The sequence below is a fragment of the Carcharodon carcharias genome, chromosome 22 (assembly GCF_017639515.1).
Source record: "Carcharodon carcharias isolate sCarCar2 chromosome 22, sCarCar2.pri, whole genome shotgun sequence".
Classification (NCBI taxonomy): Eukaryota; Metazoa; Chordata; class Chondrichthyes; order Lamniformes; family Lamnidae; genus Carcharodon; species Carcharodon carcharias.
In genome coordinates, this window is record NC_054488.1 from 14,049,052 (window position 1) to 15,161,120 (window position 1,112,069).

At 43.7% G+C, this 1,112,069-nt stretch overlaps 7 protein-coding genes across 12 annotated transcripts; 3 read left to right on the forward strand and 4 right to left on the reverse strand.

The window, feature by feature from the left end:
• Positions 1-5,615: 5,615 nt before the first annotated feature.
• On the reverse strand, positions 5,616-29,484 carry LOC121293604 (myosin-4-like). Its single transcript, XM_041216696.1, has 39 exons — positions 29,281-29,484; positions 29,030-29,173; positions 28,794-28,950; positions 28,632-28,659; positions 28,374-28,494; positions 28,170-28,262; positions 27,947-28,010; positions 27,763-27,861; positions 24,063-24,166; positions 23,559-23,697; positions 19,636-19,754; positions 19,382-19,531; positions 19,103-19,273; positions 18,695-18,995; positions 18,520-18,590; positions 18,248-18,335; positions 17,979-18,096; positions 17,767-17,890; positions 17,315-17,451; positions 16,917-17,172; positions 16,584-16,826; positions 16,303-16,479; positions 16,061-16,206; positions 15,606-15,696; positions 15,111-15,500; positions 14,878-15,004; positions 14,477-14,595; positions 13,959-14,155; positions 13,691-13,874; positions 12,518-12,683; positions 12,165-12,289; positions 9,442-9,750; positions 8,967-9,170; positions 8,188-8,313; positions 7,887-8,057; positions 7,642-7,746; positions 7,446-7,541; positions 5,914-6,048; positions 5,616-5,746 (listed from the first exon to the last, which is right to left on the reverse strand). Exons 1-39 carry the CDS (start codon positions 29,482-29,484, stop codon positions 5,729-5,731), a joined length of 5,817 nt encoding a protein of 1,938 aa, XP_041072630.1. The 3' UTR covers positions 5,616-5,728.
• Positions 29,485-75,511: 46,027 nt separating this feature from the next.
• On the reverse strand, positions 75,512-100,853 carry LOC121293605 (myosin-4-like). Its single transcript, XM_041216697.1, has 39 exons — positions 100,650-100,853; positions 100,411-100,554; positions 99,573-99,729; positions 99,402-99,429; positions 99,146-99,263; positions 98,939-99,031; positions 98,716-98,779; positions 98,510-98,608; positions 95,493-95,596; positions 94,647-94,785; positions 93,327-93,445; positions 92,829-92,978; positions 92,550-92,720; positions 92,142-92,442; positions 91,967-92,034; positions 91,691-91,778; positions 91,390-91,507; positions 91,156-91,279; positions 90,743-90,879; positions 90,352-90,607; positions 89,767-90,009; positions 89,474-89,650; positions 89,237-89,382; positions 88,805-88,895; positions 88,310-88,699; positions 88,077-88,203; positions 87,863-87,981; positions 87,409-87,605; positions 87,136-87,319; positions 82,055-82,220; positions 81,722-81,846; positions 79,368-79,676; positions 78,928-79,131; positions 78,419-78,544; positions 78,118-78,288; positions 77,873-77,977; positions 77,677-77,772; positions 75,811-75,945; positions 75,512-75,640 (listed from the first exon to the last, which is right to left on the reverse strand). Exons 1-39 carry the CDS (start codon positions 100,851-100,853, stop codon positions 75,623-75,625), a joined length of 5,811 nt encoding a protein of 1,936 aa, XP_041072631.1. The 3' UTR covers positions 75,512-75,622.
• Positions 100,854-162,672: 61,819 nt separating this feature from the next.
• On the forward strand, positions 162,673-588,524 carry gas7b (growth arrest-specific 7b). Of its 5 annotated transcripts, none has more exons than XM_041216593.1 (14): positions 162,673-162,914; positions 347,072-347,192; positions 455,471-455,548; positions 461,982-462,067; positions 467,194-467,247; positions 522,532-522,621; positions 524,084-524,199; positions 531,160-531,234; positions 539,651-539,729; positions 541,140-541,268; positions 554,733-554,856; positions 570,379-570,458; positions 577,951-578,049; positions 585,631-588,524. In XM_041216593.1, the coding sequence occupies exons 1-14, from the start codon at positions 162,735-162,737 to the stop codon at positions 585,742-585,744; spliced, it is 1,425 nt and encodes a 474-aa protein (XP_041072527.1). In that variant the 5' UTR covers positions 162,673-162,734; the 3' UTR covers positions 585,745-588,524. The 5 variants fall into 5 exon arrangements, with proteins under 5 accessions (XP_041072527.1, XP_041072528.1, XP_041072529.1 ...); XM_041216595.1 differs by lacking the exon at positions 162,673-162,914 and adding an exon at positions 237,569-237,600; XM_041216597.1 differs by lacking the exon at positions 162,673-162,914 and adding an exon at positions 285,186-285,204.
• Positions 468,114-468,921, forward strand: LOC121293714 (60S ribosomal protein L37a-like). The gene is made up of 2 exons (XM_041216910.1): positions 468,114-468,118; positions 468,603-468,921. Exons 1-2 carry the CDS (start codon positions 468,114-468,116, stop codon positions 468,919-468,921), a joined length of 324 nt encoding a protein of 107 aa, XP_041072844.1.
• On the reverse strand, positions 559,101-782,728 carry LOC121293560 (myosin-16). Its single transcript, XM_041216592.1, has 21 exons — positions 782,656-782,728; positions 768,393-768,538; positions 762,827-762,917; positions 742,078-742,134; positions 727,125-727,211; positions 724,386-724,631; positions 723,206-723,323; positions 718,025-718,152; positions 714,536-714,732; positions 692,507-692,639; positions 689,419-689,635; positions 687,123-687,259; positions 677,358-677,461; positions 673,618-673,810; positions 667,976-668,179; positions 667,210-667,335; positions 609,371-609,541; positions 608,679-608,879; positions 606,197-606,343; positions 590,593-590,886; positions 559,101-559,129 (listed from the first exon to the last, which is right to left on the reverse strand). Exons 2-20 carry the CDS (start codon positions 768,455-768,457, stop codon positions 590,740-590,742), a joined length of 2,769 nt encoding a protein of 922 aa, XP_041072526.1. The 5' UTR covers positions 768,458-768,538; positions 782,656-782,728; the 3' UTR covers positions 559,101-559,129; positions 590,593-590,739.
• Positions 782,729-1,059,472: 276,744 nt separating this feature from the next.
• pts (6-pyruvoyltetrahydropterin synthase) lies at positions 1,059,473-1,078,238 on the reverse strand. Its single transcript, XM_041217302.1, has 6 exons — positions 1,077,989-1,078,238; positions 1,069,831-1,069,910; positions 1,065,292-1,065,314; positions 1,064,449-1,064,505; positions 1,064,143-1,064,213; positions 1,059,473-1,062,332 (listed from the first exon to the last, which is right to left on the reverse strand). Exons 1-6 carry the CDS (start codon positions 1,078,060-1,078,062, stop codon positions 1,062,209-1,062,211), a joined length of 429 nt encoding a protein of 142 aa, XP_041073236.1. The 5' UTR covers positions 1,078,063-1,078,238; the 3' UTR covers positions 1,059,473-1,062,208.
• Positions 1,078,239-1,079,891: 1,653 nt separating this feature from the next.
• LOC121293826 (S-modulin-like) lies at positions 1,079,892-1,096,977 on the forward strand. 2 transcript variants are annotated; one of them, XM_041217196.1, is made up of 5 exons: positions 1,079,892-1,079,935; positions 1,080,105-1,080,316; positions 1,087,340-1,087,735; positions 1,095,686-1,095,797; positions 1,096,868-1,096,977. In XM_041217196.1, exons 3-5 carry the CDS (start codon positions 1,087,355-1,087,357, stop codon positions 1,096,975-1,096,977), a joined length of 603 nt encoding a protein of 200 aa, XP_041073130.1. In that variant the 5' UTR covers positions 1,079,892-1,079,935; positions 1,080,105-1,080,316; positions 1,087,340-1,087,354. The 2 variants fall into 2 exon arrangements, with proteins under 2 accessions (XP_041073130.1, XP_041073131.1); XM_041217197.1 differs by lacking the exon at positions 1,079,892-1,079,935 and having other exon boundaries at positions 1,080,295-1,080,316; positions 1,087,247-1,087,735.
• The last annotated feature ends 15,092 nt before the right edge of the window (positions 1,096,978-1,112,069 follow it).

Genomic DNA, 1,112,069 nt, shown 5'->3' on the forward strand with positions numbered 1-1,112,069 from the left:
TCCAAACCCGCGACTTCTACCATCTAGGGGGACAAGGGCAGCAGATGCATGGGAGCACCACCTGGCAAGTTCCCCTCCAGGCCACACATTATCTTGATTTGGAAATATATCACCATTCTTTTATTGTCGCTGAGTCAAAATCCTGGAACTCCCTCCCTAACAGCACTGTGGATGTATCTACACCACATGAACTGCAGCGGTTTAAGAAGGCAGCTCATCGCTACCTTCTCAAGGGCAATTAGGGATGGGTAATAAATGCTAACCTAGCCAGCGATGCCCACATCCCATGAACAAATTTTAAAAAGTGATGTCATTTTTCACACTAATTGGTGTCCTCTGGTTACCGAACCTTCCAGCAATGAAAGCAGCCTACCTGCTCTCTCCAGACCCCTTATGATTTTTAACCTCTATCAAACCTTTTCTCAATCTTCTCTTCTCGAAGGAGAACAGCCCCAGCTTCTCAAGTCTATCCTCGTAACTGAAATCTATCATCTCTGGACCCATACTTGTAAATCTTCTCTGCACCATCTGTGATGCCATCATATTCTTCCTAAGATGTGTGGTGCCTAGAATTGAGGCTGAACCAGTTTTTATAAAGGTGTGCCATAACCTCTTTGCCTTTGTATCTATGGGTGGAATTTTCCACTCAGGAGACTAAATCAGGTGGCAGGCGAGAAAGTCAGCATGATTCCTGCTGGGTGGCGGGGCAGGTGAACATGCCTGATCTTTTGCTTTTCAGCTCATCGATTATACATTAGTGTGGAGCTGCGGGAATCTCGTGGCGGGGTTGGCAGGAAGTCACCTGTTCCACCTTTACCTCATTGGGGTTGAAGGTCCTGATGCCATATTTAAAGAATACCCAGACAGCCATTGACTCATTGCAGGGCAAGAACTCCGCATTACTCCTCCAGAGCCCTTGGGGCCACAGCTCATACTGGAGAAGCTAACAGATGTAAGCAGTCACATCCCGGAATAGGCGAGGGTGCCTCTGGCATTGCCTTTCTCTCATCTCTGGATAAGAGCACAGCTGGTGATGCACCCATAATTGAGCCAATGCTCATCGCTTCAGTAGTCCATGTTTGCCAGCCTCTTGACCATATAAAGGCTCTGGTGCCTCTTGCTGCTCATGCCCTTGCTCCTCCTAGTCTTGTGCAAACCGGCAATGGGCCCTCCTTCTCCTCATCTGGATGAGAGCCATTACCAAGGCAGGGTTGCCTGTATCATCAACACCTCAGTGGATGTGTAAACGTATTGAAGTGATACATTTAGTGAGCATGTCCGTTACAGGTTTCCCTCCATCTCAAAGCCAATAGGCCAGTGCTAAACCCTTTACCTGGCCTCCATCTAGACATGGCATCCCCACCCACCCCTTCCAGGTAAAGGACATCCTGGAGGACCAGAAATGGATGTTCTTCCCGTTCATACATGAATGCGTATGGAGACATTACTCTTTGACCAGGGTGAAGAGAGCCATGTGCAGGAAGCCTCACATGGACACTATTCCACTTGGCTCCACAATCTTTGAAACTCTATGGAAAGACCTTTGCCTGGCAGCTTAAAAAGACGAAATATATAAGCCCTGTCAGCCATGACCATTCACCCGGGAGGATGGAGGCTTGGAGTCGTGAGTTGGCTACTATCTATCAGCTGTGCCCCTGGGAGGCACCCACCTCCCTCCGTCCCTTCATCCCTGCCTCTGACTACAGCCGATGGCACGGAATGAATGACAGCTCCACACCTAGCTGGGATCTCAATGTTATGAGACCCATGAGATGGGAACAAACCTGCTGCAATGTGGCTTTCACCATAGAGAGGAGAACATACACAAGCATCTCTGACATCCAGTCACCTCATAATTATTAGGATGTCTAGTTAATCGGCCAGTTGTGCTGACCTTAATCTCCACCCACCCGAAAAGACCCTTCTCTCACCTCGAGGGATCTCACTGACTGACGAACTGTGTGGTCAAGATCAGTTTGGAGAAATGGTGCGTGTCACCTTTCAAACTCACTCCACTGCCTTCTACTCTCCCCCTGTCACCCACCAACTTACCCCCATCACAATAGAAACACCCAATATCACCATTCCTCTCCGCTCTATCACTCTTGGCCCTCCCCACCCCCGTTATCCAGGATCCTATTACAATCCACCTGCCTTTCCTCCCCTCAGAACTGATGCCCGTTATTGTGCCCACCACGACCCTGCCCCCTCCCGTTGTCCAAGCCACCTGTCATCCTCCTCCATGACCCACCCGAGACCTTCAGCCACCAGATTCTCACCCTGGACCTACTACCCTACCTTTTCCCACTCCCCCTCTAACTGTGACTGTTCCTTCCCATCACCAGTACCCTGGGCTCTCCCCCAGCAACAACCCCCGCCCCCAGGAGCCCACTGTGAACACTAATGACCCCACTATTTAAGGCACACCCCCAACACAGCCCACCCCCCCCCCACTTAACCGGGCACTCTCCCCACCCTTCACCTATAAGCCTGCCTCCCCAGTCCAGCTTTCACTCCACTCTTCCAATCAACACCCCCCCCCCACCCCAATCCCCCCCCCCCCCCCCCCCCCCCCCACCCCCTGCCCCCTCCAGCCTTCACCTGCCTCCCTTGCCCAGCATTGGAGCAGTATTTGCTAATGGCACTCGATATGAGTGAAGTTATGCCACGCTACCCCCCCCCCCCCGCGAAGGAGAAAGCAACGTCTATGAGCCTCAAAGTCATAGAAGAGTAAAGCTCGCCAGGTCCATGCCACTCATACACATTCGTAAAACTGAACGTTCTAAATTCCCACTGGTGGAGAACTTAATTTGGAGGCTGAACTTAATTCCGGTGAGGTAGCCTTTTAATGAACATGCATGAAATGCTAATGAATGCAAGTGGGGTTCCCAACATTAATTGTCAGGAATCGGCCCACATTTAACCTGCCTTGAAAGTCGGGAGAGCAAAATTCCAACAGTTTATCCCGCTGTTGGGGAAACAGATGTTTTTTTGCCTCCCACCAAATTCAGTGCCCCCGCTCACCACGATTCCTGCTGCTAGCGGGAGTGGAAAATTCCGCCCTATGTCTTTGTTTATAAAACCCAAGGTTGTATTTGCCTTATAAATTTGTGCACATATGAAAAGAGTTAACCCCCAGGTCCCTCTGCTTCTGCACCCCATTTAGATCTGTATCCTTTATATATCACCTCTCCTCATTCTTTCCCTCAAACTGTATCACTTCACATTTCTCTACATTAAATTTTATCTCCCACATTTGTGCCCCTTCTAACAGCCTCTCTATGTCCCTTTGAAGTTGACCACTATCCTCCTCACAGTTCACAGTAGTTCCAAATTTTGTTTCATCTGCAGAAATTGAAACTCTGCCCTGTGCACTCAAGTCTAGGTCATTCATATGATCAAGGAAAGCTGTGGTCCTAGTACCGACTTTTGGGGAACTGCACTGTATACCTTTCCCCCAGTCCAATAAATAACTTCACTACTTCGCCCTGTTTGCTATCAATCAGCCAACTCCTTATCCATGTTGCTAGTCACTTTTATCCTATGAAGTTAGTCAAACACAAATTTGTTTTAACAAACCAATAATGATTGTCATTTATTAATCCATGTTCTTCCAAGTGACAGTTCACTTTGGCTGGGCTTATGGAGCTGGATTTTACGGGGTGGGTGGGGTGGGGTGGTGGTGTTGTGGACTGCTTGCCCTCAGAACAAAAACCAGCTGGCAGCCGACGCACCTGGAAGAGGCCCGATTGGCTGGCAGCTCTACAGTCCCAGCAGTGGCAGAGCCGAGTAGTGGGTGCTGCCGAGACTGCAAGGAGGAGCAGGGAGAAGAGCGATGGCTGCCAAAGACAGAGAGAAGTCTTGGATCTTGGAGCGGAGATGGATTCAAGAGCTCAGGGTCGGGGGGGAGGGGGGGGTGGGGGGGCGCGGTGACATCTTGTGGAGGGGGTGATGCATACAGGCACCCCCAAATAACGTGTGCTCTCCTACCTGCCTGCCTTTTTTCAACTTGGCCTCAAAACAAGCTTGCCCACCTGCCTCCACCATCCGTGTTATGGCATGAGCAGTGTAATATCCTGGCCAACTGGCTTGGTTACAAGCTCATTTGACTTTAATTATTTATTGTAGTAAGGTGGGCCTGCTGCCGAATTTATCACCCACATCTGAAATTTGGCTAACTGGCCTGCAGTTATCCAGTTTCTCTCTCTCCCCATTTTTTAACAGGGCTGTAATGTTTTCAACCCTCTAGTCCTCTGGCACCACTTCAAAGCCAAAGGACAATTGAAAAATTGTGATCAAAACTTCTACTATTTCTATCCTTAGTTCTCTCAACAGCCTGAGATATATCCCGTCTGAACTGAGTGATTTTTTTTTTTGCTTTGAGCATTGTATTTAACCATTATTTAACCATTTTATCCCATCCAATTTCTCTATTATCTCCTGCTTTACTCAGCATTCTTTAATAAAAACAAATGCTATGTATTCATTAAGTACATCAGCCATGTCCACTGCCTCCACAAGGTTTCCTTTTAAGTCCGTTATTGGCCCCAACTTTCCTTTGATTATCCTTTTCTGCTTTATATGTTATTAGAAGACTTTAGGATTCCCTTTTATGTTACCAACTACTCTTTCCTCATGCAATCTCTTTGCCCTACTCATTTGCTTTATCAGTTTTCATCTGCACTTTCTGTAATCACTTGCATCTCAACTGTATGATGAACCAGATATGTATCATGTTTTTCTGTTTCACTTTAATTTCAATTTCTTTAATCATCCAGGGAACTCAACCTTTACATGCCACTCCTTTCCCTCTCCTAGCAATAATGTGCCTAGTGTGTAATTGATCCATCTCATTGGTTGGCAGCTTTCCGTTGTTTTATATAATATTTTACCTCTCAATCTTTGTTTCCACTGCACTTGAGCCAGTTTCCACTCAGATGCACAGAATTTGTCGTCTTTCCAGTTCAGTAACTTCACATTAGAATTTTCCTAGTCTTTTCCCATAATTTCAAGCAGAGCTAAGTAGGGTAATCAGTAAGCCTGTCCTGGTCAGGATTCTTCACTAGCAGCAGCCGAGACGAAAGGTAAGGCATTTTTATTCAAATGTTTGAAAGCTTTCCCAGAGAGCCAGGAGGAGCAGAAGTGTCCTTCTGACTCCATGGTTGTCCTGACCATTCCACCATTGCCCTTTCTAACATCACTGCTGAGAAAGAATTTCAGGTCCGCTGATGATGAAGTTGGCGACCCCGCAATCAGCATCATCAAATGAGCAAGTTGCCTGTAGAAGCAACACAAGTGTTGGCAGCTCATGCAAAGAAGTTACTAAGGCATGACACTGACTTTAATGCCGAGCCTGGACCTTCCAGCTGTAATGGATGCTGCCTGTGGGTCCAGAAGAATTTCCACCCCATAATTTCAATACTACCATAAAGAAATGGCAGATTCTTGATTGGCAACAATTGCACGTGCACCATTCTAGTAGATTCTCCTTCCTATTGTCACACCAAGCTTCTGTTCACAATATAATTTCACTGGAGTTTTTCTGTGCAGCAATTTTGTTCCTAGAGTGATTGATTATTAAGCCAGCTAACAAACAGACAAAGATGACAAAGAAAGATTTTTCAGAATTGCACTTTTATTTCTACAGGCAGAGGTACCTTTGTAAAATTATGTTACAAAGAAATACACATTTTGTGGGTTTCTTCTTTGGACCATTTCAAATTATCATCTACTCTTCAGCGGTGGACTAATGAGTAAAAAGAAAATGCAAATGGTTAAGTCAACATAATGAAAAGATTGTTTTAAAAATATTATTTATATTCTGACAAACAATGGAAATCATTACCAATACTTTTAGTTAATGTTTCTTAAGCTCCATTATTTATGCAGTTTTAAAATCAGTTGCTAACATACCTTCACACTTATTTCACGGCTTTTACTTCTAAGTTTGTTGACTTGAGACTCTGCAATGTCAGCACGTTCCTCGGCTTCCTCCAGTTCATGCTGCACCTTCCTGAATTTGGATAGGTGAATATTGGCCTGTTCCTCCTAAATGGGAAACAGTAGAAGAAATAATCAGATTACCCATTAGAATGTTGACCGCAGGAGAATGTAACTGTTCACTAGGATAATTAGAAGTGTGAATCATTCACAAATGTTTTGACAAAAGAAATTGTGTGTTTGGAGTGGTGACCATCAGTTCCAATTCTGTGATCCACACATTTTGATATCTGTCGTCCAACTATTCACAAGCTACACCACCTTTTTATTCTTTGTGAGGTAAGACTGAATCATGAATTAGTTTATCACATTGTTCTTTTATATCTGAGACCTGAATTTGAATCCAGTCTAGATTGGACGAAAGTCTCTGTGCACTGATAGGGCATTACTTTGTGCAGTGTGTTTCAATATTTTCTTTATATCTGGGACTTCAGTCTACATGTTGACAAAGGAGAACATTTTCACTTTCTGAGCTGCCTTATGACTTTTTACAGCCCTTTATTAGTTCGTTCAATGCTTGGCTTACACCTCAAAAACAGGCACAATGTAGTCTAATTTCTGCGCCAAAATATTCCCATATGGATGCAAAACAACATATGAAGTAGGTAATGAAGTAGGTGAAACTTCATAATTAGTTTCACAAGTTCCATAAGAAATGCATTTGGAGTCTGGATTATAGAAAATGCAATCCTGATATTCAAAAAAGTGAAACATGAATCAGGAAATTATAATCTGACTCTACTGGGAAAAATGCTCAAGGGCATTGCACAGTGCTGTCCCCCAAAGAACAATAGGTCAAACCCCACTCATTTCTAGAATTCTTTGGAAATATGGTGGATGAAGGTTACCCATTGGATTTCAGGAACCATGTGTAAATCTTTAAAATCCCAACAACAAATTTGCCAGGTAAACTGAAAATTTCCTTGACAGTAGAGAGTTGAAGATGAAAATAAATTGAAGAGCACAGTCACGTGTGATTTCTGATCTGAATGCCATGTTCAAGGTTTCTTCTGTTCACAATGGTGTTGTAGTCAGATGACAAATATAAAAGGAGATTAAGTGCAATCACATCCAGGCCAAGATAGAATAAAGAAAGGATATGTAAATTAGTGAAAGGAGATGGCCTGATAAACTCAATGACCTACTATGTTTTCTGTATAAACAATTTTTTTGATATTCCTGACTTTCCTTTAGTGTGGATTGCATGAGTTCTTTACACTACAGAAAGAAATCTTGAATATTTGAAGTCTGTGGGCAGAATTTTACACCGGCTGGATTTTACGATCCCACCGTGGTCAATGGACTGTTGAATGGCTCACCACATTTCACGACACCGCTCCCACAGAGATGGGGCCATAAAATTCTGTCTTAAACTTTAGCTTTATAAAATAATTTTTAAAAAAACATTTTGAAGGGTAAATTCAACTACAGTCCTAGTTACTTACAGTCTCCTCGCATTGCCGCTTGTAGGCCTTAACTTTCAGCTGCAGCTTGTCAACCAAATCCTGTAGTCTCAGAACATTTTTCTTGTCTTCTTCTGTCTAAATGATGCAAAAGAGGGAACAGTTATATTGTAAAAGTAATGATTACTACTAATTCCCACAATGACGTTCCTACTCCAAATAATGAACTTCCAAATACCTGGTAAGACAGTTCCTTGACTCTCCTTTCATATTTGCGGACACCTTTGACAGCATCAGTGCTTCGTTTCTGCTCAGCTTCCAGTTCATTTTCCAGCTCGTGCACCTAAACCAGTCACCAAATGGCATTAATTATTTTACATCCATGCAAGATTCATACTCCCGCTAAATTATGATTCTTGTTTTGTTGCTAAAACCTCAACTTCTTCAGCAAGCAGCATACAATAGTACAATCTTGTCGCTTACCCTAGCCTCCAGTTTCTGGAGTTGTTTCTTTCCTCCTTTCATTGCCAGCTGCTCAGCCTCATCCAGGCGGTGCTGCAGGTCCTTCACTGTCTGCTCAAGATTCTTCTTCATTCGTTCAAGGTGGGCACTGGTATCCTGTTCCTTCTTTAGCTCTTCAGCCATCATGGCAGCCTTGTAACCGTGAGGTAATGGGGCAAATCATTATTCACGCTTAAACTTGAAAAAGTACGAAGATAGCAACCGAAGTAGGACAAATCACCATTTGTGAAAATGTAAATAAATAATTTAACTTCTGGCTTACATCTGTGATAGCCTTCTTTGCTTTTTCTTCAGCATTCCTTGATTCCTGAATTATATCTTCCATTTCAGTTTGGAGATGATTCAGGTCAGCATCCAGCTTCTTCTTGGTGTTGATGAGACTTGTGTTCTGCAGGAAAAATCAGTTTGTAAGAACTTGTTTTGTAGGATGTGTAAACTGCAAAAATAAAAAGAATGACTTAAAATTTAATGTAGCTGCTTGGCTTTCTCAGAAGCAAGAACCTCAGCAGTGAGTCAGTGGCCGGAGCTGCTGGCTTCATATGTGTCAACTTTGGCATTCCTTTTTGGACCAGAGAAAGCAAGAGTGTACCCCCTCTTTCCAAGGAAGTGTTCAGCCTCCCCCAGGACAATTACCGCCCATTCCCAAGCCTTCATGATCTGCAGGCCTGATTGCCAACATAATGCTAGCCCAGCTTGCCAGCCTATGCATCTTCCAGACCGCAGTCTTTTCCTTCCAGATCACAGGCTTCTACGCCTTCCCAAACACGGCCCTCTCCCCATCATTGTTGGAGCTTTCTCCAAAGGACTGACTTTTGATCAATCCTCCTGGCAGCAGCCAAAACCTTCCTTTGGCTGGCTGCTATCCGTGAAGCAGAGTTTAAAAATGTTCATGAAATTCTGCCATTCAATTCAGCAAGAATTTCTACCTACCAAACTTTGGGGAGTGCTTTGGCTATTTTTGACCTCACCCACACCCTCTTAGCCTCTTTGGAAATATAGCCTGAATGTTGTCTGTGTCATCCAAGTTGACATTAGACAAACCTGAGAGTGCAGCAGCTGTACTCTCTCAGTGACATCAACAAGCTCTTGTTCAGCAATTTTGCGAGATCTATCTGTCTGTTCCAGTGCTGCCCTTATTTCTTCAATCTCAGCCTGCTGCAAGCCACTCCTGCGCTCAACCATGGCCAATTGCTCCTTTAAGTCTTCCTGGCTTCTGAGAGCATCATCCAGGTGTAACTGGGTATCCTGTTTAAATGACAGAAATATTTTGTCAGGAGATGTCATAATAAACTATAATATTCCTACAAAATTAACATAAATATGAATTAGCTTTTTGAATGAAATTTTAAGAGAGTTAATAACCTAAAACTGGTAACAGATTATAATTCTTACACTTTTCCAACAAGTTGGGTCATGAAAAAATGCCATTATATTTACAAAATTGACAGATGATACAATATTTAAAAATACTTTTCAAATTATTATAAATCAAAGACAAATGCATCATTATACAGACCTTTAAATGACCCTGAATGTTTCTGAGATGTTTCTGAGCTTCTGAAGCTTGACGGTTTGCATGTCCCAACTGAATCTCCATTTCATTCAGATCGCCTTCCATTTTCTTTTTGATTCTTAAAGCATCATTCCTGCTCCTGATTTCAGCCTCCAAGGAACTTTGCATTGTTTCTACAACTCTCTGGTGGTTCCTCTTCAACTGATCGATCTCCTCATCTTTCTCTGCAACCTTCCTGTCAACTTCAGATTTGATTTGGCTCATTTCCAGCTGAATACGGAGGATCTTGCTCTCTTCATGTTCCAGAGAAGCCTGCATAGGGAGTCAAACAAGAAAATGTTTTTTTTTCTGTGCTCTTCTTTTACTTCTAGCCTTTGAACATACAAACATATGAATTAGGAGCAGAAGCAGGCCATCCAGCCCTTGGAGCCTGTTCTGCTATTCAATAAGATCATGGCTAATTGGTTTCTGTTTCGAGTTCTACATTCTTATCTACCCCTGATACCTTTGATTCCCTTGCCTAACAAGAATCTACTTACCTCAGCCTTAAAAATATTCAGTGACACTGCTCCCGCTGCCTTCTAATGCAGAGTGTTCCAAAGTCACACAACTCATTGAGAGAAAAAAAATTCTCCTCATGTCTGTCCTATACTGGTGACCCCTGATTTTAAAACAGTGACCCCTAGTTCTGGACTCCCTCACAAGAAGAAACATCCTCTTCACATCCACCTTGTCAAGACTATTCAGGATCTTATATACTTCAGTCAAGTCACCCCCTCACTCTTCTAAACTCCAGTGGAAACAAGCCCAACCTGTCCAACCTCTCCTCATAAGACAATTCGCCCATTCCAGGTATCAACCTAGTAATCCTCTTCTGAACGGTCTCCAACATATTTACATCCTTCCTAAATAAGGAGACCAAAACGGCACACAGTATTCGAGATGCGGTCTCATTGCATTTCCCAATGGTCCTTTACAATTTTTGAAGCAATAGCTTCACATTTTTGGAAGGCTCCAGGTTTTCCCAAATTATTGACCAATACCTTTAAGCAACTGTGGTGAATAAAGTGCTGCAGCAGTCGATTTCCCTTTTACTGTTGGGAGGTATCCTTGAATATTGAATTAATCCCAGGAAGATGGAACAGATTCAAGGTAGCATTAGACCAGGAAAAAGAAACTACACTTCACCCAAATTCCAGTGGGAATCCAGACGATAAAGACATTCTAAGCCATAGTACAGAAATATGATGTTAGGGATGAGGCCAGGCAGTTAATTTTCTTTTGTGATCCTTTTATAAGGTCAGTATTTGTGGGGAAAAAAATGCCATTATCTAATCAATACCTGGTTATTTGTCCCATTATTGTTTTCACAATGTTGTTGGTTCAGAGCAGCTGCTACATTTACTTACAAAGCGAATTGCTGCACTCGAAAATGTAATTCATTGGCTTGGATTTTCCAGCCCCAAAATCGCAGGACCCGGGTGGGAGATGTGCCAGGCCACCCAAAAGTCCATTGACTTTCGGCAGGATCCAAATATCCCGGCCATTGTGTTAATCACTGAGATAGTTTCAGAGGGTAGAATTTTTCATCCTGCAGGTGGGCGCGTGCCCGACCTGAACAGGAGTGAAATAGTACGTGATGATGTCGGCCAAGCATCCCAATGTCATCACGCACTGTCGCAATCATTCGGTTGGCGGGTGCGCGTGCGCAAAGAGGCAGCAGCACACCTGCAAACAATTAAGAGGCCTATTAAGGCCCTTAAGCAATTAACTAAGTTGCATTTGTTGCTGCCTGCTCAATTGTTCAGTTGGCGGGCAGGCGAATAGGCCAGGCGGCCTTTGCATTTTTCACGAAACCTCATCCATGGGCGGGATGAGGTTTCCAATGGCCATTAAAAACAACAATTAAAAATTTTTAACATCCTTTTTTACATGCCCCTCTTCATGTGACTGAGTCACATGTGGGGACATGTTTATATCATTTGTAAAAAGTTTATTTTTGTATTTATAAATCTTCAGCTTCCTGAGGAAGCTCTGTGCCTGCAGGGAGCTTTCAGTGCGCGCTCCCCAGTGCATGCACTGACTTCAGCACTCACCCTCCTCCCGCCCCCACCCTGGCCCCGCTGAGGCTCTTAAGCGTGAAATTGCGGTTGGAGTCCAGTTGCATGTGGCGGTTGGTCTCGCAGCCATTCCCGGGCCCACCTGACACGCCCGCCCGACGAGGGGAAAGTCCTGCCCAGAATGTAATAAGCAGTTGTGCATGTGAACATATATTTGGTGTAAGTAGCCAGGAAGCATTTGAAGCTTCATAACCCCCTCCTTCTTCCACTTCAGAGTTTATGAATCAAATGTTAGCCTCCTTATTGCAATAAGCAAAAAAAACGAACTTCTGAGTTGTGAAAGCTTATCATTCTGTCTTGCAAAAATAGTATTCCATTGACATGGCTCAAAGCTATACTGGCCAGTTATAAACAACCATATGCAAATCTAGTGATTTTTCTGTTCTTCCAAGGAAAAGAAAACCATCTGATAATCACTCTCAATAGTTGCCATTTAGACCATTTAATGTGTTTCTTTTGAACTGATTACGCTTAGGTCTTTCAATCAATTTTAATGCTGTTCAATGCACTAACCAATTGTTGCAACCCGGTTATTCCATTTGGCAAATACTATTATTCAAATTTGGAACTTCTACTGTGTACAGCTAAAAAAATCATTAGTTTTACCTCTGCTTCCTCCAGAGCTGTCTGAATCTCACTCTTCTCCTGCTCAGCTGTCTTCTTTGCCTTTTCTAGCTCGTGAAGGGCCTTGCCGCTTTCAGCCAGGTGCTCAGTCAGATCAGAGATCTCCTCTGGTTTATGAAAAAAAAACGAAGGTTATCCATATTTTATGGGGATGAACTTAAGATTACAAAATAAAAATAGCAGTGGAATGATACAACTGATGTGAGACTGATTCCTGGAAGGTACAAAGTACAGTAGGCAAGAATAAAATCTTATTATAGGTTTTAAAACCAAGGAAAACACATATCAATTCAATAATGTTAACATTCTTAAATGTTTAAATGATAAAGATTTACGCTGCAGATTCTTGTTTTCTCGTTTAAGAGTTTCAAGTTGTTCCAGAGACTCCTCATATGCATTCTTCATCTTGAAGACCTCAGTACTCAGGCTGCGCGACTCCTTCTGAGCTGCTTCCAGTTCAGCCTGGCTTTCCTCAAATTTCTGTTTCCAGTCTGCCAGGACCTGTAGTGGACAGTTGCAAAAGTGGCAAATGAAATATAAAGCTGCAATTCTATATCAATACCAATGTGACATGATAGTTGTGGAGTATGGAGTGCCGACTGCAAGGCTGGAACTAAACTTTGGGCTGAAATTCATACTGATGACTCTCTTCTCTGTTGTAAATGGCTCTACAGCCAGGATTTTTAGGATGGTGGGATTTGCCTTCCCAACACTGCCTGCCCCACAGCCATTTAACATAGCCCCTTACTCGGAGGAAATCCTGCCTCAGAAAGCTGCTGGCCAAATTGATTGGTAAGCAGCTCCCTAGTCCCTGTAGTGCCAGAAGCTGCAGCCCCCAAAGTCTATGTCCTGGGACTCTGGGACCAGATAAGTTTAGAAGTTTCAATACAGAATGGGAAGGGGAGGCTCAGAGGGTGGGCAGGGGGGAGTAGGGATGTTCGTGGAGAGATCAGTGGTGGGTTGGGGGAGGAAGGACCTGCAGAGGCCAGTCATTTTGGGAGGGGTGGAGGGGGTGGAGCAAAAGTTAAAAAGAGGCTGCTGATGGAGGCGAGAAATGGCCCTTAAGTGGCTAATAACTGGCCACTTAAGAGCCTCAATGGCAAGGGCAGGCAGACCAGCCTGGGCCTTGCACATCTAAGCATAAAACTGCAGAGAGGTAGGGGCGGGTAGGAAACCCCTGCCTACAAACCCACCGGTGGGGTAACGTAAAACTTTGTCCCATGACTCTATGAATCTATTCTGCCTGTTGCAAGAAACTATATGCAAGTATGTTTAAGTCGAAGCATAAAGGTCTGCTTCTGAAAGGCGATGTTTTGCTAGATCAGGGTTAATGAACAGCATCTAATGATATCAGAAACGTTGAGTAATAATTTTGAAAGCGCCGAGGAGATAGAATTCAGTCTGAGTACATTTTAAACTTGTTTTCAAACATTGGAGGAGGAATGGGCTTTTCAGCCGTTTGAGCTCGTTCTGCCATTTTATGAAACAAGGCCACAACATGCTCATACCTTGTCAAAGTTCTTCTGCTTCTTGTCAAGAGCTGCTGCTGCTGAATTTGCCCTCTCCACATCTATCATAAGATCCTCCACTTCATTTTGCAATCTCTGTTTTGTCTTTTCCAAGGAAGCACATTTGGAGTTCACAGCCTCAATGTGTTCCTCTGCATCCTGCAGACGCTGAGCAAGCTTTTTCCTGAAATATACAAAACCAAAGATGTTGTAATAACATCATCTCAAATAATGTACGTAGCCGAATTCTCATTTTATTAAAACATACTTGGCCTCCTCCAGTTCCTCCGTGCGCTGGATCGCATCTGTTTCGTATTTTGTTCTCCACTGAGCGACTTCGCTGTTGGCCTTGGACATGCCACGTTGGAGCTCAGCCTTTGCCTCCTGTTCCTCTTCATATTGCTCACGGAGCAAATCACAGTCATGGCGGGCGGATTGCAGAGCATGTGCCAAAGCACCCTTAGCCTGAAATAATTACCAAGTTGGTGATGAAATAATTCTGTGATATACCTGCACAGGTAATATACCGGTGATTATTACCACATGAAGAATCCTTGTTACATTGCTTATGGACACAATAATTAGGAATATCATCACTTATAATGGTAGCATCTTAGGTCAATTACTAGACAATCACATCACAAAATGTATGAATTTTATGTTGTTGCAACTTGGAGAATTTAAATTGTTACAAAAATTAATTTAAAAAATGGAAATTAATTTACCATATTGCAAAGAAACTGTTCCAAAACTAAAATGGAAAATTTACTTTAATTATTCTGGTACCTTTGTTTCTTCCTCCAGCAGTCTCTTGAGTTCCTCAATCTGTTGAGTATATCCTTGTTTACTTCTTGTCAGCTGAGATACTTGGGCTTCTTTCTCCTCTACTTGGCGATTCAATTCACCTGCAAATCAAGAGAGATTCCAGGCAAAAACATTACAAAATTGTAAAGTCTATATTAATTGTGTTCAATTCTATGCAGGTGATGGGAATTATTTGGAAATTCACTTAGCACAGACACAGGACAACACTGTGATTGTTGTGTTAAGAGGTGTATGCTTGTACTGTTTAACTCTGTAAATAAATATAGAAGTGTGTAATGTTTGGCTCCAGTTCACTAACTAACTTTCTGGAATAGAATAAAAATGTAGCATTTTGTGGAATTTGGAAAATAACTAATAAATACCGTTTTCTGTTGCGAGACGTGCTCTTTGAGTTGATAAATCATTGATCAAACGCTGATGCTCATCATGTTTGGTCTTCAGTTCGCTGACCTGGTCTTCAAGAGTCCGGGCAACTTTCTCAAGGTTTGCCTGAAAGCAATATACAGAATTCTCAAAGGATGTGAAAACAAACAGGCAACAGTTATTAAACATAACTATATGAAGGACTCGGGTTTAGCAACATTCAGAACCTTACCTTGTTTTTAGACACTGATTCCATATTGCTAGCAAGGTCATCAATTTCCATCTTTAGCTCACTCTTTTCCTTCTCAAGCTTCTGTTTCACACGTTGCAGGTTGTCAATTTGTTCCCCAAGCTCTGCGACACTATCAGCCTGTTTCTTACGAAGAGCAGCAGCCGTGGCTTCATGCTGTAGGGTCGATTCTTCCAAATCGCGACGCATCTTCTGAAATTCTGTTTCCCGTTTCTTATTCATTTCAATCTGTGTTGCAGTTGCACCGCCAGCTTCTTCTAGTCGTTCACTGATCTCCTCAAGTTCCCGGGAAAGATCAGCCCTTTGTTTCTCAGTCTTGGCACGAGAGGCACGTTCAGCTTCAATTTCTTCTTCAAGCTCTTCAATACGGGCCTAAAATAAATACTCATTGATTATAATCTTAGAAAAAGTAATACAGTTCATGAACATAACCTTTACAAAGGAAGCATCGATAATTTTACTGGACACATAAATCACCTGTAATTCTTTGATCTTTTTCTGCAGCTGGGAAGCCAAAGCTTGCTCATCTTCAACTTTGCTTTGAAGTTGGCTGATTTCAAATTCCTTCCTTTAATAATGATTGAAAAATTAAACTAGATCATTCAATTGGCGTATTTCTGTATTCTTAATAAACCCACCCAAGAACCTGTCTTTGCTGACCTGCTTGATACCAGGGAATATATAAAATGTAATCTTAATTCCTTAGTTATTACCATAATAGTTTCTATGAAGAATACTCTGGTTTGAGCAATTACATTGGGAAAGGTGCATGGGTCAATCAGAAAAATATCACAACATCAAATGATTGAGTTAATAAACGTCTTCTGACTGAAGATCCAATATCTCCAAAATGAGTTCCATGTTCTTATCAACAGTTCAAGTAATAAAAAGAATTGAAAGCAATGCGAGCAAAAAACAACATAAATACTGACTTTTTTAGCTTCTCATCCAGTTGCTGTTTATCATTCTCCAAATCCATTATGGTTTCTTGTGACAACTTCAAATCACCTTCAAGCTTTCTCTTAGCGCGTTCAAGATCCATGCGAAGTTTCTTCTCCTGCTCTAGAGAACCTTCGAGCTTTATAGCAAAAGAAAAATATTTGATCAGAATTTGGCTCACAGAATGACAATATCCTCAAATCCATTTGATCCAATGTGTTGAAAAAACAGTTACATCATCAACTTGTTGCTCCAGCTTAGTCTTCGTTTTGGTCAGAGTGTTGACTTTGTCCTCCTCTGCCTGAAGGTCATCCAAAGTCTGTTGATGGGCCTCTTGGAGGGCTTTCTTTTCCTTAGTTACTTTAGCGATATTTTCATCAAGAGTAGCCATCTCTTCAGTGAGGTTTTTAACCTTCATTCATCAAATATAAAACATAAAGAATTTCATGCACTGTAACCAACATGTATGAATATTCTGCTGTAACCTATATATTTTTTAAAATCATCTATTCATACCTTGTTCTCAGTGGCATGTTTTTCTTTTTCAACTTTGGCTAAAGTGAGCTCCAAGTCATCAATATCTTTCTTCAGTTCTGAACACTCGTCCTCTAGTTTTCTCTTCTTGGCTGTAAGTTCAGCATTTATCTCTTCTTCATCTTCCAATCTTTCATTAGCTTCCTTCAATTTAGCTTCCAGTTGAATTTTATTCTTAATTAATCCTTCAGACCTTTCTTCTGCATCTGCCAGAGTTTCACTTTCCTGCACAAAAGTGATACAGTTAATTATAACAGGCAATGTTTTTATATGTTGTATACAAATTTACTATATTAAAATGATAAACATTGGTACCGCTTGGACTTGGAGTTCAAGATCATTCTTTTCCTGTACAATAGCCACCATTTTCTCTTCTAATTCCTTCCTCCGTGCTTCAGATTTGGCAAGTGCCTCCTTAGTTTTCTCAAACTCATCTTTCATATTCGCCATTTCCTTCTCAGTTTCAGCACTCTTCAGAAGAGGTTTGATCTTGAAATACAATTGCATCCATGGCCAGTGTTTGACATTCGTGAAGGAACGGATGTTGTACTGCAGAGTGTACAATGCTTCCCTGAAGGATGTAATTAGACAGGGAAACAGAGCTCATACCAATCCTTCAATATCTTTTGTGCAATAGTGAAATGGTACTGCATTTAGAAAAAGTTTTTTGCTGGCAATTACATTTTTGTTCGTTAATAAGTGATGATACCTACCTCCTTTCCATCATTCTCTTAAATTCAAGCCTCATTAGGTATCCACGGCAAATAGCCTGGGTACGGGTAACGAGTTGTGCCAACTTTTCATCTCTCATCTCTTCAAGTGTACCCAAGAGACCAGCCTTGAAGAACACCTTAAATACATTAAAGTGAGTGTTCACCTTTCAGTTCAATTTTCAAAATGCAATGAATTAAAAAACAGATTCAATTTGGTTTTGCATTATTGAATGGATGCCAGAAAGTTTGTGTTGCATTTGCAATGTGTGCAATTGCTTTGTTCTCATCCTAACAGAGCAGTTTGTAGTGGGTCTGGAATAGCTCCATATATCTAGTTCCAAAATAATGCAGGAGCAATAAAGAAAATTTATTGCTCCTCAACTTAAATTTAAAGCTGTATTTATAGGTTAATCAGCCTATTAGTGAAAAAATAAGATTTTAAACAATATTACCTTAGTGTGTCCAAATTTGTACTGTGTATGATCTACATCAATGGATCCCAGCAGCTTCTCAGAAGCCTTCTTGCTATCAATGAATTGACCTTCGGGAATGGCACTTGCATTAAGAACTCTGTATCTGTATTAGAGGTTTAAGCATGTTATTGTTTTTCTCTTTAGGATTGCATATACTCAATCATTTCATAAGAGTTTTTGAGTTTCACTACCTTTGCTTGAAGTCACCGTAGATGATTCTGCTTGGGAATCCCTTTCTGCAGATTCTGATGCCCTCCAGCACACCATTACACCTCAGTTGGTGTATGACGAGGGAGTTCTCCATAGCACCTGATGGATGCAAAATAATGATTAAAATGCAGCATACCAAACAATTTCTTATAACCTGTTAGTGTTAGAAACAGAGATCTGTACCATTATTGATTTCATTTGTGACTTATTTCCTCAAAAATGTTTAATATAGGAAGGACGTCACACTTGCCTGGTGTCTTTGTCTCATTGGGGATGATACAGCGCACAAAATGTGGATGCGTAGTTCTCAGGTTAGCCATCAGCTTGCCTAAATTCTCCTGTAGGTGAACAAGAAAGTAATATTGATCTCCAGTTTTATCTCGTTATTAATAACTGTTATACAAGACTGACCAACTAAATGATTATATTTAACACACTTGATTAATTATTTGCTCACTCACTCAAATTTATTAACACTTAGTTCACTACATATTGTCCTGTACATGTCAGAGAAAATCATACCCTAAACAGAGCAGATACTGTCTGGAAGGAAGAGCCCTTCTTTTTGCCACCTTTCTTGGCACCAGCTTCTGCTACAAAGAAGCAACAAATATATTTGTTTTAAACTGATTAGAAAACAGAAGAATACAATGTTAACAAAAAGGAATACTCATATTTGAGTGTAACAGAATTTTACCTTCAGCGGTTACAACATAAAGATGACCCAGTAGTTTCACTGATGATTTCTGGAATAGTCCAATTACAGTTTCATTCAGGGGGTCCTTGTTCTTGTCCAGCCAGCCAGAAATGTTGTAATCCACAGTGCCAGCATAATGGACCAATGAGAAGTGAGCTTCAGCCTTTCCTTTGGCAGGCTTGGGTTTCTGGAAGTTGTTTGACTTACCAAGATGTTGATCATACAGTTTATTCTTGAAAGAAGTGTCAGAGGCCTTGGGGAACATGCACTCCTCCTCCAGGATTGAGAAGATACCCATGGGCTGGGGCAATGACAAAGTTTATTACCATTGAGACATTGGAACTGATAAAATAATGTCTATGTAAATGTATTTCAATTCTAATTAATGTTTTGCATGATGTTACTGACCTTCTCAATGAGTTCAATGCAAGCAGCTAGGTCCATACCAAAGTCAATGAATTCCCATTCAATTCCTTCCTTCTTGTACTCTTCTTGTTCCAGAACAAACATGTGATGGTTGAAGAACTGCTGCAGTTTCTCATTAGTGAAGTTGATACATAACTGTTCCAAGCTGTTGAACTGAATATTTAGAGCAATTTAATGTCTTATTTAATCATTGGATTGCCTTTTCAGTGTTGTTAATCTTAAATAATTTATTTTGTTGATATTTATGTTTCTGATTCTTACATCAAAAATTTCGAACCCAGCAATATCCAGCACACCAATGAAAAACTGTCTGGCCTGCTTTGTGTCCAATTGCTGATTGATACGGACAACCATCCACAAGAACATTTTCTCAAAAATTGATTTGGAAAGGGCACCAACCGCATTGTAGACCTGAAAGAATACAATATACTTTTCAGCCAAAAGCAGCACCTTAAATTAAATGTATTAAAGATTTACACACATGTTATTTTCACTAAAATTCTTGGAAACTGTACCTGCTGAACAGTTTGACCTTTGGTCACAAATTCATTGCCAACTTTCACCCTTGGATAACATAAAGCCTTTAGCAAATCTGCAGAGTTGAGGCCAGTTAGGTAAGCAACTTTGTCGGCATCTAACAAAACAGAAAGGAGAATCCAATAGATTAGTGTATAATATCTAATTTTATATTTGGAATGCTGTTATGCAATAAACACCGAAATAAAATTTAATTTTGTTTCATTGGGATATTTTACATCAATGCTGGGAGGTCTTATGGCACAGTGGCTAGCACCCCTGCCTCTGATTCAGAAGCTCTGGATTTAAGTCCCACCGCAGGACCTCCAAGGCAGGTGCAATCATAACGCAGCCAAACAGGTTGCGTATCAACCTGCAAATCTTTCCAACACATGCCAAAGGCAGGTGGTAAAAGTGGGGAAATTCCTAGTCACCTATATGATGAAAGAAAGTTGGAGCATCTACCAGCAATATTCATCACTTCAGTCTACATTACACCATTCATGTAAAATTGCATGTTGCCACAGCAACTCAGGTTCTCTGAGTGAACTGTAAGACACCACTGCTGACCTTTAGATCAATGCCCACACATTTTCAAAACAGTATTCAAGACAATAATGCTTTTCAGGTTGACAAGTGCAAAGTTTTGTTCCTGCTTCAAATAGTGAATGATAAGTCATGACTTTATTTCATTAGACTTTAGTTGATTTGGCTAGGTAGCTAGATTGTGGTCAGAATGATATCAATGGCTTGGGTTCAATCCCATGTTGACTATAATAGTTCATGGAGGCCTGCCATCTCGCCTGGCCCACACTTGTGGAGTGGTGCCCCTCAAGTTATATATAACCAATTGTCTCCCTAATGGAGAGCAATCTCTACGGTCCTTTGTGGACTATGGCAAATATTCTAGATGGACAGAGTAAATTAAGGATAGTACTTGTGCATGTTTATATCACAGGATGTCACAATATACACCAAAAGGTTACTTTTCAGTTGCAACCAATTATGTTTCTTGTTATGCAGAGTAATTGTGATTTAAAATTTAGTTTGTTAGGTGTACCCTGAAAAGGATTCCTCTGCCATTTTTCAGGGATCAGCTAAATTATGAACTGTTCTGATTCATCCATATTTTCTAATGGAGCCTACTGGTTTTCTTTCTTGTTACCTAGGTATATATGCAAAAGCCAATTAGGTCACTAGCTGTGGACAAAAGCCAAAAGTGTTAGGAAAGAACCTAAGCCATAGTGATTAGTTTTCACACACACACACACACACACACACACACACACACACTAACAATGTAGAAATACCAAAGTGAAATCTCAAAGTCTTCAGCTTGCGGAAAGAACAGATTTGCCAGCCAGTAATGCTCAGCATGTCTAGATGAAATAACTGATTAAAGGGGCAATGTTCTCTATCTCTGCAATCTGATTGGCTGAAGGGATCATGATACTTGCTGTAGGCATACAGAAACTGGACTAATAAAGAAAATGCAGACAATTCCTTCCAGTTTTAATAATGGCCCAGATTTTGCGGTGGCCATGGCAGTAAAACTGTCAGTGTTCGCCATCATTACCCCACTGACGCTGACAGAAACTTTGGGAGTCTACGCATGCATAGAATCATGTGGAAATTGAGTCTGTGATGTTCAGGTCCCCAATCTGCAATCAAGGGAAATGAATTGAACTAATGGAAACTTCCATTCTTAAGCTGTTAGTTTCATTGTAAATAGCTTGAAAATGTATACCTTGTTGCATGACATAAACTGGGCTTTTAATTGTATACTAAATCCATAATTACTGTTAAACAGCTTCAGTGGCCCCAAAAGATTAATTTTTATATTAGTTGAATGTCATTGCTCCAGGAGGATAAGGACTTCCACCTTTTTTAAAATACAGATAAGCAATTTTGAAAGCTTGATTATTTGATATTTTAGCTTCTATCTTAATCCAACCATAATCATTTATTTCACTATTTGAAGATTGAAATTATGAGTGAAAGATAAAGTTTTTATAACTTTCTGGATTTCTGTCTGGAAGAACACTTCAATGTAATTCATCAATTACCCTCCTTGCTGCCCTCACTGCTACTGCACACCTGGCAATCCGCTTAATTTGGCAACAGATTATTGGGAAGGGGAGGTCCACATCATATACTTCTATTATGACACAGCCCATGGCAAAGGCTGAGTTGTTAAAATCCCAGAGGAAACCTGAAATAAGTGTAATAACCCATTTTTGCAATTTGTATGTCTTGAAATACAGGCTAAGATCACTGAGTCTCAAGAGGTTTTTTATAAAACTAAACTAAACATTTATTAACACAAGAAAGATTGTAAGCACATACATATGTCTACAAAATTACTACTATAATAGCTACAAAAGTCCCCTAATTAATCTGACTCTCAGTTACACCCCCGTTAAAGCAACTGTAAAACACATAGGCCAGGATTTTCCCCTCGGCGATTTGGGGGCGGGGCCCACTCACTGAGGGGAAAATGATGCGGGATGACATCAGGAGGAATCCCTGACATCATCCCGGTCCCTTTAAATTTTTAGGAAGGAGGGCAGACAACGAAATCAGCAGTCTGCCCGCCAACCTGTCAATGGCCAATTGAGGCCATTCACAGGCTAATTAAGATAATTAAAGATCTGCCCGTCCAACCTTAAGGCTGGCGGGCAGGCCAGGAGCCCCAGCGGGCTCCAGATTATTCATGAAACTTCATCCACTGACGGGATGAAGTTTCATGTCCGTTTTTTAAAAATGTTATAAATTTTAAGTGTTTATTATTAACATGTCCTATCTCGTGTTACATTGGCACACGAGGGGGACATGTTAATAATTTTAATATTTTTCTATTTTTTCACTTTAGTAACCTGCCACGAATCTCCCTGAGGTAGCACTTTGCTCTTTCGCGTGCGTGCGCAAAAGAGCGCACTTTGACAGATAGGGATCCCCTGCACCCCCCTCCCCACACAGGAAGCGCTATGCACTTCCTGTTGGGAAGGCCGCTGGGCAGGCCTTCATTGGCCCGTCCACTCAAAATGGCAGCGGGCCCCATTTCCATGGCGGAGGTTGGCTGACTGCCCGCCACCAAGCCAGTGGGGCCCGCATGCCATCTGAGGACAAAATTCTGCCCATAGATTTAACAGTCCTCTGGTAAAGCACACCCTGGACAATCACATTCAAAATCGTTTTCTTTCAGCTCTGGGTCTTTGCAGACAGACTTGGGGCTTACAGGCTGGGGACTTCTCACACTTGTTGGATCGTAAAATGCCTCTCCCTTACACACAATCTCCTTTCTCCTTTATACATATCTTTCTCTTTGAATGTACATTTTCCATTGTATCACTAGGCTTTTAACTGTACCTCTTCTAACAATAACATCCTTTCATCCCACCAATTTTATTAGTAAGCTGAAAAAAAATAAACACATTGCTTGGCATCCTCTAGCTAGGTTTAAGATTTCACCCACAGCCTTGAATGGTTTCTTTTAACAAATGCAAATTTACACTTTACCTTCTACCCTCCTTACGTTTACCTAATACCATCTCAAAACTACTATACATCAAAGCACCCAGACTAGCTGTCTTTAATCCAATTAAGGCACACACAGACACACACATAGACACACATCCCACTAGAACTCAATTTTAAAAAATAATTTCCAGTAACATTATAGACATTAATATCTCTTCATGACAAATAACAGGATCTTTGAGAGCAGCTTTCTTTGAGGTCAGCAGCTCAATTTTGGCCTATTAATTCCATAAGCAACACAGTTCCAAAAAGTTAAAATAACTTCAATATTGTATTTGATTATAAATTGAAACAAAATATACATTTGATTCATTAAAACATTATTCTAAGTGTATAAACTTTCATAAATACTGCAGTGAAATGAGATGTATGTAACTCTTACCTTCTGTGCCATCAGGCTCAGCCTGCTCCTCACGCTGTTTTTGCTTGAATTTCATGTTCCCAAAGTGCATTACTGCACCAGTGAGTTTGTAGATGCCCCATTTCTCCTCATTGGTGAAGCCCAAGATATCAATAGCAGTCTTTAAACCCAAACAGTAGAGTTAGAATCCAACAAAAATAAGCTACTTTTTGTAATCTGAAACAGTTTCAAACAGTTTAAAATAGTTTCATCTACTTAGTTATGGAAACATGGAAATTTACTTTAAAATATTGTTCTGCCACACATTCTACCTCAAACTCTAAATTTTAATTTTCTTTCTGACATCATGGATAAACTTTACTTGTTTTTGTCCTTATTGACTTATATTCCATACCAGCTTCATTCTTGCCATGCTTTATTCTAGCAAGATGAAATATTGACGCTGACTGCTTGAATTTTTACATACTCTTGGAGGCACGAGTCAGGATAAGAAAATACAACTAAAGATGTACAGCTGATACTCACATCAGTTGCCACCAACTCTTCAGTATCATCAATACTTTTGACACTAATCTCACCCTGGCTGATGAAGTGATAATCATAGGGGTTGGTGGTAATGAGACAAGCCTCTGCAGAAAGCAAAACAAATGTTTTGTCAGAAGAATTATGATTAACAGACTGTAAGTTCCATATCCCCCAATTTTACAGTCAGGCTTTCCCTCTTCCATTCACTCAATGTGTTAAATTCAGTTTTAATTCAACATTTACTGGTATTTATGAGACTAACACACTATTGAGTGCATTTGTAAAATGTATATCAGATAAAGCTGAAAGTGAAGTGTGAAAATAGCATCTTTAAATATAAGATAATGCCAGATTTTATTTAAATCAATCTTTTTTAAAATTCATCTTTGGATTCTGGGCTTCACTGGCTGGGCCAGCATTTATTGCCCAACCCTAGTTGCCCTTGAGAAGGTGGTGGTGAGCTGCCTTCTTGAATCGCTGCAGTCCATGTGGTGTAGGTACACCCACACTGCTGTTAGAAAGGATGTTCCAGAATTTTGACCCAGTGACAGTGAAGGAACAGCGATATATTTCCAAGTCAGGTTGGTGAGTGACTTGGAGGGGAATGTCCAGGTGGTGGTGTTCCCATCTATCTGCTGTCCTTGTCCTTCTAGATGGTAGTGGTCGTGGGTTTGAAAGGTGCTGTTGAAGGAGCCTTGGTGAATTCCTGCAGGGCATCTTGTAGATGGTACACACTGCTGCTACTGTATGTCAGTGGTGGAGGGAGTGAATGCTTATGGATATGGTGCCAATCAAGTGGACTGCTTTGTCCTAGATAGCGTTAAGCTTCTTGAGTGTTTTGGGAGCTGCACTGATCCAGGCAAGTCGGGAGTATTCCATCAAATTCCTGACTTGCATCTTGTAGATAGTAGACAGGTTCTGGAGAGTCAGGAGGTGAGTTATTCGTTGCACAATTCCCAGCCTCTGACCTGCTCTTGTAACCACAATATTTATATGGCGAGTCCAGTTCAGTTTCTGGTCAATGGTAAACCCCAGGATGTTTATGATGGGAGATTCAGTGATGTTAATACCATTTAACATCAAGAAGTGATGGTTGGATTCTGTCTTGTTGGAAGTGGTCATTACCTGACACTTGTGTGGCGTGACTGTTATTTGCCACTTGTCAGCCCAAGCCTGGATATTGTCCAGGTCTTACTGTATTTGACATGGACTGCTTCAGTATCTGAGGAGTCGCAAATAGTGCTGAATATTGTGCATTCATCAGCGAACATCCCTACTTCTGACCTTATGATGGAAGGAAGGTCATTGAAGCGGCTGAAGGTGGCATGGCCAAGGATACTACCCTGAGGAACTCTTGCAGCTGAGATGTCCTGGAGCTGAGATGACTGACCTCCAACAACCATAACCATCTTCCTTTGTGCTAGGCGTGACTCCAACCAGCAGAGAGTTTTCCCCCTGATTCCCACTGACTCCAGTTTTGCTAGGGCTCCTTGATGTCACACTCAGTCAAACGTGGCATTGATGTCAAGGACAGTCACTCTCACCTCATCTTGGGAGTTCAGCTCTTTTTTCGATGTTTGAGCCAAAGCTGTAATGAGTTCAGGGGCTACGTGGCCCAGGCAGAATCCAAACTGGGCGTCAGTGAGCAGATTATTGCTAAGCAAGTGCCACTTGATTGCACTGTTGATGAGACCTTCCATTACTTTACTGATAATTGAGAGTAGACAGAGGGGTGGTAATTGACTGGGTTTGATTTATGCTGCTTTTTGTGTACAGGACATACCTGGTCAATTTTCCACATAGCCGGGTAGATGCCAGTGTTGTAGCTGTACTGGAACAGCTTGGCTAAGGGCGCGGCAAGTTCTGAAGCACAAGCCTTCAGTGCTATTGCTGGAATATTGTCAGGGCCCATAGCCTTTGCAGTATTCAATGCCTTCAGTTTCTTAACACCAAGTGGAGTGAATTGAATTGGGCTGTAGACTGGCATCTGTGATGCTGGGGTTCTTTGGAGCAAGCCGAGATCGGTCATCCACTTGGCACTTCTGGCTGAAGATGGTAACAAATGCTTCAGCCTTATCTTGTGCATTGATATGCCGGGCTCCTCCATCAATGAGGATGGGGATATTTGTGGAGCCTCCTCCTCCGGTGAGTTGTTTAATTGTTCGCCACCTATCACAACAGAATGTGACAGGACAGCAGAGCTTAGATCTGATCCGTTGGTTGTGGAATCGCTTAACTCTGTCTATCACTTGCTGCTATGCTGTTTGGCATGCTATTCCTGTGCTATAGCTTCACCAGGTTGACACCACTTTTCTAGGTATGCCTTGTGCTGCTTCTGGCATGCTCTCCTACAGGGTTGATCCCCTGGCTTGATGGCAAAGTGGGGGATATGCCAGGCCATGAGGTTACAGATTGTGTTCGAGTGTAATTCTGCTGCTGCTGATGGCCCACAGCAACTCATGGATGCCCAGTCTTGAGCTGCTAGATCTGTTCGAAATCTATCCCATTTAGCACAGTGGTAGTGCCACAGAACAGAATGGAGGGTATCCTCAATGTGAAGGCAGGAATTCATCTCCACAATGACTGTGCAGTGGTTACTCCTACCGATACTGTCATGGACAGTTGCATCTGCAGCAGGCAGGTTGATGAGGATGAGGTCAAGTATGTTTTTTCCTCTTGTTGGTTCTCTCCATCTGCCACAGACCCAGTTTAGCAGCTATGTCACTTAGGACTCGGCCAGCTCAGTCAGTAGTGTTGCTACTGAGCCATTCTTGGTGATGGACATTGAAGTCCCCCACCCAGAGTACATACTGTGCCCTTACCACCTGAGTGCTTCCTCCAAGTGGTGTTCAACATGGAGGAGCACTGATTCATCAGCTGAGGGAGGCTGGTACATGATAATCAGCAGGAGGTTTCCTCGCCCATACTTGACCTGATGCCATGACACTTCATGGGATCTGGAGTTAATATTGAGGACTCCCAGGACAGGTCCCTCCCGACTATATACCACTGTGCCACCACCTCGGCTCGGTCTGTCCTGCCTCTGGGACATTATCTGTAAGATGTGATTCCATGAGAATGACTATGTCAGGCTGTTGCTTGACTAGTCTGTGAGACAGCTCACCCAATTTTGGCACTAGCCCAAGATGTTAGTAAGGAGGGCTTTGCAGGATTGATAGGGCTGAGATTGCCGTTGCCATTTCCAGTACCTAGATCGATGCCGCGTGGTTCGTCCGGTTTCATTCCTTTTTTGTGACTCTGTAGTGGTTTGATACAACTGAGAGGCTTGCTAGGCCATTTCAGAGGGTGTTTAAGAGTCAACCACATTGCCGTGTGAACGCAGTTGTAGGCCAAACCAGGTAAGGATGACAGATTTCCTTCCCTTAAGGTATTAGTGAACCAGATGGGTTTTTACAACAATCAACAATGGTTATCATTTGACTTTTAATTCCAGTTTTTTTTATTGAATTCAAATTCCACCATCTGCCATGGAGTGATTTAAACCCAGGTCCCCAGAAGATTACCCTGCATTTCTGGATTACTAGTCCAGCGACAATACCGCTACGCCATTGCGTCCCTGCTATTTATAGGACAAGACTATGGTATATTGCAACAATCAATCTGTTAGAATTAATACTTCCCACATTAGCAAAAATAAAAAAAAATGAAGGTAGCGACATGCCAAAACTTCCATCCTTACCAACAATTTCTGGTTTGTAGTTGGTCATTATCTGATAGAAAATGTGGTAACTCCTTTCTGCTTTTAGCTGAAATGTTACTCTAGATTTTTCCAGTAGATCTAGAGAGAATGTACACATACATATATCAACATCCAAAAATTAAATTATGGCTGATATTTGCAAATCAAATTGTACTGAACTTACAGGTTTCAATATCAGCAGAAGACAGTTTCCCAGTGGTGCCGAAGTGAATTCTGATGAATTTACCCTGGAATGTAAAGATGATTTAAAGCATGATTTCACAACAGGTACACAATATAATTTCTACTATTGAACCATTCTGATTGTTACACTCGATTGCTTGCAAGTGTCCTGCACACCAGGGGCTACAATCTATGCAACTGCAGGAAATGTTCAAGAAACTTACGAAGCGAGACGAGTTGTCATTTCTCAGTGTCTTGGCATTACCAAAGGCTTCCAGCAATGGGTTGGCCTGGATGATTTGATCCTCCAGAGATCCCTGCAAAAATAGTTTAGATTAGTACAAATTGGAGCATTCACCAAGTCAAGAAATGAATTCCAACTAAACAACCAGAAATTGCCGAATTTTACTGCATCAATTTTCTTTTACCTGCATCTTCCCAGATTGTTGAACCTCTTTCTTTTTGGCCGCGTCACCAGAAGCTCCAACTGATGCAAAGTACTGGATGACACGTTTCGTGTTCACAGTCTTTCCGGCACCAGATTCTCCGCTGGACGGGGCGAGGGTAGAAATTAAGGAATCGAGAATTACTGGATTAATACAGCGATTTAAAAGGCGAGAATCAATTGCAATTTAATTGGTTAGCAACCAACCTCTGCGGGAATATATTAAACCAGCCACACTTACGTGATCAAAATGGACTGGTTTTCGCGATCTGTAAGACAAACGCAAGATCAACCCTCAAAGTGCAGAAAACAAAGTTTTTTTTGCCTAAGTTTATTCTCAATGAGAATGAAAACAATTCCGCGCTGAACACCCCCCAAAAAAAATCAAAGCCTTCATACACACCAGTTTGCATGAACTGATAGGCGTTGTCAGAGATGGAGAAAATGTGTGGAGGAGCCTCTTGACGCTTCTTGCCTCGGTAACCAGTCACAACCTCGGGATCGTACACTGGCAGCCACTTGTAGGGGTTCACAGTGACACAGAACAACCCAGAGTAGGTCTAAAGTCGAAGAAAGGAATTAAAAATCTTTAGTTTCTTCTATTATCGTTTTCATTTAACAATCTGAAGTTGCACTTACATAGATCATCCAGGCTGCGTAACGCTCTTTGAGGTTATACAGCACAGATGCCTCATTCAGGTGGGTCATCATGGCCATGTCCTCGATTTTATCGAATTTTGGAGGGTTCATTGGAAGGACATCGTCTTCTTTGACAGTTACTGTCTGAAAAATAACCCATACACCTGCCACGTTATTTAAAGGAATGTGGGTTTTGTGATGACAGTAAAGCGTTTCAGGATGATTTACCTCTTTTCAATTTTTCAACTCACCTTCTTGTCCACCAGAGTCTCCACAGTGGCTTTACCCCCCTCTCTGCTCTTGACTGTACCTTTAACGTACAATTCTTTAGGGTCGGGGACATAGCAGGCAGTTTTAGCATCGAATGGTCTGTTCTGAGCTTCCAGCCTCTCTTTATCGCTTTTACGCAAAAAGGACGCAGCCTTTCCAAACACTGCCATTTCCGCATCCCCCATGGCTTCGGTTTATTGCTAAAATATATACATGTATATTTATATAAATAATAAGATCCTGAATAAAATCAGCATATTATATTGCATTACTTCTCGACACGAGTAAATAATTCCTCAGTTTATCAGAAAGCAAGATCACTCACATTTGACTTAACCTAATTAATCTCTCCTTGTAGGGGAAAAGCAGTTAATTCCTATTCATTTATTTCTGGATTGTTATAATAACTTGCTTAAATTTATTTTCTTCATTATTCCAGTAATTCGTAGAGTTCTTTCTATAACATGTTATTAGCAGTTGTCACTTATAATGAAGAGCTCCTCTAAATATCTTATGCTTTATTATTTAGGGCAAATTTTTCAAATCCTTAAAATAGTTGATGATTTTGTGATTTGATTGACACCATATTGCAAAATACAGTCAGTTTCTGTCATTTTAAGGCGGGGGCGGGGTGTAAAACGCGGCAATCCATTCAAAAGTCCATTGACTTCGACTGGACCATAAATTTCCACTGATGTAAAATTCCACCTGATATGTCTGTATAAATAACCTTGCTGAGCTATATGCTATCACATTCAAGAGTAGCTGTTTCTCATATGAAGCATATTGTTACGATTTTCCTGGTAATCTAAAAAGAACAGAAACTCAATTTTGGTCTGCTGATCCCATATTGCTACCATAAGGTCGAATGTGGCTTTAAATTTTTCAAAACTAGAGCATTTGTGTGCCCTGAATTTAATAGTATTGCAAATGAGGTAAGGGGTTTGAAACTGCCAGGCTGTGATGTTCATTTGCCTGGCATGTTAAGAATACCAATGTGATTTAAATGTTTTAATTGCACTAAATAATTCTGTGTTAAATGATTTTCAAACTGTAGGAAATGATGATCACCCAGCCACTTTTGCATAGAATGTGTGTAGTATTTATGTGTCATTGAACTGCTACATGATGTTGTACTTATTGCTGCTGAACTAGCCTCTTGTAATAAGGTATTAGATAGCAACCTCTTCGGTGCCAGTAAAATTAATTAATGTGAACTGAGCTTGAAGTCCTCTGTCTGCAAGACTCATGGTCAAACTCAAACAGTGGCACTGATTAGTTTTCTATTCAAGAAATTGAGTTTACATTTGGTTGTCGTAACATTTGTTACCTTTATGCGTCCCAGGTGAGAAAAAAATCCTCCACGGCAATTCTAGCAAAAAGATACAAAATAGATAAAATAATTTTACTTCTTTGGATCTGATTTTAATGTGCAAATTTCATTTATGTGCTCTGACACTTATTTTGAGATAATTTTCTGGATTGATTTATTCTGTTTAAGTATTTTACATAACTTCATGAGGCCCCCTCTCTCTACTCAAAAAGTCAGCAGCTTAATTCAAAAATAAAAGTATAGTGAGAAACTTACCCTGATGGTTGGACACCAGCAGCTTTCTCTATTTCCTGGACAACTTATATATGTGATTTTTTTTGTCGGCACAGCAGGTCCAGTTCCTATATTTAGCGTACAAAAGCCCAATGGTTGCTTTAACTGGTATTCTAATATCAGGATATAATTAGAGAAGCAAGATCAGTAATTTGGTTCGGAATCTTTGACCGTCATTACGTGCATCCATGTAAGTTGAGCACGTGAAACTGAATATGACAAGTCCTGTTTTTAATATCTTCATCCGCTGAATCTCTAAAATAGGCTTGTGCTGAACAGATGGAACTTTCTTCACAAGCACAAACTGCAAATATCATTAAGAAATCCATTTGCCAAAATATACTTTGCCGTTTATAAGTTCACCCATTCCTTTGTTGTAAATATAAATTTTGGAAGTATGGACTCAACATCTTGCATACATGACAGCTGGGGTTTATTCCTTTAATTAAAATACACATTTGCTGAGACGTATACTTTCTCCAAAATATAGAGTAGAAAATGGCATCATTCTCACAGCTTCTGCAATCAACTCAGAAATTGCTGAAAATATAATGGCCAATTAATGTTGCTCACCATTATTAATTCATATAAAATCACCAATTCTGACGCAACAAGAATATGTCATGATTTCCAATCCTCCACAAATTGCTGGGTGCTTTGTCACCACCATTAACCTCAACACACCAAAACAAATAAACTTGCTGTAAGCGTTCCGTCGAAATTAATTGCTTCTGCTGAATCCAGAACTCGATCCCATAAATATGATATGGTCACTAATAAATCCAATAAGGAATTAAGGAGAAAAACATTTGCCCAGAAACTAGTTTGAATGTGGAACTCACTATTGCATGGAGTAGGTGAGACAAATAACATAGATACGTTCGAGAGAAAGCTGATCAGTACATCAGGGTGAAAGGAATAGGAGGATATGCTGATAGGGTTAGATGAAGCTGGCTAGGAGGAGGTTTGTGTGGCACACAAACACTGGCATAGGTATTTATATTCCAAAATTACCCAAGTTCTAGGACAGTCCCCATGGGCAGAATTTTCAGTTTGATGTGTGGAGAGCAGGCCCTGCACGTCCGCACGTAAAATGACGCACGGTGACATCGGGCGAGCGTCCCAATGTCACCATGATATTTTGCTGGGCACGCGCGCAATGAAGTCCGACACACACCCGCCATTAATTAACAGGTCACTTAAGGCCCTTTAGTCATCAATCGATGATGATTTTTAGGTGCCCGTGCAACCTTTGGGTTGCCGCACGGGTGCAATGGGCAGGTGGGTAAGAGACTTTTCTATGAACGTCATCCATGGGCAGGATCAGAGGGCTCAGTGGGGTCGTCAGTCTGCTTTGTGGAGTATTTGGTGGAGAAAGTATTTTAAACTTGCCTGTGTGATCTGCAGTAATTCAGAATGCATTCCAGCAGCTTTTCTGTGTACTTTGAACCTTCAGCTCTCTGCAGCCAGGAATCTTTATCGGGCCTGCAGCTTTCCGGAGGCCTCCCTTTAGCCTGGGTATGGGATCTGACATGTCCATTGGAGGCAGCTCCTCTGAGGAGGAAGGGAGTGCACAATCAGCCTCCAGGGGAGCCATGTTTGGGAGTAAGGCGCAGGCACAAGGGGCGCAGGGCCAAGAAGTTATCCAAGGTGCAAGGGGCTGCAGAATAAGCCACTATCCTGCCAGGGTATACAGGCGGCAAAGCAGCTACCTCAGTATGTGTGAGGTGCAGTGCCAAAGGAGACTCCAACTGTCAAGGGATACAGTCAACAACATCTATCATCAGATGATTGGCCCTGAGATCTCCCCTGACTGTGTGGGCGGACACCCCATGTCAGTGGCTCTGAAGGTCACAGTTACCCTCAACTTCTATGCCTCTGGCTCCTTCCAGGACTCAGTGGGTGATCTTTGCGGTGTCTCCCAATCAGATGCCCACATTTGTGTCAAGCAGGTTACAGATGCTCTGTTCAGACGGGTATTGACCTTCATCCGCTTCCGCTGGTACCAGGCAAGCCAGACACAGTGAGCCAGAGGCTTTGTGGCCATTGCTGGCTTCCACCGCGTCCAGGGTGCAATAGATTGTACACATGTGGCCATCAAGGTGCCAGCAGGTGAGCCCGGTGCCTTTGTCAACAGGAAGGGCTTCCACTCCATGAATGTGCAGATAGTGTGTGATCACAGGATGCAGATTCTACAAGTCTGTGCAAGGTACCCAGGCAGATCCCATGATGTCTACATCCTCAGACACTCCCACGTTCTGGGGCTTTTCAGGGCTTGATGGCTGGATGCTAGGTGACAAGTGCTATCCCCTCAGAAGGTGGCTCTTGATGCCTCTCCGCCATCCAAGAACAGAAGCTGAGCAGTGCTACAATAGGAGCCAGGCGTCCACAAGGGCTGTGGTGGAGAGAGTCATCGGTGTTCTCAAGATGCGCTTCCGATGCTTGGACCACTCAGGGGGTGCACTCCAGTACCCCCCAGATCGTGTGTCGGTGATAGTGGTTGCATGCTGCGCTCTGCACAATCTTGCGCTGGAAAGGGGGGAACGCAATGGATGATGAAGACATTGACTCAGTGTCTGCAGCTGCACACAATGAGCCCAGCAGTGATCCTGAGGATGAGCAAGCACAAGGAATGCTGAGGGGGAGACGCTGACCCGGGACTATACCAACGAACCTTCAGCTAGAACAGCACAAATGGATCAGCAGGAACAGCCTTGCCTGGCGCATCCATACTTGGCACCTAAGTGCAAAATCTGACAGGTCATCAGCAGGAACATAACTTTGAATGTCCAAACAAACACTCATGACTTTTCTCTTAAACATACACATGCAGAACAAACGAGCCACCCCTCAGCCATGGTCACACTTCTGATTTTTAATTTTAAGATCAGATGTTTTCCCAATTGCAAAACAATACTGTAAGCAAGGAAAAATAAATTATAGGAACCTAATCTCGGACCAACACAAAATCACCAGTGAGGAACCCTTAGCGTGCCTAATGTGCCTTATGTTTCTGTTTGTGGGTGCTACGTCTTGGTGCCGCCCCATCACTCGGAGTGGCTTGTGAGACAGTCTGCTGACTCTGTTCCTGTTGGTCTCGATGACCTTGGTGGTCGTCCTCTGGCCTGTGGAGCCTGTGCTGGCCCCTCCTGGGAGGGATCTGCCAGTTCCACAGCTGGCAGCTCCCCAGTTGCCGCAGCCTCACTAGATGAAACGGTCACTGGGAGAGGGGCGGAGGAGCTGGTGCCCTCATCCGGAGCGCCGTGAGAGGAGCCCGCAGATACGACAGGCAGCTGCTCCGCCGATGTGAGGTCGCCTTCGACCTCCCTGCTCACCGTGAATGGATGGGCAATGAGCTGGGAAGCTTGAAGCCCACACCATCTCCCACATTGGCACTGACCAGCTGTGGCCAATACTGCTGTGAGGGCTTGCAGGTCCATGCATAACCCCAGGAGGACCTGATTGTTCTCCTGGAAGCATCTCTCCACGATAGCTGCCACTCTCTCCATGGAGGAAGCACAATGCACTGCCATGCGGCTCATTGCACTGGTGATGCTCCGCGTGGACTCCTCCATCACAGACACCAAGCAAAGCACAGCCACATGTATCACTCCCAGATGCTCCTGCACACCTGGCCACATTTCCTGTAGCTGCTGCATCATGGACAACTCCAGAGGTGCATCATAGGGCACCGACTGAGCGTGTGACTGCTGGTGCCATCAGCATTCTCTGTCTCTGCCAGCTCCCCCAGCAAATGTGAAGTGCCCTCTCCTTGTGTCCTGGGACAATGGCCGATGTTCCAATGCCAACTGAGGTGCTAGTACCTGCACTGGTGCCTCGCAGAAATGGTGTGACGCAGGTGACACTTGAGGGCCCTCAGGTGTGAGAGGAGCATCTGCAGTTCCTCCTGTCGGCTATGCTCTGATGATGCTGAAGTGAACAACAAGGACAGTGGATCAGTTAGCGTGCACATGGTGACACACTTTATCCCTTTCCCACTGGCTCATTATGCGCTCAACCTTTCAGACCCAATGGACACGATCACTGGTGGGATGGTAAATAGTGAGGAGGATAGCCTTACATTACAGGTGGATATAGATGTGCTGGTCAGATGGGCTGATGAATGCCAAATGGAAGGTAATGTGGATAAGTGTGAGGTGATGCACTTGGGCAGGACAAACAAGGCACGGGAATACACGATGAATGGTAAGACCAAGGGAGGTAACAAGGATCAGAGGGACCATGGTGTGCATGTTGCATGTCGACTGGCCCCTTAAGGTAGTGGGACAGGCACATAACGTGTTTAAGAGGGCATATGCCATACTTGCCTTTTTTAGCTGAGGCATAGAATATAGGAGCAGGGAGGTAATGTTCCAACTGCAGAAAATGCTGCTTAGGCCACAGCTACAGCACTGTGTGCAGTTCTGAAATGTTCTTTACGGGAGGGATGTGATTGTAGTGGAGAAAGTGCAGAGGACGGTTACCAGGCCTGGAGAGTTTCAGTTATGAGGAGAGATATGAGGAGACTGGGGTTATTTCCCCTGGAGCAGAGGAGATTGAGGGGTGACATGATTGAGATGTATAAACTTATGAGGGGCATAGATAGGGTCGAAAGAAATGAACTTTTCCCCTTGGCAGAGGGATCAGTAACCAGGTGGCATCGATTTAAGGTAAGGGGCATGAGGTTGACAGGGGATGTGATGAGCAACATTTGCACACACAGTGTGTTGGGAATGTGGAAGGCACTGCCTGAAAGGGTGGTGGATGCAGAAACCCTCCTAACATGTAATAAGTATTTGGATGTACAGTTGCGATACCTTGGCATACAGGCCATTGTGCTGGGAAATGGGATTAGGAGAATTAGATACGTGTTTGACCCACCCATCCTCAAAGGGCCGAAGAACCTTTCTCTATGATCCACACCTCTGACTCTATCACTCTGTGACCAAGCAATGTTGCAACAATGACAAATTAAACAATCATCAGTGCTATGGATGTTGGAAGGAAATTGCGGATCTCACTGTTGGCCTCAAATACCTGGCCACTCCAGTCTCACCAACACCAGTTGACCTGGGTGCATGGTGCCTCTCAAGCTCAAGGGCCTCCTGTTCCAAGCGGCTTAACATGAGGAGTTGGGCCTAGCCGCCTCCAGTCCTTGCACACTCCGACGCATTATGAGCATTCTTCTACTGAGAAAGAGAGAACACCATTCATTATGGAAAATTGCACATGGACTCTGCACACGCACGCTGCACCCCAACCACAGTGGGCCATATCAGGCCTACAGTACCTCCTCTACCCGCTACTGCTGAGCAGTCACACAAAGATAGTATGCCTGCTCCCAACTCCCCCAACAGCCACATAGGACACATTCTGCGGACATCACTTTAGGAAACACGTGGTCTTTGCTTCCATAACAAGGAGGCGCAACCACATGCAGTGTCGAGGGCAGCAGATGGTTCTTTGTCACGACACCTTGAGGCTCCCCTTCCACCATCTCATCACCGTGAATAGGACATGTGTTGGAGTTCTGAGTGTGCACCGAGCTGCACCTCCTGCAGGTTGCCCCCAGACTAGTCATATGCGACTAAGAGCAACACATGGTGTGGGGGAGAACTCATCTCCTCAATGACCACTCAGGCTGATCTAAGCATGGGCACTATCTGCTTGTCCACCCAGCGTAGGAAAAATGCCCAACATGATTCAATGCAGTAACGACAGTAAGACTTGTGGTGGGGAGGGGGGTGGACTGGTTGAGGCGGCCCCAAAGGCTAAGGCTACCTGCTGGGTTAAATGCCCAATTTCAACATGGTACACACCCTGCTAAAGTGCAACAAATCATTGAAGTGCTTACGGCACTGGATCCAGGTGTGCCACACCACGTCGTGGGAGCTCACCACCTCCGCCACCTCCTCCCAGGCAGCTTGTGCATGTGGGGGGTGCCTCCTCCTCCCATTCTGGGGGACCAACACCTCCCGCTGTGCTGCCACCTCCTCAAGGGCAGCAAGGCAGTCATCTGAAAAGCGAGGGGCACATTGGCCCTCCCCCCCCCCCCCCCCCCCCCCCCCCCGCCCCCCGGCTGGCCTACCCTGCAGCCTGCCCTGCTCCAGTGGCAGATCCTTCGGCCTGCCCTGCTCCTCTGCCCTTCCCTCCAGCCTGGCCTGCTCAGCCGACCGCTGTGGTGTGACCTCGAAGTGGCCATTGTCACCAGCCTACAGGAGGCTGCCAGGCTTTCATTTAAACAGGCCGCCGGGTCGCCATTGCACCTGGCGGTCTGTGCACACCCGCCACCGCCCATGCACTCCCACTATCCTCGGGAGATGGCAAATACGCTGGGCGGGCCTCAGTTGGCCCACCTGTGTAAAATGGCGGTGCAGATCCGATCGCAAGCGCCAATCAGGTCCGTGCCTGCACCCACTCTCCCCCCTCCCACAACAGAAAATCCTGCCCCATAGTTTGAAAAGTAGCAAATGTAACCTCCTGTTTAAGAAAGGAGGTAGAGAGAAAACAGGGAATTATAGGTTAGTTAACCTGATATCAATAGTAGACAAAATGCGAGAATTTATTATTCAGGGCATGATAACAGAACACTTGGGAAATCACAGTATTATTAGGCAGAGTCAGTGTGATTTTATGAAGGAGAATTGTGTTTGACAAATATATTGGAGCCTTTTGAGTGAGTAACTAGCAAAGAAGATCAGGTGGACGTAGTATATTTGAACTTTTAGAAGATATTCAATACAATGTCCTACAAGAGATTGTTAAACAAGGTTAGGGCTCATGGGATCAGGGGTAATTTATTAACATGCTTTGAGGATTGGTTAACAGAGGGAAAACATAGAGCAGGAATAAATAGGTTGTTTTCAGGTTGGCAAGGTGTAGCTAACAAAGTGCTGTAAGGATCAGATTTAAAGCCTCAGCTCTTTATAGTCAATATCAATGACTTAGATGAGAGAACTGAATTTTTCCTGAGGCAGCGCTGAAGGTATTAATTATGGAGGTGGAAGGGAGGCAAACACCATATTTCCACAGGGGGCCAGCTGGCCCTCAAGGCCCACCCTGAGAAGAGAATGAGGGCAGATGGGTCATCAGTTCCCAGAATCTGGCCCCAAGAACCTAGCTGCAGTAAAGGGAAAAGTTCAATGAACTAATAAAGGTGGTCAAGATCAGTGAATGCATTATTAAATGGTATCTCCTATCCACCATACCACCAACTCTTACGCTACTGAATGCACTGCAGCCTCATCACTCACCCATCAATGATAAGGGCTTATGCCTAACATTCAAATACTCCACGTCATGCTCATGGCATGAACATCATCCAAACACATTGCACCACATTCACCGAGGTTCTTACTTTTCTCTTGCAGGAGAAAGTGGTTCATAACCTCCGGGAGCAGAATGGGACCAGCAAGGGACAGGTATGCCTGCATCTCCTGAGCTCTCTAGAGGAAATGGTGCTTTGCATTATGGTGCCCGCTGTGACGGAAACCATTGCAGCTGGTATCGCTGGAACATCCAGCATGATGAAAAGATCCTCCCTTCTCAAATCCCACCTCATCCTCATTTTGCTATCTGGCCTGAAGTGCAAGCTGTAGATTGTGTGGACATGGATCACTTGCTTTCCACCCTCCTTCACTTTCCTTACCCCAACCCTCTCCTTTGGCATTTCTCATTTCAGATATCCAAGAACTTTTTGCATTCCAGCCTCTTTATGAAGGTTAAGAGCTACACCAGGCATCTGATGAAGAATCACCATCACTTGATCTGACAATCTCAGCCGCCAGCTCATATAAGGACACTATGGGCAGAATTTTTACCTCGTCAGGCAGGCACGGAGGATAGTCATGCATCGGATTGTCACCCGCGATCAGACCCCCACCGCGATTTCACGCTGGCTGGCCAATTAATGGCCAGCCAGTGTGAATCGTGCGCTGAAATGCTCAGCGCTGCCTGGGTGGAAGGGGAGGAGCGTGAGTGCGGAAGTCAGCACATGCGATTGCACTCAGTGAAAGCTCCCTGAAGGCACAGAGCTGCCTCGGGGAGCTGAAGATTTTTCACATTAAAAATAAAGTTTTCAAAAAAAAAGGAAACATCCCTTCATGTGACTCTGACACATGAGCAGGTACATGTTCAAAATGAGTTCTGAAAGTTTTTATTTTATTTTTAATTAACATCGGAAACCTCATCCCGCCCGTAGATGAGGTTTCCTCAAAAGCCCAAAGGCTGCTTGGCCTATTTGCCCATCCGCCAACCGTAAGGTTGGACAGGCAGGGGAAAATTCTATTTAATTAATTAAATTAATGGGCTTAATATGTCTCTTAATTGTCATTGGGTGTGCTGCTGACTCCCGCGCACACCCGCTGACCGAAATATCGCACGAGTGCACAATGACGTTGGGACGCTCACCCATTTCACGCTTGTGCATGTCGGGCACTTGCCTGCACGCAGATCTGACAATCCAGGCCTATGTGAACTTTAGCAAAGAGAAATGAAAGACTTGCATTTTTGTTGTGCTTTCCATGACCGCCGAACATCTCAAAATGCTTTACAGCCAATGAAGTACTTTTGAAGTACAGTCACTGTTGTAATATAGGAAATATTTGGAGGATAAGAGAGTCAGGATCAGGACATGGTGAGAAACTGGGCATGAGTGGGCTGCAGCCAAGTCAGGGTGAATGGACAGTATGTATGCCAGCACCCCAGAAGGCGAGCTCACAGAGGAGCTCTGCTGCAAAGGACACAAGTGAGGACTTCAGTGGGCAGCGTACAGGAGAATGCTGATGGGCATGCATTCAACTACACTGGGTGCAAAGGATGGCCTGCAACAAAGCTTCTTGTGACTGTCAAGGAACATGGAGGAGTCCAACTCCAACTTGGCACAGGGCTTTGTGTAGAGCTTGGAGTCCATGCTTACTCGCATGGAAGTGGTAGCCAAGTCCATGACAGCACTTGCGGACTCACCCACCATTCAGCATTTGGTGGCTGATGTCTCAGCTTCAGCTGCAGCACAGGCAGAGACCACCCAACATCTCAGTACTACAGTTGATGTTCAGACTGAGGTCATGAGATCCATGCTTGTCACCATGCGAGCACAACTTGCTACCATGCTGGCTCAGACTGCTGTCACCATGGCTGCAGAAACTAGTGCCCAGAGAGGTATGCAGACTCTTGCAGCAGGTCAGCAATCTGTCCTCCAATAGATTGCTAGGAAAGCTGATGCACCACCCAAAGGGATTGCCAGTGGCTCAGTGGTGCATGAACTTGGTGTCCTCCCTCAGAAGGACTGCATTTGTGCTTGCGTTACTGTCACTCCTGCTGCCATCCATGCTGAGGTGATGTAGTCCGAAGCTGGGTTGTCGAGGTCTGCAGCTGCTCAAGACTATTCTGCAAAGCCATTTGTAGCTTCTGCAGTAAAAGTCAGCAATGTTCCATGAGCCATGTTGCAGCTACTTGAGTAGGCAATGCACTAGGATGAAAATTTCAGTTTTGTATGTATTATTGGAAGTGTGGTTGGATAAAGTTGTTATGGAATTGTTTTTTTGTTTGGTGACTTTTATTTTAGGATTTTGGTCAAGAGGATGTTGTGATGGTCCATAAAAGAGGGATTGAAAGATGAGGAATTGTAGCACAGCTGTGATATGGGATAACATCTCTGGAGAGTCTATCTGCAGCAAACGGCCTCGGATGCATCCTCTTTTTATCATCTTCTTATCGCTTTTTCTCCTCCTCTCCCTCTTCTTCCTCCTCCTGAGGTAACTTCCAAAGGTGTGGTGGTAAGGGCTGTGCCCTCATGGTAGCAAGTTTATGAAGGATGCACATGGACACTCATTCTGGTCAATCCCAGTGAACTCCCATGAGGAGTCCAGAAAGTGGAACTATTGTTTCAGCATGCCAGTTGTTTCCTGGTGCTAGATAAATGTGTTGTGGCTGCTGCCTGCATAGCAGGTGTTCATCGAAAGGATTTTCTGGGCATGGTCGCACACCATATATAGCAGTAGTTGGGGATTTTAGGTTACTTAGTCTTAAACTTAGAGCCAAGCCTTTTAGGAGTGAAGTGCAGAAACAATTCTAAAAGCAGAGTGTGGTTGAAGTTTGGAATTCTTTCCTGTGAACAGAATTTGATCCTAGATCAATTGTTCATCTGAAATCTAAAATTGATAGGTTTTTGTTAACCAAAAGTATTAAAGGATATGGGACAAAGGCGGATGTATGGAGTGAAGTCACAGATCAGTCATGATCTCCCTGAATGGAGGAATAGGCTTCACACTTGTAATCTAAGTCATAGCCAGAAAGTCCCCAACAATGCCTTTTCTCCCCATAACTCTGCAGTTCCCCAAGCATCTATCCTTGTCTCCCTCCTCTTCCTCACCTACATGTTGTCCCTTGGCAGAATCATCAGAAGGCACATCAGGTTCCACATATACTGACAATATCCATCCCTACCTCACTACCACCTTTCTGAACTTTTCCACAGTCTCGGGATAAGTGAACAATCTTTTAGAACTGAGATGAGGAGAAATTTCTTCACTCAAAAAGTTGTGAATGTTTGGCATTCTCTATCTCTGAGGGTTGTGGATGCTCCATCATTGAATATATTTAAGGCTGAGATAGACAGGTTTTTGGTCTCTCTGGAAATAAAGGGATATGGGGAAGTGGAATTGAAGACCAAGATCAGCTATGATCATTGATTGGCAGAATAGGCTCAGTGGGCTGTATGGTCTACTCCTGCTGCTATCTCTTGCATTCTTGTGTTCTCGCAGCTGACATTCACAACAACTTTATATCATTAGCAAACATTTATTATTCCTGGTCTCTTCATCTAACTCATTAATTTAGATTGTAAATAGCTATGGCACTCCACTGGTCACAGCCCACCAGATGAAAATTCCTGATGCATCCCTACTCTTTGCCTATTGTCCATTAGCCAGTCCTCTATCCATGCTGATGTATTAGCCCAACTCCATGAGCCCTTATCTTGTGCATTAACCTTTTGAATGGCATTTTATTGAATTTCTTTTTGGAAATCCAAGTATACTACATCTAATTGTTCTCCTTTTTCTACCCAAATACCCTTGTTAATGCAGTAAATCATTGACTTCAGGAGGTTAATAGTTTAACCTTGAGTACCTAATTCTACAAGAGCTACAAGGTAAGGTGCAACTTTCAGAGTGAAATGCAGCAGGCTCACTTTTGCTAAGCTGTTGAGAAAGAAGATGGTTATGTAACATTCCCAAATTATACATTATGTTTTGCATCCATTATACATACATGCCTCAGATCCAGTCATAGGTCTGCCATGTCATCCTTGCAGGACAAGAGAGCCCAGAATACCAAGAAAAGGGCAAGAACTGATGACAGATCACCAGCAGTTGTTGAAATTTACCAGGTGAAGGAAAAGACTTTGCGTGTAAATGGCATGTCTGCCACCCTGAACACTGGATATGGCGAGGTTGGTAATCCATTGCATCTTGATTAACCTTTCAGGACCGCACCTCTCAGAAAACAGTCACCTTCAGTTGACTTTGCCACATAATCAAATCTGATCACATAAATCATGAGCAATTTGCCATTTACAAAGTTTCATTATTAAATATTATCCTTTCCTCCTCTCCTCCCAGACCATCATAAAAAAAAAAGGATTCCTGCTGGGAGAACACAAAGTTTATCCTTGCTGAGGGTGCACCTTCACAGGAGACATGCTTGACAGGCTCCAGTGCAGATATTAGCACATTGGTAGGCCTATTAGACAGTTAGATAGGATGTCGCCTGGTGATTGTCACAGTACAAGTGAGCATTAGCAGAAAGTGAAGCAGAGGGATCTGAGGAGAGTAAGCTTTGGGATCACACACTCTTGAAGCTCTGCTCAGCAGAACAAAATGCAGAATGCAGGGGGCCAATGAAAAGGAGCATGCTGGAGGCTCCCAAGCACCTCTGTGAGGTATTGGCAGCCCTGGCAGGGACACTTTCTGCAGTGGTGGTGTGGGTGAAGGAATCCACCACAACCTAATTCTACAAGAGCTATTACAGATAAGATGCGACTTTCAGATTGTAATGCAGCAGGTTCACTTTTGCTAAACTGTTGAGAAAGAAGATGATTATGTAAACTTCCCAATATGCATTATTCTTTGCATCCATCAGGTACACAAATGCCTCAGATCCAGTCATAGGTCTGCCATGTCATCCTTGCAGGAGAAGAGAGCCCAGAATAGCAAGAAACAGGAAAGAACTGATGACAGAGCCACAGCAATTGTTGAAATGTTGCAGGAATGTTCCAACTTACAGTGTTCCATTAAGCATTTGGGTGCTTCTACAGAAGATGTATCAGGGTGTACAAATGAGTGTCTGCAGGCACAGAGTGGCTTTTGCTTACTCTGGCTACCAATTTTTCTACCAGCTTCATAGTTGCCACAATGACCATGATACAGCTTCCAATGCACCACTAATCTCCTTCAACCAGCTGTCCCACAGATGAGCAGGACAGATGTGCTGCTTACCCAAGAGAGGGAAGAAGGCACAAACAGAGAGGCAAGAGTTTCTCAGAATGCCTTTATATCTACCCATCCCACCACCCCCCCCCCCCCCCCCCCCCCCCCCCCCCCCCCCCGCAACCCCCCGCTCTCCAGTGCAATCAGAATCTAATACAGTAGGTCCATTCCCACTGGCTCAGTCAAGTACAGATGGGGCAGTCACTGGCAGAGCCCTTATTGGCTCCAATACCCAGAGGTCACCAGCTGCGAGCTCAGATGTAAGAGCAAGGATCAGAAGAGGCTGTCGTTACCTCTGCTGAATCCGCAGGAGTGCAACACAAATTCCTGAGACAGTAAAAGTAAAGTTTTATATTTCATCAAGGGTGAACACATTTTTGTTTATGTAGGTTTATTTATTGATCTCAGTTAATGTTATATGTATTGCTTTGTAGCAATATCCCATGTTCCCCATATTTGAAAGATGAGTGGCAACTCTTTTTTGTGCTGAATGTGGAGGTTTAAATTGACTGATACCAAATGATTGAAGTGGAACAATTGGATATTTGGTGACATGACTTGTGTGACTGTCGGCAGGGTCGGAGCAGCGGATATAGTGAGGTGTAGGTGGAGGCGATGTTATAGTTTCTTTGGTTCTATTTGAGTGACTAACTGAAACTTAAAGCTATTAGGGACCTTGAGCAGCAATATGATCAGCTGGTCTGGCATTATCCATCCATCTTCCTCTTTTTTGCCACGGGAACCATCATCAGATGAGGAGTGCTGAACAGCTTGTTCTTCCGGAAACATTCGTTCACGCTGCTTCACTACCTTGTGCAGAACCTAGTACACCAAGATTATGCTGGTGAATACTGAAGGACATCCCTGATCCTTTCTGGGAGGCTGAGTTATAGCTTGAGCTTGCTCAATAATACATCTGTTTGTCATATGTCTCATGTAGTAGCACTCCTGGTTTTCATTGGTGGGATTCCTCAGCGATGTCATGAGCCAGATTTGAAAAGGGCATACTTTTGTCACCTCACAGACATTCTTTAAGGCTGGTACCAGGCCTGAACAGATCAAGGATGTAGAACTACTACAGTCTGAAAGTATCAAGGCAACTCCCAGAAACTTTCACACAAGCCTGCCGGAATCTTTTTTAATAGTTGCCCAGCTGCAGTGTGGTAGAATGAAATTCTTTGTGATTGATGAATACTCCTGCTTGATCAAGGGCTACTCGAGCGGCCATGTGTGTACAGTGGATGGCACCTTGCACCTGTGGCAAGCCAGCCAGAGACGTTAATCTGAGTGCCTATTCATTCTGTCTGGTGCCATCACAGGGAAAGTTGATACACCTCCCAAATAATTCATCCATCGCATGTCTTACGCATTTATGTGCAGTAGACTACAAGAGCCCTACTGTTTCTCTAACAGTGTCCTCGTAGGAACCAGAGGCAAAGAAATTCGGGAGGATTGTGACTTTCACAGCTACTGGTACTATGTGCCCATGAGGTCCAGTAAGCAGCAGATCTTAATCTTGGAGGCTGTGGATGTTTACATTCACCTGAAATGTCAATCTAAGCCATGAAAAATGCTGCTCCTCTGTAACGCCAAAGAAGCTGAGACCCTGTCTGTTGACCCTGTTAAGTGGGTTTTGTTTGCTGTGAGTTTAGCCACTCTGTTGCTCCCTTCACTGCGGACCATTTGCAGCTTCCTCCATAGCATAACATTGCTGCTGTTGATCCTCATTCTCCACCTCTGTTGAAGCCCAATCAAAAGTAACCATAGCACCAAACATCATGAACAGCTCTAGCTGATCAACTCAACACTCTTCTGTCGAAGGGTCATGAGGACTCGAAACGTCAACTCTTTTCTTCTCCGCCGATGCTGCCAGACCTGCTGAGTTTTTCCAGGTAATTCTGTTTTTGTTTTCTCTCATAAACCATACAGTCTTGCCAAACTATATCCTAGAGGGAACTGAGAAACCAGCTTTGAGCATGGAATCTCTAATGAGATCAGGCTTTCTGCTGTTTAACCATAAAAATGCCATGCGATCTCACTTCCGGTTCATTGCTGATTTTAGTGCCCTTCCGAAACCTGTGTAGTGGCTGCTAATTTCAAATGAGGGTCCCCTCCACAGTGAGATACTTGAATTTCCCTGGTATCCATTGCCATAGAGGAGGTGTCAGGTGTGATCACAATCAGTTGAGGTTGCATTCTGCATATTTAATTTTTAAAGCCTCCACCCTCTCCCTCTGGCCCTGGGGGGAGTTGGAGGGATGCATTAATATTTGAGGCCCTTGTCTCTCGAAGGTGCATTCTGCCAGCAGCAAAGATAAATGGCTGCTGGTGGCAAAAGCTGAACAGTGTGGCTGCTCACCATTTTATCTGCATGTGGGATATTTTCATTTCATATCAGGAAAGTTCGATGAGCAGGATTGTGAAGTGATCAATGTGACTTTAAAGCAACAAAAACACTCAAGTTAGTGAATATTCCATTATTCCAAAGATGCCTTTGTGATTGTTGAGCATCTACATTACCTGTAAATTCTACATATCTGCAATTGTTTTAGTTTGCTGCCAGCCCTCTGAAGAAATCGCTCAGTAAAAATGAGACAAAAAGGAACACCAGCAGTTCTGTGAGAACCTCTTCCCAAAGGAAAATCTAATGCAAATTTAATGGAGGAAGCTAAGGACTCCAGGCCAGATGTACCATGAACTATCTAGACCTTACAATGGAATTCCATGTAAGGAGATTGGGTTTCATTAGTGATGCACGAGTGAGAAGAGAAAAGCAAATGGATCAATTCTATTGTCAGCCATTTGGATTACTCTAGATATAGCATTGACAAGTGCTACAAATATTACTCTCTATGCCATGGGATCAGTCAGTTTTCCCAAGCACTACTTGGCTAAATCTGCATGAACAAGAAGGGCTTCAGCTCACTAAAAGTATAAATTGTTAGCAATTACTCCACATGAATTATGCACATAAATTCATATTTCACAAAAGTGCCCCCCCCCCCCCCCCAAGCCACTCACCATCTTGACATGGAAATATATTGCCGTTCCTTCACTGTCACTGGGTCAAAATCCTGGAACTCCCTGCCTAACAGCACTGTGGGTGTACCTACACCACATGGACTGCAGTAGTTCAGGAAGGCAGCTCACCATCACCATGGGCAATAAGTGCTGGCCCAGCCAGTGAAGCCCACATCCCATGAATGAATTTAAAAAAAGGTAGCACTCATGATTTCTATATTCTGCATCATTCAAATTTTCTGGCCTCTTTGAAAGGACAAGAAGATTTCAAAGTTGGTTCCTTGAAGTAACTGCTGTTCACAACATCCATAAGCCACTTCTGTAGACCGATAGACATCTGATTTTGTCAGATGCTCATGTTTATCTTTGGGGATTTTGCAATATGACTCCCAGCAGACAGAAGTGGTAAAACTGCCTCCTTCCGAAGGGGACTGACTGTATCACTTTACAGTTCAGCTGATCGAATTGGCTTTTTCCCCCATAAGCTTTTTCTTTTTTTCATTCCTTCATGGATGTGAAAGTTGCTGGTAAGGTCAGCATTTATTGCCCATCTCAATTTGTCTGAAGAAGGTGGTAGTGAGTTGTCTTCTTGAGCCACTTGTCTTGCTTGTGGTGTAGATACACCGTCAGTCCTGTTGGGAATGGAGTTGCAGGAGTTCGACTCATCGACAGTGAGGGAATAGCATTATCGTTCCAAGTCAGGATGGTGTATGAGTTGGAGGGAAATTTGTAGGCAGTGATGTTCCCATATGTTAGCTGCCCTTGATCATCTAGGTGGTGGAAGTCACAGGTTTGGAAGTTGCCATCAAAGGTTCCTTGGCTGTTACCAAAGTACATTTTTTGATGGTACAAACTGCTGCCACCATGTGCCAGTGGTGGAAAGAGTGAATGTATATGGTGGTGGATGGGGAACCTATCAGGCTGTTTTACCTAGATGATGTCAAGCTTCTTAAGTGTTGCTGGAGCTGCACTCATTCAGACCAAGTGGGGTGTGTTCCATCACACTCATGATTTTTACTTGTAGATGTTGAACAGATTCTGGGGAGTCAGAAAGTGAGTTACTCACTGCAGAATTCCAAGCTTCTGACCCACTCTTGTAGCCACTGTATTTAATAGCTGATTCGGTTAAGTTTCTACTCAGTGGTAACTTCCTGGGAGTTACCACTGATGGTGGGGGAATTCAGTGATGATAATGCCACTGGATGTTGGAGGTAGATTGTTAGATTGTTTTTTTGTTGAAGATGGTCATTCCCTGTTACTTGTGTTGCACAAATGTTATTTGCCACTTATCAGCACAAACCTAAAACGTATCCAGGTCTTGATGCACGCAGATGCGGACTGCTGCAGCACCTGAGAAGTTACTAAATACTGAACAATCATCAGTGAAAACCCCCACTTTTGACCTTATGATGGAAGGAAATTCGTTGATGAAGCAGTTCAAGATGATTGAACCTAAATGCTACCCTGAAGAATTCCTGTAGCAATGTTCTGGGGCTGAGATGATTGGCTTCTAACAACCACAACCATCTTCTCTTGAGTTAGGTATGAGTCCAGCCAGCTGAGAGTTTTCTCCCTTGATTCCCATTGAATTCAATTTCACTAGGACCCCTTGATGCCATACTTGGTCAAATGCTACCTTGATATCAAGGGTAATCACTCTCACCTCTCCTCTGAAATTCACCTCTTTTGTCCACGTTTGAACCAAGGCTGTAATAAGGTCTAGAGCCATGTACCCCTGATGGAACCCAGAGTGGGCTTAATTGAGCAGGTTATTGGTGAGTAAACACCACTTGATAGCATTGTCGATGACACTTCCACTACTTTGCTGATGATTTATGAGTAGAATGATGGGACAGTAATTGGTTGGATTGGAGATGTCCTGATAATTGTGGATATTAAGGCCATTTGCAAATACCATTTGGAAGAGGGTTTTTTTGGACATTCTATCCCTCTTCATTTCACATTAATTTCACTCATCAGCTTAATTAATGTCCTGAATATTATGTATAACACTTACATGTGTATTATGCAGATTAATTGGCATTCAGTGGCATTGTTGCAGGTTTTTCCTGATTGAATACTCCGTTCTAGATTAGCTGCAGCACATACTAGCAGCAAGAATGCGCAAAATATAAAGCTGCATGTCCCTGTGAGCATGTTGAACTGAAAGGGAAAACAAATTAATTATGCAGCATTTTTATGCAAAAGGGTGAGCTAATTCCCCAAGTGAGCAAAGAAAATATCAAGAAAGTAAAGTGCCAATACTACACTCATATTGACTATTGACAGTGCCTCTATGTCTTGAACAGAGATTTAAATAAAATCATTTTAAATGAATCTGCAGTTTTAGGGAAGTATGAACATATTTGCTTTCTGAACAAGTGATGCTTCAAAAGCTACAAGTACTCCTCGAAAGATTATGTTACATTACCCTCCAGAATGTGGATGCTGCAAATACTTGGGCTGCTATTAACACCAGCAGCTAGTGTTTACATTTCAGACTGAAATACAACACTCCTCTGGGCTGATGGTATCCAGTAACTATGCAACATAATATTTAAATTTGAATAACACGTACAAAATATTTATGTATCTTCCCCTGGATGCTGTGCAATAAAATGATACATTTATGTATATGATTATCCCGTTAGATGAATTTCTGATCCAGATACACTATCAAGCCATAATTAATCCAACAAGATTTAACAGACATCATGGCAGCAGCATCAGAGATAACGTTGCAGTTTCCTGTAAACAGGTTGCCAAGACACCCATTACCCTATTAGATCATAAATGGAGCAATCTGTGTCAAGTATGGACAGAGGAAGAAAATAAAGCATATAGATTGCTGTTTGGTGCAATTTTTTTAAATTAAATTCAGGTCTAGGTGAACTGGAGATTTAATTTGTTCCAAGTGCTGATAATTTGTTAAATGAGAATATTTCTTTCTCTCCTATTATTGTATTCACATACACAAGAACACAGATTGGCTTACAGCATTCAGATTTTCATGTAATCCAACAAGTTGCTTTTGTGATAAATTATTCTGTCATTCAGTTACTTTGGTACTGAGTGCAGAGGTCTAAATTCAAACATTATTTATGTTTTTATATCCCATTTTATAGAATGCTTTTCTTCTACAACTTTGCATTTCTCCCATGCTGTCCTCTCCCTGAAGGCATTGATTCCTGCTGAGGTGTAGTTCAATAGTCAACACTAACCACTTTGCATCTTACATTAACAATATTCTTATGTCGACCTCGGGAGTCACTGTCACAGTTGTTATGCTACCAACTTCACACCAATTCAAAATACTTTCAGATGTGCATTGGTGATGAAGTGGCAACAAACTAAAATCAAGCAGTGTAAGATTCCCAGTGGAAAAACAAGAAAAGTAAAATCTTTTAAATCATTAAAGTAAATCTTACTTTAATGTTAGAGGATTCCTTACTACTACAGAGAATGAGGATGAAGGTATCGAACTCGGGGAGAGAGACTGCGAGGTTCTTAAACAAATTGACATAGGGAGTGACAAGGTATTGGAGGTGTTGGCAGGCTTAAAAGTGAACAAATCTCTAGGTCCAGATGATTTGTGTCCCAGACTGCTGAGAGAGGCAAGGGAGGAGATCGCAGGGGCCCTGACCCAAATTTTTAATTTCTCTCTGGCCACGGGGGAGGTGCCAGAGGACTGGAGAACAGCTAATGTGGTTCCACTATTTAAGAAGGGTTGTAGAGATAAGCCAGGGAACTACAGGCCAGTGAGTCTTACGTCAGTGGTAGGGGAAACTATTGGAGAATTTTCTGAAGGAGAGTATCTATCTCCACTTGGAGAGGCAAGGTTTGATCAGGAATAGTCAGCATGGCTTTGTCAGAGGGAGGTCATGCCTAACAAAGTTGATTGAATTTTTTGAGGAGGTGACCAGGTGTGTAGATGAGGGTAGTGCTGTTGATGTAGTTTATATGGATTTCAGCAAAGCCTTTGACAAGGTCTCACATGGGAGATTTATAAAGAAGGAAAATGCACATGGGATACAGGATAATTTGATAAGGTGGATTCAAAATTGGCTTAGTTATAGCAGGCAGAGGGTGATGACAGAAGGATGCTTTAGTGACTGGAAGTTAGTGTCCAGTGGTGTACTACAGGGATCTGTGCTCGGTCCCCTATTACTTGTCATTTATATAAACGACATAGATGACAATGCTGGGGGTAGGATTAGTAAGTTTGAGGATGACACAAAGATTGGCCAGGTGGTTAACAGTGAGTGTCTTGGGCTACAGGACGATATAGACGGGATGGTCAAATGGGCAGATAAGTGGCAGATGGAATTTAACCCTGAAAAGTGTGAGGTGATACACTTTGGAAGGAGTAATTTGTCAATGAACAGCATGACACTAAGAAGTTCTGAGGAATAAAAGGACCTTGGCATGTGTGTCCATAGGTCTCTTAAGGTGGAGGGGAATGTTAGTAGGGTGGTGAAAAAGGCATATGGGACACTTGCCTTTATCAATCAAGGCATTGATTACAAAAGTAGGGAGGTTATGTTGGAGTTGTATAGAACCTTGGTGAGGCCACAGCTGGAGTACTGTGTGCAGTTCTGGTCACCACATTATAGGAAAGATGTGATTGTACTGGAGGGGGTGCAGAGGAGATTCATCAGGATGTTGCCTGGGATGAAACATTTAAGTTATGAAGAGAGGTTGGATAGACTTGGGTTGTTTTCGTTGGAGCAGAAAAGACTGAGGGGTGACCTGATTGAGGTGTACAATATTATGAGGGGCATGGACAGGGTGGATAGGGAGCAACTGTTCCCCTTAGTTGAAGGGTCAGTCACAAGGGGGTATAAGTTCAAGGTGAGGGGCAGCAGGTTTAGGGGGGATGTGAGGAAAAACTTTTTTACCCAGAGGGTGGTAACGATCTAGAATGCACTGCCAGGAAGGGTGGTGGAGACAGGTTGCCTCACATCCTTTAAAAAGTACCTGGATGAGCACTTGACACATCATAACATTCAAGGCTATGGGCCAAGTGCTGGTAAATGGGATTAGGTAGGTAGGTCAGGTGTTTCTCACGTGTCAGTGCAGACTCAATGGGCCGAAGAGCCTCTTCTGTGCTGTGATCTTGTGATTCTGTGATACAAGAGGTATAGTCTACCTGCTCTCTTCTAGCACTAACACTTAAATGGTGATAAGAGAGTATGTTCTAAGTTAAGGTTGTCTGTGGCCATCGGCTGGGTTTACCAACTGTGCAGTTCTCAGGCCAGTGCCACTGTTAGAGGGATACATAACCAAGGGAAACAGAACAATACCGCTCAACTCCATCTAGACATGCCAATGTTACATAGATATAGATAGGAATTCAACTGGAAGGCAGGCACTGGCTCAGCTGTTTCTCTAATGTGAAGTTCCTGCAACATATTGCTTAAGCACTGTCCTTTTATATGAATAGCTCAATGTACTATCAGAAATTATGTCAAAATATAAAATTTCCTCTTCATGATTGAAATTGATAGTTGGAGAATCAATGCACTTTTCCTAATCTTCAGTTCAATAATCACCTTTATGGCATTTTCTAATTTTAAAACTGTGTAACTGTTAAAAATACTAAATTATGTAGACTCCACTCACCTCTTTGCCCCTTCACGTACTAACACACAGAAAGGGCACGGATGAGTTATGGAATACCAATAAGCCCAACAATTCTATTAATATATTCATGGAAATGATAACCCGATGCAATAATAATCTGTCTACGAATTAATTGGTCCACGGAATATACCAATCAAATACCTTCATGAGACATTTCAAATAAATGAGTTCCAATTCTCAAAACACAGCTTTTACCATTTAATTGGTACTCGCATACAATTTCCCAACAATTCAATGAAACAAAATTCATCTTGCTTTACTTCCCCTTTACTTACCCTCTCCTCACCATCCAAGAGCCCAAACACTCTTTTCAAGTGAAGCAGCATTTCACTTGCATTTCCCTCAACTTAGTCTACTGCAATCGGTGCTCCCAATGCGGTTTCCTCTACATTGGAGAGACCAAACGCAGACTGGGTGACCACTTTGCAGAACACCTTCGGTCTGTCCGCAAGCATTGCCCAGACCTCCCTGTTGCTTGCCATTTCAACACTCCACCCTGCTCTCATGCCCACATATCCGTCCTTGGTTTATTGCATTGTTCCAGTGAAGGAACAAACTGGAGGAACAGCGCCTCATCTTGCGACTAGGCACTTTACAGCCTTCCAGATTGAATATTGAGTTCAACAATTTTAGATCATGAACTCTCTCCTCCATCCCCACCCCCTTTCCGATTTTCCCCCTCCTTTTTGTTTTTTCCAATAATTTATATAGATTTTTCTTTTCCCACTTATATCCATTATTTTTAAACATATTTCCATCCATTGTTTTATCTCTACCTTTTAGCCTTTTTCACCCCACCCCACCTCCACTAAGGCTATCTGTACCTCGCTGGTCCTGCTTTCTATCCTTAATTAGCACATTCCTTTAGATAATATCACCACCTTCAACACCTCTTTGTCCTTTTGTCTGTGACATCTTTTGGTTTTCTCCACCCATCAATGGCCCTCTATCCAGCTCTTCTTGTCCCACTCCCCTCCCCACCCCCCTTAAACCAGCTTATAGTTCACCCCTTTTCTAGTTTTCCTTAGTTCTGTTGAAGAGTAATGCGGACTCGAAACGTTTAGTGTTCCTCTCCACCGATGCTGCCAGACCTGCTGAGTTTTTCCAGGTATTTTTGTTTTTGTTTTGGATTTCCAGCATCCGCAGTTTTTTGCTTTTATCTTAAGATTAATTGGAAACCTGCCACAACTCACATTCCTGCATATAATCAATGTGAAATTCCAGAGTTGGGGACGCAATTTTTTTCTATCATTAAATACATAAAGCACAGGTAAGCTAGCTTTACTTTCAAATAAATGGTGATAATTAAGGGATTATTAAATTTCTCTGTGACAACGTATTTTAGGGGGAATGAATTTAATGAATTTCATTTGCAGTTTGCGATGGCCAAGAGTTAATCGTCTAAGTTAAAGGTCTCATAAAGATCTTGCACCAGATAAAAATCGCCGCGTTAGCTGTACATGGTCAACTAGGGAGTCATGTGATGAGGATTGGATTAAGAATTCCACACAAAACTACTGACATTGCTTCTCTAATTTTATCCTGATGTGAGAATGCGAGAGTTAACGCAATAACTAAATCTACTGGTCAGGCTTTTCACATAGCAAATGGGAATCAAACCTGCTGTGCAGGCAAAAAACAACGTGCATATAAGTTGGTCGACAGAACCTCGGCTGTTTCTGGCGTCAACCATCCTGTCTCTTCGTTATTAACTTTCTTCACTCTCGTTAGGGTATTCATGCAGTGAAACTCTGAACGGTTTTTGTGGTATTGACTTAGTTATTTAGACATCCCGTCGTGTATTTTTATACACTGGAATGTAAGAAAATATCATATTTGTGACGACTTGGTTTAAAAAGAAATGACTTTGTATACCGTATTATATCATTTCTAAATAGCACTTTTCGGTTTCAATAATGACATGCGGATGGTTCACTTATCTTTTTTTCTTTTGCAACAGTTGCTGTGCAATTTTTTTTCTGAAGGGCAGGATCCATCAAGGTAAGAGATGCTAAATGTAGCCGAATCTAGTCTACATAGCGTTAAGAGAAAACCTTAATAGATCATCTTAAAGTTGAATTCGATTGTAAATGCTGAACATTTAATATAAGGCAAGGAGCTTATTATTGACTGGCACACGGATTGTCATCTAACACCCTTCTACAAGCAACTGATACAGAAATGATGTACGCAAGATATCACATGTCAATTTCAATGACATCTAATTGCGGCATGAATTATGTATCAACCTGTTTATAATACCCATCTTTTTCCTACACTTACGTTAGTACTGAGATTGAAACGTAATGGCCCGCGAAGCACGTGTCTTATTCTCAAAAGAAATTAAATCTGCATTGTAAATACATTGCAACGACTTATGTTTATATGGCCCCTTCTACGTAACGGAGCTTCATAGGAGCCTTACAAAGCAAAATTAGATACCAATACACATGAGATGAGATTAGAACAGATGGCCAGAGCCTGTTCAAAGAGGGAGAGATAGAGAGCTGCAGAACTTTAAGGAGGGAATTCCAGAGTTTAGGGCTGAGGCACCTGAAGGCAGAAGGGTCTTCATTAGATTGCAAAATCATGTTCAGGGGATATTTTCTCCCCCAGCAGTTGTGTTCCTTTTGCAATGTTATTAAAGTAAAATATTATACAGTACGCAATTGTACAGATTTTAAAGTTTAAACTTTGTTCCACTTTTTCAGCAAAATAAAGGGGTAGAGTAAAGCTGAATGGGTTTAAAACAGGGTACCAGGAAATATGAGCTATGTGTTTGGTATATTCCCATGTGTAATCTCACTAAACAGTCAGCAACAATTGCATCATTTATAAGTATACACATTTGTCAGTAATGAACATTGATTAACATTAATCAATGATTGGTTATGCTTAACCACGCTAATGGGAAAATCAGAGGATATAGTTACGAGGAAAAATATAAAAAAATTAGGACATAGAGGGTTAAGAGGGATCTATTGAATGTTTGAAGTTTTGACAGAGTTTCAGATGGTAACAAGTGAAAGATTATTTCTGTTGGCCTTTGATAATAGGGAGACATACATGTTGAATTAATACTAAAACATAAAAAAAGAGGTTATAAGAATATTTTTGTACAAGGAATTAAAATGTAAAATGTATTACAGCAGGTCAATTGGTAAAGCTGAGCCAATCAGACCATTTAAACTGGAACTGGATGAACCCTTGAGGAGAAAAACTAAAGGACACTAAAGCAAAGAGTGGGGAAATGGGATTAGAGAGGATAACTTTAAAGTACAGATGGCACTAGCACAAACACCACTTGAGCTGAACTGCCTCCTGTTCTGAAATTTATATAATCCTAAATCAAAGAAATGGGGATTCAAAAGTGGCATCGTTTGGAGTAGATGCAGTGGTTACAAAAACGAGGTAAGGAAATTAGAACCAACTATTGGATGCTAAGATTTACAGCTGAAACAAAAATACCTGGAAAAACTCAGCAGGTCTGGCAGCATTGGTGGAGGGGAACACAGTTGACGTTTCGAGTCCTCATGACCCTTCAACAGCACTAAGTAAAAATAGAAAAGGGGTGAAATATAGGCTGGTTTAAGAGGGCGGGGTGTTGGGACAAGAAGAGCTAGGTAGAGGGCCAGTGATAGGTGGAGATAACCAAAAGATGTCACAGACAAAAGGACAAAGAGGTGTTGAAGGTGGTGATATTATCGAAAGGAATGTGCTAATTAAGATTAGAAAGCAGGACAAGCAAGATACAGATAGCCCTTGTGGTGGTGGGGTGGGGTGGTGTGAAGGAATCTAAAAAAGGCTAAAAGGTAGAGATAAAACAATGAATGGAAATACACTTAAAAATAATGGAAATAGGTGGGAAAAGAAAAATCCATATAAATTATTGGAAAAAAACAAAAAGGAGGGGGAGAAAACGGAAACAGGTGGGGATGGAGGAGAGAGTTCCTGATCTAAAATTGTTGAACTCAATATTCAGTCCAGAAGGCTGTAAAGTGCCTAGTTGCAAGATGAGGTGCTGTTCCTCCAGTTTGCGTTGAGCTTCACTGGAACAATGCAGCAAACCAAGGACAGACATGTGGGCATGAGAGCAGGGTGGAGTGTTAAAATGGCAAGCGACAGGGAGGTCTGGGTAATGTTTGTGGACAGACCGAAGGTGTTCTGCAAAGCGGTCACCCAGTCTCCGTTTGGTCTTTCCAATGTAGAGGAAACTGCATTGGGAGCAATGAATGCAGTAGACTAAGTTGAGGGAAATGCAAGTGAAATGCTGCTTCACTTGAAAGGAGTGTTTGGGCCCTTGGACGGTGAGGAGAGAGGAAGTGAAGAGGCAGGTGTTGCATCTTCTGCAGTTGCATGGGAAGGTGCCGTTGGAGGGGTTTGAGGAGTAGGAGGTGATGGAAGAATGGATCAGGGTGTCACAGAGGGAACAATCCCTATGGAATGCCGCCAGGGGTATGAAGGGAAGATGTGTTTGGTGGTGGCATCATGCTGGAGTTGGCGGAAATGGCAGAAGATGATCCTTTGAATGCGGAGGCTGGTGGGGTGATAAGTGAGGACAAGGGGGACCCTATCATGTTTCTGGGAGGGAGAGGAAGGTGTGAAGGCGGATGCACGGGAGATGGGCCGGACACGGTTGACGGCCCTGTCAACCACCGTGGGTGGAAAACCCCGGTTAAGGAAGAAGGAGGACGTGTCAGAGGAACTGTTTTTGAAAGTGGCATCAACAGAACAGATGTGACGGAGGCAAAGGAACTGAGAGAATGGGATGGAGTCCTTACTTCCTGTAAAAGGTGTGTGCGGGGTGTGAAGAGCTGTAGTCGAAGTAGCTGTGGGATTCGGTAGGCTTGTAATGGATATTGGTGGACAGTCTATCACCAGAAATTGAGACAGAGAGTTCAAGGAAGGGAAGGGAAGTGTCAGAGATGGACCAAGTGAAAATGATGGAGGGGTGGAAATTGGCAACAAAATTAATAAATTTTTCCAGGTCCCAACGAGAGCATGAAGCAGCACCGAAGTAATCATCGATGTTCCGGAGAAAGAGTTGTGGGAGGGGGCCGGTGTAGGACTGGAACAAGGAATGTTCCACATACCCCATAAAGAGACAGGCATAGCTGGGGCCCATGCGGCTGTTCTGATGATGCCACTTTCAAAAACAGTTCCTCTGACATGTCCTCCTTCCTTAACCGAGGTTTTCCACCCACGGTGGTTGACAGGGCCCTCAACCATGTCCAGCCCATCTCCCGCGCATCTGCCCTCACACCTTCTCCTCCCTCCCAGAAGCATGATAGGGTCCCCCTTGTACTCACTTATCACCCCACCAGCCTCCATGTTCAAAGGATCATCCTCCGCCATTTCTGCCAACTCCAGCATGATGACACCACCAAACACATCTTCCCTCCCCGCCCCCCCCCCGGCGGCATTCCATAGGGATCGTTCCCTCCAAGACACCCTGATCCACTCCTCCATCACCCCCTACTCCTCAACCCCCTCTCACGGCACCTTCCCATGCAACTGCAGAAGATGCAACACCTGCCCCTTCACTTACCCTCTCCTCACCGTCCAAGGGCCCAAACACTCTTTTCAAGTGAAGCAGCATTTCACTTGCACTTCCCTCAACTTAGTCTACTGCATTCATTGCTCCCAATGCGGTTTCCTCTACATTGGAGAGACCAAACGCAGACTGGGTGACCGCTTTGCAGAACACCTTCGGTCTGTCTGCAAGCATTACCCAAACCTCCCTGTCGCTTGCCATTTCAACACTCCACCCTGCTCTCATGCCCACATGTCTGTCCTTGGCTTGCTGCATTGTTCCAGTGAAGCTCAACGCAAACTGGAGGAACAGCACCTCATCTTGCAACTAGGCACTTTACAGCCTTCCAGACTGAATATTGAGTTCAACAATTTTAGATCATGAACTCTCTCCTCCATCCCCACCTCTTTCCGTTTTCTCCCCCTCCTTTTTGTTTTTTTCCAATAATTTATATGGATTTTTCTTTTCCCACTTATTTCCATTATTTTTAAGTGTATTTCCATCCATTGTTTTATCTCTACCTTTTAGCCTTTTTTAGATTCCTTCACCCCACCCCACCCCACCCCCACTAGGGCTATCTGTACCTTGTTTGTCCTGCTTTCTACCCTTAATTAGCACATTCCTTTAGATAATATCACCACCTTCAACACCTCTTTGTCCTTTTGTCTGTGAATCTTTTGGTTATCTCCACCTATCACTGGCCCTCTACCTCGCTCTTCTTGTCCCAACACCCCAACACCTCCCCCCACCCCCCACCCCCCACCTCCCACCCCCACCTTAAACCAGCTTATATTTCACCCTTTTTCTATTTTTACTTATTCTGTTGAAGGGTCATGAGGACTTGAAACGTCAACTGTATTCTTCTCCACTGATGCTGCCAGACCTGCTGAGTTTTTCCAGATATTTTTGTTTTTGTTTTTGTTTTGGATTTCTAGTATCCGCAGTTTTTTGCTTTTATCTCAAGATTTACTACTGACCTTGTTCCAGAGTTATTTGTCAATGGCAGGTGAAAATTTTCTATTTGAAATAGGAGAAATGAACTTTTTAAATAGATTCAATTTTGAACTTATATTCTGTATTGCTAGAATTAGCATGTAAGTGATTGACACCATTGTCACCCAAAAAATGTTTTAAGTAGAAAGCTATCAGCTCAGAACAGATGAGTTGACTGGAATGGACCCCAAAGACACACATAAGACCTACACATGTAGTCTGAAGTGTTTAATCAGCCCAGAACAAACAGTTTTACTATTGTTCAATATTACCTACATTCAGTATTGATGAATGGCTAGTTAATTTACATTCTATTTTGGGATTGCTGTGTTGGTTTTTCATGGCATCTGGAAACAGATTGAATGATCGTGACTTTGATTGACATCTGTTTCTGAAACCTTTACGGAATGAACAGGGTCATTGATTGTGTGGAATCTTTGTTGATTGACAGGTCAGTGAGTGCAGACCTCTTCTCATAGAACTTCATTGGAATCTGCATCAGCCTGTTATTAGCCTTCAGTCTTAAAGTCAAACAGGTGCAGCTCTGTGTATTTTTTCAAAGTTAGGTAGGTGTGCCATGTTAAATTTATGTTACAGTAAGTGAATTCTTGTTTGATGTCTATATCTAGAGAAAACCTGAGTAATATGTTTATTATTTTTATGCACCACAAAGCATGGATAAATAGGAATTTTATACGGTTATACTGTTTGTTGTTTATATATCTACCTCATGTAAACAAAGCCATTGGTCCAAAACCTGCAGCTCGATTTGATAAAGGTGCAAACCCAGTCAATCTTTCCATTAGAGAAGAATCACATGGTGGCACATGATACATTCCAAGAGTTACAATACAGTGTAAGGGTTCTTTGTTATGATCATTGTGCCTCACTATTATCTACCTAGGTATTGGGCAGAAAAAGGTGTCCTCCACTTCTAAACAGTTAAATGGTTTCTTACAAGGGTGGCCAGTAATGCTGAACCTGAGGAAATATCCAGTGTAAAAGCACAAATATATGACACTGGACTTCAAAGCTTGGTATAGTTGCACTCCTCTGTCTGTGTATTTGCAGTGATAGTTGAAATGTTTTATAACTCATTTTTTGCTTTTACTTCAAAAAGTGTTCCATCCAGTGTAACCAGTTGGAATTTAAAGAAACGAATCTTCCCAATTTCTTTACTTCCTCTGCTATTTGCTTAGATTATTAATTGACTTTTTTAACAAATGCATCTATGATATCACAGCAAACAGCAAAAGCCTATCTACAGTGTTCAAGTTGTACTTATGAATGTATTCTTGGCTATCATGTTTTGTATGAAATACTGTCCTGAAATACTGAGTACCATATGTAATCTGTAATGGGATTACTATCTAATGGTTTGAAATTGACTCCATGTTGGTAACAACTGTGATTTTTACTTAAACAGAAGTGAGAGTTCATACATGTAACAATTGAGCAGAGTTTACAAGGAATGATTGTGAATTATACAATGCTGTTGACCTTGAGTAAGGCTGTGACATTGTTCCTTGTGCTCCCTGTAGTTGGTTCTCATCCAACCACTTGGTGCACTATCCCAGATGTGCCCCAGGTCCTATAGTTATACTCTAAATCTGCCTTCAAGGGAGCTTTCTTTCCGTGCTCCCCTGCACCTGTGCTGACTTCAGCGCTCACCCTCCTTCTGCATCCACCCGCGCAGCGCTGATCCTTTCAGTGCACCTTTCACACTGGCTGGCCATTAATTGGCCAATCAGCATGAAATCACGGTTGGGGGCTGATTGTGGGCAGCAGTCCGTTCCCGGTCCACTCCCGGGCCCACCGATCATGGCTGCCTATCGACCCAAAAATTGTACCCCTGTTTCCTTCTCACTTCAATGTTAGAAACCGTAGAAGAAATTACACCTGGGGCAAAATTTTGAGGTCGTCGGGTGGGCACAGTGGGTGGGCCCAGGAGCCGCTGGTAACGGCCTGCTGCTCGTGATCGGCCCCCAGCCCCAATTAATGGCCAACCAGCGTGAAAGGTGTGCTGAATGGCTCGGCGCTGCATGGGTGGGGACGGGAGGAGGGTGAGCGCTGAAGCCAGCGTGGGAGAGCACGCAATGAAAGCTTCCTGAAGGCAGAGAGCTGCCTCAGGGAGCTGAAGAATTCAAAACCATCAAAGATTTAAAAATGTAGAAAAAAATGTCCACACCATCGGACTCACTCACTTAAATGTACAGGTTATAAAAATTCTGCCAGTAACGTTGGACGGGCTGTGAAAAATCCAGGTTAATTAATACATTAATGGCCCTAATAGGCCTCTTAATTGTTTTGCGTGCCTGCCAACTGAAATATCGTGCAGGTGTGCAGTGACGTCAGGACACTCGCCCGAAGTCATCACATGCTATTTTAAGCTTGTGCATGTTGGGTGAGCACCGCATGCCGAGTGGAAAATCCTGTCCCTAGTTCAATAAGATGTAACTGAGTTTTTAACAGTGAACTGCTTATTCACTATTGCTGAACAAAAGATCTAGCCCTGAAAAAAACAATTTTTTATTTGTGGAGATTTGCCATACCCCACCATTATGATTAATTCCTAGATTATTAAACTATTTTTAAAAATAATCTTTTTTTTAAAAGAGCTTTTTCATGTTCCAGCTTCTACCACCACCCCATACATGTGTCCTAATCTTTAATTTGCTGCTTGTAAAAAATAAATAAATAAATAAATTTCTGGTTGGCTATCTGTGAAAATTCTTTAATGTGATTGGCACAAATTTATTGAAGCAATTCATTTTCATTTATCAATGTAAAGAGATAAAAGTAAGGTAGTTGCTTTATTGATTTAGAATACAAAGCAAAATATAAACATTCACTGTTGTGCATTCATGTGATTGAACTTTTCTTTGTTATAAATGTATACTTCAATAAAATAATGCATACTTCTATCAGAAACGTTTTCTGAATTCATTCTTTGCTTTGGATGTTTTACAGAACAAAGCTCCAGTTACTTTCAGTTTTGCGAACATGGCTTTTCTCTAGGTTTTTCTCAGTAATTTTCTATTGACATGGTGAAGTTTAAAAACTAGGTGAGTTCTCCCATTTCTGCCCTTTGCTGTCCTGTGATTAATCATCCACTTCATGCTAATGAAGGCAAAATTGTGGGCTTAATGTTGCACAAGTTGAAAAGCTCAAATAAGTCTTGGCACATCCTGTGAATGCTGTAACTGATAATGGTCCAGATTTTGTTATGCTGTGCTGGCCCACATATAAGTGATGGGATTATGCATTGGAATATCTTTGTCAGCCAACTTTTCAAAAAATACAGTGCCCTCTACTGAATGTGTGGAACCTGTGTGAACTAGGCAAGCGACCTATATCTCCTTAACCAGCCATTAATGAGCAACGTAGTCTGAATTAGGATGTGTCAGTATATTTAAATCAATGTTAAATATGGTATAGAAGGTGAAATAAAGACAGGGAAAGGGATTGGATTAAGAGAGGTAAAAGCAACAGAAAGAATAAAATAAACCATAATTTATTTTTTTTATATTTGAAAATTTTTAACAATAATTGAAGTCTAAAGACTCCACACTCGTAAGTATTAATTTTCAGCACAAGAGTTGTTGTTTGGGAATGATTAAAACTTATCATGCCCTTGAAACAGTGTTTTTACTTGAATGGACAAGTCCTACCTTTTTCTGATGACCCATATCTATAAAGAAATCTCTATAACAGCAACCTCATGCCATTCAGTGTATTTGAATGGTGAGTCAGACAGTGAAATCCCTTTACTGCACAACTTTTAGAGAAGCACAACTTCTGGGGCAGTAACTTGCTGATTTCCCACATCTTCAAGGTGGATTTGTTTCTGTTCTATGAACTTGAAATGTGCAAGAATATGCAACAAAACACGCTCTAGAACTAATGTTTTTGTGTCCATGTTAATTGATTTTCAGGGATTTTCTCTAAGTAAGTATGAGGACTTAGGGTGCGAAATTCAGAACCATAGCTCTGCTGGATATGAGGGGAATGTGCAGTGCCTCCAACCGCTTCTGGCATGGCCATGATGGCACCCTTACTGGGAGGGGTGCTCTCGCAGGTGTTCCTTGTGTGCGGTGGAAGCTGCCCAACTGGTGCGATCATGACATTAAAGAACCTAATTGGCTGATTTGATGCACGACTTACAAACTTGGAACACACAAGTCTATTCAACATATTTGCTTGTCACTCACCAACGAACATGCTTCAGCTGCAGGAGGGGCCCAGCTCTAGTGTTATTTAAAGGCATCTAACTTGGAGGTAAGGTCATTTAGAATAACTTCTGCTATTAAAAAGTCTCTGGAAGAAATGTGGTGTGTTTTTGGAAGTGTTTTGGTGAGTTCCTGGCTTTGGCAGAAAGTGTTGCTGCATCCAGGGCAGAGAATTAGGTGGCCTGTCCACCCAAAGGCAGCAGCTGCAATTTCAGTATCTCTGGGCCTAGAATATAACAGGAAGATGGATCAGAGAGGCTGCAGAGAGGGAAAGCTCTGTGCAATGTCTTTTGCCAAGTTGGAGCAGGACTCCACTTGCTGCTTGAGAGTGACAGGAGGCTGCCTGGCAGGTCAGCCAAAGCACTCAGCATTTTGGTGTGCATCTTCATCAGCGTTCTCCTATGTGGCACCCCATTACGATAGATATGGGGAGGTTAAATTCAGCTGCAGAAGAACCCTTGACAACAACATAGAGGGATTATGAGAAAGTAATAGTCCATGCCATGTTCCCTAAATTACATTGTACAATAAAGGTGCTGGCAGAGCAGAAGCAGAAATTCAAGGAAAGCCAGACTGAACTGGAAGAAACTCAGAAAGAAGCCTGCAATCTGAGCATTGAGATTGTTAACTTGGGTACAGGATCCTAAAAATTAAGGACAGAGCAACTTGAATCAAGAGGAAACAAGAATCGGACACTTGTACTTTTACCATTTCTGGTCATTTTAAAATCTGGTACAAGATGATAACTGTTAATATTATTTCTTTACAACACAGATATCATTCAAAAAACAGAGATATCTAATCTCAGCCATTGGATGTTCAACTGATCTGACATGAGCATCCTCCTGCCCTGCTTCATTTAGTCCTATCTTCATAACTTTCTATCACTTCCCATGTCTTGTGTTTACCCAACTTCCCCTTAAGTCCACCCATGCTATCACCTTCACTACTCCTTGTGGTAATGAGTTCCATATTCTTACCATTCTTTCTGAAGAAATTTCTCCTGATTTCCCTCTTGGATTTACTGTGAACTATCTTATATCATGGCCCCTGGCTTTGGGCAGCATCACAAATGAATACACTCCCCTACATCAACCTTATCAAACTGCTTCATAATTTTAAACACTTCTGTTAGGTCAACCCCCCCAAGTCTTCTCTGCTAGACAAAAGAGCTGCAAATTGTTCAGCTTTTCCTGATAAGTATAACATCTCAGTTTTGGTATCATGCTTTTCGCACCTGTTTCAATGCTTCTATATCAACCTTATAATATGGAGACCAGAACTGTGCACAGTACTCAAAATCCCATTTAGCATAATTAATGAAAGAATCATAGAATCATAAAGCAGAGAAGGAGGCCATTCAACATATATGTGTGCTAGGTCTGGAGAAACTACCAATTAGTCTCTCCTGAGCTTTTCCCCAAAGCGCTGTGAATGCTTCCTTGTTAAGTAGAGATCCACATCCCTTTTGAAAGTTACTTTGAATCTGCTTTTAGTACCCTTTCAGGCAATGCATTTCAGATTATAACAATTAACTTGAAGGACAAGGGCAGCAGTTGCATGAGAACAACTCCGACTGCAAGTTCCCCTCCAAGCCACAAACCATCCTGACTTGGAACTATATCCCCATTCTTCACTGTCACTGAGTAAAAGTCCCTTCCCAACAGCACTGTTAAAATCAATTAAAAGTCAATTTATTCCCATCTGACTGTCATAATGGCAGTGAGTCAACAAGCAAGAGGAAAAGTGCCATCATTAGGAGGACATTGATCTATACCACATAGACGGCAGCACCTCCAGGAGTGGGCTCACCACCACCTTCTCCAGGGCAATTAAAGATGGGCAATAAATGCTGGTCTAGCCAACGATGCCCACATCCCCGATAGAATAAATTTTAAAGAAACTGAATGCTAAACATTCTCCCCATTTCTCAACTGGCTATTTGAAAATTACTTTAAATCTGGGCCCTTTGGATACCATAAGACCATAAAACATAGGAGCAGAAATTAGGCCATTTGGCCCATCGAGTCTGCTCCGCCATTCAATCATGGCTGAAAAGTTTCTCAACCCCATTCTCCCGCCTTCTCCCCGTAACCTTTGATCCCCTTACCAATCAAGAACCAATCTATCTCGGTCTTGACTCCCTTCTCTCTCCCCTTGTTCAGTCCCTTCCCACCTACATCCGTGATTCCTCTGACACCTTATGTCACATCAACAATTTCCAATTTCCTGGCCCTAACCGCCTCCTCTTCACCATGGATGTCCAATCCCTTTACACCTCCATCCCCCACCGGGATGGTCTGAGGGCTCTCAGCTTCTTCCTCGAACAGAGGCCCGAACAATCCCCATCCACCACTACTCTCCCCCCATCTGGCTGAACTTGTTCTCACACTGAACAATTTCTCCTTTAACTCCTCTCACTTCCTCCAAATAAAAGGTGTGACTATGGGTACCCACATGGGCCCCAGCTATGCCTGTCTCTTTATGGGGTATGTGGAACATTCCTTGTTCCAGTCCTACACCGGCCCCCTCCCACAACTCTTTCTCCGGTACATCAGTGATTACTACGGTGCTGCTTCATGCTCTCGTCGGGACCTGGAAAAATTTATTAATTTTGCTTCCAATTTCCACCCCTCCATCATTTTCACATGGTCCACCTTGACCCTTCCCTTCCCTTCCTTGAACTCTCTGTCTCAATTTCTGGTGATAGACTGTCCACCAATATCCATTACAAGTCTACCAACTCCCACAGCTACCTTGACTACAGCTCCTCACACCCCGCTTCCTGTAAGGACTCCATCCCATTCTCTCAGTTCCTTCGCCTCCGTCGCATCTGTTCTGATGATGCTACTTTCAAAAACAGTTCCTCTGACATGTCCTGCTTCTTCCTTAACCAAGGTTTTCCACCCACTGTAGTTGACAGGGCCTTCAACCGTGTCTGGCCCATCTCCCGCGTATCCGCCCTCACGCCTTCTCTTCCCTCCCAGAAACATGATAGGGTCCCCCTTGTCCACACTTATCACCCCACCAGCCTCCGCATTCAAAGGATCATCCTCCGCCATTTCCGCCAACTCCAGCATGATGCCACCACCAAACACATCTTCCCTTCAGCCCCCCTATCGGCATTCCGTAGGGATCGCTCCCTCCGGGACACCCTGGTCCACTCATCTGCTAACTTAGCCAGGAAGTCCTCAGTTCCTTTATCTAGATCATTAATGTATAAAGTGAAAAGTTGTGGTCCCAATACTAACCCCTGTGGAACTCCACTTGTCACCAGCCGCCATCCTGAGAAGGACCCCCTTATCCCCACTCTCTGCCTCCTGCCAATCTTATATCCATGCTAGTACCTTGCCTCTTAACACCATGGGCTCTTATCTTACCGAGCAGCCTCCTGTGCGGCACCTTGTCAAAGGCCTTCTGGAAGTCCAAGTAAATAAAATCCATTGGATCTCCTTTGTCTAACCTATTCGTTACCTCCTCAAAGAATTCTAACAGATTTGTCAGGCATGACCTCCCCTTGATGAAGCCATGCTGACTTTACATGATTTTACCACGCACTTCCAACTATTCTGAAATCTCATCCTTAATAATGGACTCTAAAATCTTACCAACGACCAAGGTCAGGCTAATCGGCCTGTAATTTCCCGTCTTTTGCCTCACTCCCTTCTTAAATAGGGGGTTTACATTAGCGATTTTCCAGTCCTCTGGGACCCTCCCTGACTCCACTGATTCCTGAAAGATCACCACTACTGCCTTCACTATCTCTTCAGCTATCTCCTTCAGAACTCCAGGTGTAATCCATCTGGTCCAGGTGATTTATCCACCTTCAGATTTTTTAGTTTTCCTAGCACCTTCTCCTTGGTAATGGCCACCATACTCACCTCTGCCCCCAACTCTCTTGAACTTTGGGGATGTCACTCTTGTCTTCCACTGTGAAGACTGACGCAAAGTATCTATTCAGTTCCTCCGCCATTTCTTTGTTCGCCACTACTACTTCTCCAGCGTCATTTTCCAGTGGCCCAATGTCCACTTTTGCCTCTCTCTTCCCTTTATATATCTAAAAAAACCTCTTGCAATCTTCTTTTATATTACTGGCTAGTTTACCCTCATATTTAATCTTCTCCCTCCTTATTTCTTTTTTAGTTGTCCTCTGTTGGTCTTTCCCACTGCTCTTCGCCACATTGTATGCTTTCTCTTTAGCTTTTATGCTGTCCCTGACTTCCCTTGTCAGCCATGGTTGCCTCATCCTCCCTTTAGTATGCTTCTTCTTCCTAGGGATGAATTTTTGCTGTGTCTCCCAAATTACTCCCAGAAACTCCTGCCATTGCTGTTCCACTGTCTTTCCTGCTAGGCTCATCTCCCAGTCAATTCTGGCCAGCTCCTCCCTCATGCCTCTGTAGTTGCCTTTATTCAACTGTAATACCGTTACATTTGATGCCAGCTTTTTCCTCTCAAATTGCAGGGTAAATTCTATCATATTATGGTCACTTCCTCCTAAGGGTTCCTTCATCTTAAGCTCCCTTATCAAATCTGCCTCATTACACTATCACTAAATCTAGAATTGCCTGTTCCCTAGTGGGCTCCACCACAAGCTGCTCCAAAAAGCCATCTCGTAGACATTCCACAAATTCCTTTTCTTGGGATCCACTACCAACCTGATTTTCCCAGTCTACCTGCATATTGAAATCCCCCATGATCACTGTAACCTTGCCTTTCTTACACACCTTTTCAATCTCCTTGTGCCCCACATCCTGACTACTGTTCAGAGGCCTGTACATAACTCCCATTATAGTTTTTTTATCTTTGCTCTACCCACACAGATTCTACATCATCTGACCCTACATCACTTCTTGCTATCAATTTAATTTAATTTCTTACTAACAAAGCAACCCCACCCCCTCTGCCAACCTGCCTATCTTTTCGATAGGATGTATATCCTTGGATATTTAGCTCCCAGTCCTGATCCCCTTGCAGCTATGTCTCCGTGATGCCCACCACAATTTCTATCTGCGCCACAAGCTCATTTACCTTATTTCGTATACTGCGTACCTTCAGATACAACACATTCAGTCCTGTATTTCCCGTCCCCTTTCTCATTGTCGTCCCTTTATCTGATGTGCTTGCAGTTAGATTCCTAGCCCTTTCTAAACACTCTGTCCTATTTTATGTTCTGGAGACTTTAATAGCCTCTCCTGGGCTCTCCTTTCTTTTCAGTTTTTTCATAATTTTCCATGAAGTTGAATCCACCCCCCCACACGCTAACCTGCTGCTTTGTTTCCCTTTCCCACCCCCCTACTTTCTAATTTAAAGTCCTGTTGACCACCCTATTTACCCTTTTTACGAGAATGTTGGTCCCAGATCGGTTCAGGTGGAGACCGTCCCAACGGTACAGATCCCTCCTGTTCCGATACTGATGCCAGTGCCCCACGAAATGGAACCCTTCTTTCCTGCACACTCCTTTAGCCACGTGTTTACTTCCCTTATTCTCGCGTCCCTATGCCAATTTGCACATGGCTCGAGTAGTAATCCGGAGATTATAACCCTTGGGGACCTGTTCTTTAATCTAGTTCCTAGTTCCTAATAATCCCCAAATACGTCCTCTTTCCTAGTCTTATCTATGTTATTTGTCCCGAGATGGACCACAACAACTGGATCCTACCCCTCCCTCTCCAATGTCCTTTCAAGCTGGTCAGAGATGTCCCTCATCCTGGCACCGGGCAGGCAACATACCATGCGGGACTCTTGATCCTGCTTACAAGGGAAGCTATCAATTCCCCTAATTATAGAATCCCCTACAACTACCACTTGTCTTCTTGCTCCCCCCTATTGAATGGCCTCCTGTGCCACGGTGCTGTGGTCAGCTGGCTCATCCTCCCTACAGCCCTCTTCCTCATCCACACAGGGAGCAAGTACCTTTGCCAGTTTTGATCAACTCTATCAAAACCCTCTTAACTTTGAATACTCATGTACATGTCCTCTCGATCTTCCCTGGTCCATGGAGAACAGTCCCTGCTTTTCTAATCTCTCCAGATAACTACTATCCTCCCCACTGCATTAAATTTCTAAGCTTTGTGTCATTTGCAAACTTGGAAATTGTGTTCTATACAGTACACAAGTCCAGATCATTAATATATATCAAAAAGACAAATGGCCCTAATATTGATTCCTTGCAGACACCTCCACATATTTCCCTCCACTCTAATAAACAACACTTCACTACTACTCTGTTTTTTGTCTCTCAGCTAATTCTGTATCTTCGCTGCCACTGTCCCTTTAATATCATAGCTGCACTTTTGCTAAATGTGGCACTTTTATCAAACACCTGTTGAAAATCCATGTGTATAGCCTCAACGACACTACCTTCATCAAGCCTCTTTGTTATTTCAATGAAAAATACTATCAAGTTAAAATTATAAAATGGTTACAGTACAGAAGGAGGTCATTTGGCCCATTGTGTTCATGCCACTCTCTGCAAGAGCAACTCAGCTAGTCCCACATTACCTCTAATTCTGCAATTTTTTTTGTCTTCAGATAATTATCCAATTTTCTTTTGAAAGCCATAATTGAACCTGCCTCCACCACAGTCTTAGACAGCGCATTCCAGATCCTAACCACTTGCTACTTAATAAAGTGGCTACAAGAGTAGGTCAGGGATTGGGAGTTCTCTGGACAGTAACTCAGCTCCTGACTCCTCAAAGCCTGTCCAATATCTATGAAGCACAAGTCAGGAATGTGATGGAATACTCTCTACTTGCCTGGATGAATGTAGCTCCAACAACGCTCAAGAAGTTCAACACCATCCAGGGCAAAGTAGCCCGCCTGATTGACACCCCTATCCACAAGCATTCACTCCCTCCAACACGGATGTACAGTGGCAGCGGTGTGTGCCAGCTACAAGATGCACTGCAGCAACTCACGAAGGCTCCTTCAACAGCACCTTCCAAACCCACGACTTCTACCATCTAGATGGACAAGAGCAGCAGATGCATAGGAACGCCACCACCTGGCAAGTTCCCCTCCAGGCCACACATTATCCTAACTTGGAAATATATCACCATTCTCTTATTGTCGCTGAGTCAAAATCCTGGAACTCCCTCCCTAACAGCACTGTGGATGTACCTACACCACATGAACTGCAGCGGTTTAAGAAGGCAGCTCATCGCTACCGTCTCAAGGGCAATTAGGGATGGGTAATAAATGCTAGCCTAGCCAGTGATGCCCACATCCCATGAACAAATTTTAAAAAGTGATGTCATTTTTCACACTAATTGGTGTCCTCTGGTTACCGACCCTCCCAGCAATGAAAGCAGCCTATCTGCTCTCTCCAGACCCCTTATGATTTTTAACCTCTATCAAACCTTTTCTCAATCTTCGCTTCTCTAAGGAGAACAGCCCCAGCTTCTCAAATCTATCCTCGTAACTGAAATCCATCATCTCTGGACCCATAATTGTAAATCTTCTCTGCACCATCTGTGATGCCATCATATTCTTCCTAAGATGTGTGGTGCCTAGAATTGGGCACAATACTCCAGTTGAGGCTGAACCAGTTTTTATAAAGGTGTGCCATAACCTCTTTGCCTTTGTACTATACGGGTGGAATTTTCCACTCAGGAGACTAAATCCGGTGGCAGGCGAGAAAGTCAGCATGATTCCTGCTGGGTGACAGCGCAGATGAACACACCTGATCTTCTGCTTTTCAGCTAATCAATTATACATTAGTGAGGAGCTGCAGGAATCTCATGGCAGGGTTGGCAAGAAGTCGCCTGCTCCACCTTTACCTCATGGGGTCGAAGGTCCTGATGCCATATTTAAAGGATACCCAGATAGCCATTGACTCATTGCAGGGCAAGAGCTCCGCATTACTCCTCCAGAGCCCTTGCAGCCACAGCTCATACTGGAGAAGCTAGCAGATGTAAGTAGTCACATCCCGGATTAGGCGAGGGTGCCTCTGGCATTGCCTTTCACTCATCTCTAGATAAGAGCACTGCTGGTGATAGACCCATAGTTGGGCCAATGCTCATCGCTTCAGTAGTCCACGTTTGCCAGCCTCTTGACCATATAAAGGCTCTGGTACCTCTTGCTGCTCATGCCCTTGCTCCTCCTAGTCTTGTGCAAACCGGCAATGGGCCCTCCTTCTCCTCATCTGGATGAGAGCCATTACCAATTCAGGGTTGCCTGTATCATCGACACCTCAGTGGATGTGTGAATGAATTGAAGTGATACATTTAGCGAGCATGTCCATTACAGGTTTCCCTCCATCTCAAAGCCAATAGGCCAGTGTTAAGCCCTTTGCCTGGCCTCCATCTAGATGTGGCATCCCCACCCACCCCTTCCAGGTAAAGGACATCCTGGAGGACCAGAAATGGATGTTCTTCCCGTTCATACATGAATGCGTATGGAGACATTATTCTTTGACCTGGGTGAAGAGAGCCATGTGCAGGAAGCCTCACATGGACACTATTCCACTTGTCTCCACTATCTTTGAAACTCTATAGAGACCTTTGCCTGGCAGCATAGAAAGACAACACATATAAGACCTGTCAGCCATGACCATTCACCCCGGAGGATGGAGGCTTGGAATCATGAGTTGGCTACTATCCATCAGCTGTGCCCCTGGGAGGCATCCACCTCCCTCCCTGCCTTCAACCCTGCCTCTGACTACAGCCGAAGGCACGGAATGAATGACAGCTCCACACCTTGCTGGGATCTCAATGATATGAGACCCATGATATGGAACAAACCTGCTGCAATGTGGGCTTCATCATGGAGAGGAGAACATACACAAGCATCTCTGACATCCAGTCACCTTATAATTATTAGGGTGTCCATTTAGTCGGCCAGTTGTTCTGACCTTGATCTCCACCCACCCAAAAAGACCCTCCTCTCACCTCGAGGGATCTCACTGACTGACGAATTGTGTGGTCAAGATCAGTCCCTTCCTGCTCCTCCTCTAACTGTGACTGTTCCTTCCCATCACCAGTACCCTGAGCTCTCCCCCACCAGGAGCCCACTGTGAACACTAATGACCCCACCATTTAAGGCACCCCCCAACACACCCCACCCCCCCCCCCCCACTTAACCGGGCACTCTCCCCACCCTTCACCTATAATCTTGCCTCCCCAGTCCAGCTTTCACTCCACTCTTCCACTCAACCCTCCTCATCTCCCCCCACCCCCTGCCGCCTCCACCCTTCACCTGCCTCCCTTGCCCAGCATTGGAGCAATATTTGCTAATGGCACTCGATATGAGTGAAATTATGCCACGCCCCCCCGAGAAGGAGAAAGCAACGTCTATGGGCCTCAAAGCTCGCCAGGTCCATGCCACTCATACACATTCGTAAAACTGAACGTTCTAAATTCCCACTGGCGGAGAACTTAATTTGGAGGCTGAACTTAATTCCGGCGAGGTAGCCTTTTAATGAACATGCATGAAATGCTAATGAATGCAAATGGGGTTCCCAACATTAATTGTCAGAAATCGGCCCACATTTAACCTGCCTTGAAAGTCGGGAGAGCAAAATTCCAACAGTTTATCCCGCTGTTGGGGAAACAGATGTTTTTTTGCCTCCCACCAAGTTCAGTGCCCCTGTTCACCACGATTCCTGCTGCTGGCGGGAGTGGAAAATTCTGCCCTATGTCTTTGTTTATAAAACCCAAGGTTGTATTTGCCTTATAAATTTGTGCGCATATGAAAAGAGTTAACCCCCAGGTCCCTCTGCTTCTGCACCCCATTTAGATCTGTATCCTTTATATATCACCTCTCCTCATTCTTTCCCTCAAACTGTATCACTTCACATTTCTCTACATTAAATTTTATCTCCCACACTTCCACCCCTTCTAACAGCCTCTCTATGTCCCGTTGAAGTTGACCACTATCCTCCTCACAGTTCACAATAGTTCCAAATTTTTGTTTCATCTGCAGAATTTGAAACTCTGCCCTGTGCACTCAAGTCTAGGTCATTCATATAGATCAAGGAAAGCTGTGGTCCTAGTACCGACTTTCGGGAAGCTGCACTGTATAACTTTCCTCCAGTCCAATAAACAACTGTTCACTACTTTGCCCTGTTTGCTATCAATCAGCCAACTCCTTAACCATGTTGCAACCGCAGACTGGGTGACCGCTCTGCAGAACGCCTTCGGTCTGTCTGCAAGCATGACCCAGACCTCCCTGTCGCTTGCCATTTCAACACTCCACCCTGCTCTCATGCCCACGTGTCCATCCTTGGCCTGCTGCATTGTTCCAGTGAAGCTCAACGCAAACTGGAGGAACAGCACCTCATCTTTTGACTACACACTTTACAGCCTTCCAGACTGAATGTTGAGTTCCACAATTTTAGATCATGAACACTCTCCTCCATCCCCACCCCCTTTCCGATCCCCCCCTTTTTTTCCAATAATTTATATAGATTTTTCTTTTCCCACCTATTTCCATTATTTTTAAATGTATTTCCATCCATTGTTTTATCTCTACCTTTTAGCCTATTTCGATCCCTTCACCCCACCCCTACTAGGGCTATCTGTACCTTGCTTGCCCTGCTTTCTACCCTTAATTAGCACATTCCTAAGATAATATCACCACCTTCAACACCTCTTTGTCCTTTAGTCTGTGACATCTTTTGGCTATCTCCACCTATCACTGGCCCTCTATCCAGCTCTACCTGTCCCCACCCCCCCCCACCCCCCACACCACCCTGGGACACCACCACCCCCCCCACCACCAGCTTATATTTCACTTCTTTTCTATTTTTACTTGGTTCTGTTGAAGAGTCATATGGACTCGAAATGTTAACTGTGCTCCTCTCCGCAGATGCTGTCAGACCTGCTGAGTTTTTCCAGGTATTTTTATTTTTGTTTTGCGAGTCACTTTTATTTTATGAAGTTAGTCAAACATAAATTTGTTTTAACAAACCAGTAATGATTGTCATTTATTAATTCATGTTCTTCCAAGTGACAGTTCACTTTGGCTGGGTTTGTGGAGCTCGATTTTACAGGGTGGTTTGGGGTGGGGGGGGTGTGGTGTTGTGGACTACTTGCCCTCAGAACAAAAACCAGCTGGCAGCCGACACACCTGGAAGAGGCCCGATTGGCCAGTAGCTCTACGGTCCCAGCAGTGGCAGAGCTCAGTAGTGGGTGCTGCCGGGACCGCAAGGAGGAGCAGGGAGAAGAGCGATGGCTGCCAAAGACAGAGAGAAATCCTGGGCTTTTGGGGCAGAGAAGGATGCAAGAGCTCAAGGAGGTTGGGAGAGCGGGATGGGGAAGGTGGAATGTTGGACCAGATTTTGGGGGACAGGCTGTGAGTAATGAAGATGAGGGGGGGGGGTGACATCTTGTGGAGGGGGTGTGCCGCTGATGCATACAGGCACCCCCAAATGACATGTGCTCCCCTACCTGCCTGCCTTTTTTCAACTTGGACTCAAAACAAGCTTGCCCACCTGCCTCCACCATCCGTGTTATGGCATGAGCAGTGTAATATCCTGGCCAATTGACTTGGTTACAAGCTCATTTGACTTTAATTGTTTATTGTAATAAGGTGAGCCTGCTGCCGAATTTATCACCCACATCTGAAATTTGGCTACCTGACCTGCAGTTATCCAGTTTCTCTCTCTCCCCATTTTAAACAGGGCTGTAACGTTTTCACCCCTCTAGTCCTCTGACACCACTTCGATGCCAAAGGACAATTGAAAAATTGTGATCAAAACTTCTACTATTTCTATCCTTAGTTCTCTCAGCAGCCTGAGATGTATCCCCTCTGGACTGAGTGATTTTTTTTTTTTGCTTTGAGCTTTGTATTTAACCATTTTATCTCATCCAATTTCTCTATTATCTCCTGCTTTACTGAGCATTCTTTAATTAAAACAAATGCCAGGTATTCATTAAGTACATCAGCCACGCCGACTGCCTCCACAAGGTTTCTTTTTAAGTCTGTTATTGGCCCCAACTTTCCTTTGATTATCCTTTTATTCTTTATATGTTATTAGAAGACTTTAGGATTCCCTTTTATGTTACCAACTACTCTTTCCTCTTGCAATCTCTTTGCCCTACTCATTTGCTTTGTCAGTTTTCATCTGCACTTTCTGTAATCACTTGCATCTCAACTGTATGATGAACCAGATATGTATCATGTTTTTCTGTTTCACTTTAGTTTCAATTTCTTTAATCATCCAGGGAACTCAAACTTTGCATGCCACTCCTTTCCACACTCTTAGCAAGAATCAGGAGGAGCAGAAGTGTCCTTCTGACTTCATGGTTGTCCTGACCATTCCACCATTGCCCTTTCTAACATCACTGCTGAGAAAGAATTTCAGGTCTGTTGATGATGAAGTTGGCGACCCCGCAATCAGCATCATCAAATGAGCAAGTTGCCTGTAGAAGCAACACAAGTGTTGGCAGCTCATGCAAAGAAGTTACTAAGGCATGATGCTGACTTTAATGCCGAGCCTGGGCCTTCCAGTTGTGATGGATGCTGCCTGTGGGTCCAGAAGAATTTCCACCCCATAATTTCAATACTACCATAAAGAAATGACAGATTCTTGATTGGCAACAATTGCACGTGCACCATTCTAGTAGATTCTCCTTCCTATTGTCACACCAAGCTTCTGTTCACAATATAATTTCACTGGAGTTTTTCTGTGCAGCACTTTTAATCCTAGAGTGATTGATTATTAAGCCAACTAACAAACAGACAAAGATGACAAAGAAAGATTTTTTAGAGTTGCACTTTTATTTCTACAGGCAGAGGTACCTTTATAAAATTATGTTACAAAGAAATACACATTTTGTGGGTTTCTTCTTTGGACCATTTCAATATCATCTACTCTTCAGCGGCAGACTAATGAATAAAAAGAAAATGCAAATGGTTAAGTCAATACAATGAAAAGATTGCTTTTAAAATATTATTTATATTCTGACAAACAATGGAAATCATTACCAATACTTTTAGTTAATGTTTCTTAAGCTCCATTATTGATGCAATTTTAAAATCAGTTGCATCTAATGTACCTTCACACTTATGTCACGGCTTTTACTTCTAAGTTTGTTGACTTGAGACTCTGCAATGTCAGCACGTTCCTCGGCTTCCTCCAGTTCATGCTGCACCTTCCTGAACTTGGATAGGTGAATATTGGCCTGTTCCTCCTAAAGGGGAAACAGTAGAAGAAATAATCAGATTACAGGTTAGAATGTTGACCGCAGGAGAATGTAACTGTTCACTAGGATAATAGAAGTGTGAATCATTCACAAATGTTTTGACAAAAGAGATTGTGTGTTTGGAGTGGTGACCATCAGTTCCAATTCTGTGATCCACAAATTTTGATATCTGTCGTCCAACTATTCACAAGCTACACCACCTTTTTATTCTTTGTGAGGTAAGACTGAATCATGAATTAGTTTATCACATTGTTCTTATATATCTGAGACCTGAATTTGAATCCAGCCTAGATTGGATGAAAGTCTCTGTGCACTGATAGGGCATTACTTTGTGCAGTGTGTTTCAATATTTTCTTTATATCTGGGACTTCAGTCTACATGTTGACAAAGGAGAACATTTTCACTTTCTGAACTGCCTTATGACTTTTTACAGCTCTTTATTAGTATGTTCAATGCTTGGCTTACATCTCAAAAACAGGCACAATGCAGTCTAATTTCTGCGCCAAAATATTCCCATATGGTTGCAAAACAACATATGAAGTAGGTAATGAAGTAGGTGAAACTTCATAATTAGTTTTACAAGTTCCAAAAGAAATGCATTTGGAGTCTGGATTATAGAAAATGCAATCCTGATATTCAAAAAAGTGAAACATGAATCAGGAAATTATAATCTGACTCTACTGGGAAAAATGCTCGAGGGCATTGCACAGTGCTGTCCCCCAAAGAACAATAGGTCAAACCCCCACTCATTTCTAGAATTCTTTGAAAATATGGTGGATGAAGGTTACCCATTGGATTTCAGGAACCATGTGTAAATCTTTAAAACTCCAAGTCCAAGGGAAAACAACAAATTTGCCAGGTAAACTAAAAATTTCCTTGACAGTAGAGAGTTGAAGATGAAAATAAATGGAAGAGCACAGTCATGTGTGATTTCTGATCTGAATGCCATGTTCAAGGTTTCTTCTGGTCACAATGGTGTTGTAGTCAGATGACAAATATAAAAGGATATTAAATGCAATCACATCCAGGCCAATTAGCTTCAATATGCAATGGCACAATGAAAGGTAAAAAATTTCAATTAGATTAATATTTCACTGAAAGCATCTCCTGCTCAGTCTTACATTGTTAACAAAGAAGTAATAAAATTCTGAGAAATGTCTCAAATCATTTGAGTATAATAAAATTATTGTAATCTTTTATTGATGGTGAACCCATAATCAATATACTGTGCAATTTTTAGGTACCTTATTTCCAGAAAGTTTGGATGCATTTGACAATTCAGTTGATAATGACAGCAATGATTCTTTCCTTAATTCTGGGTTCAGAGACTAAGTAATGATTGAAGTTTACAAAGCTGAATATGTTCTTCTTGAACAAGATAGGATATGTAAATCAGTGAAAGGAGATGGCCTGATAAACTCAATGACCTACTATGTTTTCTGTATGAACAATTTTTTTGATATTCCTGACTTTCCTTTAGTGTGGATTGCATGAGTTCTTTACACTACAGAAAAAAATCTTGAATATTTGAAGTCTGTGGGCAGAATTTTACACCGGCCGGATTTTACGATCCCATCGTGGTCAATGGACTGTTGAATGGCTCACCACATTTCATGACACCACTCCCACAGAGATGGGGCCGTAAAACTTTAGCTTTATAAAATAATTTTTAAAAAAACATCTTGAAGGGTAAATTCAACTACAGTCCTAGTTACTTACAGTCTCCTCGCATTGCCGCTTGTAGGCCTTAACTTTCAGCTGCAGCTTGTCAACTAAATCCTGTAGTCTCAGAACATTTTTCTTGTCTTCTTCTGTCTAAATGATGCAAAAGAGGGAACAGTTATATTGTAAAAGTAATGATTACTACTAATTCCCACAATGACGTTCCTACTCCAAATAATGAACTTCTAAATACCTGGTAAGACAGTTCCTTGACTCTCCTTTCATATTTGCGGACACCTTTGACAGCATCAGTGCTTCGTTTCTGCTCAGCTTCCAGTTCATTTTCCAGCTCGCGCACCTAAACCAGTCACCAAATGGCATTAATTATTTTACATCCATGCAAGATTCATACTCCCGCTAAATTATGATTCTTGTTTTGTTGCTAAAACCTCAACTTCTTCGGCAAGCAGCATACAATAGTACAATCTTGTCGCTTACCCTAGCCTCCAGTTTCTGGAGTTGTTTCTTTCCTCCTTTCATTGCCAGCTGCTCAGCCTCATCCAGGCGGTGCTGCAGGTCCTTCACTGTCTGCTCAAGATTCTTCTTCATTCGTTCAAGGTGGGCACTGGTATCCTGTTCCTTCTTCAGCTCTTCAGCCATCATGGCAGCCTTGTAACCGTGAGGTAATGGGGCAAATCATTATTCACGCTTAAACTTGAAAAAGTACGAAGATAGCAACCGAAGTAAGACAAATCACCATTTGTGAAAATATAAATAAATAATTTAACTTCTGGCTTACATCTGTGATAGCCTTCTTTGCTTTTTCTTCAGCATTCCTTGATTCCTGAATTATATCTTCCATTTCAGTTTGGAGATGATTCAGGTCAGCATCCAGCTTCTTCTTGGTGTTGATGAGACTTGTGTTCTGCAGGAAAAATCAGTTTGTAAGAACTTGTTTTGTAGGATGTGTAAACTGCAAAAATAAAAAAGCTGCTGCCTCACTAATAACCCCATGGTTGGCAAATAGAAATCCAATTTAAAATTTACCATGGCTGTCTGCATTTTCCAGAGTTTGGGAATTAGACAATGAAAGGATGGCATGCGCTGCAGCCACCTGTCACTGATGTTCCTTCACACTAGCCGGCCAGGCTGCCCAGTTAATTGGGTTCCAGGTGGGAAATGGATCTAACAATGTTAATGAGATCCTGCCATTAACTTCAACAGAACCACCCCACCCAGCTTCCTCGGCGATCTTAGGCCTCCCCACATCCTTCCCAGGTTCAAACTGACATTAGTGTGTAGACAAACCTGAGAGTGCAGCAGCTGTACTCTCTCAGTGACATCAACAAGCTCTTGTTCAGCAATTTTGCGAGATCTATCTGTCTGTTCCAGTGCTGCCCTTATTTCTTCAATCTCAGCCTGCTGCAAGCCACTCCTGCGCTCAACCATGGCCAATTGCTCCTTCAAGTCTTCCTGGCTTCTGAGAGCATCATCCAGGTGTAACTGGGTATCCTGTTTACATGGCAGAAATACGATGAAAGCAGATATCCAGTAAACTGTAATATTTACATCATATTAACATAAATTAATAATAAGCTTTTTTAGTAAACTCTTAAGTAGTTTGACTATTCTAAAGCTGGTAGTTAGACAGATGCATTATATTTACTTTATTGACAGATGATCACACAATATTTAGAAGTAGATTAAAATTAACAATAAGTCAAAAATAAAAGCATTATTGAACAGACCTTTAATTGAACCTGCAAGTTTCTGAGATGTTTCTGAGCTTCTGAAGCTTGACGGTTTGCATGTCCCAACTGAATCTCCATTTCATTCAGATCACCTTCCATTTTCTTTTTGATTCTTAAAGCATCATTTCTACTCCTGACTTCTGCATCCAAGGTACTTTGCATTGTTTCTACAACTCTCTGGTGGTTCCTCTTCAGCTGATCAATCTCCTCATCTTTCTCTGCTATTTTCCTGTCAATTTCAGATTTGATCTGGTTTATTTCTAGTTGAATACGGAGGATTTTGCTCTCTTCATGTTCCAGAGAGGCCTATAATTTTAAAACATTTCACACAGTTAAAGTTATAAAAGCTGCTTGTACTCTCTGATACTAGTGTGCATTAAATTCATCTACCCTTCTAGACTATTACATTATTGGAACATAGAAACATAGGAATGGGAAGTCATTTAACCCCTGGAGCCTGTTCTGCCATTCAACGATATTATGATTAATCTGTGACCTAACTCCATATATCTGCCTTTGCCACATATCCCTTATGACCTTTAGTTCATAAATATTTATCAGTTTCAGATTTAAAATTAACAATTGATCCAGCATCAATTGCCATTTGCAGAAGAGATTTCCAAACTTCTATCACCTTTTGTGTTTAGATGTTACTTGATGATCAACTACCTAAGAAAGCTGGCTGTACTTAAAGTTGGTAAGCCACCAGGACCAGATCAGATGCATTCAAGGATACTGAAACAAACAAGGGTCAAAATTGTAGAAGCACTGGCAATAATCTTCCAATCCTCCTTAGATCCTGGATAGTGCTTGAGGACTGAAGAATTGCAAATTATAATTACAAAATTCATTGTTTAAAAAATGGTGCAAGGAAACTCCATAAACTACAGGCCAGTTAGTTTAACCTGGGTGGTGGAACGTCTTTAAAAAATGATAATCTGTGACAAAATTAATAGTCACTTGGGCAAGTATGGATTTTTTAAAGGAAAAGTGTTTAAGAAACTTGATTAAGTTTTGCAATGAGGTAACAGGTTGATGAGGGTAATGCAGTTGATGTGCTGTACATGGATTTCAAAAGGTGTTTGATAAAGTGCCATATAACTTGGGAGTATTGTGAACTGTGAAGAGGATAGTGAAAGACTTCAAGGGGACATAGACAGGCTGGTGTAAGGGGCGGATATGTGGCAGATGAAACATAATGTAGAGAAGTGTGAAGTGATACATTTTGGTAGGAAGAACAAGGAGGGTCATTATAAAATAAAAGATACAATTCTAAAAGGATTGCAGGAGCAGAGGGATCTGGGGCATATGTACACAAAGCATTGAAGGTGGCAGGCAAGTTGAGAAAGTGATTAAAAAGGCATATGGGATTCTGGGCTTTATAAGTAGAAGCAAGGATGTTACACTATGAAATACTGGTTTGGTCTCAGTTGGAATATTGCATCTAATTCTGGGCATCAAACTTTAGGAAGGATATGAAGACATTACAGAGAGTGCAGAAAAGAGTTAGAAGGATGGTTCCAGGGATGAGGAACTTCAGTTACATGGATGTATTGGAGAAGATGGGCAGTTCTCGTTAGAGAAAAGGCTATGAGGGGATTTAAAATAAATGTTCAAAAACATGAGGGGTCTGGACAGAGTAGATAGGAAGAAAATTGGTGGAAGGGTAGAGAATCGGGTGGGCATCAATTTAAATTGACTGACTAAAGATGGCATGAGAAAAAACTTTTTCACATAGAGAGTGGTGCTTAGGATCTGGAATACCCTGCATGAGAATATGGTGGAGACTGATTCAACTGTGGCTTTCAAAAGGCTTTCAATTTATCTGATGACAAAAATTTGCAGAGCTACAGGGAAAGGCTGGGGGAAGTGGGACTGACTGGGTTGCTCTTGCAGAGAGCTGGCATGGACACACAGTTGCCGAATGGCGTGCTTCTGTGCTGTACCCATTCTATGATTCTGTGCTTCTTTGATTTATGATTGTAATTGAACGTTAGCTTCCTAACATCAGTTTGCAAAAGTAAAAGTTGTGTAACTTGAGTTTTAAAAATGCATTTTGCAAAATGCATTTCAAAAACAGAAAACCATTTACCTGGTTCAGAGTTATGCTGTGTATAAATCCATCGGTTTATCTGTTAAGCTGAATGTAAAGAAAAACTATGCTTTGGAATGATCGTCCATAAATTACACTCAGTGGACACCATTTAGTGTGTTCTCTTTCAACTGATGACTTTTAGATCTTTCAATCAATTTTAATGCATGAGACAAGTGTTGCAACTCTTAGTCTATTTGATAAACACCATTATTCACAATTTCTATTATGTAAAGGTAAAAAAAATCATTAGTTTTACCTCTGCTTCCTCCAGAGCTGTCTGAATCTCACTCTTCTCCTGCTCAGCTGTCTTCTTTGCCTTTTCTATCTCGTGAAGGGCCTTGCCGCTTTCAGCCAGGTGCTCAGTCAGATCAGAGATCTCCTCTAGTTTATGAAAAAAAATTGCAAATTATACCTATTTTTGTGGTGATAAAACTAAAGTTACCAAAGCAATAAAAGGTTATACTCATGATGTGAGACTGATTCCTGAAGAGTTCAAAGCACAGTGAGTAAGAATGGAATTTTACTATAAATTTTAACAGTTATCTACATTCGTAAATGTCTAAAATGATAAGAAAGGTTTAAGATTTACGCTGCAGATTCTTGTTTTCTCGTTTAAGAGTTTCAAGTTGTTCCAGAGACTCCTCATATGCATTCTTCATCTTGAAGACCTCAGTACTCAGGCTGCGCGACTCCTTCTGAGCTGCTTCCAGTTCAGCCTGGCTTTCCTCAAATTTCTGTTTCCAGTCTGCCAGGATCTGTAGTGGACAATTGCAAAAGTGGCAATTTAAAGTATGAAAATGCAGTTCCATACCAATGCTGATGTGAGAGTATGGCGGAGTGTGGAGTACAGACTGCAAGACTGGGACTAAACTTTGGGATGCAACTCATATTCTGCCTGTCACAAGAGAACTTGAAGCATGCGTGTTTAAATAGAAGCGCAAAGGTCTGCTTCTGAATGACTACATTTTATTAAGCAGAGCAGGGGATCAGCTTTCTTATGATACTAAAAAGGTTCAGTACTAAATTTTAAAATATCCAGGAATGACAATGCACAGGTTGAGTGCATTTAAAACTTGTTTTTAAACAATGCAAGAGAAGTAAGCATTTCAATCCCTTGGGCTGAATTTTCTGTTTGGTGAGGGGGGGCAGGGGCAGAGCAGGAGCGGGCCTGATCACCACACTGCCATTTTATGCAGGCGGGCCAATTAAGGCCTGCCTAGCGTAATGCCCAACTCCCAAGGAAAGCTGGAGTGGGCAGACGGCGGCAGGAGTGCATTGTCCGCCAGGTCCAATGGTGGCCCAGCAGCCGGTTTATCAGAAGCGCCGGCAGCCTTTGCAAGGCTTTGCAAGACTTTACAATGTCAAGTGGAAAGGCTCATCAGAGGGCTTCTGGCGAGCAGGCCAGTCTGGAGGGTAGACCAGCGGAGCAGGCCAGGCTGGAGGGTAGGGCGGAGGGCCAGTGTGCCCCTTGTTTCTCAGATGACTGCCTTGCTGCCCTCCTCGAGGAGGTGCTAGTTCCCCAGGATGGGAGGAGGAGGAGGCCCCCTCACATGACGAAATGAGCCTGGGAGGAGGTGGTGGAGGTGGTGAGCTCCCGTGACATGGTGCGGCGCACCTGGACCCAGTGTTGCAAGCGCTTCAACGACTTGTTGCGCTCTGGCAGGGTGAGTACTGTGTTGGCATTAGTCCCTTAACCCAGCAGGTTGGCTTATCCCCGCTGCTGCCCACCCACACACCCCTCCCCGCCTCCTCCTCTCCCCACCCCACCACCACCAACACCCCCCCCCCCCCACCCACCCCTAACGTCTTAGTATAGGGACTGCAGTGAATTATTGACGGTATTTGTCCTTTGCTGGATGGGCAAGCAGATATTGGCCATGCTGAGGTCAGCCTGAGAGGGTGATGAAGAGATGTGTATTGCCCCCGCAGCATGTGTTACACTGAATCCCACAAGACTGGTTTGGGGGCAACCTGGAGGAGCTGCACCAAGGCGCTGTGTTTGAACTCCAGAAGATGTCCAAGTCAGGGTGATGAGATGCTGGGAGGGGAGCTTCAAGGTGGCAAGGCAATGAACCATCTGCTGTGTTCTGCATTCCACGTGCTTGCGCCTCCTTGCTATGGAAGAATATACCATGTGGTGCCCAATGTGATGTAGGGGGTGTGGGGAACAGACCTAGCATCTTTGTGTGAGTGTTCGGCAGCTGCAGGGTGAGGAGGCTCTGGAGCCCTGATATCTCCCTCTCTGGTTGGGGTGGGCCGTGCGCAAAGAGAGTCCATGTGCAATTTTCACTAATCAATGCTCGTCTCTCATTTTCAGGAGAAGAATTCTCATAACGCGGCAGAGCGTGTGAGGGCTGGCAGTGGCCAGGCGCAGATCGCCATTCTTAGCCGCTTCGAGCAGGAGGCCCTGGATCTGGAGAGGCGCCGTGCACCCAGGTCCACTGGTGTTAGTGAGGCTGAGGTGCCACAGCCAGGTATTTATGCCCAACAGTGAGGTCAGCATTGTTCTCCCAACAGCCATAGCTGTGCTGAATGTTAATTGATTTAATTTTGCAACATGGCTTGACCATTGCTGATGGAAGGATGAGCGCATAATGATCTGAGGGACAGGAATGCACATTGACGTTGTCTCCACGTTAACTGATCCACTGTCCTTGTTCTTCCTTTCAGCATCATCGGAGCATGGCCAGGAGGAGGAGCAGCAAATGCCCCCTCTCACACCTGAGGGGCCTGAAGTCTCACCAGCGTCACACTATTTCTGCGAGGCAGGCACCAGCACAGATACTAGCTCCTCAGTGGGAATTCGAACATCAGCTAGTGTCCCGGGGCACAATGATGAGGGTACTTTACAGTTGCTGGAGGAACTAGCAGAGACAGAGTGCCCATGGAGCAAGCAGTCGGAGAACTGCGGGGGACCAGGCACATGCTCAGTCAGTACCTGATGATGTGCCTCTGGAGTCGTCCACGATGCAGCAGGTGCAGGAAATGCGGCAGGGTGTGCGGGAGCATCTGGGGTAGATACATGAGGCTATGCTTGGCTTAGTCTCCGTGGTGGAGGAGTCTACGCGGACGATTGCCGAAGCTATGAGCCTCATGTCCGAGTGCCATGCGTTCTCCATGGAGAGAGTGGCTACTCTCGTGGAGAGGCTCCTCCAGGAGACACATCAGGGCTTCCTGGGGATGAGCTCAGACCAGCAAGCCCTCACATCGGCATTGACCTCAGCTGGTCAGTGCCAGTGTGGGAGATGCTCTGGGCATCAACTTTCCCAGCTCGGTGCCCATCCATCCAGGGTGAGCAGGGAGGTCTGAAGTGACCTCATGTCGGCGCAGCAGCTGCCTGGCGTCTCTGCGGGCACCTCTCAGGGTTCTCCAGATGAGGGTGGCAGCTCCTCTGCCCCTCTCCCAGTGACCATTGCATCTGGTGAGGCTGCGACAACTGGGGAGATGCCAGCTGTGAAACTGGGTTGGACATTCAGCTTTACTAACAAGGCCCTTAGTGACTGTTGCTAACCTGGCAGATTTTGCACTTAGGTGTAAAGTATCGAGTTTATAGCCCAGGCTTGTCCTGGTGGTCCGTCTGTGGTGTGCTAGATGAAGGTTCGTTGGATTAAAGCCTCCCTGGTGTCCCTGCCACCCTGGAATATGCCCGGGTCAGCATCTACTCCCTCAGCATTTCCCTTGTGCATGCTCATCCTTGGACTCATTGCTGGACTCATCGTGTGCGGCCGCAGACACTGTGTCCAAATGTCATCGTCCACTGCATCCTCCCTTTCCATCCCAAGATTGTGAAGAGCGCAACATGCTACCACTACTACCAAGACACGATCTGGGGGGTACTGGAGTGCGCCCCTTGAGCTGTCCAGGCATCGGAAGCGCATCTTGAGAAGACCGATGGTTCTCTCCACCACAGCCCTTGTGGAGACGTGGCTCCTATTGTACCGCTGCTCAGCTTCTGTTCTTGGATGGCGGAGAGGAGTCATGAGCCACCTTCTGAGGGGATAGCCCTTGTCACCCTGCAGTCATCCATCAAGCTGGGCTGGAGCACTGAAGAGCCCTGGCACCTGGGAGTGTCTGAGGATGTAGGCATCGTGGGAGCTGCCTGGGTACCTTGCTCAGACTTGTAGAATCAGCATCCTGTGATCACACACTGTCTGCACGTTCATGGAGTGGAAGCCCTTCCTGTTGACAAAGGCACCGGGTTCACCTGCTGGGACCTTGATGGCCACATGTGTGCAGTCCATTGCACCCTGGATGCAGAGGAAGCCAGCAATGGCCGCGAAGCCTCTGGCTCACTGTGTCTGGCTTGCCTGGTCCCAACGGTAGTGGATAAAGGTCAATGCTCGTCTGAACAGAGCGTCTGTAACCTGCTTGACACAAGTGTGCACAGCTGATTGGGAGACACCACAAAGGTCACCCACTGACCCCTAGAAGGAGCCAGATGCATAGAAGTTGAGGGCACCTGTGACCTTCAGAGCCACTGGCATGGGGTGTCCACCCACTCAGCTAACGGAGATCTCAGGTCGTATCATCTGACAGATGTAGTTGACTGTCTCCCTTGAGAGAAGGAGCCTCCTTCGGCACTGCACCTCAAACATATTGAGGTAGCTGCTTCTCCGCCTGTATACCCTGGCAGCAAGATAGTGGCGTCTTCTGCAGCTCCTTCTGTCTTGGACTACCTCTTAGCCCTACTCCCCTTGTGCCTGCGCCTGTCCTCCCAAAGTTGGCTCCCCTGGAGGGTGAATGTGCACTCCTGGCCGCCTCCCCCTTCTAGCCCTCTGTTCCTCCTCAGAGGAGCTGTCTCCAGTGGACAGTTCAGTTCCCATTCCTGGGGTAAGGGAAGGTTTCCTGAAACTTGCAGGCCCAGGCACTGTAGAGTGCTGACCTGAAGGTTAAGAGTCCAGAAAAAGCTGGTATGCATTTTGAAGTACTGCAGATCACACAGGCATGCTTCAAAAACTTTCAAAAATAAATGCTCGACAGTGCACACTCACAGCCCAGTGAGCCCTTTTATCCTGTACGTGGATGAGGTTAATACAAATGCGTCCTACCCGCCTGCCCATCGCATCCGTGTGTTGAGCCGAAGATTGCACGGGTGCCGAAAATTCAGTGTCAATCGGTGCCTCAAGGGCCTTAACTGGCCCGTTAATTAATGGCGGGCGCGCACCGGACATCATCGCGCACCCACCCAGCGAAATATCACAATGGCACGTGGTGATGTCGGGATGCTCACCTGATGTCACTGCGCGTCATTTTATGTGCAGATGTGTGGGGCCTGCCCCCGCATGCCAAAGGGAAAATTCAGCCCCTTGAGTTTGTTCCACTATCTTATTAGATCATGGCTGATCTGTGCTTCAACTTAATATACCCCCTTTTCTCCATATCCCTTGATAATTTTACCCCAACAAAAATCTATCGATTTCAGGCATAAACATTTTGATTTGGACAGCGTCCACAAAACTTTGGGGGAAGAGAGAATTACACTCCAGACATTGTGAAACTTAAATGTTATTAGATGGTTTCCTGGATGGCCCTGTCCATTCAAGGATCTGATCTAATCCTAACATATGCCAGACTTGTGTCTATCTACAGCTGATTTTATTTAATATTAATATGAAATTGGTATTATAAATAGAATTATAGAGAAGGGAAAACAATAATAAACATAATTACCTTGTCAAAGTTCTTCTGCTTCTTGTCAAGAGCTGCTGCTGCTGAATTTGCCCTCTCCACATCTATCATAAGATCCTCCACTTCATTTTGCAATCTCTGTTTTGTCTTTTCTAATGAAGCACATTTGGAGTTCACAGCCTCAATGTGTTCCTCTGCATCCTGCAGTCGCTGAGCAAGCTTTTTCCTGATAAGTACAAAACCAAAGATGTTGCAAAGACATTATCTTAAAAAACATGTTGCATGACACCAAATTCTCATTTTATTAAAACATACTTGGCCTCCTCCAGTTCCTCCGTGCGCTGGATCGCATCTGTTTCATATTTTGTTCTCCACTGAGCGACTTCGCTGTTGGCCTTGGACATGCCACGTTGGAGCTCAGCCTTTGCCTCCTGTTCCTCTTCATATTGCTCACGGAGCAAATCACAGTCATGGCGGGCGGATTGCAGAGCATGTGCCAAGGCGCCCTTAGCCTGAAGTAATTACCAAGTTGGTGATAAAATAATGATTAATATACATGTGATTATTACCGTGTTAATAAACTTTGATACTTTGCTTGTGGACCCAATGACTAGAAATTCACCACCTCTAATGGTAGCATTTTAGTTCAATTACTGGACAATCACATCACAAAATGTAATTTTTATAATGCTGCCAATTGAAGAATTAAAATTGATTATATATTTTCTTATAAACAAATATGAATTAGTAACTTAAGTCATTTTGATACCTTTGTTTCTTCCTCCAGCTGTCTCTTGAGCTCCTCAACCTGTTGAGTATATCCTTGTTTACCTCTTGTAAGCTGAGACACCATGGCTTCTTTCTCCTCCAACTGGCGATTCAGTTCACCTGTAAATCAGAAGAGATTACAAGCAAAAAAAAAATCATAAAATAACACATTTTCTAGATACCAAAAAATAAATGGTCGTGCCACTGCTAAATACCATTTTCTGTTGTGAGACGTGCTCTATGAGTTGATAAATCATTGATCAAACGTTGATGCTCATCATGTTTGGTCTTCAGTTCGCTGACCTGGTCCTCAAGAGTCCGGGACACTTTCTCAAGGTTTGCCTGAAAGCAATATATAGAATTCTCAAAGGATGTGAGACCAAATGGACACCAACTATTAAGCATAACTATATGAAGGGATAGGTTTTAGCAATATTCAGAGCCATACCTTGTTTTTAGACACTGATTCCATATTGCTAGCAAGGTCATCAATTTCCATCTTCAGCTCACTCTTTTCCTTCTCAAGCTTCTGTTTCACACGTTGCAGGTTGTCAATTTGTTCCCCAAGCTCTGCGACACTATCAGCCTGTTTCTTACGAAGAGCAGCAGCCGTGGCTTCATGCTGTAGGGTGGATTCTTCCAGATCGCGACGCATCTTCTGAAATTCTGCTTCCCGTTTCTTATTCATTTCAATCTGTGCTGCAGTTGCACCGCCAGCTTCTTCTAGTCGTTCACTGATCTCCTCAAGTTCCCGGGAAAGATCAGCCCTTTGTTTCTCAGTCTTGGCACGAGAGGCACGTTCAGCTTCAATTTCTTCTTCAAGCTCTTCAATACGGGCCTAAAATAAATATTCATTGATTATAATCTTAGAAAAAGTAATACAGTTCATGAACATAACCTTTACAAAGGAAGCATCGATAATTTTACTGGACACATAAATCACCTGTAATTCTTTGATCTTTTTCTGCAGTTGGGAAGCCAAAGCCTGCTCATCTTCAACTTTGCTTTGAAGTTGGCTGATTTCAAATTCCTTCCTTTAATAATGAGTGAAAAATTAAACTACATCAATCAATTATGAAACTTCTGTGTTATTAATGAACTCACAGCAGAAAGGTTTTTTGCTGACATGCTTGACTAGGTAATATTTAAAATGCAACCTTAATCCCTGATTAACACAATATTACTCCCAATGAATGACCCTCTTGTTTGAACAGTGACATTAGCCTACATACACTAATTCGATGACTAATGTTTCATAAGATCATGCTAATTAATGGAAATTCCCTGTCAATGTCTCCAATAATCTAATCAATAGGACAGATGAGTTAAGAATTCCAGCAAAGGAATGTGCACAAAAAGTAAGCTAAATACTGACTTTTTCAGCTTCTCATCCAGTTGCTGCTTCTCATTCTCCAAATCCATTATGGTTTCTTGTGACAACTTCAAGTCACCTTCAAGCTTCCTCTTAGAGCGTTCAAGATCCATGCGAAGTTTTTTCTCCTGCTCTAGAGAACCTTCAAGCTTTTGAATGAGAAATGAACTTTTATTAGAATTTGCATCAATCTCAGTATCCTCAAACCCATTTGACCTAGTTGTGTTTAGGAACACTTACATCATCAACTTGTTGCTCCAGCTTAGTCTTTGCTTTGGTCAGAGTGTTGACTTTGTCCTCCTCTGCCTGAAGGTCATCCAAAGTCTGTTGATGGGCCTCTTGGAGGGCTTTCTTTTCCTTAGTTACTTTAACGATACTTTCATCAAGACTAGCCATCTCTTCAGTGAGGTTTTTAACCTTCATTCATCAAATATAAAACATACAGAAGCATTTCATGAGCATAATAAACAGTTGTGAACATTCTGCCATGGGTTATGGATCGATAATACATTTAAAAAATCATCTATTCATACCTTGTTCTCAGTGGCATGTTTTTCTTTTTCAACTTTGGCTAAAGTGAGTTCCAAGTCATCAATATCTTTCTTCAGTTCTGAACACTCGTCCTCCAGTTTTCTCTTCTTAGCTGTAAGTTCAGCATTTATCTCTTCTTCATCTTCCAATCTTTCATTAGTTTCTTTCACTTTAGCCTCCAGTTGAATTTTATTTTTAATTAATCCTTCACATCTTTCTTCTGCATCTGCCAGAGTTTCACTTTCCTGCACAAAAGTGATACAGTTAATTATAACAGGCAATGTTTTTATATAGAGATAAAAACAAATATAAAAACAAAAAACTGCGGATACTGGAAATCCAAAACAAAAACACAATTACCTGGAAAAACTCAGCAGGTCTGGCAGCATCGGTGGAGAAGAATAAAGTTGACGTTTCGAGTCAACTCTGTTCTGCTGAAGGGCCATGAGGACTCGAAACGTCAACTTTATTCTTCTCCGCCGATGCTGCCAGACCTGCTGAGTTTTTCCAGGTAATTCTGTTTTTGTTTTCAATGTTTTTATATGTTGTATACAAATTTACTATATTAAAATGATAAACATTGGTACCGCTTGGACTTGGAGTTGCAGATCATTCTTTTCCTGTACAATAGCCACCATTTTCTCTTCTAATTCTTTCCTCCGTGCTTCAGATTTGACAAGCGCCTCCTTAGTTTTCTCAAACTCATCTTTCATATTCGCCATTTCCTTCTCAGTTTCAGCACTCTTCAGAAGAGGTTTGATCTTGAAATACAATTGCATCCATGGCCAGTGTTTGACATTTGTGAAGGAACGGATGTTGTACTGCAGAGTGTACAGTGCTTCCCTGTAGAATACAGATAGGGGAGCACAGTCCATAACAATCATTTTATAGATTTTGCATCAGAAGAAACTCGTGTATTATATAAAATATATTTTTCTGAAAAAATTATTTTTGATGTTCATATGTAATGATGTTTACCTCCTTTCCATCATTTTCTTAAATTCAACTCGCATTAAGTATCCACGGCACATAGCCTGTGTGCGGGTAATGAGTTGTGCCAACTTTTCATCTCTCATCTCTTCAAGTGTACCCAAAAGACCAGCCTTGAAGAACACCTTAAACAATAGCACAAGTTTTTGTTTTAATTTATTAAATATTCGACATGGAAAATAAGTTACTAGTTACTGGATTGGACACTAGAAAATAATTTAGCCTGTCCTTTCCACTTTTTGCCATTGTATTGTCCCTATCTCATATAGCTCTGTGTGTGCAGTGGGGAGAGGCATGGTTCTCAAACTAAGTTGAAAACTGAGCTTCCCTTAGGGGACATTGTTAAGTTTTATCAGCCCATCCATTTCACACTGAAAAAGTTAAGTTTGAAGTTCTCTTACCTTAGTGTGTCCAAACTTGTACTGTGTATGATCTACATCAATAGATCCCAGTAGCTTCTCAGAAGCCTTCTTGCTATCAATGAATTGGCCTTCAGGAATGGCACTTGCATTAAGAATCCTGTATCTGTTGTATTAAAAATATATATATGTTAGTTTCCTCCCCTATTTCAGCCACATATATACTCATCATTTTGATGTGACAAAAACCGATGTGTAGTTTTTGAGATTAATTACCTTTGCTTGAAGTCACCATAGACGATCCTGCTTGGGAATCCCTTTCTGCAGATTCTAATACCCTCCAGCACACCATTGCACCTAAGCTGGTGTATGACAAGGGAGTTCTCCATAGCACCTGATGGGTGTAACATAACAATTATCAACAGAATAAGGAGGGTGAACGTTTTCATGACCTTCTGTTCATTTTAAAAACAGACATTTGCAATCATTACAAATTTTACAGGTGATTTATTTTTTCCATAAGAAAACAAGGCATTATTTCACATAGTGTAGTGTATAGGTAGGGAATGACACTTGCCTGGTGTCTTTGTCTCATTCGGGATTAAACAGCGCACAAAATGTGGATGTGTAGTTCTCAGGTTAGCCATCAGCTTGCCTAAGTTTTCCTATGAGGTGAACAAGAAAGTAATATTGATCTCCAGTTTTGTTCCATGGTATTAACAACAACAATAAAAGACTGACCTACTCATTAATCATATTTAACACACTTGACTAATGTTTTGCTCCCTCACTCAAATTTATTAACACTTAGTTCATTACATATTGTAAATGTACATGTCAGAGAAAATCATACCCTAAACAGAGCAGATACTGTCTGGAAGGAAGAGCCCTTCTTTTTGCCACCTTTCTTGGCTCCAGCTTCTGTTATAAAGAAGCAACAAATATGTTTGTTTTAAACTGATTAGAAAACAGAAGAATACAATGTTAACAAAAAGGAATATTCATATTTGAGTGTAACAGAATTTTACCTTCAGCGGTTACAGCATAAAGATGACCCAGTAGTTTCACTGATGATTTCTGGAATAGTCCAGTTACAGTTTCATTCAGGGGGTCCTTGTTCTTGTCCAGCCAGCCAGAAATGTTGTAATCCACAGTGCCAGCATAATGGACCAGTGAGAAGTGAGCTTCAGCCTTTCCTTTGGCAGGCTTGGGTTTCTGGAAGTTGTTTGACTTACCAAGATGCTGATCATACAGTTTATTCTTGAAAGAAGTGTCAGAGGCCTTGGGGAACATGCACTCTTCCTCCAGGATTGAGAAGATACCCATGGGCTGGGGTAATGACAAAGTTTATTACCATTGAGACATTGGAACTGATAAAATGATGTCTATATAAATGTATTTCAATTCTAATTAATGTTTTGTGTGATGTTACTGACCTTCTCAATGAGTTCAATGCAAGCAGCCAGGTCCATACCAAAGTCAATGAATTCCCATTCAATTCCTTCCTTCTTGTACTCTTCTTGTTCCAGAACAAACATGTGATGGTTGAAGAACTGCTGCAGTTTCTCATTAGTGAAGTTGATACATAACTGTTCCAAGCTGTTGAACTGAATATTTAGAGCAATTTAATGTCTTATTTAATCATTGGATTGCCTTTTCAGTGCTGTTAATCTTAAATAATTTATTCTGTTGATATTTATGTTTCTGATTCTTACATCAAAAATTTCGAACCCAGCAATATCCAGCACACCAATGAAAAACTGTCTGGCCTGCTTTGTGTCCAATTGCTGATTGATACGGACAACCATCCACAAGAACATTTTCTCAAAAATTGATTTGGAAAGGGCACCAACCGCATTGTAGACCTGAAAGAATACAATATCATTTTAGCCAAAAGCAGCACCTTAAATTAAATGTATTAAACACTAACAGAAATGCAAAATATTGCAGATGCTGGAAATCTGAAATAAAAACTGGAAATATTCAGCCGGTCAGGTATAATATGTGCAGAGAAAACAAAGGTCAACAATTCAGGTCAATGACTTTTCATTACATCTTCTGAAAGGTCATTGGCATGAATCATTAACTCTTGTTTCTCTCTCCACAGTTGCCACACAATCTGCTGAACATTTCCAGCATTTTCTGGTCTTATTTTAAACAATATAAATATTCACACACCCGTATTATTTTGCTAGAATTCTTGGAAACTGTACCTGCTGAACAGTTTGACCTTTGGTCACAAATTCATTGCCAACCTTCACCCTTGGATAACATAAAGCCTTTAGCAAATCTGCAGAGTTGAGGCCGGTCAGGTAAGCAACTTTGTCGCCATCTAACAAAATATAAAGGAGAATTTGATTTTATTTGTGTCTAACATACAATTTGTATTTGGAATACTGTTGTGCAATAGACACAGATAAATAATATTTTCTTTTGTTTAATTAAGGGACCTTATATATAGGTTAACCTTGAGATCAGCACCCACCCTTTCTCAATGCAATATTCTGGACAGTAATGCTACACAGATGTCAGCAAGATAAAAGCAAATAATTGTTACAATCCTCCAGAATATCTGTGTTCCTCCAATTCTGGCCTCATGATTATCCTTGATTTTAATCACTACACCATTGTCAGTAGTGCCTTCAGCTGGGCCCTAACCTTTAGAATTTCCTCCTTAAACCTCTTTGTCTCTCTCTTGCTCACTTTCTTTCTTTGAGAGGCTCGATAAAACCCATCACTTTGAACAAGATTTTGGTCAAGTGCCCTCAATCTCCTTATGGAACTCTGGGTTGAATGTTGTTTGGTAATGCTCCTCTGAAGGACCTTGGGATGTTTTATTGTGTAATTGCTACTGTATAAATACAAATTGTTGTTATATTTCTTTTTATGCAGGGTAAATGGGATTTAGAAGTTGGTTTCAGTTAGATGTGACTTGAAAAGAATTCCTTCTGTTATTTGTCAGGGGTTAGCCAAACTATCAGCTATCCTGAATCATTCACGTTTTCAAATGGGAGCTGGTAATTTCTTGTCACCAGCATATGTGTGCAGAAACCAATGAGGTCAATGCTGGTGGACAACAATCAAAATTGTTCGGAGGAAACCCAAACCAGGGTAGTCAGTTTTCATTCAACAGGACCACTCTCTCCAACTTACAGAAATAATGGTATGACATTGCAGGGTAGAAATATCAAAGAAAAGTCTCAAAGATTTTAGCTTGGAGATACAACACGTTTGTTGGCAAGTAGTGCTCAGCATGTTGTAACTGGTTAGAGGGGCAGTGGTCTCTATTTCTGCTGACCCAAATACTACACCACAAGCGAACAAATTACTAGAGTAAGACAGAAGATGCAGGAAGTGCAATCCAGACTTAACAATAATTCCATGAGTGATATAGTTCCAAAATATTACAAAACAACTTGCGTATAGTTTAGACTGTAAATTGAAATAAACTGCACTTGATTGATTCATATATTATTTTGAATTTATAAATCCTAGTAAATATAGTAGCGAAGGGAGACATGTGAAAATGTTACCTTCTGTGCCATCAGGCTCGGCTTGCTCCTCGCGCGGTTTTTGCTTGAATTTCATGTTACCAAAGTGCATTACTGCACCAGTGAGTTTGTAGATACCCCATTTCTCATCACTTTCGAAGCCCAGGATATCGATAGCACTCTTTAAATTCAAACAATTGGGTTACAATCTAACAAAAAGGCTCACATGCTTAAACTTTCTAAATTTACTATAAGTAAAACATCTCAGATTTCATAGAGTGATTCATATCATGAGGGGTCTGGTCAGAGTGGTTAGAGAGAAACAGTTACTACTCAGGAAAGGATCAAGAAACAGAGGGCACAAGATTTAAGATAATTGGCAAAAGAAGCAATGAAGACAAGAGGGGAAACATTTTCAGGCAGCCAGCGGTTAGCATCTGGAATCGCATGGCCTGAGAGTATGGTGGAGGCAGGTTCAATGGAGGCATTCAAAAGGGAATTAGACTGTTACCTAAAGAAGAAGAATGTACAGAGTTTCTGGGAGAAGGTGAGGAAATAGTGAATTGCTTATTTGGAGAGCTGGTGCAGACATGATGGGCTGAATGGCCACCCACTGCACTGCAACAATTCTTTGATTCTGAGATCTTCATGTTGCATCTTACACCTCAAAATTTTCTCACCTTTAACTTTCTTATTGATACTGTGGAAAAGCACGGCAGGCATAACTTTCCTTCATATTGTCCTTATTTTGTTACATTTCATATCATCTCCATTCTGGACACAATGATTTGAGAACAAAATGAGCTATAGGAGCTGGTTACCTAAATGCGCACATGCCTTAAGATCGATGAGTTGGAATAAGAAAATACAACTAAAGATGATACTTACATCAGTTGCTATCAATTCCTCCGTATCATCAATACTGCTGACACTAATCTCACCCTGGCTGATGAAGTGATAATCATAGGGGTTGGTGGTAATGAGACAAGCCTCTGCAGAAAGCAAAACAAATGTTCCGTCAGAAGAATTGTGATTAACCAAATGGAGGTTCCATGTTACCCAATTTAAAAGTCAGGCTTTCCCTCTTCCATTCAGCCAACATGTCAAATTCAGTTTTAAATCAACATTGGCCTGGTATTCACTGTACTAACACACCATTGAAACCACTATAGACAGGAAATATATTTATAAAATGTAAATCTGATAAAGTTGAAAGCAAAGTATGAAAATAATATCATTAAACTAGAAGTGATAATGAATGCAGCTTGGAACTGAATGTGTATCTGGGAGTTTGGTGAGTGAAGGAGTTAGGTGAAGAGGGGAAGGAGGTGCCCCTTTCCTTTTGATTTTTCACCCTGTAGGAATTGGTTCTTACTCTACTACAGGGAGAGAAACTAGCACTAGGGAAGTGGTACTGAGCAAATTGTTGGAGCTGTGGGCTGACAGTACCTGGTCCTGATGGACTTCATCCCAGGGTCTTAAAAGAAGTGGCTAGTGAGGTAGTTAATGTATTAGTTTTAATTTTCCAAAATTCCCTGGATTCGGGGAAGGTTCCAGTAGATTGGAAAATAGTGAATGTAACTCCTTTATTCAAAAAGGAGAGCAGAAAACCACAGGTCAGTTAGCTTAGCTTAGTCATAAGGAAAATGTTAGGGAGCTATTATTAAATATTTTATAGCAGGGCACTTGGAAAAATTCAAGGTAATCAGGCAGAGTCAACATGGTTTTGCGAAAGGGAAACCATGCTTAACCAGTTTAGTGGAGTCCTTTGAAGAAGTAGCATAAGCTGTGGATAAAGGAGGACCAGTGGATGTACTGTACTTCGATTTCCACAAGGCATTTGATGAAGTGCCACATCAAAGGTTATTGTGATAAATAAAAGTTCATGCTGTCAGGGGTATCATATTGGCTTGGATAGAAGGTTGGCAAGCTAACAGGAAAGAGAGGGTAGGCATAAATGGGTCTTTTTTCTGATTGGCGAGATGTAATGTGTGATGTGCCACAGGGATCAGTGCTGGGGCCTCAACTTTTCACAATTTGTATAAATGATTTGGATGAAGGGACCAAAGGTATGGTTGCTAAATTTGCTGATGACGCAAAGATAGGTAGGAAAGTAAGATGTTAAGAGGACATAAGGAGGCTATGCATGGAGGATAAGCATCTGGGCAAAGATCTAGCAAATGAGATATAATGTAGGAAAATGTAAAATTTTCCATTTTGGCAGGAAAAATAAAGAAGAAGCACATTAGCTAAATGGTGAGAAATTGCAGAGCTCTGAGATGCAGAGGGATCTAGGTGTCCTAGTGCATAAATCGCAAAAGACTAGTATGCAGGTACTGCAAGTCTTTAAGAAAGCTAATAGAATGTTATTATAAATGCAAAATACTGTGGATGTTGGAAATCTGAAACAAAAACAAAAATAGCTGGAAAAATTCAGCAGGTTTGACAGCATCTGTGGAGAGGACTACAGTTAACGTTTCGAATCTGTATGACTCTTCATCAGAACTAAGGAAAAATAGAAATGAGATGAAATATAAGCTGGTTGAGGGGGTTGGGACAAGTAGAACTGGATAGAGGGCCAGGGATAGGTGGAGGCAAAGAAGAGATTGCCAAAGATGTCATAGACAAAAGGACAAGGGGGTGTTGACGGTGGTGATATTAACAATGGAATGTGCTAATGGTGACATTAAGGGTAGAAAGCAGGATGACCAAGTGAGAGATAGCCCTAGTGGGGGTGGGGTAGGGAGAAGGGCTAAAAGGTGGAGATAAAACAATGAACGGAAATACATTTAAAAATAATAGGACAGAGTTCATGATCTGAAGTTGTTGAACACAATGTTAAGTCCGGAAGGCTGCAAAGTGCCTAATCGGAAGATGAGGTGCTGTTCCTTTTTCTTTTCCAACCTATTTATTATTTTTAAATGTACTTCCATTCATTGTTTTATCTCCACCTTTTAGCCCATTTCAATCCCTTCCCCCTACCTCACTGCCACTAGGGCCATCTGCCACTTGCTCGAGCTGCTTTCTATCCTTAATGTCGCCATTAGCACATTCCAAAGCTAATATCACCATCGTCAACACCTCTTTGTCTTTTGTCTATGACATCTTTGGCAATCTCTTCTTTGCCTCCACCTATCAATAGAATGTTATTGTTTGTTGTGAAGGGAATTAAATACAAAACTAGGGAGGTTATGCTTCAGTTATACAGGGTATTCGTGAGACCACATCTGAGGTATTGTGTACATTATTGGTCTCTTTATTTAAGGAAGGATGTAAATACATTGAAGCAGCTCAAAGCAGATTTACTAGACTATACCTACCTGGAATGGGTGGGTTGTCTTATGAGGAAAGGTTGGACAGGCTTGGCTTGTATCCGTGGGAGTTTAGAAGAGTAAGAGGCAGCTGGATTGACAGGGTGGATGTGGAGACGATGTTTCCTCTTGTGGGAGAATCTAGAACTAGGGGTCATTGTTTCAAAACAAGGGATTGCTCGTTTCAGGCAGAGATGAGAAGATTGTTTCCTCTTAGGGGGCTGAATCTTTGGAACTCTCTTCCTCAAAAGCCGGTGAAAGCAGAGTCTTATGAATATTTTTAAGGCAGAAGTAGATAGATTCTTGATAAGCAAGGAGATGAAAGATTATCGGGGTCGGTGGAAATATGGAGTTGAGGTTGCAATCAGAGAAGCCATGATCTTATTGAATGGCAGAGCAGGCTCAAGTGGCTTACTCCTGCTCCTAATTTGTACATTCATACATATGTTTGTATATTCACATAACAGCAGATTTTATTTAAACTGATCTATTTATAGGATGAGATTAAGGTATATTGCAAATATCAATGGGCTGGAATTAATCCTTCACACATTAGCAAAAAAGAATGAAGGTAGCGAAAACTTCCATCCTTACCAACAATTTCTGGTTTGTAGTTGGTCATCATCTGGTAGAAAATGTGGTAACTCCTTTCTGCTTTTAGCTGGAATGTTACTCTGGATTTTTCCAGTAGATCTAGAGAGAATGTACACATACAAATATCGATTCACTGAAGAACCAGTGTGTATATCCAAAAATTAAATTATGGCTGACATTTGCAAATCAAATTCTACCGAACTTACAGGTTTCAATATCAGCAGAAGACAGTTTCCCAGTGGTGCCGAAGTGAATTCTGATGAATTTACCCTGGAATGTAAAGATGATTTAAAGCATGATTTCACAACAGGTACACAATATAATTTCTACTATTGAACCATTCTGATTGTTACACTTGATTGCTTACAAATGTCCTGCACACCAGGGGCTACAATCTATGCAACTGCAAGAAATGTTCAAGAAACTTACGAAGCGAGACGAGTTGTCATTTCTCACTGTCTTGGCATTACCAAAGGCTTCCAGCAATGGGTTGGCCTGGATGATTTGATCCTCCAGAGACCCCTGCAAAAATACTTTTGATTAGTACAAATTGGAGCATTCACCAAGTCAAGAAATGAATTCCAACTAAACAACCAGAAATTGCCGAATTTTACTGCATCAATTTTCTTTTTTTACCTTTCCAGATGCCTGAGTTTCCTTCTTCTTTCCTGCGTCACCACCAGAAGTCGCAACTGATGCAAAGTACTGGATGACACGTTTCGTGTTCACAGTCTTTCCGGCACCAGATTCTCCGCTGGACGGGGCGAGGGTAGAAGAGGAAGGAATCGAGAATTACCGGATTAATACAGCGATTTGAAAGACGAGAGTCAATTGCAATTCTACTTGTTAACAACCAACCTCTGTGGGGATATATTAAACCAGCAACACTTACGTGATCAAAATGGACTGGTTTTCACGATCTGTAAATAAAACAAACGCAAGATCAACCCTCAAAGTGCAGAAAACAGAGAATGTACATAAATTTATTCTGTGGTTCCAATATTTAACAAGAATAAAAATAATTCCGTGCTGAACAGGAGAAAACAATCCCTACAATACTCACCAGTTAACATGAACTGATAGGCGTTGTCAGAGATGGAGAAGATGTGTGGAGGAGCCTCTTGACGCTTCTTGCCTCGGTAACCCACCACTACCTCCGGGTTGTACACTGGCAGCCACTTGTAGGGGTTCACGGTGACACAGAACAACCCAGAGTAGGTCTAAAGTAAGAGAAAACGTGCCTTATAACTAAGTACCATTAATTTATTCAATTATGGCTTTCATTTTGGAATTGACAAGTGCGTGCAGGACCAAAGGGGCCTGGTGATTCTCAAAGGCAAATATTTGAAGACAGCAGGACAAGTTAAAGTGCAGTTCTCCATGGGTTTAGAGTACAAAAGCCAGGAAGTTCTGCTAACCCTTTATAGATCTCTGGTTAGGCCTCAGCTGGAGTGTTGTGTTGAATTTACTTTAGAGGATTTCAAGGTCTTGGAGTGAATTCAGAGGCGATTTACTGACCCGCTATTGCGGATGAGGGACTTCAGTAACGTAGTGAGACGGGATAAACTGGGATCTTTCTCATTACAGCAAAGAATGTTAAGGGAAGATTCAACAAAGGCATTCAAAATTACAAAGAGATTTAACGGAGTAAATCAGGGAAATTGTTTCTATTGGCAGGAGGGCGGATAACCAGCATTAGCAGAAGGACCAGAGAGTAAGTGAGTGTTCATTTTATATACAAAGTGTCATTGGGACGTGTACTGTACTCCCTGAAAAAGAGGTGAATTCGGAGTCAATATTCACTTTAAAAAGAGAAATGCAAAAAATGTGCAGCTCTGTGGGTAAAGAGCAGGGACAGTGGCACTCATTGGATTGCTCTGGGCTGAAGCCACTGTACTTACATAGATCATCCAGGCTGCGTAACGCTCTTTGAGGTTATACAGCACAGACGCTTCATTCAGATGGGTCAACATGGCCATGTCCTCGATTTTATCGAACTTTGGAGGGTTCATTGGGAAGACTTGGTCTTCTTTAACAGTTACTGTCTGAAAAATAATCAACAGACCTACCAGGTTATTCAAGGAAACATGGCATGCAGACAGCAAAGTACTTCAGGATGATCCATTTATTTTCAACTCACTCTCTTGTCCAACAGAGTCTCCACAGTGGCTTTACCACCCTCTTTGCTCTTGATTGTACCTTTAACGTACAATTCTTTGGTATCGAACACAAAGCAGGCAGATTTAGCATCGAATGGTCGGTTCTGAGCTTCGAGCCTCTCCTTATCGGGTTTACGCAGGTAGACCGCCGCCTCGCCAAACACTGCCATTTCCGCGTCCCCCATGGCTTCGGTTTACTGTTCAAACAACATTGGTGCATATTTATAAATGTTACCAATTTAATCCATTGTTTTTTTATTTAAACAACTCAATCGGTGCTAAAATGTGTCCCACCTAAATTAAAATCTCCCGGCATCATGATATTGCATTCAGACCCTTCCAACAATTCTGCTAAAAACCGCATTCTCCAGTGTGAATTCGGATTAGCACCCCGTTCTGTGCCGTGTGAATGCAGTGCGTCAGTCTCACTGTATTCGGGAATTTCTGCTCCTGTTAGCTACTTTCCAACAGGTTTTAAGGATATTCAAGGGTTGTTGGAGTTGCAGTGAGACAGCTATCAGTTGTATAAAATATATTTGCTCAGTCTGATTGAGGCATGCATTAATTTTACTCATCAAACCTCAAATACTTTCCAGTGTTTAAACTAGGTTGAGTTCCATCTGTTTTATCCGCCAGGGCTTACATGGACGTTCTTACTCTGTTGCTCCCTGGAAAACTTTAGTGTGTGTCTGTGATTGTAAATTGTCACTGAAATACGACAGTTCCTTTCCTCCCTACCAGCCGCCCCCATTGCAGCCGCCAATGGATTCAACAAGTGAATCCTCCCCACTCCCTCCACCAGCTCCTTTTCTGCTTTTAACACAGAATCACAGAATTGTTACAGCGCAGGAGGAGGCCGTTCGGCCCGTCGTGTCTGCGCCGGCTCTCCCAGTGAGCAATTCACTAAGTGCCATCCAACCGCCTCTCCCCATAATCCTGTAACCCTCCCCCCATAACCTCCCCATAATCTTCCTCTTCAGATAAGGATTACATTCGGATCATATTCAGACATGTAGTATAAGTGCCTGCTACATGGTTGCAAACATGCATATCAGTGCTTTGCTCGATAAAACCCAAGCGATATGTCAACTGTGCTGAAATGGAGGCGTCAAACTCCCTGGCAAAGTCCTAATATATTCGTTTTAGTGATATTGTGGGCCCATACCTGGAATATCTCCGCACACCAACAGAAAAACGGCTCCCGCAGCGGCTGCACTGCAAAATGAATAATGGTAAAATATTAGCTTGATATTTAATTAAACAAGTTATTTTATCTCTAAACTACTGAAATTGCGGTGCACGTCATTTTTCAACTTGCTGGTATAAACCAATTTTTTTTTGCATCAGGAAGAGTCATATTCTCCAGTGATATCACAGCAAGCGAATGTTAAGACCCGTGAATGATGCATTTACAGCATGACTATTCAAAATACTGGCGACAGCATCTTTGTTAATGAGAAAGCCAGCAATATCCCTTGAGTACGTACGGTGAGACTGAGAGGGTGGGTGATTGGTGACACCCCCTGCTGCATCTTTATAGATCACTTTTTTGCTGGCACAGCAAAGCAAGCCTCTATATTTGGTATACAAAGGACTCGCCACCAGACCTGCTTACCCCATCAACTCTCGCTTTCTCATCATGAGGCTATTTTTAAGGATGGAACGTCAGTCAGTCCATATTGGAAAAAAAAAATGTATTGGCCTCCCTCCAGCCAGTAACATCTGAAAAATGTATAATGTTTTTAACCCGGCGTGAATGTTTAATTAAGAATATTTCAGCATTCTGTTTTGAGTTTACTGGTAAAACGTGGCCACATTGGCTCGGGTGCTTTGCTTTAAGCGGTTTTTACGAGTTACGATGCTCAGTCATGTACAGCAGCTCAATGAAACTTCCGTCGTACTGAATCTCTCTCTGTGTCCTCAACACCTTTCCGTCAAAGTTCTGGGGAATTTAAGTTTACAGTTCAGCAAGTTCCTGAATCTGATCTCAATTATTGAAATCTTCACATAATTTGGACTTTTCGTTTAACTAACTGTACGAGAAAAGTAGTGTTTCCCTTCCCCATCCCCCAACTCAATCGTTATGAATTACAGATTTGAGTTGCAAGCATATTTCATTAACCTTCCTTGTGATCTTGATGCGATGACAATGGAATTGACGCGAGACCACCTGGATGAGGTAGGCCCAAAGATCTCGTCGACTGCAGTAAAACGACAATTGAAGTGATTTGTTGAACCTCCAGCCTTTTAAAATAAAAACAGAAAATGCTTTGGAGTCCATGTGGACTCAAAACGTTAACTTTGTTTTTCTCTCTCCACAGACGCTGCCAGACCTGCTGAGTTTTATCCAGCATTTTCTGTTTTTGTTTCAGATTTCCAGCATCCGCAGCATTTTGTCTTTATCAGTAGTTCCAGCCCCATCAGTGCTGTTGAATATGCAATTTAGCTGCCTTTCCAGTGGCATCGTGTGGAGCAGTGTCTATGGGCAGAATTTAGCCCTCGAAGGGCGGGCGGGCCCCACCGGCTCGGCGGTGGGCGGGCAGCCGAACTCCACCACCGAAACAGGCCCTGCCGCTATTTTGAGTGGGTGGGTCAATTATGTGCTTCTTGTGCTGGGGGTGGGGGCGTAAGTGGATTCCCCAACTGCCAGAGTGTGCTCTTTCGCTGTCTCAGGGAGAGCACTGAAAGTTTAATAAACCTAAAAAAAAAGCAAAATAAAAAAATATTAACATGTCCCCCTCATGTGACAATGTCACATGGGATGGGACATGTTAATAAATATCACATAAAGTTTATTAAAGTTTTTTTAAAACAGACATGAAACCTCATCCCGCCCGTGGATGAGGTTTCATGTATTATCAGAAACCCGCCGGGGCTCCTGGCCTGACCGCCAGCCTTAAGGTTGGACGGGCAGGGCCTTTAATTACCTTAATTATCCTGTCGATGACCTCAATTGGCCATTGACAGGTCAGTGGGCGGACAGCTGATTTCGCCCATTGGTTCCTCCCAACGTCATCCCGCGTCATTTTCGTGTCGGCGAGCGGGCCCCGCCCCCAAATCGTTGACGGAAAAATTCTGGCCTATGAATAGCTGCCAGGTGCTGGATCAATTGAAATGTGCAAGACTGAGATGGATGGATTGTTGTTGGGCAAGGGTAATAGATCAAAGGCAGGAATTGTAGTTGAAATACAGGTCAGCCATGATCTGATTGAATGATGGAACCGCTCCAGGCTCTTCAACAGCAACATGTATTCATATTGCCTCGTTTATGTGAAAAAAAAGTCCCGACCCACTTTACAAGAGCATTATAAAGTAAAATTTGACACCAACCTCCACAAGAGATGTTAGGTCAGGAGACAAAAAGAGTGGTCAAAGAGGTAGATTTTAAGGAGTGTCTTAAAGGAGGGAAGAGGGGTTAGAGAGCCAGAAGTTGACGTAAGGGATTCCAGAACTTTGCGCCTTGGCAGTGGAAGGCATGTTATCAATAGTGGAGAGATCAATATTGGGGTGTGCAAGAGTTCAAAATTACATGAGTGCAGATATTTTGGAGGGCTTGGTTGTTGGAGGAGATTACAGAGATAGGGAGGAGCAAGGACATGGAAGGATTTGAAAACAAGAATGAGAATTTTAAAATCAAAGCACCACAGTGTAGGTCAGTGAGTACAGTGGCAATAGGTGAACAGGATTTCGTGTGAGTTAAGGCATGGGCAGCAGAGTTGTGGATGACCTCAAGGTAGGAGATAGAACATGGGAGGCCAGGCAGGAATGCATAGGAATAGAGTGAAGTCCAGAGACAGCAAAGGTATGGAGCAGGGCTTCATCTTTGCATCAATGGAAAACAGGCTTGAAATGTGTATGGATACAATGACAACATTTAACTGGGTAATCAGGACTTGATCTAAATTCCAAAATGACTAGCACCATGTCTCATGTGATTGTAACTTTTTCAAATGCTAAAACAATCCAATGGATCATCATGGAGAGTATTGTAAACACAAAATTGAGTCATTTTGATGTAATTAGGAAGTGCATTTTGCCACCAATATTCCTCCTAACAACAAAAATACCTGTCAGAAAGTGTATATCTGTGCATGAATATAAATCTCAGACCTGTAGGACTAATGCTATATAAACACTTTATATTGATATACTATTGATATCGTTTGAGACTTAGATTAGCAATCTGATCTCTCATGGATTCACACTTTACTGGATACCCAGGTAGTCCATTGAACCAGCTGGATACCTTATAAAATGAATTAGAGTTATTATAGTGTCATGTCAATTCTCAGGGCATTAAATGTTATTGACCAAGAAGCAGAGCTCATCTGTTTTCAGAAAGTTCTATTACTTGATTTGGATACAACACTCAACAGATTAAATCACTAGTCAGGGATGAATCCAGAGTTTTAAATAGTGTTCACATGGTCCATTGGATCCTCTAGGCATATTTTAAACCATGTACTGAGTTTAATTAATGTTCCACGAAACAGCACAGGCTGTCGCACCTGCTCTCTCATAACATTAAAAAAGAACAGTAGGGGGCAGCAAAGCTCTCTCCTGGCAATGAAGTGGGCAATATGCTGGCAGGAACAGGTATCATCAGTACAATTCTGCACGAATCAATAGTTACTTATCTTGCTTGGTTATTGTGATTGCAGCTTTAATCACAACAGTTAAACTTTTGTTTCAAAAGTAGGCTAAGTACTAATGAACATTGAATTATATATTTAATACAAAGTTTCCACTGATATAGGAAAGAGAAAACCACAAATTCTGGAATTATGAAGAAGAAAACATTAATCCTAGAAATACACTGCAAGTTCTTCAGCACCTGAAAAGACAAAAGATATGATTGGCACTTTGGTATAAACCCTTTGAAGGTACACTGAAACGTAAGATACCTATTATTAATTCAGGTGCTAATAGACATGCGTTGTTTTTCCTACAATTTCTACTTTTCTTAAAAATATAACAATCCACATTTGTCTGTGACATGAAATTTTAAAAAGTATTTTAATAGCTAACTAAATTAAATGTAAAATATAGTTGCAAATTTCAATCACAGAGATTAAACTATAACAGGGGATAAAAATGTAATGTTTTGGTGATTTTTTTTGTGGATCAGACTGCAGATGAATTTATATTTACCAACATGGGTCTTAAAAACATTGCTAGCCGAATGATTTTATCAGCCATTTTTCCAGAAGGTCTGCCGTGAGAAGGCCAAGTAATGAGTAACTTATTAATAATGTTCTCTGTTCAGTCCTGATTCACACTTTATTAACCCAATGGTCAAATTACATCCATACAGCTTTTTTGATATAGCTTTCGGCCTAATAAATTTTGTTTTTGACAAGCATGTATCCCCTTCCATCGTTCTTGGCAACATCATCGCTCTTGAGTGCATCAACGTACCAGCCACATTATTGGAATGCTCAGAAGTCTAACACATGCTGCGCACCCAGCAGAAAACTTTGTGAAGGAAATACTGCGAACAAAAGAGCACAAGTTGTGAAAGTGTTACTATTTTGTTCCTGGTTGTTTAAATTTTTTTCACATAATGAAAATGTGTCATAATTGTGCGAACAGCTTTGTTAACCAACGGACCCTTATTGATAGTGCAATCTCCAATGCACTCTGAATTGACCTTTTCAAATATGAGTTTCCCTAGGTCAGCAGTGCTACTATTTTAGACATGCTATCTTTTGTAGCTTTTCTTCTCCTTGCCAGTATGATGTTACAACTTCTACAGTTCTTTAAATAACTATGGATTTAATCTAAATTGAGAGAAAAACATTTATTTTACAAAAGAAAATAGGTGTTGTGAGCAATATTTTTAGTCGAACTCTGCAAGCATTTAAGTTGTTATTTTCTCTGCTGAAAAATAAAAATGGAAAAGGAAATATTCCTTTTATATAAATCAATGCAAGTCATTTAATTGCAAGCCTATGAATAAGCAACTTTCCAGATACTTGCTGTTGTGCCTTAGCACAAAAGACTGCTTTCAGAAACGAAAGGACATAAGCACTGAGCTTAAGAGGTGAGGTGAGTGACTACCTTGACATCAAGGCAGCATTTGACCGAGTGTGGCATCAAAGAACTCTAGCAAAATTGAAGTCAATGGGAATCAGGGGCAAATTCTCCCTAGTTGGAGTCATACCGAGCACAAAGGAAGATGGTTGTGGTTGTTGGAGGTCAATCATTTCAATGCAGGATATCACTTCAGGAGTTCCTCAGGGTCGTATTCTAGGCCCAACCATCTTCAGCAGTTTCAACAATGACTTTTCTCCATCATAAGGTCAGAAGTAGGGATGTTCGCTGATGATTGCACAATGTTCTGCATAATTCACAACTCCTCAGATACTGAAGCAGTCCATGCCCAAATGCAGCAAGAACTGGAAAACAGTCAGGCTTGGGCTGATAAGTGGCAAGTAACATTTGCACTACAAAAGTGCCATGCAATGACCATCTCCAACAAGAGAGAATCCAACCATCTCCCTTTGACATTCAATGGCATTACCATCGCTGAATCATCCACTATCAATAACCTGGAGGTTACCATTGACCAGAAGCTGAACTGGACCAGTCATATAAATACTGTGGCTAAAAGAACAGGTTAGAGTTTTGGAATTCAGTGATGAGTGACTCGCCTCCTGACTCCCCAAATTCTGTCTACCATCTACAAGGTACAAGTTAGAAGTGTGATGGAATACTTTTCACTTGCCTGGATGAGTGTAGTTCCAACAACACTCAAGAAATTCAGCACCGTCCAGGACTAAGGAGCCCACTCGATTGGCAAGCATTCTACCCACGAGCTTAAACATTCACTCTCTCTATCACCGATGCACAGTGGCAGCTGTGTACCATTTACAAGATGCACCACACAGCAATTCACCAAGGCAACTTTGAAAGCATCTTCCAAACTTACAACCTCTACCACCTAGAAGGACAGGGGCAGCAGATGCATGAGAACACCACCACCTTCATGTTCCACTCACCATCCTGACTTGGAACTATATCATCATTCCTTCACTGTCACTGGGTCAAAATCCTGTAACTCCCTTCCAAACAGCACTGTGCGTGTTCCTACACCATATGGACTGCAACAGTTCAAGAAGGCAGCGTCTTAAGGGGAATTAGGTGTGGGCAATAAATGCTGGCCTAGCCAGTGACATCACATCATGTGAACGAATAAATAAAAACAAAAAGAAAAGTCCAGCTTTCCTCTGGTAAGAAATATTCTGCCTAAAGTAAATCTGAGAAGTACTGTGTCTGAGGTGACCAAATATTAATGCCACTGTTAGGCTCGCTATATCAGACACTATATCTAAGATTTAAACTTCATACTAGGTTTATTAAGAAGTAAAATTAGTAGAAACAAGAACCAAATAGATTCTTCTAAGTTGTAGCAGAATAATACCTAATTTCTCACACATTTAAAGCCAATTTTAAAGTTAATTATTGTCCTGAAACTTAATCATTCTCATACACATCAACTGTGAAGGAAGAAAGTGATATTTAGGTCTATTCCCATTAGCCCCTGATAAAGGAGGAATTTACTTTTGATTGAATATGATACTCTAAATATGTCTTTTACTTTCCTTTAAAGACAGCTTGCACTTAAAAAAGATTTAAAATGTTCACTGCTACATATAGCTGTCCGCCAGAGAAGGGTTCAATTTAATCAGGGGCTGATGTCCCAGAAAACATTCTTCAGCCATTCATCCATTTTAAGAATAAAGCCAAGTTGTGAGAACTTTGCTTGTCGGACTCCTGGATATGATGAACAAACACAATTAATGGCTTGACTCTTTCTCAGAGTCAGGTAATCAATATTAAGCATGTCATCTCCGTGAACCTTCTTTAAGCAGACCACTTATTTGGAGGTGACGCTTCCTCTTTTGACTCATTTCAGAAGTTCTGTTATCTTCGGAGCATCCCCTCCCTAAAGTCCATGTTGGATAATGAAATTATCCATTGCTTGGCAAAAGGAAGCTCAGCATTTAGCAAGCTCAGCAACAGGCTTTTGAGCAAGCATGGAGTTTATTTAGAAACAGAGATCAAAGTCTGCCAGGCAATGTTTCTCATACCACTTTTCTATGACTGTGAGGCAGGGACAGCCTACAGGCATCACATAAAGCTACTTGATGAATTCCACTTTTGCTGCTTAAAATCTATTTGCAACATCAAGTGGCCAGACAAAACCCCAACACCGAAGGTCTTGCAAGGTTCAGCATTCCCGGCATTGAGAGCTTGCTGACCGGAGCTCAGCTTCGCTGGGTCGACTGGTTTGCATGGAGGATCCCTGTATAACAAAGGTAGTATTCCACAGCTAGCTGAGCATGGGAACTCACATCATAGGATGACCCAAGCACAAATACAAAGACATTCTGAAAGCCAATCTCAGAGGCTGTAAGTTGGACCCCACAAATGGGGAAAAATACAAACATGGACAGACCCAAGTGGAGAAGTCTTTGTCATCAAGCAATCTCAATATTTGAGGAAAACAGAGTCAGGTCCCTACAGGACAAGTGAGCGCAGCACAAAACCAGTGCCTTCACCTGCCCATCCAACAGTGACTTCTTATGTATTAGTTACAATCGGATCTGCAAATCAAGATTTGGTTGAACATCACATATGAGGTAACACAACCTGAACGGTGAACAGTTGGTGCTAAAATCCTAAAATGTTTTACCAGTACATTAAGAGCAAGAAAATAACTAAGGAAATGGTAGGGCCTATCAGAGATGTACATGGTAACTTGTGTGCTGATGCTGAAGATGTAGGCAAGGTTCTCAATGAGTACTTTATCTCTGTCTTCACTAAGAAGAGGGATGATGCAGACATTCTGGTGAAAGAGGAGTAGTGTGAGATATTTGATACAATGAGCATAGTGAGAGAGGAAGTACTGGAGGGACAGGAATCCTCGAGGATGGATAAATCATCAGGGCCAGATGGATTGTAGCCCAGGCTGTTGAGGGAAGCCAGGGAGGAAATAACAGATGCTCTGAGGGTCATTTTCCAATCCTCACTAGATACAAATGAGGCCCCAGAGGATTAGAGGTCTGCCAAACGTTGTACCATTATTTAAAAAGGGTGCGAGGGCTAGGCCAGAAAATTATAGTATGTTCAATCTGACTTCAGTGGTGGGCAAATTATTGGAAATAATTCTGAGAGACACAATAAATTATCACTTAGAAAGGCATGGGTTGATCAGAGATAGTCAGCATGGTTTTGTTAGGGAAGGATCATGTCTTACTAACCTAAGAGAATTTTTTGAGGAAGTAACAAAGAGGATTGATGCCGGTAGTGAAGTGGATGTTGTCTACATGGATTTCAGTAGGACATTTGGCAGACTGATCAGGAAAGTGAGATCTCATGTGATACAGGGGAAGGTAGCAGGTTGGATTCAAAGTTAGCTCAGTGACAGGAAACAAAGGGTATTGGTTGATGGATGTTTGTGCGAATGGAAGGTGGTTTCCAGTGGCGTTCCATAGGGTCAGTGTTGGGGCCCTTGCTGTTTGTTGTATATATTAATGAGTTAGACTTAAATGTGGGAGGCATGATTGGGAAATTTTCAGTTTACACAAAAATTGGCCGTATAGTTGATAGTGAAGAGGATAACTGTTGCCTCCAGGATGATATCAATAGTTTGGTTGAGTGGGTGGGGAAGTGGCAAATGGAATTCAATCCGGAAAAGTGTGAGGCAGTGCATTTGGGGAGGGCAAACAAAGCAAGGGAATACTCAATAAGCATCAAGTTATTGGGATTGATTGAGGAAGTGAGATTTTGGAGTGCATATCCACAGGCCCTCGAAGGTGGCAGGGCAGGTGGACAAAGTGGTCAAGAAAGCATATGGAATGTTTTCCTTTATTGGGAGAGGTATTGAATTCAGAAGCAGGGATTAATGATGGAACTGTAAAAAATGCTGGTTAGGCCACAGCTGGAACTTTGCATACAGGTCTGGGCACGTTGCATGAAGGACATAATTGCTCTGGAGAGAGTGCAGAGGAGATTTACAAGAATGTTGCCAGAGATTGAAAATTGCAGCTATGAGGAGAGATTGGATAGGCTAGGGTTGTTTTTCTTAGAACAAAGGAGGCTAAGGGGTCACCTAATTGAGGTGTGTACAAAATTATGAGGGGCCGAGAGAGGGTAGACATGAAAGACCTGTTTCTCCTAGCTGAGGGATCAATTACCAGGAGGCATAGATTTAAGCTGATTGGTAGAAGGATTAGAGGGGACATGAGGAAAAACCTTTTCACCCAGAAGGTGATGGGCATCTGGAATTCACTATCTAAGTTGGTGGTTGAGGCTGAAACAATCAACTCATTTAAAAGATACCTGGAATTTTATCTGAAGTGTTGTAACCTGCAAGGCTACGGACCAGGGGCTGGAAAGTGGGATTTGGCCAGCGCAGACACGATGGGCTGAGTAGCCTCTTTCTACACTGTAACTTTCCTATGGTTCTATGGTCTCCTTGATGAATACTGATCCATTGAAGCAATAGGAGAATCCATCATCTTCGTTTGAAATGTCTGGGTAATAGCCAGTGATGTGGATTTCCCCCAATACTGAGTAATATGCAGTTGCAGTAATTAACATGTCTACAATACTGTATCAGCCACGAAATTTCAAAACAAAATGTGGTGACTCGACAGTAAAGGAAGAGTAAAGCTTTATTACAGAGGCATCTAGGAATGCTTGCACCTAGACCCAATCCCTTGCCTGAAAGACTCCGCCCCCCTGATTGCCCACGCTAAGAGCTCAGTGGCCAAAGGCCCCGCAGTACATCACATGACCTGCGATTGACAGGAGGGAGGGACAATACATGCAGTTACCACACAAAATATCAAATTTAAAGGTTGAGATTTTCCACTCTGGCAGGATCCTGACAGAAACTTGATAGCAGTATTGTGCCCACTCCAGGGCTGGGATCCCTCAGGAGTAGGCTGGCAGGTGGGTGGGGCATAAAATTGGATAGCAGGTTTGGAGGGGGGGGCATTGTTCCTGCTGCCTATCGGCCTTCACTGGTATTTTTGCCTGGCTGTGGGCTCAGGGGGAAGGTGTCTCTCCTGTTTGAGCACTTATGCCTAATGGAGAGGTCCCTCAATGATGATTGCCACCCCTGCTTGTTCTCCCCCCACCCCACACCCTCCCCTCTGCCGATCGGCTTCATGATTGCTGCTACGCACCTGCTCGCTGGGTCCTTTCTGACTGGCCCAGGTGCAACTGCTCGGACTGACTTTTGAAACCAGCCTGTATACTGCCCCTTGTGATGGACTGCTGCAGTTCCAGCAGTAACCACTGCTCCTGGTGGCACTTTGAGAATTGGAGAGCTGCCGGCCCTCTGTTTTGGACATCTTTCCAGATGGGGGCAGAAGCCATTACCTTAGCCACTTAGCAGCCAGCCAACCATTAAATCAGGCTGTGGTTTCCCAGCCCTGTGGAGACAGGCTCACCCCTGACTTGTCAATGGGAATGGCAGGTTGCAGGGAAATCACCTCCATGAAAAATTTGGCTGTAGTCTTAACCTTAGCTGATTTCCTGAGGTTAAGCTTAATAATGTATTTTCAGTGGGGTGCTGGTGGCTTTCCCATTTTTGCCTAGGAGCTCACCCAAGAGGAAAGAAAATCTTCCTCAGTATCTGGGCCAGTTGTCTCAGGGACAGCTGATGTCAATTCATCCCTTTGTGGAGAAAATTAAAAACCACAGGATTCTAAAGTTAGCTCACAATAATTTCCACTCACCCATCACACCTATGTTCACTGACATACATTGGCTCCAGGTTATATGTAGCGTTTTGATTTTAAAATTCTCAACCTTGTTTTTGAATTGCTTCATAGCCTTGCCCTTCCCTATTTCTGTAATCTAGCCACCCCTGATACACTCCAAAATATTTGCTCTCCTCTGGTTCTGGCCTCTTAAGCCTTCCTGATTTTAATCCCTCCACAGCTGGTGACCGTACCTTCAGCTGCTATGGTCCTAAACAATGGAATTCCCTCCCTAAATCTCTGTCTCTCTATCTCTTTTTCTGCCTTTAAGACACTCCTTAAAACCTAAAATAAAAATTAAATTAACTGGAAAAACTCAGCAGGTCTGACAGCATCTGTGGAGAGGAACACAGTTAACGTATCGAGTCCATATGACTCTTCAACAGAACTAAGTAAAAATAGAAAAGAGGTGAAATATAAGCTGGTTTAAGGTGGGGGGTGGGGTGGGACAGGTAGAGCTGGATAGAGGGCCAGTGATAGGTGGAGATAGCGAAAAGATGTCATAGACAAAAGGACAAAGACGTGTTGAAGGTGGTGATATTATCTAAGGAATGTCCTTAAAACCTACCTCTTTGATCAAGCCTGCCCTGATACCTTCATATGTGGCTCACTTGGGTGAAGTGTATTGTTACATTTCATGATGTTAAAGGAACTATATAAACACAAGATGTTGTTGTTGATTGACTCAATGATCCCCAGGGCGTTAAAACCTTAAATTCACCCTTTCAAAATGCCACAGCAACACTACATCAGGAACACATGGCATTTGCAAGAGTTACAATGGCACAAAGGATGAGAACAATGTTGTCTGCTTTACTCTTGTCGTTTGCACATTATTGGAAAATGCCCACCTATATTAGGGTGGTCATGTTCTATGTTACCTCATCAATTCCAACAAAAGATCCTAGAGGGAGCTGGTGCCCAAATTTCTACCCCACTTTCTGTAGTTACATCAAGGAGTCATCAGTACTCTATCAGATAGAGTACTAAACAATTCAGCAGTAGATAGATGTTGATAGAAAATAATAGCCCTTTACAGTTACACAAAGCATTTTTAATTCATGATGGATTTCTGATTCTGTTTTATGTTTACTCGAGATTTGAACACAAACAGGAAGAAGGTTTGAAGACAATTTGCCTCTTTTTATGGGGCTAATTTACAAATCTGCACTGTTGGGATGGTTCCTTGCTTTCCAGCAATGCTGATTAAGAAATGTTTGGGTGCTCTGCCTGGAGTTTCCCATTGATTAATTTTAATAATGGAGAATTGTGGGCCTGTCATTTCCAAAATGCACAGCTCCTGGGTAAGGCTTCCTGCTTTATCTTGATGTAATTTATCCCTGAGAATATGATAAGTGAGGTGAAACCTTGTCTTACATGTGTTATTCAGAGTTGCTAAACTGCAGTTGGGCTTCCAAACCATTACCTTGGTTTTGGGAATCAATTCAGGCTGTAAGTTTACAATTCTAACAGCCCTTCTGAATATTACTCCTCTCCTCTTCTGCCAACTGGTGATGAATTTCCAGGCACAGGAATCTCATCTTCAACAACCCAATGGTTTGCTCCACCAAGTTGTGAGTTGCAGCATGAGCCTCATTATACCATTGCTCTGCTGCAGTCTGAGGCCGCCGCACGGGTGCCATTAGCCACAGCCTTGTCACTGAGAAACCTTTCCTGCAGCTTCTGTGGACCCTGGAAGGCTCCAGGGATCTGTGACCGATTGAGGATGTAGGTGTCATGCACACTCCCTAGAAACTGTGCGTACACCTGCAGGATGTGTTTCTGGTGGTTGCATACCAGCTGCATATTCAGCGAATGGAAGCCCTTGCGATTGATGTAGTCTGCAGTGTGTTGCGACGGAGATCTGAGCGCCACATAAGTGCAGTCAAGCACACCCTGCACCTGTGGGAAACCTGAGATCTGGGCAAGTCCAATCGCTCTTGCATCCTGGCTGTCCTGGTCCCAGACAAAATGCACAAAGTTGTGTGCCCTCCTGAAGATGGTATCCGTGACCTCATGGATGCATTTGCGGGTGGAGGCTTGAGAGATCCCACAGAGGTCACCTGTGGAGCCCTGAAAGGAGCCACTAGCATAGAAATTGAATGCATCGGTCACTTTCACAGCCACTGGCAGTGTGTGCCCTCCACGGCCTGTAGTAACTGGCAGATGTAAGCGACCAGTTCTCTAGACATTCACAGTCTTCGGTGATACTGGTTCTCGGTTATCTGCAGGAATGAAAGGCAGCGTCTATAGACCCTGGGTGTCACTAGGTGCCAGCCTGCGATGGCTCGTTGTGGCTCTTGGATGGCATGTGGGAGCCCTAGCTGCCCCTTCTTCCTGAGGTTGCTGCTCCTCCCTCTGCGCAGCCAGGTGCCTCAGTCACTCTCTCCTCTGTCGTCTTTGCGCTCTGTAGGCCATCAGGCATACAACTAGTTCACCAGGCTCCACGGTCCTGATGTACTCCTCCTGCGGCATGAAAAAGAGAGAGACACATGGTTAGCAAGGGTGTACTAAGAACCTGTCCTGATTCAGTGTGACGGACCCTTAATGCTTCTTGGAGAGTGGTGGCCACCACTTGGATGGCCAGAGATCAGTGCACTGCATGGCTGCGCTGTTAGCTTGAACCATTGGGGAGACTGGTCCAAACTGGGATGATGACGTTGCCAAGGGGGTGTGAGCACCTCCAGCAGTGACTGCTCCATAACCAATTTTAGCAAGGATATTGTGCAACGTGTGCAGCCCAACTGCTCTGCTGTCCACTAAAATGCTCATGAATGTGCAGTTTGCGTCAGGGGTGGAGTGGGGGGTGGGGAGGGGGCATTCTTGGTGGCACTTTGGTGCCTCTGTGTTGTTTGAGTGGGCAGATAAGCTAGAAGCCTGACCCCAATCACATCAGTGTGGCTGCGCCTAAACTGTCTCAGTTGTGGAGGAATGCTCACTTTCTACAGGTTTCCCGAGTGCGTGGCCACTTCCCTCGCCCACTCTACCCCGCCCCCCGACCCTGAATGCTCGTGCGCTATATTCAATGGCAGGGCTGCCCTTAACCACCACCCCCCCACCACCAGTCGCCTCAGCAGCAAAACTGCACTTGTCCCCTGGTCCGCCTCACCCTCAAAGGTTGCCTCCGAGGCAGAGTGGCTCTTAACCCCGATCACTCAGCGCCCCCGAAGCCTGCAAAGTAACAGGCGACCCTGGCGAGCTCTGCAGGACGTTGCTGTGCACCCACCTCCAGCTCACCCAAACTGAAGGCCGCCAAGTCTCTGTGCTGTTGTGAAACACATCGGCGTGCTTTCCCGCCAACGTGGACGGACAATCCATTGGGGGTGCAAGACCCTGGCAGGATGCTGATGTATTACAATGAGGTTCCCGACGACCGCTGGGGGGAAACACGGCTCGCTATCGACGGGCTGAGCGGAGAGTCACAGCCTGTCTTCCCACCGTCGTGAAACCAATCGCGCCATATTGTCCGCAACTGTGAGTGCTCTCTCTCCTGCTTTGACTTTGCTGTTTATCTCTACTTTGGTTCACAGGGAGCTCTGCCAAGCGAACGACACCCTCAGCCAGCCAGTCCCTCACCTGAGGCCAAGAGAACACCTCCTCCATCGAAGAGCTGGAAATAAGCAGCTTGGAAGACCCATCACAGCGCTTACCCACACCCTGCACCAACGCAGAGACATCCGCCTAAAAGGAACCTAGATCTAGAGCAGGCTCAGGCTCACAATCTAGTGGTCACTGCACGGACACATGTCCGCAGAAGCAGGATGCAGGTTCATGCGAGCTCCCTGCAACTCGGAGGAATGCTGGGGATCAGGCATTGTGAGGTCCAAGTCAAATGACGAGCTTCTGGATTTGGCCTCCCAACTCATCGTGGAAAGTCAGCAAAAGGCGGGGGAACATCATGCAGAGGTATTTGAAACCCTCAACAGGGTGGCATGTGAGTCAGAGGAGTGTTTCTGCTTGCTCTCTGACGAAGTAGTGCCCTATGATGTATGGAGGTCTCCAAGGGGAGGATGGCGGATACCATGGATTCCTTGGTCCAGCAGAACGCGAGATGTGTGCAGACCTCCACTCCATCGCGGGAGCCATGGGTGAGTTCCTGCAGAGGCAATGCAAGAGGGAAACAGGGCACCTCAATGTCCCTCCAGGTGCTGCTTCTCATAAGGAGTCAGGCTGGGGCCCTTGGACACCCAAAGGGAGGAGCAGCGGCAGCTGGACACCTCTGGTTCACCCACTCAGGAATCTCAGAGGCTGTCCTCTCCCTCCGAGTCCCCTTTGCCTGTGACCCCCTCAACCTCATCCTCTGTAACTGCAGAGGGAGCAGCCAGCCCATGAGTGACTCTGGAGGGAGAAGTGTGGCAGGGCCTTTCAGAGCTTTATGTAAACACTCTCCCACGCACCCGGATCCTTCACATATCACACTCACCTCAATGTCCAGAGCATTTTGAATGCTGCCTTCTGGGGTTTGCTTTCATTTGTCCATCTGAGCTGACCTGCATCTCCACCCATCCAATCATCACTCCCCAATGTAGCACCTGATCTTGACCACTACGACTCTTGTTTCACTTTCAATTTGGATAACATGGTCTGGATTCAGATTTTTGTGCACTGTCCCAACTTTTTCCTTCCCCTCATCAGCCATTTCCTATCCCCCATCACGGTTGACACCCCCCCCACCTCAACCCTGCACCCACCCCCGGCACATCATCTTCCACCTCCCCTCCGTGACCTACCAGCCACAACCTTTTTCCTTTGGGAATGTCCAGGTGAACATCCATGTTCCCTTCCTTCCTGAAAATCCCACCCCCATCCATTTTTACCTCCTCGGCCTCCTCCTTCCCACCCCAGGGTTCGTGTCAGCCCTAAGTACACACCAACCACCCTCATCATCCCTTCTACCGCAACCGTCGAACCCTCACCCTCTCACCCTATCGCCTCACTCTGCCCTCAGTCATTCTCACCATTCCTCACACCACACCTACCTTCAGTTTGCTCTGCAGGAGGCAGTCATGGACCGATCAGACCCCTCCCTTGCACGTTTACCTGGACATCCTCCCCTCCGGATCCCTTCCCCCCCAAAACTCCCTCCCTTCTCCTCACTCCTTCCTCCCCCAGACTTCTTCCCCTCTCCCCATTCCTTTCCCCCTCCTAACTCCTTCCCTCACACCTACCATCCCCCCCTTACACCTACCTTTGCAGTTGCCATCTTCTCCCCTGTTACTCCCTCTCCCCCTGACACCATCATTCCTCCCCTCCCAACCTCACCCTCCTGACACCTCTTGCTCTCCCAGTTGATCTTAGACCTTCTTCTCCCACCCCCTCGACCATCATCCATTGTGAGCATCAACAGTGATTTTCCAACTTCTATGAGCTGCTTCACAGCAGAACCATGTCCATGAGAATCCACCCAGTATGCCATGGACCTTCCTCGAGTGTGCCATTGCTGTTGGGCTGCAGCACCTTCTGCTCCTTGGATGTCCACGATGTTAGCAAGGCCCTGGCGCAACTTCTGCATGTCACACTTGTCAAGACATGTTCTGCATTGGCGTGTTTTCCCACTGACGTGGGCGGACGATCCAGCAGGGCGGGATGAGACTTGCGGGCTGGCCTTATAATTATATGCTGATGTATTCCAATGAAGTCTGATGGCAGGAAACGCCATTGGCGAGCAGAGTGGACAATTGCAAACAGGTTTCACAACGTCATGAAACTGACTTTTGACCTCCTCATCATGTTGCCCACTCACACTGCACAACACACCTGACGCCAGCAGGCACAGAAAATCCAAGCATATGTCAACCATACAGCCAAAGGAGTTCTACATGTTTGAGGGCCTTAGACAGTGGCCTTTATCCATGGAGCCTATATAGTGGCTGCCCCAAGCTCTAGTGCCTCCTTCAACCCATAGTCCTGGACCTTAGAATGTGCCAGTCTGCAACACTCAGTCACGTGACTCAGAGTGTTGCCAACTGAGCCACAGCTGAAACATACAATGACTGAAACTGGTAATGTAACGCTGGACCTTGCCTTTTATCCTCATCAACGTTGTGGCAGATATTGAAAAATTCTGGATTCAGTATTTGACTCCGCACATTTTAATGCAAGCTGAATCCTGAAATCTCAATATTATCCCCAAGAATTATTTTTCCCAGTTGTTGGTACCAGCCCAGTCTGCTTGATTGGAACTGGTGTATAGTACTTACCAATGAGTGTTCCACCATGACATTTAGATAAACCACTTCACTATCACCCTTTTTGCCATCTGCCCTGCACCCCTCCTCTTCTCTCCAGCTAAAACTAGCACAGCTCTTGCTTGGGCAAAAATTGGTTGAAAATTTATGTCAATTGATTGGCAACTTCCATCGATATGGGCGGGTGATAGGAATTTCCTATATTCAGTCCTTGTAAAAATAATTGTGAAAACCATTTCATACGTAACTATGAGATCGTATTTGTGGTCAGACCACACTTGGCGTATTGTGTACAATTCTGGTCACTATGTTTTTAAAAGAATACGGAGACGCTAAAGAGGATGCAGAAAAGATTGACAAGGATGACTGAGAGGTTAGACATATCAGGAGAGGATCAAACAGGCTGGGCCTCTTTCCTCTTGAAAAGCGAAGGTTCAGGAGTGATCTAATATAGGTCTTTAAAATTATTAAAGGTTTTGACAGAGCAAACGCAGAAAGTGTTTCCACTTATGGGGAAGAGCAAAATTGGAACCTATCAATTTAAGAACTCAAGTAGGGAATGCAGAAGAATTTTCTTTATTCAGAAAGTGTCAAAATGTTGCTGCCATGGGGAGCAGTTGAGGCGAATACTTATAGATGCAATTAAGGAAAAGCTAGAAAAGCATTTGAGGGAGAAGGGAATAGAGATTACGCTGACAGGATTAGATGAAAAATGATGGGAGGAGGTGCAAGTGCAGCATAAATGCTGTCAAGGGCTGGTGGGGCCAAATGGCCTGATTATGTGCTGTATATTCTGTATAATTCTACTTTTAGATTTTACTGATGCTGATTTAATGTTAAATACAGTTCTGGTGTTACTTTTGCCTGAAAGCTTTGAAATGTGCAATCTTGAAAGTGTGATTTCATCAGTGATATTGAGAAAAGCAACCAGTTATGGCACATCTGCAGTAATGGTGCTCAGTGTTGCTCTAGTAGCCAATAAGCTGCTTATCCAGTATACATAATTAAATGCATTAATTCTTCATGGAGTGTGCAACATTTTTCAAATAAGGTTCAAAAGAAAGCCAAACAGTAATCAGTCTACAGACAAGCTTCTGAACTATATATCAAAAGAAAAAAATCAGTGACATTTTTACTGCAGGAAGACAAGTTCCCAGTATGATACAAGGCCAGTAGGAAAGCAATAGGTCATATCTGAATTCTGTGTGAAGAACTCTGGATCCCTTGTTGGACTTCTTAAACAAGCTGCATGATATGAAAACACAACAATAAACTATCTATATTGTGATATAGCAGCAACACAATTCATATGCGAGGATGTGTTGTGATGTTATATGCATGTCATTGCAGACAATGACATGTACCTTTAAGAAACTGCTTGGTGACATCACTATGACATCATGTGTAAGGCTGAAGGATAAAGGTACAGTCTCCACGTCAGATGTTCACTATTGCCTGTGATCTGTACTGCAGATGGTCACCTATATCTGTGACTCTGTATCAGTAAGACTTTATGTACACCTCATGAGTCAGGCATACAGTCCAAGTAATCAGCCTATGTAACTGTTAGGACCCAGGCTAGATCAAGGCCTGTGCAGATTTGTGCATAGTTGTTGCTAGTAATAAACTTCATGTAATTGTGTTTCACCAGAACCCCTGTTAGTCTAAATATCTTGCTTAGCATAGATAGTATAGCGCAGATCCCTTGCGGTCTACATCAAGACCCTCAACATAAATTGTGCAGCAGACTGTAGGGGACCATGACAATATGAATGAAAGTTACAAAGATTTACAAAATATATGCATCGACAGTGATTTATTAGCAAAGATAAAACAACAAAGGTAGAAAAGTGAAAGTAGCAAATATTAAATAAGCCAATATGGCGAAGAGAATATATTGTAAAAAGCTTGTTCCATGGCTAAATTACCATGGTAATCCACACTGCTCTTTGTTTGAAAGCAATTGTAACATATAATGATAGGGCATATCATGGAATAGGCAGTGGATGTGTGCACAAACAACTCATTACCTGTAAGAACAGATGTATTCAGAAGGGAGACTGCAGTGTGATAGGTGATGCCTGCAGAGGCCAGCTGGTTATGTTCCATATTAATATTATATTCAAGAATGTAACATTAGACCAATGTGTCTATGTACAAAGTTTATTAAGATATGTAATATCCTTCTAATGTCAATACAGTACTGAAATAGATAAGCTTGTTTAGGAGCTCTTAGTTTCTTCTCTGCTTTCTTCCTAGAACACTGAGAACTCCATGATCTTCAAGAAACATCCATAACAACTTTCATCGGAGTACCAGCCATCACCACCCACACCTCAATTGACACTAACATAAAACTTCACATTCACAGAATAAAATCATAGCGAGGAATACTGAGTGAGATACAAAGTGCCTATGAAGTAATTTTTTTCCAAAAATATACTTTATATACAAAATTTATAAAAGTACATTACATGAGTGTTCAAAGTTGACACAACATAAAGTGTTAAATAAATCAGTTTATTCCAATACTGCATGTTACTCACTACATTTACAATTACAGTCAATATTTACAATACTCATTACATGTCAAACATACAGTCGAAAGGATTTTTCACAAGCTCCTCAGTGTACTATGGCTGCAGGGCATTAGACAGTGGTCTTCTTCCATTGCACCTTTGCAGCAGCTGCCCCAAGCTTTAGTGTGTCCCTCAGCACATAGACCTAGACCTTGGAATGTGCCAGTCTGTAACACTTGGTTGTGTACAACTCTTTGCACTGATAGACCAACAGGTTTTGGGTAAACCAAAGAGTGTCGTTCATCAAGCTGATGGTCCTCCAGCCTCAGCTGATGTTTATCTCAGTGCGCATCCTTGGGAACAGCCCTTAGAGCACAAAGTTCTGAGTCACAGATCTCCTTGGCAAGAACCTTGACAAAACTACTGCATCTTTTTCCAGACTTGCTTTACAAAGACAGAATCCAAAAGGAGGTGGATAAAGGTTTCTTCCCCACCACAGCCATCTCGAGGGCAATGTGCATGAATGAGATTCTGGGCAGCAGGAAGAACCTGATGGGGAGGACCCTTCTCACTAGTAGCCAAGCTATGTCTTGGTGCTTGTTTGAAATTTCTGGCCATGAGGCATTCTGCCAAATGACTTTGACAGTCTGCTCAGGGCACCATCTAACAGGATTCATCATTTTCTTTGCCTACAGGGATTTGATGAAGTGATGCTGATGATGAATTAACTTTTTTCCCCAAAATATACTTGATCCATAAAATTTGTGAAAAGGCATTCCATAGAAATTCAAATTGGACATTACAGAATGTGCAATAAAGTTTATTTGTTTTTCCACACAGAATGTTCGACTACGAGGTGCCTCGATGCAATGGTGGAAGACGAAATAATTGTCATGATGACAGTTGTTGAAGGATCATCTTGTAGAAAGCTAATTCTCAGTATGAAAATGGGGAGCTCAAAAACCTATATTTTAGCTTAGGCCAGGTGTTTGGCATATGGATGGTGGGGGGAGCAATAAGCTTGCTTGGCCATGCTTGGAGCCATTTTAACTTCAATGCCTCCTTTCCACCTCAATTATGAGTTTGCTATCTGGCTTGTGGGAGGGAATGGGATCTAGAGCACAGAAGAATGTATTTGTGGGTGAGAAGCTAATGTAGGTAAGCAACACATGAATGATGGGTAATGAGACTTGCTGAGAGCTGAATATGGGCAGCAGATTTTCCATGAGCTCAAGGTTAAGGAGGATGGAGGTTGGGAGCATTGGAATAGTTGAGCCTGAAGGTAACAATAGCATGGACGAAAGGAGTTGAGGCAGGACAGGGACCTGCAATATTATGGAAGCAGCCATTCTGTGCCATTGTTAAGCCCTTTACAAATGATAGTGGGCATGGCCTTTGAAAGCCCTGGGACCACAGTAATTAAAGCAAAGATTTCTGACGCTGACTAATGGTGATACATCAGCCTTGGTCACAGATACAGGCAGCAAACTTGCTAAATGCCCTGTGACTATCAGTGCTAGTCATTCACCTAGATCTTTTAAACATTAAGGTCTCAAGAAAGACAAGAAAGTGTGGAGTCAGAGGAGTTTAGGGAGGGAATTCTTGGGCATGAAACTAAGATGGCTGAAGGCACAAACTCCAACTCATGAGGGATGAGGTGATTACAGATGCAACAAAAGTCTAAAATTGGAGGAGTTGAGAGTTCAGCATGGTGGGGCAAGTGGCATTGTAGGATAATACAGAGATGGGAAGAAGCATGGCTATAGGAGAATTAAACACAAGAGTAATGATTTTAAGTTGAAAGAGTTGAGAGACTGAGGACTAAAGTAGATCAGGAAGAATAGGGTGATAGGTGTGCAGGATGTGATGTAGCAAAGCTTGGGATGAGCTGAAGCTTATAGAGGCTGGGGAATGGGGGGCCAGCCAGTGGATCATTGGAATAATTGAGTCAGAAGATGGCAAAAGGCTTCAGTGGAGGATTGGCTAAAGAAGGGGCCAAAGTAACCATTGTTCAGGAGGACGAATTAGGACGACATTGTAATAGAGTTTATATGGAGTTGGAAGCTCAGCATAGGTTAGAATAGAATGTTGAGTTTGCAAACTGTCTGGGTTGACCTGATTCAATGCTGGACAAAGTGATGGAATCAGTGACAAAGTGACAATGTGTGGTACAAGTTGTTTCAGTCTTCCTATTGTTTAACTAGCTCATCAGTGACTGAATCATGGCCAAGCAGTCTGACAACATAGTCAGTCAGTGGATGTGCCAAGAGAAGCAGAGGAGAGATAGAACTGAGTGTCACCAACATACACATGAAGAATGACCCTGTGTCTGCAGGTGATGTCACGAAGGGCTATAATGTAGAGGAGGAGGTCAAGAATAGATTTAGTGGAGGACTCTGGTGGTAATAATGTGGGGTGGAGAAGAGTCATTGCATGGAGATGCTGATGCTACAATTGGATGGGTAGTGGAACCAAATGAGGGAAATCCCATTAGGCTGGTCAAGGAAGGAAACATAATAGAGAAAGATGGTGTTCCTAACCATATCAAAGGGAGGTTGAGGCACCTACACATGAGGCATTTGTAACTTTGGTTACACCCATTTCATGGCTGTGTCAGGAACAGAAATCTAATTGAAGATATCCAAACGTGGTGTCGTGGGAAAGATGGTCACAGATTTAAAAGGTAACAACATTTTCAACAACTTTGGGGAGGAAAGAGCTTAATGTTGGAAAGGCAGTTTAGGGGACAAAGGGCTTTTAATGGGTCTTTTGAGACAGATGTGATGACAACAGTCTTGAAAGCAATGTCAACCATACTTGAATAGCAGGAACTATTACAATGCCAGCTGACATGGGGCCCAGAAAAGGAATTTGGATGGTCAGCATTTTACTGCTAATGGGAACAAGAAAGTAGGCAATGGATCTCATAAGATGAGTTGTGATTGGGCATAAGAGAAAATAAGGGAGAAACCAGAAAAAGACGAAGTTTCAAGGCCTGGGAAGACAGGAGCTTGTGGCTGGGGTGGTTTGGTTTGGTGGGAAAACAGATGAGATGGAGCAAGCAGAGAGCAGAGGCAACCTACCAGATGGTCTCGATCTTAGCACCAAAATCCATGAGCTCCTCACAGCTGCTGTTTGAGGTTAGAATGAAAGGGAGGTGGCACGATTATCTTTGCTCTCCAGGATAATCCTCGTGTAGTGGACAGCTTTGGCAGAGGAGAGTGAGGCCTGACAATAGCTCATGTTGACAACTAGATTTCCTGATGGAACGCTAAACAATTTGTGCATCTGAAGTTATATTTGACCTGAGGGATGAAAATCAACCACTCCTGAGCAATTGTTGGATATTTTTCCAAATTCTGAACGTGACCTTGGTCTTAGTAGGGAATCCATTTCTACTTCCCCACCCACATCATAAACCTAATGGGCAGAATTTTTGGGTCGGTGGGCAGGCATGATCAGCTGGAGAACAGACCGCTGACTGCGATCAAGCTGCTGACCACGATTTCATGCTGGCTGGCCAATTAACAGCCAGCTAGCGTGAAACGTGCACTGAGAAGCTCAGCGCTGCTGAGGTGGGGGTGGGAAAAGGGCAGGCACTGATGTCAACGGAGGCATGAACCATCGCTGATAGAAAGCTCCTTGAAGGCAGAGAGCTGCCTCAGGAAGCTGAAGACCTGGAAATCAAAAATAAAGCAGAAAAAAGATGTCCAAGCATCCCAATCAGGGATATACATGATGAAGATGCTGTCCACTGATTTTTATTTTTATTTTGTTTCATCACAGAAACCCCATCCCACCCTTGGATGAGGTTTCATGAAAAATGTAAAGGCTGCCTGGTTGATTCGCCCGTCCGCCAACCATAAGGTTGGATGGGTAACGTAGAATTAAAGGCAATTATGCCGTTAATGACCTTAATTGGCCTCTTCATTGTTGGTGGGCACGCTTCTGACTCTTTACACACACCTGCTGACCGAAATATTGCGCAAGTGCGGGGTGACGTCGGGACACTTGCCATCTTGTGCGATTTGATGCCGGATCAAATGCCCGCCTGACTAGCGTAAAATTCTGCCCAATATTTCCTATTTCTACACACTCTGTGATTCAGACACCTCTTTGCTTTTCATTTAACATTTTCAAAATTTCCCTATTTTTCACTCTTGTGCCTACAAGGTTGCACATTTCACCCTCCCTGAATCTCTGCACACATTGAAAAGCTTAATTGCTTTAAGCTTTGTGGACAATTCTAACCAAATTGCTGGGTAGGAAAGCATCAGGTAGAAGGCTGATGTTGCACCTTGTCCAATGGGGACAATTTTAACATAACTCCTCAGTCAGGTAAACAATGGGATTGGGTACAATACTGGTTTCACAGCCTGCTTGATTTTACTCTCCATTGAAGTCAACAAGTAAGATTGGGTGGATTGTATAATCAACGTTCCACATGATCCCGTGGGTTTCCCACCTGGCAAGTTCAGTTAAAATTTTCTGTCTCTACACCCACTCCCTCTCTTTCCATCTTTCTAATCGGCCAGTACACCATTTGTCCCAATGTAAAGTGATTTTGAATTCATATCAATGCAAACACTATAGTGTAATTTTGGGGTACAAAGTTTCCAAAACAATCCACTGCACACAGCTCCAATTTGTAGCCTGGTGCAGAGCCAAGTATGAAAATTTCCTAGTTGAGTTTGCTGGAGAAGAAATCCATTATGGGGCGATAGGATCAAGATAGCTGGTTCTGATGAAATGTTAACTGTTTGTCTCACCACAGATGCTGCCTGACCTGCTCAGTGTTTCCAGCTTTTTCCATGGGCAACCTCTATAAAACATTTATTTTTCTGGTAGGGCTCGTGCTTCTGTCTGAAGAACAGTCTCTTTTAAACCTGGAACTTCATGAGCGAAAGGTTGGTCTGCACCTAAATTGAAAGAAGTACAAGTAAATCACTATTTCACTTGGAAGGAGAGTGTGGGGCTTTGGACAGTGACAAGGGAGGAGGTGAAAGGGCAGGTGTTGCATCTCCAACGCTTGCACAGAAAGGTGACGTAGGGAATAGAGGGGTTATTAGGGCTGACTGAGGAGCGGACTAAGGTGTCAGAGAGAGAATGGTCCCAATGGAATGCTGAAAGGAGAGGGCAGGTGAAGACATATTTGATGGTTACATCATGCTGGAGCTGGAGGAAATGGTGGAAGATGATCTGTTGAATACAGATGCTAGTAGCATGGAAGGTGAGGACAAGGGCAACCCTATCGTGGCTCTGGAAGGGAGCGCAAGTGGTGAGAGCAGAGTTGCGTGAAATGGATTGGACATGTTGGGGAGCCCTATCAACCACACTGGGTGGAAATCCTCGGTTGAGGAAAAAGGAAGAAATACACTAGTTTGGAAGGTTGCATCAACGGAACAGATGTGATAGAGGCGGAAAAAATGGGAGAATGCAATCACATCTTTACAGGGAGCAGGGTATGAAGAAGTGTGCTCAAGGTAGCTGTGGGAGTCCAAGAGTTTGTGGTGAATGTTAGTAGACAGCTCATTTCCAAAAATGGGGACAGAGAAGTCAAAGAAGGGAAGAGAAGAGTCAGAGATGGACGAGGTGAAGGTGGGAGAAAGGTGGAAATTGGAAACAAAGTCAATGAAATTTTCCAGTTCATGGCAAGAACAGGAGATGTCACCAATACAATCATCAGTGTACTGGTAAAAGAGGTGAAGAGGGGCCCTGAGTGGGACTAGAATAATAAATAGTCTACATATCCCACAAAAGGCAGGCCATGTGGCTATCCATAGGAATACCTTTAATTTGGAGGAAGTGAGTGGAGTTGAAGGAGAAGTCATTCAGAATGAGAACAAGTTCAGCCAGTGGGAGGAGGGTGGTGGTGGATGGGGACTTGATGGGCCTCCATTTGAGGAAGAAGCAGAGAGCTCTGAAAGCACCTTGGTGGGGGGGTGAAGGTATAGAGGAATTGGGTGTTTAGAGTGAGGTGGTCAGGAAACTGAAAACTGTTGACATAGGCCATCAGAAGAGTCGCGGGTATGGGTAGGAGGAGACTGTACAAGGGGAGGAAAAATGGACCGGGTATAAGATGAAATAAGTTCAGTGGAGTAGGAACAGGCTGAAACAACGGGTTGAATAGGGCTGTCTTATTTATGGATCTTGGGAAAGAGGTAGAAGTGGATTCTTCAGGGTTGGGGAACGAGGAAATGGGAGGCAGTGGAGGGAAGATCTCCAGAGTGTATGAGGTCAGCGATGGTCCTGGACACAATGGCTTGAATTCGGTAGTGAGATCATGATCTGGGGAGGCAGGGGAAAGCGGCAGAGAGTTGGCATTCAGCCTCTACTAGGTAGAGATCAGTATGGCAGACAATAACAGGGCTACTTTGTTACAAAACTTTTTGTCAGCCAAGGATAGATGCATACAGCAACAGTCTTTATTAAAACGTACAGATTAAGGACACCTCTATGTTAAAAGTTTGTGGTTCAAATCCCACTTCAGAAACTTGAGCTCAAAAATCTCCAGTGCATTACAGAGGAAGTGTGGCCCTGTTGGAGGTGCTGTCTTTTGAATGGGACATTGAACTGTGGCCAACTGCTCTCTAAGGTGGACATAAAAAAGCCGATGGTGCAATTTTGAAGAAAAGTTGGGTAGTTGTCCTGGCCAATATTGAGCTCCCAATTAACCTCACTAAAACAGATTAAGTGACCAACATATTGCTGTTGTGGGACCTTGCACTGCCTAAATTGGCTGCTGCATTTTCTACATTATAATAGTGACCACACTTCAAAAGTAATTAATTGGCTGTAAAGCGCTTTGGATCATCCTGAGGACATGAAAGATGCTCTGCAAAGGCAAGACATACTTTTTGAATGAATAAAACGTTAAAAAAGAAAAAATGGAGCTCTGAATTATAAATAATATCAGCACAGTACACTGATGCTGTGACACATGACTGTCACCTAATCACTATTGCTTGCACCATCTTTATTTTTTGCTTTCCACATTGATTTTGGAATGCAAAGTGCATGTTGGTGTTTCACCTCGGTTGCTCAATTAAAAATAGCTTGGCACGGAATAGTATGTCACTGCATGATAAATTCCCAGTCTCATTTATGTTACTTCAAGCAGAAAGCAAGCATTTCCCACAGTCAGAGAGAGAGAGAGAGAAAAATCACAATTCTAGTCACCCAAACCTTTCTCAAGTGTTTCTTAGTCAATAAATCAATGGTAAATGGCTAGGAACAGGTCATCTGTCTTGATGATTTTGAATGGCAGTTATTAGAGCCATGAGGAGAGAAATATAGAAACACTTGAAGAAAAGAAAGGAATTTGAAAAAAGTAAATTACACTGGAGGACTAATGTGATAAATAATGTTCTCTTTGCTGTGAATAGCAATACACAGCACAGCTTACATGTTATCGTTGTCAAATTCAGATGGTTTAATAAATAAGGTTTTATCTGAGGTTGTGATTTTGAGTGTCATTGTCACTTCTTAGTAATTCTATATGCTGAAATCTAAAAAAAATGAATTCTTTACATTTTAGTCTCTTACCACTGATCTATTTTGTTCACTTCCTGCTCAGTCTTTTATATAATAATACAAGTTTTTGGTGCAGTTATCCCATGACAAAACTAGATGTTAATTTTCCCTTCATTTGTGCGCAGGAATGTTTTGGATCGAACCTGTCGATTCTGTTGTATTGGCACATTTCCTGTATTCAGCTGCTTCTGTGTATGCATTGTTATAGAATCACGGAACAATATATCACAGAATGTTGCTCTTTGGCCCATCATAACTGTGCTGGCTCTTTGGTAGAATTATTCAATTAATTGCACTGCCCTGCTTTTTCCCTGTTGTCTAGTAATTTTCTCGCCTTCAAATATATATCCAATTCTCTTTTGAATTTTGCTGTTAATGTTGCTTTTAACATCCTTTCAGACAGTGCATTCCAAATTACAATAACTCACTTGTGTAAAAAACAATGCTATCTTATGTCACCTCTGATTCTTTGGTAAGTCACCTTAAATCTGTGTCCTCTGGTTCCTGAAACTTCTGCCCCTGGAAACAGTTTCTTTTCATTTGTTCTTTCAAAGTCATTCCTGATCTTGAGAACCTTTATTAAATCTCTTCCCAACCTTCTCTGCTTTAAGAAGAACAACACTTCTCTGGTCTCTCTACATAACTGAAATCCCTCATACCTGGTAGCAGAGCTCTGAAAAAGAGTCATAAGGACTCGAAACATTAACTCTTTTTTTTCTCTTCACAGATGTTATTAGACTTGCTGAGTTTTTCCAGCATTTTCTGTTTTTGTTTCAGATTTCCAGCATCCGCAGTGTTTTGCTTTTAGCATTCTAGTAAATCTCTTCTGCCCCTCTCTAAGGTCCTGGCATCTGCCCTAAATTATGGTGCCCAGAGTTGAACACAATACTCCAGCTGAGGCCAAACCAATGTTTTATGATGGCTTAGCATAACTTACTTGCTTTTTTACGCTACAAATAAAGCTAAGGATTACATATGATTTTTAACAGCCTTCTCAACTTGTCTTGCCACCTTCAAAGATTTCTGTAGATACACCCCAGATCTCTGTTCCTGCATCTTTATTAAAATTGGAACATTTAGTTTACCTTGCCCATCCTCATTTTTCCTACCAAAATGTAGCACTTGACAATTCTCTGCACTAAGGGTTTCATCCACCAGGTCTGCCCATTTTACCAATCTATATCCTCCTGAAATCTGTTAGGATCCTCCTCATTGTTTACTACATTTCCAAGTTTATATCATATGCAAGCTTTGAAATTATGCCCTTTATGTCAAGTGTAGGTCATTAATAAATATCAAAAAGAATAATGTTCCTAATACCAAACCCTAGAGAACATCGCTATACTTTCCTCTATTCTGTAAAATAACCATTCAACACTACTCTTTGTTTTTGATCCTTTATCCAATTTTGTATTTGCGCTGCCACTGTTCCTTAATTCCATCAGTTTAAATTCTGCTAACAAATCTGTTATGTGGTACTTTATCAAATACCTTTGAAGGTCCATACACACAAGATCAATGCACTATCCTCATCAATCATCTTCATTACTTTGGCAAAGAATTCAATCAAGTTAGTCAAACATTTATCCTTAACGTATTGTACCAACTTTCATTTATTGGCCCATACTTTCTCAAATGTCATTAATTTTGTCCCAGATCATTGTCTCTAACATATACTACTTGCTGGATTTATCCATCAACAAGTTTTAAACCATGGTGTAACATTTTTAAACCTCCAGTCCTCTACCATCCACCACCAGTTACAAAGAGGATTGGAAGATCATGAACAAAGCATTTGCAATTTTCAGCCCTACCTTCATCAATAACCTAAGATGCATCCCATCCAGACCAGGTGTATTTTCTACTTTGAGGACTGCTAACTTTTTAAGTACATCCTATTTATCTATTTTTATTCTATCCAATATCACTACTGTCAATTTTACTTTGTTCTTTGAGAGACACAAAAGAAAAGTGCAGCTGGAAGCAACTGGAGCAATAAGAGATAGTTCATTAAACTGACTTTAGTCATTGCTGATTGCACAGAATCACCACAGAATTTGTGCTCGGCAGCCCAGAATACTCCAGTAGCTTCCAAAGCCCTGACTCACTGCCACACTGCTGAAACATTCTATAGTCCTCAAGCAGTGAATACTGTGCCAATACAATTATAGATAAGAGTAGCATAAAATTCATCTTCCATAATAAAGGTAGTATGTAGACATCCAGGGTCAGATTTTCAAATGCCTCTGGGGTCCAGACCTGATCACAATCCCGATGCATATGGGGCAGTTTCAAATTTTCAAAAGGCAGGTGGGGGGAGGAGGGAAAGGGCGCCCTGCTTGTCACCAACTACCAGGTTACTAAGCCACTCAAGAAGCTTATTAAGGGGCATTTGTGGTGAGGAATGTAATTTTCAATCTTTATTTCGGCGAATCCAAACAATCAAGAGCATATTTGTGCCCAGCTGTGGGTTTCATTGCGAGGACACCTGAAATTTTATTTTATTTGTATGGAAGTATGATGTGTCAATTATTGCCGGTCCAGTGCTGTAACTTAAGTTTGTTGAATGGTTACTTTCCTTGTTCTCTAGCTCCTAGCTTTCTAAAGAATTAACTGCTTTAACAGGCGAGGTAGTGGCAGTCCTGAACATGGTTGCTGCCTTCCTTTGCCACTGCACCAGGCAGGCAGCTCCTGTCTCCTGGAGGTGCTCAGCACCACTAATATGTGCCGAGCTTGCCTCCTGGCCAGTTATGCTATTTGCATTTTAAAAACCACCTTCCGGGTGTCAGGTTCCTGACTCTGCTGTGAAAATCTGGCCCCCAAATCCCAACTCCTTCAGGCGTTAATGCACAAGCAAAGTAATTTGATGCATCAATTTCACAAACTTGTTGTTAACAAGTGTTTTCCTTACTAAAGGTTTGCTAAGCAGCAACTAATATAAAAATACAACTCTCCTCATGCTTGCCTTTAGGTGCACATCACACTGATGATGGTGCTAAAGCAGCAGAGAAAATCACCAGGCCTCCAGCAAAGCAGAACACCAGGGAGTTGACTCACTGCACTATCAGCAAGTTTTGTTCAGATGGTTATATTAAAGGAGGAGGAGGAGGAGAAGAACCAACAGAGGCGGATCAGGGAAGTCAAAGACCCTAGTACTACCAGGACTCACTATAATCCCAGACAGCATGTCTACTGCAAGCAACGTGGGTACTGCCACCACACTAAGAACTACTGGGTGAAGGGATTATATCTCAATAAGAAAGCTTCAGATTAATTCTGCTATCTTGGGAATCAGACCTGCAGCCAAGAAAAAATAAAAGTGGTAATGGCACTGAACTATTTTGCCATAAGATCCTCTTAGGTAATGCTAGGCAATCTGGCAAGGATCTGCAGGTTTGCAGTTTTTTTGAGGTATAATTTTATGCTGGACATAAAATCTACACTGTGGGCCAAGCGTCCATCATAGAATTGCCTGATTTTCTATTGACTTCAACGGAAAGGGAATTAAGGGAATAAGTTGGAAATCACAGAATGAAAGAATTCTCACAGCACAGAAGGAGGTCATTTGGCCCGTTATGTTTGTGCCAGCTCTCTGAAGGAGCAATGCCTGGCCTTCTTCCCATAGCCCTGCACATTCTTCCTTTTCAGATAATAATCCAATTCCTTCTTGAATGCCTCAACTGAACCTGTTTCCACCACACACTCAGGCAGTGCACTCCAGATCTTAACCACTCGCTGTGTGAACAAATTTCACCTTATGTCACTATGGATTCTTTTGCACATTACCTTAAATCTGTGCCCTCTCATTCTCGATTCTTCCACCAGTGGGAACAACTTTTTCCCTACCTACTTTCTCCAGACCCCGCATCATTTTGAATACTTCTATCAAATCTACTAAAATTAAGCTCATACTGCTGACTGAATTCAACATTAGATTCAGTCAATTGGTAAGTGAGACAGGCAAAGTTGAATTAAAAATTTGTTGCTGCCTGGGTGCAGGAACCATTGACCGCACAAATGTTGCCCTTCAGCTATGAGAGCATTAACAGAAAAGTATTCCATAGGCTGAGCATCTAAATGAAGAGCATGAAAATTTCTTTTTTTTTCTGGGTCCTTGTCATGGATTCTGGTGTAACTTCATGTTTCCATTAATCTATAATTCTCTCAAATTGCTAATACCAATTGATGGCGAGGATTTGATTTAAGATTGAACCACCAATGAGGCCATGGTGCTAAGAATTGCCATTTCAACTCCCCAGACCCATAAGTTCAGAAGAACAAACTAACACAAAAGAATTATGAGCACAAATAGGCCAAATTTCTAGTGTTCGAAAGCTGCTTGCATCTCAATTTCAACATCTCTGATCTGACTAGGCTGTTTTGTCAACAATATCAAATTACCTTGCTTCTGCTGGGTGTCTATAAAGTTTTACTGAGTAGTTCATTCACAGCAGAAGAACCACTAAGCAGGGTGCTAAAGTTTGCATAGTAGCATAATAGGCTTTAATTTGCATGTATTCAGGATGCTCTAGCTGAGGCAGGCAGGTACCTCAACTAGCCAAGAAAGCAGTAGCACTATGATAGTCATGGGATGGAAAAAGAGCAATAAGTCCACCATTTGGATTTTAACTCACATTCTACCAAGTTTCTGCGAAGCAGATATAGTTAAGAAATCTTCATCATGGTTCCAAGGTGATGTACCACCTTTAGGAGTAGGTGTGACAGCTTTCTAAGGGGTTTCCCGAGGAGGTACCTTTGGTGCTGCGTTTCAGGCTTGCCAATCTTTGAAAGTTAGTATGATATTGACTGTTGTATTCCATCTGTATCTGTCTGCTTATTTTGGAAGCTTTTCTTGACACTTGTGCGAGTCAGGCATTGGTAAGAAGCTGTCAGTGACCTGACAGCAACCTATCCCCTTGCTTGTGCACGCATGTCTGTCATCAGGCACTGAATCTTTTGCGCATGGTTTATTGCAGTAATGTTACGGATCCCTGCAGTCTATCTCCAAGCACGCTGAACTCTAGCATTATATCTTGGTGCACAGATCTCATAAGCAGGACATTGTCATTTGAGCATTTCTGAGAAATGGTACTTTTGCATCCAGGTAGAACTGTTCCTAGTTTAATGTTTTCATGTTTTTACAAGGGCACAAGCACCTTAATTCTTTATCTTGAATATAGAGTTCTTGTTTCCTTTTATAAATACACTCCAGAGAAACTCCGTTTCAATCACTTTTTCATGGTCAAGCAACAAAGAAGCTGTTATTTCAACAACATTACATTACTAAATTTGTGCCTTTTCTTTGGAGGAACACAATATATGCTACTGGACAACTTATATGTCGAATTTTATGATCCTGTGAGATTGTAAATATGAATAACTCTTGCAAAACCAACAAGAAACAAGGTCCATATTCATCATGTTACAGTTTTAGGTATGGCTAGCGTAGTGTTTCTAACATTAACATGACAAATGTATAAATTTAATGTATTACTACAAGAAGATCTCACCTGATCTTGATCACTTAATGTTTTGCTTACTTCACTGAGATCCCCCTTTAAGCTCCTTTTTATTATATATTTCCACATATATCATTTTCTTTATACTTTGGATTAGCCTTGTTACACTTCTTTGCATCTCTCCATTGCTTATATAGGACTTTTGTGCCATGGCTATCAGAATTCTACATCACGCGCTGAATTTTACGGCTCCATCACGGCAGGGGAGGGCTGTAAATTGTGGCGAGCCATTCAAAAGTCCATTTGGGTGGGATCAGAAAATCCGCCCCATATTTTAAATGGATTCTGACTGGCACACTGCAAATCTTATACATAACAACCGGAAACTTGTGCTGTTTTGACTTTATAAGCACAATTTTCTATTTCCTTTTTAATTGCTTGGTTATATTTCCAAACACTGAAAATGGTGAGTCTACCATTACTTTTAGGTCCCTTATAAATCTCTTTACATACATATGAACATACAAACTAGGAGTAGGAGTAGGCCACTCGCCCCCTTGAGCCTGCCCGCCATTTCATAAGATCATGACTGATCTGATTGTAACTTCAACCCCACATTCCTGTCTACCCCCAATAACCTTTCACCCCCTTGTTAATCAAGGATCTATCTAGCTCTGCCTTAAAAATATTCAAAGACTCTACGTCCACTGCCTTTTGAGGAAGAGAGTTCCAAAGACTCACAACCCCCTGAGAGAATAACATTCTCCTCATCTCTGTCTTAACTGAGCGACCTCTTATTTTTAAACATCCTCTCCATATCCACCCTGTCTAGACCCCTCAGGATCTTAAAGGTTTCAATTAAGTCGCCTTTTAATCTTCTAAATTCCAGTGGATACAAGCCTAACCTGTCCAGCCTTTCCTCATATGATAACCTTTCATAGTCCAATTGCATATTGGACCTAATAAAAACAAAAAATGCTGGAAAAACTGAACAGGCCTGGCAGCATCTGTAGAGAGAGAAACAGAGTTAATTTTTCAAGTCCAATATGACTCTTCATTGGAACTCCAATGAAGTTCTGATGAAGAGTCATATTAGACTTGAAAGTTTTCCATAATATTTTCAATTATAGTAACATTAATTAAAGATTGGCTTTAAATTATATGAATCTTTACAGCCAAATGCTAAAAATTCTTCTGATTCAGTGAAAGTCATCTGTCCTAGATGATTTTCTTACTGATGTTGCTTTCCCCTATTTTCAAAGGAATGGTGTCAGAAGATTACTTGGTGCCTGTATCAGTCTTTTTTTGAGGCAGTAATGTATGCAAGTTTGAAGATAAAATGAAGTAACCATATTAATTTTCTCTAATCTAACCCATCAGAGGTAATCTTGAAAGGGAGACAAATATGGCCTCATGTTTAACACATGTGGCAGGTTGTTCTTTTGACTAAAAGCAATACCTTTATTGGTCATGCTATGCTCAATATTGAAGTTCAGGATTTAGCTTTCAATTCAATATGAGCTTTAACAGTTGACAGGAATATTGCTTCAACTACAAATATTTTAGAAAATCAAAATAAGAAAGAAAGAATTTGCATTTAGAGTGCCTGTGATGTCCTCAAAATGTCCCAAAGTTCTTTGCAGCTAATGCAGTATGATTGAAGATCGGATATAAAAATAGCAGCAGGAATAGACTATATGGACCTTCAAGACTGCTTTGTTATTCAGTATAGTCATGATTGATCTTTGGTCTCAAGTACACTTTCCTGTCATTCGCCATGTACCCTGATTCCCTGAGAGATCAAAATCTATCCCAGCCTTGGATATATTCAATGATAGAGCATCCACTTAAGCCTCTGGGGTAGGGAATGCCAATGTTTAAGTAATCACATGGTATGGCAATCAGCTTGTTTAAGACAATTGCTAGTTAAACAGGTGATGGGCATTGATCTAAAGAGAATAATGAGATACAGCTGGAAGACTGTGTGGAAGCTATTAGGAAGTCAGTAGCTGTCCTGAAAATAAACCAGCAACCAGCTTGAACTAAAAGACCAGCCTGCATTAATTCTTCCACTACAACCACTTACTGTGACTAACAGGGAATTCCAAAGATCTACAACCCCCTGAGTGAAGAAATTTCCCCTTACCAAAGCCCAATATAATTTTAGCAAGATTTCCTTGTTCTTGAACTTCTGTCTACTTGTAGTAAAGGCCAAGATGCCGTTTGCTTTCCTAATTGCTTGCTGTGCCCTCATGGTAACTTTGTGTTTCTTGTCTGGGTATATCCAAGTCTCTCTGAATATTAACATTTAAAAGGTTCATGCTCTTTAAAAAATATTCTGCTTCTCTATTCTTTCTACCAAAGTGAATAACCTTATATTTCCCCGCATTAAACTTCATCTGTCACCTTGTTGTCCACTCGCTTAACCTGTCTGTATAACTCTGCTTCGAGGTGTGAAGATCTCAGGATGGTTTGACTAGCACAGGATGAGAGCATTCAAGGCAGCTTCCCTGGGAATCTCCAAAGAAGCAGACATGTATCATGATCTTTCTTGTGGTTGCAGATGAATTAAATCACTTTTGGTTGCTGAAGACTGCAGGGTGATCTGGAGGCACCTTGACTGCTACATCCGCGGACCTATGGGAAGCCAGCCAGAGTGGCAAAGCCAAGTGTATGCACATTCCGACTGGCCTCATTGGTTGCATAGTGCACTTAAGTCCCAGACCTGACAAACATGCCATCAGTCACCAGTGATATGCATTTGTAGGCAACAGGTTTTGAGATTCTACAAACCTCTCCTGCAGACTGTGGCAAAGAAATTAAGGGTTGTGGTGACTTTGATACCACTGGTCAATTTCAGAATGCTTCAAATATCCACAACCACCTGACACAAAACTCTGAGCCTCCTCAACTGCTTGGTCATGCCCTGGAAGCTTATCCTTTGCTTGTATACCCTGTGTCGTGGGTAACGTGTCCTGTGAGCTGCACCTCTGTGCTCATTCCCTCTGTCCTGTGGAGAGGCAGGTGGCTGAGGAGAAGGCTACTGCTGCTCCTGTTGGTGCTCCTTCTGCTCAACTTGGTCCTCATCTGAGGTTCAAGGTAAAACTGCAGAAGCTGAATTGAAGGATGACATCTGGGAAGTGTAGATTAAACACTGTGGACTCCAAAGTATTGGAAATCACGTGTGAAGCAATGAAAGCACATTATCAGAACGAGTCCTGTGAGAAAAAGCCTTTCACTCGAACAAAGAAGCAGATGTGATTTCTCAATATTGAAAGGAGTTCTTGCCTGTCGGCTGTTTAGCCCCCTCAAATCCCACTGCCCTCTTGGCTTAATTTCACTGATGAGTTCCACAAAGCCCCATGCAACACACTGTAGATGCTGGCATTTAAGTCAACCTTTGAAGCCTTGAAAAATCCCTCCAAAAATGGGATTGACTTATAATTTAAATAGAAAAGTAAACCGCTGGCATGGGTGTGGGTGGTTGCCATCTTTGTCATTCACCACGTTATACGTTAGGTTGACTTGCAGCAATCTATGGCAGTCAAATACAGAAGTCCTAGTTAAAGCAACTGATAATGAACACATTGCATATTAGATAAAAACAAAAAACTGCAGATGCTGGAAATCCAAAACAAAAACAGAATTACCTGGAAAAACTCAGCAGGTCTGGCAGCATCGGCGGAGAAGAAAAGAGTTGACGTTTCGAGTCCTCATGACCCTTCAATAGAACTGAGTGAATAATAGGAGAGGGGTGAAATATAAACTGGTTTAAGGTAGTGGGGGGAGAGAAGTGGGGGGTGTTGTGGTTGTAGGGACAAGCAAGCAGTGGTAGGAGCAGATAATCAAAAGGTGTCACAGACAGAAGAACAAAGAGGTGTTGAAGGTGGTGATATTATCTAAACGAATGTGCTAATTAAGAATGGATGGCAGGACACTCAAGGTACAGCTCTAGTGGGGGTGGAATGGAAAGACTAGCAGGCATTAAAGATATAGATTTAAAAATAATGGAAATAGGTGGGAAAAGAAAAATCTATATAAATTATTGGAAAAAACAAAAGGAAGGGGGGAAGAAACAGAAAGGGGGTGGGGATGGAGGAGGGAGTTCAAGATCTAAAGTTGTTTGGCTTGCTGCATTGTTCCAGTGAAGCCCAACGCAAACTGGAGGAACAGCACCTCATCTTCCGACTAGGCACGTTACAGCCTTCCGGACTGAATATTGAATTCAACAACTTTAGATCTTGAACTCTGTCCTCCATCCCCACCCCCTTTCCATTTCTTCCCCCCTTCCTTTTCTTTTTTTCCAATAATTTATATAGATTTTTCTTTTCCCACCTATTTCCATTATTTTTAAATCTATATCTTTTATGCCTGCTAGTCTTTCCTCCGCAACCCCATTAGAGCTGTATCTTGAGTGTCCTGCCATCCATTCTTAATTAGCACATTCATTTAGATAATATCACCACCTTCAACACCTCTTTGTTCTTCTGTCTGTGACATCTTTTGATTATCTGCTCCTATCACTGCTTGCTTGTCCCTACAACCACACCACCCCCATTTCTCTCCCCCCACCCCTTCCCCCCACCTTAAACCAGTTTATATTTCACCCCTCTCCTAATATTCACTCAGTTCTGCTGAAGGGTCATGAGGACTCAAAACATCAACTCTTTTCTTCTCCGCCGATGCTGCCAGACTTGCATTGCATATTAGACTCCACCGGTCCCAAGGGGTTTCCTGCATGCTGCAGATCACACTGAGGCTCAATGAAGAAATTGGCAGGTTGCCACCAACTTCCCACCATTGCCAACAATCTTAGCCCTTTAAAGCAGATGCCTGCTCGCAGACCCACCCATCTGGTCATGTTAAAATTCCACTCTGTCCCTGTTTTTCATCTGTTGTTCTCCACAGCTAGAAAGGGAAGACCTGTCAGGCTTCCTGCTGACTGCCCAGGATCAAAGACTGTCCAACACAATGGGTGTGAGATATCTACTGATTATAAAACACACTTATGAATTTCTTATTATTTACAGCCTACAGAAAAGCAACATCAAAGTTAGCACATTAGCTTTCATCCTCAGAGCTGATTTGTTAAATTTACGTGAACATAAAGGCCCAGATATTGCTCTGGAAATAATAATGAGGCTAATGGCATTCACTGTTATTTATGCACAAATTGAACAGCAACTTTTGCTGAGTGGAAAAGTGCATTTAGAGTCACCAGGTCATTATGGCACAGAAGGAGGCCATTCGGCCCATTGAGTTCATGATTCATCAGGTGCCTGATGTTATTACAATCATTTCCAAAATAACAGGAGGTGGACAGGCCCGAACGAGGGCCCGCTTTCCATTAGAGGCCAAGTAAGGAATAGTTTAATAGGCATTCCTGGAAGAGAAGTGGCAGTCAATTAAACAACTAAGGTAAAAGCAAAATACTACGAATGCTGGAAATCTGAAACAAAAACAAAAATAGGTGGAAAAACTCAGCAGGTCTGACAGCATCTGCGGAGATGAATACAGTTGACGTTTCAAGTCCGTATGACTCTTTATCAGAACTAAGGAAATGGAGAACAAAAACAAAACTACCTGGAAAAACTTAGCAGCTCTGGCAGCATTCGCGGATAGGAGCACAGCTAATGTTTCGAGTCCGAATGACCCTTCGACATTCGGACTCGAAACGTTAACTGTGCTCCTATCCCCAGATGCTGCCAGACATGCTGAGCTTTTCCAGGAATTTTTGTTTTTGTTTTGGATTTCCAGCATCCGCAGTTTTTTGCTTTTATCTTAAGGAAATAGAGAAATGTGGTGAAATATAAGCTGGTGGGGGTAGGGGGGGTGGGGGGGGAGGGGTGGGCTAGACAGATAGAGCTGGATAGAGAGCCAGTTATAGGTGGAGGCAAAGAAGAGATTGCCAAAGATGTCATAGACAAAAGGACAAAGGGGTGTTGATGGTGGTGATAGTATTTAAGGAATGTGCAAATGGGGACATTAAGGGTAGAAAGCAGGACGAGCAAGGTACAGATAGCCCTAGTGGGGATGGGGTGGGGGAAAGGGATTGAAATGGGCTAAAAGGTGGAGATAAAACAATAGATCAAAATAAATTTAAAAATAGGTGGGAAAAGAAAAATATATATTTTTTAAATTATAAATTATTGGAAAAAGGGGGATCAGAAAGGGGGTGGGGATGGAGGAGAAAGTTCATGATCTGAAATTGTTGAACTCAGTATTAAGTCCGGAAGGCTGCAAAGTGCCTAGTCTGAAGATGAGGTGCTGTTCCTCCAGTTTGCCTTGAGATTCACTGGAACAATGCAGCAGGCCAAGGACAGACATGTGGGCATGAGAGCAGGGTGGTGTGTTGAAATGGCAAGCGACAGGGAGGTCTGGGTCATGCTTGCAGACAGACCGGAGGTGTTCTGCAAAGCAGTCACCCAGTCTGTGTTTGGTCTCTCCAATGGAGAGGAAACCACATTGGGAGCAGCAAATGCAGTAGACTAAATTGAGGGAAGTGCAAGTGAAATGCTGCTTCACTTGAAAGGAGTGTTTGGGCCCTTGGATGATGAGGAGGGGGGAAGTAAAGGGGCAGGTATTGCACCTTCTGTGGTTACATGGGAAGGTGCTGTGGGAGGGGGTTGAGGTATAGGGGGTGATGGAGGTGTGAACCAGGGTGTCCCGGAGGGAAGAATCCCTGTGGAAAGCCGCCGGGGGTGTTGGGGGGGGGGGTGGGGGGGGTGGTGTGTGTGTGTGTGCGGGGTGAAGGGAAGATGTGTTTGGTGGTGGCATCGTGCTGGAGTTGGTAGAAATGGTGGAGGATGATCCTTTGAACGTGGAGGCTGGTGGGGTGATAAGTGAGGACATGGGGGACCCTATCATGCTTCTGGGAGGGAGAGGAAGGTGTGAGGGCGGATGTGTAGGAGATGGGCCGGACATGGTTGAGGACCCTGTCAACCCCACCGTGGGTGGAAAGCCTCAGTTAAGGAAGAAGGAGGACATGTCAGAGGAAATGTTTTGGAAAGTGGCATCATCAGAACAGATGCGACAGAGGTGAAGGAACTGAGAGAATGGAATGGAGTCCTTACAAGAAGTGGGGTGTGAGGAGCTGTAGTCAAGGTAGCTGTGGGAGTTGGTAGGCTTGTAATGAATATTGGTGGACAGTCTATCACCAGAAATTGAGACAGAGAGGTCAAGGAAGGGAAGGGAAGTGTCAGAGATGGACCACGTGAAAGTGATGGAGGGGTGGAAATTGGAAGCAAAATTAATAAATTTTTCCAGATCCAGACGAAAGGATGAAGCAGCACCGAAGCAGTCATCGATGTACTGGAGAAAGAGTTGTTGGTGGGGCCCTGAGTAGGACTGGAACAAGGAATGTTCCACATACCACATAAAGAGACAGGCATAACTGGGGCCCATGCGGGTACCCATAGCCACACCTTTTATTTGGAGGAAGTGAAATGAGTTTAAGGAGAAATTGTTATCACCACCGTCAACACCCCTTTGTCCTTTTGTCTATGACTTCTTTGGCGATTACTTCTTTGCCTCCACCTATCACTGGCCCTCTATCCAGTTCTACCTGTCCCACCCCCCTCTACCAGCTTATATTTCACCTTATTTCTCTATTTCCTTAGTTTTGATGAAGAGTCATACCGACTCGAAACGTCAAGTGTCCCTCTCCGCAGATGCTGTCAGACCTGCTGAGCTTTTCCAGCTATTTTTGTTTTTGTTAAGGAATAGTTTAGTTAATTAACCAGGCATTTCACTGAGATTTAGCACAGCCTGTGTGATTTAATGCAGCCCATGCAATTCAACGGCTGTTGTATGGGCTGCTCGGCAGGTGGGAATCGTGGGCAGGTGCTTCAAAGGGTGCCATACAGAATAAAAGCCAGCACAAGCGAGGACAACGCTGAGGTGTAGGAGGCTGCAGCTGAATCTACAGGAGAGGTCAGTGAGGTTGTTCAGTACTTAACTGGTGGTTGATTTTACTGTTGAGGAAATAAAGAGTCAACTGCGAGGGACTCACTTGGAAGAGGGGCTTGTACCAAGGAGGGGCAATCGCAGGACAGTCTGCAGCCATGGGAAAAATCCACTGAGATGGAGGCTCCTCCAATGAGGAAGAGGGAAGAAGAGGGAGAGGATGGCTGCTGCCCAAGGGCAGCAACAACCGACCTGCCAGCAGCATAAGTGTCATGATGATGCCAAAAGGCCCATTCGGCCAGCAAAGGGAGTGTGGGCAGGTACGCCCCAGGAGAAGACAGCGCCCTGACGTAAGGGTGTACAGGCAGTGTAATAACTACCTTCAGACAAGTGAGTGCCAGTGTCACAGTAGACTGCATCCATCCAGGGAGATGGTGACACCCATTTGCAACATGGCTGCTGGGGAGATCAGTTCAAACTGTGTGGGTTACCATCCAAACGTATAGAGGGTAAATAATGTAATGGTGGCCCTAAATTTCTTTGCCTCAGGATTCTTTCAGACATCTGCAGTGGATCAGTATGGCATTTCACAATCAGCAGCCCACCATTGTAGTGAAGCTATGACTGACCCTTTCAGGAGAGTGGAAACATTTCAAACGCTTCAACATTGATGATGAGAGCTAGGCCGAGAGAGCGAGAGGCTTTGGAGCTAAGGCTGACTTTCCTAAAACACAAGGGGCTATCGACTGCACATGTGGCATTTAGAGCACCTACAGACCAGGTAGGGGTATTCATTAATTGGGAAGGTTTTCATTCTTTGATCATGCAGATTATCAGTGATCACTGCCTGTGTCCTGAAGGTGCGTCTGTGGTGAACTGGGAACAATCATGACACCTACACCCTCAGGAACTCCTAGGTGCCAGGACTCTTCTTGGCCCCTACTCAGTTGGATGGCTGGTTGATAGGTGACAAGGGATATCCGTTAAAGAGGAGGCTTATGACACCCAGCAGGCATCCATGGTGTCAGCTGGAAGAGAAATACAATGCCAACCATGCTTCCACCAGCACCATCAGAGAGGGAACTGTATGTCTACACAAGGTGAGGTTTTGTTGCTTTGACCACTGTGCTGGCACCTTGCAGTATGCACCAGATCATGTTTCCCTGATTGTTGTCATGTGTTGGTGCTGAATAACCCAACAATACTAAGAGGTGACAAACTTGTGAATGAGGTCATGGAAAGCCACTCTGGTTCCTCAGATGATGAGTCCAACAATGACTTAGAGGAGGAACAAAACATTGATCACAAGCATGGTGACCCACATGGTGGGCAGCAGAGATTGGTTGCTAGGGAGAGGCGTCCTTATTATGAAGCAGTTCAAATAAGGCCTTGCAGGTCTCCCAAACTACAGTATGGAGGCACCATCCAACTTCTACCCCATTGTATGAAGCAAACACCGAAGCCGTCTCAAAAGGCTCACTTCTGCAAATGTCTCTTGGAAGGGCCTTTGACTTCCATTGTAAGATGTCATGGCATTGAAGCCCCTATTGATGTAAATAAGTCCACAGTCCACACATAGACAAGTAAACATTATACAAATGTAACAAATTTAATAAAGAGCTGGTTAACAACATAAACATTCAGCCTTACACGTGCAACGAATACCAGTGATGTCTCTATAGTGATTTCTTAATTAATTTAGGGGTGCTGCACCATGGCGATCCCCCTTTGCCACCAGCTTTCCTGGATCCAGGCTGCTGATTTGGCCTGAATGATAATGATAGGGGGCCTCTGGTTACCTGAGGTTGTGAGGACCTGTCCTGTGGTAGGAGCCTCATTTGTCGCTGAGGCATTGATGCCACTGGCAGAGCGGCATAAGACCCGTTGTCATCATCAGAAGTGTCCTGAGAGGAGTCCCCAGAAGCAGACAGCTGCTACTGATTTGCCAAAATGAGATATAAATGGCCCTTCCTGCTCACTGGAGATGGACGAGGACCTATAGCAACCAGGTGCCTTGTCCAACTTTCATGCTGACAATACCTACTTAAGAGTATTGAGAGTGTGTGGGTTTGCAGATCTGAATGTATACCCAGCAAACCCTGACTAAACTGCTGAGTCTGGCTCTCCAAGAGAGTTACCATGGTCCGCCTTCAGAAGAGAGGGTGATAGCAGCACTCATGGCCTGGATGGACTCCTCCATTATCCATGACAGGACGTGCAAACCCTCTGGAAGATCCACCAGATCTTCATGCACCAACCCCTGGACATCTGACATTTGCCACCTCATGGATGATTCCAAAGGTTCATCATCTGCCTATTCAGCACCTTCCTGGTCTCCCACACTCAGAGACAGAGGCCTGATTTGCTTCTGACAGCTTGTCCCACAATTGTACAGCGCTCAAACCAGTTGGTGCTACTGTTTCAGCTGACACACGCAAACTCACGAAGATGCCAGTATCTGAGCTGGTGCTAGGCACAGAGAAAGAATGGGATGGTACACCTTCTGAGCTCCCATCCTCTTCCTTGGAGATCAATAGCGGACCCTTGGGACTGAAGTCTGCATAGGCCGCTGAGTGACTTGCTAAAGGAATGTGATGGGTGCGTGCACATCAACAATAAGGTGGGGCACTGAGTAAATGTAACTGCATCCCGGACATAGACATACAACATACGACGCGTGGCTCAGGTGTCATGCTCTCAAACCATTGCACCACACACACGGACCACAACCCCAGCCACACTTCCATGGCCCCTTTGTCGAGAGAGGATCCCTTGGATTCCAGCCCCAGCACCAACTCCTGCCCCTCCTCTGCCACCTACTCTTGGCTCCCTGCTGACTAGTTAGGTCCAGGATGTCCTCCTCCATCTTGGCCAACACTGCCAGGTTGGGCGCCCCACCACCTGTCATCGACTTATTGTAGGCCCTCATCTCCTGTGAAGACAATGATAAATTAATGAGTCCCATATATGAATGGAGCAGGTGGGTTGCCATCATCCACACTGCATATTGCAGCACTGCTCCCATTGCAGGTGACTTTCCCAGTCAGCACACCACTGCCCCCGAGAGCTTTGCAGGGTTCCAAGACTTCAGCTGGCATTGTGGGCTGCCCTAGCACACCACATGCATACCCTCCCATAGTCATGGTAACATATTGGCAGCTTCCTCCCTCTCAGTTGCAGAACATAGAAGCGTATTCCCCCTTTCCCTGCACTGCAGCCAGGTCTTACGCATGACCCCACGGCTACTGACCACCTCTGCCAACTCCATCCCCGCTTCCTTGGTCAGCTAGGGAGATCTCCTCTTGCCATCTGGTGGGAGGAGAACTTCCCGCCGTTTGCAGACAGCCTGGAGGAGGTTTTGAAGGGAGTCATCATGTGGCCATTTATGTACACTGCTTTGCTATCGCTGATGGAGTAATGACTCACCGCACTCCTTTGAGCTTCTATCCTCAGCCTCCAGTGGTTCACACTCACTCAAGTGCAACTGGGTTGGCAGGGTCACAGCAGCCCCTCTGGCTGCAGCTTCCCTTCACTGCCTTACTTTTCTGTTCCTTTTGGCCTTCTCCTCCAGTTCCCCCCCTCCACGCCTGCTCTAGGCCATGATTACCGCTGAATGGCTGGCCATTAATTGGCTGGCCAGGGCGTGATTGCAGTCAGAATTTGGGATTGGGCAGGAGCAGATAATGCCTGCTTCCACTTCCAACCATGGCACTCACACACTGAGCATTAAATTCTGCCTATTCTCTGGGTAAAGAAGTTTCTCCTGAATTTCCTATTGGGTTTATGGTGACCTCTATTTGTGACAGCTTCCCAATGTCTATCCTGTCAAAACTCATCATAATTTAAGTACCTCTATTAATTAACCTATCTGGGGAAAAGAATTTCAGCCTTTTCAGTCTCTCCTGATTGTTATAGCCTTATAACATGTGCTTATCCTCCTTCTTAAGCACAGGTTGTGCCTTTGTGCTTTAAGTGGGAGGTCATGAGATGTGCCTGCGCAAGTGGGAGTCATGTTGGATGATACAGCGACTGCCTGTGCTTCCCCATTCTCAGGCACTTCCTCAAACCTTCAAGGAGCTTGGCTACTGTGCAAGAGTATGCAGCCACATTTAGAGGAAGCCAGTACATTGGAACCTTTCCACCACCATGTGTAGCTGAATGGCCAGTGGGCTGCATAATTCCATTTGACGAATCAACAGTCGCCTGGTCAGTTCACACAGGTCCCAGATGCCCTGTAGAGAGTGCTGCAACCTTTGGATGTCCCACTGACAGCAACTTGCCTTGCAGTCTAAGGGCAAGTGCAGGTCTAAGGAATGCCGGTTGCAGCTCATTTGCTGCTCAAAACAACATCTGGTCAATATACTTAAAAACACAACATGAAAACGTAAGTAAATAAAACTTATTGTGGAAAAATGGCAAAAGAAAAGCTAAGCAGGGAAACCACAGTGATCATCCATGCACCAATCTCAAACATTGAACATAACTATCACACTGTAATGAAAAGAATCCATTTAACTTACATTCCTGTCTGAAATGAATGAGACTCTGACAATTAATAAGTATTTAATTACTTACGATAATTCCCTATCCTTAATCTTGTTTTTTTTAAATATGCTATTTAGTATAGTATCTGGTGCCTTTGGCTATAGCAAGAAGTTAATTCATCATGTTCAACCTTATACTGTAATTCTGTGGTGATCTGCTTGATGCACAACTATTAAAATATACTGTACATTGGATTGTAACTCAGTTGACATCTCAAACTTTGGACATGAATGATTGATTCTAATCAGATGTGTACATGGGAAAGACTGGTCTGATATTCTTTAACATACATAGAGTGAATCATGGAAATTTGGATAATATATTCCTTACATTCTAAATGCAATTTACTATCTTACACATGTTTGGGCAACCAGTTTTATTTGTCAGCACTGGTATCCTGATCTCTCATATCCTTTCATCAGAGCCTGCTACAGGGAAAGGTCTGCCTTATTGTCCATGTGCTCGGAACCAGTTTATTTTAATAGTAGTTTGACTAGTTTCAGATAGCAATGCTTCTTAATATCATTTAATTAAACTCCATCTTTACGAGATGAAGGTTACAAACCTTTTTCATGGTGGCAGATAAAGATACCTATGCCATTGTTTTTATCAATGTACAAATGGAGCCACTCTGGCCCCTAGATTCATTAAAGCTAAAAGCTGCAGCCGCAGAAAGTAACTGCCATTGCCTAGTGCTAATATCACTTTTGCCATTTAACCATCTCGCGTTCACCACTTGAACACTCTACTGGCCATTTTATTTCTTTGCATGTGTTTTTCTTTCACTTTATCCTATTTGTTTTTAAATTTTGTAATATCCTACAGTGTTGATGAATGTTCTAACCAAAAACATTAACTCACCTGTTCTCCTCACTAATGCTGCAGGACACGTTGAGTGTTTCCAGCATTTCCTGTACATGTTTCATTATCACTTTGGCTTTGTACAGAGTTTAAGTTATAACTCCTACCTGTCGTAAAGCCTGAGCAAAATTAGCTGATTGCAGCTAAGACAGAAGTTAGAGAGCAACATTGGCCTTAGTAGCGTTGGATCAGGACGGAGAAAATCAGCCAGTGCTTTTAATCATGACTTCTACCCACCCAGTATGTGAACTGAGTCATGCTTGAATGTGATAGCCTTTGAAATCAAATTGCCTTCAGATTTCGATTCTTCAGGTAACGAAGACAAAGCAGCGCCTGTAAAACCACACCGCACCCCACCCCCCCCACCCCCCCAAACCCCCACCCCCCCACCCCCCAACCCCGTGTGATCCAGTACTTTCTGGAGAGGATTGAAAACATTGTATTTTCAAATATTTACAAAAAATATATTTTTTAAGTTAGTTAGATGCATCAGTTGACAAAATAAAAAGTGTGAAACTCGGTTCCCTTCCCCAAATTCTACTTTTGAGGACAATGCGCTTTTAAGGGCATGGTTGGTTATCAGATTCATTTTCAGGTTACTTGGCTTCAGCATGTCCTTATAGTGTGGGGAGAATATTTAAGATATACTAGTGGAAGCCCCTTGGAGTAACTCATGGTGAGTCAGAGGGGCTGGAAGTTTCAAGTGAGGGGTGTGTCTATCTCCATTGAAAAGATTTGTAAAAGATCTTCTCAGAGAATGTACATAGAATTATATAGAACGCACAGCATAGAAACAGGCCATTCAGCCCATTTGGTCTGTGTTGGTGTATATATTCCACAGTAGCCTGCTCCCACCCTATTTGTCTATCCTATCAGCATATCCTTCTATTCCTTTTCCCCTCATGTACTTATCTAGCTTTCCCTCAAAGGCACCTGTGCTATTTGCCTCAACCACTCCTTGAGGTAGCAAGTTCCGCAATCCTGCTTGATGGATAAAGAAGCCAATCATGAATTCTTTATTGATCTATTAGTAAATATTTAACAGTGGAAACAACTTTTATATCCTTTGTAACCTATCAAACACCTTCATATTTTTAAAGACCTCTATTACATCACTCCTCAGCCTTTTCCTTACCAGAAGAAACAACTGCAGCCTATCTGCCTTTCCTGATAGCTACAACCTTCTCTTCACGCTTAATGTTACATCAATAAATCTCTGTATCTCTCACAAGATTGGTTGGCTTTTGGCTTAGAATATTAACTGGGCAATATTTCCTGCATGATAACAGTGAAGGCCAGTAAAATACCTTAGGAAAATACTGAACTAATTTGCATCATTTCTCATTTATCAAGTAGGTCTGCAACAGCACCTTGTGTTAATAAAAGCTTCTGTTTAAATGGATATCTAGGACTTTCATTCAAAAATGTCAAGTAAACTTGAATAATGGTATACATCCTCCAGAATTTGTTGCCTATATCAAAGGTGCTTTGAATTGCCTCTTAAATAATAGACATGCTGCCTTAACCACTTAGTATATATGACAAAATATAAACAAAAAATGCCAAATTGCAAAGTGTAAGTTCCATTTGCCACACATAAAATACATTATATTTATTAGATAAATAGCCCTGAAGTATAGTTGGTCAAATTGTTTGTTTTGTGGAATTACTTCAGCAAATATTGGGAACTTTAAAGAGATTTCATCAGTTGTGGTTTTGCATTTATCGGTGGAATTTGTGGGCAGGTTTACTATATATGCTCCAGAATGCTCAGGCTTGTTCTCCAGATACATGGCAGTGTCTAAACCTGTATTCAACCTATTTCACCTCTCTTTCACTCCTGGCTTTTATTTCACACAAAAAAGCAAAAAGAACCTAAAGTAAAGTAAACATAATATTGGATTCTGTTTGAGACACAGAAGAATCATCAGATAAGATAGCATTGCTTATGCCCCAATGTAATGATTAATTTTGTTTTATTAAAAACTAATAAACCAATGAATAATTTAATGCTGGCAAAATATATTTTTATTAACTTTATTATTTTATTTTTTTCCTATTGAGCAATAAATAAGTTCAAAAAGTGAACCCTCACATTTTACAGCAAAGATATTACAAGCTATTGCAATAGGCAATATTAGAATTCAACAGTCTGAGTGGGAACTGGAGACACCAGATATGCTACAATAAGGGAACAAATAGTAACGCATCATGGTGCACTAGGGTATGGCTTTGTTTCACTCTGCAAAGAGCCATGACAAAATGCAGAAATGCAATAGCTCAAGAGAGAAAGAGAAAGGAAAAATGAGGGACGCCAAGATTTTTCCTTCTACAGCCAGTGTAATGATAGGATTTTCCATGTACCCATACGAAATTTGCTGCAGCTGCTGTTCTGACTTTCTGCCTTACAAAGATTCATGTGACCACATCCAAGTAGTGGTCTCCCATTGTGTATGCCTTTGTGACAAGCACTGTATAAGTTTGGGTGGCACAAGGCCCATTTTTTATTTACCTATTTTCAAAACTTCTTTGATTTATTGTACAGCTGATTGATGTTTCAATTCTTTTAAAATCAAAAGAAAATTTACTCATAAATTGAATTCAATATATTTTCAGACCTTCCAACTCACTTGCATTTTTCAGTTATAACCTACATTTTTGAACAAGCATATTCACCCATGTATAACCATTTACCTGAATGATGTGGAATAATGTGAAAGGCAGTAGGTAAGTGAAATTGTAGGTAAGTGGGAAAATAACCGTCGCATTTCAGCACATAGGCATGAAGTAAAAGCACTCTTGTAATTCCACATTCACTGCCCATGGCACTACATAAGTTCATCCTTTACTGTGCCAGCACTGTCAATATGATGGGCAAAAAAAAGATAAGTAAATGAAATGCTGAAATGCAAGGAAAAGAAAGCAGACACACAGGGCACTGAAACACTGTTCATCAGCATCAGTCCTCAGCTGAACAGAACACATATGGTCAGCATACGTTGGATGAAAGGGAAACATTCTGGTGGCTGGGGTTGAAGAAATTTTCAACTACTGACCAGCATTAAAGGCACGCAATGCACAACTTCAAATGGTGATGTTTACTAATGCTTCTTAGCAAAAGTGAAACCCCTCTGTAAGCCTTTTCTTATTGCATCCCTCCAAAAAGGTCACTGATGCTAGTTTTAAGAAGCTTACATTTGTGAGTAGAGAGGCAGTTGAAGCTCACATTGAGAAAGTAATTATGACAACAAAAAATTATATTTATATATCGCACTTAACGTAATGAAACATCTCAAAGCGCTTCACAGGAGTGTTATAAAACAAAGTTGCACACGAGCCACAAATGAGGATATTAGGTCAGATTACCAAAAGAAAGGTGGAGAGGTGTGGGGAGGGTATTCCAGAGCTTGGGGCTTAGGCAACTGTTGTCACGGCCACTAATGGTGGAGCAATTAAAATTGGGGACAGGCAAGAGGATAGAATTAAAGGAGTGCAGATGTCTCGGAGAATTGTGAGGCTGGAAAAGATTACAGAGATTAGGGAGGGGTGAGGCCATGAATTGATTTGAAAAAAAGGATAAGAATTTAAAAATCAAGACGCTGCTTAACCTGGAGCCGATTCAGGTCAGCGAGCCCAGGGGCGATAGGGGAATGGGATTTGCTGCGAGTTAAGACACTGGCAGCAGAGTTTTGGATGGTCTCAAGTTTACCCAAGGTAGAATGTGGGAGAGCAGCCAGGGGTGTGTTAGAATAGCCAAGTCTAGAAGTAATGAACGCATGAATGAATGTTTCAGCAGCAGATGAGCTGAGACAAGGGCGATGTTACGGAGGTAGAAATAGGCAGTTTTAGTGATGACATGAATATGAGGTCAGAAGTTCATCTTGGGATCAAACGTGACACCAAGGTTGTGAACAGACTGGCTTAATCTCAGCTACTGCCAGGGGGAGGGATGGAATTGGTAGCTAGAGAAGAGAGTTTGCAGCTGGGACCAAAAACAATGGCTTCCGTCTTCCCAGTATTTAATTGCAGGAAATTTCTGCTCATCCAGTATTGGATATCAGGTAAGCACTCTGATAATTTTAAAACAGTGGGGAAGTCGAGAGGTGGTGAGGTAGAGCTGGGTGTCGTTAGTGTAGTTGAGATAATTAACACTGGGCCTTTGGATGATGTCGCAGAGGGACAGCCAGTAGATGAAAAATAGGAAGGACTAAGAATGGATCCTCGGAGGACACCAGAGGTAATAGTGTGGGAGCAGGAAGAGAAGCCATCGCACGTGATTCTCTGACTACGATTAGATAGATAGGAAAGAAACCAGGTGAGAGCAGTACCAACCAGCTGGATGACAGCGGAGAGTTGTTGAAGGGGGGTGGTGTGGTTAGCTGTCCAACTGCAGAAAGTTGAGAAGGAGGAGAAGGAAAAGTTTATCTTTGTCAGTCACATGGGATGTCATTTGTAACTTTGCTAAGAGCATTGATAAACAACCAGCTGGCATTTGGTTTTCCTAAATGGTGTGAGTGAAATCGTGCACTTTATGTCCTATAATTTTACATGTATAATTTAATATATTCATCTGTAAGACTGTGTAGGAAAATTCCAGACTTTGCTAAGTTATGATACAATTATAAAATGCACTCTGAATATACTGAATTGAATCCTCAGATGCAACGAGGGAAACCAGATTCACATTACAGCAACATATAATTCAGAACAGTTGGCACTGGATTACATTGGTAAGTAATATTATAAATAGGCTAGACTTCCCCTTTAATGCAATTTCAACATCATGCAAAAAAATCAAGGAAGTCACATTCCAGATGAAGTAAGTTATGATATCATTGGATGTGTAATTTGCATCAAGATAATCACATTACTAATAAGCTTTATTTAAATGTTTCTATAAAGGAATATTGCCATTGTGTTTAGAACATTTTACAGGAACAGATATTGATCTAGTGCCTCTCATGCAAAAAGTAATTTATGTCGAAATAAACCTTGTGGAGGTTTATAAAGGAGAGAGGGTGGCATACCAATGTGAAGAGGGTAGGGGAATTGTGCTTGAAAACAGTCTCTAATGGCAGAGCACAAAAGCGGGGAATAAGACATAAACCACAGTCGGAACAGTGAGGTGTGTGTAATGGGAAAGCCTTGGTAATAGGGTGCAGCAGTATCACAAAAGGCTTTAATGGTGAGAAAAAGGATCTTAAACTCACTCTGCTAGACCACAGGAAGCCAGTGTAGTTTGGAGTGAGGGGGGCTGGACAGAGTAGATAGGGAGAAACTGTTCCCACTCGTAAAAGGATCAAGAACAAGAGGGCACAGATTTAAAATGACTTGTAAAAGAAGCAATTGTGATTCAAGAAAAAACTTTTTCACACAACGTGTGGTTCGGGTCTGGAATGCACTGCCTGGAAGTGTGTGGAGGCAGATTCAATTGAGGCATTCAAGAGGGCATTAGATGATTATTTGAATAGAAGCAATGTGCAAGGAAAAGGCAGGGCAATGGCACTAGGTTATATTGTTCATTTGGAGAGCCAGCGCAGACACAATGGGCTGAATGGCCTCCTTCTGTGCCACTAAAATTGTGTGTGATTCTGTAAGTGGGTATGAGTGATGAGTGTGTGGAATGATACATAATAGGGGACTCAGACTGACAGAATCCAGACAGTTAAAAAAGCATCACAGTAATCTATCCTCATGGTGATAAAAGTGTAGTTGAGTGTTTCAGCATCAGAGGGTTGAGGAATATTCAGAAACCCCTCCTATTTCTCATCTGGATACTATATGCTGCTCTCAGCAACATCATTCAAAAACACATCCGGTTCCACATATACACTGACAACACAAAGCTGTACTCACCAGCACCTCTCTCAGCCCCTTCACTGGCTCTGATTTGTCGCACTACTTGTATGATATCAAGTACTGGATGAGGAGAAATTTGCTCCAGATAGATATTGGGAAGACTGAATTCATTCTCTTTGATTCCTGTCACAAACATGTTCCCTGTCCACCAAGTCCTATTCTTTGGAAAAACTCAGCAGGTCTGGCAGCATCGGCGGAGAAGAAAAGAGTTGACGTTTCGAGTCCTCATGACCCTTCGACAGAACTTGAGTTCGAGTCCAAGAAAGAGTTGAAATATAAGCTGGTTTAAGGTGTGTGTGTGGGGGGCGGAGAGATAGAGAGAGAGAGAGGTGGGGGGGGGGTGTGGTTGTAGGGACAAACAAGCAGTGACAGAAGCAGATCATCAAAAGATGTCAACGACAATAGTACAATAGAACACATAGGTGTTAAAGTTAAAGTTGGTGATATTATCTAAACGAATGTGCTAATTAAGAATGGATGGTAAGGCACTCAAGGTATAGCTCTAGTGGGGTTTTTTTTTAATTTTTTTTTATATTTTTCTTTATTTTTTAAAAATTTTTTTTTAATAATGGAAATAGGTGGGAAAAGGAAAATCTTTATAATTTATTGGAAAAAAAAAAGGAAGGGGGAAACAGAAAGGGGTTGGGGATGGGGGAGGGAGCTCACGACCTAAAGTTGTTGAATTCAATATTCAGTCCGGAAGGCTGTAAAGTGCCTAGTCGGAAGATGAGGTGCTGTTCCCCAAGTTTGCGTTGGGCTTCACTGGAACAATGCAGCAAGCCAAGGACAGACATGTGGGCAAGAGAGCAGGGTGGAGTGTTAAAATGGCAAGCGACAGGGAGGTTTGGGTCATTCTTGCGGACAGACCGCAGGTGTTCTGCAAAGCGGACGCCCAGTTTACGTTTGGTCTCTCCAATGTAGAGGAGACCACATTGGGAGCAACGAATGCAGTAGACTAAGTTGGGGGAAATGCTGCTTCACTTGAAAGGAGTGTTTGGGTCCTTGGACGGTGAGGAGAGAGGAAGTGAAGGGGCAGGTGTTGCATCTTTTGCGTGGGCATGGGGTGGTGCCATAGGAGGGGGTTGAGGAGTAGGGGGTGATGGAGGAGTGGACCAGGGTGTCCCAGAGGGAGCGATCCCTACGGAATGCCGATAGGGGGGCTGAAGCGAAGATGTGTTTGGTGGTGGCATCATGCTGGAGTTGGCGGAAATGGCGGAGGATGCTCCTTTGAATGCGGAGGCTGGTGGGGTGATAAGTGAGGACAAGGGGGACCCTATCATGTTTCTGTAAGGGAGGAGAAGGCGTGAGGGCGGATGCGCGGGAGATGGGCCGGACACGGTTGAGGGCCCTGTCAACGACCGTGGGTGGAAAACCTCGGTTAAGGAAGAAGGAGGACATGTCAGAGGAACTGTTTTTGAAGGTAGCATCATCGGAACAGATGCGACGGAGGCGAAGGAACTGAGAGAATGGGATGGAGTCCTTACAGGAAGCGGGGTGTGAGGAGCTGTAGTCGAGATAGCTGTGGGAGTCGGTGGGTTTGTAATGGATATTGGTGGGCAGTCTATCACCAGAGATTGAGACAGAGAGGTCAAGGAAGGGAAGGGAAGTGTCAGAGATGGACCACGTGAAAATGATGGAGGGGTGGAGATTGGAAGCAAAATTAATAAATTTTTCCAAGTCCCGACGAGAGCATGAAGCGGCACCGAAGTAATCATCGATGTACCGGAGAAGGAGTTGTGGAAGGGGGCCGGAGTAGGACTGCAACAAGGAATGTTCCACATACCCCATAAAGAGACAGGCATAGCTGGGGCCCATGCGGGTACCCATAGCCACACCTTTTATTTGGAGGAAGTGAGAGGAGTTGAAGGAGAAATTGTTCAGCCAGACGGAGGAGAGTAGTGGTGGATGGGGATTGTTCGGGCCTCTGTTCGAGGAAGAAGCTAAGGACCCTCAGACCATCCTGGTGGGGGATGGAGGTGTACAGGGATTGGACGTCCATGGTCCATGAACTCTTTCTCCGGTACATCGATGATTACTTCGGTGCCGCTTCATGCTCTCGTCGGGACTTGGAAAAATTTATTAATTTTGCTTCCAATCTCCACCCCTCCATCATTTTCACGTGGTCCATCTCTGACACTTCCCTTCCCTTCCTTGACCTCTCTGTCTCAATCTCTGGTGATAGACTGCCCACCAATATCCATTACAAACCCACCGACTCCCACAGCTATCTCGACTACAGCTCCTCACACCCCGCTTCCTGTAAGGACTCCATCCCATTCTCTCAGTTCCTTCGCCTCCGTCGCATCTGTTCCGATGATGCTACCTTCAAAAACAGTTCCTCTGACATGTCCTCCTTCTTCCTTAACCGAGGTTTTCCACCCACGGTCGTTGACAGGGCCCTCAACCGTGTCCGGCCTATCTCCCGCGCATCCGCCCTCACGCCTTCTCCTCCCTTACAGAAACATGATAGGGTCCCCCTTGTCCTCACTTATCACCCCACCAGCCTCTGCATTCAAATGATCATCCTCCGCCATTTCCGCCAACTCCAGCATGATGCCACCACCAAACACATCTTCCCTTCACCCCCCCTATCGGCATTCCGTAGGGATCGCTCCCTCCGGGACACCCTGGTCCACTCCTCCATCACCCCCTACTCCTCAACCTCCTCCTATGGCACCACCCCATGCCCACGCAAAAGATGCAACACCTGCCCCTTCACTTCCTCTCTCCTCACCGTCCAAGGACCCAAACACTCCTTTCAAGTGAAGCAGCATTTCATTTGCATTTCCCCCAACTTAGTCTACTGCATTCGTTGCTCCCAATGTGGTCTCCTCTACATTGGAGAGACCAAACGTAAACTGGGTGACCGCTTTGCAGAACACCTGCAGTCTGTCCTCAAGAATGACCCAAACCTCCCTGTCGCTTGCCATTTTAACACTCCACCCTGCTCTCTTGCCCACATGTCTGTCCTTGGCTTGCTGCATTGTTCCAGTGAAGCCCAACACAAACTGGAGGAACAACACCTCATCTTCCGACTAGGCACTTTACAGCCTTCCGGACTGAATATTGAATTCAACAACTTTAGGTCGTGAGCTCCCTCCCCCATCCCCACCCCCTTTCTGTTTCCCCCTTCCTTTTTTTTTTCCAATAAATTATAAAGATTTTCCTTTTCCCACCTATTTCCATTATTTAAAAAAAAATATAAAAAAATTTTTTAAAAAACCCCACTAGAGCTATACCTTGAGTGCCCTACCATCCATTCTTAATTAGCACATTCATTTAGATAATATCACCAACTTTAACTTTAACACCTATGTGTTCTATTGTACTATTGTCGTTGACATCTTTTGATGATCTGCTTCTATCACTGCTTGTTTGTCCCTACAACCACACCCCCCCTCCACCTCTCTCTCTCTCTCTATCTCTCCGCCCCCCCACACACACACCTTAAACCAGCTTATATTTCAACTCTTTCTTGGACTCGAACTCAAGTTCTGTCGAAGGATCATGAGGACTCGAAACGTCAACTCTTTTCTTCTCCGCCGATGCTGCCAGACCTGCTGAGTTTTTCCAGGTAATTCTGTTTTTGTTTTGGATTTCCAGCATCCGCAGTTTTTTTGTTTTTAAGTCCTATTCTTTCCCTGGCAACTGTCTGAGGCTGAAGCAGACGGTTCACAATCTTGGTGTTGTATTTGACCCTGGGATGAGCTCGCAACCACATATCCACTCCATTGCCAAGACCACCTGCATCCACCTCCAAAACATCAACATACTATGTAACCGCATCAGCTTATCCACTGCTGAAATCTTCATCAAGTCTTCGTTAGCTATAGGATTGGCTATTCCAATACTCTTCTGGCCGACCTCCCATCTTTTACAGATTACATAAATTTGAATCAAAATGCTGTTGCCCAGTGACTTACATCAAGCCCTGTTCACCATCATCCCTGTGCTTGCAAACCTACATTGGCTCCCTGTCCAACAAGGCCTCAATTTTAAAATTCTTATCCTTGTTTTCAAATTCCTCTGTGGCCTCAACCCTTCCTATCTCTGTAACTTCCTCCGAACCTACAACCCTTTGAGAACTCTGCACCTCTTGTACAGGCCCGATTTTAATTGCTCTAACATTGTTGGCCTAGCTCTGGAATTGAACCTCCAAACCTCTCCACCCCTTTCTCCTTCTCTAAGACACTCCTTAAAACCTAACTCTTTGACCAAGTTTTTGGTCATCTGTCATATCTCCTTATGTGACTTGGTGCCAAATTTTGCTTGATATCAATCCTGTGATGTGCCATAGTTTTTTTTTACTATGTTAATGGCATTATATAAATGCAAGTTTTTGTTGTTATTGATGATACTTATACATAAAGGACACAATGTTGATTGATTGTTGATCATATGTCATTAGAAATGGATTAGCTTTAACCAAAGTATTTTAAAAACTGTGTTGAAGAAATAATCACCTGTTTCAATATATACTGTTTGGAATGAGAAATGTCAAAAAATTTGCAACAGTGGTCAAAGCAAGGTGTTCCTGTAAATATATTGGCCTCGGTTCTGTAATGTACGATGTAAGGTTAATTAGGTATTCCGGCATTTTGCTTGATTTGTCTTATACTTAGCTTTGGAGAAGGGGCCAGAATTTTTGCTTAGGAAATCAAGTGGATTGGAGAGAGTCCACCATTAAGTAAGTTGTACATATTCTGTAGAGGAAAATAGCTTGAGATGCTATATAATCTTCCCTTCTTCCAAATGTCCAAAAAAAATACAGCAACACCACAACACCATCCTTTAAATCTTACATGCCAGCTTGGTCTAGTGGTAGCTGATAGGAGGTTAAGGATTCAAGCTCCATTTTGTGATGAACATACAAACATTTGAATAAGGAGCAGGAATAGACCATTCAGCCTCTTGAACCTGCCCCACCATTCAATAATATCATGGCTGACCTGACTATGGCCTCAACTCCACATTCCACCTACCCCTCCCCCCCAATACCCTTTGACTCCCTTGTTAATCAAGAATCTATCTACCTCTGCCTTTAAAATATTCAATGACCCTGCCTCCACCACTCTCTGGGTAAGAGTTCCAAAGACTCATGAACCTCAGAGAAAAAATTTCTTCTCATCTCACTCTTAAATGGGAGACCCTTATTTTTTTAAACTGTGTGACCTGGTTCTGGTCTCTCCCATTCGGGGAAACATCCTTTCAGCATCCATCCTGTCAAGTCCCCTCAGGATCTTGTATATTTCAATAAGTTCACCTCTCAATCTTCTAAACTGAGCACATAACCTAGGCTAACATTGCAGCTGTCAGGAGGAAGAATCTAGCCTGATTTTCCCTCCATAACAAGGAGTACTGAGGTCAATTATTGTGCGCTTATTACTACCCCAGCCAAAATTTTCTTACTGGGATCATCTTTGCTCAATGGTTCACTTACCAAAAGGTCAGGCTATTATGCATTATTAACAATATATTTCTCTCTGTACAATACCTGTGTAGCAGATGATTTATATGATCCTCCACCCTAAATTTTTACACAAGTCATTGAACAGAAGAGAAAACTTGCATTTACACAGTATCTCTCATGTCCACAGGATGTCACAGTGTACAACATGGGTGTGCTGCATTGTCAGAGGTGTTGTTTTTTGGATGAGATGTCAAATCAAAGCCCCATCTATCTATTTTCCCAAATATAAAAGATCCCATAGAACGCTCCAGTTGTTCTGCTTTAGACCCTTCTGATTTTGTGCCTCTATTTGACCCAATTAGTCCCTGTGGCTTAATTTAGTTTTAAATATTGCATAAAACATTTTGCAACTCTTAATGACTCAGTGAACACCTTTCCCGCCTACATCAATTCCAACCCATAGGACAAAAGAACAGAAAGAGATGGAAAAACAGAAGGTGACAAAATTGGAACCAAAAAAGAAAATGAGACAGAAGCAGAACAAAAAAGGAGAGTAATAACAGCACGGGGCAGGAAAAGAGAAGAGAAAACCATGTTCCAAGTTTACCATAAGTAATATGCCCCTGGCCTAGCTGTTCCAGTACAGCTACAACACTGGCATCTACCTGGCTATATGGAAAATTGTCCAGTTGTGTCCTGTAAACAAAAAACAGGACAAATCCAACTCGGGGAAATTTCCACCCCATCAATCTACTCTCGATCATCAGTAAAGTGATTGAAGGGGTCATCAACAGTGTTATCAAGCAGAACATGCTTAGCAATAACCTGCTCACTGACGCTCAGTTTGGATTCTGCCAGGGTCGCTCAACGTCTGACCTCATTACAGCTTTGGTTCAAACATGGACAAAAGAGCTGAACTCCTGAGGTGAAGTGAGAGTGATTGCCCTTGATTTCACAGAGACTGCAGCAGTTCAAGGAGGCAGCTCACCTCCACCTTCTCAAGGGCATTAGGGATGGGCAATAAATGCTGGTCTAGCCAGCGACACCCACATCCCATAAATGAATTTTTTTTTTTAAATGCCATGGAAGATTCACTATTAGGTTCAATTTTAATTAAATTCTTTTATACATTCATATGACTAATAATAACAGTTTGATTCCAGGTTAGCTGAAGATAGCAATTGTTAACTTTATATTCAACTGTGGTTTGGAAGCTTGCACTTTGAATTTTCTCTTTCAATAAGTTATCAGAGTAAATGGAATTGCAATGATTGGAGTGTCATATGGGAGCAGGAGTTTCCCGCAGGCTTCTGAACCCCACTAATCAGGCTCAAACTGGGGTCAGGAGCCTGACTGTGTGAGAAACAATCATTCACCTGTGATTTTCCCCAGAGCAGCCAGTTAATGGCCAGATGGTGGGCTCACTGTCCAATTAACACTGTCCACTGGTGGGCGGGCTCCCAAAGCTGGAGGGCTTCAGCTTGAAAGCAGCAGCAGAATGCCATGGCCGCTAAGTGAGGGCACTGCAAAATGGATGTGCCCTCGCGCCAGCATTTTCAAATCCAAATTCACTGTCGCTGGGTCAAAATCCTGGAACTCTCTTCCTAAAAGTACTGTGGGTGTTCCTACAACACATGGGGTGCTGCAGTTCAAGAAGACAGCTCACCACCACCTTCTCATGGGCAAATAGAGAGGGGCAAAATATGCTGGCCGAGCCAGTGATGCCCACATCCTATGGACAAATAAAAAAAGTGGATTCAGCAGCCTTGCCACCATTGTGGAGCAGTAGGAGGGGGTGGGGGAGGGGGAGGGGTGGGGCTGGCCCTCCACAGGGGAGACTATGGCTGCTGCTGAACCTAGACAGGCAGGGGGCGCCTCTAAGCCTGCTGGAGTGCTGCCCCCTGGAGACTGCCTCTAGGCCCCTCCACCTGTGGGGATCTGCAAGTCGACTGGAAAATCCCAAGTTGGCCTCTCACCCCACCTCCCTCCCCTCCCCTCTCATCCTGCCTAGAGGTGGGATTCAAAATTCCCTGCCAGCCTGCCATTCCCAATCCTGTTGGGGGCTAAAAATCTAGCCCATGATTTCCATGATATGGAAAATCCATTTTTAAGTAACATTACTTTAACTTGTAAAAAATTGCTAAAAGGACAAGGAGGCAGATTTCATGACAGCCAAACATATATTTTGCAGATAAGGACTTGACTCCCTCCCTAACAGCACTGCGGGTGTGCCTGCACCAAAGGGACTGCAGTGGTTCAAGGCAGTGGCTTACCAACACCTTCTCAAGGGCATTTAGGGACAGGCAACAAGTGCTGGCCTAGCCAGCGATGCCCACATCCCATGGGAGAATTAAGAAAAAAGACCAGAACTTGTTGCCAGTCATAATTTCAGTATGGTCATACTACAAAAAAGCTGCTAAAACACTGGGAAACCGGAGACAATATGTTACCAGGATTGAGAGGATGCCTCTATCAGAAAAGGTTGAGAAAACTGGTCCGTTTTTCTCCAGAAAAGAGAAGGCTAAGCAGAAGTTTTTAAAGTTATGATGGGGCCCGATGTGGTGGATGTGGAGAAATTGTTTGCACAGGTGAATGAGTGTAGAACTAGGGGGCCTAAACATAAGATAGCTACCAACATACCAGATAAATTATGGAGGAGAAATTTATTTACACAGAGCAGTGAGAGTGTATGTATGTATGTATGCGACATGTGGAATGGCTGAAGTAGATGGCATTATTGATGTACTTAAGATGCTTGCAAAAAAGCCCAGTCATCACATTGTTACAGGTTAAATTTGTCCCTGTAACTTGGAAAGCATCAGATTTGTTACCAGAAGCAGCGAGAGAAAAAAATACAAGGCAGGAAAAGCCAGTTTCCTGACACCCATAACAAAGGTCCCTGGAATTCGGAGGAAGAAACTAGATTTCCACATACCATCCCGAGACACTGGCAGATCTTGAACACTACATAGGAAAAACAGAACTTTTGCTTGTCAGACACCGTAAATCAGGGGGGAGCTGATCACAGTTTTGTAAATGACAGTATTGGCAAAAAACCCTTCACGAGGGGAAAAAAGGGTCCTAGAAAGTGACCGGCAGGACCCTGGTAAAACTGCTAACACGGAACCTAACTCGTCCCTGTAAAACATTCTCCCACACAGAACTTGTTGAAGCGGTCCGATTCAAGGGGGGATGGGGTGATGGACGGACGGGGTGGAATCGAAAATGGGACAGCAGGAGCAGTGTTGCTGCAGCCAGAGAGCATGAATTCAATTCTTTAAAGACAGCTAGAATCTATAGAACTAGAATCGTTTGTGAGAATGATAAACGAAAGGATGTATTGACCACGTGTGTCTTTTTTTCCCCTTAAAGTCATCGTGTCTGCAGAGAAACGAGAGTGATGGGGTCTGAATGATATTATCGAGGAAGCAAAATAATGAGATAATATGAAGAACATGTTTACCAGAAAATACACAAGGACCCCAAGGGCTTAATGCTTAAAAATGGGTGGATCTTATTTAGCATGATATACAATGCAACTGTTGATGCTGGTCAATGTTATGTTGTTGTTGTTGCCTTGTTTACTCAGAACAATAGCAAACCCCAATCCCCATCTCTGAACACGTTCAAATTAATTACAATGGGAGAGTTATCAGTTCGTTTCCTTCTCGTTAAAGCGCCACCATTCAGAACTGCAACAGTCTGCATCACAACGCTAGCAACTCAACGCTGAAAACATACAGCGAGGAAATCATCGGCACGGCTGCACTTTTACTCTCTCTCTTGTGAGTCTTACCCAGTTCGTCATGATCTCAGCCCTGAGTCATATCGTGAGTTGCAACAAACAATGAGGGACTCCCGAGTGTAGCATCAGATCCACCACGGCAGAGTAAAGAGGGGAGGGAGGGGGGGAGGGAGGGTAGGGGTAAGGGGAAAAGAAAGCAGGAAACCACTTTTGAGCCTTTCGCCAGGCGGGCTTACCGCTTTACGGGAACACCGAGGAATCCGCTATGGCCGGAGTTCTGTGCAAAACTTTGTACGCGTTTACCGGGGACCAGCATCAGCAAGGGCTGAAGTTCGAGGCTGGCGAGGTCATCAAGGTTTTACAGGTGCTAAACGGTGGATGGTGGGAAGGAGAAAAGGATGGGGCCAGAGGATGGTTCCCTGCAAGTTATGTGGAGATTTTAGAGGTAAGGTACTGGCAAAATAACTGAGATTCTTGTTAACTCTACCAACTGTGTTTTTTTTTACGGCTCCCTTACTGTTTTTGGTCTTTAATCACTTGGAAGTTCAATCTTGTTACACGTTGCAAAACGGATGGGGAGCACAGAGTCGCTTGAAATTTCAGGCCAGCCAGATGTGCCCTGTGCTGGTCACGGGAAATTTGAGCGCAATTTAATTAGTTCAGAGGGATGGTTTACGTTCCTCTTTCCAGCTAGTTGCATTATGTTTGTGGTATCCATCAAGATTGGCATCACTCAGGTTCACTTGATCCACACCCCGCCAGCACTCAGAACTAAAGGAAAATGGATAAACGATGTGGAAATTTTGATACAGTCTTTGGAAACTTGAAACTTTGGAGGATACTTGGGCAATGAATAAGATTCATTATTTTAAAAAATTGAAGACTGCAGATTGACGAAAGGAAACTGCCAGTTTTTGAGAGTGGATTTGCGGATTAAGGTGTTTTATAGCACTTCTCCCCGTTTGTAAATTGTTCTGTGACAGTCCAACTTCTGCAGTTGTTGTGAAATCTGATGATCGATTTGCTTTCGACACCGGAAATTAACATTTCACATTCCGCTAGGGGGCACACATGAAAACAAAATGTCAAAAAACCGTAACAAAAAAATGAATGGAAAATTGTAAGACTTTAAATTTGTTATTTTTTAATGTAACGCCATTTTATACTGATACCTGCTCAAATTGGGTTCCGAAATCTCTAAATTTCCACCTCTGATTCTTTAATTTCCACGTTAATTGAATCAACACAGGTTAGGTTGAAAACTCATTTACATTTAATATAAGGGATACTGTCCGATTAAAGCTCCTCGTTAATAGTCAGTCATGATATTGATCTTTCAAAAAAGTGACCTTAAAAAGGTAACAGTTTGTAGCACTCACTAAAAATTGAGATCTTCGAGTACATTACATCTCTGGATGAATCTGCATTTACACTAGAAAGCTGTGGTTTGAAGGTGTGAGATACACAGTGCTATTAACTTTCAATACGTAAAAAGTGCCTGAAATGTTTCAGTACTGGACCGTTACTAGGGTTGGTAAATCGTTGTATTTATTTATTTAATTTTATTCTTTCACACGATGTGGGCAACACTGGCTTGGCTAGCATTTATTGCCCAGCTCTAATTGCCCTTGAGAAGGTGGTGGTGAGCTGCCTTCTTGAACTGCTGCAGCCCATGTGGTGTAGGTACAACCACAGTGCTGTTAGGGAGGGAGTTCCAGGATTTTGATCCAGTGACAGTGAAGGATTGGTGATATATTTCCAAATCAGGATGATGTGTGACTTGGAGGGGAACTTGCGAGTGGCGGTGTTCCCATGTATCTGCTGACCTTGTCCTTCTAGGTTGTAGAGATTGCAGGTTTGGAAGGAGCCTTGACGATGCAGTGCATCTTGTAGATGGTATACACTGCTGCTACTGTGTGAGTGGTGGAGGGAGTGAATGTTGAAGGTGGTGGATGGGGTGCCAATCAAGTGTGCAGCTATCTTGGATGGTGTTGAACTTCCTGAGTGTTGTTGGAACTGCATAATAATGGTATGTGGAGAGGATTCCATCGACTCCTGACTTGCACCTTGTAGACGGTGGACAGGCTTTGGGAAGTCAGAAGATGAGTTACTCACCACAGAATCCCCAGCTTCTGACCTGCTCTTGTAGCCACAATATTTATATGGCTGGTCCAGTTCAGTTTCTGGCCAATGGTAACCCTGAGGATGTTGATTATGTAGATTTTAATCACGTGACTTCTTTTCCCCTCCCCCCAAGTCACACTGCTTTTTCCGATGTGCAATTTTTTTTAAGTCTTAAAACAGTGTTCAAAGAAAATTTTAAAAACTTTTTCTCTCTCAGGTTGCTTGTAGCAATGTCCGGGTTGATTAAGTTTTAATTACTGGAGACTCCAGGGCAATCCTAGAGGAATTGGCAATGCCAACCTGTACTTTCAGGCAGATTAGTATCTATAACCCCAGCACAATAATAATATTGGCAATTATGCATCACATGCTATCCTTCCAAAACTATTTTGGACCAGGATTTTTTGCTAACTGCATCCAGCTGATACTAACATGCTGATTTTAGCGCTGTGTAAACTGGTTATCATTTTGAACGGTTTACAGGGTAGCTTAGTTTAATTTCCTACAGAGATTATATCTCTTATGCTTATTTAGCGCATAGGTAAAGCAGTTTCTAAGCCTCTTTTCTGGGCACATATGCTGGTTTCCATGCTGACCTATCTTCAAAATAATGCATTGATCTACAATGGGACGACATAACTAGGATACTTCAATCCCTATGCATCAAATTAGCAATAGCAGGGCTACCCATACTAAAACAACAGGTAACCAATTGAGATACTCAAGGCCCTATTGAAGAAGGCCTCCAAGTTCCAGTGGTGTTTATCTGCCTTTCTAGCTGCTTGGAGGCAGCCTCCCTGTTGCAGACCAGGAGAGGCAGCTTCCTGGGCAGGTTTAGAAGTCCTCTGCCTGTTTTAGTGTAAATTTGTAAGCATACAATGCTTTTCTTCAGCCTAGTCATTTATTTACATTGGAACTGATTGGATTCAAATTAGCGCTGGTACAAATTAGCCTGTCATTAGCCTTGTTGGATGTTCTTTTCCATCTAAGTCAAAAATGAAGTGTAAAACAAGCTGGCAATTCACTATTTCTCATTTTGCACTGTCACAGGAGACCAATTTCACCCCTTACAAATCTTCTAAGTGATTTTCCACTCAATATTTATCCCAGTTTGGTATTATATCTCTCATCAATACTGTTTCTTAATTTTTAACTAATTTATTATCCCATTCTATCCTGGAATCCAATGGTTGTTAGTCTACATAGAAGTCTTTTGTGTGCAACTGTATAAAAAGCTTTCCAGAAGCTCAAATAAAGTGCATAATATTTGTAAAGTCGGCAAAGAAGTCCATGTAACTTGCCAAGTTGGAATGTTCTTTCCAAATCAAAGCTGTCTGTTTATTGTTAAATGATTGTTATAAAGGTACGCCTACACCTTAGGCTGGCTTTTGTTACTATCATAGGTATTGCAGCTACGAGAGGCTTAAATGCTTTGAATTGGCTCAGTCACTTTTGTCTACAATTTCAGATATGGATGCCATGTTTACTCCAATTTTCCAGAAAGTTTACACTGTCCAATAATTATTTTCTCCCAAGTCTCTCCTTCAGCACCTTAGAATAAATACTGTCTGGCCAAGGGAATTATTAGTTTCCAGTCCATTTAATCTTTTGCATTCTTCTGCAACACTCATTCCAAAATCCACTTGGCTATTCACTGTGTTACAATAACTAGATGCAAGGGTAATATTTTCCTCTGTAATAAATTGCTTAAGGAAATTTCTGTTTTTCCCTTAGCCTTCAATTTATTCATCACTTTATTTAGAATTGTAGCTTCCTCTCTAACTGCTCTTTTATAATGTACTGGGAAAATGTTTTTTTTTGTATTCTACTTAGCATCCTTCAACGTCATCATCTCTAGGATCTGTTCTGCACCCTTCAGACTGCTTTTGCATTTCTCCTACTCCTAAATTTATTCACCCATTCTTTTCCCTCTAAATTTTGCATACGTCTTTCCCCTTATTTCCATTTTAATTGCTTATTCATCTGTTTTTGATTCACAGAATCATTATAGCAGAGGAGACCATTTGGCCCATCAGTTCTATGCCGGCTCTCCGTGGAACAATCCAGCGAGCCTCTATCCTCTTGGCTCTGCAAGTTTATTTCCTCCCAAGTGCCCATCTCATTTCATTTTGGAACATTGATTGATTGTCTCTGCTTCCACTACCCTCATAGGCAGTGAGTTCCAAGCCATTACCACTCATTGCTTATAAAAGTTGTTTCTCATGTCCCCATCCCCCCATATCTCATGCCCCAAACTTTAAATCTGCATCCATTGTTAATGGGAATTTCTTTTGTCTACCTTATCCAAACCTCTCATAATCTGGTACACCTCTATCAATTCTCCCCTCAGCTCCTTTGCTCCAAGGAGAACAGCCCCTGCTTCTCCGGCCTAACCTTGAAATTAAGTTCCCTCATCCCTGGAACAATTTGGGTAAATCTCCTTGGAACCCCTCTTTCTTCCTAAAATGTGGTGGCCAGAATTGGATGCAATACTGTAGCTGTGGCCTACCAAGAGCTTTAAACAGGCTCAGCATAACTTCCCTGCTTTTGTACTCAAGCCCAAGATACTATATGCTTTGTTAACCACTCTGTCAATATATCTTGCCATCTTCAAATATCTATGCACAAGCCACTCCAGGTCCTTCTGTCCCTGCACATGCTTTATAATTGTGCCATTAAGTTTATATTGCCTCTCCCTGTTCCTTCTGCCAAAATGCACTTCCTCACACTTCTCTGTATAAAATTCCATCTGCCACTTGTCTACCCAATCTGGTAGCCTATGTCCTATTGCAGTTGATTTGTGACATCCTCACTGTTTCTCACATCTCCAAGTTTGGCATCATCAAAAAATTTTGAAATTTTATTCTGTATTCTAATATTCAAGCCATTTGTGTAGATCAGTAATGTTTATTTAGCTCAACTGTATTTTCTTGGGTATATACCTATCCTATATAATTAATGAAGTTTTTCTTTAACTAAGATGAATTTTGTTTTTTTGCTCCTACTTAATATGATTTCAGTTGTCCAATTAAAGTTGACCTTTCTAAAATTGTATTTTTGCACTGGTTCTTATGGTGGTAAATTAATGATGATCTCAAATATAATCACAAAATGGTTACTATGCCCCAGAGGTCCAATTTTTCCAGATCATTGATGTGCCCTAAATGATTAATAAGAAGTGGATCTAGGTACAACTTATCCTAGTGGGCCAGGGGTGGGAAACACAACAAAGCAGGGCAACAAGTTATTTTGAGTAATATTTGCTGGTACTGAATGCATAATTCAATAATGCACCTGTACTGTTACTTATCTGTAAGTATCTACCATACAGCTACACACATGATAGCATAAAGCATGAAATAAGAAAACACCAGTTTAAGACTGCTCTTTCCACAGATCACATACAATGCACCCGATCGTGGACTCTGCCTCACACGTTTAATCCCCTAAAGAGAAATTATGTATAAATGCTCTGTAAACCCACAGCAAGTTAGGCTAACCTGAAGAACATTCACATTTTAAAAAATCTCTACTAGTTAACTCTGGCCTGGTGTCCTCTGGAAAACATTCTCCTGACGTCTCAGTAACACAAAATACGGCCAGTGATATTAGTTGGCAAACACTTAACAAGTTGCACAAGATTCCTCTGTCCACTATTTTAACAGAAGCATCGTGTGCTTATTGGTTACTTTATTGCATGCTACAACATGTTCAATAATCTCATTCCATATTTATTATTATGATGGCTTTAAAACAACTGGGTGAATCTCATGTATGCATGGAAAGTGCAAGGTTGGGCACACAACTTTGATCATCTGGTCAGGACTTTTCCTGATGACTGGAAAAGGTTTGTGCATTGCCTGAGAATTCAGAAAATCCATGCCCAAACACTAGGTGGCTGACCCAACCTAAATCCCACCCATTAACCCACCAGTTGAGCTAACCTAGAACTGCTTTTTACTCCCCCACACATTCGTAGGGGAGTTTGTCGCACCTGTTCCAACATTTTGTTTGCCCTTTAAATGAAATGGCAACCGTCTGTACACATCTTTTTTGTCCTCTTTGAAATCAGGTACTTAGCTTTCCCCCTCATAAATACATTTTGCCTAATTTAAACCTGTGCCATCACATAGGCAATGACTGGACCTCAGCTGTGTATCACTATCTTAAAGGGAAAAGAATTTCTGCAGGGTATTTCTTCTTCAATGAGAAGATTTTCTGGTCTCGAATACCAGACGGCATTAATCACAGTCTAAATAGTGTTGAAACATTGTTATGCATCATTAGTTTCCTGATTCACCTCAAACTGCAGCCTATTATTCTGCATTAGAAAAGCAACATTGGAGAGAAAACAAGTGCACACATATGACAGGTATATGACCTTGTCTGAGATATATGTATATATATATATATATATATATATATATAAAAATAGTGTTGGTTGTGTATGTCAGTATTCTGCCAGTTTTTGTTATTTAACTTGATAGACAAGTGAGTGCAGACCCCTGCATTATCAACACAGCTTACCCTATTTTGAAGCAATAATACTGTACTGTAATGGGGATATAATTCATTGAATTTACAGCACACGTGTACAGGAATCATGTACAATCCATTTAGTACCAGATGTGGCCGCAGTGAATTATCTTTTTTTAACTTTATCCAGTGTGTACTGTAGTTGTGTGATGTCTATGTACTTAACCCACCGAATGCCACTTTAGTTTATTTTTAGATCCTTTTGGTTTTTACAAGGTCAGAAATGCTAACTCTGTACTGATAAAAATATAATAAACCTTTAGGGCATGAGTAGCTACTCTGATGGCTTAGGGAGTAGCTACACATGCAAATTAAAAGCTCACAGGTTAATTGCAGGTTGGTTAGCTGATTTCAGCTGGCCTTAATGCTCCAAGGGGTAGTGAAGGAAAAATGAGCCAGGGTTCCCACTCCTGATAGACATGCAGTGAATTTCTGCTGATAAGTACAGATGTGATTGTCGGCCAATGGCAGTACTGGGCTGTGCCGTGATGGGCTCCATGTTACTATTGGATGGTGATACACTCTTTCTGAATTCACAAGACTACGTTTGTGAGAGATTGGGTGATTTTCTTCTTCCATTGATTTGTACATCTGCAACCGTCAGTATCCTGAGGAAGAATTGAGCAGCAGAAAATTGGAGTACAGAAGAAAATAGAAACAATTTTTAAAAACTGGGTCATGACAAAACAATGTGGAGAGTAAATCCACATCTGCTTGCAAATTATCCTGGTCAAGGTAATGCTCAGTAAAAGGACTTGTTGGTTTTATTTATTCATTCATTTCTAAGATTTGCTGAGTGCCTAAACATTTCACAGCCTGAGCCGTCATGGGGAAAGAATTGTTTTGATCATCATGCACAGCAATATTATAAACATATTCTTTTAGATTGCATTTACAGTGCAAATGAACATTCTGCATTCCTTAATCAAGTCCATTTGCTCTTTCGCTCCCTGGGAATTCTCCTTAAAAATGAATTGTCTTTAGCATTGCTGAAGTTAGAGATATGACATCGACGGTTTTTGTCTTGCGCCCATCAGGATGGAATCGCAAGAGTACCAAATCTCAAAGGGAACAACGATTTATACTTGACTGTTGAGAAAGCTATCCAGTGGGATAATGGCTACCCCAATCCGATCACTGTCGCGTTGTACACTAACCATCAGTTTAAGATTATCAGTCAGGCTTGCAGTGTGGCTCACTTACACATGCTAGAAGCTACATATATTCATGCACAACAGTCCTTTCCAAACAGAAAGAACCTGTCCACATATTGTGCCTTTTTCAAAACAAAATCTTGGGGTCAGCCGTTCCCTGGTTCATTCCCCTTGGCAATGCCTTGACGAATCAGAGTTGACTTGCTTGGTTTTATTTTAAACAAATGCTTGGCAGTTAATTGTTCTGTGATGCATTCTCCATGGCAGTTCCTCCACCAATCAGAGCCCACTTGCCAATGAGCACCCTCTTCCCATGAAGTATAAATTGGTATTCTCTTTGAGATTTGTTATTCTTGCGATTCTGTCCCGTCGAAAATCTTTGACGGCATGTCTCTTTATTCAATAATACTCAAGTTCTTTATTACCAAGTGACCATTTGCACTGTCTTTGCATAATGAATTACAAGTTTTGAGACTGTTCACTGCATGAACATTGAGGACCTTTGGTGTGATATCTGTGAAAAATGCTACTAATGAGTTGAATGTAGCTGTCATCGAATAGCAGGTCTAGGAAAGATAGATTAAAATTTAGATGGAGTGTCTAAACCAATGTGCTGCAGGCATTGAAATACAGCTTAACATAGTAATCATTAAAACCTATTGCTACTGGGAAATCTCCATTCATTTAAACTCAGTATGAATCATTGCCAAGTTAGGCTAATGGATTCAGTTCTTGGTCATGGGCTTGTCTGGTTGACTGAGAAGGGATAGTTGAGGGGAAAAAAGACAACAGACTACAGGAGATACATTTTGGCCTGAAGCCCAGGAAAGTATGGGTTTATTTCTTGTGCCAAGTAGTGTTCCAGAAAGTTAGATAATTCTGAGGATACGAGAAAGACAATCCAACATTATGAAGTTAATCCTTTTTTTAATATGCAGAAATGAAGTGAGATTGAGTGGAATAAGAAAGTTCTGATTACATTTGGAACTCTGTATATTCATACGCTGTAAAATAAATCAGCAAAATGACATGTATCTGAACTTGCTTTGCCAACTATTAGCCCAGTCCACCTTTGAGGAGGTTGGACAAGATGACATTGGAAAGACATAAACACCCTGTTCCAGTCATATCTGAAGGTATGACTTCAACCAAGCAATTAGGTAAATAGCTTGGTTATCAGTTCTAAAAACAAAAAAACTGCGGATGCTGGAAATCCAAAACAAAAACAAAAACAGAATTACCTGGAAGGGTCATGAGGACTCGAAACGTCAACTCTTTTCTTCTCCACCGATGCTGCCAGACCTGCTGAGTTTTTCCAGGTAATTCTGTTTTTGTTTTTGTTTTGGTTATCAGTTCATTTCCTTAAAAGTAAAACAATCAGAATGAGCAAGGGAGTGACTGATGACATTGAACCTAGGAACATACCTGTTACAGTTTTGAATTTGTCTCACAAGTGTTTGGGGAAACTGATTTTCATTTATTTGAAAATAGCGATTTCAATGACATTTTATTGTTTCACAATCTTCCTGTGCCATTTAAGCTGTTTGATCTTAATGCGATTCCCCAGATGAAAGGAAAATGTTCTAACTCAATGGTTTTCAGCCCCAGAATTTCTCTTGTATTCAGTGACAATAAAGTTATGGTTGTATTTTTGATGTAATAAATTTAAATGTCAAAACATCATCCCGTTTTTGTCAATCTGACCTCCAGAAACTAAACAATGAATATTTGTTCCTAAGGAATTACATCATTGCAAACATTTAATCATTTCCTTTCAAACACAATTGTAATTTTCTTTGGAATTTCATTAACTCATTAATTAGTAATAACATTGCATGACATAAAAAACTAAAATTGTGTAATAGCAGGAATAGCATCTATCTGAGCAAGATTTACCCCTAAAATCAACATGGTCAAATTGGAGAGAGTAAGTTATCCTGCTCTAGTACATGGAGTTTAACGCCTTAAATTTGTTTTAATCCAGCTTTTATTCTATTAATATCTGCTGCAGATTTCTGCATGTATTGCTGCAGATAACGTGTAATGTTAATTTTGGGTGATAGTGTAAAATATGAAATATCAAATTTGCTGCCCATTGCACACCACAGCCTGATTTCCTTTACATTGAAGTCGGCTTTATTAGAGTCAACTCATATTGCCTATTTTCCACTAGCTCCCTCAGATAAAATTACTGCTTGTGCTTCAAGAAATTACTGTACATAATTGAATTATTACAAGGTAGATTTAGCAAAAGAAAGCAAATACAGTTGCGAAATTTTCAAGCAGCTGTTAACATCACAAGCTGTGTGATGCAGGTTTGTTTCACATTATCTATACTCAATCATTTTCTTTTGTCCAAGCACTATTGAATAGCAATGTTCCATTAAAATCAATCTAAAGAATGTCAGGATGAAGCACAGGAATTCAGAAACAGAACAAGCAAAGATTGAAAGCTCTGAACATAAACTAAGTAGAGCATCAAAACTCAATTTCTGTACATGTGCGTAAAGATTAACCTCTCTCTCTTAGAATCCTGGCTCTCATCCCTAATAGATTATGACTTTCTAATTCCTTTACTTTGTGGAGATACAAAATACCCAGAGGTGCACATCTGCATAATACCTAATTATCACAGTCTGACAAAAATCATTTTAGACCTGTCAGTAATGAAGATTAATAAGCTGTTTTAGAATCTCCTCAGTACTGCTGTGAGGTAAAGAGCTTTACATAGCACTTTATATTTTGTAGGTTCTGTATAATATGTGAGTAACAATTAGGAGCATTGTGCCTTGGGGCATTGCCTGCTCTAAAATTTTCAGCTGCTTTATTCTAAATTAAGTTCTACTATTTATGTTGATTGCTATACAATGTAAAACTCTGCAAACCCTGCTGTGTGGTTGAAATACTCATTCCATGCCATGTACTTGTGAATGGGAGTCCAAGCACCAGTTGGCATTTTAATCCGCCAGCCTTACGCATTTGGTAAAACTAGAGAAAGCCTTTGTGACCTCAGGGTGTCACAAAGTGCTGTTACAGCTAATTAAGTACTTCTGAAGTGTAATCATTGTTCTAATGCCAAAAACACAAGCAGCACAGTGATAATGACCAGATAATCTGTTTTTAGTGATGTTGGTTCAGGGATAAATAATGGCCAGGACACTTTTGAAATACTATCATACGATGGACCTAAATCATCGTGTTGAGTAAAACTTTCTGGCCTATGTCCTAAGCATACCTTTGACAATTGTGAATCTGTGTAGTCTTCACTTGCTGCCCTGGTGTGCCTGATCCAGAATTCCTATATCCTGTTCGAATGTTGGCATTCCCATGGCATCAGGGATACCATTGCTGAGAATTGGTGCCAAATTCTGCCTAAAAATCCCCCTAAAAGTGTTGATAGTGCATTTGTTTAATGTCTCGCCCAAATATAAGTACAGTCTTGAATCTGGATTATGTGCTCATGACTCTCAAGTAGGACTTGACCCTAGAACCTTTTACTCAGAGTTAAGTGCTACCAACTGAGCTACAGCTGATATAGCTGCCATCAAGTAACAGATCAGCTTTTGGCCTGTCGGAATATTCTTGGGGTAACTATTCATTTTATGAATGACTTGTATATGTCATATTGAACTGTTCCCATTGGAAGCAGTTTCCAAATATGTTGAGGCTGCTGGTCGACTGACTTGTCCTCATTTGTATTAAGAACAATGGCAGCCTCACTGAAGTCACATTGATCTCTAGCGTAAGTTTCCAGATTTTTGTATTACTGACTTACATGAGTGTTCAGCCTGTCAATGGTCACAAAAAATGGCAGAATTTGGCACCAATTCTCAGTAACAGTATCCCTGGTGCCATGGAAAAGCCAACATTCGAACAGAATATAGGAATTCTGGATCAGTTACACCAGGGCAGCAAGTGAAGGCTACAAAGATTTACGATTGTCAAGGGTAAGCTTAGGACATAGGCCAGAAAGTTTTACTCAACACGAAGATTTGTGTCTATGAAACAAGATTCAGTTAAGCAACAGTCAAAGAGGGTCATGTTGATATTCTGGATGGATGAAATCAAATGGCTCAAAAGACCTTTCTCATCCACCCCTTGTTGCATGAGATTTGTGCTATGCTAATTCCTTTGCAGCATTGCTGTCAGAGTCGAGACTGCCTCTAGAAGCAGCACTGAAAGACAAATGTAGCTTTAAATAGTTATCCTATGAATTCTGATGCGTTTGCTTAGGGATACATGCTTGGATTTTCAAACTTCAGGTTTGGAAACCCAAAATTTAGTTTTTTGTGAAGCCTGATGTCACCAGTTACATCCTATACACCCATATCACCACCAGTCCAGGAAACATTGACAGCTTTACCACTAGGTACTGAATACACGACCATTGTTAGGCAACCCTTACCTCAAAAGTTCATACTGTTGTTAAAGTTCCTTGCTAAAAGCTGTTACCTGTACCTTCAACCAGGAGAAAATGGTCCTGAACAGAAATGAAATATATCTTTTGACCGTACATGTGAGGAATCGGCCAGTGGAGGAGGAAAGAAGCACAATAAGTTACAAGGAATCAAAAGCTATCTTTACATTGGTTTCATGACACGCTAGTGCTACCAGTGCATGGGCCTAATGCATTTGCTAAAACCCCCAAAGTAAGCTTGCTGGAATTGTTAGAAGTGAACTGCAGGAAAGACCAAAACAAAAGCAGAATTACCTGGAAAAACTCAGCAGGTCTGGCAGCATCGGCGGAGAAGAAAAGAGCTGACGTATCGAGTCCTCTGTTCTGTTCTGTTGAAGGGTCATGAGGACTCGAAACGTCAACTCTTTTCTTCTCCGCCGATGCTGCCAGACCTGCTGAGTTTTTCCAGGTAATTCCGTTTTTGTTTTGGATTTCCAGCATCCGCAGTTTTTTGTTTTTATGCAGGAAAGACCTGATCTATGTATAAAAAAACTCTCCCTGGTGTCCATTCTTTGCAAACTCTGTAATCTTGTTTTCAGGTAGTTGCCTACGGTGAGAGAATTGCACATTGGTAGCTGGTGGCACAAACACAGCACAAAACCAGCAAAAAAGAATGTTTAAAGACATCAGGTAAACAGATTCAAAAAGAGGAATTTAAGATGGGGCATCCCTTGCAAGATGGCAAATTCCTTTGTTTTTCAGATTATCTAAGATTTATTTAAACTTCTTCAGTTCCAACTTCTTTCTCACTCTCTTCCCCCCTTTCCAGCAAGTTGGCAATTAGAATTTTCCAGCCCTGAATCAAACTTATGATTCTCAGTAGACTGCCAGGAGTTACACAATTATTGGGCTTGAATTTTAAAATAATTTCAAAACTTTCCACATAAAGATCCACATACTTTTCATACTCTGATCACAGTGGGACAACAGAATGCCTGAGCGTGCGCAGAAGAGTCATGCCCTTCCATATGTGGATAATGTTATGATGAAGTGGAAAAAATTGACACAGTGCATGCAAAAGAGAAGACTTGTTTCCTTTTTGTATGTGCTAAAACATTATGAATTAAAAACAGGTTAACCAAAAGAGGTTCCATTTGGGTCAGTTTCATTTTCATACTGATGGTTACCAAGTCATAGATATTCAATTTCACTATTAAACTTTACATTGTGAATGCTGGTCAAAGGTATGTTCTCTTATTACATAGCCAAAGACTTTGAGGCTTTTTATTATTTTGAAACAGGAACTGAAAATTTAAGTTCTGTAATTTAATGAAATTTGTTATGGTATTTATTCTGTTAATTTCAATTCTTAATAAAAATAGGTGGAATCTTAGTGCCCAAGTCCTTGGAGAAACGGTGGGATCATTTTTGTGTTTGTAAACCCCAACTCCTTGATGTATGGGCTTTGAGGTTGCTCTTTCCCAGAGCAAACCAATTAACAATCCACCTCAGGACTTCCTGACCAATTACAGAAGGGGGCTGGATTCCTCATCCATTTTGTTAAGTGAAAGATTTCTGTTTAAAGTGACCATGGCATGTTTCAGCAAAGCACAGCAACACTTGGAATTTTTGGGCTGCATGAATGGAGAGGTGACCTGGACAGGCTGTCCTACACCCCCACCTTCCCCTCCCTGCCTAGATCTAACAGTCTTACCTGGAGGTCCTGCTGAAGGATCTGAAGGGTTGGAGTGAGTTGGGAAAAGGACAACCTCTCCAACCAAGCAGTTTGGATGGAAATGGTTATGGAAGCCCGCAGCAGGAGTGCAGTGTGCAGAGAGTGCACCAAGAGGATCCAGGACATCAGAGGGTGGGAAAGGGGAGTGGCATAGCACGTCCAGGTGCCAAGACCCAGACTCTGATTTGTCCAGAATTCTCCTACGCATCACCCCTCAGGTTAACACACCTTGCAGCTCCACTCATTCCTTTCTCACATCTCTCCTCACATCCCCGTTTAAACAGCCAATACCCACGCACACATCAACCTATTGCTCTCTCTCACCCATGCCCCACAGTCACCCTCCATAAATGGTATTCTATCCTCTTTGATATGTAAGTTATTACCAAGGCTCAACCTCTCTGCTTTCTATCTTTGCAGGAGAAGAAAGCACATAAACTTTGTGAGAAGCAGATAAGCTGGGGGTTGGAGGTGGGGATGGGGTGTCCCTCCACTGACAGGCTCCTTGTTGGCCATTGGTAATGTGTGCTCACCTGGTCCACTAGGAAGGAGTTCTTCTCCCAGGAGGCTGCAGATATCAACAGTGACCTGCCATAGAGCCTGAGCCTCCTGCGGCACTGGTGCTCAGACATTCCGAGGGAGCTCTGGCCTTTGCCTGTAGACCTGTATCGGGGGTCTCGCCTCCTTCCAGTTGGATCTCAGTGTCCATCTCCTCTACCCTGTGGAGGGGCATAAAGCTGAGGAGACGGAAGCTGGTGTTGCTTTTGCAAGAGCAGTTGTTAATGGTGTAGCTTCTGCTGTTGCCCATCATTAGAGGTGCCAGGTAGATCTGCATAAGCCATGGTGAAGGCTGGCAGCAGGGGAGTGCAGCTGAAGATGAGTGAATTGCAACATGGGTTAAGTACCTTCCAATAAGTTGGCAATCAATTGTCAAACAGTGAAAGCACTCACTGAGGGAAGAGGTGCTTTAAACAGCAGCCTCTGACCTGGACATGGCTGAAGTTCTTCAGTGTAACTGATCAAAGCCTTCCCAGCCTGTCAGTTTCACCAAAGAATCTCTTCTCACACTGCATTCGTCCCAGTGATCCTATTGAGTTGCTGGCAGGTCAACAAACGGCTTCCATGGCTGGGAAATCCAGGATTCTGTGCTAAATGCCTCTTAAGTGGCTTCTGAACAACTTCTAAGTTACTTACATTCCAGACTCTCAGGGGTTCCCCGCTGCAGTTGCAATCTGCCACAGCAAAAGTCACAAGAGGGCAGGATCATGTTGGGATTCCAGCATTCTGTTCTGTTCTTCCTACCCTATTCACCCCCAAAATATGCCTCCAGTAGGCTGGGAAAATTCTGCCTCGTTATTCTTAATTGATGTAAGATATATAAAGGCTAAATTTCTTCTCGTCCTTTTGCTTGGGTGCTTTTGCACCTGCGTGCTAGGCAAGTGGTGTGCCCGAAATAAAAACAGAAAACACTGGAAATACTCAGAATGTAAGGCAATATTAGTGAAATCCAGTTAATGGGCTGAATTTTCATTGTTGATCCTGCCTGCAGGAAGATATATAGGTCGGAAATCCACAAAATATGGCATTGGGACCCTGAGGGCGATTTTCAACAATGTGGCCCATTAAGTAGCCACCACTGAGAGCCCCTTCCAATTAAGGATAAGGAGGCTCTCGAGTACTGAAAATTAGCAACCCACAGTCAGAGGTGGGAGCTGCCAATGTAGATAGGTGAATGCAATGCCAACAATCGGTTCAACTATTGACAAGGTAACTGCAATTTATATATAAGAGTTTTGCAAACAGAGACAACCAAAAGCTTGCTTTGCTCTGACTATAAATAGGTTCTCGTCACATGTAAACAAACTTATTTTTCAGGACTTTGAGTCAAACGTAACAAATGCCTCTAGTGTCTGCAGGAACTCAAATTTGTGGTTCATTCATATTTAATATTTTTTTTTTACTCTTTAAACTGTGAGAGAGTAAACAATCTGGGAGAACATTCAGCAGCAAGATAATGAGGTCTGATGATTTTACAATATGGCCACTCTCCAGATGTTTTCCCCTCATTGTCCAGTGCAAAGAATTGCTTCCACAGGTAAGCACATACTTCTTAAAAATCAAACTGTGACTTTCTGAATAAACTAATTGGGGCATAGAACCAGCGTTATTAACACTGCTCCTTTCTGCGGAATAAAATGGACAATTCAGGAGAAATGGAGTAGGAAATTGTCTTGGATGATGGTACAAACTGGGCAGTATCTGACTGGCACCCCAGAGGCATTTGATATTTAACTTTTGTGCCACATTTACTACCCACAAATATTCCTTAATCACTACCCACTATCCTCGCAGCACTCTGTCATCTCCCACTCCCACTGCTCCATTTTAGAGACCATTGTAGCACATGGAAGCAGAAATCCCATTCAGTGATCAAATACACGCGATGACAGTGTGCCACAAACTGAGGTCCATGAACCCTCACAAAGACTTTCCAAAGGATCTGCAAACTAGTCGAGCAGCACGTGAATGAGCGATGACCGGAGGAGGAGGGCTTGTTGTGAGCCATGAGGTGGGAGTGGAGTGCGGCCGCCGCATCTGAAGCACGTGGGTTGGCTGCCTCACCGAGGAGAGCACGTGCATGGAGGAGCACTGAGAGTGACAGGAAAGTCATTAGTCAGACCCACAGTTACCAAGGCTGATGGCGGGTGCCTAATGAGTTCAGCCATGTTCAAGGGAGGGTCATTTTAAAAAAAATATTTAAGTACTGTTTAAACTCAAAGAAGAAGCACCAAAATACAAGTTTTTTCAGCTATTATGTTTATCTGTTGGTATTACCATTTAGTTGGAGGTGATGCATGATTAATAACCCAATTGAAAAGGAGTCCTTTAAAATGTTTGAGACCCAATGTTTGGGTCAGGGAGGTGAAAGGACATTGCTTACACTGATAGTTCCACTTTATTTATTTCCCTTCAAAAAGTAACACTGTGATACAGTGTTGGCAAATGTTCCTGTTGCCTGGAAGGACTCTAAACATAATGATAGCTGTTCATATCATGAAATTAATTCAGAAGCTCTAAACTCAGTTCCTAATTCATAACAATTCACAGCTCAAAACTGTCTATAATTTGACTATCTCACCGAGAGTGGCTGAAAGGTGGGTGGTGCAAGAAATGGAATGTCTCGTTAAGACAACTGGAGCATCATCTGAGATTTGTGTTTTAAGCCCATTGTTGGGTTAGAAAAATCTGTAGGCTTGGAGGTATTTGAAGTGCCAGAACTTGAGTGAACATCTCATCCTCTATTGTTTGCTTCCATTCACCTTAATGACCATTAAGAAAATCTGTCAAAATATAAAGAAGGAAGTTTTTAAAAAAATACTGCAGTTCCCTTCTAAATAGTTAGGAAGATTTAGCAAATGGACTCCATAATCACTGCAACAGAAAACTCTCTCAAAAGATTTGCAGCCAGCAATGTGTGTATGTTTAAATGAACTACCTTATAAGAACAAAACAAGCATGCTGAAAGAAAATAGAAAATCGTATTCCGAGGAAATTCATTATGGAGCTGAGGAACTTCTCTAGATAATCAGCAAAGTTGGAAATTTCAAAGTTTACGCCATTTTAAAAAAGAACTACAGAACAAGATTGTCATTGAAAAGTTCATTGACTGTGTATTAAAATATTGCTTTAACTGCAAGACTGTTTTATACAAGGAACCTCCGACCTGTGTCCATGGAGTAAAGAAACAGGAATGTTTCGTGGTTCATTTCCAATAAAAAAACTGATTAATTTGCTTACATGTAAGCTCTTTAATGAAATATTGCAAATTAATTGTAGACTTGACAGATCTGGCAGATGAAGAGGAAACATCTGGTATTTGATAATGAAAACTCCATTTTATGAAGAATTATTAACAAGACAGCAGAAAAAGCATTAAGATTCACTTTTACTCGGGTATGCCCACAGAATATATACCAAATGGTTTAATATTTTGTAGTTGTATTGTCACTGGACTGATAACCCAGGACAATGCTCTGAGGACCCGGGTTCAAATCCCACCATGGCAGATGGTGGAATTTGAATTCAATAAAAATCTGGAAGCAAAAATCTAAAGATGACCATTGTTGATTGTCATAAAAACCCATCTGGTTCATTAATGTCCTTTAGGGAAGGAAATCTGCTGTCCTTACTTGGTCTGGCCTACTCTGACTCCAGATCCACAATAATGTGGTTGACTTAATGCCCTCTGAACAAGGGCAATTAAGGATGGGCAATAAATAACACCCACATCCTGTGAATGAATAAAAATTTTTTAATAAATATGCAAGTCACAATAGATTACTTTTTTTAAAGGTTACCCTATTGATTTGTTAAATATGAGTATCAGTTCACGAGATGGGAACAATCTGGGACTACGTAATGTTTCTTTAACAGTAATAGTATTAACATTTGCCACCGAAATTACAACAAATGCATGCTTGAGGAAATCATACATATAATACAATATAATTTAGATATAAATAAATGTTTCAGCCAAAGGCAATTTCATTTCCTCACCACTTTTTACATGGTTTTTGAAGAATCCAATACTGTATATACTCACGTAAGAATCGTGTTTTTTAGACCAGATATTTAGGCAAAAAGTAGAGGGTCAACGTAGAGATGAGTAATATTTAGAGGGGTTTAAATCTGTGCATGTTGGAGGGACAACTGTTATATTAAAACATGACAAATATTTACCAATTACAGGTAAGCCATGCCATGCTTTTGCTGGGCTAAGCAGCAGCCACCATAGCCTAGATTTCTTCTAGGGTACGACAAGGTAAAACCACATTGAATTGGCAGAGAACAAAAACTGCTGGAAAAGCTCAGCAGGTCTGACAGCATCTTTCTCTCCACAGATGCTGTCAGGCCTGCTGAGTTTTTCCAGCAATTTCTGTTCTTGTTTCAGATTTCCAGCATCCGCAGTATTTTGCTTTTATCTCAATTGGCACTTTGAATCTACAAATAAAGATTTATCTCACACTTTTTGGTAATTGTAGTGCTATCTGCTTCCTTTGTCCCTTGCCGTAGAGAAAAATGTACATAATCCAAAATAATTAATAGATACAACCATAATATCATGAAATTAAAATTACTGCTAGAAACAGGTTTTCTTATCATAGTGTTGGCTGGTTTAGAGGGAGGGTTGATGGAAACACAGCCAACACTTTTGGTAGCGTTTGTTGTTGTTTTGCTGGCTCCTGCCTCTGAATTGAATCACAACTGATGGTATTTCTCATTTCAATAGCCTTATAAGATGTAAATGGAGCATAGTACCAGAGGATATTGTGATTTTAAAGTGCTAGTAGTATAACTGTAACATCAGGAAGTTATAATTACCAGTATTGATTTATGTTTACCCTATTTTGGTGTAGTGTTGAAAAAACACACTGTTCTACTATCCGTCAAAAACTAGGGTCAACCTATACACAAGATATATGAATAATTAAGGATTTTTTGGCTAAAAGTTAGATGTCGACTTTTACACGAGATCGGCTATTACTCGAATATATACAGTACAACCTTTGAATTCAAAGCACTAAAGACAAAAATAAAGGAATTAATAATTTTGTGAAATAAACAAGGCCCTTAAAGATATGCTAACAATTTTGAAACAATAGGATTTGGAAACAGGAAAGAGGATCAGAAGGAATTCTTCGAACAAGCAGTTCCAGTTTTCTTCTTCCTCTCCACCATCCCCCATTTATCTCAAGGACAGTTTCCCTGGTCTTTTGTTCTTTATAAGTTTGTCTACCTACTCTGCTCCAGTTTATCAGTCCTATCACCCCGGTTACAAGGGATTTGGGTATCAGTTCCATTCAGGCAGATCATGGTTTAGAACCTTCTACTTAAAACCTACTACCAAGGTTAGCTCCACATAGATGTGTTAATATATTACAGCCAATGTTAGCCAAGAACATCATCACCCAGATATATATTTGCTACCATCACAAAGATTTTCTAACTGCTCCTTGATCAAATGTCATAAATACGTATTGTCATGAAGCAATTAATGTATATAATATTTTGGAAAATATTTTTCTTTTAAAATAGAGGTTTAGTCTGTGGGTATGTCTTAATTGGATTAATGCCAGCTAGTCTGGGTGCTTTGATGTGTACTAGTTTTGATATGTAAGAGAGATAGCGTGTATTTGCATTTTTTTGAATAGAGCATTCAAGAATTGGGGTGAAAAATATTACCTATCTAGCAGATACCAAACCATTTGTTTATATTACTAATAAAATTGGTATGACGAAAGGGGTTTTATTGTTAGAGAGGTTTAGTTCAGAGGTTGTTGATACAATGAGAACTAACATTCAATGGGGGTAATAGGTATAACTTCAGCAGTTTTCGCGTGTGTAGAGCAGAGGCAATGTGAGATTAAAAGGCAGCTGTAAGCCCCCTACTGGTGCCACAGGAACCAAAGTGAAAATAACCTCATTTTGAATTCATAAGGTGAAAATGCTTTGCCTGGTGTTTGGTTAAGTCTATGGGTCGCTGTTGCCTTAATGGAGGTTAGTTTGGGAATTTGTTGAAAGTTATGATAGTAGCAATTTGTAGCCATGTGTATATATATTTTAACCTGTGTAAATTAATAAATGTTTCATTTAGTTTCATGTAAAACCTACAGAGTTTCCCTCTGGGATTTTTAGATAAATCCGCTTTACCAACTGCATTGGTCATAACAATATTATCCCTTATTTCTAGTTTTATTTTTCCTTATTTTTCAGGGATATTTCCATTTCATAAAATAAATAAATCCAGGTGAAAAATCATGGGAAATAAATGTTACATTTTCAGGATGAAACCTGAAAGAAAGAAAACATCACAATTGAGTGTCACCACAAGCTTCTAATACTTTGTGCCTTTTTTTAGAGAGAAAAATAAACTTGAATATGTTTACCTCTGCGCAGATATTGAGAGAGAGAGTGCAAAATTTCAGAAAATGAAGCAAGATGGCAAAGGCTGTACTGGAATCATTTCATGCAGGTTGGGAATGCATACTGCCACTTTTGCAACAATGTAAGAGCAGCTTCATGTGTTCACCAACACAAAGTCACGGAGGTCACAGTATTTATAAAACTTTTAATCCAGTATAAAAACACATTGCAAATATGACCAGGTTCAATCGGATGCCATGTTAGCTTTTAAAACTGTTTATATTATTAATGATGTAGCCATCCAGCCCCTTCCACCCAGAGTAAGTGTCCAAGCAGCAGCAGCACTCAGGAGACCAATCACACATTCCAGGAAAGCAAGAGTGTGGAAAACTCTAGTGTTATCCCCCGATTAGTTTATTTAGAAAGTCATGGTGTGATTTTTAAGAAGTTTGTGCATAACTGCAGAGGCAATTCTTTGTGCTGTGCAATGAGGAAAACTACCCTCAGAGTGGCGGATTGTAAAATCATCAGAGCTCATTATTTTGCTGCTGCATGTTCTCCCAGAATGTTTATGTTCTCATAAATTTGGGTTTGTGTGTTTGTTAATGATAACTCAGGGTCCCAGAAAGTAAATTTCTTTATGCGTGAAGAAATGTTAGTTATATTCAGAACAAAGTTTCTGGTTGCCTGTGTGTGTGAAATCTTTATACATAAATTGTAGTGACTTTACTGATGCTTGAACTGATGGTTAACATTACATTAGTTAGCCAGGACTTTCATATAATTTCAGGAATAAACATACCGATGAATTGCCCACCTGTACATCATTCTCTTGTATCTGTGGCGGTTATCTGAGTAAGTAAGTGGTAACCAGATTAGAACTGGTTCTAATTTGGATTTGAGGTGCAGTTTTAAAATTACATTTCCTGCTGTTGTCTTTAGCTGTGATCCATAGTTCTAAATAACACGGTCTTAGTGGTCTGCTTCTGCACAGGAACTCTGTACAGGCATCACCTGGAGTATTCAGAGATTTGTCTCTGGGATCATCTTTGTGAAAAATTGTTTTTTTTTAAAACGTGCCAATTAGAAAAAAGTGCCACTGTACAGCAGTGGTACTCATAATCTGGCTGAAACATCACTTGTGACATCTTTCCATTACTTGTGAGCATCAGTAGACAGCATTTGTGGCACACTGGCTGTGGGATGTCTTCAGAGCAATTCGGATTGTACCTCCTATGCTAGTAAAACTGCGCTATTAGTTGGAGTTACTCTGACATAATCGAGCAGATAAAAAGGCTTCATTAAACTGCATGATACATAATTTTAATAGAACTATCAATTTTATGGTTTGACCTTTCTGTTGCGAAGTACCTGGCCTTGAGTTAACACAATGTGGGAGTAGTTTGGAAGTACAGAACTTGAGTATTGCTGAAATAAGAGACATGCTAACAAAGCTTTTTGTCTTGCGCTCATCAGGATAGCTCGGAAGAATTTTCCATCAGTAACGGGGGACCAACAATTAATATTACATGAGAAGAGAGTGCTGATTGGTTGGGAAGTGGACTCTGATTGGTGGAGGCATTGCCATGGAGAATGCAGCATGGAACTGTTAACTGGCCAGCTTTGTTCAAATTCAAACCAGGCAGGTTGACTCTGGTCAAGACATTGCTCTGGGGAATGAACCAGGGAATGGCTGTGCCTTAAGCTTTTGTTTAGCTGAAAAAGGTGCAATGTGTGCCCATGTTCCTTTTCTCTGCAAAAGACAGGGCCCTGTGTGTAAATATATGTGGCTTCTAGCATATACTTGCTAACCAATCAGCACTGTTTTCTCATGCAGTATAAGTATAAATTGCAGTATAAATTGTTGTTCCCCAGTTACTGTTGAAAAATTCTTGTGAGCTATCCTGATGAGTACAAGATGAAAAGCTTTGATAGCATGTCTCATATTTCAGCAATCTGGGAGTAGCTGTAGATCCTGGTCCATGTTTCATCACACCATCATAAAAACTGCCAGAAAATTGTTGAGCGTGGCTCTGGAGCAAGGCCACTGTTTGGTGAAGGGATGGGGCTGTCCCTCAACAAAAGGCAATTCAGTTTACAGTTACAGCTTTAATGCCGCTGTTGACTGCCTAATAGTCATGTTAATGCCTAGCTCCGAGTGTAGCCTGAAAAAAGTTCCTTTCCTTAATCCAATCACTGCATTTCTTGATGAGCAAATGCACAATTCAAAACCAAGAGTGAAAATTTTATATTTTTGCATCTGTGAAAGGTGCTGGTTCAATGATTAACACAAATTAAAGCCCTCATTATAACGCAAGGTAGGAGCGCAACATGAGGAATCAGGGCATATGGAACTGGCCCCTGGTGGCAGCAAGATAAGGCTCATGCCAATTAATTCCTTAATTATTGCTTAATTGATGCAAGGCTCCCTCTTACCCAAATCCAAAGGGAACGATATGGAGGCTCGTGGGCAGGCATGAAGCTGGTGCCCTGGCTGTCATTATAATCCCACATCTATCCCATTGCTGCTGGGTAGTAGGCCTACAATAGTGCCTTTCATATGAAAATTAGAAGCAAAGCAATGATTTTAATAGCACAGGGGGCTACCTCCCTTACATTTTCTTGTTCGTTCTTTAAGGCAAAGATGACCATGTTCATTATCTGGGGTAGTGGTGGGCAGGAATGTAGGTGAATGTTAAGGCCGATCTACTATTGGGAATCAAGAAAGGAAAGTGATTTGATTGTAAAATAGTATGCAATGCCGCAAAAAAGGAAGCACCATAACTTCTTCATTTTCTCTTCGGAGAAATAAAGTTCTACTGCTTCATGCAAAGGAAAGGGAGCAACATGGACTCATGACAACAATCTTGAAGTTTCACAATGTTGTGAAAAATTGTAAGATTAGATACATTGTAAATAGAGCGAGGGAGGAAATTTGGGTTAAACCCTTCTGAGGCTGAATTTGAGTTGCAATCTGCAACATAATGTCTCCATTGTTTATGAAGTCGTATTTGATGTTTGCTTTTACTTTTTAAAGCAAGTCAAGCTAAATATTGGAAAGGACATGAGGAAAGCACAATCCAACAGCAAAATACTGCTGGAAATCTGAGAAAAACATCCACTGTTAATTATTTTTTATCTTAGATTTTGATTGGAAAAGAATATCTCATTGCAACGGAAATTCTTTTTTTTTAACTTGAGAAGGTCATCACTGTAAGTTGTTGTCTGTTTAACTGAGAAGAATAATTTCTTCTGGGGAATTAGGTTATCTCATTTTTATCTGGACAAAAGTATTGCGTATAGCATTGTTTTTATTCCTGCGACATTGTTCATTGCGAGGCAGAGGTTACACCATTGTAAGGATAGGTTGCTGAGATAAGAGGGTATAGAGTGCATTACCATGGAAACAGTTAGGAAAGAAGTTTGTGAAAGGTCCGCTGAAATGAAGTGAAACGTCCATTTTTTTGTGGTTTCTGGAAAATATATGTTTTCTTGGTACATTGCATGCAGATAAAAAATTAAAAATCTCACACACCATAACTAAATAGGGGAGATGGTGGCCCAGTGGTAATGTCACTGGACTAGTAATCCAGAGGCCAGGCGAATGCTCTGGGAACAAGGGTTCAAATCAAATTGAATTTAAATTCAATAATAAATAAATCTGGAATCTTAGCAGTGGTGACTGTGAAACTAACATCAAGTGGTGTAAAAGAAACCCATTTGGTTCACTAATGTCCTTTAGGGAAGGAAATCTGGTATCCTTATCTGGTCTAGCCCACATGTAACTCCAAACACACATCAATGTGGTTGATTCTTAACTGGCCTCTGAAATTGCCTAGTAAGTCACTCGGTTCAAGGGCAATTAGGGATGGGCAACAAATGCTGGCCTTGTCAGTGACGCTCACAACCTATGAAAGGATGAAAAAAAATCTCTTCATCCCTTATGGAAGAAAGCAGTCTGTACCTACTGACAAAATTTCATTCTTCACCATCCCCCTCCCAGCCCAAACCCCCAAAGCTGGCTGGGAGGTGGGGGGACCTGTTTAATCCAGTTGGAAGGTGATGCTTCCTGCCTCCATATGATTAAGTGGGGCCGGGAAAGCTCGAGGATGGCCTTGCCACCTGGAAACCAATTGAGGCCCATAAGTGGCCACTTAAGGACTCATCCCGCCATCGCTGGTATTCCACTCATTGTTGGTGAGGGCCCAGCCACATGGGCAACTTGCCAGTTAAACCCTAGTGAGCGTGCCTGCGGCCTGTTTGAAATGGGGGGGGCGGGGGTGGGGAACCCTCCTATTTGGGCAGCCCATACCCATTGGAAATGCCATCCATTCATGAAGGCCTCTGCTTGCCCTTAAAACTAACAGCAACCCCCCACCCCCACCCCAACCCGGCCTTCCCACCCTCACATGGGTTCCCCGACTGGCCCTGGTGAGCCCTCCTCACTTACCTTCGCTCCATGCTCCAGCGATGATCTCGCAGCCTTGGCCTATTCCAGTCCTGGCAGCAGCCACCACTCCTGCTGGCGCTGCCTGGACTGAAATGATTGGCTGGCAGCTCTTGGAAACTGGAAATCTTCCTCTGAGGATGGCGAGGACCCCGACTCCAACCAGGTAAGTGCCTGAGTGAGGAGGGTGCCCAGAATGGCTGCTGTAGAGGTTGCCACTAGCTCTTCAGCCATGGACAGTCCCACCACCATAAGCATTCAATTCTGCCCTGTGAAACAAAATGGATGCCCCATTTATTTGACATGCAGCTTTACAGCAAGAGCCTGGGCACACTAAATGTGAGAAAATAACAAGCTAATTTGTTCCTTCCCTCCTTCCATATCATTTTATTTCATTAAAAAGTTTTGCTTAACTAAACAAATTTAAATGGAAACCCTTACTTTGCTTACTCCTTCCAACCTATAAAATATATTAAAACATTCATTTTGCTGGTTACTTTTTGAGTTCTCTCTGAGAAAGTTTAAATGAGAAAGAATTGCAGTTGGTGTAATCCTTTATAGTAAAAGACAAAATATAAAGATTGACCTTGCTAAATTTAAAAGTGCAAAGCTCTATTTATCACAGGTGTAATATTTTCCAATGTACTCCTACTTTTATTGATTCCGTGCTGTGTTATAGACTCATGAATTTGCTTGTTCTGCTATATCTCTTTGTCTGTATAGGCATCACAGATGAGCCTATTCCTGTTTTTCCCTGATATCAATGTAGTTTCAGAATTTCAGCAAGGCAATGCGTAATGACCAAGCGAAGGAACTTAGGTTACTTTTTATTTCTATTGTAGCACCCCTCTAAGGTCAGTTCACTGTGTTGCAGCCAAGGCTCAAACCACTGACATTCCTGATTTATATGACTCAGTTCCTCACTAGATATTAATGAGCCACAGTAATGATTTCTTATGTATGGTGTAGGTTAAGATGATATATGAATGTTGTGTAGATCAGGAATAGAGGGCAGAATCTTCTTGAGGTGTCAGGGGCCTCGCCTGCTGGCTGGAGAGCGGGTGTGAGACCCACACTGCCTCTTTTTGGGAAGGCCTGCCGGAACCACAAGTCGATCAGGCAGTGGTGAGGCCAGCAGCGGGCCTTCCCCTGGAATTAAGGCCCTGGGGACAGACGTCTCACTTACCAGGAGCAGCTGGCCAATCATAGGCTGGCAGCTCTTGTGCTCGGCAGACCGCAGGGGAGGTGGTGGCTGCTCCAAGAAGAAAACATCTACTGGAGTCCCAGGATCGTAGTAAGTAATGTGGGGCAGGGTGGGAGGGTAGTGGATGGGATGGGGGTCGTGGAGGGAGGGGCGCAGGGGGTGGTTCTCAGCAGGCCTGCCCCATCCATGTCCTGATGTCAAGTCCCTTGATTGTGTACCGAGCGGCTTTGATTGAGGGCCTACCCCCACCCCTGCCTTCCCCGCCCCACCCAGCCTCACCTCAGAGGTGACAATCTGGCCACACAATTTTATCTGTTGTGTGTACCGTGTGTCAACAGGCCCTCCCACCACTGGGTTAATACCAATGGTAACAGGATGAGGCCCTGAAGTGGTCAACCATGGGAAGGTCGGACCAAGGGCCTCCCTGTCCAGAGCTTAATTCCGATGGGGACGGGAAGGGAGCGGGCTCTGGTACATCACCATCCTGCCAAATTACATGCCCTTCCCGCCTCCAAGCCCGCCACCAGAGAGAATAGAAGATTGAACCCAGAGTGCCTGCTTTGGGTGCAATTGGTGATCTGTGTACAAATTCTGCAAGCAATTGTGCCCATTTTGAAAAGTGCCTTTTTTTTCAGTTAGGTTTGCACTCAAATTAATTTGCAGTTTGGAGATTGTAAAATCTGCCATGAACCAGTGCAAATTGTCAGCATTTTAAACATAATTTTAAGAAAATTTGCTTTAAAAAAACTCATTGATATGTTTACGAGTAGTAACTTGGTGCCGTTTGACTAATACAGCTAAAAACGAGTTCCTCACAAAATATAAGCTTTTTAGTTAGTGTCGATCCACCACTTGAAGTAAAACAATTTAAAATTACTGATGCCAGCTTTTTAAAAATACATGCAGAACCATTTGCTAGTATTATTGAGATATAGCAACCAGTTTCTTAGTAAATTAAAAAAAAAGTTAGCTCAAAAGCTTTTCAAACGTTCCTGTTAATGCCCTTGCGCCCAAAGGAATCAGCTTAATTTTTGGAGCCTCCTCAAAGGGCTGCGAACGAGAGCAATTAGTGAAAACATGCAATGGTGATTAATTCAACCCGGGGTGTCGCTAGTTCTATGGGCTGAGCTGGCTTTTAGAACCATGTTTTTTAAAGTAACACAAAGGATCTTGGAAATTTGATTTGCGCTGCATGTAATGTGTGCTAGAAACTTTGCAATCCTTGCAGCAGCTACACTGGTCTCAGAAGAACTGTGCTAAAAAAGCCAGTGCAACCAAGCAGAAACTCTATCTCCCCCACCACCCCCTTCGCAGATTAAAGACAGTTAATCTTTCTCCTTCCCATGTCCAATTGTTGAGAACATAATTCTTTATATTTCTTTGAAATGAATTATGCCATATGTTTTATTGAATTCCAACTGATGTCAGCTATTTTGACAAACCACTTTTTTGACCACTTGAAGCTACACTGACTGTTTTGAAGACTCGCTCAGATACCAAGAGCATGTTGATGTAGTTACAGTAATGAGGGATTGTCAAAAGTTTCCTTTTATCTAAGCATGCTGCAGATGAATTCTTTTCATCCGAGTTTCTTTCAGAACAGCTTATAGAAAAATTTCAACCCGGCAATTAGTTTATATCCTTCCTGTTAGCAAGCTGCCCTTCTACAGACAGGATAGGATGCCATGGGGTGCAATCATTTTACGAGCCAAAGTACACACCTAATTACCGTATTACTGGCAGAATTCTCTCTGTAGTTAAGTGCCAGAATCTTACTGGACATTCAAGTTTAAATTAAACTCTTGCTGTGACCCCACAGCATAAAGCCACAGTATAAATACAAATTGTTTTTTAAATTTGTTCATGGGATGTGGGCATCTCTAGCAAGGCCAGTATTTATTGCCCATCCCTGATTGCATTTGAGAAGGTGGTGGTGATCCACCTTCTTGAACCACTGCAGCCCCTCTAGGTAATCCCACAGTGCTGCAAGGGAGATGACAGTGGTGACAGTGAAGGAACAGTGATATATTTCCAAGTTAAGATGGTGAACCATGCGAATTTGTAGGTGGTGATGCTCCCAGGTGTCTGCCACGCAGGTCCTTCTAGGTGGTAGAGGTCGCGGGTTTGGAAAGTGCTGTCGAAGGAGCCCTGGTGAGTTGCTGCCGTGCATCTTGTATACAGTACACGCTGCTGCCACCGTGCGTCAGCAGTGGAGGGAGTGAATGTTTGTGGATGGGGTGCCATTCAAGTGGGGTTGCTTTGTCCTGGATGGTGTCAAACTTCTTGAGTGTTGTGGGAGCTGCACTAATCCAAAACAAAAACAAAAACAAAAATACCTGGAAAAACTCAGCAGGTCTGGCAGCATCAGTGGATAGGAGCACTAATCCAGGCAAGTGGAGAGTATTCCATCACACTACTGACTTGTGCCTTGTAGATGGGGGACAGCTGGGGAGTCAGAAGGTGAGTTACTCTCTGCAGGATTCCTAGCCACTATCATCGTTTTTTTTCTTTAATGAGATGGTAACCAGAGCTCATACAGGTAAGACTATCAACAAAAGAAAGAAGGAAGAGTTTAGAATTTTTTTTAAACACAGTGGGCAGAATTATATGGCCCCATGTCGGTGGGGACAGGGCCGTAAAATGGGGCGGGCCGTTATAAATCCTGCTGACGACAACGGGAACGTAAAATCCCACTGTCGTAAAATTCTGTCCAGTATGTTACTAGTTCATATGGAAAACATGAGTATGGGTGAGGGACACAAAACAGATGGTGTAGCATTGGTCGCCAATTATACGTTCTGCACAATTAATCATTCTCATTAACTTCAGTTGAACAAAGCAATGGCTGCATAATGGAGCGCAAAAGTAATTCTACACATTTGGCATCCAGCGCCGATATCCAATGTCACCACCAAAATTCCTTGCCAGAAACTGTGGTGGAAGCATAATCCTTAATACAGGCTTCCCAAACTTTGGCTCATGATCCCCCCGCCCCACCCACCCCCAGTGGGGTCGTGAGGCGCGGCTTTGAGGTCACAAGCTTGGAGTGAATGCCAGCAGCTGTGAGGCCCCTTTAAATCCTCATGTCTTTTTTCTTTAGGTGGGCACAGCCTAACGGACAAATCTTTGAGGCCTGATTGCTTCTGCAAAGAAAGCCTCTGTCAAGGTGTTTTTAAAAAAAAACATGCAGTTTAAATACTTCCCACCACACTCAATCTCACCCCACTGAGCAGCTTGAAGCCCACCCCCACCGCAACCCCCCGCACCCTGCTCACTAACTGAAGCCCAGCCCTCCCCTCCCCCCATTCAACAACTCCTGTACCCACCCCCCCTAGATTTTCACGCTGGGGTCATGTTAAGTCAATTGCATTAAAATGGGGTCACACTGGGAAAAAATTTGGGAAGCATTGTCTTAATAGCTTTTAAATAGAAATGGACGAACATTTGAAAAACTAAATAAAGGTAAAGGGTAGGTTAGGGGAATGGGACTAAGGAGATGACTCTGGGAGCCAGCGTGGGTGAAAAGGGCAGATAGACCTCTTTCTATGTTATGATATTCGATGATTCTGTTATATTTTCATTGAAACCTGAGGATTGTTAGGACTCTTGCTCTCAATTCTTAAGATTTCACCAGTTTTCAGGCTACTTTCAGAGATTATTTCTTAGTGGCAAACTGTTCCATCCTTGTAGCTAGATAAAGGAATAAGCAATGAGCCCTATCTTATACCTGTTTGTTAATGCCCATAATACATTCCTCCAAACTCTATCAAATTCTGACCATGTCTCACATGCATTGAACAGATCATCTTTCTTGAAGATTACATCCAAAAACTCTAATGGAAGGTTCAAACCTTCATGTCCAACTGATGGGCATCCATCTTTACTTTTGATTTTACTTTGCGTAAGAAGCCATTATGTCAAAGTAACCTGTGTCCACATATCCACTTCATTCTTTAATTGGTCATCTGGTTCAAACTCTGAGAGCATTGGAGGGTAATCATACCCTGGCAGTTTACACTTGCTTTCTCTAATTTTCCCTATTTTAAAATATCCTTCATGGGATGTGGGTGTCGTTGGCAAGGCCAGCATTTGTTGCCCATCCCTAATTGCCCTTGAACTGAGTGGCTTGCTAGGCCATTTCAGAAGGCAGTTAAGAGTCAATCATATCGCTGTGGGTCTGGAATCATATGTAGGCCAGACCAGGTAAGGACAGCAGATTTCCTTCCCTAAAGGACATTAGTGAACCAGATGTGTTTTTATGACAGTTGATGATAGTTTCATGGTGACCATCATCAGTTCCATATTTGTTATTTACTGAATTTAAATTCCACCAGCTGTCATGTGAGATTTGAACCCACATCCCTAGAACATTAGCCTGGGCCAATGGATTACTAGTCCAGTGATATTACCGTCTCCACTAATAGCCATTAAGATTTTAGTTTTCCTGTATTGAATCCCTTAATCATTTTAAATACTTTGTCTCAGTCCAGGGCCTTGTTCCTGTGCAGTGTGTAACCTTCAGACTAAAGTGATGGTCCGGCCCCACACTCCCACACTATTACTGATACCTGCACCTCGATGGTGCTTGTCATTGTTGCCAGAATGCCATGGACAGGTGTCACAGAGTTCCGTCATTCTCTCTGTGTGCTCTCAGCACCTTTGAGGTGGGGCTGCCCCCCAATTTCTTCAGCATCTGTGTCCGGTGATGCTGTGCTCCTGAAGGGGTCAGGTGCTGAAGGCTGACAAAGGATCAGGTACATTTAAAGTTTCACGGCTTCACCTCCATGATATGGCCCTGATCACAGAGCGCAAGCCAGCTGCTCTCAGCCAGACAGGAGTCAGACATTCACAGAGGCAATGTGAGGATCTATGGAGTGTCCTCATTGCATGTCATCATCACCCTCCTAGACATGCATCTCCATGCCATGAGCATGAGCACTGAGGGTATGTGTGCTGCCATCGGCCACACAGGAGTCAAACGTTCATAGGTACAAAGTGAGGATGTCAGGACTGTCCTCACTGGATCTCGTCATCGTCCACTATGAACCTTGCAACTATGAGGGCCTCCTGTGCATGCCTGCCTCTTCTGGCCAGTGTGATGGCCCCATCACCAGCATCCTCACCTTCGAGGACCTCATCATTGTCTTCTCCTTCGACCTCCTCCTGATTGGAGGAGACGTGCAGCTCTTCCATCTTCTCCTCAGCCAGGTCCTTGTCCCATTGCAGCAACAGGTTGTGGAGTGTGCAGCAAGCGACAACGATGCGCGACACCCTCGGTAGACTGCATTGCCGTGCTCCACTGGACCTGTTGAGGCACTGGAACCTCATTTTCAAAATGCCTGTTGTTTGCTGCACCAAAGTCTGGGTTTCAGCATGAGTGTTGTTATACCTTCACTCTGCTGCAGTCTGAAGCTGCTGCACAGGCGTCATCAGCTCTGTGGGTAGCCCCTGTCCCCGAAGAGCCAACCCTGCAGCCTCTCTGGTCCCTGGAAGATGTCAGGGATCTGAGACCTGCTAAGGATGTAGGAGTTGTGGACAGTTGCTGGGAATCATGCGCAGGCCTGTAGGATGCGCTTGTGGTGGTTGTACACCTGCTGAACATTCAGCGGGTGGAAGCTCTTGGTGCTTGACGTAGTTGACTGTTTGTTGCCATGGAGATATAAGCACCACATGATTGCGGTCGATGGCACCCTGCATCTGTGGAAAATCTGAGATCTGGTCAAATCCCAGCGCTCTTGCTTCCTGGCTTTCCTGATCCCGGGCGCAATGCACAAAGTTTTGTGCCTTTGCAAAGATGCATCCATGACTGCTGGATACACTTTTGTGTGGAGGCTTGCGAGATCCCACACAGGTCACCTGTGGAGCTCTGTTAGGATCCAGTTGCGTAAAAATTGAAAACTGTGTTCACTTTCATGGCCACTGGCAATGGATGCCTCCTATGTTCCGGTGGTACCAAATCCTTCAGCAGATGTCATATGTGCCCCACCAGTTCCTTAGACATGCACAGTCATCAGTGCACTGGTTCTCAGTCATCTGCAGGAATGAAAGGCAGTGTCTATAGACCCTGGGTCTAGTGAGGTGCCAGGGAGCGAAGGCTCTCTGAGGATCTTCAGCTGACCCTGCCGCCCATTCATCTTGAGGGAGGTGCTCCTCCCTTTGCCAACCCGATGCCTCTACTACTCTCCTTCATCTTCCCAAGTACCTGTAAGCCATGAGGTATACCATTAAATCGCCAGGCTTCATGATCCCCTGAATGCACGACCCTCTCTGTTGATGTCCTACGGGCGATGCTCACAAGCACTGCATGAGGTTGTGTGCACTCACCCCCGAGTTCTCCTCAAAATTTAGGTTGTTGGGTGCACACCTTTTAAAGGCAATCCTGAAGCACGCCATTCTGAAGTCACACCAATGTGAGCGGTAAATTTGACATGGGGGGGGATGATTCCAGCGAGCAGGGCTTATAATGAGATGCTGAAGTATTGAATTTGGTTCCCGACATGCAGCGATGGCAATTGCAGCCCGCCATTGACGGGTGGAGTGGACAATCACAAACTGGTTTCACAGCGGCATGAAACCAATTTTTGGCTGTCTCACCATCTTGTTTCACCCCCCCCCCCCCACACCCCAACACTTTCTATGATGCTTGACGTCAATGGGGCCGGAAAATTCCGGCCAAAGAATGCTGAATTTCTCAAGTACAATCTACTTAAACACATGAACCTTCTGAGTACATATCCCACCCCCCCTTATTTTCATTGTAACCCACTCAAGTATGCAGCAAAAATGGTCTCATCCAGTGTTATATATTTGTGTAATCCCAACTCCTTCCATTCTTTAGACCTAGCATATAAATCCCTGTTCACTGCTGTTTCTCTCCCACTCTCAATTGATCTCCTCAAAATCTAGATCTTAAGCTTTGTCTTGAATCTCCTCGTCTTTTCTTTGTACTGGTCACTGTCTGTTTCTCTCCTGTTGAGTATCGTGGGGCATTCACAAGTGCTGCATACATGCAAGTTGTTGATATTACATTCCTGTGATTCTTGCAAATAAGGGAGTATTTAACTAGGCTTCGTTATTATGACAACTGCCTGATGATGCAGCAGATATATTGTAATGGAGTGTGCCAACATATCATTGCCAAGGATGAGCTGCGCCCTTTATCAGGAAATGATAACTGATGCTCCTCTCTGTAGTTAAGAAGCAGAACTTTATAAAGTGGGTTGACTTTCTATCCTGTGTGTAATGATATTGGTATGCACTTCTTATTTTTAATTGTTCTATGATTTACTTTCAGTGGCACTTTTTTCCATAATTTTGAACACTTTTTCTCAAATGCTATCATATATTCATAATTTTTTTTAGAGGAGGGAATGTTTTCCTTTTCTATCTTTTGAATCCCCTTTCCTTCAGAATTTTGTTTTATGCTGCTGTCAAATCCTCCTTCAACTAATGAGATGGTGAAACAAATAAAGGCTTTTCTACAGCAGTGTACAATTGAAATGTCAACCAGACGGATCTGCAATATCTCATAACAAGAAATGTTAAAGAATGTTAAATAAAATTCAATGATATCATGATGAAAATGACAGTTTTCTTTTTACTTCGTTTTGGTTTGGCTGCTGTCTTTTTAAATTCAGTCAGAATCTTGTACCGAAATTAACTTGATATCAATGTTGAAGGTTTTATTCAGTTGTCTGAAACGTTTCAAGGAGGAGCTACACCACTTCAATCAAGTATTAACACCTTTTTTTACTGATATGTATGACAGATAGTTATTTCTAAACAAGGACAGCACTAAATCAAAATCCAGGAAATCCCAATAACTGTTTTTGGTTATGTTTAAGAGTCCTTCACTGAATCTCGAATTGATTTGTTATTCTAAACCTGTGTCAGCTTCTGCTTTGGTAAGCAATAAAAGAAGACAGTTAGGCTTTTGTAAAGTAGATTTGCTTAATGATTTGAACTTGAGGTTTGATATTCTGATGCCCTATGTTTATCAAAGAAAGGTGAGAGAACCTATGGAGATATAGGCTACTAATCCCAGTGGCTAAAAACAATTAACAGTAAGGCTAATTTATTTGTTACACTGGGCACATCACCAAAAGTTTACCTGAATATCGGAGCTAAGGAAGAGTTGCGAAAGTGAAGGACGTTCGGATTCACTCACAAGTAAGATCGAAAATTTACAAGCTAGAAAATCTAGATTAAGGAGGGTGCAACAGATTCAAAAACACACAACTTGGAACCTCCCAAGTTTAGCCCTAAATTTCAATGCGGAATCAGAACTTGAGTTCTGATGTTTGCTTTGTTGCTTTGAAAACAGTTGTAAGCTTAAAAGCTGCCTCAACAACATGAGGCACAAAATCAAGAAAAGTAAATGGGCTTTAATTTTGAAAATTTAGTTTGTGCTTTAAAGATATTCAGACCATGCTGACCAATCCCAAACTCGGTGGGCAGCAACCCCACTTAAACACAAAACACAAAGAGAACATGGGAAATGTGGAAACCAGATATGAGCTTGGGGCCTGAGGGCCCTGGGTTGTTAATGCACTTTGCTTCGGTGGAAGTTTTGTGGCGGAAAGGGTAGCGCTTCTGCTTCTGAGCCAGAAGCTCTGGGTTGAAATCCCACTCCAGGACTTGATGGCAAAGGAAGTTGTGGTTATAACATGGCCAAACAGTTGGAGTATCAACCTGCGAATCCTTCCAACACACGCCAATGGCATGTGGTAAGAGTGGGAGAGATTCCTGGTCAGCTAATTGATGGAAAGAATGTTGGAGCCTCTACCGCCACTATTCATAGCTGCAAACTACAACATGCACGTTAAAGTGCCTGTTGCCACAGCAACTTGGACTTGTTGGGGTGGGGGTGCGGCTGGCTCAGTTGGCTGGACGGCCGGTGTGGATCAGATTGGTGCCAATAGCATGGGGTTCGATCCCTATTCCAGCTGGAGTGGATTCAGGACCTGCCTCCTTACCCTACCCATGGTGGAAATCCTCAGCGCTGTGGGTCAGACCAGCCTTTGGGCAGAGAACTAAAGAAGACAACTTCAGTTAGGGCTTGCTGATCCTGCAAATATGGTTGCCCAGTGGAGAATTCAAAACACCTAATATAGATGTTGGTAGCTGTGTTGACCTGTCAAGTTTTGACACGAATGGTATTAGCTAATAATCCTGGCTGTTTCCCTACTAATTTAATGCTCTTTTGTTGTTTCTGTCATCAGTTTTTCTAGTGCAAACTATTTTATGCTCAGGAATCTTCCTAGTTATAGGCTGAAAGGAAAATATTCTATTTCCACTCTCCCCTCCCCCGCTTCCTGATACCATTTCCTGCTTCATCAGGCGGGGGTTTGGATGGATGCTGTCTACAGAGGCCTTTGGAACTGCCAGCTAACTGGTGCCTAGGATGATCTTACTTCCTTAAACACCTGAAATCTGATGAATACATACCCTTACATAGCTAAAGGAGTTTCAAGGATTGCAGTTTCCCTTTCACTATTACTGTGTGCTGCCAGTTCTACATTAGAAGGTCAATGTTAAAAAGATATCTGTTTCCCATACCCTAACGTTTATTACTGGGACACACTAAAAGATGTTGCTGAGAGCTAATAAAAACACAGAGCTTGTCTGCTTTATCTTTTAATGAGGCGTACTCCTGTCACCAACATGAGTGTACCAGTAGGCAGTGTTACTGAAATACAAATTAACTGGTCATCAATCTGATTATTCTAGCTGCATGCAAAATAGCTACCATAATCGCTCTCCTATCATTAGTGGGTGTACTTCAAGGTATTGATTATAGGGGAGGGGCTTTACAAAGTCTTTTAAAAATTTGATACGGTACCACATAATCTTAAATGCACCCAAAACTCTGCTGCCATAATTCACACTGAGACACATTTATCCATCACCCATGCACACTGACCTATATTAGCTTCTGGCTACCATAGAACCATAGAAAAGCTACAGCATAGAAAGAGGCCATTCAGCCCATTGTGTCCATGCCAGCCAAAAACGAAGAAAAAAAACTAGCTGCCCATTTTAATCCCACTTCCCAGCACCTGGTCCACAACCTTGCAGGTTACAGCACTTTAGGTGAAGATCCTGGTACCTTTTAAATGAGTTGAGGGTTTCTGCCTCCACCACCAAAGCAGGCAGTGAATTCCAAACACCTACCACCCTCTGGGTGAAGAAGATTTTCCTCATGTTTCCTCTGATCCTTCTAACAATCACCTTAAATCTATGCCCTCTGGTAATTGACCTCTCTGCTGGGGAAACAGGACATCCATTTCTACTCTATCTAGGTCCCTCCAAATCTTGTACACCTCAATCTTGTACTCCTCAGTTCCAAGCAAAACAACCCCAGCCTATCCAATCTTTCCTCATAGTTGCAATCTTCAAGCCCTGGCAACATTCTTGTAAATCTCCTCTGTACTCTCTCCAGAGCAATTATGTCCTTCCTGTAATGTGGCAACCAGAATATTGTACACAGAATTCCAGCTGTGGCCTAACCAACGTATTATACAGTTCCATCATTACATGCCTGCTTTTGTACTCTATGCCTTATCCAGTAAAGCAAAGCATTCCATATGCTTTTTTTACCACCTTATCCACCTGTGCTGCCATCTTCAGGGACCCTGTGAACATGCACAGCGAGGTCTCTCACTTCCTCTACCCCTCTCAATATCCTCCCATTTATTGTGTGTTCCCTAGCATTGTTTGCTCTCCCCAAATGCATTACCTCACACTTCTCAGGATTGAATTCCATCTGCCACTTTTCCACCCTCTCAACCAAACCATTTATATAATTCTGGAGACAACAGCTATCCTTTTCACTATCAACTACATGGCCAATTTTTGAGTCATCTGCACATTTCCCAATCACGCCTCCCACATTTAAGTCTAAATCATTAATATATACAACAAACAGCAAGGGCCCCAACACTGAACCCTGTGGAACGCCACTGGGAACCGTTTTCCATTTGCAAAAACATCCATCAACCATTACCGTTTGTTTCCTGTCACTGAGCCAATTTTGAATCCAATTTGCCACATTCCCCTGTATCCCATGGGTTTTTACTTGTCTGACCCGTCTGCCATGCTCGCATCAATTCAGTTTTAAAATTCTCATCCTCCTTTTCAAATGCTTCCATGGCCTGGCTCCTGCCAATCTTTATAACTTCTCCAGTAACCCTTCAAGATCTTCTCCAATTCTAGCCTCTTACACATCCTCCATGTTATTCTCGTTATTATTGGTGGCTGTGCCTTCAGCTGCTAAAGCCCTAAGCTTCGGAATTCCACCAGTAGACTTCTCCATCTGTCTTGCCCTCTTTCTTCCTTTAATATGTTCCTTTTGGCCAAACTTTTGATTGAACCAAATTAGGAGATATAAACTCAGACAATGTCAAATTTTGCTTGATAAAGCTCCTGTGAAGCACTTTGGAATATTTTGCTATATTAAAAGAGATATATAACTACAAGTTATATAAATGAAAATGCTTATTTTCCTGTTAATAACTGTTTGTAACAACTCCATCACTCTGGGGAATTGCAGGGCACACTGGCAGGCGTGTTTTTCTCATCATCAATATTCTTTGACGTTTTTAAAATCTCTCCTCTCTTTGTGCCTTGATCAATATTTTCCCTCGGTCAACATCAGAAAAGCAGATTATCTGGTCATTGTCACATTGTTGTTTGTGGGAGCTTGCTGTGTACACATTGCCTGCCATGTTTCCTACATTTCAAAAGTATTTATTTGGCTGTAAAGTGCTTTGAGGTGTCCTGTGGCTGTGAAAAGTGCTACATAAATGCAAGTCTTTTTTTTAGCTGGGCCATATTGTTCCACTGATGTCGATCTCACTGTAAGCCGCAAACCATTTGGGTAGTGCTTGTGACATATCATATCTTAATCTGATCCTGCTCTTGTCACAGCTTGGGACAGATCTTGACTTTCTGCAACAGTGAAAGTCAGCGGCCCATTTTACCTTTTGATCTCGAAATAAAAATTAGGAGGGATGTAAAACTAGTTGCCAACTAGCTATCATCCATTTTATACTATCACAAAGCCAAGATCCACTCGATTGCCTTTTTCACCAATAAATATTTCTGCAGTGCTGCATACCAATTAGCATCTCAGAGGTTTTTTTTTTAATCAAAGCTGTATTTCATCTTCTCCTACTGGCACAGATGTTTTCCACAGTGGCTTTAATCTAAGCAGTCCACCATGACTGTAGTGTACATCTGGCTACTGAATTTCTACTGTCTATACTTCTTGTTGGAAAGCAGGGGTTTCAAAGTGACCTAGTTATTTTCAAGTTTATTAAGGTGATTGATGAGGTTAATTGTCAGTCCCAGCAAATTATATATTGTGACAAAGGGTTTGAAATATTGAAATTTAGGAGCATAGGAGTGAATACAGAATGCAGACAGCACAATTTCACATAAAGATCTTTGCTGTCTGGAATAAGTTCTTCGGGAACACTGTTCAATCACATAGTATATAAATCCACGGTAAAGATAACGAGAGAAGGAGTATTAGCATATGCAGTAAGGCAATAGGGACATTGAGTTTAATCAAATAGGGACACACTTTTTCTAAAATTGTCGTTGTAGGAACTATGCCAGAGTGTCAGATGCTCTTAGCATCAGCGTGATGTTGAGCTAATCATATTTTTAGGAATAGGAATCCTGTAAGTCAGAACAAGTGCAACAATATTACTTTCATTTCCATGTTCAACAATGCACATGCAGCACAGCTGTCGTCTTACACAACATAAGCAAATATAATACAAATCCAAAACTGAAAAGTGTTTACCAAAATATAAGGAGGTTATTGGAAAATACCAATAAAGGGGGTAGAAATGTAGCTTGGGCACTTGCACATAATGGGTGTGTCGTATTAGCCGCCTGATTGACTTCAATGGAATGGGGAGGTCTCAATCAATCTTAGGTGGGATGTTCAACACATGGCTAATGTTTTCATTTTGCTTCAACATCCAAGATGAATTTCTACCTGATATTGGTCTTGACAACTATAATCAGCCCTGATGATTGGTTTCATAAAGGATGCAAATATTCTGTATGAGACTAGAGGTGTCTTGCTTTTATTCCAGAAATTATGAAATTCTGCATAGATTGTGTATGTCAAGATCATGAACTTTGAGTGGCTTATAAACCATTTGAACATATATTACTGCTTTAAGAGACTCTTTTATGTGTCTTTTAGTTCTTAATGAACAAAATATATAAAGGACAAAATTTAGATTGAAACTGAATGGAATCATAACTCTAGTTTTTTCTTTAGATCAAGGCATCAAAGTGACGTGCAGTTTTTAAATGACAGAAATGCCAACATTTATGTATGGTACAGAAATACCAATCTTTTTATATATTACTGCAGAAAATTAAAATTAATTTAATTTGTGATGTAGGTCTGGCCTTTCTTGCCATAAAATAGGTGTACTTTTTTTGGACAGATATGTCAAGTTGTATACAAAAACCCATCTGTTTCCCTGTGGCACTTCTCAGATTGCATGGCATAGGGATATCTTCTCTTCTGGATTTAATACTGACACAAAAAAAACAAACTTAGGTCTGAAATTAATTTCGTTGGACAGAGCTAGGTTGAAACCCACCCATGTTTGCCAGGAAAAAAGTTTGCATTGATAAGATAAATTGTCTTAACAGCGTTTCCCCTAATTTTATCTGCAACTCTAAAAGAAAATTGAGTCAAATCCGACCAGGTGTTTTTTAATATTTGTTTTTGGGATAATAGTACTTTCAGACACAATCCTTCACATCTAATGATATCCTCTGTCACTCCTTCCCAGGATACCAGAATACTTGATAAAACCATTTTCAATTTGATAAATCATTAAAATGTAAACTTAGCAAATGCTTCCACATTGTGTTCAGTCTTTAAAAAGAACTGCCACAGGTGAAAGGTTTCACATTCATGGCCAAGTGTTTGTTGTATCATGAGAATGAAGAATAGAAGACATAATGTTGTAATCTTTTTAGAAGAAATTGTGGGGGAAAAAATGGCTGCAAAATCCTTTGCAGGGGCCATGGTACAACTAAAGGGAGCTTTGTGGATTTGGTTTCATAGAATGTATTGGTTACTAAATGAACATGGAGAATGGACATACGGCTTCATATCTGGAGACAACTTGACTTTTAAATGTGCATTGCTATATGGAAATGCAGCCTGTGTTTACGGATGTCCACATCTTTTGTCCTAGTAAATTGAAGAATGTCTCATAGCTTTAGTCCTGGTGCCTTGATGTCAATGGTTGCTTTTATCCATTTAATATTTGTGCTCGGCAAGTCCAACACTCTCAGTGCTATAGATTGGACTATTTTTCTATTTTTAGAGTTCAGTTGTCAACGTTGAGCATTCCCAGGTCATATTTGACATAAATCAGCTTTCTTTAATCTGCATAGGTAACAAGCCTTAATCCCAATCTTAAAGCAACAATCCCCATTCCACCAGTGGGATTTTTTTAAGGACTGTTCATCTTTAGAATCTCAGTGAGCAAAATTGTCAATTTATATCAAATATTGGTCAATTTTGTGCACCTTCACTTACTAGGAACTGGGCTGAGACTATCTAAAATTAACGGTTTGCAAGACCTTCAGAGCCAGCAGCAAAAGATTTTTGTTTTATAGTTCTAGGCTGAATTCAAAACCAAGGGCCCATATTTTGTAAGATACCATGGTAGTCTATCAAACCATGTGATCTTTTTTTAAAAGACAGAACTATGCTCAGAAAAATCTAATTTATAAATCCATCATTGTGATAGATAATAGTATCATCTGCAAAGTGAATGTTTCCCTTTCATTAATTGGATGGAATTCAACAGTGTTCAAAGGATGCTATTCCTAGCCGTTTGAAGGTTTTAGACTGCCTGAAATGTGAGAATTCATGTTTTCCTCCAAATAGAACAATAGTGAAACAGCTGAAAATTAAATTCATATGGTAAAGGTGTTACAAATATGACATTTGTAAGATTGTAATGTTTTGGGATTGTCTTTTTAATTTAGTGTAAAATGGAGGAATGAAGGGGTCATATAACCTGTTCTGAATTCTGCCTGACAATAAGCTTTGGTGGCTTGGTTGTTAAAGGTAAAAGGGGGGCCCAGATTGTCTTACTGGGGAGATATTCACATCTGTAAACAATGACCAGATCAGCTGGACATATTTCTAGTCTCCAAGTCTCACAGGGAGGTGTTAGGAATGTCAGGCTTTATAAATGGTTATGCTTTGAACTGTCTATTTCATTCAAAGACAGAATGGACAGAATGGGATTCTAGAGGATAGTTAATTATTATTTCTACTTGGAAACAAGGCCCATGTGATTCACATTTCCAAGGAGATGGGCTTTAGGAAGGGGGAAGTCCATAGGAAGCTGTTGTAGGATTGGGTTGCAGGTTTTCCTAAGTGATCCCTGTAAATTCACAGTTTGATTGACAGCTCCAAAAGATCATTTAAAGATTAGCTGTCTTTGATGTGGGATTGTGAATACAAATATTTGTGTTTTTATAAGGGATTAAGTACTGAGGGGATTCAAATGTATTGAATGGGCTTTAATGAATGAGAGTGTTTTTTATATATAGTAAATTCTGTGATAAATACTTAGAACTTAATTTTATTTCATCTCAGCATGGCTCCTGAGGTCTGTCTATGGTGGATATGGAGTGAGTTGCCTTCGAGGATGTAAGGGCAAAGGGAGATGACTAGAGGGCATGGGTTGGCATGAGTTGGCAGTAAGTTGGCATGGGTGGTATAAGCAGTCATGGGGTATGGCTTGGCATGGAGATTATGGGGGCCACAGAGGATTGATGGGGGCATGGGTTGGCAAGAGTTTGCTTGGATGGGGTATTGGGAGTGGGTGGTGGAGGGAAGAGGGCTAGAGGGGCCAATATTTAACAACACAACTGGGACAAAGTCCTGGACAACTGAGGCAAACTTTTTAACCACCCCAACTTGGTATGCAGCAAGTGCTGTGTTCCCCTTTGATCTGCATCTTGAGGTGGTGGGCCCAACTCTGGCATGCACCCGCTGCCTACCACAACTCCCCCTCCCCTGACCCTGAATGAAAGACATGCCAGGTGAGGCACTCTTTCCAGAGCTGGGCACGCCAAACCAGGAAATTTCCCAACCCCCCCCGCTACCCACCTTTTAGATGAAACTCCAATCCATTTATTTTTGAGCTTACTTTGTGTTTAGTTGGAAAAATGTATCGGAGGGGTCAGAATGGAATTGAGAAGGAGGCAAACCACATGTAGCTCAGGCAAAAGCATTTGTTGGCAGAATTAAGGCAGTTAATGTAGCAGCCACTTAAAGTATGTTTAGGCTAGTCAATTAGGTGAGACTGCCCTGTGAACAGCAAGTACAGTGCACTGAACTGAAGACTTGGACATACTGGCTCACGAGGGCATGATTGAAATCCTGGACAGTGGTATGGGAGGAGGTGAATGGGCAGGTGTTGTATCTCCTGTATTTACATGGCAACATGCCAAGGAAAGGACAGCTGGAAGTAGATAAAAACAAAAAACTGCGGATGCTGGAAATCCAAAACAAAAACAGAATTACCTGGAAAAACTCAGCAGGTCTGGCAGCATCGGCGGAGAAGAAAAGAGTTGACGTTTCGAGTCCTCATGACCCTTCAACAGAGAACAAAGTCACATACTGCTGGTAACTTGCCAGTTGATGAGCTCAGAGCTGCACATTTACCAGATTTGCAGCACATTTACCAGATTCGCAGCACATTTACCAGATTCACAGATGTAATTCTATTCTGTGAGGAGGGAGAGAAGAAATGGGAACAAAAATAAATGTTACTGCGCAAGGAGTTACAAACTGACAAATTAGGAGGAGTAGGCCACCTGACCCCTCCAGTCTGCTCTGCCATTCAATAAGATCATGGCTGATCTGACTGTAACCTCAACTCCACATTCCCACCTACCCCTGATTACCTTTGACTCCCTTATTCGTCAAGAATCTGTCTATTTCTGTCTTAAAAATATTCAAGGACTCTGCTTCCACCACCTTTTGAGGGAGAGAGTTCCAAAGACTCACAACCCTCAGAGAAAACATTTCTCCGCATCTCCGTCTTAAATGGGAGACCCGTTATTTTTAAACTGTGTCCCAGAGTTCCAGTTTCTCCCACAAGGAGAAACATCCTTTCAGCATCCAACCTGTCATTTTCTCTGTTGAAGGGTCATGAGGACTCGAAACGTTAACTCTTTTCTTCTCCGCCGATGCTGCCAGACCTGCTGAGTTTTTACAGCTGGAAGTAGGATTGGTGAAAGAGTGGGCTGGGATGTTGCAGAGGGAAGGGTCCTTCAAAAAAGAGGAATGGACTGGAGACGATGTTGCTAACAAGATCATGTGTTGACTAAATCAACTGAGGGGACTTGACAGGTTGGATGCTGAAAGGATGTTTCTCCTTGTGGAAGAAACTGGAACTCTGGGACACAGTTTAAAAATAACGGGTCTCCCACTTAAGACGGAGATGCGGAGAACTGTTTTCTCTGAGGGTTGTGAGTCTTTGGAACTCTCTCCCTCAAAAGGTGGTGGAAGCAGAGTCCTTGAATATTTTTAAGACAGAAATAGACAGATTCTTGACGAACAAGGGAGTCAAAGGTAATCAGGGGTAGGTGGGAATGTGGAGTTGAGGTTACAATCAGATCAGCCATGATCTTATTGAATGGCAGAGCAGGCTGGAGGGGTCAGATGGCCTACTCCTCCTAATCTGTCAGTTTGTAACTCCTTGCGCAGTAACATTTATTTTTGCTCCCATTTCTTCTCTCCCTCCTCACAGAATAGAATTACATCTGTGAATCTGGTAAATGTGCTGCGAATCTGGTAAATGTGCTACAAATCTGGTAAATGTGCAGCTCTGAGCTCATCAACTGGCAAGTTACCGGCAGTATGTGACTTTGTCAGAGCAGCCCTAGTAATAGCAATGGAATTGGACACCTCCACAGCTGCATTGTAATGGAGAACAGATGTATGCAAAATGTTACCCCTTACTCTACTTCCTTAAAATTTGTAACATGAGTTAATCCTTAACTAGCTGATGTAAGCAATAGTTTTTTTTCTCTGATTCTGTGGAAATATGCTGTATATATCTTCACTTTTAGATGTGTAAAGAAAGTGACATAAAGCATTTAAGTTTCAAGTTTTTAAAAATATGTTCATTGATATACTTCAGCAGAATAGAACTGATGATGTTTTCTTTAAGTGTGACTTTCTTTAAAAAAAACACTGCTAATAGTTATAATTGCTGTACTGTTGGATATTGTGATGAGTTATCTTCAGTCCCTGCCACAAACTCCATTTTTCTAGCTACTGGCACTATCCTCTCCCTGGCAACTGACGGAGGCTGAATCAGACTATATGCAATCTTGGTGTTGTATCAGACCCCGAGCTGTGCTTCCAACCAGATATCTGCCCTGTCACCAAGATTGCCTGCTTCTGCCTTCAGAACATTGCCTGACTCTGCCCATTCCTTAGCTCAGCAGTTACCTCCAGACTTGGCAATTCCAATGCTCTCCTGAGCAAGCTCCCATCTTCCATCCAACATAAACTTGAAATCATCAAATTTCTGCTCTCCATGTCTTAAATCACACCCAAGTCCCATTCACCTATCACTACTGTGCTCACTGACCTATTTCGACTCACTGTCTGGCAACACCTCAATTTTAAAATTCTCATCCTTGTTTTCAAATTCCTTCATGAACTCACCCTTCCCTATGTCCTCCAGGGCTGCAACCCTGCGAGAACTCTGTGCTCTTTCAATTCTGGCTTCGTACACATCGCCAATTTTGATTGGTCCACCATTGGCAGCCATGCCTTAAGCTCAGGAATTTCCTCCCTAAGTCTCTCCACCTCTCTACCGCTCACTCCTCCTTTAAGTCGCTCTCAAAAACCTACTACTTGACCAAGATTTTGATCATTTTCCCAAATATCTCCTTATAGTTTGGTGTCAAATGTTGTTTGATGATGCTGTGAAGCACCTTTGAATGTTTTATTACATTAAAGGCTCCTTATAAATGCAAATTATTGTTGATTAGAAAGTTTCTGTTAAATGTGTTTTCCAAGATTAGGGAAACCAAACAAATGACAAACCTTTTATGCCCCATTATTTTCATGGTAAGCAGGTGAATTGAAAGATTTTTTTTACATAGTGCAACTTTAGAAATTTGGTTTGATAGCACTACTTTCTGTTATCAGTGGCTAACATTAAAAACAATGACATTTGGGAATGTCACCCCATCCACGCTGTGATGATTGTTTCATGAACAGAAAGATAACTTTGTGTTAACGCTGTACCAAACCATTAACGTAGCAACATCATAGTATGGTAGAGCACAGAAGGAGGCCATTTGGCCCATCATATCTGAGCTGGCTGTTCAGTGGAGCTTTCCTATTAGTCCCACTTCCTATTCTTTTCCATAGCTCTGTAATTCTTTGTCTCTGCAAATATTTATCCAATCCAATTTTGAAACCTACCAATGAATCTGATGCCACCACCCTTTCAGGCACTGCATTTCTGATTGCAACGATTCACTGTACAAAAAATCTTCGATTGAAGACTGCTTCAGAACTGGAGGATTGGGTGACAAGAAAAGGTTGATTTTGACCTTTGGGCGACTGACAGATGGACTGTGCTGGTCGATGGCACCGTACCCACAGAGATGAGGGGGCAACGATTTTGAGACACTGGTGTCATCAACATCAGGCAGACAAGCTGTAGCCCAGCAAGCAGCAGACCAATTGTGGCCTCTGAATATCAAGCCACCCCAGGAGGAGAGAGGGATTTTCGGTTAGACAGGTTCCCCCAGCCTTCCCAATAATGATTTCAAACTTCCTTCTCTGGGCCTCTTTAGCTTCTTCAACCATAGAACTGCCCCAAAGAGTCCTGACCTCAGTTTGCACATTGAAAGGGGCCTGCTGCTTGAGACAAATGGGTGCTTTTGAGTCAACCCCTTTCAAAAGCGTCTCTATCTTTGTCCGTGTTTTGAAAATGGCACTGCCATCAGGCAATGGAAGTAAAAATTGATCCTAGTGGCTTTACTATGGAGGCTTAACACATTGTCTATTTCCTCCTGGAACTTTGACCCAGACCTGAAATAAGAGTCTTCTCTGCCAACTGCAAGTGTAATGACTTTGAGCCTTGGTCTGGTTTCTTCTGGATGCAAACTTACATAATTCGTTAAATTCACTAAATTGGCAGCCTTACTCAAAGAAGCTATAAAGTGGCTAGTGTGAGATGTAATAGGGTGTGCTTTTCAGAGGATTGAGTTGCATTCCTGGTGTGAAGAAGAATAGATTTACCAACATTCACTTATTGAAACTGACAATTACAAACTTTGGTTTTGTTATCACTGATACAGTTGGTAAAGAGGAGTTATTTAGGAATTCAGGAATCAGACCATCAGTTTTAAGGTTTTACATTAAACCAAATGAAACATTTTATTAATTTATACAGGTTAAAAATATATATACACATGGCTACAAATTACTACTATCATAACTTTTAACAAATTCCCAAGCTAATCTCCATTAAGGCAACAGCAACCCATAGACTTAACCAAACACCAGGCAAAGCATTTTCACCTTATAAATTCAAAATGAGGTTCTTTCACTGTGGAGCCAGTTGGAGGCTTACAGCTGCCTTTTGATCTTACATTGCCTCTGCCCTGTACACCCAAAAACTACTGAAGTTATACCTACCATTACTGATTGGATTCAAATTCTCATTGTCTCACCAGCCTCTTTGAACTTTACCTTTTAACAATGAAACCCCTTTCATAGTACCAGTTTTATTAGTAATATCAACATATTGCTTGGTAGCTGCTAGAAAGGCGTCAAGTTTTCACCCTACTTCTTGAATGCTCTATTCAAAAAATGCAAATACATGCTATCTCTCTGTTTACATCTCAAGCTGGTACATATCAAAGCACCCAGACTAGCTGGTTTTAATGTAATTAAGACACACCCACAGACTAAACCTCTATTTTAAAGAAAAATATTTTCCAAAATATTATATACATTAATAGCTTCATGACAGGTTTAAAAATGCAACCCATTCTGGTGTATTTCATTGTTTAAAAATGAACATTACTCCATATATTTCAACAAATTTGCCATTATGCCACCCTTAAATGTCATTGCTATCATTTCCTCCATACCACCACAGGGGAAGAGGAGGCTTTAGTTTATATCTGGCCTGTCGATATTTGATGCCAACACTGTGTGGCAGGTCAACCAAATGGAAAAGCTGTTCAATTCCCAAACAGAGATTTTTCACTTTGAGCATTTACATAAACATAAATTTTAAAAAAAGTCAGGTAGGATTTATGAAATAAAAACAAAACATTGCAGGTGCAGGAAATCTGAAATAGAAACAGAAAATGCTCAAATACTCAGCAGCTCTGGCAGCATCTGTGGAGAGAGAAACAGAATTAAGGTTTTCAGTCGAATATGACTCTTCTTCAGAATTTTCCAGATTTGAGATGTTTTACCATAACCTTTGCAGGGAGTTTCCTATTCTTCCCAGCCCTTTGACAAAGCCACAAAATGCATACCAGTGCTAAAAATATTTCTTGACATTGGCGCTCACAGCTTATGTTGCAGGTGCAGGTCCATATTAGAAATTTACCTATAAATCAACACAAATTGCCATTGGATTAGTAGTTTTCATTAGCAAGGCTAAAAGGATGACTGTTTAAAAATTCACACATCTCCAGTGGGGGGCACAATTCTGAGGATGATGGTTAATTGATTAGTCCAAATGTGCGCGCTCAGTTAACCCTATCAGATTTTTCCTTGCCTTCATTCACACTCTTCGCTCACTCTGTATATTCTGACTAGTGCACAAATAAATTCTGGAGGAAATGTCAACATGCAAAGTTAGATCAAGTTCAAGCTGCCCGGATCCATCCCTTTTCTCCCTTTGCATTGCAAATGGGAAATGGGCTGATAAGATAAAGAGGGAGACCAAGGTATTTTAATGCCCTGAAATAACAAGAGCAGGCAGATAAACCCATTAAAAAAAACCCCAACAGCACTTTGCTTTCATAAATAGACCATATAGGCAGGAGAAAATAAATAATTCACTGTAGAAAAGAATGTTAAAGTCATGGAGAGTATTAGATGTAGATATAGAAGGATGCTGCCAGGGATGGGAAGCAGTAGTTATGAAAAGAGTTGAGACACAGCTATTATTTTCACTGGAACAACCAAGGATTTTTTTTTTTTTACAAGCTTTTAGAATTGTGAACAGTTTTGATTTAGTGAAAAAAAATAAAAACAAAAAAACTGCGGATGCTGGAAATCCAAAACAAAAACAGAATTACCTGGAAAAACTCAGCAGGTCTGGCAGCATCGGCGGAGAAGAAAAGAGTTGACGTTTCGAGTCCTCATGACCCTTCGACAGAACTTGAGTTCGAGTCCAAGAAAGAGTTGAAATATAAGCTGGTTTAAGGTGTGTGGGGGGGGCAGAGGGAGAGAGAGCTCTCTCTCTCTCTCCACCACCCACCCCCACCCCCCCCACCCCCACACCTTAAACCAGCTTATATTTCAACTCTTTCTTGGACTCGAACTCAAGTTCTGTCGAAGGGTCATGAGGACTCGAAACGTCAACTCTTTTCTTCTCCGCCGATGCTGCCAGACCTGCTGAGTTTTTCCAGGTAATTCTGTTTTTGTTTTGATTTAGTGAATATTGAAACAATTAAGGGAATGATTTTCCCTGGATGCTTTAGATAATCAAGTGCCTCCAAAGTAGCCAGGATGGGGTATTAAACTGAAATGCCTTGTTTGGCCCACGTTTTATGTAAAATGGCATTTTTATCAAGAAGTTGTGGGTAAGGAACTGTTGCCCCAGAAGCTTGTTAAACATCCGATTGCCATTTAAATTGTCTGCTGGTGCTCATTAAAGTGACAGCACAGCATTTTGGTGACCAATGCATGACTTAATGTGCATTGCAAGATTGACCAGTTGATGGGGAGCAAACTAGTCATTGTTGAGCATTTTGAAAGTTACTTAAAGCCATACTCACTGTTTACTATTCATTTAGTGCTGGAGATTTGATGAGGACTTTTGGAACACGTCAGGAGACTTTCTGAGACACTTTGTCAAAACTTCACCAACACTCTTATAAACAATTATTCCAAAAATTCTGAGGACTTCACCTAAAGCGAGTGAATTCTGTGCTCCCCTATCTTATTGGACACCTTATAGAAGTCACCAAGAGAAAATGAGTCATCAGCATCTCCCACTTGGTCTAGACATAGGATGGGAGGAGGTTTTGAGGCCAGGTAGAGCAGCTCTGGAAGATAGAGCGACATTGAGGGACAGGTGGAGTCCTTCCTCCTGAGGGTACAGGACAGCTCTCCCCCTCTGGACTTCCTCCACCAGAACCTCCTGCATCCGAGAATCTATGAGCCCTCTCACTCGGTCCCTGGAGCCATTCTGAAATCTACAGCTGTGCATCAGCCAGCCCGCCCGCTCCATAATCCAGTGACCCACTGGTCCGTGAAAATTGTGTCTAATTAGTGCTTGATGTTCAACCTGCAGATGTCTCTGTTTCAGCCAATCCAGAATGGACTAAATTATAGTAATCTACAATTAACACCAAAATTGCATGGGCAAACTAGACTTTCAAATCGACAGGTCTTATTAGGATAGCATCTACTTAGCGGCTGTTTTCACCCCTTCACCAATATAACTTCCCAATTCTCTGCCTAAAGAATCATCAATCAGGAGTCATCAGTTTCAAATGATCATCAGGAGAGTGACGAGGGAGATTAGGATAAATCTCTTTAGTGGGTTTAACTGGAGCTTGCTGTACTTTGCCACTGGGGGTAGCTGAGCTAGAGACCATCACAGTTTTTAAGGGACTATTTTGGATAAATAATGCAGAGGAAGATACAGTGCTCTGAGCAGAGATCAAGTCCGTAGAGTTAGTTTCGGATTGCTCTATCAAAGAATCAGCATGGAGAGTTTGAGCCAAATAGCTGTCCTTCTGTGAGCTTCCATGATCCCATAACGTCTGTCTGTGTTTGTCAATTAGGGTGAGATCAAGAACATATCTCGAGTACCAATTCTAATGCAATTCTTAATATTAAAAGGGTGTGTTGTCCAACCTATGGCCCACTGTCCCAGAGTATTTTACCATGCACATTGTTTCAGCTTTTACAGAGGATGGGCTTGCCTGTTTGTGTTACAGAGATGTCTAGAGAACAACCTTGTGACACCTTGCTGCAATTAGAATACATTGGGAGTTCACTGCACACATACACTTTGGAGTTGGGACTAATTTTATGTTGGGGGTCAGGTACATACAATTTTTAAGTTGGAACAAATCCTGCTAGGCATGATTGATACTCAATCTGTGAACACTGCAGAAAATCTAAGTTGATAAATTATTGATCCTGAATACAAATTGAAATGTAAGTGATGTGTAGTTAAGCAATTTAAATGTTACCACTTTAAACTTGTTCTGCTATTATTTAAATTGCTTTGAAAATGAACAGCACTAGATTATCTCTGGTGAGCTGTTGATAAAAACTATGCAACGCATTTGATTGTGTAACACATTACAGTACTTTCGCATCCTTATTATTTAACTGGTGTGTTCCAAATGGCTTCTTTGTGGTTTCCTATCTTTTGTTGGGCGGAACAATAAGTTTTGATCTTGGAGGATGAATTGCACATTACTTCTCATGCTATTTGGCTCTTCATGTGAAATATTTGATTTTGAATCATAAAAGGTTTTGTTTCTCTTTTGCATCCTCATACACAATGGTAAAATGAATACAGAAGGCAGACTGCAGAACGTGCTTAAACAGCCAGTGTACTAGCAGTCAGTTGCCAGGATATTCTTGAATGGCGAATTCTCCAATATCACTGCCGTACAAATTTAGATACTCCTTTCTTCTCTCTGGGAAGAATTTTTGATTTGCTTGGAGACAAGTGGGCTGGAAAATTTGATTTGCTTGGAGAGCTGTGTGCCGGTTTACCAGTATGTACCCGCCTTTCCTCTAGGCCAGTATAAAGTGGATAGTTGGGGGTGATGGCTACCTGGCAGCAAGTGGCAGGTTGCCAATTAAAATCCTTAAAGGGCCTATTAACAGCACTAGGGAGACGCCAACTGGGAGTTTCCGTCAACAGCAGGGGGGTGCGCCCCCCCCCCCCCACCCCAGCAGCTGAATCTTGGCGAATGATTGAGGTGGTCTCCTGGCAGCAAATCAGGTTTGGTGGTGGGGGTCGGGGGTTGGCGAGCTTCAAATAATGTTTTTAATTCCCCCAACATGTGACTGCATCTGGTAGACAGCCACAGTTATGACTGCGATATCGTGGAGAGGGCTTCCCCTTCCAAAGTAGTGATCTGGTAGCTGTGGCCAGTATATATTTCATCTGTATTAATAGGACTTCAAAGGGCACCTCCATCTTAAGGTTTTCTCTCTCTTACCCATATTGGCAGCTCCTACCTCTGATGGTGTGTTTACCAATCTCTCTGGGATGGAGAACCTCCTATTGACCTTCCAGTCTTTAAATGGATGGCAAGCATGCACCCTGGCCTCTGATTGGCCAGCCATTCAAAATCGTCTCGGAACTTGAGCGCTGAGGTGATGCGGGGTCAGGACCTGGAAATGATTCTGATATTGGGGTCCTGATCCCAAAACAAAAATCTTGCCCCCTATATCTTTCATTCACACACGCTTTCAAACATATGCACTTGTAACATAACATTGCCCAACTTTGCCTCTGTCTCAGTTCATCTGTTACTGAAATCCTCTTGCATGATTTTGTTACCTCTAGACTCCACTCTTCCAATGCAGTCTTGGCTGCTCTGCTACATTCTAGCCACCATAAACTTGAGGTCACCCAGCACTCTGCTGTCCATATGTTATCTCCAGCAAATCCCATTCCCCATCACACATGTTTGCCGACCTACATTGGCTCCCAGTCGAGTGATGTCTTAATTTTAAAATTCTCATCCTTATAATGCCCCAGTATGCACTTCACCTTAGGATATTTCATAATATTAAAGGCACTATATAAATATAAGTTGTTGTTGTATATTTTCATTGTTTACATAGAAACATACATAGAAACTAGGAGCAGAAGTAGGCCATTTGGCCCTTGAAGCCTGCTCTGCCATTCATTATGATCATGGCTGATCATCCAACTCAATAGCCTGCTCCTGCTTCCTCCCCATATCTTTTGATCCCTTTCGCCCCAAGGGCTATATTTAATTCCTTCTTGAAAACATACAATGTTTTGGCCTCAACTACTTTGTGGTAGCGAATTTCTCAAGCTCACCACTCTCTGGGTGAAGAAATTTCTCCTCATCTCAGTCCTAAATGGTCTACCCCATACCCTCAGACTGTGACCCCTGGTTCTGGACTCCCCCACCATCAGGAACATCCTCCCTGCATTTACCCTGTCTAGTTCTGTTAGAATTTTATAGGTTTCCCTGAGATCCCCCCTCATTCTTCTGAACTCCAGTGAATATAATCCTAACTGACTCAATCTCTCCTCATGTATCAGTCCCGTTATCCCAGGAATCAGTCTGGTAAACCTTCGTTGCACTCCCTCTATAGCAAGAACATCCTTCCCCAGATAAGGAGACCAAAACTGCACACAATATTCCAGGTGTGGTCTCACCAAGGCCCTGTTTAATTGCAGCAAGACATCCCTGCTCCTGTACTCGAATCCTTTGGCTATGAAGGCCAACATGCCATTTGCCTTCTTTACGAATGTCTACTCTGTCCAAAATCCAATAAGAAAACAACTTGTCACAAATACAAGTCCTTTGACTTTCCATGTTATGTCAGATTGAAAAATAATTATGCATGTCATTAGCCCTAGGTTGCCTGGTCATCAGCTGTTAATTATTTCCTCATTTTAAATTTGCCTTTTTTTATTCATTCACAGTATGTGGGCTTCGCTGGCTGGGCCAGCCTTTATTGCCCATCCCTAGTTGCCCTTGAGGAGGTGGTGGTGAGCTGCCTCTTTAAGCCGCTGCAGTAATTGTACAACTTTTGTTAGCCCTTTGCTGCGAACGCCCCACACACAGAAAGCATGGAGCTCACCAACTAGTGCCAGTAGAACTGACAGCCATAGCCAAGAAGATAAAAGCCTCAAACCCACTCCATGAAGTTAATCATTTAAGTATTATTATCACCTTGGGAGTACTATTATTAAAGCGGAAATTTTCCTCTCACATATTAAATAAGAGGGACAAAGATCCCTCATGCAGTTTGTGATGTGATTGGAGGCCCTTGATTAGATTATTGCTGTGATTCATTTCCCTATATCCATTATTCTCCTGCTAACTGATTTCACAGATCTGACATTTGTCAAGTGTTAAAACAAAGGTAGTTTTAAAGCTCAAGCCCTTCCAGTTTGGCCGAACCCTCAGACAAGGTTCTTGTATTTGTGAGATTAGCCGCCTTGGTTGGTTAGGGGCTGTCAGCAGAGCACAATTCATGGGCATAATTAAAACCAGAAAAAGGATAGAATGATTTGGATCAACTAAGAGAAAAACCTTTTGGTTCTCAATCTTCATCCAGTAGGAATGAGTAAAGCAAAGAAGTAAATTGAAAGATACCACAGAAGAAATAGATAAACTCCATGTTTCAAGATGTTAATACATAGGGATTTAGTTATGAGAAGGTCAGGACTTTGGCAGCAGATGGCAACATATGGAGAAGGCTCCTGAGTCCTGCCGGAGAGAACAAAGTCTATCATAAATCGAAACAGTTTTTATGTTCTGTGGTTAATTTTACTAATGCTGTGCAAAATTTTGGTCAATATTCTAAAACAAATGTATAGTAGAAAGAAAATATTTTCTTATAGCGTGAAAGCCTTTCAGTCCTCCAAAGGCTGCAAATGTGCTTTGACAACTAATAATTCACTCTTTTCATCCAATCTATGCCCAAATTCCTGTTGTCAAAAGAATGGGAAGTGATATGATGTGTTAATATCATTGATGCACAACAATATAATGATTTAATAAAAATAATATTATCATATTTCCTTTCTAAATGCAAAGAAGATCATTTGGCTGGGGGTTTAGTTATGTCCTGTATTATGTCTTAAAGCTTTCAGATAGTTGTAAGAACCAAGGAAGTCAATCAGTATACAACCAAAGGGTTATGTGTAATCTGTGATTGATTTGTCCATACAGATAGGAAATGATATTGAACATATTACACAATATACATGTAAATTGTACAGCAGTGAGAACATTACTGAATGTTATTGTAATGCAAATGTTTATTTGCTACTTACTTTTTCATGTTACTCGCTAATACGCAAATGTACCCTCAAGACTTCCAGCCAGCTCTCCTTCCAACAGTATTTATATTTTTATACAGAGAGGTAGATTGAACTACTGTTTAAATACAATATGATATTAAAACTTTACAGTAGAAAGTTTATTGTGAGGTAAACCACAGGAATACGAAAGCAAAATATTGCGGATGCTAGAAAACTGAAATAAAAACAGGTAGTGCCAGAAATATCAGCAGACCAAATGTGTTGTGTTCATTTGCATTGGAAATCATATTTAGCAATGTTGACAGCTGATTCATATAATATTTCTGTATAGTATATACAACTGCACATGCAAAAGCATTACATACCCAACTCCTCTCTAGTTTCTGAAAATATTTTGGGATATGTTTTCATTGTAGTGCGAGTTCAAAATCCAGACTAACGTAAGGAAACGTGTTCAGTTACAAGAGTGTTGCTTGTGGCTATGAATTGACTCCAGGTTCTTCTGCCGCTTTATTCCAACGGCTCTGGTGTTCACCAATGCATGTGAAGACTGGTAACTTACAGGGCGAACCTGTGTTGCAGTTATGATTGCTGAGGCATAAACACAATCTGTCACGGTCCATTAAATAGATGTGAATAAATTACACAACCTGTCACATTTTACTTAAAATGAAAGATGGGCCTATTGGTTTCATCAAGGTTTACGGTAATTGTAAGTGACCCACTGTGATGAAAGAGAGAAAGTAGGGAGAATACAGAACAGCATCACGAAAAACACACACATACTTAGCCTCTTTTCTTTTTTTGTGTGATCGGCATACAATCTTTGAGCCAACTGCCCAAAGATAATACTTGCGCACTGATTGACATAGATGCCTTATGCTAACTGCATGAAAATATAGCTTGAAGTTCTCAATCCAATGTAATTCATTATTTTCATCTGCCAGAGGTCTGATTTTAAGGAGTGAATTAGTTGCTTTCTTATTATTTATTCTTTCTTGTTAGCCTTTTCTGGTGATTCTGGTGTATATTTTTGTCATATTTATAGCAGATTAAAATTACAAAGCTTCTAGTCAGGATTGAAAAGATCAAATGGAGATTTGGCACTTTGTACACCATTGTGTCTGCACTCAACCTGTCCGGTAGCAATAAATATGCTTTAGATTTTATATAGGCATTGATTTTTAAAAAAAAAACAAAATACACTTTGGGACACTTTTTTATTGCCAAATTCTGTTTTATAGTATTTGTAAAAGCTAAAATCCTCAAGCCTTAATATATGTAAGGAGGTTGTGGATACATGTATTTCCATGTTCAGTTAAGGATTTTAACTTTTAATTTTTATCTCGTCGGGACCTGGAAAAAATTATTAATTTTGCTTCCAATTTCCAACCCTCCATCATTTTCACTTGGTCCATCTCTGACACTTCCCTTCCCTTCCTTGACCTCTCTGTCTCAATTTCTGGTGATAGACTGTCCACCAATATCCATTACGAGCCTACCGACTCCCACAGCTACCTCAACTACAGCTCTTCACAGCCCGCTTCCTGTAAGGACTCCATCCCATTCTCTCAGTTCCTTCGCCTCCGTCGCATCTGTTCTGCAGATGCCACTCTCAAAAACAGTTCCTCTGTCATGTCCTCCTTCTTCCTTAACCGAGGTTTTCCACCCACGGTGGTTGACAGGGCCCTCAACCGTGACCAGCCCATCTCCCACGCATCCGCCCTCATACCTTCTCCTCCCTCCCAAGAACAAGATACGGTCCCCCTTGTCCTCACTTATCACCCCACCAGCCTCCACATTCAAAGGATTATCCTCCGCCATTTCCGCCAACTCCAGCATGATGCCACCACCAAACACAACTTCCCTTCACCCCCCGGGTGGCATTCCGTAGGGATCATTCTCTCCATGACACACTAGTCCACTCCTCCATCACCCCCTTCTCCTCAACCCCCTCCCACGGCACCTACCTATGCAACCGCAGAAGATGCAATATCTGCCCCTTCACTTCCCCTCTCCTCACTGTCCAAGGACCCAAACACTCTTTTCAAGTGAAGCAGCATTTCACTTGCACTTCCCTCAACTTAGTCTACTGCATTTGTTGCTCCCAATGTGGCTTCCTCTACTTGGAGAGACCAAACGCAGACTGGGTGACTACTTTGCAGAACACCTTCGGTCTGTCTGCAAGCATGACCCAGACCTCCCTGTCGCTTGCCATTTCAACACTCAACCCTGCTCTCATGCCCACATGTCCATCCTTGGCCTGCTGCATTGATCCAGTGAAGCTCAATGCAAACTGGAGGAACAGCACCTCATCTTCTGACTAGGCACCTTTACAGCCTTCCGGACTGAATATTGAGTTCAACAATTTTAGCTCATGAACTGTCTCCTCCATCCCCACCCCCTTTCTGTTTTTTCCCCCTCCTTTTTGTTTTTTCCAATAATTTATATAGATTTTTCTTTTCCCACCTATTTCCATTATTTTTAAATGTATTTCCATCCATTGTTTTATCTCTACCTTTTAGCCTTTTTAGATTCCTTCACCCCACCCCACCCCCACTAGGGCTATCTGTACCATGCTTGTCCTGCTTTCTACCCTTAATTAGCACATTCCTTTAGATAATATCACCACCTTCAACACCTCTTTGTCCTTTGTCCCTCTACCTAGCTTCTTGTTCCAACCGCCCACCCCCCTTTAAACCAGCTTATATTTCACCCCTTTTCTATTTTTACTTAGTTCTGTTGAAGGGTCATGAGGACTCGAAATGTCAGCTGTGCTTCTCTCCACCGATGCTGCCAGACCTGCTGAGTTTTTCCAGGTATTTTTGTTTTTGTTTTTGTTAAGCACTTTAACTTCACTGAAAGATAGCAGTGGTCTCACAATAACCATGGTCAGATTTCCTTGTTTGAAAATGGTGTGTGGCATTGGATGGCATAAGGTAGGAGTGGGGAGACTTACTAAAAGGGAAGAAAAATATGAAGAATAGAAGGAAGAGTGAGGAGAATGCAGCAAGAATAGCTTTGTGTTAATTGAGAGCATACAGGTATAAGAATCATTCATTGTAAGTGATCTAACCATGATAAGTGCTGAGAACGTATCTCAGCTTTTTATGCCCCTCTGAACTATGGAGTATAATTTTCACCAGGGCATATGAAGATATATATACACAAAGACCTTACATAAAATTAATGCAAAATAAAATTAGGAAGCTCAGCATCATTGCTGCTTGACACTGGGGGTTAGGCATCATATGCATTTGTTGACTATCTGCAGTCATAACAAAATGACTTATATTGCTCTGCAAAATGTCTCCATTCACTTGTTTGGTTTCTAAATTTCACATCCTAGCTATAAATACAACAAATAATTCAAAAAGAATACATAATGAATAGAGACAAAAGACTGATTTTTTTTAACTGCACTCAACTCAGCTCATTATTCATATCGTAATTGCTGCCATCATCCTCAGTCAGCTGTATCAGACATGAAAACCGATCTGCTCTGCAAATGTTATTTAACATTCAAACGTGAACAATTGGAGGAAAATAGACAAGCCCTTACCTGCAAGTGTATTCCATGTAGCTGAGGTGTATTTTTTTCTGCATATTTGGCTTTACCAGGGTATTCCATTTGTAAATCTTGGCCAGTAAATTGACTATTGATTACATTTCACAGTAGAGGACTGTGCTGTACAAAAGAAGCAGATAGGGTAAATTAATCTGTCTCCCGTCCTATCACCAATCTGGCTGCAACATCTGTTAACTTGCAGGCTCATAAGATTGACCTTGAATTGCATGTAGTGTTTGGTGTGGGTTTCAAGGTACATTATTGCTGTGGCCTGGATTTTTGTTTGTGAGCTGGGTGCATGGAGTCAGGAGAATTCCCAGCCTATCCATCGCCTTTAAACCATCTTTAAAACTGGCCATCCAGACATCAGATTTTTGGCCCCGGTGGTTGTTGGGGATGAGGTTGGCGGGGGTGGGGGTGGTGTTGGTGGGGGTGGGGTGGGGGGGGGTGGTGGTGGGCAGGTGCGGGTAGAAGGAGATGGGGCAGGTGGAGTTAGTGAGGAGGATGCTAGGTGCAGAGGCAGGCTGGGTGGTAGGCCTCCTTCTGGGTTCTGGCACTGTGTTCAAAATTAAAAAAGGATTGAAATGTGAAATATCCCTCCAGTCCTCATCCCTCCACACACTCTCCATAACCCATCCATGTCAACCCATGTCACCTCATGTCCTGTTCCCAACTCATATCTCATACCCTCCATCCCAACCTATGCCCATGTATCCATCTCCCATGGACCCTCATACCCTCCATTCCAAACTATGCACCTGTACTCACCCCATGGCACCTTATACCCTCTGTGCCAAAGTATGACCTTGTACCCCCATATAGCACTTATTTCAAATTAGTGCCAACTCATGCCAACCCACACCCCGCCCAACATCCTTTGCTCTTACATCTACCATGCCAACTCACTGCATATCCACCATGGGCAGAACTCAGCATCATGCAGAGACGAGATAAATTAAGTTCAATACAGTGCTAAGGGTCTATCACAAACTTCACTAATAGAAAAAAACATTTTTGTTCATAAAAACCAATTTACTACATTTACAGTCCTTCAACTACATAAAGCCCTATAACAACAAACATTTCATTCAAGTGCACAACCATTATAACAACAAGAATTGGAATTCATAGTTCCACTTCAAAGAGTGTATAACAAGTCACAGCTGTCAATCAATCTGTGAAATGGCAGGCACCCTATTGTGTTAATGGATGGTTGTGAAATCAATCATGCAGTAGTAATCCAGTAATAGAAACCCTCAGGCTTATGTCAACAGACAAAGTGAAATACCAAGCTAAATGATGGACATTTTTTCAAAGTTTAAAGGGCAGGACTTCTAAATACCTTGACAGCTTGACAGCTTCCTTTGACAGGTGCTTTTGACAGGTCCTCTTGACAACTCCTCTTGACCGTTTTGACAGTTGATTTTGACAGGTCTGTTGAGAGTTCCAATGAGCTTGACAGTTAATGGGCAGAATTTTGCTGTCATCGAGCAAGGGGCTGGGCCCGTTTGTCAATGTCTAAAATGACACGGGATGATGTCGGGCAGAACCCCCGATGTCATCCTGCCCCATTTAAATTTTCAGGAAGGCGGGGGCGCAGCAAAATCAGCTGCGGGCCCGCCAACCTGTCAATGCCAATTGAGGCCATTGACAGCATAATTTAAACAATTAAAGGACCTGCCCGTCCAACCTTAAGGTTAGTGGTCAGGCCAGGAGCCCTGGTGGTAAATAGAAAAAACATGAAACCTCATCTACCAGCAGGATGAGGTTTCACGCAGGGTTTTAAAAAGTTTAATAAAGTTAAAGTGTAAACAATGAACATGTCCCATCTCATGTGACATTGTCACATGCGGGGGACATGTTAGGGAATTTTTTTTTTCTATTTTTAATCTTTTTCAAAGTGGAAGCAATCTCCCTGAGGTTGCACTTTGCCTCAGGGAGATGTGCGCTCTTCCGTGCGCATGCGCGAAAGGGTGCACTCTCGCTTTTGGGGAATCCCCCCCACCTGCACAGGAAGTGCATAGCTTCCCGCTGCACATCATGCTTGGCGGGCCTTAATTGGCCTGTCCATGTAAAATGGCGGCGCGGCCCGCTTCTCCAGTGGGGATTGGCTCCCCGCCCACTGGAGATTGGGTCGGGCCCGACAGGCAGAAAATTCTGCCCAATGAGTTTATGCACTTTTTACACACATTCATGCCCAATTTTAACAATTCCAAAGGACACCTGATCTCCCTCAAAGAACGCCTGACCTCCCTTAAATGTGTCCCGGGACCATACCCAAAGGGGTACCTTATCTCTCCAAAGGAGGTACCCTGGCTCTCCAAAGAAATGCACAAAGTTCAGACCTGCTCTTACCAGGTCTAATCTGCACACTTTGGGTTTCACATTCCAGGGCTACTAAAATCCAACTTGAGTAGGAGGCAGCCGATGATTTAAATAGCCAGCTTCCTCCATGAAACATACATGTGTGAAGCATGAACTGCCGTCACTCCCGCTCCTGCGTAAATGGGAAGTGCCATGTTCGGAGGCTCTCAATTGTGGTGAAAATCAAGGCCTATTTTCTTCTCTAACCCTGACTGTAAGGTGCTTGAATTCTTCAAGTTGTCCAGTCTTATGACTTAGCCAAAACCTGTGAGAACTGATTAAGAAGTTAAGCCTCATTATAATTAATGGTCATTATATATTAACTAAATTCATCTGGATAAATTTTGAAATGTAGATTTGAAGTCAAACTGTAAAGAGGAAACAGTCATAGAGTTAGACAGCACAGAAACAGGCCCTTCGGCCCATCGTGTTGATGCTGGCCATCAAGTACTTATCTATTCTAATCCCATTTTCCGGCACTTGGGCCTGTGGCCCTGTATGTTATGGCATTTCAAGTGCTCATCTAAATACAGTATCTGATATTATAGCTAAACTGCATTTTGAAGGTTGGGTTTGGCTATTAATTTGTTCAAAGGCAAACTGCAATCTGCAAGTATTGATTTATTTCTACACATAGGGCTGAATTTTACGTCCCATGGGCAGGCACGTACCCTACCTGATCGGGTGTAAAATTGCGCGGTAAGATGTCGGCGAGTGTCACGCTGTCATTGCGCACCCGCGTGATATTTCGCTCGGCGGGCGTGCACAATAGTCTCCAGTTTTTCGTGGCCTGTCCAACCTTACGATTGGCGGGCGAGCGAATCAACCAGGCGGCCTTTGCATTTTTCATCAAGCTCCACCCAAGGGTGGGATGAAATTTCCGCCATGAAATAAAATAAAATATAAATACCTGTGGGCACCTTTTTTATCGGCTGCATTGTCAGCTGATTGATTTTGATGCATGGATTTTTTTTTTTTGCAGCTTTTTAAACCTCTATTTTGGTGTTTTCAGGCCTGCAGCTCCCTGAGGCAGCTGTCTGCCTTCAAGGAGCTTTCTCGCAGAGCTCGCCTGCGCCCGCCGAAATATCATCATCCACCCCCTTCCCGCCCCCACCCCGGCAGCGCTGATTGGTCAGCCGGTGTGAAATCGTGGTCAGGGGCCTGTTTCCCGACCGCTTCTGGGCCTACCAATCGCGTGCGCCCGCCTAAGATAAAATTCGGGTCTTAGGCTGGAAGCAGACTCCCAGAATTTTAGAAAAATAATTTATAATGAGGACACAACTTATAAATGATTCAATTACGGCACCAAAGGCAGGATTTTCTCCCATTATGAGATTGGAGCAGAGGCCGGTGTGCTGGTCTACTGGCACCACCCTGTCCCCCAGCCATTTTGGGGAAGGCTACATCAAGGGCGGAACAGCTACCTGCCCGCATCTGTCAGGTAGCTAGTTACAGTAATTAAAAGACCAATTCGGGCCGTGGATTAGGCTGACTGGAATTTCTTAGTCAGCCTACACGTTCCCACAGCGTTGCAGCATGGCATTTGCCTGGAGGCAGCTTCCCGGTACTGGTGCTAATGCTTTAGGATGACTTCTATTGCCTTTCCAGCTTTGTGAGGTCACCTGTCATCTTTAATTGGACGGTGAGCGCACCCTCTGGCCACCAATTAGCCAATCAAGGCAAAACCTACATTGGGTGACTGTTTGTGACACAGTGTGGGGTTGTGACCCACATTTGACTCTTGCATCAGGATTCAGACTCAAAGCGCAAAATCCTGCCCCCAGTTTCTATATAGCCCTGACATTGGGTGGCATACATCAAAAATGTACCACATTATCCAGTTTCCTAAAGTAATTACAGATTAGGATGGTAATTCTGTCCGTATTATTGCATCCATTCACAGGCCTCCCATTGCTGCATCTAATTGTCTCTTTAATGATTCCACAATTTTTCCCTTAGCTATTACATCTCAAAGTTACTCTAGCGTTCACCTTACAGTTTAATTTAGAGTACTATTCCGGGAATATCTTTTTCCATACGGTTTCCTATTTTATATGTCCTGATGAGATCCTCTGAAACATTTCAGCCCAGATCTTCGCTTCTGGGTCGGGTGCGCAGAGACAAGAAATTTCCAGACTCTGCGAATCTGACCTTTAAAAATGGCAGCCTGCAGTTCTGAATTTCATTCAATGCGGGAAGCAGGTTGAATTAGAAGTCAGGCACACTTTGGCTATCACACTCCCGTCCTACCAAGATCCTACTTCAGTGGAGGCAGCTAATGATTTAAATGTCCAGCTGCCTCTGTAAACCATGCATGCTTGAACCCCAGCCTTACCCCTATGTGACTGTACCCCCACTGGATGCCAGTCTGTTCCACATTCTGATAGCCAAGCCTGACTCCAGTCACACCCCCTGTGATAACAGGAAGTGCCGTGCTTGGGGGTGGAGCTTAGGATTTTCAGACTCATCCACCATTTTTGCCACAACAGAGAGGGGCTCTGTCGTGGTGCAAATCTAGACCTTCCTCGTTCCTTTACCAGTCTGAAAAATTTGCATTTATCCAGTTATTTTTAATCAGCCCTCAGAGCCATGTCTGAGATCAGTCCTTTCTCTGCATTTCCTTGGTCTTTAATGCCTTTCTTATTTCTTGGTAACCACACTGGACAAAGCATTCCTCAAGTAATTTGCACGAATTTGTGCTTAAAAAGGGACTAAGGTTTGAACTGAAATCCCAATGGTGCATCTGACAGACCTAGAGGAGCAAAGAAGTATAGATTGACCTCAGTTAGGTATTTTGTCTCTGTGAATATTATCATCTCTATTGGGATTTAAAGGCAAAAATTGATCCAATTTTAAAAAAAATTGGGTTGGTAAGAAGTGAGAAAAATTGTTTGCCTTTTTCTGGTGTTCTTTGTTTCCCTTGGAAACCTCAGCGCTTCATAGCCAAGTGATGTGTAGTCACTGTTATTTTGTAAGCAAATGTGCCACCAGTTTATGCAGAGCAAGCTCGCTCCAAACAGTAAATGAGATCAGCGATCAAAGAATATACTTTTGGTGTTGTTATAGGGTGGAACGTAGGGTGGACAACAGGAATCTCTTTGCAGTGGGAAATTCCTCAGAGACGCTTCAACAAATCTGGCTATCTTGCTTTCTCCCAAACAGTGGGGCCACGGCTTCGAGGGAGAGGATGAAGGGAAATATAAGATAAAAACAATAAAGTACACTGCCCTCTCCCCCCCACCTCCCACCCCCCCCACCCCCACCGCACCCCCCACCGCACCCCCACTGCCATACACACACAAGGAAACAAATAACTTCAAGAGTTATAGTTTCCTCATCAATGAATGTTTTGAGCTTCATTAGCAGCCATTTTAACTGTAAAATAATTAGGCCTAGCATCCAAATACTAAAATAGAGCTAACCATGGAAATGGTCATCATGTACGACGTGTCTGATATAAAATAACAGCTACTGTTCTTTAGAAGTGTGCTAGTTATAGATCTTTGAAAGGTGGGCCATTGATTTTAAAATCAATCAAATTTTAACTAAGAACTTTTACATGAATTTTTCTGATTTTAGAGGATTTAATATTTGTTATGGAGAATAAGCATTTATTTGAATTGGTTAACCTTTGTAGATTGTAAAATATTAAATTACTCATCACTATTCATTATGTTACAATAAGAGAAAAAGGTAATTGGATTTGAGCTGAGGTCCAACTCCTTAAAATAGTAAGGGGCATTACTGAGGTGAGTGACGAGAGGTTTTGTGCAAATCCAGGATTGCAGAACCAGAAAATATAATTATAATCTGAAGGAGTCATAACCTAAATTTAAAAAGTGACATTTCCATGCTTGGCTATCAGAATATGGAACAGACTGGCATCCAGTGGGCATAGAGGTAATGTTGCTGAGCTATTAATCCAGAGGCCCAAGTTAATGGTCTAGGTTCAACTCCTTTATTTAAATTTAAATTAAATTAATACAAAACTAATCTCAGCAGTAGTGACCATGAAGCTATCGTCGATTGTTGTAAAAACCCAACTGGTTCACTAATATCCTTCAGGGAAGGAAATCTGCTGTCCTTACCCAGTCTCGCCAACATGCGACTCCAGATCCACAGCAATATGGTTGATTTTTAACTGCCCTCTGAAATGCAAGCCGGACAGTTAGTGATGGGCAACGAATGCTGGCCTTGCCAGTGATGCCCATATCCCAGGGAAGAATAAAGAAAACAAAAAATAAAGTGCATTGAATATTGACTCGGATTAGTTGAAAAGGATTTGATGCTTGATTCAGTAGGGTGCAGAGAAATATAAGCTCAGACTATGATAAAAGAGGGAAAGTGTTCAGATCAGTTCCTGAAACAGGACGTAAGTTTGAAATGAATGAGGCAAAATGGCATTTCCTACTTGGTGCGTATTTATTTTCTAATCAGCATCCACTGGATGGAACTATATAGCGTACGAGATACGCTATATAGAAAAAGCACTGTTGAATTTCTGCTTTTCAGTATTCTAATACTCTAAGATTTTGAAACCTTATTATCAGTGATTCCTCTCCACTGATGCTGTCAGACCTGCTGAGTTGCTCCAGCATTTTCTGTTTTTATTCCTTTGGAGTAGTTATTTGTTTTCCTCTTATTTCAAAACTTTGGTTTCATTTTAATATTCATTTTGTAGAACTCCAGTGAAAATACACTTAGTCATCATTGTAGTACAATTTAGTACAATTTCCAGAATTTGGCATATTGACTGTCGTCTTAGTTTCGCCATGCTCAATGCTGTACCTTGTTCCCTGATCAACTGAATTAATAATCAGCTCTGAACTTTTCACCAGGTCTGTAGTTTAGCTCGCTGCTATTAGGGAATGATTATTGGAAAATCACCAAGAACCTACAGGAAAAATGGCATTGAGACAGATTTCGCTGTGGGTGTGTACCTGACTACATCGGTCATTAAGATAAAAGTAAAATACTGCGGATGCTGGAAACCTGAAATAAAAACAGAAAATGCTGGAAAAGCTCAGCAGGCCTGGCTGTGTCTGTGGAGAGAGAAACAGAGTTCAGAGCTGGAGAAGAGTCATACGGACTCGAAATATTCACCTCTGTTTCTCTCTCTGCCAGACCTGCTTGAGTTTTTCCAGCATTTTCTGTTTTTACTGCTCCTGTCATTAGTTTGAATTGACCCTGCACTCTTCGGCGCAAGACAGGTTTACATACAAAGGGCAGAATTTAATCCCCCTTCCCCAATGGTCTGGAGCGTACTGCGAGGTGGGACGGCATGGGATGGAGCATCTGTTGCCTTCCCTACTCACCCCGATTAAGTAAGGGGCAAGGAAGGGCGAGGTCATGTTGCTAAAATGGTACTTGTGCTACTAATTACTATCTGGAAGTGTATGCAGTGAGTTCACAGTATGTATCTCCTGTGTAAATGCAGCAACTTCACAGCATCCAATACATTTCAGTGGTGAGGCAGGCAGTGAGAAACTAACAATGGAACAGCACAGCTTGGACAATGTTTGGGCGTTCACATTTCACTACATGTGGGCTCCTTGTCTGAAGTTGCTGCACCATTTAAGAATAAATAATGACGATTCACCTTAGCAATAGTGTTATTTCGAAAGCAGATTCTAGTCCAATAAGATTACATTGTCCTGAGCAAAACTGATTTCATGCTATGGGGAACCCCTGATGTTATTATGCCAGAGGTCAGGTTAGTTGAAGAATAAATCTTTACACTATGTCAGTAAAGCGTGAAAACACAAGATTAGTACCAGCACAGAAGTCAGAGTCAAGTGGAAGTTGAGCAGGTTTCCATTAAATCATTGAATAAGCAAATACGCTTTTTAAAAAAATGTTATTCTGTTGCTTGTTTAATAAATTGGTCTAATCTATGTTTTAATTTTCTCATATATGATTCATATTGTTGATAAACTGTAGCATGCTGACATTGTTAATTTAGCGTGGGAAGCAGCCTGCAGATTTTATTGGATGTCCCCACAGATTTTGTGCAAGTATTAACAATTGTGATGACATTACTATAAGTCTGTTGAGAAATGTGCAGTTGATTGGTGGGAATACTATATCCAGGGTAGGATTAAATAGCCTGGGAAGTGAATATACTTGGCAGAAGTTAGTGGGGTGAACATAGCCAGATTTAATGGGGCCCGAGAGAGCCATCTCGGGATTTTGTAGGATTTACAGTTCAGTAAAGATGCACCAATTTCTCTCTGCCTTTTGCCTGGCTGCTAGATTTAAGAGGTTCAACAAGCACTAATGGCAGAGGTCAGGCTAACATTAGTGATGGGGTGTGTGGTGATTTTTGTTTCTTTTTCATTTAAAATTAACAAGCCTCCGGTGGAATTGGAGATTACAAATATATTTTTCCCAGAGGGTATTGGATTACGTGGAGCAGATTCCTAGTCACGGCCCAAAGGCTAGCTATTTAATACACCGACAACTGAGCTGGGTGACCTTGGTATGGGATGGCATTTGTGACTGTAGATTTAAGAGATGGTTAAATAATCCATGTAATGCAGTGGTCCTTTGCAGCTGAAGCAAGGGGGCTGCTGGAGCGAGTAATATTACTCATGGATGCCAGAGTTCAATAGTAGGTTGTGAGGATGGGTGAATGTTGTGTCATTTCACAAGATTCATAGTATCAAAAAATACTAAGCGAGAACATAGAAGTATGAAAGCACAGTGGGCTTAAATTAGCTGATTGTGATGCAGAGAAAATAAATTCAAAGCTCACCATGGAAATTTGCAAAATTGAATTCAACTGAAAAAAATAGTAAATTAAAAAAAAAAGCTGGTGCCAGCAAAAGTGACCATGAAGCTGTTTGAGTAAAACCCCACTGGTTCACTAAAATCCTGCAGGGAATGAAACCTGCTGATTTTACCTAAGCCTGACTACGGGATTCCGATTGTCTGTTATCTCAGAAGTGGCCTACTGAGCCCCTGGGCTTGTCACGACCTACCAACATCTGGGCAATAATTGCCAGCCTTGCCAGTGACACCCACACCTTGGGAATGAATCTAAACACAATAGATGTGAAGTCTATGATAGAGGAGACTGTGGAGGGAGCAGATGTGGTTACCAAATTATCTTTCTCATTCAATTGTTTCCAAATATGTTTTATTTCAGTATCCTTTTTGTAGCAGACGCAGCAAATTCAGAAATTGATATATAGATGTGTTACGAGCAAATATTTAAATAATTCTGGGAGCTGCACTAATCTTAGCCTGGTAGCTTATAAGATTTCCCTTTGCAACACAGCAGATGTCTGCTGGACCCCCTCAGATATGCTTTACTAATGGCAATTGATTCCAGACCCCAGTTTTTGTGTTCTTATTGTTGCTGGGATCAAAGGCTATATGCCCTTCAATGGGCAGATGTTCAGGAAATGCTTTTATTGCAGGGGTCCTTTCTCCTGACTAATGACCATATCCATGGGATTTGGGACAGGTTCAGTGCCAGGGCAGGTCCTGCTGTGCTGCACTTCCGGTGGCGCAATAGGATTTAAGAATTTGGGGTGAGGTATTTGGAGTGCAATTGACACCTGCCAAACCCTAAACCAGTTTCAGCAACCCTTATAGGACAGAGAAAATTCAGGAGAAATTAAACCATCAATACTGTGCTGTATATTGCAATGAAACTGGGGCACTGATTGTAATCAGAAATTACAATAAACTGAACTAACCACATAAATACTGTGGCTGCAGGAGCAGGTCAGTGAGTGGGTAATTTGTGGTAACTTGCCTCCTAACTCCCAAAGCCTATCCACCATTTACAAGGCACAAATCAGGATTGTGATGGAGTACTCCCCATTTGCCTAAATGAGTGTGTCTGCTACAACACTCAAGAATTTCGCCCCATCAGCCACCAAGTTAAACATTTCCCTCCAACACCAGCACAATGTGGCAGCATGTGTACCGTCTACATGATGCACTGTAGCAGCTTGACAAGACTCCTTTGACAGTACCTCCCAAACCTGTGATGGTGGGAGGAGAGCACTGTTTCCTCTAAGGTGCACCCATGCACGGCCCTGCAGAAATCTAGAATGTACCACCCATTGGAATAAACAGGATGCACAATTTTGTGAAATTCAGTGACTTTTAAAATGTGAGCTGGCCATGGATGAAAAAGTAGTGCTCAAAGGAGTTTGTAGCCTGCCCAATACTAAGAAACTATAGGGGAAACTTTACCCGTGACCCCGACCATATAGAAAGACAAGGGTAGCTGATGCATCGGAACACCACCACCTCAAGTTTCCTTTCAAGTTGCACACCATGGAAATATACTATTATTTCTCATCGCCACTGTGTGAAAATCCGGCAACTCCCTACCTAACAGTGCTGTGGGAGCACCTTCAAAACACAGACAATAGCAGTTCAAGAAGGTGGCTTGCCATCATCCTCTCAAGGGCACCTAGAGTTGGGCAATAAATGATAGCCTTGTTGGCAATACGCACATCCTAAGAATGAATAAAGAAGCATCTGACAATGCAGATAGTACTATTCAGGTATCTAATGTATCTGACATCAGTGATATAGTTCTTAATAAATTGAGGTGCCCAGTGTGTTAAACAGACTCCGATGAATGACTTTCTCTGCAGCACCTGCTGACATAGTCACTCCAGTTACTAATTTAAATCTGTCATGTTGCATTTATTTTGGTCACATACAGCACTCCTGTTCTTTGAAACTAAGCAGCGCAGCTTACTCTAAAGGAAAAAAAAACACATTTATATAGGATGTCCTGTAGTGCTTTACAGTGAAGTAATTTTTTTGAAGTCTAGTCATTTTTAATATAGGCAAAGCAACAATTTGCTCACGGAAAGATCCCATAAAGAGGAATGTGGTAATGACATAATCTGTGTTAGTGATGATGGTTGAAGAACAAGTATGACCAGGACACCACAGAAACTCCCATGCTCTTCTTTGAATGGTGCCATCGGTCACCTGAAAGGGCAAATGAGGCCTTACCCAGCCCTGAGAGTGCACTCCCTTAGCGTCAGCCTAGATTATATGCTCAAATCTCAGAAATGGGCCTTGAATCCATAACTTTCTGACTCTGAAGCAACCACTGAGCTATCAAAATGTTGGTATTAACAGGAAGTGTGCCATTTAAATTATTAATCTTCTCCAGTATTTAGTTCTTTATGGTAATAATTAAATATAACAGGTAGGATTAACAGGACAAACAGGGTTTATTCTTGAATCTGATGTATTATTATCTATTTAGTCTGAATCAAAAATATAGGCATCCTACTGATACCAAACATCAAAACACATTGATTATACCATCATTTCAATTTATGCTTTTTTTTTTAATTTACGGGATTTGGGCTTCCCTTGCCCATCCCTAATTGCCCTTAAGAAGTTGGTGGTGAGCTGCCTTCTTGAACAACTGCAGTCCGTGTGGTGTGGGTACACCCACAGTGCTGTTAGGGAGGGAGTTCCAAGATTTTGACTCAGTGATGGCAAAAGAATAGCAATATATTCCCAAGTCAGGATGGTGAGAGGCTTGGAGGGGAACTTTCAGGTGCTGGCGTGCCCTTGTCCTTCTAGATGGTAGTGGTCATGGGTTTGGAAGGTGCTGCATAAGGAGCCTTGGTGAGTTTCTGCATTACATCTTGTAGACAGTAAACACTGCTGCCACTGTTCATCAGTGGTGGAGGGGGTGAATGAGTGTGGAATGTAAAATGCAACTTAGCATTGATAGGATTTCCCTTCTTTCATATTTACTGCTAGCCTGTGTGAAAATAACAACCAATCCTAAAGGCTGAAAATAGTTATGAATAACTGTGAAGAGCTGGTGGTCTCTGACATTGAAACAACCAATGTCTCTTCTAGTATTTCTGCTATGAATTTTGGCTTCATTTTCTAATGGTCCATCCATTGGTAAGTCCAGCACTCAGACTATCCATCCTCATTCTTGGATGGGATAAAGATTTAACTCCTTTAAATCAGTTCACATTTTAATTTTAGCAAAGCATGGAAACATTCCACAGCTACAACTTGTAACCAGGATGAATTCAATTCAATACTGAATTAATTGAAACCATATTCATCCAGACTGATTTTGATTTGATTTGGGTTAAGCAAATGAACACAAATTAACTTGATATTTCACATTGGCTCATATGTTGATGATTTCAATGTGCACTGTCTTCACACAATTCCTTAGCAGTGCTGTGAACTTCAGATACAGTGGAGGTGGGTCCTATAAATAGTGGATGCTACAACACAAACATATTCATAATGCAGTATTAATTAGTAATCTTATCCAGGAATTAGTTAAGGTACCTGCACAGATAATCCATAGCACTGCTGCTGAGGAGGACATTTCTGACAACAGGGTTATGGCGATACTGTACACCTGATATTTCTTGAACCTTTACTGAGATGACTGGAAACTGACATAGAAAAAAAGCTCAAACTGAAATCACTTCAACACTATTTCTAAAATTTGCAGGCCCAAAGCCCCTAACTCCCATCAGTGCTGGGTGATTGTAATACTGTTAGATGGCACTCCCATCTGCTGGATAGATGCAGATGGAGACGGCAACTTACAGTATCTTTTCACAGTGGGATAAAGTCAGAGATATTGGATCTCTGTAAATTGACTATGGTAGACCTGTTTTTCCATTTACTTGGGATTTTATTTTTCTTAGTTATTGGCTTCAAGGACTGAATATTCATTGAAATATGGAAAAAAAAAGTTGTCCTTTATCGAATGTCTGGCGCTATATTCAACTTTTGGATCACTTTCTGCTTTTATATTATGGTCAAAGATGCCTAGGTGATAAATGAAACTTCGCAAATATTTAGTATTAGATGATTACTGTAGGGGAGTTCCAGTGTATTTGTCATTCTTAAATTGGAAATGTTTGTCAAAGTAAGAAAGATATTCAACACAAAGTTGGGTTGGGCATTTTTCAGTCATCGCTGCTGGCAGCCTACAAAAGACTTCAGGACTCCAACATATAAAATTGGAGGGGGTCTAATGTCTGCTTTATCCTCCCCCTTGCCAAAATATGTCTGTGAAGAGCTGGCCAGGGATCTGACCTGCCTCATTCAGGATTCTTCAGTGACTGTTGCAGCCAAAGACAGGTGATGTTTTAAAATGTTTTTGTGAAGCCAGGTGAAGGAGTTGTGTTCCTCCTAGCTCCACAGCCCTCTTCAGAGCAGCTACTGGTACATGATCGACACCCCCTCCCATTTTCCTTCTCCCCCTGCCCCCCCCCACCATTACTTGCCTGAGGGCTGCTGCTGGTGAGTTAAGCTCTGCACAGTCCCCTGTTTCCTCATTTAAGACTAAAAACAAGTGTGGTTAATTTTCTTTTCCTCTTGTACAATTCCAGAATATTTAATTATTTGCACGATAAATCCTGGTAGAAAACATAAATACATGAGGCATAAATACATTATTTTTCTGCCCATGACTTTTATCTAATAAACTGTTGTCTCCCTGAAGGTTCAGTTGAAGGCATGTGCTGTTATTTTAGAAATTAAATTGGTTTTATTCTAGAAAGTTTGATGGACAGTGGGAAATACATATGCAGTAAACTTCAAAATATTTGACCAAACAGCTATCGACCTTAATTGGTTGACTGCCCATAAAATTAAACTGTCATTTTGAGGTAACATATGTTGATTAAAATACAATGCACCTTGTTTTTGTATGGAACTTGAAGGAAGGTTGATTGGCACTTTTTGAATATGCCAGTAGACAATAGACTTTTCGAAGGACATTTTGAGAAATGGTATTTCCAAGTGATTCTCCAAATGGTGGTGATGCCTTGAGCCAGTCCCAGCCATCTGTCAATTGTTGGTTATAGACCAGCATGAGGAGATCTGGGTGCCTGTGGCTTGCTTGATCCCTCAGCCAAGTACATTTGAATATATGGGCAGGGATTTATAAAAGGAAATATCTGGAGAACTCATAAAATAAATAATGTATTAGGTCTACTATTCAAAATCATTCTGCCTGTGTGCTAGGTCCAAGAGTCCTTCAGTGTAGTTGAACAAACAATCATGCTTAAGTAGAACTTAGCTGTGCGGTTAGCAATATTTTATATTGAATTTTAAGAATATAAGAAATAGGAGCAGGCATAAGCCAAAAGGCCCCTTGAGCCTGATTCATCTCTCAGTGAGATCATGGTTGATGTTTGACCTCATCCCGCCTGCCCCTCATTTCCCTTGATTTCCTTCGCATCCAAAAACCTAATTTGGCCTTGAATATACTCAACAACTGAGCGTACACAGCCCTCTGGGATAGAGGGTTTCAAACATTCACAGTTCACTGAATGAAGAAATTGTTTCTCATCTCACTCTTAAATGATGGACTCTTTTTCTTGAGACTGTGCCTCCTAGTTATAGACTCTCTAGTCAGGAGAAATAAACATGAAATTAGCATGAGCTAGACGATCCAGAGGTGATGTCAGGAAACAGTTCTTCACACAAAGGTTAGCAGGAATCTGGGGGTGGAATCTTGTTGTGGCATCAGGGATCTTGCCTGCTGGCTGGAGAGCCAGCGAGAGACCCCCGTTGCTTCTTCTCAGGAAGGCCTGCCGAACCACATGCCAGTCGGGCAGTGGCGAGCCAAGCAGAGGGCTTTCCCCTGGAATCAAGGCCCCGGGTGTTGAAGTTTCGCCTACTGAGAGCTGCCAGCCAGTCAGAGGCCGGCAGCTCTTGCGCTCAGCAGCGCCACTGGGGAGGCTGTGGCTGCTGCCGGGAGGACAGGTACCAGAGCGCCAGGTTCTTGGAGCGACCCAGGCAGGCCACAGGTAAGTAATGTGGGGGGAGGGGGAGAGTGGTGTTTTGCAGGATGGGGTTCACAGGAAGAGGGGTGTGGGGGGTTGACAGCAAGGGCAGAGGGTGGCTGTCAGCAAACCCCCCTTTCCCAATGTCTGGCCCCTCGAAGAGTCACTTGAGTGCCCTTGATTGAGGAACACCACGCCCCACAAGAGGTGACAAGCTGCCGGCATGGTTTTAGCTGCGTGGTGACATGCCCGCCTGCAGCTGGGTTATAGCCAGCGCTGGTGGAAGAGGCCCCTAAGTGGTCATTAATTAGCCACTTAAGGACCTCGGTAGGTGGCAGGGTGGGCAAGTTGATCATGGGCCCTCCTGTCCAGAACTTAATTCTGTTGGAAGCGGGAACACGGCGGAGTTCACGGTACACCACCATCCCCCCTGATTACATAACCTTCTTGCCTCCAAACTCGTTGCCAGTGAGCACAGAAGATTCCGCCCGGGAACTCTCTCCCCTAAGAAGCTGTTGAGGATAGGTTAGTTGAGAATTTCAGAAAGGGGATTGATAGACTTTTGTTGAATAAGGATATTATTAAGAGATATGGAACCAAGCTGTGTAAGTATATCAGAGGTACAGATTGCCCCATGATCTAACTGAATGGTGATTCAGACTGGAAGATCTGAATGGCCTCTCCCTGTTCTAATGTGAGCTTAAAAGATATTAAAGTTTTTCCCTGTGAAATAGTAATGGTTCAACTTGACCTCCATTGATTGCCTTTTTTTGAATTTTTTAAAAATGTGAGCTACTTTAATTGAAGTCACTGAAATGCACTGCTGATTTAGAAATGACTAATATTGAAATGGATGCTATCCATTTAATTGGGAGCAATGTTTTTTTGGAACAATTAATAGGTATTAGGAACACAGAATTTTGCAGTGAAGTGAAATTTCTTGTCCGTCTATGTCCTGTTGTTTAACTACAAGAAGAACGAGGAAGGCTAACGTGAAGTCACATGACTGTAAAAGCATAATGAGAAAGTCACCCATTAGGACCCAGAGACCGATCTAAGGTCAAAGTGATTAACATGATTTTTAAAAGGCAGCTTTACAAAATGGTCCTTGTTGCCGAGAAATGTGATGTAATTCCTGTCTACTGGAAGTTAACAGTGTCTGGCATTGTGCATTTCATGACCTGATTCTGGAAGCTGTTTGTGAACTTGCAAAATTGCACATCTGGGGGAGTTGGGAGAAACCAGTTAAGTTAATTTGTTGCTTTCTGAAAAATTTTGAAAACATTAATGGAACAAATAGTTCTCAGGGCGTTTTGAACTTGAATAGCTCAGTAAAAGGTTACCAATTCTCACTTGTTTACAGCCCATTGGCTCCAACCTTGCATTAAGTCTTTCAATTTTGATTAACTCCCTAGCTGGGACAGAGGAATATTTCACACTCCCTCCCACAGTTCGCAGATTGGGGATTACTTTTAACTGTCATCGGCTGCACATTCACCATCTCAGCCACAGTGTCCTGTTTGTGTTCCATCAGCCGTTTCGAGGTTATATATACATTTTAATTAATACTTAAGCTTCAAATGACTTGGAAATCTTTATTCCCTTGAGATGGTAAGGTTTTTTAATGGCAATATTTTCTTTGGCACAGTTATCCCCTTTAGTGAATCGTGCTCAAAGAGTAGTTAAAATACTCACAGAAAACGTTGAGGAGTTTGGTGGGATCTTGTGTTTTGGAAAAGCTGGTATTTTTATACTTACTTGTTTATGTGGAATTGTTTTTCCTTAATCATTTCAAAGGCTTTCCGCTGGCCTTGAGAGGGTGAAGTGATTGTGAGATGTGCTCCTCGCACTAATGTCCAGTCCTCATTATGAAACAACATTTGGATGCTGCTTTTAGTACAATGCTAAATATTAATATTTTAGTTTATATTTTGACCCCAGAGAAGTACATGGATAATGTAAGGTTGCTAAATTTCTCACAGTAGCTTTGAGAAGTTTCTATTTGCTTTATTTTTTGATTGTGGATGAGGGCGCAGATTTAAAGTAATTGGAAAAAGAAGCAAAAGTGATATGAGGAGAAACTTTTTTACGCAGCAAGTGGTTAGGACTTGGAATGCACTGCCTGAGAGTGTGGTGGAGGCTGGTCGAACTGGAGCATTCAAAAAGGAATTAGACTGTTACCTGAAAACGAAGAATGTGCAGGGTTAGGGGGTGAAGGTGGGGGAATGGCACTCAGTGAATTGCTCATTCAGAGAGCTGGTGTAGACACGATGGGCCAAATGGCCGCCTTCTGCGTCGTAATAAATCTGTGATTCTGATTTACGTATTTATTACTGATGTATTTAGGTCATTCTCTTGCCGGATTACTGGGTGAATGGTGTAATAGGTTCCAACTCAGCTCTGTGCTGTTTTAACTGACTTTGGCTTCTACAATTCACCACAGGACTCTGAAGTGGAAGGGGAACTATGTCAGTCCAGATCGTTATCTAAGAATCTTACTGCAATGTGTATGCTTGTGGGCACTGAATGGGAAGAGGATCTGTCTCAGCCTCTGCAGTTAAATAAGTTGCCAGCATTCAAATCTCGAGACTAATACATGAAGAATTATTAGGGGATTACCAGCATCCATGACTTCATTCCACAAGTAGTCAAAGGCTTCAGGAGAAAACATTCGATGGGGAATAAAGGGAAAATATTGGATATTCAGAAGTGAAATTATTGCCAATTCATCCATCCTAGCATCTTTTAACTAAATTTTATTTGTCGATTATATTTTATTTCTCCAGTATTCTTTTGTTGCAATGAAAATGAATTCTCCTTCCTTTCTCGAAAGCAGAGTGAACTCTCTTGTGACTAAACCTTGCAAAGTCAAAGACCAGGTTCTAGAAAGGTATCCGGGAATTGGTTTACTACGTGTGTGAGTTAATATGGAATAATTCTTCATTATCAGTTATTCTGCCACAGCCTGAAACTTTTTACAATGAACTTCATAGTTTATTGTCAGATAGTCTTAGGTCCTACTTTTTTTAAGGGCTTAGTTTCCTCTGTGTTATTTTTAGCTTATTAGTTTAAACACTCAAGTTTAGTTTCTATTTGCAATGTTCTGACAAAGCCACTGGCGCCATTATTTACCAGGAGGTGGTGAGGGAGCGCAGTTGTGAGAGGGATACCCGGAAATCCCGCCAAATTCAGTGCCAGGTCCTCATCATCATTTTGGTATTCTGTTTCTGAGGTAACTATTGGTCAGATGGACAAAATGGCCGACTGCCCTTGAGGAAAGCCAGTGGTAGGAGGCGGCAGCAGGGACTGTTGGGGATGTTCCCCAGCGATCAGGAAAGATCAGTGCTTGGTGTTGGGTGGAGGGTAGAGGTGGCCATTTGCAGCTAGGAGGGACCACGATCGGCAGAAGTTTACTTGAAGGGCAGGAGCACTGTTGCTCATCCTAGCTCACAGGGCATACTGTAAAAACCATTTACCTTCTGGAGTTGACAGGCCCTGTCTCCATTCAGTTTTTTTGTTTTATTCATTCACGGGACATGGCGTGTCGCTGGCTAGGCCAGCATTTATTGCCCATCCCTAATTTCCCTTGAGAAACTGAGCGGTTTCCCGGGCCATTTCAGAGTCAACCACATTGCTGTAGGTCTGGAGTCACATGTAGGCCAGACCAGGTAAGGGCAACAGATTTCCTTCTCTAAAGGACATTAGTGAACCAAGTGGGTTTTTATGACAATCAACAATGGTTTCATGATCATCATTAGCCTTTTTTAAATTCCAGATTTTATTGAATTCAAATTCCATCATCTGCCATATAATGACGTGTCCCACTGTGTTTTGCAATATTTTATTTTAATTGCACCCCCCCCCCCCCCACAACTGAGCCTCCGGCCGATCAGAGGAATTAGTATCAATCCCATTATCTGGTTTGTTTCATATGGGTTAATGACATTTTAACAATGGACGTAGGGTTTTGTCATTACTGTATTGACCAGTTTGTTAAAAGGAACATATCTTGAATGAGCACCGTGGTGTAAAATGTGTGACTTCAATGGAAATAAAAACCAGGAGAGATGTAAAATGGCTGCCAACTCGCTATCATCGGTTTTACATTATCAAACAAAGTCTGGATGGACTACCAAGTGCGTAGCGGGAATTAAACCCCAAGTTTATTTTCCAGAGATACGGACAAAAAAAAGCTCTTGTGTTAACTGCCAAAGTTAGATATAAATTAATCAACCAAAATTATCATTGTCAATGGTTGGAAAAGTGAGTAAAAATTGTACTAAGTGTGATCAGTGCAGCCCTAAGTATTCTTATTGAAAAAGTGGAGCCCTGCTGTAAATGTAAAAAAATTATAAATCAGTTCATTTTATATTTATGTGCCACTTGACCAAGATTTCGACATTAAAGTGTTTAAATGCATGAAAACAGATGTGTATGCCCCAGAAATGAAAAGCAGGACAGTTGACCCACAATGAAAATAAGAAAGCAAATAAACTAGTTTTTATAACCTTTTTAATTAAGGTTTATTTTGTTTTTACCACATTGTGTTTGCTGTGAGGAGCACTGTGAGCTATCCACCAATTGTTTCCATCCCGTGGTGCTGCTTACGTCACGGACTGAAAGCACAAGGCTTGCACAGCTTCAATCCTTCATTCCCTCGTGGATTGTGCTTGTTGAAGTCCAAGAACCTACTATACAAGAAGAAGTAACACAACACAACGTGGAAGTACGCATGCAAAAAGGTACCCACTGGGCAGGATACGGTCTGAACCTTTCCTGTTAGAATTGCATTGTTTTTATGCTTTAAGAAACATCATGATTTGGCTGCCAGTTTATTTTTGTTCCAGATGTGTCAGAATTTGTGATCGGCTGGTTATTTTTGCAAAATTTAATACTAGCGAAGAGCATGTGCAGCTCTGCCGTGGTCATATACGTCTGATTTAGGGGCCTCTCGAGACTTGGTGGCCCAATGCATTGGAACAGTAACGCACTGAACCATGGATTATTGGGACACAGGGCTGGATGGAGTCCTGCACTTCTTCAGAAGGAGCATGGACCAAAGGCCAAGGGTGGAATCTCATGCTCTCGCTGGTAGCGAGCTTCAAGGTGAGATTTACTTAGACAGGGCGATGACGTACTTGAACCCCACCCCTTTTCTGCCTCCGCCAGGATTAATTTCTGGGCGGAAAGGTCCATGGTCAACATGGGCCTTCCTGCCCCGCCACCAACTGAGGCCCTTAAGCGGCCAGTTAATGACCACTTAGGGGCCTCGTCCCTCCGCCTGAGATTAACCCAGCTGCAAGTGGGCCTGTCGCCATGCTGTGTGCACGACAGGTGAATCTGCGCAAGCTGCTTGTCACCTTGCTTGGGGGCGAGCCCCTCAATCAAAGGCCCTGATGGAGGGATTGATCATCAGCGATTGGCGGTGGGGGAAGGCGCGCTGGAAGCCACCCCATCGCCATTGCTTCTAACCCCCTCCATTACTTACCTGTAGCCTGGGCCCTCTACGATCCTGGGCCTCCAGCAAGTTTCCATCCCGCAGCAGCCATGGTCTCCCCAGTCGCACTACTGAATGCAAAATCTGCCGGCTTCTGATTGGCCGGAGGCTCTCGCTAGTTGGGCCTTGATTCCAGGGGAAGGTCTGTCAGCGGCCTCACCGCTGCCTGATAGGCTTGTGGTTCGGTGGGCCTTCCCAAAAAGCGGCAGTGCGTGTCTCACACTGGCTCCCCAGCCGGCAAGGGACACCCATGATGCCTCTAGGAGATTCCACCCTAAATCAAGCCATTTTTACAGTATATTCAAAACCCACACCGCAAAGGTCTGGAACAAATCGCTTACCCATTGTCTCATGCAGGTAATAACGCTGACCCTGAGAGACTTTAAAAGATGTAACAAAATAATTTGTGAATTTGAAGGAGAGAAGAAAGACCCTAGAAAGGAAAAGAGCTCCTTAGTATTGTAGTTTGAGGAGAGGTCGAGAGGAGAACTAAGCTGAAACATTCTTCAGTGAACAGTTAATTTTGAAGGCTGTTGTAACTTTTGCTTTTGAATTTTCTTTTATGAATCTACCAGCGCACATATCTTATTCATGGCACACAACACAACTGCTTGAGGCAGTTTTTGATTGTGGGAAAGTTCAGTGTGATGTTACCTTTAGTGTGGTGGTAAGTTTTGAACTCTAGAGCCTTTGGCTGGAATGGCTGCTCATTGTCATTAATATTCCCTGTAACTATGAAACCCTTTCATCAGCTTTAGGGTTTTTCCTTGTGACAGGGAGTGTGACACGTTGGAAATGCGTCATTCAAGTCTCTTGCTATTTGCCGGGGTGAGCCAATGCACTGCATTTTTAACAAAAGTACAACAGGAGTGCAGCCAGCTATAGACTTGTAGTTCTCTTGTCATTAGCTGTACTCTGTTGTGTAAATGATCCAACATTTAAGAAACAGATGGTATCACTGGCCCATGAAATTGTGGGTGCATTACTCAGCTATTGAATGAGATCTCCTGTTTCAACAAAATGAATGAAAGAAGACCAATCCCACATGTTTGTGTGGCAGAGCGAGTGGGTCTTCTATTTTACATTTGAGTCCAGCAAAGTCTATGGCACCCAATGGAAATGTTTGAGAGAGAAAACAGTATACAAAAGTCACACTTCCAAAGCGGGACATTATTTTAAGGTCAGTATAAATGCCCAATTTTCATCTGAGACCTTTCAATTTCCTTTGTCAAGGTTGAAGTTTTTAAGTCATCCTAACCCGTCCACCCACACATTGCTGACCTACACTGGCTCCCCATCTGCAGTACAAAGATTTCAAAATCTTAACCTTTTTTTTTAACCTAACCCTCTGAGGCTTTGGCTTCATTCCATCCCACCTTGGTAACTTCCTCTTGCATTATGTTCCAGCTGCATTTTCCATCCCTTTAATGGTCCCTACAAATTCAGTGACATGGCCTCAAGGTATTACATCTTGCATTCTGGAATTCAACCCCCAAATCACTCCATGAATTACTACTTATCACCTCATCTTCAAAAGAACACTTCCCTTTTAAGACAGCAACGCCCCAATTAACTTAAATTACTTGTACAATGACAGTGAGTTAATGGCTAGCTTAGGGCACCCTATAGCTGATAGTAAGGTATTTATGGAGTATTGTGTAACTTGTACAATGTAAAAGAAAAGGTAGACTTGCTCACACACAAGAACAAAATTGCTGGAAAAACTCAGCAGGTCTGACAGCATCTGTGGAGAGAAAGACAGAGTTAACATTTCGAGTCCATAGATAAAAACAAAAAACTGCGGATGCTGGAAATTCAAAACAAAAACAGAATTACCTGGAAAAACTCAGCAGGTCTGGCAGCATCGGCGGAGAAGAAAAGAGTTGACGTTTCGAGTCCTCATGACCCTTTAACAGAGTTCTGTTGAAGGGTCATGAGGACTCGAAACATCAACTCTTTTCTTCTCTGCCAATGCTGCCAGACCTGCTGAGTTTTTCCAGGTAATTTTGAGTCTATATGGAGGTGGAAGAGCACAGACGTGCCTCAGGGAGACTTGTTTAAGTTTAAAATTTCTAATTAAAGTATTTGAAAACTTTTAAAACATGTCCCCACACGTGACAGTGTCACGTGAGCTGGGACATATAAATGATTTTATAAAAAAAATTTTATTGAATTTTTAAACACTTCATGAAACCTCATCCCTCCTGTGGATGAGGCTCCATGAAAAACGCAAAGGCCACCTTGGCTCTTCGCCTGCCCGCCAACCTTAAGATTGGATGGGCAGCTCATTTAATTATTTAAATTAGTTTTTAACAGGCCTTTGACAGTTTGGCGGGCACGTAGCCGACTTGGCTGTGTGTCCGCTGAACTGAAAATCTAAATGACGCCCGGTGATGTCGTGACGCCCGCCAGATGTCACCACACGTCATTTTACGCGCCGGCAAGCGGGCCCCGCCCCCACTCGCCGACCAGAGATTTCAGCCCCCAGTGTTTTCTCATGTGTGGACTTCTTGTATCTCAGGAGATTCCTATCAGCAAGAACGACTGACTGACAGAGTCGTTATCTGCCTTTTGTCCCAGGCTGCAATTTCTGTAGCAGTAAAATCACATGAATGCAAACTGAGGAACTCCCCTTCCACTTATGATTTCGAAATTGGAATGGGCATGCCAGTCATTCTTTGTGGCCTTTGCACAACCGGCTCGAGTGGATTTAATCACTGTTTGTACCTGGTACGCAGGCTATTTCAGTGATTGTAAACAAGGCCGCCTGTTTTCAGATTCTACTGCACGGTTTTGAACCTCTCCCAAAAAAAAAACCCACTAAAAGCATAGAAACATTTTTTATAAAATATCACCATTTAAAATAAATGAGGGAGAGGGCAAATATCACTTTTCCACCTTGTAATTTATTAATTTATTAACCAGCTGCTTACAGATGGTTAATATATAGAGAAAACACATGTAAATAACATGTGATCCCGTGCATTCCGAATAAACGTGTATGTGATGCAACGAGTTGCATCCAGTGTGTGTGTGTGTGTGTGTCTGTGTGTGTGTGTGTATGGTGTACATGATGGGGTGTGTGTCAAGAAGTTGTGTGTGAGGGGTTGTGTAAGGTATCATGTTCTGCCCCTGTTTCTGCAATGGCTAATTAGTGTTAATATTATTTAAAAGGAGATCTGTTCCCTAATGGCTTTGTTGATGAGAAGCAGCCCCTGGCAAAGTACTAAATCCTATGGACAAAGAAGTCCCAGCTTTGACTTCTTGTCTGTGCTGATCCCAGCTAAGACAGCAGTTGGAATGTTGTAATAAGCCCCAGCGAGGGAAGAGAAAATCATCACTCCTCGTCATGTTGGTCTTTCAGTGACTTCTGCTAAGGAGGGTGGATGTCAGCTAGGCGATAACAGTGTTCTGATGAAGAGTCATCCGGACTCGAAACATCAACTGTATTCCTCTCCACAGATGCTGTCAGACCTGCTGAGTTTTTCCAGCTAATTGTGCTTTTGTTTAGGTGATTACAGGATCAGCTGTGATACCCCTGCAATAGAATTATCTATAGATATTCACTGTCTGGGTTAACAATGAACACTTTGGTAAGGTACGTGGATCTGTAAATGAGGTGTATGCATCTGTACCTTAGCAAAAGTCAATGCCTTTACTAAAGGAAGAGGGGATATTTGAGCAGGGGCAAGGATCACTTCTGGAGTTCACATTGCTGTGGCAGCCTACACTTTTACATGCATGTTGTAGCCTGGAGCTATGAATAGTGAAGGGAGAGGCTCCAACTTTCTTTCCGTCACATGGCTGACCAGGAACTTCTCCTAGAAATTTGGGCTGGGGCAAGAAAGTAAAATTGATGAAAACCCTGGATCAGAAGTCTTGCAGCGCAGTGGTTGGTGTTCTTGCCTCTGAGTCAGAAGCTCCGGGGTTTAAATCCCACCCCAGGATTTGATGACCTAGGAAGTTGCATTGGTTAGAGCAGGTGAAAGTGCATGTTTCCAGAACAACTCGGACTCCACGAGTGATCTGTAACACACTGCATGTTCTGTATCACAAGAACTCTAATTTTATGAAATGATTCTATCCATATTGAGATCAGGCCCCTTGCGGACCATTCAGAGGATGTGGTACTTAAGAGGCATTTAAATATAACAGTTGGATGTTCTATTTTTACTTGATGCTTTGGTGTTCTGCTGACTATACTTTTCTTAATCAAGTTTGGCTGTTGGTGTGTGTAATAGCAAACATTCTCTTGCGGAATGTCCTGTGACAGAGTTGTATAACACACTGTTGTCAGAGTGCTGCATACCGCATTGCCTTTGTACAGTGAAATCTAGCTCGTTTACAAGTCTGCATGGACCAAGTATCCAGTTTTTTTTTAAAAAGAATAGTGCAAATTCTAAATTCTGTGCTGGATCGAACCCACCAGAAGGCCTAACTGTGGGGGTGATTCACTCAGGGTCTGGCTGAATCAATGTTACAGCATAAACTCCCAAGAGGTTCAGTGTTAAATTAATAACTGCTGTAACCTCCACAATGAGGAGTGTTGATTTTGTAATGTGTGTTGCAAATAATTATGGTGAGACCTACACGGACACCTTGCAGGGAAAGAATGAAAGACTGGGTGAGGAAAAAGCCCCATGTTGTACATCAAAAACACTGCAGAGGTACCCCCACTGAGAGTTTATAATGTAAAGTGGGTAGCTGCAATCTCATCATTGGAGTCAGGACTACCAGCCAGGATTAAGGGTGGGCACAAACAGCTTTCACATTGCCATTGGTGCCACTGGCTTCAGGTGTGTGGACTCTGTACACCAGGGGGAAATCCTACAGTAACATTTTTTTGTGCCTTTTGTCCTCTAATGTTCCCCACATTACCTTTCAATCAGCTGCTGGCCAGTTTGCCTTTGCCCAAAAGATGTGATTGCAAGGGCAAGGGATCAACTCTTCACATTTACTTTACAACTGTTGGTCTTAACCTGATGCCAGATCCATAAGCCACGATTTTCGACAATAACCACAGCTTGGATTTATTATAGCACCTTTAACCTAATGAAACATCCCACAGCACTTCACAGAGGCAATATACAACAAAGCATGACACCAAGCACATAAGGAGATATGAGGGCACATGACCAAAAGCTTTGTCAAAAGTTAGGTTTTAAGGAGTGTCTTAATGGAGGAAAGTGAAGCAGAGAGGCAGTGTGGTGTAGGGATAGAATTTCAAAGCATAGCGTTTGAGATTGGCCACCAATCAGGATGCTTAAGAGGCCAGAATCTCAAGGCAGAAGAGTCCAGGTGTTCCCTTGTGGGGCCCAGAAGAGAAAAACCAGCTCCTGTTGGTCTTCAAGGAAACCTACAAAAATTAAAATTTTGAATAACACAAACTGAGCTTGGATGTGGTGAGACCCAGGTTGCTGCCATTTTAATCCACTGAGCACTCTGTGCCCATCAGTGGCTTAAATTTGGGGCACTAGTTTTGTAGAGTATGCAAACTTGTGCAGTTCTCACAGCACAGCAACATCAATGTTTCTGTTTCCCCAAGTTCATGACAAATCCTTAACAAATTTCCTAATCTGGTGACAAAATTGCGGAGCCTTGAAAGTGAGAACCAGCAATTTGGTGATAAAGATAAGGCAGCTGCTTTTAGTTGTTTAAAGGCTTGGAGCTGCTGCATCAATGTCATTCTCCTGTGCCCTGAACCATCAAATGTAAAAGCATCTCGTGATGCTATACGTTCCAGTTACTTGGTGACTTATACTAAACAATCCAGCCAGAGGAAGGAGACGGGGCTTTTGCAATCCTGAAATGCAGAATCGCTTCCAAAAGTAGTCAGGACTTTTTGCAAACAAACCCTGTTGGTGAGATTTCTTGGATGGTAAACACACCCACTCCAATGTGCCACTATCAAATTATCCACAGGAGACCTTCAGAGTATGAGAGGACAGCGAAAATCCTGTTTGTTGCCTTTGTTCTTCCTTCTGTGGTCTTTTGACACTTAACAGTGTGCAAAAGATGTTTGCGATTAGTACTTTGACAGGCTGCTGGGTGACAACCATGTAGAGAGCTAATTACTAGGGAGTGAAGAGGTAGTTCTTCCAATTAAGTGTGGGGAACTGAGATACCAATGTTGGCTTCTTCACAAGTCTGATATTCCGCCAGTACATTTTGTTTAATACAGACTGCATTCTATCCTGCTCACCTACAGGCACTGATGCACACTGGGCTATGCTTTCAAGAATTCCTTGAGCTCTCCAGTCCCACGCCATTCATCATGTGGCAGAATTGGCAGTGTGTGTTGGGAAGCTATTGAACCACAGAGGGCATCGCTGTTGAGGCCAATCCTATTCTCACCAGGCATCCAGTCACCTGAGTCCACTCACAATCCAGCAGGATCTAATTCATAGTAACAAGGAATGGGGGCAACCCTAGTTTTATTTTGTTCTCATATTTGAAGCGCAGCATGGAATTTATATAATATGTATTTGAATATAAATCATTGTTTTGAACCCATAACTCATGTTTTAAAGCTCTTGATGTTGGAGATCTTTTCAATTATTCCCTGTTTCCTCTGTAAGGAAAGAAGAGGATTGAAATGTTTTCAGTGATGTGCATCTTTTCTGGTGAAAATGAGAGCTGACAGATCCAGTCAACCTAGGGCTTGCTCTTGCTATAACATAATTTTATTACAACTCAAAAATGGCCACATATCAAAAACTACTCACAATTCAGACTTTTGGCTTTTCAACTTAGAGTGTGGAGTGCTCCTACTGGGATTATGGGCCATTAACTATGCGGAATGTGTGCATGTATCAATACAGTGCCTACATATAATGTACATAACAATTTATTTTTTATATGGTATTCTGGATTTATTTTGAGCTTCCAGCAAAGCTTTCCCTTTAATGTGTCCATTGTATTCATTAAAATCAATGGGAAGCCTGATGAAAATGTTCAGGAATGTAGCTGTGTGACTTGTGTAGGCACATATGAATCTGATACTTATTATAAAACATGCAACAGAGCTCTTTGGGCAGGCTCATTGTAATTTAATAGCTGTTCAAATGCACAGGGGGCTAGTTTCCCCAGATACTTTAGGCACTATGAGGTGGTCACGTTGTGGTCTTGAGCTGTAACCTTTGGTTTCCCTGCCTTTTGCACAAGGCATGAATTTGATAAAGGAGTTTAAGCAATGTTGGAACAATTGCCGAGGGGATGATCAATTTAATGGGCTCCTAATGCCATGGAGATGGTTTGTACTGCAGCATATTTTTTCAGATGCCAGTTCCCTTGGTCCCTTACCCAAGTGGTCATTCTCCATTTGGAGGTCTGGGATGGTGAACGAAGGCAGGTATCACGGCTATTCCTGTTGTATCAGGGTGTATGAAAAAATAATAGGGGAGATATTCCCAGAATACTTTGGGTGTCAAAGGGGTGGTCAGATGGGGTCTTAAGCTGAAGTGCTAGTGCTGGTTTAGCACAAAATACCATCTTGGTAAAGAAATTGAAGCTTGTATTAGGAACATCCTGGAGGATCACTAAGAAACTGATTGCCATTTAAAATTCTAGCTAGTGCTTGTTAAAGAGGCTTCATGGCATTTTAGTGATCAACATATCAACTAATGCCCACTCCGAACAGCAACCAGCTGTTCGGGAGTAAACATGGCATCGTTATTGGTTTCAAGCACTATTGATGGAAATTTACCCAACATTTCATGTTCACTTATTGCTGGAGCTGTGAAGAGGAACTCTGAAACGCATCAGCTGACTTCCTAGGATGCTTTGTCAAGACTTCACCAAGCCTCAAGAAACATTTATTTTGGAAATACTCTCAGGGCTTCATTTTAAAGCAGTGCCTACTCTACCTTATTGGATGCCTTGTTGGAGTCACCAGGAGAAAGGGAGTGCTTGGTTGTGGACATCTCTCTAGGGGTCCCCCTTGGTCTGGACAAGAAGTGAGAGGGATGAGGCCAAACAGAGTAGCACCAGCTGCTTCAAGAGAGAGGGACAGAATGGTGCCCTTCTCCCCTACAAGTGTAGGACATCACTGCTCCTGTAGACCTCCTCTACCAGGACCTTCTGTACCACATCTGGAAATTTGTGCATCTGTGTCTGAAATTGAAGATGGTTAATGAGAAGAAACAAGCTCCCAAGAAGGGAGACGAGAAAGCCTTAAAGAAACCCTCAGCAAGGGTCGGCAAGACGCACCGTAGATCGAGGAAGGAGAGTTGCTCCATCTACGTTTACAAAGTGCTGAAGCAGGTTCGCCCCGATCTCCTCCAAGGCCACGAGCATCATGAACTCGCCCGTGAGCGATATTTTCGAGCGCATGGCAGATGAGGCTTCCCGCCTGGCCCATTACAACAAGGGCAGCACCATCAGCTCCCGGGAGATCCAGACCGCCGTGCGCCTGCTGCTGCCCGGGGAACTGGCCAAGCACGCCGTGTCGGAAGGGACAAAGGCATTGACCAAGTACACCAGCGCCAAGCGAAACTCCACAATGGACCGAAAAACACATATCCATCAGTCCCCTGTGTCGTCCTGCTGTGTACCAGCTAGAGCACTCCACACCTTTAAAGGCAGTGTAAGAGTGCAGCCCACATATACTGCTCCTTTAAAATATCTTGAGTGCTAAACCTGCAGATTTCTATTTTAGCTCCTCCTGGCAAGTTCAAATTATATAGTTGGCAATTAGAACCAAATCTGTGTGCTAATTCCAGACTTTCAAACAGCCTAATCGTATTAGCTCTCCATCTTTTGTCCAAAATAGGCCCCCATTGTTTTTCTTTGTGACTTTAAAAAAAACTCTGATTCTAGTCTATTATCAGTCTTGTCTCAGCTTTAAGATTAATCTGTTTCATTGATATATAGATTGGATTAAAGAACTTTGGAGTTTGTTGAATGTAGGTTCTGCAGATCACTGCTTAATATCCTGCCTGGGGATTTTTAATCAAATATGATCTTTGCTGATTATTCATAACCAGAAAGGCACTTGAGGGTTGATCTTAGCCAGAATCATCACTTCTCTGCCTGTTTGGTATTCCAGTCTTCATGTTATCTTAGCACAGAGAGACCCATGAATTGTGCTTGTTTTGGAATGAGTTTAAACCCTTTCCTCAGGTTTCACTTCTCGTGCTTGTAATGCTACTCCATTTATGTTCTGTACTTGTGGCAGTTGTCACTATTTAACAATTGTTGATGCCTTGTGGGTTTTCCCCCTTTATTGTTATGTTTTTCGTTTGCTAAACTTGACTTTGACTGTTACAGAAAGCTTTAAGTTCTTATTAGCAACCGGATTGGTGGTGGTGTATCACAGCTCACTCAAGGAGGCCAACTGGCAACATGCGCTTTTACATGCATGTTGTAATCTGGAGCTATTGATGGTGATGGCAGAATCTCCAACTTTCCTTCCTTCACATGGCTGAGCAGGGATCTCCTGCTCTTACTGCCTGCCATTGGTGTGTGTTGGAAGGATTTGTAGGTTGATACGCGACCTGTTTGGCTGCATTATGAATGCACCTTCCTTTGGCCATCAAGTACCCGAACCTGGAACTTTTAGTTCAGAGGTATGGATGCAACCTCTTGTGCCACAAGACCTCCCTAATAACCAGATTTGGGCTGCTTGGTGGCTGAATGGTGAACTATACAGATCAGGATAGCCCTAGGTCAACCCATGACTGGTACTGAGTTAATTGGCCTCAGCTAGAGTAGCTTTTAGGGTGCTCCAATTCACCTCGGCATTCCTGGATTTCAGAGTAGGAAATACCCAAGATTTCTGCTGCCAATCAACATCTGGCGACATGGAATTGGCCTCAAATATGAAGAAAGAAAAGAATGACTTGCATTTATGTGGCATTTTTTACAACCTTAACTCGCCACAAAGCACTTTACAGTCAATAAAATTTGAGCACAGGAAAGTCCCACAAACAGCAATCCAATCATGACCAGATAATTCACTTTTCCGGTAATGCTGGTTCAAATACTGGCAAAAGCTCGCCTACCCTTCTTTGAAGTAATGCCGTAGGATCTTTTACATCTACCTGAGAGGGCAGACATTTTGCCTGAGAGACACAAACTCCAACAGTGCAGCACTTCACTAAAGTGTCAAGTAGGATTATAAACTCAACGCTCTGGATGGGTCTTGAACTCACAACCTTCTGCCTCAGAGGCAAGGGAGCTACCAGCTAGCAACATCGGGGCGGGGGGGTGGGGGGGTGGGGGGCGGTGGGGGGCGGTGCGGGGGGTGGGGTGGGTAGTAAGAGCAAAAGTTAGAAAAACAGAAGAATGCTAATAGCCTAGCAGATTGTGAAATGATAAACTAATCCATGTAATGTAAAGTAAGGCAACTGGCCCTTCTTTGCTTCTGAGTTCAGGTGTGTACATGATCTGGACTTGTTAGTTAGGATAATTTGTCACTTCTGTCATTGTTTCAGATGATTATTACTAGCTGTGATAAAGAAAGGAAACTTAGATGCACCAGCAAATCAATGGAAATTAAGTTAAGCTGGATGTAAAATGGGTAGCCAATCCTATCAGTTTCCTGCTGCACAGATAAGATTAAAATGACCCTAGCCATTTTTCGTAAATACCTTTGTTGTCAAACCCCAGACAGCAAGGCTGCCTCATCTTTAAAACACACATTTCATGTATACATATCCACATCAATAGCCTCTTGAGAACTGTGCAATTATAGTGCACAAAATATGCAGATGTTATGTGAGCTTTTGGGGGGAAAAAAGCAAAGAATGTTATTTGAGTGTTCCACACCATAGATGAGAATCTCCCATCATGCACCCTTTTATAAGTCTGTACAAGAATGCGGAGGTGGAGACAGCATCCCACAAGAATAACAAACTTGCCTTATTTCTGAGATCTCAGTCTATTGATGACGAGAATCAAACTGCTGAATCCATTGCAAGAGCAGCTGGCAGAAGTCAACACTGTGTTTCTGGAAGCATTTTGGTGCCTATGGAGGCACTTGTGACACATCATTTATGTTAAGGAATTAATGATGTGCTCAAATTGAGAAAGATGGGCCAGATAATGGCCTCCTCCACCTTCCACTTTGTCTCAAAGGACTTACACCTTTAGGCCTCAGGCTTGGCAAAGGCTTCCCTTGTTTTCTTCAGGGCTCTTCTGTCCCTTTAAATTTACAGCCACCTCTACTGAGGCTGCAGCGGCCCTTTAGCTGCAGCACCATGGGAATGTTCCATTGTTAGCACTGGCGGGTTCTCTCTTGTGACGGGTTGTATGTTTAGTGACCTTCTCCCCCACCCCAACACAAGGAAATGTGTTCAGATAGTGCAAAGAGGCAAAGCCCCAGTCTCAAATGTGCCAGAACGCATTGGCAGAAGTTGGAGTCATGGAGCAATAGTGAGGAGAAGCATCACCAGATACTGTAGTCTACAGAGCTAAGTATGTGAACATCCCAGAAAACCTTAAGAGTTGAAGAGATCAGGATTGGTTGTGAGGGAATAAGTCAGAAGATTCTAGAGTTTGGGCTGATGAGAATGAGTGAATTTTCATTATTAGTGCACTGAACCTTATTATCCTCTTCTTTGTTTTCTTCAGTTGTAAGATGTTTAAAAAAATGCCCAGTTTCAACTGATTCTAATGAACTGTTTGAAAGTTTTGGTTGCTGCAGACATTCTTTCATCCTCTTTTTTTTAAAAGTCTTTAAAGCTTGTTTAAAATGTGCATTTTGAAATATGAATTGCTTACAGCAACTGCCAAATTCTGACAACATTCTTGTTGACCCTGATCTTCTAAATAATTTCACATCAAAGCAATGAAAAATAATTTAAAGCAAACACTACAATCATATTTTTGGTTTTTGAAATTTAAAAATGCATTTTTTAATGATATAGCAATCCAAATGGAGAGTTTTGCCTGACTGGAAGGTGTCCTGGGGATTTGGGCCTAGAGGCCTGTGCACCGCATACGTGTATTTCCCATAAACAGGAATTGGAGTAAGTTATTTGGCACTTTGAGCCTGCTCTGTCATTCAGCAAGATCATGGTTGATCTTCTACATCAACTACACATTCTCGTACTATCCCCATATCCCCTAATTCCATTAGTACCCAAATGTTTTTTGACCTCTACCTTGAATATACTCAATGACTGAGCATCCACACCTCTCTAGGGTCGAGAATCACAAAGGCTCACAACCCTTTGAGTGAAGAAATTTCTCTTCCTCTCTAGTTCTTGATGGCCAACCCCTTATTCTGAGTCTGTGACTCTGTGTTCCAGGTTCCCCAGCCAGGGAAAACATTTTTACAGCATCTCCCTATCGAGCCCCTTAAGAATTTTATATGTTTCAATGAGATCTCGTTACTCTAAACTCCAGAGAATATAGGCCTAGTTTACATAATCTCTCTCCAGGGGAAAATCCCCTCATCCCGGGAAGCAGTCTAGTGAACCATCGTTACACTCCCTCTACGTTAAATGTGTCCTTCCTTAGATAAGGAGACCAAAGTGTACACAGTGCTCCAGGTGTTTCCTCACCAATGACTTGTATAAATTGTAGAAAGACTTCTTTACTCTTATACTCTAATCCCTTGGTAACAAAACATTTGCTAACGTTCCATTTGCTTTCCTCATTACATGTTACATCTGCATGTTAACTTTCTGTGATTCATGTAGAAGGGAATCCAGGCTGAATGCACACATTTCCCAGTCTCTAGCTATTCAAAAAATATTCTGCTTTTTCACTTTTCCCACCAAAGTGGCCCTAAATTGGATGTGCAGTCTTTCTCTGCCTGCATTCACAGGCTGGCTCCCTGTGGCACTTTTGCCTCTAAGTTAGAGGTTCAAATCCCACTCCAGGTTCTTGAGAGCACAAAATCCAGGTTGATACCCCATTGCAGAGCTGAGGTAGTACTATGCTGTCCAAGGTGCTGTCTTTTCAATCAGACATTAAACTGAGGCCCCTTCTGCCCTCTCAGGTGGATGTAAAATATTCCTTGGAAGAACACTAGGGCAGTTCTCCCTTGTGTCCAGGTCAATATTTATCCCTCAACTAATATCTTTAAAACAGAAGAATTATCAAATTGCTTTTGTGGGACCTTGCTGTGCACAAATTGACTTCTGCATTTCCTACATTGTCACATTGAATACACTTCAAAAGTACTTAATTGACTGTTGGGACATCCTGAGGTTGAGAGAGGTGCTATGCAAATGCAAGTTCATTCTTTCTCTAATACAAAAACAGAAAATGCTGGAAAAACTCAGCAGGTCTAGTAGCGCTGTGGAGAGAGAAACAGAGTCAATGCTTTGAATCCGTATGACTTTTCTTTCTCTGTTGTGTTATTTTGTATGCTGGGGGGGGGGGGGGGGGGGGGCATTAAATGTTAACATTTGCCAGGCAGAGTTTAGAGTTTGAATAAAATTCTGCAAAGTAAGTATGCTTCATTTACTTTGCTGCTTTGCCAGAAACAGCAGCTCAAAGCTGGCAGCCAGGTAAACAAAGGAAGATCACTGACTCGGAGTTTTTAAGGTCTTTGCTGCTTTTCAAAGCAATTTAAATGCATTTCTCTCCTTTGAAAAATGTTACTGTTCGAAATAAAACTGTGGCTGTGGGTAGCACATTTCCCAATGTTTGTGAATTGTTGGATCCTAATATGATATCATCCAATATTTAGACCGCAGAGATTTGTTTTCATAATTCAAGCAATCTGCAAGAAATATCTGAATATACAAGCCACCTTAAACTTAGACTGTCTGGGTCAGAACAAGGTTAGGCTTTATATAACCACTTTTGTGCAGCCACTCTTATTAATTTCTGTAGAACAGTTCATTTGAGGGAAGAGCGATTGGAAGGGGAAAGAAAAACATTTTAAAAATGAGACTCGGTTTATGAAAAGATTACAGCTGCACACGTGGTATTAAATAGTACCAGTGGCCTTGCTGCAGAGCCACATCTGCATTCATGGAACTGAATGTTTAGTTTGTTGTGTCTTTTGTCCTAAATCTTGGCCATGCAAACAAAATATTAGGGCTGGCGTACATACAACATAATATAGGCACTCTTTCAACTGAAAATTATCTGTGCAAAAATACTTTGAGTGTACTTGGGCCTAATCATATTATTCAGATATATTTCAGCTGTAGTCTACAACAGGATTTCCTTTTTGCATTGTGGTGTCTTTATTTTCTCCCCTCTCTTGGTTCCTTCGCAGTTCTCCCAGTATCTCCCTCCTATGCTTTCACCAGTGCAATCCTAAGCCCTCTGACAAGAAGCATCTAACCTCTGGTGCTTTCTCCAATGCGTTGTTTGAAATTGGAGAGCTTGGTTATAAGAGTTGTGAGATCAAACTGGAATTTTAGTGTGCTGTGGTGCCATGTGTTGAAAACGTTAAACAAATTGGCGTTCCTACTTTGCTATATTCTGTCCGTTTCTCTTTTGTGGGAGGCTAGGAGGATCATTTTGACTTCTGAGGTCAGTGTAGAATGGGTGATCTAATAGAGCATCTCCTTGTTAGTCAATGCAAGTGAAAAGCAGGAGAGATATATAATGGAATGGCTAACTCAGTATCACTGGTTTTACATTATAAACAAAAAATAGGATGACCCCTTGGTGACCAGTGCCTTTCCCTAATCCGTTTCCTTCCACCTGCTGTCTGTGTCTCAGTTCATTTAAAAAAAACATGCTTATCCTGGCATTTTATGAGATCAAGAAGCAGCAACAAAGCTTAAAATACCAATTTTTACTGTTGTTTGTATGGATGTACAATACAGCCTCTTCTTCAGTTCTCTGCTTGAAGACTAGCCCTTCATGATTATTCTCCAAACCACAGTGAAGTGCTCTGATTTCTTACCAAGGGGGCAGGCCCTGAATTTACCTCAGCTGGAACAGGGATCAGATCCCATGCTGTTGGCATTCATCTGATCCACATGGTAGCTGTCCAGCCAGCTGAGCTAACCGGCTCCCCGTAGTGTTTAATCATGATTTGCAATACAGATTGTGGCACGGTATATTTTAAGAAGCTGAAGCAGTTTGGGTATGGGTATGTTGAAATGTTACCCTTTTGTTTTAAAATTTCTTCTCCCTCTAACTGGAAATTCCAATGTCTGAAAATTCACTGGAATTCCAGATTAATTGTTTTTTGTTTCTTTTACTATCTTGGAGCTCAGAGATAAGGGAGCTGTGTTCCGTTTTGGTTAGCCAGGGCTAGGCTATTGCTTGATATCATGACTGATTTTCCTCGTGTCGGAATTAATTGCTCTTTTGGTTCCAATTTTGCCAAGGGTTCATTGGAGAAAAATAACCAAGAAGTGGTTTTTAATAAGTCCTTTATCTTCTGCTGCGCAGTTACAGTGAGCAGCTGCCATGCTTATCTCTAACTAAATTGGATAGGTAAGGGGGGACTCACTTTTTCACAAGGAAGATCGGTGGGCAAGCCTTGCGCTTGGGCTTTTGTTGGCAAACAGGAACCTTGTGCCCTCCCCTTGGCGATTTTGGTGGCAGGCCGGGCATTTAATCAGGGGAGGGTGGTAGGTGGGTACCCTGCCACCTTCCCACCTCCGCCCAATTCAGTACAGGGAGGGAAGGCATTCCCACCCTGCAGCCAATTAAAGCCCTTACATGGGCAATTAATGCCCACCTAAGGGCCTCATCCCACCACTGTTGGTTTTAACCCAGTAGCAGGCAGGGGCTCACTATGCAGTGAGCACAACAAGCAAACTTTGCTTGCAGGCTTACGAGGGGAGCTCCTCATTCAAGGGCACTCAGTGTCTGGACTCGAGCGGCCCAGCATTGGGAAGGGTGGACTCTCTGAATGCCACTTACCTGCCCTTGCTGGCGGTCCCCACCCTGCTGACCCCTTCCTGTGAACCCCCTTCCCGCCATCATTCACCTGTGGCCTGAGTCCCTCTTCGATCCAAGGCCTCAGGTGGGCCTAGTGGTGGCAGCAGCCACCGCATCCTCGGTGACACTGCTGAGTATAGAAGAGTTGCTGGCCTCTAATTGTCCAGCAGCTCTTGGCAGACAGGACCTCCGCACCACAAGTCTTGATCCCGGGGCATGGCCTGCAGCTGGCTATCAAGAGCCTGAGTGGAACGAGGTTTGGCGGTCTTTCCCCGAGAGAGGCGACGTGGGATTCTTGCCTGCTCTCCAGTTGATGACTGAGATCCCCGTCGTCTCCACAAAATTCCATCTGTTGGGAGTAAAGGACACCGGGAAGCACATCCCCTTGCGGGCCTTCTCATAGAGGGTGAATTGAAATAAATAAGTGAAAGCTATACCAAACTCAGAAAATGCTGGAAAAACTCACCAGGTCTGACAGCATTTGTGGAGAGAGAAGCAGAGTTGATGTTTTGGGCCTGTATGACCCTTCTTCAGAGCTCCTGTCGGAGAGAGGCACGCAGTACAGTTGGCCAGAGGCACGCAGTACAATTGGCCACGCAGTACAATTGGCCAGAGGCACGCAGTACAATTGGCCACGCAGTACAATTGGCCAGAGGCACGCAGTACAATTGGCCATGCAGTACAATTGGCCACGCAGTACAATTGGCCAGAGGCCGCAGTACAATTGGCCACGCAGTACAATTGGCCAGAGGCACGCAGTACAATTGGCCACGCAGTACAATTGGCCACGCAGTACAATTGGCCAGCCAGCGTGAAACCATGGGTGGCAATTGGCTTCACGATCGCTCTTGGGCCCGCCTCCTTGATGAGGGCAAAATTCTGCCCCATGTCACAAACAGATCCAGATTAGATTGTGGATCAGGTAAGAAAGTGGGAAACTTATGAAATTTAGTTAGTTAGAAGGTTTCTAAACTCATTGAGCTGACAGATTATTGCTCAGGCAGTTAGGCAAACTCACAGCCCGATAACAAATGGCTCCACTCACAAAAAGCATAAATAAAAGTGAACAACAGTGGCAAGGTCAGGAAACAAGTCTTCAGACAAAAGGCGGTGGAAGTCTTAAACTCTCTCCCCAAAGAATATATTTGGGTCGGGTCATTTGGCAATTTCAAAGCTGAATTGATGATCTTTTGTAGGAAAGGGTGTTAAGTAATGCGGAAGTAAGTCAAGTAGATGGAGTTAAGATAGAGATCAGCCATGATCTGATTGAATGACAGAACAGGCTCAAGGGGCAGAATGGCCTCCTCTTCATCCCGTATTCCCTTTGTATTTTCCTAACCCAATTCACCTTCAACTGACCATTCAGCAAGTAATAGTTTTACCTTGAAGAAGGACTGCTCTTCACTGCTGAAGTTCCTGCATGCGCATGGGTGCACACAGTACAAGCTCCCTGAGGCACAGCCTCAAGAAGCTGAAGATTTTTAATCATAAAAATAAAGATATTTAAAATCATGAAGACATGTCCCCTCATGTGACTCTGCAAACACTCCATGTTAAATAGGAGCGTAAAAAGTTAAAAAAAAAATCACTGGTTGAAACCTCATACCGCCTGTGGATGAGGTTTCACCAAAAATGTAAAGGTCGCTTGGCCTTTCTGCCCACCCGCCAACGAACAATTGGACAGGCAGCGAAAAATTCTGCTTAATTGATTGATTAAGGGCCTTGATTGGCCGCTTAATTGTCGACGGGTGCACTGCTGACTCCCCCTGTGTGCCCGCCGACTGAAATATAGTGTGGGTGTGTGATGACGTCGGGACGCTTGCCCAATGTCATTGTACGTCATTTTATGCCCGTTCGGGTCAGGCGTGGGCTCCCCTGATGAGAGAAAAATCCTGCCCATGGAATCATCAGAACCTTCACATCAGGAAGAACATGGGCAGTAATGAGACTAGGGAATAATTTGAGATGATTCAATGTACTATTAGGTTAATTTAAAAACATTTAAAATATGAATTTCTGATGGATCGCTTACATTTTTTAAAATAATGAGCTGAATCTTGTTGGAAAAATAATGGTTTATTAACAATGCATGACACTATTAAATACATAAACCAACCAGCAAATTCGGGGGTTAGTAGATATGCTGTTGGTTGGAAATCTTCAAAAATTGCTGGTCAATTTACCCCACCCCTCGGTTTGCTTCTCACAAACAGCATCTTGCCCTTGATCTCCGATTTACTTTTAAGAATTTGTTGGATTTGCACACTATTCACTGCAGAAAGTTGGGACTGGCGATGAAGAACATTAAGTATCCTTTCTAATGATGTGATAATTGTTAACGCAATGTCAATCAATGTCTCCAGCCCAGAAAGGAAACAATTTAATCTGTTCGGCCTGATACCTGTGCGTTTTAAATTCTTCTTAGAGATTTAAACATTTCCAAGTTTTACATTTTTTTTTCTTTTTCCTGTGTCCTTTTCTCTTTATTCATCCAATCTTATTCCCCTCTCTTGATTTCTATTCCTGTGCCTGATTTGATTCTTAATTCACCTTATTTCACTCTCTGCCATTCTTTTTTTACCAATTGTTAAATCTCATTGATTAAGGAGAGGGACTGTTGGCCTCATCGTTCACTGAGGTCTCAGATGCCCTGTGCCCCTTGTTGCACCATTAGAAGCTCACAGTTCTAACAAGTTACATTGTAAAAGGATTTTGAGCTTGAGGATGCAAGACAAATTTTAACTCATGGCAAGATTTGGCCCGTATTTCTTTCACTGCTGTTCTCCCCTCTTGAATCCATTGACTATTTCTGGAATATAGTTGCTGGTTATTGGGAGATTTCTGGCATCTTGCACAATTGCAGTTCTACATGCATAAGCTGAGCAGGCAGTTTAACCACAGAGACATCAGAGCAGGCCAACATTGGCCTCTTATTTCACAATTCCAATATAAGAGTCATTGGATACAATCAGGAATGAGGATCTTAATTGCATTTTCCTTTTCCTCCTCCTCATTAGCCCCGACTGCCAATTCAGTACAGTGTAGGCCTCTGAGCATCTGCAGATACCCAGTATCAGTGGACGAATTCTCCTCCACGTGATCTCTGGCACTGACCCTGTCAAAGTATCGGCATTTGGAGAGAGGTCGCACAACTTAAATAATGGTAGTGGGCAACCATACCGTTAGGAGCATACCCCTGCCAAAAGAAAACTACAATTTTCAGCCTACTTTTAAGGGGGTGAAAATTGCTGTCGTTATTTTTCCAATCATTGGGGGTGCAGCAGAGGTCAATACAAATTATGACTTACGTTTGAACCCCAGTTGGTAAGCGGCCACACCATCTTTCCTGTGGTGTTCTGGCTCGTCAGTGCCCCTCAAAGCTGGGGTTGTGAAACTTCCAGTCCTGGAATTGTCTAGTTCTCACCCTGCCCCTCAACAGACTCTTTACCCCTAGGAAGGCTCCATATCTACTGTTGGGATAGGCTGGGATCTACTGTATCCAGCTCCTGGATTCATTTGTGGCTGCTAGTCAACAAACTTGGGACTGTTCTTATTTGTGTGTTTTCAGTTGCATCTTAGGTATTTCCTTAGAGGGCAAGAGTTCTTCCCATGAAGCCATGCAATGGGCTTACCAACTGAACTACTAAAATGCAGTTAAATACACAGACTTGTTCAATGAAGGATTGGAGTAGCATTTGCTCAATTTCACTGCTCTGAGTGATCTCCAACTATGTGCCATCTCTGATACCATAGCGGGAGTTATGCTTGTCATGCTGGTCCTAATTCCACCTCTTGCCTGGAGGAATGGATTCACATTGCAGGTAATGGGAACACACAGCCACATTAGAATTGCTAGCCTGAGCGTTTGATATAATCGGAAGAGAGAGTAGATTGGGGTGTTGGGAGGAAATATTCAGTGATTTCTACAGTCTTTCATCAAACAGCCCTTCCTTTGTTTGTTTTGAAGCCCACATCCCCACTTTTCAATTTCTCGAAAAAATTGTGAGCTGTAGACACTTGTAAGGTAATTTTTTTGTTGCGGGAGGGGAGTCTTACCTATTGAGGGCTCATTTCAGAAATTTGGGCATTAATCACTAGACTTGGGAGGAGCATCCACGGAATGTAAAGGGACAACTGATGTATTCACTTGCCCCAGTTGATGGCAGTGTGAAACACAAATGATTTGCATGGTCGGTGTTAAGGGTGGAAATTGCTATTTGGTCCCTGAAAGCTAATCGTTATCCTAGCTTCCCATTAAAACATCCAGGAGCATTTTGCACATCTCCAATAATTTTAGTCCTTCCACTGTACTTGGTAAAGAAATTCTTTGTTAACCTAAAGTTATTTACTTGGATGTCCTCTGATCTGATCCAAACACATTTAATTATTGCATCCAGTTCTGGGCACCACACTTTAAGAAAGATGTGAAAGCACTCTAGAGGGTGCAGAAAGGATTCTCAGTTTTTAACCACTTCTTTTCAAATTCCCGGTTCAACCTTGGTGTCCTTTAGTTTTGACTTTGTCAAATGCTTCAGAAAACTCCAAATAAATTGCATTACAGATTGTTCTATCTGCTGATACATACACAACATATGCAGCTATCACTGTGGAGGGTGGGTTGCCTTATCTTCATTATATATCATAATGTCAAGAACAGCTTAAATAAGAAGTCCTTTTAAGGGAAAGGAAGAATATTTTGTCTATTTTTACTTATCTGAATGAAGTTTGGGGAGTTATATAAAGTATATTTGACTATTATAAAAATTCTTCCGGCCTCCAAGTTAGCCCTGTTCTCAGAATACAGATGTCGGAGTGTTTCAGTGCCCTTAGCAGATTGGTAGCTTACGTTCCTCAGCTGAAAGAAATGGGGGGGTTGTGGAGAGAGTAAAAACACCCAACCCTTTTTGAAACAAGATCTTTTAAACTGAAGGCCTCCCAAGGTGACTCTCAATACAATACTGTAAACAAGGAAACCAAATGTGAGCTATTCCATGTCCTGTACGGATTGAAATTGGCAGGAATGGAGTAAAGCACATTGGATCAGTGTGTGGCTGGGGCTGTCAGTTTCTTTCAACATTAAAGAAGGACCTGACTCCAGTGTTCTTAACTCCTTGCTTCTCCTTTCTCTTGCGTCTTGCCAAATCAGTGCAGTTCATGTACAGTCCCTGAGATTTAGTTCAACAGATACTAAACAAATCATGTACCCATCTGCATCATTGGTTATTTAGTTATAACTGGATATAATTTTAAGCAATGACATTATACCACGTGAGAACAAGGTGAAGCAATGTAATGCTTCCACATCTATACCGTAACAAACTTGATGTACCAGACAGGTTTCTCATTTGAAACAGATAACCTTATTACAAGAGCTCGTTTAGAAGCTTGAACCAGGTCCATGACTAGAAATCTCTGCCCCCTAAGATTACCCGCGGTTAGGGCTCATTCATCAGTACAATCACGTGATCTCTAAAGGCATTAGGAAAGGTTATACCTACAATCACTACACTATCGGTATTGAAGCGTAAGTATGGAGGGATAATGTTGGCCAGGACACTCCCTTCCTCCGCTTTAAATCGCACCATGGGATTTTTAAGGTCCACCTGAAAAAACGGATTTGTTACTGCCTCATTCACAAGACAGCGTCTCTTACAATGCAGGATTCCCACTACTGTACTGAAGTCTTTTTGATGTTTCAGTGTTCCAGTTGCAGACTCCTGTAATTAATAATTAATGAAAGCCCACATCATACATTCACTAAAGAAGAATGATTGATTAATGACTTGTTATTTTTTTCACATTGAGGACTTCAACGACAAGAGGTATGAATCAGAGCCCAGACAGGCTTTGTATTCTTAAGAATTTGTATTGTTAAGAACTCATGGTATATGTGGGAGCCTGTTAAAATATTTCTGTGGTATGTTCCTCTTTAGGAATACTGAATCCCTCCTGCTATATCTGCAGTGTTAGCCTATTTTACAAAATCTGGAGTTTGTACATATTGAAATAAATGCTGTATTCCCAGAACCAAGTTATGTTCTGATCTGTCTATCAGATTCCAATTTTACAGAATCGCTATTCGGAACATAAGAACTTAAAGGCTGCAGAAGGCCATTTGGCCCTTCCAGCCTTCTCTGCCAATCAATGAAATGATGGCTGATCTTCTACTTCATCTCCACTTTTTTGCAGTATCCCCATATCCTTTAATTCTCCCAATTACCGAATGATTGATCAACCTCTGTCTTGAATATACTCAACAACTAAGCATCCACAGCTCTCTGGGGTAGAGAATTGTAAAGTTTCACGACCCTTTGAGTGAAGAAGCTTCTCCTCATCTTAGTACTAACTGACCAAGCTCTTATTCTGAGACAGTGACCGTGCGTTCTAGATTCTCCAGCCATCTACCTTGTTCCTGAAGAATTTATATGTTTCAATTAGATAATCTCTCATTCTTCTAAACTCCAGGGAACGTAGGCCTAGTCTACTCAATTTTTCCTCAAATAACAATCCACTCATCTCAGGAACTGGTCTAGTGAACCTTCGTTGCACTCCCTCTCGGGCAAGTATGTCTTTCCTTAAAGTTAAGGAGACCAAAATTGCACACTGATGAACATCTGAATGCTGGCTTAATTTTACTGCCCTTTCTCATCCTCCCAATGACTTGGAGAATGAGTAGCTAAGCCATATAGACCAGGCCCCATTTTCATCACTGCTGATCTCGTTCCAGCAATTGGTAGGTTTGTTACCAGTTGCAGTACCCTTGTTGGAAATGTAGGCTAGCAGGTAGGATGAGGGGCAGGCATGCTTTGATGACCCCCCTGCTAAATAACCTGCTGAAACTCACAGTCAAGTCTTCCATGCGAATAACTGGTCCTTGAGCAAGGTACGGAAGAACACAGATGCGGTTGGAACTATGCCCAGTAAGACGTCAGCAGCTTTGACATGAGACAGAGAAATCAGAAAGAAGCACTAATGTTAAGATGGTGTTGATTAGGTACGCAGCACAAAATGATTAAAATGAAGCTTAAAAAGGTCACAGGCAGTTCAGTAGCTTGCCGTAATGTTCAACTTTTATCTTGCAGTACACTGCAGCCAATACAAAGGGGAAGTGTAATAATCCCTGTTTGAGGTTCTCTCACTGTATGGAAACAACTTCATACCTGAGTTACAGTTTGCATTTACATGAAGTTGAAGCTGCTTCTTGTCAGTGCAAAATGTGAAGAATAATTAACCCATATGTTTTGGAAAGAAGTTGGAGTTTAATGCCTGCAAATGTAAATGTAAATGATTTGGTTTTTTTTTTAATATTAAAAACAACTTAAATACTCCAAACTATTTTAAAAAGAAAGATAAATTTGTTCCTATAATTCTTCAAATGAAATGGAGCCTTTTCAGCCGTGTCTTTATTGGAAGGAGCTGAGTGAAGGAAAATCTCTTTATTGCGAGGAAAGAAAAAACAGGGAGTTAGTCAGCTAGAGAAAGCTCTTGAATATGTTGATGGATACCTGGAATCAAATCAAATTATGGTAATGTAATATCACCGGATCTTTACAGTGCAGGAGGAGGCCATTCTGCCCATTGAGTCTGCACTGGCTCTCTGAAAGAGCATTCCACCTAGTCCCACTCCCCTGCCTTAACCCCGTGACCTTACACATTCTTTCTTTACAGGTAGCCATCCAATTCCCTTTTGAATACCTCGATCAAACCTGCAACAATTATGTTAGTGGAATTGTAATCCAGAGGCCTGGGTTAATAATCCAGAAAACATGAATTCAAATCCCACCATGGCCGTTTGAGAATCTGACTTACGTTTAAATCTGGAAATCGGAAGTTGGTGTCAGTAAAAGTGACCTTGAATCTGTTGGATCATTGCAAAAGCCCAACTAGACCACTAATGTCCTGAGAAGGAAATTGGCTGTCTTTACCCAGCCTGAAAGATATGTGACTCCAGTTCCATAGCAATGTTGTCGATTCTTAACTTGCCATCTGAAGTGACCTCGTAAGTGTCTCACTTGTGCAAGACCGGGCATTAAACGCTGGCTGCATCAGTGATTTCAGCATCCTGAAAATGAACTCAAAAGGAGCAGAAAACCAAGAAATTGCTCACCCAGGTTAACATTCTTGCGCTTGTCACCAGATAAATAGGCCACTGTGACTTTGATCTGTAATGGAGCTTCTGAATTTGGTTGAAAGAAAAAGGTCATAACTAATTGCAGACTTTTGGTTTGGAAAAAAAAAATGCATGTTAAAGCTAACATAAACTCCAAATGAAAGCATCTAGCAAATTTGTTGCTTCCTGTTTCCTGCTTGCCAGGAGTTTTGCCAATTTTTATCAAACTAATTGTGCCACATAGTTTGAAATATCCACAGAACTATCATTTATAAATTCATGTATTGAGCAATTAATGTCGCAATCATGTACTCTCTGTAGGTCAGTATTCAACTCAAACTTTATGAAAAGTTCTTTTGTGGTATTCCACACATTTCCTGAAAGATGACCCATGTTTGCAGAAAATTTAAGGAAAACCACTAAATATTTGTGAATAGAGCATATTGTGCTGATAGGAATACCAGAAATTCTGGGATCAACGCTGTACTTTGAGCTTTGATGTTCATTCCACCAGCTTGGATTAACATTTTAAGTAACAGTTAGAAAAGTAGTCTGATTTAACTTGGTTTCATTTTTATGCTGCCAGTGCCATCACTTGATATTGCTTATTCTTCTCTTACGTTCGAACCAGGAGCAGGAGTAGGCCACTTGGCCCCTCAAGCCTGCTCCACCACTCAAAAAAACATGGCTGATCTTATTGTAACCTCAATCCCACATCCCTGCCTACCCCAATAACCATTCACCCCGTTGTAATCAAGAATCTATCTAGATCTTCCTTAAAAATATTCAAAGACTCTGCTCCCATTGCCTTTTGAGGAAGAGAGTTCCAAAGACTCTCAACCCTCTGAGAGAAAAAAAATTCTCCTCATCTCTGTCTTAAATGAGTGACCTCTTGTTTTTAAACAGTGACCCCTGAGTTCTAGATTCTCTCACAAGAGGAAACATGCTGTCCACATCCACAATGTCAAGACCCCTCAGGACCTTAAAGGTTTCAATTAAGTCACCTCTTACTCTTCTAAATTCCAATGGGTACAAGCCTAACCTGTCCAGCCTTTCCTCATAAGACAACCCACCTACTCCTGGTATTAGTCTAGTAAACCTTCTCTGAACTGCTTGTACATCTTTCTTTAAATAAGGAGACCACTACTGTACACAACACTCCAGATGTGGTCTCACCAGTGCCCTGTATAACTGAAGCATAACATCCCTACTTTTGTAATCAATTCCCCTCTCAGTAAGTGATAACATTCTATTAGCTTTCCTAATTATCTGCTGTACCTGCATACTAACCTTTTGTGATTCATGCGCTAGCACACCTAGATCCCTCTGAATCTCAGAGCTCTGCAATCTCTCACCATTCAGATAATAAGCTTCCTTTTTATTCTTCCTGCCAAAATGAAAGATTTCACATTTGCCCTCAGTATACTCCATTCGCCAGATCTTTGCCCACTCACTTGACCTATCTATGTCACTTTGTAGTCTCCTTACATCCTCTTTACAATTTACTTTCCTACCTCTCTTCAATCTTCAGCCACCTTGACCCTAAGCTCTGGAATCTCCTCGTTAAACCCTCCACCTCTTTATCTTTCTCTCTCCCTGCCAGAGGCTTCTCAAAACCTAACTCTTTGACAAAGCTTTTGGTCACTTTCCTAATATTGTCTTGTGTGACTTTGTCTCAACTTTTGATTGATAACAATCTTTCAAGTACAGTGGGAAGTTTAACCATGTTAAATGTGCTATATAAATGAAAGTTGTTGTTCACAATTGTTTTTAGTAATCATTCCTAACTCCTTTACAGTTTTTTAGTCATTCTCTCCTAAATGAAAAAACACCATTGCAAATTAATTGAATTAAAGATGTTACAAAATGCAAATTGTTTGTCATTGCCATTTTCAGTCAGGACTAAAATTGGGAAAGATTGTGCTGTACATAATGAAATTGTGAAATTGTTTACACAGCATACAGACAAATCTCCATCTCTGAATTAAAATTAACAGAATTGAATTATTTGAAGTATCTATCCAATGGGAGGTTGAGCAGTGGCAATTGATCAATTGTAATCCTTCCATGTTCCTGTGCATATCTAGAGTTAAAAGTGAATAGAGTTCAGAATTTGGTCAATAAAAATGTACTTTCTTGCCATAAAAATGCCAAGTGACCTTTTACTCTATAAATTTTTAGAAATAAACCATTTACCATGTTAAATAAATGGAAACTGCAAATAGTTGTCAAAACAAATACTGTGACAGGTATTTTAAATATTTAAGCTGCCACAGTTCATTTGAGATGGAGGGACTCCAAAAATAACAGCAGTAAACCAGCCAGTGCACACAAATGATTAACTTGTTTATCTGATCTTTATCACGTCTGCTGGGGGAGGTTAATATTTTTGGGAGTTATCAAATCTAATGCTGAGTCTTCCTGAATTCCATTCTTTTCCCCCTCAAGCATCTTGACTGTCATCACTGTACAGTGCTATCACTGATAGAATAGACATTGGTCATAAATTTCATAATGAATCTCACAATGGTAATACAATTCCATTCTCTTTCAATGAGAGATGCTGCCCTTCTCAAGAGAAACAGCGCTGTTGTCCAATTCTCCAGACCTACTGAAAACTGGTAGAATACCTTCCACTGTGGCGTACTTAGTTGCCTAGCATGCGATCTGCACTTGCAGCCAGTGGTTTTGAGATGAACGTTATGTCTGTCACGATCCTGGAAAAATCGGAAAATGCCCTTTAGAAGCCTCAGCCACTCGGTTCAGGGAGAGGTTACTTTCAGTCAAATCTGGTTCCATTTGAAATGTATATTGTTCCTTGAAAGTAATGTTTATGTTGAATTTTTTTCTCTCCATTTCCTGACTTGTACTCGTCCTGTGTATATTTATAATTTAAACTATCATGGTTTTCTTAACATACTAGTTGTGCTCCCATGGCATTGCTCAAGGACAGATAGAAATAGTCCTTTCTTGTAAGTGTCTTTCTGTTTCTCTTCAATCTTTGTCTTTCTTTTTGGTTTCCATTCTTCTCTCTATTTGGCTTCCTCACATTGTTTCTCATTGTAATTTCTGTAACCCTTTGCTGTCGCAAATTCTTAATATCACTCCATCTCCCACGTTTTGCAAGTCTGTTCTTCTCCCTCTTTCTCATTTTCCACTTTATGCATAATAAGAGAGCAGCTAACAAGTAATGGATAAGAGAAATGTGCTTGCATCCAATAGGAAAAGATTAATTGTACACCGAGAGACTGGAAGGACGGAAGGAGCATGGGGAACAAAAGCAAAAAATGCTGGAAAAACTCAACAGGTCTGATAGCATCTGTGGAGAGAAAGACAGAGTTAGCGTTTCTCTCTCCACAGATGCTGTCAGACCTGCTGAGTTTTCCCAGCATTGTTTGTTTTTGTTTCAGACTTCCAACATCTGCAGTATTTTGGTTTTATTATAGGAGCATGGGGAATATGGACCTATTGCTACATAGGAATGGTGTGATGGAGATTAGCCTGGGAAGAAATTTGAGGTGGTGTGGGTGGGTGGGGAGGGGGGAGCGGCAGTTAAGGCTGCTAATTGGTCTCTTGAGAGATGGATTAGTCTAAATCTAAGGCTGGGATATTTACAGGCTGCAGGAGGTTGAACTGTGTAAAAGATTGGGAGAAACAGGAGCAGGCAGCAAGGCTGACACAGGATTTTCAGGAATAAGGGGAACTCAGTGACTGGAGGGAGGGAGTGAGATGAAGGCTAGGGCTGGGAATAAACAGAAAATTTGCAAAAGGCTTGGCAACTCAGATATCTTTTATTTTGCCCATCATTGATGTGGCTGTCCCTCATTTTGAGGATGATGTCTACTGAGGGTGGCAAGTTCCTATTCATGTGACTGAATAGGCCAATTCTTGGCCCACAGATCTTTGGGCACATGGGGCACGATGACCTGCAAAATAGTAGGATCCAGAATGCAAGATTTGTTTCCCTTCCTTCCTTCTCTGCTGCCACTCTGCCTCATCATTAAGACATTTGGACTCAAAGCTTGATGCAATTTGATGGATAAGTTGTTACTATTCTGAACGATTAGGTAGCAGGCTCCTCCCAGTCATTAATGTCAATGCTACCATGCTTCAAGGAGAGTCTCAGAGTGTCTTTGAAGCATTTTTTTTCCCTCCCCACCCTGGCCATTTGACAATTGACAAAACAGGGCCTGGTGTTGGAGATGCTTTTCAGCCATCTGGACACCGTGTCCAGTCCATTGTAGTTGATTTTGCAAGAGTTTTACGGAGCTAGCTTCAAGAAGGACACTAATGATTGTTTAGTCCACTAATTGAATCCAGAAAATGCAGTGGCGTCATTGCTCTCCCACTCTTTTATGTGTCGTTGATACACAGTCCACAGGAGGGTTGCGATGACAACTGCTCTGTGCTCTAGGACTTTTGTTGATTTGCAGAAGTCTTTGTTGTCAAACACTCGCTGGTGTAGTTTGTAGAAGGCTGAGCTGGCGCAGCCGATCCAGTGTTGGATCTCCTCGTCAATAGTGGCCTTTTGAGAGAAGTGCTGCCAAGTTAGGGGAAATGCTCAACATATTCCACAACCTCTCCCTCAACATGTATGCAGAGTGACCAACCATCCCAGATTTTATGGGACTGTCCCGTATTTGAGGTGGTTGTCCTGTGTTCCTTGCCGGCAGGCCGGCATGTGTCCTAGAATTTAGATCTTTGATTCTCATGCGCATGCGAATCACGTTCTGCTGCTGGTTGACCGCTCCCACAGACTGGCCAACACCCCCCTCCCACAGAACATCACCTCCCACCCCCACCACCCCACCATTCCATTCTACAGCCTGGATACACCCCGTGCCCTGGCCCCTCCCACTTGGTTTCTCATGCCAAAAGTGTCCTTTATTTTTTTCCCCTGAAAGTTGGTCACCCTGCATATATAGGAGGTAGAATATTTGGCTGACTAGGTCTAGACTGATTTGTTTTGGCACCTTTCAAGGACAGGCTGAGTCTCTTATGTGCAGAATCGAAGAGACTGAGAGTGGCTTGCAAATCTGGTTCAGGGTGGGCAACAGCACTGTTGCTAACATCCGCTAACTGTAGATCATGTATCTCTAAGGTGGTCAGTTTAGTTTTGGCAGGGAAGCAACTGAGATTAAAGAGTTTTCCATCTTCATGGTATTTAATACTTACACCAGAAGGCAGTTGATCTGTGAAGAGGTAAATAGCCGCTCTCGGGTAGATTGTAAATAGTATGGAGGTTATCACACAGCCTTGCTTGACACCAGTCCAGATTTTGAAGGTGTCTGTTTCAGATCTCCCACTCAGGCCAGTTGCAGTCATATCATCAGGAAGCAGTTGCAGGATTGTGATGAAGTTTCTTGGACATCCACATCTTTGGAGCACAGAGCCTCGTGATTCACTGAGTCAAATGCTTTGGTCAGGTCGATGAATGCAATGAAGAATTCCTGGTGGTGTTCTCAACATATTTCTTGGATTTGTCTGGCAACAGGAACCATGTCAGAGGCTCTTCTGGAAGGTCTAAAGCCACACTGTGTCTCTGGGAGGATTTCCTCAGCTACAGGAAGTAGGTGATTCAGGAGAATGAGAGTCAGGACAAGAGGGAAATACCTTGATAGTTTCCACAGTGTAATTTATCTCCTTTCTTAAAGGAACAAATAGCTGTGGAGGTCAATGCTAGGATTCTGGAAATTAAGATCTGGATGCACTATGGCAAGTTCAGTGACCACATGTGAGTGGTCAAGGTCAGTGAATGCATCTTCAAATAGCGTATCCTGTCAACTGCACCACTAGTCTCAGTACTGCTCAAATCACCACATCCCATCACTCTCCTACCAACAATCTCTATCATTCAGGACTCATACCAAACATTTTTGTGCTTCACCTCACCCTCACACACGTAGCATTGCTGTAAGCCTTACACCCAGATCTCACAGGTTGCGTACACTGCCAACTCTTGAAGGTAGTTACAATTGTGGCATTCCTGAAGCTGTGGGTGGGGGAACGCTCTTTGTCCTTCCAAATCGATAGGATGAGCAAGTGAAAGGGAGGAGGGAGCAGGAAGATCAAAAGGGTCAAACATGAGAAGAGAAATAGAAAGGAATGAAGATGAGCAAGGTTGAAGAGGCAAATGGAAATCTGGTTGGGAAGAAGGGCAGAACTGGCAGGTTGAAGAGCTGGCAGTGTGTGCAATCTGAGAGATCTGAGTGTAAGGCTTACAGCAATACTGAGTGTGTGTGAAGGGAAGGTGAAGGATATGAATGTTTGGCATGAGTCCTGATTCCTAGAGATTGTTGGTAGGTGACTGATGGGATGCGGTGATTTGAACAGTACTGAGACTAGTGATGCAATTGGTTGGATATGCTATTTGACCTTTACCACTCACATGCTGTCATTGAACTTGCCATAGTGCATCCAGGTCCTTAGTTCTAGAGTCCTGGCATTGACCTCCACAGCTATTTGTTCTCCCTGCCTTTTAACTATGTGTTTGCAGGGCCTCCTTGTCCCCTCTGGATAAAGGCCTTCTCTCTTCCTTTCCACTTCTAATGCTGTGCTGTAAAACCTTGGTGCTCGCACTCTCCTATCTTGTGCCATTCTTCACTGTTTACCAGGGCCGATTCACTTGCAGAATGACTGTTAGCTGGTGCTGGCCACAGTGCACCACCTCTTTAAGAGGTGAAGGTTAGCTTTAAGAAATGCCACAAAGTTATGATTTTGTGATCCCAGCTGTAATGCGCAGCCAATGAATGGTGTGGCTAGCACTGGTGACATGCAAAAATCATGCGAATGAACAGGTAGCATGAAGATAGTGTGCTGCCTACATTTCAAACAATGGCCGCAGGTTAATCATGCATTTTCTTTCATTTATTTGTTCGCAGGATGTGGGTGTTGCTGGCTAGGCCAGCATTTATTATCCACTCCTAATTTCACTTGAGAAGGCGGTGGTGAGCTGCTATCTTGAACCTCTGCAGTCCATGTGGTGTAGGCACACCCACAGTGCTGTTAGGGAGGGAGGTCCAGGATATTGACCCAGCAACAGTGAAGGAACGGCGTTATATTTCCAATTCAGGATGGTGAGTGGCTTGGAGGGGAACTTCCAGGTAGTGGTGTTCCCATCTATGTGCTGCCCTTGTCCACCTAGGTGGTAGAGATTGTGGATTTAGAAGGTGCTGTTGAAGGAGCCTTGGTGATTTTCTGCAGTGCATCTTGTAGATGGTACATACTGCTGCTACTGTGCATTAGTGGTGGAGGGAATGAATGTTGAAGGTGGTGGATGGGGTGCCAGCTTAGCGACCTGCTTTGTCCTGGAGGTGTCCAGTTTCTCGAGTTTTGTTGGAGCTGCACTCATCCAGGCAAGTGGAGAATATTCCATCACACTCCTGACTTGTGCCTTGTAGATGATGGTCAGGCTTTGGGGAGTCAGGACGTGAGTTACTCACTCCAGAATTCCCAGTCTCTGACCTGTTCTTGTAGTCACAATTGGCTGGTCCAATTCCGCTTCTGGTCAGTGATAATTCCCAGGATGTTGATAGTGGGGGATTCAAGGATGATAATGCCATTGAATGTCAAGGGGAGATGGTTAGATTCTCCCTGGCTGGAGATGGTCATTGTCTGGCATTTCTGCATGCAAATGTTACTTGGCACTTATTAGTCTGTGCCCGTTGTCCAGGTCTTGCTGCGTATGGACACGGACTGCTTCAGTATCTGAGCAATGGTGCTGAACACTGTGCAAACATCAGTGAACATCCATTTTTCTGACCTAATGATGGAGAAAGCTCATTGATGAAGTAGTTGAAGATGGTTGGGCCTGGAGCGTTATCCTAAGGAACTTGTGTAATAATGTCCTGGGACTGAGAAAATTGACCTCCAATAACCAAAACCATCTTCCTTTGTGCTAGGTATGATTCCAACCAGCAGAGAGTTTTCCCTCTGATTGCCATTCACTTCAGTGTTGCTAGGGCTCCTTAATGCCACACTTGGCCAAATGCTGCCTTGATGTCAAGGGCTGTTACTCTCACACCACCTCTTGAGCTCAGCTCTTTTGTTCATGTTTGGACCAAGGCTGTAATGAGGTCAGAAGCTAAGTCGCTATAGGGGAACCCAAACTGAGTGTCAGTGAGCAGGTTATTGCTGTGTGAATGCCACTTGATAGCATTGTCAATGACACCTTCTATCACTTTGCTGATGATAGAAAGTTGACAGATGGGGGCAGTAATTGTCCCGGTTGGATTTGTCCTGCTTTTTGTGGACAGAGCATACCTGGGCAATTTTCCACATTGCCAGATAGATGCCAGTATTATAGTTGTATTGGAACAGCTTGGCTGGGGGCACGGCTAGTTCTGGAGCACAAATCTTCAGTACTATTGCTGGTTCCAAATCTTTTGGATTTTGTAGTGGTTTATTAAACCAAGTGGCTTAGTAGGTCACTTCAGAGGGTATTCAAGAGCCAACCACGCTGCTGTGGCTCTGGAGTCACATTTGGGCCAGACCAGGTAAGGACGGCAGGTAAGGTCCCTCTCTAAGTGACATTAGTGTGCCAGATGAGTTTTACAAATGGTTTCATGGTCACCATCACTGAGAGTAGCTTTTAATCCCAGATTTATTAATTGAAATTGAATTAAAATTTCACCAGCTGCTGTAGAATTAATAGTTGGATTACTGATCCAGTGACATTATCACTATGCCGCCACCTCCCCTCGTATTTGGGGGCTATCCAATTTAGCTCCGCAGGTATTTAGCTAAAATAAGCTTTAAAATAAAGTATTGCTGAAAAAAAGAGACGTCTAAGCTTAGACATGTCTCTTTTTTTCAGCAATGCTCAAGTTCTGTAAAGCCAAACAACCGTAAAATAACCTTCCTCCTTGCACGAGGGGCTTTGGTTACAATTACAGGGGCTGAGGATAAATCCGCTGACAGTCTGCGACCAATAACTCTGGATTATATCGCCAAACTGACAACACCCAATCTTTATTGTGGACTGCTCAATTGTATCAATCATTTGGGTGTGTCAAGAAAGATCCATGGCTGTCTGCATTTACACCCATACGCAGAACTCTGCTCATATCTGGCAGGCTGCAGCTTTCGCACTCCCAAAACATAGGTGGGGTGTGAGGGGGTGGTTGGGGGTGGGTGCGGATGTGGTGGGGTGGGGACAGGGCAGTGGAAATTCTCTACTGCAGTTTATAAAGTTGCCAAGAAATCAAACATATCCCTTTTAATTTTGATTTGACACTTCATGGGAATTATGCCCCCCAAGGTGGTCTCACACCAGATCAGGACCAAACCCCTTGGTTACGCAGAGGCTTGCTTTTCATTGGTACAATTGTTTCAGACAGTTGTAAAACTAACAATATAACTACACTCCGAGGATTCCCCATCTCTGCTTTGCTGGGAACAATCCGTTGGATTATTTTGTTTTTATAAAATTGCATCAATGCTGAGAACATTTTATTAAGACAATTACTCAGAAAGGTATGATTATGTATCATCAAGCACTGTCCAGATGGACAGTGAGGTCACTTCTACAAAAAGGGAAGTGCTTCAGGCAGCTATTTGGCAATAAGACATTTTATTTTTAAACCACTCTGAATAAGCCTAAGGGAAATGATGTCTTATTGCTTAGAATTGGAAGCAGAACCTCTTTATGGTTTCTGTTTTGATCAAGCGAGCAAAGTGAGGATGGAATGGGCCTACCTGCTGACGATAATTCAAAGAGTGGGAATTGGGAGTTGGGAGAGGCTGGGCCCATTCTCATGTCTAAAGCAGGAATCCGTTTTAGTGATTAGTCAAATCCTTTTGAATCTACCACGGATCTGACCACTTTAACAGATACTTTTTAAGAACCAAGTGAACATCATTCTGAGAATCTTTCTTTCCGAATACATTTATCTGTTTTCTTGGGAAGAAATCTGTTTGTAATTTTTAAGAGCTTGGCCTTAGTCGGATAATATATGAGAAGTCTGATAGAATTTTTTCTCTCCTGTCTCTCTGCTCATGAAGACGTTGATGCATTAGGTTCTAAGGCTTTAGTAGATATCGTACCCCTTTTGTCTAAGTGGTCATTCTTCATGTGTAAGCCTGGATGATGATTCTCAACAGGTGTTACAAACCACAAGGGTGGGAGCATCCGAGTTTAACCAGAGCCCAAACTCTGACCCTGACCTCCACAAACACGGAAGAGGATGGTAAGTAGTGATCAGGAGTTGAAACTGACTCTTTCATCCTTCCCTGACTGAGGATGCTAAGGCCAGTTGTAGTGTCCTCATTATCCAGTCTGAGGTCAGCTATCACATCACAGGTTGGGATTCAACTTTAGTTTGCAATACTTAGCTCCTCACTAGATTAAAAAGCTGAGACATCTAAGACTGTCTATTTCAACCTCCATAACGTTGCCTGACTCCACTCTTCTGCTCATCTGCTGCTGAAGCCCTCAGCCATGCTTTTGTTATTGCTAGCCTTGACTCTTCAGCCCTCCCACATTTTACCCTCTCTAAAATTTGAGGTGATTCAAAACTCTTCCATCCATATCGTAACTTGCACCAAGTCTAGTTTGCCTGGGCCTGTTGATCTACATTGGCTCCCGGTGAAGCAGCTGCTCAATTTTAAAACCCTTATCCTTGTTTTCAAATCTATCCATGGTCTCACCCCTTCCCTATCACTGTATCTCCTCTAGTCCTACAATCCTCTGAGATATTTGAGCTCCTCCAATTCTGGCCGCTTGAGCATCCCTGATTTTAATTACTTCTCTATTGGTGACCATGCCTTCAACTACCTAGGCCCTAAGCTCTAGGATTCCACCCACCCGCCCCCCCCCCCCCCCCAACTCCCCGCCACACGAAACCTCTCTCTCTCTCTCTTTCCTCCTTTAAGATGCTCCTTAAGACATATGCCTCTGAGTAAGCAGTTAGTCACATAAGGAGATAGTGAGGCTATGTCAAATCTTATTTGACAACGCTTCAGTGAAATGCCTTTGGATGTTTTACATTGTTGAAAATGCTAAAATAAATAAAAGTCGCTGTTGTTATTTTTCCAATCACACGGATCCCACCTTTTCCTCTTGCTGGAATGACAAGCGTGAATGTGAGAGCTGGTCAGGCTATGGCTGGTGGGGAGGTGGAATTGAAATCTGTTCACTTGGTTTATGTGCAAAATGGTGACTATGGCTGGGTGGTACTTGATCTCCTTCACCTGATGATTCATAAATGGTTTAAATGTGTATTTGTGATTATGAGTTGACTGGTACAACAGAAATGCATACTCTTTAAGAAAAACACAACAGCAATATCAGTGGCTTCTTCAGGAGCTGGCAAAGTAGAACAAATACATTTGCAGTCTTCCGTTCCTAGGCTTCTCTTTGAATGTAATGAACAAGAGGTTTGTGCATTATTTTATCATTTCGATGTTCAATCACCATAATTCAACCTTTCTGTTGAATAGCAATCTGCATTACCCATCTGTTTGTTTTCTATCAAATTCTAACCTGGTTCATTGATAAGGTATAATAAATTCTTCTCAATAAAAGTATGCTTAAATTCAAAATATCAAAAGCTGGCTTTGTAGAAATAAGTGCGCACAAATTAAAACCTAGATACACAGAGCCTAGTAATTGGTAAAATTGATTAACCTTGAAAGCGCCTATGGCAGGTACAGCAGCTTTATTTACAGTCTAGATGTTTCAGTGTTAGTTTTGTTCTCCCTGTGTACCCATGGGATGAACAAAATTTCTGGCCCCAGCAACAGGACGTCTATTGGCTCGGTTACAGATTGTGAACAGGAGATGATTCTGCTGTTAAAAAGTTGTTTTTTTCCCAAATGTCAAGAAGGTATTTACAGCTGCAGTGTGTGTCAGTTTAATGTGTTTGCTTTCAGGCATTTTTTTCTCTAATAATGATGAATCTTACTTACTGAGGCACAAGCATGCCTGCGTTGATGTATTAGAGAGTGTTCATTGGAGATCAACAAGGATAATTCCAGGACTCAAGCTTGTGCGTTCTGAAGAAAGACCACAAATATGAATGTATTTTCATTAGAGAATAAATTTGTTAGCAGACACTATTTATGTTTTCAGGGGAGAATAAATATGGTCGACGTTAGCAGGTTATTTAATTTAGGCATTGTTCACAGAACTAGACGGCATAAGTAAAATATACATGCTTCAAACAGAATTATATTACAAAAATTTTTCTTTTTCAGAGACATGAAAGCATAGCAAAGACTCCTAGGTGAAGCAGTTAATGCTATGTTGACTAACACACTTTTGAAAAAGATCTCGGTGAATACCTAAAGCAAAATACTGTGGATGTTGGAAATCTGAAATAAAAACAGAAAATACTGGAAATACTCAGCTGGTCTGGTACTACCTGTGGAGAACTGATGAAAGGTTAACTTTGTTTCTCGTTCCCCAGATGGTGCCAGATCTGCTGAGTATTTCCAGCTTTCACTGTTTTCTCTCCTTATTTTTATTATTTGTGAATTCCTGGTTGAAAGTGTGATTGAGAATTAAGTATATGGTTCTTTACAGAGAGAGAAAATTGAATGATATGTGAATGCTGCTAAGACTCCAGAAATGTCATGGCCCAGGATGTATAATGTAGAAGAAAAATAACTTAAATTTATTTAGCACCTTTCATGGCCTTAGGATGATGCAAAGCGCTTCATAACAATGAAGTATTTAGTGCAGTCACATGTTGTGATGTAGAAAACACGGTAGCCAATTTGTACACTGCAAGGTCCCAAAAATAACAATTAAATAAATTATCTATTTTAATGATGGATTCTTCAAAATTTCCATTGCCTTCCAAGATTGAGAATGTGTATGTAATTTTACATTCTGGTCAGCCTTGGCTTGGTGTGTAACGCTCTTACCTTGGAATCTGAAGGCGCTGGGTTCACACCAGGGACTGCACATTATCAAAATTGACAATGTGTAATATTTATAAATCAGCTTTGAGAGTTGGCTAAGGGATAAACGTTGGCCAGGGCATTGGGCAAAATCTCCTGCTCTTCTTTGAATAGTGCTGTTGGATCCTTAACATACACCTGAGAGGGCAAATGGGACCTCGGTTTTATGTCTCATCTGAAAGGCAACACCTCCGAGGGTGCAGCACTCCCTCAGCACTAACGATGAAATGCCAGCCTTGCTTATGTTCTCAACCCTCTGGAATGGTTCCACTACCTTCAGACTCAGAGGCAAGATGGCTACCCCTGAGCAAAGGCTGACTAGAATGTATAATTGCATGTGATTTCTCAATCTTGGAAATGGGGATTTAGGGGACGGGCAGTGGTTGGTTGTAGAAACTTTGAAGAACTCTTTCTTGGGAGATTTAGTGGGTTGGTAAAATTCAGGATAGACTGGAATTATTCATAGTTTGTGTGCAGAACCAGCTTGTGGAAGAAACTGGTTTGATGAACTTTTTGCATTCTTATAAGAATGTCAACACAGGCAGTAATGTGATTGTAGGTACAAAATCAACTGAATACCGCTAACATCAAGATTTATCACTGGCCCTCTATCTAGCTCTACCTGTCCCACCACTCCGCCCCTTAAACCAGCTTATATTTCACCTCTTTTCTATTTTTCCTTAGTTCTGATGAAGAGTCATTTGGACTCGAAACGTTAACTGTGTTCCTCTCCGCAGATGCTGTCAGACCTGCTGAGTTTTTCCAGGTATTTTTGCTTTTGTTCAAGATTTATCTTGCCTTTCCCATTCCTCATTTAATTGATTCTCTCTTGGCTCCTACCTTGCATGACTCCTTATTAACGCTAGATAAGAATATAGTACAAGTCAGCTATTGATGATTTTGGCTTGGTAACCTGGTGGAGAAACATATTGGTCCATTAACATACTGTGCCACAGAATGCAGAGGCAAGACTTCTTACCTCTCCTCCTTTCCCCAAATAATTCTGCATTTGATGAGTTTTTTTGTCTTTGCCAGAACTATTGCCAATTGAGTGAGGTGTTTCCTCCAGAAAGGAAAGAGGAAAAACCTGCGGGCAAATAACACTACTTTTGCAGAATTTCTGGCAGCAGGTTCAAAAGAAACCTTGAGGAAATGGCCACTCACTCTTTAGCTGGATGTTATTATCTGGGTGTGAGAATCATGTGTAAGACATTGGTTTGAAAGTGATGCAATTCACATGGACCAGAACATCACAGCTGGGAATTTTCTCAAGCAACAAGTGCTCAAAGAGTAACCATACTGACCCGCATGCCATGTGATCATTACAATGGAATCCCCATCATCCAATTATCTGCCTTCATGATTAGCTACTTAGAAGCTTTGTGGGGCATTGTGCAAATTATAACCTCACTGCTTAGACTGCTAATGTTTCTTTTAGTATTTGCATTTCATCATCTTGTGTCTTGGTGGATTTTCTTTATGGTATTTTAGATTTTTTGAAAGAGGTTGAGGGGGCTAGGAGCAGTGAACCATTCTTTTCAATGAACTCCCTGTGTTGCTCTCACTTGGTCAGATGTCGTTGTGACCAAATAACTTGCTCGTTTTGTCATTGCCCTCGTGTGACATTCCTTGACTTTAGTGCATGGCAGAATGAACACTTCACCAGACTGTGACTTAGGCTTTAACTGCCAAATAAATTTATTTAACGGTAAAATAATACTTAATTATCGCAAGACATTGTGGATTTCAGAAACTATAACGCATTCTTACATGACAGTTCAACTTAAGATGGATTTTCCAATTTGAACCAGAGAGGTTGAGAAATACATTCCATAAAATGATCATGATCAGACAAATTTAAATAACTATCAGTTCTGAGTGAATGCGGTTTTCAGGCTGTGTATATGGTCAATGATTGGTTTCACATAATATTACTATGAAGGACTGAAGTGACACTTTCTATTACTTATACTTTATCAAGTTTTGTTTTATTTATTCATTCACGGGATGTGGGCGTCGCTGGCTGGGCTAGCATATATTGCCCAATCCTAATTTTCCTTGAGAATGTGGTAGTGAGCTGCTTTCTTGAACTGCTGCAATCAATGTGGTGTAGGTGCAGCCACAGTGCTGTTAAGAAGGGAGTTCCAGGATTTTGACTCAGCGACAGTGAAGGAACGGCGACATATTTCAAAGTCAGGTTAGTGTGTGACTTGGAGGGGAACTTGCAGGTGGTGGTGTTTCCATCCACTTACAGCACTTGTCCTTCTAGATGGTAGGGGTCGTGGGTTTGGAAGGTGCTATTGAAGCAGCCTTGGTGAGTTACTGTAATGCACCTTGTAGAAGATACACACCCCTGCTACTGTGCATTGGTGATGGAGGGAATGAATGTTTAAGGTGGTGGATGGGGTGCCAATCAAGTGGGCTGCTTTGTCCTGCATGACGTTCAGCTTCTTGAGTGTTGTTGGAGCTGCACTCATCCAGGCAAGTGGAGAGTATTCCAACACACTCCTGACTTGTGCCTTGTAGATGGTGGATAGGCTTTGGGGAGTCAGGAGGTGAGTTACTCACTGCAGACTTCCCAAACTCTGACCTGCCCCTGTAGCCACGGTGTTTATGTGGCTGATCCAGTTCAGTTTTTGGGAATTGTTCCATTAGGTTGGAAAATTGCCAATGTCACTTCCATTATTTAGGAAGGGTAGGAGAGAAAAACCAGGTAACTACAGGTTACAAATTAAGGTTATGTCTGGGGATGCTACTAGTATCTGTCATTAAGGATAGAGTTACTGGGCACTTTAGCAAATATGAACTGATCAGAGAGAGACAGCACGATGTGGTTCAGTGTCAAATAAAGGTAATTCATGTCTGATGATTCTAGTTGAATTTTTTGAAGAGATCTTTAATAACAAAGATAAACATACTTTTTATGTATGCTACTATTATGTGGATTTCCTGAGGTCTGTCCATAGTGGATACTAGGTAACTGGCTATGGAGGATATATGGAGAACAGAGAAGGGGGTTGGGGATATGGAGTGGGCATGGGGGATATAGGGGCCATGGGACATGAGGGGGCATGGAGTAGACATGGAGTCATGAGGGTGTGAGGGGGCATGGGGGATATGAGGGGGTATGGAGTAGACATGGAGTCATGAGGGTGTGAGGGGGCATGGGGGATATGAGGGGGTATGGTATCTTGGGAATATGGGGCCCATTGGAGGATATGAGGAGGCATGAGGGTATGAGGGGGCACTGGGGCAAAGAACATGTCATTCAGCTCAACAGGTGCATGCTGCTTTTAATGCTCCACATAAGCCTCTTCCATCTCTTTAACTAGCCCAATCAACATATCCTTTTGTTCCTTTCTTCCTCATGTGTTTTGCTTTAGCACTCTTTTATCTGCTTCTCTGTTAGTTGCTTCAACTGCTGCTTGTGATAGCAAGTTGCCCATTCCAGCCACTCTGTAAGTGAAGAAGTTTATCCATTTTGCTTTTTTTTAAAGTGACCTTATTAACCTGCAATGTTTGCTTACTTGAAGTGATTTGTGTGTCTGTACCCCCAGATGCCTCTATTCCTCGACACTATTTAGACATTTATTTTCCAAGGAGTATGTTGCCTCCTTGTTCTTTCTACCAGAATATACCATCTCACACTTACCAACATTGAGGTTCATTTGTTAATTAAATGTCTGTCCTGTAAGCTTATTAATGTCTAAGGTGCATAGTTTGTTATCTTTTTAAAAATTGGGGGAAATAGAAAAAAGATTTATCTTCTGAATCTTTCATTATGCACCTTATCTGAGAGGTTTTGACAGTGTCATCAGCTCAGATGGTGTTTTTCATTTTCCACATTAATCTCTCTTGTCTTGGACAACATACAATTTCCCATCAAAAATTATCATTTAAAAATGTGCAAGTTTTTCAGTCCATTATTAAACATTAATGTATGTTGACATTATCTTAGATTAAAATCTGTGCAGAGGTGTGATTGAAGATTATTCAACTAGAAGGAAGTTGTTATTGGGATTGGATTCTAGGTGATTATTAAATGCTGCCAATGTAATACAGTAAAGACGCTCTGAGTAATGCTTCAAGCCTCAATGCTGGCATGTAGTTAATTGATTAAAAAACATAGCATTTCTGTGCTTCACTACTATGTTGCATCAAAAATGAAAGAAATGGTGTCAGTGAATGGATTTCTTTCATATATAAGGATCTATAATTGGGGACCAAAAATGCCATCAGAGTTTCATTGATAGGCAGGAATGAACAGAACCAAAATACTAATTACCAGGATCTCAAGTTTGGCACTCTTCCAATTTATGTAAGTGGTGCAAATATATTGTCAAATTTATCACCCATCTCCTCCAGTATCACAGGAACGTGGAAGTTCATAACTTCAACAAATCTTCTCTCCATTTTATAATCTCCAATGTTTTAGCATCTTGCCTTCCTCTAATTTGGCTTCTTTTCACAATTTCTGAACAGCAAAAAAAAAGTGCATATTTAGGGACAGAAGGAAATTGTGTGCCTCAGAAGCATTGAAAGTTATAAGTCGGACATGGAAGTCTGAATATAAATTGAATTGATAGATATTGAGGAACATTATATACAGTGAAGTATAATAGTTATATGCTTGTATGACTTTTGAATTAAAAATGAAATTGTGTTATTGCTGTGTCATGCGTGGCAGCTGCAATAGTGTCCCAGAATCCTGAGAGGTAGTTCTCATGATGGTGCTTCGTTTGGTTCTGTTTTATGGTGCTTGGATAGGTTTGCTTTAGGTTGTACTAGTCTTTTTATGTGGCAGCTGTGTAGCTGAAGTGATTTTTTATTTGTATATGCTTGCACTCCAGATTGCTTAGGGGCATGCATGGCAAGGGAGTTTCCATGGTTACCAGCAGTGTTTTCCAACAGCGAGAGCAAGTGCAAGACTGCTTGGTATGTGGGAAGATAGTTCTGCCTGGGTTTTTTTTCAACTAAATTGTACAAATTTGCAGCTATCAGGTGCCCCAATTGTTACTTGGGGATCTTCTGTTTGGCTCTAATGAAAGACATAGTACAAGTCCACTGCATATGCTTGCCAGTATTTTACAGTCATTAGCCCACATGCACCTACCTTACATTTAAACAATGGCTTGAGTTTTAATGAGCGTAAAGCAAATTTGTTCAGAACCATACAAAGAGTAAAATGGTGCCAAAACATTCTCTGCTGTTACGCATCCTAGCTGATTCCTGCCATCATGAATAGTAACTCTTCAACGCACTGAGATACCAGCTTATATTTCAGCTCTTTCCTGGACTCGAACTCAAGTTCTGTCGAAGGGTCATGAGGACTCGAAACGTCAACTCTTTTCTTCTCCGCCGATGCTGCCAGACCTGCTGAGTTTTTCCAGGTAATTCTGTTTTTGTTACCTATGCGGTAATGTATATTGACAAATGAAACTATGAAAGAAGGAAAGACACTAAATCATACATAAATAATAATACATGTGTAACAGTGCGAACTAACTTGTGTCCATCTTGTGAACTGAAGGCATTTTCCCTCTTCTGATAAACCATATTCTCATTCTCATCAGATACTATCTATATATTCTCTCTGTTACAGTATCTCCATCTAGATGCTTCCCCCTCAAAAAATGTGACATATCCTTTAAGAAAACCTTTGACTGTTCTCTTGATTGATTTCCTCAGTGCAATCAGAATAGTGAAAAAAAAAATATCAACTCTGATTCCTAGCTACTAGTTGCTTTCCAGTGACTGTGGTTGGAAAGTGCATGTGAGCAAACGTTAGGTGACAGAATTGGGCTTGGTTATAATGTGCCCTATTTCAAATATCGCATTAAAACTCTCAACCAAGGCAGGTACACAAAGAATGGTCACTTGGAAGAGTTGCTGAAGGATAACTGGCAGCGCATAACCCTACTTCAGCAATAGTCAGCTCCATCAGCAAATATGAAAGACTATAAAAGAGGACATGAACGGCAAGGTAGAAGTATCTGTTCCCCGTCCTCAGGTGTTCTTTATGATATAATGTGCAGAAAGAATGCTAGCAGAATAACTTAAAAATGCTTGTCAGCGCCCAATAGGATGCATACGCAACAATAAACTGTCTGCAGATGCTCATATATTTTGAAGTCCAAATCTGTCCGGATTAGTTTGATTACTAAAGTTGCAATAAAGCCAATTTGGCACCAGTTAGACTTGGAAGCTGTTTCAAACCTTGTTTGCAAACAGATAATGGACCAGAAACATCTGCCAATTTTTTTCCTTCAAGCCTGCCACAGTGCATATTCATATTCCATCTCTTGGAAGTGAAGTAGTATTCTCATTCTTAGTACATCCAAACAATTGTGAACATGCTGCTCGGGTTGGTAAATATTCAGTAAGACCCACATTGGGGTCCTCTCAAAAGGATTTTCTGTTAATTGCTCTGTTACCAATATCTTGTGCTGTTCTGTTCCATATAATCAGAATCTCTTAAGTATTTTTTAAAAAGTTGCATGTCTGTCCACACACTGCATGCTGTACTAAATATATTCACGCCCTTACTCTAACAGCAGGTATACATGGGATGAGCTCTTGATGAAATATGTGTTTAAGGATTTGAGTGTGATAATTATACTTAGAAATAACAGCAGCTTTGGTAAGGTCTGCCTTCTCATTATCTCCCATCTGCATGTGGTTTTAATTAATTTGTCATTGGCTGGCATTTTATCGCACCCAGTTCTCAGGAACCCATGCCCTACTCCAAATAATATAATTTCTATGTGATCACGATCTGCTTCAGAATGCTTCTTACAAGATCGAGCCAGTGACAGTAAACTCTTGTGGTGTAGCATCGTTTGTTATAATCTAGCATGTGCAGCTTTGAGAGGGAGAAAAGAAGCACATCAAGCTACAGGTTTGGTCAACTTATTATTTGCTAGTTTATAAACACATGCTGACTAAATGATGATAAAAATGGCAAAGGTACAAACTGTGACTTCTTTCTAAAAATGTTTGCCAAATGTCTTCTCGTAACATTAAACATCAGAACAATTTCCACTGTTCTGCACCATAACTACTTCCGTGAGGTGGCATGTTTGGAATTTCTCCAGGTTATGGTGAAACTATAATCTTGAAGTTCCATGACGTTGTGCAGTTTTGTGGAGATGAAGATAATGAGCCATTATTAATATTATTTAAGCCTCGTTGAGCTTTTAACTGATGTCGCAATGTTCTTGTTCACCAACCTCCAATCAGATAGGAAACTTTTAACAGCCCAGGTATGAAAACTTTCTGTGATCCAGCGGAATAGAATATATAGCTGGATTTGTGGAGGATTAATGCTTTTTATCCCCCATCCTGAAGACATTGACTCATTGTTGAGTTATGCATCTAGGGTATCGGTTGTCCTCTGGAACCTTATGTAAGTAATTATTATCAATGCTTGAGTCGGATGGTGAATGTTGGCCGATTATTTGACCTCAAGGAATATGACACATGAGTTTCAATCATGTTCCCACCCAATTTCCACACAAGTATACTGTCAGGAGAGGATCACTGGTTATCTGGCTGATTTTCCTCTCCCTAACTCAGGATCTACAGCCAATTGTTACATCCCCATTGGCCCCTAACTGTCATCGCTTCACTCATCCTGAGTTACTGATCTGTTTGGCTCAATTGTTCACTTCCTTACTGCTTAGCCATTGAGGGAAGCTCAAAAGCGCCTTTGTGAGTCAGCATTTAATAACAGTAATGGGTTTCAGGGGACTTTTTGTCCCCCCGAGTCAATTTTCATTTTAATTGCAGGGCTGAAAGTGGACAGCAGTGGTGCGTCTGCCCGTTCCGCACATCTCACGCTTTTGTTTTCCACCCAACTGTAAAGGTGGAAACAGGTCTGTTCTACATTTTACTTCAGCACATCCCAAAAGGATTAGAAACCCCACTGCAGCTCAGTGTTAGTCATGTATGTGGTCCAATTTTAACCCAGCCTGCCCAGTGAAAGAGGGTGAGTGGGCACTTAAAATGGCCACAGTGACAATAATTCTTCCCCCCCTTCCCCCCCTCCCCCCTCCCCTCCTGCGGGGGCTACAATTTAAACCAACCTCCAATCAGATAGGACACAATTGAGAGGAGAGCAGAGCAAGACACCTGCTGGAACGTCATCACGATCCAATTATGTCATTGGGAGCTGACTGCAATTTTAACCTGAGGTCTGTGTGGGAAACTGGCTGCGCCTTCAGTCTCAGAACAATAATCCGTTTTTAAAAACAATCCTCTTTTTCCTTGTGGGCAAGGGGGTGAAGGAGTGCTCCTCTGGGCTCCACAGGGAAACCTTGGGACTTCCTTGCCCCGGGCTTCTCCACCCCCTTATCATCGTTAACCTGGGTTCCTGCTGTCTTCAACCTCCACCTAGGGATTCCTTCTGGCCTTGGGAGGGAGACTGACCAGTTGAGACCTGGAATTTAAAATCTCCTGGGCCTCTCATTATAAAGTGCCACACAACTTATAATGGTATTTAAAATTCGATCTGCAGTATTAAACACACTCGGAATACTGATTCCAACCTTGTTGGCAATTGATTGTCTCCATCTGTAACTGATTCTTTCAACTAAAAAGTTTAAGATCACAGAAAGTCACCTTTCTAGTTCATTGTCGCATTATATAGCATCCATGAACAGTTTGAAACATGGGATACTTTTAAGAAATGTAAACTTAATGTGATGCCTAATCATGCCTCTCAGAAACACCTCAAAGTGCCATACATACAGTGATTTCTTTGAAGTGTAATGACAGCTGTAATACAGAGCACTGTGCTTAAAAGAATCTAAGGCTGTGATAGCCTACACTGCGTTATTTCTGAAAAACAGAACCTGTTGCATTGATTTGTGCTTTGATATATTTCGTGCTTGAAAAAGAAACCTGGCAATCTAAAACTTGTTCATTTTCAGTAGACCTAGAGAAGCAATATTTCACAAAATGAGAGCATTGAGTGATGACCTGCTGGGGGGCCTTGGCTTTGCTGGTGTTTTGACATCACAGTTTGACGTACTTTCGCATTCGTTCTTTCTGCCAGCTCTTAAACCCTGTTTGACCAGTATCGGAACAGTTATTTATGGCTGTATGTCTGCCACACAAAACTGCCCACAATTTGACTCAAGCTCAGAGAGAGAGAGAGAGAGGAAATATAAGAATTGGAACTGGCACACTGACAGAGTAGGGAATGTTTTTTGTGAGGTTTGGTTTAAAGTACATGGTTAAGACTGAATAGAGAAAGCTTTTTCTGCATTTGGCTGTGCCATACTTAAAAGTAATGATGCTTGATGTTGCCATTGGATGTCCTGAAAGGTTACATCATTCATCCTCCAGTAATAAAATCCCTTTGTTTGACAATCAGATAAAACACTAAATTCCAATCATAGGATGATATTTTTGAAATATTTCAATTTAACCCTCTGCTAGCACACTAACTTCACTCATTAGTTTATTTCTTCTTGGAAATTCAGACATCCTTTCACATGCCTGCTACCAGCCACCAGCACCCCCCACCCCACCACAACCAGCTTCCATCCTTCTATTACCTCTCAATTTATAGGTTAAGAAACCCAAGGAAAGGGTGAAGGGCCATATCACAGCACACTGACAAGGTTGAAAATGTGGAGGAGGAAGAGGTAAATCAAAAAGTGCTTCTTTTTAGATTTGCAAAGATCCATTGGCCACAGTTTGTAAGCCCTGGGAATCCAGCCCCTTGGCTTGTCCTCCAGCAGTCCATACAGTTCCATTTGTCAGTTATATTTCTTCTGTTGCGCAATCAAACCTGTTTGAATTTGGTGATTTATTCGTACTATCACTTCCTCCTTTGCAGACTCCAGTTTATTGCAGCACAGAATTGGTTATTCAGGCCATCAAATTTCTGCCAGTAATAAAAACACAAACCTGTTTGAAATGCTTAGCTGGTCAGGCAGCATCTGTGGAGAGGGAAGTAGGGGTACTGGGTAGAATTGTCAATCCCTGTTGAAGGAGGGGATGGAGGCAGGAACGTCGGAGAGTCATGTGCCATGTTCTTGCCCCTGGGGCATTTTCATTCCGGGGAGGAGAGGGGTCTGACAGCTTGTGGGCTTCTCACGGAACCAGAAACAGGATCAGCGGATGGCAGCAGTCTCTTGGCAGCAGACTGGGGGATGGTGGCGGACACCACTCCATCCTACCAGGGACAGTTCCCCCCGCCACCTGCCATGGCTGTCAGGCCACAGCTGTTGCCACCAGCTGTTCACTGGAGGGGTTTCCCCTCGCAGTGACAGCCATGCAGCTGTAGCCTTTTTCAATCGAACGTTCTTTACTTTCTTTGGGAGGCCGCCTCCATTTTTGGTGCCCTCACATCTGAGACTTCAGACGAGTGGGGCTGCTCATGTGTCAGGAGGACTTCCTATTGGCCCTCCAGCCTTGGGAGTCCAAATGCTGTCCTTAATTGACCGTGAGTGACTAATTGGCCATCCCTACAAAAATTTTATCACCCTGACGCAAAGTCGTGACCTAGAAATTCACCCAACGTTGTGATGCCAAAACCAAAACAAAAGTCCAGTCCAACATTTCAGGTGACTTTTCATCAGAAAGTCTTTGCCAGTGTTTTCTCCTACTTGACCCATCAGTTTTTAAAAATTCATTCATGGAATGTGGGCTTCGCTGGCTGGCCAGCATTTATTGCCCTTCCCTAGTTTCCCTTGAGAAGGTGGTGGTGAACTGCCTTCTTGAACCACTGCAGTCCATGTAATGTAAGTACACCCAACAGTGCTGTTAGGAAGAGAGTTCCAGGATTTTGACCCAGCAACAGTGAAGGAACGGCGATATATTTCCAAGTCAGGGTGGTGAGTGGCTTGGAGGGGAACTTCCAGGCTGTGGTGTTCCCATGTATCTGCTGCCCTTGTCCTTCTAGATGATAGTGGTTGTGGATTTGGAAGGTGCTGTCTAAGGAGCTTTGGTGAATTCCTGCAGTGCATTTTGTAGATGGTATACACTGCTGCCACTGTGTATCAGTGATGGAGGAAGTGAAGGTTTGTGGATGTGGTGCCAATCAAGCGGGCTGCTTTGTCTTGGACGGTGTCCAGCTTCTTGAGCGTTGTTGGAGCTGCACTCATCCAGCCAAGTGGACAGTATTCCATCACACTCCTGACTTGGGCCTTGTCGATGTTGGACAGGCTTTGGGAAGTCAGAATGTCTTCTGTTTGCTTTCTGTTTCCATTCTCCTATTTGCTTCCCATACCCTTTAATGTTCCTCTTTTACAAATAACTAAAGGATTTCTTTCTTTAATAAATTGGACTCTGAAGTAAATCCTAAATATAAAAAAAACAACCAGAAATTGAGAAATGTAGATGCAACACTTCAATGCAATAACTACTTCTGTGAAACCTGAAAAGCCTAAAGAAGGTGTAACATTTAGAAAGGAAGGAATTAAACTTATACCATTCAAGTAGGTACAGATAGTAAATCCATGATTTATCAGAGAAGGTAGAAGGGACAGTGAATGAAAACAAATTAAGTCAAAAAGAAGAGTTAACCACAGATAATGAGGATCCAAAACTTAACATACAATTTCAGTTTCTTACCATTGAAGAATTTCATAACTGTGCTGAGAGTACTTGGGGTAGATTTAAAACTATGAATGCAGGAAATGGCTGCAAGCTGCCATATAAAATCTGGAACTCAACTGTCAGGAAGAACTTTGCAGTCCATTCCAGAGGCCACTCCCTAAATCACAACCCTGGTCAAGAAGTTAGTCAGAATAAAGCTAAAACAACACATTGGCTGAATCCCTTACAAGTGCCTTGTTGAGTGTGCCATTACAAAAAATCGACAAAATCACTGTAAGGATAGTTTTGTTTCCTTTCATTTTCCTTTTCGTTCCACTTTTAATTATGTTTACTTTCTTTAGTTGGTAGTTAAATAGTATGACGTAGTGTTCAGAGCAGATGAGAACTTGAACTTTAATAGGCCAGATTGATGCACTCTCCACCATTAGGTTTCCTTCTGATATTGGTACCAATGTATTTAAGTGATTTGTTAAACTTTGTTAGGAATTAGGTCAGGCATCTGGATCTGAGAGCCACTTTTAATGCTGAGAAAGTCAGGCCTGGGACCTGAGTCAGTGCACAATACCCCTATCAAATGTCCTTGTTTTACTTCAGTTTGTATTTAGTCACAGTGTTTAATGTGGTTTTACTTTGAACAAAGTTACACTGCTCTTTTGGATTATAGTGCCAGTTGTTTCTGAGATTCTATTTGTTTTATGTAAGGTTCATGCAGTGTGATGATGTTTAGCTTTAGTGGCCCAAGAGGCAAAAAGTTTACAGACCCCAGCTGTAGATTGTAGAAGGACTGGACGACTCAGGGTATAAGGGGTTCCACAGTTTTGAAGCTATGGGAAAGGAGGAGTTCGGAAAGTGACCACTGTTCATGAATAAGTTTATTTACCTCTGCTGCCCCATCATAATCCAGGCTCGACAGAGGCGCATTTACATTATGTCCTCAGTTTTGATTTTCAATTGCCCTCTTCTTCATCTTAAAACAGATTTTTATTCCGCATATGTGCCAGCTTTCTTGTTATTCCAAAAACAACATAAATGAAATAGTTTCCAATGGTGTACTCTTTTAGGGAGATAAAATGACAACATTCTTTGGAGTTCAGATACATTTTAAATGTTCTTTTAATCTATGGCAATTCCTTCAGTAATGCCTTTAATATTGGATGGATAGCTGCCCAATCACAGATGGCAACTGTGGCATCTAGTCTAAAACTGAGATGTATAGAGCAAGATTTGAGTTTTAGGTTCAAATCCCAGTTGTAATAAGATACCTTATCTCAGCAGTATGGATTCCATATTTGGCCTTAGGACCACTGGGCTAGGTAAGGAAATATCAGAAGACGTTCCCGCTGCTGATCACTCCTTGGTGAGTCCTGTAGGAAAGCATCAGGTGTAAAAGGATTTGGCTTGGCTGCGAGATGTCCCCTCCTGGTTGAACAATAAGCCAATACTTATCGTTACTGGCTTGCAATGGCCTCTCAACCAAGGTGCCAACAACAACATGCATTTATAAAACACCATTAATGTATGGAAACACCTCAGGGAGTTTCATAGAGGTCTATAGGAAAAAAGGACATGGAGTCAAAGAAGAAAAGACTAGGAGGGGTGACCAAAAGCTTAATCATAGAGATTGGTTTTATTGAGGGTTTGAAGGACATACGAACAAGGAGCAGGAGTGGATCATTCACCCCCTCAAGCTTGCTCCGGCATTTAATAAGATCATGGCTGATCTGATAGGAAATTCAAATCTGCACCCCATCTGCCCCATCACCCACTTGCTTATCAAGAATCTATCCACCTTTGCCTTAATCATATTCAAAGACTCTGCTTCCATCACCTTTTCAGGAAGAGAGTTCCAAAGACTCACGACCCTCAGAGTAAAAATTTCACCTCATCTCCATTTTAAATGGGCGACCTCTTATTTTTAAATAGTGACCCCTAATTCTAGATTCTCCCACAAGAGGAAACATCCTCTCCACATCCACCCTGTCAAGACCCCTCAGGATCTTATATGTTTCAATCAAATTGCTTCTTACTCTTCTAAACGTCAACGAATACAAGCCTAACCTGTGCAACCTTTACTCATAAGACAAACCTACCCATTCCAGGTATTAGTCTGGTAAACCTTCTCTGAACTGCTCCCAGTGCATTTACATCCTTCCTTAAATAAGGTGACCAATACTGTACATAGTACTCCAGATGTGGTCTCACTAGTGCTCTGTATAACTGAAGCATAACCTCCCTACTTTTGTATTCAATTTCTCTTGCAATAAATGATAACATTTTATTAGCTTTCTTAATTACTTGCTCTACCTGCGTACTTGCCACTTGTGATTCATGCACCAAGACACCCAGATCCCTCAGCATCTCAAAGCTCTGCAATCTCTCACCATTTAGACAATATGCTTTTCTTTTATTCTACCTGCCAAAATGAATGATTACATATTTTCCCACATCATACTTCATTTGCCAGATCTTTGCCCACTCACTTAAACTATCTATATCTTTTTGCAGCCTCCTTATGTCCTCTTCACAACTTACTTTCCTGCCTATCTTTTTGTCAACAGCATATTTGGCAACCATCCCATCCATCCCTTCATCCAAGTCTTTTATATAAATTGTAAACAGTTGAGGCCCCAGCACTGATCCCTGTGGCACACCACTTGTTACATCTTGCCAACCTGAAAAGGACCCAATTATGCCTACTCTCTGGCTGGCTAATAGGAAACAATCTTTTATACATGCCAATATGTTACCCCCTACACCAGGAGCTTTTATTTTCTGCAGAAACCTTTGATGTGGCACTTTATCAAATGCCTTCTGGAAATCTAAATACAGTACATTCACTGGTTCCCCTTTATCCACAGCACATATTACTTCCTCAAAGAACGCCAGTAAGTTTGTTAAACATGATATCTCTTGAATAGAGGAGATTAGGGAGCAAATCCCAAAGCATTGGGCTTAGGTACCATTGGTAGTATGAAGGGAGAGAGAATTAATTCTATGAAACTTGGGGTATGGGAATAAATAAGACAGCTTTTTCAAAGAGTCAGCACAGACATGACAGAGTGAATGGCCTCTTTCTGTGCTGTAACGTGCTATGATTTTATGAGTCTGTCAATAGGAGTTTAGAATTGGGGGAGTTCAAGGTGCATGACTCGATGATGTGTTAGTGATAGGAACATAGGAACAGGAGTAGGCCATTTGGCCCATCTGCTGCACCATTCAATTAGACCATGGCTGATCATCTACCTCTATGTTATTTTTCCCCACTATCTCCATATCCCTTGATGTCATTGGTATCCAGAAATCTATTGATTTCTATCTTGAATATGCTCAATGATTGAGCTTCCACTGCCATCTGGGGTAGAGAATTCTAAAGATTCACCAGCCTCTAAGTGAGGAAATTCCTCATCGACTCAGTTTTAAATGACCTGCCCCATATTCTGAGACTGTGTCCCGTGGTTCTAGACTCAACAGTAAATTTCAATGAGATCACCTTTCATTCTTTGAAACCCTAGAGAACACAGGCTCAGATTCCTCAAGCCTTCCTCATGAAACAATCTCATCATCTCTGGGACTAATCTGGTGACCCTACGTTGCACTCCCTCTATGGCAAGTACATCCTTCCGTAGATAAGGAGACCAAAACTATACACATTACTCCAGGTACAGTCTCACCAAGGTTCTGTAAGGATAGAGGAAAGGGCAATGCCACAGATAAATTTAATCACAAGGATAAGGATTTTAAATTGGAGGCATGGGGAACCGGGCAACAGTGGAGGTCAGCCAAGATAGGAGTGATAGTGAGTAGGATTTGGCACATGTTGGGGACCAAGCAGAAAAGTTTTCAATGAGTTGAAGCTTATGGAGGGTTCAAGGTGAGAGGATGGCTTCACCGTCTGGTCTAGGAAGAGGCTGAGCTAGAGGCAGCTGTGCGCTATGTTACCAGGCTAAGTGTTCTTTGCCATGTGAGAATATGATGGAGTTGGAAAGTTAATTGTGCCATGAAAAAGGGGCCAAGATTGCAACAAGCCTGGTGGAGACTGAGTCAGTGGCCCATGAGGGGAATGAACTTTGTGACAAGGATATTAAATTTTCTCAGTGTTTATCAGAATGAGAACATCTGAGACAGAATATTGAGCATGAAGTTTTCTGATGCAGAGGCTTAAGAGAGGCAGTGGAGAGGTAGGCCTGGCTGTCTAAAGTAATTCTATCCCCTGGATGAAGTCACTGAAGTATAGCATGTAGGTGAGGTAAAAGAGGAGAAAGGAATAGAATCTTGGAGATTCCAAATGCAAGTGCGTAGAGTGGGAAGAGAAGCCATTGCTAAAGATGCTCTGGCTGTGACTCGATAGGAAAGCATGGAAACAAAGGAGAGTAGGCACATCGAGCTGGACAAGACAGGAGAGACCTTGGATGAGGTGGTGTAATTGTTCTTTCAAACATTGAGGGAAATGAAGGGGAAAATGAATCACAGGCCAGGATTTTTGCAAAGACAGAAGGGCTACATGCATTAGTCCGAATGGTGCTGGAGCCCCAATTTGGAAGTCCCGCCCCTGAAACCAGTACCCACCATTTCTGCTGGGGGGGAGAATGTGAGTAGGGATGTATTTCACACATCCCTGGGTCATGGAAGCAGTGGTACATATAAAAATGCCTTCAATTAGAAGCAATTTTCATCATGGAAGTTTCTGAAACACAACTTTTAGAACTTGTGAATTTGAGGAAAAGGCCTAAAGCTGCTGAAGTTATTTGGAGAGATGAGGTACCTTTTTGGAGAGGTACAGGTACCTTTTTGGGAATGTTAAGAGTAAACATGAATGTGCATAAAAAGTGGATACGGTCTGTAGAACTGCCAAGCTGTCACATCATTCAAATACAGCTGCTCTTTAAATTTTGGGGAAAAAAATGGCCTGCATTTGAGAAAAAAAATCAACGTTTGCAATTTCAATAGATTTTTGTTGATCTGACCCTGAGGGTTATCATTGTGGCATTAGTGCTGCTTGACTGCTTCTACAACCTGTCATTTATTACAGTGGGAGACCTGTAGGTTCACAGTTTGATTGACAACTCCAAGCTCCAAAGGAATTAGCTGTCCTTGATGTGAGTCTCTGAATACAAATGTTTGTCTCTATAAAGGGTTTAGGTACTTGAAGATATTTAAATGTAATGAATGGGCTTTTATCGATGAGTGTGTTTTTTACATACAGTGAAATCTGTAATAGATACTTAGAACTTTATTTTAGTTCATCTCAGTATGGCTCCTGAGGTCTGTCCATGATGGATATTGGATGAATTGGCATGGAGCATGTGGAGTCAAAGAGTGGTGGGTAGGGGGTGCAAGAAATGGTATGAGTTAGCACTAAGTTGGCATAGAGGCTATAAAGGGCCTTGGGGATGAGTTGGAGGTCATAGGTTGGCATGGAAGGCTTGAGGAGCCAAGGGGGTGGGTTGGGGCATAAGGTTGCCTGAAGTGGCATGGATGGGGCATGGTAATGTGTGTGTGGGGGGGTGGGGATGTGGGGGGGTGGTGTCAGGGGTGAGGGCTTCTGTTTTTGTTTGACTGTTTTTATTACAACTGGGGTAAAGTCCCAGACCAGCAAGGCTGGCCTTTCAACCAACCCACCTTGGCACTCAGGAGCCCTTCTGGCTGCCTCCACACTGTTTCCAGGGGTGCTGGGCCTGACTCCAGTTAGCATCCATCGCTAGCCCCCCCATATTGGAACGAACATCCGAACATTCAGGGCAGTTTTTCCCCATTTGGGTTTGGGGAGTCAGGAATTTTCCCGGATCTATGCACCTGAACTGGGAGCGAAAATTCAGCCTACAGTCACAAACAATGTCATTGTTGCATCAGAGTCAGATCATTAAAACAGCATGAAAATACTAAAGATGGACAGTGTCTTTGGGACCATCCCCATCACGAGTCAAAGCTGGATGAGGAGAGGAAAATATTGGAGAGAGGAATTTGTTTAAAAACAAAAGTTTAGCATTAACACAGCTTGCATTTTCCTCTATCACCTGGGTGATGATATGGCTTGAATTTGACCTTATTCCACGTGGCCTTGTATTGGGGGATAAATCTTCAGGAAATAAAACAGTGCAGATTTTGAAGCACATCACATGATTTTCAATTCTAATTTTCTTTTGCATTGTGCTAGATTTGTTCTGTATTCTTCCTGGAAAGTTTAAGAATGAGTGAGACTGATCTCCTTTCCTATTATAGCCATAATAAATGGTAACGTTTGCTGTTTGCTCTCATTTAAGATACTTGAATGCTTCACGGCCTGGTGGTGAGTTGGGTGAGATAGACATACTGCTATTGCTCAGGGTTACTGATTTTTTTTTCGGCGTTTCTTCCTTATCCTGACTTGCAGGGCTTATGGCTGTGAGCAATTGGAGCCCATGTTAAGTTCCACTTGCGGATCCTGGCATCAGGGTAAGGGTTGTTAATGTATTCCATCCTCACTAACTGTTCAATGTATAGCTGGATTTTTCTTCTGAGGGGCTGGAAGCAGGTTTCAGAGCTGTTTCCACGACTCGAACCCCACCCCCCAGGGAAAAACTGCCACCCATTGGAATTCTCATGGATGCAGCCCCTTAACTGACATGGACCAGATTTTTTAGTGCAGAAGCCGGCAGTGCACCCGCCAACAATTGAAAGGCCTATTAAGGCCATTAAGTTATCAATTGTCCTGAATTTTTCACTGCCCGTTCAACCTAACAGTTGACGGGTAGACAAAAAGGCCAAGTGGCCTTTGCATTTTTTTGGAAACCTTATCCACGGGCGGGGTGAGGTTTCAAAAAGCAAAATACCAATGGAATGAAAACTTTAATTTTTAATTAAAAACATGTGCCTGCCCATGTGATAGAGTCATATAAGGGGACATGGTTTATTAAAATTTTCTGATGTTTGATAATGTTTTTTATATTTTCTTCATCTCCCTGAAGCAGCTCTGTGCCTCAGGGAGATTATTCAGCGATCTTTCGCGCGCATGCGCTGAAGCGCACACTAGGCCGGCTCGCATTCCTCCCCCTGCCCGCACAGGAAGCGCTCAGCGCTGCCACTTGTGTATCACGCTGGGTGGGCCTTCAATGGCCCGCCAGTGTGAAATCGCGGTGCGCTGTGGATCGCAAGGGGCGGTCGGCTTACCAACTGCCCACATCGATCCTGCACGCCAAGGGCAGAATCCTGTCCATGGAGACGGGTTCTCTGTCTTAAGGGTGGTGAGTGGGATCTCGAAGTTACAGGGACAATCGGTGGCCTTCCATCTGCGGAGCGACAGTCTGTCTTAGAAGTTAACTAACAGAGATGATGCTTCAACATGGAGGTGCCCTCAACAACGTCAGTTCAGATGCAGATCCAGGTGCCTTTTAAATGAGTTGAGGGTTTCTCTCTCCAACACCAAAGCAGGCAGTGAATTCCAAACACCCACCAGCCTCTGGGTGAAGTGGTTTTTGATCATGTTCCCTCTAATCCTTCTAACGCCTTTAATCACCTTAAATCATATTGTACTATCTCACCAGTGAAGGAAATGCAACCTCCTGAGATCATCTGACACCATTTGTCTAAGAGCACTTCAGGCAATTTCACACCTCAATTGCTCAGCTCAATCTGTGTCATTATGAAGACAAAAACTTTGAATTATATAACGGCAAACCAGATTTTTAAGTCTGATATCAAAAGAGAGCAGTTTGTTTTAATTGAGAAGGCATTTCAATGCTTGAACTGAGCTGTTGGTTATGCGAACTTATATTTGTTTTTAGATTTTCACAGCTAACATTACTTTTTAAACATTACTTTAGCAATCATGTAAGAGGAAGTCCAACACTTATAAATTTGAATGACCTCATGTGTATTTTTATACATTAGCTAATCACAGAATCAGAGCAAATGTTTCCATCCTGAAAGTCAAATGTAGCTTGTTTGGATAAATCATGTTTTTAATTCTGAATCATTTTCAAAGTGGGTGTGGCCAGTTTGTATTCTCTGAGTCAGCTGTTCCATTGCACATATTGCATGAAGCACTTTATCCCTCTCATAGATCTTGTAGTGCAACAATGTATTTCCTCACGATTACTCAACAAGAGCCAGGAAGATTCTTCTGAAATGTTATTTCTTTTTGAACAGTTAGTTTACAAATTGAACCCAAGATCTTATTTACTGAAATAGTTTTTCCACCAACCCCCCCATCAACTTCTCCTTTGAAAGTGCTGGCTCTTGCTGAGGTGCAGTTCCACAGGTGCCAGCAGCTACCATCCAAGTGGCCATGCTCCATGTCTGAGTCTAGACTCTGATTGTTTGCAGGCTGTTTGATTGTGGACAGCATGAACACTGAGCCCAATAATGTGCTCATTTGACAGAGTTTCCAGTCAAAGGCAGCAGATGACATGTGAAAAGGCAAGCTAATTTCTCTTCTTTCCCATCCCCAACCACTCCCCCACAACACCCTACCATCCTCCCACCCCCTCCTTCACGCCTCATCGGCTTTTAAAGCCCAGGCACTGCAGACTGTTACAGCAACTTGGGTCCTTATGTTTTTATAATGAAATGCAAAGTTACGATACCAGAACCTGGTGAGGTTGGAGACCAGCATGAAATGGGCTGCAAATGGCATGCATTAAAAAAAAGTACCCTGGATATGGTTTAAATCATGTCACTAAATTGGACGCTGAACACCACTTTGAAGATTTAGTTCTTAAATTAATTCATCCATCAGGTTATGAGTTTTGAGATTTTCTTGACACATGATGAATTGAATTAAAAATATTGAAGTACTATTTCTATATTTGAGGAGAACAGAGTCAAGTGCCTTCAGGACAAGTGAGCTCAGCACAAGGCCAGTGCCTCCAATGTTGACTTCATATGTAGTGTTTGCAAACTATTATTCAAATCTAGACTTGGCTTAATGTCACACATGAGACAACCTCAACCTAGACTGTAAACTGGTCTTTATTTTACTTGCTGGACACTCATCTGTCAAAGCAATGGGAGAATCCATCATCAAAATACCATTATAAAAGCAAAAAACTGCGGATGCTGGAAATCCAAAACAAAAACAAAAATACCTGGAAAAACTCAGCAGGTCTGACAGCATCTGCGGAGAACTCTGTTGAAGAGTCATACGGACTCGAAACGTTAACTGTGTTCCTCTCCGCAGATGCTGTCAGACCTGCTGAGTTTTTCCAGGTATTTTTGTTTTTGATCAAAATACCATTTACAGTCAAGATCTTTATTTCAACTCTTCAACTGACAGCAGATCCAGGGAACCTTCACTTTCTCCGGGATAAAATCTCAGCTGACCTCTCAGCTCATATATTACTTCTTTTTAAACCATTCTTGGGATAAGGGCATCACATAGCAAGAGCAGCATTTATTGGCCATTATTTTTTAGAATGTGAGATAATGGTGGGCCTTATTCTTGAACTGCTGCAATCCAAGTAGTGATGGTACTTCCAAAATGCCATTAGGCAGGGAATTCCAGGATTTTGAGCCAGGAATGGTGGTTATATGTTCCGGTCGGGAAATTGTGTGACTTGGTGGGGAACTTAGAGGTTTGCATGTGGTGGTGTTCCCTAAACCTGCTTCCCTTGTCCTTCTAGGTGGTGGAGATCATGGGTTTTTGGGGAGTGGGGTGGTGGATTCTATTGAAGAAGCCTTGCCCTTGCAGATAGGTGAACACTGCAACCACTGTACACCACTGAGGGAGGGAATGAATGTCAATTAGTTGGGGAGTGTTGCATGGGGATGGGGGCGGTGGGGAGTGACAATCGGGTTTACTCCTAGGTGGTGGTGGGCATCTTGACTGTTGTTGCAGCTGCTCTCATCCAGGGAAGTGGCGAGTATTTTACCCCACTTCCAACTTGTGTGCACCTAAATCACAATTTTGCCGACAAACACGTCTGATGTAATTACTCTGTTGTCCCTTTTCCCCAATTTTATTATTTTTCAATTTTGGATTTTGTCCAAGTGGCCTTGTTTTACATATATATTAATTTTTAACTTTGTTTAATTCTTTTTTTCCTTATTCTAATAACTCATTTTTGCTTTTAAGCTTTATCTTATTATCTGCTCCATGGCTTATTTTTAAATTGTGTAATTGCCTGTAGATCATCCACAGTAGTTAATCTTCAAGCCAGTGAGATACTGGACTGTGAGGGCTGATGGTGATACCGTGTCGAAAACAAAAGCTGTGCTTAGCACTGCTGAATAAATTCCATTCTAATTGGAGACCTTAAGAGTATTGATTTTGGACCTCAATATACCATCTGTAAGTATTGCAAAGATATATTTCAGCACGATTTACATTATGGGGCTGAATTTTACGTGCCCTGTTGGGTGTGTTTTCAGTGGGGTGGGGGGGGGGGGGGGGGGGGGGGGGGGGGGGGGGGGGGGGTGGTGGGTGGGGGGGGGGGGGGGTGGGGGGGCTCGTAAAATAGGACAGGTGCCAACCCTACCACCTTCCCACCCACCCCCCCACTCCTAGCTCACCCCCATAATACGGGGGATGGGCAGGGGCCAAGATTGGCAGCCTACCCGCCACACTTAAATAAATAATCAAGATCAATTGAGCTTATCAACAAGTCAGCTGACCCTGATAATATGCTGCCCACGTCATAATATAATGAGCTGTCAGGCTGTAGCGGGCAGGCTGTATTTTTTTTAAAATACTTTTTAAAAGGATGGGAAGGGGAAGGGGGGGTACTATCTTCAGTGGGGGGTGCCCTTTGCACATCAGGGGGAAGCCCCCCCCTAGGATAGTACCCCCTCTTTCTTCCTACCCAGCTGTTCTGTAAACCCCCCCCCCCCCTCTCTAAACTGCCCAAACCCTCCCTGCCCCATACCCCAGACTTACCTTGCCCTGGGATCCATGAGCCGCCATCTTGGTCCTGCTTGCAGTCCCGGCAGCACCCACTAATACACTCTTGGCACTGCTGGGACTGCTGCAGCTCCCGAAGGTGGGACTTCCTCCCCAGTGAGGGGTAAAGGTCCCACACTGCACCAGTTTAGCCTACCTGCCACGTGTTATGGCTGACTTTGCTTCCAGGGTGGCGATCTGTCGGCTGTCCGCCCCCCCCCACCTCCCCACCTCCCCTCACCACCTCTGTGAAATGCTGCCCGTGGTAAAATAAAAATGAAACGTGACATTTGTTACAATTGTGAGGTTTTTAATATTGTTATATTTGGAGCTATGTCTTTAATTGAAAGTAAAATGGAGGTGATCAAGTGACCTGTTCTGAAGTCTGTTTGACAACAGGGCTGGGTTAGTTAAAGATTAAAGGGAGGCCCAGATTGTGTTAAACAAAAACAAAAACAGAATTACCTGGAAAAACTCAGCAGGTCTGGCAGCATCGGCGGAGAAGAAAAGAGTTGACGTTTCGAGTCCTCATGACCCTTCGACAGAACTTGAGTTCGAGTCCAAGAAAGAGTTGAAATATAAGCTGGTTTAAGGTGTGTGTGTGGGGGGCAGAGAGAGAGAGGTGGAGTGGGGGTGTGGTTGTAGGGACAAACAAGCAGTGATAGAAGCAGATCATCAAAAGATGACAACAACAATAGTACAAAAGAACACATAGGTGTTAAAGTTAAAGTTGGTGATATTATCTAAACGAATGTGCTAATTAAGAATGGATGGTAGGGCACTCAAGGTATAGCTCTAGTGGGGGTGTTTTTTTTTTAACTAATGGAAATAGGTGGGAAAAGGAAAATCTTTATAATTTATTGGAAAAAGAAGGAAGGGGGAAACAGAAAGGGGGTGGGGATGGGGGAGGGAGCTCACGACCTAAAGTTGGTGAATTCAATATTCAGTCCGGAAGGCTGTAAAGTGCCTAGTCGGAAGATGAGGTGTTGTTCCTCCAGTTTGCGTTGGGCTTCAATGGAACAATGCAGCAAGCTAAGGACAGACATGTGGGCAAGAGAGCAGGGTGGAGTGTTAAAATAGCAAGCGACAGGGAGGTTTGGGTCATTCTTGCGGACAGACCGCAGGTGTTCTGCAAAGCGGTCACCTAGTTTACGTTTGGTCTCTCCAATGTAGAGGAGACCACATTGGGAGCAATGAATGCAGTAGACTAAGTTGGGGGAAATGCAAGTGAAATGCTGCTTCACTTGAAAGGAGTGTTTGGGTCCTTGGACGGTGAGGAGAGAGGAAGTGAAGGGGCAGGTGTTGCATCTTTTGCGTGGGCATGGGGTGGTGCCATAGGAGGGGGTTGAGGAGTAGGGGGTGATGGAGGAGTGGACCAGGGTGTCCCGGAGGGAGCGATCCCTACGGAATGCCGATAGGGGGGGTGAAGGGAAGATGTGTTTGGTGGTGGCATCATGCTGGAGTTGGCGGAAATGGCGGAGGATGATCCTTTGAATGCGGAGGCTGGTGGGGTGATAAATGAGGACAAGGGGGACCCTATCATGTTTCTGGGAGGGAGGAGAAGGCGTGAGGACGGATGCGCAGGAGATGGGCCGGACACGGTTGATTGTGTTAACTGGCCGATGATGCCTCAGCAATGGTTCACAGTTGGAGACAATGGCAGCTGTCTCTGAGTTCACAATGGGTAGACTCTGGGTCTCCCAAAGTCCCAGAAATGTGTTGAAAGTATCAGGTTGTAAACAATTGTGCTGCAAACTGTCCAGTTACTTTCAAGTTGAAAGAGAGTTAGGGTAAGGCATCGCGAATCAGCATTTCTACCTGGACGCAAGGCTAATGTGTTTCACATTCGCAGTTTTGTGTGGTCAGCAGAGAGAAGAGGTGGCTTGACTTTGCAAACTACCACAGCCAGAAATGGGATCAGGGAGACTGTCCTTAGTTGAAGAGGTGCATTCTGCAGCCATCTAAAGGGATTCATCCTGGCCTGGCCAAAGGGAAGAATCATTGGCCAGGCTGCACTGCTGGTAATGGATTTTGGAAACTCCCCAATAGCTTAGAGAAGTGCCAGATCATTAGAAGTTATTACTCAGCGCAGTGGAGAAAGGTGAACCCATTGGAAGCTGAGAGCAACTGTGGACTGTTTTCTATAAGGACTGTGGAGAGTGCGATGGGTGATAAGTATAAAAGTGGAACGTGCCTTTCTGTATTTAAAGTGTAAGTTGCCTACAAAAAGAAAATAGAGTTTAGTCAGTAGTGTTTTTTTTCCCAGTAAAAGTTTTAAAATGTGAAGTCTTGTTGTGTCATATAACTGGGGGAGTTCAGTTTCATTTTTTAAAGCTATCGGTCTCTATGGAGATTGTAACACATCCTTTTAAATAATCTGATTTGTAATTTTTGATGTGCCAAGTAATCAAATTACTATCAGTGCAAAGAGTTAAATTGTTCTTTTGCAATTTATTACAGACGTATTTAGATTTTGTTTCTCTAACATTTAAAGTGATCTCATTTCACTGAGGTGAAATATTTTTAATGAAGACAGACCAAATAGTGCTAAGAAATGTTAAACTTTAGGTTGGGACACAGGCCCATAATCACAAAGATGTAGGTAGATATTGAAGGGTGCATAATGCTTTCACAAGTGTTTCAAGACTAACTTCATATTTCAACTTTCACTGTACCACTGGGTGTTCAAAATAAAGGAGGTTGCAAGATCATGTGCTCTTGGCAAGCATCAGAGGAAAATAGTTCCTTGCACAAAGGGAAGATAAATTGACCCATGGCATTGGCAAAGGCTCAGGAACAGGTCGTCTGATCATCCAAATTAACAACTTAACAATACGGGGACAAAAATGACTTTCAGACTATGCAAACAATCTACTGCACTCAGGATAAATAGTGGTTTGAAGATTCTGTAATCTGTGTTAAGAAAATGAGAAGCATTGATTTATCTCATTTGTGCACACTATTGAAAATGCTACATGTGGCTCCTGTGGGTGAGGGAGAAGATGTTTTGACTGTACGAAGAAATTCCCCTGCTTGGCGTTGGTGATGGAAATTATACTGTCTAACTTCCCAACTGACACCAGTAGTATATCATGCTTGCAATGGGATAAATATGCCTATGCAGAACTTAATTATTTGCTTTTCAAATTTAAGAAATTAGTGGTCCATTGGAGTTTGGATTGGAAAGAAAGAACGACTTGCATTTATCCAATGTCATTTGTGACCACTGAACATCTCAAAGTGCTTTACAGCCAATGAAGTACTTTTGAAGCGTGGTCACTGTTGTAATGTAGGAAATGCGGTAGCCAGTTTGCGCATAGCAAGCTCCCACAAACAGCAAAATGATCATGAACTGATAATCTGGTTTTGTGATGCTGATTAAGGGATAAATATTGGTCAGGACACGAGAAGTTAACTCCCCTTCTCCTTGAAATAGTGCCATGGGATCTTTCATGTGCACCTGAGAAGATAGATGGGGCCTTGATTTAACGTTTCTTCCGAAAGAGGTGAATCTAGAGTCAGTCTGTCACCATGGTTTGTGCGCCTGCACTTAAACTGTTAACAGTATTTCCCAAAAAGGACTGAGCCTGAGTAAGTTTCCTGTCACTGAACTTAAATGACTTCAATGAGGAGAGAGAGCTAGTGTGCGGGCAAAGGTTGTGCACTTTATGACTGGAGGCATCCGTTGATCTGTGAGCACATTCCACAGTTCCCTGTAGCCTTCTCAATGGGAAGAAAACATTCCGATCTGTCATTGCAACTGCTCATAACTTCACCATGGCTTCCAGATTATACTATTTGTAATACCTACAAAGCTAAGAAATCAGAGGTGATTAAAGTGTTTCAGTAGAAAATTAAGTTGCCTGGTCATCAGTACGTTGATGCTGAGTCATCCACTGGTTATGCTAAACACAGGCATCAGGAGTTGGCAATGTTAGCCCACTGCTAATCCCACTATAAGTTCAGCTGTAGCGTTGCTGTGTCTGCAAGTTTGTTACAAATAAGTTCTGCCTCCCCCCATCACCACCATATTGTAATATTTGTATTTTGGTTTTCATGGAGACATTTCTGGAAATTGGCCAAGCATAGTACATTGCAGCAGTCCCCAGTGAGTCAAGGGGGAGATATTTATTTTAATGTGATTGTTTTAGGCACTCCAGACTGTGAGCTGAAATTGAATGAATTAATCACACACACAATGGGAACTGTGGGCTAATTACTTGCTCCTTTGTGGAATATGGCACTTTGTCATAAAGAAAAAGGCCAACTGACAATTCTTTGCAAACCAACCATCTATGATGTTTTCACCATTTTACAGATTGATTGAATCTCCCAGAAATGTTTAAAAGTTTCACCTTAATTGCAATGCTTTTGGTAAGAATCTTAAACAGAAAATTGATCTTTCCTCATCTTGCTCCATCCTTGTTTGAAGTGGGAAGTGCAATTTTATGGGGAATTAGCCCATGACTTCAGTGATAAATCAATCATTCTCCTTTATTTTCCATTGTTTTTAGTTTAACTCTGTGCTTTTCCGCATCATAATTAATTAACTATCTCAGTCACTTCATTCTCCTGCTAAGCCAGTTAATTACAATTTCCAGGTTTTGTTTTTTTTTTAATCTTCAGGACCACCTATAAAGTGTGATTACATGATTTGACACTCCCAGTGCAGGAAATCACAGGATGTGCAGTTCTTAATTTCCAGAGAAGTACTTGCTGGGAGCATTGGTCCACAGAATCACCTCCCCCCCCACCCCAATATATACCAACCAATTTCGGTTAATAAGTCACAAGAGGCTCATTATGCTTGGTGAAGAAACAAATGTATGTTTAACAAGCAGTAGTCAATCAGCTCAGGCTGATTCCCTTCAATTCTGAAATGAACTTTATTCAGTTATGCTGATTTGTGACAATATCGATGGGTCTAAACTCACTGGGGTGCAGTGTTCCTGGAAAGTTGCTAATATATCACCAGAGCTTTGGCTGGTTGACTTGGAGGTCAAGTTGAACTCTTTAATATTTCACTACACATGTACATCAAAGTTGTTCCAAGCATTCATTGAGTAGCCGTCATTGCAGTCAGTGAAAGCTATTGCACTGTGCTGATGGCAGAAGCAATAAAACATTGGTCTAATATTAGCCTGAACGCAGATTTCTGCCAGTGAAAAGGATGCTTGGCCCTGATTTGAAATAATTTATATGACAGTCTGCTTGGTCTGTTTACTCCCTTCCTGGCTCAGTTGAGAAATGCACCACCCAAAGGGCTATACAGTCCAAGAATATCCCAAAATATAACCTGATCTCTGCTCAGTTAGTTGATTTTGGTATAATTTCCCTCAAACCCTGGGGCTGGGAAATGGAAAGTAAGCTACAGCATCCCATTCCTGACCATGATTGTGACCCTCTGTCATGAAGCTATTAATGTATATAATGTTATTGGAATTTTTTTTAAAATATAGGTTTAGTCTGTGGGTATATCTTTGTGTGTCTTGATTGAATTAAAGCCAGCAAGTCTGGGTGCTTTGATGTATAGTAGTTTTCAGGTGTAAACAGAGAGGTAGAGGTACATTTGCATTTTGTTGAATAGAGCATTCAAGAAGGGGAGTGAAATCTTGCACCTAGCTAGTAGAGACCAAGCAATATGTTTATATTACTAATAAAATTGGTACAATGAAATGGCTTTTATTGTTAGAAGAGGTGGAGCTCAAAGGGCCTGATGATACAATGAGAATTTACATTCAAAGAGAAATGCTAGGTATAACAGAATGCAGTTTTGTGTGTGCAGGTCAGAGGCATGTAATATCAAAGCTGCTGTAAGCCTACAACTGTCTGCAAGGGAACCAAAGTGAAAGGAACCTTATTTTGAATTTCTAAGGTGAAAATGCTTTGCCTGGTGTCTGCTTAAAGCCTATGGGTTGTTGTTGCCTTAGTTTGGAAATTTGTTAAAAGTTATGATAGTAGTAATTTGTAGCTGTGTGTATATGTTTAACTTGTGAAAATTAATAAACGTCTCATGTAGTTTGATATAAAAACTTCTCGAGAACTGGTGACCTTATTCCTGAATTTAGAGCTGCAACTCAAAGCATACCATTTGAAAATATAGATTATGACAATTGTTTAAAGTTTTCTTCTGGGATTTTAAATAATAGCATTTATGAACTGCTGTGTTATAACACCCTGCTTGTAAACCGCGTCTGTCCAGATGTTAGTTGATAATAGGGGGTCTGTGTGGAATTGGACCTCAATATAAGTCAGTCACTGCTCAAAAGAGAAGGAAAGAAAACTGGAAGAAGTAAAAAGGAAGGATACAAGTTAATATCGTGCATTCCCATGTCAGTTAAAGCATGATGGTAAGTTTGGCAGTCCCATGTTCCCAGAAAGCGATGGAGCACAGGTTATAGAGGTAGGACTTTAACATTGTAATGCTTACTCCCCAACCTGTGTAAGCTTTGAATACACTGCTGAGAGAGTGAGTTTAGCGAATTTATCCTATAGGACTTAGAAAGTTTTATCACATTACGTAAACACAGCAGCACAGAACATAAACTCATTCAGTTCAACGTAGGTTCATAGGGCTTAGGAGGAGCAGGAGTAGGCCATTTGGCCCTTTGAACCTGCTCCACCATCGATAAGATCATGGCTGATCTGGTTATGAACTCAACTCTACTTTCCCGTCTGCCCTCCGATAACCTTTGACTCTCTTGTCTTTCAAAATCCAACCTTTGACTCAGCCTTGAAAAAATTTGATGACCCAGCCTTCACTGCTTTCTGGGGATGTGAATTCCACAGACTAACGACCCTCTGAGAGAAAAACTTTCTCCTCATCACTGTTTAAAAGGAGACCACTTATTCTTAACCTGTGTCCCCTCGTTCTAGTCTTCCCTACAAGAGGAAAGATCCTTCCGATATCCACCCTATCAAGGCTCCTCAGGATCTTATATGTTTCAATGAGATCATCTCTGATTCTTCTCAACTCCACTGGGTATGGGCATAACCTGTTTAACCTTTCTTCAAAAGATAAACCCTTCATCCCAGAAATGAGTCAAGTGAAGCTTCTCTGAACTGTTTCTAACATAACTATATTCTTTATCAAAAACGGAGACCAAAACTGTACGCAGTAGTCCTCCAGATGTGGTCTCACCGATGCCCTGTATAGCTGCATTAAAACTTCCTGACTTTTATATTCCATTCCTCATGCAATAAACACCACCATCCCAATTGCTTCCCTAATCACTTGCTGTACCTGCATAGTAATTTCTTGTGATTCATGTACCAGGATACCTAAATCATCTGTTCCACCAAGTTCTGCAATCTCGCTTCATTTAACAATTATGCTGCTTTTCTTTTCTCCTGGCAGAGTATTATATAAATGGTGATAGATTGGGAAATGTTGGTGTACAAAGGGACCTGGGTGTTCTTGTACACCAATCACAGAAAACAAGCATGCAGGTTCAGCAAGCAGTTAAGATATCAAATGGTATGTTGGCCTTCATTGCAAGAGGACTTGAGTACAGGAGCAAGGATTCTTACTGCAGCTGTACAGGGCCTTGGTGAGACCACACCTGGAGTATTGTGTGCAGTTTTGGCCTCCTTATCTAAGAAAGGATGTACTTGCCATAGAGGAGTGCAGTGAAGGTTCGTCAGACTGATTCCTGGGATGGCAGGATTGCCGTATGAGGAGAGATTGGGCTGACTAGGCCTGTATTCACTGGAGTTTAGAAGAATGAGAGGAGATCTCATTGAAAGGTATAAAATTCTGACAGGGCTGGACTGTCTGGATGTAGGGATGATGTTTCCTCTGGCTGGGGGTTCTAGAACAAGGGGTCACATTCTCAGGATATGGGGTAGGTCATTTAGGACTGAGATGAGGAGAAACCTCTTCACTCAGAGGGTGGTGAACCTGTGGAATTCTCTACCACAAAGGGCTGTGGAGGTCAAGTCACTGAATATACTTAAGAAGGAACTAGACAGATTTCTAGACTCTAAAGGCTTCAAGGGGTATGGGGGGGTGGGGGGGGGGGGGGGGGGGGGGGGGCGGGGGGGGGGGTGGGGGGGGGGGGTTGGTGGTTGGGGTGAGAGAGCGGGATTATGGCACCTACAGGTTCCTTTTTCTCCACCTTGCTTGTTACTTCCTCAAAGAACTCCAAAGAATTACTTCAACATGAGTTCCTGTTCACAAAACCACATTGACTCTGTCTGATACCATTGTGATTTTCTAAGTTTCCTGCTATAACCTCCTGAATAATGGATTCTAGCAATTTCCCTATGACAGATGTTAGGTTGCTACTTGCCAATCCATTAGTCTATGCCATGTTTATTCTCCACATGAAGCTCCTCCTACTGTACTTCATTTAACCCAATACATATCCTTCAATTTTTTTTCTGCTCATGTGCTTATCTAGCTTCTTCTTAAATGAGTTCAAACTATTTACCACAACTATTCCTTGTGGCAGCAAATTCCATATTCGTATCACCCTTTAAGTAAAAAAACATTCTCTCGAGTTCCCTATTGGATTTATTGGTGACTGTCTTATCATTATGGCATCTAGTTTTGTTCTTGTCCCACAAGTAGAAGCATTTTCTCTATGTCTATCTTATGGATTGTGAGTGTCAATGGCAAGGCCAGCATTTGTGGCCCGTACCTAATTGCCTTTGAGAAAGTGGTGGTGAACCACCTTCTTGAGCTGCTGCAGACCATGTGCTGTTGGTACAACGAGAGTGCTGTTGGGGAGGGAGTTCCAGGATTTTGACCCAGCAACAATGAAGAGTATAGTTGCAAGTCAGGTTGGTATTTGGCTCAGAGGGGAGCTTGCAGGTGGTGGTGTTCCCATGCGTTTGCTGCTCTTGTCCCTGTTGGTGCTAAGAGGTTTCGGATTTGAAAGGTGCTGTTGAGGGAGGCTTGCTGAGTTTCTGCAGTGCACCTTGTAGATAGTACACACTGCTGCCACTGTGCACTGGTAGTAGACAGGATGAATATTTAAGGTGGTGGATGGGGTTCCAGTTAAGTGGGCTGCTTTGTCCTGGATGGTGTGGAGCATGTTAAATATTCTGCCACATTCCTGACTTGTGCTGTACAGATGGTGGACAGAGCTTTGGGGAGTCAGGAGGTGGATTATTCACTGTAGAATTTACAGCCTCTGACCTCGATGTAGCCACAATATTTACATGGCCAGTTCAGTTAATCTTCTGTTCAATGGTAACTCCAGGATGTTGATAGTGGGGGTTTCAGTGGTGGCAGTGATGTTGAATGTTAAGAGGAGACAGTTAGACCCTTTCTTGTTGGAAATGGTTTTTGCCTGGTACCTGCATGGCCTGAATGTCACTTGCCAGTTATCAGCTGAACCTGAACCTTGTCCAATTGTTGCTGCATATGGACATTAACTGCTTCAGAATCTGAGGAATTATGAATGGGACTGAACACTGCAATTAGCAGGCAACATCCCCCCATTTCTGACCTTATATTGGAGGGAAGACCATTGTTGAAGCAACTGAAGATGGTGGGACCGAAGACACGACTCTGAGAAACTCTTAATTACCTGTGGCTTGGGGCTGAGATGATTTGGCAGCCAAGAACCACAACTATCTTTCTTTGTGCTAGGTATGATTCCAACCAGTGAAGAATTTCACCCCTGATTTCCATTGACTTCAGTTTTACTGAATTCCTTGCAGCTAAAGTGAGTCAAATGTTGCCTAGGTGTCAAAGGCCATCACTTTCTCCTCACCTCTTGATTTCAGCTCCTTTGGCAATGTTTGGACCAAGATTTTAATGAAATCTGGATCTAAGTGGCCATGGTGCAGCCCAAGCTAAACATCGGTAAGCATTCTGGCAGATATGTCCTTCAGGACCCAGCCAGCTTCATCAGTAGTAGAGGTACTGAGCCCCTCTTGGTGATGGGTATTTAAGCCCCCCACCCAGATTACATTCTGTCCCCATGCTACCCTCAGTGCTTCTGGTGGCATAGTGGTATGTCCCTGGACTACTAATCTAGAGACCCCCGCTGGTGCCCTGGAGACATGGATTCAAATCCCACCACGGCAGCTAATAGAATTTAAATTCAATTAAACTAATCTGGAATTGGAAGCTAACTCCATAATGGTGACCATGGGTAAAATGTTTCGCTTGGCTGTCAGGTGCGCACCTGACCTGACCGAGCGTAAAATGACCCACGATGATGTCAGGCGAGTGTCCCATATTGGGCGATACTTTGGTTGGGGAGTCAGGAGTGTGCCCTCCGGCAATTGAGGCCATTAAAAAGTTCATTGAAATAAATTTTGCGCCGCTTGTCCAATCTTACGGTTGGTAGGCAGGTGAAAATGCCAAGCGGCCTTTGCGCTCTTTTGGGTACCTCACCCAAAGACGAATAAAAGTAAAATAAAAACTTTCATTTTTCATTAATAATATGTCCCTGCTCATGTGACTTGGGGACATGGTTCATTACATTCTTTAAAAAAAAAATTTCATATATCTTCAGCTGCCTCAGGGAGATTATGTTGCGCGCACATGTAGGTCGCACGTGCCCAGCTCGCACTCCTCCCCTGCCTGCACAGCGCTGCCACTTGCATTTCACGCTGGGTGGATCCTATTTGGCCCGCCCAGCATGAAATTGCCTCCTGAGCCCGATCGCAGGTGGCGGTCGGCTTCCTGCCCACCCCCGCCAAGCCCACACACCAAGGGCGAAATTCTGTCCCATGAGATTATCGCTGATTGTCATAAAAACCTATTGGTTCATTAATGAGTTTTAGGGAAAGAAATCTGCCATCCTTATCTGGTCTGTGACTCCAGACCCACAGCAATATGATTGACTCTTAACTGCTCTCAAGGGTACTTGGGGTTGGGCAACAAATACTGGCCTTTCCAGCAATGTCCACGTCCCACAAATGAATTCAAATGAAAACTGATGACATTGGGACAGGTAATAAGCCTATTCCTTCGGGTTGAGATGAGATGATGCTGGAAGCAGGCTTATACAATATATATTTATATAAAGACATAAGGGCTTCCAAATGTCACAAATTGTTTGCGAAATATTAGTGTCTTCAAAGAACCAAAGCATTTACATGATCTTCGTAGATTGCAGAAATGGGATTCTAGCAGTAAGAAAAATGAATAAATTGCCAACACTGTGTGTGGCGTGTCTGTCTGTGTGTTAAACAAATCGTTGTTATCAATGCAAGTATGTCTAAGCTTCAGTTATCAGTCTTTGGTGATGTAATTGTTTCTTTAACTTACACAGTTCTAGCAGTAACTCTGCATTCCAGAATCACGTGACAATATCTGGGAATTGTGCTATTTTTGTGATTAATGCAGAGAGTTTAAACTATATAGATTTTTCTCTAATTTAAATGAGATGTTTTGGAGAGAAAGGAGAAAACTATCAGAAAATCCTGTATTGTGACGAAACTTCCAGTTATATCGCCTGTTAATTTAGGGACATGTGTGTTTTCTTGCGTGTATTTTTTTGTCACTAAGGATTTACATCTGTGGCAGCTGCTATAAAGTTGTCACTGCTAACTCACAATGACGAAACTAGCTTGGTCTGCAGATAGTGGTAGTATGTGTAACATTTCCTACATTGCAACAGTGAATGCACTTTATATTGGTTGTAAAGCGCTTTAAGACATCCCGAGCTCATGAAAGGTTCTAAAGAAATGCAAGTTCATTCTTCTTCATTGTTTCACATGTCAAATTATATCCTCTGGACCATGAACTGCAAAGTACTCCTTTGGAGTTTAATTTCTTGCTGATATGGCAGCTCCATGCCTGATTTGTTCAATGCACTGCTTAATGGGGGAGAGAGCAATAGAGATCAGAAGGTTTCAGGTTTCAAGCTGAGTTAAGTGGTCTCATCAACATAGAATTAGAGGTTGTGCAACTGGGTTCAGACCAGGGTGTAAAATAAGCCAGGATTCCACAATTGAGTGTTACACAGTGACCTGTAGAGGAAAGGTATACATGGCTCGATTTTGGAAGAAGGACAGAATTGGTGTTAGTCTTAATGCCTCCCATGCTTAAGCAACCTTAGTAACCAAAGCAGGGAGGGCAGAAACTTGTAGAAAAATGTACAGTTTATTTGTGACGGTGGGTAATTGGGCACTTGGACTGTTAATTAAGCCATAGTCCACAAAGCATCATTGAGGAGGAATGGAAATCTTGCCTCGCCATTTATTCAAAGTGCAGTTCGATAAAATGGCTATAGAAAGAATGACAATTTGTACATGTTGGAAATGTAATTCAATTATCAGTGTTAACTGTATCATACTTAATACTGGGACAAAAAGACATTGGGCATTCATGACTAATTTCTGCCGTTGCCTGATATTAGGAGTGTATTGGTCAGTGGTAATTGAACAGAGCTAGGAATGCAGAATATAGATGATAGCTGAGTCATTGAATGTAATGGGGAATGACCTGCAATTAAGGAACTATAATTGGTAATCAACCAACCATTGGCAGGTCTGGTTGTTTGAGGCACATTATCAAGGTAAGACTTTGCCTCCAGAATGATTTATCCAAACATTTGAAGAAATAAATCCAGGTCCTTTTGTAAAAATTGTTCTCATAATTTTACTGTATCAACTGAACAGTGAATTCCCTCGTTCCTAAATCTGTTCTTTATACTTCCCTTTGTAATTGTGGTTCAGATAACCAAAGAAAGAAAATCTTCCCTGTTGTTAAAATAGAACCAATTCAGTATAACTTTACCAAAATTCTCAAAACAATTGAGAGTTTAAATGCTACCTGCTGTTTCAAGTAAATGAAAGTAAATTCCAAATTGGAACAAGTGAACTGTGTGGGCTGCCTTTACCACATATAGAAATCAAAAAATTATTTTTATTTTGCTTCAAAGTTTTAACATGCTAAACAGCTTCCTTGTATTATTGTTTTATTAAAACACTATGGCACCGAATGACCTGGTGCTTTTTAACTTCTATTTTGTAGTTGTCCACAATCGCTTGCTTGTCCTTGAAGTCTCTCTCAGGCCTGTTGAGGCTGACAGTTAAAAATGAGAAGAATTTAATCAAAAGAGGAATTTGTAGGGGAAAAAAAAACAATGTTCTAATAATAGGATGGTATGTCTTTAATCTGGGGAATGTTTCCTGACTGTAGGTTTTTGTCTGCTTCAGAACATCCATTCTTTGAAATTGCTGGGAGACCATATATACAGAACTTGTTTGAAAGAGATGCTGTGTGTAATGAAACAAGGCAAAGCATCTTAATGGTTAATGACTAGTGCCGACTTGCCCTTTATAAGCCAAATATGGATAAAATCTTTTGCCTACATTATTGGAGCATGGTAGTGTCATAGTTAGTGACATAGAGCATATGATTTCAAATCATTCTGTGATAAATTTGGGAAATTAAGCTCAGTAACCTGATAACTTGAGAGCTGGCACCAGAGCAAGTAACTATCAAAACTGGTCTTTTGTCATGAAAATGTAACAGGGACCTTATCGCTCCACTTGATGCCTACTTGTCACAATGAAGCCATGCTACGCTACATGATTGATTCTTAAGACTTAAAGCCAACTATGGATGGTCAGTAAATGTTGCCTTGCTGCTGTTGCCCACATCACAGGTACAAATGTAAAAATGATTAATAATCTGGCTTTATGATGTATATCAGTACTTTTGCCTAATATATAATATGATTTGATTTCAGTTTAGTTCACAATTTGTGCCATGGAAAAATTGTGCATAATGAGGAAGAATAGATGAATGACATAGAGACATAGAAATTTTGCTAAATATTGCTAAAGGAATAGAGTATAAAAATAGGGAAATGTTGTTGCAATTGTACAAGGCATTGGTGAGACCGCACCTGGAGTACTGTGCAGTTTTGGTCCCCTTAATTGAGGAAGAATGTAGTTGCAAAGGCGGTGGTTTAGAGGAGGTTCACTAGATTGATTCCAGAGATGCGGGGCTTGTCTTATGAGGAGAGATTGAGCAGTTTAGGCCTATACTCGCCAGATTTTAAAAGGATGAGAGGAGATCTAATTGAGGCATATAAGATGCTAAAGGGGATAGACAATGTAGACATGGAGTGGATGTTTCTCCTTGTGCGGCATTCTAGAATGAGAGGCCGTAGTTTTAGGCTAAAGGGTGGTAGATTTAAATCAAAGATGAGGAGGAATTAACTTTTCTCAAAGAGTTGTGAACCTGTGGAATTCACTTCCTCAGAGTGCAGTGGATGCTGGGACGCTGAATAAATTTAAGGAGATAATTAGTAATGGGTTGAAAGGTTGTGGGGAGAGGGCGGGAACTTGGAGTTGAGGCCAAAATGAGATCATCCATGATTGTATTGAATGGCGGGGCAGGCTCGAGGGACTGAATTGCCTAGTCCTGCTCCTAGCTCGTATGTTCTTTTTGACCAATCATTACACAGTGCGGGCTTCTTGGGTAACTGTAAGTCTAGAGCTGGAGGAGATTGAAGAAGCACACATGGTGTTAGTGTTCTGTTCTTAGTTCCAATAAACCACCAGTGTTTGTTTAGATAATTGGTCTCTCTGACTGCATTGTTTCAAGCACCAACTAATGTATTAACATCAAGGGGACAGCTAGCGTTCGCCGGACAATGGGAACCTGATGACTAAAAACATAGAAATGGTGATGAGGATAAACCAGATCAATTGATGACAATCAAGAAAGCCGTGGTAAGCCAGCCTCATTACTTCACCACTACCTTGAAAGCTGTTTGAAAGTGCAGTCTCCTTAGTCATCGAGTGTGCTGTGGTTTGGGCATCTTGAACCATTTGGCCCTGTTTCCGATGCCTGGTCTCATTACGTCGAATGCCTAGTGTTATTCTTTACCACTAATGACGTCATGAGGGAGGACGAGAAGAGGGCAGTTCTTTCATCCTCATGTGGGAGCAAAACGCATGGGCTGATCCACAGCCTCATGTCACCAAACGCCCCCAATAGGAAGACTTTTGACGAGTTAGTAAACATTGTAAAAAACCACCTGAAGGCAAAGCCCTCAGTCACTACGCAGCATTTTAAATTCAATTCGAGGAACAGGCTTCCAGAGAGACAATCGCTGGCTATGTAGCTGCTTTAAAGGGATTAACGCAATGTTGTGAGTTCGGAACTTCAATTAATTACATGTTGAGAGACTGAATGATATGAGGAATCTGGGATGATACGATTCAAAAGTGATTGCTATCTGAGACTGATTTAGACTTCAGTAAGGCATTAGAATTGGCAACAGCCATGGAGAGCGCTGTTAGAGACTCAGAGGCAATAAAAGATATACAAAATGGCACCGTCCATCTTGTAGGGCGGGAAGGACCGGTAACTAAAGGCGTGAAAATGTCAGGCTCCGCAGAAGGGCGGGAAGCACCCACTATGTGCAGACCATTGGAGAATGACAGTACTACAGTGGAAACCCACAACATTAATGAGAGAAATGCATCCAGGTAGCCTGCAGGCGATCGACAGTTCAGAAATATCAAATGCTTTTGCTGCCACTGCAATGGTCACATAATGTGACACTTTTTAAGATGCTGTCTCAATCTATTTTGACAAAGGTGGAAAGCGAGAAATCTGTCTCATTGAAGAACCAGAGGAGGCAGAACCTGACATCTATTCATTACACAACCTGAAAGTGGGCAGAACTGAGCCAATCCAGGTAGTCAGTAGAGTCAATGAACAACCCATCAAGATGGAAGTCGATACTGAGGCTTCAATTCTGTCATAGGAGAACATATGTTCAGACACTTGAATAAAGGAGTCCATCCTTTAAGTTTGGAAGAATTGAACACTAAATTAAAAACATATACGGGCGAAGAAATAAGAGTGAAAGGGATATTTTGATTCCTGGTGCAGTATGGGGATCAGTCTGGAAATTTACCCCTTATAGTAGTAGCTTGGGTGGGCCCAAGTTTAATTGTTCATGACTGGCTCAGAAAGATTAAATTGCAGTGGGCTGAGATTTTTCAAATCAGAACAACAAACTTATAGGAAATGTTACAAAAGTAGGCTTCCATTTTCACTGACAAGTTTGGAAGGATTTGTGGGCTACAAGCCAAAATCCACGTAGACCCTAACACAACCCCCAGGTTTATCAGAGCCAGACCAGTCCCTTATGCTCCATGGGACAAGGTTGAGACCGAGCTAAACAGGCTGCAAAAGTTGGGTATCTTATGGCTGGTGCAATTTTCTGAGTGGGCGGCACCCATAGAACCTGTACTGAAGCCAGACCAAAGTGTTCGCTTATGTGGTGACTATAAATTAATTGTGAACAGAGTGGCCATACCTGACAGACACCCGATACTGAAGATTGAGGAATTATATTCGAAATTGGCAGGGAGCATCACATGCTCAAAACTCGACATGAGCCACATCAACCAGCAGGTAGAGTTGGAAGAAGGTTCTAGGGAATTCGTGACCATCAGTACATATTGAGGATTGTATCAACATACTCCACTACCCCTTGGGGTCTCATCGGCGTGTGCTATTTTCCAGCGTAGCATGGAAAATCTGCTTCAGGGACTGCCCCATGTTGTTGTTTATCTGGATGATGTCTTTGTCACTGGACAAACTGATGAAGGACACTTAGCTAATTTGGAGGAGGCGCTAAAACATTTCTCACAAGCAGAGGTGCGCTTGAAGTGAGAATAATGTCTTTTCCAAGCCAAAGAGGTAGTTTACTTGGGCCATAAGGTGGATGCTCAGGGCCTGCATCCTGTGGAAGAAAAGGTCAAGGCTATTCACAAGGCACCTGCACTGAGAAACACTACAGAACTAAAGGCTACCTTAGGCATGATAAACTACTATGGACCATTTCCCCCAAATCTATCAACCGTATTGGCTCCGTTATACGCATTGCTTAATAAAAACCAGAAATGGATTTGGCAAGCTCCACACCAGGATGCATTTCTGAAGATAAAACAAAATGTTAAGATCATCGGCCCGGCTGGTCCACTTTGACCGAAAGAAAGAATTGATTTTAACTTGCGACGCATCCCCTTATGGAGTAGGAGCTGTACTTTCACATCAGATGGCGGATGGCTCTGAACAACCCATTGGTTATACATCTCGCACGCTCAGTGCTGCAGAGTGACAATATTCTCAAATTGAGAAGGGGAGCTTGTCTGTTGTGTTTGGTGTTTGGAAATTCCATCAATACCTCCACAGTCACCATATTCACATTATATCCGACTACAAGTCTCTGCTGGGATTATTTGGAGGAGGATAAGGTGATACACCCCATCGCATCTGCTCACATCCAGAGTCAGGCACTGATATTGGCTACTTACGAATACACTTTTGTTCATGATCAGGAAGCCAGATCGCACATACTGACGCACTGAGCCACCTCCTCCTGCCAGATAACAACGTGAAGGTTCCAATTCCCCAGGAACTTGTCTTAATACTAAATTTTTGGATTCCTCCCCTGTCGAGGTCAAACAAATCCGTGAGTGGACAAGCTGAGATCCACTTTTATCTCACGTCTGAGAGCAGGTCTTGAATGGATGGTCAGGCAAGCCAAAGTCTGATGACATGAAGCCCTATTTCAATCACAGATATGAGCTCACCTGCCAGGATGGCATATTGCTCTGGGGAGCAAGGGTTATCGTGCCTCCAAGAGGGTGAAGGCCATTACTGACTGAATTACATAGCGCTCACCCTGGCATTAGTAGGATGAAGATGCTTGCATGTAGCTACTTCTGATGGCCAGGGATGGATGCGGACATCGAAACCCTAGTCAAAAGTTATCTTCAATGCCAGCAGGTACAAGAGCTACCCCCCCCCACCACCATCTCCATTGTACCCCTGGGAATGACTGGAGTGGCCATAGGTGCACCTCCACATTGATTATGTGGGGTCCTTCTTGGGCACGGTGTTCCTTTTACCAATAGGTTTGCACTCCAAGTGGATGGATGTCTATGAAGTCCGGTCAGCATCAGAATGTCACGGTTCCTGGTCGCATACCGGACGACGCCAAACACCACCACCGGTATTGCCCTCGCTGAATTACTGATGAAGAGACATCTCCGCACCCATCTAACACTTATCAGGCCAAATTTAGAGGGGAGGATGGAGAGAAGCCAAGAGGCCCAGAAGGCTGGACATAATGGCTATAATGATGAAAGAAATTTTACGGTGAGGGACACAGTTCTCGTAAAGAACTTTGGAGATGGGCCCAATTGGCTATTAGGCGAAGTGAGTGCTGTGACAGGACAACTAACGTGTAGGTAAATGGTCGAATAATTAGACAATATGTGGATTATCTCCAGAGAAGAGAGACAGTCCTACAAGAAGGAACGCTATCATCATTTGCGTTTGAGCCTGCACCGCACGTTGAAAGAAATGTCACATGATTTGGAAGTACCGGTGGGGCCTGTTGGACCCGAGAGGGTCAAAGACACAAACTTGCCCACTTCCACCGAAGAGCCTGGTGGACAGTTGACCCCGGAGAAGGGGGTCTCGGAAAAACCAACCGAGGCCATTGAACCATGATGCTTGACACATCCGAGGAAGCCTTGTAAATAGTTATTCATGCAAATAATTGGGATGTTGTGATGCTTGTCAATTGCACTTTCAAGTAAAGGGGGAGGGATGTGGTAAAGTGAGGTGCTATGTACCTTTAAGAGAATATACTTAGTTGACCATGTGACTGTATTGACCAATTGCTACACAGCATGGGCATCTTGGGTAACTAAGTCTAGAGCTGGAGGTGATTGAAGAAGCACACATGGGATTAGTGCTCTGTTCTTAGTTCCAAAAAACCACCAGTATTTGTTCAGTTAATCGGTCTCTTTCTGTCTATACTGTTTCAAGCACCAACTAATGTGTTAATATCAAGGGGGCAGCGAACATTCGCCGAACAAAGTGAACCTGATAAACAAAACATAAAAGGCGGCCAACATTCCATTTGCCATCACAGATGCCAAGGAACAAAGACCACCTCAGGTCAGAGAAGCAGAATAATGGGAATATTTCCACACCCTGACACATAACCCTAGCTTTAACTCAAAACCCAATTTGAAAGGACATATTGAAATTGTTCAGCACATTATTTTTGCCACCAATGGAATTTCAACATGACCTGATAAAGTCATGCTCATGGTGCCAGAGTTTTATGCGACAAGAAATGCTGGCTAAGCAGAGAGCAGTCCAGTGGCATTGGGCTTCATAATTCTAGACCTGACTGACAGAACAGAGAGAAACTACCCTGCTATTGTGACTAGTTTCCCTTCAATGTACCGCACACCACTGTTTGGAATGAGACAGCTTACTTCTGGGCTTTTGTTTCTGTTGGTGTTCAGTCATCCCCTGCGCGCTGAGTGAGGGTAGCCTTGGATACTACAGCCTTCAATTTTATGTTTGTGTCTTCAGTTTTGCCTCTCCTCAACCACTTAAACATCTCATCATGGAGGCGTTATGCTGAGCTACTTATCTCCTGGGCCCCTGCCAACAGCTCTGGCAGTAGAGAAAATAAAGTGGATGTTTTCAATTTATCTTTTGTAGCCACCTAAGACAGATGACATTAAACTGAGGCCCTGTCCCATCTGAAAGACAGCATCTCTGAAAGTGAGCACTCCCTCAGTACTGCTCGGGTCAGCCTAGATATGCGCTCAGGTTTCTGGAGCGGGACAAGAACTCACAACATCTCAGTGGTGAGTAAGCTACCACCACAGCTCAAAAATATGCCACAGCAATTTATAATAGCAGAGTTTGACCCTATCATGACCCTAACAGCACAACAATCCATACAAACCTTGACTCCCGGTTCTGGAAATCCCATGAAACAAGATGGGAAGGGATTCTGCAGAGAAGATTCAGGAGAATGGTTCCAGCAATGAGGAACTTCAGTTATGAGCTAAATTGGAGAAATTAGGACTGTTTTCCTTGGAGAAAAGAAGGTTGCGAGGAGATTTGATAGAGATGTTCAAAGTCATGAGGGGCCTGGACAGAGCAGATAGAGAGAAATTTTTCCCACTCATGAAAGGATCGAGAATGTGGGGGCAAAGATTTAAAGTGACTGGCAAAAGAAGCAAAAGTGGCGTGAGGAAAAACTTTTTCACTCAGCGAGTGGTTAGGGTCTGGAACGCACTGCCTGATGGTGTGGTGAAGGCAGTTTTCAATCAAGGCATTCAAAAGGGAATTAGATCCTTATCTGAAAAGGAAGAACGTGCAGGGTTACGGGGAGAAGGCGACGGAATGGTACTCGGTGAATTGTTCATTCATTGAGCTGTTGCAGACACGATGGGCCCAATAGCCTCCTTCTGTGCTGTAACGATTCTGTGATCTCTTAAACTGTTGTAAATTGCAAATTGCTGAATTTTAAACTAACAAATTCTTGATTATTACAAAGTTTTGACATTAGGACCAAAGTGACCCTGGCCAGTTCTGGAAGTCAGTTTTACAAAATGAATAATCCCTTTGTCACAAGGTAATAAAATAACAGACGTTTACCAGATTGAATGTGTATTTGATATTTCGGGCTTTGTCAAAATCCCAGTGTGCCTTGAACATATGCTGGATAATTTCAAATGGTCTGTTTCAATTGAATTTGGAGCTAATAACGCAGTTAATTAGAGAGACGGATGTGGCCAAGTGTACTTTGGTTTCTCTAACAAAGAAACAAAGGGATTTTATAGGTATAAATGTCTCTTTAGTTCTAAAAATAGATTTTATATTAGCAGACCTGGACTTAAGCTAAGGAATACTGCTGCTCCCAGCTTCTCTTGGATGAAGCTGTCATCTGCAGGAATAGAGAGCAGCAACAGCATACAAAATGTTGTTTTGCGTAACATTTAAGGCCAGATCAGTGCAGTCAATTTGCACACTATCCTTTCAAATTTCGAATTTTGGTCTGTGTCCAGCCCAAATGGCTTTCTTTTTATCTTCTCCTTAAGTGCTCTGTCTGAAGGCGAATATTCACCGAAAGTGCCATAATTTTTACCACGTAGGGTGATGGGATGGGCCCTGAGTCTACCTCAGTCCGAACGGAGATCAAACCCCGTGTTGTTGGCACGCATCTGATCCACATGCTCGCCATCTAGCCAACTGAGCTAACTGCAAACTGCCACCCTTCCAACCCCCACCCCCCACCTAGCCCACCACTCCACACCACTTTTATGTTTTGCAAAATATTGCCGATTGGACAATCTTGGTGCAATTCTTCAAGCCTGATTTTAACCCTGTCCACTTGAGCAGAAATCTGACAGGCGGTTAAAATCACAGACAGCGACTTCCTTCTCCAATCCCGCTGTCTTCCTGCTGGATTTAACTATTCAGCTGTTAATTCCTGCAGGTGCATGGATCACTTGCCAGTAGTCACCATTATCCTCCTTGAAATATGCAAATTGGGCTCCAGTGACATCATTATCGTCCGACTGCAATTTTTAGTTGAGGACTGAGTAGAGAAGCCGTCATTGCTAGTTTGGTGCCATGCAGATCCCGGGCCAGATCATTTCTTTTCAGTGTTCTTGTGGGTTAAGAGGAGATCCTCCAAACCCCATCAGGGAACCTTGGGTCTCAGCTGCCTGGAATTTGCCCCTTTTCCTAACCTCACCCTATTGCCCACCCACTGTGACTACTGTGCCCTCCCAACCTCCTCCCTCCTGTAAATTTAGTTGTTAATCTTAAATTGGTTAAATTACACTATCAATCAGTCTCACAAGGTCTCTCACTTATGCTTGCTAGAAGCTACATTTATTCACAGGCAGGGCCCTGCCCTTTGCAAACTGAAAAAACATGTCCAGGCATTGTGCCTTTTTCAATCAAACAAAAGCATGGGGGAACAACTGTTTCCTGGCGCATTCTCCATGGCAATGCCTCAACCAATCAGAGTCCACTTGCCAACCAATCAGCACCCTTTTCTCATGCTGTATAAATGTTTTTCACTTTGAAATTTGATATTCTTGCATTTGTCCTGATGAGTGCGAGACAGCATGTCTCTTTTTTTCAGCAATATTCAAATTCTGTACTACCGAGTGAACATTTTCTGAAATGACAGTACCATCTTTCAGTAGCTGACCATCTTTCTCAGAGGTTAGGATGAGGTGGGGGCCCTGGACGCATGTCAATACTCCAATGCTTACCGCTCCGCCACACAAATAATTTGAAGATAATGGTTACTGACTTCAGAATTTGAAAGTTATGAGTGTTCCTTTGATGTTCAGGTCATTGGATCTGAACATCAGGTTATTGGAGAAGTGTAGAAGCTTTTTGAAGTGTAAATGATACTGCGACTATTTCATGTTATACTTAGTGTTAGAGTGGAAAATATTCCATTTCCTTCCACTTTCCCTCCTTTTCTCCCCTCAATAATATAAAAAGTGATGTGTAAAAAATGAAATTGTCCTGATAAAAAATAATGGCCACATCGTCTGATGAAAAGAAAGACCAATGCTGAAATGTCTGCTCCTGATGCACTGTAGGGCCTATCAGGGAGCTGACCCAGGCACGTGCGTGGTAATTGCCTGGGAAGTTTAAACTTTTGATGGGCAGATCGACTCTTCCCAGGACACTATGAGAATGCCTCTTACAATCACATCAGTGTCGGAGACTCGGGCTAGATATGCGTGACTTACCCAGATGCTTACCCTAGAATTGTTACTCTGCTTAATCTCTGGTATAACTCAATGATTAACAGTGGAACTCGATCTACCACCCCAACCAACCCCCAATTGCACTCCCCCGACCCACTGCCCACCCACCTGACCAAACTGCCCACTGTCCCCGTACAAAGTCACTCACTAACCCACTTACTCACTAACTCCGCTGAAACCCTTTAAGACCTTTAAACACCTACCTGAATTTGCCAGTTGATGCCCTAAAGAGTCCTCTCTGCTGCTCCTTTTCATTGTGCTCTCTGTGGATGGCTGCACTGAAGCATTGCTGACTGCAAGGATGCAGAAAGGTAGAGCCATGATTTTCTTCACAGCCAGTGATCATATCCTCAGCATTGCTGCTGACTGGAAGACCTGGGTCAATAATCCTCCATAGTTCACCTGGTCTTTTCTCACTCTCCATCTGAATTGATTGTCATGTAGCCCTTGGGGAGATGGTGGCATAGTGGTAATGTCACTGAATGGTGGTGTAGTGGTAATGTCACTGAATGGTGGTGTAGTGGTAATGTCACTGAATGGTGGCGTAGTGGTAATGTCACTGAATGGTGGCGTAGTGGTAATGTCACTGAATGGTGGCGTAGTGGTAATGTCACTGAATGGTGGCGTAGTGGTAATGTCACTGAATGGTGGCGTAGTGGTAATGTCACTGAATGGTGGCGTAGTGGTAATGTCACTGAATGGTGGCGTAGTGGTAATGTCACTGAACTAGTAATCCAGCGGCTCAGGCTAATGCCCTGGGAGCAAGGGTTCAAATCCCACTACGGCAGCTGGTGGAATTTAATCTGGAATATAAAGCTAGTCTTAGTAATGGTGACTATAAGGCTATCATTGATTGTTGTAAAAACCCATCTGGTTCCCTAATGTTCTTACCTAGTGGTGGCCACTTTAGGTTAAGCCCAGTAGTAGTTCAAATCCCCCTTTAAGGTGACTTTATTTCAACTCTAAATTTCACCTGCCTCTATCTATCCTGTTGTACTGTACTGTCACAATTATAATCCACACCTTGATCAGTGGTGCCTTTTGAGTCAATAGTTATAGCTCCTCTCCATGACTTGAGCACGTAAATCTGGGTTGTCATTTCATTGTCGTAGACAGAGTACTGCATTGTTGGGTGTCCCATTTTTCAGTTGAAGCATCTACTGGCTCAGAGAGCCTTGCATTGTCTATCAGGCTGTAACAAAAGCTCAAACAACTATAGTATTGGATTCATTAAAATACAATGGAGTGGGAATTATTTTGGGCCTGTTTTTGCTAGGAGTTGATTCTCAGGCCTCATTTACAAATTCGGGATTAGTTTTTCACATTAGTCACATCTCCAGATGAAGTTCACCCCATGAAAAGTCCATCTCTGGCTACCTGCCTCAGGTAGATTACATGGCAGGGGTGGAGAGGACAATGGGAAAGGGCGATTGGAAGAACTGTGGAGTCAAGGGTGTATGTCTGCTCCTCTTCATTCCACAGAAAGTATTTTTTTAAACAAAAATATTTTAAATGTAGTTGGTGGCCACAGCAACAGATTAAAAATCCTGAGAACGGGCTGGCCCAACACCCGTTTGCTCCTCAGTTGTTAATTTTTTAACGTGGTCCTTCAACAGGATTAGGTCCTTCATTAATATATTCAAAGGGCCTAACATCTGTCATGGGAGAGCTAAAATATAGCACCCCCCCCCCCAACCCCTCCACACTTAGTAGTGAGGCCATTGTCTGTACCGATCAGATGCAGGTTATTCCACTGCTAATTTAAGATGCTTTGCCCTAACTGTATATCCCCAAAAAAACATGCACAATATATACCAATATCTACCTCAATGTATTTACAGAAATCGTTTCTTATGGACATGTTTCCCACTTTTTATAATAGTTTGCTTCAGATTTTGTGAGCTCTGTAGATAATGTTCCTTAAATTATGTTTTATTAGGGTTGCAAACCCTCCAGGGTTGGTGTGGAGTCTCCATTAAAAAAGATTGCTTTTTTTTTTAATCATTTTCTTTAACCATTTCTCTTTACCAGATATAAGAATATTGAAAATGGGGGCAGAAAGGCAGCTTGGCTGACAGTCGAGTGTTATCCAATTGTGTAATTAGTCTTTTTGCTTTCCAATTGGTGTAGGGAGGCAGTGGGTCATGACGATGGATGTGTTGGCCGACAAAAAGCTGGAGCATGGAGGCAAGTCATGTGACGAAACCTCCAGGAATACACTAAATTGCAGTTGGCTATCCTACATTTTAACTATTGCAGGCAGCCATAGCCTATCTTGTCTTTGTTCGCATTGTTCAGTAAATATGCTGATCCCTGCTGAAAAATTTAATTCACAAAACGCTTGTGTCTTATTACTAAAATTTATTACTTTAAAGCAGCAGGGATTTCCTGAACTGTTGGCTGTCATTCTATCTCCTCCCCCTAAAACAGTGTAAAAGCATAAAGAAAACAACACCCTTCGCGTGAGATAAAAGCAAAAAACTGCGGATGACCCTATTTGCATAGATAGAACACTCGAACAGTATGTAAGCTCTATTCATAGGTATGGCAAGGGGATAATTATACTGCCTCAGGCTGGCTGTGTAGTCGATATTGTCAAATTAGAACAGACCATTGACTTTACATTTTGCAGCATATCTCCCTTGGGGAAGGAGTGAAATCCAGTTTAGTAAATATCTTACTATTATCTTATCTTTACCAATAGAAATCAGAAAACAAAAACACTGGGGCTAATTTTCATCTCTGTCTTGCTCTAAAATGGGGCACATATGCGGGTGATGGTGGTGTAGTGGTAGTGTTGCTGGGCTAGTAATTCAGCGTCTCAGGCTAATGCCTTGAGGACACGGGTTCAAATCCCATCATGGCAGCTGGTGGAATTTAAATTCAGTTAATTAATAACTCTGGAACTGAAAGCTAGAGTTAGTAATGGTGACCATAAAACTATCATTGATTACCATTAAAAACCCTTCTGGTACACTAATGTCCTTCCTTTAGGGAAGGAAATCTGCCATCCTTACCTGGTCTGGCCTACATGTGACTCCAGACCCACAGCAATGTGGTTGACTCTTAACTGCCCTCTGAAATGACCTAGCAAGACACTCAGTTCAAGGGCAATTAGAATGGGCAACAAATGCTGGCCTTGCCTGTGACACCCATGGGAGAATAAAGAAAAAAAAGATGGGGCCTATTGGAGTGCTAAGTTGAGAAGAGCACATTTCAACCTGTTATCCTTCTACTTTCCATGCATCTCAATTTTCCCTGCGGGCCTTAGACAAGTACTGGAAGCTTCTGGCTACAACAAAACTACATTAGATATGTGAAAAAGGCCAGTATATCTCCCATGACAAACTGATATGCAAAGTGCCAAACTAAACCCAAGGTCAGGAAAGTTATTTGCCTTGGATTGGCAATTCATTCTGGAGTTCGTATGAAGGTATTAACTTCACATACCCTTTCTGGTCCAATTAATTAATTTAAGGAATAAAAAATCTCTGGCCATTTTTAACTCCAGTGAACCTTTTTTGCTGCTTTTCTTCATTATTTGTTTGCCCCCAGCATTATTATGGGTAGCACTGGATTTCCAATTGAAAATTTTCTGAAAGGATGTGCTCAGGAGGAGGAGAACCCACAGAGGATCTCAGATAGGGTCAGGCTGGGCTGTCTAAGGGGCGCTCCATGTTCTCCTGATGTGACCCATGTACCTCAACCAACAAACCCGTGTGTGCCCTCACCCCTTCCCCCCCACAGCAGCACCTATCTGTGTAGAAGCATAATTCCTTGCTTTGTCAGAACTAATGCTGATGGTTCATGAAACATTAACCCCTTAACCGTGTGTAGTTCTGGTCGTCACATTATAGGAAGGTGGTGATTGCACTGAAGGGAGTGCAGAGGAGATTCACTAGGATGTTGCCTGGGATGAAACGTTTAAGTTACGAAGAGAGGTTGGATAGACTTGGGTAGTTTTCGTTGGAGCAGAGAAGACTGAGGGGCGACCTGATCAAAGTGTACAAGATTATGAGGGGCATGGACAGGGTGGATAGGGAGCAGCTGTTCCCCTTAGTTGAAGGGTCAGTCACGAGGGGACATAAGATCAAGGTGAGGGGCAGGAGGTTTAGGGGGGGATGTAAGGAAAAACTTTTTTACCCAGAGTGGGGTGATGGTCTGGAATGCGCTGCCTGGGAGGGTGGTGGAGGCAGGTTGTCTCACATCCTTTAAAAAGTATCTGGATGAGCACTTGGCATAACATTCAAGGCTATGGGCCAAGTGCTGGTAAATGGGATTAGGTAGGTAGGCCAGGTGTTTCTCACGTGTTGGTGCAGACTCGATGGGCCGAAGGGCCTCTTCTGCACTCTGAGATTCTGTGAACTTCAGTCAAGACCAGTTGAGCGATGGGCAGCTTTTGTGTTTGTAGACTCATGCTTATACCTAGGCTATTTAATAAAAGCAGAAAATGCTGGAAAAACTCAGCAGCTCTGACAGCATCTGTGGAGAGAGAAAAAGTTCATGCTTCGAGTCTGTATGACCCTTCTTCAGAGCAGGGAATCCATATACCTAAGCTTCTATTTTCAGTTCTGGCTGCTATTCTTTCAGGTCCTCCCGCTTACTTCAGCCTTGAAGGCTGCATTCCTTTTCATGCTCTAAATCATTTTTAGAATTTTTATCTAAACTTTTGTTGCAATACACCCATTTCAATTGCCCAAGTAGTTTTCTTTACTCACCACCTTTGTGCTCTCTTTTGCATCTAACTCTGCACCTGGTGCTATGAATGATTATCCAATTATTATACAAACGAGCTTTACCAGCTAAGTGAGTGATATCAGCACTTAAACTTTCAGGGAGGCTTTACACCAGTTCTTAATCATTTAGCATTAACTTACACTTGGAAACAACAAACGAAAAATGTTCCAATGTTTTTATACACAAGGTTTGAAACACTTTTGTTAAAGAATTCTTCAACATCTTATAGTTAGCTATGTTGTTTACCGTGCTGGTAATAAGGAGTTCCCGGTGAGGGATGAAACCTGTGCTTGCCAATTATCTAATGACCAATTCCTGATTATCCTCCCAGGGGAGAGAGGCAGGCAAAGCCTCTTTGAAGTTAAGCTGACTATAATATGGCGCACCTGGAACTAGAAATTTGGAACTAGGTCAGTCCTCCAGAGCAGACTTGCTCCGTTATCTGAACCAGACAGGTGTATAGTACACTGCTGGAGCGTGATCAAACAGCCAGAGTCACTAATCGTATCTGGAAGGCTGTCCCTAAGGGTTGGGGGCTTTCTCAGTAGCTCTAGATAACCCTTCAGGTCAAAGCTCTAATGTGTAGGGTAATCTGGGTTGACAGGCATCAGCTGTTAAACTGTATGGATTTAGCTGGTTGAATTCCAGAAGTAGCCCTATTCATATTTGGGTATTTCTAACTCTGGGGTCTTTTGCATCTAAACCCCCTGCGTTAGGGTAAGTATGATATGAGCCTATTGAAATCTATATTGGGCAAGCAAAAATTCTACAACTGATTTTCAAGAGTTTCAGCTGAAAGTTTTAAAACTGCTTGTGAACTGCCGCACACATTAGCATTAGGCACCCAACTCCTCAAATAAAAAGATCAAATGCAAACCACATGTGTTTGTTTGCTCCTGCAGATGACGTGGACCTCTGCACAATCTCAGCTGGAAATGCACTGGGACTCCAACAGTGTTTGCACCCTTTCTTAAATCTCTCTCAGTATATCGGCTTCCTGACTTAAGGTGGTGATATGAATTTCACAAACGGAAAGAGGATAGTGGCTTGATTGAAGTATAAAGAATCCTGAAGAAGAGTCGTGTGGACTTGAAATATTAACTCTGTTTCTCTCTCCACAGATGCTGTCGCACTTGCTGAGTTTTTCCAGCATTTTCTGTTTTTGTTTTAGATTTCCATCTGCAGCATTTTTGTTTCTATCTTTCTGGTAGTTGATTCTATTAAAGAATATCTTCATTTTCTGTAGATAATGGTTGGAATTTTCATTTTGATAATTGTTCAGGAATTAGATGGTGAGAAGTCAGTTGACCTCAGCCAAGGGAGTAGTTGGGACATTTCCAATTGACCTCGGTGCTCCCAGACCAAGTAAGCCACGAATCAGCCAGGATTTATGCTATGACTATTACTCGGTGATCTGTCCTGGGAAGTGCATGTGTGTAGATTCCAAACGGAAGCAGGATCAGTGAAAAGAGCCTGCTTATTGAAGTTTGATCTTTAATATGCATCCAGGTGACCATGGGGTTGACCAAATGATGTTTATTGGTTTGCCTGGAGCTCTCCACATCTGGCGGACATCACAATTTCATTGCTTCGTGCGTGAGCTAAATTGACTAGCATGCGTTTTTAATGTGGACAGGATGTCAGGAGAAAGGAGAGCTTGGAGTAAGGATGTGGATGGACTATGGTACTGCAATGTTATTACCAGCCGCCTTTTCAGTCAATGTATGACATTCATGATTTTGCTGTTTGCTATGTTGACCTTGTACTTGCAGTTCTCTAATTACCGACTCAATGTACTGGGTGAGTTGTTATGCTCTTGGGTCCAGGAACTAGGAATGTCAGGATAGGGTTGAGGTATTTTACAGTCTGATAAAAGTAATGGGATCAAGTGTAAGCAGAAGGGTGTTAACTGTGAGCTTGCTAAGGTTTACCATGAGACGCAAAGCTAACAGATGTTTGCAAGTGTGCTAGGAGGTTGAAACACAATCTTGGGTTCGAAATGATATTTGTAAGCTGTAGCTAGAGAATATTTTAAGCTGCTCTAGTTATTCTGTGCCCTTGTAATATTCCCAGCCAGTATATTCTGAACTTTAGGTGGCAGTTTTATGAAGTGATCATGAGTCATAGGTTCAGGACTATTTGTTAAAAAGGTGGGTACTTAATAAAGAATGAGCATGGGACTAAGCTACGGATCCCAAAACTGCCCAAATTTGGCAGTTTTGGTGAGGCTGAACCCAAATGTCTTGCACTCATGTTTCAGTTTATTTTTCCAGCAGAAAAAAAATGGGGCTGTGATGAATATGAACCACATTGTCTAAAACGCCTCTGCTCTGTTCCAATCCAGCTCAAGTTAAGTGGTTGCTTTAATTCAGATGAAACCAGGCTGTTGATCAAAAGCTGTTAGTTGATTTCTATGGGAGATATAAAAAAAATTGAGAACGCAAAGAGGTCAGTAGGGCACTACAATTCATTCCTTTTTAACATCTCCCTCACCCAAACACCTTCTCATGTCTAGCAATTGCTTTCTGCCAGGCTGTATCAAATTGCTTCTTAACAAATGTCTGCTCGATGCCCTTTCCTAATAATTTACTTCTCAAGAACATCGCCCTTTGGGTGAAGAAGTTCTGCCAGACATCTGATTTTAAAATAAGATCTCAAAGTGTGACACTAAATTTCAGGTTGAATTTTTTGAAGGAAGGAGATCAGTTAATTTCCGAAACCACAGCGAAAGCTCACCATGAAATTGTGTCACCAGCAGGATACACTCTCCAACTAAGATAAAAGCAAAATACTGCAGATGCTGGAAATCTGAAACAAAAACAGAAACTGCTGAAAAAACTCAGCAGGTCTAGCAACATCTGTGGAGAGAAAAACTGCAGAAGAGTCATGTGGACTCGAAATGTTAACTCTGTTTTTCTCGCCACAGATGCTGTTAGACCAGCTGAGTTTTTCCAGCATTTTCTGTTTTTGTTTCACATTCTCCAACTAGCTAAGTTCAGAATCTTGTACTTTCTGGAAACATTGCACTAATGACTAAAAGTTAAAATGACCAAAGTGGGTGACATTGGATTGGTCACCCATTTTACACCTCTCTGGATTTCACTGCTGGAGTCATTTGTTTTACAATATTGCTAAAATTTACAATTATCTTTGTCGTATGAGATCCTTCGATAAATCATTGAAGGCGACTGGACAGGTTGAGCGTGCAGTTAATAAGGCATATGTTACCCAGGCTTTATTAATAAGAGCAAGGAGGTTTTGTTGAACTTGTATAAGAAGCTGGTTCAACCTCAGCTGGAGTATTGCGTCCCAGTTCTGGGTGCTGCACTTCAGGAAGAACATGAAGGCATTGGAGAGAAGTTTTTTAAAAATTCATTTACAGGATGTGAGCTTCGCTGGCTAGGCCAGCATTGATTGCCCATCCTAATTGCCCTTTGAGAAGGTGGTGGTGAGCTGCTGCCTTGAACCACAGCAGTCCCTGTGGTGTAGTACACCCACAGTGCTGTTAGGGAGGGAGTTCCAGGATTTTTTGTCCCAGTGCGGTAAAGATTCATGAGAATGGTTCCAGGGATGAGGAACTTCAGTTATGAAGATAGATTGGAGAAGTTGGGACTGTTTTCCTTGGAGAAAAGAAGGCAGAGAGGGGATTTGATAGAGGTATTAAAAATCATGAGGGATCTGGACAGAGTAAATGAGGAGAAACTGTTTTTGCCCGTGAAAGGACTGAGAGAGAGAAGGCACAGATTTAAAGTAATTGGCAAGGGAAACAAAAACAATTAGAGAAAATACTTTTTCCCACGTTGAGTAGTTAGGGTCAGGAATGCACTGCCTGAGTATGGTGGAGGCAGGTTCAATCAAGCCATTCAAAAGGGAATTAGATTGTTCCTTTTCAAATAACTATGTGCAGGGCTATGGAGAGAAGGCGGGGAATGGCACTAGGTGAATTGCACATCCAGAGAGCCACTGCAGACACTGGGCCAAATGACAACCTCCTTTACTGTTACAGTTGTAATTTGGTTTATGACTCAAATCAAGTGCTGTTATACAGAGCTTGTTTGGAGTTAGCTGAGAATATTAATAACAAAAGCTTCTACTTATATAGTGCCTTTAATGTAATGAAACATTGCAAAGTACTTCACAAGAGTATTATAAAACAAAGTATCAGACCAAGCCACATAACGTGATATTAGGTCAGGTGACCAAAAGCTTGATCAAAGAGGTAGGTTTGAAGGAGTGTCTTAAAGGGGAAAAGTGAGATAGAATGGTGGAGAGGTGGTAGGAATGGAATTCCAGAGCTTGGGGCCCAGGCAACTATAGACATGGCTGCCAATAGTGGAGCAATTATAACTGCGAATGAACAAGAGGCCAGAATTAGAGGACTGCAGATATCTTGGGGTTGTGGGGCCGGAGGAGTTTAGAGATAAGGAGGGGGAGACTATGGAGGGATTTGAAAACAAGGATAAGAATTTTAACGTCAAGATGTTGCTTGACTGGGAGCCAGTGGAAGTCAGTGAGCACAGGGATGATAGGGAAACGGGACATGATGAGAGTTAAGATATGGGCTGCAGAGTTTGGGATGAGCTCGAGTATATAGAGGGTAGAATATGGGAGACCAGCCAGGAGTGTGTCGGAATAGTCAAGTCTAGAGGTTAGGAAGGCATGAAATAAGGGTTTCAGCAGCAGATGAGCTGAGATGAGCAATGTTATAGAGGTGGAAATAGGTGGTCTTAGTGATGTCACGAATATGAGCTCAGAAGCTCATTTTGGTATCAGCTGTGACTTAATCTCAGACTGTTGCCGGAGAGAGGGATGGATTTGGCAGCTAGGGAACAGAGTTTGGATCAGGGACCAAAACAATGGCTTCAGTACTATCAGCCAATGGGAACAGCTTTTTATTGTCTATATTATCTAAGCCTGTCATAGTCTTGTGGATGGTAGTGATGTGGTCCGGTTCACTCGGGGAGACTGAGTTGCTGTGGCAAGGTGTGCTTTTTTGCATGCATGTTGTAATCTGGAGCTATGGATAGTGATGGTCGAGGCTCCAATGTTCTTTCCGTCACATGGCTGACCAAGAATCTCACCCACTCTTACCAGTTGCCATTGGTGTATGTTGGGAGGATTTGCAGGCTGATACCAACTTTATCAAACTTATCTACATTATCAACATTATCATTATTCCATGGCCATCAAGTTCTGGGGTGGGACTTGAATCCGGAGTTTCTAGTTTAGAGACAGGGATGCTACCCACTGTGACAAAAGACATCCAGCATGATCCTGTACACCTCCATCAAATCTCCTCTCAATCTCCATATAGCAACCCCAGCTTCTTCATTCTAACCTTGTAGCTAAATTTCCTTGTCCCTGGAACCATTCTGGTAAGTCTTCTCTGTGCCCTCTCAAGGACCCTCACATTCTTCCTAAAGTGTGTTGACAGATCTGGAGGCAATACTCTAGTTGTGGCCTAACCAGAGTTTTATAAATGTTCAGAATAACTTACCTGATAGGATATTCACATACAGTAATCATGTTGTGAACCTGTACCCCAGGACCACCTGGCGATCATTTACTTCCTAATCTTCCTTGAAAGAATGCTGAACACTGTTGTTCTTTTCTGCATGACCCCCAACTATTCTCTCCTCAAAGGATATTAGTCTAGCTCCATACAAAAAGATAAGAATCGATTAACTAACTGGTAGATCTTTTAACATTGAGTCAGGCTGCAATATTTTTACTTCTACCTCTAGCTGCTGAATGTTTCCATTGTTCTTGGATTAATTTACCAGAATATTTCATGAAAACATTTCGAGTGGGCATTTTATTTCAATCGGTGTGCAGAAATAGCCTTGCATTAAATTGTGCACTCCAGACAAACTGCTGATCATAGTGTTAAGAAGCTGACAATCTAGAAGTGCTGTCAGACTCTCATTGTTTGTGCATCAGTGGCTGTGTTGTTCAGCTACTCAATGGCAGGAGAGTGGGAGGGTAATATTATTCATCGAGGAGGCAAATACAATTAGGATTACATTTAATGCGGAGTCAGTGGAGAATAGTAACATGACCAACATTGGTTTTAATTTTTGTCGGCAGATTTTTTGGTGCATTTTTGCTTTCTAACATAGTAAACTGAAAGACTCTGTCAAAAGAGCAATCTCTATGTACCTCACCTAAACCAGAGTAAATTAGAAGGAAGAAAAATTGTCTTAGACAATACACACTTTTTGAATAGCTTATACTATAGCCGTGCTTTCTACAACTAAGGGGAGGAAGAGTTCTTCCAATGGCCTGTGGACTAAAGGCTCCACCCAGTGTTGTACCCCCTGTACAAAACCATGCAGCCTGAGGTCTCAATTCAACCCATGGCCTGCACTGAATGGGCTGACTTCAAGTGGGGTGTTAGTTACGGTGCTGTCATTAGTCTGAACACCTCTGCGTTATGGGGGGATGAATAATTAGGCAGGGCTCCAGTTCCTGAGCACTATCTATAGAATAAAGGGTTAACTCTAATAGTAGCATGTGCGTAAGGAGCTATGTCACTGTAGTGTAACTGAGAGAAGATGACTGAGAAGCATCTTCATGAGTATCTCCAACTTTGTCTTGCTCTTGTTTAACCTTTGTAAATAGTTAGCATGTAAATAAATGTGTTTTCAACAAAAGACCATAGCTTCCAGCAAGATCTGTTCTTGATTAAGAAGCTAATGAATCCTGAGATAAAACAACAATAAAAAAATCAAGTCACCCTTAGTTAAAAATGGATATCTATGCATGTGAGAGGATTGGAATCAGTATAATACACTTCACACTTTAATACCTGATTCAATCCAGGTTTAGCAGGGTGAAATAGCCATATATGCAGAATATCAGAGGCTTGCTGGTACCCATCACTAATAACCCTACAAGATTTAAAAAAAAACAAAGGGAGGAAGTAAGTGCAGAGAGTTACCACTTATAACAATAGCTGCATTATTGTGAGACAGCTACAAAAACAGAATTAGAGGGGTTAATTCTTTAATCTTGGATTTGCCATATTCAGTACTAAAGGGTTTGCTCTACGCTTAAAGCAGGAGACCCCCTATTCAGGAAATACCTTTCCAGGCTTCCTGGAATTCTTCAATAGAATTTGTGTGTTTTTGTGGTTTCCTCTGGTAGCCTCTCACATCCTCCTTTTATCAGTCTCTTATTTCAAAATGTGCCCATCTATTCGTGAGCTCACAGATGCTGAGGGTGAAATTAGTTTTGGGTGACTGTGAATCAGCTGTCCATTTTACGCTCCATCCAATTTTATTTTGTCATTGAAGTACATGGAAAAGAAAGTTGTGCACAGTGTAAAACAAGCGACTCACTTCTTATTGCTCCACCACCCTCTGTCCCCCAAAGGTGAATTTCCACCCATACTCTGTTGTTACACTCTGCTGTTTGTACCTGCACCATGAATTGGTTTGCATCATGAAGCTATAAAATTTGGCACAACCTTTAATGTATTGGTGTGAATGAGATTGCCTCCAGCAGGCATGAGCACGAACATGTGAAACTTTCATCCACCTCAAAGCATTAAAAGTAAGCAGGAGTATAACTGTGCACTCTCTACTTGCACAGTTGTAAAAATGGCAGAAACAGCAGCTTTTTAATATGGAGAAACAGTGGGAGATGCCTCATGAGTGTGTGAGGGGAAAAGAAATGGACACTAATGCAAAGAAGGCTTGTTTAGGAGGGGTTATCAAAAGTATGGTCAGCGAAGGTCTGTTTTATGGAGTAATGGGAGGGTTCAGGGAGGTAATTTCACAGAGTGGGACTTGGATTGCTCAAGACACTGCCAGTAATATTAGGGCAAAGGAAGAGGTGGATGCCCAAGAGCTAGAGTCAGGGGAATGCAGAGTTTGTGGGAAGGGAACTTCAGGACTAGTAGAGGTAACCAAGACTGAAAACGAGGAAGGACATGGACTGTTTCAAAAGCCAGGATTAGAACTTTAAATCCGAGGTTCCACATGTGCGGATGATGCCTCCCAAGAGATATTGTTTAGATGGCTGAGAAAAATGACAGGGTCAGGGATTGATCCTTGGCTGACACACGAGTGGGAAGAGAAACCATCAGGACTTACTTTGGCTACAATGAAATGAGTAAGAGTGCAACCAGATAAGGGCAATCCCACAGAGCTGAACAATGGAGTATTGAAGGAAGATGGTGTAATTTAGTATGCAAATGGCTGCAGGGTGGGTGAAGAGGGTTAATGAACCATAATTGCAGAGAATGTCAATTGTGACAAGGATCATTTTAGTGCTATGGCAGATGTGGATACCTGTTTGAAATTTCAATATGCAGTGACATTATATTCAATTGTACCTCATGTCAATAAACCTGAAACTAGTATAAATAAACTAGTATAAATTTCCCCTTGGTCATCTAATCATTAATACAACATTTCCCTTCTCCTCCTGAATTCCTCTCTTATTGACTGTCATACATTTATAATGGTTTGACATTAATGTTGATGACAATGAACATTTGAGTATGGAAGATCTGCGAGATCAGAGATGATATGAGATACCTTAAGAATTGCAACTCTGTATAATTGGATGTCACAATGCCTATATGACAATATTCAGAAGGTGGCAGTTTATGCCACTAAATAGATTATTAAAGGAGTTTAAACTTAAACTTCTATTTCTTTATATAATGCACAGTGGGAGTATCTATACAATAGGTCCTGTTATTTTAAGGCAAGTTAATCTAGGTTGCTGATTGCCAGTCCGCAAACAGCACTAAATAGTTTTATCCTCAATTAAACATCAGATGACTCTGTCTAAACTGGGTAATATCATAATTTAGAGTAAAATATCTGACTTGAATTTTGAACCCCGTGTAAATGGTACCTACAGGAAGTGCTGCCCAACGTCAAGCATGCTGCTGATTCATTCCTCTTCAAAGAAAGTTTACAATTTTTAATGAGCTATCTTTTATGATGGGCCTATTTAAGAATGTCCTTACAAATATTGCAGTTATAAGAACGGATGCTTGGCTCAGAAATTCAATTGCGAAGCTCCCATTGTTCCTGCAAGAGGTAAACACCGCAAGATCCAATATGATGTGCTACGTGTGTGTGCTCAGTCTGCACCAGAAGCATGCCATACAGTACGCCATGTTGGTTAAGGTGCTTGAAAATGGCATTGGAAGACTGTGTGGGTTGGCGGATGGAAGCTGGAGGACATGTGATGAAAATGTTCAGGACTTTGGCCAACAAGAGATGGCAATCCTATAGTCAGGTGTAGCTTAGTTTGCGTAGATTTGGCAATGGTATCCACTCCATATTGTCACACCCTCAACACAACTCAGAGGCATTGACACCTGCCTGTGCGCTCCTAATGCACTATCAATCTATGCAATCATCTTGTGGCTTACACGTGCTTTAGAAATTCAGATAATGTGTGTTTGTAGTGATCTTTCTCCTTTCTGAACTAGGAGCAGAGCAAAATACTGCAAGGGAATAATGTGAATAAATCTTTCTGAAAGAGGAATGGTTGAAGGAAAGGTACAAAGACTTGAGTACAAAAATCTAGGCTGACGCTCCACTGAGGGAATGCTGCATTCTTGAAGATGTCTTCTTTCGGGGAAATGTTACACCATGGCCCCCAGCTGTCCTCTCTGGCAATTCTCCCCTTAGCCAAAATCACTGAAAATAATGGGCTGCATCTTACCTATGTCGGGCGGGCTGGGCGGGGTCAGACGCTAATCGCTGCCTGCGATTGGCCGCACGCCACCATTTTACAATTGGCTCGCCCAGTGTGACACACGGCCGGTAGCGTGTGCAGGCGGGAGGAGGAGGGAGAGTGCAGCGATCTCCCTGAGACACAGAGCTGCCGCAGGGAGATTAAGTTGAGAGTAAAACTTTTCAATAAAGGAGGAAAAAAATGATTTAAACATGTCCCATCATGTGACAGTGTCACATGAGCTGGGACATGTTTGTGAATTGTGCAAAATTTAACTAATAATTTTATAAACCGGTCGGGAAACCTCATCCCGCCCGTAGATGAGTTTTCCTGAAAAACGTGAAGGCCGCTTGGACTCTTCGCCTGCCCGCCAGCCTTAAGGTTGGACGGGCACTGTTGCTAACAACTTTAATTGGTTTTTTAATGGCCTTAATAGGCCTTTGACAGTTCAGCGGGTGTACAGCCGCCTACAGCGCGCACCTAACTGAGAACACAAACGGGTTTCACTGTAATACACTGCACGGTGGAATAGCCTGTTTCACAATCAAAGTGGCTTGGCCTAAATAGCCAAGTGGTTATGGTACTGGGTTTGTAACCCCAAGATCAAGAGTTCAAATCTCACAATGGCAAACTATGAAACAATGTAACTTCATCTGAAATGACAGATGGAAATGTGTTTGTACTCAAAAGAGTTACACATAAACTGCACTGCCTTCATCGGCCCCCTCTGTTAAGCTTGGCCTAAGTAGCCAAGTGGTTATGGTACTGGGCTTGTAACCCTAAGATCAAGAGTTCAAATCTTACAATGGCAAACTATGAAACAATCAAGAGTTCATTTGAGTTCTGGTATGATAGCCAAGTGGTTATGGTACTGGGCTTGTAACCCCAAAATCAAGAGTTCAAATCTCCCCATGGCAAATTATGAAACAATGTAACTTCATCTGAATAGGAACAGATGGAAACATGTGCTTGGCCTAAATAGCCAAGTGGTTATGGTACTGGGTTTGTAACCCCAAGATCAAGAGTTCAAATCTCACAATGGCAAACTATGAAACAATGTAACTTCATCTGAAACAGATGGAAACGGGTTTGTACTCGAAAGAGTTACAGCGCGCACCTAACTGAGAACACAAACGGGTTTCACTGTAATACACTGCACGGTGGAATAGCCTGTTTCACAATCAAAGTGGCTTGGCCTAAATAGCCAAGTGGTTATGGTACTGGGTTTGTAACCCCAAGATCAAGAGTTCAAATCTCACAATGGCAAACTATGAAACAATGTAACTTCATCTGAATAGGAACAGATGGAAACGTGTTTGTACTCGAAAGAGTTACAGCGCGCACCCACCGAACACAATGTCGAAATGACGCGCGGTGACATCGGGACACATGCCCAACGTCATCGCGTGTCATTTTGCGTGTTGGTGTGCCAGGCCCACCCCGGCGCGCCGATAGCAATATTCTGGTCATTATCTCATTGCTGGTTATGGGACCTTGCTCTTAAATTGGCTGCCATGTTTCCTACATTACAAGAGTCACTACTCTTCAAATCACTTCATTGGTGCGTAAAAGTGGTTGGGATTTCCTGAGGCCATGAAAAGTGCTGCATAAATGTGAGTTTTTTCTGCTGGAAATAAAATATGATATCGTGTTTGTGCTGGTAGTAAACTAGCTTGATTTGGCTCGAGTCTGAATCCATTCATCCTAAACCAAACACGGGTGGTCAAAGATATCACCTGGAAAGAGCTTAAAATGGATGTATTAACAAATAAAGCATTCATTCAAACACACTTAACTCAGATGGGAGGTTAACTGAGTGAAGCACACCGTTATAGTAATGCCACTTGTTCCCTTACTGAGGTAGAAATTAATATCAGTGATGTTATTCTGGGAAAAAAAATCTTAACAGGCTTGCATCAAAGAATCTCACTAGTTTAACAGGAGGATTGACATGTTTTAAATAGCTTAATATCCCTGATGAAATCGCGGAGAAATCTGGTACAAATGCATCAAATGTTCCTGCAGTGTCACTGCCAGCATTAATTTCCCCCATGATTCCTTCTATCGGATGTACATCACTAAAAGAGAGGGCTAATTGTCCTATATGAAAGTGTTACGCTTTGTAATCGATATGAACAAGTAACACATTTACCAACGTCATGAATAAGGTATTGTTTGGATTTCTCTCTTTCTTTTACTGCCAGCTATTCAGGGTAAATTGGATAAAATAATGTAAAGCTACAGCCTCAACAACTAGAATTAAAATTCCAGACCTTCGGTCCATGTGTGGCATAGACTACATTGGCACTAAATGCTCCAGAACTAAAGCAGCTATTATGAAACAACATATGTTGAATTAAATTTGAGCTCATGAACAAGTTATACTTTACATACTGGTTATACCATCACTTCACTTTCATCATGCAAAATCAAATTGGAATTATAGTAATGTACTCAAAATCATTGCTTAAGCAGAAAATTATGCATTGCATAAAATAATTAAATTACATTAGGCTTTGAATGATAGTGAAGGACGAGCAAATTTATTTGCATGGAAGAATAGATATGTGACCAAAGGCAGTGTAAGATAATGAAGTATTGCAAATGATTTATAATTTGATTTAGCACTTTTATCTAAAAATCAGGATGATCCAAAGGCTGGTTTACTTAACTATATGCTTTCAGTAATTGCTGCTGTAGTCTAGGAAATATCACTAGTAACAATAAATTTGGCAATCCTGGCATAAATAGGATTAGCCAGGCATTTTCTTTCAGATCTTTACATATAATTAAATTAGCAAAATAATAAATCTTCGCACACGATTTTCTACTTACGCAATAAAATAATTCAATGCCCATTATTAATTTTAAAAGAAGCTTGGTTTTTAAGAGCTGCTGCTATTCATCCTCTTGCACACTTTCAATTCGATTGTAAGCAACATTTGTGCACCTTTGACAAACTAACTACCGCTGGTTTTCACCTTGTGTATGTGAGCTCTCGGCAAATACTGATGAGCTTTGCAGGACTCCCAAATCCTAACTTTCGAAGGACAATGTCAACATCCCTAAGCAAAATGGTGTTAACATCACAAATATATGTACCAAACTTGTGTATTGCTGAAAAAAGAGACATGCTATCAAATTTTTTTTGTCTTGCACTCATCAGGACAGTTTGCAAAAAATTAGCAACCGTAAAGGGGAACAACAATGTATCCTGCATGAGAAGAGAGAGCTGATTAGTTGGCAAGTGGACTCTGATTGGTGAAGGCATTGCCATGGAGAATGCAGCATGGAACAGTTAACTGCCCAGCTTTGTTCAAATTCAAACTGGGCAGGTCAACTCTGATTGGCCAAAGCATTGCCCTGGGAAACGAACCAGGGAATGAATGTTCCCCATCCCCAAGCTTTTGTTTAGTTGAAAAAGACTATGGGTGGCAATGAGTGGACATCGGTCTGCAAAGGACAGGGCCCTGTGTGCCTTCTAATATGCATAAGTAAGACAAACTACTTTAATAGCAGATCTCTTTTTCAGAAATACTGAAAAATATTTATGTTTATTAGTACATAGCAACAGAAATAATAGGCTAGTAAATTAATGAATACATAATTTTTGAGGCCTGATGCTTGCTGTGCTGTGCCCAAAACCTGATAACCTTGCTGACTTCCATTTTGAAGCCCAGTTTGAAAACTTGAGTTATCTTGCCCCACACACACACACACTGACAAACACAGAGACAGACAGACACACACAAACACATGATATATTCTATAAATTTGAGATATCTTTGACATACTTTAACGCCTGTTTTGAATATCTTAAGCTTTAGAACTGCATTTTAGTTTAACTAATCCCAATGCAGAATAAATACACAGATATACAATATCTGGACACTTCAAAGTAATCTGTAGAAACTCTGACTCTGTATAGAGTAAAAGTTTCTTGGTTCGATATGTTGCAGCATCAAACGTTAAAAAATATACTTATAAGAATAAAATGTCAGCCCTACATGTTAAGTATTGAAAAGCATTTTGTTAGGAAAAGTGTGTTTTGTGAATTAGATGAAAAATTCATCAACTTCCTGTGCAAACTGTGGCAATAATGTCAATCTCTTCCTGTAGGCCGGATTTTATGGACTACTAAGCCTTCCTTACCTGCACCTGCTCCACTGACAGCAAGCCTAGGTCTTTTTTTCTTTAACATCATTTTTAAAAAAGTTAATCTTTGCTTCCCGTCTGGCTGAGTCAATGGATTTAAGACTCAAATTTATTTTGCTGGTGCCTGGCTCTCAAAATACCATTATTGTTGCATTGTGCACCCAGGTATTGTAAAATTCATGGGGCAGAATTTTGCCCTTGGATGGCGGGTGGGCCCCACTGGCTCAGCGGTGGGCGGGGGTGGGGTTGGTGGCGGAGGATTCCCCATCTGTCAAAGTCCTATCTTAGGGAGATTAGTGACAGGTAAGAAAAGTCAAAAAATTAAAAAATGATTAACATGTCCCCCTCATGTGACAATGTCACACGAGATGGGACATGTTAATAAAAATGACATAAACTTTATTAGACTTTTTAAAAACGGACATGAAACTTCATCCCGCCAGTGGGTGAGGTTTCATGCTTTATCAGAAGCCCACTGGGGCTCCTGGCCTAACACCAGCCTTAAGGTTGGACGGGCAGGTCTTTAATTATCTTAATTAGCCTGTCAATGGCCTCAATTGGCCATTGACAGGTCGGCGGGCGGACAGCTGATCTCGCTGTCCACCCGCCTTCCTAAACATTTCAAGGGACCTGGATGACCTCGGGGGGGTTCCTCCTGACATCATTTTCCCATCGGCAAGCAGGCCCCGCCTCCAAATCACTGACGGGAAAATTCAGGCCATGGAGTTTATGCAGTACAACTTCAGGCTCTAAAATCCAATTATGCTTTCAAGGATAGACCAACTTGTATGAGTTTGTGTAACTAAATAGTCTGCCCTCTCCTTTCAAAAGAAAACCCATTTAAAATGCATTTAGGATTATAGTGCGACTGATTTTCCCCTCATCAACTTTTCCACTTTGGTGGTATTCTATCTTAGCCCTTCACCTAAGATTCTAATGGTCTGACAACAAACCTGTTCTAGGTTTGATAGAATTAGGTTGCCCTTAAGTTTCCAGTTGTGAGCAATAGAGTGAATGTACAAAATTATTTAAGAGATATCAAGAAGGAAAGGGGTTATCTGAATGAATCCAAAAGATAGCATTACTATATCAGTGACCAGAAGAGATTACATTTTATTTATCATCTTTCACTTTTTAAAGTGCTTCTTCACTATTATTATTGAGGCATAATTTGCTGATGTTGTCTTTACTGGACTAAATGTAACTGTTAAATCTGACATTGGTTTATGTTTCCTTTTGGTCCAATATGCTGCAGTGCTGATCAATGTGAAAAGAAAGCAGTTTATCAGGATTGCTGGTTCATTCCAATCTTGAAGCTGCAATATAAATTTTGAAACAAAAGTGTCATTACATAAAAAACAGCCTTTTTGAGCCAACGTTCCAAATTCAACAGACAGTCTGCTAGGCTTCATAGTTGCCTGTCAAATCATATAATGCCTAATTTAGCTGCTAACACCTTTTTGGCATAAGAGATGTAATGTTATGCTTTTGTGATATGCCGAATATCATTGATAAGCATTCCGTTGCTGTGAATAGTATTATAGCGAAATAACGTATTTTAAAAAGTTAAAACCCACCATTTTATCACTCAAGAACAGATATTAGGTTTTATTATATTACAGTTCGTTTAACTAAATTAACAACACTTTTTACTTGACCTTTCATTTGTGATTTTTCAGATTTTCTTTGCACCTGAAGTCATATATGACCCTCTCTTCTTACCCCTCCCATCCACCCTCCAAATTGGTTCCAGGCCTTCAGCTGCCAAGCCCCATGCTCTTAAACACTGCTGTATCTCCATCTTCCTTTCCTCTAAAATCCTCCTCAATATCCATCTCAATGTTATGGTCACCCTTCCCAATATCTCCTTTTTTTGAATCAGTGTCAGCTTGTGCCTGTTTACTCATATGTGGAGTGATTTGGGATGTTTTGCTACATTATGTTACATAAATTTTGTTGATGGAACCAACTCTTGCTAGACTACAGGTCCAGCACTAGTTCCACACCTTTCTCAAGTGGCCCTTGCTGACACATGTGCACAAGCAACAGGGGTAATTCTAACTTTGCCCGTTTTACACTATCTCCCAATAGTGAGATAGCTGCCTGTTAGAACTCTCTACTGATAAATGAATATCGGGAGAGATATGACCTTGCTGACTGAATAGACCAAAGTCGATGTTATTCCTAGTGTATGTTGGGGCTCATCAGCCGCGGCCAGTAGGACAACTTATCCTAATCCTCTTCTCCTCTTAGGTTTACACAGGTACATTTCCCAACAGGCCACGCTCAGGAGTGGAATCCCTCTTTGATTTTTCCATTCTAGATCGCTATGGCAACTATAGCACCTCAATTGTGTTAATGGGTTGTAAACTGAGTCTGGAATCAAAACTGTGATCTGGACAGAATAGATCAGTGCTAAGCTAGGTGATGCTTTACAAAGGTAGATTTTCACATATTGTAATCATGTTGTTAGCAGCATAACTTAAACTTGCATACATACCTGGTCTCTATTATACAAAGAATATAGAGGCATTAGCGAATGAAGAGCTGAGAGATTACACATCAGTAAAGATTGAACAGCCTCGGGCTTTTTTCTCTAGTACAGAGAAAGCCGAGAGGTCCTTATAGAGGTCTTTAAGATTGTGATAAGAGTTTTATATAGTAGACACTGAAGTGATGTTTCCACTTATGGGGAAGGCCAAGACTAATGGCTTTGAACATAAGATAGTCACTAAGAGGTCCAATGGCGAACTCAGGGAAACTTCTTCACCCAGAGAGTGGTGAGAATCTGGAACTCATTGCCACGATAAGAAGTTGAGCTGAATAGCATAGATGTATTTAAGGAGAAGCTAGATAAATGCGTGAAGGAGAAAGCAATGGAAGAATATGCTGTTGAGGTTAGTTGAAGAGGGTTGGGAGAGGAGGTTCATGTGGAGTATAGACCTGTTTGGTCAAATGGCCAGTGCCTGTGGTATGGGTCCTGTGAAATTCAATGTAATCCTTCCTTGAGGTGCTCTCACATTACTGGCCCTAAGATCAACAGCTTCAATTCAGCACTCTGTTCTCTATATTGATGTGATGCAAAAACTGGCTCTGACAAGACTAGTTTGAGAAGTAATATGGAAAAAGTTGACCACGTTGAAATGGGAAACAGATGCTCACTGATTTATAGCAACATGAGTGCACCCTGAACTTGTAAGCTGAGAAATATGTGTGCTGAATACTTAATGCTAAAGTGGTATTCGGAGGTGAGGTGTGTACTTTTGCAATCATCACTTACATATGTCGCAAAATAGTTTGTTATCCATTTGGCATTGCTTGCTTTACTGTACCTTCTGATATTCAACACATTAGAACTAAAAGATCACGTAAATGCACACCTTTGACATTCAAGAGTCAATCGTTCAAATATTGCTCACCAATGCAACAAACAATTCAACACTTAATTCCTGTTGAAAGTAGGTTGACATTCGGGCTGCTCACAGCAGTTTCTGTGGAGAATGGTCTTTAATTCCTTTGCGTTGGCAAATCCGATTGAAAGATTTCCCTGCGACGTGAGTACGAGACAGTAAATTCAGTTGCACGTTTTCCAGGTTAACTGAGAGAAAGCTTTATTAGAATAGCAAGATCTAATCGAAACAGATAACTACTACAAGACATCCATGTTCTACTTCCAACTATTCAGAAAAAAAGTTAATTTGGGAGCATAGATGTAGCAAGTTAGTATATTGAATCAAGCGTTTTGTGGCCATTCTGATGTGTCTTGCAGGAGAGTGTCGACAGATAACTACACCAAAGCAAGTTTAAGAACTTTCAACTGCAGAAGCCAGTTTTCATATTCTGATAAACTCTCCCTATTACAACAATTAGACTAGCACTAATATTTTGAGAGTAGATCATAAAGAAAGAGTTGTCTTTATATAATGCCTTTCAGCCTAAGAACATCTGTGTTTTATAGCTATTTAAGTACTTTTGAAGTCTACTCATTGTTGTAATGTAGGAAACACAGCAACTAACTAACACACGTCAAGTTCTCACAAACAGCAATGTGACTTTGACCAGATCATTTTGTGATGTTGCTTGAAAGATAAATATTGGCCAGGACCCAGGAGAAAACACCTCTGTTGTTCTCCAATATAGTGCCATGGAATCTTCTACATTTGCCTAAGAGAACATTAAGATCCTACTTTAAAATTTCACCCAAAAGACACCACCTTCAACAGTGTAGCATTGCTTCGGTGCTGCACTGGAGTACCAGCCTTGATTTTGGTGCTTAATTCTCTGGAATTCTGCAATACTAATTTTCTTTTGGGAAGTGCCTGAGAAAAGGTTATGGAACTGATTATGTTATGCCCAGTGAACATGTGAGGGAATCACAGAATGAATACAGCACATAAGCAGGCCATTTGTGCCGGCTGTTTGAAAGAGCTATCCAATGTGACCCACTGTGCCCCACTTTCTCCTTAACCTTGCACATTTTTTCTATTAAAGTTTTTTTTCCCCCAATTCCCTTTGACAGTTACTACTCTTGTCATCACTTATAGCTTGACCTTGCGTTTAAATAGTGAATTTCACAATTTCAGGATGTCCCAAAGCATCTAACAGTCAATAATGTGTTTCTTGAAGTGTAATCATTGTTATACATGTTTATTTGTAGAATAAAAATTTAAGGCCTGACAACTGAGGAGACTAATGGTGAGCACAAAAAAATCTGACTGGAATAATTAATATGGCTCAGGCAGCATTACAGCACAGGATTGCTAGAGAAAATCAATGCCATCACTTGGAATGATGGAGCTTTAGTAAAGATGAGAAAAAAATGATAGTCACTGATGTCTACCAAAGTTAAATCTTTTTCTCTTGCTTACATAATATATAACGATGAATTAATACAATACACATTTAATGTCCCGCTCTGCATTAAGCAACCATTTCTTGAAGGTACTGAATCTGAGTCGAGTCAAAATTCTTAGGATATTGGAACTATTAAACTGGCTTTGGTGGAAGTTCCACTAACCTTCACCTATCAGCACACAGAGGTCTTGAATGAATTGTATACGTGCATGGACATAGAATCAGATGGCATTACTGGATTTGGCAAAGTTACTTAAACTTATTATGTAAGAATCTATGTATTGCATACGCACAACAGTTTTGAAAATAATTGCATGTTTGTGTTTGCTTTTGACAGAAACCTGCATCAGTAAGTCCACAGACAATTGAGGAAATGGCTCACGCTCCCCTGCCGCAGGGTTGGCAGTGCTACATGTCACCACAGGGTCGGAAGTACTATGTCAATACTTACACAAATGGTAAGTCCCATTAATGATGCATTGATCATAGGAATGCAATAAGTTTTAGGAACTGGAACGGCCCTTAGGCCTAACAGATTCATCTGTTTCAAAAGAATGTAGCACGTTGGTCTGGGGTATGATTCTCGCTATGGGGCTGTAGGTTGAAACATGGGAGGTCCGTATTCAAATCTTGGACAAGCTCTTGTTTCACATAAGGTTTCTGTATTATAGTGGTTATCACATTTGCCTAACATGTGGAAAGGTCCCCAGTTCAAATCCGGGAAGAAACTTGAATTCTTGAATTGAGCAATGGAGTTTGGGTCATTGAATATATTCAGAACTGAGTTAGATAGATTTTTGATCTACAAGGGAGTCAAAGCTTATGGGGAGCAGGCAGGAAAGTGGAGTGGAGGCCACAATCAAATCTGCTGTGATCTTATTGAATGGTGGAGTAGGCTTGAAGGGCCGAATGGCCTACTCCTGCTCCTAATTCTTACGTCATTATGTAATTCTGATGGCTGAATAAACACATCTAATTATTTCTCCAATCCATTTGTACTCCCCACTTAAGTGGCTGTTCTGATCATTTGTTTGAAAGTTCTATTATCCTTTGTGTTCAAAGAAGTGTTTCACTTGTCATTTTATTCCCATAGCTTGTGATAATAATGCTCCTTGTTGATAGATTTTCATAATAATCATCTCACAGCAAAAAAGCACCGTTCAATAGTCAGCAAAGACTCATTCCTTCCTAGGCAAAGAGCCAGCCTAGTGACGAGAAAATAGTTACGGAAAACCTCTGACACCCAGCTTGTGTGGATCTGAGGCAAGCATTCATTTGGATTGTTTTCTTCAAAATTTGTTTTCCACCCCCTCCAAATGAAAGTTATGTTTTTATTTAATCAAATCCAGCTGGTGACGGCCCTCAAGTTGCAGCTGATTGAAGTGTCCACATTGCAGATAGCATAGAGAATTGGAATATGTTCCTGCCCTTTCTTTCTTCTTTCGCTCTCATGAAACCACTTTCATCGGATTGATTTGGATGCTTTGCTCTCTTTTAAAGTTAAATTTCAAAACTCACCAATATTTCATAGACCTATCTATCTACCAGTGCAGTAGGAAGTGTGCGTGTGTTTTGCCAGCATCCAGAGAAATCTGCACCAGAAAAAAACATAATGTTTGAATTGTCCTTATGTTGATCGGCTGTCAGGGAATTTTTGGATGGGCTGTGTGAAAGCTGTGTTTTGCAAGGTTTCAGCATGTCAGCACCCTCAACTGTTTTTTTATAAGTTAAATGCTGTTGAAGACCTCCTGGGCCAAACGACTACCTGGGGTGCTGTAAAAAGTTATGATCCTATAAATGTGATGTATTTTTGTTCAGTGGTTTGAATGCTCTTCTGGGTCCTTTAATGACCCTAAGAACACTAACTTACACTTGCTTCAAATAGTTGTGAGAGAGGTATATTAACAGTGGCTGCATTTAGCCTTTTATCTGGCCTTGTCTTGGCTAAGCATGAGGGAAGACGAGTTATCTCTCTCATTTATTTGAACTAATGGAAATGCTTAGTCTCTAGATCATAAAGCTTTCATATCATAATCTCATTTTTGGGTCTGTTTTAAAAGGTTATTGTATAATATTACAAAATGGCTGTGACTGACCTTTTCCATAACATGCAGACAGGCCATGTGAAGTTCAGTTTAATGCTTGATCTTGACCCTGCCTTTTAGCTGGATGACCAACATGTCAACAATTCTTGAAGATCAATTTTGCAACTAACATCACAATTAATTTCTCAAATGACTAGTCTTATTCTCCATTGGTATTTTATCTGGTGCATTACTGCTATTGCTCAGCTCTACGTTGCCAATTGTCCCTCTTATACTTGGCTCTGGATCCTGGCTTGTATCCAGCCTCCAGTGACAATGCTGTAATGGGCCTTTGTTTCTTTGAATTGCTCCATTTGTTAAGTGCGGTCAGCTGTTAATGGTACTGCTGGTACTTAACCACCATGTACCACCATTACCTCTGAAGCTAAGCACACACACTATTCTGGCCGTTTGCCTTAAAGATGCTAATGGTTTTATTTTGTTTGGTCTTTTGTTCTTTTCCAAACACTGTCAGCCTGTGCTCCAGTGATTATAATTCTCCGAGAAAGCTGTCCCTTCTCCATTTTCCTTTGGGTAATTCTAATCCTTTACAATAACATTACATTCAGTCAACCAGTCAGCTGTGCAGAAGAGACCCAGTGGAGAAATTCTACCAGGAAACATCGCAGGTTCCTGCAGAATCAACATTTTATTTTCTGTGGAACTTTCGTAACTTATGTTGCGTAAAGATAACTAACTGCATAATCTTTTGAGTACTGTGCTACTAATTCTAAACTGAATAAATATGGTTTATGAATTGTATACAGTGTGGTGCTGTTTGTTTAATGGATTCTTAGATTCTGGTGAAATAAGATGGCATGTTTTACATTGCCGGGCTGATGTCAATAGAAGTGGTTCCACAATCTGATGGTGTTCCTGTTTACGTTGTGAGATAGAGTCAAAGCAGCAGCAGCAACACTAAAACAGCTGTGCAAGAATAACGTTTGTGCATGACCAATCCTTCAAAAGTTGCAACTTTTCAGTTTGCACTCGTGGGCCTGATGCACTGTATTTGGAAGAAAATCCCTCAAGCCAGTAAATCAAAAAACATGAGTTGTTTATCTGTACAAACAGGGACTGAAGCTCAGGCAAGAATGGGTAACCAGTGGATGTCTCTGAATGCAGGGAATAAAACAACTTCATGAGGCAGTATTCTGGGCTTCTGAAAGCATGTACACTGCCTTGCTTATGTCACAAATGTGCATTGACAGCAACAAGATAAAGGAAATAAAATCCAAAACACTATAAACCAAAATTTAGTCTCTACTACGCCTTAGAAATGGGCACCAACAGAGCATGAGTGTAAAAATTCAGTTAAATATGATTCATTCCTGACTGATCTCCACCCGTTTTATGTTTGTGTCGGGCTTGGGACTGGCAATGAAACCCTGACAAAGCAAACAGGAGCTTCATTTAAATGTTGTAATGAGGGTGAGGACATATGGGCATTTCCAAACATTTCCAGTGTAATCAATATTGAAGAGACTCAGTACCAAGGGCTGCTATAGACATGGAAGTTCATTTCAAGGGTAGAGTAATATAAGGATTTTCAGCTCATTTGTTGCTGCTCATATTTAACATTTTGTGAGCCTTTGTGCCAGTAAGTTTCTTAAGAACAATCGTTACTGTCATTGAGAATCTCCAACTTGAGTGGTTGTAATGAAGAGGGGGAGGAGATATGGAAGAATATGGAGTCACGATATACAACAGATGTTTTATCCCCTCTCCTCAATAACCCGATGTACCTGCAGACTGGAAGTGAAAACTAGACATTGCTTTGTGAGGCAATTAGTGCCTTCGGAGCCCCTAACCGCCAAAAAATCTGGGATAAAAGATGCATTGTCACCGCTTAGATATGTGCTTTCCTGGTCGATTTTTTGATGCTTCTTTGACCATACTCCAATCATGTTTCAAAACAGTTTTACTGGCACCGCTCTGCCTTTCATCCAACCCAAAGGAAGATGCCTTTCCGAAACCAGTGACAAGTTATCTCTTCTGGGTGACCAAACAGAAAAATATTTTTCACTGGCTGCAACCGCCAAGCTGCCGCTATTTCTGGGGGGCAACTGTTTGGGGGGGGGATCTGTTTTTGTGGAGTCGAGGTCATCAAAGAACAAGATTCAGAAGAATATCATCTGCTGTAAGGACACTTGCACCTACAATGCTGAAAAGGGGTGACGCTGACATCACCGTATTGGTCAACTGGGATCCCAAGCCTGCCCGGAGCATCTTGTGAGCATGCTACAGTGTTAACCTAAGGACAGAAAATAGTGCCACCCTCCTGCAACTGGCATCAAACAGAAGATTCATTGCTGGGCTGTACCACTCCTCACCTGCAGATTCATACTGCTACTTCAGGTTTCCATTTCCTTTTTTCATGCCTTCCATTTATTTACTTTCTTTCCCCTTTGACTTGATTATAAAGCAAAATTGACACCAACCCACAAGGCGATATTCGGGCAAGTGGCTAAAAGCTTGGTCAAAGAGCTAGGGCAGAATTTTCCATTCCGGGTCGAAGTCCCATGCTGGGGGCGGGGCCAGGGAGTGTTTCCTGCTGTGGAGGCTGCTAGGAATTCACGTCGTGTCACGTGACCCCGGCCTCACTAGTTATGCAGTCAGGGGTCTCCTAATGTATTGCGCTGGATGGCTCATCGCCCTGCCATAATATCTGGGTGACATTTTTAAGAGGTGCCTGGACCTGGCTGACCACCATTGAAGATAGAAGATGGACCTCCAGGAGCACTCTGAAGATAGAAGACAGACCTCCTGGAAGAGTCTGAAGCTGGAAGATCCACCTGGAATATGCTCCCCCCTACCCACTGCTGCATGTTCCAGGGTCCATGGTCGCTGGAGGCCTCCATTCTGAACTCCGGAAGCTGCCGCAGGTCACCTTCAGGTAAGTGCCGATATGTGAACACCACATTGTTAGAGTGGTGTGATTCCCTGTTGACGGTGTGGAGGATCAGGCGAGGTGGGGAGGAAATTCTGGATGGGCCTTCATCTGCATCCTATTAATGGGATGCAAACAGGTTTCACGCTGGCCTCTGCTGGGAATCGCAGCCCCCCAAGGCAGGCGAGAACACAAGATCCCACCCTCATTTTACACCGGCGGGAAACCTACTTTTCACTCCCTGTCACATTGTCAACCTGCCCCCCCCATCCCGCCATTAAACCCGTTGCGATGGGGATGGGAAAATTCCACCCTCAAGTTTTGAGAAGCGTCTTAAAGGAGGAAAAAGAGATAGAAAGTTTTAGGGAGGGAATTCCAGAGCTTCGGGCCTAGTAAACTGCAGGCAATGCCACAATAGTTGGAGTAATATAAATTCTTAAGAGACAAGAATTATAGGAGCACAGATTTGAGGCCTTTGGAACTGCAGGAGATTACAGAGATAGGGAGGGATGAGGCCATAGAGGGATTTTAATATAAGGAAGAGATTTTTAAAATTGAGCTGTTGCTTAATGGGGAGTCAGTGATGCCCAGTGCACACAGCGGTGATGGATTAATGAGATTTGGTGCGAATAAGGACATGGGCAGTAGAGTTTTTGATGACCTTAAGTTTATGGAGGGTAGAATGTGGGAAGTTGGCCAGGAGTGTACTAGAATAGCCAAGTCCAGAAGTAACAAATCCATGGATGAGGGTTTCAGCAGCAGATGAGTTGAGGAAAGGCCAGAGTTGGGTGATTGGATTTGGAACAGTTTGAGTGATGGCATAAATATGTGGTTGGAAGCTCATCTTGAGGTCAAATACTGTGCCAAGTTTGCAAACAGTCTGGTTCAGCCTCAGGCAGTTACCAGGGAGAGGGATGGAGTTGGTGGATAGGGAATGGAGTTTGTGGCAGTGGCTGAAGACAGTGGCTTTGGTCCCAATATCTAGTTGGAGGAAATTTCTGCTTAAATAGCACTGGATATCCTATAGCAGTCTGATCGTTTACCAGCTGTGGAGCAGTCAAGATGGGTGGTGGTGAGGTGGAGCTCAGTTGTGTAAACTGATGCTGTGTTTTCAGATGATGTCATCAAAGGGCAGCATGTAGATGAAAAATAAGAGGGAACCTAGAATAGCGGTAATGGTGTGGGAGCAGGAAGAGAAACCATTAAAGGTGACACTCTGGCTGCAATTAAAATCATCAAGAATGGAACAAGGTGACTGCAGTCCCACCCAACTGGACAACAGTAGAAAGGCATTGGAGGAGGATGTTGTGGTCAACTGTGTCAAAGGCTGCAGACAGGTCAAGAAGGATGAGGAGAGATAGTTTAGCTGTTCTCCAGGAATTAATCTTTAATTCCTGAGGGTGTGGCAGCCCTGGTCAACAGCTGTACCAGGAACTATGTATTAGTAATCAAATGGACTGAGCCCCCAGCAAATGCCTATTCTGACCAGATTTACACCAGTTCTTGGCCATTTCAGTCTGGCTTGCAGCACTGTGTGTCCTGTCTCTTTGAATTATGAGAAGGTCAAATCGTTTATTGAGATTTTATTAAATAAATTATAAAGCTGATTGTACATGGGTTTAGCTGGAAGCTAGGTCTTTTATTGTTTAGCCATTATTCCCTGCCACCAGTCTAACAAGCACTGTACTATAGTTGAACAAAAAGTGCATTTTGAATCTTCAGGGGGAACTCCTACTTGTTCAGCTGTTTCATATTTCTGAGATGAACCCTCCAAGTCTATTTGAAACAATATACTGGAATAGTTATCGATATCAGTGATTAACCACGGTTGCGGCCATCAGGCCTTCACAATTCCTCATACTCTTCATCTTCTATACAAAAGAAAATCCTGATCTCTGCAAACTTTGACATCAATGATTATTCAAAGTGTAAAATATTCATCCTGTAGTTAATGACACTTGTACAATTTTTAAAAATGTAGATCAGTGAATCTCTTGTGAGGGCATTCAAAGGAACCTGTTCTTGTCACCTTTTATTGGACAAAGAGATTTTGCATATCCCTCTGTAGCTGGAATAACTCCCCAACAAGAAACTGGCTGAACACATTTACCTCAGATAAACATGCCAGTGTCATTGTCCAGCTAGAACAAGAGTGTTTCGTTTAGTATGTGAATTCTGAAAACAACCTATATGTGAAATTATCTTTCAAAAATCTTCTCATTCTCTAAAGTTATTTGACAGATGTTCTGGCTTTTTGAAGCCGCCACTACCATGAATCACAAAGTGAATAAAGATGTTAATGAGCAATAATTGGCAGAGGGAAGAGTTCTTCAGCACTGATGTAAATATTTAAAACTCATGAATACTTTGCAGTGGCTGATTAAAGACTCAACATCAGAGCCCTGATTTTCTGAGGCTCCATTGGTGGTACAAAGCCTCACTGGTAATGGAATGGATTAGAAAATCAGGCTTGAATTACAATGTGCCCAATTTCCCAAAGCACAGTTTGGGAGAGCAAATAAAATAGTGCTACCAGTAAGCACAAGCTGATTTATAGGGTGATTTTCATTAGAATTATGTCTGACACCGAATTTCCTAATTTCAAGCAAGAGTCTTCGCTGTGTCTCCTGTTTACAAAATGCTGGTTTGCTCCAGTTGATCGCTCAATGTAAACAGTTATTTGAATTTTCAGGTTTGTGAACTTTTGCTTCACAGATCAATTGGTTTTCTTGGTTGCCCATCATTTGTTTTTAACCAGTGGTCTAAGGGTTTTATTTTGCCTGGCAATACCTTCCTTCATAATTCTTGGTTGCTGCCATACAACATGGTGAGGATCTCTAAGGAAGGTGAGTTAATAAAGGGGCAATAATTCCTAAGGTGAGTATTGTCTGCACACATTGCTACCTCATGATATTTTTTTTATTTAGACTTACCCCATTGACCTGCACTAGCCAGAGGAGATCTGGAAAATTTGTGTGCCCCCCTCCCCCTACCGCCTGAGATGCTAGGTGGGGACAAACTGTGTCTTGAGCCAGCTGATTCCCATTTTCGGAAACTCTGTTCTATATGTTGACAAGTGTGGTTGTAGGAGTGTAAAATAGCTTGGGGAAAACTCAACAAATTTGGCTTTAGAATTTGGATTGTTGCATGCAGCCATGGGGGTGAAATCAGTCTCAGCACAATTTTCCTCTCCATTGGCGTTAACAGCGAAGTATAAAATGGCTCCTGATTTGCTACCGGCTTCTTTCATGTTACTGGTACAGTCCATTTCAGCCTTGTGAACTTCAAGCTATTTGTGATTTTTAATATGAGGGGCCCCAATGCTTGACCAAAGGCAATTATACCTCTCAGGCTGATTTGCAGGGAAGCCTTGTAATTGTGGTCACTTACAAAAGGTTTTTAAAAAGCTAATTGGATAGTGGCACAGTGCTCCACTTAAACCAGCCACGGGCCGTCAATGCACTCTGCCATTGAGGCAACTCTGAAATGGCATCCGTTTGACTATTGGCTGCCAATTTGAGGCTGTCATAATAAAATAACTCTGGACTGACTTAAATACTCCTTTGTGTTCATCCAGTGCTGAATTATTTATTGATGTAGCCGTTTTGCTTGGTTTTGCAGTATATTCAAATCATTAGTTATGGCAACTGTAACGTTAGGAATTGAATGTAGATGTGCCAGTACAATACCATTCTAAATTATGCCAACTGCCAAAGAAGTTAGAAATTAATCCTGCCATGTGTCTTCATTCTGTTGCTTCTGGTCTAACACTTGGAGCTAATGTAAAGTGCTGTTGCAAATTAGTGTATATATCAAAGCCATCATTTTTACTTGCGCACTTAATTCGACCCCTGCAGTTGGACGATGCTAAGCGGTAGTTAAGTATAACATGGGTGGTCATGTTATCCTCATTGTGTGAGGACTGTTAGAAGATTTGTGAAGGACAGGAGGATCTATTATCAGCAAAGCCCTTTTAAAGAATCATTATGCTCCATTTGCAATGTTGATGAAAGGCCACTTTTGACTAGTTTATCTTTTTCTCCATTCACCAGTCATCTGGCTGAGAATATGTTTTCTTTTATGGAAACAACCTGTTTGACCCCAGATTGTTCCCAGCTTGAAGGCTCAAAGATGATGATGTTCATTGGAAGTTCCTGTTGGAAGCACTTCCTGCACAAGATAAGAAAGACTTGCTGGAATAACTTCCTCTTTATATATTTTTTTTAAAGTGTTAATTAGATGGATAGGATTTTCAGTTCTGGGCAAATGGGTTTGAATCAAGATCAGGGCTCAGCTTTTTGTGGTGGGGGTGGGAATTGGGTGATGGGTTCATTTCCAGGTCGCGAACCTGCCCCAAGAGGAAACAGAAGGTTTCCAGCATTTTGGTGGAGACGAGGTGTCAGTTGGGTCAGGGATGGATCTGTCAGCCAATTTGTAGCTGGGTCAGTGGGAACAGAGGTAGTACGTTAATTCGGGCCACATTCTGACTTGCAGTGGTTGCGATTTTGACAGTACCTTCTAAAGTAGGAAAAATGAAATGTGTGGGCTTTTCACATTTTGAGGGGGCAGGTGGTGACCGGGAACCCGGATAGGGTGGAAAGTGGGAATTTATAAATGTTATTTGACATATCCTTAGACAGGACAGGCTCTCATCTGCTCCAGTAAGCCTCGTCACTGTGACTAATGAGTCAACATTTGCACTCAGAACGCAGCGGACACTGTTGTCGTTAACCTTGAGCCAATCTGCCTCAGACAGCTCCCGAGGTCTGCCTGCTCCTGTGAATATTTTGTAGAGAATCAAAGGGGAGCTCCTTTGGTGTCTTAATTGGCCTGATCATTGGCTGTGGGAGAGTTTGCAAGTCAGCCTCCCCACCTCTCTTGTCCTGCCTCACGAAAAGTTGCCTGGGCTGGGAACTGAGGTGGCATACCCTTGCGCAGGCTGCTGATGTCATTTTGTTTGGTCGGCTGTCTCTGTTCCAACCTAATTCAGCCCGTGGAAATTCTGCCCGTGGTTATACGTCAGCTAATTCTTGCTGCATCAGACAACACTATAAGGTTGAAGAGGAAAGAGTCACTGAAAACCTTTCATCTTAGTACAGGCCATACCGGACAAAGACAGGGAGTTACCAGCTTCTCAAAGGGACCACAATAAACTTTTGAACAGAACTCTTCATTACAATTGAAGCATTGCATTTTCTTATTTTCATGTACACCGTGGGTAATTGTAACTTTGGGCATTAATGTAAAATGACTGATTAATGAATTAGTTGGTCATTGTATACCACGCTGATGTTCCTTTTTCAAGGTGAAGTGTCTGGCCTTTCATTGGGATGTAAAAAAATCATATGGTACTATTCAAAGAAGAACATAGAAATTCTCCTGGTCAACAATTATCCCTCAACCAACGCCACAAGGGGCGACTGGATTGAAGTTTTCAGGATATTAAGAGGAACAGATGATAAAGCTAAACTCTTTTCACGGGTTGGAAGCCTAGGACTAGGGGGAATAGTCTAAAAATTACATCCAGACCTTTCAGGAGTGAAATTAAGGAAAAGTGTGATGGGAATTTGGAACTCTGTTCTGCACATGGCAATTGATGCTAGATTGCTTCTTAATTTTAAAATTAAGATTTATAGATCACACAAACATGAATTAGGAGCAGGAGAAGGCCACTTGGCCCTTTGAGCCTGCTTCACCATTCAATAAGATCATGGCTGATCTGGGCGTAAACTCCAGACTACCCCCAGTAACCTTTCGCTCTATTGTTATCAAGAATTTATCTACCTCTGACTTAAAAACATTCTGCTTGCACTGCCTTTTGAGGAAGGGAGTTCCAAAAACTCACAACCCTCTGACAGGAAAGTTTCTTCTCATCTCTCTCAAATGAGCAACCCCTTCATTTTAAACAGTGACCCCCTAGTTCTAATTTCTCCCACAAGAGGAAACATCCTCTCCACATTCATCCTGTCAAGATCCCTCAGAATTTTATATGTTTCAATCAAGTTGCCTCCTACTTTTCTAAACTCCAGTTGGTATAAACCTAGCCTGTGCAATCTAATAAGACAACCCATTTATTCCGGCTATTAGTTTAGTAAACCTTCTCTGAACTGCTTCTAATGCATTTACGCCCTTCCTTAAATAAGGAGGCCAATATTGTACACAGTACTCCAGATGTAGTCCCGCCAGTGTCCTGTACAGGATTACATCTTTCCCTAAATAAGGGGAGCAATACTGTATACAGTACTCCAGATGTGATCTCACTAGTGTCCTGTACAACTGAATCATAACTTCCCTACTTCTTTGTTAACCAAATGTATTAATGGATATGGGGCAAATGTTAGGTCACAGGTCAGCCACAATCTCACTGAATGTTAAAATAGGCTTGAGAGGCTAAACATTCTGTACCTAAACAGACTATCAGGTCATTTATCTCTGTTGTGCTGGGACCTTATGGATCAGATTTCCACGGAGTTGTGGAGACTCCGGGGACCTTTAAAAAGGACCTGGATCAGGAAGTCCTGCTCCCAGTTCCAACGGATCCTATTTTTGTCTGGGAAGTTGGTGGGTGGAGAGCAAGAGGCGGGATGTGACTCCTACATGTGTGAAACCCAAATTCAGGGATATTAGTACTGAGTTAAAAAAAAACAATTTTCGCTGGAGCTAGAGCCTCATCCTACAATGTGGGAGTTACGGATCCTTAGAGAGGTCGTAAGTGCTCTTGAAGGGCTGGTAAGGACTGTAGAACTGTCAGGCTGTTAAGTTATTTAACTTGCCAGCCTTTTAGAAAGTGAAAAAGAAAATCTGCCTGCCTTTTCCTGTGGGAATTTTCTGGCAGTTTCAATAGCTGTTTTTGACGTAACCCAAGTACTACATTATAGCATTATTAATATTTGGCTACTTTCCACAATTTGACAGCCCTAAGAGGACTGTCCTCTTAGGATTTACTTTAAAGGATTTAACTCTTGTATGTGGGGCTATGAATACAAATGTTTATTTTTATAAGGGATTAAATACCTGAGGGGATTTAAATATATTGAATGGGTTTTCATGAATGGGGCTGTTTGCTTATTGTAGAGAAGGCTGTAATAACGATTTAGATCTTTATCCAATTTCATTTCAGCATTGTTCATGAGTCTGTCAACGGAGGTGAGTTGACACGGAGGGTATATGGGCAAAGGGTGGTGGGTGTGGATATTGACATGGAGACGGTCAGGAGCTATGGGGCGTGGTGGTGAGAGGGGAGTGATAGGATGTGAGGGGAAAGAGTTAGAGAATCTAATATTTAACAAAACCAACTGGGGCGAACTTTACCGTAGTGATTACATTTTAAAAGTACATGACGCATATTGGGATGGCCTGAGGATCGGGAAGATACTATACAAGTGCATTTTTTTTCTTTTGGGGTGTTCGAATGTAAGTAAATAAATATTTGAACCATTCACTTAGTCCAACTTAGGCACATCAAATTGCTAGTTTACCCCACAAAGTTTGAGAAAACAGTTCCCCATTAAGAAAAGGCTAATTATTAAGAAATATCCCTGCCTCCCTTTTGACAGGACTGGTACCACCACACTGAATCAGAAACAGAAGATACCATGTACTTTTAAATGAATATGTTCTAATTAATTAGGCTTTTTTTAAGTGCTCTATTTCTTAAGGTCCCTCTTGTTAATTTCCTGACATTGCCTAACTCAAAATGTAATAAAATCTGTGTTGAGGAAGTTGGGAGTTTTATGGACCAATTTTAACCCTGTTCACCCAAAAGGAACAAGTCAAGCAAGGTGGTTAAAATGGCAGCTGGGCACATCCCACTGTGTTTTTGACATGTTTGTATCCACCACCATTTTAACTGCTCTCTACTGTGGTCTTGGGGAGGATGCCCACCACAGTCAGGCTGGGGGTCTTATGAATATATAAAAGTAAGGATCCTCTGGCCTTCTTTGGACCCCAACACAATTTCAGCACCGGATCGTTCAAATTGCACACCGTTCTGAAGCCACCAGTGAAGCCTAGCGATAAACTAATGTGGGTCCAGAGGAGGTCCAAACTTCCCTCCCCTTCCCTGAGCATGAGTACCTCCAGCTCCCACCCTTTCCCCCCATCAGTCCCCTCCATCCCCCCGCTGTCACTTCTTACCTTATACCAGTGATTGTTCCCTTCCATCTCTGGTGGTGGCTTCTTGTGAAATCCCACTTCCACTTTCTGGCTAAGTAGCTATTCTCCGCCCTTTCACCTGGGCCCCAGGAGGAGATGAGCCTGGATGTTAAAAAAGCCCAGACTTCAATCCGACAGCCATCATGGGCCTCCTCCCCCTGGCCCCTGCACCAACGCACAAACACCCAGAGTTAAAGTCAATGCTTTAATGCAAATGCTTGCTTCAGAATTGCTTCCTGCCTTTGATGAATTGCATTGCCCTGTGTTCACTATGTCTCTTGTCTCCATGTTGTTTATTCTCTTTGCTGGTCGCTCATTCTCTGGACGACAGGCAATTTGTCTCTGGATGCGTGACTAGCAACTTCAAAAGGATGAATTCCTCTTGATCTCTGAGCCTCAGCTTGTTTGTATTATTATGGTGGGCAAAATATCAGGCGAGAAAAGAACAGAGTGGAAGGAAGGGGTTCCTGAAACTCAGGACTTCTGTCCCAGAAAGAACAAACAATCATGAACGATACAAATAACAGCTTTACATTTCTCCAAGGAAGCATGAGATGGCATTCTCCTCCATTGCTGCTGAGATGGAGGGATAATGCAGGCAGTGAGGCAACACCTTTTAAAACCTCCAGGTAATCCAAAGAGCTTTACAGCCAATGAAGGGCTTTAAATTGCAATCACTGCTATAATGTAGGAAATGTGGCAGCCAATTTGCACACAGCAAGGTCTCGTAAAAAGCAATGCGCTAATGACCAGATAATGTTTTTTTTTAGTGAAGCTGGTTGAGGGATAAATATTGGTCAGGACCCTGGGGAGAATGCCCCTGCTGTTCTTGAAATTGTGCAGTGAGATCTTTTATATCCATCGATTTAACGTCTAGTCTGAAAGAAGGCATTTGTGACAGTGGAGCACTCCCTTAGTACTGCACCTCAGTGTCAGTCTAGCTAATGTACTGAAGTCTGCACAAGTGACTGCTGTTTCCTGAGGTGGCATTGAGGAAGGTAGGTTCCGGGAAGTGCCAATGCTGGCAGTGAGGTGGGAGGAGAGAGAGTTTTGCAATGGCTTCCACTCCCTTTACTGTGGCTCTCAGCATTTACTGACGGCTGTGAGCTGAACCGAGGCTCCCAGTGGGGCATCACCTTTGACCTCCGGGATGCTTCTGCCCCTTTAAGGTCCTGCAGTGGTTCTCTGGTATTCCTGTTGATGGGAATTTCCCCACGCATTTTTAATAAGCATGACCCAGGGAAACCGAAATGCTTAGGACTGCATCAGACCAGAACCTGTACTAACAGAGATTTACCCCAAGAGAACCATGGCCAACTAGAAACTAGGGCCCTGAAATTTACAGGGAGAGAGTGTTTAAACTAGATCGGCAGTGGGGTGGGAACCTGAGGGTAAATTCAGAGTGCAGAGGAGAAAAACTGGCAGTGGGAAGTAGTGCAGCATCAACTGATAACAAGGATATATCAGAGAGTAGTATCAAGGCAGAGAGAATACTTGGAGAGTTTGATAGGATTAGAGTAGGCAATAGTAAGTCATTAGATGAGGTCAAAATAAAGAGAAAAGTAAAAAACCTTAATTATGGCTAATGTGCATGTATGTCAATGCACGGAGTATAGTTAATAAGATTGGTGAACTGCAGGTACAGGTTGACAAAAAGAATTATGATATTATAGCTGTAACAAAGACCTGGCTCAAAGAAAGGCAGGACTGGGCATTAAATATGTCTGGTTAGAAGGTATTTAGGAGAGACAGGAAAGGAAGAAAAGTGGGGAGTGGCAGTATTTATTAAAGATGGCATTACAGTACTGGAGAGAGAGGATGTTCTAGAGAGGGTCAAGGATGGAATCTCTCTGGCTAAAGGTAAGGAATGAAAAAGGTGCAATAACATTAATTGGTAAAGAATATAGACCACCTACTTGTGGAAGGGATGCGGAGAAACAAATTTGCAAAGAAATATGTAGAGCTGCAAGAATTATAGAGTCATCATAATGGGGGACTTCAATTACCCAAATATAGACTGGGATAGGAATAGTACAAAGGGACAAGAGGGGTGAGAGTTCTTGGAATGTGTTCAAGATAATTTTCTGCAGCAGTATGTTTCCAGTCCAAAGAGAGGACGTGCACTTTTTGGACCGGGTTCTGGGGAATGAGTTGGCCCAAGTGGATCAAATATCAACGGGAGAGTCTCTAGGGAACAGTGACCATTGTATCATAAGAAGGGGAATGGTAGGACAAATAAATCCAGAGCACCCTGGATGTTGAGAGAGATAGAGGTAAAGATGAAAAGGAAGAAGTGTGCATATTACAGATGTCAGGTAGAAAATACAATGGAGAAACCGGCTGAATATAGAAGGACCAGAGGGGAAGTGAAGAAACTAATAAGAAAAGCAAGGAGAGAGCATGAAAAGAGGCTGGCAGCGAACATAAAAGGGAATCCCAATGTCTTCTATAACCATGTGAATAATAAAAGGGTGGTAAAGGGAAGAGTAGGACTGATTAGCGACAAAAAAGGAGACTTTCATTTCGAGGGTGGAGAAATAGTGGAGGTGTTGAATGAATACTTTGCATCTGTCTTTACAAAGGAAGAAGATGCTACCCAGGCCGAGGTGAGAAAGGAGGTAACTGGTACACTAGAAGAACTTACAATCAAGAGGAAGGAGGTGTTGGAAAGGCTATCTTTACTTATAATAGATAGGGTACTAGGACTGGATGAGATGCATCCAAGAGTACTGAGGGAAGTGTGTGGAAATTGCAGAGGCACGAGTGATAATTTTTCAGTTTTCCTTAGACATGGAAGATGCTGGAGAACTGGAGAATTGTGAATGTTACAGCCTTGTTCAAAAAGGGATGCAAGGATAAAGCTGGCAACTACAGGCCAGTCAGTTTGACCTCAGTGGTAGGGAAACTTCCGGAAACTATAGTACAGTATAAAATCAATAGTCAGTTAGACAATTGCAGGATAATTAAGGAAAGCCATTAATGGAAAATCATCTTTAACTAACTTGCTGGGGTTTTTTGAGGAGGTAACAGAGAATGTTAATAAGGGAAATGCTGTTGATGTGTATATGGATTTTCAACTTGCATTTGATGCAGTGCCACACAACAGACTTGTGAGCAAAATTTTAGGTTGTGGAATAAAAGGGAAAAGTAGGCAGTTGGTTAAAAAATTGGCTGAGTGTCAGGAAACAGAGAGTAATGATAAATGGTTGTTTTTCAGATTGGAGGAAAGTTTGTGGTGGAATTCCCCAAGGGTCAGTGTTGGCACCCTTGCTCTTCCTGATATATAATAATGACCTAGACTGTGGTGTGCAGGGCATGATTTCGAAATTTGCAGATGAGACGAAGATTGGAAATGTTGTCAACTGTGATGGGGATAGTCTTGAATTTCAAAAGGACATAGACATGTTGGTGGATTGGGCAGACAAGTGGCCGTTGAAGTTCAATGCAAAGAAGTGTGAGGCAATTCATTTTGGCAGGAAAAGTATGGTAAGACAGTATAAAATAAAGGGAGAGCCTCTAAAGGAGGTGCAGGATTAGGTACCTTGGTGTATACGTACATAGGTCATTGAAGATGGCAAGGCATGTTCAGAGAGCAGTTAATATAGCATGTAGTGCCTTAGGTTTTATTAATGGGGACATTGAGTACAAGAGGAAGAAGATCATGTTGAACTTGTATAAGACACTAGTTAGGCCTCATCTGGAGTACTGCATCCAGTTCTGGATGCCATACTTGAGGAAGGATGTAAAGGCGTTGGAGAGAGTACAGAGGAGATTCACAAGGATGATTCCAACAATAAAGAACTACAGCTATGAGGATAGTTTGGAGAGGTTGGGACTGTTTTCCTTGGAGAAAAGAAGGCTGAGCGGAGACTTGGTAGAGGTATTCAAGATCCTGAGCGGTATGGACAGTGTAAATATTGAGAAACTGTTCTCACTCAAGAGAACATCAAGAACTAGAGGGCATAGATTCAAAATAATGAGCAAAAGGAGTAAATGTGATGTGAGGAAATTTTTTTTCATTCAGCGGGTGGCTGGAGTCTGGAACAAACTTGCTGAAAAGGTGGTGGAGGCAGTTTTGATTGAGGCATTCAAGAGGGAATTGGATTGCTACCTGAGGAGAGAGAATGTGCAAGGTTACGTGGATAAGGCAGCGGAGTGGGACTAGGTGGCATGCTCTTTTAGAGAGCCAGTGCAGACTCGATGGGCTGAATGGCCTTCTGCACTGTACAGATACTGTGATACTGAGTGAGGGTGACTCTTGGTGACCAGGAAATAGGGTTTCTCATATGGTAGCAGTTGTACATTTGTTGGTTTGTTGTATATTTTATATATACCTCAGATCAATGCAAAGATGGCATTTACAGTGCTTTAAAATATCTTTGCAGTCACAAAATGTCTTCACTCATGCTTATCTCAGTTCCAGCTTCTAATAGTTTGTGGTGTCCGTTTACTTTTTAGCTTTGAGTTAACACCCCAGCTCAACCAATCGAGCACAGTGAGCATAGATCAGTTATCAGGCTCACATAATCGAAGACAGAACAATTGAACATTGTAGGAGACAGCCAGACTGAGAGGCAGGCTAGCTGACTGCCGAGCAGGAAAGCCTGCAGTACAAGGCCGCTCGGAGTATTGGAGAGGATGGGGTGAGGGAAGGATGGCACCGGGAAGGAGTTAGAAATGGGGGTGACAATCAACCTATTGTGGGGAAAGAGACAGATTGTGACATTTGATTTTAGGGCTGCGGATAGGCACTCCTGTTCCACAAGCAGTGCTTGAAAAGCACTTGCCAGCCGGAGCTGTCAGTTCTCATCTCCCTTTAACTGCGGGGTTCCCGGAGTTCTGGGGAAAGTCTGCTAAAATTCGAACAAACTTCGTTAAAGTAATATAATCCCTGACCCACCTTGACAGCAGGTCTCCCACCTGGCCTGCAGGTGAAAAAGAAGTAGGTGCGTTCATGGAGGGCTTTCCGTTTTTCAGAACTTAATCCTTCGCCTGCCTCACTTCTGCCAGTCCTGAAGTTTAAAATTCCCCCCTTGGAATTCACCAAGCTGGAGCCTCGACTGAATTTTTTTTGACACCTCCCTCACCCAGGGATTCACCTCGGTAGAGGTTAAGGAAAAGAGCTGAAACTGCAGGTCTGTTTTATTGAGGGAACAAGGGGCTTGGGGCGATGGTGGCGGGGCGGGTTTGGGGGGGTGGGGGGGGGGGAGAAATCATCTCTCAACCATTACCCAGCAATTCCTTCCAGCAAGTGTCCTTGTGGGTGTTAACTGAGAACACAAACGGGTTTCGCTGTAATACACTGCACGGTTGAATAGCCTGTTTCACAATCAACAGTGAACTTTGACATCAAGCCAACAGTGGCTTTGTTCTTTTCAAACTTGCCATAAGTTAAATCTATATCCACAATAAAATATCTTGCAAAGCATCTTGGGGAAATTCCAGAACAATCATTAAATATTCGACCAGGAAAGGTCAAACAGCCGATGACAAAGATATTGTCATGTGACTGTTTTAATTTGAAAACCATGATAATGATCTGAATCATGAACTGGTTTTCCAAAAATTAACTTTGTGTGTGCATTGATGAGATTTGGCTTTCGCCCATGTTGGCTGCTATAATTTTGAAACTGGTGGTGGGGTTCTTTCACAAACTGTGAGGCAAGCTTGGTGACTGAAGGAGAATTGTGAGAGGAGGTTGGTGAGAACTATGGTAGAATTTCTTTTTGCTCACAACTATTCAGCAGTTGCACTGGTCAGTACAGTCATGGAAGGGCTAAAGTGTGATCCCTGGTATGGTCAGTCCACTAAATTTTATTGGGATGTAAAAATTAGCTGCAATGTCCCTCACGAAAGCTGACCCTCCAGCACAGTACTGAGGGAGTGCTGCACTCTAGGAGTAGTTGTCCTTTGGATGAGACATTAAACTGCTGCCTGCTTGGGTGGATGTAAAGGATTCCACTGTACTATTTTGAAGACGAGCAGGGGTGTTATCCCTGGTGTCTTGGCCAATATTTATCCCTCAGTCAACATCACAAAAAACAATTATCTCGTTGCTTGTGGGAGCTTGCTGTGCACAAATTGACTGCTGCGACAGTGACTACACTTCAAAAAGTACTTCTTTGACTGTAAACTGCTTTGAGTCTCCCTGTGGTTGTGAAAAGTGCTATATAAATGCAGGTCTGTTTTATTGAGGGAACAAGGAGCTTGGGGCGATGGGGGGGTGGGGTGGGTGGTGGGTGCAGGGGGAAGATATTATCTCTCAACCATTACCCAGCAATTCCTTCCAGCAAGTGTCCTTGTGGGTGTTAACTGAGAACACAAATGGGTTTCGCTGTAATACACTGCACGGTTGAATAGCCTGTTAATATTTGTGTAGTGTTTAGAACCAGAGTTCAGCACAAGTTCACTTCTTCTTGAGTGCAAGAATCACTGCTGATTCTGTACTAGCTGCACATTATGGTCCTGTAGTAGATAAAAAAAAATCAGAAAGATTAATTTAAACAGTCTGCTATTGATGAAAGGTTACATTATTAATTTGTGTTTTGGTTTGCGCTGTACCTGTGAATCACCTTGAGAGCAATTCCTCAGAGTCACTGACCTGCATTATCTGTTGAGATGAATAGGGGCAGTGAAGCATACTAATTCAAATGTCAGTTTGCACACTAGATAAAGGTTACAATGCATTCACTTCAAATAACAACTGTTGCATTGTAAGCTGTTAAGAATTCCTGCTTATAAATGATCAACTTGAAAATTGATTTTGCTCAGTCTTTCCTGTGATATCTTTATTGGTTTTAGGTGTAGAGTTGATCTTCAGACAATTTTTCTCCGTGGAAGCATTTAACTTTATTCACAGGGCAGCAGCAGCAGCATCAAACTCCATAACTAAAGAAGAACTCTCTATTAGAGGTTCCCTGTGCTGCTAGCATATTGGCTTATACAGATCATGTGATCTTACAACACCAGATTATTCTTAAAGCTACAGTCATACATTCATCCAAACTTACTACATTCCTCTCCCTTTAACTTTTCTGTACATTTTGTATTTACAAAGATATTTATCTCACGACATTACAATATTTACACAGGTCATTAAATCACAAGTTCAGTCTTTCATGCGGTTTCCTGATCTGTGTGGAATGTTGTAGCTCCACGAATTCAGATTCTTTTGTAGGAACCACATTCTCTGGAACTGCATCAACATCAGGTACCTCATTAGGCAAATGCAGCTCAGTGTCTTCCACTCTGACAAAAACATCGGGCGTGTTTGACCTTGGCTGAGCAACTGCAACAGGAACCACTGATTCAGCAATGATTACAGGTGGAATATCATTTTGTTAGGGTATCTCCCTTTCTCTTAAATGATCCACATGCTTATGGGTGATCCAGCCCTCCACTTCTACATGCTACCACAATGGTCCAGTCACAGGTAACTTTACCAGGTAAACACTTCGATCCTCCACCGAAATTCTATACATATAGTTTCTCCAAAAGTAATTTGACGCTTGCGACTATGCAAATCTTGAGTCACTTTTTGGTTCCCTTGACTTTTCCACACCTTCCCCTCCAAATTGGGAAGTATCAGGCTTAGTCTTGTTTGAAGACGGTGCCTCATCAGTAATTCTGCTGTTGTTGCTCCTGTTGTAGTGTGGGGCGGGGGGGGGGGGTCGTCGTTCTGTAGTGAAATAGAAAATGAGCAAGTCTAGTTTCCAACGATCCACCTGTTAACTTTTTCATTCCCACTTTAAAAATTTGTACTGTCCTTTCCGCCAGCCCATTAGATGATGGATGGTATGGTGCAGTCTTCATGTGGTTGATACCATTGATACTGACAAATCATTGAAACTCAGCGCTTATGAATGCAGTGCCATTATCTGAGAGGATTACCTCTAGTAATCCATGCATGGTGAAGCTCTGGCGTTGTTTTCCTACAGTAGCGCCTGACATTGGTGACTTCACTTCATAAACATCTGCCCACTTGGAATGAGCGTCTAGATTCAGTAAAAACATGGTTCCAAGGAAAGGACCGATGTAATCTATGTGCAAGCGCATCCAGTGACTACCAGGCCACTCCCATGGGTGTAATGGGGCTGCCACCAGCAACTTTTGTAGCTGTTGACATTGCACACAGTGTTTTACCACCCTTTCAATGTCGCCGTTCTTCCTCAGCCACTGAAGATAACTCCGTGCTATCATCTTCATTCGTGAGATTTCTGAATGGGCAATGTGTAGCTCTACTAAGAGTGATCCCCTTCCTTGTGAAGGAGCTACTACTCATGCACCCCATAATAGAATACCTTCTTCACTACTCATCTTGTGTTTTCGGTTGAAAAATGGCTTCAATTCATCAGAGACTGGTTCTGGGGCCAACCATATAACATTTGGTCTCACGCTCGAGACAGGGCTGGATCACGATTCATCCAGTTTCTTATCTGCCTGGTACAGACTGGTCAGGAATCTAGGAAATTCATCACTAACATGAGTTCTTGGGGAATTGGGACGTAGTCATTGTTCTCTTGCAAAGGAAGACTACTTAGGGCACCGGCATTTGCTATATAAACCCTGGTCTATATACAAAGGTGTGTTCATATGCTGTCAAAATTAGGGCTCATTTTTGTATCCATGCAGAAGCTATGGGAGGGATAGCCTTTTCCTCATTAAACAGACCCAAAATTGGTTTGTGGTCTGATACTATCGTGAAATGTTGCTCGTGCACATATTGGTGGAATTTTTTTACACCAAAACTAATCAACAGACCTTCCCTTTCAATCTGAGAATATCCTTTTTCAGCTGTGGCAAGTGTCCTGGATAATCTATCGGCCTCTCTGTGCCATTGTCCATTTTGTGAGAGAGTATCACTCCCACTCCACAGGGGAGTGGTCATCTTCCACTAACAAATTTGAAGAGTGAAAGAACTGTTTTACTTTCATGAAGACTTCTTCTTGGGGTGACTCCCAAACCCAACGCTTGTTTTTAACTTAGCAGTGAACGTAGAAAGGCTAGAACTGTGGATAAATTTGGTAGAGATCACCCGTAATAATTTACTATCCCTAAAATGATTTAAGTTCAGAGATGTTCTTAGGTACAGGTGCCTCTCTGATTGCTTTAATCTTCTCCTTGACAAGGTATCTACCCGGTAGCCCAAATAAATGACTTAATTTGCCTGAAAAGTGCACTTTTCCTTCTTCAGGCACACTCCTGTGTTTCAGGACTTCCTCTCGGTTAGCCAAGTGTTCCTTTTCTGTGAATCCAGTTATCAGTACATCATACAGGTAGACCACTGAGGTAGTCCCTGTAGGAAGCTTCCTATCGCCCTCTGAAAAATAGCACAGGCCGAGAAAACCCCGAAGGGCAGGCGTGCGTATTGATATAAAACTTTGTGGGTATTTATGGTCACAAGTTCCCAGGAGGCATCATTTCAGCTCCAGTTGCTGATATGCTTGACTCATGTCAAGCTTTGTATATGTTGTCCCTCCTGCTAGTTTGGCATATAGGTCTTCAATCTTGGGAAAAGGGTACCTGTCCAGTTTGGCTGCTCTGTTGTCCGTGGCCCCCAGATCCAGATGGTCTGGACTGGTTTAAGGACAGAGACTATGGGTGCTGCCCACTTTGAGAACTGAATCACTTTTATGACACCCAGCCTCTCTTAGCCATTTCAACACCTTGTCAACCTCCCCCCTTGGGGCGTATGGCATCAGTCTTGCTTTCAAGAAGTAAGGGGTTGCTTCTGGGTCCATGTAAATCTTGGCCTTGGATTTTTCCCAGTTCATTCAGTTCATTTTTTTCAGCAGCCCTGCTCGCAAGTGGAAGATTTAGGACCAGTTTAATTTAATTTCTTTTAACCAATCACAGCCTAGAAGGCTTGGTCCTTCACCTTCCACCACCATCACTGGTAGCTGTGCTGATTGGTGTCTATAATAAATAGGTACTCTGGTGATACCTTTTACCTGGATTTCTTTGCCCATGTATGTTTTCAACTTGGCAGATGTTTGTTCCAAATTTAATTGTTGATCACCTTTGTTTAAATACCTGAAGGTGTGTTCTCCTATTACAGTGGTAGAAGCACCAGTGTCAACGTCCATTTTTAATGGTTAACCATTCACTTGCTCTATGACAATAATTGGCTCTGTCTTCCTAACTTTCATGTTGAAAAATGAATAAATGTCAGAATTGGTTGTTTCCGGCTCTTCTACATTATACTTTGGACTTGTTGCCTGGAATCCTTTTTAAATCTCGCTTTGCACTGTTTCAATACCCACTTCTGTGACAAAAATAACACTACTTTTTAAAATTGCCAATTGCTAGGAGTATGATTGTTTCCACGTTGATAAAAATTAATTTTCGACTTTGTTGCTAAGCTGTTTGCTCACATTTTTCGGTTAGTGGGGGTTGTTTCACGCTTTGTGGCAGAGTCCTGGCTTTTTGCACCACTTTCAGCTTACCGCTCCCACCCAACTAGGAAAACGGTGCCATTTTGTGACCCTTCAATCGCTTGTGAATCCCTTACAGTGCTTTCCAGCGCAAGTGCTATTTCTAACGGCTTTCTTAAAATCAAGATTCACTTCAGCCAGCAATCTTCACTGAATAGCATCTTCCTACATGCCACATACTAAATGATCCCTGAACATGTCATTCAGTGTTTCACCAAATCCACAATATTCTGTTAGTTATGTAGGTAGCAATGGTCTCCCCCGGGGCTCTATACCTGGGATGAGTTTTGTCCCAGATTTTATCTTTTGCTGAAGACTTTGTTTCTGTGCATGTGTCGGGCCTGGCATGTATCTGGTTTGAGTTTGGGGATGTTCTGCGGGTGGGTTGCGGGCAGGCAGAATCAGAATAGATGCGCATAGCTGTGGGCCCCACAACACCACCATACACGTGCCACTGGATACCTAAACTGTGCATCATTGCAGAGCACCACACACAAATTGAGAAGCAAGCAGTCCATTAATTTAGCCAATTGACTGTCCGCCTTTCAGAACTCCTCACCTCCCCCACCCGAATATTTTTATAACAAATGAACAAAAATTATGAAAAACTAAACAAAAAAAAAAATTTCCCTTTGGGGTGCAGTCCATAAAACAGGTACACATTCTGCCCAAAATTGCACTGGTTTTGAAGTTATTCTCTCATTAATGTGCGCAAACTGATTTTCGTTTTGACAAATGCAAAATCTGCCAGGAACCAGTGCACCGGGCGGTGTTTTGAAGGTTTTTTTTAAAAAAAAAACTTTTAAATATATTCCTTGATCTCTTTAATAGCGGTAACTTGATGCAATTTGCTTAATACAGCTGAAAATGGCTTTATCGCAAAAAAAACACTTTTAAACCATACCAATCCACCACCTTTGACTAACCCTATTTTAAATTACTGAAAATATTTTTTCAAGAAAATATGGAGAACAATTTCCTAGTTATATTGAGGTACAAGAGTCAGTTTCTTAAATTTAAAAAAAGTACATTCAAATACTTTTAAAATGTTCCTAATAGTGTTCTTGTGCCCAAGCTTAATTATTAGTTTCCTTTCACAACTGCGCGTGGATATCATTAGCGAAAACACTTAAAAGTGATTTAATTTGTCCTGAGGGTGTGGCCAATCTCGTGGGCAGGGCCTGCTTCTAGCACGATTTTTTAAAAATTAGCAAAATATTACAAAAACTCGCTGTGTACTGAATTCAACTTGCAGTTAAAATTCCAGAATCTTTGACGTCTTCGACACTAAAAGTGCAACCAAGTGGAAACTCCAGTGCTGTTTAATGCATCAAAATGGAAATCAAAATCGTTCTCTGGCCCCTTCAGACATTTTGGATACAGTGGGGTGGGGAATATGTAACACTTCTAGGTGATTAACTTTATTTAAGCCTTTCTGTGAATCTTGATTACGCGGTGTACTCAAACAACAATCAGAAAGCAGTTTTGTTCTTAAAGTGGCCCCATTGCATTACTCGTGAAACCTCAGTCTTGGTGTCTAAAGTGGAAGAGGATGCAATTTACTTTCTATGTCCAGTTACTGCAAACTTGATCTGTGGCCTTCTGCAAACAATTTGAATAAACTTTAGACAGCTATGATAATAATTGTTTCTGGATGCAAGGCTTGTTTTGTGCAGGCCACTGTAATCATTCTGGGGCTTGTAACATGCTGGGCCAGACAGCTTAGCTAATCGTTCATTATTAAGCTCTGTACCTACCATTTGTTTTAAATCGTGCTACAGCAGTTATTAAATTATCAATATTTATTAAGTCTATTTGGTGTTTATCATTTTCAATTGTTTCCAATGGAATGCATGAAACCCCTTCATTGCAATGCTGGAAATACTTTTACTTTTGTTTTATTAGCTCATTCAGCAGTTCTCAAAATATTGGTCATTCCAACCATATGGAGTGCTGGTTAGTGTAGGACAGAATAAATATGGCTGAATCTTGTTAATTTTAAGGGGGAAAGTTACGGTTATGGGGAGGAGCAATAAACCGAAACCCCAATGCCTTCCCTTACTGTCCACAATTCAGTGTGGTTGTTTTGGAAAGGTAGATAAGCCCCCTTTAGTGTATGGTTAATTTAAATAACCAGCAGCAGGCTTTCGAGGTTTAAAAATAAAGATTATTTATTTCCATACTCACCCCGAGTCTAACTGCTGCAACAGTGACTCAGTAATCAAGCGCACATACACTTGATTAAAAAATACAGTTAAAGAAATTAGAGCATTTTTACAAGGTGTAAACAAAAGAATAGTTCAAAGACCACATGCCTAGCTCATTGTAAGAAAACGACCTTTGTGGGTCTGGTGGAGAAGGGATTTTTTTCCCATTCTTGAATTGTAGTTTAAATGAGTTCAGCTAGCTGGAGTGGAATATCAGGATTATTATAGGATTCCCTCATGAGGTTAGGCAGTTATGGCTTTCATATCAAGATGTCCAATTTCTTTATAGAATTGGATTTAGAAATCAGGCTGGGGGGCTTTTAAAGACTTTACAGCCTCCAGGCTTTTAAAAGAAAAAGATAGCACAGTCGTTTGTTGCAGCTGCTGCCTCTTACAGTGCCATCTGCAAACTGCCCATGCCTATGCCTGGGTCTTGAATTATCAAAGGATTTCAATATCAGAGGCTAGTTTCAGTCACTTGATCAATGGCCATTGCCCACCTAGAATGGCTTCAAGCTAAAACACCATTCTTGTACAATAGGAGATAGATGGTGGCATTTCACACTTACTTTATGGATAACTGGTCTCTTCAACTCTCTTTTGTGAAGCATTGATCCTGGAGATGAGAAGTCTAGAGATCTATTGACTCTTAAGATTTGGGTAAATCACAGACAGTAGCATGTGGAAATCCTGCAGATAATGTTTGTCTTGGTATGTCCATTTCAGGGGAGGCCCCCATCCAGGGTAATTCAATTAGAACTTTACAGAAACTTGAAATAGTCTGTGTTGAATAAGCAAAGGTCATCTGACTTTGGCAGCCAGTCTAGGCACCTTGTGTGTGTCCATTTCAAAATATAAAAGACAGTTCCAGAAGCTTCCACAGAAACACTGTCGTGTTTGAAGTTATAAATAGGAAATATCTTCCCTGGGCATAATGTGGAGGTTAAAGAGATCCATTTTCCCAAAATCCTAAATGGTATAAAGACACCAGTTAACTAGTTTACATTAGATCTGCTGGCTAAAAGAAGCCTGAGAGCAACCATTTCAGAAATATCTGGACCACAGGGCTAACTGGTGGACATGTGAGGATGGACAAGTATTTGGGAGATTTTCTCAATTATCTTTTAGGGATCGCGATGTGCCGATGCAGAACTTTACCTCAAGTGATTAAGTAGCTGGGATGCGGTCTCTGGCGGTGTATATCAGACATGGTCAAAGGATCAGACTCAATGTGCTGCGTGGGACATGGTCAATCTATGCTTATGTTCTCATCCTTTGGCGGTCAGCAGTTTCATTTTAAAAAATTAAGGACAGGGGTAGGCCAATGATTTCAGTGTTCCAAATCCCTTTATCCCAGAGGTGCGGTGTTCTTAGTAACTCTAAACATCTGTCTTTGGAAGACATCTGGAAATTCTCCAGTCACTTCACAACCATTGCATTGTGATCAAATGATTCAGTAAGCTCATAACATTTTCCAGTTTCATAACATGCAAACAGAAAAATACTGATGACTTATTTCATTCTAAGAAAGATTAGTTGCCCACTTCTGATTTCATAATGGCCTGAATTAATCCTGTTCGTAAATGTCTTCCATTCTCCCACAAGAAATCTAAGTAGCTATGGCTGCATGATAGCTGCTCTCCATCACTCCGGCAAAAATGACATTACATTCTGCAGCTAAAAGCTAGCATTCCTTGTGCTGCTCATCTCCTCCTTCATTGAAGGCTTAGCTGCTCAATATTTGATCACTTAAGGGATAATAAAGGATTTCAGTATCAGAGCCAGTTTCAGTCACATGATCAACAGCCACTGTCCACTCATAATGGCGTAAAGCTAAATACAATAAGAAATAGAAGGTGGCCTTATACACTTATTTTGTGGATACCAGGACTCTCCTTGTATTGTGACCCTTCTTTTGCTATCCAGTGAGTGGAGGCAAATGAACATTATTGCTAAGTATCCCAATCAGTGTCCAGGGGGCTGGGAAGATGCTTCATTAAGCTATGAAATGCATAATTTCAATACAACTATTGCTTTTGCATTTTTTTTAAGTTCTTGGAAAGTCCATGGCCTTCAGTGTGCTCACCAGTGTGCCCAACTGGGGACCTAGGTCCATGTCATTTTGTGTTGCAGTATGTTGAGCAAGACCTGTTTGTTGTTGTGCTTTCATCAAAAAGTCAATGAACAACATCGCAGTAAATCAGCACAGAGCTTAGCTTTCCAGAAAACTGTCATTACTCGAATTTATACAAAATGAATTCTGTTTGGTGGCCATTCAGAGTGAACATTGTTCTAAATTATGCTTTGGTCTTGACTTGGGCTGACCCATTTTTTAAAAAAAAGACATGCCATTCAAATATGTGTCCACATTATAATGAATCCAGGCAGAAAAATGTTTGCTGCATTACTTCCTGCTAAGGTCTTTAAGGGTAATCACGTTAGAACCAGGGCAAGGAATTGTTTGCTCTGATTTTGTATGTCTACAATAGAAAAGCTTTTTTAATTTTGCTCTGTCCCTGCAGTGTTTGGCCTCCCAGAAAGAATGGTAGCCAACTTCCCAGTAGCTCAAAAGCATAAGAGGCTTTGCCTCTGTTGGATCCGGAAATGTGGATTTTTAATCTTAGATGCAAATGGCTGTTACCATGGTAACAGATGCTGATTGTCTTATTTTCAGTGTGATTTGTGAAAGGTTGATCTGTTTTGAACAGTTACTTTTACTGTTAGGAAATAGAGATAGCTTAATTAGGTTATATTTGTATTTGTGGGTGTTAGGAATGAGTTTAGCTTTAATGTTTAAGTGTGATTTGTATTTCTGTATTTGTGTGATAAGAAAAGGTTAAATTGAGTTTTAATTTCACTTTAAAAGGTGCGTGCATTTCTAATGAGAAATTTACGACTATTTAAGCAAGTGAAAAGAAACAGTGTTGTTGCTGAGCAACAGGGGTCCAGAGAGGCAGGTCCCTCCCATAGACACAAACAGAAAAGCTAGCAAAACAGCAGTTTTGATTTGGAAGCTGTTTGAATTCAGTTGGTTTTGAAATTAGATCCCAGAAGAGACTGGAGCAAAGGGACAGATAGCAAGTCCCAAACTAAAGAAAAGGCCCCAAAATCCAGGGGAATGGAACAGGAGAAAATCCCAAAAAGACCTTCTAGTCAAAGGGAAGGACAGGAACCTGGAAAAGGTCCTATTAAGTGAAGTTTTAAGAGTAAGGGGCAGAGAGAAAGGCTCCCAAGCTTCAGATTTAAAGAGATGAAAACTGCAGAAAGCAGATTTCATGTTATGTAACGTAACTTTCAGAACTCTAATTATCCAAAAGGGTGATGGGTTTAGCAGCAAGCTCCATTGCTCGCAGAATAGACATTTTTGTTTATTTCATGTGAGATTCAGGAATACATCTAAGTGCTCATTTGCTTTTAATCACAGGAAAAGAATGACAACATCAGACATGTTGCTCTTGTGTTTGAGCTTTCGTTTTTGCAGCAGTGACTGAGTTTAGCAGTGATGAATGCAGGAAATTGCAAAATTGTGCCTGAAACCCTGCAACAGCCGCAGATTTATTTTAAATTTGAGATTTCTGGCATTTTCCAGACCGATCGTCTCAGCTTGTTCCTGCCCCACAGAACTCATTTCTCGTTATCTTGACTCCCTTCTCTCTCCCCTTGTCCAGTCCCTTCCCACCTACATCCGTGATTCCTCTGACACCTTACGTCACATCAACGATTTCCAGTTCCCTGGCCCCAACCACTTCCTCTTCACCATAGACGTCCAATCCCTCTACACCTCCATCCCCCACCAGGATGGTCTGAGGGCCCTTAGCTTCTTCCTCGAACAGAGGCCCGAACAATCCCCATCCACCACTACTCTCCTCCGTCTGGCTGAACTTGTTCTCACACTGAACAACTTCTCCTTCAACTCCTCTCACTTCCTCTAAATAAAAGGTGTGGCTATGGGTACCTGCATGGGCCCCAGCTATGCCTGTCTCTTTATGGGGTATGTGGAACATTCCTTGTTGCAGTCCTACTCCGGCCCCCTTCCACAACTCTTTCTCCGGTACATCGATGATTACTTCGGTGCCGCTTCATGCTCTCGTCAGGACTTGGAAAAATTTATTAATTTTGCTTCCAATCTCCACCCCTCCATCATTTTCACGTGGTCCATCTCTGACACTTCCCTTCCCTTCCTTGACCTCTCTGTCTCAATCTCTGGTGATAGACTGTCCACCAATATCCATTACAAACCCACCGACTCCCACAGCTATCTCGACTACAGCTCCTCACACCCCGCTTCCTGTAAGGACTCCATCCCATTCTCTCAGTTCCTTCGCCTCCGTCGCATCTGTTCCGATGATGCTACATTCAAAAACAGTTCCTCTGACATGTCCTCCTTCTTCCTTAACCGAGGTTTTCCACCCACGGTCGTTGACAGGGCCCTCAACCGTGTCCGGCCCATCTCCCGCGCATCCGCCCTCACGCCTTCTCCTCCCTCCCAGAAACATGATAGGGTCCCCCTTGTCCTCACTTATCACCCCACCAGCCTCCGCATTCAAAGGATCATCCTCCGCCATTTCCGCCAACTCCAGCATGATGCCACCACCAAACACATCTTCCCTTCACCCCCCTTATCGGCATTCCGTAGGGATCGCTCCCTCCGGGACACCCTGGTCCACTCCTCCATCACCCCCTACTCCTCAACCCCCTCCTATGGCACCACCCCATGCCCACGCAAAAGATGCAACACCTGCCCCTTCACTTCCTCTCTCCTCACCGTCCAAGGATCCAAACACTCCTTTCAAGTGAAGCAGCATTTCACTTGCATTTCCCCCAACTTAGTCTACTGCATTCGTTGCTCCCAATGTGGTCTCCTCTACATTGGAGAGACCAAACGTAAACTGGGCGACCGCTTTGCAGAACACCTGCGGTCTGTCCGCAAGAATGACCCAAACCTCCCTGTCGCTTGCCATTTCAACACTCCACCCTGCTCTCTTGCCCACATGTCTGTCCTTGGCTTGCTGCATTGTTCCAGTGAAGCCCAACGCAAACTGGAGGAACAACACCTCATCTTCCGACTAGGGACTTTACAGCCTTCCGGACTGAATATTGAATTCAACAACTTTAGGTCGTAAGCTCCCTCCCCCATCCCCACCCCCTTTCTGTTTCCCCCTTCCCTTTTTTTTTCCCAATAAATTATAAAGATTTTCCTTTTCCCACCTATTTCCATTATATAAATAAAAAAAAAAACCCCACTAGAGCTATACCTTGAGTGCCCTACCATCCATTCTTAATTAGCACATTCGTTTAGATAATATCACCAACTTTAATTTTAACACCTATGTGTTCTATTGTACTATTGTCGTTGACATCTTTTGATGAGCTGCTTCTATCACTGCTTGTTTGTCCCTACAACCACACCCCCGCCCCCCCGCTCCACCTCTTTGTCTCTCTATCTCTCCGCCCCCCCACACACACACCTTAAACCAGCTTATATTTCAACTCTTTCTTGGACTCGAACGCAAGTTCTGTCGAAGGGTCATGAGGACTCGAAACGTCAACTCTTTTCTTCTCCGCCGATGCTGCCAGACCTGCTGAGTTTTTCCAGGTAATTCTGTTTTTGTTTTGGATTTTCAGCATCCGCAGTTTTTTTGTTTTTAATTTTGTAACTGTTTTCAGTTGGCCTATACTATTTTTTTCCCCCATTTTCTCCTCTCTTTGAAGGCATCAACTTTTGCTGGTGTCTGGTTCAACGCCATCTGAATTAAATCATTTGACTTGCTGATTCTTTTACACATATGCTGAAGGTCTAATGCTTTACAACACTTATTACCTAATTAGGGCAATGCTTTTTTTTAAAAATAATGCTTTGAAAAGTAGATGCAGAGGAGGAATGTTATTCTGCCCTGGTGTCTCCTCCATTCATAGTTCCCAGTGAAATTGCATGTAATGACAGTTACATCTCAATGGATTGTTAGATGACAATCCAATTGAGAGTTTCATGTCAGCAGATAGCACCTAAGCCTCAGTGTGACTTCAACCAAACCCCTTGATTAGCTGCTAACTGTCAATTCACTGAGGAACATAAGAACATAGGACTTAGGAGCAGGAGGAGGCCTTTCAGTCCTTTGAGCCTGCTTTGTTATTCAGTAAGATCATGGACGCTCTAGTTGTGGTCTCAACTCCACTTTGCCATCTGCCCTCCCACCATAACCCTTGACTGTCTGGTCTTGTCAAAAATCTGTCTAACTCTGCCTTGAATAACCCAGCCTCCACTACTTTCTCCAGAAGAGCGTCCACATATTAATGACCCTCTGAGAGAAAAAAAAAATCCCCTCATCTCCATATTGAACGGTTGACCTCATTAATCTATGACCTAGTCTCTCCTATAAGTGAAAACATCCTCCCGATATCTACCTATCAAATCCCCCTCAGGATCTTTAATGTTTCAATAAGATCACCTCTCATTCTTCTAAACTTCAACAGGTATTGGCCCAACCTGTTCAACCTTTCTTCACAAGATAAGCCTCTCACCCCAGAAATGTGTCAAGTGAGCCCAGTGTGCTGCAGAGCTTTTTTTTTATCTCAACAACTTCATTTCCCCCTCTTGAAGCCACTGATCCATGGTGGATAGTGGTTTCCCAGGTGTCAATTGGTCCTGTGTCACCCAAGTAGCCATGTGTGGGAGCTTTGAAGGCCGTGTGAGTAAGTTACTTGACTGTGTGAAGGAAAGTCACCTGAGGCGAATTCTGTCCTTTTACAATGCCCCCACAAACACACTTTGCTTCCGAGTGACTCCTGCAGGAAACAAGGGTGATCAACTCTTATGAAATAAAATTAGGGACACTTTGATCCTGCGATGCATGTGGGGGGTGGGCTGTTGGATAATGAATTGGATAATGAAGTTAGATTCAAACCTACCACCTTCAAGTTTGGCTGCTCTCCGGGAGCTCCACCGCCACCTTGTGCCCAACAGTGGGAGCGCAAGGTAGCTGCGCAAGTAACAAAGACACACAGTGAATTGCAAGTTGAGACTCCAGGCACTCTCTCAGATTGCTGACCAATCAAAACTTTAGAAATAGGGGACAAATGCCAAATTTGGGACGCAGGACATGCAACAAAATCATGGATGATCCCATTATAAAAATGGGACAGTTGATCCCCTTGCTGGAATCAGGAGCAGGAACACTGACTGATTTTCTCTTTTCTTCCCTCCACCCGCCACCACAAGTTCCCTGGACCAGGCTTCACTGAGGGCAATTATAGTATCGCTACTAGAACCCCTGTTGAGATTATCCAATTTAGCTTGGCCTCGGGAATCTGGCTAATACTGTGGTCATTAAAAAAAAAGCTGCTAATTTGAGGGTCAAGTTACAACAACCTTAACTTCAATTTAAGCTTCTCAGTGTCGTAAAATGCCCCAAGACACTTTAAAATTAGAAGGATGACTCTCATTCTTTCTGGTGTCCTGCAGTACTTTAAGGAAGAGCAAATAGCAGAGAAATTCAGAAGTTCTCAGAACCTTTTATTCTCTGATTCATTTAGCAATAAATTATTTAAATGGAATTTTAAATGAGGAACCTATATAAGTTTTAACTCTACCAGTGACTTTGATGTGCTAATTGTTTATATTCTTTAAGGATTTACACAATGCATTGTTATAACTTGTAGTTATTTAGCAACCTATAATGTTTGAGTAAAACAGCTGTTACTTTACTTTTCTTACAGCATGCTGCAAATGAATTTATACTGAGTGTTAAACAGGCTCCATCAGTCCCTTCAGGGCAGAGTTAGAGATTTTTTCATTCAGACATTTCTCATCAATAAAGCATGTTGGTTCAGTATAATGTTCACACTAATAAATCAATCACTTAGATAGTTACAAAAGTTGCCAGATGCTTTAAGATATAACCTAGTTAGCTAACAACCACATAGGTCATCCAAACTCCGAGTGACCACAGAGCAGCTTTGGGTCGTGAATCAGTATTGTATTGTTTTGCCTCTGTTGGAAACAGTTTGTGTGCTTGGGGGATGAGCAAGAATCCCCATTGGGCAGAATTTGACGTTGATTGGGCGGGCGCGGGCCCTGTGAAATCGCGGCAGATGATGTCAGGTGAGCGTCCCGATGTCACCCTGCGCTCACGCAACATTTCGGTTGGTGGGTGCGAGCAGGTGTCGGAGTCACGCCAGCCATAATTAAGAGGCCGATTAAGGCCTTTAAAAAGGCAATTGAGCAAGACTTCATGTTGCCTGTGCGATTTTGTGGTAGTTGCATGGGTAAAACAAGCAGGTGGGCAGCCCACATTTTGCAAAATTTCACCCAAGGGCGGGATAAAAAGGGTCAGCAGCATTGCCAGTCTGAGCACTGAGGGGTTTAGGAGATAGTTCGCTGTTGGTTGCTTATTGGCACTTGGCAGCTTCATCTTGGTTCTGAGCTTCATTGTTAGCATTTCCAGCCTTCCTTTCAGGACTCATCGGTATCTCCAAGGCCCCCGGAGGTTTCAGACCGTGTGGACCCTCCCAGGTATCAGACAGCCTTCTGTGACCTTGGTAATGGGGTTGTGGTCTCAGCTGGAGGCTCCTCACCTGAGGAAGAAGAGAGGGGCAGAAGGGAGAGGAGGCCAGGTGTCCCTATGCAGCTTCCAGGGGAGTGACCTGTGGGAGGTGAGGCACAGGCACAAGGGGTGCAGGGCCAGCAGGTAGTCCAAGGCAGAAGGGGCTGCAGGAATCGCTACTATCCTGCTGCCAGGGTTTACAGGCGGCAATGCAGCTACCTCAATATGTTGGAGGTGCAATGCCAAAGGAGGCTCCACCTCTCCAGGGAGACTGTGACTTCCATTTGTCAAAGGATCAGCCCTGAGATCAGCTGCAACTGTGTGGGTGGTCATCCCATACCAGTGGCTCTGAAGGTCACAGTGGTCCTCAACTTTTGTACCTCTGGCTCTATACAGGGGCCAGTGGGGGATCTGTGTGGAGTCTCCCAATCAGCTGTCCACAGTTGTGTCAAGCCAGTGACAGAAGCTCTGTTCGGGTGGGCATTGACCTTTATTTTTTACCCCAGGGATGAGGCCAGCCAGGCTGAGCGAGCCGGAGGCTTTGCAACGATTGCTAGGGTTCCCCACATCCAGGGCGCAATCGACTGCACACATGTGGCTATCAAGGTGCCAATGTGTCAGCCAGGTGCCTTTGTCAACTTGAAGGGATTCCACCCCATGAACGTGCAGAAAGCGTATCACCACAGGTTGCAGATTCTGCAAGTCTGTGCAAGGTACCCTGAGAGCTCCCCATGACACTTACATCCTGAGACACTCCCAGGTGCCGATGATATTCAATGCTCCAACCGACTGGATGGATGGCTGCTGGGTGACAAGGGCTATCCATTGAAAAGATGGCTCATGGTGCCTCTCCGCCACCCAAAAACAGAGACAGAGCAGCGTTATAAAAGGAGTTACGCCTCCACAAGGGCAGTGATAGAGAGGACCATGGGTCTTCTGAAGATGCACTTCCGATGCCTGGACCATTCAGGGGGAGCACTATAATACTCCCCAGAGCGAGTGTCACTGATAGTGGTTGCATGCTGCGCTCTCCACAATCTGGCACTGGCAAGGGGGGACCCACTGGAGGAACAGGATCTTGACACAGCTCTACAGGCCATAGATGATGAATCCAGTAGTGAGTCCAAAGAGGAGCACGGTGAGAAGAACACTGAGGGTGTAGAGCCAGACCTCTGTCACCTCCAGGGACGCCTTGATTCAACACCCCTTCAGCTAGGCTGCCAAAGAACCACTCCCACCTCATGCCAAGGCTGCCACCTCCATCCAGGAGGTCCGAAATGCCCCTGTCTTGTGATTCCAAAGTCCACTCAGTGTCTGTGCAATAAAGCTTAGAGCCACCCATTATGCACTGGTGTACCCTGCACCAAAAATAAAAGGTGAAGCATACTCAGGCCATCTCAATAAAAGCAAATTTAATGTTTTTGACACATTGAAATCACATTGACATGACCATTACTGCTGTTGATGTCCACAGCAGTAGCCATATAAACCAAACATAACAGAACAGAAGATAACCTGTGACCTGTCCCTCTTGTGCTCCTGGTGCCTTAAACTTAGTTTGCAAGCATTACGATCTGGTAACCTCCCCGCCCCCCCATCCCTCGCTGGTACCGGCATTGGAGACAGCCCGCTGACCCTGCTGTCTTCTTGCCCTTGATAACCTTGACGATTGTCCTCTGACCCGTGGAGCCTGTGCTGGTCCCATCTGGGAAGGGGCGGCCAGTGCCATGGTTGGCATCACCCCAGTCATCGCAGCCTCATCAGATGCCACGGTCACTGGCAGAGGAGTGAAGGAGCAGCTGCCATTATCCAGAGCGTCCTGAGAGGAGCCCACAGAGACGACAAGCAGCTCCTGCAGCAATTTGAGGTCCCTCTTGAACTTTCTGCTCACCATTGATGAATGGGCACCTAGCTGAGATACTGGGTGTCTCATCCATCTCCCACACTGGCACTGACCACTTGAGATCATTGCCTGTGTGATGGTTTGCAGGTCCGAGTGCAACCCTGATTCTGTCCCTGGAGCTGCCTCTCCATGAGAGTCGCCACTCTTTCAATGAAGGAGGCAGTGCGCTCAGCCATGAGGGTCAAGGGAGTGCTTATGTTCCACATGGACTCCTCCACAATGGAGACCATGGCACACAGACCCTCATAGATCTCCACCTGATCCTCCTGCACGTCATGCTGGATGTCCAGTAACTGTTGTGCAATGAATTACTCCAGAGGCTCATCATCTGCCTTTGACCCCTCATTGTTCTGGTCTCCAATAATCCTCTGACTGCTATTGCCCTGGGCACTCTCTGCCTCCACCTGCACCTCAAGCGAGTGTGAAGTGCCCTCACCAATGTGCACCGACAATGGGGTGGATGATCTAATGTCCACCAAGGTGCTGGTATCTACGCTGGTGCCTGGTTCAGAGTGTGGGTGTGACGCAGGTGCAAATGAAGACCGGTGGTCCTCTGGTGTCAGGGGTGGTCCTTTGGGGCGCTGTGATTGAGTGTTTGCTGTGGGGTGCTGTGTTTGAGTATTTGCTGGCGAATCTAAGGGAGAACAATGACATGTCATTAATTAAAGTCCTCACACTGTCACTGTGCATGCCAGGCACCCTAGTGAGACAATGGAGATCTGCATCATGGTGCCATCATCTTCCAATGATCAATGGAGACTCCAGGTTTGAGGTTCCCATCAATCAAGAGACTACACTAGAATGGTTGCACAATCTGAAACTCTCACCTCTGTGCACTGCACTCTTACCTTTGTCTGATACCCCAGCTGCTCCGTGACTGGTTGCACAGGGAGTGTGCTGGCTTGCCAGCTGAAGGGCGTCCTGCTCGAACCTGGTGAGCAGCAGCAGGTTGTGGGGGGGGGGGCCTCCTCCTGTACGTGACCTCTCCAATTGGTTATGGCTTGTGTTCTCCTGAAAGGACAGAGGAGCATTGATGAGTCCACTCTCCACCTGCAGCGCCATTGCAGCCTGGCCAACCCCACCTGGGGAACATCTTTCAGGGCACATCCAAGTCGTGGCCCTCGAGCCACAAGGCACTCAGTCCATGCAGCCAGGGCTCACCCCCTTGGCCAGCTCCGGCATCATTGACAGTTGGCACTCAGACTCTAACACCCTTGAGGTCCACAAGGGGGATGGCCACACCTTAACACTTCAACTTACTGATCCATACCAACATGGTACTCACCCTTTCTGAGTGCAGAAGGCCATTGAACCTCTTGTGGCACTGGACCCATGTGTGCCGCACAACGTCATGGCTGCTGACCTGCGCTGCCACCTCCTCCCAGGCTTTCTTCGTCAGGTGTGGTGGCTTCCTCCTTTCATCCCTTGGTGCAAGAGTGTCCCTTCTGGCAGCCACCACCTCCAGGAGCACGTGAGGCACTCCACCGAGAAGAGGGGTCCCTGAGTGCCCATCCGACCTGCCCCTCCCCTGCCTGGTATCTCCAGCCGCTGCCGAGGCTGTAGGCAGTGTGTCCGCAATGCAGACTGTATGCTTCTTCACCGCCAACCTTCACGAGGTTGCCTGTGCCGTTTTTACACTGCCCGCCGGGTCGCCATTGGACCTGGTACATGAGTGCCTGGCCCTCCTCGCCCATTGGGAAGCCGTGCTTCATGCTGGGTGGGTTTTAATTGGCCAGCCAGCGTGAAGTTGCAGTCGTGGGCCGATCGCGGGTGGCAGACCGTTTCCCGGCTGACCCTGGCCCTGCCAATCGTGCCCGCCCACCGACCTGAAAATTCAGGCCATAAGTGTAGAGAGGGAACAGTGATGACCTAGTGCATAGAATTTCCTAGAATGTACAGCACAAAATCAGACCCTTCAGTCCAACTAGTCCATGCTTATTTTTCTTTGCTTTCATTTTAACTAGCCCGTAGTGAAGTATGTCAACAAGGTGGAAGCAATATTGGAGAGAGAGAGATAGGGAGGGAGGGAGAGAGAGAAGATATGTCCAGTGTAGTGATTAGCTGGTATCAAACTTTGGTTTCAAAAGGAGGAAGGAAAGACAGCGACAGAGATGCTGGCAAATAATGAGTTTGAGTGAGAGTTAAGTAAGAGCTAAAATTACATTAACCATTCAAAATAGAAATTGGCAGGTTTTGCCTTTTTAAAAAATTTGCATTCCTGTTGCATTCATATTAACAGCCCATGATGTGGATGAATAGATAATCTAGACTTCAGAGCAGCACATAGGAACAGGAGTTGGCTATTCAGCCCATCGAGCCTGGTCCACCATTCAGTTAGATCATGGCTGATCATCTACCTCGATGTCACTTTTCTGCAGTACCTTCATTTCCCTTGGTGTCATTAGTCTCCAGAAATCTATCAATTTCTGTCTTGAACATGCTCAATGATTGAGCTTCCACAGCCCTCTGGGATAGAGCATTCCAAAGATTCACCACCCTTTGAGTGAAGAAATTCTTCCTTATCTCAGTGTTAAATGACCTACCTCTAATTCAGAGATTATGCCCCATGGTTTTAGATTCACCAGCCAGTACAGAAGGACTGATCCTATTAGGTGCCATCTTTTGGAAGAGAGAATGGGCCAGGGCCCTATCTCCGTGTTCAGGGTGTGAATTATCCACAGTACTTTTGAGATGAAGAGCAATGAGTTCTCCTGGTGTCCTGACCAATATTCACCTCTCAGCCAGCGATCACTAAAACAGATTAAATGCTCACATATCTCGCTGTTTGTACAACCTTTACTGGGTCCAAATTAGTTGCCATTCAAACTTATAAAACAGCAGTGAACACACTTTAGAAGTATGTTCAATGGCTGTGAAGCTCTTTATGATGTACTGGGTGGCGTAAAGAAAGTCTCGCATTTATATAGTGCCTTTCACAACTACCGGATCTTAGTGTGTCCACAGTTGTCATGTAGGAAAGATGCTATATAAATGCAGGACTTTAGTTTCCTCCTTTACATTTTGAAACCATGACTGACTTTCCCGCTGCATTATTTCTCACTACCTCAAGGGAATGCTGTACTGGTGAAATGACCATGTGTTAAGGATTTTGGGCCTTTCTGAGCCATTTTTCTTTACCCTAGCGTGTACTGCTGATGTATTTTAGATCTCTTGTTATTAGTGAATCCCAACCCTTCAAGCCTTTGGGAGAGTTTAACCCTATCTGGATCATTAGGAAAGGTTGTGCCTAATCTACCAGAGTTCACCTACAGCAACAGCCTGTTTAGTAATGGGTATTGGGTGCTGGGCTATCTTATCTTCAGGTGATATCCAATCAGACTTCAAAAGTAAGTAGAGAGAGTTCACGTTGGTTAAAGTACGAAATGTGAAGCAATTCCATTAAAGGATGAATGAGCAAATAAATGTATGTATTGCAACTTTTAATAATTTGTTCTCTAGTAATGGAAATGCTGGCAAGGCCACATGTATTTGCCATGTCTAGTATCCCTGGGTGTAGTTGTGCCCCCCCCGCCAACCCTCCCACCCCATCTCAAATTGCTGTAATCCTTGATATGGTGGTTCTTGCATAATGGCACCAGGTAGTGTAAGATTTTTAATAAAAGATTCAACTTGATACTAATTGATGACAGAAGGTCTTTTATTAGATATTGTGATAAATTGGAGTGCTATGTACCTTTAAAAGAATGTAGTTAGTTGACCATGTGATTGTATTGACCAATCGCTACACAGCGCAGGCTTCTTGGATAATCAAGTCTAGAGCTGGAGGTGATTCAAGAAGCACACATGGTGTTAGTGTTCTGTTCTTAGTTACAATAAACCGTTTGTTCAGTTAATCAGTCTCGCTGCCTATATTGTTTCAAGCCCCAACCAATGTGTTAATATCAAGGGGGCAGCTAGTGTTCACCGGACAAACATAAACCTGGCAATGAGGATAAAGCGGATCAATTGATGATGATCAAGAAAGCTGCGGTAAGCCAGCTATGTTACTTTGCCACTACTTTGAAAGCTGTTTTAAAGCACAGTCTCCTTAGTCATCGAGTGTGCTGAGGTTTGGGCATCTTGAACCATTTGACCCCGTTTCCGATGCCTGGTCTCATTACGTTGACCGCCTAGTGTTCTTCTTTACCGCTAATGACATAAGTGGGGGAGGCCAAGAACAGGGCGATTCTTTTGTCCACATGCAGGAACAAAACATATGGGCTGACCTGCAGCCTCGCACCGCCTGACACCCCTGATACGAAGACTTTCAACGAGTTAGTAAACATTGTAAAAAACCACCTGAAGGCAAAGCCCTCAGTCACTATGCAGTGTTTTAAATTAAATTCGAGTAATAGGCTTCCAGAGAGACATTTGCTGGCTATGTAGCTGCTTTAAAGGAATTAACGGAATATTGTGAGTTCGGAACTTCAATTAATGACATGTTGAGAGACTGATTGATATGCGGAATCGGGGATGATGCTATTCAAAAGTGATTGCTATCTGAAACTAATCTAGATTTCAGTAAAGCATTAGAATTGGCAACAGCCAAGGAGAGCACTGTTAGAAACTCGGAGGCAATAAAGATACACAAAATGGCATTGTCCATGTTGTAGGACAGGAAGGGCTGGTAACAAAAGGTGAGAAAACGTTGGACTCCACAGAAAGGTGAGAAAAGCCCACTATGTACACACCATTGAAGAACAGCAGAGCTACAGTGAAAATCCACGCCATTTATGAAATGCATCCAGGCAGCCTGCAGGCGATCGACAGTTCAGAAATATCAAATGCTTTTTCTTCCACCGTAATGTTCACATAATGCGGTACTTCAAGATAGGCTGAGAAAGCATTTTACAAACAAAGGTAGAAAGCGAGAAATCTGTCTCGTTGAAGAACCAGGGGAAGCAGAATCTGACATCTATTCATTATACCACCTGAAAATGGGTAGAACTGAACCAATCCCGGTGGTCATTAGAGTCAATGAACAACCCATCAAGATGGAGGTCGATTCCGGGGGATGAATGCCTGTCATAGGAGAACATATGTTCAGGCACCTTAATAGAAGAGTCCACTCCTTAAGTTTGGAAGAAACAGACACTAAATTAAAAACATACGGGTGAAGAATTAAGAGTGAAAGGGATATGTCAAGTCCTGGTGCAATATGGGGATCAGTCTGCAAATTCACCCCTTATAGTAGTCGCTGGGGCGGGCCCCAGTTTATTTGATCGCAACTGGCTCAAAATGATTAAATTGCAATGGGCCGAGATTTTTCAAATCAGAAGAAGAAACTTACAGGAAACGTTACAAAAGTACGCTTCCATTTTCAGTGACAAGCTTGGAAGCATTCGTAGGCTACAAGCCAAATCCACGTAGACCCTAATGCAACCCCCAGGTTTATCAGAACCAGACCAGTCCCTTATGCTCCATGGGACAAGATTGAGACTGAGCTAAACAGCATGGAAAAGTTGGGTATCTTATAGCTGGTGCAATTTTCTGAGTGGGCGGCACCCATTGTACCCGTACTGAAGCCAGACCAAAGTGCTCACTTATGCGGTGACTATAAGTTAACTGTAATCAGAGTAGCCAAACTTGATAGACACCCGATACCAAAGATTGAGGAATTATATTCGAAATTGGCAGGGAGCATCACATGCTCAAAACGTGACATGAGCCACATCTACCAGCAGGTAGAGTTGGAAGAAGGATCTAGGGAACTCATGACCATCAATACATATCAAGGATTGTATCGATATACTCCACTACCCATTGGGGTCTCATCGGCGTGTGCTATTTTCCAGCGTACCATGGAAAATCAGCTTCAGGGACTGCCCCATGTCATTGTTTATCTGGATGATATCTTAGTCACTGGACGAATTGATGAAGGACACTTGGCGAATTTGGAGGAGGTGCTGAAACACTTCTCACAAACAGGGGTGCGCTTGAAGTGAGAATAATGTCTTTTCCAAGCCAAATGGTAGTTTACTTGGGCCATAAGGTTGACGCGCAGGGCCTGCATCCTGTGGAAGAAAAGGTCAAGGCTATTCATGAGGCACCTGCACCGAGAAACACTACAGAACTAAAGGCCGTCTTAAGCATGATAAACTACCAAGGGTGATTTCTCCCAAATCTATCAACCATACTGGCTCCGTTATACACATTGCTTAAGGGAAACCAAAAATGGATTTGGCGTTTCTGAAGACAAAGCAATCGTTTAGATCATTGGCCCTGCCTCTGCTGCTACCATAGACCATTTGTGACAGAGTTTTGCAGTGCACGGGTTACCAGAGGTGCTTGTGTCAGACAATGAGATCGTATTTACCAGCGGGAAATTCCAAAGGTTTACAAACCTCAACGGAATAACTCATATTAAACCCTCGCCTTACCACCCTGCCTCTAATGGTTTGGCTAAGTGGGCAGTCCAAACTTTTAAGTCTGGGATGAAAAAGCTGGACGGGGATTCCATCAGCACCGGATTGTCACGGTTCCTGTTCGCATACCGGATGATGCCACACACGGCCGCCAGTATTGCCCCCACTGAACTACTGATGAGCTGTCTCCTCACCCATCTAACACTTATCAGGCCGAATTTAGTGGGGAGGGTGGAGAGAAGCCAAGAGGCCCAGAAGGCTGGACATGATGGCCATGATGATGAAAGAAATTTCACGTTGGGAAACTTAGCTCTCGCAAAGAACTTTGGAGATGGGCTCAATTGACTATTAGGTGAAATGAGTGCCATGACAGGACCCCTCTTCCATAATGTATCGGTAAATGGTTGAATAATTAGACGACATGTGGATCATCTCCAGAGAAGAGAGACTGTCCCATAAGAAGGAAAGCCGTCATCATTTGCATTTGAGCCTGCACCGCACGTGGAAAAAATGTCACATGATTTGGAAGTACCGGTGGGGCCTGTTGGACCTGAGAGATTCGAAGACACAAACTTGCCCACTTGCACCGAAGAACCTTCCTGGACAGGTGACCCCTGAGAAGGGGGACCGGGACCTCTAAGAAGGGGGTCTCGGAAAAACCAGCTGAGGCTGTTGAGCTATGACGTTCAACACATCCAAGGAAGCCTTCTGAGAGACTTGACTTGTAAATAGTTATTCAAGTCAATAATTGGGATGTTGTCATTCTTGTCAATTGTACTTTCAAGTAAAGGGGGAGGGATTTGGTAAAGTGAAGTGTTATGTACCTTTAAGAGAATGTAGTTAGTTGACCATGTGACTGTTGACCAATCGCTACACAGCACTGGCTTTTTGGGTAACTAAGTCTAGAGCTGGAGGTGATTGAAAAAGCACATATGGTGTTAGTGTTCTGTTCTTAATTCCAATAAACCATCAGTGTTTGTTCAGTTAATCGGCCTGTCTGCTTATACTGTTTCAAGCACCAACTAAAGTGTTAATACCAAGGGGCAGCTAGCGTTTGCCGGACAAAACAAAGCTGATAACCAAAAACATAAAAGATACACATCAGAGATCAATACAACATAGTACACCATGGCAATGGTTTACAGCCCTGATTGATTATCACACACTTGTCAGTTGGCAGAATAGTGTGCAATGTCCTTGCTGTGTCTCCATTCCTTTGTCTAGGCAAGGGTTAGGCTCCACTTGATCTACTTGCAGCTACTTGCACAAGACCTCATCTCCTCTGACACCTACTTCTACACGCGACCCTTGACAACCTTCCTCTGTTATGTCCCAAAGCATCAATCATCTGACTCCAGACATCCAATCATCTCCATCCCGCTTGGTTTAAACTTATGTGGTGTTACATATCTAGTCAGCCCTGTTGTCCACGACTAGGGAGGGGTTCCTTCTTTCTACCTCTGAAGTCTGATGCAACATTTGCTTGATATTACTTTCACCAGCTTATCTTATCTATCCTTTACAGACAATGATTACCAATGTGTGGCTGATAAACTTCAATCGCTCATCAAATACAAGCTCTGGCTTGTTTGTATTTTACTACTACTCAAACCATTGCATTGTGAAAGACAATTCTATGAAATAAGACAAACACAAGTGAATGAATAAAAAGACTATTCATAAATCGATCGATCCATGATAACCTTACAGCAGGAAATTCCAAGGTATTCTGACAATAAAGGAAAAATAGTGCCTGCCCAATTCATGGTGGTGGCTGGCCTGGAGGTGCAGGCATTCCTACTACATCACTGCTTTTGTTCTTCTTATTCGAGGTTGCAAGGGAGGGTGGTGCTCTTGAATTGACCTCTGAATTGTTATACTGCCATAGATCAGACATAGTATGCCCATGGTGGAAGGGGTGGATATTAAATTCAGAGACAAGGGCATTGATGAAGAAAAAGATTCTGCCCTGGATGGTGTTAAGATCCTTATATATTCTTACGGCTTTTTTTTATTCATGGGATGTTGGTGTCGCTGGCTATGCCATTGTCCATCCCTAATTGCCCTTGTTCAGCAGGCATTTTTTAAGAGTCAACCACATTGCTGTGGGTCTGGAGCCACAAATAGGCCAGACCAGGTAAGGATGGCAGATTTCCTTCCCTAAAGATGGACAATCAGCAATGGTTTCATGGTCATCATCAGACTTTCAATTCCAGATTTTTATTGATTTCAAATTTCTCATGGTGGGATTTGAACCCAGAGTCCCCAGGGCTTTACCCTGGGTCTCTGGAATACTAGTCCAGTGACAATACCACAACGCCACCACCTACCAAGTTGCACTTGTCCAGGCGAGTAATGAGTATTGCATTACACTCCTGTTGAGCCTTGCAGTTGGTTGAGCTGCTTTATGTAGAATGTGATCCACTTGGTACAAAGCACCCAGTCTCTGCTGGTATCACAGAAACCACAATGGATAAGGACGGTATGATACGTTCCCTCAGGGACATTAACGAACTATCTGGGTGTTTACAACAATCCAACACCCTCATGGTCACTTTTCCTGATAACCGCTTTTTATTTCCAGATTTTGTTTTTAAACGGAGTTCAAATTAAACTCTCATAGTGGGATTGACAATTGGGCTATCGTCCAAATTTCTTAAAAGATAAAATGCTTGCGTCTAATAATTAATCTACTACTTTGTCTGTAACTTATGATTTGTTTAATTTACCTGTAATTCTAAACCACTATACATTCTTTCACCTGAAACCTTTCGAGATAGCTGCCAAGCCTGACAGAAGTTGTTAGCATTACTTCATCATGAAAAGATGCATTTGTGTTCCCCAGAAAGAGGCACACAGCCAACCTCCTCACAGGAAGGTTGGCTTTTTATACCTGGACATGGGTAGACTGGAGATTTATGCTCATTTAAATAGTCAACCTTTCAGGTTGGACAGAGTTGTCAGTAAAATGAATCAACCAGAACCACCCCCCTGCACCCCCCCCCCCCCCCCAAAATTTGCCCATTTGCAACTTTGCTTCTGTCAGTTTCAAACTTTTTGGCAGTTGTACATTTAGATGTATATATTGGTAATAAGTTGTAATTATATGTATGTGTGTGAGCATATATGTGTGTGTGTGTATATATGTGTAAAAAGTGCAGGCTACAGATCATATATACCTCTTTTTCACCAGGCTTTGCTATCTTCAGTATTTGTTACAGGAAAGCAATTCCAAATTGTGTGTTGTTATCACTGTATGGTATCCTACTTCTACATTTTCTGAGTCAGCCTCCTAAGTTTGCTGATGATACAAAGCTAGCTGGAAAGGTAAATTGTGGGTAGGACATGCAGAGAGATAGACTGGTTAAGTGACTGGGTAACAAGATGGTAGGTTGGGTATAGTATAGGGGAGTGTGAAGTTATTCATTTTGGTCTTAAGAATAGAAAAGCAAAATCATTTTTTAAAAATTAGAAACCTTTAAGTGTTGATGTTCAAAGAGACTTGGGTATGCTCGCACAAGGAACACGGAAAGTGAGCATGCAGATACAGCAAGCAATTAGGAAGGCAAATGGCATGTTGGCCTCTATTGCAAGGGATTGGAGTACAGGAATAAAGAAGCCCTGCTACAATTGTACAGGGTTTTGGTGAGACCACATCTGGATTACTGTGCGCAGTTTTGGTCTCCACATTTCAGAAAGGATATACTTTCATTGGAGCTGGTATGAAGGGGTTGTCCTATGATGAGAGGCTGAGTAAATTGGGCCTGTGCTCTCTGGAGTTTAGAAGAATGAGAGGCGATCACATTGAAACATAGAAGATTCTGAAGGGGCTTGACAGGGTAGGCATTGAGAGATTGTTTCCGCTCGTTGGGGAATCTAAAACACGGAGCCACAGTCTCAGGATAAAGGGCCGATCATTTAGGACTGAGATGAGGAGAAATTACTTCACTCAAAGGGTTGTGAATCTTTGTAACCCTCTACCCCAGAGTGTTGTGGATGCTTTATCGTTGAATACATTTAAGGCTGGGATAGACAGATTTTTGGTGTCTCAGGGAATCAAGGGATATGGGGAGCAGCCAAGAAAATGGAGTTGAAACCCACGATTGTTTTGAATGGTGGAGCAGGCTGGATGGGCCAAGTGGCTTACTCCTCCTATTTCTTGTGCTCTAGGGGTCTACCAAAGAAGGGAAGCAAGCAAAATATGAACAAAATATCATGCCTACCGTTGCTGCAATGAAGTACCAAAAGCAAAGAGATGCAGCTGGCTTGGACTGTCACATCACACTGACAGTGAGCTGGATCTGTGCGTCAATCTGTTTGTGTCATGAGGTATATGTGTTATGTCACAAGTAGATTGGCACATGGGAAGAGACTCTGTATATTTAAGATGCAACAGGAGAAGCCAAGCATTCTAATGGCAGAATGCAGAATCCATAAAACTGTGGATCTACACTGATGCCAAGTCAAAGGAGAATGGACCAGTTAGCTTGTGCAGTGTTGTTAATGATAGGAGAACACTGTTGGAAAAAACTCAAATGAGGTAAAAATGGCTTAAAGATGACATTGAAAACAACAAAAAAAAACAAGCTTAATATAGTCAAAATTAGAAACAAATGTTAAAATCCAACCTAGGAAGACAATGTTGCATCTGAAGAAATGTGGGATGAGCCTGATGCTGTTCTTCCCATAGCCTGCATTTGTGGCTTGTGGTTTCTCTGGTTTACTAAAATCCACCCTTGGGCCATATCAGATTGTATCCCTGTGTGGTTGTGTAATGAGAAGCTGTGAATGATGGCTTCAGTTTGAAACAAGGCTAATTACTGCTCACTAAATGGATTTCGCCCTCATCAAACAAGTCCCCAAGGCAGAGCATGGCACAAGAGGAATGCATAATATAACATGTTGTTGTATAGAACATGTGGTAGTGTTTTTAAACTGCTGGTGTAAAATTCCTTTGACTAATCATGATCTCCAGGAGCTAAATCAGCCAAGTTTATCAATAACATTCTAATTATTTGTAGCCATCATCCTGCATTCAAATAAGTTAAACCAAACAAATAGAAGAAGAGAGGTAGCTTTCAGATGTTGTGTATAACATAACTGCTAAAAACAGCCGTTTAGTTTCTTGAGCAAGTTATGCCCTGTTTATCTTGCAGAACCACCTTGGGAAGCTGTTTTGCAATATTCCCTCTGTATCTACTGGTGCAGTATCAGCTACTTTTATATTTAGGAACAGTTTCCACAACGTCTGGAAGAATAAAAAAACAATGCCCCCTACAGCAGTTTATACATATGCAGTTTTTAAACTGTGATTTAGGATTTTGCACCTGCCCAGTGTAACTTCCCATGATTGATGGAGAAGCAGCGAGTGTGCGACAGACGGCTGGTATCGACAAGTAGGCAAAGCCGCTTTTTGACTGCCAGTGGCCGGGACATATGCTTGCATCGACCTTCAACATCAAGTGTTTCTCTTGGTTGCACTAACTCCTGGGGCCTCCATGGAAACTACCTCTTGTGTTGGGTCGTGAAACCTCCCTTCCAGAAGTGCACGGCTGCTGAGGGACAGCATTTTCAGACTTCCCAAGTTTGCATAAGGCACTATATAAATTCAATTTCTTTCTTTCTAAGGGTTACTGCTGCCCGTGGTTTGGTAAAGTGCACCACTGTATGCTGTCTTTGAAGGATTTAAGCCAAGTTGTTATTTGGTATCTGCTGAAGTGTGAAAGGTCTATCGTACAATGCACGGGAGAAAATAAACCTGCTGTGCTTAGACATATCTAAAAGCCGTGATCTCTCATTGTTTTTTCTCTTGTGTTTCTTTCCAAATGTTAAAATGTTTATCAAAAATTACCTGATTTTAAGGCAGGAAGAAATATAACTTTTTTAAGAAAGGGTGTTGTTTTGCATGGTGACATGAAACATAAATGAAATGTATACACGGTGGCACTGCCTGTACAGTATTGCTGAGATGACCATTTGAAATCATGCGTTTCCATAGTAGCAGACTACCTGCTTCAATACAAACTCTTTTTTTCCCATGTTGATGGCAGTAATTGGTTAGAAGATGGTCTTATCAAGAGCCAGTTTGACATGTGCATTGCGACTCAGTGGTGCATCTTGTATCAAGTGTATTTTGTATCTGATACAAACTGTCTTTATAGCAGTGTAACTGGATGCTGGTGCACGTGAAAGCTGTAATGCTGCAATGACATTGCCATGTTGAAACCTCAGTGTGCAGCACCCCATGATGATGGAATCTGGGTGGGTGCCCACCATCCTTTGTACCCCAAGTCTGTCACTTATGGAGCAGGGTTGCCAACCCTCTGGGGATTGTCCTGGCATCTCCATGAAATAAAGTGTAATCTCCTGGGTGCTGGCCAGTCTGGGAGAAAAATCACAGCAGCGTTAAAAAAAAATTGTGTTCCCATGTTTTATTAATTATAAAAATATTGGTGATGGGAAGAAAAAGGCTTTTTGACTTAACGAGGTGGTTGGAGCCAGATGGCATGCGATGAAACACAAGAATTAGCAGCAGGAATAGGCCATTTGGCCCCTCGAGCCTGCTCTGCCATTCAGTAAGATCATGATTGATCTGATTATGGGCTCAACTCCACTTTCCTGTCTGCCCCCTTGATTCCCTTGTTGATCAAAAATCTATCTCAGTCAGTCTTGAATATATTCAATAACCCAGCCTCCATTGCTTTCAGGAAAAGAATTCCATAGTCTAATGCACACCCCCCCCCCCCCCAACCCCAGAGAGAGAGAAATTCACCTCATCTTAGTCTTAAATGGCAAACTCCTAAATTTTAAACTGTGTCCCCCAGTTCCACATTCCCCCACCAGGGGAAACATCCTCTCAGCATCCACTCTCTCAAGATCCCTCAGGATCTTATGTGTTTCAATAAGATCGCCTCTCATTCTTCTAAACTCCAATGAGTATAGACCCAACCTGCTCAACCTTTCCTCATAAGACAACCCCGTTCATCCCAGGAATCAGTCCAGTGAGCCTTCTCTAAACTGCTTCTAATGCATTTATATCCTTTCTTAAGTAAGGAGACCAAAACTATACACAGTACTCCAAGTGAGGTCTGGTAAGGCCCTGTACAGCTGTAGCAACGCTTCCTACTTATATACTCAGTTTTGCTTGCAATAAATGCCAGCATTCCATTTGCCTTCCTAATCATTTGCTGTACCTGCATACTAACGTTTTATGATTCATGGGACCTCCTGGGACAGGTCCAGAGTTTGAGTGTGGTGAAATGTGGAATGGAGACTGAGTTTTCTCTCAGTGATGGAGGTGGGGGGGGGGGACCTGAGCCTCTGTCTTACAATCATTATTGACTGGTTCCAAGCAGCATAGCAGCATGCCAGCTAACATCTATTCCTCCATTCGCCCTCACACAGAGGGTGAATTTGACCCCGCTAAGTGAAGGGAAATAATAACGATGGGTTGTCAGCAATTGGAACACACCTCTCCAGACTCAGTGAAAACAATAAACTGGGCAGTGCTGTCGATGAGAAGAAAAATTACTTTTTTAATTCTTTCATGAGATGTGGGCATCACTGGCAAGGCCTGCATTTGTTGCCCATCGCTAATTGCCCTTGAGCTGAGGACAGTTAAGAGTCAACCACGTTGCTGTGGGTCTGGAGTCAGGTGGAGGCCAGACCAGGTAAGGATGGCAGATTTCCTTCCCTAAAGGACATCAGTGAACCTGATGGGTTTTTGCAACAATTGATAGTTGTATGGTCACCATTACTGAGCCAAACTTTATATTTCAGATCTATTAATTGAATTTAAATTCCACTACCTGCCATGGTGGGATTTGAGCATTAGCCTGGGTCTCTAAGTTATTAGTCCAGAGACATTACCACTGTGCCATTATCTCCCACTGCTTATTTTTCCAGATATTGTGAAATACAAAATGCTGGAAATGTGAAACAAAAATAAGAAGTGTTGGCACAGCACTGGTTAGTCAACATCTATGTAGAGAAATAACAAGCTAATGCTTTGGCTGTATATTTATTTAAGCGCCTTAGGACATTTTGCTACTTTGAAGGTGCTGTATAAATGCAAGTAGTTGTTGTATGACGATACACAAAATGACATGTTAGCTTTGTCTTGTTCTTTACAGACACTGGCCCTCTTTTTTTTCACCAACATTTGTTGTTTGTTTTCTCAGTTTTGCAGATAGTATGTGGGAGCTATGTGGCTATGCACTGAGAATTAAGAGAGTATCCTTTATACAGCATTATAAATAGGCCTTCTCTTTTCCGGCTTCTATTTATTTATTCTCCCAGTTTGTATAAAAAATATTCACTGTTGGAAAACTGGATTTAATCACAAAAGATTTGCGAGGAGCAAGCAGAATGTTTATTCTTTCATGGGATGTGGGCATCGCTGACAAGGCCAGCATTTGTTGCCCATCCCTAATTGCCCTTGAACTGGGTGGCTTGCTACATCATTTCAGATAGTCAACCACATTGCTGTGGTTCTGAAGTCACATGTAGGCCAGACCAGGTAAGGATGGCAGATTTCCTTCCCTAAAGAGACATTAGTGAACCAGATGTTTTTTTTTAATGACTTTTTCAATTCCAAGTTATTAATTTAATTTAAAATCCAAATGGGATTTGAACCCCTATCCCCAGAACATTAGCCTGGGCCTCTGGATTACCAGTCCCGTGACTATGCTACCATCTCCACTTCTTGTTTTGTTTTAAGCAAGTAACGAGCATGTCTTCTGATCTTAAAGCGTGATGTCAAAAGGAGTTGATGTCAGAGATGACTCACTTTGTGAGCACTTGAATCTGTGCCTCATCTGGACCTCTAGTACGAAAGTTGGACTTTTCTTTCTGATTTGAAGCAGCTGATAGATGTGATTTTTGATGGTCAGATAGCTTCTCGGGCAGCCAGTTCCTTTCCATTCATTGTTGCAACTTAATCATGAAACTGACCAAATGCCTGACAGATTACTAACTTGTACCCTGGGCTGTGACACACGATATAGGTACATCGTGCAAAGGACTTGCTGCCATAGGAACAAGCTGGCTTGGCGAGGCATGCAATCATGTATGCCTCACCTGTTCAAATTGTCATCAGCTGCCATTGGTTGATGGCCATCATTAACTTCATCATCAGTGCTTCCTCCCATGGTACTGTCTGTACGTGACTCACATGACTGAAGGTACACTCTCTGCTACCTGTCAGAGAGCAGATGAAATGCTCAATCTCCCAAAAGAAAATGGCTGTCTGCGCCACACTAAAATTGGATCATGCTGCTGTTTACTTTTTCGGTTCCATCACTTTAACCCTAATTTTGGAAGCCATCTTTTGGGGGTGGGTGGGTGGGGGATTATGAGGATTAATCAACTAACCCTAAAATCTAACTTCATTATAAATGTTTTTTTTAATGTTTGGTCCCTTTATAGCGATTTTGACCATTTGTCCCCGTTTTTAATGATACTATATCCCTAGTTCACCATTCGAAAGTCATAGCTTTCTTGCTCATTTTAAGCACTGTTCCCCCTCACCCTTGTGCTAGTCATTGTCTCAACTTCATTCACAAACGGAGGTGCTTGCTCATATAAAGATTTCAATTCTCTGCCCAATTTGGGCAAAATTGATTTCATCTTCCAACTATTCCTCATGTAGAAATGATAGAGATACATTCTCGCCCTGACAAATGCTCTTTAGCCTTGGAATAAGTATAAAGATTAGCATGTTTTAACTTGATGTCAGTCACTTACTCTTACAAAATGTACAAAAGAAGAACAACTACATTGTAGAGACTTGATATATCAGATACCTTGATATATCTACTCCTGAACCAGACGTGATATTCTGAACTCTCCAGCCAGTCTCTCGTGCTCACAGCATGTACCTGCACCTGATTAAACCTGGTCTAAATCGCAACTATTAAATGTGCTCTGTCAAATAAACAGTTTGTCAAACCATGGCTTAAAAAATGAATTAGTGAACAGACATTTTAACAATAGATTGGTATTGTCTAATAGCAAAGACAAGCAGATTTAAAACTGCGCACAGAATGTAACGATTAGATCTGGAATGCAGAAAATGGGAGTTGCATCTCCTGCACTAAATATCAAAATACAGCTGGACATGAAACCTGAGTCCATGATTATAACTTTACACGGGAGTTTGTCACAAGCCTCCTCCGAATCTCTTGTCTTTTTGTCTGTGGCCCACTTTCGCTCACTCATGGCTTCATCTGAGATAGATTTTCAAATCCTTTCGAAATTTAATCAGAGCAAAGGAAATCAAAAGAATTATTGCTGAAAAAGGGAGGCAGGCTGTTGAAGTTTTCCATATTACACTTATCAGAACAGATGCAAGAATGCCAAATCTCAAAAGTAACAACAATTTATATTGCATTAGAAAAAGGGAGCTAGCAACCCATGAAATGGTTATTATGGCCTTTGAATCATATTTCAGTTTTAGGAAGAACATTGTTATAGACCGGGAGGTGGTTTAACAGGCGCACTTGGGAACCTGGAGAAAGTGTTGATTTTTTTTCATTAATGACCTGCATCATTTGCCTGGGCTGGTTAAGTGTATGGGGCTTTAGAGGATGAACACATTCCAGACAGCATTAAGGTGGGTGTGCTTGATGAAGGCTTATGTGACTTTCTGCTGTCCAGGAAAGAGCTAACATTATCCAAGGCAGTTCAATTAGCGAGACAGGCTGAACTATGGAAGCAGAACCGAGTTTTAATCCGGAGTGATAAAGAGCTGTTCTAGAGTCAGACCACCAACTCAGTCCAGTTTGTGAGCAATAGAGGTACCAGTGTACCCATCAAAAAGCAGACACAGAACCAAGAGGATGTAGTCGCTGGCATTATCCAGTGCTCCCGTTGTGGTGCAATCAAAACTGATAGGCACGGAGACTGTTTTACCATAAAGGCAGGAGCTGGGTCCACTTTAAAGCATTATGCTGCGACAGAACACCTCTCACCACAAAATTTAAAGGGACACCGATCAGATCAGGCAGTATCCAGGAATGGAAATTGAGGGAGACCATGGTAACTGGTGAACATGAAGCTATTATCAATTGTTGTAAAAATCCATCTGGTTCACTTATGTCCTATAGGGAAGGAAGCCTGCCATCCTTATTTGGTTTGGCCCACATAATGACTTCAGACCTACAGCGTGGTTGACTCTTAACTGCCTTCAGAAATGGCCCAGTAAGCCATTCATTTCAAGAGCAAATGGGGATGACCAACAAATATTGGTTGTGCCAGCAATGCCCACATCCCATGACTTGAAAGAATGAAGAAAACAATAGAAGTGTTACGATCCTAGCTGATAATACTGGACAAGTCAGATCCCAGAGTGAAAGCTGGCTTGATAGATCCTAACTTCTCTTTTAAACCTTGGAGGAATGTTACTGAACAAATTCACAGGAGTCTGCTGATGAATTGTTAACATAAAGATTAAGACGTTTATTAAACAAGAAAAATGAACTATATTACACCAGACAAAAAGGTTGGAAAGATGTCAGTACCAAAAACAAAAACATGATTCAAATCACACTATCCCTTTAATGGCATGTACAAACTCAAAGATAAAACAAGCTACCATATCCAGCTTATACTCTAATATTCAGGGTAAGTATGAGGTACATGTGAGTTAACAGGCGCACTGTTGTCAGACACACCACATTCCAAATAAATGACAGGTGCAACCCAAGCAGATTCCATAGATTCCTCAATAATCCACCCAGACACTTGTCACACGGTGAGCCAGCCAGTCTCATTGAAACTCTGTCTTTCTCATGAGGGCTTCCAGCCTCCATGTCTAAAGAATTCTTGGAATTCTCTTGGAACATCGGTCCCAATCAGATGGCTTCACAAAGATCCACCTCTAGGATTTCAATCTCCGGTTCTGAGGTTCCTTTCTCTGGATCTCCACATGTACTCAAGCCTCACTTTCCAAACACACTTCAGGATCTTCGTGCCAAGCAGAACACCATTGCTCCAAAAGACCCACAGGAAGGAGTCACCAACCTTTAGCTGCCTCCTCGGAACTTCTGGGCTTCTCTCGAGTCCACATCCTACCAGCATCCTGGGGGTTGCCATTAACCAGAAACTGAACTGGACTAGCCATATAAATACTGTGGCTACAAGAGCAAGTCAGAGGCTAGGAATTGTGTGACGAGTAAATAATCTCCTGACTCACCAAAGCCTGTCCACCATTTACAAGGCACAAATCAGGACTGTGATGGCACACTCTCCACTTGCCTGGATGAATGCAGCTCCCAGAACACTATACAGGACAAAGCAGCCATTTGATTGGCAACCCTTCCACAAATATTTAATCCCTCCACCACCGACACAGTAGCAGCAGTATGTACCATCTACAAGATGCACTGCAGAAACTTACCAAGGTTCCTGAGGCAGCACCTTCCAAACTCACGACCACTACCATCTAGAAGGACAAGGGCAACAGGTAGATAGGAATATAACCACCTGCAGGTCCCCTCCAAGTCACTCACCATCCTGACTTGGAAATATATCACCGTTCCTTCACTGTCGCTGGGTCAAAATCCTGGAACTCCCTCTCTAACACCACTGTGGGTGTACCTACACCACAAGCACTGCAGCAGCTCAAGAAGGCAGCTCACCACCACCTTTTCAAGGGCAATTCAGATGGGCAATAAATGCTGACCTAGCCAGTGATGCCAAAATCCTGTAAATGAATCAAAAAAAAAGCTTTGCTTCAATCTGCTCCCAGCAGCTTGCTCTTTAGCTCGGAGCCTAATTCTCTGCTCCTTTCTCTCGACTTGACCTAACAAGAACTGTTTCTGATCTCTGCCCTTGCCCCTTACCTGGGACTTTCTAATGGGGCCCCTCTCTGGTTTGGGACCTGCTCCCTGTCCCCCTCTCCCTGTCCTGCTCCTTGGGGGGGACACTCTGCAATGGCACTCCAGTTCAGGCCACCTGACTTGCAATTTCGCACCATTTCACTTCTTTGCTTCTTATTCTTATGCGCAGGTGCGCAGGGCCGGTTCCCTGCTTGATGAAGGCAAAAATGCTGACTGTGCATGTGCAGCCATTCCCTGGATGCCGCATGTGCAGAAGGCCCATGGCTACCCCGCCTGCGGGAACTTTAGTTCCGACCTCTGACTACAATTTAAGGTGAGCATTTGGATTTCTAACAAAAGATACAAAGAAAAAATGAAGTGCCTTTCTTAGGCAAAGTTGCAAAACCCAAGGAGATCTTTTGGAGTGCGGATCTCACAGTCAATGGCCACGAAACCAAGTTTAAGTTAGGCACAGGAGCAGCAGTGTCAACCCTTTCCGATACAGACCAGTGGCTGAAACCTGAGTTTCTCAAACCATCTACTGCTCGTCTCCACAGTTCTGGGGGGCACTCGTAATGGCTGTGACCAGAACATTACTGATGAGTGTGACCAGGATGCCAGACAGCCTGACAATTTTGGTAAGGACACTGATGACATAGAACAACCTGATGTAGGCACTGACTTTCACAAAGAGAAACCAGGAATAGAAACTCTGACAATGGCCATTGAAACAATTGGAGAACAGAAAGCTGACTCCCCGGACCCAGATGTCAAGGTTGATGAGGACGCAATTGAAACTGCTGATGTATTAACTACTGATCTCACACACACTTCAGATGTATAAGGAAGTGTAACTTCTTTGAATCTGGTAGAACAGGACAACAAGCTAACTCAATAAAACACTGTATAGTAATGGAACCTGAGGTGACATTCAGCTCTGTTCCAGGCTCCTGCTGAACCTCTCAATGCCAATATGCAGTGAACAGCAAACTCACACTGACGTGATAGCAGCGTGTGTACATGCTGAACGACCACATGCAGAAAGACAAATCGTCATAGTGTTAACAAAGGTAGCATCCGCACTACTTGAGAATAATCTTTATTCTTTTTGTCCATCAGATTCATCCTTGAATGTGACATTGGGATTGCACAGCACTTCATTAGGGCACAGGAATCATTGAATTTACTTCAGCAATGGATACTTGTGCCAGGCAACAAAATTGCTGGATCAGGAGTTTGCAGATCAAGCTATTCAACCTTAAGTGAAGCTGACCAAATCTCAACCCTTTGAGAAAGAGTACAAAAAAAAAGAGAATGTCTGTTCATTACCTTTATACTGTATACCAGAAACGGGAATCTCGGTCTACTGATTTTAGTGCATTCCAGGAAGAATATGGAGAACAGATGTCCTACACGTGCTCTAAGAGAGCTGAGAATACAGTTGAAGATTGATGCTACTGGCACCAGTGACTGTGAAGGGGTCGCTGGGGGGTGGGGAAAGTGGGGAAGTAGGATGTGTAAATAATTAGAGTAGAACGAAATACTGGGAGGGGAGAGGTAGAATAAAGGATTAATAGCTATTATGTTAATGGCTAACATACATCATTGGTGATGTCAGAATGTGTATCACTAGACTTCAGAGAGAGATGCTTCTGGAAGGAGCCTCGTGCTTATCTACCCGTTAAGAAAAGTTTGGAAGTTCCTTGATGCTTTGTTTTCAGTAGTCTCTTTTAAAGACACTTGGGGACTCTTTCTGAGGAAGCTTTGGTACTAAGCACAGTTTTGATCTCCATATCAAAGGGAGGCAGTACAGCGATGGTTCATATTGTTCCTGGGATGAGAGGCTGCATGAATAGGGCCTATACTATGGAGTTTAGAAGAATGAGTGGTGACCTCATTGAAACATACAAGATTCTGAAGGGGTTTGACAGGGTAGACACTATTTTTCTTGGCTGGTAATCTTCAGTACAGGCACAGTATCAGGATGAGGGATCAATTATCACAGAATCTTTACAGTGCAGAAGGAGGCCATTTGGCCCATCGAGTCTGCACTGGCTCTCTGAAAGAGTATTCTACCTAGTCCCACTCCTCCACCTTATCCCGTCACCTTGCGCATTCTTTCTTTTCAGATATCCGTCTAATTCCTTTTTGAATACCTTTTTAATTATTTAGGACTGAGATGGTAAATTTCTTCACTCAGCGATTTTGAGTCTTGGAAATGTCTACCCGAGAGAGTTTTGGATGCTCCATTGTTGAGTATATTCAAGACTGAGGTCAATGGATTTTTGATCTCTCAGGTGCTCAAGTGAATATAGGGAGCAGGCAAGAAAGTGGAGTTGAGGTACAAGATCAGCCGTGATTATATGAAATGGTGGAGCAAGATTGAGGGGCTGAATGGTTTACTTTTACTTATGTTCTTATGGCAGTGAATCAGATTTGCAAATCAGTCTGATTAAACTGGGATGCTAATTAAAGCCTTGGTGGGTGAGGTGGGGGTGGGGTAGCAGTTGTACACTAACTCTCTGAGTTAGAAAATGATGTTTGCTGCACAGGGGCTTAGAGGCAAGAATAATAACTCACCAAGGAGCAGTTTCATATCATAAGAACACTGCTACTCCTCCTCGCTCCCAGCAATAAAAAGAATATTCAGCAACAGCCAGTTTGTAGGCTGCATTGACGCTTAGAAACCTGAGTGAAGCAGGCCCGCCTCCTGTTCTGGTCAGAGCAGCCCATTTTCTTGGAGTTGGGGGGTGGTGAGGTGGGGTGGTATAAAACTGGAACTCAGTCTAGCATTAGCATATACAATGGCCACTGGCATTGCCAGTATAGCATTTATGTATTTCTGATGTCCTTGGGGTACTGAGTTCTTTGAAATTGGCAACTCTTGCCCCCATTTCCCGACAGGAAATACGTAAAACTTTTTCCCTCCGTTATTTTCAAGTGTCTTCGACTTTAAAACGAGGTAAGATGAGCATTAAAACAGTGCCTGGCCCTGAAGTCAAATTCCTTATTTTACAAGGAATAGGAAGCTGCCTACAGGGGATAGTTTGAACATTTAAAAGACTCCTAGGCTGGCTGACTAACTCAATATTTCTCATGTTAGAAAGGAGCTAGCCCTCCCATTGAAAATGGAATTGGCAGTCACCGATGAGTAAGCAGAGTTCTGCTTGCAGATATGTGCAAAATTGTGTTTTCCTTGATGAGTCGGGTGTGAGTGGACCAGTATAACAGTGTGTCCAGTTATATTGGTGGAATAGTTTTCAATCTTTTTTGGCTGAGGAACCCTATAACATATTGTGAAATTCTATGGAACCCCAATTCTCTGTCCCTCCTCCCCTCCCACTATATATAAACCATAAAAGAAAAATGAAAGCAAAGCAAAACGCTATTGAACAAAAGACTGAAAATGCAAAAAATTTAATGGTTATTTTTCTTTAACTGTAAGAACAATATATCTTGAAAAATTGAAAAATTTGTACACTTTTCAAATGACCTAAAATTGCACAGAATCCTTTTGAAACGCTCGTGGAACCCTGGTTGAAAAAAATACCTGTAATAGAAGGTACAGCTCACAAAATAATGCCTGCAGCACAACTAAAATGGAAGGTTAAAGGTATTTTGAGTTGATTAAAGATTTTGATAGGGTCAATGCAAAGAAACTATTTCCTCTGCTGGGAGAGTTGTAAGAGGTATGACTATTAAATTAGAATTAGGTCATTCAGAGGTGGTGTCGGGAAATATTACTCCATACATGCTCGTAAAAAGCTGTTGAGTTTAGGTCAGTTGGAGACTTCAGAACCGAGATTGATAGATTTTTGTTAGGCAAGGATATAAAGAGATTTGCAATCAAGGTGGGTAATTGGAATTGAGATACAGATCAGCCATGATCTAATTGAATGGGCAAAACAGAATTGGGGGGCTGAAAGGCTACTCATGTTCCTGTTGCAAACTTGACTATGTTTTTATTTCTTTCATGGGACGTGGGCATCACTGGCAAGGCCAGCACTTGTTTCCCATCCCTAATTACCCTTGAACTAAGTGGCTTACTAGAGGGCAGTTAAGAGTCAACTTCTTTGCTTTGGGCTTGGAGCCACATGTAGGCCAGACTGGGCAAGGATGGCAGATTTCCTTCCCTAAAGGACATTAGTGAACCAAATGAGTTTTTACGACAATCGATGATAGCTCTCATGTCACCATTACTGAGACTAGCTTTCACTTCCAGATTTTTATTCCTTGAATTTAAATTCCAACAGCTACCCTGGTGGGATTTGAACCCATGTCACCAGAGCATTAGCTTGGGCCTCTGGATTGCTATTCCAGTAATATTACCACCACACCCCTTATCTTTTCCCCCTTGCAAAAGATTAACTCTGCTTTAGTACAGGGTGATATGGTAATAACAATAATAATATAGTAAGAATAATGATAGATATTCCGACTCAAAAACTTGACCCTTGATCTATTTTATTCTGAGTACAGAATGTCTGGGCTATCATGTTGAAGGAACACCAGGCAGTCCTGATTAGATTGAGGTGTGTATTTTGTATGACTAATGTTTTGCCCACATTCACAATCAGAGTTTTATTTTTAATTTTATTTTTATGACTGCTGGCCAAAGCTTTCAGATGTAAGGCAAACACAACCCTGGCCTGTTCACCAGCAGTATCGTCTGCTAATCACCCTCAACATGTTTCTTCCCCCATTTCAGATTTTCTCTTCCTGTCCCTAAATGACACTTGACTGCAGTTCAACAGGTGTCAGCTATCTTTATTCTACCTCAGCCTAATGATCAGTATTCCTGTGTGAGCCAGAATAATGGGTCAGGGGCCTATTCTGTCTGTGTGCTTTCCAGCGCACATCACAGGCTGGCTATTTCTTCTGCTCAGTTCCTTGAGTTCAGAGGCCAGCTATGGTATCCCTACTGTCATTCTAGCTTAGAACAGAGTCTGAGGATTTATCCTAAGACTTTTCTGGCCAGCAAGGCACATTTTCACACTTGGGCAATGCACTCCCCTGTCCAACCATCAGTGAAGGGTTAGAAATTTCACTAAATAGTTGGCATTACATTTTTTTCATTGTCAGCCTGAGTTGGGGAGAGAAATAAACAGTTTCCATTGGAAAGAATGCCATACAGGTATTAGAAGTTACTGCTAATGACATTTTCAAACAGATGCATTAGAGTTAGATGCATTAAGAAGCCCAGGGCAAATTTCTTTACCCTTACTGCATTCTGCATCCATATAATACTGCACTAACTGTCTGTAAAGTATACATTATTACACACTTCAGTGTGTTATTAGTGAGAGTAAACTTTTTCTCCATGTTTTGCTGTTGACTTCTTCAGTGCTTACAACAGAACAAGTTGAAACAGCATGAAGGCTTTGCTGCCTTACAATGGTGTTAACAGGCATCCTGAAACCAATGTTGTACATGGTCATGAAAGATTTATATTTTTAGGAAGAATCAGATACAGGGTGACTTCCTTTGCTTCAGTACCAAAGCAAGATTTGATGGAGCACGGCAACATGGACGCCATTCAGTGGTAGAGCCAATAAGGAGCCAAAACCTTTCCGATCATTTCAAAATCAACCTCTATTTCGCTCTTAGGAACCCCTCTCATTTGTCTTCCGTCTCAATGTTCAGCCTGCAAGTCCGTGCGGTTCCCATCTTGGCTCTCACACCAGGTAAATTAACAATTCCTGGTTCCCAGCTCAGTCCCTTTCCTGCCAAGTCAGCCAGATGTTAACCTTGAATGCCTCACCATTCGGTCAAACTGATCTCCTCCATTGACCTTGCAAAACTGAGGTCAATGGGGGCTAAAGGGGTAAACCGTGCAGTGGCTGGAGTTATAGGTGACACAAAGGAAGATGGGGTATAGTTTCTGGTGGTCAATTATCTTAGCCTCAGGGCATCATTGCCAATATTCCTCAGGAACTCATCCAGCTATAATGGCCCAACTAGCTTCAGCTGTTTTATTAATGACCTACCACCCCTTATAATGTTAGCAGTGGGGCTGTTTTCTGGCAATTGCACAATATTCGACTCTATTCACAACTCCTGCAACAATGAAGCAGTCCATATAGCCCAGTGGATAATATCCAGGCTTGAACTGGCAGGTGGCAAATAGCATTTGTATCACATATAATTGGCAGGTAATGATCATTTCAAACAAGAGAAAGCTCAGCCATCTCTCTCACCTTCAATGGCACACCAACGTAGAGTCCCCTACCATCAACATTTTGGAGTCACCTCCCGGACCAAAGGCTTAGCTGCATCAGCCATATCAGCAATTTTAGGTAGATGAGCAGTACATTGCAATGAATAGTGCACCTGCTGACCCTACAAGCCTGTCCACCATCTACAGGGGTCATTGTGGAATATAATGCAATACTTACGTCTTGGTTGGATGAGTGTGATTGCAGCAAAGCTCAAGCCAGCCAGGATAGAGCAGTTGACTGGAGTGGCACTGGAGTGACTCCATATTCCACCTCCATCACAACCTGCCCCCAACACACAACTCTATCTCCACTAGCACTGTGGCTATGATAGGTACAATGTACAAGAACGTGGTATGGCAATTTGCTAATGGTACTTGGAAAGCATTTCCCTCCTCTATGGTCCCTACCACCAAGAAAGGCAAAAACAGCATTGTTATGGGGACATCATCACTTCAAAATTTCCATCCAAATCTCCAAACCACACAGACTTGGAAATGTATCAATGCTCCTCCAGCATCACTGGGTTCATATCCTGAAATTCTTGTCCTAATATCATTGTGGAAGTACCATCACTGCAAGTCTACAGCAGTTCAAAGAGAAAACCCACAATCTTCTCTGGGTATCTTGGGTAATAAATGGTGCCTTTTCGCTATTCCCTGTGTCCTAAAGAACCAAAGGCTCTGGATTAAAATCCAGCTCTTTTTCTTTTTCTGATGTAACTTCATAGAAAATGAGATTGGGCCCTTCTCTCGTCCTTTTATTCATCAGTGAGTTAAACAGCACAAAACAGTCCATTATTCAGCATAAATTGGCACTGAGGTTGGCAGGACCACCCCAGCCATTAAAGTTTGCTAGTTTGGAAGTAAAGCAGTTTGCACAGGTGCAGTAGAAATATGTTCTCTGAGGGTATGATTAAGGTACCCAGTATTCAAAGAAACAGAATAGAGCAAGCTTTATTCTGCTTCTGACGCATGATATATCGGACCTGAGAATTCTTAATGCTGACGACACACAATGAAAATGGGAATGTGTTCCATTCACCTACATTGATATCCTTTGGCTAGTTGAACAAAAAACATTTTGAAAAATAACCTGTGTATATTTGGATAGGGGATTTAAATGAAAGTCTTTTGTCAGCTCCCTGATAGCAATAGGGTAAATGAACTATTCTGTGTAATACTGAGCGGCTGTGTGGACCAGGAAATATCCGAATTCACGTCAGAGTCTGGAATAAATTATTGGATCTGATCCCAAGCAAACATCTTGGTGCTGTGAGTGAGCGCAAGAGAGTGGGACCATTCAGCTGGGAATGCTGCTTATGATCAGTAGATAGTCCAGAAAACTGTTCCTTAGTGAACATTACGTGAACTTGGCCACGATGTCCACTGTAGCCAAATGCCCTGCTGACATTTTACTGCATGGTCTCATGTGGCCAGGTGTAAGGTACAGGAGGACTCCCCGCAGCTATAGCACCACAAGCAAGCCCTGCAGGAGAAGGGAGGGAAAAAGATGGGATTAATAAAAAAAATATATAAGCACCAAGCCAAAGAACCTTTCTAGTAATTCCTGCAGGAAATTCCTGTATCGACCAGAGAAGTACACAGCCAGCTGAGTTGAGATAGAATATCAATGAATAATAAATTCCAGAACATTAAACGAAATGTTCATTTTGCTGTTCTTCAGCTCAGTGCCCATGCAGTTACAAAACTCGCTCAATCCTTTAGAAAAACTATTTTTGTTGGAAAAAATGACTTGTAGCCATTGTTGGGATTATGGGCAGCTCTCAAGGCACTGTTTCCTGACAAGTTAAATGAAAGAGGTCACGACCCTGGCCCACAGCTGTATTATATAATTTCCAAATGTCCAGAGAAGAAAACCCTCAGGATATAGACAAGAGAAACTTTCAACCAAAACTCCCTCGTAGCAGGGGAAGAATTTTCTGGCTTTCACAGCGAAATGGAACGTTTATCTCTACATTTTATTCATATTGCCTGAACTGCTTTCAAAACAGTTCAGACACTGACGGCTCGAGTGAGAATCTAAATGCTGAATTGTTCAAGATGCAAAGTAGTTTTAACGCTTTTGAGGGCTTTCAGAATTATAGGGTAAATATGGGATACCACTTCCATCAGCACATTACGCTTTTAGCATCATGTCAACAGAAATTGTATGTGACAGGATTCAGAAATGAAGCCATCCAAAGTTAATTTTGGTAAGCAGTGGGATAGGATGTCATTAAATGTTTTGTCAATACATATAACTGGATGTCCACTTTCCACCCTACAACCCTCCAGAGAATTGCATACCTCTCTGGCTTCTTGTGCATTCTCAACTTCCTTTGCCGTACCATTGGAAGCCAGGCCTTCAGCTGCCTAGTCCTGCAGCTCTGGGATTCCCTCCCTAAATCTCTCCACCTCTCTCCTGCTTTATGTGGTGCTCCCAAACTCCTATCCCATTGATCAGGCTTTTGGTCACCTGACTGTCTCCTTTTTTGGCTTGGTGTCAATTTTTTCTTGGGAAGCTTATGTTAACTATATAAATGCAAATTCTTGGCATCGATTCATCCTTTTCATAAACTAAATCATCGAAACGACAAATGAAATTAGGCGATGTGTCACATTGAGCGATGGCGATGATTAGGTTTTGCATTATATGTGGTTGTTAAGCAGTCAAGTTACACTGAACCAAGAAAATCATGGGCAGAACTGAATTTATCTGCCAACTTTATTTAGAACAAATCTCCCTCCATTGGTACATCTGGTAGATCTGCAGATTTAACAGCGTTTTATTCATTCATTCACACTTGCTGACAGCTAACAGAATAGCTAACTCTGGCCTGCATAATGTTTGCTGTGAATGTTAAAATGTTACAATCTTAAGCAATGCTACTGGGCAAATGTTTTGCTTTATGGCAATGTTTCACTTCAAAGTGATAAGCATGAAAAATGAGCCTTTATTATGAGGCTTCTTCAATGGAACATTCAGTCACAAGGGAAGAGTGTGGGATCGAACATTAGACTGAAAATAACATGCACTATAAATCACTAAATTCACAAATTTCGTATGCTTGTTCATAGATTTGGTATATAGTGTTTTCCCGAAAGCAATAATCACTGCTTTAGGTATAGCCTTTAAAGGAAAACATATTTCTACTTGTGTTGCTCATTATCAAGATTCTGGAAGCACTTCAGACACAACTCATTATGTCTAGGTGCCAGTGACAGTTGCTGCATTTGTGAACGTGGCAGCCATTTTCTGCCAAGAAAATTATTTTGAACAATGATGAGATCAAAGATCAGTGTAGTTTTCTGTTCTTGCCAGACAAAAATTTGATCAACATTGCTTCCAATTTTCTACCCTTCACATGGCCCATTTTCGAGCCATCTCTCCCCTTCCTTGATTTTGCTACCTCCATTTCTGGGGATAACTTATCGACCATTATCCACTGTAAGCCCACTGACAGCTATCTTGACTTCACTGAAACTGTATTCCATTACAGCAGTTTCTCCACCTCTATTGCAGCTGTTGTAACAATAATGCCACTGTCCATTTCAGTGCTTCTGACGTCTCCTGTTTTCCCAACCAAGGATTTTCCCTCCACTGTGGTTGACTAGACCCACAACTGTCTCTATCCCACTTCTGATCTGAAACTGCAACCTCCCCCAACTCTATCCACCCCAGAACCACAATAGGGTTCCTTTGTCTTTGCCTGAAGTCCCATCAGGCTTCACATTCAACGGACCATTTTCTGCCACTTCCAACGAGAGCCACCCGTTAAACAGATCTCTCCCCCCATTCCCTTTCAGTATTTCACCAGGGCTATTCCTTCTGCGATACCATGTGTCAATGTATCAGTAATTACATTGTCAAAGTCCAATAACAATCTTATTGTTGACTGGCAATTACATTGTACATTGTGAAGCCAACTGCTTGTTAAAACAGGCGATGGGCATTGGTTTGCCGATAAGTGGGTAGAGCAGTAACACTGCAGTGTGGAAGGGGCTAGGAGAGTCTGCTACACTGCAGAGCTGTCTTGAAGATAAACCAGCTTGAGGTAAAATACTAGCGCTGGACTCTTTCTTTCACGACAAGCATGTATTGTGATTAACACTATGGTCCACTCTTCAATGGTCGTCAACATCACCTTCCTGTGTAAGTGCAAGAAATGTCCTTTTACCTCTTCCCTTATCACTGTCCAGTGCTCAAACACTTCTTTCATTTCTGTGGGGTAAGAGGTGGAAGGTATAGCCAGTTGTGGGAGGATTCATTTAGTACGAAGATGGTATCACACCTTATCTAGGTTTCCGTTAAGACCATGATGTTGATGCAATGATCCACAATGTGTTCATGGAAATCAAGGTCAATGCTCTCTAGTAAATAATCATTCTCAACGGAGATGTGGAGAGGGGCGGTGATAGCTAGTAGTAGAGTCCGCAGGATCAGCACTGGGAGTGATGAATGGCATGAGGGGTAGCTAAGAACGATTAGTCCTCAGTAGATAAAATGGGGGAGCAGTTTGGCAAGACAGGAGGTTGGCGCTGTTGTGCTAGCTGCTGTGACAGTGTATCGATGGGCCCTTTGGAGGATGCTAAGACTGGAACAGTGGGAAGCTGTAGGCTTGTCTTACAGGGAGTCCAGCCTGGGTGACAGCAGGAAAATAAGTTGGTTGAGGTGTGCCGAAGGGTTGAGGTATAGACTTGGGAGGTCAGAATACCTGATAGGGGAGAAATGAAAGGGGGCACAATAATGTGAGTGGGGACTAGCAGGAGTGAAGAAAAAGTGTGATAGGCTCATGTCCAGGAAGGCAGTGACAACCTTGTAAATGGATAGGGAAAACTCAAGTTTCTTAGTTCTGGTTACATACAAGATACATCCTGGTAATAAACAGGAAATAGAGGGGATAAAATTGGAGGAAGTTTAGAAATAGGCAGAGGTCCCATTTTGGGATACTGTAGGCAGGATGGAGTCAGCATGGAATATCGACAAAGTGACGTGCAGATTTGGAGATGGGTGTGGGAATGGGGGGAGATGTGGGTGGTGGGGGGGGGAAAGCATGGGATGGCTGTTGGTGAGCCAGAAGCTATTTGATGAAGGGTATAGTATTGGAGGACACACTACTGGAGGTTCTTGGCAGAATTTGGAGGTCACCATAAGATCCAGAGGTGTCAGAGGATTGTACCTTGACCTGGGAAAATTGAATTCTGGCCAGACTATAGCTGCAGCTGAAAAGAAATTAGGACCAGTGAAAGGTTCAGCGGGTAACATTGTGATGGTAGGTAGGTTGTAAGCTAAGCAAAGTTATTTTAACATTTAACCAGCTGCGTAGCAGATCAGAGGCACAGCAGCTGAGACTTACAGGGACGTCCAATAGAAAAGCATAGTCTTGATATTCCGCGCAGTCCAGGAATTTGGAAGTCAATTCTATATATTGATGCAGCTAATTCTCTCAAATCTGTATGCTCTTCAATAATTGTGAAAACTAGGGTGACAAAATGTGCCAGCCACTTGTTTCGATTTGCATGCTGCTCCAATACAATTGCTGCTATTGGTGTCAGCCTTGGCTCAGTGGTAGCACTCTCATCTCTATGCCAGACAACTTTAGCACATGATGTAGCTAGAATAGAAATTGGTTGCTTCAGATGGACATGAGATAAATTAAGAGAAGGAAAACAACTTTTAGAAATGAGCATTGTTGGCCTGAATTTTCCAAACATAGATTATTTTTGGCGGCTGGGACCATTTGCGGATCAGTAACCTGGCTGTCGGAACATTGCACCTTCCTGGTCAATTTCCCAGAAGGCTAAGCAATTAGCAGGCTATCTCTGAGTTTGCTGTCCAATTAGGGGATGGCAGGCAGGTTGAGGAGGAGGGAGGACCAATCAGCAGGCTGACAGCTTTCACATTCGCTGGAATGTCAGTGTGCTGCTGAAGCAAAAGTCTCAAAGGAGGGGGCAGCAAAATGGCCACGAGAAAAGGCTGAGGAAATCTGCAACCATCCCTGCAATCCGAGCACTGTCGGTGACAGCAGTGTCCAGGAGCTGCTCTTGCAATGGGCAAGCCTCTGTCTGCCAATGCCCTCAGGCTTGTCGTTTGTGCCATTATGTAGTCTGATTGAGCACATCTTATTTTCATGCTGCTCAATCTCCTGCTGTGTAGCCACCGCCTCTGAGTAGCCAAGGTTTGGATGCAGCATGGGACCCGTGCGGAGCTACCGAAATTGCATTGCCCTTGGAAGTTTGCTCTTAATTGCCCATTTAACACCCTTAATTGGCTTGCTGCTGCTGAGCAGTTTGTTGTCACTGTATGGAAGCTGCCTTTGCAAAAAGCAGGAGGAGGCAAGAACACATTGGGGAACTAGCACTGTGCAATTCTTCTCCAATGTTGTTTGCTTCCCCGCCTTCAAACCTGCCTCCAAAGGCCTGGTAAAATTCCTCCCATTGTATTGAATCTATTCCACTTCCAGCAATTTGTATTATCTGTGCAGCATGCATTTAAACACCCACACAAGCTACGGAAGAATAATCATTACCGACATGAGAACAGAGGGTGGGTAATTCACCTTTAAAAGATCACCTTTGTTTCTTGCAAACGAGATATAAAGACTGCTTAAAAGCAACTCTGAAATAGTGCAAATCAGATGACCCTAAGTGGGAGCAACTTGTTCAATGACAGCTTGGCAAAAAAAAAATCCGAGAAAGCATCTCCTACAATGAAAAGCCTGTCAAATTCCTGATGTTGAATGCAAACAGCAACTGAAGGAATCTTGACCAAAGGAAGAATCAAGTTCTTCAATCTTATGTATCCAGGATCTATTGTTCAGTCTGTAGAAGCACATTCCCAGCAGAAACAAGTCTCTTCAGTCACCCAAGGACTCACTGCGGAAAGCGAGAAGACAATTTGGCTGTCTTTGATGTCAATGATCTGTCAAGCAAACAATTGAATGGAAACCATAGCTTCTTGCCTTGAGCAGTTATTGAAGAAAGATCTTTAATTAAGAGTTGACTCAAAGCATTAAAGATGCAAAAGCCTAAAACCAAAAGTAAATATTTAATGATATAAACAGTAAAAACAGTCATTTCTGGTGGAATAATGTGCTCAGGGTATTAGAAACCAGGTGTACTTACATAAATACAGATGTGTATATCAAGCTAAGAAAGCACAGAAACCTTAGTTGGGAAAAAACTCAGTATTGTGCCTTTTTGTTATAGAATGTCACAAGGATATATCACCAAGCATCTCTCATGAGTTGCAGATTAAATATAGGCAAGACTTTTCTATCAAATGTCCTATTATTTCAGTACATAAATCCATCCAGCATTTTATTTTTTAAAAATCTGCCAGAATATATGCAAAGCCAGTCATGTCTGTTCAATTTGAATTTTCTATCTGATCTCCCAGTATCTCTGTGCTAAAATATATCAGGAGATTTTCTGGAATATTGCAAGTGATTCTGCATTATATCTTGGCTTTGTAGATCCCTACAGATACTGAATACAGTGACAATGCCAGGCATAAGTGGGTTGATGGAAACATTTACTTAAGAAGCCAACATTGTAAAATAGCTTTAAGTGGCATAGATCATTCACTGGCAGGTGGAGACAAATACAGATAGGGAAACGGGCAATTCCTTCTAGTTCATTAATTAAAACAAGGATCAGAATCATCCTGTTTATTGAAGATTATATTACTTACAATTTCCCATAATTTGTACTGGTTCTAATTAATGGGTAAAGTGAAGAGCCAACAGTTCTATCAGTGATCTGATTTATTATAGTTTAATTAACATATTATTTTATTTCTTTATTGTCGATCTGATAATTTTCACGAGTGCAGAGTGCACCGTAGGAGGGCAAGGTTGTTAATTTTGTATGTAAATTTTATACATTCATACATTTTGTAAGTGTAGAGAACAGCTTTTTCTCCCCCACTTTTTTGTTCCTGCTTCCCACCCCTGCCCCATTCTAATGGCACTGAGGTTTGTTGGTTTCACAGACACAAGGTGCCCTCCAACACTTTGTCTGACACTTTGTTGCAAGACTGTGTGCCCACTAGGGAGGCACTCCAGCTAAGTTTGACTCTTTATTCATGCATTGTCACTATTGTCACTGGACTAGTATTCCACAGACCCAGTGTAATTCTCTGCGGACCTGGGTTTGAATCCCACCATGGCAGATATGAAATTTGAATTCAATAAAAATCTGGAATTAAAAGTTTGATGAATACCACAAAACCATTGTCAATTGTTGTAAAATCCCACCTGGTTCACTAATGTCTTTTAGGGAAGGAAATCTGCCATCCTTACCTGGTCTGGCCTATATGTGACTCCAGACCCACAGCAATGTGGTTGACTCTTAAAACACTGAACAAGGGCAATTCAGAACGGGCAATAAGTGCTGGCCTAGCCAGCAATGGCCACAACCCATGAACGAATAAAAAAAAACACCCACCACATGTGCACTCTCCAACAATGACAAACAACCCAACTCCAAACCCCAACATGGGTGGAACTTAAAAAGATGGTCAAGTCTTGCCCAGCCATGTGCTGCCTTTGCCAAATACGCCATCAGGAAGTTTCTGTACTGTGCTGAGTTAACCAAGTTCACAGGGTGGTTTATGGGACATTTGTAGTGGACCTTAATGTTCCTAACCCAAGAGAGAATTTCAAAGAAATAGTCATGGTTCCTGCCCTTAGGCAGTCAGCCATTGCTTAGCTTGTAGCCTGCTTACATCTGAATCACAAGGTTCTGGGTTCAAGTGCACGCCAAGGCCTGAGCACAAAAGTCAAGGCTGACACTCCAGTGCAGTGCTGAGGGAGCACTGCAATACCTGAGGTGCTGCCTTTAGGATGAATTGTTAAACCGAGCCTGTTTGGTGGTTGTAAAAAAAATCCCATGTCATTTTTTTCAAAGAAGAGCATGGGAGTTATCCCTGGTATTCTCGCCAATATTTAAACCTTAACCAACATCATGAGAAAAAGGTTATCTGGTTACTATCCCATCACTGTGGGAGTTTTCTGAGCACAAATTAGCTGCTGCTTTTCCTACATTACAAAAGTGACTAACTTCAAAAAATATTTTATTGGCTGTAAAGTGCTTTGAAATGTCCAGTGGTCAAGAAAATGTAAGTATCTCTTTTTCTTTCAAAATGTTAGCTAAGCAGTTCTCTGCTGAATGTTCAAATGTAATAACAGCTGATGGGGACAAGATCGTTCCCTCGAGGTCACTTAGCTTACCGACATCCATTGCTCAGGTTTATGTATGAAGAAGGTACACAGGCACTACCTTTGCCCATGGAATAAGAACTTACAACCATATGTCAGCTTGAGTCACAGCCTTCAGCAGAGACCAGTGAAGAAAGAAAATTAATTATCTTCATGCAAAAACATTAGCTGCACTGACTCTGTTAACCCTCAATATCTGGACTCCGAATGACTTAACAGACACACCTGTGGAACTATACCTTTGACTTCGGAGGATTTAAATGGATCATGTTTACTAATGGGATAGCAAACACTTTATTCCTTTTGAATATCAACTATACAAAGCACTTCATGGTCACCAGATGCTCTGTTGGTTAAATCCACTCACAAGCTGATTTACAAATTGCCTATCTTGAGCATTGGATTGTGAAATTGTCACTGTGGATCCTGCTACTTTGTTTTACTGAACTTTGTCTTATTTGATGATTTTTCTCTTACACTCCTTGGTCTTTGTACCTCTTCCATCTTCAGCCAAAACCAGTTTTCTCATGAGTAAAATGAAAGAGATTTGAACTCGGCACTCTCTACCTTAGGAACGGAAGTAAAGGAAGGAATAAAAAACAATGATTGATTGTAAGCAAGGATAATGATGATGCATCCAGCTGCAGTACTTTGTTCTCTGATTCAATCACCCCAGACAATGCTTATATGAGTCAAAGTGCCAAGTTTCAAATAGCAGTTGTGTTATAAATTTCTGTTAACCTGAGAAATTACTATGGACTATCAGAAAATAAATCACTTTGTAACTTGCTATCCACACATTTTGAACTAAGCAAAGTAAATTGTAAACATGTGTGCTTACATTTCTAACTGGTACTGGACTGGTTTCCCAACTTTTCTGTGTGGGGAGATCTCTGCAATTATGAAAGCTCTCCTGGAGGCCACCTGCACTTTACTTCTGCAAGACAATTACAGTTCCTCAAAGGGACACAGTGCTGTCACTGCAAAGATATTTATTTGGATATGTGTACATAGGATATATGGCATAGTAGCAGGCCATTTGGCCCAAGCAGTCTAGGCCTGTGTTTATGCTCCACTCAAACCTCTTTATATCTTTCCTCATCTAAATCTAACCCTCTATTCCTTCCCCCTTATATACTTGTCTAGCTTCCCCTTTAATACACCTATACTATTCACTTCAACCACTCCCTGTGGTAGTGAGTTCCACATTCTCATCACTCTTTGGGTGAAAAAGCTTCTTCTGAACTCCACAGTGGATTTCTTGGTGACTGTCTTATATTAATGACCGCTATTTGTGTTCTACCCCACAAGAGGAAACGCTCTCTCTGTATCCACCCTGGTACATGTGCACTGGTAAGTGAGCAAACAAAAAAAAAATATAAATTGGATCAAATGGATTACACTGGGATTGCCATTCAAAAATCCATGCCCTAATTGATCTAAGTAGAGATTAGGTCCCATGAAAGGAAAGAAGGAGGAACAGAAAAATAGAGACATGAAAGAAGTGAACAGAATGCTTTCTATTGTGCAACGCACTAATACTGCCACAGCATAACATTTCCTATTTAAACTTGGCATTTTAAAAAGATTTATTCTCAGGATATGGGGGGTACTGGCAAGGCAGTATTTATTGCCCATTCCATTTGCCCCACAAGCACCAAAAGACAATCACATGGTGCAAGATTGGAGTTACACATAAGCCAGACCAGGAAGGAGTGGCTTGTTCTCTTGGAAGGACTGGTTTTCATTTTCTGTGACAACCTAGTAGGTTTCCTGATCATTTTCTGATGCCTGCTGGCAAATTATGAGATTTCTTGAATTCAATTTTGCATCATTAAGTTAGAAGTTTGTAAAATATCTTACGTTTCCTAGATGAAATGATTTGTAAAACACAAGGGATAATTCTCTCTTGTTGGCTCTGGATCTTTGCATTGAATTAGAACATACGGAATTAAGCACCCCACACCAGAGATATTTATGTTTCACCCCTTACCCTAAAGTTCAGCTGGTAATACCAAGGTTAATTCTTAGTTTTCATTACAAGGATATTTTCCCCCATCAAAAATCCATTTTATTTTGAAAAGAGGCCTGTTAAGGACTAAGACTTCAAAGAATAGGTCTTATGATAGGCTCTCTGCATCATTCCAGAGTAGTTAAACACTAGACTAGTGCTGGCTCAGAATTTGCTGAAAAAAATAAGTGTATGATTGACACGTGGTATTAGTAATGTGCAAACCAGCCATCATCTTATGGTGAAGAAGAGATACCCTGTGAATTGTGATAATGCCAGGAGTTGCTGGCAAGTTTGTGCTGTTCTGACGTCGGCTTCACAAAACAGAATTTCACCTTAACCTCCTGTGATTTTCATTAAGTTGCTGCATTTGCACATTAAATGTCCATTAATCTCACCATAGAAAGTTAAGTCTCGTAATTAGCAGTGCAGGCAGCACCTGTGGAGAGAAACAGAGTTAAGAGAACTCTTGGTCATTGACTTGAAGCATTAACTCCGTTTCTCTCTCCACAGATGAGCCACTGATCTGCTGAGTGTTTCCCATACTTTTTTGCTTCTTTTTTCAGATTACCAGCCTGTGGCTGTATTTTGCTTTTGAACTAATAGTGCGAGTACACTTTTAACAAGGTGACAGTTGTTAATGGCTGGAAATTGATTTTTCTTGCCCAGAGAGTGAACAATTCAAAGTGTGGCGACTCATTCCATCAGTTGTGAATTGTTGGGGGTTTTAAAAATGTCAATTTTTAAAAGAATGCCATTTCTGCCTCCCTCAATTTTATCTTTCTCTTTTTCTTTCTATATCCAATTTGACATTGAATTCACTCACCTTCTTAATTTTTGCTTTGTTTATTTCTCAGCTCTTTAATCTAAGTGATGTTGGACTGCTTGCTGCATCGTTCACCAAGGTCCCAGATGCCCTGTTGTCCTTGCTGTACCATTATCAACTCACAATTCCATTAATACTGTGGGCAAAAATGTGCAAAGTGGTGCGGGGGCAAGTGTGCCTAACAGGGCATGCTGTGGGATGCCTTGCTACAACAGATTCTAGACCATTGATATAATTTTACATTTCCTACACTGTAACAGTGAATATGCTTCAAAGATATTTAATTAGCTGCAAAGTACTTTGGGACATGGCAAGCTCATGAAAGACGTGTCATAAATGCAAATTCATTCTTTCTCATCATGAATTTCAAAGTGTTTCAAGTGCAAATAATCCAAATTAACAATTGCATTGTAGAGATGACCTTTCTTGTGAATTGATCCATACTTTTTATTTTGTCTATTCAAGACTAGTTTTAAAGAAAGATCATATCTAGAAAGGTTGTATTTGGATTAGGATTAACCTGCTTTCATGCAGGAAGAATGGTTTAAGTGTTGGCCACCTTGAGTAGTCAAAGGTTAAATTGGTGTTGGGCATTTAATTTGTAGCCTATCTCTCAATTTTTACATGAAGGATAATCCTATAATATTTAAATTTGGTTTAAAAGTGACCTGATCAATGTGGACAAAAATGTACAAAATCATTTTTAAAAAATGATTTGCATATTTCCAGATCATGTTAATTATAAACTCTGGTTCAGTCAGTAAATTTCAAACCCAGTGTGGGTCAGAGACATGCAGATCGAGAGGCAGGTCCTTCACTGAAGTCTATGTTTGTTTGTGTTGGGTTTACTGATCTCAGCCTGGAAAATGTTAGGGCACCGTAAATCACCTTGGAGCTTTGGGACTTGGTCAGTTACCATAAATTAGAGGCCTGGTCATATTTAATCTCCCACGTACAGTTTAAAAAAAAACATTTTTTCGAATCCATACGACAATACTTCAGACACAGAACGATTCACCATTTGGCCACAGTCTTGGAGTCCGAAGGTTCAATAATATTGATTATATCACGGACGGAATGAATGGTTTTGGTTACAATTTCGGTCAAGACTCTGCTGTCAATTAGAAGTGTACTAATTGACTGTTTAATCCTTACTGGCATATGCTACAGTAAATCCACCATGTTGGCTTGTGCTACAAATTCACCTAAATCTGACTGCCGACATTGAAAATTGGTCCAAGCTCAAATCAAATCCATTTCACGTTCCTGTGGTTCAAAGGAGCAGTTTGATGATATTTTATACTTAAGTGTACTGTTGGAGGCAGGAAAGCCTTTGAAGGTGGCTGAGGGCCAACTTTTAGTGGGTCGTGTATCGGCACAAACGGACCTCTTTCTATTGGCCCGAGAACTGGATTGAGACAGTTGCAGGTGAGATAAAGACGAAGAACAGCACTTAGGGGCCATTGATTCCCACCTTACTGAACATTCCCAGCATTTATAGTTGGTCTTTCTCTTGCAAGGGCAGCCTACTGTGTCAGACAATGTCAATCAAAATTAATTTGCTGATAAAAACAAAAAAACTGCGGATGCTGGAAATCCAAAACAAAAACAGAATTACCTGGAAAAACTCAGCAGGTCTGGCAGCATCGGCGGAGAAGAAAAGAGTTGACGTTTCGAGTCCTCATGACCCTACTAGTTCTGTCGAAGGGTCATGAGGACTCGAAACGTCAACTCTTTTCTTCTCCGCCGATGCTGCCAGACCTGCTGAGTTTTTCCAGGTAATTCTGTTTTTGTTTTTAATTTGCTGATACTCAAGGGCAGTAATATAAATGCATTTAGCACCCTGCAGTTCACCAGAGTAGATTTACACAATGAGTTTTTGAACTACTATACCTGAAAGGTATATAAATCCAAATCTATTTCCTACATTGTGTCACTCTGCATTTAGGACTTCATTTATTCTCATTCATTTTGTATTCACAACACACCACCCTTCATTTAGGCCAGTGTAGCAAGAGAATGAACATTATACAAACAGACCTAATGTGATCTGAAGTAAGTGCCTAGGGAATAAGTGCAGAGACAACTTTGTTTGGCTCCAGTTTCCTGATGTAATTGGCATATAACTACACTCTCTGACCCCAGTTGCTTCTCAATTAACAATGTGCACACAAGAAATCGAATTATGCCATGTCCTCAATTGTCAGTTCAGGTTACACCACTGAGTAATCTTCGGTCTGCTTCACTTTTTTAAACCTCATCTTTTTGTTGACAGCCTTCAGAATAACCTTTAAGGACTGCTTCTTTAGCTGGTCTGCACCAGACTGCAGCATACATGCTGTGCTCAGGCACCGACCAATTTCCGGAAGGGGCCCCAAATAGACGTTGAGCCTTCGATTTGTACAGATGGCAGATAGCCCTTGATTAGTACAGATAGCTCATGTTCCAGGCAGGTGCATGACAGGGCACCCTAACCAATATAGCGTGTGGTGCATAGCTGGGCTGGAATGAGTACACAAACAGCATATTGGGCCCTACAGCACTGACTTTTTGCCTGAAAGATGATCTAATTTATACATTACCTCCTTGTGCTTATCCTCTGTGTCAACCCCATTTGTATCTTTTATGGTTCTCATTTCTTCTTTGACTGCTCTTTCACCCTTTAGGTAATAATAGAATTCATGTTGAATATGTTTTGCATTTACAGCTATGTTCTTCTGAATTTCTCATTGACACTTCAACCGCCATTTCCGTATGTTTCTGTACCTTCCTGTATTTATCCCAGTCAACCCATAGAAACTGTGGAAAACATTTGGCCCTTTCTTCATGTCTTTGCCATCTCTCTGCCAGAGAAATCCAAAAAAACTAATCCTTTTGCTCTTCCTGCTATCCCCATACCTCTGCTTTAAACACAGATCCAACTTGAGCAATGCAATGGCCTATTCCTCAACTGAAGTACTGCATGCTCCAGCTATCTTCTATGTAGAGAAATTACTCCTAACTCCTCCATCTCTTGGGAATAATTTTAAATTAATGGCCCCCTCATTGCTGATTCTTTCATTCTGCAAAAACCCCATATCATTTTAAAAATCTCCTTCAAATTTCCTCTTCCCTTTACTGTTCCACCATGGCTCAGTTGGTAGCACACTTGCCTCTGCATCACAAGGTTCAAGTTCCACTCCAACGCTTGGGTACAAAAATCAAGGCTGACATTCCAATGTAGCGGTGACGGATTGCTGTACCATCGGAGGCGTCTTTCAGATGAGACGTTAAACCGAGGCCTGAGGGTGGATGTAAAAGGGCCCCTTGGCACTATTTTGAAGGAGAGCAGGGGACTTATCCCCAGTGTCTCGGCCAATAGCTATGCCCCCAAGCAAAATCAGGAAAACCAGATTTTTTTGTTCATTATCACATTGCATTTTGTGAGAGTTTGCTGTACATATTGGCTGCCACGTTTCTGACTTCAAAGAGTTGTTTGTTGGCTGTGCAAGAGCTTTGCATTGTCCAGTGGATGTGGAAGGTGTATATAAATGCAAGTCTTTTTTGTTCCAGTGGAATTAGTCTCAGTATCTTAAGTCTCTCTCCCCAGAAAGATAGTTTCCAATCTCTGGCATCATCCTATTTAACTTATGCTGTACATTTTGACGTTAGTAACCCTTCGCCATTATTGTTTTCACATTAGTACATTATTCAGCTTCATGCTACGTAAACTTGATTTTTTTTTCCAAAAAAGCTACACATTGGGGTTGGATTGTCTGAAGTCTAAAAGTTAAAATTTGCAGACTTTTTTTGCAAAGTGTCCAATCTTTTCTTCATTGGTGCATAATATAAAATGACATTAAATGATCCGTTTTCCATAGAATGTAATGGAGAACAGCAATATAACAATTCAGGGCCTGTTCTGCAAGGGCAGATGCTTTGCCTGTCTGTACTTTATAAACATGGGATGGTCATGTTGCTACAAAACTGGTCAAAAGCCTTGCCTTTCAACATTCCAGCAATGCACAAATCACCAGCCCAGATCCATCATCTGTCACATTGATTCTGCTGACAAATTAAGTTTCTTCTACACCACAGTTTAATAATTTCCTCGGGTACTTTTCTTCTGAAGTCTTCCCACTTATTACTGAACCAACAGCATTTGTCAATGTGTTGCAAAGACATCCATTTTCCCATGGGCAGGTAATTTATAATATGATCTCAATTCTCCTAATGTCATTGGGAATGATAGATCTGTACTTGTGAAGCTGTTTTCTTTTTCCCTGTGTTTATGGTAATATTTTTACTGAGTTTGCTTCAGATGGATTGTGGCCTGTGGGCTATGGTTGCCATGGAGAAAGATGCCTAAACAGTGAGATAGAAAGGGTGTGTTATCCACACTCATCAATGTTTCCAAGAGACTTTTGACCAGGGATATACTTGGAACACAATCTGTGAAGACAACCAGATGGATTCAGTTAATGCAACTTCCTCCAACAGCGTCAGGTTTTAATTGGACCAGTCATGAGAGGGACACATAGTCAGCAATGAAATGTGACACCCATTTCTAACAGACTGTAGCATTGATGAGCCACACTGACATGATGCAAGTCTGTCTAATGGAAATTTTAAGAAAATTGCATTAAATGTGATTGAGAATTAGCCTCTTATTTAAATGTCAGATTTGTAGTCTTGAAACTTTTTCTCCCATGGCTCATTGCTTCAAGGCAGTAGTCAAGCAATTCAACTGTTTAAAAATGCCTTCAGGCTATTTCAGTAATAATAAGCTAAACCATTTATTCTTTCCCTAAGCACTTTAAGCAAGCGCACAGGAAGCTATTTTAAGCACTTGTGGATATTTTACAATGTTGAAGTGTTATAGAAAGGCAAAGTTGTTGTTGTGGTTATTCTTGAGGTAATGTTATGAGATTTAGTTAATGCATTTTTTCCTTGAATTAGATTATAAAAAAATAATCACCAAAATTGCAATGATCGCTTTCGGTGGGCTAGAAAGGAGGCAATAAAAAAAAGGACAGGGTTTTTAAGCCCTGCCAGAGGCGGACACAGAAGCGGGCAGTAAAAATAGCGCTGCTGTCTGGTTCCCTGGCTCCATTTTCCTGCCACTTTCCTGGAGCTGGGATGGGTGGCAGCAGGGCTACCTGCAGTGGGTAGCCAATTTAGTTAATTAAAGGCCTATTGAGACCTATCGTCTGAGGGTGACTGGGATTTCCCAGCACTCCAGGCAGGCTTACCAGCCCACCCTGCCTGTCTGGGTTCAGCTGGAGTTGCAGGCTGCCCTATGGAAGAGGTTCCTCTACACAATGGTGCCCCAGCTGCAGAATCGCAGAACTTTTACGGTGTGGAAGGAGCATCGTGGTCCATTGTGTCTGCACCGGCTCTCTGAGCATTTTAATTTAGTGCCAATCTCCTGCCTTTTCCCTGTAACCCTGCACATTGTTTCTGTTTAAATAATCATCCAATGCCCTCTTAAATGCCTCAATTGAACCTGCCTCCACCACACTTCCAGGTAGTGCATTCCAAACCCCAACTACTCGCTGTGTGAAAAAGTTTTTTTGAAAATTGCAAAGACCTTTTTTCTTGTTTTAACTTTGGAAAAGTTGGAGAGAGATTGCTGCCATCTTGGTGTGCCCCCTTTCTCATTTACCTGCCATGGCAATTTGCTGCTGTCCTCCTATTAGCCCTCCAGCTTCGAGATTGAGCTCCATCTTTAATTGGACGGTGAGCCTGCCCTCTCGACAGTAATTGGCCAATTCGGGGAAAATCACAGGTGCTTGACTGTTTCTCCAGGCTTCTGATCCCCATTTTCCTCTGACAGGGAGGATCAGGAGCCTGCAGGCCAAATCCTGCCCATGTCCATTGTAATGAGTTATGCGCCCATGTGTAATCCCTGTTCATGATGACCTAACCAATTACAACCAGATGGCTTGTGGAGGGATGGATCATGCTGAGCCTATACATACTGAAGCAGTGTTAACATATTAGGAAAAAAGAATGCTTTGCTGTTTATGAAAAATCAGTATCAGAAAGATCAAAATCATGTTTACCCAATCAGAGGAAAACTACCCTGCTGTTGTGGACCAGAACTACAAGAGTAAAGCTCACATTAGAGCGCTTGAAGAAATATGCATGTTGCCCTTGTGATATAGTAAACCAAATAGCGAGGATTTTATTCTTTTTGAAGTTATTGTAAGTAAATATTTTATGTTATCTAGCGTTAATTTGTTATGCATGGGCTTGCATCATATTTTCAATTTAAGTTTTGAATTTGAATGTTTAAGCATCTCGGAGGACTCACTGTTTTTGAGTGCCAGTTGGCCCATTTGTGATTTGCAGTTGAAACCTTGTGGATCTGTTTGGAAAATGAATAAGGGAAACTGGTTAGAGTTGTAGGAATTCTTTAAATATGGTGACCATTTGCAAGTGTTAAAGGATTGTGTGTGTAAGCCCAGTAACCAGGTAGGGAGAGAGGCACGAGCAATTAATATATAGGCCAATTACAAAATTGGAAAAGTAACATTTTATGGGGCACGCTAATTTCTTGTGGCGTTTCTCATGGTATCTAGGGGACTTGAACACAGTTCTCATTTCTAGCTGCTAACCCGTCTTGTCCTGTCACTGGTCAGATATTCCCTATGAAATTGGTTGAAATAGTGGTTCTGGATTGGATCTGAACCCCATGCAGCCCCAGAGGTTAGATGGCCAGTGCACTATCCAGTTCTACCTGCATTCCTAGACATTTCTGTTCTTTCACTTTCAAGAATCTTATTGTTCAATGATAACTTGTATTTATTTAACACCTTTAACATGATAAAAAAATCTCAAGGCACTGCACAGGGGCATTATATAAAAAAAAGGTATGGCACCAAGCCACATAAACTGATATTAGGGCAGATGACCAAGAGCTTGGTCAACAGGGTAAGTTTACAGGATTGTTTTAAAGGAGGAAAGCAAGGTAGAGAGGTGGAGAGGTTTAGATGAGGGACCAGGCATCTGAAGGATGACTACCAATGATGGAGCAGTTAAAATCAAGGATGCTGAAGAGACCAAAATGAGAGGAGCACTGATATCTCAGAGCTAGGGTTGTGGGGCTGGTGCCTGCTCAAGGGAACTGGCAGCAGCAAGTGGGGAGGGCCACTGAAAGCCACTTCCCTGCCCTTGCCTCGTACTCTCCTGGACATGCCCCCTGTGTCCCCCAGCCTGCCTTCAGGCACCTTTGGCCTGGGGTCCCTTGGCAGTCCTGGGCCTCTATGCTGGATGTATTCCCAGCAGCTGCCAACCTCCTGGTGGCACTAATGAGCAGTGGAGAGCTGCTAGTTTCTGATTGGCTGGCAGCTCTCACTGGGCGGGACCTCTGCCACCATGATCCTGAATTGCAGAGAAGGCCTGATGGTGGCCACTTAAGTGCCTGAAGGTAGTTAATATCGTGTCCCTCCCCACCCTCCCCCCCCCCCCCCCCCCCCCCCGACTCCATGGAACTGATGGGAGTTCCCCACCAGTTCTCCCACTGGTAGATGAGACCCCATTGGGCCAACCACTGTGAATCCAGCCTATGGTTCTGTCCCATTATTCTATGTTACGCAGTAGAAAATGCTGAGTCCTTGTTTGAATATATTACTGGTGCTGAACATTTGGCTGTGATACATCCACACATGCAGGAGAAGATGACAACCATGTGTATCCAGAAAGGTTTGTTTGTTTTTATAGATCTGGAGACCGTTTTAACTAATAATATGGAAAAAAGTTGTAATATTAAAAACCAGATGCACTGTGGATCGAACAGAAAGGCAAACATGGGTCACTTATATCTCTTGCATTCCACAAAAACATAACCACGGTTTTTCTGCTATTATGTATTCTCACATCAAGATAGCTGATAACAGGATAGGGAACGATTAGTGTGGATGTCAGTTGTCTACCTCATCACTCTTAGACATTCATTCTTTTCCTAACCCGCCATGAGCTCCATATTTTACTTCACCTTCTCTGCTACACGCTTATCTTCTTAATCACCAGACCAACACTTATTCCTTTCGTTTTGATCCTTGTTTAGAATTTCCCAATCAATATTCCTAGAAATTTCCAGCACCCGTGCAGATGCATCCTGTATTGTGACAAACCTTCTCTGTGCAAGTTCGCCCACAATATTAGTTTGAACAATTTTTTTTTGGAGACGTACAGACCTTCTGCCAAACACCTGCTGTTCACCAACTCTCTTGTTCACCCCAATGGGCCAGGCTTTACATCTCCAGCTGTCCAAGTCTTCAGTGCATGAAGTAAGCCTTTTTGTAATTTAATGTGGTTCTGTGTTACTCATTCATAGATCTACAATACATAATCTTGGCTCAGCATGATTGGTCACTACCGCAAGCAGAACTTGCATTCCTTAAGGTCTGGTGAGCACATTTACTGCCTGATATCTACTTAAGACAATAACGTAATCTTAGGGTTATCACAATAGATCCTTCATTGTATGTATTGGACACTACAGCAACATTAACTTGAATTTATATAACACCTTAAAAATGTCAAGACTCTTCATAGGGATGGTATGAAACAAATTTGACACTGAGTTACTAAGAGGATCTTGGGACAGCTGACAACGACTTGGTGAAAGAGGAGGGCTTGAAGGAGCGTCCAAAAAGAGGAGAGATGGAAGAGTGGCAGAGAAGTTTAGGGAGGGAATTCCAGAGCTAAGGGCCAAAGCAGCTGAAGGCACAGCCACCAAGGTGGAGTAATTAAAATTAAGGAGCACAAGAGGCCAGAATCAAAGATGTGCATTTATCTTTGAGGGCAGTAGGGTTGGTGGAGGTTACAGAGATAGGGAGGGGTGAGACCATGGAGGGATTGGAAAATAAGCAGGAGAATTTTAAAAGTGAGGTACTTTCAGATCAAGAGTCAATGGGGTCAGCGAGCAGGGATGATGGGCGAACAGGACTTGGTGCAAATTAGGACATAGGCAGTAAAATTTTGGATGAGCTCATGTTTATGCTGTGCTGCCTTTATGTAAGGATTGAAGATTACCCTTGTGAGATGAGGCTCGTTATCTACCAACAAATAGGTTCGTTTTACATGAAGTACATGCATGAACAGAATACATTTTTCACAGCAAGATTCGGTCAATTGTTTACCGCTTATTGTACAACTCAAGGTAACAAGATTGCAATTCTGCCAGCCGAGGGTAAATTCATTTACAAGTTTATAGTCTGTGAATTAGCACTGGCTGTTCTATTGCAGGTAATACATGTTCACACTTCAGGCTGAAATGTCTGAGCCTGCCTTTATCTGCACAGAACGAGATAAGCTTTGTGCTTTCACTGTTACAGCACCTCTTTAACAGAGATAGAGAAACAAAGGCTGACTTTTTCCCCTAGTCCCCAATTATGTGTGTTTTGGATAGATCGGCAGAGCTCTAAGACTCTTTCGCCTTTCTCCCCATAACCACCGCCCAGGGGCTTACAGCTGGCTGTGGAAGCTTCCTTAAATTGTTAAAATGTTAATTTTGTTCTTGAAGATTCTGGCCTTGTCTATAATTAGCAGCAACTGGAAGTACTGTGTAAATAAGAGTAAGTTTCTTCCAGCCTTAGGCAGGGTAAACACACTCTACTGAGAGTAGCAGAGTAGTTAATTAGCTAAAAGCAAAAAACTGCAGTTGCTGGAAATCCAAAACAAAAACAGAAACAGAAATACCTGGGAAAACTCAGCAGGTCTGGCAGCATCGGCGGAGGAGAGCACAGTTGACATTTCGAGTCCTCATGACCCAGGGTTTTTCCAGGTATTTCTGTTTCTGTTTTGGTAGTTAATTAGCTAACTGGTTTAATCTGGTTTCTGTAGCTGGAGTTCTATAATTTCAGATGTCTTCAGTGCAGCTTTGTAAACGAGTGCAAGGACTGAGTGTATACCTGGGAGTTTGGTGAATGGGGGTGTTAGTTGAGGAGGGGAAGGAAGTGTTCCTTTCCTTTTGTTTTTTCTAACTTTTGCACCTTATAGGAATTGGTTCTTGCTCTACTACACGGAAAGAAGCTAGCTGTTTGGTGAGTATCTGGTAAGCGGTGAAAGTCTATGCTATTGCTAAGCTTTAAGATAGCATAAAGTATGCTTAATAAGCCAGTAAGCTTACTAAATTATATAAAAAGGAAAATAAATAATTTAATAACATAATTTAGTTAATTAAAATACATTAAGGATGGCAGGGCAGGTGATGTGTCATGGCTGCAACATGTGGGAGCTCCAGGATGCCTATGTGATCCAGGGCAAACATGTCTGTGGTAAGTGTTTGTGGCTCATAAGCTTCAGCTCAGAGTTATTGAGCCGGAGGCCAAGCTGCAGATACTGTGACACATCAGGGAGGGGGAAAGCTACCTGAATGCTTTGTACCAGGAGGCAGTTACACCTCTTAGGATAGGGCCTTCTGATTTGTTCAGTGGTCAGGGGCAGGAGAGTGTGACTGTGAGTGAGGCAGATAAGGGGACCCAGAGGGCAGATGTGCAGGAGCGTGGGCCTCTGCAATTGTCCAAAAGGTTTCAGGTTTTCTCAGCTTGTTTAGATGAGAATGGGGGCTGCAGGGTGGAAGAGCTAATTGGCTATGGTGCCATGGTGCAGGAAGCCATTCAAGTGGGGGGGGGGGGGGTGCAAAAGGAATGTAGTGATAGCAGGGGACAGTTTAGTGAGGGGGATTGCCACTGTTCTCTGCAGTGAAGAGTGAAATTCCAGATGGCAGTGCTGCCTGCCTGGTGCCTGGGTTTGGGACACCTGCTCAGGGCTGGAGAGGAACTTTTTTTATTATTATTCATTCACAGGATGTGGGCTTCGCTGGCTGGGCCAGCATATATTGCCCATCCCCAGTTGCCCTTGAGAAGGCGGCGGCCAGTTGACTTCTTGAACCACTGTAGCCCATGTGGTGTACGTACACCCACAGTGCAGTTAGGAAGGGAGTTCCAGAACTTTGACCCAGTGGCAGTGAAGGAATGGTGATATATTTCCAAATCAGAATGGTGAGTGGCTTGGAGGGGAACTTCCAGGTGGTAGTGTTCCCATCCACCTGCTGCCCTAGTCCTTCTAGATGGTAGTGGTCGTGGGTTTGGAACGTGCTGTCTAAGTAGCCTTGGTGAAGCTTACAGTGGGAGGGGGAGGATCCAGTCTTCATAGTCCATGTAGGTATGAGCAACATAGGTAGAACTATGAAAGAGGCTCTGCATAGAGAATATGAGAAGCTAGGCACTAAATTAGAAAGCAGAACCTCAAAGGGCATATTATTATCTGAGCCATATGCAAATTGGCATAGGGTATGTAAAATTAGAGAGAGAAATTCGTGGCTCAAAGACTGATGTGGGGGAAGTGGGTTCCAGTTCGTGGGGCACTGGCACCACAGCTGGGGAAAGTGGGGGCTATATCATTGGAACGGTCTACACCTGAACTGTGCTGGGACTGGTGTTCTAGTGAGCTGCATAACTAGGGAAGTAGAAATGGCTTTGAACTATATAGTGGGGGGGGGGGGGGCAAGGGATCAAATTTGGGAAGATGTGGTAGATTAAAGAATAGAGGCAAGGCACGAGGGAAAGGTATTATTGTTGGAAATGATAAACAGACCATGATAGGAAGAGACAGGGAGTACAAATCTAAGAGTAAATTGGGTGATAAGGCTAAAGGTTATAAAAATATTAAACGGACAAAACTAAATGTTCTGTATCATGTAGGATTTGAAACAAAACAGATGAACTGATAGCGCAGATGGAAATAAATAAGTACAATCTGATAGCCATTACAGAGATGTGGTTGCAGGATACTTAGATTTGGATCTGAACATTGAAGGGTTCATGATATTTAGAAAGAACAGAAAGCTAAGAAAACAAGGAGGAGTAACTGTCAATTAATGATGGTATTGGCACAATAAAGTGGCATGAAAGTTCAAGAAACCAGGATGTAGAAGTGGTTTGGGTAGAGATGAGAAATGATAAAGGCAAGATGTCACTTGTGGGACTGGTGTACAGCCCCCCCCGGGCTCAGCCCCCATCAGTAACCATGTGGTAGGACAGGGCATAAAAGAAGAAATAATGGGAGCTTGTCAGAAAGGCACAGCGATAATCATGGGGGATTTTTAATCTATATATAGATACAGGTAGGCAAAGGTAACCTAGATGACGAATTCATAGGGTGTTTGCAGATAGTTTCTTAGAACAGCACGTTCTGGCGCCAACTGGAAAGCAGGCTATACTGGATCTGGTATTGGGCAACGAGATAGGATTAATTCATGACATCCTAGTGAAGGTGCCCCTCGGTAGCAGTGATCATAATGTGATTGAATTTTACATTCAGTTTGAGGGAGAGAGGAGTAGGTCTAAGACTAGTATTTTAAACTTGAATAAGAGCAATTATGAGAGTATGAAAGCAGAGCTGGCCAAAGTGAACTGGAAAATTAGGTTAAGGGACAGGTCAGTAGAGATGCAGTGGCAGACTTTTAAGGGGATATTTCCAAATACACAGAATAGGTACATTACAATGAGAAAGAAAAATTTCAAGGGGAGAACACACCATCCATTTTTAACCAAAAAAGTTAAAGACAGTATCAGACTTGAAAAAAAAAGCATATAATTGTGCAAAGATGACTGGCAGGTCAGAAGATAGGACAGAATATCAAACAAAATTTCAAGGGGAGAACACACCATCCATTGTTAACTAAAACAGTTAAAGACAGTATCAGACTTGAAAAAAAAAGCATATAATTGTGCAAAGATGACTGGCAGGTCAGAAGATTGGACAGAATATCAAAAAACAACAGCAAAGAATGACCACAAGATTGGTAAGGAAGGAAAAATTAGAATATGAGAGAAAGCTGCTTAGAAATATAAAGACACAAAGAGTTTCTATAGATATTTTAAAAAAGAAAAGAGTTAACAAAGTGAGCCTTGGTCCTGTAGAAAGCGGGGCTGGGGAATTAATAATGGAAAATAGATGGCAGATGAATTGAACAGGTATTTTGCATTAGTTTTCATTATAGATGATGCAAGTAACGTCCCAGAAATGGCTGTAAGTCAGGAAATGGAAGGGACGGAGGAACTGAAGAAAATTACAGTCATCAGGGAAGTAGTACTGAGTAAATTGTTGGAGCAGCAGACTGACAAGTGCCCGGGTCCTGATGGACTTCATCCTGAGGTCTTAAAAGAGGTGGCTAGTGAGATAGTTGATGCATTGATTTTAATTTTCCAAAATTCCCTAGACTCGGGGAAGGTTCCATTAGATTGGAAAATAGCAAATATAACTCCTTTTTTCATAAAAGGAGGGAGTTAGAAAGCAGGAAACTACAGGCCAGTTAGCTTAACATCTGTCATAGGGAAAATATTAAAAGCTATTATTACAGAAGTTATAGCAGGGCACTTGGAAAGGCAGAGTCAACATGGTTTTGTGAAAGAGAAATCATGTTTAAGCAATTTATTGGAGTTCGTTGAAGAAGTAACATATGCTGTGGATAAAGAGGAATTGGTGAATGTACTATACTTAGATTTCCTGAAGGCATTTGATAAAGTGTCACATCAAAGGTTATTGCAGAAAATAAAAGCCCATGGCATAGGGGGTAACATATTGGCATGGATAGAAGTTTGGCTAGCTAACAGGAAACATAGAAACTAGGAGCAGGAGTAGGCCATTCGGCCCTACGAGCCTGCTCCTCCATTCAATATGATCATGGCTAATCCTCTAGCTCAATGCCATAGTTCCACTTTCTCTCTATACCCTTTGATGCCCCTAATATCCAAAAATTTATCATTTTCTTTCTTGAATGTACTCAGTGACCCGGTCTCCACAACCTTCTGTGGTAGAGAATTCCACAGGTTGACCACCCTTTGAGTGAAGAAATTTTTCCTTATCTCAGCCCTAAATGGCCTGCTCCATATCCTGAGACCGTGGGCCCTGGTTCTAGACTCCCCAACCAAGGTAAGGGTGAAACAGAGAGTAGGCATTAATGGGTCTTTTTATGCTTGGCAAAATGTAACGAGTGGTGCGCCATAGGGATCAGTACTGGGACCTCAACTTCTAACGATTTATATAAATGACTTGGATGAAGGGACCAAAAGTCTGGTGCTAAATTTGCTGATGACACAAAGATAGGCAGGAAAGTGAGATGTGAAGATGACATAAGGAACCTACAAAGGGATATAGATCGTGAGTGGGCAAAGAGCTGGCAAATGTGGTATAATATGTGAAAATATGAAATTGTCCATTTTGGCAAGAAGAATAAAAATGAAGCATATTATCTAAATGGTGAGTGATTGCAAAACTCTGAGATCAGAGGAATCTGGGTAACCTCGTGCATGAATCACAAAAGGCTAACATGTAGGTACAGTAAATAGTTAGGAAAGCAAATAGAATGTTATTATTTATTATGAGGGGAATTGAATACAATAGTAGGGAGGTTATGCTTCAGTTTTACAGGGCATTAGTGTGATAACATATGGGGTATTGTGTACAGTATTGGTTTCCTTATTTAAGGAAGGATGTAAATGTGTTGGAAGCAGTTCAAAGAGGGTGTACTAGACTAATACCAGGAATGGTGGGTTGTCTTATGAGGAAAGGTTGGACATGCTAGGCTTATATTGCTGGAGTTTAGAAGAGTAAGAGGCAATTTGATTGAAACATATCAGATCCTGAGGGGTCTTGAAAGGGTGGATGTAAAGAGGATGTTTCCCCTTGTGGGAGAATCTGGAACTCTGGGTCACTGTTTAAAAATAAAAGGGGTCATACATTTAAGACCGAGAGAAGGGGAAAAAAAATTTCTCTGAGGTTCGTGAGTCTTTGGAACTCTCTTCCTCAAGAGTCAGTGGAAGCAGAGTCTTTGAACATTGCCAAGGCAGAGGTAACTCTTTTTAGTCATCTTTGACTCAAAATGTTAACTCTGTTTCTCTCTCCATAGATGCTGCCAAATCTATTGAGTATTTCAGCGCTTTTTCTGTTTTTATTTCAGATTTCCAACAGCTGCAGCATTTTGCGTTTGTAACATTATGAACAAATTGGGTTTCACTGGGAATTAGCATTTGTAAGATAATTTGACCTGAATGCCATGATATAAATTAAACCAAAATCCCTTCAAAACCAATTGAGTATAATGGGTCAGAAAGCAATCTTTCTTTCTTGGAACTTTTTCATTCTTGAACTGTGGAAGGTGGTGAGGTCAAAATGCCTCTTCTGCCTCCCACACTCTTTTCATCATCCTTGGGGAGGTCTGTTCTCTATAGTTGTCTCAGATATTTCTTTAAGGTATTTCCTTTTTTTTAAGAATGTCTATCCTCAAACATTTTCAAAGGTTTTGCCTGTCCTCTATAACGTAATTTATTGTGTCAGGCATATCTTAAGAAATTCTACTCTTAACTATCACTGGGGCCATCCTATGATTACAATGTTTGCATTTCAGAAGCTATGTGAGGTAGCAATTGCAGACTGATGCAGCTGAGATATGGGGGAGGCATCATCAGAGGCCTTACAATTATGTTAACCAAGAATAATTGTCCTGATCTTTTTTGAGATGATGGTGCGTCTAGCTGACAGCACCAAGTGATTTCTTTTTTCAAACTGAAGGTGTGTAATTTGTTGGTCTTTTGAATTATTTTGTACAGTGTTGTACTGCTGTGCAACTTTTTTAGTGACCCCAGGATGTTAGCAGTGGTCTGCAAATGATACCTCAAGTGAGATACGTGGCTGTCGAGGTTTGTATTCAGAGTGATGGAGGTATTCAGAATCATGAGGGAGTAGATAGGGAACAGAGTAGATAGGGAAAAATTGTTCCCATTCATGGAAGGATCGAAAACCAGATGGCACAGATTTAAGGTAATTGGCAAAAGAAGCAATGGTGACATGAAGGAAACTTTTTCACACAGTGAGTGTTTAGGATCTGGAACGCTCAGCCTGAACGTGTGGTGGAGGCAGGTTCAATCGAGGTATTCTAGAGGAAATTGGATTATTATCTGAAAAAGAAGAATGGACAAGGCTACGGAGAGAAGGCAGAGGAGTGGCACTAGGTGAATTGCTCCTTCAGAGAACCAGTACTGACACAATGGGCTGAATAGCCTGCTGTACTATAACCATTCTGTGTTTCTGTGATAACGCTGCAGCCTTCGGTTTGCACTCTGCCCATTAGGAGAGTGAGCTCTGCAGACACATACTTATATTTATACGTATAGCTCCATTCCCTGGCCATTAATATTGTGATATTTTGAGAGCATGGAATGCTATTTTTCTGAAAATGATATTTTTTGAAAAATCAGTTATAAAAGAAAAAAACTTTTCATTCATATGGCGCCTGTCACGTTCTTTGTGAAGCACTTGGGACTTTCACTGATTTGCTTGCTGAGCTCACTGTTGTTCTGAAGGGCAGTGTGACAGACTATTTGCACTGAGCCTCAGGCCTCTCAAACAATTATGAATAAATCTGTTTTGACAGTGATAGTTAAGAACTTCCTCTTTGAGCAGTGCCATGGGACCGTTTACATCCACCTGAATGGGCGCAATGAGCCATGGTTTAACATTTCTGCACAACTGAATGAAGTGCTGTCTCATTATTGTACTGAATTATCACTCAAAATCTGTGATAAAGGACTGGAAGGGGACTTGAACCTCTAATCATCTAACATGGAGGCAAATTTGCCAACACTGAGCCAAGCCACCACACAAAGGTTTCCATAGGGCTACCTGAACAATTTTTAAACTCATTGCTAGTGTTATAGTCCATACAGTGCCCCAGATCAGTAAAATGGTTTCTGCCCTGGTGATTTTACACCCTTTACTTCTCCTCCAGCTTCTCAATCGAGGAACCATTTTGATATTGAACCTAAATATTCAAACGTGAGGTGACATTACTGCCAATCTACAACTTCATCCTTATCTACACTTCCAGAAGAGGATACTAGCGAGTGAGCAGGATTCCCCTGTGATTCTCACTTCACATTACACTGCTTAGAGATTGAATCTGAGACCTTGCTAGTTCCTATGCTTCCCAGAAGTAGAGACCATCCTAATGCTGTCCGAGCTGGTTTTCATAAGGGGCGCAGTGCATACGATCAAGTACTGGTGCTCACCACCTACATCAGAAATGGCTTATAAAAGAACCTGAAGACAGGTGTGGTGCTGCTGAACCTCTCCGCTGTCTGCAATACAGTGTGGCACACTAGCCTGCGTCCTAAGCTTGTTCCAACCTGGGTTGGGACAGTTGTTGAAACATCCCTTTGCAACAGATGATGCAGAGTCCAACTTGGGTAAGGGAGTAATGCATGGCGAAGACAGGCCAGTGGACTACCACAGGGGCTCAGTGCTAGCCCCAACCCTTTTCAACATATGTACAAATGACCTGCCAACAGCCACCTCCTGCAGGTTTATCTATACTGATGACATCTGTTATGCCAGCAAAGCCCCATCCTCCTGCACTCTGGACCAGATTCTTAACAAAGATCTTACAAAGTTGATGGATGACTGTGGTACATGGCATCTCACATTGAATCCCTCTAAATCCACATCAAGTATATTCTACCTCCACAATGCCAGTGCCAAAAAGGAATTGCCTATCTGCATGGATGGCCAGGGACTAAAGCATGATTTCAACCCAACATGCTTGGGAGTGACTCTATATAGGACTCTGTGCTTCCAGGAACATCTGAAGCAAATAGCAGCAAAGGTTAAAACCAGAAACAATCTACTAAACCAGACTTGTTACATTCCGTCAACATGGGCGCTGCTGCCGCAACACTTCAGACCTCAGCACTTGCCCTTTCGTTCTCATAGCAGAGTACTGTGCAATTGTCTGGCAAAGGTCATGCACACACACCTTGTTGACACTCCATTAAATGCAACAATGCAGCATCATAACTGAAACTCTCCACTTAGCACCACCCCCTAACTTGGTCTTCTGTCCTCGCAAACATATCATTTCTCAACACACCTCCCGACTGACAAACTCTTAATCTGGTTGAAACCATCTGTGATACACCTCATTCATGACTCACGTGATGACCATCTCAAACCACCTACTGCCTGCCTTCCATCTCGGTGCCCCACATGGAGCACCTTTCCTGAGCAAGATCTACCCGCACGTATCCTTTGGATCAAGGCATGGGAAACACGGGAAGTCACTAACAAATTTCTTGTGACAAACCCCATCTATTAATTAGCAGACTTTGAACTGCAATGGCAAGTGGTCCTTGCTAAATAGGTTCAGGACAGACCAGGACCTCTGTGCAACCAACTGGATTGCTGGGGTCTCAGCAAAAGCTCCTTTATATACTTGTGGAAAGACACAAATAATGCTGCACATTACCAAGTGTCCCCTCTACAGAGTAACTGGTAGACTAATCACCTTAAACTCAGTAAATGATGAGGCTATTGCTTGGCTTTAGGCATTTACATTCGCTAAATAATAAGTACTGAGGGATGTCGAAGGTGCTTTTTTTTTGGGTGAGGCAATAAACCAAGGCCCCATCTGTCTGGTACCGTGGCCGATCTTTATCCCTCAATCAACATCACAAAAATAGATTATCTGGCCATTATCACATTGCTGTTGGTGGAATGTTGCTCTGTGCAAATTGGTTGCCGCGTTCCCTACGTTACAACAGTGACTACACTTCAAAAATACTTCATTGGCTATAAAGTGCTTTGTGATGCTTGGCGGTCATGAAAAGCACTATATAAATGCAAGTCCTTCTTTCTTTTGGAGCTTTGTTTTTTTGCGCCTCACCAGCATACCAGCCTGATATTCAAAATTCAAGCTCTGAAATGCCATCATTGTAAAACAGTCACACAGTTTCAAATGAAATGCAAGAATCTCCAATGTTGTTATCCAGAAAAATAATTGATCAGCGTTTAAGTTATCCTTGGCAACCTGGTCAGTATGTAAATGAGATTTATTAATAATCATGCAGCCCACTGTTGTTATAAATTCTCTTATAAAACTACTTCTATTCTAAACCTGACCTCACTTTGCCAGTGATGCTTTGTAAATATCAGTAGAATGTACTGCACTTTATGAATTTCAGAGTAATTGGTTTCCTAGGTCCCCGCAACATGAATTTATAAGCATACTTATAAACTTATTGAATACCACACTGCTGTGATGGAAATCCAAGCATGCAACACTCAGCCATACAATCCAGGAGGAATCAGGCTGGACCCTGGTCTTCACTGAGTTTTGTTGATCTCAGCAAGGGTCAGCAGTACAGACACCATAATTGACCATAGTGCCTCTGGGCTAAACAGCAGATATCACCACCTTCAACATCTCTTTGTTCTTTTGTCTGTGGCATCTTTTGATTATCTCCTCCTATCACTGCTTGCTTGTCCCAACAACCAACGCCCCCCCCCCCCCCCGCCTCCTTCTCCACCCACCCACCTCTTTAAACCAGTTTATATTTCACCCCTCTCCTATTTGTACTTAGTTCTGTTGAAGGGTCATGAGGACTCGAAATGTCAACTGTACTCTTCTGCGCCGATGCTGCCAGACCTGCTGAGTTTTTCCAGGTATTTCTGTTCTGTTTTTGTTTTAGCAGAAAATACAAACAAGGTTTAATGATTCTGACCAGAGTGAAAAAGTACGCACAAGATTAAGCTTAGCTGTGGTGCCTTCATCCCCCCATGGTTGCACTGTAGCACTTACATGTGAAGGGTGACCACTTTGCCAAAGTACAGTCAGGCAATTGGGACAATGAATCTTTAGCCAAACATCAGTCAATGATTTCAAGTGAGCAGCAAAGATGTATAACCACTGCATCCAATTACAAATGACTGCTTGTAGGATTTTCACAGCCAACCTCTTTGCAACCTCATGATCACTATTGTTCTCCTGGGCAACCAAAATCCTAGGAAGATAGTGAATAGCATGATAACCATGGCTTTACATTGTTGTAATAACCTTTTGTGTTGTCCTTATAAATGACTCTAGATAGTTTCACTGAAAATAATCAGTCATTCCCCAAGAAATAACTCTGGCAGAAATTCAATTTGTCATTTATGTCTGCGGAAATAAACAACTCTTTTTGTTAGAATCGTTTCATGTGCTTCAAGCCAAATGAACCACAACTCAGGTGCTGCACGTGGAAGACTGCACAATGCTAGGAAACTTGTGGAAGATATTAACCAATTCAACTACATCACTTTAAAATCTAACAACATAGATAGGTGCCCCTTAAAGTTTCTTCATTAAAGGAGGTATTACATGAGTTTTAATTCATTCCTAGTAGGCATTTTTCAATGGTGTAAGACTGTCTAAAATTGCTAATCTTGATTAGTTGGGCCACCGATTTGCTGCTATGGGAAAATGTCCTACTCGGGTAAGGGATGCTGCCAAGAGTTTGGGGCTTCAACCTATTTGTTTTTAATTCTTTTCAGGGGATGTTGGCATCACTGGCTAGGCCAGCATTTGTCACCTATCCCCAGCTGGCCTTGAGAAGGTGGTAGTGTGTCGCTGCCTTGAACCACTGCAGTCCATGTGGTATAAGTACACCACTGTTAGGGAGGGAGGTCCAGGATCTTGACCCAGTGACAGTGAAGGAACAGCGATATATTTCCAAGCCAGGATGATGTGTAGCTTGGAAGCAACTTGCAGGTGGTGGTGTTCTCATGCATCTGCTCCCTTTGTCCTTCTAGATGGTGGAGGTTGTGGGTTTGGGAGGTGCTGTCGAAGGAGCCTTGTTAGTTGCTGCAGTGCATCTTGTAGATGGTACATACTATGTCAGGGTGGAGGGAGTGAATGTTTAAGGTGATGGATGTGGTGCCAATCAAGTGGGCTGCTTTTTCTTGGATGGTGTTGAGCTTCTTGAGTGTTGTTGGAGCTGCATTCGTCCAGGCAAATGGAAAGTATTCCATCACATTCCTGACCTGTGCTTTGTAGATGGTGGACAGGCTTTGGGGAGTCAGGAGATGAGTTATTTGCAGAATCCCAGTCTCTTACCTGCTCTTGTAGCCACCATGTTTATATGGCTGACCCAGTTCAGTTTTTGGTCAATAGTAACCCCTATGATGACAGAGAGGGATTCAGTGATGGTAATGCCATTTAATGTCATGGGGAGGTGGTTAGATTCTCTCTTTTTGGACATGGTTATTGCCTGACACTTGTCTGCCGTGAATGTTACTTCCACTTATCAGCCCAAGCCTGGATATTGTCCAGGTCTTGCTGCCTTTGGACATGGACTGCTTCAGTATCTGAGGAGTTGCGAATGGTGCTGGACATTACGAAATCTCCAGTGAACATCCCCACTTCTGACCTTATGATGGAAGGAAGGTCATTGGTGAAGCAGCTGAAGATGGTTGGGCTGAGGACACTACCCGCAGGAAGTCCTGCAGCAATGTGCTAGGTATGACTCCAACCAGTGGAGAGATTTCCCCCGATTCCCATTGACTCCAGTTTTGCTGGGGCTCCTTGATGCCAATTATTGGAGCTGAGTCCATTGCTGGAACCAAGCAAAAGGAAAGTTTCCTCTGTATCCAATCATATTATATGTAGGAAAGCAATGGTTGGTGTTGTCACTATGTGCTGAAAATTCCAATTCAGCAGCAATACTCTCCTTCAACATAGTGATCACAACATTTACAAAAATGAGAAAGCTTAAAACAAAAATAAGAATAGTGCAAAATGGGAACTTGAGAAACAGGTTTCTAAAGTTTAACTGCAATCGTCCATCACCTTGAATGTATAATAATGACCCACTGTTATTTTAATTACAAAATCTATTCATTGTCCACACTACAAAGAATATTACTAGTTTGTATATATATATATATATATATATATGCAGTTCCATGAAATGTTTCGACTTCACATCAGTACAAAATATATGGTGTAGCTTAGGTGTGAAGCCTCGAGAGTTGCAAGCAGTATGTTCCCTTCTTGAGCAAGTATGGCTAGCAGATAACTGGAATGGCCACTCAGTCAAACTTTTAAAAATTCCTAGGTTGTGCTGGACTACCATATTGGCTTAAAAACTACAATGGCATAACTTAAAGTCCATGTCCATGCCATCTATTCCAGGCTCATTGCATGTTGTTAGATCTTTTCATAGATACTGGCAATGGGCGATTAACAGCTGCAGTGTCAAAATGGCTTGAAATGCCAAAGATCTTGGAGGACTTGGAACTCTTTGGAACAACATGTCCCCAGGCACTGACCTTGAAGAAAAACACTGTCTTCCCTAGGTTGAGTGAGGGCTAAGGACTGCAGGGCCCAACAGTGCTTGTTGTGGTCCAGCTATGTCTAGCAATAAATGGTTAAACCAATTGTGCATCATATAGATTCAAGTCTGTGCCCTTGGACATTCAGAAGTGAATGTGTGGGCTGTCCTGAGGACCAACAAAGTTGAACGAGAGTATGGATTTTATTCATTGAAAATAGAATTATGTTTCTTATATAAATGCCTTAAATAGGAAGGGATGTGGAGAAAGAATATTTGTTTAATGTATTTATTTACAGAAAAATAGTTTACATGCAAGAAACTGATTTGAGGTTTCAAGAAATGTTGGTATTCAGCACTGTGTGGAAATCCACCAAGTAAAGGCGCCTTTGCTTCTATGCTGTTCCCTGACTATAAGAGAAAACCAAGGCCTGAATTTTTCAGGTGGCGGGTGGGGGTGGTCGTGGAGTCAATCGCCGCCTGCGATTGCCGACTAAGGCCCGCCCAGCGTAATACGTGAGCCATAGCGCTCAGCACTACCTGTGCGGGCGGGGGGGAGGAGGGAGAGTGAGGGCCATGCGCGAGAAAGAGCGCTTCAATCTCCCTGAGGCACCGAGCTAACTCAGGGAGGTTGAATCAATATTAAAATAATTAGATAAAGGATTTTAAAAGCTATTTAAGCATGTCTCCTCATGTGACTGTGTGAATACATCTTTATTTATTTAATAAAAGCTTTAGGAAACCTCATCCCGCTCATGGATGAGGTTTCCTAAAAAACACGCAGCATTACTAATGACGTGAATTACTTTCTTAATGGCCTTAATGGACTGTTTACATATCAGTGGGTACGCAGCCGACTCCGGACGAAATATCCCAGGACTGCGCAATGCCCAACATCATCACCCGTCATTTTATAAATCAGTATGTTCTACCTGCCCCCGCACGCTGACTGAAAGATCCTGCCCCAAATGTGTCTTGGAGTAACTCAGTTGACACCATGCCATTACTTCAGGCTGGCCAGTGTGTCCACTTGAAGCTGTTTAATACCAAGAATACAGTATGTCCACAAGGATTAACTTTTAGACATGTTCCAAATCATGGCCCCATTTTCTCAATGAAACTACTCCACCATGCTTCTCCCTTCAGTGCCATGGCTGTGCTGTTTGAGCAGCTCAGAAAATGTATATTTAGAAGAAAATATTTCTGTAACCTCAAGGATATACTCCCTCTAGACTTCTCCTTTAGTAGCTAAAGAGTAATAAATTGATAATAATGGCAATGAGGCAGTGCTTATTTGCAGAATGATACACAAGTCAGCCATATATCTTGGTGTTTTAATGACCTGTGGCTGTTGTTCTCATACAGATACCAGTTTGAGAACAGCGTTCAGTTTAGCTGAGGCTGGGCTAGTAACACTAATTTATACTGTTAATTCCACAATGTTTTCTGGTCAGCTCAAGTACAGCTTGCAAGTAACTCTCACCAGTAACCATGCTGTCAATATTAAAATGTGATTTCAATCAGGAATAGTGAGCTCCCTGCAAACACTGCAAATATTGTGTCACACTGGTTGCAGTTATACTGCAGCTAGTGTGAAACCAGAACAGAACTGTGAGTCTGTCTATAGAAGATGGTGTCATGCTGTCTAATTAAATTTGAGCTGTACAATACTTTTCACGTTAATGAGAAGCTAGAATCAGGTTATATTGGTATCAAAGAGCATAACTGCCCACTGAGAGAGAAACTTGCACAGTTTCAGGGACCTGATGTATACATGATTCTTAAACCCCTGTTGTTCTGTTATCTGTATCTATCTCTGCTCATGTGTATATAATGTATTAAGCGAGCATTATTATTCCATTTCTAGTGACTTTTTTTATTTAGCAGGTAGTGGATGCCAGGCTTTCACAGTTCACCACATTATTGTGCTATTGTATTGTATATTTTGAAGATTTTCATTGTAGATTTCATTTCATTGCATGGTATTGGGAATAGTGCTTTGGATACATGGTCAGTCAACTAACTGACAGCTTATAATATGATCACTGAGATTCAGTTGCTGCCCATTGTGCTCATTTTGAAGTTGTGTTCATCCAACATTTCAGTCTCTTTTATTTTCCATTTCACACCTGCAGAGCTCTACTCTAGTAAGTATCTCTTCATGAGAGGAGGGGAGTCCCTGTCCTGAAAACGTCATGTTGATTTTGTGCAGGGCTGTTAGTTGTACACCCCAGCATTAAAGAACTGGTATCCCTGGTTTGGGTGTGCCTTGAGCAAAGTGAGGCAGTAGGGAGGAGCACTACAACTGTCCTGTGTGTCCTCAAGCTATAAAGGAGAGATTCAACCCGGATATGTGCCCCTGACTACTAGCCACTGAGCACATTTGTAGCATCTCACATCCAGATGCTGACTGGAGGGTTGAGTGTGGTTCCTCAACACTTAAAAGCCTGATTGGTCACCTGTCCTTACTGCCTGGACTCAAGTGTGACCATTCTTCAAATTCGAGGTACCAAAAGGCTGTTGGTGTAGTGTTCAATTGTTCTGTGTTTCAGTATGCATATCTGTTGACTTATCTATGCTCACTGTGCTTGATTGTTTAAGCCTGGATGTGGAGTCAGAGGAAAGTAAACAAAGCTCTACGAAGAGCTGGAAGCTAAAGCTGAAGCATGGAGTAGACATTTCAAAGCACTGAAAATAAAGTTCCTGCATACGTTGAAGCTAGTGTCATCTCTGCATTGATCCAAGATATAAAATAGACAACAAATGGCTACAAGGATGGGATACAGAACAATTGAACATTACTGCTGGCATCAGTAAAATTATACCTGAATATGGGTCGGCACGTTTAGGAGGGCTAGGGTGAAGAATTGCAGTTGCATGCACTGGAAAGCTTTGTGTTCAGTTTGTATAAGTATTTGCTAGGGTTGCCACCCTTTGGGATTGTTCTGGAATCTCTGGGAATTGAGGATTAATCTCCCTTTGGGCAAAACTGGAGAAACATCACCGGAGTTTTGTGAATTTTTTTTTTTCAATTTCTCAAGAACATTTCATTTCTTAGTTGTAAAAATGATGGGGTAGTTGGAAGGGGGAGGTCATGAGATAAAACCTCCAGGGATACAGCCAATCAGAGTTTGCAATCCTAGATTTAGTGAAGGACCAGTACAACTATGAACCTACAAACATACATATGAACGTAAGAATCAGGCACAGGAGTAGGCCACTTGGATCCTTGAGCCTGCTCCACCATTCAGTAATATCATGGCTGATCTGATTGTAACCTCCACTGCACATTCCTGCCTACCCTTGATAACCTTTTGCCCCCTTGTTTATCCAGAATATATCTAGCTCTGCCTTAAAAATATTCAAAGACTCTCGAGCTGAGAAAGTTTTTTACAATTTATGTTGTGGCTCTTTTAATAGCTGTTAAGTAACCTAGGAAACTAACTACTACCTGTGCACCATCATGTTACCATGGAAACCATTGCAGTTGCAATATGTAACCCGAGTGCTGGTAGTACAGAAGCAAAGCGACAACGGATCCCATTCAAATGAAGAAGACCACATGTAGAATTTACTGATCCTTAGGGCACACAAGCAGTTGGCACCTGTGGAGGTTTTGAATGGTGATCTTACCAGAAGCTTGAGTTGTTGAAAGAGCTGAAAGTGCATCCACCCTGTTAGAAAAGCAAAGAGAAAATGTGATTATAGTCGCAGATTAAGTGGTTGCCATGGAGACAGAGCCATGTAAACGTGGGCGCATAAAGGATCCATGATCACCTCTTAGGAAACATCTACCACTAGGCAATGTGATTTCCAGCCTTACACACAAAGATGCAGGCAAGCAATACAATAGAAGGAGCACCATAAATGAACTGAGGAAAGAAAGAAGGAATTTTTAAAAAAAGGAAAGTTTCATGTAGAGGAAAGAAAACAATAGCAGATGAAGGTGGAAAATAATCGCCTTGAATGCAGCAAAGCGATATGAATAGAGTAGTTTCAAAAATATCTAACTGTGTCAAAGAATTGCCTTTTCTTTAGAAAGCTAGTGCCAGCTTCCCTGTGTGTGCCAGTGGGGGAGGTGGACAATGTGGAACTGCCCACTAGCCATGGCCATAAATCCTATTCCAAATTGCAATGACAGGTTCATCAGTATGGTCAGGCTAGACACATCAGTGCCCTGTCTCAGACCAAAGACAGGAGTGGTCTGAAAAAGCCTCCATGTCCAACTGCAGCTGTGATTGTTAAAATTAAGACAATTAATCCCCTCTGGAATTGTTCACAGCCTTTTCCAGAGCTTCAGAGGGACGCATACCTGCTCAGCTAGCAAGAGTTCCACTGAGGACTTTATGGATGTACGGGTGGAATTCCTGCAATTGCCCAGGAACCTTCCCCCTGACTTCCCCCAGCCCCTCCTCCATCTGTCCATCCCACTGATGTACCTTGGAAATGGAAGGGAGGGAGGAACTCAGGAAAATTACAATTACCAGAGAAGTGATACTGAGTAAGTTGTTGAGGCTGCAGGCTGACAAGTGCCCGGGTCCCGATGGGCTTCATCCTAGGGTCTTAAAAGAAGTGGCTAGTGAGACAGATGATACATTGGTTTTAATTTTCCAAAACTCCCTAGATTTGGGGAGGGTCCCAATAGATTAAATTGGAAGATAGGAGATGTAACGTCACTATTCAAATAGGGAGGGAGACAGAAAGCAGGAAACTACAGGCCGGTTATCTTAACATCTGTCATAGGGAAACTATTAGAAACTATTTTGAAGACGTTATAGCAGGGAACTTGGATAAGTTTAAGGTAATCAGGTAGAGTCAATATGGTTGTGTGAAAGGGAAATAATATTTAACCAACTTATTGGAATTCTTTGAGGAAGTAACATGTGCTATGGATAAAGGGGAACTGGTGGGTGTACTGTATTTAGATTTCCAGAAGGCACTTGATAAAGTGCTGCATTAGAGGTCATTGTGTAAAATCAAAGCTCATATTATAGGGGGAAACATATTGGCATGGATAGAAGATTGGTTGGCTAATGAAGCAGAGAGTAGACATAAATGGGTATTTTTCAGGTTGGCAAGATGTAACAAGTGGTGTGCCACAGGGAGCAGTGCTGGGACCTTAACTGTTTATAACTTATATAAATGACATGGATGAAGGGATGGATGGAATGGTTGCCAAATTTGCTGATGACACAAAAAGATAGGTAGGAAAGTGAGTTGTGAAGAGGACATAAGGAGGCTATAAAAAGATATAGCTAGGTTAAGTGAGTGGACAGAGATCTGGCAAATGGAGTATTGTCAGGAAGATATAATAATTTTCATAATGTTATTGGAATTTATTGTAGAGTAATAGTGGGGTCTGTGTTTTTGTGTGTGTGTGTGTGTGTGTGTGTGTTTGTGTGTCTTGATTGAATTAAAGGCAGCTGGTCGGAAGGCTTTGATGCAACAGAAGATAAGTAGGTTTGAAATGTTAAGTAGGCAAACATGTGGGCAGCTTTACGATGTCAGGTGTAAAGGGAGCAATTGCATTTTTAAATAAACCAGGCTAGATTGAGTTCAAAAGAGGGAGTGAAATGTTACACCTAGCCAGGAGAAGTTAAGAAACAGTGTGCATATTTTTCCCAATGATTACTGGTAAAATTGGTACTGTGACAGATTTTATTATTAGAGAGGTAAAAGTCCAAAGACATAGTGAAACAATGGGAATTTGCATTCAAAGGGGAAAATATGTATAAAGGAGAGAAGGCTGTGTGTAAGGGAAAGCATTCTAAGATCTAAAACAAGTGTGAAAAGCCTCCAGCAACTAAGCCACAAATTGCTGTCTACAAGAAACTGAAGCTAAGATAAACTCACTTTGAATTCGGCTGTTCAGGGTATTGTGTGTTACTTTGCCTGGGTCTTTTAAAATCAATGTGTCTTACTGTTGCCTTAACGAAAGTATAACTGGGGTTTAGATTAATTAGGGGATTTAGAAGTTATCATGGTGGTAATTTTTAGATCTATGTATGTGCTTAAAATCATTTCTTCTATTAATAATAGTTTAATTTAGTTAAGTAGGAAACCTATAAGGCTTGATGGCCTTTTACTGAATTCAAAATCTGCATCTTGAAATAAGTACAAATTGCAAAAATAGTTGTGGCAGCTGCTTCAAGTTTCCCTCTGGGATTTGGGCAGCTTGGCAGTTACCATCCACCTGCCATAACAAGTATAATGTGGAAAAATGTGAAATTGTTCATTTTGGTAGGAAGAATGAAAGAGAAGCATATTATCTAAATGGTGAGAGGATGCAGAGGAATTTGGGTGTCTTAGTGCATGAATTGCAAAAGGCTAGTATGCAGGTACAGCAAGTGATTAGGAAAGCTATTAGAATGTTATCATTTATAGAGCAAGGAATTGGAAACAAAAGTAGAGAGATTATGCATCAGTTATACAGAGCATTAGTAAGATTGCATTTGGAGTTCTATGTAAAGCATTGGTTGCCTTATTTAAGGAAGGATGTAAATGCATTGGAAGCAGTTCGGAGGAGGATTATCAGACTAATACCAGGAATGGGCGGGTTGTCTTATGAGGAAAGGTTGGATTGGCTAGGCTTGTATCTGTTGGAGTCTGGAAGAGTAAGAGGCAACTTGATTGAAACATATAAGATCCTAAGCGGTTTTGACAGTGTGGATGTGGAGAGGATGTTTCCTCTTGTGGGAGAATCTAGAACTAGGGGTCACTGTCTAAAAATAAGGGGTTACCGATTTAAAATGGAGATGAGGCAAAATTATTTCCCTGAGTGTTGTGAGCCTTTGGAACTTTCTTCCTGAAAAGGCTGTGGAAGCAGAGTCTTTGATTATTTTTAAGGCAGAGGTGGATAGATCCTTGGTAAGCAAGGGAATAATAGGTTATCGGGGGTCGGCAGGATGCAGATTTGAGGTTACTATCAGATCAACCATGATCTTATTGAATGATGGAGCAGGCTCGAAGGGCCGAATGGCCTCCTAATGCTCCACGTTTGTATGTTTGTACCAAATATCACCACCCCCCCCTTGGCTGATGAATCAGTACTCCTCCATATTGAGCAACAATTGGAAGAAACATTGAGGACGGCAAGGGCACAGAATGTATTCTGGATAGGGACTTCAATGCCCATCACAAAGAGTGGCTAGGTAGCATCACTGCTGACCAAGCTGGTCAAGCCCTAAAGGGTATAGCTGCTAGATTGGGTTTGTGGGAGGAGGTGAAGGAACCAACAAGAGGGCAAAACCTAACTGACCTCGTCCTCACCTGTCTACCCTGTCGAAGGTGCTTCTGTCCAAGATGGTATCGGTAGGAGTGATCACTGCACAGTCCTTGTGGAGATGAAGTCCCGCCTTCATATTAAGGATACCATCCATCATGTTGTGTGCCACTACCACCGTGCTAGATGGGATAGATTTCAACCAGATCTAGCAATTCAAAACTGGGCATCCATGAGGCACTATGGGCCACTAGCAGCAGCAGAATTGTACTCAACCACAAGCTGTAACCTCATGGCCTAGCATATTCCCCACTCTACCATTATCATCAAGCCAGGGGATCAACCCCGACTCAATGAAGAGTGCAGGAGGGCATGCCAAGAGCAGCATACCTGAAAATGAAGTATCAACCTGGTGAAACTACAACACAGGACTAGTTACTTGCCAAACAGCGGAAGCAGTATGTGATAGAGCTAAACAATCCCACAACCAACAGACCAGATCTAAGCTCAGCAGTCCTGCCACATCCAGTTGTGAATGGTATTGGACATTGAAACAACTAACTGGAGGATGAGGAGGCTTCACAAATATCCCCATCCTCAATGATGGAGGAGCCCAGCAAATCCAGTCAAAAGACAAGACTGTGAAGCATTTGCAACCATCTTCAGCCATAGGTACCGAGCGGATGATCGATCTCGGCCTCCTCCTGAGTTCCCCAGCATCACAGATGCCAGTCTTCAGTCAATTTGATTCACTTTGTGATATAAAGAAATGGCTGAAGGCACTGGATACTACAAAGGCTGTGGGCCCTGATAACATACACATGTAAAAGTACTGAAGACCTTTAGGGGGACAGTGATCATTGTGTCATAACGTTTAGGTTGGCTTTGGAAAAGGACAAAGAATAATCTAGAATAAGAATAATTAACTGGGGGAAAGCCAGCTTCAATGGAGTAAAAGTGGATCGGGGCCGAACAAATTGGAATCAAAGGTTGGCAGGAAAAACAATACATAAACTTGGGGGCTACCTTCAAGGAAGAGCGAGTAGAGTGCAATCAAGGTATATGTAATATAAGGGTCTGGCACATACAGTGTTAGTGTGGCACGGGCTATTGTATCGCCCACACAGTGACGTAAAAAGTCACATGACCCAGACTCAGGGAGGTCAGTGTGGTGTTGAGCAGAAACATGTTAAGACCTAAACATGGCTCCTAGCCTGGACCCTTTACTGTGCATGTGTAAATAGTTTTTCTTTTTAATAAAGACTTACAGTTAACCTGCTGAACTCTACAAAGACCTTGTTAAGAGACACCATTCTCTAACCAACAGCCTTCCAGTAGTCTATTCCCTCAACAGGGAAGGGTAGGGTAAACAAATCCAGAGCTCTCTGGATAACAGAAGAGATAGAGGTTAAGATGATGAAGAATAAGTGTGCTTGTGATAGATGTCAGGTGGATAATACAATGGAGAACCAGGCTAAATATAGAATGTTCAGAGGGGAAGTGAAAAAGCAAATAAGAGAAGCAAGGAGGGAGTATGAAGAGACTGGCAGCTAACATAGTAGGGAATTCCAAAGTCTTCCATAGGCATGTAAATAGTAGAAGGGTGGTAAGAGGAAGAATGGGCCAATTAGGGATTAAAAAGGGGATTTATGCATGGAGGCAGGGGGAATAGTTGAGTTATTAGGGGAGGTGGTGGCATAGTAGTATTGCCACTGGACTGGTGATCCAGAGACTCAGGGTAATGCTCTGGAGACCCAGGTGCAAATCCTACTCCGGCAGATGGTGGAAATTGAAATCAATAAATATCTGGATAGGTTGACTATATTAAAATTAGACAGGCTGTCTATTCTTAAAGCTGATAAAATACCAGGACTGGATGAGATGCATCCAAGGATACTGAGAGAAGTGAGAATGGAAATTGCCGAGGCACTGGCCATAATTTTCCAATCTTCATTGGACTGAGGGGTGGTTCCAGAAGACTGTAGGATTGCAAATGTTACACCCTTACTCAAAAAAAGGATGTAAAGATAAGCCCAGCAACTACAGGCCAGTCTGTTTACCTTTGTTGGTGGGTAAATTTCTAGAAACAATAATTTGGGACAAAATGAATAGTCACATGGACAAATGCATGTTAATTAAGGAAAGCCGGTATGGATTTGTTAAAAGAAAATTCTGTTTTAACTAACTTGCTGGAATTTTTTTGAAGAGGTAACTGAGAGGATTGATGAGGGCATTGCTGTTGATATGATGTACTTCCAAAAAGCATTTGATACAAAATTGGCTCAGAGACAGGAAACAGAATAGTGATTAATGGATGTTTTTTGGGCTGGAGGAAGGTTTGTAGTGGCGTTCCTTGGGGTCGGTGTTGGGACCTTGCTCTTCCTGATGTGTATTAGTGACCTAGACCTTCATGTATAGGGCACAATTTCAAAATTTGTAGATGAATTGTGAGAAGGATAGTGTAGAACTTCAAAAGACATAAGTGATTCATTTTAGTCGGAAGAACATTGAGAGACAATGTCAAATAAAGGATACAACTCTGAAAGGGGTACAGGAGCAGAGGGACCTGGATGTATATGTACATAAGTCATTGAAGGTGGCAGGACAAGTTGAGACTATGGCTAATAAAGCATACAGTATCCTAGGCATTATTAATAGGGACATAGAGTACAAAAGCAAAGAGATTATGTTGAACTTGTATAAGACACTAGTTTGGCCTCAGGTGGAGTATTGTATCCAATTCTGGACATCGCACTTTAGGAAGGATGTGAAGGCGTTAGAGAGGGTGCAGAAAAGATTCACGAGAATTGTTCAAGGAATGAGGAACTTCAGTTATGAAGATAGATTGGAAAAGTTGGAATTGTTTTCCTTGGAGAAGAAATGGCTGAGAGATTTGATAGAGGAATTCAAAGTCATGAGGGGTCTGGACAGAGTAGATAGGGAGAAATTGTTCCCACGTAAAAGGATGGAGAACTGGAAGGCACAGGTTGAAAGTAATGAGCAAAAGCGACCTGAGGAAAAACCTTTTTCATGTACGAGAAGCTAGGGTCGGGAAAGTACTGCTTGAGGGTGTGGTGGAGGCAGATTAAATCGAAGCATTTAAAAGGGAATCGGATAGTTATCTGGAAAGGTAGAATGTGCAAGGTTACGGGGAGAAGGTGGGGGAATGGCACTAGGTGAATTGCTCATTCAGAGAGCTGGTGAAGACGCAATGGGCTGAATGATCACCTCCTGCACTGTAACAATTTTGTGATTCAGTGAAACAATCCTTTACCTCCATGAAGCTCAGATCACTGGCCAGAACTGAAGACATGAGAGAGTTCTCCCATAATTAAATAAATATATAATCCAAAGGGCTTGGAACCCAGTTTGTTTGATCATTCTTAATTAACAACATCATAATGCAAATTGTTGCACAGGATGCTGATGAGCAGGTGTTTCCAACAATTTCTGGTCCTGTGTAGTTACGAATCTTTTGGCCACGTATAATTCAATGAGCACCGACAAAATAGCCCCTGTATCCCGACTTGTTGCCGTATTAAATTACCTGACCTAATTTCTACTGCTGATTAAATTGGAGGCACTTTGAATGTAACCTACCTGCTGTTGGGAAACCAAAGTTATTCAGCATAATGCTAGTTTTACATCATGTCTGATTTTACACTTTACTGAAGTCAGTGAAGATTTATATAGGGCGGGGCATAAAAAACAACATTCCACCCAATTCTGTGGGTTTCCCAGCTGGCAAATTCTGTTAAAATAATCCCCAGGTAATTAGTCTCTTTTTCTCCATTTTGAAATTGGATAATTAAGCAGCTTCCATTTTAATTCCATCTAGTTCAGAGCTTTGATAGAGGAATAAGCAAGCACTATTCTTTGCATTGCAAACATCTATTTTTAAAAATTCTGTTTCATTAACTCAATTAGTGTCAATATATCACAATTTTGCTGCAGGGGATAATGTGATACTATGACACTAAATATATGTAGCGTGGTTGAAAGAAAAATACTTCAACCCATTCTAATACATACTGGCATAAATCTGACAAATTAAAGAATGTAATTGGTGGTGTAAACCTTTGCACCAAAGCCTCATTATACTGATTTTACCCTAAAAAAATAGCAACACATTCTCTCCCTATTTAAGTTTTTAAATAATGAAAAATGCCAGAACATTTATTTCCTTCAAGCTATCATTTGGGAAAATAAAAGAAGATTTTATTAGGGTAAAGTGCAAGTTTTGAGTTTGCGCTAATCCAGGCGAGGAAGCTCACAGTACAGTAAATGCAAATCAAGAGCACGAAGCAAGGCCTATAGGCAGTGTAAACACTGAGACAGAAATGGTGGAATGTGATACATGGCTGATGATGAAAGGTTCAGCCTGCCAACTAACTAATCTCGGTCAGGGTAAAAGTGAGGACAATTTAATCGACCAGGCAAAAGTCAGCCTCCTGATTGTTCATTTTTGGAGATCAGGAATGGTGTAAGTGTGCTGACCTCCGTGAAGGATAGGCTACCTATACATGGGAGGCAGTTAGCTCAGTTGGCTAGATGGCTCAAATATGATGCAGAATGGTGCCAACAGCACTGGTTCAATCCCCATATCAGCTGTGTTAGTTCATGGAAGCCTACTTCCTTGACTTGCCCTCAAGTTATACGTAAACAGTTGTCTGGCTCTTAAGGGAGAGAGATGGTCCTTTGTGGATTATGGCTCATACATGAAAGCTGGTAGTGTTGGCACAGCACTGCCAGGCACGCATTGCTACGATCCGTATCCAAATATAGGAGCAAGCCTTTGGGAGAGAGGAAGGGAGGTTGATGAGGAAAAAGAGGCAATAATCTGCAAGAGGTGAAGGCAAATGTCCAGTCCATAAGAACATAAGAAATAGGAACAGGAGAAGGCCATTCGGCCCCTCAAGCCTGTTCCCCCATTCAATAAGATCATGGCTGATCTGAATGTGTTCTTAACTTTCCTGCCTGCCCTCCCATAACCCTTGACTCCCTTGTCGATCAAAAACCTGTCTAACCTGGTCTTGAAGCTATTCAATGACCCAGCTGCCACTGTTTGCTGGGGAAGAAAATTCCAAACACTGATGACACTCTCTGAGAGAAGAAATTCCTCCACTCAATCTTAAATGGGAGGCTCCTTATTTTCAAACTGTGCCCCCTAGTTCTGGATTCCCCCAGGAGGGGAAACATCCTCTCAGCATCTATTCTGTCAAGCCCCCTCAGAACCATATCTGTTTCAATAAGATCACCTCTCATTCTTTTAAACTCCAAGGAATAGAGGACCATCCTGCTCAACTTTTCCTCCTAAGACAACCTCCTCATCCCAGGAATCAGCCTAGTGAACCTCCTCTGAACTACTTCCAATGTAAGTATGTCCCTCGTTAGTATGAAATTCCACGAAGGTCCCCAAGGCTTTTATTTGACAGAAATGTTTTTTGTCCCAAAATTAATTTATTATAAATGCTGTGCTACACAAAATTATTTTACTTTATTTCCAGAAATCTCTGCAGGTTTAGTTAGATAAATAAGAGTGAGGTGAAGCTTTCAAATATTTAACCTCCCACGTCTCTCGCTTTGGTAGTTTTTCATTATCTCTGGCACTCTTGAGATGATCCTTTGTGCCAGCTTTGTATGAATAGATTTACACTTCACACTCTTTTCTCTTTTTGTAGACTGAAGTTTTTTTTTCTTTTATGATAGAAACAACCTGGGAAAGGCCGACTAGCGCGCCAGGGACACCAAAGAGTCCAATATCACAGATGAATTCCTTGCCTACAGGTAAGTGAGCTTTGAATAACTGCTGACTGCTAAAATAAGCTTCAGAAATAACTTTAATCTACTTAAACATTTTCACACTTTAGGTAAAAGAGAAATGGAGCTCTCTTAAAGAAAAACATAACACTGAAGTAACACAACAGGCCAGGGGGCTTCTATGGAGAGAAAAAATGATATGTTTAGCTAGGTCTTCCTTCCAGACAGAAAGATAAAAAATTAACATCTAAATAGAATCAGAAAAAGGAGGAGGGGAAACACAACCAAGTTTACAGTTATCCAATCATGGACAGGAATAGTCTTGCAATTAAATATAGTATTTGAAAGGTGTGTATTGCACCTAATTTATTTAAATTAAGTTCTTGTTCGTCCTTCGAGGCAAAGATGACCATGCTCTTCATTTGGGGTATTTGGTAGGCTTCTGGAGTGTATGTAGGTGACTGCTAAGGTCGATCTGTGCCCAGAAAGTTCTGCTGCAAATAGGGCAGGATACAGCAGACAATTGAGTTTTGGACGAGTTGTTGGCTGGGGATTTTGTCTCCTTGTTTTTTCTCTCTGCCTCTGATTGGCGCTTGTCTTTGAAAGATGCTGCACTGTATTTGGTTGCGCCAAATACGGTGACTCTGGGCAAGCTTCTCTAAGGACTCAAAGTCGATATCAGGACTCTGAAGTGAAGCCTTCTGAGTCTTCTTGTAGTGCTCCCTTTGGCTGCCATGAGAGCACACTCCAGACTTGAGCTCTCCATAGAATATTTGCTTTGATGAGCAAGTGTCAGGCATTCTGGCTACATGATCAGCCCAGCTCAGTTGTGACTGCCTGAATATGGTGTGGATGTTTGGCATACCAAATCGGGTGAGCACCTCAGTGTCTGGTGTCTTGTCCTGCTATCTGAACTTCAGAAGCTTCTGAAGGCAGCTCCAGTGAAAGTGATTGAGCTTCTTGGCATGAGGCTGGTAAACAGTCGAAGTCTTGCATGTGTAGAGCAGATTGGGCAGGACTATCGCTCTATAGACTTTCAGTTTGGTAGGCAGACTTACTCCTCTTCACTCCCAGACTGATGTTCAAAATCTGCCGAAGGCTACGCTTGCTTTGGCCTTCTTGCGTGCATCTCATCAACAGTACAGACAGTTCAAGAGCATGTGCTGCCGAGATAAGTGAACTTATCCACAGCTGAAATGTTCTAGTCATGGACTGAAACCTTGGACTGAAGATAGGGCTTTCTTGAAGCAGGCTGGTACATTACTTCAGTTTTCTTCATGGTAATTGTAAGGCTGAGGTTGCCGCATGTATTGAAGAACAACTGCATGCTACATTGAATGTCCAACTCTGACCCAACACCTAGTACAGAGTCATTGGCAAACAGGAAATTGCAAAGTATCTCCTTAGAGACCTTGATCTTTTCCTGGAGTCGTCTCAGATTAATCAGTTTTCCAACCATGTGATATCTGATTTTGATGCCAGATCACAATATTGAAAGACATCGGTGAGCATGGTGGAGAAAAACATGCTGAAAAGGGCTGGCAATAGTATGCAGCCCTGTTAACTCGATTAGTGATTGGAAATGGGTCAGAAGACTCACCAGCATCCAGGACACATGTGAGCATGCCATCATGGAACTGTTGAACCATTGTGATGAATTTCTCAGGGCAGCCAAATTTTTCCATTACCTTCCAAAGACCCTCACAGCTGACTGTGTCAAAGGCCTTAATCAGGTCAACAAACGTGATGTAGAGTTCCATGTTTTGTTTCTGGCATTCCTCCTGGAGCTGTCTAACTGCAAACACCATGTTAGTGATTCCTTGGCCTTTTCTGAAACCATACTGACTCTGTGGCAGCAGATCCTGGTCGAAATGTTGCACTAAGTGGATCAGAAGGATTCTGGCAAAGATTTTGCCAGCAATGCAGAGGAGTGAGATTCCTCTGATTGTTGCAAGATTGGCGATTTCCTTTCTGCTTGTACTGATGAGCAATGGAGACATCGCTGTATTCTTGTAGAATGGATCCTTGTTGCTTTGTAGACTTAAAGAGTTCAATGAGCTTCTTGACCAGACATTGACCAGTCTTGTACCCCTCAGCTTGGATAGCATCAGCTTGTTGAGCTTTGCTTCCAGACAAGAGTTTGATTGCTTTTGTTGTTTCTAATAGTGTGGGAGGGCCATCGAGAGAGCAGTTGATGGGAACCTGTGGCAGCCTGTTGATTGCTGCTTCATTAATGGCTGAAGGCCGATTGAGGACTAGGTTAAAATGTTCTGCCCACCTTCCTAGAATTTGGGCTTTTTCTGTGTACACTGAGAACTGGTGATGAACCAGTAGACTGGGGCCTGTAGATGGATTTCAGAACATCATAGAATCCCTTCCAGTCTTTGTGGTCTGCATATGACTGAAGTTCGTCTACTTCTGATTCAGCCAAATGTCTTGCATTACCCTGACCTTTCATTGGACGGCTCTGCAGATATTTCAGTAGGCTTTGTGCTTGGATATTGATGACTTGACATTAAGGTAAACCTTGTAGAGGCGATGTTTCTCCTCCAGTAGTTTCTGGATTACCTCATTGTTTCTTGCTGCTTCTGTGAGGTAGAGCCAAGGGCCTCCAGAGCAGTGGCATACATTATATCCCATAGATCACCCAGGCATTCTTAATGCAATGCGTGTCAATTTTCACTGTATACAGGCGTCACTTGCGTTTCTCTTAAAGAGATTCCTTCATGATTGCCTGTTTGAGCCTTGACACATTGAGATGCTTCTGGGACCTTCATGCCTGTATTGGAGGATAGATCTTGATGTTTAGTTTTGAAATGATAAGATGGTGGTCAGTCCAGCAGTCAGCACTGCACATGGCTTACCTGCCTGTACTTCTGTCTGGTGGTGACATAGTCCATTAGATGCCAATGCATAGAATGGGGCTGCATCCACAACATTGTGTTGGGATTAGGGAGATGGAAAACTCTGTTGGTGATTAAGAGCTCATGCTCAGCACACTTCTTAAGCAAGAGGAGACCATTACTGTTACAATTGCCAACCCCGTTTTTCCCAATGATCCCTTCCTACACCTGGTGACCTGCACAAACTCTTGCATTGAAGTCATCAAGAATGATTAGCTTGTCTAACTATGGCACAGGAGCAATCAAGGAGTGGAGGTCATCATGGAATTCATCCTTGACTCCATCAGGGTTGGTTATGGTTGGGGCATACGCACTGATGCAAGTTGCTTGTCTGTTGCCATGCAGGGGGGTGAGGGATGGTTTAAATGTTATCAGACGATCATTAACATCCTTTGAAAAACAAGTCAACTTACGAGATGGTTCATGACAGCAAAACCTACACCATCTTCGCGCCGTTCTTTTTTCCACAGCCACTCAAAAGGAATGTTTGACCTGCGCCGATTTCCTTGAATGATCCTCCTTAGGTAGACAAGTCTCGCTGAGGGTGGTAGCCTGGATGTTATATCGAGTCAGCTCTCTTCCGATAAGAGCACTTCTTCTCTTGGGTTGTTGGCTGTGGAGGTTGCACATGTGCTAGTGGTGAGCAGTGTCACCTTTGCTTTCTTTTTTGAGACTGACTTGTGGCTGCTGGCAAGGGAGGTGAAGCAGACTATGTTCAGGGCACTGTTCCTAGCCCCTTTCATGTACCAGGGAGATGAGCATTATGGCCCTGAAAAGGGCTGCTCAGTCACTCGGGGTTGCCAAGTTCCACTTCTGGTTCCTTCCAGTGAAAAAGCACTCCATGGCCTGGGCCGCCTGTGTGCAGGTTCATGGCTACAGCCCCCAGTGAATCCACACGTGCTGCTACATCACTTGCCAATTGCCACATGGCTTGTGGTTGTCAGACGATAGAAAGACAATGAACATGACTTGTGTGTGAATTGGATTTTAGTGAGGGAGAGTTACGCATCGTCAGCCTTATTCTCTTCCTGACCTATTTTGGTCTGGTGGCAAGTTATTACTATGTGACAGTGGCCACACCCCAGCAAATCACTTCGACAGGTGGGCCAAACCAGGTGATGGTAGTCCTAGGGTCTCCCACAGCAGGCGACTTAAGGATTTGTCCATCCTGTCATGTGAAGCCTGATTCTGGCGAGCTGGGGTGGGTGAGTCCAATCTAAGATCCACTGGTCTTGAAGGCAGGTCAGCACCGTGTTGTGGAACGCGTAGAGCTCAGCAAGGCAGAGAAGGGTCCTAGCCACCCGCAGCACCTGGATCCATCTCGAGCCGCCTAGATTTATCTTGCCACAAGTTTGGAAAAAGAAATAAAAACAAATTTTTAATTTTGTTGGCCTAGTATGGTCATGCATTCTTAATTCCCTGTTACTTGACTCAATGTTAAGAAAACTTGAGAAATTGAATATGGAAAGATTGGCATTTGTCATTCTAGTAACCAACTGGCTGAATGGTTCCAATTTTTAGACAAAGTCCCAATCAGGCTGAACTATGTCCAGTTTTGAAACATATGCTTTTCCATGGGTGAGAGCCTGTTTAAACTGGCATGTCTGTGGAGTGAGAAACCGAGTTAATGTTTCAGATTGATAACTCTGTCAGAACTGCTCTTGCTCTCAGTTTTAAATAGGTTATTTTTCCAAATTAATCAATGAAAGACTGATGTTACTATATTTCAACGTATATGTGTTGTTTCACAAAATGCTAAATCTTACGTTGAAATCCCGAAAGGAATCTTCCCCTGATCCACCTTGTTGTATCACCCTAACCATATCTGCAGGCCAGTTGGAGTAACTGCTATAGAGAACTCATTGTCTTTGACACTGTATCATGTGGCCTGACTCTTCAAGTCTCACAATTACTGGTTGCTAAGCTCGGTACCTCTTCTTTTTCTTCTGTAAGGAAAACTGCACTTCTATTTTTTTCTTGGAGAGCAATAATGTCAGGGGTCTAGGCAAGGGAGGTGAAACAGACAATGTTCAGGGCACTGTTCCTAGCCCTGTTTTTCCAAACTTGTGGCAAGCTAAGTCCAGGCGGCTCGAGATAGATCCAGGTGCTGTGGGTGACCCATCTCTGCCTTGCTGAGTTCTACGCGTTCCACAACACGGTGCTGACCTGCCTTCAAGACCAGTGGATCTTAGATTGGACTCACCAATTTCACACACGCTCAGCTGGGCTTACTGCATGGCGAGAGAAGACCTAATCATTGACTAAGTAATATTGTAAATGAGGGAGAAGGACCCTCAGCTCTAATGCCTGCAATGCTGGGTTAACTTTGGAGTTGTAATTGCAGTCAAAATTTGATACAATTTTACTGGTAAGTGTGTGAACTCACCACCACCCCTCTCCCCAATAAAAAAACTATAGGATTTATATGAAAACATCAAGAACAATAAGCTGCAGCTTTCAGAATGCTAGCTTCAAGTGACTACTTCCCCCAGACCATGGAGCTACACTCTGCATAAGTCAGGAAAAAAGGGGAGAAAAATAAGGAGATGTAAAGAAACAATTGTAAAGTTGCCAATTAAGACAGATGACTCATTGTAAACATCTCTTTAAAATTTCAGCCCAAACACACGGGACCTAATTCCAGAGTTGTTGTAGGCGATTGAAATTCTCCCTTTAGAAAGGCTGATATCATCTAATAGAATGACTTGAAAGATAACTTTCATGGAACAAATATACAAGGAACAAAAAAGTTAAGGCAATAAAATAGCTGTACTACTCATTATCTATGACTAACATGAGACCTGAAGTTTTATGGTACAGGGCCTTTGAAATGTGTAACACTGAGGAGTATTTGCTTAACAGAATTTTTATAACTTAAAAATACACTCTTGATTCAATTTCAGATGCAATTTTATTGCAAGTATTTCCCTTATAAAAGATAGCAAGTATGTTATCAGTTGTTGACTCCAGTTATGTCATTATGACTCATTGGTACTGTTCACATCAACAGACTAGGTCCTCCCTATAGTGATTTTTTTTGGCTGGCTTGTGTGGTTGAAGCTTTGTGATATCACATAATGGAATGAAGGAAGAAAGTTAAAATCACAGCTGCAATTAGCAGCCACACCCTTTTCAGCAAAGCACAGATTTTATAGCTTTCTGTAGCTTTCAGCCAATTATTTGTCCTTTTAATTGCTGCATATATTGGCCAGAACACACAGCTTTCTTCACCTCCAACAAAATGTCCGAGACTGTCTGGAAAATGTGCCATCTCCAGAGGTGTCCATGGAAACTATCGCTTGTGTTGGGCCTTGGACCTACTGGCACCATTTGTTTACTTTGCCATTCACCAGTGAAAAGTTACACTAAAGCAAATACTTCATTAGGAGGAAGCACTTTGGGAATTACCTCAGACCAAGGGTGGGAAGTGAATCAATGTCTTTAGAGTCACGGATGACAAAAAGGCACTTATTTTTGGACCATATTGAAAATCAGACCTTGTCTAGACTAGATCAGATCAGTCTTTTATATTGAGGCTGTTTGTGTTTGTATTACAGTGAATGGCTTTCACTCATCAGGGAGCCTGTCACATCATTCGGAGACCTCACACATGGCCTTGAGAAAGACCAGCAGTGATCCACAGGTATGTTCTTCACCCTTCAGTACAGCTTTGGCACACAAGTATCATAGTATTGTAGTGCGGGATTCCCAGACCTGGGCTAGAAATTAACCCTTAACACACATGTATCCAATCAGCAATCAGCCATTTCTAGGCATCGAACACCGTGGCAATTTTGTCTCCAAAACCCAGGCAACTTATTTACAGACTTATGCTTATATGTTCTACTCATTACTTTGCTCTGTTCAATTTTGGATGTCTAGAAATTCAATTTTTATTTTGTTTAGTTGGTGGTTAGGTCCTAAATCAGAAGGGCAGGTATTATTATAGTACCTGCTTGATTGAGATTTGTGCAAATCAGTGAGAATATTGATTCTAAGCGTCCTGTGAAACTCCTCGGTACATATTTTATGTAGTCCATTGCCTTAGAAATAGTTTTGCTTAAAATAAGTGTGCTGGATGCATGGAATTGCTCACTTTTGATATTGCATTACACAAATGAAAAACTAGAGTATGATTTGGCTCTTCTTCCTATGTACATAGAAATTGTTACATTGACATATGGGCAGTGGAGTTGGCAACCATCCTGTGCTGTAATTTTTATAATTCTCTCCTTTATTGAGACCAAGCCCATGGAATGGTTTGGAAATGTTGGAGCTGAGCCGACTTTAGGACAAGTGCTGCAAACATCGAGTTTGTGTGCTCTGTGTGTGTGATCTATGTTTGGTTCAGGTCAATCTATGCTGGATAATTTTCAATGTGTGCCATCCAATTACATGATGGCTCTGAATGATGTTCCCATTTGAGAGTTGTCACCTCCTTGAAGAACTCAAGTCCAAACGAGAGTCCCAAGAAAACCAGGGGAGAGTTTGTTAAAAGTGATATTGTCTGCGGAGTCTGCACACAGCTTGTGCAGTGCAGAGTGACTCTGGCTATAGCTAGAGGATGACTATCAGTGGATTATTGGATTACAATTAGTTACAGATAGGATATCAAGGCAATTCACCTATTACTGCTGGAGCAGAACCTGACTGTTATTGGTAATTACTGTTATTGGTCCAATTCCAATGAGTTATTAGTGGAAGCCGTTTCTCCATTTCTCCTATCCCTGCTTTCTTCCATGCGATCCTTTGCCTGCTTTTAGTTTCCCTTCTTCTCCAGCCTAGTTTCCCTCCTTTGTCAGTTCTTGCACACCAGTTACTGGCATGAAATCACACTGCAAGATAAGATAATCAAGATGATCTCACCTTTCATGAGATATATGCAATACCATTCTCAGGTGTCATGTGGTCAGATATCATGTGATCAAACTTCCAGTAATACCTCTGGCCAGACTTGGTAACCACGATATGGAGGGAAGTTGTCTCCAAGGGTTTCCGAGGTGACCATGGAAACCATGGCTTGGATTTTTTGGTGTGCTGAGCCGCCTCCCAAGCAACGACGGGATGAGGTCCTTAAGCAACCATTAATTGGCCACTTAAAGACCTCAGTTGAACCACGAGTAGGCTGGGCCTCCCAATGGATCCCCTGTAAAATTGCAGTGGGGTCAGGGATTGGCGGGTAGGCACAGTGCCCCCTCCTGCTACCCTGCCCTGCAGGGGTCTGGGGGAGAAGGTGGAGTGTAAAGTCCAGCCCCATGTTCTCTCATGGATCTTGGGCCTTCTAGAAAGGATGGTGTCATTTAGCTCTTAGACTTTCGTGCCACCAATGTTGGACTGTAATTGGTACCAGCACCATTACGATAATGTGTAACTAGCAACAGCATATTGTGCAATTTATCTATGGCTATGGAAGTGTACAATTATTGTACTAAAACTTATTACTATGCAAATTATGTGAAGGCTGCATTCAGACCAGCATCCTCAACCTGTATTTCAATAGACCTTGGGCCTCCAGAAGATAAGCATTGGGACTGCACAACAAGAAGAGTGAGCTTGTGTGCTCTTCCAATGCCTCAATAGGAACTTAAAACCGACATTGGGCCTGCAACAAAACAGCAGCTTTTGTCATGTAGTTTTTTACTCAAGGCAGGCACTTAAGAAACAGAATAATGATTCACTTTTGCCCATTCATGTGCTAATCTGTTAAATGGGCCCATTGAGAGGAATGCTTATCTCCTTATTTACAAACTGCCCGAGTTGAGCCAATGAATTTATTTTTTAAAGGAACATCAGCCCAAATTTAAGACAAGGGGAGAGACCAGGATGAGGTGGTTATAATGTCCCAAGTGTGGCAACTTTGGGACCACGAATGTGTCAGATTTTGGATTTTCCCGTAATTTGGATATCCAACCTGTACACTATCTGAAACTAATAAAGACCCTGTAATACACTTCATAAAGGGAAGGGAAAACCTGTTTCATTGTTTAAAATACAAAAATAAATACATTTTCATCCTCCTCCCCTCCCCACCTCCTCCTCTTTTGTTCAAGAGGCGGTGAACTATGCTGGGTATAATTCCAACAGCATTGACAGAGAGTAACTTCCTCCATTTAGGTAGCACAGAGCCCAAACTTGCCCTAACCTAATGTCTGGGTATCTTCATTTCCTAAGGGATATCACTTGATAGCTGATATCTGTCATGGGGAGGCGATGGTGTAGTGGTATTGTCACTGGACTGGGAATCCAAAGACCCAGGGGTAATGCCCTGGGGACCAATAAAAATCTGGAATTAAAAGTCTAATGATGACCATGAAACCATTGTCGATAGTCATATAAACCCATCTGGTTCACTAATTGGTGAATTTCCTTCCATTAGGGAAGGAAATCAGCTGTCTTTACCTGGTCTGGTCTACGTGTGACTTCAGACCCACAGCAATGTGGTTGACTCTTAAATACCCTCTGAACAAGATCAATTAGGGATGGGCAATAAATGCTGGCCAAGCCAGTGATGCCTACATCCCATGGACGAATAATAAAAATAATTATATATAAAATAAAAGACTTCAGCTTCTCCAAATCATTTGAATGGCTTTCTCCTTGCTGCATCATTCGGCCCATTGTGCCTGTTCCACCTCATTGAAAAAGGTATTTAATTAATCCCACTCCCTGCTCCTGCAACCCCTTCTCCCCTTTTAGTATTATTTCATTCCCTTTTGAAGGTAACCACTAAATCTGCTCCAACATCCTTCAGGCAACGCCTTTCTGAATTATGACTCACTGCATATTTTTAAAAAATCTGCTCATTTCCCCTCTGGCTCTTGAGGTACTTATCTTAAATCAGTGTCCTCTAGCTACTGATCCTCCTGCCAGTGGAACAGCTTCACCCTATTCACCCTACTAATACTTTCATACAGTCATTTGGTAGCACATGAATATTGCTGAAAAGAGAGCTTTTTACCTTTAACTCATCAGGACAAACACAAGAATACCAAATTTCAAATGATCATAACAGTTTATACTACTGCTGATTGGTTGGCAAGTTGACTCTGGCTGAGGTATGGGCATAGAGAGAGCAATGGGTAATTATAGGCTCCTTGAGCTCCTGGGCAATGCAAATAGGGCAGGGGCTTGAACATATTACTTTTGTTTGCAGAGAACGGGCCCCTGAGTATGAACGTACATTACTTCCAACAAGCGTAAATGAACCATATTATGAGCTCCACTGGTTATCTTAAATTAGTTGTTGGTGTAGCTATTAGCACACACAGGTTTGTTCAGCAAATGCTGTCCAATACGGAATCACATCTAACAGTGGATGTAGAATTGACATACATTCATACACAGGGACCCGTTCACTGCAAACAAAACAAATATGTTCCAGCTTTATGCCTTTCTTGAATTACCTGGGAACTTGGAGATCGTATAGCTTCTGTTATAGATCCTATTGCTTTCTCCAGGGCAATGCCTTGGCCAATCAGATTCGACTTGTCAACCAATCCGCATCCTTTCTTCCTGTAGTGTAAATTGTTGTGGTCGTTTGAAATTTGGCATTCTTGCATTTGTCCTGATGAGTGCAAGGTGAAAAGCTTTGGCACCATGACTCTCTTTTCAGCAATAAAACCCTCATTATTTACTACATTTCTGAGGCATTATAATTTATTATAGTTACTGATGGTGAGGACAGAACTTGCCGGGGCTCATTGGGTATGTAGACTGCCTGGTGTAATACTAAGTTATATTAAACCGAAAGCCCCTTGGTTCCTGGTCAGTGCTCCAGAAATTGATGTAAGGAAGAGTGATGCTGTGATATGGCAGTGGGCCTTTATCGACTGGGAAGGGCTGGGAATCAAAAGTGTCCAGGCGTGGGAACTCTGTCTAGCTGATGCTGTGTTTGTGTGTGTCTGTGTGTCTGTGTGTGTGTCTGTGTGTGGCGTCGCATCTCATCTGAAAGAACTCACCTTTGGCATAACTGGTGCCCAATGTAAAAAGGCCACTTTCAGTGGAAGGAGAAAATGGCAGGGGCTGACCAATGTGATCCAAGGGACATCATCTGTTATCTTTGAGGGTTGAAAAAATAAAAGGAAGATAACCTGCGGAGCTGGGAACACTGGTGCTGAATCTGCATTGATTTGTGAGAGACCTAAATCAGGTATACTTGTGTCTGCCCAGGATCCATTCTCCGAACTCGGCTCAAACGGAGTCAGCAAGTTGTCAAGTTATTGGAGTGTTACTAGCTTGGCAGATCCACTAATTGATTTGAGTGGGTAATATACTTAGCGGGGGCTGATCAGTATATTTCATTAACATTGGTTGTGATGACGGGGTGGGGAGCACTGCATATAACTGTATGTAACAAAGCTTTAATGTTCTGAACAAGTGTGGATTTGGCAGTGAAGGAGTTAAAGAGAAGAAGCAAGCATTGTTGAAGGGTGCCCACATGGGGGAGGTGGGGGGAAGGTTGGAAGTTCCTGTGTATCGAGTCCCTAGATGATTTCCCACTTCCCACAGGCATTCATGCACTGATTCACTCGCCTTTGCTATGGCCGCCTCAGGCGGTCACTGAGAGCTCCGGACGCTCTTATTTGTCTCACCAACCAGATCCGACGAGTTTGAGTCACAAGTCACCAGCCTGGAGGGCGAGCGAGTTGGGAGAAACTGGGTCAGAACTGGCTTCGAGTGAGCTGAAGTGATAAAGAGTTCAGGCCGGACTTTTTTGTTTTCCCTGCCTTGGACAGGATGACTACTGACACTTCAATCTCTTTCCCTCAGAGTCCCGGAGTAGGGTCGCCCACCCGAAGACAGAGTAAAGAGAGCACCATTACGGTGAGTACACTGCTTTGAGGACACTACGGGGAAAAAGCCCGCCCAAAAAAAATCAACAGCAAGGCTTGTTATTAAAATAATTTCAGCAGTTTGTTGTTGCTATGGTGACAGAGCTGAATAGAGTGGGACGAGCGGAAGCTCAGAATTATTTACAAGCGCCGAGAGGAATCTGTTCCATTTCCAGATCTTTTAAGAGACAAATATTTTATTTCAGAACTCATTTTTCTTCAATCTCTGAATAACCTAATAATTATGATGATGTATTGTACACTGGAGCCATAAGAAATATGTGCATCTAGAGAGAGAGAGTGAGAGAGAGTTGATTCAGTGTTACACAGTCTGTGAACTGTGGGACACGAAAACCTGCAGCTAGCAGCTGTGCTCCATTCTATTTGTAGTGCATTAACCATATGTTTTCCAAGTTGTCTTGCAGTTTTCGGTCCTGTAAGTTTTGTGCCAGTGTTTGCTCCCGTAAAGGTACAGTTTGTCCCTGTTGTAGAGACTTAAGTGGATCAGTGCAAAATCGTGCTTTACCCCCAGTTGGCCACGTGATCTAGGAATTCTACAATCCACACTTCAGTTGAGTGAAACTCCATATCAGGAACCAACCATCTCCTGCAAAATCTCTTTAAGTAGGGGATTTTGAGGTGCTGTGCACTGGCGCTGTCTTGCTTGTTCAATCAAATCACAAAGTGATTTTCCACCTTTTTCTAGGCACCTGCATGAATAGGGAAAGCTCCCCAGTCCCATGGCTATATTAGGCTCCCAATTTTCCATTTTAAACACTGGTGCAGCCAGAAAACAAAAAAAAAAGACTTGCATTTATACTTCACAAGCTCAAGACGTCCCAAAGGGTGTTACTGCCAATGATGTAAGTTTTTTTTGCAGTCCCAGTCACTGTAGGAATGTAGGAAATGCAACAGACAACTTGTGCACAGCAAGCTCCCAGAATCAGCCATGGGATGATGACCAGATAATCTGTTGTCGCAACACTGGTCACAGGAGAGAAACTGCAAAATAGTGTCATTGGATCTTCTACATCCGCCCAAGAGTGTAGACCGGGCATCAGATTAACATCTTCCCTGAAAATCGGCACCTCCAACAGTGCAGCACTCTCTCAGTACTGTGCTGGAGTGTCAACCTCAATTTTGTGCAAAGGGAAAACACTAGCACTGCACTGTGCTACATGACAAGGATGGCTATCATTTTGTCTTTATCAGCTGCGTAGCTATGTACCATGAAGCCTTAGAGACCATGCGATGGTGTTTGAACTTGTGGTCCTGTTATGTTGCATATATTTCAAGTTGGTGATGCTTGGTGTTACAGTTGGAATTTATCCACCACTGAGTCAACAGCACTAAGAACAGCCCTTTCCTCTCTGCTCCACCCGGGAAGATAGTGAAGCGCATCAAGAAGGTGGGGATTGTGGGGAAATATGGAACCCATTATGGAGCCTCACTCTGTAAGATGGTGAGAAAGATTGAGATCAGCCAACACACCAAATACACCTGCTGCTTTTGTGGGAAAACAAAGATGAAGCGGAGGGCAGTCGGTATCTGGCATTGTGGATCTTGCACGAAAACAGTGGCTGGAGGAGCTTGGGCCGAAAACAACACCACCATCGTTACAGTAAAGTCTGCAATTCACCGTCTGTGGGAGCTGAAGGATCAATAAGCACTGGCTGTGGAGTCTGACCTCTTCCGGAGGTTTATGTGTCCTCAGACTTCTTAGTAAAATGTTAAATGAATAGAAAAGAACAGCCCTTTCCAAATCCCCCCATCATTCAAATAGGGTCAGCAATAAATATGAGTGCAATGGGTATTTGATTATGTCCCTCTGCTATATTGAATTCCACAAATGCTCCTGACACACAGTTAATTGAAAGATGCCTTCAAGATCAAAAATAAGGACAAAATAAGTTCGTCTCTTTCCAAATGAGAAGATAAATGCCATGTACCATTAGAGCAGAGTTTCAGTATAAAGCTCTGCTCTACATAGCTCTGCTAACTAGGTGAGAACCTGTTTGCACTGTTCCAATTACCAATCTAATTGATTTCCACAGAACCTTCCTATCAGTTGCATGTTACCTATATAAGTGTCTTCAGTAAATGTACAAAGGTTACATGGTATTGATTCCTACTTAACAGCGCAAATTGTACATTAAAGGATATTCTTGTGAGTTAATTCCCTCATCAGTCCTTGGACAGCAAATCTTAGGGAGTGTGCACCAAAATTCCTATTGTGTTCTTGGCAGATGAGGTTCTGTGCTAAGAGCATGAACTTGTAGCATTAACTTTTGAATTCTCATAGTAATATGATTCCCACATATTGCTTAGCAAAAATTATATCTTGCAGTTCCCCGATAGTTCAGCTGTTTAAGGTATCAAGCAGTTGTTTCAAGTGGTGCAGGTTCCTCTTGCCAATTTTCATGCTTCCGCTCATTTTATCCTGGTTCATGCTGCACCCGAGGGATTTGAGCATATAATCTAGGCTGACACTTCAGGGCAGTACCGAAAGAGTGCTGCACAGTTTGAGATGATGGGGTGAATTTTTTGCTTTGGGTTGGGAAATAGGAACTGGAACTATACCTGGGTACTGACAGGCCCAGCTGCAGGAAGCAGTGACTCTTTGGGAGTTTGACTGTGATGTTGCTTAATTGGCATGGATGTAGGTCCCCTGTCCAATTCAGGGCATCAGCATACTGGGTGTTTAGTTTTCTTGTTTGCTTCAAAGGAGTCAGCAATGACCTGGAGCTCAGTTTCTGAGTGTGCGCACACACAAGCATCATCTGCATACTGAAGCTCAATGACTGAAGTGGGAGCTTAGTTTTGGATTGAAGGTAGTGTAGGTTGAACAGTTTTCAGTCTTTTCTGTAGGTTATCACCATATCTGTGGATAATTTGCTGGAGGTGAGGCGCTGTTTTTCTGTGAGGAAAATAGAGAAGAGGGTTGATGCCTTGTTTGACCCCAGCCTTCACCGAAATAGGGTCTGTGATTGTTCCATTGGTGAGGCCCATGACTTGGATCTCAAAACCGAGATTAAGGCAGCAGTGATCCATGTGCTTCTATGTGCTTCAGAATCTTGGGCATCCTACAGCACTCTCAAAGCACTGGGCAAGGATCACCAGCAGTGCATTCACAAGATCCTCCAAATCCAATGGCAAGAAAGGTGCTCTAACAACAGCATTCTCTCCCAAGCCAATGTGCCCAGCATTGAGGCATTAATCACTCCACTGGCCAGGATGTGATGTTCGTATGCCTGACACCAGACTCCCGGAGCAATCGTTCTACTCACATCTTGGCCGTGGCAAGAGGCTCCCAGTCGGACTTTAGAGGTGTCTTCAAAGAACCCGGAAGAGATCAAACATCCCAACTGACTCACAGGAGTCAGGGGGTCACTGGCCGGCGATCAACCAAAATGGAGAAAATTCAGGAAGGCACCAGCCCCATGGAGAGACTTCATCAGAAGCATGCAGAGGCAAAACCAAGGTATCAGAGAGAGCACACAAATTTCCAAACTTCCCATCTACCCAACCCTTCATGCATCATCTGTACGGCATGTGGCAAAGCCTGCAGGTCACGCATTGGACTTATCACCATCTCTGAACCCATCGAACCAGAGTGGAGATGAGTCACCCTCGATCCCGAGGGACTGGCTGAGAAGGGGAAGGGTGGCAAGTGGGCTTTCGAAACTGGACGGCTGATCAAATGCCTTCTTGCTGCAAAGAAGCAGCTGGTTGTAATGAATGGTATGTCATTCAGAGGGCACTTCAATATGAAGGTGCCCATTGAGCAACTCTTTCAAAAATGCAAGTAAAAGATAGAAAATGTAGCAGGCCACCACTGTGGGGAGGGGAGGGTGGGATATGAGGGAGGTTAGTGGGAGGAGTGGGGAGCAGGATGATCAACCCTTTACAGGACCTGAGTCCACTGTCCTGTTTTCCCCCCTCCCACCAGCAACCCTCTCTCCTGCTCTCTTAGCTCTGTCAGCACTGCTTGTACTGACCCCCCATGGCAGGCTGTCCCATAGATTCCTCCATGAGAGTTGGTCACTCCGGTGGGGAAGAGGGAGGGAATCCCTCTATAAGGTGATCTTTGGCTACACCTGCACCTAGGCAGGCTGATGGGGCCTGTAGGCCTGCCTGAAGCACCGGCCCACACCCTGCGCACCCCCTCTCCCACCCTCACGCCCATCCTCCCCAGCTTGCCGCTGAGTGCCTGCCTCCTGTTGTGAAATTGGAGGCCCACTGGAAAAACCGGTGCGGGCAATGCCAGGAAACTGGAATGGCAGCCAGGTGCTGATGTGTTGTGGCTCTGTCCACAGGGCCTGAAATTCTTGCCTCATATCTTTCGAAAGGGATGTTAAACTGAAATCTTGTCTGCCCCTTTTGGTGGATTTAAAAGATCAGTGGCACTGTTCAAAGAGGAGCAGTGACATGTGCCCAGTGCTTTGGCCAACATTTACCCCTCGACCAACTCTCTAAACAGGAGCACAAAAATAAAATATCACAGACGCATGATCTGAAATAAAAATCAAAAATGCTGGAAATGTTCAGCAGGTCAGGCAGCATCTATGGAGGGAGAAAAACAGTGCTAATGTTCCTGAGAAAAGGTCATCAACTTGAAACTTTAGCTTTCTTTCTCTCTCCTTGGTTGCTGCCTGACCTGCTGAATATTTCCAGCAAAACAGAAGAACTGGTCATTGATCATATTGATGATTTTGGGATCTTGCTGTGTGCAAACTGGTTGCCATGTGCTCCACATTACAACAGTGACTGCATTTCAAAAGCAATTCATTGTTTCTAAATTGCTTTGGAACATTTTGAGATTGCCAAAGGTGCTATAATGAAAGTTTTATTTTGCAGAGGTGTTTATTGCTTATTGGGGTATATGGGTGACACGTTCTATGCACTTGGTCATCAAGCACTTTCCAATACCTTGCCTGTGAGGAACAGACTGCATGTGTGAACCTCATTGAGTGTTAACATGATTTTTGACTCTGAAAAGCATTTTAGCTCAGTCCAGATCTTGTTTTCACCCAGGTTAGCCACATGTGTGCACTTGGTAGCAGAAGTAATTGCATTCAGGACAGGCACTCTGCCAATCTTGCTTTACTCTCCCCAGCTCAGTGGTACTGAAGGTAATTATACTGTCACTCTTGCTTTTGAGGCTTAAATCAGCTAACTGTACAGAGCTAATGGAACTGCATTGCTCAGTTGTTCACTGGTGTAACCAGCTTCAGGAGCTAAAAGATGGGAGCCTTTTTTTAAAATAAAAAAAAACTTAGTCCTTGTAATCTACACCCTCGCAGTTCTGTGGGAAGAATTCATTCATGTGAGCCTAATGGTCAGACTCTAATGGTTACTTGCGGTTTGGTTGGGGGAGGGCGGAATATGTGACAATCCACAACTTTTGGCCGTGCTGAGCATCTTTGTGTTCAGTGTCCATCCGGTTTGGCAATGAAAAAAGATGCCTTCTATGTTTTCCAGCCCAATGTTGTGGGCATGTATCTGGCACTGAGCCTTTTGCTTCATAAAAACTCTGAAAGAACCCAAACATTCATCCCAAATAACAGTTATATTGTAATTACAGAACAGTCAATTTTACCACAATGCACGATGAATAATAGATGGCTGGCAGTAAGTTAAAAGGCAGTCATTCAATCATACAGTTCTATTGATGCCATAAACCTCAGGAACAGAGTTTGAATAGACCTTTGTGATTGAATTGCTGTTTCTATCTCTTGTTTTTTGCAAAAAGGTAACACACTTTGGTGTTATTTATCAATAATTTACATCACATGTACTTAACAGTTTGGCCTCCATAATTGACGTAGACACCATTGTTTGTTTGTAGCAGTTTATCCAAATTGTAACCTTTGGAAAATGAACTATTTGGCATAGGTGAAGCTGTCTTACATTCATTCCAGTTTTTACTATGTATGCTTGGCAAAAAAAAAAATAGCTGCTGTACAACACACACAGGGGCCAATAACTTTCTTTACTCTCTTCTAGAATACTTGCAGTTTTTTGTACTTCACATGCTTGTTACCTACAGACCAATACAGTAGTGCTAATGGAATACATGAGATCAGTGGTGTGAGCCTAATGGATAAGAAAAATAGACATGGTCAAATTATATCTTACTAATGAGTTTTATGCCTGTATGAATTCACTAAGTGTTCTCCTGGCTTTCTAAGCATGTAGCGTAATTGGCACTTGATCAGATTGTGCATTCATCAAGTATTCACTTCCGCACCAACTAAAGTATCATAAATGAAACTCATTGTAAACATTCAAAAATTCAAACTGCATCTGAAGTCCTACCTGGAACTGTAGCCTGGAGCTCAACTTATGAGCAGGTCCAGGTAGATATTTTATGCATAGAGAAATGTATTAGATATCCCAGAAGTCCAGTTTCCAAATTTTTGAGTCGTGGAGCAACACCAAGGAAGATTAACTTATTAAAAGCATGCATGACACAGAGATGAGGAGCATTGTCTCACCTGAGGAGGAGCATTTTCTCACCTTCTTATGTTGTTGCTATCATCGTAGTCATCATCAATCCTTAACCAGTTTTATTCTAAGACTTGCTGCCTTTAAGGCCTCATGTAAGTCTGGGACTGCAGCTCTTTCTTTCCTACAGTTTGTATTTTCAGTTGTTGTCTATCTGCTACTCGTCTGATGGAGCAAGTGATGGATTGACTTGTCTTGTCCACAAATTATGATGCCTTTTCTGTGCATACTCATTGCATATATAAATAGTCTTTATGTTGTGACTTGTTGGATATGCCCAAAGTATCATATCATTCTGGACTCAGTTTTGTAAACCAGAGTTTGTTCTTCATTAATTTGACCTCATATTGTCATTGTTCCAATTATCAAAAATCCAATAACTTTCAGAAGCTGAATTCAAAATTGAGCAATTTTTGTTTCCCTTTTGCTTGAAATGATCAGGACTAGGGCTTAGGACTAGGGCTCATTGCTGCAAATACCAGCTAATTTGATGGGGTATTGATCAAATTTGACTCCAATTTCACGATTGTTGCTTTTAATTTCCAAATGCTGCTGAGGCTTCTCAGTCTGATGCAAATTAAACTCTGCACTTGATACCTTTTGAGCACTGACTTGGGATGAAAGATAAGACTCACATCACTAACTCAAATTCCTCAATAACAAGGGCTGCCTATGCGCTTTTGTATGTAAGGCATAGAGATGAGGAGCAACAGGCCTCTTGAGGTGCATGGGAGATGCAGGTGGAACTAGAGTTAAAATTGTCCCATGGATGAAATACAATTTCACTGGCATAAGTTTCAGTGTTAAATAGCTTGAAGACTCATATCTGAACTCTGGTGTGTTAACTGTTGAACAAGCTGACAAACGTATTCAATTTGTAACATACACAACTGTCATTGTTTTGCCTTATCGTTTGAGCGTGTGCTACCCAAGTTCATGCTAAGTTTTTAGATGCATTCAAAGTGATAGGGATAGTGGTATGTTCTCCTGCAGCCCCAGGAGATCAAAGTATAATTGATGTTAGCTGAGAGAAACAAGTTCTGCTGAATTTGTATTTCATCCATGGGACAATTTTAACTCTAGTTCCACCTGCATCTCCCATGCACCTCAAAAGGCCTGTTGCTTCTCATCTCTATGCCTTACATACAAAAGCGCATAGGCAGTCCTTGTTAACAGGTTAGTGAGGAATTTGAGTTTGATCATCTGCTCAACCAATATCCACACCTATTATTGAGGCTACACCCTTAACTACTGTTCAGCTGTGATCACCTAACTCAGCAGAATGGTGAACGTTTGAACAATAGCAAATCAGTCATTCATTCAAGCTGTTTTGCCATTCAGTTTGATTGTGGCTGATCAGCCTTTTACCTCCATATACCTGCCTTTGGTCCATATCCCTTCATGCATTTACCTGTTGCTCTATTGATCTTAGTCTTGAAAATTTCAATTGACCCAGCATTCGCAGCCTTTCGGAGGATCAAGTTCCAGATTTCAACAGCCCTTTGTGTGAAGATGTGCTTTCTGATTTCACTCTGAATGACTTGACTCTGATTTTAAGATTACAGCCGCTTGTTTGAGGCCCAACCACAGAAGAATACATTTCTCTGTATCTAATTTACCACTTTTTTTTTATCAATCTATCTTGATCAGATCGTACCTCAAACATTTAAATGCAAGGGAAGAATACAAGCCGAGTTTATGCAACCTGTCCTTATTATTTAAGCCTTTAAATCATCTGTGCTGTACCTCTTTGAAGGCCAATATATCATTCCTATGATTTGGTGCCCAAAATTGAACACAGCATTCCAGCTGAGGTTTGACCAAGACTGTGTACAATTGACACATTACACTTTTTCAGTTCTCTTACGATGTAGGCCAACATGCTATTTAACCTTCTGATTTACTTTTTGTACCTGTGCTCTAGCTTTTAGTGATATGTCCACCTGGGCACCTAAATCCCTATGCTCCTTCACATCTTCTAATCTCTGACCATTAAGAAAATGGTGCTAATAAATCCATAAGGAAATTCAGGAAGCTCCCTTACCCAGAGAGTGGCTAGTACTTGGAACTCAGTACCACAAGGAGTAGCTGAGGCAATTAGCATAGGTGCAGCAACAACTTATATTTATATAGCTGCTTTGATGTAATTAAATGTCTGAAGGTGCTTCACAAGAGCATTATAAAACAAAGTACGACACCAAACCATATAAGGAGGTATAGGGTCAGAAGGCCAAAAACAGGTCAAAGAGGTAGGCTTTAAGATTTGTGTTTAAGCAGGCAAGTGTGTGCAAGATCAGCCAAGAATTGGAACTGTCTAGGGGTAACAAAAGCATGGATGAGTGTTTCAGCAGCCAATAAGCTAAGATGGGGGTGAGTGATGTTATGGAGGTGGAGTAGGCAGTCCTGGAGATGGCATAAACATGAGGTTGGAAGCTTGCCTTAGGATCAAGTGTGACACCAAGGTTACAAACACACTGGCTTCTTATCACTGCTGTCAGGGAGAGGGATGGAGGCGATAGTTAGAGAAGGGAGTTTGGGGCGGATACCAAAATCAATGGCTTCTGTCTTCCCAATATTTAATTGGTGGAAATTTCTGCTGTTTCGATACTGGATTTTGGATAAACAGGCTGATAATTTAGCAACAGTGGAGGAGTTCACAGAATCTCAGAATTTTAATGGCATAGAAGGAGGCCATTTGGCCCATCGTGTCTGCATTATGACCTAGTGCCATTGCCCTGCCTTTTCCCCATACCCCTGCACATTATTTCTATTCAAATAATATTCTAATGCCCTCTTGAGAGAAGTGACGGTGAGGTAGAGCTCGGTGCCCTCGGTGTGCGTTTGAAAACTTAAGGCTGTACTTTCGGATGAAGCCAAGGGACAGAATGTAGCTGAGAAATAACGAGGTCGGGGGGGTTGGTGGGGAGTGGTCAAGGAGTAACCTTTGGGTGGTCACTAGAGATAACAGTGCAGGAGCAGAAAGAGAAGTGATGCACTGGCTATGATTAGTTAGATGAGGATAGAATCAGGTGAGAGCAGTCACTCTCAACTAGACAACAGTGGAGTGGTGTTGGAGGAGGATTTTGTGGTCAATTGTGTCAAAGGCCTCAGACAGGTTGAGAAGGATGAGGTGAGAAAGTTTACAAAAGCAAAACATTGCAGATGCTGGTAATCTGAGATAAAAACAGAAAATGCTGGAAATGCCCAACAAGTCTGGCAGCATCTGTAGAGAGAGACTCAGAGTTAAAGATGCATCCGATACTGACTGATTTAATCTGCCCACTTACCATTTTACGCTGGAGCCTTTGCACGTTCTAATGCCAGCTACAGCAGGGATGCAGGGATGAACAGAGTCAGGAGGCAAATTGTCTAGCATAATTCCAGCACAGCAATGCCCCCTTTTTCCAGCATGAACTGAAGACACGCCCCTTAAGCCCACTTTCAGCTCACTGACTTGCACTGTTTTCAAATGGACCTGTCAACCTCAAACTGCACAACCTCACCGCACTTGGTACTGCTAACACCCCTCCCTCCAGATAGTGTGGAGGATGTGCTTTAGGACATTGACGACAGCATGGAAGAGATCCTGCAAACAATTCCTTCACCAATGACATGGTGGTCGCAGCATTGTCTAGTCGCATTTCCCCAGGAATGTTTGGCACTTTACAGGTAATGTGGCGGCTTTTAAATCCCATCTTGGATATGAAATCACCTTCGGTTTTTCGAACCCTGATCCCAAATCCCACAACGTTTGCTCGGGTAATGAACAAGCCATGAATAATTACTTAGTGTAATTTCTCGCTAACCTTTTTCTGGACTGTGATGTGGTTCTGGGTGTAACACCTTGTTTCGATAAGACCTTATCCAACTTTCCTCTAAATGAGGACAGCTTGTCCATGTGATCACTCCAGTCAAGTCAAACTGGGGACCAGTGTTGCTTCAAGCTACTTGGTTTTAAATTTCCTTCTCTACGTGCCTGAATATTATCAATAATGTTCACCCCCACCTCCCCCAACCCCACAAAAATGCTCAATACCCGCACTCCCCAACAATGCAAACTCTTCCAACTTCGGCCGATTAAGAGCCAGGGATTCCAGAAGGTGAGCCGGGAGAGGGGATGCGGGAGGGAGCGAGCACTGTCTAGCAGGGGTGAGGGGTAAGCACCGTCTGGCAGGGAGTTGAACATTACTGTGGGGGGGAGGGGGGATTAACATTTTCAGGTGGAGTGGCTGGTGGGAAAACATTGGCGGGAATGGGGCATGAATATTGCCATAGGTGCTTTGACACTCCAGCTGATTTACTTAGACACATGGGTTTTATACGTCCTATGAAAATCTCTAAGTAAATCTGTGGGGGGATAAAAAACAGGGTAAGAATCGCGCAAGCAGTCCAAGTCTCCATGGTTCTGGCTATCTGATTGCACTGCCACTGAAGTCATAGAATGATCTGGGCAGGGTAAAACTGGCAATCGGAGGTTTAAACTTCCCACATAAGTACAGGGCTTGCGCATATGTCAGGACTTCCTCAGCCTCCTGAGGTGTAATGTAAAGTTGAGTCGGAAGCCTCTCCCCGAATCGGAAGATTTGGCCAACGTTTCAGGTTGGGGACCCTCCTTCAGAACTGAAGGAAGATAGAAATAATAGAAATAGATAGGAAAGGTTTTCCTTTGTCACAGAAACGAAGGATGTCTTTTGTCACTTTGATAAGAGCTTGCTCGGTACTGTGGAAGAGTCAAAAAGCTGATTGGAGTATTCAGACATGGACTTCCAGGCAAGGTGGCAACCGACTTGGGAGGTGGAACACGTTCAAGGACCTTGGAGAGGAAAGGGAGGTTGGAGATGGCACAGTAATTTGCAAGGTGGGGTCAAGAGTTTTTTGATTAGGGTAATGAACAGTAGATTTAAAGGAGAGAGGGGCAACAATCTGAAGAGAGAGAAACTGTTTAAAATATTGTCTAACAATGGGGGCCGGGAGGGTCAACTTGGGTGATCAGTTTAGTGGGAATAGGATCGAGGGAACAGGGCATGAGGGGGAAAGGACTAGAAGGTGGTGTTGATGGAGTTTGAGAAAGAAGGGTGTGAGGAGGCTTGTGTGGAGCACAAACACTGGCATTACCTGCTGCCTGTCTCTTTGTGATAAACGCAATGGAATACTAAGTAGCATTTGAATTTAAATGGATCAGTACCACACTAGGCAGTGCAGTTATTAACTAAAGCACCAAGGGTGCAGTCAGTGCCGAGTTCTCGGTACTTCAACATTGTATGAAATAATCAGAAGAGTGTTAAAGCACTCGTAAATCATTAGAGGAAAGCTCGAGCAGCCTATCAACATCCTGTGAACATTGAGATGTGTCACTGCTTGGTAATTCATTTCTCCCTGTGTTATTCTGTGTATCGGAGGAAAATTAATTTCTCACTGCTATAATGAAAAGTGACATTCAGTGGAGGGAGGCAGTTTGAAGGAAACTCTTTCTCAAATGGAGGGACCAGTTCCTATGGTTAGATGAATTATTTGACAACCGTGACGTGGATTTTTTATTTCGAAAAATACCCTGTTTCCTCACATTGAGGCTCCACAGGCAGGTGAAGTGTGGCCACTGACTGACCTCAGGAATACTGGACTCTTCTGCCAACTCCCATGTGCACACGCATGTGCGCAATTTTTTATTAAAATAAAATATTGCACACAATGAACCTAGTGTCTTCAGGTTAACTAACCTTGGGGAGCTTATACACTCGCAGCTTATAATGAACCTTGAAGGTACCAATCACAATGCAGAATATTGTGGATGCTGGAAATCTAAAATCAAAACAGAAAATGCTGGAAATACGTAGCAGATCTGGTAGCATCTGCAGAGAGAGAAACAGAGTTAACGTTTCAGGCCCTAAACATGGATACTCAGTTCCTGTTCTCCGGCCGAATGCAGCCAGGTCCTCCTGCTCCCCCACTGTCTGCCTGGATAGGCTTGAGGATCTTTGCGAGGCCAATATGGTGACCTATGGGTAATAATTTTGACTTTAGATGCTTGCCTAAAGATTGGGGCAATAGGTGCTTTTAAAAATACTGGACAAAATGGCATCCGGTTCAAATCAGGCACAGGACAGGGGCAGTCTACCTGAAAACTGGACTGTTCGGTATAAAACGGAACAAATAGCCACCCCAGACACGTATGACTCTACAGTATTGCTCAGCTCCCATTGCTATAGAAACTGGCCTGTTCATATCGTGGAATGGCTTCCACGGAAGCAGTCTCTGTGTTAAAGGATCGTGTGGGCAAGCTGCTTGCGTAGGGTGCCTGCTTCCTGGGCCTCCACCCTCCCCGTCAGTAAGTGGGGAAGATCCATACAGGTTGGAGGGTGTGAAACTGTGCCTCTTGCTGGAAAATGTGGGTCACGGAGACACATGTCTGGCTCTGATGTGAAGCCGCTTTGAATTTCTTTTGCAGTTAGGATCACGGGCCAGGTGGGTTGCCATTGGCTGATGTGCTTGGCTTCCAGCAGCACAAGTGCCATCTCGCTCACATTGCCAGGTTACTGCTGATTTAAGCAAAGCTGGCAACAGCAACCTGGCATGTTTGTGGCATCAGAGAGGCTGAGTAGCAGCGAATCAGAATTGTCAAGTGTTTCTGTGTCGCTGAGTAGCACACAGACCTTAATACCATAATGGCAACATCTGTCATTTGTGTTTCAAATGTCAAGCTTCAATTCTGTGGAAGCAAACTGTAGGTTTCCATGGTAACAGACACTCTAGGTGGCACCGTCAATGCTGCCGTGTTGTTGATAACCTCAGGATTCACTCTACACACTGACTAAAAACTGCTGCTTTGTCAGCTATTAGGGGAAACATTAAATGGATTTTCATTAACGTTATTTTCCACATTTGACACCAGTGTTTTTTAAAGTTTATTTTTTTTTAAAAAACTTTATTCCCCCCAATGCTTTGCATTTCCATACCATCCTTCTAGCTCCTTTACCCAACAGCACAGCTTTAGTTACCCTTCTGTGGCTAGAGATTGAATCTGTTTTTGAAATTTCTCTCTGTAAATGTTAAATTGCCAAGGAATTTAAAATCTGTGCTGAACTGGTTGATTTGAGCCCATATGGTAATCTTTCTCAGGCTGTCCCTCGGGATTGAGAATGGCTTGTTCAGTTCCAGTTCGATGGGTTCTGAGATGGCTGATTATTCCAATGTGGTGTCTGCAGACTCTGCTGCATATGGGGCAGGCGGAGGTTGAAGGGGTGGGTAGAAGGGTTGTTTGGAGATTTGTGTGCTCTCTCCACGCCCCGGCTTTGCTTCTGCACCTTTCCGACAAAACCTCTGTGTTCCGGTGCCTTCCCCGATGAACCATCTCCATTTTGGTTGGCCACAAGCCAGGGTCTCCCACAAGTCGGCGGGTCTGTTTGACCTCTTCAGGGATGCTTTGAAGATATCCCTAAAGCGTTCCTGCTGCCCTCCTGGGAGTCTGCTGCCCCACCCAAGCTCCGAGTGGAGCAGTTGCTTTGGGAGTCTGGTGTCAGGCCCGCAAGTGACATGTTCGTCCAGCGGAGCTGGTTTTGAGCGATAAGCACCTCAATGCTGGGCAAGGTGGCTTGGGAAAGGACGTTGCTGTTGGACTGCCATTCATTCCACCAGATATAGTAATAGGGGTGGTACAGTTGGCCATAGGCTAGGCAGTCGGTAAATCAGCCCTCTCCTCATTACTAACCAAAGCCCCAAAAAAAGGTGCTCATGTAGCAGTGTGAGGACGGGCATAAATAAGGTTATGATGCCATCCATGTTGACTACCCTGTACCGACTCTCATGCTTGAGCCATGACTATTAGAGGGCTACCTGTACTTGTGGGACCATGGCCCAGCAACAGACAAAAATTTGTGGAGCAAAGGAAAGGCAGTCGGGGTAAAAGACAATTGAAGTACATTTTGGCTGACATTCTTGTATCGCAGTGCTACAGCTCATGCCCCAGTTCAACACGATTTCAACCCCATAGACTAATTCGCACTGCTTGAAGTCAACCTCCTATTAGAGCTGTAACTTTAACCTGCATTGTTCTCTATTCCTCCGCTGTCAGGCTAACCCTCACCATTTATCATGCTGTCAGTTTATTTCGAAGAGCTGTAATTTATGACTGCTTCATTAACGATTCTTTTGGAATCGTTCTCGCTGTGGGAAGATGGAGCTTTCAGTTTTAGCCGGGGTATAAAACGGGCATTTATGAGGATAGGTTGGACAGGCTGGGCTTGTTTCCACTGGAGTTCAGAAGAGTGAGGGGTGACTAGGTTGGAGTATATAATACCCTGAATGGCGTTGACAAGGTGGACGTGGAAAGGATGTTTCCTCTTGTGGGTGAGTCCAGAACTGGGTATCACTGTTTTAAAATTAGGGGTTGCCCCTATAGGACAGAGATGAGGAGAATACTTTTCTTGGAGGGTTGTGTGACTTTGGAACTCTCTGCCTCAGAAGGCAGTGGAAACGGGGTCATCTAATATTTTTAAGGCAGAGGTAGAGAGATTTTTATTAGGCAAGAGAATAGAAGGCTATCGGGGGGATCATTCCTCCACTGAAACTGACAGCAACTTTAGGAGTTCCAACACGCACAGAATAACACAAAAATTCAGAAGTTGTTGTCAGTGTGTCAATGCTTCTCCTTAGGGTATGATGTAGAGGTTCCCACAGACTGCTAACTCCATTGCAATCATAGTTTGACGAGAACTTTCACTCTAACACTGTAAAGACCCTGAAGAAATTTGCGCCTTGTTGAATCAGGTGAACGGGGTCTATAATGGTACACTAGCTTGATAATTTCTGTCAAGCAGCTCCACTGGCTCTGCAAAGCTAATACTATATTTGCCAAATCACCCCACAATGATTTAAAATCCCCATTTTAAAAAAAATAACTTAAAAAAAAGTCTGTTTATCTTTATTTCAGTTTCTACCTTAATTCCGTTAATTCCTTTAGTTTGCTATCAGAAAATTTAAATGATATTTGATAGGCTACTAAGTGCTTTTAACTTCCAGTTTTCTGTGTGTGAATACTTCAATGTTTGTGGCTATCAACCTCCTTGCTAAGATCACTTTGGCAAGACATCCCCTTGGCCAGATTTAAATCGCAGTCGGCAGAGTGGGAAAACGCTGGCCACAGAGAGAGCCAGATCCTTGCAGGCAGCTTTCTTCTAGAAAGGTGCCGTAACTTTGCTGCTGACTGCAAATCCAGGCCATTATCCTTACAAGTAATGGTGCTTGTCCATCTAACATCTTATCGACCATCTTTGAACAATTCGGCGGCGGTGGAACAATCTACCAATTATAGCAGTTAGTCTGATGACATCATCTTTGGTGCTGCCCAGAAGCCATCAGTAAGACATACAGTTATTAACCCAGCAGTGATAGCATTTAGGGGGAGATATTGGTAATTTCACTGGACTGACTAATGCTCGGAGCAATGGGTTTAAATCCCACCATGGCAGCTGGTGGAATTTAAATTTAATAAAATCTAGAATATAAATCTAGCCATAACAACTATTGTCAATTGTTGTAAAAGCCTATCTGGTTCACTGAATCTTTCAGGGAAGGAAATCTGCCATCATTGTCTGGCTTACATGACCCAGAGCAATATGGTCAACTTAGTACAAGGGCATTAGGGATGGTCAGTAGCTGCTGGCCTTGTCAGCAATGCCTGCATCCCATGAAAGAATTTTTTAAAAATTAACTGTAATGTTTAATTTCCTCCCCAGCCACAATGTCTGACACAGTACCTCCTTCCAACTAGTGTCACTGGCATCAATGGCACTCTCAATTTATGTAGAGGTACATACAGCCAAAAATCTTGTAAGCCAATAAATATTCTAACATTAATGAGAATTATGCATAACAGTTTTATTTGTAATTTAAGAGGATATATAATGAATCGAGACTTTCTTTAAAATGAAAAATTCACATTCAAAGGATTTGGTCATGTTTCTCCGAAATGCCCCAAAATATTTCTTGTACAATGAATAACCTTGAAGTGCAGTTACTATTCCGAAATGAATAAATACATATTGATCTGTGTAAAGGGCTGCTGTTCTTGCAGTTTCCAATTGCATTTTTGTTCACGCGCCAACCAATGTATTGAATATGAAATTCTGCTTTAGGATTATCTATAATACATTTAAGTATAAGGGCCAAAGTTTTCCAATCTCAGGGCCAACAATAATGTTATTTTTGCCAAATTTACTGTTGGCATTGGGATCTGAAAACTGAGGTCATAGTCTCCCAAAGTGAACTGCATGAACGTTTTGAGATAGGTTTTGCCAATCAGTTGTGTAATCACGCTTCCTTTAACCCCCTAATTTAATTGCACACGCAGTTCTGGCAGTTGTAAACCCTTGGTCGTTGTCACATTTGATGCACTCCATCACTTTTGGACCTCACAGGTGTGACGTCCTCCATGGACACGGTGTCAGAAAAGTACCAACATTGTGCGAATCATGTTAAATCACTCATCCTGTGGGTGAAACATTAAACCAAGGCCTCATGGGCTGTGTTGGTTGTCAAACATCCTACAGTTTTAAGTTGAACAAGAAGAGGAGAGCTCTCCCAGTATATTGTCCAATATTTACCCCATCATACCCACCCACCTGCAGCCACAGAAAGATGGCCCCATTTTCAGGGTGGTCAGAAACGAGATGAGCTGGTTGCTGGGATTTGGGACAGGTTAAAAGCTAGAACACCGCAGAGGTCCAGAGAGATTTGCAGATCCAGGTACTTGGATTCTTAAAATGTCATGAACAGTGAGAGAAAATAATCAAAAAGGCTAATGGAATACTAGCTTTTATATCTGGAGGACCAGAATGCAAAAGGGTAAAAGCCATGCTTCAGTTACTCAAAGCCGTGATTACTGTAAGCAGACTGAACATCTTGGCCTTGGAGGGAGTGGAGAGTAGATTGAACAGAATGATATCTGGAATCTGGTAAAATTACATGGAGAGATTACACAAACTAAGGTTATATTCCCTGGAATTTAGAAGTTTAAGAGGTGAATTGATGGCAGCTTTCAAGATATTAAGGGCAACAGATAGGGTTGATAAAGGGAAACTCTTTCTGCTGGTTGGGGAATCTAAAAGAAGGGAGCAGAGTCTAAAATTAGATCTGGACCTTTTCGGAGTGAAATTCAGAAACATATGCAAAGGGTGATAGAAGTTGGAGCTTTCTTCCACAGTTGATGCTCAATCGAATGTTAAATTGAAACTGAAATTGATAGATTTTTGTTAAACAAAGTATTGCCGGAAATGGGAGAAAGGTAGGTAACATGGAGTTAGGTCACAGGTCACTCATGAGCTCAATGAATGGCAGAGCAGCCTCACCAGGGTTAAATAACCTCCTCCTGTTCCTATGTTGCTACGACCATCAGCAATCACCCACAGTGAAGCAGATCTCCAGGATAAAGAATATTAAAGTTCTCTGTAATTCTTCCTTAACTGTGTCTGATGGTGGATTAGTTTTTTCCCTGTTTTTTCTGTCTTTGTTTCTTTTGTTCTTCCTCCATCCGCTATGGAATGTGCAACCTGTTAACAGGGTGGACAAACCTATTCCGGATCTTGTTTAAAGATTCATTGAAATATTTCAACACTGACTTCTGCCTGAAGCTGGTAGAAACATCACTGCAGGATCCTTTCAGCAAGACTGTACACCTCGTATCCCGCTGTCTTAAAGGTGGCAGTAGATGCAAACGTGGTGGGTTGATTTTAAAATGTTAACCCTTCCCCGGACCTCTTCCTCCTATTATGGGGGCAGTTAATATCGAGGCCACAGTGAACATAAGAAATAGGAGCAGAAGTAGACCACACGGCCCATTGAGCCTGCTATGCCATTCAATATGATCGTGGCTGATCTTGGGCTTCAACTCCATTTTCTTGCCCGCTCTCCACATCCCTTAATTCACTGAGATTCCAAAAATCTGTCTATCCCAACCATAAATGTATCCAACAATGGAGCGTCCGGAACCCTCTGGGATAGAGAATTCCAAAGAATCACACCCCTTTAAGTGAAGTAATTTATTCTCATCTCAGTCCTAAATGATTGTGCTTGCAACTCTCTCTTTGTGACGCAGCATGTTTGCAATGCAAGGTGTTTTAGCCCTGCAAAAGGTGGCCAGATATCCGATTTTATACCGGATAGCCTGGTGTTTAGCCCATCTGTGGTCACTGTCTTGTACCTAATGGCTTGACATCTGCTATTTTGACCTTTAGTCCACTTACCTTAAAGTGCTGGCAGGGCCCTGTGCTGGTTCCTTTCCCCGTATACAGCACCTTCAATGTGATGGGGATGCAAGAAGCATGTTTGTTTTCACATTTTACCTCCTTTTGTCTCTCCAATGGCGCGGAATCTCCATATGGGTTGACATCATTGTGTACATGGTGACGTCGTGACCATGCAGGATGACATTACTTGACATGCTTTGTGAAGGTGTCTGGTTTTGGTGGCTTCCAGTGCTGGTCATAGGCTTGTGTGCGATGCAGTGTGTTTGAAGCCTTTGTGCAGTGCAGCATATTTGAGGCCTGTGTGCGACCCAGTGTGTTTTTGAAGCCAGTGTGAGACACAGTGACCGGAATCTTCCAGCACCCCCTCAACAGGTTCTCCTGCAACTGGGACGGCGAGCCGTTGAAATCTCCGTTCAGGTTGGCGGGACCGGAGGATGCCGCTGGCGTGAGGGGCTGGAAAATTCCAGCCAGCGTGTTTTTGAGGCCTGTGTCAGTACAGTATGCTTGAGGTGTGTATGGTACAGTATATTTTTGATGCCTGTATGCAAAGTAGTATGTTTGTGTGGAATGGGCTTCAAATGTGTTTGGCGCTTTTTAAAAATGGGGAAAGAGTATGTCCTGAATTTCTTGCGTAAGTACATATTATGGCTCTGTCGAGGATAAATTGTACATTTTTGTACAACATTGATGTGATTATTTATCACATCTGTCTGAATTACCAATCCCTTTCAAAGCTGTTCTGTGAAGAGAATTGAATTATACATGATCTGGAGTGTTAATAACAGCATATTCCAAGGAGACCTCAGCGGTTAGAAATCACTTGAAATTCTTCAGTATGCTCCTTCACAACCTAAAAGTGTGCAAGACACATCATTGATGCCCGGACCTGGCTCTGCTACTGTTGAACCCCCCCCTACTCAGAGGAGCACAGTTTTCTCTTTGCCATTCTAATGAGTTTATATCTGAAAAGCAAAAAAAAAATCTGACACATATCTGTCCACTGCCACTCACTTTGTGTTAGTTTCTTCTGAAGATTTTGCTGGGGATTCTGTGATGTATAGATCGGTGTTACATGTAATATTACTCAATAATAGAGTTTAGTATTATGCATTTTACTAGCATGCCCAAGGATTTAATTTCTATGTTTAAAATTCAAGGTTTCACCCAACACCACATTTCCACTTTTGGTAAATTAATCATCTTGTTATCTAGCAAAGACACTGCCTTTTAAAGAGGCTTTTGTTTTCATGGGCCCATTGGAAGGTACTTGTAGAAGTTTGGAAGAGTTGTTGTCAGTTCCTGAATACTGCTTTTCAGTCTAACTGGAGCATTGCACCACAGGGGTGGAATTTGTCTTCTAACCAAAAAATAGAAAGACGACTTCCTGCTGATTTCAGTATAGTTAGTGGCCTGGTAACAGAATTGAGTTTTAGGAAATTATTGGGTGAGAGATTGAGCTGTCTCAGTCCTTTTGTTGGGTGAGAGATGAGTGTCCCAAGCCCAGGCAGTCTCCTCTAGAAGCAATTTGATTGCTAACTCGTCAGATGCTGACTGTCAAATGTTCAGGAAGCCTGCCTCAAATAGACGTCAGGTCCCTTCAATAGGCCTAACGCCTGTTCTAGGACCCCCATTGCCAAATTGGCACCTGACAAGTTACAGTCAATGCATTTCTGGTGGTGGTACACTCATCTTGCACCCAATAAAGGGACATGGTGCTGCTGCATTTCTCCCCCAGTGATTTCCAAGGATTCAGTTTTATTACCGGCTCATTTACTAAGCAGATCAGGAGAAAACTCATCTCCCCATTTTTTTTGTAGAGCTTCATCAGTTTTTCCTGAATCCACACTGGTTCTTAAGAACATTGCTGGAGGTTGCTAAGGAAAGGTTTGCTTATTTTCTTTAATTTGTGTTAATGGGGAACCAGAAGGAACAACAGAGTTTCCCATCGCCTTGCTGTGGGCCACTGTTGACTTTTGCTCACTTAAACCTTCCACCCCGTGAATTACTTAAGACCAACTCAGCATCTCGGGTCTTTTGGGAAGGCCTGGTTGAAACCTGGGGCTTGCCAACTAAGTGTAGATGAGGCCTGCAGCTCAATTTTCGGTGAGTCGTTGGTCTATACCTTGGGGGTATATGTTGTAGGTGCTCCAGTCATTTGTTGTCAGGTTCTGGCACCAGACCAGTTTCTTCACACACATTTCAAAATCACATTTCTGAAATTTTTTTTAGTCATTAATTGCAGAAATTTCCTTGTTTTCCCCTCAAAGTAAATTCCCTCCATTGGGTGAAACTGAAAAGTTTTTTTTAATATCTGAGGACCTCCATAAAGGTTTAATGAGGCACCAATGCCGTTGGTGTAGCTTTCTTTTAAAAATTAGTTTTTTTCAACGCTTCCAATTTTATTTCCCTGATGTCCCAAGGCCACCTGTACTATCCTGCTCAAAGGATCCAGTTTCGCATATGAGACCGTGACAGTGAGTGTCACCAACCTATTCAACTGAATTGCTGAGAGAGGGACGTGAAGCATCACCCAATAACCAAACAATTCCAGCAGAAGTCAATGCCCAGCAGCGCACCTAGGGCTGGCACTTTTTGAAAGTTCGACATCTAACTAGTGGGTAGGTTAGAATCCAGAGCGGGAGCTTCAGAATCATGTTGGGAGTTTCGAATTTTTGTTCTTGCTGCAAATGGTAAATTCATTGAAAACTTAATAACTCATGTCTCTATATCATAAGAGTGGAAACTATTGAGTTCAAATGGTAAAACTGGCATCTTGTGTAACAATCACAGAAAATGCTGGAAAAACTCAGCAGGCCTGACAGCACCTGTGGAGAGAGAGAAACAAAGTTGACATTTCAAGCCCGTATGACCCTTCTTCAGAGCTACAATCTTGTGCATTGTACCCTTCAAAAGTCCTGTACCACTCAGCCAAAAACTAGACTTTCAGTACTTTCCAATGAGTTTGCAATATATGACTGTCACGTCAACCACATATGTTACCTCTAAGATTTTCCTGATGATGGTTGTTTTCCAAATTCCAGCTGACTTATATTGGAGCCGTCTGAACTGAGATGTTGGTCACAGTGAGTGAATGAGAGGAAAGACTAATGAGGGTCCATTGACTGTCGCAACCTTTTGCATTGCCTTACAGTGGGGTCAAGGCGGGGTCCTGGTTAGAGGTATTCCGATAACGGCGTGAAAGCAGCAATTTATTTATTTTGGCATTGTGAGTTAATAGATATTCTGTAATTCTTTGTTTCTCTGTTCCTACTTTACAGCAATCAACGTGTGTTCTTGGGTTTGCTAGTAGGAAATATCTCTCATTTTGAAAGCATTGCAGAGTATACAATTAATGTGACTTCCCAAGCTGGCAGTGGTGGAAGTACAAAGGATGTGCCACACATCGGCTTGCATATCAAGACAGAACGGGGCATTCACTGCAGCCAGTCAGATATCTTCTTTTGGATATTCCCACTGAAGAGTTCTTGGGCGCTCTTGCAGCCTCAACAACTCTGAGACAGGCTCATTGTCATTTATTTTGGTCTCAGATTCTACCTTGTTATCAGAGCCAAAGGATTAAAAAAAAATAAGGTAGTAACCCTCACTTTTTGCAAATAAATATTTATGTGGAAACTACGTGTCACCATCCACTCTCAACAGGTTTCGTTGTCATTAAAATTTCCTGTTTACATAGAAAATACTCCCAACACGAACCATAAAAGAATTAGGACTGCAGAATAGACTCATAGAATGGTTACAGCACAGAAGGGGGCCATTCAGCCCATCATGCCTGAGACAGCTAGCTGCAGCTTAGCTAGTCGTACATCTCCGCCCTTTCTCTGTAGCTCTGCAAATTTTCTCTCTTCAGGTAATTATCCAATCCCCTTTCAAAAAAATAATAATAGAATCTGCCGCTGCCAAACTCTCAGGCAATGCATTCCAGATCCTAACCAATCACTGCGTAAAAATTAAACCCTCATTTTGCAATTGATTTTTTTTTACCATTCACCTTAAATTGATGTCCCCTGGTTCTCGATCCTTCCATCAATAGGAACAGTTTCTCCCTATCTGCTGCATCCAGACTCCTCCTGATTTTGAATGCTCTCTACCAAATCTCCCCTCAACCGTTACTTCTCTAACTATAACCGTCTCAGCTTATCCAATCTATGCAAGCTGCTATTAATTACCTAGTAACCAAAGAATTCACTGTATGTGAGTAGATTTTGGGAGTGACAGTGACTAGAGTCTAGTCACACTGAAACAAGCGAGGAGCTTTTGAGCCTAACTATGAAGAGGGTAGAATCAATCAACAATGAGGAGGAGCTGGGCTGTGTAGAAGGAAAAATTGGTCACTGGAGCAGAATGGTATAGAGGGATTGAATGTCAATGAAGTAAGGGAGAGCTGAGTTATGTAGTGGTGCCAGGCAGGAGGAAGAACTGTACAATTTAGTGGTGTTACATTTCTGGCTCTGTTCTAATGCTTTTAGCTCATGTTCACAGCAAAGAACAGTATGCTTATGCAAACCTATAAATTTAAACTTGGAGTAAATTGCATGATGTGAATGAGTAGCATGTCACAGGATTAATGGTTACTGTTTGCCATTGTTTAAACAATTGGAGACTACCATATACTTCTATGACTTTTGAAATATTAATACTGTACTGTTAGGCTAGGCTAAACTAATAGTCAAATTTATTTATGAGTGAGATAATTACACAGAAGCAGAAACCTACATAGTAAGAAGCCAGCACCCTAATATTTCATTTACTCCAACTATTTCAAGATAATTTCTAAACCATTATCTATTACTTTAAATAGCTTTGACATTGTGTCACTGATGAACAATTACATTGCACTGTTCCCTCGATTTCCCCTTGACTGCAACCCTCACCCTGCCCTAAGCAGTACCAGAAAGAGAACTAAAGACTCCCCACTTTATTCCCAGAATGCCAAAACAATGTGAGCTGTTGTTGACTCTTGGGCCAGAAGTTGATAGTTAAACGTTGTCAATTTTTGGATGGCAAAAAGGTTTATTTAATTAAAGCACATGTCCTGGCCCTTAAACCAAAAGGGTGAATTAAGTAACTTGCTCTTGTATGAACAGCACAAGCTAGTAACTCTTATCGCGGATTTGTTTAAAAGAGAATTTTTTTCATTATGGTGACTGATGTCACCACCACCATAACTTTCATCGATATATTTGCTGTAAATGGAGTAAGAGTCCAAAGGGGTTTTAAAGAGAGAGAAGGAAAAACAGATGCCAAGCCAAAGAGGGAAAGATTAGAAGGAATAAAACATTACTGTTTTATGTGGAAAATAGTGATTTGGACAGAGTACTGATCAAACCATTCCAACAAGGTAGCCAGAAATAAGATATTTTCTTCTTGGGTAATCCGATTTAAAATATAAAAAAAAAATAGATATCACATATGGGAATGGTATTTATAGAAATGCTTTTTTACTGAGTCAGCAAGGACATGATGGGCAAATGGCTTCCTTCTGAGTTGCCTCAAATCCTAACTTGATGTGTTTAAAGACTGAATCACTGCACCTTTTATTAGAAAACGAAGTTTACTTAAAACTTAACTTCATATTTGGTGTTTTTGATTTGAGTTCATTGCTTATCAGTGGAAACCAGGGCTGGATTTAACTTAAATCCTATAAAAATGTTTGAAGCAAAATAACTCATGGTATCTGAAATGTAGCACAAACTGCATTGGGCAGCTTGCTTGAGGATAAGCTTCTCTTGCTTTCTGTAAGTTGCTCCTACTCTGGTAATGTACAAATCCCGTGAATCCTTTTGTTAAATGTAAGCCCACGTGTACAAAATCCCAAACCCTGCTTGCTCAAAACCTAACCCTTTACATGCAACGAGTAAAGCCAAACCCAGCCAAGCAATAAGTAACTCTGCGGGCTGAATCTTGTTGCAGGTTTCAAGGCCCGGTAGTGGGCTAGAGACTGGGTTCTGGCAGCAGGACCGTCTCAGTGATATTACCACAGGCAGCCTCCTAATTTGCCAGTCACGAACCCCACCATCCAATTGAGGATGATGGGTGGGCTCCTGACACTGCCATTCCAATTAGAGAGCCGGCAGCTCTGAAGCGGGGGTGGGGAGCTGCCCAGGGCCAGGTATGTGAAGATTAATATTTAGGTGGTCGAGGGCAGTGGACCTTGCAGATCGGTGGGGAAACCCCTCCAGGGGAATCGTTGGAGCCGCGGGGCTGCCTTTCCTGCCCATGAACAGCTCTGTGAGCATGGGGCCTCGGGCTTTGACGGGCCCCTGGGATACTGCAGGGAGGCTGTCTCAGTGGAGGTGATGGCCTCCCCATAATGCAGGGGTGAGGGCACCTCACCACTGGCATAAATGCCGTTGGCCCCATAAATTGGCGTGTAATTGGGGCCTTAATTATGCAAGTCAGCTGCCTGCTTGACAGTCCGCCTCGCAGCCCGCTGCTGGGAAATGAACTTGGTGTTGCTTCCTGCTATTTTACTGATCCTTCTGTCTCTGTTTTTACCACCTGGGGAGCTGGTAAAGTTCAGCCCTTCCTTTCTACCCACTATTTTTGGTTTTGCTCCTCTTGTCCTAGTAACGTTCTGCATCCTCTATGTCCCCTACATAATTTATTCTGTTCTGCCCACTGTTGTCTGCTACCTCCTGCACTTTTCACTACCCTGCAGGTAACAAGTTGGTTGATTTTGTATCTCTCGCTCTTCTCTTGGAGTGCAGCGTGACATGGAAGGGCTCATTGGCTCACTACCAGTCCGCCAGGCTGCAACTTGAAAGCTCCTGCTGAGCCATAACCATCTTTACGCCAACCCTTCCTTATACAGTGGAGGGTTTTATGGGCTCCCGTAACCGTTATAGTGGACGGGGCCAAGCTGGCATGGGCAAACATACCACAGGATGTGAGTAACTCGCTGGATGCTAACCCAGACTTTGGAACCTGAGCTCCAGTCTCTGGGGGTATCCAGGTCTGGGTTTGAACCATACATATTCCAGTTCTTTTAGCCTGCTGGAACATCCAAAGCTTGAAAACAACTTCCTGATTGAGTAATTGCAACAATGTTTTCCCTTCAATTGGTCTAAGTACAAATATCAGGATGCGGTTTTTCTAATTCTTAAGGTTCAGTGAGTGGGAACCACTCTGAGCAAGCAGATCTGCAAGACAGATTGAAGGACTGGATTCAGCTCACTGGCTGCATATCACATTAGCTTATTTTAACTTTACCTCCTTTATCATCATGGGAGAAACTGCAGTTGGTTTATGAAGTGTATTTTGAAAACTGAAACTTTCAGCACTCATGGGGTTAATATTTCTGTACAGGAAACTGAACTTTTGCTGCCCTACAAATTGCTGCTTTGGGAATCAGATTACAAAAGCCCAGAGGGCCTGTTACTCAGCATCAGATTCAACTTGTAATGCATTACTATTCACTTCAGAATGTTTGCAAATGGCAGCTCCATCATTAATTGCCAAGTACCTGTAATGGTTTACTGTTCATTACTGCTCACTATCATCAATTGTAATGGCTTTAGTTGAAAGTGAAATCATGGTTGAAAGCAACACGCAAATTGGAATGTATGTTTTGATAAGCAGTGATTAGAAACCTTGTAAGGCAGTGCTTTATAGCTTGACTTGTTCAACACAAGATTTACATGGGATAAAGTTTGAAGGTAATTCCTGTTTTTATTTCTTTCTAATCTGGATAGAGTTCTATGTTGAATTCTTGCTTTTCTAACATTTCAGTTCTGTCTATTTTCTTTTTGCTGTGATCTTTTTAAACCTTTCTTTTCAATCTGCATTGTATCCCTTATAGGTAAGGTAATTGTTTAATGTTTTCATCCTTGACCTATCCTGTGTAAATTAATCTTAGGGGCGAGGGAATCTTTGTTGTCTTTTTCTCTTTTGTGCTCTTGTTCTGTTTCATTGTACCTTTTCACCATTATCCTTTGCTATTCTTGTCTTCAATATTACTTTTTCCTAGTTCAAAGCCAGTTAGCTCATTAAAAGAAATTTGATAATTATAGAATTATAGCTCTCAGGAGCGAACTCAAGTTCCTAGGCCTGTTTCAGCCGAGCTAAAAAGATGATCGTGTGATGATCACATTAAGACAGACTGCGTGGGTTACAGATTTGAGTCAGTAAAATGGTAATTGGATATTGAACAGGTTTGAAGATGATGTGGCTGGGAAACTTCACAAGTTGCGTGCTGGGAGGTGGGGGACACAGCACAGAAACATAATTTCAATGGAGCTGTGAGTTGAGGATTGATGATGCAGTTCCCAATGCTGGCACTAATCAGGGTGAGCAGAATTAGGTGACCTCTGTTATAGGGTGTTGGTTACAGTTCGGTAGGTCTGAAGAAGTCTTTGTAGTCATGTGTAGGTTAATTGTAAGTCTTTATTGACTCTTCGAGCTATTACAAGCTGGGAGAAACAGTTTTGCCTTCTTTACTCTTAACAAAACCCTTATCCAGTTTACCCTTAAGGAGCTGTTTCCTTGCTTGCTGGTACACACGACTCTGCCCAAAACTTGACTAATCCTGGGTGCAGGTCATATGGTCTCTTACATTACTGTGTGGGTGGTACTGTACATAGCCCCACATTAACCCTTTATGTGCCAGACCTGTTTACTAAAACCTCGCCCAATATTTCAGGGTAATTCATTTGGGCAGGAGCTTCCTAGGTGATTGGTCTCTCTAACATTGCTGCTGATGATGAGAAATGGTCCTTGTGCGCATGTGCAGTATCGATGTTGAGTTTTTTTATTCCTTTATGGGTTGTGGGCATCGCTGTCTAGGTCAGCATTTATTGCCCATCCCTAGTTGCCCTTGAGAAGATGGTGGTGAGCTGCCTTCTTGAGTTGGTGCAGTCCATGTGGTGTAGGTACACCCACAGTGCTGTTAGGGAGGGAGTTCCAAGATTTTGACCCAGCGACAGTGAAGGATCGGCGGTATATTTCCAAGCCTTGGAAGGACTTGGAGGGAAACTTCCAGGTGGTGGTGTTCCCATGTATCTACTGCCCATGTCCTTCTAGATGGTAGAGGTCATGGGTTTGGAAGGTGCTGTGTAAGGAGCCTTGGTGAGTTTCTGCAATGCATCTTGGTAGATGGTACACACTGCTGTCTGGACCCTATTGGTCTACCTCTGGTATTTGGAAATACAGCTCCATTGCCGCTCATGAGGATAATAGGAAGAAAAAGACAAAATGGAAGAGGGTGGGCCAGAGCAACACAGACTTGGAGGAGGAGGAGGAGTACATGGCTGCCCATGATGTGCGCTGTTGAATGAAAGGAAGGTGAAACTGTTAATATTCACTGTCATTTTTCTGTGAAGCTGACAGCAAATTCTGGTGTCCACACATGCATGGTTAAAAGCAGAAATCAGGAAGCTGCTGTCAGTGATTTCCCACTCCTCCTCGAACCACTTTTCAAGTCCTCCCAGATTGAAATCAATGACTAATCACTGAATTGACATAACATTTCATTTTTAAACTATTATTCTTGCTGCAAAAACCCTTGATAAAGAGACTTCTTGTTGAATGACTTGTAACAGGGTTCTTTAGTGGTATACTAATTCATAATTACTTATGAACAACCCCTCTGGCCCTGCAAAACTGATTTTATATTTATGGAATGTCAATTTTTTCTCTTGCATGACACCCAAGAAATTTTAAAATAAGAATTATTTTTTAAAGTTCGTTCAATGTTTCAGCCCCCTACCTTAATGCAATGTGTATGTCCCAATCTTTATTCCACTTTGCCTAAAATTATAAAAAAAAATGAACTATAAAACATGCTTGTTACTTCTTGGTTTGCTGGCTTAAGAGCTCTTCAGTGTGATTGGCAGTTTGATGGCATCACTTTTGATTGATGCCAGAAATCCCAGCCACTGGCACTAGAATGAAATTAACATGCAAGATAAGAACCACACCATAAGCTTGCTAGGTCTTCGTGGCTGGCTTTCTTCAAGGTCAGAAGCTCCTCTGTCCATGGGAGCATCTGCACTGTAGAGCCCAGTGACCAAAGTTGCCCTTGCAATGGTTCAGGTGCTTGGCCTCTGGAGATGCCCCCATGAGGGGCAGCTGAGGGAGTGCTACACTGCCTGAGCTGCTGTCTTTCGGATGAAATGTTAAACCGAGGCCCCACCTGCCTATTCGGGTGAACGTAAAAGAACCGATAGCACTTGATACACTGCCGCACAACAGACTTGTAAGCAACGTTATGGCTCATGGAATAAAAGGAGAAATATGGATATGAAATTGGCTGAGTGACAGGAAACAGAGTAGTGGTTAATGGATGTTTTTCAGGCTGGAGGAAGGTTATAGTGGAGTTCCGCAGGGACCAGTGTTGGGACCCTTGCTTTTCATGATATACATTAATAACCTAGACCTTGGTGTACGGGGCACAAATTCAAAATTTGCAGATGATCCAAAACCTGGAAGCACCGTGAACTGTGAGGAGAATAGTGTAGAAATTCAAAGTTGGTGGAATGGGTGGACAAGTGGGCGATGAAGTTTAATGCGGAGAATGTGAAGCTATTCATTTTGTAGGATGGAAATAGAGATGTAATTTAAAATAAAGGGTACAACTCTAAAAGGGGTGCAGGAGCAGAGGGACCTGGATGTATATGTGCATAAGTCATTGACGGAGGCAAGACAGGTTGAGAGAGCAGTTAATAATGCATACATTATCCTAGGCCTTAATGATAGGAGCATATAGTACCAAGGCAAGGAGATATTGAACTTGTATAAGGCACTGGCTCAGCATCAGCTGGAGTATTGTGTCCAGTTCTGGATGTCACACTTCAGGAAGATATGAAAGCTTTGGAGAAACTGCCAAAAAGATTCATGAGAATGGACCCAAGGATGAGGAACTTCTAGATTGGAGAAGTTAGACTGTTTTCCTTGGAGAAGAGAGGGCTGAGAGACGACTTGATAGAGGTATTCAAAATCATGAGGGGCCTAGACAGTAGATGGGGAGAAACCATTGCCATGTGTGAAAGAATCAAGAACAAGAGGGCACAGATTTAAAGTAATTGGCAAAAGAAGCAAAAACAATAAAAGAGAAAAACTTTATCATGCAGCGAGTGGTTAAGGTCTGGAATATACTGCCTGAGTGTGGTGGAGGCAGGTTCAACTGAAGCATTGAAAAGGGAATTAGACTATTATCTGAAAAGAAGGAATGTGCAGGGTTACGGTCAGAAGGCAGGAGAATGGAGTGAAGTGAATTGCTCATTCAGTGATCCAGTGCAGGTATGATGGGCCAAATGGCCTCCTCCTGCACTGTAACAATCCTGTGGCCTGAATTTTGCACTTGTTGGTGAGCCCAGAAGCGGATGTGAAACGCACTTCTGCCTGCGATCAGCTCCCAGCCGGGATCTTACACTGGCTGGCCAATTAATGGAGAAAGGCTGAGTGCTGCTGTTGGGAGCAGGCACCGACGTCACTGCAGCGCGGGTGAGCGCTTCAAGAGAATTCCCTGAAGGCAGACAGCTGCATCAGGGAGCTGCAAATAAGAAAATAAAGACCAAAAATGCTGCAAAAAATGTCCATGCAGCACAATCAAGCACCTGAAAGCAGACCTCATAGAGAAAAACAGTCCCCAGATATGTTTTTAAATTTTATTTCCTAACGGAGATGTCATCCCACCCTCGGAAGAGGCTTCATAAAAAATGTAAAGCCCGCCTGGCCTGGCCGATTGGCCCATCCACCAACCGTAAGGTTGGAAAGGCCACGAAAAGTCGCTGACAATGGGATGCTAAAGGGCGTAATTGCCCACTTTATTGTCGGTGGGGGCTCCTCTCACTTTTGCGTGTGCCCGTCGAGCGAAATATCACACGAGTGCACGATGACACGAGAGGCTCGCCCAACGTCATCTTGCGCAATTTCACGCCTGTTCAGGTCAGGCGCGTACCCGACCGGGGGATGTAAAATTCCGGCCTGTAATTCTGTGGCGCTATTTTGAATTTGAGCAGGGGAGTTAACCCTAATGTCCTGGTCAATGCTTACCTCTCAGTCCACATCACAACATTGCTGTTTGAAATCCCTGTGCACAAATTCACTGCCGCGTTACCCACGTCACAACAGTGACTCCACTTCAAAAATGTTCCATGGGGTGTAAAGCACTTTGAGATGTCCGGTGGTCATGCAATACACTACATAAATGCATAAGTTACATAACTACATAAATCCTTTTTTGTTGAATCTGCTTCCTCCATTCTTTCAGGCCGTGCCTTCCAAATCACAACTGACTTTTTTGCCCCTCATGTCGCCTCTGGTTCTTTTACCAATTACCTTAAATCTGTATCCCTTGGATTGGTGCCTCTGCTTACCAACCTTTCTGCAAGTGAAACAGTTTTGCCTTCTTTATTCTGAACAAAACCCTTCATCGTTATGAACATCTTATCCAGTTTACCTTTAATCTTGTCTGCTCCAAAATAATCTGCTGTTCGTGTTCTCTATATAAATTTAACCTTGCTTGAGGGCTGGCTTATAAACTTGGCACTTCCATATCTGAGAAGTTGATGGGACCAACGTAACACTTTAAGCTGCAGTGAGTCAGTGGCATTCTTAATGAATGCAACTTGACAAGTCTGTAGTCTAAAACAAGATGGTACAGGTGCAATATGGGCTGGTGTATGGACCGTGGAGGAAGAAGGTTAATAGCAGCTTGGGATTCTCCAACTGGAAATTGGGAAATAGATATGCACACAGTTCAAGAGTTAATATCCAGCTATGATCAATATTTGCTTCAGTAGAATCTGCATTAACTGTGACTGCACATGTAGTTAATATTTATGCCACATGTTTTACCCTCTGTATTTCTAGTATTTTCTAATGCATATGTCCCAATCTTTATTCCACTTTTGCCTAAAATTATTTAAAAAATGAACTACAAAACCTGCTTGTTACTCACTGGTTTGCTGCCTTGAGAGTTTATAGTCTGGCAGCTGCCCTGAATGTTTGCCAAGATATATTTGATATATCTAACATTTATCCCAGTTTTATCTTTTTTCCCAAATGAGTTTAAGCGCATAGCCAGCCAGGCACAGAGCCAGGATATGGACCACCCCAATGTATTCCTGGACCTCAGACCATTGGAAAGAGCTATCCACCCTCATTACAAATATTTCAACAATTATATCTACTTTTAAGCAAAGTTAGCAATATTATTGTGTAGCAGTAAGTCACCAGTACTTCATTTTTGACAGCTTAATGCCAATGAAATTACTGTTTGTTTGTTATTCGTTCATAGGAAGGTTGAAACATTATTGATTTGTATGGGTGTACTTTAGAAAATGGCATATTAGAGACAGTGCTGATTTTTAAAAGATTGACAAATGGGGGGAAAAAATACCTGCTCAGAAAACATCATTTTATTCCTGTTTAATCCCATTAAAAACCAAAATGGTCATAAATGGCCACATGTGAGAATGGGATTCAATTAGAGAGCCTGTATGTGTGCAAGGGACTGTGCAGTAAAACTCTGTGATTCAAATCTCAGTTTGATATGCTTGGGGAATGAATCACTGCACTACCGAAACTGTACTCCATTATTTTTAAGGTGACACGATCACGTTTCGTGAATAGTTAACAGGTTTGCCATCTTGTGAGTCTATTCCTACCTTTCTCAAGCCAGCCTCTAAATCACGGTACCGGGCCAGTGTTTCGTGTATCACAGGTGGACGTGCAAGTATTGCAGTGCCCCGAAGGGCAAACCTGGTGATTGAAACTATGGGGCTTAGGTGGGGGTGATGGGGGTGGTGGGGAGGGTGTTGGGGAAAAGAACAAGATGTGGTTCATCCTGAATACTATTTAGAACAGTTAGTAAGCAATGCTAAGGATTGATTTCCAAGTTACAAGGATAACAATTTTCCAACTGCCTAGATGGATGGAATTGTGGGACACATATGGCATGAAGAACCGACTCCTCATCATTGACTCTGCAGGAAAGGCCCCTGACCTCCACCTCTGCATGAAGGGAATGGACAGCACTCGGACAAATTCACACAGGGCACAGCCGATGTGGCCAACTGTTCCAAAAGTGGAAGCTGAGGGCCAGCCCAAAGTGTGATTTTGGCCATGAGTCCCAGACCATGGAATACATCCCATCAACCTGCTCACTAAGATCTCTTGAAGGAGGCACTTCATTTCTGCACTTGGGATCTCAGGAGATCAAGAAATGCATAGTCAAGGAGGGATAGTCAAAGTAGACTGTTACGGACAGGGGAGGAGAAAGAAACTGAAACCCGCAATCCCCTTCCCTTACTTTCTGCAATTGGTGTGTGTTTTTTTTGGAAGGTAGATGTGTGTCTTTCTAAGACTCAGTTAGTGTGTGGTCAATTTAATGAACCAGCAGCAGAGTTTAAATAAAATGTTTCCTTTTCATTGGTTTAAATACAGAGCATACAAACTTAACTGTGCACTAACAGATGAGGCTAGAGGTTGCAAAAATAACAAGAGAGAACTAAAGGCTCTCTATCTAAATTGTAAGCAGCATCCGCAGCAAGGTAGATGAATTGACAGCACAAATAGAAGGAAACTGATAGGATCAACTTGGATCATCTGGAAGTAGTAGTGAAAGCAACTTATTGACTGGGATGAACTTTATGAAGCAATGGTTACAGTAATTCACCTTGGATCCTTTGTGCTGCCATGAACAGTGCAAATATTTTTGTCGTTCATTTATCTCCAGCTGATCATCACAAACACCATTAACTGTGCTGCTTTTGTACACTCAAAGGGAGTCTTCATTTTAGCTTTACTCCTAGATACAGACTCAGCATTCATATCGAACCACTAGCTTTCCATTACAGATGTCTGTTCCCACATTAATAATGAGAGCCAGCTTCACAGCAATGTAATAACTTTGCCTGAAATTCCAGCTCATCTTTCTGTTTAATTGTCCCTCTATCTCTGTGCAGTGCAGTTGTGAGATACAGGCTATACATCCTCTACAGCATAATGCACCACCAAATGCAGCCTTGTGCACACCTGAGTGCAAATACAAGCAATATCAACATGTGCACCCACTCTAGATTCAAACTGGACCAGCTTAGGTGTTGCTGAATGAATCTGAACTGATTCAATTCAGAGATAAAAACAAAAAAACTGCGGATGCTGGAAATCCAAAACAAAAACAGAATTACCTGGAAAAACTCAGCAGGTCTGGCAGCATCGGTGGAGAAGAAAAGAGTTGATGTTTCGAGTCCTCATGACCCTTCGACAGAGCTTGAGTTCGAACTCAAGTTCTGTCAAAGGGTCATGAGGAATCGAAACGTCAACTCTTTTCTTCTCCGCCGATGCTGCCAGACCTGCTGAGTTTTTCCAGGTAATTCTGTTTTATTTTTTGATTCAATTCAGGTTGGATCAGGTTTTTGATTGAGTTTGTTGCTCATCATTGGAAGTTAGTACTAGCGAGGCAAGTAATGGTGAGAGTGATGTAAATAAAAAATATTGATTCCATATTGTAAATCAGTTTATATGACCTCGCTTTCAAAACAATGAATTCTAGTGATATAGAGAATAACTGGGAGTAATTGCAAGTCATAATCCTTACCGAAGGGTTCAGCTGAAGTCAACCACAAACTGGGCCTACCAGTTACCCCATACAAGATCCAATGCTGAGTTTGTACTAAAGTAGGAGTTGTTTCAATGAACGAAGGAAGTTGCACAGGGATGTTAAGTGAGTGGGCAAAACTATGGCAGATGGAATTCAAAATGGGGAAATTTAAAATTCTCATCCTTTTGTTCAAGCCTCCATTACCTTAATGCACCTCTCTGTTTCTGCAACTTCCTTAATCTCAACAACCATTGGAGAACCCTGTTTTTTTTCGAAGTCTGGGCCAATGTTAAGCCTGATATCCACAGCCCCATCATAGATGGTCTTGTCTTCAACCATCTAAGCTCCAAATTCTGGAATTCCCTCTCCAGACCTCTTCACCTCCCCCCTCCTTTAAGCTGCTTCTTAAAACCTACCTCTTTGGGCAAGTGTTTGGTCCCCTCCCCTACCTAATGTCCCCTCCTTTGACTCTGTGCCAAATTGTACCTAATTACACTTCTATGAAATACCTTGGAACATTTTACCCTGCTACAGGTGCCATATAAATGTAAGTTGGTGTTAAAAGTTTGAGCTCATCAAAGAAGGCCAAATTGGAATATTTTCTCAATGGTAAAAGATTAGGAATTGTAGAAGTGCAAAACATTTAGTTACACAAAACACTAGTAGCTAGTACACAGGGGGCACATAAGGGGGCTGGAATGCATAGGAGATGAAGTTATACTGCAGTTGTACAAAGCCTTGATTAGGCTCCATTTAGAGCACTACATTCAGTTTTGGCTGTTGCACCTCAGAAAGGATATATTGGTCCTGGAGGGGTATGGGCACTGAAATCTGGAATTCTTTTCCCCCAAAATCTGTGGGTGCAAGGTCAAATGAAACTTCCAAGATTGGGACCGACAGATTTTTATCAGGTCAGGATATCAAGGGATATGGCTCAATGGCGGGAAAATGGTGTTGAGGTACAGGTCAGCAATGATGCAATTGAATGGCGAAATAGGTTTGAGGACACAAATGACAGTCTCCTTGTTTCTCCCCAGTCAGAGGTTATCTGATTTCAGCAGGAATGGTTTTACAAGTTACCTCAATGTTGAGAGCACTGTGTTTACATGCTTACATGCATGTGTTAAATCATACTAATCATCGCCCGATGACCAGTGAAATCATCAATATCAATAAAGACCTTACTGTTCTTGGCTTATTTGAAGTTTAAAGTTCACCTTGCAGGAGATTCAGGGCATCAAGGAGCCCTAGCAAAACTAGAGTCAACGGGAATCAGGGGGAAAACTCTCCGCTGGTTGGAGTCATACCGAGCACAAATGAAGATGGTTGTGGTTGTTGGAGGTCAGTCATCTCAGCTGCAGGACGTCACTGCAGGAGTTCCTCAGGGTAGTGTCCTAGGCCCAACCATCTTCAGCTGCTTCATCAATGACCTTCCTTCCATCATAAGTTCAGAAGTGGGGATGTTCGCTGGTGATTGCATAATATTCAGCACCATTTGCGACTCCTCAGATACTGAAACAGTCTATATCCAAATGTAACAAGTCCAGGACAATATCCAGACTTGGGCTGACAAGTGGCAAATAACATTCTCACCACACAGGTGCCAGGCATTGACCATCTCCAACAAGAGAGAATCTAACCATCGCCTCTTGACATTCAGTGGCATTACCATCACTGAATCGCCCACTATCAACATCCTGGGGGTTACCATTGACCAAAAACTGAACTGGACTAGCCATATAAATACTGTGGCTACAAGAGCAGGTCAGAAGCTGGGAATCGTGCGATGAGTAACTCACCTCCTGACTCCCCAAAGCCTGACCACCATTTACAAGTCAGGAGTGTGATGGAATACTCCCCACTTGCCTGCATGAGTGCAGCTCCCACAACACCATCGAGGACAAATCAGCATGCTTGATTGGCACCCCATCTGCAAATATTCACTCCCTCCACCACAGAAAACAGTAGCAGCAGTCTGTACCATCTACAAGATGTACTGCAGGAATTCACCATGGCTCCTTCGACAGCACCTTCCAAACCCGCGACCACTTCCATCTAGAAGGACAAGGGCTGCAGACAGATGGGAACACCACCACCCAGAAGTTCCCCTCCAAGTCACTTGGAAATATATCGCTGTTCCTTCACTGCTGCTGGGTCAAAATCCTGGAATTCCCTTCCTAACAGCACTGTGGGTGTACCTACACCACGTGGACTGCAGTGGTTCAAGAAGGCAGCTCACCGACACCTCCTCAAGGGCAACTAGGGATGGGCAATAAATGCTGGCCCAACCAGAGAAGCCCACATCCCATGAATGAATAAAAAAAACCAGATGCAGTTGTACTACAACTGTTGTGAAATACAAGTGGGACAGTATCCCCAAGATGGTCTTACACCCAATGCTTAATCCCAAATGGTTGCTCAATATGCTGTATTGTACAGAACTGAAACCATTTCTCATTGATCAAAAGCATGCAACATTAGTTGCTGATGAATGAATGGTTTGTGGAACTCTCATCTTTGATCAGCCTTGGATATTATGCATTTGTTCTGCAATATATAATATTTGGGTGGGTTTGGGGCAAATGTTCTGGGCATAATTGAACCCAGACAGTGGCTAGCAATGTACTCTATCACTGACTTGAGTGAAAATGCAGTCAGTGGAGCTACTTTAGCGGAAATTATTTTGTGCAAAAGAACTCTGCTGACCAAGATCAGAAAGAGACAGTTGGAATTTCTAGGCACATAATAAGAAATCGTGATTTAGAAAGTCTGATGCTGATGGGAAAGATCGATGGTGAAAGAGATCGAGGTAGACAAAGAACGACCTTTCTAAAAAGCCTCGTTAACTGGATGAATGTACCACCAATGAAGATGATCCAAGCCTCCAGTGCAAGATTAACCTGGAGGTCCATAGTCACCAATGTCAGGGCATGGTACCTGTAGAGAGAAAGATTTTGTGCTTAATTACTGGGGATCTTCAAAGAGAATGCCTGTCTCTCCACCTCCATTTCTATCTAATCATATTGGTGGTTCTTCTTTGGTTTTACTAACGTAGTTTTTAAAAAACAACTTTGCATTAATATAGTACCTTGCATGACTTCCGGACCGCCCAAAATGTTTTACAACCAAATAAGTACTTTTGAAGTACTGTTGTAATATGAGAAGTACAGCAGCCAGTTTGCACACAACAATCTCCCACAAACAGCAATGAAATAAATGGCCAGTTGATCTGTTTTTAGGTGTTGGTTGAAGAATAAATAGTTGGCCAAGATATCAGTGAGAATGCGCTGGCTCTTCAAATAGCACTGTGAGATCTTTGTGACTGTATTTGAGAGAGCAGGCTGGGCCTGTGAAAGACAGCACCTCGAACAGAGGAGCACTTCCTAAGTACTGCATTGGAGTGTCCACTAAGATTATGTGCTCAAGTCCTTTGAGTAGGATACGTAATACTCTGAGAAGGCTGGGAGCACTGTACCATGTAATGTGAAGTGTATTATACTGCTACTAAGTTGCTGCTGTTTGTTAACATAGCCTATCAGGGCACAATTTCTAATCTTCTATAGGGTTGGCTAGATCAGTTGGCGAAATGGCTAGCATGTAATGTGGAATAATGCCAGCAGAGCAGGTTTAATCCCTGTACTGATTATGATAGTTCATGGAGGCTTACCTCCTTCCCTTGCCACAAGCGGTGTCCCTCAATCTATATATAACCAATGTGTCTCTCCAATGGAGAGAGAGAGAGAGAGAGAGAGATGCCTCTGGTCCTTTGTGGATTATGTTTAATCACTTGCTTTACATCGTGAGAGCAGATCTTCAGCCAATCTGTTGAGCTAATTTAGAGGGTGATTGATTCTATGTCATTTGGCAGCTGCTTGTTAATCACTAAGCTCCAGAATCAAATCGTCCAGGCTCTTGAACAGAAAATGTTTGTTGTTTTGTATCGGTAACAAGGTGTGAGACTTTGAATTGTGTTGTAGGAAATATGAAGGACACAAATAGGTTGAATTCCATATTGAGTTTGAAAGGGACACGTTCCAATCCCAAATAATAATCTTAAACTTAAACAGAGCCAATTACATAGGTATGAGGGGAGAGCTGGCTAAGGTTGATTGGATAAATAGACTAAAAGCTATGGTGATAAATAAACAGAGGGAAACATTGAAAGAAACATTGAAAGGCATGAATTTATAAATATTGACATTCAGAGGGACACAGAGTTAGCATGCAAATACAGAAAGTAATTATGAAGTTAAATGACATAGCATTTATTGCAAGGGGATTGGAGTGCAAGAACAAATTAGTCTGGCTACAATTGTACATGGCTGTAGTGAGATCACACCTATAACGCTTTGTGCAGTTCTGGTTTCCATATTTAAGGAAGGATATACTTGCATTGGAGGCAGTACAGTGAAGGTTCACTAGGCTAGTCCCTGGGTTGAGAGGTCAGCTTCGAAGAAGTCAAATGGAATCAAAACGTTAACTCTGTTTCTCTCTCCATAGATGCTGCCAGACCTGCTGAGTTTTTCCAGCATTTCCTGGTTTTATTCCTGGGTTGAAAGGGTTGAGTAAACTGAATCTAAATTCTCTGGTGTTTAGAAGAATGAGAGGTGATCTCATTGAAACAAACAGGATTCTGAAGGAGCTTGACAGAGTGGACACTGCGAGGTTGTTTCTCCTTGCTGGGGAATTTAGAACATGGGGCCACAGTCTAAGGATAAGGGGTCAGCTATTTCAGACTGAGATGAGGAAAAATTTCTTCACTCAAAGGGTTGTGAACCTTTGGAATTCTCTACCACAGAGGGTTGTGGACGCTCCAAAATTGACTACTTAAGGCTGGGATAGACAAATCTTTGGTCTCAAAGAGAATAAAGGGGTATGGAGAGCAAGCAGTAAAGTAGAGTTGAAGCCTAAGATCAGCCATGATCGTATTGAATGGTGGAACAGGCTTGACGGAACACCTGCTTCTAGCTCATATGTTCTTAGGCAGATTATAAAATCGCTTTATGCATTAGTTTGGGACTCTCCTGGGGAATTGCTTATGGTTAGTTAGGGAGGTAGAGGGGGGTGACAGCAGAATGAAGCAAATGGTAGTAGCTTGTATATGAGAAGCACAAGAGTGGGTGAAGAGTAAGACAGGCAGCAGCAATAGTGGTCTGGAGATGGTGAGCTAATGGGCTGGAGGAAGGGAGAATGACAGGTATTAGCATTATGGGGAGATGGTGGCAAAGTGGTAATTGTTACTAGATTAGTAAGCCAGTGGCCCAGGCTAATGCTCTGGGGACATGGGTTAAAATCCCACCATGGTATTTGGTGGAATTTAAATTCAATTTATTAATCTGGAATTATAAAGTTAGTCATAGAATCGCAGAATCTTAACAGAACAGAAGGAGGCCATTCGGCCCATCATGTCTGCACTGGCTCTCCAAATGAGCATTATGACCTAGTGCCTTTGCCCTATCTTTTCCCCATACCTCTGCACATTGTTTCTATTCAAATGATCATCTAATGTGCTCTTGAATGCCTGAATTGAACCTGAGCCTCCAACATACTTCCAGGCAGCACATTCCAGGCCTGAACCACTTGTTGTGTAAAAAACTTTTTTCTCACGCCATGTTTGCTTCTTTTGCAAATCATTTAAATCCGTGCCCTCTCATCCTTGATCTTTTATGAGCGGGAACAGCTTCTCCCTATCCACTCTGTCCAGCCCTCATGATTTTGAACATCTCTATCAAACCTCCTATTAGCCGCCTTCTCTCCAAGGAGAACAGTCCCAACCTCTCCAATCTATCTTCATAACTGAAGTTTCTCATCCCTGGAACCATTCTTGTAAACCTCTTCTGCACTGTCTCCAGTGTGATCACACCCTTCTACAATGTGATGCCCAGAACTGTGCACAATATTCCAGCTGAGGTCTAATGAGTGTCTTATATAAATTCAGCATAACCTCCTTGCTCTTGTACTCTATGCCCCTATTAATAAAGCCCAGGAAACCATATGTTTCATTAACTGCTCTCTCTACCTTCCTGCCGCCTCCAATGATCTATACATAGATACACCCAGGTCTTTCTGCCTCTTCACCTCCTTGAAAATTTCACCCCTTATTTTGTATTGTCTTCCTACCAAAATGCATCGCCTCACAATTCTCCACATTGAACTTCATCTGCCATCTATCTGCCCACTCCACCAACTTGTCTGTGTCCTAGTCTCAGTAATAGTAACCATGAAACTATCATTAATTGTTGTATTAACCCATCTGGTTCACTAATGTCCTTTAGGGAAGGACATCTGCCATCCTTAGGATGGCCTACATGCGACCCCCGACCCACAGCAATGTGGTTGACTCTCAAAGCACTCAGGGATGGGTAACGATTGCTGGCCTTGCCAGACATGCCCACATTCCATGAATTTTTAAAAAAAACTAAAGCATTGTCCATTTATTCTATTATCCGCCCAAGGACTTTGATGGTCTACAGCCAGGCTAGCAGACATGGGCAGCAGCTTGGATGCATCATTATGTACACCTAATGTCATGTATGTCCAGTGTCATATTCTGGAAGGTACAGAACAACTTCTCGTGTCCAAAAAATGCCTCTGTTTAATCCATTGCTCTCATTTCAAGAAGCAGCAGCTTCCAGAATGGACAGAAGCCTGATTTCTTGTTTAATGAACAGCATATGAATCCTGCAATAGTTTAGCGGTGTAGGACCATATTTAACTAGGGTAAAAAGAACTCCATGTGAAACCACATTGACCTACCACATTGCATGAACAGCAAGCTATCCATGTGGAATATTTATTTTCCTATGCTGAATACTTGTGTCACATGCAGAAGAAACTGGCTTCCTCTTACTTTCATTATTGCTACCTTTTGCACACTGAGTTTGAAGCTATTTTCTGAATGGTTGTGAAGAGTTTGCTTCATTTACATCAAGGGGATGAGCATGAAAAAGGAAAACTTTTCTCCACACGATTGGTGCAAATCCCACAGGGTCAAGAAACGGTGGAGAAGGCGGCCATTTGGCCCATTGTGTCTGCACAGGCTCTCCGAATGAGCATTATGACTTGGTGTCATTCTCATGATTTTGAACACCTCTATCAAGTCTCCTCTTCGCTTTCTCCTGTCCAAGGAGAATGGTCCCAACTTCTTCTCCGATCTATCTCCAATCTATTGCAGCTAAACCCAGAAGAGATTTGTTGGAATTGGGAAGGGCTGGTGAGCAGTAATCTTTGTGAGGAGTTAATTCGCACAGGGTGAGTTCCTGGTCAGACCTGTCGGAAAGCTGCCAAGTACTCTGAGCATATGATTGTAATCCATTTTGATGGAATATGTACAGTTTGAGTTTAGAACAGTTCAACAGAGATTTCTGAGATGTACACCAGACACTAAAGTTCATAGTTTTTAGAAATAGGCGCCAGTTTGTTTTCCATGTCCTCCTGTGCCTTATGATGTGATAATCATTCGTTATTTTCAATAAGTTTTTAATAGTTGCCAAGTAAAGCATCACAATCAAATTCATGTCCCCACCCTATGTACTGGCCCTATCTCATCCCTGAATAAGCTTCATATGTCAACCTGTTGTCCTGTAATCTAAGATTAAATGAAAGAGTAATAGTCTTCTTCATCAAAGTTTAAAACAACTTTATATATAATCTTCCAGACTCCTTGGCTACGCAGTCTGAATCAAACCTAATTGCAACTTGGCGAGATACTGATTGTTATGGGAACATCCCCAAATGGCACACTAAACTGATACAAAACCACCTTTTACTAAGGGAACATCTGTAATTGCTGAGGGTATATCATTAATGTCAGACTTGGCAAAATATGACAACCTAAAATGAAGTAATTCTCCCTCCCTCCTCTTGTCCAGACACAGGGAAATGGGAAGATGTGCCAGCCCATTTCCCTGCAGGAGGCAGAGAGTGGGGATAAGGGGGTCCTTCTCAGGATGGCGGCTGGTGACTAGTGAAGTTCGGCAGGGGTCAGTGTTGGGACCACAACTTTTCACTTTATACATTAATGACCTAGATGAAGGAACTGAGGGCATCCAGGCTAAGTTCGCAGATGATACAAAGATAGGTGGAGGGACAGGTAATATTGAGGAGGTGGGGAGGCTGCAGAAGGATTTGGACAGGTTAGGAGAATGGGCAAAGAAGTTGCAGATGGAATACAACATGGGGAAGTGTGAGGTCATGCACTTTGGTAGGAAGAATAGAAGCATAGACTATTTTCTAAATGGGGATAGAATTCAGAAATCTGGAGTGCAAAGGGACTTGGGAGTCCTAGTCCAGGATTCTTTTAAGGTTAATTTGCAGGTTGAGTCAGTAGTTAGGAAGGCGAATGAAATGTTGGCATTTATTTTGAAAGGATTAGAATATAAAAGCAGGGATGTGCTGCTGAGGCTTTATAAGGCTCTGGTCAGACCACATTTAGAACATTGTAAGCAATTTTGGGCTCCGTATCTCAGGAAGGATGTTCTGGCCCAGAAGAGGGTCCAGAGGAGGTTCACGAGAATGATCCCACGAATAAAAGGCTTAACATATGAGGAACGTTTGAGGACTCTGGGTCTATATTCGATGGAGTTTAGAAGGATGATGGGGGGATCTGATTGAAACTTACAGAATACTGAAAAGCCTGGATAGAGTGGACGTGGGGAAGATGTTTCCATTAGTAGGAGAGACTAGGACCCGAAGGCAAGGGAAGATATTTTAGAACAGAGATGAGGAGAAACTTCTTTAGCGAGAGACTGTTGAATCCAAGGAATTCATTGCCACAGAAGGCTGTGGAAGCCAGGTCCTTGAGTGTATTTAAGACCAAGATAGATAGGTTCTTGATTGGTAAAGGGATCAAAGGTTACGGGGAGAAGGCGGGAGAATGGAGTTGAGAAACTTATCAGCCATGATTGAATGGCGGAGCAGACTCGATGGGCTGAAGGGCCTAATTTCTGTTCCTATGTCTTATGGTCTTATGGTCTTGCAATACAAGTGACCTGAGAGCTGCTGTCTCATACATCTCTTGATTCAGGAATGGTGGACCATGGACAGAGCAGTCTAAGGGAAGCAGGGAACTTGGTAAAATTGCTGGGAATGAATCTGACAACAAAAGACACAACGGGCAGAAATTTCGGGTCTGCGAGCCGGGGTGGGGCCTGCTCGTTGACACGTAAAATGATGCGCGGTGACATCAGGCGTGTGTCCCGATGTCACCACGCGTCGTTTAGGTTTCTAATTCGGTGGGCAGCAGCTGACTCGGCTGCACGCCCGCCGAACTGTCAAAGATTAATTAATTAAAATAATTAAATGAGCTGCCCGTCCAACATTAAAGTTGCCGGGCAGCCAAAGAGCTCAGGAGGCCTTCGCATTTTTCATGAAACTTCATCCTTGAGCAGGATAAGGTTTCATGAAGGGTTTGTTAATTAACTAAATATTTTTGAAAAAATTAATGGACGTGTCCCAGCTCATGTGACAGTTTCGCATGAGGGGACATGTTTTAAAAGTTTTTTTTTCCCTTTATTTAAACTTTAAAACCTTAAACTGACCTCGCTGAGGCACCTCTGTGCCTCAGAGAGATTTCTGCACTCTTTCACGCGCATGCGCTGACTCAGAGACAGCACACCGCTCTCTCCCCCCCCACACACACCTGGCCTGCACAGAGAGCGCTCAGCGCTTTCGGGCGAGCATCATCATACTGGGCGGTCTATAATTGGCCCGGCCACGTAAAATGGTGGAGCGCAACTGATTGGGGGTGTCGATCAGGTTTGCACTCTCTCCCAACCACCCCTGCACAAGCCCCAACCCCCCAAAGGGAGGAAAATTCAGCCCAATACCTCCAATTAAATGGTATTAAGTTGGCGATAAATTCCTGTTAAGCGAATTAACTCATGACTGAACCCAATGCTAGTTCCTAGCTGTTAGCCAGTAGATTTGCAGCTGCCTATGCAAATATAAACTCCACAGAGTCCAGCTCTTTGTTTATACTTGTAAGCATCTACAGCAGAACTTTTAACGGGATCCTCCTGTAGTGTTAAGGGTTAACAGAATGGATATGCTAACCCATGATGATGTGGCATTGACGTCAGTAGTGTGCAAGGCACAGTAGGGAGCAGACAGGCGGCCCTGAGTTGGGGGGGCATGTGCCTTCCCTGTAAACTCACTATATACATACTGTAAATAGCGTAAATAAACTAGTTTTTAAGTCGATACCCTGAGACGCCTACGGCTCTTATTAGAATCCTGGCCTAACATATTCTACAAATCCCTTCATTGAAACGTCTTTGCCAAGCTTTTTCTTTTGATGCAATTTGAAATATGTTACAATGCAAATGACTTGAACTCCCTGAATGTCCTTTCACAACCAAAGAAATGTTTATGGTGCACCACTTTTTAAAGCCTAAGCGTTTGGTATAATATTTGACTGTTGTCATTTCTGAAAGCCCGCGAATCATTTTGACAGGTGATGAAGCTTTAAACATTTGTAGAGCCTGTAAAGTTTTCTGATATTGAGAAGTTCAACACTCACTGAGCCAGTGTTGTTGAGCATGCTTAAATTTTGACCCATGGTAACCCAGCAAGAATTCTTCAGGGCTTCTCTTGCTCTTTTCAGCCTGCAGGGTTCATTTTGTAACATGGCTGTCAAGTTATTATACTGTCTAATATATTATTTCTCAAAGAAAAGACAACATGCGGAAACATACAGCAAGTATCTTTATTTCAGCATTTTATCGGTATTATTAAAACAAATCATCCAGATTTTCTGGCAAGAGAACGTTGATAGAACAAAACAAATCCGTACAAATGGCACAACTGTCACATTAAATCTTTAATTTGTCTTAGGCATCAAGTGACATTCGTACTATTGAGTGCTGAATATAATGATGTGATTAGAGGCATGAAATAAGTTGATATTTCAGCTCACTGACCTTTTACTGTATTGTAAAAATGTCCACAGGCAGTAGTTACAATTCTGTCTGGCTCCTGTTATCACTGCCCTTTTATCTTTCTACTTAAATTTTATACATAGTTATTGATCTTCAGTGGGATTAAAAACCAAGTTTAATATTCAGCTGAAAAGTTGAAAGAACAATTTAGCCCAGGGTACAAAAGGTCACCATTTTAAAGTCATTTGCTGTTTTTATAATACTTTGATATTATAATGATTTTTATTGATAAATAGGTAATAATACTGCAATTTTGGAAGCATAAAAGTAGCTGGTTACAGCAAATATATTCATACCCAGAGATAATTGGAGAAACAAATATACAATTCAATAAATGTCCAAGATATGGAAGGAAAACCTGAATCTATTGGGACACCTCAGATTGCTTCATTTCAAGTTGACCCCTGACCCTCCTGATTTTCAGTCAGCTGTGGGATAAAGGGTCCTACTAGCCAGTTAAGGGGGGGTGTTGTGACACAGATAGTCCATCACCCCATCCATTGCCTCTTGGATCTTCTGCGTTTGCTCTTTACTCTGGGTCAGGAATGGTGTTGACAGATCTTGGAAGGAGGTGGCTGATGAAAGTGAGCCGTAGATCACAACAGAAACAGCATGGGGTTTCTCTATAATGTAGGTAAAACTTTCAGTGCCTCCACTGGAGAAAATGTGAAACTACAGTGTGCCAATTTAGGAAATGACTCAGATTTTGCAATGAAGAAGTGGTGCTCGCTATTTATTATGCTTACAGCTGCTCACAAAATTTTTTTATTAGGCATTTGAGCAGCAACTTGTGGCTCCCAGAGATGCAGGGCATGCTCTACGGGAGACTTGTGGAATGTGTGAACAGGGTAAGCAACAGTGTGCTCTTCAACCAATTAGGTTTAAGAACCCTACTGAACCACGCAGTGTTTAAACCAAGAAATGTAAATAGGAATATAAAATTAATTGTAAAATCATGCTCAAAAGAGGTAAAGAAAGATGTGCTAAGAGACAGAAAGAAAACATTTAAAAATATTTTGTTAAATTCTGCAGCAATGGCTACATTTTGAAGGAATGATAGTCCACTCATGTAAAATTAAATTTCCAGTGCGAAAAGGTTGTTTGGTAGTAAGTATAACACATGCCACTTAAAATTAATTTACATCTGAATGCACCAGTTCTAACATTTCCATTTGTGTTTAGTGGATGCTTAGTGGCTGAGTATCACAACTTTATGCCCGTAATGTGCACTTCCATGTTCTGTCTCAGCAAGATCCTGGTCTAGCACAATTTGTGGCGAAGCAGGGCAAATAGGACAGCAACTTCTAGACTTTCATGTTTTACTGGACATGTGCAGACATGGGAAGCTGCTGCCCAATTTCCTCCATAATGGTGGTATGCGCCTACTGCCTCACTGTTACTCTAACACAAAGTGTGGGTCAAACAGTATCTATTCTAAATGCAGCCACAAAACTTTACACCAAAAAAATTGCCATTAAATGCCCACACAATGGTTTTAGTTAATATTTATGTGAGACAGAGAAAATGGCATGCTGGATACAATGGGTATAATAACTTGCACTCTAATAGAATAAAGTGTGAGCTGTCATTGACAAGAGGTCGTCAATGTGAAATACAATGTTAACTCTGTCTCTCCACATAGGCTATCTGATCTGCTAAATGCTTCTAGCATCTCCTGTTTTTTAGAAATAGTTACGAGGCCTGAACTGTGTCTACTTCTGAGCTTTTTACTGAATGCTGTCTCGTCTCTTGTGTTCTTCCTTTCTACTTGCATATTGTTCCAGTTGATCGATAGCTCACCCTATTGAGAATTGCTGATCTGAATCCGTCCTATTTGCTCAAGTACCAAGTCACTCACCATCCAATTGCCTGAGTACTTTTTTTAAATAAAGAATTGAAGCCTTCGTCTGCATTGTTAGAGGACCCACAGACGTTAGACATATAGACTTGGATAATGCTGGGTTTGAATCTCAGCCTGAGCTGACTAAAGCTGAAGTGGTGTTAGAATTCTGCAGTTGACTTTAGGGCCTCTGACCTATGGAGATGGGTGAAAATCTACCTTCTTTTCCTTTCCAAATGGATCTTCCTAGAAAGTGCATGTGTGTGAACCTCAGTGACAGCCAACTTAGACTTGACTCCTCACAGTTTAATAACATACTATCTGGACACCCATATAAATCACAGCTGACACTGCAGAGTCATATAGACACCAACATGAGACAGTGTCTTCAGAAGCCTAGGGAGTAATTTGGGGAAATAAAACGATTTTTACCTGTCAAGAAATAGTGTTGTTTCTTGCAATCCACTTTGTACAGATACATAGGCTCTGTTTTCCACTTCTGTGTTTGTTATCCCACAGTTTGTTGTCTGTTCACTTCCATGGGCAGAAAGTCAGAGGCTGACAAACACAGAGACTGTGTGCCATCATTAGGGAAGTGGAATGCATTAACAAATGTGGAATTTAATATAATTTGTTACAGAAGTGTACTATACTGAATATTAATTTTGTAATTTCATCAGCGGGTCCTGGAGAGCCTTTTTTAAAAAGAAAATTACACTTTTGCTAAACAAAGGACGCTGACTTGAAGCAGCAGCTAATTTACACAAAGTCACATTCCATCCCATGCAGACGGAAAATCTACGGAGACCCCAACGGAGACAATGGTACCCCTGGAGGTGTGAACAGCTCCTTCATAACTTATCAAGGTGGGGGCTGGATCATTCAGGAGTTAATGGCTGGGAGATTTTAAAAAAATAATCACCTTGGCTATGAATCAATGGCGAAAGCGTGACGTGAGCTAGTCCTCTATATTCGTTGGAATATACAACTGACATGGCGACAAAGTCATGTGATACAACTTTGTGTGGCTGCTGGAATTGGGTACTAAGCAGAGAATACACAGGCTGCCACAGGGAGCAGGGGTCTCCCTCTCCCTCTCTCCCCCTCTGCCTCTACAACATTTCATCTAAGTCTGCATCCAGTTTTGCTGAGAAAAGTGTCTACATCCCTGCAGCAAACAGAGATTCTACCAAAAAGCCATTGGATTTCCTACAATAGTGATTTCAGGAGAAAAGGGTAGGTTACCTGCCACAACTGAAAAAGTATCTGCTCCAGTGAAGACCCAGAGTCCGGATACAGTCAAGTCAAACTTTATTAGCTTTACCTTTTTACCTGGATCTTTTTGTCTAGGTTTAACATCCAATACCCCATAAAGTTGTATTCAGAGTCAGTGTCATTGGGTTATACAGCAGAGAAACAGGCCCTTCGGCCCATTGTGTCCATGCTGGCCATCAAACACCTATCTATTCTAATCCCATTTTCCAGCACTTGGCCTGGAACCCTGTATTCTATGGCATTCCAAGTGCTCACCTAAATACTTCTTAATTGTTGTAGGATTCCTGCCTCTACCATTCCCTCAGGCTGTATGTTCCAGATTCCAACCACCCTCTGGGTGAAAAAGGTTTTCCTCAAATCCCCTCTGAACCCCCTGCCCCTTACCTTAAATCTATGCCCCCTGGTTATTAACACCTCTGCTAAGGGGAAAAGTTTCTTCCTATCTATGCCCCTCATAATTTTGTATAACTCTATTAGGTCCCCCCTCAGCCTTCTCTGCTCTAAGGGAAATCAAGCCTAGCCTATCAAGCCTCTTTTCATAGCTGAAATGTTCCAGCCCAGGCAACATCCTTGTGAATCTCCTCTGTACCCTCTTCAGTGCAATCACATCCTTCCTATAGTGTGGCGACCAGAACTGCACACAGTACTCCAGATGTGGCCTAACTATCATTTAAACAGCTCCAACATAACCTCCCTGCTCTTATATCTTGTGCCACGGCTGATAAAGGTAAGCAGCCCATATGCCTTCTTAACCGCCTTATCCACCTGTGCTACCTTCAGGGATCTATGGACATGGACACCAAAGTCCCTCTGATCCTCTGTACTTCCTAAGGTCCTACCATTCATTGTGTATTCCCTTGCCATGTTAGTCCTCCCAAAATGCATCACCTCACACTTCTCAAGATTAAATTCCATTTGCCACTGCTCTGCCCAACTTACCAGCCCATCTATATCATCCTGTAATCTAAAGCTTTCCTCCTCACTATTTACAACACCACCAATTTTCGTGTCATCTGCGAACTTACTGATCATACCTCCTATATTCACATCTAAATCATTAATGTATACTACAAACAGCAAGGGTCCCAGCACCGATCTCTGCGGTAAACCACTCGTCACAGGCTTCCAATCACAAAAACAATCTTTGACCATCACCCTCTGCCTTCTGCCTCTAAGCCAATTTTGGATCCAATTTGTCAAATGGCCCTGGATCCCATGGGTTTTTAACCTTCTTGACCATTCTCCCATGCGGGACCTTGTCAAAAGCCTTACATCAGTTGCACTACCCTCATCTGCACAACTAGTCACCTCCTTGAAAAATTCAAAGTTATTAGACATGATCTTCCCCTGACAAAGCCATGCTGACTATCTCTGATTAATCCCTGCCTCTCCAAGTGGAGATTAATCCTGTCCCTCAGAATTTTTTCCAATAGTTTCCCTTCCACTGATGTTAGACCCTCTGGCCTCTAATACCTGGTTTTTCCCTACTACCCTTCTTGAATAATGGTACCACATTCGCTGTCCTCCAGTCCTCTGACACCTCCCCTGTGACCAGAGAGGATTTGAAAATTAGTGTCAGAGCCCCTGCAATCTCCTCCCTTTCCTCACATAGCAGCCTGGGATACAGCTCATCTGGGCCTGGGGATTTATCCCACTTTTAAGCCTGCTAAAACCACTAATACCTCCTCCCTTTCAATGTTAATTTGTTCAAAAATATCACAGTCCCTCTCTCCGATTTCTACACGTACATCATCCTTCTCCATAGTGAACACGGATGAAAAGTAATCATTCAAAACCTCACCTATGTCCTCTGGCTCCATGCACAGATTGCCACTTTGGTCCCTAATAGGCCCTACTCTATGCCTTGGGATTTTCATTTTTTGTGCCTGCCAATGTTTTTTCATGCCCCTCTCTCCTAATTACTTTAACTATCCCCCTAAACTTTCTATACTCCTCTAGGGCTTCTGCTGTTTTCAGCCCTCTGTATCTGCCATAAGCCTCCTTTTTCTTTTCCTTATCCAATCCTCTATATCCCTTGACATCCATGGTTCCCTGGACTTGTTGGTCCTACCCTTCACCTTTACGGGAACATGTTGGCCCTGAACCCTCACTATTTCCTTTTTGAATGACTCCCACTGGTCTGATGTAGACTTTCCTACAAGTAGCTGCTCCCAGTCTACTTTGGCCAGATCCTGTCTTATCACATTGAAATCGGTTTCCCCCAATTCAGGACCTTTAATTCCAGTTCATCTTTGTCCTTTTCCATAACTACCTTAAAGCTTAAAGTTATGGTCACAAATTTAGTTTTTTGCCTACTTATAGTGTGTGTTTTTGTGCACATTAGTGGGAAGGATATATTTGTAAATTTAAAATATTTTTACCTGGATGGATTTTCACAAAATTAACCCCTTTTGTGCTTAACTCAAGAATACCTGCCTGGATGTTTCATACAAGACTGCACACAGTCGAGTACATGCTGAATTGGCAATATTACACCCTTTGTAAATTCAAACCCTCTGTTGGAAACAAACCAGGGAGTGCGAAAAGAGAGGAGTCAGTTCACCCCTCTTTACTTGGTTATAACAACTTGAATACAGTCGACCCACTATTAATTAAATGTAAAAAAAATACTTAGTTGTCTCATAATGTAAATTAAACAGTTTTATTAGGAGTACATGGCTTTTATAAATAATTACATTTCAAATAAACAGATAATTCAAAGTAAGCAATTTTGCATTAAGTTGAATATGTTGGTTAGTCCATGGTGATCCTTTTTACGTCTCATGTTCATACATTGAAGTTCTTGAAAAACATCAAGGTTAGCATTTTGGAGAAGCCAAAGAAACACTATGAGAAGTAACACAACAGTAATCATTTTGATGCAGCCTCCCTATTGATATTTTCTGGCAAAGAATCTCTGTACATTTGTTGCTTACATTAGTGATGAAAACAACAAGACTCCAAATGGGGCTTCCCCCGCCACTCCATGGAGACTGTGCCAAGGTAATTATTGCTGTGTTGACTAATGTCGTCAGAAAGAGCTAGATAAATAACGGGTTCGGGACTGATATAAAGAGTATGGGAATATGCACAAATAGAGAACGTTGAGTGCAGAGTTAGAAATGAGACAAATTAAATACAACCAACTACAGATGAATAAAATGAAAGGTTAATTAAATGTTCTGGGTTTGATTTACTTTTATATGGACTGAAAACCTTGGCATGCTCCACACCTTGAAACTTGTGAGATGGTGTGATGGTAATGTCACTCAACCAGTAATCCAGAGGCCCAGGCTAATGTGCTAGGCAGACGGATTCAAATCCCACCACGGCAGCTGGTGGAATTTGAAGTCAGTTAATAAATCTGGAATGTAAAGCTACTGCCAGTAATGGTGACCATGAAACTATCATTGATTGACCCATCTGGTTCACTAATGTTCTTTAGGGAAGAAAATCTGCCACTATTACCAGGTCTGGCCTACATTTGACTCCACAACAGTATTGTTCACTTTTAACTGATCTCTGAAATGGCCTAGCAAGCCATTGAGTTCAAGGGCAATTAGGGATGGGCAACATATGGTGACCTTATCAGCAACGCCCACATCCCATGAAAGAATAAAGAAATGGGACAGGGGAGAGGGTGTGTGTTTGTGGAGGAAACTCCCGAGCCAGGGATTACCTTGTTGCTGGACAGAGTGAGCAGAGGCAGACAGGCCATTATTTGACAGGAATGAGAGTAATCTGGATTTACAGCTTTTGGCTTCCCTCTTAATATTTGTAACCAAGTCCCATTCCAGGACTTGATGGCCAAACAAGGTGTGCTCATAATGTGGCCAAACAAGGTGAGTATCAACTTCTAAATCCTTCCAACACAAGCCAGTGGCAGGTAGCAAGATTGGGAGAGATTCTTGGTAATCCATGTGCTGGAAAGAACATTGGAGCCTCCACCATCACTGTCTATAGCTCCAAGCTGCAACATGCATGTTAAATTGCATGTTGCCACAGCAACTCGGACTTCTTGTGTGTGTGTGTGTGTGTGTGTGTGTGTGTGGGGTGGGTGGGGGGGCTGGTTGGCTCAGTTAGCTGGATGATTGATGTGGACCAGATTGGTGCCAACAGTATAGGGTTCAATCTCTGTTCTGGCTGGGTGGATTCGGAACCTGCCTCTTTGCCCAACCCATGGTGGATGTTGTGGCTTTGTGGTTTGGACCTGCCTTCAGGCAGAGAACTCAAAAAGAATAATATTTGCAACATTTCGAGATGTTTCTATGAGGAGAGGTGCCTTCCCCCAGAATTATCAGCCTCCCTCATTCCCAGAATTGCAGTGGTGCGGCTGCTCACGGTTCATATTTCAATGATTCAACCTCCCCTTGACCTTGCATGAGCTGAAGTCCAGTGCTGGGTCCCTTGGAACTGCCCAGGTAACTATGTTGGGGTGCCACTCTTGTAGATTTTGGGGGCTGTTCTATTCAGTGTTAACGAGGCTTAGTTGGTGACAGTTAATCAAGTCAACTGCAGTAAAAGAATGTTGTGTTCCTCTCTTGCAAATTACGGTTCAGCTCCCTGCACCTTCAATGAAAGGGTGTTGAATTATTTTTGGTGGTGCAAGCTGTGCCTGCAAGGATGCTACCAGTTGAGAGTTGTGAATAAACATTGTTCCTGTCAACAGCATGGTGCGAATCTGATATGGGAGGTGCATAATTGCAAAAAGAAATTCTGCACAAATAAGTGGTCTAGAGAGAATAAATGTAACGGACGACGAGCTTCACGGGGCATTATAAAACAAAATATGACACAGAACCACTTGAGGAGATAATAACTCGAATTGTCAAAGCAACAGATTTTAAGGAGTGTCCTGAAGGAGGAAAGCAAGGAGGCGAGGCAGAGAGGTGTAGGGAGAGATTTTGAGAGCCTGGAACCTATGCAACTGAAGGCATAGCCACCAATGGTGGAGTAATTATAATTGGGGATGCACAAGAGGCTGGAATTACAGGAGCACACATATCTTGGGGGGTTATGGGGCTGGAGGAGATTACAGAGTTGGGAGGGGAAAGGCCCTGGAAGAGTTTGGAAATGAGTTTATTTTCTTGAAATGGGCAAGTTGCCTGTGGAGATATGACAGGTGATGGCAGCTTGGTAAATTTATACTAATAAGGCCCAGGGTCCAACAGGCTGGTCTTGGGCCTTCTGTTTCAGGATTGTGTTGTAACTGCATTGCTACCTTCACTCCTGAAATGGGCATCCATGAATTTTAACTGATATGTTAAACTGAAGCCCTGTATCCCTCTATTCAGGGGGCCATTAAAGATGCCCTAGTATCCTTTGAAGAGCAGGGGGTTCTCCAAGTGTCCAAGCTAGCTTTCTCTCCTAAACTCATGCCACCAAAAAATACATTCAGTGGTTATTCATTGTGTTGATTTTCATGGGACATTGATGGGAACATTAACACTTTAAAAGTAATTAATTGTGTGAATTGTTTTGAAATGATCCGAGATTTAGTGATTAGTGGCATGTATAGCAATGACTCCATTTGTAAATGGGAGTATATCCAGTGGTAAATACTTTCGCTTATCGCATTTACCCCAGCACCAATGTTGTCCTTTGAACTCACTTGGTTCTCAACTTTTGAATTAACCATTAATTGACAAAATAGCTGAAGTAGTAAGAGAAGTAACAAATATTGGATTAGTTTCAATGGAAGGAACTGCAGCATATGGTGCAGTTACTGACCCATAGAGATCTACTCAATTAGTTAATCTCTGTGTGACTGGTTCAAAGGTATAATGGGGAGAAACTTGTGATTGTTGTCCAGTAGCATTTTCTAAAACTGTGCATGTATGGAAGGTGAGACAGTCAATGGTGATCATTTTTATTTGAACTTGGGATGTGGACTGCAGGAAAGGTTACATTTACCGGCCAAAGCTTGGAGTCCTGAGGTGGTAGTGCACCTTCTTGAACTGCTGCATTATCTGTGGCACTGGCGCTGTCATGATGAGGTTTGATGGGGAATTTCAGGATTGTTACTCAATCAAAATGAAGAAATGCCCAAGTTAGGATTGTCTGTAACTTGGGCAGAGATCTGGGAAGTGATGGTGTTCCCATAACTTTGCTGCCTTTGCCTTGATGATAGTGGGGTTGGGAGCCTCCCGTCAAAGTAACCTTGGCGAGTTGTTGCAGCGCAGCCTGTCAATGTTACGTACTGCAGCCACATTGGTGGTGATGGATAGGGGTGGGGTTTGGGCAGGGAGGTGGTGGTATTGAGTCCAGCGGCAAGGAAACCAATAAGTCAGACCATCTTGCCTGGATGATGATGAACTTCCTGCTTAACAAAAACAGAATTATCTGGAAAAACTCAGCAGGTCTGGCAACATCGGCGGAGAAGAAAAGAGTTGACATTTCAAGTCCTCATGACTCTTCCTGCATGTTGTTTCAACTACACCCATTCAGCCAAGTGGGAAGTTATATCATCACACCTCTAATTGAGCCTTGTAGGTCATGGAGAAGCTTTACAGAGATGGAAGATGAGCCTCTTACCACAGAAGACACCCAGCCACTGCCTTGCTCTTTGCAGTTGAATAGACTGTAACCACATCATGTGTTGACTGGGTAATGAAGATTGGCTATTTGAATGTAGTTCATAAGGGCTGGGTAGAACCATCTTCTCATCACAGCTTTCAGGAAACATAAAGCTTAGAAGGACTATTGCAGAGTTAAAGAATTTAGTAAATAGTAATGTAGGAGCGTTCTAATTAAAAGCATCATAGGACTTATTAAAGCAATACTATTATTTGTCCCAAGGTAAATTATGCCAAAAATGCAAACAGTGTAAGAAATGCAAAGAAAGTTTCCCCATTTATATCTTCCTGATCAATTTGTGTCACGATTTAAAAGAAAATGTGTTTTACCTTAACAGATAAACTGTGTTACCTTCCCGCATCCGGATACAATGCCTGAACAGCAGTTGCTCAAACGAGATGATTGGAGCTACTGCGACTACTTCTGGGTAAGGGAAGTTTTACCATTTTGCCTGTGAGTAGAATCAGGGCTAGCAGAGAACACTAGACATTCACTTGTAGTGTATCCATCTATTACCCAGAGATGGCTAGTTCAGCGTGCATGTTACCTTCGAAATCATGGCATTTTGTCACTGGCTCAAAGATAGATTGAAATGGAACAATCAAGAAATTATAGGCATTTAGAGGTGTTGTCTCCAAATTGAATGCTATGCGACCTTAATATTTGAATTTATTACAAATAAATAAAACAAGGAACTGACCTAATGAAAGAGGCTAGGAACACAAGAGCAGATACTGTCTAGGTCAGTGTAATGATTCTCCAAATTATTATTATCAAACCTTTAACCAAATATTTCAGCTTGAATCTATCTTTCTCGCTTATTTACATCTCTGTTTCTTTGTGTTTTTTTTCTCTCTCATTCTTGCTGTCTTTTCATTCCTTCATTTCTTCTGAAGTTATTTTCTCTTATCTCTCTTTAGGTTGTCCCTCCCCTGTGTCCCTGACTGTGCAGACCTAATCCCAGCCCTCTAACTTCCCTGCTCTTGAGCTGAATGCAATGAGGTGTGTGAGAAGGTGCTCATTGAAAGAAAGAGAGACGTGCAATTATGTAGCACCTTTCATTACCTCAGGATATCCCAAAGCGAATGAAGTACTTTGAAATGTAGTCACCATGTTAATGTAGGAAACGCAGCAGCCAATTTGTGCATGTCAAAGTCCCCAAGCAGCAATGTGCTGATGATCAGACAATCAGTTTTTCATGATGTTGGCAGAGGGATAAATATTGTCTGCGACGGGTAGAAACTGCTGTTGGAGCGGTGCCAAAGGATCTGTGTCCACTTGAGAAGGCAGACAGGACCTCCATTTAAGATCTCACCCAAAAGATGCAATCTCAGACAGTGCAGCACTCTCTCAGCACTGCACTGATGTAACCTAAGTTTTGGGCGCAAGGATCTAGAATGGGGCTTGAACCCGTGAACATCTGATCATCGGCAAGAGTGCATCCATTGAGCCACAGTTAATATTGATTGATAAGTCTGTGCTTATAATAGTCAGCTTTTAATAGTCAGAGAACCCTAATCAGTGTTATAGCCAAATTTCCAATTTTTCTGGCAGTGTGCATTGGTAAATTTACCCTTACTGCGTGCTTTTTGTTTCGTAGCATTTTAAATTCTTCCGAACAACTCACTGCTGTCTGCCTGGTCATATCACTTTGTGGCTGACCAAATACGCATACAAAACTCCCAATGACCAGCGAGGCAGGTTGAACAAAATAGAATGGGATGTGAAACTTGGACCTTAAAAGGAAGCATCCAGTAAAACTGAACCAATTGCAGTTACAGCTTTTGAGCATATCAGCATTCAGGCTGCACTTTGTGCAAAGTACAGAAAGCTCCCTTACTGAAATGAAATATATATTTTAAGCTTTCTTTTTCCTGCTTTCTCAACAGGCAGACAGAAAGGAGACCCAGAGCAATAGCACGATTACTGGATTTGACATTATCCTTGTGAAACAGATCAAGGGCAAACAAATGCAGAAAGAAATGGCAGAGTTTATTAGGGAAAGGTAATCACATGAATACATCACCTATATGTTTTACCTGTATTTTGTTTTTTAACTAAGTTCTTTGTATACTTCGAGAAACCATGCCTTTCCTTGGGGATGTGGCCCACTTTATGATGAATGTAGTTATGAAGAGATTGGCCACGTTTGTGTTAAGATGAAGAATTATCATTTATCCTCTTTGATCCATTGCAGAGGGAATTGGAAAGAAGCTATCCAATACTGTACATTGAATATTAAACTTGTTCAACTTAGTTGCCTTCCCTTTGTTTCTGTTGCTGTGAATTTACAGCATGACTGCTACTTTCGTATGACAGGGAAAGCTTATAATGGGATGTCTATTTTGGCACTAATTTACAGTCTTTGAGAAAAACACAGACTGCCTGTTGTATGGTTTGAATGAAATATTCTTTCCCGAGATAATGTGATGACTGAGTGTCAGATCTAACACTCATGCATGAACAATAACAAGTGGAGCTACAGACTTGTGTGAAACCCCTTTTTCCTACTGCTTTCTGTATCCCAGAGAGAGAAAAGAAAGCCTTGGATTTATTTAGAGCCCTTCACAACATAGGACATCCTAAAGTGCTTTTGAAGAAAGCCCCTGTTGCAAAGGAGGATCGCGGCAGCTAATTTGCACACAGTGAGGCCCCATAAAGGTCAATGTGATAATAGCCAGTAATCTCTTTATGTAGTGAGGTTGGTTGAGCGATAAACATTAACCAGGATACTGGGAGAACTCCCCTGTTCTTCAAAGTAGTGCCGTGGAATCTCTTGAGAGAGAAGACAGGGCCTTGATTCAATGTCTTATCCATCTCTGACAGTTCAGCACTCCCTCAGATTGGCGTTCAAGCCCTGGGAGGGGCACTTGAACCCGCAGTTTGCTGACTTGAGGCAAGGGTGAACCACTGAATTGTGACAGACCTTTTGAATGTATTTTCCTGGCCTCACCTGCTGGGAGTCCAGATTGTAACAGCGGGGGGTGTACTAGCAATTTCCTGATCCGTGCACTCCTCTAGGCAAGATTTTGTAACAGAAGATCTCATTCTGACCATCGGTCCTAGTGCACCCAGACAATGCAAATTCATAGGCCTGGACTGCTTGCTATGTTCACAATCCCAATATCTATTCATCTATCTCTGTATTTATGTTTGCCTGCAGCAATCCCCTTCCTAGGGCTAAAACGAGAACAGAATTACCTGGAAAAACTCAGCAGGACTGGCAGCATCGGCGGAGAAGAAAAGAGTTGATGTTTCGAGTCCTCATGACCCTTCAACAGAACTGGGTGAATCCAAGGATAGGGGTGAAATATAAGCTGGTTTAAGTTGGGGGTGGGGGGGGGTGTTGGGTAGGGGGGAGAGAAGTGGAGGGGAGGGGTGTGGTTGTAGGGACAAGCAAGCAGCGATAGGAGCATATAATCAAAAGATGTCACAGACAAAACAACAAAAGAACACAGAGGCATTGAAGTTACTGATATTATCTAAATGAAGGTGCTAATTAAGAATGGATGGTAGAGCACTCAAGGTACAGCTCTAGTGGGGGTGGGGGCATAAAAGATTTAAAAATAATGGAAATAGGTGGGAAAAGAAAAATCTATATAAATTATTGGAAAGAACAAAAGGAAGGGGGGAGAAACAGAAAGGGGGTGGGGATGGAGGAGGGAGTTCAAGATCTAAAGTTGTTGAATTCAATATTCAGTCCGGAAGGCTGTAAAGTGCCTAGTTGAAAGATGAGGTGCTGTTCCTCCAGTTTGCGTTGGGCTTCACTGGAACAATGCAGCAAGCCAAGGACAGACATGTGGGCAAGAGGGCAGGGTGGAGTGTTAAAATGGCAAGCGACAGGGAGGTTTGGGTCATTCTTGCGGACAGACCGCAGGTGTTCTGCAAAGCGGTCACCCAGTTTACGTTTGGTCTCTCCAATGTAGAGGAGACTGCATTGGGAGCAACGCATGCAGTAGACTAAATTGGGGGAAATGCAAGTGAAATACTGCTTCACTTGAAAGGAGTGTTTGGGCCTTTGGACGGTGAGGAGAGGGGAAGTGAAGGGGCAGGTGTTGCGTCTTTTGTGTGGGCATGGAGAGGTGCCATAGGTGGGGGTTGAGGTGTAGGGGGTGATGGAGGACTGGACCAGGGTGTCCCGGAGGGAATGATCCCTACGGAATGCTGCCAGGGGGTTGAGGAGAAGATGTGTTTGGTGGTAGCATCATGCTGGAGTTGGCGGAAATGGCGGAGGATGATCCTTTGAATGCGGAGGCTGGTGGGTTGATAAGTGAGGACAAGGGGGACCCTATCATGTTTCTGGGATGGAGGAGAAGGCGTGAGGGCGGATGCGCGGGAGATGGGCCGGACACGGGTCGGACACGGTTGAGGGCCCTGTCAACGACCGTGGGTGGAAAACCTCGGTTAAGGAAGAAGGAGGACATTTCAGAGGAACTGTTTTTGAAGGTAGCATCATCAGAACAAATGTGACGGAGGTGAAGGAACTGAGAGAATGGGATGGAGTCCTTACAGGAAGCGGGGTGTGAGGAGCTGTAGTCGAGGTAGCTGTGGGAGTCGGTAGGCTTGTAATGGATATTGGTGGACAGTCTATCAATAGAGATTGAGACAGTGAGGTCAAGGAGGGGAAGGGAAGTGTCAGAGATGGACCACGTGAAAATGATGGAGGGGTGGAGATTGGAAGCAAAATTAATAAATTTTTCCAAGTCCCGACGAGAGCATGAAGCAGCACCGAAGTAATCATCGATGTACCGGAGAAAGAGTTGTGGAAGGGGGCCGGAGTAGGACTGGAACAAGGAATGTTCCACATATCCCATAAAGAGACAGGCATAGCTGGGGCTCATGCGGGTACCCATAGCCACACCTTTTATTTCGAGGAAGTGAGAGGTCTCTTTATGGGGTACGTGGAACATTCCTTGTTCCAGTCCTACTCCGGCCCCCTTCCACAGCTCTTTCTCCGGTACATCAATGATTACTTCAGTGCTGCTTCATGCTCCCGTCGGGACTTGGAAAAATTTATTAATTTTGCTTCCAATCTCCACCCCTCCATCATTTTCACGTGGTCCATCTCTGACACTTCCCTTCCCCTCCTTGACCTCACTGTCTCAATCTCTAGTGATAGACTGTCCACCAATATCCATTACAAGCCTACCGACTCCCACAGCTACCTCGACTACAGCTCCTCACACCCCGCTTCCTGTAAGGACTCCATCCCATTCTCTCAGTTCCTTCGCCTCCGTCGCATCTGTTCTGATGATGCTACCTTCAAAAACAGTTCCTCTGACATGTCCTCCTTCTTCCTTAACTGAGGTTTTCCACCCACGGTCGTTGACAGGGCCCTCAACTGTGTCCAGCCCATCACCTGCGCATCCGCCCTCACGCCTTCTCCTCCCTCCCAGAAACATGATAGGGTCCTCCTTGTCCTCACTTATCACCCCACCAGCCTCCGCATTCAAAGGATCATCCTCTGCCATTTCCGCCAACTCCAGCATGATGCTACCACCAAACACATCTTCCCTTCACCCCCCCGGTGGCATTCCGTAGGGATCATTCCCTCCAGGACACCCTGGTCCACTCCTCCATCACCCCCTACTACTCAACCCCCACCTATGGCACCTCCCCATGCCCACACAAAAGATGCAACACCTGCCCCTTCACTTCCTCTCTCTTCACCGTCCAAGGGCCCAAACACTCCTTTCAAGTGAAGCAGCATTTCATTTGCATTTCCCCCAACTTAGTCTACTGCATTCGCTGCTCCCAATGCGGTCTCCTCTACATTGGAGAGACCAAACGTAAACTGGGCGACCGCTTTGCAGAACACCTGCGGTCTGTCTGCAAGAATGACCCAAACCTCCCTGTCGCTTGCCATTTTAACACTCCACACTGCTGTCTTGCCCACATGTCTGTCCTTGGCTTGCTGCATTGTTCCAGTGAAGCCCAGCGCAAACTGGAGGAACAGCACCTCATCTTTCAACTAGGCACTTTACAGCCTTCCGGACTGAATATTGAATTCAATAACTCCTTCCTCCATCCCTTTCTGTTTCTTTTCCCTTCCTTTTGTTCTTTCCAATAATTTATATAGATTTTTCTTTTCCCACCTATTTCCATTATTTTTAAACCTTTTATGCCCCCCCCCACCCCCACTAGAGCTATACCTTGAGTGCTGTACCATCCATTCTTAATTAGCACATCCGTTTAGATAATATCACCAACTTCAACACCTCTGTGTTCTTTTGTTCTTTTGTCTGTGACATCTTTTGATTATCTGCTCTTATCACTGCTTACTTGTCCCTACAACCACACCCCCCCTCCACTTCTCGCCCCCTACCCAAAACCACCTCCCCCTGCCATAAACCAGCTTATATTTCACCCCTCTCCTTGGATTCACCCAGTTCTGTTGAAGGGTCATGAGGACTCGAAAGTCAACTCTTTTCTGCTCCGCCGATGCTGCCAGACCTGCTGAGTTTTTCCAGGTTATTCTGTTTTTGTTTTGGATTTTCAGCATCCGCAGTTTTTTGTTTTTGTCCCTTCCCAGGGCTGGCTGGCTGAGAATGGATGTGCAGAGTACACTCGCTGAGGGCCACCGGTTAGGGGGAGATGAGCTGTAACCACATTATGAGCACCACTGTTACAGGATGTTTTAGATAATTACACATAGGAGTCGGTTTTAAGTTCCCAAAAGGCTGGAGCTAGGTAAACTCTTTGTTTTATGTTCCACCCAATTTGCCTTTCTATTACGGGGTAAGATGTAATACAGGCAGCTGACCCACTGCGATCAGTCTCCCTCCTGGTGGGAACAATTAAAGTGGACTGTGTCAAGTATGATAAATTCTGTACATCTACTCCCTTTCAACACATGTTTTGGGGCATCTATATTTTTGGATGAATCAGCATTTATTTGAGATGGCTTTGGTTTCACTCTTTCCACTGTTGGACTCCCCACAGTTACTTCATGAACTAAAATTAGAACAGGATTGCTGTTTTGTTTGTTGCTTCCCTTTTCTGTCAAGATTATCTGTTTTTCTGTGTTTGTACCCATTATCTACTCCAGCCGCGTCCTGGTAACCCGGTAAGATTAACTGACTCGGTAGTCAAAAGCAATGGTCCACTGCTTTCCCAACAATCAATGGCCAAAAAAAAAACATAAACATAAACAGTTACAGAGCTAGTTTGACACCATCATAAGTGCACAAAATCCCAAACTAAGGAATGTTTCTGGAATTCATCCTATAGATTTGCTCAGCAAATCCAGTGTGGAAATTCCAGAAGACTTTATAACTGTCGGGGTGGTTTTATTGCATGAATTGAATTCAGTCACTTGATTCAGAACAATTGCTCCGCAGCAATTTTGTGGGTGTGCTTTGTATTTACAAACTTGGACTCTTAGCTTAGATGGTCCGTCAGTGGTGCTAGTTGATACTGTAAACAGTCTGACCACCTTACACTCAAGGGTGTATACATTCTTCCCAATATCCAACGATATGATAGCGTGATAAAAACAAAAAAACTGCGGATGCTGGAAATCCAAAACAAAAACAGAATTACCTGGAAAAACTCAGCAGGTCTGTTGAAGGGTCATGAGGACTTGAAACGTGAACTCTTTTCTTCTCCGCCGATGCTGGCAGACCTGCTGAGTTTTTCCAAGTAATTCTGTTTTTGATATGATAGCGTGACTCAGGGATGCGACAGTAGTATTCCGTTGTGATCTGAACAGGGATACCCGAGTCCCTCATGTATTGTTTCAAAATTCCAAAGGCAAACACTTGACAAGCTGAGGCCAGATATGAACCATTAAGTGAGTTTGTTTCACAGTATGTGACCATAGAAAGTCAAAGTTGTCATCAATTTCACAAATTTCGATCAGTATAAGCTTGCTTTGTGTAATGACACAAAAATAATCAAGAAACGTGACACTCCACATCATTGTGGATCACCCTGTTTGACTAGAGCAGAGTAATTCCTAAATACTCCTCCGTTCTAATCTTGCAGCCTTTGACAGACCTCTATTTTAAAATTTGGACTGATTGCCTGCGTCTCTGTTTATTTGTTCTCCTCTGTGGCCATAAAGGAAATTTTGCCAGATTGCCCCTGCCGAGTTCCCAAGACAAGGATCTTCCCAACACCATTGTGAGGTGTTTATTGATTATGAAGACGAGCTAACAAACGGCTTCTTGTTTAACATCTTCAGGAAGAGCAACTTTCAATAACACATTAACCGTCAATCATTTGAGTATTTTCAAACTCGTATGAATACAGTATTGTTTGAAACATGAACCTAGCCTTATTTTCCGTATGGTTTCTTGGAAATTTCTTGAACTGTGACGCGAGAATATTGAACGTATATTGGGTGATAGAAATGTGACATATGGTTTGCACATGCACACGTGCACACACACGTATATACGCACACAATGATTAAAGTGTTTCAGATTGCTGATTTTCATTACGGAAGTTAAACATTTTCATTTCAATGTAATTGTGGGTTTATTAACAGATGTACTTAGTTTTAAAACCAGATTCATAGGATTGAAGGCTAATTTCCTACGTGTATTTCCCTGTCAGGCCCGCGGTAGGTATCGTGATATTGGGCACAGAGAATATTGCACCAGCCAATCAGCCCACCTGCGTTTGGAATTGGCGAATAATACAAAATAGAGCAGGCCATTCAGCCCATTGTGCCAGGCCTGGCTCTTTGGCAGAAATATCCAATTAATCCCAGTTTCTTGCTCTTTTATGTCCTTTTGTTCAAGTGGAAGGAAAATCAAGCAGCTTGCGTCAAGGGTGCTCAGTCCCTCTTGACCACAGATGGGTAGAGCTGTATTAACAGAATATGTTTTGAGTTTATGTGACATTCTGTTATGTGCCAACGGTATAATGCTTTGTCTAGGAGTACAGAAGTGGAAAATCATCCTTTTGTGTTGTAAGGGATATCTATTCAGAACAATATGGTATATTTTTCTGTTCAAAGGATTAAAATTGAAGAGGAATATGCCAAAAACCTAGCAAAGCTGTCCCAGAGCCCACTGGCGGGCATGGAGGAAGGGTGAGTTCACCATTTTATAGTCATTTATTTGTTCTTGAACTCTGCTGTAACTTTGAATGGGAAATGTTCCTAATTGGAACTGCAGCCATGAGCTGATTTTGTTTTTGTAAGTAGAGATTTCAAGCAAAACTTGCCACTGTATAATTAGGAGGTGACACAGTTCAGACAGTTGGGCAGTCCCTGCTAGCAACCAAACATGCAAGAGGGATTTCCATATCTCTACAGTAAGGTTCGAGCAACAAGAATTTCATCAGGAGCGCTATGATTGAAGAAGTTGTTTTATATATTCCTTTTGTATTTGAATTAATCAAGAACCTAGCAGTAATTGGCTTTGTGCGCTCATTAATGCCATGTCTTTGTTAATAATTTGTGAGGACTATTGTCTGTGGGGTGAATTGAACAAATCAATCTAACCAAGATGCATAGATAGAAAGGAGAAGGCAGAAATAAACTACTGTAGCAGAACAGCAGAAGCCGGAGTAGACCAGTTTTGGCCTCTTCCTGACCACTGCCACTCTGACATGAGGACGCACAGAGTGGTTATCCTTCAGGAGAGAGAGTCATACCATTACCACATGCCAGGATTGGCCAGTTAGTTTTAATGCCAATTGCCATATGATTGAATTGTATTTGTGTCTTTGTCCAAACGGCATTTCAATAATAATTAATCACTATTAGAAAGAAAGATTTGCATTTATATAACACCTTTCACAACCTCAGGACAGCCAGTGAAGTATTTTTGAAGTGTAATTTGTTGTCATGTAGAAAATGCGGCAGCCAATTTGCACATAGCAAGATCCCACAAAACAGCAATGTACTAATGGCCAGGTAATCAGTTTTGCGATGTTGGTTGAGGGAAAAATATTAGTCTGGACACCTGGAATATCTCCCCTCTTCCTCTTCAAAATAATGCAATGGCATCTTTTACATGGGGGCAGCTGGGGCCTCAGTTTAATGTCACATTCAAAGGCAATGCCTCCAATAGCACTGCACTGGAGTGTTAGTCTTGGTTTTTATGATCAAGTCCTAGAGTCAAATCCATAATTTTCTGACTCGGCGGCGAGATTATCATCATCTGAGCCACAGTTGACACAATGTTTTAGCCTTTTCTTTTGGAGGCAGCATAGTGGACATCCCCAAAAATGATTGCTATCAAGGATCTTATTACAAAGGATGTATTTTTTGCAGTAACAGTAAGATCTATTTGTAAGTGTTTTTAGTAAATGGGATCCTCCAACAGTAGTAAGGTTTTGAATTTTGGCTAACTGGTTTTGTAATGTTACACAATATTCGGAATCTTCCATGAAACTCCACAGTGTTTAGTTTGGGAATATAAATATCTCAAGGCCAAAAGCAAGGCGGTAATGTTAAATTTATGTTGAACATTGGGTAAACCACACTTGCAGATCAGGGCATGTTGGCTTGGGTATTGGTATTGTTGAGACAGGCTGTAGGTTGGTGCTTATGGAGGGGCGAGAGATTGTAGATTGGGGTCAGGGAGAGGCAGTGGAAAGGCCAAAGGCTTCCTTGAGGAATTGGGAGGCATGGCCCACAAGGAGTGTTATACAAAAACATTTGCATTCTGGAACTGCCAGCTCCCACTGCCAGGTTTACAGATCTTTGGGAAGCCCAGCTGACAGCAGTTAAATTTAAGTCATATCCTAATTGCACAGTAGAAACCTAGTTTTAAGTATGTTAATTAAGTGTCCTGTCTCTGCAAGATGGGTTGCTTTTGCCCCTCAATGCTCGTCGCTGTAAAAATTCAACATGTGCATACGTGGTTCATTTTTTTTTTCGGGCTTCATCCACATGCACACACACACACACACCCACATGTGTGCACACACCCACACGCGTGCACACACCAACACACGTGCACACACCCACACGCGTGCACACACCCACACATGCGTGCACCCACACGCATGCACACACCCATACGCATGCACACGCACACGCACCCACATGTGTGCACGCGCACGCATGCAGACAAACACGTGCGTGCGCACCTCCACACACTCTCACACACCTACACACACACAACCACCACACACACACACAACCACCACACACACACACTCACTCACTCACACTCTCGCTCTCTCTCACACACACACACACACACACACTCACTCACTCACTCACTCACTCACTCTCTCTCTCTCTCGCTCTCTCTCACACACAGACACACACACACACAGACCTCCTCTTGCCCGTTGTAGGGGAAGGGGGTACTTACTATTGAGGCCAACATTTCTGAGGAGCTATGTTCATCATGCCACACTGACATACATGTTAACAGCTTGTCTCTGTTCTGCAGAAGCCCATTGGATTTCACTGACAGAAACATATCCTTGTAAATTGATACCACTTACCTTCACACTTTGACCAGGGCTTTAGCTTCTGGCTGTCACAAATTAAAATGAGAGTGATTATTCCCTGAAAGGTACTTTGAAAGTACACCCATTAATCCACAACATATTGCATCTTCTCTATGACAGCCTTTGGAAATGGCAAAAAAAATCTTCAACACCAATGTTTTGATAGAACTTTATTCAGCTTATTAAACTCTGAAAGCAATGTGGGTTTGCTCCATATAAGAATCATTTGTGTATTTACATAAATGTTAAACCCAGCACAGATTAAAAGCTAACATTAGTAAGCCATACTGAAGCTTGACGAGCTCACTGAAATCCTTTTACACTTGTCCTCTTACAATTTACTCCCCCATGAAGGCCCTGACCCTTGTTTGGAAATGGGTCCATCGTTGTTGGCAGTACTCCAGCACCTCAATCAACCGACCATTCTTTGAGTCCAGATGGTAAATGTTGGTGGGCAAGTCAAGCATAAAGAGCATTGCAGATAAACACAATCCTGTCCTTGTCAGATGGTCAAACATGCACACTTTTGATGGAGTCACTGGGTAGCATTCAGAAGCTGAAATGCTGCTTGTTTTTTAACCTCTGATCTAGCTCAGAGGCACTGATGTCCGTTTTGGCACCTCAAGAGGTGCCCTGGTTGGCAGGACAAAACTCCACACTAGACAGTAGCTTTGGTCTGTGTAGGCTTGGTACCACACCAGCCACATTCACAATTGAGTTGGAGACTCATTTCTCAACCATGCAATTTTTGTAAATGACTTGTCTGCATGGCTACAGGATTAGAGTTGAGACTTTCTTCCAGCACTTATAACTCATTCACAGCAAAAAAAAAAGGCTGTGTAAATAGACTTGAGTCTCCTTATGAACCAAACTCACATTATTATATGTGCCATGGAATTAACAGGTACTACTCAATTACAGTGCAGTGCACCAAATACCACCTTGTTCTATCTATTCAGAAAGGCACTGTGGTTACCGCATCCACATGCCAAAAACTTGGCTTCCAAAAGCAGACCATTAACTTAAGGGTGGCACCGGATCTCAAGGAGGATGGCGAAAACATTTTAAGAACACTCTGAAGGCCTCATTGAAAAAGAGACAAATTGATATTGTTGCATAGGAGGAAGTTGACACAAGCCATACCATTTAACGGAGCCTCATCCAACAAGCTGTACCACAGTTAGAAACTGGCTGCATATACTCTGCTGCCAGAAAAATCTTACTCTAACTCCTGGGTAACTACAGAACTGACCCCCAATCACTCACACTGACTTCCCCCTCACCCCCAACCACCTCACAGAGAAACGACGGAGGTGGAAAGAAAGGGAGCAGAACCCTGGCTTGAGCGTACCCTCTTCCTCAGGGCAACTCTTGCCCTCTCTGCCCAAAGATCCATGGCTCCAGGATTGGCCTGCTGAATCACCTGAGGACACGCAAATTGTGAAGCCTGGCAGACGCCATCCTCGGGATGGATGACGATGTGAAACAACAAACTTTTACATTCAGGCCATAAGCTAATAGTAAGGTTTGGTTGGTAGTAAGACAGTGGCACAGTAGCAGAAATGCACAGTAAGATGTTAATGGTACAAGTGCTTAGAAAGCAATAAAGACAGAAGGAGTCCCTGGAAGGATGGTATGTGTTAGCCTATTAATTTATTTTTGCATCACCTGATTGTCTGGAAGACTTGAGATGAAATGAGATTCCTTAGACTTCTTGGGGCAGTATTTACATAGAGTGAGGGATGACATTTCTGCCCAACATGGGGGCCATGTGTCAATTGGGTTGAATTGAAAATAAAAGTAAGTCGTTATGGTCGTTATTATATCGGAAGAAGCTTTTTATTTCAAAGGTGGTGGGTTGGTGGGGGAGTCAGTGAGGTGGGTAGTTAGGTAGGTGAGTGGGTAGGTGGGTGGGGTCTGAGGAGTAGTTGGGTGGTTGGGGTTTAGTGTGGTTGAGCGGGAATAGCCAGGGGGGTTGGCTGGGGGAGGGTAGTCACAGGCTCAGTGAGGTTGTTGGGGGTGGAGGGGAAGTCAGTGTGAGTGATTGGGGGTCAGTTCTGTAGTTACCCAGGAGTTAGAGTAGGATTCTTCTGTGTAACATTTCCTGGATAACTATTCAGGTAAGTAAATCAGAACTGCCTGAAGTCTCCACCTCTAACTCAGAGCTGAAGACTTTTGCGGAGGGTCCTGGGGAGCAGGGGAATCGCCCATCGGAAGTTCAAACTTCCCGGACAATTTCCACGAAGGGCAGTACATCGGGACTTCCGCGGGGTTTTGATGCGCATCTTGTGTCATAAGTCCAGCCTCCGACATTCCAGAGACTGGAAGATCTGGATGGTTAAATATTTTATTTTCAAACGTACAGGCATTAGAGTAGTGATGTGGAACTTTCAGAGATGCCTTAGCACGGGTAGCCTTTGCCTGCAATGGCTGATGGATTACGAAACTGTCAGTATTTTGCCCATTCTTTTAATTTGCATGCAATGCGGGTGTCATTTTCTAAGATGATGTCAGAACCCAGTGTTGATATAGGGCAAAGGAAAGTTTAAATCCAGTGAATTGTATTAATTTCTCTGGTCTGTGGACACATTAAGATTTCAAGGAAAAATTGCGTAGCATCAAGGTAAACTTCAATTGCATTAACCCCTGAGTACAGGTGGTGGAGCTAACAAAGAAGCCCAGTTGCCTTCCATTGAGATTGCGGATTTGTTTGGACCACTTTGTGCATTGACCACTGACTTTACTGATCTTAAATAAAGGCCGGGATCTTCCAGTCTCGCCGAAAGTCAATGGACCACCCCATCCCCTGCAGCGGCTCCCATCATGGCAGGGGCGGAAAATCCCGGCCAAAGTATTTGGAAAAACGTGAGCTGTGTCTGCTCACAATTTGGATTTACTGTGTCAATGGGTGAGGTTCGCCATCAGCAGTGTCGATGTACAAACTTCCCCTTTTCTCGCTTTCCTCTAAATAAGTTCTGCTTAAAAGCTGTTATTCAAGAGCTAGAACCGGTTTTGCTTTTTTGAGTTATTTCGTCTTATTGGGGTTATAGGTGAAGTTGGAAAGCTGCATAGAAAGCTATGAAGTCACATAAATGTTGTTAAAGATGTACGCTGCTGTGTACATCCTTAACGTGTCAGTACAACTGCCTCTCCCCTGAATAAAATGCAAATATTGAGGAGAAAAGTAGATATAAAAGACTCCTGGGTGAACTTTTCAGCTTTGCTTTTTGAAGATTTCGGTGTTGGCATGGAGTCTAGTGATTTCTTTACTAACATTGCAAATGCTAACATCAAACACTCCCAGTCAGCTAAATCATGGGCCAAATGCAGAGTAAATCCTGAAGGACTGAATTCTTTTGTCATTTTCTCTGATTGTTACTGCAGTGACACGTAATGTGCCTAAACTCAAAACTACATCTCAGACCCCACTGGTCTGTTTCCACTTCTTAAACCAGCCATTCTTAATTTCTAGAATTTGAACAAGATTGCCGGTTTAGAACAGTTCATACCAAAATTGTGGTCCATTGCAGGCACGTGCCAGCTCTGAAACTGCTCAAATTTCTGAATTTGTCTGCTGAAACTGATTTTACTTTGAACCTTTCAAAATCAGCCAGACAGGAACATTTCATCCCACCAGTGTTGGCTGCATTTTAACCTAAGTGCCAAAAATTTGAAAAAAAAAGTCTTGAAAATAACATAAGCTTTGTCTTTAGAATTTTTTTTTAATGTTGGACATTTTCTTCGTGCTGTGAAATGTTAAGGTCAATAGTAACCACGAGTAGGAGAGATGATGAGAAAGAGCAGGAAGTTATGGTTAGATGATCCTATACTTGGCTTTTAAAGCCTGAAGAGGTCCTGGGAAAATGTAAAGTAATAAATGATGCAATGAGTTTGAGAGCCAAGGTTGCAAGGCTCCACTTTTAAAATGGGCTGTCACTTGACGAGAGCAGAGAATATAGTATCAGCTGTTCCCAATGCAAAGTCTCCATTTGCGGGAGTGGGAGAGATCAGTGTACTTGATTCAAGATATGCTCAATTTCTGGCCATTCATTTTAACGATCGGAAAATTGGGAGCACTACAAATTGGCCATACAGACCTCCACGCCTAACTCTCTGATCTAGACTCCTGCCAAGTGAGACTCCGCACTGGGAATGTAGCCTGACAAAACTTACTCTTTCTGATTGCACACTCCTGGCACAGAGCCTTTCCCCATTGCGGGTGCTTATTAGGAAGGCACGTTTACCAGGAAGAGGCTCATATCCTGATTTCATTCATTACAATTAATGGTCACACAGAAAAGATGTAGGAATGTGCTAAATGGATTATAGCTGACGTCAAAGCGGGCTGGGTATTGAGAATTTAGTACAAATTTAATCAGAGTGACAACTACAATTAATCTAAATGTATAAAGCAGTGTTTCTGTCTTTCATTAATGCTTAGCTTATTTTAAAATAGGAATTTATCACTTCTAAAGTGGCTTTTTATCTATATATTAGTGGTATGAAATACTTTGCCACTGCTAGGCAGATATATCATTAAAGAAGATTACATGTGATTGTAAGGGTTGGTAGGTGCCAGATATAAATACTCTAGATGTGAAGGCATGTCGGGCACATGTTTCATGTTTCACTGCAACCTCAATCAAAATGTCTCCTGCTCAGTTACATCTTGCAGAGCCAACTAAGTGTCCAATGCTGGAACTGCAAAAACAAACAACTCGCATTTATAAAGTGCTTTTAATGTAGAAAAACATCTCAAGGTCCTTCAGAGGTGTAAGGAAATCAGATGTTGAATCAAAGGAGGAGAGATTAGAAGGGATGATCAAAAGCTTGGTCAGCGATATGGCTTTTATGAAGGGGTGTAAAGGAGTAATAGGGCATGGAGATACACAGGGGTTTACAGATTATCAGTAGTTTACAGAGGAAGCCTTGGGTGTGTATCCAGTTCATATTTACTTTGGTGTGAAATAAAAGAACATTTCCCTCACCATGTTTAGTATGATAGTTTTCCCTCAGTAGATGAATGTTCAGTAGAGGGCAGTTGAGTTACAATATGTGTGCAGCTTTAGCTATGTTTGACACTGGAGGGGATAGTAACACTGTTTCTCATCAGAGATTGTCCCAGCCTTGGTGTCCAATTTTAACGTCAGTGCAAAGTGGTTCGGACTTTCTACTTATGTTTCAACCTTCAAATGTGAGCAGTGTACTCAGCTGCAAAACCTTTTACAAAAAGATGAGCAAGCACTGGGTCGCATTATCATAGGGATCATGAACAAAGCTAAAAAGATTGTAGCAGTACAAAGCATTAGACAGAGTCCATCTATCTGCTGGTCACCTAATTTTAGAATTTGATTTCCCTTGACTGTCTGAAGTGGTGACTGACCATCTAAAGATTTAACTTTTAGGTGAAGATTCAGCCAACTGAGCCATTTTTTTTTGAGAAAAGAAAAACTTTGAGGAGTCCAAATGAAAGTTTTCAATTCTGTAAGAGGAATTGAGAAAGTTGCTCATTATGGACAAGGGTTTAAATATCAGAGATATGTGTTTAAGAGTTAGAAATTGTGATCAGCACTGTTCCTGTATGTAATGTAAAAAAAATGCTGTTTTAATATAGGTATTATTCTGAAATAGTGCAGAGGAAAGTTTCCTATATGTATGTTAAAATGTCATATAAACACAGTGCTGACTGGAATTTGTATTTGTAAGAAGGGTAGTTAGGCAGAAGTTTTGTACTAATGGTAATAGATTCAAATTACCAAGGACATTACTGAAGCAGACATTATGTGGATGAAAAATCACCTCGGTAGCTATGTACCAGATTTGTCAACATGTTCAATGTGTTTGTAATGCCATTATACATAGTGAATAAAGAAGATCTTACCCAGGAGGAAATAAAATGTGTTTTAGAATAAAGCAGAGTTTGCAGAATACAATGAAGTTAGTAATTTGGAATTGATATCAAAAATGGATGCCCTGTTGTTACATTTCCAGTTCCTAAAAGTCCTTATGTTCTTTATTTTGTCTGTCCCTGACAGCACCTTGGGAGAGTCTTGGACACAGGTGAAGAAAAGTTTGGCAGATGAGGCCGAGGTTCATTTAAAGTTTTCGTCGAAGGTAATAAATCATTTTACCGATTAACCCACTTCAATGACAGAAAGATAAATACAAACCCAACTCAGTTGCACGAGTAACACTAAACCTGTTGCCCTGGTAAAGAAGCCTGAGGATAACGATTCTTGGAGTTTTAGTTTCTCTTGCTTTCTTCCCAGTCTCAACAGTTCAGCAAATGTTTCCTTACTCTGTATTCTTTATATAATAAAAAAATCTGCAAGCCAGGATTACAGTCTGTTAATAACACACAAAAAGCAGAGCCTGCAGACTTTTCTATAATTGCTACGTTTGTGCTATTGTGCTAAGGAACATGATCAGATAAAGATTTAGAGACATGTACATTTGGAAGGTTTTCAACTGGGCAGATGTGTGTGTATATGTGTTAGATATGTGTTTGTATTAGGACTTCCTATTTCCTCCTATGAACTAACTGGAAATAAACTTAATCAACCCCACCGCCATTCCATACTTGACCATATTTGCCAATGAGAATATGAAAGGTCTAAATGGAAAATGTCCTTGCTCAGTGGCTGAAAGCTGTCCCAGTTTTCTGAGTACAGATATGGTGGGGTGGGGGGAGACCCTTGTTCCCCAGCCATGCATTTCTGGGAATTGTGGCAGCCAGTGGGAATGTGACCAGTATAACACAGGACATTATAATGACAGTCTATAGATGAGATACGTAAACCCACATCTTTGAACACGACACATTCCCTTAATGTTATCCACAATGATTTCTTTCTCCCCATTGATTTTTCTTCTGTGGATTCATACCGGCATACAATTTCCATATGTGCTTCAATGTCCTGCCCAAGTGACCATTTGGATCCAGGCGGGGGAGAGCTTGACTACTGGGCCCGAGTGGAGGATGCGACTCACAGCTGAGGAAATAGGTGCTTTCCAAGATAAATTACTGGACAGTGGTCAAGAGTGGGAATGTTGGCTGATTCTCCTACTCCCACTCACAAGCCTGCAGCGTCTGGAGCCAACTTTAAGCGTCCTTTTAATCACCCTGGCTGAGATCAGAAATTTGGAGAAGTCCAGAGATTGGTTTCAATGTATGACTCAGCCAGCACTGAAAATGTATTGGAGTTGATAAACACAACTACAGGACTTTGCCAGCAACTTTGCAACAACATAATTCCTCCAATTGCTTTAATTACAGGAAATCCTATCTAATAGTGCCTGGGGAACAGACTGTATCTTTATTTGAAAGTTTCTGAAGTATTATCTTGTAAAAACAAAATGGATTTACTAAGGAACATCCTTTGCGCAGTGACACAGTCATAAAAGGAGCAGATGGTATTTTATCGCCAGACCATAAGATTTTGGAGAGCATCCCAAAATTATTGAAAATCCACTGCATGTTCTGTCCCTACACAATGAGAATTTATTTCTGCTCTCTTTTCTTAGCTGCAGAGTGAAGTGGAGAAACCGCTATTATCATTTCGAGAAAACTTCAAGAAGGATATGAAGAAGTTTGACCATCATATAGCTGATCTCCGCAAACAACTAAGTGCTCGCTATGTTGCCGTGGAGAAGGTATGAGATACTTCGGAAGAAAGGCAAAACCTTACCGTTTCCAAAGATATTTAATTCTTAACTTAAGAGTTACATAATGAAGAGTATTTCTCCTCTTTTATTTTCAGTGATTTCATTATTAGCCCTGAAATTCCTTGAGAGTTCTACCAGCCTGTGTCGTAACTCCAGCAAAAGATGAATTGAATTTCCCCACAAGAGGTGCTTTAGAGCAATCTTCAAAGTGCAGTTCTTGTTGTAATGTAGGGAAAATAACAACCAGTTTGCGCACAGCAAGGTCCCACAAACATAATGTGATAATGATCATTTATATTTGGGGTTTGATTGAGGGATAAATATTGTACAGGACACCAGGAAAACCCTACTGAAATTGTTTTTTTTTTCATTCATGGGATGTGGGCTTTGCTGGCTAGGCCAGCATTTTTATTGCTCATCTCCGGTCGCCCTTGACAATGTGGTGGTGAGCTGCCTTCTTGAACCGCTTGTGCTGTGCCAGTGAAGCCCACATCACATGAATGAATAAAAATAAAGGATCATTATGTCTACCTGAGAGATGTCTTGATTTAACGTCTCTTCTGATAGATGGTCTATCTGATCGTGCAGTCGTCCTCAGCACTTCACTCAAATGGAAGCCGAGAATTTGTGCTCAAATCTCTGGTTTAGGACTTGAGCCCACAACCTGCTAACCAAGAGGTGAGAGTGCTACCTACCCACTGAATCATGGCTGACATGCCTATTTCCAGCCATTTTATGCCATTTCCTTGGAGGTTCCCACTGATTTCCTTTCGAGGTATGATAAGGAACAGCTTGTAATTCCAGGGTTTTTGGACCTTTTTCTTTCCCAACACCAAAAATTAACTACAAAGTCAGTGGAAATAAAAATCAGGAGAGATGTAAATCAGACTGCTGGTTTGCCATTGCTTATTCTACGCTATTGTATAATGTCAAAATCTCCCAATTGATTTTAATCAGCTGTAAAACGACTTTTGAGTCCCTTATATCAGCAGATTAAAATATAGGTAGGTTCCCTCAACCATATCTGAAAGTTTGATGATAAACCCATTCCAGTTACTGGGCAAGCAACACAACAAAAAATATGAACTACAAAGCAAACCTCAATCAAGCACCATAGCCTGTCAACTGACGGAGATGCTTGCTGAGGTCTTGGTCAAATTCTGTCACATCTAACGATCCAAGGAATTGAAATAAAGCATCTCATAGTTAGTCATCAGCAGCATGTCAAAAATGGTGGAGAAATCTTTGTCTCTACATTGGAATGCCAGTTCATCCAGGAGCTAATGGTAAATCACTGAGATTGCTCGGAGCTTGTCCAATGATCAGATAAACTTATTTTCAACATACCACAGGGAGATGCTCTACATTTCATTCCAGGCAGCTGTCTCTCTAATACTTGGCGTTACTGGGGATTGCTGCATGGCCATTTTAGATAAAGCTGCCCATTGTTAGATGACAAATTAGCAGTTACATTATTATTGGATGAATCTTGGGTTAATCCTGCCAGAATAATGTTAATGAAGTTAGGATAAACAAAAATAAAGATCCTTCCTGTCAGATTAAAAAGTTAATAAAATTGGCCATGCAAATGTTTTCTGTATAGTCAGCAGTTCAGAAAACTGCTGCACATCAAATCACATAAGTGAGCTCCTCCACTTTCCTCCCCTTCTCTTCTCTCTGCGCTCACTCAAGTTGTTACTAATCAACAGATGTGAGCTCTGTGAATGGTTAGTCTTTGCATCAACCTGACCATATCTTCAGCTAACATTTACATATGGGTGTATTTTGACTTTGTGCGATAATGTAGATCATGACAGTCAGGGAGGTACGTAAATGGGCAGACAACTTGTTTTCACCTGTTGTACACTATCACACAACGTTAAGATTTACTCCATAGGTTGCCAATCATGAATTGGCCATGAGTTGCTCTTCGTGTTTTTTTTAATTCACCTGGCTAGTTTAGGGGCATTGAGAGCAGTTGTGGTGTCCTTAAATTTGATTTGAGGTTAACTTATCTGGGACAGATTTGACTTGGGTTCTCCTGGTCTGTGTGGCTCAAAACCATGATCGATGATGCATTTTCCAAAGGAGGGTCTGGCAGAGCCATATGTGTGGAACAGGAGGAGGCCATTTTGCCCCTCTAACCTGTTCAGCCATTCAGTGGGATCATGGCTGATCTGTGACCTAGCTCCATACACCCAACTTTGCCCCATATAATCCTTTTAGTATCTTTGGCTAACAAAAATCTATTAATCTCAGATTTAAAATTAACAATTGACCTCGCATCAACTGCTTTTTGCAGAAGAGTTCCAAACTTCTAATGTGCTTTGTGTTTAGAAGTGTTTGCTAACTTCACTCCTGAAATGCTTACCTCTAATTTTCATGCTTTATCTCCTGGTCCTAGATTCCTCAACCAGTGGAAGTAGTTTTGTCCCTGTCTACCCTATCAGTTCTCTTTTGATATCTTGAAAATATTGATCAGATCACTCCTCAATCTACTAAATTCCAGGGCATACACCCTAATTTGTGCAATCTCACCTCTTAATTTAGCCCTTGAAATCAAGGTATCCTTCTGGTAAATTTATGCTGCACTCCCTCCAAAGCCAATATATCCTTCTTAAAGGTGTGGTGCTCAGAGCTGTTCTTCAAGTGTGGCCTAACTAGGGCTTTGTATAGCTGAAGCATGGCCTCTTGTATTCTAGTCATCTAGATACAAAGGCCAGTGTTCTACTGACCTTTATGATTATTTTCTATACCCATTCTTGACATTTTAATGACCTAGGCATCTTAACATTTTTGGACCTAGCCATTTTGAGAGTACTCCAATCATTTTTCGGTCAAAAGTCATACTTGTCTACATTGAAACCCATCTGACATAGTTTTACCCATTCACTTAATTTAATTAAAAGACATTTTAGGGGGCAATGCCTGTTTCCCAACAGTGAATGGGTCACATGCTTATCTCAACATGGTCACTTGGAGAAGGTGAGCGTACAGCAGGAAATTATTGAAGACTAATGTTGACAGCGCTGTAAAGGTTCCAGCAGACAAGCTTGAGGTTAGCCATACTCAGGTGTGTGCGCTGACAGGAGCAACTCCTTCGGGCTAAACCAAGCGATTTTGTGTGGGGACAACAACTTGGTGCTAAATTGTTTAAGTTCCTTAGATACACCTGAGGGGCACGTTATCATGTCACCTGTGACATTACAGTTCCGTGGGGTCCACATATTCAGCAGCTGGCTGGACCACTGAAGCTGAGTTGCAGCACCCTCTAGCACAGCAGCCACAGTGACAGAGGAGGCAACTGCATGAGGAGCAGTGGTTGTAGCATTCTCCACAGTCACATGCAGCTGGACAGAATGGCCTCAGGATTGCACTTAGAAGCAGATGATACCCTGTCCACAGGCCAAGGGTCAGCTTCCTCAACCTCTCTGAATGACAGTGCCTCCAAAGGCTGTGCCTCTTGCGGGAGGCAGTGGCTGGCCTGTGCACCTGCTTGGAAGAAGCCCCACGGCCAATAGGAGAAGGTGGCCACCCATTGCCTGTGGTGGTCAAGGTGACCACAGGACTTGATTTCTAGGTGCTGTTCGTTCCAGGGCTCAACTGTTGACATCTGCAGCATTTCACAATCCAGGTCATGGATGCCATGTTTGCAAAGGTGTCTGACTAGGTTAATTTTGAGACAAATGCAGCCAGCCAAGTCAAGCCAAGAAGGCTGTCAGCTTTGCCTCCCTCACAGGATTTTCACAGGTCCAAGGTGTTGTAGACTGTACCATCGGAGCAGCCAGACTTTTTAAATTATTCGGAAGGGGATTCCACTTCTTCAGGGTGCAGCTGGTTTGCGATTAGTGTAGGGAGCGGCTGCGATACATTCATCCTTCAGCAGTCCTGGGTTCCTCAGCTCTCCTTTCTACCAGGCAGTCTCAGCGATTGGCTCTTGGAGGGTAAGAGATATCCCTTCAATAGCTGCTGTTCACACTAGGGATGAGCCCTCCACCCCACCCCACCACACCCACAGAGGCATGGGACAGGTACGAGAGGAACCATCTTACCACCAGGGCCACTACTGGTTTGCTCAAAATGAGGTTCTGCTCAAGACTGATCTGGGAGGTGCCCTTCCATACAGCCCGGCAAGGGTGTCTCAATAGTGGTGGTGTGCTGCACCCTGCACATGTTGGCACTTCAGAGTGGACTCAGAGCTGGAACTAGAGGTGGGGGAGAGCGCCAGGCATCTTCGGAGGGGGAGGAGGCACAGGAATTTTCTGAAGTGCCGTTGATGCCTGTGGCCTAAATGGCTGACAAGTCCGTGATGCCCAAATCCTCATGCTATAGCTAAGTATTATGCATGCAGCATTGCATTTACCTCAACAAAGCCCCTGAGGTGTACTGAAGCCCCCAGTACATAGCGCACCGCCACCCCCCACCCAACCCTTGGCAGCAGCAAGCCTGCTCTTTCTGAGCCTTACATGGCCATCGATGACTTTCAGGCCATTCACCAGCATATACATGTCCCAGCTCAATGTGGTGTGGAGCACCAATGATGATGAATATAAGATCACACATGCTGTCATTGAAATAAACATCATCCATGTGATAGTAACAGTGTGACAGGCACTCAATTGACTTCTTTGTGCAGCAAAGACTGTTTCCACATCCATTTGTTTTGTTAACTGGTGCTACCCCTGTGGCTTCAGCAGAGCTTAAGGCAGCTGCTTGCCCCCCTGCTCTCATATTTGAGACACCCTAAGGGATACCCTCTGGGCTGTGGAGCCTGTGAGGGCCCTGCCAAAAACTGCCCCGCCAGGGGCAGACTTGCACATGGGGGCAGCAGGCAGCGTGTGTGGCTCTGTCTGGGGGCAATGGCCATGAAGTGAGGGCACCTTCAGAAGATCTCCCACTGCCATCATCCCTTTCTCCCTCTTCCCTCCAAGGGCCCACCTGTACTTCCATACTATCCAAGAGCTGGAGAGCACTTGGCTGCATTTGAATATAGTGTTCAGCCAACATGGTGACTGTATGACCAATGCTTCTCAAGGTTGCTGCCATCAGATGGAGATCATTGATGAGTGCCTGCATCCACTGGTTGTCCTGGCACTTCTGATGATCTGACATTGGAGTTGTTGTGCGCTCAAATGCCTGAGACATCATAGCACTCATGCTGGAGATAGGGGAGACGGTGGCGTAGACTGGACTAGTAACCCAAAAGCCCAGGTTAATGCCCTGGAACACGGGTTTAAATCTTACCATGGCAGCTGGTGGAATTTAAATTCAGTTCAGAAATTCAACTATTTAATCCAAAAAAAAAATTATAATGAAGGCTAGTCTCAGTAATCATGACTGTGAAACCATTGTTGATTGTTGTGAAAACCCACCTGGTTCACTGAAGTCCTTTAGGGAAGGAAATCTGCTGTCCTTACCTGGTCTGGCCTCTGTGTGATTCCAGATCCACGTGGTTGACTCTTAACTGCCCTCAAAGGACAATTAGGGCAGGGTAACAAATGCCGGCATTCCCAGCGACGTCCACATCCCAAGTAAGAATAAAAACAAAGATGGACTCCTCCATCTTCAGTGCTAGGGGCCGCACTGCCTCTGGAAATTCTGACAGATGCCCAAACGTTTCCCTTTTCTGCTTCACAAGCAGACCTCCACCAAGGGCTTAGCACCTGTGCCCAGCCGAGCAAAGTTTGAGGGGTCCTCCGGTGGGATCCCTCCTCAGCTCTCTCTGCCCCCAGCACCTCCTCACATGTGAAGTGTTTCTCACCTTGTGCCGACATTTCTATCTGTGACACTGGAGTCACCGAGGCGAGTGTTTTGCACTGGTGAAGGGAGTGCATGAAGCATATGATGGGGCTTTCTCAAAGTGATGCCCCTCTTCTGATTGGGCTCCATTGCCTCCTCCCTTACCTCTGGAGTACAGTGCATCTGTGGGAAATGAAAGACATTTGTTAGTGCTGCACATGGGTGACAGAGCTCCAACTTGGCAATGTACAGATCATGACAGGTGAGGTACAGGCAACATTGGTTCAACATGCATGATAGTTAAGTGCCAGGTTTCAGTGTGATATCTAGTGCTTTCACCAGATTTGTGTCACCCCCATCTTTCCATCAGCAACCATCAGTACGGGTGCCATGTGGCCAATTGCCAGGGCATCTGTCTCTCTCGCCATCAGGATGACCATTTATGTAGCTCTACCGCCACCCACCCCATCCCACCTCTGCTTCTCTGGCTCTCCAGCAGTTTTGGGCTCTCCTGTGCATTGAAAAAAAGCTTTAGGACCGTGAGGAGTTAAGTGATTGCTGGGGATGGAAGCGAGGTATTTGCTGGGGGGTTTGTTCACGTGGAGGGGGAGTGTTTGTGAGATGGGGAGTAAGTGGGCACCAGGCTGGACACTCAAGGGGAAGCCTGTGGAGAAATGTATGTGTCTGATAGCAGAGAGTGAGGCACGAATGACTGCTGTCCAGGCAAAGCCTAAGGAGCTGAGGGATTTAGATGTCATGGGGTACTCACCTCACCAGACTTTAGGTGGTCATTGAAACGTTTATGACACTGGATCCAGGTCCTCCATACAACGCTATGACTGCTCACTACCTCTGCAATCTCAAGCCAAGCCTGTTTGGTGAGGCTGACTGGACAGAGGGCTTTTTGTGTGGCCCTGATTCCTTCCAGCATTACCTTCAGGGACGAGGTGTTGGGGGTGGGGGTCTTCCATCCATTTTCTTCCTCTTTTCTTCTCAATGAGAGGAATCACATCACACAGTATTCCTGCTGAGGGTGCTGCCAGAGCCCCTTTTAAGTGGAGATCCTTCAACACTGTTTCAGAACGGCTCCCTACCCTCACCCCTAACCCAGAGACAGGCTGCTCATTGGTTTTCTCTAGGAAAGAGCAGCTGTAGGCCTGTGATTCAGGAGATCGAGTTCGTGACCTGGAAGTGGACCTAGTGTTGCTCTGGAGACTGTGGCGGCAAGATTCTGCCTGTGGTCTGTAGTCATTGGGGAAACGTGCAGAGCCCATTCCAAGTGATGATTTGACAGGAAATCCCTGTATGACTCACATGTGACCAGTTAACAGCTAAAAATGTACAGATGTGAAATTTCATGGTGTGGGTGTGTGGGTCACTGCCTTGGCTCACCTGCATGTGGAGTTAAATCCAAACAATTCTAGCCCAGCTGCCAAATACAGAACATGTGCAATCCATTTGAACAGTGATCACTGCAGGATTTAGAGTCTTCATGATGTTTTTTTTTTAAAGGGCCCTGAAATACAAAGGCCTAGAAACTTGACTGCTCTTCAGATACTAAACAGCCTCCGAAGCTGCCAAGATGGTGGACAGGAAATGCAAGCACAGTTGTGGCTAGAAGTGCGCTGACAGCCATATTAGATAAGGTGGTTATGCTGCTGTCAAAAATGTCGCAAACATTTAAAGGTGGAAATAATTTAAGTTCGGCCCTTGCTTCTGACTTTCGCATGGTCTTGCGCTGAACTTGCACAGCACAACATAACATTAACCACCGGGAAAATCCTCTCGCTTGCCTGAATATGGAACAGGATCAACAGGAGCACTCCCGCTTTTAAGAACAAATGTGGGAATCTCTTTGCCACGATCCCACCACCCCCTTTCTGGCAATAGTGCTGCGACTGGTTGCCCCCTTCCCAACCCCCCACCCCCAACCTTAGCGACACGCTGCTCAGCGTGCTGCCCCTTATTCTCTGCTATGCATTCACTTTGTTGAAATGAGGCCTGAAGCTCAATCTTGACAGGGCCTCAGCCCTCAGCATTGAGATCCAGGGACCTTGCCATGCGCTAACTATGTGTCCAATAATCGTCACTCCCAAACTTCTAGGCCATTAATTCTTACGAGTTGCCCTCAGAGACCACTGAGAAATGGCTCTTTGTACTCGATTGTAACAACAGCAGAGTAGCAAATTTGTTTCAGCACTAACTTTCAAAATGAATGTGTATTTCATGTCATTTCAGTATGTTGCAATCTAAATTCAAACTGATTTACCACTTCCCAAATTGTGGCTAGAAGTGCACTGCCAGCCATATTAGATAAGGCGGTTATGCTGCTGTCAAGAATGTCGCAAACATTCAAAGGTGGAAATAATTGAAGTTAGGTCCCTGCTTCTGATTTTCACATGGTCCTGCACTGAACTTGCACAGCTTGGATTAGTACTTGGGACTATGATGTTATTGCTATTACAGAGACTTGGTTGAAGGATGGACAGGATTGGCAGATAAACGTTCCAGGATTTAGATGTTTCAGGCAGGATAGAGAGGGATGTAGAAGAGCTGGGGGAGTTGCACTGTTGGTTAAGGGGAATATCACAGCTGTACGACAGGAGGACACCTCAGTGGGCTCATGCAGCGAGGCAATATGGGTAGAGCTCCGGAATAGGAAGGGTGCAGTCACAATGTTGGGGGTTTACAATAGGCCTCCCAATTACCATTGGGAGATTGAGGAACAGTTATGTAGGCAGATTGTGGAAAGATGTAAAAGCAATAGGGTTGTTGTGGTGGGTGATTTTAACTTTCCCTATATTGACTGGGAATCACTTAGTGCTAGGGGTTTGGATGGTGCAGAATTTGTAAGGTGCATCCAGGAGGGCTTCCTGAGACAATATGTAGATAGTCCAACTAGGGAAGGGGCAATACTGGACCTGGTATTAGGGAATGAACCCAGCCAGGTGGTCGAAGTTTCAGTAGGAGAGCTTTTCGGGAGAAGTGACCATAGTTTCAAGGTACTGGTGGATAAGGATAACAGGAATCCTTGGGTTAAGGTGCTTAATTGGAGGAAGGCTAATTATAACAATATTAGGCAGGAACTGAGGAATCTAGACTGGAGGCGGATGTTTGAGGGCAAATCAACAACTGACATGTGGGGGGCTTTCAAACGTCAGTTGATAAGAATTCAGGACTGGCACGTTCCTGCTAGGATGAAAGATAAGCATGGCAAGTTTCGGAACCTTGGATAACGAGGGATATTGTGAGATTAGTCAAAAAGAAAAGGGAAACATTCGTAATGGCTAGAAGGCTGGGATCAGATGAAGCCCGTGGAGAATATAAAAAAAGTAGGAAGAAACTTAAGCAAGGAGTCAGGAGGGCTAAAAAGGGTCATGAAAAGTCACTGGCAACCAGGATTAAGGAAAATCCCAAGGTCTTTTATACATATGTAAAAATCAAGAGGGTAGCCAGGGAAAGGGTAGGCCCACTCAGGGACAGAGGTGGGAATGTGTGTGGAGCCAGAAGAAATGAGAGAGATTCTAAATGAATATTTCTCATCAGTATTCACCAAAGAGAAGGACTTAGCGGTCGATTTGTCTAGGGAAGAGTGTATAGATAGCCTGAATCATGTTGAGATCAAAAAAGAGGTGTTAGGCATCTTGAAGAATATTAAGGTGGACAAGTCCCCAGGGCCAGATGGGATCTACCCCAGAGTCCTGAGGGAGGCAAGGGAGGAGATTGCTGGGGCCTCGACAGAAATCTTTGTATCCTCACTGACAACGGGTGAGGTCCCAGAGGACTGGAAAATGGCCAATGTTGTTCCATTGTTTAAGAAGGGTAGCAGGGATAATCCAGGAAATTACAGGCCGGTGAGCCTTACGTCAGTGGTAGGGAAATTATTAAAGATTATTTGTGACAGGATTTACTACCATTTGGAAGCAAATGGGTGTATTAGTGAGAGGCAGCATGGTTTTGTGAAGGGGTGGTCGTGTCTCACTAACTTGATCGAGTTTTTCAAGGAAGTGACAAAGATGATCGACGATGGAAGGGCAGTGGATGTTATATACATGGATTTCAGTAAGGCCTTTGACAAGGTCCCTCATGGCAGACTGGTACAGAAGGTGAAGTCGCATGGGATCAGAGGTGAGCTGGCAAGATGGATACAGAATTGTCTTGGTCATAGAAGACAGAGGGTAGCAATGGAAGGCTGCTTTTCTGAATGGAGAGCTGTGACTAGTGGAGTTCCGCAGGGATCAGTGCTGGGACCTTTGCTGTTTGCAGTATACATAAATGATTTGGAGGAAAATGTAACTGGGCTAATTGGTAAGTTTGCAGATGTCATCCAACAGAGGGCGCTGGTGAGAAGTGACTGAAGCATTCTGGGAGAAGTCACCGCAACTCAGGAGGGAATTGAGGAGAAGGACTTTTGGCCATTACCAAGGAGAAGGTGCTAGGAAAACTGAAAGGTCTGAAGGTGGATAAATCACCTGGACCAGATGGATTACACCCCAGAGTTCTGAAGGAGATAGCTGAAGAGATAGTGGAGGCGTTAGTGGTGATCTTCCAGGAATCACTGAAGTCAGGGAGGGTCCCAGAGGACTGGAAAATCGCTAATGTAACCCCTCCCCTGTTTAAGAAGGGAGTGAGGCAAAAGACGGGAAATTACAGGCCGATTAGCCTGACCTCGGTTGTTGGTAAGATTTTAGAGTCCATTATTAAGGATGAGATTTCAGAATACTTGGAAGTGCATGGTAAAATAGGGCAAAGTCAGCATGGTTTCATCAAGGGGAGGTCATGCCTGACAAATCTGTTAGAATTCTTTGAGGAGGTAATGAGTAGGTTAGACAAAGGAGAGCCAATGGATGTTATTTACTTGGACTTCCAGAAGGCCTTTGACAAGGTGCCGCACAGGAGGCTGCTCAGTAAGATAAGAGCCCATGGTGTTCGAGGCAGTCTGGCAGGAGGCAGAGAGTGGGGATAGGGGGGTCCTTCTCAGGATAGAGGCTGGTGACTAGTGGAGTTCCGCAGGGGTCAGTGTTGAGACCATAACTTTTCACTTTATACATTAATGATCTAGATGAAGGAACTGAGGGCATCCTGGCTAAGTTTGCAGATGATACAAAGATAGGTGGAGGGACAGGTAGTATTGAGGAGGCGGGGAGGCTGCAGAAGGATTTGGACAGGTTAGGAGAATGGGCAAAGAAGTGGCAGATGGATACAACGTGGGGAAGTGTGAGGTCATGCACTTTGGTAGGAAGAATAGAAGCATAGATTATTTTCTAAATGGGGATAGAATTCATAAATCTGGAGTGCAAAGGGACTTGGGAGTCCTAGTCTAGGATTCTCTTAAGGTTAACTTGCAGGTTGAGTTGGTAGTTAGGAAGGCAAATGCAATGTTGGCATTTATTTCGAGAGGACTAGAATATAAAAGCAAGGATGTGCTGTTGAGGCTTTATAAGGCTCTGGTCAGACCACATTTAGAATATTGTGAGCAATTTTGGACCTTGTATCTCAGGAAGGATGTTCTGGCCCTGGAGAGGGTCCACAGGAGGTTCATGAGAACCATCCCAGCAATGAAAGGCTTAACATATGAGGAACGTTTGAGGACTCTGGGTCTATACACGATGGGAGTTTAGAAGGATGAGGGAGGATCTGATTGAAATTTACAGAACACTGAAAGGCCTGGATAGAGTGGTCATGGGGAAGATGTTTCCATTAGTAGGAGAGACTAGGACCCGAGGGCACAGCCTCAGAGTAAAGGGAAAACCTTTTAGAACAGAGATGAGAAGAAACTTCTTTAGCCAGAGAGTCGTGAATCTATGGAATTCATTGCCACAGAAGACTGTGGAGGCCAGGTCATTGAGTGTATTTAAGACCGAGATAGATAGGTTCTTGATTGGTAAGGGGATCAAAGGTTACGGGGAGAAGGCGGGAGAATGGGGTTGAGAAATGTATCAGCCATGATTGAGTGGCGGAGCAGACACGATGGGCCGATTGGCCTAATTTGTGCTCTTTTGTCTTATGGTCTTATGGACACTAAGATTGGAGGAGCTGCAGATAGTGAAGAGGATTGTCAAAGAATACAACGGGATATAGATCGGTTCGAGACTTGGGTGAAGAAATGGCAGATGGAGTTTAATCCGGACAAATGCGAGGTAATGCATTTTGGAAGGTCTAAAACAGGCAGGAATTATACAGTAAATGGCAAAACCCTTAAGTGCATCGATGGGCAGAGGGATCTGGGTGTACAGGTCCACAGGTCACTGAAAGTGGCAACGCAGGTGGATAAGGTAGTCAGGAAGGCATATGGCATGCTTGCCTTCATTGGCAGGGGTATTGAGTATAAAAGCTGGGAAGTCATGCTGCAGCTATATAGAACCTTGGTTAGGCCACACTTGGAATATTGCGTGCAATTCTGGTCGCCACATTACCAGAAGGATATGGAGGCGTTGGAGAGGGTGCAGAGGAGGTTTACCAGGATGCTGCCTGGTCTGGAGGTTATTAGCTATGAGGAGAGGTTGGATAAACTCGGATTGTTCTCACTAGACCGACGGAGATTGATAGAAGTTTACAAAATTATGAGTGGCATGGACAAAGTAGATAGTCAGAAGCTTTTTCCCAGGGTGGAAGAGTCAATTACTAGGGGACATAGATTTAAGGTAAGAGGAGAAGACTATAGAGGAGATGTGTGGGGCAAGTTTTTTATGCAGAGGGTAGTGAGTGTCTGGAATTTGCTGCCAGAGGAGGTGGTGGAAGCAGGTACGATAGTGGTGTTTAAGAGGCAGCTTGACAAATACATGAATAGGATGGGAACAGAGGGATACGGACCCCGGAAGTGCAAAATGTTTTAGTTGACGGACAATATGATAGGCGCAGGCTTGGAAGGCCGAAGGGCCTGTTCCTGTGCTGTACTTTTCTTTGTTCTTTGTTCAAATCTTGTTGGGCGATGCATCTCTTGTGCCCATAACCATGGCTCACCGATTTGCTGTGAGGCCTGTACAAATGTCGCTCTCTGGAAGTTGCATGAGAATGACCTGGCCCCTCAACAGCAGCACAACAGAGCTCAGGAACTTGGAGATACCGAACCTGGGATCCACTCCAGTAGGGCTGTGCATTGGTGCTTCAATATACTGTAACAGTTATCAACCTTCAGATAAATCTTCAGTCAAGTTTGCAAACTATTTTGTTTTGTTCAGTTAATGTAAGTAATTGCAATCACTGTAAATGCAATTAATGGTCACTGCCGTTTCAAAGGATTGAGGCTTCTGTTAAAGGAAGAACCTCAATTTTTCACGCACAAGTTTTGCTGATCATCCAGTGTATATGGTCCTTTGCTGATCGCAATAGCCACATCTGTTGCCTCAAATATTAGATGGAGTACCAAAAGCTCTCATACCATGCTTGCAATTTTGTTATCATGTTGTTCTGTTCCTCAACCACTCTTCTATCTCCAGCAGCAGCTTCAGTCATTGGGCACCTGCATGCTAAAGCTCTCTTCCCTACAATCACCAGTCCTTGTTAGTGGTTCCCTCCAAATGTAACCTATTTAATTGTGCATTGGGTCCAACTTCTTGTTCGGTGTCCACTGCTTGTGCTGTAAAGCATTTGGTGGGTTAAGTTTTGCGTCAGGCATTGTATAAATGTAAGCTGTGTTATTTAGATGGATCTCAAGAAGGAAGGGCTAACTTCTCATTGGATCTGTGATAACTGATGCCACTCTTTCTGTAGGCTCGAAAAGCTCTGGCGGAAAGGCAGAAAGATCTGGAATTCAAAACTCAGCAACTGGAGAATAAATCCACTTACAAAACAGAGGAAGACATCAAAAAAGCCAGGCGGAAATCAACACAAGCAGGTGGGGTAGCACACTGTGTTTGGCATTTTTAATAGGTGAGGTGATATGATGGGTCTAAGCCACGTCTCTCCTTTGTTCTATTATTCGCTCCTCATTTTATTACCAACTTCCATTGCCTTGGCTTGCTGCCTGATGTTTATTGGAAGAAAAGGATCTCCAATCCCGTGATTTCCTTTCCTTTCTCTTACATTGGTCAAAACACCTATACAATGCATTTCCCACCCAGTAATAGAAAGAGGTGACACTGATTGCACAAGTGCATGGAACAAAGATAGTTTTTTAAAGGGAAGAATAGTTTGGGTGGAGTACCTGTTGTTCAAAGCATTCTTCCCATTTTACATTTGAAAAAGATATATGCTTAAAGAATGATAGCTTTTTAATAAAAAGTCCTCTGACTGCCAGGTAAATTTACAGGGTCAGGTTTCTCTCATAGCTCACCCATTCATTATATCACTGATGATGAGCTTCCCTGATTGGCTACCTTTGGACGTTTGGGTGCTATGGCTTTGCTCCTATCTCCCAGATTTCCATGGGACTGAACTCCTGTCGAGCATTCTATCAGTTCTCAACTTGTATTCAAGAAGAGTGAAGGGTAAATACATTGAAGCATAAGGGCCACTAGCCTGTGTATGTGATTGTCTCCCTCTTGGATGTACAAGCTAAGGGTTTCCTACATAATCAAATCTTTTGTGTGTTGAATCACTTCTGGAAGTGACAAATTTGGCAATCAAGTCAAGTTTTTCCAAGGCTCCAAAGGTAGGCAGCTTGGGTTTTCTCTTTTTGCGCTGTAACTTTTCTATGGTTCTATTTTTTATGTCTTTAGAACAAAGCAACACACATAGAGTAAGAGGAAGGTTCTCCCCTTCAATCCCCACCAATCTCTCCCAGGCCAATTGTTTCTATGTTCTTGGTGAAAAATGTTATTAATGTGAAAAGAGAGCGGCTTTGCATAGATGAAATTGCAAATTCTCTACTTTCTCCCAGTGCAAAGATACAAAGCCAGCAGCAAATCTCTTCCAGTCTTGGTTAAAAGTTGCTACAATCCTGGCACAGCTAAACATTCCTATTAAATTAGTCATGTAGAGATTCCTATTACCCGAGGAGCCGCTGTGATGAATGAAACTGCTCTCGGATGTTCTCCCTAGGTCTTCACATCTTTTCAAGTATATCATTTGTCAATCTATTAAAAAGTGAAGGAAATTGAACAAAAAATACTCTCTCTTACACTTTTAAGCAGTAATGTTGAAATAAAGCAGCAAGTGAAGACCTTACACTATCCAGGCTGACACTTGACAGGTAGCTATTAGTTGGCACAGTGGAAATCGTTCATGTTTTGCATCTATCCATAGTATTATTTTGTCTTTTAAAACATTTGCCTCATTGAAATGATTGGTGACTTGACACGGCATGACATCTGCAGTCATGTACTTCAGTCCAACTCTGTCAGCACACCTCACCATGGTACTAATTCAGAGAATAACCTTAAATATATATTTTATGCTGCAGAAAACAAAAAAAAAACAGGAAGACAAACCAATTTTACAGGCTGGGTTTGCCAGCGGTAAGCATAAATGGTCACCTCTGGCAATACTGAATGCTGTTGCCTGCAGGCAGCCTGAACTCGATTCCCACCCATTTGAGAAACACCACTTTTATATTATTAGCTTTCCCTTAACTTCAGCCAGCTCCACAGCCAGAAACTTAAAAGTTATAAATGCGACATTTGCCTAGGTGCAATTGTAACTGCTTGTGTATTGCTTTCCACATCGGCTCCTATGCCTTTGGTTATCTAGGCCCCAAGCCCTGGAATTTCCTACCTAAACTCTCTGCCTCTTGATCCCTCCTTGTTTAACAAACTCCATAAAACCGACCCTTGACCAAGCTTTTGGTCGGCCATCCTGTCTCCTCACATGGCTTGGTATCAAATATTTTGCCTGATTATGATCTTGGGAAGTCTATTGGGATGTTTTACCTACAACGAATACATAATTACAAGTTATTACTTTTGCTGGTGTATGAAATTGAGTTATTTCAGCCTTTTTGTGGTTGTTCTGAAGTCCAAGTGCCCATGTAAACAGGGCTCAATCTCACCGAGCCCCAGAACCACCTTCAGTAGGGGCAACTTCACCACACCAACACGGCACAAGACTCCATGAAATGTCTTGTTGTTTGGCACACGATCTTGAGTGAAAAGGAGTTTTGCGCTAAAATTCATTGTCACTTTCATGCATATCACCAGGCAACAGAGGGGTTGCACAATAATCCGTGAAAGCAGCGCACTATCTGTGGTTAAAGCTTTGGCTTTTGTCAGAATGAATGTGGGAAGCTGTGAATTTTAAACATCTGTAGCTGCAAAGCAATCTCCCAATTTTTAAAAATTATTTTGCTTCCTTTCCATTTCCAATAATTGTATATTTAGCGAATTGACTTGGCCAATGTTTCTTCTTGGTGAAAATCTGCAGCTGTTGTGAATTACAATTGAAAGCAAAAAGTTCCCCTGTTGCTGTTTTGGAGTGAAATGCTGCAGTAACTGGGCTTTGTTCAGGCCAATGTAAATAAAGCAGTTGAGAATGCCCATTCTCTTCCTGGCTAACATTATATACGCTACACAGAGCGCATGCGTTTGACTGTAATCTAACACCGCCCCTGCATCTGCCTTAATGGGTCGATCTCCTGACAGGCAGTCATTAAAGTACAACTAACAACATATGGAGAAAGATAAAATCATGGACAAAAATAAGTACAAAAACGTGTGGTTAGATTTATTCTTTTGTCAGTTTGTTTACTGTTGCTTAACTTGTTCCCCCCCTTTATTTACAATAACAGTTTATATTAAAACTTTATGATTTTGAGAGCTATAATCTCCAATTTCTTATCCATTTGTAACTAAAAGGAACTTGGTTCATTCAAAAGTGCTAAACATGGAAAAATTATAATTTCTAAATGGAAATAATAATAAGGGAAGCAACATAAGAGCACGAGAAGGCCATTTGACCCCTTCAGCATGTTCCACCATTAAATTGTATCATGGCTGACCTGTATCTTAAATCCATTTACCCACCTGGGTTCTGTAACACTTAATAACCTTGCCTAACAAAACTGTATCAAACTTGTTTTCTTGAAATTTAAATTTGACACAGCCAGAACAGCTTTTAGGGGATGAAGTTCCAGAATTTCACTACCCCTTCTGTGAAAAAGGGCCTTCTGATATCGCCCCTGAGCAACTTAGCTTTAATTTTAAGGTAATGTCGACATGTCCTGGACTCCCCTACCAGAGGAAACAGTTATGCTCGATTCACCATATCCAATCCTTTAATCATCTTAATTACCTCAATTAGATCCCCTGCTAATCTTTTGTACTTATATTCCCTTAAGCCTAGCCTGTCTCATAGTTTAACCCTTTTAGTCACTGTCGCTGAGTCAGAATCCTGGAACTCCCTTCCTGCAACACTGTGGGTGTACCTATACCATGTTGACTGCAGCGGTTCAAGAAGGTGGCTCACCACCACCACCTCGAGTGCAATTAGGAATGGGCAATACATGCTGGCCTAGCCAGCGACGCCCGCATCCAGTGAATTGAAATAAAGATGTCCCTGTATTCTTCTGGTAAGTCTGTGCTGCACCACTTCCAAGACGAGTATATTTTTCCTGAGGTGTGGTGTCCAAAACTGACTGCAGTGCTGGGATCTAACCTGAGTTTTATGTAACTGTATTTAATCTCCATCCCTTTGTACTTGGCCCTCTCAACATAAAGCTTAACATCCCATTAGCCATTTTAATTATTTTTTGCACTTGCTTATATGATCTTGGTCAAGAGCAGTAACTTGTTTTTGAAGAAGAAATCCAAAAGAATGATGCCACAAGACACCACGGTTTAAATTAGAAGAAGTTTTATTATACAAGACGCAAACAAAGCAAACTCTAAATACTATCTTAGGTAACCACCTATATTTTAAAACCTGGAATCAATTTAAGTTAAACCTGAATTAACAGGCAAATTGCAGTTAATTATAAACTATATATTACGCCTTAAAAACTAAGGCAGATCTTACGAATTGGCTCATCAGTTCACTCAGCCTATATGTCATTAATCTCAGCCATAAAGTCCTTCAAAACTCTTGTCTTCATCATGAAGAATTTCAGCTCCTCATCTTTTAGGATTCAACCTGATCTTTAGCCAACAGCAGCGCAAAACCAACCCGAGTTCCATGGGCACAGTCCTCAGCAAAATTGTGCATGCCTGCAGAACCTCTTGAACTCTGCTTATAGTGGTCTGGATGGCAAGAATGTACCAATGTTATCTTCAAATCACAGAAACAGTTGCAGCAATTATATCTTTGCTTATTCTCAGCTTCTGGATCTAACCTCTGTATTCTTCAGCCTGCCAACACTGCACCACTGAGTTCATCATCATGTACTGAGCTCTAATGGCTCTGTTGTTTTATAAGGTTTCTACCAGAAGTTTTGGTTTCCAATCTCAATTTCAATCTTAGCAACTGTAAGGGTCGGTTTCCCTTTTCAGTTTCCCTTTTAAGTTATAGGGTCTCTCTCAAAAAATGCAAGCTTTGAAAGTATGGATTCCATCACACTGTCCACTAGCTTTCAGTAATTTGAAACCCTACATGTCTCTGTTCATCATCTAGAAAATACTTTCATCTGTCTTGGTCCCAGAGTGGATAACCTCACATTGATCTCCACCTGAGTTTTAGCCACTCACTTCATCTATCATGTATCTTTGCAACTTCATACATCCATCTACACAATTTACCTAACATGGTGCCATCAGCAATACGGGATATACGGTTCTCTCATCCGTCACTGATAAGTCATTGATAAGTATAGTGAAAAGCTGAGCATCCAGTACAGATTCCTAGTCACATCTTGTCAATTTGAGTAGTTAACCATTCTCCCTACTCTCTGTCTTCTAACCAATTCTGTATCCATATCAATGTATCGTCTCCAATTCCACATATGCTCATTTTTGTTCACACACAAAGCCATGGAGAGAGGGTTCAGAAGAGATTTACCAGAGTGACACTGGGAATGAAAGACTTCAATTAAGTACAGAGACTGGAAAAGCTGGGACTGCTCTCCTTAGAGCAGAGAAAATTAAGAGTAGATTTGACAGAGGAGCTTTGGAAGAGTAAATAAGGAGAAACTGTGTTTCCATAGGTAGGAGGGCCAGTGTCCAGAGGACACAGATTTAGGGGAATTGGCAAACGAACCAGAAAGGAAAATGAGAAGTTTTTTACACAGCAAGTTGTCATGACCTGGAATGCACTGATTGAAAGGGTGGTGGAAGCAGATTCAAACATAACTTTCAAAAGAGAATTTGATGGCTGATTAAGAAAAAAAACTACAGAACTATGGAGAAGAGCAGGGGAGCAGGACTAATTGGACAGCTCTTTTAAAGAGGTACAATGGTCAAAGTGGCTGCCTAGCGATAAGAAATAGGCTGCTGGAAATCTAGAAGAAAATTAGAAAATATGAGAAATGCAGAGCAGGTTAATCAGCATCTGCAAGAATGTCAGACTAAAGTTTGAAGTGTATAACCATTCATCTGAATCCTTACACTAACTAAGGAGTTAAGTACTGCATAACAATTGTTCATTGAGTACTTCCTCTTTATATCTCTTGAGGCATTTCACATTTTGTATTAAAGTACAAACAAGTGCATAGTTCCCTTCCATTGATTGTTCAAACTGCAAGAACCGGAAATTCTCGCTATTTCAGATTGGTTTCAAACTCTGGCAGGACAGCGATACCACGGGATCCTGGCTTTCCCTAGGGTTACTTGTGGCAGTGTTTGGGATGGGGAAGGAGAAACAAGGCGCTGAAGCAGACAGGGTGGGGCTGTTGTTGAGGACTTCCTGATGTTGGAGTCCACATCCTCGGCCTAACAGGGACACTAAGTGATGAAGTTTGTAGGGTAAGAAGAGGTGACACAGCTTTTTGATGAGGCAGATGTGTGTCTCCTGTTGAGGCTGTGGCCTGAACCCCGGATTAGGAGGCCTAGGGTGAGTTTTTAGTGTGGCTGGGTAGTCAGTCTGCTGTTTCTGGGAGAAATGTTCACCTTCTGGACCCCCTTTTCCAGCCCTCTCCTCCATGTTTTGCAGCCTCTTTGGGCAGACAAGTGACCCCAGTAACATGATTTGCCACCCGCTCCATACCAATAGGGTGACCTCTTGTGGATGCTGCATTCTCCGGCTTGGTTATGATGGAGGTCACCTGTGGTTATGGCCTCAGCGTAAGCTCCGGGATCAGATTCCTGTGGAAGTTTGACCTCTTCAGCTTTTCTTTGATCTAGGATCAATAGACATTGACTGCCTCTTATCATTTGTCATCGGATTATCTGAGTCCAGGTTTCCCTGGTACCTCGTGGAGAACTATGCCAGCTGGTAATAAAAATGGGGAATATGAGGCTGGCAGGACCATGGTGTACTGTGTTCAGTTCTGGATACCATGCCTTAGGAGAGATATATTGGCCTTGGAGGAACTGCAGCATACATTTATCAGAATGGTTCCTGGACACTCTAAGGGCTAAATTATGAGGAGAGAATACACAAGCTTTGGTTATATTCCCTGGAGTTTAGATGATTAAGGGATGATTTGATCCAAGTTTTTAAGATGTTAGGGGGAACTGAAAAGGCAGAAAGAGAGAAACCATTTCACTAGCGAGTCTTGAATTAGTGGAAAATGCCTGAAAATTAAAGCCAGTCCTTTCAGGAGTGAAAGTTGGAAACACTTTACACACAAAGGGTGGCAGTCAGTTTGGGACACTGTTCCACAAATATTGTTAATTTTAAATCTGAGATTCATCGATAGGTTTCTGTTCATCAAAGTTATTAAGAATACGGAACAAAGGCTGGTATATCAAGTTAGGTCACAGATCAGCCATGATCTCTTTGAATGGCAGAACCTGCTCGGGGCTAAATGACCTATTCTTTTTCTTACGTTCCTAAGATTTTCTCCAAACCAAAGCTGCAATTCAGAAGGACATTTAGGTTGATACCTGAAGACTATTGGGAACTTAAGATTTTTGAGAGCTCCTTCCAAGTTCTGATCAAACCAAAAGTTCAAAAGGTCACATTTGATTCTGGGAACAGTCCAATAGCCCAAATGTCTCAAATCTGGCTAAACTTGGGAGATGGAGGTGGAAGGGGGTGGGGAATCAGTACAGTTATGTATACTGGACATCCAAAACACCTTGAGAACACATGTTGACTCTGATCCTGCCAATGAACATGTGGATGAAAGGCACCATTACTGTCCCTTGTGGACAATTTCAGGAAAAAAACAGACAAATGATTTGCAGAGTTGAGGTCAGCCATACTGAATACAGGAAATTTGGAACATATACACACAATCTCTGCATCGAATCAGCCCCAGACTGCAAGGGGTTTGAAGCATTTCTGCAGTCTGTTGACCTTGGCAAATGTGTCAGGAATACTGTTTTGGAAAAAAAAAAATCAGACAAAAGTCAACAGGCTTCCAGTTACAAGCAAGTAACATGAAACAAAATCACATGGGTGTTTTGGAAGTGTAGAACCCTTCATGGCTGCTATTGTATGAAAGTTATTAAATATCTTTTCAAAGCTCCTCTGCCTAGCAAATACAAACCAAAAAGCTGAGTTTTTTTTTGTCTCCTGGTATAAAAGTGTTTGTACTATTGCTTAAACCTACAGCATTTAGAATAATAATGGCTTTGTTGAAATAGTGTGCAGGAATTTGCCATGACCTCATTAATCAATATGCTAAAAAACAAGGAATTTCAAACACCTAGCTATGATGTTATTTTTATCAATGTTCAAAGCTGGCTATTTATCTATTAGTGGCTGTTATCAATTCACCACGTTTACTGAGAGGCCTCTTTATTTCCTTGAGACTTCCCCCACTTAGCTGTGCAACTGTGAGGTGCCAAACTTCTATAATGAATATTGTCCCTCGGTCTGATGATTTTAAAAGCACATTGCTGCTGTTCTACATAAATTCTACTGGTCCAAAACCAAGCAGCCATTTTGAAACCTTCTGAGGCCTTATGGCCCCTCACATCAAAGCAAACGTTAACTTAAAGGGGCATTAACGAGAGAGTTTAGAATACTACTTCCCATGTATTGAAGATGAAAGTTATTTAAACATATAGGTCCAGATTTTGTAGACACTGACAAAGGAATTGCCCTCGCTGTTAATTAAGTTTCCAGACTTTTCATACACTTTTGAGCAGCAGCTTACAGTTACTAGAGATGTTTTTCAGCTCTACAGGGAACTTGTGGCATGTGTGGGCAAGGTAACCAAAAGGGTATCTCTTGAACCAAGCAAATTGAAGAACCCTCATTGAGACATGCAGAGTTTAAACCAGGAAGTATAAATTAAAATATGTGATTCATTGTAAAATCTTATACAGAAATCTAAATGAAGAGGAGGAAGATGGGGTTAAGAGGGAGATAAAATACAAAGAAAAAAATTAAAAAAAAAATGTAATTTCAATTTTGTCTTGAAGCCTCCAGTGGTAATTAAAATGTGAAAGAATGAGACTTCCCACTAGTAAAATTATATTTTCAGGACAAGAGACTTTGGCCTGAATTTTCACGGAGGCAGAGATGTTCTCAGCTTAGTGAAAATGGCTGCAGAGGAATGAATCCAGAAGTCCCAACCCCAAACCCAGCCGCCATCATTTTTGTTGGAGAGGGGAGAATGGGGGCAGATTCTAAATAGCACATGCATGGTTCACAGAGGGAACCGCAGATGCTAAAGTGCAGCTGCCTCAGTCGGATCTGATTTTCACCAGTGGGATGTCTAACGTGCATAAGTCATGTTTTAGACCTGGTAGGAGAAGGTCTAAATTTACAGGAGTTCTTTGGAGAGGGAGAGTACCTTTTTGGGTATGGTCCAGGGACACCTTTGGGAGAGGTCATATTCCCTTTGGGATTGTTAAAATTAGACGTGAAAATGCGTTAAAAAAGTGCATAAACTCATTGAAGTTGTCAAGGGGAGCTGTATAGCTGTCAGGGGATTTAAATCTCCTGTCTTTTAAATAGTTGAAAAAAACCATCTGCAGTGTTTTAAAAAATCAGTGCTTGCTATTTCACCCTGTTGACAAAAGCCTGAGGGTTACCATTATAGGACTAGTGCTGCGTGACTGATTTCATAACCTATCATTGCACAGTGGGGCACCTGTCAGTTCATAGTTGCATTGACAGCTCCATATGTTTATAATGTCTTTGAAGTGGGACTGAATACAAATGCTTGCTTTTCTAAGAGATTAAAGAAAGTTAAATGTAATGAATGGGTTTTTAATCAATGACAGTGTTTTTTTAAATAGCAAATTCATCAGTAGATGCTTAAGAATTTTGTTTAATCTCAGAATGGGTCCTGAGTTCTGCCCATGGTGGATACTGGGTGAGTTGACATGAAGAGTGTAAGGGCAAAAGGTGGTGGGTCAGGGTGCATGGGCTGGCATGAGTTGGTACTAAGTTTGCATAGGGGCTATAAGGGGTTATAGGAATTAGTGAGGGCATAGGTTGGCATGGAGGGTATGAGGGGCCATGAAGTGGCGGGTAGAGGGACCTGGATTGGTGTCACTTTTATGAGGGGCCATAGGGGTGGGTAGGGGTTATGAGGTGGCATGGACTGACATGGGTGGTCATGGGGATTGTGTTGGCGGGTTAAGGGGGAGGGAGTGAGGGCTGGAAAGCTGTTTTTTGTTTTATTCCTTTCCTTCATAGCTTCGATAATGTGCCGGAGCACTGAAGCTGGCCTTCTCCCCAGCCCACCTCTGCACCAGGCAGCCTCCAAACTCTGTACGCGGGCGGCGGCCATGATTCCCGCCATTTTCACCCACACACCAACCCGCCCACCAGAACGAAAATCCACTCTCCTGGGGCATTTTCCCCCTAGGCTGATCTTGAGGAGCTGGGAATTGGCCTGACTCTGGGAGCGAAAAGTCAGGCCTTGCTTGGTAGTAATTAAGACTTGTTAAGTTGATAGAATTTCGCTTAGACCTGAATGCGCCAATCCCAACTTTTACTGGCAGGTTCAGGAGATAACACGAGGATACTCACATCCTTCATGTGTCTAATGTTAAACCTATTGGTGAGGAACTGGCCTAATGGAGCCCCTGGAGGACAGGCCAATTTGGCCAGCAACTTCAGATTTCCGTTTGCATGTGCGCTGATGCCAGAAGTTACTGTCCAATTTGCACCATAGCAATGATGAGCACTGAGAGCTTCGCCATTACTCCTATCACAAAAATCCAGGCCAGCTGTGTTTCAAAATAAAATCAACAATTGGATAACTGATATGTAGACACTTGGGTAAGGTCTTACTCCCTGTTAGGCCACTATGTTAGCATCGATTTCTTACCAATTTCTTGAATAAAATTAAAGGTGCAACCTCAAATGGCTTTGGGAGACTGTAGTGATTGTAATGAACTAGGCTAAAGGCTGTGAGACCTACACCTTAGGTTTGCTTGAGTTAGCTGGCTCCAGAGAGCTCATTTGAAGTTGCACTGTTCTGATGTTCCCTGTTTTCCCTTTCCTTTGCCTATTTCTACTTGCCCTGAGAAGTAAGTGGTAGTGAGCCCTCGGTTTGAATTGCTGGCGACCCTTGCACAATGCTGATAGGGCTTTAGCCCTGCCTAACAGTTGGTTTACTTTAAAAAGGTCCAGGAAGGCCAGTGTTGGCTGGATTTTATGGGGCGCTGTGGACCCCGGACACCCCATCTGCCCCAGCTAACAAGTCAGTGGCGAGGGGATCCTGCCCAGGAGCAAAACAACTGCCCTACAACAATCTAGTAGACTGGAGGTGAGATTTCCACCCCTCAGGGACAGTAAGTCCCGCAACAGAGAGCTCTCCAATGCTGGCAGCTCCACTGGGAGCGGTGGCCACTGCTGGTGTTGCAGTCAGGGCTGAGGAGCCACTCAGCGCTGGATCCAGCCCCGCAGGTGAGTCAGGGGCCTTTCACAGGTGCCAAGCTGGCAGGCCCTGGCAAGGGAGCTAGGTCATTGGGGGGGGTGGCGGTGGGGAAGGCGAGGGCAACCTAAGGGGGTAACATTTTGGGGCTTGGAGGGGTGGCCTCCGATGGGTCCACTGGGACGTTAATGAAGAACTCTTTTCCCAGTCCAAGAAAGAAAACCTGCCAGGCTGGGCATTTGGTGTAGGCCTCTCCCGCTACCTGTTAAATCCCAATGGTGGTGGGATGAGACCTTTAATAGGCATTGATTACTCACTCAAGGGCCTCAATTAGCCCACCGGCAGGCAGGCCTGATGCTACACCCTATGCTGGAAAAATTGCAGTGGGGGCAGGGGTAACAGGTGGGTGGTAGGCAGACCGCCTGCTGTATTTTACCTGGCCCCCCCCCCCGCCCCCCCGCCAACACAATCACACTTGGCAGCAGGGGAGCATATAATCTGACCCATATAGTGGTAGAACATCCACAGAGTTCTCTCAATCTTCCAATTTTAACTTTGGAATATTGGTCGAATCTCTGAAGAAACTGCTGTTTACGCTGGCCTTCTAAAGTTTCTACTGACCTTTCACAAAGTAATGTTGAAAGTTCAGGAGAATTGCCATGGGAATCCTGCCCCAAAACCTCACAAGGGTTGCCATTCTTGGAATCGGGACTTCAAACCATCCATCCTGCATTTTGTTACAATGCTCTGAAAACCTATACTTCTACTGTAAACCGTGGCACATAAGATGGCACAACCCCCATTTTTCTGGCCTCAAAAATCACATTTTTGCATCAACTCAGTGTATAGGTTGAGTCCCCGCCCACCCCTCCCCCACCCCCTTTTCAGCCAAGACATATTATAATTCCCATCCGTAGTCAGCCTCAATTTTTCACCCACAAATGTATGTTTTACTTACCGGCACCCTATAACTTGGTGCAAGAGATCAACCAAGGGAATATGGGGTTGTGTTGCGAAGATATAAGGGATTTTAAGACACACCCACTCTTTGCGCGGATGCCGGACATTTCAAAATGGTGACCACCCATGCCTGCGGTTTACTTTTATAACTGGCATATATAAGTCGATCCCTGTTGTTGGAGGGATTTTTTGAAGCTTCAGACATTGGTCATTTAAAATGTCGCCATTTAGAAAGTGGTTGCTGTTGGAAAACTGTAAATAGGCAGAGCGTAAATACTTATGAAGAGGAAAAAATTGTCACCAACTCTGAAGCTAAAAGAAACCCAGTTATTAAGAAAAAGTCTGTATTGAAAAAGGAATAATCCTAGCTCGAGACTTATTTACTGTTGGTCTGAGATTTATTTTACCAGCAGTGTGGTTTTGAGTAGAGGTTTTGCCTGAAGTTTCCCCATGTGGCAAATCCCTGATCCTCTTTGCTTCACTGAGAGAGAGGGATGGGAGGTTTCAACTGAATGTCAAGGTTTCTTTATCTCTTTATAGGGAGTGAGAGAACAAGAAACTGGGCAAATTTCATGTGCCCCCCCCCCCCCCCCACTAACCAAAGAGACTGTGGGAATTTTCCTGGGAGACGATCATTACCCTACCTTACTGCCCCTTCGTTTTTCTCTCTCTCTTGGTCAGTGAATGGTAGTTTAAAAAAAAGCAGGAAGAGTTGGATGGACAATTGTCAATGAAATTAAATCGCAGTTGAATTGTTCTTTCAAGGCTCAGTTGTCAAGGAAACTGCCGAATGAGAAGCTCAGCCATGCGAAGCAACAAGGTTCTGGCCTCAGCAGTACTTAGGCTAGGAAGAGTTCTAATTGAGCAGAGCTCCGACTTGAGATTCTTGCCCGATTCTTGGATGGACACCTAGTAAGGATACAATCGGATTTAGGCCAGAATTTTATGCTGCCCCCTCCCGCCCCAACCTGGCGGGTTCTGAGGTGGGGGTGGTGGGGGGTTTGGGTTGGGGGGGCGTGGTTAGTGTGAAATTGCATGGATGAGATTCCCTCTGGGATTCCGCCAGCCCCAACCTCGGAGCGACTTCATGCTTGGACCGGAAGCCTGCCCTTGCCCCAGTTAAGGCTCTTAAGGGCTGTTTCCCTCTCAGCCTCAATTTTTAGGCTGGCAGGCAGACCACAGCACGGGGGGGGGGGGGGAGGGTCGGAAATGGAGGGAGTTAATTCTCAGGCGGGAAGTGGGTGTGGGGGGCATCTCCATCAAAAGCCTCCTTCTGGCTGGAGCGCCCTCCCCTTAATGGCTGGTGACCTGCGGACCTCCTACTGCCCTATACACCGAGACACCCATCATCCCCCGTCGCGACCCCCCAGGCCTTCCCTACCCTCCCCACCCGGACCCCTGACACCTTTTTCTCCGGTTCCCGGACTTAGGGTCAGGCAGCCCCCTGCAATGCCTCTTCCGGCCACATCAGTGCCGTCCCTGGAGGGACTGGAATTGGCCGGCAGCTATCCAAGGCGGGACTTCCTCCCAGGTAAAGGGAAGTCCTGCCAACTGCCAACCAGTGCTCCTTAGCTGAGCCGCCACCATCCTAAAAATTCTGGTCTTGGACATGATGCCCTCTGAGATTGAATGGCTAATTGATAATTACAGCCTAAGTATGCATGTGGAGGAAAACCATGTGAACAAGAAACTAGAGGAGGAAGGCAGTTGTCGTTGATGACGCCACAAGCAATCATGAGATGAAAGAAGAGAGGGGGAAAAAGGCAGTCAGAGATATTTTAGAAAAACTAATTGCTGTTTGCATGCTACTCCCATTATAGTGTAGAACAGCAATAATTTGTACAGATGCTAAATAAAGCTATCACAGGAAAGTTTGATTTGTGATATAAATCATTGAATGACGTGCTTAGGTCCCCAGTATTTAATTCATTAATTTGCAATATGTCAAATCCACACTGCCACCTTCTGGGAAATAATATGACTGAATGTTAAAACCGCAGCTGTGTGGTAAACTGCTCCGTGCACATGCCCAGACTGTAGCAAACTTTGAAGCATTTGTACAAGGTTGTCCTTGTTGTTGACAACCCGGATTGGGCAAGGCCCTGATAACGCTGCGGTTTATGACTGCAGACTACTTCACAGGCCCGTTCTGCAAGGCGATTTTAAAAATTTATTTCCGAATCAGATTACGCTTGTTTCCTGTAGTTCCACCCATTGAGACAGGTCCCGTGTCATGTCCTCCAATTTCATCCAGTACTGGATGAGCAGGAATTACCAGCTATTAGGAATGCCAAGGTTATTTTCTTTGGTCCCTGCCACACGCTGTTCCCTATCCATCCCTCTTCCGAGCAGAGACTGAACCAGTTTCTAACCTTAGTGTCTTATTTGACCCCAAGATGAGCTTCCAACCACATGATTGCTACAGCACCATGATTGCCTGACGTTGCATTGTCTGATCTTACCTCTGCCTCTGGTGCTGAAGTCCTCATCCATGCCTCGAGACTCTACTGCTTTTTGGTTGGCCTCCCATCTTCCATCCTACGTAAACATGACCTCAGCCAAAACTTTGCTGCTCATACCAAGTCCTGTTCACCTATAACATTGTAGGTGATTTGAGTCGGTACAAGTTGAGTGGCATGCCTGAGGCAGCGGCTGTGGCTAAGAGTGGTGCAAGGGGTCAAAGCAGCTGCTGACTAAAGTCACCAAGAAGCGGAGGAAATCTCACAAGCAGAGCTATTCCGCTTACGTGTACAGGGTGCTGACCCAGGTTCACCCTTCCACCAGGATCTCGTCTGAGGCCATGAGTGTCATGAATTCCTTCATTGTCGACATTTTCAAGCGCATCACCTCCGAGGCCTCGCACCTCCTTAGCTACAACAAGCGCCACACCATCTCGGCCAGAGAGATCCAGAGCGCCGTCCACCTCTCACTGCCAGGGGAACTGGCCAAACACACCGTCTCTGAAGGCACCAAAGTGGTCACCAAATACACCAAATTCATTTGGGTTGATCACTCTAAAGATTATAATCTTGCGCTTTTGCTGATTACTAGCTCCTGGCTGAGCAAAGACCAATTTTAAAGGTGCTTATCTGATTTCAAACTCATCCATGGCCTTGCCCCTCCCTATCTCTGAAATCTTCACCATCTCCATAATCTTTTGAAATTTCTGAGCTCCTCCAATTTTGGCCTCTTGAGTGACCCTAATTTTAATTGCTCCACTGTTGGCTACCTTCCTTTCAGTTGCCTAGGCCCTAAGCTCTGGAATTCCCTCCCTAAACCTCTCTCCGTCTCTTGCCTCTTTTAAGATGCAGTGTAAAACCTACCCTTTTAACCAAACATTTGGTCACCTATCCTAATTTCTCCTTATGTAGCTTGCCATTAAATTTTGTTTGATAACACTGCTGTGAAGTTCCTTGGGACATTTTATTATGTTCAGGGTGCTACATGTTATAGAGGAAATTCCAAGGTAACACCCCATCTGACCGGCTGGTTGGAATAGAGTGTATGCATATGTTTGTGGGCCCAGGTGATTAAAAACAGCTATTTCATGATGAATGTTGTGGGGTGCCAGAAAGCACTGAGCAGCACTCTGGAGTTATAACACAGTGTTTATATAATCCAGCATTTAATAAGTGACATCTGTCATTCCAGGTGATGACCTGACACGCTGTGTAGATCTCTACAATCAAACCCAATCCAAATGGTTTGAGGAGATGGTCACAACAACTCTGGTGAGTAACAGACATTATCATATCCTTTAAACATCTCTATGGGGCACTTTCATTGTGGCAACCCTGCAAGTTAAAATGGTTAGGGATTTGGCCAGAATGTCAGAAAGCGCTCCTTTCCTAGGTCATGTTAAATTTATCTTCCCATTGACTTTCCTGAAGGGAGGTTATGTACATTAGTCTCTTGTTCTCCAAGGTTATCAAAAAAGAAGTTAATTGATGTAGAGATAATAAACAATTTTCAGATAGTAATCTTGTTGAGTTGTGGTTAAATCATATATCAGGCAAGTGAATTGTCCAACGGTTTCTGCGTCTTATCCACGATAGTGTGATTTTAGTGTAAACTTGATCCTTGAGCTTTGTCAAACTGCCATTTTGATTTCAGTCCAATGTGTGTGTATGTGAATGATAAGTGAAGCCACGGGTCAAACTTGGTGCTTGAGACTGATTAGCACCCTCTATTTGTCAACAAAGGCCCATTAAGCAGTTGGTACCTGTGAAACAATACTGCAGCAAGGAGCTGATACCTACAAGAGAGAAAGCGAAGGAGAGAAATTAATAACAGAAGGGGAAAAAATCCAGGCGTAAGAATACTGTCTATCCTCCCTTCCATCCTCATCTTGGATGGCAACTATTAGCTTGAAACTCTTTAAATTCCACATAATGCACATCCTGACTAGCAAGAGTCCTTAAAAACCAGTTGTAACATGAAGAACCTGCTTTCAAACAGAGCCGACATCACACTCTCAGAACATCCCAAAACACTTCACAGGCAGTAGTAATATTTGAAGCATTTGTACAAGGCTGTCCTTGCTGTTGACAACCCAGATTGGGCAAGGCCCCTGATAACGGTGAGGTTTATGATTGCAGACCACTTCACAGGCTTGTTCTGCAAGGTGATTTTTAAAATTTGTTTCCTGATTAAATTACATTTGCTTCCTGTAGCTCAACCCATTGAGGCAGATACTGTGTCATGTCCTTCAGCCTCATCCAGTATTGGATGAGCAGAAATCTCTACCTGTTAGGAAGACCAAGGACATTTTCGGTCCCTGCCACAAACTCTGTTCCCTGTCCATCCACTCCTCTTTCTTAGCGACTGTCAAAGTGTGAACCAGTTTGCAACCTTAGTGTCATAGTTAACTCCCAAGATGAGCTTCCAACCACACATCTGTTGAAAGAGGCACAATTATCATGTAAATAAACACAACAGCCAATTTGTGAACTGCAAGGTGCCACAATAAGCACATCACTAATTAATCTGATTCTGGTAATGTTTGTTGAACATTTAATGTTTGTTGAACATAGGGCTTGCTTTTTTAAAAAATAGTGCAATGGACTTGTATACATCAACCTGAGTAGGCAGGCAGGACCTCAGTATAGGGTTTCATTTGAAAAGCCTCTGACAACTCAACCCCTCTTCAATGGTGCACTGGAGTGTAGACTTGAACCCACAACCACTTGGTTCTGAGGCCAGAGTTCTGTCAACTGAGCCAAGCAGGAATTTTAAGTCTGCAGCTATCAGCAGGCAGCTCTTCCTGTTTCCCGTGTGGAACATGCCCTACTTACGATATTGGAGAATTATCTCAACGGCTTGCTGCTACTGAGTTAGGCCGTAATTCATTTGGGTTAGAGAGGTCATTTCCTTCCTCCTAGACCTTTGATTTGGATCCTTTAGCTTTATAGATTATTCAGAATAGTTGCTGATGGAACCTTTCTTCTACTGTGAACTAGGCTCTGCTTAGTGCCTAGCTAGTGCTGCCAGTTCCTGAAGCTTAGATCTTAGCTAAGGCTGACCTGGCTGCATGATGCCTCTATATTGGAAGACGATGGCACTAACACGCCACTAAATCCCACATTAAAACTGCTTTAATAAAAAAAACTGCAGATGCTGGAAATCCAAAACAAAAACAGAATTACCTGGAAAAACTCAGCAGGTCTGGCAGCATCGGCGGAGAAGAAAAGAGTTGATGTTTCGAGTCCTCATGACCCTTCAACAGAACAGTTCTGTTGAAGGGTCATGAGGACTTGAAACATCAACTCTTTACTTCTCCGCCGATGCTGCCAAACCTGCTGAGTTTTTCCAGGTAATTCTGTTTTTGTTTTAAAACTGCTTTAACTGTACAAGTATACCAGTCTAGTGTAAAAATGACACTATTAAACATGATCAAATCCAAATATTATATAGGAGATCGGACAGAAGATTCCAACAGCTGATATTGTTCAGGACCTTTTTGTAACACATGACAGTATTCATAATACTAACTGATTGCCCAAGTGGTTATTTGCTGTAAGTGTATGTTTCCACTTTCTCTTGCACTTTTGTACTACATTTGGGCTAAAATCTGTGGATATTATATACTGAGTGTACAATAAAGGACCTGAATGGAGTGACGTCACTAAAGTGACAGTTTTATATGGTGGTGGAGTATAACTTTGACAGCAAACTTTGTGGCCTATAATTGTCAGAACAAGAACTGAACTTGCTTTAAAAAAATCTGTGCTGTAGTGAGCAAAGAACTTACTTCAAATTTTTTAAAAATGTGTTCATGGGATACAGGTGTCGCTGGCTAGGCCAGAATTTATTGCCCATCCCTAATTGCCCTTGTTCAGAGGGCATTTAAGAGTCAACCACATTGCTGTGTGGTCTGGAGTTACATGTAGGCCAGACCAGGTAAGGGCAGCAGATTTCCTTCCCTAAAGGACATTAGTGAGCCAGATGGGTTTTTTTAATGACAATCAGCAATGGTTTCATGGTCAGTATCAGACTTTTAATTCTAGATTTTTATTGAATTCAAATTTCACCATCTGCCGTGGTGGGATTCGAACCCAGGTCCCCAGAGCATTACCCTGATTCTCTAGAATATTAGACCTGTGACAATACCCCCTATGCCACCAGCTTCCCACGAGGGGAGGTGTAAGGATTTTCAAGAAACGGTCAAGGCCTTTTGATTCAATATGCCGATCAAACCACCTCTTTAGAAAATTCCTCAATCCTTCTCTTCAGGAATGCTAATTATCTCCTCACCCATTATTATTGTAAGCCTCAGTGGCCTTCTTGGCAATTTACTCCGGAGCTCTGTTACTCTCTGTGTGAAAAATATCCACTGACTTCCTTTCTTGTCCCTGATTCCTTCATTTTGAACCCGTGACTCATGATACTTAATCAATGTTTTATTTATTGAGCAGAAAGTATGTTACTCAATGCGTTTTTCTTGAGAGGATTCGCAAACCTGCAGCCTAAAGTGTCTAATCCCTGAGAAAAGTGCTTGGATTTTAACTAGATTTCCTATTTCAGTCAGTCAGCGCTGTACTTGGAGTGCTGCACTTGTTGGAGGTGCTGTCTTTAGGATCACTTAAACTTGGGTGGACCTAAAAGATTCCATGCATTGTTTTGAAGAAGAATATGAGGCTTTTCCAAATATTATGGTTAATATTTATTACTCAACCAAAGTCACTTAAAAAAATTCTAGTCATTACATCATTGCTGTTTGTGGGATTGCCACAATATGGATGCTGTGTTTCCTATGTTACGACAGTGACTATATTTCAAAATGTACTCTAGGGCATTCTTGAGGTTGTGAAAGTTGCTTTATAAGACTGTGGTGCACAGATACAATAGGTTTTCTTTATTTTTCATGGGATGTGGGCATCACTGGCAAAGCCAGCATCTATTGCCCATCCCTAATTGCCCTTGAACAGAATGGCTTACTAGGCAAATTTCAGAGGGTCTGGAGTCACATGTAGGCCAGACTGGGTAAGGATGGCAGATTTCCTTCCCCAAAGGACATTAGTAACTAGATGGGTTTCTACGACAAGTGATGATAGTTTCACAGTCATCATTACTGAGACGAGCTTTATAATTCCAGATATTTATTAATTGAATTTAAGTTCCACCAGCTGCCATGGTGGGACTTGAACTCGCATCTCTATAGCATTAGCCTGGGCCTCTGGATTACTAGTCCAGTGACATTACCACTACACTGCCATCTTCCTCTGATGGGTACAACATTCTTCTGCTATCTGGCCAACCTATCCTGTTGCATCCAGCTTGAACTGTTCACTTTCCAGCCATGGACCACAGGAATTTGGTGATCCAGTTTTGGGCACAAGGCAGTGGTCGCATTAAAAGAATCAGTTTTATCAGTTCCTGTTTTGATGTGTTCAGGAGGGTAGCTAACGGTGTGAGTTTCACATCTGTTTCCTGTTAGGAAAGTGGTGAACTCACAAAGCAGATCCTGCGGAGGCTGGAAATGCTACACCAGTAATAAATTAAACCTGTGTTTATCGTTCTTGCACTGGTTAAACACACTCCGCTTTAACAAGGGGATGTGCCAGACAGGCCTTCTAGGATCAGCATTGTTCTGCCAAAGTGTTAACAAGTGGCTTTGCATCCATCAGAATCTGTTGTTTATTTCTAGCTGTGAGAATAGACTGTCACCATATATACACCGTAACCTAGACATAACCTCCCTAGCCCCTGGGAAAGGAAAATGGCAAATGCATCAAAGATACACTGTTGTCACAGGACAGAGCGCCATGAAATAATAGTGATAACAGTTCTCCAGTTTTGAATTGGTCATTTTATTTTACGAGGCGTTTGTTTGGAAATTTATCAGGTGCAAGCCAGGCCTTAAAGAGGGTAATTTTAACCTACCCCACTGGGCCGGAAGCTGATGAGATTGGGTTTATCCTATCCTATCCTGTCTCTTTATGGGGTACGTGGAACATTCCTTGTTCCAGTCCTACTCCGGCCCCCTTCCACAACTCTTTCTCCGGTATATCGATGATTACTTCGGTGCTGCTTCATGCTCTCGTCGGGACTTGGAAAAATTTATTAATTTTGCTTCCAATCTCCACCCCTCCATCATTTTCACGTGGTCCATCTCTGACACTTCCCTTCCCTTCCTTGACCTCTCTGTCTCAATCTCTGGTGTTAGACTGTCCACCAATATCCATTACAAACCCACCGACTCCCATGGCTACCTCGACTACAGCTCCTCACACCCCGCTTCCTGTAAGGACTCCATCCCATTCTCTCAGTTCCTTCGCCTCCGTCGCATCTGTTCTGATGATGCTACCTTCAAAAACAGTTCCTCTGACATGTCCTCCTTCTTCCTTAACTGAGGTTTTCCACCCACGGTCGTTGACAGGGCCCTCAACCGTGTCCGGCCCATCTCCCGCGCATCCGCCCTCACGCCTTCTCCTCCCTCCCAGAAACATGATAGGGTCCCCTTTGTCTTCACTTATCACCCCACCAGCCTCCGCATTCAAAGGATCATCCTCTGCCATTTCCGCCAACTCCAGCATGATGCCACCACCAAACACATCTTCCCTTCACCCCCCCGGTGGCATTCCGTAGGGATCGTTCCCTCCGGGACACCCTGGTCCACTCCTCCATCACCCCCTACTCCTCAACCCCCTCCTATGGCACCACCCCATGCCCACGCAAAAGATGCAACACTTGCCCCTTCACTTCCTCTCTCCTCACCGTCCAAGGGCCCAAACACTCCTTTCAAGTGAAGCAGCATTTCACTTGCATTTCCCCCAACTTAGTCTACTGCATTCGTTGCTCCCAATGTGGTCTCCTCTACATTGGAGAGACCAAACGTAAACTGGGCGACCGCTTTGCAGAACACCTGCGGTCTGTCCGCAAGAATGACCCAAACCTCCCTGTCGCTTGCCATTTTAACACTCCACCCTGCTCTCTTGCCCACATGTCTGTCCTTGGCTTGCTGCATTGTTCCAGTGAAGCCCAACGCAAACTGGAGGAACAACACCTCATCTTCCGACTAGGCACTTTACAGCCTTCCGGACTGAATATCGAATTCAACAACTTTAGGTCTTGAGCTCCCTCCTCCATCCCCACCCCCTTTCTGTTTCCCCCTTTCTTTTGTTTTTTCCAATAAATTATATAGATTTTTCTTTTCTCACCTATTTCCATTATTTTTAAATCTTTTATGCTCCCCCCCACCCCCACTAGAGCTATACCTTGAGTGCCCTACCATCCATTCTTAATTAGCACATTCGTTTAGATAATATCACCAACTTTAACACCTATGTGTTCTTTTGTTCTGTTGTTTGTGACATCTTCTGATGATCTGCTTCTATCACTGCTTGTTTGTCCCTACAACCACACCAACACCCTCCACTTCTCTCTCTCTCTCTACCCACCAGCCCCCCCCCACATACACATACACATACACACACACACACACACACACACACACCTTAAACCAGCTTATATTTCACCCCTTTCTTGGACTCACTCAAGTTCTGTCGAAGGGTCATGAAGACTCGAAACTCAACTCTTTTCTTCTCCGCCGATGCTGCCAGACCTGCTGAGTTTTTCCAGGTAATTCTGTTCTTGTTTGAGATTGGGCTGCTTTGGTTTTACACCCAGTCAGTTTTTACCCTCCCTGGACTTCAATGGGGATTTAAAGTGAGTAACCAGCCCTGGTCCTATCAGCTTCTCACTGGGTGGGTTAGGTTAGAATTGGCAATTCCCCACAATGTCATTAAGCAAGGTTGGCCAAGTTTTGAATGAAATATCATCACAACGAAGGCATCAAGATGCGGGCTGTGATTCTATCTGCCTTTAGTTGCTCATTGTTCAGTTCAAGATTAGCAAAGCTTGGTAACCCTGATAGTGAACCTGTGACCCACCCCCTGCCCCCAAACCCCATGTGTCACTGACCTCAACTGTAGCAGTTGGAGCTTTTCTCACAAGGAGAAAAGGGTTAACAGGTGATCCATCCCCCAATTCCCCCGACAATCGCGTGACATTTTTACATGCCTCTTTCTAAAATGAATAAATATGAGAATGGGTTGTAACGCAGCGATACAAACAATATCAAGGACCAGGATCTCGTGGATTTACCAATGAGAGTCACCGGGAGCACAAAATGAAGTGGTAACGTTATACTGAGTGCCAACAGCCAATAGATCTCCCAGAGTCTAATATTAGCTCCAGAAACAATTTTACCCAGCGAATGGGTCAGGAACATAGAAGTTAGAACGGAGAACTGACTACGCAGGGAGTAGTTGATATGAAGGGGAAGCTAGATGAGTATGTGAGGGATAAAGGAACACAACCATATGCTACTAGGATTAAATGAGAAGTGCCAGATACGGAGCATGAAAACACTGTCACAGAGCAGTTGGGCCAAATAGCCTGTTTGTGTGCTGTAAGTTCTGTGTAACAACCTTAATGTACTAATTGTTGGCTAACTCTGCAATTGAAGTTCTCACTAGGCATGCCTACTGTTGGAACTGGCTACACTTTTTGCTGGATTATGGTGCATGGTCTGATCTTGAACGCTGAAAGAACTGAGCGTGTTGCATCATTTGCATTTCGCAAAGGCAATTACAAAGCTTTGGGTCAAACCAGTCGCTCCAATAGACAGGGGCCACGTTAAATCTGAATAAGTCAACAGAAACTTGCAAGTATTAAGGATGCTCATGTCGCTAATATTTCCGTTTATTTTTAATTGTTCAGGAGCTCGAGAGACTGGAGGTAGAAAGGATCGAAATGATTCGGCAGCACCTCTGTCAGTACACACAACTTCGTCATGAGACGGACATGTTCAACCAAAGTGTAAGAAAACATTGCTCCTACGGAACCACTGGAGAACATCCACACACTAAAAAAGCTGCTGTCTCTACATCTACAATTGTTTTGGAAACTTAAGATGGGGGTCACATTTGTAGGAAAGCTTTGATTACAAAGTTTCACATAGTTTTAAAATGTGTTGGCAATATAGAAACAGGAAAGTACTGGACTGGAATGGTCCAACTCACTGGTTTTAATATTTTGTGCTCTTCAATTGCCCACTTCCTCAAATAGCTCTACAAGTCTCTGTCTGTGCTATTTGCTTCCACTGATGTCTTGGATGATCTTATTTTAACGTAATCTTTTAAAGAAAAACCCTGCTCCTTGTTGATTTCCCCTAGTGTGAATTTCAAAATGATCCAAATAAGTTTCCCACATGCCATACTCTCGTTACTTCCAGCATCTGAAGCATTTGTTTTTAAATGTTACACATTGGCATCCCTAGGAGTTGGTTGCTTGGGTTAATTTTCTGCCATCTTTAATTATCTTGTCAGCAATACAGAGTAACTAGCTTATTACTGGCCTGATTTGGCAAAGCCCAAGCTGTTTCCAGTAGCAACGCTTCCTTTATAATGTGGTGGCAGGAGTCCAAAGTAAGAGAGGGCAGAAGGTAGAATAACAGCCCTTTACAATGATAGGTCCTCTTATTTGTCTGCTGGTAGCCATCTAATCAGTGATAAAAGGTTTTGGAAAAAAAGGTTGCGTAGGCCCAATTTCTCATTGACATTTGATCTAGTCAACAAATTGGACATTAGCCTCCTAAATTAATTATCAAGGGTACAGAACTGTTTATTTGCTCAGCGATGCTTTGAAAAAGGTCATTGAGATTTGTTTAATTGCCTTTTCAGCAGTGCTCAAGTTCACTGCACCCAGGGCTCCCGCTGCCATGCAGTTACAAGTAGCTCACCAGCTTTATATTGCATGTTTTGCAAATGCCTAACTGGATAGTTTCATTTTACATGTGTTCAAGCTGTCTGCAGTAACTTAGTTTAGTCTCTGGAGTCAATCCCACACAGATAGATGTTAGATCTATATCTGGCCATCACCATTTGGGTGTCAGTTTTCCGAAATTGCTTTGCTGTCCGACAAGTGTTCAAGCATTTTGATTTTTCCCTTTTGCAGCTGTGAAACTTAAGTGCAGCAGGTGGCCCCTTAGATTAGGGCTTGTTTATTTCAGTGTGTAAGATTCTTCGGTGGAGAGCAAAATTTAGATGCAGTCAAAAATAGGATTGCAGGATGCAAAAAAAAAATTCAACACTTTGTACGTCACGGGGTATATATTCCAACTAGCTCCACTAGGTGCACTGGACAGGTGCAGGGGGAATCAGAAGACTGGACGAGTAACTCTGAGACACGGTTTGCACTCAATTCCCCTCACTGGGCCATTCTGGGCTTGACAGGGTAGATACTGAGGGGTTGTTTCCCCTTGTGGAAGAGTCTAGGACCAGAGGGCATAATCTTGGAGTAAGGGGTCGCCCATTAAAACAGAGAGGAGGAAGAATTTCTTCTGAGGATGGTTAATCTGTGGAATTCTTTACCGCAGAGGGCTGCAAAAGCTGGGCCGTTAAGTATATCCAAGGTGACAATAGACAGATTTTTAATCAGTAAGGGAATCAGGAGTTATGGGGAAAAGGCAGGAAAGTGGAGTTGAGGATCGTCAGATCAGCCATGATGAATGGTGGAGCAGACTCGATGGGGCAAATGGCCAACTTCTGCTCCTTTGTCTTATGGTCTGATCATCTGCTTTTTGTGTACAACAACACTTTATCATATCAACTCTTGGTATTGGTGTAAATTGGAAGAAATTGAATCAACTGTTCACTATACACATCTCTCTTCATTTTCATTTCAAGCTGGAGAGAAGTATAATTGTGACTGATCTGTTCTAAACCATCACCAAGGTAGAAATAATTCCCACCCATTTTGTGCTGTTGCTTCACCGAGGACCCAGAATACATGCAAAAAAACTTTGGAAAGTATCTGGTGCAAAATCCAGGATTGTTCCCTCTATGTTCTAACTTTTATAATTAGAATTTCAATTTTTTTATTACTATGGTTATTAAAGATTTAAATAAAAATAATCAATTTTTAAATTGTAAACATAGGTATTTTAGATAAATGTTTGGGGTCAATTTTTATTTATCAAACAGCAAGTGACTTTTTTAAAGCCCCAAAAACAGCCATCATTTTATGCTAAGTCACCAGGGAAGAGACCGTAAGTGAAGAATTGAAGCAGAACAGGCACTGAAGTGAAAATGACACAGTGAAGGGCTGTTCTCAATGAGCTATCTTCCACCCTCCATAAATTTGTACTTATCCAAAACTTTGCTACCCACTTCCTAGCATGCACCATGTGCCATTAACCCCTCACCCCTGTGTTCACTGACTTGTGTTGCCTCTCAGTCTGGCATGGTGTCACTTATAAAATTCTCATCCTCATTTGCAAGTCCTTCCATGACCTTACCCCTCCCTACCTCTGTAATCTCCTGCAGCCCTTCAACATCCCGGGATCTGTCTGCCCCTCCATACCCATCCCTGATTTTAATTATTCCATCATTGGTAGCCATATTTTCTGCCCTAAGTTCTGAAATTCTCTTCCTAAACCTCCTACCTTGTTTCCCTCTACTGAAACACTACTGCGAAACTGCCTCTTTGGCCAAGCTTTTGGTCATCTGTTTTACTCGCTACATAAATGCAAGTTATTTTTGAGCCTTGGCTTATTCTAGGTTAGCATGCTGAATGAACAAATGCGATGGCTGCACATATTACACAGGCGACTGATGCAGGAAGCAGCACTAGGAGTTTAATCAGTGCCTGACAGTGTCTAACTTCGCCGCATTTCACCAAGGACAGAACAACCACTGATGGCATTCACGTGGCCGTCCAGTCAGTGTGTTCCCACTCCTTCTTTTCATTTGCACAGGCTTCTCGTCACCAACACACACTCTGCCTCCTCAGCTCACTTACCTTGGCATATGTGCTAGTACTTACTTCATTAAGCAATGATGCACCTTTTTGTGTTGTTATATTAATCTGGACCACTGGCCGCTTTATGAGGCCTACAATATAAAAACAAAACAGCAGCGAGTTGCATTTCCAGACAGTGTGTGTGATATCTGTGTGGTTGTGTGCATGGCTCTGTAGAGTGTATGAGAAGCTGAGTCATGAGTGCAGAGTGGCATTAGCTTGTGTGTGGTTCACTGCTTCACCAGTTGGAGGGGTCTTGTGGCTCAGTGGGTAGTGCCCCTGCCTCTGAACCAGAAGCTCCAGCTCCAGGTTCAAGTCCCACTCCAGGACTTGTTGGCCACAGAAGGAGCACTCATGACATGGATCAACAAGTTGATAATCAGTCTGTTAATCCTTCTAACCCTTCCCAATTAATCCCCAAAGGGAAAAATGTGTATGGGGAAAATACAAACCAGCACTGCTTCACACTTCATTAATTCCTTTTACACTCTCATATGTCAGGTTGTCCAGGGTGACCTCCTTTCAAGGAACTTGAGGATTTGAGTGTTCTCCAGTCTGTTCCTTGTACTATGCAGAGACATATTCCAAGTTAAAGGACACATGTAAGGACAGACATGTGCTCATTCTGTAGGTCATTAGTAATTGATCATAATTTTGTTGGAATGGTTTGATGTGTGGAGTAAGGGAGGACACGAGTATAGTAAGGCTTTCCGTTCAAAGCTGCTGCCTCAAAGTGTGACCTGCTGACACTTGGGTATGAATAGGACTTCAGAAAATAAGTTGTGTGAGGGTTTGGCATAGGTGAGCAGTAAACTGTAAACATTTTATTGCACGCAATGTGCCTATATTATGATGCTGAGTAGTTTTACCTTGTCATATGGAGGGAACGAGTGCTGCTGAGTGAGAAATTGGAGGGTTTGAACCCTGACCTGCCAACCTCTGAATTCTGGATTGGCTTCCAGGAGTGAGTGTGGGTGACATCCCTTGTGGTAGCAGATAAAATCCTCCTATTATATAGAACTGGCAACAATATTGGCTGGTGTAAAGATGGTTATGGCCAGGGGAGATACTTTCACAGATTGCCTGACTGTTAATCAGCCTCAGAGTCCTTCCATCATTTCAAACATTCTCCGCCGAGAAAACTAATGTGAAAGTGTAAAAAAAAGTGGTGGGAATCTTTTCATATTCATTAAAATGTGCTGTCATTTCCCACATTTGTTCTCAAGTTTTGCCAGTATTGCCAGGCCTAGCTGCTCCAGACAGACATGGTGCACAGCTGTCACCTGGAAACTGTCCACACACATTGTCCACCTTGTCCGCTATCAAATAGCTGTCAGGGGGAGGGCAGTTGAACATTTACTTGCCCACAGATTTGACTACAGATTGTGTTTGCCTTAATTTTGTATTAAGTTTGATAAGTACAATGCAAGGTTTCCCAATGCTGCTGCTTTTAATGCAGCTAAAGCTGTTAAAGCAAGTTCTGAATATGTGACCACTTGCATCTCCAATTTTCCATGGGCTTCTGAAAGGACATTTTGATGTTCTTTAAGCAGAATTCATCTCCGTCCCTCAAAATACCACCATGAGCTGGGCTCCTTACATAGAGTGAGGTTCTTGCAAAGGGCTCTCAATTTTTATTTGATTGACTGACCTCACTACATTCAGCAAGACTAGTCTTAAAAAAATGCATTCTGAGCTATGATTCATCTGTGCTATTGTTGGCTTCGATAGGTTTTCATTAGCAACAAATGGAGTTCCCATATTTGTATTCAACACTTCCAACCACAGTACCAGAGGAAATAACTCTCTACTTCCTCTGCCTCATTCTTTGAATTGTGGCTCTACATGCAATAAGCACAAATCCATCAGAAGACTTGTCCCTTTAAGCGAAGAACTAATAGACTCTCCTTTGTATGACATACAAAATGTGCCTATCTTGGATCAGTGGGGATTGTGGAAAAAACAGAGTATAAGAAAGATTAAAGGCTAAAGGATTATTTTCCTTGTGGATATTCCTCAGGGAAAAACTTGCTACATTGGCTCTACTTCCCAGATGCTACAGGGCCCTGCAACTCCCAGGACTCATTCTAAATCCACATTTTAAGTGTAAACTGGTTGGCCCTCCAAAACAGTTCATTTTTACTCTTTGAAAGAAGACTCTCTCACAGAGGAAACATCAACACAGGATCTGAAAAACTATGAGGATGGGTATACAAATTCTTAACCAGTGGGAAGGCAGTCCATCCACATGTAAAACTTGGGGTATTCTTGAGCCTGGCACAATACTTTTGAAAATGTGCATTTGTGTTTAAGGCCGAGCGACCCATCTTGCTAGAGATTGTAGAGGATGTTTAATGATGGACGTAGACAGTTGTGGAGCACTGTCCCTCAGTTCCAGATGTAGCCTACTCTGTATCTTACCACCTTTAACTTTGCTCACACCTGAATCATGGCCTTGTATTATCTGAAACTGCCTTGATGCATGTTGAACTACACTCTGGACTGAATGGGATGTTCTCTCTGTTTACTGAGAGGCCTAACTGAAATGCCTTTGTGGCCTCCTCCTGAGAGGGTACTTGGGTGAGTCAATTTTCCAGATCTTTCCGATGTGTATGGGAGCCTGCATGCTCGCAGCCATTAAGAGAAAATATTATTTCAGGCCAAGGCATTAATAATATTTCCCTTTTCTGAACTGTAGATAAAACTTCCTGCTGCCCTTGTTTCAGGGTTTATGGAATTAGTGTTTTCAGAAAAAAAAATCACACCCAGCCTCCTAGAGGGGTGCCAAATTTCTCAGTACTTTTGCCCAGTGCACTGGGATTATCACGATATGAAAATCTTTTTCAAAGTGTTTGGATATTAACTCATTAATGCTAAACAAACTTCTGATTATATTGGTCCAGTTTTGTTTCTTGCAGTTCCAAGTTAGCTTCTATTCCAGTGAAATGAAGCAGCATCCTTTTTTTAAATTTAACCTGATAATGTTGGCATCACCATTTTGGTAAAGAACTGAAGGTCTAACAGCTCAGCTTAGCCACTGATTTGACTGACTGTCAATATTGGGGAAAGCCTTCTGTTTACAGTTTATGATGAAGACAGTTGTTTAAACCAGGTGGCAAAACAAAATGTAAAGTTTAGTGAAGCCTCAACCTGCAGGACAAAGATTTTTTAAAAAATCCTTTCACAGGATGTGGGATTCACTGGCTAGGCCAGCATTTATTGTCCATCCCTAATTGCCCTTGAGAAGGTGGTGGTGAGCCAGCTTCTTCAAACACTGCAGTCCATAGGTACACCCACGGTGCTGTTAGGAAGGAAGTTCCGGGTTCAGTGAAGGAGCGGCGATGTATTTCCAAGTCAGGATGGTGTGTGGCTTGGAGGGGAACTTCAGACTTCGCTCACTCCAATATTGGAATAATGAAAGGTGATCAATGCAGACAGTTAGAGAGGAAAACCAGTAAGTGATTACTCAAAGAATGAATGGGCAGATTTCTCACTCCCTGGTCCCAATTGGGATGAAATGCGGTTCAGAAACTGTACGTATGCCAAAAGTGAGACCCAGAGGGAGATTTGGGAGAAGATGACCATTCAAGTGGCCACTTCCGGGAGCCCCACTCAATTAAGTACATCAGGCGGGCCTTCTAAATATACAAGATGGAACATTTATTCTTAGGTATGAAATATCTACAGTATATTACCCTCCAAACGCATTGTTGCACACACAGTCTCTCCTCCTTACTTCATCTAAATCAATCCAAAGCACTTTAACTCCTTCTATGCTTTTGGCCACAAAGCAGTGGAACTCCTTACCTCCTTCGATCTTCATTTCCTCCAACAACTTACAGGCTTTTCAAACACAAGCTCACCATCACCTAACCAAACCTGTAAATTTATCTTCATCTTCTAACATTCTTTCTTCCAACCCTCCTACTTTTTTTTAAACTTTGACCGTCTTCTAGGTGACCAACAAAGGCAAAGATAGGCCAAGGCAGACCTGGGTGATGCATCAGGGGACGTTTTTTAGTTCTGCATCCCTAATACGAAAGCAAAATACTGTGGATGCCAGAAATCCAAAATAAAAACAGAAAATGCTGGACATACTCAGCAGGTCAGGCAGCGTATGTGGAGGGAGGAACAAAGTTGACATTTCAAGTCAAATATGGCTCCTCTTCAAACTGTGGTACTTTTATTTAACATTTTGGGTTGATGACCTTTTTTCAGAATGAAAGGTGAAAGGATCAAGAACGAGAGGGCACAGGGGATTTAAAGTAATTGGCAAAAGATGCAAAAGTGATATGAGAAAAAAACTTCTTCCGCGCAGCGAGTGGTTAAGGTCTGGAATGCACTCCCTGAGAGTGTGGTAGAGGCAAGTTCAATTGAAGCATTCAAAAGAGAATTAGGCTGTAGCCTGAACAGGAAGAACGTGCGGGGTTCAGGGGAGAAGGAGGGAGGATGGCGCTAAGGGAATGGCTCATACGGAGAAGCTGGTACAGACATGATGGGCCGAATGGCCGCCTTCTGCACTGTAACAATTCTGTGAATGTTTGCCTTTTGTAATGAAAATCTAGCAGTGTTTCATACTTTGTTTTCCCTCCTTTCTAGACTATCGAACCAGTGGACAAGCTACTCCGGAAGGTTGACCCCAACAGCGACAGAGAATTATGGGTAAAAGAGCACAAGACGGGCCATATCCGGCCTGTGGACATGGAATTATAGAGAGCAAGCCCTTAGAGGCATACATATTTTTTTCCACAGGCATTGACTGAGCAGTTAGTTGTTGCTGGTCTTCAGATGAATGGATTGAGTCAAGGAGATGACGTGCAATGAAAGTTACAGTACAAGCTCATAACCCAGTGCCTTTTGTGTTCATGGAACAAAAAAAATGTTTAAATATTTAGCCATCTGTGTCAACTTTAATAAGCAGTTTGTTTTTTGTGCTAATAGGAGTTTTCTTGCAGATCAAACTGCCTGTTCACCAGCAATGGTGGAAAAGCTTTCTTTTGCATGCTAAGCATGTATATATAAAGAGTGCTTCGGCTGTCATTGATTCCAACCCCGCTTCCCCCACACTCCTTACATTCCAACAAACAGTGCAATGTGGTTGTCCCCTGGATTGAGTTGGGCACTTTCACATGAAAACCAGTTCTCACTTTGGTTACCGAGTAGAAACTTTCACCTCCTCGCACACAAGTTAGCAAAGCAATATTTCTCATAGTTGACCACAGTTGAGAGTTGTCGTACCTCAGAACCAAACTAATCAGGATAGAAAAGCAGATGGGGGGAAGGTTTCTAATAACTGCAAAATTCATATTCAGTATATTTTGAAGAAAGGTTTGAGGGTGTGCAATGCACCATCACTTATTTGCTATAATCATTTTTATTTTCATGATTTCTGGAAGGAGCAATGAATGAGATTTGAATTCTAGGTCTGATTTTAGCTCAGTGTTTTGGGTGAGTTAAAATCAGGCCTCCTCTAGTTTCAGATCTCTGACTTTCAAGTTGATTTCCAAAAGGGCCGTTGGTAAGGTTAAAGACACCCAAATTAAATTCTTAATGGCGGAACTAAGGGACATCAGGTATTGAAGTTTTAAATTAACCATCTACTAAAGGGTAACCTTCCCCCTGTTTTGCTTGGAGTTTATGTCAGTAAGGTGATTGCTTCTTTTTACTTTTTGAGTGATTGGATAGCTTTCTGGATAAATATCCACCATCTCTTTTCTGTAACTCTTCTCTGTCCACTTTACCTTGCGTTTAAGATAAGTGTACAACCTACTGCTAAGCTGCTGTGAGGTGCACTGAGGTGTCTGGATCACCCTTCTATTTTGTGCCCCATTCATTTCTATGACTTTCCAGTCAAGCTCTTTCACTTCTCCTTCCATGGCGATATCTCAAATAAGTAATGCATACCTATGTACACTAATAATTGTTTTGAGGCAAGTTTGTTGAATATATGCTTTTTTTTTGCCCATATTAGCTTATAAAACCCTTTCTTCTGGATTCCAGGAGCTTAACCTTCAGTCCTTGGATGTCATGAGTAAGTGATTAGAGAAGGTTCTGAGTCCCATTTGGCCTCACACTGTATTTGTCAAATTGTTTGGGTAGATCCCATTCTAAAGTACATCTGTGCAGGTCAGTACATCACTGTAATGATGTCAACCATCGTTACAATATGATGCCCTGTTAAAATTGTCCTAAAAAAAGTTTCATCTATAAACCAGCAAATTAATTTAGTACTTATGGACCAAAATACTGCAAGTCAACTCTTAAAACAATGAGAGTGTGGAAGTAGCTGAAAGTGTTGTTATTTATCTAGAGTTCTGTCAATGGCAGAAATTCTTCTGCTGCCAAAGGAATCTCACAACCTTCAAAGCCATCACAACAAAATTGAGATTTTCATTGGGTTTTGCAGCTGCTGTTCTATCCTGCTGAAGGCTCTATTTCATATCATAATCAAACTCATAGAGACACACAATTGTCCAAAGTCAACTTAGAGGCCCCATCAAAATGACCACTAAAGCTGAAAGAGATAAGTGGTATGGAGCAATGATTTGTGTTTTTTGTGAAGTTCAAGTGACCCATTTAAAACTAAGGACTTTCAATAGACCCAGATTCGAAGTGACAGGTACTTCATGGGGGGTGGAGTGGGGGTGTGGGGGAGGGGGAGGGACTAGGCCCCAGGCTGCTTTCCTGGCATGCCAACTGAAGTGACAGGACATGGAGCTGACTAGAAAGTTGGAGCATGGAGAAAATATTCAGCGGTTTACTCTGGCCACTGCCTGAACCCTCTGAGAAAGGTGAGCTGACAGACAACAGTTTACAAACCGGATGTGGGAAGCAAATTTCCTGTTGGAAACGTTAGTTGAGCTACTTTCAAACTCTCCAATGTAAATCAGTATGATTTGCAACCTTTGTAGATAGGTGAGATGCGTTGTGAATGCCCTTATCGAATGAAAATCCAATCTTGCACACATTAATGTTTGTTAGCTTATGTAATGGGGGATCTGGCACTGCTGCTATTCTATGCTTTTCTTTAAATAATGCAAACTCCATTGAAGAATAATGCAATTAACAGTTTACAGGAAAATTACTTTGGAGCATTTTGTCAATCAGTGTATATTGGGGTGATAATAACACGTCCACTCACAGCTTTATACATGAATGCTATTTGCATATTTTAAATGCCATTGGGTTTCATAAACCACTGACATTGTTATAATAGCACAGTTTCTCTGTATATACAATATTTTGAAATTCTACGATGTACTGTATAAGGGTTTCATAATGTTCCATAAAACAGTATCAGTCATCAGAGGAGATAAGGTTTACGATCCAAGATGTTTTCGTGTGAAAGTATCCCAAAATGAATTTGACCAAGCTGTATTTGCAGCAATACTATGATTCCTATTTAACACTGTGTATGTTGCTTTGAATATTGTGCAAGTTGTGATACATGTTCTCTCTAGTTAAAATTGATAGTTATTAAAACATTCACAGCATAAGTGCATTTTTTTTCATCAAAAAGCTGTAGCTGCTAAAACCTGAATGTTTTCCATATAATAAATGACATCTTGTTCAAAAATTGCACTTAAAGTGTGCTGCAGAAGATGCTGCAGTATCTGTTTTAAATAGCTCTGGATCTTGTTACATACATGTGCGTTTCATGGTAATTTAAACTGCGAACGCAATCAAGTATCTTCAAATGTTACCAGCTACGCAGAGTGCTACTGCTGAAGGGAAAGATTTGTTTACTGAACTGCAGTACAATTCTGCCAATCAGCACATAGTCCTCCATCTTACCAGCAAAAACAAAATACATCTGTTGCTGGTGCGGCTAGTTGAGATTGAACTTCAACCTTTGCCCCCTTCACAATGCATCTTATTGGCATGAGTGGGAACTAGACATTGTGAATTTCATTTACCAAGAGGAGTTGTGTGAAAATTTAATGGCAAAATGCTGACAAATTGCCAGAGCAACCAGAGATAGGGACGTTTTAGAAATGGAGACATGAGACATCTGCACTTTAGGAAGGATGTGAAGGCATTGGAGAGAGTGCAGAAAAGATTCACGAGAATGATTCACTGATGAAGAACTTCAGTTATGAAGATAAGTTGGAGAAGTTAGGACTGTTTTTCTTGGAGAAGAGGAGATTAGATAGAGATATTCAAAATCATGAGGGGTCTGGACAGAGTAGCTAGGGAGAAACTTCCCACTTGTGAAAGGATAGAGAATGAGAGAGAGCACAGATTTAAAGTAAATGATAAAAGAAGCAAAAGCAATATGAGAAAAAACTTCTTCAGGCAGCGAGTGGTTAAGGTTTGGAATGTGCTGCCCGAGAGTGTGGTGGAGGCAGGTTCAATCAAAGCATTCAAAAGGGAATTAGATCTGTTATCTGGGAAGGAAGAATGTGCAGGGTTACAGGGAGAACGATCTCCTTCTGTCCTGGAATAATTCTGAGAGTCTGCATTTCCTGACACTCTATTTGCCTATTTATGAGCTGAGATTTTAAATCATTCAAAACCCATCCAAAACAGGACAATTAATAGACCCGGCTCTGGGTACTTCACAATGATTCCCTTTGGTTGTTGCCCCTACTCCATAATACTTTATACATAAAGCCACAGTACATGATCCTCGGGAACATAAAGTTGAGCCTCTGTTAGAGACTTGGTGCTTCTAATCTCCCAAAGGCTGATGGTGAGAATATTTCCCCTCAGCTTTCAGTACTTACCCTACATGCCTTGCTCTATCCGTGAGCCAAGACAGTGAAAATTAACGATGGCTTGCATTAAAGGTGAGGACTGGTCATCATAACGCACGGCAGTAACTAAATTACCAACAACAGCTGCTTCTTCCCTCCTCTAAAAGAAAATATTCACTTCTAAGAAGATTACGTTGGTTTATTATATTTTAAAATGCATAGAATAATATATTCACAATCATCATGGATTACATGGAAGTTATAGGGTAAAATAAGGACTCGCTACAGAGAATTCAATCTGCAATTGCTGGTCTACTAAAAGCTGCATTATAGATTCAATCAAGCAGTCCACAATATATATATATATATATATATATATATTAAATATAATGCAATTCTCAGTGATACGAAAATGTGTTGGTTCAAAATTTCAACATTTTACTGGTGTGGCTTTGAAACATGAATCATCACTTTGAGCTTGGCAGTCACTGAACGGAACTTTAATGACAAACTGGGAAAGCACAAACTAACTCTGAAATGCTGAGTCAAAGCATGGCAAACTACAATCTGAATCTAGGATAGCTGACCATGTTTAACCATATTATATTGTTAAACGATCCGACTGATTAAGTAAACTCTTAAGTTATTTAACCATTTGTTTGGGTGCTATCAAAGATGTGGAAGAATGCCTGACCTATTGGTACCATGCAACAGTATCCATGACCCACTGCTGCCAACTGACTGATCTCCTGAGCAAGCACAAAGCACAATAGCGACATTGAACACACGCAGTCAAATGAGGAAAATATATTTTAAAAAATGGCATGAAATGCCAAATGGTAAGACAGTTTACTGATGCTCCTACCAGTCTGGATGTCCATTTACAATACGCAGCAAAGGCATCAAGCTGTCCACATCATTTTGTTTTACGACGCCCCCCAGTGCTGCCTTTTTCCATGTGGTTTTTCCCAGGAACAGTTAGTGCACGAGATGTGGCCTGTTCTTCTACGTGTCATTCTACAATCAGTTTCTTCAGCGAATTCAGGTAGGTGGGAATGAGAGAGGTGGAATCATCATCATTCAGGATCTTCTCGCCTCGTCCTTCTGACCCCGCTGAGCTAGGGGATCTGACTAAGGTGGCAAAGGGGGAATTGTAACCCTGAGGATTAAGACAGAGAGTCAGAAAATTAGTTTGGTTGCATCTTGTGTGTTTTACCGTATATCTATGATGTTTTCCAGATTTACAGGATAATTTAATCTGGCAATGTAACAGACAAATTATGCAAGAACTGTTCTCTCATAAATGTTAAATTTAGTACATTGATTAAAAATTTGTGCAGCCTAAGTGTACAAAAATGGGATTTTATAAAAAGGAGACTTCAACTTGGGAGCGATCACTGACTTATCATGTCCAATGTTTGGACAATCCGGTGAAGCAATTAGCAAAAGCAAATAGCATGTTGACAAATATAGCCAGGGCAGTGCAGTATTACCCTGCAGATATTACCCAAAGGCTTTTACAATGTCTTCACTTGGACAAAAATGCACCAAAAATGGAACCAAGCGACAAGACTGATCTCAAATCTAATGAGAAGAAAACAGAATAAAAGATGAAAGAAGCTTAATTGCCTTCATCTAAATGGAAAAGAGTACAAAGTAATGGGGGCTTGGCCTAAATAGCCAAGTGGTTATGGTACTGGGTTTGCAACCCCAAGATCAAGAGTTCAAATCTCACAATGGCAAAACTATGAAACAATGTAACTTCATCTGAAACAGATGGAAACGTGTTTGTACTCGAAGGAGTTACAAAGTAATGGGTGGAATTGTTCCAGATTTGTACTAAGTATGGGAGCAGGAGTGAAAAACAACATTTAACCTGCTGGACACAATGGCAAGATTTCACACCATATTGTCCCCTTCCTTGCCTCATAAATAATGCATTCATGGGAAAACATGCCAGATCATGGATGGGTGGGCTCAGATTTGCCTACCATGCCTTGACCTCAGTGCTTCCTCACTCTGGCTGCCATATTTAAAGCGCACCAGCACGCAGCCTACTTCGTGTCTACAGACCAGGACTGCTCCAGATGGCCCTGAAGCCAAATGTGACAGCAGCCCCCAAATATAGTGACATGTCTCTGGGGTGCCTGCTGGACACAGTGGAAGACTGCTGCAATGTTCTCTACCCCAGCTCTGGCCGCAGGAGGTCCACCAGTGTCACCAATCCAGCCTGGGAGGAGGCTTCCAGTGCAGGAAGAGGATGAATGCTTTCACCTGTTCCGCCAGGGTAAGTCAACCAACTCATCACTCTCAACTCTCTCACTCACAAACCCATCACACATCCACAGGGATCTCACATCTCAAGAGACATCACCACTAACTCTCACACACACCCTCACATCTCCATCAGGCTCATATCCTCTGGAGCTCCTGCCCATGGCTCCGCTCTCCACGCAGATATTCCACAGTGCCATGTGTCCTGCTCACACTCCCATCAGTTTTCATACAGAAGAAGCTGGCTCACAGCAGCAGGAAGAGGCTGACATTAGGGCCCTCGCACTGTGAGGAGCGTGCCACCTCCACTGGTGAGGACATGGACTGTGCCTGCGTTAACGGTGAGGTCAACGGCAAACACCGACGTGAGGATCCTGCACCATATCATCCTCTCTCTCAGTGCAACTGAGTGCTCTCTCTCCTGCTTTTGACTCTGCTGTCAAGCACTATTTATCTCTACTTTGGTTCACAGGGAGCTCTATCAAGTGACCAATACCCTCAGCCAGCCGGTCCCTCAGCTCCATCCAGGTCCTCACCTCCAGCCAAGAGGACACCACCTCCACTGAAGAGCTGGAAATAAGCAGCCTGGAAGACCCGTCACAGCGCTTACCCACACCCTCCACCATTGCAGGGACAAACACCTCGGTGGGACCTAGATCTAGAGCAGGCTCAGGTTTACAATCTAGTGGTCATCACATGGACATGTGTAGGCAGCAGCAGGTGGCAGGTTCAGCTGAGCTCCCTGACACTCAGAGGGGGAGAGGCACCTGGATGACGAATCTCTGGATTCGGCCTTCCAACTCATTGTGGAGAGTCAGTAGAAGGCAGGGGAACACACACAGCGCTGTTAGAAGCCCTCAACAGGGTGACAGGCTGAGTCAGAGGAGTGCGTCGGCCTGCACTCTCATGAAGTGCTGCCCACACATGTTGTATGGAGGAGGTCTCATGGGGAGATTAGCAGTTGCCATAGAGACCCTGGTCCAGCAGAATGTGGAGATGTGCGCAGACCTGTATTCCATTACAATAGTCATAGGTGAGTTCCTTCAGTGGCAATGTGAGAGGGAAACGCCCCCCCAGGGACTCCTTCCCCTGAAGGAGCGAGGCCAAAGCCCTTGGGCACCCAAAGGGATGAGCAGCAGCAGCTGGACACCCCAGGGTCATCCATTCAGGAATCGCAGAGGTTGTCTGCTCCCTCAGTGCCCTTTGCCTGTGTCGACCTCATCCTCTATCACCACAGAGGGAGCAGCTGGCCCACAGGAGGTCAGCCAAAGTAAGCCTGGGCCCCCAAGGCCTAAGTCATCAGAAGCAACAGGGCTAACCATTGCACAGATTGTCTCCACCCCTGCTACAGGTGTCCGGGCAGCAACTAGAAAAGCTAAAAATTTCTGATCACCGTTGGTTGAACAGGTGAACAATTTTGTCACTTTATAATCTGAAAATATATTCACTTTCACTGAATAATGTGCTATGTTATCTTTCAGCTTCATTGACATGCTTCAGGAGCCCTCCCACTGTATCCGCCCCACCCCACCCCCAACCACCACTAGCATTTCAGCTACACGCAGCCAGACCACCAGTAATTCCAGGGGGAGAAGTGTGTATGTGTGTGTGTGGGGGGAGGGCTTTTCAGAGCCTTGTGCGAGCATTCTCCCACGCACATGGACCCTTCATCCATCACACTCACTTTACTGTCCAGAGCATTTTCAATGCTGCCTGCTGGGGATTTTTCACTCTTCAATCTGAGCTGATCGGAGCATCTCCACCCACCCACTAATCATACCCCCATGCAGCACCTGTACCTGCCCACCACGAGGCTCTGCTCACTTTCAAATTCTGCAGCATGGTAGCTGTCAAGTTTCTCGTAAGCTCCCCCGTTCTTTTCCCTCCCCATGTCCACCACCCCACCCCATTACTGTGGACGCCCCAGCATCACCTTCCCACCGTCACCTACCAACCCGAACCCTCGTCATTCCCGAATGTATAGGTGAACATTCCATTCCATCCTGAAAATCCCACCCCATCCACATTGACTTCCCAACCACCCCCAGGGTCTGTGTCTGCCTCGAGTCCCTACCAACCATCCTAGCTGTCCCTTCTGCTGTTACCAACGCACCCTCACCCTCCCACCCTACCGGCTCCCTCTGCCCCACCCACACTCACCATACCCTCCTACCACGCCCACCCTCAGTTCACTTCCCAGGAAGCAGTCATTGACTCCACAGACCCCTGCCTTGCATGTCCACCAAGACATCAGTCCCCTTTACTCCCTCCTCGCTGTGGATACCTACCCTAACCGAACTCTGAACTCCCCCTCACCCCCACCCCGCTCCTCCGGACACCTCCCCCCAAAAACTCCTTCCTGCCCTGGGACACCTACACCTCTCTGAAGTCCCCCCCCCAACCCCCCCCGTCCTCCCAGGATTCCTACCCCCCTCCAACCTCCCTCCCTTACACCTTCCTTTCCCCTTACACCTACCTCCCCACTTGCATTCTCCCCCGTTACACCCTCCTTCCCCCTCCCAACCTCACCTCCCCCAAGAAACCTTCACACCCCCCCCCCCCCCCCCCGCAACCTCATCCCCCCCCGCAACCTTTGTCTCTCCTCTTCCCAACCTCCCTGCCCTCCCCCGCAGTATACCTTCCTCTTCCACTCACACCTAGACCTTCCGCTCCCATCCGTAGTAGCCCATGGCCATGATCATGATGTTGTGAAGCAGGATGAAGCACCAATGGAGACCTCTCGCCTTCTGAGAGCGGCTTCATGGCGGAGCCTTGTGCATGAGGATCCACTCACCACTCCATGCACACGTTCCTCCAGGGTCCGGTAGCTGTGGAGCTCCAATATCTTCTCTCCGGATGTCCGTGATCTGAGCAAAGCCCTAACACTAAGTCTCGACTTCCACATGTAACACTTACCCAGACGTGTTCTGGGTTGGCATGTTTTCCTGCTGGAATAATGGTAAATCGGGTGGGGTGGGGGGGGGGGCAGGTGTGGCAAGGTTCTGGTGAGGCCTTACTTTGCATCCCATTACCAGGAAGTGCCGGCCTCCAGTGGGATTAGTGTTCCGGCAGGGCGGACCACTGGATAACCCCGCTGTGATTTCACGCCAGCGTGAAACTGATTTCTGCCCCTCACATGGAATTATCACCCCCCTCCCCCCAACCTGCCATGACTCCCACTGCCAACAGGGCCGAGCAATTCCGCCCGATAAATGGTTAGGATGAGTGAGGTAAGAAAAGTACCTCAGATTAAGCAACAAAATTGAACAAAGGTTGTAAGTTTAATTGAGTGGAAACAGCTTCTAAACTGTTATTTGAATAAAGAAATTGTTTCTAATGCTTGGCCCAATATTCCAGGTGAACTAACACTGGGTACGTTTAAGAGGGAGCCGCTGTCCTGATGGGAAAGATGAGCTTCAATGGGTTGAATGTCCTTTACTCATCCTCTGAAAACTCACATGCACAGGCAGTCCTCCAAGGTCCGGGAGAGAGGAAGCAGCTAGAGGCCGCAAGTCTCTACATTTCACCATGTAGGAATGCAGGTGGGAGCTTGCGCTCGGATTGAAAAGGCCAAATTTTTTTGGATCTGAAACAAGGCTGGAAGATTTGCCACACTTATGTGCCAGAGGGAGGATCTCCAGGAAAAGCCCTCACCGTGAAAGATAGTTCTGGGGTTAAAAACTACCATGTTGGGAAGGGAAAAGATCAGAAGTAAATCCTTGGTAGCTAAGAATCACTTTGGACTGGGCACAAGAAAATCGAAACCTAGTTAAGGAACAATGTAAAGTATAACTGTGAAGTGGAATTTTCAGTAGTGTTGAAAGTAAAAAGGGAAAGTTCTGTTCTTTAGCTTAATGTGGTTAATTAGTTTTGCTCCTCATTTTTTTGTTACAGTAAAAATGTTAAAACATGAAATCTCGTCATGTCTTCCTTTCAGCTATTAAGTGGAAATTTGAATTTCTTTTCAAAAGTTGGTCTCCATGGGGATTGTAACACTTTGAAGATAGCAATAACCTCCATGTTCTTTTACCTAGGTAAGGGCTAAAACACAGGTTTGAAAAGAGCAGGAGAGAAGTCAATTTAAATGGAAAAGTGGCAGGTTGGGTTTAAAAGCTCACGGATTGAAGGAAAATTTTGATATACCAGGGTCACATTTCAAGTGGCTACTTTCACTGACAGGAGCAGGCAGAGGAGGTTTGCTGCTTGCTAAATAAAAGCAGCTCGAGGCCTGGACTAGAGCTAAGTTTGCTTCCATCCAGTTTTAACAAGTTGCTCGTACTTTTGGAGCTGTCCACCGATCAGGTTGGGGGGTGGGGGGGAAGTTGTGAGGTTGTCAGACTCATGGGAGGGCCCAGCTGGGGTAAATACATTAAGGATGGTAAAAGGGCTGTGGAGGGTGGTGCACTAGGCTTTAAGTCGCCAATGGCCGGGATTTTACGGTCCCGCCATAGACAATGGACGTTTGAATGCCTCGCGGCATTTTATGGCCCCTGCTCCCACCACGACAGGACTGTAAAATTCTGCCCTATGTCCGTTCTCTTTAAGCATGGTGGCTGGAACAGGGAGCAAGTGTTGTGCTGCTGGTTTTCATTCACATTAGCCATAATGGATGAAAGTTGGCCTCTCCCTGAGTTAACAAACTCCGTCAGTCTACAGGAGCCTCAGACAAAGAAAGAAGGAGAGCAAAATGGGAATGATTCATGCATGGGTTAATGAAGGGGCTGTCTTATAAGGAAAGGTTGAGCGAGTTGGACTTCCACTCGCTGGAGTTTAGAAGAATGAGGTGATCTTATTGAAACCTAAGGTTCTGAGGGGGATTGACTGGGTAGTAGCTGAGAGGATGTTTCCCCTCATTGGGGATCTAGGTGGCACAGTTACAAAATAAGGGGTCTCCCAGTTAAGATGGAGATGAGGGGGAGTTTCTTCTCTCAGCGGATCATCAGTCTTTGGAATTGTCTTGGCAAAACTCAGCAGGTCTGGCAGCATTGGCGGAGAAGAAAAGAGTTGACGTTTCGAGTTCTCATGACCTTTCAACAGAATTGATTGAATATTAGAAGAGGGGTGAAATATAAGCTGGTTTAAGGTTGGGGGGGGAGGTGGTGGAGAAGTTGGGGGGGGGGGTGGTGTGGTTGTAGGGACAAGCAAGCAAGCAAGGGACTACAACCACACCACACCGCCCCCCCCCACCTTAAACCAGCTTATATTTCACCCCTCTTCTAATATTCAATCAGTTCTGTTGAAGGGTCATGAGGACTCGAAACGTCAACTCTTTTCTTCTCTGCCGATGCTGCCAGACCTGCTGAGTTTTTCCAGGTAATTCTGTTTTTGTTTTAGATTTCCAGCATCCGCAGTTTTTTTGTTTTTATCTTTGGAATTCTCTTCCCCAACGAACAATAGATCATTGACTATATCCAAGGCTGAGTTAGGCAGGTTTTTGATCAACAAAGGAGTCAAGGGTAATGGGAGACAGGCAGGAAAGTGGAGTTAAGGCCACAATCAGATCAGCCATGGTCTTAATGACTGGTGGGGCAGACTCGAGGGGCCAAATGGCTGACTTCTCCTATTTCTTAAGTTCTTATGGGTGACTTTAAAAAAGAGGGAACAAGTGTAATTTTATTAATAAGGAGAAGAATGAGAATTTGATATTAATCCACTTAATAAAACCCTTTCTACGGCATGGCATTTTAAATGGTCACCTTAGCAATAATGGTCAGGACGATAGATGCTCAGCAACAAAGGGATTTTTGATAGTTGATGATCACCCCACCAACTAAAAATCCTTCACCGACACATTGAAACCTCAAATGTCAGGGAGCTTCACTCCACCTTGTGCTTGCTATCAGGTTGGATCTAAGCGCCAGATTCAGCCTGGTGTTCACAGTCTCGCTCCAGAATGTGGCCAAGTGTGAGAATGCCTTCTTTCAGGGATATGTGTGCTACACAGTGTGTCCTTCTCATGACTTGATCTTACCCGAAGAACATGCAACTGTTCAGTCAAGTCGCGTTGGCAAAGACATTTCAGATGCACCATCAGCTGGGCCTTGGCTCGGGAGGGTTTTGGCATCATTCAAATATTGAAAATGGCTGCTCTCTTGGAAAAGACCTCATACCTACCGAACACAGCACTGATAGCTGGGAGAGTGAACCAAACCTTGGAGTTTTGAAATAGGCTGCCTGCTCCCAGTGATATGTTTATTTGTGAATCAGCAGATAATAGGTGTCATATATATCTCAGAAGCCTATGATCTAGAAGTCTCTCTGCAGTTACTAAGTCTCAGATTAGCTGTGCAGTAAGATGTAATTCAATTATCATTTGGCACTAACTAACTGTAAAGTTCCTGACCCCATAGGTCAAGCGGGCATCAGTAAGAGACACAGAGCAAGGCCCATATTGTTTTCACTGTATTAGGGCTTGTGAGAAGGTTATTATACATTAAAATCATTGATAACTTTAGCGTTATCTACATGGGTTCCTCCAAAGTAAACAAATGGAAAAACAGCAGAAAAAAGTGTCAGTAGGAACCTCACTCATGGCCCTTGTAGAAGGCAAATTCCGGGCAGTTGCGTACCTTTCCTCAGGGTCCAAATGCTGATGAACTTCCCTTTCATAATGGCTCAGAGTGGACAGAGGGAAAAATTATACAAAACACTGTGGCAGACATCAGTGACAGCCATTAGCCAAGTCTGATGCCACTTTTCAACCCATTAGCACTGCACACACTGAAAGCTGTCAGCGAAGCCAAAAAGGGTCTTTTTTCCAATGTAGGTTTGAGGACACGGGTTCCCAAACAATGGGTCGCAATTGTTTGCGTGGGGTCATGGGATGAAATTTTGGGGTTGCAAGGGCTGAGACTGTAATAAAAGCAAAATACTGCGGATGCTGGAAATCTAGAACAAAAACAAAAATACCTGGAAAAACTCAGCAGGTCTGACAGCATCTGCGGAGAGGGAGTTTCGAGTCCATATGACCCTACGGACTTGAAATGTCAACTATATCCCACTCCGCAGATGCTGTCAGACCTGCTGAGTTTTTCCCAGATATTTTTGTTTTTGTTCTGAGACTGTAATGGCAGCTGTGGAGCGGCCTAATGGAACTCTTACAACGGGCCACTTTGGTAGAACGACAACTCCCCAGCATGTTCTGTGACAAGAGTCTGGCTGCTTACCACAACATCCCCTAGAGCCAGCCTCCATATTGCTGCCTTGAGTTTGATCCAGAGAAGCAGCGGGCGGCAGGATCAGGGAGGGAGGGAGGGAAGCGGTGGGAGGTAGGGTCAGGGAGGGAGGGAGGGAAGCAGCGGGAGGTAGGATCAGGGAGGGAGGGAGGGAAGCAGCGGGAGGTAGGGTCAGGGAGGGAGGGAGGGAAGCAGCGGGAGGTAGGGTCAGGGAGGGAGGGAGGGAAGCGGTGGGAGGTAGGGTCAGGGAGGGAGGGAGGGAAGCAGCGGGAGGTAGGGTCAGGGAGGGAGGGAAGCGGTGGGAGGTAGGGTCAGGGATGGAGGGAGGGAAGCAGCGGGAGGTAGGGTCAGGGAGGGAGGGAGGGAAGCGGTGGGAGGTAGGGTCAGGGAGGGAGGGAAGCAGCGGGAGGTAGGATCAGGGAGGGAGGGAAGAGGCGGGAGGCAGGATCGGGGAGGGAGGGAAGCAGCGGGAGGTAGGGTCAGGGAGGGAGGGAGGGAAGCGGCGGGAGGTAGGGTCAGGGAGGGAGGGAAGCAGCAGGAGGTAGGGTCAGGGAGGGAGGGGAGCAGCGGGAGGTAGGGTCAGGGAGGGAGGGAGGGAAGCAGCGGGAGGCAGGATCGGGGAGGGAGGGAGGGAAGCAGCGGGAGGTAGGGTCAGGGAGGGAGGGAGGGAAGCAGTGGGAGGTAGGGTCAGGGAGGGAGGGAGGGAAGCGGCGGGAGGTAGGGTCAGGGAGGGAGGGAGGGAAGCGGCGGGAGGCAGGGTCAGGGAGGGAGGGAGGGAAGCAGCGGGAGGTAGGGTCAGCGAGGGAGGGAAGCGGCGGGAGGTAGGGTCAGGGAGGGAGGGAGGGAAGCGGCGGGAGGTAGGGTCAGGGAGGAAGGTAGGGAAGCAGCGGGAGGTAGGGTCAGGGAGGGAGGGAGGGAAGCGGTGGGAGGTAGGGTCAGGGAGGGAGGGAAGCAGCAGGAGGTAGGGTCAGGGAGCGAGGGAAGAGGTGGGAGGTAGGGTCGGGGAGGGAGGGAGGGAAGCAGCGGGAGGTAGGATCAGGGAGGGAGGGAAGAGGCGGGATGCAGGATTGGGGAGGGAGGGAGGGAAGCAGCGGGAGGCAGGATCGGGGAGGGAGGGAAGCAGCGGGAGGTATGGTCAGGGAGGGAGGGAGGGAAGCGGCGGGAGGTAGGGTCAGGGAGGGAGGGAAGCAGCAGGAGGTAGGGTGAGGGAGGGAGGGAGGGGAGCAGCGGGAGGTAGGGTCAGGGAGGGAGGGAGGGAAGCAGCGGGAGGCAGGATCAGGGAGGGAGGGAGGGAAGCAGCGGGAGGTAGGGTCGGGGAGGGAGGGAGGGAAGCAGCGGGAGGTAGGGTCAGGGAGGGAGAGAGGGAAGCGGCGGGAGGTAGGGTCAGGGAGGGAGGGAGGGAAGCGGTGGGAGGTAGGGTCAGGGAGGGAGGGAGGGAAGCGGTGGGAGGTAGGGTCAGGGAGGGAGGGAGGGAAGCAGCAGGAGGTAGGGTCAGGGAGGGAGGGAAGCAGCAGGAGGTAGGGTCAGGGAGGGAGGGAAGCGGTGGGAGGGTCAGGGAGGGAGGGAAGCAGCAGGAGGTAGGGTCAGGGAGGGAGGGAGGGAAGCGGTGGGAGGTAGGGTCAGGGAGGGAGGGAGGGAAGCGGTGGGAGGTAGGGTCAGGGAGGGAGGGAGGGAAGCAGCAGGAGGTAGGGTCAGGGAGGGAGGGAGGGAAGCAGCTGGAGGTAGGGTCAGGGAGGGAGGGAAGAGGCGGGAGGTAGAGTCAGGGAGGGAAGGAAGCAGCAGGAGGTAGGGTCAGGGAGGGAGGGAAGCGGTGGGAGGTAGGGTCAGGGAGGGAGGGAAGCAGCGGGAGGTAGGGTCAGGGAGGGAGGGAGGGAAGAGGCGGGAGGTAGGGTCAGGGAGGGAGGGAGGGAAGCAGCGGGAGGTAGGGTCGGGGAGGGAGGGAGGGAAGCGGCGGGAGGTAGGGTCAGGGAGGGAGAGAGGGAAGCGGCGGGTGGTAGGGTCAGGGAGGGAGGGAGGGAAGCAGCGGGAGGTAGGGTCAGGGAGGGAGGGAGGGAAGAGGAGGGAGGTCGGGTCAGGGAGGGAGGGAAGCAGCTGGAGGTAGGGTCAGGGAGGGAGGGAGGGAAGCAGTGGGAGGTAGGGTCAGGGAGGGAGGGAAGCAGCTGGAGGTAGGGTCAGGGAGGGCGGGAGGGAAGCAGTGGGAGGTAGGGTCAGGGAGGGAGGGAGGGAAGCAGCAGGAGGTAGGGTCAGGGAGGGAGGGAGGGAAGCAGCGGGAGGTAGGGTCAGGGAGGGAGGGAGGGAAGCGGTGGGAGGTAGGGTCAGGGAGGGAGGGAGGGAAGCAGCAGGAGGTAGGGTCAGGGAGGGAGGGAAGCAGTTGGAGGTAGGGTCAGGGAGGGAGGGAGGGAAGCAGTGGGAGGTAGGGTCAGGGAGGGAGGGAGGGATGCGGCGGGAGGTAGGGTCAGGGAGGGAGGGAAGCGGCGGGAGGTAGGGTCAGGGAGGGAGAGAGGGAAGAGGTGGGAGGTAGGGTGGGGGAGGGAGGGGCGCAGCTGTGAGGTGGTGAATGGAAGAGTCAGCAAACAGGAGGGAGGCAGCGAGTTTTGATATCATGCAGAGGAAGTCTCTCCCAGTTACTGAGGCTCAATTTGGGCAAAGTTCAGGGTCTTCAAAACAGTTTTGTAACTCCCCGCACACCCCCCACTCCCACCCCACCCCACTCCACCCCGCTCTCCAACCCCCCACTACCCGGCCATCCTCACCCCCCCCACCATCACGTCAATTTACAGGCGTTGAAATGGGGGTCACAGCAGGAAAAAGTTTGGGAAACATTGTTCTAGGGCATGAAGAAATTAATGGTGCAATCTCTGAGCTACAAACAGAAAGGTACAGACACCCAGAATAAATGGACTAACTTTAAGGGTTGCGCTGAGGCCTGAAATTTCAGGTGAAGTTGGGCCTGCTGGCTGTGAGGCGTTCAGTTGCCAAGTTGGCGAATTTGGCTGCAGAATTGCAGGTGGCTGAGCTGAAAGCTATATGTAAAGGCTGGTATTAGGTGTCCACTTGCTATTGCCCCAGGTAAAGAACCAGAATGGATGAGCAATCTCTTCCAACGCTGTGCTTCTTTACCTCGAGGCAGGTCATTGTGGCGCGTTTTCAAACTTCTCAAAGCTGTAAGCAACTCATATCTGATTCAATGGAAAAATGAGGTTTAGCACTGTTAACGAATCTGTCCTGTAAAAACAACATGCAAAACGAGTGGTAACTACACATCCATCATTCCTCGTGTTATCTGATTAAAGAGATGCAATCATTCACTTTACATCAATCTCTCCAGTTTTTTGTCAAGAGAAAGGAGGCAGGTGGCTCAACCACCTACCCTGTTGTAACTTTAACCACATTTGATATCCACCTCTTCATGTCTGCTCACTCCCGATTTAGCTGGGACAGTGGAACTATTTAGGCCACAGGCATCAGATGACACTGGAATATACAGGAAGCAGTTTTACCCAAGCAGCATTTTGCCTCTACAAAGTCCTCCAACATGGTCAGGTAAAGAACTGACATGTCGCTCATATAACACATACGTAGGCCATGGAAGGACACATCAACCATTGAGTCATTAAATAAAACCCAACAGATCTCAGCCAAGGCAGCATTGGAAGGCTCTAAAAGACAACAATGGCTTTCCTCAACCCTGGGAGCATTGGTACTAGAGAGCGATCATCATTCAGAGCCAGTGAGGGTACCAGAGAATGATGATCACTCTGAGATTCCGAGGATACCAGAGAGTGGCGATCACAGTAAACTAATGAGGTTAGTAGAAAGGGACAATCACTCTTATCTAGTGAGGATACCAAATAGTGACAATCACATTGAGCTAATGAGGGCATAAGGGTGTGATGATCACAGTGAACTAGTGAAGATACCAGAGAGAGACAATCACTCTGAACTGATGAGTGTACCAGAGTGACGATCATTCTGAGTTCATGAGAATATCAGAGAGTGGCAATCACACTGAGCTATCCCTGAAACTTCATCCAGCCCTACAATCCTCCAAGAGCTGGGCATTCTTATAAACACCTGACTTCCTTCAATGGTGGCCATGCCTTCAGCTGTCTAGGCCCAAGTTCTGGAAATCCCTCCCTAAACCTCCCTATGTCTCTCTCTTCTCCTCTTAGATGCTCTTTACAACCTGCTTCTTTGACCAAGCTTTAATGCATCTGTCCTACCGGCTCCTTCTTTGCCTCAGTGTAAATTTATTATCTGTTAACACTTCAGTAAAGCATCTTGGAATGTTTTACTATATTAAAGATGATATATAAATGCAATTTGTTGCTGATAGCAAAGGGACTGGGTGCTACGGTGGGCTGGATACTGAGCTTACAGTCCTGGGATCTGGGCTCAATCTTATTTGAACTGAGTTTGGACAAGCTCCTTCTGGTTTCTGGAGTCCAAAGTCTTAACCTTGATAATCTCACTCAAGGGGAAATACAAACTTGTCATCCTGGTTCAGTCCTGAGGAAATACTGAGGAATATTGGGGTAAAGTAGAGCCGGCTTTATCACCCATCTACTCTGAACCAACCCAGAACATGTCATGCTTGATGCAAACATCGGGAGTGATTTTCCCTGGATACTTTAGGCCCCAAGACCACCGAGTTGGCTAAAATGGAGCCTTGAGCTGCAAAGCCGGTTTAGCCCAGATTTAGAGCAAGATGCCATCTTGGTAAAGGAGTTATGCTAGCGACAGGAATAGCTGACTAAAGGATCATTAAGCCTCTGACTGACAAGCTGTTCACTAGCGCTCATTAAAGAGGCTGCACATCATTTTGTGGCAAGTGCTTCCATTAACCATCTCTCATAACAGTGAGAAGCTAAACAGCAGTAAACAAGGATTTCGAGCGCCACCTTAAAAGGTGTTCAGTTTTCACAGTTTCCAATTGCTGCTGCAAATTTAAAGAGGACTTTAGACACATCAGGAAACTTTCTGGGAGTTAAGACGTCACTAACACTGGGATACCATTTATTCTGGGAATTCTCTGAGGAATTTGGGCAAAGAGAGTAAGTGCTGTGCTACCCCACTTCTCTGCTTTCTTGGGGACCCAATAGAAGCCACCAGAAGAAAGGGATCCTGAGTGTGCTAATAGTGACACTAACGACCAATTTAAGATAGTCAGTCGAGCTCATAATATGGCTCATTTATACTTGCTATAAGTGACATATGTTTATATAAGGGGACCCGTTCTCTGCAAACAAAAGGAACGTGTTCAAGCCTTTACTCCCTTTTTGAATTACCCGGGAGCTTTGGGACCAATCAAAGCCCTTTTCTCCTGTACTATATTGGTTTTGATCGTTTGAAATTTGGTATTCTTGGGTTTGTCCTGACGAGTGCAAGATGAAAGGCTTCTGTAGCATGTCTTTTTTTTAAGCAATATAGAAAGGACTAGAGTCTACTTGGACTGAGACCATGCTTGGTCTCAGACATCTTACTAGGGGTCCCCACTTGGTCTGGATGAGGGATTGGAGGAGGACGTGAGGACAGATAGAGCAGCACCAGCTGCTGCAGGAGATAGGAACATGAGGGTGAGGTCAACATCTTCCCCCTTGCAGCTACAGGATATTCCTTCTCCATTGGAACTCCTCCACCAGGACTTCCAGTTGAATGTCGGAGAACCTGTGCCCCTTCCTCCCTCAGCCCACGAGCCATCCTTCAATGTTTCGCTGTGTACCAGCCAGAACACGCTATAACCTCAGTGGAAGTGGGTGCGAGGATACTCGCATACACTGCTCCATGAAAACCGTGTCTAATCAGCGCTCGAGTGCTGACCTCCAGGTGGCCCTTCAGGCAAAGTTAAATTATGATGAATAGCAATTAGGACCAAAATAGTGTGTGAAAAGCAGGTTTTCAAACAGGTTAATCATATTAGCACACGAGTGTCTGTTTTCACCTCATCAACAAAATGATCCCCATTGGGTTCCAACTTCACAACGAGAGCACCAGCCAATCAGCTCAAATTGCTGAGAAGCTGCCTGACACTTACCACCTCTGCCGCCTGTTAGAACACACCACAGCGTGAAGATACCTGTAATCAACCCCTAACTCAAAAATAGTAAGATTACAGTAACAGTAATATACAGTAATAGCAGTAACACAAAGCACAGCTACTTCAATATACAGGATGACTTTGTACTGTTTCCAAGTTGCACCTTTTAATCTAAATTTAATCTAAATCATGCAGTCACATGTAGGCCAGACCAGGTAAGGACAGCAGATTTCCTTCCCTAAAGGACATTAGTGAACCAGGTGGGTTTTAATGACAACTATTGATAGTTTCATGGTCACAATTACTGACTACAGATTAGCTTTTAATTAAAGATTTTATTAATTGAATTTAACTTCCATTTAAATGGAACTAACAGTGGGGTTTGAACCCATGTCCCCAAAGCATCAGCCTGGACCTCTGGATTAGTAATCCAGGGACATTATCCCTATGCCACCATCTTCCCCTCAGTTAACTAGTTTATTGCGAGAACTAACAGTGAGTCACCAATGACAAATGAGTTACAATGTGGGAACGCTGCAGTGTCCAAGGTGCAGTCTATCGGATCATGTAGACACAAAAGACCCCCCATTTAAAGAAGAGCAGACAGATAATTCCCAGTTTCCTGGCCAATATTTATCCCTCAACTAACATCACCACAAGCAATTGCCATTATCACATAGCTGTTTGTGCAAGCTTGCTATGCAGAAACTGACTGTAGCATTTCTTACATTAGGGCAAAGGACACATTTCAATAAAGTGCATTGTTGGCTATAAAGTGCAGTGGGACATCCTGAGGTCGGGACAGGTGCTACATAAATGCAAGTCTTCCTTTAGGTGCGCTGCAGTTAATTTTCTGCTGGTTTGTGTGGAGATGACACCAGCAGGAGGAACATTAAAGGGTGACCACAACAGCATCAGACACCCAGACCCATTCACCACACAAAACGTGCCTCTGCACAGGAAGAGCCAGTGGAAACCTTTACCGAGGAGTAGCCTTTGCCAAAGCTGGCCCGGTTCTTGGTGCGTATTTTGGTCAGTGCTGCCTCAGCAATGTCGGCGCGCTCCTCCGCATCATCTAACTCATGAACTGTCTTTCGGTACTTGGCCAGGTTCATGTTGGCCTGCTCCTCCTGGGGAAGAAAAGAGAAGGTGAAGAATTCCAAAGGTGGGAATATCCGCACGCTCTTCCCAAACTTCTGCCTCCCCCACCCCCACCCCCACCAAACTGGGAAACAACCCAGTTCCTCTCTTGGAAACGGCAACCGGGCCTAAATTCAGTCCGTCTCGCAGTCCTCTCCCTCCCTGACTAAAATTAAACTGGGCCTCGGGATGGGTTAGAAATGACGTTGAATCCCAGGTTGTCAGGTAAGTCGGTTCCAGGTAGCACTTCATCAGGTCTCACTGAATACCGGCAACAATGACACACAACACAGAACCACTCTCTCTTAAATAGTCCGTACTTATCAAACATTGAATAAGCCCTTCAGGTTTGTCACCCTGCCTGACAGGACCTTTAAGGGTCATTTGGAATCTCTCTGATCTGTAGCCACCAAGGGTTTTTAAAGTGTCCGCGGTAAACCCAAGGAAACAAATAAACGAGAAAGAGAAGATCAGGACCTTACAACATAAGTAGGAACCGGGAACTGGTCAGCGCCTGCCCTGAAGTCTCCTTGGTAACAGTTCCACCCACAATGGTCAGGTGTCACCTTATTTTTGGGAGCAGGAATCCCACTGAAATAACCCGAGCTAGTGCTGCCCTGTCATCCTCACCCCCGGTGATTGTGACCCCCCCCCCACAACAAACTTCACTGTTGACCCATCTGGCCCAATCCTGCTGGCTCCACTGGAGGCCTGGTTGTCACCTCGTGCCTTTCCTGTGGGACCCAAAAGAGGCTGGGGTCCCAAAATCGCTGGGGCCTCTCCACTGCTGGATTAGGCGACCGATCCAGGCAGTCACCAAAAAGTCAAAATCGACCCCTAAATTGTGTGAACGTTTCAGCTGTCTGATTCAGAGACGCTTCAGCAAGAGAGAATCTAACTACCTCCAGCTGACAAAACTGAATCCCCCATTATCAACTTCCTCAGGGTGGGGGGTGGTGGCTGCAAATACCAGAAACTGAACGGGACAGGCCACATAAACGCTGGACCGGACCGGCCGCATAAACGCTGGGCCGGACCGGCCGCATAAACGCTGGGCCGGACCGGCCGCATAAACGCTGGGCCGGACCGGCCGCATAAACGCTGGGCCGGACCGGCCGCATAAACGCTGGGCCGGACCGGCCGCATAAACGCTGGGCCGGACCGGCCGCATAAACGCTGGGCCGGACCGGCCGCATAAACGCTGGACCGGACCGGCCGCATAAACGCTGGACCGGACCGGCCGCATAAACGCTGGACCGGACCGGCCACATAAACGCAGGACCGGACCGGCCATATAAACACTGGGCTGGACTGGTCATATTAATACTGGACTTGACATATATTTACTGGACTGGACCGGCCACATAAATACTGGACCGGACCGGCCATATAAACACTGGACCGGACCGGCCATATAAACACTGGGCTGGACTGGTCATATAAATACTGGACTAGACATATAAATACTGGACCGGACCGGCCATATAAACGCTGGACCGGACCCGCCACATAAACGCAGGACCGGACCGGCCATATAAACACTGGGCTGGACTGGTCATATAAATACTGGACTAGACATATAAATACTGGACTGGACCGGCCATATAAACGCTGGACTGGACCGGCCATATAAATACTGGACTGGACTGGCTATATAAATACTGGACTGGACCGGCCATATAAACACTGTGGCTACAAGAGCAGGTCAGAGGCTAGGAATCCTGTGACGAGTAACTCACCTCCTGACTCCCCGTAGCCTGTCCATCATCTACAAGGCACAAGTCAGGAGTGTGATGGGATACTCTCCACTTGATTGGCACCCCATCTGCCAACTTAAACATTCGCTCCCTCCATCACCAGTGCACAGTGGCAGCAGTGTGTATCATCTACAACATGCACCAAACCTTCTTTGACAGCACCTTCCAAACAAACAACTTCTACAACTGGAAGGACAAGGGCAACAGATGCATGGGAACGCCAGCACCTACAAGTCACTCACCATCCTGACTTGGAAATATATCGCCGTTCCTTCAATGTCACTGGGACAAAATCCTGGAACTCCCTCCCTAACAGCACCGTGGGTGTACCTACACCACATGGGCTGCAGCGGTTCAAGAAGGCAGCTCGCCCCCACCTTCTCAAGGCCAACAAATGCTGGCCTTGCCAGCGATGCCCATACCCCATGAAGGAAGAAAAGACATTGGGTTTTTGTTCCAGATTAGGCGTCTGGATTGCCCCAACCACTCTGGGTGCCGTATATCAGACCTTCCTTATCCCCCCCCGTTTGCCAGCCTAAGCTGCCTGTGCAAGGTGATCCATACTTACTGCTTCCTCCACCTGCCTCTTGTAGGCCTTTAACTTGTTCTGGAGCCTCTCGACCAGCTCCTGCATGCGGTGCTGGTTTTTCTGGTCCTCCTCTGCCTGGAACACCAGCTCCTTCAGCCGACGCTCGTTCTTGCGCAGGGTCTTCACGGTCTCCCCGTGACGCTTTTGTTCTGCGTCCAGCTCCGCCTCCAGTTCTTTCACCTGTTACAAAGAGGCAGCGGTCAGTCAGCACCCTGCTGCGTGCGATATATGCCCACTGGCCTTCACCTTCCCAAACCGCAGCCCCCTCGTTCGCAAACCGCAACCCCAGCATTGCGTCAAGTGACAGGTGGGTAGCGCTCCCCCAGGTCAAAATCTAGCTCAAAATGAGTTCAAGTGTCCCTCATTTTAGGAGTCAAATCAAGGGGAGCGTTTCCTTTTTCACGTAAATGGGAACTCCCCCGTCTGACACTAAAGGTTTGCTGAGCCATTATGCCGACTAGCTTAATGTTGGCAACACTGCCCTCCCTTCCCCTCCCATCCCCTTCCCCACCGTGTCTGCTCAGCTTCTAACCCCCTCCCAGATTTTCCAGGCGGGAAAAATCCGCAGCGTGATTCACAACCACTCGACGCAAATCGGGCTGTCCGCTCTCACGTACATGAACTCAATAACTCCCAGCAAGGTCCTGGGTTTACGTGGCCCGTGTTCTTACCCGACCTTCCAGTTTCTGAATGATTTTCTTCCCTCCCTTCAGGGCCAACTGCTCGGCCTCTTCCAATTTCACGTTTAAGTCCTTGATCTGCGCCTCAAGGCCCTTCTTTATCCTCTCCAGGTGCAGGGCGTGCTCCTGTTCATGATGCAGCTCCTCAGCTAATCTGACAACCTAAACACAACAAACAATTCACTTTAGCTGCTCACGGCATCACACTTGGGCAACACTGCCCCCTTGTGATTGATCTGTGCATGAGCATAAACCCATGCTCAGAATTCTGGACCAAAATATTCAGCTACCTTGACTTCTCTCCCTCTCTTTCTCAGCCCAGGGTACATTTGTACAAATTTCCATTTTCATTTAAGAATTATGACATTTTCTGTGATTCCTGGGCAGAAATTCCTTCCTCAGAGCAGAGTGCCACCTGCTGGTTCAAGTGAAGACTCGCATTTCTTCCAGCTCCAAAATGGACCAACAAGATGGAAGGAAATTGAAAAGGTGAACTCAGGATTTAGAATTTAAAAATAAATGAAATAGAGAGGTTCGAGAAAATGGCCACAAAATAAGTGGACTGACACCTGACTTAGCACTGGAACTTTCCATAACTGGATTTTATTGTTGGGTTTAACCTTTACACAAAAAAAGCCCCACAAACACTGTGGCGAGGCCAATGGGTTAACAGTGAGGGGGTAAATAGGCAGCAAGTGTTGAGGGGGTGGTAAATGGAAGAGACAGGGGGCAAACAGGTGCACAGAGTGTGTGAGGGAGGGCTGAATCATGAGGTTCTTGTGCATGCTAAACTGTCACTGACCCCTGGGTGTTATATATGACCAGCTATTCACACCATTCAAGGGAATGCTAGCTCAAATTCCCAGGAACGGGAAGGATATTTGGGGGGGGTGTCATGGCCACAGGATTTGCTGAAGTGGCCTCAGCTCAAAATTGGAATGTAATCCGAGTGCCGGGGATCACGTTACACTCATCTTCAAATCCTGCCAGGGCCAGTGAGACTGTCAGCTGTGAACAGCATCTCCTCCAGAGACGCCCAGTCCCAAGAGGCAGCTCTGAGGGTCAATGACAAATTCACCCATCTTCGCGTTACAAATTGGGTACAGGTACCCGTTGTGTGGGGGGCATTGGGTACAGGTACCCACTGTGCGGGGGGGGCATTGGGTACAGGTACCCGCTGTGTGGGGGGAACTGGGTACAGACCTGCACCCTCATGCTCCGAGGCACTGGCTCTCTGCTCAGAATTAACAGCTCCTTTATTATGTAATCAGTTTTATCTTGTGACAGAACAGGTTTTAAAAAACTTCAGCCTGTGTTTAAAGCAGTAAATGTTCGCACGTACTTTTTTTTAAATGCCCGTCAGCTCTTATCACTAAAATAAGACTTGCACTGACATAATAAAGGGCCTGTCCTGTAAACACTCTAGCCAGTAGCAAAATGTCATCCAACTGAACACCTAACTTAGCCTCAGCAGGTCTGACAGCATCTGCAGAGAGGAACATAGTTAACGTGGGGGGAAGGGATCGAAATAGGCTAAAAGGCAAAGATAAAACAATGGAAGGAAATATATTTAAAAATAATGGAAATAGGTGGGAAAAGAAAAATCTATATAAATTATTGGGGAAAAAGGGGGGATCATAAAGGGGGTGGGGATGGAGGAGAGAGTTCATGATCTAAAGTTGTTGAACTCAATATTCAGTCCGGAAGGCTGTAAAGTGCCTAGTCGGAAGATGAGGTGCTGTTCCTTCAGTTTGCGTTGAGCTTCATTGGAAGAATGCAACAGGCCAAGGACAGATATGTGGGCATGAGAGCAGAGTGGAGTGTTGAAATGGCAAGTGACACGGAGGTCTGGGTAATGCTTGCGGACAGACCGAAGGTGTTCTGCAAAGCAGTCACCCAGTCTGCGTTTGGTCTCTCCAATGTAGAGGAAACCGCATTTGGATCAGCGAATGCAGTAGATTAAATTGAGGGATGTGCAAGTGAAATGCTGCTTCACTTGAAAGGAGTGTTTAGGCCCTTGGACGGTGAGGAGAGGGGAAGTAAAGGGGCAGGTGTTGCACCTCCTCTGGTTGCATGGGAAGGTGCCGTGGGAGGGGGTTGAGGTGTGGAGGTGTGGACCAGGGTGTCCCGGAGGGAATGATCCCTACGGACTGCCGCCAGGATCATGAACTCTCTCCTCCATCCCCACCCCCTTTCCGAACCCCTCTTTTCCAATAATTTATACAGATTTTTCTTTTCCCACCTATTTTCATTATTTTTAAGTGTATTTCCATCCATTGTTTTATCTCTGCCTTTTAGCCTATTTCGATCCCTTCACCCCACCCCATCCCCACTAGGGCTATCTGTACCTTGCTCGTCCTTTCTGCCCTTAATTAGCACATTCCTTAGATAATATCTCCAGCTTCAACACCTCTTTGTCCTTTTGTCTATGACATCTTTTGGTTATCCCCACCTATCACTGGCCCTCTATCCAGCTCTACCTGTCCCACCGCTGCCCCCCCTTAAACCAGCTTATATTTTACCTCTTTTCTATTTTTCCTTAGTTCTGTTGAAGAATCATTTGGACTCGAAAAGTTAACTGTATCTCTCTCTGCAGATGCTGTCAGACCTGTTGAGTTTTTCCAGGTATTTTTGTTTTTTTGTTCAAGATTTCCAGCATCCGCAGTATTTTGCTTTTACCTAAATCAGCCTATAGAGTCCGATCACTGCTGTCGCTGCTCTCCTCCTGCAGCGTAGAGCGGCACTGCCACCTGCTGGCTGCACCTAGAACTCCACAAAGCACGCTAAACTGCTGGCAGACACCCAGGGTAGTCATTCAATCGAGCTGCTTCTGTTGACACCCAAAGCCGCGAAAGATGCAGAAACAATTTACCATTGGAACCAGCTGGCAGACTCATTATAATCTGCTCTATTTAAACTTAATTGAAACACAAAACCTGGTCTGGTGCCTGAACAGCAACCTCAGCTGGCATATACTGCCGCTGTTTGACCGAGGACAGTGTTACGATTTTGTGATCCGCTATTTCCACGAGCTGGGAGATTGTGGGCACACGGCCTGTGATATTCTACACCTCCCATTAATTTTAGAATTCATTTCTGGTTGCTATCTTTCTTTCCCACATCTCACCGGACTTTTACAGCATCGTATGTTTGTCTGTCAGATTTCTGGCCTTCGTATCTCGTGGTGGGAATGAAGCCTGGACTTCAAGGATCGAGATTTACTGGAAGTAATCAGCACACCAGTTACAATTCTCCTTGTGGGATCCTCGAAATGAAGCCCCCATCAACACTGTCCTCTTGATTATTGAGGATGACGGGGTCAGATTAAGACATACGAACGAGGAGCAAGAGTAGGTCATTCAGCCCCTCGGGCCCTCCTCTGCCATTTAATAAGATCATGGCCGAACTGATAGTAACCTGAAATTTGCATACCACCTACCCCGGATAACCTATCACCCCCTTGCTTACCAAGAATCTATCCACCTCTGCCTTAAAAACATTCAAAGACTCTGCTTCCACCACCTTTTCAGGAAGAGAGTTCCAAAGACTCACGACCCACTGAGAGAAAAAAAATGGCCTCATCTCCTTATTTTTAAACAGTGACCCCTAGTTCCAGATCCTCTCCACATCCACCCTGTCAAGATCCCTCAGGATCTTACATGTTTCAATCAAATTACCTATTACTCTTCTAAACTCCAGCAGATACAAGTCTAGCCAGTCCAACCTTTCCTCATAAGAAAACCCACCCTTTCCTGGTATTAGTCTGCTAAATCTTCTCTGAACTGCTTCCAAGGCATTTACATCCTTCCTTAAATAAGGCAAGCAATAGTGTACGCAGTACTCCAGATGTGATCTCACTAGTGCCCTGTACAACTGAAGCATAATCTCCCTATTTTTGTATTCAATTCCCCTGGCAATAAATGATAACATTCTATTACCTTTCCAAACTACCTGCTGTACCTGCATACTTTTTTGATTCATGCACCAGAGCACCCAGATCCCTCTGAATCTCAAAGCTCTGCAATCTCTCACCATTCAGATAATAAGTTTCTCTTTTATGCTAAAACAAAAACAGAATTACCTGGAAAAACTCAGCAGGTCTGGCAGCATCGGCGGAGAAGAGTTGACGTTTCGAGTCCTCATGACCCTTCGACAGAACTTGAGTTCGAGTCCAAGAAAGAGTTGAAATATAAGCTGGTTTAAGGTGTGTGTGTGGGGGGCAGAGAGATAGAGAGACAGAGAGGTGGAGGTGGGCGTGTGGTTGTAGGGACAAACAAGCAGTGATAGAAGCAGATCATCAAAAGATGTCAACGACAATAGTACAATAGAACACATAGGTGTTAAAGTTAAAGTTGGTGATATTATCTAAACGAATGTGCTAATTAAGAATGGATGGTAGGGCACTCAAGGTATAGCTCTAGTGGGGTTTTTATTCTCTTTTATTCTTCCTGCCAAAATGGACAATTTCACATTTGCCCACATTTTTGCCCACTCTATTAAACTATCTTTATCTTCTTGCAGCCTCCTTATGTCCTCTTCACAACTCACTTTCCTACCTATCTTTGTGTCATCAGCAAATTTGGCAGCCGTCCCATCCATCCCTTCATCCAAGTCTTTTATATAAATTGTAAACAGTTGAGGTCCCAGCACTGATCCCTGCGGCACACCACTCATTACATCTTGCCAATCAGAAAAAGACCCATTTATGCCTACTCTCTGCTTCCTGTTAGCCAGCAACATTCTATCCATGCCAATATGTTACTCCCTATACCATGAGCTTTTATTTTCCATTATAATCTTTGATGTGGCACTTTATCAAATGCCTTCTGGAAATCGAAGTACAGTACATCCACCGGTTGACATGCAACACTAGGTCAACAGGCAAGAAAGAACCAAGAATGGCCTCTTTCTGTGATATCACCATTCTATAATTCAATGGTTCTGATCATATAGCCCTCATCAAATCTTCCAGCCAACCCAAAACACGTCTCAGGCAATGAAAGAGGCATTTATATAGTGCTATTCATGGCCAGCACTTTACAGCCAATGAAGTACATTTGAAGTGTAGTCACTGTTGTAATGTCAGAAACACAGCAGCCAATTTGCACACAGCAAGTTCCCACCAACAGCCATGTGGTAACGACCAGATAATCTGTTTTTGTGATGCTGTTGGAAGATAAATATTGGCCAGGATACTGGGGAGAACTCCGCAGTGCTTCAAATAGTGCCATGGCACCTTTAATGTCCACCCTAAAAAACAGGTGGGGGGGGTTACCCCCACAGTGCAGCACTCTCTCAGTACTGATCCTCCCACAGCGCAGCTCTCTCTGTACTGACCCTCTGACAGTGCAGTACTCCCCCAGTCCTGACCCTCTGACAGTGCAGCACTCCCCCAGTACTGACCCTCTGACAGTGCAGCACTCCCTCAGTACTGAACCTCTGACAGTGCAGCATTCCCCAGTCCTGACCCTCTGACAGTGCAGCACTCCCCCAGTACAGACCCTCTGACAGTGCAGCACTCCCCCAGTACTGACCCTCTGACAGTGCAGCACTCCCCCAGTCCTGACTCCCTGACAGTTTTGCACTCCCCCAGTCCTGACCCTCTGACAGTGCAGCACGCCCTCAGTACTGACTCTCTGACAGTGCAGCACTCCCTCAGTACTGACCCTCTGACAGTGCAGCACTCCCTCAGTACTGACCCTCTGACAGTGCAGAACACCCTTAGTACTGACTCTCTGACAGCGCAGCACTCCCTCAGTACTGACCCTCTGACAGTGCAGCACTTCCCCAGTCCTGACCCTCTGACAGTGCAGCACTCCCTCAGTATTGACCCTCTGACAGTGCAGCACTCCCTCAGTACTGAGCCTCTGACAGTGCAGCACTCCCCCAGTCATGAACCTCTGACAGTGCAGCAGTCCCTCAGTACTGACCCTCTGACAGTGCAGCACTCCCCCAGTACTGACCCTCTAACAGTGCAGCACTCCCTCAGTACTGACCCTCTGACAGTGGAGCACTCCCTTAGTACTGACCCTCTGACAGTGTAGCATTCCCTCAGTACTGACCCTCTGACAGTGCAGAACTCCCTTAGTACTGACTCTCTGACAGTGCAGCACTCCCTCAGTAATGACCCTCTGACAGTGCAGCACTTCCCCAGTACTGTACCTCTGACAGGGGAGCACATCCCCAGTCCTGACCCTCTGACAGTGTAGCACTCCCTCAGTACGGACCCTCTGACAGTGCAGCACTCCCACAGTCCTGACCCTCTGACAGTGCAGCACTCCCTCAGTACGGACTCTCTGACAGTGCAGCACTCCCACAGTCCTGACCATCTGACAGTGCAGCACTCCCCCAGTCCTGACTCTCTGACAGTTCAGCACTCCCCCAGTCCTGACCCTCTGACAGTGCAGCACCCCCTCAGTACTGACCGTCTGACAGTGCAGCACTTACCCAGTCCTGACCCTCTGACAGTACAGCACTCCCTCAGTATTGAGCCTCTGACAGTGCAGCACTCCCTTAGTACTGACGCTCTGACAGTGGAGCACTCCCCCAGTCCTGACCCTCTGACAGTGCAGTACTCCCCCAATATTGACCCTCTGACAGTGCAGCACCCCCTCAGTATTAACCCTCTGACAGTGCAGCACTCCCCCAGTCCTGACTCTCTGACAGTGCAGCACCCCCTCAGTACTGACCCTCTGACAGTGCAGCACTCCCTCAGTACTGACCCTCTGGCAGTGCAGCACTCCCTCAGTACTGACCCTCTGACAGTGCAGAACTCCCTTAGTACTGACCCTCTGACAGTGCAGCACTCCTCCAGTACTGACCCTCTGGCAGTGCAGCACTCCCCCAGTACTGACCCTCTGACAGTGCAGCACTCCCCCAGTAGTGACCCTCTGACAGTGCAGCACTCCCTCAGAACGGAACCTCTGACAGTGCAGCACTGCCCCAGTCCTGATACTCTGACAGTGCAGCACTCCCCCAGTCCTGACCCTCTGACAGTGCAGAACCCCCTCAGTATTAACCCTCTGACAGTGCAGCACTCCCCCAGTCCTGACTCTCTGACAGTGCAGCACCCCCTCAGTACCGACCCTCTGACAGTGCAGCACTCCCCCAGTCATGACCCTCTGACAGTGCAGCACTCCCTCAGTACTGACCCTCTGACAGTGCAGCACTCCCCCAGTCCCGACCCTCTGACAGTGCAGCACTCCCCCAGTATTGACCCTCTGACAGTGCAGCACTTCGCCAGTCCTGACCCTCTTACAGTGCAGCACTCCCTCAGTATTGACCCTCTGACAGTGCAGCACTCCCCCAGTACTGACCCTCTGACAGTGCAGCACTCCCCCAGTACTGACCATCTGACAGTGCTGCACTCCCCCAGTACTGACCCTTTGACAGTGCAGCACTCCCTCAGTATTGACCCGCTGACAGTGCAGCACTTACCCAGTCCTGACCCTCTGACAGTGCAGCACTCCCTCAGTATTGACCCTCTGACAGTGCAGCACTCCCTCAGTACTGACCCTCTGTCAGTGCAGGACTCCCCCAGTCATGACCCTCTGACAGTGCAGCACTCCCTCAGTACTGACACTCTGACAGTGCAGCACTCCCCCAGTACTGACCCTCTGACAGTGCAGCATTCCCCCAGTACTGACCCTCTGACAGTGCAGCACTCCCCCAGTCCAGACCCTCTGACAGTGCAGCACTCCCCCAGTCCTGACCCTCTGACCGTGCAGCACTCCCTCAGTACTGACCCTCTGACAGTGCAGCACTCCCTCAGTACTGACCCTCTGACAGTGCAGCACTCCCCCAGTACTGACCCTCTGACAGTGCAGCACGCCCTCAGAACGGACCCTCTGACAGTGCAGCACTGCCCCAGTCCTGATCCTCTGACAGTGCAGCACTCCCCCAGTCCTGACCCTCTGAAAGTGCAGCACCCCCTCAGTATTAACCCTCTGACAGTGCAGCACTCCCCCAGTCCTGACTCTCTGACAGTGCAGCACCCCCTCAGTACTGACCCTCTGACAGTGAAGCACTCCCCCAGTCATGACCCTCTGACAGTGCAGCACTCCCTCAGTACTGACCCTCTGACAGTGCAGCACTCCCCCAGTCCTGACCCTCTGACAGTGCAGCACTTCGCCAGTCCTGACCCTCTGACAGTGCAGCACTCCCTCAGTATTGACCCTCTGACAGTGCAGCACACCCCCAGTACTGACCCTCTGACAGTGCAGCACTCCCCGAGTACTGACCCTCTGACAGTGCAGCACTCCCCCAGTAACGACCCTCTGACAGTGCAGCACTCCCCCACTCATGATCCTCTGACAGTGCAGCACTCCCTCAGTACTGACCCTCTGACAGTGCAGCACTCCCCCAGTCATGACCCTCTGACAGTGCAGCACTCCCTCAGTACTGACCCTCTGACAGTGCAGCACTCCCCCAGTCCTGACCCTCTGACAGTGCAGCACTTCGCCAGTCCTGACCCTCTGACAGTGCAGCTCTCCCTCAGTATTGACCCTCTGACAGTGCAGCACTCCCCCAGTACTGACCCTCTGACAGTGCAGCACTCCCCCAGTACTGACCCTCTGACAGTGCAGCACTCCCCCAGTACTGACCCTCTGACAGTGCAGCACTCCCTCAGTATTGACCCGCTGACAGTGCAGCACTTACCCAGTCCTGACCCTCTGACAGTGCAGCACTCCCTCAGTATTGACCCTCTGACAGTGCAGCACTCCCTCAGTACTGACCCTCTGACAGTGCAGCACTCCCTCAGTACTGACCCTCTGTCAGTGCAGCACTCCCCCAGTCCTGACCCTCTGACAGTGCAGCACTCCCCCAGTCCTGACCCTCTGACAGTGCAGCACTCCCCCAGTACTGACCCTCTGACAGTGCAGCACTCCCCCAGTCCTGACTCTCTGACAGTGCAGCACCCCCTCAGGACTGACCCTCTGACAGTGCAGCACTCCCTCAGTACTGACCCTCTGACAGTGCAGCACTCCCTCATTACAGACGCTCTGACAGTGCAGCACTCCCCCAGGCCTGACACTCTGACAGTGCAGCACTCCCCCAGTATTGACCCTCTGACAGTGCAGCACTTACCCAGTCCTGACCCTCTGACAGTACAGCACTCCCTCAGTATTGACCCTCTGACAGTGCAGCACTCCCTCAGTACTGACCGTCTGACAGTGCAGCACTCCCTCAGTACTGACACTCTGACAGTGCAGCACTCCCTTAGTACTGACCCTCTGACAGTGCAGCACTTCCTCAGTACTGACCCTCTGACAGTGCAGCACTCCCCCAGTACTGACCCTCTGACAGTGCAGCACTCCTCCAGTACTGACCCTCTGACAGTGCAGCACTCCCCCAGTACTGACCCTCTGACAGTGCAGCACGCCCTCAGAACGGACCCTCTGACAGTGAAGCACTGCCCCAGTCCTGATCCTCTGACAGTGCAGCACTCCCCCAGTCCTGACCCTCTGAAAGTGCAGCACCCCCTCAGTATTAACCCTCTGACAGTGCAGCACTCCCCCAGTCCTGACTCTCTGACAGTGCAGCACCCCCTCAGTACTGACCCTCTGACAGTGAAGCACTCCCCCAGTCATGACCCTCTGACAGTGCAGCACTCCCTCAGTACTGACCCTCTGACAGTGCAGCACTCCCCCAGTCCTGACCCTCTGACAGTGCAGCACTTCGCCAGTCCTGACCCTCTGACAGTGCAGCACTCCCTCAGTATTGACCCTCTGACAGTGCAGCACTCCCCCAGTACTGACCCTCTGACAGTGCAGCACTCCCCCAGTACTGACCCTCTGACAGTGCAGCACTCCCCCAGTAACGACCCTCTGACAGTGCAGCACTCCCCCACTCATGAGCCTCTGACAGTGCAGCACTCCCTCAGTACTGACCCTCTGACAGTGCAGCACTCCCCCAGTCATGACCCTCTGACAGTGCAGCACTCCCTCAGTACTGACCCTCTGACAGTGCAGCACTCCCCCAGTCCTGACCCTCTGACAGTGCAGCACTTCGCCAGTCCTGACCCTCTGACAGTGCAGCTCTCCCTCAGTATTGACCCTCTGACAGTGCAGCACTCCCCCAGTACTGACCCTCTGACAGTGCAGCACTCCCCCAGTACTGACCCTCTGACAGTGCAGCACTCCCCCAGTACTGACCCTCTGACAGTGCAGCACTCCCTCAGTATTGACCCGCTGACAGTGCAGCACTTACCCAGTCCTGACCCTCTGACAGTGCAGCACTCCCTCAGTATTGACCCTCTGACAGTGCAGCACTCCCTCAGTACTGACCCTCTGAAAGTGCAGCACGCCCGCAGTACTGACCCTCTGACAGTGCAGCACTCCCCTAGTACTGACCCTCTGACAGTGCAGCACTCCCCCAGTCCTGACCCTCTGACAGTGCAGCACTCCTCCAGTACTGACCCTCTGACAGTGCAGCACTCCCCCAGTCCTGACTCTCTGACAGTGCAGCACCCCCTCAGGACTGACCCTCTGACAGTGCAGCACTCCCTCAGAACTGACCCTCTGACAGTGCAGCACTCCCTCAGTACTGACCCTCTGACAGTGCAGCACTCCCCCAGTCCTGACACTCTGACAGTACAGCACTCCCTCAGTATTGACCCTCTGACAGTGCAGCACTCCCTCAGTACTGACCGTCTGACAGTGCAGCACTCCCTCAGTACTGACACTCTGACAGTGCAGCACTCCCTTAGTACTGACCCTCTGACAGTGCAGCACTTCCTCAGTACTGACCCTCTGACAGTGCAGCACTCCCCCAGTACTGACCCTCTGACAGTGCAGCACTCCTCCAGTACTGACCCTCTGACAGTGCAGCACTCCCCCAGTACTGACCCTTTGACAGTGCAGCACTCCCCCAGTACTGACCCTCTGACAGTGCAGCACTCCCTCAGAACGGACCCTCTGACAGTGCAGCACTGCCCCAGTCCTGATCCTCTGACAGTGCAGCACTCCCCCAGTCCTGACCCTCTGACAGTGCAGCACCCCCTCAGTACTGACCCTCCGACAGTGCAGCACTCCCCAAGTCATGACCCTCTGACAGTGCAGCACTCCCACAGTACTGACCCTCTGACAGTGCAGCACTCCCCCAGTCCTGACCCTCTGACAGTGCAGCACTTCGCCAGTCCTGACCCTCTGACAGTGCAGCACTCCCTCAGTATTGACCCTCTGACAGTGCAGCACTCCCTCAGTACTGACCCTCTGACAGTGCAGCACTCCCCCAGTCATGACCCTCTGACAGTGCAGCACTCCCTCAGTACTGACCCTCTGACAGTGCAGCACTCCCTTAGTACTAACCCTCTGACAGTGCAGCACTCCCTTAGTAATGACCCTCTGACAGTGTAGCACTCCCTCAGTACTGACCCTCTGACAGTGCAGTACTCCCTCAGTATTGACCCGCTGACAGTGCAGCACTCCCCCAGTACTGACCCTCTGACAGTGCAGCACTCCCCCAGTACTGCCCCTCTGACAGTGCAGCACTCCCCCAGTACTGACCCTCTGACAGTGCAGCACTTCGCCATTCCTGACCCTCTGACAGTGCAGCTCTCCCTCAGTATTGACCCTCTGACAGTGCAGCACTCCCCCAGTACTGACCCTCTGACAGTGCAGCACTCCCCCAGTACTGACCCTCTGACAGTGCAGCACTCCCCCAGTACTGACCCTCTGACAGTGCAGCACTCCCTCAGTATTGACCCGCTGACAGTGCAGCACTTACCCAGTCCTGACCCTCTGACAGTGCAGCACTCCCTCAGTATTGACCCTCTGACAGTGCAGCACTCCCTCAGTACTGACCCTCTGACAGTGCAGCACTCCCGCAGTACTGACCCTCTGACAGTGCAGCACTCCCCCAGTACTGACCCTCTGACAGTGCAGCACTCCCCCAGTCCTGACCCTCTGACAGTGCAGCACTCCCCCAGTACTGACCCTCTGACAGTGCAGCACTCCCCCAGTCCTGACTCTCTGACAGTGCAGCACCCCCTCAGGACTGACCCTCTGACAGTGCAGCACTCCCTCAGAACTGACCCTCTGACAGTGCAGCACTCCCTCAGTACTGACCCTCTGACAGTGCAGCACTCCCCCAGTCCTGACACTCTGACAGGGCAGCACTCCCCCAGTATTGACCCTCTGACAGTGCAGCACTTACCCAGTCCTGACCCTCTGACAGTACAGCACACCCTCAGTATTGACCCTCTGACAGTGCAGCACTCCCTCAGTACTGACCGTCTGACAGTGCAGCACTCCCTCAGTACTGACACTCTGACAGTGCAGCACTCCCTTAGTACTGACCCTCTGACAGTGCAGCACTTCCTCAGTACTGACCCTCTGACAGTGCAGCACTCCCCCAGTACTGACCCTCTGACAGCGCAGCACTCCTCCAGTACTGACCCTCTGACAGTGCAGCACTCCCCCAGTACTGACCCTTTGACAGTGCAGCACTCCCCCAGTACTGACCCTCTGACAGTGCAGCACTCCCTCAGAACGGACCCTCTGACAGTGCAGCACTGCCCCAGTCCTGATCCTCTGACAGTGCAGCACTCCCCCAGTCCTGACCCTCTGACAGTGCAGCACCCCCTCAGTATTAACCCTCTGACAGTGCAGCACTCCCCCAGTCCTGACTCTCTGACAGTGCAGCACCCCCTCAGTACTGACCCTCTGACAGTGCAGCACTCCCCCAGTCATGACCCTCTGACAGTGCAGCACTTCGCCAGTCCTGACCCTCTGACAGTGCAGCACTCCCTCAGTATTGACCCTCTGACAGTGCAGCACTCCCTCAGTACTGACCCTCTGACAGTGCAGCATTCCCCCAGTCATGACCCTCTGACAGTGCAGCACTCCCTCAGTACTGACCCTCTGACAGTGCAGCACTCCCTTAGTACTAACCCTCTGACAGTGCAGCACTCCCTTAGTAATGACCCTCTGACAGTGTAGCACTCCCCCAGTCCTGACACTCTGACAGGGCAGCACTCCCCCAGTATTGACACTCTGACAGTGCAGCACTTACCCAGTCCTGACCCTCTGACAGTACAGCACTCCCTCAGTATTGACCCTCTGACAGTGCAGCACTCCCTCAGTACTGACCGTCTGACAGTGCAGCACTCCCTCAGTACTGACACTCTGACAGTGCAGCACTCCCTTAGTACTGACCCTCTGACAGTGCAGCACTTCCTCAGTACTGACCCTCTGACAGTGCAGCACTCCCCCAGTACTGACCCTCTGACAGTGCAGCACTCCTCCAGTACTGACCCTCTGACAGTGCAGCACTCCCCCAGTACTGACCCTCTGACAGTGCAGCACTCCCCCAGTACTGACCCTCTGACAGTGCAGCACGCCCTCAGAACGGACCCTCTGACAGTGAAGCACTGCCCCAGTCCTGATCCTCTGACAGTGCAGCACTCCCCCAGTCCTGACCCTCTGAAAGTGCAGCACCCCCTCAGTATTAACCCTCTGACAGTGCAGCACTCCCCCAGTCCTGACTCTCTGACAGTGCAGCACCCCCTCAGTACTGACCCTCTGACAGTGAAGCACACCCCCAGTCATGACCCTCTGACAGTGCAGCACTCCCTCAGTACTGACCCTCTGACAGTGCAGCACTCCCCCAGTCCTGACCCTCTGACAGTGCAGCACTTCGCCAGTCCTGACCCTCTGACAGTGCAGCACTCCCTCAGTATTGACCCTCTGACAGTGCAGCACTCCCCCAGTACTGACCCTCTGACAGTGCAGCACTCCCCCAGTACTGACCCTCTGACAGTGCAGCACTCCCCCAGTAACGACCCTCTGACAGTGCAGCACTCCCCCAGTCATGATCCTCTGACAGTGCAGCACTCCCTCAGTACTGACCCTCTGACAGTGCAGCACTCCCCCAGTCCTGACCCTCTGACAGTGCAGCACTTCGCCAGTCCTGACCCTCTGACAGTGCAGCTCTCCCTCAGTATTGACCCTCTGACAGTGCAGCACTCCCCCAGTACTGACCCTCTGACAGTGCAGCACTCCCCCAGTACTGACCCTCTGACAGTGCAGCACTCCCCCAGTACTGACCCTCTGACAGTGCAGCACTCCCTCAGTATTGACCCGCTGACAGTGCAGCACTTACCCAGTCCTGACCCTCTGACAGTGCAGCACTCCCTCAGTATTGACCCTCTGACAGTGCAGCACTCCCTCAGTACTGACCCTCTGACAGTGCAGCACTCCCGCAGTACTGACCCTCTGACAGTGCAGCACTCCCCCAGTACTGACCCTCTGACAGTGCAGCACTCCCCCAGTCCTGACCCTCTGACAGTGCAGCACTCCCCCAGTACTGACCCTCTGACAGTGCAGCACTCCCCCAGTCCTGACTCTCTGACAGTGCAGCACCCCCTCAGGACTGACCCTCTGACAGTGCAGCACTCCCTCAGAACTGACCCTCTGACAGTGCAGCACTCCCTCAGTACTGACCCTCTGACAGTGCAGCACTCCCCCAGTCCTGACACTCTGACAGGGCAGCACTCCCCCAGTATTGACCCTCTGACAGTGCAGCACTTACCCAGTCCTGACCCTCTGACAGTACAGCACTCCCTCAGTATTGACCCTCTGACAGTGCAGCACTCCCTCAGTACTGACCGTCTGACAGTGCAGCACTCCCTCAGTACTGACCCTCTGACAGTGCAGCACTCCCTTAGTACTGACCCTCTGACAGTGCAGCACTTCCTCAGTACTGACCCTCTGACAGTGCAGCACTCCCCCAGTACTGACCCTCTGACAGTGCAGCACTCCTCCAGTACTGACCCTCTGACAGTGCAGCACTCCCCCAGTACTGACCCTCTGACAGTGCAGCACGCCCTCAGAACGGACCCTCTGACAGTGAAGCACTGCCCCAGTCCTGATCCTCTGACAGTGCAGCACTCCCCCAGTCCTGACCCTCTGAAAGTGCAGCACCCCCTCAGTATTAACCCTCTGACAGTGCAGCACTCCCCCAGTCCTGACTCTCTGACAGTGCAGGACCCCCTCAGTACTGACCCTCTGACAGTGAAGCACTCCCCCAGTCATGACCCTCTGACAGTGCAGCACTCCCTCAGTACTGACCCTCTGACAGTGCAGCACTCCCCCAGTCCTGACCCTCTGACAGTGCAGCACTTCGCCAGTCCTGACCCTCTGACAGTGCAGCACTCCCTCAGTATTGACCCTCTGACAGTGCAGCACTCCCCCAGTACTGACCCTCTGACAGTGCAGCACTCCCCCAGTACTGACCCTCTGACAGTGCAGCACTCCCCCAGTAACGACCCTCTGACAGTGCAGCACTCCCCCACTCATGATCCTCTGACAGTGCAGCACTCCCTCAGTACTGACCCTCTGACAGTGCAGCACTCCCCCAGTCATGACCCTCTGACAGTGCAGCACTCCCTCAGTACTGACCCTCTGACAGTGCAGCACTCCCCCAGTCCTGACCCTCTGTCAGTGCAGCACTTCGGCAGTCCTGACCCTCTGACAGTGCAGCTCTCCCTCAGTATTGACCCTCTGACAGTGCAGCACTCCCCCAGTACTGACCCTCTGACAGTGCAGCACTCCCCCAGTACTGACCCTCTGACAGTGCAGCACTCCCCCAGTACTGACCCTCTGACAGTGCAGCACTCCCTCAGTATTGACCCGCTGACAGTGCAGCACTTACCCAGTCCTGACCCTCTGACAGTGCAGCACTCCCTCAGTATTGACCCTCTGACAGTGCAGCACTCCCTCAGTACTGACCCTCTGACAGTGCAGCACTCCCGCAGTACTGACCCTCTGACAGTGCAGCACTCCCCCAGTACTGACCCTCTGACAGTGCAGCACTCCCCCAGTCCTGACCCTCTGACAGTGCAGCACTCCCCCAGTACTGACCCTCTGACAGTGCAGCACTCCCCCAGTCCTGACTCTCTGACAGTGCAGCACCCCCTCAGGACTGACCCTCTGACAGTGCAGCACTCCCTCAGTACTGACCCTCTGACAGTGCAGCACTCCCTCAGTACTGACCCTCTGACAGTGCAGCACTCCCCCAGTCCTGACACTCTGACAGGGCAGCACTCCCCCAGTATTGACCCTCTGACAGTGCAGCACTTACCCAGTCCTGACCCTCTGACAGTACAGCACTCCCTCAGTATTGACCCTCTGACAGTGCAGCACTCCCTCAGTACTGACCGTCTGACAGTGCAGCACTCCCTCAGTACTGGCACTCTGACAGTGCAGCAGTCCCTTAGTACTGACCCTCTGACAGTGCAGCACTTCCTCAGTACTGACCCTCTGACAGTGCAGCACTCCCCCAGTACTGACCCTCTGACAGTGCAGCACTCCTCCAGTACTGACCCTCTGACAGTGCAGCACTCCCCCAGTACTGACCCTCTGACAGTGCAGCACTCCCCCAGTACTGACCCTCTGACAGTGCAGCACTCCCTCAGAACGGACCCTCTGACAGTGCAGCACTGCCCCAGTCCTGATCCTCTGACAGTGCAGCACTCCCCCAGTCCTGACCCTCTGACAGTGCAGCACCCCCTCAGTATTAACCCTCTGACAGTGCAGCACTCCCCCAGTCCTGACTCTCTGACAGTGCAGCACCCCCTCAGTACTGACCCTCCGACAGTGCAGCACTCCCCAAGTCATGACCCTCTGACAGTGCAGCACTCCCACAGTACTGACCCTCTGACAGTGCAGCACTCCACCAGTCCTGACCCTCTGACAGTGCAGCACTTCGCCAGTCCTGACCCTCTGACAGTGCAGCACTCCCTCAGTATTGACCCTCTGACAGTGCAGCACTCCCTCAGTACTGACCCTCTGACAGTGCAGCACTCCCCCAGTCATGACCCTCTGACAGTGCAGCACTCCCTCAGTACTGACCCTCTGACAGTGCAGCACTCCCTTAGTACTAACCCTCTGACAGTGCAGCACTCCCTTAGTAATGACCCTCTGACAGTGTAGCACTCCCTCAGTACTGACCCTCTGACAGTGCAGTACTCCCTCAGTATTGACCCGCTGACAGTGCAGCACTCCCCCAGTACTGACCCTCTGACAGTGCAGCACTCCCCCAGTACTGCCCCTCTGACAGTGCAGCACTCCCCCAGTACTGACCCTCTGACAGTGCAGCACTTCGCCAGTCCTGACCCTCTGACAGTGCAGCTCTCCCTCAGTATTGACCCTCTGACAGTGCAGCACTCCCCCAGTACTGACCCTCTGACAGTGCAGCACTCCCCCAGTACTGACCCTCTGACAGTGCAGCACTCCCCCAGTACTGACCCTCTGACAGTGCAGCACTCCCTCAGTATTGACCCGCTGACAGTGCAGCACTTACCCAGTCCTGACCCTCTGACAGTGCAGCACTCCCTCAGTATTGACCCTCTGACAGTGCAGCACTCCCTCAGTACTGACCCTCTGACAGTGCAGCACTCCCGCAGTACTGACCCTCTGACAGTGCAGCACTCCCCCAGTACTGACCCTCTGACAGTGCAGCACTCCCCCAGTCCTGACACTCTGACAGTGCAGCACTCCCCCAGTACTGACCCTCTGACAGTGCAGCAATCCCCCAGTCCTGACTCTCTGACAGTTCGGCACCCCCTCAGAACGGACCCTCTGACAGTGCAGCACTCCCTCAGAACTGACCCTCTGACAGTGCAGCACTCCCTCAGTACTGACCCTCTGACAGTGCAGCACTCCCCCAGTCCTGACACTCTGACAGGGCAGCACTCCCCCAGTATTGACCCTCTGACAGTGCAGCACTTACCCAGTCCTGACCCTCTGACAGTACAGCACACCCTCAGTATTGACCCTCTGACAGTGCAGCACTCCCTCAGTACTGACCGTCTGACAGTGCAGCACTCCCTCAGTACTGACACTCTGACAGTGCAGCACTCCCTTAGTACTGACCCTCTGACAGTGCAGCACTTCCTCAGTACTGACCCTCTGACAGTGCAGCACTCCCCCAGTACTGACCCTCTGACAGTGCAGCACTCCTCCAGTACTGACCCTCTGACAGTGCAGCACTCCCCCAGTACTGACCCTTTGACAGTGCAGCACTCCCCCAGTACTGACCCTCTGACAGTGCAGCACTCCCTCAGAACGGACCCTCTGACAGTGCAGCACTGCCCCAGTCCTGATCCTCTGACAGTGCAGCACTCCCCCAGTCCTGACCCTCTGACAGTGCAGCACCCCCTCAGTATTAACCCTCTGACAGTGCAGCACTCCCCCAGTCCTGACTCTCTGACAGTGCAGCACCCCCTCAGTACTGACCCTCTGACAGTGCAGCACTCCCCCAGTCATGACCCTCTGACAGTGCAGCACTTCGCCAGTCCTGACCCTCTGACAGTGCAGCACTCCCTCAGTATTGACCCTCTGACAGTGCAGCACTCCCTCAGTACTGACCCTCTGACAGTGCAGCACTCCCCCAGTCATGACCCTCTGACAGTGCAGCACTCCCTCAGTACTGACCCTCTGACAGTGCAGCACTCCCTTAGTACTAACCCTCTGACAGTGCAGCACTCCCTTAGTAATGACCCTCTGACAGTGTAGCACTCCCCCAGTCCTGACACTCTGACAGGGCAGCACTCCCCCAGTATTGACACTCTGACAGTGCAGCACTTACCCAGTCCTGACCCTCTGACAGTACAGCACTCCCTCAGTATTGACCCTCTGACAGTGCAGCACTCCCTCAGTACTGACCGTCTGACAGTGCAGCACTCCCTCAGTACTGACACTCTGACAGTGCAGCACTCCCTTAGTACTGACCCTCTGACAGTGCAGCACTTCCTCAGTACTGACACTCTGACAGTGCAGCACTCCCCCAGTACTGACCCTCTGACAGTGCAGCACTCCTCCAGTACTGACCCTCTGACAGTGCAGCACTCCCCCAGTACTGACCCTCTGACAGTGCAGCACTCCCCCAGTACTGACCCTCTGACAGTGCAGCACGCCCTCAGAACGGACCCTCTGACAGTGAAGCACTGCCCCAGTCCTGATCCTCTGACAGTGCAGCACTCCCCCAGTCCTGACCCTCTGAAAGTGCAGCACCCCCTCAATATTAACCCTCTGACAGTGCAGCACTCCCCCAGTCCTGACTCTCTGACAGTGCAGCACCCCCTCAGTACTGACCCTCTGACAGTGAAGCACACCCCCAGTCATGACCCTCTGACAGTGCAGCACTCCCTCAGTACTGACCCTCTGACAGTGCAGCACTCCCCCAGTCCTGACCCTCTGACAGTGCAGCACTTCGCCAGTCCTGACCCTCTGACAGTGCAGCACTCCCTCAGTATTGACCCTCTGACAGTGCAGCACTCCCCCAGTACTGACCCTCTGACAGTGCAGCACTCCCCCAGTACTGACCCTCTGACAGTGCAGCACTCCCCCAGTAACGACCCTCTGACAGTGCAGCACTCCCCCAGTCATGATCCTCTGACAGTGCAGCACTCCCTCAGTACTGACCCTCTGACAGTGCAGCACTCCCCCAGTCATGACCCTCTGACAGTGCAGCACTCCCTCAGTACTGACCCTCTGACAGTGCAGCACTCCCCCAGTCCTGACCCTCTGACAGTGCAGCACTTCGCCAGTCCTGACCCTCTGACAGTGCAGCTCTCCCTCAGTATTGACCCTCTGACAGTGCAGCACTCCCCCAGTACTGACCCTCTGACAGTGCAGCACTCCCCCAGTACTGACCCTCTGACAGTGCAGCACTCCCCCAGTACTGACCCTCTGACAGTGCAGCACTCCCTCAGTATTGACCCGCTGACAGTGCAGCACTTACCCAGTCCTGACCCTCTGACAGTGCAGCACTCCCTCAGTATTGACCCTCTGACAGTGCAGGACTCCCTCAGTACTGACCCTCTGACAGTGCAGCACTCCCGCAGTACTGACCCTCTGACAGTGCAGCACTCCCCCAGTACTGACCCTCTGACAGTGCAGCACTCCCCCAGTCCTGACCCTCTGACAGTGCAGCACTCCCCCAGTACTGACCCTCTGACAGTGCAGCACTCCCCCAGTCCTGACTCTCTGACAGTGCAGCACCCCCTCAGGACTGACCCTCTGACAGTGCAGCACTCCCTCAGAACTGACCCTCTGACAGTGCAGCACTCCCTCAGTACTGACCCTCTGACAGTGCAGCACTCCCCCAGTCCTGACACTCTGACAGGGCAGCACTCCCCCAGTATTGACCCTCTGACAGTGCAGCACTTAACCAGTCCTGACCCTCTGACAGTACAGCACTCCCTCAGTATTGACCCTCTGACAGTGCAGCACTCCCCCAGTACTGACCCTCTGACAGTGCAGCACTCCCTTAGTACTGACCCTCTGACAGTGCAGCACTTCCTCAGTACTGACACTCTGACAGTGCAGCACTCCCCCAGTACTGACCCTCTGACAGTGCAGCACTCCTCCAGTACTGACCCTCTGACAGTGCAGCACTCCCCCAGTACTGACCCTTTGACAGTGCAGCACTCCCCCAGTACTGACCCTCTGACAGTGCAGCACTCCCTCAGAACGGACCCTCTGACAGTGCAGCACTGCCCCAGTCCTGATCCTCTGACAGTGCAGCACTCCCCCAGTCCTGACCCTCTGAAAGTGCAGCACCCCCTCAGTATTAACCCTCTGACAGTGCAGCACTCCCCCAGTCCTGACTCTCTGACAGTGCAGCACCCCCTCAGTACTGACCCTCTGACAGTGCAGGACTCCCCAAGTCATGACCCTCTGACAGTGCAGCACTCCCACAGTACTGACCCTCTGACAGTGCAGCACTCCCCCAGTCCTGACCCTCTGACAGTGCAGCACTTCGCCAGTCCTGACCCTCTGACAGTGCAGCACTCCCTCAGTATTGACCCTCTGACAGTGCAGCACTCCCTCAGTACTGACCCTCTGACAGTGCAGCACTCCCCCAGTCATGACCCTCTGACAGTGCAGCACTCCCTCAGTACTGACCCTCTGACAGTGCAGCACTCCCTTAGTACTAACCCTCTGACAGTGCAGCACTCCCTTAGTAATGACCCTCTGACAGTGTAGCACTCCCTCAGTACTGACCCTCTGACAGTGCAGCACTCCCTCAGTATTGACCCGCTGACAGTGCAGCACTCCCCCAGTACTGACCCTCTGACAGTGCAGCACTCCCCCAGTACTGACCCTCTGACAGTGCAGCACTCCCCCAGTACTGACCCTCTGACAGTGCAGCACTTCGCCAGTCCTGACCCTCTGACAGTGCAGCTCTCCCTCAGTATTGACCCTCTGACAGTGCAGCACTCCCCCAGTACTGACCCTCTGACAGTGCAGCACTCCCCCAGTACTGACCCTCTGACCGTGCAGCACTCCCCCAGTACTGACCCTCTGACAGTGCAGCACTCCCTCAGTATTGACCCGCTGACAGTGCAGCACTTACCCAGTCCTGACCCTCTGACAGTGCAGCACTCCCTCAGTATTGACCCTCTGACAGTGCAGCACTCCCTCAGTACTGACCCTCTGACAGTGCAGCACTCCCGCAGTACTGACCCTCTGACAGTGCAGCACTCCCCCAGTACTGACCCTCTGACAGTGCAGCACTCCCCCAGTCCTGACCCTCTGACAGTGCAGCACTCCCCCAGTACTGACCCTCTGACAGTGCAGCACTCCCCCAGTCCTGACTCTCTGACAGTGCAGCACCCCCTCAGTACTGACCCTCTGACAGTGCAGCACTCCCTCAGTACTGACCCTCTGACAGTGCAGCACTCCCTCAGTACTGACCCTCTGACAGTGCAGCACTCCCTCAGTACTGACCCTCTGACAGTGCAGCACTCCCCAGTACTGACCCTCTGACAGTGCAGCACTCCCTCAGTACTGACCCTCTGACAGTGCAGCACTCCCTCAGTACTGACCCTCTGACAGTGCAGCACTCCCTCAGTACTGACCCTCTGACAGTGCAGCACTCCCTCAGTACTGACCCTCTGACAGTGCAGCACTCCCTCAGTACTGACCCTCTGACAGTGCAGCACTCCCCCAGTACTGACCCTCTGACAGTGCAGCACTCCCTCAGTACTGACCCTCTGACAGTGCAGCACTCCCTCAGTACTGACCCTCTGACAGTGCAGCACTCCCTCAGTACTGACCCTCTGACAGTGCAGCACTCCCTCAGTACTGACCCTCTGACAGTGCAGCACTCCCCAGTCCTGACCCTCTGACAGTGCAGCACTCCCCCAGTCCTGACCCTCTGACAGTGCAGCACTCCCTCAGTACTGACCCTCTGACAGTGCAGCACTCCCTCAGTACTGACCCTCTGACAGTGCAGCACTCCCTCAGTACTGACCCTCTGACAGTGCAGCACTCCCCCAGTACTGACCCTCTGACAGTGCAGCACTCCTCCAGTACTGACCCTCTGACAGTGCAGCACTCCCCCAGTACTGACCCTCTGACAGTGCAGCACTCCCCCAGTACTGACCCTCTGACAGTGCAGCACTCCCTCAGAACGGACCCTCTGACAGTGCAGCACTGCCCCAGTCCTGATCCTCTGACAGTGCAGCACTCCCCCAGTCCTGACCCTCTGACAGTGCAGCACCCCCTCAGTATTAACCCTCTGACAGTGCAGCACTCCCCCAGTCCTGACTCTCTGACAGTGCAGCACCCCCTCAGTACTGACCCTCTGACAGTGCAGCACTCCCCCAGTCATGACCCTCTGACAGTGCAGCACTCCCACAGTACTGACCCTCTGACAGTGCAGCACTCCCCCAGTCCTGACCCTCTGACAGTGCAGCACTTCGCCAGTCCTGACCCTCTGACAGTGCAGCACTCCCTCAGTATTGACCCTCTGACAGTGCAGCACTCCCTCAGTACTGACCCTCTGACAGTGCAGCACTCCCCCAGTCATGACCCTCTGACAGTGCAGCACTCCCTCAGTACTGACCCTCTGACAGTGCAGCACTCCCTTAGTACTAACCCTCTGACAGTGCAGCACTCCCTTAGTAATGACCCTCTGACAGTGTAGCACTCCCCCAGTACTGACCCTCTGACAGTGCAGCACTCCCTCAGTATTGACCCGCTGACAGTGCAGCACTTACCCAGTCCTGACCCTCTGACAGTCCAGCACTCCCTCAGTATTGACCCTCTGACAGTGCAGCACTCCCCCAGTATTGACCCGCTGACAGTGCAGCACTTACCCAGTCCTGACCCTCTGACAGTGCAGCACTCCCTCAGTATTGACCCTCTGACAGTGCAGCACTCCCTCAGTACTGACCCTCTGTCAGTGCAGCACTCCCCCAGTCCTGACCCTCTGACAGTGCAGCACTCCCCCAGTCCTGACTCTCTGACAGTGCAGCACTCCCCCAGTCCTGACCCTCTGACCGTGCAGCACTCCCTCAGTACTGACCCTCTGACAGTGCAGCACTCCCTCAGTACTGACCCTCTGACAGTGCAGCACTCCCTCAGTACTGACCCTCTGACAGTGCAGCACTCCCTCAGTACTGACCCTCTGACAGTGCAGCACCCCCTCAGTACTGACCCGCTGACAGTGCAGCACTCCCCCAGTATTGACCCACTGACAGTGCAGCACTCCCACAGTACTGACCCTCTGACAGTGCAGCACCCCGTCAGTACTGACCCTTTGACAATGCAGCACTCCCCCAGTTCTGACCCTCTGACAGTGCAGCACTCCCCCAGTATTGACCCTCTGACAGTGCAGCACTTCCCCAGTCCTGACCCTCTGACAGTGAAGCACTCCCTCAGTACTGACCCTCTGACAGTGCAGCACTCCCCCAGTACTGACCCTCTAACAGTGCAGCACTCCCTCAGTACTGACCCTCTGACAGTGCAGCACTCCCTCAGTACTGACCCTCTGACAGTGCAGCACTCCCCCAGTCCTGACACTCTGACAGTGCAGCACTCCCCCAGTATTGACCCTCTGACAGTGCAGCACTTACCCAGTCCTGACCCTCTGACAGTGCAGCACTTACCCAGTCCTGACCCTCTGACAGTACAGCACTCCCTCAGTATTGACCCTCTAACAGTGCAGCACTCCCTTATACTGACCTTCTGACAGTGCAGCACACCCTCAGTACTGACCCTCTGACAGTGCAGCACTCCCCCAGTACTGACCCTCTGACAGTGCAGCACTCCCCCAGTACTGACCCTCTGACAGTGCAGCACTCCCCCAGTCCTGACCCTCTGACAGTGCAGCACTCCCCCAGTATTGACCCTCTGACAGTGCAGCACTCCCCCAGTCCTGACCCTCTGACAGTACAGCACTCCCCAAGTCCTGACTCTCTGACAGTGCAGCACACCCTCAGGACTGACCCTCTGACAGTGCAGCACTCCCCCAGTACTGACCCTCGGACAGTGCAGCACTTCCCCAGTCCTGACCCTCTGACAGTGCAGCACTCCCTCAGTATTGACCCTCTGACAGTGCAGCACTCCCCCAGTACTGACCCTCTGACAGTGCAGCACTCCCTCAGTACTGACCCTCTGACAGTGCAGCACTCCCCCAGTCCTGACACTCTGACAGTGCAGCACTCCCCCAGTATTGACCCTCTGACAGTGCAGCACTTACCCAGTCCTGACCCTCTGACAGTACAGCACTCCCTCAGTATTGACCCTCTGACAGTGCAGCACTCCCTTAGTACTGACCGTCTGACAGTGCAGCACTCCCTCAGTACTGACCCTCTGACAGTGCATCACTCCCTCAGTACTGACCCTCTGACAGTGAAGCACTCCCCCAGTACTGACCCTCTGACAGTGCAGCACTCCCCCAGTATTGACCCTCTGACAGTGCAGCACTTCCCCAGTCCTGACCCTCTGACAGTGCAGCACCCCCTCAGGACTGACCCTCTGACAGTGCAGCACTCCCTCAGTACTGACCCTCTGACAGTGCAGCACTCCCTCAGTATTGACCCTCTGACAGTGCAGCACTCCCTCAGTACTGACCCTCTGACAGTGCAGCACTCCCCCAGTCCTGACACTCTGACAGTGCAGCACTCCCCCAGTATTGACCCTCTGACAGTGCAGCACTTACCCAGTCCTGACCCTCTGACAGTACAGCACTCCCTCAGTATTGACCCTCTAACAGTGCAGCACTCCCTTATACTGACCCTCTGACAGTGTAGCATTCCCTCAGTACTGACTCTCTGACAGTGCAGCACACCCTCAGTACTGACCCTCTGACAGTGCAGCACTCCCCCAGTACTGACCCTCTGACAGTACAGCACTCCCCAAGTCCTGACTCTCTGACAGTGCAGCACTCCCCCAGTCCTGACCCTCTGACAGTACAGCACTCCCCAAGTCCTGACTCTCTGACAGTGCAGCACCCCCTCAGGACTGACCCTCTGACAGTGCAGCACTCCCCCAGTCCTGACCCTCTGACCGTGCAGCACTCCCTCAGTACTGACCCTCTGACAGTGCAGCACTCCCTCAGTACTGACCCTCTGACAGTGCAGCACTCCCTCAGTACTGACCCTCTGACAGTGCAGCACTCCCTCAGTACTGACCCTCTGAGAGTGCAGCACCCCCTCAGTACTGACCCGCTGACAGTGCAGCACTCCCCCAGTATTGACCCACTGACAGTGCAGCACTCCCACAGTACTGACCCTCTGACAGTGCAGCACCCCGTCAGTACTGACCCTTTGACAATGCAGCACTCCCCCAGTTCTGACCCTCTGACAGTGCAGCACTCCCCCAGTATTGACCCTCTGACAGTGCAGCACTTCCCCAGTGCTGACCCTCTGACAGTGAAGCACTCCCTCAGTACTGACCCTCTGACAGTGCAGCACTCCCCCAGTACTGACCCTCTAACAGTGCAGCACTCCCTCAGTAATGACCCTCTGACAGTGCAGCACTCCCTCAGTACTGACCCTCTGACAGTGCAGCACTCCCCCAGTCCTGACACTCTGACAGTGCAGCACTCCCCCAGTGTTGACCCTCTGACAGTGCAGCACTTACCCAGTCCTGACCCTCTGACAGTGCAGCACTTACCCAGTCCTGACCCTCTGACAGTACAGCACTCCCTCAGTATTGACCCTCTAACAGTGCAGCACTCCCTTATACTGACCTCTGACAGTGCAGCACACCCTCAGTACTGACCCTCTGACAGTGCAGCACTCCCCCAGTACTGACCCTCTGACAGTGCAGCACTCCCCCAGTACTGACCCTCTGACAGTGCAGCACTCCCCCAGTCATGACCCTCTGACAGTGCAGCACTCCCCCAGTATTGACCCTCTGACAGTGCAGCACTCCCCCAGTCCTGACCCTCTGACAGTACAGCACTCCCCAAGTCCTGACTCTCTGACAGTGCAGCACACCCTCAGGACTGACCCTCTGACAGTGCAGCACTCCCCCAGTACTGACCCTCGGACAGTGCAGCACTTCCCCAGTCCTGACCCTCTGACAGTGCAGCACTCCCTCAGTATTGACCCTCTGACAGTGCAGCACTCCCCCAGTACTGACCCTCTGACAGTGCAGCACTCCCTCAGTACTGACCCTCTGACAGTGCAGCACTCCCCCAGTCCTGACACTCTGACAGTGCAGCACTCCCCCAGTATTGACCCTCTGACAGTGCAGCACTTACCCAGTCCTGACCCTCTGACAGTACAGCACTCCCTCAGTATTGACCCTCTGACAGTGCAGCACTCCCATAGTACTGACCCTCTGACAGTGCAGCATTCCCTCAGTACTGACCCTCTGACAGTGCATCACTCCCTCAGTACTGACCCTCTGACAGTGAAGCACTCCCCCAGTACTGACCCTCTGACAGTGCAGCACTCCCCCAGTATTGACCCTCTGACAGTGCAGCACTTCCCCAGTGCTGACCCTCTGACAGTGCAGCACTCCCTCAGTACTGACCCTCTGACAGTGCAGCACTCCCCCAGTACTGACCCTCTAACAGTGCAGCACTCCCTCAGTAATGACCCTCTGACAGTGCAGCACTCCCTCAGTACTGACCCTCTGACAGTGCAGCACTCCCCCAGTCCTGACACTCTGACAGTGCAGCACTCCCCCAGTATTGACCCTCTGACAGTGCAGCACTTACCCAGTCCTGACCCTCTGACAGTACAGCACTCCCTCAGTATTGACCCTCTAACAGTGCAGCACTCCCTTATACTGACCCTCTGACAGTGTAGCATTCCCTCAGTACTGACTCTCTGACAGTGCAGCACACCCTCAGTACTGACCCTCTGACAGTGCAGCACTCCCCCAGTACTGACCCTCTGACAGTACAGCACTCCCCAAGTCCTGACTCTCTGACAGTGCAGCACTCCCCCAGTCCTGACCCTCTGACAGTACAGCACTCCCCAAGTCCTGACTCTCTGACAGTGCAGCACCCCCTCAGGACTGACCCTCTGACAGTGCAGCACTCCCCCAGTACTGACCCTCTGACAGTGCAGCACTTCCCCAGTCCTGACCCTCTGACAGTGCAGCACTCCCTCAGTATTGACCCTCTGACAGTGCAGCACTCCTCCAGTACTGACCCTCTGACAGTGCAGCACTCCCTCAGAACGGACCCTCTGACAGTGCAGCACTGCCCCAGTCCTGATCCTCTGACAGTGCAGCACTCCCCCAGTTCTGACCCTCTGACAGTGCAGCACTCCCTCAGTACTGACCCTCTGACAGTGCAGCACTCCCCCAGTCCTGACCCTCTGACAGTGCAGCACTTCGCCAGTCCTGACACTCTGACAGTGCAGCACTCCCTCAGTATTGACCCTCTGACAGTGCAGCACTCCCCCAGTCATGACACTCTGACAGTGCAGCACTCCCTCAGTACTGACCCTCTGACAGTGCAGCACTCCCTTAATACTAACCCTCTGACAGTGCAGCACTCCCTTAGTAATGACCCTCTGACAGTGTAGCACTCCCTCAGTACTGACCCTCTGACAGTGCAGCACTCCCCCAGTACTGACCCTCTAACAGTGCAGCACTCCCTAAGTACTGACCCTCTGACAGTGCAGCACTCCCCCAGTATTGACCCTCTGACAGTGCAGCACTTACCCAGTCCTGACCCTCTGACAGTACAGCACTCCCTCAGTATTGACCCTCTGACAGTGCAGCACTCCCTTAGTACTGACCCTCTGACAGTGTAGCATTCCCTCAGTACTGACCCTCTGACAGTGCAGCACTCCCTCAGTACTGACCCTCTGCCAGTGCAGCACTCCCCCAGTTATGACCCTCTGACAGTGCAGCACTCCCCCAGTACTGACCCTCTGACAGTGCAGCACTCCCCCAGTCCTGACCCTCTGACAGTACAGCACTCCCCCAGTCCTGACTCTCTGACAGTGCAGCACCCCCTCAGGACTGACCCTCTGACAGTGCAGCACTCCCCCAGTATTGACCCTCTGACAGTGCAGCACTTCCCCAGTCCTGACCCTCTGACAGAGCAGCACTCCCTCAGTATTGACCCTCTGACAGTGCAGCACTCCCCCAGTACTGACCCTCTGACAGTGCAGCACTCCCCCAGTCCTGACACTCTGACAGTGCAGCACTCCCACAGTATTGACCCTCTGACAGTGCAGCACTTACTCAGTCCTGACCCTCTGACAGTACAGCACTCCCTCAGTATTGACCCTCTGACAGTGCAGCACTCCCTTAGTACTGACCCTCTGACAGTGTAGCATTCCCTCAGTACTGACCCTCTGACAGTGCAGCACTCCCTCAGTACTGACCCTCTGACAGTGCAGCACTCCCTCAGTACTGACCCTCTGACAGTGCAGCACTCCCTCAGTACTGACCCTCTGACAGTGCAGCACTCCCTCAGTACTGACCCTCTGACAGTGCAGCACTCCCCCAGTCCTGACACTCTGACAGTGCACCACTCCCCCAGTACTGACCCTCTGAGTGTGCAGCACTCCCTCAGAACGGACCCTCTGACAGTGCAGCACTGCCCCAGTCCTGATCCTCTGACAGTGCAGCACTCCCCCAGTCCTGACACTCTGACAGTGCAGCAATCCCCCAGTACTGACCCTCTGACAGTGCAGCACTCCCTCAGAACGGACCCTCTGACAGTGCAGCACTGCCCCAGTCCTGATCCTCTGACAGTGCAGCACTCAACCAGTCATGACCCTCTGACAGTGCAGCACTCCCTCAGTACTGACCCTCTGACAGTGCAGCACTCCCCCAGTCCTGACCCTCTGACAGTGCAGCACTTCGCCAGTCTTGACCCTCTGACAGTGCAGCACTCCCTCAGTATTGACCCTCTGACAGTGCAGCACTCCCCCAGTCATGACACTCTGACAGTGCAGCACTCCCTCAGTACTGACCCTCTGACAGTGCAGCACTCCCTTAATACTAACCCTCTGACAGTGCAGCACTCCCTTAGTAATGACCCTCTGACAGTGTAGCACTCCCTCAGTACTGACCCTCTGACAGTGCAGCACTCCCCCAGTACTGACCCTCTGACAGTGCAGCACTCCCTCAGTATTGACCCGCTGACAGTGCAGCACTTACCCAGTCCTGACCCTCTGACAGTCCAGCACTCCCTCAGTATTGACCCTCTGACAGTGCAGCACTCCCCCAGTATTGACCCTCTGACAGTGCAGCACTTACGCAGTCCTGACCCTCTGACAGTACAGCACTCCCTCAGTATTGACCCTCTGACAGTGCAGCACTCCCTCAGTACTGACCGTCTGACAGTGCAGCACTCCCTTAGTACTGACCCTCTGACAGTGCAGCACTTCCTCAGTACTGACCCTCTGACAGTGCAGCACTCCCCCAGTACTGACCCTCTGACAGAGCAGCACTCCTCCAGTACTGACCCTCTGACAGTGCAGCACACCCCCAGTACTGACCCTATGACAGTGCAGCACTCCCCCAGTACTGACCCTCTGACAGTGCAGCACTCCCTCAGAACGGACCCTCTGACAGTGCAGCACTGCCCCAGTCCTGATCCTCTGACAGTGCAGCACTCCCCCAGTCCTGACCCTCTGAAGGTGCAGCACCCCCTCAGTATTAACACTCTGACAGTGCAGCACACCCCCAGTCCTGACTCTCTGACAGTGCAGCACCCCCTCAGTACTGACCCTCTGACAGTACAGCACTCCCCCAGTCATGACCCTCTGACAGTGCAGCACTCCCTCAGTACTGACCCTCTGACAGTGCAGCACTCCCCCAGTCCTGACCCTCTGACAGTGCAGCACTTCGCCAGTCCTGACCCTCTGACAGTGCAGCACTCCCCCAGTCCTGACCCTCTGACAGTGCAGCACTCCCCCAGTAATGACCCTCTGACAGTGCAGCACTCCCCCAGTCCTGACCCTCTGACAGTACAGCACTCCCCCAGTCCTGACTCTCTGACAGTGCAGCACCCCCTCAGGACTGACCCTCTGACAGTGCAGCACTCCCCCAGTACTGACCCTCTGACAGTGCAGCACTTCCCCAGTCCTGACCCTCTGACAGTGCAGCACTCCCTCAGTATTGACCCTCTGAAAGTGCAGCACTCCCTCAGTACTGACCCTCTAACAGTGCAGCACTCCCTCAGTATTGACCCTCTTACAGTGCAGCACTCCCCCAGTCCTGACACTCTGACAGTGCAGCACTCCCCCAGTATTGACCCTCTGACAGTGCAGCACTTACCCAGTCCAGATCCTCTGACAGTACAGCACTCCCTCAGTATTGACCCTCTGACAGTGCAGCACTCCCTTAGTACTGACCCTCTGACAGTGTAGCATTCCCTCAGTACTGACCCTCTGACAGTGCAGCACTCCCTCAGTACTTACCCTCTGACAGTGCAGCACTCCCCAGTTATGACCCTCTGACAGTGCAGCACTCCCCCAGTACTGACCCTCTGACAGTGCAGCACTCCCCCAGTCCTGACCCTCTGACAGTACAGCACTTCCCAAGTCCTGACTCTCTGACAGTGCAGCACCCCCTCAGGACTGACCCTCTGACAGTGCAGCACTCCCCCAGTACTGACCCTCTGACAGTGCAGCACTTCCCCAGTCCTGACCCTCTGACAGAGCAGCACTCCCTCAGTATTGACCATCTGACAGTGCAGCACTCCCCCAGTACTGACCCTCTAACAGTGCAGCACTCCCTCAGTATTGACCCTCTGACAGTGCAGCACTCCCTCAGTACTGACCCTCTGACAGTGCAGCACTCCCCCAGTCCTGACACTCTGACAGTGCAGCACTGCCCCAGTATTGACCCTCTGACAGTGCAGCACTTACCCAGTCCTGACCCTCTGACAGTACAGCACTCCCTCAGTATTGACCCTCTGACAGTGCAGCACTCCCTTAGTACTGACCCTCTGACAGTGTAGCATTCCCTCAGTACTGACCCTCTGACAGTGCAGCACTCCCTCAGTACTGACCCTCTGACAGTGCAGCACTCCCCCAGTTATGACCCTCTGACAGTGCAGCACTCCCCTAGTACTGACCCTCTGACAGTGCAGCACTCCCCCAGTACTGACCCTCTGACAGTGCAGCACTCCCCCAGTCCTGACTCTCTGACAGTGCAGCACCCCGTCAGGACTGACCCTCTGACAGTGCAGCACTCCCTCAGTACTGACCCTCTGACAGTGCAGCACTCCCTCAGTACTGACCGTCTGACAGTGCAGCACTCCCTCAGTACTGACCTTCTGACAGTGCAGCACTCCCCCAGTCCTGACACTCTGACATTGCAGCACTCCGTCAGTATTGACCCTCTGACAGTGCAGCACTCCCCCAGTACTGACCCTCTAACAGTGCAGCACTCCCTCAGTATTGACCCTCTGACAGTGCAGCACTCCCTCAGTACTGACCCTCTGACAGTGCAGCACTCCCCCAGTCCTGACACTCTGACAGTGCAGCACTCCCCCAGTATTGACCCTCTGACAGTGAAGCACTTACCCAGTCCAGATCCTCTGACAGTACAGCACTCCCTCAGTATTGACCCTCTGACAGTGCAGCACTCCCTTAGTACTGACCCTCTGACAGTGTAGCATTCCCTCAGTACTGACCCTCTGACAGTGCAGCACTCCCTCAGTACTTACCCTCTGACAGTGCAGCACTCCCCCAGTTATGACCCTCTGACAGTGCAGCACTCCCCCAGTACTGACCCTCTGACAGTGCAGCACTCCCCCAGTCCTGACCCTCTGACAGTACAGCACTCCCCCAGTCCTGACTCTCTGACAGTGCAGCACCCCCTCAGGACTGACCCTCTGACAGTGCAGCACTCCCCCAGTACTGACCCTCTGACAGTGCAGCACTTCCCCAGTCCTGACCCTCTGACAGAGCAGCACTCCCTCAGTATTGACCCTCTGACAGTGCAGCACTCCCCCAGTACTGACCCTCTAACAGTGCAGCACTCCCTCAGTATTGACCCTCTGACAGTGCAGCACTCCCTCAGTACTGACCCTCTGACAGTGCAGCACTCCCCCAGTCCTGACACTCTGACAGTGCAGCACTCCCCCAGTATTGACCCTCTGACAGTGCAGCACTTACCCAGTCCTGACCCTCTGACAGTACAGCACTCCCTCAGTATTGACCCTCTGACAGTGCAGCACTCCCTTAGTACTGACCCTCTGACAGTGTAGCATTCCCTCAGTACTGACCCTCTGACAGTGCAGCACTCCCTCAGTACTGACCCTCTGACAGTGCAGCACTCCCCCAGTTATGACCCTCTGACAGTGCAGCACTCCCCTAGTACTGACCCTCTGACAGTGCAGCACTCCCCCAGTACTGACCCTCTGACAGTGCAGCACTCCCCCAGTCCTGACTCTCTGACAGTGCAGCACCCACTCAGGACTGACCCTCTGACAGTGCAGCACTCCCTCAGTACTGACCCTCTGACAGTGCAGCACTCCCTCAGTACTGACCCTCTGACAGTGCAGCACTCCCTCAGTACTGACCCACTGACAGTGCAGCACTCCCCCAGTCCTGACACTCTGACAGTGCAGCACTCCCCCAGTACTGAACCTCTGACAGTGCAGCACTCCCTCAGAACGGACCCTCTGACAGTGCAGCACTGCCCCAGTCCTGATCCTCTGACAGTGCAGCACTCCCCCAGTCCTGACCCTCTGACAGTGCAGCACCCCCTCAGTATTGACCCTCTGACAGTGCAGCACTCCCTCAGTACTGACCCTCTTTCAGTGCAGCACTCCCCCAGTCCTGACCCTCTGACAGTGCAGCACTCCCCCAGTCCTGACCCTCTGACAGTGCAGCACTCCCCCAGTCCTGACTCTCTGACAGTGCAGCACTCCCCCAGTCCTGACCCTCTGACCGTGCAGCACTCCCTCAGTACTGACCCTCTGACAGTTCAGCACTCCCTCAGTACTGACCCTCTGACAGTGCAGCACTCCCTCAGTACTGACCCTCTGACAGTGCAGCACTCCCTCAGTACTGACCCTCTGACAGTGCAGCACTCCCCCAGTCCTGACACTCTGACAGTGCAGCACTCCCCCAGTATTGACCCTCTGACAGTGCAGCACTTACCCAGTCCAGATCCTCTGACAGTACAGCACTCCCTCAGTATTGACCCTCTGACAGTGCAGCACTCCCTTAGTACTGACCCTCTGACAGTGTAGCATTCCCTCAGTACTGACCCTCTGACAGTGCAGCACTCCCTCAGTACTTACCCTCTGACAGTGCAGCACTCCCCCAGTTATGACCCTGTGACAGTGCAGCACTCCCCCAGTACTGACCCTCTGACAGTGCAGCACTCCCCCAGTCCTGACCCTCTAACAGTACAGCACTCCCCCAGTCCTGACTCTCTGACAGTGCAGCACCCCCTCAGGACTGACCCTCTGACAGTGCAGCACTCCCCCAGTACTGACCCTCTGACAGTGCAGCACTTCCCCAGTCCTGACCCTCTGACAGAGCAGCACTCCCTCAGTATTGACCCTCTGACAGTGCAGCACTCCCCCAGTACTGACCCTCTAACAGTGTAGCACTCCCTCAGTATTGACCCTCTGACAGTGCAGCACTCCCTCAGTACTGACCCTCTGACAGTGCAGCACTCCCCCAGTCCTGACACTCTGACAGTGCAGCACTCCCCCAGTATTGACCCTCTGACAGTGCAGCACTTACCCAGTCCTGACCCTCTGACAGTACAGCACTCCCTCAGTATTGACCCTCTGACAGTGCAGCACTCCCTTAGTACTGACCCTCTGACAGTGTAGCATTCCCTCAGTACTGACCCTCTGACAGTGCAGCACTCCCTCAGTACTGACCCTCTGACAGTGCAGCACTCCCCCAGTTATGACCCTCTGACAGTGCAGCACTCCCCTAGTACTGACCCTCTGACAGTGCAGCACTCCCCCAGTACTGACCCTCTGACAGTGCAGCACTCCCACCAGTAACTGACCCTCTGACAGTGCAGCACTTTCTCCCTCAGTATTGACTCCACTGACAGTGAATCACTTACCCAGTCCTGACCCTCGACAGTCCAGCACTCCCCTCAGTATTGAACCCTCTGACAGGCTCGCTACTCCCCCAGTATTGACCTGCTCCTCTGACAGTGCAGCACTCCCTCAGTACTGACCCTCTGACAGTGCAGCACTCCCTCAGTACTGACCCTCTGACAGTGCAGCACTCCCCAGTACTGACCCTCTGACAGTGCAGCACTCCCCCAGTACTGACCCTCTGACAGTGCAGCACTCCCCAGTACTGACCCTCTGACAGTGCAGCACTCCCCTCAGTACTGACCCTCTGACAGTGCAACAATCCCTCAGTACTGACCCTCTGACAGTGCAGCACTCCCCCAGTACTGACCCTCTGACAGTGCTGCACTCCCTCAGTACTGACCCTCTGACAGTGCAGCACTCCCTCAGTACTGACCCTCTGACAGTGCAGCACTCCCTCAGTACTGACCCTCTGACAGTGCAGCACTCCCCCAGTCATGACCCTCTGACAGTGCAGCACTCCCCCAGTATTGACCCTCTGACAGTGCAGCACTCCCTCAGTCCTGACCCTCTGACAGTGCAGCACTCCCTCAGTACTGACCCTCTGACAGTGCAGCACTCCCTCAGTACTGACCCTCTGACAGTGCAGCACTCCCTCAGTACTGACCCTCTGACAGTGCAGCACTCCCTCAGTACTGACCCTCTGACAGTGCAGCACTCCCCCAGTACTGACCCTCTGACAGTGCAGCACTCCCTCAGTACTGACCCTCTGACAGTGCAGCACTCCCTCAGTACTGACCCTCTGACAGTGCAGCACTCCCCCAGTACTGACCCTCTGACAGTGCAGCACTCCCTCAGTACTGACCCTCTGACAGTGCAGCACTCCCTCAGTACTGACCCTCTGACAGTGCAGCACTCCCTCAGTACTGACCCTCTGACAGTGCAGCACTCCCTCAGTACTGACCCTCTGACAGTGCAGCACTCCCCAGTACTGACCCTCTGACAGTGCAGCACTCCCCAGTACTGACCCTCTGACAGTGCAGCACTCCCTCAGTACTGACCCTCTGACAGTGCAGCACTCCCCAGTACTGACCCTCTGACAGTGCAGCACTCCCCCAGTACTGACCCTCTGACAGTGCAGCACTCCCCCAGTACTGACCCTCTGACAGTGCAGCACTCCCCAGTACTGACCCTCTGACAGTGCAGCACTCCCTCAGTACTGACCCTCTGACAGTGCAGCACTCCCTCAGTACTGACCCTCTGACAGTGCAGCACTCCCCCAGTACTGACCCTCTGACAGTGCAGCACTCCCCCAGTACTGACCCTCTGACAGTGCAGCACTTCCCCAGTCCTGACCCTCTGACAGTGCAGCACTCCCTCAGTACTGACCCTCTGACAGTGCAGCACTCCCTCAGTACTGACCCTCTGACAGTGCAGCACTCCCTCAGTACTGACCCTCTGACAGTGCAGCACTCCCTCAGTACTGACCCTCTGACAGTGCAGCACTCCCCCAGTACTGACCCTCTGACAGTGCAGCACTCCCCCAGTACTGACCCTCTGACAGTGCAGCACTCCCCCAGTACTGACCCTCTGACAGTGCAGCACTCCCCCAGTACTGACCCTCTGACAGTGCAGCACTCCCCTCAGTACGGACCCTACGACAGTGCAGCACCCCCTCAGTACTGACCCTCTGACAGTGCAGCACTCCCCAGTACTGACCCACCGACAGTGCAGCACTCCCTCAGTACTGACCCTCTGACAGTGCAGCACTCCCTCAGTACTGACCCTCTGACAGTGCAGCACTCCCCAGTACTGACCCTCTGACAGTGCAGCACTCCCCCAGTACTGACCCTCTGACAGTGCAGCACTCCCCCAGTACTGACCCTCTGACAGTGCAGCACTCCCCCAGTACTGACCCTCTGACAGTGCAGCACTCCCCCAGTACTGACCCTCTGACAGTGCAGCACTCCCTCAGTACTGACCCTCTGACAGTGCAGCACTCCCTCAGTACTGACCCTCTGACAGTGCAGCACTCCCCCAGTACTGACCCTCTGACAGTGCAGCACTCCCTCAGTACTGACCCTCTGACAGTGCAGCACTCCCCCAGTCCTGACCCTCTGACAGTGCAGCACTCCCTCAGTACTGACCCTCTGACAGTGCAGCACTCCCTCAGTACTGACCCTCTGACAGTGCAGCACTCCCTCAGTACTGACCCTCTGACAGTGCAGCACTCCCTCAGTACTGACCCTCTGACAGTGCAGCACTCCCTCAGTACTGACCCTCTGACAGTGCAGCACTCCCTCAGTACTGACCCTCTGACAGTGCAGCACTCCCCCAGTACTGACCCTCTGACAGTGCAGCACTCCCTCAGTACTGACCCTCTGACAGTGCAGCACCCCCTCAGTACTGACCCTCTGACAGTGCAGCACTCCCCCAGTCCTGACCCTCTGACAGTGCAGCACTCCCCCAGTACTGACCCTCTGACAGTGCAGCACTCCCTCAGTACTGACCCTCTGACAGTGCAGCACTCCCTCAGTACTGACCCTCTGACAGTGCAGCACTCCCTCAGTACTGACCCTCTGACAGTGCAGCACTCCCCCAGTACTGACCCTCTGACAGTGCAGCACTCCCCCAGTACTGACCCTCTGACAGTGCAGCACTCCCCCAGTACTGACCCTCTGACAGTGCAGCACTCCCCCAGTACTGACCCTCTGACAGTGCAGCACTCCCCCAGTACTGACCCTCTGACAGTGCAGCACTCCCTCAGTCCTGACCCTCTGACAGTGCAGCACTCCCTCAGTACTGACCCTCTGACAGTGCAGCACTCCCTCAGTACTGACCCTCTGACAGTGCAGCACTCCCTCAGTACTGACCCTCTGACAGTGCAGCACTCCCCCAGTACTGACCCTCAGACAGTGCAGCACACCCGAGTACTGACCCTCTGACAGTGCAGCACTCCCCCAGTACTGACCCTCTGACAGTGCAGCACTCCCCCAGTACTGACCCTCTGACAGTGCAGCATTCCCCAGTCGTGACCCTCTGACAGTGCAGCACTCCCCCAGTACTGACCCTCTGACAGTGCAGCACTCCCCCAGTACTGACCCTCTGACAGTGCAGCACTCCCCCAGTACTGACCCTCTGACAGTGCAGCACTCCCTCAGTACTGACCCTCTGACAGTGCAGCACTCCCTCAGTACTGACCCTCTGACAGTGCAGCACTCCCTCAGTACTGACCCTCTGACAGTGCAGCACTCCCTCAGTACTGACCCTCTGACAGTGCAGCACTCCCTCAGTACTGACCCTCTGACAGTGCAGCACTCCCCCAGTACTGACCCTCTGACAGTGCAGCACTCCCCCAGTCCTGACCCTCTGACAGTGCAGCACTCCCTCAGTACTGACCCTCTGACAGTGCAGCACTCCCTCAGTACTGACCCTCTGACAGTGCAGCACTCCCCTCAGTACTGACCCTCTGACAGTGCAGCACTCCCTCAGTACTGACCCTCTGACAGTGCAGCACTCCCTCAGTACTGACCCTCTGACAGTGCAGCACTCCCTCAGTACTGACCCTCTGACAGTGCAGCACTCCCTCAGTACTGACCCTCTGACAGTGCAGCACTCCCCCAGTACTGACCCTCTGACAGTGCAGCACTCCCCCAGTACTGACCCTCTGACAGTGCAGCACTCCCCCAGTACTGACCCTCTGACAGTGCAGCACTCCCTCAGTACTGACCCTCTGACAATGCAGCACTCCCCCAGTCCTGACCCTCTGACAGTGCAGCACCCCCTCAGTACTGACCCTCTGACAGTGCAGCACTCCCCCAGTACTGACCCTCTGACAGTGCAGCACTCGCTCAGTACTGACCCTCTGACAGTGCAGCACTCCCCAGTCTGACCCTCTGACAGTGCAGCACTCCCCAGTACTGACCCTCTGACAGTGCAGCACTCCCCTCAGTCCTGACCCTCTGACAGTGCAGCACTCCCTCAGTACTGACCCTCTGACAGTGCAGCACTCCCTCAGTACTGACCCTCTGACAGTGCAGCACTCCCTCAGTACTGACCCTCTGACAGTGCAGCACTCCCCTCAGTACTGACCCTCTGACAGTGCAGCACTCCCCCAGTAATGACCCTCTGACAGTGCAGCACTCCCTAGTCCTGACCCTCTGACAGTGCAGCACTCCCTCAGTACTGACCCTCTGACAGTGCAGCACTCCCCCAGTCCTGACCCTCTGACAGTGCAGCACTCCCCTCAGTCCTGACCCTCTGACAGTGCAGCACTCCCTCAGTACTGACCCTCTGACAGTGCAGCACTCCCTCAGTACTGACCCTCTGACAGTGCAGCACTCCCTCAGTACTGACCCTCTGACAGTGCAGCACTCCCCAGTACTGACCCTCTGACAGTGCAGCACTCCCCCAGTACTGACCCTCTGACAGTGCAGCACTCCCTCAGTACTGACCCTCTGACAGTGCAGCACTCCCCCAGTACTGACCCTCTGACAGTGCAGCACTCCCCCAGTACTGACCCTCTGACAGTGCAGCACTCCCCCAGTACTGACCCTCTGACAGTGCAGCACTCCCCCAGTACTGACCCTCTGACAGTGCAGCACTCCCTCAGTACTGACCCTCTGACAGTGCAGCACTCCCTCAGTACTGACCCTCTGACAGTGCAGCACTCCCCCAGTTCTGACCCTCTGACAGTGCAGCACTCCCCCAGTACTGACCCTCTGACAGTGCAGCACTTCCCCAGTCCTGACCCTCTGACAGTGCAGCACTCCCTCAGTACTGACCCTCTGACAGTGCAGCACTCCCCCAGTACTGACCCTCTGACAGTGCAGCACTCCCTCAGTACTGACCCTCTGACAGTGCAGCACTCCCTCAGTACTGACCCTCTGACAGTGCAGCACTCCCCCAGTACTGACCCTCTGACAGTGCAGCACTCCCCCAGTACTGACCCTCTGACAGTGCAGCACTCCCCCAGTCCTGACCCTCTGACAGTGCAGCACTCCCCCAGTACTGACCCTCTGACAGTGCAGCACTCCCCCAGTCCTGACTCTCTGACAGTACAGCACCCCCTCAGTCCTGACCCTCTGACAGTGCAGCACTCCCTCAGTACTAACCCTCTGACAGTGCAGCACTCCCTCAGTACCGACCCTCTGACAGTGCAGCACTCCCTACGTACTAACCCTCTGACAGTGCTGCACTTCCTCAGTACTGTCCCTCTGACAGTGCAGCACTCCCTCAGTACTGACCCTCTGACAGTGCAGCTCCCCCGCAGTACTGACCCTCTGACAGTGCAGCACTCCCCCAGTACTGACCCTCTGACAGTGCAGCACTCCCCCAGTACTGACCCTCTGACAGTGCAGCACTCCCCCAGTACTGATCCTTTGACAGTGCAGCACTCCCCCAGTACTGACCCTCTGACAGTGCAGCACTCCCCCAGTACTGACCCTCTGACAGTGCAGCACTCCCTCAGTACTGACCCTTTGACAGTGCAGTACTCCCCCAGTCATGACCCTCTGACAGTGCAGCACTCCCCTAGTATTGACTCTCTGACAGTGCAGCACCCCCTCAGTCCTGACCCTATGACAGTGCAGCACTCCCTCAGTACTGACCCTCTGACTTTGCAGCACTCCCTCAGTACTGACCCTCTGACAGTGCAGCACTCCCTCAGTACTGACCCTCTGACAGTGCAGCACCCCCTCAGTACTGACCCTCTGACAGTGCAGCACTCCCCCAGTAATGACCCTCTGACAGTGTAGCACTCGCTTAGTACTGACCCTCTGACAGTGCAGCACCCCCTCAGTACTGACCCTCTGACAGTGCAGCACTCCCCCAGTCCTGACACTCTGACAGTGCAGCACTCCCCCAGTACTGACCCTCTGACAGTGCATAACTTCCCCAGTCCTGACCCTCTGACCGTGCAGCACTCCCTCAGTACTGACCCTCTGACAGTGCAGCACTCCCTCAGTACTGACCCTCTGACAGTGCAGCACTCCCCCAGTACTGACCCTCTGACAGTGCAGCACTCCCCCAGTCCTGACCCTCTGACAGTGCTGCACTCCCCCAGTCCTGAACCACTGACAGTGCAGCACTCCCCCAGTACTGACCCTCTGACAGTGCAGCACTCCCCCAGTCCTGACTCTCTGACAGTACAGCACCCCCTCAGTCCTGACCCTCTGACAGTACAGCACTCCCTCAGTATTGACCCTCTGACAGTGCAGCACTCCCTCAGTACTGACACTCTGACAGTGCAGCAGTCCCTTAGTACTGACCCTCTGACAGTGCAGCACTTCCCCAGTACTGACCCTCTGACAGTGCAGCACTCCCCCAGTACTGACCCTCTGACAGTGCAGCACTCCCCCAGTACTGACCCTCTGACAGTGCAGCACTCCCCCAGTACTGACCCTCTGACAGTGCAGCACTCCCCCAGTACTGACCCTCTGACAGTGCAGCACTCCCCCAGTACTGATCCTCTGACAGTGCAGCACTCCCCCAGTACTGACCCTCTGACAGTGCAGCACTCCCCCAGTACTGACCCTCTGACAGTGCAGCACTCCCTCAGTACTGACCCTTTGACAGTGCAGTACCCCCTCAGTCCTGACCCTTTGACAGTACAGCACTCCTTCAGTATTGACCCTCTGACAGTGCAGCACTCCCTCAGTACTGACCCTCTGACAGTGCAGCACTCCCCCAGTACTGACCCTCTGACAGTGCAGCACTCCCCCAGTACTGACCCTCTGACAGTGCTGCACTCCCCCAGTCCTGAACCACTGACAGTGCAGCACTCCCCCAGTACTGACCCTCTGACAGTGCAGCACTCCCCCAGTCCTGACTCTCTGACAGTACAGCACCCCCTCAGTCCTGACCCTCTGACAGTACAGCACTCCCTCAGTATTGACCCTCTGACAGTGCAGCACTCCCTCAGTACTGACACTCTGACAGTGCAGCAGTCCCTTAGTACTGACCCTCTGACAGTGCAGCACTTCCCCAGTACTGACCCTCTGACAGTGCAGCACTCCCCCAGTACTGACCCTCTGACAGTGCAGCACTCCCCCAGTACTGACCCTCTGACAGTGCAGCACTCCCCCAGTACTGACCCTCTGACAGTGCAGCACTCCCCCAGTACTGACCCTCTGACAGTGCAGCACTCCCCCAGTACTGATCCCTCTGACAGTGCAGCACTCCCCCAGTACTGACCCTCTGACAGTGCAGCACTCCCCCAGTACTGACCCTCTGACAGTGCAGCACTCCCTCAGTACTGACCCTTTGACAGTGCAGTACGCCCCCAGTCATGACCCTCTGACAGTGCAGCACTCCCCTAGTATTGACTCTCTGACAGTGCAGCACCCCCTCAGTCCTGACCCTATGACAGTGCAGCACTCCCTCAGTACTGACCCTCTGACAGTGCAGCACTCCCTCAGTACTGACCCTCTGACAGTGCAGCACTCCCTCAGTACTGACCCTCTGACAGTGCAGCACTCCCTCAGTACTGACCCTCTGACAGTGCAGCACTCCCCCAGTAATGACCCTCTGACAGTGTAGCACTCGCTTAGTACTGACCCTCTGACAGTGCAGCACCCCCTCAGTACTGACCCTCTGACAGTGCAGCACTCCCCCAGTCCTGACTCTCTGACAGTGCAGCACCCCCTCAGTCCTGACCCTTTGACAGTACAGCACTCCTTCAGTATTGACACTCTGACAGTGCAGCACTCCCTCAGTACTGACACTCTGACAGTGCAGCAGTCCCTTAGTACTGACCCTCTGACAGTGCAGCACTTCCCCAGTACTGACCCTCTGACAGTGCAGCACTCCCCCAGTACTGACCCTCTGACAGTGCAGCACTCCTCCAGTCCTGACCCTCTGACAGTGCAGCACTCCCCCAGTACTGACCCTCTGACAGTGCAGCACTCCCCCAGTACTGACCCTCTGACAGTGCAGCACTCCCCCAGTACTGACCCTCTGACACTGCAGCACTCCCCCAGTACTGACCCTCTGACAGTGCAGCACTCCTCCAGTACTGACCCTCTGACAGTGCAGCAAACCGTCAGTACTGACCCTTTGACAATGCAGCACTCCCCCAGTTCTGACCCTCTGACAGTGCAGCACTCCCCCAGTACTGACCCTCTGACAGTGCAGCACTTCCCCAGTCCTGACCCTCTGACAATGAAGCACTCCCTCAGTACTGACCCTCTGACAGTGCAGCACTCCCCCAGTACTGACCCTCTAACAGTGCAGCACTCCCTCAGTACTGACCCTCTGACAGTGCAGCACTCCCTCAGTACTGACCCTCTGACAGTGCAGCACTCCCCCAGTACTGACCCTCTGACAGTGCAGCACTCCCCCAGTACTGACCCTCTGACAGTGCAGCACTCCCCCAGTCCTGAACCACTGACAGTGCAGCACTCCCCCAGTACTGACCCTCTGACAGTGCAGCACTCCCCCAGTCCTGACTCTCTGACAGTACAGCACCCCCTCAGTCCTGACCCTCTGACAGTACAGCACTCCCTCAGTATTGACCCTCTGACAGTGCAGCACTCCCTCAGTACTGACACTCTGACAGTGCAGCAGTCCCTTAGTACTGACCCTCTGACAGTGCAGCACTTCCCCAGTACTGACCCTCTGACAGTGCAGCACTCCCCCAGTACTGACCCTCTGACAGTGCAGCACTCCCCCAGTACTGACCCTCTGACAGTGCAGCACTCCCCCAGTACTGACCCTCTGACAGTGCAGCACTCCCCCAGTACTGACCCTCTGACAGTGCAGCACTCCCCCAGTACTGATCCTTTGACAGTGCAGCACTCCCCCAGTACTGACCCTCTGACAGTGCAGCACTCCCCCAGTACTGACCCTCTGACAGTGCAGCACTCCCTCAGTACTGACCCTTTGACAGTGCAGTACGCCCCCAGTCATGACCCTCTGACAGTGCAGCACTCCCCTAGTATTGACTCTCTGACAGTGCAGCACCCCCTCAGTCCTGACCCTATGACAGTGCAGCATTCCCTCAGTACTGACCCTCTGACTTTGCAGCACTCCCTCAGTACTGACCCTCTGACAGTGCAACACTCCCTCAGTACTGACCCTCTGACAGTGCAGCACCCCCTCAGTACTGACCCTCTGACAGTGCAGCACTCCCCCAGTAATGACCCTCTGACAGTGTAGCACTCGCTTAGTACTGACCCTCTGACAGTGCAGCACCCCCTCAGTACTGACCCTCTGACAGTGCAGCACTCCCCCAGTCCTGACACTCTGACAGTGCAGCACTCCCCCAGTACTGACCCTCTGACAGTGCATAACTTCCCCAGTCCTGACCCTCTGACCGTGCAGCACTCCCTCAGTACTGACCCTCTGACATTGTAGCACTCCCTCAGTACTGACCCTCTGACAGTGCAGCACTCCCCCAGTACTGACCCTCTGACAATGCAGCACTCCCCCAGTCCTGACCCTCTGACAGTGTAGCACTCCCCCAGTCCTGACTCTCTGACAGTGCAGCACTCCCTCAGTACTGACCCTCTGACAGTGCAGCACTCCGTCAGTGCTGACCCTCTGACAGTGCAGCACTCCCTCAGTACTGACACTCTGACAGTGCAGCACCCCCTCAGTACTGACCCTCTGACAGTGCAGCACTCCCCCAGTATTGACCGTCTGACAGTGCAGCACTCCCTCAGTACTGACCCTCTGACAGTGCAGCACTCCGCCACTACTGACCCTCTGACAGTGCAGCACTCCCTCAGTACTGACCATCTGACAGTGCAGCACTCCCCCAGTCCTGACCCTCTAACAGTGCAGCACTCCCCCAGTTCTGACCCTCTGACCGTGCAGCACCCCCTAGGTACTGACCCTCTGACAGTGCAGGACTCCCTCAGTACTGACCCTCTGACAGTGCAGCACTCCCTCAGTACTGACCCTCTGACAGCGCAGCACTCCCCCAGTACTGACCCTCTGACAGTGCAGCACTCCCTCAGTACTGACCGTCTGACAGTGCAGCACTCCCTTAGTACTGACCCTCTGACTGTGCAGCAGTCCCTTAGTACTGACCCTCTGACAGTGCAGCACTCCCTCAGTACTGACCCTCTAACAGTGCAGCACTCCCTCAGTACTGACCCTCTGACAGTGGAGCACTCCCTCAGTACTGACCCTCTGACAGTGCAGCACCCCCGCAGTACTGACCCTCTGACAATGCAGCACTCCCCAAGTCCTGACCCTCTGACAGTGCAGCACTCCCCCAGTACTGAACCTCTGATAGTGCAGCATTTCCCCAGTCCTGACCCTCTTACAGTGTAGCACTCCCCCAGTACTGACCCTCTGACAGTGCAGCACTCCCCGAGTACTGACCCTCAGACAGTGCAGCACTCCCTCAGTACTGACCCTCTGACAGTGTAGCACTCCCTCAGTACTGACCCTCTGACAGTGCAACACACCCTCAGGACTGACCCTCTGACAGTGCAGCACTCCCCCAGTCCTGACCCTCTGACAGTGCAGCACTCCCCCAGTCCTGATTCTCTGACAGTGCAGCACTCCCCCAGTCCTGACCCTCTGACCGTGCAGCACTCCCTCAGTACTGACCATCTGACAGTGCAGCACTCCCTCAGTACTGACACTCTGACAGTGCAGCACTCCCTCAGTACTGACCCTCTGACAGTGCAGCACTCCCTCAGTACTGACCCTCTGACAGTGCAGCACCCCCTCAGTACTGACCCGCTGACAGTGCAGCACTCCCCCAGTATTGACCCTCTGACAGTGCAGCACTCCCACAGTTCTGACCCTCTGACAGTGCAGCAAACCGTCAGTACTGACCCTTTGACAATGCAGCACTCCCCCAGTTCTGACCCACTGACAGTGCAGCACTCCCCCAGTACTGACCCTCTGACAGTGCAGCACTACCCCAGTACTGACCCTCTGACAGTGCAGCACCCCCTCAGTACTGACCCGCTGACAGTGCAGCACTCCCCCATTATTGACCCTCTGACAGTGCAGCACTCCCACAGTTCTGACCCTCTGACAGTGCAGCAAACCGTCAGTACTGACCCTTTGACAATGCAGCACTCCCCCAGTTCTGACCCTCTGACAGTGCAGCACTCCCCCAGTACTGACCCTCTGAAAGTGCAGCACTTCCCCAGTCCTGACCCTCTGACAGTGAAGCACTCCCTCAGTACTGACCCTCTGACAGTGCAGCACTCCCCCAGTACTGACCCTCTAACAGTGCAGCACTCCCTCAGTACTGACCCTCTGACAGTGCAGCACTCCCTCAGTACTGACCCTCTGACAGTACAGCACTCCCCCAGTACTGACCCTCTGAAGTGCAGCACTCCCCCAGTACTGACCCTCTGACAGAGCAGCACTCCCCCAGTCCTGACCCACTGACAGTGCAGCACTCCCCCAGTACTGACCCTCGTACAGTGCAGCACTCCCCCAGTCCTGACTCTCTGACAGTGCAGCACCCCCTCAGTCCTGACCCTCTGACAGTACAGCACTCCCTCAGTATTGACCCTCTGACAGTGCAGCACTCCCTCAGTACTGACACTCTGACAGTGCAGCAGTCCCTTAGTACTGACCCTCTGACAGTGCAGCACTTCCCCAGTACTGACCCTCTGACAGTGCAGCACTCCCCCAGTACTGACCCTCTGACAATGCAGCACTCCTCCAGTACTGACCCTCTGACAGTGCAGCACTCCCCCAGTACTGACCCTCTGACAGTGCAGCACTCCCTCAGAAAGGACCCTCTGACAGTGCAGCACTGCCCCAGTCCTGATCCTCTGACAGTGCAGCACTCCCCCAGTCCTGACCCTCTGACAGTGAAGCACCCCCTCAGTATTAACCCTCTGACATTGCAGCACTCCCCCAGTCCTGACATTCTGACAGTGCAGCACCCCCTCAGTACTGACCCTCTGACAGTGCAGCACTCCCCCAGTCATGACCCTCTGACAGTGCAGCACTCCCCCAGTATTGACCCTCTGACAGTGCAGCACTTCGCCAGTCCTGACCCTCTGACAGTGCAGCACTCCCTCAGTATTGACCCTCTGACAGTGTAGCACTCCCTCAGTACTGACCCTCTGACAGTGAAGCACTCCCCCAGTCATGACCCTCTGACAGTGCAGCACTCCCTCAGTACTGACCCTCTGACAGTGCAGCACTCCCTCAGTATTAACCCTCTGACAGTGCAGCACTCCCTTAGTAATGACCCTCTGACAGCGTAGCACTCCCTCAGTACTGACCCTCTGACAGTGCAGCACTCCCCCAGTACTGAACCTCTGATACTGCAGCACTCCCCCAGTACTGACCCTCTGACAGTGCAGCACTCCCTCAGTACTGACCCTTTGACAGTGTAGTACGCCCCCAGTCATGACCCTCTGACAGTGCAGCACTCCCCTAGTATTGACTCTCTGACAGTGCAGCACCCCCTCAGTCCTGACCCTATGACAGTGCAGCGCTCCCTCAGTACTGACCCTCTGACTTTGCAGCACTCCCTCAGTACTGACCCTCTGACAGTGCAACACTCCCTCAGTACTGACCCTCTGACAGTGCAGCACTCCCCCAGTACTGAATCTCTGATAGTGCAGCATTTCCCCAGTCCTGACCCTCTTACAGTGTAGCACTCCCCCAGTACGGACCCTCTGAGAGTGCAGCACTCCCCCAGTACTGACCATCAGACAGTGCAGCACTCCCTCAGTACTGACCCTCTGACAGTGTAGCACTCCCTCAGTACTGACCCTCTGACAGTGCAACACTCCCTCAGGACTGACCCTCTGACAGTGCAGCACTCCCTCAGTACTGACCCTCTGACAGTGCAGCACTCCCCCAGTCCTGACCCTCTGACAGTGCAGCACTCCCCCAGTCCTGACTCTCTGACAGTGCAGCACTCCACCAGTCCTGACCCTCTGACCGTGCAGCACTCCCTCAGTACTGACCCTCTGACAGTGCAGCACTCCCTCAGTACTGACCCTCTGACAGTGCAGCACTCCCACAGTACTGACCCTCTGACAGTGCAGCACTCCCTCAGTACTGACCCTCTGACAGTGCAGCACCCCCTCAGTACTGACCCGCTGACAGTGAAGCACTCCCCCAGTATTGACCCTCTGACAGTGCAGCACTCCCACAGTTCTGACCCTCTGACAGTGCAGCAAACCGTCAGTACTGACCCTTTGACAATGCAGCACTCCCCCAGTTCTGACCCTCTGACAGTGCAGCACTCCCCCAGTACTGACCCTCTGACAGTGCAGTACTTCCCCAGTACTGACCCTCTGACAGTGCAGCACCCCCTCAGTACTGACCCGCTGACAGTGCAGCACTCCCCCAGTATTGACCCTCTGACAGTGCAGCACTCCCACAGTTCTGACCCTCTGACAGTGCAGCAAACCGTCAGTACTGACCCTTTGACAATGCAGCACTCCCCCAGTTCTGACCCTCTGACAGTGCAGCACTCCCCCAGTACTGACCCTCTGACAGTGCAGCACTTCCCCAGTCCTGACCCTCTGACAGTGAAGCACTCCCTCAGTACTGACCCTCTGACAGTGCAGCACTCCCCCAGTACTGACCCTCTAACAGTGCAGCACTCCCTCAGTACTGACCCTCTGACAGTGCAGCACTCCCTCAGTACTGACCCTCTGACAGTGCAGCACTCCCCCAGTACTGACCCTCTGACAGTGCAGCACTCCCCCAGTACTGACCCTCTGACAGTGCAGCACTCCACCAGTCCTGACCCACTGACAGTGCAGCACTCCCCCAGTACTGACCCTCTGACAGTGCAGCACTCCCCCAGTCCTGACTCTCTGACAGTGCAGCACCCCCTCAGTCCTGACCCTCTGACAGTACAGCACTCCCTCAGTATTGACCCTCTGAAAGTGCAGCACTCCCTCAGTACTGACACTCTGACAGTGCAGCAGTCCCTTAGTACTGACCCTCTGACAGTGCAGCACTTCCCCAGTACTGACCCTCTGACAGTGCAGCTCTCCCCCAGTACTGACCCTCTGACAGTGCAGCACTCCTCCAGTACTGACCCTCTGACAGTGCAGCACTCCCCCAGTACTGACCCTCTGACAGTGCAGCACTCCCTCAGAAAGGACCCTCTGACAGTGCAGCACTGCCCCAGTCCTGATCCTCTGACAGTGCAGCACTCCCCCAGTCCTGACCCTCTGACAGTGAAGCACCCCGTCAGTATTAACCCTCTGACATTGCAGCACTCCCCCAGTCCTGACATTCTGACAGTGCAGCACCCCCTCAGTACTGACCCTCTGACAGTGCAGCACTCCCCCAGTCATGACCCTCTGACAGTGCAGCACTCCCCCAGTATTGACCCTCTGACAGTGCAGCACTTCGCCAGTCCTGACCCTCTGACAGTGCAGCACTTCGCCAGTCCTGACCCTCTGACAGTGCAGCACTCCCTCAGTATTGACCCTCTGACAGTGCAGCACTCCCTCAGTACTGACCCTCTGACAGTGCAGCACTCCCCCAGTCATGACCCTCTGACAGTGCAGCACTCCCTCAGTACTGACCCTCTGACAGTGCAGCACTCCCTCAGTATTAACCCTCTGACAGTGCAGCACTCCCTTAGTAATGACCCTCTGACAGTGTAGCACTCCCTCAGTACTGACCCTCTGACAGTGCAGCACTCCCCCAGTACTGAACCTCTGAACGTGCAGCACTCCCTCAGTACTAACCCTCTGACAGTGCAGCACTCCCTCAGTACTGACCCTCTGACAGTGCAGCGCTCCCTCAGTACTGACCCTCTGACAGTGCAGCACTCCCTCAGTACTGACCCTCTGACAGTGCAGCACCCCCTCAGTACTGACCCTCTGACAGTGCAGCACTCCCCCAGTCCTGACCCTCTGACAGTGCAGCACTCCCCCAGTCCTGACTCTCTGACAGTGCAGCACTCCACCAGTCCTGACCCTCTGACCGTGCAGCACTCCCTTAGTACTGACCCTCTGACAGTGCAGCACTCCCTCAGTACTGACCCTCTGACAGTGCAGCACTCCCTCAGTACTGACCCTCTGACAGTGCAGCACTCCCTCAGTACTGACCCTCTGACAGTGCAGCACCCCCTCAGTACTGACCCGCTGACAGTGAAACACTCCCCCAGTATTGACCCTCTGACAGTGCAGCACTCCCACAGTTCTGACCCTCTGACAGTGCAGCAAACCGTCAGTACTGACCCTTTGACAATGCAGCACTCCCCCAGTTCTGACCCTCTGACAGTGCAGCACTCCCCCAGTACTGACCCTCTGACAGTGCAGCACTTCCCCAGTACTGACCCTCTTACAGTGCAGCACCCCCTCAGTACTGACCCGCTGACAGTGCAGCACTCCCCCAGTATTGACCCTCTGACAGTGCAGCACTCCCACAGTTCTGACCCTCTGACAGTGCAGCAAACCGTCAGTACTGACCCTTTGACAATGCAGCACTCCCCCAGTTCTGACCCTCTGACAGTGCAGCACTCCCCCAGTACTGACCCTCTGACAGTGCAGCACTTCCCCAGTCCTGACCCTCTGACAGTGAAGCACTCCCTCAGTACTGACCCTCTGACAGTGCAGCACTCCCCCAGTACTGACCCTCTAACAGTGCAGCACTCCCTCAGTACTGACCCTCTGACAGTGCAGCACTCCCTCAGTACTGACCCTCTGACAGTGCAGCACTCCCCCAGTACTGACCCTCTGACAGTGCAGCACTCCCCCAGTACTGACCCTCTGACAGTGCAGCACTCCACCAGTCCTGACCCACTGACAGTGCAGCACTCCCCCAGTACTGACCCTCTGACAGTGCAGCACTCCCCCAGTCCTGACTCTCTGACAGTGCAGCACCCCCTCAGTCCTGACCCTCTGACAGTACAGCACTCCCTCAGTATTGACCCTCTGACAGTGCAGCACTCCCTCAGTACTGACACTCTGACAGTGCAGCAGTCCCTTAGTACTGACCCTCTGACAGTGCAGCACTTCCCCAGTACTGACCCTCTGACAGTGCAGCACTGCCCCAGTCCTGATCCTCTGACAGTGCAGCACTCCCCCAGTCCTGACCCTCTGACAGTGAAGCACCCCCTCAGTATTAACCCTCTGACATTGCAGCACTCCCCCAGTCCTGACATTCTGACAGTGCAGCACCCCCTCAGTACTGACCCTCTGACAGTGCAGCACTCCCCCAGTCATGACCCTCTGACAGTGCAGCACTCCCCCAGTATTGACCCTCTGACAGTGCAGCACTTCGCCAGTCCTGACCCTCTGACAGTGCAGCACTCCCTCAGTATTGACCCTCTGACAGTGCAGCACTCCCTCAGTACTGACCCTCTGACAGTGCAGCACTCCCCCAGTCATGACCCTCTGACAGTGCAGCACTCCCTCAGTACTGACCCTCTGACAGTGCAGCACTCCCTCAGTATTAACCCTCTGACAGTGCAGCACTCCCTTAGTAATGACCCTCTGACAGTGTAGCACTCCCTCAGTACTGACCCTCTGACAGTGCAGCACTCCCCCAGTACTGAACCTCTGAACGTGCAGCACTCCCTCAGTACTGACCCTCTGACAGTGCAGCACTCCCTCAGTACTGACCCTCTGACAGTGCAGCACTCCCTCAGTACTGACCCTCTGACAGTGCAGCACTCCCTCAGTACTGACCCTCTGACAGTGCAGCACCCCCTCAGTACTGACCCGCTGACAGTGCAGCACTCCCCCAGTATTGACCCTCTGACAGTGCAGCACTCCAACAGTTCTGACCCTCTGACAGTGCAGCAAACCGTCAGTACTGACCCTTTGACAATGCAGCACTCCCCCAGTTCTGACCCTCTGACAGTGCAGCACTCCCCCAGTACTGACCCTCTGACAGTGCAGCACTTCCCCAGTCCTGACCCTCTGACAGTGAAGCACTCCCTCAGTACTGACCCTCTGACAGTGCAGCACTCCCCCAGTACTGACCCTCTAACAGTGCAGCACTCCCTCAGTACTGACCCCCTGACAGTGCAGCACACCCTCAGTACTGACCCTCTGACAGTGCAACACTCCCCCAGTACTGACCCTCTGACAGTGCAGCACTCCCCCAGTCCTGACCCACTGACAGTGCAGCACTCCCCCAGTACTGACCCTCTGACAGTGCAGCACTCCCCCAGTCCTGACTCTCTGACAGTGCAGCACCACCTCAGTCCTGACCCTCTGACAGTACAGCACTCCCTCAGTATTGACCCTCTGACAGTGCAGCACTCCCTCAGTACTGACACTCTGACAGTGCAGCAGTCCCTTAGTACTGACCCTCTGACAGTGCAGCACTTCCTCAGTACTGACCCTCTGACAGTGCAGCACTCCCCCAGTACTGACCCTCTGACAGTGCAGCACTCCTCCAGTACTGACCCTCTGACAGTGCAGCACTCCCCCAGTACTGACTCTCTGACAGTGCAGCACTCCCCCAGTACTGACCCTCTGACAGTGCAGCACTCCCTCAGAAAGGACCCTCTGACAGTGCAGCACTGCCCCAGTCCTGACCCTCTGACAGTGAAGCACCCCCTCAGTATTAACACTCTGACATTGCAGCACTCCCCCAGTCCTGACATTCTGACAGTGCAGCACCCCCTCAGTACTGACCCTCTGACAGTGCAGCACTCCCCCAGTCATGACCCTCTGACAGTGCAGCACACCCCCAGTATTGACCCCCTGACAGTGCAGCACTTCGCCAGTCCTGACCCTCTGACAGTGCAGCACTCCCTCAGTATTGACCCTCTGACAGTGCAGCACTCCCTCAGTACTGACCCTCTGACAGTGCAGCACTCCCCCAGTCATGACCCTCTGACAGTGCAGCACTCCCTCAGTACTGACCCTCTGACAGTGCAGCACTCCCTCAGTACTAACCCTCTGACAGTGCAGCACTCCCTTAGTAATGACCCTCTGACAGTGTAGCACTCCCTCAGTACTGACCCTCTGACAGTGCAGCACTCCCACAGTACTGAACCTCTGATACTGCAGCACTCCCCCAGTACTGACCCTCTGACAGTGCAGCACTCCCCCAGTACTGACCCTCTGACAGTGCAGCACTCCCCCAGTACTGACCCTCTGACAGTGCAGCACTCCCCCAGTACTGACCCTCTGACAGTGCAGCACTCCTCCAGTACTGACCCTCTGACAGTGCAGCACTCCCCCAGTACTGACCCTCTGACAGTGCAGCACTCCCCCAGTACTGACCCTCTGACAGTGCAGCACTCCCCCAGTACTGACCCTCTGACAGTGCAGCACTCCCTCAGAACGGACCCTCTGACAGTGCAGCACTGCCCCAGTCCTGACCCTCTGACAGTGCAGCACTCCCTCAGTCCTGACCCTCTGACAGTGCAGCACCCCCTCAGTACTGACCCTCTGACAGTGCAGCACTCCCCCAGTACTGACCCTCTGACAGTGCAGCACTCCCTCACTACTGACCCTTTGACAGTGCAGCACGCCCCCAGTCATGACCCTCTGACAGTGCAGCACTCCCCCAGTATTGACCCTCTGACAGAGCAGCACTCCGCCAGTCCTGACCCTCTGACAGTGCAGCACTCCCTCAGTACTGACCCTCTGACAGTGCAGCACTCCCTCAGTACTGACCCTCTGACAGTGCAACACTCCCTCAGTACTGACCCTCTGACAGTGCAGCACCCCCTCAGTACTGACCCTCTGACAGTGCAGCACTCCCCCAGTACTGACCCTCTCACAGTGCAGCACTCACTTAGTACTGACCCTCTGACAGTGCAGCACCCCCTCAGTACTGACCCTCTGACAGTGCAGCACTCCCCCAGTCCTGACCCTCTGACAGTGCAGCACTCCCCCAGTACTGACCCTCTGACAGTTCATCACTTCCCCAGTCCTGACCCTCTGACAGTGCAGCACTCCCTCAGTAATGACCCTCTGACAGTGCAGCACTCCCTCAGTACTGACCCTCTGACAGTGCAGCACTCCCTCAGTACTGACACTCTGACAGTGCAGCACTCCCCCAGTCATGACCCTCTGACAATGCAGCACTCCCTCAGTACTGACCCTCTGACAGTGCAGCACTGCCCCAGTCCTGACCCTCTGACAGTGCAGCACTTACCTAGTCCTGACCCTCTGACAGTGCAGCACTCCCCCAGTACTGACCCTCTGACAGTGCAGCACTCCCCCAGTACTGACCCTCTGACAGTGCAGCACTCCCCCAGTACTGACCCTCTGACAGTGCAGCACTCCCTCAGAACGGACCCTCTGACAGTGCAGCACTGCCCCAGTCCTGACCCTCTGACAGTGCAGCACTCCCCCAGTCCTGACCCTCTGACAGTGCAGCACCCCCTCTGTATTAACCCTCTGACAGTGCAGCACTCCCCCAGTCCTGACTCTCTGACAGTGCAGCACTCCCTCAGTACTGACCCTCTGACAGTGCAGCACTCCCCCAGTACTGACCCTCTGACAGTGCAGCACTCCCTCAGTACTGACCCTTTGACAGTGCAGCACGCCCCCAGTCATGACCCTCTGACAGTGCAGCACTCCCCTAGTATTGACTTTCTGACAGTGCAGCACTCTGCCAGTCCTGACCCTCTGACAGGGCAGCACTCCCTCAGTACTGACCCTCTGACTTTGCAGCACTCCCTCAGTACTGACCCTCTGACAGTGCAACACTCCCTCAGTACTGACCCTCTGACAGTGCAGCACCCCCTCAGTACTGACCCTCTGACAGTGCAGCACTCCCCCAGTAATGACCCTCTGACAGTGCAGCACTCGCTTAGTACTGACCCTCTGACAGTGCAGCACCCCCTCAGTACTGACCCTCTGACAGTGCAGCACTCCCCCAGTCCTGACCCTCTGACAGTGCAGCACTCCCCCAGTACTGACCCTCTGACAGTGCATAACTTCCCCAGTCCTGACCCTCTGACCGTGCAGCACTCCCTCAGTACTGACCCTCTGACAGTGTAGCACTCCCTCAGTACTGACCCTCTGACAGTGCAGCACTCCCTCAGTACTGACCCTCTGACAGTGCAGCACTCCCCCAGTCCTGACCCTCTGACAGTGTAGCACTCCCCCAGTCCTGACTCTCTGACAGTGCAGCACTCCCTCAGTACTGACCCTCTGACAGTGCAGCACTCCCTCAGTACTGACCCTCTGACAGTGCAGCACTCCCTCAGTACTGACACTCTGACAGTGCAGCACCCCCTCAGTACTGACCCTCTGACAGTGCAGCACTCCCCCAGTATTGACCGTCTGACAGTGCAGCACTTCCTTAGTACTGACCCTCTGACAGTGTAGCATTCCCTCAGTACTGACCCTCTGACAGTGCAGCACTCCCTTAGTACTGACTCTCTGACATTGCAGCACTCCCTCAGTACTGACCCTCTGACAGTGCAGCACTCCCCCACTACTGACCGTCTGACAGTGCAGCACTCCCTCAGTACTGACCCTCTGACAGTGCAGCACTCCCCCAGTCCTGACCCTCTAACAGTGCAGCACTCCCCCAGTCCTGACCCTCTGACCGTGCAGCACCCCCTAGGTACTGACCCTCTGACAGTGCAGCACCCCCTCAGTACTGACCCTCTGACAGCGCAGCACTCCCCCAGTACTGACCCTCTGACAGTGCAGCACTCCCTCAGTACTGACCCTCTGACAGTGCAGCACTCCCTTAGTACTGACCCTCTGACTGTGCAGCACTCCCTTAGTACTGACCCTCTGACAGTGCAGCACTCCCTCAGTACTGACCCTCTAACAGTGCACCACTCCCTCAGTACTGACCCTCTGACAGTGGAGCACTCCCTCAGTACTGACCCTCTGACAGTGTAGCACCCCCTCAGTACTGACCCTCTGACAATGCAGCACTCCCCCAGTCCTTACCCTCTGACAGTGCAGCACTTCCCCAGTACTGAATCTCTGATAGGGCAGCATTTCCCCAGTCCTGACCCTCTTACAGTGTAGCACTCCCTCAGTACTGACCCTCTGACAGTGCAGCACTCCCCCAGTACTGACCCTCAGACAGTGCAGCACTCCCTCAGTACTGACCCTCTGACAGTGTAGCACTCCCTCAGTACTGACCCTCTGACAGTGCAACACTCCCTCAGGACTGACCCTCTGACAGTGCAGCACTCCCTCAGTACTGACCCTCTGACAGTGCAGCACTCCCCCAGTCCTGACCCTCTGACAGTGCAGCACTCCCCCAGTCTGACCCTCTGACAGTGCAGCACTCCCCCAGTCCTGACCCTCTGACCGTGCAGCACCCCCTCAGTACTGACCCTCTGACAGCGTAGCACTCCCCCAGTACTGACCCTCTGACAGTGCAGCACTCCCTCAGTACTGACCCTCTGACAGTGCAGCACTCCCTTAGTACTGACCCTCTGACTGTGCAGCACTCCCTTAGTACTGACCCTCTGACAGTGCAGCACTCCCTCAGTACTGACCCTCTAACAGTGCAGCACTCCCTCAGTACTGACCCTCTGACAGTGGAGCACTCCCTCAGTACTGACCCTCTGACAGTGCAGCACCCCCTCAGTACTGACCCTCTGACAATGCAGCACTCCCCCAGTCCTTACCCTCTGACAGTGCAGCACTTCCCCAGTACTGAATCTCTGATAGGGCAGCGTTTCCCCAGTCCTGACCCTCTTACAGTGTAGCACTCCCTCAGTACTGACCCTCTGACAGTGCAGCACTCCCCCAGTACTGACCCTCAGACAGTGCAGCACTCCCTCAGTACTGACCCTCTGACAGTGTAGCACTCCCTCAGTACTGACCCTCTGACAGTGCAACACTCCCTCAGGACTGACCCTCTGACAGTGCAGCACTCCCTCAGTACTGACCCTCTGACAGTGCAGCACTCCCCCAGTCCTGACCCTCTGACAGTGCAGCACTCCCCCAGTCCTGACCCTCTGACAGTGCAGCACTCCCCCAGTCCTGACCCTCTGACCGTGCAGCACTCCCTCAGTACTGACCCTCTGACAGTGCAGCACTCCCTCAGTACTGACCCTCTGACAGTGCAGCACCCCCTCAGTACTGACCCTCTGACAGTGCAGCACTCTCCCAGTCCTGACCCTCTGACAGTGCAGCACTCGCTCAGTACTGACCCTCTGACAGTGCAGCACCCCCTCAGTACTGACACTCTGACAGTGCAGCACTCCCTCATTACTGACCCTCTGACAGTGCAGCACCCCCTCAGTACTGACCCTCTGACAGTGCAGCACTCCGTCAGTACTGACCCTCTGACAGTGCAGCATCCCCTCAGTACTGACCCTCTTACAATGCAGCACTCCCCTAGTCCTGACCCTCTGACAGTGCAGCACTCCCCCAGTACTGACCCTCTGACAGTGCAGCACTTCCCCAGTCCTGACCCTCTGACAGTGCAGCACTCCCTCAGTACTGACCCTCTGACAGTGCAGCTCTCCCTTAGTACTGACCCTCTGACAGTGCAGCACTCCCCCAATCATGACCCTCTGACAGTGCAGCACTCCCTCAGTACTGACCCTCTGACAGTGCAGCACTCCCTTAGTACTGACCCTCTGACTGTGCAGCACTCCCTCAGTACTGACCCTCTGACAGTGCAGCACTCCCTCAGTACTGACCCTCTAACAGTGCAGCACTCCCTCAGTACTGACCCTCTGACAGTGGAGCACTCCCTTAGTACTGACCCTCTGACCGCGTAGCACTCCCTCAGTACTGACCCTCTGACAGTGCAGCACTCCCTTAGTACTGACCCTCTAACAGTGCAGCACTCCCTTAGTACTGACCCTCTGACAGTGCAGCACTCCCCCAGTACTGACCCTCTGTGAGTGCAGCACTCCCTCAGTACTGACCCTCTGACAGTGCAGCACTCCCCCAGTACTGACCCTCTGACAGTGCAGCACTCCCCCAGTACTGACCCTCTGACAGTGCAGCACTCCCTCAGTACTGACCCTCTGACAGAGCAGCACTCCCTAAGTACTGACCCTCTGACCGCGTAGCACTCCCTCAGTACTGACCCTCTGACAGTACAGCACTCCCTCAGTATTGACCCTCTGACAGTGCAGCACTCCCTTAGTACTGACCCTCTAACAGTGCAGCACTCCCTTAGTACTGACCCTCTGACAGTGCAGCACTCCCCCAGTACTGACCCTCTGTGAGTGCAGCACTCCCTCAGTACTGACCCTCTGACAGTGCAGCACTCCCCCAGTACTGACCCTCTGACAGTGCAGCACTCCCCCAGTACTGACCCTCTGACAGTGCAGCACTCCCCCAGTACTGACCCTCTGACAGTGCAGCACTCCCTCAGTACTGACCCTCTGACAGTGCAGCACTCCCTCAGTACTGACCCTCTGACAGTGCAGCACTCCCTCAGTACTGACCCTCTGACAGTGTATCATTCCCCCACATTTGGAGACAATAGAGTGTGAACGTCGTTTGGTGCAGGAAGCACCAAAATAACAGGGAAGGGGTTGGGTGGGCGGGGGTGGGAGTGGGAGGAGTGTGGGTGGGAGGGGTGTGGGTGGGAGGGGTGTGGGTGGATGGGGGACATATGCTGCTCATGGGCAAGTTCCATTCTCCAGCCGTGACATCGCTCACATCAAGGAGGACAAAGCTCTGCCAGAACAGCCCCCTGTTCAGTAAAAAGGTTCCCCGCCCACCGCTCCCCAGGGATAAGCCCAGGAAGCGACGAGGAGCTGAGCTCACCTCACAAAGCACCTTCTTCGCCTTCTCGTCCGCGCCTCTGAATTCACTCGTCAACTCCTCGTGCTCAGCTGTCAGCTGCTGCAGGTCAGATTCCAGCTTCCGTTTGAGGACAGTAGCTCCTTGGAACTGGGGAAGGGGAGGAGACAAAGGTCAGAGTGCTCAGCGCTCCGCGGAAAACCTGGGAACGTCTCTGATGGGCCTTTCCCGAGTATCCTGGGAGTATCCTGTCAATCTCATCCCTGCACGACGTTGAGCCGTAGCAATAGAAATGTGACAAGAAACCGCTGGCGTTTGATGGATATTTGTATGGGGATTGCTGGGACACTGACCTAGCTGAAGTATTGTGGACTGTGAACTAAGTCAATAAGCGCTCTCCAGCAAAGAAAGCAACTGTGTCTTAGTTTTAACTTCATCAACTGGTGTGGACCCAATTAGCACCAAGGAGCTTAATACAAAATGCAGAGTGTAGGAGACCTTCCATTTTTATTCTGGGTATTAATGACAGCTGCATTTTGCAATGTATTGTAATTATTTGTGTACTAATTTTACAATCCTTTTATTGTTTTATACTTCATTTTAATTTTACTAATTGACTATGATGTTATAAGTTGTGATTACTTGTTTATTTATATTGTGAGTTCGGCACCTTGCCAGCACGTTGTAAATTCCAAATCCACTTTGAGGAATTCAAGTTGTTTCAAGTCCTCAGCTTTAATTGATGGCTTCCCTGTCCCAGCCTGCCACCCTAGAGCAGCTCTCTCCTTACCTGTGTGTTAATCTCGTTGTATTTATCAGTCATCTCCATCAGTTCTTGCTCCAGGATTTTGCGTGCGCGGTCGGTTATGTCCAGGGCACTGTGGGTTTCTTCCAGCTCAGTGGACAGCACGCTGCAGCGGCGCTCCACCAGGCTGTACTGCTCTCGGAGCTCCTCATGTTGCCGGGTGTCATCCTCCAACTGAGTCTGCATGTCCTGGGTAACACAGTAACACAGTTCCTTCAACACCAGCCATTCAGCTGCTCAAGGAAGCGACTGCCGTACCAGCTACCCGTCACGAGTTGAAAGAAACGAAAGACCTTGCATTTTTATAGCGCCCTTCATCCCCACAGGGTGTCCTAAAGTGCTTCACAGCCAATGACCTACTTTGTTTCATGGCGTGAACACTGTCGTAATGTAGGAAACACAGCTGCCAACCCGTGCACAGCAAGCTCCCGCGAACAGCAATTAACTAAATACTAAGGTTATTTGTCCTTAGGGTTTGGTCGGCCAGGAACATGTGGGAGAACTCTCCTACCCTACTTCAAAATAGTGCCAGTGGATGAATCACACTGGGAGTTATAAATGGCCCTTTGACCTTTCAATGAGAGGATGTATTCATTAATATGCAGGGACCTGTTTTCTGCAAACAAAAGCTTGCATCTTTTTTGAATTACCTGGAAGCTTATGGAGCCTACAGTGCCCCATTGCTTTCTCCATGGTAACACCTCGGCCAATCAGAGTCGACTTGCCAACCAATCAGCACCCTTTTGTCTTGCAGTATAAATTGTTGTGATCGTTTGAAATTTGGCTTTCTTGCATTTGTCCTGAAAGACAAAAACTTCAGCAATGCGTCTCTCTTTTCAGCAATGTTCAAGAAGATGTAGTGCTCAGAGCTCACTCTCAACAGTACTGCTGAGTGGAGATGGATTAAAGTCCCATGGGATACTCTTGTTTGGTGAGTGTTCACTCCTCCCTGATCATACGACATGACATTCCCCCCAAAAAAAGCTGCCAAGGTACAGGTCTGACCACCCTACAGACTGGTCAGATGATTATGGCCAAGGAAGAGTGTTCACACTGGGGCCTGTCGCACTGTCAGTCAGTCTGAGAATCCCTACTCCATTTCACACTGTTCTCTAGAACATCAAGACAGGGTGGCAATAACGTTAGGAGATCGTCTTTGTTTTACATTTTGCAACCAGCTCTATTATCGTTCATCGGCCCCTCGGTAACAACAATGAGCTCGAACTACATGGCAATGAAAATATAGAGAACAATCCTGAAGAAATAACACTAGATTATCAGGAACGGAGGGATGAGACATCTCTACCAGTGGAAAAGCACAGGGCAGTCCTGAGCACTGCACTCGCTTTTTAACGGACTATCGTATTTCAGTTTGAGAGTCAAGAGCTGGTACACAGCACCACCTAGTGCACAGTTGACGTTTCGAGTCCTCATGACCCTTCAACATAAGCTGGTTTAAGTGGGGGATGGGTGTTTGTTGGGACAAGCAGCCAGTAATAGGGGGAGGACTGGCTGCTTGTCCCAACAAAGCCCTCCCACCCTTAAGCCAGCTTATATTTCACCCCTTTCCTATTTTTACTTAGTTCTGTTGAAGGGGCATGAGGACTCGAAACATCAACTGTGCTCTTCTCCGCCGATGCTGCCAGACCTGCTGAGTTTTTCCAGGTATTTCTGTTTCTGTTTTTGTTTTGGATTTCCAGCATCCGCAGTTTTTTGTTTTTACCACCTCGTGCATATTAGTCCGGGAGAGATGAGTTCATTTCTTGAGTGGGGGGAACTGGTGAGGATGTTTTTCCTGTTTGTGTACTTTCTAAACCTACTTAGGGAGAGGATAATGGTGTAACGGTAATATCACTGGACTAGTAATCCAGCGGTTCGGGCTAATGCTCTGGGGACATGGGTTCAAATCCCATCATGGCAGCTGGTGAAATTTAAGTTAAATTAATAAATCTGGAATTGAAAGCTAGCCATCAATGATGGTGACCATGATTGTTGTAAAACCCATCTGGTTCACTAATGTCCTTTAGGGAAGGAAATCTGCTGTCCTTACCTGGTCTGGCTTACACATGACTCCAGATCCAGAGCAAGGTGGTTGACTCTTAACTGCCCTCTGAAATGGTCTAGGAAACCACCCAGTTCGAGGGCAGTTAGAACAGGCAACAAATGCTGGCCTTGCCAGCGCCACCCACATCCCATGAAAGAATAAATAACAAAAAGCTCTTCAAAGCAGAATTGCGAGGCTGTTTCCACTCCAAATCTCTCCTCTGCTGAAGGGTGTGTGTATTTTCTCCTCTGCTGAAGGGTGTGTGTATTTTCCTGGGTGACAGATGCTCTTTGCCACAAATGGCCATTCCTCCTGCGTAAATCTAGACAGAGGATCAACTGGTTATTCAACTGTGGGAAGCATCACAGCCCAGTCCACTCCGACCCATGCCTTAGCACGTTCCAAAAAAAAGGGGGGCCAGCTGGTTTCCATTCTACCTCCTTCCACTTTGCGATGCAGATGTAAAACCCATCAATCTGGCTCAGGTCAGCCAACTGAATGCTTGAAGTTCAGAGTTTCCTGACCTGGCTCAATTGCTGAGTGCAGAGCCCACTAAACAACTGGAGAGAGTCATGTGTGTGATTGTCCTCTCCGAGTCACACCCAAATAACACAGCAGATAGGCTGCATACACTGAGGTGTCTACTGACTGGCAATTGCTTGTCTTTCCACAGAATAAAGTTAAATGTGAATTGAGCAAGAATTTGAAACTGACTAAAATTTTGGAAAGATTTACCCTCCATTTAGAGAAAAGTGCATTGTGAGGAGGCTGTGCTGAGGGTTTGGTTGCACTCTTGGCTCTCTGAGTCACAAAGGGTTTTGGGTTCAAGCCACATTCCAGGACTTGAGTACAATATCAGTCTAGGTAACGTGCTCAAGTACAGTACAGCACTGCTGGAGAGGCCATGATAGGGGTGTCTATTGATTGTATGATGCTAGTTAAGGAGCAGGGTGTTCTCCCACTGTCCTTTCCCAATCCAATGGCATGAAAATGCGTTCAGTGAAAATCTCATGAATATTTTCTGGGTGATAATACTTAGTTAGAAATTATGACCTACATTTCTTTTTAATGCCTTATCCCCAGCTCTCAGAAAGCTCCTCAAACACCTCACATCCAGTCAATTACTTTGAAGTGCAGCATTTGTATCACCAGTGTATTTACACATGTGTTGTAACAGAGACAGGGGGAGCAAACTCTTCCACTCCAGACCCAATCAGGGGCCTCTCCGACCTCCCAATTTCCTGGGACTGTCCTGCTAGGGGCCTCAGTTTTCAGCTCTCTGTTGCTGATGTTCTCTCCTGTTCATCGGGCAGGTTCTCCATTTTGTTGGCTGCTGGACCTGTTAATGAAGCCCAGCCATTAAGATCAACAGGAATTCCATGTGGGTTCTTGGGCCTTTTTGGGCTCCGCCTCTTCATAAATAATTGAGGACATTACTGATGGAGGTGTACAAGGGGAAGGAGTCCCCCGTGGTTGTGCCTTCTGCTGAAACGCTTCCCAGCTCTGTTTAGAAAAGTAATGGTACAACATGCATTTGTTAAAAATAACTTGCATTTACCTAGCACCTTTCACAACCTTAAGACATCCCAAAGCACTTAACAGTGCAGTCACTGTTGTTATGTAGGGAACATGGTTACTTATCTGTGCACAGCAAGCTCCCACAAACAACAACATGATAGCTAACCAGATCGTCTGCTTTAGGCATTTATTGAGGGATAAGTGTTGGCCAGAATACTGGGGAGAACTCCCTTGCTCTTCTTCAAACAGTGTAGCCTCCACCTGGGAGAGCAGGTGAGGCATCAATTTAAAGTCTCATCTGAAAGATGACGCCTCCAACAGTGCAGCACTCCCTCAGCGCTGAAGCGTCAGCCTGGATTTTGTGCTCGAGTCCCTGGAGTCGGAATTGAACCCACAATCTTCTGAATCGGGGCAAGGGTGTTACCACTAAGCTAGAGCTAATTTACAGCCCTTCAGGCAATGTCATGGAAAAGCTGGGCTCTCCATTCTCCGACGCAAGTTAAGGTGAGCCACTTAATCACCTCAGCCTGGGACTCAAGATGGAACTGTCCAACCACGGGATCGGCATATTATTCAGGTGGGATCTGCTATTTAGCCAGTAGGGGGTCTCTGTTACTGGCAAATACTTTGAACAGGGAGCATTAACTCGAAGCCCACGATTAAACTGTTAGGATCAATGGTTCCCAGCAGACTGCCCTTTACAGAAAGAAAATGAACCCATTTGAGAGGAAACCACAAATATAATGTGGCTGAAGTATGACAAAGAACTGCTTCAATGACAAGTTGTCACACAGATGAAGAATTGGCCAATCAGATTGAGGTAAAACAGGAACATATCACTCCCCTGGCTTCTAACAACCAAGTTAAAAAGGTGAGCGGCACTTCTTTTGACACCCAACATCGTATGGACAGGTTGGCGAGGCAGAAACTAATGTCCACAATTTCAAACAGAGTGAACCTCACTCGCGTCAGAGACAGAGCTTGAGCAGAAGTCAAGCACCGACCACAGAAAATACTCGGCTGGCTTGGTTCTCCCTCTAGTGGCTGCTTTTAGATTGCCTGGCAGTGGGTTCATCACTCACTCAGCCCCTCATCTGGAGTTTGGGAAGGGCTCATGAAAGAAACCAGGATGAGGAGAAATTACAACAAAAATGACAGTGTGTAGCGGCAATTTCTGGACAAAATGTCTTCATTCACGGCTTGCCAGGCTGTTCCTTCGTTGAACACTAAAAAGGTAGGAAAATTATTCAAGCCTTGCAGAGAATGCATGGAAGATCCCTCATGGCAAAGGACTGAGAAAAGGGGTCTCTAATCTTAAGAGAAGGAGACTGAAAGAGACACTTTCAAAAGTATTCCAAACATTAAACAACACAGTCTCACACTACAACAGTAACAATGCTTATAAAATACTCCATTAGCTGTAAAGCACTTTGGGATGTTGTCAGCTCTCCCTCGATTTGAGGATGACGTTGGCTACGAGGCAGTGGGATCCGGAATATAAGATTCGCTTCCTTTTCCCACATCTCTTCAGATGTACTGAGGTTATGAAGGGCGCTTTATAAGTGCAAGTCCTGTCTAGAAAAGGTTAACCTGGAGCACTACATCACTGGAAAGTGTCAAAATTAGAACACAGGGCATAGGTTAAAACGGCTGAACGTTGAGGAGAGAAGTCATGAAAACACTTCTTCATGCATTTTGTGATCAACACTTGGAATGAGTTCATCATTAAGGGAGCCAGAGCCACTGAAATGGACTACCTGGTCACTAACTCTTTGCTGTGCACAAGTTGCTTGTCACACTTCCTACAACAGTGACGCTTCAAAAATACATTTAAAGTGCTTTGAGACATCCTGGGGTTGTGAAAGGTGCTATGTAAATGCATGTCCTTCTTCTGGTATTATATGCAAACTTACAATTCACGTTCATTTTTTTGAATTTCCAAATGGATGGGATAAGACGGACCAGATGTCCTCTCTCATTGATAGTATTGGCTTTGTTGTATTTTAAACTATCCCCATCCGATACTGTGGCCTGCTATTCTCGCAGCCTTCAGCTCCTGTCTCACCTTTGTCTGTTGTTGCATCTTCTTCAGTAGCTTCACCAGCTCACTGTTGTTCTTGTTCCCTTGGTCCAGTTGGATCTCCAGCTCATTCAGGTCACTCTCCAGCTTCTTCTTTACTCTCAGCGCCTCCCCGCGACCTTTCACCTCAGCATCAAGGCTGGCTTGCAACGAGTCCAGAGTTCGCTGGTGGTTTTTCCTTGATAGGTAAAACATGGGCCAGTCATTGGAAGGCTCTGAGGCAAATGCCAAACCCTTTCAAGCAGCAACACAAAGAGGAGAAAACGGCTAGCCCTGATCCCAGATAACAAAGACATCACTGAGTGTCAATTAGAAACATTAAAATGTTCAATTTTACAATCACATCACACCCCTCCCACACACCATAAACTCGAGCTCACCCAAAACTCTACTCTAATTTGCATCAAGTCCCATCCAGCCCTGTGCTCGCTGACCCATATCGGTTCCCAGTCCGGCAACGCCTTGATTTTGAAATTCTCACCCTTCTTTTGAAATCCCTCCATGGCCTCACCCCTCCCTATCTCTGTAATCGCCTTCAGCCTTACAACCCTCCCAGGTCTCTTCACTCCTCCAATTCAGGCCTCTTGTACATTCCTGATTTTAATTGTTGCACCATTGGTGGCCGAGCTGCGGAGGTCCCTGACTCTGGAATTCCCTTCCTAAACCTCCCTGCCCTCTGTCTCTTCTTCTTTACGATGATACATAAACCCTTTATCTTTGACCAAGCTTTTAGTTATCTGTCCTATTATCTCATTTTGTGGATCAGTATCAAATTTTGTTTGATAATGCTTCTGTGAAGCACTTTGGGATGTTTTACTAGGTTAAAGGTGTTATGTAATTATAAGCTGTTGCTGCTCTAATTTATTCTTTCCTGGGGCCCCAAAAATTCCACTTTTGCTTCTTTCCTTTGAATTCCTTTCCTGTTACAATCTAAAGACTTTGAAAGCCAATTCTTGGCGATATTCTAACTGCTGTTCCCTGATTTCCCTTCTCTTCTCCACCCTGTTCCTCTCCTGAACCTTGGCTTTGCCCTGCCCCATGACTTCTCAACAATAATTGGATCCTTCTCAACCTGAATTCACACCCCAATGTTGGCCACTAAAAGAAGGCGCAACATCCAAGACAATCCCTTGATGCTGCTGCGGGCCAGAAACTCTCTAAATGGTTCAATACGAACACTATAAAGAGAAAAGTGCACGTTTCAGACTTACCACAGGAGGGAGGGGATATCCGACAGAAGTTATGGAAGACAGAAGAGAAGAAGAGAAACGTGAGCAAAGGCTGGAAACAGATACTTTGTTAGGAATAAGCAGCAGAAGTTAATTCATTTTGGAGGTGCTACTAAACACTGTCAATTTCAGCCATTTCAAACTTGGAGAGGAAAACATTAATCTCAGCAAACACACATTACTGCCTCCTTCCTGTCCACCATGGAAAAACAGGTCGAAAAAATCGGCCTGGCAGCAGGTGACAAATTGTGATGACAAAGAAATAAAACAAGTATTCATAATTTATAATAGTTAAGGATGATCAGTAAAATAAAAATAAAGTTGTAGTAATTGTGGTTTTGTTTAATGTGTAATGTACCTTTAAGAATAATACTTGGTAAGGAAGATCACATGATCTGTAATAACCAATAGGAGAGTAGCGTGGGCTACCACACCAGTCAATATGGAGGTAGAGTTGGAGTTGAAAGCACACATGTAGTTGATGCTGAGAACATTGTAAATAAACTTAATGTTTCCACCCAAGAAGTGTCTGCAGATCAACTCTACCATTAATGGTAGCAACTCAGCCACTCTTACAACAAAAGTGTAAAATAATAAAAGGTTCACAAAATTATGAATATTTAACTATGCAAATAATTACAATACATTGCAAAATGCAGGACTCCTTAACTTCTTCGACAGCACTTTCTAAACCTGTGACCTCTACCACCTAGAAGGACAAGGGTAGCAGACACAGGGGAACACCACCACCTACAGGTTCCCCTCCAAGTCACACACCATCCTGACATGGAAATACATCGCCGCTCCTTCACTCTCTTTGGATCAAAATCCTGGAATTCTCTTCCTAATAGCGCTGTGGGTGTACCTACACCACGTTGGGCTGCAGTGGTTCAAGAAGGCAGCTCACCACCAGCTTCTCAAGGGCAATTAGAGATGGGCAATAAATGCTGGGCCCAGCCAGCGATGCCCACATCCCGTGAAAGAATAAATGTTTTTTGAACTGAAAGGACTGCTGCACTTTGCATTTTATATTCAAGTCCAAGATCATATGCAGTCAGCTTAAGATTCTTAAATTCGCAATCATTTACATACGGTTTATGAGTTTTATAAAGTAGAGCATTGGGCTGTCTTATGGTCTATTTTATATGCCGAATGGTGTATTTTCTCCTTAATTCTATCACACATTTACTTACCATATGGTCTTCCTGCTGATTCTGACCTGTACAAAACACTCTGCGGGGTAGGGGTGAGCTACAAAGGCCAGAAGGGCTCCCCTGCTTTGAACTGTGTTGATTTAGCTGATCTCAGTCCGGTTGTCATTAAAATTTCCCTCAGCCTTCCTGGGTCGTGAGAAGGAAAATTCACCAACGTCCCCCACTCTGAGTGAGATACTGGAGCCCGCCTCACCCATCCCCAACCCTGCCCCCCGCCACTGCTGGGAAGCATAGGGAGAATAGAACCAAGCCCAGCTGCGATCAGGCCACACAAAGGTGAACAGCCTGCCGACATTCACACTGGGGTTCACATGAGGGCAGTTGCTGCCTGTGGCCTCTGTACCACAACAGGTGTCAGCAACTGCTCAGAAAGGTGGGAACGCGAAAGGGTTGGGGGGGTGGGGGGTGAGGGAAGCAGCGGAAATTATACTAAAAACTTTACTCCACCCTTGGACAGAAAAACCTCGCGTTTTACAACGAAGGAAAAGACCATTTTGATGTTAACCGAGAGACAAATCAGCGATTAAAAGGCTCAATCCCCCACATGGAGCAGAGTTTGACGGCAAAAGTTTAAAAGAATGACAGGAGAGATGGTCATAGCCCAGGTAGGACTTTCAGTTGCCGGCCAGTCAGCAGAAGATAATCCTTCACAATAGCCAAAAGCTCAGTAAAATCGATCATTAAACAGCAGAAGACGATGGGGCTGAAAGCCCATAGTTTGCAATGCTGGGTGACCAGACTGGGAGGACCCTGCCTGCTGAAGTTTGAGGAGCTTGTAGGATGATACCTAATTCATAGCATAGAATCATAGAATGGTTACAGCACAGACAAAGGCCATTCAGCCCATCGTGTCCATGCTGGCTCTCCCGAGGAGCAATTCACGTGCTACCACTCTCCCGTTCTCTCCCCACATCCCTGTGCACTCCTCCTTTACAGATATTTAGAAAATGTAGAAAATGTTAATAGCACAGAAGGAGGCCACTCTGCCCATCATGTCTGTGCCAGCTGAGAAACGAGCCACAACAGGCTAATCCCATTTTCCAGCACTTCACTCGTAGCCCTGCCGGTTACAGGACTTCCGCTTAATCGTCCTAATTACCCTGGGGCAAGTGGGTGCTCCTCCAGGATCTGCCCACTCCTGGGTGGTGTGAAACTGGCTGTCCTGCTGCCAAAAGGCAGGGGTAAAGGCTCCTGTTACCTCAGTCTGGGTTCGGTTCAAACACAGCGATTGAACTCGGTGCACCGATGCCGATTAAGTACTGCAGGGAGAAAATGGGATTACCGTGTTGCCTCAAACTCTTCTTCCTTCTCTTGGATTCTGCGGTCAATCTCCGCCTTCACTTGGGTCAGCTCGAGCTGCAATCGAACCACCTTACTCTCTTCAGCCTGCAACCAGGGGAGCAACAGTCAGCCAAATAAATAACACTCCACAGTCAGTAACTGGCCAGCGGCTCAGTGAATGGAACCGTAATACTCAGAAAAACAACCCTGTAAACGCACGGTAATTCACAGAAAAAACATCCCGGTAAATGTACTGTAACTTGCTGACATAGCAGCCCCTAAAAATGTACCATCATGCTCAGAAAAACTACCCTGTAAATGTACCATAATACACAGAAAAATAACACCTGTGATTGTAACCTAATAGTCACAACAGCCCTTGCACTTGAACCAAAAGGAACCATAATATTCTGAGATAACAGGTTTTTTATTCTTTCACGTGATGTTGGCATTGACGGTAAGGCCAACGTTTGTTGTCTATCCCTAAATGTCCTTGAAATGTGCTGCCATCTTGAACACTGCAGTCCAACTGGTGTGCGCTCTAATAGCCACATTATTTATTAGGTTGGCCCAGTTCAGCATCTACAGTGCTGTTTGGAAGGGAGTTCCAGGGTTTTGGTCCAATGACAGTGAAGTGTATATAGTACACAGTGCTGCCACTGTGCATCGGCATTGGGGAGGTGTGGGAGGGGTTGATATTTAACTCAATAGATGGGGTTCCGATCAAGCAGACCTCTTTGTCCTGGATGGTGTCAAGCTACTTGATGTTGTTGGAGCTGCACTCATCCGGTGGAAAGTATTCCATCACACTCCTGGCTTGTGCCTTCTGGATGGTGGACAGGCTTTGCAAGTCAGGAGGTGAGCTACTTGCCTCTGAATCCCTGGTCCCTGATCTGCTCTAATAGCCACATTATTTATTAGGTTGGCCCAGTTCAGTTTCTGGTCAATGGTAACTTCCAGGTTGTTGATAATGGGAAATTCAGTGATGGTAATGCCGTTGAATGTCTAGGGGAAACAGTTAGGTTCTCTCTTGTTGGAAATGATCATTTCCTAACACTTGTGCGGTGCACAATTACTTACCACTTAGCAGCCCAAGCCTGAGTGTTGTCCAGGTCTTGTTGTGTAAGCACATGGACTGCTTCAGTATCTGGGGAGTTGTGAATGATACTGAACATTGTGCAATCAGTGAACATCCCCCTTCAAGCCTTATGATGGAGGGAAGGCCACTATTGAAACAGCTGAAGACGGCTGGACTTAGGAACTTACCCTGAGGAACTCCTGGGGCTGAATTTTCCTCCCATCGGGAGGGAAGTTGAAAGGCGGGTGCATACAGGCGCGCTTCCAATCGGCACCCCTAATTTTACATGGGTTGGCCAATTAAGGCCCGCCCAGCGTGACGTCCGCGAGGCTATGCACTCCCTGTGTGGACAGCGGGGGAATCCCAAAATCGAGAGTGCGCTCTTTCACACTTACACACAAAAGAGGCGCACTCATCTCCCTGAGGCTAAGTGCTGCCTCAGGGAGATCAGCTGTACATGTAAAAAAGATAAAAATAGAAAAATAAAATGTCCCTTACATGTCCCCTCATGTGACAATATCTATAATTTTTACGAAATCTTTATTAAAATTTTTAAAAGCCTGCATGAAACCTCATCCTGTTTGGATGAGGTTTGATGCTTTTTCTAATTCCCGCCGGGGCCCCTGGCCTGCCCGCCAGCCTTAAGGTTGGACAGGCAGGTCCTTTAATTACATAATTGACACTGTCAATGGCCTCAATTGGCCATTGACCGGTCGGCAAGCGCACAGCTGATTTCACTGCTCTCCCGCCTTCCTGAAAATTTAAATGGGGCGCGGTGACATTGGGAGCTCCCCCCGACATCACTGCGCATCATTTTACGCGTCGGTGAGCAGGCCCTGTCCCCGCTCACCGACTGGTAAAATTCTGCCCCGGCAGCGATGTTCTGGGACTGAGATGATTGGCCTCGAACGATTACAACCACCTTCCTTTCTGATAGGTATAACTCGAACTGCACTTGCACTAAAAGGCAATTTGGTTTGCAAACTTGAAATTTACTCTCAGATAAAAGCAAAATACTGCGGATGCTGGAAATCTAAAATAAAAGCAGAAAATGCTGGAAAAACTCAGCGGGCAGGATTTTACCGTCGGCAGGCGGGGGAGGGGCCTGCTCGCCGACACGTAAAATGCCGCGGGATGACTTAACCCTGTCCCATTTAAATTTTCAGGAAGGCGGGAGCACAGCAAAATCAGCTGTCCGCCCGACGACCTGTCAAAGGCCAATTGACACCATTGACAGGATCAATGAAGCAATTAAAGGACCTGCCCATCCAAACTTAAGGTTGGTGGACAGGCCAGGAGCTTCGGTGGCAACTAGAAAAAACATGAAACCTCATTCACCGGCGGGCTGAGGTTTCATGTAGGGTTTTAAAAATGTTAATAAAGCTGTTATGGAAGTTATGAACATGTCCCAACTCATGTGCCATTGTCACGTGAGGGGACATGTAAGGGAATATTTTTTCCTCCATTTTTAATATTGTTGAAAGTAGAGCTGATCTCCCTGAGGCAGCACTTAGCCGCAGGGAGATGAGTGCACTCATCTCATGGTTTGATTAGGGATAGTCAGCGTGGCTTTGTCAGAGGGAGGTCATGCCTAACAAATTTGATTGAATTTTTTTGAGGAGGTGACCAGGGGTGTAGATGAGGGTAGCGCAGTTGATGTTGTTTATATGGATTTCAACAAAGCCTTTGACAAGGTCCCACGTGGGAGACTTATAAAGAAGGCAAAGGCACATGGGATGCAGGGTAATTTGAAAAGATGGATTCGAAATTGGCTTAGTTGTAGGAGACAGAGGGTGATGACAGAAGGATGCTTTAGTGACTAGAAGCCAGCGGCCAGTGGCGTACCACAGGGATCTGTGCTCGGTCCTCTATTATTTGTCATTTATATAAACGACATAGATGACTACGTGGGGGGTAGGATTAGTAAGTTTACGGATGACACAAAGATTGGCCGGGTGGTTAACAGTGAGGTTGAGTGTCTTGGGCTACAGGAAGATATAGACGGGATGGTCAAATGGGCAGATAAGTGGCAGATGGAATTTAACTCTGAAAAGTGTGAGTGATACACTTTGGAAGGAGTAATTTGACAAGGAAGTATTCAATGACCGGCATGACACTAGGAAGTTCTGAGGAACAAAGGGATCTTGGCGTGTGTGTCCATGGATCTCTGAAGGCGGAGAGGCATGTTAGTGGGGTGGTGAAAAAGGCATATGGGACACTTGCCTTTATCAATCGAGGCATAGATTACAAAAGTAGGGAGGTCATGTTGGAGTTGTAATAGAACCTTGGTGAGGCCACAGCTGGAGTACTGTGTGCAGTTCTGGTCACCACATTATAGGAAGGATGTGATTGCACTGGAGGGGGTGCAGAGGAGATTCACCAGGATGTTGCCTGGGATGAAACATTTAAGTTATGAAGAGAGGTTGGATTGACTTGGGTTGTTTTCGTTGGAGCAGAGAAGACTGAGGGGCGACCTGATCGAGGTGTACAAGATTATGGACAGGGTGGATAGGGAGCAGCTGTTCCCCTTATTTGAAGGGTCAGTCATGAGTGGACACAATTTCAAAGTGAGGGTCAGGAGGTTTAGGGGGGATGTGAGGAAAAACCTTTTTACCCAGAGGGTGGAAATGGTCTGGAATGCGCTGCCTGGGAGGGTGGTGGAGGTGGGTTGCCTCACATCCTTTAAAAATTACCTGGATGAGCACTTGGCACGTCATAACATTCAAGGCTATGGGCCAAGTGCTGGTAAATGGGATTAGGTAGGTAGGTCAGGTGTTTTTCATGTGTCAGTGCAGACTCGATGGGCCAAAGGGCCTCTTCTGCACTGTGATTATGTGATTTCGTGCGCATGTGTGAACGAGCACACTCTTGAGTTTAGAGATCCCCCCCCCTGCCCACACAGGGAGCACATAGCACTTCCTGGCAGACATCACACTGGGTGGACTGCCCACATAAAATGGCATCGCGCCTCCGATTGGGGGCACCGATCGGAAGCGCGCCCGCATGCGCCAGCCCATCAACTTCCCTCCCTGACGGGGAGAAAATTCTGCCCAGCAAGTCTGGCAGTGTCTGTGGAGGGAGGAACAGGGTTAAAGTTTCGAATCTGTAAGATTCTTCTTCAGGGGACTTGAAACGTTAACTCAGTTTCTCTCTTCACAGATGCTGCCAGACCTGCAGAGTTTTTCCAGCATTTTCTGTTGTAATTTGAAATTTATTGTTTTGGATATGATCCTATAAATATGTATTCATATGGAATTTGACTGTTGCTCCCATCAGATATTAACCTCATAGATTGAAGACAGGGAAGAGGTGCCTTTCCTCTGCATCTAGCAGCTCTACCTGATCCGAAAGGGCCCAATGCTAACTCATGGTTTTCTACTGTGCTGACACCCGAATGATTAAAAATGAGCATCACATTGACATGAATGGAAGCTTGCTAATTGTATCCAATTTTCCGAATTCAACTCATTATCCTAACTGCACATAGCTTCAGATGGATATTTGGAGGGACAGAGGAAGAACACTAGCAGTAGCAGCGGAAAACTGTGTGTGGGTAAGTTGGAAGGGATATGGGAAGTTAAAGGGGAGCAGCATTACTGAATCATCAAATATCTGAAAGCCTTTGAAAGGCATAAAAAGACATTACAACCTATTAGCACCAATTGTCAAGGCCCAAGAGGGAGAGAACAAAGAGGTGATTGGCAAATATAAAGGGAAAGGGAAATAAGATTTGGAAATCAATTGGCAGCAATTTGCCACCTGATCCCTTACCTATTGGCTGCTGAAATGTGAGCCGTGCTGCATGACCTATTGAAACATGCCCTATTGACGGGCAATTGTGGATGCACATCGCTTGTGGTGCTGCTGCTTGAAGCAAGAAGGATGAGCGGTAGACTACATAACCTCTCTGCTCTTCCTCAAGTATGCCATGGGATTTTTAAAAACCACCAAAACCACTGGATAGGGTTTCTCAGGTGGACAGCAAAGAGTCCATGGTGCCATTCAAATACGAGCAGGGGAGTTCGTCTCAGTCAATATTTATCCCTCAGGCGACATCCCTATATGAAAGTTACTTGGTGTGGGAGCTTGCTGTGCATAAATTGGCTGCTACATTATAACAGTGACCACATTTTCAAAGCATCTCGCTGCCTTTCTTTATCACAGAACAACAAACTCTGAGACTAACTGTAATACAGTTATACAGACACTTGACAACATCAATTCTTTTCAGTAATACTCACACCCTACTGAGATAACCAAAACTAAAAGGAACGCAACATTGCAATTCCTGAGGAATTAATGTAATCTTGCCTGAAGCAGCTTCTCCCTGTGTCTTCACATCATACAGAGTGATGAGGAATGAAGTCTTGGTAGATACGATTATCTTAAATACATTTACTTATAATGTAACTACAAAGAGTTACTGAGTCCCAGCAATCAACATTCAGCAAACCTCAATGTAAGAAGATTATAGTAAGAAGTCAATTTTTTTTAAAAGTAGCTGCAGGGAGCAGCTATAAATTGGGTTCTGTGCCTTTCTATCTGTGTGTCTCCAATATTACACAACTAAACGTTCAGTACACCAGGAGGAAGGACGAAAACATTCTAGAACTTAAATAGTTCTAGATAGAACTGAGGAGCAGGAGTAGGCCATTCAGCCCTGTGAACCTGCTCTGCCAGATAGATCATGGCTGATCTGGCTGTGGTCCGAACTCCACTTTGCTGTCCACCCCCCATAACACTAGACTCCCTAGTCTATCAAAAATCTGTCTAACTCTGCCTTGAATAAATTAAAGCAGCCTCTGCTGCTTTCTGGGGAAGAGAAGTCCACACACGAACAACCCTCAGAGAAAAAAAACTTCTCATCTCTGTCTTAAAAGGAAGACCTTTTATTCTTAAACTGTGTCTGCTAGTTTGTCTAAATGTTATGAAGCTGATACTCTACGAATTCTCCATAAAAATGCAAGCTGACTGAGAGCATTTTGGAAACAAAACAAGTCAAAATGTCAAGAAACAGTCACATTCACATACAGATATGATCACATTTCTATGCTTGAAAGCTTTTATTCAATAGAAGTTGGTGAGGATGGCACAAAATTTAGAATCAATTTAAAACTGGATTTGAGGTCGGTGGCAAATGAATATCACCAGCCACTCATTACATTTACACTTGCCTACAGACATTCTATGGGCTTTTGCATTGGGACCTGCTGTGATTAGAAACCCATATTGGCAGAGTATCCTCTATAGCAGGTCTGGGACCTGTGTGAACAGGATAAGAAAGTGTGTATCTCCTTAGCCAATCAGAGTGAAATATTGTCAATGAGCAGTGCAGCGTCTGAATCAGGAAGTGTAAACTGTAGGATCGCATTCAATGCCAAATTAGGCACAGAAAGACAAATAATGAGAGGGAAAGAAGATGGGAGTAAGAGACAGATTAAAGAGACACTGTAGACTGCTTTAAATACACATTTTAATTAAAGTTAGACCTCTGTATTAGGGTAATTTTCTTTCCTTTTATTGTTATTATTCATTTATATTTAATTTTTTAACAAATGAGCAACATACCCAAAATTAATTTTTGTATGGACAATAAAGTGAAATTGCAATGAAATTTAAATTGAAGCAAAGAAAAGCTTTTAGTTCTTCTTTAGACCTTCAACAGTAATTAACATCTGAAGGAATGAGACTCCACACTTGAAAAAAACACTTTACAGTGCCAGAGATGTTGCTTGAAAGTAAATAAGGCTCATTGTGCCTTCAAACTGTATTTCCACCAGAATCGCCAAGCCCAAACTTTTTCGGGTGTGCTTAGTGAGTAGCTGTCGCGTTGAACGTAGCAACTTCACACTGTGCTACAGCTTCCAATGCGGTGTATCTCAGCGAGGTGATGATGTAGTGAAGCTTATGGAGGAGCAAGATAAACGGGATGGCAACTTGCTGATTTCTGCATTTAACTGCCCTGGAACTTGTTGACCGATTTACTCATTTATCAGTACATGAAAGGAATATGTAACGTGTCAAAGAATATACTATACTGATAAAGGTGGATAAGAAACTGATAAGTAAAAAAACAAGAAATTTATAGGGAGTAATCTTAACATTTGTCACGTTGCAAAATAAATAGTTTCGAGTTAGCCACCTGTCGAACGCCACACCCATGATTCCTCTCCAAAGCTGTCAATGGATGAGAAAATTGAGGTGGAATGAAATGAGTGGTCAATTTGATAGCATCCATCTGAGACCAATGCCTAAGGTTAAAATTACTTCCATATAATGCCTCTCACTGCTCTCAAAAAACACGGAGAATTATTTTAGAGTGCAGTGACTCTTGTTATGTAGGTAAGTGTAGCAGTTAGTTTCTACAGAACAAGATTGGGCAAACTGCAACAGCTGAATAGGCTGTTAATTGGCTTTTAGTGCTGCTGGGAGAAAGATAAAATGGTGACTAGTAGACTGGGAAAATTCAGCTCTTCTTCAAAAATAACCCTGAGATCTTTAACGCTCACCTAAAGCACTGGATAGGGCCTTAATTGAACTTCTCATTCAAAGAATATCACTTCTGACAATGCAGCATTTTTCCTCAGAATGGAGAGTAGGTGAAGGGGCAGGTGAGAGCGGGTTAAGGGGATAATTTGGCGTGGAGAAATCTGGGTGTTATCTTTTCCTGTCCAGGGTGATCTGGGAATAATGGGCAGCTTTGATAGAGGAGAATGCTGAAAGAGTCAAAGAGGGTAGCTGTGGACTTACCCAACGGGAATTCAATTTGGATGATGGCAGGAGCATGGGAAGGTAGAGGAGTAATGATGTGTCGGGAGAGAGATTGAGGGGCAAAGTGCCCAAGAAGGGTGAAGTAAAAGATGGCATGACTGGGTGGCAGGAAAGGAAGAAGCCAAGAGAGAAAGGTTCAAGAGGGGCTAAGAGAAATAGAAAAGGAGATGGAAGTAACAGTGTCAGCTTTGGAACAACACATACAGAGCGTAGATGAATAGACACAAACAGTTTAAGGATAAATTGTCATTGTAGAAATCAGACAGGGCATGATCTGGTTTTAAACAGATATCAGAAAGGAGAGAATTTGAAAGAGTCTGAGTTACAGTATGAGGACCCTGTGCTGAGTCAGGGACGGGGGAGTCAGACTGGGGTGTTCATAAATCATTGCACATTAACATACACTCAGTGGGGAGTCAGAGAGGAGAGTTCATGCACCTGTGTACATTCACATACAGCCGGGGGGTGGTGGTAGTGAGATTGGGGTGTTCACAAACCAGTGTACATTCATGTACAGTCAGAGGGTGCCAGATTAGGGTGTTTATAAACCATTCACTTACAGTCACTTGGGGGAGGTGATGGCATAGTGGTATTGCCGCTGGACTAGTAATCCAGAGATCCAGGGTAATGCTCTGAGGACCCATTGGAAGTTACACAAATCAGTTGGGTTTTCTTTTGATAGCAGTGCTTAAATACTGGGTTCAATTTATTCTCGGGATATGGGTGTCACTGGAAAGGCTGGCATTTATTGCCCATTCCTTCTCGTGTGGGCCTGGAGTCACATGTGGGCCAGACTGGGTAAGGATGGCAGGTTTCGTCCATGAAGAACAGTAGTGAACTAGTTGGTGAACTAGTTGGTGAACAACAATCTGACAGTTTTGTGGCCACTTCCACCGATACCTAGATTTTTATTTTTAGATCTTGAAAAAGAGAAGCCGGTCTCAATGTTCCAAGCTCCCTGTGCTGTGCCCCATTGGTCAGGAAGACTTCACAGCAAAAGACTCTAGAGTTTGACTTTGTTTGTGATTTTATTTTCTGGTGATTGCACCTTCCCTGAAGGGTGGGAAAGATCTTTACTGGCCTGCGATGAACACCACAATGCTGGCTTCTCAGCTGAAGAAGGTGGTGTTCTCCCAGGAAGCAAAGCTTACATTGTTGCTGAGGTGGTACTGCTGCCCCTCAGAGTCATCAGTGAACATGCCCCCCCCTTTAATTGGGTATGAAATCCTCTGGCAACACCAGCAGCAGTGCCAACTCACTAACCTGTCAGCGCTGGCACTGAATTGGAGCTGCTTTCAGAGGCAGCACTACTAAAAGAATGCAGCAGGGGGCAGCATGACAGCAACTTAAAGTACTGGGGCATCAAGATCCACCAAAGCCACTGCAGGAAACAGTATGAATAAACCCTGGGTCTCTATGAAGGGAGCACTGATTCTCTGCCTTGAGCAACAAGAGGACAGTGTACCACAGATACTGAATTTGATTTAATGCTCCAATTGCCGATGTGTCCTCTACCAAGCCAGTCACGGCCAAATTTCACCATCACGGTCATTAATGATAAATCCTCACTTCCTACCACCATGTGCAATCTTACTGGTGAATATTCAAAAGGTTACAGTGTGAATCTGCTCCATCTTTGAGGCTGCAGACTCTGAGTAAGCAGCCTCTCATTCTGTTCTGCAATAACGTAGGTGCAATATTCTTTAGGGACTGAACAAGCAGAGGGTTCCTACCCCTACAAATTCTGTCCCTTAGCAAATGAGACAAAACAGATCTCAGACAAGCATTCTCTGTAAATGCAACAGGACAATAAGGGCCAACTACTGGCCGGTTGCTATTCCCCTACAATACTTAGAGAAGGAGTTGCTGTATTTTTGATACTAGTGGGGGCGAGCGCCAAGTTTCGCTTGTGCTTACCTCCAGTGCGGCCTCCGACTCCTCGAGAGTTGCCTGCAGCTCTTCTTTCTCCATCTCCAGCTTCTTCTTGGATTTCTGCAGCTCGTGGACGCTCTTCCCACCCTCCCCCAGCTGGTCTGTCAAATCAGTAATCTCCTCTGGGGAAGCAAATGAGGAAAAGAGTGAAAACGTAGAAAATAGGAGCAGGGCACTTGGCCCTTCGAGGCTGCTCTGCCATTCAACACCTTACTCCCACTCTCTCCCCATACCCCTTCATGCCTTTAGTGTCCAGAAATCTACCTATTTCCTTCTGGAATATCTTCAGTGAAAGCTGAGTCGCTTCAGTGAGATCCTTTCCAGCAATATAACTGAAACAAAAGCCTCATGCTCTGTGGTGACTGGAGGGCTCCTATAAGTTTGGACAGTTCCAAATCCCTATTCTCCCTTCCCGTCTCCCCTTCTCGATGAATGATACAAAGGCCTCAGTTCTCTCCGGCTGTTGGTTTCCAGCAGCTGCCAGAAACCTCGATGACAACAGCCAGGAACGCAGCCACAGGGCTCAGGCAGTGCCTCACAAGTGCAGTGAAACTACTTGATACCCAGAGAGTCAGTGCAAATCTTTGGGAATGCAGCACATTATAACTGGCCTGGGAACAATGGTTACATATAGGAATGTGCCCAGGAATTCCAGATCTTAACCTCGCTAGTACCTCCTATCTTTTTTTATAGTGATATTTGCAAATGCGACCCAGTATTGGATGCTATGTAATCTTTACTGGCGTATTTTAGACAGACTCAAATGGAAGTGTGATATTTGTAACCCAATTCTAGGTTGGTCCATTAACATTAACATAGTTTCCTATGTAGATTGAGACAGGGGTAGGGAGCAGCCTAGTGGATGGGGTGGAAAGTTGCCGGTAACTGAAATTTAAAGGGATGGGGCCAACTTAAGGGGGATATCAGAAAAGGATGTCAAAAATTCTACAGCTTCTGAAGAGCATCAAAAAGCATCTCAAAAGGCTGAGAAAAAAGAGGAGGCTGGTCAAAATAAAGGGTAAAGAAACTCAAGATGCAGGTGTGACTCTGCAGACCTGACCTATTCCACAGTTGCTGAAGTACAGTTGGTTCTGATTGAGGTGAGGATGGTGGTCCTTCTGTTCTCTTACACAGCATCATCCCACAATTCAACATAGCAACATGACTATAAAGAGATGGAGCTGTTACCATCACTGTACTACCTGAATGAGACCTTGCCTCCGAATCAGAGCAAAAATCCACACAACTCATGCAATTTTTTTTCACTTATTATGGGATATGGGTGTCACTGGCAAGGCCAGCATTTGCATCCCTAATTGCCCTTGTTGAGCGGAGTGGCCTGCTCAGCTATTCAGAGGGCAGTTGAGAGTCAACCACATTACTTGGGCCTGGAGTCACATGTAGACCAGACCAGGTAAGGATGGCAGATTTCCTTCCCTAAAGCACACTAGTGACTCAGATGGGCATTTACGACATTTGACAATGGTTTCACAGTCACCATTACTGAGACTAGCTTTATATTTCAGATTTTATTAACTGAATTCAAATTCCACTAGTTGCCATGACTTGAATCCATGTATCCAGAGTATTGGTCTGGGCCTCTGGGTTACTAGTTCAGTGACATATTAACACTATGCCACCATCTCCCCAAAAATGCTGTATTATCAGAGGTGCCATATTTCAGAGGAGACATTAATCTCTCATTTCTCACTATATGCCACTATTGAAAAGCAGGGGTGCTCTGGTCAACATTTAGCCCTCTAACTGATCTTTTCTCTCAATGTTGTTTGTTGGAGCTTGCTCTGTACAAACGGGCTGTGGTGTTTCCCTACAATACAACAGAGATCGCACTTCAAAAGTACTTCACTGGATGTGAAGAGCTTTGTGACGTCTGAAGATCACGATGGTTGCTTTCTATAAATGCATGCTCCTTCTCTATATTTGTAGATGGTGGTACAGCTCTGTATTTGACTTCCTTTGACAGTTCTCCACAGCACTGCGGAGCAGGTGTACCAGAGCCTGAAGAATTCATTGGTGGCACCTTGGCAGGTGTGTGATGAGCCAAGTTACACTGGTTCATGATCACACTGATGTATAGTGCTACCATGAGTGGGCTGGAAAATCCTGGCCATTATCTTTGTTTTCTCAATACCTTTCCCAACCGCTGAGAGTCAGCTTTCCCTTTATAGTCACTCCTGTCCGATATTTATGCTGACTCATACCCCGACATTTTATATTTATTCCTGAAAGCCCCCTGCCTGATTTTTTTTCAGGAATTTACCTTGGAGTGTTTTGTTCTCCCGCTTAAGCGAGTCCATTTGCTCAATCAGCTCTTCGTAGGATGTCTTCAGTTTGAAGAGTTCGGTGGCGTACTGGCGGCACTCTTTCTGTGAGGATTCCAGTTCCGTCTGGATCTCCTCACACTTCTGACGCCAGTCTGAGATCTGCTTATCAATCATTCTCTGCTTCTTGTCCAAGGTTGCCCCTGCTGCATTAGCCTGTAATAAAAAATAATGCCAAAAAACAAAAATGGGAAGGCGGTTTGAAGAATTCAAATCAATTTTACATTCAGATAAATGCCTGGAGGGAGTTGGGCATGAGGATGGATTTGTTTCAGCATCAGTTCTTAGTAGTCAGGTTCAGGTTAGAGAAAGTATACAGACTGTATAGTTCAAACAGCTTGAGCTAGAGTTTCTGCTTTGGGCACAATTAGTGATCTGCTTACAAACTGCTCTGGTTTTAATAAGTGTCTGTTCCCCAACATTCCTGCTCAAGCTTATTTGCATGTTGCCAAAAGTAAAACCCACCATGAATCCTGCTCTAAAACTAATTTTATGATAGATTTTCAACGTGGATTTGGAACCCAGCTACAATTTAAATGTTTAAAATCTTTGACATTCACCAACAGGAATTTATTAAACTGTGGGAACACGAGAAGTGATGCTTATAGATGGAGTCACAAGGCTGAATTTTGACCGAAGAGAAAGGTGGGTCTGGGTTTGGTGGGGGAGGGGTTAAAGTCTCAACCCAACTCCAGCCACTCCAACTTTAACTGAAGTCACAAGGTGGGTGAGCGACCAAGCTAATACAAGGGGGAAGGTTGCAGCTTTAAATAGAATAATGAGGCTGCAAGCCACAACGTCCTTCAGCTTTTGAATTTGAAGTCAGATTGGCTGGTTTCTCGAGTGTCAGCTAACCTGGCAGCTTTCTAAAGGCCAGGGCTTGGTGGATTCAGGAGGGAAATGGCTTTACATCTACCTCCTGGTTTCAGGTGCCTCCCTGAGAAGCCTCTCCAATAGGGCACCCCACATTGGTCTTCCCACCATGAGGCCCCAATCCTCTTTCCTCCCAACACGAGGTCTCTCATCCTCGCAGTGGCCTACGTAACCCCGTCACTTCAGCCCCAAGGCACCCCACCGTCCCATGGCCCTGAGGCCTCCGATGCCCTCAGGGGTGCAATTCACTTCTCACTAAGAGGCCTCTGACCATCTCCACACCTCAGGCCCCTATTCTCCCCCAACCAAACCTCTGGAATTGGCAGCCCACCCAATTAGACAACACCTTCCCCCCCAACACCCAGCACGGACTTACTTGTTGCTGTGGCCTTCAGTGACCAGTTCCCTACTCAACTGGAAGTTCAGCTTAGAATGCTGTTGAATAACTCGTCAGTGATGTCACAGATACAGTCAGCAGTGCTTTGGGGGAGGGGTGGGGGTGGGGGGGTGGAATCCTGATCTGTGGGTTTCCCTCCAAACTTTGAGACCCACCTGTGAGTCAGGTGTGCAAAAATAACCACCACCCCACCCCCAACCCCTGGTGAAAGTTGACAGCAGGTTAGACTGATCGAATATTGGCTGCTGTGGAAAAATCATGGATCAAATGTCAAGTTACTTTAAGCCAATAAGCTTCATTGCTTCCATTGCCTTAATGAGAACTGTAATATCTCAACCATGGACTGGATTTGATGGCCACAGAGCAGGTGGGATGACCCCCACCACCCCCCCCCCCCACCACCCCCCCACACAACTGTACCCCGCAAACCCAAGTGAACATAAAACACAGTGTGATAACATCGGATAGGCAACATGACATCATCACACCAGCCTCAAGTATTACACGAGGTGAGAGCGGGTGAATAAATTAGAAGCCACTCGCCATTTTTAAATCACCAGTGAACACGCTATTGAGCTTGTGAAAAAGCCAATTGTACGGAATTTTTCAACCGAGTGCTGCATTTTCCAGGCAGTGGTTGGGAGAGAGGTTTGGGAGTGCTTTACGGCAGGTATAATGAGGTGGCACAAAGGCAGAAGGACAGGCCTACCACCTGGACGAGGGCCGCATGTAGCAGCAGGTTCTGCTGCTGAAGGTGGTAGTGTCTGTAAGGCTTTCAACTTTCTTGAGCCTTCAATAAAAAAAAAGAGACAGATTCAGAGAGCAGGGGAGGCCTTTGGATTTACAGCCCTGACTGACTTCCTGCTCGAGGCACAATCCCTCTGCCGCGAGACGTAATCCCGGCCGATACTCCCGGCTGGGCGCGGAGACCCCCCCCCACCCCCCACCTTTGACCCTTGAATTGGGCGCCTTCCGGCCGGACGGCCCCTGGTCGGCCGTCTGCCGCTTGCCGGAACGATCTGAGGGGGCAGGGGCAGAAGCAAGCGGACCACTCACTCCCCGCTCCGCCACCCCCCTCCCCCACCCTGCTGAGGAACAGAAAATCCAGCCCCACTTGCTGCTGCGATCGTCCAGGTCCCGTCGAAAGCCAGTGGCCCTTTGGCTGGGACGCTGCACCCCCCGCAGTGGGTGCCTCCACAACAAGGCCGGAAAATCCCGGCCCACGCGTTCTGAAAGCCCACCCTTGTAATAAAGTGTGCACCTTGCCGGACGGTGCGTGTAGGGACCAGACTGCCACCCGAGGCCTCCTTGAGGGGAGTCCTCCGTCTGGTAAGAGAAATTCGTGTCCGGACCCAGGGCTGGGGAGGAGGGAGAAAGATAAACCCGCTGAAGGTTCCCTGCTCTGGATTGCTGCAACGGAGGAGCAATGTCTGACTGGACGTTGAGTGAGGATCGGTGTAGAATGATCAAATGGACACAGTACCAGACTCCCACAGGCAACCATATAAACCGTACCCCAGCATGACTGACCCTCCTGAGGAGAGAGAGAGGGGAGTGGTCTGCAGGAAAAGGGAAACCCGGAAAACTCCACCTTCCGTGTAAAAGTAACGGCTACACCAGAACGCTTACACAAAGCCACATCCAGGGACGAGGTAATGATTATAAACCCACTCATCTTTCTGGTATATGCTATTGTGGACTGTGGACTGGGGTCACTGCTCTGTTATCATTCTCAGGTTACCCAGGGAGAGACGCACCTTCTCCAGGTCGATTCCCAACTCCTCCACCTCTACTTGCAGCCGCTGTTTGGTCTTCTCCAAGCTGCAGCATTTAGCCTGCGCTGCCTCCACTGCTTCCTCGGCCTCTTGCAAACGGGAAGTCAGCTTCTTCCTGTTGGGACCCAAAGGTTACTCAGAATCACAGAATCTTTACAGTGTGGGAGGAGGCCATTCAGCCCATCGAGTCTGCGCTGGCTCTCTGAAAGTGCACTCTGCCTAGTCCCACTCCCCTGCCTTATCACCGTAACCTTGCACATTCTTCCTTTTCAGATAGCAATCCAATTCCCTTTTGTACACCTCGATCGAACCTGCTTCCACCACTCTCTCAGGAAGCTCCTTCCAGACTCCAACCACCAATATATTCTATATAAATATTTAAAACGCTTCCAGTCAATCCGAATTCTGTTTGTGCTAACAGCACGAGCAGAACATGCACACCTGAACTGTCCCATACTGCCACAGAAAGGTCCAGATTCTACCCCCCGCACCCCCCACCCCACCTGCCCACAACATTTGCAAAATGGTGGACCCCTGACCTTGCCCCAGCCACCCTGACCGGCAAGGCCCTGTCACAGAGGAAGGCACTGGGGAGCAGGCCGAAAAATAATTAGAGGCTGTCTAAATTTGCAAGGCCCTTATTCTTCCAAGCGTGTGCCCTAAACCACATTATTAGAAGCGTGCGCTGGTCTATACTCGCTGCAGAGAGGAGCCAAATAGAGGTAAATAAATGAGTAGATGATAAAGACCCGGCACATTGCTATTGAGCGGCCTGCGTTAGAAGCACAGGTTGCTTTGTGAAATGTGAACTCTAAAACCTTCAGCTGCCTAGGCCCTAAGCTCTGGAAAACCCTCCCTTTTACCCTCTGCCTCTCTACCTCACTTTCCTCCTTTACAGCACTCCTTACCCTCTTACCTCTTTGACCAAACTTTTGGCCATCTGACCTAATATCTCCTTCCATGGCTCAGTGCCATTTTTTGTTTTATAAAGTGCTTGTGAAGCACCTTGGAACATTCTATTACATTAAAGGCGCTACATAAATTTAAGTTGTTCTTGTTCAAAGCTTGTTCTGTTCACATTTAAACATGACACATGGTCATGTTTCACTGGCTTTCACTAGTGTTTTGGTGACTGTCTGTGTTTTATATCCCTGGGATAGTAACAGAACTACATTAGGAGATTGAGCAGTGTGTTTTCGTTCACCCTCCCCTTCAGAGGGGGATTTGAACCATTTCCAATTCACTAAACAGTTCCAAATTTTACCACTAGCTGGCGTCCACAGGCCACTGAATATGGGAAGAAAGTCGTTAAAACCTACCAAGGCTGGAAAAAGGACAAATGGTATTATTACTGCTTTGTTCACAAAGTCTTACTCAGCTACTAAGAATCCAAACAAAGGCACTATTTTGCTAACATCCTTCTTATCTATAAAGAGTGAAATTTTCTAACTGTACATAGCCCATAGATTTATTTATTGCTATATTGTACCACACAGGAGTTCAGGAAGTAGGTAAAAAGGGGAAAGGAATTTAATTAATAACGGAATAACTTAGGAACAATAGTCTGGCAATTGCAGAGGGGGGGGGTATGTGGTTACGCCAGTGAGAATTGTGCAGGACTTTGAAAGTTATTGAACTTGTTTGCTTCCTACCAGCTGAAATATAAACCACTGTAAATTCCTGCAATGCTTCCCCTGTTATTGCACAGAATAAGGAGTTTGTCTCATAATCAATGAAAATCTGCTAATACACCTTCACTTAACAAAGGGGCCTGCAACGATCCTGTTCCCAGGCACCATGTGTATAATGCACTAAATAGGTGACTAAAGCCTGGCAGGCTCTCCTGGGCCAGAAACTGATCTCCCAAAGCAGTAGCATTGATGTCTTTGTGGACCTGCTCAGTGGTAAGCTCGGTGCTTCTTTCTCCCTTCAAGAAAGGAGGGCGGATCAGGCAGACAAGTTGGCATTACAGGTAACTTGCCCATGGGGTGTATCTCGACAGTCAGGTGCAACTGAGGGCACTGGCTGCAGCAGGCGCAGGACGTTCAGCAAGTGGACACAGAGTTAGAGACCTTCATGCCCACTCTAGTACAGAGGCAGCAATTCCACTAAGGGTCATGGTGACTACGGCCCTCAGTTTTTATGCCTTCAGTTCCTTTCTGGCCAGCTTGGAACCTGCTGCTAACAGATAGAATCATACAGCCCAGAAAGAGGCCATTTGACCCACTGTGCTTGGCACGGCTCTTTGCAAGAGCTGTCCAACTCCTCCCACCACTCCTGCTCTTCCCCCAGAGAATACAGAGATAAGGTTAGCAGGAAGCTTGGTCATATATCTAGCGGTGCAGAATAGAAAAAGAAAGGAATGATGTTGAACTTGTATGAGCTCTTAGTCCAGAAGCTCCTGTGGTGCTGCGCACGACCTTGGGCTCCCCATTACATGAAAGATGCAGAAGCATTAGAAAAATAAACAGCAAAGGTTCACCTTGGATGAAAGGTTATGGTTATGAAGAGAAAAATGGGCAGCCAGGGCTTTTTTCCACTTGGCCCAAGAAAATTAAGCATTGGCTGCAGAGGCCTTTGTGATGACCGAGGGTTATAATAAGGAAAATAATGATAGATTGTTTCCTATTATGGGAAAGGCAATGACACAAAGGCAGAAATATAAGATGATCACAAAACAATTGAAAGAAAAAGTTCATAAAAATTGAGCGTGGATAGTAGCTCTGTCCCAAACCACTGTTGAAGCAGTGGTCATAAATTCAGAATCACAGAATTGTTAATGGTGCAGAAGGAGGCCATTTGGCCCATCGTGTCTGCACCAGCTCTCCAAATGAGCAACTCAACTGGTGCCATTCCCTTGCCTTCTCCCCCTAACCCTGCACGTTCTTCCTTTTTCACATAACAGTCTAATTCCCTTTTGAATTCTTCAATTGAATCTGCCTCCACCACACTCTCGGGCAGTGCATTCTAGACCTTAACCACTCGCTGTGTGGAAAAAGTTTTTTTCTCATATCACTATTGCTTCTTTTACTAATTACTTTAATTCTGTGCCCTCTTGTTCTCGATCCTTTCATGAATGGGAACAGTTTCTCCCTCTCTACTCTGGCCAGACCCCTCATGATTTTAAATACCTCTATTAAATCTCTAATCAAACCCTTTCAAAAGAGAATGAGGCAGATGCTTGAAAAAGAGCAATAATAAAGAAGTGACAGGAGAGTGTGGGACTGCAGGTTAGACTAGCTGGTGCACAGAACAAACAGAATCAATGCTGCCTTAGTGGGATTAATGGTCAGTTTGAGGCATTCTATGTATCAAAATTTAGATTTTAACAGCGTTTCCACAAAAACACAAGAATTAGAGCAGGAGTAGACTATTCTGCCCTTCGAGCTTACTCCACCATTCGATAAGATCATGGCTGATCTGACTGTGGCCTCTACTCTACTTCTCTGTCTGGCCCGATAACCCTTAATGATCAAAAATCTATTGAATATACTCAAGACTGAGTTCATTCAATGAGCCAGCTTCCACTGCGCTCCGGGAGAGAGAATTCCATAGATTAATGACCCTCTGAGAGAAGGATCTTCTCATCTCAGTCTTAAATGGGAGATCCCTAATTTTTAAACTGTGTCCCCTACTTCTAGACTCCCTCACAAAGGGAAAGGTCCTCTCAGCATCCACCCTGTCAAGTCCCCCCCGGATCTTTAAAATTTTACATTTTCATTACAACATCAACGTATGCCTGTGTGTACCAATGGATGCATGAGATTGGGGTGGGGGCAGGAAGGGTTCAGGCTTGGTGAGATCGTATGGTACTAGACCTGAGCTTGGAAACAGCTCTGGTTTCATCCTTCTCATAATTTATTGATGATCTCACAGCCAATGATGGTATGCTCTCCTCAATGGAAGTCATGGGTTCACAAAATCTGAGCCCTCCTTCTATCCAGTGCTGTTCACTTGTTACATGCTATCTCGTTCTTGGCATTTTGCAAGTATAAGGAACGGTTGCAGCACAAGTCACGTGCCAACCTGCTCATTTTGTGTGTCAGTAAACATACATGCAATATCCAGGCCAGGTTGTTTTTGAAGATGTGCCATTTGAATTGCAGATTGCAGAGCGACAATTCCAGCCAAAAGCTGCAGCTTGTATTTATGCCCTGCTGTAGTATGACCACACATGGCATACGTTCAAATTACATACATCGCATGAATGAGTGCTCAGGATAAGGTTGCAAAAATTGAGGCAACACTACGACTTGTTAATATTATGTTAATTGTACGTTTAAGGTTAAGGATAAACAGGTGGAGGGTATTGATTGATTAAGTATCTTGTGCACAAATGAAAAGAGACATCTGCAACTGGTGGGCACTGCAGGGGCTTCATCAGCCTCAGAAATTATATTTTAATTTGATTTTGTAAGTTTCCTTTCACATTTTTTTGTTTCAGTGACCGTGCCCCACAGGGGCTGTCACCCCCTCTCACTTACTGATTTTAGTTTAACTTATTGATTTTGTTTTTTTACAGAAGAGTCTACAAAAAGGGACTTCTGCAACCGATGTGCACCGCGAGGATTGGGGTGCATCACCGCCCCTGGAAATGATATTTAGACTTGATTTTGTACGTTTCCTTTCATGTTTTTTGTTTTAGTTACACTGCCCCACCAGGGGCTGTCGCCCCCTGTGATTTATTGATTTTAGTTTAATTTATTGATTTGGTTTTACAAAAAGAATATAAATAGGGGACATTCCATGACTGATGGGCACCATAGGGGCTGGAGTGCAGTGCGTGGAATGACATTTTAATTTAATAAGTTTCTTTTGAACAAGAACAGAAGGTGCTGGAAAACCTCAGCAGGTCTGGCAGCATCTGTGGAGAGAGAAACAGATTTAATATTTCAGTCCATATGACCCTTCTTCAGAGTTTCCTTTAAAGTTTTGTCCTTTGTTACAGGGCCCCTTTAAGGTACTGTCACTTTATTAATTAATTTATTGAATAGTTTATTTAAAAGAGCATATAAAAAGGAACTTCTGCATGCGGTGGATACCACCGGGGCTGGGGTGCATCATCAGCCCCCCCCCAAACAATATTTTAATTTGATTTACTAAGTTTCCTTTAAAAGTTTTGTCTTTTTGTTATAGTGCCCCTTTAAGGGGCTGTCAATTTGTTTAATTAGTTTATTTTGGGCTTAAAAGAGGGTCTTTAAGGGGGCTTTTCCTCAAGTTTTGTTTGCACTTCAGCCCCACACTCCTGATCTTTGGCCAATCGGTATGGAGGGGTGGGCAGGGAGGGGGGGGGGGGGGGGGGGGGGGTGGTGCGCAGATCAGAGGACCTCCTCATGGGTCTGCTCCTGGACCTGGCCAAGTTGGTAATTAACAGGTCCAGGCAGTGGGCCATGGAGAGGTTTGCTACACCCAATTGGCTGCCCCCATTCTGCAGCTTTGTTTGTGCCCAGGTGCCTCTAGAGAGGAAACACATGGTGTCCGCGGGTACGCTTGAGGCCTTCGTGACCAGTGAGCACCACAGAGGCTGGAGTGTATTTTCAGCCCCAGGAACATTATTTTACATGAATTTGCTAAGTTTCCTTTAAAGTATTGTCTTTTGTGACAGTGCCCCTTTAAGGGGATGTTAATTTGTTTATTAGTTTATTTGTTATTTATTTTACTGTACCCAAAAAAAAAGAGTACAAAAAGGGACTGAATGGAGGTCTTGTGGCACAGTGAGTAGCATCCCTGCCTCTGAGCTAGAAGCTTTGGGTTCAAGTCCCACTCCAGGCCTTGATGTCCAACGAAGATGTTTTCATAACGCAGCCAAACTTGTAAATCCTTCCAACACACACCAACGGCAGGCAGTAAGGCAGGGAGATTCCTAGTCAGTCGTACGTTGGGAAGAAATTGGAGTCTCTTCCATCACTATTCACAACTCCAGGTTACAATATGCATGTAAAAGTGCATGTTGCCACAGCAACTCAGACTCCTTGGGGGGGTGGGGGAAGTTGGCTGGATGGAGCACATGGACCAGATTGGTGCTAATAGAGTGAATTATGCTATGTCCACCAGTACACTTGGGGTCTTCTGTGACTGGTAGGTGCCCCAGGGGCTGGAGCACATCATCAGCCTCCGGAATGCTATTTTAATTTAATTTCTTAAGTTTCTGTTAAAGTTTTTGATTTTTGTTACAGTTTCCCTTTAAGGCACTGTTAATTAGGTAATTCATTAATTTGTTTAATTGTTATGCTCAAGAGTATAAAAAGGCACTGCTGGGACATTGGGGTATTAGAAGATAAAGATGTGTAACGCTGCATTCGGTAAATAAACCTACTATCAAGAAGAAGATCTTTGTCTAATTTCATAATTCACCATCTGGCTTGGATCTGCTTAACAAGGCTTGCGTATTGGAGTGGCTTTTTTTTTTTTACACAGAAAATACTTTTGCAGCTTTTCAATTGCAGAAATTACAGCACAAAAGATGAATGTATGTTTGGTACATCTCATCTATGACAATGTTAGCCCTTCAAATGGAACTATTTACCTTAATCTCAGTTCTCTGCCTTTTCTCCAAGTGTTCTTTACATGTATATTTTCAAATATTTACACAATTCCCTTTTAAATGATGTTTTATTTTTTGATCAAGAGCCACTTGTTAGTGAAGCTTCTATGTGCTAGTAACCAGCTGTATGCAAACATTTCTTCTAACCCATTGTAGTTAATAATAATCTTCAGTCTCATGCTTCTTTATTACTGATTACCAACCAGAGAAATTAATCTTTGCCCCATTTATTCTGACAAAAGCTTGCAGAATTTTGAAAACCTCTTTCAGCTCTCAACCTAACTTCCACAGGATCAATGTAAAGAGATGCAGAACTTTAAGCCTTTCTTTCTAACCTTTTATTCCTTGCAGCATTTTAATGAATTGATGCTGTAATTTTTACATGGTTTTTATATCCTTCCTATGACAGGGTGTCGAGATCTGCAAGCAACACTTCAACAACATCCTGTTTACATTCAATGCCATACATACAGATCCCAGAATCCCAATTGCTCTCTTCTGGCCTTTTCCAACTGCACTTTAAAGACCAACTTATTTGATTTCCTAGATCTCTCTGTCCATCCATATTACTTCTACCTCTTTGCCCTGAACACATCTTTTATCTGCCCATTCCTCCATTGACCTCCTGCATTCTTGGTTACATTCTGCCATCAGAAAACATCAATATTATTCCTCTTGTGCCTAGGTCCAAATCATGCAGAGCAATGGAAAATCAAAAATTTCCTAGCACACATCCAGTATTTAAAAACCATTTATCTCTAACAGTCCCTCTATCCTTGAAGTTACCAGGAGATGTAATTTATCTGGATTTTCAAAAAGCCTTCTCAATGGAGTTAGGGGACAAGTGGTAGAATGGTTGCTAGCTGGCTTCAAGACAGGAAGCAGAGGGTGGGAGTAAAGGATAGCTATTCACAGTGGTGAACAGTGGGTAGTGGTGTTTCACAGGGATCTGTGCTGGGACCACTGCTGTTCGCAATTTACATTAATGATTTGGACTATGGAATCAAAAATAGAATTCCTAAATTTGCGGATGACACCAAATGTTGGTGGGGGGCATGGGGTTATGGCCAATACTGAGAAGAACTGCAACAAATTACAGATGGGCATTAACAAATTTGCGGAATGGGCAAATAATTGGCAAATGAAGCGGCACACAGGTAAATACGAGGTGATACATTTTTTGGTAGGAAGAATGGCGAGGTCACTTGTTCATTGGAAAGTGCAAGTTTCGGTGGGGTAGAGGAACAAAGCGATTTCAGAGTACAAGTATACCATTCATTAAAAGTTGCACCACAGGCTAACAAGACCATTGAGAAAGCAAACCAAGAATTTGGCTTTTTTCCTAGAAGGATAAAGTTGACAAGTAGGGAGTTGGTACTTAACCTGCATCAGAGTTTTGCGCGCAGTTCTGGTCACCATGTTGCCAAAAGGATCTGGAAGCACTGGAGAGGGTGCAGAGAAGACTTACAAGGATGATCTCAGAAATGTGTAGGTGTGACAATGTTAGAAATGCAGGTCCCTTTAAGTCAAGCTTCAGAGTGAATTGAGAACAGGTGATGCTCACTGAAGCTTGTACTTAAGAGATAGGTTTTTCCCCAATAAGAAGATTTTGCTTCTGGACAAGGAAAGAATCCAGAAGAGAAGAGGGAAACAGGTATTTGTAGAGAATTATAGTTTAACAATAAAACAGCTGTGATTCGCAGAATATCTTCAGCTGCCTGATTCAATATATGGATATCCACCTATTAAACAGGGGTACACATCTGGAAAGAATCAACAGGCTGGATCTCTTTTCTCAGAGACAAGGCAAAGGGGTGACCTAATAGAGCTCTTCAAAATTTTGAAAGGTTTTGACAGAGAGGACACAGAGAAAATATTTTCTCTTGTGGAAAAGAGCATAAGTAAAGGCTATCAATATAAGGTAGTCAAGAAATCCAATAGGGAATTCAGAAGAAACTTCCTTACCCAAAGATTGCTAAGAACGTGGAACTCGCGACCATTGGAAGTAGTTGAAGCGAATATTATAGATGCATTAAAGGCAGTGGTTCCCAAACTACGGGTCCTGACCCCAAATGGGATCACCAGCTCCCCCACTGCCCCTACCGCCTGCACCAACATAAGGCCCAAGTGGCATCCGGCCCTGACCTTGCCCTGCTTGTCTCTCAGTCTCAGCATTTTTCCTTCTTTTGATCATTTAACAATGGCGCCCCCAGGGCCGCAGTTGCATCCCAGCTCGAGCTGTCAGAGCTCCAGCACCTCCACAGTGGCTGCCATTGACTGCCTGACCTGTTTGCACGTGTGCTACGTGTGTGGGGGAGAATTTTTCCTACGGCAGGCAGGCTGGGCGGGAACGGGTGCGGAGCTGACTGCCATCCGCAATCGGCTGCGCGCCGCCATTTCATATGGGCAGGACAATTATGGCCCGCCCAGCATAACATGCAGCTGGTAGCGCTCTGTGCTACCTGTGCGGGGGTGGGGGGGAAGAGAGGGAGAGTTGGAGCCTGCGCTGAGCACAGCAATCTCCTTGAGGCACAGGCATGTTTGTGAAGTTAGCAAAATTTATTTAATTATTTTACAAAACCTTCAAGAAACCTCATGCCGCTCATGGTGGGGTTTTCTGAAAAACGCTCTTCATCTGTCGCCAACCTTAAGGTTGGACGGGGCAGCCTTGTTAAAAAGTTAAATTACTTTTTTTAATGGCCTCAATAGGCCGTTGACAGTTCAGTGGGTGCACAGGCGCCTCTGGCGAAATATCGAAATGACGCGCGACGATGCGGGGACGCACGCCCGACGTCATTGTGCGTTATTTTATGCATCAGCGTGGCGGGCCCGCCCCTGCATGCTGACGGCAATATTCTGCCCGTGGTAATGAGGGTTGGGGAAGGGCATGATGAAGAGAAGGGTTGAAACCCACGGTAGAAAATGAGAAGTTTATTTGACTCATTTCACATTAAAATCAATGATGTTGTGATGGCCTTTAGGGAACCTTATTGTGATGTTGCTCTGGATCAGTAATGCTGAATGGAAATGTCAGCAACAGTGGTATCCATTGTATTATGGCCACACTGAAGCAGCTCAGATGCAATAATGGACTGGTGAATGCATAAAATAACATTTTTACAGAGTACTTTAAAACCACGTGTATTCATACTTCTATGATGTGTTTAGTATATGCTGATCTATTATGTTGCAAACTTTAATAATTATACACTGAATGTTACTATGCTGTTTTATTGCTGTTGTGTTTTTGTGGTGCCTGGGGTCACGTTGATTGTCGAATGTTAAAATCGGGTCACATTGGAAAATAATTTTGCAAGTGCTGATTTAAGGGGAAGCCAGGCAAGCATTTGAGGGAGAAAGGAATACAATGGTAGATTTCTATGAAGAAAAATTGGGAGGAGGCTCAAGTGGAACATAAACACCAACATGGAGTGACTGGGCCGAATGGCCTGTTTTTGCACTATACATCCTATGTAATCCATTTAATACCTTTTACCTAATTCCTCATGACTGATCTCTAATATGACAACATGTCAAACTCCTTCACCTCAGCAGCTTTCTTCTGGTCTTCCATCGACTTGTGGGTGTACCTTCAGGCCCTCTGAGTGGTGCAAACAGCACTGAGTCTCTAATTTAGCTTCTGATCTACAAGGACGTCAAGGGTTATGGTGGGGGTCAGCAGGGAAGTGGAGTAAAGGCCATAATCAAATCAGAATTGATCTTAATGAATGGTGGAGCAGGCTAAGGTGGCAAATGACCTAATATTGCTCCTACATCAGGTGCTACACCAGTCATTTCTGAGACAGATGTCATTCACGTTTCACAATTTTTAAAAACATTTTCCCACAGAAACAATTTGAAAATAAATGAAACATCTAATTTAAAAAAAAATACAAAGTGCATTCCCACAAGTTTACAAAAGTAACAGTCAAAAGACAGTAAAAGTGTGAAATGGAAATTTGTTTCCCCGAGACCAAGCAATAAGCTATTCATTCCCAGGGCAATGCCTTGACCAGAGTTGACCTGTCTGGTTTGAATTTGAACAAAGCTGGGCAGTTAACTGTTCCATGCTGCATTCCACCAATCAGAGTCCATGTACCAACCAATCAGCACTCTCTTCTCATGCAGTAGAAATTGTTGTTCCCCTGTTACTGATGGCAATTTCTTGTGAGCTATCCTGATGAGTGCAAGACAAAAAGCTTTGACAGCATGTCTCTTATTTCAGCAATACTCAATAAGTTATTCATTAGCTTGTCTAGTTTATCAAAAAACAGTTCATGCCTATTGTATTGGAAACACCTTTGATCATGGTCTGTCTGAAGAGACAAAGAAAAACTGCATTTATGAAATAAAAAGGCTAACAGGGCAGTCAGTGTTTTTTTTTAAACAGAAACAGAGCTGTGAATGGTTAAGTGAAGCTGACAAAGTCATAATTGCTGAAAACCTCATGTTTCAGTCAAGAGAGCCGTGACAAAGTCTTTATTTTGTATCATGATATCAAAGACACATGGTACTGATTGAAGAAAGTAAATCTGACTGTAATTGTTGCTCTGTATGTCAGGGGTAAGTTAAAGCAGCTTGACAATTCCTATCTAGCCTCGCTTCATCAGTCAGGAGGGCGGATCTTCAATTTGCGCGATAGTGTCAAACTGATCAGAACAAATCATGTTACATCTATCCTGATTTTTATTTCCATTGATGTAAAACTAATTGCCCATTCACTCTCACACATTTTACACTATGTACAAAGTCAAGAGCGAGCCAGCCTTTGGAGAGACTGAAGAATAACATGGGTAAAAAGACACAAATATTCAGTTTCAGTCTTGAGGGGATATTAATGATCCCCTCCACCCATCCAACCAGTCATGTTACTATCCATGTTGATATAGGGCAGTGGGAGTGATTAAGGACGTTCTAACTGCTCACGGGGATGACTGACAGCACTCAAATCTGAGATGTTAACTAAAGCAAACCCAAATTTGTAACAGTGTCCTTCAGGACCAAAGAGGACAAGTCTCCTTTCCTGCATGATCAACTCTGACTGATCAGGAAATGAGAAACCCACTTTTTCGGCACTTGCTGGCACAAACCCCTTGCCTTCTGTTTCCGCTCAGAATGCTGGTGTTTAGACGGGTGATTTAAGGTAATCACAGGCTGTCGAACTCATAGAAAGGCTCCACTATCTGGGGTAAGAGCTGACAAAGAATATGCAAGTGCTGAATATTGGGAAGAAACGTCCATTTGACTGTACTCATGGAAGCAACTAGCAGTTCATCTTTTGGATTGACTTGTACAGGAAAATAAATCCACAAATTATTATCGCTTTTCAGGGAAGGTGAATTATTATGCTGAAGGAGCCAACAATCATCTTATTGTAGACTCCTAAAGCAGTCCCAGCTGGTGTAAAACCTGTATCTTTTTATGTACATTGCAATATTCTTGGCAGTAGGCAAGAAACATGGGCTCAAGCATTATTTTTTGTGGGCACCAGAAACCCAATGTATTCCACACGTTCTTCTGAATGTTTGTTTGTGTTATTATGAACAAATTTCAATATTAGGATACACCTATTTTAAGATTAGTTAGTGAAACCTCCTGTTCTAATTAATTAAGCCATGACATTCCCAGCCTTCCCTTCCTCCTACAATCTGCAGTCTTTTAAAAGCCAAACTTGGCACTGTTGTTCCTGGCCTTGGCCCTTGATCATTCTCATTAAGAAAAATGGTGCAGCACAGCTTAAAAAAAAAATTCAAGTGAATCTTCAAAATGGATTTCACCCTCATTAAATATCTGAATGTTGGGAGTATTTTGTTAGATCTGTTAAAATGTGATTTTCTACAGCCTATTAAAATAACTGAAAATGGAGGTCTTTCTTTAATCGGCTTAGTCAGCCCTGAAGGTCATTTTATCCTCAGTTTTGTTTTAAGCAGTTCAGGGAAATAATTTAATTAAATGCGTACATTAAACCTGCTGTCGGAAAACATTTTCACTCAAGATGTCTATAAATGGTGGTCTTAAAATTGACTTGATTGCTACATGTGGGAATGTTAATCTAGAACATAGTTTATCACAATTTGTCTAGCATAGCACTAAAATTTTGGAGTCTGTGAAATTACAGCCAGCAGGAACCCAGCAGCTAAATGCCTGAGGAATGTCTAGCCTATTATATATCAGTTATGACAGACTGGCTTAAAGACAATCTCCATAAAGACCTCATTCCAAAAAAGAAGCACTAACAATTATCAGTAACTTGCCGTGTGTTGCTCTTCTCAATAATTTGAGGATGGTGATGGTACTATCAGGGGAACATCTTCAGGTTAGTCAGCTAATACTGTCCGATGAGATACATGCACCCACCCTTGAAGGCTACAGCATTCTGGCCTACACTAAAAACATTTCTACCGATGTAAATTCTGCTTCTGCGCTCAGTGGAGGCTCAGCAAAGTTTCAATCCGTTTGCTGCATTTACAATGTCGGTGCTCATAGTTTAAATCAAATATTTCCCTCCCCCACCGCAGCAAAGAATAGTTCCCGAGAGACATTCCTCTTTTGAGCTCCTAGCTGTTGAAGGTAAATCTTGTGCATTGAAGGCATTTTGCTCGTGGGCAGCACTGATCAGGTAATCATGTGATTTTCCATCCATTGGGTAGTCAGGCACTGATAGGTTAACTCATTCAGTAGAGTGTCTTTCTATTTTGGTGTGTTTTTACATGTCAAAGACTGCCTTGATGACACTTATGATATCAATATGTTGGCTTTATTTACCGGAGTGATTACCTTGGCCTATATTTATGAGAACAGGCTGCATATACTGAGTTATGTTGCCTTAAGTTTATAAGGTTGGGAGGTGATCTAATTGAGGTGCTTAAAATTACATCAGGTTTAATAATGTAGATAAATGCAAGTTATTTCTCCTGGAGGGGGGAGGATCCAGAACAAGTGGGCACAAGCTTAAAATTAGAACTAGGCCATTCAGAAGTGAAATCAGGAATTTCCCCCCACCCACCCATCCTTAATACCCAACACCCACCGAAGAAACTGTGGATGCTGGGGGGGGTCAGTTGATTGTAAGGCCCAAAGCGTTATTGTTTACAAACCAGGCCTGTAAAATCTGCTTTCAGCCAATTAAAATACCATTTTTAAAACTTGCAGCCTTGTCTAAGATGGGACAAGATATAAGATCATAAGAAAGAGGAGCAGCAGTACACCATAATTCGGCCCCTCAAGCCGGCTCCGCCGGTTAACAAGTTCATGGCTGATTTGATATGGCCTTAACTCCACTTTCCTGCCTGCTCCCCAGAACCCTGGACTCCCTTATCGATCAAAATCAAAATGCTAAGTTCAAGGTTCTAAAGTTATTCTTGAAGTTAGGAAAGGGTTAAGAGAGACAGAGTTTGTAAGTTAAGGAAAGCACAGTTAGAGTTTAAAAAACAAGACTGAGGAAAGTCAAAATGAGAGAAAGATAATAAGGTGAAAAATAATATAAACCAGAATTCTTTTCTCTCAAATATGCCTATCTACTAAACACATTCCTGAGCTTAAGGAGGGGAGTTTGGGCAGTTTCCAGCATAGATGGAGTTCCTTACTTTCAGCTTACCTGGCTCTCTAATAAGAGTCTGAAGATATGAAAACAACAACTCTACTTAATACAGTGCCAGCTGTATTAATCTAGGCTGACATTCACTGCATTGCTGCCTTTCAGATGAGATAGTAAACTGGTGGCCCATCTGTCTGTTCTGTTCTGTAAAAGATCCTCCGGCATTAAGTATCCTGGCCAACATTTGTTTCTCAGCCTACACCACCATTAAAACAGATCAACTGGTCATTCATATCAGTGCTGTTTGGTGAACTGTGCTATACGCCAATTGGCAGAGTGAGTGTAGATATCTAAAGTAATTGATTGACTGCCAGCGTTTTGGAACATCTGGAGGATGTGAAGCATGTTGGATAAACGCAAGCCATTTCGTTAATGAAATTACGCAACTTTGATTAACTCCAAAGCTTAGGTACAGCACAAGGCAAGTTGAATAAGCTTTGGAAATTCCAAAAAACGTAAATTTTGATCGATTCAGCCAGTAACCACTCTACTTAAAAAGAGTTGGCATCCTGGCTTTGACTGATATTCCAGCTTATTTAAGCACCATGCTTGTTTTGTATATTCTTAACCAGGCACCAGATGGTGCACTTCCTGCTGCTAGGAGTGCAGGGAAAGTGGTGGTGGGGGGTTGGGGGGGGAGGGGGGGGGGGGGGGGGGTGCAGGCGTGGTGGGGGAAAAGGGGGAAAATAACAACTGGCGGAAGCCATCTTGGCTCCACAGAAATGTAATGTTTAACTTATAGAAACATCTGGGGCCTAGAAACTCCATGTTCCTGACCAAAGAATCAAAGCCATGACAGGAAATTTAGGGGAAAAGATATTAAGAGAACAAGGCTGGCCAAGGCAATCTCTTAATACGGCTCCTCACTGACACATTCTCTGGAAAATGTTAACTTAACACAGCCACATTCTCTTTCTCATTCTTCATGAGAAGCTCAGTGCCTTCACTCTAAACATTTCTTGCTCTCAAGCTGACAGCACCCTTGTTATCAAGCTCCTTAACTGGTACGGCTGGCTTGTGATTGAATGCTCCACTTCATTTACAAGTAAAACACAAGTAAGAGAAAACTAGTCTGTAAATGGCTTTTTCTTCAATTGGTTTTAATGAAATTTAAGAGTCTTCACTGGATAAAGGCCACCTCAATAGAAAGTGAAAAGGAAGCAATGGGACCATTGAAAGTTCCGAAAGGTGACATGATATCAATGAACAAAGTGACAGCAAATTTACTAAAACATATTTTCCTTTTCCTGAGTTCAAGAAGGGGAGTTTGAGCAGTTTCCAGCATAGATGTTGAGTCTTTGGGACTCAATTATATTGGACATAAATATATAAATACCTCAGATCTGTTTCTGATAAGTGATAGTGCTCCCACCTCAGAGTCAGAAGATGCAGAGTTCTAACCCTGTTCCCAGAATTTATATGATTGCGGGGTCGGGGTGAGGCTGGGGGACATCCCACTGAATGTTCAGCCAGAGTTCAGAGCTGGAACTGCGGTCTCCACTCACTGGAACTGTCTGCAGAGCGGTTTAGAGTTGGGAAAGCTATCTAATCTCAAATATGAAACAAAGATGGGTAGGAAAGTAAATTGTGACAAGGACAGAGGGAAGAAACATAGGGGCATAGACAGGTTAAGTGAATGGGCAAAGACCTGGCAAATGGAGTATAATGTGGGAAAATGTGAAATTGTCCATTATGGCTGGAAGAAGAAAAAAACATATTATCTAAATGGTGAGAGATTGCAGAGATTCCTTGGCTGAGTGTTCTAGTGCATGAATTGCAAAAGACTAGTACGCAGATACAGCAAGTAATTAGAAAAGCTAATAGAATGTTATCAGTTGTTGTGGAGAGAATTGAATATAAAATTAATGAGGTTATGCATCAGCTGTATGGTACACTGATGAGAGCACATCTGAAGTACTGTGTACAGTATTGGTCTCCTTATTTAAGGAAGGATGTAAATACATTGGAAGCAGTTCAGAGAAGATTTACTAGATTAATACCAGGAATGGGTGTGTTGTCTTATGAGGAAAGGTTAGGCAGGTTAGGCTTGTATCCGCTGGAGTTTAGAAGAGCAAGAGGCAACTTGATTGAAACCTTTAAGATCTTGAGAGGTCTTGACAGGGTGTATGTGGAGAGGATGTTTCCTCTTGTGGGACAGTCTAGAACTAGGGGTCACTGTTTAAAAATGAGGGATCTAAGACATTTAAGGCAGAGATGAGGAGAATTTTTTTTCTCTCTGAGGGAAGTGAGTCTTTGGAACTCCTTTCCTCAAATGGCAGTAGAAGTTTAAAGCACAGGTGGGTAGATTCTTGATAAACAAGGAGTTGAAGGGTTATCGGGGTAAGGGGAAGGTCACGGTCAGATCAGCCATGATTTTGTTGAGTGGTGGAGCACACTCGAGGGGCCAAGTGGCCTACTCCTACTCCTGCTCCTAATTCGTACGTTCGTCTAAGGCACTCAATGGTAGGCTGAGGAAGTTAAAGGAAGGCAAGACACAAGTAAGATTCTAACTCACTCAAAGCCTATCCATTTGAACATGGTTAAAACTGGGCCCCATACATGGCATTTAAGAAGCTGGATAGCCATTTTATTTAGGGGGATCTTTAGAAACAGGAACAAGACCAAAGGACTGGAAAACACCAACATAACATTAATCTTTAAAAAAGGGACAAAGAGATGAACCAGGCAACTGCAGTTAACCTAACATCTATTGTAGGTGAAGTACTCAAAGGCATCCTAAAAAAGTGAATAATGAAATAGCTAGATTGACATGAGATGGTAAAAGAGAGTCAGCATAGATTTATAATGGGAGCTCATGTCTGACAAATTTCTTGGAGTCCTTTAAACAAATGAAGGACCTTATTGCCTTAGGAAATTCAATGGATGTGACAGGTTCTTAATTCTGTGCTCTAAACAATAGCCAACAAGATATGGACTAGACAGCAAGCTTTGGAGATGGTGTGAAAACTGGCTAAACCAGGGAAAGCAAACCAAGATGTTAAATGGAGCTGCTCCAATATAAGTGGTCATTACTGGGATGGCACAGGGGTAAGTGCTGGGGCCATTGCTGTTAACAATATATTTGGTGGTTTGAGGCTTAGGACAACACTAAAGAGGGTGACGAGTCGAAAAATGCATTAAGGTGGAAGGTACAGAAGGAAAATATACTATAGGAACACCAATTAAATGGCACTAAGATACAGAAAACAAATCATGAAGGCATCTTGAAATATTGGTGGATGGTTCATTGATACCAACCGCAAAGTGTGTGGTAGCAGTAAGAAAGCCAACTGGATATGAAACCAGAGGGATAAAGCACAAATCCCCAAGCTGAGATAGTGAGTTTGTACAGACATGGTCACAGCTGGAGTAAACTGTGAAATTCTGGTGACCATATCACAACAAGGATGTCCAGGCAACAAAGTGAATGCAGAAAAGGGCAAAAGAAATTAGCTTTTTTAAAAATATGTTCTTGGGATGTGTGTGTCACTGGCTAGTCTAACACTTATAGCCCATCCCCAATGGCCTTTGAGAAGGTGGTGGTGAGCTGCCTTCTTGAATTGTTGCCGGCCATCTGGTTTGGTACAGTACAGTTAGGAAGAGAGTTCCTGCATTTTGATCCAGTGATCAGTGAAGGAACGGCAATATACTTCCGAGTCAAGATGATGCATGGCTTGGAGGGGAGCTTGCAGGTGATGATGTTTCCTTGTGTCTGCTGCCCTTTTCTTTCTAGGTGGTAGAAGACACGGGTTTGGAGGTTGCTGTTGAATGAGCCTGTGCAAGTTGCTGTGAGAGTTTGAACAACCTGAGGTTATTCACTCTAGGGAGAAAAAGGCTAAAGAGATATTGTTGAAGTATTCAAGATGCTTAATGCAGCAGACAAATTGAACCTGATAATATATTCAAGCTTGGCACAAATTCCTCAATCAGGAAATGTGGGCTAAAGCTTAGAACAGGGAAGGTGCAAAAACCATTTAGTTTTAACTCTTTTCTACAGAGGGTGGTGAACATGTAGAACAAACTCTGCAGGGAGGCAGACTGTATGGAGAAATTTCAGGAGAAAAATGATGGACATTCAAGGGAATGGACAATTGACTGGCAAGACCAGATTGACCGCAAAGGTTTTTCCTGGTCTTGTGCTCTACTATGCTTGTATGTTATTCTTGTGGTGTCTTGGTAGCATTTCTGCCTGAGTCAGAAGGTTGTGGGCTGAAGTCACACTTGAGACTTGAATGTGTAATTCAGGCTAACATTTCAGTGTATATTGAGGTAGTGCTGCATTGTCAAAGGTACTGTCTTACAAATGGGATATTAACCCATTGAACCTCTGGTGAACTTAAAAGATCCCCTGGCACTATTTGAAGAAGAGTAAAGAGGTGTTCTCCGGTGTCCTAGCCAACACTTAGCCTTCAAAAAACCAACATTGTAAACCGATTATCTGATCATTAACATATTGGACATTGCGCACATTAGCTGCTGCAGTCCCTACAATATAACAGTGACTGTACTTCAAAATACTCAATGGCTAAGGAGTCCTTTGGGGCATCTCGAGGTTGTGAAAGGCTCTGCATAAATGCAAGCCTTTTTTTCTTATTGTTCCTGTGTGCCTCTGTTTTAAGCAAACTTATCCTTTTAATTATGAGGTTGCATGTCAGCCCAGATCATGTCCAGAACCTCAGTTTCATGCTGTACGTCTACCTGAAGGGAGCAACTAAAGCTAACCAAAAGGACATGCCTTTTGCACTCAACGCATAATATTCCTTATGTGATGGGTCTACTTAAAAAAAAAGTCATCCAAAACTAAAAAAGTCTGCATTGTAAAATGTAGTGTAATAATAAGAAAAAAGATGTTCAATGCATGTGCAAAAATGTCTCTCAGGAGGATTTCTCCAGTATGTTGTGGAAAGCAGCCAACTTTCATTCTGAATTTTACTTTGATCACAAAAGCCAGAACAATCTGCGAGATGTTTGATTCCAATAGTTGACAGTCAGCACAATCAACTGCTTTGATCTCTTGGTGATGCACACAATATAAATCTGAAAGACATGACTGAGAGCAGATGGCGGAATAGAATAATCAGCTGAGCAATAGTTGCATTGAAGGAAGCTCTTGCTCGTGGCCATTGGAGATCATTCTGGGCTCAACTTGTGGGGATATGGCATTAGGAATCTCCTGGTCGCCACTAAAGACCTACCATTTTAATGCTTTTCTGCAGAGGAGAGGAAAGTGTTTAATCGTTGTTGCTCGGACGATCCTTTGAGGCTAGGGCCTTTGCAGGAGTTGTCAGTTGTCAGTCTGTGCAAACTAGAATAAGGTCATTTCTTAAAACTCCAGTCTTCAAAGAATTGCTGTGCTTCTGGGCATCTGGCATTCATTCCTAAGGATGTACCCGGAATGGTTTCATTCACTAAGTCTGTACTGCAGTGCTTTGAAGTGATGCAGGACAAAGAATCCTGAATTTGGTTGTATTTTTGTGGCCATTATTTTGCATTTTCCTAGCCTTTTGTTACATGCACCATGTTAGGGTCATCCATTAGCAAAGATGGGAGAAAGGAAAAAGACTGTCCTGAGGAGGAGTGGAAGGAGGATGCACCTAGGAACAAGGTTATTGATTTTAATTTGGCAGTGGTGATGGGGTTGCAGGTTTGGGGGAGGGGGAGGTTGTGGAGGTGTGGATAAGTGCAATTAAAAGCTGTGTTGGAGAGCTTTGTGGCTTTCTTTTTTAATATCATTGCAATTTTATGACTTGCATGAGGGATTGTCAGTGTAGATGTCTTTTTATTCTTTCATGGGATGTGGGCATCGCTGTAAAGCCAACATTTGTTGTCCATCTCTAATTGTCCTTGAACTGATTGGCTTACGAGGCCATTTAGAGGGTGGTTAAGAGTCAACCACATTGCTGTGGGTCTGGAGTCACATGTAGACCAGACCAGGTAGGAATGGCAGATTTCCTTCCCTATAGGACATTAGTGAACCAGATGGGTTTTTTCAACAATTCATAATAGTTTCATGGTCACCATTACTGAGACTAGCTATATATTGCACATTTATACATTGAACTTAAATTCCATTAGCTGCCATGTGGGTATTTGATCCCTTGCCTCCAGAGCATTAGCCTGGGCCCCGGGAGTACTGGTCCAGTGACAACGCCACTACACTGCTGTCTCCCCATCTGTAAGTGAACCAATCAGAAATGACGATGCGGAGATGGATCAGACTGCTGCAATCCTTGCATTCTGTTTGACACCATGCTGGATTTCTGATTCCATATTGTAGCAAAACCCAAGATTCATCAAAAACTCAAGACTCTGTCCCATTTACGCACATTCTCCAAGATATTTTCTTTCAGACTTATTTCAACTGGTGACATAAAATTAATGTTTAGGAAAAATGTGTTGAAATCCTTTGTTCCCGTGTCAGTAAAACTGGTTGATATTCTTTTGGCAAACATGAAGCCCGGTGATATCATTTTGTTTAAAAAGATGCCACCAATCAAATAAACAAAGGACTTCGAGTCTTCTTTAAATATTTTGCTTTTAATTTTGGTCAAATGGCTGAGTCCAAAAAAATGCTTAGCAAAGGATGTTGCCATTAGCTACTGATCCAAGAAAGTCAGTTCTATGTAAAGCAGTTAATCCCACACTAATCCTGAGCAATTAATAGTTCAGACTTAAAAAGCCTCCCCAATTCTGATCTCCCATTATCCAGACTGCACTTTGAGTTTTCACCAACTAATAATGATTCAAGGAAGATGGCTATGCTAATGATGAACTGTACGTGAGACATTGATAAATATAAGTCTCACCCATAGTTTGTCAAATTAAACATGTTCCACTTCATTGTACAGAATATGGCTCTGACAAACAACAGTTCTTAAAGCATATTCTGCTTCCCTGCCAGCGGCCTAACCCTGTTAACTGCAGCCAACTTTTAAACATAAGACTGGGCAGTCAAATCATATTTATCCCAACATGTTCCATGCTTCTCAATCCTTAAAGCATTGATTTGACATCTAATAATAAAAGTGCCCAGATTTAATCCTGTGTATATTTGTGTCATACTGTATACCCTAATGTTGATCTCTAACTCCTTCAACCTAAGCAATATTCTAATTCTATAGGCCCATGCATCCATATGCATGTCACTTGAACCCTTCTTAGGATCTTCAAACTCTCAGTACAGCAGTCAGCCTTAAAATCATAACTTTAATCAAAGCTCCTTTAATGTACTACACAAAGTTCAATGCACATTTATCTCAATTTTCATAGACATTAGGATAAGGATTTATATCTTAAAGAGACATTAATTCACGGTATTAAGCTCTCTGAAGTGCTTCCATGTGAAAGTTACCATAAAAGTTCATGTATACTGTTTTACACTGAGAGGACATTAACTCTGTATTTTCATGTACTGCTTTATATATTGATAACTCTGCTACAAAATCATCAAAGCTCTCGTTAGAACAATTTTCTCCCAGTTTGGCTAAAACTTTAGTGAAGCAGCACGAAGCTCAATAGGATTAACTACTGATTAAAAAACTCCATGTTGCTGAAACCTCAGGAGTTTGTAACTTTCAGGTTTAAGTGTATATTTTATACCACTATATTGCAAACTGATAGAAACCAAACATTAATGAGCAGCATTAACTGTTATTACTCAGTTCTTAAATGTCACCTCATCATTATGTTATGTATCCTAAGCTTCAAACGCTGATGTTTCTTGTTGTGTTATTTCAGGAAATATGTTTATAATTAAATAAGATTTAATTTTATTGCACAGCTTTTACTCCTGTATACCGCAAAAGATTGTAAAATCAACCGCTTAAGCTGAGCTCGTTTCAGCATATCTGATAACAAACCGCATGCTTACTTGGACTCTTCCAGCTCGTCAGTCCTCTGAATAGCATCAGTTTCATAGCGTGTCCGCCAGTGGGTGACCTCACTGTTTAGTTTGGAAATGACTCTCTGCAGTTCAGATTTACTCTCCTGCTCCTCCTCGACTTGCTCCTTTAGCAGTTCATTGTCATGCTTGGCACTTGAGAGACTTAGAGCCATTGTGCTCTTCAACTGAAAGGAGAAACAATACTAAGATCAAACATGAACATGGAGAAGGCTGACATTATATTTTTACACTGCACTGTATCACAACCACAAACCGCGACAGTGTAGCTTTTGAAGTTAATACACATTTGTGAGAATGACAGCGTAGTAAGAAGTTAAATTCCGTTGTATTAGCCTCAATCAAATAACTACACTGCTTAAACAACATTTATTACTTGAACTGAATAATTGTTAATGTTTAAAAAATGTTGAATGCAAAAAGGAACACTGTAGCATAAAGCATTAAGAGCTTTTGATAAGTTCAGGGTAGGAGTTACAAGTCTAGAATGTGGGTCAGAGGTAGGGCTAGCATACTGCAGTCCCACTTCTGTGCTTTTGTGTTCATGTTCATCAAGGATCTAAGCCAGCAACAGAACAGAACCTTGCAATAGCTGTTCTATTAAGTATTAGCTCAATAGGTTCCACCTGGTAGGTCTAGTTCTCTACTCTTTTACCTCTAACCTGTTAAGCTGCTTAGAAGAGTACGTTGGAACGCAGTCCTTTCATTTATGGGAATTGGATTTGAACTTGGAGCAGACACATGGAATAAAAGTTTGTTTCCCCGAAGCCTTTATAATACATTGTTATTAAAAAGAAACGAGTCGTAACCAACATGACATTTGGCTCCAATTTGCTGCAATAAACATTGTGAGGAAGTTCTCAAATGCAGAGCTTCAGGAACAGGAGCACACATTGAAAATTTCGGCTATTTCAAGGCTTGCTCCTTCCTTATTTTCCATTCATTAAAATTAACGATGGAAAATAACATGAAGAGCATGCCTCAATTCCTTATACACATTCTTGGCATACAAAGCACTGCACTGGAGTACTTAAAAATGAACGTTTACCTCAACATGTCTTAAATCAAAGTATCAGCAGCAACGTAATTCTGACTTTGCTCTCCAATCATGAACCATGGAAGGTACATTTAACAATGTTGCACCTATTTTATGGACTTATAAGTAGAAAAACAATAAGCAATTTAACTGGGCAGATGCCCTGTACCTGAGCTGCAAAGGCTTGTGAAATTGGTTGCGTTCGTTTCTGGGCAACTCTGACAGATGCCGCAATTAAGTGTGAGCCTCATTTTAATATTGAAATAAGGTTCATTTGTGCAATTGAGACCCACATTGTTACACTCCTTTGCCTTAGTCAGTGCTTGAGATAAGTGAGTTCTGACTGCTCTTTCTGGGTCTTCAGCAGCCTTACCAACATTCCTGAAAGAGACCAATGCAGAAAAAAGCCCCATAGCTTCAGAGATGTGGCATTCGTAGAGTTAGGTACATGAGTGATCTTCCTGGCTCCATAACACTATATTATGGGCCACTGCCAGTTCGGTCTTTCCCCCTCCTGATCAACCTACCCTCTTAGGTTTACCTGTGGGTCTCGATGTGTGGAGATATCATTATAGCCCAGATAGGGTAACTGTGTCATGGTGCCCAAAGCTCAGCAAAATTATTGAATTATGACACCTGAGGATGAATTTGGCTCAATCCTCAGGTCTTGCTGTTCTGATGCACCCATTCTTGTGTCCTGCTGGAATTGCACCTGGTTTGTGGTAACTACCAAATTCAACTCACCCCAGCTCATATATAACATTCTCCCTGTAAAACATTGCGGATCTTACTCCTTCTGATTTCCGGCTGGAGCTGGGACAGGAAAAGACATGTTCCACCGTGTCCCTGTCTACTGTCACACCCACTGGGTTTCCCATTTGGAGGTGACGGGTAATAAACAATACAGGAGGGTCTACATTCCAGGTGCTTCTGAGCTATTTTCTTACAATGCTAAACATCTGAGATACATGATTATTCCTAGCAGCCATAGTGATGATGGGGGGTTTAAATTCTGGAAGCTGGTAAGCTTGGCTCATCATTTTCAATGCTGTGCTACAAAACTTAAGGCATCAATGTATTGCTCCAAGTCTCGGATGCTTTCCACAGCAAAGTTCTGCCCTCCCACCACCCCCACATGTTGGTGGACTCTCTACTTGAGGCCAAGGAGCCCGCCAGAAACACTTTACAGGATCCAGAGGCCAGAGACTTCACAGACCTGGAAGGACACTCTGGGCCAATGTCAGAGGGCTTAACATGGCAGAAAAGGCAAAAGTTAAACAGGAAAATATAAAAGCATGAGGGAGAAAGAGATCCTAAGCAGGATGAGTTTGTACACAGTTTCTGAACAGAGTTGAGGTAAAATGGTTTTGAGAAAGAATTCCAGGGGAATGCGGTGTAATGACTACATTGGCCTCTGAGGGTCGAGTGCAGTACAAGAAGTAATCCACAGTTAGTAGAATCAAAGGTGTGAGCAGTCCTGAGATGAACCACAGCCACAGCGAAAGCCAGGGAATATGAGTCACAATGTCATTTAGGCAAGGCTTTCCCAATGAGAGTGAAATCATGCAATTTTACCTTCCCATCATAGTTTGGGTTAAATCCTATGTAATGTATGAAGAGAATGATTTCACAGCATTGAGACAAAACTCAATGTGCAAAGGCCATTACAAATGAGGGTGAACATTCGACTCATCTAGCTAATTGTTCCATGGAAATCAATGATCTTCCAATCACAACATTTTTCCAAAGAGGCTCTGTGCTACAAATGAGAGATTCAAGACCTCAGACAATATAGCTTTAGGCATCCTCGATTCATATCCAACAATTAACACTAACTGGACCAAATTTCCTTGAAGATGCCATAAGGTATCCTGCTGAAAAATATCATGCTTGCTCTGAATGTTGTGTTACATGAAAAATGGTGGATGCACAAAAAGGGAAAACATTACAATAACATGGTAACCAAAGGAGATATAAAAGAGAACGTGTTACCTCATTAGTAACACAAGGAAGTCAAGCAGATTATATTGACCCTAATTTACGACATTATGGGATGTATAAGTATAGGGCAGCAATATCTAGATCCTCAACTAATTCTTAACAAAGTAATTTTGAAGGTTTTGGCCATTTAGTAGAAGTGGCACTTGGGGATTAGGAAGGAGCAATGATCTTAACTCCCTTAGAAGTATTGCCTACTTTTAGCACTAAGCACTATCTCACCAAAATGTCACAGCTTCCCTACTTGTGTATTTTCTCTCACACACTCCTAGCAAGAGAGTGAAAGAAAACTGGGGGAAAAAAATCACCCAGAAATAAAGGAAAAGTTGGTTGTGAGCAATGATTTTATGAAGAATGGAGGAACAGGGAAAATTAATGGTTTTCAAACACCTCAACACGATCCATACCCATGATTCATAAATTACCTTTGATTCTTCATCAATCTGCTTTTTCAAGTCTTCAACTTGTGATGTCAGAATGATCTTTGACCTGCTAAGTTGACCTATTTTACTCTCTGCTTCTTCCAGTTGGCAATTCAAGTCATTATTTTCAGCTGAAACAATAAATATTATCTAGAATTACAATCAAAAGAACATGCATTTAGCTAATGAACTTTCTTTGGCATAAGTAGATCTTTTTTCCCTCCTTCTCAGTTTCCTCTATTTTCTCATATTTTTTAATTTGTCTGGACCTCTATTATGTCATACACCACCTGACTACTGACACGTTCTTTGGCCTTTTACATCCTCTTAAGATTTCTATTAAGAAATTTAGAGGTAATTGAACTCATTAATTCCTTCTCCATGATTGAAGTCTTTGCTGTTTCTCCTCTCTATTATCTGTCTCTATTTTTCCCACCTGTACTAAACTGCGCACTCATCTTACATTGGAGCCAAGGACAACTGTAGATGCACACTACATTCAAGCCCATCAAACAATCCAACATGGAACAAGATGCAGCCAACATTTATATGCCTGTGATTTATAGCTTCATTTCTGCTATAAGAATTTCAACTATTAAAATTGCTCCCCAAAGGAAAAAGAATAATATTGGAAATTACAGTTCTCTGCTTCCAGGCGAGTGTCAGTAGCACATATATGTCCAGGCCAAGGATCAACGCCAAATGAAACAAAGTACATGTTGGAAACTCAATAACAAATCCAATAATTCTAGCCCAGGATTTAGCTGGTGGGCCCAGCTGGAGATGGGACAACTAATTAACTCAGCAAGCTGAGTAAATTGCAATACAATAGACATAGAGACAATCTTGACATAAAATGAAGAGGTAAGCAGTCAAATTCATAGCTCCTCACCCCACCAGATCTTTGGCATTGTGACACGACAAAGGTAGCAGATACCAATTTCTTACTCTTTCATGGGATGTGAGCATCACTAGCACGGCAGCATTTGTTGCCCATCCCTAATTGCCCTTGAACCGAGTGGCTTAATAGGTCATTTCAGAGGGCAATTAAGAGTCAACCACATTGCTGTGCATCTGGGGTTACATGTAGGCAAGATGAGTAATGTTGGCAGATTTCATTCTCTAAAGGACGTTAATGAACCAGTTGGGTTTTTGCATCGTTACTGAGGCTAGCTTTCGATTCCAGATTTTATTCATTGAATTTAAACTCCACCAGCTGCCGTGCTGGGATTTGAACCCGCATCCCCAGTGTATTATCGTGGGCCTTTGGATTATGAGTCCAGTACATTACCACTATGCCAAACTGCTGTAGTCAGCGTGGTGCAGATACACCCACAGTGCTGTTAGGATCCAATGACTCAGTGACATTGAAGGAACAGCGATACAGTTCCAAGTCCGGATGGTGAGTGGCTTGGATTAGAATTTGCAACTGGTGGTGTTCCCCTTATCAGCTGCCCTTGTTTTTCTAGATGGTAGGGATCATGGGTTTGGAAGGTGCTGTCAAAGGAGGCTTGACGAGTTGCTGCAGTGCATCTTGTACATAGTACATACTGCTGCCACTGTGCGTCGATTGTGGATGGACCGCCTATCAAATGGGTTGCTTTTTCCTGGATAGTGTCAAGCTTCCTGGAGGCAAGTGGAGAGTATTCCATCACACTCTTGACTTGTACTTTGTACATGGTGGACAGGCTTTGGGGAGTCAGGGAGAGTAACTTGCTGCAGAATTCCCAGCCTCTGACCTGTTCTTGCAGACAAATGTTTATATGGCTGGTCCACTTCAGTTCCTGGTCAATGATAACAACCAACAAGTGAATGGTGGGGAATTCAGTGATGGTAATACCATTGAATATCAAAGGGAGATAGTCAGATTCCCTCATGTTGGAGGTGGTCATTACCTGTCACTTAAGTGGCAAGTAATATTGAACCACACATCAGCCCAAGCCTGAATGTTCTCCAGATCTTGCTGCACGTGGGCAATGCCAGCTTCAGTATCTGAGGAGTTGCGAATGGTACTGAACAACATCAGCAAACATCGCCATTTCTGCCCTTATGATGGAGGGAAGGTCTTTGATGAAGCAGCTGAAGGTCACTGAGCCTAGGACACTACCCTGAGGAACTCTTGCAGTGAGTCCAACAACCACAACCATGTTCCTTTGTGCTGGGTAAGACTCCAACCAATGGGGAGATTCGCTCTGATTCCCAATTACTTTGATTTTGCTAGAGCTCCTTGATGCCACACTCAGTCAAATGCTGATTGAATGTCAAGGTCAGTCACTCTCAGCTCACCGAGATGCCACCAATGCTATTCTATTTGTTGAGGATAGTGAGATGGTTTCTGTTTGTTTAGACTTGTAAGATCAGTGCAAACGACAAGTGAGTTACATCTAAAACCACTTGTGATCTTGTTTACTGCGATTGTTTATGCTTGTTCAAGATTCAGTTCACCTGAATCACACACAGATCCAGCCACAGTTGAGAGATTCTGTCCATTGTGTTGGTTCAGGAAGGTTCTTTAAATTGTACTCATTTTCTTAAATCCATGGACACTAATTGGCATGTCTTAAAAGCTTTTCCATGCCAAAAATAGTTAATTTTTCACAAAACTGACTCGTGCACACCGATGAAACTACCTCGGCATCACCTTCCAGTTCCCCTCCGTGACCTACCAGCCACAACCCTTTTCCTTTGGGGATGTCATGGTGAACGTGCTGGTTCCCTTCCTTCCCGAAAATTCCACCCCCATCCATCGTCGAGCCCTCACCCTCCAATCCTACCATCTCACTCTGCCCTTGGTCATTCTTACCATTTCCTCATACCATGCCCACTCTCAGTTCACTCCCCAGGTACATCATGGACCCACTAGACCCCTCCCTTGCACATTCACCTAGACATCTGACCTCCCCCACCACCCCCCCTCCCCCATCCAGCTCCCTCCCCCCTTATCCTCACAACCCCAGGACTACACCCCACCCTGTGCTTAGTCCCTCCCCCTTCCTGACTCCTTCAGAGACTCTTACTTCTTCCACCACCCTTAGTCCTTTCCCCCATCCCGACTCCTTCCTCCAGCTTTACTTCTTCCTCCAGCCTTACTACTTCCCCCTTCCTGACTCCCTCAGAAACCCTTACCTCTTCCTCTAGCTTTATTCATTTTCCCCTTCCCAACTCTTTCCACTACCCTTACTCCTTCCTCCCCCTAAACTCCCTCCCCCCTCTGCGCTCTTTCCTCCCACTGGACTCCCTCCCCTCTCTGCACTCCTTCCTCCACCAGACTCCTTCTCTCCACAGTCCTTCCCGCACCCCGCCCCCCCCCCCAAGTTCCTTCCCTTGCACCTACCTCCCCAGTTGCCACCTTCTCTCTCATTTCCCCCTCTTGCCCGTATTCCCTTCTGCCCCACCCCCGATACCTTCATTCCCCTGCTGCAAACCTCAACCCCCCGACACCATCATTCCCCTCTCCCAACGTCACCCCCCCAAGATCTTCATTCCTCCCCTCTCAACCTCACCGCCCACCCCCCACCCTCCCCCAACACCTCTTCCTCTCCCAATTGATCCTGGACCTTCCTCTTCCACTGCCTCAACCATCAGCTGTTGTGAGCATCAACAATGACTTTCCAACTTCCGTGAGCTGCTTGGCAGCAAAGCCAAATCCGTGAGAATCCACCCAGCATGCCATGGACGTTCCTCCAGTGTGACATTGCTGTTGGGCTCCAGCACCTTCTGCTCCTCGGATGTCCACGATGTGAGCAAGGCCCTGGCGGTTAAGTCCCGACTTCTGCACGTCACACTTGCCGAGACATGTTCCGCAGCGGTGTGTTTTCCCGCCGATGTGGGTGGTGGGATGGGCCTGGCAGGCTGGCTTGATAACGATTTGCGGATGTATGACAACGAGGTTCCCGATGTGCGATGGCGGGTTAAGGTGGCCCGCCCTTGACAGGCAGAGTGGACGATTGCAAACTGGTTTCACGATGTTCTAAAACCGAGTTTTGACCTTGAAACCATATTGTCCACTCGTGCCACCGAGCATGCCAGCGGGCACAGAAAATTCCGCCCAAAGAGACAGAAAGAAACGATTATATTCTATTGTGTTGCCTGATTGCACTGGTTCACACAAAACTTTACTTTCATGTTTATGCAAATTATTTTTATTGGAAACTGGAACTGTAACTTAACCGGAGCAAATTCAAGCGCACCGTTCTGAACGTGCCCAAAGTGGCAACTCGACCCCAAAATGTTTAACAGGTGAATTCAAGCAAGAGTTCAACCTGTTTCTGGCAGAGGTGGACATTATTGTCTCTTACAAGAGGTCAGAGCTGGAGGGAATTCACAGCATCACAGAATTATAACAGCACACAAAGTGGCCATTCAGCCCATCGTGTATACACCGGCTCTCGGAGCAATTTATGGAAATGCCACTCCCCTGCATTCTCCCCGGCACCCTGTACATTCTTCCTTTTCAGATCATAATCCAATTCTCTCTTGAATGCTGTGATTGAACCTGCCTGCAACACACAGTCAGGCAGTGCACTCCAGATCCTCACCACTCGCTACCTGAAAAGGTTTCCGCTCACCTCTTCATTGCTTCTTTTGCCAGTTACCTTAATGCCCTCTTAATATCAATTCTTCCGCCAACTGGGAACAGCTTTCCCCTATCTACTCTGTCCCATTCATCCCACACATGATTTTGAACACCATATCAAATCTCCTCTCAATCATCTCTTCTCCAAGGGAAACAATCCCAACTTCTCCAATCTATCTACGTAACCGAAGTTCCCTATCCCAAGAACCATTCTCGTGAATCTTTTCTGCAGTCTCTCTGATGCCTGCACAGCTTTCCTATTCCCTGTACTAGGTTTGATTGCCTATACAGGTCGGAGAGGAATTCCCCAGAATTTTTTTCCCTAACTTGACCTGGGGTTTTTATTTGTTTTCTCACTGCTCCCCGGAGTTCAGCAGGTTTCAGGTGGGGTAGAGAATGTATATATTGTGCTACACAGGGTACGAAAATTGTATGCAAGTTGGATAGACCATCACTTTTTGTATGTTTGTATAATATGCCACAGCAAAAAGCACAGATTACTAATGTGTCCTCTGAACATGGCCCAAATAGAACGAACCTTGTAATACTTTCCTTCCTTCCTTCCCCGCCCCCCCCCCCACCCCCCCCACCCCACACACCCCCCATACCTGTTAGTCTTGTTTTGCCAAGGCTCTGCTCGGTGAGCGACCGCTGCATCTCTTCATTCCTGGAAGTGGCTTCTGACAGCATGTCTTCCAGCTTGCGGATCTGGGCATCATTGCCCACCTGGTCATAGTGCAACACAGAGAGCCTCAGACCAGCTAGAATTAGCATGCAGCAGCTTTAGTGGCTGACACCGTCATACACGTATGTATCACATGATATTTGAGAGAGGAATGAAGGTAAAGCAAAGATAGCTAAATTGATATTTTGGGCGAATTTGTCACTGAGGTGAAAAATGTTAAAGCTGGGGGGAAACATACTCTTTCAAATTGAGGGGGTGAGGTGTGAGGTTTAGGGGGGGCCTTTTAAATGATGCTGGGGGCTGGGCTGCTGTCCTGAGAACAAAGGTGGGCATTCTAACCAGCCCACCTCCGCACCCACACCCCTCCTGCTCTCCATCACAGTTTGTAAAACGCGCTGCCAACCCAAACCCTGTGTGGAAAGACAAAAATCCGAGGCAAAGTCACACGTGGGTCAGGCGTACATTTTTGAAGGCAGGAAAGTGTGCAGGTGGGGATTTCCGGAGGTCCACACGAACATTCGTGCCAATATCTGTAACTTAGTTAGAAGGAGCAACTTCCACCACCCAATGTGTGGAAAAGACATTCCTGGTTTGACTCCTGAATGGCTTAGCTCTAATTTTAAGACTGGGCTCCTTTGTTCTTTCAGCTATTCATCATTATGTATAAACTAATAAGACTGCATATATCTGCAGCACCAGTCCTGGCACGAATGGAGATGATTGGCCAGTTCCCCTGCCAATCACATCTTGAGCCCATGCTGCTGTAGTGACTGGGGTTGACTTTATGCCCCTAACTTATATTATGAAACTATCCTCCACTTACTGCATTTTTCTGGAGAAATGATCCTGCTTTTATCAGGCTCTGCCATAGTTTGCAGGGATTTTGTTTAAATAGACTCTGTTTGCTGAGTGATGCTGCAAGTTTTACCCCACCTCTACCTCATTGGTTGAAACAGTAGTGTCAGCGTTCACTCTGGGGGAAAAAAAAACCTTGGCTAATTTGGAATGCTTAATACAGGTCAGATATAAAGCTTACAGCCAGAAAGAAATACATCTACATATATTTAGAGTTACGATCAATTTTAAATGAGCAACTGCAGTACCTTGGCTTTTTGGAGGCTGTCGATGGTGAGGGTCATGTTATCTAATTCCAGTTTCATGCTTTGCTTTTCCTTCTCCGTTTTCAACCGTATCCTCTGCAGGTTTTCATACTGCTCGGTTATTTCCACCACGGTATCCCCGTGCTTCTTGCGAAGGGCTGCAGCCGTGGACTCCGACTGTAAGGTGGCCTCCTCCAGCTCACGCCTCAGTCGCAGCAGCTCTGACTCCCTCTTCTTATTCATCTCGATCTCCAAGGGAAAGATTTAAAACAAGAAACTAAATGTGAGGAATCACGGCTGGTCCTTGAAGTGGTGCTGTCTTTACGACCTTCCCGTTTGACAAATGTTCTTTTTTCAGCAGTGTGTGATAAGATTCAGGCTGCAGCTCAGGATTGTGTTAAAGTGCATAGATAGGATCAGCAAGTGTAAAAGTGTGTAACATGACTCACTCTTGGCGCTTGCAAACACTCTTAAAATTATTGTTAAATATTCTGTTGTTTGATGATGCTCATGTTAAGCACCTTGGCATTCTTTGCCACGTTAAAAGCATCATATAAATGCAAGCTGTTGTTACAAGAGGGAGACATGCCATGGACCAGTTTTCCAAAAGTACTGGCCATCAGAGGATTCAACAGGATAGATCTTGACTTTGTGCAATAGTGCAAACTAATTATTAGTGAGTCACCAGCCCATTTCATAAATCTTTTTTTTTACTTACAGTGATCTTTGGGGCTAATTTTAACCTAACGCATTGGGTGGGAATGCTATGCAACAGTTTCTGCTCCTGCACAAGCGGTGTAAATCAATTTGTATCTGTACAGGTCTGTCGCTCCATATTTGCGGAGCCTCCTGTTATAGACTCAGATGCTATATCTCATAGAAGGAGGCCATTCTGTCCATTGAGCCTGTGCCTGCTCTTTGAAAGACCATCCAATTAGTCTCACTTGGCTGCATTTCCCACTTACCCTGCAAATTTTCCTTTTCAATTATATATTGAATTCCCCTTCAAAAATTAGTATTGAATCTGCTTCCAACACCCTTTCAGCCAGTGCATTCCAGATCATAACAACTCGCTGTGTTGAAAAGAAATTCTCCCTATCTAACCTCTGCTTCTTCTGCCAATTATCTTAAATGTGTGTCCTCTGGTTACCGATCTGCCTGGCAGTGGAAAATGTCTCTCCCTGTCTACTTCATCAAAACCCTTTTTACTTCAGTGGAAATAAAATATTGAGTGGGATACAAAACATCTGCCAATTTTCTATTCTCCGCTTAACATTATTGCCAAAATTGAAGACGGGAGTAATATCACTTTGGGAGACCACAGAAACAACTCTTTCCTTCCCTGTTATATTGCATTATTATTTCTCATTTTCCAGATACCAAAGCAATAATAAAAAAAATTGCAACTTAAAATTACTTAAATTTCTATCCAATGAAATGGGTGGGAATCTTTTTAAACTTAAGTTACAATGTCACCTCCACTCCCACTAGATTACTGGAATCTGCTCAAAGTGTCTCAAACTCAGTCCATCTGGAATTTCGACAGACAAGACACAAACAAAATAGCGGGCCCCACCCATTCCTCTATGTCTAGGATTGTGTCAATTTTCATACTAATCCTTACTTTTCTGTAAGGATCCTCTACCCTGCACCCTCATCCCCTATCCCCCTCATACAATTTCCTCCTCCTCTCTCCTGAAGGTGTAGATCCTTGATGGGAATAGAAGTTGGGGCAGGTTGGTTCTACAAGTGCCCCAGCCCCAAGACCCTGTTGCCAGTCTTCATACCCAGACAGGGAATGTCTGGAGACCACCTGATCATGGATTACAGCTGAACCAGTCATGTCCACCTTTTAGCAGAGATAACACCAAGAACTTGGGCTGAGTTGTCCCTTCTTCTCTGCCCCAGGGCACTGAGGGCAATACACTGAATGGAATCAATTAATTCAATCACAAGATCAAGGAATGAACCAGGGACCCTTCAATTCAGTATGATTTGGTACCAAATGCTTGGGCGCATTTACTGATTCAACCCCCTGGGATTTTAGTGAAACATTACCGACAAGAATGCAAATCTGTAGACATGAGAACTACTGATTAACCACAAACTGAAAGGATTTTGTTTGGCCCACTCTGAGATTTTTACTAGAAGAAAAGTTTACTGAATGCTTTCTATTCCCAACAGGAAAACAGATTGGCCAATGAGGATCAGTGAGAAGGGCAGAAATGTAGTCAGGTGTTTTACTTCATTCAACACACCACAACATTCCTTTACCTTTGACCTTAAGAAGTTATTCCAATTTTTGAGAAGAATGTGACATTTCAGTGAATAACATTGGCTTTCAGGAAGCATATGTGAAGATGATTATTGTGAGGGAACGGTTTACAAAGAGGGATTTTTGTAATTTTTTTTCTGGTAATGAGAGAACCAGTACATTGGGAGCCATGATATGTTAAATAAACAGAGGTTTTGTCCAGTAGCAGCAACTTGGTAAACAGCACAAAGATGTCCCTTCTAGAAAATTCATGAATCTATTTGAAGAGAAACTGTCTACAATTTTGCAAGCAAAACTCAACAATGCAAATCTACGTCAACATGTTTAAGATGACTTTGTCTAGTAATTTTTCCCTCACAATGTCTGGGAAAGGTTCCTCTAGGTTCGTGTATCTGAGTATGCCCTGTTGAATAAAAATCATTAAATAATACAGTGAGCAGCTAATGAAAAAAACACTGAATTACTACCTGGGATGCGGTTGCTCCGCCTGCTTCCTCCAGTTTATCAGTCAGATCCTCTAGTTCTCTGGTAAGATCAGCTCGTTGTTTCTCAACCTGTGAACATGGGAAATATATTTCATAAAAACACAAGTAATAGGAGCAGGAGTAGGCCAGCCGGCCCATCGAGCCTGCTCCACCACTCAATATAATCATGGCTGATCTTGGGCTTCAACTCCACGTTCCCTGCCCACTCCCTATATCCCTTGATTCCCTGAGAGACCAAAAATTTGTCTATCCCATCCTTAAATGCATTCAATGATGGAGCATCCACAACTCTCTGGGGTACAGAATTCCAAAGATTCACAATCCTTTGATTGAAATTATTTCTCCACATCTCAGTCCTAAATGATCGGCCCCTTATCCTGAGACTGTGGCCCCCATGTTTTAGATTCCCCAACCAGCGGAAGCAATCTCTTAGTGCCTACTCTATCAAGCCCCTTCAGAATCTTGTATGTTTCAACGTGATTGCCTCTCATTATTCTAAACTCCAGAGTACAGGCCCAATTTACTCAGCCTCGCATCATAGGACAATCCCCTCATCCCAGAGACCAAGTTAGTTAAACTTCACTGTACCACCTCCAATGCAAGTGTATCCGTCCTTAAATATGGAAACCTAAACTGCAAACACTAACATGCTGGAATTTTTAGTTTCAATACCACATTTGATTTACTCAGGGCTCATAGGTCAGGGGCTTTTATGGGCATTTGTGAAGAGACACTTCTTTCCTTAGGACCTTGTTATACAGGAGGCCTTTTAACTGTTGAGGACCATTTGGGTTCCTGGAACACTGGAGGGAATATATCCTCTACTTACTTGTGGAGAGGAAAGATGGCGTGACAGAAGACAAGATCAATATCACAGTGACAATAAGTACAATTTCACTGAGCTCTTCCTATGATACCGTGCTTTTGGCTGGATTTTCCTGTCCCAACATGAGTCCAAAGTGCATCAGGCAGGTTTTAAAAATGCGGGCAGAACCCCATTTGGGATCCCCAACCCCCATTCTTGATGTTGTCCATTTTCAGAGGCACGGGATTGTGTGGGGAGGGGGGGGCGGTGGTTATGAGCCCACATGTTGGCATGTTGACATCCTGCAATGCTGGCACCATTGTGGAAGTGGGAATTTCCGACCTTCCCGCAATTTTGGTGGAGTCGGGCATGTTTGGGAAGGCAACATGATTCACACCAGCGCAGAGGTATAAGCCATGTGGAGTCAGGCACCATATGAAAGGCAAGTACAAAGATGTTCCCAACTTCACATGTCATAATGAAATGCTGTAACATAAGTTGTATGTTTTTAATTCGGAGTGATGAGAGGGCTTTATTTTGAAAAAGTAAGTGACTGCTAAATGCTGTGGTTGCCAGGTTGTCACTTCTGACATCTGGCAAGCTGCCAAGGGAATGAACTGCATTAGGAAGGTGGAAAAACCTTCAGAAGCATTAGAGTGCATTGTTCACTGGATGAAGTGATATTGTGCATTGTATAAAATTGAAATCTGGATATGAAGGTGTGAAATGTGCTGATGTTTCGATTTTTTCCTTGAAGTTCAGCTCAATCATCTGATGGCTTTGACAGATGGCTGAGCTTCTGGTTGCATTCAAAGGCATTAATGGATTCAGCTCAGGAGGGTATGTTGGCACAGTTGTTCAGTAGAACCTCATTATGAACGTTTGTCTCACTTCCAAACCCATTAATGGATTTTTCATAGCAAGGGTTATTGACAAAGCTGTCAAGGGGAATTGAAGTTTGTTCATTTTGGCAGATTTATAAATTGTTAAACTGTTAAATCGATATCCAAGTAATGCTTGTTTATTTTGACAAATTTATGAGCTTCACAAAAACTCAATATTATTGTAGAATTCATGAGTTTGGTTTATAGCAGACACTGGGGATATGGGAGGGTAAGGGAGGGGGGGGTAAGGATATGGCAGGATATGGGGATTATGGAAGGATGAGATGGAATATGGAAGGTATGGGCAGCTGAGGGGAGATAATAGGGAGTTAGGCGAGTAAGGGGGTAAAGGAGTGATGAGGGGGTAAAGGATCTCTGCTCCTGTCATGTCTAGAACTCCAGCACCAGCTGCTACAGAATGAATCATCTTTGGACCTCAGGTACATGTGACCACCTTCTCAAAACTTTACAAATAAACTTCATTTGGGCTTACAATGTACCTCAGCAGGTTGAATGGGCCACTAGGGCATGTTCAAACCTGACTAACTGCCACTCTAGGGCTAAACCCCAAGCACCAAGAAATGGCTTCTCCCAAAGACCTCTCCTTTGCAGTTAGGTTGGAGTCCGATCCTGGAATTTTACTGACACTTGTGTAGCTGTGCAGTGAATCCCACTTCACAGCAGCTCAGAAGCATACAGTGTAACTTCATCACAATCAGTATGAGGATCTTGCTGAAACTTAATGGACATTTTTACAAAATGCACGAACCAAAGGTTATTGCGGAAAATAAAAGCTCATAGTATAGGGATGGATAGAAGATTGGTCAGCTGGCAGAAAACAGAGAGTATGCATAAATGGGTCTTTTTCTGATTAGCAGGATGTGACACGTGGATTCCAATTTATATCAATGACTTAGATGAGGGGAGTGAAGGCATGATAGCTAAATTTGCAGACCACACAAAGATAGGTAGAAAAGTACGTTGTGAAGAGGTCATAAGGAAGTTGCAGATATAGATAGGCTGAGTGAGAGGACAAAAATCTGGCAGATGGAGTATAAGGCAGGAAAATGAGAAGTTGTTCACTTTGGCAGGGAGAATAAAAAAAGCAAAGTACAGCTTAAATGGAGAACTGCTACAGAATTCCACGGCGTAGAGGGATCTAGGTGTTCCAGTGCATGAGTCACAAAAAATAGTATACAGGTACATCCAGTAATTAAGAATGCTAATGGAATGCTATCCTTTATTACAAGAGGATTTACAATTAAACATAAAAGTAAGGATGTTATGCTTCAGTTATATGGGGCATTAGTGAGACCACAACTTCCCCTGTTCCTGATCTATGACCTCGATTTAGCGGCACCCCCAACCCCCAAACTCCGATCTCCTAGCCCCTGACCTCCCTCAGATTTCCCAGCCCCCTCCATCCTGACCCCCAATATCCGAGTCCTTGATCTCCTCCACTCTTGATGCATAAGCCCCAATCTCCAGACTCCCAACCTCCCAGTAGCAATGAGGAACATTACCATCCCAAATGCACTTATTAGAAATTGGAGGACATTGCATCTTTGTAATCATTTGATGTATAGGGGTGGGTAGGAGGGAGGGAAAAGATCTCAAGGTTCCTCACCACCAATGAACACTTAGAAACTTCGCTCCTAAGTCATAATCAGACACTAGGTAACACTTTATGCTCCAATTATCTGACGAATGAGATTTTGTTGCTGGGTGAATAATTGCCGTTCCTGACGTTCCCCCAGGTTAACTTACTAAATGTATTGTTTTGAAAAAGAACTCATAAATTTTAGGGAATTCAATTAGATTGCTTAACTATTTTCAGCAAGAAGAAATACATGCCAGAACAAATCCTGGTTGCGCTCTAGTAACATTAATCAGTTCTCCAGATTGTTCAGTGAGTTAATGTATCACACGGTGAGCTGCTAAGCCTTTCAGACCAGGGGGGGTCTCAGGATCAATCATGCATCTGGGCAAAGTTGGCTGCTGTTCTTCCAGGATGGCATTTGGGGTGGTACTACTGGCTTCAGTGCTCCTGGGTGACAAGGGAGAAAATCTCGGTTTGTGTTTTGGTCCTGACTATTGACCAGTCACCCATAATGGAAGATGCAGTCTCCACTTTGATGCCTTCCAAGAGCTGAATGCCCTGCCAACACTCATTGATTTGGGTTTGTACAAGATGACAATAATGTCAGGTTGGGGGTGGGGAGGGGCACACTGGGCACCCTGCAGTGGATGAATCTTGAGCTCTGAAGAAGTAGGGATTAAATTAACACCACAGCTGCATCCCAAGGAATAATGACTGCAAACAAGTAATAGGTACAACTGAACAGTGACTGGCAGAGAAAGCAACAATATTTTCCATTTTCTTTGGGACATCCCAAGGTTGTGAAAGACGCTTTATAATTACAAATCTTTTCTTTTTATGAGAGTTTTTAGGAGAAATTATAAATGTCCAATGTTTACCACGGGGTACAGTGTACATTCCTCAAATCACAAATTAGGCAATTGATGCAACTGAGAAAAATCAATTCATTACTTTATAAGGGTCCTCCTATTTTTTTCACTTTTCAACATCTGCAAGACTGAAGCCACAAACTCGGTTCCCTAGCTACCAACACCATCCCTCTCCCTGACCACACTCTGAGAGTAAACCAGTCTGTTTGCAACCTTGGTTGCAATCACATTTAATACCAAGATGAGTTTCAGGGCTCATATTTGTGCCATCACCAAGACCCCCTATTTCCACTTCCATAACATCACCCAACTCAGTTCATCTGCTGCTGAAACCCTCATTCATGCTTTCATTACTCTAGACTTGACTGTTCCAAAGCACTCCTGGCTGCTCTCCCACATTCTACCACCTGTGAACTTGAGGTCATCAAAAACTCTGCCGCCCACATCTTAACTCACAGCAAATCCAGTCCCCTATCATCCCTGTGCTCGCTGACCTACATAGGCCCCCGGTCAAGTAACATCTTGATTCTAAAATTCTCATCCTTGATTTCAATCCCTCCAGCCCCACAATCCTCCAATATATCTGTGCTCGTCTAGTTCTGGCCTCTTCTGCCTCCTCAATTTTAATCACTCCATCACATCATTGGTGGATGTGCCTTCAATTGCCCAGGCCCCAAACTCTTGAATTCCCTCCCCATGCTTCTCCACCTCTCTACCTCACTATCCTCTTTTAAGACACTCCGAAACCTACTTTGATCAAACATTTGGTCACCTGAACTGCTATCACCTCGGTGTCATACTTTGTTTTATAACGGTCCTGTGAATCACGTTGGGGCATTTCATTACTTTAAAAGGTGTTGTATAAACACAAGGTGTTGTTGTTGTACTTCCACTACATGCCGATCCTTGTTTCAGGAGACCAAGTTCCACATGCCTTTATCCTATTTAAATGCTCACACCCGGAAGTGAGCCTCTTTAGCTGATTTGGGTTCTACTTTCGTAGAGAAGCCCTTTAGCCAAATACTGCAGACCAGCACCTTATGTTTACATCAATAAAACTTCCTCTCTTAGCTCCCCCGGAAAATAATGGAGCTACATGTCAGTGCTGGCTCCTGGAACCTGCCCTTGCTCACATTACGGGGTGCAGCCGATTAAGGGAAACATTAGCCTGAATTTTACCTTTGGCGGGGGCGCCTGATCAGCAGGCAGGAAATGGACTGCCTATCGTGATCGGCCCCCAGCCGCAACATCACGCTGGCCGGCCCATGTCCAGCCAGTCAACGTGAAACATGCGCTGAAATGCTCAGCACTGCTGGTGTGGGGGCAGGGACAGGGCGGGCGATGATGTGGGCATGGGTGAGCGCTGCGAGAAAGCTCCCTGAAGGAAGACAGCTGCCTTAGGGGGCTGCAGGCCTGAAAAATCATCAAATAAAGGAATTATAAACTGGGGAAAAATGTCCATGCATCACAATCAATCACCGGAAAATATAACTGATAAAACTGCTGCCCACTGATATTTATTTTTATTTTATTTCATAATGGAAATTTCATCCTGCTCTTCGATGTGGTTTGATGAAAAATGCAAAGGCCGCCTGGCTAATTCACCTGTCCACCAACCATAAGGTTGGACGGGCTATGAAAAATCGGAGACAATGACGCTGCTAATGGGCTTAATTGCCTTCTTAGTTGTTGGCAGGTATGCTCCCGCTGAGCGAAATATCGAGCGAAAGTGTGATGACGTTGGGATGCTCGCGGTTTTACGCCCGATCGGGCTGGGTGCACGCCCGCCTGACCGTGGGATGTAAAACACAGCCCCTTGAGTACAAAACTGGGTTTAGAAAATGGGGTAACCTCTTTTTACGCTCGTTTTACACTGACGGCAAAGAAAATTGGGGGAGGTGTTAAACAGAATGCCCCTTCACTATCACCTGCTTCACACCACCATTGAAATCCAATTCCACTCCCTGCCAACTTGTTTCATCAGTCAGACAGCAGAGGCATTGTGCACTTGGATAGATTTTGACCTTGTGCAATTGTGTAAAGTCACTCACTTTTACCCAATTTAACACTATTGCCCATGGCAAAAATTATCCCCCAGCCCCGAAGCTCAGCCTGAGAGCATATAGCATCAGACAGGAAACATAACAATCCCACACCGCCAGCTACAGAGAAAGGCACATCTAAGAACTGACACTTGAAGAACTACGTCATCATCACCAAAAGCAGATCTATGGGAAAAGGATGGGAAAATTGGACCTGGAGTGCTTTCTCGTTGAATGAATTTCGATGACTACGCTTATCTTATCTCTCCATTCAATAGACCACATACTACTGATAGGTGTCTTCTGGCAATGTCTCACACGGGAGAAGGAACAGCGTTGGGATCCAGGTCAGCTTCGAGAAACAGCCCTAATGTGCTGATTTCCCTTTGCATTCAGATTGGAGCAGTAGTGCTTGCTGCTGGTATGCCACCTAGCTTGTTTCTAACCATCTGTCAGTTCTTGCTAGAAGCCACATAAGGTGGAAGGTACTTCTCATGTAGTATGATGCTTGAACCTGTCAGAAGTAGTCTCACTTTTCTTGCTGTGAACAAAGTGTGGCACTGTCAGTCAGCTAATGGCTTGTCTGCTCAGAGTTTCAGATATTTGTTTCCCTCAGACACAAATCATTTTGACATATACTCCAGGCGTGTCAGCAGAGTACCAGAGAACCCTTTTAAGTCTATAAATGGGAGCACTGAAGAGACAGTTACACATGGGCTTGCTTTAAAATACTGCATAGTTTTGGTAATGTTAGGGTGGCTGATAACTCTGACTCCTAATAGCAATTTCCACTTTTCCCTAAGTGACTAAACATAAGAACAACAGTAGGCCCTTCATCCCTACAAGTCTGTTCCAACATTCAATTAGATTGCGGTGGCTGTGTATCTTAACTCCAAAACTCCTCTTTGCTCTAACCTAGTCTAATAAAAATCAATCAATCTTAATTTTGAATTTTTTCATCGGTTCCAAGCCTCACAGGACTTTTGTGAGAAAGCAGTCCAGATTTCCACTATCCTTTGTATAAAGAAGTGCTTCCTGACATCACCCCTGAATGAGCTAACTCTATATTAAAGTTGTAGCCCTTGTTCTGAACCTCCACACCAGAGGAAATAGCTTCTCGTTATTCACCCTATCAAATCTTTTAATCATTGTAAAGACCTCAATGAGATAACCCCCTGATCTTCTATGTTTAAAGTTATTCAAAGTAGCCCCATAACCATAGACTGGAATGGGATCCAAGGTGGAAACTTTTAAAAAATTTACTCTATCACAGGATGTGAGCGTTGTTGGCTAGACCAGCATTTGTTGCCCATCCCTAACTGCACTCAAGAACGTAGAGGTGAACTGCCTTCTTGACTGCTGCAGTCCATGTATGTAGGTACACCCATAGTGCTGTTAGGGAGTTCCAGGATTTTGACCTAGCAACACTGAAGGAACGGCGATATAGTTCCAAGTCAGGATGGTGTGTGGTTTGGAAGGGAACTGAAAGGTGGTGGTGTTCCCAAACTCCTTCCGCCCTTGTCCTCCTAGGTGGTAGAGGTCATGGGTTTGGAAGGTGCTGTCGAAGGAGTCTTTGTGAATTGCTGCAGTGCAACTTGTAGGTGGTACACACTGCTGCTACTCTGCATCGGTGGTGGTGGGAGTGAATGTTTAAGATGGGGGATGGGGTGTCAATCAATCGGGCTGCTTTGTCCTGGATGGTGTCAAGCTTCTTGAGTGTTGTTGGAGCTGCACTCATCCAAGTATTCCATCATCCTGACATTTGCCTGGTGGATTGTGGGCAGGTTTTGGGGAGTCAGGAGGTGAGTTTCCTGTGCAAAATTTCCTAACCTCTGACCTGCTCTTGTAGCCAAAGTATGTATATGGCTAGTTCAGTTCAATTTCTGGTTAATGGTAACCTCCAGGATGTTGATAGAGAGGGATTCAGCGATGCTAATCCATTGAATGGCAAGGGGAGCTGGTTAGATTCTCTCTTGTTGGGATGGTCATTGCCTGGCATGTGTGGTGCAAATGTTGCTTGTCACTTAGCAGCCCAAGCCTGAATATTGTCCAGGTCTTGCTGCATATAGCTCAGGTAGATGCAGGAGACTCATTCAAAGAACAGCAAGGGAGTTACCCCTGGTGTCCTGACAAATATTTATCCATCAACCAAACAACCAAAGCAGTTTGTGTGGTCATCATCTCATTGCTTTTCTTTTGTGGGACATTGCTATGTATAATTCCTACATTACAGTAGTGACTGTACTTCTCACGAGTACTGTATAGGTTGTACAGTTCTTTGGGAAAATTGTGCTAGGGCCAGGGGAGAGAGGAAAACTCAACTCCTTTATGTCGTCCGACCATAAGCAGAGCTGTTTTCATTTTTGAAATGGGCTATGGCAAGTTTCCCCAAACCCTCTGTTTATGAAGTCAATTGTAAGGTGACTCGCAGCAAACTCTCTTTGGGATTAAATTAGACGTATTGTTTATTCATACATTCAAACCCAGGAGATGGTCACAACCACAAACAGCACACACAAGCATACAAGGAGATAGGAAAGAAAGAGTTTTCCAATGAGGGATAGAACCATAGAACAGTACAGCATAGAAAACAGGCCATTCGGCCCTTCTAGTCTGTGCCGAAATATTATTCCGCTAGTCCCATTGACCTGCACCTAGTCCATAACCCTCCAGACCTCTCCCATCCATGTACCTATCTAATTTATTCTTAAAACTGAAGAGTGAGCCCGCATTTACCACATCAGATGGTAGCTTGTTCCACACTCTCACCACTCTCTGAGTGAAGAATTTCCCCCTAATGTTACCCCTAAATCTTTCCCCTTTCACCCTAAAGCCATGTCTTCTCATGTTTATTTCTCCTAATCTAATTGGAAAGAGCCTACTCGCATTTACTCTGTCTATACCCCTCATAATTTTGTAAACTTCTATCATATCTCCCCTCATTCTTCTACGCTCCAAGGAATAAAGTCCTAACCTGTTTAATCTTTCCCTGTAACTCAACTCCTTAAGACCTGGCAACATCGTAGTAAATCTTCTCTGCACTCTCTCAATCTTACTGATATCCTTCCTGTAGTTAGGCAACCAGAACTGCACACAATACTCAAAGTTGGCCTCACCAATGTCTTATACAACCTCACCATAACATCCCAACTCCTATACTCAATACTTTGATTTATGAGCCAGTATGCCAAAAGCTTTCTTTACAACCTTGTCAACCTCTGACGCCACTTTCAGGGAACTTAGCTTAAAACAAAAAATAAAACCAAAGATATGAATATTAATTTACATGAATGTCAGAGTCCAGTGAGGGCTCCTTCATATAGTAGTTAAAGTTCAGGCAAGTTCAGCTAGCTGAAAGCAGGGGTTGTAAAATTCCTTTAAAATTGGTGATTACACAGCAACATGAGGTTGGTGTCCAGAGACTTGGTCCACTTGACAGGCAATGGCAGAGAACCAGGCTTCGAGGGGTTTTAGACTTGAGGCAGACTTTGTTGTCAGCCTGGAGTCTGGCTTTGATGTTGACAGGCTGGATGTTAACAGCAGACTGCCCTGGGAGTTCAGGACTGTAATATTAAAACTTTTCAAAGGCCAGAGGATTTTGTGATGTTGCCCATTGATGAGTCAGTTTCAGGTGAATAATCAGTTTTTGTGTCTGTCAAAATCTATTGCTCATCTTAGGAGGTAGATGTTGGCTATTAGTGCCTCCACAGGTATAACATGTATTAGAGTGCCATTGAAACAAGTCCAGGCTGGGGAGGCAGGCTGGCTGCTGCTCCCTTGTTTCCTTGAATGTAATGGGCCCACATAATGATAGGTGTGAGAGTCCAGAAAGATGAGGGTTGATCTTTGTCCTGTAATTACTGGAAGTTGGAAGCTTCCAGAAGTGTAGCCAACTTGCAAATCATGTGACCTGTGGCAGCCATGGTCCAGCAAAGTCCATTTTAAATTAGTTGAAAATAAGGTTTGATTTGCACAATATATGATCTTTTTCATGTTTTATGGACATGACAATTGTTACATAAATGCAAGTCTTTCTTATATGAAGGCAAAACAATGTTACTGGGCTCAGCGATGCTACTAGATGATGCAGTTGTGCACGTTGCCCTCATACATAGCTTGTAATGTTAACTTCAGAGAAGACAAAAGAAACACTGTAGCCAGTTTAAGGAATTTCCCCCCACTTTTTTTTTATACTTCCATGGGATGTGGATGTCTGTTGCACACCCTTAATTCCCTTGAATGGTTGGGGTGCGCTGTCTTCTTGAACCTACCAAGTGAGTGTATGCAGTGAATATATATTTCACATTTATCTATCAGTGAAGGCTCTTGGCACAATATAACAAACTTGCAACTTTCAGGCACTTTGCAATATAATTTACTTTTCATGTTGGCTCTGAATTATGGTTCTGTCATTCTAAATGCATCTTGGCAGAACTGCTTGATTTCAGATTTGGCAATAAGCTAGTAATGTTGTGCCCAGTATCTCCCACTGGAAAGAGAAGGTTTGGGCGAAACTGTTCTTTAAAAATGTAGTTTACTGTTTAAAACAATCATAAATTTGAGGCAATAATAAGGCAGGAATAATAGAAATTCCATCTCTTCTGCAAACACCTGTTAGAACTGTAACAAATATATCGTAGATAATTTCTCTCTTGTCAAAACCTGTGCTTCTCACCTCAGCACTACGTCAGCAGATTAAAGAAGATCACTTGGATCATGACAAATTGAGCAACATGAAAGAAGCCTTGATTTTAGTTCCAGGGTACAACTGGCCCGAGGGTACCTTTTCAAGTAGCATGTTAGGTGATAAATATTTCCTGTCTATGCCCAACCTATTTTAGAGGCCAGTTCTGTCAGAGGCACTGATCTATTGTTGTAATTAAACTGTGGAATGTGTTGGAGATACTACTCACCAGAAATCAAAGGTAAAGGATCCAGAGTGAGATAATGAGGAATTCTATTCCCATTAACTCCACTTTCAGGACTGAATCAAGGTACACTTGGCCTACTAAAGAATGAATCAACTTCAATCTGATTGAATTTCACATCTAACAAGATATCTTGGAGATGTGTCCATTTTTTGGTTTCCGTCAAAGCAAATGTCCAACATTGTTGAGTCTTGTCATGTGAATAAACGGCTAGAAATGGAATTAAGATTCAAAACTGCTGCTTTTCCATAAACAACTGAAACAATTCAACCAGCCATAGTTCAAAAGAACTCATATTGTGCACATTCAGAAACATCAGCACAGACTAATTTATATTACATATTACTGTACCTCCATAAGAACATAGGACTAGGCCATTTGGCCATTTGACCATTTGACCCTGCTCCACCATTCAATAAGATAATGGTTAATCTGGTTATGGTCTCAGCTCCACTTTTCTGTCTGCCCCCCTAAACCCTTGACTCCCTTGTCTCACAATAATCTGTCTAACTCTACCTTTAATAAATTCAATGACCCAGCCACTACTACTTTCCGAGGAAGTGGATTCAACATACCAACGACCCTGTGGGAGAAAAGAATTCTCCTTATTTGTGTATTAAAAGGGAGTCCTCTTATTTTTAAATTGTGTCCCCTAGTTTCAGTCTCCCCCACAAGAGGAAAGATCCCCTGGTATCCACCCTATCAAGTCCCCTCAGGATCTTATGTGTTTCAATAAGATCAGCCCTCATTCTTCTAAACTCTGATGGGCATAGGCCTAAGCTGTTCAACATTTTTTCAATGGTAGTGTCGCTATAGAGACCATGTTGCTTCAGTGGCCCAGGAGATGCAGGACAGGATATGTACACCCCATTAGGCATAATAAAACTGCTGCTTAATGCCAATGGTTAGGCCTGAGGATGCAAACAAGCTGCATTTTCAAGCCTCTCATACATGTCAGGATTGTAAAAGCCACACTTCTGACAACTGCAAACCTCCCCCACAACACCTAGGAAGGTCTGCAGCCGGAATATTCACATCACAAAAGCGGCTTCTGAACAATTGTACACGTCATGATTTTTAATACGCAATCGCAAGTTTTGAATCTCCAGCATGCACAACGGTTCCATTGTTGCTAGTGCACTGGGTCCACCCCGATAATATAAATGGTGCAATTCTGCAAGGCCAGCAGCCTCATCATATTAACAATACTCACAGTGGGAGTTACTCTGCTACATAAAACATGCCACAAAATGCTCCTAGGTCAGGTTAAATCGTGATTCAAACAAACCTTCGGAGCTTAACAAGTGCATAGCAATCAAATCTTGAAAGCAACAGCTGCAAAACCCTTCCAAAACCAGAAATGTATGGATGGTGGAATTCTTTAACTGCCTTGCATATTCTTTACTGTAAATTTATGACATGATAGACGTTGCTATCTTGCATTCATAATAGTTAATATACTGCCAAAAGGATTCACTTGTGGAGTACTTTGAGATGGCTTGATATGTTAAATACAAGTGTCATGTTAGAATTGCCTTCAATAAGCATTCATTTATTTTCAACAGTATTTTATGAGGGGGAATAAGTGCATGAGCGAGAAAGGAATGGAAGGATGCACTGACAGGGTTGGATGAAGTAGGGCAGAAGGAGGCTTGTGTGGAGCATAAACACTGGAAGAAACTATTTGGGGCTGTTCCTGTGCTGTAAATTCTATGCAATTCGAATAAATCAAACAAAATTCTTCTCGCACCTTATATGTAAATGTAATCTCTTTTCATTAAGAATCATCAGAAAAGATTGCAGCTTTTTTCATTCATTATCAGAAATCTTGACTGGTGTAATAAAGGTCAGTTGCTTGGTCTTCTGCAGGATTTAAATTACAGCACTGCCTCCAAAGGCAGCCTGGAGGCAAAAGTGCTTCTACCACCTGGACCAGCAAGGGATGATTTCTCCCAGCCTTGCTGGAGGTACATCAGCAATTGTGGCAACCTAACCAGGGTGCTGGTGACAATGATGGATGTCCTGAGCCACCATTTTAGTCTGGCTAAGGCCTCGGAGACTGTTTTCCACATTATTTGCCCGTGTGACTTTGTCCCAAAGGTGACATTTGTGTAACTGAGTGAGAGTGACCTCAAGTGGTTGCTTCAGTGATCCCATTTGTGCTCTAAATTCTGCCATACAGGAAGAAATCCCAACAGTAGAAGTGTTAGGGACATTGTGGAAATGCTTCCATTGAAAGCGTTTCCAAATGTAAAAACATATCTTTAAACAGCTTTCAACTTGGATTCCCAAATTCAGCTGGGCGCACTTCAACAGAGTGGTTGCCAGAGGCCAGAAACCTGTCTTAGCTACTGAAATGCTGCTAAAGAAAGAACTGCTATTTATACAGCATGTTTCACAACCTCAGGATGTCCCAAAGCGCTTCAAAGCCAATTATGTACTTTTGAAATGTATTCAACTTCTGTAATGCAGGGAAATAATGATCACCTTTTGCAAAACAAACCAATGGTTTCACATTTCTTCATATGCCTGCAAGTGTGGCCCAAGGACATGAAAAATCCCTCCAGTCACAGTAATTCAGGTTAAAACAACACAAGGGATGCAACAATGTAGCGGCCAGCACTGTCCTAGTAGAAAGAAAGATCTTCCATTTATTCGCCTTTCACAACCTCAGGATATCCCAGAGTGCATTACAGCCAAGTAAGTACTACTTTTGATGTGCAGTTACTCTTGTAGTATTGGAAAAATTGCAGCCAATTTGCACACAGCAAGGTCCCAGAGATGACGGACAGATAACGACCATACAACCTGTTTTCATGATGTTGATTTTTTGTTGATTAAGGGATAAATATAAGCTAGGAAATTGCGGAGAACTGCCAACTCTTAGTTGAGTAGTGCCTGGGATCTTTTATGTCCTTCTGTCAGGGCAGACAGAACATTGGTTTAGCATCTCCTCCAAAGCTCAGCGCTGCCAACAGTGCAGTATTCCTTCAGAACTGCATCGGTGTTAATCTGGATTACTTGTTCAAATCTTTGGAGTGGGAAGATTGTTAATTTAGAGTGGTTCCAGGGATGAAGCACATCAATTACTTGGATAGATTGGAGAGCCTGGCATTATTTCCTTTGCAGAAGAGAAGGTTGAGAGAAGATTTGATACATGTATTCAAACTCGACAGAGAGCAATTGTTCCAATTGGCAGAAGGGTCGAAAATCATTTGCCTTCCTCATCACAGAGCACACAGGCTTAAAGTGATTGACAAAACAACCAAAGGCAGCCTGAGGAAAAGCTTCATTTCCTCAGTGAGTGGGTGGGATCTGGAATGCAGTGCTCGAGATTCGAGTGGAAGCAGATTCTATCGCGGCTTTCAAAAGAGAAGTGGCTGAGCACCTGAAGGGCAAAAAAAATTGCAGGGCTACAGGAACGAACTTCCAAGAGCAGAAAAAAATGGACAGAATTAATCTTTCCTCTACCATTACCTCTGTTGATAGCAGCTGGCTTAGAGCAGACTGATGATGGACTGGGGCCTTTCTTGTCAGTGAGGCCCAATGCTGTACCGAACAGTTCAACTCATTATTGAGACATTTGGCAAGGTTTTTCTAATGTGACATAAAACCAAAAATATTTCTGGTTTTATGTGATATCTATGACAGAAAGAGGTTCTACTGCGGCATAAATATCATTGGTGGAAGTTTGGCTTGCAGGGTAGTGAATATACAGTTACTCACTTTTAAAGAAATGTCACCTTACAGATCATTTGCTCTTATTACTTCAAATTCAAGATAAATAAAGTCCATGACATCACCCACCTTAGCTCTCATGGTTCGTTCGGCCTCTAGCTCCTCTTCCAGCTCCTCAACACGGGTCTGCAAATAAACAGGGAAGAATAAATCACAGGGCCAAACAATGTAGACATGGGGAGGAGGAAGGGCAAGAGTTTTTTTTTCCAATTTTATGGCACTCATTTTGGCTCACTCTTTCCTTGTCTTCTGCTTCAAAGATTAGAAATATTAATAATATCTAACAGTCAATATTTTAATCATAGCTGTGCTTCTTGGATTGAGAAACCACCAAAAACCACATCAATAAAATTCAATAGAATCTCGCATCTTTTCTTTTACTTCAGAGAAAAAGACATTACATTTGGTGAAGCTACAGTACAGTGTTGTCACATGGTCCTTCCGGTACACTTGCACACTTAGGTTATTATTAAGGCCCTGTACACACTATAGACAATATGCTAGTACCTTTGGGGAGAGTGCGGGTTAAGTTTGAATAATTTCATTCCAGTTCCTGGGACCCTTCTGAAGGAGATAGCTGAAGAGACAGTGGAGACGTTAGTGGTGATCTTTCAGGAATCACTCGAGTCAGGGAGGGTCCCAGGGGACTGGAAAATCGCTAATGTAACCCCCCCTGTTTAAGAAGGGAGTGAGGCAAAAGACACGAAATTACAGGCCGATTAGCCTGACCTTGGTCTTTGGTAAGATTTTAGAGTCCATTATTAAGGATGAGATTTCAGAATACTTGGAAGTGCATGGTAAAATCGGGCAAAGTCAGTATGGTTTCATCAAGGGGAGGTCATGCCTGACAAATCTGGTAGAATTCTTTGAGGAAGTAACGAGTAGGCAAGACAAAGGAAAGCCAATGGATGTTATCTACTTGGACCTATAGAAGGCCTTTGACAAGGTGCCGCACAGGAGGCTGCTCAGTAAGATAAGAGCCCATGGTGTTCGAGGCAAGGTACTAGCATGGATAGAAGATTGGCTGTTTGGCAGGAGGTAGAGAGTGGGGATAAGGGGGTCCTTCTCAGGATGGCGGCCGGTGACTAGTGGAGTTCTGCAGGGGTCAGTGTTGGGACCACAACTTTTCACTTTATACATTAATGATCTAGATGAAGGAACTGAGGGCATCCTAGCTAAATTTGCAGATGATACAAAGATAGGTGGAGGGACAGGTAGTATCGAGGAGGCGGGGAGGCTGCAGAAGGATTTGGACAGGTTAGGAGAATGGACAAAGAAGTGGCAGATGGAATACAACATGGGGAAGTGTGAGGTCGGGAAGTGTGAGGTCATGCACTTTGGTAGGAAGAATAGAAGCATAGATTATTTTCTAAATGGAGAGAGAATTCAGAAATCTGGAGTGCAAAGGGATTTGGGAGTCCTACTCCAGGATTCTCTTAAGATTAACTTGCAGGTTGAGTCGGTAGTTAGGAAGGCAAATGCAATGTTGGCATTTATTTCGAGAGGACTAGAATATAAAAGCAAGGATGTGCTGCTGAGGCTTTATAAGGCTCTGGTCAGACCACATTTAGAATATTGTGAGCAATTTTGGGCGCTGTATCTCAGGAAGGATGTTCAGGCCCTGGAGAGGGTCCAGAGGAGGTTCATGAGAATGATCCCAAGAATGAAAGGCTTAACATATGAGGAACGTTTGAGGACTCTGGGTCTATACTCGATGGAGTTTAGAAGGATGAGGGGGGATCTGATTGAAATTTACAGAATACTGAAAGGTCTGGATAGAGTGGACTTGGGGAAGATGTTTCCATTAGTAGGAGAGACTAGGACCTGAGGGCACAGCCTCAGAGTAAAGGGAAGACCTTTTAGAACAGAGATGAGGAGAAACTTCTTTAGCCAGAGAGTAGTGAATCTATGGAATTCATTGCCACAGAAGGCTGTGGAGGCCAGGTCATTGAGTGTATTTAAAACCGAGATAGATAGGTTCTTGATTGGTAAGGGGATCAAAGTTTACGGGGAGAATGGGGTTGAGAAATTTATCAGCCATGATTGAATGGCGGAGCAGACTTGATGGGCCGAATGGCCTAATTTCTGCTCCTATGTCTTATGGTGTTATGGACCCAGCCAGGTCAGAGGGATTGCAGCAGTCCTGTCTGCAAAGAAACTCCACACCACAACAAAATGTGAAAATCAATATCGAAAACTGGAGAAGAAGGGCTCCCTGATGGAAGGCTTCAACAGTGGATGATTTTTAAATGAGTTGCTGAGCTAGACACAGCAGGAAAGCCCATGTCTAATAATGGGTCCACGTTGGGAAATGACTGGGACACGGTAATTAGAACTACAACTAACCTCAGTATTTTCGGGTTGTAGAGATGACTGAATTATGCAGCGTTCCTGCCCCTGATGATGATCTCTGTCGGAAATGCAAGTGTTAATCTGGATGTGGGCGGGGTCAGCTTCAGCTCTGGCTGCCCTTGTTTGAAATAGTCTGTCACAATTTGCTGTTGAGCCTCATGCATGAACAACGCCTACTAGGGTGAGGGACCAAAGGACAAATGATGCCCATTTAGCACTGGCTGAATAAGGCGTCAATGTCAAATAGGGAAGAAGGGAGAAGAACTGGAGGGGTGAAGACATGCAGTTCTGATCAGCTTTCATCACAGGAAAGGATGTGATTTGGAAATTAAACAAAAGACTAACTGCTTGACTAATTGATTAATTGTCCGGTACACGAATCACAAAAAGTTAGTATGTAGGTGCAGCAAGTGATTAGAAAGGCAAATGGATGTTGTCATTTATTGCAAGGGGAATGTAATATAAAAAAAATGGAGTTAATGTTTCAAGTCTGTATGATTCTTCTTCAGCTTTGAAGTAGAGTCATATGGACCCGAAACGTTAACTCTGTTTCTCTCTCCACAGATGCTGCCAGACCTGCTGAGTTTTTCCAGCATTTTCTGCTTTTATTTCAGATTTCCAGCACCGGCAGTATTTTGCCCTTATAAAAGTAGGGACATTTTGCAACAGTTGAACAGGGCATTGATGAGAGCAAATCTGGAGTACTGTGCAAGTTTCTTTACTTAAGAAAGGACATAATTACATTAGAAGCAGTTCAGAGGCTGGCAGCTGATTCGTGGGATGGGGGATTATCTTATGAGGAAAGGTTAGACAGGTTGGGCCTATATTCATTGGAGTTTAGAAGAATGGGAGGTGATTTTATTGAAACATATAGGCCAGAATTTCCCGATCGACGAGCGGGTGGAACTCTCGATGTCACCCCGCCTTATTTCAATTTTCAAGTTGGCGGGGGCTTAGCCGAATCAGCTGTGTGCCCGCCGACCTGTCAATGGCCCACTGAGACCATTCACAATGTAACTAAAGTTTATGTATCATTTTTAAACTTGCTCTCCTGACAGTGGTGGCCAATCTGAGGTTCCTTCCCCTGATCCCAGCAAACCTATTTGTCCCGCACTCCAACAGCCATTTTACATGGGTGATCCCGAGACAAGTGAATTTTGGAAGACTATTTGGCTGTGGGGGCTTCACAGCCAATTTCAACCATGTCTTTACTTAAGGTGCATCTTCCAGTAGAGGCTGTCAGATTGCAGTAGATGTGAGGAAATGGCTGAAGTTTCCTTCCTTCATGCAGGAGTACTGAGGACAATTGGAGCCATCACTCCAGGTCCCCACTAAAGTGAGCTAATTGGCCACCGGTTGGAAACTTGCTGGCTGAACAGTGATCAGGTGATGCCTTTAGCCACAAGACCAGGGGCAGCTTGAAATCCTATTTTCCAAATATCATGTATGAAACAAGCCTTAGATCCTGAACAGGAGAATTGTATACCATGCTCGCTAGTATTGGGTTTTAAATTACTCAAAAAAAAACATGGGGCAGAATTAAGTTCCAGCAACATGAGCTTCCCACCACCAGTCAGAGAACTGGTGGGAGCCCCACATCACATCTATGGGGGAGATTAAGGTATTCAAATTGGCCATCGTCATGCATCCTATGCGACCAAGGACCTCAGAGGACAGGAAGGCCGCAGAGAGCTGCTGATCAATCTGAGGCTGGCTGCAACACTGGGAATAGCGGCTGCTGCCGGTAATGCTCCAAGGCCTACCCAGATGGCCGACACTGGATCCTGGAGACAGGCGAGTGGGCCAGGATGGGGGCCACGGGGAAGGTGCTGCTGGGAATGGGGGAGGGTGGGGCAGGGGGTTGGAGACAAGGGCAGCTGTCAGCAGCACAGTTCACTGCCAACCCCCACCCCCCACCCCCCACTCTCCCACCAACTCAACTTCCTGAGGCTGGGTCCCGCAATCGATCACCTAGTGCCTGTCAAAGAGGGAACCTCCCAACAAGCCGCCCACAACCCCGGCCCCCACCCCACCTCGGGTTTGCTTGGCCACCTTCGGGAGCCACGGGAGACCCTTGGAGGTCCCAGTAAATCCCTGAGCCACCACTAAACTCTAATGGGCTCGGGGATGATTGGCTTTAAGTGGCTATTTATGAGCCTAACTGACATCCTGCCGTCAGCGGGGCAGCAATTCTTATCGGGCCCTTCCCCTCCCCAACTTAACTGGAGGCAGTTTTCCTGATGCTGGGAATTGGACACGGGTACCTCCACGTGATTTTCCCGGCAATCTCCCCCACATCATGTCCGCTCAATACTTTCAGCCCATGGGTCACCTGAACAAATTTGGTTATAATTCCTACCGTCACTGTCAGTTATTTTCTGTATTATTTGCTTGTAACCAAGCATCGATTACAACTTGATAAATGTGCAAAGAGTATTCGCCACTCAGTTTGGCGATCAGTCTCAGTTGATCTCCCATTTCGGCCTGTGCCAGCTAAATCAACCAAAACAACATAAAAGAAACCCACGAACTCCGCAGGACGTCGAGCAAATACTGAGTACCGTGAAAATGCTGAAATTCTATCTTACGCTGGTGATAGTTAAAAACTAATGGGATTTTGTTCTCATGGTTTCAGATGTCATCTGAGAGGTGGAAAGCTTAATGCCGTGTAGTCGCTTGTAAAATATCCTCATAAAATGCAATTATGTGACTTCTTTGCATTTAATGGCTGTCATGTATTAAGTGATGTGCTTAGTTCAGGAAGAAACGCATACATATTTCCTGTATTAAAATTAAGCCTGTGGTGAATAATTGTTCGGGCTTTCATACTTTATTGACATTAAGAGTTTCCTGTATTGGTAACTTCACTCCAATGTCATTTTATGATATGTAAATCCCGCAGAAATGGCTTTCATAACTTATCTCTCCCAGGTGTCCACTGGGTTGGAATTTTGAGCATTTACAGCCCCTATTTGTACCCATGCCCCATGTTGTGTCTTCTGTTTCCCGTAAGTTAGGGTTAATCACACTTTAGGCTCAAAATGCAGGAGCTTCATCGAGTCTATTTCTCTATGTGGCTGGTGGACTAATACATTGTGACTTGGCACATGACTGCAATGTTGAAGTGAAATGTAGCACCCTGGACGTACATCTGCATAACAATTAGTTCTAGTTCCTAACTCTTTACAGAGGATATGACAATATAACATCCAAGTTTCATAAATAAGAAAGGGAACAATATGGCCGACTTAGCCCAAAACAAATAGCATAATCGTCTCTCCTGCCCTTCATTCTTGGCCCACCCACCTATCAATGAGTTTATCTGACAACCTTCACTTCTATGCCTCCTCAATGTACTGTAAGTGGAGAAAAATAATACAAAATTTGTTGTGTTATGGTTTAGTTAGTGTCTCATTGATGAGATCTTGAGTCTTGTATGTTTACAATGAGCCACTTAATCCTTAACAATGTACAGATCCCAGTTACTGCTATACATGGTGCTGCTCCCATGCAGGCTCTTTCTTGACTGTTTTGAGTCTATTACCATGTGACTCTATATATCATACCATGGGCGGTGCTATACTCCAGTCCCACGTTAACACCTTGCTCTGCTGAGCACCTTTACATTACAATGGCATGCAGGCACACATTACATCCCCTTTTCTTCTCAAAAGAAAACTTTATTCCCTTCTAATGGAGTATAGATATTTACAATACAATCTTAACTTGCTACACCTTCTCCCCAATCCCAAGCCTCTGACTTTATAAATTCAGATGGTTTTGAGGCTTGACAGCTCTTCCACATCTCAGTCTGTCACATTTGGAAGAATGGTAGTAGTACTCTGTTGTTTCTGGTACTGGGTCGTGTCTGTTTGATTCGCTTTTTGCACTCCTTTGAGTTACGTTTCTCTTTATTAACAACCCGTCTGCTTTCTTCGGACACTGTGGGTTTGTCCCATTCCTTCTCCAGGGAATGTGAACTCTATTCATTCCTAGAACAGACTCGAATTTTCTTTTACCACAGTGTCCGCTGTGTTCTTGTTGGACATTGATATTTCACAAATGGAACCTTCATTTCCGTTTGTTTCATAATTTCAGCCAAACATCTGTTTGCTGTTTTATTTTCGGATCATTTTGCAAGCTTATGAATCTTTTTATTCAGCTCAATGGTCCTCAGTATGTCTGAGACATCCAGTCCTCTTTCTTCTTCTAGTTCCTTGCACTTCAGTGTGGGATTTACATTTTCCGATCTTATTTCTGTCTTTTGTTTCTCTGTCTGCAACAGAACTTTGTCCTTATCCTTCAGTTTGATTTCACTTTTGGCCAGGTCTGTCTCCGGTGAAGTCTTAACTTTTTTCAGTTCTGTAATTGTGCAACTCATGGCTTCATTATCCCCTGGCAGCTTGGAAAGTTCTACAGCCTTTCCTCTCAATGCCTCCTAGTCATCATTCAGCTGGTTTCTTCAGCTCTTCTGTCTTTTTCTTGGAGCTTTCAGCTTCCTCCTGGAATATGGAACATTTCTGAGTCGTCTCTGCCAACTGTTTCTTCAGTTTCCTCAGAGTGATGTTAAATTCATTCTGCTTCTCTTTGTAATTTACCCAAGGTTCAAACTTTATCCTAAGGGATCCCTGAAATACGTGAAGGTTCTTCAACAGGTTTTCCTTTCCTTTGTGAAGCTTGTTTGCTTCATCTTAAGTGTTCCTGTAATTCAGCAGCATCTCCTTGAGTTGCTGTTCTTCCATGCTGCTTTTTAAGACAGCCTTCATTTCTTCACATTGCTGAATGGTTAACGATGTTCAGATCCCAGTTACTGCCATGCATGGTGCTGCTCACTCTAGACTGTTCTCTGAGTCTATTACCATGTGACCCTATACGTCATACCGTGGGCTGTGCTATTCTCCAGTCCCATGTTAACACTTGCTCGGCTGAGAACCTTTACATGACAATGGCATGCCGACACACACACACCAAAAACATAAACTTTAAACTCAGATCCAGTATGATGATTTGAAGAAAGATTGGAGGGGCTTCCATTTTGAAGCACTTTCTTCCCAACTTCCTTTCTATCACAGTCTGCTGCTCCTCTCAAGACCTCTGAATGGCCCTCCAGCTTTGATAGCCCACCTACCATCATTAACTTGATGGAGAACCAGTCTCCCTGCCAATTAAGGGGGTGCCTACTTTAAAATCCCAATAAGAGACTCTTTCCCTACCCAGGGGCAGGTTCCGAACCTGGAAACAGTTCCGAGCTCTGTTTCCTGTCTCCGTAGGGCAGATCTAGACCCATATGTTGTTACTCAAGTGCTTACGTTTTAACATTTGTCATGTTTTTCATATCCAAAGAACCCAAAGGTAAGTCGTTGGAATTGCTTAAAGGGCAGGAGGCAGGAATGAAAACTTGCCACCTCAATTTCAACTATGCATGGAAAATAAGACATTCTCTATAGTGTCACAAGAGCATCGTTTACAGCACTGAAAAAGACCATTCAGCCCAATACGTCCGTGATGGTGATTAGTTCACGTTCCAAAACTAATTGCACTGCACTGATCTCTTCCAATAAACCTGTATCTTTTTTCAACACTGCCTCAACTATTCCATGGCAAAGCATTCCGTGCTTCCACAATGCTGTACCTAAAGAAATTTCTTTTAACCTCTCCCCTCATTCGTAGAATACCACTGGGTAAAATCCTCTCATGTAAAGTACCTGTGGAGGGTTCAATGTAAACCCATGCTTAATGGTTGAAGCTGTTGGTGCTCAAAGCAACTAGTAATCTCTTGATTTTAATAACATTGCTTTACTATTTCAAACAAGGCTGAGGCATGTAGAAGGGGCAGAATCTTGTTGAGAGGTCAGGGGTCTCACATGCTGGCTGGAGAGCCCGTAAGAGACCCTCACTGGATCTTTTCAACAAGGCCCGCCAAACCATAAGCCAACAAGGGGCATGGCCAATGGTGTGCCTTCTCTGGAATCAAGACCCCAGGAGGAGGGGGTAGGTGGAAGCCTTGCCTAATGAGAGCTACAAGTCAATCAGAGGCCGGCAGCTCTTGCGCTCAGCAGCATTGCAGGGCCGCCTGTGGCTGCTGCCTGAGCAACACCCTGCAGAGTCCTAGGATCGCGGAGGATCCCAAAACAAAGGTAAGTGATGTTGCGGGGGGGGGGGGGGGGGGATTCATGAGGTGGGGGTCTCATGGAGAGGGAGGGACAGGGGCTTCAGAAGCACGGGATCTCTCAGCGGGCCTCCCCTTCCCAATATCCAGTCCATCGATCAGGCGTTGAGTGCCTTAGATCGAGGGACCGCAACACCCCACCCATTTTTGTGCGAAACCCAAACAATGGGAGTTTGGATCTTCATGAGGACATCACAACACCTGAACCAATTTCAAACTGTAATTTTAACTCACAGTTGCATTGTACTTATGGCTGTAGATGTGAGTTGATAAAGGCACTATCCAAATGCAGAAACTGCAATAGAGCAACCTTAGTCAGGGAAAAAAATACTTAACTTGATTTCCTTTGGCAGTTGTTGCACTGAATCTCGAAGCTTCAATATGTAGGCACTGGTTTATGCATCTGCATGCACACATACACATAACGTTTATATGCACAAACACTCAAAGATACACAGATATTCCGCAAAGATTGCACTGTCTTTAAATACCTAGATGATTGATGATTTTAAAACTAGTATCCCTTTCTTAAATAAGACCCTTCATCCCACAGCTAATTGGTGGAAAATCACAGCCATTCCTTTGCTTAAAATGCTTTATTACACCAATGATTTTATAGATAACCCGGAAATTAATTTGAAAGGAAATCCTTAACTTCACTGGAGTGCTCCTTTGGGCTGCAGTAGAGTGCTTAAGTTGGAGTTTGGTGACTGAAGAGAATTCGGTGAGGAGGGATCAAGGTAAATCCTTTGAGTACTGTGAGTACGGTCAGGTAAGTATTTACTACTTTTATCGCTTATAGTTTTTAAGGTCTTATTTTGTGATTCATCGTTTGTAAGGTCTATATTCTGTAACAACAAGGAGCAGGGAAGAAGGGCCCCAGAGTAATTGATATTATTTGATATTAAGTATCTTCCAAAAGGTTTAATTTAATTTAAAGGGGTAAGTCATGGCAGGAGAGCTCAATGCCGTGGTGTGCTCATCCTGCTCTATGTGGGAAGCCAGGAACATTTCCACTGCCTGGGGCCAGCATGTATGCGGGAAGTGTCTCCAGCTGCAGCTCCTGGAAGCCTGGGTTTCAGAGCTGGAACGGCGACTGGGGACAGTGTGGAGCATCTGTGAGGTGGAAAGTATCGTGGATAGCATATATAGAGAGGTGGTCATACCGCAGGCTAAGAGTCTACAGGCAGGAAGGGAATGGGTGACCACCAGGCAGTGCAAGAGGACTAGGCAGGCAGTGCAGGAATCTCCTGTGACTATTCCCCGGCAAAACAGATATACCGCTTTGGATACTGTTGAGGGGAATGGCCTATCAGGGGAAAGCAGCAACAGCCAAATTTGTTGCACCACAGTTGGCTCTGCTGCACAGGGGAGGGGTAAAAAGTGTGGAACTGCAATAGTTATAGGGGATTCAATTGTAAGGGGAATAGATAGGCGTTTCTGTGGCTACAAATGAGACTCCAGGATGGTATGTTGCCTCCCTGGTGCTAGGGTCGAGGATGTCTCAGAGTGGCTACAGGACATTCTGAATGGGAGGGTGAACAGCCAATGGTCATGGTACACATTGGTACAAATGACATAGATAAAAAAAGGACGAGGTCCTAAAAGCAGAGTATAGGGAGTTAGGAAGTAAGTTGAAAAGTAGGACCTCAAAGGTGGTGATCTCAGGATTACTACCAGTGCCACGTGCTAGTCAGAGTAGAAATAGCAGGGTATATCGGATGAATAAATGGCTGAAGAGATGGTGTGAGGGGTGGGGTTTCAGATTCTTGGGACATTGGGACCGGTTCTGGAGGAGATGGGACCAGTACAAACTGGACGGGTTACACCTGGGCAGGACTGGGACTGATATCCCGGGGGAATATTTGCTAGAGAGTAGTTGGGGAGGGTTTAAACTAAAATGGCAGGGGGATGGGAACCTATGCAAGGAGTCAGAGGAGGGGGAATCAAGGTCAAGAACAAAAGACAGAAAGGGGAATAAGAAAAGTGATATGCAGAGAAATCAAGGGCAAGAATTAAAAAGGGTCTCAGTGAAAAATAGTGGGAACAGGACATGTAATGTTAAAAAGACAAGCCTTAAGGCTTTGTGCCTTAATGCGAGGAGCATTCGCAATATAGTGGGTGAATTAACCACGCAAATAGATATAAACTGGTATGATATAGGTGGGATTACAGAGACATGGCTGCAGGGTAACCAGGGATGGGAACTGAACATCCAGGGGTATTCAGTATTTAGGAAGCACAGACAAAAAGGAAAAGACAGTGGAATTGCATTGCTGGTTAAAGAGGAAATTAATGCAATAATGAGGAACGATATTAGCTCCGACGATGTGGAATCTGTATGGGTAGAGCTGCAAAACACTAAGGGGCAAAACACATTAGTTGGGGTTGTATATAAACCCCCAAACTGTAGTGTTGATGTTGGGAATGGCATTAAACAGGAAATTAGAGACACATGCAATAAAGGAACATCTATAATTATGGGTGACTTTAATCTGCATATAGATTGGGCAAATCAAATTAGTAACAATACCGTAGAGGAGGAATTCCTGCAGTGTATACGGGATGGTTTTCTGGCCGAATACGCTGAGGAACCAACAAGAAAATAGGCCATCCTAGACTGGGTATTGTGTAATGAGAAAGGAATAATTGGCAATCTAGTTGTGCGAGGCCCCTTGGGGATGAGTGACCATAATATGATAGAATTCTTCATCAAGATGGAGAGTGACTTAGTTGATTCTGAGACTAGGGTCCTGAATCTTAATAAAGGAAACTCCAATGGTATGAGGTGCGAGTTGTCTGTGATGGATTGGGAAGCATTACTTAAAGGGATGATGGTCGATAGGCAATGGCAAACATTCAAAGAGCGCGTAGGTGAACTGCAACAATTGTTTATTCTTATGTGGCGCAAAAGTAAAACAGGAAAGGCGGCCAGACCATTGCTTACAAGGGAAATTAGAGATAGTATTAGATCCAAGGAAGAGACATACAAATTGGCCAGAAAAAACAACAGACCTGGGGACTGGGAGCAGTTTAGAATTCAGCAAAGGAGGACTAAGGGATTGATTAAGAAGGGGAAAATAGAGTACAAGAGTAAACTTGCGGAAAACATAAAAACTGACTGTAAAAGTTTCTATAGGTATGTGAAGAGAAAAAGATTGGAGAAGACAAATGTAGGTCCCTTACAGTCAGAAACAGGGGAATTTATAATGGGGAACAAAGAAATGGCTGATCAACTAAATACATACTTTGGTTCTGTCTTCACAAAGGAGGACACAAATAACATACCAGAAATGCTGGGGAACACAGGGTTTCGGACAGAGACAGCATGGAGTTACAAAAGGGAAATCATGCTTGACAAATCTACTGGAATTTTTCAAGGATGCAACTAGTAGAGTTGATGAGGGGCAGCCAGTGGATGTGGTTTATTTGGACTTTCAGAAGGCTTTTGACAAAGTCCCACATAAGAGATTAGCGTGTAAAATTAAAGCGCATGGGATTGGGGTTAGTGTATTGAGATGGATAGAAAACTGGTTGGAAGACAGGAAACAAAGAGTAGGAATAAACAGGTCTTTTTCCGAATGGCAGGCAGTGACTAGTAGGGTACCACAGGGATCAGCGCGGGGACCCCAGCTATTCGCAATATATATTAATGATTTAGATGAGGGAACCAAATGTAATATCTCCAAATTTGCAGATGACACAAAGCTGGTGGGAGGGTGAGCTGTGAAGAGGATACAGAGATGCTTCAGTATGATTTGGACAAGCTGAGTGAGTGGGCAAATGCATGGCAGATGCAGTATAATGTGGATAAATGTGAGGTTATCCACTTTGGCAGTAAAAACAGGAAGGCAGATTATTTTCTGAATGGCTATAAATTGAGAGAGGGGAATGTGCAACGAGACCTGGGTGTCCTTGTACACCAGTCGCTGAAGGTAAGCATGCAGATGCAGCAGGCGGTAAAGAAGGCAAATGGCATGTTGGCCTTCATAGCAAGAGGATTTGAGTACAGGAGCAGGGATGTCTTGCTGCAATTATACAGGGCCTTGGTGAGACCACACCTGGAATATCGTTTGCAGTTTTGGTCTCCTTATCTGAGGAAGGATTTCTTGCTATAGAGGGAATGCAGCGAAGGTTTACCAGACTGATTCCTGGGATGGTGGGACTGATATATGAGGAGAGATTGAGTCGGTTAGGATTATATTTGCTGGAGTTCAGAAGAATGAGGGGGGATCTCATAGAAACCTATAAAATCCCAACAGGACTAGACAGGGTAGATGCAAGAAGGATGTTCCCGAAGGTGGGGGAGTCCTGAACCAGGGGTCACAGTCTGAGGGTATGGGGTAGACCATTTAGGACTAAGATGAGGAGAAATTTCTTTACCCAGAGAGTGGTGAGCCTGTGGAATTCACTACCACAGAAAGTAGTTGAGGCCAAAACATTGTATGTTTTCAAGAAGGAGTTAGATTTAGCTCTTGGGGCGAAAGGGATCAAAGGATATGGGAAGAAAGTGGGAGTGAAGGGGATCAAAGGATAGGGGAAGAAAGTGGGAGCAGGCTATTGAGTTGGATGATCAACCATGATCCTAAAACATGACAGAGCAGGCTTGAAGGGCCGAATGGCCTACTCCTGCTCCTATTTTCTACATTTCTATGTTTCACAGAGGACTTTCAGCTTCTCCTTGTCTGTTAAGGTTTCTCCACCAGCACTGTAATAATTCTGGGTAGCTTAGCTTGAAGTGCTTATCTTTTCAAATGGGGACATTCCTTTGCTGTAAGGAGAGTGTTTGAAGCCTGTGTTGTGTGTTACTGTCTTGTTATCAGCTCCTCCCCACCAAGCACACTGGAGATTGTTCAGGCTGCAACAGCAAATGGATTAATCAGCCAGAGATACAGAGGTGAAGCTTGAAGTTTAGCTGTTGGATGTAGAATGTGAACGGCATGGATTTCTCCACACACTTCCACATTTACTGAATGATGCATAACAACGTTATTCATTTGGGTTTTGAATTTTGCTGAGAAACTAATATTAAATGTTTGTTAACTTAAAGGCAGGTGGGACACAGAATACTTCCTGTTCAAAATGTAACAACAGCTTGCATTTATATAGCGCCTTTAACATAGCAAAACATCCCATGGCCCTTCATTGAAGTGCAGCCAAATACATTTTTACTCCCAGCCACTTAAGGAGATTAATAGGACAGGTGGCCAAAAGCTTAACTCAAAGATTTAGGTTTAATGCATTGTTATGAAGGAAGAAATGCAGAAAGGTTTAGGGAGGGAATTCCAGAGCTTAGGGCTTGAATAGTTGAGGCACGGCTGTTAAAGATGGGGTGATTAAAATCGGGGCCAGAATTGGAGCAGTGCAGATATCTGAGGGTTGTAGGGCTGCCAATCCTTATCAAATGAGGCCCAAATGTAAAAATAATTTGGATCTCTCACAAATGTCATTGTTTCACTCCCTACATCCACCCAATATTTGCTTGGCATGAAAATTGATCCCAATTACTGTATTCTGGGATTATTAAGTCTACTATTGTGTCAAGAAGGACAGTATGGAGACAGCACAACATTTTCTGCTTTCCCCCCCCCGCCCCAACTTTGTCAAATCTTGCACTTTATCACGAGGACAAAACTACACATGGGATTATACAGAGTCTAAGAGGGAAATTAGAGACCAACCAAAACAAAACCACACAATTAGGTTCTGAGTATCAATGAAATATGTGTTTCTAGTAAGGCTTAACAATTACTATTAGCACTACTGTAGAAAGCACTAGTTTAAAACAGCACCCATTTGATTGCTATTGATGAACCACCACCATCTTAAAGCATTGAGTGATTGGGAAAGAGTGAAAGAGTGAGTTCAGGAACACATTAAAAGAAAAAAGGAATACAGAAAATATATCTCAGCTCTGCTCACATCATTGGTTATAGTCCACTTGCTTCCATTTGTAAATGAACATGTTAAAAGACATCAAAATAAAATTGTTATTTTGGCAAAAAAAGGCTTTCGATAAAGTGGTCTTTTCATGCAATTGTTGCAGAAGCACATACTTGGTGGTGTTCTCAAAATAATCTTCACAAGGAAATAAAAAACCATGTTTATACAAACATTTCAAATGGAGGAGTAACGTTTTATTAATCAAAGGCCTGGATTTTGCCGTGACAGAGAGCCCAGTATTGTGGCGAAAATGGCAGAAGAGGCCCGAATCCAGAAGTCCCGCCCCGAACATGGTGCCTACCATTTTCACGGGGGCGGGAATGGGCCCAGATCAAGATTTGCGCATGCGCATTTCACGGAGGCAACTGCCCCTAGAAATCAGAAGCTGCCTCCTCTCGTGTGTGATTTTGGTGTGTGAAGTATAGGAACAGGTCTGAATTTGTGTACTCGTGGATAGCCAGGGCACCCCGTTGGAGAGGTAAGGTACCTCTTTGGACATGCTCCCAGGACACCTTTGGGGGAGTTAAGGTGCCATTTGGGATTCTTAAAAGTAGGCATGAATGTACATAAAGAGTGTATAAACTAAATGGATCTGTGAAAGTCATTGGAAGTGTCAAAAACAACTAAAAGGTGCCAAGATGAACTGTCAAGAGGAGCTGCCAAAGGTCAAGGCATTTAAAGTTCCTGCCTTTAACCTCTTTGAAATACTGTCAGCAGTGTTTAAAAAAAGATTGCTTTCTATTGTACTCTGCTTGTTGACATAAGCCTAAGGGTTACCATTACTGGATTAGTGCTACATGACTGAGTTCACAACAGTGCATTATCACAGTAGGGTGCTTGCTATTTCAGTTTGATTGACAGCTCCTAGTGGTTATGGACTCTTTGAAATGGGACTATGAATTCCAATGTGTGTTTTTATAAGGGATTATGAAATGAAATGTTTGTTGTTATAAGGGATAATATAGTTGAAGGAATGTAACTGTAGTAAATGGGTTTTTATGAATGAGAGTGTTTTTTTTTAAAAAAAAGCTCTGCAATAGATGCTTGGAACTTTATTCTGTGCTGCTTGATTCTATGATCAGGCACAAACTGATGTTACAAAACAATATTCTGATATACAAACTTAAAAGGGTAAATTTCAAGCTACAACAGGACAATAGGAGAGAAAGCTTCAGTTGAGGACTAATGGAATACTTATACAGGCAGTCTGATCTGCATGCAGGATAATACATTGTAAACACTAGCAAAGAACAGATTAGAGAAATTTAAATAGCTTTTAACAACAAGATGAAGAGAAATGTGTAAGAAAAGCAACTCCGCAGTCTGTACGGAGAAGGGTTAGGGGAGCCAAAAAGGAATTCAGAATCATTAAAAACAAAAGGAAATAAGGACAGTCAGATCTAAAAATGAGTACAGCTGTTGATGTCAAGCACAATAACTTGCAGTTTTAGAACCGCCAGAGGGTTATCCAAGGAGGATTGAAATCTCTTGAGCAGAAAAGCTACATTGAAAACTAAATATAATTAACATAGAACATGATAACTTATTTGCAATGTTCATTAGAGAATCCATTACTAGCAGCTTGGTCTCTCAACTACATACTTCATAATTTTGATATCACTTGCATGGGCAATGCAGTTGGAATGGAAGAGGTCAAAACCAATTATTCCTGAATAACAGATGCAATAGACTCGAGAGTGCTAAGGCACACCACAAAGTGCTGCTAGATATGATTGAGGAGTTAATTGATACAGGATGAGTCCCATTGCATTGGGAACAACAGTCCATCTGATATGTGGTCTCATAAAAAGAGATACAACAAACCTCCCAGAGACCCATTGGTTACTCATCAGTATTAGAAAATAAAAATAAAAAAGATAAAAACAAAAAAACTGCGGATGCTGGAAATCCAAAACAAAAACAGAATTACCTGGAAAAACTCAGCAGGTCTGGCAGCATCGGCGGAGAAGAAAAGAGTTGACGTTTCGAGTCCTCATGACCCTTCGACAGAACTTGATTTCGAGTCCAAGAAAGAGTTGAAATATAAGCTGGTTTAAGGGGTGTGTGTGGGGGGCGGAGAGATAGAGAGAGAGAGAGGTGGGGGGGGTGGGTGTGGTTGTAGGGACAAACAAGCAGTGATAGAAACAGATCATCAAAAGATGTCAACGACAATAGTACAATAGAACACATAGGTGTTAAAGTTAAAGTTGGTGATATTATCTAAACGAATGTGCTAATTAAAAATGGATGGTAGGGCACTCAAGGTATAGCTCTAGTGGGGTTTTTTTTTAAATAATGGAAATAGGTGGGAAAAGGAAAATCTTTATAATTTAATGGAAAAAAAAGGAAGGGGGAAACAGAAAGGGGGTGGGGATGGGGGAGGGAGCTCACGACCTAAAGTTGTTGAATTCAATATTCAGTCCGGAAGGCTGTAAAGTGCCTAGTCGGAAGATGAGGTGTTGTTCCTCCAGTTTGCGTTGGGCTTCACTGGAACAATGCAGCAAGCCAAGGACAGACATGTGGGCAAGAGAGCAGGGTGGAGTGTTGAAATGGCAAGCGACAGGGAGGTTTGGGTCATTCTTGCGGACAGACCGCAGGTGTTCTGCAAAGCGGTCGCCCAGTTTACGTTTGGTCTCTCCAATGTAGAGGAGACCGCATTGGGAGCAACGAATGCAGTAGACTAAGTTGGGGGAAATACATGTGAAATGCTGCTTCACTTGAAAGGAGTGTTTGGGTCCTTGGACGGTGAGGAGAGAGGAAGTGAAGGGGCAGGTGTTGCATCTTTTGCGTGGGCATGGGGTGGTGCCATAGGTGGGGGTTGGGGAGTAGGGGGAGATGGAGGAGTGGACCAGGGTATCCTGGAGGGAGCGATCCCTACGGAATGCCGATAAGGGGGGTGAAGGGAAGATGTGTTTGGTGGTGGCATCATGCTGGAGTTGGCGGAAATGGCGGAGGATGATCCTTTGAATGCGGAGGCTGGTGGGGTGATAAGTGAGGACAAGGGGGACCCTATCATGTTTCTGGGAGGGAGGAGAAGGCGTGAGGGCGGATGCGCGGGAGATGGGCCGGACACGGTTGAGGGCCCTGTCAACGACCGTGGGTGGAAAACCTCGGTTAAGGAAGAAGGAGGACATGTCAGAGGAACTGTTTTTGAATGTAGCATCATCAGAACAGATGCGACGGCGGCGAAGGAACTGAGAGAATGGGATGGAGTCCTTACAGGAAGCGGGGTGTGAGGAGCTGTAGTCGAGATAGCTGTGGGAGTCGGTGGGTTTGTAATGGATTTTGGTGGACAGTCTATCACCAGAGATTGAGACAGAGAGGTCAAGGAAGGGAAGGGAAGTGTCAGAGATGGACCACGTGAAAATGATGGAGGGGTGGAGATTGGAAGCAAAATTAATAAATTTTTCCAAGTCCCGACGAGAGCATGAAGCGGCACCGAAGTAATCATCGATGTACCGGAGAAAGAGTTGTGGAAGGGGGCCGGAGTAGGACTGCAACAAGGAATGTTCCATATACCCCATAAAGAGACAGGCATAGCTGGGGCCCTTTTTTTTTCCAATAAATTATAAAGATTTTCCTTTTCCCAACTATTTCCATTATAAAAAGAAAAACCCCACTAGAGCTATACCTTGAGTGCCCTACCATCCATTCTTAATTAGCACATTCATTTAGATAATATCACCAACTTTAACTTTAACACCTATGTATTCTATTGTACTATTGTCGTTGACATCTTTTGATGATCTGTTTCTATCACTGCTTGTTTGTCCCTACAACCACACCCACCCCCCCCACCTCTCTCTCTCTCTATCTCTCCGCCCCCCACACACACACCTTAAACCAGCTTATATTTCAACTCTTTCTTGGACTCGAACTCAAGTTCTGTCGAAGGGTCATGAGGACTCGAAACGTCAACTCTTTTCTTCTCCGCCGATGCTGCCAGACCTGCTGAGCTTTTCCAGGTAATTCTGTTTTAGTATTAGAAAATAGTTGGATTGATTATTGGCAGCACCTTTATGAAGAATAAGTGGAAGTAAATAGATTTTCAGAGGATACAGATCTTGCCTGATCAACCTCATGGACTTTTCTGCAACAATGACATTCTAATTGGACACTGCTTTAGTAGCTTAGACTTCCACAAAGCCTCTGATGTACTCCAACATGAAAACCTGTTCCACAACTTAAGACCAAGGCACTGGGAATTTCCTTTGCTGTTCTTCTGATGAGCTTCTGTATCTTCAGCAGAAGATCAACAAGGACCTCAGGCAGGTGCAGAAATGGGATTTCTGCTAGTCTCTCAAAGTTATAGCAGCTGATCAGGAAGTTCCCCCCAGCCCCCAGAAATTCCCAGTTATCCAAAGACATTGGGTCCCTGTCCATTTACAGCGGCCTGGGATTTTCAGAGCTTTTGCAGCTTGGGAATGGAAAACCTGCAATAGAAGATGTGTCCAGAAAAAGACAGCCTTAAAGCCTTATTCATCATCCTTTTCCAGGAGAACCAGTCAGGCAAAAGCAGCAGCCGTGCCATCAAGACTTTTCTTTTGCCATTAAGATCTTTGCATTAGGAACTGTCTGGTAACCATATAGGAGCTGTTCGTCGACACTGTTTCTGATCTCTCAGTGTGAGAACACATTCTCTTCCTGGTGTCTCTCCATCCCAGATCATCGAAGCTTACCTTCCTCAGCGCCTATTCTCAATCAATACAAACACAGAGACTAAACTGATACCATCAGTTTAATGTAACTTGCTAATTTAAATCAGTTTTAAACTGACATGTTAACATGTCAAACATGTTAATTGGAATTCTGTTTGACCTGTTTCCTTCTTTGCTGTTTTTATTGTGCTTTCCTAAAGTGTAAAAGATCATTGAAATCACCAGATCCATCCCAAATGTAAAGGGCTGAGTTATGCAGACACAGTAGAGAAATTGAACTTCCACAGTTTAAGATACAATAGGTCAAGGAGGATCTCACAGATGTCACATATGTGCACAGTTAAGGTCAACCAGAATATTACTTCAAATTAAAACACAAAGGCATGATGCATAGGCATAAACCTTAAGTAGTGAGAAATAAGTTTAAATCAATTATTAGGAAGAACGTCTGTACTGAAGGAGAGAGGAATGTTTAACCCAATTTGTCAGGCAAGTTGCTCAAAGGAAGTATCTTAGGGACATTCAAAACGTGGCTGGACTCTATAAAGGGAAGCAAGGGTACCAGAAATGATGACTTTCAATGTTTCATATGTTTTTCTCAAATATAAATTTGACTCCTGATCCTCAGTAACCGTTAACTTAATAGAATATGCAGTTATACCTGTTTTTATTATTTTAGAAGCATTGCAGTCTCACATTGAAGTACAAGATGATAGTCAAAGAACCTGTTGTCAGCATTATTAACTATAGGTTCACAAGGAAATAATTTGCAGGTTAAAAGGAAATTCCAGTCCTGTTTATCTGTGATCATATTCCAACCAAGTGGCACATTGCCGGGGTAACTTCACCACACCCATAACTCAAGGTGAGTTTGATAACAATGGAGCACTTTATTTCCAAGAGCTTATAGGAACACTGCATTGCATAATATCATCCTATTTCCACATTACTCTACTTGTCTGATACATTAGAAGTAGCCAGTTTAATGTAACTAATTCCGTATGTTTGCATTAACCAGTGAATATAACATAAAGGGTGCATTATTCTCCTACAATAGGGTGTTGTAAAATCAAATATCACCTCAGCTACTATGTGAAACACAAGCATTTCAGTTCTCTCGCTGTCTATTTAGATCACAGATGCAGAACACAGTTAAAATGAGTTGAGTTCACACAGTGCAATCTTGGCCCTGATGTACTTGGCATTGAGTGGCCTTAACAATGACCCTTAAATGAATCACTGGAGGCTGTTCAAAAAAAAAGCGCAGCAAATGCAATTGTTATTTTTGTAGGCCCAGGAGAAGCAGGTGCACTCCTTCTTGTACCCACAGAAAGAAATTCCAACCCATTGCTGTTTGAAGCAACCCAGGGGACTTCTTCCCCGTGCTTCCCGTTACCAGGCCCAATTTGCCAGCTAGCTAAGTACATGGGCTGGCTGATAGCCCGCCCTCGCCAACCAATGAGCTATAGCAGGGCATCCACTTGGTGATCAAAGGCACCATTTAATTGAGTTCCAAAGCCGAATTTGGCTTGAGTTCCTGCACAGAGCCAAGGCTCCACCAGCGTTGTGCCCATTTTGCACAGAAGTCAAATTTCTTAGTCTTAGCATTTCATTGCTGGTTACCACTCTCCAGTCTACGGGAGTTATCCAAATGGGTGAAGAAAACATCATTCAGCATCCAGTTAGGAGACTTTACCTGGTATTCCTTGATCTTCCTTTGAAGAGTAGCAGTTAGCGATTGTTCATCTTCCAGTTTAGTGCTCACTGTGTTTATCTCCAGCTCCTTCCTTAGAACAGAAGAAAACACATTATACATGGAAGGCAAAGTCCCTCAAGTTTTTCACAAGCAAAAACATCTGGCAATCATATCTTCATTCATCAAGGAAACTGAGAGTGTTCACTCCTTAAAGATGAAGATGCATTTACCAGAGCCAACCTTTTAAGGGGAGAGGCCTTTGATGGAGCAATAAATGTAATTCATGATCCAGTGAAGTAACAAATGGACAGTGTTCCAATTTTACCACTGCTTTTGACATTCGATATGCTGAAATTTAAGAAATGAGGTAATCTTGGAGATTGAATACTTGTTTACAATGTCTGAAATTGTACAAGCGGCTTCTTAGAGTTACAGAAGTCAAAAGGAAAGGACATTTCAGATCCATCAGCTTTTCACAGAATCTTACAATCTGAAAATAATACAGTATAGAAGATTCCACTGACAACTAACTAACAAATAAAGGAGAATATTCTTTCTGCATTATAGATTTTTTTTAACCATATAGTGTGAATTTTTGCAAACATTCTACTAAGTCCAATGTGTGTTACATAAGTATTGTACATGGGGTCAACACATTTTATTACCAGTTTTGTTTCATTATTAGAAACTGTCACCATTACCTTTCAGACTGATGATAGCACATAGGGTTCCAGAAATTTGGGTTGGCCAGTTTAAATTTTAGTTACACCATCATTTTGAACCTAACCCCAATGTTATAACTTTATTACTGTAATATTTGAAATCCAAACAATATTTTCAATGAACATGACTACAGTCCATTATTTTTCCTCATTCTCCTTGCCTTTGACCCGGTTGACAATGCTGTCCTTCTCCAATACCCCTCCTCTGGTGTCCAGTTTGGTGAGACTGCCCTCACTTGTTTCCAATCTTTCTGGAGCAGTTTTATCAATGATTTCTCTTCTCAACCCTGCACCATCATCTCAAAAGTTCTAAGAAGTATACATCTTTGACACTTTCAACTTTCACATTTATTTGCTGCCCCACGGTGACACCATACATCAGCATGAAGTTATCATTCCACAAATACTGATGACACCCAGCTGCTCCATTAACTCTGTCAACTCCCTGTCAGGATATTTGTCCAACACTCAATCTTGGATGGTCAGTTGGAGTTACGTTTCTCTATTAAACATTGGGAAGTCATTGGGCTGGATTTGATGGAGGTGACGGCAGGAGCCCCACGTTACCTCTTTTAGGGAAGGCCAGCCAGATTTATGCCACTCAGGCATTTAACTGGACAGCAGGCTTCCCTGGGATCAAGGACCCTGGGGTGGAAGTCCCATCTGCTGAGGGCTGCCGGTCAATCAAATGACCAAATGACAGTGCCACCAGTGAGGCACTGGCTGCTACCGGTACTACACCCACCCAAGGTCTAGGATCGTCGCTGGATCCCAGGCCACAGATGAGTGAAGGCAGTGGGGGGTGTGGAGGCAGGCAGGGGAGGGGGAGTCGCAGTGTGGAGGGTCACAGGGGAGGATTGGGAGGTGGTACTGGCAGGAGGGGCAGGGATTGGCCTTCAGCGGGCCCTCCACTTCTTCCCGACACCGGGTCTCGATCAAATACTGAGTGCCTTTGAGGGACGTCACTTGGGAACTCAGAAGCAACCCCACATGGGTTTGCACTTCATGCTCCCCACATGGTGAGCCCTCCCCATCTGCCCACCGTGGCAGCAGAGAGAAGCCCTTAAACGGGCATTAACTGCCTCAGCTTCTTTCACAAACTCTGTACTCTTACCACTGACATTATCCTCCTCCCCAGCCACTGCCTCACGCTGAACCGAACTGTTTGTAGTCTCTAAGTTCTATTCAACCCCAGGCTGAGCTTCTGAACTCAGGTACATCTCCATTACGCGGTCTGCCACTGGGCCTACCTCAGTATCATTTGCCATCAAAAGCTTCATTCACATTTTCTTCACCTTCAGACTGAGTTACTCCAATGATATCCTGACAAGCTTACCATACTCTGTAAACTTCAGCTCATTCAAAACTTTGCTGCCCAGATCCCATCCCTGCACCCACATTGCCCTGTCCTTATAGATCTACACTGGCTCACGGTCACCTCAAATTTTAAATTCACCCCCTTTCATTTTAAATATTTCCAACATCTTACCCATCCTTATCTCTGTAACAGTTCCTTCTTTTGCTTTGCATTCTTATGTATGTCCAAAGCTCACTGTAATCTTAAACCTTTAAAGGTTTTAATTCTACTTTTAATACCCTCCTCCACTTTTCTAACTTTAAAAAAAATTCATATCGCTTAAATATTTTACTTAGCTGTTTTTTTTCCCCTCAAATTTCTATTGTCTGTATTGGAGTTGAGACGTTCCCCACTCAGGACTACTCTGGTTGACTGAATGCTACCTGTAATGGTCAGCTTTCTGGGTAAATCATGCTCTTGGTCTTAGCAGACTGAGCTGATTCTGAACTGACTTCCTACACATGGCCTGGCTAATTGCAAGCCCAACTGAAAACTCAAGGAATTGTCTTACCAGTGGTCCTTTCATCGCTCCAAAAGAGACAACTCAATAGCAAAGCTCTAAGGGTTGATCATCCGCTACACTTCCGCCTAATTAGCTGTTTCTCAAGTCGACAGAAATGTGGTCCACTGTTAGAATAGCCCAAACCTCCCTCAGTGCTCTTCAAAGACAGATCAGTCCAGGGCGCAGGAGAATGAACTCAAGTCCCATCATCTGTTACACTTCAACAAGCTGATCCACTCTAGATAAATCTTCTTTGCCACTAGTAAGCTTTGCTGTTTCATTATTCCTGAAAGCATCCCTATGTCACATTCATGACTTTTAAAACATAAACTGTACCCAGTGTGGAATCTTCTGGAACTGACTTTTCTTTTTAAAATGTACACTGATGGGCTGCACAAGATGGCCACCAAGGGTCACCTGACTCTTGGTCTATGGATTCAAAAACTGTCACACTGTCTCAAAAGAACAAAAGGATGCATTTCAGATCGAGGAGTCTCAATTTACATATCCTGAGACCATTGAAAACATATTCCTGACTTGAATGGGTAATTCTGAAATCAAGACAACGAATGTTTCAAATCCCAGGGTGAATGTCTGCAAACAGTAGATCAGGTCGTGGCTAATCAACTGAAGCCCAACACCACATTTGGAAAAGAAGACTGAGAGATAGCACATAGTAAGGCAGCCATGTTGGTCTCCCTTTTTAAATCCTTAACTGCTGTCTGCGCCACGTCACAACAATGACAGAAACACCACCCACAGCAGAAAGGGCAGCAACACCTATGCCTTAAGAATTGAAGACTGGCAACATGTAAGGTCTTCAAGGCTGATCCTTTTCAAGTCTACCAATATAGCAAAACAACCTCCTGGTAACAAGACTGCAAGTAACTATCTTCGTGACCTGTAGAAAGTCCTTCTCTTCAACAGAATCTTACAACAGTTCTGGTATATGACTTTGACTATTGAATTCATCTAACCACACTTCAGGAGTGAAAAACTTCTTTATCACCAGGCCTGCACCATGTGTTTTCCAAGACAAGCTAATCGTGCGTATTATGGACTATTCTTTTGCTTATAACTTATAAAAATGCACTATTCTCCTTAACTGTATTTCCATGTGTGTGTGTGTGTGTGAGAGAGAAAGAGAGAGAGACTTAGCATTATATTTTCGGGATGAATGTGTGAATAAATAACCCTCTTTCTTTAAACCCATGAAAAGCTTGCTGCTGATTTTTCAAATTATTCGTACACTCAGGGGTTAAGATACACAGATCTCTTCCTTTTCAAAAAACATATCGATTATGGACAGTAAGGGAAAGGGGCAGGGGTTTCAGTTTTGTCGCATCCTTGTCCGTAACAATTCCACTTGCATGGTTTTTTGGCACACTGGTATTTATTATCTGTCAATTCTACTTATTCGTTACATCAGAGATATATTGATATAAAGGAAGCCTTGTCATGCATTGGAGAGCCCTCCCAACTTGTATCAATCTGTAAATCCGCCCAATGTGTACTCGTAGCAGGCACAAAGAGTAGGAGAAATTTTAGCCATGTTATGGAATGAAATTGGGGCCTCTACCATCATTATTCATAACTCCAGGCTACAACATACATGTAAAAGTATATGTTGCCATAGCAACTCCAACTCCTTGCCAGGGGTGGGGGGCATGGTTTGCTCAGTTGGCTAGGTGGCGGGTGTGGGTCAGATTGGTGCCAACAGCACAGGGTTGGATCCCTATTTCAGCTGGGGTGGATTCCGGACCCTCCTTGACCTACCCATGGAGGAAGCTGTGGTGCTGTAGGTTGCATCTGCCTTCTTGCAGAGAACTCAAGAGGACAAAGAAGATGTTGATATATACTGAAGTGTTAAAGGTGTCCCATTACATTCACAAGTTTAAGCTTCTTATCTACTTTCCATGAGTTTCAGAATAAAATACCATGAGGCGGATTCTCTGAGGGATGAATGTAGTCAAAAAGTCTCAGAAACTTAGTGTGCTGTTTGCACTAATCTGTTTCAGCTCTTCCTGCATTCATTTGTGCTCATATCTTGATTTTTTTTTAATCAGTTACATAACAAGTTTCTTTAGGAAAAAAATGGTAATACTGTGAAACCCCTGAATATCAGACCACCCAGAACTGCTTCCAGTCAGTTATAGGCAATTACTAAGCTTTCAAAGGAGAAATCACAGCAAGGGAAGCACTCAACTTTCATGGCCAAAAAAGGCCCAATGGACTGAAATGAACAGCAACGCTAGCTGGGACTTCATTTGCACTAAATATAAACAAGATAGTTTTCATAAGGGGGAACTTCTAGAATGGAAAATTACATCAAAGAAAATAAAATGCAATCCTGTCCATTTACCAGACAGCTTCTGAGTAGGAACTTCCATGGGTTTCCTTTCATCAGATTGATAGCCCTCATTCACATTGATTTATTTTGTGATTATGGAGAGGTGGGCAGCCATAAATAATTTAAAAGACAAGAACACTACAGTCTCAACCTCCAGGAGCATTTTATAAATTTATACTTCAGATGGTAGCCCATTCGTCATTTTACTCATCCACCCTCCCCTCACTGACTGAAGTGTCTTGCAGCAACTCATCAAGGTTTCTTCAACACCACCTTCCAACTCCTACATTTGACTCTTTTCTAAATTGAAAAGCTTAGGAGACAGGCCAACTCTTAGTGCAGGGCTTCACCAAGGTTAAAAAGAGGTGGAAAGAAATAGTAGAAAGTTTATTAAGCTTGGAGTTTAAAGGTCTGAGGATTGGAGGGATGGCAAATAGAGGCAAGATGTTTCACAGGTTTGAGCTACATGATTGGTCTAGTGGCCAGCAAAATTTAACATAATGGAGCAGCAGAGTTTGATAAATGCACAATCCAATTCAGCACAGCTCATAAACCAATCTAATTAACAGCCCGCATATATTAATTCAAGAGCTATTTCAATTCATCATTCAGAAACAAAATAAGAAAACACTCACTTCTTGATGACTTCTTCCAGGTCAACCTTCAGTTTCTCCATTTCATTCAGGCTGTCAATGGTCATTTTGAGGTCTCCTTCAAGCTTCCGTCTTCCCCTTTCTAGTTCCGTCCGCAGCTGTTGCTCCTGCTCAAAGTTGTACTCAAACTGTTGAGGAAACACAGATTGAAAAATCAGTTTTGTTTTCAGTTTCTGACCATCATGTGCCTCACCTCTCAAGAGGACAGATGCAGAATATTTACGCAGTTCACACCTCATGGAACCTTCTGAGGAATGCATGGCTTTTTGGGGGAAATGTAGTCATTTTACACTCAACAAGGAGGGAAAGGTCAGTACTCTGGAATTGGATACCTTAGCGATTTTTGTCATCAGCAAGCATTCCCAAGCTCACTGTAGCTAAGCTAGGATCAGAGGAAAGCTCTCTAACCTCCATCTCAACAATACAGTTTACCCATAAGATAGATGGGCATCCCACATCAGCCTCTCTTGAGGCCTCTGTGTAAAATTGCCATTCTGGAGTCAAATTGTGTGGCGTCTCAGGTAATTTTGTCCTGTCGTCAGAGGGCCACAAGGAATCTTGCTGAGACATAGTCAAACTCATTCAACTACCAGATGGCAAAGAGTTTAATCTCACCAGTCTGGGCTCCATTTGACTTGAGCCTCAGAGAAGAAAGGTCAGTGTACAATCCCCATTGCACCAGCTAGTCATCCAAGGAGGGCTCGTTCAAAGAATTGATGGACAATAACTGGTATGCCACAACACAGAGTCGTCTTCTCTTATAATTTTCTCCAACATTTTCTTGGTTCATGCTTTGGTATGGTTCCACAAATAGTAACAGCCATCTGGGGTGGTTATGCTTCTTGTGTATGCTCAATTAATAAGCACACTAATCCTCTGTGGTGGGTTGGGACAGGAAGGGGTTTTGTCCTCAGTCAATATCAATAAAGCAACTGGTCATTAAAGAACAACCTGGCATATTAACTCTTACGACGGATCAAAACTGGATCTTGCTGGCACATGTTGTTCAGTAGTTCACCGGGCTTTACCAACTTCCTTTTTTTTTCTTTATTCTTTTGTGGGATGTGGGCATCACTGGCAAGGCCAGCATTGTCCTTGAACTGAGTGGCTTGCTTGGCCAATTCAGAGGGCAGTTAACAATCAACCACATTTGCTATGGATCTGGGGTCATATGTAAGCCAGACCAGGTAAGGATGGCAGATTTCCTTCCTTAAAGGACATTAGTAAACCAGATGGGTTTTCTTTTACAACAATTGTTGATATTACAGAGACTAATTTACTAGTCCAGATTTATTAATTGAATTTGAATTCCACCAGCTGCTGTAGTAGGATTTGAACTCATCCCCAAGGCGTTTGCCTGGTCCTCTGGATTACTAGGTCAGTGACAAGACCATTATGCCACCATCACCCCTTTATCAAGTAATATTTTTGTGACTGAATAATGGTAATCCCACAGTTTAACAAGACTGTAGCTTTTGAACTACAATGTTAAGTATTGTTTGCAGTAAGGGTCTTGTGGGGAACAGTCTCCGTGCAGTCCAACAACAGGTTTAAATGGACACTAATTTGCTCCAAATGATGTGATGCAGCAAAAGAATCCATCAGATCCTGCCATATAACTCAGACCAAAGAATCACTCACCAATAGAGTTGAAAGGGGTTTTTATTCATTAATCTCAGGATGTAATTTAAAAAGTTCAAAGAATGATTTTAAAGACCATTTTCCAAATCCGTGCTTATGAGATGGAGCCTTATCCATCAGCAACACACACTGAGGAATCACAAATGCATTCCCCACAATTTCCTGACATGTCAGGGGATCAAGGCTATGCACCAGGAACATGCAGTGGGGAAAGAGTTCCCTTAAATCCTTCACTGATTGCATTTACTGAACCCAACTTTCAGTCATGGACAATTACCTTTGTCCAAAGTAATTGAGAAATGTGTATTATATATTGTTTCTTTTGGACAATATCATTGGCAGTTTAAATCTGTCCTGCTTTTAGTATAAACGTGAAAAGTTAAACATATGAGCAAGGCTTTTCAGTAAATGTTTCCTGTATGAAGCAGTGACTAACACTGCTGAGTAAAGCAGTCAAAACCAGAACTGATTTGATCTTTGCACTTGAAACACAAAGGTCAGCTTGTCTGACAGAAACACAAGAATGTGCTGGACTTGGCTGGGTGCTGTCTGCCAACACTTAGCCTGACATAACTTACAATAATCAAGAATAGCATCAGCACCCAGTTAATAATGCCACACTGTTACAAGTTTAGTCACTAAGACAGGTATGGACAACATTGCAGAGGTGACACCATAACTTCTTCCCACTTTTAAATGCTGTTTTTACATTTCTGTACAAAGGTTACATCAAGGTAACAAGGGATGACTACCTAAGAAAGGGCAATCGCAGGAAGCGCTACTTGTGAAATCGCAGGCCTTCGGTCTCCGATTTACTATTCATTCACACTAATAGACAGCAAATCAGGAACTGCAGACTGCTCCTCACATGGGTCAGCTGAATAATTAATCCCTCCTAAGAACTTACCATACCTATTAGAACTTGTGATATTTTACAATAAAAACTGTTTGTTTCGAGTGAAAGCTATTTTTCTTCACATAAAACATAGGACAAATCCAACCCAATGAATGTGCCTATTTCCAACCATCAGCAAAGTGATGAAAGGAGACTCCAACAATGCTGTCAAGTCACATTTCCTCACTAATAATCTACTCTCTGATCGTGGTGGAACCTAAATTGAGCATCATTCAGCTGTACCTTATTACAGCCTTGTATAATCAAGGACACAAGAGCTGAATTTCAGAGATGAAGTGAGAGGACTGTAAGGTAGCATTTGACCGAATGTGGCCGAAGAATTCCCGGAAAATAAAGTCAACGGGAATCATAGGGAAAACTTTCTCGTGGTCAGACTCATGCCTAGCTCAAAGAATGATAGTTGTGGTTGTTGCTGGCCAATCATCTCAGCTCCACAACTTTCCTGCAGCAGTTCCTCACAGCTGTATCATAGGCCCGCCTTCATCAATGACCTTCCCTCAATCATAAGATTGGTAGTGAGGCCATTTGCTGATGATTGCACAGTGTTCCGTTCCACTGGCAACAGCTCAGTTGCGACGCAGGAAGGCCACGTGTAGCATGAGTGGAACAACATTCAGGCTTGGGCTGTTAAGTGGCAAATAGCTTCCCACCAAGTGTCAGCAAGTCTAAACACTTCTTCTTGACATTCAGTGACATCAACATTGCTTCGTCGCTCAACATCAACATCCTGGAGATCACCCGGTGGCTACCAGGGCAGGTCAGAGGCTGGGTATTCTGCATCTAGTGGCTCCCCTCCTCAAATACTCACCCACAAAGCCCAAGTCAGGAATGTTATCGAGTACTCCACTTACCTCGATGGCTGCGGCTACAGCAATACTCAAGAAGCTCAACACCATCCAAGACAAGGAAGTCTACTTGATCAGCATTCTACCCACTAGCTTAAACATCAATGTACTGTGGCTGCAGTGTGTACTATCTATAGAATGCGCTGCAACAAGGCTTCACTGTTTTCTCAGCTGCATCTTTAAAATCTGCGATCTCTATCACCTGAACGGACAAGAGGAGGAACTGCTTGGAAACACGATCACCTTCAAGATTCCCTCCAAGGCACACACCCTTGCTTGAACATATATTATGTTCCTTCAGTGCTTCTGGGTCAAACATGTGGTACAATTTACCTCACAGCAGAGTGGGAGTACCTTCATTACAGAAACTCAAGAAGGTGGTCCACCACCACTTTAGGAACATAGGACTTAGACCAGGAGTAGGCCATTCAGCCCTTCAAGCCTGCTCTGCCAGCAGATCATGACTGATCAGGTTGTGGTTTCAACTCCACTTTGCCTTCTGCCCTCCATAACCCTTGACTCCCTGATCTATCAAAAATCTGTCTAACTCTACCTTGAATAAATTCAATGACCCAGCCTCCACTGCTTCCTGGGAAAGAGAATTCCACAGACTAACGACTCTCTGAGAGAAAAAAAAACTTCTCCTCATCTCCATCTTAAATGGGGGACCTCTTATTCTTAAACTGTGTCCCCTGGTTCTAGTCTCTCCCACAAGAGGAAATGTCCTCCCAGTATCTACCCTATCAAGTCCCCTCAGGATCTTATATATTTCAGTAAGATCACTTCTCAGACTCTAAACTTCAATGGGTATAGGCCCAACCTGCCCAACCTTTCTTCATAAGATAAGCCCCTCATCCCAAGAATAAGTCGAGTGACCCTTCTCTGTACTGTTCTAATGCAATTATAACTTTTTTTTCAAATTAGGAGATCAAACTGTGTACAGTATTCCAGATATGGTCTCACCAAGGCTCTGCACATATGCAGTAAAACTTCCCTACTTTAAAACTCAAGAACAACTATGGATGGGAATAAAAGCCAGTATTGCCAATGAAACCCACATCTTGAAGAATAATGAAATAAAAATTATCCAGAACTACTGTGATACACTCAATGACATATGTAGCTCTGATGAACCTGTTAACCTGCCTTTTGTGATATTGGGACAGGGGTTTAACTGCATGATATTAATTTATCCATAATTTTAATGGAGGCATTCACCTGGGTATTAAAACTGGTAAATGTCAAATTGTGGACAAGGTAGTATCATCAGAACATGTAAAGAGTTTGGCTACTAACCTTACAAGTACTGGTTGGAAAATGTTGGTCCTTTTCCTGTCCATTACTTTAAATAAACAAAAATATGTCAGCTGCTGATCCGTGGCTTCTTGACAAGCACTCCCCCTGTGCTGTTCACTTTGCCCAGATCGGTGAATCAGTCCTTCACTGTTGCTTAACGCAGCTTTAAAGGTTTAAAAGGTTAAAGGTCCTTTTTAACACTGTCCACAGCACAGACATTGCCATTCTTAATTCCATCAATAGTCAACTGTAACACCACAGATGTTCTAAGCATGGCAATATATTTTGTCTCTTGTTTTTAATGTAAATGAATATAAGATCATAAGAAATTGGAGTAGGGGGTAGGCCATTCGGCCCATCGAGCCTGCCCTGCCATTTGATAAGATCATGACTGATCTGATTGTGGCCTTATTTCCACTTTCCTGTCTGTCCTCTATAATCCTTAAATCCCTTGTCGATGCTAAATCTGTCTCAGTTTTGAATATACTCAATGACCCAGCCTCCACTGCTCTCTGTGGAAGAGAATTCCAAAGACTAACAACCCTCTGAGAGACTAAATTCTTCCTCATATGGGAGACCCCTCATTTTAAGCTGAGTAATAGCCTTTATTACATTGCTGAAATAAAGAGACATTTCAAAGCTTTTCATCTTGCAGTCATCTGGACATTTTGCAAGAATACAGGGTCCTGTTCTTTGCAGACAGAAAGATCATGTACACTAATTGTACCTGTTTCAGCTAAACAAAATAAGTGACAGTTATTCTCTGATTCATTCTTCAGGGCAATGCCTTGACTAATCAGGGTAAAGTTGGTTTAAATTTCAAACAATGCTTGGCAATTAACTGTCAGTCACCATCACTGGTGCTTCCTCCATGGCAACACCTCTAGCAAGTCCACTTGTCAACCAATCAGCATTCTCTTCTCATACAGTACAAATTGTTGTTTCCCCCTTATATTGGTATACTTGTGAAGTGTCCTGATGAGTGCAAGCTGAAAATCTTCAACATGTCTCTTTTTCAGCAATACTCAAGTTCTGTACTACCAAACAACTATCTTGTTCAATTGTAATTTATTTTAAAATGGTCAGATGAATATAAAGGACATCAAAGAAATGAAAAGACCACTTCACTCATCAAAGCTCGCCACTTCCAGCAACATAATTCTCCTGCTATAGGATGTAACCTCACACAGAATGTCCCATAGGTATCTGCTTTCAGTCCCCGACTTGGCAGATTGTTCCAAACAATTAAATCCTCTTCCTAAAGCTGCTTTCAAACCATTTGAAACTAATTTAATTACTTTGCACTCTGGTCCTGAGTCCCTAGCTTAATTTGAAGCATTCTGCTCTACCTGATTTAAGTACGATTTACAGTTTTGTAAACTCCCATGACCCTCTCCTGACCTCCCCCTTTTCTGGCTTAACCCTTTCATACATAAGATCTGCCCTTGCTTCTTTAGTTCCCTCTCCAAAGTTGACACAGTGCAACTCCATTTTCCGTGCTCCAATTTATCGACGCTGTTGCTTAGCAACAAGAATAGCTGGGAGAGCAGGATATCCAGACAGAGTAGCGCAGCCTCTTCGATATCCTCACTTTATACAGTGGCCTCAATTTCCTAATCAACATCATTTGAATGCTGGCACTAACCTTTGAAATAAATGGCATCAGTAAAGTTTTTCCAATTTTAAGTGAGTTATTATCAAGCTGACAGAAGGTTTGGAGAGGGATCGAGTGTAAGGTGACTCCAGCGGACAATGAAAGTTGGCGGATAACCAAGAATCTAGGTCAAAGGGCTTTGGCAACAGCTGGCAGAAATCACTGGCGGAAATGTCGAGAACAGCAACAGAATCAGTGAGAGGGGAACATGCACCAGCTATTCAGGGACAGGAGATGCTCTCTTGGAAGAGAGCTTTCTTGGAAACAAGTTTTCCTCCCAATCCACTTTCTTGGAAACAAAGCTTTTGTGAGCTTGCGAATCACTCAATAAAAGATTTAAAAAGAGACTGGTGTAAGCTTTTACTTTATGAAGGTATCAAAGGCAATTAAATACAATAATGAATGTCAATTAGGTTACATTTTGTTCAAACCTAAAGGCAGGCTTATGCCAACAAAGAGGTTTAAAGTTACTAATTGCCTACCCTCTTCCCTTATGGCTCCTCCAGTATCTCTGTACAGTGTCACCTCTGTTTAACAGTAAGCACAAAAGTGCCTTTTGCTGATGGTGCAGTTCAAGTCCAGAAATCCGAGGGTGCAGTTAAACTATAGTTTGAGTCTTAGGTATCAGTGGCGTTGGAGTGTTTTAGTAGGGGCTTTGGATATGCACTTGCCAGGCTAAACAAAGCTATTTCATAAGGTCTATTATTCAAATTGGAATTTCATAATAGGGTTCAAATGGAAACATTATTAATTCCATTAATCTAACAAAGCAAATAAAATTGACGAAAAGAAAAAGCAACCTTGTCGGACAAAAGTCCTAAAAGGTGAAATCTAGGCCTTGGTCTATCACTAACTTCGCTACCATTCACTGCAATATCCTGGTGAATATTTGGAAACCCCACCCCAGCTAACTGTTTTTTACTGGTTGAGTTGTGGAGCTGACTGGCTTTGGAAGAAGATCCTTTACTTGTTCGACCAGGTGATCTAAGGCACGTTCTTTCAGAAAAAAGGGTAGCCTGATTAAAAAAAACAATCACTCAAATTCCGGGAAGTGTTTCAACATCCAACTGCACTCCCCCCAACACCAATCCTCCACCAATCCCACAACCAGGCACCAATCTGACACTAAAGATCTCTAAAAGCAAGTACCCTGTGACACTGCAATAGGTTACTCCAGTCTGCTGCAAAGCCACATTTTGCATGTGTGCAGGTGGCCTACTGAACCTGCTGGCTAATTTTATAGCTTTGTAGGGAGTTTCTCTGCTGTTATGTGGGGTGGAATGCTCCTGCCTGCACTCTCCTACCATGAGGCATTAGCCATATAAACATACATACAAAGATGTGAATTAGGAGCACCAGTAGGCCATTCTGCTCCTCAAGCCTGCTCTGCCATTCAATAAGATCATGGCTGATCTGATTGTGGCCTCAGCTCCACATTCTGCCTGCCCTCAATAACCTTTGACTCCCTTCTTAGTCAAGAATCTACCTACTAAAACAGAATTACCTACTTCTGCCTTAAAAATATTCAATGGCTTTGCCTCCAGCACTCCCCAGGGAAGAGAATTCCAAAGACTCATGACCCTCTGAGAAAAAAAATTACTTCACATCTCCTTCATAAGTGGGAGACCCCTTATTTTTAAACTGTGACCTCTAGTTCTATTCTCTCCCAAAATGGGAAACATCCTTTCAGCATCCACCCTGTCAAGTCCCTTCAGGGACTGATCCATCCAGGAGCAGAGCTCTGCTCACAGCCCCTTTAAGGATCCTGAAAGTTACCCAGCAAAGCACTGCACGATAAGTACGGGTTTAAACCCTGGTTTGTGTCACATTAATTGATCTAAGATGTAAAGGGTGCTAAAATTGGCCCTAGTGTCCTTGGGTTTGGGAGAGTGAAAAGATGCTGCCCTGCTTGAAGTGCATATATTTGACCATTAGTTCAGAATAAAATTGGGATCACCCATAATGCCCCTTGTGGTTGACCATCCCACCAATATCAACCATCAAGAATTATGCTTGAATAATGGCCAGCCTTCTGAGATATTGAATCGACACCCATGGAACTGCATCCCAGCCAGGGAGACGTTACAAGGGTGGAAGCAAAACTGGCGAGATATAAGGAAGCGATGTGGGTGTACTGACAGACTAAGTGTGTGGCTAACACAATAGATTAAAAGAGTGATAAATAATGGCTAAGTTCAAAAGATTTTATTCCCAGTGGCAAAGCCTCATTAGACAGAAGCATGGGCTGGAGATGTAACACTAAAGACCCAGTTTTCCAAACTTGACTCACTGCTAGTGAAGCTCAGAGTTAGCAACAACACCAGGTAGAATTGGCCATCATGCAAATACTTGGTTCATATGCGCAATATGATTGAATTAAAACAGTTATCAGAAATGGTTAAGGCCAAATCTGGCTCTCGCAGGTCATCTGTCTCCTTCCGATTCATGGTGCAAAGGTAAACCCAGATAGTATTCACACAGTACCTAAGGTTAAACCTAAATACAGTGAGTGTTTCTGAGAGCCAAGGATCTCCGCTTCACTTCCCTAATTAGATTGCTGGTAAAGGAGTAACCAAGCATTCCCTGGAGAGCCACAACATTGTTTTGATGTTTAATCATCTAAAGCAGTGGTTTTATCTTGCATTCAGATTAAACTGTTGATTTGAACTTACTTTTACTTCCAAGAAATGAAAGAGTAACATCTGAACACATGGTTCTCTGTTCAGTCACTATGTCATTTAAAGGGATATTTACATTCAATGAGAATACAGCTAATTGCAGACATGAAGGGTCGGATTTTTGCTACCAAGACAGATGCCTCGAGTCAGGCGATTTCCCGACTCAGCAGACCCGCCTTGGTTCAAAGCACCCAATCGCACACGATCTTTGCACGGGGTGGTGGGGGAGGCAGGGTGCGGGATAGAAACAGACCCTCCAACCCTGAAAGCAGTTCCTAGGTGGCCACAGAGGTGTGAGAGTGCCAAGGCAGGCTGTTTAGAAGGCCCACCTCAGTTCTCTGGGACTTTGTCCTACTTGTAATAAAAGCAGGTAGACCCTTTAGCCTTCACCCCTCAAACCACCTCACCACCCTCCCACCCCCACCCACTCACCATGCCCCCCTCATACTCTCCATGCCAAGTCATTGCCAGCTCATGCTCCCACCATTCTTCATGGCCCGTCGTACCCTCCCTGCCAAACCCAATGCCAATTTATGCGCCCCAGCCACTTTCCATTGCCCTTCATACTTTCCATGTCAATTTAATGCCAACATAAGCCCCTTCCATGCCCATCCACTCTGTATGCAATATGTATATAACCAATGAGACATATAACAACATGGCAAGTGTTTAATTACTGGGGGAAAAAAAACAGCCATTCAGAAATGTTCTTTGAAAATAACTGCTGTTCCTACAACCCTGTCAATCAGACTGACCATTAAAGCATCAATAACAGAGGCTTCAAACACTTCGCACCTCTTAATCTTGTCCAAATAAACATTGAGACGTTGACATAAGAGATGACACAATGAACAACCTATTATAATCACTTAAAGATGTCAATCAAGCAAAGTTAAGCAATACACTTCACTTGTCAAACAGATTCCTGCTGAGTAATGATTTTATTTTTCTGGGCTCTCAATCAAGCATGCATAATGAGGACAGGTGGAAATCCACTGAGCTTATCTGAAGCAGCGTTGGAATCTTTGTTCCAGACAAAATTAAGCTTGCGCCAGATGGCAATGCATCTCACTTCAGTCCATTAAGCACAATAGGGCCTAGCTCTCCTCTGCCAAAACTATTCACTATCCCAGGATCATCCTGGAATGCAAAGATAACCCCACAGATTTTTTTTTCTGTATCCATCTCCTTAATCCCCTATTGCCTGCCTGTACCACCCTCATCTCTAACACTAAATGTCACTAAGACTGGGACCATCTATTCAGTTGATCAATTATTTTGCAATATGGGTTGCATAGGTGTGCTGGGCTTCATTGTTATGTGGACACTCAGTTCGTGGTGGATGAACCAAGATGGACTTTTAGCTGGAGACCAACATGGACCAAGGACTTGTAATTGGCTCCCTGCATTTACATAACTACAGCTTGTATTATCACACCTTTAACAAAATAAAATCGCAAGAGCTTTTACAGGAGCATTATTATGCAAAATTTGACCTCAAGCCACATAATATGATATTAGGGCAAATTATCAAAAGTTTGACAAAAGAGGTAGGTTTGAAGAAGTGTCTTCAAGGAAGAAAGAGAGATTGAGGTTGAGATTGAGAGGTTTAGGGAGGGAATCCAGGAGCTTAAAGGGAGTTCAAAGGTATTACTACTTTTGTCTGCTTTCAGCTCTATGATGCACCTTGGGACATTTTTCAATGTTAAAGGTGCTATATAAATGCAAGTTGTTGTTGTACCATTCATCAAAATTATGGGCACAACATTAAATATTGTTACCAGCAACCTCAATTACTGTGCATTGCAGAAACAAATAAACCAGCTCTTCCAACCCCTTCATATCACCGCAAATCTAAGTGACATGAAACCAAAACCACATACATTCTAGTCAGGTGATCATCTGTAAAATGCTTCATGACCTATAGCCGCTGATTTGTGTAAATCCTTTGGTGAAGATTTTCCTTACATAAGCAGGACTGGAACATGTTGCCCAAAAACTAATATACTGAGCAAAGGATGGAGACCACATTTTAAACTAAACAGCCTTATTTACTTGACTCCTACATTACAACAGTGAATACACTTCACTGTGCTTCATGTTAGCACTTTGATAGATTGGAAGATCGTAAAAGGCACTGTATAAATGCAAGTCTTCTTCCTTCTTTTTACCCATACAAGCCGATTCTACCATCGGAGCATGAGCACAGAAAACATCCCACAGCACCATTTCAAAGGAAAGTTTCTCCCCGGTGTCCTGCCGAATATTTATATGGAAGGGGGATGAAGTGCCAACCATATATGCAGACAGAACACTGATGCTTTGGAAGGTTGTCACCTAATCTATGGTTCCACTCATCATAGAAAGGGCACTTCCCCACATAGAAGAGAGCCCACTGTAAGCTGACCAAACATATTTTCAGCTCCGCGCTCTGTGCAGATCTAGTCTGAGAACGATAAAATGTCTTCTCTCTTTAAAGATTATGCTGAACCTATTGTTTAGCTCTAGTGCTTCCTGGTTTTAGTTCAGATTTCTGCATTTGCACTTATTTCTTTTTATTGGACTGTGAATCTGATTGCTTTCTATCCCCCTGGACAGCAGACTGGAGCTCAAGTGAACTGCCTCAATGAAGCTAAAGAAAATTGATCACCACAACACAATGGGAGCTACTTTCAAAATCTTGGCTCCCATTTGCAATTATGTGCTATTTTTGGAAGTTCAACCAATGTTTGTCTGGCCAACTTGCCATAGTTTTAAGCATCACTGGTCTGGCAATTCAATTATAAATGCCATGGAACATGGTTTTAATGATCATTGCTTTAGTGGCTGTTAATTTGCTAAAACCATAACTCCCATGTGTTTGTGTGGTATTTCATATTTATAATGATCTGTGCTAATCGGCTGTAGAGGTCAGTTTAATAGTACTTTACTTTAATTCATTATCTATTATTTCTTCGCAGGGGGAAAAATACAGCTTATTACAGCTGACCTAGCTGTGAATATGCACAGGCCAAAGAATCTCAGAGTTTGTACAACTGTAATTAGCCACTAATTTCAATTTGCAATCCTATACTAGGCTGCATTTATACATTACCATTAATGCACAAGCCCGCTTTCCAAAGCACTTTACAAGTCATGTGGTTAAATTGGCAGTACTCTTGTCCCTGAATAAGGAGGTTGTGGCTTCAAATTCACGCTGAGCAATTTAGCCGTTAATCCAGGCTGACACTCTTGTGCACAGCACTGCACTGTCAGAAATGCTGTCCTTCAGATGAGACGGTAACCTGATGCACTCTCAGATGCACATAAAAAAATCCAGTGCCACGATTTTGAAGATGAGCAGAGGAGCTCTTCATGCTGTCCTGGCTAATATTTACTCCTCAAATCACCACGTTAAAACATGTTATCTGGTCCATTGCCTCTGGAGCTTGCTGTGCACAAATTGGCTGCCTCGTTTCCTATGTTACAACAGTGGCTACACTTCAAAAGTGCTTCACTGGCAGCAAAACAACTTCGGCATGCCATGAGGTCAAGAAAGGTGCTATATAAATGTAACTTTGTTCCTTACTGACAGAAGGGTAAAAAGAACAGAATGCCAAGTTAGGGAGAGAGTTTGGGTGGAAGAAGGCTTAAGTGACAGAGCCACTTCTGAGAAGAATTTTGGAAAAGCACAGAGAAACATACGATGAACACCAGGAAAGGAATTTTAGACCACAGGGTCTAGATGGCTGAAGACACTGATGTCAATGGTGTCAACAATTCTGACTGCTATGTGTTATCTCCATTTTCAAGGCCCTTTTCCTTTTGAGTGAGACTCATATGGGTTTCCCCAATTCCAGGGCTCGCTTGATTGGCCTCAAGTCAAATGTAAAACTACCACAACTCACTAAGATCAGTTACTGTGAAGACTTTCTTTGAATCGCAGACTCTTTACCCTCAGTGCAGCAGCCAGTGCCTTAAACACAGGAGGGCAAATAATGACACTTTCAGTGAAATCATTAAACAGCACTTTGGTCATTGTTCTCCAATATTCATAATGCCAAATTTTGAAGCAAAAACTGTTAGAATATATTGTGCCTTGATGAAATAAATTAAACAACTGTCCCTCCATTCATCCTTCACAACAAAAGTAACATGTAGAACTACATAATTAATGTGCCATTAATAAGACAATTAGGCTGTATCTCACTACATAACTAATTTGTATTTCACTACATAGCTAACCTGTATGTCACTACAAAATTAACCTGACTGTCTTATTACTAACGTGATCCTTGCTACGTAATTATCTTTTATCTCGCCCCTTAATTAACTTGTCTAAGTACATAAGTAACGTGTATCTTGCGATTTAAATTACCTGTGCCTCATTGTATCTTTAACCTGGACTATAAAACTAATCTGCACCTCATTAATCTTTATCTGTACATGTTTAAGGATATTTCTCACTATTGACAATAAAATTGTAAAAGGTCCTAAACGCACTTATTGACAAGTTCAATCATCTAGCAAACTCAGGAGGGGCAAGGTGAAATGTCCCACCATATTTCTATTCTTTAAATAGGTTGAACCGTGTGTGAAAATACATTGAAAATGAGAGGCAAACAAAATTTCATTTAACACATTCGTCTTGCATTTAGAATAATTTCATCCTGGGGTGTGTAATTGCTTTACAAGGTTTATTTATTACTGAGGGAACGAGGAACATTACATTGGTTGTCAGAGAATGTTCTGTAAAAAAATGTACATTTGCAATCTTTGTCATAATCGGTCTTGGACAATTAACTTACTGACTATTCACAGTTTCACAATGTCTTGCTTCCACTTTGAAATCAAATTATATCCCTCGAATAGGAATAGGCATATGTAAATCTTGAGAGAGGGTGTGGCAATAGACTTGCCTATCGCCTTGACCTATTCAAAGCAAGGCTGCCCATTTGGCATAACAGCAAAATACTGCGGATACTGGAAATCTGAAATAAAAACAGAAAATGATGGAAAAACTCAGCAGGTCTGGCAACATCTGTGGAGAGAGAAACAGAGTTAACGTTATGAGTTCAGTACTGTTCTGAAGATGAGTCATTTGGTTTGAAATGTTAACTCTTTCTCTCTCCACAGATGCTGCCAGACCTGCTGAATATTTTCCTGTTCATTTAAGGACTGGATTTCTAACTAGGAGTCAAAGGAAGTCACACTTATCTTTGAGTGACGGCCTCACCTCTTCTCTCTGTGCTTGTAGTTTACCGTTGGTTTTGATCAGATGGTTTACTTTGTCCTCCTCAACTTGTAGATCTTCCAGTCTGTGCTGCAGAAAAGATAAAAGGCTTGAAAACAGATTCAATGGGATCTGAATCTAGTGGTGTACTTAATAGTAAAATCATGGCCACATTAAATTATTGTTTCAATATGACTGAACTGGTTAGCTTTATTACAGCTTTATTAGAATCTGTGTCATCAGTTAGATCAAAACATAGATCATGATTATTTTTCCTACAAAAAGCAGAATTTGAATTATTTATCTCCATATATTATATTATACTCTGATGGATTGCATTCTAATGCACTAATTGGAAGAGTATTTTGTGTGTGAGGTCCAATATCGTTGTGTATCACCAATCTGTCAGGCCCTTTACTTTGTCTGATAGCCCACTGCGAATGACAGAAACCTTGTTTACACTCCAGGAAGGTGAAAGGGGAGAACAGAGAGATACAGAATTCCACAAGGTACAAGTACAGTGAAAGAATGGGAGTAAAGAAGAAAGACAGACAGACTTACATCTATATAGCACCTCTCACGATCTCGGGACATCGCAAAGTGCTTTATCATCAATGAAGTACTTTTGAAGTGTAGTCACTGAAATGCAGCAGTCAATTTGTGCACAGCAAGGTACAAAGCATAATATAAATGCAAGTTATATCTTTCTTTTCTACATAGTTTACCTTGAGGTCTGAAAGTTTCAGTAGAGAAAAAAAGACGTAATTAAGTCTAAATCTAAAAGCTCTTTTTGCTTCTTTCTTCCCATATAAATTATACATATAGAAGCAATAACTGAATCAAACAAGCATTAAAATATATGAAACACTGCACCAACAGCAAGATATTTTTACATCTAGTTGCCTTTCAATGTTTTGTTCCTTTCTGCCAGTACAAATTAATTATTTTCCAAAAATGCACCAAATGACTTAATTGCCTTCGTATTTCGGCAACTTAAACAGTCTGTAAGAGTTACATTTTCTTCCAAGATCGCTCTGAATCAAAGAAAGGTAGAAAGTAGCAGCGGGGGTGAGGGAGTGGTGGTGGAGGGGTGGGGGTCGGGGAGGGGGGGTGGCGGTGGTGGTGTTTGCAGAATGCACAGCCATTCAAAGCTTTTAGAGAGCATTGCACACGATTGCTAATGCCACGTGGGTACAGACATTTGGCTGAGCTGTAGCTGGCCTTATTTGTTTGGAAACTGGTGGACAGACAGTGCTGATTGCAGCCAACAACTTCAAAGATGATTATCAATTCAGACAAAACAATTTCAAAATTTGTTATCTGTGGTTCAAAAAACGCCAACGTCTGCAAAAGTACAAACCTCTTGAATCAAGAAAATGATAAACAGGGCTGAAAATAATGGAAAACAAGCACACTGTTGGAGTTTTAATATTCAAGGGCCAGGAAATATTCCATCTGTAAGTAATCGTCTCTCAATAAATAAGAAAAATCACAGTGTGAGGTGTATATACCAGACCAAACGAATAGCATCTGTTCATCATTAAATAATGAGTGAATTATTAAAGTATGTGCTGGTTTGCTGAGTTCCACCCTCATCTACATGTTCTCTCTATGATACTGGACTTCTTTACAAAACTACATTAGGTTTCAGGGAAATATTCTGGGGATATGCCTGGCAACATAAGAATCGGTGAACTGTGAGGTCACGCTGCTCCATCTTGTATTATATGATTTTCATATGAAGTTATAATATTCTTGCAGTTAGTGTTATTTATAAAAGGTGTCCAAGCCCTTTCCAGTCAACCTCCTCTTCACCTGCGACCCTCAGCAGATTTTCTGCTTCCGAGCATCTAGCTGTGTCTCTGTTCTTGACCTGTCCCACTGTGGGATGTTGACTAAATTGGGTTTTGGTGCTGGTTCTAATCTGTTCCCAACTCTCCAGCACAGAACAAAATAAGGGGCTATAATGAAGAAGTGGGGACCAATATCTATGCAACAAGTTAAAGGGCTCTGTTAAAATTGAACCATTAAATATTGGTCCTATCATCAAAGTGCCATGTCGGGTGCTTTAGGCAACATGGTCTTCCAAACTTTCTGATCATAGCAACAGTGGACGACCTCATTGTTGTAGTTCTGGTTAAGCCAATCTTTAATGTTGCCTAACTACCTCCTTCACTGTCAGCCTCTTGCTCTTCCTCCATTAATCCTTCCAGTGGGTGATTAGGCTCCAACCCTTCTGTACGGATAACCTGTCCAAAGAACTCCATTTGTCTTCTTTTGATGAATGAGTTCCCTTGTTCTTCCGGCCTCAGTCAGTACTTCTTCATTCATTCCTTTCTCCACCCAGCTTACCCTTGGGGCCCTTCTTAAGCACCACATTTTGAAGCTGTTGATTTTCTTTTCTTTCTCTTTCCTGATGTTTCAAGCTTCACATCCAGAATTCACTACTGACCAGACCTAATATTAGTGCCAGAATTAGTCCTTATTTCTTGGTCACAGTGGAGTGTTCTACTCAGGGGCTCTCTATGTGAGGAATCAAAGGCACAGAACCATGTTCCATCACTCCATAGTGTAGGGCACTGCTCTCACACATGGCAATGTTTGGCCCATTGACAACAAGCCAGTGAGGAACATGCTAAATATAGATCAATAATGTGTCCAATAAACCCTCGGGCAATATGTAACTCTCCGCAGGTCACTTTTCAAAACTTGATTCTAGACCAAATTCTAAATTCTCAAACTTTCAACACAGAAGGGCAGAATAAAAAAAAAATGATATTTTCAGAATATGATCCAAATTCCTCATCGTCAATGTGAAGCCAAAGAAAGCAAGCAGCACTCTGAAACCCAACACATAATTTGTAAAGCAGAGCTTGGAGAAACAGAACAGCAATGTTGACATAAAATTAATGTAGCAATGGGGTCATCCTAAAATCTCATAATGATCATTTCACTAATCATTGTTTCAAAGGGTTTCTACTGAAATGAGTTGCAAAAATCACAAAAAGTTATTAATCATTACCAAAGCAGGCTTAAGGGCAATTGTTTATGTAGCTTAACCATATGAATATGGTAAGTAAATCTAGTGACAACATAATAGTGTCAGAAAATGTCACTCTGCATATGCAGAGAAGAAGTCATATTTGACTTAAAACATTAGATCTGTTTCTCTCTCCACAGATGCTGCCGGGCCTGCTGAGTTTTTCCAGCAATTCCTGTTTTTATTTCAGATTTCTAACATCTGCAGAATTTTGCTTTTATTCTTCCTGTGCTGCTTGTTTGCCGAATTCTTAATCTTAACTGTGCTCAATGGAGGAGATACCAAGAAAAAGGCTGTTGGTTCTTTGCAAGAAGCAGAGAAAGAGATATGCTTGAGCTGATTTCACACACTATCCAGTGACTAATTTTAAACTGGTTTTGCAAGTGGTTTTGATGCAGTTTACCAGCCACCTGTATACCTGACTACAGGCACTGAACAACAAATCCTTTTCTTTTCTGAACAGGTAATTTGATATTCAAAATGGTGTAAATAAATTAGCTTAAAATCTTAAGCGAGTGTTTTTTACACCTGAATGCTCCTTAAGGTTCTTCAGTCATGGGATATGTGGAAAAGAAAACCTTCATGGTATATTCAATCAATGCAGAGCAAGGAGGGCCAGATCTTACAGTGCCAAAATGGGTGGCATTGGAGGTGGTGGAGGGGGCAACATATGGTTGCATGAGATGGCATAGAGTTAGGCCCCAACATCCAGGCCCCCAATTTTAGGAGTGGCGGACAGCAAGCTGTGTGGGGATGCTGGCTGTGTTTTCAAAATCAGCAATGGAGAGGCACTTGAGTCTGTTAAGGGGGCAATCGAATCCAGTTTATAGGCCCTTCCTCATTTGACAGTAGGAGCACAGGACACACAGGGGCTTGCCGCCTCAGCAGTTTCAGAGGGCGGCTGTTGTTACTGATGCACTCAGCAGCCCTGTAGTGAAGTTTTAAAGAAGTTGGGCAGCCAATGATTTGGGGTCGAGGTCCCGGTGAGGAGATCGTGCTCCTGACAGGGGCCTCACTGCAGAGGAACCTGAGGTGAGGTGAAGTGAGGTAAGGGGGTCGCAGTCTCCTCACGGGCCTTAGGCTTGTCGGAACGTTTGCAGGGTGGATTGCTGAGGGAAAGGCCGTTCGGATCAGAGCTCGGGCCTTTTAAACATTGCGCCATAACATGCGGCCGTTGAGTGATCAACCAACCCTATCTACCCAGCCAGCATGAGATTTTACTGCAAGTGTTGGCCAGAGCACGAGGGCTTTCACCACCCGCTTCTGGCTCCTCCTCCTCCTTTCCCGCTGGGTCCCAAAAAATCCCAGCCGAGGTCTCCACAAGTAAGAGCTCCCTGACTGTTCAGCCAAAGCTAACGTAATGAAAGCTAGGTGGATATCCTAAGGCAACATAACAGGGAAGTTCAGACACACAGTTCATGGAATCGGTCTCTGCATTCTTTCCTTCCTCATCTGTTGAGGGAAATCAAGAGACTGCAATGTGAATGCAAAAAATAAGACCTGTAAGTCAAATCTAATGAAAACCAAATGGAGTCAGGCAACAATCCTGCACTCACCATAAATAAATTCATCTTTGGAAAGTAAGGGTTATGAAAAAATTCCAAATAAGTGCTGAATGTTATTTCACATTCATACTTCCATAATGTTTCTGGTAGGCTTTGTTTTTTTAAAATGATTTTCTCCTGTCAGTTCCAAGAATTTTACTGAGTAAGTGGTTAGATGAGTGAATTTATCCTGAAATTATTTGTGGATTAAAGAGTCATGGTACACTACCTTATCTGGCATATTATCAAGCAAATTGCTTTTTATTAAATTATTATTTGAATCTAAATGGGATCAACATCTGTCAACACAGGAGATGAGTGGGATCTGATTTTCTGCTTAGTTGCTTTCACAGTCCTGCAATAGTCTGGCAGGAAAGAAAGAAAGACCTATGAACTGCCTGTTAGCCTGTACAACATTCACATCTGCTCCATTGATCAGAGACTTGCAGCTAGCCAGTTCCATACAAGTTTCAGAAAAAAGCACAGCTCTCTGCATCTGTCGAGATACAGTGCAGGTTCTATCCAGTTGTTCAAGTCCTTGACTGCCTTTCTCATTGTCTACAAACAGAAAAAATACTAATGGTTTCTGTCTCCCTGAGACTTTCTTTTAAAACAGGATTTCGATATGGAACACAGTCAGCAGCACAAATCTAACAATGAGCATCAACGTGACCACCAAGTTAAGATGTGTCTGAAATTCCAGGAGGCTCTCACTGCCACTGATTTACATCAGGGAAGGACTTCCAGGACAGGAGTCTGCCTTGGCCTTGCCACAAATCCCAGCGGTCGATCATTTGTATAAAGTGGGCAGCACCTTACCCCATTTATGCCACTCCCCTGTGCATCTACCTTGCATGCAGGCTATGAAGGGCAAGAGTTTCAGAGTGATTTTATGTGCACAGCTGTTGAAAACGCACAGCTGCAGCTTTCAATTTCCAACTTTTGCTGGAGCATACTCAGCTTTTATGGGGATGATTAGCTGCATCCAATTAGTCAGAGGGTCTACACACTGAGCAGCTCAGGCATACAAGCATCCTGCAGGGCCTATCCTCTGTCTGCACCAAGTTTTCTGTGGGGAGAGTCAGTGGCTCCACAGGGCATTTCCCTCACCTACATTCTCCTGGGGGGTACTGCTCATTTATTCTTTCACTGTATTTGGGCATCACTGGCAAGGTCAACATTTTTTAGCCCATTCCTAATTGCCCTTAGTCTACTGAGCGATGGCAATTTCAGAGGGCAGTTAAGAGTCAATCACTTTGCTGTGGGTCTGGAGTCACATATGGGGGGGCCAGAATTGAGGTAAGGGCAGCAGATTTCTGTCCCTAAAGGGCATTTAGTGAACCAGGTGGATTTTTACGGTGATAGTTTCATGGTCACTATTAATGAGGCTAGCTTTCAATTCCAGAACTTTTTAAAAAAAATTAGACCAGCTGTCATGGTGAGACTTGAACCTATGTCCCCAGGCCTGGGCCTCTGGATTACTAGTCCAGTGACATTACCACTACACCACCATCACCTCCCTAAACCTTTGGTCACCGTGGCCACCACAGGAATTCAATGTTTCCCCTCAGTGCAATCTATGGACTCAGCATACATCAGTGGCTGACTGTGGGACATTCCTAATGCGTGTGACTATGATGAACCTCAGTATCTCTCCTTCTACACGCCTCACCATCAGCTCCAGAGTTCCTGCTTCAGATCATCATCTGGTGATCCCTGCTGGAATTGCCTGCCCACGCACATCAGGAAACTCCGTGATTGGGATTGCTGAAAACAGTTATTGGCAGGAATCACACATAAACAATGGCCACTCTGAGGACAACCCATGCCTATGGAACCATACCCAAATAAAGAGCCCATCACCTCAAGCGGGGAGAAAAAGACTGAAGATCAGGGCGGCTGGCTCCACTCGTGACATCTACATTTCAAGGTCCAACCATCCTCAGCTGCTTCATCAATTACCTTCTCCTTCATAAGGTCGGAAGTGGGGATGTTCGCTGATGATTGCACAATGTTCAGCACCATTCGCAACGACTGAAGCAGACAGTGTCCAGCTGCAGCAAGAACTGGACAACAGTCAGGCTTGGGCAGATAAGTGGCAAGTAACATTTGCACCACACAAACATCAGGCAATGACATCTCCAACAAAAGAGAATCTAACCATCTCCTCTTGACACTCAATGGCATTACTGTCACTGAATCCCCCACTATCAACATCCTGGGGGGTTACCATTGACCAGAAACTGAACTGGACTAGCTATATAAATACGATGGCTACAAGAGCAAGTCAGAGGCTAAGAATCCTGCGGCGAGTAACTCACCTCCTGACTCCCCAAAGACTGTTCACAATCTACAAAGTAGAAGTCAGAATTTGATGGAATACTCTCTACTTGCCTGGACAAGTGCAGCTCTAACATTCCAGAAGCTTGACACCATCCAGGACAAAGCAGCCCACTTGATTGGCATTCCTTCCACAAATATTCACTCTCTCCACCACTGATGCACAGTGGCAGCAGTGTGTACCATCTACAAGATGCACTGCAGCAGCTCACCAAGGCTCCTTCAACAGCACCTTACAAACCCGCGACCTCTACCACCTAGAAGGACAAGGCCAGCAGAAACATGGGAACACCACCACCTGCAAGTTCCCCTCCAAGTCACTCACCATCCTGAGTAGGAAATATATCGCCGTTCTTTCACTGTCGCTGGGTCAAAATCCTGGAACTCCCTCCCTAACGGCACCATGGGTGTATCTACACTACATGGACTGCGGTGGTTCAAGAAGGCAGCTCATCACCAGCTTCTCAAGGGCAATTAGGGACAAGAAATTTAGCCAGCGACGCCCACATCCTGTGGAAGAATATATATTTTTTAGATTGCATTGTTTCTGCTGCCACTGAGAGGGTGGGGGATGACCTACTGAGTTGCCATGAAAGCCTCATGTACCCAAAGGTGCTGACACCCACAGGCAAACTGAAACAGTGAATAGAGCATGGAAAAGTCCCTTGGTAGCCACCAACTCCCAACACACTTCTATTTATGTATTTTCACACAAATTCTCTACCCTCCCTCCTTCCTCGAATATTGCCTCCATATTGACACAGTTTCATGGACCACGAGCATCTTCAATGACCTTGTCCCAGTGTTATTCGCTTGCTAAATTACGGCTACTCATGTGTGAATCTTGACATTAGTGGAACACAGTGGCCATCACAAGGATGATGTTTTTATTTTCCTTCCCTCATCTTGTTGCCAACTTTTGCCCTGGATGACATCAGCTAAATAAGCACAGATCCTTTGAAATCTTTTGCCATTTAATCTCTCCTGCCCTCCACCCTATCATAGGCTTCTCTTTTCTTATTCTCCCGCTTCCCACTTCACTTGCTCAAAATCTATTACATTTCTCACTTATCTCAGTTCAGATGAGAGGTCACTCTGTTAACTCCGTTTCTCTCTTCACTGATGCTGCCTGGCCTGCTAAGTATTTCTGGCAGTTTCTGTTTTTATTTCAAATTTCCAGCATGTGCAGTATTTCGCTGTTGTACTATTGTTTAATTCACTGCCACTTCTCTTCCAGGAATGCCCACCTTGAAGAAGTCCTGCTCTTAGACAGGATTTCCATTTGTCTCTTCTACTTTGTTCACCGTCACCTTTGTTCACCTTGCTACTTCCTGTCTTGTGTTTAATCTTATATCTACAAAACTCGCATTCACAGCTACATCTCCTTCCTTAGCAATTGTCTCCGGCTCCAACATATTCACTACAGAATACAACTGACATTCCACATTTCGAGTTTCATATCCACCCATGAGTACAGATATCTCCTGGACATTCAGAATTCCTCGAAACACTGTTCTCACCGCATCCTAAGGTCCAATCTCAAATCCATGTGCCACCACATGCAGACTCTCAACCTCTCTCTATAGCAGCACTGACTCACTCTATCTCAACATCGCCTCTGCCTCTGCACACAATTCTTTGGCCAGGAGTTTTCCTCCCACTCTTTAACCATCTCCAATATCTCCCCTCCACCTGGATCCCTCCCTCTGGCCTCTTACCCTTGCTTGATCATTTTATTGGGAACTGCCAGCAGGAAATTAGCCATCTCAATTTTTCTGCTCCCCTCACGCACTCTTACCCATCTCCCTCTGAACTGGCAGCACTCCGTTGTCTCAGAAACTTCCCCAGGATCAAACTTCATATTCCTCCAACTCTGAAGAGCATGTTTCTACCTCCTTTCTAAGATCACAAACAGTACTGTCCTGATAGACCCATTGTTTCAGCCTGTTCCTATCCCACTGAGCTGATTTCTTCCAATTTTGACTTTATGGCTGCGATTTTTCCGTCGGGATGTCCGGACTCACTGAAAGTCAATGGGCTTTTGGCTGGCCTGCTGTATCCCCAGCAGTGGGTCCTGCCACAGTGAAGCCAGAAAATCCCAGCCTATGTTTTTCTCCCCTTGTCCATTTTCTTCCTACCTACATCCAAAGCCCATGAAGCTTCAAGTTTCCAGTTTCCTGGCTCCAACGGTCTCCTCTTCATAATAGACGTCCAATTCCTCTGCACCTCCAACCCCACACCCTTACCCAGGATGGTCTTAGACCTCTTGGCTTCTTCCATAAACAGAGGTCGAATCAGTTTCCACCCATCATCTGGCTGAACTTGTTCTCACATCGAACAACTTCTCCTTCAACTCCACTCACTTCACCAAATAAAAGGTGCTGCTCTGGGTACATGCATGGGTCCTAGTGATATCTGTGTTTTTGTGGGATATGCGGAACATTCCTTGGGTGGGATCTTGTGCCCTCCCCTGTGGTGAGTTTGGTGGCGGGGTTTTCATTTAATCAGATGGGCAGTTGGGGACTCCACTACCTTCCTGCCTCCACCCTGATTAAGTCCCTGGCAGGAACTTGCTGGCCATGGATGGCCTTCCCACCCCCTCCTGCCAGTTGAGGTCTTTAATATCCACTTAAGAGCCTTAACCCTGGCCTGTTTGCCTGCAGGCTCATGGAAAGGTCCCTCATTCAAAAGCACTCAGTGCCTGATCGAGGGCCCTGGCATCAGGAAAGGAGGGGGGCTTCCCTGAGAAGCGCCCCCCTGCCCTTGCTGCTGACTCCACCCCCACTCTCCCTACTTGGGGGTTGGCCTGCTGCTGGCCTGACAAGTGCCTGAGTGGCACAAGGTGCAGTGGGCCTTCTCAAAAAGAAGCAACATGAGGCTCTCACCAGCTCTCCAGCCGGAGGCCGAGACTCCCATCGCCTCCACAAGTTTCCTCCATTTGTTCTACTCCTACTTGGCACCACCTTGCACCAGCCCCCCCCACCCTCTCACCTCTTTTTCTAGTAGATTAATGACTGAATTCATACTTCCATACTGGCACTTCTGATACCTCTTCCTTTTTCCTCAAACCAAGGATCTCCTCTGCCCACAACCTTCACTCTCTGCCATGGTTGACAGGGCCCTCCACCATGTCCGACGTATTTCACACAACTCTGCTCTCACCACTTCCCCTCCCTCCTTTAACCATGACAACACCTTCCGCTCCCCACCATTCTCCATAATTGACAGATTATCATCTGTTATTTCCACCAACTCCAGTGTGAGGCTGCCACCTTCTCCTCCTTTCATTCCCATCTCTTTCAAAATTCCAAGAAACCGTTCCCCCTGTGACACCCTGGTCCACTCGTCAGTGATCTCCAACACTCCCTCCCTCTCCTAGGCTCCTAGGGCACCTTTCCATGCAAGGGTAGGAGGGCCCTTGGAGCAAAGGAGAGAGAGGGACGATTTGATGGAGCTGTAAAATTATGACATGTTTGAATTCGGCAGACAAGGAGAAATTGTTTCCATTAGTTGATGGTACAAGGTCTAGGGGACACAACTTTCAGGTTTTGGGCAAGAGATGCTGGGGAACATGAGGAACAACTATTTTATGCGGCGAGTGGCAATGACCTGGAACTCGCTGCCCACGAGGGTGGTGGATGTGGAAACAATCAATGATTTCAAAAGGAAATTAGATGGACCCTTGCAAAGCTACAGTGATTATGCGGGGGTAGTGGGTCTGACTGGACTGCTTCACTGAGAGCTGGCATGGACCCGATGGGCCGAATGGCCTTCTTCAGCGCCGTATATGATTCTATGACTCAGATGCAATGCATGGTCTTTCACCTCTTCCTTTCTCACCCTACAAAGTTCCAAGTATTCCTCCCAAGTCAATCAGCAATTAACTTGTACGTTTTTGCAATCCTGTATATTGTATTTGCTGCTCACAATGTGGTTTTCTCTACACTGCGGAGACCAAACGCAGACTGCATGACTACTTTACAGAACACCTCCGTTCAGTCCACAAGCACAACCTGGGGCTTCCTGTCGGTTCATATTTCAATTCTCTACCTTGCTCTCACTCTGACCTCTCTGTCCTCAGCCTGCTATCGTGTTCTATTGAAGCTCAATGCAAGCCTGAGAAAGAGTACTTCATCTTTCAACTTGGCATTTTACAGATCAAACCCTCTGCCTCTATTTCGTTTTGTGTTTTTTTTGCTGGTTCTTTGTTCTTGTTTCTTTATTCCTTTACTTTGCATTCAGACAGCTGCTATCCTGCCATTTATGCCTCATTCAGACACATCTTTTGTTTTTTTATTGGTCCCATTACCACTTCCTCTCGTTTTTTGTAGCATGAAATCTTTAGTCATTTAATCTCCCCTTCCCTCCAGCCCTGCCTCTTTGTTCCCCTTCTTCCCCCCTTTCCCTTTCGCTTGTTCAGAACCTATTGCATTTCTAACATTCCTCTGTTCTGACGGGAGGTCTCAGAAACGTCAACTCATGTTTCTCCACAGATGCTGCCAAACCTGCCAAGTATTTCTCGCATTTTCTGTTTTATTTCAACACAGATCAATGCCTGAATGTGGGACCCTCTTGGTCTGCGCGGCTCATAAATTCATAAGTTAGCTGAGCCTTCGGGGAGCCTGGGTACTTTACTGAAATGTATACAGAAAGTTATAATACCAAGAGTTAGCGTGACAAACATAGAGTGGATTTAGTAGCAGGCAGTAAGCTTTGCAATGTGAAGAAATAATCAAGCTGTGGGAAAAATTAATCTTCACAAATCTTGGAATTAACTATTGCCTCATGTTACATGTTGCCAATTATAACACTTGAAAAAAAAAACACCCAAAATGCAACCACTCAGCTAATCTGATCAAATGTGTTATTTTCCAGTTTGTTCCCTTTTAAGGAATTCACCGTTTGCTGACTTGTTTATTTCTTCTATCAGGCTCCCGGGTCACTGAAATCTCCTTCACCTTTTCCAGTTTTTGAGGCTTTCTTTTGCACCGGAATACACTCCAGTCTTTGAACTGCGCACACACTCTGGGTTGTGTATATAATTGACTTATATGTGCACACGCACGCGTCCCCCACTTCCTCCTTTTCAACCCTGTTCGATAGTGATATCTTCCACATTATCTCATCTGGTCTGTTTAGGGACGCCACCTCACCTCCTGAATGTTTCCATCGTTATCTGTTCCCACGCTGCCGCCCCCCCCCCCCCTCCATTCACATGTTCATTAAACTTGAGCTTGATAGTTGAAACAAGGTGCCAATGTCTTACTTTGATTTTCCAATACCTTGCAAAATTGCCCAACGTCTTAATTTGATTTTGCTCGGACCAAGCCTCATGATCCCCTGTAGTTTTCATAATTCCTTATTTTTAAAATGCCTCAAAAGTGCAAAGAACTGAGAGAAAATCGGCCTTTTTAACATGCTCCAACTTCTAAATTAAACTCTTACTTAAATTCAGGGCCCTGTTGTTGTGAGCGGTTTAATTTTACGATGAAACGTGTGTGGGAATGTCACTTCAACCAACCTCCTAACTCCATAAAAGTTTTATTGCTTTTTTAGTGTTTTTGACTGTACAGAAGAAACTTTATTAACAAGCAGTCTGAAAGTGCAATCATTCATTCAGAAGGACCCCACTTTGTTAGACCCAGCAGGATCTCAATGGATTTGAACCAGTGACAGAAAATGTTGGAAATACACAGCAGGGCCATCAACATCTGTAATGAGAAAAGACAGGCTAATATTTGGATCTTCCACCAGAATTCATAAAAGATCTACAAATGAGACCCTTTTCTTTATGAATGGATCTGCTATGCATTCCCAGCTTTTTCTTTTCTTACTTCAGATTTTTAGCATTTTGCAGTTTTTCTTTTTAACCTCAATATTTATGAGTGAATTATAATTAAAACCTTCCACTCGGAACATTTAGTAATAAGTCTAAGTGGCAGTGAGTTTACTATGAATTATCATCGACACAGTTTAATGTGATTTGACCGTCTCTGACACCTTCAACATTATATAAAATTGTGACACAAAAGGGATTATGCCATTTTTCCTTGTTAACTCTGGTGTTGGACTTCATTAACCATTGTTTGTCTTTTTTCCCTCCTCCTCATGTGGAAATACAGCTCTAGGACCTCAACTGCCTTCCAGAACCTCACTCAAGTGTCCTCTATTCATCAACAGCAGGTTATTTAACTGTCATGGTGATTACAGCAGATTCTGAACTTGTTGGGAACTGACATTCACAATTGTGTACTTTCCAGAGGCTACTTCATAGCACTTAAGGGTTGTGGGAGTATCCCTTTCTGGTACAGAGGTAGTGGGTAGCAGAAGAGAAGAGGTTGGGGGGGCAAGGGTAAATTTGATATTGGGCAACAGTATAAAATGAGCAATATCTGATCAGCTGCTAATTATACATCTCTCTGCATTTTTATCTCAATCAGAAGAGATTAATAATCACAACTGATCCTATATTGCCCCTTTCACACTTAGCCCAAAGCCAAAATTATCTCCAGGGGAACCAGTTCTCTCATCCTCACTGGCATCTCAGCGCCAGTCAGATCAGATTCCTAAGTTTTGGTTCAGGAAACAATCCTTGGATCTTTCTAATTTGCACAACTTATACAACACAGTATTTTCACACATTGAGGTACTACTGAAGCTTCAAATAACTGTCACCTTCTGAAGGTAGCGTTCTGGCAAAGCAATGTCATAACAATCTCTGCTGTTAGCTCCGATATAGGATTACTAAAATGTTGCTTAAAAAGAAAAACATGTTGCTGAAGCTTTTCATCTTGCACTCATCAGGACAAATGCAAGAATGCCAAATTTAAACAATCACAACAATCTATACCGCAGGGGAAAAGGTTGCTGATTTGTTTACAAGTCGAACTCTGATTGGCTGAGGCATTGTCATGGAGAAAGCAATGAGGAACTATAGGTTCCCTAAGCTTCTGGGTAATTCAAAAAGGGTTCAAGGTTTGAACTTATTCCTTTTGTTTGCAGAGTACGGCTCCCTGCGTATGAATATATGTCACTTCTAGCAAGCGAAAATGAGCCACACCATGAGCTCAGCTGATTATCTTAAATTGGTAAATGATGAAAAGTTGCTTGGATTTATAATTCTGCTAAAGTCATGAGAAAAGCCATCTTGCTGGGGCTTCCTAGCTTTATTTATGGCTACTGTCTGTCCAAAATTCCAGTTTAGTTTCCCTTTCAAACAGTTTTGAAAAAACAAAAGTGTAGAAATTTATATTCCAGCCTTGAATGGCAAAGCTGCTATTCAAAGCAAACATCTCTGAGTTGGAAGCCTTGAACTCCCGCATTGCAGCCACTTGACTGCCCCATGAAGTATTTCTCAAAAATGCTTCCAAACAACTTTGATTCACAATGAGAACCTTAAGGAGATCTGGAGGTCTGATTACATTACACCTGAGAAACACTTGGCTTCACCCAGATGATGCGTAAATGAAACCAACATATGGATCACTGATCGCCATTCATCACCCATATACGATGGGAGATGGCTCTTAAACCAATCATACAAGCAGATATCATTGAAGCAAAGTATTCTTAAGCCACTAAAACCACATCTACAAAAACATACCTGCTAACGTAGCGTAAATTGGGGCATTAAAGAGAGTGGAGAAAAAAAAAAACTGATTAGTATACTTCAAACAAGGGAAAACGAAATGATGTTGGTCAATGCATCGTGTCCTTTCTTGTCTTACTTTCTCGCATTTTCTGCCTGCCCATTTCCCTTACTTCACAGCCCATCTCCTTCCAATTCTCCTGTTCTCTTTCTTTATTCCCTGATTGTCTTTTGTCCCTCTGACTCTTTTCTTCTCCCTTACCATTCCCATTGCTTTCCCTCTCTCCCTTATTATCCCTCTCTGTCCCGCTACCGATATTCCTCTGCCTGAGTGCCTTTCTCTCACTTCCATACTGTTGTCAGATGTTTGGCACTCCCCTATCTTTCCACTCCCTGTTCCTCACAGTTCTTCTTGTTCCTCTGTCTTCTCTTGGTCACCATTTCTCTCTATCCCTCTTCTCTTGTAGCCCCCCACACCTCTCTGTTTCTCTTCCATGTTCTGCCCATCTATGTTTTGCCCCTTTCCTTCACTGTTGCTCAGGTTTCTCTTCCCCTCTATACAATGCCCCTCTGTGCCTCTCCAATGCCCTCACCATCTCTCTCCCCTTATTCCTCATTGTCCCTGTGTCTCTCACCCCTCACCCTCACTGTTGCCCAGTATTTTGAAGCCCCTCCATCACCGTCCCAATGAGTCCTTCCCCGCTTCAGTCTCACAACTTGTTTCCTTCACTGTTCCTCTGTCTTTCTCCCTCGCTATCAGCATGCCTAAAATGCAATAAAGATATAACAAATGATGACATCCCAGCACTTATGTTGGAGCACTGGTAATTTTCTACTGGCAAGGATTCAAGTATGTACAGTTCCAATTTTTGAACAATATGATATCTTTCCATGATGGAACATCATTTACGTGCAAGAAGATATAGACCACCTGCTTGGCCCCAGATCACTAAAATCTTATCTCTAACACAAGGCTTCAATCCAAGAAGCTAATGTATTTTCAACCATTTTTTTTAGTTCAGCAAAGAATATCTTCATAGAGACAGGGAGAATGGGTAGCAAATGAAGCTGAATTTGCGCTTATGTTTTACAATAAAAAACAGAAAGAAAGCATTTGAACTGGCTACTGCTTATAGTGGATTTATTCCGACTATCTTATTAAAGATGTTGTATTTGCAATATTATGTTAACCATGTGACACTACAGAAGGGCCAATAGCATCTCAAAATTGATGCGTGTTACAACATGTAACAATCAGATCCATGCAAAAAATAAATAACCTTTCAGCTCTGCTTCACTCCACCTGAATCTCCCTTCCAAACATTGATACAAGCCCAGCACCTAGTTTGTGTGTTCAACCTGATGACTCAGACCCACCCCAACGTCTCAGTCCTGCTCACCTGAGCCAAACCCTGCCCCCTTGACCAGACCTACTTTACCTATCATCAGGGTTTATTCCTGCGACAAGAATGGCTTGCTCTTTCTGATATGGGAAGAGATATTTATTCATGCACTTGACATTTAGTTTAATTTTTACATTGTCAATTGTTACATCTCACACTAACTAACTTCAGATAAGGCTTTAATTTCCATTATTAATTGATGTGCGTTAATTAGTTGCCATGTTTCTCTGTCTTATACTGGTAGTGAAGTGCTTTGGGACATTTTAAGTTAATGAAAGATACTCAGAACAAGTTATTTCTTTCCTTTATTAATATGATTGTTTTTGCCACACATCCTTGCTCTCAGTCTTCAAACTGTCCTGGGTCCATTTCTCATTATTCTAACAACTCATTAGATCCCCATCCTCCCCATCCCCAACCATCTGATCTCTATGGGCAGAATTTTTCTCGTCTGGTGGGTGCGCGCCTGACCCAAACAGGAGTGAAATAGTACGCGATGATGTCAGGCAAGAGTCCCTACATCATCACGCACTCTTGCAATATTTCACTCGGTGTGCCCGCACAAGAGGCGGCAGCACGCCTGCCGACAATTAAGCGGCTTATTAAGATCCTTAATCAATTAACTGATTCAAACTTTTCGCTGCCCGTCTAACCGTTCGGTTGGGGGGTGGGCGAAAAGCTCAAGCGGCCTTTGCGTTTTTGGCGAAACCTCATCGGTGGGAGGGACGAGGTTTCGACCGGTGATTTAAAAAAATAAGAACTTTTAAAACTCATATTTAACATGTCCCTGCTCATGTGACAGAGTCACATGAGGGGACATGTTTTGATTACTTTTAATATCTTTACTTTTACACTTCAAAAGCTTCAGCTCCCTGGGGCAGCTCTCTGTGCCTCAGGGAGCTTTCATTGTGCGCGTCCGTGTGCATGTGCGAACTTCAGCGCTCGCCCTCCTCCTGCCCCCCCCCCACCCCCACCCCCACCCCGGCAGTGCTGAGCGCTGCAGCGTATGTTTCACGTTGGCTGGCCGTTAATTGGCCAGCTCGTGTGAAATTGACGTCGGGGCCTGATCGTGGGCGGCGGTCAGTGGTCGGCTTCGTGACAGCTCCCGGACCCACCCGCCACGCCCAGTCAACGAGGGCAAAATTCAGCCCCGTGTCCCTAATCCCCATTCAACTTATCCTCACAATTCCCAATAATCTTCTTGCTTTTGGGTTTGCATTAATCAGACCTCCACTAATGTGATCCCTACTCTCCTAGTTCACGTTAATCAGATCTCCCTCCTCTCATTAATCGGCCTATTCACGTGCCAGCAGTGTGCTTCCGAGCCCGTGTCAGTGCATTTGAGATACTCACTCAGACACGGGAAGGTAAATGAGGCACCCTGGTCTCTGGATAAGAGGTGAGGCCGGATTCAAGGAAATTCCTAAGGTAGGAATACCCTCCTTTTGACCCTGTCCCCTTTGTTATCAAAGGCTCTGGTCATCTCAGGGCCCAAGAGAAACTGGCAGGCTTGGCTGCAACCAGAATATCCAGAGCCCACACAATTTTCCCTCATCTCCCACTGTACCCTCGCCCAACTACCACTAAAATACCACCTCTTCAGTCCCCAGAATATTTCGGAACTGCTGCTCCAGTTAACTCAATCCAGTTAATTTTGGCAAGTCATTTCAGGGTTTCTTGAAAATCCCTCTTATGTGTGCCCCATGCCTTCCAGAGGGAGCTACAAAAGAGAGACTTGGTCACCCAACATTCCCTCTGACCCTATGTGACTTTTGCTGAATATTTTTAACAGATGAAATCCTGGTTAGGCACAGCTGGTGTACTGCGCAAAACTCTGGGAACCACACTTTAGGAAGGAGGTCAAAGTGTTCCAGAGTGTTCAGTGCCACAAGAATGGTACCAGTAATGAGGGGTTTCAGTTATGCAGAGAGGCTGGAGAAACTGGGGTTATTCTCCTTCATACAGAGATGGTTAAGACGAGGTTTAATGGAGGTGTTCAAAATCATGAATGGTTCTGATAGAGTAAATAAGGAGAAACTGTTTCCAGTGACAGAGGGGTTGGTAACCAGAGGGCACAGATTTAAGGTGATGGCAAAAAAATCTGAAGGCGACATGGGGGAAAAGAATTATTGTGTTTCTAGAATGTGCTGCCCAAAAGGGTGGTGGAAGCAGATTCAAATGGGAATTGGATAATTACTTGAAAGTGAGATATTACAGGGCTTTGAGGCAAGAGCAGGGGAGTGGGTCTAATTGGGTAGTTATTTCAAAGAGCATGTTATTCCAAATGGCCTCCTTCTGTGCTGTAACATTCTGTGATTTTATTATTCAATATTGGTCCCTATTCTAGCCTTAACTCTCGGCATCCTCTTCTCAGGGCTGGGTCAGAGGCAAACTAGCATCCCATTGCTTGGTGAAATTTGGATGAGCTCAAAGCCTCAACTAAGTCACATCAAGAAAGGCACGACATGATGCCACTACATCACCACAATGGGTGTCGGCTGCCTGGGCACCAACAAAAGGCTTGACAGGTGGGTGAGTTCATGCAAGTTAGCATGGAACACAACACTTATACCAATAACTCATTGAGAATTGGGAAGGAAGTTGCTATAAATCTGAGTCAAGACAGATTTCTATTCCAAGCCATATTATCTTGCGCTGTGGTACCAGACTTCCTGGCTGCAGTGATATGATGAAGTGTAATCTAAATATGGCTGAAAGCAGCATTGTGAACTGAAGGGGCTGTGCCTAAAATTAATGACATCCAGGTCTTTATGGTCCATTGCCTTTAAACAATAGTGCTACGGTCACTAGAGGGAACCGAGAGATATTACAGATGCCCTTTAATTTCATTTACTGAAAGGTCCTACTTTTAAAGAGCAGTGGTTCAATTTATAACTGCATTGACTGAAATCTGATATAATCTTGAAATTAAAATTCTTTCCAACACATCAAAAAGATACATCTGCACTGCCAAAAGTATATTGAATATTTTTTATTTTAAAAGATATATTTTTCAATTGCTAAAGTCTCTTGCAAGTATGCAAGAGTAATAATGGTAGACTGTCAACTAACTCTAAGTTATGCTAACAGGCCACCACAAAGAGAACATAGGTGTGTAAGTGCTCAAGGAGCACTAATGCAAAAGGAAACTTCTGAAAATGCCAGAAATGCAAAAACACTCAGCAACATGTGGGGAAAGAGAAAGAGAGTTAACATTTCAGGATGACAACAGTTCACTAGAACCAGATCTGACGATAGGTCAGTGACCTGAAACGCTGACTCTGTTTCGCTCTCCGTAGATGCTGACAGGACTGCTGAGCATTTACAGCATTTTCTGTTTTCTGGAAGAGCCCACCTGGATGAGTTTCTCCAATTGTTGCTTATCCTTCTGAAGCCTGGCTACTGTTTCATCTCTCTGGCTCAACTCCTCAGTAAGCGTCCGCAGTTTCTGTTCCGAACCCTGAGAAAAAAACACAGACAATGCTAGGAATGGCCTTCAAATGTTTTGCAGCTTTTCAATAGATCAATGAATCTGGAGCATTCTTAAAATCTAGGTATACACATGGGGCTGATTTTTACTTTTGTGGGGAGGGCGGTGGTGGACAGTTGGGGGGAGGGGGTGTATTGCTTGCCGCCACCCCCCCACCCCCATTAGAAAAGTCGGTTGCAGCTGATTTTAAAAAAGGCTGCCATGTTACGTTGTGCCACCCTTAGCAAGCAGAGAGTGCCCTCAGTAGAAAGAGGCCCTGCCCTCAAGAGCTACCAGCCAATCTGATTGGCCAGCAGCTCTTCCAGTGCCAGAACTCTGTAGTGGGCACTGCTGGGACTGCAAACAGTTCCCCAAAGAAGATAGCATGGATTTTGGAGGCAGGTTAAGTCAGGGGGGAAGGGATCGGGCACCCTACAGAAGGGTTCAGTGGGGTGCGTTTTGGACACCAGGTTCAAAATGGGAAGGGGGGGGGGTGCTACAATCTTAGCAGGGGTGCCCTGATGCACACAGGGCGCCCAAGGATGTACTTCCCCGCCCTCCCCCACCCTTCCTTCTGGCCCTTTCAACAACTTTGGTGAAAGAACAGCCTTCCTGGTCTCACGGCATTCCAGTGCCCAATGTATTATGGCAGTGGAAATGGCTTGAGATCCATAAGTGGCCATTAATTGGCCATTTAAGAGTGTCAATGAGCCTGAGAGCGGCTGGGCAGTGGGCACCTCACCCCTCCCCAGAATTATGTGGACCCATTCAGGAGTTGGGGGGACGGGGAGGAGGCCAAGGGCTACCCACCTTATATATTGACGTGCTCCTCCCTCCTCCCCATCAAAACACTCAGGGGGCGATAAAATTGGACCCATGATGTATAGTTCAAGGTTTGAATGATGAGAAAAGACTTAATAGACTGAGGCCATTCAGCCACATTGTTAGGTGTTTATTACAGACCCCCAGGTAGTCAGTGGGAAATTGAGGAGCAAATATGTGCACAATTTGCAGAGATGTGTAAAAACAATAATAGGGTAATTATGTTAGGTGATTTCAACTTTCCCAACATTAATTGGGATAGACATAGTGTTAAGGGCTTGGATGGAGTGGATTTCTTGAAATGTGTACAGGAGAACTTTTTAGGTCAATATGTAGAGGGTCCAACAAGGGACGGTGCATTGCTGGATCTAATTCTGGGGAATGAAGCCGGACAGGTGGCTGAGGTGGTGGTGGGGGAGCATTTTAGTGATAGCGACCACAACATGGTACAATTTAAGCTTGTTATGGACAAAGGAATAGACAAGTTGCAAAAAAATGTTTTGGATTGGGGGAGAGCGGATTTTAGTAAAATAAGGCAGGATCTGGCCAAGGTAGACTGGGAACAGCTACTTGTGGGGAAATCTCCAGAGGAGCAGTAGGGGGCGTTCAAAAAGGAAATGGGGAGGGTACAGGCTCAACATGTTCCCTCTAGGTTGATAGGAAGGAGTAACAAGCCCAGAGAACCATGGATGACCAGGGATATTCAGGTTACGATGAGAAGGAAAAGAGAGGCTTTTAGCAGGTACAAGGGGAGCAAATCAGCGGAGGCATTAGTGGAGTACAGAAAGTGCAGGGTGGAGTTTAAGAAAGCAAAGAGGGGAAATGAGAAAGCTCTGGCTGGTAAAAGTATGGAAAATCCCAAGATATTCAATGGGAGGAGGATAACCAGGGAAAGAGTAGGGCCCATTAGGGACCAAGTGGGCAATCTATGGATGGAGCCAGAGGACATTGGTAGAGTGTTGAATGAATACTTCACATCCGTCTTCACCCAAGAGAATGAGGATGAAAGTATTGAACTTGGGGAGAGAGACTGCGAGGTTCTTGAGCAAATTGCTATAGGGAGTGACAAGGTATTGGAGGTGTTGGCAGGCTTAAAAGTGGACAAATCTCCAGGTCTGGATGATTTGTGCCCCAGACTGCTGAGGGAGGCAAGGGAGGAGATCGCAGGGGCTCTGACCAAAATTTTTAATTCCTCTCTGGCCACGGGGGAGGTGCCAGAGGACTGGAGAACAGCTAATGTGGTTCTGCTATTTAAGAAGGGTTGTAGAGATAAGCCAGGGAACTACAAGCCAGTGAATCTCACGTCAGTGGTAGGGAAACTATTGGAGAAAATTCTGAAGGAGAGAATCTATCTCCACTTGGAGAGACAAGGTTTGATCAGGGATAGTCAGCATGGCTTTGTCAGAGGGAGGTCATGCCTAACAAATTTGATTGAATTTTTTGAGGAGGTGACCAGGTGTGTAGATGAGGGAGTGCAGTTGTTGTAGTTTATATCGATATCAGCAAAGCCTTTGACAAGGTCCCACGTGGGAGACTTATAAAGAAGGCAAAGGCACATGGGATACAGGGTAATTTGATAAGGTGGATTCAAAATTGGTTTAGTTGTAGGAGACAGAGGGTGATGACAGAAGGATGCTTTAGTGACTGGAAGTCAGTGTCCAGTGGCGTACCACAGGGATCTGTGCTGGGTCCCCTATTATTTGTCATTTATATAAATGACATAGATGACTATGTGGGTGGGGGGGGTGGTTAGAATTAGTAAGTTTGCGGATGACACAAAGATTGGCTGGGTGGTAAGCAGTGAGGTTGAGTGTCTTGGACTACAGGAAGATATAGACGGGATGGTCAAATGGGCAGATAAGTGGCAGATGGAATTTAACCCTGAAAAGTGTGAGGTGATACACTTTGGAAGGAGTAATTTGACATGTAAGTATTCAATGAACCGCACGGCACTAGGAAGTTCTGAGGAACAAAGGGATGTTGGCATGTGTGTCCATAGATCTCTGAAGGCGGAGGGGCATGTTAGTAGGGTGGTGTAAAAGGCATATGGGACACTTGCCTTTATCAATCGAGGCATAGATTAAAAAAGTAGGGAGGTCATGTTGGAGTTGTATAGAACCTTGGTGAGGCCACAGCTGGAGTACTGTGTGCAGTTCTGGTCACCACAATATCGGAAGGATGTGATTGCACTGGAGGGGGTGCAGAGGAGATTCACCAGGATGTTGCCTGGGATGAAACATTTAAGTTATGAAGAAAGGTTGGATAGACTTGGGTTGTTTTTGTTGGAGCAGAGAAGACTGAGGGGCAACCTGATCGAGGTGTACAATATTATGAGGGGCATGGACAGGGTGGATAGGGAGCAACTGTTCCCCTTAGTCGAAGGGTCAGTCACGAGGGGACATAAATTCAAGTTGAGGGGCAGGAACTTTAGGGGGGATATGAGAAAAAACTTTTTTACCCAGAGAGTGGTGACGGTCTGGAATGCGCTGCCTGGGAGGGTGGTGGAGGTGGGTTGCCTCACATTCTTTAAAAAGTACCTGGATGAGCACTTGGCACGTCATAACATTTAAGGCTACGGGCCAAGTGCTGGTAAATGGGATTAAGTAGGTAGGTCAGGTGTTTCTCACGTGTCAGTGCAGACTTGATGGGCCGAAAGACCTCTTGTGCACTGTGTGATTCTGTGATTAACATTAACATGAGCCTTGACAATGAACAGAAGAAGTAGGTTATGCAACTGCAGAGCTCAGAAGGGTGGTGTCTGGAAGGTGATCTAATAGAGAGAAATACCAGATTGTTCAATGTAGAGAGAAATCTAAACCAGATTACTACTTTCTACTAAATACTGGAAGTATATCAATGAAATACCGAGTAAAAGGTAATTTCCAGATGTTGGGAATGGATTAAGAATGGATTTAAGAAAATAAACTGGCGGTCACAAAATATATCTGGAATTTAAAAGAAAGACTTGCATTTATATGGCCCCTCTCAAAACCTCAAGCTGCCACAAAAGTTTTCCACCTCATGAAGTGCTTTTGAAGTGCAGTCACTGCTGGAAGAAAAACAGCAGCTACTTTACGCACAGCAAGCTCCCACAAACAACAATGAGGTAATGACCAGACAATCCATTTCATGATTTTGGTTGGGGGATCAGTATGAGCCAGGACACTGGGGATAACTCTGCTGCTTTTCTTAGAATAGCATCAGGGGATTTTTCACATTCAAAAGAGAGGGTAGGAAGGGGCTCATCATTTCATCTAAAAGTTAACGGCTCAAATATGCAGCTCTCCCTTAATACTGCATTGGAGTATCAGCCTGTGCTCAAGTTGTTTGAGTGAAAACACAACCTTTAGATTCAGAGGCAAGAATGCTTCCACAGCTGACATTTAAGGAACAACCGAATTATAGAGTGAGATCTTTAATATTGCTGAAAAGCCCTTTTCTCCTGTAGTGTAAATTGTTGTGATCATTTGAAATTTGGCATTCTTGCATTTGTCCTGATGAGTACAAGATGAAAAGCTTTGGCACCATGTCTGTCTTTTCAGCCAATAATTAAATTCTGTAATAGGATCTTTCCGCACAGATGAACTCAGATGGGCTGATCATCATATGTATAATGATTTGTGATTGTGTAAAATATGAATCTCCCTAAATTCAACCTTGCGACTCACTCTGCAGCACAATTTACACTGAATATTACCAGCTTACCCCAGAATGTACATTCAAACATCAGGATACATTTCCTGTTGCATCTATTTTTTTCAAGACTCCTTTCAGGTCCCCATCACACTATACATTAAAATAGCTATCAGCTCAATTGTCAGGCTTTGTCTCATTAGCTTTTGTTACCATTTCACTTGTAAGAGATACAAGTACTGGGTTAAATGTGGCCATTATAATAATCAGAATTCATAATAAAAGAATCATCTTCATACCACTGTTTATTTCCTCATCACACATATGCGTAAAACCACAGAGAAAAACTGCACACAAAGGCACTACAATTTTGTTATCTTTTCGCTAATGTGCACACCCTTCAGGAACACTGAATTCACCAAATGGAAATGGTGTTGCAAAACTTGCAGGATGCAACCACAACTGTTCATTCCTTAGTGCGGACAACATCGCAATCCACAACATGAAACGCACTCGTCATGTTCCAAGGGGCTGTTGGTTATAAAATGGGCCCAAAGGAGGCACCCATGAAGTCCACAGTGCATTTACTAAAATGAATAGCTACCTTGTAGTCCTATGGAACTTCTGACTTGAAAACAAGGGGTAGAATTCAATTCCCTCCTCCATGGCAAGTTTGGTGATCGGGAGGCGTTTAATCAGATGGGAGGGTGATGGGTGGGGACCCCACCGCTTTCTCGCTCACCCAATAAAGTCCATGGCGGGATGGTTTGTGGACAGCCTTCCCATCCCAGCACCAATTGAGGCCCTTAAATGAGCAATTAATGCGGTCCTTGATCTGGGGAACGCCCATCGCTGTCCAATTAAGTGCCTGAATGGCACTTAATTTGGCAGGCCTTCCATAAAAGATGTGACATGGGGCGGCATGTAAGACCACTGTTGCTTCCATTAAATACCGCCCAAGAAGTTCATTTAGATTCCCATCTCCAGTTTAAGGCAATGTAACATTGGATACAAGGCAATGACAGAGATTCCATGGCGCTAGTTTGAAGAGGAGCAAGAGATTTCTCCCAGAGTCTTGGCCAAAGTTCATCCTGAAATCCATGCAATCAATAACAGATTATCTGGTCATCTATCTAATTGCTGTTATGGGACCTTGCTGTGCACAACTTGGCTGCCCTATATCCCAACAACCAACAGTGACAACACTTCAACAAGTAATTCCTTTTTAGCAAAATATTTTGGAAAGTCCTAAAGAAATAAAAGAGACAGATAAATGATTTTTATAATTTATTTACTAAATATCTTAGTGATGGTTAAAAGCTGAGCATCAATACTGCACTAATCATCACAGACATAACTTGAAATCTTTCTTTGATGCCCAATTGGAATGTCAATCATTCAATGTACACATCAGGTCCAAGAGGGCTTCAGACCCATTCCCAGCTATCATCGATTACTGAAGTTTATAAAATAACCTGAATCCATCATTCAGTTCCTTGCTGCTTATCTGCAATCCCCAGTTTTTCCTTCAGTTTTCCACCTAATTTTTAATTTTTATCCCAATGACATACATTACTGTCCCAGACTCTTTGATTCATTCCCAGACTTTGCCTGCGGATATAATTATTCACCATTTATATTCCTGTCAGTTGTGAGTGGCTAATTTATCATCTACTTCAACCTGTGACAGGAGCTTGGATCATTCACTCATCAAACACCGTGTCTGGGGAACCGTCATTTGTCATTTTGCACAGTTCATGGTTACTCCTTTTAGATTTGAATTGCATTGCGGTTTCTTACTTTCCTTTGAGAAGCACAATTTCTTTAACAGTTGGTTACTTACAAGCATGTCCTGGGTTTCTTCTGTATTAAGACAGACCATAACAGGCAAATCAGAAGAATTCCAGGTCAGCTGTACATCACATTAGTGCCAGTAATTCTGTGCATGTCTGATCATCCCTGTGACCTCAATGGAAACATGTAGCCTTATGTCAGGCTGCACTGGGGATCCCGATAGTCAAATGGTTAATGCGCTGTGGATCTAAACAGTTGTTCAAATACTTACCTAAATGGACAGCGTGGTACTACAAAAGTGCAAGCTTATAAAGTTTTCACCTGGTGATAAATTGCTTTCAGAAATTGCCGATTAAGATTTCTTTTTTTGCTGCATGACTTATTAAAGAGAAAGATTAAATTTTTATAAAAAAAACCTTTTAAAACTTGGCACAGCAGTCTGAGGGTTTGCCAAGACATGGGAGCGATCACTTAAAATTACTGTAATGAAAGAGTGAATGTTGAATTATTCTGTGCAAGGTTCCAGTTTCCATCACTCCATGGGTCAAAGTATTCAAATGATTTTGAATGTTGGAGAAATCACAAGCGCGCAGATGTAAAACATAATGAGAATTTTAATACCTACGTACAGGCTCTCAAGACAGTGTGCTGTTTCTATGAGAACTTGTATTATATTTTTCATCTGTTCTCTCATTCAGAAATGCCACTGGCAGAAAGACTTAAATTTATATTATGCTTTTCACAAACTCAGGACATCTCAAAGCTCTTTACATGATGTGCTTTTGAAGTGCAGTCACTGCTGTGGGAAGCTTAGCAGCCAATTTTCTACTAGCAAGGTGCCATAAGCAGCAATTTGATATTGACCAGATAATATGTTGGTTGAGCAATAAATATTGGCCAGGACACCAGGAAGAACTCCACTGCTCTTCTTCAAAATAGGGACTTGGAATATCTTGCATCCACCTGAGAAAACAGAGAGGATCTCAACTTAATATCGCTCCATAAAGAGAATAACTTCAAACCAGTGCAGCATTCTTTCAGTACTGCACTAATGAATCAGCACAGATTTAGAATGCAAGTCTCTAGAGTGGGATTTGAACCCTCAGCCATCTGACTCAGAAGCAAAGGTGCTACTACTGAACCATGGGTGACACCACATAATTATATAGCAAACCATCAATTTCCCAGAGCGCTGACCTTTGTTCTACTATTAACACATTCTGCTCTTACCTTAATGCCACTATCAGCACCTTCTTTAGTCTTTAACACTACTGTTAACACTCCCTTTGTCTTGTGTCCAGGAAATCTTTGTCAATCTCTCCTTGGCTCCCACCTATCCCTGACCTTCTATCTTGCTCCATCTGCACCATCCCCTTTTAAACAGTATAAAATCCATCACATTTCTACTTCTTGTTAGCTCTGAAGAAGTCATCCAGACTTGAAACATGAACTCTGTTTCTCTCTCCACGGGTGCTGTCTGGCCTGCTGAGTTTTTCCAGCATTTTCTGTTTTTATTTCAGATTTCCAGCATCTGCAGTATTTTGCTTTAATATCAATTTTCAGGGTTCAGCTGATGGAGACATGCCCAGACTATCACATCCTTTCTCCATTGTTTGGATCCTACTAGGCTCAGACTTTAACTCTCCTGTTTATGAGGAAGCTCTGAACCATTTCTGCACCAAGCTCCCTCCCATCAGTTAGAAATGTTAAAGCTTAGACATTTGCAATGTAAAATTCCTTGATCCCTGATCATTTAAATTCAGGTGAGGTGCATTCAAAAAAGTGCCCAGGAGACTCAATGGATAGCACAAGTACCTTGTAAAACTACTGCTGAGTTTTCCCAGCTATTTTTGTTTTTATACCTTGTAAAACTACTTTGGTACAGTGCTGCATTTACATTCCTTGCAGTGTGAGGACAACACCTCTATGAAGTGTCACTCAGGATCTTTCCAGATGGGAAATGGTGGCATAGCAGTAATGTCGCTGGACTAGTAATCCAGAGTCCCAGGTTAATGCTCTGGGGGCACAGGTTCAATCCCACCATGGCAGATGATGGAATTCAACCTCAACTCAGTGAAAGTTAGTCTCACTAATGGTGGCTATGAAACTACTGGATTGTCATAAAAACCCATCTGAGCCATTGACAAAGATTTCCTGGACACAAGACAAAGGGTGTGTTAACAGTAGTGTTAAAGACTAAAGAAGGTGATGATAGTGGCATAAAGGTAAGAGCAGAATGTGTTAAAAGCAGAACAAGGGTCAGTGCTCTGGGAAATTGATAGTTTGTTATCTTGCTATGTGGTGTCACCCATGGTTCAGTAGTAGCACTCTTGCTTCTGAGTCAGATGGCTGAGGGTTCAAATCCCACTCTACAGATTTGCGTTTTAAATCTGTGCTGATTAGTCCTTCCTTTAGGGAAGGAAATCTGCCATTCTTACCTGGTCTGGCCTACACGTCACTCCAGATCCACAGTAATGTGGTTGACTCTTAACTGCCCTCTGAAATGGCTTAGCAAGACACTTGAGTTGAAGGCCTTGCCAGCCATGTCCACATCCCATGAAAGAATAAATGTAAAAAATCCAGTTGAACACTGACCCTGGATTTACATGGTATGTTTAGCACTGCTGCAAAGTGGGAGTCATTTCCACTCTAACTCGCAACTAGCTGTGTAAATGTACTTTGAATTACACAGAGAGAGCAGACCTTGTGTACATTATAGAGATAGCAGAGTTCACGTACATCACACGGAGAGAGCACACACTGTGTGTATTCAAGAGAGGATTGCATTTAATGGAATGGTTGGAAATAATATGTACTCCTGGCATAGTGTATTCATATTTATGCCCTATTGTATTAAATATTTTGGCTCACTAATGGGAATCAGATAGTCAGAAATCTGGGGTCTCTTGTATTCTCACCTCCTCCTGAGCCCCTCATGAACCGATCCTGGTCCTACCCTTCTTCCTTATGCATCTTCTGCCACACGGCAAATTAATCCACAGATGTGAGATCAACTTTAACCTGCAGCTCAGCAACATCAAGCTCTTTTCCAATACATCACTCCCATTGCTTCCCTGCTGTCAGTGTTTCTCTAACTTCCAGTCTTTTGATTAATCATAACTTTCTCCATCTCAACACCAGGAAGAACTCAGACGCCATCTTTGGGCCTGCCATAATCTCCTCTCCCTTGCCACTAACCCCATCCCCTTTTCGCAGTCACCATCTCAGATTGAGCCGGACTGTTTGCAATCTAGGTCTGACCCTGAGCTGAGAGAACATCACCATCACTGCTTATTTCCCACCTATAACATTGTCCAGCTCAGCCCCACAACCACTGACATCCTGATACATGCTTTTGTCACTTCTCTATTTGGTCACTCCAATTCCCTGCTTACTGATCTCCCATTCCCCATGCTGCATGCAACATGAACACTAACTTATCTAAACTTTGATACACATACCCCGTTTCACACCAAGTTACACGCACCATCACTGCTGTTCTTGGTGACCTATTGTCTCCTTGTCCCTCAGTGCCTCAATCTTCATTCTTGTCCTCATCTTTCAAACCCGCTACCCCCTACTCTACAATTTCTCCAGCTCTACATTCTGTTTCAAACATCCCTTTACTTCTAGCCTTTCCTGAATTTCTCCTCCTTTTTTCCTCTCCATTGGCAGCACAGCAGCCAGAATGCCTGGGATCTACTTTCTGGAATTCCTTCTCTAACCTTTTCCATTTCTGTCTCATGAAAGCTAATATCCTTTATCAAATGTTCACTCATGCCTTCTAATCGCAAATGACTTGGCACAGCATCTTTTTCCCCATATGCTGAGCCATAAGGATACTTAGGGGCCTAGTTAAAGACTCAATAAAAATGTGGGAATTGTTGGTCCAGTTACATTTTTTTTGTTCCTGCTTAATGTCCGACTCCCAGATTTACAGGAAAAATTCTGACTTATCTGCCTCCCTTCTTCTTATTTAATATTACACCTTCTTCAGATGGAAGTCCTTACTTCTGCCAGATCTTATTTCTATTGCTACTTGGAAACTTTCCCATCTCTCAACCTGTTCCTATATGGTCTGTGTTAACCATAATGTATGTTTTCCTAATGCTGGTTGAACCCAGGAGAAGTTCAAAGTTAGTCGATGGTCCAAATCAGTTAAAGAATTACTACAGAAAAGGTAAGTGGACCGTTCAATGTTATTCCCATCTGTAATATTGATTTATTGCTTTGAAAATTCATTTCAAAGCATATGTTTATGTAGAAGATAATTATCTGTTGACACTGGTGCAGTTTGTAATCCTTTATATACAGATGTAAAAAGCACAAGGGCAGCTTAATAGCAGGCTGACTGAATAACTACTGAAGTTTCCTTTAATCCTACAAAACCTAATTCCTATGTTGCAATCAATATTTATTTACTGTATAAATAAACTGCATGGAAATACCAATTTGTCAGTGGTTCAAATACATGTACACCATTAAATAATGTCCAAACTTAGTAACTTAAACTCACTACTGCTCAGGCACCAGGCAAAGTATTGGGTTATAACGTAATTGGGATACTAGGACTCACATTGGGCTAGATTGTAACCGGGGTAACTAGAAATCATAATGGAATAGATTGTAATGGGGTACTATTCCGCTGTGACTCCCAGCATCCCTGTTACAATCTACCCCATCATGACTCCCATTACCCCAGTTCGCACTGAATTGGCACTGTCATTCCAACCGTCAATAGGAATAACATGTTAAGGTACATGTTTGGATCAAAGTAAAGACAGTTTTCCCCTGCACTTAAAACTTGATATCATTGACTTGGGAGAGGTTGATGCTGAAAGAAGACTGTTGAGTTGGAAGTAGAATTAATTTGTTTTTAGTCCACCAAACAAAATGGATCATTGCATAATCAAGCCATGTCATCAATGCTTTGCAACCCACCCAGTGTGAGTCCTAGTATCCCACTTATGTTATAACCCAATATTATTCCTAGTGCCTGAGCAACAATGATTTTAAATGGTCCATGATGCACTAAGTTACTAAGCCTGGACATTATTTAATAGTGTACAGGTATTTGAACCACTGACAAATGCAATTTATTTGCACAGTAATTTTGGACCTATCAATTTTTAGCATTTTAATATTCAGGTTTAGAACAGCAGCAAAACTCTGCATTAATCATGAGAATTTGTGCCTTTTACTATATAATTGACTCAGCTGAAATGAACTAAAAGGGACTATTACTGTCAATTACCGTAAGGCTGCCACAATTGAAACTGGCAAAAACCTGACTAATGCTACTAAAGTGACTCAGCAGTTGGCCGATTTACTTTTGGTTACATGAACAGTCAGAATGTGTTTAGCCTCGTGTTATTCCAAGACTTTTATTGTAAGTTCTCTTTCATAGGGAAGCTTGACCAGAAAATGACAGTGTTGCTTTGGTAAATGTTTTGTGAAATTCAACAATGAGATTAGCAATCAATTAAGCTGTCTTGGTGCTGCTGGTTATGGAATGGATGTTGGCCGGGACACCATGAAAACCTCCTTGCTCTACTTCAAATAATGCCTTGGCATTTTCTGGCCCCTGAGGGGGCAGATTGGATTTCAGTTTAATGTCTTATCCCAAAAGACTGCACCTCAGGCATTGCAGGACCCCATCAATACTGCATTAAAGTGCATGAGGTTCTCAGGTCTCTGAAGTGGGGCTTGAACCCACAACATTCTGATTCAGAGGTGAGAGTGCTTTAACCGAATAAGAGATGCAGTTTTACAGCAGCAAGTATGCTGGACTAAAATCTTATCTTGTGCAGGTCAAAACAGGCAAGGTTGTATTTGTCTCCAGTTACAAGCGATGTCCAATATTCTGGTCAACTGAAGCCAATAGAGTAACTGTGTTCCAGTATATCAATGTCATCTTGCACCCTGATTGGTTACATTCCACAGATGATCAATGTCCTGACAGGAGAACATATGAATTAGGAGCAGGAGTACGCCATTCGGCTCATCTAGCCTTGCTCCACCATTTGATAAGATCATGGCTGATCTGATTGTGAATAATGGACTTGATTTTAACCCATCCCATCAGGCATGAACAGGTGATTAAAGCAGCAGTCTGGACAATGGTGCTGCAATGTATAAACAGGCTCATTTTAAGTACCGAGGTTCCAGCAGTGTGGTCACAGGCAGGTAAGGGAATAGCTGAAATGACATAAATCAGCACTAAAACGCAATTTTGGCTTCAGTTCCCAAGGAAACTTATACATGCCAAATCTGTCAGTGAAAATTAGCACAAGGTGGCAACTTGACCAGAAGAGGCCAAGGCAAATTACATCCTTTTAATAATTGGAAGGACCCCTTGGGAGCTCCTTTGGCTCCACACAGAATCCATGGGCTTTCTCCCCTGTCATGACCATCCCCCCTCCTTCCCCAGACTGGCATCAGCTCTGCAACCCCTCCACCCAGGATTAACCTTATGCGGGCACCATTTAATTGGATCCCCAGTGGAGGTCAGGTCAGGCTCCTACCCCGACTGGGCTTGCATTTTTCCCGCCAGCTTCGAATGGGAGACAGGGCTTTAATATTAAAGACAGACCCAGGAGTTAAAATGCCCCAGTTCTCACACTGAAGAGGCTGCTAGGCTGCAATCAAACCCGCCTCTCGTTAAAACAGGTCCTACACTTCATGGAACGTTTGCTTATCCATACTTGTACCCATTAAACTTTAATTGTAATGCTTTCATCAAGTTTTAATTCAAATTGCTTTGAAGATACTTGCTTTTTGTTCCATAGAAAATGTTTCCCTTTGGCGATTAAGTGTCTATAGAAACCAAATGCATCAAACAGTTAAATGATGCTCCTCTCGGTGGAGGTTCTCCTGCAACCTCGAATGCACCCCTGGAGTGGATAACAGGAAAAGTTCATCATCTGAAAGCTACTTCCATTCCTACCACTAGCTTCTTATCGCTCTGCATCCATTGTACCTTACCTGATTTTTCTTCACTAAATACTATTATGGTCACTGGAGCTCTGACATTTCCTCTCGCTCATCCTCCCTCGGCTAGGCTGGCAAGCATCTGAATCTTGGATGGACTTAAAACGACAAATATGGCTACAAGAATCAAGCTACACGGTAATGTAAATGTGAGTGGCAACTCGGTCTTGAACAACAATTAAACAAACAAAACTTAGCTCATTTTGTGCTTTGCAGACATTCATAATCCAAACTAATGTTTCAGTCAAAATTAATCTGTATGCATGTTAAAGCTCTGATTAACTTCATTGCTGATCTCTGTAAGAGGTACATTTTAGACTTAAATCCCCACAGCACAAGAGTTTAGTGAAATGTATTAACACATGAGTTTCATATCCCACCAGTTCAGTTGACTGGATAGAAAATTGCTGTCCTTTATACCCAGGTTCCGGAAACCTGCACCCATCATGTGAAACTCCACATCTGGGGACTAAACTATAAATTTTACCATCTAGCTCCTCGTAAAGTTGCAGACATACATCTCAATTTTATGGAATTGTTCCCCAGTGTACATCGCTTCACACAAGCACTACTTGATGAAATAAGTTCCTGTTTCATGGCTACCAAAAGAATGCAATGGTTACTTAGAGGCACAGAGTCAGAATAGCACAGAAGGATGTCACTTAGCCCATCAAGTCCATCCTAGCTCTCTTTGGAGAAATCCAGTCAGTCCCATTACCCCCAACCTCGGCCCCCATCCCTGTTGCTCTGCAAGTTCATTTCCCTCAAATGCCCATCATTGATCATCTCATCCAGCCAGATGTCTTCTGAATTACTAAGGGCTAGTAATTGCTTCACATTGGCTGGGTTGGGCACGGATTAACAGTCCTGGCCTCTAAACGGTTAGGCCCGAGGCTCACTCGACGTGGAACCTTGGGCTTCATTTGCACAAGGCCTGAGAGCTGAGGGTGCCTACTGGGCATCCACAGGCAGAACGCCGACGAAGGCAACTTGAACGTCGAATCTCTAGTCATCAGGTTTCAGAAGAGTTGCGGCGGGGAGGGAGGGTCAATCGTTTGTTGGGGGAAATGGGTGACCAAGAGAGGGGAAGGGGGGACAGATAAGTGGTGGCTGGCAGTTTGGCCAAGGTTTCATTGTGGAACCTACGGACATTCCTGTACCCACCCCACAAGTCGTACTCGGAGGCTCGATATACAGGTGATATTTATTCACACAAAGCACCGTGGTGTTGGTCTTGTATGCCTCTACTGACACCTTTACCAGTATGGTGGACGCTGGTGGTATTGGGGCTGACTGGGTTTCACTACAGATAAGCTAGCATGGACTTGATGGACTGAATGACACCCTTCTGTGCCATTCTGACTCTATGCCTCTAAGTAACCATTGCATTCTTTTGGTAGCCATGAAACAGGAACTTATTTCATCAATAATAATAATAATAGTTCTGTCGAAGGGTCATGAGGACTCGAAATGTCAACTCTTTTCTTCTCCGCCGATGCTGCCAGACCTGCTGAGTTTTTCCAGGTAATTCTGTTTTTGTTTTTACTTATTTCATCAAGTAGTGTTTGTGTGAAGTGATGTACACTGGGGAGCAGTTCCATAAAATTGAGATGTACACCTGCAACTTTACGAGGAGTTAGATGGTAAAATTTACAGTTTAGTCCCCAGGTGTGGGGTTTCACATGATGGGTGCAAGTTTCAGGGGCTTGGGTATAAAAAACAGCAATTTTCTATCCAGTCAACTGAACTGGTGGGAGATGATCCTAATGTGTTCACACGTTTCACAAAACTCTGTGCTGACGGGGTTGAAGTCTAAAATGTACCTCTTACAGAGATCAGCCAAGAAGTTAATCAGAGCTTTAACAAGCATAAAGGTTAATTTTGACTGAAAAATTAGTTTGAATTAAGAGTGTCCACCTTTCTGGCTGTGTGGGCTCATCACCCAATATATTGAAAGCTTCAACGCGGGTTTCTATTCCCGTGAAGGAGGCGCAGTGGAATTGAATATTTAGATCAAGTGAATCTATATTCCCCCAGATACTGAGTTCATCATTCAAAGTAACTGTGGAGTAGGAAGGCTGGAGGTGACTGGAATTAGTTGACTCGGTCATTAAGCACGAACAATAGCATACCACAAGAGGGAACAATCACTTGTTTCAACACACCCACAATCAGTATGTGCTGAAGGTAAAACAGGTAATGGAACTGAACTGGCATGAATTTTAAAATTGGCTCAAGAAGAGAAACTGAGAGAGAAAGAAAACAAAGTAGTTTGAGTTTTTCCATTGTAATTAAGTCTTTATGTTAATGACAGGTACTCCATTGGGGCAGCGGGCAAATTATAAACCCCCTCCCACCAAAGAGGGGCCATTAATAGTTTAAAACTGTGTAACCCAACCTCAACCTACCAATACACTTATGCCTCCATTTTTACAGCGCACATTGCATGCCGCATCTCGAGAAGTGGAATGACTCAATATGATAATTAAATTGGGCTCCTGCACTGCAGTTAGGAACCTGGGTTAAATGCAATAGTGGAGGCCCATGTTTTGCAGAGCATGGGAAAGCAGGAACTGAAATGGAGCTGAAGCAAGCAGGAAAATACTTCTATGGTGCTGCTTATGCGAAGGAGTGCTTCTCTTCAGACTCTCGAACAAGTCTTTTGCAGCGTTCAGTAGATCCTGTCCCTCTCCCGTCAAAGCCGCAACCCCAAGCCTGTTGCCCACCCTCCCTATTCCTGCTCGGGCACAACGCCCCCTGATATTTTGCCTGGGCCTGTCCCAATGGTCCCCTGCTGAGGCCTCCAACCATGCTGGCTTTCTCCTTGGCAGCCAGCCAATCAGCGCAGCTGGCTCAGAGGGGCAACTGGTGATAACAACAAATCAAATGGATCGACAACAAACTTCTCCTTCATTACAACAGTGCCTACACTTCAAAAGCACTTCATTGGCTGTAAAATACTTTTGGATGTCCTAAGGTCATGACAAGCTCTACGTAAATGCAAGTCTTTTCTATTTTTCTTGAAGCGTCACTGCCACTGTGTTTCAGTCATAGGGTTTCGAGGGGAGCAGGAAGGGGGTTGAATACTTGCTAGCATAACAAAGAATGTCCGTATTGAAGAATGTAATTTTTTAAATAAATTGTTGCAGCATTAACCATTACCAACTTAGACCAGCATGGCATGGGCACAGTGTAAAGCTCCCACAATGCTGCTCTCATGACATCTTTTAACTCCAAATCTTTAAAAGAACGCACTCTGCCTCAACACTCTCTCAATCATCTCGCCCCTTTACTGATATCCTTGTGATCTGTCCAACCATGATAGTCTTTGATAACAGTTTGAATTGTGGCCACAAGGAAATGGGTTAAAAACGTGAAGGACCTTTAAGATCAATCTGTGTTCAAATTGAACCAAGCTTCAAGAGCTGAGAGAGCTGTCTGTACAAGTTGACTGCACAGCCCAAAGTGAACATATTCCACTTCAACAAAAGGCATCATTAACACTATTGGTGCCTCAATATAACATAAAACTACCCCCACTTGTATTACGGGTTGTCTGTGACCATCTAGAACCACCCCCCCCCCACCCCCACCTTGACACTCTATATTTAGGGTTGCCAATCTTCCAGGAGCATCCTGTAGTCTCCAGGAATTAAGGATCATCACCTGGCCACCGTTACGAGTAACACAGGAGAAAAATCATAGGGGCTTTAAAAATAATATGTGGATTTTATTCACTTTCTTTGAATGCATTTGTTTATTTGTTGTAAAAATATAGAAATGAAAGGAAAAGGCTGCTTGACTGGGTGGTGGTGGTGGTGGTGGTGTGGGGGGGGGGAAGGAAGGGAGGGGCGGGGGGTTGGTGGTGGTGCAGTGGGGGGGGGGAAAGTTATGTACTGAAACCTCCAGTATGCAGCCAACCCAAGCCAACTTCAATATTATAAAGGTAAATTCTACAGCATCAGCATCAATAAACAAACAACCATACCCACACAGTCACGGATTTCTTTTTCCCATCCTGGACATTCTCCCTCAGTTGGGCAAGTCGATCTGCACAAAGACCGAGTGCCCAGGCCCACCTGCAAGCTGTGTTGGCAGCAGCGACACACACCTTTGGTGCCAGCCTTCTGTATTGTTGCACTGTCTCTCATGAGGTGGCACTTGGCGGAACCAACCATTACAGCACTGCCCCCATCCCACCCCAACCAAAATTGCCACCATCGGCAGCATTGTTATGTAAATGTGGCATACACACACCACTTGTTTTAGTTGGGTAGAACGCTGAGACCTTCATGCTACAATAACTGCTACTTCAACTGAGAGCAAATAAAGGGAGCTCCGAGCTCTGGAAGAGCCTACGATGGATTGCCTACCGATAGAGGTCAACCTCTCAGCTTCAAACTATGCAACAGTAACCACAAAACACCGCCACGATGTTTTCAATAAGCAAAGCTAATTCAAACCAGCCCGAAAAGGAACGAGGTTTCGGCAAAAAAAAAACCTGGCTCCTTTCAAGTTCACCTCGTACAAAGTTTCTAAACAGTAATTCAGCCTCCACCATAGCAGAGGCAGAGAGCCAACCAGATGGAAACTCAAATTTCATTAGTTTTCAATCTGCTTCCTGTGAGGATTCAAACTGCGACCCCAGAAACGAAAGACAGGGGTCCATTCCTGCCAATCCATATTATGTATGCATACAAACCCCCTTTGGGTTTTCCATTAACTGTCTGAGAACTGAGTTAGCTTCCCGAACTAACATAAAGATATAAACTGTTCAGACAGTGGTTGTAATTAAATAAATGTCTTGTGGTCCTGCACGGTTTATAGCGATGTTTGTCATATATAATATGCAAACACACAGACACACACACGCACACAAAATAAGAGGTTAGAAGATATTTTGGCAGCAATGTGAAATTCAAAAGCTGTTCACACAATTTAATGTACAATGAAACAAGTGGTAATTCTGCATTCTATACAACTGTTGGGAAGAATCTCCAAATCTCAAGACATGTCCTCGTTTAAGTTAATATTCATTTCTCTTATTTCAATCTGTCTTTGATGTCTTTGAGCCTTCACCCTGATTTAACCTGTACACCGGCCTACTGGGGAATGAATCCGGAGCCTCATCTGGTACTTTTGTTTTAACATCTGAGGAATCAACGTTTATACTTTTGAAGACTTTGCTGCTGAAACACTTTGTTAACCAAAGGGTAGCACCTCTGCCACCTTCAGTTTGAAGCCAGCCTAAGCTGGCAAAATGCAAGCCTCCTCCCACCATCCGTTGGCAAGAGCTTGGACTGCCTCAATCCAAGTTCCCAGGGAGTACAGTCTTTTGGCATAAAACTGCCTCTAATTTAGGGCTGCCACACAGATGCACTGCCAGCTGAATGATGCGTAAAAATGCCATAATCTTTTGACACCAATGTAAACTGTTGGACAGTAGTACAGGGAGCTTTACTGGCATCTAACCATGCTAAATTTGGCTTGGGAGTGCTTAATTCTGGGTGTCCAAAATAAGAACTGCTCTATGTCCCCAGAACGAACATTAATGCAGTTTAATAACACTTGCTGACAAAATTTGTCCAACTTGAGGAAAACATTACTGACACTAACACTAGGCACAACTGAGTTCAGTCTCCCTTTGGTGCATTAAACTGTAGGCTAACCATCTCAATTCCTCGTGTTACTGAAATAGGGAAGCTGCTGTGTAAAATGCGGCCCAAGCAAAATCAGTTACTGCATTCCAGAACATTCTGAGTATAAATTATTCAGAAGAGGTCCCTTGATGGCTCAGTAAGTTTGTTGAGTGCCTGACAGACTACGAAGGCCCAAATTCAATTCCTAGTGGCTGATCTCGTTCACTCACGCAGAAGGGAGGCCAGCCCAATTGTCCTCGGTGCCCTTGCATTAGGGAGAGGAAGAGCAGCCAGTGTTACTCTGCTGGAAATGTACTTGTTGGGGGAAGGATAGGGTCAGGCCTGGTTTTATGCTTCCGAAGATCAAACAACCTGCAACTCTCAAGTATAATTATTGCTTGCATGAGCTGTAGCCCAGTCCAGCAAGAGTCAACACTTTCAAGAGAAGAGAAGAACAGGGGAAAAATATAACAGAACAAAGTCAATCATCATAGTTTCTCAATCACTTGTGCAGAGAATTATTGAAATGGAGAGAGACTGCAGAATACTGCAGTACAGAGGAACTTGGGTGTCCTTGCACATGAATCACAAAAAGTTAGCATCTTGGTACAGCAAATAATTAGGAAGGCAAATGGAATGTTAGCCTTTATTGCAAGGGGGATGAAGTATAAAAGTAGAGAAGTCTACAACTGTACAGGGCATTGATGAGACCCTGGGGGAGTACTGGGACAGTTTTAGACACCTTACTTAAGGAGGCATTGGAAGCAGTTCAGAGAAGTTCACTAGACTTGATTTCTAAGATGAAGGTGTTGTCTTTTGAGAAAGTGTGAGCAGGTTGTGCCTATACTAGAAAGTGCCCATAGAAGAGAGAGTTGATCTTATTGAAACATAAAAGATTCTGAGGGGGTTTGACAGGATAGATGCTGAGAATATTCCCCTCATGGGGGAATCTAGAATTATGGGGGCACAGTTTCAAAATAAGGAGCCTCCCATTTAAGATGAAGATGAGGAGGAATTTCTTCTCATTAATGTTTGGAATTTTCTTCCCCTGCGAGCGCTGGGGGCTGGATCATTGAATACATTCAAGGCTGAGTTAGACAGACTTTTGATTGACAAGGGACGGGGGTAGGGCTGGGGGAGGTGGGACAGTGGAGTGGGGACGGGGGGAGTGGAGGTTGGAGGGAGTGGTTGGGAGGTTGCAGAGGGATATTTGGGAAGGTTGGAGGAGGTGGGGTTAGGTTAGAGGGGGTGTCGGGGAGTTTTGGCACAGGTTGGAGAGGATGGGGGTAGGTTGTGGGGCTTGGGGAAGGTTGGAGGGGAGGTTGGGGGGAGCAAGTTGGAATGTTGGGGGTTGGGCGGTGGTTGTGGGGGTTGAGGATGGGCCGGTCACTTTTAAGGTTTAGTATCACAAAATTAAGTACTGTGCACTTCTCAAAATTCTCTTTTGAATTTAAACCAGTATATAAATAGTATTCTAACTTTCTACTATGCTCTAAAGTAGACACTATTCTGGTGACATGCTGTTGATGTACCAGAGACTTGAGAACCCTGGGCCTCATCAAAATAAATGTAAATAACTAAAAACCGGGAGTGATACAAAACAGGGTGTTGACTCACAATGGACCATTTTATTACTCTTGCAAAGACTGGGAATGAAACCCAGTTTGTTTCTAACAGATTGTTTAAGAGATAGTTTTACAAATCTCTACTCCATCCTAGAATCACCCCATCCTTCATCATCCTGTTTAAAATCGAGCAGAAGGTGGTCCCACCATGGGACTAGCATTTCTCTGGGGGTGAGGATTCCCAATCACCGATTGTAACTTTGGCACAAAAAAAGAAATCCCAGAAAAACATAAACAGCTTTAGGGAAACCCAATCCTATAACTTAAGTGCTTCTAGGAATGATTTCTCTCAGGATTTTGCTGTCATACTCTTTTCTTGCTGTTGAAGTTCTTTATTTATTAATTACATTTTTCCATTTAATTTGCTTGCTTCTGTTACATCTCAAAATACAATTAGAATGAAAAAAATACTATTTGCACATTTATTTAGTACAAACATATGTAACATCATATGGAACCCGTGTATAGTCTGTAAATTCATAGTGTACAACAGAATTGTACAAAAGGGAGTTGGCACCAGAGAAGTCAGAATGGTAAGGTTGTATCAACTACAGAGTTGAATTATTTTGTAAATGTTGTGATTTCTTTGCAGTCATTTTCCTAACATCAGTTAATTGCTCAGTGATTAATTATCCTTACAGACTCAGCATTGGGCCTCCAATTTCACCACAGTCACTTTGCCTACTGAATGCAAGAGTAATGAAAAAAGACAAAACCTACATTTATTCAGCACCTGTCATGATGTCTCAAATTGCTTTAGAGCCAATTAAGTACTTTTGAGTTGTAGTCACTGGTATGATGTAGGCAATGTTATCAAATGGCACAGCAGGCTTGAGGCGCCGAATGGCCTACTCCTGCACCTAATGCACACATTCATATGTCATTCTGGGTGGATGACATGAGCTGGGGGAAGATCAGATGATTGAGGGGGAGGGGTAGCAAGGGGCCCAGAGACAGGAGAAGCACCAGGGCCCTTGATTTCTTTCCCTGGCCCTGGGGACAGGCAGGAAAGTGGAGTTAAGGCCACAGTCAGATCAGCTGATTTTACTGACTGACAGAGTAGGCTCGCACAGGAAAATGGCTTCTGTTCCTATTTCTTATTTTTTATACGCAGGGCAGACAGTAACAATAATGGACAGATATGGACATATTATATAGATTATATTATACATATTGTATTATACATATTATACAGATGTCAGGTTGACACTAACATTGCTGATAATGTTTTAAACTTGTCCAAGTTTTAAAGGAGATTGTTCAACTTTTTCATATTCTCTGTTAGTTCACCACCCACAAATACATAATAACTTTCCAACCTAAAGAAGATCTAAATATAATAAATCATATAAACATTTACATCAATAAACAGCCCACAAATTATTCTAACTGTTACAAAAAATGTCAGCCATGGCTTAATTGGTAGCACTCTCACCTTTTGAGTCGAAAGGTTGTGGGTTTAAGTCCAAGTCCCGAGGGTTGAGCACAAAGTCTAGGCAGGTACTTCACTGCAGCACTGCGGGGGGGAACTGCACTGTCAGATATACCATCTTTTGGATGAGACAGTGAACCTAGGGCCTGTCTGCCCTCTCAAGTGGATGTAAAAGATCCCGTGGCACTTTTCAAATAAGAGCAGGGTTGTTCACCCAGTTACCTGGCTAATAATCATCCCTCAGTCAACATCAATGAAACAGATTATTTGGTCATTATCACATTGATGTTTGTGGGAGCTTGCTGTGCATAAACTGGATGTCGCAATTCTTACGATGGTAACTATGCTTCAAAAATGCTTCATTGGGTGTGCAACTTTGGAATGTCCTCAGGCTCTAAAGTTTGCTGTACACTGCATGATAGTTCCTTTTCTTTAACAGAGGATCATGTTGCAAAACATGAATACAAATATGATAAAGACTTACTATACAAGAGCGAGAGAGGTAGAGAGAGAGGGGGAGAGAGAGAGAGAAAGAGTATGAATAAGAGAGGCCGGATCAGATTTAAGGCCAGGGAACTAAGTAGAGGCTGTGCTCAGGGAGTGGAGGAGATGGTGAATCCTAAAGATTGGGAAGGCGCAGTGCTGAGGGTGAGAGAGAACAGAGGGAATGGACGTATCGATAGCATGCAGGAAAACAACAGGAAAATATTGACTCCAATGGCAGATTGTCGGCATTAGGTTTGTGCAGGGACGCGCAACGTCTAGGACCTGGGAGCACTCAGGAAACATCAGGTTCTGACCAGGAGGGCAACATGTTGCCCCTGGTGATTTAAAAGGGCAAAAGTCAGCTCTCCATATGAGTGAATGAGGAGCTCTCAGTGTGCATACACTTCCATGCATTTTTTAAGCTGACCCTTTACTGAGCAGTTGAACGTATCCCAAAAGGGGCAGAGATATCGGTGAGGATTGATGGGGTGCAGTGGACTGCATGGAGAGAAAGTTGTTGGAATAATTGAATAATGGGATCAATATGCAAGTTTTTGATTGAAGAGGAGGGGCCAGATTCTGCTCTCAGTGTCAAATGAGCAGCTCCAGGCGCTTATTACATTTGCATTTGAGTAGATATATTTTAGAAATTGGAATAGGTAGGAATAGTTGGATGGTGAACACGTGTTTGCCCTTTGCCAGTCTGGTTACTATTTTGGAACAAGAGTGTAATCGGTCTAAGCCATTTCTATTCTCTCAGGATAGTAGAGAATTTGTACGTGAATGAGCTCTGCCATCACCTATAGCTTACAGATAGCCAAGTGGCATCCAGCCAATCTCCTGCCCTCCTCCCTATCAAAGACCTTCCCTTTTGTTCTTCTTCACCCCCCTCCCCACTTTCACTTGCTCAAGATCTCATTCCTGATGAAAAGTCACAGACCTGAAATGTTAACTATGTTTCTCCCTCCACAGATGCTGCCTGACCTGCTGAGTGTTTCTAGCATTTTCCCTTTCTATCCCATAAATATATATATTTTTAATATAGAATTGAGGAGTGTTAAGAATAAAAGCTGCTCCGCTACAGTTCCTTTCCCTTTGTCGGCATGGAACAATCATTTCATGAATCTCAGAAACTAAACAGTCACCAAAAAGAGTGAGATTAGCAACCATTTATTCCAAAGAGAAAATAATTTTCCTTAAGTTGATTAAACATGATGTAACCTTTATCTGAGCCAGACATTCTGAAGTTAAGTCCAATTATTTACGAGCTTGACGCAGACAAAAAGTACATTAAATTAGATAAGGGTTAGAGAGGTCCACAAACTAGAATCCTCAGATACTGAAGCAGTCCACGTCCAAATGCAGCAAGACCTGGACAATATCCAGTCTTGGGCTGACAATTGGCAAGTAATATTCGCACCGCACAAGTGCCAGGTAATGACCATCTCCAACCATCGCCCCTTTACATTCAATGGCATTACCATCACTGAATCCCACGCTATCAACATCCTGGGGGTCACCATTGACCTGAAATGGAACTGAAGTAGCCATATAAATATTGTGGTTACAAGTGCAGGTCAGGGGCTAGGGATTGTGTGGTGAGTAACTCACCTCCTGACTCCCCAAAGCCTGTTCACCATCTACAAGGCACAAGTCAGGAGTGTGATGGAATACTCTCCACTTGCCTGGATAAGTGCAGCTCCAACAACATTCAAGAAGCTCGACACCATCCAGAACAAAACAGCCCACTTGATTGGTATCCCATCCACAAACATTCACTTCCTCCACCATCGACACACAGTAGCAGCAGCGTGTACCATCTACAAGATGCACTACAGGAACTCACCAAGGCTCCTTAAACAGCACCTTCCAAACCTTTGACCACTAACATCTAGAAGGATGAGGGCAGTAGATGCATGGGAACACCATCCTGCAAGTTCCCCTTCTAGCCACACACCATCCTGACTTGGAAATATATCGCTGTTCCTTCACTGTCGCTGGGTCAAAATCTTGGAACTTTCCCCCTAACAGCACTGTAGGTGTACCTATACCACATAGTCTGCAGTGGTTCAAGAAGGCAGCTCACCACCACCTTCTCAAGCGCAATTAGGGATGGGCAATAAATGTTGGCCTAGCCAATGACACCCACATTCTATGAATGAATTAAAAAAATGACAACATCACATGAGAAACCAGCTAACAACTAACTATATCTCTACTTACTGAGTGCCAGTGGATCAGCATCAATATTTGGGTTGTAATATGTGGTTTACTTCAAGTGAGGCACCAAAAGAATTCAAATAAAGACAAGATGCACAGATGTTATTCATCTCTCTCTAAATTTGGGGCTTTTTCCCGTAAGGATTCAGATGTGGTCTGCTTTCCACTGAACCACTACTATTGTATAACTTGAAAACTCACATTCCTTCCGAAACAGGGGTAAAACTATATTTAAAGCAGTTCTTGGCATGTAATAAGAACTTATGATTCAGAAAGTCTGATGCTAATGGGAAAGATTGATGGTAAAAGAGATTGAGGTAGGCAAAGAAAGACCTTTTTAAACAGCCTCACAAATTGGATGGACATACCACCAACAAAGATGATCTAGGCCTTTACGGAAAGATTAACATGGAGGCCCATGGTGGCCAATGCCCTCTTGGGGCATGGTACCTGAAGAGAGCAATTGCATCTAGAAGGATTTGTGTATGAGTTAAATACCCACTTGGCCCAGAGGTACAGTGTCTGGAAGAACTATCAAACTCAAGATGGACCTCATCACTTTGAAGGTTTTTCTGAGCTTCCCATCCTCTTGAAGTTTACATTAAAAAGAGCTACCATTTTATAGTTGGTCAATCTGTATAGAAATACAAGTCAAAATGAAATACTTCAAAATACCAAAGCATTGCACAGACTTCCCTTCACAGTTCATATCTTCATAAAAGCATGATTTTGTTTAGATCTCCCAAAACCCAAATAAAGTTTACACCAATTGCTGCAATGATTTGACTGCTATTTATTTGAAATGCAATGAGGATAGATTGATTGCAGAGAGTTCCTTTGTGGCATATGTTTGTTGTAACGCTGAAAAACAATAAGGACTGAGCCACATGAGGACAGGAGCCTAGGAGTGTAGGCCTAAGACCTGGATACTGGGCAGGGTCTGAGTGAGGCCAACAGGATTAATTCAGCAGTCAAACAAAATGACTTTTCACCCAAATCTGGTGTCTCATTTTTAGATATTGTCTCTTTAAACTCAAGTTTATAAAAAGACACTTGAAACACAAAATCTACGCTGTTCAGTTCAGTACTGTCAGCGGTGCCAACCTTTAAGATGAGACATTAAAGTGAGGCCCTGTCTGCACTCTCAGGTGAAAGATCCCGTGGCACTATTTGAAGCAGAGCAGGGGCATTCTTGTGATGCCCTGGTCAATATGTAGATTATCTGGTTATCATCACGTTGCTGCTTGTGGAAGCTTGCTGTATGTGAGTTCGCTGTCAAGGCTCCCGCATTGCAACAGTGACCACACTTCAGTTTCATTGGCTGTAAGTTACTTTGGGACATTCTGAGATTGTGATAGGCATTACACTAATAGAAGCCCTTTCTTTCTACTTTTAGTAGCCTAGTGCTAGCTCGGTACTGGTTGCCTGGTTTGTAAAATACTCATGGCAACTAATTGGGTGTCAGGCACTGCTGAGACTGCAGCATCTTCACAGGGGGAATCACCAAGGCAGGAATTTTGCCCCAGTGGAGGCAGGCATTGGAGACAGGATGGAGGCGACAGGCGCCTAATTTTGCACGACAAGCCATTATGCCAGTTTACTGGCACCATTCTACCCTGCACCCCCCCACCTCCACCACCCTGAGATGCTTTGGGAAAAGCCAGGGTCGGTGCAGGGGGCTAGCTATTACAACTAAAAGGCTAAGCAAGGCCATGGAGCAAGGCCTACTGGTTTCCCCTCGCAATGGTGGGACAGCAGCTGTGGCCATTTTTAACTTTTAAAAGTTGTGAAAGTGCTGAGAGGGAGCCTCAAGCTGGAGGTAACCCCCCCCCAAACCACCACCACCACCACCTTCTCTCTCCCTTAAATGCAATGTCAGGCAGCAGCTTTTTCCACGCTGGAGGGCCTCCTATTGGGCCCCTCCAGCTTCAAGAGCTTGCCAACCATCCTTAATTGGATGGGGAGCATGTCCTCTGGCCACTATTTGGCCAATTCAGGCAAAATTGATGTCTGATGACCGCTCCCAACACAGTACTGGGTCGGGGCCCCATTTGGCCCCAACAATGGGTCCTGATCCAAAATGCAGAATCCCACCCCCATTCTCAGCTAGACTGTTGGGGGTGGGGGGAATTCAATAGATGGTGCAGCACCCAGAGCTCACTGGAATTGCTCACTTTCTGTTGCTGAGATTCCTATCTTGCACCGCACTGTTTCCTGCCACTGATGGCCAGCTGATTCCCAGCCAGCAGTCCAGCTCATTGCTGGCCCAGGATACTTCTATGAGTTGAACCTGGAAAAACAGTTGGATCCAACAGAAAACATGGGAATGGAGCACATCTTACACCGATGGGAACGGACTTGGTTTCAACCGGCAGAAGCTGACACTGTTCCCCAAGTAAAACAAAAAATAAAACTTCGAGACTTTGAGAGGCCAGGGTGCATCATGGCAACTGGGGTGGGGGAGGGGGGGTGTCATGGCGACTGGGCCGGGGGGGGGGGGGGGGGGGGGGGAGGAGTCATGGCGACTGGGGCGGGGGGAGTCATGGCGACTGGGGTGGGGGGTAGTCATGGCGACTGGGGCGGGGGGTAGTCATGGCGACTGGGGCGGGGGCTGTCAGGGCGACTGGGGCGGGGGGAGTCATGCGACTGGGGTGGGGGCTGTCAGGGCGACTGGGGCGGGGGGTAGTCATGGCGACTGGGGCGGGGGGAGTCATGCGACTGGGGCAGGGGGAATCATGGCGACTGGCGCGGGGGGAGTCATGGCAACTGGGGCGGGGGGAGTCATGGCGATTGGGGCGGGGGGAGTCATGGCGATTGGGGCGGGGGGAGTCATGGCGACTGGGGCGGGGGGAGTCATGGCGACTGGGGCGGGGGGAGTCAGGGCGACTGAGACATCACAGCAACTTCAATTTAAATGCAGCCCATACTGATGAGAAAATCTCTTCTCTGCTGGCTGCGAGGGTCCCTGCTACAATAGTTTTGGCTACTTCAATGATACTTCAGAGCTGCCTTTCTCGGCAGACTGCCTCACTTAAAAAGGCAACAGGGAGCTCCCCAATGACTCAGCTGATTAAAATGATGAATGGCTGGGCCAGAGAAATCAGGATAGTCACAGCTTCAATACAGACATGAGCTGGGGTGGTAACTGGAATAGTACAAATAGCCTCACTCCCTTGGGTGCAGGATTGGGTGGGGGGGGGGGTAAAATCACACAGATTGCTGCCATCAGTCACTATCTAGTGACCTGCTGGAGGAGCAGACGGGCTGATGTTGAATCAAGCTAGCATCGTATTCGAGTGTGACACCCAAAGATAATGCACTAGTCAGCCACGCAAATCACAAAAGCAGTCACTTTTATCTCACTGATTGCAACATTTGATGACTTTTATTTTCTGAGCAAGAGTCAAAACAGAAACATAAGCTCAAAATTCCTGCTGCCAAAATCAGTAGGAGCATTTCTTACATTCAGGATGTTATTAAAACATAAGTTGTGACTGTTGCTCAGAAAGCATGGCTTTTGTTAATACCTCTTCAAAAGAGGAATGTCACATCAAAGTGTTAATTGTTCAACTCTAGTTGTCGCCATCTGTAATTTGTACCCTCCTATGTTTTAAGGTTTTACAAACAGAACCTATTTGGAATGTCCAAAAGGTTGATCAACATCTTAAAATATAAAGAACATAATAGGAGCAGGAGTAGGTCACTCAGCCCCTTAAGGCTGCTCTGCCAGTCAGTAAGATCATGGCTGATCTTTCCTGCTTGTCCCCCACAATCCTGGACTCCCTTATCAATCATAAATCTGTCCAACTCAGCCTTGAATATATTCAATGATCCAGCCTCCACTGCTTGCTGGGGAAGAGAATTCCAAACACTAACAACCCTCAGGGAGAAGAAATTCCTCCTCATCTCCATCTTAAATTGGAGGCCCCTTACTTTGTAACTGTGTCCCTGGTTCTAGCTTCCCCCATGTGGGGAACATCCTCTTAGCATACACCCTGTCAAGCCCCTCAGAATCTTATAGTTTCAAGATCACCTCTCATCCTTCTAAACTCCGATGAACATAGACCGAATCTTTCCCATAAGGCAAACACCTCATACAAGGGATCAGCCAAGTGAACCTTCTCTGAACCGCTTCCAATGCAAGTATGCTCCTCCTTAAATAAGGTGACCAAAACTGTACACAGTACTCTAAGTGTGCTCTCACCAGTGCCTTGCACAGTTGCAACAAGCCTTCCCTTCTTCTGCACTCCATCTCCCTTGAAATAGAGGCTAACATTACATTTGCCTTCCTAATTACTTGCTGCATCTGCATTCATGTATAAGGAGGCCCAGGTCCCTCTGTACCACAGCATTCTGCAGTCTCTCTCCATTTAAATAATATTCTGCTTTTCAATTCTTCCTGTGGACAAGCTGATATTTTCAAACATTATATGCCATCTGCCAAATTTTTGCCCACTCACTTAACCTATCTCTAGTCCTTTGCAGGCCCTTTGTATCTTCCTCACAACTTGCTTTCCTACCTATCTTAGGATCATAAACAAATTTGGCTACAATAGAGTTGATCCCTTCATCTAAGTCATTAATATAGATCATAATTAGTTGAGGTCCAAGCACTGACCCCTGTGGTACTCCACTAGTCATAGTCTGTCATCCTGAAAATGACCTGTTAACCTGACACTGTTTGCTGTTAGTTAACTAGGCCTCGATCCATGCTACTATATCACCCCTAATACCATAAGCTTTTAGCTTGCGTAGTAGTCTTTTATGTGGCATCTTATTAAATGCCTTTTGGAAATCCAAATACACTACATCTACCACTTCCCCTTTAACAACTTTGCTTGTTACATCCTCAAGAACTAATAAATTTGTCAAACACAATTTCCCTTTCATAAAACCATACTAACTCTGCTTGATTGTTTTATGATTCTCTAAATTCCTTTGGCTGTTCCTAATAGGCTGAATATAGACTGTACTCAACCAGCCCACACTTGCAAAACTGAAAACAAAATGTCCACTGTTAGATTGGGCAGCACTGCATGAATGATCCTAAGTGCGTTAGAGCTACGCTAACAACTAATTTAAGATAATCAGTTGAGCTCGTATCATGGCTCATTCACATTTGCTAGAAGCGACATACATTCATGTACAAGGACCCATTCTCTGGAAACAAATGTGTTCAAGCCTCGCACCTTTTTTGAATTACCCAAAAGCACGGGGAGCCTATAGCTCCTTGTGGCTTTCTCCATAGCAATGCCTCAGCCAATCAAATTCGACTTCCCAGCCAATCAGCGTCCCTTTTCGCCTGTAGTATAAATTGTTGTGATTGTTTGAAATTTGGCATTCTTGCATTTGCCCTGATAAGTGCAAGACAAAAAGCTTTGGTAACATGTCTCTCTTTTCAGCAATATTCAATTTTCTGAATGGCTTGCTATACATTACTGGTCCGAAATAGCCCGATCTCCGGTAGGTTCTAAAACATATTGTTCTAAGAAACTGTCCTGACTACATTCTTATGAACCCATTCTCCAGGCCACATTTGTCAATTTGACTTGTCCAATCAACGTGAAGGTTAAAGTCACCCATGATTATTGCAGTACCCTTCATGCAAGCCCCCATTATTTATTGATGTATACTCTGTTCTGCTATGTAGCTATTGTCGGGGGTCCTACAAACTACTCCCACCAGTAACCTCTCTCCTTTGCTATTTCTTACCTCCACTCAAACTGATTCAACATTTTCTGAACCAAGATCATTTCTCACTATTGTACTGATCTCTTCATTTAGCTATCCCACCTCATTTTCCTTTCCTCCTGTTCTTCTGAAATGTCAAATACCCTTGGATATTCAGGTTCCAGCCTTGGTCACCTTGAAACCTCAAGTTTGTAATGGTATCATATACTCATTTATTTCTATTTGTGCTATCGATTCATCCATCTTGTTATGAATGCAGTGAGCATTCAGATAAAGAGCATTAATTCTGTTTTTTTAACCTTTTTTCCCCCTATTCTGACCTTATTTTGCTGGTACATCCTTGTATTTGTCCACTCTGTCCCTTCCTGTCACACTCTGGTTATCATTACCCTGCACCAATGCCTCATCTTTTCTCTTTAACTTTCCAAATCTCCTCTTTTGTGAATCCTCCCTGTATTTAGTTTAAAGCTATATCTATAGCCCTAATTATAAGATTCACCAGGACACCAGTCCCAGCGTAGTTCAGTTAAGGACTATCCAAACAGTACAGCTACCTCTTTCCCCAGTCCTGATGCCAGTGCCCCATGCACTGAAACCTATTTTTCCCACACCAATCTCTGAACCATGCATTCAACTCTCTAATCTTATTTAACCTGTGCAAATTTGCTTGTGGCTCAGGTGGTATCCCAAGTTAATTCATTCTGAAGTCAGATGGTGAAGTCAGGAGCCAAATGCCAATCTTTTTACTTAACACTAGCTTTATTTACAGAATGCAGCATTACATACGTCTGGGTTAGGGTTCCTCCCTCACCTCCACCCAATGTCCCAGTAGTCCTTCTTTATATTTTTCTTGAGTAACAACTAAACAAATAAACTAATTAACTAACTGACAGCAAAGGGACAGCTCAAGATGCTTGCTTAAATCAATGCCCTTCACCTATCACTACGATAGTACAAGTAACATACCACTAACAATCCAGAGTACCTTTGTGGTGCTGTTTGCAACTTAACCCTTTGCTGCTCCTACTCCCTTAGCAGAACCACTTTCTTAATCCTACCCATGTCACTGGTGCCCACATGGACCGCAACAACTGAATCCTTTCCCTCCTACTCCAAGTTCCTTTCCAGCCCCAAGGAGATGACTTTAACCTTGGTATCAGGCTGGCAATGCAGCCTCCTGGACTCACGCTCTTGGTTGCAGAGAGCTGTGCCTATCCCCCTAACAATACTGTTACCTTCTACAACTACATTCATTTTAACTCCCCTGCACTTGAATGGCTCCCTGCACAAAGGTGGCATGGTCAGTTTGCTCATCCTCCTTGCACTCCCTTCTCTTGTCCACACACCAGCTGCAGGAACCTCAAACCTGTTGAACAATTACAAGGGCTGAGGCTTCTCTGGTGCCACTTTCTGGATCCCCAAATCTGCCTCACTCATAGTCACATCCTCTTGTCTCTGACCATAGGACAAATTCATAGTACCGAGCCTAAAGGGTATGACTGGTTCCTGGAACAAGGTGTCCAGGTAGCTTCCCCCCTTCCCTGATGGGCCTCAGTGTCCAAAGCTTAGACTCCAGTTCACAGCTCTGAGCTGAAGTTCTTCAAGCTACAGATGTAGTTGAGGTAGATCACACAGGTGTCCATCACTACCCACATGCTACAGCTGCTATACATCACCTACGCTGCCATCTTTACTAGGTTTAGAAATATCACTCAACTATTATCTGTAGTTATATCATGTGGTTTAACTAGTTAAGCTATAAATTTAATGCAATACTTATATCTCCGCTTCACCAGTTTAAGCTCCTTCACTCCTTTATAGAGGTACAAAAAAAACCTTAAAACTCACCTACCTGCTCACCTAATTAATGCTTCCAAGCTTCTGCTCCCATGTCTTGCTGCAGGTCTCTGGCTTCCTGTCTTGGACCACTCTCTTTTTTGTAAAAGGTCAGAACAGCCCTCCTCCTTCACTGCACTTACCAAATACCCAAGCTACACTCTGTTTCAAGCTGCACTCAGTCCTGAGTTGCAATTTTTGTACTTGCTTACTCAGAGATAAAGACAGGGAATACAAGAACACAAGAAATAAGAGCAGTAGAAGACAAAATGCCCTGTTGAGCCTTCTCCACTATTCAATGCAATCATGGCTGATCTTGGGCTTCATCTCAATTTTCTTGTCTGCTCCCGATATCCCTTAATTCCCCAAGAGACCAAAAGCCTGTCTTTCCCAGCCTTAAAATGTATTCAACAATGGAGCATCGAAAACAATGTCTTCACTGGGTGCTTTAGAGTGGGGTCCCTTCATCAACTCTTGGCTCCAAGGATTCGCTTCAATGAATCACCCTTACCGTGAAGCCTATACTCACAATGGTCTTCGAGCTATTGGCTCTTTTGAAGCTGCAGGCCAGTTTTCTTTTGCTAACTTCCCAGACTGGCATGTGACAAGCTGGGTGGCATGACAAAGAAAAGCATCCTGTAAGGAAGCACCACAAACACAGCATGGGGGGGCGCATGGATTTTCAGCTCTGTTACTATGAAGATACATAAAACAGAACCAACTGTTCAAATATAAAGTTACATTCCCAGATGACTTTGTCAAAGTCACATTTATTGCCCGCCCCTAATTGTCCTCAGAATGTGGTGTGGGTATTCTCTTCAAACCACTGCAGTCATTGCACTGAAAGTGCTTTGACTATTTTCATATAGACATAAAATTAGCACATTGAAAGCTCTATGCAATATTCCCCCACAGAATATTGCAACAATGTACAATGTTCCTGTTCTCTTGAATATTGCCATTTCAGTTGCCCTGATGGGTTCAGGATGTGGATTAGGGTCCTAAGCCATGCAGCCCACATTCAATCCTTTCACTGTGCTGAGTGAGCCAAGGTCAGTCACAGAGGTAGGAGGGGTGTTGTATCCCAGTCCCAGCACCACAGACTAAGGGAAGGGTAGGGAAATAAATCCAGGAAGGGTACCTGATTCCGATCGCCATTCAGATTTCCCTCCTGGAAACATGATATGGAAAGGCACGATGCCCCCTGTGGTTGAATTACCTGTTCATGCAACAGGAATGGCAGTGCTGGATGTGGGGATTTTGTCATGGGTTTGTGATCCCCTGTGCAGTGAGCTCCTCATTCTCAACCACAGACATAGGCAGGTCCAAGTGGGGTACAAATTGCAGAAAGAGGGAGAGAGGGCAATCTAAGTGCAAGTCAAGACAATTGCATACTTCCTAACAGACATCACGATGGGCTGAAGGGCCTCTTTCCATGCTATAAAACTCTATGAGATCAGCACTGCTTCTGATTTTGCTCGGGATACGGGTGATCTGGACAAAGCTGGAGAAAAACACAAGGAGACAGAGGGAAACAGGAGGAGGAAAGTAATAAAGCAAATTAAAAACAAAAAAAATGTCAAAAAGTGAAACAGGAATTAAAGGAGCCCTGCTCTTAAAACAGTGAAGATTTTATTTTCTGAAGGCCATTATGAAAGTGTTGTGTACCTCCACCATTGAACAACTCGCATGAGTCATCCTCACAATCAACACTGAGCTCAGCTCTCTGCCTTTATTTCCACTCCAAACAAGAAAAACACAAGTTTAGCCCAACACATTAAAAAAAAAGACGGTGCCCCTTTAATGGCCTAAAGAGTGAAATGATTTTTGGATTAGTCACTGAAAGTGTTCTTTCTCACCACGTACATGCCAATTGAGAGCGATGATCTTATTAAAGGATTAGCCATCAATTTGGACAAATTGCTTTGCGGACAAAGTGCAAATTTAATTCTTAAACGGTCATTCAGATGAGATTGATCAAGATTGGATTTTTGAATTAATCAGGAGATTGATTAAATTTCTCCCCCCTTCACAAATGCAGAAGATCACAGTTTGACTGCAGCAAGGCGCTCACCTCTTCGGGCAATTCGCTAATCACATTACACTCTGATGAATTAAAGATTCCCTTCCAATTCCCACTGCACAGGCTTCCCCGATTCAATTCGAATAAAGCCCATTGCCTCGGCTTTACGTCTCCTCGATAACCAAAGTGCAGGAATGCTCTGTCCACATCCCACCTGGGGACCCATCACAATTTAGAAGGCTCATCACTGCAAAGGGCTTGTTCTGCTGGTGCTCGCCCTAGGCTGCTGATTAAATGATTAATGATCGCTGTGCTATCGATTTGGCCGCATTTTGCCTGTAGTTTACAAGAGGTTTAATCCAAGCACGGCATTTCCCCTTGGCCAATTAGTTATGCATTTATCAGGTTTCAACTGAACGCCACCCACCTGCTTCTCCGTCTCCACTTTGATGAGCGTGGACTCCAATTCTTCAATGTCTGCCTTGAGGTTGCAGCACTCGGTCTCCAGCTTGCATTTCTGAGTGTTTAGCTCAGTGGTGCAGATCTCCTCTTCCAGCAGTCGCTCGTTCAGCTCTGCGACCTGCGATTCCAGTTCTAGTTTCACCTTCAGCAGCTGCGTGCAACGCTGCTCAATGTCAGTGAGGTTCCCCTGTTCCTGTGAAGATGATTGGCAGCTGTTCAGGGCTGGACTCTGATGATTTACAGTCTGCATTGTCTCTGTGTGCATAGAATCAGGGGTTGTGTGTGTGTGTGTGTGAGCACTGTCAGCATTCCTCAGTAAATGAAGACCAGGTTCCAATTCAGAACAGGAGAGTTGACTGTGTAAAGAAAACTAGACTGCCGAGCCTCTATTCTGCACCGACAGATCTGGTTACAACATCAACACACGAAATAGCTCTATTCCGAAGGAAAATGAAAGCTCTCATCTTGTATCTGCCTTTCTGACCCAGTTTAACAGGGTAGCAGAAGAGAGTGCCCAATTTGGAGGAGGTTATTTCATTCTGCCGTTGATGACCGTTAAAAAAGTTGTACACTATACAGGACGTTAAATACTTCAACAACTGTACAGTGAAATCCAAACGCGCAGCTTTTAATAAATGTGCCTGTGCTGGTTAATAATGGTGATGTACCATTTGCCTTCTCTTTCTCTCTCTCCCTGGCTCTCCAAAGTTGGTAAATAGTCAAATAAAAGGAGCCTCTATACATGCTATTACGTCTCAAACATAGCAGGTATAGCCAAGGAGATAAATGGAAATGCATTTTCATTTTTATAACTTTTTCAATAATTTAATAAACCTCAGTGTGACAGAGAGACCAAATGACAATTGGGCTGCTAGAAGTGTTACTCCTGCTACCACAGCCCCTATGAGCAACTGCTGTTCAACTTTGTACTTCCCAATGCTTACTGTTACTTTTTTAAAAGCAAGAAAGCAGCAGTGTTCTGATAAGGTCATTAATCTACATGACACACTGAAGGTGGCAGTGAGAGTGAGCTAAATGAGTTTATATTATACAGCTGAAGTGGACTGGAAGCCATACTTAAGTTGTACCACTATTGATGTTAATTTTTTTTCTTTACTCCATTAGGCTCAGTTGCTTTTCTTGGATACATCACTTCCTGATGCCATTAGTTTTAAGAAACTTTGCAAAGTTGGAGAAGAATCTGAATATTGCTCACAATAATTCTTGACAAATAATTCCCCTTTCCTGCTTCTGAAGGTGCAGTGGAGGTTTCTACAGGTACCATAGGTCACCCAGTGCCTTTGTAAAGGTGGTCACTCTTGACTTGAGCCAAGATGGAGAGTGTCAGGATATTCAACCATGGAAAACATCACAGCCAAGCTTGATTCTAGTTCATTTGACATCCACACTCATATTATGGGTTTTACAGTCAAGGGGTCTCTAGACAGTGATCAGGAGTTGGAACTCTAACGGATTTTCTAGCCTACCCCGAGCTCCAACTGCTGCCCCAGCCGACAAAGAATTAAACTTGAGATATCTTGTTCTATATGGCTCCCATCTTTAATACAACTCAAAAGATTAAAAGGAGAAAAAGTGCTTATGGAAATACTCTTAAAGCAAGTAACTTTTCATGGAGCCTGACAGCACAGTAGGAGGCCATTCGTTCCATTCTGCTGACAGGGCCATCCAATCAGTCCCTTTACCCATAACCCTGTGCTTTTTTTTCTTTTCAGTTATCTATTCAATCCCCTTTTGAAGTTACTATCAAATCTGCTTCCATCACCCTTTCAGGCAGTGTGTTCCAGATGATTACAACTTACTGTATAAAATAATTTCTCATTTCAAACTTCATTAAACCAAGATGCAGAAGCATATTGTACAATAACTAATAACTTCATTAAAAACAAAGAATCAAATCATGTTCAAAAGCACAGCATAACTTTATTCTCAAAACTTAAAAAAAATGTTGTACTTGTGTTTCATTCTGGCTGGAATGATAATTAAACAAAATCATAATGTCATGCTACTAATTTTGAATATCAAATTTAATGTCCAATGAAAGATAACTGCCTTTACGGGTTGCACAAAAGATTAGCAGCAATGTGCATATAAATCCAGGGAATTCCATGAAAATAGAAACAGAAGGATTGCCTGGGAAATTCAAACACAAAACACACAAATACATTTGACTGTCAGGGAAACCAGACATTGAGATGTACTGGGCTGTGGGAAGCATGGAAATCATTGGTGCTTAAATGCATAAAATCATAGAAATTAGACACCGTGAACAGATAGACCAACGGGGAACTAGTTATTAAGTCTCAGAGATGCACTAGAATCAGGAAACTTAGCATCTATAGAAACTTTATGCATGAGACTGACAGGGGAATGAAATATCAAGCAAATGCAAAGCACTGGGAAATCATTTGACACACACAGCTGAGGAGCATTGACAAACGGATTCAGGAGAAACCAAACATTAAGACCACACATTTAAACTATGGCTTTATATTCTGCTGCGTGGGCTGCATCCTGGAAGAATCTCAAACACCTACTCAGCAACATTCACAGCACAGGACGCAGTGCATGCCAGATTTTTCATTCATTGGAAAAACATTTACAACTTCCCACCTTTGTCTCTTTTGAAATATGTCGGCAATACCTCACAGGGTACCTAAAGGGTTAAACATTTTCTGAAAGACTGCATCAGTATTAACAACTCTGGTCTGCTGCACCAACTCTCAGGTATGAGTGGCAGAATCAACCTTACCTGAAAGTCAAAAAATATGCTTCAGCCTCGACTTGATAGCCCCAACTCCAATCCTCTGCCTAAAGCAGGTTGTAATGTTCGATTTTTCATCACATATTGAAACCATTGTGACTTTTAATGACCTTCATTTAAATGGATAAGGTTAAGAGTTCCTAAGAAACTATTTTGTCATGCAAAATCCCAAAGAGTTAAGTTCTCAATGCTCAAGGGAGGCTGAACTTGTACCTACAGAACAACTTACAAGCCAACTGTGTTCAATTACAGTGTACCTCACTAGCAAGCTTCATGCAATCTGCTTCAAGTTTTCTTTTCCTCCAAAGGCTTTTTCATTGGCCAATGTTACAGTGGGTTTGAACAGTGTGTTCATTCTTCCACACAGGCTAGGTGAAAGGGATGAAAGAAAGCAAGTAGTTGCAAAGGGGGAATTTGCAAGTGAAAGGGAATACGTACAGCAGCTATCCTCTCCTCCAGGGTCACGCTGTAGTTATCCCAGTCTAGATCTTCTTCTTCTGTCTCCAGCTCCACTCCGTCGGCTGCTTCTGACTCATCGGACAGAGACCGTGATCTCCGCAAGCTCCGAATTCTTGACATTACTTGGCTGCCTAGCTTTGAGCCTCCGACTTCAAAGTGCACACCTGCCTGTCTGGCTGCCGAGTGCTGAAACAGCAGGGCAAGGCTCAGCTTGATTTACTGAGCTGAGAGCACTGTGTCGGAAGTCTCCTGCGTTAGAACGGTGGCCAGCTTCTCCCTGCAGCTACACCTTACAGCTCAACCCTCTGTTATTTTTCCCTCTTGGTTGATCTTTTTCTGCAGATACCTTGGTTTTCCCTCCCTCTCTGTTCACTGCCTTGAACGTGTGCCATCAGAGTCTAACAACCACTCTGCTATTTGACACTTTCACTTGCCACAGACAGCAAGCTGACTCAGCACCTCACTAAATGAGACTGGTCGTCAGGAAAATAATTGTTGTCAGTATGAGCTCCGGTGTCCCTATGGACCCCACACTCTACATAGTTTCTTTTTTGTTGCACTCTATCAGCCTTCAACTTTGGTGCAGGTGTTCTATTCGTAAACCAAGTTTCCCACCACAGATGCCTTTTGGCCACGTTATTAAGAATAGAACAATTAGATGTTTAGAGGCCTAATGAATCAATAGGTGGCAACTTAACTGCGAACTTCATTGGTAACAAGAGAACAGAATATCCCCTGCCTACACCAACTCCACCTGTAAATTCCTGATGTGTTTCTATGTATAGTTTTTTTCCTCTCAAAAAGCAGGATTTATATTATAGCAGGAAAGAAACCAATATTCCACATATATTATTCCCTGGAAGCAAATACCTGATAACATATGAAGCTACTTTATACTTTCAACAGCCTATTGTTTTTTAAAAACCATATTCCCATGTGTTTCAGGAAAGTGTAGGAATGAGATCAGCATTCAAAAGTCCTCGCACCCTGCTTTTATGCATTATTAATTTTGGCCCCATTAAAATGTACTTTGTGATCGTGAATGTGTTACTATCAAAGCAAAGGGCAATGGTCAATGAGTGTTTTTATGGCTAGAAGGCTGTTTCCACTGGGGTTCCACAGGACTCAGTAATGGGTATCATGCCACATATCAATGATTTAAAACTTAAGTGCCGGGACCATGATTATAAGTGATACAAAAAAATGGCCGTGCGGTTGATAGTGAGGAAGAAATCCGTAGACTGTAGGAAGATACCAAAGGAAATCAACTTTAGTGTCATAGCCTACAAGATTGTAGATGGGATTAGGCTTGATAACTAATTAAAAAGCACCCTCCCATGCAATTGCAGAAGGTGCAACATCTGCCCATTTACCTACACCCTCCCTACTGTCCAAGGTCCCAAATGCTCCTTTCAGGTGAAGCAACACCTCCTTCAATTGGTCTACTGTATTTGCTGACCCCCAATGCAGAGGTGTCTACACTGGGGAGACTAGACACAGACCGCTTTGGGTGGCCGCTTTGTGGAACACCTTCACCTAGTCCGCAAGCATGACCCAGGCCTTCCTGTCACTAGCCATTTGAACACACCATCTTGCTCTCATGCCCACATGCCTGTCCTTGGCCTGCTGCAATGTTCCAGTGAAGCCCAATGCAAACTGAAGGAACAGCATCTCATCTTCTGATTAGGCACTTTACAGCCTCTTGGACTTAACACTGGGTTCAACAACTTCCGACCATAAACTCTCTCCTCCATCTTGACCCCTTTTTAAAGTCAATTTCCTTTCTCCAACACCCACCCTCCCCACTCCATCCAAAGGGCTATCTGTCACTTGTTTTTATGTTTTCCTTTCAAAGAGCACTGACCCTTGTCCTGCTATTAACACATTCTGCTCTTACCTTTATACCACTATCAGCACCTTCTTTAGTCTTAAACACCACAATTAACACTCCCTTTGTCTTGTGTCCATGACACCTTTGTCAAATCTCTCCTGAGCTCCCATCTATCCCTGACCTTCTATTTTGCTCCATCTGCTCCACCTCCTCTTAAACAGTATGGAATCCATCACATTTCTATCTCTCTTTAGCTCTGAAGAACAGTCATAGTGACTTGAAATGTTAAGTCTGTTTTGCTCCCCATAAATACTGCCAGACCTGCTGGGATTTCCCAGCATTTTCTGTTTTTATTTTAGGCTTGATAACTCTTTTTTTGTTTGGCTCTTTTTGGTTCAGACATACTGGGCCGAATGGCCTCCTTCTGTGCTGTAAACTCTCTACGTTTCTACGAATGCAAGTTAGGTAAACTCTGGAAAATGGGAGGGTTTGCTATGCAGGGTTAACCTCAAGGCAATGACTGATCACCGTTGAGGTGCTACAACTGGTGTTAGCCTCTTTGTCCTGGGGAAGGGAAAATAATTCTGATCCCGTTTGCCATCCAGTGACCCATTGTCCTGAGGCGTACATGATCAGAGGCTTGGCTATGAGGGGCAACAGTCAATTAGCCGGCGACCATGGGAGAACATTTCAATGCTATGGGGAAAGAGCAAAGGTGTGGGAATAGCTAGATGGCTCTTTCCAGGTGTTGAAAGAGGCAAGTTGGGCCGAATAGCCTCTGTTGGTGTTGTAAGATTCATTGACTGACTATACTAGACTCACGTACAGAGAACAGGCATTTGGGTGAGGTGCTGGAGGGAGTTAGTACTGTCAGGAGGGGAAGGGGTAAAAAAGAAAAAGAGTGAAGGAAGAAAATCCAGTTCTTCCAACTGATAGTTTAAGATACAGTGATTGAGTCTCTGAATCATATCACCTCGAAATTGTTCTGCACAGTGCCCGTTTTATTAAGGTTCCAGTATGGCAGGCAGGAAGTGTTGCAAACCTTCCAAACCAGAAGTGGGCCTCTTGCCATATTAAGGACAAAAGATATGAGTCCTTTATCCAGGCCAGAAACAGGCATAAGGCCCACTCCAAGATTGGTTTCCATTTGGGGAGTCCTCATCCCAACTCCACATTAAAGGAACCAATTACCACCACACTTCCTGATCCCTCACCCTCACCCCATTGGCATCATTCACATACTAAGGGAGGGCTACGCTGTTGGAAGTGCAGTCTTTTGGATGAGGTGTTAATTTCAGGCCAACCCTGCCCACTCAGGTGAATGTAAAACGTTGCATGGGATCATTCAAAGATCAGCACAAGAGTTCAGGAAGAATAAAAAAGCAGAGTATTATTTAAACTGAGAATGACTGCTGAGTTCTGAGGTGCAGGGGGATTGGGTGTTCTAGTGCATGGGTCACAAAAAGTTAGTTTGCAGGTACAGCACGTAATTAAGAAGGCTAATGGAATGCTATCCTTTATTATGAGAGGGATTGAACATAAAAGTGAGGATGTTATGCTTCAGTAACACAGGGCATTGGTGAGACTACATCTTGAATACTTTGTGCAGTTTTGGTCCCCTTATTTAAGGAAGGATGTAAATGTATTGGAGGCAGTTCAGAGAAGATTTACTAGATTGATACCTGGAATGAGCGGGTTGTCTTATGAGGATAGGTTGGACAGGCTGGGCTTGTTTCCGCTGGAGTTTAGAAGAGCGAGGGGTGACTTGATTGAAGGGCATAAGATCCTGAATGGTCTCGACAAGGTGGATGTGGAAAGGATGTTTCCTCTTGTGGGTAAGTCCAGAACTAGGGGGCACTGTTTTAAAATTAGAGGTCACCCTTTTTCAACAGAGATGAGAAGAAATTACTTCTCTCAGAGGGTTGTGCAGCTTTGGAATTCGCTGCCTCAGAAGGCGGTGGAAGTGGGGTCATTGAATATTTTTATGGCAGAGGTAGATAGATTCTTGTTAGGCAAGAGAATGAAAGGTTATCAGGCATAAATGGGAATGTGGAACTTGAAACACAAACAGATCAGCCATGATCTTATTGAATGGTGGAGCAGGCTCAAGGGGCTGGATGGCTCACTTCTGCTCCTATTTTGTATGTTCTCCCTGGTGTCATGGTCAATATTTCTCCCCAATCCAACACTTAAGACAGATTAGTGAGGGAGCTTGCTGTGTGCAAATCGACTGCCACATTCACTACATGAGAACAGTGAATGCATTTAAGAAAGTACATCATTGGCTGTAATGAACTTGGGGATTTCCTGAAGTTGTGACAGGTGGTATATAAATGTAAGCCTTTTTATTCTTTGTTTCTTTTTCTTCCTTTTATCTATCTCAGCACAGATCAAGGATTAAAGAAGGCACCTTCCCATAGCAGTGCCATACTAAGCAATACATTGTCCCACTGAATTATTGGGATCCTTACTTCAGAAAGATTAATGTTTTTCAGAATGTTCAGCTGTAGATTTGCACCGACACAGTTAGGCACTAAATTTCTCATTAAATGTTTTAATTTAGAAATACAGGTCTTTGGTCTTCTGATTTACAAACATAAACTCATCTCAGAACTAAAGTTACCAAGAAACTAGATCTTAGTGATGCAATTCCTTGATTTGCTGCACCATTGCATATGAGACTCATCTGCATCCACATCACTAATGCAACATCATTGCTGACAACTAGGTCTGTATCGTCCACCAGTCTCTTGGCTGACCAGGAATCCCGCCTGCTCTTACTGCTTGCCAATGACACATCATGGTATGATTTCCAAGTTGATTTAATTTTCCTATTTGGCTGCATTATGGATGCATCTTCCATTGTCATCAAGGCCAGGATTTTATGGCCCCTCCCACCCACTGGGATATTATGGTCCTGCCGAACTGAATGGAGGTTTAAATGGCTTGCTGCATCTGCCATGGGGAGACATGCTGCGGGGCCATAAAATCCTGGCCCAAGTCTGGAGTGGGACATGACCCCAGGGCTTTTGGCTCAGAAGCAGGGATGCTACCCACCGCATCACAAGACCTCCCTCGTGGATTTAGGAAAGGGGCTATCAGCCACAATTCTCACTCCTGGTCACTATCCTGTGATCCCCCGCTCAGAGGTGTGGATGTACAAATATCGGGATTGGGGGAGGTGTAGATTTCAATGCGATGCCTAGTTCACAACCGAGTAGCTTTCTCAGCTCACATGATGAACCACCTATGGGCTAGCAAGATGCCAGCAAGTCGCATCCCATTCTGGACAGGGAGCAGAAAATTGGCAAGTAGAAAGTACAACTTGCAGTAGAAAGTGCACCTTCTAAAGCTCTGTAATTTTCTACTTGATTGAAACAATTAGAACCGAAAACTTCATCTCTGCCAGATGTTGTCCGCTTCCATCCGAAGATCAGATAAGAAACTTGAAAGTTGCAGGCAAGCTGCAACACATTTTCAACAGGGAATGAGGGAAAAAAACTTTTGATGATAAAGTACAGTTCGCTGGGGCCACAATGTCCAATTAACCACCTCCCTCCTATCACCTAGAGGGACTTGGGATGTTCCAATTTGCGTTACCACCTATGAGGTAATATTCTAGAGTGAAAATCTGATGGAGAGCTGGAGGAGGAAAAAAAACTGTTTGATGAAAACTAGCACGTTCTGTTCTACATCAGTTTTGACATATGCAGTTTTAGAAACATCTAACCATTAGGCAGTCATATTTTCCAAAGAAATTCCACACTGCTTACCAGTTTTATCACAATAGTTTTCCATCAGTTTTCCTCTCCATTGTAGTTTCTCAAAGCCGGTGACTCATGCTGGAGTGAGTTTTCTTACATGGCTACCCCACAGTGGGGCATCATCTAAATGGTTGTTCTTATTGGCTCCCAGCCCAACATCCCTTGATTTTAAAATCAGTCCACGGCTTCGCCTCTCCCTAACTTTTATAACCTCCTCCAACTCTACAACCCTCTGAGATCTCTGCAGTCCTCCATTCCTGGCCTTTTGTGCGTTCCCCACTTCCTTCACCCCTATCATTGCTTGAGCTCCAAACTCTGGAACTCCTTCCCTACACCTGTCCACCTCTCTAGCTACCTTGCAGTCTTAAAGAGACTCCTTAAAAACTTAATAGCAGCTCCTTACATGCCTTGGTGTCAAATTCTGTCTGATGACATTTCTGAGAAGTGGCTTGGTACGTACATGTTAAAGAAGCAACATAAATACAAGTTGTTGTTCTTCATGGGTGAACCTGCACAGTGTGGGAAGGCTGGTTAATCATTAGAAAACCTCACAGCTAAGCCCTATTCTATCTTTGCTGAATGTCCTCACATATACATTTCTGCAAGAGCACAGAGAGCGACCAGGACTAACCCAGATGACTTATCCCCTCCCTCATCTGTGTGCCCTAAAGCCTTTTGCTGCTGCTTGAGGTGACATCAGCTAACTTACTCTAGGCCAGGGTTTGAACCAAGGCTCTTTATACACTCCGTGACCCTTATGGCATTAACTGTATAATATATAACTAATATTAGTATAGCTGCACAAAGGAACCATTATGTCCTGCAGTCATTGTATACAGTTAAACAACAACTAAGATATTAACTTATATAAATTAAATGCAATCAGTAAGGATCAGTTTGAAGTGTATCTCTGATGCTCAGTGGATATGCAAAACTATTGCGCTCCTATTTGAAGGCACAGCCAGGAAAAATAAAACAAAGATACTTAACAGTAAAGAACTCACACAGACTGTGTCACACACCTAGGGCACACACTCGTCAATGAATTCACCTCACAATCCATTGGTGGATTCCATTTCTTAATTTCTAAAGAAAAGACAAACCCTTTCCCAAACCAACTTTTAAAGTAAATTACATGTAAAATAAAGATGAAAAGATGTCCTTTAATATAAAGCGCCTTTCAAGACCTCAGTACTTCACAGCCAATTAAGTGATTTGGAAGTGTGGTTTGCAATGTAGAAAATGCAGCAGTTAATTTGCACACAGCACGCTCTTCCAGATAGCAATGTGATAATAACCAGCTGATCTGTTTTAGTGATGCTGGTTGCCTGATAAATATTAGCCAGGACACAGGGGAGAACTCCCTTGCTCTTCTTCAAAGAGTGTGATGGGATGTTTTACATCCACCTGAGAGGCAGACACAGCCTTGATATAATCTCTCTCTGAAAGATGACACTTCCGACAATGCAGCACTCCCTCAGGTAATGCTGACACCGGGGTAGATTTTTATCTTTACTGTCTTGGCATTAGAGTAGAAAAGTGAGTTGTAAGCCCATGACAGCATCAGCCCAATTTCCCTTCTGTTACAAGCAAGTTCCGTTATGAACATGGGCTTCACTCTGGGAGAGTCTTGTCTCTGCCCTCTGCTGAATCCATGCTTAAAGCCCATGTGGTGCAGACAAACATCTGCCTCAATATCGGTAACTGCAAATAACCACCAGTTTACCTCAATCAACACCCTCTTCAAAGATATCATATCATTAAGGTAATGAAAGGAGAATGCACATTCTGAATCTGAACCAAAGCACTGGTATAACCTAACATGTCAAAGCATAGTGTAGAGATCACCCATTAATCAACAGGAATGCCAATCAGCCCCTGCCAGTAAAATAAATCCATAAAAATTGTCAGACAAGATTTAGCAAGTAAAAACCACAAATATATAGCAGAAAGGCTGGATTGAAAAAAATAGACTGACAAACCACATCAAAAGCCATCCACAAATCATGCTCTGTAGATAAAAGTGACAATGCCCTGTAGTGTGCACATTGGCTACAAAGTAATATAAATATACACTTAAAATACAAGGGGCTATAAATTCCCAGCACTGTAAATAGAACATCAGTTGATTTCATTGATTTTTTTTCCCAACCCAAAGTACTTAATTGCAAATATGATAAATTAAATTTCATAATTGTGCAATCTTTAGAAAAATCTTCCGGGCTTCATTCCAAGTCTTGATCAATACACGCTTCAGAGATTTTTAAGAGAACTGGTTTTCCTCAGCCCAGACTTGTAAATACTTGTTTATTTTATTGCTTCCTGCTTCTCCAAGGAGACACAGTATGATCGCAAGCTAGGCAAGGAATCTGGTTAATGCATATTGGACAAAGCAGTGTCAAGCGTCCCTGCTCAGCTGAATTGGCTTGAATTAGTTTATAATAGGATGTTAGTTTATTTAAAGGCAAGATTGAAAGCTCATTCAGTAGATATTTGCTCTGCCTGAGATTAACCTGATTGGCTCTTCGTCTGTACAGCAGTAGTATTTTCTAACCACTTCTCACAGTAATTGGGGTTGATTTTGGTATGGGCCTGTGACCAGGCTCAGACGTGGCACTAAACGATCAGCATGTGTCCTGACTGACTGACCCAAGGGCCTCATCAGGGTACTTAGCGGATACTGCTAGCATTGATCGCACCTCCACAGACAGCTCACTCGGTAGAAGACATCAATGGTCCTCAGGTAAGTTCAAGTAGAGGAGGGTGGGGTTGGACCAGATGTTGAGGGGGGTGGGTGTCGGGGTGGGGGGGAATGGGGGTGTTGGACAATTATAATTCCAGTAGAGTCAGGGAAGCACTCCTGGTTCTCTAGAAAGGTTTACAAATTCTCCAATGCAGAATGATTTCATTAGGGCCAACACATGCCCTACTTTTCCCTGTTAAATTTCAAAACAGGCTCCTTCAAATCTGCCCATAATTTAGAGTTAAGGAGGCTCACACTGTTTCGGGCATCAGGCCTGGATGCTTAGAAAGAAACTCCATAAATTTAGTATTGACACCACTGCTTGCGCAGGCTGGGTGTAGGCCATCCCACAGTTAAGTTGCTGTGTTTTCCACTCATTTTACATCCAATAAATGGGTCAGTGGGTCAAGGAAAATCCAAGACAGTCATTAGCCATTGACACCAGATTGGTCACAGACCAGCTGGATATTGTGGGAGTGGAATCCCTTTCAGTTCCAGTTGAAAGCAGAGTTAATAAAACAATGGACATGTGTTCAAAGGCACCATATACCATGGGGAAGCCTGCAGTTCTCATGCTCACTCCATCTGCTAGACTCTGGCAACAGGGAACGAAATGAAGTAATCTCTCTTTGAATTGAGTATCTCGGCGATCTCCTGTATGCAACAGTAGACTGCCGACCGGGAGATGTTGTTCACATCTTCACCAGCAGTCTGGAAGGAGCCAGGCATATATAAGTTCATCACCGTGGTCTCCTTCAATGTCACTAATGTGGTCCTTGCCCTGCTCTGAGGTTGCAGTTATAGCTGCAGCTGTTGACATTCAGTGAAGCACAGGTATCTCAAACATTAGTAATACTGAGGTTCAGGGAAGAGAATAGCTTCCTAAACACCATGAATGGATATGATTCATGCTGAGAGGCCTCCTTGCTCTCTTCCTTCTCCCGCTTCTAGCAGCTTGACTTGCTCTGGATGGCCTCTGCTCATTCTCCCAGTCATGCTGGATTCCAAGAGGACTTGTGTATGGGGGCAATTGGTTCATGCAGAAGCCTTGAAGTCAGCACAAATTACTTCAACACTGTCACTCCATTCACTGTGGAGTCTTTCAACTTGAAACAACTATAGAAAGCGCCAGAAACATGTAGAATTGTAGCAACAACCAAAATGAATCATTTAGCAACTTAAGTTAGATTTAGGATAGTTATCGAAAAGAATAAAGTTGGGCGAGGAATAAAGTTCTAAACTGGGAAAAGACTAATATTACTAAGATGAAATATGATTTGGCCCAAGTGGACTGGGAGCAGCTACTTGCAGATAAAACTGTGTCAGAGCAGTGGGAGGCATTCTAGGAGGAAATAGCGAGAGTACAGGGCAAATGTGTTCCTGTAAAGACAAAGGGGGGACCAAGTCCTGAGAACCCTGGATTTCAAGGGACATAGAGGTTAGCATTAAGAAAAAAAGAGAAGCTTATGGCAGATACTGAGGGCTCAATATAGCAGAGTCCCTAAAGGAGTATAAAAAGTGCAGGGGGTTATCTTAGAAAGGAAATTAGGAAAGCTAAGACAGTGCATGAGAAAGCATTGGTGGGTAGAATAAAGGAAAACCCAAAGGGGTTTCTTAAATATATAAAGAGCAAGAAAGTAACTAGGAAAAGAGTAAGGCCAATAAGGGACCATTAGAGGTAATCTGTGTGTGGACCGGGAAGACATGAGTACAGTCCTCAAAGAATGCTTTGCGTCAGTCTTCATAATGGAAAAGGACAATGCAAGTATAGGCATCAGGGTGGGGGACTGTGAAATATTAAAGGAAATTAACATAGAGAGAGAGAGAGAGAGGAGTTAAGCCACAGCTGGATTATTGCATGCAATTCTGGTCACCACATTATAGGAAGGATGTGATTGCACTGGAGAGGGTGCAGAGGAGATTTACCAGGATGCTGCCTGGGCTGGAGGGTTTGAGCTATGAGGAAAGATTGGATAGGCTGGGGTTGTTTTCCTTGGAGCAGTGAAGGTTGAGAAGGGCCCTGATAGAGGTGTATAAGATTATGAGGGTCATAGATAGGATGGATAGGAAGGCACTTTTTCCCTTTGTAAACGGGTCAATAACCAGGGGGACTAGATTTAAGGTAAGAGGTAGAAGGATAAGAGGGGAGTTGAGGAGAAATTTTTTCACCCAGAGCGTGGTGGGAGTCTGGAACTCACTGCCTGAAAGGGTGGTTGAGGCAGAAACTCTTTTAACACTTAAGAAGTATTTAGATATTCACTTCCATTGCCATAACCTCCAGGGCTATAGACCAAGCGCTGGAAAATGGGACTAGTGATCTTTATTGACTGGCATGGACATGATAGGCCAAGTGGCCTCCTTCTGTGCTGTAAATGTCTATGAGTCTAAATAGCTCTGGTGGGGATATTCTTCGTGTTTTTTAAACACATACTCATGTGAGTTTAGGCGAGGTATCAGCTGCAGTGTGGAACTCCAAATTGGCAGCTTCAAATCAGTATTGCCCTTTACCAAGATGACACCCAGCGCATGTTGTGTCAGAAGTGCACATGCACCATGGATGCCATTTTGGATCTTAAGGAAACTCATGTGCCCAGGAAAAGTGCATCACTGTGTCCAATTTCTCGCCTCATGGCCAGAATTTCCCCATTGGCATGCAGGGGCGGTCCCCATAGGCTCACGTGGAAAATGACGCACGGTGACGTCGGGCGAGTGTCCTGACATCACCACGCACCATCGCGATACTTCGTTGGGGGGCAGACATTGATCTCCAATGCGTCCCCGCCATTAATTAGCGGGTCATTTGAGGCCCTTGAGGTGCCAATCGACAGCGAGTTTTCAGTGCCAGTGCATCCTTTGGGTCAGTGCACATGCACCACAGGCAGGTGGGTAGGACACATTTGTATAAACCTTATCCACGGGTGGGATAAGAGGGCTCAGTGGGGTTGCGAGAGTGCTCTGTCAAATATTGTTTTTTCAAAGTTACTGATACTTGCCTGTGTGATCTTCAAAACACAAACCAGTTGCTTGGTCTGGACTCACAGCCTTCAGGTCAGCACCTTGCAGTGAGGGATCTTTGTTGGGCCTGCAGGTTTTGGGAAGGCTTCCCTTAACCTGGGAATGGGAGCTGAACTCTCCACTGGAGGCACCTCCTCTGAGGAGGAAGAGAGGGCTAGAAGGAGGAGGAGGCCAGGAGGCCACATTCAGCCTCCAGGGGAGCTACCTTTGGGAGGACAGGTGCAGGCACAAGGAATGAAGGGCCAAGAGGTGGTCCAAGGTGGAAGGGGCCATGAAGATGCCACTATCCTGCTGCCAGGGTATTCAGGCGGCGAAGCAGCTACCTCAATATGACTGAGGTGTAATGCCGAAGGAGGCTCCATCTGTCAAGGGAGACGGTCAACTACATCTGTCAGATGATTGGGCCTGAGATCTCCTCTAACTGTATGGCTGGACACCCCATGCCAATAGCTCTAAAGACCACAGCTGCCCTCAACTTCTATGCATCTGGCTCCTTCCAGGGCTCGGGGGTGGTCTTTGTGGAGTCTCCCAATCAGCTGTCCACACTTGTGTCAAGCAGGTCACAGATGCTCTGTTCAGACGGGCATTGACCTTCATCCACTTCCACTAGGACCAGACAAGCCAGACACAGCGAGCCAGAGGCTTCGCGGCCATTGCTGGCTTCCCCCGTGTCCAGGGTGCTATAGACTATGCACATGTGGCCATCAAGGTGCCAGCAGGTGAGCCCAATGCCTTCATCAACAGGAAGGGCTTCCACTCCATGAATGTGCAGATAGTGTGTGACCACAGGCTACTGATTCTACAAGTCTGTGCAAGGAACCCAGGCAGCTCCCATGACACCTACATCCTCAGACACTCCCAGGTGCCGGGGCTCTTCAGTGCTCCAGCCCGGCTGGATGGATGGCTGCTGGGTGACAATAGTTATCCCCTCAGAAGGTGGCTCATGACGCCTCTCCGCCATCCAAGAACAGAAGCTGAACATTGGTACAAAAGGAGTCAGGGCACCACAAGGTCTGTGGTGGAGAGAGCCATTGGTTTCTCAAGATGTGCTGCCGATGCCTGGACTACTCAGGGGGTGCACTCCAGTACTCCCAGGTCATGTGTTGCTGATAGTGGTTGCATGCTGCGCTCTATACAATCTTGCGCTGGAAAGGCAAGAAACTGTGGATGATGAAGATGTAGACGCAGTGGCTGCAGCTGCACACGATGAGTCCAGCAGTGAGTCCAAGGATGAACATGCACAGGGAAATGCTGAGCGGGTAGACACCGACCCGGGCATACTCCAGGGAGGCAGGGACACCCGGGAGGCTTTAATCCAATGAACCTTCAGCTAGCTCACCACAGATGGGCCTCCAGGACAAGCCTGGGCTGCAGGCTCCATACTCGATACCTGAGTACAAAATCTGCTCGGTGAGGAACATTAACTATGGGCCTTGTTAATAAAGCTGAATGTCCTACAAAACACTCATAACATTTTTTGGAAACATCCACCTGCAGAAGAAAAGAGGCAGCCTCAGCCATGGTGACATATTTAAATTTAATATTACAACCAAAGCAACTTAAGAAAACAAAATGACAAAGGTGTTGAAAATCGCATTATCTCAAAGACCTTGTTGCGGGCCAACACAAAAGCACCAGTGATAAACCCATGGTGTGCCTAAGGCACCTTATGTTTATGTTTTTGGGTGCTATGTCTTGGTGTTGACCCCTAGCTGGGAGTGGCATCTGAGGCAGCCTGCTCACTCTGCTGTCCTGTTGGCTTTGATGACCATGGCGGGTCATCCTCTGGCCCGTGGAGCCTGTGCTGCCCCCGCCTGGGAGGGAGCTGCCAGTTCCACAGCTGGCATCACCCCAGTCGTCACAGCCTCATTGGATGCTACGGTCACTGGGAGAGGGGCGGAGGAGCTGCTGCCCTTATCCAGATCGCCCTGAGAGCAGAGACGACAGGCAGCTGCTCCACTGACGTGAAGTTGCTTCAGACCTCCCTGCTCACCGTCGGTGGATGGGCAACGAGCTGGGAAGCTTGGTGCCCAGACCATCTCCCACACTGGCACTGACCAGCTGAGGCCAATGCCAACGTGAGGGCTTGCTGGTCTGAGCGCATCCCCAGGAAGCCCTGATTGGCCTCCTGGAGGAGCCTCTCCACAGGAGTCACCACTCTCTCCATGGAGGACGTATGGGTCTCGGGCATGAGGCTCATTGCTTCGGCGATGGTCCATGTAGACTCCTCCACTATGGATACCAAGCCAAGCATAGCCTCATGTATCTCCCCCAGATGCTCCCGCACACCCGGCCGCATTTCCTGCATTCGCTGTGCTGCGGACGACTCCAGGGACACATCATCAGGCACCGACTGAGCATGTGCCTGATCCCCTGCAGTCCTCTGACTGCTGGTGCCATGGGCACTCTCTATCTCTGCCAGCTCCTTCAGCGGCTGTGAAGTGCCCTCACCGCTGTGCCCCAGGACAGTGACCGATGTTCTAATTCCCACCAAGGTGCTGGTGCCTGCCAGCAGAGATGGTGTGATGCTGGTGAGCCTGTGGTCTTAGGGCTCTCAGGTGTGAGAGGGGGCAACTGCTGCTCCTCCTCCAGATCCTGCTCTGCTGATGCTGAAAGGCAGAACAAGGACATTGGATTAGTTAACGTGGAGACAATGTCGATGTGCATCCCTGTCCCCCAGATCATTATGCGCTCATCCTTCCATAAACAATGGTCAAGCCATGTTGCAAACTTCAATCACTGAACATTGAGCACTGCCATGGCTGTTGGGAGAACAATGGTGACCTCACTGCTGGGCATTCATACCTGCCCGTGGCACCCCAGCCTCACCGACACTGGTGAACCAGGGCACATGGCGCCTCTCCAAATCTAGGGCCTCCTGCTCGAAGCAGCTGAGAATTGCTATCTGTGCTAGGCCACCACCAGTCCACACCCGCTCTGCAGCATTGTGTACATTGTTCTCCTGTAAAGGAGAGAAGAGCATTGATTAGTGTTACTTGTACCTGGGCTCTCTTTGCGGACGGCCCACCCCAACCAGAGTGGGATATTTCAGGGCTCCAGTGTCTCCTCACCCCGCTGCTGCCGAACACTCACACAAAGATGCTAGACCTGTCCCCATCTCCCCACCCACTTGGCTACATGCTGCCTACATCACTTTAGGCACCACACAGTCTAACCTTCCATAGCAAGGAGGCGCAAGCACGTAGAGCGCAGAGGACAGCAGATCGATCGGTGCCAACACCACCTTGAAGCTCCCCTCCCAGCATGTCATCACCCTGACTTTGACATGTCCTGGAGTTCCAGCACTGCGCCCAGGTGCACCTCCTCCAGGTTCACCCCAAAACAGTCATGTGGGTCTCAGTGTACCACATGCTGCGGGGGCAGAACCCATCTCTTCACCACCTCTCAGGGTGACCTTGACATGGGCAATTTCTGCTGGCCCACCCAGCGAAGGACACATACCATCAATGATTCAATGCAGTCACTACATTCAGACCTGAAGGGGTTGGTGGGGGGGGTGGGGGGCGGTGGTGATGGTCATGGCCGGGGTGGGGGGGAAAGCCTATCTGCTGGGTTAAGGGACCAATGCCAACATGGTGCTCATCCTTCCTGAGTGCAACAAGTTGTTGAAGTGCTTGTGACACTGGACCCAGGTGCACCCACCACGTCGCAGGAGCTCACTAACTCTGCCACCTCCTCCCAGGTACGTTTGGTCATGTGAGGGGGGGGGGCCTCCTCCTCCCACCCTGGGGTACGAGGACCTCCCACCGTGCTGCCACCTCCTCGAGGAGGGCAGCAAGACAATCATCAGAAAAACGATGGGCACAGTGCCCCCCCCCTGCCCTATCCCCCTGCCTGGCCTGCTCACCAGCAGCGCTCTTGGGGGAGCCCTTCCACTGGGTGATCCACAGCCTTTGAAAGGCTGCAGCAGCTTTTTAAAACAGACCGCCCGGGGTCACCATTGGACCCGGTGGTCACTGCAGTCCCGCCTCTGCCCGCCCACTCCCGCTGTCCTCGGGAGCCGCGCTTCACGCTGGGTGGACCTTAATTGGCCTGCCCACGTAAAATGGCGGCGTATACATGATCGTGGGCAGCGAACAGGTCCGTGCCCACCCACTCCTGGTCCGTCCGCCCGACAGGCAGAAAATTCTGCCCATTGTGTTTGGAAACAAAATAAACTGAGCGTTTAATCACTCTGAGCAAACATCCTCACATGTCCTGGAACTGCTCCATTGCAAACAGTGAAGATACAATTTTGGACAGAGCTGAAAACCTAGGTGACAAGCAACTCCAAAAAAAAAACTCAAGGGATGCACTGGATGGCTGTTTGCAATTGATTTAAATAGAAAACCGCAAAGTAGCTACGGATAAAAAAAAATCATTTTTCCCTATAACGAGAGCTTGCCCTACACATTGCTTCCACTTTAAGCTCTTTAAGTTCCATGCCTCAGGGAGATTTCTGTGCTCTGAGCACTACCAGGCACGCGTCATGCCGGGCGAGTCTTAATTGGCCTGCCCACGTAAAATGGCGGCCGTGCAGCTGATCACGCCCATGTCCGGTCCCGACCGGACCGCTCGGGAGGGAGAAAATTCTCCCCAATAAGTTCTGAATCACACCTCTAGTATCAGGGAAAGATAACAAGTACAGTTCAGGGCGGTAGGGAAAGTCATCCTGAGACATCCTTAATTATCTACTCCTGGCTGGCTCTATAGCAGAATTGACGCACCCTGTTTAGGAATATGGGAACATTAGGAACAGGAATAGGCCATTCAGCCCCTCACCATTCAATTAGGTCATAGTTAATCCACATCTCAGTACCATTTTCCTGCCTCTGTTCCCTCATTTAGTAGCTTGGTACAACAAATCAATGCTATTGATTAACTAGACCATAGCGTTATAGTGTAGAATGCAAAGTATGTGATATATAAGCTTGCCTCATGATAACCTTTTTCTAATCAGCACTAAATGACCGCCTTGAGGAGCTTCTAATTATTCAATGTCTTCCATTGAGAGGTGCTCTAAATGGGAACACCCTGAGGTCATTCGAGACCAATTAGTGCCCCGCAGAGCATAGAATCTAGGATGATGAAGCACAGAAGGCCATTCAGCCCATTGTGCTTGTGGTGGTTCTTCGAATTATCCATTTAGACCCATTTCCCATAGCCCTGTTTATATTCAGTTCTCTTTCAAAATTCCTATCCTATATTTTCCTAATGATTCTTCAGTTGTGGCTATGTTGAGGTTTTATGAGTAAAGTGCAAATGTGATAAAATTGACTTGAGTTATTTTCAGGTGTGACTCATTCAAGTGTGGCGGAGTTTCAATTAATTTACAGGCAGATATTGAAAAAATATAAATGTAAGCTGTAAATTTAGTAAAGAAATCAATTTCATTCAAATATTGGAGCAATTCAAATGTCTAAGTTTGATTTGTGATGTTATTTCAAACCCAAATACATTTATACCTTAAATTTGTACTGCTGTCTTGTACAAACTAGGAGCGCCGTGGTTACAGAGTGCTGATTGGACTCATCAACAACCTTATGTACTTCTAAGAATGATCTTTGAAGCTAGTAGCAGTAGATAGTATGTCGAGACAGGATTCATCGTATGGAAGGTAACAAGCTCTTCTGCACTATGTGAACTGTTAATCTGGACTGCATTATTTAAGGGGCTGTTAAACATTTCGTAACATATGGTGAATTTGTTAAGATACTTTACCAAGTAGCCATGCTTCAATATCAAACTCGTTAACTGTGTAGCAGTGGGATGGCTGGTTAGCTCAGTTGGTTAGACAGCTAATGTGTGGTTCAGAATAAGCACTGAAAGTGTGAGGTTCAGTCCCTGATGCAGAGCTGGGGCCTGCCTCCTTGCCTTGCTCTTTTGCAAAATCATGGTATAAGCAGTAATTCAGTGGCCCTTGAATAATCAAAGATGCTACCTGAAGAAGAACTATGGAGAGAACCTGGCTAGCTCTCTCTTTAAATACATAGAAGCTTTTGCTCTCCAATTTCAAATTATTTCTAGGGGGAGAATTTTTCCTATGGTGGACTGGCAGGTGGGGTGGGTGTGGAGCGATGCCGCCCGTGATCGGCTGTGTGCCACCATTTTACCCGCGTAGGCCAATTAAGGCCCACCCAGTGAAACGCGCGGCCGGTAGCGTTCAGTGCTACCTGTTTGGGCGGGGGGGGGTGGAGAGAGAGTTGGGGCCTGCACTCTTTCACACGGAGCTGCCTCAGGGAGATTGAATAGACAATAAAAAACTTTAATAAGTGGCGTTAAAATTTATTTAAACATGTCCCCTCATGCGACAGTGCCGCATGAGTTGGGACATGTTTGCAAAGGTTGGGAAATTATTTTATCGAATTTATAAAAGCTTCAAGAGACCTCATCCTGCCCGTGGTTGAGGTTTCCTGGTAAACATAAAGGCCGCTTGGGCTTATCCGCTGCCCGCCAACCTTAAGGTTGGACGGGCAGTGTTCGTAACTAGTTTAATTACAGTCATAATGGCCTTAATAGGCGGTTGACATTTCGGCAGGCGTGCAGCCGACTCCAGTGCACACCCTCCGAACAAAATATCAAGATGGCGTGTGATGACATTGGGGTTCACGCCCGCATCATCGAGCGTCATTTTGCGCATTGGCCTTGTCAGGCCCACCCCCATACGCTGACCGGAAGATTCAGCCCTAGGTGTGCATTTGTGTGTGCCTCTCTCTCTCTCTCTCAAATGTTTTTGAACTCCTGTGATAATAATTCATACCTTGACAGGGGCCATTAGGAACTAAATGTCCCACTGCACCTGTGAGGTACTGTTTTCAAATGCAGCTATTGACATATCCCTTTTCCAAACTTCTGAAAAATAGCCAGCGAATCAAAGAAAAGCAGTGCTTTCATCACAGGAAATGTTCTGTTTTTAAATTAATATAAAACAAAAGTAATAACTTGCAAGTAGGTCAATACATACAGAAAATATGAAAAATTCTCTCAAGAAATTTTTGTTCCCTGTGGAATATGCCTGGCCCCAGAAATCCCATGGAGTGTTGGACCTTCAGGGCATGTATACCTCGGTTTGAAAACCTATGAATTACAGAGTATGTTTTACATTTAAACCTATCAATTCATGTTATTTCCTAATGTTCTTACTATATGCTGACTGTAAAAGACAACTTCCAGAGGGAAGTCTTAACATTTTATGAACTGAACGTTGGCCAGTTCAAAGAAAAACACAGTATGCACCCTCTCCACATTCCTCAAGTCACGTCTAAGAGATAAACTCGATCATCAAAAAACATCAGATGAAAAGGGCAGAATTGTGACCATTTAACAAAAGCTTCATCCTTGGTTTGTCCCAACTACAGTTGTATGGATTAATAATAGAAACTGTAGAACTGCGTAAGAACTGGGGTGAAATTCAGAGATGTTTTTGGAAACGGATCTTGAATTTGGGTGGTATGTGAAGCCATTCTGAAGCATCAATGACTAGAGAGTTCATGCACCTCACACTTATAGCCAAGAACAATTCCTCTCCACAACAGATTTTCATTATCACATCTTACAGCTGGTCCCTGTGAGTGGGATGGGTTAAAATTAGAAATCCCCACTGGAGGAAGAGGTTCAAACACTGTAGAGTAAAGAAGCCAGTGAGAGAGTGAACCACTGTTGAAAAAAAAGAGGCACTGCAGATATGCACACTCTGCTGGTCATGACGATTCTGAGTGAGTGATGGTTTCTTAAGGAACAGATAGATTATGAGACCAAAGTGGGGGTTCAGGACATTGGGCAAAGGTTTTCTCCTGCTTCAGAGTGGAGTCACACTCTCTAGTAGTGGAGAACTGAAACTGGCAGGAGAAGTGTGGAATCAGATCTCTTTGGTTGTGTCATGAACAAAAAGGCTGCTTCTTTCTGCACTTGTACACAAATGCCAAATGTAAACCATCACAAGTTAACCAGCCTAAGGAATCCTACCTGTCATTGTCTGGAACTCTCAGCTGCAGCATTTGGTGCATCGATTAGACTTTGAGAATTTTGTTACTTGTTGTGAGTCCATTACATCTTCTCAGAGGCTGTCTGCATTACCCCCAACTCTCTATGCTCTGGTATATGTCTAATATACAAGGAGAACAGTAGCTAAAGTGATGGTGACAGATTCAAATTGTAACTGTTGATCCTTAACAACCAATTAGCTGAAATGAGAGGTTCTAATTTTGATGAAGAATCCCCACAAGCTTGTGAGAGAGTATCCAATCTCTGCTACATGCCATTGATTAGGATCTGACAGTTGTAAGCCTATCTCTGTCTACACCAGGTATGAGCTGAGAATGGCTCATATTTCAGTATTATGGGATCAGAGGAGAATGTAAAATGCTGTCTGGAAAAGAACCAGTGAAAAAAATCCCTTCATATTGTCTGAGGTATCAACAGCTAGTAGGGTGGAAATTATTCTTAAGTGCCACCTTAAAATTAGTGCAAATATACCCCCCTGGTCTGATAGTCCATTTCATTAAAGTCAATGGGACTGAATAGCAGGAGGTGGTGGAATGAGTGTTTGATTCAATAACATCAACTTTGCATTACTACCCAAGGTAAATTTCTATCCCTGTGTTCTTGCCCTCCATTAGGAGAAGACCATTTGCTCTATGCTCAATGCAAAGCTAGAATATCCAACGGATTAGCATTCAGGGACAGAACGGATGTCATTCAGGATAACAGCTGTTACTAAAGTTTACCAATGGAAGCCTTCCAATTGACCAGCACCTAGGACTGGATCAAATTTGAATCAATATTACTCCCACTGGAGGCTATTTGTTAATGGGTTGTGCGACTGATGACAGCTGAACAATTCATTGTTGAATACGGAGACTCAAAATGGTTGGTCTCGGTGAGTGAATTGGAGAATAACTCTAAACTTAAAACAAAAATTCCACAAGCTATTGTTATCTACTGTCATAAATTTAGCCGGAGGGGAGGTTTTTTTTTAACCCCACAGTACGCTTTAGCTTGAAGAGCTCAGTCACCCACTACATTAATGCTGGAAATAAAACCAGAACCTGTGTTACCCTTGAGTGAACACATCACATTTACTTGGGTTCCAAGGCAACTAACTCTACTGGGCTGTCTTAATACTGGTTCCATTGTTCTCCTGTTTGCAATCTTCACATGGGTCTCCAGTCAGTGTTCAGGATGGGTGTGGAACTACTCGATTACTGTGGTATGAAGGTCACAGAATATTTCCATCAGGAAGTCATTGTACTACATTGAAGGATTCTCAAAGGGCTAAGTTGTCCAGAAAGGGGAGGGGGAAAGGGAGGAAGGGCAGCCTGGGAGATAATGTTTTGGCAGTATAGATCATCGCCATGGAGACACTAAACCAAACTTCTCTCAACTGTGGTATAGTGGATTAAACTTGTGAAATAAGGTTAGGGAAGTGAAAGTGACCCCAAAAACATAGTTGGAAACTTAAAAAACATGAGAAACGCATTGAAAAAAATAAACTGTTAGTGATATTAGCCAACTAATTGCATTTACCTACACAACAACAATGACTGCAATCGAATTTCTACGCCCGCTGGTGGAATTTATCATACCCATTGGCTTTGGGCGTCATGGCGGGTGTGAGCTGACAATGTGGTCAAACCAGTTTGCGATCGTCCACTCTGCCCATCAATGGTGGGCTGCCTTTCTCGCCGCTGCACGTTGGGAACTTAATTTTAATATATCTGCATATCATTATAAACCCTGCTCATCGGTATCATCACCCCCTGCTGGATCATCCGGGCAATCACACCAACCTGATTCACAGCTGCACATAGCAGACATGCATCTGGCAAGCTGCACTTCACTTGGGACTTCGAGGTTTGTTTGCCTACCTTGCTTCGGGCAGCACTCATGGCCATCAGCGCCAGGCTTTGCAGGCAAGACCGCAGCAATTTTAGGGGGTGCTCACAGGCAGGTTTCTACCTATCAGACCAGCCGTAAGGCAGGGGTGGCTTTGAAATGGCTGGAGGGCCTGGGCTTTCTTGGGGAAGGGGGAGAAGCAGCCTCAGGCAAGGGAAGAGACTGCAGGGTGAGGGCTGTGTTGGGAAAGGGGGGTATCCCAGGGTATATGTGGGAGCGCATGTTGATCTGTGCCAGTGGCCAGAAGATGATGAGGGATGAGGAAGCAGTGAACAGAGGAGATGAAGCCAGATGGAGATGGACGAGTGTGTTTGAGAGAGTGAGTGGTGATGTCCCTTGAGCTGGCAGCGAGTGAGATGTCAGTAAATGTGTTATGGGCTTGTGAATGTGTGAGTTTAGAGTGATGAAATGGTTGCCTTACCCTGGCAGCATGACTGAGATAACTCATCCTCTTTCCGCCCTGTTTGGCCAACCTTTTCTGTGCAGCGTTGGCACTGGCCACCACTACCTCCCAAGCTGGAGTGGTGACAATGATGGGCCTCCTGTAGCCAAGGGGGTAGAGGACATCAAGGCTGACCTCTGAAAGACATTCCAGTGACGGGTTACTGAACTCTTCTTGGCTTTCGGGGCCATGTCTTCACTGCAGCCGTCCTGGGTAGCAAACCCGATAACTGTGTGGGCGGATGGCAGTTTAGTTTTGGCATCCAGAGTGAGGAAACAGTGAGGTAACAGTGTGACGGGCAATTCAGAGGCCATCCGCCAGCGAGATGGCATGTTTCCTTTGGCTGCATAATTAATGAGACGAGAAGTTGCCATTCCAGCTGTTGGGTAAAATGCCCTTTTTCCCACCCACTACTGCACTTAGTGCAAATCTGGGATAACTCCACCCCTCAGCTTTGATTTGGCTCCTGAGTACATTGTAATATTTCCCTACATTGCAATTGTGACTACACTTCAAAAGATCTTCAATGGCTGTTAAGTGCTTTGGGATGTCCTGATGTTGTGTGAGGCCCTGTAAAATTATTTTTGCTCTTTGTGCATCAAAATATTAGAAAAATAAGTTCTGCAAAAATATAACTCTCAAAGTACACAGTTAATGCGCTACACCTCACCCAAAAACACTGTATTCATTGAAAGCACAAGATGTTCTGATTTATATTTCAAGCTTCTGAATATTTCCTGCTGTCATTTTGAGTCTGCATGCAGCCTTTGGTGCTAAAATAGGCAGCGTACTGCCTCTCCCCTATGGAGTTGAGCTTTAAATCATGAAGGAGGCAAGGCATTACTTGGATTTAATAGCTTTTTCTACAACCTTTAGCAATTCACTTGTGCTAACTTTGCTGACCTGAGGTCACCCCAGCACGCAGATACCAAGGAGGAATCCTAAATATTTACCAAGACTAAGTCTAATTTATACGGCCAAACTGATCAACCTCCTGACTTGAATCAGAGGCCCCTGAACATTCCAAACCTATGCACTGACATCAAAAATTTATTCTCAACCTTGGGTTTAAATGCAAAGTTTCACCATCTGTGTTAATGACTAAACACATATTGCAAACGATTTAGCTCTGTATTTATGTCACTGTTTGTGGCCTTAAAGCAAAAACACGATTGAATTGTGAGCAGGAATGGCATCACTTAGCAAGGTGCAGGCAGCTATCAGATGCCACCCTTCCAAGTGCCACATTCATCCTGCCAAACTCCCAGGTCCTTAGGGGAGAAGGCACATGGTCATTTGGGATATTTTGTATTTTTACATTAAAGCAGTTCTGCTGATTAATTTTAGCCTTACTTTGCAGTATGTAGATTTTTAATCTTAGAAATGGTAATTGGTAATTAGACCTAGTCCATGAAGGGCTATCTCTCTCTCTATTAGTGGTTGGGATTGAAATGCAATCATGTACAAAAGGTCCTACCTGGTTTTCCATAGTCATGTGACCTCTGCCATGAGGCTCAGGCTGGGGCAGCCATGATACGTTCAGTCATAATAAAGAAATTATACTGGAAGGCAAGGTACTCTTTGAGCTTATAATATGGTGTCAGGAGTGCAGCTAAGATTGAGTTTTGAAGAGCTGGAGAGATACTGAAAGGGGAACACAGAAATGTTCAGAGCTGCAGAAAGCTGCTAATAAAAAGCACATAAAAGGAAAGCAAACAAACTGGGTGTGTCAAAATGGTTATTAATTTTCCTCTTCCAGCTCCTGTTGAAATGAAAGGTGATAAACAATAGAACTGGCTATTTTTTCACTTGCAATGGCAAAACTACAAGATTGCAACAGATTTAATTAACAAACAGGAGCTAATACAAATAGCAACACTTTTAACACTGGTGGGGAAGGACTGCTACAAATTGCATTCCATCCTATAACTTTCTGAAGAACGGAAAAAACAGATGGCAGAAAACTTGAAAGCCTTAAAGGCACACTTTGAAACCTAACTGAACACTCTGTGTTCAACATTAGGGCTCAAGATGAAAAAGAGTCAATCAGTATGTGACTGCAATAACACAACTTGCAGAATCCTGTGAATTCAGGCAACTAGAAGATGATCTCATTAAAGATCGGATTTTCTTAGGCATGAGAGATCCTGCAGTGAGAGCAAGTCTACTGAGAGAGGAGAAACCTACTCTCAAGAAAATGATTGACACATGCAGAAGCACAGAGGTTGCAAAAAGTCAGCTGGAGCACATGTTTGGCAAAGCAGACCAGGCTTTGCATTATGCTGATAGGCTTTCCAGGCCAAAAGAGCAGAACGATCATGGACAAAGGGCAGGATGCAAATACTATGGAGGACATCACAAAAAGGAAAAGCAGACTTGTCCAGCATGAGGAAAGCAGTGTTTTAACTACAAGAAGCCAAATCATTTTTCGCACATGTTTGGCTGGAAAGGAGCAAAGCAAGCCCAAACAAATGGCCACTGGAGAGATATCAACCAAAAAGTCTGACAAATCACTATAGATCATACAACAGGTTTTCTCTGTCATGTCTATAGGTGATAAATGGTTTGTGACAGTTAGAACGATGACCGCAGAAGGAGAGCATCAAGCAAACATGAAGTGTCAGATAGACATGCAACATCATGACCTTCACAGACCTTTGTGAAGTGGCTCAACATGGCGAAGCAAAAATGAAGCCCTCAAAAGTAAGGTTGAGGCTATATAATGGAACAATGCTCATACTGAGAGGACAAATTAGTCTGAGAGCCTAATTGAGTGAGAAGAATGAAGATCTAGAGTTCCAGGTCATAGACGGTAAGCAAAAGCCACTCATCTCAGCATGATCACAAGTCTAAAGCTTGGATTGGTAACCCTAAACATGCCAAAAGAGATTTACAACTTGTTGCAGCATACTAAACCGTTGTGCATCACTGACACACTGTTGAGAGTGGCATTCCCTATGAGGAAAGTTAAGGATGCTAAAACAGAAAGTGAAATCTTCCAGATTCAATGTGAGGTAGCAACTTGACATGGTCTGGAAGTCATTAGCCCAGCAGAGACATTGAATCTGATAGAAAAGTTGAGGCGGCAGTGAAAGTATCAAGAAATCAAGCAACCCTAGCACAGATGTATAGAAGGCAATCCTCAAATGGAGAAACACACCAATTGAAGGCATGGAAAGTAGTCCAATCCAAAGACTAATATCACACCACACTCAAAATACTCTTCCAACAGCAAAAAAGCTACTGAGGCTACTCAAGTAGTAACAGACATCAATGGAAAAAATCAAGGTGAAATGGCAGAAAGCCAAATTTCAATTTGACAAAACCATTTCCAGAGCTGAGCATTGGAGAGTCTGTCAGGGTACAAACTTTCACTGCTGTCAACAGGAGTCATCCCACCTGGCAACTTGGGACATGCATAGCGCAGTTGTCACCACTGTTGTACACAGTAGACGTGAACGACCAAATATACAGATGCAACTGCAGGCATATACAAAAAACTAGAGGCGGCCAGTCAGGAAGATGTGATTTCAGCATCTGCACAGAGTACAGAATAGCCATCACTTCCAGAGTTCCACCAGTCCCCAACAATGGAAATTGAACAACAAGGGGGAGAGTGAGGTGGTGGCATTCCAGAGACCCAGGGTAATGCTCTGGGGACTTGGGTTCGAATCCCACCATGGCAGGTGGTGGAATTTGAATTCAGTAAAAAAAAAATCTGGAATTAAAAGTCTGATGATGACCATGAAGCCATTGTTGTTAAAAACCCACCTGGTTCACTAATGTCCTTTAGGGAAGGAAATCTGTCGACCTTACCTGGTCTGGCCTATATGTAGCTCCAGACCCACAACAATGTGATTGACTCTTAAATGCCTTCTGAACAAGGGTAGTTATGGACGGGCAATAAATGCAGGCCTAGCCAATGATGCCCACATCCAATGAATAAAAAAGCAACAACAATTATCAAGGCTACAGCAAATGCTATGGGAACGACACTCCCCGGAGAGGGAACATCACCCAGATTTTGTCTTTTTTATTCATGTATGGGATATGGGCATCGCTGCCTAGGCCAGCTTTTATTGTCTATCCCTTACTACCCTTAAGACCAGTTAAGAGTCAACCACATTGCTGTGGATCTGGAGTCACATGTAGGCCAGAACTGGTAAGGTCAGCAGATTTCCTTCCCTAAAGGACAGTAGTGAGCCAGATGAGTTTTTATGACAATCGACAATGGCTTCATGCTTATCATCAGTCTTTTATTTCCAGATTTTTATTGAATTCAAATTCTACCATCTGGCATGTCAGAATTTGAACCCTGGTTCCCAGAGCATTACACTGGGTTTCTGGAATACTAGTCTAGTACCAATACCATTACATCCTCACCTCCCCCTTGAATAGTCAATGACAACTCCAAATAAGAAACCTGTACGATTTAATGACTGAGTCTGCAATGCATGTGCGGAGACCGACTAGAATAATGAACAGTTTGTTAATGAATGAGAACAGATGTTTTATAGTGGGTAACTTTGGTAACTCAAGGTTACACATGATAGTGCATGCAAATTTAATTATGAAAAGGGAATATTTAGGATTGAAATGCAAGCATGTACTATATGTCCTATCTGGCTTGCCGTAGTCATGTGACCTCTGCCATGAGGCACAGGCTGGGCAAAGCCATGTTACATTCAGTTCTAATAAAGACATTGTATTAGAAACAAGGTGTTCTTTGAGCTTGTAACAATTAAAGAGTAAGAGAGACCATTGGTCTTATAGCTTAAGGAGCATCACTCTACATCAAGCATGGGGCAAGGTAAGGAGACAGGTCTCCAGGAACTCTCACAGCTTGTATGGGAATTGAACTCATGCTGTTGGCATCATTCTGCACAATGTTCTATCCATTTAGCCACCTGAGCTAACTAAACCCCAAATTATTAAGAAAATAAGCACCATTCAGGCTCATCTCTATTCTGTAAACCAATCAGATCAGTGCACTTTCCTCCGATTTCACCAAAAAACATTGGGTTAGATTTTTACTTCTACATAATGACCATTCTAGGGAATACTCATGCTGGTTGGGGTGGAACAGGGTCAGGAAATCATCTGGGGAAGGATTCCGCTGGCATGTTGTTAGTCACTGCCATTTCTAGGCCCTGTTAATGTGATGGTGGACATTCCTTTATTAATGTCTTAGCAACTACCCTAGTCCCTCAACCGACACCTCCCTCCCCTCTGCAACCCCAGTTCACAGAGGCATTTTCTTTCTCTACCCATCGGCCCTCAGATCAGAGAAACACCAGCCTTCAACACGCAAAAGATTCAGAGAATCTCTCCCCCTTCCATACTCCACAATTCGCACCAATGCTGATGCTATTGGAAATTCAGCCAAAAGCCTGCTAAAAATATGTAAACATTGATGAGACCAGGAAATTCACCAGAGTGAACATACAGAGCCTGATCTGCATTATTTCAATAGAATGCCCATTGAAGAGGCAAATGTGGGCCATTCTCTCTACCCTCTATGCCCCAGTTTACTCAAATTCACAGGGACGTGCCCCTTGCCAACCACCTCTGGAGTTTTTTGAAACTCTCTTCCTCCAACAGCCTGTTGCCCCAGTTCACAGAGATCTTTTCTGTTGGGGCTTATGGACCTGGATTGCACACTTGTTTTGGGATGGCCAAGTTGATAGAATATGCAGAGTTGGCAGTTATTAGGTGGAACACATTCTGTTTATTTACAAAGGTACTCAGCAGCTACATTTGCGTGCTTTCAACTCAAACCCTGTCTCCATACTTCTCCTTACTAACTCAGACTACTGACTCCAGAGGTAGCCCGCGCTCCTTCTCTATTGGCTACATAAGATCATGTGATCTTTCTTTATAACATCCTTCTTAAAGGTATATTACACATTACATAAAACCCTAACTACCACATCCATCCATCTCCCTTTACTTGGGAACACATTTTACATTTACAAGTACAATTTTCTAAAAATAGCAAATTATTTGCACAGATAAGTAGTTTATAAATTCAATCCTTCTGGGGGGGTTTCCTTATGCACGTGGAATGTCTCAGCTCTACAACTTAGGTGCTTTGTCAGGAACCTTCCCTTCTGGAATTGTCTGAACATCAGGTTCTTCAGTGGGCACCTGCAAATCTGTCTCCTCAACTCTTGCAGGTACAACAGACACATTTGTACTAGGCTGAGTTCTCTCAACAGGAAATGTTGACTCAGTCGTGAAATCATTTCTTGGTGAATTGTATCTTTCTTCCTTAGATGATCCGCATGCCTCCATATGACTCGGACTTCCACCTCCATGTGGTAAGTTAGAGGTCCAGTCACAGCACTTATTTCACCCGGTAACCACTTTGGGCCTTCTCCAAATTCTTCACGTATACTGTCTCTCCCATGAAAAGTCCAACATAGTCAATGTGTAATTGTATCCATGGCCTTCCTGGCCATTCCCAAGGGTGTAACAGAGCTGTTGAAGGTAACATTTGCAATTGCTGACACCATACACAATTCTTCACTAAGCTCTTTATTTTGCCATCCATCCCAGGCCACCCTAGATAGCTGCGTGCTATGGTCTTCATTTGGGAAATTCTTGGATGTGCACTATGCAGTTCAATCAACAATGTTTTTTTTTCCTTTTGAAGGAACAATCACTCATGCTCCCCACAATAAGTTACCTTTCTGGCTGGTTATTTCATGTCTTCTGTTAAAGTATGGTTTTATTTCATCAGGAACATGCTCTTGTGACCAACCATGATGCACTTGTTCTCGTGCTTTGGATAAGACTGGGTCTCAACTTGTCCAGTCTCTGATTTACCTAACACATACCGGAAATGAATCTAAGAAATTCAGCAATAAAAATAGCTCTTGTAGAACTGTGATATCTTCATCTTTTTCTTATAAGGGCAAACAACTCAGTGCATCAGCATTTGCAATTTGATTTCCAGGCCTATGGACGAAAGTGTACTCGTATGCTTCCAGGGTCAACGGTATTATTTGTGTTTCTTTGCCTTCTTTCGATGGGCTTTCTTCCTTCTGACACTGACTTTATTCTTGGCCTTCTTTTTGATTTCCATATTGACCAGACTATTCTCAGAAGCAAGCTCATCTTGAGTGAACTCAGTGGTTGAGTGTCCCAGAATTTCATCATTTGGCTGTTTCATGGAAAATTTTACAACTTATGTCTCCAAAGCCTCTTTAGCTTCTTGCAGCTGCTTCTTCAGCTCTTCCATCTCTTTTTTGTATTGGTGTACTGCCTCCTGGAAAATTAAGCATTGTCGTGTCTTCTCTGCCAACTCATCCTTCATTTTACTCAGAGAAGTGCAGAACACTGTCTGTTGCTTCTCATACTTTTCCAGAGGTACGCACTTAGACAGAAGGGAAACTGGTCATGTGTGAAGGTCTTTCGGCAGGTTTCGATGACAATAAAAACATTCAATTTTTTTAAACTGCCAATCATTATAAGATTGTCTGTTTCCGCCTCTGTTACAATTATTCCTTGTTTTCGCTAAGTCATTTCCTTTTATTTGTCTGCTAGTGGTGGCTGTTTCCCATTTCTCGGCAGAGTCTTGCATTTTCACACTGTTTTTGGCTGGGGCTTTGCGCCCAATGGGGAGGACAGTGCCATTTTGCACTCCTTGTATGACTTTGGAATCCCTTACCGTGCTTTCCAAGGCCAGTGCTATCTCTAGTGCCTTCTTAAAATCCAAATTTGTTTCAGGCAGTAATCCCTATTGAATTGTGTCCTTATTCACACTGCACACTAAACAATTTCTGGGCATGTCATTTAAAGATGTAACAAACTCGCAATGTTCTGTTAGTTGTTTCAAACCTGTCACATAATAAGAAACTGTCTCCCCCGGTGCTCTATTTCTTCAGTTAAATTTGAAATGTTGCATCAATACTGAGGGCTTTGACTGGTAATGACCCTTTACGTGGGCCACCAAGTTATCAAAGCTTTTCAAACCTGGGGCACTGGGTGCCATCAAACTTCAAATCAAGCCATAGGCTTTACTCCCATATGTAGATAAGAGGATTGCTCACCTCTTCTCCTCCCCCACAATGTTGTTCACTTGAAAAAAGAACATGAGACGTTCAATATAATGAGACCAATCATCCGTGGCTGGATCAAAAGGATCAATTCTTCTGAATTGCAGCATTTGTGAGGAGATTGCTTCGATAATTAGGATAGAAATTCTACTTACAATTACCATATGAGCTTGATTTCCTTTGGTAACTTACTTTATCCTCAAAGCCCGTTTATTGCATCTTCACTATTTCCTTGCCGCCACTTTGTTAGGACTTGTGGATCTGGTTTACACGCTAGTTTTGGGATGGCCGAATTGGTACAATAGACAGAGTAGATCAGTAGAGAGTTCTTAGGTGGAACACATCCTGTTTATTTACAAAGGTATTCAGCAGCTACACATGTGCGCTTTCAACTCAAACTCTGTCTCCATACTTCTCCTTACTAACTCAGACTATTGACTCCAGAGGTAGCTCATGCTACTCCTCATTGGTTACATAAGATCATGTGATCTACCTTTATAACATCCTTCTTAAAGGTATACTACACATTACATAAAAACATAATTGCCACATTTTCTTTCTTTAAACTCCTTAACTCCAGTTCAGAGAGACACTCCATTCTTCAGCAAGTACACTTTAAGGGGCAATCTTAATCCCTCAGGATGGATAGTTTGGCAGGGGGAGGGGTGTAAAAATTCACAAACCAATAGTCTACCTCCACTTCATTTGCCTATTTTCCCCCACCATCCTGCCCACAAAGCACCGAGCCACTGTACCTCATTAATGCCCTTATTTGCATTGCACCTGACTTCAGCTTCAACCTGACATTGCTGCTTCCTTCTGAGACTGGTCTCTGTGCTGCAGGCAGGGGCTCCCAGTTCAGGGCCCAGGAATATCCATTAGCAGCACAGATCCCGCAACTGAAGAAAGAAGCAATGTTCGGTATGACCTGCAGCTGAGGTCTGCAGGAGGGACATCAGGGACTGAAGAAGCAACAGCTCATGACCAGGTTCCATGGAGCAGTAAGTAAACTGTTGCAGTGTAAACTAACAGCTTGCAATGCCTGAGTTGACGCCCCAGGGGATTAAAACATGGACACACTTGTGCACACTGTGAATTTCCATTGTTTCACAGGATAATGCTGATTTGCTGGAGACAATGAACCCAATAGTGCTGGAAATATGAATCAAAGAATTTTAAGTCTACCAATTGATCTCAATCTTGAGTGTTTCAATTGACCCAGCATTGCAACCTTATGGAGACAAAGTTCCAGATTTTTACTGACCCTGTATTTAGGATTTCAGTCCTAAGTGGCCTGGTTCTAGTATTAAGATTATACAGCATTCTTTTGGATAGCTCCTTTGTATCTCCCCAATGAAATCCCTTTATTGTTAAATGCACCCCAATTAGATCACATCTCAACCTCAAAACCTCAAATCAATACAAGACATGGTTACACAATCTGTCCTCACAATTTAACCCTTTACATTTTGTTACCATTTTGGTGAATCTGCTCTGTATCCCTTCCAACATGAGTATATCTTTCCTGATTTGTGACATCCAAAAATAAACAGTTTGCTAGCTGGCATTCTAATCAAGCATCGCTTCCTGCCCTTTGTATTCCAGCCCCTTAGATAAAGATCAATATTCTTGTTCTTGTTATTATTTTCTTGTTGATTATTTTTCACACTTTTGATTACCTGGAGAACTTTTTAAAAATTTTTTCATGGGATATGAGCATCACAGGCAAGGCCAGCATTTGTTGCCCATCCCTAATTGCTACAATTGGGTGATCTGCTGGGCCATTTCGGAGGGCAGTTAAGAGTTGCTGTGGGGGTCTGGAGGCATACATAGGCCAGACCAGGCAAGGTGGCATAGTGGTAATTGGATTGGTAATAAGTGGCCCTGGGGACAAGGGTTCAAACCCCAATAAAAAAATTTAGAATTGAAGCTAGTCTCTGTAATGGTGACCATGTATCTATCATCAATTGTTGCAAAAACTCACTGGGTTCACCAATGTCCTTTAAAGAAGGAAATCTGCCATCTCTACCTAGTCTGGCCTATATGTGACTCCAGATCCACAGCAATGTGGCTGACTCTGAAATGGTCTAGCAAGCCTTGCAGTTCAAGGGCAATTCAGGATGGGCAACAAATGTTGGCCTTGTTACTGACACCCACATCCCATCAAAGAAAAAAGGGTCAGCAGATTTCCTTCATGAGGTTGAGCACAGGAATGTAGGTTGTCAGGGAGTGTGTGAGAGGCCATTGAGGTGGCTGGAAGCATGAGTTGGTATGGGAGGGTGGGATGAGGGCTTAATGTTTAACCACATAACTAGGACAAAGCCCCAGAGCACTGAAGCAGGCCTTTTAACAGGCTGCCTCTGAACTGGGGTTTAAACACTTGACCTTCTGCCTTGGCTGGGGTGGGTGGGGAGACCTCTACTACAAAGTCAACGTTGGCACCTAAACCGAAACAACCTTGTACCGTTGGTTTCCACAATGGTTTAGTGTGGTAATACTACAAGAGTGTGATACATCATGGACTGAGATTTAAACTATGGTTTCTCCTGCACTTTTTGGTGTTAATCGAGGTAGTAATAAAGCCACTGGATATTGGTCACTGCTCAGGGACAAATGCTCGAAAGTATGGACATCAAGTAAGGGCAAGATTAGGATCAGGATCAGTGTAAGATGCCCACCCTGGTTGAAAAGCCTGGACACAATCTAGGTTCATGTGAAGATCCTGTTGGGGACAGGCATTGAAGAATTGCTGCTGTCCAAAGAAAAGTGCGTTGGTGCATCCCAGAAAGAAAGGGGTGGGCGGTGGGATGGGGGGTGGGGGGAGGGTTGGGTGGTGGTGGGGAAAGAGGATGGAGGGAGCGGAAGGTTGTGTAAAAGAAATACAAATCAAGGCTGGTATCTGAACTTATGAGTCTCTGGGTTGTGTGTCCAAACACTTAATGATGGCTTACTGGGCCACTTCATAGCGAATTAAACAGGACTGTGAAAGCATAATGGGTTAAAACACTGTGAGCACAATATCTGTCCAATTAGTTGTCATATTTCATGAAACACAATGTTGGTCACTTCAACAACAACTTATTTTTAATTAGCACCTTTAACACAATAAAACATCCCAAGGTGCTTTACAGGCATACAGTAAAACAAAAGTGATACTGAGCCACGTAAAGAGATACTGGGTCAGTCAACTAAAAGCTTGATCAAAGAGACAGATTTTAAGAAGTGTCTTGAAGGGAGAAAGCGAAGTAGAGGGGCAGAGAGGTTTAGTTTAGGAAGTGAATTCCATAGCTCAGGGTCGAGGCAGCTGAAGGCACATCCGCCAACGGCGGAGCGATTAAAACTGAGGAGGTGAGGCCAGAACTAGATGAGCATAGATACCTCAGAGGGTTGTGGGGCTGAAGGAGATTACATTGACAGGGAGGGGTACAAGGGGTTTACATATTTATTTACTTTGATGGGTAGATAGAAAACAAGGTTGTAATTTTTCAGTGACACACTTAACAAGCACAGAAAGTTTGGAAGGATGAACTTACAGCATTTTTCTGCTGGGCCAGCTGTGCATTCTTCTGCTCAAGTTCCCGAATCCGCAAAGCGAGTTTATCTGTTTCTGCAATGGCTAGTTGGAGCTCCTCTTCCTTTGCTCTCATCTCGCTGTTCTGACCTAACACATGTAGAAGTGGCTTTACCTACAAGAAGTAAAGGTTTGTTAACTCATGGTATTGCAACAAAGGGTCAGAGGCAGACTCCATTTTAACAAAAGGAGCCGAGCAAGAAAATAGAAGAATAAAATAAAGTGTCTTCAGAATAAATCTACCTCATCTCTTCCCCTTAAATTCTGTGCACAATGAAACAGATTTATAAATGTCTGAAGCAGAATTTATTTCAACATGCTTAATATAAATAGATTAATGGATCTCCACACTGTTCTCTACCTTTACTTATGTTACAGTTTAAAAGCCTTACTCAAACCAGATCACCATTAGTGTACAGATAAATCTCAATGCATCATGTTGGCACCCTTCCACCACCTCCCCACCCAACTAGTGCTTAATGAGAAAAGAAAACTACAGAACCCTTTGGGGCAAGAATTCTTCTGGTTGCTAAGGGCCAACATTCATGTGTTCATGAAGGTTGTCTCTGCTCAGTATCTCTACTGACATTGTGAACATGCTATAAAAGAACGTGTTTATGGTTTTGTCAGAAATTCTGAACAGAATAAAACTTAATTGCGTTCGCAATGTGGTTACACATAGCGACCAGAAGAATTCTGACCCAACTGGAACAAATCAGCATGAAAAATGCCAAGTCTAGCACTTAATTATACCTTGCTTTGACTCAAGCAGCTGTCTCAGGGAAGAAAATACCTTGGATGGCTGAGTTACAGATTGGCATCCAACTTGATGCTTACCCCAGATCCAGGCTGGAGTCAAATCAGTGGGTAATTCTGGAAGTGTTACACCACAGGCAAGATCTTTTTCACTGGAGCTGTAGTCCCCCATGAGTATTGTAACTACAACAAGGGGAGTGAATTGAAACTATGCTGGAAGACCCAGGTCAAACCAGTGCAAGACTTCTATTACCTCACACATGACTGATATTTGGAGAACCACATCATAATGTAAACTTCAGCCACAATTTATAGAAACACAGCAATTTTCTCCACTCAGCAAAGAAACTGTCATCTAGAACTGTCATCTGCAAGTAATCATTGCTTAGTTCCAGACATAACAAGAGAGCAATCGATGGAATGCAAAACCTCCTGCCTGCACAGAATACTTCCCAAGTGCGTTGGTTGAGAGTAAGAAAATAAATGAACCTATGTAACAGGATATTTCACATACTGTGCAATTGCTCAGCAAGAGAAGCTGAAGACAGAATCTTGAGGTGGTTGGTGAGGATTTTTAGAATACTGTATTGGGTCATCATCCCTTGAATGACTGTCTTCAGGTTACGAGGAAGTTGAGGAGACCCCATTGATGAAGGAGAGATGGAACCTAGAACTATCTCTGAAAGCCAAAGTGGGCAGGAAGAACACTAAAGTGTGTGAAAAGTACCATGGAGTATGTGAGATGCATGATGAAATGAATGAGAGAAAGAGGTAGAATGGAAATGAAAGAAAAAGATAAACAGAAACATACAGTGAATGATAGGGGGGATCAGCAAGCATGTGAGAGATAAAGGCAGATAAAGAGAGGGTAAAGAAAGGCAAGAGAAAGCAAGATAGAGTCATAGAACTTAGCAGCGAGCTAGGTCATTCAATACATCATACATGCATCATTACTAGCTCTTAATTGGAGATGTCTGTTCCAATCTCATTTCCATGCTCTTTGCCCATATCTTTCTAAATGTTTTTCCTCTGCAAATATTTAATTAATTCTCTTTTAAGTTATCTCATTGTCTTTTGCTCAATAGCCACTTGTGATAATGCATTCCACATTCTAATAACCTACTATGCACGGAGAAATATTCTAAGCCTCTCCCTTCTTCTATATCTGTGTTCCCCTGTTGCCAGTTCAATAACAAGTAGGTCAATCTTTCACTATTGACCTTCTCATAACCTGCTCAATTTTGGAAACCACTGCGAATTCAAGTGCCTAATTGATCTCCTTCGGCTTGCACTTAAGCTGAAATATTTGAAGCATTTTCTTTCTTTTAAAATATTATTTGTTAAATGTTCAGAATTGTATTAATAATGTTTGGATTGAGTAAACTAAACATACAGACATCATTTCTTCTGTTGCCATTGAAATGTAATCATCTGCTGTCAAATCCATCCCTCATTTCTTTAAAGCAGCGGCAGGAATTCGATAGCCCTTTCAAAGAGACTGCACAGGAACGTTGGGCCAAATGGTCTTTTCTATGATTCCATAAGGGGCCAATAGCAACACCCTCATGGCTCATTATGGCCAAGGAGAATAGTTAGCCAGCTTGTGAAAGGGCATTAATGTTTTTTATCCATTCACAAGCTGTGGGCATCGCTAGCTAGGCCAGCATTTATTGCTCATCCCTAACTGCCTTTGTTCAGAGGGCATTTAAGAGTTAACCACATTGTAGGCCAGATTTCCTCCACTAAAGGGAACATTAGTGAGCAAGGTGGGGTTTTTACAACCATCAGCAATGGGTTTCATCAGGCTTTTAATTCCAGATTTGTATTGAATTCAAGTTCCACCATCTGCTGTGGTGGGATTCAAACCCAGGTCCCCAGAGCATTACCATGGGTCTCCAGAATATTAGTCCAGTGACAACACCATTATGCCACCACCTCCCCCACAGTACCGGATTGGAAATAAGAAACAAATATTGTCGACAAACAAAAAATAAGAGGAACGGCTGAATGTGGAAAACATGAAGCGCCGAGCACAAATAAAAAGTGAAAAACCCAGAAAGTCAGGCAGTATCAGTGGAGAGAGTAACAGAGGTAATGTTTCAGGTCGATGACCTTCGTCAGAACCTAGAATAGTTAGAGATGTGGCAGGATTTAAGCAAGTGCAGAGGAAGGGAAGGAAGGAGGGGAGGATAGTGCACAAGAGAAGATCTGTGGTAGGGTGGAAGGTAGGACAGACTAAATGACAAAAGGAGTGAAGGTGCAAGGCAAGAGAGGTCATTGGGGGGGGGAGGAGGGGGCGCGCTGGTGGTATTGAGACATGTAAAGAGGCAAAAGGTGGGATTAAAAGCCAGAAATGACAACGGAATTACCAGAACATGTTGTCTGATAAAAATGGGGGCAGTGGTAATTGGCAATTGTTGAACTCTTAGGTTGAATCAGGAAGGTTGTACATTGGAAAGCAAACTGCATTCACTGAAAAGATATATTCCCCTCAGCCCATCACACACACACACACACACACACATAGGGCAGAGTTTTTACCTCATCGGGCGGGCGTAGCGGACAGGTTCCAACCGCGATTTCATGCTGCCTGGCCAATTAATGGTGCGCTCAGTGAAAGCTTCCTGAAGGCACAGATCTGCCTCAAGGAGCTGAAGGTTTTTCACATTAAAAATAAAGTTTTCAAAAAAAAGGGAAACGTGACCCCTCACGTGACTCTGACACGTGAGCAGGGACATGTTGAAAGTGAGTTCTAAAAATTTTTATCTTATTTCAATTAACATTGGAAACCTCATCCTGCCTGTGGATAAGGTTTCCTTAAAAATCCAAAGACAGCTTGGCCTATTTGCCCGCCTGCCAACCATAAGGTTAGACGGGAAGGGGAAAATGATATTTAATTAATGGGCTTAACAGACCTCTTAATTGTCAGCACACCCACCGACAGAAATATCATGCAAGCGAGCGATAACGTCGGGACACTCGCCTGTTGTCATCGTGCGCTATTTTTCTCCTGTTCAGGTCAGGCGCGCACCTGATAAATTCTGCCCATACTGATGTTGCTGAATATTCAACTCAAACTATGAGCTCATCTTGTGGATCACAAATTTTCAATATCTTGTAATCATCTCATTTTCAGTTCCACGTGAATCAATCTCAGCAGCAAGCAGCGGTCACAAAGTGAATATCGACCCAATGCAGTTATCTAAATCCTCAAACCTCCCTGGTGTGAGGTAAACAAACTGAGAGGGGAAACCAAACTGGGTGATTGCTTTGCGGAACACCTCTGATCCGTCTGCAAGCCTGACCCAGAGCTTCCTGTCATTTGCCGTTTCAACACACCATCCTGCCCTCATGTCCGCATGTCCATCCTTGGCCTGCTGCAACGTTCCAGTGAAGCTCAAGGCAAACTGGAGGAACAGCATCTTATCTTCCGATTAGGCACTTTGCAGCCTTCCGGACGTAACATTGAGTTCAACAACATCAGACCATGAACTCTATCCTCACCCTTTTTTATTCCCTTTTGCTACATTCATTTTTATTTTTTGTCTATTTATTTTTATCTTTATTTTTATTTCTATTCATTTATCCATGGTTTTATTCCACTTTTTTTATCCCCCTTTATCCCATTTTCTATCTATCTTTCCCCCACCACTGCCCCTCCCCCCACCCCATCCCCAACAGGGCCATCTGTCACTTGTTCCATGTTGTTCTTTCACACAATGTTACCCTTGTTCTGCTATTATCACATTCTGCTTTCTTACCTTTATGTCACTATCAGCACCTATTTTTTTTAGCCCTTACCACCACCATTAACACTCCCTTTGTCCTTTAGTTCATGACAAATTTGTCAACCTCCCATTTGTCCTCACCTGCCGCTGGCCTTCGATCCAGTTTCACATGTTCCTCTCCCCTTAAACAGTATAAATTTAATCACATTTCCACTGCTGTTCAGCTCTGAAGAAGGGCCATACTGACTCAAAACGTTAACTCTGTTTCTCTCTCCACAGATGCTGCTAGACCGGCTGAGTTTTTCCAGCATTTTCTGTTCTTGAACAAACTCAAGTCTGTCTATACGTAATCTAGTAATATCTATAAAACCTCCAGCGAGTTTCTTTAGAGGTGGATATTTGAAGCAAGAAAAAGAAAGACCTGCATTTATATTTCACTTTTCATGACCACTGCACATCTCAAAGCAATGAAGTACTTTTTGAAGTGTAATCACTGTTGTAATGTAGGAATTGCAGCAACCAATTTTTCACACAGCAAACTCCCACAAACAGCAATGAGATAAATGATTAGCAGTTTGTGTGATATTTATTGATGGATAAATATTGGAAAGGACAACAGAGAGAACTCCCCTGCTCTTAATAGTTCCCTGAGACCTTTTACATTCATCACAGCAAATATTGGCCAGGGAATCAGGGATAGCTTCCCTGCTCTTTTTCAAAATAGTGAGCCATGGGAACTTTTAAATCCACCAGAGCAGGCACTTGGGGCCTCTGTTTAATGCCTCATCTGAAAGATGGCACCTCCAACAGTGCAGTACACCCTTGGCGCTGCACTGGAATGTCAATATTGAGTTTTGTGCTCAAGTTGGACTTGAATGCAGAACCTTGTGAGTAAAGACAAGGGCGATATTGTCTGAGCAAGAGCTAATGCTCTATCATGTCACACATATCAAGGATAAGGTTGAAGCCATGCATGGGCCAGATTTTGCTGGGGTAGGGCATCTTGCAGTGTGCACTGTTAGTTAGACATCCTCAGGTGCCCTTCAGAACAGAAATGTTTTGCCCTATAAGTTGCTAGAAGTACTAATTGATAAAGGCACAATGAAGGCAATGGGGCATCTGAGATCTTAGTAAACAACAGGACCAACAGTCCATCTCCTTAACCAATAAGATTTAAGGAAAAACACAGACGAACAATTGAGATTGTGAGTGAATTAAAAGGCTTTGCTTTTAGTTAAAACTGGCAATAATTGCTTCAAGTGATTTTAACTAGAACCCAGGGCTATCTGGTACCCTGGACTCAATTTCTACTGCAAAGCTACAAGCTGTAGCTCCACACTGGGGGTGGAAGACACAGTTCATTTTGCTTTACAATGAACAAACATACTGTGAGTCAATTAAGAAAAAAGTCTGCTTTATCAAACTACCCTGTATTTCCAGCAGCAAGGAAGCAGTTTAATAATATGAGGCTCCTGAATGTCAATGGAGCAGCAGGAGGTGACTAGGGATAAAAGAAGAGTGTTACGATCCCTGTAGAGACCAATAACTTTAAAGAAAAGAGATGAATTTTCCAAAGACCGATGGAAAGAATCATATAACAAATTTCATGCTTTAAGACTTTTACTGTAACAAATGAACTGAAATCAACCCTAGACTAAACATTACCTAATAGGCAACTAATGCACTAATTGACAGAAAAGGTACTTCTCCATTAACTAATTAACGCAACCAAAATACTTTACGTCATGCTCCCAGCCAAAATTTAGCCATGAAGATTCAATTCCAAGCTTCCTCCGGCTTTCCAACAGGATCTCGTCTCCATGTGCTACATCCAGGTGAGGAGGGGTGAAATCACTCCCCTATTCTCCCACTTTTCATTGACCGTAACAGAGTTATTTTTAAAAAGAGTTTAAGCAGAATGTGCTTTGCCAATTCTGTAAATGTCCCACTATTTAAGTGTTGAGGTTGTAGAGAATTACTCAGACAGGTTTTCTTAGGTTAAACAAAGAACAAGGTCAGTTCATTGAAACTAGTCCCGAGCTAAAAAAAAGAAAAATGTAACATCATTTATACAGTCACGTACATTTGTCCGGGCCTACACACATACACACAAGAAAAGATGACCGAGTAAGAAGAAAGACTTATATGGATTTTACAGTCCACGAAAGAAAAGATTGAGTATACGGTTAGCAGTTCCCTGATTGGCCTCGATGAGGTGATTCAACATTGTGGCCATTTAGCTTAGCTTTTTTCCTGGATGCATTCATACGGAGCAGATTTCCAAATTTTAGCAGTTTTCAGTTCGCCGTCATTTTCCTCTCAGCGTGATCACTTTACAAACTGGGGGCAGTACTTCCAGGGAGAAAGAGAGAGAAGGCACATGGCTCTAACAACTTTTCAGTGCAGCATTGTCCTTTTCACTTCTTCCTCTCTCCTGCCTGACAGAGGTTCCCTTGAAAAACCTTGCTAGTTGCATATCCCAGAGGGCTTGATTAGTTCACGTCTGCTGCAGTTATTGTTTCAGAACAGGTAACTGAAATTTGACATCTCATCTCAGAAACATTTACAAAGTCTTCGTGTATGGTGGATATTTAGGAGATGGGGTGTTTCATGATCCCCAGGGGGTTGATTGTCTGTCTTCATCCCAACTTTCTGGAATGCAAAGTTGTGTTTTGTAGCAGCTCGGCCTGACTGGGGTACTTCTTTTCAAAAACACACAATTACCTATTTAGGGTTCAAATTTAAAATCCAGCCAGTGAAAAAAATCAGAAATCATACCTTCAAAAAGCACATTCTCGTGACACCATGCCACACCAGGGTGAATCTTCCAGTGTCCTGAATGTTGTTCCATTCAGTCTGAATCAATTTTCAGCCCACTCTGCTGACCCCTTGTTCCTTAAATTTCTACAAGTCCTGTCTCTTCAAATAGCAAGCCAGTTCCCACCAGCATCCTGCTTAGCGGCTTACACAAAAAAACAGAAACTGTTTCTGTCTCCATCTCCAGGTCTCTCAGTCTGTGAGTCTTTATCCAGAACGATCAGCTGCCCCTCTTTTGTGTCAAGGTTTGAAAGCTTGTCACTTGATTTTCTATAGGTTTTGGTTACAGGTCACATGGGCCTGGCTCTGGGCAGAATTAGTCTGATCACACCACGCCCCATTCACAACATTTTGTTTTACCTTAAATTACAAGGAGATCATTTAAAACATTATCGTCTTGTAAAGCCTCACATTCATAATAATTGGAACTTTTTTTAACTTGACAAGATATCATTGTCACAGGCTAGGGCAGCATTGGTACACACTTCTGCCACTGTGTGTCGGTGGTGAAGGGATCTGAATATTTAAGATGATGGATGAAGTGCCAATATGGGTTGCTTTGTCCTGGATGACATTGAGTTTCTTGAGTGTGGTTGGAGTTGCATTCAGCCGGACAAGTGGAGACTATTCCAACATATCCCTGACTTGTGCCTTGTAGATGATGGAAAAGCTTTGGAAAGTCAAGGGTTGAGATACTTGCTAAAAAACACCCAGCTTCTGATCTTCTCTTGCAGTCACAGTATTTATATCATTGGTCCAGTTATGTTTATGTTCAATGTTGACCACCAGGCTATTGAATGTGGAAAATTCAACAATGGTAATGCCGTTAAGCATCAAAGGAAGACGGTTAGACTTTCCATTGTTGGAGATGGACTGACACTTGGGTGGTGCAAATGTAACTTGTCTTTTATTAGTCCAAGCTTGAATGTTGTACAGGTCTTGCTGTAAGGGGCACAGGCTGCTTCATTATCTGAGGAGTTTTGAATAGAATTGAAGAGTAGGTAATCATCAGTGAATATCCTCATTTCTGAGCTTATGATGGAGGCAGGTCATTGATGAAGCAACTGAAGATGGTAGGGCTTGGGACATGGCACTGTCAAAAATCCATGGCTCATCTGGTGCACTTTCCCATTAACTCTGATGGGAATTTGATGGAAGAGCAGCAAATTAGGCTGGAGCTCAGATATGCCAGGTCCTTGGTTTAGCCGCCTGTTTTTGTGAAGCCTTAAAAGGGGCAGATTCTCCATGCACCTTAAAGAATGGTGACAGCAAGGGAGGGATGTGGCCACAGTTTGGAGCACTCTGAGGGTAGGAGTTCCTGTGTCATTGACTTGACTGTGCGATGGCAGTTTTGGACATCAAACAGGTGAGACAGCATAATCTGGCTCAGAGGTGACATCAGTGCTCTCCATTCATTTGTTGTGTGGCTGAGGTGAAGATGGGGGCTTTGGGGACTGTCTATTCACCCAAAATATGTTGCTTGAGCCTGTAGTCTCTCATAACCATTACTGTTTATTTACATCAAGTATCTACACATTTGGATCTCTACACGAGGTTGAAGCTTCTCCTTCTTCCAGATCTCTCTTACTTCTCAGTTACATACCCTGACATCATTCTTACATCAGCATCAAGTATGCTTTTGATGTTAACCCTTTCCTTCACATCTCCCCCAAGTCTTTATCCTCATCATATTTACATTCTCCACATCTCCCCCTAAATTCTCAGACTTCACAGGGTTAGTCTCTGAGGTGTCCTGACCAATCTCCCTGATCTCGTTCTGATCTCCTTTTGAGGCCAAGGATATTCCATACTTTCTCTTCTGTCAGTGTGTGTATTCTTCTTCTGGGTAGCAGTAGAGCTTGTAGTAAGTCTTCTTCATTATCAGGATCTGAGTAGTTAGTCCAAGTTTCTTTTAGCTTTCTCTCCAAGGGTGTTAAGATACTGCAGTTTCTCCTTATGATGCCCTGTCTGTCTCAATCCTGTACAATCTTGGTTGTGGAGATTTTTCAATGATTGTGGCTTCCTTCTGTTGGTCTCAGACTCATACTCTGCCCAGACTTCAGCACAATGATAACTCAAGTGTTTTATGCCTGTGATTAAAGTTCCGAGCTAGATTGTTTCTTCCATGAACATGAAAATATTCATTTTCATTTTTTAATTTTTATTTTTTATCCACTTATTTTTATTTTTACTTATTTTCATTTTTATTCATTTTTTTCTCCCCACCTTTTATCCTATTTTCAATTTATTTCCCACCACAGTGCCCCCCCACCCCACCCCCACAAGGGCCATCTGTCACATGTTCATGTTGTTCTTTCCAGAGTGCTTACCCCTGTCCTGCAATTACCAAATTCTGCTTTCTGACCTTTGTGCCACCATCAGCACCTCCTTTTAGCCAGTACCACTACCATTTGTCCTTTTGTTCATGACATCTTTGGCAATCTCTCCTTTGCCCCCACCTATTGCTGGCCTTCTATCCAGCTTCACCTGTCCCACCCCACTTAAACAGTATATATTTCATCACATTTTACTTATCTTTAGCTCTGAAGAAGAGCTATATGGACTCGAAACATTAACTCTGTTTTTCGCTCCACAGATGCTGTTAGACCTGCTGAGTTTTTCCAACATTTTTTATTTTTCTTTCTTCCTCATGCTGTTTTACCCTCTCATGGTTGTTTGTGGTGATATTGGGTTTGAGTTTTTGTTCTGGAGATGGAAGCTGTGTTCTCAATCCCCTACCTAATCATAACTCTGATGGTGAGAAACCATTTTGTAATGGGGAGGAACTCAGAAGGGCTAGGTTAATGTCTTTGTTTTTCTTCAATAAATCTTTGATGGTTTGTACTCCATTTGCTTGAGGATAGTGAGGTGAACTGGTTGCATGAACGAAGGCATATTCATTTGCAAAATTGTAGAATAGCTCATTAGCAAATTGTGGTCCATTGTTGGACACTATGATGTCTGGAATGCCATGTGTTGCATATATTTTCCTGCTGGATTGTATGACTGCTTCTGCTGAGATACTGTGCAATCTGTTTACTTCAATCCATTGTGAGTAGTAATCAAAGACAATAAGGAAGGTTTATCCCCTAAATTCAAATAAATCCATTCCCAGGAGCTCCCACGGCCTTGATGGAAAAGTAGAAAGTAATAATAGTTCTTTTTGTTCTTGGCTGTTAATGGCACAAGTAAGGCAGTTAGGAATCATTTCTTCTAGAGACCAAACAATGCCTGACCACCAACCGGATTGCTGTGCTGTCACGTGACATTTTGCTATTCCTAGTTGACCTTTGAAGTCTTTGAAGAATATCAAATTGACATGTTCTAGGTATGACTATTCTCTCATGGAATACTAGTAATTTGTCAATGACTGTGAGGTGCTTGCATTGTTCAAAGTACAGCCATAATATGGGATCAGTGGAGATATAGTCTGGTCATCCTTCGAGACAATATTCTTGGACTTGGAGACATTCTTCATCTCGTTGCTGGGCTTGTTTTATTTCCTATAACTTTTTTGCAATAGCTGGTAAGTGCTGCGTGATTAAGGATGTATATAGTTCAACCCCCTCAATGAAGTGTAAATCTTCTTGGTTGGTTTCTTCTGATGGTATTCGTGACAGTGTGTCTGCTGTTGTTTGATACTTCCCTTGCACATACTCTGTGATGGAGTCATATCTCATCAATATTAATCTGAGCTGTTCTGGGCGACACCTTTGCAATCTCTTTCATATTCAGAAGGGTGATACTGGCTTACTGTCTGTTTCAATTTTGAAATGCAATCCCATAATATAATCTGAACATTTTTCACATGTTACTGTCAATGCTTCTTTTTCTATTGTGGTGTATTATTGTTCTGTTTCTGTTAGTGACCTAGAGGCACGGTAGACTGATATACACTTGCTGTTTCTCTGCACTTGAAATAAAACAACCCCCAGACCCGTAGACGATGCATATGATGTATTATGATTGGTAATCCTGGTCAAATATGCCAAGATTTCAGAAGAGATTAGATGTTGTTTAATCCTTTTGAAAGTATTTTTCTGGGCCACACTCCAGCACAACTGTTGACCCTGGCTCAACTGCTGTCTCAAGGGATCATTGATCTCCTCTAAATTTGGTAGGAACTAGGTCACTTGGTTGACATCCTGAGGAATCTTTGAAGCTCAGTTATGTTCCAGGGTTGTGGGAATTCTCTGATTACTTTCATTTTTTGAGATTCCAGTGGTTTGTACCATGTGACCTAGAAACTTGATCATAGGTTTGGCAAACACACTTTTTACTCAATGTTAGGCCTGTAACCTGTAAGACTCTTAGGACTGCTCTGACTCTGCAGTCGTGCATTTCTCTCACCATATACAAGTATGTTGTCTATATGGCATGTTACTCCTTCCCTGCCTTCTGGAATGTGAGACACTGTTCTCGCGAGAATTTCTGGGGTGGGCGCTATTCCAAAGGACATCTATTGAAACAATAACAACTGAATGGCATTATCAATGTGGTCAGCAATCTGGATCCTTTGTTCAGAGACAAAGTACACAAACTGCCAAAATGCACTGTTGACATCCAATCTGGTAAATAAAGTAGTCTTGGCTACTTTGGCAAGGTTCTTATCCATTGACGTCATTGGTGAATCACATGTTTGACTGATTCGTTTAGTTGGGTTAAATCCACGCAAATTTTTATAGTACAGTTTGGCTTTGGGACTGTAACCATTCCGAGATGTAATTTTATTGAAATGGTGACTGGTGAAATAACCCCTTGCTGCTGCATCTTTTCAACCTTACTTTTGACTTTGTCCAAGAGTGGGTGAGGGACTTTCCTCAGTGTAAAGAGGCAAATTGGTTTAGCTTCAGCTCGTAGTATGATGTGGCACTCGGTTTTAATTTCTTAAGCCTGTAAACAATTTTGGAAATTCATTTCAAAATGTACTGCTGTTGTTCTCACAAGCAATTTTGTCCACTTTAGATTAGTTTCAAATTTAGGCATGCCTTTTTGCTTAGTAGAGAGCACTCTTGATTTTGAATGACAGAGATTGTTTGAGGATTTCTTGGTCTTTATATTTCAGCTTTGCCAAGAGTTGGCCTTTCACTTCTAAAGCTGTAATTCGATAGATGAGGGTTGCAATGTAATCTGTTTGAGCCATTTGACTTCATCTGGTAAAACAGAAACCTCTGCTCCTGTGTCTAGTTTAAACTCTGTGGGGTATCCATCCAATTTGAGTTGAATACTCTAATACTTCATGTTCAGTACCATTTACCTCCCTCAGGAAGGTCAGTTCCTTTGCTTGTGGTTCTTCCACTTTTTGTATGCGGTTCTATTTTAAAATTTTCTCCCTTTTTGCAGGTTGTCAGCATTTTGAGGGGTGAGCCGTTTTGGGGTGGCCTATTTTTTCCACAGCTGTGGCACTGTGTCCTCCCCTGATGGACATTCTTCTCACTTGCGCAGTTTGTTCCCACCACACTGAAGACATTTCAAAATGGCAGTTGGTACGCTTTTCCCTGTTTTGGCGGGCTTAGGCATTTGGCGCCCTTTCTCTCTTATGGCCTACAAACTGAATGGTCTCACTCGATCCTCTCCACAGGACCTCTCCTTCCCACAAACAAATGCCCAATTCTATTTCCTGAACTCTGTTTGCCTCCCGATCTGCACAGCTTTCACTAATGTTAAATCCTCCCTTGTCTGTAAGAGATCTGACATTGCTTCATCTAAGACTTGAATATGATCCCGTCACGAATCAGCTCATCCTTTAAGATTACATAATTGCAGTTAGCTGCCAGCCTATATGATAGATGAATCCATGCTTCCGCCTGGTCTTTGCTTTCTGTTATTAAATTTAGTGCTCTATTATTAAATTTCGACAGATGCTTATTTACACGTTTGGATCTCTGCACAAGCTTGGAGCTTCTCTTCCTTCCAGCTCTCGCTTACTTCTCAGTCATGTGACCTGACATCATTATTATGTCAGTATCATGTATGCTTATAGTGTTAACCCTTTGCTCTCCATCCATCTGTCTAGGTAGGAGGACGGTAACACAGTGGCCATGTTACTGGACCAGTAACCCAGGGGCTTGGACTAATGCTTTGGAGACATGAGTTCAAATCCCACCACAGCAGCTAGGGGGAATTTAAATTCAATTAATAATGATCAAGAAACTACCAGATTGTAGTAAAGACCCATCTTGTTCACTAATGTCCTTCAAGGGAGGAAATCTACTGTCCTTACTCAGTCTGGCCTACATGTGACTCCAGACCTACAGTAATGTGGTTGCCTCTGAAATAGCCTAGCAAGCCATTCAGTGGAAAAAAAAGGTCAGTGGTTCAAGAAGGCAGCTCACCACCCCCCTTCTCAATGACAATTAGTGTAGTAGGTGGGCCTTGCCAGTGATGCTCACATCCCGAGAACAATTTAAAAAAAAACAAAATGCAATTTGCCTTTTTGGGAGTTCAAAAGCATTTTGAAGCTCGAATGTTGATCTCTCAGTTGAGAGGCCGATGCTCTAGAGTTGTGGCCACTGAATTCACTTTTTTAAAGTCTGTTTCCAATGGTTAACCAGGAAAGAATGAAGTCATTTGTAGATAATTCTTCAGTGTATCCTAAGTTTACAAGACACAAAATATAAGCCTTCATGTTAGCCCAACATAGGTCAAACAGTAAACATTAACCCCCACATCACCAATTTACAGCCATGTATTATTGTTCATTATAGAGGAGGCTGATCACGAGAACACTTGTTATTAGTTACATTCCATCTAACACAAAAATTGTGTATTGTTTATACATATTTATCTGCTGTATTTAACAATAGAATGCCAGGTGTACAGGTCACCCTGGTGAAAGTTCCTTTATAAATTCCAATGTCATAATTTCAGAAGGAAGTAATTACTATGTTGGTTAACAAAGAGTTTCAAATCACACCAGTTGATTTCCCAATGCCATTTGATATCTTCAGTGCAGGAAGTTATTAAATCTAGAATCTCACATTGCTTTATCTTTTCTATTCACATCTCGAGACTATCAAATGCATCTGCAGGTGTGAGGAATAGAAGGAATTTATTCAGATTTTTTGTGCAGCAACTTCAATAAAGAGCTGGGATTCTTCCAATCAGCAGCCTGCACTGTAGCACAATCGGCGCATATCAGATTTTGGAATGGAAAGGCATTTTCAAAACGACCACGTAAGAAAAGAAACGTTGCCATGACAACTTGACGGATTCAGCAAAATGAACGTCTCCTGCTCCCTGCACAGCCCACTTCATGCCCTGCTCTTCTACCGTGCTGTGAGATATGCTGAAGTGAAAGAGCATGAGGTGGTTTCCCATTGCCTTTCTCACATGTGTTTGAAGGGAACACAAGCCCTCTTCCCAGAGGATCCTCTGCCTGTCACCAGCCAGGTGTTGTCCTCCGAGGTCATAGCTCCTCCGCCTTCACTATTGTAGAATCTGTCGGATCCAGCATTGACCATCACCTATAACCCTGAGCATGGGATTCTTCCAGGTACCAGCAGCCATGACAGCTGCACCTGGGACTTGCAAAGGGGCAAGGCCATCTGCACTCTGGGAGTCATTCAGATTCCCTGCTAGTGCTACCTTTAATGTTGTAACACACCCCAAGATGATTCACAGAATGTTATAAGTCAAAAATTGACACAGGGCCATAAAGAGTCAGCTTTGGCTCAGTTTGTAGTACTTCACCTCTGAGGTACAAGGTTGTGGGTTCAAATTTCATTCCAGGACTTGAGAACAATAATCTAGGCTAACAGTCAGTGCAGTAATGAGGGAGTGCTGCACTGTTGGAGGTGCCGACTTTTGGACTAAACGTTAAACTGAGGCCCTCTCAGGTGGACAAAAAAGATACCAAGGAAGCATTTTGAAGAAGGCCAGGTGAGTTAACCCCTGGTGTACTGCCCAATATTCCTTCCACAGTCAACTTCACAAAGAACAAATTACCTGATCTTAATTGCGTTTCTGTTTGTGGGAGCTTGCTGTGCACAAGTTAGCTGCTGTGTCTCCTACATTTCAACAGCAATTGCACTTCAAGTCTTTCACTGGTTGGAATGTGCTTTTGGATATTTGGTGGCTGTGAACTTCGCTATGTAAATGCAATTCTTCCTTTTTCCTGCAGAAGAAATGACCTGAAGTGGACTTTTGGCCCTGCAAGCCTGCTCCACCATTCAACAAAATGATGGCGGATCTTTCCATACTATCCCACATTTCTGTACTGTCCCAATATCTCTTACTTCCCTCAGTAACAAAAAATCTATCTTCAGTCAACAACAGAGCTTCCACAGCTTTCTGGGGTAAAGAATTCCAAAGATTTAAAACCCTCTAAATGGAGGAATTTCTCCTCAATTCTGATCCAACTGGCCCACCACTTATTGATAAGCTGTGACCCCGTAGATTTCTCCAACCAAAGGAAACATTTTCTTAGCATCCACCTTGTCAAGTGCCTTAAGAATTTTATATGATTTCAATTACACCAACTCTCATTCTTTTAAACTTCAGGGAATACAGGCCTAATTTACATCAATCACTTCTCATAGGACAATCCTAGGAACCAGTAGTGAACCTAAGGACAATTCTAGGAACCAGTAGCGAACCTTTGTTGCACTATCTCTAGGATACGTCCATCTTTAGGTAAGGAGACTAAAACTGTACACAGAACTCTAGGTGCGGCCTCACCAATGCGCTGTATAATTGCAGTAAGACTACTTTATTCATATACACCCAATTGCTTTGTGACAAAATCTAACACACCATTTGCCTTCCTAATTGTTTGTTATACCTGCATGTTAACTTTCTGTGATTCACACATAAGAACATCGAGGTTCTCGTTTCCCAGTCTCTCACCATTCAGAGATTATTCTGCTTTTTAAATTTTCCTCCCTAAGTGTAACTTCACACTTTGCCACATTATATTCCATCTGCCATGCTCTTGCCCACTTACCCAATCTGTTTATATCCCTCTGCAGCCCCTTCGCATCCTCCTCACTGCTTACATTCCCACCTAACTTTATATGGTCAGCAAAATTGGATATATTGTACTCACTGCACTCAGTCCACTCATCTAAGTCATTAATATAGATTGTAAACAGCTAAGGCCTAAGCAGTGATTCTTACGACACCTTACAGCCTGCCAACCTGAAAATGTCATATTTATTCTCTTTACACTTTCATGTGATGCGGGCATCGCTGGCAAAGCCAGCATTTGTTGTCCATGCCTAATTGCACCGAACTGAAAAATTTAGAGGACAGTTAAGAGTCAACCACATTACTGTGGGCCTGGAGTCACATGTAGGCCAGACCAGGTAAGGATGGAGGATTTCCTTTCTGAAATGACATTGGTGAACTAGATGGGTCTCTACAACAATCAATGATAGTTTAATGGTCACCATCATTGAGACTAACTTTATATTCTAGATTTATTAATTTAAATTAATTGAATTAATTATTAATTGAAATTTGGACGTATGTCCCCCAAAGAATTAGCCTAGGCCTCGGATTACTAGTCCAGTGACATTACCACAACACCACCATTACCCCCTATTCCTGTATTTTGTCCTTTAACAAATCCTCAATCCATGCTAATATATCACACCCCCAGTCATATGATGTATAATGACCTCTTGTACGCCACCTTATCAAATGCTTTTTGAAAATTCAAATACATGACATTATCTGGTTCACCCTTATATATTCTTTATTTACATCCAAAAAAACTTGAACAGATTTGTCAAACATGATTTTCCTTTCATCTGAGAATCTACTTAATTATATTATGATTTTCCAAGACCCCCTTTACCACATCCCTAATCATTGTTTCTAGCATTTTGCTCACTACTGATATTCAGCTAATTGGCCTATCACCTCCCATTGTCACTCTTTCTTCTTTGTTAAATAGTGGGATTATGTTTGCCATCTTCAATTCTTGGGAACTGTTCTAGAATCTAACGAGTTCTAGAAGATCAAGACCAATGAATCCTGCAGCTGCCTCTTTTAAAAGCCTAGGATGCAGGTTGTCAGGTCCAGGAGGCCCTGTTGTCACTTAGTCCCATTGTTTCTCCAGTTCTATTTCTTTTCTTATACTGATTTCTTTAAGTTCCCTCATCTTCACTATATCCTTGGTTCCCCATTATTTCCAGGATGTTTTTTTATATCTACTGTGAAGACAGACACAAAAGGTGGAATTTTATGGCCCCTTTGCGGCTGGCATAAGGCCGTAAAATGCAGCGAGCCATTTTAAACTCAATTGACTGCGGCAGGATCGTAAAATTCCATTGGTGTAAAATTCTGCCAAAAGGCCTGGATGACTCAGGAGACCTTTAAAAATGGCAGGTGGGTCCCATTTCTGGGATTCCTGATGTCATTCATGGACTGTCTGATTTTCAGGGGTGACCTTACAGGATGTAGGCTGGTTCCTGTCAAACGCACGCATTCAGTACTCCTGACCTGGCTGGCTCCATTGCGGAGAAAGGCAAGTCCAACTCCTCTGCAATTTTCATTGAGTATTGCCAGGTTTTTCAAGAGCCATGACTCATGACCCCTCAGAGGAGTTGGGGACTATAGTCTGCATGAGGAGACCTTTTAAAAGGTGAGTTCCAAAAGTCCTTCTATTGCCTCTATGGCAAGCTATGACCCCCATCCACCCCCCGTGGCTCCTCATGCCCCCATGCCAAGCTCTGCCCTACCACCTACTCCTTATAACCCCTTATGCCCCCATGCCTAGCTATGGCACTTCCATGCCCATTGACCCACTATACTCTGTAAAGGACCAATAAACCCTATGGTGACAGTAGGATGTGAAAAAAAGGTTTAAATCAAAGTAGCTCATTCATAACTTACTACTATTCATCAAGCACTTCATTCATAAATTTCTACTAGGTAATAGGGAAGGCGAATGGAATGTTGGCCTTTATTTCAAAGTGAATGGAGTATAAAAATAGGGAAGTCTTGCTAAAACTATACAAGGCACTAGTTAGACCACACCTAGAACACTGTGAACAGCTTTGATCTCTTATATAAGGAAAAATATATTGGAGGCTGTTCAGAGAAGGTTCATTAGGTTGATCCCAGGTATGGAGGGATTTTCTTATGAGGAGAGGCTGCGTAGGTTGGGCCTGTACTCATTGGAGTTTAGAAGAATGAGAGGCAACCTTATTGAAACATATAAGATTCCTGGGGGGGGGGTGCTTGACAGGGTAGATGCTGAGAGGTTGTTTCCCCTTCTGAGACAGTCTAGGACCAGAGGCATAATCTCAGATTAAAAGGTCACCCATTTGAGACAGGGATGAGGAGGAATTTCTTCTCTCAGAGGGTAGTGAAACTGTGGACTTCTTTACTGCAGAGGGCTATGGAAGCTGGGTTGTAAATTCAAGGCTAAGATAGACAGATTTTTAATCAGTAAGGGAATCAACAGTTATGGGGAAAAGGTAGGAAAGTGGAGTTGAGATCAGCCATGATCTCATTGAATGGCAGAGCAGACTCGATGGGCCGAATGGTCTACTTCTGCTCCTACATCTTATGGTCTATATTTAAAAAAATCATTCCACTAGAAGGCAATAAAAGCATCAGTCATGCAGACCCCTTTAAAACAGGCTTGTCCAACCTTTTTGTATGGGGACGCACAATTCCATTGTTTTCTCATTCAAGGGACTGATAAGCAAATTTCAGAAAGATACATAAATTTCAAAAAAAAGTTGACTAAGTAGAAAAGAAATAATTTGCTGAGCAAAGATAAAGACATGACAAACCAAGAAATTGATAATATTAAAAAAAAGAGTAATTAAAGATGCCTGTTAGAGTGTGAGAGGGTCAGAGCGTGTGTGCCCAGCTCACTCCCAGTCTCAGGGTATTCACCCTTACCCACTGTCTGAGTGGGTGCAAATATCTGTTGGTGCGGGGATGAGGGCGACTGAGTCATACACACATTCCACACACTTGCTCCCTCTTACACACACCACACATTCCCTTCTCTCCCACACAATCTGCTCCCTCCCACCACACACTCGCTTTCTCTCACACACTCACGCCCTCTTTGACACATTCTCTGTTTCACACACACACATACACACACACACACTCTCTCTCTCACATATGCTCCCTCCCTCCCACACACTCACTCCCTCACACACATGTGAGGAGCCTAATTTTGGAGAATTTGAAGGACGTTGAATTTTGGACATCCTTCCTCCTGAGTTATTTTTTAAAAGTTTGCAATATTAATTCGGGGCTGTGAAAATGCCAGTCTTCAAGAATGGTACAGGTCAAAATAGCTGTCCAGTGGGGAACACCTGGAGAGAGAAGAGATACTTTGTCCATTTAAGTTAACAAAGAACTGTTGTTGCCAGGCTAAAGCCTCTTGCCGATTTGTTAAAAATGCCTGCTCTAAGAGAAGTATTCGTTGAACTTCTTAGTTTTTAAAACTCAGTCAGTGTGTGTGCCTTAGAAGCAGGCTGCCAGAAAAAGGACTCTCTTTTTCTCTCTCTCTGCCCTGCCTTTGTGTTATATGTGGTCCGGTGAGTTAAACCTGCCTCACAAACACCTCATCAGGATAACTAATGTGTTTTTTTGAAAGTCTGAAATGTTGTGATAAATAAGAGTCATCAAGGACAGTTTCACCAAAAAATCTGTCTGAGGGAACTTCCAGACGTATTGTGTCCAGAATTCTATTAGATCAACAGCATCAAGGTTTCTTTGAATTTTATCCTTTTAAAATAAACTTACCCATACTCAAACCTTTGCAGGAGACTGTGTTTGTTCTGTCCTGTTTGTGTTTGTGTATGGAGGTTTGAATATCTGCTTTTAAAAAGGGGAAAATTGTTGCATTTCTAAACTGCAACTTGTATGTTAACCAGTTTTATAACTTGTTTTAAAAAAGAAGTTTGTTTTATAATAAATCAATAATTTTTTGTGTTTACTGAAAGAAGCCCAGTTAGAATCTATTTATGCTGGGAATAACAGTATCAGAGGTAGAAAATTGGCCAGTTTTGTGGGTGAACTAAATATTTAAACAATTGTTATGACTTGTGGAGAAGTGGGGCTGGAGTTAACTGTGTGCTCCTCCCATCACGGTCCATTACACGCACTTCACCCTCTCTCATACTCCACTTCCTTTCATACATTCACATCCTCTCACAATCTCTCTCCCACACGCAGGCACACACACTCTCGATCTCTCTCTCGCTCTCACACTTATTCTTTCCCACACACATCAGCCAGCCTCTTCCCTCACCCCTGACCCTTGTCACCACAGCGTCTCACCGCTGGCCAACCGCTCCTCTCCTCCCTAAGGCCCTAGCAGTCTCTGTCTCCTCCCCGTGGCCCCACAGTCTCTCTCTCCTCTTATAGCCCCGCAGTCTCTCTTTCCACTCCGTGGCCCCAGTAGTATCTCCTTCCCCAGTGGCCCCAACAGTCTCTCTCTCCTCCCCATGACCCCGGCAGCCTTTTTCTCTCTCTCTCCCTCACCGTCCCCTGCGGCTGCCTCTTTCTCTCTCTCTCATCCTCCCCTGCTGAAAGTCAGTTTCTCCCCAGCACACTCACTGCCGCTGGTGTTTGCTGCTCCTCCAATCACAGCCTGTTTCTCTCCCACAGTTACTGTTGATAGGCTCACTAGTGAGCCTGTGATTGGAGGAGCCACCCCTTGCATAATCTGCAACTTCACTTACCTGTCTTACTGGCATTTTGAACAGTGGCTCTGGAGGCCTCATAGAATGGCTTCGGGTCCACAATCCAGCCCTTGGGTCACAGGTTGGACAAGCCTGCTTTAAAGTATCAATGATAAAAACTGCAAGCCTTTGAAACTACTTAACCTTGTGTAAATAAAGTTTGGGAGTTGACGGCAGAGTTCAGAGAGCCTGAGCTGTCAATCAAGCAATCTTTTCTCTGGGGTGCAGCTGTTTCAACAAGGGTAATGAATGTCTGGACTCTTAGCCAAGCATACATAATAAATTTCAATTTATATTGCATGAAAAAAAGGGTGCTGGTTGGTAGGCAAGTCGACTCTGATTGGTCGAGGCATTGCTACATCAAGAATGCAACCGGGGACTATTGTCTCCCATGCTTTAGTTTACTTCAAAAAAGGTGCAATGTTCTTGCCTGCAGAGAATAGGTCCCTTCATATGAATATATGTGGCTTCTAGCAAGCGTAATTGAACCTTATTGTGAGTACGACTGATAATCTTAAATTGGTTGTTAGTGTAATTCCTATAGAATGGATATACCTATAGAAGCATTTACAATCTGATTTTATCTCTATTGCTAATCTACTCTCATGCTCTCTTTTCTATTTCCTTATCAATTTCTTGGTCCCTCTTTGCTGAGTTCCAAATTCCTCCCAATCCTCAGGTTTACTGCTCTTTTTGACATTACAATCCCCTCCCTTTGCTGCAATACTCTTTTTAATCCATCTTGCTAGCCACAGTTTTATTAATTTTTGTGGAGTTTTTATGTCTTAAGGGAATATGTATTTGTTGCAAATTATGTATTAATTCTTTAAATGCTAGCCATGGCTTGTCCACTTTCATATCTTGTAATGTAATTTCCCAATCCACTTTAGCCAACTCACAACTCATACCTACATAGTTTGCTTTGTTTAGATTTAAGACCCTAGTTTTGAACTTAAATAAATCACTTTTAAACTCAATATAAAATTATGTCATCTTATGGTCACATTTCCTTAGAGGTCCCTTTACTACAAGGTTATTAAGTAACCCTTTCTCATTGCACAATACTAGATCCAAAATAGCCTGTCTGGTGTCTTGAAATACTGATCTAAGATGCTTTCTTGTATAGACTCCATGAACACACTGTCCACACTATTACTGCAACTTTGGTTTGCCCAGTCTGTACGAAGACTAAAGTCTCCATGATTACTGTATTACCCTTGTTACATGTGCTTCTAATTTCATGATCTATACTCAGCCATACACTACTAGCACCATTACATAGCCCATAAACATCTCTCACCAATGCTTTCTGCCCTTTGCTGTTTCTTAACCCCATGTTTTTCTACATGTTTTTTCTCAGCCTGGAAGGAGACATCAGGAAAGGTGACCCAAAGCTTGGTTTAACTAATAGATTTCAAGAAAAATGTTAAAGGTGGAGAGACAGGTGGAAGGTGACTGGCCTGAAATGCTAACCATGTTTCTCCGTTCACAGATGCTACCAGACTTGCTGAGCATTTCCAGAGAATTGAAAAGGGGCAGGGGTTTGATGAAGGGATTCTGGGGCTTGGGGCTGAGTTGGGCATGGCCGTCAATGGTGGGGCAAAGGAAATGGGAATGCATAAGGGGCCAGCTTTGGAGGAGCACAGAGTTCTCATTGGGTTGCAGCATCTAGCGTGCCAGCCGAATACTGTATAATAGGCAATGAAATGGTGGGGCCACTTTAGCCAGAATGTCAATCAATGCTATTGTTCCAAACTCAGGTCACAACAAGAATACTGAAACTACAATAAAATGACAAAGAATTGCAACTGTACAGTATACCACAGCCAAAAAGTATTAGTAAAGAGAGTTAAAATAAAAGTAGGAAATACTGAAAATACACAGTGTGTACATGAAGGAGGAACGCTTCAGGTAGGGATCCTAATATCAGAATTTTATATAGGCAGGCAAGTCCCTTTAGAGGAGTGATGAAAATAGAAAGGAAACTAGATAAAGATTGTCCAAGTCAAGAGCTCTAAAAAACTGAGGCAACTAATGTTTTTAGCTGTCCTCTAACAGTTCTAAAGAAAACGTACATGGATAGATGGTCCTTCATTAATCTCTGAAGTTGACAGGACATATTAAGAGAGCAGCTAGCAAGGCACATAGGATCTTGGGCTTCATAAATAGAGATATTTGGCTAAATTTTAGGGGTGTTTGAGGAGGTGCATGTAAAGTACGCCAGGTGGCTAGCCCTGCACCTTCCTGCCCACCCCTGAGCTGTTGCCCATAATTCAGTGGGTGGGTAAGGCATCTGCCAGCCTGCCTCCCTATAGGCCTATTGAGGCCCTTAACTGGCCAATTAAGGGGCATAGTAAGGGCCCAATCCCACCTCGGCTCCCAAAATCCGGTGTTTGGTGGAAGACAGAGGAGAGTGGATTGATCTACAGAGAGCCAATATGGCCTCTCTCTGTGCCTTAATGACTCTATGACTCCATGAGCTATTTGTGAGAGTCTAGAAAATCTAATGAAGGATCTCTACCTAAAACATTAACTTCTTTGGTTAGATGCAGCCAGGTCTATAGTGGATTTCCTGCATTTTCTGCCTTACTTCAGGTTTCCAGTGTTGGTGACCTGTTTATCCACCTGCATTGATAGAAAGTAAATTAAAATCGGAGGGTGCACTTGCATGGAGCCGCAGCATGTTGTTTATAAGATTGTCATGTTTCAGGACTGTTTCCTTAATCTAGGCTAAAAGAAAGGGCGGTCATGTGACCTGTTCTGACGTTTGACTGATAATAGACTTGGGTGTTAAAGATTAAATGGAGGCCCAATTATTTTGCTGGAAAGAAGGTGTAATGTGTCCACACTTGGAAACAATGACAGTAGCATCTGTGTTTGCAATGGTTAGACTGCTAGCCTCCAAAGTTCCAGGAAGATGTTGAGAACATCAGATTGTAAATGGTTATGCTTTAAACTGTCCATTTACTTCCAAGATAGAACATAGTTGGGGTCTGAAGAATAAGCTAATCAGCATTTCTATTTTGATACAAGGCCTGTGTGATTCATGTTGGCCTGGAGAAGGGCTTTGAGAGGGGGAGAGCCCAAAAGACATCATTGTGAAATTGCGTTACAGGCTTTCCTAAAAGATATTTTTGAAAATCACTCACAAGTTATTCTGCCTGGATCCTGGAGAGAGAAAACAGCTAGGGGTACCAAATCTCTATGGTCCACCATGTAGGAATGCTTGCACTCGGATTGAAACAAAACAAATTCATGAGGATTTAAAATGAGTCTCGAAGATTTGCCAAGCTTACACTAGAAGGAGGTTCTCCAAGAAAAAACATTCACCATGAAAGTCAGTTCCGGGACTAAAGTTTAACCAAGCTGGGAAAGGAAGAGAGTGGAACTAAACTCTTGGGAGCTAAGTATCACATTGGATTGGTTCCAGCAGAATTAAATGTCTCCCGAAAGGACAATGTAAAATATAATTCTGAATTGGGATTTTCAGTTGTGTTAAAAATAAAAGAGGAACGTACTGCTTCGTAGTTTAAAATATAAATTACCTACACAAAAAAGTGCTTAGTCAAAGTTGCTCCTAGTTTGCTTGTTACAGTAAAAGTCTTAAAATATGCAGTCTTGTTGTATCGCCCTTTCAGTTATAAACTGGAAGTTTGAATTTCTTTTTAAAAATTACTGGCTTCTATGGGGATCATAACAATGTGCAAAGTGGTTTCAAAACTGCCATTATAGCCTAATTGCAGCCAGAATCCAGTGCCATGGCTCAGCATGACGTAAGAATAAAATGGAATAAGAATCCCCAGAGCAGTAAGGCTCACTCTCACTCAGACACAGTTGGTTCAAACTTCCAGACACAACTTCAGTCCAAATTAATGTTGGTGCTAAGTACTTCCTGTTTCACAACAACAGTGACCTCGAGGGGTGTGATTATGTGAACAGATTCAAAACTGAAGGTATTCTCAGCACCCTCCTTTACAGCAGTGAGGCATGGACAACTTATGCAAGTCAAGAAAAGCAACTGAACAGCTTCCACCTCCACTGCCTCAGATGAATATTGGGCATCTCCTGGCAAGACAGAGTGCTGAATATGGAAGTACACCAGCATGCAGAGATCCCCAGCATGTTTGCCCTCTCGAGACAGTGGTGACTCTGTTGGCTGTGTAATGTGAGCTGAATGGATCATGACTGCATCCCCATACACATGATCCATTGTGAGCTTGCTATCGGCATGAAATTAACAGGTTGCTCACATCTGAGATACAAGGATGGCTGCAGGCGAGACTTCAAGTTGATGGGAATCAGAATTAATCCATGGGAAGTCCTCACTGCTGGGAGACAAGGAGTCAGGAAGGGTGTGGAGAAAGCAGAAGGCAAAAGAAATGACCAGATGGTGGAAAAGGGAGCCCACCAGAGGTAAAAACATCAGTTGACCTCAGGCCAACGCTGTTCACCTGTGGAAGGGACTGCCACTCATGATTGGCCTCTACAGCCGCAACAGGTAATGTTCAATCCAGAAGTGATGTATACCCTGGGCACAGTCCATCATCTCTGGAGACAGTCAAATGCCTAACTCAAACTTCAACATGTCACCACATGCCTTTGAAAGCATCTATTGTTTAACTAGAGCTACAGGGTCTTTAATAAGAATATCAGAGAGCATGGAATGCTTCCTCTTGATCGCTCTTTCCACTGGTTACTCCAAAGCCCCTACCATGGACTCTATCATTTCTATTCAATCTCATGAGAAATAGTTCTTTGTGAACATTTTCCTATCTGTCAAAGTTAACAATCGAAACATGAGGATATCTATCCACTCCACATTGTTCACTCCTGTTTACTGTTCTGTGCATGACAAACCCCTTTATCTTAGCTATTTTTATTCCTCTCAGGATAAGGAAAGGCCAGCATCTGTTGCCCCTCCTTCGTTGTCCTTGAGAATGTAATGGTGGGTCTTGTTCAACTGCTGTAGTGCACCTATATGCACTCCAAAACTGTTCAGCCTCAGCTTCCAATATAATGTAACTTGCTAAGGCTCCATTGACAGCACCTTCCAAACAAGCTACCTTGCCACTGAGAAAACAAGGGCAGGAGTTGCATAGGAACAACACCACCTGCAAGTTACCCTACAAGCTACACACCATCCTGACTTGGGACTATATCACCATGCCTTTACTGTCACTGGGTCAAAATCATGAAACTCCCTTCCCTAACAGCACTGTGGGTGTACCTACAGCACATATACAGCAGTGGTTTGAGAAGAGGGCTCAGCACTACCTTTTCAAGGGCAATTAGGGATGTGCAACAAATGCTGGCCTGACCTGCAACACCCATATTTCAGGAATGAATTAAAAAAACCGGCAAATATCAGTAAAAAAAATACTCTCGGCTGCTTTGAAATGCATTCAAAATTTAACTCTACTTCAGGCCCAGCAGAGGAGAGGAAAAACAGCCTGAACAAAGGAAACTTTGTAAAAACCTGGCACATTTCTCAGTTTGAATTCTGCCAGTGGTAGGCTTGTTGGTTCACCAAAGAAGTGGATTTACTCGCAACCCAGTTATCTGGAGAATTTCAGGATTAAGTGAGAGGGCTCAGTGTAGACTTGCCAGTAAATCATTTTTAGTACAGAATAAAAACACTCTCAAACTGTAATTTCATGTCAAGTGTTTCCGAACAAAATTTACAGCAAGTACAGTGCCAGGAAGGCTAAATCTTGGAATACAGCCTCCATTATAACTGAAACATTTCTGTACCACATCAATGCATTGAACGAGATTAGATGTGGCTTTTATCTTCAATTTACTTTTCGAAGTCCATTATTGAAGACATCTGACATTAGTTCTCAGTTATCTATATGCCAAACAGATTTTTCTAACATTTCTACTTGACTTACAAAATATTTTCTTTGTTTCTGTAACACAGCAAAACACATAGCTGCACTGTAAAGATGTTAAAAGAAAATTGTCCATCCTTCTCTTATTTTCTCAAGCTTACTTTCCAAGAATGTTTTAATTTTATAGAGTAGTTCTTTTGATCAGGTCGCTTGTGCTGAAACAGAAGAAATAAATAAGGATTGGGCTGTAGGCTTTTAACTATTTTTACAAGCAATAGTAAGGTCATTGTTTATATAATTTTTAAACAGCAATGATATGCAAAAAATTAAACCATTAGTGTGTAGATGTATTGGATGTATACAAAGAGCACATTCAGTGGGAGCTGATCATATTTTCATGTATATTTGATGACGATATGTGATGTTATAAAATGGATACTAAACTAGAGAAAATGGCATTGCAATGCGTTGGGCATAAATCCCTTCGTCTCCAATACATGACTTCAAATCTAATCCAATGGGGTTAGGAGAAAGTTTCTTCTCTCAGGTTGTTGTAAAGATCTAAAATGAAATGAACACAGTCACAATCTCAATTTAGTTCCTTGTGGGTACAAAACCACAACAAACAACTGCTATGTTCCAATACCAACTGTACCAAACTGGCAGTTTTGTTATAGAAGGCTGCAAGAATGGCTGAAATGACCATTGAATGGAACACCCATACTGCAGGCACACAGCTTCACTCGGGCAGTTTCACATCCAAAGGAGTTCAGGTTTTGGGAACAGCAGGCAGATGATGAAGTTTATTTCTCTTTGCTGCTTACGTTGTTTTGATTTTTTTGTGCTAGTGTTTTTCATGATTCTGTGGGGTGCTCAGACAGGCTTGTTCAATCGTACATTGGTTTTATCTAACGATGGTCCAAGCGGTTTGTTTCTTATATAGTCAGGAGTACCTAGCTCTTTGGAGGATATTAGTAAAGTAACCTCTGTGGTTGCTGGGGTGTGGGGTGCGGGGAACAGTATTTGTTTTCATTAAGGTGGCTTAGGGACATGTGCACATGATGATTGGTTCCCATGCATCCTAGACTGCTTTGGGCTCATGAGTTACAGAAGACCTGCTTATTGCAGCAGGGCCTGCAGTAGGTAGCGATGGTGGGGGAGAGCACCAAGCAGGGGAATTGGTTGGCCCCTATGGGCCTCTCCCTGCAGGAAGCAATGTCTTTGACAAGTTGAAGGGCAGAGCCAGATGCGATGGGGCGTCTTAGATAACTGGTACATGGCCTATTAGGTGGCCAGTATATGACTCTTAGACAGCTGGAGTATAGGAAGAGGATTAGGCCATTTAGCCCCTTGAGCCTGTTCTACCATTCAATGAGATCACGGCTGATCTGTGACCTAACTCCATATACCTGCCTTTGCCCCATTTCTCTTAATACTGTACCTTTGATTTACAGAAATCTATCAATCTCAGAATTAAAATTAACAACTGACATAACATCAGCTGTAGAGAGTTTAAAGCTTCTACCATCCTTTGTGTGGAGAAGTATTTCCTAACTTTACACTGAAAGGCCTGCTCTAATTTTAGACGATAAATTACATGGGTTGGTACATAGCTGGTGTGAGGCTTGTAAAAGACAGAGCTAGAGTTGAGAAAAGTTGTACAAAATAAAATTGAGAAATCTGAACAGTTAGAAATTAAATTTTTCAAATTTTTTTCACATTAATGGTTGACGGAAAACAAGAAGCAGGTATTTAATGCTTTGTGATGACAGGATAGAGTGAGACAGATCTGGGGTCATGATAATTGCTGTCGAGAAAGCTTGAATACAAACTGATATAATCTATTTCAGCTGCATGTAAGCAATTGATTAAATAAATACACAGATGAAAGCTGATGTTTGAAGGGTAAGGAATTATGCTTGTACAAATGGCAAATCACTGCATTCAATCCAAACTCTGAACAGCTGTTCTGTAAAATAAGATGTATGAGTTTTCGAAATTAGAAACTTGGGAGAAATTGTGGCTGGGATTTTGTCAACAGTGTGTCGTTTCCAAAGTTGTAACTGGAATTGTGCACAACTTCCACTTTCTCGCTTTGTGCCATTTGCCATGTGATTAGAATTAAAATTCTAAGAGCCAGCAAGCGCGCATAGAAACCAAGTGCGATTTAGTGGCATGGAGAGCTTTTCATCGGTGAAGCTCGCCATCAGCTGACAATGTTGTATCTATGGGCAGCCTATTAAAGAGCTAAAACAAAAAAAACATAAAAATACCTGGAAAAACTCAGCAGGTCTGACAGCATCTGCGGAGAGGAACACAGTTAACTTTTCGAGTCTGTATGACTCTTCAACAGAGCTTCTTGGTCAAACAGGGAGGCTGTGTCTCATGGCCACAACTTTTCTACCTGGCCATATTGCCATTAATGTTAGACTTGAGAGCACAAAGGTGGCATGGGTGTTTTACAAAATTAAATGCTTTATGCATGTGTGCATCATTGTTACTTGTTGAGACTAACTTAGCCAGAGAGCTAAATGTACTGGCGCACCTCATGGTTGGCAAACATTGGCAGTCATAGGGGAGTTAGGGACATTTCCTTTATTGCAGAAGAAACAATGTTGTGTTTTTGTGTTCACTTCTTTACTGCATCTTCATGTTCGTGTCTAGTGTTACACTCACCACTCTGTGGGACAAAGCTGAATTTGAAGGCTCAGCTGGCCCTCCCCTCTATGTATTGTAAAGGACATTGGCCAGGGTATACGGCCCCTCCCACCTGGTGGGATATTATGGTCCCGTCGAACTGAATGGAGGTTTAAATGCTCGCTGCATCTGCCGGGGGGAGGTATGTCGTGGGGGGCCGTAAAATCCTGGCCACTGTCTGAGAGCAATCTCATCAGAAGTAACTGAAATGTTGTAGGTGAACTCAATGCCTCATAGGGACTCTGCAAAAACTCATGGAAACAAATCTGGACAGCACTGACCACCCTTTAGGCCCCTCAGTTTCTTACATTAACTGACCAACCCCACCACCACAAACCCCCCACCACACCCAGGAGGTCAGTGCCCTTTCACTTCACTGCCCCATAACCCGAACCACACCCTCTGTTCTCTCCTGAATCCCTCTTCCACTCCTCCATGCCTCTGACCCCACTCCAAAATCCGCCCCCCCCCCTCACCACTGACTCACTCTCGCTGTCCGGAGGCTCCTGCAAGCCATCATTCTCCTGCTTCCCTTCCTAGTGCTGCAGAGTTAAACAAGGGAAACCACTGACACAATTGCACAAAGCCAACAGGGACACCTCATCTTTAAATGATTGTGAACTGGGTGCCACAAGATTTCCATGCACCGCTGACTTTATCTTGATGGCAGGGCATAATTTTAAAAAGCTTTATGCTAATGAGCATTCATATCATGCAAATGTATTACAAGTAGGAACCCTGCACAGGCTGGCATGAGGCCCAACATACACCAAACATGTCACTGACTTAATCTCTGCATCTTAAGCTGCCTTTGGGCAATTGAAATTTCGCATCCCACCTAATTAAGTCACCCTTCACACCACATTTCCTGCGCATAAAATCACATCCCACCACCCCCACCACCCGTCCACCCCCAAGAATAAATTCATAGGTAGATTTCGAAAAAAAAATCCAAGGGCATGCCTCCTGAATGTGGCAAGTTGGCTTGCCTGAATTTCAGAAATATTAGAAATATTAAACATTTGTAACTCTCTATTCCCTCATAATTGCTTTCATTATTGGATTTTCCATTGCAAAATTCAAAGCAGGCGGAACAGAAATGCACTGCACCTCAATAAATATCAAATATCATAGGAAAAGATTGTAAGTAATGACAATGTTTAGACATGTAGGATCCTGATCCCTTGAATCTGACATTGAATAGGTAGTAAGGCTTAAGCAAACACCCAACTCTTTATTCTTAGAGAATCTAATCTGATCAAAGCACGCCTCCCATTCCTGCCTGGGGGAAAACTTAAATATATCTACTACCAGTTGCCTTTGTTGATTCTGTGGCCCCAGAATTTCAACTTGCAACCGCATAAAAACACCAGTTCTATGGAAGAGCCACCTGTAGATTTATTCATTTCAAAAGATCCTAGAGCTCAAGAGCAGCCACATGCTGCTGGAACAGGGGCAATTGGCTCCCTCATTGCTGAGAGTAATTAAGAATGACGCGGGTAGGGATTTGTCTTTAGTGCAGAGGCCAGCTGGCAGCATTCTACCCGCTGCCCGTTAAAGGTGCGGCCCAATACTCAGTTGTATTGTGGCCGCTGTGCATTCAATGGGCAATGAGCTGGTTCCATGCTGTCCAGGTTGTGCTTTCTCCCCATGGTGTCTCCAGGGGCAGGAACTTCAAACTTATCATTTCAAACTCAAGGGCACACTGGCTATTGCAAATAATTTAATAAAACTTGTGTTTGACAGATTATTGAGTAAATCCATTAAGGAATGCAGCTTTCGTATTGCTCTATTTATTATTGGATTCTATGAGTGCAAATGTATTACTTAGAGGAAGGAAAATGGCAAAAGTGACCAATAGTTCTGGTTTTGGAGCACACAATTACCACAAGGCCATCTTAGATTTAGAATCTGAATTGGAGCCTCTCAGGAGCTACTCTCTCATGAACTTTACTAGTCAAATTGGGGGTGTTGAGTTGCAGCCTGGGACCAAATTCTAGAGTTTTTTGATGTTTAAAGTCGAAAAATTTAGTTGTAGAGCTAAGACCCAAAATGCATATGGCATATCGAAAAGTTAGAGAGAATTTTTCAAGAAGTATGGTTACCTTGGTGGCACATGGTTGAGGTTTGAAGGACAGTGGATTGTAAAAAGAAGAAAAAACTGAGGGGGGGGGGGCAAGGAATTTCACAATTTTGAGGAAACCGTGCAGTCGAGTAAGAATGGTGCACAGCACGTTAAAAATGCAGGGAAGAGAAATGTATGGGTGACAGTGTTTCTGGATATTAACAAAATTGAGCGAAACAAGCTCTGAATACTGAAACTGTCTCTTGATACCCCGAGCAAACAAAAATTTAATGCAGCAACAACAGGGGCTTGGTGATGCAGTAAAGACTAATTCTGAAAATGCTAAGTGTCCGCACAATTTCGCATTCCCAATTTTTGCATTAACTCTAATATGTAGAAAATCATCAAATTTAAAGATGATTTTTGACAAGACAATTTTTTCATTGAAGACTAATTTTACAAACCAAAACTGTATGACCTTCTTCCACTTGTTTCTGAGTAAAAACCCTTCAGAGCAGGAAGATCATAGAATCAATTGGCAGTCTGTGCTGAGTAGCCGATCTCAATCAAGTTGGTGTTAGCGTTTATAAAGTTGCCTCCAATGACCCTGAGTCAGCAACGTGAGCTGAGAAAACACTCATGACGACAGGATCAGGACCATTGTCACCTAGGTGGGGTTCAGAGAATTGGGTGGTATCCAGGTAACTGAACCCCAACATAAGGTTGGAGGAGAAGACGGGATGAAAACTAAGTGCTAAGAATTGTTTAAGAAACCGTGGTGTCATAGTGCTAAAAGCAAAAATGTACATTTAAGAAAGAATAGCCTGGAATGTAAATTTATAGCATTCGTGTCACATTTATCATCCACTATGTTAACCCCTTAGTATAAATGGAGTTATATCACCATTTAAATAGCGGTCAAAAATAAACTTGTGCTCATGCGTGAAGCATTTGAATGGTAATATCATGCAGTATCATATCTTAGCTTATAGTTTGCTGTCAAATATAGTTTTTTTTCAGCAAACCAAATAACATTTGGACTTCATCCAAAATACTTCATCTTCCAACAGCCATCTGTAGAGGCAGGAGGCAAAACACATAAAGCAAAGTGGAGGCATGTGTTTACTTATTTGACAGTCTACCTCAACCCATAATTAGGAGGTTGGATAGAGTTCATTGCCTACAGTGCCAGAGGCAGTACCAGATCTACTGTCATTTTCAACATACTGTACATTATAGATCCTAAGGGAAAATAAAGGAGAGCTTTCACAGAAACCTTGAGCCAAACCAACGTTTCATTATAAAGGCTTTCTGAATCTTTCCTGTAAATTTTGCAAAGAAAATGTATAAATCTTTTAACTAACAGAGCCCACAAAGCAGCAGATTTGATAGAACCTATCCAATATTCCTGCCAATGTTCTCCGGTAAAAATCACTGCATTAAAATCAAATTCAATTTCCAAATAATTTTAGACCCAAGATTTCAGCTTGTGATTACTTAAGCAAACTTACTTCCATCGACTACTAACTTTTTAAATTGAAGATGAAATATTGGACCAGTCACACATGTGGAATATTGAAGAACTTTTCCAAATTTCTGATAATTATTTGTGGTTACATGGTTCATGAGATTGTGCTGTGCGACATTAATGTGTAAATGCTTAAAGTGTTCAACAGGGTTTTTTTTTACTCAGCTTTTTGAATGGGGAGGTTTACCCATTTTGTTTAAAAATGTTGCCAAATCTGCAAAAATAGTGGAGAGGTATTCCAGAACACATTAATGTTTGTAAGATATTATCCCATGGTCTACTTTCAGAATCATCAAAGCTTATAATTTGTGCTAAATACTTTGAACCAAATCATGTCAAGCTTTCTCTAGGATGTGTTCTACCGACACACATAATCCATTTTTTGTTTTAAGATCCCAAAGTCAAAAAGTCATCGGATTTCAAAGCTTTGTATCCAATTAAACTATTCTGGGCAGAAGTCCTGGAGATGATGAGAATAGCAGAGCCCCTGATTTCTACACATGCAGCCTGCTGAGCCTGCCCAGTGGAGATTGAGTCCTGATATCTAGCAATATATAGGCCAATGCAGATGCCACTGCTAATTGCAGGAAGATGCATTCCCAAATGTGGTGAAGCACAACAGAAAAATTGCAAACATATGGATGAAGCTTGTGTGAGACTAATGCCACTCAGAGCAAGTCATGCTTGGAATCTGCTTGGAAATCAGAAGATGCAAAGCTGTATGGAGCTCTTTCTGACACTGCACAACACATCCAGACCATCAACCCTGAAGGTCAAAATGGGATCGTAGACTAACAATCCCTTGCTGGACTTCACCAAGGCACCAACTCTACCTTTCAAGTAGAGAGAATCCTTGAAGACCCTCTGACTCAACCAAAGCCCAGGCACTGACATCAAGATATCCCACTTCTTCCCATATAATGCACAGTTCTCAGCATATGATCCCTACGTTTTAGGAAGGGTGTGGGGGACCTTGGCAGCGTGCAGAGGAGATTTTCTGGAATGGTTACAGGACGAGGGAATTTAGCTACAAGATTACCTTGGAGAAGCTGGGATTGTTCTCCTTGGAGCAAAGGAGATTGAGGGAGATTTGATCGGGGCGTACAAGGTTATGGCCTGAATTTTTCAGGCGGCAGGCGGGAGCAGGCAGGGACGATCATGGAGCCGATCGCCACCTGTGATCAGATCCGCGCCGCCATTTTACGCGGGCAGGCCAATTAAGGCCCACCCAGTGTAATACGCAAGCTGTAGCGCTCAGCGCTATCTGTGCAGGTGGGAGGAGGAGGGAGAGTCGGGTCCAGCATCTTTTGTGCATGTCTGTAGAAGAGATTGCATGGACATTGAAATAATTAAATAAGTGGGTCAAAAATTTATTTAAACATGTCTCCTCATGTGTCACATGAGATGGGAAATGGTTTCATATTTAGGAAAACTTTAAAATTTATTTAATAAAAGCTTTAGGGATGAGGTTTGCTTAAAAAACGCAAAGGCTGCTTGGTCTTTTCACCTGCCGCCAACCTCAAGGTCAGAAGGGCAGCGTTACTAATGACGTGAATCACTTTCTTAATGGCCTTAATAGGCCGTTTACATATCGGCGGTAACTGCCGACTCTGGTGCGCGCCCACCGAACGAAATATCGTGGGACTGTGAGATGACGTTGGGACGCACGCCCGACATCATCAGGCGTCATTTTATGCGTTGGCATGTCGGGCCCACCCCCTGCATGGTGACTGAAAAACCCTGCCCAATGACAGGATTAGATAAGGTAGAGAAAGAAAGGCTGTTCCCATCAGGACCGGGAGACACAGATTTAAGGGATTGGTTAAGAGTTGCAAGGGGGCTGTGAGGAGGAACATTGTTTTGCAGTGAGTGGTAATCGCCTGGAACCCGTTGCCTATGAGGCAGAATTGATCAATGATTTCAATAGGATAATGGATGGGCACATGAGGGAAATAAACTTGCAGGTCCACAGGGATAAATCAGGGAAGGAGACTGACTGGATTGCTCTACAGGGAGTCAGTATGCACTCAATGGACCGAATAGCCTCCTTCTGTGCCGTCATGCTCCCATAACTCTATGGATATGTGTACAGCCTTGAAATATGCCTGTGTTTCAAAATGATAAAGCAGTACAATTACTTCACAGTTTATACATGGCCAGAATTTTCGTGTCGGGCGTGTGTCCTGACATCACCGTGCGTCGTTCAGATCTTTTATTCGGCGGGTACGCTGGAGGTGGCTGCGCGTCCACCCAACTGTCAAAGGCCTGTTAAAGCCAATAAAAAACCAATTAAAGAAATTATCAACGTTGCTTGTTCAACCTTAAGGCTGGCGGCAGGCGAAGAGCCCAAGCGGCCTTTGGGTTTTTCAGGAAACCTGTTTCCTGAAGGCTTTATTAAATAAATAATTTTTTTTTCACAATTCATAAACATGTCCCAGCTCATCTGACACTGTCACATCAGGGGACATACCGGAATAATTTTTTAAAATCTTTCTTCATTTAAAACCTTCAATATGAACTTAATCTCCCTGAGGTAGCTCTGTGCCTCAGGGAGATTTCTGCGCTCTTTTGTGCGCACGCTGGAAAGAGCGCAGGCCCTCCTCCCCCCCTGCCCGCACAGGTAGCACTGAGCGCTCCCAGCCATGCGTCACGCTGTTTACGCCAATTAAGGCCCGCCTACGTAAAATGGTGGCGTGCAGCCGATCGCAGGCGGCGTCGGCTCTGCACCCGCCTACGCCTAGTCCCGACTGGCCTTCCCCAACAGGCAGAAAATTCTGCCCCATATGTATTCTCTTTTCTTAGAGAATAAAGCCAGTAGTTAGTTTACATTCTTGCACTAATATGTCGCACAGTTCAATTGCTTATTCTTTCCAATAGTAATTTGAGGAAACTACTTCAAGCATTCCCATGTTTTCCAACTCTGATGTGCAAACCACTAATTCCACAGTTAAGAGGCACAAGATTGACGTCATTATCTTTCCCCAAACCACAACTTGTAATATTTTTATACTCGGAAGCGCAAGGCATGAAATGAGGAAGAAAGAAATTTAAATTTAAGTAGCTCTTCATCTCAGCCTCAAATTGTCCCGAAGTGAGAAGCATCTACTCATGAGCTCTTTTTGAAATGTAATCACTCTAGAAGCTCCTCTGAATATTAACAGTGCTATATAGATGAAAATTGTTGTTGTTGTTATAATGTGGGCAAATCAATTTGTACATAGCTAAGTTCTAAGCAGAATTTTTAAATTATTTCATGAGTTATGGGCATTGTTAGAATGGCCAGCATTTGTTGCTTATCCCCAATTGCCCTTGAAAAGGTTTCTTGAATCATTGCAGCCCATCTGGTGCAGGTACTTGTACAGGAAGACAGTTCCAAGACTTGATCCAGTGACAGTGAAGGTTCAGCAATATAGTTCCAAGTCAGGATGGTGTGTGGCTTGGAGGTGAATGTGCAGATGTTGGTGTTCCCATGCATCTACTGTCCTGTCCTTCTAGGTGGTAAGGTCATGGATTTGGAAGGTGTTGTCAAAGGAGCCTTGGTCAGTTGCTGCAGTGCATCTCGTAGATGGTACACACTGTTGCTACTGTGCGTCAGTGGTGGAGGGAGTGAATGTTTAAATTGGTGGATGCGGTGTCATTCAAGCGGATTTCTTTGTCCTGGGTGATATTGCACTTCTTGAGTGTTAGTAGAGCTTCACTAATCCAGGCAAGTGGGGAATATTCCATCACACTCCTGACTTGTGTCTTCTAGGTGGTGGTGGACAGGCTTTGGGGAGTCAGGAGGTGAGTTACTCACTTCAGAATTCTCAGCCTCTGACCTGCTTTTGTAGCCACAGCATTTATATGGCTGGTTCAGTTCAGTTTTTGATGAGTAAATCCCCAATTAATCCATCCTCTTTTTGTAGTGCTGGTTGAAAGAAGACTGTTGGCCAGGACACTGGGAGAATTACTTTCCCTCCTTCATTGTGCCATGGAAACTTGTATGTCCACCTGAAGAGGACAACAGTTTAACTTTTCAGCTGAATGTCAACATCTCCAGCAATGCAGTACTCCTTTAGTACTGCACTGGAACGACAGCCCATACACTACATGGCTGAAAATCCATGGCCTACTGGTGTACTCTGCCATAACTCCACTAGGAGTGGGATGGGAAGAGCTGCCAAGTAGGCCAGGATTTGAAGGGGGCCAGGAACTCCCAGATTTGAGAGCTCCTGCCTCATCAGCCAAGGAGCAGGTTTAGTGGTGCAGGATTAGTGGTACGCTGAAAAAATAGTGTGCCTGCCTGATGAGTGGCCGTTGTCAGGCACAGCCTTGCATATTGGTCTTGAAAACTCACATTCCTGCAATCCTGGCACTCATGCAGGCACCATGCCTCATAGTGACCTCCACCACTGACTCTACTGGAGTATTTGGAGTCTGAAGAAGGTGGGCTGTTTGGGGAGGGGGGTGGTGGTCACCTCATTTAAGTGCCCCTCAGTAGTTACCTAAGCTACAGGGAGAATATCTCAGCTGCTTGCCTCCCCTGGCTACCAGAAACTATAGCAAATGCCACCAGTTTAGGTGGGGATGCAGGGGAGTTGCTTATGCTTCCCCCCGCTGTGGCTTGGGTCTCTGCCAGGGGTCATTTAAATGAGGCAACCTTTCCCTGACTCCAAATGCTCCAGTGGAGCTGGAGGTGAAGATCACTGGGTGGCATGGACCCTGATATGAATGCCAGGATTGCCAGCCTGTGAGTTTTTTAACATCAATGTGATCAGGAGTGGGGTTTGAACCTGCAACACTCTGCTTTCAGCCTGGAGACTGTGTCTGGCTGACGTGTGAAATTAGAAAGTGGCATTCATTCCATCAATCCTGCACCTTCCAATAGAAGAGGTCACATATTTGACCAAATTAGTTGAATCTACTAAGGGAAGGCTAGGGCTTCCCAAACTATTTTCCAAACGTGATCCCATTTTAACACTAAAAATTAACATGAATTTAAAGTAATCCCAAACGCCAACAAAAACAAAACAGCAAATAAAGCACCACAGTAACACTCAGAGTAATGATTAAAGTTTGTGTATTATAGGTCAACATGTAATACTAATATGAAAACCTGTGTTTTAAAGTACTTTGTAAAAGTGTTATTATCTTATGTACTCTTGTAGGCTTCAGCAAAGCTGTCAATATTCCTCGGTGACGGAAGAATCAATATGTCCCTCTCCCCAGCCATCCACACACACACTAATCATGTGACACACAACATGCGATTGAATGACATGAGAGGAATGTTTATGATCTAACACGATAGGACATCTGCTGGTTATTATAGTAATCAGTTCTCGGTATTGTCTATCAGTCTATTTACTTTGGTTTACAAACACAAATGCAATGTTTTCAAGCGCTTTAAAAGTGTGAAATATGACAGTATAAACCACCAATCATCTAATATCATTAAATTGATTCAAATAGGCTAACAATGCCTTAAGTTCATATTCATTTAGTTTTATAAATTACTTGAAAGCAATTCTGGGAACTTTTCAACGGTATTCATTAACCTTTTACACCACACTCTCAAAAAGTGCTTTCTCAAAGTTGATCATCATAGCCTTCTAGAAAGTAATTCCATGTGCTTACTTATCAATGGTAGAGGATGTATATATTTGGAGAATGTGGCTTGCCAAAGTCCTGTGACCTCTGATGGTATGCTTGGTGTATAACGGCTTAAAAGCAGAGGTCATTTCATCAACCACTTGGAACATAGTGCCAAGAGTGGTCAGCTGACAGTGAATGGATTTTGAAAGCTGCAAGAGAGGCAGGTGCTGTAAGAAACAGCAGAGAATCATTAAGACTTCAGTCTGCAAATTTGTACAGGATGGTCATTGGTTAAGTCAGTATAGCTTTGAATATGCCAGCATCATCTCCTATGGAGATGAAGGCAGATTGTGAATAAATTGGATATTCTTCAGTTTCAATGGCAAAACTATGAAATTGCCATAGATCTAGACACGAAATCTGAACAAATAAGAATAGCAAGTCTGTTATCAGTGCTGGGGAAAGATTGCTACAAGCTGTATTGCAATCTAGACCTGACTGAGTAGCAATAAAGTCAGCCTTAAATTTTGAGGCCTTAAGGACCCACTTTAACCCTCGAATAATGTTACTTACGGACACAATGTGTTCAACGCCAGAGCTCAAGAAGAGGGGGCGAATACTGATCAGTATGTGGCTGCATTGAGCTGAGCCTTGTGAGTTTGAGCAATTGAAGGATGATCTAATCAGAGATAAGATTGTCTTTGGAACAAGACACCCCGCCAGGAGAGTACGTCTGCTGAGCGAAGAGAAACTTACTCTCAAGAAGGCTATCGACATGTGCAGAAGCTCTGAATTGTTCAATCCTCAGCTGCAGAGTACTCAGAGTACTGATGGGAGAACGGATAAGACCTTGCTCTCTCCTGAGAGGCAGTTCAGGCTTTCCAAGCACAAGACCATGATAAAAAGGAAGAATTCTTTGCAAAAGGGCCAGCAGAAAGATCAAGGCCGGAGTACTTGATGTGAATATTGCAGAAAACTCCAGCGCTCTAACTGCATGAAGCTGAATCAATTTCCACACACGTTTTGCTAGAAATTAGGAAAACAAGCCGATAAAGATGGTTGCTGGAGAAATGTCGGACGATGAACCTGATGAATCACCCTACACCCTAGAATAGGTTGACACCCTCCAGCCTCAAGGGAAAAAAAAGCTTGTGACCATAGGGAATGATGACTGCAGAAGGGGAGCATCAAGTTAAAATGAAGTGTCAGATAGACACTGGTGCCATCTGTGTGAAGTTGCTCAAGGCGGTGACCCAAAACTGAAGCCGTTGAAGGTAAAGGTACGGCTATATGATGGAACAATGCACACCCAAGAGGGCTGACTAAGCTGAGAGCTCAATATCATGGGAAGAAAAAAGATTTGCAGTTCCAAATGGTGGACATTAAGCAAAATCCACTCATCTCAGTTGAAACAAGTCAAAAGCTTGGACTAGTAACTCTCCATGTACCAGAAGAGACTTGCAGTATTTCGCAAACCTATTGACTGCTGAACAACTGCTAAAAAATTACAAAAATGTTTTCACGGGTCTTGGGTGTTTTCCTGGTGAATATCATCCTGAAGTAGATGAGAGTGTGAGACCAACTCAGCATCTTCTGAGGAGAGTTCCAGCTGCCCTCATTGAAAGCAAAATAGCAATAAAAATCTCACTTATCAAAGTACACACACACAAAGTAATGTATAATACAATAAACACACTCTTCCATCAGTTCACAATATTTGTGACTGTGATTGTTGTTTGGTACAGAATTGGGACACTTGGACCTCAGCAGCCACTTAAAGAAGATGTAAAGAAGACACAGCGATGTGACAGCTGGGATGTACCAGGCAGAATTTTGAGGTGCCCTCTCGCCAACTTAATGTCCTCAGCAGCTGGGCCATCATTGGGAAGGGGGAAACGCTTGACAAGGTGGCATCTGACTACAGCAGTGGCCAAGCTGTTGTGGAGGGCCTCAAGGCCTGCCTAGAGACCTGGGCCCCCAGTCTGCCAAAGGCAGGTCACCTGCGGGCAGCTGATTTGCTTCCTGATGCCGTCGGGGTCCGCAGGCCAATTGGAAAATTACAGTCACCCTCTGACAAAGGCCTTAATTGGCCTTTAATCTTATTTGTCTACCCACTTCATGCAGGCATACAGGCCTGTCAACTCTGATCCCAACCTCGGGGAAAATGGCCAAGGAGCAGGACGGTGCTGCCATCTGGGGGCAAAAATCTCGCCAGCTGTTGCTGAAGACATGCTGACAAAGCAGAAGTACTGGTGAGGAAGGCCTGCTGACAATGAAGACATTTTGATGATAGAGACTCACTGATGATGAAGGTGTATTGATGAAGTGGCCTACCAGCTTTTATTTATAATCTTAACTGAAAAAGCTTCTCTTTCCTTGACCTACAGAGACCAGAAGGGCTTGTCAGCAGCAGGGTGCTCAATGTGTTCTTGGATGGCCAGGCATTGTTAAATATCCCACGCAAACAGCTGACCAACAGGCCTTTAAATCACCTCTCATCTGCTAGAAGATGGCCACCCTAGTGTAGGAATGTCCGGGGTAACTACACCCTTTCAGATAGGGTTGTCGACCCTCCCAGAATAGCCTGGAGTCTCCTGGAATTGACATTAATCTCCTGATGGCTAAAGGAATCCTTCTGGGAGCTTCTAAACCGCAACTACAATGATGAAGGGAGCAGGCATGCAGACCAGACTTGCCAAGGCAGGGGTTTTATTTCTGTCATCTGTGTTTATTTGGTCTGCGCCATCTTTAATGCAGGTAGCTGACACCGCAAGTGCCCATGTGTGGGACGTGCAGCTGTGCCCTCAGTGCTTGCTGAGCGTTCAGACACTCCAGCTGGCTGCTTCCGAGTGGAAAGCGCAGCATTGTAGTGCTGCGGCTCTGATCGGTCACAACAGGACTCTGACCCGGGATTTTTAAATGACCCAGGCGAAGCGGGAGCTGGGGCTAGGAGTTTCCAGGTAGGATCCTACTTTACCGAGGACAGCCCAGAACCAGGGGAGGGGGATTATCTTCAAAATAATGTGCACTTCTCATGTTAATTTCTTCAGGCAGGGAGACATTTCAGACAGAGATGATCCCCTGGGAACGTGTTGGTATTTTCAAGCATCTCTCCAGACCTGCTCCCATCACACTGCTGGCTTTCTGTGTTGCTACTTGTGTCAACGTCTCCTGGACTATGTGCAGCCAGAGTCAGCAACCCTACTTTCAGATAAGCTCCAACCTGAGTCACATAGTTGGGCAGTCAACTGGGTCACATTCATTTTAAACTAATGTTCACAGAATCCCAAACTGTGGCACCATCTAATTGTAATTTTTCTTGTATATCGAAGGCAGCAAGAGGGAGACTAGTAGCACGCAGGGAGAAATGGAGAACCAGAATCGATGAATTATCGGTAAAATCTCTGTCCGGTTTCTGTGAGGCAGGAAGTTCAAAGTTTGGAAAAAAATAGCATTTTGGACAATTGTCCACTGGTTCAAATTGTCCACCCTCTCATTTATCCAGACAGTAAAACGTCTCAGCATATTGTTGAAATTTGTCAATTCAGTCAAGTATTAGATGGAAGAATCAGGTGTTTCTCAATTCTTTACCATAAATTAGACCTTCCAGCCATGTGTGGAATTTAAATCTGCATGGAACACATTGGCAATGAGCTGCAGTTTCTCATTATGTTCTTGTCACTTTGCATCTTGTCTTCAGTTTATAAATGTAATAATTATTCTCTTTGCGGTGGAACACAAGATCTAAAAGATTCAATGATTGAGGTGATGATCCAGGCAAAGTAGACAGTCAGGTTTTCATGGGCCAAGAATAAACTAGCTTGATGTCTTTGAAGATCAGCATGCATAGCAGCTCAGAAAATTCATCAAGGAAATCTTCCAAGTGAGTATTTTGAATGTTGACCCTATTTCAATCAATCCAACTCCCTAGGTTTACAAGATGCACTGCAGCAACTCACCAAGTCTCCTTTGACAGCACCTTCCAAGTCCATGATCTCTACCACCTAGAAGAACAAGGGTAGCAGGCACATGGAACACTATTGCATGTAAGTTTCTCTCCACGCCACACCCCATCCTGACTTGGAGCTATACCTCCATTCTTTCACTGTCACTATGGGTGTTCCCACACTGCACAGATTGCAGTGATTTGAGACAGTAGCTCACCACCATCTTCTAAAGGGCAATTAGGGATGGGCAATAAATGCTGGCCTAGCCGGCAATGCTTACACCCCAAGATTGCATAATAAAAATGTACAGTAGTGATAGTTCACTTGAATGCTTTGTGACAGGAATTCTAAGTTCCTGGAGCGGATTATATCGGAATGAATCACTGCACAATGCAGAGTTGTGATCAAGAGGTAACTGAAATTTTCATGCCATGTTCTTCAGTCATTTTTTCAGAAAATTGAGTCAAGATAACTGGAATTCTCCATTGAGCCAGCACTTCCAAAGATGCAAAATCTGTTTGATTCCACCCATGTCAATATTCAGGCCACTTAAATCCACATCAAAGTGGAGGGATCCCAAATATCATGTAGCCAGTGTTACATTAAGTTGTTTTGTGCAAAATTCCTTGGACCAGGACACAATTCCCCTATTGTACACTCTTCTTATGGAGCCTGTGGAGGATGAATTTTTATCAGGTCAGTTCTTGGCTGATTGTGGTCAAGGTTGAATCCCTTGTTGCTCAGAACATTGTAAGAGGAAAGTAATTCCAAAGTCAGAAAGTTTGGTTGCTGATTTGGCAGATCATGAGAAGTGGATTCCTTCCTCAGAACCAGGGCAAAATCTGGTGGGGCCGGTGGGGGGGGGGGTGGGGGATTAAGTGGGGCAGGGAGGGACAGGCAGGGAGTGGGGAAGAAATGGATGCGTTGACACAAGTAGCATTTTCTCAAGCTAAGTTTTCTTATTTTTCTAAAGGGTCCCCCTGTATCAACCTGTCAGTGCGACCTCTATTAAATTATAAAGCAAGCCTTCCAAAATATTGCTGCAGCTGACATCAGCTAAACGAATGAATGCAAATCCTGTTCGGACTCAGAAACAGTACATGCTATGAGAATCTCTCTTCAAGCTTTTCATATAACATCCCAAACAATCCTCTTACTGTTCAGTTCATGTAGCTGTGGTTTTAAGCAGTCATTCAAATGGCAAACCCATGCACCAAATTTGACTGGACTTGTTCTATTCACAAAATATGCACATTTCCGGGATCATCTAGACATTGTCACTCAACCCTCTTTGCTTCTCCAAACATCATGCTTTGCCATGAAGTTAATTCAGGAGATGCAAATTCAATAGACCGGATTTGATGCGTCTTTATGTTTAATCTTTAAAAAGAATTGGGATTAATTTGTAAGATCATCATAATTGGCATCATACTGATTTATTTAAATAGCGCAAAAGCTACTCTTTAATTTTACTTGTTAGAAAGAGATTGCTGGAGCCTGTATACTGTTGAAGTTATCTCTGATCATGTCCTTATATACCTCACTGTGCACAATCCCTATACTCTTCCTAGTGTATCTATCGCTGGAGAAATACCCCCTCGAGTAGCTTACAACCTCCACTACCACACCCCTGGTACTACTGATTCGCTTAATCGCTCTCTCCTTTCCATCTTCGATGCCCTCATCCTTGTCAAACTTTTTCCTGTATGTTCATTGGCCAGGTAAGGCACCCACCTTCGCTGAAGTTCAGTCGGTGACACTTTGCTCATTAAGATACATTTCCCCTTAATTTCTATCCTCCCACTACTTTATACCTCTCATCTCTCTAGTTAACACAGCACTTGAATATTGTTGAGAAGAGAGACTTTTTGCTGAAGCTTGCACTTATCAGGACAAATGCAAGAATACCAAATTTCAAACAATCACAACAATTTATGCTACAGGGGAAAAGGGTGATGATTGGTTGGCAGGTCAACTCTGATTGGACAAGGCATTGCCATGGTGAAAGCAACAGGGAGCTATAGACAAAACGTTTTGACAACTTATCTCTCTTTTAAGCAACATTTTCTCATTAATCTCCCATCCCCTACACCCACAAGCTAATTTCATCCATGAAACCCAACTACTGCTCTTTCAAACTTATTCCCACTAGAGTTTTAACCAACCAGCTTCCGTTCCTCGACAACATTGTAAATTGTTCTTCTCCACGTGTATTGTCCCCATCCCTTTCAAAACTGTAGTCATTATTCCCTACTCAAAAAAAAATCCTCGACTTCTCCTTGTAATAACTTCTGTCCCATCTTGAACCTCCCCTTCTTCTTCAAGATCTTTAAACGTGTTATCACTTTTTAAAAATTCTTTCATGTGATGTGGACATCACAAGCAAGGCCAGCATTTGCCATCCCTCTCTAATTGCCCTTGAACTGAGTGACCTGCTATACCATTTGAGGTTAGTTTAGAGTCAACCATGTTTCTGTGGGTCTGGAGCCACATGTAGGCCAGAGCAAGTAAATGTGGCAGATTTCCTTCCCTAAAGGACGTTAGTGAACCAGATGGGTTTTTACAACAATTGATTATAGTTTCGTGGCCACTGTTACTGAGACTAGTGACATGCCCCTGAGAAATGAAATAAATCATTAACCATGTAAATCACATGTTATTCTTTTTTGCTTATACAGCTTCCCAGAACAGGATCATTAATATGGAAAATAACTCTTTCAGAGGCTACTGACTGGGACATTATAAGCCACCAACCAAAAGCCAGACCCAGACACCAGATAAATATCCTATTAAGAAATCATTGTGGAGGAAGGAGGTCACATGACTCTACTGACCATTTTGAAATCTCTTTATACAACTGAGAATTCAGAATCAGGACATCTGTTGATTTGTCTTCAACCTGCAACACCCGACAGCAGGAATTCTGGCTGACCAAGCAGCCTGCAGCCAACCTTCCTCAAAGCCTGCTTATCTGGAAGCCACTGGCCACTGTCTGCCAAGCAGATCAAGCCTGTGAATATCACCATCATTTCACTGTGTCACCATCATCTTTAAATGAATTCTGCGCTTCTGCCTTTAGTCAAGAACCCGTCTGAACTGGAACTTCTCTGTGAGAGGACCCCACCTCTGAATTTGGATTTTCTGGACTCTGGCCATCTTATGAACTGATATCCATTTCTGTGGTTCTTTTTACTATTAAGTTATTCATAGTTGTAAAACCCATCTTTCCTATACCCTTACTGTTTTGTGTGCGTGTGTGTGTGTGTGTGTGTGTGTGTGTGTGTGTGTGTGTGTGTGTGTGTGAAGTTACGATCATGATCTCCCCCTGGGTTTGTATGTGTGAATAAACTAAACTTCTGATTTAATCCTAAAAGAGTTTACTACGAGTGGCTTTAAAACTTGACTACACAGCAAAGGATTTTTGGAATAACCACCGCAGCCTATTTTTAAAACAAAAAACACCTCTGCTTACAGACAGTTGGAGGAATTCAGTTTTTCCTCTCTCTCATCCAAGAGGCTAGCTTTTCAATTTCAGATTATTAACTGAATTTAAATTCCACCAGCTACTGTGGTGGGATTTGAACCCATGTCCCCAGAACATTAACCTGGGCCTACGGTATTACTAGCTCAGTGACATTACTATCTACCAGGTCTATGCCCAGCTCTCCCCAAGTTCCTGTCATCTTGTATCAATCAATTGGCTATCAGGAATTTCAAACTTTCCTAATCATTACCTAAAAGCTGTTTTGCTGAACTATTAGATTGCTGCTCCTGAAGCGTGATTACTGCCTCAAACTTAGAACTATTATTCCATCACAAAGCAAGGGTTTAAAACCTTGCTTTACTGTTTGGGCTTTTGAAAGAAACCCACGTTCCAAATGGTTCAAGAACACTTTGCGGTGGTTCGGCTACCCCCACGGCCAATAAGGACATGTCCTCCTCATTCTTATTCAAGAGGTATTTCTACCAGGGTCTAGCAATTAACATCAATTGCACTTCTGTATTTGTCATACTTCAGTTCAATCTTAAGAATGTAAAACATGGAAAAAGACATTTAAGTCTCATTACCTAGTCATTTTCTTCACAGATACTATTGCCAAGGTGCCAATAGGATAAAAATCACAGGATTCCATGCAGTATTTTATCATCTCTCATTATAGTGGAAAAATAAAATTCTTGTAATTTCTAAGCTTACGTTAAGACTTAATTTTGATCTTGAGTTAAAAAAGCTAAATTGTAAATTGCCAAAAATGTTGTGTTTGGGATCCCCTTTCTCCTTTGCTATCGTCAGTTCTTCCAGCCTCCTCACATAGCTAAGTGCTTTGATCCCTAGAATCACCCCTGCTGCTCTTTACTGAGCCCTCCTTATTTTATCAATGGAATTGAAAGGACGTAGCCAAAAATGTAGGCAAGCATGTCAAAAATAACCTCAAAAGTAGGTCAAATATAGTTAGAAGTTAATTGCTGATCAGGAGCTCTCCATATGAATCCGAATACTTGAAGTGCCTCACCATTAACAGCTTCTCATTGAACAAATAATTTACTTTATTGCCAATATTTACACCTAAACCCTTTCCTTTCCACCCTTCATGAACTCAGGGTGCTTCTGAATTATGGCTACTGTTGTTATGTAGGAAATGTGGCAGCTAATTTCTGCTCGGAAATCCCCATAAATAACAATGTGATAATGGTCCAATAGTACTGTTGTAGACTCAAGATGCATTTGCGATCTTTGTTATTAATAACTTCTTTGGCAGAATTTTACCCTTGGCTGGCACGTGCAATCGGTGGGCCATGGTACGATCGGGGTACAGGCCCCTGCCCGCGATCGGCCCATGACCGCGATTTTACCCTGGCTGGCCAATTAAGGCCCTCCCAGTGTGAAAAGCATCTTCCCAATGGTCGGGAAGGGCCAGGCGGGGTTGGGGGCCTGTCGAGTGCCAGGTCCAATGGCGACCCTGTGGGCGGGTTTAAAATGGCACAGGCAGCTCCTCGAAGGCTGCCAGGGAAAAACATATCTTCCACGTTCTGGAGACTGAAGCTATGGCCAAAATTGTGGCTGGAGACGCCCAGCAGGAGGGCAGGTTGAGTGGGCACTCAGCCCCCTGGTTTTCCGACGAGTGCCTCGCAGTGCTATTAGAGGAGGTGGCTGCCAGGAGGGACACCCTTGTCCCCAGAGAGGGAAGGAGGTGGCCACTGCACCTGACAAAAAAAGTTTAGGAGGAGGTGGCAGCCGAGGTCGGCAGCCACAACGTTGTGAGACGCGCATGGGTGCAGTGCCACAAAAGGTTCAATGACCTGCTGCACTCGGGAAGGGTGAGTACTGTGTTGACATGGATCAGTGTGTTGAACTGTTAAGGTCTGTCCGTCCCCCCGTGGAGCTCAGGGTTGTTCGAGTCTGAGTGCCAACTGTCAATGACACTGGAGCTAGCCGAGGGGGTGAGCCCTGGCTGCCTGGACTGAGAGCCTTGTGGCTCGAGGGCCACGACTTGGTTGTGTCTTGCAATGTGTCCCTCAAGTGGGGTTGGCCAGATTCAATGGCGCTGCAGGTAGAGAGTGGACTAATCAATGCTCCTCTGTCCTTTCAGGAGAAGACGGGCCATAAAAACATTGAGAGGCCACGGACAGGCGGAAGCCCCCAAACCTCCTGATCCTGACAAGATTTGAGCAGGAAGCCTTGGAGCCGGAAAGGCTGGGGTGTCAGATGAAGGTAAGAGTGCGGTGCACAGAGGTGAGAGTTTTGGATGGTGCAAGCATTCTTGTGTAATCTCTTCATTGATGGGAGACCCTATTGATCATTGAAAGAAGATGGCACCATGATGCTGTTCTCCATTGTCTCACCAGGGTGCCTGGCATGCACAGTGACAGAGTGACGACTTAAACTAATGATGTCGTTGTTCTCCCTTAGATTCGCCAGCAGACATTTGTTCGTAGGAATCTGATGAGCCACCCCTGACGCCAGGGGACCACCAGGCTTCAGCTGCACCTACGTCACGCCTGCTTACTGAACCAGGCACCAGCACAGATACTAGCACCTCGTTGGGCATTAGATCTTTGGCTAGAAGGTTGGTGCACAGCGGTGAGAGCACTTCACACTCACTTGAGGAGCAGGTGGAGGCAGAGAGTGCCCAGGGTGCCAGCAGTCAGGGGACTGCTGGAGACCAGGACGATGCTGAGTTGAAGGCAGATGATGAGCCTCTGGAGTTGTCCATTAGGCGGCATCCAGCGAAATGTGCAGGAGGATCTGGGGAAGATCCATGAGGGTCTGCGTGCCATGGTCTCTGTTGTGGAGGAGTCGATGCAGAGCATAAGCATGCTGTTGAACCCCTGTCTCCTCCAGTGACAGAGTGGCGACTCTCATGGAGAGGCAGCTCCAGGGATAGAATCAAGGGTTGCTGGGGTTGCGCTCTGACCTGCAAACCCTCACACAGGCACTGATCTCAGGTGGTGGTCAGTCACAGTGTGGGAGATTCCCAGCCCGGTGCCTGTCCATCAGTGACGAGCAGGGAGATCCAGAGTGACCTCTCACTGGCGCACAAGCTGTCTGTCGTACCTGCGGGCTCCTCTCAGGGCACTCTGGGTGATGGCAGCAGCTCTCTCACCCCTCTGCCAGTGACCGTTGCATCGTGAGGCTGCATTGACTGGGGAGATGCCAGCTGTGGAACTGGCCACTCCCCCATTCCCTCCCAGGCGGCGTCAACACAGACTCCACTGACCAGAGGACGACCACCAAGATCACCAAGGCCAACAAGACACCAGAGTCAGCAGGCTGTCTCCAATCCTTGTGCCAGTGAGAGATGGAAGGGGGTGGGGGGGAGGTGGCAGACACCATGACATAACACTTGTAAACATAAGTTTAAGGCACCATGAGCACAAGAGGGACTGTTCACGGATGATCTTCAGTTCTGTAATGTTTTGTTTATGTTTACTGGTGTGGAAATGAACACCAGAGATGGTAATGTTAATTTGTTTTGACCGCGAAAATTATATAAATTTTGTTTTTGTCATAATGGCCTGAGCGTGCTTCACCTTTTTTTTTGGTGCAGGGTACACTAATTTGTAATTCTGGACGTGAATAGCTCTAAACTTTATTGCACAGGCACTTAGTGGACTTTGGGTTCAAAAGAAAGGGTCATTTCAGACATCCAGGATGGAGCCGGTAGCCCTGGCATGAGGTGGAAGCAGATCTTTGACATCTTAGCTAAAGGACCATTGGATCAAGGCATCCCTGGCGTCCCTACCTCCATGGAGGATACAGAGGTCTGCCTCCACACCCTCAGCATTCTCCTCACTATGATCCTCTTCTGACTCACTACTGAATTCATCATCTGGGGCCTGTGAAACTGTGTCAAGATCCTCTTCCTCCAGTGCCAGATTGTGGAGAGCGCAGCATGCAACCACTATCAGTGACACCCACCCTGGGGCATATTGTAGTGCTCCCGCTGAACAGTCCAGGCATTGGAAGCGCATCTTCAGAAGACCTATGGTCCTCTCTATCACCGCCCTTGTGGAGGCGTGACTCCTATTATAACGCTGCTCTGCCTCTGTTCTTATGTGGCAGTGAGACATCATAAGCCACCTTTTCAATGGATAGCCCTTTTCGCCCAGCAGCCATCCGACCAGTCGGGCTGGAGCACTGAATATCCTCAGTACCTGGGAGTGTCTCAGGTATAAGCGTGATGGGAGCTGCCTGGGTACCTTACACAAACTTGCAAAGCGTCCTGTGATCACACATTATCTGCACGTTCATGGGGTGGAATCCCTTCCTGTTGACAAAAGCACCCGGCTGACCCATTGGTGCCTTGATGGCCACATGTGTGCAATCGATTGCACCCTGGATGCAGGGGAATCCAATAATTGCTGTTCAGCCTCTGGCTCGCTCAGCCTGGCTGGCCTCGTCCATTCAGACATGAATGAATGTCAAACTCGTCTGAACAGAGCTTCTGTCACCAACTTGATGCAACTGTGGACAGCTGATTGGGACACTCCACACATATCCCCCACTAACCCCTGGAAAGGGCTGGAAGTATTGAAGTTGAGGGCTACCGTAACCTCCAGAGTCACTGGCACAGAGTTTCCACCAGCACAGTCAGAGCTGATCTCAGGCCAATCATCTGACAAATGGAATCACTGTTTCCCTGGAGAGGCGGAGCCTCCTTCGGCATTTCACCTCGGACATATTGAGGTAGCTGCATCGCTGCCTGTAAACCCTGGCAGCAGGAAAGTGATGTCTTCCATGGCCCCTTCCACCTTGAACTACCTGCTGGCCCTATGCACATTGTGCCTGCACCTCTCCTCCCACAAGTTGCTTTCCTGGAAGCTGCATTGGGACACCTGCCCTCCTCTCCCTCTGCCCCTTTCTTCCTCCTCAGAGGAGGTGCCTCCAGCAGAGAGCACAATCTCCATTGCCAGGCTTATAGAAGGCTGTCTGATACCTGGAAGGGTCCACACAGTCAAAATTCTCTGGGGGCCTTGGAGACCATCAATGAGTCCTGAAGTGAAGCCTAGAAATGCTAAGAATGAAGCTCAGAGCTGAGGTGAATCTGTCAAGTTCCAACAGGCAACCAGCAGCAAACTATCTCCTAAATTCCTCAACACTCACAATGGCAATACTGCTGACCCTTTTTATCCCGTGCTTGGATGAAGTTTTGCAAAATGTGGGTGAAAGAGCACGAAATGGCACGGGCAGTGTAAAATTGGGATCGATTAGGTTTTTAATGGCCTTAAGTGGCCTTTTATTCGATGGTGGGCGTGGCTCCGACACCTGTGCAAGCCCGCTGACCTGAAGATTGCTCGCGTGCAGGATGACGTTGGCACACCTCGCGCTACTTTACACCTGATTGGGTCAGGCACGTGCCTGGTCACGAGGCATAAGGTTCTACCCCATAAATATATTTGTATTTGAGACACAGAAAACACTAGCCATCATGAAACTTTTCTTCCTTCAGCTTGTGTGCAACTAACAGTGGGAGATTTGACTGAAGCTCCAGTCCTGATCTCCAAATAATATTGATGCTAACAACCTATAGTGCCAGGGAGGCTGACGAGTCAGAGGGGCGGACAGATTCTCCCTGTGAGGTACAAGCTGACACATCAATTGAAACACTCTGAATGATTAAGAGCTTGCATGTATCCGCCAGAACTCGTTTTTTGATTGAAGGCTCATTGAGTGAAAGGAAAAGGGAGGATAAAAGATTGGGGAGTTGTGTGACCTATTTTTAATGCAAATTATTTGAGTGCACCTTACTTCATCCTCAGAATAAGAAATCCAACGAGCAAGAAAGGAAGAATTCAAAATGTTAAAATGGCATTCCCATTAAATTGTTAGGCTTTTACACTTTAACAGAATATACTTTAACAGTTCAGCATTATCACACCCTTGGCTGCAGAATATAGCCTCGAAGGTATCTTCCTCAGTACAGTTTCAAATAAAATGTGTGCGCCACACACCCACTGAGCATTTCTTTTGTGTGTGTGAACACCCTTCGAAATTCATCAGTAATTGCAGATGGACCCCACCTTTACCTGTGTAATAAATTCTCCGAGGCTCATTGCTCAGTGGGTTTCTCACTTGGCCAGCAGGCTGAGGGGAGGCTCAGGCATTGAATTCAGTGTGGATAACTGCTCCTTAACAAGATATTCATTGCAATGGCCAGAAATCCTGCATTACCCCAAACTGACTGCATCATTGACCAATTCCATGAGAGGTGATCCTTCTAAGCAAGACCCCAGCTTTACCCCAATTTCTTAAACATTTTTCCGCTTTCTTTCCTGAACAGCCTTACCAAAGGAAGCTACTATTTAAATCAGTTCACAGCTGCTGTCACACCCTCCAGTTAGCTAGTTTTAACATTCTGTTTATGATGCTACAGCTTTTCCCTTCTCATTTATGACAACCAAGGTAAAATTGAGTTCAATGTTATACACTGATTAAATTCACCCAAATCATTCCTGATTCTGAATTGAATTGTGGGAAACAATTTACAGTCTCCTATCCTGTTAATAGAAATGTTACCCAATAAGAATTGTTGACCAGCTCGTATTCCTATGGCAATCCGATTTTAGCCACTTTCAATAGTGTTAGCAGAAAGGTTCTTATGCACATATACATTAGAGACAGTGGCGTAATGGTAATGTCAATGGACTGGTAATCCAGAGGCCCAGGCTATGGGGAATTTAAATTCAATGAACACAAAAATAAACTGTAATATAATGGCGACCATGAAACCCATATAGTTCACTAATCTCCTTTAGGGAAGGAAATCCGCAATCCTTATCTGGTCTGGCCTACTTGTGACACTAGACCCCATAACAATGTGATTGGTTGTCTCTTACCTGCCTTCTGAAATGGCCTAGCAAGCCAGTCAGATCGATGCCTATTAGGGGATGGGCAACAAATTCTGACCTTGTTAAGGGCACCCATGTCCCATGAAAGAATTAAGGGAATGTATCCGTGTGCATATTTACTTAACCAACATCTAGCACCATTCAATAATCAAGGAAGCAAAGCACTCAGAGTGATCAAGAAACACTCACAAACTCTGCCATTCATCTTACGATTTTACGAACAAGCTTATGAAAAGGTTAAAGTACAGATTCATATACTGTGAATAATCAGAACACAAGCACATCAACATTTTTTTTTACCAATCACAAAGACAATCATCCACATCTGGATTCTCAATTACTCCAATATGGTCAATGAACTGGATTGTATTAACGCCTACAAAAGACAGGGCCTCAAATTTGCACTTTATGCCAATCTGGCCATCAGAGTAAATTTAAAGGGATGTGCATATTTAAGTGGCTACACATTGAAACAAATATCGTTTCAATTTAACCTTTAGAAAACTTGCACATTTTACTAGGAGAAGTGGGAAACATAAATGTTAAGAATTGGTGTGGGGAGGGATTGGGCATTCGACAGAGGAAGGATGGTTGGGTGGTGTGGGATTTGGAAGGCGTGTGTGTGTGCATGCGTGCGTGTGTGTTTGTGAGAGAGAGAGCGTGTATGTGTGTGTGTATGTGAGAGAGCGTATGTGTGTGTATGTGTGTGTGCGTGTGCCTGCGTGCGTGCATGTGTGCGTGTATGTGTGTATATGTATGTATGTGAGAAAGAGAGAGAGCGTGTGTGTGTGTATGTGTATGTGAGAGAGAGAGAGAGATTGTGTGTGTTTGTGTGTGTGTGTGAGAGAAAGATCATGTGTGTGGTGCATGTCTGTGACAACCTGCTCAGGCTGAAGCAAATCCAAGTCATCTGAACTGAACTTGGAGAGGAACTTGCAGGTGGTGGTATCTGCTGCCTTTGTCCTTCTATGTGGTAGAGGTCCCAGGTTTGAAAGGAGGTGTCAATGGAGGTGTGGTGAGTTGCTGCAGTGCGATATGTAGATGATACACACTGCGACCACTGGTGCGCTATTAGTGGAAGGAGTGAATGTTTAAAGTGATCAAGCGGGCTGCTTTTTATTGGATGGTGTCGATCTTCTTGAGTGTTGCCAGATCTGCTGCAATGCGCTGCTGCAAGAGAAGGCCACATCACAAAGTGACCTTTGGTGGGGGGAGAGGGGAACTGTGCTCATGGGATGGGGGAAGAATAGATGGCCAGAGGAGAGTGATTGGTGGCCTTGTGGGATGGGTGGAGAGAGGGAAATTAGGTTCCTGGAGCCTGGAAGTAGGGGCCAAGGGAGGAAGATTGGAGTCAGAACCAGGGTTTGAATGTTGGGGATCCTGGAGGTGACAGAGAGAGGGATCAGAGTTCAGCAGGGCGGAATACAGACAAATTACCTTTCTCCTGCATGATATCTGTATGGTTGGTTTTCCTGAGCGCACACAGCAATGATACTGGCTGCACAGGGTAAGCTAATGCTGCAGGCTCTAGGCTTGTAATTTGACATGTAAGAACATAAGTAAAGGATGTCTCTTGTTTGTCCTTACCCAATGCGGCAGGCAACGCACATCCATTTGGAAATGTGCACCCAATTTTGCCCACCATTTTGAGAACTTGGGATGCTTCATAGAATGTTCAATTTCAAGGCCTCAATGTTTAAATCAACGCACCTGAATTCAAGAACATGAAACAAATTATGAGGAGCTCAATCTTTAAATATTGCTGTAGAATGTCTGACGAAAATTTTTGAAGCGCACGTTCTTTTTTCTCTGTAACTCAGTGGATTTGAAGGCCTGAGGGAGTGGCAGTAAATTTTGAGATCTTCTGCCATGCCAATTGGATCCACAGAGGTGGTCATTCTGGAAACAGATGATGATCCCACTGTTGACCACATTAGTAAAGGCAATGACTCTCTGGTGATTGCTGATACATAAAGCCTGCATGTTGGGAGCCAACAACCCTGTAGTGCTGTTAAAACACCTTTAAATAGGTTTTAAAAGCAACCTTTGTTTGCTAATGGACAGGTGAAGGACAAGCGCAGGCCTGCTACTTGCATAAGATGCAAATCACTTTGAGAAGCAGAAATACAAATTGGATTTAAGACCTCACATTCTTCATATATGATTTCATTTCCAATACTGTAATATTACCCATTTTGGAAAGTTGACAACCAAAACAGAAATGGATTATACCAAGATATATAAGAAATCATGTCAAACATGGAATTTTATGAATAATCAGACTTCCCTGTTTTGTTTACCTAAAGAATTTTCTCCACTTATTGCTTTTCTATCCTCCTTTCTCTTTAACCAATTGTATAGTGCTTAGCAGAGTTCCACAAGTGCTGCCCAAGCTGGCTTCACCGAGCGATCAGTCTTTGAACATGAGCCTAGACAGAGAGGCCCTGAGTTTAAACTAGCCCACCAAGTGGCAATCAATGGGATGTAAGAGGGGGAGAGAGGGAAGGAGGGAGATTAAATGGTGGCTTGGTGAAAGTGCACTAGACACAGCAAAGGCTATTGGTCTTGACAACTTCCTGGCTGCAATGGGTAAGACTTGTGCTCCACCTTTGCCATATGGACTGCAATAATTGGAGATACGCCACCACTGCCACCTCACTACCTTATAAAGGTGGAGTCCTTGAGTATTTTTACTTGTGGTTTTACACTAGCAATGGTTTTGCAACAAGTTCCAAGAACCAGGCAACTGCCCATGAGCAGGGGAAGAGAGGAAACTGAGGGAAGGGAAGTGTGGAAACAGAAGGTGGAAGAGGGATTTAATCTGGGAAGAAGGGAGATGGTGGGGAGGGGTTAAAAATAGAAATGGAAGGAAGCTTAATTCATTTAAATTGTTCCGATAACTAATAGTAACCTGATAACATTCAGATTCTAAAAGTAAAAAACTGCGCATACTAGAAATCCAAAACAAAAGCAGAAACAGAAATATCTGGAAAAACTCAGCAGGTCTGGCAGCATCGGCAGAGGAGAGCACAGTTGACGTTTTGAGTCCTCATGACCCTTCAACAGAACCTCATGAGGACTCGAAATGTCAAACATTCAGATTCTGCTCAGGACTGACAATAATGCAAAAACTTACTGATCATATAACAATGCTCCAATAGCCCACCAATAATCTGTGGATCATAGAATTACAGAACTGTTATAGCACAGAGGAAGGCTATTGGGCCCATCATATCTGTGCCAGCTCTCTGAATGAGAAATGCACCTAATGGCATTTTTCACTTTCTCCCCAAAATCCTGCACATTCTTCCTTTTCACAGATAATAATCCAATTTCCTCTTGAATACCTTGATTGAACCTGCCTCCCCCACACTCTCAACAGAGCATTTCAGATCTTAACCACTCACTGCGTGAAATATGCCAATGTTTACCTTCTAACTGCAGCCAGAATCCCCTTGCACTGCACAGTGTACTGTCAGACTCCTAAGTCGATTGTACTTATAACAGGCTCCCTTTCACTCCTCTGGTTCAACTCAAGTTCTGTGTGAAGTTGAAAATCAGAACTGAGAACCTCAGTCGGAGCCGATTAGTCACAGGTCAGAACCACCTGGCACCGACTGACCTGAACCAAACTGAGAGATTTCATGAATGGGCAGAGAGCTCGTGTTTGGGGCACTTCTTACAGGGCACATTGTCTTAGACGCAGCTCAGCACCAACATTTCTAAACCACTCCCTATGTTCAGACTCAATAAAGGAGAGTTTTCAAAGTGTAACAGAAATTATACCACAGGATGAGGCCATTTGGCCAATGTTACCTGTGTTGGCATTCTCCCCATTTCCACTAACCCAACTGATCCTGTATTATTCTTACTTTTCACCTGCTATTCTAGTCTCTGTCTCCATAACAACTCATGTTGAATCATCCCAGGGTGCAAAAACCCTCAGTTCAAAAGCCTTCCTCTCCCTTTCCCTTTACTTCTTGCAGTAAGAATAGTCCCTGATCCCTTATTCCCAAAATCCAACCACTGCCCCTATAGTCCCTGGGCATCCACTCTTCCCTTTCTGAGCCCCAGTTCCCTTCCTTTTAGTTCATGACTCCCAGCCCTGTAATTCTCCTCATTTCATCTCTTTCTCTCTCCCTCCCACATACCTCAGACTCCCAATCGGTGCTAAGCAGGCTCTACTTCTCTGAGATGGCGTGGGGCATTGGGGGATTGGGAGGTGGAAGGGGTGGGGCATGAATTGACCAAAAGCGTGGCACCAGGACAGCAGCTGACAGCACCATGGAGCAGGGGTGGGGGAAGGAGAATTACTGTGACAGGAAACAAGGTGCAAAGTTCTTCCAAGTTACTTGCAGTTGTACCTGGGAGATTCAAGTCCCATTCTGTGCAACCATCAGACAAGATGACCAGAGTGGGAGGATAGGAGAAGGGGGATTTAATAACCCGAGTCAGAGGCCTTATGAATATTGAAAATTTTTCTTTCATTCACGGGATGAGTGCTTCGCTGGCTGGGCCAGCATTTATTGCCCATCCCTAGTAGCCCTTGAGAAGGTGGTGATAAGCTGCCTTCTTGAACCGCTGCAGTCTATGAGCTGTAGGTACACCCAAAGTGTTATTTGGAAGGGAGTTCTAGGATTTTGACCCAACGACAGTGAAGGAATGGCAATATATTTCCAAGTCAGGATGGTGAGTGGCTTGGAGGGGAACTTCCAGGTGGTGGTGTTCCTATCTATCTGCTGCCCTTGTCCTTGTGGTAGTGGTCGTGGGTTTGGAAGGTGCCGTCTAAGGAGCTTTGGTGAATCCTGCAGTGCATCTTGTAGATGGTACACACTGCTGCTATGGTGCGTCGGTGGTGGAGGGAGTGAATGTTTGTGGATGTGGTGCCAATCAAGTGGATTGCTTTGTCCTGGATGGTGCTCAGCTTCTTCAGTGATGTGGGAGTGCACTCATCCAGGCAAATGGGGAGTATTCCATCACACTCCTGACTTTTGCCTTGTAGATGGTGAACAGGCTTTGGGGAGTCAGGAGGCGAGTTACTCGTCGCACTATTCCTAGCCTCTGATCTTCTCTTGTAGCCACAGTATTTATATGGCTAGTCCAGTTCAGTTTCTAGTCAATGGTAACCCCTGGATGTTGATAGTGGGGGATTCAGTGATGGTAATACCATCGGACATCAAGGGGTGATGGTTGGGTTCTCTCTTGTTGGAGGTGGTCATTGCCTGACACTTGGGTGGTGTGAATGTTACTTGCCACTTGTCAGCCCAAGCCTGTATTTGGCTGGGTCTTGCTGCATTTGGACACGAACTGCTTCGGTATCTGAGGAGTCGTGAATGGTGCTGAACATTGTGCAATCATCAGCGAACATCCCCACTTCTGATCTTATGATAGTGTCCAGTCAAGCCATTAGCACCCCAGGTAATTTCAGCTTGGAAGTGTGACAATAGTGCACAATCTTTGTCAGGTCAGACTGTATGTCAAGCCATTTACAACACTGAGGCCAATTATAAGATACTGGCTTGCCGTGGATTCTGTTTGCTACATTTTCTATTTAGGTGTCAATTGTCTAATTTCTCCAGTATTGCTGAAAAAAGAGACGTGTCTAAGCTTTTTGTCTTGCATTCATCAGGGCACTCACAAGGATACCAATATAACAACAATTTATACTATATGTGAACAATGTGCTCATTGGTTAGCAAGTGGCCTTACCATGGAGAATGCACCACTGATGGTGACTGACAGTTAACTGCCAAACATTGTTTGAAATTTAAACTGGGCAGCTTGACCCTGATTTGTCAAAGCATTGCCCTGAGGAACGAGTCAGCGAATTGCTGTCACTTATTTTGTTTAGCTGAAACAGGCGCAATATGTGTACATGTTCTTTCTGTCTGCAATGAACAGGGTCCTGTGTTTTTTTATTCATTCAAGGGATGTGGGCTTCGCTGGCTGAGCCAACATTTATTGCCCATCCCTAGTTGCCCTTGAGAAGGTGGTGGTGAACTGCCACCTTGAACTGCTGCAGTTCATGTGGTGTAGGTACCCACAGTGCTATTAGGAAAGGAGTTGCAGGATTTTGTATTAATATATGTAGCTTCCAGTACACACAAATACACCATGTTGTGAGACGGACTGACAATCTTAAATATGTTGTCAGTATAATTCTTGCACATTGAGGATTATTTAGCAAATGTTGTCCAATTGCGGAATCACACCTAATGTTGGAAGGGAGCACTGCACTGTTAGAGGTGCCATCTTTGGATCAGGTGTTAAACTGCCCTCTAAGGAGGATGCAAGATATCCCATGGCACTATTTGAAGAGCAGGGGAGTTGTCCCAGTCCCTTGGCCAATATTTATCTCAACCAATCCCACTAAAACAGATCATATGGTCACTCATTGTTGTTTGTGGGAGCTTGCTATGCACAATCATGTTTCCGACATTGCAACAGTGTCTACATTACAAATAAACTTCATTGGCTGTAAAGCACTTTGGGTCATCCTGAGGAACGTTGGACACTGTGTTTTGAGTTTTGCAATCACAGGCTGGTTGGGTACAGTCTGTGTCATGCCCATTGTGAACAGCGGCTAGGGCATGCTGTTTGATACAATCTGTCAGTCTTTGGGATGCATGGCCTACATACCCAGCCTTACACTGACACAGAAATTCATATACTACATTACTCATTTGTGTGATAGGCAGAGCGTCTTTTTGGCTTGACGGCAGCATCCTGTTAGTGGGGAATACCGCTTGTGTTGCTACTGCGTAGTAGCAGCGTGAAACAGCTAGCTTCACCTGATATTCAAATTTTTGAGATATCTTGCCCTTCCAGGATAATCTGAGGAGGATTGGGCACTTTTCAGGGCCGAAAGTGATGGCCTTATGGCCGTTCATGAGTTTGTGTGATATACAGCGCAAAATGATTTGATCAGGGTAGCCATTATTTCTAGCCATAAATTCCTAACTCCACATTATAATGGAGACAGTCTATGTAAACCAGTCACACTGTAATTAACCCTTCCCACCTGCATTAGCAATATAACACTTCAGTTTTGCATCTCCCTTTAACTCAGTGTGTCTGTGGAGAAATTTGTTTCACTGCGATCAATTTGACTTCCAAAATGGTTGTAAGTTTTGTTGAGGTATCGTATATAAATATGAGGTGGGCTGCAGTATATAAAAGGGATTGAATTCCATCTGCACAACCTTGTTCCTGTTATCTTCCACTGTCTAACATCTTTTTACTTGAAAACTACATTTGATTTCCACCTCTCATGTTCAATATTAAAACATCAGCTGGTACTTTAGAATTAAGAATGACAAGAAGAGTCACTGGTTATGAAAAAAAACTCAACACACAAACCAACATAACCTTGTGCTCAAGAGAGACCTGTCCTCATGTATATAAGAATTATCAAAACTTATATTGTGAGCTGGTAAATTGACATAGGTGTCAGATTTGGCTCAGTGATAGCACTTTCAATTTTGATCCTAAAGGCAGAAGGTTCAAGATCTACTCCAGAGATTTAGCACATAATCTTGGCTGGCGTGTCAGCGTAATACTGAGGGAGCACTGCACTGATAGGGGTGCCATCTTTAGATCAGGTGTTAAACTGCCCTCTAAGGAGGATACAAACTAGCCCATTGCACTATTTGAATAGCAGGGGAGTTGTTTCAGCCCCCTGGCCAATATTTATCTCAACCAATCCGAAAAAAACAGATCATATGTTCACACATTGTTCTTTGTGGGAGCTTACTATGCACAATCATGTTTCCGATATTGCAACAGTGACTACATTTCAAACAAACTTCATTGGCTGTAAAGCATTTTGGGTCATCCTGAGGAATTGAAAGGCATTATATAAATACGAGTTCCGACTCTTTTTAGCACAAAACAACTATAGATATATTATGCATAAGATTAACTGTGGACATCATACTTTAACTTTTTGAAGATAGTTACACCATCAAACTTATTCAATATCCAACACCCTTCATGAAAAGCAAAATGTGGACAATTTCTAATTTAACCCAAACTTGCAACTTTATCCTGCTATTATTTGGCATAAATCAAATTGTAAAGTTTACTTGCAGCAAATAAAGCAAAACATGATAAAAAAAACCTCAACTTTTTAGATGAGTGTTTTAAAGTGAAAGTTTGCAATATCTCCTAATAAAGCTGGCAACACCATTGATAGAAGTCAGTCCTCAGCACATGCATTACTAGAGGTAATATAGAGTCAGAGTTACACTAACATCAACACAAAACATTGCCAAAATAAGCTGAATAGTAACGTAAGTAACACACTGTCTCTTTAACCATGTCTAGACCAAGGACAGTTTCACAAGTGAGATTAAGGATGGCATTTCTGTCTTACATGTGCTAGAGGCTTGACTTGAACACTAATAGTTGGACGATACTGATGAAAATCTGTTTGAATCACACAAACTTTCCTCTCCATCCTCCCAGACAGTAGCCTCTCATCCCGCCATCACTCAGGCATGCAGAGGAAGCGTGCGAGACCAGCACTGGCAGTTTGGTGTTACCTGACCCTTCAGAAGTACTGAGAGCGAGAGAGAGAGAGAGAGGAGTGGTGAGAGAGAGAGAGAGAGAAAGGGAGAGAGGGGGGGAGGGGAGAATTGCTGAGAAAAAGAAAAGCTTCAGCCAAGCCCTAAAGCCAAATTGGGTGGAGAAAGCCTCCCTCTGCTTTATAGCTTAAAGAAACCCCGCCTGCAAGGAGCCAGCCAGCCAGCCCAGGCGTTCAATTCCTCCCTTATCTGATCAAGAAACCTCAGTTGTATTAGCTTTGCAGCAGGACTGACGTTTGCAGCCACACGCACTGTGCTGTATGCTTCCAAACAGAGGAGCAGAAGAGCTTTCTATACAGTGACCTGTGTAACCTTTTCAACTGGCCCTTTTCACTCTAGCCCTAACAGTCAAGGAGGGAAAGATTGGCAACCATTTCCCTGCATGGTTGCCTCACTGAAAGGGTTAAAAACAAGACAGTAGCTCGAAGCTTTCAGAGCTGGCTGGCTGTGGGTTGTTAGCTAGCTGCCAAAAAGTGTAGAAGAGCAAGAATAGAATTAGGAGCAAATCTTTTACTGCCAATGTTTTCCCTTCTCTTTAAAAGGCTGACTTAAAAGAACAGTCCTAGCTACAGTGGGTGACCCAGCCAACTCCATACACTCAATTACAGATAGTTCTTGACCTCAACCACAACTCATAACTTTTGGTACAAAAACAAAAATACCTGGAAAAACTCAGCAGGTCTGACAGCATCTGCGGAGAGGAACACAGTTAATGTTTCGAGTCCGAATGAAGAGTCATTCGGACTCGAAACGTTAACTGTATCCCTCTCCACAGATGCTGTCAGACCTGCTGAGTTTTTCCAGGTATTTTTGTTTTTGTTCTAGATTTCCAGCATCCACAGTATTTTGCTTTTATCATAATTTTTGGCATTTTTTTTTCGAGATAGCTGCACCTGGCTGTGAATGTCCTTGATTCACTTTGTTAATTGGATAGATGAGTCGAGAAATTACAGTACAGTAGTGATCTTGGGGCAACATTTCCTGTATTACAGTAATAACTACTAAAATGACTACACTTCAAAGTACCTCGTTGGCTATAAAGTGCTTTGGGACGTCCTGAAGTCATAAAAGGATCTCCGCAAGGGAAAAGGTTTCATTCTTTCCAAATCTGTGCTATATTTAGATATACTGGTATGTCTGTGCTCCTCCAATTCTAGCTTCTTGCAGAGCCCTGACTTCCTTCCTTTCATCATTGGCAGATGTGCCAGCGGAGGGCTGTAAACTCTGCAACTGATTTCTTAAACATCTGCCTACTCTCTCTTACCCTTTAAGTTACTATTTAAAGCTTATTTCTTTGACAAAGCCTTCAGTCACTTATCCTAATAACTCTTTTTTATATTTTTGGTTATCGGGTTCGCTTTGTCCGGCGAATGCTAGCTGTGCCCTTGATATTAACACATTAGTTGGTGCTTGAAACAATATAGGCAGAGGGATTGATTAACTGAATAAACTCTGGTGGTTTACTGGAACTAAGAACAGAACACTAACACCATGTGTGCTTCTTCAATCACTGTCAGTTCTAGACTTACAGTTACCTAAGTAGCCCACACTGTGTAGTGGTTGGTCAATACAGTCACATGGTCAGTTAACTACATTCTCTTAAAGGTACATAGCAGCCCACTTTACCACTCTCTTTATGTGGTTTGGTGTATAATTTTGTCTGATAACTCTCCTTATGTGAAGCATCTTACAGAGAATTGTGTAGAACACACAGCACAGAAATAGGCCATTCAACCCAAGTAGTCCATAGTGGCATTTTCCACCAAAGCTGTGCCGGAAACCTGCAGGTTTAAGGAGGCAGAATGTCATTACTGCTACATAAAAGGGAATGTAATAAAGCAATGCAGGACGAAATCAAGACCACCAATCAGACAGCAGACCATTATGATTGAAGTGCACAATGTAACTGAACCAGAAGCTGCTGATACTGATATCTATTCCTTATACAATGTCAAAGCAGTAAAAACTGAACCAATCACCGTCACCGTTCAAGTGAATGGGAAGCCCCTAGTCATGAGGGCAGATACGGGAGCCTTGACCACAGTGGTGGGGGAACACATATTTAAATACCTTAGTGAATGTATCCAGCCACTGAATCTGGAGCAAACACAGCTCAGCTGAAGATGTATGCTGGAGAGGCAATACAGGTAAAAGGCAATGCCACTGTTGTCAAGTGAGAATAGGAGGAATTCCTGAGCTGTTAAGGAAGTATGACAGTGTATTTTGTGATGAATTGGGAAAGATAAAAGGCTTACAAGGAAAAATATATGTAGATTCGGAGGCAACACCCTGTTTTTTTAAGGCCAGACCTGTGCCTTATGCCCTAAATGAGAAGGTGGATGCAGAATTGTGCCACTGAGAGAAGTTAGGCATCATCCAGCCCACCCAATTTTCAGAATGGACAGCACCCATAGTCCCTGTGATGAAACCAGGCCAAACTATTCACATTTGCGGAGACTACAAATTAACTGTGAACAAGGCTGCTAAGTTAAATAAATATCCTATGCCGAGAATAGAAGATTTGTATGCTAAGCTAGCTGGAGGAAAATCCTACACCAAACTGGACATGAGCCAACAGCTAGAGCTAGACAGCACATCTAGAGGATATATAACAATCAACATCACAAGGACCTGTAACTACATAGACACGTAGCCTTTGGTGTATCAAATGCATGTGCAATTTTCCAAAGGATCGTGGAAAGCCTATTGCAGGGACTTCTCCAAGTAGTAGTGTGCTTGAATGATGTCCTGATCACCGGATCAACGGGAGCTGAATATTTTGGCCAACCTAGAAGAGGTATTAAGAAGATTTTTGGAAGCTGGTGTACGACTGAAGAAAGAGAAATGTACCTTCCAAGTGACTTGGGTCACCGAGTGGATGCCAAAGGGTTGCATCCAGTAGAGGAGAAAGTCAGGGCAATCAAAGAGGCGCCCTCTCCTACCAGTGTCACTGAACTCAAGTCTTTTTTGGACATGATAAATTATTACAGTCGCTTATTGCCAAACTTGGCAACAGTGTTAGCCCCTTTACACTTGTTACTGAAAAAGAGTCATAGATGGTCATGGAAGGTGCAGCAAAAAGAAGCCTTTGTAAAAAAGCCAAGAAACTATTACATTCATTGTGTCTACTAGCACATTATGACCCATAAAAGAATGAATATTAACCTGTGATGCATCTCCCTTTGGTGTGGGAGCAGTGTTGTCATACAGGTTGGAAAATCGTTCCAATAGGCTATGTCTCCAGAATCCTCTCTGCAGCCAAGAAGGGTTATTCACATATATAAAAACAAAAAAACTGCGGATGCTGGAAATCCAAAGCAAAAACAAAATTACCTGGAAAAACTCAGCAGGTCTGGCAGCATCGGCGGAGAAGAAAAGAGTTGACGTTTCGAGTCCTCATGACCCTTCGACAGAACTTGAGTTCAAGTCCAAGAAAGAGTTGAAATATAAGCTGGTTTAAGGTGTGTGGCGGGGGGGGGGGGGGGGGTGGGGGGGGTGGGGGGGGGGGGGGGGGGGGGGGGGGGTGGGGGGGGCGGTGGAGAGAGAGAGAGAAGTGGAGGGGGGGGTGTGGTTGTAGGGACAAACAAGCAGTGATAGAAGCAGAAGATCAAAAGATGTCAACAACAATAGAACAAAAGAACACATAGGTGTTAAAGTTGGTGATATTATCTAAACGAATGTGCTAATTAAGAATGGATGGTAGGGCACTCAAGGTATAGCTCTAGTGGGGGTGGGGAGAGCATAAAAGATTTTAAAATATTTAAAAATAATGGAAATAGGTGGGAAAAGAAAAATCTATATAATTTATTGGAAAAAAAAGGAAGGGGGAAACAGAAAGGGGGTGGGGATGGGGGAGGGAGCTCACGACCTAAAGTTGTTGAATTCAATATTCAGTCCGGAAGGCTGTAAAGTGCCTAGTCGGAAGATGAGGTGTTGTTCCTCCAGTTTGCGTTGGGCTTCACTGGAACAATGCAGCAAGCCTAGGACAGACGTGGGCAAGAGAGCAGGGTGGAGTGTTAAAATGGCAAGCAACAGGGAGGTTTGGGTCATTCTTGCGGACAGACCACAGGTGTTCTGCAAAGCGGTCGCCCAGTTTACGTTTGGTCTCTCCAATGTAGAGGAGAGCACATTGGGAGCAACGAATGCAGTAGACTAAGTTGGGGGAAATGCAAGTGAAATGCTGCTTCACTTGAAAGGAGTGTTTGGGCCCTTGGACGGTGAGGAGAGAGGAAGTGAAGGGGCAGGTGTTGCATCTTTTGCGTGGGCATGGGGTGGTGCCATAGGAGGGGATTGAGGAGTAGGGGGTGATGGAGGAGTGGACCAGGGTGTCCCGGAGGGAGCGATCCCTACGGAATGCTGATAGGGGGGGTGAAGGGAAGATGTGTTTGGTGGTGGCATCATGCTGGAGTTGACTGAAATGGCAGAGGATGATCCTTTGAATGCGGAGGCTGGTAGGGTGATAAGTGAGGACAAGGGGGACCCTATCATGTTTCTGGGAGAGAGGAGAAGGCATGAGATGGGCGGGAGATGGGCCGGACACGGTTGAGGGCCCTGTCAACGACCGTGGGTGGAAAACCTCGGTTAAGGAAGAAGGAGGACATGTCAGAGGAACTGTTTTTGAAGGTGGCATCATCGGAACAGATCCAACGGAGGCGCAGGAACTGAGAGAATGGGATGGAGTCCTTACAGGAAGCGGGGTGTGAGGAGCTGTAGTCGAGGTATCTGTGGGAGTCGGTGGGTTTGTAATGGATATTGGTGGACAATCTATCACCAGAGATTGAGACAGAGAGGTCAAGGAAGGGAAGGGAAGTGTCAGAGATGGACCACATGAAAATGATGGAGGGGTGGAGATTGGAAGCAAAATTAATAAATTTTTCCAAGTCCCGACGAGAGCATGAAGCAGCACTGAAGTAATCATCGATGTACCGGAGAAAGAGTTGTGGAAGGGGGCCGGAGTAGGACTGGAACAAGGAATGTTCCACATACCCCATAAAGAGACAGGTACAGCTGGGGCCCATGCGGGTACCCATAGCCACACCTTTTATTTGGAGGAAGTGAGAGGAGTTGAAGGAGAAATTGTTCAGCATGAGAACAAGTTCAGCCAGACGGAGGAGAGTAGTGGTGGATGGGGATTGTTCGGGCCTCTGTTCGAGGAAGAAGCTAAGGGCCCTCAGACCATCCTGGTGGGGGATGGAGGTGTAGAGGGATTGGACGTCCATGGTGAAGAGGAAGCGGTTGGGGCCAGGGAACTGGAAATTGTTGATGTGACGTAAGGTGTCAGAGGAATCACGGATGTAGGTGGGAAGGGACTGGACAAGGGGAGAGAGAAGGGAGTCAAGATAACGAGAAATGAGTTCTGTGGGGCAGGAGCAGCTGAGACGATCGATCTACCGGGGCAGTTCTGTTTGTGGATTTTGGGTAGGAGATAGAAGCGGGCCGTCCGAGGTTGGGCGACTATCAGGTTGGAAGCTGTGGGAGGAAGATCCCCAGAGGAGATGAGGTCAGTGACAGTCCTGGAAACAATGGCTTGATGTTCAGTGGTGGGGTCATGGTCCAGGGAGAGGTAGGAGGAAGTGTCTGCGAGTTGACGCTCAGCCTCCGTGAGGTAGAGGTCAGTGCGCCAGACAAGAACAGCACCACCCTTGTCAGCGGGTTTGATGACAATGTCAGGGTTGGACTTGAGAGAATGGAGTGCAGTAAATTCAGAGAGAGACAGGTTAGACTGGGTGAAAAGAGCAGAGAAATTGAGACGACTAATGTCGCGCCGACAGTTCTCAATAAAAAGATCAAGAGAAGGTAAGAATCCAGAGGGAAGGGTCCAGGTGGAGGGAGAATATTGCAGATGGGTAAAAGGATACGTTGAACTGGGAGAGGAGTCCTGCCCAAAGAAGTGAGCCTGGAGACGAAGACGGTGGAAGAAGAGTTCAGCATCATGCCGAGCCCGAAATTCATTGAGGTGAGGGCGTAAGGGTACGAAACTAAATCCTTTGCTGAGCACTGAACGTTCAGCGTTGGAGAGGGGAAGGTCAGGGGGTATAGTGAATACACGGCTGGGGTTGGGATTGGAAGATGGGGTGGGGACGGAGGGACGGGCAGGGGTGGAGGGTCCTAGATGGGTGTTGGTGTCGATGAGTTGTTGGAGCTTACAACTTGAAAAGGAAGGTTTATCAGTAATGTTTGGAGTGAAGAAATTCCATTAATATCTGCATGGCCGACATTTCACCATAGTGTCGGATCATGAACCACTAATAGGTTCATAGCAAGAATAAAGCCATTCCACCTATAGTCTCAGCAAGAATTCAACATTGGGTTTTGATTTTATCGGTGTATGAGTACACATTTATGCACAATCCTGGTGTGCATATTGCAAATGCAGATGCACTCAGTCATCTTCTGTTATCAGATAGCATTGTATATGCTCCAGTGCCACAAGAAGTTGTGTTTGTGTTAAATTTCTTGGACTCTTCACTGGTCTGTGTGAAGCAAATAAGGAATTGGACAAACAGGGATCCAACTTTGTCAAAAGTCCGGGACCAAGCATTGCCAGGATTGTCGAATTCACCAGTGTCTGAAGTAGTAAGACCATTCTGCGCCTGTAAAACAGAGTTAAGTTGTCAAGATGGAATCTTGTTATGGGGATCGAGTCACCATCCCTTTGCAAGGAAGAGAACCACACTTGACAGAGCTTCACAGTGCGCATCCAGGCATTCAAAGATGAAGATGCTTGCGCGAAGCTATGTCTGTTGGCCAGGTATAGACAGTGATATAGAAAAAATAGTCAAGCACTGTCTCCGGTGTCAGCAGCAAACAGTAGTTGCCCGTTTCAGCTCCACTGCATCCATGGGAGTGGCCTGGTCAACCCTGGGTTAGATTAGATATGGACTATGTAGGTCCATTTTTAGGTACCATGTTTTTATTGATCATCGATGTGCATTCTAAGTGGATGGATGTGTATGAAGTTAGATCACCGGCATTTGTGCAACTATTGAAAAACTGCATCAATGTTTTAGTCTACATGGCCTACTAGAAGTAATTGTTTCAGATAATGGTACTGTCTTCACCAGTACTGAATTTCAGAGATTCATGAGTTTAAATGGAATTAAGCACATTAAAACAGCACCATATCGTCCCTCATCAAATTGGTTAGCAGCAAGAGCAGTGCAAACTTTAAAATCAGGAATGAAAAAGTTATTTGAAGGTACTTTAGAAACTCGACTTTCACGTTTTCTTCTCAATTATCGTATGATTCGTCATGCAACTACCGGTTCAACACTGTCTCAATTACTGATGAAATGCTGCCTTCGTACAGGGTTAAGTCTGGTGTTTCCAAACTTATAGAGGAAGGTAGAGAAGAATCAGAGTAGTCTGAAATTGAATCATGATATTCATGGCAAAGCTCGAAGATGTACTGTGGGAGATACAGTTTTCATGCAAAATTTTGGAAATGGTCCTAGTTGGGTTATTGGAAAAATTGTCTCTGAAACTGGATCTTTGTCATTCCAAGTGGAAATGGAAGACCAGATTTTTTGAAAACATGTGGACCATTTAAGGAGTAGAAGGAGACTCCAACAATCAGCTATTCTGCCTGTAATTGATGTCAAACCTTTAATCCCTGAAGTGCCAGATAGACCGAGAATAGATATACCTGATGTCTCTGTTGAACTACCTAATCCTGAACTACCATTGTCTAAGGATGTCCCTGACGCTGCAGTTCCTGATCATGTTGATCCAGTGGAGGAATCTCAAGTGACAGAGCCACGCCACTTTAACCGATTTAGAAAAATACCTCAGAGACTTAATCTTTAATCACAAGACCTGTGTATATATATGTACATGTTGTGGATTAAAATATTCTTTGTAAATGGGAAAGGTAAAAAAAAATTAAAGGGGGAGGAAATGTAATGATTGAAGGTATAGTCTTTCCTACTGCCTTTAGGGTTGACGTGATTGTTCTGACGAATGAGCCCTAAGCGTGGGTTATCTTAGGGTTGGAGCTTTCCAGTCATGGACCTGGCTGAAACATGCAGCTTCAAAAAGAGCTCTGTAATAAAGTTATCACTTTCAAGTAAGAACCCTCTCTGGTACATCAAGTTCATTATGCAATCTTAGGTTGATAGCCTCTAGTTTTGCTGTTCCTCACAATTGGGAACACTCTTTCTGTGTCAACTCTATCAAAACCTTTCATAACATTAAAGAGTTTGATAAGTGATCCAATTTGTTCATCCTTTCATGATGGGTATAACACTACAGCTCTGGTATCATCCTTGTAAATCTTTCTTGCATCTTCTCCTGTGCTTCCTTATCCTTTTCACAATTGTCAGGACCAGGTTAGGAGCAGTGAACTGAGTCCTCTCATTGTCCCAGTCCTGGGTCGATTATAACAGAGTTTGAATTTTGAAAAAGATGTGACATTACCAATTCAATAAGTATTTAGTTGTGTATAGCTCAGTGTAAGAAATAAGCCAGCCAAGTTGCTTAAGTTAACAAGGAAAGAGTTAGCTTTATTGCTAAAACTCACTCAGGTAAAGATACAGAAAACATTAGTAAAAGGATTAAAATCTAAAAATATGTCCAACTAACCATTAATGCAAAAATAACAGACACAAACCCCCCTTCCCTCCTTCCAAGCAGGCAAGAAAGAAATAAAACACAGCAGAATATCAGATCTTAAAACTTGGCCAAGAAACAAGTAAAGTCAGAAAAGGGAAAATTATGGATTATCCAGATGTTTGTTTACAACTGAAGGGTCGCTTTCCATGGTTGGTACTGGTACTCTTGGAGACAGAGGTGTTGATTCAGAATCCATCTTTAAGAACTCTCAGTTTGCAGCAATGAGGTCTTCTGATAGTTTTTCCAATCACAAACAGCTCAGTTTTGATGAGAGAGGCTTCAGATTAAAAGAGAGATAGGGTAAGGTTGTTCTCCCTGTGGCAGTCTCTTGTCCAGCTGAAGACTTTATGAAAAAATATTCTATATAAAGCATCTTCATAACACAGTAAGGTAACCAGAACTGTACATGCTCCAAATGTGGTCTAACCACTGTTCGATACAAGCCTAACAACTTCTCTACTTTTAAATTCTATCCTTTTGTTATGGCCTGATTGACTTGCTACAAAACTTTTAGTGATTTGTATATTTGTACTCATAGATTTATTTCCTTCTCTATCCCATTTAGACACTCATTTTCCGAGTAATATGTGACTTCCTTCTTTTCTTACCAAAATCTGACACATCACACTTATTTGTGTTGAAATTCATCTGCCCATTCTATTCTGAAAGTTTATTAATGTCTTGTAATTTATTGCAGTGTTCCTTAGCATTGGCCACCCCTTCTAACTTACTATGTTAAATACTCTATATAAATGCAAGTTGCTGTTGCTATAGCTGTATATTGGATCTAGTCCAGTATATGTACAGCACAATATAAACTAGAAAAAAGGTATTGGCATTGCTGATGTGTATGATGGTGCTCATTTTAATGGCTTCTAAATATAAATTGATTAAATCCAAATATTATGGATCTAGCCTCCCGCCCCTTGCCTTCAGTACAGTCTAGTGATGACCTGATGATGCATTGATGCCCATGCTTCACATGGCTGCATTAATGTTAGCCACAAACCATGACTGACCTTTTTAAGAAGTCTGGACCAAGGTGCTTTGTTGGTGATGTCCACAAGTTCGGGTGGAGACAGTTATTATTACCTTGTCTAGAGCCATTTTATATTATTCTTTGGTCACCCACTCCTGTGTCAGCGTCTATTGTAGTCAGCGGCCAGATGAAGTTAAAACTTCCTTACTTTCTTATACTGGTGCTCAGGAATGCCAGTTTTTCTCAGGGTTTAGTGTTTGCTACTAGTATAAGTCTACTTTGTGAAAGTGCAGCAACAACAGCGGCACTGTTTTACATCTGCCTTCATAAGTTCATCGTGTACCAATGCCAGAGTCATTGGTTTGTGGCAGACTTCAGTAATTGATTAAATTATGGTGTAATTACATTGCAAATGCACTGTGGCCAAATTGTGATAGACAATCTGCACATGCAATTCTCCCCATGGCCAGCTCATAGTGAGAGCTTTGACACAACCAGGAATGTAAAAGGCTCCAAAGTGTACTAGTGGGTCAAGCTATCTTACCCCCACCAGCCTATCTGCCCCTCTGTGTGAGTAATAGCACTTATACTTATGAGTCCAAAGGTTATGAGTTCAAAATCCATCCATAGGCCTGAGCACAGGCTGTGACACTCCTAATGCAGTAATTCAGATGAGCTACTGAACAAAGGTTCTATTTGCCCTCTCAGGTGGCTGTTAGAAGATGCTTTGGCATTATTTCAAAGAGAAGCAGGGGAATTCTCCCCAGTTTTCTGGCTGATGGTTATCGCTCAACCATATCATTAAAACAGATTGATTTGATTCACATTCCAGTTTGTATGGGCTCATTTCCCAATCTACACGCTGGAACTGCCAAAGGGAAAATGTATCAACAATGCTCCACCATAAATAAAAGGAGTGAAATGGAACATACCAACTGATTTTCTTTGCATTCCTCCAACTCTGGATTCTCATACAAACCCCAACCCCTCCATGGCCCACCCTTGGTGGCCATCTTCAGCTGTCTATGCCCTAAGGCCTGAGAATTCCCTCCATAAATTTTCCTGTCTCTCTACCTCTCCATCCTAATTTAAGACCCTGCTTAGAACTTGGTTCTTTTCAAGTTTTTTTTTAGCTGTCTGTGGTAATGCCCCTGCTTTGAATTGTTTTGAAATATTGTCTGATAATCCTTCCTTGAAGCCCCTTGGGACATTTACCTGTAACAACGGTGCTACATAAATGCTATCTGTTTTTGTATATACTCCTCATCTTCCTCTTCCATCTTAAGTGGAGGTGAGGTGGGGGGGTAGTGGGGCAGGATGGGGGGAAAGTTCAAAAGTTGAGTGACACTCAGTTGCTAATTAATGATAGAAAGCATTAAAGACTGGATGAACCTTTAGGGTGTCAATAATGCAGTTCTGGTGCTAGGACCATAGCTCCTGTGCTGTTGGTCACTCTGCACCTCTTATGACCAACTCTGCCCAATTTGAGATTAGCTCGTTTATGTAACTTGATGGCATTTTTGGCATGTAGCACTTGACATTCAAGGAGGATTGGGACCCATAATGTCAGTGGTCATGAAGCAGTGGAGTTTGGCCAATTCCCTTATCTCTGGAGAAGCCAGAGCCAGGAGCAAATTGCCTCCCACAAGAGCAAATATCAACTCATCCCCAATCAAAGTGCTTCCCCTAAAGTATTGTTCCAAATTGATGATTAGTCAACTATTGGAAATCCCTTCTAATTTAAATAATTTCTGTCCTCGATGGGCTTGGCACCCAAGTAGAATGAGTGCCAAATATTCCAAGTGTTTGTTTAATCACTAGTGGTATCTGTAGACTGTTATGATACAGCAACTAGTTGTTTAGTTTAAAGAGGTTTTGTTTATTCACTTTTCTGACAAATTGCTGCCAATTCATCACATGGAATAAAACCATAGCTAGATTATACTAACAAGTGCTTAACTCATGAAACACTGCAGAGCTTGGATTTCACATAAATTATTGGATGTCCACAGTGAGTTTTCTTTGGTACAATGTCATTATTGGCCATCCAAATTAGCCAACAATGTTCAACTTTAATAATAGTGTTTCACCATTTCATCCTCCAACCCCTCTGCAAGATCTCAGGTACAGATCCTGGAGCAGATAATAGAGCAGATTTGATATTAGAGCAATAATAGAGCAGATTCTGAGACTACACTTCTGTTTATTTGTTTATGGGTTGTGGGTGTCACTGGCAAAGCCAGCATCTGTTGCCCATCCCTAATTGGCCTCGAGAAGGTGGTGGTGATCTGCCTTCTTCAACCATTGCAGTCCACGTCGTGTGGGTACACCCACAATGTTGTCAGGCAGGGAGTTCCACAATTTTGTTACAATCCCTGTAGAGAACAGTGACTTAAAAAAAAATTGAGTTCCCGGTGACCAACTTGAAGGAATTGCATGTCAAGATTTCAAGTTTGAAGGCTTTTACTGTAATAATCAAACTAAAATCGACAGTGACTAAATATTATTTAGTCGGCAATTAATACCCTAAACTACAGAAAAGACCATTGGCACACTCAAAAACCCCAACGTCACTCTTACATGTTACAAGTTACTCCCAGCTTCCAACCGGCTCATTTCTCCTCATTTCACTGAGTTGCAACATCCTGTGACAGTCAAAGGTCCTTTTCTCAATCTCCCAAGAAATCCCGAACTGACCTCCAGCAGCACAGCTCACTGCAATGATTCCTGTCTCTGGCCACACCAGCAGCAATCTACTAGAGTCTTTAAATTTCCATGTGTTCCCTATCTCTTTGACCAGAGAACATCTGACCTGCATTCTGTCTGCCAGCCAACAGAAAAAAAACAACCTTTTTCCTTCAACCGACCATAGCTCCTTGTCTCTCTCCTTGTCTTTCTCCCTAGGATTCTCTCTGAGACGGTAAGTGTGCAACAGCAAAAACATTTGCTTCTCTCTTTGTGTTCAAGTGTTAGATCTGGTACATGTGCATCTCAATAGTACTAGACTGGTGTCCCCAGTCCCCATGGTAACCAAGCCACACAAGTTTATCGTTGGGCAGAACTTGTAGCAGGTCACATAATTCCTCTACATTATCCCATTTACCATGAATTAAAGAGACAGTGTAAAACATAACCGGTTATAAAACTTTATATTTGTAACAATTTTGATCCATCCATAGTGAAGGAATGGTGACATAGTTCTAAGTCAAGATGGTGTGTGACTTGCAGGTGGTGCTGCTCTTCTCCTTCTAGATGGCGGAGGTGGTATGTTTGGGAGATGCTGTCAAAGAAGCTGATGAGAGAACTTTGCCTGTCAGTTCAGGACTCTGGGCATGTTATGGATATGATGCTCTGACAATTAATCTTCATGACTGGAAACTCATGTAGCACAGGGCCAGAATTTCCTGTGTGCCTATCTCTGGGGGCCCATTTTGATTGTAGCCAGGACAACCGTGGAATCCGCTGGCCACCAACCCATTCCATAAGCAAACATGCCCCCATGGTTTTGAGGCTCCCGGCCTCATTTACATTTGCCAGGAGAGTGGCGGGATGTCAAACGGACATGTCGACACAGCTCACCAGATCAAGGAAAGGAAACTGGGTCGAAGATGTTGCCAGGAAGGTGCTGGGGGAGGGTTGAGTGAGTTGTGAATGCAGGCGGATGGGGGTCCCACAGGGACAGCGGCCTGGGTTGTATTTGTGTGCCCTGGAGGTGCGCTCATCCTCCTCCAAGCCTATAAGCGTAGTTCAAGATTTACCTTTGCTGAGCCTCGTCCCCATCCTGCATGGAATTGGTCAAAGCCTGAACATGAAAGACAGGCAGCACTTTGGCCGGTATTTTCCATGCCCACCGGCATTGGTTGTGTTCCGTGACGTAAGCAGACAATATGTTGCGATTGGTTCCACGACAGCGTGAAACCAGTTTGCGATCGTCCGCTCAGCCCGCCAATGGCAGGCCATATTTCCTGCCATCGGACATCAGGTACCTCATTGTAATACAGCTGCATATCATTATTAGGCCAGTCCACCGGAATCGTTCCCCCCCCACCCCGCCGTTGGATCGTTCACCCACGCCAGCGGCAAAACACATTGACATGTTTCACAACAGCATATATAAGGCGTGCACCTGACGGGCTGCACTTTGCTCAGGACTTCAAGGTTTGTTTGTGTTGCCTTGCTTCGGTCAGTACTCACAGTCATCAGCGCCAGGCTTCACCGACAGAACCACATCACTTTTAGGGGGGCTCACGGTCAGGTCTCTATCAGATCAGCTATATGTGGGTGGCTTTTCAATGGCTGCAGGGCAAGGGCTTGCTTAGGAAAGGAGGAGGAGTGGCCTCAGGCAAGGGAAGAGGCTGCAGGGTGAGGACTGTACTGGGGAAGGAGAGTATCCCAGGCTGTGTTTGGGGCACATGTTGATCTGTGCAAGTGGCCTCAAGGTGGTGAGGGCTGTGGAGGCAGATTCCAGAGGAGATGAGGCCAGATGAACATGTGAGGGCATGTGTATGAGAATGGGTGGTGATGTCCCTTGAGCTGACGGTGAGTGAGATGCCAGTGAATGTGTGGTGGACTTGAGTGTGTGAGATTAGAGTGATGAGATGGTTGCCATACCTTGGCTGCTCAGATGAGATCATTCATTCTCTATCCACATTGGATGGCCAACCTCTTTTGTGCAGCATTGGCAACGTGAAAGGGGCCCTGAGAAAGGCTCAGCACTGCTGGAGGGGGTGGGAGGAGGGCAGGTGCTGGTGAGCACTTCTACTGAGCTCCCTGAAGGCAGACAGATGCAGACCTCCAAATAATAAGAAAGCACAAAAACGCTGCAAAAAATGTCCATGCAGCACAATCAATCTCCTGAAAGCATACCTCATAAAAAAAAAGCAGTCCCAAGATATTTATTTTAATTTTAAATCCTAATGGGGATTTCATCCCACCTCGGATGAGGCTTCATCAAAAATGTAAAGCCTGCCTGGTCGATTGGCCCATCCACGAAAAGTAAGGTTGGACAGGCCATGAAAAATCGCTCACAATTGGGCCACTGTTTGGAGAACTGGTGCAATTCCTCCATGAGGGAGACCAATAGTATTAAATGCCCTCAATTCTACCTCTTGGAGCTAATCTGTTTTAACCTCTCCTTAAATGGCTCATGTCAAATTTTATTTGATAAGGCTCCTTTGAAGCACCTTGGGACATTCTACTATGTTCATGAGGCTGGATAAATGCAAGCTGTTGTTGTAATTAGGTCAGCCTATGGCCTAACTATTTCATTCAGAGTCTTTAATCCCTTATACAGCAACTAGCATCATCAGCAAACTTAAGGGTGCTGCTTCCAATGCCTTCATCCAAATATTTTGGGGAGGTTTGTTCTTTGGTGATTTGACCATGGATCTCTGGGGCACTCCATCAGTCACCAGGCCTTGTGCTGGGCTGCCCACAATAGCCCTTGTCTTCCTATACAAATGCAAGCCTGTTCATAATGCAACTTCATGATAAACCACCAATCCCTCACCAAATCTCACAACCCCCATTAACAGCCATTTACACTGCCCTTTATCAAAGACTTTACTAAAATCAAGGTCCTTATATCTGCTGGGCTATCCTAATCCACTAAATTCAAGATCACTTCAGAAGGTCCAATCAACATTAGAAGTAGAGGAAGATGTCAGGTTAAAAGAGAAGGTGGGGCAGCAAAGGATTGGCATAGAAAAATGGGCTGCTGGGCCTCTTTCTGAGCTGTAGCTTCTGTGTCACAAGTTCAAGCCAAGGCAATTTTTATTGTAGGGGTTGGGGGGTGGGGGGGAGGGGGGAGGGGGGAGGGGGGTCACATTTACAAATATGTATCAGGATTGGGGAGTAGTGCTTCCCGACAGCATACAATTGGTAAATCGAGGCTCTATACTTGTGGCATCATGGTATACATTGGCTATGGGGTACTTTTCACGTCGCCAGGGTCATTACACCATTATGTCTTTCTGCTAAAAAGATAAGGTTGAGGGAGTGGCCTCACAGAAGTTTTTAAGATGGGGTTTGATGGGGTAGATGTGGCATGATTCCACTTTCAGGGCACCCCAATGCTAGGGGATGTAAATATAAGATAGCCACAAATAAATCCAGCAACAAATTCAGGAGAAAGTTTTTTTACCTAGAGAATGGTCAGAATATTGACCATTGCTACCAGAGGGAGTAGTTGAAGTGAATATCATTGATACCTTTGAGGACAAGTTAGGTAAGAACTTGAGGAAAAAAGGAATAGAAACATAAGCCAATGTGGTTGGATGCACTTAAGTGGGAGGTTACTTGAATGCAGCATCTGCATTCAATGCACTGATAGTTGAGCAAATGATTGTTTTTTTGTGCCGTAAATTCTATATTCCCCCTCCTGACTCACACTGGGCTTTTGTTCCATGAGCATTGAAGCGAGTGCTACCATATCCAATCTCTACTCTTCATGCACAACTCCAGACAGTAACTAACAGCAGGCTACTGAGGACTCAGAAGAAGCCGTTGAAGAAGACTTGTGAGTTGCTGCAGTGCACTTTGTAAATGGTACACAGTGCTGCCACTGTGCATTAGTGGTGGAAAGGGTGAATGTTTAAGGTGGTGGATGGGGTGTCAATTAAGTGGTTGCTTTGTCCTGGATGGGGTCGAGCTTCTTGAGCTTCATTGGAACTATGGTCATCCAGGCAAGTGGAGGGTATTCCAGCACAGTCCTGACTTGTGACATGTAGGTGGTGGACAGGCTTTGGGGAATTAGGAGTTGTATTATTTGATATAGAATCCTCAGCCTCTTACCTGCTCTTGTAGCCACTGTATTTATGTGGCCGCTCCAGTTAAGTTTTTGGACAATGGTAACCCCCAGGATGTTGATAATAGCAATTACAAGAATTACTGTGACTTTGGGACCCTTATAGTTTTAAAGTAAAGATGAGAAATCAAGGATCCTAGTACTTTGCATCTTCTGCCAATTAATCTATTATTGTCTTAATGTTACATCTGCTTCAAAATGAGAACTGGGATCATATCTTACATTGGTTTTGGAGAGTCTAGGAGTGTATTATGACATTGGTATTATTTTCAGTGCCTAATTCATCAATAAAAAGGTTTATCATTTGCCCTACAACCCATTATCTTAGCTTACTTCATGCATTAAAGCCACATTTTGTTCCACTGGGCGCAAAGGTTTTCCTGTGAAAGAACACTTCTGTGTTAGAAAAGAGTTGTGTCTCGTGCGTACCCAAATCAGCTAACACTTTCTTATTTTTTTTTAATTATGTCCCTCTGTTGTTAAAGCCATACAGCACAGAAGAAAGCCATTCAGCCCATTGCACCTGTGCCAGCTCTTTGAAAAAGCCATGAAATTAATCCCCTCCCCTGTGCTCCATTCTTTCCTTGTGGCCCTGCCAATTAATCCCTTTCAACTATTTATCCAATTTCCTTCTGCAAGGTGCTATTAACTTTGCTTCAACCACCCTTTCAAGCAGTGCACCTCACATTAGAACAACTTGTTCATATTTTTGTCTTTCATTTTAATTCACATTTTCACCTTCCTCTCTTCTGATTCTCACACTGACTACAATGGCAATGTGGAGGAAACTCATTGGCAACCCCACAGCACTGTTCTGTTCTTTGCTGGTAGGGGTTTCTCTCCACAGAGACTTAAGCACTTACTCTAGGCTTGCAATTCAGTGCTGCACTGAGAGAATGCAGCATTGTCAGAGGTCCATCTTTTGTATGAGGTGTTAAACTGATGCTCAGTCCATCAACCCACTTTAGAGACCATTAAAGATCCCACAGCAATGCTGAAGAACAGCTGGAGAGTTGAATAAAAATAGAAAGTGCTGGAAGAACTCTGCAGGTCAGGCAGCATCTGCGGCGAGAGGAACAGAGTTAATGTATTGAGGCCAATATGACTCTTCTTTGCAACTGCTGGACGGTTTCCCCAGTTTCTGGCCAATAGTTACCCCTCACGCAACACATTAAAACAGAAGACCCTGCTATCGGTGATTTGTCTGCTGCATTTCCTACATTATAACAGTAACTACACTTCAAAAGTATATTATTGGACCTGAAGCGTTTTAGGGTCCAAGTTCCATCTTTCCTCTAAATGTATAGGTGTCTAGCATGCAACAAGGGGGACAGCAGGGGTGGGGAGCAGGACTAAACATTTGTCAAATTTTCCCCATCCTTAATATGCCTGAATTAATTCCCTCCCTGCTATTTTCCTATACATTACACATTTAAGACAATAGTTCTGACTTTGTGTTAGGAGTAATGGAGAGGCTGTTAGCGCTCATTGTTATAATGGAGTAAATCAAATAGCAACTTCTGACATTTGCACATGTGCAGCTAAATACTTAAATCCAGAAATTGTCAGACATACTCTGATCTCCCACAGGATACACTAAAACCATCCTCACCTGGCATTGAAATCACTGCAATGGTGAGATGTTGCACTACTTGCCCTCTAGCTCCCCAATAAAGACACCAGAAAAAGTTAGGATGGTGCTTTCAGGAGTAAATTAGTTTTTAACAGTGTGATAAGTGATACTTCCAAACAACCTCTCTGTTCCTGAAAATTAAACTTTACAAGTATGGAGTCTCATTCCTTCAGAGCTTATCGAGTGTTGGGGACCTAAAAAAATTATAAACGAAAATAATTATTAAAACCTTTTCCTAAGTCTCTCTCTTACCTCTCTCTTAAATCCAAATCTTCATTTCACTTTCTGTACATTATTTCATTTTAATTTATATATCCTACATTATATTTCCTGGGTTAGACTCTGCATAGCTCAGTGAGGATTTTTCAATCTGATTGGTTGAAGAATTTGTCGTTTCTTGTTCACAGATGCCACAGTTGCTCTGTAGTGGGCACCACATTGGATCAGATGCCAAACCTCAGCAAATCCTCACTCAAAAGCCTATGAGAACTTTGCTAGCAGCAGTCAGTGAGGTGAGTGGCGAGTGCCGTTCCTTCACCAGATGTAAAATCTGGTTTAATATTGATAGTCAATTTAAGGTGAGGGCTAAACAATTGATTTCCTCAGGGAGTCTCCCTCAGCACTAGCCATTTCCAAGTTCTGCACTAATGACATCATGCAACCAAATGCAAGTGAACATTGCATATTTCTTTTTACAACATAAAATGTAATATTTCATTTTAGTGCATAGTCCTTTATTAAAATATCAATACCATTTGCTGTAAGCCCAGAGATATCATCACTTTAATGATCAGAATGTGCTTCAAACTGCTGGAGATCTCAAGATTAAAAGCAACTATTGGACCCTGACAAATTCATACATAGTAATCACACTTGTTTTTGTATTTCTGCATAATCATTCGCATTTCGTGTAATAGCTATATATTTAATGAAATCATATTTATAGTTCATTAGCAACAACAGCTGAGTCTTGGTGTTGAGTCAGGGTGCAAATATTCATTAGCTTCCACACTGTTGATATTCTTATATTTATTATTTTAAAAATCCAACATCTAACAATGCACACTCTCCCACTGCCACATCTGTGGGCTAGTTCATTATTGCAAGGTTAAATTCATTGAAGTTGGGATATGTGAAGAGACAGTTATCTAGGACCCTGATATGGAGATGCCTATGCACATCTACAAAAAGAAAGAGGTTAACTGTGCTCTGTGATCTCTCAGTCCATTTGATCTGTCAGCCAGTCCAGTATAATGTGGCCAGCAACAGCTGCTCCATGCTTTACCATACATCCCCCAAGCACCTACATGCAAATAGAATTGAAAGTTAATAAGCAGTCTCCTTAGGAAGCTGCACATCATGAACACAGCCTGCAAAGACTTCTGCACAAACCAGATGCCCAGACTACAGCTTAAACCAGGAATCTGGACATAAACCAGGAGCCTGTACTTAAGCAAGACTATCATGCAAACCAGGAGTGTGAACTACTACACAAGCCAGCAGTCCACACTACTGCACATACCAGGAGGCAGACTAGGGCTCAGGACTGTGAGCCAAGCCAGGCTTCAGGACTGTGAACCAGTCCAAATGGACAGAAAAAAGGCAGGCCAGCGAGGACTAAATTAAGCTGGAGGTCAAGACTAAATCGAGCCAGGGATCAGGACTGTGAGCTAGGCCAGGAACACAGCAATGAGCTGAAGCCAATCCACTGACATATGTATCTTGATGACAGGTCTTGGGGGTGGGAGTGGGGGTGGTGGTACGGTGGTGTACAGCCGCTTCCCAATTCTCCGCCTTCCCCAAGTTGTACATATGGTGACATGAAATGCCAAATTGCATTTATGTAGTGCCTTGAACATAGTAAAACATCCCAGGGTGCTTCACAAGACTGTTATCTGCTGAAAGGTGACACTGAGGCAAAGAAGAAGATATTAGGACAGGTGACCAAAGACTTGCTCAAAGAGGTTAACTTTTAAAAACCATCTTAAAGGGTGAGACAGAGATCGAGAGGTGGAGAGATTTAGCATGGGATTTCTGATCTCAGTGCAGAGGCAGCCGAAGACGTATCTGCCAACAGTGGTTTGAAGGAAGGAGCGAGGGATAAGGAGTTAGAATCAGAGAACAAAATGCTCGTGGTGGTTTGTAGGGTTGGAGTACGTCATGGGCATGGGGTAGGTGGAGGGATATCAACACATGGGTAAGAACCTTAAAATGGATGTTCTTGGGGACTGGGAGCTAACTATGTCAGTGGGAACAGAGCTGATGGCTAAACTGAACTTTGTGTGAGTTAGGAACATAGGACTTAGGAGCAGGAGTAGGCCATTCGGCACTTCGAGCCTGCTCTACCATTCAATAAGATCATGGATGATCTGGTTGTCGTCTCAATTCCACTTTCCTGTCTGCCTCCCTTAACCTTTGACTCCCTTATCTATCAAAATATCTGTCTAACTCTGCCTTGAATGACCCAGTCTCCACTGCTCTCTGGGGAAGAGAGTTCCACGTACCCTCTGAGAGGAGAAAAAGAGCCTCCTCATCTCAGTCTGGATAGGGAGACGTCTTATTCTGAAATTGTGTCCCCTAGTTTGAGCCTTCCCAACAAGTGGAGACATCCCCCCAGTATCTACCCTGTTAGGATGTAGGCGGCAAAGCTTTGAATGAACTTAAGTTCATTGGTGGGAGAGGCGGAAGAATGTGGGAGGGCAGCCAGGAGAGCATTGGAATAGTCAAGACTAGTAGTAACAAAAACATGGGGCAGAAATTTGCCCTTGAGGGGCAGGATCAGCAGGGGCGGGCGGGATTGGTTGGGAAGTAAACCTCCGCCAGAGATCGGGAGTGCACCGCGATTTTACGTGGACGGCCCACCCAGCGTAAGATGCAGCTGCCGAATGAAGGCAGTGGCCAATTCAAATGCGGCCTCAGCAGCTTTTGGAAGCCTCCCACCGAAGGACACGGTAGTCGTGATGGAGAGCATTGCGGGTGGACACGGCAGACAGGAGGGCAGATCTGAGGTGGGGCAGGGCTGGAAGGTGGAGGCCCCACTATCCCCCCCCACCCCACCTCACCAAAGAGGCCTGGGTGGAGGTGGCATCCAGGGTCAGCAGCCACGATGTGGTGAGGTGCGTAAGGTGAGGAAGCCCTTCAATGATCTCCTGCGATCGGGATGGGTGAGCACCATGGCATGGGTAACTTAGCACAGCAGTTAAGAGCTGTCCATCCCCTCATGGAGCTCGGAGTGCAAGTGGCAAATGTCAATGAGGCAGCTTCTGGGATAGGGGGCGAGCCCTGGCTGCTTGGACTGAGTGGTTCCAGGGTCACGAATCGGCTGAGCCCTGCAAGGTCTTCCTCAGGTGGGATTGGCCAGGCTGCAATAGCAATGCAGGTAGAGAGTGGACTAATCAATGCTCCTCTATCCTCTCAGGGGAAAACATCCCGGAACAATGCAAAGAGGTTGCACACTGGTGGGGGACCACCACACCTACTAATCCTCACTCGTTATGAGCAAGAGGCCCTGGAGCTGGAGAGGCACCATACACCTCAGTCAAGCGGCCGCGGAGAAGCTGGGGTGTCACAGGGAGGTAAGAGTCCAGTGTACTGAGGTGAGAATGTCTGTAATTGCAACCATTCCACTGTAGTCTCTATAGTGATGTGAGCCTCAAACCTGTAATCCCCATTGATAATGGAAAGACGAGGGCACCCTGATGCATATCTCTGTCTCATGAGGCTGCCAGGCATGCACAGTAACAGTGTGACAACTTCAACTTAGGACATGTCCTTGTTGTTCCTTTTAGGCTCATCACCAGCCCCTCAGGATGAGGAGCCTGAACGCTCACCCCTGACCCCTGAGGACCACATTGATCAGAACGACTTGCGTCACAGCTGCTCTCTGAAGCAGGCACCAGCGCATATACCAGCATCGCGGTGGGCATTAGATCGGCTACTATCTCAGCGCACATTGGTGAGGGCACTTCACACTTGCTTGAGGTGCAGGCGGAGGCAGAGAGTGCCCAGGGCACCGGCAGTTGGACGAGTGCTGGGGAGCAGGACAATGCTCAGTCGGTGGCTGATGATGTGCGTCTGGAATCGTCCCTGAGGCAGCAGATGCTGGACATGCAGCAGGTGTGCGGGAGGATCTGATGGAGATTCATGAGAGAATGCATCCCATGGTCTCCATTGTGTAGGAGTCCTTGCGGAGTGTAAGCACTATGTTCACTCTCATGGTCAAGCGCACTGCCTCCTCCATGGAGAGAATGGTGACTCTCATGGAGAGGATCCTCCAGGAGCTCAATCAGGGGCTCTTGGGGATGCGCTCGGACCTGAAAGCTCTCACACTGGCAATGACCTCAGGTGGTCAGTCCCAGTGTGGGAGATGGATTAGGCACTCAGTATTCCAGCTAGGTGCCCTTCCATCAATGGTGAGCAGGAAAGTCCAGAGTGACCTCACGTTGGTGCACGAGCTGCCTATCATCTCTGCGGGCTCCTCTTAGGATGCTCCAGATGAGGGCAGTAGCTCCTCTGCCCCTCTTCCAGTGACTGTGGCATCTGATGAGGCTGCAGTGACTAGGGAGATGCCAGCTGTGGCACTGGCTGCTCCCTCTCGCGGGGCCAGTACAGGCTCCATGGGCCAGAGGACACCCGCCAAAGTCATCAAGGCCAACAGGACAGCTGAGTCAGCAGCTGTCTCCAATTCCAATGCCAGCGAGGGGGAAGCACCTAGAAGGAGCACCCACAAATGAAAACTTAAAATACCTTAACCACAACATGGCCTGAACACAGGTGATATTTGTTTCCCCCATTTTTCCGTTTAGTGTTTATTGGTGTGATGGATAAAACCCGTCAATATGAATTTGTGGAATGTGTGCCAGGCACCAGTTAATTAAATGTGTTTTTGTGCAACTGACCTCTGGATGCTTCATTTGTTCTGCAGGTGCAGGCTAAGCCATGATGTTATGATGGACGTCTTTCTCCTTAAACTTTATTGACATGGCACATAGTGTATGTTGTTGACCAAGGAACTGGTCCCGTTAGGGATTGAGTATGGAGCCTGCAGACCTGGCATGTGGTGGTTGTCCTTATTTGGTAGGATAGCTGAAGGAGTGTTGGATCAAAGCGTCCTTGGTGTCTCTGCCTCCCTAAAGGTTACCCAGGTCAGCGTCTATGCCCTCAGAGTTCTGCTGAGTATGCTTGTCCTCAGACTCACTACTGTTCTCATTGTTTGTTGCCTGTGCAGCTGCATCAAGATCTTCTTCCTCCACAGCATCCCCCCTTTCCAGCGCCAGATTGTGGAGAGTGCACGATGTAACCACTATCAGTGACACATGACCTAGGGGGCATTGCAGTGCACCGCCTGAACGGTCCAGGCATCGGAGCGCATCTTGAGAAGACCGATGTTTCTCTCTAACACAGCCCTTGTGGAGGCGTGGCTCCTGTTGTACCACTGCTAGGCCTCTGTTCTTGGGAGGTGGAGAGGCATCATGAGCCACCTTTTGAGGGGATAGTTCCTGAGACCCATCAGCCATCCATCCAGTCGGGCTGGAGCACCGAAGGGCCTTGGCACCTGGGAGTGTCTGAGGATGTAAGTGTCATGGGAGCTGCCTGGGTACCTTGCACAGACTTGTAGAATCAGCATCCTGTGATCACAGACTATCTGCACGTTCATGGAGTGGAAGCCCTTCCTGTTGACAAAGGCTCTGGGCTCACCCGCTGGCACCTTGATGGCCACACTTTTACAGTCTATTGCACCCTGGACATGGGGGGATCCCAGCAACCGTTGCAAAGCCTCTGGCTTGCTCTGCCTGGCTGACTTCATCTGCATGGTAGTGAATGAAAGTCAATGCACACCTGAACAGAGCGTCTGTCACCAGCTTGACACAACTGTGGACAGCTGATTGGGAGACTCCACACAGATCCCCCACTGAGTCCTGGAAAGAGCCGGAGGCACAAAGGTTGAGGGCCATCGTGACCTTCAGAGGCCACAGGCACGGGGTGTCCACCCACACAGTCAGAGCTGATCTCAGGGCCAATCCTCTGAAAAACGGAGGTCACTTTCTCCCTGGAGAGGTGGAGCCTCTTTCGGCATTGCACCTCAGACATATTGAGGTAGCTGCATCACTGCCTGTAAACCCTGGCAGCAGGATAGGGACGTCTTCTGCGGCCCCTTCTGCTTTGGATTTCCTGTTGGCCCTGCGCCCCTTGTGCCTGCGCCTCTCCTCCCACAGGTCACTCCACTGGAGGCTGAATAGGGACGCCTGGCCTCCTCCCCCTTCTGGTCCTCCCTTCCTCCTCAGAGGAGGTGCCTCCAGCAGAGACCACAATCCCCATTACCAGGGTAAAAGGGAAGGCTGCCTGATACCTGGAAGCTCCCAAGTGGTATGAATCATCTGGGGGCCTGGAAAACAACCCTGAGTCCTGAATTGAAGCCTCTTATTTCTGTCAATGTAGCTCTGAAGCGAAATTAAGATGTTTCCTCACAAGCAACTAGCAGCAAGTTATATCCTAAACTACAAACTACAGCCTGAAAATCGCACGGGCTACATAAAGTCCAAGACAATTGGTGTCTCAAGGGCCTTAACTGGCCACTTAATTAATGGCGGGTGCACCTCCGTCTTCATCACACACCCGCCTACCGAATTATCGCGAGAGTGTGCATTGAGACCGGCACGCCCGGCCGACGTCAACGCCCTTGATTTCACACTCGGGCGCGTCGGGCGCGTGCCTGCACGGTGAGCTTAAAAACTCTAGCCATGGATTTGGATTTGAGCAGCAGGCGGGCTAAGAGCTGTTTGAAGACGGATGTGGAAGGAGGTAGTTGCTGTGATGGGGAGGATATGGGGTCGGAAACTCGTACACACTGAGGAAAATGGAAGAATGAGGAACTTCGGACTTAGAATTACAAAACAGCCGAACCAGCTGAATTTACAAAACGTTTTTAACTTTGAAAATTTGGCCATGCATCAAGCAAGAAGTGAAGGGATCATGAGGACTCGAAACGTCAACTCTTTTCTTCTCCACCGATGCTGCCAGACCTGCTGAGTTTTTCCAGGTAATTCTGTTTTTATTAAGAAGTGAAGGGAAGTGACTAAAAGGTTGTGATTTCGATTCCCAGTTGGTTCGGAGAGGGGTTTTGAAGGTGAGGAGCAATACAGCACGATGGAGGGTCTCAGCAATGAAAACCCAGAGCTCAGTGGCAATAGCTGAAGGCTCTAATTTGCTGGCGGGAAATTATATTATGTGATGTTATGTTGCTGATTGTTATAATTTGCAGTCATCGCCATGTTGACTGTATTCTTACCTCCTCTCGAAATGAAGAGGTAGTGATTTGGCAATTGCGCTCCAATTTCATTTTAAATCACATTGCATTGCTTTGCTTTTCTACAATTCAGCAAGATATCATTCCGTTTCTCACTTTTTAAAAATTAACTATTCCCTCATATCCCGCTACTTGGGGATGGGCGGGGGAGGGGGCATTGTTGTGGGGTGGGGGGTGGTTGGTGGCAGGGGGAAGCTAGCCGGTTAGCTCAGTTGGCTAGATGGCTCGATTAGCGTCTGGTTCAGAATATTGCCAACAGTCTGGTTTCGGTTCCTATTTCAGCAAGCTGCCACTGACAAAACCTGCCAAGAAAATGGCTCAGGATGGAGCGGCAGCAGACATATGAGCCAAGAACCTGCTCTCAGGTAGAGCACACATGACATGAGAAATCACTGTGGTTGGATTAGTGTAATCCATAAAAATATGAAAACAATGGAATTTATATTAATAAGCCAAAATTAAAAATTCTACAGTCTTTTGCAGCCCAATCTTACCGTCAGCCCTTCATCATGATTTACCCCACTTGCTTTCTGACTCAATCCATCATTGGATGAGGTTTTCCAGGCCTGTCTGCTGCCGGGATCGACTGGTCCCGTTGAAAATCAATGGCCTTTTGGCTGGGCTGCCGAATCTCAAGCGCTGGGTCCTGCCACATTGAGACTGGAAAATCACAGCCGTTGCCTTGCAATGAACCTTGACCTTTCACCCAGGGAAAAAAAAATTGCAGCAAATTAAGCAAATGAGAAAAACCCATTAATTTTGTATAACTTGCATCTTTGTCCTCCATTATTTACTGTGTTTTCACAAATAGTAAACCATTTAAAGCACAAAATCCTCTTTGTTGCACAACTCTAGAGAGCAGCCAGCATAAAAACGATGGGCTGAATGGCTGCCTTTGCAGTAACCTGCAATACCTACTATTACCCTTTTTTAAAAGCTCACAACTTTTTAAACCAATTCAATTTTAAAAAGTGCATTGGTGGCTGAACTGATCCTACATGCACAAAGCAAAAATCTTGAAGTTAGGGTTGTGGGAAGTACGCACATTAATAATATTTGACCTGGAGGTCCAAATGACTCAAGGTTAGGGGTGTGGCCTGTATGTACATTAATACGGTACTGATTTTGCTGCCATTTCCAGTCACAGGCTCCACAAAAGATATTGCAAAGTCCTATTCGATTTTCAAAGAAACCACGTAAAAACTAAGATAGATGAGGATAAAGGTGAAAAAGAGACCTCTAGATTCATCAGTACTCACCAGATCCCTTGAAGAGAGCATTTATGTGAAGCACCCACCCAAAAATACCGCATTAACTTTTGGGAAAATTAAAAAGGTCAACAACCATGAACTGCAGCCTGGTTAACTCGGGACAGAATGTTCAATTAGAAACATAAATCTCAGAAATAATTAAAAAAAAAACACTTGAAAGAAAAGTAGTGCAAATAGACAGGAGCAAGGGTCAGTTGCCAGGGTTACCAAAGTTCTCACAGGTCAGATCCTTGAGAATTCCCCTGTGTTTGTAATAACAAAAGCTTCACCTGAGATTTTGGGCAGAATTTCTATTCCCGGGTCCTAATCCCATCTTCAGATGCGGGTCAGGAACCAGGAGAAACTGGTGGCGGGAACCTGAGGGAGATTTTGGAGGAGGCCGCTTCCGGGAGCCCCATTTAATTCAGGACAGAGGGCGGGCTCCCACATTTGGAGCACCGGTTGGTGATTCTGAGCAGCAGGCAGCCCCACCGCTGCCAGTGTAGGTGAGAGAATGAGATGGCACCTCAGCAAGGGAGTCCTCCTCCCCCAAACATCTTTCACTGAGTGAAGTGTGGCGAGGTGAATTCAATAGCTGAATATCAGAGTCGTTGCAAGATTCCCTTGAAGGGATGGGCTTTTTGCTGGTCATGAGGGTAGCTACTTGTAGTCTTGTTACTAGGAGGTTATTTTACTGCCTTGGTGGACTTGAAAAGGAACAGTTCTTAAGGTATAGGTTTTGCTGCCCTTTCTGCTGCTGCTGTTTCTACAGTTGTTATGTTGTTGCATCCTTTTTACAGACAGCACTTAAAGAATAAATAAAGAGGCCAACATGGCCATGTGGTTTCTCATAGCTCCTGCTTACAAATATGGTGGGCTTACATTGATTTGCCACAACCTGGATTATTATTTGCAGACATTCACCCTGAGGGTTTGAGACAATAGTGGTTCTCCGCCACCTTCTCAAAGGCAATTGCCGATGGGCAATAAGTGCTAGCCTTGCCAGTAATGCCCACATCCCATGAGCAAATATATTTAAAAAATTGCCAACTTGGTTTCAGAATGACCCACTCAAGTCAGGAAATATCTTTTTGGATGTTAACGACACCGTTAGACTGAAATGAATCCTTTTGTCCCTTTGAGAGAGTGTGGCAGTTTTTGAATCCACAGACCAAGTGAGATGACACTCGGTGGCCATCTTGTGCAGCCCAGCTGTGTCCATTTTGAATAGGAAAGTCATTTCCAGAAGATTCCACACTCAGTACAGTTTATGTTTTGAAATTATGAATATGATGTGTCTTTACCGGGCATGACAACCGTAATCAAGGGAAAGGAAAAACCCGACTGAGTGAACGAGATCTGACCGAGTGTCGATAGGAGGAACCTGGCCGTCTGTTGGAAGAACTTACCGTAGATGTTGGTATACAAGACAACCTTTGAAGCTTCGAAAAATCCCTTCAAAAAATAAAAGGGGGTTGATTTATACGCCAAGTATAAATGTGAACCGCTGTTGTGGGTGTGTGTATGGTTGCCATCTTGAAATGTCATCAGCACCCCATGCAAAGAGCAGGCATATCTTAAACTCCTCTGCATCTTCGCAACACAGCCTGGGACACCTGCTTGGTCCCTTGCATGCAGTTATAAGGTACCAGTAAGTAAAGCACGCATTTGTGGGCTGAAAGATTGAGGCTGAATACTAATGTAAGTATAGCATGTCATGGTTGAATAGAGGGGTTGATTTATGCAAAACCATGATTTTTGGAACAGTCTTATATGCTGGGTCGACTTATACACTGTAATTTACGGTACCTGTAATCAACAGAAGCTGGTCACTTCAGTGCTTGTAGGACTAAGTTTGCTGGGTAACATATTCTATATGTTCCCGTCACATTCTGAAATCTACACTCAGTGCCATGCGCCGCCATATGAACACACTCAACCTCTCCCTCCAGCAGCACCGCCGTACCCTTTTTCAAAGCTGCACGTGCCCCCAGTTTCATTTTATTCTTCGGCTCATCCGACGCTTCAACAAGAAACTTTTTCTCTTTCTCTCATGTGCTAAGGAACGCAAGCTCCAACAACTCATCGACACCAACACCCATCTAGGACCCTCCACCCCTGCCTGTCCCTCCGTCCCCACCCCATCTTCCAATCCCAACCCCAGCCGTGTATTCACTATACCCCCTGACCTTCCCCTCTCCGATGCTGAACGTTCAGTGCTCAGCAAAGGACTTAGTTTCATACCCTTACGCCCTCAATGAATTTCGGGCTCGGCATGATGCTGAACTCATCTTCCGCCGTCTTCGTCTCCGGGCTCACTTCTTTGGGCAGGAGTCCTCTCCCAGTTCAACGTATCCTTTTACCCATCTGCAATATTCTCCCTCCACCTGGACCCTTCCCTCTGGATTCTTACCTTCTCTTGATCTTTTCATTGAGAACTGTCGGCGCGACATTAGTCGTCTCAATTTCTCTGCTCCTCTCACCTATTCTAACCTGTCTCTCTCTGAACTTACTGCACTCCATTCGCTCAGGTCCAACCCTGATATTGTCATTAAACCCGCTGATAAGGGTGGTGCTGTTGTTGTCTGGCGCACTGACCTCTACCTCGCGGAGGCTGAGCGCCAACTCGCAGACACTTCCTCCTACCTCTCCCTGGACCATGACCCCACCACTGAACATCAAGCCATTGTTTCCAGGACTGTCACTGACCTCATCTACTCTGGGGTCTTCCTCCCACAGCTTCCAACCTGATAGTCGCCCAACCTCGGACGGTCCGCTTCTATCTCCTACCCAAAATCCACAAACAGAACTGCCCCGGTAGACCGATCGTCTCAGCTGCTCCTGCCCCACAGAACTCATTTCTCGTTATCTTGACTCCCTTCTCTCTCCCCTTGTCCAGTCCCTTCCCACCTACATCCGTGATTCCTCTGACACCTTATGTCACATCAACAATTTCCAGTTCCCTGGCCCCAACCGCTTCCTCTTCACCATGGACGTCCAATCCCTCTACACCTCCATCCCCCACCAGGATGGTCTGAGGGCCCTTAGCTTCTTCCTCGAACAGAGGCCCGAACAATCCCCATCCACCACTACTCTCCTCCGTCTGGCTGAACTTGTTCTCACGCTGAACAATTTCTCCTTCAACTCCTCTCACTTCCTCCAAATAAAAGGTGTGGCTATGGGTACCCACATGGGCCCCAGCTATGCCTGTCTCTTTATGGGGTATATGGAACATTCCTTGTTCCAGTCCTACTCCGGCTCCCTTCCACAACTCTTTCTCTGGTACATCGATGATTACTTCGGTGCTGCTTCACGCCCTTGTCGGGACTTGGAAAAATTTATTAATTTTGCTTCCAATCTCCACCCCTCCATCATTTTCATGTGGTCCATCTCTGACACTTCCCTTCTCTTCCTTGACCTCTCTGTCTCAATCTCTGGTGATAGACTGTCCACCAATATCCATTACAAACCCACCGACTCCCACAGCTACCTCGACTACAGCTCCTCACACCCTGCTTCCTGTAAGGACTCCATCCCATTCTCTCAGTTCCTTCGCCTCCGTCGCATCTGTTCCGATGATGCTACCTTCAAAAACAGTTCCTCTGACATGTCCTCCTTCTTCCTTGACCGAGGTTTTCCACCCACGGTCGTTGACAGGGCCCTCAACCGTGTCCGGCCCATCTCCCGCGCATCTGCACTTATGCCTTCTCCTCCCTCCCAGAAACATGATAGGGTCCCCCTTGTCCTCACTTATCACCCCACCAGCCTCCGCATTCAAAGGATCATCCTCCACCATTTCCGCCAACTCCAGCATGATGCCACCACCAAACACATCTTCCCTTCACCCCCCCCATCGACATTCCGTAGGGATCGCTCCCTCCGGGACACCCTGGTCCACTCCTCCATCACCCTCTACACCTCAACCCACTCCTATGGCACCACCCCATGCCCACGCAATAGATGCAACACCTGCCCCTTCACTTCCTCTCTCCTCACCGTCCAAGGGCCCAAACACTCCTTTCAAGTGAAGCAGCATTTCACTTGCATTTCCCCCAACTTAGTCTACTGCATTCGTTGCTCCCAATGTGGTCTCCTCTACATTGGAGAGACCAAATGTAAACTGGGCGACCGCTTTGCAGAACACCTGCGGTCTGTCCGCAAGAATGACCCAAACCTCCCTGTCACTTGCCATTTTAACACTCCACCCTGCTCTCTTGTCCACATGTCTGTCCTTGGCTTGCTGCATTGTTCCAGTGAAGCCCAACGCAAACTGGAGGAACAACACCTCACCTTCCGAATAGGCACTTTACAGCCTTCCGGACTGAATATTGAATTCAACAATTTTAGGTCTTGAGCTCCCACCCCCATCCCCACCCCCTTTCTGCTTCCCCCTTTCTTTTGTTTTTTTCCAATAAATTATATAGATTTTTCTTTTCCCACCTATTTCCATTATTTTTAAATATTTTAAAATCTTTTATGCTCTCCCCACCCCCACTAGAGCTATACCTTGAGTGCCCTACCATCCATTCTTAATTAGCACATTCATTTAGATAATATCACCAACTTTAACACCTATGTGTTCTTTTGTTCTATTGTTGGTGACATCTTTTGATGATCTGCTTCTATCACTGCTTGTTTGTCCCTACAACCACACCAACCCCCTCCACTTCTCTCTCTCTTTCTCTCTCCGCTCCCCCCCACACACCTTAAACCAGCTTATATTTCAACTCTTTCTTGGACTCGAACTCAAGTTCTGTCGAAGGGTCATGAGGACTCGAAACGTCAACTCTTTTCTTCACCGCCGATGCTGCCAGACCTGCTGAGTTTTTCCAGGTAATTCTGTTTTTGTTTTGGATTTCCAGCATCCGCAGTTTTTTTGTTTTTAACATATTCTATAGTTAGTTTTTTGTTTTATTCTTTCATGGGTTGTAAATGTCGCTTGCAAGGCCAGCTTTTGTTGCTCATCCCTAATTGCCCTTAAGAGGGAGGTCGTGACTTGCCATCAGGTATCTGTAGCACCTAAATGGCTTGCTAGGGCATTTAAGAGTCAATGACATTGTTATGGGTTCAGAGTCACATGTAGGCCAGGCCAGAAAAGGACAGCAGATTTCCTTCCCTAAAGGAGTTTAGTGAACCAGATGGGTTTTTACGACAATCAATAATCGTTTCAGTGAGACTAGCTTTCAATTCCAGGTTTATTAAGTAATTGAATTTAACTTCCACCAGCTGCTGTTGCAGGATTTGAATTCATGTCCCCAAAGGATTAGCCTCTGGATTACTAGTCTAGTGACATTACCGCAATGCCATAATCAGCCCCTACGTGCTGGGATTAAAGTAACAAAGCAGCGGTTTTTTTTATTATCACTTTCTTTTCTCTTCTTCCTTCTCAATCTGTTAAATCTGTAACCATTTTAATCTTTCTGTCATCATTTTAAATAAACAATTACCCAATTAGGCATAGCAACCTTTTGTTAAATCATCAATCTGATCTTTTTTAATTCACGTGTCAAAACAAATTATATATTCAGGTGTGCTTTCAATTCCTATGGTAGGCAGCATCAGAGCCAAGCTCTCAACCTCATAGATGCTCGCTTTCCAACAGGGGTCACTGAACAGCTATCAAGGAATTAGAAGATAAGAACCAAAAAACTGCAGATGCTGGAAATCCAAAACAAAAACAGAAACAGAAATACCTGGAAAAACTCAGCAGGTCTGGCAGCATCGGCGGAGAAGAGTACAGTTGATGTTTCGAGTCCTCATGACCCTTCAACAGAACTGGAACAAGAAGCATGTGTGAACTTTCTGTTCCCTAGTCCAGGGATGGTTAAATTATGAAGACAGGTTGCATAGGCTGGAACAAAAACAAAAATTGCTGGAAAAACTTAGCAGGTTTGACAGCATCTGTGGAAAGGAAGACAGAGTTAACATTTCGAGTCCATATGACTTCATCAGGACTAAAGAGGAATAAGAAATGTGGTGAAATATAAGCTGTTTAAGGGGGGTGGGACAGGTGGAGCTCGATAGAGGGCCAGTGATAGGTGGAGGCAAAGGAGAAATTGCCAAATATATCATAAACAAAAGGACAAAGGGGTGTTGACGGAAGTGATGTTAGCTAAAGGATGTGCTAATGGTGACATTATGGGTAGAAAGCAGAATGAGCAAGTGACAGAAGGCCCTAGCGGGGGTGGGGTACGGGGAAGGGATCGAAATAGACTAAAAGGTGGAGAGAAAACAATGGATGGAAATAAATTTTAAAAATAATAATAGAAATAGGTGGGAAAAGAAAAAATATATATAATAATTATTAGAAAAAAAGGGGATCAAAAAGGGGGTGAGGATGGAGGAGAGAGTTCATGATCTGAAGTTGTTGAACTCAATGTTAAGTCCGGAAGGCTGTAAAGTTCCTAATTGGAAGATGAGGTGCTGTTCCTTCAGTTTGCCCACATGTCCGTCCTTGGCCTGCTGCAATGTTCCAGTGAAGCTCAACGCAAACTTCAGATCATGAACTCTCTCCTCCATCCTCACCCCCTTTTTGATCCCCTTTTTTCTAATAATTATTATATATTTTTATATATATATTTTTCTTTTCCCACCTATTTCTATTATTATTTTTAAAATTTATTTCCATCCATTATTTTATCTCCACCTTTTAGTCTATTTCGATCCCTTCCCCCCACCCCACCCCACCCCCGCTAGGGCTATCTGTCACTTGCTCATCCTGCTTTCTACCCTTAATGTCACCATTAGCACATCCTTTAGCTAACATCACCACCGTCAACACCCCTTTGTCCTTTTGTTTATGATATCTCTGGCAATCTCTCCTTTGCCTCCACCTATCACTGGCCCTCTATCGAGCTCCACCTGTCCCACGCCCCTTAAACAGCTTATATTTCACCACATTTCTTATTCCTGTTTAGTCCTGATGAAGAGTCATATGGACTCGAAATATTAACTCTGTCTTCCTTTTCACAGATGCTGTCAGACCTGCTGGGTTTTTCAAGCAATTTTTGTTTTTGTTTTTGTTTCAGATTTCCAGCATCCTTACTATTTTGATTTTATTTTTGCATAGCCTGGACTTGTACCCAATTCAGTGTAGAGGATTAAGGGGGATTTAATTGAAGTGATTAAGATGATTAAAGGGATTTATGCAGTTTATAGAAGGAATTTCTTCTGGTTGGGAACCCAGACCAAAGGGGCATAACCTTAAAATTAGAACAAGACCATTCAGGGGTGATGTCAAGATGTGTGAGGGACTGAATGGCCTTCTCCTGTTCCTATGTTCCTAAGGCAATGAAAGGACCCTTACAATTGAAACAGCTGAAACAGCTAATTCAACACTAAATCTTCCTGGTGTGATTCAATTCCACACTCCCTAACTATTCCTCTGGGAGAGCTCATTATCCCAACTTTAAATGAGAACACAATCCCACAAGGTGAACTCTTTGTTCTCAGTCATTTGTGGGCTGTTGTTAGGATGAACCAGTTGTAGCTGCAGCCCACTTACCATCACATCAGTGTGTCCAAAATGGCCAAACACAAATACAACAGAGCAGAGAAAGGATGATGGTAATTAAATTGAAAGAAGAAAAAAAATCTTTAAGTAAATCTCACACACATCAGATGTACACCTTGAACAAGACTTCCTTAGGAAAGCTCAAACCTGAAGAGAGTTTCAGCCAAAATTGTCAAACCAGAGCACATCTAATGGTCCAAAACCATTCCAAATCCAAGGATTCTAATCTGTAGTTGAACGCTGCTGTACATAGGATTGCCGTTATTTTTGTCCTTTCATCCATTCTTCAAAATTCACATCTGCGCAGTGTTCCACCAGAGCAGACAATTCCACGTCAACAGAGGGAAGCACTTTGTAGTGCATAACACATTCAGTCTAAGGATAAGCAGGATGAAGCTCAAAGTGTAAGTTCGTATTTTATAAGAATTACTAGCTCAACCAGAGCCAAGATTTTCATTAAACCTAAATTCAGTGCAACACCTGGCTTTCTAAGGAATCCATGCTTTATTTTTATACTCACTCTCCTTATGGTACTAACTCATCCTGGGATTGTGCTATCAGTACTTGTTGCCTTCTTGTACATCCCCTACTTGGCCACCTTTCAATTCTGAGCCAAAGGTGGTGAGCATTAGCAGGTTATTTGTCTTTGGGGTGTGGGTGCAAGACAAGCAAATCACAAAGGTATCTAAACACTTATGTCCCCTTGCACACCTTTTAAGCTTCAGTTACCTCAGTCCCAACCCTGGAATTCCTTCCCCACGCCTCTCTACCTCGCTTTCCTCAAGACACTTCTTAAAATCTATTTCTCTGACCAAGCTTTTGATCATCTGTCCTAGTGGTCTGGATTTTCAACAAGTTGCGTTGACACCAGGATTCCCTACACCGTTCTCAGGTCACCTAATTTTCGAGACTGCCTTTAAAGGGTGCGAGCTGCTTCCTGTCAGAAGCCCACATCTGGCGCTCCCGACCTGGCCGGCTCCATTGCAGAGATAGGTATCTCCTACTCCTCCGCAATTTTCATGGAGTCAGGCCAGGTTTTTAAAGGTTTGTGGTTCATGGCTGCTTCATAGGGGGCCTCCCCATCCACCCCCTCAGGCCCCCTATGTCAAGCTCTGCCTGTCCGCCCACACTGCTCATGCCCCCTATACCAAGTTCTGGCACGTCCATGCCCATTGAACCAATGCACATTTTCTAGAACCAATGAATACCATAGCGAATAGTGATATTTCTAAATAAAAATCTTTGGAAAAATGCAATCCATTGATGAATTTCTCCTATGAAAAAAAAAGTCTGGACAGCAATCTGATAAAAGTGTCAATCATCCAGGCCCTTTAAAGTCTCAAAAACCACAAACACTTGAAATCACTTGACTTTTGTCAACAAACATTGTGACCACAGAGATCAGAGAGCCTGATCTGTCGATCAAACAATGTTTCCTCTGGGGAGCAGGTGTTCTCGTAACTTAATAGCTGTCTGGGCTGTCAGCCAAGTTTGGTGCATTACCAGGTCCTAACCCCATGTTGCATCACAGCAAATAATGGCCAGCTTGCACGTGTAGGGGCTGTGGCTGTGAAGTTGCCCAACACCTCTGTGTGCCTCAGGATCACTAGCCTATAGTTGTACTGTGTGCCTCTCCCTGAGCAGCTCTCTATCAGTTGTTGCCCTTTAATTCCTCCTCCACATACCATGTCCTAAGAGAGTATTGGCAACCAGGGACTTCCATTGGATTGATCCATGATTATACTTGGCAAAATGCTGCAGTGGTATGCTATAGCCTTCAGGAGCATGGCTGACCAGAAAACACCCCCGCTCTTCCCACCTGTCATAAGGCACATTGCAAGGATTTACAGGCTGATAGTCAACCTGTTTGGCTACATTGTTAACACAACTTCCATGGCCATCAAGTCATGAAGTGGGACTTGAACCCAGATCTTCTGACCTAGAGATAGGGACACTACCCACTGTGCCTCAAGACCTCTCTGTTACCCTTCAATTCATTGATTATGATGGACTGGTTAAGTGACAGGCTCCCCGCTTAACTGCTACTAACATTTAATTACTTAGTTTGACTCCTCATTGTCCCTGTGCCTAAGAGCTTTCAGCCCTTTAAGTGGATGTTAATTGTCTTATTTACATGCTCAGGTGCTGAGCCTCTGGATTTGGGCGGCTTGCCGACATCCAGGACCTGATAAAAACAAAAAAACTGCGGATGCTGGAAATCCAAAACAAAAACAGAATTACCTGGAAAAACTCAGCAGGTCTGGCAGCATCGGCGGAGAAGACCTGCTGAGTTTTTCCAGGTAATTCTGTTTTTGTCCAGGTCCTGATACCTGTCTGGGGAAAAGAAGGGAGACAGGAACATGTCGGAGAGCTGTTACATCACAGCTCACTCAGGGGGGTCTGAGTTGCTCTGGCAATATGCAATTTTAAATTCATATTGTAGTCTGGAGCCTTTGGATAGTAATGATCAAGGCTCCAACTTTCTTTCCATCACCTGGCTGACCAGGAATCTTTCCCACTTTTACCACCTGCCGCATGTTGGAAGGGTATGGAGGTTAATACAAAATCTGTTTGGATATTTTATGAACACACCTTCCTCAACCTTCAAGTCCTGGTGTGGGACTCAAACCCAGAGCTGCTGGCTTAGAAGCAGGGAAACAACCTAATGCACCACAACACTTCCTGTAGACTTGGTACACCGCAGTCTCTGGCATGTTGCCCACTAGGGAAGCCTTCCATTCAGGCAAAACCTGATGCTTTCTTGTCCTGTTTTGCTCTGCCCATAGTGGGAGGTGGTGGCATGGTGGTATTGTCACTTTGTACTCTGGAGACCCAATATAATGCCCTGGGGATCCATGTTCAAATCCCACCATGATGGTGAAATATGAATCCATTAAAAGTCTGATGATGCCCTTTAGGGAAAGAAATCTGTTGTTCTTACCTGGTCTGGCCTACATATGACTCCAGACCCACAGCAATGTGGTTGACTCTTAACTGCCCTCTGAACAAGGGCCTAGCCATTAACACTCACACCTACATCCCAAGAATGAATATAAAGGAAAAGAGGTGTATCTGTTTCTACTGGTGTAGAGAGCCCTGGTGACCTCCTGATACGTTGTTGTGACTCAGAATTGGGAGATGTCATTGATGTCACCTGAAAGGACACTGAGGTATATCATGATAGCATTGCCATGCACAGGCATTGCTGTCGATGTCCTGGTTCAACGTTCAGGTAGTGGCTGCAGTGGGTAACATAGTCCCGGCGGCAAATCTCCTCAGTGAAGTGAAATCTGAGATATTGCGCCTGAGTGAATTTACTGTCAGAGAAGTGGTGCCTGTATACCCACTGTAAGGGTTTTTAAAAAAATCATTTATGGGATGTGGGCATTGCTGGCTGGACTTTTAGGAAGGGAGCTCCAGGATTTTGACCCTGTGACCCTGTGACAGTGAAGGATCAGCGATATATTTCCAAGTCAGGATGGTGTGTGACTTGGAGGAGAACTTCCAGCTGGTGGTGTTCCAATCTATCTGCTGCTCTTGTCCTTCCAGATGGTAGTGGTCATGGGTTTGGAAGGTGTGGCCTCTTGCTCAGTACTGTACTCCTCCTCCCTCCTATGGCAGCTACTCCTGCTCTCTGCTGTCTTCCTGCTGCTCCCCTTCACTATTCAGCCCCAAAGGCAGCTCAGGAAGCCATGAGCTCACCCATGACTGCAGCCAAACTATCTGTGGGGTAGCAAACAAAAGTACAAGGTAAGCAAAATCTTGCTCAGTTTTGACAAGATGAGCTTCTCAGAGTGATTAAAAGAAACGTTCCCAAGTTAACTATCAATTTGAAATGAGAAACCAGCAACTCACCCACTTGCACTGCAAGGTCCCTTCAAATATTATTGGTAAGGGGACTCTCCTGACTGTTAGAACCATGCTCTGCTGTGCTACTTAAGCAACTGATCACAATGAGTCTCAAAAGAAGCACAGGGCTCTAATTTGAATAAAATAACCTGTTGTTTAAACAATCCTCAGATTTCCACTTTCACCAATGCTGGATGGCACACCACTTTCTGGAAATGTGTGTGCACCCTGCCCGGTATACTGGGGTTTCAGTAGACCAGTCAGTACCAGTGAAACAGGCACCATGTGGCCAAACTTCTAAACCCAGACTCCCTTTCCCCAGATTAACTGGAGATCCCATGGATATGTACAGAGTTCTCTGGTCCTGGACACAGACGCAGAGATGAAGGATTGAAAGGCAGAAGGGGAAAAAAGACAATTGAATGGAAAACATTGAAGGAAACACAAATGATTTGAAAAGGAACGAGAAAACAAAGTCCCGATTACTCATGATGGGGGAGGGGTAGAAACCAGCAGCCATTAATTGTCACTTCACACATCCATTCCGTCTTAAACAGAGACCCAAAGTATTTACAACATGCCTGTACTCAGCCGCAGATGGTTCTCATATACAGATGTGTGTAGGCAGATAGATTCGTCTCTGAGCAGGCGCTGACAGATACTGTCATTAAACCAACAAAGATTTCAGTCAGGTTCTGCAGCCATCTGCTGACTGGCAGGAACCCATTGGGGAAACAGGTGGCTGACCCTCTCCCACTGCTGTTTTTGTCTTGTAAACAGAACATTCCCTCCATGGCAAAGAGGAGGAGATGGGTGCATTTCCAGATTAACTACTTGCATCTGCAACTCATTTTGAAACTGTGCAAGGATGAATGTTATCTTCATAGGTGGGTGGCAATAAACTGAACCAAAAAAAATCTTCTGATTTTATGTGTGCAGAAGGCAGAGCCATTTTGATTTTTAAAAAGTGTCACGTCAGCAAGGGACAGGCTGTTGTACTATTAGTTTGTGCATCAGCACACAGCATGTGGTTTCTTGTTGAGAGTTGACACCTTCAAAGCACAGGAACAAATGGAATGAGAAAAACCTATTCACACATTAAGCCTGTCCCTTCCAAAAACCATCTATGATCTACCTTATCATTTATTCAAACCCGTCGTTTAATTTCCTGCAAGGCAGAACCTGCAACTATCTAGTGCTTTTCATAACCTCAGGAAGTGCCAAAGCATTTTACAGCCAATGAGGTGCTTTTGAAGTATGAAACTCAGCAGCCAATTTGCACACAGCAAGATCGAACAAATAGAAATCTGATAATAATCAGATAATCTTAGTTTAGAAACATAGAAAATAGGAGCAGGAGTAGGCCATTCGGCCCTTCGAGCCTGCTCTGCCATTCAATATGATCATGGCTGATCCTCTATCTCAATGCCATATTCCTGTCTCTCCCCATATCCATTGACACTTTGGAGTCTAGGAATCTATCTATTTCCTTCTTAAATATATTCAGTGACTTGGCCTCCGCAGCCTCTGTGGTAGAGAATTCCACAGGTTCACCACTCTCTGAGTGAAGAAGTTTCTCCTCATCTCAGTCCTAAATGGCCTACCCTGTATCCTGAGACTGTGCCCCCTTATTCAAGACCCTCCAGCCAGAGGAAACATCATCCCTGCATCCAGTCTGTCCAGCCCTGTCAAAATTTTATATGTTTTAATGAGATCCCCTCTCATTCTTCTAATAAAGGCCTAATCTCTCCTCATACAATCCTGCTATCCCAGGAATCAGTCTGGTGAACTTTCGCTGCACTCCCTCTATGGCAAGTATATCCTTTTTAGGTAAGGCAACCAAAACTGCACACAGCACTCCAGGTGTGGTCTCACCATGACCTTGTACAGCTGCAGTAAGACATCCTTGCTCCTGTACTCAAGTCCTCTCACAATGAAGGCCAGCATGTCATTTTCCTTCTTAACTGCTTGCTGCACCTGCATTCTTGCTTTCAGTGATTGGTGTACATCAACATTTCCCAATCTATCACCACTTAAATAAAACTCTGCCATGCTGGTTTTCCTGCTGAAGTGGATAACTTCACACTTATCCACGTTATAATGCAATGGCCATGAATTTTCTGTTCACTCAACTTGCCTTGAAGCCTCTTATCATCCTCCTCACTATTCACATTTCCACCAAGTTTCTTGTCGTTAGCAAACTTGGAAATATTACATTTGGTTCCCTCATCCAAATCATTGATATATATTGTGACTAGCTGGGACCCAAGAACTGACACCTGCGGTACCTCACTAGTCATCGCCTGCCATTCTAAAAAAGGCCCATTTATTCCTCCTCTGTTTCCTTTCTGCTAACCAATTCTCAATCCATGCCAATATATTACCCCCAATCCCATCTGCTTTAATTCTGCATATTAGCCTCATGTGTTGCACTTTATCAAAAGCTTTCTGAAAATCCAAATACACCACATCCACTTATCTATTCTGCTAGTTATGTCCTCAAAAAACTCCAGTAGGTTTTTCAAACATGATTTCCCTTTCATAAATCCATGTTGACTCTGTCTAATCCAGCTGATATTTTCTAAGCATCCTGTTTTAACATCCTTTATAATAGACTCCAGCATTTTCCCTACTACTGAGGTTAGGCTAACTGATCTGTAATTCCCTGTTTTCTCCCTCCCTCCTTTTTTAAATAGTGGGATTACACTTGCCACCCTCCAATCTGCTGGGACTGTTCCAGAATCTACAGAATTTTGGAAGATGACAACCAAGGCATCCACTATTTCCATGGTCACCTCTTTTAGTACCCTGGGATTATCGGGCCCATGGGATTTGTTGGCTTTCCATCCCATTAAGTTCTCCAGCGCTTATTTTTTCTAATTTCCTTCAATTCCGCCTTCTCACTAGGCCCTTGCTTTCCTAGTATTTCTGGGAAGTTATTTGTGTCTTCCCCCATGAAGACAGAACTAAAGTAGTTGTTTAATTGCTCTGCCATTTCCTTGTTCTCTATTATAAATTCTCCTGTTTCAGACTGTAAGGGACTGACATTTGTCTTCAATATTTTTTTTTCTTTTTACATACTTGTAGAAGCTTTTACGGTCCACTTTTATGTTCCTTGCAAGTTTACTCCCATTTTCTATTTTTCACCTTTTAATCAATCTCTTGGTGCACCTTTGCTGAATTCTAAACTGCTCCTAATTCTCAGGCTTGCTACTTTTTCTAGCATCTTTATATGACTGCTCTTTGGATCTGATACTAGCCTTAACTTTTTTTGTTAGCCACAGTTGGGCCACTTTTCCTGTTGTGTTTTTGCACCAGAAAGGAATGTATAACTGTTGCAATGCATACATTCGTTCCTTAAATATTAGCCATTACCTATCCACCATCATGCCTTTTAATGAAGTTCCCTGATCTTTCTTAGCCAACTCATGCCTCATACCTTTGTAGTTTCCTGTGTTTAGACTTAGGACCCTAGTTTCAGATTGGACTACTTCACTTTCCAACCTAATGAAGAATTCTATCATGTTATGGTCACTGTTCCCTAAAGCACCCCACATAACAAGATTATTAATTAACCCCTTCTCATTACACAGTACGAAATCTAGGATAGCTTGTTCCCTAGTTAGTTCCTTGAAGTACTGGTCTAAAAAAAACATCTTGTACACACTGCAGGAATTCATCTGCCACAGTATTATTGCTAATTTGGTTTGCCCAGTCTATATGTAGATTAATGTCACCCATGACTATTGTAACATCCTTGTTACATGCATCTCTAATTTCCTGTTTAACGCCATCCTCTACCTTACCACTAATGTTTGGAGGCCTATAAATAACTCCCACCAATATTTTCCACCCCTTGTTGTTTCTTAGCTCCACCCAGACTGATTCCACATCCAGATTTTCTGAGCCAATATCCTCTCTCACTATTGCACTGATTTCATTCTTAACTAACAACACTATCTCACCCCCTTTTCCTTCCTAAATATCAGTACCCTTGGATATTCAGGACCCAGCCCTGGTCGCCCTGCAGCCATGTCTCTGTAATCACAATCATATTGTACCTGTTTACAACTATTTGCACTATTAATTCAACTACCTTATTGCGAATGCTCTGCATTCAGATAAAGTGCCTTTAGGCTTGTCTTTTTAACAATTTTACACATTTTTTTGTACTATGGCCCTATTTGCTGCCAGCCCTTGTTTCTTCTGCCTTCTACTTTTGCTTCCTAGTTTTCTCTCTTTCATTCTTGTCTTTGTTTCCCTCTCATGTGTCTCCACACTCAGGTTCCAATCCACCTGCCACTCTAGTTTAAACCTTCCCCCACAGTACTAGCAAAGTACTAGGTCTTGGTTGATGGCCAAATATTGGCCAGGAAACTCAGTTCTTCTTTTAAATGGTGCTATGGGATCTTTCACGCCCACCTGAGAGGACAAATGTGACTTTGGTTTAATGTTTCAATCAAAGGAGGCACCTGCTCCAACAGTGCAGCACTCCCAGTACTGCACCAGAATGTCAGCCTGAATTATCTGCTCAAATCTCTGAAGTGGCAGTCATCCTTCTGAGAGGCAACAAGTCACTTAGTCATAGCGGAAATAAATTTTACATATATACTTCCTGATCCCAAGCCTAACTGGGTAAACTGCAAATTATCCATGTCATATCTCCACACTCAGTTTCTGATTATCCCAGAAGTTGCACATTCCTATGGACTTGAGCCCATTTCTAATCAGAAACATCATCAGCCTCTATCAGATAGCGCTAAAGGGCACAGCATCAACCGGATAGTGAGAGGTGAACTGGCAAAGGACCCCTTGAGAGGAGTTGAAGCATATCTCTCTTAATCACTTGGAGTGCTTCACCTCTGCTCTGCAAATCCCCGGCAGCAGCTGCAATTGCAAATCTAGCTAGCGGGGTAGTGCAGTGATAGGATACACTTCCTGCCTAGGCTTGTCAACCTTGTAGAATCTCCAAAATTCAAGAATAATCACCATAAAACTACTGCATGTGACTCAGGAGAAAAACAATAGGGGCATTAAAAAACTGTGTTTTTTTCATTTTCTATGAACAGTTATTAGTTTTAAAAATATAGGAGTTCTTATAAAAGGCTAATTACCAAACAGACAAGAATCACCCAATCTGACAATGAAAGTTCTGTTCGCTTTCCATTTGGAGGATGGGACTGAGTATATGTATCGGATGACTAATGGCGGGAGCTTGGGGGGCGGGGCAGTTGGAGTTGAGAAGTCATGTGATGAACCCTCCCCGAAAAGATCCAACCTGAGTTTGTGACAAAAAAATGAAAATGCTGGAAATACTCAGAAGGTCGTGCAGCAACTGGGGAGAGAGAAACAAATTAATGCTTCAGTTTGATAATCTTTTACCAGAAGTGGGAAAAGCTAGAGATGCAGCAGACACTAAGCAATGCAGGGAAAGTGAGGAGGAGAGAAAACAACAAAAAAATATGGACAAAAGTTTGCCCTGGAATTAAGACGGGAGAGATTAAAAGGCAAAAGCTTTGGTCACCTAACACTGGAGTCAGTTCAGAGAAGGTTCACTCAGCTGATTCCTGGGGTGAGGGGTTTGTATGGGGAAAGGTTAAGCAGTGTGGGTTATACTCATTGGAGTTTAGAAGAATTAGAGGTGATCTTACTGAAACATATAAGATTCTGCAGGGACTTGTGTTATGGCACAGCCGATGGTAAATGTTGAGTTGTTCAAATCCCAGAGAGAAACTTGAAAAAACTACCACAACTAATTTTGCAATTTGTATAAATGTCGAGATGAGTGTCTTGAATTCAGTAGTAAATTGACCCCCAAACCTCATAAGTTTCTTACCAAACTAAATTAAACCTTTATTAATAGAAGAAATGATTTTAAATACATACATAGATCTACAAATTACTACCATGATAGCTTCTAAAACCTCTAATTAATCTAACTCCCAGTTACACTTTTGTTAAGGCAACAGTATGACACATAGATTTTAAAAGACCCAGGCAAAGAAACATGGTACCCTGAACAATTCAGTTCAAAATGAGCTTTCTTAACTTCAGTTCATTGTAGACAGCAGCTTGAGGCGTGGATGCTGAAGGCTTTTCACACTTGTTAGACCTTAAAATGCCTACCCTTATACACAGCCTTCACTCCTTTATACATATTTTCACCTTTGAATGCAAATTCCCATTGTTTCATCATGTCTTTGGAATTTACCTTGCTGATAATAAAAATCTCTCATAGTAGAGGCGATGGCGTAGTGGTATTGTCACTGGACTAGTAATCCAGAGACCCAGGGTAATGCTCTAGGTTCAAATCCATGGCAGATGGTGGAATTTAAATCCAATAAAAATGTGGAATTAAAAGTCCAATGATGACCGTGAAACCATTGTTGATTGTTGTAAAAACCCATCTGGTTCCCTAATGCCCTTTAGGGAATGAAATCTGTTGTCCTTACCTGGCTTACATGTGACCCAATGCTCTCTAAAATGGTTGAGCAAGTTCCTCAGTTGCAACAACCCAACCCAAAGAAGGAATGAAGCCGGACGGACCACCCGGCATAGACCTGGGCACTGGAAACGACAGTGGCACTCTCAGCCCTGTTGACCCTGCAAAGTCCTCCCCAATAACATCGGGGGGCTAGTGCCAAAATTGGGAGAGCTGTCTCACAGGCCAGTCAAGCAACAGCCTGACATAGTCATCCTTACAGAATCATTCCTTACAGACTCCACCATCACCATCCCTGGGTATGTCCTGTCCCACCGGCAGGATAGACCCAACAGAGATGGTGGCACGGTGGTATACAGTCAGAAGGGAGTTGCCCTGGGAGTCCTCAGTATCATCTCCAGACCCCATGCAGTCTCATGGCATCAGGCCAAACATGGCAAGGAAACATTCATATAATGCGCTCCCTCAGCTGATGAATCAGTACACCTCCATGTTGAACATCACTTGGAGGAAGCACTGAGGGTGGCAAGAGTGCAGAATGTACTCTGGGTGGGGGACTTCAATGTCCATCACCAAGAGTGGCTCAGTAGCATGGCTACTGACCAAGCTGATTGAGTCCTATATGACATAGCTGCTAGATTGGGTCTGTGGCAGGTGGTGAGGGAAAAGTTTACTTGACCTCATCCTCACCAACCTGCCTGCCTCAGATGTATCTATCCATGACAGTATTGGTAGGAGTGACCACCGCACGGTCATTGTGGCGACGAAGTCTCACCTTCACATGAGGATATCCTCCGTTGCGTTGTGTGGCACTACCACTGTGCTAAATGGGATAGGTTTCAAATAGATCTAGCAACTCAAGATTGGGCATCCATGAGGCACTGTGGGCCATCAGCAGCAGCAGAATTGTACTTGAACACAAACTGTAACCTCATGGCCTGGCATATCCCCGACTCTACCTTTACCGTTAACCCTGGTGCAATGAAGAGTGCAGGAGAGCATGCCAGGAGCAGCACCAGGCATACCTAAAAATGAGGTGTCAACCTGGTGAAGCTATAACACAGGACTACTTGCATGTCAAACAACATAAGCAGCAAGTGATAGACAGAGCTAAGCGATCCCACAACCAATGGATCAGATCTAAGCCCTGCAGTCCTGCCACATCCAGTCGTTAATGGTAGTGGACAAATAAACAACTCACTGGAGGAGGAGGCTCCACAAATATCCCCATCCTCAATGATGGAAGAGCCCAGCACAGCAGTGCAAAAGGTGAGGCTGAAGCATTCGCAACAATCTTCAGCCAGAAGTGCCGAGTGGATGATCCATCTCAGTCTCCTCCGGAAGTCCACATCATCACAGATGCCAGTCTTCAGCCAATTCGATTCACTCCATGTGATAGCAAGAAATGGATGAAGGCACTGGATATTGCAAAGGCTATGGGCTCTGATAACATTCCGGCAATAGTACCGAAAACTTGTGCTCCAGAACTTGCTGCGCCCCTAGCCAAGCTGTTCCAGTACAGCTACAATACTGGCATCTACCTGGCTATGTGGAAAATTGCCCAGGTATGTCCTGTACACAAAAAGCAGGACAAATACAACCTAGGCAATTACCGCCCATCAGTCTACTCTCGATTGTCAGTAAAGTAATGGAAGGTGTTTTCAAATGGCAGTTGCTGAGCAATAACCTGCTCACTGATGCCCAATTTGGGTTCTGCCAGGGCCACTCAGCTCCTGATCTCATTACAGCCTTGGTTTGAACATGGACAAAAGAGCAGAACTCCTGAGGTGAGGTCAGAATGACTACACTTGACATCAAGGCAGCATTTGACTGAGTGTGGCATCAAGGATCCCTAGCAAAACTGTGGTCAAAGGGGGAAAACGCTCATACCTAACACAAAGGAAGATGATTGTGGTTGTTGGAGGTCAGTCATCTCAGCTCCAGGACATCACTGCAGGAGTTCCTCAGGGTAGTGTGCTAGGCCCAATCATCTTCAGCTGCTTCATCAATGACCTTCTTTCCATCATAAGATCAAAAATGGGGAAGTTCACTGATGATTGCACAATGTTCAGCATTCCTCCTCAGATACTGAAGCAGTCCATGCCCAAATACAGAAAGACCTGGACAATATCCAGACTTGGTCTGACAAGTGGCAAGTAACATTTACACCACACAAGTGACAGGCAATGACCGTCTCCAATAAGAGAGAATCTAACTATCATCCCTTGATGTTCAATGGCATTACCATCACTGAATCCCCCACTATCAACATCCTGAACTGGACTAGCTATATAAATACTGTGGCTACAAGAACAGGTCAGAGGCTAGGAATCGTGCAACCAGTAACTCACCTGCTGACTCCCCAAAGCGTGTCCACCATCTACAAGGGACAAGTCAAGAATGTGATGGAATACTCCCCATTTGCCTGGATGAGTGCAGTTCCTACAAGAAGCTGGACACCATCCAGGACAAAGCAATCCACTTGATTGGCACCACATCCACAAACATTCACTCTCTCCATCAACGACGCACAGTAGCAGCAATGTGTACCATCTACAAGGTGCTCTGCAGGAATTCACCAAGGATCCTTAGACAGCAAGTTCCAAACCCATGACCACTACCATCTAGAAGATCAAGGCAACAGACAGATGGGAGCACCACCACCTGGAAGTTCCTCTCCAAGTCACTCACCATCCTGACTTGGAAATATATCGCCATTCCTTCATTGTCGCTGGATCAAAATCCTGGAACTCCCTTTCTAACAGCACTATGGGAGTACGTACACCATATGGACTGCAGCGGTTCAAGAAGGGAGCTCATCACCACCTTCTCAACGGCAAGACCTATCAAGATACGGGCAATAAATGCTGGCCCAGCCAGCCAAGCCCACATTCCATGAATGAATAAAAAAAAATCTTTGGGAAAAGTAAATACACTGTTTCTGAATTTCACCTGGCTAGGTGACATATTTCATTCCCTCTTTTGAAAACAATCTAATCTGGTTTATTTAAAAATGCAAAAGTTCCCTTGATGACTATGTTTACCTACTTAGCATTTCAAACCCAGCTAACACATCAAAGCCTTCAGACCAACTGCCTTTAATTCAATTGACACACACACACACACACACACACAAACACACACACACACACACACACACACACACCACTATTTCACAATAAATTCCAATAACATTATTGTATCTTCCTGACATTTGACAGGGTAGATACCAAGAGGATGTTTCCCCTCATGGGGGGAATGTAGAACTAGGGGGAGCAGTTTCACAATAAGGGGTCTACCATTTAAAAATGAGATGAGGAGGAATTTCTTCTGTCAAAGGGTCATTAGTGTTTGGCATTTTCTTCCCCAGTGACCAGTGGAGGCTGGGTCATTGAATACATTCAAAGCTGAGTTAGAAAGATTTTTGATTGATGAGGGAGTCAAGGCTTATGAGGGACTGGCAGGAAAGTGGAGTTAAGGCACCATTATGTCAGCCATGAACTTATTGACTGGCGGAGTAGGATGGAGGGGCTGAATGGCCTACTCCTGCTCCTATTTCTTATGTCCTTAAGGTGGTGCAAGCCAAATGGAGATGACGTTGGGGCAAGTAAAGAAATAAAAGACATGCTTAGAGGTGGAGGAGGCAGGAATGGTGATCTGTTGAACATGAAGGCTGGAGGGGTGGAAGGTGGGGACGCAGGGAACCTATCATGCTTCTGGGAGAGTGGGGGAAGAAATGAGAGCAAGAGGCGTGGAAAAGCAAGTGGGAGTTTAGCATTATATGCTAAGTTATCCAAGTAATAATCTTTTGTATTGCTGAAAAAAGAGACACATTGAAGCTTTTCATCTTGCACTCTTCAGGACACTTTGCAAAAATATCATTATAGGGGGAAGACAACAATATGGCCCAAGCCATTTGCTCACCATGCAAGGTTGATGCTGAAATTGGGCACATCAAAGGCATCCACAGGATAACAGCCACCCTAATCAGGTTATTTTGCATTGTATATTGCGCAAACTCATGAACGGGCCTAAGGCTGTCACTTTAGGCCCTGAAAAGTTCCAATATACCTTAGATTAACCTGGAAGGGCAAGGTATCTCAAAAATTTGGACAACAGGTGAAGCTAGCTGTTGTACGCTGATACTATGAGTGGAATTCATCACTCAAACCAAAAAGATTGTCTGCCTATCACACAAATGAATACTGTGGTATATGAATTTCAGTGCCAGTGTGATGCCAGGTATGTAGGCCTTGCATCCCAAAGATTGGCAGATCGTATCAAAAAGCTTGTCCCAGCCAGTGTTCGCAATGGGCAGGGTACAGACTGTACCCAACCAGCCAGGGGCTTGCAAAACTCAAAACACAGTGCCCAACATTAGATGTGACTCTGTGTTTGGACAACATTTGCTAAATAATCCTCAGTGTAATAAGAATTACACTGACAACCAATTAAGATTGTCAGTTGGGCTCACAGTGTGGCACATTTGCGTGTACTGGAAGCTACATATATTAATACACAGGGGCCTGTTATTTGCAGACAGAAACAACACATGCACACATTGTGCCTGTTTCAGCTAAACAAAATAAGTGACAACCATTCGCTTGCTCATTCCTCAGGGCAATGCCCTGATCAATCAGGGTCAAGTGGCCTGGTTTAAATTTCAAGCAATGCTTAGCAGTTAACTGTCAGTCACCATCACTGGTGTATTCTCTATGACAACACCTTTACCAATCAGAGTCCACTTGCCAATCAATCAGCACTCTCTTCATATACAGTATAAATTGTTGTCTTCCCCCTAGGTATAGGTGTGTCCTGATAAGTGAAAGACATGTGTCTTTTATCAGCAATACTCAAGTTCTGTGCTACCAAGTGACTAGTAATAATCTTTTATTAAACCACACATAAGATGCATATATGAATGAAAAAAACCCAGAAAATTAAATGGACTGTGAATATTTAATATTTTTACAGAAATTTGCATTACACAGATATAAAAATAAGGGTGGAAAAAGACCATTAGGCCAATCAATACTCATCTAATCCATGAGACAATGCAACTTCATGCACTACTCTTTTTCAGTAATTGTAAATATCCCTTAAACTCCCTTTGAAATTTAGCAGTTGGAAAGTCAATTCCTTACCTAATGCAAATTTTAAAACCCAACCTATTTGCTTGTAAATCCACTCCACCAGAGCCTCTCATTACAAAAGCGTGCATCTAGCCTTTTACCTTTCCTCTCTCAGCTCCCACAGACAAGCTGTCTTTACAAACCTTCCCCCAGTTTAATTAATTATGGATGCACACACAGAATACCATCATATCCCCCAAAAATATTAAAATAATAACATTCATCTTCACACAGGAACACTCCAATACAAAGATAAGCAAATGCAGGAGACATTATTTGTAGCCCACAATCAAGAATTTTCCCTATTAAGTAGAAAGGCCTCAACCTCCTTCAGAAAATTGACAAGGTCAACTAGCAAGGGTCTGGTTCCAAATTTAAAAATGAGTTTCCCAAACTCTTCACTGGATTGGGGTGACTGAGAACTGCATACAGTATTACATTAAGGGAGGCCCGTGTGCCTGTTCACACCACGGAAAATACCTTAGCCGCTCATGAAGCAAGTGCAGCAACAAATGGACGAGATGACCAAAATGGGGTGTTATGTCCCCCATGAAAGGATCGAGAACAAGGGGGCACAGATTTAAAGTGATTTGCAAAAGAAGCAAATGTGATGTGAGAAAAAACCTTCTCACACAGCGAGTGGTCCGAGTCTGGAATGCACTGCATGGAAGTGTGGTGGAGGCAGGTTCAATTGACGCATTCAAGAGGGCATTAGATGATTATTTGGATAGAAACAATGTGCAAGGGTATGGGGACAAGGCAAGGCAACGGCACTAAGTCAGAATGCTCAGTTGGAGAGCCGGTGCAGACACAATGGGCCGAATGATTTCCTTCTGTGCCATAACAATTCTGTGATTCTGTGAGTAACTGGAGGTTATGTTAATTGCAAGGGGAGAAAAAGACTTGTGGTGAAATTTTAGAAAGCACCCTTGAAAATTCCTCCCTGGCTCCTTAAGGCAATCAAACGAATTTCAGGAGGCCATTGTTACTCTCGACATATCTAAGTTATGACCCATCCTCATGAAGACCAGTTTCCTGAGGAACAAAGGGTTAAACAGGACCAGATATTCCCTATTCCACCAACTAAGTGGGGCTCAATAACTACAGACTTTTATCTCCCTTCACCTCCAATAAGTAATCATTTTGTTTTCCAAAAAATGTATCAACCCCTCTTAAGAAGTATAATATTTTCCACTTCTATTGCTTCCCTGGAGGAAGATGGTGTGAGTGACTTGGTCAAAGACCGCAGAGAGAGGGAGAAGGCTGAGGAGGATGGTCACAGACACAAAGGACTGTGTTAGTGCTGTGGTAAAAGCAGAAGCTGGATTGAAGCAATTTAAAATGGAGCTGCAGAAAAGATGGGCATGAATTCGGGAGGCAACATGTCCAGGGACTTTGGAGAGGAAGGGGAGGTTGAAGATGGGCTGATAGCTTTGAAGCTTACTGAGGTTATCTCCTAGCAGGCCTGCCAGATAGGAAGGTCAACAAGAGAGGAGTTAGGTAGTAGGATTTGCTTCTTTTAAGGAAGTAGTGGCGACTGCCTTGATAAGTCCTCTGGCTTGCTGAGAGAGAAACAGAAGGGAGCCATGGGCTTGTCCAGGGGAGATCCAAACCTCAAACCCAGCAGTTGTGTAGGAAAATTGATAAGTAATGATAGATTGGGTTAAGGTTAGACGGTGGTCAGGCAAAATACTTGACAGGAGAGTAAATATGGATGGCATCATTCAGTGAGAGGAAGAGGAGGAGAGATTGAGAGAAGGACCCAAAAGAGGTGCAGAGAAATAAGACAGGTATAATATCTGAAGTGGAGGTCTGGTACCACAGCAATCATGTCCCTACCTCTGGGCTAGAAGCTCCGTGTTCAATTCCCACTTCAGGACTTGATGACCATGGAAGATGCATTTATAATGAGGCTAAACTGGTTGATTATCAGCCTGTCAATTCAGCCAATACACCTGACGGCAGGCAGTAAGAATGGGAGCGTTTCCTTGTCAACCATACTGCAGAATGCAACAGCAAATTGCTACAATAGTTTGTCAAGCATAATCATGGACCAATCCACTTGAAGTCCATGGTTGCTAATGCTCTCTTAGGCCATGGTACCTGGAGGAGGAGGAGGAGGAATGTCCCTGGAAGCCATTAAGGGCACAACAATGGACACAGGGGAATTGTCGTAAATAGAAATGGCAGAGATGAGATGGGATGTATCCTGATCATATAGAGAGGAGATGATAAGCGTGAATTCAAAATTTTAGGTCCTTTGCCGAGTTGAGGTTGACTAGGAGATAGGGTGAAATCAGTCCGAAGCATTTGCAGGCTAATGCCCAGGCTTAAAGACAGTTGTGAATAGGTTGTAAATCCAAAAAGTGTTAATGGGACAGTCTATTATTTAGTGTGCTGTTGGAGGTTGTCGAATGGAAAACTGGAGCACAGGAGGGTGTGGAGTGCACTGCTGAGTGTGTGATGGAGGCAGATTCAATCATTGATTACAAAAGGGAAATGGGTAAAGCACCTGACGAGAAAAATTGGAGGGCTCCAGGGAAAGGACGGGAGAGTGGAACTAGCTAAGTTGTTCTTGCAGAGAGCCAGTATGGACATGATGGGCTGAATGGCCTTTTTCTGTGTTGCCACCATTTCCTGATAATATGAATAATTCTCCTTGATGAAGGTGAAATTGGAAAGAAAATGAGTTCATTGTGCTGAGCTCAGTTTCAATTACTTCCTCTTGGTTTTGATTCCAAGAAGCTGATTTTATTGCTCATTAGAGAGAAAAACTGATCAACAATAAAACTAATGCCTCTACATACATTCAATCCTTCATGTGTGTTTTTTCTGAAGGCAGGGCCTTGACTTATTTCCTGCTGATGCTTCACTTTAAGCTGTTTCCTTGGCTGTTCTTTTTCCAGTGATGGTTTGCCATTGCCTTCCACCCTCAGGTGCAGAGCAAGGAGGCAGGTGCCAAGTCTACCTCAGTCGGAACAGGAGTTGAGCCCACACTTTTCGTGTTATTCTGAACGTGGCAGTAGCTGTCTAAGCTAACCAGCCCCATCTCAATACACGTAACCTTGTTTCTATTGCACCATCGCCTGTTTGCTTTCAGACCTTTCTATTTTCTTGATCCTGTGATAACTCACTTCTTCCATTGCACCTCTGTTTTCATGAACGTTAGTTTCCGATGTGTGTTGCTGGTAGTTGCTTTTCAGGATTGTTTTCAAGGGAAATATTTGGCAATGAGTTATATTGAATTGATTGTGTTTAAATTAAAGTGATTCCAGAAAGGGTTAAAATTTAGTGTAGAGCTAGAGTTAGAGGAAGGAAGAGGTAGGAAGAGACTAGAGGTGGCATTTATCCCTACCATTTCCCAGAACAACTGGGGACAATGGATAATTTGACATGAACACAATTCTCTTTATTTTCTGAAATCATTGAATTGGGATCCCTTAATTTAGTCCTGCATTGTGCAGGTGAAGCAAAGCACTGTCCCTAATATACTAAGTTTGTCAAGTGCATTCACTAACATATGAGGCTGGATTTATAATTGTACAGTCACACTTATTCGTTCATTGACGTCAGGGCCAGCTTCAAAAAGAATGCAAATGGCTGCTGCTTAAATGCTGTCCTTAGGAGAGACCTGATACAGAACAGCCATGTTATCTCTGAGCTTTACGCTCAAGGGTAGATTCCTGAACTGTATCTCATGTCATCATCAAAAGAGTATCAATAACTGTGTTGGTCGAAAGGTGCCAAGTTCAATGAGAGATTTGACAGGTGCAATTTGAGACATGCAGTAGGTTAAGTGGGGCCCCCCTGGCCAATTGTTCATATATTGTTTGTAATTTTTCCCTTGTACATGAGTAATGGAGATATGTATAATTGTGATCTCCTTGAATGCCTCAATGCATCTGATAACAGTTCAAGTAACCCCTCTGTTTCTCTGAAGATGAAATAGAGCTGAATATCAAACCTGATTTTTAAACACCAGTACAGATGAACTCCTCCGATGAAGGATTTCAGCAACTTTGATCCATTTGCTGTCTCCATACACTGATGGTTGTACATCCATGTGTCATCTGTTCCACGTCTGTGCAGATATTTTTGTAAGGCTGATGAAAACATTATTTTATGTGAGAAACTTTCATGGAAGGAATAATTGTGCTCTGTGGAGAACCCTTTAAGAATGATTTAAAATGTTGTGAAATGGGTTGGTTTCCAGGAACACTGAGGCCCAAATTTTTGACATGACAGAGATGCCATTTAAACCACCCAGCTGCCTCCACTGACTCTTGATTTTTGAGCCCTAGCTGCATAAATCCCAGGCAGCAGGCCACGTAAGAGGAGGTCTGAATTTGGTACATTCTTTGGATATGGTCGTGGGACACCTGTTGGAGACGTAAGGCACTCTTTGTTAGAATTAAACATGATTATGCACTTTTGTGCAAAAATGTATTGGAGCTGCCCAGCTGAATATGAACTGTCAAGCAAGTGTTAAAGTTGTCATAGCTGTCACAAATGTCCAGGCAGTGTCCACAGATATTAGTTGAGAGGGTAGGGGACGGATAAGGGCCAAGGATGTTGTGTGGGGGGCATTGGGTTGGCATGAAGTTGGCCTGGGGTATAGGGTTCATTGGGTTGGTAGAAGGGCATGGGCTGGCATGGGGATGTGAGGGGACATGTGGAGTGGGCGGAGGAGCATGGGCTGTCATGGGGGTAATGGGGTGGGTGGAGGGCATGGCTTGGCAAAGGTTGGCATGGATGGGGCATAAGGAATGTTTGGGGGATGAGGGGTGGGGGCTGGAGTGGTGTTTTTTTTTTGTTTTATTATTATTATTATTTATTTAAACAGTTGCGCCCATCCTGCCTCTGTACCTGGCAGCCTCCACATTCATTCTGATGTCACTCATCCCGAATTCTATTTCAGCCTGCACCCCAACCCCCACTGAGGTGTGGGCGGATATTTTTAAAGGTTGGGTTTGTCAACCTGGGAAGTCACCTGACTCTGTGCGCCTGACCCGGGGACGAAAATCTGGGCCCATTTTTTTCCTCACAACTATTAGATCAGTCTCAATAAATCATTTAAGTGCAATTCTGACAAACCATGAACCTACCCTGATTTTCGTTGACTGCCAAAGATATAAAATCTAAGCTTCGACAAAACATCGTTTATCCTTTCCTTAAAATGTTATTTTTTTTGTACCTTAACTATGATCGAGCTCATGTGGGTTCAGTTCAGTCTGTTTGCAGTACATTCCCGGTTTGTTTTTTCAACCACACTTCACGCTGTTCAGTTAATGAGCTGAATCCTGAACAGGATGCGTTGAGAAATATTTCCAATCATCGATATTGTTAACTTCCCCATTCAGTGACTAAACGTCGATACTGCATGTGAAGAAAGGAAGAAAGAGTTTGCAAATGCATAGAACATTTCAGATCCTCAGGACATCTCAAAATAGGATCAATCGATCCTATAGGTTAGAGGATGAGCAAGAAAGGTTAGGGCTCTGCAGCCATGAAAAGGTGGGAAATCAGAAGCATAGAGGTCCATGAGATATCGGTAAGTGAAATAAAATAAAGTTCATATATATCCTATCTCAAGTGAAACCAGAACTAAAGCTTAAGGAAACATGAACACAAACTGGAATAAGTGCAAAATACTGGAGATCTGAAATAAAAAAACAAAAAACTTTGGAAATAACCATCAACCCCATGGCATCTGAGGAGCGAATGTTTCGGATTCATGACCTTCCTTCAGAACTGGAACAAGTTAGCAATTTAATAGTTTTTAAGCCAGTAGGACCAAAGGAGGTCCAAGAAACTGATTAAGAAAGGAAAAAGAGAATATGAATGCAAACTAGCGAGGAACATAAGGGAGGACTGTTCCTTTAGGTATGTGCAAAGGACAAGATTAGCTAGGACAAATGTGGGACCACTACAGGTGGGGACAGGAGAATTTATAGTGGAGAACAGGGAAAACGGTGGGGAAACAAAACAGTTACTTTGCATCTGTCTTCATGGAAGAAGATATAGAAAATCTCCCAGAAATATTAGGCAACCAAAGGACTTGTGAGACTGAGGAACTAAAAAAAATAGTACTAGTAAAGAGGCCATACTCAAAAAGATTAACTGGATTGAAGGTTGATAAATCCCCTGGACCAGGTGAGCTTCATCCCAGAGTGCCGAAAGAGGTGGCTAGAGAGACAGTGGCTGCATTGGTGGTTATCTTTCAAAATTCTACAGTTTCTGGAAAGATTCCTGTGGGCTGGAAAGTAGCAAATGTAATCCCACTATTTAAGAAGGGCAGAAGAGGGAGAATGGAGAACTGCAGGCTTGTGGGTATGATGTCAGTAGTAGAGAAAATGTTAGAATCTATTATAAAGGATGTCGAAAAGAATGGGAAAATTAGGTAGAGTCAACATGGATTTATGAAAGGGAAATCATGTTTTACAAACTTGTTGGAGTTTTTTGAGGATATTACTTGTCGCATTGATAAAGGAGAACCAGTGGATTGGGATTTTCAGAAGATTTTTGATAAGGTCCCACACAGGAGGTTAGTAAGTAAAATTAGAGTGCATGGGATAGGGGGAAATATACTAGTATGGATTGAGAATTGGTTGCAGACAGAAAGCAGAGAGTAGGAATAAATGTATCATTCTCAGGATCTCAGAATGTTACTAGTGGGGTACTGCAAGGATCAGTGCAAAATCCATAGCTGTTCACAACCTTTATAAATGATTTGGATGTAGGAACCAATTGGAATTTTTCCAACTTTGCTGATAACACCAAACTGGGTGGGAACGTAAGCTGTGAGGAGGATGCAAGGAGGCTTCAAGAGGACTCGGACAGGCTAAGTGAAGGGACATAGTAGATGGAATATTATGTGCATAAGTGTGAAGTTATTCACTTTGGCAGAAAAAAACAGAAAGGCAGAGTATTTCTTAAATGGTGAGAGATTGGGAGGTGTGGGTGTCCTTGTTGAGTCACTAAAAGTTAGCATGCAGTTGCAGCAAGCAATTAGGAAGGTAAATGGTATGTTGGCCTTCATCACAAGGGGCTTTGAGTACAGGAGTAAAGATGTTTTGCTGCAGTTATATAGACCCTTGGTGAGGCCATACCTGGGGCAGGATTTTTACCTCTTCAGCAGGCGTGGTGGGCGGGCACAGGAACCGAGCACTGCCCGCGATCGGGCCCTGACTGTGATTTCACACTGGCTGGCCAATTAACAGCATGGAAGACTGCGCAGGCGCAGGGGAGCGCGCACTGAAAGCTCCCTGAAGGCACAGAGCTCCCTCAGGAAGCTGAAGATTTTTAAAAACATAAATAAAAAACATCCTCATTTTATTTTTAATTCCTGTTGGAAACCTCACCCCGCCCATGGATGGGGTTTCATAAAAAAAAACAAAGGCCGCCTGGCCGATTCACTTGGACGCCAACCTTAACGTTGGACGGGCAGTGAAAAAGTGCATTTAATTATTACTTTAATGGTCTTAATAGGCCTGTTGATTGTCGGCGGGCATACTGCTGACTCCTGCGCGTGCCCATCGATCAAAATATCGCGCAAGCGCGCAATGACATCGGGACGCTGGCCCAGACATCATAGCCTGTCATCTTATGCTTGAGTCCAGAGTTCGTCCGCCAGCTCAGTGAAAAATCTTGCCCTGGAGTATTGTGTACAGTTTTGGCCCTCTCACCTAAGGAGGGATATATTTGACATCGAGAGAATGCAACGGGGGTTCACCAAATTAATTCCTGGGATGACGGAATTGTCTTATGAGGAGAGATTGGGGAGATTGGGCCTGTATTCTCTAAAGTTTCTAAGAATGAGAGGTGAACTCATTGAAACTTACAAAATTCTTACTGGGTGTGACAGGGCAGATGTTGATAAAATGCTTTCCCTGGCTGCAGAGTCTAAAACCAGGGGACATAACCTCAAGATAAGGTGTAGGCCATTTAAGACTGAGATGAGGAGGAATTTCTTCACTCAGAGGGTGGTGAATCTTTGGAAATTCTCTATCCCAGAGGGCTGTGGAAGCTTAATCATTGAACATGTTCAAAACAGGAATAGAAAGACTTCTGGAGACTAATGACATCAAGGGATATGGAGATAGTGCCAGAAAGTGGCATTGAGGTAGATAATCAGCCATGATCATCCATGAATGGCAGAGCAGGCTTAAAGGGCTGAATGGCCTACTCCTGTTCCCAGGTACTTATGTTTCTAAGCACAACCGCAAGGAAATTGTGCATATGTTTTTCAAAAGCAAATATCAATGATGAATTTTTAAAAAAAATATATACTCTATCCTGGGATGTGGGCACCACCATCCCTAACTGTTGCCCTTGAATGGAATGGCTTACTAGGCCATTTCAGAGGGCTGTTAAGAGTCAACCACATTGCTGTGGATGTGGAATCACATGTGGGTTAGACCAGGTAAGGATGGCAGATCTCCTTCCCTAAAGGGGATTTGTGAACCAGATGGGCTTCCACAACAATTGAAGGTTTGGATGAAGGGACCGATGGTATGGTTGCTATATTTGCTGACGACATGAAGATAGCTCAGAAAGTAAGCTGTGAAGAGGACATAAGGCGGCTACAAAAGGCTACAGGTGGCTTAGGTGAATGGGAAATGATCTGGCAAATGGCATATAATGCGGCAAATGTGAGGTAGTCCATTTTGGCAGGACGAATAAAACTGAAACATATTATCTAAATGGTGAGAGATTGCAGAGCTCTGAGATGCAGAGGGATCTGGGAGTCCTAGTGCATGAATTGCAAAAGGTTAGTATGCAGGTGCAGCAAGTAATTAGCAAAGCAATAAAATGTTACTGTTTATTGTGAGGGGAATTGAATACAAAAGTAGGGAGATTATGCTTCAGTTGTACATGGCATTGGTGAGACCACATCTGGAGTACTGTGTACAGTATTGGTTTCCTTAATTAATAAAATAGTAAATGAATTGGAAGCAGTTCAGTGAAAATTTACTAAATTAATATCTGTAATTCATGTGTTGTCTTATGAGGAAAGTTGGGCCGGCTAGGCTTGAATCCACTGGAGTTTAGAAGAGTAAGAGGTGACTTGATTGAAACATAAAATATCCTGAGGGGACTTGAAAGGGTGAATGTGGAAAGGATGTTTCCTCTTGTGGGAGAATCTATAACAAGGGGACACTGCTTAAAAATAAGGGGTCACCCATTTAAGACATAGATGAGGATTTTTTTCACTCAGAGTGTTGAGAGTCTTTGGAACTCTCTTCCTCAAAAGTTGGATGAGGCAGAGTCTTTGAGTATCTTTCAGGCAGAGCTAGATAGATTCTTGATAAGCAAGGGGGTGAAAGGTTATTGGGGTAGGTAGGTATATGGAGTTGAGGTTAAAATTTGCTCAGCCATGATCTTATTGAATGACAGAGCAGACTTGAGGGGCCCTGCTCTTGCTCCTAATTTGTATGTATATATGTATAGTTTCATGGCACCATTACTGAGATTAGCTTTCAATTCCAGGGGGAGAACTTTCACCCCCTTGGGGAAGCTGAGTGAGAACGGGTGTGGGTGGGCCTGCAGCCAATCGTTGCCTGTGATTAACTGCGCGCTGCTATTTTACGTGGGTGGGCCAATTAAGTCCCACCCAGCGTGACGTGCACCCAGAAGCGCTGAGCGGTCCCTGTGCGGGCGGGGAGAGGAAGCTGAGTTGGGGCCTGCACTCTTTCGCGCACGTATGGATCTGCCTCAGGGAGATTAATTTAATTATGTAAAATTTAAATAAAGAAAAAAAATATTCAGACATGTCCCCTCATGTGACAGCATCACATGATCTGGGACATGTCAATGAATTTTAATTTAAAAATCTATCTGATTTATAATTCCTTCATGAAACCTCATCCCACCCGTGGATGAGGTTTCATAGTAAATGCGAAGGCCACCTGGGTTCTTCACCTGCCGCCAACCTTAAGGTTGGACCGGCAGCTCCGTTAATCCTTTTAATTTGTATTTAAATAGCCTTAATAGGCCTTTGACAGTTTGGCGGGCAAACAGCCAACTCTGGTGCACATCTGCCGAACTGAAGATCTGAATGATGCGCAGTGACTCCGGGACACACGCCCAACATTACCATGTGTCATTTTACACATCGACGAACCTGCTCACCGACCAGAAGATTCAGACCCAGATTTTTTTTTATTAATTGAATTTAAATTTCACCAGTTGCCACCGGTGGGATTTGAACCCATGTGCCCAGAGCATTAGCCTGGGCCTCTGGATTACTAGTCCAGTGACAGTATCATTATGTCACCATCTACCCTTGAAAGGCGTAGTGAAAGAAAGGAAGGGAATATCTGTGATAGGGTGGGAAGCAGAAATGATTAAATGACAAAAGGGATGATGGTGCAAGTCAAAAGGGGGAGTGGTAACGTGACAAATAAAGAAATAAAAGATGAGTCAAGAGAGGATGTAAATGCAAACAACAGGGCCAATACCAGCATCTGCTGTCCACTAAAACGGGAGCAGTGGTTATGTCCTGAAGTTGCTGAAACTCACTGTTGAGCCCAGATGGTTGTAAAAGGGCCTAATTACAGGACACAAAAAAGTGTCAATATAAACGTGATGAACCAAGCCCTTTTCTGCATGGCAAATTCAGTTTCTATCGTCAAGCCACAAATGTTTCCGGAAAGGTTTTCCATGAGACTCGTCACTTTGTTCTGATCAAACACCAGCTTCAGGAAGAATTACTCCCCCCAACCTCCTTCTGCACCCACCCCACCCCACCCATCTTCACACTTTCACCCAGCTTTTGCCCCCTCAGACGAAAAGAAATAATAACATCTGTTCAGGGGGTTCGCCCTATCAGTAAATGTGTAAATGGGGTTTCTGATGATTTTCACCTAAGCTACGCCAGATAATCACAAAAACCTGTGAAGATTTTCCTGGTTTCTGTTGCTGTTAACTCCTCAGTTTAGCTGTGCACTAAAAACCTTAACAGTAATTCATCCCGTGTCCCAAATTTACAGCAGAAAACAAGAATCACAAAGAACAATAGCCAAAATTTTATAAAAGCAAAATACTGAGGATGCTGGACATCTGAAACAAAAACAGAAAGGCTCAGCAGGCCTAGCAGCATCTGGGGAGAGAGAAACAGAGTTTACGTTTCAAGTCTATGTGACCTGAAGACCTGCTATACCTGCAGAGCTTTTGCAGCATTTTCTGTTTTTGAGCCAAAGTTATTATATTTGGTTCCAGATTATCAGAGGGCATCACCTTCTTGAAAACCCTTTGCCAACTTTTCCTTGGCCATGACTGCACATTGTGATGGTGCAAATCACTATCAAAGTCATCAAGTTGCCTTTTGCTGTTCATATGAGATCGCTGTGTGAAAATGACGCTCAGTTGTTCTTCGTCCTCCTTAAAAGAAAATGGCCAAATATTGTTTATGAAGACAGTGCCCCTTTTTAAAAAAAATACAAAGAGAGTTTATGTTCAAGGACGTTTCTTGATGTTCAGATGTAAATTAAATTCACAATGGAACAAAAGAGGCTCCTACTTTGGCTTCAGTCGATAGCAAGTGAATGTTTTGATGAAACTGATAAAAAAAGAATCAGGAAGATCAGCGCACCAGCCTCGCGGAAAGTCTTACCATGTGACCACTGGAATTCTTTGGCAGCACATTACAGAAAAATACCATACAGCATTCAGCCTCTGCTTCACTGGATTATCCATAAAAATTCCACATAATCAACTTGATTTCCTCTAACAACTTCACTACAATCTCCTACAACCTCTTGCCTCCCCCAACAATCTACATATACACCACCAAACACAAAAAAATCTTCACAAGCAACTTGCATAGGTATAACCTTTCACCATCTGAGTTCATCTATATTTCAAAGGCAGCCTAACCAAACAAGGGAGGAGGGGGGCCCCAATTAAATGGCATGTTGAACTGATCTCTTACCACATGGTGTTAAAACAAATTGAACTGCATGACGTTACTCTTTCAGTAAAAAGAGGAAATCAATGAAATATGATGTTCAGTGCTAGCAGATGGGGAGAAATTCACAGAGATCCGTCAAAGATTAATGCACAAAGACTGCAGGCAGCAAATCAAGAGTAACCTTCAGGCAGTTATTAGCTGTCAGCTTGTTCCAGGCTGCAGAGAAGACTAAAACAATGAAAACACTAATGGTAATGAAAACACAAGTGATCACATATCCGCCCCTGTTTAAATGTTTGAAGAGGGGAATCTCTTCATTGGGATCATGTTTAAAAACAAAATGGTTAGAATGGTGGGTAACCTCATTGGACTTTGCTTTTGTTGAAATCATTTCTGTAGCTAATATTTTGTTTAAATAGAGAGTGCTGATGCCACTATGGGGATACTTGTTTCATGGAATTAAAAATTGTTATAAGCTTGCTGAATTATTGGTAGAGAAGCAGTGATAAGCCCTGGGTTAGTTTAACATGAAGAGTTTTCCTTATTTGTGGAGATGCAAATTGAATAATTTACCTCTTAATGTCTGCCACAGTTGTTCTTCCAAGCTCATACCTGTGATAACAGTAATACTTATTTACAGAGAATAAAGATTAATGAAGAGTGCTGGAGGGCATGCCAGGAGCAGCACCAGGCATACCTAAAAATGAAGTGTCAAAACCTGATGAAGCTATAGCACAGGACTACTTGTGCACCAAACAGCATAAGCGGCAAGTGATTGACAGAGCTAAGTGATCCCACAACCAATGGATCAGATCTAAGCTCTGCAGTCCTGCCACATCCAGTTGTGAATGGTTGTGTACGTTTAAACAACTCACTGGAGGAGGAGGCTCCATAAATATCCCCAACCTCAATGATAGGGGAGCCAAGCACGTCAGTGCAAAAGATAAGGCTGAAGCATTTACAACAGTCTTCAGCCAGAAGTGCCGAGTGGATGGTCCACTTCACCTCCTCCGGAGCTCCTCAGCATCACAGATCAGGTCTTCAGCCAATTTGATTCACTCCACGTGATATCAAGAAACGGCTGAAGGTACTGGATATTGCAAAGGCTATGGGCCCTGACAATATTCCAGCAATAGTACTGAAGACTTGTAATCCAGAACTTGCCATTCCCCCAGCCAAGCTGTTCCAGTACAGCTACAACACTGGCATCTACCCGGCTATGTGGAAAATTGCCCAGGTATGTCCTGTACACAAAAAGCAGGACAAATCCAACCTGACCAATTACTTTCCATCAGTCTGCTCTCAAGCATTAGTAAACTAATGGAAGGGGTCATCAACAGTGCTATCAAGCAATACTTGCTTAGCAATAACCTGATCACTGATGCCCAGTTTGGGTTCCGCCAAGGCCATACAGCTCCTGACCTCATTACAACCTTGGTTCAAACAGGGACAAAAAAGCTGAACTCCCAATGTGAGGTGAGAGTGACTGCCCTTTACATCAAAGCAGCATCTGACCGAGTGTGGCATCAAGGAGCCCTAACAAAACTGGAGTCAATGGGAATCAGGGGGAAAACTCTCCACTGGTTGGAGTCATATGAGCACAAAGAAAGATGATTGTTGTTGTTGGAAGTTAGTCGTCTCAGTCCCAGGACATCACTGCAGGAGTTCCTCAGGGTAGTGTCCTCAGCCCAACAATCTTCAGCTGCTTCATCAATGACCTTCTTTCCATCATAAGTTCAGAAGTGGGGATGTTCGCTGATGATTGCGCAACGTTCAGCATCATTCACGACTCCTCAGATACTGAAGCAGTCCATGTCCAAATGCAGCAAGATCTGGACAATATCCAGGCGTGGGCTGACAAGTGGCAAGTAACTTTCGCACCACACATGTGCCAGGCAATGACCATTTCCAACAAGAGAGAATCTAACCATCGCCCCTTGATGTTCAATTGCATTACTATCACTGAATCCCCCACTATCAACACCCAGGGGGTTACGATTGACCAGAAACTGAACTGGACTAGTTATATAAATACTGTGGCTACAAGAGCAGGTCAGAGGCTAGGAATCATGGGACGAGTAACTCACCTCCTGTCTCCCCAAAGCCTGTCCACCATCTATAAGGCGCAAGTCAGGAGTGTGATGGAATACTCCCCATATGCCTGGATGAGTGCAGCTACCACAACACTTAAGAAGCTTGACACCATCCAGAATAAAGCAGCCCACTCAGTTGGCACCACATCCACAAATATTCACTCCCTCCACCATCGATGCACAGTAGCAGCAGTGTGTACTATGTTCAAGATGCACTGCAGGAATTCACCAAGACTCCTTAGACAGCACCTTCCAAGTACTACCATCTAGAAGGACAAGGGCAGCAGATAGATGGGAACACCACCACCTAGAAGTTGCCCTTTAAGTCATTCACCATCCTGACTTGGAAATATATCGCCGTTCCTTCAGTGACGCTAGGTCAAAATCCTGGAACTCCCTTCCTAACAACACCACACCATGTCGACTGCAGCAATTCAAGAAGGCTGCTCACCCCCACCTTCTCAAGGGCAACCAGGGATGGGCAATAAATGTTGGCCTAGCCAGTGAAGCCCACATCCCGTGAATGAATAAAAAAGATTAGAATTTTGTGATACATGTTAGATATCATACAAACACATTCTGCATGGCGTACTTTTGCTTTCCTCCTATCCTGAAGATGTTGAAATGAAGTGCCACCCATTGGCACTGCCAACCTTTGCCCAAGTCACCAATCCTTAGACATGACTCTAAGCATGGATGCCAACTGGTGCGACAGCCCTTGTCCAAAATTTGCCAATATGGGCTGTCTAACCCAATGCTTCCCAAACTGTTTTCCAATGTGGCCCAATTTTAACACTTGAAAATTAACATGGCCACAGAAGTCAGCAATAACAAAACAGCACTAAAGCAGCATGGTAACATTCAGTATATAATTATTAAAGTATGAAAATTATGGATCAACATACAGCTTGTGCGACAGGAGCAGAAACACTGTAAATTTTGACGCCACCACACACCTCCCTGACTCAGTTGCATGACCTCCTGTTTTTTCCTACACTCCAGTGACTGTTATGTTTGCTTGCCCCTGCTCTGACCAGGTCAGCGCACAAACATTCTGTGCCCATTTGACGCTCGCTGTCAAAGTGTTTTCTGAGGTTAAAGAGTGATTTGGGCTTGCTGTCCTAACCTTGCTGTTGGGCAGCAACAGCCCAGTGAGCCAAGGACTGTCCTGCCAGCTCGTGTCATGTCAACAGTGGCCATTGTTGCCTCAGGGGTGGGGGAGTTTACGGTCCCAAACGCTAGGGTCATGAACCACAATTTGGGAACCCTAGCCTAACCACTGAGGGTGATTGTTATTTTATATTGATCAGGGGCCTTGGCTCATTCAGTCCTGTGTGTAATCCCTTCATAAAAATTAGGGGGAAAAGCCTTCAGAATAACATGCACAGCGCATGATCAATTTTCCAGTAGAGTTGAGGATGCTATTTAATTGAAGTTATGTTGTCTACTGAATGAACACAGCTTGGATAAAGAGTTCCCATGAGTAGAAAATCCCTATTACTTTTAGATAGTTATCAAATAAATACCACTAGGTTAAAAAGTTTAGTTCAAAAAAATCTAGTAGATTATTGTAAAGGCATTCACTTCACATTCCCTCTGGGGAACCTGCACTGGTTTATGGATTGTTATCCATTCTGTGCTATTGCAGTGAAGCTGTTAATCCATTAATTAAGCATGTTAAATGACAGCATCGACACATTACTGGTAGGAATTTAATTTGAACACATTAACTGATGCATGATAAATAGAGCCCAGAGGGAGTTAATCCCCAGCAAGCGTTAGAGTGGTCAGAGATATAAGATTCTGGTTACTGTTTTCATCTGTTGCTATGGTAACTTGAAAAAAATCTTTGACTGATTTCAACTAAAGGCAACAGCAGGTTCAAAGGGTCAGGTTTAATTTCAGGTCCTATCTCATTACATTGGTTTTTAGGAAGCTATGTTTGAGGCCCATATCTATTTAGTTCTGTTTTACCCTCATCACATTTTAAAAATTCATCTCAGCCTTAAGATATTCAACTCTCTGTGTCACACAGCACTGTCTAACTGAGATGAAAAATTTACCCTGTAAAGAATTTCAGCTGCCAAGTACTTTAAAGCAAATGTAAAGCTTAGCAATTAATCTTACTGGGATTTTTTTGGGATTCGCTGTAATCTCAGATTTAACTAAAAAGGAATATAAAATAATTTAGATTTCAAAGACCTTAATTGACAGCAGCATTCAATTGCTGCTTACTTTTGTAATATGCCTTTAAGCGATAGTGGCATGACATCACTAGAAGGGAAGTGTGTCATGTGATCCAGTCTTAGTTTCACTTTTACTAATGAGCAGAGCACACACGTACACAGCTCTGTTGCTGGTGACTTTAAGCTTTCTATCTATGTATATCTGTTCTCAAGTGCCTAGTCTAAATTAATGAACCCATAACATGTTTACTCAATCTCTTATGAGTGCTTGGTGCCGTTGAACCATCATAACAGCACAACACTTCTCAACATCATTTTCAGACCCCTTGGCTTTAGCCTGGATCAAAGTAGCTATCCAACTGATATAATATCTGATAGAGACTGTGAACAGATCATATGTGATCGCATTGACATTTATTGAAGTAAAGGAATGTTTATAGCAAGGCAGCATTGTCATTCTAAAACCTTGAAGCGCATGTGAATCTACAACCACAGGGATGGACTTTATTGGGCTTTAGATGTCAGACCAGTGGCCCTGTACACAGATCAGTTTCTGTGCATAAACTGGCCAGAATTTTACGTCCCACGGGCGGGTGCACACCTGACCCATTTGGCTGCGAGAACTAGCATAAGATGATGTTGGGTGAGCGTCCCAATGTCACTGCTCACTCGCACAATATCTTGCATGGTGGGCGCGCATGTCAGTCGGAAGCGTGCCCACCGACAATTAAGCGGGCAATTAAGCCCATTAAGGAGGCAATTGAAAGCGACTTTTTGTGGCCCGTCCACTTTTCCAGTTGGCAGATGGGCCAATCGGCTGAGCGGCCTTTTCATTTTTGCTTAAACCTCGATCCGGGGTGGGATGAAATCTCTGTGGGGAAATAAAATAAAAAAAGATATCTGGGGACTGTTTTTTTTATGAGGTTTGCTTCCAGGTGCTTGATTGTGCTGCATGGACATACTTTGCAGCATTTTATTTATTCTGTGGAGGTCTGCAGCTCCCAGAGGTAGCTGTCTGCCTTCAGGGAGCTCGGTGGAAGCGCTCACCAGCACCTGGGGTGACATCGGCACCCGCCCTCTTCCCGCCCTCACCGGCAGCTCTGAGCCTTTCTCAGCGCTCGTTTCACACTGGCCATTAATTGGCCATCTAGTTTGAAATCGCCGTCGGGGGTCCATTTCCCATCTGATCCTGGGCCCGCCGATTGTGCAGGCCTGATGAGTGAAACATTCAGGCCAGTGTATTTAAATCCATACCTGACTTTAATACAATGTAGTGATGCAAATTGGGGTTCCAAAGTGGTTTGTCATGTTATGGCATGTGCAATTATGTAGCTGTAGTTCAGATAAAAGTACGTTCCTAATCTAAGCCTTTTTATAATGAGAAAACAAAGAATTAATTTTCAGACTGCTGACTCCTAGTGGGACGGGGGGTGGGGGGGGGGGGGGGGTGGGGGGGAATGGGGGGGTGGGGGGGGTGGTGTATGCTACACCCACTTGGACCACATTTTGGAAAATTGGTTATGTGTTGCACACAATGACCTGGATTTTCATCTGGAGGCACGTTCTGTATGGGGCTGAGGAGCCGTTTGGAAGTTGGTAACTCAGAGAAACGAGTTTCCCAAACATCCTGCAGTTTTACATATTTTTCCTTTTGGTTTCCCTCCTCCACAAGCATCTTGACTGACAGGCTGGTGGCCTGGTGAGTGAAGAAGCCTACAGCACAAGGCTGTAGCCCTGCAGAGGAAAGCAAACAGGTCAAGCGAGGGGTGGTGTGGTATTGGGACAGACTGCGGATTGTGGAGGGGCAGGGGGCAATCAGGGGGTCCTAATTATGCAGGGTGGGGGTTGATAGCAGGAATAGGTTTCACAAATCTAATGGTGGCTTTGGAACCATCCAAACACACTGGATGTGGAGGTGCTTCGATGGTGGTGTTAGGAGTTTGGTGGGAGGCATTCCAATGATAAGCGGGTTGGAGGGGCTGGGGAAAAGGCAGATTAATTGCCAGGTGGGCGTGGGGGAGGGGGTTCACTGGATAGTTTGTTGGGCCAGGGAGAAACACACCTGCTCCTTGGGACCCACAAGCAATCTAAGCTTATCAAAGAATTTTTCCGCATGAGGAAAGGGCTCCTAGCTCTACTTACTTCATGGATTCAGTCCTTCAGTTCCTCTCGCCTCCTTCCAGCTGCCTGCTTTCTCAAGGCCTGAGAAATCCAACCAACAGGTCTTAAAAGTAGAATGACTGTTTGGTACACAGCCTCATTATAACATTCATTTTTCCCCCAAAATATATTTTATTCATAAACATTAAAATATTTTATTTGAAATATAAAATTGAATATTACAGGAAGTGCAATAAAATTTAACTTATTGCCATAAGACATGTTCCACCTTGAAGTGCCTCAATACAATTGCAATGCTCTTGATATTTACAATGTACATTCCATGTCAAACTTACAGGCTATGGGGTTCTGCAGAGTTTTCAGCCCCTTGGTGTACTACGGCTGAAAGATTGTTGACGTGGACTGTCCCCATTGTGCCTCTGCGGCAGCTGCCCCAAGCTTTAGTGCGTCCCTCATCACGTAGTCCTCGACCTTGGAATATGCCACCCGCAACACGCGGTCACGGACAACACTTTGCACTGAAAAACCACCAAACCCAAGAGCGTCTTTCACTGAAATGATGGTCCTCCAGACGCTGTTGTTGTTTATCTCATTGTGTGTCCCTGGGATCAGCCCTTGGAGCACACAATCCTGAGTCATGGAGCTTTGACAAAAACCACCGCATCTCTCTCCAGGCCTTCTTTGCAAAGGCACATTCCAGAGGGAGGTGGACAATGCTCTCTTCCCCACCACAGCCACCTCGCTTTTTAATTCAAATTACAAATCCGCTTTCTACAATCGATTGATTGCTTGCCCCTCACCTAATCTTCATTAAAATCTGACATGGGCTGAGTTCCTATTTCAGTTTTTTAAAATTTTAACCTCTGACCTGGTGTCAGCCCACCCGTTTTTGGAGTTCAAATTCAATCCAATAGTCCTGATTAAATTATGTGTGAGAAAAGAACATGCAGGTCCATATAAAGGGCCAATATGTACTGTAACACATGGAAAAATCTGTCCATTATCCACCCAAGAATATTATCCTTTATCCTACAAATTCCTTTCAAATATAGATATATTTGGATTTGTGTTACTAAAAGCAAACATGCTGTCAAACATATTACTTCAAATACGTAGGTGGGAGCCCCTGTCTGGTACTGCACTGATCTTTGCATTTTCTATTTATTTGCTTTAGTTTAACAAGATCCAACTCAACCAGCCTAGGTAACCATTCTCAACAAGAGTCATCAAACAAAGCTTTGCTCTTCTCCGCCGATGCTGCCAGGCCTGCTGAGTTTTCCAGGTAATTCTGTTTTTGTTCTGGTTAATCATGTGTTGTGCCTGCACCAGAAATCTATATGTAGAGACAGAGTTCAGCATTCATTACTGGTCTGTGAAGACAGCTGTAATGAGTCATAGAACTCCGTTCTCTATGAGCGGATTATTTCTTCAGAATGATAAAGTATAGTGCTGCATGAATGTTATAGTGTGTAAATGATTCCCATTTATCCATTCTTATACAATAAAAATATTCCCTCTTTAATCAGCTTTTCTCCAACAAACAATTCAGTTCAGTGAATCTTCCTTCGTATTTAAACTTTTGTATAGAAATAGGTGTGTCTTTTCTTATCTTTGGAATGTGTATTCCAAGTAAATAATTCAATAGCAAGCTTTTGTGAGTTTAAAAATAAAGGTAATTTGTTCTCACACACTAACCGCAAATCAACACGCCACACACTCGATCTCATTCATGAACGCACGTGTGTATATATACACACGCACACACACACAGACACAGACACACACTCACACAAAGATTGAATACAGATAAAGATGGTGATCTTTTTCAGATTACAGTTAATTCAGTCCCTAATTTACCATTTCCAGTCTCACATATGGCTGACCTGTGGTTCCTTGAGTGGATTTGATATTTTAAAGCTGAAGTAAGGTATAAGTTGAACTATAGAGTGAAGTGTTCACAACTGGTTGTGAGGTTTCTTGTAATCAAATATTAGGGAGGTTGATTCTCAGGTGAACTTTGAAATGGTAACACCTTAAGTCCTTTGGCTGCTTGTTGACTTGCAGCTAGTTTCAGAGTTTGATTCTCAGACTGGCTGATGACTGATGATTCCGATAGATTTGCTGGGTCCTGGGTTAATAAGGGTGCAGTCCCTGAAACCAGCTTTGATCATATGACTGCTGGGTTAACACTTCTGAGGTCCACCCTGTCTGGTTTGGATGGGGGAGATAATCATAATGCAATGGGACATTGATAGTGGCTATTGATATTCAATCTTCCCTTTTGTCCAGTGTGAAACATGGAGACAGGCAGTTGGAAACCCCATAGGTTTTAGGTGTTGGCCCATTCTTAAACAATGAGATGTGTGAATTCTACAAATGGCTGTGGGGTACCTTCACCTATGTCATTATTTAATTAGGTTTTTGCCGGAGACTTGATACTGTTTATTAAGAACTTTGAAGATGATAGTATGTTCCTGCCCTATGCTCATTCTCAACTCCCACCTCACTCTAATCCTGCGATCTGGTATGCTGAGCAAGCTGCAAATAGCATGACCATGGATATCTTGCTTTTCACACCACCCCAACTCCTCACACTAACCTTCTTCTTCCTAATCTCCTGTTTTCAGGCACACATGCACTGCTGTCTGCCCAGTTACAGCGCACCCAGGAGAAGGAAAGAGAGCAACCTCACAGCACTGATGAAGAGGCCCTATCACTTGATTTCACACTCATAACCGCCAGCTCAGATATTGGCACTACATCTACTTTGGAGGCAAGTAGACAGTAGGGATGAGCAAGTACCAAGTCAGCAAGCATGAATGGGTTGCAACCAGGCCAAGGATAAAGAATGGTTCATTTGTACCCCGTAGGATGAAGGCACCTCTATAGCAAACTCAGATGAAGGCCTCGATGGAGCGGCACATAGGAGAACATTGATGGATATGCACACCGAGATGCTGGAGGCATAGTTAGCCATTTGTCACTGTCAAGGAACATGGAGGAGGCTGACTCTTAAGCTGGCATAGGGCATTACACAGAACTTGTCTTCTCCATAACTTCTGCTCCAATTCCCTGTTGTGCTGCAGACCTAGAGGCACTGCCACTGCTGCTCCCATACAGGGTGGAGCTTTTGTGTGGACACATCACCAAATGGCCTTCTGTCCCTGTGAGAATGCAGCAACAATCACCGCTAACTCCCAAGAGCTCACCACAACATCTCGAAAAACATCCTGCAGTATTCCCAGAGAATGGCAGACATTCTTCGACATTACTTTATCTGCAATTTGGGTGCCTGGCCCTTTAAGTAATGCTAGCGCTGGGTCCCTCTTGAGGCTGAACATGACCTTTGGTGAATACCAAGTGAATTTGTCCAATGGAGCTGGGTGGTTCCAAATTTGGAAGTTGAGCTTTAGATCAGTCTTTTGGAGTATGTGATGTCATGATAGCAGTCCTTCGGGTCTAAATGAATGCCCTTTTCAAAATGGTGCCCCATATAGGCCACACTGGAAGAGGCTGGTGGCACAGTGCACATCTCTGGGCAGAGTGGGTGGGGGTGGCGGGGGGAGTGCTGTGGCACCATGGATCTGAATTTTGCATCCTTAGGGAGCTATTTAATGGAGGTGACAGGGGTCTCACCCCTTGGTTGAAGAGCCGGTGAGAGCTCTGGTTTTCCCCCTTTCAGTAAGGCCTGTTGAATTATGTGCCAATCAGGTACTTAACTGGGCAGCAGCAGGCCTTCCAATGGATCAAGGACCCTCAGAGCATAAATCTGGGAAGTCAGTGGCCGCTGTCAACAATGCACCCACCTGTGGCCCAGTATCGTCGAGAGACTCAGGTCACAGGTGAGTGATGACGGCATGGGGACCAGAGGACAGGGATGGCAGGGGTTGGAGAGTGGTTGGCAACAAGGGCAGGGGAGTCATTCTCAGTGGGCCCCCTCCCTTCCCAATGCCAGGGTCCTCAATCAAGAACTGTCTGCCTTTGAACAAGGTGCCCTCCCACCCCACCCCCACCCCACCAACCCCTGCCAGCAGCCTGCAAGCAACCCTGACAAGGTTTGTTTTTCAGGCTTCCCACATTGCTGATTGAATATCAGCGGTGGGAATGAGGTCCTGGGCTGGGCATTAATTGCCTACTTAAGGGCCTCAATATGTGGCGGGTCAAAAGGCCACTGTGAGCCCTCCCAGCATGGACTTAATCGAGGCAGAGGCCGGGAAGTGCTGGGACCCCCACCTGCCATCCTCTCGTCCAATTAAATGTCCCTCCCATCACCAAACATGCCTTGCGGGGAGGCATTAAATTCCGCCCTTAGTGCCTATCCTTGGTCGACCTGCAAGTAGGTCTCAGTATTGACTACTCGATCAAACCCATTTACCTCTAATCGTGCCATTAATTTTTTTATCTTGTTTCGAATGCTTCATGTATTCAGATGTGGTGCCTAATTTTATTTTTTTTTACTTTTTTTCCCTGATGTGGCTATTGTTGCTGATACCCTGTTATCATTAGTAAAATCGTTGTGCCTTTCTGGCATAACCAGCTCGATTTTTACCCAAATTGCTACTCTGTTCCCCAGCCCTGTCTTTACTCTCCAGGCTATCCTTATCTGAAACCTTTCGCCCTGGTATTAGTTTAAAGTCCTATCTGCTGCTGTAGTTATTTGATTCACCAGCACACTGGTCCCAGCCAAGTTTAACTCGAGTCTGTCCAAACAGAACAGCTCCCACGTTCCCCAGTACTGCTACCCTTCAATTCAAACCACAGCCTCCCACATGACTTTCACTTATCTCTATGCCAGTTAGAATAAACTATAAGACAGCCCAATCCGCCACTTTATAAATATCATAAATACTATGTAAAGGATTGAGAATTTAAGGAGCTCAACCTGACAGTGTTTGATCTATGGACTTTAATACAAAATTAAGAGTGCAGCAGACCTTTCAGTTTTATCCTGTAATTTAAGGAGACCTGCATTTTGCAATGTATTGTAATTAATTGTACACTGAAATGTTCATAATTGTGCACTCCTTTTATTATTTCATGCTTTATTTGATTTTAGTGATTGTCTCCAACTGTTATGAATTGTGATCTCTTGTTTTATTTGTATTGTCTTCACAGTTTGGTACCTGATGCCATGATGAATTTTCAATAAATCAGTTATCTATCTATCTGCCTATCTGCCTGTCAAACTACATGTGGCTCAGGTAGTAATCCAAAATCACTATCTTCTTCTTTTTAATTTGTACCCTAACTCAAACTTGCTTAGCAAAACCCTATTCTTAGTTCTACCTATCACAACAACTGGATCTTCCCCTTCCTTCCCCAGTCACAAGGCGATGCCCTTAGCCCTTCACTGAACAAACAACACAACCTTCAGGACTCCTGGTTGTGACTGCAAAGATCACTATCTTTCCCCTGAAGATACTGTCCCTTACCACTACCATGTGATCTTTCGCTAGTCCCACTTGGACATAGTATAAATTTTACATACCCTATCAGTGTACTAAATGACAGACTTAGTTATAAATAGATTAGATATCCTGTAATATCACAATGCATAAAGGTTTCATCTATTTAGTGAAACACAGTAGCACTTTTTTTTTAAAAGAAGCACACAGGTGCCAGTGATGGCTGTGTGATCCTTATCGCTGAGTCAGAAGATTGTGGGTTCAAGTCCCATTCCAGGGCTTGAGCAGAAAAATCATTGCTGACAATCCAATGCAATACTGAAGGATAGCTGCACTGTTGGAGGTGCCATCTTTTGGTTGAGATGTTAAAATGAGGCCTTGCCTGCCATCTCAAGTGGATGGGAAAGATCTCATGACACTATTTTGAAGAAGTGCAGGGGAGTTATCTCCAGTGTCCTGGCCAATACGTATTCCTCATTCAACATCACAAAAACACATTATCTGGTCTTTATCACATTGCTGTTTGTGGGAACTTGCTGTGTGCAAATTGGCTGCTGCTTTTTGTACATTTTAATAGTGACTACTTCAAACGTACTTAATTGGCTGAAAACTGTGTTGGGGTGTCCTGTGATCATGCCAGTTGCTATATAAATCAATTCTTTTCTTACATGAAATTATTACATCATCCACTCCTAAGTGAAAGCAACAGATTTTTACTGAACGCAAAAAAATCAGATTGGCAATATGTTTTCAATAGGGATATAAAACATTTTATATTCCAGTTTTCTAGTCGCTGGGGCTCCAATTCTGTAAGGTTAGATTTGGATAATAAATTCTGTGTGATGCAGATGTTAAATTCTGACATGTTTAGTGTGTGATGATAATAAATCTGCCAGGTTTTCATAAACCCAGGAGTTGTTTCAAACACCTTTCCTCTCTCCTGAGAAATGTGTCAATCTCGTTTAAACAATGAGAAACCCACATCATATTTATGACCTGTAATGCCGTTCTATTCTGAATAACCAAGCAGAAGCACCAAGGCCAGGAAAACCAGAGGGTCATGGCGAATAGAATGGATTTATTGGAAACAGACCAAAGGATCCTATTCTTCATGCATGATGTAAACGTATAAAGTCAACATGGGGCAGGAACCGAGTTTCAAATGAATACCTTGATGCTCAGTGGCAGATTCATTGATGAAGTGACATACCTGTCTTCCAATATGCTCTGTGATTCAGTGTTGTTGGTACATAGGTGTTTGCCAGAAACAAAGGCTTTTGAAGTTGCTTTACCAGTCAGACATTCAACCAACACAAACAGATGAAGGGGAAATTACAGACTGCATCATCCTTTCTAATGAATCATCTGTGTTTTCTCAGAATTAACACTGACAGCTGATACTGTCCCACTGACAGTAGCTTGCTTAGATAGGCAACAACAGGAGCAACAGCTTCATTGAGCAAACATTAGCTTGTAGAACTTCATTCAGGTATGTATTTGTTCAAAGGCCAATGGAATAGAGACTGGGTTTTTCTGGGTGAACTCTCTGTGAGACTCAGGGGACTGGGAGGATGATCTTTTTTCAATGTGAAATCCTCATGCAGGAAAATGCCCAGTGAGAGGTGTGCTTTAATACTGAATATTACCTTTCCTCACGACTGTAACAAAGTAGTCCAAAAACAAAGCAGCATCTAAGAAATCAACTTTCGTTTCATAAAGTTTGGCAGTAAGTTGGGTCGCTTAACCTTTGTGCTATCTCTCAATTTGATTGATGCTACTATGGTCAATGCTCCTCTGACCTCTCAAGTTTTGTTCCAACATATCGATAATTGAACAGCTTCAGCAAAAACAGGAAGAAGCAGTATTTATATTTGTGATTCTATAATCTGCTAGTACTGACGAAAGAACTTATATAATAACTTTCAAACCCTCAGGACATCCCATAGTCAATTAAGCACTTTCTGACATTTACTCCCTTATCTAAGGACAAGAGTTTTCCATGTAACCAGGGCTATGATGATAAAATATGTTACAGTTGTAGCACAGGTCCATAGAGCATTGAATTCTGGCAATTCAACCCTCAAGTTGACAATGATGCTTTGCTCCACATTATAGTGTCATCGTCATGTGCATGGGATAGGTAATGGGATAACTCAATTTCTATGGCAATTGATATGGTTTCCAGATTTTCAAACCAACCTTCGGTGCCAAGTGTTCCATCTAATGCTGAACAGCACGCCAGCTGCCATTTAAAGACAAGTTGTAGCAAGGGAGTGCGATATCCTCTCCAATTCAGATCTTTAAGTGTTTGAATTGCATGTGATCAACCATTCCACACGGCCTTTGATGATCTAAAACTCCTTACGACCCTTTCTAATTTCAGCAAATCCTTTCACTGTGCTTAAGTTCTGACCCTCAGCAGGATGGAGCTTAGTCATCAAGTGTATAAAGCACTTAGTTGCAGCTTACTGGAAATAAGCGCTCTTACACTGACAAAAACTATAACCAGTTACTGTAACTCAGGGTAAGCTGCATTGTCCAACCATATAGTGGCTGCCGGTTTGTACACAAAGTAAACAGGGTAACTGGCTCATAGACCCGAGAGATCACATGAATTTTTGACTCAGGAACAATACTCAGTCAACCATCTTTGTTCTGTTGTGGTGGAAGGCATTTGTAGAAAGCATTTAAAACAACTACCAGCATGGCCTGCACATTTTGCCTGCTCATAGATCATGCACTTTATTCTCCCTTGTTAATACTGCTTGTAATCTGAAGGGGACAGAGGTGGCAGGTAAGACTTTGTCTTGAAGGCTTGTGTCTCGTTGTTGGATGGAATGGGGATCAGGTGCTATGGAGGTTCCAAATGGGCCTCTGCTCTGCATTAAAGGGCTGAATTTTGAGACCCTGCCAGAGCTGGGAACTGGGGTAGGCAGGCGCTAAACATAGTGCCACTGGCCTGCTTCACTCCTTCCCATCCCGGGGCCATTTTTGAAGCAGGGCTATCCACCTGCAAGTGGTGGGTAGCCAATTAAGCTTGTTAACAGTCACTTTTCAGGCTAATTGAAGGAGGCCAACTGGGATTTTCCAGGTTCCGGGAGGTGGCATGGGCAGGTTTAGCTGCTTGGGGGTGGTCTCCTGGCAGCAGACAGTGCTCCAGGCAGGCTTAGGGGCCCTCTCTGCCTTCCTGGGTGCAGCAGTAGCTGCAATCTGCCCTGTAGAGGGAGTCGTCCCCTTATGGTTGTGGCTTGGCTGCAAAGGACGTTCTTTTAAAATTTGAAAATGTTGGAGGGAGGGTGCCTCCATTACCTGCCATGGCATCATGCTGCTGATTTCAAGCTGGAGAGTCTCTGGTTGGCCCTCCAGCTTTTAAGACCTTCCCAGCTGTCTCTAATTGATAGTGTCACAATGATGTGACTTGTGCATGAGTGATTTCAATATTTAATTTAATCGGCTAATCAAACATATATTGAACTGTTTAAAAAGGACTTTTTAAAAGTAAGAAATGACACTGACTTAAGATGGCTGCTACAAGTCACCTGAGGTCTGAGATTGCAAGTTGACCATTTTCTGGAAAGTTCCAATATGAATTACAATTCAGACATGCCTAGACACCCTTGTGGAATTTCACAACTGCTGATATCAAAAGGAATGACTGAAAATGGTACCGGACTTCACATTTGCATTTCTATAAGGCTACCTCTCAAGTGGAGATAAAAATGTTCTCAGACAATAGCTACATGGAAAGGGATTCTTCCTATCTTAAGATGGATAATGGATATTCAGATGTTAATGGCTGGACATAACATAACATGGAAATTATGGACATAATAGAATCTAATCACCTTGGCCATGAAACAAGAACCACGGTCTGTCCAGATATCAGCTAAGCAAATACCTTCTGAAATCATTATGGGGAGAGAGGTCATGTCACTGGAGTAACCATTTTTGAAATATGTTTTTACACAGCATATAAGCTGCTAAAAAAGTTGTCTAGAAGAATGTGCCAGTGAGGCAGTAAATCTCTGGCTCTCCCCGTCTTCCTCAAGTCAAGTCCCTATCTCTATTCCAGTTTAAAATCCAGCACAGAGATAGAGAATTTTTCATCAAAAGGAACCGAAGGTGCAAAACTCATCGACTTCTGAAAAAGTCAGATTCCATTCTTAAAAATAAATTGTCTCTGGAAAATGCAGATCTCAAGCCCACAATGGAGAAATAAATCTACTGCAGCCACAGGTGCCAGCAGAGGACTCATAAACAATGAACTCTCTTTTTTTTAATACCTTTTAGCATTGAAATTTAATTTGGCTAAGAAAGCAACTTCCTACTGCATATCTTGTAATTCTGCATGCTTGTGTGTGTGCTGCGAAGGTGGGAGGTGGCTTTACCTTTTTAAGTGAGAACATAGGAACATAAGACTTAGTAGCAAGGTTAGGCCATTCAGCCATTTGAACCTGCTCTGACATTCAATAAGATAATGGCTGATCTGGTTGTGTCTCAACTCCATTTTGCAATCTGCACCCTCCCCCATGACCCTTGACTCCCTTGTCAATCAAAAATCTGCCTAATCCTGCCTTGAATAAATTCAATGACCTAGCTTCCACAGGTTTCTGGCTAGTAGACTTCCACATTCTAACGAGCCTTTGAGAGGAAAAAAATTATCCCCATCTCCAACTTAAACATAGACCTTTTATTCTTAAACAGTGTCCCCTGGATTTAGTCTTTTCCACAAGTGGAAGCATCCTCACGACATCTACCCTATAAAATCTCCTCCGGGTGTTATAAGATCACCTCTTATTCTTCTAAACACTAATGGGTATAGGCCCAACCTATCCAACCTTTCTATATGAGGTAAGCCCCTCATCCCAGGAATAAGTCAAATTTTTTATATCTTTACCTGGGTGGTTTTTAAGTCAATAAAAACTAAGCCCTTTTTTGAACTCAAGAAAGCCTGACAGAATAGTTTTTTTGTTATCAGCATGTAAATGGTGAGGCACAGACATTGAGTAAATTCCTGTTGTAATATGGGTTCTCTAGGTGTCTCAATGATGAGATTTTGACATTTGTATATTTAAACGTGAACGCTTTATTGTTAACCTTTATTTACAGATCCCAGTTTTCTGTCATGCATGGTGTTGTTATCTCCATGCAGGCTGGTTCCAGAGTGTTCTCTCTAGACTGTTCTCTCAGCCTATCACCACGTGAGACCGTTAACTATTTACAGGTCCCAGGTTACTGTCATGCATGGCTAGCTGTCTTTACTATAGAGGATACAAAAAACATTCCAGTTATAGCTGTAAATCAGGATGTGGAATGGAGGGGGAAGCTTGATGAAATTACAATCACTCGGGAAGTGGTACTGAGCGAGCTGATGGAGCTGCTGGCTAAGAAGTCTATGGGTTCTGATGGACTTCATCCTAGGGTCTTAAAAGAGGTGGGTGATTATATAGTAGATGTGTAGGTGTTAATTTTGCAAAATTCCCTAGATTCTGGAAATATGCCATCAGACTGGAAAGTATAAACATAATCCCTCTATTCAAGAAGAAAGGGAGGCAGAAAACAGGGAACTAAAGGCTGGTTAGCTTGACGCCTGTCATGGGGGAAAGTATTTGAATTGATCAGCTTCCGCTGCTTTTTGGGTAGAAGAATTCCACATACTAATGACCCTTTGAGAGGAAAAAAAATCCTCATCTTGGTTTTAAACGTAGACCTCTTATTCTTAAACTGTGTCCCTGGCTTAGTCTTTTCCACAAGTGGAAACATCCTCGCGACATCTACTGTATAAAATCTCCTCATGATCTTATAAGATCGCCTCTTATAAAACTGGATACTCAGAGAAACTCAAGGAAATCGGGAAGAGTCAGCATGATTTTGTGAAAGGGAAATCATGTTTAACCAATTTATTGGAATCCTTTGAAGGAGTAACATGCGCTGTAGATAAAAGGGAGCCTGTAGGCATGCTTACTTGGAGTTCCAGGAGGCATTTGATAAGCTGCCACATCAAAGGTTATTGCAGAAGATAAAATCTCATGGTGTAGAGGGTAACATACTAGCATGGATAGAAGGTTGGCTGGCTAGCAAAAAACATAGAGTAAGTATAAATGGGGCTTTTTTTGATTGGCACGATGTGACGAGTGGAGCCCTGCAGGGTCTGTGCTGAGGCCTCAACTTTCTACAATTTATATTAGTGACTTAGATGAGGGAGTGAAGGCATGATAGCTAAATTTTCAGGTGACACAGATATAGGTAGGAAAGCATGTTGTGAAGAGTACATTAGGAAGTTGCAAATAGATAGATTGAGTGAGTGGGCAAAAATATTGGAAAATGAGAAGTTGTTCACTTTGGCAGGAAGAATAAAAAAGCAGAGTGCTACTTAAACAAAGAAAGGCTGCAGAATTCCGAGCTGCAGAGGGACCTAGGTGTTCTAGTGCATGATTCACAAAAAGTTGGTAAGCAGGTACAGCAAGTAATTAAAAAGGCTAATGGAATGCTATCCTTTGATTTTAGAGGACTTGAACATAAAAGTAAGGACGTTATGCTTCAGATATACAGGGCATTGGTGAGACCACATCTCGAATATTGTGTGCAGTTTTGGTCTCCTTATTTAAAGAAGCTCAACTAGATTGATACCTGAAATAAGTGGTTGTTTTATGAGGAAAGGTTAGACAGACTCGGCTTGTTTCCACTGGAATTTAGAAGAGTGAGGTATACTTGATTGAAGTATATAACATCCTGAACAGTATTGACAAGGTGGGCATGGAAAGGATGTTTCCCCTTGTGGGTGAGCCCAGTTCTAGGGGGCACTGTTTTAAAATTAAGGATAGCCCTTTTAGGACAGAGACAAGGAGAATTTTTTTTCTCCCAGAGGGTTGTGTGACTTTGGAACACTGTCTTAGAAGGTGGCGGAGGTAGGGTCATTGAATATTTTTAAGGTAGAGGTAGATAGATTCTTGTTAGGTAAGAGAATGAAAGGTTATCGGAGGTAGGTGGGAATGTGGAATTCAAAACACAGACAAATCAGCCATGATCTTAATAAATGGCGGAGCAGGTTTGAGGGGCCAAAAGGCTCACTTCTGCTCCTATTTCGTATGTTCATATGTTACCTTCATGCAGGCTGGTTCCACAGTGCTCTCTCTTGCCTGTTCTCTCAGTCTATCACAATGTGACTCTATACATCGTACTGTGGGCAGTGCTATTTTCCAGTCCCACGTTAACCCTTGCTCTGCCGAGCACCTTTACATTACAATGGCATACAGGCACATACAACACCATACAACAATGTCTTTATCCTCTCTAAATTCACAAAACAAAACCTTGTAATGATGAATTTGGAGTGGAAGGATGGGAAGGGGAGTCATTTTTACCCTTCCTCATGTGGCTGCAACAACAGAGAGACCCCCACTCCTCCCCTAGCCATTAATTGGTCATCCCAGGGAGAATGACATTGAGTGACCTATTCCCACACAGTGGGCCTTCTGGCCCCTGTTAGCATGATAGCAGGGTTCAGGAGTCCTTCACCAGCCCAACAGATCTTGGCACATACCTAAGGAGCTTTCCAGGTGCCATGGCTGCCAAAGCACCAGGCAAAGGTTTAATTTTGATTGTAATGCAAGACTCAGGCAGTCCTCATATAAATCTTTCCTGGGGGAATGCATTGAAGCTGATTGTGATCTAGATAAAGTTGAGATTATGCTTTAAGCAGACTGTTTTAGTGTTTTTTTTTAAACTTATGAAGCAATTTGGCTACCTGCTCATTTTTTCAAGTGGATTGTCAAAGTTTCTAAGTCACCTCATTAAATCCAAATGAATTATGTTGTGCCCTTAAATTAACAGACAGTAAGATTAGTGCAGCATGTTTCTCTTGCTATGATTATTATTGCAAATGTCCTAAAATCCTCAAGTAACACAAGGCTACCAGGCTATTGGGAACTTTGACCCTTCTAGCTGCCTGGTAAAATTCCTTGCTTCAGAATTCTGTTACAGGCTAATTAGTGCAGAACCGTATCTACATCTGTAACACACCAGGGACAGATGTCTTCATGGTTTCCCTGACAACAGAACATATGTAAGATGACAGAAAATGGTAACTTGCAATGCTGGAAAATCAATTGTGGAATGACAGCCGGTGAGTCTATAAAGCAAGCACATATTCAGGATGGAGGGCTGTTTAATAGTGAAAGGGAAAGGTTTTTTGTAAAATAATACAACAGTGGCCACAATATGAATGAATTTTGTAATATTACCACCAATGGCTTGAACTAGTGCCTCCCTTAAAATAGATTAAATGCAAAAAAGGAATCAACGAAGTACAAAATTAATACTTCACAGATTAAGACAACCAATATGATCAAATGCAACAAGGGTCATTTTAACCCCATTCATTGGGTGAGAAATCCATGGGATTAAGTGAAACATCTCTTATATACCCCATCCAATCATCCAATATAATTCTCCATTGACTTTAATGGGGAGTAAAATCATGTGGGGTGTAAAGCCAGTGTTGTACCCAAATCTGTCAATTTTGCAAATGATGGTTTAGGTTAAAATTGGCTCTTACTAGTCTTTATGCATCACAGTTATCCGTTCTATACAAGAAATACAGTTAAGCTTGATGCATAAAAAATCTGTACACTGTCTAGTAATGGGTTGGCTCAAAAATTCCTGTAACTGGTGAATGATGCGTACCTGCTGTTAGTTAGACATGCCCTTGCCCATTTAATCTCCATGCTATTTTGCACTGCAGGTTGCTGGAAGTGCAATAAGGAAATGACATATGCCCCTTCCAGGCAACTGGAATCTGAATGAACAGAGCAAGCATCTGTGCATGTTTTTAATCCCATCGGACAGCAGAATTGTGAAATGACCACCACAAAACAAGGAAACCTTAATAAAGTGGTGAATTCATTATCTAATATAATACAGAAGGAAACACAGAGAGAGGGGAAAATTGGATTAAAAGAGAGGGGAAAAAAGATAGAAAGAAAAATGTATTTTTTTGCATTTCACAGTTTAAATAATCTCCAACAATAATTAACTTCCATAGGAATGAGACTCTAAACTCATACTAGTTCATTTTCAGTGCTGGAGAATTTGACTGGCGGTAATTAACACTTAATAAAATTATGGAATTGTGTGAGTCTATAAAGCCAACGCATATCCAGGATTGAGGGCTGTTTAACAGTGAAAAACAGATTTTTGGTAAAATAATACAACCATAGCCACATGGTGAGTAAATATGGCAATGTTACCAGCAATAACTTTAACTAGCACCCCCCACCCCGCCTTAAAATATACAATATACAAAGAAAGTGTCAACAAGATACAAAATTAATACTTCGCAGTAAGGCATCCTAATCAGATCAAATTCAATAGGGTCATTTCAGCCTCACTCATTGGGTGGGAAACCCAATGTGTTTCTTATGGTACTTAAACTTGAAATTGATGTAACCTCCTGCAGCAGGTTTAGCTCATATCTGCCACGCACATATAGCAACTTTACGCCATTTGATGCATATCAATGGAGAACCAGACAGCAAGAAGATAACAACAGAGTGGTGCATCTAAGACAGCAACTTTTTTACTTCCTTGTTTGATGACACATTTAACTCACCTAGCATTTGCATTTAACAAATTGCAAGCTTTGCCATTATTTTGTCAGCAATATTTGAACCAATACTCCTGCACCAACTGGAGCTCCTTTACAAAACATTACTGGGTATCAATTTAGATCAGCATGTTTATAAAATCAGATTCTATTAATTGTTTATTCATTTGTCGCTCCTCACAACCATCCCAAAGTTATAGATATAAATATTCTTCAAGAGCTTTTGTGAGGAAGGTACTTGCTGATTCTGTTCTCCTTGTGTTATAATTATTGCAACATTCATTAATGTCTCGTGACCCTGCATTCACTGTTGGTTAAACCGCTGTAGTATTCAATTGTTTGGTGTTTGATTATGCATGTCTGTTGGCTCTTCTCTCCTCTGTGTGCTGTTAGTCAAGCCTGGGTGTGATTACAGAGAGAAACCGAAGCAAGAAGATGTAAGTATTAGAGCAGACATTTGAAAGTATTGAATACAACTCCTCTTCAAGCATGGAAACTGGTGTGTCATCTCTGCCTATCTCTGATGCACAATACACAAACACCACATTCTTTGGTCCACCTAGGTTTATTTGATCCAAGATGTATTTCTTCAAAAAAAAACATCCTTTGAACAAATCTGTGGATAAATGCAATTACCTGATTGGGCACTTTGCTACTGATGGAACATTCCCATTGTGTGTGCACTATTTAAAAGCACGTTAGAAGTGGAATTTAATCATCTTTGGGCCTTGTACTTAACAGTCATGTGCATAGAATTAGAAGGTAGATTCAGAAAACAAATGGTCAAAAAATTGATTCTGAAGTCTCCAAATTGTTCATGTCACTGCATTCTCCAAACAAGGTCACATTTATGCCAGGGATATCTTTTAAAATAGACCAGGAAAAGGCAAATATACAATGCATTTGTTCAGGTTAATTTCATACTGATTCCGTAAGTGTTGACACACTTTTAGCATCGTCGAAAGCCAAACATCTGTCAAAACCTATATCATAAAAAAATCAACATTGTGTCAAGTATCAGTTTGTTATCTAGCTTTTAACATTCTCTTCCTCCCCTAATTTTGCCCTGATCCCAATGTATTTGCTTGGCTAAGTTGATGGTCCTCTTGCCTTTAAATCGATAGCGCTATGGTTTCAAGCCCAACTACAGGTGGCAGTACAAATGCTGACACCTTCAGCATCACACTGAGGGAAAGTTGCATTGTCAGATATTCCATTGCTCAAATAATTCACTTACACAGACCTGCCCAACAACCGTACCTTCAACACCTCTTTGTTCTTTTGTCTGTGACATCTTTTGATTATCTGCTCCTATCACTGCTTGCTTGTCCCTAAAACCACACAACCGCCACCCCCTCCCCGCACCCCCACCCTGCGCCGGCCTCCCCGCCACCTTAAGGCAGCTTATATTTCACCCCTCTCCTAATATTCACTCAGTTCTATTGAAGGGTCATGAGGACTCAAAATGTCAACTCTTTTCTTCTCCGCCGATGCTGCCAGACCTGCTGAGTTTTTCCAGATAATTCTGTTTTTGTTTTGGATTTCCAGCATCCGCAGTTTTTTATTTTTATAACAGTACCTATACTTCAAAAGTATGAAGCATTTTGGAATGCTATGAAGAAAAATTAAATAAATGCAAACTCTTCCTTCTCCTTTTTATCTACTTGGTCTTTCCTAAAGGTGATGTCTCATGCTGGGATAGGTGCTGGCAGCTTTCAATACCTTACTTCTTCATGTATATATCTAGACGTTGAGTGGTGGCAGGCTGTTTGGGGTGGAATATCTTATGAATAGTGAATAATTAGGAACTTATGCTCAAAATTAAACCTACCTGTGCACTCATTTTGCCAATATCAATTTGCAGCTAAGTTTCTTGTCAATCTCATTAGCATGTGTGGGAACAGAAAATTATCAGGAGCAATTGAATCCCAAAGAAACAGCCAAACTTGGGCCATAGATTCCAGCCTGAAGTCTGAAAATTAAAGTTTCAAGCTAGCTAACCATCGTTCATCTATATTAGTTATAACATGTCCTGCATTCAGAGGAGCTTTGCAAATTTTATTGTGGTTCATAATGATGCCATGGAAATATAAAGAAACAGAAACTACAGGGCAAATCTCAGTCAGGAAAAATCATTTTAAAAATTGCTTTTTTAAAAATTGCAACAGAACACTAGAAAAATAAAAACAAAAAAACTGCGGATGCTGGAAATCCAAAACAAAAACAGAATTAACTGGAAAATCTCAGCAGGTCTGGCAGCATCGGCGGAGAAGAAAAGAGTTGACGTTTCGAGTCCTCATGACCCTTCGACAGAACTAGAAAAATGATGGCTTCTTGGTGAACCAATGCATTTGCAGGAAATTTGAGTGAGCGCTTTAGCCTGAGGAGGGAACCATCAGAATAAACCAAGATGGATTCAGGCACAGGGGTGGGTAGGTGTAAAAGATCAGGGAAGGTCGGGCACACCTTAGTCACATACATTGCAGTGCTTCATTCAAGTTTCTTCGATCTTTTATTTGGGCATCTGCTTCACATCCCGGTTAAACGGGCCTTTCGGTACAAATTTTCAGGGAAGTCCCCCCTCCATTCATGGGCACCGTGCCGTAGCCCAATTCTGTCTTTGCCCAATTTACTCAGACACTCGCTTTTAACAGGGTCACTGTGTAATAATTAGGAAAGGGAACTGTGGCTGAGATATTTCTTTTCCTTAGCCTATTAACATGAGAGTGTTTATAAAGCTCGAATGAGATAATTCGGCAAGCTAATGATGAGCAGCTACAAATCTAGAGAATCTGTCCGAAAATATATCACATTTGGGTTAAATGTATGAATTAAGTTTATAATTAGAGCCAGTGATGAACATTTAAAAAATTTGAATTGCTTTGGGAAAGAAATGTTCACAAATCTTTCACTAAAGGTGTTGACTCTGTAAGAAGGTATTCTATTATTTTTTGTAGTGACCACAATAAACTATCCCTTATTCAGCCTTCTTGGCCTATCCACAGCGTTCGATGCTGTTGGCCACACAATTATCCTCCAACATCTTTCCTCCATTGTCTGACAAGGTGGAACTGCCCTAGTTTAGATCCATTCCTACCTATCTAATTGTAACTAGAGACTCTTCTGTGACGGCTTCTCTTCCCACTCGCATTCTGTTCCTCCTGGGGGAGAAATTTCTGTCCGTCGTGGGGGCTGAGTGGGAGCAAGCGTGGGCAGGCGAGCAGCCGATCGCTGCCCGTGATTGGCTGCGCGTTGCCATTTTATGTGGGCGGGCCAATTAAGGCCCGCCTAGCGTGACACACACCCAGAAGTGCTGAGCACTCCCTGTGCGGGCAGGGGGAGGAGGGAGAGTCGGGGCCTGTGCACTTTCGCACCTGCGCACGAAAGAGAGCAGAAATCTCCCTGAGGCAGCTCCGTGCCTCAGGGAGTTTAATGTCGCTGTGAAAATCTGAAAGAAAATTTTTTTAAAAATTATTTGGGCACGTCCCCTCACGTGACAGTGTCACATGAGCTGGAACATGTCAAATAATTTTAATAAAAAATTTTACTTGATTTATAAACTCTTCATGAAACCTCACACCGCTTGTGGATGAGGTTTCATGATAAATGCGAAGGCCACCTGGGCTCTTCGTCTGCCCTCCAACCTTAAGGTTGAACGGGCAGTCCAGACAATTAGTTGAACTAGCTGTGAAACGGCCTTACTAGGCCTTTGACAGTTTGGCGGGCACATAACTGACTCTGGTGGGCGCTCGCTGAGCTGAAGATTGGAACGACACGCAGTGACATCAGCCCCCACATGCCTACCAGAAGGTTCAGCCCCTGGAGTTCTCCAACAATCTAGTCTCTGCCCCCTCCTATTTCTCATCTATATGCAGCCACTTGGCAATATCATCCACCAACACATCAAGCCGGAATTTCATGTTGGAGGCAGAAATTGGGAGCCAGACAAATCCTGCTGTTGCAATCCAGCCTTGTTTCGAGAAGGCCAGGGGGTGGGATCTTCTGGGGGTCTAGGCTCTAAGTGGCCTGAATACTGGCCTTTAGCCTCCTAAAGATAGTATGTCCATTGGATGTTTTGTAATTTCCATTACAGTGGAACAGTGAACACTGTATGAAAAGATTACAGATTTACCTCGCTGACTTGAAACAAAGGCTGGAGAGAAAGGAAATCTCTAAAATTAAGTGGAGGAATGCACGTTTTCAACTGTCTGATTGTTTTACAAAAAGAAACACGTATGAAAAAACTTTTATGTTGCACAAGATCATGCCCTGCATAGAAAACAGCATGCAGTTTTCCAGATTCCACCCACCGCCCCCCCACCCCCGGCTATCGGCATCGCCCTGTTCTGTCGAATGTCAATTAAATTTTGACTAGCCCATCGCATCTCCTGAAGCAGATCGGGCCATGGAGTTTCTGGTTTAATTTGTTTTGACATTTTTGGTTGTACACTAAAAGAGAGACATGAATCCATTAATTCATTATTAATTGTGTTTAGTTTTTTGCAGCTACGTATTAATTAAGGAGTAATTAACTTAATTCCTCAAAGAGACCAAGGGACTTTAGCTACTCTCCTTTTTATATACTTACAAAAGGTCTCACCATATGCTTTTATATTCCTGGCTTGTTCACTCTCATATGCTATTTTTTCCCTCTTTATTAACTCAAAAAATGTTGTTTTGAGCATGTCTCTGAAAAATGGGGCTGGATTTTATGGGGCACCATATTCCCCCCAGCCCCTGATTTAAAAGTTGATTGAGAGCCCGCCTATCGAAAGACTGGCTGCCCACAGCCATATTATGTTTGGGGGTGTGGGGGGTGGGGGGGGGCATTAATTGGCTAAGGATGAAACTTCTACCCTCCCCTGGGGAGGAAGTCCCAATTTCGGGAGCTGCCAGTCAATCCTATTGACCGGAAGCTCTGTTGTCCCAGTAGCGCCAGATTCGAGCGATGGCCATTGCTGGGACTACAGGCAGACCCCAAAGAAGAGGACGTGATGGAGCACAGACCTCAGGTCAGTTTGGGCTAACAGCAGGGCCTGGCTGGCAGGCCCCAGTGAGATGGTTTGGGGTCGAGTTTTGGAGGCCGGAATTGTGTAAAGCAGCAGTATGACCTCATGGGGAATAACTCCGATGGGCACAGGAGACCCTCAAAGAAGGTCCAACTCCACTTGCCCGACACCAGCTTTTCTACTAAAAGCCATCAGGCTACTTACTTGGTGTGGGCCTCCTGTCAAGTAGTGGTGGGATGGGATCAGGCTCTTAATTGGCCATTAATTGGCCACATAAGGGCCTCAACAGGCCCAAGGGCAGGCTGGGCATCCAAAGCCTCCGCCACCCTCTGTAAAATGGGACAAGTGGAAAGGTGGTGAGCAGGCCATATGTTGCATTTTACAAGCCTTCCGCCTTCAAACATGCAGGTGGGGTGGGGGGTGGGGTGTACTGCAAAATCCAGCAGATGGAAACGGAATAATGGAGCAGAGACTGAAAATGATGGAAAGATTCTTGTGTAGATGTTGGAAAAAAAAGTGACAATATTTCTGGGGAAGGTAGGTATTCTTGTTGGAGGCTTTGTACCAACTGGCAGTTACACTAACAGACACAAAATTACAATTCATGTAAAATTAGACAAGTGTTTTCTGCTGGATTTTCTATAGGGCATACTGTCCCAATTACATTCTATATCTAGTCAAACTTAAAACAAAAACAGATATGGAAATTCTCCTTCTCGCAGTCATTCGCTGAAAATACCACCCATGCTACTGCTAAAAATTAAAGCAGATTACCTAAATTTGAAGAGCTGTAATTCTGCCATGACATAACTTAGTATGTTAGCGAATTGTATGCAATAAAAAAAAATCATAAATGACAATCAATTAACTTTTTCAAACGGAGCCAACATGCAGACACTTGAAAATTACCCAGACTTTTAAACTAGAAGGGTTTCAGCCTCCAGCAGACAATGAACAACCTGAATATGCTCAGTTCAGCTGAGCAGAATAAAGGAACTAATAGGGGACTCAGTGGAAATAAAGCCATTATAGCCTAATGCCTCATATGAGTTAACGGAATTTGCTGAAAATTGAACATGCTGTCAGTGATTTCAGTCCTTTGAACATACAAACGTCAGGGGGTCACCTGGTAAAGTGGTTCATGCCTGATCATGGGTTAAAATGTCGGGTTTCCATCCTTTTAATTGCAATAAGCTCAGACGTCCAACTTTCAGCCATTGGTGAATGAGCAAAGGGTTCTCTCCTTAAACAAGAACAAAATCCACCTGCGTCACTCCCACGTGGGCCTCTTGAGGCACATTTCGAGGATGACCAGTCAAGAGAAAGATTGCCTGACAGTGGAGTACAGCAAAGAGAATATACTTAAGAGAATAATATACAAAACGCGGTGAAACTAATGTCAAGAACATGGCCGAACATGGCGCCATCGATGGAGTGGTCGCTTTGGCCGCCTGCTTCTTTTCCATGACTATGCTCATGCTCAGGTGTTTTTGGGCCAAGATCTAGTGGTGCCTGTGGTACACCATAAGTTTTTGTGACCAATGGGCTCAGAAGAAACTCGAGTGCAAGATGCATACACAAAAAAGAGAAACTTGAATATATATAGTGCCTTTCATGACGACTGGATATCCCAAAGCACTTTTCAGCCAATTAAGTACTTTTGAAGTGTAGTCAGTGTTGCAATACAGAAAACGCAGCCGCAAATTTGCACATAGCAAGTTCCTGCAAAGAGATAATGACCAGATAATGTGCTTTTGTGATGTTGATTGAGGGATAAATATTGGCCAGCACAGTTCGTTTAATTCCCCTGCTCTACTCTGAAATTCTGCTGTGGGATCTTTTACATTCACCTGAAAGGGCAGATGGGGCTTCAGTTTAACATATCATCCAAAAGACATAGCGACATAAGAACACATGCTCAGTACTGCACTGGAGAGTCAGCCTTGATCTTTATGCTCAAGTCCTGGAGTGGGACTTGAATCCACAACCTGCTGACTCAGAGATGAAAGTGCTGAATCACAGCTGACACAGAGAAACAAAAATATTGATTTAGATCCACATAAAAATTTGGAGTTGTGCACCTGGGGTTTTCTCCTTTTGGTGAATTGGATCACAACTGATGACGTGTGTCAGGACCACAGAACCTATCCTCGAATTGTTTATGGACACGCTGAACTTTTAAGACAGACATGTGTTTTTAAAAAAAGGACGTACGAGGAAAGGCTGGCTGAGACTGTAAGGTAACCGCTTGCTGGAAAATTCCTATGCAAATTACTCGACCAACTAGAGCAGAGAGAACTGAATGTCACACCTAAAAAGGCGTGACATGGCCTACATCAGACAGAGACACTTCAAAGGAAAAGATTCAAGTCAAACTGAACTGTAATCTCCTGTGTTAGCGGAGATAATGGGAAATGATTACCATCTCAGCCGAAACCACCTCCTGTTGAGTTATATCCCAGACTGTGAACACTAACTGAATGGGAAAGAAAACAGATCTGGGCGAAAGACAGGTTTGTTTTTACCTTCCATGAATACACATAAAAAAGGTTAAAAAAGCCAACTGCAACTCTAGTTCTGTGTGCTAGTTTGGTGTTCTGTTCTGGTGTGCGTGTGCTGTGAAGATCACAGCTGAAGCACAGCAACAGGGCACCCCTGCACTTGCAGGTAACAAAAAACTGTCTCTGATTTTTGGAAGCAAGTCACAAGTCAACAAAGCCACAGTCAAAAAGGAAAGAGGACAACTCCTTTCTGTTAACCTGCTGAACCAAGAATCTCCAACACAACTGCTCAACTGCCAAAGTCAGCGCTATCAAAATCAGCCCAACTTAACAGCTGCAATGGTTCACCATCTACTCCTCATGGACAAGCCAAAGGACTGATTAGTATATCTTTTTTAACTTTTATTTTTGGACTCAATTTCTCATTTCCAATCTGTGTGTTGTGTTTTTATTATTTTTCCTCACATTTAGTAACTAATAAACTAACTCTTTCTTTGGCTCAAGACAGCCTGGTTAAATTGGCTCTTTTTAAAGCATAAATACGTTTGGACTGGGAAAAGGTATCCACGAGAGAAGGTGTCTTTTTTAAATTAACCTTGTTGTAACCAACTGAGTGTGTTGAATAAAGAAGATGAGCCAGTTTATCCCTCCTCACCTGGAAGCAAAACAATTTGGGGTACCTCGTCCGGGAACTTAACAAACTGGTGGAAACTCGCCCAGGGACCAGTCATAGCACACGTCATCGGTTATTCCAACTGTTATGTTATATCAATGGCTGCAAAAAATGTAACTTTGCACAACTCTTTATTGGTGCAGATATCCATTATGTAGATTCAACCAAATCCAAGTTTCTGAATGCCTGGTCTCTCATTATTAGCTCTCATCAAACCCAAAAGTTTGAAACAGAGACATCTAATCAAATCAATCATCATGGTGCAACATAGCTGGGTTTTGGGAACCAAACTGATCCATTAATTCAAAACCTGTTTCTCATAATTTTGAGTTTATTCTGGAACATTAGGCTTTTTTTTTTACTGTTGTGCGACATAATGTACAGATTTAGCCTGTTGTTAGACATCACTGGGCAGAGATACTAGGAACACGTGGGCCAGAATTTTACCTTCAGTACGTGGGCGTGCACCCGACACACTGGAACGTAAAATGACGCCGGGCATACGTCCAAATGTCACTGCGCAATATCGCGATATTTCATTCGGCGGGCAGGAGCTGGAATTGGCTGCACACCCGCTAATAATTGAAAGGCCTATTAAAGCCATTAACAAGGTAATTAAGTTGAAGTTCACGCTGCCTGTCCAACATAACGGTTGGTGGGCAGGCAAAAAGGCCAAGCGGCCTTTACATTTTTAAGGAAACCTCATCCATGAGCAGGATGAGGTTTCCCAAAGCTATTACAAATTAGATAAAAATTTTCTTTTGAAATTGAAAACATGTCCCATCTCGTACGACATAGTCACATGAGGGGACATGTTCCATTGAATTTTTATTGTATTTATTAATTTTTTCAAAAAGCGCTTCAATCTCCCTGAGGCAGCTCCGTGCCGCGGAAAGATTGAAGCGCTCTTTCATGCGCATGTGTGAAATGCGCGCCAAGCCCGATCTCCCTCCTCCCCTCGCCCGCACAGGTAGTGCTCCACTACCGCTTGCGATCCACGCAGGGCGGGCCTTAATTGGCACACCCGCCTTAAATCACGGTGCGGAGCCGATTGCGGGTGGCGGTCAGCTTCCCAACCTCCTCCGCCCGCTCCCACTGAGCCTGCCTGACGCAGGAAAAATTCAGGCCCTGGTCGCAAAAAATCCGGCACTATGTTCCGATTTGGACACCGTTATCGAACACCTCAAACCTTTGGATTTTTCAATCGTCTCATTGCCTTATTTAAAGAAAGATGAAAATGCATTAGAAGCAGTTCAGTAGAAGGTTTACCAGACTAATAGCAGGAATGGGCGGGTTAGTCTTATGAGAAAAGGTTGGACAGGTTAGGCTTGTATCCACTGGAGTTTAAGAAGAGTAAGAGGCGCCTTGATTGATACCAAGATCCTGAGCGGTTTTGGGAGGGTGATTTTGGAGAGGATGTTTCCTCTTGTGGGAGAACCTCAAGCTAGAGGTCACTGTTTAAAGATATTAGATCCCCCATTTAAGACAGAGATGAGGAGAAATTTTCTTCCCTCAGAGGGTTGTGAGTCTTTAGAACTCTCCCCTCAAAAGGCAGTGGAAGCAGAGTTTTTGGGCAGAATTTTGCCCTTGGTGGGGGTGCGGGCCCCACCAGCTCGGTGACAGACGGACAGCCGACCCCCGCCATCGAAACGGCGCCATCTGCCATTTTGAGTGGGCGGGCCAATTAAGGCCCACCCATCGGCCTGCCCAACAGGAAGGGTTATGCACTTCCTGTGCGGGGGTGGGGAGAGATTCCCAAGTGTCAAGGTGCACTCTTTCGTGCATGCGAGCACTGCTCCCTGAGACTAAGTGCGGTCTCAGGGAGATTACTGACAGTGCAAAAGACATTAAAAATAGAAAAAGTAAAAAATTATTTACATGTCCCCCTCATGTGACAATGAGATGGGACATGGTAATAAAAAGGACATAAACTTTATTAAACTTTCTGAAAACGGACATGAAACCTCATCCCGCCAGTGGATGAGCTTTCCTGCATTTTCAGGAACCCACTGGGTCTCCTGGCCTGCCCGCCAACCTTAAGGTTGGACGGGCAGGTCTTTAATTATCTTAATGATCCTATCAGTGGCCTCAATTGGCCATTGACAGGTCGGCGGGTGGACAGCTGATTTCGCTGTCCACCCGCCTTCCTAAACATTTAAAGGGACCGGGATGACGTCTGGGGTTCCTCCTGACATCATCCCGCGTTATTTTCCCGTCAGCGAGCGGGCCCCACCCCCAATTTGCCAATGGGAAAATTCAGGCCTTTGAATATTTTTAAGGCAAAGCTATTTAGATTCTTGATTAACAAGGGGGTGAAAGGTTATCGGTGGTAAGTAGGAATGTTGGGTTGAGATTACAATCAGCTCCGCCATAATTTTATTGAATGGTGGATCAGGCTTGAGGGGCTGAAAAGCCTACTCCTGCTCCAGGTTTGTATGTCCGTATGTCCATAAGGAAAGGCAGCAGACAACTGTTAGCTGTAAAGGAACCAAAAATGATTCATCTCAAACCATCCACTAATAATTTTGATGTTGGATTTATTCAGATTTCTTTGTATTGTTCATCAAAGGAGCCCACTTGGTGTTAGTTAAAGGCAGATATTTCTACTTTGGTTTTGGATGAAAATACCATTTAGCCATCAATCAACAGCAGTGATGGGTAACTTTAAATTGTTTCGAGCTGCAAAGTGATTTTGTATTTGCGGGCTTACATTTCAATAACAATGTAAAACAAACTCATAAGTACAATAACCAATTACATTTATGTAGGACCCTTAATGTGGAACCAACATCCCAAAGCATTTCACAGAGGGTGTAACGGGATAAAATGAATGCAAAGGTGTCACGAGGAGAGGTGTCCAAAAGCTTGGCCAAGATGCAGGTGTTAAAGAGAACCTTGTTTGGAGAGGGTGTTGGGGTGATAGGGGGCTTTTTGGAGTGAATGTAGCAGAGTGCACGGATAAAGACAGATAAAAGCGCAGGCTCTCAATGCTAGGGGGATGGTGGGGGAGGGGAGGGGTGCACAATACACCAAAGTCGGAGGAACAAAAAGATTATAGCTGGGGTGGGGGGTGGTAGAGATTTACAGTGATAGAGAGGCAGTGAGGCCACAAAGTGATTTAAACATAAGAATTTTATGTTAGAAACACTGGGAACTGAGAGCCAGAGTGTACACCTCAAAGGAAAGGGGCTATAGGTGTGTGGCACCTAGTGCAGGATGGGATAAGGGCAGCAGAGCTTTGGATAAGCTGTCGTTTACTGATTACGGGGGATGGAAAAATCGACTAGGAAGTATTGAAATAGTTAAGCCTGGACGGAATAAAGGGATGGATGAGGGATTCAGCTGCAGCTGGACTGAGGCCAGGGTGAATGTGGGCAATCTTAGAGGTAGAAGTAGACATATTTTGGGATGTGTACATGTGGTCAAAATTTCAGTCCATCTCTTTGAGTCAAATAGGAGGCTGAGATTGCAAACAGTCTGATTCAACCTGAGATAATAGGTTGGGGAGGGGAAGGAATTGGTGCCGAGGGCATGGAGTTTATGGCAGGGGTGAAGACGCTGTGTCATGAAGAAGGGTCATACGGACTCAAAACGTTAACTCTGTTTCTCTCTCCACAGATGCTGTTGTCCTGCTGAGTTTTTCCAGCATTTTCTGTGTTTGTTGTGTGTGAAGATGAATGGCTCTGTTCTTTCAGACTTCTCAATGTTTAAATGGAGGAAACTGTGACATGTCCAAGACTGGATATTGGATAAGCAGTCTGACAACACAGAGATGGTGGAAGAGTTAGGAAAGATAGTACAGGGGCAAAGCCAGGCTTTGGCAGAAATAAATTGAAATTAATGCTTCTTTAAATTTACAATGTGAGGAAGGTTTCTTCAATGATGGTGGCTCCTGTGTATGATAGTCTATATACTAAGTTAATGATGCCTGTTGGTGTGTGTCCTTTAACACTCAGGAAGTTTTAATAAATTGATTTATTAGTTTGTAAAGAATATTGAGGCACAATAGAGTAGGTCCTTAAAATAATTTGCTATTTCAAACAGCTAAGCATTGTAATGAAGGAACCCTGTAGGAGACTTCACTCATGCACTGATGTAGAGTTATACGGACTTGAAACGTTAACTCTGTCTTCCTCTCCACAGATGCTGTCAGACATGTTGAGCTTTTCCAGCTATTTTTGTTTTTATTTTCCAGCATCCCCAGTATTTTGCTTTTATTTCACTCATGCACTGTTTGTCCTGTGCCTGTGATTTTGCCCATCCTGCCCTGTACAATACTACATTGCTTATTGTGTTAGCTATTTTGATCTTACTTTATTTTCCTCTTTGAAAGCAATTCAAGTAATATTAGCAAGTTACAATCAGAGATTCAGTGTCTCCCAATGAAGGGTTCTATGTCCTACCTTTCTCGTGCATTTCCATTTCTACATAATGAGTAAAGCCACATCATACAGAACAGTTTAAATGTAACCTTGAAAACAACCTTCACCAGCACTCCTCTACTAACCAATCCCTGTGCATCACTCACTCACTTCTGACCTCTGGTGATCAAACTGTGTTGTACTAAAACATGAAAATGAATCAATACAAAACATGGAATGGATGAATACAAAGTGCGGACTGGGTTTTTTTTATATGACATGGGTGTGTGCATGACAAGCAAGGCCAGCATTTGTTGCCCTTCCCTAAATGCCGTGGCGAGACATCTTCTTGAAACATTGCAGTACATGTAGTGGAGGTATATCTACAGTGGCGTCAGGGAGGGAGTTCCAGCATTTTGACCCAGTGGCAGTGAAGGATGGTGATATATTTTCAAGTCGGGATGGTGAGTGATTTGGAAGGGAAATTGCAGGTGATGGTGTTTGCATGCACCTGCTAGATGGTGGAGGGTGAGGGTATGGCTGATGTTGTCAATACATGTATCAATACACAATTATGAGATACAAAACATGGAGTAAATCTCTCTTGCCATGGAGCTCATGGCAAAAGCTTGCACATGGAGTCTTTTAACTTGGGGTTATTGTGCTGCAGCTATCACATGGCTCTTGCTGATCAGGAGACTCTCCCGCTCTTACCACCTGTAGACATATTGGAAGAATTTATAATTTGACAGTCAACCTGTTTTGCCAGGCCACAACTGCACATTCCATGGTCATTAAGTCCTGGGGTGAGACGTGAAACTAGGCCTTCTGGCTTAGAGGTAGGGGCATTACCACAGTGCCACAAGACCTCCCATAGAGTGGATCAGTACAATATAGGATTAATTCCGTGACCCTGCACCCCATTAGAGTAGCTATGCTTTGAGGACCATGGATTGGAAACTGGTTCCAAAATGATAGCCCCAAACTTTCTGGCTCCCATTCCATGCAAGCAAAGCATTTATAGGAACTCAAAATTACCCATAATATCTCTAGCATCCTCTGAAAGATTAAACACTACCTCAACAACAATCATTGTAGTAGTATCTATGTTACCTTATGAGAAAGACCAATACTTGAGACTGCATAAATAGAGTACCCTTGAGATAGTCACACTGGGCTGCCGAAACGGGCCGCGCCGCCATTTTAAGTGGGCGGGCCAATTAAGGCACATGCGCACGAAAGATCGCACATCTCCCTGAGGCAAAGTGCAGCCTCAGGGAGATCGCTGAAAGGTTTTCAAAGTTTAAAAATAGAAAAAATAAAAAAAATCATTAACATGTCCCATTCATGTGACAGTGTCACTCGAGATGGGACATGTTAATAAAGCGCACAAAAACTTAAATAAACTTTTTTAAAACCAACATGAAACCTCATCCCGCCAGTGGATGAGGTTTCATGTATTGTCAGGAGCCTTAAGGTTGGATGGGCAGGTCCTTTAATTGTTTTAATTATCCTATCAATGGCCTTAGTTGGCCATTGACAGGTCGGCGGGCGGACAGCTGATTGCACTGTGCCCCCGCCTTCCTGAACATTTATATGGGGCGGGATGACGTCAGGGGTTCCTCCCGACATCATCCCACATCAATTTCACGCTGGCGAGCAGGCCCCGCCCCTTTTTCGCTGATGGAAAAATTCAGCCCGCCGAGTCTGAATCAAATGAATGTTTTTACTTTGTGTTTACAGCTTTTGTGGTTTTTCTTTTAGAACTCGCTGCAGCCTTTGTAGTGAGGGGAGGGAAACAGGCAAAATACTGCAGTGAAAAAAAAAGAGAGAAATGTGACATGACCAAAACCGAAAACAGAGAGCAAGGAGGATTCTCAGACAGCAAAACTGGGAGTGAGAAGTAGAGAGTGAAGAGGGGAGTAAATGGAGCAAAGGTGAAACTAATGTAATGATTTGCGTGAACTTCCTTAGTTCCCATTAGCAGGAAGTCATGGCAAAACAAATAAAAAAACTGGTGATCATAAAGCATTAATACATAGTACAAAGCTTACAATAAAAATCTATCATGATAATGCTTTTAACTGCTATTTGCATGCAGTTCCTGCCACTGGTTATTTCATTCTCTTCTCTCCCTCAGGTACCAATGCAAACAGCTACCCGTTGATCCAAATCTGAAATTCGCAGTGATACATTTTTTGGACAACTGATGGATATGATGTTGCATTAAGTGTACCACAGGATTCCATCTTGTAATATAATGAAGTTTTGGTCTCAGAAAGAATTTGTGGTTCCATATTGTACTTAAGAATGGGATGAAAACACATAATTGCAACCCTGCCTTCAAGCACGAGTTTAATCATTAACACCAAAGTTATCTATCTAGAAACCGCTCCCCCAAACCAGCCATAGATACCAGGAAGACCCTAGTTTTGATTCTTGGCCTGTACTAAATTACATCCTGGCAGCTGGGTAGGTGGCAGGGGCATTGCCATTGGCCTTCCTGTTTTGGACATGGAAGGGGAAAGTAAAGGTTCCAATCACCCCATGTAAATGTGCAGCCAAGTGGCAAAGGTCAACAGCTGTGATAACCACAGCTGAATCATTGGTTCAGGCATGAAGCCAGTGGAACAGTACGAACAAAAACATTTTTAGGAAGAGCAGAAGGTCTTTAGGATCAAAAAGCCCATGCCTGTTGCTAGATAAACCATACCCACTCTCTTCACAGAATTCCCTAATACACTGCCTCACCAAAGAAAGAAAAAACTTGCATTTATATAGCACATTCCATACTCTCAGGATGTCCCAAAGCACTTCACAGCCAATTAAATACTTTTGAAATAACTTGTTATCTCAGCAAATGCAACAACCAGTTTGTGCACAGCAAATCCCACAGATGGTAAAACATGAATGACCAGACAATCTGTCCGGGTGTTGTTGGTTGAGAGGCGAATGTTGGCCAGGACACTGGACAAACCCGGCACTCTTCCAAAAGTGCAATAGGATCTTTTACATCCACCCAAACAGGCAGATGGCACCTCAGTTTACTTCCAGATTTTCACTCCTGGGTCGGGCGCACAGAGACGGGACAATTCCCGGCTCCACAAACCTGACCTTTAAAAATGGTTCCCTGAATGACCCAGAAGTCAGATTTTCAGTCCGGGGTGGGGACTGGGATTGGGGGCAGGCTAGAACAGGAGTCAAGGCAGGTGATCCAGGAAGAACTGAGGAGGCTGTGGAGGCGGGATGGGTGGAAGGTCTGCCTTGGGAGTCAGGCATTGTGTCCAAAAATAAAAATAAAATATAAAACATCTCTCCATCCCTCACTGCACAACCGCCCCACCCCCCCGACACTCCCCATGCCCCAATCCATGCAGCCTCTGTATTCACCTCCCATATACCTTTCCAGCCCCATGCCAACCCATGCCCCTGTATCCACACCAAGGTCCTTTATAGCATCTATGCCAAACAGTGCTAACTCATGCCAGTCCATGGCCCCCATTTAACACCCTTTACTCTTACACCTACCATGCCAATTCACCCAGTATCCACCATCGGCAGGCCTTAGGACCCATGCAGAGATGAGAAAAAATAAAGCTCTATTGTTCTAGACATCTATTGCAGATTTCACCACATTGAAAAGACACTATTATTCAAAAAACACCACTCACTACATTTACATTCCTTCAACTAAATAAAGATTTATAACAACAAAAAAATTCATTCAAGTGCACAATCCCTGTAACAGGTATTGGAATTCATAGTCCCACATCAAAGATTCTATAATACACTTGTGGTTGACAATCAACCTGTGAAACAGAAGGCACCCTACTGTGATAATAGGTGGTTGTGAAGTCGGTCATGTAGCACTAATCCATTAATGGAAACTCTCAGGCAGATATTTCTTCCAAAGATTTAAAGGGCTGGACTTTTGACATTGTCATGGCATTTCTTTTATTCATTCATGGAATGTGGGCTTAGAGAAGCCCACATCCTGTGAATGAATAAAAGAAATGCCATGACAACTTGACAGCTCCCTTTGACAGGCCTTTTTGATAGGCCACTTTGGCAGGTGCTTCTGACAGTATTGACAGTTGATTTTGACAGGTTTGTTGAGAGCTCCAATGAGATTGCCAGTAATGAGTTTATGCACTTTTTACACACATTTATGCCTACTTTTAATGGATGAGGAGAAATCTCTTCACTCAAAGGGTTGCAAATCTTTGGAATTCTCAACCCCAGATTGTTGCGGATGCTTTGTTATTGAATACATTTAAGGCTGGGATAGATAGTTTTTTGGTCCCTCAGGGAATTAAGGGATATGGGGAGCACGTGGAAAAATGGAGTTGAAGCCCAAGATCAGCCATGATCATATTGAACCTGACCTACCCGAATTGGCACCTGACCTACCGAAAGGGCACCTGACCTCCACCAAAGGTGTACCAGAACCAGATCCAAAGGGATACTTTACCTCTCCAAAGGGTGTCCTAGCTATCCAAACGAATCCACCAAGTTTGAACTGCTCTTAGCTGGTCTAATCTGCACACTTTGTATTTCACAATCCTTTTGTATCAAAATGCTACTTCAATGGTGCCAACTGATGGTTTAACTGGCCTGCTGCGCTTGTACACTATGCTTGCACGAAACGTGCCCGAACTCTGCCAAAATGGGAAGTGCCGTGTTCGGGGGGGTGGTGGGGTGGGACTTCTGATTTTTGGGCATTTCTGCTACTTCCATCCTGACAGAGAGCCTCAATGTTGTGGCACAAATCTGGGCCTTGATATTTGATGTGAAAGGCAGTACCCCTAACTCCCTCTATCTGGCACTGAAACTTGAGCAGAATAAATGCACTCCAGTCTGGAGTGGATCTTAATTGCTGGGGATTCAAGGTGAGAGGGCTGCCAACTAAGGCAACTGGCGCAGGCGACAGGAACATGTATAATTTATTGCTTGAACCCATTTACGTTATCTACCTCAATGTCCTCTCCTGATAACTCATTGATCAGATAATGTTTCAGGCAAGGCAGAAAAGGAGATAATCTAGGGGTGGTCCTATTAAATATCAAACTTTTGACAATTCTGTTGTTTGTAGAGAGTTGGGTATCAGAGCAATACGTCAGCAGCAACACTGGAATGTTAATCATGTTCAAAATCACTCATTGCTTACTATCCAACAGACTGATCATCTGGAAAGATGCCGGTGCTTTTACATTCTTGCCTCCAGCTGTGAAAGGGATTGAAAAGAGCTGAAATTAGTGCTAATCAGGTACCAATTGGCTGGCGCCTGTGAGGCTGTTTAGTCATTCATCCGATTCTCAATTCAAGAGGAAAGTTTTTGGCCTACGTCCCGGTTACAAATAAAAAACTGTCTTTGTTTGGAAAGAAGCCCCACAAGTAAACCTGTCCCAGGATGATCTGCATTCTTTTCTCTGCCCCCTCATCTCGATTTCTGGAACTGATTGCACAACCCTAAGCAACCCCTGAAGTCAGCCACATAACCGACATCTCAACTCATATCAAATACCCTTGTTTCACCGTATTCAGGTCAACCTGAACTAAGATCTCGGCCTTCCTGGAGCTACCTGCTGACAAGAGAATGAGCAAGATAAGCAGAAGGCTCACAGCAGCTGGGTTTTATTATAAAGAGACACTGGGGCTGCAGTTTCTTATCAAGCGTGCCCTGGCGCGGTTTAGGTTTGAAATAAAAACAATCCTTTAGGCTATAACGTTCCTTTCACAGCAGACTTCAGTACTACTGTTTGGGGAAATACAGAGCCATTGCTTAATTGATGAAAAGTTTCTGTTTTTAAATTAGTGGGAAGGAGACATCGAATAGCTGCAGGAAGGGTAGAATGAGTCACAAGGCCGTTGTGTGGCCTTAATAGGCTCAGACCTTGAGGGTTGGCAAAACTTAGGCTTTTCCACCTTGAACGCAGGCACCCGAGAGGTGAACTTATGGATGTACATAGGGTAATATAGAAAAGAGACAATTCTGTAGATTACTTCAAACTAAAATGCAAGGAAGGAAAAAGGAGGCACAATTTCAAATTAGGGAAAAGTAAGTCAAGGAAGTTCTTCACACAGAACTTGATTAGCATGAAATTTGGATTTTTTTTTGCTTTCATGGTAAGGGAACATGTACAAGACCCTAGAAATAAAAAGGTCATAGAGGAAGGTCACTTGGTCAAATCACTGAGAGATAACCAGCACTTATGAAGCTGTCTCCCAGGAGTCAACACAAGCAGCCAACAAATTCGAGTTTAGAAGTGAAAGGGCAAGAAATGAAATTGTGACTGTGGCACATGATAAAAACTGCTCAGAAACTCATGCTCGAAATAACAGTCCTCAGAGGGTAAGGGAGTGAGCTGGTCAATAAAGCTATTTTACTTTGTTGTATAAAGGAATAATGGGCAGGGTTTTGCCTTTGGTGGGGGCAGTCGGGCAGCTAACCACTGCCCGCGATTAGCTCTGCACCGTGATTTTACAAGGGTGGACCGATTAAGGCCCAGCTAGCATGGAACGTGAGTGGCAGCGCTGAGCGCTGCCTGTGCGGACGGGGTGCTGGGGTGGGGGGGTACGGGAGGGAGGAGGGTGAGAAGGCCTAGCGAGCAATTCATGCATGCGCGAGAAAGAGCTCTTCAATCTCCCTGAGGCACAGAGCTTCCTCAGGGAGATGAAGTGCTGTTTAAAAAAGATAACAAAAGAAATAAAAATGTCGTAAAACGTGTCCCCCCAGGTGACTCTGTCACATGAGCGGGGACATGTTTTTAATCCAAGTGTTCAATTTTTATTTTATTTGTATTTGATTTTGGAAATCTCATCCCGCCTGTGGATGTGGTTCCCTAAAAAATGTCAAGGCCGCTTGGCCTTTTTGCCTGCCCGTCAAACGTTAGGTTGAACAGGCAGTGAAAAATTCAGTGCAATTGTTACCTTAACAGGCCTTCTAATTGTTGGCGGGCGCGCTGCTGGTTCCGGTGTGCGCCCGCCGACTTAACTATTGCGAGAGTGAGTGTTGACGTCGGCATACTTGGCTGATATCAGTGAACTTTATTTAACGCTCCAGCGTGTCGGGCATGTGCCCGCACGCCAAGCGTAATTTTCTGCCCAATGTGACTAGATAACACAGATTGTTCAGATAAAGCCCCCTGTCGAGCTCTCCTGTCCCACCCTCTTCTACCAGCTTATACTTCATCTCATTTCTATACGTCTTAGTTCTGATGAAGGGTCATGCGGACTCGAAACGTCAACTGTATCCCTCTCCACAGATGCTGTCAGACCTGCTGAGTTTTTCCAGGTATTTTTGTCTCTGTTCTTGAAAATGATGTTCTGTGTTACTAGTACTTGTGTCCCTCTACCTCAGCACTTCCCAAGCTAGTTTCCAATGGAACTCCGTTTTAACACTTGAAAATTAACTCAACCCCAGATGCCAATAAAATCAAAACAGCAATGAAGCAGCATAGTAACATTCAGTAAATACTTGTTAAAGCTTGCGTACTGTAGGTCAACATATCCTACATCATATAAATATAAATCTGTGATGAATATCCTGGGCCCTTGGTGATCTAGCTGCTGCTGGTCACTAAATCCGCGTCCGCCTCTGTTACCGTTCTGAGAAGCCACTCTGGAAGGCTCCTAACAGATTTGCCTATTGTGCCACAGCACACCTGATCACTGCCGTTGCAGCCAAAGTATCCAAAGCTGGGACTTTGTCTTGTGATTGGTTACTTCCTGTTGCCAGGACAATATGAGGGGGCTGGAGATCCATTGGTTTTATTTCTCGTGACCCCATGCGCTGTTCCTGTGACCCCCACCTGAGGTTGTGCACCAGTGTTTGGGAACTGCTGCTCAATCAGCGACTTTAACAGATGAAGCAACCTGCTGAAATTAAAAGAGAAATTTGAGTTAAGTATTCAGTAAGAATGAAGCTGCATTAATATAGCAACCTTCATGTCCTCAGGGCATCAGAAAATGGCTTACAGTCGATGACTTACTGTTGTTCTGTAGCCAAACAAGGCAGACATTTGGTGCACAGCAAAGTCTCACAAGCAGCAATGTGAAGGATAATCAGATTGTCTGTTTTGGTCGTGTTGATTGATGGATGAATGTTGACTAGGACAATGGGAGAACTCCCTGCTCTTCAAAAAATGTCAAGAGGTCTTTTGTGTGCATCTGTACAGGCAAATGGGCCCTCAATTGAGTGTCACAGTCGAAAGAAAGGGTCCCCAAAAATATAACTGTCCCTCAGTATTGCACTGAAGTATCAAAATGGATCACGGGCTGAATTTTTCCGTCGGTGAGAAGGGGGAGGGGCCTGATGTCATCCCACCCCATTTAAATATTCAGGAAGGTGGGGGCACAGCGCGATCAACCACCCGCTTGCCGACCTATCAAAGGCCAATTGAGGCCATTGACAGGATAATTAAGACAATTAAAAAAGACCTGCCCGTCCATCCTTAAGGCTGGTGGGCAGGTCAGGAGCCCCAGCGGGGCATAGAAAAAACATGAAACCTCATCCACCGGCGGGATGAGGTTTCATGTCAGTTTTTTAAAAAGTTTAATAAAGTTTTTGTGCACTTTATTAACATGCCCCATCCCATGTGATATTGTCACATGAGGGGGACATGTTATTGATTTTTTTTATTTTTCTATTTTTAAACTTTGAAAACTTTTCAGCGATCTCCCTGAGGCAGCACTTAGCCTGAAGGAGATGTGTGCTTTTTCGTGCACATGCGTGAAAGAGCGCACTCTCGTCTTTGGGGAATCCCCTCCCCCACCAGCACAGGAAGTGCGTAGCACTTCCCATTGGGCGTCACGCTGGGCGGGCCTTAATTGGCCCACCCACTTAAAATGGCAGCGGGGCCCGTTTCGGCGGCGGTGATCGGCTGCCCGCCCGTCAAGGGCAAAATTCAGCCCTGTGTGCCCAATGCAGGAAAGGGGCTTGAACCCACAGACTTTTGACTCAGAGTGTAATGACTGAACCAAACTCACAATTGCAATATTAATACAAAGACTAATTTCTGTGCTGAGAGTTTAATGGCTCAAATTTTGCTAAATTCTTTAAAGATTAGTTGGAACATTGAACAAATCTTCCTGCGAATTCATTTCTTATTTAAAACCTAACACCAAGCCACCATTGTACAAAAAAAAACCCAGATGGCTTTATTGCAAATGTATCATTTTTCTCATAAACTTGTCATGAAGGACAAAGTAGGCTTTGACCTAAATCTTTTAATCAATCAAATTCCAGACTTCTGGATCAGCAAAATGGAGGCCAAACAGCTGCTGGGAAATGAGATTTATTGGTGTTTATCCTGCCTGCTCATTGATCTCCGTCATAAGGAATGTTTTGCAGGTCTCAAAAATTCATATCCACGCCAGCTTACAAGGGCTTCAACAAGATCATGAGGCCTATTAAAAACGGACATACAGAATGAATGCATGGCATTTGTTTGTATTTTAATGTAACCACTAGTTTGGAAAATTATGGAGCTGGAACCCCTGGAGGGTATTGAAATGTTAGAACAGGCTACTTGAAACCAGAGCCACATGCCTACCAGATTTCTGTAGCTTGCTGCTTTTGTCAGTCCCCAAATGTTTTGATGGTATTAGGCTCTGGGCTAGGACGGCTATGAATATATTTTTCTACCTTGTTTAGCCAACACTCCAGATGGGAGGCGTAATGCACCTGGCCATTTAAGAATGATCAATGGGTTTGGGAAGATGTCGGTGGAGATAGTGATGGGGGTGGAGGTGGAAACTATGATCGGACAGAAGTCGTTGGTGCAGCAGGTTAGGCACTGTGCATACATCTCCAGGAGCTGGATTAAATGTCGATGGACTGCGAGGATTCTATGCGAAATGAGCTTGGGTAATCTCAATTGAGTTTCGAGTGGGTATAGGGGGGAACCAGTCTGGCCCTAATGTGGCAATAAGTCAACTCCACAGATCAGAAATGCACCTAATAGCTCCTTGGCCTCATTCATACCGTCTGCTCCAAACAACTTTCTCAGTAATTTGCTCTGCAAATGTATCATCCTTTCGGTAAATACACTCGACCTAATGTCCCTTCTTGCTTATAACTTGCAATAAATATTGTCCTGACCTAAACTTTTCATGGAACATAAAGCTGCACCAAAATACTCCAAGCAATCAGAAAGAAGAATTATTGTATCCCACTCTATAAAGATATATGTAGAGAGAGTGCAGCACAAATTCACTAAGATGATGCTTGACATAAAGAGATAAGAAGAAAAATGTGAAAAATTTGGATTGTTTCCTTTAGAAAAAAGGAGATTTTGTTGTCACTCACATCATTGCTGTCTGTGAGATGGTGCTGCGTGCATAAATGGTTGCCGCACTAAATATAATGCTGTACTCATATAGATGTCATATTATTCACAAAGAGCTAGGAATTGTCAGGTGATCATTTATCCCAGAGTGCCCTATTCGTTGTCGCACTGCAGTCATGTGCCGAACAACAATTATCACTCTATCAGTCCATCAGCCACAAGTAGTGAGGCAGGAAGTACACTTGACAAAACTCCAGCACTTGGAGTATAAAGTGATTATTTCTAACTTACGGGAACCAGAACATGGTGGCAGCAGGTGTTTGAGTGTAAACCTAAATATTTTAGACAAATTTAATCCTGAATTAGAATGAAGAAAATCAACCCAATTTACGAGAGTGATTTGTGTGAAAACAAAATGGCCACCACCAGCCATGAAGAATTGGGAGGCTGATGATGTTGTAGAGGCATTTGAGAAGTTTAGACAAAAGTGCAGACTGACATTCTTAAAAAGCACTCATGAGGAAGAAAGGGTCAGCTACATCCTTTTGTTGGCAGGAGAGAAAGGCTTAAATTTTTACTTAATAGCTGGGAGCTGAGTCAAGATGACTGCAAAAACTCAGACAAAATGTTTTGAAACATTCAGCACACACCTTCAGCAATAGTTAAATCATCGGATCTGTCGATATGAATTTCAAGGCCTGAGGCAGGAACCAGGTGAGCCTGTTGAAAATTTCACGATTGAGAAAATGCAGTCAGAAAAAGTAAATTTGAGGACATAGATGAAAGGCTGCAAATCAGCTTATTTGGGGCTTTACACACCCTGAAATAAAAAACAATTTAACTAGAAAGGACAAGCTCACAATATTACAGGCTGTAGCCACTGTCAGAACACATGAAACCATGAGTAAACAGGTGAAGACCCCGACTACCCACACAGCTGGCTTTCAGTTAAGTAAAGAAAAAGGAAGAAGGGTTGATGCAGTGAAATAGCATTGAAACAATGCACACCAGCCAAAGCGAAAGGTGTACAGGACCACACGAGTTCACAGACAGAAGGAGATGTCTCACATATGGATCAAACTGCAGTTTGTGGAAAGCCAAATCACAGGAAAAAGACATGTAAGCAAAGAAAGAATATGGTAAATGAGTTATCAGAGACAGAGCAATAGGGTAAGTGAGAAGTAAAAAGAACCAAAATACCCATAACCTGGAAGATGATGATGGGTGGAATCGTCCCAGATTTGCACTAAGTGCGGTATCGGGCAGGTAAATGACGTTTTACCCTCCAGCCGCAATGGACGCAATAGGCATAGGAACCATACAACTGTATGAAGTGGCTGGCAACATTTCCCAGAGAAAAGAAATACACAACCATCCAGATCAGGGGGTGGGTGAGAAATAATCCCACAACCAGAAATCTGAAGCTGAAACTAGATACCGGAACATAGGAGTAATATTATTCCACTCAGAAGATCTGAGAAGATATCGAAGATCTTTCCTGAAAACTTCGCACACACACAGTTGTTAAAGGACAGAAGGAGGCCATTTGACCCATTGTGTCTGCATCAACTCTCCAAAGGAGCAATTCACTCAGTGCCATTCCATCACCTTCTCCTGAAACCCTGCACCTTCTTCCTTTCCAGATAACCGTCTAATTCCTTCTTGAATGCTTTGATTGAATCTGCCTCCACCACACTCTCTGGCAGTGCATTCCAGGCCCCAACCACCCGATGCGAAAAAGATTTTCTTATGTCGCTTCTGCTCCTTTTGCCAATTATTTTAAAGCTGTGTCGTCTCGTTCTTGATCCTTTGACAAGTGGGAACAATTTCTTCCTATCTAATCTGTCCAGACCCCTCATGGTTTTGAATTCCTCTATCAAATCTCCTCTCAGCCTTTCTTTGTCCAAGGAAAACAGTCCCAACCTCCCCAATCTATTTGCATAACTGAAGTTCTTCATCCCCGAAACTATGCTCTTGAATCTTTTCTGCAGTCTCTTGAATGCATCACATCTTTCCTAAAGTGTGACACCCAGAACCGGATGCAATACTCCAGCTGATGCCGAACTAGTGACTTATACAAGTTCAACATAATCTCCTTGCTCTTGTATCCTTTGCCCTTATTAATAAAACCAGGATACTGTATGCTTTATTAACCTCACTCTCAACCTATCTAGCCACAAATTCAATGACTTATGCATATATACATACAGGTCCCTCTGTTCCTGCACCCTCTTTTAGAGTTGTCCCCTTTATTTTGTTTCTCTCTCCATGTTCTTCCTACCAAAATTAATCACTTCACATTTCTTCACATTGAACTTCACCTACCACTTGTCTGCCCATTCCATCAACTTGTCTATGTCCTTTTGAAGTTCTACGCTATCCCCCTCAGAGCTCGCAATGCTAATAAGCTTCATATCATCTGCAAATTTTGAAATTTTTTCCTGTACACAAAGGTCTAGTTCATTAATGTATATCAGGAAAAGGAAGATCCCAACATTGACCCCTGGTGAACTCCACTACAAACCTTCCTCCAGCATGAAAAACATCTGTTAACCACTACTTTTTTTTTACTTTAAATCAGCCAATTTAATATCCAAGTTGCTTCTGTCCCTTTTATTCCATGAGCTATAACTTTGCCCACAAGCACTGTATCAAATACCTTTTGGAAGTCCATGTACACCACATCAACGGGCTTGCCCTCAACAACCCTCTCTGTTACCTCTTCAAAAACTCAAGTAAGTTGGTTAAACACAATTTTCCCTTAACAAATCCATGCTGGCTTTCCTTAATTAACCCTCATTTGACAATATGACTTATTTTTTCCCCAAATTATCATTTCTCCACCACTGAAGTTAAACTGGCTGGCCTGTAGTTGCTGGGCTTGTCCTTACAGCCTTTTTGGAGCAACGGCATAATGTTTGCAATTCTCCAGTCCTCTGGTGCCACTTTAAAATTCAAGCAAGGCTGGAAGATCACGGCCAATGCCTTCACAATTTCCACTCTCACTCCTCTCATTATCCTTGGGTGCATCTTGTCTGGTCCTGGTGCCCAGGCCACAGTGAAAGACGAGGTAATTAATAGGCTAGAATGGCTTAAAATTGATAAGGAAGAGGGATTAGATCGGCTGTCCATGCTTAAAGTTGATAAAGCACCATGCCCCTAGTCAAGATGTTCCAACACTGGCATTCACAACGTGGAAAATTGCCCAGGTATAGCCTGTCCTCAAAAAGCAGGACATATCCAACCCGGTCAATTACCGCTTCGTCTGTCTACTCTTGATCATCAGCAAAGTAATGGAGTGTGTCATCAACTGTGATATCAAGCAGCACTTATTCAGCAATAAACTGCTCACTTATGCTCATTTTCGGTTCCACCAGGGCCACTCAGCTTCTGACCTCATTACAGCCTTGTCAAAACATGGACAAAATGGTTGAACTCAAGAGGTGAGGTGAGAGTGACTGCCCTTGTCATCAAGGCAGCATTTGACCATGTGTGACATCAAGGAACCCTAGCAAAACTGGAGTCAATGGGAATTAAGGGGGAAATTTTCCACTGGTTGGAGCCATACCTAGCACAAAGGAAGGTGGTTGTGGTTGTTGGAGGTCAATCATCTCAGTCCGGGACACTGCTGCAGGAGTTCCTCAGGGTAGTGTCCCAGGCCCATCTTCAGCTGCTTCATCAATGACATCCTCTCCATCATAAGGTCAGAAGTGGAGATGTTCACAGATGATTGCACAACGTTCAGCACCCTTTGCGACTCCTCAGATCCTGATGCAGTCCATGTCCAAATGCAGCAAGACCCGGGCAATATTTAGTCTTGAGCTGATTAGTGGCAAGTAACATTTGCGCCACACAAGTGTTAGGCAATGACCATCTCTAACAAGAGAGAATCCAACTATCTCCCCATGACATTCAATGTCATTACCATCGCTGAATCCCCCACTAATATCATCTTGGGGGGTTACCATTGACCAGAAACTGAACTGAACCAGCCATAAAAATTCTGTAGCTAGAACAGCAGGTCAGAGGCTGGGAATTCTGCACAGAGTAACTCACCTCCTGGCTCCCCAAAATCTGTCTGCCATCTACAAGGCATAAGTCAGGAGTGTGATGGAATATTCTCCACTTGCTTGGATGAGTGCAGCTCCAACAGCACTCAAGAAGCTCAGCATCATCCAGGGTAAAGCAGGCCACTTGTTTGGCACCCCATCCATCACAATAAATATTCACCCCCTCCACCAATGATGCACAGTAGCAGCTGTATATACCATCTATAAGGTGCACTGCAACAATTCATCAAGGCTCCTTCCACAGCACCTTCCAAACCCGTGAACATCTATCACCTAGAAGGACAAGGGCAGCAGATGCATGGGAACACCACCAACTGCAAATTCCCCTCCAAGTCACTCACCATCCTGCCTTGGAACTATAACGCCATTCCTTCACTGTCTCTGGGTCAAAATCCTGAAATTAGGAACTCCCTTCCTAACAGCGTTGTAGGTGCAATGGTTTAAGAAGGCAGCTCACTACCACCTTCTCAAGGGCATTTAGTGATGGGCACTAAAGACATCCACATCCCATGAACAAATAAAATAAAATGCTCTCCTACTGACACTTGGCCCATCTCATTCCCAAGAACCAAGTCCAGAAATGCCTCCCCTCTCATTTGACTGGAAACATGCTGCTATAGAAACTTTTCCTGAACACACTCGAGGAACTCTTGCCCCTCTCTGCCCTTTACATTACTAATATTCCATTTTATATTTGGATAATTAAATTAATTAAAATTAACTACTACATAGTTCTTGCATGCCTCTGTAATTTGCTTGCAAGTTTGTTCCTTTACATCCTTTCCACTAGTTGGTGGCCTACAGTCTACACTGAGCAATGTGATTGCACATGTGTTGTTACTTAGCTCTAGCCAAATAGATTTTGTCCTTAACTCTCCGGGATATCCTCTCTCTCCAGCACTGAGATGCTCTCCTTTATCAATATCATCACTCCTCTCCCTTTCTTATCTTTCCTGAACATTTTGTAGCCAGGAATATTTAATACTCAGTCCTGCCCTTCTTTGGGCCTGGTCTCTGTTATAGCCACAACATCATGTCAGCCTGTGCCTGTAACACATAAGCTTTCTTCCTTACTCTGACCCCCACCCAATAACTTACTATTCCCTATTCTAGTGCTATCTATCGATCCCTTTCAATATTCTCAACCCCTGGATAGCAGGACCATCTGTTTCAGTGCCATAGAACATACAGTTAACATCTTTCCTTTTGGTGTCCCTCTGATTTGGGTCATTCCTAGCTGTCGAATCTCAGTTCCCCCATTTGCCAATAGCACGGTGTTGCTCGGTTTCAAAGCACCTTTCCTTAGGTAACCATTTTCTTTCAAGCTTAAACAAACTTGGCAGGGGTGTGGGAATTAGGAAGAACCATCAGGGAGGATTACCAAGGTGCACAGAAGAGGGAACCATCCAAGGCTCCAACCTCAGCTGAGACCATGTGCCAACATAGAAAGAGAGTTTTTGGCAGTTTTGCATGGATGTGAGAAATTCCATAAATATCTCGCTGGGAGAAAGTTCATAGTGGAGAGTGATGATCATCCACTGAGGCAAATCCACAAGTCTGCGTAGAACACTTGTAAGACTTGCTCATGTAGAATTACAATTTCACTCTGAATGACACCACCAAAACTGAGTCAGTTTAGAGATTAGGCCAGAAAGATGAGGGTCGGGATTTTCCGGCCCTATTGTGGGTGGGACCTGCCGTGGGTGAGGCAGTGCCCCAGCCAGAAGCCCATTGAATTGTGGCGGGACCGGAAGATCCCGGCCATGGGCGGTATTGTGGAAAATCCCGCCTGAAGTGTTACAGATGCTCTCTCAGCAAGTGATCTAGGGACTGCCTGATAAGATTCAGCAAACATAGCCAGAAATATGGCAGTACTGGCCTATCAGAGATGACATCTCACTGGAAGATAGTGTTCTGCTAACCGGATCCAGAATAATCATCCCCAAAATAATGCGGGAAGGATTTCTCCAGACGAAACATGAAGGCCACTTGGGAATGGGGAAGTGTAAGCTCAGAGCCAGATCAGCTGTGAACTGGATAGGTATCTACAAAGACACCGAAAGAACGGTGTCTATATGCAATGTTGCCAGAAGAACAGAAATACACAGCAGAAAGAGGAAATGATAACTACTGAAGTAGCACCCAGACCGTGGCATACTGGGGAAGCCAATTTATAGATACACGATCAAGAATGGTATTCCAGAGTTGTAGACTACAACTCAAGGTATCTTTTCATCTGAAAGGTGAAGGATTTGAGAGCTAAAACAATCATCTCAGCTGTACAAGTTTTAGTCACCGAGCAAGGGATTCCTGAAAGAACAATATGTGACAATGAGATCCAATTCACCTCCAGAGATTTTAAGAAATTTGCTGCACAGCATTGGTTCAACATCATCATCTCATCACCACATTATCCAAGGGAACATGGGGTTTATAGAGAGACACATCCAAGTGCCGAGAGACAAAGATATTTCCACCAAATGACCAGGATGAAGTAAGACAACTACTCACTGATGCACAGGTAGAAGGAGGTCAACATTTCAACATTTATGTCAAATCCCTGGCTGAGCTGTTGAAAGGACAAACTGTACGTGTACAGGATTGAATCATGAAAACCTGGAACCCAACAAAAGCTGGTGGCGAAGCTGAGACTCCAGGGTATTACATCATTGAGATAGAAACCAGTAAACAAATGAGCAGGAACTGAGTCGTATTCAATCTACACTCAAGCTAGGAGAGCAGACAAGGTCATCAACAAACCAGCAACATCACTAACCAGTGAGACAACAGCAGCAGCATTAATAACATGTGTTACAACATATAAAACATCACCAACAAGTGACACAATATTATAGCATCAAGCACAACTTGCAAAACACCAGGAGCAACATACACATCACATGTGCAGAGCGTCGACTCACCACTGAGAGTGACGACTGTCAAGTCCACAAGATAGTTGCAAAACATCCTATCACCTAAATGATACATTTTGAGAAAAAGAGAACAAACTGTAAAAGGCTTATATGGGGTTCAGGTTATTTCTAAAAAAAGTCAGTCGTTAATCTTCTTTCGATTAGAAGAAAAGAAAGTTAATGATTGGAATTTATACCGATATTGAGGTACCACATTTTTTTTAAAAGAAAAGAGGGTTGTTATATTGTTATATTATTTGTTAAGAGGTAGGAACTAATTGTTATATTAATATCTGTTCTGTGGTCCCACATTCGCTGTCACACTGCTATCATGTAGCGAGTAACTTTGGCCCAAATTTTTTGATTATTTGGGAACCACTTCATCCAACGTTGATCAGGCAGAAAGCTGCACACTTACCTGGTTACGTTGAGAAGGGTTTGACTTCTGATTCAGCATCCTGAAGAACTCGCCCAATGCAGGAATCCTTTGCAGAGAGCTGCAAAGACGATCAGCGCAAAAGACTTGCTCCTTTTTTTATGGCACTAGCTGGTGTATGGTAAATTTAGAGGTCTAGTCTGAATGTTAGTGAATGGATGAATGGGTAAGAGAGAGGTGGGCAAGTGGGAAGGGGTTGAGGTGGATAGGTAGATATGTGGGTAGGGTGGGAAGGGTGTGTAGATGGGGTAGGTGCTAGATGGGTAATGGGTGAGGTGGGTAAGTGGGTGAGGCGGCTGAATTGGGTAAAGTGGGTAAGTGGGTAGGGATAATGTAGGTAATCAGGTCAGATGGTTCATCAGATCAGGTTTTTGGGGGGAGCCTGGTTGGATCAGGGAGGTAAAGGACTAGTTGGGTCGATTCAGGGGTTAGTTTGGTGGTTATGGAGTAGTTGAGTTGGGCCAGGGGTAATCGGGTAGTCGGGAGGCAATCAGGTTTGTTCTGAGGTATAGTCAAGTGGTTGGGGGTGGTCATGTCAGGCAGTCGGAGTGGTGGTCGGGTTGGGTCAGAGAGTGGTTGTATGGTCAGGGATCAGAGGTATAGTTGGGATGGGTGAATGAGGAGTTGGTGTTCTTATGTGTTAGTCTAACATTTCCTTGGTAACTATTCAGGTAAGTGATGCAGTATCGTCCAAAGTCTCTGACTTTAATTCAGAGTCGCAGACATTCGTGGAAAGTACGAGGAAGCAGAGCAATTGCCCATCAGCAGTTGAAACTTCCTGAGAAATTCCCATGTAGATCCATGCATCAGGACTTCCACAGGGTCTCGTCACCCATCTCAATCGTACATCCAGTGTCTGAAGATCAGGAGATCGGAAGCTTTGGTCCAATGTGTCAGTCCACCAGCAACGTGGAGAGATGCAAGAAACACACTCAATGGTCCAGCATTCTGAGTCTAAAGTGTTGACCATCCACCCACCCCATCCCTCTGACCTAACCCGACCCAACCCAACTCGATTGGCCTTATTTCTGACTTGTGGGAACTAGAAGCCATAACACACAGTCATGTCAAAGTAAATCATTCCACTCAAATGTGGAGAGATTCTTTTTTGATTAAATAAATGTTGACCTGAAGGTAACTCTTTCGAGTACAAACACGTTTCCATCTGTTTTTTCAGATGAAGTTACATTGTTTCATAGTTTGCCATTGTGAGATTTGAACTCTTGATTTTCGTGGTTTAGCATCTCTTTCTTTTGTAACTCTTTCGAGTACAAACCTGTTTCCATCTGTTTCAGATGAAGTTACATTGTTTCATAGTTTGCCATTGTGAGATTTGAACAATTGATCTTGGGTTACAAACCCAGTACCATAACCACTTGGCTATTTAGACCAAGCAAAATGTTGACCTGAAAATGCAAGACTTTCAGAATATATTCAACAGATTTCAGGTGTGTGGTGTATCCAAAGTCTGACTCCCTCTTGTGGCTGTATGCCACAGTGACAGCTCCTGTGTCTAATGTTGATAACCGAACTATGCTCAACATTTTCTCTGTGAATTACGTGAGTATTCTCCCACACTGCCACCAGACCCTGCTGGAGCAGGCAAAGCCATCAGGGAAGTCCAGGATCTTGATTATAAAGTGCATTAGAATAGCAAAACAAATCTGTATCATAAAAATGATCAATAAATGATCCACTTTATTCTATTTTCCTAAGAATTTACATTTTCCATTTAAAAAAGTTATTATATTTTCTTACACCAATTGAATGACATTGTTACATAAAAGTTAATGAATAACTGGTAGCGATTACAAGGTAACAACTTCACCTTTAGACTGAATATATGAATGAAACTTAAACCATTTATAATTCAAGTTGAGATTGCTGTCTTTAAATAATTCTTATGCATTCAGCACTGAGATGGGGGTCTTGCTATCTGGAAGGGGGCTGATGAAGGTATCTGGGATGGGGGATTGAAGCACAGGGCAATCTGAGGTTCATAGAAGCTGGCAGAGGTGGATTTGGTTGGATTTGATGCTTTGAGTGGATGGAGCCTGGAAAAGCTGAAGGTTGCTAAAAACTAGCAGAATAGGAAGCAGGGTTTAGTATCATAATGGCTGAGGGATCAGGAGACAAGTTGGTCTTGGCCCCTTCTAAACCATCAGGCCTTAACCTCCATCATGTTCCCACCCATTAACATCCTCTGCGGACTCACCCACCGCACTTTTTACACCCTTTTCATGGTTCCCACTGCACTGTATAACCTCAGCCAGTTCCAGAATATTCTAGTCCGTAATACAGAGGGTAAACGAATAACCCAGAGAACCTGGGGGTGAAGTTGGTCTACACCAGCGGTGTGAAACGTAATCAATCGGCAGCTGATATTTCACCGTGACTGATCTTCTTCCCACTGAAGTTCATGGAACAATAAAAACAAAAATAAAAATAAAAATACCTGGAAAAACTCAGCAGGTCTGACAATATCTGTGGAGAGGAACACAGTTAATGTTTTGAGTCCGTATGACTTCAACAGAATTAAGTAAAAATAGAAAATAGGTGAAATATAAGCTGGTTTAAGGGGGGTGGGGGTGGGTGGGACAGGTAGAGCTTGATAGAGGGACATTGATTGGTGGAGATTGCCAAAAGATGTCATAGACAAAAGGACAAAGAGGTGTTGAAGGTGGTGATATTATCTAAGGAATGTGCTAATAGGTGACATTAAGGGTAAAAAGCAGGATGAGCAAGGTACAGATAGCCCTAGTGGGGGTGGGGTGGGGGGAAGGGATCGAAATAGGCTAAAAGGTAGAGATAAAACAATGGATGGAAATACATTTAAAAATAACGGAAATAGGTGGGAAAAGAAAAATCTGTATAAATTATTGGAAAAAAGGGGGATCAGAAAGGGGGTGGGGATGGAGGAGAACATTCATGATCTAAAATTGTTGAACTCAATATTCAGTCCGGAAGGCTGTAAAGTACCTAGTCAGAAGATGAGGTGCTGTTCCTCCAGTTTGTGTTGAGCTTCACTGAAACAATGCAACAGGCCAAGGACAGACATGTGGGCATGAGAGCAGGGTGGAGTGTTGAAATGGCAAGCGACAAGGAGGTCTGGGTCATGCTTGTGGACAGACCAAAGGTGTTCTGCAAAGCGGTCATCCAGTCTGCGTTTGGTCTCTCCAATGTAGAGGAAACCGCATTGGGAGCAGCGAATGCTGTAGATTAAATTGAGGGAAATGCAAGTGAAGTGCTGCTTCACTTGAAGGGAGTGTTTGGGCCCTTAGACGTTGAGGAGAGGGGAAGTAAAGGGGCAGGTGTTGCACCTTCTGCAGTTGCATGGGAAGGTGCCATGGGAGGGGGTTGAGGTGTGGGGAGTGATGGTGGAGTGGACCAGGGTGTCCCAGAAGGAACGATCCCTGCGGATTGCCACCAGGGGGATGAAGGGGAGATGTGTTTGGTGGTGGCATCATGCTGGAGTAGGTGGAAATGGTGGAGAATGATCCTTTGAATGCGGAGGCTGGTGGGGTGATAAGTGAGGACAGGGGGAACCCTATCATGGTTCTGGGAGGGAGGGGAAGATGTGAGGGTGGATGCGTGGGAGATGGGCTGGACACAGTTGAGGGTCTTGTTAACGATGACGTTCCAGCCCTACTCCGGCCCCCTCCCACAACTCTTTCTCCGGTACATCAATGATTGCTTCGGTGCTGCTTCATGCTCTTGCCTGGACCTGGAAAAATTTATTAATTTTGCTTCCAATTTCCACCCCTCCATCATTTTCACATGGTCCATCTCTGACACTTCCCTTCCCTTCCTTGACCTCTCTGGCTCAATTTCTGGTGATAGACTATCCACCAATATCCATTACAAGCCTACCGACTCCCACAGCTACCTTGACTACAGCTCCTCACACCCCGCTTCCTGTAAGGACTCCATCCCTCAGTTCCTTCGCCTCCGTCACATCTGTTCTGATGATGCCACTTTCAAAAACAGTTCCTCTGACATGTCTTCCTTCACCGAGGTTTACCACCCATGGTGGTTGACAGGGCCCTCAACCGTGTCCGGCCCATCTCCCGCACATCCATCCTCACACCTTCTCCTCCCTCCCAGAAGCATGATAAGGTCCCCCTTGTCTTCACTTATCACCCCACCAGCCTCCGCATTCAAAGGATCATCCTCCACCATTTCAGTCAACTCCAGCATGATGCCACCACCAAACACATCTCCCCTTCACCCCCCTGGTGGCATTCTGCAGGGATCATTCCCTCTGGGAAACACTGGTCCACTCCTCCATCACTCCCTACACCTCAACACCCTCCCACGGCACCTTCCCATGCAACCGCAGAAGGCGCAATACCTGCCCCTTTACTTCCCCTCTTCTCACCGCCCAAGGGCCCAAACACTCCTTTCAAGTGAAGCAGCACTTCACTTGCATTTCCCTCAATTTAGTCTACTGCATTCGCTGCTCCCAATGTGGTTTCTTCTACATAAGAGAGACCAAATGCAGACTGGATGACCACTTTGCAGAACACCTTTGGTCTGTCCGCAAGCATGACCCAGACCTCCCTGTTGCTTGCCATTTCAACACACCACCCTGCTCTCATGCCCACATGTCCGTCCTTGGCCTGCTCAACGCAAACTGGAGGAACAGCACCTCTTCTGACTAGGCACTTTACAGCCTTCCGGCTGAATATTGAGTTCAACAATTTTAGATCATGAACTCGCTTCTCCATCCCCACCCCCTTTCCGATCCCCCTCTTTTTCCAATAATTTATATAGATTTTTCTTTGCCCACCTATTTCCGTTATTTTTAAATGCATTTCCATCCATTGTTTTATCTCTACCTTTTAGCCTATTTCGATCCCTTCCCCCCACCCCACCCCCACTAGGGCTATCTGTACCTTGCTCGTCCTGCTTTCTACCCTTAATGTCACCTTCTGGCACATTCCTTAGATAATATCACCACCTTCAACACCTCTTTGTCCTTTTGTCTATGACATCTTTTGGCTATCACCACCTATCACTTGCCCTCTATCCAGCTCTACCTGTCCCACCCCCCACCCCCCTTAAACCAGCTTATATTTCACCTCTTTTCTATTTTTACTTAGTTCTGTTGAAGAGTCATCCAGACTCGAAACGTCAACTGTGTTCCTCTCCGCAGATGCTGCCAGACCTGCTGAGTTTTTCCAGGTATTTTTATTTTTATTTTTGTTTTGGATTTCCAGCATCCGCAGTTTTTTGTTTTCATGGAAGAATCGTTCAAGCTCTTTGTCGAGGCTTGTTTCCTTGTCTCAATGTCACTTTTACTTCATTTAAATTAAAAATAAGGGCTATATTTTCCAAGTTAATGGAAAATAAAAACTGTTATGATGAAAAGTCACTCTCTGATTCATTTCATTTTGTACTGCTGGCATAGACCAATTTCACGCCACTCTCACTCCGAGTTCAAATATCGCCACTGCACTTTGAGAATTAGAATTCAGTTTTAAAAGATGCTGATGTCAATAAAAGTGACAGTAAAGCTGTTGGGCTGTTGTAAAAATCTGACTGTTCTTAGTTGATATGCCAGTAAATTTATATTGACAAAACTGTGAAATTGTAATAACCCAACTATCTCATCAATATCCTTCAAGGAAGGAAATTTATTGTCATTATACATGTCGTTATATATCGGTGATCTACTAGTCACATAACAGATTCTTAGGTTGTCATTTTATTCTGTTTGGATCCCTTATTTTCCTTCCTAGTGATGTCAAGTGTAGTGATGTCAAGTGGGTCCCAAATAATTAATAATTATCTAACAGGATAACCTCATGCCTGGAGCTACTGCAATATAATCATTGCTAGCTTGAATGGTGGTTACCAGGAAATCACATTCATGCTCACAGATCCCATTTTCAGCTGCGCAATGAAGGGTTATACTAACCTCTAGTGGAGGCTAAGATGAATAACAATGTTTGGGTCTGAAGACTTTGATCAATACAGGTTTGGAAATGCACACCATAATGGGAGAGATTCTCCGTGGTGTGTTTTTTTCTGCCTTTTAAAAGAATATACTTAGAAGACTTTTACAGTGCTGTGAACAATAATTTAAAAGCAATCACTTGTAAACGTTGCCAATAATTTACCAGAAACATTTATCTGCTGCTTTAATGTATTAGAATGAGAGAACAAATTCAACACAAATGTTATTTACGTGTGCCAAAAATTCATACTGGTAAAATTTATTTTCTTAGATTAAACACATTGTTATGTATTGAAAGTCTTTTTGAGCTTGCCATACTTTGCAAGCTAGTGTATTGTGGAACTGCAGAGTCCATGTTTTCTTTTATTAGTTTAGTTACTGCAGTCAAGAAATGGAGCACCTCGTTCAACCACTTCTGTACCTTTATGAGTATTTATTAATCTCTAAAAGGTTATCAGTAGTATCAATATTAAAACAAAACATACATCGCTTGATACATGTTGCAATCACATGCTGTTATCTTGCAGTAATTCCTCATGATATGAATAGATTTTTGTGCAATAAGTGACTCCATTCCAACATGGCAAAACTCAGCACAGAATAACTTTAGTCAAGGTTGGACAAGCAACAAATCACAGTGACTGCCATAACTTGTCTGAATTTAATCCCTGGAGGACAATGGCACACAGCACATATGTTATCCTTATTTGACAATCTTCTCAGAGGTCTAAGGAATGGCTGGTTTCCCATACTGAAGGTGAACATTTAACATGAATGTAGACTTTTACTAAGGAGGTGAACAGGATATGTCTGTCATATCCGGAGTGCAATGACTGTGCTTGAATTCCACGTGGATCCACAGCACTATTACATGTCCCAAGTTTATTTCCTTACATTTCCCTGATGTTGATGCAGCCTTCAAGCCCAAATAACAAATTGGCTTGTGTGGCTGCGGCACCTGCACTATGCACGCAAGGCCAGCTAACACTGGGGCCATGCTCCACTTTGTAGTATGCCATGTACAAGCAGCATTGGTATGAGGCCTCCAAGCAAATCTCGAGGGCACACTGAGCACTAAGCAATGGGCTTTAGTACTTAAAATAAAGCATCTCACTAACATGTTAACTTGATTTCCACTTACATTTTGACACATGTATCACCCAGGCATAATCATTTCTTTTAATTTACTGTTATTGTTGTTTAACTGGTATCTGAAGAAGCCAACTGCAACTATATGAAACTTACAGATATTTGTAGGCAATCGCACCTCTAATAGTTCTCAGATGTATCAACTTTCTGACTGAATCATTCTACAGTCAATTTGACTTGACAAAAAGGTAGCACTACAACAAAGTTACATTGTCTGAAAGGAAAATTTGCTTCCATTTCTTCTCTGGAAAATAAATAGTATTTGCAAAAGTTAAGGGGTGACAGAACTCAAAAACTTTTCACCAAATGGAGGATTGTTAGCTCATATAGGAATTCTTTATATTCATTTACAATTATTAATGACGGAGATTCTTCCTCAAAAATTCAGCTGTTCTAGAAAGTTAAGATTACTTCACTGTCTGTCTGTTAATTAAAAATTGATTAAAGAGAGTGTATTTTGAGCACTTATGATAGTTCATTGAGGTGATTGAGTGATTAGCTTTAGCTTCAGAGGTTAAAGACATCCCAAATAAATCCTTGGTCTGTGCCAAGTTAGCTGATCTCTGGTGCTGGCACACTTGGATGAGGGAAGGGAGAAAATCAACTAAGATTCTGGATCTCGAACTGCCCTTCAGTGAAAACCATGAGCCAACGCTCAAGATCAAGATTCCCTTTGGCTCTAGGAGATAACAAATATCCATGGAATTTTACCAGGGAAGGATAGCGCTGTAATTCTAACTTTGCTGCCTATGAGGTAACTTGTTGGAGCAGATCGGGAGGGAATTATAAAGGTCAGGCAGCCTGTTCCAGCAGGTTATTCAAGAGACAGTGAAGTAAAAATGACCCTTGAGTTCAGGGCAGAACTCAAGCAATATCGATGTAGAAAAGCCGTAAATGGAAGGAAAGGGAATAAATAATGGATCCTGAGCCCCTTCAACCTTGGAGGAATTTGCGATCTTAATAATGGAAATGTAGAAGATATAAAGAAGTGGATAAACAGAGAGCGAATCTCTCTTTTAGTTTGTGTGTGGCTGGAAAAATTGAGGACCACGAGGACTTCATGTAATGGTCATTTCAATTACTTAAAATTGAATTTGGTGCTAAAAATTATAATATGAAAACAATTTTACTCACATTGGGCCTCAAGTGTCCCCCAGGACTCTGCTGTCACCGTTTTTAATGAGCAATTATGAAATATATCATCTGATTCACTTAGATTACAGCACCAACACCACAACTCGCACTTTTAAATTATAACATTTTTAGGGAGATAGCTTTCATTTTGTCTACATTTTTAAGCAGGTAAGACACCACCATCCAACTCAAAAAGATTTGACAATAATCGTCCCACATAATTACTAATTTACGTCTACGCTCAATTAGCTGGGAATTAACCATTATTTATCTCTTCTGTTAATCCTCTTTAATCAAATGGGCTTAAACAAGGCATGTTAGAAAGAGGAATGTAAATCTTGCTTTTTATTCTGTAAACATACAAGGCACTGTTTTCTTAAGGAATGGGAAATACCTTTAATATTTTAGGCTGGTCTTACATGTGGTTTTCTACATCCTAAATGTGGACGCATGATACTACGTCATCATCCTCAGCTCAAATGAGCAACTGTGCAAATATTTACTTCATTCTGAAATAATTTAAAAACATCAGCAGAAAGAGAAAATGCTGGAAACATTCAGCAGGTCAGGCAGCATCGATAGGGGGAGGAAGGTCTGGTTAATGTTGCAGGTTAATGACCTTTTATCAGTTTGGCTCTGATGAAAGGTCACTGACCTGCAATGCTAATCTTATTTACTTCTGTCTGCAAATGCTTCCTGGCAGGTTAAGGGTTTCCAGAATATTCTGCCAGTGTTTCAGGTTTCCAACATCTGCAATATTCTGCTTTCAGCCAGGCAGAGTCAGCATGGTTTCGTGAAAGGGAAATCATGCTTAACCATTTTATTGGAGCTCTTTGAAGAAGTAACATAGGCTGTGGATAAAGGGGAACCAGTGGATGTACTGTATTTAGATTTCCAGAAGGCATTTGATAAGGTGCCACATCAAAGAATATTGCAAAAAACAAAAGCTCATGTTGTAGGGAGTAACATTTTGGCATGGATAGAAGATTGGCTAGCTGACAGGAAAACAAGAGGGTAGGCATAAATGGCAGGATGTAATCAGCGGTGTGCCACAATGATCAGTGCTGGGACCTCTGTTTTTTACGATTTATATATATGACTTGGATAAGAAGGAGGCTACAAAGGGATAAGTAAGTTAAGTAAGTGGGCAAAGATCTGACAAATGGGGTATAACGTGGGTAAATGTGAAATTGCCCATTTTGGCAGGAAGAATAAAAAAGCATATTATCTAAATGGTGAGAGATTGTAGAGCTCTGTGATTCAGAGGGATCTAGGTGTCCTAGTGCATGAATCACAAAAGGCTAGCATGCAGGTACAGCAAGTAACTAGGAAAGCTATTAGAATGTTATCATTTATTGTGAGGGGAATTGAATATAAACATAGGGAGATTATGCTTCAGTTGTACAGGTCACTGGTGAGACCACATCTGGAATACTGTGTATAGTATTGGACGCCTTATTTAAAGAAGGATGTAAATGAATTGGAAGCAGTTCAGAGAAGGTTTACTAGATTAATACCAGGAATGGGTAGGTTGTGTTATGAGGAAAGGTTGGACAGGTACAACCTTGTGTCCACTGGAGTTTAGAAGAGTAAGAGGTGACTTGATTGAAACTTTTAAGATCCTGAGGGGTCTTGACAGGGTGGGTATGGAGTGGATGTTTCCTCTTGTGGGGAGAATGTAGAACTAGGGGTCACTGTAAAGGTATAAGACATTGCCCATTTGGGACAGAGATGAGGACAATTTTTTTTCTCTCAGAGGATAGTCAGTCTTGGAACTCTCTTCCTCAAAAGGCAGTTAAAGCAGAGACTTTGAATATTTTTAAGACAAAGCTAGATAGATTCTTGATAAACAAGGAGGTGATAGGTTATTGGCGGTAGGCGGGAAGTTACAATCAGGTCAACAATGATCTAATTGAATGGTGGAACAGGCTTGAGGGCTACTCCTGCTCTTAATTTGTATGTTGGTTTGAATAGAACGTGGACAGTCTGGCCTGTGAGAACTGGCATTTTTTATTTTTGGAAAAGGCTCTGTGCTTAATCAAATTTGTTGCTAAATGTCATAAAATTGGGCTCTTTGAATATTATTGCATGCACCCTTTAACAGAGGCATGTGCTGGCTCGCTATCTTATACAGGGGTTGACACTTCTGTAACAGTGCCCAATAGTTCTCAATAGGCAAACGCCTAGCACAGCTCCCGTGATTGTTCACTGGATAAGATCATCATCGTGGTACAGAGCAGGAAGTCCCGAAATTTGAACTAGGGTCTGTGCTGAGTTCACTAACCTCAGTTAGGATGGCTGTCAGGGCACTGCAGTTGACTATTGACTAGTTAGGAATCCTGGTCCTGATTGCTATACATAAGTAACAATACTTAGGACAGGATAAGGCTTAGCTGGGCACTCAAACCCATTAATGTGCCTTCAAGCTTAACATTGCTAAGAATTATGCTCTCCCAGAGAAACTGATACATTGTTGTTAAAGGGCTCACAAAAAAGAACAAACTGTGAATATATCATATGTATTCTATAGTGCCATTGTGGAGTTACCTCAGAATGTGTGAAGCAGAAAGTCAAATTTGGAATTGTCTTCCATTGCTTGATTGAAGTGTATCCCCTTCATATATAGTTCTCAATCTCCTATTCCATTAAAATATAAAGAAAGATTGCTTGTGCCAATGATTCTAATACAGTGAAGGACGGTCCACCATCTACAAGGCACAAGTCAGGAGTATGATGGAATACTCTCCACTTGCCTGGATGAGTGCAGCTCCAACAGCACTCGAGAAACTCAACACCACCCAGGACGAAGCAGCCCACTTGACTGGCACCCCATCCACCACCTTCAACATTCACTCCCTCCACCACTGACTCAGTGGCAGCAGTGTGTACCATCTACATGATGCACTGCAGCAACTCACCAAGGCTCCTTTGACAGCACCTTCCAAACCCGCGACCACTACCATCTAGAAGGGCAAGGACAACAGATAGATGGGAACGTCACCACTTGGAAGTTCCACTCCAGGTTACACACCATCCTTACTTGGAACTATATTGCATTCGTCCACTGTCACTGGGTCAAATTCCTGGAAATCCCTTTCTGACAGCAGTGTGGGTGTTCCTACAACACATGGACTGCAGCAGTTCAAGAAAGCAGCTCACCACTGCCTTCTCAAGGGCAACTAGGGATGGGCAATAAATGTTAATTTAGCCATCGACTCCCACATCCCATGAACAAATAAATATTTAAAAATCCAAGTCTTCGATAGCAAAATAGCTGAACATCAAAGACATCCTGAAAAGGTTTTATAAAAGCAATAAAATGACAGTGAATACAAAGGGTGAATACACTTTTAGTCAATGTTTTGAAAGATGTTTATACTTTATCAGCCCTAATGCTTTACTTTATACAAAATATTAAGACTTTGTAAATCCATCTTCTTTTCTTTGGAGTTGGTACCTTTGACCTTCTCTATCACAGTGCATTTCTGGATTTCTTCACATTGCTTTTAATTCACTCTGGAGCCTTGTTTCCAAGGACACTTTGTGTTACAATGCCTGTAGAGACTGATAAACTTTTCCAAAGAAAGGGATCACCGCCACACCAACAGAAAGAAAACCGATGGACAAGATTTAACTTTTAAAAATTCTTACTGTAACAAGCCAGTTCAAAACAATGTAACTCAAACATTCATGAACAGTTGAATGATATCTCAAATTAAAAGGTAAATTTCATTTTAAGTAGTTGATGCAACAAAGATATGTTTCATGTAGTTACAAGCACTCACATTACTTCCTGCACAAATGTAACACCACGTACAGTCTCACAGTCTTTCCTACTTGGCCTCTGGTACACAGGGTCTCTCACTTCCCACACAGTGGATTTGGCCTTGAGTCACTTTCACCGGCAGTCATATCCTATTCCAATTTTCCCAAATACAATTGACACCCAAAGAGCACACCTCTGCAGAACCTCCCCAGCTAGGCTCACAAAATTTGGTGGCACAGAATCCCCAATGACTCCCTTCTCTGAGCTCTTTGAATGGTCTGGTTGGCTCTGGCAAAACTGAAACAGCCACGATGGTCTTGTCCAATTCACAATCTTTGATCTGCCTGTTTTCAGCTTTCTGTTCTTTAAACACACATAGCTCCTTCTAAAAGTGTCTCCTCCGATCCTCTCAACAGTGGGTTCTGTTCTACACACAGATATGTCTCATTTTATGTTCTGAACGGCAGATTCTGTGAGCAGCTGTAATTCATCGTTAATTAGCTTTCTATTTACTCTATTTGTTTTAAACTTTCATCTCCATAGCAACCTCTGGTCACATGGGCATTTCTTGGAGCCAAAATGCTTGCGAGGAAGTCCAATTATACCCCTTTCAGAATACGCCCCAGTTTCACTTTAGAAGTAAAGGGGCAGCACTCAAAATAAAAATATAGGTTTTTCCCAAAGCACAGGGGTCATTCCATTTGTACAAGTGAGTTTTAGGGCTAGTAGTGTGAAATTGATTTCAATATTTACAGATATTTTGTCCAAATTCTGTCCCGTTTACAGTTATGACATGTAAAGTTCATTCAAAATACTGGTTTCAGGAATCCCAGAAATTTCATTTCCGAGCATTTCTCATTCTTTCTTTTCAGAAGTCCCAAGATTTCAGAGTGCCAAACAATAGTGTTCTCTTTCTGCGGCCACTGCTGCCAATATATTAGCCCCTGGATTAGATAATGGCACCCATAGCATTGTTGCTTTAAGTCACAAAATTGGGACAAGGTGTTAGAATCATATCTCTCAGGACAATTTTTTTTCAAAAATATGGATGGACATTGCATTCTCTGGACACTTGGAAACTGACCTAGATTGTTTTTAACACGGCCATAATTCACCTTTGGACTGGGAGCAAGCGTGCCTTTTCTAAGAAATCACCTGACCAGCTTGCTGCTTGAGGGGAAGAGCTGTTTGCTTGAATGCACTTCAATTATTTTAATTGATTGGGGGGGAACTGGTTTAAAGGCAAAAGCTAGTGATTTATTGAAAATCACATGACATAGATGAGCTTTAAGTTTACAACTTGCTTTTTGAATTCAGTTGGGAATGAAATGAGATAGGGAAAAGCTGCCCAGCTCGCATTCTCTTTGCCTTGCCTGAAGCCTTGTGATTGTCGGTATCCAGCTAAGAATTATCCTCTCAGTGGAACTTATCTGTCTTTGGAAACCTGAGAGACTGAGATGAGAAGGATTGATCCGGCTCTATTTTCCTCCAGGCCGAAGCTCCATTGGTGAGAGCCTCCAGGCCTCTATTGGGGCTAACGATCTGTCTTAACTCATGGGTTCTCCAGATCAACAGTGTCAAAACCTTGCAAACTTTATCCATTAAAAAAAAGTCTATTCCCCAAAGCCCACCTCTGCAGAGACCCAATCAATTTGTCCTTTGTATGTTTGTGTGTGTTTGTGTGCTGGGTATTTTTAAAAGGGATAGATAGTTATACTTACAGATTACAATTGCGTATTAACCAGTTCTTGCAACTTGTTTTACAAAAGAAGTTTCATTTTATAATAAATCAATCATTCTGAGTTTGTTGAAAGAAGCCTGATTGAAGTCTCTTTTATTTTGGGTCTGACAGTAGTGGAGGTAAATAATTGGTCATTTTTATGAGTGAATTAAACTTTTTAAGCTAATAGTGCAATCTGCGAAGTAGTGGGGCTAGATAAACTGTGCACTCCTCCCATCCCGGTCATAACAAAGGAGACATAAATGCAAATTAACAATTTTAAACATAGAATCAATATCAAGAAAATTCTCTTTCACACATAAACTGATCATGTGGAATGGATGTCTTGGAAGATTAGTAGAATCCTCTAAGAAACAACTGGATACCGAAATGAAGCACTTTTGGATTTTCTAGATGCTGAACTAAGATGGTCTGAATGGCCTTCTTCATTTGTAACTACCGTGGGAACTTATTTGGCAGGTCAACAGAATTTAACACAACACGGTGGTGACATTTCACCGAGGTTACATTGGTCAACTGAAATCGTGAGTCAACATGGCACCAGTGCAAGACCACAACACTGCAATAATTCGAAGGAAAGCTTCTATTCTCCACGATAAATAACAATGTTCTTATCCGTTTCGTACACCTTTACTTCATACAGTAGATTTGGTGGGAGACGTTTTTGAAGTTTGTCCCAGATGAAGATAGCTACATTTTCAGTAGTACTAGGCAAAAAGGTAAGAGGATTAGTTCTACTAATTGCTCACCAATTCATTCAACCTAGTAGCTTCTTCCTAAGGGTGTATTTATAACAATGGGTGTTGCATTTATGCAAAGTGGGTTCAGGTTGGGCCTGAATACATACGTGTGTGTGTGCGTGTTACATTATGCACTTTAAATTTTTGCACCCGAGGGTTTAAAATCAACATGTCTGTAAGGTTCACCCCAACATTCGATCAAAAATTTTGCTACCATTCCAAGCATTATGCACTTAATTACTCATTAAAATAACAACCTTTAGTTGGAGAAATATCTGATAACATTTATCCAGCATTAAGAGTTTAAGCACTTAACACCTATCGAAGTTGCTCCATAGGGTCTCAGAAACGACCTAATCTTCATATCAAATTTGTTTTGTAAGCTTATGATTTTTAATCTGGAGAGACTGTCAGAGGGAAATTATCAGAGAATCTCTGAAAGATTCAAGGAGTCTCAAGGTCTGGGCAGGAAGATGTTGGTGAGAATTTCTCAGAATCAGCCCAGGAAGGTCACTTGAAGTAAGTGATAATAGGCTTTGCGACCATTGCTGTCTTCTACATGAGAAAAGGTGGCAAAGGCAACTACCTCTTGAAGCCGATGTTCTTGATCTATTTTAAAATACTGGATTATATTCAACAATATGATCTTTAATTCTGATACTTGACTTTAATTTATAAATAAAAGTTGTAGAAACTTTTGCATGTGCAAACATGTTGTTGTGTCTCATATTTCTGTGTTCTCAGAATATGGATGACACTGGCAAAATTGCAATTTTGCCCATTCTTCATTGACCTTAGAAAGTGATGGACCATCTTGAACTGCTCCAGCTCTTATGGTGATGGCACTCTAATGATGGTGCTGATAGGCAAATTATTTGGCTGAGTGGTAGCACTTTCACCTCTAGTCTGAAGTTCATGTGTGCTCAAGTCCAGAGGTACCACCTTTTAGATGAGACTTTACACTGGGGAGTCACCTGCTTATTTAAATAGATGTAATAAGTCCCCTTAGTTGCAACTTGAAGAAGTCAATTCCCTGGTATTCTGGCTAACATGCAACCCCAAACCAATACATAAGGAAAAATCAGTGTCAGCATAAAGAGGCACTTTACTGTCACTTAGGTTGACAGAAACCATTGAGACAAGGTTGACTTTGCATCTATCCCTTGCTGAATCTGTCCTGGAAATATTTTGGAGCCGCTTCTAAGTGAATTTCGAACAGCCTCAGATTTGCATCAACATCAAGTGGCAAAGCAAAACAGGAGTGAAACCCCAAACTGACCCCCAAGCACACTGGAATGAAATGGTGTGAGTGCACCTCCATGGGAATAATTCACACTGGCTCGAGTTTACAGTCAGCGGTGTAACTCCAGCCTGGTATAGGTTGTCCTTTTGAACTGCTCCTTGAACCTTGGGAGCACTTCAGAGGCTTACTTTGCGATGTTTTTAATGTATATACTGCACTCCACACCCCGAACATTAAAAATTAGCTATTCAGGGAGCAGAAGTCTGAATCCAAGCACATACGTAATATACAAACCTCCTTTGTCACGGACCTCAGAATAACTTGGGTCTTCAAAATTGCACTTTACACTGCACAGACACTAGTTTGAAAGTGTACAATTGGAGTATAACTGCAGAAATGGTCCACTCACTGGCCCTAACATTCCCCACCTTTAAAAGCTGCATAATCGCTACTCGTTACCCTGCTGCTTTCATATTCGCACATAAAGTTAAAGCTCATCAGATTCTTTACACGAGACACACACATTATACCTACCTAACAATATTAGCAAAGTATGGAACATCTTTGTCCAGATTCTTATGGTCAAGTGGTTTCATGATGGCTTCCTGTTAAAGGAAAGATAGACAGGGACCTGCAGTCAATATCTATTAGAACAACAGCTGAAAGGAATAGTCCATTCTCTAATTTTGTCCAGGGTTAGCAGTTGTGTTAGGGCCATTTTATAACCTTGCGAGGGTGGGGAGAGATGGTCATTTACAATTTCCCCCACCCAAGTGGTAATAAGGCACAGTGAATTGCCCACTCGTTATAGCGACTAGAATTCTTCAATTTAATCATCACCTGCATATGCTCCTTTAGTTCTGTGAGGTTGATCACCATCCCAGTTGATGGATTCACCTGAAATACACATGAAATGGTTGAACGGAGGTGAAGTTAGATTCCCCACCCAGCAGGAAGATTGGACAGAATCACTTTCATTCTACGGTGGCTTCTTTCGACACAACAGTCTCAATCCAGTGATGTTTTGAAAGAGGAAGATTGAACTTCAATTAATTTAATTCCATCAAAGTGAAAAAATATTTCTAGAATTTAATCTTCGCACTACCACAGGTGATAGAAAATAACTATCTCCCCTGGTCTGCCATTTATAATGGTTCAACCACTGACATTAAAGTAAGTGATATTACAGTAATAAATCTACAAAAAAACATAAAATAGTTTTATTATGGAAGTGATTCTAAACTGCAAATTAAAATAATTTAGCTTAAGCACTTACATTTTTCTCACCGCCTCATGATTTTCCTCATTCTCATTTTTATTTTTTTCACTATTCTGGTTCAATTTAAATGTTACTTTTTCCTGTCTATTTAAATGTAATTATCTTTTCTATATGTTATTTTCCTTTCTTTTATAAAAAGACACATTTAAATCTTTTCCCTAGCCTCTTTCCATTGAATCAGGCGATTAAAAATCCAGCCTTTTGATGTGACTGAGCCAATCCCAGTACTTCTGTACTGAAAACAAAAATAGTTGGGTAGTCCCCACTCTCGATGCTTTCCTCTAAACCCTCGCCAATGTATTTAGTGCAAGTTATCGGCTGGTGACAGGTCGCGACCCAAGCAGATTGAAATGTTGCTGGTGCTACAGTGGCAGCTGCCAACAAGAACTCAACTTCTCACTCACCTCTCCACGTACTGTAACCTCCACTGAAAAACACAAACACAACAGGTTATAAGTATCGCACACAAAGTTAGTCCTGAATTGGTAAGAAGATGAAATCTGAACACCGTTCACATTAGTCAGAGGCAAAGTTTGTAGGGCATGCTGCATTTTCAAGGGAAAAATTTTTACCTAGGTGGGTGGGCGTGCACCTGACCCACTCGAGCGTAAAGTGACGCGTGTTGACGTTGGGCGTGCATCCCGAGGTCAACGCGCAGTCGTGCAATATTTCGGTCGGCGGGTGTGCACCGGAATCTTCAGCGCGTCCACTGACAATTAAAAGGCCTTTAAAGTATCAATTAAGTTAAATATTTTGCTGCCCGTTCAACCTTACGGTTGGCAGGCAGGCGAAAAGGCCAAGCGGCCTTTGCATTTTTTTTGCAAACCTCACCCACGGGCGGGTTGAGGCTTCCAAAAGCAAATAAACATGTTAAAATTTAATTAATAACGGGTCCCTGCTCATGTGACATGTTTTATTTCTTTTTTCAAATTCTTTTTCTTTTAAAAAAAAAACGCTTCATTTCTCTGAGGTAGCTCTGTGCCCCCCCGCCACACACACAGGCAGCACTGAGCGCTGCCCCTCATGTTTCACGCTGGGCAGGCCTTACTTGACCCGCCAGTGCAAAACTGCCTCCCGGCCTCGAACACAGGCAGCGGCTTCCTGACTGCCCCTGACCGACCCTGCTCGGCCAGGGCTAAATTCTGCCCACTGTTTTCAAAACGCAGTATTTTTTTTAACTTAAGAACAGCCAGAACTCTTTTATGAGAGAGGGAGCCTTAAGATAGATAATTCACCAATAAACTGTGGAGCGTGAGAAGCTCCACAGGGTCCAGTTGCAGAACCAGATGTGATTCCCCAAACAGCTGGCACGTGTGTTTTCCACCACAGTTCTCGCAGGTCAAATTCTTGGGGTTGGATTTTCAGTCCGCAGTGGGGCTGGGAATGGAGGTGGACGGGTGCAGAATTTCATATTGCTGACGGCTTGCTGGTTTCCCAGAGGCATTCCGCTAGCAGGCGGGATGGGGGCCTCTCGGGTCTATTAAGGCCTACTGAAGGAGACCGACTGGGATTTTCCGGTTGGCCTCTGGGTCCTTGCAGGCGGAGGTGGCCAGTTCAGCTGCCTAGGGGTGGCTCCTGATGGAAGATCACAGTGGTAGTGCTCCTGCCAGGCTCTGACGCCGTCCGTACCTGCCTAGGTGCAGCAGCAACCACAGGAACCCCCCATCACGTCAAACTCCACACAATAATGGCACAACAAAGGTCATTATTTTATTTCAAATTTCAGAAAATTGGAGAGAGCCTCCATTTTGAACCACCCTCTCCCTCACTTACTTGACAAAGCATCCTGCTACTGCCTTCAAGACAGAGGGCTTTTGATTTGCCTTCCAGCTTTGAGACCCCACCTTCCATACCTTTTTAAAAATGTTTTCATGGAATGTGAGTGCCACTGGTAAGCCCAGCATTTGTTGCCCATCCCTAATTACCCTTGAGAGGACAAGCAGCCTGCTCTCTGGCCATTAATTGCCTATTCTGGCGAAAATCACATCGAATGACAGTTTCCCATGAAGTGCAGTTTTCTGACCCATGTTTGAGCTTGCTGGTGGGGTTCAGAAGTCTACAGGGAAAAATCTAATCCCTCATCTCAGCAGAAAGCACGGGAAGAAAGTAGATCAAGTGTGCCATCTATCATGTTCCTCCCTCAGACTTTATCCAAACTACTCACCCATGGGCTTTACTCTGCCTCTTTAACCCCCTTCTGAGTGTCAGCTCCACAAAGATACCTCCTGCTCCCTAAATGTTACTAAGCAACACTGCAAAATAATCATCCACCCTCACATCTCCAGTATTCAACCCTGCCAGCTGGAAATCAGAGACAGAAAATTAAATACTAACTATTGCTATAGTGCACAATCTAATGGGCAAATCAAAAGCATGAAATCGTCATCCTGTGCACCGTTTGGCGAAGGTATCTCAGTTTTTAGTCTTTGTACGTCACCTCGATATGTACCAAGGCCTCTAGCTCAACACATCAGGATCTCTCCCTGTCCACATCATAGGTAAAAAGCTGCTGTACTAAAGGGCCTTGGTGTTTCAGTTAGGATTCATCAGCTAATGAAAGAAGTGCACTAGAACAGCCTTTTCTAGACCTCCAGGCACAAAAACCTCACACAGGTTAAACCAGTGAGCTAGATGGACACAGTGAACAGAGTTACTGGTGTTTCACGGGCTGGTGTGCCAGGGCTCAGATTGTGGAGGAACCTAAACATTAGGTGAAGTAAATAGTAAGAGCAATTTTAATTGGCTTCCACTTCCCATTGCCAACAATCACACTCGATTGCTTTGGGGAGAGGTTGATAAACTGACCTACTTCAAAATCTCTGTTCTGTGACAATCCTGAACAGGGACTTTGTGTCCCCTCCTCATTTTCTGAAGAAGTGCTTAATGTTTACTCTGTGTCTAGCCGATGATACAGCCAAGAATGGAGCTTGTCACATCAGGAATTACTGGCATGAAGTCAATATTCTCCCAGTGCACGTCATAGTCAATTGGCAGACCAAAGCGCTGCGCTCAGTGGATATCTTTGAATTGACAAAACAAATTTTGTACTTTAACTCTCTGAAATTTAGAGGCATTCTGGAATTGAATATCGAAACTTAAATGCCAAATGCCAATTGAGTTCATTGCAGACGCTCTTGTCTGAGTCAGGAGGTTGCAGATTAAGAACAATTCAAGGGACTTCAGCAAGTAAATTGGATACATTGACACTGTATTGTCAGAGGTGTCACCTTTGGAATTGGACGTTAAATATTAATGAGATGTTAAAACTGCCCATTCAGATGGACACAAACGGTTCCATAACAATTTTCGAATGAGAGCAGCAACTTTTCTACACTGCCTCCTGCAGGCAGCAACACCAAAGTAAATTAACTAGTCCAGCTTCTTGATATTTGCGGTACTTAATGGGCAGAATTTTTCCGTCGGTGAGCTGGGAGTGGGGCTCGCTCGTCGACAGGAAAATGACATGGGGTGATGTTGGGGGAATCAGCTGCCCACCCGCCGCTGAGCCGGTGGGGCCCACCCACCCATCAAGGGCAAAATTCTGCTCAATGTGTGCAAATCTATAGCCACATTTGCTTATAAAGAAGGTGCTACAAAGTTAAATTAATTGCCTGGGAAGTGCTTTGGGATGTCCTGGGAATGGGAAATGTGGTATTTTGGCCGCTTGTGCATCTCCCAGTTCCTTAACCCTTTCTTTAGAGGCCATGGCTGAAACTCTGGAAATCCATCCCCAAACCTCTCCACTTCTTCCACCTTCTTTCAAATGCTCCTTAAATATCTATTTCTTTGACCAAACTTTTGATCACCTGCTATGATGTCTCCTTCTTTGGCTCAGTGTAAATTTTTGCCTGATTTTGCTCCTGTGAAGTGCCATGGGGTGTTTTGCTATGTTAAAGGTGTTATATAAATGCAAGTTGTTGTTGTAAAAATGAAAGTTCATTGCTCTTTTATAATATGCTAAATAAATCAGAGTAGAGATGAAGAGTTTGACTTGGCACATTTTGCTCCCATACAAAATAAAACCGTGTTTAACTTGCTACCCTACAATATTTCTGGTAGTCTGGACATGTGCTCTTATCCTGTGTAAAAGAATGATATTCAGAGGGTGATATTCAAACACAGTTAGCAGGACAGGCCCTTCTGAAAAAAATCTGCCTTGATCCACAATAACAAAAAAAACAACAAATCATTGCATCAGATATAAGATATTTCTGATATCCAGCTGATGAAAACTGATGAAGCATTGAGCAATTAGTCATCATAGAATTTAGAAGGGCCTACGTGAGGTTAGTCTACCTTTCATCTCGCACAGGCCTTTAGCAACCTTTCTGCACCATGTGCCTCTGGGCCTTCATTTACAGTCTTTTTAAGCTACAGGGTTTCACCATCAATAGAATTCAATATAGTTTCCTTTCTGCTTTCATTCCACAGAATGGGGCGGGGGGGAATCGCACTACCCAAAGACCTAATTAAAGGGCCCCTTTAAAATCAAAGGCCCAACAGTCTATTTAAATCTCTGGTTCAACACTGTTTGTCCCTTCTTGTCCACCAGGCCCACCCCACCACCATGAGTGTAAGTGCTGCCATCAATTCAGCACCTTCTGAGTGTGAGGAATCATGAAATGGCCATTAATAAATCAATGGTGGCACATAAAGCAGAGCCAAATTCAGGTTTGCAGCTAACACCCCAGCAAGGTCCATCATCATGTGCTGCAGTTCATAAGCAACCAAACTTAGCTACATTAAACTGCAGAAATGGATGTTATCTGACTTTGGAGTCATTTGGTTTGGAGAAAACCTCCTCTCCTGAGCACAGTAAGCAACTTGGCTGTTAGAGGTTTACAAGGCACTGGTGTTACTGCTGTAGCTGAGTTGAGTCAGTTATGCATTGCATATCCTTTGGTCACACATTTATAACAACAAGCAATATATCAATTACTGACCTTTGTAATTATGACCATGGCCATTAGGGTTGTTGCATTTTCCAAAAATTCTCTTGTTTTCTTCAGCACTCAAGCATTTACTAGAAAACAAATTCCAAATGGTAATCAAATTTTCAAAGCAAACATTTTAAATGCCATGCTACATACATTGAAGCATTATGCACCTGTATACATTGATGTATTACCCATCTTCCTATCTCAAATCTGCACAAATTCTCTTGCAGTTTGCCCTTTGTATGTTTAATGACTGATAACAAATGTTGGTACTACATCAATATGACATGGATATCAATAGAAGGTTGAGAAACGTAAAACATCTGACAAACACACGGCAAGGTATCAGAGATTTATCATCAGCTTTCCCTACACCATAAAATGACTACATTCCATACACACTTTGGGGTATCTTCACATCATGAGAAATGTAACTTCTTCCCTTTATGTGTGTTGCTTTGTTGGCATCAAACAGTATAGATTAGGATGAAAAGTGTCTTGTGATGCTTGAGGCAGACAAAGCACATGTTTATGTCTGTTTCCATAGCTACACTAACCTGTCACCAGAGGCTATAGTTTGAGGGGTGTCACTGTGCAGCAAGCATGGCTAAAGAGGAGACTCTCCCACAAGTATATCAGAAGACTTGTATTTAGATGATATCCAACCTGTCTGGCTATGTTATGAAAGCATGAAGTTATGATAGCCAACAAGTCCTGGAGTGGGACTCAAACCCAGAGCGTCTGCCTCAAAAGCAGGAACACTACCCACTGCACCATGTAAGCACTATAGAGGCCTGAGAGTTAAACAAAGTTGGAATGTACTTGTTCACTAAGACTCCAAGTTAATCCATGTTAATGTCTGGATATGAAAAGATTAGACCTTTGTCTCACTGTAGCATTCATTTATAGGTGAATCATCTGGGAAAAAGGCTTCATATCCTAATGCATTGCTACACCTTTAGAGCCAGAATTTTGACATCGGCAAGCAGAGGTAGGCCCGGCACGCCGATGCGTAAAATGATGCTTGATGTCGGGCTTGCGTCCTGATGTCATTGCGCAGTTCCAAGATATTTCATTCAGCGGGCATGCGCCGGAGTCGGCTGCCTACCCACCAATATGTGAATGGCCTATTAAGGCCATTAAGAAAGTAATTAAAGTAATTGTTAACGCTGCATGTCCAAATTTAAGGTTGGCGGGCAGGCAAAAAGGCCAAGCGGTCTTCATGTTTTTTTAAGAAACCTCATCCACGAGCGGGGTGAGGTTTCCGAAAGCTTTTGTTAAATAAATTTTAAAAATTTCCTAAATACAAAAACATGTCCCATCTCATGTGACAGTTACATGAGGGGACATGGTTAAATTAATTTTTAAACCATTCATTTAATTATTTCAATATCGATTCAATCTCCCTGAGGCATGGAGGTGCCTCAGGGAGAAGGAAGTGCTCTTTCACGCGCATGACCCTCACTCTCCCTCCTCCCCCCAACTGCACAGCTAGTGCTGAGCACTATGGCACGCATCTTACGCTGGGTGGGCCTTAACTGGCCCGCATGCGTAAAATAGCGGCATGGAGCCGATCGCGGGCACCGATCGGCTCCTTGACACCCCCCCCACCCCCACCGCCTAGCCCGCCTGCTGCCTGAAAAATTCAGGCCTAGGTCTGCCTTTGATAGTCCCTTGCTACAACAATTCTGGGACTCCTGTAGGTGGTCTGAGGTTCTTCTGTTCAGAAGTATGCCCACACTGCTCAATATCTAACTGTAGGAAAGTCCCTAACCTCAGGGTGTTACAATCGGACCTGATTGTGTCCTGAAATTGGATATGATGCCTTTTCCATGTGCCCTCATTCAAGTGAAATGAAACACTTGGTGAGATGAAGGGATTATAAACCATTAAGTTGTATTATTTCAAAGACAGCAAGTGAGCATTACAGATCAACAGTCAATGTAAATTCCACTGACTTGGCTAAATCTCAAATTATCTTCTGAAAAATAAAGAAAAGATGATCAAATAAGCCCTGTTCCTTTCACAGACTGACTTAACTGTTTTTGATATTAGTTTCTTTCAGACTGTACTGGTGCTTCAAGATAACACAGTTGGCTATAGCATGGAACTCAGTATAATGTGGGTCCATCTTGAACCGCTGAATTTTAATTCTGCAAATACAGCCACAAGCCTCCCCCACAGCTATGAAAGAAAAACAAAAATAAGCAGGCAGTGAATTATTATAGCACCTGTTTTATTCATTTATTTAGGATCATGAGGGCTGGAAATTGTACAGAAATACACACAACCTTGGCCCTGGCACACTCAGGATCAAGACTGAGTACTCGGCATCAGCTATGAAATAACACGGTCTTGAGATATGGACCGTGTGGTCCACATTCTAGCAGGGTCACAGTGTATTTCAAATTCATCGATCTCCTGTACTTTATAAGCCTCCAGCTCCTGGCTGAGGGCTTTCTGCCACAGTCCCCCGGTTCAAATGTCCTTGCTCTCCTTCTTAACGCCCGCCCCAGGAAGCAGCCAGGGATTGGGCAGCAGACCTCCCAAAGCAAGCCAAGTGCCCCCCACCACCGCATCAGGAGACACCTCATGCTACGTCCATAGGAAGATAATCACCCTCACCATTTTGGAAACAATATTTGTTTGGCCAAATGAAATGAGATGATCAACTGGTTGCAACATCCCTGGGCATCCTGAGTATTCTCTGCTGCCTGCAACCTTTCTTTTAAAATATGGAGAAATACATTTGGTTTTAAAACATTATCCTTAACTCAAACAAACTATCTTTTCAAGATTTTACAAATGCTTGACAAATTTCAAACTCCCTTCCACAGGTAACAATTCACTTGTAACTGATTGAAAATTTCAGAGAATTTAGACTTTATGTCCACAAGGAGGCAGGCAAGATTAATCACAGCTCCACCAGAGCAGCAGAATGATGCATTGCCTATTTCATGTTACAGTGTTCCACTTGATATTAAAAATGGCCCTGGTTCTGAGCTGAGCAACAACTGTTCATCACACTTACACTTCCCCACAAACTTGCTGTGGGCTTTTGCATTAGAATTTACAGAGATTAAAAATCTGAAATGGTGCAACACCATCCACAGGGCAACTTGGACCCATGTGAACAGGACAAACAACTCTATATTACCCAATCAGAGTTAAGAATCCTTATTGAGCCAGGCAGTGTAAGTTAGAATAGTTAATCCAATGCCAAATCATATAAAAAGTGAAATAAAGAGAGGGAAAGGAAGATTGGATTAAGAGAGATAAAAGAGAAAAAGTAAAAACAAATGTATTTTAATTTAAAAAAATCTTCAACAACTATTAAATCTGGAGGAATGAGACTCCATGGCCAGAATTTTCCCGTTGGCAATTTGGGGGCGGGGCCAGCTCGCCGACAGGAAAATGACACGGGATGATGTCGGAAGGAACCCCCGATGTCATCCCGGTCCCTTTAAATTTTTAGGAAGGCAGGTGGACAGCGAAATCAGCTGTCTGCCCGCCGACCTGTCAACGGCCAATTAAGGCCACTGACAGGCTAATTAAGATCATTAAAGACCTGCCCGTCCAACTTTAAGGCTTCCTTAATTGACCCGCCTACTCAAAATGGCGGCGGGCTCCGTTTCGGCGGCGGGGGTCGGCTGTCCGCCCGCCGCCGAGCTGGTGGGGCCCACATGCCCACCAAGGGCAAAATTCTGCCCCATGTTTGTAAGATCCAATTTTCAGTGTCAGAGAGGCTACTTGGAAGTAATTGAGAGTTTTCATGCCATTAAAAATTCAATTACACCTGAACGAAGAAGCCCTATTTTTTGCTATTGTGTTTAGTGGGGATCTACCTTGTAAGCACTGCAACTTCATGTCATTGCATACATTTAGATGCTAAGTCTATTGATGAGATATTGGTTTAGCAAAGCTTCTGGGCAGAAGGGCAACTTGGACAGCAATTCCTTGACTTCTGTATTTAACTGGTATCACGCCCAGTACAGGTATTAATATATTACATATTTCAAAACTATATTTTTAAAAAATGGACACAATAGCTTTTAAGATATCTGACAACATATCGTGTGAATAAAAGCAAAATATTACAGGTGCTGGAGATCTGAATAAAAAACAAAGTGCTGGAAAAACTCAGCAGATCTGGCAGTATCTGTGGAGAGAGAAGCAAAGTTAATGTTTCAAATCCAATGTGGACTTTATGGCCCAATTTATGTTTTAACAATAGTGAATGCAGTTAGCCTTATCATTATTTTTCTGGTCTCTCTGGGCCGATGTATCTACTGACATACTCTGCGTGGTACATGTGTTCAAATGCATCCCTGACCTAATCCCTCCCTATCTCTGTAACCTACTTCAGCCCTGCAAGATATCTGCAGTCCTCCAATTCTGGCCTCGTATGCAACCAAAGATTTCTTCGTCCACCACCCCCTCCCCCACTTCTCCACTGGCATCCCAGCCATTATCTGTCTAGGCCAGGAATGTGCACTGCATGTGGCTTGTCATGAAAATATAGTAATTCCCATAACATTATTGTGATTTATTGTTAAAGTAGGTTAATAGTCGGATTTGGGCCAGTTTTTTTGTGTGTATGTGTGCACATGGGGGATTTAATTCAATTGGACACAGCTTGTCTGGAGGTTTTGAATTATCAAAAATAAACTAGGTTTGAAATGCTAAATACATAAATATGGCTGAAGTTTTAGAATGTGAGGTGTTTGGAACATTTGCATTTTTAGATAAATTAGGTTAGTTTGAATTTCAAAGAGATAGTAAGATGTTATACCTAGTCAAAAGAAGCTAAGCCAAGCAGTGTGTTTATTTTTCCCAAAGGCTACTGATAAAATTAGCACTGTGAAAAAAATTATATTATGAGAAAAGTAAAGTTGCAAAAACCTGTGGGAACAATGTAATTTGCATTAAAAAGGGAGAAACCTGTATAAAGGAGATGGGGCTATGTGTAAGGGAGAAGGCATTCTTAGATCTAACAAAAGTATGAAAAGCCTCCAGTTCCTGTGCATCAAGTTGCTGTCTGCAGGGACCAAAGCTAAGAAAACATACTTTGAATATCACTGTCCAGGGTATTGTGTGCTTTGCCAGGGTCTGTTTAAATCTATTTGTTTTCACTGTTGCCTTCGTTGAGGTGTAACTGGGACCCAGATTAATTGAGGGATTTAGGAGTTATTATCGTTGTAATTTATAGACCTATGCATGTGCTTAAAATCTTCTCTTTTATTAATAAATCTTTAATTTAGTTCTGTCAAGAATCTCTAAGTCTTGCTGGACTTATTACTACTGAATTCAAGGCACACATCTTGAAATAAAATACAAATTGCAAAACAGTTGTGGCAGCTTTTTCAAATTTCCCTTTGGGATATGAGCAGCTTGGCATTTACCATCAACTGTGCCATAACAGGCTCATTAAGGACTCATGTGTGGCTCCCAAGCTTGATCAATTGAACCCATTTTGATAGTAATTAAATGGCTTATTTTGATTCTTAAACTTTTATTAACATTGTACTTGTGAGAACATATTCAATTAACAACATTTTTGTAAAAATTTTGAAAATGTTTTTATGTCTGTCTGCCTTTTTTTTCATTATTATTAGTACTTGAGTAGCAGCATTGCTATTCTTAAGATATTGGGTGGAATCTTGTGGAGTGAAAGGGGTCTCAGCTGCCAGCTGGACAGCAGGGGAAACCTCCACATCACCTCTTTTTGGGAAGGCCCGTCGCATCTTGTGCCACTCAGGCATTTGGCAGGCTGGCAGTGGGCCTTCCTCCAAGATCAAGGACCCCGTCAGCTGCTGGCCAATCATAAACTGGCAGATCTTCTGTACTCAGCGCCATTAAGGAGGCGGTGGCTGCTGCTGGTGCTACACCCACCGGAGGCCTCGGATCAAGGAGGAACCCAGGCACAGGTGAGTGATGGCAGGATGGGGTGTTGAAGGGTGGGGGGGTGGGGTGGCTGGGGGGGTTTTGGGAGCAAGGGCAGGGAGGTGACTCTAAGCTGATCATCCCTCCCCCTCTTCCAATGTAAGGTCCCTTGATCAGGCACTGAGTGCCTTTGAATGAAGGATCCCTGCTCTCTGAGAGCCTGCCAGCAAACAGGATTTGATTGACGTGCTCTCCACACAGCGAGCCCCCTGTCTGCTGCTGGATTAATGCCAGCAGCAGTGGGATGAGGCTCTTAAAAGAGCATTTTGCCCATTTAAGGGCCTCAATTGACGGTGGGGCAGGAAGGCTGACCACAGGCTTTCCACACCACAAACTTAATGGAGGTGGAAGTGGGAAGACGGTGGGGTACTCACCACTGTCTCACCTGATTAAATACCCCCTGCCACCAAACCCGTCACTGGGGAGGGCATGAGATTTCGCTCATTGTGTTTTTAACGAATTTTCTTTTAAAAATGGCTTTTCTTGTTATTAAGGCCCCTGACCTTGGCCTAGGCAATAAGCACTGGAATTCCATGAACCTCTCATCTCATTACCTGTTTCCTTGTTTAAATCTCTCCTTAAAACTCTTTGTGCAAGCTCTTGTTCATCTGTCCTAGTATCTTCTTACTTGGCTTGATGTTAAGTATTTGTTTAACAATGCTCCCGTGATGTGCACTGGGCTATTTTACTTTGTTAAAGGTGCCATATAAATACAAGCTGCTGTTGAGAGATTCACAGTGCTGACTTTTAATGTAAAACAATGTGTCAGAATGTGATTTAGGAAGCAAATAAGATGCTATCGTGTTTCAGGACTGGATTTACCAGTATACAGATTAGATGCGAGGGATTGGCTCAGTTTCAGCCAACGACCCCTTTCCCAATCATGGTGCACTGACCCCTGCTGGAAAAATATATGAAAATCCCACAAGAGCAGATTGAAATGTAGCCCTGCATGAATCCGCACATTCATTTCAGGAAAGTAAGGAAAACGTTGAGCTATTGTGCCACAGTGGGTAGCGTCCCTACCTCTGGCCCAGAAGAGCTGGGCTCAAGTTGCGCACCAAGACTTGATGGACATGGAGGGTATGTTCATAATGTGGCCAAACTGGTTGATTATCACCCGGTAAATCTTTAATATGCCTGAATGGCAATGGGAGAGTTTCCTGGTCAGCCATTCGGCAGAAGGCAATGGCAAACCGTCTACAGTGCTTTGCCAAGCATAGTACACCAGTCCAATGGAAGCCCATGGTAACTGGACGAGGAGGAACTCTAAGTGTTAAAAAAAAAATATGGCTATTCTAAAACATTAATTATCCCTGCTTCCGTACAACACCGAAAGCTCCCTGCCCTGCTATTCAATGAGAATGATGTTTACTAAGATAAAAGCAAAATACTGCGGATGCTGGAAACCTGAAACATAAACAGAAAATTCTAGAAAAACTCAGCAGGTCTGACCGCCTCTGTGGAGAGAGAAAAATAAAGTTAACGTTTTGAGTCCGCAGGACCCTTCTTCAGAGTGATAAAAGCAAAATACTGCGGATGCTGGAAATCTGAAACAAAAACAAAAATTGCTGGATAAACTCAGCAGATCTGACAGCATTTGTGGAGACGAAGACAAGAGTTAACGTGTCGAGTCCGTGTGACTCTTCATCAGAACAACTCTGATGAAGAGTCATATTTTTAAGAGTCAATTTTTGTTTTTGTCCCTTCTTCAGAATGATGTTTACTGTTTAGAATAAGCTACAATGAAGCAGACTTGTGCTGTAGCTGCGGCTCTGGGAACAGCAGAAAAGAGGAATCAGGCCCAGCCTTTCGCTCTGACCTCAGTGAAGCTGAGTTAAGGGGTTATGAAAGACGATTTCACCGGTCGCCTAAAACGAAACTGAAAGCAGCCAAGAGCCGAAACAATCGCCCCCGCGCAAGGCCTGTACAAAAGGAGATTCTGGGACTTGCAGTCTTTCCTTGATCCTCCCTGCTCCGCTATAGAGTGGAGAGATTGTTAAATAAGAACTACAAATCCTAGAATTCCACAGACCGTTCCCTGAGAGTGGGGAAGCCTTACTTTACAGTGCTTAATTATAACCCGCTATTCAAATATTATTCACCCCATTTCCTCCTCCCCGTGTTATCATAACTCGAGATACTGAAAAAGGCTGCAACATCCCGGTGGTGTGAGCGCCCTAGCCCCCGGGGGGTCTGGGTTGCGATGCTGCGGATTTACCTGTGGAGGTGGTGAGCGGCGCTGAAACTCTCCACTCGCGTAATCAGCACCGTCCTGCTCGCTTTCACCTCCATGAGTGCAGCGAAAACCCTCCCTCAACTCAACCTGGAGTTCAAAGCAGCCTCGATGCGAAGGGTTCAAAGGCTGAGTTAAGGGGATCCGCCTGCCACGCTCAGCGAGCCGACGCGATTGTTGCTTTCACATCCCTATTGATAATCCAACCTCTCTGAATCCTAACCAGAGTGGTGGACTCCACAGTGTCACGCTATAGTGTTATTGCTTCTCTTTTGCTTTGTCAAGGAGGGTTTGAAAATGCGAACAAGTTACGGAGATATATATATATATATATATATACAAACACAGACAGACATATATGCTTGTAAAGCTCAGCAATACTCAAAACGAAAAACAGAAAAAGTTCAGGCGATTGATAAATGAGACAATCTCTGAATATTTGATCTGATCACATGATATTTGATTGCTTTTGTAAATATTATTGAATTTATCTTAGTTGCAATTTTGAAGCACCAACTACAATATATAACTAGGGGCTTGGCCTAAATAGCCAAGTGGTTATGGTACTGGGTTTGTAACCCCAAAATCAAGAGTTCAAATCTCACAATGGCAAACTATGAAACAATGTAACTTCATCTGAAACAGATGGAAATTGGTTTGTACTCGAAAGAGTTACAATATATAACTATAGATAAAAACAAAAAACTGCAGATGCAGTAAAAAATACCTGGAAAAACTCAGCACGTCTGGTAGCATCGGCAGAGAAGAGCACATTTGATGTTTGGAGTCCTCATGACCCTTCAACAGAACGAAATAAAAATAGGAGAGGGGTGAAATATAAGCTGGTTTAAGGGGGTTGGGGGGGTGGTGTCAGAAGAGGGGGGTTGTTGGGACAAGCAAGCAGTGATAGGAGGAGATAACCAAAAGATGTCACAGACAAAAGAACAAAGAGGTGTTGAAGGTGGTGATATTATCTAAAGGAATGTGCTAATTAAGAGTGGATAGCAGGACAAGCAAGGTACTGATAGCTCTAGTGGGGGTGGGGTAAAATAAGACTAAAAGGGTATAAAAGGGATAGATAAATGATTGGTGGAATACATTAAAAATAATGGAAATAGGCAAAAAAACTATATAAATTATTGGAAAAAACAAAGAGGGTGTGAAACGGAAAGGGGGTGGGGATGGAGGAGGGAGTTCAAGATCTAAAATTGTTGAACTCAATATTCAGTCCGGAAGGCTGCAGCCTTCTCTCTCCACCCCCCCACCCCCTCCACTTAAACCAGCTTATATTTCACTCCTCTCCTATTTTTATTTAGTTCTGTTGAAGGGTCATGAGGACTCCAAACATCAACTGTACTCTTCTCCGCCGATGTTGCCAGACCTGCTGAGATTTTCCAGGTATTTTTTTTTTTAATTTTTTGTTTTGTACAATATATAACTTTTTTTTGTTTTGTTGTGACAATTAAATGTCAATTAAATTGACATAATTTATAAATTAAAGAACACACTTGAAAGATTTTGAAGATTTAAGCATAAGCAATGTTTAAATTAAATCTCCAACTGTGATGTTTCTACAGCGTTAACAGCAGGTGAGAAACAGTAAAGGGGAATTTTGACCTGGAAGGACCATGTGGGTTTGACATGGGCAATGGGCTAAAACAGGCAAAAATGCCATGGCAACGGGGAGCCGACTCCAATCTGCCAACTTCTGCATTTAATTGGAGTGGGTTAGGTTATGGGCATGAAAGAGATGGTTGCAACGCACTCAAATTATTGCAATATTGGCCTACATTTTTGGGCTTACCTGTGGGTTTCCCAGGCAGCCTGGGGCTTGCCAGTGAACCAATACCAAAGGCAATTGAAAGCCTAAATCCATCTCAGTGAAATAGGCTAATGAAGCCCCAGTACTCATGGCTGCTTTCTTACCTGCTGGTGAGTAAAGGTTTGCTTCTGCTGTGAGTTTACTTCATACACTTGGAAAGTTTCATCTACTTTAGACATTTCACGGACAATTTGGTTGCCTATAATCTACACAGGAGGTCCGATCTATCAGATATGGATGCAGGCTGCTGATGTTGTCTTTATTTGGATCTCATGTTAGGACCAAGAGGACCAACAACTACCACACTGGCAACAGGCAGTTGGTCACAGATCGGTACCTTCCATTGGAGAGAGAGGGAAGGTGTGAAGAGAGGAGCAACAGAGAAGGCAGAGGCAAAGTGGTGCAGCACACAGGAGTCCATAGTAAACACACAGGCACTACAAGAGGGATAAGCTTCTTTGACATGTCTGAACGATAGTAAATGCTGGTTGGTAAGTTATGAAACTGCTTTGAGCTGAGTCCCCATCTTCATACATCCTTTCACTATCATCCCTCTCATAGTTTAGTCACACTTTGCTACTACCGCTTTTGTTGCAGGTCACTGTGGATTTACAAGACAAACACAAATATTCCAAGAGATTTATTATCCTCATCTAACAGTGGTTTTTCCAACTGGATTTATTTATCTCATATCAATGGTCCTTGGTTTTAGACTTTCTGATAAGTGGGAACATCTCTATGTCTATCCTATCAAATCCTTTCATAATCTTAAAGACCTCTATCAGGCCATGCGTCCTTCTGTTTTCTAAAGAGGAAAGCCCCAGCCATTCAATCTTTTGTTGATTTTTATATCCTCTCAGTTAATGGGATCATCCTAGTGAATCTGTTTTGTTAGTGACGTCAGCCAGCCCCAACTGCAGAGTTGCTGTTAACAAAGTTATCATTTAGCAACATGCACATCACCTGGTTATTGACCAGTAGCAATTTTGATATATTTTTGGATGTAGGAAAAACAAATATTCCAGGACACTTTACTTAAGAATCTAATTACATTGATGGATTAGAGACAATAGATTAGCCTCAACACTGAAAATGCTGTGGAATAACTTGACATCACTTCTTATTGCTGCTTCTGGGATCTAAGAGACGGCAACAATGCCTTGCATATACACAGCACTTTTAATGTGGAGAGACATGACAGAGACGTTCAGTAGAGGCTTAAGGAAATCATAAACATTGTGTCAAGGAAGGAGAGATTAGAAGCGGAGGACCAAAAGCTTGAGGAAAAAGATAAATTTTAAAGATGGCATGAAAGGAGGCGAGGCAGATAGTGAAGTTTTGATAAAGCACTCCCAGGCACGGTGTCTAGACAGCTGGAGGCATGGCAGCCATTGGTGGGATGACCAGAGAGTGGTGGAAGCATAAAATGTCAGAGTAAGAGGGATGGAGGGTTTATTGTGGGGTCAGGAGGTTGTAGGGCTGAAGGAGGTTATAGATATAGCAAGGAGAGAATGCAAGAATTAGAGTTTTAAATCTGAGGCCTTTTCATTTATTCTTTCATGGGATGTAGGCATTGCAAGCAAGGTCAGCATTCGTTGCCCATCTCTAAATTGCCCTTGAACTAAGTAGCTTGCTAGGTCATTTCAGAGGGCAGTTAAGAGTCACCCACATCGTTGTGAGTCTGGAGTCACATGTAGGCCAGACCAGGTAAGGATGGCAGACTTCCTTTGCTAAAGGATGCTAGTGAACCAGATGGGTTTTTACAACTAAGATAAAAGCAAAACATTGCAACAAAAGCAAAGCATCTTTCATATTCTTTTGTGTGAATCAACACTCCCCAACCACAATGCAACTGTTTCCAGGACTGAGCTGATGCCATTTTCAGTCAGCTGCTGCACACTGTGCAGAGACAAGCAGGGGATCACTAACTGGTTCTCTGATTGTTTTTCCCTCCATATTTCCTTTTGGAACCACAGATTTGCCCCCCACACCGCCCCACCCCCCCAACACTGACTGAGGTCCACTAAATAAATGTACATTTCCTGAAGGACTCACCGTCAGACTGGGTGTACTCGGAGTAATATTTAAAAGGTAGACACCTTCATAATGAACTGTTTTTGATAGGAGGGGTGGGAAAAAGACATCAGAATTATGCCCCATTTTCGCCAGGACGGAGTCAGTCATGAATGACACCATGATATCTTTCAATGTGTGTTCAACTTGTTGCATTTTTGTAAATAAAAAGGTATGACAAGTTCATCATTACCACAAGAGTGTTTCTTTGATCAGTTTTCCAACTCAGAAATGGGACTGTTTAGGACTGATGCCAAGCAGGATGCTGTCCAAGGCCTAGTGGTCCCACTGATTCTTAATTCATTGCAAACAGTCATGTCTGGACAAATCCAATTTAACTTGAAGAGGGTGTTCTCTGGATTTAGTCAAGGCTTATACTGCTTTAAAATACACATCATGCAACATTATTTTCTTTTGGCAGTAAGTCAATAATAATTAAAAGGTTGTAGAAGTTCAAAGCATATTCGATTGAGCTGAAAACAATCTGAAAACCTGGGCTTGAGCTTCCACAGAGCCAACTGTGTGTGGTCTGGTCTCACTGAAGAATTATCAGTGAAATTGAGGTTCACCTACCAACACCTGTTATATAAAAATGAGAAAAGGCACGTGGTACCTTATTCTTCAAAAGCTTAACTCTTTCACCCTACCTTCAATCCGTGTTTTGAATGCCACCAATGTCGCTGTCTTGTGCTACCTATTAGATTATACTAAATAGCCTTTGAGTAAAGAAGCTTATCCTAACATTGCTTCTAAATTTACTTCTGAATTTGTATCCTCTGCTCCTACTGACCTGATTTACTTGAAAATTATTTCCTGACTTTACCTGACCTATCTTTTCTATTTAATATTTAATATGCCTCAGTGAGGCTGGTTGGTTCAGTTGGCTGGATGGCCAGTGTGGGTCCAGTTTGAAATCTTTGTCATATAGACACAAAAACTTGCATTTATGAAGTGCCTTTAATATAGTAAATCAGCCCAAGGTGCTTCAATGGAACATTTTCAAATAAGACTTGATACTGATCCATGTAAGGGGATACTGGGACAGGTGACCAGAAGCTTGGTTAAAGAGGTTGGTTTTAAGGGTCGGCGCAAAGGAGGAAAGAGATTTCTAGAGAGCAGAGAGACCTACAGAGGGAATTGCGTGAGGCTGAAGACACACCTGCCAATAGTGGAGTAATGATAATTGGGGATGCGCAAGAGGCCAGAATTAGAGGAAAACAGAGACCTCAAAGTGTTGTGAGCCTAGATAGGAAGGGGAGAGATCATGAAGGGATACGAAAACAACATTAAGAATTTTAAAATCAAGGCATTGCTGGATATGGAGCTGATGAGGTTGCGAATGCGGACATGATGGAACTTGGGGCAATAGAGATTTTAATAAGGTCAGGGACAGGATTTTCCCTGTTGGCTTCAGGATCCTGTCATCAGGCTCAAAGGGGGGTCAAAAGCCTACACAGTGGAGGGGATAGTCATTTGGTTGTGCTTTTCCCCAAATTGGCCAATTTGTGGCTAGAGAGTGAGCTTGCTGTCCAATTAAGGATGGTGGGTGGGCTCTCGAAACTGGAGGGCCAATATGAGGCCCTTCAGCTCAGAAGGAGCGGAAGCAGGCCTTTCAAGGTAACTGAGAGGGAGGGGGGCCTTAAGAGGAGGTGACCTCTCACCAACCTTTTAAAACTTAAAATAAACATTAAAACTGAGCAGCTGGGACCACCATTGGATAGCCTACAGCTGTAGCTGGAGCCAGGCATGTGGGGAGGGCCTTTAAGCCTGCCTGGAGAGGGAAGGCCATCTCCAGGCAGCTACGCTGTTCCACGAAGACTTCAGTTCCTAGGGAGTGACTGGAAAATTCCAGTTGGCCTCTGACATTAGGCCTTAATAGGCTCTTAATAAGGTCAATAGGCTACCTGCTGCTTGAGAGTGGGTAGCCCTGTTGCCCCCACCAACCCCCCCTACCCTCCCATCCCACTGCCCAGAAAATGGGGAACCAGTACGCTAGATGGCAGCATGGAATTCTGTGCCCACCCCCACTGGGGCCTAAAAAATCATCCTCGAAATAGGAGATGGCCAGGAGAGCACTGAAATTTTACAGTTTTGAGTTGTCTGTTTAACCAGAAAATTTCCTCTAATCCGGGTTTCAAAAAACGTGTATTCTCACATGACTTGATACATTTCACATTTATAATGCTACCCTGCATTACTGCGGGGCCTTGAATTGGGGTGCACTGATTCACTCTTTTGACAAATAATTTCGACATTTGGCGCGTGAAAAGTCAGACGTGCACCCAACAAACCCACAACCTCTACCACCTAGAAGGACAAAGGCAACAGATGCATGGGAACACCACCATCTGCAAGTTCCCCTCCAAGCCACCATTCTGTCTTGGAACTATGTCGCCATCTCTTCACTGTTGCTGGATCAAAACCCTGGAACTCCCTCCCCAACAGCACTGTGGGTCTACCTACAGCACATGGACTGCAGCAGTTCAAGAAGGTGGCTCACCACCACTTTCTCCAGGGCAATTAGGGATGGGCAACAAAAATGCTGGCCCAGCCAGCGATGTTCACATCCATGAGAGAATAAAAAAAATCTGATTTAAGATTTAAGGATAATTTATCTCCTTTTTTAGGTTGTCATTTGGCAGGTTCATACAAATTTCTTTCAACACAAACAGTGGAAAAGTGGTCTATGTATCAAAGTAGTGCGGAAATGAATGTCAATAATTTAATGTTAGATTCTTGTCTGACTGAAATAGTGCTGCTGCTGAACATCTGAGGTAATTGTTTCTATTGACTTTCTGTATAAGTGAACTTGACAATATATCAGGTTGAATTGTAATTCTCTTTCTACAAACAGAGAAATCTAGATCATATACAGTGAAAAGAAGTTTACAATTAACAAAGCTGGGTGAAGTACTTTCAGTACCACCTCCCTCCCTGTAATCTCTCCCACCAAGACGCTCATTTTGAGTTCCATCATGACTGTTCAGTTCCTGACCTTACTACAGCCTTGGTCTAAACATGGATGCAGAGCTGAACTCAAGAGATGAAGTGAGAATGACTGCCCTTATAATTGAGGCAGCATTTGATCATGTGTGTCATAAAGGAACCCTAGAAAAATCAAAGTCAGTGGGAATCAGGGGAAAACCCTCCACTGGTTGGAGTCATACCTAGCACAAAGGAAGATGATTGTGGTAGTTGGAGGCCAATCATCTGAGCCATGGGACATCACTACATGGCTTCCTCAGGGTAGTGTTCCTCAGCCCAATCGTCTGCAGCTGCTTCATCAATGACCTTCCCTCCAACATAAGTACAGAATTGTGGATATTCACTGATGACTGCGCAGTGTTCAGTGCTGTTCACAACTCCTCAGAGCAATCTGTGCCCAAATGCAGCAAGACCTGGGCAACATTCAGACTTGGGCTAATCAATGGCAAATAACATTCATGCCAAACAAGTGCCAGGCAATGACCATCCACAACAAGAGAGAATCTAAGCATCTCCCCTTGATATTCAAAAGAAAAGACTTGAATTTATAGAGTGCTTTTCACCACCACCAGGTATCTCAAAGGGCTTTGCAACCAATGAGATTTTGTTTTGAAGTGTGGTCACTGTTGTAATTAGCATCAGCTAATTTGCATTCAGCAAAGTCTCCCACAAGAACAATATGATAATGATCAGATAATCTGTTCTTGTGATGCTGATTGAGGGATAAATATTGGCAAGGACACGGAGATAATTCCCCTGCTTTTCTTTGAAATGGTACCTTGGTATCTTTTACATGCACCTTATCAGGAAGATGAGACCTTGGTTAAATATCTCGTCTAGAAGATAGCACCTCTGATAGTGCAGTGCTCCCTCAGTACTGCACTGAAGTGTTAGCCTTGATTTTTTGCACTCGGTCCCCGGAGTGGGACTTGAACCCAAAACCTGTGATTCACAGGCGGGTGTGCTGCCAACAGAGCCATGGCTGTTCAATGGCATTACTACAGCTGAATCCCCAACCATCAGCATCCTAGGGGTTACTATTGAGTGGAAACTTAACTGGACCAGCCATATAAATGCTGTGGCTGCAAGAACAAGCCAGTGGCAGGGAATTCAGTGGAGAATAACTCACTTCCTGACTCCCTGAAGCCTGTCCACCACCTACATGGCACAAGTCAGGATTGTGATAGAAAACTCCCCACTTACCTGGATGAGTGCAACTCCAACAACACTCAAGAAGCTTAAAACCATCCAAGACAAAGCAACCCTCTTAATTTGACACCCCATCCACCACCTTAAATATTCACTTCCTCCATCATTGACACACTGCGGCTGCAGAGTGTATCATCTACAGGATGGACTGCAGCAACTCAGCAAGGCTCCTTTGACAGCGCCTTCTAAACCCATAACCTCTACTATCTAGAAGAACAAGGGAAGCAGACACTTGGGGACACCACCACTTGCAAGTTCCCATCCTAGTCACACACTTAGAACCATATCCCCATTCCTTCGCTGTCCTTCACTGGAACACCCCTCCTTAACAAGCACTGTAGGTGTACCTGCACCACATGGACCACAGCAGTTCATGAAGGCAGTTCACCAACATCTTCTCAAGGGCAATTAGGGATGGGCAACAAATACTGGTCTTGTCAATGATGCCCACATCTCCTAAATTAATAAGTAAAATGGACAAAAACAACAATATCTTGAAATATTGTCACCTTCCAGTTTCCCCTGTAAATCACAGACCATCCCCTGACTTGGATATGTACCACTGTTCCAACATTGTCATTGAGTCAAAATCCAGGGTGGGATCAACATGGGAATACAAACACAAGAACTGCAGTGGTTCAAGGAGAAGACCCACACCTTCTCAGGGCAACTGTATTTCCTGTATAACTGTATATCCTATGTAATCCCATCCAAGCACATGAAAGAGAAGGGATTAGATGATAAATTTAGTTGAGGGAAGATGAGAGAAGGTTCAAGTTGAGCATCAATGATGAAACAGGCCATTCGGGAAACGGCCTGTTTCTGCGCCATATATGCTATGTAATCCTATGTAAATTAGCAGCAAATGTGAATACCCACATCCTGAGACCAAATTAAAAAAAACATGTTATTCCATTCTCTGTGAATTCAGACAATCTATGGACAATATGATAACAGTAAGCGTTGTTTTCTTTAACACTGTACAGAAAATTAACTATCTGCAAGGGCAGATGGTTTGTTAGTACTTTAAAAAATTCACGCCTTAAGTCACAGTTATTTCCATTAGCTAATTAACTTGTTCTATATGTAAGAATATTGCTGTCTTTGTGAATGTCAGGCAAGGAGATGAAGACTAATCCCTTTAATCCATTAAGCTTAATCTGTTCAGATAAATACAGACCTGATATCAGTCTGTACAGCGTTGGGAGAGTCAGAAGAAGTCTTTTCAAGTTCTTTGCTTCTCCTAGCCGGTGTGCTTTGAAATGGGAAACACCAAAAGTAGTGCCCTATCCAAAGATATCTTGGAAGACCTCAAAGTGAACACCAAGTACACGGAAGAGGAGCTCACCGTATGGTACCAGACATTCTTGAAGGAATGCCCAAATGGCCTGGTCTCTGTGGAACAATTTGAGAAGATCTATTCTAACTTTTTCCCAGATGCAGACCCGAAAGCTTATGCCAAACATGTCTTCAGGAGCTTTGACACCAACAATGATGGGACCTTGGATTTTAAGGAATACATCATTGCCCTTCACCTCACCTCCTCTGGAAAGATTTCCCAGAAGCTTGAGTGGGCTTTCTCTCTCTATGATGTGGATGGCAACGGCACAATCAACAAAGAAGAAATACTGGAAATCGTCAAGGTACAGTTGATTTTCAAATGTCAACTTTACAAATTGGCACAAGATTATGTTATTCAGTTTGCATGTTGAAGTCATTTTCTTCCCTCTTCTTCCCCTCAATACTTACCATTGGTCTGCAAGGAATATTTTTCAGGCAACCCTTCCAATGAAGGCTGGCTCTGTAGCCAGTGACCATAGGCTGCAGTAAAGAAGCCTTAAATGAATGAGCTAACTCTATTTATTTTGTCCTCTTGGTGAAGAAGATCTTCATCTTTCTCTGAGACAGCCTAGGGCCTCCCAATATAAATAACAGCATCATTCATTCTACCATAATGTAACTTAAGTTATAACTTTGAAGTAACTTTAAATTGTGTATTAATTATAAAAAAATTCTTGAAAGTGCTTTTATTTTCATAACACTGTAACACAAGCCCAAGACATCTTTAGGCACTTTGCTTTTGAAGTGCAGCCACGATTATGTAGCTGAACCTAGCAGAAAATGTGCTTGCAGCAAGGTTCCACAAACAGCAAATGAATGAGCAACCAGATAATTTCTTTCTTCGTGGTGTAGGAGAAAAATTGGGCAGAATTTTACTGGGGGTGAGGGTAATGCCATTCAAAAGTCTACTGACTTGGGCAGGAACGTAAAATCCCACCTGCGTAAAATTCCACCCATTAACTCAGTTACTGGAAAATTCCCTGATCTTATTTGAATAGTGTCACGGGATCTCATACACTGATTTTATAGCACAGTCATAATTTAAATGTAAAACACATCACATTAATGATACCTAAACATATACCACCCGTAGTAAATAAAATTATCTAGTCGTCTTTGAATTTGAACAATTATTGTATTGCAAAAGCAGAGAAGTTATTAGATTGAAGGAGGCTGACTAAATGCACAGTAGCAGTCCTTCATATATATAGTAAAGTATGGAACAGTTCTTAGTGGTTTGCCCACTGTCACTCTTTCATGTATTTCACCATTATGTTAATAGTTGTCATGACTTCTGTGTGTTTTATACTGTAACAGGAATTTGTAAATGTGTTAAAGCTCAAAGTGAATTTTATTGCACTCTGTGTTGCAATATTCATTGTCAAAAATACAGGGGGGTTGGCAGTTAGGATGTGACAATTGGTCTTTTCTTTCAACAGTGACTACATTGAAGAACTTCTTTGGCTGTAAAGCTCTTTAACATATTTTGAGGTCAGGAGAAGGCCTAATTAAGTCTGGGGGGCAAAATTTGACAGCACTCACAAGCAAGTGTGGGGGTCATGACATGCACGTTCTTTCCAATGCAGGCAGGATGCAAATTTCATGCTACCTACTGATTTGCATGATGGCTGTGTGCAGCCCACTGCTAAACGCACCATTGGATGGCTGTATGCCTCAGCAAGGGCTCAGGTTCCTGTGAGCGAGGCTAGCAGCACTTAAAACTAGTCTGCACTTTTTAAAGTCAACCTGAACCTCTTATAAGGAAGATTCATTCTGGCTGGTGCATGTTTTGCAAGTAGCTGGGGAAGACATATGACTAGGAGGGAAACTGACAAATGGTGCAACATTAGCAGGTTCCAAGGTTCTGAAATTCAGCACTGGAGGCTTCGTTACAGGAGGTGGAGAGAACAAGAAATGCCCTCCATCCACAGGGGCCCAGGATGCCCTCCAGGTTAACCCTGCGAAGGCAATGGGAGCAGATAGCTGTCATGGTCAATGCATCTAGTGTAGCCCAAAGGACAAGCATGCAGTGCTGCAAGTTCATTGTCCTCATATGCGTGGTCAAGGTCATAGAAATCATTTTCAAATCTCTACAGCTGAATCAATAACCTCACACATTGCTCCATTCATCAAACCCCTTTACTCACCTACCAACAATCGCTATCAATCATAACTCATATCTCACAGCTATTGCATCACCTTGTCCTCACACATCTCTCTGGCAGAGCAAGGTGGCCCATAAGAGGAAGCAGCAGTACCTAACAAGTGGGGAACAAGCATGCTTGCATGTACTTACCCGTGTAGAGGAGCCAGCAGTGTCCTCGTACCTAATCCTCTTTCTCACCTCCTACTTCTCCCTCATTCCGCAATCTCTTCTGATTTACAAACTGCACATGGTGTAGACATGTACCACTTGCTTTCCATTCTCCCCCGCTCCCCCACCCCACAACACAACCTGACCCTTGTGCCTTTCTGCTTTCAGATAACCAAGAACTGGAACTTGCCAATCCTGGAAGGCCAAATAGTGTAAGACCAGGAAGACAATGAAGCAATTGCTCTGATGCTCACAGCCACGAGCTCAGCTACTGACACTGTGCAATATTTAGGGGGTAGCTTAGAGATGGGATCTGCACAAGTGGAGGAGCCAATGCAGGGGACAAGGGTGGCGCAGGTGCCAGCTTGAGTCATAGAGTCGTAGAGGTCTACAGCACAGAAAAAGGCCCTTCAGCCCATTGTGTTTGCGCCAGTCAAACAAGTAACTAACTATTCTAATCCCATTTTCCAGCACTGGGCCCATAGCCTTGTATGCCATGGCATCGCAAGTGCACATCCAAATATTCCTTAAATGTTATGAGGGTTTCTGCCTCTACCACACTTTCAGGCAGTGAGTTCCAGATTCCCACCGCTGTCTGGGTGAAAAAATTCTTCCACACATCCCCTCTAAACTTCCTGCCCCTTACCTTAAATCTATGCCCCCCTGGTTATTGATCCCTCCACTAAGGAGAAAAGTTCCATCCTGTCTACCCTATCTATGCCCCTCATAATTTTATACACCTCAATCATGTCCCCCCTCAATCTCCTCTGCTTCAGGGAAAATAACCCCAGTCTATCTACTCTCTCCTCATAGCTAAAACTCTCCAGCCCAGACAAAATTCTGGTAAATCTCCTCTGTACTCTCTCTAGTGCAATCATATCCTTCCTATAATGTGGATTGCAGAACTGCACGCAATACTCTAGCTGTGGCCTAGCCAGCATTTTATACAGTTCCAGCATAACCTCCCTGCTCTTATATTCTATGCCTCAGCTAATAAAGACAAATATCCCATATGCCTTCTTAACCACCTTATCTACCTGTCCCACTACCTTGAGGGATCGGTGGACATGCACACCAAGGTCCCTCTGACCCTCGGCATTTCCCAGGGTCCTACCATTCATCGTGTATTCCCATGCCATGTTTGTCCTGCCCAAGTGCAACACCTCACACTTATCCGGATTAAATTCCATTTGCCACTGATCAGCCCACCTGACCAGCCTGTCTATATCCTCCTGTAATCTAAGGCTACTCTCCTCACTATTTACTACCTCACCAATTTTCGTGTCATTAACGACCTTACTGATCAACCCTGCTACATTCAAGTCTAAATTGTTTATGTATGCCACAAACAGCAAAGGACCCAATACTGATCCCTGTGGAACCCCATTGGACACAGGCATCCAGTCACAAAAACACCCCTCAACCATCACCCTCTGCTTCCTGCCACTCAGCCAATTCTGGATCCAATTTGCCAAATTGCCTTGGATCCCATGGGCTCTTACCTTCGTTATCAGTCTCCCTTGCGGAACCTTATTAAAAGCTTTGCTGAAGTCTAAGTAGACAACGTCAAATGCATTGCCCTCTACACACCCTGTCACCTCTTTGAAAAATTCAATCAAATTGGTCAGACATGACCTCCCCTTAACAAAACCATGCTGACTGTCCTTCATTAATCCCTGCCTCTCCAAGTGTAGATTAATTCTGTCCCTCAGAATTGCTTCCATAGTTTCCCCACCACTGAGGTTAGACTGATTGGCCTGTAGTTCCCTGATATATCCCTTCCTTTCTTCTTGAATAACGGTACCACATTGGCTGTCCTCCAGTCCTCTGGCACCTGTCCTGTAGCCAGAGAGGTATTGAAAATTATTGCCATGGTTCCTGTTATCTCCTCCCTTGTCTCACTCAACAGCCTGGGATACATTTAATCCAGGCTGGAGATTTATCTACTTTTAAGCCTGCCAGATCACTTAGAACCTCCTCCCTTTCTATGCTAATTTCTTTAATTATATCACAGTCCTTCTGCCTGATTTCCATACCCAAGTCGTCCCTCTCACTTTTGAACACTGACACAAAGTATTTAGAACCCTACCTACATCTTCCGGCTCCAAACAAAAATTACCACTATAGTCCTTAATGGACCCTACTCTTTCCCTAGTTATCCTCTTACTCTTAATGTGCTTGTAAAATAACTTTGGATTTTCTTTTATTTTACCTGCCCATGTTTTCTCATGCCCCCTTTTTGCTCTCCTAATTTCCTTTTTAATTTCCCCCCAACACATTCTATACTCCTCTAGGGCTTCCGCTGTTTTGAGCCCTCGGTATCTGCCAGAACCCTCCCTTTCCCTCTTTATCCAATCCTGTATATCCCTTGACATCCAGGGTTCTCTGGATTTGTTGGTCCCATCCTTTAGCTTTACTTGAATATATTGGCCCTGTACTCTCCCTAGTTCCTTCTTGAATGAGTCCCTTGCTCTGATGCAGATTTACCTAAAAGTAGTTGCTCCCGGTCCACCCTGGCCAAATCATATCAGATCTTATTAAAATCAGCTTTCCCCCAATTTCAAGCTCTGACTTCTGGCCCACTCTTTTCCTTTTCCAAAACAACCTTGAATCTAACGGAGCTATGATCACTATCTGCAAAATGGTCCCCCAGTGATACCTCTACCACTAGCCCGGCTTCATTCCCTAAAATTAAGTCCAGGACTGCCCACTCTCTTGCAGTACTTTCTACGGACTGACTTAAAAAACTCTCCTAGATACATTTTAAGAATCCCGCTCCCTCTAAACCTATCACACTATGACTAACCGAGTTAACGTTGGGGAAGTTGAAATCCCCATTATTACTACCCTATTATTTTTACACTTCTCTGAAATTTGCCTATATATCTGCTCTTCTATTTCTCTCTGACTGTTTGGGGGTCTATAGTACACTCCCAGCAATGTGATTTCTGCTTTTTTGTTTTTAAGTTCTACCACATGGCTTCGTTTGAGGAACCTTCTAAGATGTCATCCCTCCTTACTGCTGTAATTGATTCCTTGATCAATATTGTGATGCCCCCTCCTCTTTTACCTCCTTCACTGTCTTGCCTGAAGACCCTATATCCTGGAATCTTGAGCTGCCAATCCTGCCCCTCTCTCGACCATGTCTCTGTGACAGCAATGACATCATGCTTCTATTTGTTAATTTTTACCCTCAATTCATCTGCCTTATTCGTCAGACTCCTTGCATTAAAATAAATACTTGATGGAGGGAGTGGTCGCACTCGGGTTCTGCTGCAGGGGATTCAGATGAGGCAGGATGCAGAGGAAAGCTGATGGGCATGCACAGCGAAATACTTGGTGCATTGGCAGGCCTGCCAGGCAGCGTGTGGTTAATGGCAAGCAGCATGAAAGAGTCCGGCACCACGCCATTTCTAGATGCTACAGTCACAGCAGTCCAGGAATTTGCCTTCCAACACATTGCTAGGGTTACCAAGTCACTGCCTTCCACGCTCACCTCCCCAGCATACCCCCCAACCCAACTCCCCAGAACCTCCTCACCATCCTGCACACCCTACGAGTGACACAAACCTGCTGCCCTCTCCCAGGATAACAGCATTCATGCTCTCACCATTGGTGCTTTGCCAGGGCCCATCAACCAGCCAGGCCAGACTGCTGCCATCCATGCCGAATGGTGCAACCCAACGCCAGGCCTTCAAGGGCCAGAACTGCTTGAGGTCATCCAGCAAGGCTATCTGCACTCTGTCCCATTGAAAGTCAGTAGTCTTCCACTAACTAAGCTGCAGCCACTGGAGCAGCACTGCGTAAGAGCACTAGGACAGGCAAACTCACATGGAAGATAGGCACCAAGGGAATGCACAAGGATAATTAATTGACTTTTGTGTGGAATTTTGGAAAACTTCATCTATAAAGCTATTTGAAATGTTTGTTTTATGGTGCCTTTTATCTTAGCATTGTGGCCAGTGACAGGGAGGTGGTAAGAGATGTGATTGGTATTAAATGGGAATTGGATTTGCCTTCTCTGGTACCACAGTTGGTGGATTAATCATCGACAGCCTAGCCAGAAAGGGAATGTGTTGACTGCCCCCTTTCTTTCTCTGTCTCCTCCTTTTTCCTCTTTCTCCTCTTCCTCAACTATGCACCATATAAACCGTGACAAGTGTTGTGTCTTCATGATGGTGAAGTTGTGCAGTATGTAGCAAACTACAATGAATCTTGAGACATGCTCTGGTGAGCATTGTGAGGCAGATAGCCCTTGTCATTCAATAGCAACGTTCTGATTTGTTGTGGTGGCTTAAGTACACATGGTGGACCCAGCCACTGCATAATGAAGACATTGTGATTCTTGCCTTAACACTATACATAGACCTGCATGATGTACTAACTGTGGTCACACACAAATGAACATTGAGGGAGTTTACATGCGGCATCATATGTATGCAGTGAATTGCACCTTGCACTATGGGGGCACCTGCAACCCTCATAAAGACACATGCTCACATTGTCTGTTTGTCTCTGGCAAGAGAGAATGAAATGTATTCAGCTCTCCTTGTACACAGAACCTCAGTGACTTCCCTCATACAACAGTGGACAGCAAACTGAGAAATGTTGGACAAACCACCTGCTGCAGCCTTGGAGGAGCAAGGTTCATGGGCATGGGAGCCTTCACAGTAACTGGCAATGCCATCCTTGCCCTGCTCTGTGGCTGCAATTCGGACTACAACAGGTGGCAGACTTCAGTGTGAACCTCTTTAGTGAAATGGAGATGCCTGACACAATTCATCACTGAGGTTGAGATAGGTAATTGCACCTTGAAGACACTGTATGGTCATAGCCTGCTTCTGATAGCCCTTTCCCCCTTCCTGCTCCTCGCACTTTGAGCATCTTGTCCTCCCCTGCTGCTTTTGCCCCTTCTCCATGTCTTGCTGCAGCCATGGGGGATACTAATTGTTGCACCCACCTGCAGGATTAGGTGGCATGAGCAGAGCCCTTAAAGTTAGAATGAAGACCTTCACCATGTGCCACACCACTCTTGTAGACTTCAGCGAAAAAACATCAAGCACTTCTACTAACTCAGCAACAGCCAATAGAAGTCAATCTGCAACTAACCTGAAAGTGGTTGATGATCCTTTTAAATAGTGCTGGGGACAGTCTTTCCTGCTGCTGAATGCATGTTCATCTGTGCAAGGTTAGGAGAGGGTGCTAGCTGAAGTGCTCATGTTGAAAATGGCACCATTGGAGTTAAATCAGCGTGACATGCTGATCTGCCTGCTCTGCATACTCCAGTGCAGGGTCCCAGTTCCCGTGCTAATGCCGTCACCAAATGGCATCCAGTGCAGCCAGTGCCAGAAGCGTGTGCATGCGCCGCAGACTCCATTCTGAATTCAAAAAGCACCCGGAGCATCAAAATGATGGGTGGTATGCAACCAAATTTTGAGCCCATGTTCTTTTGTTCCTCACCCTGTAGTTGACAGCGGGGAGTGAAAAACAAGAACAGTTCTTAGGCCTGATCAGTGAGTTCCATTGGAAAGTGCATGAGAACATCAGACAAGAACGAGGCAGATTCCAATTGTGATGGTCTTTGTTGTTGAATTGCTCACTGGCACACACAGTTCAGGCTTGTGAATGAAAATGGTGATGGTTATGAGATATTGGAAAATGTTTGGAACTCTTTGGTCTTTAGAAGAGGAAAGGAAGGGATAATTTGAAAACAAACATTGAGTTATTGTCCTTCATTGATTGATAGCTCTTTAAGTTGCTTTAAAGTAAATACAGTTCAATTTACCTTGTTAGCTGTGTCAGTTAGAGAAACAAACATTGTATGTTGTCTGCACCTGTAAAAGGTAAGCACAGATGATTGCATCCCGTTCAGGGTTATTGTAATTATTTGCCAGACTCATTGCCGCTTTAGTGAAATTAGATTTTCATTCTTCCAAAGGCGATATTTAAGATGATAACTGAGGAAGAACAGAAGGCCCTGCCAGAGGATGAGAACACCCCAGAGAAGAGGACTGAAAAGATCTGGGTGTTTTTTGGCAAGAAAGAAAATGGTAAGCATGAGACATTTGGTGAGGGTGGCGGTTGAGGTGCGGGTGATGGGGTGCAGGAGAAAACTGCTTATTACACAGGTCCCTGATGTATCTCCTGAACTAAGCTGCTATAAACTGACGTTAGGAGGTACACAGCTTTTAATTTTATGATCGTTATGCACTTGCAAATTCGATATTGCCACTGTCATAATTCTAACTCCAACTGTGGTGGCAGAATAAATTAACAACAATGAGAATCTCTGACTGACAGTCACAATTGATTAGTAAAGCTGGTGTGGTTTCCCCAAATGCGCCCTTAGTCCACCCTTATGATGGAGTCTGTATCTAAAAATAGCAGAGTCTAAGTAATTAATATTTACGAGTACATATCTGCACCAAGAAAGTTGTCAAGGTGTCAGAGAAATACAGAACAAAGACCAATTATCTGCCTGGTGCCATTCATAATTAATAATCCTTAAATACCTGGTGCTATTTAGTACAGTGATTACAGTATTAATACATTCATAACTGACCTGAAGTTTTAAATCGCCACCTGCCAATCAGTAACCAGATCGTTGCTAGGACAAGGTTATAAAAATAGACCTACTTACTGACTAGGGATAAAAGAAAAACTGACATGTCTGGAAATCTAAGACGAAAATCACACATGCTAGGAATGCGCAACAGGTCCGTCAACATCTGAAGGAGAAAGAAAAGATAACGTGGCTTTAACGGTTTAACAAAACTGAGGTTCCTATCAAAAAAATTCCGCATCATTGACTTTTCTGATACTAAGTGAGCTGATGTGCATTTCCAATACTTTCTTGTGACCTAGTTGCTGGATGCAGTATCTGGTGAAATGTGTTTACTCAAAAATGATTCATTTAGTTCAAAAACTTCCTAGTTTATTTAAAAATGGTCCATTTATTTCAAAAAGTATCACTGCTTCAGGCAAACACCGCCATTTCACAATTTACATTCCAAACAAACCATGGTTAAAAAGTGAAGGCTGGCAAAATTGTACAAAGAATATTGTAGTGAAAGTTTATTTTAAGTGTATGCACTTTTTAATTAAATGTCCTTTTTCACAGATAAATTATCGGAAGGCGAGTTTATTGAAGGCACCCTTGAAAACAAAGATATACTCCGAATGATACAGTTGGAACCTCAGAACATCAAAGGAAAGCTAAAGAAGCAATAGCTTTCCAAATTGGAAACAATTTTTCTAAAGACTGTTTCAAGATATTTCATTTCTCACTTTCACTTTAATACACATATGTATTTCATAAAGCTTAATGCACACACAGTGAATGTGATCGAGGTTTTCCTAATCTGAAGTGATGGTTAAAGCCTCTTAATCCTCAAGGTCATTTTCTGAAATCTGTATAACTTTTATGGATGTTCGAGTCTCAAATAAATTACATTTAATTGTGCAGTATACATGTGGCTTGTCGTACTTAACTAACAGGAAGTTATATGGATTTTCTTTTTGAATCGTCTAGTTGTGGGATGTGGTGAAATCTTAATCTAATGAGATGCGATAGATGGCTATTCGTATGGAATTGTCTGAGACTATAAATTTGAGTTTGATGCAAAGGCGTTCTAGCATTACTTGAAACCTTCCAAATCCACAACTGTTCTGGAAGGACAAGAGCAGCAGACTATGGGAACACCACCACCTGGATGTTCCCCTCCAAACCACTCACCACCCTGACTTGGAAATACATTGCTGTTCCTTCAGTGTCTCTGGATTAAAATCCTGGAACTCCCACCCTAACAGCACTGAATGTGCACCTATACCACAGGGACTGCAGCAGTTCAAGAAGGCAGTTCACCACCATTTTCTCAAGGGCAAATAGGGATGGCAGTAAATGCTGACCCAGCCAGCGACACCCACATCCCATGAATGAATAAAATGAAAGTTGCGACATATTGAGATAAGTGTGGGTTGAACATAGATTTGGATCTGGAACTCCAGGTTTTGTTGAATCTCAAAAACAAAGTCTGGTTTCAGATGTAAATTCACATCCTTTATTACAATAGTCTAGCTCTATAAGTTACTTTATGAAAGGACTAGGGCTATTCAGTTGGGAGAATTTCTTTTATCAGTTGTCAATTAAAAGGTTCTTGAGCAGCAACACAGGGCATCTGGGGTCAGGTTGCAGCCAAACGGAAACATTAAAAAAAACATAAACTTTACTTAGGCCTCTTCTTGTCCCAGTACAAGTTTTAAAGGTGTCTCCAACACTGTGTGCAATTTTAATGTTTTTTTTGTTCATTTCACATCAGGATCTAAATTATGTCATCAAACCTTGACATTTCAGTAGTCAAGAAGTCCTGGCCTGCTTGCAGCAGGCAGCTCCAACACTTCTACAAACTCAGGAGTCAAACTGGTGGGTAGCACAAACATAGCAGGTAACGACTGGCAACCGTTTTAACCCCTCTCCCACCCCATTCCCCACTGGGCAGGCAGATTAAAATGTCTCCAGCATATTCACATTCTAGCTTTCACAGTACATTGTGCGTCACGTGGAGAGCACCACAGCAGTGCTGTCACCTCACTGCGTGTATCAGTGTGAACCTTTTACAAGTGGCACTAGCAGCCTGTTAACTGATACACATGGTACCACAGTAAATGACTGACCTGCTGCTGCTAACTGTGTACATTCAAATACAAGTCCAGTGACATTACTGCCATACCACCATCTCCCCCCACCCCATTAAAAATGAGATAGGTGCTTTGCTATGTACAAAACCCTGAGCCAGAATCAGGTTGTCTATGAATAATTTAGCACTAGATTTCTCAAGAACATATTGTGAAGACCTGGACTGAGCACATAGCATTTGGATTCATCTTTGCTGACAGACTCCAGTGTATCTGTATTTGCTCTGTTTTTAACTTTTGCACTTTTCTACTGCATTACACACCCTAGCTGAATTTATAGGCACAGCTTTGTTGTTACTAACTAGGGACAATGTCAATGAATCTGCCATGATTGTTGGCAGTAACTGGTTGAACAGATGCCCAAGCCATTTTCTAAATATTCTTTGGTCAAGGCAATATATTTGCTTTGGTTCCAAAATATACAGGAGCCAATTCATTGACTAACATGTTATGACTTTAATTTCCTATTTTAGGCTACAGGTGAAGGATAAATTTGAGGGGCAACGTGGCAAATAAGAAGAAAATCAAAATACTGCAGAGCTAGAAATCTGAAATAAAAATAATAACAATGCTCAAAACACTCAGGCAATATCTGAGGAGAGTGAGAGAGAGAGAGAGAACAAGTTCCATAAGGGACAAGCATAATGGCTGAAAGAGCGACCAAGAAAGTTTAAGCAAAGACCAAGTTGTGGACTAATGTGGGAGGATCACGTGGGTTGGTGAGGGCTGAGTGGTAGCAGGATATTGCTGAGTTGGATGGGTTGAGTAGATGGAGGGATTTGAAAATCAGGAAGATGATCTTAAAACTAATCTGTCGGAAATGGGGCTGAGGGCAGAACATTCTGAATGAATTATAACGCGTGGAGACTGACACTCCCTACTGACCTATCGGACACCCCTGTGTCCCTCCCCCCATCCTGGGATCTGATTGCCTTCCCCCAACACCCAAGGGTGAGGGATCAGACCTCTCACTGTCTGCAAGATTGGGCTTTCTCCCAGGATCAGGGTTCAGAGACCTACTCCCCAATCTACCATTCCGCCTGACTGGAAGCCAAGCCTGTCAATCAAGCTGACCTCCGAGTGGGAAACCTGTTAGTGACCTCACATGCACGCTGTGGAGTTAAAAATCTACAATGTGTGAGGAAACACTGATGTCTGGTTTTGCCCTGTGCAACCAGGCTCCCTTTCACTTCAGTTATAGCCAATTTGAGAAGTGTGAGAGAGAGCTGGCTGAGGCTGATTAGGTAAGTAGACTGAAAGGTATGGTAGTAAATAAACAGTGGTAAACATATAAAGAAATGATTCAAAAATTTCAACGAAATCACGTTCTATTAGAAAACAAAATCTCAGTGAGAAAGATCCATCCATATGTTACAAGGGAAGTTAAGCATAGAATTAGATTGAAAGGAGAGGCTTATAGTGTTGCAAAGAATAGCAGAAAGCCTTAGGTTTGAGAGAGTTATAGAAACCAGCAAAGGGTGACCAAAACATTGATTAAAAAAAGAAATAGATAATGGGAGAAAACTAGCCAGGAATATTAAAATAGATTGTAGGACCTTTTACAATATATAAAAAGGAAGAAAGTAGTTAAGCTAAATGTGGGCTCCTTAGAATCAGAGACAGGAAATATTATTATGGGGATTGAGGTAATAGGAGAAAGTGTGAACAAATATTTTGTGCCTACCTTCACACTAGAAGATACAGAATACCCAAAAATACCAAAGGGGGACTAAGAGGCTGATAAGAGTGAGCAACTTCAAATACATTAACATCAGCAGAGAAAAAGTATTCAAGGGACTAAAAGTTGACAAATACCCAGACTTAATGACCTGCAACCTAGGGTTCTGGAAGAGGTAGTTGCAGAGCTAGTGCATGCAATGGTTATGATTTTTCCAAAGTTCCCTATATTCTAGAAAAATCCCAATGGATTGGAAGTCAGCAAATGTAACACTACTATTTAAGAAAGGAGGGAGAGAGAAAACAGGAAACCACTGGTTTCCATATTTAAGGAAACATATACTTGCATTGCAGGTGGGTACAACAAGGATTCACTAGATTGGTTCCTGGGATGATAGTGTTGCCTTACCATGTGAGGTTGAGTAAATTGGAACTATCTTTTTTGGCGTTTAGAAGAATGATCTCATTGGAGCATACATGATTTTGAAGAGAGTTGACTAGGTAGACACTGCGAGGTTGTTTCCCTGTCTGGGAATCTAGAACATGGGAATACAATCTCAGGAAAAGGAGTCAATTATTCAGGACTGAGCTGAGGAGAAATTTCTTCCCCCTGTGAGTTTTGAACCTTTGGAATTCTCTATCCCAGAGGGTTTGGGAGCCCCATCATTGAGTATATTTAAGGTTGGGATAGATAGATTTTTGGTCTCTCATGGACTCAAAGGAGCGGGTAGGAAGGCGGAATTAAGACAGAAGGTCAGTTTTGGTCATTTGGTGGGCAGGCTCATGGGGCTGAATCTACTCTTGCTCCTATATCTTATGCTCTTATGTCAGGACAAAAATTTAAAGTTCTCCCCTAAATGTCAGAGTTCAGTATGATAAAGTCTAAAAATTAGGACAGAGGGTAAAGGAACATTTATACACAGATTGTGAGGCTTTGAAACATTCTTCTGGAGTTAGTAACTGAAACTGAGGTATATCAACATTTAACAATAGGGCAGATGCTTGGTAGATTGATGGTTGAAGAAAAGATAAAGGGATATAGGAATAGATAGGCACAAGGGATAGGTCGGCTGCTCATGTGGAGGCTAGATGTTAAATTGAGACTCCAATTGCTCAGTTTGGTGGATATGAAAGGAATAGAGGAGGTGTCCCAGCCAACATTATTTAAACAATTTAATTGCTCACATCTCTTTGCTGTTTGTGGGACCTTGCAATGTATAATTTGGCAGCAGTCTTTCCCCACATCAGAACAGTGTCTATGCTTCCAAAACACTTTGTTGTTTGAGAATCACTCTGGGATGCCTAGAGCACCATATAAATTCAACTTCTTTCTTTCACTCTGTTAAAGATACCATAGACATGCAAGCTGTTGTTTAACTGGCATGTAAACCATCGGTTGTCAAACCCTACCATTTTTAGTCCATATATATTTTTATTTTAACATATGAATGGGGAGTATTGCATCTATAATTTTTATAACCTGCCATTTACTAATAAAATAAATGTCACCTAAAGGCGAAGTCTTCCCTCTGTCATAGAAGTGGGGTTTGCACAGTGTTTTCAGTCCCATTCACAATTCCTCAGATAATGAAGCAGTCCGTGCCTGCATGCAGCAAGACCTGGACAACATTCCAGCTTGGCCTGCTATGTGGCAAGTAACATTTGAGTCCAACCATCGCTCTTTGACATTCAATGGGATTGCCATCATCAAATCATACGTCATCAATATCTTGGAGGGCACCGTTAGCCAAAAAGTAACTAGATCATCCAAATAAATATTGTGACAACAAGAGCAGGCCAGAGGCCAGAGGAATGAATTGCCCCCTGACTCCCATTCTTAACATCTACAAGGCACAAGTCAGGAGTATGATGGAATACTCTCCAATTGCCTGGATGAGTGCAACTCCAACAACACTCAAGAAGCTTAACATCATCCAGGACAAAGCAACCTGCTTGATTGGCACCCCATCCATCACCTTCAACATTCACTCCCTTCATCACTGGCGCAACATGCCTGTAGTGTGTACTGTCTACAAGATGCACTGCAACAGCTTTACTTCGACTGCCTCTTCCAAACCTGTGATCTCCACTTAAGGGGGTCAAGCTCATAGCACTGCCACCACCTACAAGTTCCCTCCAAGTTACCCATTATCCTTTCTTGCAGTTCTTTCATCATTGCTGGCTCAAATTCCTGCAAATCCCTACCTAATAGCACTGCGAAAGTAACCACACCACAAGGACCGCAGTGCTTCAAGAAGACCATCCACCAAAACCACCTTCCCAGGTGCAATTATGGATGGGCAATAAACGCCGGCCTTGCTAGATTTGCCCACATCATGTAAGTGAATTAGAAAACCGTATAGTGTGGTCCCAAACAAATGTCTCTGTCCAGCAGCCCATGAAATGACTCTTAGTCATTAATCTCAAGCGTTATTTGGTCAGTCAAAGACATTGGGTGGAACCTTCTGTTCCAGGGTCAAAGTAGGCAGGCGGGAAAGTCAACATAATTCCCGCTGGGCAGCAGTGAGACTGAGCATTCATGGCCTTCCATAGTTTAGCTCATTAATTATGCGTCCGTGAGGGGAACGGCGAATCTCGCAATAGGGCGGGCGGGAAGTTGACTGCCCCTCCGTTGCCTCATGGGGTCCAAGGCCCTGGCACCATATCTAAAGGGCACCCAGGCAGCCATTGACTCATTGCAGGGCAGGAGCTCTGCAAGCTCCTGCAGATTCCTTGCAACCTCAGCTCGTACTGGAGGAGCTGGCAGGTGTGAGCAACTATATCCTGGGACACACGAATGTGTCTCCAGCATTGCCTTTTGACCTATGTTCGGGCCAATGCTCGCTATTGCAGCGGACCCTGTTCACCAGCATCTAGACCTTCTTAAGGCCCGCTGCCTCTTGATGGTCAGGGCCTTGATCCTCCTGGCCCTGTGCCACACTGTGATGGGCCCTCCTTCTCCCCATCTGGGTCAGAGCCATTACTAAGGCAGGGTAGCCTGCATCACCGACACCTCAGTGGATATGTGAACAATCTGAAGTGATACATTTAGTGAGCATGTCCGTTACAGTTTTTCCCCCATTTCAAAGCCAGCAGGCCAGTGCTAAACCCTTCACCTGGCCTCCATCCATCTTCACCTCATCCTTGCCAGTAAATAATATCCTGGAGGACCAAAGATGGATGTTCCTCCTGTTCAGTCATGAATGCTTATGGAGACATTATTTTTTGACCAGGTGATGAGAGCCACATGAAAGAAGCCTCCCTCTGACACTATTCCACTTGCCTCCACTGCCCTCGAGACTCAATAGAGAGACCATTGCCTTGGCAGCATAGAAAGGCTGACCACATGAGCCCTTGTCAGCCATGACCATTCACCCTGGAGGATGGAGGTTTGGAGTCACAGGCTGGCTGCCCTTCACCAGCTGTGCCCCTCAGAGTTATTCCACCTCCCTCCCTCCCTTCACCCTATCTCTGACTGCAGGGATGGTAAATGGCACAGGATGAACAGCAGCTCCACACCTTGCTGGGATCTCGATGTTATGAGGCTTGTGAGTCAGGAACAAACCTGCTGCCATGTGGGCTTCACCATTGAGAGGAGAACACAACTGAGACATCCACTGGCCTCATAATTATTAGGGTGTCACTTGTGTTGACCTTGAACTCCACCCCCTGAAAAGATCCACCTCCCACTTCGAGGGATCTCACTGATTGACTAACTGCGTGGTCAAGGTCAGTTTGGAAAAATGGTGCGTGTCACATCCCAGACTCGCTCCACCACCTTCTACCCTCCTCCTGTGACCCACCAACTTCCATGAATCAACTACAACCCACCCAATATCACCATTCCTCTACCGTCTGTCACCCTTGAACCTCCCCCCCATTACCATGAACCCTATTATGATCCACCTCCACATGCATTTCCTCCCTCATAGCTGACACATGTTACTGTCCCCACGCCCACCCTGATCCTGCTCCCTCTTGAGACCTTGACCTACCAAACTCTCGCCCTGAACCTGCCACCCTACTGCATCCCTTTCCCCCACCCCCAACTGTGTCTGTCCCTCCTATCACTAATACTCTGAGTTCACCCTCAGGACCCCACCATTGATACCACCAACCCCTCCCTCTAAGATGGTCTCTCGCCCCATTCTTCCAGACACTGTCTCCTCTCCAACTCCCCTGGGCGATTTCTCCCCGCTTCTCCGGACATACTCCCTGCCCCTTCCTCCTTTGTCCAGCCTTGGATGAGCTTCTGATACCGGCGTGTGATATAAGTGAAGTTATGGGAGGTCCCCAAGAAGGGGAAAGCAGCATCTACGGGCCTCAGAGTCATGGAAGAAATGAAATTTGCCCAGTGCACGCCACATTATACAGTTAGAAAAATGAATGCTCTAAATTCTCACCGGCAGGGAACCTAATTTGGAGGGTGAACTTAATTCCGGCGAGGTGGCCTTTTAATGAGCATGCATGAGATGCTAATGAATGCAAATGGGGTTCCCAACAATGATTGTCGGGGAGCTCGACTTGACTTTAACCTGCCTTGAAAGTCGGGAGAACAAAATTCCAGCAGTTTATCCGGCTGTCGGGAAACAGATGTTTTGCCTCCTGCCAAATTAAGTGTCCCTGCCCACCAGGATTCCCGCTGCTGACCGGAATGGTAGATCCTGCCCATTGATCCACTCTGAGGAGCAGGGACCTGCAGGTTGTTTAACAGAGCAGCACAGTTGCTAACGCTGTCACTTCTGAACTTCGAATGACCCAAAGTGTTGGCTGGGTTGTAATCAACCACAACAAAGTGCAAATTACGTTTGAGGAATTGTGGTTGCGTCAAAAATTAAATTTATATTAATCTCTTGGTGAACAGTACGTTGGGGATTTTAAGCAATTTATTATAACGCTGGTTAAAGTTCTCAGGGACTGGCTGGCTGTTTAAGCACCTGTGAGCAATGTGTAGTAGCCTATTTAAGCTCAGTGGTTGCTGATGACGTGAGTATTTGGTCTCTGATGGGGTCTGTCCTCCTGGACAGCTGTTAACTGCCAGTGGCAACAAAGAACTAGTTAATCTAAGAATTATACAGTCACACCAATAAACAAATACTCTGTGAAAGTGTTTTGCTGCTTCATCATTGATTAATTCCAACTCAACTCATTATGTCCTACTTCCCCCAGCACAGCACTGTTTGTTTTGTCGATGCCAATTATCAGGCATTAAGTCCTAGGAATGCAAATACACCCAGCTTTGGCAGCATGGGCATAGAGTTTAATTCCTGCACCTGATTGGCAAGGCCGAAAATGAATCTCGGGCCTAATTTCCAAAATCCAGGCAAGCCACGGAGACTAAGAGGCAGCTTGCTCAGCCTAGCACCGTGGAAGATTGGGCCAATGTGACCCCAGCAGCTGTCCTCAGATAAGTGAGGAGGGTGTGGGTGGGGGACGGGGGTGGGGGGGTGGTGGGTGGGGAGGGGGACATTGGGCGACTGATGGCGGTTGTGACGGTGGAGGGGGAAGATGGGAGGAAATTAGTGGTCAGCGGGGTGATGGTATTGTCCGGGAGAAGTGATCAGTGGTTGGGTAGGAGAGGTAGCTGGTGGTAGGTTGGTGGGAGAAAATGTTAATGTGGGCCTGGATATGCTCTGCTGCTTCTTCCAGTTCCACATTCAGGTAAGTATATTTTACCCTGTTGTTTATGGCTTTTAAAGCCCGTTTAAGGACTATATAATGATTGTAGTTATAACCTTTCCTAATGCCTTTAGGGGTCACATTATTGTACTCACTAATGAGCCCTAAGCACACGTCTTAGGGACGGAGTTTTCTAGTTGTGAACCTGGTTCAAGCACGTAGCTTCTAAAAGAGCTCTGTAATAAGGTTATCTGTTTCAGGTAAGAAACCTGTCGGGTACATCAAGTTCATTACATTGGCAACGAGGATAAATAGCTCCAACGCTGCGTCTCAACTTGTGAATGTGAGTATATCGATTATTAAGGAAAGATGGAAAAGTATGCTCAACATTCATTCCATTCTTCGGTAGAACCGACCCTTATGACCTGTCCATGGAAGACTGGAGCCAGTACACAGGGCGCCTAGGTTTTTATTTCATGGCGAATGAACTAACAGCAGAGGAGAAGCAGAAAGCAATTCTTTTCATTTTCTGTGGTAGCAAGAGATATAACCTCATCTGCAGTCTGACAGCCCCAAATGCACCCAATTCTAAATTTTTTAATGAATTGGTAGACCTCGTGAAGATGCGTTTTCAGCTGAAGCCATCGGTAATTATGCAGAGATTTAAGTTTAACTCCAGAGTAAGGGCCCCGGGAGAGTCGATTGCAACTTACACAGCGAAGTTGAAGCAGTTGACTGAGCACTGCGACTTCGGACAAACGCTCAATGACATGTTCCAGCATTGGTTGGTTTGTGGTGTTCAGGATGACACCATTCAGCGCCATTTACTTGCAGAAGTTAACATTGATTTGATACGACCCATGGAAATAACGCTAGCAATGGAAAGTGCTGTGAGGGACTCACAGGCATTACAAAGTGTGCAACATGGTGTCATTCTTCAGTTGGGGCATCTCAGCAGTGATTCAAAAATTAATTTGTTACAGATAACCATGTGCTACTAAGTAACCATGTGTTGGAAACCTGCAGATTTAAGAAGGCAGAATGCCATTAGTGCCACATAAAAGGTCAAGTAATAAAGCAATGCAGGGCAAAATCAAGACAGCCAACCAGACAGCCGAACAAAATGATTGAAGTGCACAATATAACTGAACCAGAAGTTGCTGATACTGATATCTATTCCCTATACAATGTCAAAGCAGTAAAAACTGAACCAATCACCATCACCCTTCAAGAGAATGGAAAGCCTCTGGTCATGGAGGTAGACACAGGAGCCTCGACCACAGTGCTGGGAGAACACAAATTTAAATACCTAAATGAAGGTATCCAGCCACTGAATCTAGTGCAAACCATGGCTCAATTGAAGACATGCACTGGAGAGTCAACACAGGCAAAAGGCATTAACCACAGTACCTGTGTCCTATAGGCAACAGACAGCCCAGCTTCCAATGATCACATGACAGGTAAAGGACCCAGTCTTCTGGGCTGTGATTGGTTATAAAAAATTAAGCTTAACTGGTCAGAAATATTTCAAGTGAGAACAGGAGGAAGTCGTGGGTTGTTAAGGAAGCACGACAGTGTATTTTGTAATGAATTTGGAAAGATAAAAGGCCTACAAGCAAAAACGTATGTAGATTTGGAGGCGACACCCCAGTTCTTTAAGGCCAGACCTGTGCCTTACACCCGAGAGGAGAAGGTGGATGCAGAATTGTGCCACTTAGAGAAGTTAGGAATAATCCAGCCAGTCAAGTTTTCTGTCCCTGTGATGAAACCAGACCAAACTATTCACATTTGCGGAGATTACAAATTAATTGTGAACAAGGCTGCTAAATTAAATAAATATCCTATCCCGAGGTTAGAAGATCTGTACGCTAAGCTAACTGGAGGAAATTCCTACACCAAACTGGACATGAGCCATGCATACCAACAACAAGAGCTGGACAGAACATCAAGAGGGTATATACAATCAACATGCACAAGGGCCTGTGCCAATATAGATGCCTACTCTTTGTTGTATCATCTGCCTGTGACTTCCCTGAGTAGTAGTGTACCTGGTTGATGTCCTGACACAGGATCAGCGGAAGCTGAACAATTGGCAAACCTAGAAGAGGTTTTAAGAAGACTTTTGGAAGCTGGTGTATGATTGAAAAAGGGAAATGCACCTTCCAAGTGACGGAAGCACTTACTTGGGTCACTGAGTGGATGCCAAAGGGTTGCATCCAGAGGAGAAAGTCAGGGCAATCAAAGAGGCGCCCTCTCCTACCAGTGTCACTGAACTCAAGTCTTTTTCGGGCAGGATAAGTTATTACGGTCACTTCTTGCCAAACTTGTCAACAGTGTTAACCCTTTTAGACTTATTATTGAAAAAGAACCATCGATGGTCATGGAAGGTGCAATAAGATGAAACCTTCATAAGAGTCAAGAAGTCAATACACTCATCATGTCTACTAGTACATTATGACCCATCAAAAGAATTAACATTAACCTGTGACACATCTCCCTAGGCTGTGGGAGCTCTGTTGTCACACAGGATGGAAGATGGTTCCGAAATGCCAATCGGCTATGTCTCCAGAACCCTCTCTGCAGCCGAGAAGGGTTATTCACAACTTGAAAAGGAAGGTTTATCAGTAATATTTGGAGTGAAGAAATTCAATCAGTATCTGGCATGGACAAAATTTCACCATAGTGTTGGACCATAAACCACTAATGGGTCTATTTTAGTGAGGGCAAAGCCATTCTGCCAATAGCCTCAATGAGAATTCAACATTGGGCTTTGATATTATTGATGTATGAATATAGCTTTATGCACAATCCTGGTGTACATATTGCCAATGCAGACGCATTCAGTCATTTTCTGTTACCAGATAGCATTGTATATGCTCCAGCACCACAAGAAGTTGTGTTTTTATTGAATTTCTTAGATTCTTTGCCTGTCTGTGCAAAGCAAATAAGGAATTGGACAAAGAAGGATCTAATTCCATCAAAAGTCCAAGATCAGGTATTGCAAGGATGGTTGAATTCACCATGTCTGAAGAGATAAGACCATTCTATGCCTGTAGAGCAGGACTAAGTTGTCAAGATGGAATCTTGTTATGGGGATCAAGAGTCATCGTCCCTTTGCAAGGAAGAGAACCACTCTTGACAGAGCTTCACAGTGCACATTCAGGCATTTCGAAGATGAAGACGCTTGTGTGAAGCTATGTCTGGTGGCCAGGCATAGACAGGGACATTGAAAGCATGGTCAAGCACTGTCTCCAGTGTCAGCAACAACAGAAGTTACCCATTTCAGATCCACTGCATCCGCCGGAGTGGCCTGGTTGACCCTGGGTTAGGCTACATATAGACTATGTAAGTCCACTTTTAGGTACCATGTTTTTATAGATCATTGATGCACATTCTAAGTGGATGGATATGTATGAAATTGTGTCATCAACATCGTGTGCAACTATTGAAAAGTTGCGCCAATGTTTTAGGATACATGGCCTACCGGAAGTCATTGTATCAGATAACGGTACTGTCTTCACAGAGTTCAAATGGAATTAAACATATTAAAACAGCACCATATCATCCTTCATCAAATTGATTAGAGCAGGAGCAGCGCAAACTTTCAAATCAGGAATGAAGAAGTTATTCAAAGGTATTTTAGAAATTCGACTTTCAAGTTTTGTTTTCAATTGTCGTACGATTCCTCATGCAACTACCGGTTCAACATCATCTGCATTACTGATGAAATGCTGCCTTCATAAAGGGTTAAGTCTGGTGTTTCCAAACTTAGAGAGGAAGGCAGAGAACAATCAGAGTAGTCAGAAATTGATATTCATAGCCACATTCGAAAACTTGCTGTGGGAGATACAGTTTCCATGTGGAATTTTGGAACTGGACTTAATTGGGTTCCTGGAATAATTGTCTCTGAAATTGGACCTTTGTCATTTCAAGTGGAACTGGAAGACTGGAACGTTAGAAAACATGTGGATCAACTAAGGGGCAGAGGACACTCCAACAACCAGTTATTCCACCCGTAATTGAGGTTGAGCCTTTAACCCCTGAGGTGACAGATCAACCTAGAATAGACATACCTGATGTCTCTTTGAATTAACTAATCTTGAACTGCCATTGTGTAAGGATGTCCTTGATGCTGCAGTTCCTGGTTATGTCGATGCAGTGTCAATCTCAAGTGTCAGAGACATGCTGCTCTAACCGAATTAGTAAACCACCTCAATCGCATGACCTGTGTATATATGCATATGTTATGGATTAAAACATTCTTTGTAAGCAGGAATTGTAAAAAAACTGAAGGCAGAGGAAATGTAGTGATTGTAGGTATAACCTTTCTTACTGCCTTAGGGGTCACATGATTGTACTGACGAATGAGCCATAAGCACGGGTAAACTTAGAGATGGAGTTTTCTAGTCATGGACCCGGTTCAAGCATGTCGCTTCTAAACGAGCTCTATAATAAAGCTATCTGTTTCAAGTAAGAAACCTATCCGGTACATCAAGTTCATTACAGACTGACATATGTCTGGTTCTCCAGAGTACAGGCAGTGCTGTTGCTAGTGCAGCTGCCTCAGGGTAAACCAGACTTGTAGTGAGGGGCCTCAAACAGTGCCCTTACATTCAACACTTGCAAGAGAGGTGCACGGGACCTTTAATTCCAGACTTTTATTGATTTCAAATTTCACCATCTGCAGTGGTGGGATTTGAACCCAAGTCCCTCAAGCGTTATCCTGGTTCTCTGGATTACTGGTCCAATGACAATATCACTAAATCATCACCACCTCCCCTTATCAAATCCCACTATACTGTAAGAAGAGCAGGGAGCAATTCCAATTTGCTGACCAACAGTTCTTCCTTAGCAACATCTGCAAAACCAGATTTTTAAAAATTCCTTCTTTGATTTCCTCATGGCCCGTGCACCGATTAGCAGCTGCAGTTTCCGACATAACAACAGGGATGTAATTAGTTAACCCATCGATTACAAAGCCATAGAATACAAGGGGAAGGAAGCTGTGCTTCAGTTGTATAGAGTTTTGTCAAACCCCATTTAGAGCACTGAGCACTGCTCCACAGGACGAATATGATGGTCTTTGAAGGGGTGAAACATAAATTCCCCAGAATTAAACCAGGGCTGAAAGAGTTAATTATGAGGACATTTTTTTCCATGGGTAGGCTCGCATTCCCTTAAGTAGAGTAAATTGGAAGGTTATCTAATTGAGGCATTTAAAATGGCAAAGAGATTTGATAGGGTAGGTTAGGAGAAGCTTTTTCCACTGGTAGGGTACTCCAGAACAAAGGGGCATAATCTTAAAATTCAAGCTGTGCTGTTCAAGTGTGAAACGAGGAAGCAGAGTAGTAGAAATCTGGAACCCTGTCCTCCAAAAGCCTGTGGATGTCGGGTCAATTAAAGTTTTCAAGACTGAGATTGATAGGGCAGAATTTTGCAGCCCCTCCTGCCAGATGGATTTTCCGGCCCTGCCGAAGTCAATGGAATTTTGAACAGCATTTTCGGGATCTGCCCCCACTGTGCTAGCGCAGTAAAATTCCACCCATAGATTTTTATTAGGGAAAGGTATTGGGGACATGGTGAGGTGACCTGAGGTGAGATCAGGTCTAATCTAATTGAATAGCAGAACAGGCTTGAGGGACTGAATGGACTTCTAATGTTCCCATGTTCTTAAAGCTTTTTGGCACGTCCCAAGGATGTAATAGGATTGTATATAAATGCAAGTTCTTTTTGTTTTTCTTAACAACCAGTGGTGGATTTTTCACTCACTTTTTAATTGAGGCAAAAGCAGGGAGGGAGGAAGCTGATGACTTCATGCTCAGGTTTCCTTCCTGCTGTGATACCTGTCCTGATAGTAGTTGATTGTGGTGGTGGACACCAGTGTTAGATACTACATGGTATTCTATATTAGATAGGGGGGTCACCTGAACAAACAGTTGAAGGTCAGATGGCGCATGTTGGAGCCTGTCATGATAGAATTCAGTTACTGCAGAAATGTGTTACTGTTTGGAAAATGTGTTATCAATAAAGTTAGCTCAGCTATGATGTTCACAGCCTTAAAACAAAAAACAAGAAATGGTGTCAGAAGTAAACTAAACACAGCAATGGAGGTTCTGAAACTACCGACAGAGCTCAGTTCAGAGGGAAATCTCTCCAAAAACTGGAGGAGGTTCCGGCAGCGATTCAAGCCGTACCTCACAGCGATGGGCAGTGATAAAAAAGACCCTCAGGTACAGTCTCCCATCTTCCCATCTTTCTTCATGTAGCAGGAGAAGCAGCCCTAGAAGTCTAAAACACATTCACGTTTGAAAGTGATGAGAAAAGAAATGAAT

What these genes read in the sequence shown, in the direction of transcription:
- LOC121293604 (XM_041216696.1), bottom strand. Translation starts at nt 29,484, where the DNA reads ATGGGGGATGCGGAAATGGCAGTGTTTGGAAAGGCTGCGTCCTTTTTG. An exon ending in ATGACAACTCGTCTCGCTTC is followed by an intron (nt 28,011 to 28,169) that starts GTAAGTTTCTTG and finishes TTTACATTCCAG; the next exon opens with GGTAAATTCATCAGAATTCA. An exon ending in AAGAGTTGGTGGCAACTGAT is followed by an intron (nt 23,698 to 24,062) that starts GTGAGTATCAGC and finishes TTGGGTTTAAAG; the next exon opens with ACTGCTATTGATATCTTGGG.
- LOC121293605 (XM_041216697.1), bottom strand. Translation starts at nt 100,853, where the DNA reads ATGGGGGACGCGGAAATGGCAGTGTTTGGCGAGGCGGCGGTCTACCTG. An exon ending in TGCAACTCCAAGTCCAAGCG is followed by an intron (nt 90,010 to 90,351) that starts GTACCAATGTTT and finishes ACTTTTGTGCAG; the next exon opens with GAAAGTGAAACTCTGGCAGA. An exon ending in CAAAGAAGGCTATCACAGAT is followed by an intron (nt 78,289 to 78,418) that starts GTAAGCCAGAAG and finishes CACGGTTACAAG; the next exon opens with GCTGCCATGATGGCTGAAGA.
- gas7b (XM_041216593.1), top strand. Translation starts at nt 162,735, where the DNA reads ATGGCCGGAGTTCTGTGCAAAACTTTGTACGCGTTTACCGGGGACCAG. An exon ending in ATTTAAAGTTTTCGTCGAAG is followed by an intron (nt 539,730 to 541,139) that starts GTAATAAATCAT and finishes CTCTTTTCTTAG; the next exon opens with CTGCAGAGTGAAGTGGAGAA. An exon ending in GCGGAAATCAACACAAGCAG is followed by an intron (nt 554,857 to 570,378) that starts GTGGGGTAGCAC and finishes CTGTCATTCCAG; the next exon opens with GTGATGACCTGACACGCTGT.
- LOC121293560 (XM_041216592.1), bottom strand. Translation starts at nt 768,457, where the DNA reads ATGACCATTGACAGCCTGAATGAAATGGAGAAACTGAAGGTTGACCTG. An exon ending in ACAGCCTCCAAAAAGCCAAG is followed by an intron (nt 723,324 to 724,385) that starts GTACTGCAGTTG and finishes CACTATGACCAG; the next exon opens with GTGGGCAATGATGCCCAGAT. An exon ending in AGATTGATGAAGAATCAAAG is followed by an intron (nt 714,733 to 718,024) that starts GTAATTTATGAA and finishes TTCTCCTTTCAG; the next exon opens with TTGAAGAGCACAATGGCTCT.
- pts (XM_041217302.1), bottom strand. Translation starts at nt 1,078,062, where the DNA reads ATGGAGGTGAAAGCGAGCAGGACGGTGCTGATTACGCGAGTGGAGAGT. An exon ending in GCCGCTCACCACCTCCACAG is followed by an intron (nt 1,069,911 to 1,077,988) that starts GTAAATCCGCAG and finishes TTTGTTTTCTAG; the next exon opens with TAAATGCTTGAGTGCTGAAG. An exon ending in TACTTTGCTAATATTGTTAG is followed by an intron (nt 1,062,333 to 1,064,142) that starts GTAGGTATAATG and finishes CTTTTTGCCTAG; the next exon opens with TACTACTGAAAATGTAGCTA.
- LOC121293826 (XM_041217196.1), top strand. Translation starts at nt 1,087,355, where the DNA reads ATGGGAAACACCAAAAGTAGTGCCCTATCCAAAGATATCTTGGAAGAC. An exon ending in AAATACTGGAAATCGTCAAG is followed by an intron (nt 1,087,736 to 1,095,685) that starts GTACAGTTGATT and finishes ATTCTTCCAAAG; the next exon opens with GCGATATTTAAGATGATAAC. An exon ending in TTTTGGCAAGAAAGAAAATG is followed by an intron (nt 1,095,798 to 1,096,867) that starts GTAAGCATGAGA and finishes CCTTTTTCACAG; the next exon opens with ATAAATTATCGGAAGGCGAG.